Raw genomic sequence first — 1,153,433 nt, forward strand, 5'->3', positions numbered from 1 at the left:
TTGAATTGGCAGTATTTTATTTTGATATTTTTCTCTTCCCTTCAATCAAAATAAAATACCGGCTATATATTTCAAACAAAAACTTAATTATTTAAATTTCAGATCCATGGTATTTAAAAAAACCCTACAATTCACATTATCAGAACTTGCTAAGTTTCTCACTATTAATAAATAATTTTCTTGGTATTTGGAACAATCTAGTATCCTGGTCTGAGCAATGTTGTATTTTGTATTTATGGCATGACAGGGATTTACTGAAAATGGAGAAATTAAGGCCACAAACTTTGCTGACAGTGAGAACAGTCTCAGTAAAGAGTTAATTGCAGATTTCAAAGATGGTCAGTCAGCTCATGTTTGTGAAAAGCATTTCAGTTTGTAGGATGCTTCCTATCTCTCTAAGCTATCTTCAGAGGATAAATCACAAAACATGGATTGTTTGACTTGTTTTATCTTTACCTCACTGCTGTTGAAAGAAATCAGCTAATCATTCAATCTATTTTCACAGCAGATTTCCTATATTTTCAATATCGCAGAAATGTGATCTAATTTCAAATGTCTCTGCTGCCTCGTTTTTAGCAATACCCTGGTGCCCTTCAGAAATGTAAAGCCAAAGAGTTCTGGCGCTGCTTTCTCTAGTAGCTAATGACTTTTTTTTCTTGCTAATGGCACTTGGAGATGATCAAATAAAAACCAGTAAGCGGGTTGGAATCTGAAGCAAAGCAGATGGTAGATGGCTTATCAACAACAGCCCACAATATATCCTGGCTATAAGATTGCTATCAAGGTGAGTGAGCAACAAGTGAAGCAAAGGTTGGACCAGCAGCTTCATGCTTATTTAGTAGATGTATACACTACATTTTTGGCTGGTGTTTCATGAACAGATAAGGATCCTCGGAAAAATGTGTCCTCTTCAAAACTAATCTGCAAAAGCTCTCGAAGTATAATGGATCGCTTAATTGATAACCTAAGTCCTAGGTCAACGGTGATCTCCTCTGAAGAACTGCATCCAGGCAACTTGCTGCAAATTGTTTACCAGAGAATAATTGGATTATTGAATCTGCATGAAAAAAATTATGATAAGTAGAGCAGAAAGTAAAACTATCTGTAGAAAGAAACATGTAGACACATATATCAATCCACAATATAGAAACATTCAGTATCTGCACCAATACATGCATGAGTTGTTCACACAATAAGACTTGCATGAACATTACAGCACACAGCTGTAATCATCCAGATTCTCCCTGGTTTATGTTGTGCCAGCTTTATCTTGGCATTTCAAACAGGTGTTCATTTCAGTAAAGGAGATGTTGCCATCTGTGCAGAATAGTCAGGGTTAGGTTTATTGTCACACTGTATCAAGATGCATTCAAAGAAGTTGTTTTTCATCCAAGACATTTAAATTTCTCACAAACAGCGAAGTTCCCAACTCCGATCTCTATGGAAGACCTCTGGTCACAAACCTCATGCCCAAATAACAACCTTACACCTCTTTTTTAATGGGCCAGCCAGTTCCATATGTAAATTACTTATTATTTAATAACTATAAATTTTGCTTTTATTAGCATAAGATTATTTTCCTTATGCTTGTGACAATAAATATGTTCTTAAGTCTTTGCATAGTCTTAATGATCATGAGTCATATACATGTACATATAAAATATGTACATATGATATACATGTACATATGCACTGAAATTCTTGCATATATTTTTAAAAATAAAACAATTACAGAAACATAATTGAATTACAAAGAGAAGAGACAATAAATACAAAAGATAAATAATAAAATGTTTGATTTAAAAAAAAAATTACTTCTCTCATTACTAGACCTAGGAAAAAATGTTCATGGAATTGACTGGAATGCAGGTAGAATTATTAGTTTTTAATGAAACAATGAGTTGACGTTCAGTGTGATTTAAGTTTTATGTTCTGTGGTAGAGATTTTAAAGTCTGGATTCACAGATATCTTTCCTTCAGAAATTTCAGCCACTGCCTCCCACTACCCATGAATGGAGATGACTGTGATCTGGTCCTCTGTAGTCAGAATGGTCCAGCATGCTGGCTGGAGATCTGTCCGCAAGTTGCTAGCAGATCTTAGTGATGTATACTTCAAGAGGCTTAGCTCATGGCTGAATTAAATGTCTCTAAAATTGATTTTTTGGGCATCATGTCTCCTGGATTGAGCCTCCTTCAGGGAAAGCATGTGGTCTGAAATGAGATGCTCTCAACAGGCAGGTGGCAGTGATTTCTATCCTGGAATCCCCAGGTGCCTTCTGAGATAAAAAGAGAGCAGAATGATTAAATAGTCCTGGTGTGCATTTTCTTCCTAAATGTATATCACTCACAATGTGGCAGGACTGGCTCTAAGTTGGTGTTGCACAGATTACTCTGCATCTCCCTGCAATGCATATGGAGCTGCAGCATTCTTCATTGCAAGTTGCTGTTTGCAAAAAAATTGCAAGATCAGGTGGAAAGTCAGGCAGAGTGTTGGCAAATGGATTTAATCCTAACAAATGTGAGGTGTTGCACATTGGAAAATTATACAAGTGAAGGGCATATACAGTAAGTGGTAGGGCACCAGAGAAGGTGGAACTGTGAGACCTTGGAGTCCTGACATTGGCAGTAGAGGTAAAGCGGTGAATAAGACATATGGCATGCTTGCCTTCATTGGATGGAATGTAAAAGTCGGAACAGTATGTCGTAATTTAAAAAGTATAAGGCTATAGTTGGTGTTTTGTGTACAATGGTGTATTGTGCATAGTTGGTGTGTTGTTTACAGTTCTGGTTTCCAAATTCTAAGAAGGATGTGGTTGTGGTGGTTGTGATAATGAAAAGGGGATTCAACAGAATGTTGCCTGGATTGGAGGACTTCCGTTCTGGGGGGGTGGGGGGGGGGGAGATTTGATAAGCTGGGCAGAATTTCCTTGGAGAGAAGGAGGCTGAGGGGTGAACTGATAGAAATACATACGATTATGAGAGGTTAGATGATCAAAATTGTTTTCCCATGGTAGAGATTTTAAAAAAAAACATGAGGTCATACATTTAAAGTGAGAAGTAAGAGCGACAGATACAAATACTATTTATTGACATGTGATGAAGCAGAAATTTAATATTACATGAAATTTTCTTTAATCTGCCATAATGCAGCCAAAGATTCTCCATTAGCGTTGCCTGAAGCCCCTTATAGTCAGAGAAAGAGTAACTGATTGTCCCTGTATTCACCTCCAGTGCTTCTGCAACCTCTGCAGCTGTGAAAGACTCCAGTTCAATTCAAACCATCGGCAACCCGGGCCTAGATCCAAACATCTGGCATGATGAGAAAGCCTTCAGTGCCAGGGACCTTCAGGAGCCCTTCTTGTCCTCAGCACCCTCTTGAATTCTGTTTCTGATAAGTGGTAGAGATTTTGAAGTCTGGATTCACTACCCATGAATGGAGATGACTTTGATCTGGTCCTCTGTAGTCCGAATGGTCCACCACGCTGGCTGGAGATCTGTCCACAAGTTGCTTGCAGGTCTTAGTGACGTATACTTCAAGTGGCTTAGCTCATGGCTGAATTAAATGTCTCTAACATTGATTTTTTGGGCATCATGTCTCCTGGATTGAGGCTCCTTCAGGGAAAGCATGTGGTCTGAAATGAGTGGTCAGTATCTGGAACACCTTACCAGAGGATTTGGGGAATCAGATGCAATTACAATGTTTGAGACATTTAGACGTGAGTAGGCAAGGCACAGAAGGACACAAACTTATTGTGGGCAAATAGAATTAGTGTAGATGGGCATAAGGCCCAGCATGGATATGGCAGACCGAAGGGCCCGTTTCGATGCTCTACAAATGTCTCCTTGACACAAATTATTCACTTGTGGCTCGCTCACTTCATCCACCCCCAGATCTTGCCCACATATTTTACTTCCCAGGCCAGGATCATTTATTTTAAATTTTAAAAAGGTTTTTCAGAAATTTACACAGCCTGACTTAACAAGGATGTTGTATAATCTTTGCACGCATGACAATGATTCTCCACTTTCCTCACCATTCAATGCCTCCATAATCATGCTTTGAAATTTAAGCAGCTGAAACTTAAAAAACAAACACCTTTTCAATCGCAAACTCTGTGAAGCCACAACAGGTACCCTGACATTGCTTGTTCCTGAACATTCAACCTTGAACTGTTCTTCATGGAGAAACCAAGGGTTCTTATCATTGTTACAAAGAAGCTTAGGACAAGATGTGGTATTCAAAATGAAGATGGACTGTGACAAGAAGAGAGCTATTTGCATTAGTTGTTGAGCTATAGATTCATAGTTGCACAGCACTGAAACTGACCCTTCAGCCCATTGAGTCTGTGTCATAAGCACTTTATTTTCTCCATATTACCAAGAACTCCCCCAGATTCTATCATCTTCCAACACATTAGGGATAATCTACAACGGCCAATTAATTTACAAATAAGCATGTCTTAGTGATGTAGGTAATTGCTGGAGCACCCAGAAAAGCTCATGAGATCACAGGAGGTATGTGCAAACTCTGCACAGACCTAAACAGGGGTTGTTGGTAGAAAAGGGTGAGAAATGGTCAGAAAACTGTGAAGTGATGCATTTTGGGTGCAATTATGAGACTAGATCATGAATGGTAAAGAGTGCTGGTAAAGAATGATGGAACTGAAGGACCTTTGAAGTACAAGTCCATAGATTGCTGATGCAATGAATAACATATTTGGGAACGCATGTCAGATTTTGGCCTTCATAATTCTGGGCATTGAATATAGAAGTAGGGAGGTTGTTGAGCAAGCCTCATGATCTTTAAAAACTCCAACTTCATAAGACTTCTGCATGAGCATTATGTGCATTTTTGGTCACCAAGATATAGGAATGATATGATTGTGCTGGAGAGGGTGCAGAGAGGATTCACCAGCATATTACCTGGGATTGAGCATCTCATTATGAGAGAACAAAGAATCAAGATTTGTTCCTCTAAAGGAGGTGAAAAGGGGCCATAATTGAGGTGTATAGAATTATGAGATGTCTAGATAATGCAGACCATAGGAAGTGGTTCTCCATATCAGAGCAGATAAAACTAGAGATCAAAGGTTTAGTGTAAAGGAGAAGGGATTGAGGGGTGCGGTACAGGACACCTGATGGGAAGATTTGTCCTTCAATTATCTTTTAGACTGCATAATTAAAGGCAAGGAACTTTTAGAAATAAATCAGCTAACAGCACAGGATATTGTGTGGAAGCCAGTCATTGGGCCCCATTGCAGAGAAATGGCAGAGAAACATGTTGAAGTGTGCATATCCTGTGGTTAGCCTGTGTATTGGCACACTTATGACTGAAAGCCTTTCCATCACTCACATCCTCAGGCACCAAGTGCTGCTTTTGTGTTTTTCTGCATCTTTAGTCTAAGTTTCTGTTGTCAGTATGATGTCAACTCTAGCACAGTGGTCTTGTCAAATGCAATGGAATGAAGTAACAACAATAAGATGGGTATCTTATGCAGAATGCCAAGGTACAGAAAATAAAACAACAATCAAGGCAAGCTATGATAATTATGTGTCAGGGGAGTGGGTATGGAATAATAGAGAATATTCTGTCCAGATACAGAAACTGCTCTATCTAAGACCTCAAAAACCTGCAGAGAGTTGTGAATATGACTCAGGCTATCACACAAACCAACTTCCCCGCCACTGATTCTGTCTACACCTCCTGCTATCTCAGGAAAGCTGGCAACACTTTAAAGGACCCATCCCACCCAGGACACATTATCTTCTGCCCCCCCCCCCACCCCACCCCACCTTGCATCAGACAGAAGAAAAGTTCAAAAATATGAACCTCCAGATTCAAGGACTGTTTCTTTCCTGCTGTTATCAGGCTCTTAAATGGACACCCATTAGTAAAGCTTGCTGCCTCTATACTGTTTAACTATCCTCCTCTTTGTAACCCTACCCCCTGTGCTCTCTAACTTACTGTTTCACTACATCCTGCATCTTGTTTATATTATTGCACAATTTCCTGTACTTAAATATAGGTTTACTTGTCTAGATAGCACGCAGAACAAAGCTTTTCACTGTATGTTGTGATGCATGACAATAATAAGAGTAATTTGAGGTTGTTTGGCTTTAGAGTGATACATCACAAAAACAGGTGCTTTGCCCATCAAACCTCCATCCATTAATACTTGTCTCATTTTTTTATTTCCCCAGATTTGACCCCTCACCTATACCCAAGGGGTAATTTACAGCAGCCAACTAAATTGCCATGTCATTGGGTGTGGAAGGAAACCTAAGCACCCAAGGGAAGCCTGCATTATCATGGAGCCAGCATGTAAACTCCACATAGAAAGCACCTAAGGTCAGGATTCAACCAAGGTGTGGGAGAGGCTGGGCTCCTTTCAATAAAGAATTTTAGATTAGATTAGATACAACTTTATTATCATCAAGCCAAGTAAAATACAAAGCCAATGAAATACAAATTAGCATCCAACCTGAAATTTTTAAAAAGTGCGTATATTTACAAATAACTTTGTGCAAATAAAAATAAGCATATTCAGCATGCAAACAATTATAAAAGTACTGACAGTGCGTAATGTGAGATGTGGTACTGCACTCACATAGTACTGTGATTTAAGGTTCAGCAGGATCACAGTCCCTCAGGGAAAAAAAGCTCTTCTTGAGTCTGCTGGTTCGAGAGCAAAGGCTCCTGTAGTGCCTACCAGATGGAAGAAGAGTAAAAAGTCCATAGTTAGGGTAAGATGCATCCTTGGTGATATTCTTCGCACTACCCAATCAGCATTCCTCATAGATGTTCTTGATGGTGGACAATTAAATACCAATAATCTGTTGGGCAGTTTTCACCACCAGCTGAGGTGCTTTTTAGTCCGATACAAAGCAATTTCAGTACCACACTGAGATGTCAAAGGTAAATTTGCGCTCAGTAGTACAGCAGTAAAAATCTATCAATATCGTGGGACAGAGGTGTACTTCCTTCATGCTCCATAGGAAATAAAGACGCTGTTGTGCCTTTTTGATCAGGATGGAGGAGTTCAGGGACCAGGTGAGATGATTGGAAAAGTGGACACCAAGGAATTAAACGCTTGATACAGGTTCCACCACAACTCCATTGATGTAAATAGGGACATGTGTGTGGCTTCCAGCACACCTGAAGTCAACAATGAACTTCTTGGAATTCTAAGTGGTAAGTGCCAAGTTGTTGTCAGCACACCACGCAGCCAAGTGCTGGACCTCATCATCCCCTCTGATCAGGCCAACCACCATGGTGTCATCTGCGAACTTGATTATGGAATTAGAACCATATACAGGAATGCAGTCATAGGTGAAAGGGAATACAGGAGAGGACTCAGCACACAACCCTGGGGCACGACAGTGCTCAAGGTGAGAATAGAAGAGATTGTCTAACTTAACAGATTGGGATCTGTTAGTCAGAAAGTCCAAGATCCAAATACAGAGGGATGAGCTGATACCAAGCTGCTGAAGGTGGCAATCAGTTTGGAGGAAATCACAAGTTAATGAGCACCATTCTGATATAAGAGTTGGAATTATCCAAGTGGGTCAAGGCAGAGTGAAGTGCTGTGGAAATGGCATTCTCAGTCAACCTGTTGGAATGGTATTAATACCTTCTGAAAGAAACTCTGAGGGTTGATAATATTTTCTTTAAGGGCAGGAAATCAGAGCTCTTGAAGGAGGGCACCCCATGAAAGGTTAATCCAACATGTCAGGGGTTTGGTGGGTCAGTATTGGCTCATGTCTCATCAGGGAGACCAAACACAGATTGATGACTACTTCACCAAACACATATGCTCTGCTTGTGAATCTAAGCTTGAACTTCCTGTAGCCAACCATTTTAACTCCCCCAACCATTCTTACAGTAACATATCTGGCCTTGGCCTCCTCCATTGTCAAACATAACCTTGAGGACCAATATGCCGTATTCATCCTGAATAGCCTTAATAACCATTGTTTTTCCAATCTTAGCTCACCCTCCTCTCCAATTGGTTCCTCTTTTTCATCTTTTTTTAACCTATTCCTTGTATTTATTTTTCTTTGTAACTCTCTCTATCTTCCCAATGGTCCCTTTCTCCCCTCTCTCTTTCCCCCTTTCTCACCCCCTCTCTCTCTTCCCATCTCTACTTCTCCCACCTTCTGACAAAGCCCTATCACTTCTTACCCTCTCCCCAACTTTTTTTCCTCTTCATCTACATAATATCACCTCCTTTTTACTTTAATCTTGATCCTGACCTGAAGCATTTCTACTCATGGATGCTGGCTGATCTGCTGAGTTCCTCCAGCAGCCCATTGTCTATATGTGATAATCTAAACTGACTGCCTAAGAGACAGGTTATCCCCCACTCTCCTCAATCTGTCATTACCATGTTTACATCAAAATTACACCTTGGCATGAACAGCATAATAGCAATGTCAAAAGAAAGGAACATCTCACATTACGCACTCATGCTAAAGATAAACATTCTGCTTTCAGTCATGCTCATCAAGCACTAGGAGACATGTCAAGGTTAATCGGCTGCAAATTGAAGCAACTTGCTCCAGTTTTGTAACCACTATTACATATTCCATCAATTTATAGAAGCAGAGAGAGCCTATTTATGTAGTACTAACATGTAATCCAGACTGAGACTCTATTCTGTATTTATTTTATATTATTCTTGTAAAGGATGATTCATTTATGTTGTTAGTTCACTATAAAATCAATTCTGTGCTGTTTCCCTGTAGAAAAGTACATTTCCAGTTGCACAATCTTGGTTTGAGGTTGAACCCACAATGAGCGTAATGTTTAAGGCCATTCATATTAGTCCCTGTGGACACATCAATAGACAACCATGCTTTCTGCTTTCCCAAAGCTTTTCTTAAATGAGACAAAACAGTAAGGATACACCTGGTGAGCATCCAATGGATTTTGATGTCACATGCTCCATTCTTGACTCGTCAGGGCCTGGAGGTCTCATATCACTTGCTCATTGATAGGGGTATTATTTGTCGTTCAATTGCATTATCAATTTCATTATTAACCTTGGCTACAGTAATGGCACATCCCAAAAAGTTTGACCAATATAAACACTTAGGATAATTCAATTTTCAACAACAATGTGCATTTATATAGAGCGACTGACCACATACAACCTTGCTGTGACTCTTTCTCAGCAATAACCTACTCATTGATATGTACTGTATTTTGCAAGAATTACTTGGTTCCAGACTTCATCACTGCCTTGGCCCAAACAGGGACCAAATAGCTGAATTCTATGGGAGAGGTGTGTAGAGCGCGTCGAAAGATCCAAAGACTTGTTGATCCAAACCAAGGCTTTTATTAACTAAAAGACTGGAGCATATCACAAATAGGTCGATCAGTCCAGAATTACCTGGTCTGGCTAGGAGCAATCCTTTGACCTTCCAGTAGGTGTGGCTACTCTCTCAGCCAATCACAGTCATCCTACACTACAATCTGTACATTTACACATTGGTGATAGAATCTGTACTATCACAAGGCGAAAGTGGTGTGCTTTGCAAAATGTTCCATAATATTTTGTATGGACTACTTTAATATGGTATCTAATGAAGTTTGACATGGTATCACATATGGATGTTGGAGCTCATAACGGCAAACATCTTTCCCTGAAGAATAGTGTCAAGGATATTGAAAAGAAGGAAAGAGGATAAAGGGGTAGAAATGCTTTTGGAAGGAATTTTAACTTCTGACCCTAGTAGAAGAAATTATTTTATGATGTTTGATAACTGGGGAAGGGAATATGTCTCAGAAGATGACAGAACTGAAGAATATTCAGAGATAGGGAGTGACTAGGCTTTTGCGGGATTTGAATACAAGAGTGAGAATTTTAAAAATACTTAACTGGCAGTGAAGCTGTAGGTGGTGACAGACCAGACTTGAGAATTGAGGGTTCAGAGATCTCAATTTTGGAGAGTGCAAAGAGGAGTTACAGACAGAGTCAATGGAAGGGAGAAGGGCTTGTGTTGGCCTGAACTGCATTTACAACATCCTGCAGCTTCTTTCAGACTTGGGCAGAGCAGTTCCCATCCCAAGCTGTGAAATATCTGGACAGGATACTTTCCATGGTGCATCTGTAAAAGTTGGGGAGAGATCTCTGGGACATGCTGAAATTCCTTACCCTTCTAAGAAAGTCAAATCTTTGGCTCACTTTCTTGGTCATAGTGTTTGGTGGTTGGTCCAGGACAGGTAGTTTGTGATATTTGCTCCTAAGAACTTCATGCATCTCTACCTCAGCACTGTTGCTAAGCATAGGAACCTGTGCTTCACTCGATTTCCTGAGGTCAGTGTCCAGCTCCTTAATTTTGATTGACATTTATGGTTTTTAGACTGCAGACATGTAACGGCACAATCAAGGAATTTTGCCACTACACGAACAGTCTAAAAAGAAATGTGCAGGAATTTTGAGTCAATTTCTTCACCGCGATTTATCCTGCAGGACCCCTACTACTTTTCGGGGGAAGCCAGCAGTGTAAATCGTACTGGAAAAATTTGTTAACTCTACTGCACACCCAACCACTGGGACAATTGCACTCAGGTATTTGCAGTCTAAAAAGGCGCACACACAGGCAGTAACTATGTTACTTTTTTCCCGCAATTTTCCCGACATTGCAGTCTAAAAGACACTTTTGAGGCAAAGATTGTTATCCTGACACCAGACTCTCTACCTCCTTCCTATTCTCTGTCACATTGTTGTTTGAGATTCAGCCATCTGCAAACTGGAAGATGGTGTCAGAGCAGTATTTGACCATACAGACATGAGTGTATAGGGAACACAATAAGGGGCCTAGTATGCAGCATTGTGGGGGACTGCTGTTAAGTACTATTATGGGGAGAGTGTTGTCCCCGATCCTCACCACTTGCAGTCTGCAAGTCAGTAAATAGAGGATCAGTTGAGACATATTCCATCCTGCTACCTATGTTTTGAATTTGGAGACGAGCTTGCTTAGCACTAGTGATAAAGTGAGGAAGCTGGAACTTGTCCTTGTTATCCAGTGTCTCAGGGCAGAGTGTAGGGCTAAGAAGATGACATCTGCTGTGTGGACTTGTTTTGACATCAGTAAATTGTGGTGGATCTTGGTGTCTGGAGTTAATATGACCAACCATTAGAAGCACTTGGTAATGGTGGATGTTAAAAGCACAGGGTGATGATTATTGAGGCACACTGCCTTGCTTTTCTTTGGAACTGGCTGTTGAGTTCAGAATAGGTTTGATGGGTTCAAAGAGAATCAAGGCTGGGCATGTATTTTAACAAACAGTGGTATTTATTTTGTTCAGGGTTTTCCCCAACCAGAAGTCTGGATGAACAATGAAATCCAGAACCTGCTGAGAGGCAGATTACAAGCATCTAAGCCCAGAGATCCAGATCAATACAGAAGGAGCAAGTATGACCTGCAAAAAACTATCTCTCGGGCAAAGTGGAGATTCCAGATGAAAATGGAAACAACAAAGGACACCCAGAAGCCCTAAATGCCATAACCTGCTACAAAATTAAATCTGGTGCAGAAGCAGATATCAAAGCTTTGCTCCCAAAGGAGCTCAATGCCTTCTATGCCACAGTAACAGTGAACAAGTAGTCCTCTGCACCTCCACATCCCGTGATGATCCCATCCTGTCCATATCATGCTGGTGTCCAAGAAGAGTGTCGTAACCTGCCTTAATGACTATCGACCAGTAGTACTTACATCAACAGGGATGAAGTGTTTTGAAAGGCTGGTGTTGAGGCATATCAGCTCCCGTCTGAGCGGCAATGTGGATATGTTTCTGTTTGCCCATCATTTCAACAGGTCCATGGAGGATGCCATCTCACTACCTCTACACAAAGCCCTGGAACACCTGAACAGTAAAGATACATTTATCAGGATGCTCTGTATCAACCACAATTTGGCAGTTAACACCATCATCCCCTCAAAACTAAGCAAACTCCCAGACGTGGGAGTCAACACCCCACTGTGTAATTGGATCCTGGATTTCCTCACCTCCTGACCACAATCAGTGAGGATTAGTAAGAACTTCTTCTCCATAATCTCCATCAGTACCAGAGCACTGTGTTCTTATCCCCCACTCTACTCACTTTACACCTATGTCTGTGTGGTTTGGTACAAGAATAGCACCATCTACAAATTTGCTAATGAAGCCATGGTAGTGGGTTGTATAAAGCAAGGGGATGAGTCAGCACACAGGAGGGAGAGTGAAAACTTGGCTGAATGGTGCACCAACAACAACCTCATACTCAATGTTACTAAAACTCAGGTGCTGATTGTTGGCTTCAGGAAGTGAAAACCAGTGGTTTTGGGGGAATCAAAGGTGAAGAGAATGAGCAAATTGAAGTTCTCAATCTCTGCGACAAGAGATGCTGAAAAGGGGCACCTTGGAATGAAAAAATGCAAGAGGAGGGCCAAAACTACTGTTTATTTGCCAGGGATAAATGCTGACATTCACAGGGTGGTTTCAAGCAAAGTAGAACCATGGCAGTAAGTTGAGACTAATCTGTTCCACGTGGATGGAGATAATTATTTGCTGGTTATGATTAACTAATGAACTATCCGGAGATAGCGTTGCTTCCTAACGTTGCTGCTTGTGTGATCAAATATTGGAAGTCAATCTTTGCAAAATATGGAATGCCTCAAATTGTCTATGACAATGGATCCCATGCTACAGCTGCAGAGAGTTCCAGAACTTTGCAGAAGAGTATCATTTTCAACATATAACTTCAAGTCCTCTGTAACAAGAGGTAAAGTAGAGAATGGCATTCACATAGTTAAACAGTTGCTCAATAGTAGCTCAGATCCTTATTTATAGCTCTGTTGAGTTACAGACCTTCACCACTTAAACATGACATCACCCACTGAGCTTCTGATGCGACATAGACTATGCCCTACACTTCTCTACTATGCAGACTCTTGTTCTTGTTTCCATATCCATAAACCAGATGCAGAAACAAGAACAGAGATGTCAAAAATGTCGAATGGAAACAAAAAGCGTCTGCAATGGAGACAAAAAGCAAACTATGACAAGTCAGCAAGAAGCTTAGGGTCACTGGCATAATATGACACAGTGAGACTCAGAGATTCCAACACCTAGGACAAGAAGGCCACTGTTCTGGAAGAAGTAAATCCAAGATCCTACACTGTCAGAACATAGGATGATCAAATTCTGAGGGGAAATTGAAAGAGCCTGCTGAAAGCACAAGTGACACTGCAGGAACAGACAAATGCAGATGTTCCAGCCTGCACAGCAATTTAGGAAACATCACCAGAGCTAGCCAGTAGTGGACCAGCAGAGTTGACACAAGCACAAACCTGTGTTAAGAAGATCCAAAGCACCTGACAGACTGAATCTCTAAAAGAGAAAGAACAGAACACTTAAAAAGTACTTTAGCGAATTAACTATAGTTGTTATAAAAGAACCCAAGTTTCTTTATTACAATGAAAGAAGCATCGCAGCCATGGCTTGCAGTTTGGAACTCAGCAATGTTTCTGCTGTGGGGTGAAGTTGGTTGGCGTTCATTACCTTCCCAGCGATGGAATATCGAAACCAGCGGAGATGGACAGTTTCCCCTCAGAGTCTCTGTTTGCAGTGTCAGCAAGAATCTGTGTTTGCTACAGTCCTTCGGTAGCATTCAAGTTGTTGGCTCTGCCAGCGTATTCATCAGTCATGCATCCAACCACTGCTCAGTGCTGCCATCATCGCCCACAGATGAGTCATCCTTTGAATGAGGGAACCTCATTCTCTCTGGGTTAGTCCATGTGTGTGTGTAGACAAATCATTCCCATTTCCCTCAGTGAGGCCACTATTGCATATCTCCTATAGGATGCACACACACAACCTAGAACTCACATACATGATGGTTAGCATTCTGTGAAAACATCATGACCGCATGGAACCAGTTGAAACTTCTTGAACTCTGCACATAGCACCAAATGTTGTTTTAAGAATAGGTTTGAAAGGTTCAAAGTGAATCAAGACTGAACGCATGTTGTTAACAAACAGTGGTCTTTGTTTACACACAGGGTGATTCACAAAAGGGCACACACTCACACAAACTAACACAGCCAAATAAATTACTGCTAAACAATCTTAACTCCTGATTTGGAACACGAGAGTTAAATACGGTGTCTATAATCCATGGTATGTCAAGTAAACAAATAAACAAGGGTTAAATTTAGTGTCTACCACCCACAGGCTGGTATACTGAGTAACTAAACAAATACATGTGAACCTTTTCTCCCGTGTCACCGCTGCTCGGGATCAGGGACAGGCCCATGGCAGTTGGCCCTCTGAGGGAGGGAGGGAGAGGGAGAGAGAGAGATCCACGTGTGAATTTTTTTAATGTCCATGTGCTCTGCGAGGACTAAACAATGTCAGTTTCACAGTTGGACAGATCTAACTCTTGATTGGGAGGTGAGGTTACTTGCAATCTCTTGCCTGCAGGAGAGGTCATCTGACAACCTTATTACAACTGAGCCAACAGTAGACCTCTTGAAGCAGGTGGATACTTCATCTTATAGGAGGGAGAGGGTCTGATGAAAATGGATAGATTGAGTGACAGTTGTCTGGATTGGATTTGACCTGCTGTCTGTAATCAGCCCATACCGGGGTAATTCTTCACATTATTGTGAAAACACTGGTGCTACCTGTATTGGAACATGTTGGCCAGAGGTGCATCTGATATCTCAGCTGAACTGAAGATATGCACTTAATGCTGCAACTGGTATGCTGTCTGATTCCATAACCTTTGCTACTAGCTACTCTGTGATATAGTGAAGATCTCAGGAGGATGCAGAGATGGATAATTTATTCCACACTTCTGGCTGAACATATACATAAATTTTTACAAATAATTACAAATATTTAAAGATATTAGAAATGTATTTTTTTAAATCACTGCCTTCCTTTTTTGAACTATCTTCATTGAGATCTAGGGGATTTTAGATCTTGATGCTGATTATGTGGCCCCATACTCCTGCTGCCCTTATTCTTCTTGATGGGTTTGGAAGGTACTGTCAGAATAGTTCAGTTAAGCAGCTGCAGTGTATTTTGTGGATAATCTGAGAGAATTATTTTGTCTTGTATGGTGATGATATGATGTAAGTTTATTGCCATTATGTAAGTACAATATACAAAGACTCAAAAATTCTAACTTGCTGCAGCCAAACATAGAACATTACAGCACAGTACAGGCCCTTCAACTCATGATGAACCAACCTATATAAACCCTCAACCACATCAGTCTAATCCTTCCTCACATCCATAACCCTCTATTTTTCTTACATCCATGTGCCTACCTGAGTCTTCGGAATGTTCCTATTGTGCCAGCCTCCACCAGCACCCCCAGCAATGCATTCCAGGCACCCACCACTCTCTGTGTTAATAACTTACCTCTGACATCTTCCCTAAACTTTACTCATCTAAAATAGATGTCCTCTGTCACCATGGAAGAAAGGTGTTAGCTGCCTACCTGATCTATGCCCCTTATATTATATACCTCCTTTAAACCTCCTCTTAGGTGCATAAGTTACAGCATAAATTTTAGTATAAATTACATTACCAGAAAAATCTGCCAAGACAGAAAAAGAGTTAAAAGAGACAGTAGAGGCTGCTTTATTAAATATACTGAAGACACAGTTAGATTTTAACATAGTTGAAGTATTAAGGGTTATGGGAAAAAGTGGAGCTGAGTCCATAGCCTGATCAGCCATGATCTTATTGAATGGTGGAACAGGCTCAATGGGTCAGATGGATGACTGCTGTTCCTATTTCTTATGGTACTTAAGTTTTTTTTAATAATTACAAAAGAATAGATAAATAAATATTCACAGTTGCAATTAGTGCAGAAAAAAAACGTGATGTTTCAATATTGAAAATAATTCTTTTAGTTGTTCTGTAGTAGTTTATGGTTAGGAATAAGGAAGTATGGAAGGTTCAAACAAAGATTCTTAAATCTTATTGGAACTGGACTCATCCAAAAAGGTTTCACAGATGTGAAACCCTCCTACCCTTGATCTCTGTATCATGGTCATTTGGGTGATAGAAATTTGTCCTTATAGAAATCACAAATCCCTACCCATTTCATTTCCTTATATATTTATTACCTTTGTTTTCTCTTCATGGCATCTTAATGATTGAAAATACAACTTGTGATAGGGTTTTATATGTAATTGGAAAGCTGCAGCAAGTTTGTACCTTGTACTTGTGTATACGACAATAAACTCTTCAGTCATTCATTGTTGGAGATGTTATTACTGCCATTATTGTGGGGTGAACACAGTTTGACACTTATCAGCCCATGAATGCAGCCATGGATTATGTCATGAGCTTGGTAAAACAGTGGTGCCGCCGAAACTGCTGTAACTGCAGACCCAATAGAGCAGAGACTGGAGACACAGTACTGCTCTGCAGGATCCTACTGCCCGGTCTAATGCAGATGGCACAATATAGGCTTTAAGCAGCCTGTTAGAAGAGCCAAAGGTGTTTTTTTTAAAATCCTGCAACCACAGGATCTGAGCCCAAGATGGAAGCATCTATGGTAGGCAGTGAACCATGGATTGGGGGGGGGGGGGGGGGGTGGGTGGGTGGGTGGGGGGTGTAGACCATCACAGGGCACCAGAAATGGGGAGAACACTTTCCACAGAGAAGAAGTATAGGAGATAACCCTACAGGACGGTATGCAGGGCAGCAGACTTTCAAGGGCTCAGCAGCTGAAGGACCCTCACAGGCTGTGAACTGCTGGAGACTGGTTCATGAATTTGAGAGGGTGCTGACGACATGGATGCTCATAGGACCTCAGGTGCTGAAAGCTTTCTGATTGCATTGAAGGTATGGATCTGGAACTTGGGTTACTGATGGATTAAACTGATCATGTATGGAGGATGCTGGAGTGCTGGAGGTGAACCTATAGACACTCAGTGTCCCTGAAGGGATTCCTATTTGCTTCTCTTTCTTCTATTGTGAGGGGTGCCAGGCAGTGCTCCTGGCAACTCTTTGTTTGCCTTATGGAATGTTTGTACATTTTTTTGAATATTTTATTTTGATTTTCATAGCCTCGTAAGATTCAAACAAACAGTATAATCTTTGCTAGGGAGTCCTAATCAGAATGACCCACAGTGTTTGCCATGGGAGCCATCCATTAACTAAAGGACTCATGAGATTGCCGTGACTTGAAGTCACAAGCTTGTGTAAATACTATAAATAGTTTACGCCATTTTGTGTAAATAGTCTATGTCTTGGGAATTGTAGTAAAGAGCACGGTGTTTTGGGAAACCTCTGTGTCTGTTGTTTCATTACTCTGGGTAACCAAGAGTGGGAGTTCAGTTCCTCATTTAACATTTCTGGCCACGGTTACAACAATCTTCTTTAACATTCATGTAATATAGAGTCTGTATTAATCCCTCCTCCCCATCTCCCACCAACCCCAACCTCCCCCGTACAACAGAAATGACAGTCAATTAAATTACATCGATATAAATTTTGGTTGGCTCAAAGACCCTTACAGAAACCTAGGGAAAAAAAACAATCAGAAAGGCTAAGTAACAAAGGATAAGAAATTAAAAAGAACTTAAATTAAATTTAAATAATTTAAATTAAGAAAAGAAATTTAAAAAACACAACGAATCTGAAAAAACATGTCATCTGTGCCATGTCCCTCTTCTTTGATCACATTCATTTCCTTGCCGGGACAGATTGTGACATTTTTAATGTAGCATTGTGTGACAATAAAAGGAACCTTTGAATCTTTGAGCTGTGGAGGTACAAATGGAATGGAATATTGCGCAATTATTGACAAACATGCCCACTTCTGCCCTTGTGATGGAGATCATTGATGAATCAGCTAAAGATAGTTGAGCCAAGGTAATCTGCAGTGGTGTCTCAGGACTGGAATAATTCACCAACACCAATAACCATATTCCATTATTCAAATTATGATTACAACCATTGGACTGTTTTCCCCTTGACTTCCATGAGCTTTTGCTTCACCAGGGGTCCTTGATGATACACAGCCCTGATGTCAAGGGTGGTCATTCCCATCTCCCCTCTGTAATTCAGTTCTGTGCTCTGTTTGGACCAAGGCTTGTGCTGACATCTGCAGCGGATTGGTGTTGGTAAAACACAAAGGAGATTGAAGTATAATACATGCATTGAAAAATACACTACAAAACAAAAAGAACAGGAATGGAATTCTTCAAAATGTTGGACTATGTCTGGGAAGGTTATGTACAGTTGCACTTTAATCTCCAGACATCATTGATGCATCTGGGACAAGCTTGTTTATGTGATGTAGATACTCTATATCAGAGCTACCAGCATTTAAACAATTACTTCAATTTTGGCTGTAATCCCAATGTAGCCTACGTGCAGAATGTTAGAGGCATATTTGTGTAAAATTGCAGCCTCTGGGCCAATATTTTATGAACGAATTTCAGCAAGTCTGAATGTTTTGCAAGAGCGCTATGAAATGATAAATATAATGGGCATACTTTACGGCTTTCAAATGCAGACTTACCTTTCTGGAAGCTTTATAAAGAATAACTCATCAAAGACTCAAACCTCAGATCAGTATCCCTAAAAGATCAAAGTATCTTTCTTTACGGAAAAATTATGTTGAATATGAACAACCTTTTCCCATTCTTTGTTTTTTAAAAATTTATACATACAGCATGGTAACAGGCTAACCGCTACATTAACTCTATCACCCAAAATGATTAAATCTTTATCCAAGGGTAGGGGAACCTAAAACTAAAAAAAAAACACATTGGTTTAAGGTGAGAAGGGAAAGATTTAAAGGGGTCCAGATGGCCACCTTTTATCATACAGAGGGTGGTAGATACGTGGAATGAGTTGTCAGAGGAAGTGGTAGAGGTGGGTAGAATGACAATGTTTAAAACATATTTGGCCAGGTACATGGAGAGGAAGGGTTCAGAGGGATGAGGGCTGAATGCAGGCAAACATCATATCAACTTGGGCTGAAGGGCCAGCTTCCATACTTATCACTTTTATAACTACCGTAATCTATTTATTTCTGCCACGGGTGATAAAGGTACAAATGATACAATGGGACAAATCTCTACTGTAGTCTGAAATGGTGCATCTACTTAATGATTAGATACTTTCAAAAGCACGGCAACAGGAAGACCAAAGACCAACTTTATTTTACTGAAATTTTTCATTTTTCTCATTTTATTCTGACATAGCAGGAGGCTATTTGGTTCACCAAGCATATGCTTGTTCTCAGAGCAAACCCATCCCTCATGTCCCACATTTTCCATCGCTCTCTCTCTCTCTAAGAACATTCAACACAACACAGACTGTAACAGAGGTCAGGATTGAACCTACCTCTGGAGCTGTGCTGTGAAGCCAATTGCTGCCCTATTCTGCTGCTACGTCATGTCTCAAAGCTGGAAGAATTTTTTTTAAAATCACAAATGAACTTTTGTAGATTCTTGCAAAGCTAATCACACAGCCCTTGAAGTTGTTTGGTTAAAACATGGAACAATGCAGTACAATAATAGGGCCTTTTGTCTGCGATGTATGTGATGACCATGAGGTAAAATTAAACCAATCTGAACTGCCTGCATGTGATTTCTATCATGGAACATAAAACCTCAAGCAATACAGCACAGGAACAGGCCCTTCAGCCCACATGTCTGGAATTGATGTATTAATAAAATTAAAACTCTGCTGCTGGCACTTGATAGATAACCCTCCATTCTCATCAGAATCAAAATCAGAATTTATTGTCATGAACATGTCATGAAATTTGTTGTTATATGGCAGTATCACTGGTGCAAATATTCATTACAGGTGTAATATTAAAGCTATAAATGACATTTAAAATAAATAAATTAGTGAAAAAAGAAGGGAAAGTGAGGTTACGTCTGTGGGTCTGATGGCAGAGGTGAAAAAGCTGTTTTTGTACCATTGGGTGTTCATCTTCAGGCTCCTGTACCTCTTTCTTGATGGTCGAAGTGTGAAGTAAGTAAGGCCTGAGTGCTGAGGGTCCTTGAAGATAGAGGCTGCTTTCTTAAGACACCTCCTCTTGTAGATGTGCTCGATGGGGTGAAGATCGATGTCCATGATGGCACTGGACAAGTTCACAACTTTCAGTAGTCTCTTTCTGTCCTGTGCATTGGCACCTTCATACCAGACAGTGATGTCACCAGTCAGGATGCTCTTCATGGTACACCTGTAGAAATTTGCAAGAGTCTTTGGTGATATACCAAATCTCCCACTAAGTATAGCCACTGATGAGCCTTCTTTATGATTGCATGGACATGGAGGCTGCAGGACAGATCTTCAGAGATGTTGGCACCCAGGAATTTGTTCTTAGTCCTTTCCACCGCTGACTCCTTGATGAGGACTAGTTTGTGTCCTCCTCATTTTTCCATCTTGAAGTCTGCAATCAGTTTTTTTTTATTTACTAACATTGAATGCAAGGTTGATGTTGTGATCTATCTCATTCCTGTACGCTTCCTCATTGCCATCTGTGATTCTGCTGATGACCGTGGTATTATCAGCAAGTCATGTGCTTATCTTCTTCCACCACTAGGCCTGGCAACTTGTTCCAGGTACCTACTGTACCTCTTCATAAAACGATTTCCCCTGAACATCTCTCCTAAAATTTCTGCCTCTCTCATCTAATGTGTGAAATTATTTTTCTGGGCAAAAGGTTCTGACATTACATCCTATCAATGCCTCATAATCTTAAAAACTTTCATCAGGCTTCTCTTCAGCCTCTGACACTCCAGAGAAAACATCCCAAATTTGTCCAGCCTCTCCCCACAGTTCATGCCCTCTAATCCTGGCAACATCCTGGGAAACCTCTTCTTACCCTCTTCTATTGCCCCCCAGCCTCCAATGCTCCAGAGGTAATAAATGCAATTTTGTCCATCCTCATAGCTAATACTCTCTAATCCAGTGAACATCTTGGTCAACCTCTTCTGCACCTATTCCAAAGCCCCCACATCCTTTCTGTGATGCAGAGAACAGAATTGCACATCATACCCTAGATGTAGCCTCAGCAGACTTTTATACAACTTCAACAAGATTTTCTGACTTTTATATTCAACATCCCGAGTCGCAAAGGTAAACATATTGCACATTTTCTTTACCGGCCTATCTAATTGTCTTGCCATGAGCTTTGGACCTGCAACCCAAGCTTCCTTTACACATCCATGGTGCCATTAACTGTACACTTTCATCTTACATTTGACCTCCCAAGGTACACATCACAGTTGTCTGGGGTAAACTGCATCTTCATTTTCATGCCAATATTTCCAACTGATCTGTATCCTGCTGTACCTTTGAAATCTGCTTCACCATCCACACTCCAACAATTATTTCTGTTGTCTGAAAATTTACTAATCAGCCCGCCTACATTTCCTTCCAAAACATTTGTGTCTGTGACTGAACCCTAGGGAACACCACTGGTTGCTGACCTCCAGTCGGAACCTGAGCTTGTGACAGTGTGGATTCTCCACAATAGCTGGCCAGTTCACACACAATCTAGCTGTCCTATTCCTTTGCTATGATGTTATCAGTTTGTACATTCAGCAACTTGATGCACAAAAAAATACTTAACAACCTGAACATGAAAGGACACGTCTAACTCAACGCAGATGCTGTTAACTCCTTGAATGCAGTAAATGCTGGCAGATTATGTTTTCAGGTGCTATTTTTGCAGGGGTGTGGTTAGCTGGAATGTAAAAAGAAACCAGAATATTAGGGTAAATTTTTCAAAGTTGTTGAGGGGTGAAGGTGGTGCCAATGGCCAGTAGAAGACTCTCTGTGGTTTCCTGGCATTAGAACAAGAATTTCAATGTTTTTCCATGCAGAAGCTCATATAAGTATTTGTGTTGCAAATGGCTCTGCTCCACACCTGGGTCTCTGTTTGCTCTTGGACCGCTTATTAAATTTGTATGTCAGTTGAAGGTTTTCTCTTGCCCGAGCTCGGCATTCTCAATCTGGGGGACAGCATGGTTGTCACAGCCAATTGCCGTGATGTCTAATATTTCTGATGTAATAAACTAATATGGAAAGCAAGGCTGTACATTTGATGGCAAAAATAAGATTCTCAAAAGGTTTGCCCATTAGTGATTTAGAAAGGGGCTTGTGCTTGCCAATGTTCCTCTCCCCATTCTCAGTTTATGGGTTCATGCACAGGATAGGAAAAGGCTACAGAGAGTTGAGAGCTCGGCCAGCATCGGTCTTCACTTCATCGAACACATCTACAAGAGGGGGTATCTTAAGAAAGCAGCCTCTATCCTCAAGGAGCCCTACCCCCCAGGCAATGCCCTATTCACAAAACTACCATCATGAAGGAGGTACAGGAGTCTGAAGACAAACACCCAACAGTACAAAAACAGCTTCTTCCCCTCTCTCATCAGATTTCGAAATGGACAATGAACCACAGACACTACTTCCACTTTCTCTCTTTTGCACTAATTTAGTTATGTTTTTGAAATGTAATTTGTAGCATTATTTGCGCCTGCAGCACTGCTGCAAAACAATGAATTTCGTGACATTCTGATTCTGAATACTTAATGTGGTCTTCAGTGAGACAAGGGTGGGAGGTGGAAGCATGGCAGTGCCTCAGTATTATTGCACCATCAAAACATCAGAAAGGACTCCAATATTCTGGTCACTTTCTCGTCTTGTGGCTCCCGTGAGGCAAGAGGCATAGAAGCCTAAAGTCCAGGTTCAGGAACAGTTTTTACCCAACATTTATCAGACTCTTGAACCTTCATATTCCACCCTGTCTCTAACTATAAATTATTCTGGGACCACCAAAAGTCCTGCCTCCACCACTGACACGTCACTTTTTTTCTTGCACAAATTGCAACAATGATAAATTCATTTATCTTTGATATTTATTTTTTCTTATTCTGTCTTGGACTATTGTGGTCATATGTTTCTATTGTTGGTGTACATTATGTACTAGTTTGGGTGCTGCATGTCAGAATTTCAGTGCATCTATACATTGTACATATGTACAGAGCGTACATGACAATAAACTCTCATTGACATTGACATTATATCAATAGTATTCCTCTGTTCTTTGATACAAGGGGTAGAAGACTTCAGAGATTAAAAATGATCTATTACTGCTCTCAGATCTGAAGACAGATAGTACAAAGACAAAGCAGTGAGTAAAGGAATATTTGAGGTGGGGTGTAAATGTAAGGATTAGACATGAAAATCTGCAGACACTGTGGTTGAAGTAAAACTACAAAATGCTGGAGAAACTCAGCAGGTCAAACAGAGGCTGTTATATAGCAAAGGTAAAAATACATAACCAACATTTTGGATGTTTCTACCAACATTTTCCCCTGCCTTGATGAAGGGCACAAGCCCGAAATGTCGGTTATATATTTTTACCTTTGCTATATAAAGGACACTGCTTGACCTGCTGAGTTTCTCCAGCATTTTGTATTTTTTCTTCAACCACGGTGTCTGCAGATTTTCATGTTTTACCCCTTGTAAGTGTAAGGATGTTGAGCACCAATGACCTGGCAAAAACGATAAGCCAAAATAACGTTCAAGGATTTTCAGTTTGCTTCCCAGCAAACTGACCATTTACCTGGATAAGCACATGAGTGAAATTGATTATACATATGAGACCACTGGTTGGAGATTCTTCAGGTGTCGCCTGGACTGGAGAGTATGGAAAGGTAGGATAGGCTACATTTTGTTCTCTCTGGAGCCAAGAGCCAAACTGATTGAGATTTACAAATTAAGGGGCGGGGTCAGAGAAAGGATAGACTGCCTTTTTCTAGAACTAGAGGAGTCGATATCCAAAGGGCAAAGATTTACGGTGAGAGGGATGAAATTGAAAGTAAATCCGAGGAACATGAAGGGTCTAATGAGCTGCCAGAGGAGGAAATGGAGGCAGATACATTTAAAATGGTTTAAGAGGACTGGAGTGAAACAAGAAAGTCTGCAGATGCTGTGATTGTAGTAAATACATGACAATGCCGGAGAAACTCAACAGGTCACAGGTTACGAGGTGTCCACAAGAGGCAAAGATATATAACCAACATTTTGGACCTGAGCCCTTCGTCAACTTATGATCAAAAAGTAGGAGGGGCCTGAATAAAAATCTAAGGGGAGGAGAGAAGAAGAAGTGGGGGGTTGGTGTGGAGGAGCACAGGCCAACAGGCAAGAGGTCATAGGTGGACATGGATAGGAATGCAGGAGAGAAAAGCTGAGAATTGATCAGGGGATGGGGTAGTTGGGGGGTGCCCAGATGGAATATGAATTCCTTCAATTTATGAGTAGTTGGACAGGTTCTTAATTGGGAAACAGTAGTGAGATAGGGACCGATTCCGACAAAGGAGATTAGAATTGATTGACATCACAGTCAGAATGGAGAAGGTGGGCTGAAAGGGGCTGTTTCTTGCTGTATGATTCCGTGAATTCCCACAAAAGTGCTCTGGTTCCATTAGAGGAAAGTTACTGGAAACATTATTGTACACATGGAGGCTTTTTAAAAAACACCAGGTAGTATTTGCATAAAACCCCTTGTAAATATGTTATTAAGCTGCAACCTTATTGAACTTCCTTCCCATTTATCACTATTTAGACTGTTGCACCAAGAATGCACAGCAAGTCTTTGCTCATTTGTATTATACGCTCTCCTTCCCCTGTACCAAGGAACATTATACAGTGACAGTGCAATTTCTCCCACTCTCCACCTCACATTTTAAAGATGCTCCACGTCTTGATGGATTTTAGTCTTCTGTTGTAACATCTCTTTATTTGACTCAGTGGTAAAGTTTGATAATACTATTAATATAAATATGCTCAGGAAATTTTACTAATTTAGATCTGCAAAATATTAGTGAGGCATTCTTCTTGTTACTGACAACAGAATGAATCTTGGACGCAGAATTGGATGAGATCTGAGCTCAAGACTTGGTTGCTCAGTCAGAGCTGTGGCGAATGGCCTTCACTTTCTTATGTCAGCTTTCCCTCATTATCCTCCAGCAGTGAATCCTGATAAGCATTCATCTGTGGTTGTGAGTAAGGCAATGAATGGGATTTCCCGAGGTTTCTCTCAGCCAGTGTGTACCTGTACTGTCCAGTTCATCCCAAGCAGCTGCGCTACAGAGGACTTCTGGTCAAGGACGTATACCGAGAGGGACATTAAGAGTCACTGCAAGATCATCAACCTGGTGAAAGCAATCCTTCTTTTCACCTGATACCAGTTGGTCTCCAGGCACAATGAGATGTCTATAAGGAAATGCCACTTCCTGGCTCATTCCAGGTTGCAGGAATATGTTGTGAATGTTGCACTCATTTTTGGTGCAATATAAGTTCCTGCTGTCATAGAGCAGTGAGGGACTGAGTTCTATGTGACAGCCTCTCAAGCAATGGGAAGGGGCATTATTCAAAGAGGTCACGTGAATGGCATTGGAGTCTTGTAAATAGAACGTACTAACTGGATGACACCATCATGTACAGACTTTCCAAAACTGGGAATCTATCAACTGAAGAACATGATGAAAGTAAACAAAGCCATGCACTGGTTTATATCATATATAAGTCAACCACTCTCACTTTACAAACCCATGCTTCCGCCACTTAGCTTTGTACAGCGAACTCATCAAACAACCTGAGGGACTAGACCCCCAGCCTGTGCTATTGTAGGGAACATAAAGTGGTGTACATTAGTTGCTGGATTATTTATTCTGGCTGCTGGTGCTATTGTGCATGTTCTTTGAGGTTTCACCTTTTTTGGCTCAAGTTTGAGGAAGTACAGGGAGTGGTCTGTCTGGGCATGCAGTGTGTTGGGATCACTTAAAATAATTGTGATGAAAAAACTGATGAAAAAAGAAGAGGCCATGTAAAGGCTTTATCTGGGAACAGAACAAAGGCTGGAGATTAAAGAGAACATCAGTCCAGGAGATAGTAGATAACAAGGATTAAAAAAAGCAATGACACAAGGAGTTTAGAGGTGCTCTAACAGTTGGGTATGACTTCCGCTTTTTCTGTATTGAAATCCATTCCCTGTTCATTTCATCAAATGTTTGCAATTTGTAACTTTAAACTTCTATTCATATATTTACCCATCTTCATATTATTTGCAAGCTTGAATATGTGCTTTTGCAACAGATCATCTAAGTCACTAATAAACCAACCAATGGGGGGATGCCCTACTGTTACCTTGACATAACTAAATAGCATGCCCTTTCTCAACCAGTGCCATAGCTTGCCTTTAATGCCATGAGTTTTCTCATAAACACCACTAAAATGGAACTTAATTAAATTGCACCCTTAAGCATTCTCTTTGGTTTCCTGTGCAAAAGTACCATCAACAGGAATTATGGATCTCTATGGATCAATACTGGCTCTCCCCGGCCAAATAAACTCAGCTTCCCTGTTAGTAGGTTCCTTGGTTTTCACAAACAGAGCCAGATTAGTACTAGCATTTACTATCACTTAGCTTTCACAAAATGTTCTAACAGATTTCACTTGTCCCTCAGTCTTGGCTGCCACACTTCTTGGTTAATTCGCTTAACTAGTCGGTATCCCCTTCCAGCCTCGTCATTGCTTACCTTTCTCTCCTGTTGTGTTAGACTTGCTCCAAGGTTTAATTTTTGGATGATCTCAATTATGTGTGCCAAGTCCCTGTGTTTCTGACCACCCATCAATGCCTGTGTTAAATATTTCTTCCTTGGTTTCAAATCAGTCCAAGGCTTCAATGATCACCCTCAATGTAAAGTCCTCATGTAGACCATCAAGGAATTCAACCAAATGTACACATTCAGAACTAAGAGTGATCTAATGAATGATTAGCCAGCAGCCAAGCTAGGGCAGGCATAGAGTTGCGGGATGAGGTAGAGGTAGAAGTAAATTACTTTAAGAAGAACATGCAACAATATGTTATAGGAACTCAGGAAGCAGCATCAGTTGAAGAACACGAATGGTCAACGTTTCAGGTTGGAATCCTTCAGAGAGCGTATAGGGAAGAGAGCCAGTATAATGAGGACAAGGTATGAGGGGTCGGAGAGGGGCCTGTAGCAGATTGGTGAACCAGAATAACGGACAGATGGGGAGTGGAGGCAGATGATTGCCAGGTGCCAGATAAAGGGAGAAAGAGGCAAGAGATGAAAATACATGAGGGTCAAGTGGTGTCATACGTAATAGGTTGGAGTGGGCTGGAGGGGATTGGAGACAAAGGCAACCAGGGCTGGAATCTAATGAATAGGTGATAATGGTGTAATGATAGAAGCTATTAGGGTAGAGGTGAAGGACATTTTAGACCAGGTGGAACTGAAAGTATGTGGGGGAATCCTGATGGTGAAATGTGGGTAGAGGCAGATGGAACAAGCAGGCAATGAGAGGTTGTAGGAGAGTATGGAAATGGGAACCAAAATGGGATGGGGTGGATAGAGTGGAGGATGAAGAGAAGTGGCTCAGAAGAAGAGTGAGAGGACTCACTCTCTGAATTTGGAAAGTTCAATGCCTATATCTTTGGACTGTAGACTACTCAGGTGGAATGTGAGGTATTTTTTTCCTTCAGTTTATGTTAGGCTTCACTCTGGCAGTGGAGGCCCAGGACAGACACGTCAGTGTAGGGAATGGGAAGGGGTGTTGGAATTGCAGCAACCAGGAGTTCAGGATGGCAATTGTGGATGGAGCGTAAATGCTCTGTGAAACAGTCCCCAAGTCTGCATTTGGTCTTACCGATATAAAGGAGGCCACATTTAGAGTACCGGAGGCAGCCGATGAGATTCGAGGAGATGCACATGAATCTATGCCTCACCTGGAAGGACTGTTCAGGTCCCTGAATGGAGGTGATGGGGGAGGTGTAAGAACAAGTGTTGTTCCTCCTGCAGTTGCAGCTGTTTGGTCAGTCAGGGAATGAGGATGTTGACTTTTTATATAAAATACTGCAAAATCATAAATACTTTTAAAAAAAGTTTATATTTCCATTATCCTGCATGTTGTGAGGATACTTTCCTTCAGGATAATTACCCAGTTTTTGAAAGAGTTGTTATAATTATTTCACATATCAAATTGTTTGTGAGCAAAGTAAATTTGTTTTAACGTGGTCCATTTTACCACTGACGGTGGCAACCTGTTTGCATCCATGTTGTGAAGATAAACCAGTCTCGATAAAGGTTCTTGCCCCAAAACATTGACTCTCCACGGATGCATCTCATGGAACACAGCGGAGAGAAAGTCAATTCAAGGGCTTAGTCATTGATATTGAATCTACATAAACCTTAAAGATAAGACAGATCCAATAAATAAACTATGCAGTTTTTTGAAAATCAAAGAAGAAACTGCAGATGCTGGGAATCGGCTATAAAAGCAAGAAACAATTGAAATATCCCCATGGATTTCCTTCAGGTGCTCTGCTTTCCTCTCATGTTCCAATGAGTGACATGGCATTTTATTATTTATTTGTTTATTTATTTTCTAATTAACATTATAATGAAATGGCGTTAAATGAGAGAAGGTCATTCAACGTTAATGGGTCACATGGCCTAGACTAATGAGCTGTAATGGCCCATTATCCTGCTATATCTTTATTAATTTAAGATAATCTTGGTTTTTATTTGCACGGATATTGCGTGACTTCTTCCAGAATCTTCTGTGTTTTATTTACGTTTCTGAATGCATTAGTCTGCAGGTTGCAGACATCACAGAAGGCATGTTAGCTTTGGGGAAATTTGGACATACCATGTAATACTCCGACGTGGGAAGGATCAGCAATGCATTTAAAATGTCAGGCAGACGCATGGCTTACAGTCAAGTAAAACCACAAAAACTGCTGCAGGAACCCAACAGGCTCACACAGCTATTGACCTGCCGAATTCCTTCAGTACTTTTTTCTCCTTTGACGACAATCACAGCATCTACAGATTTTTGTGTTTCACTGGCTTACTGTAAGGGTGCTTTGATATATCTAACGGTGAGTAAAGATCAGAACCTCTCCCTCAACGCAGTACAAAAGCTGAGTTATTTGGCAATTCAGGAAATGGGTTTTTTTTTTAGGGACACAGGTCTTCCAATAACCGAGATAAACAGGGCCAATAAGTGAGGGAAACAGGCCCAATAAGTGAGGGAAACAGGGCCAATAAGCGAGGGAAACAGGGCATGACAGGGTTCAGTGTCAACCTCAGACAGACCTTAATCTTTGACTATCCAAGGGTCACACAACTCAGTAAAGTTACACTGAAGCATTTTCAGAGTCAGAATTAAGTGTGTGACTAAACTGGAAAGGATGCCAAGGGCCCGATTTCAAAGTGAACTCAATGCTCTGTTTAACATCATGGCAGTGTTGCATGCAAACTCTACATTTTCTCATCTGTTTCACTGGATCCTTTGGCAGTGTTACCACATCTGGTCTTGAACCTAGGAATTTACCTTCTGTTTTGATGGATACTTTTAAAAAAATCATTACTGAAACAGTCGTGTGAAGATGGATGGGTAGGCTAATTATGGATACATAGCTTGATTGTTACTCGTGGCCTTACTTATATAACCCAACGGAGTTGAAGCAATGTTTTCTCATGCTGTTCCAAGATTCTTACTCTGTCGAGTTCATTCTGTGCTCACCCCATGTCCTATTGGATGTATAGTAAAATAATGATACCCTTGCAATATTTTAACTATATTTTTCTCCGCAATACTATTCTGTGTACTTTTGGTTTTTTTTTAAATTGCATTACTTGCTGTCTTGCCCAGATAGCACGCAAAACAAAGCTTTTCACTAGATCTCATTGCATGTAACCATTTAATACAAGTCACCACCAAGTTAACAGTACTTCCAACTGAATATGTTTACTTGAGCTGAAGCTACTGTATAGACTAGCCTTACAATGGATGTTGACTGCAGATCCACAGATTTTTGCCTTTGTACTAAAATAGCACAATATTATAGCCACTCGGTCCTTCTTGCTGTTATTTTATCTTGCCAAAGACACATGTTATGGATGTGATGGGAGGTGAGGACCTGGATGTAATAGCTATCATTAAAGAGGTTTCACTCAAAAAGCTTGAGGGTCTAAAGATAGATAAAACCCCTGGTCCTGATGGAATGCAACCAAGGTTATTGAAAGAAATGACAGAAGTTGTAGTTGAGGCTTTGATGATAATTTACCAAAATTCTCAGAACTCTGAGCAGAACCCAGCAGACTGGAAGACGAAGAATGTCCACCACTATTCAAAAAAGGATGTGGGCGAAAGGCAGGAAACTATAGCCCAGTTAGTTTAACATCTGTCATTGGGAAAATACTTGAAGCTATCATTAAAGAAGAAATAGCGAGGCATCTGGAGTAAAATGGATTCACTGGGCAGATGCTGCATGGATTCAGCAAAGGCGGGTCCTATTGATAAACTTACTGAAGTTCTTTGAGGATATAATGGATGAGGTAGATAGAGGGGAGCAGATGGATGTTGATTACCTGGATTTCCAGAAGGCGTTCGTTAAGGTGATGCATAAAAGACTTGTGGAGAAGATAAGGATGCATAGAGTTAGGGGTAATGTATTAGCATGGGTAGAGAATTGGTGAACCAATAAGCAGAGAGTTGGGATTCAGGGGTGTTTTTCTGGTTGGCAATCAGTGGTCATGGGGATACTGCAGGAATGAGTGCTGGGCCCTCAATTGTTCATGATAACATTAATAATCTGGAAGAGGGAACAGAGTGTAATATATCTAAGTTTGCTGATGACATTAAATTGAGTGGAAAGGCAAATTGTGCAGAGGATATGGAGAGTCTGCAGAGAGATATTTATAGGTTAAATGAGTGGGCAAGGGTCTGGCAGATGGAGTACAATCTTGATAAATGTGACATTATTCACTTTGGAAAGAAAAATGGAAGAGCAGATTATTATTTAAATGGAAAGCGATTGCAGCATGCTGACGTGCTTGTGCTTAAATGGCAGAAGGTTGGTTTGCAGGTGCAGCAGGCTATCAAGAAGGCAAATGGAATGTTGGCCTTCATTGCTAGAGGGATTGAATTTAGGAGCATGGAGGTTATTTTGCAACTGTAAAAGGTACTGGTGAGGCCACATCTGGAGCTAGTCTTTGGAGGTGGTGCAGAGGAGGTTCATTAGGTTGATTCCTGAGATGAGGGGGTTGGCTTGCGAGGAGAGATTGCTTCATCTGGGTCTTTACTCTGGAATTTAGAAGAATGAGAGGGGATCATATAGAAATATATAAAATTATGAAAGGTATAGATAAGATAGAGGTAGGCAAGATGTCTCCATTGGGAAGGAGACTAGAACTAGGGGACATGGATTCAAGATCCAGGGTGGTAGATGAGGAGGAACTGCTTTTCCCAGAAGGTTGTGAATCTATGGAATTTGCTCCCCATTGAAGCAGTGGAGGCTCCCTCAGTAAATATATTTAAAACAAGGTTAGATAGACTTTTACATAGTGGGGAATTGAGAGATATGGGGAAAAGGCAGGAAGGTGAAGATGAGCCTATCTTCAAATCAGCCATGATCACATTGAATGATAGAGCAACTTGACTGACCGGATGGCCTACTCCTGCTCCTATTTCTTATGTTCTTATGTTGATATGCCATTTGCAGGGGGTTTATGGAACTAGAGCACAGAATTTTGATTTAGGTTTGTAATGTGGATTGTGAAGGGTCATGTGACCTCTATGGCTGGAATCTAGATGGAAGTCACCTCACCTCCCAATTAAGGTCAAGCCCTGCCCACAAGCCAGTGCATACTGAATATTGGCCCCTTTCATCACCTAATCAACATGTGGGCAGACTCTCTAGCCCAGCGGTGTCAAACTCAAATTCATGGAGGGCCAAAATTAAAAACTTGGACTAAGTCGAGGGCCGAACTAAATATTTATTGAAAATTTTCAACAACATCTGCATGTTTTCTCTTCTTTCAACATATGTAATGTTAAACTTTTTCTTATTAAAACAAATGTTTAATAATAGTTTTGGATAAACTCTTTCCAGAAGCATTAACAAATGAGAAATAAAATATTCAATAAATAATATTTTTCTATAGAGGATTTGTCAAATGTTGCTAGTGTGCTGTCGAATAGTAAAATCTGAGGGCTATTGAGAATGTGGGAAAATAACATGATTCCTGAAACAATCATATGGGTGACTGATTGTGGGCATGAACTCTAGCAGGGTTATTTGCCATGCCCTTTTCCCATTGGTACAGATATCCTTTGATTTACACACTTTTCAAGTTTTATGCCTAATGAGCTTGTATCCAGGTGCAGGACCATTTTTAACCAGGAATATATTTATCACTGTGACATGAAACTATTGGAAGATTGTTTTATCCTGAGATTAAAGTTCATAATACTTACTCAGGCCTGTGTGCGGGAGGGCGGGGTTTGCGGGCGATCGGGTTGGACAACGACAGTGCGGGGGCATCGGCTCTCGCTGCAGGGCGGCATCTCGGCGGATCAGCGGCCCCGTCACCGTTAGTCGCGGGTCGGCCTGCGGCAGAGAGGGGGAGTGGTCAGGCCCCCCCTGAGTTTCTGCCGGACCCCCCTTGACCTGCTGAGTTTCTCCCGGACCCCCCTTGACCTGCTGAGTTTCTGCCGGACCCCCCTTGACCTGCTGAGTTTCTCCCGGACTCCCCTTGACCTGCTGAGTTTCTCCCGGAGCTCCCTTGACCTGCTGAGTTTCTCCCGGACCCCACTTGACCTGCTGAGTTTCTCCTGGACCCCCTCCCCTTGACCTTCTGAGTTTCTCCCGGACCCCTCCCCCTTGACCTGCTGAGTTTCTCTCAGACCCCCTTTGACCTGCTGAGTTTCTCCCTTCTGGTGTTTTTACGAGAACCACAGACTTTCGCTCATACATTGATGAGGGGGATCAAGGGCCAAACATTGTCAGGTACCTCTCTGCTGGATAAAGGATACGGTTTAACCCGCTGAGTTTCTCCAGTGTTAGGTTTTCACGAGGTAGAGTCAAAGGGCCGAAGGGCCTGTTTCTGATCTGTAATGTTCTACGGACCCTGCTCTTCTTTCCGTGCTGGTGTCCTAGGAATTTTCCAGGGCAGTCTCCGCGCTCAGGACCACGCTGGGATCCCGGTCAGCGGTGGAGGAGCTGGTGAGCGCGGCTAATCCCGATCCAGCCCACGCCACTCCTGAGATTGGTGGGGGGTTCCACCCTACCTGCCCGACCAGCCTCGCTCTCCACGTGTACTCCGGGCACCTGCCGCTGGTCCGGTGGGAAGGCGCAGGGCAGCCGGCGGCCGGCGCCCCCATCGCCCGGCGGGGAGCCCCAATCTTCCCTCTGGCATCCCGACTCCATCTGCAGCTCCAAGAAACACTGTGCCACTGGGGTTCCGGGCGCTGGTAAGCGGCCTTGGCTTCCCCTGACACCGGCCAGGCCGCGCTGCGGTGGGGGGCTGGGCGGGGGGGACACGACAGCGTGTTTATAAAACCACTCACCACTACTTTTCAAGGACCAGGATTTTTCTCTCTCTCTCTCACCCTGGGACACAGCGGTTACTGTGCATGCGCTATACTGGCGCGGCAGCCAGCGGGCCACCTCTAATACATTTCTGATATGATCTTGCAGGCCAAATATAATTATATCACGAGCCAAATTTGGCCCGCGGGCCAAATGTCAAAAGAGTTTGGCATGTGTGCTCTAGCCCATGCCACTTTCTCTTCTGTGACAAACCCAAGGTGCACTCCAGATTGTGAACCATGGGTGACGCAGGAGAATTATTAATGAGGTGTGCACAAGGCAAAGGCTAAGAGCTTGAAATGACTGCCTCAGTTTAGTTAAGAGCTGTGCCCGCTCTGTATCAAGGGGTGGCGGGTATCATAATTTTCACTTAATTATAAATATATCTCTGTGTGTGTGTGTGTGTGTGTGTGTGTGTGTGTGTGTGTGTGTGTGTGTGTGTGTGTGTGTGTGTGTGTGTGTGTGTGTGTGTGTGTGTATTTCCCTATGCATGTGAATAAACATCACTATTTAACCAGCTAGTGGCAGTATTCGGACTCACTGCTCTTGGAACCCATCCAACTTTTTTTCTCATACAAAAGCTGTATGACAATACTTTTGAGTTGACATTGAGACCATTTCCACATCATATGCAGGAGGGACACAGGTCACTTGTATCCTTTCCAATCCAGCTACACGATGTAGTTCAAGTTTACTCTCAACTGACTGTACTCATACAACCAGACGAAACATTGTTCCTCCGGGCCACAATGCACACACATATGGTGCACAATGAAAACACATAATAATCACATATATACATAATGATGCATTAAAAAATACATATAAATATTTCAAAATGATCTTCTTGTTTATAGGATACTGTTCATCAATCTCACAGCCCGTGGGAAGAAGTTATTTCCCAGCCTAGTTTTGATGCTTCTGTACCTCCTTCATGATGGTAGTTGGTCAAAGATACCATGTGCTAGATAGAAAGGGTCCTCAATAATTCTTCAAGCCCTATTTAATCAACACTCCTGGTGAATGTCATCAATAGAGGAAAGGGTGACTCCAGTGATCTTCTCAGCTCCTTTGATAATCCTCTGTATTGACTTCCAGTATGATGCTTCACAGTTACTATACCATGCAGTGATGCAGCTAGACAAGTCCCTCTCAATTGTGCTCCTGTAGAATGCTGTCAAGATGGGGCCAGAAGCCTTGTCCTCCTCAATCTCCATATAGGCCACAGTACACCTTTTGCTGACTTACAACTAGGATCTGGACCCACAACATCTCATTAGTCGGGAAGATGCAGCAGCGCATAGTGACCCTCTCAGAGACAAAGTCACCCTGCCAGATATTTACACCTGTGCCCAACTGCTTGCCTCTTCTTGTCTGCATTTTGAAATGTGAACTAAAAAACTTGGAGGCATTTGAATATCTTGCTCTGCTACATGCATAAAACATAGCGATTATATTCACTTTGAACTGTTTCTGATAGTTCCCTAGACCAGACCAAATTCAGAATTACATATATCATATACAACAGGGGATACACCACACTCTTCTCAATTTGTTCAAATAATAGGAGTTTATTTTTTAAATGATATGTTATATTTTCCAATGGAATACATTTATTCATTTCCATGTACCATTGCTGTATTCTCAGGCTCTTCCATTTTCCAAGTTGACATTATACATTTTTTTGCTACTGCTAAGGCTATCATAATAAATCGTTTTTGCGCTTTATCGAATTTGAGGCTTAATTCCTTACTTCTTACATTACTTAGAAGAAATATCTCTGGATTTTTTTGTGATTTTATTTAATATCTGATTTAGATCTTCCCAAAACTTTTTAACTTTCTCACATGCCCAAATTGCATGTACTGTTGTTCCCATTTCCTTCTTACAGCGAAAACATCTATCTGATAATGTTGGATCCCATTCTTTTAATTTTAGAGGTGTGGTATATAACCTGTGTAACCAATTATACAGTATCATGCATAACCTTGTGTTTATTGTATTCTTCATAGTTCCAGACATAACTTTTCCCATGCTTCATTTTTTATCTTTATGTTTAAATCCTTTTCCCACTTTTGTTTAGGTTTATAGCTTATTTCATCATTTTCTTTATCTTACAACTTAATGTACATGTTCTTTATAAATCTTTTAATTATCATTGTGTCTGTAATCACATATTCAAAGCTGCTTCCTTCTGGTAATCTCTGTCTGTTTCCCAATTTATCCTTTAAATAAGCTTTCAATTGATGATATGCAAATATTGTACCATGAGTTATTCCATATTTGTACCTCAACTGTTCAAATGTTAATAAATTATTTCCCAAAAAAACAATTTTCTATTCTTTTGATTCTTATCCTCTCCCATTCTCTAAAGGAAAGGTTATCTATTGTAAAAGGGATTAGTGGGTTTTGTGTCAATAACAATTTTGGTATTTGGTAATTCATTTTTTTCCTTTCTAAGTGGATCTTCTTCCATATATTAAGTAAATGATGCAATGCTGGTGAGCTTTTATATTGCACCAGCTTTTCATCCCACTTATAAAGTATATGTTTTGGTTCCTTCTCCTCTATTTTATCTAGTTCTATTTTAGTCCAGTCTGGTTTTTCTCTTGTCTGGTAAAAATCTAATATAATTTTAAAAGTTTGGTAATTGCAAACCACCTTGGTTATACCGCTCTGTTAATTTATCTAATGCTACCCTTGGTTTCCCCCCTTTCCACAAGAATTTAATTATTATTCTCTTTAGTTCATTAAAGAATTTCTCTGATAAGGGAATTGGCAATGATTGAAATAAGTATTGTATCCTTGGGAAGACATTCATTTTAATGCAATTTACCCTCCCTGTCAATGTTAGCGGTAATTCGTTCCAATGTTCTAAGTCTTCCTGCAATTTCTTTATTAGTGGCTGATAATTTAGTTTGTACAAGTGGCTTAAGTTATTGTCTAACCTGATACCTAGGTATCAGATTGCTTGTGCTTGCCATTTAAATGGTGATTCTTTTTTAAGTTCTGTATAATCCGCGTTACGTATTGACATTACTTCACTTTTATTTGCGTTGATCTTGTACCCCAATATTTCTCCATATTCCTTCAATTTCTTATGTAATTCTTTTATTGATATTTCAGGTTCTGTTAGGTATACTATGATGTCATCTGCAAATAAGCTGATTTTACACTCCTCTTTTATTTTTATCCCTTTTATTTTATTTTCTGTCCTTATCAGTTATGCCAATGGTTCTATGGCTAAGGAGATCAATGAGGGGGATAATGGACATTCCTGTTTAGCTGACCTAGTTAATTTAAATTGGCTTGATACATATCCATTTACTGTTACCTTTGCCAACGGTCCATTATATAACGCTTTAATCCAATTGATATATTTTTCTGGTAGAGTGCACCTCTGTAATACTTTAAATAAATAGTTCCATTCTATTCTGTCAAAGGCTTTTTCTGCGTCTAAAGCAACAGCCATTGTTGGCTTCTTATTTCCTTGAACTGCATGAATTAGATTAATATGTTTACAGACATTATCCACTGTTCGTCTTCTCTTAATAAATCCAGTTTGATCTTGTTTTGCTATTTTTGGTACACAATCGGCCAATCTGTTTGCTAATAATTTCGCTATTATCTTATATTCTGAGTTAAGTAGAGATATTGGTCTATATGATGCTGGTGTTAATGGATCCTTCCCCATCTTTGGTATTACTGTAATTATTATTGCTGTTTTACATGAATCTGACAAGTTTTGTGTTTCTTCTATCTGGTCATTACTTCCAGGAGGGGAGGAATTAATAACTCTTTAAATGATTTATAAAATTCTATTGGGAATCCATCCTCTCCTGACGTTTTATTGTTCGGCAGCTTTTTTTAATATATCCTGTACTTCCTCTATTTCAAATGTTTTTATCAGTTTGTTTTGTTCCTCTTGCAATTTTGGCAGTTCAATTTTAGCTAAAAACTCTTCTTTCCCCTTGTTCTCAGTTTTGTATAATTGGTCATAAAATTTCTTAAAGTTTTCATTAATCTCCATTGGATTATATGTAATTTGTTTGTCCTTTTTCCTTGATACCAATACAGTTCTTTTAGCTTGTTCTGTTTAAAGTTGCCAGGCTAATATTTTATGTGTTTTTTCTCCCAGTTCATAATACTTTTGCTTTATTTTCATTATGCTCTTCTCCACCTTGTATGTTTGTAATGATTCATATTTATTTTGTCTGCCAATTCTCTCTTTTTCATTATATAATCTGTTTTTACTAGTTCCTTTTCTGTACTTACTATTTCCCTTTCCAACTGTTCTATTTCCCAATTGTAGTCCTTTTTCATCTTAGTTACATAACTTATTATCTGCCCTCTAATGAATGCTTTCATTGCGTCCCATAACATAAATTTGTCTTTCACTGATTCCGTGTTTATTTCAAAATATGTTTTAATTTGGCATTCAATAAACCCTCTAAATTCCTGCCTTTTAAGTAGCATGGAGTTTAACCTCCATCTGTATGTTCTTGGTGGGATGTCCTCCAGTTCTATTGCTAATAACAGGGGTGAATGATCAGATAGTAATCTAGCTTTATACTCAGTTTTTCTAACTCTCCCTTGTATATGGGCCGACAACAAAAACATATCAATCCTTGAGTATGTTTTATGCCTACTCGAATAATATGAATATTCCTTCTCTCTTGGGTGCTGCCTCCCCCATATATCCATAAGTTTCATTTACTGCATTGATTTAACCAATAATTTAGCTACTTTATACTTTTTGCTTGTCTTTTGTCCAGTTTTAGCCAACATTGATCCAAATTAAGGTTAAAATCCTCTCCTATAAATATATTTCCTTGTGTATCTACAATCTTCAAAAAAATATCCTGCATAAACTTTTGATCCTCCTCATTAGGTGCATATATATTGAGCAAATTCCAAAATTCTGAATATATCTGACACTTTATCATTACATACCTCCCTGCAGGATCTATTATTTCCTCCTCTATTTTGATTGGTACATTTTTATTAATTAATATAGCTACACCTCTAGCTTTTGAATTATATGATGCTGCTGCTACGTGCCCTACCCAGTCTCTCCTTAATTTGTTATGTTCCACTTCAGTTAGATGCGTTTCCTGCACAAATGCTATATCTATTTTTTCTTTTTTCAGTAAATTTAATAGCCTCTTCCTTTTAATTTGGTTTTGTATTCCATTAATGTTTATAGTCATATAATTCAACGTGGCCATCTTATATCTTGTTTACAACTCATTTCTGCTTCCTCACCACCACCATTCCCCTTTTCCCCATTTTCATCTTTCAGTTTTCCCTTTTCAAATTCAATGTGTGACAACACATTTAAAACCTAAAATATTCCAACAACTCCCACACCCAATATTACTTTAACTCCAAATGCACCCCCCCCCCCCGAGCTGTCACTTATCCCTTGCCGGGCTACCACAACTCCCCTTTCCATTTGGATTGCGATCTTGTTCACAAGCGTCAACTGATTTCGCAGTGACAGTTATTCTCTCCCCCACAACACCCCCGAATACACTTTTTTTTACACATATAACAAAGCTCTCCCTTTTTTCCCCATAACTTCCTTCCTTCCGTTCTCTTTTCCTTCTTTAGCTCTTTACATATACATTGTTTTTACATCTTTATATATACTTTATCACTGTTCTTCATTCTTCTTACATCTCTTCATCTCTCCTGTCCTGCAAATGCTCTGTGAATTCTTGTGCTTCCTCCGGATCCGAGAACAGTCTGTTTTGCTCCACGGGTATAAATATTTTAAGCCCAGCTGGATGTCTTAACATGAATTTATAACCTTTTTTCCATAGGATTGATTTTGCTGTATTAAACTCCTTTCTCTTCTTTAAGAGTTCAAAACTGATGTCTGGGTAAAAAAAAATATTTTTTGACCCTTGCTTTCCAATGGTTTATTATCTTCTCTAATTTTATTCCTAGCCCATTCCAGTATATTTTCTCTTGTCGTATATCTCAAAAGTTTTACTAAGATGGATCTTGGTTTTTAATATATCTGTGGTTTCGGAGCTAGTGTTCTGTGTGCCCTTTCTATTTCTATTTCTTCCTGCATTTCTATCATTCCCAGGACCTTAGGGATCCATTCTTTTATAAATTCCTTCATATATGTGCCTTCTTCATCTTCCTTCATGCCCACTATTTTTATGTTGTTTCACCTACTATAATTTTCCAACATATCAATTTTCTGAGCTAACAACTCTTGTGTCTCTTTAATTTTTTTGTCACTTTCTTCCAATTTTCCTCTTAAGTCGTTTACTTCCATTTATACAGCTGTTTCTCGTTCTTCCACATTTTCTACTCTTTTCCCTATTTCTGTCATTACTAGCTCTAATCTTTGCATTTTATCTTCTGATCTTTTCATTTTTCTTTTAATTGCACAAAATTCTAATAACAACCATTCTTTTAATGTTCTCATTTGTTCTTGAAAAAAAGCTTTATCTATATTCTGTCCATCTGTTTTACCTTCTATTTCTCTGTGGAGATCTTGGTCTTCTTCTTCCTCCTCTTCTGTGTCTGTACCTGTGTTTGTGTCTTCTTCTTTCTTCTTTGTATCTGTGTCTCTTCTGATTTTCCTGATGAGTTGCTTGTATCACTTTATTGGGCCTCTTCTTGCTGGGCCTCTTGCTGTTGGTACTTTCCTTCTGAGCTGCTCATCTGTCGGGCCTCCTGCTGCTGCTCCTCTTGCCATTCACCCCATCAACTTTCTTTCTCACCTGGTACCTCACTCCCTCTCCTGCCGCCTTCCTCATCTTCCAGCTGAGACCCCTGGTGTCGGGCGTACCTCAGCTAGTCGCGCCATGGTTGCCCGCTCCTCGGCTGAGCCCCCCTCCCGTCGGTGTTTTCTTTAACCTTAGGTTGAGCACTGCTCACGCACGACTCTTCGCACATGCACAGTTGAGCAATTTTGTTTGGCTCAGAGAGCCATTTTTGCAATCCACCGGTCGGGTGGTCACAACTCTGCAGCGCTGACACCAACCTCGGAGAACAGACATTTTTCGCCACCACGGCTCCCTGTTCTTTTTTACAGGTAAGGGCTTCTTCTTTCTTTTTCGGTGACTTTTCTTCTTTTTTCCCCCATTGATTTTACTTTTTGCTCCTTGAGTGCCATCTTCTTTCTCTTCTCTGCAACTTTATCTTTTATTTTTTATATTTTATATTTGTTGAACTTTGTCTTTTCTTGACTTATTTTCTTTATCCTGGCGAGGGCTGGTTTTACCCTACCAGCCACTACTCCATCACATGACTCCTGCAAATTTTTCTTTAATGTCAAAATTGAGCCTGCATTTACCAATTCAGTTGGCAGCTTGTTTCACAGTCCCACTACTCCCTGTGTGACGAAGGTTCCCTAATGTTCCCTTTAAATTTTTCCCCTTTCACCCATAACCCCTAGTTTTTATCTCACCTAATCTCAGTGGAAAAAATCTGTTTGTATTTATCTATACTCATCAAAGACGTAGGAGCTGCAAAGTGCAAAGCAGGAGGTCCAACCTGGCATTTGCTGCAATTAGTTGATTATCTAAATCAATATACCCTATTTGATGACATATAAGACCCACTGCATATAAGTGCCAGACAGGCTACTCATTGACTACCACCTGCCCTCAGCTTGTCAGGCCGCTCTCTCACTGTCACCTGCCCTCAGCTCGACAGACTGCCTGCTCACTGCCACCAACCCCACGCCTCATTCAAATTGCTCGGGGAGCTATGCTCACTGAACAAAGGCTCAGCTTGGATCCTGATCACCAAAGCCCAGTGCTCTCCTCAAAGCAAGCAATCGATTGTATCATTGACGTGTACTACAAACATGGCTGTTACGCTGCTGGTGGGTGCCGCCATACTTGGCATTCTCACCAGGGGAAGTCAATGGTAGCAGCGGCTCTGGAAAGCACAGGCCACCCAAGGGAAGGAGGCCCTTGAAGCTGCAGACCCACCTCCTGGACAGCTGCAGACTTGCTTCCTGGACAGCCGCAGCTCCTCCACAGGTGCTTGAAGGTGGGCGAGTAACTGGCAACCTGCTCAATTTCAACTTATAAGACTCGGCAGATATTTTTTGAGCCAATTTTTGGGAAAGAAGAGTGGGTCTTATATGCCGTCAAATACGGTACTCACATGAAAATAGATGAAAGAAGGGATTTTTTCTCTTTACTAATCTGCCCTCATTTTGCTGTCATCAAGCCATGCCATGTGGCTGATATTTATTCTGTTTTAATAAACTGTTTTGTTAACTGTTTAAGCACATTAACATTTCTTCTTTTTCCATGAACACAATAAGTATATGCTCTTAATTTCTTCCCAGAGATTATACAATGATATTTTTGATTCATTAACATTCTGTTTTTTCTTTTGATATTTAGCTTTTTGATTATATGGGAATGATTGCTCATTGTTGGTTGCAGATGTTATGTTTTTCTGTGACTCAACATCTAAAGTGTTGCAATTTCCTTTCTTCAAACACCTATTCAGGTATTTCTGAGGATTTTTTTGTCTAAATCCCATTCGCTCAATTCCCCCCTCTTTCTGTGTCTTTGATTCTGTATTTCAAAAGATGTTCTAAATGTGTCTTTGAACCTCCTTTATGATCCCAAATAATATATTTGACCCCACCAGCCTCCCCCTGCCCTTTCCATTTGTTTAAACAAATCCAAGGCACTAAAATCTTTCACAAAGTGGTGGGGAGGGATGGAGTTGGAGATCAGAATTTATGCGGCGGTGTCACCATTAAAATTAAAAAGAAAATATGATTCGGAAAAGATGTAAATGAGATTTTGATCTGCTATTTCCCATTATAAACCATTACCACCAATTATGATCCAGACCAAGACTTGTAAGGGGAATGATAAAACAAATAGTAAACAGTGAAGTCAGAAGTTGAGACAACATGGAATAACATATAAGGAGGAAGCTGATCAAAGACAGGGCCTAATCAGACGAAGCAGTGCTTGATTTTAAGGAGTGTTGCTTTTGGCACTGCACTCCTGTACTTTTATGCCCAATAGTCTATCTTCACTTTTCCCTTGAACTTTATCAATCAATTACATTAACATAATAAGACAAATAAAAAGAATTATTACTTAAATAGGAACTATGTATTGTAGAAACAGTTTTCTATTAAATATAATTGAATTTAATTATACACTGTTTAGGCATATTCTTGACCTTTACCAAGGCACTTCATGTCAACTATTGGGCTGAGGTAAAATAATCAGGATGGATTCTCTACCTGAATAGATCAGTTGATCTTGTTTCTATTGCCACAGATGATCGTCTGAATGCATCCAGCAAGTTCTTCTTTTTATTTCCGATTTCTAGAATCTGTAGCTTTTTAGCTTTTTAAAGGATTAACATTACATGGAAGTGATTCATTATTGCCCTCACTGAAATTAACATGTTAAAATGTTCTGAAATTTTCCTCTTCAAACAAACTTTGCATCTTTATTAAAATTGCATTAGTCACCTAACTTTCTTTGATCCCATGTGTTGGGTTGCAGTATTTTTTTCTAATATCTGAAACTTACCTGACAGAAAGGGTCATAATGTGGGGATCATGAGCACTCCTTGATGTTATAGCCCCTCTTTTGCCCAAGAGCTTTCGAGTTAATTGGAACAGCTGACTTAAAATATTTTAGTAAAGATCAGGAATACAATCACAATTTGCTTATTTAATAGTGAACTGTTTCTACAATTCATAGTATCTATAATAATAATAATAAGTACATGAGAAATCAGCTAAGAGAAAAATATTACACTAATTATATTTTTATTATTCTTATCAGTTTATTTTATTATTATTTATTATTAGCTTCCCCCAGATTCTACCACTTACTCTCACAGTAAAGGCCACTTACTGTGACCAGTTAATCTGAAAACATCCTTGGGACATGGGAGGAAACTGGAGCACTCAGAGGAATTCCACTTGGGAGTCGTGCAAACTTGACACAGAGAGCGCCTGAGGTCAAGATCGTACACGGGTCTCTGATGCTGTGACACAGAGGCTCTACCAGCTGTGCCTCTGTTTCTCCCTGTGTTAAGTGGTTATGGGGAGAAATGGTTGAGCAATTTTGGGAGTGGCTCTTTCAACACTGTTCCAACAAGGTTCTATCCTTTGTAAGAATGCTGACATTTTGTGAATCAAGAGATGTCCCGGTTCGTTCATGGATTATCCTTTGAACCTCAACACTTAGTGGCAAGCCAATTCCAGCAGAACTCCAGCTGAGAGCCAGCAATGGTCCTAAATGAAGATGAACTGGGCACTTATGCCTTATATCATGTCCTTTCTGCACCATCAACCATGACCAACAACATAGAGTATCGGGTCTCTGTCACATTGTGGTACCGATATCCGGGCTTGGGACATCTCGAGGACTTAAAGGATGCCACGCGGTGCCTTCCTTTCTTTCCATCTGGACCAATATTTTTCCTTTCTTTTTTTTTACCTTTCTCTCTTTTTTTCTCATCAGTAACATAGATCATATCTATCTTGTTTACCGTAATTTATTATTTGTAATTTTTAACTGAACATTATATCATGTGTATCTATGTAACCTGATTTTTTAAAAAATATATAAAAAGATTGAAAAAGAATAAAATAGGATAGTCCTACTCTGTATGTCTGCCTGCCTTTGGAGCAGAGGAACATTATTCATCAGCAAATCCATAACTAATCCCTTCCCATGATTCCATTGACCTGACTCACAATGAATTCCATGGAAAGATGGGAGTTTCACTCCATCAGCTGCCCAATGGCAGGAAAAAGGTACCTTGGCTCTCAAATGCACTTAACTTTCAGCAGAATAAATGCTTCTCTTTTAACGGGAGATCTGACGGTCCTGCACTAACTCTGGGCAGGTATCTATGAGCAGCAAAATCAGTGTTCAAACCAATACATGCCTTTTGCAAATCACTTTAAAAAAAAATAATGAGGTGATATGAACTGCACTGTTTAGCGATAACTTTGTGCTGTGTGAAATGAATCCTGAGAAAAGGAAAAATATCTTGGTTGAGGGCTTGTAAGCAAAATGCATAACATATCACAAAACAGAAGGGTCAATAGGGAGTGCAGATCAATTAGCACTTTACTTTGCCCTGTAGACATAACAGAGGTAACGTTCTTTGCTCTTTCTGTGAACCAAGACGATTAAAGAATAGAAGCTAAAAGATGATGATGAAACTATGTTGTTTGTTAACCTTAGCAAAGTGCAGGAGTCGTTGTCCAACACACCTGCTTTCCTTCTCGTTTTACACAGAATGCATGCAGACTCAAGTTTTCCTTTTTCTTTTGCTACCAGTTAATCATTGATCTCCCCGTCAGTGTCCTGTTTATATATCAAGATGTTATTTGAAGGCAGGTGCCTTGAAATTCTTTTGTGCAATGCCAGCATTTTCCCAATAAGCTTTGGGAAATTGATGTTCCCAAGTGTGAAATGGGGTTACTCAGTTTATGGCCCTGGAGTTATGGAATCGTACAGCATGAAACATGCCCTTCGGCCCAACCATCCATGCCAACTAAGCTGGCATGCTGGGTGGGTCCCATTTGCCTGCATTTGGTCCATATCTCCCTCTAAACACCTCCCTATCCTTAAATCTGTCCAAATTTCTTTTGAATGTTGTTATTATGCCTGCTTCTTCTGTTTCCTCTCGCAGCTCATTCCAAATACCCTCTGAGTGAGAAAGTTTCCATTGAAGTCCCTCCTAATTTTTTTTCCTCTCACCTCTAACTTATGTCTAGTTCTAGAATCATTTCCCCTGGGGAAAAAGACTGAGAGCATTCACTGTATCCATGCCCCTCATGATTTTATAAACCTCTACAAGATCACCCCTCAGGCTCCTTTGCTCCAGGGAATAGAGACCCAGCCTCTCCCTGTAACTCAACCCCTCCAGTCCCAACAACATCTTGCTGAATCTCCTCCTCATCCCTTCCAATTTATTGATGTTCTTCCCACAGATGGGTACTGGTGACCAGATCAGCACGCAGTGCTCTTAGTACTATCTGTCTGAATTATAACACTGGAAGTTACATTGGACATTTTAGTCATGATTCATGCTGGCATAGTAAATAAGAACATTTCAGTGCTACTGATACAATGAGAATACAGGTATGACATTCAGACTTCCTTTCTAACTGAAGGTGGCAGCCTTTGAAAGCTCAGCCCTTAGAATGAGCACCCAAATACATTAGGCCAGATGGCTGAAGGCCATGCATGCAGGGCCCCACTGCTTAGCTAATCTTTGGCTCTTAAACTTTTAATGAGGCTTCACCACCATTGCTCTTCTATGATCTATAGTCATCAGGTAGGATTCAAGGTCCTGTGTGTTGTGGTGCTGCCCTCAAGCCAGTCGATGGCATCTGGCCAGTTTCTGCTTCCATGAGCCATTGCATGATCTTGACCCCTGATTGCATGTCCAACAATTTTCCCACCCAACTTTCCTCTGTTACTGAATATCCATCAATGATCTGGTCTTTCCTCTTGCTTACATCCCACTCCCCTCTCCCCATCTTCCTGTCCTGAATTCCTGGTCCCTCTTTGCCGAATATCGACTCCTTTCCAAATCTTGCCCTGTCATTTTAACCAATATATACCCTGACCAATTACTTTGGGTAGTCCCATGGCAGAGGCAAGGACCTTTCTGAACATGTATTCTGTGAGACCTATTTCACCGCATCTGTGCATTGGCCCTCTAGTCCAGCTAAAGGCAGGGAGTTAGTTAGGTGGAGAGGGTGCTGAAAAGACTCTCTAGGAAGTTGCTGAGACTACAGGGCTTAAGTTAAAAGGAGATGCTAGATAGGCTGTGACTCTTCTCCCTGTATTGTAGGATGCAGAAGTGTGACCTTATAGGGGTTTATAGAATCATACAGAATGTGGATATTGTCTTTTCCCAGCATGGCATAGATTTAAGGTGAGAGGAGAAAGATTTAAAAGGGTCCAGAGAGGAACCGCTTTTCACTCAGAGAGTGGTGGGTATGTTGAACAAGTTGCCAGTGAAAGTGGTAGAGGTAGTACAATTGCAACGTTCAAAAGACATTGAGGCAGATACATGGACAGGAAACATTCGGAGGGATGTAGGCGAAAACTGATCAATGGGGTGATCTCAGATAGACAACTTGGCCATCAAGTTTTTGATCTGCAAAGCTCAAAAAGAAAATTCCTCATAGGATACTGGCACCCTTGGTGCTGTTCATTTTAATCATACAAACTCTAGAGCCATGAGTCTAAGATAAAGGCTGACCTCATGACCTTGCTTACCTTGTGTATTGAAGTGAAATATTGGGTAGATTGCCCTTGTTGCCTATTCCACAGTCTGTCTTTTGTTTAGGTGAGCTTCAGAGGGCCATCAATATGCTGAGAGTTGTTTCATTGTACCTAATAATTCCATCTGCCTAGACTTCACTAATATTTTTCCCAATTTGCATCTTTGAGCGTAAAGCTTGCCTTCGATCTTTCTCTCCAACTTACCACAGAACTGATCCTGTGGACATTGCCAGTAGGACAATAATTACCATCACCCTTCTCCAAAATGCTTGACCCTTGTAGAAATTGTTTGGCTGTCCCAACCTTGGTAGAAGCTTATTTGATAGGTGACTCCTCCCCTCTGAAGGAATTTCTTGCTATTCTCCATCATTCTTCCAGCCATTTCATCATGATTGCAGTATGGATGTCGTCACCAGATCAGGCTAAATCTGCCACTCTCCTAGCTACTCCTTCAATGAACATCTGCCCTTTTCCTCTGCCCCTGCCCCTCATTTAAACTCATTCATCCCTATCACCAATCTGTCCTTCTCTCTACTTCCCTCTCTTAGTCTCAGCACTGAGTCATCCCTCATCCTAATTAATCTCACACTGTATGTCAGAACATCTTGCTCTCTGTGCCCTATTCACTGCTTTGCAATCTTTCCTTAATCTCTCCCTCTATGTACTCTCCATTCCATACTTCTGGCCTCCTATTTGAACTTATCACCTTTGCTCCAGCCCAGTGATCCTTTGGGACAAGCAGAGGTCCTTCCCAGCTTCTTGTGGCAAATACTTTATCCTCCAACAATAGGTAAAGTTATTGTCAAAATTCTGCAACTACAGCATTCCCAGACTCGAAGAATTGCCACTGGGAGCAGCCTGTCATACAGCATGGAACAGCCTTATCTACAGGCATACAGCTTAGACAGTCTTACCTTCAGTAATGCAGCATGAACATCCTTACCTAGTGGAACAGCCTTACCTAGTCATACAGCATGGAACAGCCTTATCTACAGGCATACAGCTTAGACAGTCTTACCTTCAGTAATACAGCATGAACATCCTTACCTAGTGGAACAGCCTTACCTAGTCATACAGCATGGAACAGCCTTATCTACAGGCATACAGCTTAGACAGCCTTACCTTCAGTAATACAGCATGAACATCCTTACCTAGTGGAACAGCCTTACCTAGTCATACAGCATGGAACAGCCTTATCTACAGGCATACAGCTTAGACAGCCTTACCTTCAGTAATACAGCATGAACATCCTTACCTAGTGGAATAGCCTTACCTAGTCATACAGCATGGAACAGCCTTATCTACAGGCATACAGCTTAGACAGCCTTACCTTCAGAAATACAGCATGAACATCCTTACCTAGTGGAACAGCCTTACCTAGTCATACAGCATGGAACAGTCTTACGTACAGTCATATAGCATGGTACAGACTTACCTACACTCATATAGCTGAGAACAGCCTCACCTACAGTCATTCAGCACAGAATTCGCTGGAGTCATACAGCATGGAACAGCTTTTTAGAAGAAGTTGGAAATACTCAGTAGGCCAGGTCGCATCTGTGGATGGAGAAACTGAGTTAATATTTCAAGTCAATGACCCATCATAATGTTCTGTCAAAGGGTTCGGGATCTGAAACTTCAGTGGTTTTTCTTGCCACAGATGCTAGCTGACTTTATGAGTGTTTCCAACATTTTCTGCTTTTATTTTATGAAGGACAAGGAAGGAGAGTGAGGTCTGTGATCTTTGCTCCTTGCTCTGCCTTGCTTTTCCTGTCATCTTCTCCTCGATTCCTGTAGTGTCCAAAAATCTAATGGAGTCACACAGCACAGAAGCAGGCCCTTCAGTCCAACATGATCATGTCAATCATCAAGTACCCATTCAAAATAATCCCATTTACTAGGACTTGGCCCATAGTTCAGGCCTACATTGCTAACCCCTTATGCTGAGCTGAGACTATGGCCATTAGCTCTACATTCTTTAACCTGAAGAAACAGCCTGTCAAATGTCTCCCCTCATATTTATCAGAGAGTGAATCTCTCATCCTTTGAAATTTCAGTAATAATATAACATAAAACAGTACCGGACACTACCAAGCCCTCAGGCCACATATCTGCGGGGAACATGATGCCCAATTAAAACTAAAACTTTGCTGCTTTCAGACATATAAAATTCTGGCAGGACTGGACAGAGTGGATGCAGATGGGAATGTTTCCAATGATGGGAAAATCCAGAACCCGGGGCCATGGTTTGAGGATAATAGGCAAACCATTTAGGACCGAGATGAGGAGGAATTTCTTTACCCAGAGGGTGGTGAATCTGTGGAATTCATTGCCACAGAGGGCAGTAGAGGCAGGTTCATTAAATATATTTAAGAGGGAATTAGATATATTTCTTCAGTATAAAGGTATTAAAGGTTACGGAAAGAAGGCGGGGACGGGGTACTGAACTTTAAGATCAGCCATGATCTCATTGAATGGCAGAGCAGGCTCGAAGGGTCGAATGACCTACTCCTGCTCCTATCTTCTATGTTTAACTGATATGTTTCCCTCTTTTTATCCCTCTCTTCCTTGCATTTTCACATATCTGTCTAGAAGCCTGTTCTACACTACTATCTATTCTGCTTCTTCCACTACATCTGGCACCCCATTCCAGGCACACAGCACTCTCTGCATAAAAAAAAATCTTGTGCGACATATCTCCTTTAAACTCCCCCCCCCCAGCCCCCCAGTCAGATTATGACTGTCTACCCTAACAATACCTCCCATAATTTAATAAACCTCTATGAGAATTTTCCTCAGCCTTTGACGGTCCAGAAAAAAAAACAACCCAAATTTGTCCAACCTCTCCCCACAGCTCAGACTCTCTAATCCAGAAAGCTTCCTAGTAAATCTCCTCTGATCATGGAGCCTCTTGTGACTGCTTCATCAAATTAATTAACTCAGTAAATCCTCACTGCACTGACAATGTGGGAACATTACCTTCCCACGATAAAGTGATAAAAATTGCACCAAGTATTTCAGGTGTTGTGTCAGCAAAGCCCCGTATGTTGTCTCGAGAGCTTGCTTACACCCAGTGATGACAATAAAGGCCAACGTATAACTTGCCTTCCAAATTGCATGCTGGGCCTACATGTTTACTTTCTGCATCTCATGAACCAATGCACTCAGATCCCTCCCCACCCAGATTTACCTGTTTCTCAGTGTTTAGAAATATTCTGTTTTGCTTTTTTTTAAAGTGACAATAAATGTTACATTTTCCCATATCGCACCATCTTCACCCTCTTGCCAGTTGCTCAACCTACAGAAATCTGATGTCCTCCTCACCCTTCATATTCCCATCCTTGTTTGTATAATCAGAAAACCTGGTCACCTCACACTGCCTTCTTTTTTTTATGTCAACAATATAAACTGCTTTTATTGATGTCCCAGTGACGTTTCTTGTGTTATGGACCCTGGAAAATTTTATTTTCGGACCAGGAACAGGACTGAACCTATGGCGAGAGAGAGAGGATCATGTGCTACTATGAAGCGTTCAAGTAGCACTAGGAAAACTGACAGCTGTGTGGGAAGCACTGAAGCAGTGCTGGGAGAAATGTCAGAAGTGCGAAAGCCATGTGCTGGAAGCTGGTGGGCTCACAGAGAGCACACCCACTGTTGTCAACCTCTTTCCATCAATTGGGAGAGCTGAAGGCACGTGCTGGGGCAGTTGAAGAGCACAGTGTGCAGAGTTTCGAACAGGTTAGTCGGTTGGTCGGAGGGCAGTCAGTCAGACAGTTGGTCTGTGCATGCGTGCTCACCCAGCAGCTTCAGTAACCAAGAGGCTGAATTGCCTCATTCACAGGTGCTAGCACTGCCATCCATAATTATCTGTCAGTGTGCCCACCCAGTAGCTTCAGTGGGAGAAAGGAAACTGAGCTACTTTGTGGGTGCCAGCACTGTTGTCCTGTCAGCAGTTTGCACTGCTCTGATACTCTGTGTGTGCGTGTGTGTCTGACCTGGGCTTCTCCAGTCCCCTTCCAAGAGGACGAATTTGTGTGACAGGAGTCACGTGACAACCCAAGACAGTGTGTTTAGAGGGGAAGACTTGTGTGACAGAAGGTCACTTGTTAACTCTAAAGTGGCCTTCGGAGGCATGAACCTTGTGTAGTGTCAAGGAGATCGCTGTGTGAAAATTCCTGTGTGAAGAAATCAAAGTTGGTTGTTGCCACATTCGAAACTCAGGAAAGTTGTAAGTCTACAGTGATCACGGCCATCTGTCTCCACGCCCAACTAAAGGACCAGCGTGCAACCAAACTAAGAATCCAAAAATCTGGTGATCAGACCTTGTGAGCTGTTCCTTTTTGACGGACGGACTTGATGTGACTGACGAGTTTTTGTTTTAGGAGTTTTCTTTTGACCTTGGACTGTAATGGAGTTTTTTTTTCCACACACACCTTGTAAATATCTGTTGATAATGTAGAGTTGCCATAAAGGCTTATGTTTGGGTGTTGTTATTTGAGGTAATTCTATTATTGTTAATTTGTTAATAAATTTTATGTTACACTTAACCCATCTGTTTATGCATGCTGGTGAGGCACAACACATGTGAGAGCCACATAACAGGGCCTGTACTATGAACACTGTACTAGTCTATGTTCTATGTTCTAACAGCCACCCAAAATGGAGACCAACATTTGTTTCCTGTTCTTAATTTCCAAATATTTGCCTATTAGACTATCTCTCTTTTAGAAATAATTCTCTCTGAGACCTTTATCCATTTAAATCCCTTGTTGCAGCCTTGATTTATACCTTGTGGGGTATCCCTATTCCTAGCCAAGTTCTGAGTAGAACAGTTCCTTTCCATTGGAATAATGGCCTCATGAAAACTTCTTCCCTGCACTCCTCTGTCAGCAGTTTGTTCACCTCCTTTTGTCGATTTGTGAAGGCCCTCAGTAATAATTCAGAGTTTTTAACCCTTGTGGTGCATTCATTTAGTTTGTAGGACTGGTAATCTCCAAACCAGATTTCCCTATTATTTACTATCATGCTGTACAGTGGACAATTACTCTAACAATTCATGTGAGACTCTCAGAACTGTTAATAATCAATGCTATCTCTCCCCCGCAATCACTACATTATAACAGGGTACAAGCCATTTCCGGCCATTGAGACGTGTGCTGCAGTTACCCCTGTTTTGAAGGGTAGGAAGAAACCGGAGCACCCAGGGAAAGCCCAATGTTTTGGGCCTGAACCTTTTGTCAAGGTATGAGGAAAAGTAGGCAAACACCTGAATAAAAAGGTCAGGGGAGGAGGGAAGAAGGGACAGAGAGGTGTACACGTTTATCTTATTTACTTTTCAAGCTGCCACTTGAAACACCTTGAAAAGACCAATCTGCTAGTGCTTTGAAATTATATAGTTCACTACTTTGAAGATTTCAAGATTCAAGGTTCCCTTTATTGTCATGTAATAATATGTTAAGAATGTCGCATACATGATATATATTTTAACCTTTGCAGACAAAGAGTTGCTGTTAGTATTGCCTGGTGCCTCTTACAATAAGAGAAAGAGAATTAAAAGCGAGTCTGTTCAGAGTTACTAGGTGTTTGTGGATTTGCCTCCAGCCCTGCTGCAGCTCCCACAGCTACATAGACCCTTGTTCATTCATCAGCAACTTGAGCTCCAGATCCAAACCTCCGACACGATCATAAAGCCTCCAGCACCACAGATCCTTTCGCTGAGGAATTGAAGTCTGTCCCTTTTGTTTAACGCAACAAAAACTTCTCAAATTTTTCAGTAACTGCTCTTTAAGTCTCCACTTAACCTTCTCTGTTCTAAAGAAAACATTCCCAGCCTTTCCAATTTCGTCACATAACTGAATCTTTTGCAGCATGAATCAACTGTGTCAATTTAGTTGTCATTGTCTGGACATGTTCTAATTGCCATATCAGTCTGAATAGCTAGACTGGTGGGTTCTTCATGCAGGCCCTAATCTTAATTTTGGTAAAAAAAAGTCCTCAGCTGCCATGATATAAGTAGATGTGATTATTGGACCCACAATGGAACCACAGAAGGCTCATAAATGTGCTCAATCAGGATCCTAAGATGCAATCAGGCCCATGTCTGCCGCAGTATGGACTTCCTGTGGATTAGCCAATGGTGGGTGGGGTACTTGTTTGCACTATCGTTGAAGTACTTAAAGCAAATTACTTTGAGTTTAATAAATAGATTATATGTGCAGTGTTAATGGATGCTCAAGAATGGGTGCTCTGGGGCTATGATTTGATAACCAAAGGAAACATGTCGATTGATATTTTGGCGTTACTATATGTTGGATTAGGGGGAAAAGGAAGGCCAATGGTGACAATGGCAAGGGGGAGAACTCACGCAGTCATGGGGAGAGTGTGCAAACTCCATGCAGAAAGCACTTGAGCTCAGGATTGAAACTAGAGCTGCAAGGCAACAGATCAACCAAACTACTCCCCTCAGGCTCTAAGTAATATGACAGGAGTTTGTTGGCCTTCTATTCTTGATCATGAGGGAACCCATTTACTGACTATATCTGGCAGCCATTCATACCATGGGAAATAAAAGGCACCACTGCCCTCATTTGGATACTTGTAAGTAGAGGCAAGAGACCAGAGATCAGAGTCAGCATGCTGATATAAATCAAATAGGTTAATGCTGAGGAAGAAGATCTTACACAGGCGGTGACAACAAACACACTGGGACTTGCAGTTTTGGTTTGCTTCCAGCAAGTGCCACACACCTCCCCGATCAGCCATGAGTATGCTTGAATGACAAGGCTCCTTGAGTCTTATTTTTTTGGCCAAACAGCTTCTTTATTGGTAGAGGGTTTAGCTTTTCCTTTTTGTTAAATAATAAAATAACAAAATATCAAAACAATATAATCTGATTAAAATGTGGAGTACCTTGAATGAAATGATATGATCCTTTGTAATGTATCCTTTTGAATTTTAATAGATATTGGTATGTACGCTGTATTTTTGGATGTGAAATTTCAGTCTTAATAAAAATATCGAAAATGACACAATTCTCAGGGAGCTCTTCATTAGCCTTCATCCTTGGTGCTGAAAATCCCCATCATGTTTCTGCTTGGCCTCCGAACAAAAATGACGTACAACTTAGAACATCACCGTACAGAACAGGCCCTTCAGCCCATGATGTTGTGCCGACTTATATAAAGATACTTCACAACAATCTAACCCTTGCTGGTCATACAGCCATAACCCTCTATATTTCTTCCCTCAATGTTCCCATTGTACCAGTCCCCACCACTGCCAGCAAAGATAATCTCAGGTAATGGGAGGCTCCTTTCACCATTCCTCGTGATGTTGGGGTAAGTGTGGACTTTCTCTGCAGTGCTCCACTTGCTTTTCTTCACTGACAGCAGGAGTTGAGGCATTGAAATGGTATAGGCTGAGGGGATGAAATGGGACATGATTTCATGCATAGACTTCCTTCCATTAGAGGTTATGATGTATAAACACAATCCCTCTGATCTGCTCTGCCTGTGAATCCTGGGATGTCCTTGGTGAGTGGATTAGAGAAAACACCAGGGCATTTTATGCAGACATTAAAAACAAGAGAGCAACTGAGGAAGGGGATTTATGCCTGGAGTCAAAGGAAATGAACAAGGTAGTAAACAGGTACTTTGATTTGATAATCACCAAAGAAAAAGAGGGTGCACAGTGAGATCAGAAAGGGTTGTGCTGATATTCTAGGGCATATTGAGATCAAGAAAGAGCATATGTTGTGTCTCCTGAGGTGCATTAAAGTTGACAAGTAACCAGGACCTGATGGGGTCTCTCCCAGGTTACTGAGAGAGAGACAAGATAAGAGATTGCTGGGATTAAACAAGCATGTTTGCAGATGTTGGGTCAAGTGGAATACACAAATGTGCTGGAGAAACACATTGGGTCACGCAGCATCCATAGCAAGTAAAGGGTAAACAATGTTTTGGGCCTGGGCATTTCATTAAGAAGAAGAGATTGCCGGGACCATGGTAGAGATGTTTGTGTCCACTTTATGAAGATCCCAGGGGACTGGAGAATAGTCAATGTTGTTTAAAAAACACTAGAGACATACTGGGAAATTATAGAGAGCCCAACATCGATAGCTAGGAAATTATTGCTGAGGATTCTTAGAGATAGGATTTACTCACATCTGAAAAGGCATGAACTTATTAGGGACTGTCAGCATGATTTTGTGGAGAGTAGGTCATATGTTAAAACCTTGATTGATTTTTTTTGGGCTGTGACATAGATGATGGATGACGGTAGGGCAGAGAATGTTGTCTATGTTAGTCATTCTCAACAGACTCTTGTTACCACCTCCCTGGGGGGGAGGGGGAAGGTCACAGCACATTTAAGTACAAACCTTATTTTATTTTCACCTCATATAACAAATATTTTTGGTGTTTTTATGTAGTCGGTAGGCGAGAAGTATGGAAGAAACTCAAACCTGACTGTTTTAGAATCAGAATCAGAATTTTATTGTTTTGTGGCAGCATCAAGTGCAAACATTCATATTACAACCATCTTACAGCATTACTATAAAAAAATTAAAATAATAGAGCACGAAAGTAAGGCAGTGTCTTTGGTTCATTGGTTATTCAGGAATCTGATGGCACCAGGGAAGGAGCTGTCCTTGTGCCATTGAGAGCTCGTCTTTAGGCTCCTGTACCTTTTTCCTGAAGGTAGCAGAGTGAAGAGGGCATGGACTGGTGGGTGTGGGTCTTTGAAGTTAGAGGCTGCTTTTTTTAATGGAGTGTAGTCTGGTGACTGTGATGTCACAGGCCAGGCTAACAACCCCCTGGAGTTTATTCTTGTCCTGAGAGTTGGTGCCTCCATACCAGACAATAATGCAAGGAGCCAGAATGCTCTCCACAGTACACCTGTAGAAGTTTATGAGAGTCTTAGGTGTCATGCCGAATCCCCTGAGACACCTCACGAAGTATAGCTGCTGGCTATACTTTGTGGCTCCAGGACAGATCCTTGGAGATGTTGATACCCAGGAATTTGAAGTTCTTGGCCCTCTCCACTACTGAACCCTCAATAAGGAATGAGTTGTGTTACCCTGACTTCCTCCTGAAGTCCACAATCATCTCCTTGGTTTTGCTGACGTTAAGCACAAGGTTTTTGTCATTGCACCATTTAAGGAGCTGATCTATCTCCCTCCTGTATGTTTCCTCATTGCCATTTGTGATTCTGCCGACAACTGTGGTGTCATCAGTAAACTTGTAGGTTGCATTAGAATTTTACCTGGCCACACAGTCATGGGTGTATAATGGGTAGACCAGTGGGCTAAGCACGTATCTTTGGGGCCTGCCTTGTTGATAATCAGTGAGGAGGAGACGTTGCTTCCAATTCATACTGACTGTGATCTTCTGCTGAGAAAGTCAAGGATCTAGTTGCAGAGTGGGGTACAGAGGCCTAGAGTTTGTAGCTTCTTAACCAGGACTGAGCGAATAATGGCATTGAAGGTCAATCTGTAGTTGATGAAGAGCACCCGTATGCATGAATTACAGGGAAGGGGCCCCATGAACTTTGAGCAGAGGGTGAAGAAAGCTATAGCTGAAAGACAATTGAGAATGGCCGGTCTATGTGGATTTTAGTCAAAATTTCAACAAGGTCCCATTAGTAGGTTGACCCTGAACATTAAGGCACATTGAGACTTGATAGACTGAATTCAAGACTGGCTTGGTTATAGGAGACAGATGTAGTGACCAGAAGTGTTAAGCAAGGATGAGGGCTGGAACCTCTTTTGTTTGTGATGTACATAAATTATTCAGATGCAAATATAAGTAAACTTATTAGTAAGTTTGCAATGACACAAAACTAGTGTCACCTGCATTTCAGTGCATATGTACTGTACATATATTTAATATATTTTGCAATAAACTCATCATTACAGGTGAAATTGTGAATAGTCAGAAATGCTGTCATAGGATACAATGGGACAGAGAACAGTTGGGAAAACAGACAGAGAAATGGCAAATGGAGTTTCATCTGGACAAGTGTGACGTCTTGCACTGAGTTGCAAATTGTTGGGAAAGAGGATGCAATAAATGGAGTATTCTTAGGGACATTGATGTACAGAGGGGTTTTAAGATGCAAGTCCATAGCTCCCTGAAAGTGACAGTATGTGATAGACTAATGAAGAACATATGGCATGTTTGCCTTCACCAGTCAGAGTATTGAATATAACAGTCAGGACATCATGTTGCAGCTGTATTAGGCTTTGGTTTGGCCACATCTAGAGTACTGTGAGCAATTTTGGTCACCGCATTACAGGAAGAATGTGGATGCTTTAAGGACATGCATAAGGCTCGGCAGGATGTAGCCTGGATTGGAGATATCACCAATTAGGAGAGGTTGAACAAACTTGGAATGTTTCCTCTGGAGCGACAGAGCATGGTGGGGGGGGTGGGGGGTGGGGGGGGCGAGACTTGATAGAAGTTTATAAAATTAGGAGATTCATTCACTGGGTAGATAGTCTTATTCCCAGAGTAGAAATAGAAAATACTGGAAGCCATAGCTTTCAGGTGAAATCTTCTTTTCTTTGGCTTGGCTTTGCGGACGAAGATTTATGGAGGGGGTAAAAGTCCACGTCAGCTGCAGGCTCGTTTGTGGCTGACAAGTCCGATGCGGGACAGGCAGACACGGTTGCAGCGGCTGCAGGGGAAAATTGGTTGGTTGGGGTTGGGTGTTGGGTTTTTCCTCCTTTGCCTTTTGTCAGTGAGGTGGGCTCTGCGGTCTTCTTCAAAGGAGGTTGCTGCCCGCCAAACTGTGAGGCGCCAAGATGCACGGTTTGAGGCGATATCAGCCCACTGGCGGTGGTCAATGTGGCAGGCACCAAGAGATTTAATAACAGTTAATAAATAAATAACAGTTAAAGATAACAGTGGCTGCCAAGAACAGGCTGCCAGGAATAGTGGTGGAAGCAGATACGATAGAAGTGTTTAAGAGGATTCCAGATGGCCACAAGGACAGGCAGGGAATTGAAGGATATAGATCATACCAATCAGACGTGTATCTTAAATTAGCATCATAGTCATAGGCCGAAGGACCTGTCCTTGTGATATGCTATTCTATGTTGTATGTTTTATGTGTATGTTCCATGTTGTTTGTTTTGTATAATTTGAATTTTTTAGTTTTTAAAAATTTAGCCACAGCCTTCTGGCTTACAAGACTGTATTCCCCAATTAACCTACAACCTATGTGTGTTTTTAAGGGTGGAATAAAATTGGAACATCCAGAGGAAACCTACAGACATGGGGAGAATTTACAAATTACTTGCAGACAGCACCGGATTCGAACCCTGGTAGCTGGTCCTGTAGTAGCATTGCAGTCGCTGCTACAAACAACCATTCCACTCCAAGGTTAGACTCCAGACAAGTAAGGAATAAATTGCAATCTTCTTCTTTGGCTTGGCTTCGCGGACGAAGATTTATGGAGGGGGTAAAAAGTCCACGTCAGCTGCAGGCTCGTTTGTGGCTGACCAGTCCGATGCGGGACAGGCAGACACGATTGCAGCGGTTGCAAGGGAAAATTGGTTGGTTGGGGTTGGGTGTTGGGTTTTTCCTCCTTTGCCTTTTGTCAGTGAGGTGGGCTCTGCGGTCTTCTTCAAAGGAGGCTGCTGCCCGCCAAACTGTGAGGCGCCAAGATGCACGGTTTGAGGCGTTATCAGCCCACTGGCGGTGGTCAATGTGGCAGGCACCAAGAGATTTCTTTAGGCAGTCCTTGTACCTTTTCTTTGGTGCACCTCTGTCACGGTGGCCAGTGGAGAGCTCGCCATATAATACGATCTTGGGAAGGCGATGGTCCTCCATTCTGGAGACGTGACCCATCCAGCGCAGCTGGATCTTCAGCAGCGTGGACTCGATGCTGTCGACCTCTGCCATCTCGAGTACCTCGACGTTAGGGGTGTGAGCGCTCCAATGGATGTTGAGGATGGAGCGGAGACAACGCTGGTGGAAGCGTTCTAGGAGCCGTAGGTGGTGCCGGTAGAGGACCCATGATTCGGAGCCGAACAGGAGTGTGGGTATGACAACGGCTCTGTATACGCTTATCTTTGTGAGGTTTTTCAGTTGGTTGTTTTTCCAGACTCTTTTGTGTAGTCTTCCAAAGGCGCTATTTGCCTTGGCGAGTCTGTTGTCTATCTCATTGTCGATCCTTGCATCTGATGAAATGGTGCAGCCGAGATAGGTAAACTGGTTGACCGTTTTGAGTTTTGTGTGCCCGATGGAGATGTGGGGGGGCTGGTAGTCATGGTGGGGAGCTGGCTGATGGAGGACCTCAGTTTTCTTCAGGCTGACTTCCAGGCCAAACATTTTGGCAGTTTCCGCAAAGCAGGACGTCAAGCGCTGAAGAGCTGGCTCTGAATGGGCAACTAAAGCGGCATCGTCTGCAAAGAGTAGTTCACGGACAAGTTTCTCTTGTGTCTTGGTGTGAGCTTGCAGGCGCCTCAGATTGAAGAGACTGCCATCCGTGCGGTACCGGATGTAAACAGCGTCTTCATTGTTGGGGTCTTTCATGGCTTGGTTCAGCATCATGCTGAAGAAGATTGAAAAGAGGGTTGGTGTGAGAACGCAGCCTTGCTTCACGCCATTGTTAATGGAGAAGGGTTCAGAGAGCTCATTGCTGTATCTGACCCGACCTTGTTGGTTTTCGTGCAGTTGGATAATCATGTTGAGGAACTTTGGGGGACATCCGATGCGCTCTAGTATTTGCCAAAGCCCTTTCCTGCTCACGGTGTCGAAGGCTTTGGTGAGGTCAACAAAGGTGATGTAGAGTCCTTTGTTTTGTTCTCTGCACTTTTCTTGGAGCTGTCTGAGGGCAAAGACCATGTCAGTGGTTCCTCTGTTTGCGCGAAAGCCGCACTGTGATTCTGGGAGAATATTCTCAGCGACACTAGGTATTATTCTATTTAGTAGAATCCTAGCGAAGATTTTGCCTGCAATGGAGAGCAACGTGATTCCCCTGTAGTTTGAGCAGTCTGATTTCTCGCCTTTGTTTTTGTACAGGGTGATGATGGTGGCATCACGAAGATCCTGAGGCAGTTTACCTTGGTCCCAACAAAGCTTGAAAAACTCATGCAGTTTGGCATGCAGAGTTTTGCCGCCAGCCTTCCAGACTTCTGGGGGGATTCCATCCATACCTGCTGCTTTGCCACTTTTCAGTTGTTCGATTGCCTTATATGTCTCATCCAGGGTGGGAACCTCATCCAGCTCTAGCCTTAGGGGCTGTTGAGGGAGCTGGAGCAGGGCGGAATCTTGGACTGAGCGGTTGGTACTGAAAAGAGATTGGAAGTGTTCTGACCATCGGTTGAGGATGGAGATCTTGTCGCTGAGGAGGACTTTGCCGTCTGAGCTGCGCAGCGGGCTTTGGACTTGGGGTGAGGGGCCGTACACAGCCTTTAGAGCCTCGTAGAAACCCCTGAAGTCGCCAATGTCCGCGCTGAGCTGTGTTCGTTTGGCGAGGCTAGTCCACCACTCATTTTGGATCTCCCGGAGTTTGCGCTGAAGATGGCTGCATGCGCGACGGAAGGCTTGTTTCTTCTCTGGACAGGACGGCTTTGTAAGGTGAGCCTGGTGGGCAGCTCGCTTCTTTGCCAGCAGCTCCTGGATTTCCTGGCTGTTTTCGTCAAACCAGTCATTGTTTTTCCTGGAGGAGAAGCCCAGTACCTCTTCAGTGGATTGCAGTATGGTAGTCTTCAACTGATCCCAGAGGGTTTCAGGGGACGGGTCCGTGAGGCGGGTTGCAACGTCGAGCTTTGCTTTGAGGTTTGCCTGGAAGTTTCCTCTCGCTTCGTCTGACTGCAGTTTTCCAACATTGAACCTCTTTCTGGGGGCTTTATTGTTCCTGGGCTTTGGCTTGAAGTGAAGGTTGAGCTTGCAGCGAACCAGCCGGTGGTCAGTGTGGCATTCCGCGCTAGGCATGACCCTGGTGTGGAGCACATCTTGTTTGTCACTTTCTCGCACCAGGATGTAGTCCAGGAGGTGCCAGTGTTTGGATCGGGGATGCATCCAGGTGGTCTTAAGGCTGTCCCTCTGCTGAAAAAGGGTGTTTGTAATGACAAGCCGCTGTTCTGCGCAGAGCTCCAACAGGAGGCGCCCATTGTCGTTGCACTTGCCGACGCCATGCTTGCCCAGGATTCCTGGCCAGGTTTCTGAGTCTTTGCCGACACGAGCGTTTAAGTCGCCCAGGATGACAACCTTGTCGGCTGTAGGGGTACGTTGGATGAGGTTGCGCAGGTCGGTGTAGAACTTGTTCTTTTCTGCTGGTTCCGCCTGGAGGGTTGGAGCATAGACACTGATGAGGGTGATGTGACGCTTGTTTTGAAGTGGGAGTCGCATGGACATGATTCGGTCCGAGAGGCCTGTCGGAAGGTTTTCGAGTTTGGAGGCAATGAAGCTCTTGACCATGAAGCCTACACCAGATAGGCGTCGTTCATCCGAAGGCTTGCCAGACCAGTAGAGTGTGTAGCCCGCGCCGCGTTCTTGGAGGCTGCCTACATCTGCCAGGCGGACTTCACTGAGAGCGGCTATGTCGATGTCAAGTCTGAGGAGTTCATGTGCAATGAGGGCAGACCGACGTTCAGGTCGATGGCTGTCAGTCTTGTCTAGCATGGTTCTGATGTTCCAGCATGCTAGCTTGAGTTTGTGAGCATCTTTTGAGGGGGAGGACGTGGAGGGGGAGGACGTGGAGGGGGAGGACGTGGAGGGGGAGGACGTGGAGGGGGAGGACGTTGAGGGGGAGGACGTGGACCTGTCCTCGGGCCTGCGCAAAGGAGCTTTTAGGTGGAGTGCAGTGCGCGCAGTACTGGCCCCACCCTTTACACCCATGGTTCGTGTGCGGCCCCGGTCCGGGCGAAGGGTAGACGGCGGCGGCCCCGATACGGGCAGGAGCAAGGGGGAGGCGGCGGCCCCAGTCCGGGCACAGGGAGAGCAGCGGCGGCCCCGGCCCCGGTCCGGGCGAAGGGTAGACGGCGGCGGCCCCGATACGGGCAGGAGCAAGGGGGAGACGGCGGCCCCGGCCTCGGTCGAGTGAGGCAGACGGAGGCCCTGGTCCGGGCAGGGAGTGGGAGGCGGTGGCCCCAGTCCAGGCACAGGGAGAGCAGCAGCGGCCCCGGCCCCGGTTTGGGCGAAGGGTAGACGGCGGCGGCCCCGATCCGGGCAGGAGCAAGGGGGAGACGGCGGCCCCAGTCCGGGCACAGGGAGAGCAGCGGCGGCCCCGGCCCCGGTCCGGGCGAAGGGTAGACGGCGGCGGCCCCGATACGGGCAGGAGCAAGGGGGAGGCGGCGGCCCCAGTCCGGGCACAGGGAGAGCAGCGGCGGCCCCGGCCCCGGTCCGGGCGAAGGGTAGACGGCGGCGGCCCCGATACGGGCAGGAGCAAGGGGGAGGCGGCGGCCCCAGTCCGGGCACAGGGAGAGCAGCGGCGGCCCCGGCCCCGGTCCGGGCGAAGGGTAGACGGCGGCGGCCCCGATACGGGCAGGAGCAAGGGGGAGGCGGCGGCCCCAGTCCGGGCACAGGGAGAGCAGCGGCGGCCCCGGCCCCGGTCCGGGCGAAGGGTAGACGGCGGCGGCCCCGATACGGGCAGGAGCAAGGGGGAGGCGGCGGCCCCAGTCCGGGCACAGGGAGAGCAGCGGCGGCCCCGGCCCCGGTCCGGGCGAAGGGTAGACGGCGGCGGCCCCGATACGGGCAGGAGCAAGGGGGAGACGGCGGCCCCGGCCTCGGTCGAGTGAGGCAGACGGAGGCCCCGGTCCGGGCAGGGAGTGGGAGGCGGTGGCCCCAGTCCAGGCACAGGGTGAACTGCGGCGGCCTCGGCCCCGGTCCGGCCAGTATGGACCGACCTAGGAGGGGAGGCAGACCCCTCCAGCCCGGGTAAGAAACCTGCATAGGAGAAGGCCACTCCGATATAAAACCTACGACCCAAGGAAATTGCAATCTACAAGTGAAAGAAACATCAAACAAGTACACAGATGATGTAAAACGTAAAGTTCTTAAGTCTTGATTGATGTTCTTTCCATAAAACTTCACAGAAAGAGAAAGAAAATTATGGATCATGTTTATAGTTTGTTGTTATGATCCAACTGTTGAAGCATTCACCATGCACAGTCCCTCTGTAAAAGAAAACTTCAGTGTAACATCATTTATTGGGAAGATAATCAGACCTCAAAACTTTTTCCTGGCATCTTCATTTTCAGTGCCATTTTCCTTGTGGGAAACAATGAACCCTTGAATTAATGACTATATTCTGAAATAATTTTCGTCAAGTAATCTGATTGCACAAGTATAACCCAACAAAACAGTGTGTTCCATTCCTCGGTTCAAAACATGTAATCTGACTTGACACATGTAGGTAAACAATATATAGGCAGGACAAGTATTTATCTGTATGAAAAAGAGATATATATTGCTTCATGGGTATGAGAGTCCTGGATGGTTAGTGTGAGCAGTTCCATTGGTCATTCAGCATTCTCATTGTCCATGGGAAGAAGCTGTTCCTCAGCCTGGGGAGAAGGCAGGTAGGTGGAGTTAGGTCATAAATTAGATCAGCCATGATCTTATTGAATGGCGGAGCAGGCTCGATGGGCCATTTTTGGCCTACTCCTGTTCCTACTTCCTATGTTCCTGGTGGTGCTGCCCCTGATGCTTCTCTATCTCTTCCCCAACAGGAGCAGCTGAATGATGCTCTGTGTGGGGTGGTAGGGGTCCTCAATGATTTTGTGTGCCCTCTTCAGACAATGGTCACGGTAGTGGGGGGGGGGAGACTCATATGAACCTTTCTGCCACTCTAATGATCCTGTGGATTGTCCTCCAATCAATTCCTCTGCAGCAACTGTACCACAACGGTGATACAGTCAGCCAGGACACTCTCTACCGAGCTCCTTTGAATGATGACATAATGGTTTCCGATAGCCTTTCCTGCTTCAGTCTTCACAGAAAGTACAGTCACTGTTGTGCTTTCCTGACAAAGGAAGAGATGTTGTATGTCCACAATAGGTCACTAGTTAAGTGATCTCCAAGGAACTTGGTGTTCTCCACTACAGGGTTGTTGATGTGTAGAGGAGGTTGGTCATTCCTGTTCCTCCTGAAGTCCATGATTATCTCCTTTGTCTTGCCCACATTGAGACTCAGGCTGTTACTCTTGCACCATATCATGAGATTTTCCACCTCTGTAGTGTGACTCATTGTTGTTGCTGATGAGGCCAACTACTGTTGTGTCTTCTGCAAACTGCTTTGTGAATATCTTATTTTGGATTTTCAAAGATTCGTAAATTCAACAAACAATACCTTACATTCTTTTCCCACGCAATATAATTTACAGAGTCCATTCCCCTGCTCCCCTTACTTACTCCCCTCCCCATCTCTTAAATAATACAAATGTAAATTCATAAAAATACAGAAATGCAAAAACCACATAAATACCAGAGAAATTAACAATCCCCCTCAAGAACCCCGGGTGTCAAATGAAAATGAATGGGGGCAAAAACACATCGTCTGCACAACATTCTCCACTTCAAACTCTTAGTCATTTACTTACTGTGATGGATTGTTTCTTTTCTCTTCCTGACTTATTTGGGATGGGGGGTGTGGGGGGGGGGAGTATGAATTATACCTGTGCACCTATGTGCCTCTGCTACGGTTGCCACATTTCAAAGAATGTGTCATATCTCTTCTTTAAATTGTAGGTGATTTTCTCCAGGGGAATACAACACTGTATTTCCATATTCTATCGTGCAATGTTTAGCTGGGAATCGGACTTCCTCGTAACAGCTATACACTTCCTAGATAGTGGCAGGGCGACCTTCACAAACTGAATTTGCTGTTTGGACAGCCAAAACCTCAGTACCCTAACGTCCCCAAGAAGGTACAATTCCGGATCTTGTGGAAAATCCACTTTTGTAATCCTTTTCAGAATGTCCCCAGGATCTCACCATTGTACGCAACCAGGTGGAGTGGATAAAGGTTCCAACCTTCACATCACACCTAAAACATATTTCCAAAATTTCTGGCTTTGACTTGTATAATTTTGGAAGTGTGAGGCAAAAGTGCAAAAAATTATATTGCACCAGCATGACAATTCCTGTCATGCTATTCAGACACAAATCCTCCCACCATTGTTCATCAATTGTTATGCCCAAGTCTGATTCCCATCTGACCGATGTCAGCCTGGGTTCGGGCCCTCACTTTGGAATATGGAATACATCTAAGAGATAAGTTTATACACATTCCCCTGTCGAATTAGATTCTCCACATCACTACAGTCAGGCAGGGTCATTGTTATTTCCAGATTATCTCTTAGGAAGGATCTTTATTGCTGAAGAGTATCTTTATTGAAGAGTATTTTGTTCAATAACTCATATTTGATCCTCAACTGCTCGAATAAAATGAGTTACCCTTGATGATAACAATCCTCAATACACCTGACCCCGTTCTGGTGCCAGGTGTCCAGGATCTTATTGTCCAGAATGATGGGACAATAAGATCCTGGACACCTGGCAGCAGAAAGGGTTCTGGGTCAAGGGCTTTTTAGGAGATATCCCCACTTTCAATCCAATACATTGATTTATTCTTAGCCATGTCTGGCATATATGTTTTATTATGGGGTTATCTGATCTGCAAATGTGATGACACTGTTAGAGCTGGATCTAGTGATGCAGTAGTGGGTCAGAAGTGTGAACAGGAACAGGCTTAGCACACACCCTTGAGGTGCACCAGTATTCAGCATGATGGTGCTTGCTGTTCTGTTACCAACCCTTATCTGAGGACTAAGTCAGAAAATGTGGTCTATTATTTTTATTTTCAAACTTGCAGTTTTAATTAACTGAACATGATTCTTGGATACTATCAAGTTTTATGCAATTTGGTTCCATGCCATTTCCTTTCTGCAGGTAGTCATTTGATGGAGATCAGGTGAAGAGGTCAACTGTCAATGAAGTCTACCTGCAAATAGTGCGGTCAATTCCAGCAGGATTAAAACACGTTGTAGTATATAGTGGCAAGCTTACCAAACAAAACTCCACAGAGTGAAATACAAAAGTCTGCAGATTCTGTGATTGTAGGAAGACCTCAAAAATGCTGGACAAGCTCAATACGTCATCCAGTGCTCATAAGAGGTAAAGATATATTACCAGTGTTTTGGGCCTGAGACCTTTGTCAAGATTTGAGCAATATGCAGGCAGTCGCCTGAATGAAAAGGCTGGGAGAAGTGCAGAAAGGGCAGGGGGAGGAGCACAGGCTCACAGACAAAAGGTGATAAATGGACATGGATCGGAGGACTTGCAGCCTCATGGCATGTCTCATGGTGCTGTTTATAACAACTTTAAAGTAAAGAACATTTTCCTTCATCCATGTGTTGTCTTAAGAATTCATACTTATGAAAACAAGATGAAACATCCTAATTGCCTTTTGAATTTTTAAAATTTAAATTAAATGTAGACATACAGCACAGTAACAGGCCCATGAGCCCATGCCGCCCAAACACACCCTTAGCTCTACAAACCCCTTACGGTTTTGGAGGGTGGGAAAAATATAGCACATCTGGAAGAAACCCTGGCAGACATAAGGAAAACATGCAAACTCCTTACAGTCAGTGCCAGATATGAAACAGGCTCACTGGCGGTGTGACAGTGTTATGTGAACCGTTTCTATCAATTCTTCCCTTCTTTAATTGCATTCTTTCACTGGCTGAGTTCTACAGCAGGAACACGTACGTTAATATTAAGAAAACACCTATCAAAGAGGACATGGTTACACTGATATGCATTGTTAACACTGTCAGGAATGAGTCAAGGTGGCATAAATTAGCTCTGATCTCATTTTTCATGCTTCCTGTGACCCAATGTATGTTTTTCCTCTTCCATGGCACCAGATTAACATCTGCAGATTGTTGCTTTCAAGCTTCACCTTCCTCATATCCAAACATATCAGTAGTTTGGAGTGGAGACTGCAACTAGTTCACCACCAATGTGCCCTCTCAATCTGCAGTCAAAACATTTTATTGAAGAGTAAATATTAGGTAAAATAAATATCACTTTTTGGGTTGTAAGATCAAAATCAGCTTTGTAAATCTGAAAATATTAATATGAAAAACATCAGTGCTACAATTTTTCTGAAGAGATACTTTCTACAGATCCATTCTGGCTGATTTTTCATCTCTAGAATGAATGTGCATGCATTACATTGATCTTAGAACAGCTCTGATAAACAGAAAAGGAAACTAACTGAACAGAAATAAGCTGGGGCCTTTCTCATAACTTGCTAGCATTTTTGAAAGTTTGGAAATAATAGGTGAGAAATTCCTGAAGACCTGTGTCACAGCCACAGCTCCCATTCCAGAAGGGAATGTGTCTTTGGCTCTCCTCACATCACACCATATTTTGTTGGCCCTGTTGTTACAATTGGGCTTGTTGAGGCATAATTTTCATCAGTGTCTGTTAATAAAGGTCACTTCCACCTCACACTCACTCATTGTTAAGAAGCATAATGAATTAATATATTGACAAATCATTTAAAATGTAGAAAGCAATCAGAGGGTACTGAATTTCAGGTTTACAATTTTTTCATAAATTTGGACACCTTGATTTATATATTTGTATTTTGAAAGTCAAATGAAAAAAGCTTTTAATTGTATGTCCTGAGCAAACAAAAAGAAGCTGGAGGGTAAACACAATCTGCTGGAGGAACTCAGTGGGTCTTGATGGCTTGATGAAGGGCTCTAGCCTAAAATGGCAGCCATTCTTTCTCTCCGAAGGATGCCGAATTTATCCAGCAGGTGTGTTCAGCTTCCATTTCCAGTGTCTTCTGTGTCTCAAGAAGCTGGAGAGACACTGTGGAACAAAACGGACAGTCAATCTTTCAGGTAGGGACCCTTTCTTTAAGCTATGGTGGGAAGAGGAGGTTGCAAGTACATAAAGGAAGGTCCCCATTCAAAACATTTCACATTGAGTGACTGATATCTGGAACTTCTTGGCAGAGGAAGAAATGGGAACAGATATAATCACTGTTTAAAAGGGAAGGGTTGGAAGGATATGGACCTAGTGTGGGCAAATGTGATTGGTGCACATGGTCAGAGAGTTCAGCATGGATGTGATGGGCTGGATAGCCTGTTTCTGAGCTGTGCAACTCTGCGACTTTGATGAGAATTGACCCTATGGACCACAGGAATCTGAAGCCAAACACAATATGCTGGAGGAACTCAGCAGATCCAGCAGCATCCATTGAAGAAAGAGAATGGTTGACGTTTCGAGCCAGAACTTCATCAGTACTGAGAGAAGCTCGTACAGAAGCAGTATAAAGAGGACTGGGTGGGAGGGGCATGAGATTGGCCAACAAAGCAGAAGTGAAACATGACAGATAGAGACAGAAACTGGACAGATACCAGACAAAGGGAGAGAGGGGCAAGAAGAACCAAGGGGTCAGGTGCAGGGAGATGAGGCATACAGGATGGGTGGGTAATTAGAAGACAAAAGCTTTATTTCTCCCTCTGATACTGTTTCATCCACTGAGATTATCCCAGCAGATTTGTGTTTGGCTGTTCGCTAAATAGTTCTGTAAGGACTAGAATTAAAATATGGAGTGAGTGGCCACCATTGGTTTCACAAATTCTCCATGATGTTTTGATTTCAGTGCTAGGGTCATGGTAAACAAATGTCAGCCTGTAGCGGCTCACTGGAGGCTCAATTGAACCAGCTCAGGCGGGTCTGAGTGACGTGATGACATCACAATGCGATGACATCATTTGGAACGTGCAGGGTTTTAAAGCTGCAGGTGACTATCAGATTAACAACTTTTACTGAACTTCGACTCGACTCCGTCTGACCATTTCCTCGATCTTCATTTCACAGAGACACAGTTGCTACATTGGTGACCCTGATGGGCCCAAACAGATTTTGCACCCAACATTGACAATGCAGCGGTTTCACTCAAACTACCTTGTCTTTTGGACCACCCGACCTGGTTTGGTTTGGGCAGGCTGAGGTGCTGTTCCACATTCGCAAGATAGAAGTGGACGCCACTAAGTACTATCATGTGGTAAGTTCCCTCGACCCGGACATGGTCGGTCGAGTAGTGGATTTCATTTAGGATCCCACTAGCTCTTGACAAGCATTAAGCCCTAAAAGCCACCCTCCTCCGGATTTATAGTCTCTCACGGCTCGAGCGAGCTGCATGGCTCCTCCATGTTGATGGCCTAGGAAACCACTCCCCTTCAGAGTTAATGAACGACATATTGGCTCTGGCAGATGGCTATAGGCCTTCCTTGCTCTTTGAGCAGTTGTTTTTAGAGTATATGCCAGAAAACATCTGCCTCATGTTGGTTGATGAGGATTTTGATAACCCTCGAACAGTGGCCACCCATGCAGACATTCTGTGGCACACAAAAAAGCAAGGCCCACAGATATTAATGCTGCTTCACACCCAAAGGCCCAAGCTCCACAAGTACCAGTGACAAGGGCGCATGTTTCCCCGGACAAGCATGACTCTATGACAAGCATGACCTTGGCTGGCCACTGTAACTCTCCCAGTGCAAATTTCTAGTCAACATGGGTCTGGAGGTTAGTGTTCTTTCTTTTTCGGGCTTTCTACCAGGAGCATGGATCCGGTACTCACTGGGGTGAATAACAGTTCAATTCATATGTGCAGCACATGGACTATACCCTCTGAAATTCAGTGACAATAAGTTCACATGGAAGTTTATTCTTGCTGCTGTGTTCCAGCCATTGCTGGGTGCCAACTTCCTCAGAGCCCTCTCACTGATGGTGGACTTGAAAGGGTGTGGGTTGGTGAACACCACAATGTTCCAGACTTTCCATTTTGGTTAAGCCAAACTACCTGCCCCGTACCTAGACACCATGGAGTACTCGAACAACAAACTTGCCAAACTTCTTGCAATTTCCGAACATTTTTACTCCCCAGTTCTCCACTACCACATCCAAACATGGCATCGCACACCACATTCTCACCCAAGAACCTCCTCTACGTGCCCAAATCCGACACCTGCTGCCTGACAAGTTGCAACTTGCAGAACAAGAGTTCCACAAAATGGAGGAACTTGGAATCATACTCAGGTCTGATAACCCGTGGGCTTCCCCACTACATTTAGTACCCAAAACCACGGGAGGCTGGAGACTTGCGGGGATCGCAGGCATTTCAACAGCACTACCACTGCAGACTGCTACCCTGTGCCCCATATACAGGACTTTACAGCTAATCTTCATGGGGCCAGGATATTTTCTAAAATTGACTTGGTGCGTGGGTACCACCAAATACTTGTAAACCTGGAAGATGTGCCCAAGACCACCATCATAACATCATTCGGCCTCTTTGAATTTTTGAGAATGCCTTTTGGGCTCAAAAATGCTGCACAAACATTCCAGTGACTGATGAGCACAGTGGGGCATGGCATAGACTTCCTTTCCCTATACTTGGACAACATACTTGTTACAGCCACTTCCACAAAGAGCACCTGAAGCATCTGCGTTTACTCTGCCACTGCCTACAGGAGTTTGGGCTAACTGCAAACCCTGCCAAGTGCAAATTTGGGCAGTCCTCTATCGAGTTCTTGGGACATCAGATCAGCAGCCAGGTTGTTGTTCCATTGCCTAGCAAGGTGGAAGCTATCCTCAAATTCGTGAGGCCCAGTACCATCAAAGGGCTCCAAGAATTTGTGGGGATGGTCAATTTCTATCGCCGCTTTCTACCCCCTGCAGCTCATAATATGAAATCCCTCTTTGACTTCATGTCCAGCGATGCCAAAAAACTCGAATGGACAAAGGAGATGATGGTAGCATCCAGCAAACCAAAGACGCTCTAGCGAAGGCAACATCGCTGGCCCATCCACAAATGGATGCACCATCTGCCTTGACGATAGACACATCTGGCTCAGCAGTAGGTGGGGTCTTGGAACAGTACACCAATGGACGATGGAAGCCTGTAGTAATTTTTAGTAGGCACCTTTGCCCTCTTGAAACTAAATACAGCACATTCGATAGGGAACTGCTGGCGCTGTACCTAGCGGTCAGACACTTCTGCTATTTTTTTTGGAAAGCAGAGACTCCACAGTTTTTACTGACCACAAACCACCAACGCTCACCTTTGCAAAGGCTTCAGATCCCTGGTCAGCCTGCCAGCAATGCCACCTATCTTACATATCTGAGTTTTCAACCAGGATTAAACCTATCTCTGGTAAAAGTAATGTGGTGGCTAATGCCCTGTCCTGCTCCTCCGTTCAAGTAGTATGAACTCTCTATGGGTGTAGACTACATGGCGCTCGCCAAAGCTCAGCACCAGGAAGACGAACTCTCGGCTTATAGAACTGGTGTCAGGAGCCTGCAATTCAAGGGTGTAGCCTTTGGGCTACAAGGTTCCATTCAATGCTTCCACAGGTCAGCCTCACCCTATCATCTCTGCTGTGTGGAGACGTTGCATTTTCAATGCCATTCATGGACTGTCCCACCCCTCCATATGAGTGACAGTCAGCATGATAGCCGACAAGTTTGTATGGCATGGACTCAAAAAGCAGGTTATGTACCGGGCAAAGACGTGCACAGACTATCGATCTGCAAAAATGCAAAGGCACATGAAGGTGCCGCTTCAGCCTTTCCAGCCACCACAGCACAGATTCAACCACATGCATGTCGACATTGTTGGCCCACTTCCGGTGTCATGAGAGTCTAGGTACTCGTTAATGGTCATCGACAGATTCACTTGGAGGCCAGAGGCGGTTCCTGTGATGGACTCATCGACCGATTCATGCACCAGAGCTTTTATTTCTGCCTGGATATTTTGGTTCGCCTTATCTACACACATCACCTCCAACAGAGACCTATGGTTTACCTCTGCACTCTGGGATGTTTTGTCACGATTGCTGGGAATGCAGCTCCACCACATGATAGTCTATCACTCGCAGTCGAATGGTCTGGTGGAGCAGTTTCATAGGCACCTGAAGGCTGCACTGATGTCCTACCTCCAGGGACCTGATGAGCTACCCTGGATCCTCCTGAGAATAAGAACAGGATCTCAACTCCTCATTGGCAGAGTTGGTTTATGGAGGTTTATGTACCTGGAAAATTCATGCCTGCTGAACGTGGATAGGAGGTGCCACCGACTGATGTCTTTGGCAGACTGCAGGAGCGGCTTGGAAAATTAGTCCGAGTTCCCACATCAAATCATGGAACAATCACACCCTTCATCCCAAAGGAACTCCAGGACTGTGAGTTTGTGTTTGTGCGTAGAGGTGCCCACTGGCCTCCCTTAGAGAGGCTGCATGAGGGCTTCTTCAGAGTGCATCAAAACATTCATACAACTTGTGAACTGGACATTGGGGGGGAATCCAGAGACATTACGAATGACCAACTAAAGCCCGTTCATCTCGATCTTGATTGGCCTTTGCCACGACCCGCAATGAGGGGGTGTGGATGACTGCCCAAGAATGGTGGTCAGTAATGGCAACAACAGAGGTTTAACCTCCTGTCGCCATTTCTGGGGGGAGGAGGCTCACTGGAGGTTTAAGCAAACTGGCTCAGGAGGGTCTGAGTGACGTGATGACATCACAATGCGATGACGTCATTTGGAACGTGTAGGGTTTTAAAAGCTACAGGTGACTGTTTGAGCAACAACTTTTACTGAACTGCGACTCGACTCCGTCTGATCATTTCCTCATTCTTCATTTCACACTGAGACACAACTGCTACAAGCCATTCATTCCAAGGATGATCACAGGGGCATGATGTGCTATTTTGCTCCTTTCTTAATTTCAGTCAAAGTGGCAGCAATATTTATGAACCGTCTTGAGCGAAAGCACCCTGAATATGTTATGTTTCTGTTTGGTGCCTCTAACTGGAAGGTGGCAGATATTGTGTTCAACACAGCCTTTTCCTGTGATATCAAATGGTTTCAATACACAGTTTGTAGGTTGTTGAAAGTATTGGCTAAGAGTTATGTTGTTCCCTCATGTCACATTTGTGGCCCGAAATGTGAAGTTAATAAAACATTAAACACAAGTTTATCAGGTAAACTTCTTAGTGTCTTTTTATTCTCCGGTTTCCTTTGTTCTCCTGCTTGTGTTCTTATCTCTCTCTCCTACCACGTGACTTCCGGTACATCTCATACATATTCATTATCATGACATCCCTCCTTTAATCAGAAATAAACTTTACCTTCACTTACCAATATCCCTCGGAAACATACAAACATCGTAACTAATGCTAATACTATAACTCAACTACATAAAATTTACTTCCTACAGCACTGATACATGCACTTTATGATATAAGATTAAACACTGTCCCAAAGTTCTTATTAAAACAATGGCACAAAGTCTTCGTATCGTTTGGGCACTTTCCGGTTTCATTTCGGCCTGCCTGCGATATTGTCGTCGCTTCTCGGTTGTTCACTCTCGGCGTCGGAAATACTGCTCGCCACGGCTTCTGGTGTTTCTGGTGCTCTAGTTACTTCATCAGGAGTGCTGGTAACTGCCTCTGGAACATCATCAGGTCTCTCAGTTTCAGCATCTTGTATTGGCCTTTCAACCTCTTCACTCGATGTATCTCTGGACTGGTACCTTTTTACATCTGAGACATTTCTCTTATACAGGACTCCAGTCGGAGACTTGACTGTCACCATACTGCCACTTCTGGATACAACAGTATAGGGTTGATGGTAATAAGGTGTATCTAGCTTACCACCAGTTTCATGCCTCACTAGAACATTATCTCCTGGCATGATGTCTGAGTACTTGGCTCCACGTTTCGAATCTGTGTACAGCTTTGCTGCACCTTTCTTTTCGGCATTGAGGTCCCTCATCTCCTGGTCGTCTCGGATTTCCTTTATTTCTGGCATTTTTGTGCGGATTTTTCTCCCAAAAAATGCTTCTGCAGGACTTTTTCCAGTGGTTGCATGAGTCGTTGCTCGATAGACAGCCACATAAGATAGCAATGCTTCTCGCCAATTCTGTCCTTCAGCGTGTGCAATCCTCAATCGTTTTTCAATGGACTGATTTTGTCTCTCTACTTCTCCGTTGGCTTGCGGCCATTTCGGAGTTACTTTATGATGGTGGATACCTGTGGTCCTCATGTATTTCGTAAATGTCTCTGAAATGAATTGTGGACCATTGTCAGAGTATAATGTAACAGGTAATCCATATCTTGCGAATATCTCTGCTAACGGTTGTATTGTTTTTTCAGTGGTTGTGGACTTCAACACCACGTACTCATAGTATCTGCTGTAGTAATCTATCACTACCATAATTGATTCACCCGTCGGTAAAGGTCCAAGAAAATCAACAGCTACGTCGATCCATGGTCCTGTCGGAAGTTGCGTACTCCGGATCGGTTCTGGCGGATTACTCCTACTTGTGATTTGACATCCGTGACAAGTTTTAACAAATCTCTCTGCGTCTTTATCACAACCTGGCCACCATACCTTGGTCCTGAGGTTTTGCTTGGTACCAACAATGCCTAGGTGTCCTTCATGCGCTAAGGATACGATCTTCGGTCTCAATCTTTGCGGAATCACCAATCTGCAACCTCTCAATACACACTGTCCGATGCAACAAAGTTCGTCTCTAATGGGAATGTAAGTCTTGTGAGTACACTTGTCCCATTGTCCACTCTGTATGCATTCTCTTACTTCCCTGAGTTCTGGATCACGTTCGGATTCTCTCTCGACTTCCTTCGTAGTCACAGCTTTCGGTGTCGCCTGAATAGCTACGAAGCGTACAAAGCTCTCTGTTTCTGTTCCCAATTCTGACTTGGATTGTGGACCACCATCCTTCACCAATCTGGACAGCGAATCTGCAATGTTTGCTTTCCCTGCAATGTGGATTACTTTATATTTGTAGGGTTGTAGTCTGAGTACCCATCTCTCTATTCTGGCACATGGTTTGGATCTAGGTGCATAGATCACCTCTAATGGCTTATGATCTGTGATGAGTTCAAATTCAATGCCGTATAAATATGCATGGAACCTCTCACAGGCCCATACAAGTCCGAGTGCTTCTTTCTCTGTCTGAGAGTATCTTCTTTCCACATTTGATAACGATCTGCTGGCATAGGCAATGATTCTTGGTCCTCCATCATGCATCTGGACCAACACGGCTCCTAAACCAACCGGGCTGGCATCCGCTATGACTTTGGTTGATGCCGCCGGATCGTAATATCCAAGAGTTTTTGCATCTGTCAGGCTTTGCTTCAGCGCTGTGAACGCTTTCTTCTGCTCAGATCCAAAATGAAAAGGTACGCCTTTCCTGGTTAGTTTCCTTAGTGGTTCTGCCACTGTAGCGAAATTAGGAATGAACTTTGCACAAAAATTGACCAATCCTAGGAAACTCCTCACCTCTGTTGTGTTCTGAGGTGCACGTGCCTCTTCAATAGCTTTCACCTTGGCCTCTGCAGGGTTTAGTCCTTCCCATGTAAGTCTGTGTCCCATGAAGTCCATTTCTGACAAACCGAACTGGCACTTGTTTCCATTCACGGTAAGGCCTGCCTCCTGTAGTCTAGATAGTACACGCCTCAACCGTTTGTCATGCTCTTCCTTCGTTGGTGCATGGACTATGATGTCGTCAGAAATGTTGGCAACTCCAGGAATGCCTTGAATCACTCGATGGATTTCATACTGGTAGATCTCCGAAGCTGCATTAATTCCAAACGATAGTCTCTTGTAACGATACAATCCACAGTGAGTCACAAATGTTGTCACATCTCGGGAACCTGGATCCAGCTCTAATTGATGATAGCCCCATTCCAGATCAATTTTTGAGAATATCTTACTGGTAGTTAGTTCTTGAAGTATTTCTTCCACTGTTGGTATAGGGTGTCGTTCTCTAATTATAGCTTCATTGGCCATTCTCATGTCAACACATAGTCTTATGTCACCCTTTGGTTTGGGCACAATCACTACGGGACTGACCCATTGTGTCGAATGTTCCACCGGTTCAATAATGTCTTGTTCGATCAATTCTTTAATTTTGGCTTCGACTTTCCCACGAAGTCCAAACGGAGTTCGGCGCATTGGTTGTGCCTTGGGTTTGACCGTTTCATCTACCGCTAGCTTCAATTGTCGACCTTTCAGCTTTCCTACTCCTTGGAAGACTGCGGGGAATTCTTGCTTCATATCCTCGTATGACTGAATTGAATTGACACAAGCTCCAATATGAAGTATTGCCAGGTCTTGCGCTGTGCTTCTACTCAGCAATGGTTCTCCCCTCTCTTCTATGACCATAAACTCTGCTTCGGTGTACTTATCTCCAGCTTCAACAGTTGCAGTAAAACATCCAATGGTCTGCATTGGCTTTGTTGCTGTGTATGGATACAGTTTCTTGGAACACTTCTTTGAGGTACAGATGATCTTTTTCCTTTTCAGCTTCTCCCATAAATGTCGATCAATCACATTACTGTCACTGCCTGAGTCTACAATGACCTGCACTGTCACTCCACCAATGATCACTGGGACCTTCTCATGACGTACTTCATTCAACGTAAATTGATAACAACTCTGTTCCTCCTGGGTATCATCATCGTCACCGTCTATCTGGCGAATGGTATCTTTCTTTCCAGGATACTTTCCTTTCCCCCAGACTTTGCCTTTGGAAGTTGTACTCTTCCTCTTCTGGTCTGCATTGGACTTGCTTTTGCACTTCTTTGCAAAATGGTCCTTACCTCCACACTTTCTGCAAACTTTGCCTTTGGCCGGGCAATATGGGTCTTTTCCAAAGTGACCTCTGTTTCCACATCGATAACACTCCACGTCCTGTGTCGGCGTATATCTTGGCTGGTTATGGCGATGTGAGAGCCTCTTAATTTGCTGGCTTAAGTTGTTTTTCAGGGTCATGGTATGAAATTGCCCTTCAATAGCCTCTAATGCAGCAGCAATGGTTAAAGCATCGGTGAGTTCCAACTCACTCCCTCTTTCCAGTAGACGTCTTCTGAGTTTATCTGATCTACAGTGCTGTACGACTTGATCCAATAATTGGTTGTCCAAATCAGCTGGCATGTAATTGCATCCAACAGCTAGCTGACGTAGTCTCGTCACGTACTGAGAAATTGTCTGGCCATCTTCTTGTCTCGTTCTCCGAAACAAATGGGGTTGAAATGTAGCATTCAGTGTCACTACATAGTGTGCATTTAATGCATCTACCGCTTTCCAGTACTCATCCTTTCTTCCAGTATTCAAAAGTGTCTTAAATGTTTCCCGAACAGCGGGTCCAGCAGTGAAAAGAAGTAACGCCCTTCTCTGCGCTTTTTGTTCAACTGTACCGGTATCTAGAAACAGGCCACGACTGTCGGCGTAGGATTCAAATTCTTCCAGCCATGCCTTCCACTTCACACTTACAGTGCTTGCATCACCCGTTGGGTCAAAATGAGCAATTCCACTATGTGTTAGAAAGTCACCGTCTGCCCCAGCCATGAGGAAATATTCCAGCCCCATAAGTACTGAGTCAAAGAGAAAATTCTTATCACCTTGAAGTTCTCTGTAAACCTCTGGAATCTTGTTTAGTCTTTAATTTTCTTCAACCTTATCCCATCCTCGTCGCCAATGTCACATTTGTGGCCCGAAATGTGAAGTTAATAAAACATTAAACACAAGTTTATCAGGTAAACTTCTTAGTGTCTTTTTATTCTCCGGTTTCCTTTGTTCTCCTGCTTGTGTTCTTATCTCTCTCTCCTACCACGTGACTTCCGGTATATCTCATACATATTCATTATCATGACACCTCCCTGGTTTGTTGCCTGTGAAAATCCATCAATGAGATTGTCCGCTCATTCAGTCTGATAACATCATGGCTGCTGTTCACCTTGAACTGAAGACTAAGAGCAGCCATTGTGGGAAATGGGTTAATCTATGCCACAGACATGGGCAGATCATTGTGGGAAACTCTTATCAAGGTCAAATTCCAGGCTGTTAAGATCAAAGTTTTATTTACAGTTGGAATATTTCTTGTCTAAAAAGCACTGTGCATAAAAAAAACTACAAAAAATTTGCATAACAGTGACAGAAGTTTAAATTTTGATTCTAAAGGGCTTAGGTAGTTCCTGGGGCATTGAAACATTTTTTTCAAGTACTTTACTTGAAAGCACAGTTGCATCCCATATGGCCTAAGCCTATATCAAGTAAATGCCTGGAAAACTGAATTGTGAGTTGCATATGGTGCTTTTCAAGTCAAGTCAACTTTATTTATCGTTCATACCATACTCGCATGGTAGGATGAGATAGCATTTCTCCAGGACAAAGGAGCATATTTACATGGATATAAGTTAAGCAAGGAGTTAACACATTAAAATATTAAGGTATTAAGATGAAAGACCACGGTGCACTATGTACATCTGTACTGGGAGTTCAGGAGCCTGATGGTTGGGGGAAAAAGTTGTTTCCCACTCTGGACGTAAGGGCTTGAGTGCATCAGTACCTCCTGCCAGATGGCAGAAGGGAGAAAAGTTTACATGTGGTATGTGTGGAGTCTTTCACAATGTTTATTGCTTTCCACCTGCATCAAGTGTAGTAGATGTCTTCGATGCTAGGAAGAGGTTCCACAATGGTCTTTTCTGTTGACTTCACTATCCTTTCAGTGTGAGGTGGTACAGCTTCCAAACCAGGTGGTGATGCAGTTGCACAGGATACTTTCAATACATCCTTTGTAGAATGTAGTGAGGATGGAGGGTGGGAGATGGACTTTCCTCAGCCTTCACAGGAAGTAGAGGTGCTGCTGAGCTTTCTTGTTATGGAGCTGATGTTAGGGGACCAGGTGAGATTCTCCTCCAGGTGCACACTGAAGAGCCATCAATGGTCAAGGGAGCGTGATCTCCCCGGCCCTCCTGAAGTCGACAACCATCTCTTTTGTTTTTTTAGTGTTCAGATAAAGGTTGTTTGCTCTGTATCACTACATCAGTGTCTCCACTTCTTCAGTTTCTGAAGTGTGGTCACTAGGGACAAATGTTATGCCTACCAGAACATTGCTTTTCATGAGAGAGTTTCCTTTTTTTGAAATGCCAGTAACATGAGTGCCATCCAGGACATATCAGTTGAATTGAACACAAGAAGTGACACTTTTGCAGTTTTTGAGGCTGGCTCAATTGGTTCATCTAAATCTGGGGGTTCTATGTCTGGCATATTGCTGCAGTCTGATGAGCAGTGTGTGTGGAGAGTGGAGTTAATTTAGCAGGGAGCCTGGTGAGCTAAGTGCCATCATGCAACCTGATACTTAAAGAAGTAAATAAAATCAATAATAAATAAATTCATTTACTTCGGTTACATTTCATAAGCAAATCTGGGTAGAAATAGAAATGGTTGGGGACCTTAGATAACCTGTGGCACATGGAATTCTGGGATGCTTCTTGTGCCCTTGATGAACCTAAGTGGCACCTGAGGTCAGCCACAAGGCTGAGTGCTTCATGGAGAGCACGTTTCTGCTACTGCTCATCCCACATCTTAAGGGGATACAGATGGAGAAAGAAAGTAGAGAAGTAGTTCGGGAAATTCCTGAGAGCACTCCGCTTCGTCACCACTTGTTAGATCTGAACACTCCCTGGGGAAAGGATTTTTCAAGGAAGCGTAGCCAGAGACAAAGGGCTATTGCACCATGGAAGGCTTAGTTGTATGGGGAGGGAAGAGAGTGGGTGAACCCACACAAAGCAGCAGGCCCAGATAACATACCTGGTTGGGCACTGAAGGTCTGCGCAGCCCAGCTGATGGAGGTCATAATGGATATCTATAACATCTCAATGCAGCAATCCATTTTTCTTACAGTCTTCAAAGTAGCCACTATCAAACCAAAGCCCAAGAAAGTGATGGTGACAGGACTAAATGACCACCGGCCAGTGCCACTGACGACTATGATCATGAGTGTTTTGAGTGACCTGTGATGGAACATATCAAAGCACAACTCCAGCAACATTGGACCCATTCCAGTTTGCCAAACTAGATGATGCAGTAGCCTTGAGCCTCCACTCTGCCCTAACCCACCTAGAGAGTAATGCCTCATATGCCAGGCTGCTGTTCATTGACTTCAGTTTAGCATTCAACATGATCATACCTCAGAGGCTGGTGGATAAACTGTCCTTTCTGGGTTTGCACACCCTTTTCTGTAACTGGATTCTTGTTTTGACAGAAAGACCACAGTTCAAGTTCAAGTTTATTTATCATCCAATTTTACCAGTACAACCTGATGAAACAGCATTCTCTGGTCCACAGTGCAAACAATGCAAACACATATGCAGACATAACACACATACAGACAAGCGATACATGTTCACTGAACCTATATACAAATATTAAAATAAATATTATTAATAAATAGTAGATCCTCTCTGCTACCTTTATGGTCCTGTGGATTAATCTCTGATCCAATGCTCTAGAGCAACTCTACCACACTGTGATGCAGCCATCCAGGACACTCTTGATAGAGCTCCTGTAGAAAATTGACAGCATGGTGGCCAGAGTCCTTGCCTGTCTCAGCCATCTCAGGAAGTGCAGTCACTGTTGTGCCTTTTTGACAAGTGAGGAGATATTGATTGCCCTGGATAGGCCACTAGTTAAGTGAACTCCAAGGAACTTGGTGCTCTCCACTCTCTCTAGTATTAATGGGTGGTCTTTGCTGGTCCTCCTGAAATCCATAAACATCTCCTTTGTCTTGTCTACATTGAGACTCAGGTTGTTATTCTCATACCATATCATGACATTTTCCACTTCTTCTTTGTAGTGTGACTCATTGTTGTTGTTGATGAGGGCAACTAATGTTGTGTCATCTTCAAACTTGATGACTCTGGAACTGGTATTGCAGTTGTGGGGCAGTAGCATGAACAAGAGCAGGCTGAGCACACAACCCTGAGGTGTGCCAGGGTTCAGTGTGGTGGTGCTCGATGTTCTGGTGCCAAACTATGATCTTTCTATTAGGAAGTCCAGAATCCAGTTACAGAGTGAGGTGTTGAGTCCCAGTGAGGACAGGCTCTGGGGACTGATTGTATTAAACAATGAGATGAAGTAAAAAAAACTGGAGCCTGTCATATGAGGCATTGTTCTCTAGTTAGATCAGGATGGAGTGAAGGGTCAAGGCTATAGAATTGTAAGTGGAACATTTAAACCTGTAGGCAAATTGACATGGCTCTGGGAGGTGTGCTTTGATACGTTCCATCACCAGATGCTTGAAGCATTTTATAGTGTAGGTCAGTGCCACAGTCATTGAAGCCAGTTATTGTGCCCTCATGGGTATTGGTATGCTGGTAGATGCCTTGGACAATGGACTGCTTCAATGAGATGATGAAGATCTCCTTAAGGATCTCCATCAGTTGGTCTGCACAGTCCTTCAGTACCCAACCAGGTATGTCGACTGGTCCTGCTGCCTTATGTGGTTCGGCCTGGATAGGATTCTCCTCACATTGGTTGTGGTTATGTAAAGAGCCTGCTGTTTAGAGTAAACAGACCTTTCTTTGGTGTCAGCCTGTTCTACACATTGAACTGTGCTTAGAAAATGTCAGTTATGTAGCAGCCCGCTACTTGGCAAGCCAACCGGCACTCACAACAGCGGACTAATGTGGCGAGGACAGAAAATCTGCACACACTAATGGCCTTCACTAGCCAGGAGTCTGCATGGTGGGAATCATGGCCAATGAAAGGCCAGCTCCTGGTGACATCACATCCACTTGCAGCGGCAGGAAAATCAGGCCCAGTAGGGGGAAGCTGGGTCTATAAAAGCAGGACTGGGAAGTCTTGATTTCACTTACACCCGTGTGTATGTCATTCTCTCACTCTGCAGTAGCACCTCACTACATTGGTGACCCCAACTGGTGCAAACGGAATTTGGCCCTGAAGATGACCGACCTGTCTACACTCCACGCAGTTTTGTTAAAACTGCCAACATTCTGTACATCGCAACCACTAGTGTGGTTCGAACAGGCAGAAGCTCAATTTCAACTACAGCAGATCTCCACCAATTCCACGAAGTACTACTACGTGGAGAGCTCGCGAAACCAGGACACTGCAGCAAAGGTCATTGATTTCCTACAGAAGCCTCCAGAAAAGGCAAATATCAGGCCCTAAAAGAGCTAATAACCTGCACGTTTGGGGTTTCAAGATGTGAGTGCGCTGTTCGTTTTCTGCACATGGACAGCCTGGGGGTCAGGGCCCCATCTATCCTTATGAGCGATATGCTGTCTTTGGCCGAGGGGACACAAGCCTTGCCTGCTCTTTGAGCAAATTTTTCTGGAGCAACTGCATGAGGACGTCTGACTGCTGTTGGCCATTGAGGACTTCAGCGAGCCCCCCAGAAAGTCGCAGACCGGGCGGACGAGCTCTAGAGAGCAAAGCGGGACAATGGTGCATTGGTAGAGCAAGTCACTAGGCCCTGCACACAGCAACCAACAAGGCTGCATCCATTGATGGAAAGGCAAGTGGACTCTCTTGATATACAATAATGTTTCTACCACCAATGATGGGATTCGGAGGCCTGTCAATTCCACCCCCCCCCCCCCTGCAAGTTTCAGGGAAACATCATGACCAGCTGTTTCTGATGGCTACAGCAGCTGGCCAGCGAGATAGCCTCTTATACATCTGGGACACACTCTCAGGTCAGCATTTCTTTGTATACATGGTGCAGAGTTCAGCGTACTTCCCCCCCTCAGCCTATGACATCTGGAATGGAAAGCCAGGCTTGACCCTGAGGCCAGCAAACAGTAGCAGCATCTGGAATTTCAGCATCACCATCCCGCTCTGTTTCGGCAATAGTGACTTCATGGGGACCTTCACACTGATATTGGTAGCACAACTACTCCTGGGCACAGACTTTCTCCAGGCACATTTCCGACTGGTAGACCTGAAAGGGTGATGGTTAGTACACGCCAAGACATTCCAAACTACCAGTCCCCCACCTTGACTCAATCACCCTCTCAGGCAATGTTCACCCGCATCCTACCAGAATTCCCCTCCATAATGGAATTACAGTTCACCTCAACCAAGCCCAAGCACTGGGTGAGGCAGCATATTCTCACAGAGGGGCCTCCGATTCATGCCAGGGCACACCGCCTCCTTCCAGAAAAACTCAACCTTGCCAAGGAAGAGTTCAAGAAGATGGAGGAGATGGGGATCTTGCGGCACTCTGATAGCACTCAGGCCTCCCCGCTGCACATGATGCCCGAGGCAGCAGGAGATTGGAGGCCATGTGGAGACTACCACCGCCTGAAAGAGGCCACCAGACCAGACTGATATCCTCTAACACACATAGAAGACTTCACAGAAAATCTACAGGAGCCCTGCCTATTCTCTAAAGTCGAACTCATCTGGTGCTATCACCAGATCCAGGTCCACCCAGACAACATCCCAAAGACCGGCCTCATCATCTCATTTTGCCTGTTCGAGTTCCTGAGGATGCCCTTTGGACTCAAAAACACAGCCCAGACATTCCAGAGGCTGATGGACATGGTGGGACGGGATCTCAAGTTCACATTCATCTACCTGGAAATTGCCAGCTGTGACTGCAAGGAGCACATAGCCCACCTGCGACAGTTATGCACCTGCTAGAGTGACTTTGGCCTAACAATCAACCCAGACAAATGCCAGTTCAGGCTCAAAAACATCGACTTCCTGGGCCACAGGATTAACAGGCATGGAGCAACACCATTGCCAGAGAAAGTAGAGGCCATCAGGCACTCCACCAAACCTTACACGGTGAAGGGCCTACAAGAATTCACCAGTATGATCAACGTCTATCACCATTTCATGCCAGCAGCGGCCCACATCATGTGCCCCCTGTTCATGTTAATGGCAGGATAGAAGAGAGAAATAACCTGGGAAAAGGAATCATTGGTGGTCTTCAGGAAGGTGAAGGAGGCACTGGCCAATACCACATTGCTGGTGCACCCCAGGACAGATGCCCTGACACCCCTCACAGTAGATACATCCAGCACAGCAGTCAGAGGAGCACTAGAACAATGGTGGCCTCTGGCTTTCTTCAGCAGGCATCTTCAACCACCCAAGCTGAAATACGCCTTTGACCGAGAGCTCTTGGCATTGTACCTCGCAGTCTGACACTTCCACTACTTTCCATAAGGAAGACAATTCAAAATCTTTAAGGACCGTAAACCACTGATTTTCGCACTTAATAAAGTTATGGACCTGTGGTTGTCTCAGCCACAGAGGCACCTGTCATACGTGTCAGAATTCACCATAGACATCATTGCTTGGAAAACAAATGCGGAGGTTGATGCTTTATCACAACCAATGATGCAAAGCATACAGACCCTGTCCCAGGGGATAGACTATATGGCCCTGGCAGAAGTGCAGCAAGCAGACCCAGAAATACCACCATACAGGATTGCTGGTAGCCATCACAGAAACATGGCTACAAGGTGAGCCTAAATGGGAATTAAACTTATAAGGGTATCAGGTGGTTCAAAGAGATAGACAGGATGGTGAGGGAGGTGGAGTTGCACTCTTAATCAAAGATGAGCTCCAGGCAGTAGTGAGGAATGATATAAGATCTAAAGAGCATAATGTTGAGTCCATTTGGGTAGAGATAAAGAATAACAAAGGGAAAAAATTATTGGTGGGTGTTATCTTTCTTCTTTTCTTTGGCTTGGCTTCGCGGACGAAGATTTATGGAGGGGGTAAAAAGTTCACGTCAGCTGCAGGCTCGTTTGTGGCTGACAAGTCCGATGTGGGACAGGCAGACACGATTGCAGCGGTTGCAGGGGAAAATTGGTTGGTTGGGGTTGGGTGTTGGGTTTTTCCTCCTTTGCCTTTTGTCAGTGAGGTGGGCTCTGCGGTCTTCTTCAAAGGAGGTTGCTGCCCGCCAAACTGTGAGGCGCCAAGATGCACGGTTTGAGGCGTTATCAGCCCACTGGCGGTGGTCAATGTGGCAGGCACAAAGAGATTTCTTTAGGCAGTCCTTGTACCTTTTCTTTGGTGCACCTCTGTCACGGTGGCCAGTGGAGAGCTCGCCATATAACACGGTCTTGGGAAGGCGATGGTCCTCCATTCTGGAGACGTGACCCATCCAGCGCAGCTGGATCTTCAGCAGCGTGGACTCGATGCTGTCGACCTCTGCCATCTCGAGTACTTCGACGTTAGGGATGTAAGCGCTCCAATGGATGTTGAGGATGGAGCGGAGACAACGCTGGTGGAAGCGTTCTAGAAGCCGTAGGTGGTGCCGGTAGAGGACCCATGATTCGGAGCCGAACAGGAGTGTGGGTATGACAACGGCTCTGTATACGCTTATCTTTGTGAGGTTTTTCAGTTGGTTGTTTTTCCAGACTCTTTTGTGTAGTCTTCCAAAGGCGCTATTTGCCTTGGCGAGTCTGTTGTCTATCTCATTGTCGATCCTTGCATCTGATGAAATGGTGCAGCCGAGATAGGTAAACTGGTTGACCGTTTTGAGTTTTGTGTGCCCGATGGAGATGTGGGGGGGGGCTGGTAATCATGGTGGGTGTTATCTATCGCCCACCAAATAACAATAGTTTAGTGGCACAGGAAATAAATAGAGAGATAAGTGAGGCATGTAATAATGATACGGCAGTAGTCATGGGGGACTTTAACTTCCACATAGATTGGGAAAATCAAGTTGGTCGTGGGAGTCTGGAAGAGGACTTCATAGAATGCATCCGCGATAGCTTTCTTTTTTTTTAAATTTTTTATTTTTCACACCATAAATCACATTAGCCATGATATACACTATTTCTTTTTCACACATATACAGTGACTTTTTCTCCCCCCCCTCCCTCCTCCCAAGCCACCCCCCCACCCCCCCACTCATCCATTTTAGGTATACAATCTAGGTTGCATTAAGCCAGTCAGACAATGTTGTCATTCAACAAAAATACACCAGAAATTCTACTGAGTCCATTCTTTTCTTTCCTTCTCCTTCCATCAACTTAGGTAATGTTTGTCCCCGGTAGGTTTTCGCTATTGTATTTAATGTAAGGCTCCTATACTTGTTCGAATATTTCAATATTATTTCTTAACCTATATGTTATTTTTTCTAATGGAATACATTTATTCATTTAAATTTAGTAGTTTCTTCCTTTTAATTTGGTTATGTATTCCATTAATATTTAAAGTCATATAGTTCAGTGTAGCCCTTTTATATTTTGTTTATCTTCTCTTTCCGTTTTTCCATCATTACCTTTCCTCCTTTTCCATTTCTGTTTTCTTATTTTCAACTCTTTATAAGACAACATTCCTACAACATCCAACATTTTCCTTATTCTCCTATTTCTATCTTATTTATCCCCAATCTCCCCTTCACCTCCTGAGTTGTCCTTTATCCCTTGTCGGACAACCACATCTCCCCTCTCCATTTGGATTTGCGAATCCACTCGCAAGCGTCAACTGATTTTGCAGTGACCACTATTTCCCCCCACCCCGCCTCCCCCAGAAAAGATTTCACTTTTCATATGTCACAAAGGTCACTCTTTTAATTCCCTCCTTATTCTCTCTATTCCATTACCTTCCCTTATTAATTCTTGTCTATACTATCTATATTTTCCTCTAAGTACAGATACATTCACGTATGCACATTGTCTCTATTCACTCTTATACCTCTTTACCTGCATACATATCAATCGTGATCATTTTTACTCTCATTACCCGTCTTCATCCCTCAGTCTATTTTTGTCTTTACCCACATACATATCAATCATGATCATTTTTACTCTCATTACCCGTATTCCTCCCTCAGTCTATTTTTGTAATTGTTCTGCAAATTTTCGTGCTTCTTCTGGATCCGAGAATAGTCTGTTTTGTTGACCTGGAATAAATATTTTCAATACCGCTGGATGCTTTAGTATAAATTTATACCCTTTCTTCCATAAAATCGCCTTTGCTGTATTGAACTCTTTTCTCTTCTTTAGGAGTTCAAAACTTATATCTGGATAAATGAAGATTTTTTGCCCTTTTTCTCCAGTGGTTTGTTGCCCTCTCTTACTTTTTCCATTGTCTTCTCCAGTACCTTTTCTCTTGTAGTATATCTTAGGAATTTTACTACAATAGATCTTGGTTTTTGTTGTGGTTGTGGTTTCGAGGCCAATGCTCTATGTGCCCTTTCTATTTCCATTTCTTGCTGTAGTTCTGGACATCCTAGGGTCTTAGGGATCCACTCTTTTATAAACTTCCTCATATTCTTGCCTTCTTCATCTTCCTTAAGGCCCACTATCTTTATGTTATTTCTTCTGTTATAATTTTCCATTGTATCTATTTTTTGAGCTAGTAGTTCTTGTGTCTCTTTAGTTTTTTTATTAGATTCCTCCAATTTCTTTTTTAAGTCCTCTACCTCCATTTCTGCTGCTACTGCCCGCTCTTCCATCTTGTCCATTTTCTTTCCCATTTCTGTTAAGGTCATCTCTATTTTATTCATTTTCTCTTCTGTATTGTTTATTCTTTTTCTTAAATCATTAAATTCCTGTGTTTGCCATTCTTTAAATGACTCCATGTATCCTCTAACAAGAGAAAGTATATCCTTTACCTTGCCTTTCCCTTCTTCTAATTCACTGTACTCTTCCTCTTCTTCTTCCTCTGGGTTGGCCATCTGTTGTTTCTTTGTTGCCCTTTTCTTCTCTTCTTTCTTGTTTTCATTGTCTTCTATGTTCTCTTCTTGCTGCAGGTGTTCTGCAGCTGTCGTTGCCAGCTGTGGAGATCGACTCCCCAGCTGGTCCCCCCTCCCGTCGGTGTGTTTTTTTTCATGCGCGGTTGCGCACTTTTACTCGGCTCAGCGAGCCATTTTTGTAGTCCATTATTTACCGACCTGAGGGAGCGGGTTTCTCTCTCCGCAGCGGGCCTCTTCGGACAGGTAAGGCCTTCACCTTTTTCCTCCTTTGTCTTCTCTTCCTCTCTTCTTACCGTTGCTTTCGATTTTTCTTTTTTTGTCGCCATCTTCTTTCCACCTTTATACTCACTTTTCTGTAACTTTTATTTCTGTGCCTTTGTGTTTTCCTTTGTTTTTCCCGACTTTTCTGGAGAGGGCTGGAGTTCACCGTCCGGCCACTACTCCATCACGTGACTCCCCTCCGCGATAGCTTTCTTGAGCAGCATGTTAAGGGACCACAAGAGAAAATGCTCTCCTGGATCTAGTGTTGTGCAATGAGATAGGTAGAGTAAATAATGTAATAGTCAGAGACCATCTGGGAAATAGTGATCATAGTATGATTGAATTTCTCATTCAGTTGGAAGGGGAAATAGTTAGATCTAAAACTAATATATTATGCTTAAACAGGGGTGACTACCATAGGATGAGGGAGGAATTGGGCAGATTGGACTGGGAGCACAGGCTAATTGATGAAACAGTTGAGGAAAAGTGGAAGATTTTCAAAGAAATATTTTGTAATGCTCAACAAAAATATATTCCGGTCAGGAAAAAGGGCAGCAAGAGAGGGAAAAATCAACCGTGGTTAACAAAGGAAATAAAGGAGAGTATAAAATTGAAGGCGCAGGTGTACAAAGCTGCAAAGAGCAGTGGGAAACTGGAAGATTGGGAAAACTTTAAGAGACAACAAGGGGTTACAAAGCAGGTAATAAGAAATGGGAAAAAGGATTATGAAAGTAAATTGGCACAAAATATAAAAACAGAAAGCAAAAAATTATATAAATATATAAAACGGAAGAGGGTGGCCAGAGTTAACATAGGATCCTTGGAGGATGAGAAAGGAAAACTGGTAGCAAAAAATGAGGAAATGGCCGAGGCATTAAACAAATATTTTGTGTCAGTCTTCACGGTGGAAGACACGTCCAGTATGCCCAAGTGCAGAGTTAAGGATGCGAATGTTGGGGAGGGCCTTGATAAAATAGTTGTTACAAAGGAAGTAGTGATGGAGAAACTAATGGGACTAAAACCAGACAAATCACCTGGTCCTGATGATATGCATCCAAGGGTTCTGAAGGAAATGGCAGAAGTTATAGTTGATGCATTGGTGGTCAAAGACCAAAATTCCTTGGATTCTGGCCAGGTCCCGGCAGACTGGAAGACAGCAAATGTCACGCCACTTTTTAAGAAGGGATGTAGGCAGAAGACTGGAAATTATTGGCCAATTAGCTTGACGTCTGTAGTTGGAAAAATGCTTGAAGCCATCATTAAAGATGAAATAGTGAAACTTTTGAAACGTAAGGGTTCAATCAGGCAGACACAGCATGGTTTGCTTGACAAACTTGTTAGGATTCTTTGAGGATATAATGGGTGCGGTGGATAGAGGGGAACAGGTTGATGTTGTATATTTGGATTTCCAAAAAGCGTTTGATAAGGTGCCGCACAAGAGACTTATCAGTAAGTTACAGGAAAGTGGAGTCTGGGGAAGTATATTGGCCTGGATTGAAAATTGGTTGTCTGACAGGAGGCAGAGAGTCGGGATAAATGGGAGTTTTTCAGGTTGGCAGAGAGTGGTAAGTGGGGTGCCGCAGGGGTCAGTGTTAGGCCCACAACTGTTCATCATTTACATTGATGACTTGGAGGAGGGGACAAAATATGGTGTAGCCAAGTTTGCGGATGACACCAAATTGAGTGGAAGAGCAAATTGTAATGAGGATGTGGAAAGTCTGCAGAGGGATATAGTTAAGCTGGATGAATGGGCAAAGGTCTGGCAGATGGAGTATAATGTTAGTAAGTGTGAGGTTATCCACTTTGGCAAGAAAAATAAAAGATCTGAATATTATTTAAAGGGTGAAAAACTACAGCTTGCTGTTGTGCAGAGGGACTTGGGAGTGCTTGTGCATGAATTGCAAAAAGTTAGGTTGCAGGTGCAGCAGGTTATTAAGAAGGCAAGTGGAATGTTGGCCTTCATCGCTAGAGGAATTGAATTCAGGAGTAGGGAGGTAATGTTGCAACTGTATAAGGTACTGGTGAGATCGCACCTGGAGTACTGTGTCCAGTTCTGGTCTCCATATTTGAGGAAGGATATACTTGCTTTGGAAACGGTCCAGAGGAGGTTTACTAGGTTGATCCCTGGGATGAAGGGGTTGACTTATGATGAAAGATTAAATCGTCTAGGATTGTATTCACTCAAGTTCAGAAGAATGAGAGGAGATCTTATAGAAACATATAGGATTATGAAGGGTATGGATAGGATAGATGTAGGAAGGTTTTTTGAGCTGGCCGGGAAAACTAAAACGAGAGGACACAGTCTGAAGATTCGGGGGAGTAGATTTAGGACAGAGATGAGGAAAAATAGTTTTTCCCAGAGCGTAGTGAATGTTTGGAATTCTCTAACCAGGGAAGTGGTTGAGGTTGCCTCATTAAACATATTTAAAATTCGGTTAAATAAATTTTTACATGATAGAGGAATTAGGGGATATGGGGAGAAGGCAGGTAGGTGGAGTTAGGTCATAATTAGATCAGCCATGATGGTATTGAATGGCGGAGCAGGCTCGATGGGCCATTTTTGGCCTACTCCTGTTCCTACTTCCTATGTTCCTATGTTCCTATGACTCTGCCTGGAAAACATTCCAATAGGTCCAGGTAACACAGTGCTCCTCCATGACGTGTCCACCAGTATCCCCATCTCATAGTACCCATGGCCTGGAGGTGACAATTCTTCGATGCAGTACACATCTTGGCACACCCGGCCATAAGGACAACTGCTCGCATGGTATCCAGCAGGTTTGTGCGGCACAGCCTCTAGAAGCAGGTCATCCAGTGGGCCAGACCTGAAGACTGTGCCAAATGCCAGAAGTCCAACAGCATACTGAGGCACCCCCCAGTCAATCAAGCCACATACACATAGACATTGTCGGACTACTGCCAGTGTCCTGGGATGCACGATACTTACTGACAATGGTCAATCACTTCACAAGATGATCAGAAGCAGTCCCACTGATGACATAATGATGGAGGCCTGCACCAGAGCCATGATAAACACTTGAGTGCCAAGGTTCAGAGTCCCAGAACACATGACTTCAGTCAGAGGCACACAGTTCACCTCAAGCCTGTGGACAGCGCTGGAAACCTACTGGGGAGGCAGCTCCACCATACCACAGCATTCCACCCCTAGGCAAACAGGCTGGTGGAGCGGTTCCACAGACATCTAAAAGCAGCACTGATGGCTTGGCTCAAGGAACCCAGCTGGACAGACAAGCTTCCGTGTGTCCTGCTGGAGATCCGTACAGCCTCAAAGAAAACCTAAATCCCTCAGCAGCAGAGCTAGTGCATGGCCCACCTTTGGTCATTCCCTGGGGAATTCATGCCCACTGCTAAAGACCTGGATGAGCCACCCAAAGAACCCTGGAGACGCTTAGGGAAAGACAGGGTACCATGCCCCCAGTGCCACTCACACAACATGAGAAAACAAAAACTTTCATCCCCAAGGACATGAGGACCTGGAAGTACATTTTCGTCCTCAGGGGAGTAGACTGGGCACTGTTACAACGGCCATATGAAGGACTGCACAAGGTAATCAGGCACAATGGGTCAACATGCGTGCTGGACATAGGCGGGAAAGAAGAGACATTCACCATTGGCTGCCTCAAACCAGCACACCTGGATGCAAACCAACCCGGTCAACACACAGCCACCACATCGCAGGGGCAGGCTGCCCAAGCAAAGTGAACCACAACTGAAGACAACAACATCCATTTCATCGGTTCTAGGGTGGGATTGTGTAGCGGCCCGCTACCTGGCAAGTGAACTGCACTCAAAATGGCAGACTAACATAGTGAGCATGGAAACCCCACGCACACTAATTGCCTTCACTGGCCAGGAACCTGCACAGTGGGAACCACAGCCAATCAAAGGCCAACTTGCTGATGACATCACATCCATCCACAGCAACTGGAATACTGGACCCAGTGGCAGGAAGTTGGATCTATAAAAGAAGGGCTGGGGAGATCAATAAATCAATTTTTACTTCACTTACACCCGTGTGTGTGTGGTTCTTCTCTCTGCAGCAGCGCCTCGCTACAGTTTGTCCGAAAAGGATACCGCATCGTTGTTGACTCACAAGTTTGTCTTGTGATCTGTTTATGAACTGTTATATTTATTAACTGTTTTTAGATAACTGTTATTATCTGTTATTACACAGTCTGTCTAGATTGGCAGCAAAGGCTCAGGCCCATTACACTGAGCAGTGATACACCTTAGGGCTGTATGCTCAGCCCACCTACTGTTCATGCTGTTGACTCATGACTGCACTGCCAAATTCAGAGAGTGCTTTGCAGAAAGTGGAAAATCTCAGAGTAGTCAGGAGTTGAGTTCTTTGCCATTAAATACTCCATTTCTAATGTGCTATGATGGTCAGAGATGATTCCATATTTTCTCTCCTGCCGCACTACTCAAGGAAGTTTTCCACTTCTTAAGAAGAGGGTCTCTGTCAGCTCCTTGGTTAATGCCACTGTCAAGCGCTGCTGATGTAACCAAAACTACAATGGGCTCTCTCTGAGGTGGAAGAACTAAGGGGCCTTATTCCCAGCTGAAGGATCTGTGCACAACCCCGTGGCTACAGCCTGTTGCAGAACTTGCTCATCACCTCTTCAGAGAACTGGGCTCCAAAGGCATTGGTCTCTATAACTGATGGATATGTTGTCCTGGCCAGAATAATTTCCCACCTCATTCTCCTGTCTCTTCTGCCTAATTTCCCTGTCTGAGAGGTGCTATCCATGCCCTTGCTTGTAGTGTTGGCAATGTACTGGTAAGTGAGTGGCTAAAGACATTTCAAGCTTACTTCCAGCCTTAGAACTCTCTCCATGAAGGTGAATGAAAGAAGAATAACCGCTTCCTCTAATTCAATTACTTACAATCCTGCAAGCCATTGTAAACACCACAGGATAGGGCTTTTCTTGCTGCTAAACTCCATATCTCCAATATATGATTGACACCCATAGTGATTGACATGAAAATTGGTGGTGTCATAGACAGCAAGAAAGATCATCTAAAGCTATAGCAGGACATACTGTAAGTCAGATGGAGAGTTGGGCAGAACAATGTTAGATGGAACTTAATCTCAACATGTTTGAGGTGACGCAGTTTGGAAAATCAAATAAGCTAGGATATATACACAGATATAATTTGGGAGCAAATTCCTAGTTCTCTGAATGTGTATCTACATCAGATGAGGGATAGAATTTATAAGTTGGGGTAGTGGGGTGTAGAGGAGGTTTATCAGAATGGTCCCTGGATTGGAGGGATTTAGTAATAAGGAGAGGTTGGATAGACTAATTTTGTACATCGAGGAACAAAGGAGGCTGACGGGCAACATGATTGAACTATGCACAATTATAACAGGCTTAGAGATAATAAGAATCTTTTTCCTTTGGTGGGGTGTCAAAAATAAGAGGGTATAAATTTAAGGTGAGAAGGAAGAGCTTGTGGGCTTAAAGGGAAAAGCTATTCACACAGATTGTGGCATGGTGAGTAAAGCAGTTAACTATAAGAGTGTCAGTGAGTTTCAAACCCAGCTCTGTCTATAAGGAGTTTGAATGTTCTCCCTATGACCTGCATGGGTTTTCTCTGAGTGTTCTAGTTTCATCTCACCCTCCAAAATCTATGGGGTCAGTAGGATAATTGGGTGTAATTGAACGGCAGGAGCTTCATGGGCCGGAAAGTCTTGCTATCGTGCAGTATAGTTAAAAATTTTTTTAAATACATGTTTAGGAGGAGGAGGTGCAGTTAGATACAATCACAACTTTTAAGCGGCAGCTAAACAGGCATTTGAATAGTCCAGGCATGAAAGGCTTCAACTAAATGTAGGCAAATGGGATGAGTGTAGATAGGTCCAAATGTTGGCAAGGAAAGACCTATTTCTGTGTTGTGTGACTCGTTGATGTATTGTTGATTGTGGTTTTCTTTGGCTTGACTTCGCGGACGAAGATTTATGGAGGGGGTAAAAAGTCCACGTCAGCTGCAGGCTCGTTTGTGGCTGACCAGTCCGATGCGGGACAGGCAGACACGATTGCAGCGGTTGCAAGGGAAAATTGGTTGGTTGGGGTTGGGTGTTGGGTTTTTCCTCCTTTGCCTTTTGTCAGTGAGGTGGGCTCTGCGGTCTTCTTCAAAGGAGGCTGCTGCCCGCCAAACTGTGAGGCGCCAAGATGCACGGTTTGAGGCGTTATCAGCCCACTGGCGGTGGTCAATGTGGCAGGCACCAAGAGATTTCTTTAGGCAGTCCTTGTACCTTTTCTTTGGTGCACCTCTGTCACGGTGGCCAGTGGAGAGCTCGCCATATAATACGATCTTGGGAAGGCGATGGTCCTCCATTCTGGAGACGTGACCCATCCAGCGCAGCTGGATCTTCAGCAGCGTGGACTCGATGCTGTCGACCTCTGCCATCTCGAGTACCTCGACGTTAGGGGTGTGAGCGCTCCAATGGATGTTGAGGATGGAGCGGAGACAACGCTGGTGCAAGCGTTCTAGGAGCCGTAGTATATTTGGTTAACCCACACCTTTCCAGCATGTGAACAGGAAAGTCTGCAGATTGTAGTGCAATACACAAAAAGTGCTGGAGAAACTCAGCAGGTCACGCAGCATCTACAGGAAGTAAAGAGTAATTAATGTTTCAGGCCTGAGCTCTTCGTCAAAATATGTGTAAAGAACAGGCAGGTCCCTGAATGAAAAGGTGGGGAGAGCAAGGAGAAAAGGAGGGAGAAGAGGAGAGGAGGGAGGAAGGGATGGGGGAGGAGTACAGGCTAATAGGTGGATACAGGTGGAAGGGTCAAAGAACTGATGGGGGAGGGTGTAGCTCTCTGAATGAAGAGGGAAAGGAAGGGGATGGGGAGCTACAGGAAAGGAGACAGATAGATAGTGAAGGAGAGAAACTCAGGAGAAGAGTTTAATGGAAATTGGAGGTCGATGTTAATGCCATCTAGTTGGAGAGTGCCCAGAGAGAATATTAGGTTTTGTTCCTCCAATATCCAGGTAGCCTTGGTTTGGAAGTGAATGAAGACATGGACAGACATGTTGATGTGGGAATGGTGTGTGGAATTAAAACCGTTGACCATTGGGAGCTTCCCATTGGAGCAGCAGACAGAGTGAAGGTGCTCAATTAAATGATCTCCCCGACTGCATCCTGCCTCTCCGATGCAGAGGAGGACACAACAGGAGCACCTGATGGCCCCTGTAGATTAACAAGTGAAGTGCTGCTTCATTTGGAAGGATTGATTTGGGCTCCAAATGGTGGTGAAGGAGGAGGTGTAAGTGCAAGTGTAGCATTTCTTCTTGCAATGTAGCTCCAGCACTTTCTGTTTGACTTTGGGTTTCCAGACCTTGCTGATTTATTTTACATTTTAGAGCCAAATAAGTGTGGACTTTAAAGTATGAATTTAATTATTTTTAATCCAGAGTTTTCAGGATTCTGGCCACATGTTTGTATGATCACATTGTCACATTAGTTTGAAACAACTATCTTTGACACATTTTCTTTCTTAGCTTGATTTTAAACTTTCAAATTCATACATGTGGCTCCACTATTTTGCTACCATCCATTTGTTTTCAAAAAAGTCATTATAACTCTTGTAATATAATTCCAAAAATGTTTATGAATTATTTCTTTGAAGCTATAGCTTCTCCTTTGATTTTACATGAACATTGTTGAGTTTCCACATGATGAGCCCTCATCTTGAAGAGCTTCAATAATCCGAACGACACATTTTGTTTTAATCTTATTTTGTTTGAATGCAGATCGGTAATTCATGTATGCTCAAAACTTATCTTGTCTCTATCAGTAGGGTTTTTGCTAATCACAGAGAAGAAAGAAGGAACAGAGTATGAAACTTAATACCTACCAGTAGAGGTTCATTGGCAAGGCAGGTTTTGATTTTGCCCTGCAGAGATGGTACTTTTGTACCTTGATGCGCTGGGCGTCAGTAGGTAACATAGGGGTATTGTTCTTTCTTTGTCTCTTCTCACACCTGGATGACCCCAAATGTAGAACAGGATTGAACTTATGCTAATCAAACTATGCACTCAGGGGTATGAAGCTCAGTTGCATTTAAATCAGATTGCTAACAAAAATAGTATCCCTTTCTTTAATGCTGATCTCGATAGATAAGCTTAAAATGATTTGAATTAATTTTCATCAATATAGATTTTAATTATTTAAGTTCAAGTTTATTATCATCAGACAGTACATAAAAAAGCCAGAAGAAACAACATTTTTCCGGACCTCGGTGCACATGCACACACATACAATACACAGCACATAATGAGTACATATGTACAAAAAGATATAATTTAAAGTAAATATATATAAATATTTTGGGATGATTTACTCAGTTACAGAAATACTGTTCGACAGTCTTACAGCCTGCAGGAAGAAGCTGCCAGTCCTGACTTTGAGGATCCTGCACGTTCTTGATAGTTATGGGTCAAAGACGCTATGTGCTGGCTAGAAAGGTACCTCAATAATTTTTTGAATCCCATTTAAGCAACACTCCGAGTAAATGTAAGCAAAAGAGGAAAAGGAGACCTCAATGATCATCTTGGCCTTTTTGATGATCCTCTTTATTAACTTCCAGTCAGATGCTTTGCAGCTACCGTACGATGAAATTATGCATCTAGACAGGACGTTCTCCATTGTGCTCTGGTAAAATGTTGCCAAGATGGGGGCAGGTAGTCTTGTCCTTCTCAACTTCCTTCCTGACTAATGAGGAGGTATTGCCAGTAGATAGCAGTCAGAGGATAGGTAGTCCTTTAAATGAACACCTAGGAACTTTGTGCTTTCTACTTTCTCCATGTTGGAACCATTGATGTGTAATAGAGAGTGGATGATCTTTGTCTTCCTGAGGTCTCCAATCATCTCCTTTATCTTATCCACATTGAGACTCAGGTTGTTATTCTCGCACCATTGAATGGGCCTCCAAACTTTCTCTCATTATTGCTGATGAGGTCAACTGCTGTTGTATCATCCACGAATTTCATGACTCCGTTTGAATTGATTCTAACAGTATAGTTGTGTGTCAGCAGTATGAACACACAACCCTGAGATGAACCAGGCCTCAGTGTGGTGAATTTGAGATTTATGTTAAGATGTATTTGAAATATGTTTTGTTTTCTTGGCATCCTCCAGTTTTTCTTTTTTTTCTTTCTTCTTTCCTTTTTTCGAGGGGTTGGGGTGGGGGAGGGGAGGTGGGAGGATGGGATGGTGGGGTGAATTATATATACCACATGTATAATTAAAAAAAATATATTTGGAATTAAAACTATTTCTGTAGTTTAAAATTCATAAATAAAATAATCAAAAAAGATATTTTTAAATAATACAATAAATCACAATATTTGCAATGTCTATGACAGTAAACAAACTGTTCCTTTTCGTAGAAACAGTAGGTGTTCAATATTTATTATTTTCCTTCAAGTAAAAGAAAATTAAATGTTAAATTATCATAATCTGCTAGACATCTTTAAGATAGTTTCAGACACCCCAATGTTTTCCCCTGACTCATAAATAAAGATTAGTGCCATTTATTAATGCTATAAGTGCCATGAGTTGTAATTCACGAGGGTGCCGATGGCAAACAGGGCACCCAAAGGTTCTCAGGCATTGAGAACTTCCTGATCGTATCAGGGGTTCAGAAGTAGGAACACAGGTTCACTGCTGGGATGAACGGGATCAGCATTTTGCAGATTCAGAACGAGGAGCTTGGGTTCAGGAATCAGAATCTGAATCAGAATCAGGTTTATTATCATTAAATTTATTGTTTTGTGGCCACAGGATCATGCACTACAGGTGCAAAATTGCTATAAATTACAATTCCATAAATACAATATAGAAAAATAGATAATTAGTGCAAAAAGAGAGAAAAAAATCAATAGGTTCACTGTCTGTTCAGAGATCTGATGGCAGAGGACACAAAGCTGTTTTTGTAACATTGGGTGTATGTCTTCAGGCTCCTTTATCTCCTTCTTTTGGTAGCAATGAGAAAAGGGCATGGCCTAGGGGGTGAGGGTCCTTGATGATAAAGGCTAGTTTCTTGTGACATGGTCTCTTAAGGATTTCCTTTAACAGAGTGAAGACTATTGCCCATGTTGGTGCTTGCTGTGTTTATAATCATCTGCACCCTTTTCCTGTCCTGAGGATTGGCACCTCCATACCAGACAGTGATTCAACCAATCAATGCTGGAATGGATAGATGGATATCAGAGATTCAGAACCAAGCACTAGACTTTACAGCTGGAACAGCCAGGAGGATCATATCAAAGTATGAGAATTGTGAGCTCAGGTTCTCTGCTGGACCAGCCAGGAGGATCATATCAGAGTATGAGAATTGTGAGCTCAGGTTCACCACTGGAATGGCAGGTGGCCATGCAGTTGCAGAATTAATGGATCTCAGGAGGCAAATCCATAGACACTTGGTGCCTCCAAAGGCTCTTTCATTTCCTTTTCTTCCTCATTGTTGGGGGTGCTTTACTAGTGTTGCCTCTTTTTGTGCCTGCACGCCAAACAATAGTTGACAAATTTTGTGTATTTACAAGACAATAAAGGAATCTTTTTTTTAACTTTATTTATTCATTCAAAAAACAAATAATATATGACATATACAGCAATTAAACATGAACATGAATGTTTTTTTAATATATTATGAAAAAAAAAGAAAAGAATCCCCCCCCTTCAGCCAACTCTCTTAAGGAGAGCCATAAAAAAGAAAAAAGAAAGAATATTAAAGAAAAAGTTAAATATACATATTAAAATCTAATCAATATAAATTGAAATGTAAATATTCCGAGTATAACAGCCACTTATTAATTAAAAAAATATAATTATCATGCGAAACATATGTAATTTTTCCATTATTAAACAATATTTCATTATGCCATCTATTAATATCAATCATATTTGTATCTTTCCATGTACTAGCAATACATTTTTTCTCTACGTATAAAGCTAAATATACAAAAGCAAGCTGGAATTTATCTAATCCCAAGCCTTTCAGAGGTTGCAAACTACCCAATAAAAATACTGTTGGATCTAAAACTATTTTAATCTTATACAGATATTCTAAAAACGATTGAATTTTCTTCCAAAAAGTTTGTATATGTATACATGACCAAACAGCATGAAAAAAAGTTCCATCCGTATCACCAAATCTAAAACACAAATCTGATTCATTAAAAACATTTTTTTAAAATTTTTCAGGTGTCAAATATAATTGATGTAAAAATTGTAATTAATCATTGCATAACGTGCATTTATCAATCTAGTTACACTATCATAACAGATATCTAACCAATCTTCTTCAGAAAAAATAAAACCAATATCCACTTCCCATTTAATTTTAGATCTATCCCAACCCTTTTTTCCATACCATCCTGTATTATTTGATACATATATGAAATATAATCCTTCTCTGGTACCTTCATAAGAAAAGTCTCAAATTTAGTCATTTTAGGTAAAATCATATCTCTACCAAACATACATTTTACCAAAGATCGAATTTGATAATAAAGAAATAAAGAATTCTTATCAATACCAAAATCTTCCCTCATCTGATTAAAAGATAAAAACTTACCCTCTTTAAAACAATCTCCCAAATTTTTCACACCTTTAAATCTCCAATGCAATAAACTTTGATTATGTATTGAAAAAGAAATAAGTTGATTATTATACAATGGAGTCAAAGCCAATAATTTACCCCTAGATCCTATCATTTTATTTTTCTTTGCCCATAACTTCATTAAATGTTTTAGTTAGGCACATTATATTGTTGTAACAAATTTATATTCCACCTAAACAAAAATTGATGTATTTCAAATTCAGAAATACTTTCCATCTCAATTTTAGCCCAACTAGGAAGCCATACCAAATCCATCAATGAACTAATAAATTTAAGTTGGGCTGCCTCATAATAATTTTGAAAATGTGGTAAATGTAGTCCCCAACTCATATTTCCAAGTTAATTTATTCAAAGCTACTCTTGAAAATTTACACCCCATAAAAACTCCCTAACCATTTTATTCATATCTCAAAAAATTTTTTTATCAAGTAAATACGGAATAGATTGAAACAAATATTGTATACGCGGAAAGATATTCATCTTAATTGTATTTATCCTTCCCATTAAGTTAATAGGTAAATCTTTCCATTTAATCAAATCAGTTTTAATTTTTTTCATTAACGGAGCATAATTTAATTTATATAATGATTGATAATTTAACATTCAAAATTATACCCAGATATTTAATTCAATCAGTCCACTTCAAATTAATAATATTCTTATAAACTGAATAATCTCCTTCACTTACTGGTAATATTTCACTTTTTTCCCAATTAACTTTATATCCAGAAATACATCCATATTGTATTAAACATTCCTTCAAATGCAAAAGTGACTGAGCTGGGTTTATTAAATACACCAATACATCATCAGCAAATAAATTAATTTTATACTCCTCATCTAAAACTTTCATACCTTGTATGTCTTATCAACTGTGCTAAAGATTCAATCACTAACGCAAACAAAGCTGGTGATAAAGGACAACCTTGACGAGTTGATCGAGTTAGCTTAAAAGATTCCGAAATCAAACCATTTGTCTTTACTCTAGCTACCGGTTTGCTATATAGAGCCCTAATCCAACCAATAAAAAAGGACCAAACTTAAATTTCTCCAAAATATTAAACAAAATATTCCATTCAAATCTATCAAATGCTTTCTCTGCATCTAAGGATATCACCATCAGATGATCTAAAGATTGTCGAAATCTATTAATCAAACTAATCACGCGCAAAATGTTATCTGAAGCATATCTATTCTTTATAAAACCTGTTTGATCAATATGTATCAACTTTGGTAAAAATTTAGCCAATCTATTCGCTAATATTTTAGCTATTATTTTATAATCTACATTTAACAACGAAATTGGTATATATGAAGATACTTTCAAAGGATCTCTATCTTTTTTAGGAATTATTGTCATTAAAGCACTAGAACAAGACTCAGGTAATTCATAATGTTCTCCAACTTGACGTAATACATCCCCAAACACTGTAGATAAATCATCATTAAAAAATTTATAAAATTCAACCTAAAATCCATCATGACCAGGCGATTTACCATTTGGCATTTCCAGCATAGCCATTTTAATTTCCGAATCAGTAAATGGTCCTTATAACTCCTGTATATCTCCATCTTCTAATATCGGCATATTCAACTGTGATACAAAAAAGATCAATCGATCCAGTTTCCTGTTTTCCTTCAGATGTATATAACTTTTTATAAAATGAATAAAATTCATCATTAATCTCATGAGGTTTATAAGAGAATTCCGTCTAACAGCATTAATAGTCCTCGATATCTGTTCTTTCTTCAATTGCCACACTAATACCTTATGTGCTTTCTCTCCCCATTCGTAATACCGTTGTTTAGTTCACACATTCAAATTGATAAGATTGCAAAGTATATTTCAATTTCAGCCTAGATAATTCTATTTTCTGATCTTCTGTAGCATCTTTCTGAAATTCCTTTTCTAACTCATGAATCTGTTTCTCTAATTCAAAACTTTGATTTAATTGATTCTTTTTTATTTTAAAAGTATAACTAATCATTTCTCCTCTCAAATAGGCTTTCATAGCATCCCATAATACAAACTTACTTTGAACAGAATTAGAATTTTCTTTCAAAAAAATTAATGTTTTTTCAAAAAATCAATAAATTCCATATTTTTTAACAACATTGTATTAAATCTTCAATGATAAGCTATTTGAATTTTCTCAGAAGTTTCATATGTAAAATATATCAGAGAATTATCTGAAATCACCCTACTTTTATATTCCGCTTGTTATATTTTCCCTTATAAATGTGCCGATACTAAAAAGAAGTCAATCCTTGAAAACGATTGATGTCTAGATGAATAAAAAGAAAAATCTTTCTCTGTCGGATTAAGACGTCTCCAAATATCTACTAAATTAAGATCTTTCATTAACGCTTGGACCTGAATTGCCATCTTGGATTTTTTAACTTTCTTCAGAGATTTATCTAATAAAGGTTCCAAAACACAATTAAAATCACCACCAACTAAAATATTATCATTAGCCTGACCCAGACATAAAAATGCATCTGAAATAAATATTTCATCATCTGCATTTGGGGCATAAATATTAAGTAAAGTCCAAAATTCACTAAAAATCTTACAATTCAATTTAAGAATACATCCTACCTTTTCCTCCATTGATTGTAATTCAAAAGATAAATTTTTATGTATCAAAATTGCTATACCTTTAGCTCTAGAATTAAATGAAGAATATACATGCCCAACCCAGTCCCTAATAAAGGAATCTTTAATTTAGGTTTTAGTTCTAATGGCTTTCCCTCAGAGAAACAATTAGCTAATACAATCCAACCATTAACTGAAGTGAATTATATCAATTACTTCTTGGTCTTCCAATGCAGCTTTTGCTTACTTGCCCATTACAACACAGAGGAAGGTATTCAACCCATTGGAGAGACTGGTCACATATTTGGAAATTGCTTTGTTGAGCACCTTTGCTCCATCCACACCAGTGACAGAGACCTCACAGTAGCCAACCATTTCAGTTCTGTATCACACTCGCATACTCACATCTGTCCATGGCCTTATGTACTACCCACCAAGACAACCTGCATATTGGAGGAACACCACCTGAATTTCCGTCTGGGCACTCTCCAGCCAGATGGCGTTAACATCAACTTTTCTGATTTCTGCTAATCTGCTCTCCTTTTCCCTCTCCCCACTCTCTTCTCCTTTTCCAGTTCTCCTCTCTCCCTTCCCCTTCCTTTCACCCAGCCATCTCTTCTCCCTTGATCACTGCTGTCACCTCCCTCCCTTTTCCACCTCTTGCCTTTGCTACCACACCTCCCCTCTACTCTTTTTTCAGACACACACTAACATTTTTCCATACTTTGATGAAGGACTCAAACCCGAAACACTGGTTAAATAAAGGACACTTCTTGACCTGCTGAGTTTCTCCAGCTTTGTGTGTTTTTACTTAAGCATGATGTCCACACATTTTCATGTTTTACTACATTCAATCCATCATCCACACCAGCTTCCAGCAGAAAAAGTCCATCTGTCCAGTCCCCTCTCCTTAATTTTTCTGCTTCCCTGTAACTCAATGTCTCAAAAAATTCAATAATTACTTTGTGTCATAATAAACAGGTAAATAATCCATGCATTGGAAGCCCAAGAATTTAGAAAAGTTGATCAAAGTTCAAAATTAAAATTTATTGTCAGAGTACATTCATGACATCACAGACAACCCTGAGATTTTGTTTCCTTGCAGGCCAATTTCTAATTACCAGTAAATGTAAACTGTAGTCAAGAAGATGGAAATGTATACAAAAGAAAGAACCTCAACAAATTGACAATGAAAATATAGAAATATAAATATTCAGTAAAAAATAATGAGCAAAGAGCCCTTAAATGAATCTCTGAATGAATCTATGGTTCAGAAGTCTGATGGTTAAGGGGTAACATCTATTCCTGAATCTTGAGGTGTGATATCTCTTGGGACCTATACCTCTTTCTTGATGACAGCAGTGAGAATAGAGGATGTCCTGGTTGGTGTGGATCCTTGATCTTTGTTGCTGCCCTCCATCAACAATGTTCCATGTAGATGTTCTTGATAGTGGGGAGAGTTTTGCCTGTGATATACTCAGCTGTGCCCACTACCTTTAGCAGGGCTTTCTGCTCAGATGTATTGGCACCCCCATACCAGTCTATGATGCAAACAGTGAGCACACTTTCCACTACATATCCTTAGACATTTGCCAAGGTTCCCGAAGTCATACCAAACCTCCGCAAACTTCTGAGGAAGTAGAGGTATTGACGTGCTTTCTTCATAATGGCATTAGAATGATGGGTCCAGAAAAGATCCTCCAAGATAATGACCCCAAGGAATTTAAAGATGTTCATCCTCTGCACTGCTGAGCCCCCCAGTGATCACTAACTTATACACCTCTGCTCTTCCTTTTCTGAGGTCCACAATCAGCTCCTTGGTCTTGGTGACATTGAGTGAGAAGTTGTTGCTATTACACTATTTAGCCTTTTTCAATCATCCTCCAGTATGTTAACTCATCGCCCCCTTTTATATAGCTCACTACCGTGTATTCTTAGTGATAAAAAACCTCCAGTTTTGTATAAGTGAAACAATACTGAGTGAGTAACTGAACAATTCTACTATTTTTGCATTATCTTTGTGCCTGGTTATTGCCTTCAATATGACTCCAGCTCAGTGAAAAGATTATTTAAAACTCTTTAGTAGTTTGATGTTTGTACTTTGCATTACTAGTTAAATTTTCACATCTGGTTCCAGCAACAGAAATAAACTAAAGTCCTCAAAATCTCTTGTCTTAATGTCAGTGAATTGAGGACCAATATTCAGATTACCCTCTGCTATCTTCCATGTCCACTTGAGAATGAGGTATGACAGAGTTCTTTGATTCCTTTCTTGTTCCACAAATCTGAATCTCAGGAATCTCCTTGCACTCTCTGTGGGAGCTATATCCATTTTTAGACAAGAAGATCAAATCTGCACACTGTACTTCAGGTGTAGTTTTGGCTAGACGCTACAGTTTTACTCCTGAGCTCAAATCCTTTCAGAATTTGCCCTCCTGATTGTTTTCCACACCTGCATGTTACTTTTTTTTCAATATTTTTATTGGTTTCATCAAATAAATGTAACATAGGTACATGACAATAAAATAAAATATTAACAAATCTTATATAGTAATAAAAATTGTATTGAAAACTACACTACATTGAAAAGAAGTAAAAAAAAATAAAAACACTGTACTAATTATCAATCCCCTCCCTTTGGAGGCCACTGTCTTAACATAAACAGTCCACTACTAATAATAAACAAGGTAAAAAATAGGGTCAAAAACCAGAAACTAATTAATCTTACAAATTTTGAAAAGAATTAAGAAAGCAACTCCATTAAAAAAAACAAAGTTAAGATTCATTTTAGTTGTGGAACATCTAATTTTTTCCAAAGTCAGACATCCCATCATATCAGACCTTTGAATGTGATTGGAAGGACAGCATCTTTCCAGCTCATTAATACAATATGGCCCTTCTTGCGACAAGGGAGGTGAGAGCAACTACATGGGATTGTGAAGCAGTCAGAATTAAACCAGATGGCCCACTTATTACAAAGAGAGCAATAAAAGGATTGGAGTCAAAAAAATATTAAGAACTAAAGACGAGGTACAAAATACCCATTCCCAAAAATTGGAAAGAGAAGAACACAAACAGAACATGATAGAATGTATCTTCTTCAGTTATACATTTAGCAGATTTAGATGGGAGATTAGAATGGAATTTTGCCAATTGAACTTTGGAATAGTGGGCCCGGTCTACTACCTTAAGATGTAATAATGAGTGTCTAGTACAGGATGAATGCACTCGTTTCAGAATAGAATTCCATGTAGTTTCAGAAAATAACTTGAAAATCTTGTTCCCAAATTTAAAAATTCTGTCAAGGGAACTATCCCAAGAATTTAAACATAATTCATAAAGGCCAGATACTACCCTTTATAGTTAGGTTGAAAATTATAAATCATCCCAATCATAATAGGTTCCAGGTCTTCAAGAAGCTTGAAAATTAAAGAATTTAAAAAGCTCCTAACCTGTAAATAATGAAAAAAGTGATGTCTAGGTATTATAAATTGTTCAAAAGAAGCAAAATTTTGGTCAGTAAAAATATCTGAAAAAGATTGGATACTTACATTTAACACCTGATGATAACCGCTATCTTCAACCAAAGGTAAAAAGAAGGAATTACTAAAATAGGGCTAATTAATAAAAATCTAGGATACCCAAAATGTTTCCTAAATTAAAGCCAGACTCTCAATGTAGACTAACATCAAAATTATCAGTTAATTTGGATGCAAAAAAAAAAGATAAAGGTGCTCCATGTATCGAAAGAAGAGAATACTTTTTGGTACCAGTCGGTAAAGGTGCTCCAAGTATCGAAAGAAGAGAATATTTTTTGGCAGGTTTAATTTCTAAATTAATCCAACTTGAAGCACCTACATTTTCCTTATGATGAATCCAAAATACAATATATCTAATATTAGCTGCCCAATAATAAAATCTAAAGTTAGGTAATGCCAAGCCCCAATTCTTTTTAATATTATGAATGAAAACATTTTTAAGACGGGGTGCTTATTTTTATAAAAGAAGATATGATAGAATCCAATGAATCAAAAAAGGATTTGGAAACAAAAACAGGTACAGCTTGAAAAATAAATAAAAATTTAGAAAGGATGGTCTTCTTAATAATATTGACATATCCAATTAATGTCATTGAAAGAGGGGACCTCTGATTCAAGAACTTCTTGACATGACTCATTAAGTATGAAAATTTTCTTTAAACGCATTATTGAATTTCTTGGTAATAGTAATGCTAGATAGTTGAACTGATATTTAACTATTTTAAAAGAAATAGAGGAATCTAGAGAGCAAGAACTCCCCAAAACAAACAGCTCAATCTTCTGCATATTTAATTTATATCCTGAAAATTGCCCAAATTGATAAAGAAATGATAAAATGGATGGGATCGATCAGTTAGGATTCAAAATATACAACAAAACGTCATCTGCATAAAGCGATGCCTTATGAACACTTCCTGGTCTTGTGATCCCTGAGCTATCAGCCGATTGGTGAAAAGCTACTGCTAAAGGTTCTAAAGCCAAATTAAATAATAATAGGCTCAGAGGAACATCCCTATCTGGTACCACGATACGACTTAAAAGATACGGATTTAATTGAATTAGTAAAGATTGAAGCTGTAGAAGATAAATATATCAGTTTATTCCAATTTATAAATTGGGGAGAGGCATGTTACTTTTCATGTGAACCCTTTGAATGGCAATGTTTTCTCATACGTCACATTAAAAAAAATCTGGTTTCAAATTTAGTGCACCGCTATGGATATTATCATATATTCACAGATGAGATTCCATCTGCAATGATCTTGCCCATGATCTTGGCTTGTCCAAATTTCCTTGGAGCTTCATACATCATCCTCTCTCCTCATAGTCTCACTTGGCCTTTCCAAGATAGCAGATCCTTGCTATCTCCCCCAGTTTGCTGCCTAATCTTTCATCAACCAGACCCTACATTCGGAGAGAAATTATTTCACATGGTCTGATTTCACAGATGAAAGGGTGATTTCTTGGGTTTTGGAATTTGTTAGCATTCCTGAAATATGATGCAATCATTGATTATGCTCACAAGCCTATCATATTCCCTTAATAACTTGTGTCTTTTTATGAACAGGAAAGGTTCCATTCCCTCAGTGAGAAAGTTGTTGAAGATCATTTGACAAATTTTCTTATGGTGGATATTATGTTATCTCGAAGCATTTATTTCTGGGGGGGGGGGTTGGTGGAGGGGAATGTACAGCTGAACAGAAAGCATCCTGTCAGGGTGCATCAGTGCGTGGTACAGGAACGACTTCACCCAAGACAGCAAAAAAACTGCAGAGATGTGAGCATGGCTCAGGCCATCAGACAAAATCCCTCCACTCCATCAACTCCAGCTATAACTCCTGCTGCCTTGGAAACTCAGCCATCATGTTAAAAGACTCACCCTGACCTCACCCTCTTCAAACTCTCCCCCTCCCATCAGTAAGATGATTCACGCATCAGTAAGATGATTCACGCATCACCAGGTTCAAGGGCATTTTATTTCCTGCATTATCAGACTTCTGAATGAACCCCAAAATTATGTTGCCCCATCCCAACTGATTTCTCTCTGTAACTCTGCACTTTGCACCTTGTCTTATTTGTTGTACCTGTACTACATCTGAGATGTCTCCTGAACTGCTTGCAAAACATCCTCTACCACTGCATCTTGATACAAGCAACATTAAACCTGATCTTGCCCAGGACTACTTAGAGAGATGAAATAAGAAAGTCTGCAGATGCTGCGATTGTAATATAAAACACAGAGAATGCTGGAAGAACTCAGCCAGTCACGCATCATACATTGGAGGTAAAGATATATGACCAACGTTTCAGGCCTGAGCCCTTCTTCAAAGTGTTGGCCTGTTCTTGGCTTTAGATATTTAACCTTGAGGTTAACATGGCTCAGATATTGAACCCTGCGAGATGCTGCTGAAGGGGAACATACTGAACAGCCAATGCTTCAGACTGAGGATGTCTGCAATTGTTGAGCAACATTAACTCCTGAGTTTTCAAATGACGTTCATTTTAAGTCCTGCACCAACAGACAGGTTCAAGGTAAACAGTGGGAACAAGTGAAGCATCAGCAATAAAAGTTTCATTCTGTTGGCAACAATTAGATCTGATCAGTTTCATACTTCCCTGGTCTGGCCATACACATCACTGACACTCTCACCCAATCCTGTTGCCTTCAACCCCCTGCATTAAGGGGGTGAGATGTTTTTATCTCACCTGCCCCAAATTTCTCTGTCTCAGAGAGCTGGATAATGAAGGGATAACAGTTGCAGATAGTAATTCACCTTCCAATTATTTACCAGAATAACACAACAATTGTGAATGTTTATTCAGCAAACCTTTTATATTTATCATTGTATCTCTTTTTCTGCCTTGGCATATTGTGCTAACTTAATATATATTATGTGCCTGTTTGGCTGCAGCAAATAAGAATTTTGGTGTATCTGTCCATTGTACTTCTCTACATGATGATAAATTCTCATTACTCAGTCATGGCATCAGGTTGAATATTTCACTGGTCCGCAGCAGTGAGGTGACAATTTAACAGAGAGAGCATCATCCAGTGATTAGCTTCAATCGTGGTTTTGCTCGATCATATTCACATTATATAGAGAACATTAGTATATTTCATGAGATGAGATATGGCAGGATATGCAGCAATGCTAGCAGTGTGATTTATCACCGTACGATTAAGCTATCTGTTGTAAATGAGCATGCATTTGAACAATAATTGATAACAAAGCCACATCAAATGATACCTTCATGGAAGATCATAACATTGGCTTGTAAACTTACACACATGGTGCTTTCCTATTTGTTAGCTCTATATGTGGCTCTTGATGTGCTACTGCCATGTTGCAATGGCCCTCTGTGACTGTAATCTATTTTTTCTTTGAGCCCTCACAGATGTCTTTAAAGTAATCTTTACTTTGGATGGATCATTCTAAAATGATTGATTAATGCCAATTGCAAGAGTATTTCTGGGAAGGCCAGTTATGGAGACGGGTGAGCGTTCTTCCTGATAGATGACTTGGTGAGCTCACAAGGGGAGGCATCAAAGTTTTGAACCTGCATGTCAGGCAACCTGTCAGGGGCTGGGTAAACTATTGTGCAGTCATCTGTTACACTCCAACATCAGTTCCATTGATTCAACTTTCAAACCTGAAGCTAGCCAGGAATTTATGAAACCCCTTTTCCATTGGCACATTGTCCCAGGAATTAATGGGGAATTAACTGGGAAAAGAATATAGACTGCACACCTGTGTTAAATGATGTAATTTCACACTGGGGATTGACGATCTCTACCCCTACTCAGCTGACGCCGGCAGTAAAAGGGCAGCAGAACGTCACCTGTTCCCAGTTGAAGGTAAACTCTCCAATCCCTGGAGATGAGTGTGTTTAGTAGAAATGCAATTAATTTCCCAGTTAAGGGTGGCCCAGTGGAAACAGTACAAGGGGCTTCCTATCCCTGGACACTGCACGGCCAATGGCCAATTAAATGGGATGCCAGTGGTAATGGTTTTCTGATGCAGAGGAACTACCTCCTGTGCTACATCTCTTTAACCAGGCCAGGATCATATCTGGGAGCTCTCTGCAACCCCCCTCTTGTTCACAGCATCCTTACAGAAGGTAACTGCTGTGAGGGTAACAGGAGGAGTGTGCTTTTAATGAGTGACATCCTTGTATAATTGCATTGTTCCATCTGCAGATCCCTTTTCAAACTTTTCCCTGGGTCTAAGTCATCCTGACACTGTTTCAAGTGACCTTCTAAACAATTTCACTCTTCTTGGTGGCACAGTGGTTGCTATTGCAGGGTCTTTAATTCAATTCTGACTTTCAGTGGTGCCTGTGCAGAGTTTCCACATTCTCCCTGCAACCTTGTGTGCTCCCACCCCTAACCCCAATAACCTGTTGCGCATGAGCCAGGTGATCCAGCATTAAAGGTAAAAAATGCATTGGACTCTAGACCTTTGAAACATTCAAGGATCCTTGGATGCCACAGAGAACAAGGCTTTTTGACTCCCAGCATCTATGCTACTGTAGTTTCTCCCTTGCAGCATGGTTGAAGCAACTGGTTGTGGCTGATCCCAAAGGATAAGGGAAAAGACAAAGAGGTAGAATCTTGCTGAATGACAAAGCAGACTTGAAGTATCTACTCCAGCAGCTATTTCTTATGTTATCCCTATGAGGAGTTATCAAAAAATGCAATCCAGTGACATTCAATTTTTCAATTCATACCCAGATCTCTTTGGAGTCCACTTGTTTAACATATCCAATCAATTTATTTAACCATGCTTTATAACAAGCTTTTAACTGTGCACACACCATTAGCTTCCAAATGACAACAAAGTTAACTGTGAAGGATATTAGCATGCAGAAATGGAAGAGATGAAATAATGATTCTTTAGCTGATTAAGCCTCCATGGACTCTATTGTAGTTTTATATCTAAAGTTATGGAAATATTTGAAGATTTGAGAACAGTTCAGATCATCAAATTCCATTCAGGTATTTCCAAATTTTACTCATCTTTTGGCAGGTTCCAAGTTAAATTATAGTTTAATTACAGATAAATTCACCAAATTTTCATTGAAGTACTTCAAAGAGGGTATACATTTTGGTCAATGGGGTTAAATCTGTAATTGTCAATGCACACATACAGCATTTTCTTGCAAGTTGGTCCTTTAGTGGGTTGAAATATTGGTCTTTTATGTACACGAACCCAACACTTCTGAATGAAGATGGGGACCATTTATATTCAATTCAATGCAAAAACTTGTTCAGACCATTTTCAGTATTCTCCAGTGTCATATCTGAAGGGATGAACTAATCGATCTGGGTAGGAATTTATGGAACAACTTCCATATCTGTAGCTTTCCAGGCCTTCACCATGCTCTGTTTTAGAGGATCCCTCTTGTTGGTAAGCCACAGGTGACTTGAGTCTACTGTTCTCCTCTTGGAATTTTGACTCAGTATAAATGGTGGGAGGCATGATTTCTGCCAAATGGTTGCAGTTTGGAAGACTTTTTGCATCACAAACATTATCGCCAAACTTGTTCATGGGTTTATAAGTTTGATAGGAGACCTTGGTAGTCGTGGTTATAATAGTTTGTAAAGCTGGAGGAGTGGATCCAGAACCAGTTAACTTGCAAGGGTATTCTCCATTGTAGTAGTGACTGGCATTGGGTGTGATATGCCCACAGTCATTCCGATCCCCGTATCCTCCTTTCAATATTTGCTTCCATCCGTGATGTTTACTTGGTCCATCAAAGTTCCGATCATGGACATTCAAAGAGCCCATACTGTGCTGGGATCCATTAAGCTGCATGCACATCTTTCCAGAATCAGCCTCAGCCTGTATATTACCAGTATCCTTATAAAGAGCTGGGTAAGTATTGGTGCCCATGTAACCAGGCACAGTAAAATCATACCCACAGGAGCCTCGAGGCATGTAGATTCTTGGGTTGCAGACTTTCTGAAGAGGTGAAGTCAATTCCCCTATATTGTTGCTGGGATCATAGGTAGGTTTGTAAGGCTCTGCATTTTGAAAAGGGGAGTAGTGATGTGTTGGAATGGGAAAATTTGGTTCTGCTATTATGCCGTATCGATCTGAAGCTTCCATGCAAGGCAAGTGGTGGAGGCTATTGAAGGTGCCACCACTGTCATGGTATCTACTTGCCTGGAACAAATCAAATAACATGAAAGATTAATTAGGGTGAACAGTGCAAGTAATCTAGAAGGATTTTACTTCACATTTTAGAAGTCATTAATGTCAAAAAATTGGGATTTTTAATAGTCATACAGTATTTGCCTTTTTGCACAAGATAGTGTAAATCTGACTCTTTACAACATGCAGCTTCTCATGAAGATATTAAAAAAAAGCCTCATCATCCCCTGACTGCAGTCAGTTCAATGACAGCCCATGAAAATACTTACTGGAATCAAGAAGCAGGATTGAGTATACATGGAAATTCAAACATTACAGATGCTGGAAATCGAAAATAAAAAGAAAATGCTGGGAACAATCACCAGGATAGGCAGTGTCTTTTGAAAAGAGAAGTGTTTGCATTTCCAGTCAAAAAAATTATCTGACCTGGTGAATGATTCCAGAATTTTCTGTTTGCAATAAAATTATTATCCACTCCTGTTCAATGTACTACAGGCAGCAAGTTAACTTTACAGTGCTTACACATTTTCAACACCCTGGCACTGCAATGAGACCATTATGATGAGAGACTAGCACCAGGTAAAGCCAATCCAAGGTTCAAAGGTTCCTTTCATTGTCATGCGATAACAAATAAAAAATGTAATATACATGATATACTTCAACTTTTGTTTGCCGTAAGGCAAAGTGCTGTCACGAGCATAGCCCAATACCCCAAACAATCAGAGAAAAAGTAAAAGAGTCCCTTCAGATACATTGAATGTCCATGGATTCACCTCCAGTGCTCTCGTTGCCTCTGCAGCCACACAGACTCCAGTTCAAACCATCAGCAACACGAGCTCTAGATAAAAACCTCTAAATCGATCACAAAACCTTCAGCACCCAAGGCCCTTCAGGAACCCTTCTTTCCCTCAAGCACTCTTGAATGCCTTTTCTAATATCTGCTTCCCATGACCTGGTCTCTGGCACCCTACAGGCCATGTGGGTCCTTAAGCCCACTGAACACTGGCTGTGTGGTCACCTTCTTGTCAGATCTTCTCCCATGGTCCTCCTTCTCAATAGTATTCTCCCTGTTTTCTGGTGCCCTGCGCTGGTCCACTGCTCCCCCAGAGTCTGCAACCCCTCATGGTATGCGGCCTAGCACAGGTACCTCCATCTTAGGCACAGACCTCCATGTTCACAGGACTTTAAAAAAAAAACATTGGCTCCTTTTCCAGGCCACTTAAAGCCTGCATGGAGCTGTTAGAATCACAACCAGGCAGTTGGACACACATTCTGATCTGGATCCACACCAGCAGCAATGTTACCATTACTGTTTCAGGGAAATACGTAGCTAGATTATTTTAGAGAAATATGTTTCTCTTAAAGGGCCTGTGTATTATGGCTGCAGCATGTGTTCTACTCCCTGAAAACAAAAGAAATGGCATCATATGGAAGGGAGTAATCTCCAATGAAATTGGACACAGTATTGGAAACCTTGATATAGGAGATGGGGAGGAGGAGAGATGTCTGGGAAGACAAGGATTCTCCAGATACGTGTTCAAAATCTAATGGGAGCAGATGACTCTGGAGGTCAAGATCAGGAACGTAGCACTGAATATTAATGTAATACCATGAGTAAAATGACCAGTTGCATGCAGCAAATGACCTGCTCAGCAAATGCATCTTTACAGGCAATATCTGAAATCACTGCACTACTAGATATGGAAGCTAATATCCCCAATACTCACTCACCAACCATATTTTTCAATTATGATTCAAATTTACCATTCAGTATTGCCATATGGCTTTTGATATCATTGGATTGACATTTAATCTGGCCATGGGCAACAAATAGATGGAGAGCATCAGAGGTGGCAACTTGCTCACATCCATTCTCCATATCCCACCTCGTTCTTAACCCATATCTGTTTAGATGTATCTATCCTCCAAGAACAAGAAATAGGAGCAGGAGGAGGCCATCTGGACCATCGAGCCTGTTCTACCATTCAATAAGATCGTGGTCCATCGTGGTCCCCTCCCTTCTGCTATTGAAAAAAAATTTCTTTAAAGAGGCAGCCTCAAAATCCCAGAAATCTCACTACTGTCCAGGAGAAGCAGTTCCTCCTCAAATTTACTCCCCCTGAATCTTCACACTGTCACTTAGTTCACCTGCCAGTGGAAACAACCTCCCTGATTTCATCCTTCCTTTTCCTCTCATAATTTTATACATTTCTAGAATAGCTCTCCTCCTTCTTCCAAACTCCATTGAGTATATTCCCAGGTGACTTATTCTGCCCTCATAGGCTAAACCCCACATTTCCTGGATCAACCCAGTGAACCCACTCTGCACCACCTCCAAAGGCAGTAAATCTTTCCTCAAGTGAGGAGGCCAGAACTGCACGCAATGCTCCAGTTGCAGCCTCACCAGTGGCCTGTACAGTTGCCGCTGGACCTCCAATCCTCCAGTCCTTCATTCCCTCCAGCAATGAAAATCAATGTTCCATTTGCCTTCTTGATTACCTATTGCACTGGCAAAACAACCTTCTGCAATTCATATACAAACACTCCCAGGTCTCTCTGCACAACATGCTGCAATATTCCACCATTTACTATTTTTCCTTCCAAAGTGGATGACTTTGCAATCATCAATGTGGTGCTCCAAATTCTAGACCTTGCCCATTCACTTAAACTATCCATATCTCCATGCAAACTCTCTGACTCCTCCACACAATTACATTTTCCGTACAATTTAATCTCAAGAGCAAACTTAGATATGCTACACTTGGTCTCCACCTTCAAATCTTTTGAGTACATAGTGAGCAGTTGTAGTAAACCCAGCAACGGTCCTGTAGCACTCCACTCAACACTGATTGCCAACCAAACACCCATCTAGCCCAACTCTCTGCCTTCTATCCTCTACACACCCCTCACAAATCTCTGTACTTATGCCTTTCTCATTTGTGATCAGTGGTCTAACTGGATATATGGGAAAAGTAAGAACAAGTTAATGATGAAGAGAATCTTGCATCTTCAGCTCAAATAGCGACTCTAGGTAATGTTAGGTTGCAGGTGAGAAGTGTGGTTTGGGACAGGCAGTGGGAGGTGCAGGCTCCAGTTTATTCAAGAGAAATGTCACCCATGATCTCTGCCACAGAGGAATTCTTTGCTGAATTGAATTGTTTATTGTCACAGGCAAAGGGATAATGTGAAAAACTTTGTTTTGCACGCCATCCAGACAAGTCACCTATGAATAATACAAAAGGTAGTGAAATAATAAAAGAAAAAGTTTAGGGGATTGTGTTGCAAATAAAACAAAGGTGCCAAGTGCAAGGAATGGTGCTAAAGAGTTAAAGAGTTAAAAACCACATCATCTTTTACAAATGAGAGATCTGTTCTGATAACATTAGGAAAGAAACTGTCCTTGAATCTGATGGTTGTGTTTTCACTCTCATTTATCTTCAGCCTAACGAGAGATTAGGATGTGAAGGGGGTTGGCGTAGGGGAGATACAGATACAGACAGACTGGGGTGGGATATTGCCTTTCCAAGGCAGTGGAAACTATAGATGGAATCGATGGGGTGGGGGTGGGGGGAGTGGGGAAGGAGGGGAGCAGGGGTGTAGTGTTACTGTAACTCACTAGAGCACTGTTCCAGAACCTCATGGAGCCGTTCCACTTTGTTCCACACCTGATCCCCTGGCCCCAACACATTCTGCCTCTGGACCCCCCACCACTCCCGCCACCACATGGGCCCCCACACAACCCCTCCCCTCTGCTGAGCACCATTTTGGACATACAAGAAACCTATTTCTTCCACATCCGATACTCGTCCTCCTTTCTCATCCTATTGATCGCTCTCAATTATATTATACAATGCCAAATACAACATGACAGCCACCAAGGCCAGGTCTCGTGAGACCTCCTTGTTACCGTTTTTGGAGAGCTCCAGTACCTAAAAAATTAGCTCTGCACCCCTGGAGGGGAAGGTGGTTTGTGCAATGGTTTGAATCACATTCACAACTCTCTGCAGTTTTTTGTGGTTTTGGGCAGAACAGTTCACCAGAGAGGACTCTGATCTATAGCAGAAGATGATAGGTTTGCAATTAGGGTGCTTGTGGAAGCCTACAAAAAAAGATCGTTTTATCCTTTGTATATTTATATTAATATTTTTCACAGTCAACTTCTTTGTGGAAGCTGTTGATAGGTACACAGTTGAATGTTTGATATAAAATACAACAAAATAAACTAAGTCAATTTGTTAAACATATTAAATCCAAGAGGTCATCTGGTTTCAATGTCTGAGAGAAAGGCGGGATCCAGCACTAACTTGACAGGGACTATGGTCTCAGATATTACAGTATGGAACTGGTGGCCAATATGATCTGAACCTCAATTACTAAGAAGAATTATGACCCAAAATCTATCCCAAAACAAGCAACAAGTGGTCATCATCCAGATGTTGCAGTTCAAGCTTAGCAAGTTCATATTCCTACCAACATAATAATGGATCGCAATATTGTGTGCAGTTCAAGTTGCTCAGCTACAGGAATGGGTGCCAGGATATTCAATAGGATGTGGCCAGGACTGAAGGGCTTGAGTTATAGGGAGCGGTTGGATAGGCTGGGTCTTTATTCCCTCGAGCACAAGAAGCTGAAGACTGATTTTCTAGAGGTTAATAAAATTATAAGGCATATGGGAAAATGTACTCAAGTTAAATGTGCCCTTTATTTCCCCTGAATAGATGATTCTAAAACTAGAGGGGAGAGATGCATTCAGGAGGGACCTCAGAGGCATTTTTTCACTCAGAGGGTAGTCCGTATCTGGAATGAGCTGCCTGAAGTCAGCACAATTTTGACATTCAAAAGACATTTGAACAGTTATATAAATAGAAAGGGTTTAGAGCAGCCATTCTCAATGGGAAAAAGCTTTGTTTTCTTTTCACCACACGTATCATAAATATTTTTTGGGGTTTTTTTTAATGTAGTCAATAGGAGAGAAGTATGGGAGAAACCAAAAGATGGCCCAAAAACTAAGAGCAGAGTCCTAAGAGGACCATAGCTGATAAAAGGTTGAGAATGGCTGGCTTAAAGGATGATGTCCCAATTGGAACTAGTCCAGAATGCCATCTTGGTTGGACAGAAGAGCCAGATGAGTTCTGCATGATTATGACTCTAAGAGACTAGCTCTCCACTCAAGATTCATTACTGTGTCTAAAATTAGAGAAGCTTAGAAACTCAGGAGATTGGCCTTCTGTCGTGCGGAAGGAGGGGCTCAGGTCCTATGCAATGAGAAAGGTAAAATTAATGATCTTGCAGTTGGGGATCCTCTCACAAAGAGTGATCACATATGATTGAAAATCTCATACAAATGAAGGGTGCCACAGTACGATCTAAAACTAGCATTTTATGTCTGAACAAAGGAGAGAACAATGAGATGAGGAAAGAACTGGCAAGCTTAGACTGGGAACAGACCATATGGTGGGAAATTTGAGGAACAATAGAATGATTTTCAATGAGATTTTTCACTGTGCGCAACGAAAGTACATTCCAGTTAAAAATTGGGAAACTTGTAAAAAAAAAGCCACTAAACAAACAATTAACACAAGAAAATAGATTATGAAAGTACAAAAATATAAAAACAGACAGTCAAGGGTTTAATAATTATATTAAATGGAAAAGGATTACTAAAGTGAACATGGTCCCTTGTGCTCGCTTCGGCAGCACATATACTAAAATGGGAACAATACAGAGAAGATCAGCATGGCCCCTGCACAAGGATGGCACGCAAATTCATGAAGCGTTCCATATTTTTTAGAAAAAAAACAAGGTCCCTTGGAAGATGAGAAATGGGAGGTAATATTGAGTAATGATAAAATGGCCATGCCTTTCAAAAACTATTTTGTGTCTGTCTAACATGTCAAAGAATAATGTTAAGTATATGAAGGGAGGCAAGGACTATCACTAGGGAGGTAGCGCTGAGCAAACTAGTATCAAATATGTCGGCATATAAGATGTCTAGTATATAAGACAACCCATAATTTCTACTTAAAATGTAGGTTTTGAGCTATACTCGCTGTGTAAGTTTACTCCAAGTCTGGCATCTACTACTGTGCCAATGGTCTTTTACTAACAATCCTACTGACCAGTAGAGTGATGATGTCATAATATTTTAAATCAAATTACCTGGTAAAGGTTTAAATTTTGTCAGCATATTTTAAAATAAACCCCCATTGGCTCCATTAACAGTCCGTTTAAAGACTGTACAGAGTCAATGGCAGTACAGATGAGTGGACGATCTCTACAGGGGAGCACTGAAATTTCACTGTTCGTCAGTTGTTGCAATGGCGACGGGCATATGCTGTTAGCTTCATTTACTATGCTGTTATTATAAGGTACATTGGACAGATACATTTTTATTGTTTTAATATAACATTGTAGCATGCGCAATCTTCCACCTTGGACTGGAAGAGATGGTCCCATGACACCATCCTTGCTGCGGCTGCCTTGCTGCGGCTCCCCTGCTGACCGCGCATGACAAGCAGGGCTGGTTCACCACTACAAGAATGTGTGTCACCACACAAACACCCCCCCCGCCCCACCTCCTGAACTAGCACGGGAGAGGTGTGCTGTTTTGGTGGCTGACCTCTATGCACTGATGGGGGAAGACTGTAATGGCTTCGACATGTCCAGATGAGCTGGTTTCAAATGATCCAGCATGAATACCTCCTCTTTGCTCCCAATGTCAAGAGTGAACGTTGAAGCGTTTCTGTGCAGCACCCTGTATGGGCCCTCATAAGGTCATTGAAGGGGATTCCTGTGTGCACCCTTGGGAACAAACATGTACTCACAGGAAGACAAGTCTGGGGCATAGTTGCAGGGTAGTTGACCGTGTCGTGGTGGCAGGGGCAGTGTGATGGAGCCCAGTTTGTCACACAGCTGCTCAAGGATGACAGAAGTGTTGGCGTCTTGTTTAGTTGGTTGGGGGGAGGAATTGTCTAGGCACTGCAATGGTCTCTCCATAGACTAGTTCAGCCGAGAGGGTCCCAAGGTCATCCTTTTGGCACTGTACAAATGTCCAGAAGAACCCAGGGCAGCTCATCCACCCAGATGGGCTTATCATCAGTGCTGATTTGAGGTGGCGGTGGAAATGATCGACTAGTCCATTGGCTTGAAGATGGTAAGCTGTGGTATGGTGCAGCTGCTTGCCCAGGAGTCTGGTGAGATATGTCCACAGGGTGGAGGTGAATTGTGCTTCCCCATTGGTCGTAACCTCTGCCAGAATACCAAAACGGGAGACCCTGGTGGAGAGGAAAGTCCTGGTGCATGTCTCTGTGGAGGCATCCAATATGGGTATGGCCTCTGGCCAGTGAGTGAATCTGTCCATCACTGTGAGTAGGTAGCGGGATCCCCAGGAGATGGGCAGTGGTCTGACTATGTCTAGATGGATATGTTTGAACCTTTGTGTTGGACTGTAGAAGTGCTGGACCTTGGCAATCTGTGCGGTTCTTCGCCCACTCCGTGACCTGTTTGCATGGGCCATGCCGAACAAATTTTATGAATACTAGCTGCACTGCTATGCGGAAGGAGGGGTACAATAAGTCAAAACCATTTTCTTCCACTGTGTGCGGATGAGAGGGCAAGGCTAGCCAGTGGAAATGTCGCAGAGGAGTGTGGTGACACTGGCGACAAGCAAGAGGTCTTGGAGCTGCAGCCCTGTTATTGCTCTCCTGAAGCTGAGTGTCTCAGGTCATTCTGTTGTTCCCAAACCAGATTATGGTAGTCAAAGCCCTGTGACATAACATTGACTGCAAGCCTGGAAAGCATGTTGGCAATTACTTTTTGTTTTCCTGAGAGGTGTCAGGACTTTGCGAAGGCAAAAGTAAGCTGCTTGTGGTTGGTGTAAACTGTGAATGGGCGCCCTTTCAGGAAATAACAGAAGTGGCGGATGGCCAAGTAGAGGGCGAGTAGATCTCTGTGAAAGGAGCTGTACTTCAGTTCGGGTGGTCGCAGGTGTCAACTGAAGAAAGTGAGGGATTGCCATGAGTTATCAACAAACTGTTGCAGTATAGCACCCACGGCGTGTTGGATGCATTGACTGTGACGGCTGTCAGCACATCCATCCATGGTGTACCAGCATCGTAGTGTGGGCCAGAGCTTCTTGAGTCTGTTTGAATGCACTGGGTGCCTCCTCTGTCCATTCAAGCTCCTTTGACAACCCCAACATTAATGTGGAGAGGACGCATAATCTTGGCAGCTGTAGGGATGAACCTGTTGTAGAAATTCACCATGCCGATGAATTCCTGAAGGCCCTTCAGTGTTGTTGGTATGGCAAACTGCCGGGTGGCATTGACTTTGTCTGGTAAAATGGTGGCGCCGGCTGGGGTGATCTTATGACCCAGAAAGTCTATTTCCGTGAGGCCGAACTGGCACTTCTCTGGATTAACAGTGAGGCCAAACTCTGCAAGGCGAGTGAACAGCTGATGGAGGTGCATCAAGTGTTCTGCAGGCGAACTGCTGGCTACCAGGATGTCGTCGAGGTAGATGAAAAGGATAGGCAAGTTTCTCCAAACCGTGTCCATGAGTCGCTGAAAAGTCTGTGCTGTGAGGTGGTGATAGTGGTCTTTTGGGCATCGTCTGGGTGTACAGGGATCTGATGGTATCCCCGGATTAGGTCAACCTTGGAGAAAAGCTTTGCACTATGTGAAATCCTGGATATATGGAATTTGGTAGCAGTCTGGTGTCATTGTGTCATTGAGACATCTGTAATCGCCGCAGGGCCTTCATCTGCCATTGGACTTAGGCACCAAATGGGGAGGTCAGGCCCAGGGACTATCAGAACGACGGACGATGCCCAGGCTCCTCCATGCACCTAAATTCTTCCTTGACAAGGTTGAGTTTGTTTGGGCCAGGCGGCAGGCATGTGAATGCAATGGTGGGCCAGTGGTAGTATGTTTGGGCATGGCTGCTGTGAACTGTGAGCACAGAATTGAGGGAAAGTCTCCAAGGAGTTGGCCATACTGGCCGCATTTGGCCTCCACAGAAGTGAGCTGGGTAGACAGCTTGATCTGCCGAGGGGCACCATGTGGAAAGTATGAGCGTGGACTAGACGCTTACCCTGAAGATTGATGAGTAGGGAGTGAGCCCGAAGGAAATCTGCACCAAGAGGTGGTTTGTCAACTGAAGCGAGGGTGAAGGACCATTGGAATGCACTGTCACTGAAACGTACAGGAATTTGCCTTTTCCAAAGGTTCTGATAGCAGTGTTATTGGCAGTCTGAGGGGAAGGACCGTGGGGTCACGAGAGTCGTAGGGGGTATGATGCTAATCTCTGCCCCATGTCCACTAACTTGTGGCCTGAGATGTTGTCCTAGACGTGGAGAAGGCTATTTGGTTGGCCAGCTGCCACAGCTACTAATGGCGGCTGGCCATATCGTTCCCCAGGAATGAACATGGCTGGCAGCATCTGTGGGCGGTTGCCCCCCAACTTTGGTAATAGAAACACTATTTGGGATTGGGCCTCTCTGTCTTCTAATGGGGAGGGATCTGAGCATGTTGTGGTCTAGACTTGGGCGTGGTCGTCAGTGGTGGTCGCAAAACATGGTTGATGAAGTCAATGGCTTCGCGATTCAAATAATAGAGAACATCTGCCCACGCCGCAACTTTGAGTGGGTCACTGAAGTCCACATCAGCCAAGAGGAGCCTGCTGTCCTTGGGCATCTGTTCAAGGAACGCTTGCTCAAACTTGAAGCAGGGCTTGTACCCTTCCGCCAGTGTGAGTATTTTGTCCATTAGGCCATCCAAATGCAGGAGCCTGGCTGCTCGCTCATGCTGTGAGAGGCTATACATGCTAATGAGGAGTATTTTCAGAGCCATGTATTTACCTTTCCATGGTGGTGCTTGAATGAGACGGCTTCCTGGTTGAGCGAGCTGACAACGTAGAATTGTCTAGTTAAATCAGAGATTATCTTTTAGATCTGTAACTGGCCCTCAGCTTAGCTGAACCAAGTGCAAGACCTGTAGCTCCAGAAAGTCAGAAGCTTCAATGCAGCAGCATCTAAGAGCTGCTTGTTCCATTGTTTTGAGCCTTCAGGAAGTGAAGACTCATCAGGGTCACCAATGTAACGTGTTGTGAGTGAGCGCAGTGAAGAGAATGAGACAACAAGCTATCACAACTGCTTTAATTTGAATCTCGTGCTGCAGCATTTGAGCCCCATCTCATTCCACCCCCAATGTCCTGAACATGACCTTTTGGCCTGGACTGGAAGAGACAGTCCCACAACGCCATCCTTGCTCAGACTGTCCTGCCATCCACGCATGACAAGGGGGGCTAGTTTGCCACTACAAGAATGTGCAATGCCACAACATCGCTATTAATCCAGCTTCCCAAATGCAAGTTTCAGTAGAAAAGTATTTGGTAGTAGGACAGTAGAACTTATGCACATATTATATATGGTTCCTCATCGACATGGGGGACACTCTAAATCACAGCATATTAAGGTATGGATTTTATACTTGGTGTATAACATGACTCCTAGTTTTGGAGTGACACGTTTAAGGTTCAAATACCATCTTGTAGGCCAACATAGTCCTGTTAGAATGCATCCCAAGGTTATGAAAGGAACAGTAGTTGCTCTTTGATAATTTAGCAAAATCTCTGCACTCTGGGCAGATTGCAAGACAGCAAAAATTTCGCTACTGTTTAAAAAGAATGAGGGTGAAAAGCAGACAACTACAAGCTTAACGTCTGTAGTCAGGAAAATGTTTGAAGTGATCATTAAGAAAGAAAAAACAAGATATGTGGATATACCCCTCAAGCAGGCAGAGCATAGATTTAGGAATGGCGGGTCATGTTTGATGAATTTATGGAGCTCGCTGAGGATATAATGAGTGCAGTGGATAGAGGGGAGGAGGTGGATGTTGTGTACTTGGATATACAGAAAGCATTCGATAAGTTGTGACAGAAAAGACAACTATAATATAAGGATGTATGGAGTTGGGGATAATGTATTGGCATGGACAGAGGAATGGTTAAAGAGTTGAGATAAATGGGTGTTTCTCTGGTTGGCAATCAGTGGTGTGTGGAGTGCTGCAGAAGTCGGTACTGAGTCTGAAGCTATTCACTGCACCCCACAGTCACCTACCAGTCACCACATGTACATCCCACAATGACTACCTAGACATCCCTCAATCATCACCCACCACCCCGTACCATCCCACACCTCATAATCATCTTCTGAACACAAACATCAGTCACACTCCACACTCACACCCTACAGTCGCTTTCTCTCTCTCTCTCTTAAACACACACACACTACTGTAACGCTGCACAGACCAATATCCCAGTCATATTGTGTGAGGTGTGTGATACCACAATTTTCACACAAGTCATAGTCACACTCCACACACACATCCTATAGTTACACTCCCATCACACAAACCCTATAGTCACATTCCACATACACACTCATACACACAGCACACAAGCATATGCGTGCACACACATACACCCTATAATCACACTGTTGGCAAAGTAGAAGAATACTCACTCTTTCCTGTTGCTGGGTCAAACAGAGAGATATTTATTGACTGTCTTTCCACTGTCAAGGTGTGGTCCACACTCTTGATTTTCAAACTCATGACGTTTCTATTCACATCCAAACATAAGCTACAACATCTTCACCAACATACATTTATTCAATCATCATTTATTTACTAATCCAAGATGAGACAGTGTGCTATCAGTTGGTTCTGCAGTCAATTTCTCTTAGCACTTATCAAGACCTTTGCACGTAGCCACAACCTGGCACTACATGAGGCAATGGATAGACATGTCAATGTGGTAATGGGGCATGGAATTGAAGTGGTTGGCGACAGGGAGGTGCTTGCTGTTGCAGCATAGAGTGAAGTTGCTCAGTGTAGTGATCTCCCAGTCTGCGTCCAGTCTCTCTGATGTAGAGGACTCTGCATCAGGAGCAAATACTGGCAGCAAACTACCCCAACAGATTCACAGGTGAGGCATTGGTTACTTGGAAAGACCATTTGGGGCCACAAGTATTGGTGATGAAGGTGGTGTGGGCTCAGGTGGACCATTTCTTGCAGTCACTGAGGTAGATATTGGTGGGAATAGGTGAATGAATGAGGGAGTTGCAGAGAGAGTGATCCCTTCAAGGTGGAGAGGGAAAGGTAGAGAAAGATGTGTCTGGTGGGGAAGGATCCTATTGTAGATGGAGGAGAATGATATGATGGATATGGGGAACCCTGTCCTTGTTGCGTCTGAGTGAAACAGGAAGGAGACAGGTCAAATGTGCAGGCAATGTAGGAGATGGACATGAGGGCATTTAAAATCGTGACATCTTTAATCAGTCTGGCAATGGAGATAGAGGGATGTCTACCAGGTCCAAGCAGCAGAGCTTTAGTCTGATTTGGACATCATGTTCAGCTCAGATGCATGGGCCAAAGGGGCTGTTACTGTACTGTAGTGTTTCATATTCAATTTTATTACTTACTCTTACCTGACAAATATCTCCATATGATGGCTCCAATCTAAATTCTAACACTTCTTGCAGTAACTGGATTACACTGTGCTTAAAGGTTTACTTGAATTAAAACTAAACAATGCCACTAATTCTAGTTTAGACTGGATAAAACAAAAGCAATTTATGTCCATAACTAAATTAAATCACGATTTTCAAAAGATCTATTGACTTAGAACCAGATGTCATAACTAAAGTTCAACTCTAACGCCATATAGCCATCAGTTAAACTAAATTATGCTAATATCTGCTCTAAACACTTCAACCTTCAGTCTTTGGTGTAAAGTTTCTTTTAAGATTTACAAATTTAAATAAATAAAACAACCAAGGGAAAATGAATCCGCTTATTGAACTTCAAAACATCAATCTCACAATGCGTGAGGTACTCCAATGTTTTCGAACTTTAAGGAACATCTGAGGTTGGGAGCTCACAAAAAATTCATTCCACTGGAATCAATTAAAATTAAAAACAGCACGAAGAGTTTAAAAGACAAGCTGGTGAGACCTAGGAGACATAACTTCAATGTTTAGAGAAGAAGATTTAAGACGGAGATGAGGAGAAAGTGCTTCTCCAAGAGAGTAGTGAAAATCTGTGAATTATCTGTCCAAGGAAACAGTAAAGACTGCCTCATTAAACATATTTAAGACATAGATAAATAGATTTTTTGGATTTTTGAAGAATTAAGAGTTATTAGGATCAGATGGGTGTGCAAAGCTGAACCCAAGGCCAGATCATCCATGATCTTATTGAAAGGCGGAGCAGGCTCAATGGGCAAGATAATCTATTCCTGCTCTTATTATAGTACCACTTCGATTATCTGAAATCAGATTATCCAAAATCCTCATTTATCCAAAATTGTTTTGGACCTGGAAGTGATGTCTGTTCGCCTCCAAAAAAACTTCAGAAAAATGATGATATCCCAAACAATCAGAAATCCTCAGTTATCCAAAATTTTTTCAGAGCTGAACTGACCTTACTGATTAAAAAAAATTCACTCGACATCAAATTAGAACTATTGTCCTCATTTCACGTAACTCCCTCCCCTCTCTCTTTCCATTTCTTCTATACCTTCCCCTATTGACTTTTCTCTCCAACTCTCCCTCTCAAACTGCATTCCACTGTCTCTTAGCTGCAAGCTGCCGGAAGAATCCCTTGTCTCGGCGTCATCAAGGAGAGTGGCCTCCCAGGCAGGAACAGGACAGGCATTCATGTTTCCCTGACGCTGGCACTGGCAGAGTGGTTCCAGCTGTGTGGTGGATTATGGGTAACGATGATGGCCATTGAGCCACTGCTGTGGCCCTGAGTGGGTCCGCGAGGTACTGGAGTGGCCCTCAAGCAGCTTGATGAGTTGCCGGAGCAGAGGACGCGAAGCCGGAACAACCCCTGCTGGAACGAGTCCAAGGGGTGACAAGACCACATCAACTAGCAAGTGAGTGTCTTACTGGCCCAGGAAGCCTCCCCGGAGATTGGCGGCAGCGGTGGGGATGTGTTGGGGATTGGCGGTGGCAGTTGGGAGGTCTTGGTGATTGGCAGTAGTGTTGGGTATATGTCGGAGATCGGCAGTGGCCAGCATTTTCTGGTGAGAATTAAACATTACTTTAATGCTTAAAACCCTTCCCTTGTTTGTTGTTGTTTAAACATTGAATCAAGTGATTTGCTGTTGCCACTGGGCTGTTTTTAAAACATGACAGTTATCCTAAAAATTCAGTCATCCGAAATAGGTCCGGTCCCAAGTATTTTGGATAATTGGAGTTATACTGTATTATGTTCCTACATGTACATGTAGCAATGGATAAAGATTACAAAGGGTAACAGCTTCCAGTTCACAGCATTAGAATCAGTGGCTGATGTGAACACTAACTACAGACTCTTCATATTATTTTCACACAATGAATTGACCAGGCAAACATTCAGAATTTCCCCATCCCTTGAACCTGCCACACACGCAAGCACAGTCATTCTTGTATGCATAACACAGTTAATACTCACTGACATCATTCACGTTTAAATTTATCATCATGTGTACCAAGATACAGCAAGGAAGGTTGTGTCCTGATCAGTATTAATCCAATTCCCACTCTTATTTCTGCCAGGAATTTCCTTCCAATAAAACCTTGAACCAAAGCTTTGATTGAATGCTTAAGAGATGATAGGTCCTGAGGACTGGGTGAAATCAAGATGCAAAGGGAAGCAAGGAAGAATGTTTTAGGAGGATAGATGGAGAATTTGGAAGTTTATTCAGCATGTGTAGAACCAGACTACTGGAGGAAGAGAGCTAATATTGCTCTTTTTATTTAAGAAGGGCAGCAGGGATAAACCAGGTAATTGCAGTCCAGGAAGCCTCGTGTGAATGGTAGGGAAATTAATGGAGAAAATTCTAAAGGATAGGATTTATGTACATTTGGAAAGGAAGGGGCAGATAAGGGACAGTCAGCAAGGGTTTGTGTGGGGGTTATCCTAGTGAACTAATTTGATGGCCCTCTAGTGGATTACTGAGATTTGGAGAAGGCAGAGTAGTAGACAGTGTTTATATGGATTCTAGTAAGTCATTTGACAAAGTCCCAGGCAGTAGGCTGATCCAACATGTTATGGCACATGGGATTCAAGGTAGCTTGGGTAATTATATCCAAAATTAGTAGGATCCAAAAGTGGTAGGAAGCAGCGAGTGTTGGTGTCAGGATGCTTTTGTGATTAGAAGTCTTTGGCCAGCAATTAGTGCTGGGACCCTTAAATCTTAGTGATTTGGATTTTAATGGAGAGATCAAAAATAAGTCAGATACAATCACTCCAATAGGAGTATACTATAGGCCTCCCAAAACCATTCTGTGATAGAGGGACAGATGAGAGGGTAGTTAGTGGGAGACTTTAATCTCTCCAATATTGACAAGAATGCCCTTTGTCTTACATTTGTGGATGACATTAATCTCTCCAATATTGACAAGAATGCCCTTTGTCTTACATTTGTGGATGACATGAAAAGTGGTGGTGTTGTGGATGGTGAAGAAGGTTGACTAAGGCTACAGTGGGATAAAGATCAGATGGAAAGTTGGGTGGAGCATTAGCTGATGAAGATTAATCTTAGCAAATGAAAGATAATGTATTTTGGGAAGTCAAAAGGGGAGGACAGTCACATTAAATAGTAGGGAACTGAGAAATATTGACAAATGAAGGGACCTTGGCACTCAAGTCCAGAATTGCTAATATATGGCAACATTGGCCAATATGGTGGTGAAAAGGCATGTGGCATATTTGCCTTCAAAGGTCAGAGTAGAGAATATAAAGTTAAGGTGTTATGTTGCCACTTCATCACACACTGGTTGTACTGCATTTGAAAGATTGCAATCACTTCTGATCTCCACACTATGAACGATGAAGTTATGGTGAAGAGAGGAGGTTCCCAGATCTTGTCTGGATTGGAGGACATTAATTCTATGAAAACAAACCCAATCTCCCCTTGTAAATAGAGAATCGTGCAGCACAGAAATGAACTTTTTCATTTGTCTCCCATTGTCCATGTCAACTGTAATGTCTTTCTACACAAATCCTAGTTGCCTGCATTAGGTACGTATCAGTCTGTACATTTCACATCGAGGTACCTACCTAAGAGACTTTTAAACATTGTAATTGTATCTGCTTCTGCCATCTTCTCCGGCAACTCATTCCAGATAGTCACAGTGCAAAATACTTTACTGCTCACATTTCCTTCAAATGTCTCCCTTCTCATCCTAAACCTTTGCCTCCTTGTTATAGGTTTGTCTGCCATGGGAAAATAGGTCAGACTATCCATTTATCTCATAACTTTATACAAGGTCAGCCCTCAGCCTCCTACATTCTATTGAGAATAAAACCTGCCTGTCCAATCTCCCTCCTTGAAATTATAGTTCTCCATTCCAGACAATAACCTGGTGAATTGCTTCTGTACTCTTTCTACTGCTGCCACATCCTTTCCATTGCATGGTGACTGGCCAGAATAATACACAAGACTCCAATTGTCTAACCAACATTTCACACAGCTGCAACAAGACACCCCAAATCTTACATCAGCCTGTGATACATGTACCAAATGGTTTCTTCACTACCCTTCCAGCTGTGCCACCACTTCTAGAAAACTATGGACACACTCCAAGGTCTCTTTGTACCTCAAGGATCAAGGCATTTGCTCTACATACCCTTACAGAATTGGACTTCACAAAATACATCACCTCACACTTGTCAGAATTAAATTCCTTCTACCACTCCTCCAGCAATGTTCCATCTTATTAATGTCCTCCTGTAACCTTAGACAACCTTCTTTGCTATCTGCAACTCCACTAATTTTTGTATCATCTGCACACTTACTAAATCAGTCCACCTATATTCTCATTCAAATTATTTATGCACATCATACACAACATTGGTCCCAGGACTGATTCTTGTAGTATACCATCTGTTGCAGACTTCTAGTCAGAAAACCATCTACCACTACCCTCTGCCTCCCTTCTCCCATCCAATTTCAGATCCTGTTTACCAATATGCCTCAGGTCCTTTACGCCTTAGCCATCTAGATCAGCCCACCATGCTGCTTTTTGTCAAAAGTTTTTTTTTTAAACTGGTTCATGTAAACCATATCTCCCATGCTGTTTTTGTCAATTTTCTTAATTATCTCCTCAAAGGTCTCAATTTGATTTAAGACTTGTTCTCCCCTGCACAAAATGATGCTGATTCCTCCTGATTAAGCCTTGCCTTTCCAAATGAACATAAACCCTGTCCGTCAGAATCTTCTCCGTCATCTTTCTTTCCACTGACCTCCACATTTATCACGAATAAGGGGGAAGCTTTCTGATGTCTCATGTGTGGCTAACAAAGGTGTAAAAATCTTTATCAGTTGTCCTAGCAATCTTCTCCCTTGCTTCCCTTAGCATCCTGATATAGATCCCATCAGGTCTTGGGGATATGCCCAACCACTGCTTTCTTTGATTTTCATTTCTGTAATATGTCCAAGTTTATTGATGACGTGAAATCAGAATGTGAAAAATGATCAGGGGGCAAGCACGCTTGAATGGATATCTTCATGCTGAGTGAGTGAGCAACACCATGACAGACCAGAGTGCAATGAAAAACATGTAAAAAGCCAAAGGAATGTGAGTATCTTGTAAATAATGAAAGGTTGGGAAATCTTAATGCTCAAAGGGCCATCCTAATACACAAGTCACTGAAATATAACCATCAATTGCAGCAGGCAGCTAACAAGACAAATGACAAGCTCCCCTTTATTGAAAGAGGACTTGAGTAAAGATACCTTACTGCAATTAAATAGAATTTTAGTGAGATCACATCGGAATAATTGTGCGCAATTTTTGTTCTCATTATTTGTTACAAAGGGATGTCATGTGAGGAAAGATTAGTAGACTGAGTCTCTAATCTCTTAAATTCAGAAGTATGAAAGGTGACCAGATTGAAAAATGCCAAATTCTTATTGGCCTCACAGAGTAGATTGTTAATGGGGTGTAAATTGGGCAGCATGGGCTCATAAGATCGATTTGGCCTGTTGCAGTGTTGTATGTCTAAATTTAATTTAAAATTTAAATATTTCTCTGAGAAGTCTACAACCAAAGATCAGAATAAAAGAGAGAGCTTTTAGCACTGGAATGGGGCGAAATTTCTTCACTAAAAATGCGCTGAATCTTTGGAATTCTCTACTTCAAAGGGTTCTGAAGCTCGGTCACTGAGTGCAGTTGAAACTGAGATTAATAAAATTTCTGTATTTTAGAGGAATGAAGGGACGCAAGGATGCGGCAGGTGGGTAGGTGGGGGAGGAGTGGTCCTTGAGATCAGTCAAGATAATTTTGAATGGCAGACAAGGTCTGAGGGGTTGAATCGGCTATGTCTGCTCCTATTTCTTATGTTATTCTGCTCCTAGTGGAGTTGTGGATGATAAATAATGCCCATTGTCTGTGTACTGGTATCAAAATGTTGTATTTAACAGGGTGACAGTCTTTATATTGTTGGATCTCTCCCAATCATATACATAATAAATGTGGATTTAAAAAGGTCAACACTATCTAATAATCAACACCAAAAATGGACTTGATTTAGAGATCAAAATGCCTACTGGCAGAAGGTTACCACCAAAATATTTCACGCAACTATGGGCAAGATAGTAAGGGGAATCCAGTGCAGTTAATACAACTAAGGTAATGATTAAGTTGTAACTGCCTCTGAAGAAGGCATTCTCCAGGTACTTGAATAGGTACACTAGAGGCATTGTGACCATATAGTTCAGATTTAGAAGAGTAAATATGTCTTCATGCAGAAAGAAAGGGGTTATCTAAACCAGTCCACAGCCTTTGGAGGAGAAGGCCGAGACCATCGTCAAGTCTAGAAATCTGTCATCAAACATCAATCCTTCCCACACACAGATGGACATCAGGCCATGTTTCAGCCATACCTTATGTAAGGGGACACACCCCTGATCAATTATTGAGAGAGGATGAACTGGGGTGGGGAAGGGTGGAAAAATCATGAGACAATCCCTCCTAGTATCCTAATCAACACCAAACTGCAAGGAGTCCCCAGTTATGAAGATGGGCAGCTGCAAGCCACAATATTGAACAGGAAACTGCCAAGAAAGGCATAATGCATTTACACTACAGGCAGAAACATGAAGAGTAACTGTTCTCATCTGAGGAAGGAAGCATTGGCAATCATATATGAGAGCACAAGATTCCTCCAGTTCCCATCTGGCAAAATGGTGATCACCTCTTACACCTTGGGCTATTTTTACATTTAAGTCTTTTTCCCCCACAATAGAGGTCCCATAAATGCAGTGTGACCACTCTTACTTTATAATGATTGTACTGAATCATAAATATATTTATGATTCCTATTTTGGAAAAAAGGATCCAAACAGTGAACACCAGTCAATGTACTATCAAGATTCCTTTATGAAGATGCTGATATAAGCATATATTGCTATTACTTGTGATAAATATTAATGATTTTGGTGAGAATGGGTTGGAATGTGGAGTCCCTAGGGACATAGTAGGCTGCAGAAAATGCCAAACCTTGTCTATTCAAGTCCATTATGGACATCAAGCTCCTGGTGATTGCAAACATCAATGTGAGGCATTACCTCAAGAAGTCAGCCAAGATTACAAAGGGCCCCCAATCTCTTCTCACTACCACCTTCAGGCAAAAGATACAGAAGCCTGAAGTCAAGCACCTCTAGGTCCAAAAATATTTTTTTACAGCTATCATACTTTTAAACCTCCCCTTACTTCTCTAACCCTAACCATAAACTATCATAGGATCATTAAAAACATAGGCTGCACTCTTGAAACATCATCTTTTTCTGACACTAGCTGCAAGTGTGAATATTGATTAACTTATGCTTTTGCATTTAGTATCTCTTTTTTTGCCTTGGCATATTGTGATAATTTATAATAATTTAGTTAGCGTATCTTATATACCTGTGTGACTGAAGAAAGAAAGAATTTCAGAGCATTTTTACATTGTACTTATTTATATGACAATAAAATGTCATATTCCAATGATTAGTAAGTTTAGAGATCACACCATAATTGTATAGTGGACAGTAAAGGTTGTCTGAAGTTACAGCAGGATCTAAAACCACCAGGAAAGAGGGCAGAATAATGCTTGATCCTTAACTCAAAAGTGCAAAGTTAAACCAGGACAGAGTGAATGGCACGGTTCTAGAGTGTGTTATGGAACAAAGAGGCCTGGGGGTACAAGTACATACGTTTCCTGAAAATGGCAACTCAATTTGATAGGGTGGTGAAGAAGGCACATGGCATGCTTGCCTTCATTGGTCACTGACTACAAATGTCAAGATAGACCATAAGAATATAAGTGACAGGAGCAGATTTAAGCCATTTGGCTCCATCGAGTCAGCTCCATCACCGAAACCATGGTTGATGCATTCTCCCTTTCAGTCCCATTCTCTTGCCTTCATTCCAGAACCTTTTACACCTTCACTAATCAAGAACCTGTGAACCTCCATTTATATATACCCAGTGGCTTGGCCTCCATAGCCATCTACGGAAATGAATTTCAACATCCTCTGGCTGAAGAAATTTCTCCTCATCTCTGCTCTAAGGGGATATCCTTTTATCCTGAGGCTGTGTCCTCTGGTCCTCAACTTCCCCACTACTGGAAACATCTTCTCTACATCCATCAAATGTTTCACATGTGTTAATCCTCTCATACAAAAGATCATTCTTGTAAACCTCCACTGGACCCTCTCCTATCCCAGCACATCCTTCCTTCAATGTGGGCCTAAAACTGCTCACAATACTCCAAATGTGGTCTGACAATGCCTTAGTATTACATCTTTGCTTTTAAATTCTAGTCCTCTCAAAAATGAATGCTAACATTGTATTTGTCTTCCTTATTAATGACTCAATCTGCAAGTTAGCCTTGAGGGAATCCTGCACTATGATCCCCAAGCACTTTGCACCTCCTCTTTTTGAATCTTCTCCCCATTTAGAATACAGTCTACTTCTTTATTTCTTTGACTAAACACTTCTTCACAGCTGTGCAAGATGTGGGTGAGATGTATTTGGATAACCATGTTCAGTTTTGGTCTCCATTCTACAGGAAGAATGTGATTAAGAGAGGGCAGAAAAAGATTCATAACCCTCCAGATCTGGAGGGTTTGAGTTATTAGGAGAAACTAGATAAACTTGGATGATTTCCCTGGAGTGAAGGAGGCTGAGGAGATGACATTATAGAACTTTAGTCATTAGGTAGTTACAGTCTGACAAGGTTTAGAGAGATATGGACCAATTGCAATTGGTGCCTTAGTCAACATGGACAGGTTGGGTCAAAGAGCCTGTTTCCCTGCTTTATGATTCTATATTCACCCTAAGGCAGCTGAAGATTGTCCTTAAACAGTAGGATTTGAGGTAGCTATAAAATACCTTCTTTGAGTAGCTGGATTGATTGAGAAACTAGCTTGAATGAGAAAATAAATCCTTTCAATTACAGGTTGTCCACAAATTAAGGATACAGAGTAGTTTTCCCCGAAGAGTTACAAAACAAAATGACTGCATTTGGACATTGTTATCGTGAAAAAAGGAGTTTTAGGTTTGCCAAAAGCAAACAATAAGCTATAGGAATAATTCAGTGGGTCAGGCAGCATCCATGGGGCAAAATGTTTAGTCACTGTTTCTAAAGTGGGAAATGGAAAGATCAACTATATAAAAGGGTAGAATATGCCAAGAATGGTAGGGATTTGGACAGAAGGTGGGAGAAGGGGACAGACAGGTAGAGGAAGAAACCACTGGGAGGGTGGAAGGTAAGAAGGGGAAGAGATGAAAGCAGTAGAATGAGATGGAACTGGGGGTTGTCTGCTTGTATCTTTGCCTACTGGCTCAGCACAGACATTCATTACTGGCAGAGTTGAAGCAAGGTGACAGTAAATTCATCTTCCTGAACTTGTAAGTGGGATTAGATTGAGGGAAGAGAGACCTGAAGAGTGACCTTTGGGGCAGTGGATAAGGTGTTGGTAATATTACTGTAAAACACATAACATGGGTGAACCAAGAGGTTCAACTGACAAAGACGATTAGCAGAGTATTAGGCTGCAGTGCTAATGCTTATCATTGCAACCAATGGACAGTTAACAGCATATCTATCCCACTGTGACCAGGTCTATTGGACTGTTTTCCTACCTCTGATTCCATGTGCCTCTTTTTGAGTGCAAAGTGTGGGGAGGACAGTCGTCTTTTCACTGCACTTCTTCTTGCTTCTGTTTCTGATTTACTCTCCGGTCTTGGATGGTCATGGACTCCTTTGGCCTGTATATTTAATGCATAATGCAAACCTTACACTGCCTGACCCATAGCACATAAACCAAAAACACACAACTAATTAAAAATATATGATCCGTTCACAAATGCTTATATCATTATATGTTATTAAACTGTCCCTTCATCATAGATTCACACTCAGTATATCAATAAAGGTCTTTCTGTCAGCATCCAATCAATGTGATTAATAAACATCATCTGGGAGGTGTGTGTGGTAAATATTTTCATATGGATTAAATATTCTAGGTGGTAAGTGCCTGGAAAGAAAAACTCTCTGCTTGAGGAACTCAGTAGGTCGAGCAACTTCTGTGGGGGATAAGGAATGGTTGATATTTTGAGCTGAAGAAATGTTTGTGACCATTCTTTTTCTCACACAGATGCTGGTTGACCTGTTGAGCTGCTCCAGCAGATTGTGCCTGGCTTCAATTTGAGCATCTGCAGTCTCCTCTGCATCTTCTCTCTACCTTTCCAGTTGCTTATTGTGGGATTTTTAGCAGAACATCAAGCCAGTGACACTAATCAGCTTTTGATGATTTTTTTAATTTTCTACCTGCTTTCTGGGAAAATTTCATGGAAATAAAAGTCCATACCTGCAGAAGAATTCATACGTTGACAGGTCAGGCACAGGTAATTTATCAGAATCATCTTTGGATCCTCCCAATCTGTTAATTTGAAATGCTAATTTGTCTCTACCATCTCAGGAGTCAACTCAGAGTTTCCAACATTAGAAATCTGCCATCTGCAATTTTTGGGGAATTCGTGGCAAAATTATGTTTTGTTCAGGTTCAACTTCTGTTAGAAGTCTGACTAAAGCACAAAATTGTCTATTTTGGCAACATCACTTCGAAGATTCGGTGGGGTTGAAATCAACAGGCTTGCAATTGGGGTTGTCAGAAGGTTGAGCCACGGGGAGCTAAGTCCCACAATGAAGTTCCTGACCTATGGCAGTCAAGTAGGAGCTTGAATGGTTCAACTCTATTGCCAAGGGGCCGTGTGCTCAGGTCGGAGAGCTCATTGTAGACCAGATTGAGTTACACTGGTTTCTTCCCTCCCCTACCCCTTCCTCTGATCCCCAACACATTCAACATTCCAGATCTGGAGGGTTTGAGCTATTAGGAGAAACTACCCTTTACATTCCCCAGGTCCATGCACCATCTGGATCAGACATTGAGGGATGATCTCACTGGATACCATAGGTAAGGTTGGGATGGAGTAATCTACAGCCACCACCTCCACATAACTCCTAGCTCCTGGTAGAAAGCAATGCTGAGGGCGGAGCTTTGTTGTCCATCAAAACAGTCTTGTGTTCATAAATGTCTAGTTTAAAAATTTAAGCTTAAAAAAATCAATACTATTATAAATGAATAAAACACAAAGTCACAGAAATAATAATAGTGTAATACACAAAAGTGCCAGAGAAAGTCAACATGCAGCATGCACAGGAAGGAAAAATATACAACCAACATTTTGGGCCTGAGCCTTTCATCAAGGTATCTTTGGTTCCTATGGATGTTATGTGCCCTGCTAAGTTTCTCAGGCATCTTTCTATATTACACTACAATCAGTGTCTGCAGATGTTCCTGTTTAACTCGAAAACAAAATAATAGTAATTAGAATAAAGCAAAGTAATGAAAAAAGGGACTTCCTCAGCCTTGGCCCTACCCCCACCCCCCCTACCAACATCATCAGGGTCTTGGAGACCACCAGCTCTCATCTGGTGTAGCTTTGAGAGGGGAAGTCCACCAAACTCTTCAAGTCCCTCAGCAAGGCCTGGATTCCAGTGTTTTGTGGACATACAGGATATAATTGCATCAATAACTGAATCCCAGAGGTTCTGATTAGAACCAGCAAGATTTGGTAAAAAAATACAATAGCGATGAGTTCTGGGATTTGGTTCTCTAGGGGTAAGCAAAGATGGTGAAGAATAATCCCTAATCAGCAGGCATCTACCACTTCAAAAAGGGCTGTGAGAAACTGAGGCTTTGACAAAATCAAGAATCTTATGAATTACTGTAGTTATATCTGTGGGCTACATGAGTAACTGGAATCCTGCATATTGAAGTAATTGAGTCATCAGAAGGGAAGTGGAAAGATGGAATCCTTTGTGCATTTTTCCAGCAGTAGCCATTCACCAATCCATCTTTGCCTTTCCTACAGTGGTGTTGACGGCCATGGCGGATTTCAGTTTGCCAGTTGTCTTTACAGCACCAGTAGTTCAGGTTTGAATCCACCACTATCTGTAAAGAGTTTGTATGTTCTCTCTGTGCCTGATGGATTTCTTCTGGGTCTGCCGATTTCATCCCACATCCCAAAAACCTAAGGGGCTAGTCAGTTAATTGGTCACATTGGTCTTTATGGGCAGTACAAGCTTGTAGACTGGAAGAGCCTGTATCTCTGAATTTAAAAAATGAAAAACAATTAAATCTCTCAGGATTCTAGGAGATGTGATAGTTATTTATATGTGTCACTTCAGCTGGTACACTGTACCTTCTAATTCATATCTCTGGGAGACCTCAGAACCAGAAATAAGCATTCTTGCTAATCCTTGAGCAGCAGAATCATTTGTGAAAGAAGTGAGAAATTAGTTGTCCTATTGTCAAAGGGAAGGACAGATCTAAACTTGCCAATTAAAATCCTGTTCATCTTATGTTCATTTGCAGAGTGAGGGAGGGAGTTGGCAATGTTGCTTTCAATAATTCAACAATAACCTCATCGATTCCCAAATTAATCTCTGCTAGGTTCAAAGTTCCTTTTACTGTTACATGATACATAAATATGTAATATACATGATATACTACAACTTTTGTCTGCTGTTAGGCAAACCAAAAGTCCCATGAGCATTGCCCAACATCCATAACAATAAGAGAAAGAGGAACAAACAAGTCCCTTCAGAGAAAGAGTCCATATAGATTTGCCTCCAGTGTTCCTGCATGCTCTGCAGCAGCCCATACTCCAGTCCAAATCATCGGCAACCTGAGCTCCAGATCCAAACCTCCGATGTGATCGGGAAGAGGTCAGTCTGAAGCCCTTTATTGTCCTCAGTGCCTCCCAAATCCTGGCTCCAATACCTTGTTCCCATTGACCAGTCTCCAGCAGCCTGCAGCCTATCAGGGTCCTTCGATTGCAAGTTAGCATCAGCCCACAGCTTGTGTGGGTCCTTCAACCACTGAACCCCTCATAGGTTAACTGGTGTGGTCATATTCCTGCAGGATTGTCTCCTCTGTTTCTCCCTCTCAATGGCAGGTGTTCTCCCCATTTCTCATGCCCTGCACCAATGTGATGCTGCCCAGAATCTGCAACCTCTTGTGGTATGCTGCCCAGCTCAAGTGTTGCCATCTTCATAGTTGCAAGGTTTAATAACATAATACCATTGGCTCTTCTAACAGACCTTTGTCATCACAACTGGGCAGAAGGACCCTGTGGAGAAGTGCTGTGTCTCAGAGCATCTCCAGGCACACCACCAATGTTCTTTGGGTGCAACTCTTGTTCAAACGTGGACAGAGGAGCTGAATTCCAGAGATGAGATAAAAGATGTGATCATTAGTATTCAACTGAATGCTGCATGATGGAGCACTTGTTAACCAGGAAGTCATGGCAACCAGAGAAAAAACTCTCCACTGACTGTAGGGGAAGATATCTCTATGTTTGGATGACCAACAGTTTATTGCATAGATGTGACTGGAGGAAATCTTCTAAGGGAAAATGTATTCTACTCCTTTTTCAACAACTTTTATCTCAGTTTATGGAGAGAAATATATGGAATCTAGGAAGGAGCTTAAGAAAGACTTAGGAGAGCTCAAAGAGGTATGAGAAGACCTTGGCGTGTAGAATTAAGGAGAACCCCAAGGCGTACTATATGTATGTGAAGAACAGAAGAATGACAAGAATGGAAGTGGGGCCACTAAAGGATAAGGGAGGCAACATCTGGCTGGAGGCGGATGTCCTAAATGAATACTTTGTGTAAGTATTCACAAGAGAAAAGGCCCTTGATCATATTGATGTCGAAATTGAACAGGCCTGTTTGTTGGACAATGTGGAGCGTGGGTGTGTTGGATCTTCTTAAAAATATCAAGATTGATGTTGCTGGAGCCGGATGTATTCCGGCTGCTGAGGGAAGTGAGAGAAGAGATAGCTGGGGCAGTAGCTATGATTTTTGAGTCCTCTTTGGCTGCAGGGGTGCCAGAGGATTGGAAAATGGCAAACGTAATCCCTTTATTTAAAAAAGCTAATGGAGTAAAAGTTCTGCCAGCTGGAGAAGTGTGGTAGTGGAAGGGGACTAGTTGGCTTCAGTATGGGTGATGGAGGTGTATAGGATCTGGATATACATAGTAAACATGAGGATTTTGAGTTCAGGGAACTGGAAGTTATTGAAGTGATGGAGTGCAGGTGAAGTGTCCTGGATGTAGATGGGGAGGAACTGGACAAGGGGGACAAAACAGTCGATAAACAGAGACCAATTTGATGGGACAGGAGCATGTGAACATAATGGGTCTGCTGGGAAAATTAGGTTTATGGATCTTGGGCAAGAGGTTTAAATGGGTGGTACGAGGTTGGAAAACAATAAAGTTGGAAGCTGTGCCAGGGAGGTGACCAGAATTGATGAGTTCAGAGATGGTGCATGATACGGTGGTTGGATGAGTTTTGGTGGGGTCCTGTTGGAGGGGTAAGTAAGAGGAGGTGCCTTGAGAGTTGCCACCTGACCTCAACCAGATAGAGGTCAGTGCGCCATACCACAACAGCACCATCCTTGTCTGCAGGTTTGATGGTGAGATTCGGATTGGTGCAGAGAGAGTGGAGGGCCAGGGATTCCAAGGCAGTGAGATTGGAATGAGTGAGAGATGTAGTGAAATCAATAAGATTGATGTTACAGCAGCAGGTGGAAATATAAAGGTCCAGAGCAGGTAGAAGACTGGAATGAGGTGTTCAGGAGGAGGAGAAAGGTTTAAAGTGGGAGAAGGATTCAGTAGAGGGGGGTGGAGAATCGTGATTGTGGAAGTAGACCTGGAGACAGAGCTGATGTTAATGGGTGGGTGAGGGGCACAAAGGTGAGGCCTCTACTGAGAGCAGAACATTCAGTTTCTGAGAGGGTAGGGTCGGAGGGAATGGTGAAGACCAGGCAGGAGTTAGAGACAGATTCAATGGCGTAGAAGGGAAGAAGATGGGGTGGATCAGGAGGTGGATGGTAAGAAGGTCTAAAGGAGGGTGGGGAGGGTTAGGAAAGTCAGAGAGAGAAGAAAGAGAGGCCCGTGCACTCCCGGAGTAAGGGTAGGAGTTCACAAAAGAGGCTCAGTTACAGGGGCCAAGGTGGAAACCTATATCTGAAGCTCGGTCCTGTAGGTCACCGAGTTCAGGGTGAAAGTTCATCTTGGAGGCTTAATCCTGCAGGTCACAGGAGCTGAAGCGGTCACCCCACGTGGAGCCCAGTGGGTTCAGGGTGAAAGTTCATGTCAGAGGTTGATCCTGTAGATTACCAACACCAAGGTGGAGACCTTGAGTTTGAGGGAGAAAATAGACTGGCTGAGGGAGGAACCTATAGAAGTTTATGAGATCAGGAGGATCATAAATGAAGTGAATATTCACTGTCTTTTCTCCAGGATAGACAATTCTAGAACGCGAGGGCACAGGTTTAAGGAGAGAGATGAGAGGAACATTTTTCATTTAGAGGGTGGTCCATATCTGGAACCATGCCAATAGGAACTGCAGAAGAGAGTTCAATTATGACATTCAAAAGACATTCAGACAGATTTATGGATGAGAAATATTTGAGCCAAATGCAAGAAAATGGATTTATCAGAATACCAATTTGGTCATCACTTGCTTATCAGAATGCCAATTCAGGCTGAATAACCTGTTCCAAGTTAGTGGCTCCAGGACTCTTATGAATCCTTGATGCAAAACTGGATTATCATGGCTGAGCTCACCATCGTCAATGGGGCTTCAATGAGCAGTAGTTGAACTAGCACAAATGCAACAGTAGGCCAGAGGCTGGATAATACAAAATATGTGGCTACTCTCCTGACTTCTCCAAGCCATCTTCACCCATCATATGCTGCAATATTCACCTCCCTCCCAAACTACTTGATCAATGGCCCCCTCCCTGCACTGTGGCTGCAAGAACCACGATCCAGAATGCACTTGACAAAGAATTTTAGAGAAAGTCAACAGAGTCTGTGACCTGCAGGGTTTAACAGGATAAAACAAGCTTGTGCAGGAATATTACTTTCTAATGCCCTTCCATTCCTGGTCATCTGGAGTTCACTGTCCTGTCTGGTTCCAGTATCCTACACTCCACTTGACCATCTAGTGCACAAACTCCTAGTTTTAATGATTTCCAGATACTCTCAGTTTGACAGTGCTCTCTCCCACTCTCATCCTTGCACTGTAACCATCAATACCAGTGCTCCCACTCCCACTCTGAACCCAAGGTTGCCTTCACCGGCAACCTCACCCTGCCTCTCCTCACCCTGACTCACCCCAGTGTAATCCTCTCCCACCAACCACAGTGTTGATCCCACCCAAGGTTGATCCTCTCACTGTTTCTCCATCATGCCTGAAATGCCCAAGATTAACAGAAGAACTGCTCTTTGTTCCTCATCTTAGAATGTTCTCCCAGTGCTTTGAACTTTGCACATTGTTTCTGTGTCTGTGTAGGTTTCTTCTGGGTGCTCCAGTTTCCTCCTACTCTTCCAAACATATGGTAGTTGTTGGTTAATTGGGGTATTTGGGAAGTATGGGCTCATCAGCTGGAAAAGCCTGTTACCATGCAGTATGTCTATATTTAAAAATCTCCCTGAGCATCACAAGATGTTGGAATCCTTTCAGCAGCTAAGATGAAGATTGCCTCAAGTCATATTGGGTGTTCCTGACAATGTGGGAGCCCCCATCATACTGGGAGCCAACCAAAGATACATCATGGTAACTTAACCTAGCAAAGGATTAATTAATGCATTTTATATTTTAGTTCATTTGAAAATCTAAAGATACATATTTTTACCTGGAAAAATATGGCTTTGGTTTCAAGTCTCCAAAAATTGGTCACTGGATACCCACTGTGACCTCGACATGGAACCAGCTCCAAACCAGAGTTACAGTTCGGACATACTTTCTCTGGAAAACAAGGCAGCACATTAAGATTAGTTGGAAGATAGAAACACAAAGTAATGGTTGGGCCAAAGGGCCTGTTTCCAAACTGCAGAATTCACTGAGAAGATTTCAACTACAGCATAAGTGTAATATCAGCATTACACCTGAGAGGTGATTTACCAGTGTAGTCTTCCCAATGGGGACCCTTACCCATTGTCATTGCTTAGCAATGGTTCAAACCTGATGCCTGAAATGTGACTTTATTTCCCTTCCCACGGACACTACCTGATTTTTGCAATATTTCCAGCATTCAGATTCCCAATATCTGCAGCTCTTTTTTGTTTAAACTCTGGCTCCTCTATGGTTTTCCACTGAAATTTCCAAAATGAGATCTCCACTTGATGGGATCAAGAAAAGCATGAGCTTTATCATTTTTCCAGTCAACTTAAGTCACGTGTATCATCACCTGCTTGCAGGCAGCACACAGCTAGACATAACACACATAGAGACAAATAATACATATACAGGACAAGTATTATATCTATACAAATTAATAAATAATTATTGTTTTGTACAAATGAGAATTTTGGATAGTTAGTGCGAGCAGTTCCTTTGGTCGCTCAGCATTCTCAGTGCCCATGGGAAGAAACTGTTCCTCAGCCTGGTGGTGCCGGCTCTGATACTCCTGTATCTCCTCCCCGATGGGAGCAACTGAAAGATGCTGTGTGCAGGGTAGAAGGGAGCCTCAATGATTTTGTGTGCCCTCTTCAGGCAATGATCACAGTAGATCACTTCGATGGAGGGGGAAGGAAACTCCAGTGATCTTCTCTACCACTCCTCTGGTCCTGTGGCTTGACCTCCGAATAATTTCTCTGTAGCAACCGTACCACAATGTGATGCAGCCGGACAGGATGCTCTTGATAGAATTCCTATAGAAGGTTGACGTAATGGTAGACAGTAGCCTTGCCTGCATCAGTCTTCTCAGGAAGTGCAGTTGCTGTTTGCCCCTTCCTAACAAGTGAAGAGATGTTGAGTATCCATGATAGGTCACGAATTAAGTTAACTCCAGGGAACTTGGTGTTCCACATTCTCTCATCTACAGAGTTGTTGATGTGTAGTGGAGGGTGCTTGTTCCTGGTCCTCCTGAAGTCCACAATCATCTCCTTATCTTGTCCACGTTGAAACTCAGGTTGTTACACTTGCATCATTTAACAAGATTTTCCATCTCTTCTCCGTAGCACGACTCATCATTGTTGTGGATGAGACCAACTACTGCAAGCAATGACACTGTTGCAGCTAGACTTGAAGATGCAGTCATGGTTCAGTAGTGTTAACCACCCCCTCCCCCTTTTATGTGGGGTTAACCACAATGAACAAGACATATCTTTGCATCCAATTACATCAGTGGCTCTGAATTTTTTCTCAGTCACAGAATACCTTAAACATTCCTTTATATACCAGAGACCACCTACAACAAACACATGCACAATTAGTGAGGGATGGGTATAGCAAGATCAAACCCCCTCATGGACCACAATAGGGTTTATTTTGTTTTGGTGAGAAGATTCCAGGATTGCTTGATTCTGTCAAGCTTGGAGCTGAAGGGTGCATTTCTTTATGCCTTGGACATGTAATAATCCCTCAACCAACAATGGATAATTTGCGCATGGGATCTTGCTGACCACAAACTTGGACTCCAATTTCCCATGTGGCATATGAAGCTTCAACTCCAATGAAAAGTATAAACAGAGAATGCTGATCAAGCTGTATCTATAGCGAAGGAAACAAAATTAATATTTTGGGTCTATGACATCATCATTGGAAAAAAAATAGAAATCTAACATGATTTAAGTTGCAAAGAATAGAAAGAACAAAGAGAATGTCTGTCCTGCCCTCTCTCATCTGATGCCAGCACCACTTATGCTGTTCACTCTCACTTGATCTCCACCCTCTCTCCCTGTACAAGGCAAGGTCTTGGTGCTGCACACCTTTTCTTGCAGCCTATTTGGTATCTAAATGCACATAGAAGACTTCTCTGTGTCCTTTTCTACTAGCTGTCAATCTACTGCCATTTGCTGTTCAATTTTCCTTTCCCACTTTCCATCCAAACTCTCCTCTGAGTAATCAACAATGTTTCTGCCATGTGCTTCTTTTTCTGCTACACCTTTCTCTCTAACTTTTTCTTCATCCAGGAAACTTTGGTTTTGGTTTCCTTACTTTTCCCCATGGTAAGAATGTAAGACTGCCAGAACCATTCTCATAATGGTCAGTTAACTTTCTGTTTCAGAGGCTTAATCCATTCTTATCCCACTAAAATTATTTCGTCGCCAGTCAGTTATCAACAGTACATTGCATAGTGAATCCTTACATCACATGAACCTTTGAATCAATAACTAAATGTATTCAACATTTTGCTTTTCATTCAAAAGCCATTTCCACATTTCAAGTAATCACAACCAAAAACAATGCAGGTGCAATCATTGATCAAACATCCTTATTAGTTGTGCCTCAGAACCCAGTTGCTGGAAAATTTATATTTGGCAGGAGTGAGGAAAAATAGACAGTGGAAAAAGGAATTACTGTCACATATTTTGTGGAAATTTAAAAATTATTGTGTCACTTTCCATATGCCAACTGCTTCACTTGGGTGGCAATAATTCTGCCTCACCTGCAAGCAAAAGAATCTCAGAGTTGTATGTGATGTCATGTTTGCACTCTGACAATAAATCTGAAATCTGAATCTCAAGAAACACAGACTGCGGATGCTGGAATCTTGAGCAAACAATGAGCTGCTAGAGAAACTTAGTGGGTAAGGCAGCATCCTTAGGGAGATGGCCAATCAATGTTTCAGGCTGAGTCCCCTTATCAATAAAACTTGTTCGCACTCTTCATTTGGTGAGCAGTATTTTAGATGCACCTTATCAAAAAGGTTTAGACCAGTGGTTCTCAACCTTTTTCCCTATGCCATAGGTGCTCTGTGATCAATAAGGGATTGATTAAGGTGGTATGTGGGTGGAAAGAAAAAGATTGAAAACCACTATTTTAATTGTACCTAATTGACTCATTATGTGCATGGTTTCATGGGCCAACGACAATTTTTCTCAAGCAAAATATTACAGTAACAATTGGGTCTAGAACAGTGATTCTCAACCATCCCTTTCCACCCACATACCACCTTAAGCAAACCCTTACTGATCACAGAGTACCTATGGGATAGGGATTACTTAAAATGGTATGTGAATGGAAAGAAACAGGTTGAGAACCATTGGTTTAGACATTGTTGGAAATATTGTTCCCAGCAAGGGATAAGTAAAAGTGCATGACATGGAGTGTTCGAACATTTTCTGTTGAGACAAGACCTATAGGATGTGAATTAAGGGTGAAAGGTGAGATATTTAAAGGGAACATTAAAGAGAACATCACACAGAGAGTGGTGAGAATGTGGAATGAGCTGCCAGCAAAAGTGGTGAATGCAGGCTCAAGGGACAAGGTAAGGAGAGGATTCAATGGCAGCTGGTACAAAGTAGAATAGTCCATCAGTTAATATATTTCCCCCATTTTTGGAGATTCTAATGCCACCCCAAAGGCTGTTAAACAAAGGTCTGGGCAAACATCAATGTAGTACGCAGAAGGCATTGCAATGATATGGGCACAAAGCTTAAATCCATGTCTATCTGCTTCCTTAGTGGAATACAAAGGTTTCCATGGCACAATGTCAAATAAGATCAGTGAAAAAGAGTGCCCTGACAAATATTCATTCTGAATTATAAAAACTCATATAACCTAATAGTTATCAGATTGCCGTTAGTGAGAACTCGCTATGCACACACTTCCCATATTATTACAGAGAATACACTTCAAATGTACGTCTTTAGCTCAAGATACTCTGACATTATCAAGACTCTCTTTAAATATAAGCCTTCCTTTTATTTCCTGAAGTGTCTTAGAAATGCTGAGGACAGTGGGAATCTGAGCAAAGTTGGCCTATGTCTGAAATCGCTGGGATTTCGCAAAGGGTGTTCGCCAGGGAAGGATCTTTAGCCAACTCAACCTGAGGCTCTCTCCATAGTGTGACTAGTGCCATGTGTAGTTACATCAACAATTTCTCTGAAAACTGAAGCCCAGCACACCAGCAGCACCAGGACAACACACCAAGATTCATATGACATCACGCTACATAAGGACCAGACAATGATCTGTCACCCTCCCAGATTTTGAGGGCATGATTGTAGTCTTGTCAAGTTGGTAGAAGAAGAAGAGAGGGCTTTTGTGGGACTGAAGGTGGCTAGCATCAACCAAAAACAATCTGGAGCAGCCATTTGAGCAGCAGGGGTCAGGTTGGGTTCTCAGGGGTGAGCATGCTGAAGTCACCACCATTCTTCTCCAAAGGTAGAACTACAAGAAATTCAATTGAGTGGACCTATCCACCTCATCCTAGCATTGAACTCAGCCACCACCCACACCATAAACTGATGCATTATGGATGTGATATATACTGCGGCAACCCACCAAAGGTGACTAATATCCCTGTGGCTGGCATCATCCAGAAATACAAGAACAATCATGGTATACAACACCACCCACTCCATCACACACTTCCTTCTGTCTTGGACATGTATCACTATTTAGATCATAAGATGTAGGAGCAGAGTTAGCCCATTCAGCCCATCGAGTTTGCTCTGTCATTAGGATCATGGCTGATGTACTTTGTTCTCAGCGCCATTCTCCTGCCTTCTCCCCATTTAGGTCTTTACTAATCAAGAACCCATTAACCTCGGCTTTAAACAAATGACTTGGCCTCCACAGCCGTCTATGGCAATGAATTCCACAGATTTACCATCCTCTGGCTGAAGTAAATTTCTTGTTGTTGATCAGTTAATATCAAACTGGCATAAAGAGTACAGCGGTTCAGGAGGAAGGGCTACCACTAGAATCTTCTTGGACCCAAAATCTGGGTAATAAATGTAGCTAAACATTCTCTGCTGGAGGAATTCAGTGGGTCAAGCAACATCAGTGGGAGATAAAGGATGTTCGACATTTAGGGCTTGAGCTCTACATCAGGACTGGGTTTTGTCTTGAAATGTTGGCCATTCATTTTCTCCCACTGATGGTGTTCGACCTGCTGAGTTCCTCTAGCAGATTGTGTTTGGCTTTGGATTCCAGCATCTGCAGTCTCCTGTGTGTTTTTGGATAATTAATGTCATCTTTTCTCAATTTACCTGTATTCCCAGAAATGCCTGAGTTCTTATCTTAATAATCTTTCAGCCATTAGGTGCAGCATTACTCCGACAAATTACAAAAGTGAAACTGACTGAATAAGCTTCATGTTTTTTTGGATTGAAGTAGAGGTCATTTCTGCCACAAATGAATACCCGAGATTTTTCATGTATTCATTTTTATGAGAAGTTTCTAGGAAATAAAGATGGAAAATATTTCTATGATGTGAATTAGTGATCAGAACCTCAACAATCAAAGTCATCACCAGGAAAGCAAAGCGAGAGATTGTGGTATCTTTTTCACATGTTGGTTTGAGAGGATACAGATAAATTGAGGTGAATTCAAAATGCATAACAGTTCGTAAAATGAAATGGTCATATTTTTTGAACAGGGTATATTGAAAATAGCTTGGGCACAAGAATGATGTTATCTCTTTCAGAGAGCAGATGTAGCAGGATATGCTGAATTCTACAAGCTACCCAAGTGTCACTGATATTGTTTCTAATAATGTCAAATTCCTCTATACACTGAAACTAAAATAAAAACAACTGCAGATGTTTGAAAAGTGGAAGTCAAAATCTGCAGATGCTGGAATCTTGAGCAAAAGCAAGCTGGAGGAACTCAGCAGGTCAGGTAGCACCATGGGGAGAACTGGTCAATCAATCTTTCAGGTTATTGAGATAAGAGGTCCCAATTCATAACATTGAGAGGCCATATCTATCAATGGATGCTGCCTGACCCACTAAGTTCCTCCAGCATCTCATTGCTTGCAAATGTTGGATGTCTGAACTGAAAGCAGAAGATGCTGGAGCATTCAGGCTCCATCTGTGGAGAGAGAAATAGTCAATGTTTCATGTTGAAGATCTCTCAACAGGACTGGGAAAAGCCAATTTTTCAATTGCTCTCAGCCCTGATGAAGTATTTACACTGAAATGTACTGTTCTGCAGATGGTGCATGACATGGAGTGTTTCAACATTTTCTGTTGAGACAAGACCTATAGGATGTGAATCAAGGGTGAAAGGTGAAATATTTAAAGGGAACATTAAAGAGAACATCACACAGAGAGTGGTGAGAATGTGGAATGAGCTGCCAGCAAAAGTGGTGAATGCAGGCTCAATTTTGACATATAAGAAAAAATTGGACAGGTACATGCATGGGAGAGGTATGAGAGACTATGGTCCCAGTGCAGATCAATTGGACAAGGCAGAATAATAGTTCAGCATGGACTAGATGGGCTGTGAGGCCTGTTTCGGTGGTGTAGTGCTCCATGGTTCTATGCTTGTTAGTCCTCTGTACACTGCCCATTTCACCACCCTTTCTTCTTGAACATTATTTCATAACTGACAGTATTACCTTCACAGTAGATTGCCATTCTTATAAAATATATTAACTGGATTATTAATCCAACTGTTCTGCTTTCATTGAATCTTACAGTAGATTGCCATTCTTATAAAATATATTAACTGGATTATTAATCCAACTGTTCTGCTTTCATTGAATCTAAGGTTACAATGAGTTTCAGAAGGACCCAACTGACTCAAGAGGGTTACTCCTGGTTTGATATTCTCACTGTGGGTGTATCATTTAGGAAATTCACACAAGAAAAACATTCTGTCCCTAAACGTGATAAGACTTAAGCTATTTGTGTAAAACATGAAAAGAATGAAAGGGCAATATGCTAAATTCTCTGTTGCAGTGGGGAGCTGTGTTTTGGAGAATTAAGGTTTGAAAGATTTGTGACACAATGTAATCATCCTCTGTGTTTAATTTCATTGGGGTGAAACATGAAAGTCTTTAAGCAATGTTTCAGGCCCGAACCCTTCTTCAAGGAATAAGTAGAATGAGCCAAGAGCAGAAAATCTCAGAATTCAGGCAATGCTGGCTGGGGAAGGAATCCAGACCAACAAAAAGTATTAATCGGATACGATAAGTGCAGAGGTGAGAATAATCAATGAACCAAAAACACTCCCTTATTCATTCTGTCTGTGCCAAAGGAAACAGGGAAAAGGGAGAGACAGAGCTTGAACAAGGTGATGGGGGAAGAAGTGGTGGGGGGGGTGGGGGGGGGAATTTAATGAAAGCCAGAGAAGTTGATGTTAATGTCATCAGGTTGAAGGGTGCCCAGACAGAAGATGAGGTCTTGTACCTCCAATTTGCGTGTGGTCTCAGACTGGTAGTGCATCAGACCATGTCAGTAAGGAAGTAGAATGGGGAAATGAAATGGATGGCCACTGAGAGATCCATGCTATTGCGGCCAACAGTGCCAAGGTGTTCAACAAAGCCTGCGCCTAGCCTCTCCAATTTAGAGGAGACCACAATGGGAGCACCGGATGCAGTAGATGACCCTTGCAGATTCACAAGTGAAATGTTGCTTCACTTGGAAGGACTACTTGGGGCCCCGAATGGTAGTGAGGGAGGAAGATTGGGTGCAAGTGGGGTCACTTCCTGTGGACACAGGGGTAGGTCCCAAGGGGACAATTGGTAGGGAAGGAGCAATCCCTACGGAAGGCAGAGAGGGGAGAGGAGGGGAATATGTCTAGTGGTGGGATCATGTAGGTGGAGGAAATGGCAGAGGAAGATGTGTTGGATGCAGAGGCAGTTGGGATGGTAGGTGAGGAAAAGAGGAATCCTGCCCTTGTTGTGCGTGGGGACAGAGGGAGCAAGGGCAGATTTGTGGTAATGGAGGATATGCAGGTGAGGGCTGAGTTGATGGTGGTAAAGGGAAAGCCACATTGTTTAAAGAAGGCCATCTCTGATAATCTGCCATGCAGGTCTTCATCCTGAGTGCAGATGCAACAGGGATGGAGAAATTGAGAGAATGGAATGGAATCCTTACAGGGGACAGGGTGGGAAGAGGGATAGTCAAGGTAGGTGTGAGAATTGGTGGATTTGTAGAAGCTGTCTATCGAGAGATTTTCCTCATGAGATCAGAATCAGGATTTATTGTCGTGAAATGTGGTGTTTTTTGGCAGCATCTTAGCCTCAACATACATATTATGACCATCTTACAACATTACTATATAAAATAACAAGAGGAAATAATGCACGAAGAGTAAGGCAGTGTTTTTGGTTCATTGATTATTCAGGAATCTGATGACAGCAGGGAAGAAGCTGTCCTTGTGCTGCTGAGGGCTCGTCTTTAGGCTCCTGAACCTTCTCCCCGATGGTAGCAGAGAGAAGAGGGCAAATCCTCATATCCTTGAGGATAGAGGCTGCCTTTTTAAACACCATTTCATGTAGATGTCCTTGATGAAATGATGTCACAGGTCGAGTTAACAATCCTCTGGAGTTTATTCTTGTTTTGAGAGTTGGTGCCTCCATACCAGGCAATGATGTAACCAGCCAGAATGTTCTCCACAGTACACCTGTGGAAGTTTATGAGAGTCTTCAGAGACATAATGAACCGCTTCAGACACCTCACAAAGTATAGCTGCTGGTGAGCCTTCTTTGTGATTGCATCATCGTGGAGGCTCCAGGACAGATCCTTGGAGATGTTGACACCCACGAATTTTGAAGTTCTTGACCCTCTCCACTATTGAGCCCTCAATGAGGACTAGGCAGTGTTCCCCTGACTTCCTCCTGGAGCCCACAATCATCTCCTTGGTTTTGCTGATGTTAAGCACAAGGTTGCTGTCATTACACTATTCAACGAGCTGATCTACCTCCCTCCCTCCTCATTACCATTTGTGATTCTGCTGACAACTGTGGTGTCTTCGACAAACTTGTAGATGGCATTGGAAATGTTCCTGGCCACACAGTCGTAGGTGTATAATGAATAGAGAAGTGGGCTAAGCACACATCCTTGGGGAGTGCCTGTGTTGATGATCAGTGAAGAGGAGATGTTGTTTCCAATTCATACTGACTGTGGTCTTCCAATGAGAAAGTCAAGGATCCAGTTGCAGGGTTGGGTACAAAGGCCTAGAGTTTGTAACTTCTAGACCACCACTGATAGTTTCTCAGAGCATTTCATCACAGTAGAAATGAGTGTTACTGGGTGGTAGTTGTTGAGGCAGCCCATACTATTCTTTTTGGGTATCGGGATGATTGATGCCCTTTTGAAGCTGGTGGAAAACTCTGACTGTCTCAAGGAGAGGTTGAAAATGTCTGTGAACACTCCGGTAGTTGATTGGCACAGATTTTCAGTACCCTGCCAGGTACGCCATCAGGGCCTGATCCCTCTTGAAGGATGACTGATGCCATCCTCAGAAACCGACATCACAGGGTCCTCAGCCTTTTCAGGGATTCTAGTAGGCATTGTTTGGTTTTCTTCTCAAGGAGAAGATGGAGACAGGGAGAACAAGGAAAGTAGATAGATCAAGTGAATTTGAGGTTGAGGTGGAAGTTGGCCACAAAGTGGATGATGTCAATGAGCTGGAAAAAGTGGGTTAGGTCAAAGAAATTATCAAGGGTGATGACGTTCTAGTAGCCAGATGAGAGTAGTGTTGGACGGGGACTGGTTGGGTCTATTGACCAGAAAGAAACAAAGAGCTTTGAAGCCTTCAGTATGAGAGATGGAGGTGCATAGGTTTTGGATGTTCATGGTAAACATGAGGTGTTGAATTCAAGGTACTGGGAATTGTTGAGGTGAGAGAGGGTGTCGCGGTCGTGTCAGTATATGGGTGATAAACCTCAGATATAGGAGGAGGAGAGTGAGAGGGTCAGGATCACCCATGTGGCTGTAAGACAATGAGAAGGTCAGAGGAGTTTAGCTGGGTGGTGTTTGGGGAGTTGAAGAATGCAATGTTCTGTCTAAGGAATAATTAAAGATGGAGGGATAATCAAGGTGGATTTGTAGAAGCTGTCTGTTGAGAATTTTTCCTTGTGAGATCAGAATCAGGATTTATTGTTATGAAATTTGGATCTGAAGTCACGACTTCATGGTGTGCGGAAAGAAACGAGTGGGTCTATTCTTTATTTGTTTGTAAGCTGTGGTAAATTAATGCTGTTACAAGTGGTGACCATGTGAATTCACAGTACCATTTAATTAAAAATGGAAAGTAATGAGGATAAACCCCTGACAGGAGCAGTTAGGGAGGTCAAAATAAAGCTTCTCTCCCCCCCCCTATTAAAAATTCACCAGCATGGCTCATGATCCTCGAAGCTTGTTTCTCTCCCTTCAGTGTGACGAGTCAGAAGACAAATAATGATTTAATGGAGAGTCTTCTAGAGCAGATTGCCTGTGAAGTGGAGGATGTCTTAGTGGATCCAGATGGTAATCTCCCATAGGACAGACTTAAGATGGCTATTCTGTGGTGTACTCAGACATCTAGTGAGACTCATATTTCCCAATTACCAGCTGATGGCAGCCTCGGAGCTAGGTAGCCATCACACAAGTTGAGGAGGTGACGCAGGCTAGATGGAACAGACCCTGTTGAAGGCGATTTTTGGAAACAGGGTTGTTCGATATTTATCCCATTATGTTCAAGAGCATCATGACAGAAAGTTTTACCTGGCCTCATGTTAAACGGGATGTTGGATTATGGGCAAGGATCTCCTTGCTGTGTCAACACTCTGAAGTCTCCAGACTTGTGAAATCCAAGCTGGGGTTTTTTGTTGTTCTGAATTCCCATTTACAGCATGTGCACCAAGACTTGGTAGGGCCATTTCCACCATAATTATCTGCTCATGTGTGAAGATCGGACTACCAGGTGGCAGAAGGCCATTCCTGTCACTGATATCTCTGTGGAGATGCTTGCTAGACCTTTCATAGATTGTTGGATTCCATCTTTCAGTGTTCCATTTACCATTACAACAGATTTGAGGGGCTCAGTTCAAGTCAGCATTATTCCAAGCTCTCACTGACCTTCTGGACACTATCCATATTCGCACTATGGCTTGCCATCTGCAGGCCAACAACAGGTATAATTAACAGCAGGTGGTTATGCGTCTGTGGAGTGAACCTTGGAGTGTGTACTGCTGTTGAGGCAGATCTTGGATGATCAGCAGTAGAGCTAGTATATGGCACTATGTTAACTTTGCCAGGCGAGTTTATGAATCTGAGTCCAAGCACAACACTTTATGATCCGGCTAGTCATGTTGATCACCTTATGGAAAACACGAGATGACTCCAATCTACTCTTATGCGGCAGGCGTCACCAGCATGATGCTGTTCGCAAACCATTTCAGCCTATTTTAAATGCTCCTTTTAAGGTGTCATGACGCTACCCGAAGACTTTTGTGATCCACAGGAATGGAAAAGCTGACACTATTTCTATCAACAGGTTGAAGCCAGTGTATATCGATGGTCCACGTTCTAGGTCGGAGTCAGAATCAGAGGACCAGTCCGCCCCCTTGCCAGTTGGACCTGTCTTGCACGATCCTACGAGGTCGGACCGAACTGTCAGCCCTCTGGACCATTCCGGAGCGGGACAGTTCCAATCAGTCGCCTCCTTCCATGGTTCTGTGGCCGAAGTGGGGGGTGGGGAGGCTCTCCTGGTGGTGTCTGTATGAGGGTGATGAATCTTCAGATGCAGGAGGAGGAGAATGAGAGGGTCAGGATCACCCACGTGGCTGTGAGCCAATGAGAAGGTCAGAGGAGTTTAGCTGGGTGGTGTCTGGGGAGTTGTGGTGTCCAGTGACCAATAAAAGAAAGTTGATCTCATGGTGTTGTCGCGGCCGTGGAGCAGGCGCACAGGGTGGGATCACGAACCGTCGTGCCCCCCCCCCCAGTGAGGAACTTTAATATGGACAGCTGAATCCTCACCTCGATCGACACCAAACTCATCGTGACGTCCCACCTCGTCCCGTGGAGCCCGGGGCATGCGGTCGCTCCCAGCCCGTCCGCCCCCCGCCGCCGTGCGTGTGCGCGACCGAAGCGGCTTTAAACGCAAAGCCGAGTGCGTGGAGCTTTGATCATTTGTCAGCTGTGGCGAATCAATGGCGTTACAAGTGAAATTGGACATCTTGACTTCCACAGTTTGGGCACTGGACACCTTGGCGGGAAAAAACAAGACTCTTCTCGCCCTTCGGATAGTTTGCTGTTGGCCACTCGGGCGCCGGGTCGAAAATGAGGGGACGGGGGAAGCGGGTGGAGAGGGACTGGGAGCAGGTTGGGGAGCAGAGGGTGAGCAGGGATCATGAGGGGCGGAGGACTCGGACCCTGTCAGGGGAGACCGGGGTCCTCCACGACCTCGAAAGGGCTTGACGACCGGCTCCCTCCCACCGTCCGCCACTGCTGCTTCCTCGCCACCAAGCGCTGGTCAGGTTCCCGTCGTGCCGTATCCGTCAGCTTGACGCAGAGCGCAGCAGCTGCTGTCCCGAGTGCAGGGTCCCGCATGACAGGCCTCCTCTCTTCAGTCTAATTACTGAGTAAATGGGGGTGAAATTCGCCTAACTGTTAGCGCCAAAGTGTCCGGCGCCAAATGGGGAGGCCAAAAGGTTCCCCCCCCCCCCCCCCTCCCCATTACAAAAGGATGTAAAGGTGCCAGATGGAGGAGAAGAGGGACTGAACCAGGGTGTCAGTGGAGACCAATTCGGTGGATCAGGAGCAGGCGGACATGATGGGTCTTTGGGACAATTGGGTTTGTGGATCTTGGAAAAGAGGTAGAAACGGATAGTTTGAGCTTGGGCAGCAATAAGGTTAGAGGCTGTGCCAGGGAGGTGACCTGATGTGATGAGTTCAGAGATGGGGCGTGATACAGTGGTTTAATGAGTTTTGGAGGGGTAAGAAAGAGGAGGTGTCTTGAGAGTGGTCACCTGGCTTCAACCAGATAGTGCACCAGACCACAACAGCCCCATCCTTGACTGCGGGTTTGATGGTGAGGTTCGGATTGGTGTGGAGAGAATGGAGGGCCAAGCACTTTGAGGGAGTGAGATTGGAATGAATAAGGGGAGTAGTGAAATCAATATGGCTGATGTCACAACAGCAGTTGGAAATTCAAAGATCTAGAGCAGCAAGAGACCGGAATGAAGTGTCCAGGAAGAGGAATAAGCTTTAAAGTGGGAGAAGGGATCTGTAGTGGGGGGGGAGGGGGTGTGGAGAATCATGGTTGTGGATGTTAGGCATGGAGACAGCTGATGAAAGAAGAGTTCATGGTGTGCGTGGATTTGTTAAGGTGTGGGTGAAGGGCGATGAAGGTGAGGTCTCTACTGAGGACAGAGCATTCAGTCTCTGAGAGGGAAAGGTTGGAATGGATGATGAAGACTGATCAGGGGTTGGAGGAAGATTCAATGGGGTGGAGGGTGTCAGGGATGGGGATAAGGTAAATTAGAAGTTGGAGGATAAGGACTAAGGGAGGGAAGGAAGGGTTGGGAAAATCAGAGGGTGGAGAGAAAGTGGATACCCGCATCTGAAGCTTGGCCTTGTTGGTCGCCGAGTTCAGGGTGAAAGTTCATGTCAGTCTCAGTCCTGTAGGTCACTGGGGCCACAACGGAGACCCGCATGGGAAGTCACTGAGGCAGCAATCTCTAGAGACGTGAACTTCCAATCCTTGATTAATGCCAGGTGTGCATAGAATCAGCTATTGAATCCATGGATCCGGCGGCGGATGAAGTGTCAGAGAGGTCCGTGGCAAATTGTGGAGAGTAAGGTATGGAGCTGTGACAGCGAGAGAGTGAGGGTCTGCTTGTACCTGTGCATTGAGCTGAGGATAGTCTGTAGGATACAATGGGAGAAGTGAAGTGAGCAGGAGTCAATTCAACACTGAGATCCCACGTGGCACCAGATGGCGGTGGACACAAGTAGCTAGGAAAGACACCTGGCTGTGGAAGCGAGTCTGGGTGAGAACAGCGTCATAGAGCTTGAGAGTAGCAAGGAGTGCAAATGGGGAAGAGTGAGAATCTCTCATAGAACTCCCTTTGAAGAGAGGAGAACTTCTTCAGGGATGGTATCCCTTGAAGAGATGAAACATGAAAATCTGCAGACACTGATTGTAGTAAAAACACACCGAAATGCTGGAGGAACTCAGCTGGTCTTTCAGCGTCCATAGGAGTTGACAAAAACATATTTCCAATGTTTCAGGCCTGAGCTCTTCTTCAAAGAATAAGCAGAAGGAGCCAAGAGCAGGAAATCCCAGAATTCAGACAATACTGACATTTCAGTGGGACCCACCAATTAAGAGTGAAATTGACAAGAAACTCCAACCAGTACATCATTTTTATTTAGAAAAATGTCGGTGCTGCTGGAGCTACTGTAATGGCAGCACCTGGGAAGAGTGGGGGAACAGACAGCACTTCTCCATCTAGTCGTACTGCCTGGTCCCGTTTAGGTGTTTAATGCCCATAGAAGAGATAGGCAGAGTTTCTTAAATTAATGTTTCAAAACCATGAAATTCTTTGCCCAAGATGGCAGCCCAGATTTTGGGGGCCACAAACACTGGGGGATTAGAGGATTGGCACAGGGCACGGGTAACCCTCTATCAAGGAGAAGCCTGGGAGATGAAGGAGGCAACAGCAAGTGAAGGCTCAGTGGCTGAAGGTCTCAAACCAGACTGTAGGTTGTTGGAGACCAGCTTGTGGAAACCAGATATGGGGACTGGGATCCATGATTGTGTCAATGGCAAACAGAGCTTACTAAGGGCCTTGGGTGTTGACATCTTCCTGATCATATTGGGGGTTCAAAACTGGGAGCTTGGGTTCACCACTGGAATGGACAGGAGACAGTGCAGCTACAGAAACTGCAGGAAGCAAATTCACAGCCACTTGGTGTCTCTTAAAGGGCTCTCTTGTTTTTCTTATTGTTGGAGGTTCTGAGCTAGTGGCAACTCTTCTGTGTGCCTTTATGGCAGGCAAAATTTACCAAATTTTGTGCATTTATTATATGACAATAAAGGAATCGATCACTGCCTAAAACATAGCAATCAATCTTTCCATTAGGGTATTGCATAAATCTTTCTCAGTGTTTCTAATTTTAACAAAATCTCTATCTTCTCTCTGTACTTCTGCGGTAGTCCAATATAGGCAGCCTGGTATACAACTGTAGTTCCTCTGTCATTCGCCTTATGTGGCTGACACTGTGACTCACTTTGCACATTTTACCCCACATTAACCAATAACTGCAGCCCTACTGTGGTTCTGAAATATAAAATCTTTTGGGAAAAATCCATATTGTTTAATATGAAGACTTTTTCTTAAAATATTCTGATGATCTCTGTCTCTTGATTTGGACTCTAGGAGTCCTTAACAATTCCTGAAGTTATCAACCAATTAGGCCTCTGACCTAACTGTCAATATTATGCTATCAACAATGAGGGTTAGAGCTAAAGAAAGAGATTTGAAGAGTTGGAACTACTTTTTTTTTCCCAAAGACCAATAAGCTTGTATGGGGTAATAGAGCTTGTCCAAGTTATAAAGAAATGGGAACAAGGAGTCATTGGTTCAACTAGATCATAGCGGCACAGTTGGTATAGCAGTTAAAGCAATGTCTTTACAGCACCAGTGATTGGGAGATGGGTTCAAATCCCATGCTGTCTGTAAGGAGTTAGTATATTCTCCCCATGTATTCATAGGTTTTTCCCACCATTCAGTTTCCTTCCACCATTTGAAACGTACCGCGGTGTAGGTTAATTGGGTGGAAATTGGGCAGCATGGACTCGTGGAAATGGCCTGTTACCATACAGTTTATCTACATTTTAAAATTTAATATAGCAATGGAAACAGGTCCATCAGCCCATCTAATCAATGCTGACCAAAATGTCCCACCTATAAGAGCCACACCTGCCTGCTATTGGCCCATATATACTCAAAAGCTATTGTACCCATGAATCCGTCAAAAAAATTTCTAACATGTAACAATTGTACCTGCCTCAACTACCTCTGCCATCCCATTCCATACACCCACCACCTTCTATGTAAAACGTTACCACTCAAGTTCCCATTAGATCTCTTTCCCCTCAACTAAACCTAAGACCTCTGGTTACTGAATCCCCTCCTCTGGGCAAAAGACTGTGTGTTCACCAGATCTATTCTTTCATGATTTTAATACAGAGTTTGACAAAATGTTATCTCGACAGCAGATCAAACAAATTTGTTTGTAGAGATGAATTGGAACCTGGAGAAAAGGGGAGTTACAGATGAGCTAATGATGCTCACTAAAGACTCCAGCAACACATGTTCAACCATGGATTCCTATTGTAATGGGATGGTGTTGCACACTCTTCCTCTGAATGCTTGGGACTCCCACAGAGTCTCTGGTATCCTTCTGATCCCAAAGTTATGCTGGTTGGTTGGCCACTATAGAATTGCCCTTGTGTAAGAGAGTCATGGGAGAATCAGTAGGAAACTGCAGATACTGGAATCTGGAGCAACAAACCACCTGCTGAAGGAATTTAGCAGGTCGAGCTGCATTCAGTAGGGTGCGGTCTCAGGAAGAGCAGTGAACTGGAGCGGGACACCAGAGTTGGAGATCACCCATCTGCCGCCACCTCACTGTGAATGCCTGGGAGTGGATCCCCACAGGGTGGGAGACCTCAGCAGCAGACCAGCTTGGAGTTCTGGCTGAAGGAATCACCCAAGGCTGCTAGAGACTTGCTCATGGAAACCAGCTGTGGGGACAGGGATCTGTGAGGGTGCCAATAGTGAACAGGGCTCCTAAAGGTCCTGGGATACTGACAGCTTACTGATCATATCAGGAGCCAGGGGCCGAGAAGGGAGCTCAGGTTCATCTGTGGAACAGACAGGAGGCCATGTGGCTATGGAGGTTATGGGAGCACAGGAGGCATCACCATTTCATGAGGTGGTGGGATCCATGGATACTTGATGTCCATGTAGGGACTCTCTTTTGCTTCTCTTTCACTTCTTGAGAGGGGCACTGGAGGAGTGGAACCTCTGTAAGCCTTCATGGGTGAACAAAAGTAAATAAATGCATATTTGTATAGGTGATGATAAAGGAACCTTGAATCTGGAACCTTACTTCTACCATAGATGCTACTCAACCCACTGAGTGCGTCCAGCAGTTATGGAGTTAATGAACATATGAAAGAGGAAAATTTATAGTTCATATGGGTAGGGTTAATGAGATTGCCCTGAGATAGCCAATAGTGCCTCCAATACGATAAGGAAATATGAGAAAATATTATTTCTTCAGCACAAATTTGTCAGAATGGAGCAAATATAAATGGATAAAGCTGCTTGATCAAAAGGATATAAGTGAGATGAGAGTTCATGAGAAAGAAAACACATTTCTGTACTGCAACACTGTCATCTTCTTCGATGATAAATTCAACAAAATCAAAATTAATTGACGTTACAATTCCAAAGCTAGTTGAAGGAAAGTTAGGACAATCAATTTCCACATTTACACATAGAAAAGAAGGCCAGTAACATACCAAAAATAAAACAATTTTCAAGCAGAGAGAGAGAGAGAGAGAGAGGAGACAAAGCAGGCTTTCTCTAAGAGAGAGAGAGAGAGAGAACTGGTTTCTGCAGTCATGGCAGGCTGGCAACTTGTTGAAACCCCATTTTGAAGATGGGTTGTGAGTTCTGAGTTCAGCCTGTTCAAAATCCTTGTAGTCCTTACAAGAGGAAATGGCTGGCTAGTGTGTTTCTCCTGAAATAAGGGAAACAAGAAGAACTCTGTGGTGACCTGGAAGAAGAGGTTATCATTTGGAAACCCCTGAAGGCAAGTATCAAGTATCCCATAACTGGGCCATGGGGTGGAGGGGTTTACTTACTCTGCTGCTTCTGACGGGCTTTATCACATATCGCTGGCCGAAGTTGCAGTTTCCCCCCACAGGGCAGCGTGCAGTGGCTGGAACAAATCACTACTCCCAGACAGGACTTCTTCAAGATCTGGCAGTTGTGGTTGTTGGTGTTTCTCATGGCCCACCCGCTCAGGTGTCTCTGAGCGTTTTTATCGTCGGCAACATAAATGTATCTCACGTAGCCGTCCGTCCATTCCTGAAATACGTCGAACTGCTTCACGTCCTGAAGGAGGCACCCAAAAAAAATCGACTGTCAGAGAGAAAAAAAGATTTCGCCTCCACAATGTTTGTTGCAACATTATGTTTTTTATTGTTACATTACCCGCTGTCCGGGTTGACTTGCTTGGATAGCACACAAAACAAAGTTTTTCACTGCAGCGTGGCAGAAACAATTGCAATTAAATAACATACAGTATCGGCCTTTTCTGGTCCCACTGGCACGGGAAGTAAACTAAGTATTTCCTAATTCCCTTTTATTAACCCACCACAATTTATGTCAAACTGAACAAAACTCACAAACTGAACCGGTTTTATTTGTTGTGAAAACAAGAAGGTGCTGAAACACTCGGCAGGCCAGGCAGCGCCAGCTGAGAGAGAAAAAGCAACGCCAACGATTCAGATCGATGACACTTTCTTTTCAGGTTACCACATTGCACTTTTTATTCAGATCTTCTATTTGTAACTTGTTCATTTGAAAGAATGTGCAAAATTAGGAAAAAGGTTTGTAATGAAAGCGAAGATCACCCGAGACGATCTCTACACCACAGAATGATTAAAAGGACACGAATTTGCGATTTCTTTAAAAAAAAATCGTTTCAAGACATTGACGTTGGAGGCTCTCTCTTCTTAAACGTGCAAGCTGACCTTACTCCTCAGAACCCCGGGTTAATGGATCGAACACTCACCTTTTTCGGTGAAACGTTAACAACTCCAACCCCATCCCCCAAACCCTTCTCCGTGGAACGGTTCAAAATTCAAGAACAAAATTGTGCAAAACAGCAAGGTTTCGGCCGGGGCGGCTTCTTCTGCTTTGCTCCCCCAACCTCTCAAACAACCTAAGCAAAGGTTTCACACTTAACTTTAAAATAAGACGACGCGCGGGATTTAACAGATGCTAGAATTTGCAGCAAAAACAATCTGCTGGAGGAACTTTTGTCGAAGGATTCCGGCCAGAAACGTCTATTTTGTTTCTCTCCCTCTCTGTGCTGCTCATGTGCTGAGTTGCTCCAGCAGGAAGTTTTTGAAACTTCGATACGCGTTTTAATAACCCGTTTAGGACCAGTTACCTCATTCTAGGTATTACTAATTAGCAGGTTGAGTTTGTTCAGTTTTATGTAAAGACTCCCTGATAGAGTTGCGAAGTTACCTGAGGCAGTTTCGGATCATTTATATCCCAAGTGATTTTCATTCCATTGGAACACACGCAGTCAGCATCTTCGAACGGGTCCCCTGAGGACATGATTGCCTCTCGCCCAAGGGGTCAGTGTCGCTTCTGGTCTTTGGGAGGTATCGGCCGGGCGAGGGATTTAAGGACTGTGTAAAATAAAAAGGCAGAGAGAAGAGGAGAACACGAAACAATTGGCGGGAGAGAACTGACTCAATGAATAAAAAAAAGTTAAAATCTCTAAAGGACTTCAGAAATTGCTCATGTTGTTGCTGGTAAACCTGTGTTGTTGAAATCTCATTGGATCTGCGAGGAAGGAAACGCCTCCAGGTGATCCCTCCGCCACACGAGTGAAGCTGTGACGAGCGCTACCTGCTTGCCCCGCTTGCCCCACATGATTCAACACATGTTCACGTCGGGTAAGGAGTCCGAAAAGCGGGTACTGTGCCAGCTTTTTTACAAAAAAAAATCTCTAGTGCAATCATTTACGGAAGACAAACTTGTCCCACGCTCAGCTCGTCTCACTGCCGCTGTGGAGAATCCAGCAAACAGCCTCCCGAGACGCGCCACAGAAACCCCGCCGTAAATCAAGGATTGAATGCACATCAAGACGGAAACGAAAGTCTTCATTTACAGCGATAACGCGTCTTTACAGTATTTAAGTTGTTAACACGCACAATTTCATATTCTTTAAAACCAAAGCAAATTATTATGACAAAAGCAATTTCAAGATAAAATGATGGCTAAAGGAAACGAAATGCATTTTTTAAATACGGTGGACAGCATTCCACCAAATTTTAACCCAACTTTCAAAGAGCGATATGATTCAAGCGATTGTAGCCTCGTTCCGTTTGCTATGCAGCCTTCAATCCAATGTTCTGCTGTGAGCTCATTTGAATTGACTGTCATTAACAGGACAGTTAAAATAAACAAAATGTTGAACTGATGGTGTATATGGATCGACATCGCATGTTCAAAATGGAAGTCATTTGGCGTTTTATAAAATGTTAACAGAAGAACTAAAAATCAATGTATTACATCAACTAATAAAGTAACATCCGACCGTATTCGACATGCAATATGTGCTTTGAGAATATAAGGTGTGGGTTATGTCTTTCCCCATATTTATACAGAAACGTGGCTAAATACAGCCTCATTTATGTGTAGTGAATAAACAAAGAAACAAACAACTCTGTTGTTTTATGTAAACAGTTTAGAAAGAAGTCAAATCGTGGAACCTGTTCTGGCAAAGCTTTTTTTTGGCTGAGTAGCTAATTCCCAAGAACCTTCATTGCATGAATGAATCGATGCAGACAATTCGAACTAAATGCTAATGAACAAATGAATATGAAAGTTATAATTAAGACACAGACGGAAATGGAGATGGGAAGAACGTGTTTAAGATTTTTGAATAAAGGGTTTGGGGAACGGGTAGTTGAGTGGGGCTGAGTCTGTGGTCAGATCAGCCATGACCTTGAATGCTGGAGCAGGCTCTCCGGGCCTGATGGCCGACTCCTGCACCCGCTTCTTATGTTCTTATGGATGGGACTGGGAATCAATCATTCGAAATTGGATCCGAATCTGATTCTGATCCGGGTGACACAGTATTTCATGAAATAGATTCAGGGATTCGATGTCAACAGGCACCACCTCACTACCTCCTCTCAACACTCTCTTCCCTCAGCGCTCTGCCCCCAGCCCCGAACACACACTCCCAAGAGACAACCATTGTGTGTGGGTCAGGGAAATCTCCCGCACCGCTTGTCTTGGAAAGTTTCCCCCAGAGACCTGCTTAACGCCTTTATTCACAAAATAAATTCAACAAGCATCGATTGAAAGTATTAATATTGGAATATTAACATTAAAACCAGTCGATCCCAATGACTGAAACAAGGCCACGAAATCAATTATTCCAAAATTAAAGCAATACACACCCGAGCATTAAATCAACGCGCTACACTGTCGAACCACTCACTTTCCTGTCGATCCTCTGTGATGCACAACAGAAGGGGATATTTTAAAACAATCCATTCCGAAGTATAACCCTGGAACACAAAACCAAGCTTTAAGGAAAAACGGTTCCGTCAAAAGTATGATCCGAACATCAAAGTCTCCATATAAACATTGCGCGAAATTAAGGTACGAACCCGCTTCGCAAAGAGCACGGGTTTAACTCGCGGCAGTTCATAAGCGTTGGTGCACATTGGCAAAGCAAGATCAAAATAAAGGAATCTCTCCTGAAAGAAGTACCTTTGGAGGGAAAGTTCAGTAACAGGTAAAGTGTATAAAACACAAGTTGAAAAAGGAATGCTGTAAATCGCCATCATACCACTCGGGCGATCTGGGTAGTAAAAATCTAAAAGTTAAATACAAAATGTTGGAAACGCTGAGCAGGGCAGATCAACCTGTGGGAAGAGATACTAAGTTAACTCTTATTTTGAGGACAGAGAGAGCGGAGTGAACTTATAGGACAATTAAGACTTCTCTTTCTCGGTCAGAATTAAATTAGCCACGAGATTATGAAATTATGGACAAAATCGTAGAGAAACAGTTCGGCGTGATATATATTCCAGAAACGTCTCATGATGGGGAAAATTCTCCAGGAAAAACCAACACTCCTGTTACAGCAGGTGAATTATGATGGGTTCAGGTAGAGCTATGAAAATGTGAAACGCGAAAGTCTGCAGACGCTTGGGATTGTAATACAGAAATGCTGGAGAACCTCAGCGGGGCACTCAGTGCCCATTGGAGGTAAATACATATTATCGACATTTCGGGCCTGATTCCTTCTTCAAAGAATAAGAACATGGTCGTAGAGCTTGAGAGCAGCAAGGAGTGCAGATGGGGGAGCTATGAGAGAGACTGTCACAGCACTCCATCGAAGAGAGAACTTCTCTTCGCAGTGGAGTGAAACACGAAAGTCAATTTCTATGACCTCTGAAGACTGCGAGACCGGCTGAGTTCCTCCAACAATTCTGTGTATTTTTAGAGCTATGAAAATGTCGTTTTTGATGATTATTAGGACAGGAAATACGTACATTTCATTTTAAAAACGTTGCAAATACAAGTTAGAAGGTTGTGTAGAAGTCAGTATCGCCGAATCACGGTGGTTATAGCATGGGAGGAGTTTATTTATTGTATTCAGTCCACCCTGGTTCAATGCAAGAAAAATCCATCCCCCGTCTTTTCCCATGATCCCGCAAATTTCCTCCTATCAGTTACTTTAAAAAAAAGTACAATTGGATCAGTCGCTGCTAACGATGCATTGTCAACCGCAACCTCTTGATAATTATCACAATTGTCCTTTGTGTCTCCTCGCAACCTCTTCTATTCGAAGGTGAAGAACCCAGCTTCCTTGCTGTATTCACATCACAAAAAAAAAGTGCCCCACACTTAGGAACATATTATTGGATCTCTTCCGCACCCTCTCTAAAGTATTCACATCTTTCGATTAGTGGTGTGAGACTCAGAACTGGATGCAATGTTCCAATTGAGTGGGACATTTCCTTGTCTGGTACTATATGTCTCGATCTATAAAGTCGAGGATCCCATGTGCATATAACCGCTCTCCAACCAACCCCACACTACTTTCAAGCAACTGTTGCAGGAACGAAAGTTACAGGAGCCTGAAGACCAGCATCCAGGGGCACAAGGACAGCTTCTTCCCCTTTGTCATCAGAATCCTGAATGAATAATGAACCAAAGATATTGCCTTACTTTGGCTTTTTTCTTTCCTTTTTGCACTATTTTTATTTATTTGGTAAGGTGGTTTATAGAAATGATTGTATTGTGATGTCACAAAACAATGAATTTTGTGACATTGTTCATGACAATACATTCTGATATATTCCTCAAGATTCCACTCCTGTTAGAATCACACCTTCATGATTATATTGACAATTATTCATGTTACCACAAAGTTTTCTTTTGTGAGTATAAATATTATTTGCTAATATCGACCCATTGGGACAGCCTCTTTGATCTTGAAGCCTGTTGGATCCTGTTTAGATGTTTATTTCAAAGTGAACAAATGAAAAGGGTATAAATAATGAAACAAAATTGAATATACAAAAATAATTGACAAAATATGTAAAATAAAATATTTGAGTATTTTCATTTATAGTATTGATCTTATTTCTAATATTGAAAATATATTGTATTATTTTCCAATGTATGCTTTCAAGGAAGTATATGGAGCAACAGAAAGAAACGAATGGTGGATCTTGGATTGCAGGAGTAAATCGCTAATTGGTTATCATCTACTCTGAACCCTAAAGACGATCACTCTTTAGAACATGCTTCTACATATTTTAGAGCATGAAAAAACATAAAAATATTCATTTCAAGTTATTAAAATGTTGCTTGCCATTAAAATAGTGAAGTGTATCCAGATGGATAATAAACTTATGATGATGTGTTAGCATATTTGACAGATCCAGGGAAGTTGTTGATGAAGTTAAGGACCAAACTGGAAGATTATGGGAAAGTTTTGGGTTAGAAGATTAATTTGGATAAGAGTGAAATTATGCCTTTAACAAATGGGGATTATAGACAATATCACAAGGAAGTCAATTCAGGTGGCCAGAAGAAGGCATAAAATATTTAGGGAATAAAAGTAGATAAATATTTATGTAATTTGTACAAACTTAATTATCTCTCCTTGCTCAGAAGTTTGAGGAAGACCTACCTAGATGGAGACCTTTGCCTATAACATTGATAAGCAGGGTTAACTATCAAAATGAAGATGATACCAAGAGTTCAATATATTTTTTCAATTGTTGCCCATTTCATTATCCCAGAGCTTTTTTTATGGTACTTAACGAAGGTATCAGGAGGTTCCTATGGAATGACAAGGTGGCTAGAATCTCCGTGGAGAAATTAATGTGGGATTATAACATAGAGGGTCTAAAATAACTAAATTTTTAAAATATATTATAGGACAGCCCAGGCAAAGTTTACTACATCATTTTTTGATGGAGAGACTATCCCGTCCTGAGCACAAAATGGGTTATATTTGATTGATGAAAAGATAGCAGAAGAATTTATTTACAAATGGAATACTTAATTAATTTCAAAGTAATCAAATAACCTTCTACTAAAACATATACTGCAAATTTGTTAAAAAATAAATCAATGTATTGGATTAAAAATTAGAATATCTTCAAAAATGCCTTTGACCCAAAATAATTTAATACCTTTGACTATGGGTAATAAGATCCTGGACATCTGGTGCCAGAAAGGGATCAAATATATCAAAGATTGTTATATACAAAGGCAGTTATATACAAAGGCATTTGAACAGTTAAGAAATAAATATGATTTGTCTCCTGGAACATTCTTCGCCTATCTACAAGTAAAATCTTTCTTAAGGCTAAAATTAGGATCAGATATGATTTTACCAAGATGCAACAATATGGAGATTCTAATTCAAAAGGGGGAATATATATCAATTTATATCTAGACTGTATTACATATTCCAAAGTGTTAGTCCAAAACCAAACATATGGATCTAGGAAGAGATGGGATTTAGATATTAATTAATTAATGAAGAGTACTGACAAGACCTATGAACAGTACGACTGGAATCATTAATACCATATATAAATTGTACAATATAATGTCTTACATCAGTTATAACTCATAACACAAAAATTACATCACTCAAAATCTGATTTTTCAGAAATGTGCTCTGGATGGTGTAGAGGTTGGAACTTCCATCCACTCCGCCTGGCTATCGACAAAGGTAAGGACTTTTTTGGGTGAATTTGGGGGACATTCTTAAAAAAATACTAAAGTGGATTTTCCACAAGATCTGAAAGTGTATCTTTTGGGAGACACCTTGGCAATATGAGTTTTAAGTTTCAAAACACCAAATTTCTTTTGTAAAGGTCGCATTAGCTGTAGCCAAGAAGTGTATAGGGATTTCATGGAAGACCAACTCCCAGTTAACCACCTCATGATGGAATTTGGAAATGCAGAGTTGCATTCCCCTAGAGAAGATCACTTACAACATAATTAAGAATTAAGACACATTGGTTAAAATATGGAAGCCTTATTTGAATTATATTGGAACCCAATTTGATTAATTCCCCTTACTTGCAAAGAAGATGACGCAGACATCGTGATCGTGCGTGTGCGTGTTTTTTTATAAATGAAGAAAGGTAGTTAATTGATTCCGTATTAATATGTTTATTGATTGCTTCATCAATTGTATAGGGGAGGGAGGTTGGGAGGAAAGTAAGGGAATGGGATTAACACATTCTCTCTCTCCCTCTAAATTGATTTATGTTTGTTGAGTCTGTAAAAAATCAAAAATAACATTCGAAAAACGGTGGTGTAAGTAGGAATGAAATCGAATTAATTTTATAATCTGAAATTTAATGCAGAAGCTATGATTTAGATATTTTACACTTTGATCAAAATACTTTATCTTTGTACACTGTTTTTAGAGTCAGTGCAGGCAAATCCCCACAATAAATGTTTTAAACGGAGTCAAATTGAGGATGTTGGAAATTTTACATAAAGACAGGCGATGTTGGAAATACTAAGCAAGTCAGATTTAAGTAGAAGTGTGCATTTAGAAACTCGGTAGTCATTAACAGATACAGCCCATTTCCACATTGTTTCAATTCTATTCCACAGCAAACGAAGAATTGTATTCTCTCAGTGTCTGGGAGATCGCACCGAAAACCCGTATCGCTCCAAAGTTTCAACGACGATTGGCATCCTTCTCTGTCACTAACCTTCTCGTGCACAGTCCAAGGCGCAGAGTCTGTCAAATGCGATATTTTCTTTCCTAGTTATTAACTAACTTGGAATATTTAGAGTTCTAAGTCCCAATTCGCAGAATCAAAGTCCTCGGAAAGTATTAAAGCATGGACAGGATTATCTTCTTCCTACTCCCACTCGCGTTGCTTGTCAATTACCAATAATCACATTTTCCAGAATGAAAAAAACATTCAGAATAATATGCACAATGGCAAATCTCAATCTGAAATCTTAATATTTCCCAGTAAAACACAATGATTGCATCCATCCGGATCACCTCTATCACTGGGGGTGGGGGGTGGGATGCAGAGCAGCGTTAAAGATAAAGTTTAAATATCTTCTGGAAGACCACGTCAATAAACAGGGCAACCGTATTCCCTGTAATAATGACATCGGATACTAAATTCAGCCACACAAGCACATGAGTAAACATTGGTTTGCATCACACTGAATGAAACAGAAAATAGCATACTAGAAAGAAAATATAGATGACAGAGAGCGCTTTTCACCCCTCGCACATACAGTACAATTAATCTTCGATAAGATGTGTTACTGCTGTGATCTAGTGAAATACTGCTGCGTTTGATTATTTTTAAAATGAAGTGCATAACCGCTGGCGAAGAGGGTGGACAGTTGCTGGGGTAGTGGGAGCATTCCCCTGCCCTTTAAACGGTGCCAATTGAGCTCCCGAGGAGAGAATGCAGAGCTTCCGTTTAAAAGCCCACCTGCATTGGTGTTTTCTGCTGCTTAACCCATTTAAAAGAAGCAGAACTTCACGGCAAGGACGATGAAATATTTCTAAGCCTGGAATGGAGTAACTTCTCGTGATTTGTCGTTGGGCAATGATCAAGGTTTAAACGTGGCGTTTAGAGAAAGAGGATTTCCTACCAAGGCTTGATCGACCCTGATCCGGTATTCCCAAGTGGAGCGTTTCAATGTTCAATCATCTGGGCTCCCATGTTACCTCTGTGTTGAAATGCATGAAGTCGGCGATTCTTTGGAAGCGTCCGTTGTCCTCACCTCGTGGGAACACGCCTCATCCGGACGCGGAGAGAGGCGGGCTCGTCCTGCCCTGCCCAGCACCTTTCGCTTCTTGTAAGGAGGGAGAACCATCTTGAGAATGTCCTCCAATTGTACATTTGATAAAGGACCCGTGGCTATGTTTTCTTTTTCCAAGGATTGTTTGATATGCGTTAGTCAAAATTTGTGTAATCAAGGTTTTAGGTGAATTTGATGCGTAAATTTGTCGGAAGTATTTTTGACAAATAAAAAGTATCGCAGACAACAGTGCGATACAACACCGGCACCTCGAGGTCCAAGAGCTGTTTCTCTCCAACCTTTTGCACTTCCCCTTTTTGCACTAATCAGGGACTGCCCCGACACCACAAAAGGTCTATCTGTTGTCACACTATTGTAACACCAACTTCTTGTTTTCTCTTGGACTATGGTAACCGTGAATCTATTAACGACCGATTTTTTTTGCATTTATTATCTATTTTTCATTTTCCTTTCTATTGTAGGTTTCGTCATGAAGTACCTGTTTGACGGCCTCAAGTAAGAGTGTCAGTGTATAGACAATGTACGTGACAACATTATTATTAAATAACGGGGCGGAGCGGTGAGAGCAACACCTTGATAGTGCCATCGATTGAACCCCGCGCTGTCTGTAAGGAGTTGGTACGTTCTCCCCATGTCTGCCTGGGTTTTCCCAGGGGCTCTGGTTTCCTCCCACTGTTCAAACTTGTACTGGGGGATTGGGTGTAAATTAGGCGGCACGGATTCGGGCTGTGTGTATGTCTAGATTTCAATCAAATAATTTAAAATATCTGATTTTACATTGAAAGTCCATTTAACCAGTTCCCCACAATCACACTACTGACTCGTAGCAATTAATTAGAAATAAAACATGTTTTATCAACATCTAAACTGCTGATGCTGAGATCCCTGGCATTTCCAACATTATGAAATGGTATGGAAGGTTGAGAGGGGATTTGATAGAGGTATGTAAAATTATGAGGGGAATAGATAGAGTAGATGTGAATAGGCTCTTACCCTTGAGGGTAGGAGAGATTGGAACAAGGAGCCTTAAGTTAAGGGGTGGGGGCAGAACTTTAGGAATAACATGAGAGGAAGCTTCTTCACTCAGAGAGTGGTGGCTGAGTGGAATGACCTTCTGGAAGAGGTGGTTGCAGCAGGGTCAATTTTGTCATTTAAACGGAGGTTGGAGGAGTACATGGATGTGGGGGGGTTGGAGGGTTATGGGCAGGGAGCAGGTAGGTGGATCTAGTGAAGTTTCACTTAAATCGGTGCGGATTAGAAGGGCCGCAATGGCCTGTTTCCGTACTGTACTTGTTATATGGTTATATGGAATTTTTCAGCACAAGCTGTGAGGTGTTCAATTTGATCCTAAGGTCAGGACAGGACTTACTCAGAACGCAGTAGAACTCCCAATGGTCTAGTAGAACAGAGAGATCCAGGGGCACATGTCTATTGTTCCATGAAAGTGGTAGGCAGAGAGGTGAAGAAGGTGTTTGGCACACTTGCCTTCATCAGTCAGGGCGCTGAGTAAAAGAAATTGGACGACATGTACCAGACGTTGGTGAGTCCATAGGGAGTACTGTGCTCAGTTCTGGTCTTCCTATACTGTATGAAAAGACACTTTTACACAGCTACTGAAGAGCAGAACATTTCAGGATATTTTCTGCTCCAGTGGCAGTGTAAAATTGTCAAGACAGAATTTATTATGTAAATTCCATCCTGTAATTTTTCCACTGGGACCCCTACACATTTTTACTGAGTGTAAAATGACTACAGCCACTCCATAAGAAACAGGCATAATGACCACATCAGGACACACCGGAGGCAAGTATGCTAATTGTTTTTAGAATAATTCTGAAGTTTCTGTGTAAAAATTCCAAAATATATCATTAAGTTGAAGAGGGTACAAGAGACATTCACAAGGGTGTTACCAAACTGGAATTATAAGGAGCAGGACAAATTGAACATTTTTCCTTGGAGACTGAGGGATGACCTTATAGAGATAAATAAATTCCTGAGGGTCTTAGATAGATGAATGGCCACAATCTGTTTCCCAGGGTAGGGATGGCTAAAACTAGAGAGCATAAGTTTAAGGTGAGAATGAAAAATTTAATTGGGAACTGACGGCCCACTTTCTCACAGAGAGGCTGTACATGGAACAAGCTGTCAGAGGAAGTTGAGGAGGTGGGGACAATTGCAATGTTTAAAAGACATGGATAGGAAAGGTTTAGAGCAGATATTCTTGGCCTTTCTTTTGGCTATGACCCACTTAGGACTCTGCTGCTGTAAGTTTGTGGACTCTCTTCCCTGGGAAGCAGTCACGCCATATGGCCCCCTTTGAGAGTAGCTGGATTAGAGGGATGTGGGGGAAGACAATCCCTTCCTAAAATCAATAATAAACTCTTTAGTATTGGTGTCATTGAGAACAAGATTGTTATTCTGGCACCACCAAACCACATTCTTGATCACCATCTTGTATTCTGATTCATAATTTCTACCTTGAGGAAGGGGTCAGGCCCTAAACATTGGTAATATATCTTTAGTTCCTATGGATGCTGTGAGACCTGCTGAGTTCCTCTAGCAAATCTGTGATTTTACTCATCATTTCCTTTTGTTTTGAATATTTTATTTAAAGTTTAACAACCATGATCATACAGAGTAATTTAAACAAAATACATCATCAAAACAAACGTGGTTTATATATAAAACCAAACAAAACCCTCGCCTCTGCATCTCCCTAACCCCTTACACTAATCATTCCCCCCTTCCAACATTCCAACCCTTAAATCTCTAATAACCTTACTAACCCCGAAAGGAAAAATAGAAAAGAAAAAAAGGAAAGAAGAAAAAAGAGAATTTGAGGAGAAATAACCAGAAATAAAACAATAACTAATCATCGTATGAGGAGCATATCCTGCCACATCCAGGTCCAGGACTTTAAAGTTTTAAATCCATATAATTCAAGTAAGGGCTCCAAATCTTCCTAAAAACAAAATATTTATCTCGCAGATTATATGTTATTTTCTCTAAAGGAATACAAGATCTCAATTCTGAATGCCATTTTTGTAAATTAATTTCTATTTGTTCTTTCCACTTAATTGCAATACACTTCCTTGCTGTTAATAAAAACTATTTGAAATTTATCCAAACCTAATTTCAAAAAATTTGAAATTATATCATTAATTAAAAAAATTAGTGGGTCCAAAGAAAACTTTAAAAACATTTTGTAGAAATTCTCTAACCCAAGACCAAAAAAGTTTAACTTTTTTCACATGACCATACTGAATGCAAAAAAGTCCCTTTCTCCTTCTGACATCAAAAACATAAATAAGAAGATATCAGATTATATCTTTTTAATTGTTCTGGAGTTAAATATAATTGATGTATAAAATTATAATGACCAAGTCTATATCTAACATTAATAATCTTGGTAATACTATATTTACAAATAGTTTGTCAATGATCTATACTAAATTCCACCCCTAAATCCTTTTCCCATTTTAATCTTGACTAATGTAAATCTATCTTAAACATTTTTTTGTTGCAGTAATTTATACATTTCAGATATAAATGCATTATTTCCACCTTCCCGAATTATCATTTCAAATTTTGATTCCTTTGGAAGCTCCAAATTACTCCCATAAAAATCATGTAGCAACGATTTAATTTGATAATGTATGGGTTGATATCTTGGTATTTGATATCTTTTTTTCATTATCTCAAATGAAAGATATCAACTTAATTTGTAACAATTATTCACTATCTTAATAGCTTTCTGATCCCAAATCTTAAGAAGTTGATTATTAATCATAAAAGGAAAAAGCTTATTCTGATACAAAGGAGTATATCTGGATATTTTACCTTGAGTACCAATTTCCTTATTCACTTTCTCCCATATTCCTATCAAATGAGACAATATTGGTGACATATGTGAATGTAACAACTTTTTGTTCCATTTATATACAAATTGACCCCTTAATTAATTCATTTTAACTCTCTATCTGCCCATGCCAACAAATTATCAGAATTAAAAGATTCAATTAATAAATTTTAATTGAGCACCTTTATAACAATGTGGAAAATTTGGAAGTTGTAAACCTCCTAATTCATATTTCCATGTTAATTTCTGAGTAGATACTCTTACCATTTTATCTTTCCATAAAAATTTTCTCACTATTACATTCAAATTTTTTTTAAATTAGGTAATGAAATATATTCATTTTAATACAATTCACTCTTCCTATTAAGGTTATTGGTAAATCTTTTCATCTAAATAAATAATTTTTAATTTTAGAAAATAATGGCAAATAATTTAATGCATATAAATGATTTATATGTCTATCTAGTTTGATACCCAAATATTTAATTTGATCAGTCCATTTAATTCATACAACATCTTTACAAGAATAATCTGCATCAAACAATGTGACATAAATTAACTTTTTTCCCAAATAATTTTATATCCAGATAATTCCACAAATTCCCTTAATCTATCCTGTAAAATTTTGAATGACTTTCTTGGTTCTGTTAAATAAATCAACAGCAAATAAATTAATCTTAAATTCATCCAGACCCATTGTAATGCCCTTTATCTCACTATCTTGCCTTATTAACTGTGCTAAAGGTTTTATCACCAATGCAAATAATGCAGATGACAAAAGACAACCTTGCCTAGTTGATCTGTCTAATCTGAAAGATTCAGATAAAAGTCCATTTGTCACAACGCTAGCCTAGGTTGTTTATATATTGGCTTAAACCAACATAAATATTGGTCCAAATTGAAACTTTTCCAATACCTTGAATAAAAAGCACCATTCAACTCTATCAAATGCTTTTTCAACATTTAATGATAAGACCATTGGCAAGTTGGATTTCTCCTGTGAAACATTAATTAAATTGATTAACTTAATTATATTGCTGCAGAGTAATGTTTTTTAATAATATGGTCAATATGAATCAGCACCAGTAAAAATTGTGCTAATCTAATGGCTAGAACCTTAGTCACAAGTTTCTAATCAACATTTGACAATGAAATTGGTCTATAAAATCCTGTTTTCAAAGGGTCTCTATCTTTCTTAAGTATAAATGTAATAATAGGTTGTGAAAAAGAATCTAGTAAAGATTACATTTCTCTGGCTTGTTCTAAGACTTCACTAAAAATGGTAATAATAACGTTTGAAACTTTTCATAAAATTCTGTAATAAACCCATCCTCTCCTGAAGATTTACCATTTGGTATTGATTTAAGAATTAAAGATACTTCCTTAAGATCTATTGGCTTCTCCAATTCCTCTCGCATCCAATCATTTAAAATGGGTAGCTGGAGTTCGCTTAAGTCTATCATTTTTATCTTGGTCCTGCTCAACTCCTGAAGTCTACAATTTCATCTAAAATTCTGTAAACTCTTCATTAATATCTTGAGGTTTATATGAAATTTCATATATTTTTTCTAATAGCATTTATTGTCCTAGATATTTGTTCAGATTTTAACTGCCATGCTAAGACTTTATGTACCCTTTCTCCTAATTCATAATATTTCAGCCTAGATCTTTGTAATAAATCTTCAAATCTATAAGTTTGTACTGTATTATATTTCAATTTTTTTAAAAGTCAATTGCACATTTTTTCTTCTTTCTTTGTAATTCTTTTTCCAAAATATTTATTTATTTCTCTAATATATCTGTTTCAACAATATATTGCTTCTTAACTTCAGGTGTAAAACTAATAATTTGGCCTATCAAATATGCTTTTAATGCATCTCATAATACAAATATACTATCTATAGATTGTCTATTTATATGTAAAAACTGTTGTATTTGTTCAGTTATAAAATTACAAAATTCTGAATTTTTTAATAATAAAGGATTGAATCTCCAACATTATATGGAATTCATTTTTTTCTGTTTTGGTATATATCAGTAAAACAAGTGAATAATCTGTCAAAATCCTAGACTTATATTCAACCTTGTAACAGCTGATAACAAAAAAAATCAATTCTAGAATAAGTATCATTACTGAGTTGAATAATACAAATATCTCTCTCTTTTTGGTTTAATTTCCTCCATATATCAATCAAATTCACTTCCTTCATCAAGGATCTTAATTTTTTTAGCCATCTTTGTCCTATTTGTTGCTTTCCCTGATTTATCCACTAAAGGATCTAAACAACAATTAAAATCACCTCCAATCATAATTTGGTCATAAAATTGTGCTAAATTAAGAAAGACCTCTTGAATAAATATCTTACCATCAATATTTGGTGCTTAAATATTCAGAATTGTCCAAGAGTACAAATAAATTTAACAATTTATTATTAAAACTTTTCCCCCTGACTCATATACAGGTTCTGAACTAAATGACAAATTTTTATTAACTAATATTGCCACACCTCTATCTTTTGAATTAAAAGAAGAAGCAAAACCTGACCAACCCAATCTCTCTTTAATTTTTGATATTCTTTATCAGTTAAATGTGTCTCTTGCAAAAATGTGACATCTACCTTTAATATTTTAATATAAGCTAACACTCATTTTCTTTTAATTTCATTATTGAGTCCATTCACATTAAATGTTGCAAATTTTAAATTAGCCATCTCATTTCACTACCATCCAAACCCATATAGCAGGACTCCCATCCATGTAAAACATACTAAAATTAATTCACATCTCCTCAACAAAATAGACAATAACAAATAAAGAATAAAGAGCCTCCCAAAAAAGAGAGAAAGAGAAAAAAACCCTCCCACCCCTTCAAAGTACTTACTGTACTACACCCTACACCCCCCCCCCCCCCAACTATACAGGTAGCGGCCTAAGCCACTAAGTGACCAATGGTTTCTGTTAGAGATACAATGAGATTTTGCATCTCTCCCAAACAGAATTAATTAAACAAACTGTATATATAAAAGAAAGTTCAGGTCTGATAAGCTTCTTCCAAGTCTTTATTCACTTGATCTTCATCAATGAATATCTCTTCAGAATCTCCTTCTTTTGTGATTCATCCTTCTGATCTTTCAGAGTTTTCTACCTTCTCTCTTTTCGTGCTCCATTATCCTTCTTTCCAAAGGTTCCATTCGATTTCTGCATCTGAGACGATGGAGACCATCCCTTTCTAAGGTCAGGCAGAGAATTGACAAACATCAATATATCTCCATTATCATCAAACAATTGTGTTTCATGCTCTCCATAAAAGACCTCTAATACAGCTGGGTATCTGAAAACAAATTTATAACCCTTCTGCCAGAGGACTGCTTTCGCCAAATTAAATTCTTTACGTCTTTTAATGATAGTTTGACTAAGATCTACATAGAAAAATACTCTTTTATTTTTAACCATCAATGGACCTCAATATTGTCAAGCATTCTGAACTGCCAATCATAAAATTAACTCTCTATCTTGGTAACGAAGACACCTTATCAAAATAGATCAGGGCGTTTGACCTTGTAACCATCTTTTTCTAATTGCTCTATGGGCCCTATCCAATTCCAGCCCATTCGGAAAAAAATTTGATCCTAAAATTTCTGGGATCCATTTTTGAAAAAAATTTACTGGTTCAGAATCTTCAAAGTCTTCCGGAAGTCCTGCTATCTTCACATTGTTCCTCCGGCTCTGATTTTCCAAAGAATCAATTTTCTTTATTAAATATTTTTTCTCTATTCTCCACCCAGTAAAAGAGTCATCCAAAGTATTCAATTTCTGTTGACATTGATCAATATCAGAAACACAATCCTCAAATTTATCTTCCATCATTTTAACTTTTTCTTGTATTTTGTCCACCAAATTAGCATATTTTGCCACATCCACTTTAACATGCTATATCCTCCATAACATTAGAGAGTTGTTTATTCACAGATGTAAAGCCTGAAGAAATCTGTTGAGACATAGCCTGAAATTGCTGTTCAAAATAATCTTTACATTTAACTGCAGACCTACCATAAGCTGGAGATATTTCCTCTTCAGCTTCTTCCTCCTCGCTAAACTCCAGTTCTTCTTCAGGACTTTCAACTTCAGTGGCTCCAGCCCCCGATCTCCTGCTTCCACCACTTTAACTTGCCTTCCTCTCCCTCCACAGGTCCTAAGCTGGTCTTCCACTGACCCAGGGTCACTCAATCAGTGAACATCAACAACCCCCATGGGGAGAAAAATGCTTGGAATAGTATGTACGCACATAGAAGTGCATGTGCTCACAACATCTCCAATCTCCATGGAGGAGTGTCTCTTGGCATTGGTACCATCTTGCCCGGAGTACCATGGCACTGGTGTCGGCGTCACTTTAGGAACAGCTGCTTGTTGACACTGGGGGCAGGGAGGAGCACCACCCAAGTCTCCAGGCTCCAACTCCAAGGTAAGCCTCACTTCCAAACTTACCGATTGTTTCAAAAACCGTTTCTTTGTTGTTGAGTTCTGATCTTCTTCCTATTTATTTCTAATTTAGTCTCATAAACTTTTAGAAAACTTTTATACTCTTAGAAAGTTATTTTAAAATGGGGTTTTCTTTAATTTGATAGGAGAGTGTGGTGCGCTGAGGTAGCACAAGCAAGCACAAAACTCAAAAGATTATATAACAGGCTTTATTCCAAGTAAAAATCTGAACACCAGTTCAAACCTTGGTGGCTCCCTGTGTGACTGGCTCAATTTTTGTTTCTGTGAAGGGAATCTAAAAATGAGAGGGCATAGATTTTAAGTGAGAGGAGAAAGATTTAAAAGGGATTGAGGGGCATCTTCTTCACACAGTGGATGGTGTATATGTGGAAAAAGCTGCCAGAGGACGGGGACAATTGTAATACTTATCATTCATTTGGGCAAGAATGTGGACAGGAAAGGCTTAGAGAGATATGGACCAAATGCAGGCAAATGTGACTAGCCTGGTCAGCATGGAAAGACAGACCAAATACCCCATTTCCATGCTGTGAAACTCTATGATTCTGTACCATAGAACAATAGAGAATTACAGCACAGAAACAGGCCATTTGGGCCTTCTAGTCTGTGCTGAATTATTTTTCTGCCTATCCCTGCATACCCCTGCTATTCATGTACCTGCCAAATTCTTTTTAAATATTAAAATAGAGCTTGCATTCACCACTTCACCTGGCAGCTTGTTCCACACTCCCATGACTCCTGTGTCAAGAGGTTCCCCCTAAACTTTTTTCCTTTCACTCTTTATCCATGTCCTCTGGTTTTTAGCTCACCAAATCTCAGTGGAAGATTTACTCTGTCCATACCCCTCATAATTTAAAATACCTCTATCAAATATCCCCTCATTCTTTGATGGTCCAGACAATAAAGTCCTAACCTGTTTAACCTTTCCCTGTAACTCAGCTCCTGAAGTCCAGGCAACATCACAAAAAATGAGCTCCTCAGGTCCCGGCAATGTCCTTGTAAATTTTGTATTATTGTATCTTTCCTGTAGTTAAGTGATCAAAACTGCACAAAATACTCCAAATTTGACTTCACTAATATCTTATACAACTTTACCATAAACTCCTAACTCCTATACTCAATGTTTTGATTTATGAAGGCCAAATGCCAAAAGCTTTCTTTCCAACTCTATCCACCTGTGAGACCAGTTTCAGGTAATTATCGATCTGTATTCCCAGATCCCTCTGTTCTCCTGTACTCCTCATTAGTGCCCTAACATTTACCATGTATGTTCTACCTTGGTTTGTTCTTCCAAAATGCAACACCTCACACTTGTCTGCATTAAATACCATCTGCCATTTTTCATTCCATTTTTCCAGCTGGGTAAATTGATCTGAAAATCTTCTTCACTGTCCACAATGCCTCCAATATTAGTAATGTGGTGATATGTAATTACACCATTAGGTCACCAGGGGTCATCCCAGTGACCTTATATATAAAGAAGTCCAGAGCTACAGTCTAGCCTTCCAAGTTTGTCTTGCAGAAAGACAAGACCTCTTAGTGTACATATTAGTTTATTAAAGCTGTCTTATACTCACACTGCTGTTGTGGTTATTGTCAGTACAATTTAATAAACTAATATGATAGTTACTAGGATGGAAGCTGCTTCTGCTCCAATGCGCATTCCCGACCACCTGGAGACTCTTCCTGAGGAATGGAATCTGGGGACGACTAGCACGCACGTGCTTCCGAGGACAGAGACGGCGAGGAACTGCTGTACTGGAATCATGGTAGAATGCAGGGAAGACCACAGAAGTATGATAGGGCAGGTAAGAAATGGCCAAGAGCCCTGTCTGCCTGTGGGTTCGCCAGTACAGGCGCTGCCGACCCTATATAGAATATTGTAGTTAAATGTAGACAAGTGTCGTATGAAACTTGCTGACCCAATTTACCACGTTATCATCCAGATCATTGATATAGATGACAAACAACTATGGTCCCAGTCTGAGAAGTAATCATCCACTACCATTCTCTGGCTTCTCCCGCATGGACAATGTCAAATGCAGTTCACTACTTCACCATGAATTCCGAGCGTCTGAATCTTCCTGACCAAACTCCCATGTGGGACTTTGTCAAAGACATCACTAAAGTCCATGTGGACAACATTTACAGCCTTTCCTTCATCAACGTTCCTGTTACCTCCTCAAAAAATTCTATAAGATTGGTTAAATATGACCTATCATGCACAAAGCCATGTTGACTATCTCTAATCAGCTTCTGGCTATCCCAATACTTGTATATCCAATCTCTTACAACACCTTCCAATAATTTACCTACCACTGATATCAGGCTCACTAGCCTATAATTTCCAGGCTTACATTTGAAGTCTTTTTTATTTTCTTTTGAATATTTTATTTTCGTATTTTTTTCCAAAAATATACATAGTAAGACTTTAAATATACAATATATTAAAGTTTTTTCTCAAAAGCACCACAAACAAAAACCAAAACAAAACAGTCCCTCCTTCTTTCTCTCACCTTCCATACATACAGATCCATACACTGTCAGAGCTTACATATATTTTAAGTATATAGAGTACAGTATTTGTATTTATGTATATATACATTTTTGTATATATAATAGTTATTTTATACCTTTTCTTGTTCCTTTTTATTACTGTATCTGGGGTCCCTATGTGGTCCAAGTATGGCTGCCAGAACTTTATAAAAGTGTCATATTTTATCTTTAAGTTAAATGTGATTATTTTTCATGGGTACACAGGTGTTCATTTCCACAGTCCATCGTGCTATAAGTAGAGGGGTGTTGGACTTTTAAGTGATTGAATACATTTTTTTGCTACCACCAGTGCTATTTTTATAAATGAAATTTGATATTTGGTCAATTTGTTACTCATTTCCATGAAATTACCTAATAGATATAGCTCTGGGTCACCCGTGAAGGCCACTTCTGTTATCCTAGTTAATTTTTCTGCGATTTCTTGCCAAAATGGCCTCACTTTCATACGCGACCACATGGCATGTAGAATAGTTCCCGTTTCAGTCTCACATCTGAAACACATCTCTGAAATTTCAGCTTTTGATCTGTATAACTTTTGTGGGTTAAGATAGAAATGGTATAAAAAATTATACTGAACCAATCCATATCTTGAATTTATAATTTACATCATGCTGTCCTTACACCAATCTGACCAGTTTTTCTGAAATCACCACACCCAAAACCAACTCCCATTTTTCCCTTGACTCCTGTAACCCTGGTTTTGCACTTTCGCTCTGGAGAGCATAGTACCATTTTGTTATAAATTTGGATGTATTCCCCATCCAGACCATTGTTCAATTTCATTAATTTCAGGTGGAACCAACATTGGTCCCCATCTTTCTCTTAAGAATGATCTAAGCTGGAGAAAACAGAAGAAGGTCCCATTGACCACTCTGTATTTGTGTTTTAATTATTCAAAGATCATAAGACTTCCTTCCGTGTAACAGTCCTTAATAAATCTTATGCCTTTGTCATACCACAAACTTAATATTCTATTGCCCATGTTCATAGGCAGTAACACATTGGGGGTTTTATTGATATCCCTACTTTCTTTCCTATACATTCATTAATTTCTTGCCACATTCTAATGATATGTATTAGAATGGGGTTATCCATCTTTTTCTTTAGTGATTTGACACTCACTCCATTTATAGATAAAAGTCCTTTGCTTCCCCCTCCTCCATTGAGTACATTCCCATTTGAACCCAAGACGGGGGGTTGTCTTCATTGAAAAAGGCTGTGAGAAATCTAGTCTGTGCAGCTAGGTAATATCTTTTGAAATCTGGAAGCCTAAGTCCTCCCAGTCTGTAATCCATGTCAGTTTTTCCAATACAATTCTTAGTATCTTATTATTCCATAGGAATGGTCTAATATGGTTGTTTAACAGCATAAAAAAGTTTTTAGATACGGAATAGGGAGCGATTGAAAAAGGTATGGCAGTTTTGGCATCACTTTCATTTTGAGACAATTAACCCTTCCCACTAAAGTAATCAGCCAGTTTCTCCATTTCTGTTGGTCTCTTTCTATCTTCCCAAGAAGAGGAACAGAATTTAGTTTGTACATATTTTGTAAGTTATTGTCAGTTGCTATTCCAAGATATTTTATTCCATGACATTTAAATTTACTTCCTTTTTGGTATCTTTCATATTCAAAATTTGTTAATGGCATTATCTCACTTTGATCCATGTTTATTTTGTACCCTGATATTCTTCCATATTTTTCTAGTGTTATTTGTAGTTTTTCCAAAGATTTAGCCGGTTCTGATAGGTACAATAGTACATCATCAGTGAATAAACAGTTATTGTGTTCCTTTTGCCTGACTTTGAAGCCCTTTATATCCAGATCCCTTCTTATTATCTCTGCCATCTCAGTCTCACATCTGAAACACATCTTTGAAATTTCTAAAATAAAAAGTGCTGGGGCAGGGTGCATCAATCTTCTAATGGGGAACACCATCGACATCTGATTAATTGTTATTATTTTAGCTTGTGGTTTATGGTATAATATTTTTATCCAATTTATAAATGTTCTGCCTATACCAGATTTTTCCATTGTTTTAAATAAAAAGGGCCATTTCAAATGGTTGAATGCCTTTTCTTTGTCTAGGGAGACTGTAATATTTAGATTTCATTTAGGTTTAGCCATGTGTATTATATTAAATAATCTTACTAGACTATTTGAGGAATTTAAGAAATCCTGCTTGGTCTGTATGTATTAGTTTTGTCAAGCATTGTCCTAACCTATTAGCCAACACTTTTGCTATATCTTATAATCAGCATTTAACAGGGATATTGTTCTGTATGATGAAGCTTTTTGTGGTTCCCTATACTTTTTTGGTTACACTGTAATAATCATGGTTGAGAATGACTCCAGGAGAGTCTATGCTTTCACAGTTTGGTTCAGGACATCCATTAAAATGGACATTAATAATTTTCTGAATTGTCTATAAAACTCATCCTCTCCTGGTGATTTGTTAGCCTGTAGGATGCCCAGAGCCTTTTCAATTTCTTCCCTTGTGAAGGGAATATCTAATTCTATCCTTTCTTTCTCTTCCAGCCTTAGAAGTTTGACATTCAGCAAAAATTCTTCCATTTCATTCTCATCTCCTAGTGTGATGAATTATATTATATTTTATATTGTATATAGATATGTTTTTGAAGGAGATAGATTTTGGGGGTAGTGTGGGTCACAAACAAACACAAACACTTCATTACACAGATCTCATTTAAAATGCAAGAGCTCTGCTCAAGCCAGATAGTCCAATCTCTCAGGGCCTTTGTAAAGAAAATGGAAACTGCATTGCTGAAAGACTTCACAAGTAGGTGTTAATTAGACATGCTGTGGAGTAATGGATTATTTGGAAAGCAACAGATAAATGGACTTAGAAGATTGGGTCTGGTGCCGCAATCTGCCTGGTTGCAGTTTGCTGTTCTAAGAAGGTCATGTGGTTTTGCAAACACAGAGAGAGAGAGAGAGAGAGAGAGAGAGAGAGAGAGAGAGAAAGCAAACAGGCTTTCTCTGAGAGAGAGAGGGAGAGAGAGAGAGGGAGAGAGAGAGAGAGAGAACTTCTTTCTGCAGCATGGCAAGCTGGCAGCTTGTTTAAAAACCCATTTTGAAGACAGGTTGTGAGTTTTGTGTTCAGCCATGTGGTCTGTATGAGAGGAAATGGATGGCTATATAATATTTTTCTTGAAATAAGGGAATCAAAAAGGAACTCTGTGATGACCTGCAGAAGAAGAGGTTATCATTTGGAAAACACTGATGGGGCAAGTTTCTTTGGAAAGACACTGAATTGGCTGATCGGAAGAAATCAGTTTGTGCCTGTCCAATGAACAATGAATTACCTTTCAAGCATCAAAGCCTGGTGAAGATTCATAAATGTTACATTTTGTGCACAGTATAAGAATTGCCTGATACCGGTGAACTTGGAGGAGTGAGAAGTGAAATTGGACTGTGAATCAAATAAATTTTCTGAACTTACATACACATTACATACACATGTGCTTACAATTAGAAGGGGGTTAAGTTAAGTTAATAGTAATAAGATAAAGTTTGAACCTGTTTTTATGTTTAAAGAAAATTAAAAATGACTTTTGTTTAAGTAACCATTTGTCTTGGTGAATTTTTATTGCTGCTGGATGTTGGTGTCCTCTGGGCCTGTAACATTAGTAATTCTAATTTGTAAAGTTTTGTGTAATGTTGTCTAAGTGTATCGCTAATTTCTTTTTGCTTAAACCTGTATAATATAGTGTCTGATTCTGTTTTTATAGCATTCTTGATTACTTCTCTGTTTTAATCTGCCAAGCTAAAAATTTGTGTGCCCGTTCCCCAACTCATAGTATTGACGTTTAGTTTTTAATATAACTTCTTCTGTCCTTATGCTTGTGTGTTGTAACACTATTGGTGGGACATCATGGGGTGGGACTTCCACATCTTGGAGAGAGAGGCTCAGGACTAGCAAGGAGAAGCCCGCACATATAGATATTCACTAAGTGTACTGTAAAATAAAGCAAACTATGAATGCGACTCCAGGCTCGTTTTTATAACGAGCGTGTCTGAACCCAACAGGACATGGTGTCAGGAGTGGAGCTTTGAGCCACAGAGAGAAGAGCAGGCTGTGAAAGAATAAAAGTGAAAGAGGTGAGCTAAGATGGAGGACGGGCCTGAACATGTAGAGGCACCCCAATTGGGAATGGCGGCTCCTCCAATGGCATCTTTCACAATAAAACCTCCAGAACCCTTCAACTTCTCAAAGCCACAGGAGTGGGAGAAGTGGATAGGAAGATTCGAGCACTTCAGACTGACAAGTAATTAAATAATTCCTCTGAAGCTAACCAGATGAATACACTGGTATACTGCATGGGGACGAGGATGATGACATGCTATGAGGCCTAGACTTACCAGGCATGCAGCTTCAGCAGTACGATGCAGTACAGAGAGCATTTGATTATTATTTTGTGCCCAGAAACGTAATTTATGAATGGGTGAAATTTAACAAGCAAGTACAGCAGCTTACAGAAACAGTAGACATGTTCATTATAGCCTTGTATTGCACTGGCAGAGAACTATGAATATGTGGATTTGCATAACGAACTTTTACATGACAGACTAGTAGTGGGTCTAAGAAATTCATCACTGTCGGAGAGGATGCAATTTGACAAGGAAGGTTCTTATCAGTTTTCAGAGAGAGATTTGTTGTTTGTTGGACACACATTGAATCCTTCTGATCAGCCACTTCAATTTCTTGCTAAAGAAACCTTCCCCATCAGGGTTTTCCAGACGATAACATCTTCCTTTCAGGTCACTACAGAATTCCTTTTTGCTTCCCTTATTTCAAGTGAAAAATTATATAGCCAGCCATCTTCTCTTGTATGGATGACAAGGGCTTTGACCAGGCTGAACACAGAACTCACAATCCATCTTCAAAATGCGGTTTTTCCACAAACTTGCCAGCTTGTCATGTTCCAGCTGCTACTGCTGAACTGTAGAAATATTCTCTCTCTCTCTCTCTCTCTCTCTCTCTATCTCAGAGAAAACCAAATGACCCTCTTAGAACAGCAAACTGCATTCAGACTGTAGCACCGGACCCAATCTTCTGAGTTCCTTCATCTGTTGCTTTCCTAAACAATAATCCATAACTCCACTGCATGTCCAATTAACACCTACTCATGAAGTGTCTATGGGCATTCTTCAAAGTTTTTGCAAAGGCACCCGGAGCCTGGACTGTCTGGCTTGAGCAGAGCTCTGGTATTTTAAAATGAGACCTGTGTTGTGAAGTGTTTGTTTGTGACATACACTAAAAAACCTGCCACAATTTATCTCCTATAAAACATATCTATAAATAATATAAAATATAACATTATCTGTCACAAAACACACACACACACACACACACACACACACACACACCCCTAGATCTAACAGTGATGTTGACAATAGTACCTGGAAGCAAGCGTAAAAAGCCCATGGGTTTTTCCGAAGAAGAAGAAACCCTCTCTTTGGTGCCATCTTTTAAAACCGCTCCTCTCCTGGTGTCGTCTTCTCCCCAAGTTGGAGTTCCCACCTTGCTGCTTTCCTTACCACCTTTCTATCTTTTCAGAGATCTCCATATAAACCAATGTCTTTTTTAACAGTGAAAACAAGACAGCTCAGTACTATTAGTATAAATAAGTCCCGCTTTGAAATGGTCTTTTCAGCCCTTTCAGCTGGCGACTTTAATCTTTTCATAACTTTCTTAAAAATTCTTCCACTTCTTTATTCTTGAAAATTTGTCAATTATATTCAGAGACACCCAGCCTCAGTGTTGCTGGATAAATCATTGAATAGTTAAAGTTGTCTCTTTACCTTGTCAAATTCCTTTCTTTCTTTGACCAAGGCAGGGCTGAAGTCCTGGAAAACCATTACTTTTGCATTGTCCACCACCTAATGGGCCATTATTATTTTTTGAATATTCAAACACTGCTCTCAAGATTGCATCTCTCTGGGAGGAGTCACGTGATGGAGTAGTGGCCGGTAGGGGAACTCCAGCCCTCTCCAGAAAAGTTAAAAAAAGATAGAGAAAAAACAAAGGCACAAACATAAAAACCATAACAAAGTGAAAGTAAAAGTCTGGAGAAAATGGCAGCGAAGAAAGAAAAACCAAAAACAACGGGAAGAAAAGAAGAAGGAAAGACGTCGGAAGAAGAAGGGGAAGGCCTTACCGGTATGAGGAGGCCCGCCATGGAGAGAGAAGCCCGCTCCCTGAGGTCAGTCAAAGCCCCGAACTCGGGACTACAAAAATGGCTCATGGAGCCAAACAAAAGTGCACAACCGCGCAAGACAAAAATAACACTGACGGGAGGGGGGACCAGCTGAGGAGTCGATCTCCACAGCTGAAACAGGCAACTACAACACAACAGCCAGAGGAAAACATAGAAAATAACGAGAACAAGAAGGAAGAGAATAAAAATAAGAAATCAAAGAAACAACAGATGACCAACCCAGAGAAAGAAGACCAACACCAAGACACTTCTAATAAAAATAAGAAGACCAAAAATACTAACAAAATAAAACAAACAACCCAACAAGAAAACCAGAAGAGACAGAGGTAAAGGACAAAGATCCTGAAGTGGGCTCAGAAGAAGAGGAGGAAGAACACAGAGAAATGGAAGGGCAAGTACATGGATATATATTTTTTTAAAGAATATATGGAAACAGTAAAAGAATGGCAGTCACAAGAATTCAGTGAAATAAAAAGAAGAATAAAAAGTACAGAAGAAAAAGTGAATAGATTAGAGATGATCATGACAGATATAGGAAAAAGAGTAGACAAGGTGGAAGAACGAGAAACAGCCATAGAAATGGAAGTAGATGACTTAAAAAAAGAAATTAGAAGAATCTGATAAAAAAGTTAAGGATTCACAGGAGCTGTTAGCTCAGAAGATAAATATAATGGAAAATTATAATAGAAGAAACAATATAAAGATAGTGGGCCTTAAGGAAGAAGAATTTGTCTCTGCTCCATCCTCAAAATTCATTGGAGCGACTTCATCCCTAACATCGAAGTACTCGAGATGGCAGAGGCCGACAGCATCGAGTCCACGCTGCTGAAGATCCAGCTACGCTGGGTGGGTCACGTCTCCAGAATGGAGGACCATTGCCTTCCCAAGATCGTGTTATATGGCGAGCTCTCCACTGGCCACCGTGACAGAGGTGCACCAAAGAAGAGGTACAAGGACTGTCTAAAGAAATCTCTTGGTGCCTGCCACATTGACCACCACCAGTGGGCTGATATCGCCTCAAACCGTGCATCTTGGCGCCTCACAGTTCGGCGGGCAGCAACCTCCTTTGAAGAAGACTGCAGAGCCCACCTCACTGACAAAAGACAAAGGAGGAAAAACCCAACACCCAACCCCAACCAACCAATTTTCCCCTGCAACCGCTGCAACCGTGTCTGCCTGTCCCGCATCGGACTTGTCAGCCGCAATCGAGCCTGCAGCTGACGTGGACTTTTACCCCCTCCATAAATCTTCGTCCACGAAGCCAAGCCAAAGAAGAGGATCCCTAGGGTCCTAGGAAGACCATAATTATAGGAAGAAATGGAAATAGAAAGGGCACACAGAACATTAGCCCCTAAACCACAACCACAACAAAAACCAAGATCCATTCTAGTAAAATTCCTAAGATATACAACAAGAGAAAATATATTGGAGAAGGCAATGAAAAAAATAAGAGAAGACAAAAAACCACTGGAATACAAGGGTCAAAATTTTTTTTTCTATCCAGATATAAGTTTTGAACTCCTGAAGAAGAGAAAGGAGTTCAATGCAGCAAAAACGACCCAATGGAAAAAAGGTTATAAATTTATGTTAAAATACCCAGCGGTACTTAAAATAGTTATTCTGGGGCAGCAAAACAAACTATTCTCGGATCTGGAAGAAGCACGAAAATTTGCAGAAAAACTACAAAACAGACAGAGAGATGAAGAGATGTAACAAGAACAAAAATGACAACAAACTATATGTATGTGTGTATGTAGGTATATATATATATATATATATATGTATGTATATGTGTGTATGTATATATATGTGTATATATAAAAAATAGAGTATATGTAAGAACTAAGAAGGGAAAGAAAGGGAAGAAAGGAAGTAAGGAGGGAATTAAGAGAGTGACCTTTGTTATATATGAAGATTAAAATCTTTTCTGCAGGGGCTGGGTGGGGAAGAATTACAGTCACTGCGAAATCAGTTGACACTTGCGAGCGGATTTGCAAATCCAAATGGAGAGGGGAGATGTGGTTGCCCGACAAGGAACAAAGGGCAACTCAGAAAGGGGAGGGACTATTGGGGTTAAAGGAATTTTAGATATGAGAATAGTGGAAATATTTTATGTTTTAGAAATGTTGTGTTATAATGTGTTCAAAAAAAGAAAGCAGAAATGGATAAGAAAGGAAGGTGGTGATGAGGAAACGGAAAGGAAAGATAAACAAAGTATGAAATGGCTATGTTGAACTATATGACTTTAAATATTAATGGAATACATAACCAAATCAAAAGGAAGAAACTGTTAAATTTACTGAAAAAAGAAAAAATTGATATAGCATTCGTACAAGAAACACATCTAACTGAAGTGGAACACAAGAAATTAAAGAGAGATTGGATAGGACATGTAACAGCAGCATCATACAAGGAGGCTTACAATTACCAAACTTTAAGAATTATTATAGACCCGCACAATTAAGATACCTATCAGATTTTTATCAAACAAGGGAAAAACCAGATTGGACCAGATTAGAACTAGATAAAATAGGGGAGAAGATACCTGAACATATACTATATAAATGGGATGAAAAATTGGTGCAACGTAGGAATTCACCGGTATTGTATCATCTGCTCAACATTTGGAAGAAGATTCATGTAGAAAGGAATAAAACAAATTACCAACTACCAAAACTAATACTGACGCAAAATCAGCTAATCCCTTTCACAATAGATAACCTTTCCTTTAGAGAATGGGAGAGAAAAGGGATCAAAAGAATAGAAAATTGTTTTTTGGGAAATAAATTATTATCCTTTGAACAAATGAAGGATAAATATAATATAACTCACGATACAATGTTTGCATATTACCAACTGAAAACCTACTTGAAGGACAAATTGGGAAACAGTCTGAGGTTACCAGAAGGAAGCAATTTTGAATATGTGATTACAGACACAATGATAATTAAAAAGTTTGTAACAAACATGTACATCAAACTGCAAGAAAAGGAGAACGAGGAAACAAACGGTAAACCTAAACAAAAATGGGAACAAGATCTGAACATAAAGATAAAGAATGAAACATGCGAGAAGCTATGCTCCGGAACTATGAAGAATACAATAAACACGAGGTTACGCATGATACAATATAACTGGATACACAGGCTATACATCACACCTCAACAGTTAAATAAATGGGACCCAACAGTATCAGACAGATGTTTTCGCTGTAAAAAGGGAATGGGAACAACAATTCATGCAATTTGGACATGTGAGAAAGTGGAAAAATTTTGGGAAGATCTAAACCAGATATTAAATAAAATCACAAAAAGCAATATACCAAAAAACCCAGAGATCTTCCTCCTAAGTAATATAAGAAACAAAGAATTTGGACTCGATTTGGATGGAGCACAAAAAAGATTTGTTATGATAGCCCTAGCTGTAGCAAAAAAATGTATTATGTCAACCTGGAAATTAGAAGACAACGTGAGAATACAACAATGGTACATAGAAATGAATAAATGTATTCCATTAGAAAAAATAACATATAATTTAAGAAATAACATTGCAATATTCGAACAAATATGGGAGCCATACATGAAACACAATAGAGAAATCCTACTGTGGACTTCCACCACCTAAAATGACAGAAGGAGAAGATAACGAAAAGAACTGACTCAGTAAAATTTCTTGTTTATTTTTATTAAGTGACAACATTGTTTAACGGGTTTAATGTATCTTATAGATTGAACTTCAAATAAATGGGGAAGGGAGTGAGGGAGGGAGGGAAGGGAGGGGGGAAAAAGGGGGAGAAAACGACACTGAATATATTTAAGAAGAAAAATGTCTGTATGTATCTTGGTCAATATGGTTTATAGTGTGAAAAAAAATTTAAAAAAAAATTGCATCTCTCTCTCGGTAACTTAAAAGTCTAAACATGACTGATCACGGTTGGAATCTTTTTTAAACAACGGAGCAACATGAGCTACCCTCCAATCCACTGGCACCACACAAGTGGCTAAGGACTTTTTAAATATTTCTGGCAGAGTCCCTGTAATTTCAACGCTAGCCTTCCTCAAGGCCCTGGGAATTTATCCTCCCTTATTTGCATTAAGCAAAAAAAAACATTTAACTGCCAATTAGTGCCGCCCGCAGGAAAAAAGGTAACCTCAGGGTTGTAGGTGCTGTCATGTGTGCATTCTGAAACATTTGCTCCTGCTATTCGCCCTTCTCTTTACTCATAGGTTGTGGGTTGGGTTGGGTTGGGTTGGGGAGGGGGGGGATTCAAGTTTCACGACTGTCTCATGACTGGCGAGCCACTTGCACTCATTGTCAATCATTCCACGATTGCAAACCAAAGCTCTGAGAAAAGATGCAGGATGGTATTGGACCATCTGTGGTGTGTTTTACCTACAAATCTCTGAATAGGCACAGCATTGCCCCTGCCCGCCGCTGGCGTGAAGGATCGCTGAATGGAGCTGGCGCACTGTTGACGCAGCTGGGCTCCTTCTTTGTCCCAAACACCCTCATGAGTGTGGGCAGGTGCCTCCCCCCGAGTTGCGCGTTGGGACGGCCGAGACAGCGGATGAATTGCACGGTGAGAGGGGAGGAACGTGGGGGCGCAAATACTAACCGTGCCACAAACATAGCGAGGTGGTTGGGAAAGAGCAACCTTTATTCTGTGTAGGGTCATAGGAAGTTCATTCCATTTAAACTTTTTTTTATGTCGGAAGATAAATTATTCGCTATTATTTCAAGATGTGCTTGGTATCACCTTTGGGTTCGGGGTTATTTTGGATGGAAAGAACTGGGTTTGTGGATTCCCCCCCCCCCCCCCAACCGCGTTGGAGAGGATTTAATGTTGAAATGTAAATGCTTATAAAGTGCCCGAACCCTTCCATAGTGCGTGGCTAAAATGAGGCCGATTTAATGGTGCGAATTTGGCGTGGTCACTTTGGACAGGCACGGCTCTGTGTTCGCCACGCCCGTCCCGTTTAATCAAGGGTATGGGACACTTTATGGTAAAGTGATGTCAAACTTGAAGACCTTCCTTGTATTTCCCTTGGGTTCTTGGAGGCGCCCACCTTTTATGAGAGACTTTTCAAATGTTGCATCTTTCCTACAATTTCAGAATTTGCAACATCTGGTCTTTGCTCCAAAGAGCTCCCTTTATCTCGTTCTGTCCACACAGCCTGTTCATTTCTGACTGGAGTTGTCACATTCTCCCCGGAGTCGTGTGTTGCCCACTTCATGACTGAATGTTGAAGAGGGGTGGACTATATCTTGGCTGCTATTTGGGTTGAGAAGCTTCTCGAGATATTTTTGGATTTAATAATGAATATTTGCAATCCTACTATTGGATTTGTACTCCAGTGAATGTTGCAGGTTTTAAAAAGTATCTGAATTTTTTTTTAGGACTTGGCCTAATTTCTCGTGATTGTTATAACCTTTTGGTAAGTATTTGCAATTGTGCTTTACAATGAAGAGACTTGAAGCCAGTCATTTGAAAACAACCAAGAACTTGATTAAAGAAATACAAATGCCATATACTTTGGAGAGTCTGGAGGAGCTTCTGCTCCCAGCCAGCACTAGATTCAATTACTACGCATCACTGGCCCGCGCAAGTATGGTGGCCCCAATGTGATTCTAACGGGGCACGAACAGCTGATTGTAGTGGCTGTCTACATCCCCCTTTCCCTTGCACCTCCTGGAACACCAGTAAAAATTTCAACACAGGTAAACGGTAGTAAAAAGGTTTCAAAACATAGCAATGATTATTTGCACTCCCATTCCATACATGGTATACCAAAGTCCTTTCATACTTGGCGTAGTGGCCATGTACTTTGAGTTGGGCCTGCAAACACGGCCAGCTCGTGTTCGATACAAACCCATTGGATGTGGTGGAGGGCTGCAGCATCACATCCTGAATACTCTCCGCTGCTGCGGACTCAGGATAAGTATTCTCAGTTTCTATGGCTTTGGCTGGAGACCATTCCTCACCCTAGAGGTTCCTTTCCGGGTTGTCTGGAATAGTTACAGCAGATTTTTTGTGGTCTCTGAGGCATTCTGTCCCATGGCAACTCTCCATGTCAACAGGTGGCAGTTGAGATGGATTGTAGCGAGGACAGCTCTCGTACCTCCAGTACCCCTTCGCATCGGATGAGATGAAGTATGATTGTGGCTCTTTGCAAGCTTTCACCACCACTGCAGGGTGGTCATATCCCTATGGAATCTGCATGCATACAACCTGACCCTGGTGAAGTGGAGAGAGAGAGAGACTGGCTGGACCTATCATAATACCTCTTTTGTGCCAATCTCCTATTGAGGAGCTGTACCTGGACAGATTCCGGCCTTATGGGTGTGGGCTTTAATAATTTTCTGGAGACCGAGATGGTCATGCAAGTCTACTGCGACATCAGCCATTGTGCTGGCAAGCCTAGTGTATTATCTTGGGGTACATTCCTTAAGTTCAGGAGGTCCAGGAACACATCCATTTTGTCTCGGTGTGATTTCTCCATTAACTCTTTGGCACTGCAGACCACTCTCTCAGCTAAGCCGTTGGACTGGGATACTCGGGGCTGCTGGTTATATGTTGGAAGTCCCAGTCGGCAACAAAGTCTCTGGCTAGAAAATTGGGTGCTGTTGTCTGATATACTGTGTGTGTGGGGCCCTGTGCACCACAAAATGGTGCTTAAGCTTCATTATAACTAGTTACAGTAGCCTCCTTGAGTAGATCAATCTCGAACCACCCGGAGTAGGAGTTGACTACCACCAGGTATTGCTGCTGGTTCCACTCAAAAATGTCCATGGCAACAGTTGACATGGGTAAGTCCCGCACAGGGTGGAGCTGCAGGGACTCTTTGGCCTGGTGGGACTTGGTACTGTTGCACATGGCACAACCCTGGACATGGTTGGTGATGTCTTCAGTCATCCTGGCTAGAAAAATTACATCTTTTGCCAAGCACTTTGTTGCTTCAATGCCAGGGTGGCTACTGTGGAGAATTATGACGTTTGTGGCTTGTAGTCGTTTGAGAATGAATGGCCTCTGGTCTTTCAAACAATGCTATCATTGATAACCTGTTCATCCCTGAATGGGAAAAATGGTTGGATCGCTGCTGGCAGGGCCCCTTTGGCTGTCCAGTCAGCCAGTCCTGATGTAAGCTCTTGGGGCACTTAAAGCGCTGTCCTTGGTGGTATGGTTCCGGAGTTCATCCAGTCTGGATGAAGAGATGTTGGAGACGTCCATCATATTGTAATAATCTGCCTCCAGCCATTCACACTGTACTTTAACTGGGGGCTCTCAATAGGGTATCAGTCAAGTGCATTTTGTTGCCTGCCTTGTGGTGGACTAGCTAGAATTTATATTTATGTAGTTGTAGCATCATGCACTAGAGTTTCACTGGCGCCGCATGGATAGACTTGTTGATAATAGTCACTTGGGGAAGGTGGTCTGTTTCCATGGTTATTGGTCTACCATAAATGTAATCATTAAATTTGGAGCATGCAAACGCCAATGACTGCTACTGGATGCAATTTGAAGTGCATCAACACTCGTAGCCCATGGTTGAGGACTCGTTATCTGTTTGCTATTATCCTCGGTAGTTTTGAGGGCTAGGCACTTAAAAATTGTCTTAGTGAGCATAAGCTTACTATCTTGAAGCAGAGTCTTGTGCAAATGATTGTCTAGGATGCAACACACCATGTGGTATTTGATGAGTTTGTCTATGAATATGTTGAATTTGAAAGATTTTGCCCTAAACCTTATGGTGCTAACATACAATTGGATTGATTCCCTGGGTTTCTGGTCACGCACATCTGTGCCTCTCCATGTTCACATTAATCTGAAGGGAATCAGATGTCCCTGAACTTGCGCTTAAGGCATTCATGGTTCTCCCTGGACTCGGCTGGTTGAATGATGCGTCCTCTTCGCGAACCTCTTTGGCTTTAATGAATGCCCTCTCCCTTTCAATGCCTTTGGGCAAGCCAAATTCAGCAAAATGTACGCTTTTATACGAGTTGACTTGTTCCCATGCACAGCAGCTATAAAATATATTCTTGCTCGAATCTTCACCACTGTTTGGCTACATTGCCATCGAAGATGAGCGGGTTTGGGCATTTAAACCCTTCTGCCATAATGGTGGCTGAAAACGTGGCAGGGTTTTAGTCACTGCATCAGCTGTGATTGATGGCTTCAAGCTTAGGTTCCTGTTGATCCCACTTCTGACATCATATTTGCAATTGTGCTTTTCAACGAAGAGAGTTGAAGCCAGTAGTTTAAAAACAACCAAAAACTTTTGTATTTCTTTAATAAAGAAATACAAACGCTATATACCACGGAGAGTCTGGAGGAGCTCCTCCTACTGGCCAGCACGAGATTCAATTGACACACGTCACTGCTGGTTCCATGGTTGTGTATTGTGTGGGCCCAAGTACGGTGGCCCAACCGCAATTATAACTGGGCAAGAACAGCCAATTGTAGTGGTCGTCTACAGTAAGGGTAATGTCCTTGCAAAGTACTTTCATATTCACGTTTGTGCTTCATTCTGCTGTCATCTGGAGTGCAGATCTGAGTTCCACACAAAACATGGTGAAACTAAAGTTCAACATGTTACTTCTTCACCCCCCCACATTTGAACTGAACCTACCAGTTTGTTTCAATATAGAACACATAACAGCATAGCAACAGACCCATGTGCCTATGCTGGATACTGTGCTCATATTAAACAAAAACTCTACCCACGATCCATAATCCCTCTATTCTCTGCATATTCATGTATCTTTAAGTCCTTTAAATCCTAATTATTGTATCTGCTTCCACCACTACCCCTGTTAGCTCGTACCCAGCCACCCACCACTTTTTTTTTTTACAGATAAGTTGCCTACACATCCTTTGCATCTCCTACCTTAAAAATACGTCCTGTGGAACAAGATATTTTTATCCCCCAAAAAGTTTTCTGACTGTCTACCCTGTCAGTGCCTCTCAGAATTTGAGAAAATTCTATCGTTTCCCCACAGCCTCTGACACTTCAGAAAAGAAACCACAAGTTTATCCAACCTTTCCATACATCTAATGCCATGTAATCTAGGCAACATCCAGTAAATCTCATTTGTCCCCTTTCTGAAGCCATGTAATGGGGTAACCTGAATTGAACCAAATATTCCAAGTGCAGCCAAACCAAAATTTTATATAGCTGAAACATGATGTCCTTGCTTTTGTACTCAAGTACCCTGACCAATAAAGATAAGCATACTACATGCTACCTTTACCTGAAATAGGTCCTTTAGCCCATCATGTCCATAGCCCCATTTTCCATACATGTACTCATTTACCCGTGAGGTCTGCCCTATCAATGTCTAGATGCTGTTTAAATGTTCTGAGATTACCTTGCTCATCTGTTACTTCAGGCAGTGCATCCCAGAGCCCAACCACTACTCAGAATCTCCTCTACCTTGTACCTATCACAAATCTATGCCCTTGTCTTGGACACCCACACCATGGCAAAACAATTCTTACCTCTCTAATTCTGTATACATCTTTCAAGTCATCCTATGTCCTCCTCAACCCCAGGGGAAAGATACCCAACCTATCCAGTTTCTTCTTGTAATTAAAAATATTCTAATCCAGGCAACATCCTGGTGAACCTTCTCTGCATCTTTTCTAGCAGAGCCACATCCTTCCTATCATGTAGTGCCCAGACATGCACCCAATATTCCAAGTGGTGGCTAATCAGTGTTTTATAAAGCTGTAACTTGAAGTTTCAGCTCTGTGCCACAGCCAATCCTCCATGCTTGCTTCACTACCTAGCTATCTGTGCTGCCAACTTCAAAAGTCTCTGGATTTAAACCTCAAGGTCTGCTTCTGCCAATGGGTCAGAAGCATCCAAAGTGGAGAGAACCTCAGCACATCCTATCCAGCAGTCACCACATCTTTTGTCGTAATGCACAAATCTACTGGAAAATCTCAACAGGTCATGTAGCATCCTAGATAGTGAGGAGTAGCCAACATTTGTAAAGGGTAACCTGCCCTCCGATGAAGGGCCCAGGCCTGATGTGTTGGTGATCCTTTACCTCCTAAGGATGCAGCGTGCCCTGCTGAGCTTCTCCAGCACATTTGTGCATTGCACTTGACCCCAGCATTTTCACACTTTCTTGTTTCGTGTATTTTCTTGCTTTTAGTTATATTTGGGATGACATTTACACCTGGATGGCAACCTTTGGCAGAGATTTGCATAAGTAATGAGTTGAGCAGGAGGATATTTTGGTGGAATGGTATGTAAATTACTGTACTTAACATCCAGAAATGCATCCTCAAATGATCGCACCATGAAAATCAGATGAATTGCATCATTGGCTTGCCCTTATCCCACCCCCCCCCCCCCCACGCACCACCCATTCACTTCATTGGCCTTGATTGTGTTCTCGACACACTTTTCCAACAAAAATGGCAGCATAGCAATGGGTATTCAGTAGGAATGGTCTTGGGAGTCCTTCATATTGGCTGGAGACTCCCCCATGATTCCCTTGTTTTTCTTTACTCGTACAATTATAGAACTGTACACCTCATGGAAAGGACCCATTCAGCCCTCCTCATCGAAGCTGAAAGCAATGTTGATCTATACTTATTCCATCTGCCTGCCTCTCTCTCTGCCACATCCACCTTGTAGCATGAGGAAACTTGCTCTAAGAAGATTGGGTTACTATCTTTAGGGAGCCAGGCAGTAAGCGGAGCATTGGTAGAAATAGGGATTTGGTTGACACTTTCCACTCTGTCATTACACTGTAGTTGGAGCTGGGTGTCAGGCAGTCAGGGAATGTGCCCTGCATTCCCTTGCCATAATCATTAAAGCATTAGGAGACCATGTATGCAATTATTACAAATGCCCTGTCAAAAGACATATTTCCTTTACTATGCATGCCTTAGTGAAGGTGGTGTTGGCATCGGCTGAGGTTTTTGATTTTGTATTTAAAAAGGTGTGTGGAATGTGTGTGGAATTGGTGTATCTGGGGAAACTTTCTCATGAATTTAATAGTTTAATGGTGTTATAAAAAAAATCAGAGACAATCTCCCTGAGAAAGCTGAAGGTCACGATGCAGCTAGACTTTTGGAACGAATTCTATCAGAAATCTTTGGTGTCGAAAACTTTCCTGCTCCTATCACCTCCGATAGAACCCACTGCTTGGGAAAACTGCCTGCCGGTGGTGATGATGCACAGAGACTGAGACCGATAATTGCAAAGCTCCGCAACTTTAAGAACAAGGGAAAGATTATGTGCCTGGCTGGGATTCATTATGAAAATAACAGGATTTACATATTTCCCAACTGTTGCCTGAGATTGAAACACCTTAATGGCACTTTCAAGGAGGTTAAGTAGAGCCCATGGGAGAGGAGCATCAACTATTCCCTGTATTATCCAGCTAAATTTCTGGTTATGCATAAGGGAGTTACCAAGTGGTTTGTTACTCCTTCTGCGGTGCTGGAGTTTTGAACTCTATCGACAATAATGACTGATGGTCTTCTTGTTCCATCCTCAACGGATGGATCATTGTGGTGCTTATGCATTCCATATATTGAGTGACATTTAGTGATCATTGGATGGACCATTGTGATTCTGACAGGAGGACACGAGTAGGTTTCACAATATGGATTCTTTCCCATTTGGCTATTATGGAAAATACATCTTAAATTTTTTACTGGACACTTTGTCTCACACTAGTGCTTCAATATAATCTTTGATTTGTGATGTTCCTTTTACTAAATATTTACTTATGTTATAATCTAAGTTCTATTCATGTTACTTTACCAGGTTTTATGTACGTGCTCCTTGGCTTTGATTGAACTCGTTTAGAGGTTGTGGAACCCAGAATTCTTAATTAATGTAGTTTAATGCTCATTACATGCTTTCGTAACTGTTGAGAACCCTTGTATATTTAGAGAGAGTAGCCTACCCCCTGCGGATGTTTTGGGGGTCATTAACTGATGGGTCTCATGCGGGGATATGGTATGGTTCTGTTTTTTTTAAATCACTCTCGATCTTATAGTTCTCGCTCTTTTTTTTCTTTAAGATATGACTAGTCAACTTAAAATAATCTCTTTGTATGTAAGGATATAGATGACACTTTCCAGGTTTTAATATTTCCTAATTTCAAAATGTGTAATCTTCAAGGAAACATGGGGACGATGTTCCAAATTACTATTTTATTAATCCAATAAACAAACTTTGTAGATGCAGCTTTAATTTATTGATAAAACTGATAAACATTTTGCTTAGCTTCACATTCAGACTTTCATAATGATGAATAAACAAAGCATATACTGTACTTAAAGCTTTAACAATATTCAACTTTAAAGAGATATTCAAGAAGAAATAAGATGAGTTCAAAGAAAATTATCTCAAGCTCATGTTCCCTTCATAGTTAATTGAAGAATGAGATGCAAGCTCTTAGTCTGCAGATATTATGGCCCTATTATGTTATAGTCACTATGGTAACACTACAAACAGTAGTCTTTCTTAAAGAGACAAGCAAAAAATTAAGAAACACAAGGTTTTAACCTTTACAAAGGGGAATTAATTCTCCAATTAGAGGAAAAATTTCTCACATTTACAGTGACATTCCACTGATATTGCATTTATTCAAGAGACTCGCCACTCTGACACAGAACATATAAAGTTAAAAAGGGATTGGGTTGGACATGTCTACTATTCTTCATTTACCACAAAAGTAAGGTGAGTAGGTATATTCATTAATAAAAATGAGGTTTAAACTAAGATGAACGGAAAAATACAAGAATGGCAGACTTCTTTTAGTTGATTGTGAACTGAATATGAACAGGGTCCCAACAATGATGATCCCACTTGCTTTAATGATTTGGTATAAAAACTTATGACAGCTTTTGGACCATTGTCTAGTTGGTGGTGACTTCGATTTGGTCCTAGATGCAGTGATGGATCGATCCACACCAAGATCTTTTAATTGTTCAAGGGTAGCGTTGGTCTTGGATCAGGGTACAAGGGTTATGTGATATTTGACACCAATTTAATCCAAAGTAAAGGACTTTTCCTTCTTTTCAAATGTCCATGGCTCCAATTCTCGAATTGACATGTTATTAATACCCCAAAGTTTGGTATCCAGGGTTACTGAATGCTCCTATCTACTGGCTATACTTTCTGACCATAATCCAATATAGATGACTTGGAGGATGAATATTATACAATCATCATCTTATAGTTGGAGATGTAAAACATACATGCTTAATGATTCTAAATTTCTCAGATTTATGAATGGTCATGTTGATTGATTTATAGAAACCAATTCAAATTTTTCTTCCCAAGCTGACATATGGGAGGGTTTAAAAGCAGATTTGAGAGGAGAAAAAAAAGGAAAACTCTTATATCTGTAGAGAAAGAGATTAGAACTCGCGAAAGTGAAGAAGTAGTGTTGGCTTTAGCTCAGTGGTTACTTTGAAACAATTGCTTATTGTCAATACTAGTTGCGGGATTGTGACTGGTTAACCACGGGCGCTGACCAACATTTTTAAAAAAAGTGAAGGCTTTAAAATGGATCCAGTATAATAATTTCTGTACAAGCTGAGGCAGATATGGCCAGGACTAACTATCATAAAACTGGAAAAAAAACTATCATCCTCCACCTGATAGCAGATGGAATTTTTAAAAATTGGGTTAATAGTGGTATAAAGACTGTTGAAGATTTACATAGCCAAGATAACTTTCCCAATTTTCAACAATTATCTGGTAAATTCAATCTACCAAATCATAATTTATTCAAATACTTACAGGTTAGAATTGGGTCTGTTTGAAAAGCACTTTCTAAGTGAAGCCCTGTACACTACAAAGGGTCTGACATCATCTTTTTATATTATTTTAAACAGTAGCTTGTCATTCTATACTAAGAGTGATATTAAAGATAATTGGGAATCAGATCTTAAATGCAATTACGATGATGGTGATTGGTGTAATATCCTTCAAATGTCTTAAACTCAACTAAACAGACAAATACAGTTTAATATCTTTAACAGGACTTAGTACACTCCACATTGACTGCATAAAATAAACCATAACCCTCTCCCAATTGTCAGAGATGGAAAACTTGTGACGGAGATTTACTTCATATACTTTGGAATTGCTCTTATCTGGAAGACTTTTGGAAATACATTGTTAAAATAGGATCAAATGTTATTTAAAAAAAAAAATTCATTTGACCCTAGGGTCTGGATTTTGGGAGATCTACATGGTCTTAATATGAACCACAATATAAAATACTTTATATTGCTTGCAGCCACAGCTGGGGAAAAGTGTATCCTACAGAACTGGAAATCTGGATTTCCTCCTTCGCAGAGACAATGGTTAAATGAGTTAACATCCTATGGTACACCTTGTATGAGGAGGAAACCAGCAACATATGAAAAAAAAAATAAGGGGCTCTCTTTTGGCCTTATCCTCATTACACCTCTTTGGCTACTGAATTAGTACGGATACCTATCCTCCCATACCCCTACTATTTGCTTTATGTAGTAATTTATACTTTACTAATATCTAGAGGACCTCGTACCTTATTTGATCAAATTTTATTTTTGCTATTTTACAATTGTGAATGTGGGAGAAATTTGTTTTTTCTTTGCTTTTTGTGTGTGCATGTTTATAAAAATATGGCTATTTTGTTTCAATAAAAATCTTAAAACAAAAATGTTAACAAGAACAGTTGCTTTTCTGCTGTGATCTGACTTTTGAATAGATCTCACACTGGAAAAATGTGATGTCCTTGCACTATTTTTGATGACTTTTGTCAACATCCTGCACTACTTGTTGTAACAAAACTTCCACCGCTTCCTTATTTGTACCTGTTGTGGTAGGATGAGTTGACTTGTCTGGATAGCATACAAATGGAAGCTTTTTACTGTACAGTTAGTCCCTGACTTTCCATTGTAATGGGGACCAAAGAATCAATCATATCTCAGAATGGAAGTAAGTTGGAATTGTGCCTGTATGCGTGGAGTACCAAAATCTTAAAGCAAGCATTTTAATCAAATCTTTTTTTCATGCTACATTTGATGATAACAACTTAAAGCTTACTGAATTTGTCAATCATCCTTAGTGAATCTTTTCACATTCTGGGCTTGTTAATTGATGTCGCGGGGTTGGGCGTGACCATCTTGATTCCTGTGCACATGTGCGAGCCTTTGGTGGGTTCGGATATTGGAGTTTGGTTGGCGCATGTGTGAGAGTTGAATACCCTGACAATATTGAAATCAAGTCCTTAACTCTTGTGCATGCACTAACTAAACTTCAATACGCAAAACCACCTCTCCCATGTGCTAACCAAAGATTCGCACAGAATCAAGATGGCCTGGCCAGCCCGACAATACTGACTATATCCCGTTATAGTTTGTGAAATACAACATAAACTACGTATTTATTTTTTATTTAAAAATCGGTCATATGTGTGGAAGATTGTAAGTTGGAGGCTACTTGTATTTCAGGATGAGCATCTTGGAAATACACAATTCAATGTGAGCTTTGATTCTTTTGAAGGATGAAGAACTACCAGGCAAGAACTGAAGAAATGCCAGTTAAAAAAGAATTCCTGGTAGAGATTTTTTTCCAAAAATCTTTTGTGCTTGTGACCATTACTGAACTTGTAAAAATCTAATTATCCTTAGTCACTTTTTATATGGTTGGATATTGTGCATTATACTTTTGAATTTTGACTCGAGTCTTGCAGCCAGTGTCCCAGTGACTGAAGCTCCAGAGGCTTTTGTCAGTCCTGTCACAAATTTGTTTTTGCGTTCCACGTCAATTGCAGCAGCATAAATCTCCTCTTCCCCTTCCCTCTATCTTGGAAAGCAACCAACCTATTAAGACTAATCCCACCCTGGCCACACTCTGTCAGGAAGAGATTCACAACTATGAGTTCACGCACCACCACATTTAAAGATTGTTTGTTTCTCACTATTAACATACTCCTGAACAAATTTGTTGTTCCTCTTGACTAAGATGCTGTAGTCAAATCAGCACAATTAATTTGGTACATATGGAAGCATTTTTTTCCCCTGAAATTCAAAATTTGGTATCCTAATTTTGTTTTTTGTTCAGTTGAAAATCTGAAGCCTTGTTGAATGTCTCATGTTCACAGTTGGTCCATGATTACCACTGAATAGTCTCTGGTCCTAAAATATTAATTGCGTGAAGTGTCAATAGTTCATTTCTGTGGAAATTTCACAAAATAATCTAATCATAACTATCTCCATCCCTGAATCCTCTTCCTTCTAGATTTTTACTGATTACTTTAATGCTGTTTCCTCTGCTTCTGACCATATTCCAGTAGAAACAGCTTTACAAAGGACAAACTCCCCCAAACTTTCATACATTAGTCCATCCATGCAATTGGCCCTTGTTGTAAGAATGGTCCAGCTTTTCATTTTTTTTCTGTCCAGGGTAACAAGTGTCTCATACCACGATAGTCAAACCTCGCTGTTGTCTTGAATTGGAGCAATATTTAGATGTAGCCAGGAATGTATAAAGGCATTAATGAAGAACACTGCTGTGCAGTGCTATTAAACGTAATGTCTTTCAATTGAAATAGTTCAGCACAAATGAGACATAAAGTAGAGTGCTCTCAAATATTCCTATAGAAAGGAGATCAGGTTTCCTGGATTCCCAGATAAAATTTATTTCAGTGAATGTCATCAAGAAAGGATTATTTGGGGCAAACAACAGTAGAGAACAGAAACAATCCCTTCGGCCCATGATATCTGTGCTGCCCACAATGCCAAATTGAGCTAAAGCTCTGCTGCTTGCACATGATCAGTAATCTCTTCACCCCTGCATATGCATCTCTCTAGACGCCTTATAAACCTGTCATATTTGCTTCCACTACTACTTCTGGTAGCCTATTATAAGCACCGACCACTCTCTATATACATAAAACATAACATAACAGTACAAGCCCTTTGGCCTTCGATGTTGTGCTGACCTACATATTCCTTCCAAAAAACATACTAAACCCTTCCTACCTCGTAACCCCCTTTTTCTTTTGACAATATGCTTAAATAAGTGTCTTTTAAATGCACATAATGTTTCAGCCTCTACCATCACCTCTGGCCAGGCACTCACAAATCTGTGTTTATATTTAGAAAAAATCTTACCCCTGATGTCTCCCATAAACTGTCGGCCCTTCACTTTGTTCAGATGTCCTCTGGTGTTTGCTATTCCTGCCCTGGGGATAAAGGTGCTGGCTGTCCACCTCTCAGAATCTTGTAGACCTCCATTAAATCTCTTCTCATCCACCTCCACTCCAAAGAGAAAAAATCCCAGCTATGCTAATCTTTCCAATCCAGACATTATGCTGGTAAATCTCCTCTGCCCCCTCTTAATAGCTTTCACATTGTTCCTATAATGAGGTGACCAGAACTGAACACAATATTCTAAGTGTGGTCTCACCAGAGATTTGTAGAGTTGTAACATGACCTCTTGACTCTTGGACTCAGTCCCCTATTAATGAAGACCAGCATCCTATTGGCCTTTTTAACTATCATCAACCTGCACAGCAACCTTGAGAGATATATGGATTTGGACCCCAAATAGGATCCACACTGAAGTATCCAACTATTAACCCTGAACTCAGCCCTCTGGTTTGACCTTCCAACATGCATTTTGAACTCCATCTGCCACTTTGCCACCCAACTCTGCAGTGTGTCTCTATCCTTTTGTAACCTACAGCAACCTTCAGCACTCTCCACAACTCCTCTAATCTTTGTTTTGTCGAGGTCATTTATAAAATTGACAAAGAACAGGGATCCCAGAACAGATCTCTGTGAAACTCCACTAGCCACTGACCTCCAGGAAGAATATTTTCCATCTACTACTACTCTTTGCTTTCTACATGCAAGCCAATTTTTCATCCATGCCTCATGACTTTCTGAATGAGTCTCTCATGGAGAACCTTGTCAAATGCCTTACTAAAGTAATCTAGACCACATCTACAGCCCTACCTTCATCAATTTTTTGTTACCTTCTCAAAAAAACTGCATGAGGCCTGTGAGGAATGAACTTCCCCTCACAACGCCTTGCTGGCTATTCCTGAGTAGATTGATGTCTCTAAATGCGCATAAATCCTATCCTTAAGAATCCTCTCCTTTTTAAAAAAAAAGTCTATAATTCCCATGATTATCCCTATTACAATTTTTAAACAAGGGAACCACATTTGTTATTCTCTAAACCTTCTGCACCACTTCTTCTGACAAGGAGGACTCAAAGATCATAGCCACTGCCCCTGCTATGTCTTCCCTCCATTCCCACAGCAACCTGGGATATATCACGTCCATCCCCAGGGATTTCTAAAGCTTAATGTTTTTAAGAAGATCCAACACTTCCCTAATCTCAACATCGTTAAACACACAAAATTGTTCTATTCCAACCTTGCCCTGATCAAGCTTCGTTTTGCTGGTGAATACTGAAGCAAAGTATTAATTTAGGACCTCCCCAAACTCCTCCACCTCCAGGCACATGGCCTTCTTTAAGTGGCTCTACCTTAATTCTCATCATCCTTTTTTCACATACACGTAGAACACCTTGGGGGTGTTAATTTGGTACGATTAAAACAATGGTTTCTACCCACATACCACCTAAAGCAATCCCTTACTAATCGCAGAGCACCTATGGCATAGGGAATGCTTAAAGTGATATGTGAGTGGAAAGAAAAAGGTTGAGAACCACTGATGCAGATATTCTCGAAGGGGTGAGGAGAGAGTTGCCTGTGATCTTACCCTGATCAAGCTTCTTTTTGCTGGTGAATACTGAAGCAAAGTATTAATTTGGGACCTCCCCAAACTCCTCCACCTCCAGGCACATTGCCTCCTTTATCCTTAAGTGGCCCTTCTTGGACACACCTGAAAAGTTCTGCCCCATCTATCCCTCTTGCAGTCGGGAGGTGCCAGTCAATGTTGGGGAAGTTGTCCTGTAATTTTTGTACTTTTCTGGCTACTTATCTATTCCTCAGTGTTCTGAAGGCTATTCCACCTGTGGACTTGGTAACACATTCAATTTCACTGAACATTTATCGATTTTTGTATTGATTATATCTTTTTGATTAAATTAAGTGTACCATTGTAGTTTTTTACTTTGTAGTTTGTTTCCTACAAATACCTGTTCTGCTACAGCAACAAAACATTTTGGTGCATGTGTACATTGTACAATTCATATATCAATAAACTTGTTATCTTATTATTCTCCTTAAACTTTTCAATGACTCAATTTATTTAGCCTGGTACATGACCAATACAAAGCGACCAATCTTAAATTGGGTGTGGTAAATCCTTGTATTATATCTGCATTGCAGAAACATTTTGTTGCTTGTGAAGCTCTTTGGTTGTAAATCTTGCTTGGTATGGAATTGAAACCTTGCCTGTAGGGATTTGGAGTGAATGGGGTGAAGTCTGGCAGTGGATTTATTTTGTGTACACTTGGAGTATTACAGCATTGTTTTATTTGGATTTGGAGTGTTTGAATGGAGCTGTGCCTTCTTCGCCAGTGAAATTAAGGTCACTAAGCTGGAGTTTTATTTTATTGCAGCTATGCTCTCTTGTTGAAGGTGCTTTTAATGACCATTCATTTCAACCTTTGGAGGAATTTCTGTTGGATAAAAGTGAATATCCACCTCAGCAATGCAACAAGCTATCCTTAAACAAGCTTGATAAGTTAGCTCACAAGGTATGTATTCATGCAGTCTTCATAAATGGATAGCAAGTTTATGAAACAAATCCTAATTGGTTGTCTAGTGTTGATATAGTGTTTTGTTTTTGGTAGGAATTGGACAAAAATCAGTTCTCCAATATCTCTCTGCTCTTGAAAATGCTGCAGAGGTTTTGCAAGGAAGATTCTGATGGTGTTTGTGACCTGATTAAACAAGGGCTTGTTCAGAAGATAAGTATATTTAATCAGCTTTCTTATTAATGTGTATGAGATGCAGGTGAGTCTCATCTGCTTGTTTATTTGTGTTAATGAAAACAATTACTTCAGTTGATTATTGTGGATGCATCCATCCATCTCAAATTATAAACAGACTTTGTAATCCAGGGGTTCTCAACCTTTTTCTTTCAACTCACATACCACTAAGTATTCCCTATGCCATACGTTCTCTGTGATTAGTAAGGGATTGCTTAAGGTGGAAATAAACAGTGTGATAACCACTGTTTTAATTGTACCTAATGATTCGTTATGTGCACGGTTTCATAACTCCAAAAGAAATGGGCCAATGACCATTTTTCTCAAGCAAAATATTTCAGTAACAATTGGATCTAGAGCAGTGATTCTCAACCTTCCCTTCCCACTCACATACCACCTTAATCAATCCTTTACTAATCACAGGGCACTGATGGCATAGGGATTGCTTAGAGTGGTATGTGAATGGAAAGAAAAAGGTTGAGAACTGCTATTTAATCCTTTATGAGATGCTAGAATTATTGAGGGTGATGTTTATTTTCTATCTCCAAGAATTGGAGAACAGAGCATAAAGCAGTGCAGTTCAAGGAAAGGTCTTTTGCCCACTGATGTCTATACTGACCATGATGGTAAATTAAACTAAATCTCATAACCCTGCACACAATTTAACTGCAGTATTGTGAGCAATTTTGAGCCCAATATCTGAAGAAAGATGAACTGGTGTTGGAGAGCATCTACAAGATGTTTATAAGAATGATCAGGGGATTAGAGGTTTAACGTATGAGGATGGTTTGATGTCTCTGGCCCTGTACACACTAGAATTTTGAATAATGAAGGGGAATCTCATTGAAACAGACAATATTGAAAGGACTGGATAGAGTAGATGTAGAGAAGATATTTATAATGGGTAAGTCTAGTACCAGAGGACACAGCCTCAGAATAAAAGGGCATCCCTTTAGAACAGCGGTGAGAAATAGTTTGTTCAGTCAGAAAAATGTGAATCTGGCTGTTGAGGCCAAGTCATTGGATATATTTAAAAGTGAGGCTGCTAGATTCTTGATTCATGAGAGTGACAAAGTTATGGAGAGAAGGTAGGAGGATGGGTTGAATGAAAAAATATATCAGCCATGATTTGAATGAACAAGCAAACTCAATGGGCAGAATGGCCTAATTCTGTACCTAAGACTTATGATTTATATCCCTCTATTCCTTGCATATTCCTGCAACCACGTAGAGCTTGTAAAATTTATCTTTGTAGCTAACCTCCACCTTGTTCTCAAATTCACATGGACCCGTTCTGACACATCTCTCCATTTTCTAGATTACCCTGGGTCCATCTCAGGAGGCTAGCCATATTGGTGACATTTACCATGTTCCTTCAGCAATCTAAGTTATACTTCCTCTCTCCCTGTCTTCTGTAAGGATGTTTGCCCTTTCTACCAGTTTGGACACCTCCACCATATCTGAACATGAGGCCTTCTACTCCTGTGCATCTGAAATGTCCTGTTATGGAGGACGTGTCTTCCCTTCTACCGTGGACAATTGAGCCATCTCCAATATTCCCTTTGGATTTTGGAGTTCTGCTCAGGGATCAGCTTCCCCTTGTTCACAACTTTCACCTCATTAGAATCTGCATTCAGTAGATTATCCTTTAACATTATGCCTACTGCAACCAGCCCACTCCTCCAGACACTATTACCCCTCCTCACCCTTTCCTGCCTTCCATAGGGATTGCTCACTCTGTGTTTCCCTTGTCCACTCACTTCTTCCCACCAACCTCTCTGACACCATTGGTAAGTTCCCTGCAACTACATGAAGTGCAACAGTTGCTCTTTCACCTTCTCTTTCACACCCTCCAGTGACATTAGCAGCCCTGCCAAATGAGGCAAAGGTTCTTCATCCTCCTTCTCCTCATCTACTGCATTTGCTGGTGCTCCTGATTTGGCCTCCTGTAAATCGGTGGGACCAAGCACACTCTGCCTGCAATGTCATCCTAAGCTCCTGGTTGCTGCTATTCCAAGTCCCCTCCCCATTACAACCCTGACCTGTCTGTCCTGGACTTCTCTGCTACCAGAGTGAAGCCAACATAAAGTGGAGGAACAGTGCCTTGTATTCCACCTAGGGAGTCAATAACCCAGTGGTGTGAACATGGAATGTTCTAATTTCAGGTAATGTCCTCTCTCTTCTGAGCCACTTCTATTCTTCCCCCTTTGCCCCCATTCTCATCCCTTCCCCCCCCCCCCCCCAACCCAGTACCATCTGATCTCTACACCACCATTGTCACCTTCTCAACAAATTCCAGCACTGGCAGCCTTTGTCGCCATTAATCACCCTTCCTCCACCCTGTGTGACTCCTCTTTCTCCACCTGACTCCCTTGCTTCCTCTTGCCTCTCTCTGCCTTCGTCTGGCACCTGCCAATCCACTGTCTCTGTCATCTTTCCCCTCTCCCTGATTCACTACTCCCTTTCTGACCCTTGTCCAATCCCTCCACCCTGTCTTTGTTCCGCCTCAATGAAGAGTTTGACTTGAAACACTGAATGTTCTTTCTCTCCTATTAGTGCTACCTGACTTGTTGAGCTCCTCCAGTGGAGTGTGTTTAGCCCTGCAGGTGGAGGTGTAGACAATGGCACAGATGTGTGTGGTGCACACACAAGGTAAAGACTGTATAACAGGTTTTAATCCACAAAGACTTCCACAGAGCCAGGTTGGCTGTAGCTGCAGTAACTCTGAGTGAGCTTCGGGAGGTCGGCGCAGGCTTATATCCCGGAGGGTGATTGACACCGGACCGGGGCTTGATCCCTTCAGACCGACTGATTGCTAGCCGGCCTGGTGTTGTCCTGTCCCCTTACACTCCTGCAGGTACAGAGGTTTCCCCCCTGCAGTAGGCTGGCAGTACACTTCTGCAGGTACAGGTGTTGCCCCCTGCAGTAGGCCGGTGGTGTACCACCACATTCATCCCTTCTTTAAAATTATACCTGGGGGGCAGTTACAAGAAATTGTACCCACTAAACACATACAATATTTACAGGTTGAGATGGTCTGGCAGCTGCCGGGGACTCTATGACCGACATAGGACTAGCTCCTGGTCACTGGTCGGAGGGGAACTGAGGGACTGTGTGACTGGAGTGGTGCCGCATGGAGTGATGGCCGGGGGGGTGCCAGGATTGACGTATGAGGGTTGTATTTTGGATGGATGGGGGGGCAGGTTTGTCTCCCAGGGTTGAAATGGGCCCCTGGTGGTCAAGGAGGTCCTGCATGCCCCATAGCTGCCTGGAGACGGGGATGTATGCCCGGTCAGCGTCATCCTGGGCTGGAGGATGGCATGGTGTGGTGTGTGCTCCTGCTGGTGCCTGGTCCCTGGTTGAGACGGTGTCCTCCCTGCCACTAAATAGGCGTAGTTGTGGTTTGCATGTAGGAGGAAGACCTGCTTGACCATGGCTTCAGCATTGTGTGTCCGTATGTGATTGCACAGGAGCACCGGTCCCAGGGACATGAGCCATGCTGGGAAGGACAGTCCAGTCACCGACTTCCTGGGGAATGAGATCAGATGTTCAAGAGGGGTCTCGTTGGTAGCTGTGCACAGTAGCAACCGAATGGCATGGAGCGCCTTGGGCATGGCATCCTGTCAGTACTCAACGGCCAACTCTTTTGACCTGAGAGCCAGGAGGACTGCCTTCCAGACTACCCCATTTTTGCGTTCCACTTGCCTATTGCCTCTCTGGTTATAGCTCGTCATGTGACTGGTCATGATGCCCCTCGCCGTCATGTACTGGCGCAGCTCATCACTCATGAAACTAGACCCCCAGTCGCTGTGGATGAAAGCATGGTGAAGATCTGCACCAGGGCCTTGATGAAAGTGGCCATGGAGGTGTCTGGGCAAGGGATAGCAAAAGGGAAGCATGAGTACTCGTCCACTACCGTGAGGAAGTAGATGTTTCAGTTTGTGGAAGGCAGGGGTCCTTTGAAGTCAATGCCGAGACACTCTAAAGGCCGAGTAGCCTTTACAACATGGGCCTGGGGCGGGTGGAAGAAATGGGGTTTACACTCCGCGCAGACCCCACAGGTCTCGGTCATGTCCCTGGCATCCCTGATGGTGTATGGCAGGTTCCGGGACTTAATGAAGTGGTACAACTTGGTGACACCCGGATGGCAGAGGGACTCATGCAATGCCTGCAGCCTGTCATCGTGCATAGATGTACAGGTATGAGAGAGGGCATCGGGGGAGTCATTAAACTTCCTGGTGCGGTACTGGATGTCATAGCTGTAGGTTGCCAGCTCGACTCTCCAGTGCAGGATCTTGCTCTTGTGGGTAGTATTAAACATGAACGCCATGGCCCGCTGGTACGTGAGGAGGGTGAATCTCCTGCTGGCCAGGTAGTGGCGCCAGTGGTGGACCACTTCTACAATCGCCTGGGCCTCCTTTTCAATGGCGGAATGCCCTAGCTCGGAGCCGTGGAGGGTCCTGGAGAAGAAAGTGACAGGGCGCCACTCTTGGTTGAGGGTAGCAACGAGGGCTACCTTGGAGGCATTGCTCTCCAACTGAAAGCAGGAGTCCTCATCCACAGCCTGCATCATGGCATCCGCGATGTCTTGCCTGATGCGGATGAAGGCTGCCTGTGCCTTGGGTGGGAGGGGAAAAGTTGTAGCTTGGCCCAGTGGGTGGACCTTGCCTGAGAAGCGAGGGACCCATTGAAAGTAATAAAAGGACAAGGCACCTACGGAGGGCCTTTAGCATTGGGGGGGGGGGGGGAGAGGTAACTCCATTAATGGGCACATCCTCTCTGGATCTGGGCCAATGACTCCATGGGCCATGATGTACCCCAGGATGGCGAGGCGGGTGGTGCTAAACACACACTTCTCCTTGTTGTGTGAGGTTCAGCTCCCCGGCTGCCTGGAGGTATTTCTCTAGATTAGCATCGTGGTCTTGCTGGTCACGGCTGCAGATAGTGAAGTTTCCAGATACGAGAACGTCGCCTTCAGCTTGTGTTGGTCTACCATGCGATCCATCTCCCGCTGGAAAACGAAGACCCTGTTCGTGACCCCAAAGGGAATTCAGCGGACCTGGTACAGGCGCCCGTCTGCCTCAAAGGCAGTGTAGCGCTTGTCCTTTGGGTGGATGGGGATTTGGTGATATGCCGACTTCAGGTCAATCGTGGAGAAAACCCGATAGCGGGCTACCTCGTTGACCATGTCGGCGATCCTCAGCAGGGGGTAGGCGTCCAGCTGGGTGTAATCCATGACCATCCTTGGCTTACTTCCCACTTTGACCACCAGGACTTGGGCTCTCCAAGGGCTGTTACTGGGCTCTATGACACCTTCCGCCAGGAGTCGCCGCACTTCTGCCTTGATGAAGTCTCTGTCTGCGGTGCAATAGCACCTACTTCTGGCAGCGATTGGCTTGCAGCCTAGTGCAAGATGTGGAAAGAGCGCCGGTGGGGTGATGCGCAGAGTGGAGAGGCCACAGATTGGCTGGGGCTGGTAGGTTGGCGAGCTGTGTAATGTGAGTGGAGGTTGGGGCCCCCTGAAGGCAAGGGTGACACTCTGCAAGTGGCACTGGAAATCTAGGTCCAGTAGGACTGGGGCGCAGAGTTTGGGCATGACCAGGAGCCTGAATCCTGTGCAAGTCTCCCCCCCCCACAGTTATATCGGCTGAGCAGCGCCCGAGGGTATCAACAGTCTTGTCCTTGGTGGTGAGGGTGACCAAGCAGGTGGTGGGGTGGACTTTTATTCTCAGGGAGTGGGCCACGCTCTGGTGAATGAAGCTCTCTGTGCTGCCACTGTCAAACCAGCACTTCGTTACCTGCCGGTTGACTTGCATGTCCATCATGGAGTGCCCGAGTTTGTGAGGGATGTCCCTGGTCAGTTTGGTGGTGGCCAGGACTGTCTTGGAGTCAGAGTCACCGCTCTCCAGTTGTGTGCAGTGATTTATGGCGTCCGGAGGCATGAGGAGCGTCAGTAAGGCGGCCTGGTTAACATCGGTCGTGGGGTGTGGTGTGTGGTTGCCGATGGCATCCAGAGGCATGGGGAGCATTGGTAGGGCAGTGTGGTCAGCGCCTGTGTTGACCACATTGTTCTCAATGTCATCGGGGTCCCTCCATGTCGGCACTGCCTGGCCCAAGATGCCAGCGGCACGTGGGGGCCCCGCTGCGTGGCTGGCCTCATTCCCCAGCACTGGGGGAAGTGATGTCATCATGGCCATCGGCAATGACATCATTACGTCAGCTGTAAGTGAAGTCACACCGTGAGCCGGAAGTGACATCGCTGTAGTTCTCGGTGAGCGGCATTCGCGATGTCAGGGGCTGGTTCAGGTGCTCAGGGCACACACTGTGACTGTTGCTGGCAGGGCCGGATGCTGCACCGTTGGGGTCGGTGAAGGCAGAAGTTGTAGTGGGGACAATGGCGTCATCTGGCACGCGCATGTGGAGGGGTCGCTGAGCAGCCGGCTGATTTTGAGAGGCACACTTTAGTGAAGTGCCCTTTCTTGCCGCATCGGGAACAATACTAGTTCCTAGCTGGGCATTTTTGGTGCGATCGTTGGTCTGACCTACACTAGGACCCACAGTACTTACAAGGGCGCCGGGTGCCTGCCACAGCGAAGTTTTCCCTCCCCAGCTTGGTCTGGGGCTGCAGCTGTAGTGTAAGAGGGCCATGAGGGAGCCTGGGGGAACCTGGAATCGAAGACTTCGATGTGCAGGGCTGCTGCTTCTAGGGTTTGGACCATTTACTCTGTCTTGGTTAGGCGTAGATATTGTCAGCTTCTGCCAGATGGCCCTTGAGCATAGCCCTCAGACGAAGGCAGCTTGGATCACCTACCCTGGGTTCAGCCAGATACGGTCGGGCCAACTCTCGCAGGTGTCCCAGATAAGACTCAGCCATCTCCCCGGGTTGCGGGGCTTGGTTGTTGAGGAGGTACCTTGCATAGACTGTATTCATGGGGGGCTTGTACAAGTTCTCGAGAGTGTCCATTGCGCTCTTGTAAGTGGTGCAGCCTTTGGTTGCCTGGAAGGCGTAGGGACTCAGCTTTGACCAGAGTAGGATCAACCTCTTCCGATCTGAGTCCAGAGTGCCGCCTTTGTGTGCCTTGACCGCGTGCTGGCAGATCTCAAAGTGTATCTGGGCTTCCTGGTGGCGTGGGTCGACTTCAAGGCTCCCTGCGCTCAGGAGTTTTTCCATGGCAGCTGTGGGAAAATTTTGTGGATTAAATTGTGGTGCGCTGCTTGCCAAAATCAGACACACACAAGGTAAAGACTGTACAACAGGCTTTAATCCACAAAGACTTCCACAGAGCCAGGCTGGCTGTAGCTGCAATAACTCTGAGTTAGCTTCGGGAGGCCAGCGCAGGCTTATATCCCGGAGGGTGATTGACACCGGACCGGGTGGGGCTTGATCCCTTCAGGCCAACTGATTGACAGCCAGTCAGGTGTTGTCCTGTCTCCTTACACTCCTGCAGGTACAGAGGTTGCCCCCTGCAGTAGGCCAGTGGTCTACCACAACAATGTGACAGGATGAGAATTTAGCAGAAGGAAAGGTGCCCTGTTGACTGCAGTCGAAGTGATGAATGAGAAACACTTGGTGTCGATTGAATTTGCACACTGGACATCATCAACATGGCAAAGTAGTGAGTCACTCTTTGTCCGCACTGATTGCAGTTTTCACTTGCTTGGGATGCAGTGCAGCAACTCACTGATGCTTTAGTGGCTCTTCCCCTTTCTCATGAGTCCCTCCCCCTCCATCTCCACGAATACCAGTCAGCACAAGGTGTACATTTCATGGACAAGAGTTCTTCCTCTTGTATCCATGTGTCGAACTTTCATTGTAATTTTAGATGCTGTTTCAATGCTGTTTGCAATTTCTTTCCCTCTGACACCCTCCCCCCCCCCTCAGTATAATCTCAGTAAAATCTTCATCTAAGACCATAAGTCATAGGAGTGAAATTAGGCTATTTGGTCCATCAAGTCTGCTCTGCTATTTGAATCTTGGGCGATCTATTTCCCTCAAACCATTTCCCTGCCTACTCCCCATAACCTTCACCTTGACAATTTCTTTTAATCTGCATCAATTTTTTAAAGTTGAGATCTGCTTATAAATCAACCTGTTATTATTTTACCATTAACCTTATGATTTTTTTTGTGTTTTACCCAATGTAATTTTTTTTGTTTCATATTGTGAGGTTAGTAGAAGATTCTGTATTTAAAATGCTGTTATTTTGTCTTTACTAATTTAACAGATGTTGATGGACCTTTTATTGCTTTTGGTTCCTGGGTTTGCACCTGTGACTGGTATTTCTTCACATTTCTCTTTGTTCCTTTAGAAACCTATCGTCCCCATGTTTATCCTATGAGTTCCTTCACCTTTCTCCTCCAGGATTTCTTTGTTGTATGTTGTTCTTTGTCCTCCTTTTGTTTAGGCTGTAGCTTTTAAATCCTCAAATTGGAAATAAAACCATGACAATAATGGCATGCATTTCCCTTATGTACAAAAGGAATGGTTTTTTGAAAAGCATTTTATTACGCAAAATTTAATAAATTGCAGTGTGTAATTTTTGATTTTGGGTGAATAATCCATCAAAATATTTAATAATAATTTTCTCTGAAAATTTTAAATTAAGAGTTGCTTAAGTTTAAGTATTGATACCTTCCATTTATGCCGATCAGACTTGAAACCCAAGCACAGTAGGGCACGAAAGGGCTAAAGAAACCCAACAGGTCACATAGCATCAGTTTGTTTAATTGAAACCCAACTCCTTTCTCTTTCCTTCTGTCTCCTTTCCACTATCAAATACCAAATGCATTCTTCATGTTGCTGATAAATGTTATTTTTAAGGCAAAACCTTTCTCTCCTGCAGCAGTTCATCCTTCCAAAGGTTTTTGAGCACCAAACTGCCAGTTGCTTCTTTCCCAATGTCAAATCTCATGACCTCGATACCATACCAGAAATGTCATTATGTCCCTGGTCTTTGTGTTTTGAGACATTCTTCACATATACAACCGCTACGATCACTTCTGATCTGATCTACCAATGTCGTTCAACTTCGGTTGACCCAACAAATCTCTTGTTTATCATCTTCAGTACCTTGTATGCCACACTGATGACATCCATTGCTGTAGTCTGATTGGTTCAAGGTGATACTGGATTTCATTTCAATCTTTATCACTGCATTTGCAAATTGCCTATGGATTTGCAATTGTAGGCCTGCAATTGTATCTGTGAAGAGAGAGCTTGTGAGTTAAGCCTTTTAGAGAGTGTTTAAATTTGTGAGTAAAAACACATTTGATATATAACAGTTGCAGGAACTTTTGAAGATGACTGTCTTCTTAGGTTTTCTGATCTCCTTGTATGTTCTGCAAGGTATCTTGTGAACTTTAAGATCTTTTTGGGTGAATAAATAGGTCACTTCTCACATATCAATTGATAATTTCTATTACTGTTTGAAATTTCAATCTTTTAAGTCCTTCAGAATGACCAAACAAAATAGTATTATATGAAACATTAATACTGGGTCAAATTATTCTGTAACATTTAATGATACAGCATGGCAGAAGCTCACTCTGGTCACTGAAACCCATATAATTAACCTACTAACCCCATATGCTTTGGAGGGTGGGAGGAAACCCATGTAGGTCATGGGTGAAGGTATAAACTCCTTGCAGATGGTGTTGCATTCGAACCTGGGTTGCTGGCACTATAATAACCTTGTGTTAACTGTGCTGGCCTTTGTAGTGTCTTCTATCAATATATTAAGATAAATTTGCTGTTCTAATTTGAGTGTTGTTGAACAATTGGAAATTTACAAATTTTAGTTCCTCGAGTAATGAAGTCTTTTATTTTGTTCCACATGCTCTTATGGTTTGAACGTGCAATGGAATTTTTGAAAACTGCGGAGTTAAAGTCAAATGAGTCACTTATAACTTTAGTTGAAGATATTTTTGATACTATTTTGGTAAGTGCTCATTTTTTTTAAACAATTTTTCTTTCATCTTGAAACTTGTCCAAATGTTCACTTTTATTCTCTCCATAGGCAATTTGCAAATGCAGTGATGAAGGTAAGGTCACTTATCAAACTGACAAGTTAGTTTGTGAATCTTCTTGGTTTCTGATGGCGTGTTCATTGTGTGTCAACATTCTAACATGGGCCTTGTATAGTAACTGCAAAAGAATTTTGAATTGAAAATGTTATCAAGTCATCTTTCAGTACCAGTGATAGGAAAAGAATGGCTGACATTTTGGACCACTGGTTAAGTGTAGTAGAGAACACAGGCCATTTTTATTTTTCTTGCCTCCATGGCATCTCCCTCTTTCCATCATGTTTCATATCCACCTGCTTCTCTAATTGCCTTTGGGGTTGGAGGGCCTGTCCAACCCATTAACCATGTTTTCTATACACTGGCTTCTCTGCTACATTTCCCCAACTTTTGATCAAATGGTTTTGGCTCAACATCGGCCATTATTTCTCTCTTTTTGGATGCTGCCCGACCTGTTGGGTTCCTCCAGCAGAGTATGTGTTTAACCTCTGATTCTAACATCAGTCCTAAGCAGTTAATATTTTTGTATTTGGTTTGAATGTCTGAACCAGCTTGAAATGATTTTATGACCTTGATCTTTGGGAATTTTCTCTGTAACAGAGAGTACATGAGTGTATAACCCAAGTGGGTAGTCGGATGTGGTAATGCTGGTGCTGTGATAGTACAGATCTATCACCAATGTATATAGTGTATATAGTTACAGTATCTAGACTGTGCTTACAGCGATTGGCTGAGAGCTTAGCCACGCCTACTGTCTGGGCCTTAAAGGGTTGTGTCCATAGCCAGGTCGGATCATTCCGGACTGGTTGGCCACCTGTGAAGAGCTCCTGTCTTTTGCTAATAAAAGCCTTGGTTTGGATCAAGAAGTCTTTGATTCTTTCGACGAGCTCTACAGGTGCATACTGCAGAATGCTCAGCTTGTGCATTTAACAGACTCCATTGTGATTGAGAGAGGGATTATTGTCGGAATGGGTTTAAAATTATCCCACTGACTTGTGATTGATGAATTTATTTATCTCATTACTATTCTTGGGCCTTGTTTTGTTGGATGATGTTGGCCCCACCTCCAAGGTAAAAATCCAAGTTTATAATTTGAGTAGATTTTTGGGTCAGTTTAAGACTTAAGCTTGAGATGAAGATGATCTTTTTGTGGAGAGTGAACATTACCATGTTACTATCCAACTGCTGTCTTTGCTACTACAGAAAAAGTGACTCCATGTTAATATGCAGGTGTGGATCTTTATACGTTGACCTAGTAAAACTTTGCTGTATGATTATTTTTGAGGCAAGAGGCAATGTAATGGCTGCATATTTGAGGAGGAAAAAAATGGTCCCTTTGGAGTATAGGGACACTCTGTACTTGTTGTCATTTTATGGTTAAAGACTCTGGAAATGGGAGGTTCAAAGCTGAAGACCTGACAGATTGGGACTAGGGCCTCTTAGCAAAAATAGACCACCAATCTCGGGCTCCGACCTCCCATTCATTGCAGTCATTTATTTGAGGTGCTGCCTCAAGAAGGCAGCCAGCATCATAAAGGACCTCCATCAACCTGGTCACAATTTTACACCTCTACCTTCAGGCAGAAGGTACAGAACCTGAAGACCAGCATGCCCAGAATTCAAGGACTCTTACTTTGCAACAGCTATTAGATGCTTGAACCAGACTTGGTTACATGCATCAGAGGCTGCTCCAACACTATAAAAAATGTCTGCACTTTTGCAAAGTCCCCCTTTTTGTGCTGATGACTGTGAACATTTTTAACTTTATAAAAATTGACAGCATAGCACCATTGAAGGCTCTGTCCCATTACACCATTAACCTACCAAACTCGTTCGCTTGAATAAAGCATGAAAGTCTGCAGATACCGTGGTTAAAAACACAATGTGGAGAAAAACAAAGCAGGTCAAAAAATGTACTTTCTTTATCAAAGATAAAGATACATAACCAATGTTTCAGGCTTGAGCCCTTCATCGAGGTCTGAGCAAAATGTAGGCAGGTGTCTGAACAAATGGAGAGAACAGGGGTAGGGTCAGGGTGGGAGGAAACCAGAGCACCTAGAGAAATCCCAATCAGGTCACAGGGAGAACATACAAACTCCATACAAGACAGTGCCAGACTGGAACCCAGGTCACTGGTGGTGTAATAGTGTTCCACAGACTGCTCTCTGTGTTGCCCATTTATATCTATCTTATGTATTGATTGACTTTTTAAATTTAATTCAATTAATTTACTCTGATAGTTTTTCTCTTCAAGTATCTTTTTGGCTGCAGCAAGTAAGAATTTTGGTTCATATGTACATGGTACAATGCGTCTGGCAATAAACTCATTGTCATTGAATGGCTCATGCTCAGTTAAGCTGTTTGAATTCCATCCTTGGTTGACTGGGATAGCTTTAGGGCTGCCACGACAGAGCGAGAGCCCAGGTACTTTTCCGAGGCACTGACGGAAATGTTGACAGGTCCACCTTGACTGTTGTGAAGACTTTGGTCTTTAGTGAATCTGTTAGCAGGCTTCAAGTAATCATTTTATGGCATTTGTGGGCTATACCATAACCAGACTTGATTCAAATCCTTTCCTCTGAGCCACCGCTAACTGGAGCTGCCTTTCTGGAAAGGCAAGTGGACATTTTAATTGATGATCTCTTCAGTCGCTTGTTTTTGTCTTACTAGGGCAGATTCAACTTTTGGACAGTTTTATTTTACAAATAGGCCATGGAGTGACAGATTTTCATCTTAAAATTAATATCCGCCTGGAGGTAAGATTTCAATCTTCCACGTAGTTATGGCACTTCCTATTAAAACTGAAGGCACTGACTTATTTTTCTGTCTCCTGCAGGCTGTTAGAACCTTCAATTCGATACTGAACTTCACCTCGCGTGAAGGAAAAATAAAGTTTCACTTATCCAAAGAAGCACATGATTTAATGTAAGTATGTTAACAAATGTTGCCTTCACCAACTTTGTGCATCACCTTTGAAGCATTATTTTTGGCCAAGATCCTTCTTTATCCTAGTATTGTGGATTTGAACCCTGTTCCAGACTTGAGCATCAAGCTCAGAGTTCAATAGTAGGTCCTTGGGATGGCTTGTGCAGTGCATTAAATCCTCCTTTCCCATTGGTTGTGAAAGATTCCAAGTCACTGAATGAAGATTGGGAAACCTTTTTGGCCTATATTTCCCATGCAAAATAATATTTTTTTTTAAAAGTAGTTCCTTGGTTGTAAAGTGAACTGCAATACACAAAAGTGCTGGAGAAACTCAGCAGGTCACGCAGCATCCATAGGAAATAAAGGTAACCAACATTTTGGGCCTGGGCCCTTCATCAGGCTCTTGAACCTCCCTTTGCTACACTAATCATGGACTGCTTCAACAGCACAAAAGGGCTGTCTTTGTTAATTGATGAAAGGCCCAAACCAGAAAAGTTGATTACGTTTTACTTCCTGTGGATGCTAGGTGATCTGTTGAGTTTCTCCACCATGGTTGTGTATTGCACTCAACCCCAGCACCTGCAGGCTTTCTTGTTTAACTTATAAACTGCTCTGCTCTGTTTTGCTGTTAGTTAGAAGCAGCATTTTCCTGCATCTCGAAAGTAATAAGACAGAACTTTATATGTTTATATTCTGTGAATGCAAAGACCATAACGTTATGCATGGAGGGACTTATAAATGAAGTCTGAAGTTGCACAACATCAAAATATTTTACTAATTGGATGTAAACTGGCTTTTAGAGTAAAATACCATGGATGCAGTAGATGTGTGAATATAAATACTCAGATCAGAGACTCAGTTTCTCAGAAACATTTAATAGTTCATCAGAAAATGGGGGAAACACAGATTGAGGTAAATTGCACTGACAGAGTGAGATGTGTGAGAGAAAGGGAGGAAAAAAAATTAATGTGTAATATGGGTCTTGATGAGTAAAGCAGCATCTGTGCAGGCAGAGAGATTGCCAAGGTTTTGCGTCGAGTCCTTGCAGACGTGGTGATGGTGCAGGCGGAAGCTAATCACTGTGTAAAAGTGAGGGAGAGGGTAAGATAAAGGGTGGTAGGTAATGTGGGAAAAGAAAAAAAAGTTATTTCTTCAAATTCCAATAGCATAATATTTGGAAGTAAATAAATAAATTAATTTAATTAAGCACAAAGGAGTCCAGTTTGTTAATAGCCCTATTGTGTCTCTTTTTCTACTGACTGAGATATTTTGGTACCTGTATGCTTGTCTCCCATTTCTTAACTTCCACTGCCAGTTTCTTGTGGTCCCCATAGCCTTGAGGTATTATTCGCTCCCTGGAGAAAAATTCTTGATGCGCTCTACCAATGTTAGGCAGGTTTAAAACTTGTCACCCACTAAAGCCTAAATTTAAGTCTAACGCATCTAATTTGAGAAGAATCTTCAACATTAAATTTCTTTTGTGTGCTCAACTCAATTAATACAAGTGCTTTCAGCACAGGTGGATGGTAAATTGGCCATCTTTCACTGCAGAAAGTAAGGAAATTTCTCCTAACTTTGAGCAAGAGGGGGCTCCGTTGTAGTCTTAGTTATGTGGCACAGCAATTACTTGCATTGAATTATTACATTTATATTTACAGGTTCAATCTTGCAAAAACAATTCTGGATGTTGGTGGTAAGAACAAAAATTTATTTCTGCATTTGGTTAGCTTGAGAAACTCGATGCCATTTTCTCATTGCATTCCTCCCCACCCCTCCAGCTTCCTGCCCCGCCCCTTCCATCTAATTGAGCAGCAACATGTTTCCAGGTGTGATCCTACAGGGTTCAATCTGCAAGGTGAATCCTAGCAAAAGCCACATGACAGCCCTGTGTCTGTCACTGGGATTAATTGCTGCATTTAGTTTCTTCATTAAGTGTGGCAGGAGCTGCAAGCTGTGGGCTCAATTTTAAAATTTCAGAAGAATTTGGACTTGTACAGAGAAGGGATAGCTATGGGAAGCTGTAGATTGGGTGGAGGCCAGTGAGATTAGGGAGAAAAATGGGTTGGCACAGACTAGAAGGGCCTGTTTCTATGCTGCAATGTTCTACAGTTCTATATGCTGTTCCTGGAACCGTCAAGGGTTAAGAGATCATGATAGTTTATTTCAAGATTGTTTACATTTTAAATCTCTCCATGTAGTTTCGTCATATTACTACAATATGCTCCAAGTGAAATTGTACACACCATGCCCTGACACACCAATGCACTCTCTTCCCTAACCCTAACGCTATAGAAGATGACTTTCATTAAAAGACCTTTGGATTTGAAGTGCTTAGAAGGATATAGACCAACTGTAGGAAAATGGAACTCACTCAGAATAACTAGGTTTTTAAAAAAGAATTAAACATACAGCATAGTAGGCCATTTTTGGCCTATGAATCCATTCCACCCAATTAACCTACAGCCCCCCCAGTACATTTCAAATGGTGGGAAGAAACCAGAGCACTCAAGGAACATACAAACTCCCTATAGACAGTGTGGGATTTGAACCCAGGTCCTGATCACTGACACTGTAAAGACATTGCACTAACTTCTGCACCAACTGTGCTGCCCTGATGAGTTAGGCTGAAGGGCCTGTTCTGTGCTCTCGGACTCTATAATCATGTTGTCATCTTCCATTACCGATTGGAGCAGAATTGCTTCTGTGGCTCCCAGGTTTTTTTTTCCCCTGGAGTATTCCAAATGATCCATCCTGGCATGAACAGGAAAAAAACTTCAGATGCTGGGATCCAGTGGTCCAAATGGATTTGCAGAGGTCTGGTGCTTCTGATGTGGCCTTCTCAACATTGGAGAAACTGGATGCCCACCTTTCATTGAGCATGGGCCTTCCTGTAGTCAACCATTTTAATACCTCATACGATTGCTACACTGCCCATGGACTCCTATACTATCAAAATGAGGCCACCTTCAAATTGGAGGAACAGCACTCTTGTATTCCATCTTGTCAGTCTCCAACCGGATGACATCAACTTTGACTTCTCCAGTTTTCTTTAACACCCTTCCTTGAGTCTCTCTTTCCCTGCACCTCTATCTCCTTTCATCCAGCTCCCTACCCACTTCCCTTCCTCCTCTGCCCATTTCCCTATCACCTCTCAACCTCTATCCTTGCACCTCTTACCTTTTAGTCTGTGCTCTGCCACCTTTGCGCCCCCCCCGCCCCCATCCTCTACCTTTTTATTTTGGCATCTGCCTCAATTTTTTCAGTCCTGACAAAGGGCCCTTTAATTCCTATGAATGCTGCATGACCTGCTAAGTTTCTCCAGCATGTTTGTGTACTGCATCCATCCTAGCTTAACCAGTTGTTCCCCTTGTGGCATTTTCAGTTTCATGCATGCCCTAAAGGACATGCTGTACACCTCCATCTCCTTGAGTCACTTCTTTCAGTGTTTCCATAGGAACCCCAGCTCCCTGGGTTCGATTTTTGAGGCGACTGCTGTGAGTATGTTCTCTTCCTATCTTCTATCCAACTCTGGATTGTGTTACGTCATCTCTTCAAATGTTCTCCTTGATGGACCTTGCTGTCTTCTGATGCCTTCAATTTGTGAAGCTCTTCTGTCAATATTTATTGTTTCCCTCCTATTCTGTTGAACCCTATTCCTTTGCTGCACTCATTTTTCATATTCCCCTCACCTCCCATTAGAAATCCTGATTTGAATCTTTCAACAGAATGCTCCCATGTTCTTCAAGAGCATGAAGTGGCATTCCCAAGACTCTAATCCAAATGCTGGTATCCAAATGAGAAACAAAAGGTACAGATGGTGGATTCTTGAGCATGTGATGAGCCTGCTGGAGAAACTGAGCTGGTCAGACAGCATGCATGAGCAGAAATAGTCAGTCAATTTTTTTTCTGCTTTGTTGTTGATGAAAGGTTCCAATTTGAAATGTTGACTGACCATTTCTACCCATGGATGCTAGCTCACCTGGGGATTTCCTTCAGCAGCTCATTATATTGCCCTTAATTGTCATTGTCTTTGAATCACTGAAAATCCACTATACCTTGCAGTATTTAACACTTCCAGCTAATGGCACTGTCTGTACATTCTTTGCTGCAGCGTACTGGTCATTGGCACCATTCCTTATGGACACTTCGAATGCTTTTCGCATGTTATTTGAACAGGGCTAGTGATGAATCATTTATCGGTGGATCTCCAGTTTCTTGCAAGTTCAGTAACCAGTGGTATATAGCAAAGAGGAAAAGGAATTATTGATTCCCAATGAAGGGTTTCAACTTGAAACATTGGTGGGGGGGTTGGGGTGGAGGTGTGGCATGATGATGTGAGTGAGGGACATGGGAAAGCACCTCCCCTGGGAGAATTAATTAATAACTGAACGAAAAAAGTTTTCTAAAAATTTTCATTAGTTGAAAGTTACTCTAAGCCTTGCCGGCACAGTTTTACCTATGGCTGCAGGAAAGGGAAAGCCTCCAGCAACTAGAAAACTGGTTCTAAAAGAAGTCACAAGATTTGAAAAAATTGGGCCTACCTTGACGTCGGAGCCTCAGGCTTGATTTTCTCCTCCATGGGTAACGAGAGTGACGGTGGCAAGAGTTCAGGTGACTCTGGTGCTAACTCTCTGAGGAGCCGAAGAAGATGCCGCTAGTGTCCTGAAGAAGACAGTGGAGCTACAAAGTTTACAAGAACAAGAGCGCACGTGTGAACTTCCGCACATGCCCAGAACAGATCAACCAGTGTAAACAGGGGGAGGCTGAAAAGTCAGCTCTCACTAGGGTTGAATTTCAAAACCTGACTCCTTTGTATTCAGAGGCTGAACAGGAAATGCTTTTTTCATCTACCTGTGATGTGGAGCAGGAGGAGGAAAATCAAAAGAGATTGGAGGAGGAGACCGAAGAACAATACCAACAGGCTCATTTGCAAGAAGAGGCTGTGCAGGTCAAGTTACCTGAAGTTGAAGGGCAAGGTATGGGCAGACAGTTGATGAATCAGTTGCAAGCAATGAGTCAGAAAATGGATTTACAGTACAGGTCTATTGGTCAGGATGTGAATACTTAATTTGAATTTGTTAAAGGAGAAATGAAGATAAGGAAGAGATGAAGAGCTCTGTTAAAGTGGTTGATAAAGTTAAAACAAGTTCAAAAAGTTGAAGAAAATTTACAAGAATATCATGATGAAGTGGATCAATGTAAAAATGTAGTTAATAAGTTGGAAGATTCAATTATGACCTGGAGTGTTGAGCAAAAAAGAACTTTTACTAAAAATTGATACAGTAGAGAATCATAGTCAATGAAATAATGTGAAGATTGTTGGACGGCCAGAAGGTTTTGAAGGTTCTAATGCAGTGCAATTTTTTTTCAAATATTTATTCTGGAGACCTTGTGACCTGAAAATTTCCCAAACGGTCTTAAATTGGTTAGAACACACAGGGCACTTGGAAAGAAACCAATGTAAGGTCAATTGCCATGCTCAGTTTTGATCAGATATCTTCATTATCAAGCTAAGGGGACTATTTTGTGTGAAGTGGTCCAGAAAACTCATAGAAACATAGAAGATAGGAGCAGGAGTAGGTCATTCGACCCTTCGAGCCTGCTCCGCCATTCAACGAGATCATGGCTGATCTTAAAGTTCAGTACCCCGTCCCTGCCTTCTCTCCATAACCTTTAATACCTTTAATACCAATTTCAGGGCCCTTTGATTATTGCTGACAAAAAAGGTATTTTTCTATGCAGATCTTAGTGTGAATGTGGTGAAAATAAGAAAGGAATTAAATCCTACAAGTCTATACTTTGGAAGAAGGGCTGTAAGTTTTCTTTTCACCATCCTACAACACTCAAAGTTTTTCTGGGCAATAATCAGGCAAAATTCTTCAACAATGAGATGGAAGCTTTAGAATTTGCTAATTCTCTTCCAAATAATAAAATGGATCAGGTTGATTTATTAACAGTAGAAATCCACAGATTGAGAAGAAACAAATGTCGGATAAGGAGATACAGCAGGAGATTGCTCACCTTGATGATGAGAATCAAGTTAACAAGGATCTTGAAGCTGCTACCCTTGCCTGAAGATGATGAAGACGATTCAAAAATTGATTATTTGTCTCTCCTTGGGGGAGGCAGGGTTTTTTCCTTCTCCTTCCCTACTGTGAGCTACCTAGTGACAAGAGTTGTTTCCCACACTTTTCAGGGTGGTTGTACTGGATTTATGACAGTTTTGTTTGGGTTTTTGTAGTGATTTTTCTCTTTTTTCTATATTTCCTTTCTTTTTCTTGATGGAGATGCCAAGAGTAATTAATGATTTTAGAATATGGGAGATCCAAGAGGAGAAGCAGAGGGGAGTTATGATTTTTTAAAATTTAATATAATGACAAATAGTAAAACTTTAAATTTTATGTTTTCAATGGGCTTAATAATACGATAAAAGGAAGAGTATTAGCGTATTTGAAGAAAATTAGTGTTGATATTGCTTTTTTACAAAAAACTCATTTATCTGAGAAAGAGCATCAAAAATTGAAGAGAGATTGGGTTGGACATATGGTTGCTTCTACTTTTAACACTAATGTAAGGGGTGTGGTAATTTTATTTTAAAAAGTTACCTATTAAAATTCATAAAGTGATTAATGACCCTGTGGGAAGATTTATATTAGTAAATAGTCAAATTTATTCTGAAGATTGGACTTTGATGAATATTTATGCACCAAATTTAGATGATGAAGGGTTTATTAGAGATACATTTATGCATTTAGCTGACACTCATCAAGAAATATGGGTAAGAGGGGATTTTAATTGTTGTTTGGATTCAGTTTTGGATAACACAACCAAATCAATTATTCAAGCTAAAGCAATTTTGAATGTAATGAAAGATTTGAATTTATTTAATATTTGGAAGAGATTAAACCCTAAGGAAAGGGATTGATCTTTTTATTCACATAGATTTGATTCTTATTCTAGGAGAGATTTATTTTTAATCCCTACACAATTCCAAGGAAATTTTATGAATATAGATCATAAGGCCAGAATTTTATCTGATCATTTGCCACTTTTAATGACATTTATTTTTGGATTGGAACAAGCAGTTTATAGATGGCATCTAAATTCTACATTGTTGAAAAGGACAAATTTTTGAGATTTTATAAGAAGGCATGTTCAGGAGATCCTAGAATTAAATTCAAATTCTGTTTCTAATATATTTTGTTGTTTGGGATGCATTAAAGGGATATTTAAGAGGACAAATAATAAATTTTACATTGAAAATTAAGAAAGATTATACCAAAGAGGTTAATCAATTAGAAAGAGAAATACAAGATTTCAAAAAGGTATTACCAAAAAAACTGCAGATGACTAAAGAAAACAATTAATAAAAAAAAGATTCATCTTAATGTGATTCAGACTTATAGGACTGAAAATTGATTGATAAAACTAAGCAAAAATATTATGAATTAGGAGAAAATGTTCATAACATTTTGTTTTGGCAGTTAAAAACTGAACAATCTTCTAGGATAATGCTGTTAGGAAGAGATCAAAGAAGATTCCTTATAATCCTAAAGAAATTTATGATGTTTTTAAAGATTTTTATTCTGATTTTATATAGATCAGAATTTATTCGAAATGAGGACAAGATTGATAAATTTTTATCTTAGATAAATTTATCTCACTTGACATTATCAAGATCATAAAAATTTGTATACTCCTTTTACAATAAGAGAAATTAATGAAGTGCTTAGTTCCTGACAGAGTGGAAAATCTCTAGGAGAAGATGGTTTTCTGTCTGCATTTTATAAGAAGTTGAAGGACCTTTAAATACCTCCATTTAGGGAAGTGCTAAAGCAGACAACAGAAGCCCATTCTTTACTGGGTTCTTTTTTTCAACAGCAATAATTACCATTATACCTAAGAAAGACAAATACTTGGTAAAACCTGCTTCTTATTGTCCAATATCTTATTGAATGTAGATTATAAATTTATTACAAAATTATTAGCAGATTATCTAAATATCTGTCTTATTTTATTCATATGGATCAAGCAGGATTTATTTAAAAATTGGTTTTCTGCAAACAATATTGCAAGATTAATTAGCTTAATTAATTGAATTTGGAAAAGAGGAGATTGTAGTATTGCAGTAACTTTGGATGCGGAAAAGACTGCTGATAGATTGGAATTGAACTTTTTTTTAAGTATTGGAGAAGTTTGGTATTCATTCTATATTTATAAATTGGGTTAAAAGTTTGTATAAAAATACTTTGGCAAAAGTTATTACAAATGGACAAATTTCTGTTTCTTTTTCAGTAACTAGGACAAGTCAGCAAGGTTGTCCTTTGTCCCTGTCTTTATTTATTTTAGCAATTGAACCTTTAGCTGATCTTATTAGACAGGATTCCAAGATCAAGGGAATTGAAGTGAATTACGAAGAATATAAAATTAATTTGTTTGTTGATGGTGTTTTGGTTTATTTAACTGATCCTAAAAATTCTTCATTACAATTATAGATTAGATTGAAAAAATATTGGAGAAGTCTTTTATAAAGTTGTTTGGGGGAAAAAAGAGTGAGATGATGCCCTTAGCTGTGGGTGATTATACAGATTGTAAAATAATCACAAAATTTAGATGGCTAGATGTAGGTATATATAAATATATAGATAGATAGACAGATAAATATATATTTTAAAAAATATATATAAATATATAGATAGACAGATAAATATATATTTTAAAAATATATATATAGATAGACAGATAAATATATATTAAAATATATATAGATAGACATAAATATATGTTAAAAATATATATAAATATATAGATAGATGGACAGATAAATATATATTAAAATATATATATATATAAATATATATATATAGATGGACAGATAAATATATTAAAAATATATATAAATATATAGATAGATGGACAGATAAATATATTACAAATATATATATAAATATATAGATAGATGGACAGATAAATATATTAAAAATATATATATAAATATATAGATAGATGGACAGATAAATATATTAAAAAATATATATAAATATATAGATAGATGGACAGATAAATATATATTAAAAATATATATATAAATATATAGATAGATGGACAGATAAATATATATTAAAAATATATATATAAATATATAGATAGATGGACAGATAAATATATATTAAAAATATATATATAAATATATAGATAGATGGACAGATAAATATATTAAAAATATATATAAATATATAAATAGATGGACAGATAAATATATAGATAGATGGACAGATAAATATATTAAAAATATATATAAATATATAGATAGATAGACCAATAAATATATATTTTTAAAAAATATATATAAATATATAATAAGAATGCATATATGAATACATATAAATATATGTATATAATACATGACTTGTATATTTAAAAAAAAATAGAATATAATGTAATTATATTGTGGCAAAAAATTTATAAATAATGTATTAAAAAAATTATTGAAAAATCAATAACTACTGATTTCCTCCAGCAGATTGTTTACTCTTTCAGTGGAATCATGAAATCTGTCACAGTACAGGATGACCATTTTCCCAATTGGATGTTTTGTATCAATGCAGGCAGTCTTATTCCCCGCTTTCTTCTCCATAGCCTTGCAACTATTTTATCATTAAATACAAGTCACAATTGCTCCCATATCCAATATTTTTAGACCTAAATTCCAGATCATAACTAGTTGCGGGGTGGGTGGAGGGGGTGCAGGGGGGGGGGGGTCAACCCTTTGACTTGTGGCTGAATTTTTCAAATTGCTCTAAATCAATTCTACTCTGGCCTTTTTTATATTTTAAAAAAAGTTTCTCTCTTAATATCTACTAAATACTTCATAATTTTTTCTGATTTTATCAAATATTCTCTGTCCTAGGCAGAAGTACACAAATGTATCCCTTTGGCTGGAATTAGACATCCCTACAACCATATTTGTAAACATTTTTTTTTCTACACACTTCTAGGTCTTCATATTTTATTTAGCTAGCAAGTATTGGCTTTGTAGCCTGGTCAATTCTTTATAAAATTTTTGGGTGATGTCATTACATCATATTCTTGTCTTTGTACATGAAGTCCAGTATCACAAATGCATTATAGCTGCTTTCTCAAATTGTCCCTTTTTTGTTTACAAGATTCATGTCTTTCTGTTCCCATGTATCCATCTTGTTGTCTATGCCCCTAGTCCAATGTATGCCTCTACAAAACTCTGACATTTACACTTCTGATCAAGTCTTTATTTTGCTCACCCATCTGCACATTCATTGTTGTCTACTTGCCTTTTCTTCCTGTTTTCCACCTTTCAAGCTTTAGTTCACTGCAAATTTCAAAACTTAATTCAAAATATCCACATCTAATCACTTAACATATAACAAAGTAGATTTCCTGGAATATTGTCTCCAGGCTCCAGTCTGGAAAAGCATTTATTTACCACAGGATTTACAGCCTCATGCAATAAAAATAAAGTGTTATGGTTTATGTTTACATAAGTCAGCACAACATCATTGTGTTGCCTGGATTGGAGTATCTAGAATACAAATAAAAATTGAGTAGACTGCGTCTTTATTCATTGGAGCGAAGAAGGTTGAGGGGGGGATTTGATAGGGGTATATAAAATTGTGAGGGGGATAGATGGAGTAGATGTGAATGGGGTCTTCCCCTTGATGGTAAGTGAGATTGGAATGAGGATTCATAGGTTAAGGGTTAGAGGTAACATAAGAGGAAGCTTCTTCACTCAGAAAGTGGTGGCTGAGTGGAATGACCTTCCGGAAGAGGTGGTAGCAGCAGGGTCAATTTTGTCATTTAAGAGAGGATTGGAGGGTTATGGGCAGGGAGCAGGTAGGTGGAACTAATGGAGTTCACTTAAATCGGTGCGGATTAAAGGGGCCGAGATGGCCTTTTTCCATATTGTAATTGTTATATGGTTATAAATGGCATATAATGTGCTGTAATTATATTCTTAACACATTCTTAACTTTTTTACTTTTAAAACCAGACTATGAAATTCAGGTGGCCATTTCGGAAGCCCTGTGTCGAATGACTGACAAGAAGACAAGAGAGGCTTTTATTTATAAATGGTTTGACGAGCGTAATGCAAATGCATTCAAAAAGATTAAAGATGTTGAATTTGAAACTGTAAGTATGCTTACTTTAATAAATTGTTGCTGTAATTAAATAGTTGCAGGATATTGATAGGAAAATTAGAAATTTCTATAGAGATGAACTATTGAAAAGGATATTATTAAACTGAAAAGGTGAAGAATATTATTGGGACTGGAAGGGGTGGTGGGGGGAGGCTTTGGAAATTAAAGAGAGGAGGAGGTGGAAGTGTAGGGGAAGTGTCAAGGTGAGATGTCCATTGTAGATGATCTGGTAAGTTGGGCTAAAGGGCCTGTTTTTGTGCTGTTCATTTCTGAGCTTCTTGTACTGTAAAGTGTTAGTAGCTGAATTCTTTGCTTGGGCATTGCTTGACAAATTATCTAGGATCCAGAGGATGTAAACAGTAGACTGTTTACACAGTTAATGTGTGCTTGGTCTTTCTATAGGCTTTTGATAAGGTCCTGCACTAGATATTGTTGTACAAAATTAGAGGACATGGTAGAGAAGGTAATGTTTTGACATGATAGAATATTGGTTGCAGGCAGGAAACAGACGGGTTATAAATGGGTCCTTTATTGATTGGCAGGCAGTTACCAATGGGGCTGAAACATATTAAATGGGTGTCATCAAAAACTGATTCAATGCATAACAAAGTAACTCTATTCTGCTTCTCAATCTCGTTATTTATTTACTTGATATCAAGGAGAGAGAGCGCTGGTTTCCACCAACACCCAGTCTGATGCAGCATTCTTCTAGCTAGCTATACAATGTTTTCAGCAACTGTGCCTTTGCAGCAGATCTTCCCACCTTGTTACAATAGTTCCCAAAACATATCCTCCTTATTTTGATACACTTTGTCCCAAGTCACTCCCTGTGGCCATGTGTTATGATCTGCCTGCCACACTCCTTGGGCAACTTTACATGATTTCAAAATCCACCGGTCTTTCTTTTTTCTTTTTTTCTTTTTCAATCTTTTTATTATTATTATAATTTATAAACACATACAGTTCAAAGAGATATAAAAAAATACATAGTAAGTAATGAATTAATACAGAGATATTAAACAATAATATTACAGAATAAAAATATATCATAAAAAAAATTTTGATCAGTTTAGGGTGTGAACTATCTCTAAAAAAAAGATATAATTAATAACAATATATGAAAAAAGAGAGAAAAAAACCCCAAAAAAGAAGAAAAAACAAATCTGAATAAAAAAAAAACTTAAAAAAAAACTTTAAAAAAAACCTACAGATATAGCTAAACCACGCCGATCACTCCGATCTCATCTTACAGCCCAATTATCATACATAATCATAGAAAGAAAACAGAGCCAGATCAACTCACCACAAATGAAAATGTTGAATAAATGGTCGCCAGGTTAACTCAAACTTAGAAGGGGATTCATAGACAGAGTTTCTAATTTTCTCTAAATTTAAACATAGTATAGTTTGGGTAAACCATTGGAAAACAGTGGGAGGATTTACCTCTTTCCAATTTAATAGTATAGATCTTCTAGCCATTAGTGTAAGAAAAGCAATCATACGATCCGCAGGAAGAGATAAATAAGTCAAATCTATCATAGGTAATCCAAAAATTGCGGTAATGGGATGTGGTTGTAAATCAATATTCAAAACAGTAGATATAATGGAAAAAATTTCCTTCCAATAATTCTGTAAAGAGGGACAGGACCAAAACATATGTGTAAGGGAAGCTATTTCCAATTGACATTTATCACATATAGGATCGATATGAGAATAAAAGCGATGGAGTTTATCTTTAGACATATGAGCTCTATGAACAACTTTAAACTGTATTAGTGAATGTTTTGCACATAGATAAGAAGAGTTTACCAGTCGCAGAATTTTATTCCAATTTTCATTAGAAATATGAAGGTTGACTTCTCTTTCCCAATCATTTTTAAACTTTTCAAAAGTCTCAGAATTTATTTTTGTAATTATATTATATAATTTAGATATCACACCTTTTGGAGGGAATTTTGAATATAGTATATCCTCTAAAACAGTCGTAGTCTCCCGATTGTGAAAAGAGGGTAAAGTCGAAACTAAGAAACTCCTAATCTGCAAATATCGAAAGAAATGAGATTGAGGTAAATCATATTTCATGGATAATTGTTCAAATGACATGAAAGAGTTATCCAAGAATAAATCCGAAAAGCATGTTATACCTTTAACTTTCCAGAGTAAATAAGCTTGATCAATTAGAGAGGGATGAAAAAGGAAATTTAGTACAATAGGAGTTTCCAAGATAAAATGACTTAGGCTAAAAAATCTCCGGAATTGAAACCATATACGTAGTGTATGTTTAGCCATTGGATTATCAATTTGTTTATATAATTTAGTAAGAGTAAAAGGGAGAGCAGCTCCCAAAATAGAGCTAATTGAAAAATTTTGTATCGGTTTAATTTCTAAATTACCCAATGGGGATTTAGAGATAATTCTGAATAATTCAACCAATACCTTAAGTAACTAATATTAATTGCCCAGTAATAAATTCTAAAGTTGGGTAATGCCAACCCTCCCTCTAGTTTAGATTTCTGTAAATATTTTTTCCCCAATCTAGGATTCTTGTTTTGCCAGATATATGAGGACAATTTAGAATCGACCTTATCAAAAAAAGATTTAGGAACAAAAATAGGTATAGCTTGGAATATATATATAAATTTAGGTAAGATCATCATCTTAATAGCATTAATTCGGCCTATCATGCATAGGGATAATGGTGACCAATTGGTAAGTAAACTGCCGATCAGGTCCAATAGAGGGAAAAAATTAGTCCTAAACAAATCTTTATGTTTTTTAGTAATCTTAATCCCTAAATATATAAAATGGTCTCTAGCTATTTTAAAAGGTAAACTATCATAAATACGGACCCATCCATTAAAAGGGAATAATTCACTTTTATTTAAATTCAGTTTATATCCCAAAAAATTACTAAATTGGGCTAATAAAGATAAAACGGCAGGAATAGAATTTTCAGGATTGGAAATATATAACAATAAATCATCTGCATATAGTGATACTTTATGAATATCCCTGCAATGAATAATACCAGTAATATTGGGTGCTTCTCTGATAGCAATTGCCAAAGGTTCTAAAGCTAAGTTAAATAATAAAGGGCTAAGGGGGCACCCTTGCCTGGTGCCCCGAAATAATCGAAAATATGGCGATCTTTTGGTATTAGTAAAAACCGAGGCAACTGGGGAATTATAAAGAAGTTTAATCCAAGATATAAATATCGGACTAAAATTAAATTTTTCAAGAACTGTAAATAAATAAGGCCATTCTACTCTATCGAAGGTCTTCTCAGCATCTAGTGAAATAACACATTCTGAAGACTTATGTGAAGGAGTGTAAATAATATTCATCAATCTTCTAATATTAAAGGAGGAATAACGATTTTTAATGAATCCAGTCTGGTCTTCAGAGATAATATATGGTAATATCTTCTCTAGCCTTGTCGCTAGAATTTTATAGAGAAGATCTTAGAATCAACATTCAACAAAGAAATAGGTCTATAAGAAGAACATTCGGTCGGGTCTTTATTTTTTTTCAAAATTAGAGAAATCGTAGCTCTGTAAAATAATTGTGGTAGTTTACCCAATGTGATAGATTCATCAAACATCTTAATCAGCCAGGGAGAGAGAGTAGAAGAAAAAGCTTTATAAAATTCCACAGAATATCCATCGGGACCTGGTGCTTTCCCCGATTTCAGTGAGAAAATATTATTATTGATCTCCGAATCTGTAATGGGTTTACTTAATTCTAAGTTATCTTGAGGTAATACTTTTGGGAATTTCAAATGTTCTAAAAAATTAAACATATTACTAAGGTCTTGAGGGGATTCTGTACTATATAAGGATGTATAAAAATTTTGGAAAGATTGATTTATCTGTTCCTGGTTAACAGTCAGTTCTCCATTCTGTTTGCGAATCTCCACAATTTGGCGTCTAGCTGAAATATTCTTCAGATGATTAGCCAACAGTTTACCCGATTTCTCACTATGCACATAAAAATCAGATTTAGATCTAATTAGCTGGTTTTCAATCGAAGATGTAAGTAACAAATTATATTCCATCTGCAGTTCAATTCTTTGTTTGTAAAGTTCTTCAGTAGGATCAGTCACATATTTCTTATCAATGTCTTTAATCTTCTCAACCAATAGATGAATCTTGTTTTTGATGCATTTCTTCAAAGCTACTGAGTAAGAAATAATTTGACCACGAATATAAGCCTTGAATGTATCCCACAATATTCCATAAGAAATTTCCGTAGTGTAATTTGTTGAAAAGAAAAAGTTAATTTGTTCTTTTATAAATTTAACAAAGTCTAAATCTTGCAATAATGTAACATCAAAACGCCAGTGCTTAATAGTAGAAACAGAGTCTTTGAATTTAAGAGAGAGTTGTAATGGAGAGTGATCCGAAATGGCTATAATGTCATACTTACAACAGTTACAAGTGGAATAAAACGTGAATCAATAAAAAAGTGATCAATTCTCGAGTATGAATAGTATACATGAGAAAAAAAAGGAAAACTCTTTATCTGTGGGGTGAAGAAATCTCCAAATATCAACAGCTCCAGAGTTAGTAAGGAAAGAGTTAATATATGTAACCGATTTATTCGGTAGGAGCTGTGAAGGTTTCGACCTATCTAGCAGGGGATTCAGACAACAGTTAGAATCCCCACCCATTATTAAATGATATTCATTTAGATTGGGTAAAATAGTAAACAAAGATCTAAAAAACTCAGGGTGATCTACATTCGGGGCGTAAACATTAACCATGACAACCTTAATATTGAATAATAACCCAGTAACAAATAAAAATCTGCCATTAGGGTCTACAGTGATGTCATGTTGAACAAATGTAATAGAGGGATCAATAAAAATAGATACACCTCGAGTCTTAGAGCATGAGTTGGCATGAAATTGTGGGCCTTTCCAAGATTTAAAAAAACGCAGATTATCCTCCTTCCTCACATGAGTCTCCTGTAAAAAAATAATCTGTGCTTTCAGTCTCTGGAATACTTTAAAGACCTTCCTCCTTTTAAACATGTTGTTTAGACCATTAGCATTCCAAGAGACAAAATTAATGTTTTGATCCATTACTTAGGTCAACCCTCCAGTATATAAAGGGTTAACCAAAGCAGGGACCCATGCGCCTGGAAGAAGAATTAAGATATAAGGAAGGACCGGAAATGACAACGTGTCAGCCATATCTGTAGTTCTAAAAGAAAAATCAAGAAAAAACAAAAGAAAATGAAACATAAGAACCCCTGAAGGAAAAACAAAACCCACCCCCCACCCACAAAGCCCCCCATCTGACCAGAGAGTGATCAGAGAAAAAAGAAGAGATAATACTAAACCTACCCCCATGTCTTCAGACGGCAGCTCCAAAATATTAAGATAAGATCCACCACCTAAACTTATAAAAAGGATAACTCAAGCTAAAATCAAATACTAAATATTGAAAGAAAAATATTTAAAAAGAAATAAAAGAAAAATCGTAATTGTGTAGTACCTACTGATAAAACAAAGTCATAAAGAGTTAAATCATTTTAAAATTAGTTTATGAAGAAAGACAAAGAGAAAATGGCGAATGTAAAAAAAACCATGAAAAGTTTTAATAAACAAAAAATAAAAAATCGCCATTTTCAGTAATTCAGAAATAAAATAGTAAAGAATATAATCATATTATTAGTATAGATTAATATAAAATTAAACATACACTTATATATTTTTAAAAAAAAAATTTATCACAGAGGAGAAAGAAAATATATAAAAATGTGTTAAAGATGAACAGGATAATTAGAGCTATAATGATCTATTACTTTTCGAATGGTCAGAAATCAGAATCTGACTATTAACCTGAAAAAGACCGATATCTACCGCATTTTTTATCGGTCACTCGGGCTGAGAGGTCGCGCTAGACGGGAAATTAGCCGACAGGTAGTTCCGTGCTGCAGACACGGAGTCGAATATTTGACGAGCTTGGTTCTCCGGAGAAATCCTGAGCCTCGCAGGATACAGGAGCGCAGGTTTCAGTTTCTTCTCAAAACATTCGGATATCAGATCTTTAAACCGTCTTCGAGCGCGTACTACCTCCGGACTAAAATCTTCATAGGCTCTTAGACTAAAGCCACGAACAGTCACATTTCCAAGTCTTCTGGCTGTACGAATCAATCTATCCTTTGTACTCACGTAATGCATACGGACCATCACCACTCTGGGTTTGGAAGCTTCAGCATTTCGGTTCCAGATACGATGTACTCTATCAAGTAGCGGTGGATCAGCAGGGAATTCGGATGGGTATGCTTCTTTTAAAAGCTCGGCAAAAAACGTCAGGAGATCTCCTTTCTCAATGCCTTCAGGAATTCCAACCAAACGAATATTTTGTCTTCTGGAACAGTTCTCTGAATCAATGCTTTTCAGCTGGAGCTCTTCTAGTTGTTTAATTGCTTTGGAAAGTTTCTGTTTGACCTCAGTCAGTCTAATCTCTTTTTGTTGAACTTCAGTTTGAAGAGCTGCAATTAAGGTATGTTGTTTTTTGGCTTCAGCTTCTGAGGCAATTAAAGCTGTACGAAGTTCAGCTAGGTCTTTTTTGCGACAAACATCTTTGAATTCATCACGAAAGAATTTTAAAAAGTCAGTGAAGGTCATCTCACTTAGTTTAATGTCTGGTTGTTTCTTCTCTCGGCCGTTACCTTCTTCTGCCCGGGTTTTAGCTCGTGTAGCTTTTCCTTCAGTAATTTCTTCAAAATTTTCAGACTCAAGTATAATTAGAGAAATAGTAAAGATCTTTCTGACTTCTGTGAAGTTAGTTCAAAGGTGGATACAGGTTAAAAATAGTATATTTTATGGAGCAAAAACCAAAACGTGTTCACTCCATGAGCGCCACCTGGAGACCCCACCGGTCTTGTGCACAGATACCAAATCCTTCCAAAAGAAGCAAATTAAATGCGAGTTGCTTCTGATTGCACAATCAATTAAATTGCACACTTAAATAATTTAGTTCCAGAACTTTTGATGGACAAGGTGCAGAGGTTAGAATTGCTCATCAGGACCTGTTTAATTTAACTTCTTATTCTAATTCTCATTGCTTCTAGATCCTTAGTCATTGTAATGGGTCTGTCTCAAGTCCAGGGTTAAAACGATTTGGCATAGTATGATCTCTACGTAGTGTTCATTTGAATGAACACTATTGGAAGCTGAACAGTCAAGTGTACAGCAAGTCTGGTATTTAGAGCATGTGAAATGAAATTATTGTCCTATTGTGTTCAGCATCTGCTGCTTGGGAATCTAGCACTGATGGTTTAACATGTGAAGGTTGTTGATTTTTTTTTGCCGTTTATATATATAAAAAAAAATCCTCTGCAACCTAAAGAACCTGGGCTGCAAGATTAAAATCAGCCAAGTGCAGATCAGGCCACATTTGGGGAGGAAAATAAACTCTTGATGTTTCTGGTTGGAGGCATTTTTCCAGAATGAGTAAGAAGAGCGAGGATGCTTTTTAAGTGTGGGGAGGGTAGAGGTGATGTATTTGTTGGGATAAAACCTAGTGAATCACTGGAAGAAGCTGTAAGTAAAGGTTACCTTGTCAGTGTGTTAGAGAGTGAGAAATAAAGATTTTTGTCTGAAGAGAGACCCCTTTAGTTATTTTTGGTTGAAGTCTTGACATAAACCTAGGGAAAAACTGTTTTGCTTTACTCATTATTAATTTGTGAAAGCATCACTAAACTTGCATCTTTTTTAACATTCAAGGACTGTCGAAAATTTCTCAACCAATTGAATAGCAGCCTTTTTAATAAAAGAAGGTAGGATCCATTTATTTTATCCTGAAAAATATTTGTTCAATAAGTTGCTATGCTATTGTAAATATGTACAAAGCAGTTTTTTTTGTGCATAGCACTAAGCTAACCTGACTAGCATCAGTTCCACAAGCGTCATACATTCCAGCTGCAGGTTAGGCCACACTTGGAATATTCTGAAATTCTGGTCATCCCATCACAGGAAGGATGTGAAGACCTTGGAAAAGGTTGGAAATGGTTTGCTAGGATGTTTTGAAGGTATGATTTATGGGGAGAGATTTGGCAAATCGGAGGCTGAGGGGAGACCTGATACGTTTGCCATTGATTGGGTGGACAGTCAGAATCTTTTCCCCAGGTTAAGAGTGTAGAACATGCGTAAAAATGAGGATGGGGAGAGCTTAAAGGGGATGTATGGGAAAAATCTGTTAAACAATGAGTGGAGGGTGTCTGGAATGAGCTGCCAGGAATAGTGGTGGATGCAAAGAGTAGAATTTTAAGAAGCTTCTAGATTGATATATGAATAAGATGGTAGGATATCTATTGAGTATAAACAGCAGATCTTATTTTTTTTCTGGTATTGTGCATCTAAATCCCTGTCCTGTGTTGTAATGTTCCATCATTTGAAAGAAATGCCAAGCTTGTATTCAATCTGTCGAGTTGAGATCATTTCAATCTAAGGATGTTGAGCCATTTGTGGTGATAGATTAACAGATGCAATCTGGGTGTCCTGTTTATCAATTCACATTGGCCGCACTTTATTATCCACGTTCATTCCCTCCGGCAGACTTCCTGGTGCTCATCACACATGGAATGTGGTTTGGATCCTGCTGGTTGCACATTCTGCTCCATTTTAAAAAGATAACGTAAGATAACGTAACAATTACAGCACGGAAACAGGCCATTAGGCCCTTCTAGTCCGCACCGAACCAAACACCCCTTTCTAGTCCCACCTTCCTGCACAATGCCCATAACCCTCCATCTTCTTCTCATCCATATACCTGTCCAACCTTTTCTTAAATAATACAATTGACTCTGCCGCCACTATTTCTCCTGGAAGATCATTCCACACGGCTACCACTCTCTGAGTAAAGAAGTTCCCCCTCATGTTACCTCTAAACCTCTGCCCCTTAATTCTTAACTCCTGTCCTCTTGTTTTAATCTTTCCTCCTCTTAAAGGAAATAGTCTATCCACATCCACTCTGTCTATCCCTTTCATAATCTTAAATACTTCTATCAAATCCCCTCTCAATCTTCTACGCTCCAAAGAATAAAGACCTAATCTGTCCAATCTCTCCCTATACTCTAGATGCTTAAACCCAGGTAACATTCTGGTAAACCTTCTCTGCACTCTGTTTATATCCTTCCTATAATTAGGCGACCAGAACTGCACACAGAACTCCAAATTAGGCCGCACCAACATCTTATACAATCTCAACATCACCTCCCAACTCCTATATTCCATGCAATGATTGATAAAGGCCAGCATACTAAAAGCCTTCTTCACCACCCTATTCACGTGAGTTTCTACCTTCAGGGAACGATGTACCGTCACTCCTAAATCTTTCTGCTCTTCTGTATTCCTCAATGCTCTCCCATTTACCACGTATGTCCTATTCTGATTCTTCTTACCAAAATGAAGCACCTCACACTTATCAGCATTAAATTCCATCTGCCATTTTTCAGCCCACTTTTCTAAGCAGCCCAAATCCCTCTGCAATCCTTGAAAACCTTCTTCATTATCCACTATTCCACCTATCTTAGTATCGTCTGCATATTTACTAATCCAATTCACCACCCCATCATCTAGATCATTAATGTATATAACGAACAACAATGGGCCCAATACAGATCCTTGAGGCACACCACTGGTCACCGGCCTCCAACCTGACAGACAAGTATCCACTACCACTCTCTGGCCTCTCCCTTTCAGCCAATGTTCAATCCATTTGACTATCTCAAAATTTATACCTAAAGACTGCACCTTCCTAACTAACCTTCCATGTGGTACCTATCGAAGGCCTTACTGAAGTCCATATAGACAACATCCACTGCGCTACCCTCATCCACATTCCTCGTCACCTCTTCAAAAAATTCAATCAGATTGGTCAAACATGACCTTCCTCCCACAAATCCATGTTGAGTGCTCCTGATCAGACCCTGTCTATCCAGATGTTTATAAGTACTATCTCTAAGAATTTTCTTCATTAATTTACCTACCACAGACGTCAAACTTACAGGCCGATAGTTGCCAGGCTTCCTCCTTGAACCCTTTTTAAATAACGGAACCACATGCGCAATGCGCCAATCCTCCGGCACTATCCCCATATCTAATGACATTTGGAAAATTACCGCCAGAGCCTCTGCTATTTCCTCCTTCACTTCTCTCAATGTCCTGGGGAAGATCCCGTCTGGTCCCGGAGACTTATCCACCTTTATATTCTTCAAAAGCCCTAAAACTACACCTTTTGTAATCTCTATATTCCCCATATTTACCCAATTTGCTTTTTTTATCTCACATCTCCCAATATCCTTCTCCTTAGTGAATACCGAAGAAAAGAAACTGTTCAATATCTCCCCCATTTCTCTAGGCTCCACACACAGTTTTCCGCTCTGATTTTCTAAGGGACCAATTTTGTCTCTAGCTTTCCTTTTACCATTAACATATTTGTAGAACTCTTTTGGATTAGTTTTCACCCTGCTTGCCATAGTTTCCTCGTACCTTCTTTTAGCTTTCCTAATTCCTTTCTTAAGATTCCTCTTACATTCAATGTATCTTTCAAACATCTCCTTAACTCCATGCTTCTTATATTTAATGTTCGCCTCCCTTTTTCTTCGAACCAAGTTTCCAATATTCCTTGAAAACTACGGCTCTCTCAAACCTTTTGCCCCTCCTTTTAACCTAACAGGAACATAAAGCTTTTGCATTCTCAAAATCTGATCTTTAAAAGACTTCTATCTCTCTACTACATCCTGCCCATAAAACAAATTGTCCCAATGCACACCCTGCAAGTCCTTTCGCATCTCCTCAAATCTAGCTTTTCCCCAATCAAAAACCTCAACCCTTGGCCCTGACTTCTCTCTTTCCATAATGACATTGAAGCTGATGGCATTATGATCACTGGACCCGAAGTGCTCGCCAACACTAACCTCCGTCACTTGACCCATCCCATTTGCCAACAGTAGATCTAACACTGCTCCTTCTCTGGTCGGCACCTCTACATATTGTTGTAAAAAACCTATCTTGCACACATTTCACAAACTCTAATCCATCCAGTCCTTTCACAGAATGTGTTTCCCAATCTATATGTGGAAAATTAAAATCTCCCATAATTACAACCCTGTGCTTATCACAAATATCTTTTATCTCCCTACAGATTTGCTCCTCTAGGTCTTGGTCCCCTCCGGGTGGTCTATAATACACCCCTACAAGTGTAACCTCTCCTTTCCTACTCCTCAGTTCCACCCAAATAGCCTCCGTAGATGTGCCCTCTAATCTATCCTTCCTAGGCACCGCTGTAATATTTTCCCTGACAAGCAATGCAACCCCACCTCCTCTTTCCCCTCTGACTCTATCACACCTAAAACAACGAAACCCAGGGATATTCAGTTGCCAATCACATCCCTCCTGCAATCATGTCTCACTAATCGCTACCACATCATACTTCCAAGTATCAATCCACACCTTCAGCTCATCCACCTTTTTTACAATACTCCTGGTATTAAAATATATGAATTTCAGAGATTTCCCAATTTTTAATCCCTGTTTTCCCTCATCTTTAATAACAACATTATTTACTTTTCCTGCCAATTGCCCTTCATCTTCTTCCAGAGCATTTCCCTTCTCTATCACCTGCCCATCCATATTCAAATACTTACTACAAACTTTCTTTGTTTGCATTCTAACCTTCTCCTTACTGCTCTGTACTATTTTGTTCCCTCCCCCCAACCATTCTAGTTTAAAGGATCCTGAGTAGCCCTAGCAAATACCTCTGCCAGGATTCTGGTCCCCCTTGGATTTAAGTGTAACCCTTCCTTACTGTACAAGTCACATCTCCCCCAAAAAAGGTCCCAGTTATCCAGAAACTTAAAACCCTGCCCCTTACTCCACCCCTTCAGCCACGTGTTAATCCTCCACCTCATTCTATTTCTATTCACACTGTCACGTGGCACAGGGAGTAATCCAGAGATTACCCGCTTTGCGGTCCTTCTTTTTAACTCCCTACCTAACTGCCTGTACTCACTTTTTAGGACCTCTTCTCTATTTCTCCCTATGTCATTGGTACCTACATGTACCACGACCTCTGGCTCCTGTCCCTCCCACTTTAGGATATCTGGGACACGAGCAGCAGAGACTTAACCAACATTTCAGGCCTGAAATGAGTCTCCATTGGAATCATGCAGTGTTGAAATTGGCCTTCCTTCAACTTCTCCATAATCAAACAGTAGATACCCCACTGTATTAATCTCAACTCCCAGCACTGGATCATAGCCTGCGATGAATGAGCCATTCAAATGCTCTCCCAGATGCTGCTTAACTGTTGTAAGCAATCTGGCTTCAACCATTCTCTGGACACTCAGCCCTCTCTGTATGGAGAGGGTTCCACTTAGATCCCTTTATCCTAAATTTACAATGTCTATTTTTTTTTCTCTACCTCTGACATGGAGAGAATTCTTCTGCCCTATATCTATAATCATATAACAATTACAGCATGGAAACAGGCCAATTTGGCCCTTCTAGTCTGCACTGATCCAAGTACCCTCCTCTAATCCCACCTACCAGCATCCTGCCCATATTCCTCCATCCCCCTCCTATCCATATACTTATCCAACTCTTTCTTAAATGACAAAATTGACCCTGCCTCCACACCACCTTTCCCAGAAGCCCATTCCACACAGTAACCACTCTCTGAGTAAAGAAGTTCCCCCTCATGTTAATCCTAAACCTTTGCCCATCAACTCTCAACCTATGACTTCTTGAATCCATCTCTCCTTGTCGCAATGGGAAAAGCCTTTCCACATCAACTCTATCTAGCCCTCTCATCATCTTAAACACCTCTATCAAATCCCCTCTCAGCCTTCTACGTTCCAAGGAATAAAGACCTAATTTGCTCAATCTTTCGTTGTATTTCAGATGCTGAAACCCAGGCAATGTTTTTGTAAATCTTCTCTACACTCTCTCTATCTTGTTAATATCCTTCCTATAAATCGGTGACCAGAACTGCACACAGTACTCTAAATTTGGCCTCACCAAAGCCTTGTACAGTTTCATCATTACTTCCCAACTCCTATATACTACACACTGATTAAATAGGCAAGCATACTAAAGGCCTTCTTCACCACCCTATCCACATGCGCTCCTACCTTCAGGGAACAATGCACCATTATTCCTCGATCTTTCTGCTTCAATGCATTCTTCATTGCCCTCCCATTTACCACATATGTCTTGCTTTGATTATTCTTTCCAAAATGAAGCACCTCACACTTATCAGCATTAAACTCCATCTGCCATCTGCCCACTCCTCTAAGCAGTTTAAATTCCTCTGCAATCTTTGAAAACCCTCTTCATCATCCACAATTCCCCCTATTTTAGTATCATATGCATTTTTACTAATCCAATTTACTGACCCATCCTCCAGATCATTAATATATATGACAAACAGCAACAGTCCTAATACTGAACCCTGAGGTACACCACTTGTCACCGGCCTCCATCCTGACAAACAATTATCTACTACTACTTTCTAGACCTTCCTTCCAGCCACTGTTGAATCCATTTGACTATCACCAAATTTATACCCAAAGACTTAACCTTCCTAACTAACCTCCCATGCAGAACCTTATCGAAGGCATCACTGAAGTCCATATAGACAACATCCACTGCTCTACCCTCATCAACATTCATAGTCACCTCTTCAAAAAATTCAACGATTGGTCAAACACGACCTTCCATGCACAAATCCGTGTTGAGTGTCCCTGATCAGATCCTGTCCCTCCATATACTTATATATACCATCTCCAAGAACGTTTTCCATCAATTTACCTACCACAGACATCAAACTTACAGGTTGATAATTGCTAGACTTACTCCTCAAACTCTTTTTAAACAAAGGAACCACATGAACAATACGCCAATCCTCCGGCACTATACCCGTCTCTAATGACATTTGAAAAATCACTGCCAGAGCCTCCGTTATTTCCTCACTAACTTCTCTCAAGGTCCCGGGGAAAATCCTGTCAGGATTATGCTCCTCATAATTCATCATACCTCAATCATGTTCCCTCTGAAACTCCTCTGCTTCAAGGAGAATAGATCTAGCCCCTCCAGTCTCTCTCATTAGAGAGAGCAGGGGTTGGCTATCTGGGCCATTGAACCTGCTCACCTATACAACAAGATCGTTGCTGATCTGGCCATAGACTCAGCTCCACACCTGCCTATTCCCTGTGACTCTAAATCTCCCCTATTCTTCAGAGATTTATCTATCTGGGTCTGGAATACATTTAATAATGAAGCCTCTTATAGCTGGTTAGGCTCACTGAACTCAATCCCAAATAAGGTCCTGGTTAATCCTCTGTCCCCCCCCACTCCAGCCCCATCACATATTCTGGCTCTGAATTTCCTTATTCACCTGTTCTCCATCTCTTGCATGGTTGTATGATCACTTGAAAATGTAAGTCAAAGTATTGGAACTCTGGAACTGAAGATGTGAAAATATCAGCCTTTGTTCCATTGAATGGCTTACAATTACAAGGCCTACTCTTGTGGCCATGTTGTAACAGCTTAAATGAAACGCTCACTGAAGAATCTGACGTGAGAAATACAAAACTTGAGGCCAAGATGGGTAACTTGCTGACTTTTGTACCCACCTTGGGTTGTGATCTTTTTCATTTTAATTCTCCATTTGTTTTTTGCAGAGTCTACACCTATCCATGCAACTCTGCTTTCCTTGATCTAAATGAGGTAAGGGTGCTTTATCTTTAAATAATCTAGTATAATTAAGCCAGACTAACTTTTGGGTAAAGTCATTTTTTTTTTAAATTGAGTCTGTGTTTCAGTATTTGTCTTTCAGACTTGAGGTTGAGTGATAATTTGGAATACATTGAACAATCAAGTTTCTATCTCATTTAGCTACTTTTGGGCATCCAGGAGGTTTGACTGGGTCTTCTCATGACTACTCCCTGTGCCATTCTCTATGCTTTGTTGCATGGAGCTTGATCCAGATTGTGCTAAAGTTGTCCATGTTCTGGAGCTCCCTGAATTGATTTGTTTATTGCTGTGTGCATTGCTTGCTGTTCAGTTAAGTTAACTTATCGTTGTGTGTAACAGGTAGTGGAAAATAAATGGTACTAAGAGTAGAGAAAGAGAGTAGAACTGTTGTAGCAGTTGTAAAGGGAGAATCTGTTGGGAACAATGCACAGAAAAATGCCACAATCCAACACTTTTTGTTCTCCTGTCCTCTTAATCTTATCCACTGATGCCATCTTGCCTGTGGGTCTGTGCTCCTCCCCCTGACCCCTCTCTCCACCATTTTATTCAGGCACTTGCTTGCTTTAAGCTCGTAGCCTTATGAAGGCCTCAAGCCTGAAATGTTGGTTAAGTCTCTGCTGAACGAAGAACAGTGCAGGACCTGCTGAGTTTCTTCAGCTATTTTGTGTATTCAATTACAATGACAGTGTCTGCAGATTTTATTGTTTAACCCATCTTTTTTGTTGCAGTTCTGTTCTAAGGCTGCTACACCTAACTATGATCCCATTGTCGGCTTTTTATCCTTCTATCTCTGGTGTCTCATTCCTGAATACTTTATTATCTTTTTTTATTGTATTTATTGTACCTTTTTAATTCAATTAATTATACCATTGTCATTGTTTAATTTCCAGTTGCTGTTTAGCTGCAGCAAGCAAGTATATGGCAATAAATTTGTTATCAGCTTAATTTCTCACCATTATAAGACCCCAACTTCCCCCACTGCCAGGTTCTGGTCTCGAGCTGTGAGGTGGCCTTTGCAGCTCCATCCATGGTCCCGCTGGTGACCTCTACACAGCACTTATCTACAAACCAAGTCTCAGCCTAGAGTTTGCAGATGCTATTTTGTCTTTGCCCACACTGCAGGTGTTAGGTGAGATTGACCAGGTGTTTGGTAGTCAAGATCATTGCCTTGTGTGTATTCATTTGATCGCAGCCTTGAATCTGGGCAGTGTTTCATCTTGTGTTCATATGTGTGAGTTCTTAGACAACACATGGATGGAGGAAGGAAAAGGTTCTTTACTTTAAAGCTGTTATAAACAGCACTTGAGGCAGGCCATGAGGCTGCATGCCTCCATTACAGTTACAGCATATAGTGTGTCAGCCCCCTGCTGGCAGTCAAGTCTAATCAAACAGTAAGGCATTGCTAGTTGCATGGCAAACATGATCACTTTCATTACAGGTAGTTTAGAAGTAAAGTTAAGCTTTTGGTTTGTAGCGCATGACATTACTGTCAAAGAATGATTTATATCTCTTGTATTTTAATGCTTTTGATTTGTATCTCAATGCTAAAGCTTTTGCTTTTAATATATTACAAAATGCAAAGTTTTGCAGTTTATGATCAGAATATTCAATTTTAAATGTGTAAAAAGGAAAAAATATGTTAATTTTATCAACTTTAATGGCATTGAGTCTTCAAATGCCTCCTGATATTTAATGTCCAATTTCTGCTGCTTCGATGATTCAGGATTTCCAGAATGCTGCAGTTTCTTTAGCTATGGTAAAATGATCCTTGTTTCGGATCTCCACCAGTGTGTTACAGCAGATGGATAGATCTTCTGCTTAGGGGATGTGTAGGTGAATTGGATGCAAGTGCACTTTCATCTTGTCTTTGCAGTTGAAAATGCCAGTTGACGATAAACTGGAGAACTTCTGGATTGATTTCAACCTGGGAAGTCGCAGTGTGACTTTTTTCATTAAAGATGATGTCCAATGTTGTGCGGTAAGAACAGATCTGATTCAACATAACTGTGTTGTAAAGTTAAATCGGCAGTGTTTAGTGACCATTTGGTGCTCCTGAGTCCCAGTTTGGTGTTTGGACTTTCCCACTGTGTGACCTCATGAATTTCTCATTGGGGCTTCTGTTTCTTCCCATTACCTCAAGCACATTCACTATTGGCCATTGCAAATTGCAGCTGGTGTAGATTCCTAGCTAAAAGAAGAGTCATTTGCGTTGAAAGGCATGCATTAGAGTTACAGGACTAAAGTGGGATAAGGAGAAAGGGACTAATGCAATTACTCAAAGAGAAGCCAGCAGGGATCTGATGAGCAGAATGGCTACTCAACTAACTTTTTCATTTCTGTATACATTGTTGACATCTGCTACACTCTTTCTGTCTGATATGCTGTTCTCAATGATGCTCGTAGTATGAGAGGGTGTACACAAAGTGAATGGCCAGTCCTTGTATCCAGGTGAGGGGATCTAAAACTAGACAACACAGGTTTAAGGTGAGAGTGGAAAGATTTAAAGGGGGACCTGAAGGGCAATGTTTTCCACCCAGAGGTGTGGGTGTGTGGAACAAGCTGCTAAAGGAAGTGGTAGAGGTGGGTACAATTAGCAGTGTTTAGAAGCCATTTGGATAGTATGTAAATAGGATGGGTTTTGAGGGATGTGGGCCAGATGCAGGCAAATGGGACTAGTCTGGTCAGCATGGATAAATTGGGCCAAAGGGCTGTATAACCATATGATTCCATTGGCTTTGCTTTTGCCCTTCTCTGAGTCCATGAGTTAATATGCAGTTTTATACCTGGCAGAGATTGGTTTGAATTTCAAAAGTTTTAATTTTTTTCTAGTCTGACCTGTGGGAGACTGTCAGTTTGCCATCTGAAGGAGTCAAAAATTTTGCTGTGGAAGGTAACACAAAACTTTTGAATTTTAAAAATAATTCATGGTTAGTAAACACTTCATTTTTATCCCATTTTTATCATCGCCTTTGACCCAGTAATTCACATGAGGTATGATATCCGGATACCCACTTTTAAAGAGGTTCTATGAAGGAAAGGCGTGAAGAGAATCTGCATCGCAGGAACCTGACCTATGTGAGGGATGATGTGGGGCAGAGAGATCAGCACCCCTCAAAGACCAGCATAAGGACAAGGCCATTAAAGGGTGATGCATCTTATGGGGCGGAGAGAGATTGTTGGTAAAGAGGGTTGAAGTCCCAGGTTTAAGATTGCACTTGTTAAATGTGAAGGGTGGTGGGATGGTACTGTGCACGCAGCATCAGGGCTAGAAATGGAAGCTACAGCAAAAGCCTTCCAATATTTTGCTCCTAAATCATGCCCTCACTATTGTGTGTAAACATGGCCATCAATGTGGACACATCTTGCAGTGGTGTGATCAATTAATTTGTTTTTATGGTTTGACAATAGATGTCATACAAAGGTTTCCTCCTACTTGCCAAAGATTTGCAAGTAGATTAATTTGGATGTTGAAAATTACATTTTTTTTGAAGATTCAATGCAGAAATAGGCCATTCCAGTCTATATCAACCAAATACACCCATGTGACCTATTAATTACACACCCTGTATGTCTTTGGATCGTGGGAGGAAACCAGAGAACATGAGGGAAACCCATGCAAGTTATGGGAAGAACATACAAACATCTTCTAGGCAGCAGCCTATTCAAATTAATCACGCAAATCTGCAGACACTGTGGTTGAAGTAAAAATACACAATGCTGGAAAACTCAGCAGGTCAAACAGTGTCCTTTATATAGCAAAGGCTTGAGCCCTCCATCAAGGAATGGGAAAATGTCAGTAGGCATCTGAACAAAAGAGTAGGGGGAGGAGGAAAGGGGTGGTTGCAAGGCAGGAGGCGATGGGTAGGAAGGGAGGGGACAGCAGACACCAAGGGGAGGAGGGATGGCTTGGTGAAGGGAGGGGGAGGGAGGAGAACTGTGAAGGGGAGAGGAGAGCATGTTAGTGGAAACTGGAAAAATCAATGTTAATCCCATCTGGCTGGAGAGTGCCCAGACAGAATATTCAAACCCAGGTCACTGGAGCAGTTACAGTGTGCTAGCTGCTGTGCTAACTATGCTCAGGGTTGCAATGCTATTTTTTTTTAGAAACTGGAGCTCAACAAAAATGGCAACAAGGAGGTGCCCGGACCAGTTCCACGAGGTGCTGGTTCTGAAGCAGAACTCCGGCAGCACTGCACCCCTGACTGTGCCACTCTGCAATGTGTAGGTTAATAGTAAAAGGGTCAGAGGAAATGATACTTGTGTGTGTAAAAGAGAGAATAAGTTGAAAAGATGCAGGGAAATGAAGAGAGATGTATGGGACTGGTGGTTCCATTCTTAGATGCTGGCATGTAGCCAGTGGGCCAAATGGCCAAATGTGCCTGATATTGCACCAGTTAATTTGAACATCATGACACCTGCAGATTGTACTGGAGTAAAGTTGCCATTTTCTGTTCCTAAAATGCATTCTCTCCAATTTTGCAGAAGTTAATGCTGCTATAATTCTCATTATAAACTTGAAAGGAATGCTGTTGGTTAATAAAAGGGAAGGAAAGAAGGTGAAAATCTATTTTGACTCTGCATTTGATATTCTGAATGCCACCAAGCTGGTTTATGGAGAGGAGAAAATGCTGGCAAGTCTTTCCAATCGAAATCATATTGGTGCGGTGATGGGAGGTGAGGACTTGTTGGACTATGAGTTGATGAGCATGGAGTTGAAGGTCTCATCCTTTTCTACAAATACTTGAATTTCAGAAATTTCCCTTACCCTCTGAGGACTCTCTACAGAAGACCACAGATGTTGCCACAAAAGAGGTATGGTCAATGTTATTAAATATTTAAGACTGTGGTTCTCAACCTTTTTCTTTCCACTCCCATACCACTTTAAGTAATCCCTATGCTATCAGTGTTCTGTGATTAGTAAGGGGTTAGTAAAGTGGTATGTGAGTGGGAAGTGAAGGTTGAGAATCACTGCTCTAGACCCAATTGTTACTGAAATATTTTGCTTGAGAAAAATTGCCATTGGCCATTTCCTTTGGAGTTATGAAACTGTGCACATAACAAGTCAATGAGGTATGATTAAAACAGTGGATTTAAAACGTTTTCTTTCCACCCACATGCCACCTTAAGTAATCCCTTACTAATCACAGAGTTCCTATGGCATAGGGAATACTTCAAGTGGTATGTGAGTGGAAAGGAAAAGGTTGAGAACTACTGATCTAAGGTTATCATTACCTTTTACCAAGATTCAGTGATTGACCTCTCACCACCAATCCTGCTGGAATTGACCCCACTACTTGTAGGTGGACATCATGAACAGTGAGGACTGACAGAACCTTCAAGGTGTAACAAATTTTAGACCCTGCTCTTGTGACACCTTTTTTTCCCCCAGTTTCCATTTAACTTTTCAAAGCCTTCCCCACTGTGGGCTTTTTCTGAATATTCCAGCCAGAGATTTGCCTTTATCTGAAACCAAATCTCATGAATCTTGCATTGAGATTTCTGTGATGTGCCAGGCTTGTCTTTTCCCATGTGTTGACAATTGCACAGTTAAAGATTGTCACTTTCAAAGAGGCTGGAGGGTGACTTTATCCATTCTCCTCATGATTTTATAACATTTTATAAAGTGAATGTTTGCAGTTTTTCTCCAGGGTAGACTATTCTAGAAGTTGAGGGCATATTTAAGGGAGGCTGGAGAATAGAATCCGAGGGTTAAAAGGGAAAGATTTAGGAAGGATGTGAAAGGAAACTTTTTCCACTTAGTGGGTATCTGGAACAAGCTGCCAAGGGAAGCCACAGCAGTGTATTTTTTGACATTGAAATGCATTTTGATAGATTTAAGGGATAGAAAGATATGGACAAAATGCAGGCAAATGGGATGAGTCCAGAATGCCAACTTTGTCAGTTTGAAGTCAAGGTTTTGTGCCCCAATTGACTGTCCATTTCTCTCCATGGTTGACTCCCTGCAGGCTCGACAGGCTTATTGGCTTAATTATGCTCCTATGTCTTATGGTCTTTAGATCCTGCCTGATTCTCTATCCCTCCCACTTAGAACCACAGAACATAAGAACACAGAAACAGACCCTTTAGCCCTTCTAGTTTGTGCCAAACTATTTTTCTGCCCCGTCCCTCTGATCTGCACCCAGCCTGAAGTCCTCCAAACCTCTCCCATCCATGTACCTGTTCAAATTCTTCTTAAATGTTAAAATTGAGCCTGTATACATCACTTCAGCTAGCATCTTGTTCCATGTTCCTGCCACTCTGTGAAGAAGTACCCCCTAATATTCCTCCTAAACTTTTCCCCTTTCACTCAGGGTGCAATGCTGTGCAGCTCCGACACCTCTGTTTTAAAAAACAACATGGGAATTTAACAATGGCCACATATTAAATACAGACGGGGTCACCACTCGCTCTCAATTATACAATGCCAAATACAATATGGTGGGCACCAAGACCATATCTCGTGTGACCTCCTTTTCACCATTTATTTTGATGCATCGGCACCCCTACCATCATTTTTGTAGAGCTCCGGCACCTAAATAATTAGCACTGCACTCCTGCCCTTAACTTGGTTTGTATCACACCTACCCTCAGTGGAAAAAGCCTACAACATTTACTCTGTAGATACCCCTCGTAAATTTGGACCGCCCTCGTAAATTTGGACCGCCCTCGTAAATTTGGACCGCCCTCGTAAATTTGGACCGCCCTCGTAAATTTGGACCGCCCTCGTAAATTTGGACCGCCCTCGTAAATTTGGACCGCCCTCGTAAATTTGGACCGCCCTCGTAAATTTGGACCGCCCTCGTAAATTTGGACCGCCCTCGTAAATTTGGACCGCCCTCGTAAATTTGGACCGCCCTCGTAAATTTGGACCGCCCTCGTAAATTTGGACCGCCCTCGTAAATTTGGACCGCCCTCGTAAATTTGGACCGCCCTCGTAAATTTGGACCGCCCTCGTAAATTTGGACCGCCCTCGTAAATTTGGACCGCCCTCGTAAATTTGGACCGCCCTCGTAAATTTGGACCGCCCTCGTAAATTTGGACCGCCCTCGTAAATTTGGACCCCCCTCGTAAATTTGGACCCCCCTCGTAAATTTGGACCCCCCTCGTAAATTTGGACCCCCCTCGTAAATTTGGACCCCCCTATCAAATCTCCTCTCTTCTATATTCCAGGGAATAGAAGTCCTAACCTGCCTAACCTTTACCTGTAAATAAGTTTCTGAAATCTTGGCAACATCTAAGTAAATCTTCTCTGCACTCTTTCTATCTTATAGATATCTTTTCTGTAGTTATGTGACCAAAACTGCACCAAATACTCCAAATTTGGCCTCAGTAATGTTTTATACAACTTTCTAGCACCACTATGGTGACTCTACAACTCCCAGGAAGCATTGAACTGGCCATGTGACATCAGGGCGTGATGATATCAGCGCATGTCGGGCGCGTGATTCTGGCTTTTAAAAGGTTGCACAGGAGATGTAGAGTAAATCAATTTGATTCACTCTAAAAACATCTTGTGTGGTTATTTAGTCGTGTCCACTGTGATTCCAGTTGCCACAATTTGGTGACCCCTGTCGAGTCCAAAAACATAATTTTGGACGAACATGAACTCTGCAGCTGTTGCTGTGAAGCTACCACCTTTCTGGACAACTGAGCCTGAACTGTGGTTCCACGTTGAAACACAATTTCACCTTTGCAAAGTTGAATTGGATACCACTCATTATTACCATCTTGTCAGTGCCCTGAACCAGGCTGTCGCTAAGAGGGTTGGCAACTTCTATGGGATCCACCTCATATCAGTAAGTATGGCACTTTAAAAGTATTTTATTACATGTATATGTTACTTCCCGTAGGGAAAGGGCAGCCAATGGGTTAGGAGACCGTGCCCATTCAGAACTAATGGATAAAATGCTGTTCCTGGCAGCAGGCGAAAGGCCCAATATATCATTTGAGAAGCTCTTTTTAGAGCAAATGTCAGATGATGTTAGGCTCTTGTTATCCAAGTTTTCCTTTGAAGACCCAAGGGCTGTAGCAGCGGAAGCAGACATTCTATGGCTGGCTAAAGAGCACAGCAAGGAAAGACAAGTCTAAACAACCAACCTCTCTGATATTGACCCCGTGTCACACTCTCGTGCCCTTTGCCCATCACTCCCTACAAGCAGGTAACACCCCAAAACAAGCAAGCAGCCTGTGGACACCTCATCTTGGTGTTATTACCATAGGCATTGGGGAGTAAATGCCCGCAAGTCCCTTCAACTCTGCTTGTTTGTGGGAATGCCCAAGCCAACCACCAGTAAGGGCTGTGGTGCTTGGCGAGAAACCTGCAAGCCTACTGCATGTTTGGGACCAGTTGTCCCAGCGAAAATTCCTGGTGGACTCAAGTTCAGAAATTAGAGTATTTCCACCCACTGGTTTTGACACATGCCATCCTACCCTGGACCTGCAACTATGAGCAGTTAACAGTTCCAACATTTTAACACCAGGAAGATGAATGTCAAGTTCGAGAATCGTCTCTACGCTTGGCTATTTATTATAGCAGCAGTATCCTGAGCCTTTTCTTTGGGCTCATTAATTCCTCATTGACTTAAAAGGGTGTCAGCTAATAGATGGAACTACTCTTCAGACTATTTCTCTGCAGATGCCTATACCCCTGCTCTGCATCCTCAAACATGTAAACCAGTAGAGGAATTCTCCAACCTGTTGAAAGATTACTACTCTACAAATTTCTGCCTCTACTGCAAAGCACAGTGTTACTCACTGCATTTGTACTGAGGACCTGCCTATCCATGCTAAAGTGTGTTGCTTGCCTCCAGAGAAGCTGCGTTTAGCTAAGGAAGAATTTGCCAAGATGGAGGAACTCGGTGTAATTCGTAGGTCCGACAATCCCTGGGCATCTCCATTACATAGGGTCCTGAAGCACATTGGAGGTTGGTGACCTTGTGGAGATTACAGGCATCTCAATTACACTACCATCCCAGATTGTTATCCGATACCTCATATTCAGGATTTCTCAGCTAATTTTCATGGAGCGAAGATTTTCTCCAAAATAGACTTGATGCGTGGCCATCACCAAGTTCCAGTAGAGCCAGAAGACATTCCAAAAATAGCAATAATTACCCCATTTGGGTTGTTTGAATTTTTTTCAAAAGCCATTTGGATTAAAGAATGCCACTCAAACTTTTCAATGGGTGATGGATGACCAATGTCTTCATTTACCTCGACGACATTTTAGTAGCCAATGGGACTAAGGAAGAACCCTTGGAACATCTTTGTACACTTTTTGTTTATCTTTAAAAGTTTGGACTGACCATCAATCCAGATAAATTTGTTTTTTGACAAGAAATTATTTATTTCTTGGGCATAGGATTGATTACTCAGGAAGGCATTCAAGTTGAGGAGGCCCTTACCAAAAGCTCAAAACCTGCTACAGTTAAAAGCCTGTAGAAATTATTTGGAATGGTGAATTTTTACCATCGGTTTCTTCCGGGAACAGCTCATATCATGAAGCCTCTTTTTGATTTACTGCCCAGAAATGCCAGAACCATCGATTGGACTGAAGAGGGAAACAACACCTTCTTGAAGTTGAAAGATTTGCTGACTCATGCCAGTATGCTCAGCTACCCAGTTTTAAATGCAGCCACCACCCTTTCTTCAGACACTTCCAGTATGGCCATAGGAGGTACACTTCATCAATAACGTCAATGGGCAATGGAAACAGTTAGCATTCTTCAGCTGCCATCTTCGTGAAGCAGAGAAGAAATGCAGTGCTTTTGATAAGGAGCTTTTGGCCATTTACTTGTCTATTCGACACTTCCATTATTTTTTTGGAGGGCAGAGATTTTACTATATACACTGACCACAAGCCCTTAACATTTGCATTTTCCAAAGTTGCAGAGCCCTGGTCAATGCGACAACAAGGACAATTATCATTCATTTCAGAATTTTCCACAAAAATAGTATCTTTTCTGGAAATATGATGTAGTAGCTGATGCACGTCCCACTCTGCTCCACTCGAGGTTTTGTCTGTCGAATAAAGTATTGACTACACAGCTTTTGCTGTGGCCCAAGAACATTACCATGAGTCAAATGGTTTTCAGACTGCAATCACGCACCTGCAATTGAAAGATTTCTAGTTTGGAGTTGATGACAAACTACTCATCTGTGATACACCCACGTCCAGTAGTTCTGGTGTCATGAAAATGTTGCATATTATACTCACCACCATCGATTAGATTGACCGTTTGTATGGTTTTGGACGGGTTCGTGTGGCATGATCTTAAAAAAAAGATGCTATCTAAATGGCCTGCCAAAAAGCAAAAGTTCTGTGGCATATTAAGGCACCACTGCAGTCCTTTCTGGCAGTAACTCGGCGTTTTGCTCATGTACATGTGGACATTGTTGGTCTGCTTCCTGTTTCAAGAGGATCCTATTATCTTTTTTACAGCAATAGACATGTTTATGAGGTGGCCCGAGGCCGTGCCTATGGTAGATGCTACTGCAGTTCTTGTGTTTCTTGAGATAAAAAGGGTTCTTCTTTTGGTGATTTGAAATACTTTGGTCACTCCAGCTGCAAGGGAAACAGTCCTTTCAATAGTCCTCTCATTTTCTCTGATTCCATTCCAGACTCTCTACATTGTTACCTTGACATACTCCAAATGTGCAACATTTCTCCCCCTTTTGTACGTGTTGATAAATTTGAGGATGGCCAGGCTGAGGCAGCCTTATCCAAGTTTCTGACCATCTTCAAAGATGTACTTATGCACATCTCCTGTTCCTTTTGTTTTTCCAGCCTTAAATATTTCCAAAGCAACATCCAAAACAAAATACTGCCCCCTTCCTGATGTAATTTTGTAAATTTTGATCATCATTCTTTAAAGAATGTTGCAAGAGTTTTAACCTTGCAGACTTTGGTATCTCATGCTTTCCATTTCTATACTGTTATGGAGTAAGTTAATACAATTATGGAATAAAATGTATCTTAAGGGGTAAGGTTAGATTGTGGGGGTTTAGGTATCAGTTTACATTCCACAAGCGACATTAACTTCACAAAAAGATATCTCATTTGAAATGCAAGAGCTAAGCCTAAGTGTGGAATCCATGTTTGCCATTGACTTTACAGAAACCATGAAGAGTGCCTGTGAAGACTTCACAAGTGGGTGTTAATTGAACTGATGTTGTAGAATTGAAATGGACTATTGTCTTTTAAAGAACAATATGTCTGAACAGGTGCCCAGGCTCAAAAACTGAAAATCTGTTGCTATTAAGACTGGTGCCAGAAGTTTAAATTGCTGGTTGAAGGGGTCATGTGGCTTTCCAGAGAGAGAGAGAGAGAGAGAGAGGGAGAGAGAGTTTTACTGCCGCAGCTTCGTGGTGAAGGCTGCAAAATTGGGAGACTTGGTAAAGACCCCATTGGAAGACTGGCTTTGAGTTCCAAGCTCAGCCTATTCTAAACCCTTGTAGTCAATTACAAGAGAATGAGGCTGGTTATTATGTTTCGCCTGAAATATGGGAAAAGGAAGAACTCTTTACAGTAACCTGAAAGAAGAGGTTACCTTTTGGAAAAATACATGAGGGAGAAAATTTCTTCAGTAATTCACTGAAGTGGGTGATTGAATGAGATCAGTTTGTGTCCAACGAATATCTCTCTGAAACCACCAAAGATCTTTATGAGTGGTAACAATTTAAATTAAAGCACCATAGCCTGGTGAAGATCATAAATGTTAAATTCTGTGCACAGTTTGGAAATTTGGCTGTTACCAGTGAACTTGGAGAAGTGAAAAGTGAATGACTGAACAATGAACTTTCCTGAAGACATAACATTACAAACATGTGCTTAGAATTAGAAGGGGGTTAAGTTAATAGTAATTATTTAAATATTAATCTTATTATTATGTTTGAAGAAAATTAAAAACATTTTTGTTTAAGTAACCATTGTCTTGGTGAATTTCTGTTGGTGCTGGTTCATAACAATAGATCTGATAGAGGAGGGGGTAGAAATATTACAGGGATCGATGTAATCAGGATTGAAACAGTTAATAGCATAACGTTACGAGGGAATTTGCCTGGCAGAAGAATTTTCCTCTTTGCTGTATTTTAGATATTTTGCTTCAAATATACACTAAGGCAGCCATTCTCAAAGTATATTTAAGTAAAAGCTTCACATAACATAATTCAGTATTCTTTGTGTTTTTTATGTTTTTGGTAGGACAGAAGTAATGGCAGAAACCAAAGCTTGATTGCTTCACAGGGAAGGTGACCCGTAAACTTTAGGCAGAGTCCTTAGGGGTGGGGTGCAAAGCTAGAAAAATTGAGGGAGGCTGATCTAAGGAGAAAAAAAAATTCCTTCCATAAGCACATTACAGAAAATGCTATCAACATTCAATGTGTGCCCCTCCCTTTACTAAAAGCTGTATAATTTTCATTTTTAATCAGGCAATTCTATCATGTTCTCTGTTTTAATACGAATCTTGATCTATTAATTTGGGAGATGTTGCTTCATTTTTGTGACCATTAAACTTCATTTTTTTAAACAAATAGATGAATGTGAAGAGTTCCACAGCAGAAACGTCTGAAGTAGTGCCTGCTGTCAGTGATGGGGAACTCGATAAGAACGTTATCCAAATGTGTGCTGAAGAACAAAGGTGCAACAGTGATATGGAGAGAGAACACCTCAAACCGTTAAAGGTGTGCATTGTTTCTGAGTTTGGGCAATTTGTTTTCAGCAAGGCATTTCTACAAAGTTGTGTTTTGATGTTTTTTTATTAGATTTATGGAGGGATAATGTTCACGTCAGCTGCAGGCTCGTTTGTGGCTGACAAGTCTGATGCGGGACAAGCAGACACGGTTGCAGCGGTTGCAAGGGAAAATTGGTTGGTTGGGGTTGGGTGTTGGGTTTTTCCTCCTTTGTCTTTTGTCAGTGAGGTGGGCTCTGCGGTCCTCTTCAAAGGAGGTTGCTGCCCGCTGAACTGTGAGGCGCCAAGATGCATGGTTTGAGGTGATATCAGTCCACTGGTGGTGGTCAATGTGGCAGGCACCAAGATTTTTCTTTAGGCAGTCCTTGTACCTCTTCTTTGGTGCACCTCTGTCACAGTGGCCAGTGGAGAGGTCACCATATAACACGATCTTGGGAAGGCGATGGTCCTCCATTCTGGAGACGTGACCTACCCAGCGCAGTTGGATCTTCAGCAGCGTGGATTCGATGCTGTCGGCCTCTGCCATCTCGAGTACTTCGATGTTAGGGATGAAGTCACTCCAATGAATGTTGAGGATGGAGCGGAGACAACGCTGGTGGAAGCGTTCTAGGAGCCGTAGGTGATGCCGGTAGAGAACCCATGATTCGGAGCCGAACAGGAGTGTGGGTATGACAACGGCTCTGTATACGCTAATCTTTGTGAGGTTTTTCAGTTGGTCGTTTTTCCAGACTCTTTTGTGTAGTCTTCCAAAGGCGCTATTTGCCTTGGAGAGTCTGTTGTCTATCTCGTTGTCGATCCTTGCATCTGATGAAATGGTGCAGCCGAGATAGGTAAACTGGTTGACCGTTTTGAGTTTTGTGTGCCCGATGGAGATGTGGGGGGGCTGGTAGTCATGGTAGGGAGCTGGCTGATGGAGGACCTCAGTTTTCATCAGGCTGACTTCCAGGCCAAACATTTTGGCAGTTTCCGCAAAACAGGACGTCAAGCGCTGAAGAGCTGGCTCTGAATGGGCACTATAATCTACATTTAACAAAGATATAGGACGATAAGAAGCTACCTGTAAAAGATCTTTATCTTTTTTTGGTATAACTGTAATTACAGCATTAGAACAAGACTCAGGTATTGAAAAGTATCATAAAGTTGTTGAATTACATTCTTAAATAAAGAAGATATATCAACATAAAAAGTCTTGTAAAACTCAATAGAAAAACCATCTCCACCAGGCGCTTTTCCATTTGGCATATCTTTTATAGCCATTTCAATTTCACTATCCGTAAAAGGTTTATCTAACTCTTGTCTATCTTCTTGTGAGTATGATAAAAAAAAGGATTGTAAACACCAGAGGACCTTTGTATAAGGTCAGGAGAGGAAAGATTAAGGGAGATGTAAGGGCTAAGCATTTTCTCAGAGTGGTGGATGCCAAGCCAGAATTTATTGTTTATTTGAGAAAACAAATTGAGGATTTCATTGCTAATAATGTTCACTCTGTTTCTGATCAGTTTGTTTTGTGGGACGCAATGAAAGCTTTTTTATGAGGTCAAGTTATCAGTTATGCATCTAAACTGAAGAAAGAGAGAGTTAGAGAAACTGAGGATTTGGAGAAGAAAATAACAATCTGTGAAAAAGAATTTCAAAAGAAAGCTACTGAATTCCAAAAGATCCAAATAACTAATTTAAAGTTGAAGTATAATAAGTTACAGTCATATCGATTTGAATGTTTGTTGAATCGTTCAAAAAATAAATTTTATGAATGGGGTGAGAAAGCTCATAAAGTGTTAGCTTGGCAGTTAAAAAAAGAACAGTTATCTAGGATTATACCAGCTATTAGAAATAAATCGGGTATTACTTTTAGTCAAAAAGAAATTAACGATGAATTTTGTAATTTTTACAAAAAACTTTATTTGACTGAATGTAAAGAGATAAAAGAAGATGCAATAGACTCTTTTTTGAAAAATATTAATTTACCACAGTTATCTCAAGAAGATAGACAAGAGTTAGATAAACCTTTTACGGATAGTGAAATTGAAATGGCTATAAAAGATATGCCAAATGGAAAAGCGCCTGGTGGAGATGGTTTTTGTATTGAGTTTTACAAGACTTTTTATGTCGATATATCTTCTTTATTTAAGAATGTAATTCAACAACTTTATGATACTTTTCAATTACCTGAGTCTTGTTCTAATGCTATAATTACAGTTATACCAAAAAAAGATAACGATCCTTTACAGGTAGCTTCTTATCGTCCTATATCTTTGTTAAATGTAGATATAAAATAGTGGCTAAAGTTATGGCTAATAGGTTGGCTCAGTATTTACCAAAGATAATACATCGTGATCAAACCTATTTTATAAAAAATAGGTATGCTTTGGATAATATTCTACGATTAATTACTTTGATAAATAGATCTAAACCTCAGAAGAATTATCCAATGGTGGTTTCATTGGATGCAGAAAAGGCATTCGATAGAGTAGAATGGAAGTTTTTATTTAAAGTACTTGAAAAGTTTTCGTTTGGTCTCTCATTTATTGGTATGATTAGGGCTTTGTATAATGGTCCGAAAGCTAGAGTTGTTACTAATGGTTTGCTTTCAGAATCCTTTAATTTAACAAGATTTACTAGACAAGGATGTCCATTATCACCTGCCTTGTTTGCTTTAGTTATTGAACCTTTAGCACAATTAATATGTTAGAATGATAGTATCAAAGGTATGAGAGTCTTGAATGAAGTTTATAAAATAAATTTATTTGCGGATGACATTTTGCTGTATTTGGTGGATTCCGATGTTTCTCTGCCAGCACTTCAAGATTCCTTAGAGATTTATGGTCAATTATCTGGTTATAAGATTAATTGGACTAAAAGTGAAATTTTATCAATTAGTAAAGATGATTATTCAATGTTTAGAAATATTATGAATTTGAAGTGGACGAAACAAATTAAATATTTGGGAATTAATGTTAATACTGACTACCAAAATTTATATTCACTTAATTATCTTCCTTTAATGAAGAAGATTAAGGCAGATTTAGTTAAATGGAAAGATTTACCTTTGGGTTTATTAGGAAGAATTAATACTATAAAAATGAATATTTTTCCTCGTATACAATATTTATTTCAATCAATTCCCTATTGTTTACAAAAAAGATTTTTTAAGGATCTATATAAAGTAATTAGGGATTTTTTGTGGAACGGAAAATTTCCTAGGGTGGCGTTGAAAAAAATTGATGTGGGATTTTCAATTTGGAGGGTTACGGCTACCTAACTTTCAATTTTATTATGAAGCAGCTCAATTTAGATTTCTTAGTGCATTAATGGCCGCACAAGATACGCCTAGAATTGGCAGTTATTTCTGAAAAATTTTCGAATGAATTTTAATTTCGATGGAATAAAAATTTGTTACGAACTTATGATGTACCAATATTGAAACATTTAATGAATTTATGGACAAGTAAATTACACAAAATGGGATTGAAAAATAAGTGGTCAGGAAGATTACCATTATATAATAATCAACTTGTTCCTTTCACGGTATCTAATACTATTTTGAAACAATGGGAGGAGAAAGAAATACATAATTTATCTGACTGTTTTCTAGAAGGTCATTTTTGTTCTTTTGTAGATTTGCAAAAGAGATTTGATATAAGTGGTCATTCTATATTTGTGTATTATCAGTTAAGATCTTTTGTAAAACAGGTATGCGGTCGTCAAATGAATTTACTGTCTGAAACTGATTTTGAGAAATACGTGTTCTCATCTCCAAAAAAGGGTTATATATCAGGTTTGTATCGTATTTTGTTGGAAAGTGAAAGTAAAATAGATTGGGATAAAGATTAAATGAAATGGGAAAAAGATTTAAATTTAACAATAACTGAAGAAGATTGGTCTGAAATTTGCTGTAATAGTGTTCGAAAATTGATTAATGCTAGATTGGCGATAATTAATTATAGTTTTATACATCAATTATATTTAACACCCGAAAAATTTTAAAAATTTGGTTTTAGTAAGTCAGATCTTTGTTTTCGTTGTGATCAGGTTTCTGGTACTTTTTTACATGCTGTTTGGTTGCGTGATCGGTTACAACAAATTTGGAAAGGTATTCAATCTGTATTTAATAATCTATATAATCTTCATATTGTATTGGATCCTGATATATTTTTATTAGGGAATATGCAACCGTTGATTGATTTAGAATTAGATAATTACCAGATCTCTTTTATTTACTTAGCACTGGCAGTGGCCAAGAAATGTATAGCGATTACTTGGAAGAATAAAAATGTATTGTCTTTAGATAGATGGTATTCAGAGATGAAGTTTTGTTTGGTTATAGAAAGAATATCTTTTTCTATACAAGATAAGATGTCTTTTTACGAGTTAAAGTGGACCCCATTTATTGATTATATACAATTTAAATAAGTTTGAATTAATTATTTTCATTTAAGTTCTTTTTGTTTTTGTTTTTCATATATATTTTTATATAATAAAAATTTTTGGATTAATAATTAATACTTAATTAATACCTTTTTTTTGTTTGTTTTTATATATATATATTGATCTTTTTTTTAAGATATATTTTTAATTTTTTTTATTATTATACTAATAGTATTAATTCTTCACTCTTTATCATGGGGGTGGGGAGGGGGGGGTTTAGGGGTTAAAAATAGTTTTTTTTAGTCTTAGTCTTTAGTTGTTAGGGGGAGATGCCGAGATTGGTATTGATTTAACAATGTTACTTTATACTTGTATTACTTTATTTTGTATTTTTTCTGTACGTGAATTACTTACTTTCTTTATATGTTAAAATTAATAAATAAAGTTTTGGAAAAAAAAATAAATAAATAAAATAAAAAAATAAAGAAAAAAAGAGTGGTGGATGCCTAGAATGCAGTGCCAGGCATGGTGGTGGAGGCTGAATCAATAGGGACATTTAAAATAATTTTAGGCAGGCATTCGGAAGCAATAAAAATAGGTTATGGGTGTGAGATAGGGAAGGTTTAGATTGTTGAGTATGTTTATATAGGTTGGCACAACATCGTTGGCTGAGGGGTCTGATGTGCTGTAATGTTCTATGATTCCCAGGTGAAAGTAACAAGCCAGAAGAGCAGAGCTGAAACCTGGTGGCTGCATTGCTAGGAGTAGATACTTTTCAAGAGGCTCAGCTGCCTTGTCTCGGTATCCACTGTCTCAAATAGGCACAGGCCCACCCAACTGTGGAAAGCAGATCACACGTCCATTGAGTTGACACAGCCCAGCTGAGTTTTGGTTTGCATTAATCCAGAGTCAGGATGGGCACAGAGCAGTGTCAAGGGCCTATCTCATTGGCCTGGAGACTAGGTGGTTACCTGGTGGCGACTCAAGTCTCCGCTGGTTGCGGAGACTAGCTGGGTTTCCAGGGAGTCGTGGGAAATTCAAACATGTTCGATTTTTTTTTTTTTTTTTTTTTTTTTTCCCCTTTCCCCCCCCCCCCCCCAGTCTCCAGCAGGTCTCGGGGAGGTCTCTGTGTCGTCTCCATCAGTTGCAACGATGTCACGAAGGCTAATTTTGTCCACGACGTCTCCGAGACCTGCTGGAGAGTGAGGAGATATCGCGGAGACGTCTCCCCGGTCATGGACAAAATTAGTTTATGCAACGTCGCAGCAACTGCCGGAGACATTGCGGCAATGACTCCGTGACATCTGGGCGAATTGGTTGTCACCTTGTCTGGAGACGTCGTGGAGACATCTCAGACATCACCCTGGCATCACCTTGGTGAGAGCGCAAGCCATTTTTTGGTCTCCCGAGTCGTGGCGATGTCTCCGCCAATGAGATACCAATGTTAGGCACACCAAGTGATCCTTGCCTCACTTTCTGTTAACGAGCTCATCCCTCCTCAGACCGGCCCTTAGTAGTTGCATGTTCTGCAAGAACCACTGTCAAGAAAGGCATGCATGCATATATTTTAAACCTGCTTCTGCCACAGAGAAGTGAATTTGTGAAATTGTCTGCCTAAGATGCAATCGAGGCAGCCTCTGTAAATGTATTTCAGGTACATATTGATTTTTGAATAAAGGTTAGTGGGGGGAGTGTTGTGGGAGAAGATAAGTAGATCTAAGCCATGATCTCACTGAATAGTGGAGCAGGCATAATGGGCCAGATGACGGACTCCTGCTCATATTTCCAATGTCTTTGTACCCCCATTTCTGGATGAACAAATAGTCAGTCTTCCTGCACAGCCCTGGAGCTTTTGTTTTTACTCTTCTTTCCACTTTTTAAAGGCATTAATTGAACTTGCTTTACCTGCCTCTTAAAATTGCACAGTCTGTAGATGCCATACACTGTTTTCCTTGTGAGGTCCCTGGCTTATCTGATAATCTTGTTCCAACTGTGCATTCCACTTCTTGACTGTATCCCCTCTATTGCCTCTACTCTCAATCTTCCTGACTGAAAGTACAGTTATTGCTTCATGCAGTGTGCCCATGTATATAGTCAATGATCCCTAGGGAATAGTCTCTAGCTTGGTGTGTGTGTTTAGTTGTTGAGGTTCTTCAAGACTGAGGAATTAATCATTTCTGGACATCTTGAGGTGAAGAAAATTAAGTTAGTAAAACACAGTCCAGCAGTACACAGAACATAAAGCAATACAGCGCAGAAACAGGCTTTTCACCCCAACATGTCTGTGCTGACCAGGATGCCAAATTAACCCGATCTGCATGCACATGTTCCCTATTCCCTCCCCTCCTGCTGCTCCATGTGTCTGTCTAAATGACTGAAAAACCTCCCATCCATCACCTTTCCTGGTGATGTGTTCCTGACACCCTCTACAAAAGAAAAACTTGCCTTGCTTTTAAACTTCTCCCCTGTAAAGCCATTCCATCTAATGTTTGGCATTTCCACCTGGTGGGCGGAATCCCTAATTACTCAATGCTCACCATAATTTTATAAACTCTGTTAAGTCTCCCCTCAGTCTCCGATGCTTGAATTTGAGGAATGTCCCGCTGAACTCTTTCTGCACCTTGCCAGAGTTTTGTACAGCTGCAGCATGACATCCCAAGCTTCTCCTTAACTCCCTGACTGATGAAGTGAATCATCCCTTGTACCTATTTTATTGAGCAGCTCACAGCTATGTGGTCTGATCTTATTTTCTTGTATTAATTCCTTCCTATACCTTTCCTAGAATTTGCTCCTTCCCAAGGCAATGTGACTGTGATTGCAAAGTATATTTGGAGAGATTCAGCGTAACTTCTTTATCCTGAAATCCCCAGGATCCCATATGCAAGTATCTGGTGTGCTTGCGCACAACAGTGAGATTTTTTCATTGTTTCAATCAGACATTTCGAGTGGTGTATTGGTGCAGTGATGTCACTTCTCTGATCCAGGGTTCCAGTTTTCTTCATCTCTTCTTGTGGAGTTTGCATGTTCTCCCATTGACTTGTGGGGATCTCTCCCCCATTTCTCCCCAGGTGCTCCTGCTTCCTCGCACATCCCAAAGATGGACTGGTTGGTTCATTAAAGTAGGTAAATAATGTTTTGATATTCTGTCAATGACTCTCATCAGATGAGAAGTCATCATTAATAGGCTTTAATCACCATAAACTGCTGAAACGTGTCATTTTGCTGGCCCAGAGGGGTTTGGGCATAGCCATCTTTATGGGGATTCTCGGGGAGGAGTTAGAGGTACAGAGGTGGGCCAGCCCATACAATACATTTGTATTAGACAACACTAAAAGTTACACAGTGGTTTCACCACATTCACCTCTTTTTAAAAAAGAGTCCAGCAGAGTGAAGTGGATTAATGTCCTTTACAGGTTCAGCCTGTCTAGTGGTCTTGTCTATTGTTGAAACCTTTGTAGTGCCGGCTGTGAGTCAGCAGTTGGCTCCTGAGTGGTGTTTTGCGTGACAGGCTGGGTGTCTGGTGGTTGAAAAGAGTTAATAGGGTCAGGGTGTAGGTTGTTCAGTCTATAGTTGGGGCAAGGCTCCAGGTACCATTAGTGGGGCCAGGTACCTAATTGTGTCATCGGTAGTTGTGGGGAGGGGGGAGGTTACTGGTTGGTCGATCATGGGGGTTCTGGCATGCACCAGGTCCTGGACAGAAACAATGTAAGTGTACTGGGGGTTCGTGTGGAGGAAGTGGACCTCTTGACCAGGGGATCAGTCTTCTGGCTTCTAGTGTGTCTCCGAAGCAGAATGGGCCCTGGAATCGTCAGCCAGAATCGCAGTGTGGTTCTTGCTGCCAACTTCCTGGGGAAGGAAAACAGCCTTTCATGCAGCATTACGTTTGTAGCAATACAGAGGAGGGACCTGATAGTGGGGAGTGCCTCTGAGAGGACCTCTTGCCACTGGGAAGCGAGTAGGCCTTTTGACTGCACATTGGTCAGTCAGCCGTGTGAACGGTTTTCCAGCCCGGTAGTGCCTCCAGTGGCACATTGCTTCCACTATGGCCTGGACCTCCTTCTCAATAGCTGAGTGCTGGATTTCAGGGCCCTGGAAGGTGTGAGGGAAAGAAAATGCTACAGGCTTGCCTTACTGGTTAAGTGTGGCAGCCAGGGCAAAGTCAGATGTATCCCTCTCCACCTGGAAGGATGAATTAATCCACAGCATGCATTGCCCTCTTGACAATGTCATTCTTTATGCGTGTGAAGGCTGCTTGGGCTTCTGCAGATTGGGGAGGATAATGGCCATTTTTACCAGGGGCAGGCCTGGTTAATTGGGGACCCACTGGGTGGAAATAGGAGAACCCCAAGCACCTTTTCAGGGCCTTGAGACTGTGGGGCAGTGGGAGTTCTAGCAGGGGACGCATACAGTTAGGGTCAGGCCCAATGATTCCATTCTCCACCACGCAACAGAGTATTGCCAGATGTTAAGTCCAGAACCGGCATTTCTTCTGGTTATGTGTGAGGTTGAGCTTTTTGGCTGGCTGGAGAAATTTTTGTAGGTTGGCATTGTGGTTCTGCTGGTCATGGCCTCAGATGTTCACGTTGTCTAGATAGAGAAACATGGCCTTTAACCCATGGTCTTCCTCTGGAATACGGAAACCCTTTTAATGACCTCAAAGGGGACCTGGAGGATGTGGTAGAGGTGGCTATCTCCCTCAAATGTCATGCATTGGCTCTCTTCTGGGTGGATCAGGAGCTGATGGTATGACAAGATCGATGTTTGAAAAGACTTGGTACTGGGCAATCTCGTTCATCATTTTGGCAATGCAGGGGAGTGTGTAGGCATCCAGTTGAGTGAATTGGTTGATGGTCTGAATGATCTATGACCATGTGGGATTTGTCCCCACTCTTTACCACTACCACTTATGCCCTCCAGGGGCTAGTGCTAGGTTCTATAATCCCTTCAGCTAGAAGTCATTTAACTTCTGCTTTAATGAAGGCTCTATCCCCAGGGCAATATTGCCTTCTTTTGGTGGTGACAGGTTTGCAGTTGGGGGTGAGGTTCGCGAACAGGGGCGGCGGTGGGACCCAGAGATTTTCGTGTGCAATGCAGGAGTTTCAGGACGCTGATTGGACGTGTTCAGAGGGAAGGGCAATTGTTGGTCACTGCGGACCGTGAGGGAGGGGTAAGGCCCGCCATATTTCATTAGGACACTCTTGAATTGGCATTGAAAGTCCAGTCCCAATATGACTAGTGTGCAGAGTTGTGGCATAATGAGGAGTTGAATTTTTTTTTTTGTATTTAGTGCCACGCACAGTCAATGTCATGGTGCAGCTGCCATGGTTCTTGGTCGAGTATGATCTGGATGCCAAAGAGACTATCCACTTGGCTGGGGTCACAGTGATGGAGTAGTGCTGTACTGTGACTGGTTGAATGTGCTCCTGGTATCAAACAGGCAATTTATAATCTGACCATTTACCTAATGTCCATCATAGACCTGGCTAGCTGATGTGAGCTGTTCTAGTCACTGTTCAATTCACTGCTACTCTACTGGCTCATTGGTGGCCCCCATGCTGCGCAAGTGGTGTTGTTCCTTGCTGCCAAAAGTGGTGCTGTCCCAGGTTGTCATCCCGTTGAGCCATCCTCCCTGACCAGAAGTGGCACTGGAAATGATATGGTCCAAAATGGTGATGGCTGCCAACTACATATGGCGCTGCTGGAGGAGGGTTTGGACCTACATACTCTTTCGTAATGCCCCCTCTTCCCACAACCAGAACAAGTTATGTCTCTGGCTGGGCAGCACTTGCATGGATGCTTCATGTAGTCACAGAAGTGACACTTCGGGTGCTCGATGGCAGTGACATGGGATCCCACGTCCCAAGATGGTGGTGCCCATGCTCCCCACAGAACAGTGGTGTTGCCAGAAGAGAAGACCTCTGCATTTTTCTATGCAATTTGGCCAGATCCATAAACTCCTGCAGGTTCTGATTGCCCTTTTCTAGGAGTCTCTGGTGAATGTGATTGGACCTGAAGCTGGCTACATACATCTCAGATTAGCTCCTCTAAGTGGATGGCAGCTGAAACTTCTCGGCAGCCACAGGCTTGTCCCAGCTCCCACAGGACTCACATATACTCTTCACTGACTCACCAAGCACGTAGGTGATAGGCCGGAAGATACCTGGCATAGATGACGTTTGTTGGGGTACAGTACTGTCTCTACAGGAGCTCCATAGTGGCAGTATAAGTACTGTAATGTCTGATCATTTGAAAAACACAGTGGCCAACCGCAGGTCCCGTTTGTCTTTGCTCTGCATGTTGTTTCATCTCAAGAAGGCATTGAGGCAATGTACCACTGATTGAACTTTATGGAAGACTCTAGAGTTTTAGAGTTAATGTCCAATTTATCCGCCCGTTTGGCCTTGTCCATGGCATGAAAGCATGGTGATTAAATTGATACGCTATCAATAACTTGCATCAAACTAGAAGTCACGGTTAATAGGGTTTAATCACCATAAACTGCAAGCATGTCTCATGTTGCTGGCCCGGTTCCAAGGCAGGTACTGAGGGAGGGGTTTGGGCATAATCGCTATTATGGGAATTCTCATTGGAGGAGTTACAAATACAGGGGTGGGCCAGCCCATACAGTACATTCTTGTTAGACAGCATTAACATTTACATTAGAAGATCCACTACATGTTTATAAATCCAAAAAGGAATTGAGGGAACATGCAAGGCAACATAAGTTGTGAGGCAACAGTTGTGGGAAATGGGACTGATGGAACTGGTTCACGAGAGCAAACATAGACCCTATGGCCTCCTTTTGTACCCTAAATAATAAATGTTCTCTTTTAGGGACTAATCCCATCAACCTCATTCTGTTAATTGTGGGTATTTTCGGATGTACTCAGATAAAAGACCAAATGTAACATTCATTCTTCATGAAGTATCCTCATCTCTTTTCTCAACTTGCCTGATCCCATGGATATCGTGACATTTTCTATTGTTATGAGCCCAGAGGACCCCAAAACCCAGCAGCAATAGTTATTCACCAAGACAAATGGTTACTTAAACAAAAGTTATCTTTAAAACAGAATCACAATTTAACTTCACTATTAACTAACCTAACTTAACTCCCCTCTAATTCGAAGCACACGTGTATGTAATGTGTGTGTGTAAGTTCAGAAAAGTTCTTTGATTCACTGTCCAATCTTACTTTTCATTTCTCCAAGTTCACTGGTTGCAGGCGATTCTTATATTGTGCACAGAATTTAACATTTATGAAGTTCACCAGGCTTTGGTGCTTGAAAGGTAAATGATTACCGTTCAGGAAGATTCTTGTCGGTTTTCAGAGAGAGATTTGTTGTTCGCTGGACACCCAAAACTAATTCCTTTTAATCTGCCACTTCAGTGTCTTGCCAAAGAAACTTGCCCCATCAGGGTTTTCCAGATGATAACCTATTTCTTTCAGGTCATGAAAAAGTTCCTTTTTGTTTCTCTTATTTCAATTGAAACATTAGACAGCCAATCCTCTCCTCTTGCATGAACCACAAGGACTTTGACTAGGCTGAACTAAGCACTCACAACCCATCTTCCAAATGGGGTTTTACACAAGCTTGCCAGCTTGTCCTGTGCCAGTCCCAGCCATTGTTGCTGACTGTAAAACTGCAGAACTAATCTCTCTCTCAGAGAAAAGCCTTTTGACTCCCTCTCTGCTTGTAAAACCACATGACCCTCTTAGAACAGCAATCAGCACTCCCAGACAGCCTGCGGTTCTGAACTACTCTGAGTTCTTTCATCTGTTCCTTTTCAAAACAACAATCCATTAGTGAAGTCTCTTAGGCACAATCCAAAGCTTTTGCAAAGGCTCTTGGAGCCACCCTAATTTGAGCAGAGCACCAGAATTTTAAATGATATCTATTTTGAAATGTTTGTATGTGACCTTGAAACAGATTATGTTGTGTTTGTATTGTATATAGGTATGTTTTTGGGAGATAAATTTGGGCGGGTATTTTAGTGCAGGTCACATATAAACACTTCAAAACGTCTTTCAAATGGGGTTTTCCACAAGTTTGCGAGTTTGTTCTGTTCCAGTCCCAGCTGTTGCTGACTGTAAAACTGCAGAACTGATCTCTGTCTGTCTCTGTCTGTCTCTGTCTGTCTCTGTCTGTCTCTGTCTGTCTCTGTCTGTCTCTGTCTGTCTCTGTCTGTCTCTGTCTGTCTCTGTCTGTCTCTGTCTGTCTCTGTCTGTCCCCTCCAAGCAGCACTCCCAAAGAGTCTGCAGCTCTGAACCTATTCCTCTGAGTTATTTCATCAACAATCCATTAGTGAAGTCTCTTGAGCACTCTTCAAAGCTTTTGCTCTTGGGGCCAGGCCTATCTAGCTTGAGCAGAGCTCCAGTATTTTAAATGAGATCTGTTTTGAAGTGTTTGTATGTCAGCCACACTAAAATTCTGCCCAAATTTATCTCCTAAAAATGTATCTATAATCCGTCACACTCTACACTGTGTGACCAATTGTGTTAGTTTTACTAGATAATTCCCAATGTTTCCCACTTGGTCTTCCAGAATCCCCATCATTTTTTAAAATAAAAGCCCTGAATGTCATTTGATATTGAGGAACTTCAATTTATTCAGAAAAAAATCTATTTAACTGGGACAAGTGAATGCTACTGCAATTTAGTAGGTTAAACCAGGGTGGGTCTTGTTCAATAAATGGTAGGGCCAAGGAATATAGGAACTTGAGAGTAGAAGTACATAGTCCCAAGAAAGTGGCAACATGGATAAGCAGGGTGGTGAAGAAGGTGCTTGGCATGCTTGCTTTCATTGGCCAAGGCATTGAGTACAGGAGAATCATATTAGAACTATACAAGAGGTAGGTGAGACCTAACCTGGAGTGTTGCATGCAATTCTGGTCAATACAGTCAAAGAGAAGGTGTCCTTTAAGCTGCAGGGTGCAGAAAAGTTTCAAAAGAATGCTATTGGGACTGGCGAGCTTGAGTTGCAAAGAGAGGCTGGTTAGGCTGAGACATTTTTCTTTCCTAATGTGCTGGAAGCCATATGAAGAGCATATTTGGGGTATATATTCTGAGGGTAGGGGAATCTAAAACTAAATGGCTTAATTTAATGTGAGAGGGAAAAATCTAAAAGGGGCATCTTCATTGGTGTGTCTGTGTAATGAGCTTCCAGAGGAAGTGGTACAGGCAGGTACAATTCCAACACTTAAAAGACATTTGGATAGATACATGGATAGGAAAGGTTGATAAGAGAATTGGTCAAATGATGTTAAACTCTGACTCTGTGAAGCTAACTTGCAATTAAATCCAATTTCAATGATGGGGATATTTTCTATGGAAATTTGTTCTTTGAAAGTTATGTACAGAAAGACCAAGCTGGGCCTTTGTAACCTTGTGGTACAGAGGTTTCATTAACAGCATACTTTCCTTCTGACACCAACTTAGCTTAAATTTGCCATTTTCAACCTTGCTCTCATGCATCAATAATAGCCAGCCAACAGCTAAATTTTATCCAAATTGTGATTTTATTTTTTTGCCATTTGCTCTGATCACAGAATTAATCCATTGAGCAATCCTCCCTCTTGCTCTTGACAATTGGTAACCCCAAACTAACCATCCATTTTACTTTTACAAATGTTTTGTTTATTCTTTTAGAAACCCCTTAACGTGAAGAGCTTGTCACCTTTTGCAACCAGCAAAAGTAGACTTCAAAATCTTTCTGACTCTGGTAAGTGACATTTGAACCTCAAGATCTCTGGGTAAATGTGAAAACTGGATTGGGGGTGGTGGGGGGGAGCGGGTGATAATTTTTTTCCTACCATTTTCAAAATTTGGTATGCAAGTGTTTGCCAGTGTATGAGCCATCGAATATTATGACCACAGCTACCAAATGCATTTAGTTCATATTTTCAAATTCTATGGGCTTTCTGTGTGGTTAACTAACTGTTTACATTTGTGATATTTTTTTCTTTTAAATGGTTGGAGTAAATGGTCAATGCATGAAGAAATAGATTGGTGTCAAGTTTAAATGTTACTCCAATAGTCTGGATATGCACTCGCCATCCATTCTTTAAATTCATTGGACTTTACAGCACAGTACTAGCCCTTCGGCCCACGAGCAGGTACCAACCTATGTAAACCTACTCCACGACATTCAAAATTCCTTTATTATAATAGTACAATAGAAGAGGTATTACATGAAATTGTCTTCTGCCTGCTGTAAGACAGACCAAGAGTCACAATTAGTGTTGCCCCTTGTAGTAAGAGAGAAAGAGAAGCAGAAGAGAGTCCCTTTAATCCTCTGTTTTTCTTGCATTCATATGCCTTTCTAAGAGTCATTTGAATGTCCCTCTTGTACCACCCTCCACCATCACCCCTGGCAAAGTATTCCAGACACTTACCACTCCCCAAGTAATGATGTACATCTAATGTCTCCCTTAAACTTACTTTCACTTGCCTCAAACAGACAGAGAATCGTGATTAATAGTCTTTAATCACCTTAAAGTGTCAGCATAGCTTGCATTTTGCTGGCCCAGTTCCAAGACAGGTACTGAGGGAGGGGTTTGGGTGTAACAACCTTTATGGGGCTATCTGGGAAGGAGGAGTCACAGGTTTAGGGTGCAAGCCAGCCATAGAGTAGATATAGATAGATAGATATATACACATTTGCATACACATGTATACCTAGTGGTAGCACCATACTTTTTGGAATTTGTTATTGTCACCAATTTAGAAGTTGGGATCATTATGAATTTAATTGTTCAATTTATCCTGACCTGTGTGGCTGGGAAATTATACTTTTTTGCATCTGCAAAGCCACTGCCTAATCTGATGACCATTTCCAACATTCTCCTTTTAGTTTGGGGTCTTAACAAGAGCTCTGACCTGTGTTTCATAGTATTTACACATTTCCCCCCTCTCTTTAAATGCTTTCTTTCTTACGAGCCCAGAGACCCCAAAGCCTAGCAGCAATAGATATTCACCAAGACAAATGGTTACTTAAACAAAAGTTGCTTTTAATTGTATTTAAACATGAAAACAGAATCACAATTTAACTTCACTATTAACTAACCTAACTTAACTCCCTTCTAATTCTAAGCACACGTGTGTGTGTGTGTGTGTGTGTGTGTGTGTGTGTGTGTGTGTGTGTGTGTGTGTGTGTGTGTGTGTGTGTGTGTGAATTTCAGAAAAGTTCTTTGATTCACAATCCATTCTCACTTCTCATTCCTGATTGCAGGCCATTCTTATATTGTGCATGGAATTTAACATTTATAAAGTTCACCAGGCTTTGGTGCTCGAAAGGAAAATGTTTATCGCTCAGGAAGGTTCTTGACAGTTTTCAGAGAGAGATTCGTAGTGTGCTGATACCCACAACTGATTCCTTTTTTAATCAGCCACTTCAATGTCTTGCAGAAGAACATTTTCCCCCTCAGGGTTCTCCAGATGATAACCTCTTTATTTCAGGTCACGAAATAGTTCCTTTTAGTTTCTCTTATTTCAAGTGAAACATTAGACAGCCAATCCTCTCCTCTTGCATGTACCACAAGGACTTTGACCAGGCTGAAGTAAACACTTACAACCCATCTTCCAAATGGGGTTTTACATAAGATTGCCAGCTTGTCCCCCCCCTCTCTCTCTCTCTCTCTCTCTCTCTCTCTCTCTCTATCTCTCTCTGTGTGAGAAAGCCTGTTTGACTCTCTCTGCTTGCAAAACCACATGACCCTTCTAGAACAGCAAATTCCACTCCAGATAGAATATGGCTCTGACATGTTCTTTCATCAGTTGTCTTTTTGTAAACAACAATCCATTAATGAAGTCTCTTAGGCACTCTCCAATGCTTCTGCAAAGACTGTTGGCCCCAACATGTCTAGCATGAGCAGAACTCCTGTATTTTAAATAAGATCTGTTTTAAAGTGTTTATATGCGACATACACTAAAAAAATACCTGCCCCAGTATATCTCCCAAAAAGATATCTGCATTCTGTCACACCTTCATTCTATGAACTCAACAGTTCAAGAAATGGCTGCATCAACTAGGCCACCCCAGCCTTACCCAGTCAGAGATGCAGCCATCCAGTTGCACCCCCACTGTAACCTGAGAATTGTGCAGGTTTCAATTAGTTGGCATCACATTTTTAATTGAAGAGCATAAGCCTAGTCTGCTTGAGCTTTTCTCAAAGGTGAGGCTCTGTAAACCATTTCCAATGGAAGTGCAAACATTATTGCATTTGGTGATTGGAAACTATGTAGTATTCCAGGTATAGCTGAACTGAGATGTAACAAGATGTGGTTGGAACACATCACTGAGGTGGTGGTGGTGGTGAAGGCTAATACAATTGGTACATTTAGAAGACTTTTAGGTGGATGTCATAAATAGAGGGTTATGACTGTGAGGTAAGGAGGGTTTACTTTGTTGAGTCAGTTTATATGGGCCAGTACATGCTATGTTAAGACTTCCTAGTTCTTGTACTTAATTTCTATTGCCATCAGGTCAAATGAGTATTGTGAGGCTTGTACGATAATTCTGTTTGTGGTCTTCTAAGAATTCAAATCATGCAATTCTACAGCATGAATTTGGCCCAACTTGTCCATCCAACCAAACCAGTCCTATTTGCTTGTGTTCAGTCTGTCCCCCTCAGAACTTTTTCCCTCTATGAATCTGTGAAATGTTTTTTAGATGTAGTCGTACACTGCCAATTGTCTACATGCTTCAAGGGAAAAGATTTGCAGATCCAACAGAAAGAAGAGGGTGTAGACTAATGACCTAATTATGGAAGTCTCTATTATGGAGACAATGGATTTGTAGCTACTTTTGACAGTATCATCTCATTCAACTAATCCATCATTTTTAACAGACATATGAAGTTTGTTCACTCAAAACCAATGAATATTTTAATGTTCAATCCCTTACAGTGAGAAGCAAAGATCTATTGCCAGCACAATCACAAAAAAATGGGAATAATGAAGATGTACAACATGCAGATGCCAAAGAAGGGCAGGCTTTTGACAACGTTTTCTCCAGGACCCCTTCTAATCAATCAAGTTCAAAGGTAGTTCCCAAAAACATTTGTATATGGTTTGTGAGATCTGGGGAGAGTTGACATGCCCATTATTTATTGCTCATCCTTGTTTGTCCTTGGGAAGGTGGTGGCAAGATGACTCTTAATCCACTGGAGGGTTTCTGGTGAAGGTAATCCTACAGTTGGGGATGGCATGCCAGCATTTTGACCCAGCCATCATGAAGGAATGGCCTTGGCTTTCCAATATCAGGATGGTGTGTGCTTGGAGGAAAACCTAGTTGTGGTGGTGCCTTTGTCTAGGGGTGGAGAGGGGAGGTGGGGGGGGGGTGCAGGAAGGGGTAGAGATGTAGGTCTGAGAGGTAGTGTCATAGTAACCTCAGCAATTAACAGCTGTTATTAATCTATCATTCTGTGAACTATTTGGATTGGGGAAAAGTTGGTTGTTGAACTCTGCAGACAATTTATTCAGTGACTCATCTAAACAACTGTCCACTTGAAACATGGACTAAATTCTGCAAGTGGATAACTTTTGTCAATTTAATCTTGACTTTTGTTTTCAAGATATTGCATTTAGTTGCTTTGAGAGTTGATGATGAGTTTATTGTCATGCACATTGTGCAATGTAAATATGCCTGAAATTTTTACTTGCAGCAGCTAAATAAGTCTTTGTAAAGAAAGAAAACTATAAAATTAAACTAATTAAATTGAAAGAAAAAATAAATATAGTAAAGTCCCTGTTATCCAGACCTCCAGCAATCAGTAAAAAAAGAAAATAAATAAACATCCGCTGATTCTGATCTACAGTCAGGCACATCAACTGCTCCAGCCGTCCATATCATCATCTATCCTTCAGGACTTTTCAGTTAAATGATCATGATATTAATTTTTAATCAAGTTAATTCTTTTGAAAAAAGTTTTGAGTTCAAGCAGCAAGTGAAGTATGTTCAGTGTAAACAGCGTAGCAGTTTATTTAATGTTACAGCACAAATTTTGTAAATTACACGAATTACCTGATTAAAGTGAACTTTACATAATTAAAGACTACAATACTGAATAATTTCAAATTATTTATATTTAGCTCTATCTTTTTTTCTTTTAAACAGTTTATTCCTAAATCTGGTGTATTAGTTACACATTGTGTGAATGAGTCTCTGGCAGTCAGAAAATTTAAATGTCCTGCATCCACCAATCTCTGTAGGTGTTGGAAACCAGAGGTTTTACTGTACATACAATAGATAATCACAGTACTGTAATACCAGAACCACAAAATGATGAATTAGCATAGACAGTTCAAGTTTAGTGTACTAAGGGGACATTCAAGAGTGTGATGGCTATTGGAAACTGTTCCTGACCTAGAGGTGCTGATCTTCAGGTTTCTGTACCTTCTGCCTGAGGGTAGCAGTGAGGTGGCGGGGGGGGGGGGGGGGTTCTTTCATGTTGGCTGTATACTTGAAGCAGGTCTCATAAATGTCTGCAGTTGATGGGAGGTGGGCATGTTTGCTACCTTTTGTAGTCCTGGGCATTTGTATTGACAAACCAGGATATCATTCAGCCATCTATTATACTTTCCACAGTGCACCTGTAGAAATTTGATAGAGTACCTGATGATGTGCTAAATCTCCTTGGGCTCCTTGAAGAATAGAGGTATTGCCTCCATATGTTAGCTCCAAGAAAGGTCTTCTGATATGAGGACTCCCAGGAACTTGAAGATTCTAACCCTCTCCACTTCCGTCCCATCAATGCAGACAGGTATATGGTCCTTTTTCCTTCCCTACCTGAGATCAACAACAAGGTCCTTGGTCTTGGTGACATTGAGAGCAAAATTGCTGTTCTGGCACCACCCAACTAGTTTCTCAAGTTCAAACCTGCATTTCAGTATGAATTCGACAACTCTTGGTTTGAAAACGTCAATTTGATTTTATCCACAGAGCATGATCTTGCCCAACAAGTAGCTGGCAGGGAGACTGTGACCTTGGCCATCAGCAGCTTCCTCATCCCATGAGACAGACTAGTAGGGTCAGGTCTTCACTGAGAACAGATTCTGAGCTGGCACAATACATTCAGATCCTTAATCCTGAGTGGGGTGGCAGAGTCGATCCCTGTTTGAGAAAGTGACGAAAGCTCCTCTCACACCTGCACCTACACACTTTGCTTGAATGTTCGGCTACAGCAAGTACAAATTTCAGTGCATACATACATTGTACAATGTGTATGACAGTAAACTCTTTGGAGTAACAAAAGCTGAGAGGCAACTTAATAGAAGTCTACAAAATTATGGGAGGCATAGATAAGGGGGACAGCCAGCATATTTATCCCCAGAGAGACCATGGCAAATGCCAAAGGCCATCTATTTAAGGTGATTGAGGAAAGTTTAGGGGAATGTCAGAGATAAGTTTTTTTACACAGGTGCCTGGAGTCCATTGCAAGGGCTGGAGGTGGAAGCTGGTACAATAGGGATATTCAAAGGGATCTTGGATGGGCACAAGAATGGAAGAAAAATAAAGGGTTATGGGTGTGAAGTAGCGAAGGATTAGGTCGTTGTGGAATAGATTTATATAGGTCAGAACAATGTCGTGGGCTGAATGTGCTGTGCTGTAGTGTTCTATGTTCTAAACTCATCATATCATTTATTTTAAGCCATAGAGAACTACAGCACTGAAACAGGCCCTTTGGACCATCTCGTCTGTGCTGAACTTTTATTTTGCCTCGTCCCACAGAGCTGCACCCAACCTATATCCCTCCATATCCTTCCCATTCATACAACGTTCCTCGGATTCTTGGAGTCACTCTCCTGAATACAGCACACGTCATCCTCAGATGTGTACAGGATGAAATCATTGGGGAATGTTGGGGGTTCAGAGGGGTGGTTCTTCGTTGTTGCTGTCATTAAATCAGGCATAGAAGGCATTGAGTTCCTCTAGGAGGGAAGGTTTGTTGTCTGCTACTTCACCGGATTTGGTTTTGTAGCAGGATATGGCATTTGGGCCCTGCCACAGCTGTCGGGTGTCCCTTGTTGTTTCCATTTTCATCTAGACTCTCCACTTCACCAGAAAGATAGCTTTTTGCAGGTCATAGTTGCTACTTCTATATTGATCTGGATCTCTGGATTTAAATACCTATGATCTTCATAACAACTTCATCATAACATCCTGACTCCTATACTCAATACTTTGATTTATGAAGGCTAATGTACCAAAAGCTCTCTTTATGGCCCTATCTACTTGTGACGCCATTTTCAAGAAATTGTATCTGTATTCCGAGATCCCTCTATTCTACTGCACTCCTCAGTACCTTACCATTTTCAGTGAATGTCCTTTCTTGGTTTGTCCTACCAAAGTGTAGCACCTCACATTTGCCTGCATTAAATTCCATCTGCCATATCTCATCCCATTTTTCCAGCTGGTACAGATCCCTCTACAAGCTTTGAAAACCTTCCTCATTGGCAACTGCATTTCCAATCTTTGGTCATCTGCAAACTTCAAGATTCCTTTATAGTTGAGAAGTAAAACAAGCATAATATTACACAAAATTAGCTTTATTCTGCCTTAAAGCAGGCAGATTCGCCATTAGGAGAAAAAGAACCAGAGGAGAACCCCCCCTCCCCCTCCCCAGAGTCACCAAGTGTCTGTAGATTTGCTTCCTGCATTCCTCAGCATCTGCAGCCACACAGACTTTAGTCCAAACCATCATCACCCTGAGCTCCAGATCCAAAATTTTGTCATGATCTGGAACCCTTCTGTACCCTTGGCACCCTCTTGCATCCCAGTTCTAATACCTGGTACTTCCTTTTGCCAATCTTTAGCAGCCCACAGCATATGTGGGTTCCTTGCCTCTAGTTGCCAACAGCCCACCGCCTGTGTGTCCTTCAGCTGCAGTGGTCATTGACCCATAGGGTCATCTCCTCTGCTTTTTCTCAAATGGGCAGTGTTCTCCCATTTTCTTGTACCCTACGCCAGTCTTCTGCTTCCACTGAGCCTGAAACCCCTTGAGTGTGATGCTCAACATGGGCACTGTCATCTTGGTTCCAGACACCATGGATGCAGGATTTTTACTGTCAGCTCCTTTAAATCCTGCATGAGCCAATCGGTAGTTGGACTGGATGAAGGATTCTGTGTCTCCGCTCCCTGCACTCAATGGGTTTGCATCTCTGGCAATGCTGCCAATTTTGTAGAGATTCTGCCTGGTCCCAGGAAAACTAATGACAGGGTTGTATGTGGTGTTGTGTCTTTGCTCTAACAATAAATTTGAACTTGAATTTGATCCAATCTACTACATCATCTAAATTATTAATGTAGATTTCAAACAACTATAGAACCAGCACTAATCCTTGAAGCATGCCACTAATCCTAGGCCTCCAGTCAGAGAGGAAATCTTGCTTCATCTTGTATTTGTATGTGTGAGTTCTAATGCAACACATGGATGAAGGAAAAGGTTCTTTACTTTAAAGTTGATATTAACAGCACATGAGGCAAGCCATGAGACTGCAAGCCTCCATTACAGATCTTTCAAACTGCAGTGCCGTGCACTGTGTGTCAGTTCCCTGCTGGCAGCCAAGTCTAATCAAACAGTAACTATAATCGAGGCCTTACTAGTGGCCATGCAAAAGTGATCACTATCTTTACAGTCCATTTGCTGGCTTCAACAGAATAAATTTGAGGCTGGAATCTCATTGTAGATATCTCCATTGTTCTTCTGACCAGGTAACCCTGTGGCATGCCTGTAAACTTTTAACAACTTTCCTCAGTTTGGAAACCTTCCCTACACTATAAAATAATACCTTTTGTAAATGTTGGCTTTGCCTCAGTTTTTGACCACTAAGGCAATTACTTCTGAAATGAAACCTAAACTATCATTCTGTGTCTTTCTTCATGGTGGAAGACATGGTAATCATGCCAAAGTTTGGTATGCAGCACAATTCCTTTACTGATAGTATTGAGGTGCAATGAACTGGGATCCACTGGTAGTGTATTGTGCTGATGGCTGGCTCTGCACCTATCTGCTCACTTAGAACCCTGGTTTCCCACCTAAACCCAGAACCCTTCTGAAGACTACTGTGAGACCCTATCCTTAATTATAAGCTAATAAAGACATTTGTTCTTCCTCCAATAATGAGAACTTTTATTCATGCTACAATTTTGAGATTATTCCCTGACGATGGAAATGCTACTCAAGCCTGGTATGCTACTGATAGACCCTCTGTCACCTGATGCTGTTGAGGAGTTCACATACTAGCTAGACTGCTTCCAGGCCTACCTGAACACGACCAGAGACATCTTCCACACCGATTAACTCAGGAGTTCTGCACTTGTTTCGAGGGTATGAATGAAAGGGTATGCAGTCATCAGGGACTGCATTACAGATGATGCTGCCATCAAGGTGTTGAAGGCTAGGTATCTGAAGTTGCAGAATGAGGTCCTAGTGAGACATTGACTCACTCTATGTTGCCAATGGCCAGGAAAGACCATTGATGACTACCTCTGGATCTGTGGACACTTGCCAAGAAGTGCAGGTATGAAGTGGCTACGGGCTGCATTAGTGAGGAAGAACAGATCCGGGACACTCTAGTTGCGGGGGTCCACTCGAAGTACGTGAAGCAGTGACTGCTCGAGTCGGAAAAGAAGGACCTGGCTGGCCACGTCAAGCTGGCCAAATCGCTAGAACAGGCCAAGCTCAAGAACAGCTACATCGAAGCCAGCAAGCTCCTCACCCAGGTGAGCCCTTCCAAGGAACGGCTGCTCCCGCTACCCCTGCCCCAAGAGCTGCCGCTTCCAGTGCTAGGGAGTGCATTTTCTGCGGCAAGAGCCAGCATCCCTGATCTTGTTGCCTGGCAAAAGTGTGTTCCAGCTGTGGCAAGAAAGGACATTGGACGAGGGTTTGTCATCCGAGGGGAAGCCCATGGCCTGCACTGCTCCCGGATCCGATTCCAGCCCCAAATACACCAGAACTGACTTACTGTGCAACACCCTGACAGAGGGTATCAGTGAGGAAATGGCACGTAAAGGCTCGGTGGCCATCTTTCCATGACCCAAATTCAAACTTGCTGCTATCATCAGAGAATGAAGGAGGGCGGCCATCTTGCAGTGTCACGAGGTCGACATAATCTTACCCACGCAGGACAGCCCAGGATGGTAGGGACCACTTGAGTGAGGAGAATGGAGTCTCTGGTGACCTAGCCTCGATGGTCCTAGATCAGGATAGACTTGACCAGCTCAGTGACTGTGAAGGTAAACGAACATTCCACTAAATGGCTAATCGACAAGGACTCTACTGAAAGCTTCATAGACTCACAGACGATGCAAGAGTACAAAATAAAGATGGATCCTTCCAATTATCGCATGTTTCTCGCATCTCATTCGCATTCAACAACATTGTATAGTACATCTGTCGTTTGAAGAGGGTGAATTATGTTAATTTCACTTGTATATACTTTTTTTTTTGCTTAAATTTTTTATTTTTCACACCATAAACCACATTGACCAAGATATATACATTTTCCTTACAGTGTCATTTTCTCCCCCCCCTCCCATCCCACTCTCCCTACCTCCCCCATTCATTTAAAGTACAGAATCTAAGATACATTAAACCCGTCAAACAATGTTGTCACTCAATAAAAATAAACAAGAAGTTCCACTGAGTCAATTCTTTTCATTTCCTTCTCCTTTCGTTATTTTAGGTGGTAGATGTCCCCAGTAGGTTTTCTCTATTGTGTTTCATGTATGGCTCCCATATTTTTTCAAATATTTCAATATTATTTCTTAAATTATGTTATTTTTTCTAATGGAATACATTTATTCATTTCTATATACCATTGTTGTATTCTCAAGTTACCTTCTAATTTCCAGGTTGACATAATACATTTTTTTGCTACGGCTAGAGCTATCATAACAAATCTTTTTTGTGCACCATCCAAATCAAGTCCAAATTCTTTGTTTTTTATGTTACTTAGGAGGAAGGTCTCTGGGTTTTTTGGTATATTGTTTTCTGTAATTTTATTTAATATCTGGTTTAGATCTTCCCAAAATTTTTCCACTTTCTCACATGTCCAGATTGCATTAATTGTTGTTCCCATTTCTTTTTTACAATGAAAACATCTGTCAGATACTGTTGGGTCCCATTTATTTAACTTTTGAGGTGTAATGTATAGCCTGTGTATCCAGCTATATTGTATCATACGTAACCTCGTGTTTATTGTATTTCTCATCGTTCCAGAGCATAACTTCTCCCATGTTTCCTTCTTTATCTTTATGTTTAAATCTTGTTCCCATTTTTGTTTAGTTTTACCATTTGTTTCCTCATTCTCCTTTTCTTGCAGTTTAATATACATATTTGTTATAAATTTTTTGATTATCATTGTATCTATAATCACATATTCAAAATTACTTCCCTCTGGTAACCTCAGACTGCTTCCCAATTTGTCCTTCAAGTAGGATCTCAGTTGGTAGTATGCCAACACTGTATCTTGAGTTATATTATATTTATCCTTCATTTGTTCAAAGGATAGTAATTTATTTCCTGAAAAACAATTTTCTATTCTTTTGATCCCTTTTTTCTCCCATTCTTTAAAGGAAAGGTTATCTATTGTAAAAGGGATTAACTGATTTTGCGTCAGTATTAGTTTTGGTAATTGGTAATTTGTTTTATTCCTTTCTACATGAATCTTCTTCCAAATATTGAGCAGATGATGTAATACTGGAGAACTCCTACGTTGTACCAATTTTTCATCCCATTTATATAATATATGTTCAGGTATCTTCTCCCCTATTTTATCTAGTTCTAATCTAGTCCAATCTGGCTTTTCCCTTGTTTGATAAAAATCTGATAGGTATCTTAATTGTGCGGCTCTATAATAATTTTTAAAGTTTGGCAGTTGTAAGCCTCCTTGTTTATACCATTCTGTTAATTTATCTAGTGCTATCCTCGGTTTCCCCCCTTTCCATAAAAATTTCCTTATTATTTTCTTTAACTCCTTGAAGAATTTCTCTGTCAGGTGTATTGGCAATGCCTGAAATAGGTATTGTATCCTTGGGAAAATGTTCATTTTAATACTGTTTATCCTTCCTATTAGTGTTAGTGGTAAATCTTTCCAATGCTCTAAATCGTCCTGTAATTTTTTCATTAGTGAATAATAATTGAGTTTATATAGATGGCCAAGGTTTTTATTTACTTGTATACCTAGGTATCTTATTGCTTGCATTTGCCATCTGAATGGTGATTCCTTCTTAAATTTTGAGAAATCCGCATTATTCATTGGCATTGCTTCACTTTTATTTGCGTTAATCTTGTAACCCGACACTTCTCCATATTCCTTCAATTTCTTATGTAATTCTTTTATTGATAATTCTGGTTCTGTTAAGTATACTATCACATCATCTGTAAATAAACTGATTTTATATTCCTTGTCTTTTATTTTTATCCCTTTTATTTTATTTTCTGTTCTTATCAATTCTGCTAGTGGTTCTATAGCTAACGCGAACAATAAGGGTGATAGTGGGCATCCCTGCCTTGTTGATCTGCTTAAATTAAATTGCTTTGATATATATCCATTTACTGTCACTTTTGCCAATGGCCCCTTATATAATGCTTTAATCCAATTAATATACTTCTCTGGTAAACTGAATTTTTGCAATACTTTGAATAAATAATTCCATTCTACTCTGTCAAAGGCCTTCTCTGCGTCTAAAACAACTGCTACTGTTGGCGCTTTACTCCTTTCTACTGCATGAATTAAGTTAATAAATTTACAAATATTGTCTGTTGTTCGTCTTTTTTAAATAAATTCAGTTTGGTCTAGATTTACCATTTTAGGTACATAATCGACTAATCTGTTTGCTAATAGTTTAGCTATTATCTTATAATCTGTGTTAAGTAATGATATTGGTCTATATGACGCTGGTGTGAGTGGATCTTTCCCTGTCTTTGGTATTACTGTAATTATTGCTGTTTTGCATGAATCTGGTAAGCTTTGTGTTTTGTCAGTCTGGTTGATTACTTCCAGGAGTGGAGGAATTAATAAATCTTTAAATGTTTTATAGAATTCTATTGGGAATCCATCCTCTCCTGGTGTTTTATTATTTGGTAGTTTTTTTATTATCTCTTGTATTTCTACTATTTCAAATGGTTCTGTTAATTTATTTTGTTCCTCTATTTGTAATTTTGGTAGTACAATTTTAGTTAAAAATTCATCTATTTTGTCTTCTTTCCCTTCATTTTCAATTTGGTATAATTGTTCATAGAATTCTCTGAAGTTTTCATTAATCTCCGTTGGATTATATGTGATTTGTTTGTCTTTTTTCCTTGATGCCAATACCATTCTCTTAGTTTGTTCTGTCTTAAGCTGCCATGCTAGAATTTTGTGTGTTTTTCCCCAGTTCATATTTCTATTTTTTCTTCATTATTAGTTGTGTCTTCCTTCATTGCTAATTCTTTTTCTATATTTACTATTTCCCTTTCCAACTGCTCTGTTTCCTGATTGTAGTCCTTCTTCATCTTGGTTACATAACTTATTATTTGCCCTCTGATGAACGCTTTCATTGCGTCCCATAGTATAAACTTATCGTTCACTGATTCCGTATTTATTTCAAAGTACATTTTAATTTGTCTTTCAATGAATTCTCCAAAATCCTGCCTTTTAAGTAGCATGGAGTTTAATCTCCATCTGTACATTCTTGGAGGGATGTCCTCTAACTCTATTGTCAATATCAGGGGTGAGTGGTCCGATAATATTCTAGCTTTATATTCTGTTTTTCTTACTCTGTCTTGCATACGAGCTGATAACAGGAATAGGTCTATTCTTGAGTATGTTTTATGTCTACCCGAATAATATGAATATTCCTTTTCCTTTGGGTGTTGTTTCCTCCATATATCCAAAAGTTGCATTTCTTGCATCGATTTAATTATAAATTTGGTTACTTTGTTCTTTCTGTTAAATTTTTTCCCAGTTTTATCCATATTTGAATCCAAGTTAAGGTTGAAATCTCCTCCTATTAATATGTTCCCTTGCGTGTCTGCTATCTTCAAAAAAAATCTTGCATAAATTTTTGATCATCTTCGTTAGGTGAATATACATTGAGTAAATTCCAAAACTCCGAATATATCTGACATTTTATCATTACGTATCTCCCTGCTGGATCTATTATTTCCTCTTCTATTTTAATTGGTACATTTTTACTGATTAATATAGCTACTCCTCTAGCTTTTGAATTATATGACGCTGCTGTTACATGTCCTACCCAATCTCTCTTTAATTTCTTATGCTCCATTTCAGTTAAATGTGTTTCTTGCACGAATGCTATATCAATTTTTTCTTTTTTCAGTAAATTTAGCAGTTTCTTCCTTTTGATTTAGTTATGTATTCCATTAATATTTAAAGTCATATAGTTCAGTGTAGCCATTTCATACTTTGTTTATATTCCCTTTCCGTTTCTCCATCTTCACCTTTCCTTCTTATCCATTTCTGCTTTCTTATTTTGAACACATTATAAGACAACATTTCTAAAACATCAAACATTTTCCTTATTCTCCTATCTAAAACTCCTTTAACCCCATTCTTCCCTCCCCCTCCTGAGTTGCCCTTTATCCCTTGTCGGGCAACCACATCTCCCCTCTCCATTTGGATTTGCAAATTCACTCGCAAGCGTCAACTGATTTTGGAGTGACCGTAACTCCTCCCCACCCAGCCCCCCCGGAAAAGATTTCAATTTTCATATATAACAAAGGTCACTCTTTTAATTCCCTCCTTATTTCCTCTGTTCCCTTTCCTTCTCTTATTAATTCTTATCTATACTCTATATATTTTCCTCTAAATACGGATACACTCATGTACACACATATATACATACACATCTATATATATACACATACATATAGTTCGTGGTCATTTTTACTCTCATTACATGTCTTCATCTCTCTGCTTGTTTTGTAGTTGTTCTGCAAATTTTCGTGCTTCCTCCGGATCCGAGAATAGTCTGTTTTGTTGCCCTGAAATAACTATTTTAAGTACCGCTGGGTACTTTAACATAAATTTATATCCTTTTTTCCATAGGATCGTTTTTGCTGTATTGAACTCCTTACTCTTCTTCAGGAGTTCAAAACTTATGTCTAGATAGAAAAAAATTTTTTGACCTTTGTATTCCAGTGGCTTTTTGTCTTCTCTTATTTTCTTCATTGCTTTCTCCAATATATTTTCTCTTGTTGTATATCTTAAGAATTTTACTAAAATGGATCTTGGTTTTTGCTGCGGCTGTGGTTTCAGGGCTAGTGTTCTATGTGCCCTCTCTATTTCCATTTCTTCCTGTAATTCTGGTCTTCCTAAGACCCTGGGGATCCAATCTTTTATAAATTCTCTCATATTCTTGCCTTCTTCATCTTCTTTAAGGCCCACTATCTTTATATTATTTCTTCTATTTCTTTGGCTTGGCTTCGCGGACGAAGATTTATGGAGGGGGTAAAAGTCCACATCAGCTGCAGGCTCGTTTGTGGCTGACAAGTCCGATGCGGGACAGGCAGACACGGTTGCAGCGGTTGCAAGGGAAAATTGGTTGATTGGGGTTGGGTGTTGGGTTTTTCCTCCTTTGTCTTTTGTCAGTGAGGTGGGCTCTGCGGTCTTCTTCAAAGGAGGTTGCTGCCCGCAAAACTGTGAGGCGCCAAGATGCACGGTTTGAGGCGATATCAGCCCACTGGCGGTGGTCAATGTGGCAGGCACCAAGAGATTTCTTTAGGCAGTCCTTGTACCTTTTCTTTGGTGCACCTCTGTCACGGTGGCCAGTGGAGAGCTCGCCATATAACACGATCTTGGGAAGGCGATGGTCCTCCATTCTGGAGACGTGACCCACCCAGCGCAGCTGGATCTTCAGCAGCGTGGACTCGATGCTGTCGACCTCTGCCATCTCGAGTACTTCGACGTTAGGGATGAAAGCGCTCCAATGGATGTTGAGGATGGAGCGGAGACAACGCTGGTGGAAGCGTTCTAGGAGCCGTAGGTGATGCCGGTAGAGGACCCATGATTCGGAGCCGAACAGGAGTGTGGGTATGACAACGGCTCTGTATACGCTTATCTTTGTGAGGTTTTTCAGTTGGTTGTTTTTCCAGACTCTTTTGTGTAGTCTTCCAAAGGCGCTATTTGCCTTGGCGAGTCTGTTGTCTATCTCATTGTCGATCCTTGCATCTGATGAAATGGTGCAGCCGAGATAGGTAAACTGGTTGACTGTTTTGAGTTTTGTGTGCCCGATGGAGATGTGGGGGGGCTGGTAGTCATGGTGGGGAGCTGGCTGATGGAGGACCTCAGTTTTCTTCAGGTTGACTTCCAGGCCAAACATTTTGGCAGTTTCAGCAAAGCAGGACGTCAAGCGCTGAAGAGCTGGCTCTGAATGGGCAACTAAAGCGGCATCGTCTGCAAAGAGTAGTTCACGGACAAGTTTCTCTTGTGTCTTGGTGTGAGCTTGCAGGTGCCTCAGATTGAAGAGACTGCCATCCGTGCGGTACCGGATGTAAACAGCGTCTTCATTGTTGGGGTCTTTCATGGCTTGGTTCAGCATCATGCTGAAGAAAATTGAAAAGAGGGTTGGTGCGAGAACACAGCCTTGCTTCACGCCATTGTTAATGGAGAAGGGTTCAGAGAGCTCATTGCTGTATCTGACCCGACCTTGTTGGTTTTCGTGCAGTTGGATAATCATGTTGAGGAACTTTGGGGGACATCCGATGCGCTCTAGTATTTGCCAAAGCCCTTTCCTGCTCACGGTGTCGAAGGCTTTGGTGAGGTCAGCAAAGGTGATGTAGAGTCCTTTGTTTTGTTCTCTGCACTTTTCTTGGAGCTGTCTGAGGGCAAAGACCATGTCAGTAGTTCCTCTGTTTGCGCGAAAGCCGCACTGTGATTCTGGGAGAATATTCTCAGCGACACTAGGTTTTATTCTATTTAGTAGAATCCTAGCGAAGATTTTGCCTGCAATGGAGAGCAACGTGATTCCCCTGTAGTTTGAGCAGTTTGATTTCTCGCCTTTGTTTTTGTACAGGGTGATGATGGTGGCATCACGAAGATCCTGAGGCAGTTTTCCTTGGTCCCAACAAAGCTTGAAAAACTCATGCAGTTTGGCATGCAGACTTTTGCCGCCAGCCTTCCAGACCTCTGGGGGGATTCCATCCATACCTGCTGCTTTGCCACTTTTCAATTGTTCGATTGCCTTATATGTCTCATCCAGGGTGAGGACCTCGTCCAGCTCTAGCCTTAGGGGCTGTTGAGGGAGCTGGAGCAGGGCGGAATCTTGGACTGAGCGGTTGGCACTGGAAAGAGATTGGAAGTGTTCTGACCATCGGTTGAGGATGGAGATCTTGTCGCTGAGGAGGACTTTGCCGTCTGAGCTGCGCAGCGGGCTTTGGACTTGGGGTGAGGGGCCGTACACAGCCTTTAGAGCCTCGTAGAAGCCCCTGAAGTCGCCAATGTCCGCGCTGAGCTGGGTTCGTTTGGCGAGGCTAGTCCACCACTCATTTTGGATCTCCCGGAGTTTGCGCTGAAGATGGCTGCATGCGCGACAGAAAGCTTGTTTCTTCTCTGGACAGGACGGCTTTGTAAGGTGAGCCTGGTGGGCAGCTCGCTTCTTTGCCAGCAGCTCCTGGATTTCCTGGCTGTTTTCGTCAAACCAGTCCTTGTTTTTCCTGGAGGAGAAGCCCAGTACCTCTTCAGTGGATTGCAGTATGATAGTCTTCAACTGATCCCAGAGGGTTTCAGGGGACGGGTCCGTGAGGCGGGTTGCATCGTCGAGCTTTGCTTTGAGGTTTGCCTTGAAGTTTCCTCTCGCTTCGTCTGACTGCAGGTTTCCAACATTGAACCTCTCTCTGGGGGCTTTGCTGTTCCTGGGCTTTGGCTTGAAGTGAAGGTTGAGCTTGCAGCGAACCAGCCGGTGGTCAGTGTGGCATTCCGCGCTAGGCATGACCCTGGTGTGGAGCACATCTCGTTTGTCACTTTCTCGCACCAGGATGTAGTCCAGGAGGTGCCAGTGTTTGGATCGGGGATGCATCCAGGTGGTCTTAAGGCTGTCCCTCTGCTGAAAAAGGGTGTTTGTAATGACAAGCCGCTGTTCTGCGCAGAGCTCCAACAGGAGGCGCCCATTGTCGTTGCACTTGCCGACGCCATGCTTGCCCAGGATTCCTGGCCAGGTTTCTGAGTCTTTGTCTATCTTCTGAGCTAACAGCTCTTGTGCCTCTTTAACTTTTTTATTAGATTCTTCTAATTTCTCTTTTAAGTTCTCTACCTCCATTTCTACAATTATTTCTCATTCTTCCACATTGTCCACTCTTTTTCCTATCTCTGATATGACCATCTCTATTTTATTCATTTTTTCTTCTGCACTCTTAATTCTTTTTATTTAATTAAATTCTTGTAATTGCCATTCTTTTACTGATTCCATATATTCTTTAAAAAAAAAATATATCCATTGTCCTGCCTTTCCCTTCTTCTTCCATTTCTCTATGTTCTTCTTCTTCCTCTGGGTTGGCCATTTGTTGTTTCCTTGTTTTCTTTTTGTTCTCTTCTTTCTTGTTCTCATTGTTTTCTGTGTTCTCTTCCTGTTGCTTTGTTGCATCTGTCACTCTCAGCTGTGGAGATCGACTCCTCAGCTGTTCCCCCCTCCCGTCAGTGTTTTTCTCATGCGCATCGCGCATGCGCGACTCCTCGCGCATGTGCGGTTGCGCACTTTTACTTGGCTCCGCGAACCATTTTTGTAGTCCCGAGCTCAGGACTTCGACTGACCTGAGGGAGCGGGCTTCTCTCTCCGCAGCGGGCCTCCTCGGACAGGTAAGGCTTTCACCTTCTTCTTCCGACGTTCTTTCTTCTTCTCTTCTTCCCGTTGCTTTCAACTTTTCTCTTTTCCCTACCATTTTCTTCTCACCTTTACTTTTACTTTGTTTTAATTTTTATTCTTGTACCTTTGTGTTTTGTGTGTTTTTTTTTTCAACTTTTCCGGAGAGGGCTGGAGTTCCCTGACCGGCCACTACTCCATCACGTGACTCCCTCCACTTGTATATACTTGATGAATTGTGTGCTCCAGTGTTGGACTTCCTGTGTCACCTTAAAGGCTTGACCTTGAAATATTCTGGTCACCTCCCCCCCCCCACCCCCTGTAACGGTTCGGAACAGAGGCCCCCTAAAATCTAAACCCACATGCAGCCTCTCCACACTGAATATCACCCCCACCCCTCCTCTGTTCCCGAATCTGTCCTCAGACTGCAAACCCAAGAGCAGGAGGTACAGTACAGCAGATTAAGATTTTATAAAGTCTGAGGCACAACATCTGCTCAACGAAGGTGTCATTGAACCTAGCACTGGCTTGTGGAGAGCGTAAGTGGTAGTGGTAACTGGGGAAAACAAGTCCAGGCTAGTAATTGACTATAGCCAAACTTTAATTGGTACACACTCCTGGATGCACACCCCCTCCCTTGAATTTCAGACATGGTGAATGATATTGTGCAGTATCTGATCTATTCAACCATTGACCTGAAAGCTGCTTATTACCTGCCAATCTGTTCCAAGGACTGTCTATATGCGCCATTTGAGGCTAGCAGTCATCTCTATCAATTCCGGAGAGTCCCTTTTGGTATTAATAATGGGATTTCTATCTTCCAGAAGCAGATGGACAGAATGGTGAATGAGAATGGGTTGAAGGCTACCTTCCCCGACCTCGATAACGTCACCATCTGTGGCCACACCATGGAAGGCCATGACGCCAACCTCTAGAGTTTTCTCTACGCAGCAAAAGCCCTGAACCTCACTTATAACTCTGACAAGTGCGTGTTCAAGACTAATTGGCTGGCTATCCTTGACTATGTGGTGGAGAATGGCTTCATTAGCCCCAATCCGGATAGGATGCACAGCCGTTAGAGCTCCCCATCCCTAGGACCATAAAGGCTTTGAGGAGATGCCTGGTGTTTTTTTCATATTTTGCCCAGTGGATCCTTCGATACACTGATAAAGTTTGCCCTCTCTTAAAACCCACTAAATTCCCCCTCGGTTGAAGCCCAAATGGCTTTTAACTACTTCCGGAACCACATTTCGAAAGCTGCCATGCATGTGGTAGATGAGAATATACCTTTCCAAGTGGAAAGCAATGCTTTGGATGTAGCCCTGGTCGCTACCCTCAACCAGGTGGGCAAACTGGTTGCATTTTCTTTGCAGACGTTACAAGGCCACAAGCTCTGGAACCCATCAATGGAAAAGGAGGCTCAAGCCCTTATAGAAGCTGTAAGGCACTGGGGACACTACCTGGCTGGTAGAAGATATATTCTCCTCACTGACCAGCACTCTGTTGCATTCATGTTCAATAATGACAAGATTGCTAGGTGGAGGATTGAGCTCTCCGCCTACAATTATGACATTACCTATTGGCCAGGAGCCCTTAATGACCCTCCAGATGCCTTATCCAGAGGAAGCTGTGCCTCCGCGCTCACCGGCCAACTGTGGTCTCTGCATCATGAGCTCTGCCATCCAGGGGTTACCCGCGTGGCTCATTTTGTCAAGGTGTGCAATCTGCCCTACTCCATGGAAGATGTCAGGGAAATGACCAGGTCTGTGCGGAGTTCAAGCTGCACTTCTACCGCCCCTCAACGGCGCACCTAATCAAGTCATCCAGGCCCTTCGAATGGCTCAGTGTCTATTTTAAGGGACCTCTCTCCTCCACGAACAGGAACACCTTCTTCCTCTCTATCATTGATGAGTACTCCCGCTTCCCATTCACCATCCCATGTCCAAACACGTCCACTTCATCAGTCAAAGGCCCTAGACTCCATTTTCGCCCTGTTTGGGTATCCCAGCTACATTCATAGCGAACGGGGCTCAGCCTTTGAGCGATGAGCTACATCAGTACCTGTTGGAAAGCAGCATCATGTCCAGCAGGACTACTAGCTACAACCCCTGGGTGGACAGGCAGGTTGAAAAGGAGAATGCCACGGTCTGGATGGCTGTCAAACTGGCTCTGAGGTCAAAAGGGCACCTCATAGGGTTGTTGTAGGGGTGGCCAGTGTGCGCCCCTTCTCACAAATACATACTGGCAAGTCTTTAAGTCCCTTGGAATGTTAAGTTTGGGCTGGCCATGTGGTGGGGGTTGCCATGGGGCTAAGGACCCCAGATTTCACTGCAGATTCGTGAAGTTGCCATGGGGTCTTCAGGGCATTTGTCGGAGGCCAGAAACTCCTCAGGAATGATGACATGTGTGCTGAAGGCTATCTCTACTGCTGAGGCATTGAAGTCATCCTTTGGCGCAGTTTTATGGAGTCTAGGTGTGGGGAGGATAACTCGGCTTCCCCCAGAGGTAGAGTCTGAAAAATTCTGGTGTTCACCAAGCACTGTCCCTTGAGGTCGACAAGCAAGCAGTGGGCACGAAGGAAGTCGGCCCCAGGAGCAGTTGCACCACTGCCACAAGGGTGAAGGTCCATGTAAAGTGGCTGTTGCCAAACCGAAGGGGTATGGTGTGGGTACCAAAAGTCTGAATGGAAAAGCTGTTGGCTGTCCTTTGTGCTGGGCCCTGTTTACCTTTGCAGGTGTCGAGGCCTGCAAAGGTAGGATGTTATCTCAGTGCCAGTTTTAGCCAGGAAATGCCTGTCCGACAAGGAGTCCCAGATGTAGGGGAGGCTATCATGTGGGCCAACCAACGCAGCCATCAATGACAGTTGGCTAGGGCTTTTCCCAGAAACCCACAGGGTGGTTGAAATCAATGGGCCTTTACACCCCATCGCTGATGATAGTAGCATAACTGTCTCAGGGTATTGCCTCTCCACTGGACTTGATCTCACAGGTAGATGTTTGTGGGGCTTGCTGATATGGTCTACAATGGCACTGGTGTCCTTCACTCTCCAGAGCATGTCCAACCAGGCCGTGACCATCTGGGGATCGCTGAAGTCCTCATCCATGAGCAAGAGTCTGATATCCTTGGGCAGCTGCTCCAGAAAGATCTGCTCGAAGAGCAGGCAAGACTTGTGGCCCTCGGCTTGAGTGAGCATCTCACTCAGTAGGGCAGATGGGGCACCGTCCCCCAATCCATCCATGTGCAGTCATCGGGTGGCACACTCACATCGGGAGAGCATGAAAGTGCTGGTTAACAGCACTTTGAGGGCCACATACTTGCCTTGCTCTGGAGGCTGCCGTAGGAAATCCACGACTCTTGCTGCTGTATCCTGATTGATGGCATTCACGATGTAGAAGTAGTGGGTGTTGGCGGCGATGTGCCAAAGCTGGAACTGAGCCTTGGCCTGCTCGAACCAAGATGTTGGGAGCCTGAGAGAGACTAAGTGGATGGTCGCTGGCTCTGCTTGATCCATCATCTTTGGGTTCAACTGCTGGTTGGTCCTGTCAGGATCATCAATGTAGTGTTTGTGTTATACAAGCGTGGAGAAGAACGACATGCACACCAAAACCTTGGAAAACAAGACTGGTTTATTGTTCTGGCTGTCACACTTATATGGGCCCCAAGTGCTGATGTCAGGGCCCTGCATCATCAGAGTTCCGACCTGGGATTGGCCAGTGTTCCCACCAGAGTTTCCCATCTTCTCGCTGTGTGGAGGTCACCTGAGACAATGGTCAGTATTACCTCCAGGTCTGCACGGTTGCTGTGCTCATTGGCTATTTTGGCGGCTTGTCCATGTCTCCGTGTGCAGGCTGCTCCATGGTATCAAATTAGAGGACACCGAATTTGCAGGAATGTATAGACGGTTTGAATAAGTGGGCACGGCTCTGTAATTGATCAAAACACAGAAATGCTGGAGGAACTCAGCTAGTCTCGCCACATTCATAGGAAGTAATGAAGTTGAAGACGGGTTCAGGCCCGAAAACTCAGATGTATATGGATGCTGCAAGACCTGCTGAATTCCTCCAACATTTGAATTTTTATTAAAATAGTAAATTGGACTTTGTAGAAATGCACAAAATAATGATAGGAAAAGATCAGATAGAATCAGGAAGGTAGTTTCCACTTGCTGGTGAGATGAGAACTGGAGAGCACAGCCCCAAGATTCAAGGGATTAGATTTAAGACAGAGATGAAGAGGAACTGCTTCTCCCAGAGATCAATGAATCTGGAATTCTCTGCTGCAGTAAATATATTTAAGACACTAATAATGACCAATAGGGGAATTGAAGGTTATGGAGATCGACCATGATTTTACAGAATGGCAGAATAGTGGAGCACGGCCAACTCCTGCTCCCGTTTCTTGTGTTCATATTTGATTACAGTGCCATGGTGTAGAGCGTGTCGAAAGAACCAAAGACTTGTTGATCCAAACCAAGACTTTTATTAACTAAAAGACTGGAGCATATCACAAGCAGGTCGACCAGTCCAGAATGACTTGGTCTGGCGAGGAGTAATCCTTTAAGACCTGTCAGTAAGTGTGGCTACACTCTCAGCCAATCACAGTCATCCTACACTACAATCTGTGGATATAACACATTGGTGATGGAATCTGTACTATCACACATGGCTTGAATTGTAAACAAATCCCGGACCTGAATAACAAGAATTGTGAGAGGAGACTAAAGCAAAGGTTTGGAGTTTGCATTGCACTCATCCATTGACCCATGTCACTGTGCAATTGGCTTGGCCACCTCTTGACGATACAAAATGGGTAAGGATCTGAACAAGCCCTGGCTATAAGATTTGGAAGAGTGCAAAAATCTTAATTGGAAATAATTAGAATGGTTTTTTTTTAATTTTTAAATTTTTCACACTGTGAACCATATCAATCAAAATGCATACAAACATTTCCCTCTTAAATATACACAGTGGCATTTTCTCCCCTTTTTTTTTCCCCCTACCTTTCCTCCCCCCTTCCCACCCCCCTCCAAATCCATTAAACGTTCAACATATACAATACAATAAAACCATTAAACAATGTCATCACACAATGAAAATAAACAAGAAAATTGTGTCATCTACTTTTACACACTGGATCAAGTCATTTTATCTTATCATTTTATCATTTTAGGGGGTGGAGGTCCGAGGCAAGCCCTCTCTCTTGTGTTCCATGTACGGTTCCCAAATTTGTTCAAATAATGTGACTTTATTTTTTAAATTACATGTTATTTTTTCCAATGGAATACATTTATTAATTTCCATGTACCATTGCTGTACTCTCAGGCTCTCTTCTGATTTCCAAGTTGACATTATACATTTTTTTGCTACAGCTAAGGCTATCATAATAAATCTTTTTTGCGCTTCATCCAGTTTGAGGCCTAATTCTTTACTTCTTATATTACCCCTCCATAAATCTTCGTCCGCGAAGCCAAGCCAAAGAAGAAAATATTACTTAGAAGAAAGATCTCTGGATTTTTTGATATGTTGCTTTTTGTGATTTTATTTAATACCTGATTTAGATCTTCCCAAAACTTTTCCATTTTCTCACATGCTCAAATTGCATGTACTGTTGTTCCCATTTCCTTCTTACAGTGAAAACATCTGTCTGATAATGTTGGTTCCCATTTATTTAACTTTTGGGGTGTGATATATAACCTGTGTAACCAATTATACTGTATCATACGTAACCTTGTGTTTATTATATTCTTCATAGTTCCAGAGCATAACTTTTCCCATATTTCATTTTTTAATCCTTATGTTTAAATCTTTTTCCCACTTTTGTTTGGGTTTATAGCTTATTTCATCATTTTCCTTCTCTTGCAGCTTGATGTACATGTTCGTTATAAATTTTTTTATTATCATTGTTTCTGTATCAGATATTCAAAGCTGCTTCCTTCTGGTAACCTCAGTCTGTTTCCCATTTTATCATTTAAGTAGACTTTCAGTTGATGGTATGCAAACATTGTACCATGAGTTATTCCATATTTGTACTTCATTTGTTCAAATGTTAATAAATTAGGAAATAATTAGAATGTTTTAAAGAAAATTAAAACAAATGTTTACTGTAAAGATGTTCTTTCTTGACAGCTTTAGCTTCTGTGTTGCAAAGAATGGACTTGGATGTCCTGCATCATATCAAACAGAATAAGCTCGGTGCCACCTCTGACCTTCTTTGTGGAAGATATTATTGGTACATTGGCAGGGTATGGCCAGAAAAGTTTGGGACCCAATATTTCTCGGATTCCTGAACTTTTAAGAATAAATGCTATCAAAGTCCAAACCAGCAATTTCTATTAAATCATTTGAGATAGTGCATGCTTGAAAATGGACTTGAATGTTGCTGAATGAGGATCTTTGAAACTTAACATTGGTCAGTGGAGACTCCTTTGCAGCATCGAAACGTGACAACCATTAAGTTTGGGGGAATCGAGGAATATGGATTCAATGCAGGAAAGTGACTGAGGTAAAAAGGTCTATGACTTGATTGAATGTTGCTGTATACACAGGGATTGAATAGTTTTCCCCTGATCCATTTGAGTTGTCACATAACAACTTGTTCTCGGATGTGCATATTCACTTGGAAGTCCTCATTTTTTAATGTATTCAAAATCCTTTTTCTGATCTTCAGGGACAAATGTTTTAATTATTTACCTTTTTTTTTCTTGAATTTTTAACAGGATACCCATCCCCCTATGGAAATAGAATCAAAGCAAGATGTGGAAGATGCAGGTTAGCATTCTTCAAATTGTGTTTTGTATCCCAATTACAAGAGAAGTGATATATAAATCCCTCTCTTTATGAACAGAGATGCAGATGTCAGATGAAAAGCTCAACCTGACTTCGAAACATGAAAGAATGAAAAGTAAACTGTAAGTACCAAACTTCTATGCTGCTCATCTCCACAGGATCAGATTTTTGTTTAATAATGCTAATGGTTGGTGGTTCCTCCTGTCTGTTGTAAGAAACAAACAGTGTCTGTTAATGAAGCTGATTGTGTTGCTCGATACGACAATAACATGTTCAAATTTGCAGATAATCCCACGGTAGTGGGTTGTATAAAGGGAGGGGATGAGTCTGCATACAGAGGAAAATTGAAAACTTTGTTGAATTGTGCTCCAACAACAATGTCACCAAAACAAAGGAACCAATTGTGGACTTCAGGAAAGGAAAACTAAAGATATACCATCCAGTGATCATTGGGAGAATCAGAGGTGGAGAGGATGAATAAATTTAAGTTCCTGGGAGTCACTCTCTCTGGATCTTTCCTGGACCCAACACACTAATGGGATTTGTGAAGAAAGCACGTCAACATCTCTACTTCCTCTGGAGGTTTGGTATGACACCAGAAACCCTGGCAAATTTCTACAGAGGTCTGGTGTGCAGTCCAGCTGCATCACAGTCTGGTATGGGAACACCAATACCCCTGAGCTTAAAGCCCTCCAAAAGGTAGTGGACACAGCCCAGGACATCACAGGCAAAACTCTCCTCACTGAGTACATCCTCACCACCAGCACACGCTCTGTTCTTGCTGTTGCCATCAGCTCGCAGCAGCAGGTTCAGGAACAGGTGCTACCCCTCTGCCCTCAACAACAAACTCAATCAGAGACTCATTTCAGGACTCTTGTGCTTTTTATTGATTTTTTAAAAAAAATTCTCTCCGTGTTGCAGTCAGTTTGTTTGTATTTATTATCTGTTTACAATTCTTTGTTGTTTACATGTTTATTCTGTGTATAGTTTTTTTTGCACTACTAATTAGTCATAATTCTTGGGCATCCACAGGAATAAGAATCTCAGGGTCGTATATGATGCCATATGATTTCGGACAATAAATCTGAAATCTGACTAGACATTCACTTAAACGTGGAAAAACAGAGAACCAAAAAACTGCTGATGCTGGAATCTTAAGTAACCAAAGAGGTTGCTGGAGGAATTCAATACATCAGGCAGCATCCGTGGGCAGAAATGGACAGTCAAGATTTTGGGTTGGGGCTCTTTATTGACACTAAAGGAGGAAGGGGTGATATGGCAGCGCTGCAGCGGAGTAAAACATTGCTCTGAAGGGTTCATCTATCCAGTCCTAAAGCTGATGGCTCCATGTAGACTTTAAAAGGCCTCTTGAGAGAGATGATGGTGTTGTATTTTGAAAACCTGCAACCACTGGGGTCTGTGCCCAAGATGGTGGCATCAATGGTCAGCAGCGGTCATGAGGGGCTGCAAACTCTGGGGGAGCAGTGAACTGAAGCAGGGCTCCAGAAGTGGAGAGAACATGCCCCCCCCCCCACTGTGGGGAAGGAAAGGCAAAAAAGATGACAGAATGTGGAGCCCAGAGGTGAACCAGTGAGAGGCTCAGCAGCTGAGGGACCGACACAGGCCGCAGGCGACACTGTCGGGGAATCCACATAGGCTGCAAAATTCTGGAGACTGGTTCATGAGAACAAGGTATCGGAGCTGGGATTTGAGTGGGTGCTGAGGGCAAGAAGGGCTACCAATGGGCCTCAGGCGCTGAAGGCTTCCAGATCGTGTCAGAGGTTTGGACCTGGAGCTTGAGTTGCCAATGTATCGAGCAGGACTCTGAGCTGCTGCAGAGGTTCTGGGAGTGCTGGAGGTGAATCCATGGACACTTAGTGACTCTGAAGGGATTCTCCTTTGCTTCTATTTCTCTCTTACTCTAAGGGATGCTGAATGCCACTAATGGCAACTCTTTGTTGGCCTTCTAACAGGCAGTAGGCAGCTTCGTATTATTTTCTACATTCTCTACTATTACATGGCAATGAAGAATCTTGAGTATGGGAAGGGGCTAAGAGGTGATATAATATGTGTCAGAAATTGGGGGAAGTGGATAGAGAGTCATACCACTTGGTGGGAGTGGGTGTTTGGTGTTGGAGGGAGAAATAAGAACAAGAGTAGCTTGAGGTGAGATAGCAAGAGTGTAACCAGATGGAGATTAGTTTCACTTAAAATTGTATATAAAGTAATCTATCCTTGTGCCATTTGTTTTAAGGCTAACCAGGAGGAATATGTTGTTGTTCCTCAAGTTTGCAGTTGGCCTCATTATAGGAATAGCTGAGGACGGATTTGTCTGCATAGGAATGGTGACCAAAATTGAAGTGATTGGCCACAGGAAGTTCAAGCTTGGACCCAGAAAGAGCGTAGGGGCTTGATTATAAATTTGTTGCTCAGAGACTCATAATATTCTTCTACTTATGCTAAATTAAAAGTACCTTTTTTTTGTTGTAGGATTGTGTCAGTTTCTGACTGAATTGGACTTGACCTAGTCCTTTAGCTTTCTGAAATATTGTACACACCAACATACCATGTTGCAGACAGCATTCACTGTGAGCACTACAGCAAACTAAAGGGTGCCTGGTGCCCAGGAAAATGAAGACGACACTCTATCTCTTCAATCAATTTGATTGAAGGATTGTGTTTAACTGCACAAGGACTGTAAAGGAAACATGTGTTGGTGGTTCAATGCCAAATTTGGTTAAGAGTGAATGAGAGAATGGATTATAAAAGAAACAAACAAAAACCTGACCAGATTTTTAAATATTCTTGTCTTTAATTGGAGAGACCCATTTTTTCTCTTGCTGGTTGAACAATAATGAGCAGAGAATATTAAGATAAATGGTGTAATAAGGGAACTGCAAGTGTGACAGATTGTTATTTTATATTGCATATTGATATATTTTAAAGGAGATAAATTGTGGCAAGTCTATTTAGTTTAGGTCACATACAAACACTTTAAAACAGATCTCATTTTAAACTGCCAGAGCTCTGCTCAAGTCAGACAGTCCAGGCTCTGAGTGTGAGTGCCATTGCAGAAACTTTGAAGAATGCCTGTAAGGACTTCACAAGTAGGTGGACATGCTGTGGAGTAATGGATTATTGTTTTGGAAAGCAACAGATGAATGAACTCGGAAGTTTAGGTCCAGAGCTGCAGTCTGCCTGAGTTCAGTGGCTGTTCTAAGAGGGTCATGTGGTTTTCTCTGAGTGAGAGAGAGAGAGAGAGAGAATGTTCAGTTCTATAGTTTAGCAGCAGCAGCTGGGACTGGAACAGGACAAGCTGGAAAGCTTGTGGAAACCCCCATTTTGAAGATAAGTTGTGAGTTGTTAGTTCAGCCTGGTCAGAGCCCTTATGGTCCATACAAGAGGAAAGGACTGGCTGCATAATGTTTCACTTGAAATAAGGGAAACAAAAGAGGAACTCAGTGGTGACCTGAAAGAAAGAGGTTATCATCTGGTGGGCAAGTTTCTTTGGCAAGACGCTGAAGTGGTTGATCTAAAGGAATTAGTTGTGGGTGTCCAACGAGCAACAAATCTCTCTCTGAAAACCAACAAAAACCTTCCTGAATGGTAGCCATTTCCTTTTAAAACACCAAAGCCTGGTGAAATTCATAAATGTTAAATTCTGTGCACAGTATAATAATTGCCTGCAACCAATGAACTTGGAGGAATGAGAAGTGAGATTGGACGGTGAATCAAAGAACTTTTCTGAACTTACACACACATATTACAAGCATGTGCGCTTAGAATTAGAAGGGGGTTAAGTTAGGTAAGTTATAGTAATAAGTTAGTTTGATATTTTTTTCATGTTTAAAGATAATTGAAAGCAACTTTTGTTTAAGTAATTATTTGTCTTGGTGAATTTATATTGCTGCTGGGTTTTAGGGTCCTCTTGGGGCTCGTCTTTTCACATTGAAAAGTGGAGTTTTGAGATGTTGAACATTTGGAGTTTTTGTGATTTATTATTTAATTTTTCCAAGCTAATTTAAACCTTGTGTGTGTGGAAAACAACAGCAATGGGTGTTGATACATTTTTGTCACAACCATCACCTGCAGAGCGAGAGAAAAGAGGAACTGATGGTTATTTCCAAGCATTAAAGTTGACTGAAGTCAAACATTGGATGAGGAAAATACAAATACAGAGGATTATAGTGAAATATAATATAGATGAGGAAACATTTGGTGAGAAAGACTTAGAAAATTTTCTAGAGGTTAGATCTGTTGAATTGCAATTAGAAATGGACAAATTGAGGATTTTGGAAGAAAGAGAAATGGAATGTTGAGTTACAGAAACAACAAAATGAGGCAGAAGAGGCTGAAAAACTGAGAGGAGGGTGAAAAGTGGAGGAAAAATTAGTTAGAGGAAGCTGAAAAAGGAGAATGATGTAAGACAAAGAAAATATGACATGGAAAAAATTAGAGAAGTTAAAAATTGAGATGGATGGAGGTAAGAGAATTGAAGCTGTAACTCCTGAGGAAAAGTATTTGGCTAGTTGAGAGGTAAATAGAGTTCATCAGGTGGTCATTCCTAGAATTTACTGGAATAAAATTTTAAATCTAGCCCACAGTACACCGTGGGTTGTAATCATGTTGTAAAGAAAAGCATGAATAAGATTTAGAGACAATTTTTCTGGCCTGGTTTGAGGAAGGATGTTGTAAATTACTGCAAGACATGTCACTTTTGTCAGGTTGTGGGGAAACCTAACCAGGGTCCTCTAGTGGCTCCATTACAACCTATTCCTGTTGTTGAGGAACCTTTCACTAGTGTTATTATGGATTGTGTAGGTCCCCTGTCTAAAACGAAGACTGGGAATCAGTATTTGTTAACAATTATGTGTACAGCATTGAAATTTCCAGGGGCTATACCATTAAGGAATATTAAAGACAAAATGGTAGTAAAGGCTCTAAAAAGATTTTTCACAGTTTTTGGATAACCTAAAGAGATCCAGAGTGATCAACGATCTAACTTTATGTCTGAGTTGTTTCAGCAGTTGATTTATGAGTTGGGAATAAAACAGATCATTCCATCTGCATACCATCCTGAAACTCGGGGAGCTTTGGAAAGATTTCATTCTACTCTTAAAAAATAAGATGAGGATTTATTATCTGGAGAGTGGGAAAGATTGGGTTAAAGGTATTAATTTATTGTTATTTAAAGCAGGGGAGGCTCTGCAGGATTCATCAGGTTTCAATCCTTTTGAAATTGTGTTTGGACATCAGGTTAGAGGACCTTTAATGTTGATAAAAGAACAGTAGGTTAATTAGGATGCGCAGTTGGACTTGCTGGATTATGTTTCTATATTTAAAGATAGGTTACAAAATGTGTGGACTTTGGATCAAGAGAATTTAGAAATGGCTCAGGGTAAAATGAAGTGTTTATTTGACAAGAAAGCTCAAGTGAGGAATTTTAAGACAGGAAATAAAGTATAGATTTTGTTCCCAACACATGACAATCCTTTGAGAGCTAAATTTTCTGGACTGTAAATAGTTAAATCAAAAGTGAATGATGTTAACTATGTTGTTAATACTCCAGATTATAGGAATAAAACTTGGGTTTGTCACATAAATATGATTAAACCTTGTGAGGATAAGGATAGTGGAGAACAATCTGTATCTGAGGTGTGAGTTGCTGACAAGGTTGAGGAAGTTATGAATCTGATTATGGAAGCAGAATTTTGTGAGGGTAACCTTAAAGAATCTATGGTTCCTGTGCGCCTGTCTAACTCAGCAATTTTGGAAAATCTGGAGGAAAACTTGGGCCATCTTAAGACGGATGCAGTTGAAAGAATTAATTTTGAAATATGCAAATCTGTTTACAGATGTGCCAAAAAGGAAGTCAGTGATTTATCATGATGTGGGAGAGGCAAGTCTCATAAAACAATACCCATATACAATAAACATTCAGAAGAGTAAAATTATGGATCAGGAGGTGGAATATATGTTGAGAAATGATGTTATTAGACCTTTGAACTCCGATTGGAGTTCTCCTTGTATTCTGGTACTTAAACCAGATGGAACTGTTAGATTCTGTACAGATTACAGGAAAGTTAATTCAGTAACTAAAACAGATGCTTATCCTATTCCAAGAATAGATGACTGTATTGATAAAATTGGGAAAGCTAAATTTCTTACTTAGGTGGATTTGTTGAAGGGTTACTGGTGTGTGCCTTTAACTGATAGAGGAAAGAATATTTCGGCTGTTGTAATACTATCTAGTTTATATGAATATAATTTGTTACCCTTTGGCATGAAAAATGCCCCTGCAACATTCCAAAGGATGATTAATTCAGTAATCCAAAGATTAACACATACAGATGCTTATATTGATGACACAAAAGGTGACACATGGGAAGAACATCTGAGGGAACTGGAAAATAGTTTGCAAGATTATCCAAAGCAAACTTAACTGTTAATTTGGACATGCTACTGTAACATATTTAGGTCATGTAGTTGGCCATGGCAAAGTTGTACTTTTTCAAGCTAAGGTGAATGCAAATTGTGAATTTCTTATTCCCAATGGCAAGAAAGCAGTGAGAAAGTTTTTAGGAATGGCAGGATATTATGGGAGATTTTGCTAAGGTTGCTCATCCTTTAACCAACCTTTTGAAGAAAGGGGAGAAATTTGTGTGGACTAAAAGAGAGTCAGAGCTTTAGGAAATTTAAAGGAGATGCTATGCCATTATCCTGTTTTAAAATTTCCTGATTTTTGACAGATGATTTTCTTTAGCAGTGGACGCCCGTGAGGGGGAAGCAGCTCGGGTATTCTTTGTTCAGCAAGGAGCGCTCTCATTTCTCAGGTGATAGTGAATGCTCTGAGGTCTTTCACCCTTTTGACGAATGGAAACTTAGAATAGTAATGGGCTACTATTAAAAACGACTCTCTATTCTCGGTGAACAAGTCTGCTCCCACTGTGTGCCATGGCCTGACAGGTACCTCTGTGGAAATCATTTCCACTTTTTGTTTTAAGTTTCTGTTCATCCTTCTTGATATCTTTTTTGTCTGGATCTCATAATTGACAGAGATCAACTGCAACTCCCAGCTGCTATCCAAACCTAGAATTGCTGGTCCATCTGCATCTACCACATAGAATGTACAGAGGATGTACTTTCCCTTAAGGCAACCATTGATCTTAGCTCTCCCTAGCTGCTTGATCGTAAGTTCACCATAGACCGTTAATGTGACATTTGCTTCTTCCAATATACCATCTTTTGGATACCCTTCTATTATGTTCTCTGGGAAGGACATTGCCTGTGATCCAGTATCCAGCTTCAACTTTAGATAAAATGTTGTAGGCTTGTTCTGGATTGTCCTCTGTATTTGGATCCTTGTGTGCAACTCACTTCCTTCTTTCTTCTTACCTGACATCTCATGAAGGTGTATGGATTCTATATTCAGTATCTGGGTGTCGGAGTCTTATTTGTTGTTTCCTTTTATGTGGTGGATCTTCTCCTTGTCTTTTTTTTTCTTCACTGGTGTGGTGGTATGAGGTATTACACCACTGTAACAACCAGTTACTGACCTAAACCACCCATTCCTTCCCTCTGACCCCTTCCAGGAGATTTCCTAATTAAGGTCCCGACCCAAGACATTGACCCCAGATCACTTCCTGTTCGGATCCAGGCCAGATGCTCTCTGAGTCCTAGTTAATGTCTTGACTAATAAAAGCTTTTTGACTCCGATCTACTGCCTCATGGAGTCACTTGATTGCCTATCAACTGGTATTACTGTTTTCTTCATACCAGACTTGCACATCTTCACCCAGTGGTTTGCTTTACCACAGGCTCTACATTCAAAACTGTGTGCAGGGCATTTGTTTCGGTCATTGAAAGGGTGTTGTCTGCCGCACTACCTGCAGGTCTTGGGGGTTTGCACTTTTCTCATTGTGTTCTTTACAGCATCAACCCTGCCTTCTCTTTGCTGTGGATGGGTCTGCATAGATATGGATTTCACTTGCATCCTATGGCTTTGAAAGCTCTGTGTCTATAGCTTCAGCCAGCTTCAAGATATCCTTCCCTATAAGAGACTTTTCCACTTCAGGATGGGCACACCCCCATATTAGTTGATCAACTATTCTTTCCTCTATATCCTTAAATCTGCATTTTACAGCAACAATTTTTAGTCTAGTGAGGAAGTTATCAACAGTTTCATCAGTCTCTTTCATTAAGCCTTGAAATGCATTGTGTTTAATTTTATGATTAGACCTGGGTTCAAGGTGAGAAGGTGCAAATATCTGCTCTGGATCATTTTTCTCCACCTCTGTAAGCTCTCAGCTATTAAATAAGTCAAGGCCTTGCTCCCCTGTCCAGAGAAATATAGAACTGACCTTCTCCTCTGCTGTTGCATTTTTAAAATAACTTTTGAATGCTAAATTGCACTTCTACTGAAACTTTTAAAAGATTCAACAATGTCTTCAGCCTCCCAGTCCATCACTGGGTGAGCTGCTGTTGCTCCAGTGAGAAGGGTGTATTCTTACACGGTTACAAAATAGTTCGTTATCCTGACTATATAACAGCCATTATTAGGGAGCATAAACTGGTCATTTAATAATTTAAAAAAAACACTTTCACACTAACAATTCTGGTCTAGAAACTGTTAGTGCATCTTTTCACAAATGTATTTTTTGAAGATGGTGAAAGGAGTAAATTTAATCTGTCGTTCATGACATTTTCAATTGCTTTCTAGTACTTTTTGGAAAAGGACATTAGAAATTTCATAAGTGTAAACTTGCATGTCATGGCTGTTGGAGTTTAGAGATAAATCAATAGGAAAATATATAGTTTTACAGAAGGTGATGTGCTTTAAATCTTTGGATTCTGTACAATCCCTTGCAGATGTCAATCGGGAGATGACTATCATTCTACCACTCTCTGATTTAATGTAGCAAATGTTTAATTTTTAAAAATCTCAAACCTTTTTGGACTTGAATGTGATTTGTTTCTTCTGGTGAATGAAGTCAAGTCCAAACTTCCTTCCCATGGTGTAACCACAACCATATTCTGTATGAACCACATATGGAAAATCATTCTCTCCTCAGCATTGCAATCCATTGATATCTCTGTTCCTTCTCGAGCTAACCTCACGAATGCCAAAGATGGAAGTTGTTTCATCTTGTATTCATATGTGTGAGTTTTTAGACAATACATGGATGAAGGAAAAGATTCTTTACTTAAACCTTGTGGTAAACAGCACCATGAGGCTGCAAGCCTCCATTTCAGGTCTAACATACTGTGTGTCAGCCCCCTGCTGGCAGCCAAGTCTAATCAAAGAGTAAGGCCTTGCTAGTTGTATTGCAACATGGTCACTATCATTACATCACCCTTTCTTAAAACAAAAGTAGCTTACTTTTAACTAACATGTTTTCTTTGTATAACTCTGCAATTTTTGTTTTAACACCAGGAATTTGCATTTTCATTATTATAAGCATTGTTAACATTTTTAAAACTTGTTTTGTGTGTTCACATTTACATACACTAAAACTTGAAGAGCGAATAAGATAGCACTACTTCATTCTATAAAGGAGTCTTTAAATTTGCTCATCGAGTCTCTTAGGAGGATTCACGTATCTTGATGATCTCCTGATTGATTGTCCTTGAATCTGAGTTGTTGCTCAGACGATGCCTTCTCAGATGTGCATTCAGTTTGTTCAAAAGTATCCGTCTTTCCATCTACTGTGGCTGGTCCCATTTGAAGATCTCGATGACTTCTTTGCAGAACAGCACCTTCATGTCTGAATGGTGTATGATCTTGGTTGGACTTCACTAAGGACAGTTCTCTTCTGAGTCCATAAGTTCGTTTTGTCTTTTAGCCTTACTTGGTCACCAGTGTGGAGTTCCTGTAGGTTTTTTTGTTTCTCAGTCAGTAATACTTTTGCTTTTCTTTCTGTTGTTCTTTGAATTTCCTCATTTTCTCCCCCTCTTTTGTTTTTAGGAGGTTCTCCTGAATGGGTAGGTTTGATCTTAGCCTACATCCCATAAGGAGTTGTACTGGTGACTACCACACTTGAGTCACATTGTGCGGTATACTAGCATGCTCTGGTTGAAGTCTGTTCCATTGTCTTTTGCCTTGTTCATCAGTTTTTTCATTGTCTGTACTGATTTTTTTCCACTAGACTATTGGATAGTGGAAAATGAGGACTTGACATAATGTGTACAAAGTCCCACTCTTTGGCAAACTTTCAGAACTTTAAATTGCAAAACTGGGGTACATCGTCTGTGAAGACCTCGCTTGCCATGCCATGTCTGGAGAATATGGCTTTCATACCTGTTATTACAAAATCTGCAGTGGTGGTGTTCAGTTTACACACCTCTGGATACAGGGAGTAATAGTCTGTGACTACAAGATAGTCCTTCCCTTGACATTCGAATTGGTCAGTGCCTACCTTCTGGTAAGGTCTGTATGGTGCTGGGTGTGGCTTTAGTAGTTCTGCAGAATTGTTTGCTTGATATTTCTGACATATTTGTCAGAATATCATTGTTGATTCTTGGCCAATACATCACCTCTCGTACTCTTTTCTTACACTTTTCGATTCAGATATGTCCTCCATGAATCCTTTTTAGCATCTCTTTTCTCAGACTCTTTGGGATGAGGGTTTTACTTCCTTTGTAGATGACGTCTTCAACCACGGATAGTTCGGCCCTGCAGTTCCAGTACTCTGAAACATCAGGTGAGTGCCCTGCTTCATGTTGGGCCATCCATCCAAGATTTTTTTTTTCTCAGTTGTCTCTGTTTCATCTTTGTTTGTCTCTGATTTTATGAGCTCCATTTTTGCATCTGATATGGGCAGTGCATTTGTGATCATGTCCACGAAGGCATTCACGTCTTCATCTATTTTGGTGTTTGTGGGGTCTCTCATGTCAACAGCTCTAGATAACGTGTCTGCTGTGTAAATTAGCTTATCCAGAGTGTATGCTACATTTAGCGTAAAGTGTTTCAGCCTAATCATCTTTCTTTATATCCTAAGTGAACATTCATTTAATGGCTTTTGGAACAATGCAATCAAGGGCTTTTGGTCAATCTCTACAATGATTGCTTGTCCTGACACAAATTGATGAAATCTTTCACAGGGCCTATGTGATGCTGAGCAGCTCCTTTTCAATTTGAGCGTATCGTGTCTCCACATTTGTCATTGAGCGTGATGCATATGCATTGGGTTGCCAGTCATCATATTTTTACAGAAGAACTGCTCCGAGCCCACTATGTGATGTGTCTGATGATATCTTGATGGGTCTCTTTGGGTCGTAAAACCTCAGAACTGGTTCCTCTGTGAGCAGTTTCTTTAGTTCGCTCCATGACTTTTCATGTTCATGATTCCACTCCCATTCAATGTTCTTTTCTGTTAGTCTTCTCAATGGAGCCATCTTTTCTGAGAGGTTGGATATGAATTTACCCATATAGTTGACCATTCCATTAAATATCTGTATGTCCTTTTTGCATTGTGATATTGGCATGTTCCCAATGGCGGTCACCTTTCTGGGATCTGGTCTGATGCCCTCACTGCCAATAATATCTCCTACAAATGTTAGTTCTGTCACCCCGAGCTTTAGGTTTGCTTTCCTTGTTGCTTTCAGCACTGTTTCCTTAGTCTCTCATCGTGCTCCATTCACGTGGTTCCCCATGCTATGATGTCGTCCATTAAGATATCAACTCTGTCCAGGTGCTCATAGACTTATGGATAGTTTTGTGATATACTTCAGAGCTGAGGTAATTCTGAATGGTAACCTTTGGAATCTGTATATGCCAAATGGACTATTGAACGTACACAGTCTTGAACTTGCTTCATCCAATTTTAACTGCCAAAATCCTGATGATGCCTTTAACTTACTGAAAAACGTTGCATTTGCAAACTGTGACATGATTTCTTCATGTGTCAGAAGCTTAAAGTGTCCTCTCTTTATTGCTCTGTTTAGAGCTCTTGAATCCAGGCAAATTCTAAGTTTTCCATTCTTCTTGCCAACAACAATGAGTGGACTCACCCACTCCATTGGCTCATCTATCTTCTAAATCAAATTCAGGCTTTCCATCCTGTCCAGCTCTGCCTTTAGTTGCTTTTTAAGTGCAAGTGGAACTTTTCTGCATGGATGTACATTTGGTGGCACATGTTTATCCACTCTGATCGTATGTTCTCCTGGAAGGCAACCTAGACTCATAAATAGATCATTATACTCTTTCATGAGTTCATCATAGACTATCTCTCCTTCACTTTCCATAATGAGGACTCTTTTTACCAGGTTCAGTTTCTCACAGGCTGTTAAACCTAGTATGGCCTGTACATCCTTTGGTAGCACGATGAATGCTGCATGTGCTCTTTGTCCTTGTGTTTCACTTTGACCATGCATTTTCCTTGTACTGGTATATCGGTACCTGAATATCCTGTCACCTTCACTTTTGTTCCATACATCTTTGGTCTGGGTCTAATTTTCTTAAAATGAGTCTCTGATATTACATTAATTTGTGCTCCAGTATCCAAATGTATAGGTCATTCACTTTTGATCTCAACATCTATCCCCTATTTTCTTTCTTATTTTCAATCACAACATTTACATAGAATTCCTCTATCTCCCTTTCATCTACTGCATGAACCTTGGTTTGTTGCACTTGGTTCCTACAGCAATGGGCATAATGGCTGCTTTTGTTGCACATATAGCATGTTTTACCATATGCTGGATACTTTTTTGGTAGGTGTTGTGCACCACATCAACGACATGGCTTTTTATTGTCCCTTTCATTTTGTTCATTGGCCACGCCTCTCTTTCCACTTTGGCATTGTTTTTGTTAAATGGTTTATGTCTTTTCTTGCTCACTGCATCCACGTTGCAGCTAGTTTCACTGAAAAGCAATTTTACAGTTTCTGCAGCTCTACAGGGTGCTATGGCTTTTTCCAGGTCTAGATTTTGCTATCTTAGCAACACAAGTCTGTCAATCAGCGAGTTGGTCATTCCACCAAATTCACAAGTTTTTCTTCTGTTTCTCGATTCAATCTCATATTGGTCAATACTTTCTTCCATTTTCTATATACATATGAAAAATCTGTGCCTCTTAAACATCACGTTACGTTTAGGTATGCAGTATGCCTCAAACAGTTCCATTATTTTTGCTTAGCTGTCTTAGCAGTCTTTCCCTTAGACATTATTTGGAATACCACACACAAGTCTTCAATCAGCTAGTTGGTCAATCCACCAAATTCACACATTTTTCTTCTGTTTCTCAATTCAATCTCATACTAATCAATACTCTCTTCCATTTTCTATATACATTTGAAAAATCTGTGCCTCTCAAATGTCACATTACGTTTAGGTATGCAGTATGCCTCAAATAGTTCCATTATTTTTTCCAGTTTCATTTTGTCTCCTTTGGCAGCAAATGTGAAGTAATTATACACTTCCAAGGCTTCATCACCCATGACATATAAGAAAATGGATGCTTTAACTTTATCATTTGTCAGCTCCGACTGCCACTAAATACAATCCAAAATGCTGTTTAAATCTGTTCAAATTTTTAGCCACATTATCTATCAGCTGAAGTGTCATTGCTAGATGTAGTCCTTCCATTTTTCACTGTGTTGGCTTCTCTTCACTGATTAGTTGCTGACTTTAGATTTTACCATTTAAAGTATTTCCATCTAATTTCCTTCATCCCATTTCTGACACCATGTTTCATCTTGTATTTGTATGTGTGAGTTCTTAGGCCACACATGGATGAAGGAAAGGGTTCTTTACTTTAAAGTTGATGTAAACAGCACATGAGGCAGGCCATGAGGCTGCAAACTTTCATTACAGATCTTACATACTGTGGGTCAGCACCGGGCTGGCAGCCAAGTCTAATCAAACGGTAGGGCATTGCTAGTTGCATAACAACCATGATCCCTATCATTATAGAAGGGACAATGGGCCATTCAGCCCTTCCTGCCAGCTGGTCACCGATCTTTTGCCTCCATTTCATTTTCCAGCTCTTGCATCATAATGCAAAAAAAGAAATTGCTGGGAATAAAAAAATAAACCATTAGATCAGGCAACATCTGTGGATTCACTAACAGATTAATCCTTTAAAATCTAAAAATTTATGCACTCAGTGCAGTTAACAAAGCAGTCCTTCCAGCACTATTATAGCACCACTGACCCATGTTCAAATCCGCCACTGTCTATAAGGAGTTTGTACTTTCACCCCATGACCCACGAGAGTTTCTTCTGGGTGCTCTGCTTTCCTCCCAAGTTACATAGATCTATGGGATTGGTAGGTGTAATTGGGCAGTATGGGCTCATGGGCCGGAAGTGCCTGTTACCATGCTGCATCTCTGAATTAAAATCAGTAAGTTCAAGTCTTCAATTTCCTCCAGAAGAGATTTACAATGGCCCTCACAGTGAAGAAACATCCTCCAGTATATACTGAATGTCGAACCTCTTGTTTTGGGACACTGAATGCAGCCAAGGGAAGCATGAATTCTGCATCCACCCTGCTAAAACCCTAAAATTGTGGAGGTTTCAATTGGCTCATCTTTCATTTTTCTAAACTCCCAGACAGAAATCGAGTATGCCCATTCGTCCCTTCATCATCAAAACTGCTGTTCCGGGAATTGATCTAACGAACCTCTGTTTAATTCTGTTGGAGGCATGTCCTCCTGTTGGTAGGGGATGCCAGACCTGTACTCAACATTCAAGATGTGTTGTATATGTTTAATATTTATTGGTTTTAGAGGGGGGGGAGAAAAGGGGGAAAATGTCACTGTGTATATTTAATGAGAAACGTTTGTACATATTTTAGTTGATATGGTTCATAGTGTGAGAAATTTTTAAAAAATTAAACAAACAATCAAGATGTGGATTTGCCCAGAAGCCTGAGTAATTGGGCCAACATATCTCTAAACTGGTACTCCACTCCCTTGCATTGAAAGCTCACATGCTCTCTGCTTCACCGCCCACATTCACTTTCAGCAATTTGTTTACTACCATATCCAGGCCTTTCTGAATACCAGATTTCAATCTTTTTCTAATCTTCTTTCCACAAAACAAATCAGTTGTGTTCTTGGCCATTTTGTAATCCCCAAAAGATGCCTGAGCATCCTCCTGAGAGAACCCACTCCCATCTAGTTTTCTATCATCAAAAATCCCTCTTGCAAAATCAGACTCCCCTTCTCTGTAAGTGGTTTAGATCCTTTAGATCTGACCTAATAAATTGATACATTGATTGAAATTTTGGCCCAAGCTCTTGTTAAGTCTTCAGTCATTTCAGTATTTTGTTTTTGAAAGAAATAACAGCAATGGGAAAATAGATTACAATTTGCTTTGTCTATCTTTTGTTTCCTACAAGGCACGATGTTTTTGAATTTGATTCCTCCTCTGATTCTGCAGGGAAATTACAGGTGAGTAAATAAATTTATCTCATGGAGAAGTTTGTGTTTGCACAGTGGTCCAGAGACCACAGTGGTCCAGTGGTTGTATTTGTATTGTCAGATGATTCTAAACTGGAGCCTGACATTCCCATCTCTTGGTTGCTTTGTAATTTCATCTTGTACAACCGATAAATGCTAGAAGCACTCAACAGGATAGGTAGCATCAGTGGAAAGAGAAACCATTCACATTTCAGTTCAGACATTTTGCAGAGCTGGGAAGAAGCTAGTTTCAAGAGATCTGAGGAAGAATTTTATCACCTGAGTGGGTGGTTGGAATCTGGAATGCTTTGCTTGACACAGGCAGTCTCACAACATTTAACATTCAGTTAATCATCCAGGCATGGAGGATATGGACAAAGTGCCGGACAACCTTGTGTTGATGGATACTTTATGGTTAGCATGGACATGATGGGTTGAAGGGACTGTTACTGTGCTGCAGAATTTTGACATGCTCCCTGTAATGTCGTAATGTGTGTAAGCTGTGATGTAGCGAGTGATTTCAGCTATTTTTGCATGACTCCTTGTTATTTAAAATTTCTTCTATATGGTAAGATGCCTTAATCATGTGGGTGCTATCATTCAGGTGTCTGGGTATGCACTCTTGGATCACTCTGCTTTTATTTTCTGTCCTTCTTGGGTTCAATAACTTTTTGTTTAGCAACAGCTTCTTGAACCACCCCCCCCACCCCCCCACCCCCCACGTCTGCCTGTACTACTCTAACCTTAAATGTAAACTGCTAGAGGAGCATGAAAAGATTTGCTTGCACTACTGAAACTTTAGTTATTTTTCTTTCGAAAAACTACTTATTTATCTATACTTTATATTTATTTTCTCTTTTTCTGCCTTAGCACGCTGTAGTAATTTAATTTATACCGTTGTGGTTGGTGTGTTTTGAGTATCAGTTTAGCGGCAGCAAGCAAAAATGTTGGTGCATCTTTACGTTGTACAATTACAATATACTCTTTATCTGTAAATCAGTGGTTCGCAACATTTTTTTCCACTCACATACCACTTTAATTATTCCCTATGCCATCGGTGCTCTGTGATTAGTATAGGATTGCTGAAGGTGGTATGTGAGTGGGAGGGGAAGGTTGAGAACCACTGCTCTGGACCCAATTGTTATGGAAATATTTTGCTTGAGGAAAATTATCACTGGCCCATTTCCTTTGGGGTTATGAAACTGCACATAACGAGTCAATTAGGTACAATTAAAACAGTGGGTTTTAAACTTTTTCTTTCCACCCACATACAACATTAAGCAATCCCTTACTCATCACGGAGCACTTATGGCATAGGGATTACTTAAAGTGATATGTGAGTGGAAAGAAAAAGGCTGAGAATTACTGCTGTACATTGTTCTTGTATGCAAGATTGAGGGGAATAGATTGGGCAGGCAGCCAGCATTTTCTACCAGCGCAGTTATAGCCAATACCAGAGGACATCTGTTTAAGGTGAGTGGAGGAAAGTTCAGGGGAGTTCTGGAAGTAGTTTTTTTTTATGTATATGGAGATTAGTGACAGTCTGGAATGCATTGCCAGGGGTGGTGGTGGAGGCTGTTACAATAGGAATATTTAAAAAGCCACTTAGACATATGGATGTAAGAAAATAGTGGATTATAGGTGAGGTAGGGAAGAATTAAATTGTTGTGGAGTAGGTTTGCATAGGTTGCCACAACATCATGGGCTGAAGGGCCTGTACTATGCTGTTCTATGTTCTTTCTGACAGTAATTTCTCATCATCACCATGTTCCTCTCACTTCCTGGACTGAATTCTATTTCTCATCTTTGGTGAATTGGTTTCTCCCTGAACTCTACGTCTTTCTTTACTCTGAACCACACTACCCTTTCTTCTACACTCCTTACAAGCTTGTTAATTGTATTCACTGTATGTGGGACTGATCCTTGATGCATGCTTCTGAAAGCAGAAATGTTACACAGAGCCTGTTGAAACCCTCTTCAAACAGACTTTTACAGTCATTACTTTACACGGTCACCATTAACCCTTCCTGTTAACTGGCTAATTGTGGATTTAACTTGCTATTTGCCCACAGATGCCATAAACCACTTTTCTGATCAGCATCCCCTGTGAAATTTCATCAAATACCCCAGGTCAAGTTTCTGTAGGCAGAAAATAATACCTGATTTTTTTTTTTAATTGTCCTCTTTTATTGCCTCTTCAGATACATTCCAGTGTGAGGGCACAGGAGGGTCCAGTTGCTGGAATCGGCAACCAAAATAAAATCTGTTGGTAGAACTTGACAGGTCAATCAGCATCTGTGGGAGAAAAAGTGTTTAACATTTCAAGTCATGGTGAAAGGTTCGAACTCCAAACATTGTGCATCCTTTATCTCCCTCAGATGCTATGTGACCTGCTGAGCTCTTCCAACAGAGTATCTTCAAGTTCCAACATGAAACTGATCTGCAAATTTTAAAATTGCAGTGCACTTTGGAGCACTGATTAGAGTTGATGGGTGAATGGCATGGTGCACATTGGGGTGTGTGTAGCGATGCTCCAGTTTATGGATGATCTGTTGCTGGCTTGGGGAATATTGGAACTAGAGCAACCAAACCTACAGGTGTCTGAATAACAAATATGCTGGATAAAGTTGTAAAGAGAGCTTTTGGCATTATGACCTTCATAAATCAAAGTATTGTGTATAGGTGTTGGGATCTTATGATAAAGTTATATATGACATTGGTGAGGCCAAATTTGGAGTATTGTATGATGTTTTGGTCACCAAACTGCAGGAATAATATCAATTAGATAGAAAGAGTGCAGAGAAGGGACTTCAGGAACTGAGTTACAGGGAAAGATCAAACAGGTCAGGATTTTTTTTCCCTGGACTGTAAAAGAATAAGGGGAGATTTGGTCGAGTTACAGAATACAAAATTATGAATACTATAGATAAAGTAAATGCAAGTAGGCTTTTTACACTGAGGTTAGGTGAGATACAAACTAGAGGACATCAGTTAAGGGTGAAAGGGGAAAAGTTTACGGGGCATATCAGGCTGAACTTTTTCACACAAAGAGCAGTGGGAGCATGGAATGAGCTGCCATCTGAAGTGGTGAATGTGGACTCATTTTTCACCTTTTAAGAAAGATTTGGACAGATACATGGATGAGAGAGGTATGGAGGGCTATGGACTGAGTGCAGGTCAGTAGGACCAGGTAGATTAATAGAAAGGCTGAAGGGACTTTTTTATGCTGATATTCTTTGGATCTATGTGTTGTACTTTTGTAAATTAAATGTAAGGGGAAATGTATACAATTAATGGCAGCTCTCAAGTGATAGAGTTTATTGTCATATACATTGCTCAATTTTACTCAATGTATATATCTACATAAAATCATTCTTGCTGTGGCCAAACAGCCACTTTAAAAAAAAAACTAGATTATATTAAAAAAAGAGATGATGAATATAAAAGATCATCATCATATTGTAAGGGTCTGTGAATATTTTCTTCCAGATTTCCAGCATTTGTAATGTTTGTATTTTTTTATGATGATCATTTGATAATTTGGAAGCAAGGGAATGCAGACCTTGCGTTACATTGTTCCTTTTGTATCTGCTCTAATTATAGGTGCATGAAAGCAAAACAAAACTCCTTGGGAAGAGAAGTTCTTCTTGGAAGGGTGAAATGCAAAATGTGTATGTGATTATTTGTTCCTTGTTGCTGCTTCAGTAGTTTTTGTTGTGAGAAGAGGGAAGGAGAATGTTGAGGAGGACATAAAATAGCCGGTTATTTATTTTATAGAATGTATTAAAAGTAAATGATCAATTATGCAGTAAAGCATTTGCTATCCTGAAACAGTGGTGGAACTTCAAAGTATTACTGGGTGTAAATTATCTGGGTTTTTAAAGGCACCATGTTAAGTCCAGCCTTTTACCTCTCATGCAGGAAGATTTCCACAAACTTTCAGTATTTAAGTACCGATTTAGATGATGAGGAAATGTAAAATATATTCCCTCCCTTGAAGGTTCTGCCTGCTTTGGAGTATTTCCAGCATCTTGTGTTTTTATTTTGTCTTATCAATATCTGCCTTTGACCATTTAATTCATCTTGAAGTTTGAAGTCCTACTTTCTCCTGAATCTTGACCATTGAATGTCTCTCCTCTCCACTACATTGAGATAAAGGCATTGTTAATGTTGTTCAGTTATAATATTTAACATGACCTACTTAAAAATTATTACTTTCAGAGAAAAATGAGCAAGTTTTTCGGTGCCTGGGTTGTTATTGACAATTGGCTTGATTTTTGGAGAGAAAGACAGTAAACCTGTGCGAAGTAACTGGTGGATTGGACAGTGTCAAGTTCCATTCACAAATATATTGCTAATACTATGTTCAATCATAATATCTAATTTTCTTCCTTACTGCAAGGCAGTTGGCACCTTTCAAGGTGGCATGGTGATACAGTGGGTAGTGCTATTGACTGAGAAGTCCAGGAACCCCCAAACTCCATGTGTTCTGTGTGGAGTCTGGACCATCTTGTTGGCTTTCTTCTGAGTATTCTGGTTTCTTTCCATGCCCCAAAGAAAGCTATTCCAGTCTGTGCAATGTCCAACTTCAGCAGTCCATCCAATACTCTTATGAATCTCTTCAGCACCCTCTCCTTTGCTTATAGTGTTGTGACTAGAACTGTACCCAGTCCTCAAACTGTGATCTGTTGAATCTCCCAGCTGTTGTACTCCACATTCTGCTGATAAAACACACTCCTTTGACTTTACAACCACCTTGCTACATTTGACGCTAATTAAAGATTATTGTGTATGTAATCCAAGGTCCCTCTGTTCTCATACCGTGTTCACCATCTTCAAATTATTGGGTATTCCTTTACACCTCCGTCATCATTATTTCCCATCTCATTGGATTAAATTCCATTTGCCATTTTATTTCTATCTAATTGAAATATCCAACCCAATCATCTTCTCTCATCTACCATACCCTCCACAATGTTTCGGACAGGCTTTTTTTTCCCCCTTTGTCCCTGTGCTCTACAGTTTTAAACTATAATCAAGAAATTCACATGGAATGTGCACATTCCAGATGTTATTCAAGGTTATTTTTATACATTTTGGTGGACCATGTAGAAACTACAGCCCTTTTAATGCATAGTCCCCTCATTTCAAGGCACCATAATCTTTGTGATATAGCAATGGTAAGTACATTAAAGTTATCATGTTTAGTACTTTGTTGCATATCCCTTGCATGCAATGACTGGTTTAAGTCTGTGATTCATAGACATCACTAGGTTCTGAGTATCTTCGCTGGTACAATACCCAAAGGAGAAGGAATACTCATATTATTCGGGTAGACATAAAACATACTCAAGGATAGACCTGTTCCTGTTATCAGCCCACATCCAAGGGAGAGTTAGGAAAACAGAATATAAAGCTAGATTGTTATCGGATCACTCACCCCTGTTATTAGCAATAGAGCTGGAGGACATCCCACCGAGAACATATAGATGGTGATTAAACTCCATGCTATTTAAAAGACAGAATTTTAGAGAATTCATTCAGCGACAAATTAAAATGTACTTTGAAATAAATACGTAATCAGTGAAAGATAGTTTATACTATGGGATGCAATTAAAGTGTTCATCAGAGGGCAGATAATAAGTTATGTAACTAAGATGAAGAAGGACTACAATCGGGAAATAGAACAGCTGGAAAGGGAAATAGCAAGTACAGAAAAAGAATTAGTAATAAGGGAAGATACAACAAAAAGAAGAGAATTGACGGACAAAAAAATAAAACATGAAACACTACAAATATACAAGGTGGAGAAGAACATAATGAAGACAAAACAGAAATATTATGGAGCTAGGAGAAAAAACGCACAAAATACTAGCTTGGCAGCTTAAGACAGAACAAACTAAAAGAACGGTATTGGCATCAAGGAAAAAGGACAATCAAATTACATATAATCCAACGGAGATCAATGAAAACTTCAAGGAATTCTATGTGCAACTATATCGAATTGAGAACGAAGGGAAAGAAGACAAAATAGATGAGTTTCTAGCTAAAATTGAACTACCAAAATTGCAAGAAGAGGAGCAAAATAAATTAATAAAACCATTTGAAATAGAGGAAATACAGGATATATTAAAAAAACTAAAGATAAAACAGAGTGGAGTTGTTCTAGTGAACCGGTGCAGACTCGAAAGGCCGACATGGCCTGTTTCCACTCCGTAAATGGTTATAAGGTTATATGAAGGCATGCTCCATTGGATTTAGATTGTGTGACTGACTTGGCCATTCAAGAATTGTTCAGTTTTTAGCTTTGTAAAACTTTGTTGTTTAGTAGTATATTGTCTTGCTGTAGGATGAATTGCCGTCCAATGAGTTTAGATGCATTTGCTCGAATTTGAGAAGATGTTTCTATCCACGTTAGAATTAATTTTGCTGCTACCATCATCAGTTGCATCATCAATAAGTGTGCCAGTTCCTGTGTCAGCCAGGCCATAATACCCTGCCACATGTTTCACAAATGAAGTGGTATGCTTTGAATCTTGGGCAGTTCCTTTATATCTCCACACTTTGCTCTTGCTGTCACTCTGATACAGGTTAATCTTGGTCTCATCTGTCCACAAGACCTTTCCCAGAATCATGCAGGGTCTTTTAAATACTTCTTGGCAAACTGTAATCTGGCCATACAGTTTCTGTGGCTAACTACTGGTTTGCATCTTGCAGTGTAGCCTCTGTGTTTCTGTTCATGAAGTCATCTACATCGCATCCACACTTGCCTCCTGAAGAGTGTTTCTGATCTGTCAGATGTGCATTCAGGGATTTCTCTTCATTATGATGAGAAATCTTCTGTAATCAACAATAGAGGTCTTCTAATCCCTTTGTGATAATGGAGCTCTCTGATACGCTCTTTCTTCTTAATCATGTTCCAAACAGTTGATTTTGGTAATCCTAAGTTTTAAGTGATGTCACTTAGTTTTATTCCTGTTTATAGCCTCATAATGGCTTTGACTTTCATTGGCAAAACTCTAGTCCTCGTGTTGAAAAATAGCAGCGACAGACTCCAAAAGTGACCAAAAGCTTAGAAGGAAGCCTATCTCCCTTTATACCTGCACCAATGAAGCAATCAATCATACCCGAATAACCGCAAACACTTGTGAAGCCAAGTGTCCTAAACAGTATGGTGCCCTGAAATAGGGGAATTATATATAATAAGTGCTCAAACATGGTCAAACTAAAATATACACAAATAAAATGTGGAATGTGCACTTTAATCACGTATTATTTGATTGAACATTGAAAACAATAAAGGGGAAAAAAGGTGTCATTGTCTCAAACATTATGGAGACCACTATATGTGGCCAATTCCTGTATTGTCTGCTGCCTACTCTCTATCATATCCTTGTGTTTAAGTTTATGGTGTGGGATATATCATCATTATATCCCACACCATAAAATACCGTGTAAACCTCCTGATAGCATCCTTGCATCAAGCAAGCACTTCGTCAGCTCTCACTGAGAGAGTTTTGATCCACATCAGCATTAATTTGGCACTTGGGATCTGAATATTTTGATAACTCCAGGATCTTGCCCTGTTCATCTTTTTATTGTAATTTTTTTTGTCTCATTCCAAATTCCTTGAACTGTACTTCTTGGGTTTAGGTAGCTGATGTTTTTTTTTTTGAAACTTTATTTATTAATTTTAACATATGAAGAAAGTAAGTAATTCTCGTACAGAAAAAATACAAAATAATGTAATACAAGTACAAAGTAACATAGTTAATACAATACCAATCTCGGCATCTCCCCCTAACAACTAAAAACGAAGACTAAAAAAAAAACTACTTTTAACCCCTAAACCCACCCCCACGATAAAGAGTGAAGAATTAATACTATTAGTATAATTTTAAAAAATAAAAAATATATATCTTAAAAAAAGATCAATATATATAAAAAAACAAAAAAATATTAATTAAGTATTAATCATTAATCCAAAAAATTTTTATTATATAAGAATATATATGAAAAAACAAAATCAAAAAGAACTTAAATGAAAAAAAAACAACTAATAATAAAAAAACTAAAAAAAAAGAAAAAAAAGAAAGAAAAAAAGAAAACATATATAGAAAAAATATATAATAAAAAAAGTTTTTTTTAAAGAAAAAAATGATTAATGCAAACTTATTTAAATTGTATATAATCTATAAATGGGGTTGACTTTAACTCGTAAAAAGACATCTTATCTTGTATATAAAAAGATATTCTTTCCATAACCAAACAAAACTTCATCTCTGAATACCACCTATCTAAAGACAATACATTTCTATTCTTCCAAGTAATCGCTATACATTTCTTGGCCACTGCCAGCGCTAAGTAAATAAAAGAGATCTGGTAATTATCTAATTCTAAATCAATCAACGGTTGCATATTCCCTAATAAAAATATATCAGGGTCTAATACAATATGAAGATTATATAGATTATTAAATACAGATTGAATTAACTTTCCAAAATTGTTGTAACCGATCACACAACCAAACAGCATGTACCAGAAACCTGATCACAACGAAAACAAAGATCTGATTTAGCTGATGTTTAAATAATATTTGTGCAGCCTGACTTTACGCCCTAGAAATGCTAAGTTCTCAGAGCAGGGAATGATGGGGCTTTCACTCTTTAAGGCTCTTTAGGGTTTTGAAGTATATTTGAAAAGATTTCATGTTTGTATATTGTTGTCCTATATCTTTTTTATCATCCCATTTTCATCTCACTTTCAGAGAAGTTGCAAGCGCAAGTAAGAAATGGAGCAGAGAGGAGAAAGTGATGGTATGATGCAATTTTTGTGTTACAGAAATTAGTTTCTTAATCCTCTATTGGGAGTGACTGTGCCCTATTGAGATAAACCACTGTATATATGTTTGGATATGTTAGGAATCCCTCATTACTGACTGTGCCTGAGGTTCCTCCCACAGACCCCTGAATAAAGGCGACTGTGTCACAGCCCCCTCCTCAGTCCAGGGCAGTCGACCAGCATGGATGTGCCTCCATTCTGTTATGAATAAAAGCCTATCAGTTTCTCTACAACTTCTAGTCTTTCAGGTTATTGATGGTGCATTACTTGTTGAATTTTGTTCTTCCCAATCTTTTCCCATCCATTTAGAAGTTTTGTGGATATGATGCATTATGAATGCAGAGGCAATACAGATGAATAGGTATATTTAAAATAAAATGCATTACATTTATAAGGAGACTATTTAAAGGGTAAGTTCTAATTGTTTCTTTGAATCTTTGTCTGGATTTTTAGAAAGGATTTTGTAAAATTCTACATTCACTTTTCAAAGTGGACTTATTTAGTCCTCAGTTGAAAGACATCGGTGATAGGAAGAACACATGGGAATGATTCTGTCCAGGAAATTACGTCAAAAAGCTGTGGAGGCAATCTGGTCTATCGTTTACCATGCATTTTTGTCAAGCAAAAGCACATTTGCATATGTGAAACATGGTTACAGGAGGGATGTGACTGGCAGCTAAATATTCCTGGATTTAGTTGCTTTAGGTGTGATAGAACAAGGGGGGGAGACAAGTGGGGGTGGGGTTGCACTACTTGTTAGAGAAAATATTACAGCGGTGCTTAGGTGCGATAGAATGGAAGGCTTGTCCAGGGAGGCTATTTGGGTGGAAGTGAGGAATGGGAAAGGGGAAGTTACAATTATAGAGGTGTATTATAGACCACTGAATGGGGAATGCTAATTAGAGGAACAAATTAGTAGGGAGATAGCAGATATTTGTAATAAGCACAGGGTAGTGATTGTGTGGGATTTTAATTTTCTGAATATTGATTGGGAAACCCATTCTGTGAAAGGGCTGGATGGGTTGGAGTTTGTAAAATGTGTTCAGGATAGCTTTTTACATCAATATGTGGAGGTACCAACTAGAGAGGGAGCTGTGTTGGATTTACTGTTGGGAAATGAGATGGATCAGGTGACACAGGTGTGTGGGGGAGCACTTAGAGTCCAGTGATCATAGTGCCATTAGCTTCAAGGTAATTATGGAAAAGGATAGGTCTGGGCCCAGAATTGAGGTTTTTGAGTGGGGAAAAGCTAGGTTTGAGGAGATGCAAAAGGATTTACAAGGGGTGGATTGGGACAATTTGTTTTCTGGGAAGAATGTAATAGAGAAATGGAGGGTCTTTTCAAGGAGAGATTTTAAGAGTACAAAATCTTTATAAACCTGTTAGGTTGAAAGGTCAGGTCAAAAGTTTGAGAGAGCCATGGTTCTCAAGGGATATTGGAAACTTGGTTCGAAAAAAAGAGAGAGTACTACAATAAATATAAGAAATGGGAAAAAGGAGATGTTTGGGTACTATATTGAATGTGAAACAAATCTTAAGAAGAAATTAGAAAAGCTAAAAGAGGGTATGAGGTGGCTATAGCAAGCAGGGTAAATAGCAAAAGGAAAGTGAGAGATAAAATTGGTCCAATAGAGAATCAGAAAGGACAAATGTATGTGGAGCCAAGAGAGATGGGGGAGTTCTTGAACAATTTATTTTCCTCCGTATTTACTGAGGAGAAGGATATTGAACTATGCAGGGTAAAGGAAGCAAAGGGGATATATATGAAGACTATAGTGATTAAGAAAGAAGTAGTACTGGAGCTTTTGAAACATATAAAGGTGGATAAGTCTTCAGGTCCCGACAGGATATTCCCCAGGACCTTGAGAGAAGTTAGAGAGGAAATAGTGGAGGCTCTGGCAATTTTTTCAAATGTCATTAGAGATGGGTATCGTGCGGAGGATTGGCGTGTTGTGCATGTGGTTCCTTTGTTTAAAAAGGGTTCAAGGAGCAAGCTGAGCAATTATCAGCCTGTAAATTTGACCTCTGTGGTAGGTAAATTGATGGAAAGCATTCTTGAAGATAGTATATCTAAGTATATGGAGGGACGGGTCTGATCAGGGACACTCAACACGGATTTGTTCATGGAAAGTAGTGTTTGACCAATCTTGTTGAATTTTTTGAAGAGGTGACTAGGAATGTTGATGAAACCTTCGATAAGGTTCCGCATGGGAGGTTAGTTAGGAAGGTTAAGTCCTTGGGTATTAATTTGGAGATAGTCAAATGGATTCAACAGTGGCTGGAAGGAAGGTGCCAGAGAGTAGTAGTAGATAATTGTTTGTCAGGATGGAGACTGGTGACAAGCGGTGTACTTCAGGGTTCGTTATTGGGACCGTTGCTGTTTGTCATATATATTAATGATATGGAGAATGGAGTGGTAAATTGGATTAATAAATATGCAGATGATACTAAAATAGGGGGAATTGTGGATGATGAAGAGGATTTTCAATTATTGCAGAGGGATTTAAACTGCTTAGAGGAATGGGCAGAAAGATGGCAGATGGAGTTTAATGCTGATAAGTGTGAGGTGCTTCATTTTGGAAAGAATAATTAAAGCAAGACGTGTGGTAAATGGGAGGGCATTGAAGAATGCAGTGGAGCAGAAAGATCTAGGAATAATGGTGCATTGTTCCCTGAAGCCCTTGTGGATAGGGTGGTGAAGAAGGCCTTTAGTATGCTTGCCTATATAAATCAGTGCATAGAATATAGGAGTTGGGAAGTAATGATGAAACTGTACAAGGCATTGATGAGGCCAAATTTAGAGTACTGTGTGCAGTTCTGGTCACTGATTTATAGGAAGGATATCATCAAGATAGAGAGAGTGCAGAGATGATTTACAAAAATGTTGCCTGGGTTTCAGCATCTGGAATACAAGGAAAGATTGAGCAAATTAGGTCTTTATTCCTTGGAATGTAGAAGGCTGAGAGGGGATTTGATAGAGGTGTTTAAGATAATGAGAGGGATAGATAGAATTGATGTAGAAAGGCTTTTCCCATTGCGAGTAGGAGAGATGGATACAAAAGGTCATGGGTTGAGAGTTGACGGGCAAAGGTTTAGGAGTAACATGAGGGGGAACCTCTTTACTCAGAGAGTGGTTACTGTGTGGAATGGGCTTCTGGGAAAGGTGGTGGAGGTCATTTAATAAAGAGTTGGATGAGTATATGGATGGGAGGTGGATGGAGGAATATGGGCAGAGTGCTGGTAAGTGGGATTAGAGGGGGGGTACTTGGATCAGTGCAGAGGAGAAGGGCTAAATTGGCCTGTTTCCGTGCTGTAATTGTTATATGGTTATATGATTTACTGTTATTGATTTGTTGAATAATAATGGACCAATGAGAATGTACGTTAGAGGACCAAGCTTTAAATTTTGCAAGTCACATGACAAGGGAGAGTTTCCTAAGATGACATTGCTGAAAATTGGGCCAAAATCCAACTGCTTGAGGAACTTGGTTGGATCATTTCATGAAGGTAATGAGATGGTCAATGATTCCAAATGAAACCTTTCATCAGGACTGAGTTGACCATACATTTGCCTCCCCAAAGTCTGCCTGACCTCCTGAGTTCTTCCAGTGATTTGTTTTTGCACTAGATTCCACTATCTGCATCTCTTGTCTCTCTTAGCATAGAGGCTGGTAAAATATTTCTTATATTGCTTCAATCGGGAGAAAAATTGAGCAGCAGGAACCTGGGAAGGGGAGCAAAAAGAAACAATAGATTTTTTTTTTTAATCGGGAAAATTTCTTGCCGAGTTATTGATAACACAAATTGCAACAGAAAATTGCAAGGGGGAAACATCAGAGTTGGAGCATGAAATGAGTGCAGGAATTGGTAATAAACTGACCCACAATTTTGTATATATTATTCATTGTGTATATTTAAAGCAGAGATTGACAAGTTTTTGATTAGTAATGGTGTCAAAGGTCATGGGAGAAGGCAGGAGAATGTGTTGAAAGGAAAAAAATGCATCAGCTGTGATTTGAATGGCAGAACAGTCTTGATGGGCTGAATTGCCTAATTCTGCTCCAGCATCTTGTTTTATTATTGAAACTCACAATGTTAGCTTTTATTGGTTTTAGATATCCAGTCACTCTACGCAGTATCGGTTTTATTTTGTCAGGCACCAGCTTTGTGACTCTTTGCCTTTAACATTTTAGTGTTGAGTATCGTGTGTGTTTACAGTCAAATTCTGAATTGAAGAGACTGTGACAGCATGCTGCCGTGGATCCAATATTTACACATTCCATTTTTTTGTGGGAATTCGGGGCACCTTTTGTATCTGGAATCATTAAGTGTGCAGGAAATGTTGGAGGCACATGAGAGACTACAAATGCTGGAATCTGGAGCAAAAAAAAGTCCACTGGATGAATTCAGCTATGTCGAGTAGAGTCAGTTGGGGAGGGGGAGGGGGAAGAATAGTCGATCTTGGGTTTGAACCCTTCCGCAGAGGGAAGATGGACAGGGTGGAAAAGGTTGAACAGTGTCCAGTTGAGGATTGGCAAACCGGGGAGGGGTGACATAATGGGTGCACAGGGAGGTGGAGGCAGTTGACAGGCAGGTGCCAGATCAATGGGAAGAGAGACAGGCGGTTTAAAAAAAACTGGAGAGGTCAGGTGGAGGAGGATGAGTTGTATGTGGTGAAATAGGCAGGAAATGCTATCATTTACATGATGTTGTGCACTGCTTGAGGAATAGCTTGTGATCTCTGGAAGTGGATGGTTACCATAAGACTCAGTAGCTTGGCAGACAAGTGATGAAGTTGGGAAGGGGAGAGATGTGGTGGATTCTCGTTAATTGGTTGGTTCTTTGGTGAATATGTCACTGGATGAAAGCCAGAGGAGAAGTAATCCAGACATGAGTTCAAATCTCACTAAAGTTGCGGGAAAATTTCAGTGAATTGATTACTTCTAAAATAAATACCTAGAGTCATGAAAGCCTGCAGAATGTCATGAAAAAGAGACCTTTTAAATAAATAAATAAAAAGATTTAATTTTCTTTTCTAACACCCTGGAGAAAGGGCGATCTAATCATTCTTCTTCCACCTCACCATGACTCTAGATGAAGGTAATGTGCTAACTTGTAGCTGCATGCACCCCAGCAAACATTCCATGTAGGCAAAATGGACTGACTAGATCTTTCCATTAGATTACCACGGAGAAAGGGTCCTGTGGTAAGCTGCTAAACTTGACTCCCAGACATGAAGCAGGTAGTCAAAGGCTTTATTGATCAGAAGACCCAGACATGCTTCAGTATGGTGCTGACTCGCATATGAGGGAGGAGACTAGGGCTCTCGGCCTATATTAGGGGATCTTATGGGAGGGGGTACGGAAGGTGGGCCAGCCTACCCAGCCCAGTGATGACATGCCCACGGTACTATGTTCTACCACATTTGCATTCATGTGGCTGGTCCAGTTCTGGTCAAAGGTGATCCCCAGGGTTAGAAGAAGTAGGATGGGCAACCTGCACCTTTCTTCCCCAGGACAGCAATGGACAAATACAAGAGGCTGTCTCTTTAAATGAGAGGAGGAACATTTGGAGGAGACATCAGAGGTAGTTTTTGTGTCAGTCCACCATAGTAATGCCCCTGCTCCTCACACAGGCACACCTGCGCACTTTGCTTTCATGTTCAGCTGCAGCAAGTAAGAATTTCAGTGCATGGATATATTGTACAATGTGTATGGCAATAAACTCTGGAGAATGAAGGATGCGCGGTGATTTATTAGAGGTATATAAGATTATGAAGAGCTAATAGGGTGGACAGTCAGTATTTTTTTTTCAGGGTGACAATAGCAAATACCAGAGGGTATCTGTTTAAGATGAGTGAGGAAAGTTTAGGAGAGATGCTAGAGGTACGTTTTCTCCATGGAAAGGTTGGTGCCTTGAATGCATTGCTGGCGATGGTGGTTGGGACTGATAAAATAGGAACATTCAAAAGACTCTTAGTCAGGTTGTAAGGTTGGGAAGGAAAAGGTTGATATGGAGTAGGTTGGCACCACATTGTGGGCTGAAGAGTCTATGATGTTCCATGATGATGAACTGGGAAATAGCAATGTCATTGCCTGTCACTGGTAGATGATTAGGCTCTTTGGAAGTGACTATTTCCTGGCACCAGAGTAGAATCAGTGTTAGTTGCCACTTCTTAGCCCATGCTTTAATATTATTTGGGCCTTGCTTCACACAAGTGTTCTTGCTATTGGCCCAATGGTGAAAGTAAAGTCCTGGGAAAAGCTGAATGTTGTTGTAAATATTTTGGCCTTCAATGCTAGTGTGCTGGGCATTTTATCTTTGAGGATGGGTGCACTCTCAGATTTGCATTAACTACTGGTGAGCCGCTTCTATCCATTTTCATAATATCAAATGCCTCCGTTCTATTTCCTTTCTCTCTCTCTCCTCTCTCTCTCTCTCTCTCTCTCTCTCTCTATATATATATATATATATATATAAGCCAAGTGCCTCAAACATTGTTGTCACTTCTAGAGATTAGAATCCATTCAAAGCCCTTTACCTCTTTCCTAAATTGCAGCACCCAGGATGCAGTGATTCAGTTGTGAATCAAAGTACCAAATAAGCATTTTTTTTCTTTTTTTTTTAACTTTAGAGATATAGTGTAGTAACAGGCCCTTCCAGTCCATGACCCTGCTCTGCCCAATTACTCCTATGTTACCAATTAACCTGCTATTTCTGGACATCTTTGGAATATGGGAGGAAACCAAAGCACCTGAAGAAAACCGACATGTTCACGAGGAGAATATACAAACTCCTTTCAGACAGCAGTGGATTAGAACTTGGGTCGCTGGCACTGTAATAGTGTTGACAATGGTGCCACTTTTGGATCATCTTTTGATGATCCTGTAGGTTTATTGTCACTTAAACCAGCTTTATCAAAATTCCAGGTTATTTAATTTTGTCATTGCTATGGCAGGATTTGAAATTTTCTCTGAATTGTTTATCTGCCCCTCTGGATTAAAAGCCCAATAATTTAGCCACTGTATTGGCATTCACACCAGCTGTTGACCCTTTCTTTAATAATATGTTGTGGTAGTTTAGTGACAAATTAAGATCACCAGCCGTTGTAGTTGAGTTAAGATCAACTGCCTTACTCACTCTGATGCGCGTTTTTAACTCACCCACACTCCTGACAGCCTTTGCGATGGTCGGCTCAGAAATGACGTCATCAAGTGGAATACACTTGTTCATTTCTATTTACCCTTGTTGTATTTTTAAGGTTGCTTCCATTTTCCAAGTTATCATTATGCACTTTTTTGCTGCTGCAAATGCAATCATAATAAATCTTTCTTGAATCCTGTCTAATTTTAGGCCTAATTCTTTGTCTTTCATGTTGAAAGATTTTTGGATTTTTTGGTATCCTATTTTTTGTAATTCTATTTAATATTAGGTTTAAATCCTCCCAAAAATTTTCACTTTTGTACATGTCCAAATTGCGTGTAATGTTGTTCCAATTTCTTGTTTGCAACGGAAGCATCTGTGCGATATTGTTGGATTCCATTCTTTTAACTTTTGAGGTGTAGTATATAGTCGATGTGGCCGATTATATTGTATCATACGAAACTGAGTATTTATTGTATTACTCATGGTTCCTGCACATAGTTCCTTCCATGTTTCATTCTTTATTTGTTTATTTAAATCTTTTTCCCAAACTTGTTTGGGTTTATACATTGCTTTATCATTTTCCTTGCATTGCAATTTACTGTACGTTTGTAATAAATTATCTACAATCTAAAAGACAAATATACTTCATTTGAACAAATGTGGGAACCGTACATAGAGTATATTAGAAACGGCTGATTTCGGACCTCCATCTCTAAAAGCGATAAGATACAAGTACAAAAATACTTAAATATGGAATTTTGGATGGCACTATTTCTTTTTCTTTTCTTTTGTGTTCTTTTATTGTTTATTTATTTTTCTTTTATTTCTTGCTTTACATTATAGGGGTGGGGAGGGTGGGAGGAAGGGGGGGAAATGAAAATATCACTGTGTAATGATGAATATTTGTAGTTATTGACAAGATGCAGAACTACATTCTTGAACTAATCATCTTTCTGATGGACAATAAAGAAGCAGCAAATCATTATAGTTATTGACATGGTTCATGGTGAAGTATTAAATAAAAAATTATATTTAAAAAAAAAGAAATGACATCATCTCTGACGATTGGCAGCAAGCTGCCAGGGCTTCCTTTTCTTGTCGACTTACACCTTTGTGAGCTCGTTCATTGTTTAGCTTGGTTCAACCTGCTACAATGTCCTAATAATAATAATACACCTGCTGTAGATTGGATAAGATGTCTCTTGGCAGATAGTCTTCAGTGTGTCACAGAGTGCTGCTAAATTCTTAAACACTTTGGACATTTTGAAGACTCCTTTTCTAATTAACCATCACCCTTGTAACATTAGCGTAAAAGAAGAAGCCAGAAGTTCTTCACTGAAGATTCATGGAGTGAAGAATCAGGGTACAGTTGGTTGTCAATGTCCCATGTGAAAGCTCTTCCAAATGTTGCAGACTACAGTAAACGGAAGAAAAGGAAGAAGTCTGCACTAAGAGGTTTGTCTGATTATTATGTATTTTATGTATCTTGTGTATTTTGGTCCTTTCGTGTTTGCTAACCTGACCCTTGATTTCTTTCCATCCAAAAGTTTTACCCCTTTCCTCTGAATCCAGTGAAGATCAGGAGCAGAAGAGCAAAGAGGTATGGAAATAATTCAGTTATTTTCCAGTTAGTTGTCACACTGTGAAGTTAAAGGGATTCTTTTTAAAAAAAAAACATTAAATTGAGACATAAAACACAGTAACAGGCTATTTTGGCTCAGGAGTCCATGCTGCCAAATTTACATCCCATTAACTTACATCCCAGGTACATTTTGAATGGTGGGAGGAAACTGGAGCCTCCAGAGAAAACCCACGCAGACACTGGGAGAACGTACAAACTCCTTACAAACCGCACAGGACTCAAATCCTGGTCTGATCCAGATTGCTGGCACTATAAAGGCATTGTGCTAACTGCGCTGCCCTTCTCTTTGCTCATCAGTGCTGCAATTATCACCCAGGTATTGATATGGCAGCTTTCTTATAATTTGAGGGCAGGTAATTTGAATTGAATTACGTGTTATGCATGTTTCCTTTGGTTTTATGTTGATGGTTTCTTTTATTAGCTAGTACTCGTGTTTTGTTCAGGAGTTGGTGGTCATTTCCAGGATCTCTCCTTTGTATGAACAGGATGCACCCAGATAATTTTCCACACTGTTGGATGGATGCCAGTATTGGGGACAGTGTTGGAATAACTTGAAAATCCAGCTAATTCTGTGGATGTTGTCCGGCTGAGTAGCCTTTATTGGATCTTGTGTTCTCAGTTGTTGATTTTGCAACTCATGAATTGAATTGGCTGCAGACTGGCTTTTGTGGAGGTGAGGGAGCATCTAAGGCCACCATTTGTCTGACCTCAACTACACCTCCACACTCTGTCTCTTGTAAGTTTTCCATTTCTTTCTCCCAATTCCTCAGTCTCTGTTGCGTTGCTCTTAGAGTGACATCTTTCATGCCAGATCATTAGAGATGTCCTCCTTCTTCAAACAATGTGGTCCCGCCTCTAACACCATCAGCTTGGCCCTCATCCAGATAGCCTTCACTACCCACACCTGCCCTGGCCCTCTCTGCTCCCAAGCACAACAAGGACAGGATTCCCCTTGACCTCAGCTAACATCCCACCAGTCTCTTCTGCCATTTCAGTCACCTACTACATGATTCTACCAACGACACATATTATCCTCTCCTCCCTTCTCTGCCTGCCACAGGGATTTCTCCCTCCACAACTCCCTTGTCCACTTCTCCATCCCTAACAATTGCCCCCTTAGCAATTACCATTGTGATCGCAGTCCTTCCGAGTGAAACAACGCTTCAGAAGAATTTGCAGGGGTCATCTACTACATCCCATGCTCCATTTATGGTCTCCTCTACATCGGAGAATTGTCTTGGGTAAACTTATACCTCTCATTTTGTTCATTTTAGATTGGTCACAGTGTTTGAGCTACCAAAAGAAAATAGACACACACACTGAGAGCAGTTCAGTTTATACAAATGTTTATTACTAATTCAAAAGCTGATTTCACACTACAATATGCAAGCCCTTCCCAACTATACTTATCAACGCTTGGACTGGTCCCAGCTGCCAAAGCGAGGCAACGACTGCGCACTTGTAGTAGGTTGTCAGGGCGCCGGTAGCAGCTTCTCCACCTCCCCTGACTGGGACGTTGGCTGGACTCTAGAAGTTCTTCTTCTTGCTGAGAGATGTTGCCACCTCTCAGAGAGTCTCTCTCTTCAGCAGCGGGACCATGGCTTATATTACCCAAAAACTGCTTACCCAAGCACTTATTCCCAGCACAGCAAGAAAGATAAGCAAGCAAGCTAGCATACTAGGTTTCTAACTAGTAACATAATTTTCAGCTTATCACTTTGAATACAATGGTTTATTTTGCATCAAGGCTAGGCCTCTGACAGTCTGTGACCAAAACAAGCAGGAAGATTAAATGTTCTTGGTACACAGATGTCCTTTCTTCAGCTAACAGCATCTCTGGCCCCTCGGTGGAATTTAGCTTATGTCTGCTGATTCTAAAACACAAGCAGGTTCTCAGCCTTGCAAAACCCAGAGCTGCAAATTTAAAAAAAAAACAGGTTAGAATCTTCCATTACACGGAGAGATGGCACAGACTTGGAGATTGCTTTGTTGAGCACCTTCTCTTTGTTCTCTGCAATAGCTTGAATCCCTCTGCTCCACAATACTCCCCATATCACTGACATTCACTGTGTGGGTTTGACCCATGATGAACCTTCCAAAATACAACACCACATTTCTCTGTATTAAATTCAACTATTCTTCTACCCACCTGCCCAATGATGCAGATCCTGCTGCCCATAGTGGTATTCATGTGTGACCATGGGGTTCATGCATGAGCTTGCAGTAGCTGAATGCAAGACTCGAATCAGATCAAGTATTTGCTTGCATCGTACATGGCAGGCAATGAACATGTCTGACAAGAGAATGGGACCAGCTACCATTGCCATGTTTCCCCTGTATTCAACATTCTTGGGGGTTGGAGGGATGATTGCTGGCCAGAAACACATCTGAACCTGCCACAAATACTGCAGTAAGAACAGGTCAGAGGGTGAGTATCCAATAGTGAGAGACTCTCTCCATGACACAAGAAAGCCTTTCGCTCATGGATGAATGGTTGGTCAGGAGTGTGAAAGAATGCTCTGCACTTAACTAAATGCAGTTCCACCAAAACTCTAACCTTGACACCATCCAGTAACAAAAAGGACAGACAAAGGAGAATCAATGGATGTTGTTTACTTGGATTTTCAGAAGGCCTTTGACAAGGTGCTACACATGAGGTTGCAAAGCAAGAGATGAACCAACAGTATTGCTGGAAAGGTACTAGCACGATAAAGATTGGCCTTATCCAAGCCTGAAGTGTTGGTTATGTATTTTTATCTTTGCTATATTAAGTACCTGCTGAGATTAATTGTGTTTTTTACTTAAATCATGATGTCTGCAGACTTTTGTAATTTATTCCTGCATTAGAAATGTATTGCTGCTTCTTTATTGTCCATCAGAAAGATGATTAGTTCAAAAATGTAGTTCTGCATCTTGAGGGTTAATGAATCTGTTGTAAATATTGTCATCAGTGCTAATGTCCTATTTTAAAATTGCTCTGAGAACATAGAACGATGTGATGGCCCATATATACTGCACCTACCATAAATGTACTAAACCTTCCCTACTAACCCTTATCAAAGGACTTCTGAAAATCCAAGTAAAACATCAACTGACTCTTCTTTAGTTCATTACTTCCTCAAAGAATTCCAATAGATTTGTGAGGAAAGCTCTTTCCTGAAGAAACCAATGCTGACTTTGGCCTATTTTATCTTGGGGTTTCACTAACCACAAATCCTCTTTCTTAATAATGGACTGGAATCTGGCCAAGCACTGAAATCGTGCTAACTGGCCATTCCCAACACACTCCCCCCTTTCCCGTGCCCCCTCACACTTACATCTCTATTTTCCTCTTCCCTCCTGTTTCCATCCACATACATCACATACCTTTCACCACTTCATTCCTTGCCCTCCTCCTTCCATTCACATCAACCCCACACATTTCACCACCTTGTCCCCTGCCCTCCATATGTGTGCGTGTATATGTATAAAATTTATATATATATATATATATATATATATATATAAATAAAAATGTACAGGTTGTCCCTGACTTACAACAGTAATTGGGACCGATGGATTGGTGGTATCTCAAAATGGATGGAATTGTGCCCGCACACATGGAGTACCAAAGTCTTAAAGGAAACTTTTTAATCAAATATTTTTTTCATCGTAGATATGACGATAACAACTTAAAGCTTCCTGAATTTGTCAATCAACCTTGGTGAATCTTCCCACATCTGGTCTGTGCTTACCTTGTTAGTCGGCATCCTGGGATCGATAGGCTGGGTGCAGCCATCTTGAATCCTGTGCGCATGCACAAGTCTTCAGTTGGCATAGGTGTGATGGGTTCTCATATTGGAGTTCGGATGGTGCATGAGCAAGGGTTGAGTGCCCTTAACTCTTGCACATGTGCCAACTGAACTCCAATATGTGAACCCACCATTCATGTGCTGACAGAAGACTCACATATGTGCACAGGAATTAAGATGGCTGCGCACAGGAATTAAGATGGCTGCACCCAGCTGAAGGAACCCAGGATGCCAACTAACAAGGTAAGTATGCAGATTTTGGGTATTACATGCCCTATTTCTGTAACAGTTTGTCAAATACAATATAAACAACATAGATCTTATATTTTTAAAAAATTTGCAAGTCATATTGTTATGAGCCCAGAGGACCCCAAAACCCAGCAACAATAGATATTCACCAAGACAAATGTTGTTTTTAATTATCTTTAAACATAGAATCAAACATGAACTTATCACTAACTTACTTAACCTAACTTAACCCCTTTTAATTCTAAGCACATGTGTATGTAATATGTGTGTAAGTTCAGAAAAGTTCTTTGGTTCACAGTCCAATCTAACTTCTCATTCCTCAAAGTTCACTGGTTGCAGGCAATTCATATACTGTGCACAGAATTTAATCTTTATCAAGTTCACCAGGCTTTGGTGAAAGGTAAATGGTTACCACTCAGGAATGTTCTTGTTGGTTTTCAGAGAGAGATTTGTTGTTCTAGGACATCCACAACTGATGTTCATCAGTCACCTCAGTGTCTTGCTGACGAAACTTGCCCCCTCTTTCTTTCAGGTCATCACAGAGTTCCTTTTTGTTTCTCTTATTTCAAGTGAAACATTAGGCAGCCAGTCCTCTCCTTTTGCATGAACCACAAGGGCTTTAACCAGGCCATCTTCCAGTCGGTCTTGCCAGTTTTCCCTGTTCCAGTCCCAGTTACTTCTGCTGGCTGTAACACTGTACAAGTGATCTCTCTCCCTCTCTCTCTGAGAGAAAGCCTGTTTGACTCTCTCTGCTTACAAAACCACATGATCCTCCAACAACTCTCCTTCCAGACAACAGCAGCTCCAGCATTCTCTTTCATCTGTTGTCTTTGGTAAACAACAATTCATTAGTGAAGTGTCTTGAGCATTCTTCAAAACTCTTGGAAAAGCTGTGTAGCCAATATGTCTAGCATTAGCAGAGCTCCAGTACTTCAAATAAGATCTGTTTTAGTATTTTTACTCTAACAAATCTTTCCCAAAAACATATCTATATACTTTGTCACTATATGTGTGATGGATGTAGGTCACGTCAGGGAGTATCTGTTAAAAAAAAAAAAAAAATATATATATATATATATATATATAAATAAAAATTGTTATTCAGTTGGAATGTTTGCATTTTTTTTTAAAATAAGCTGTTTTTCAAACTTTTGGTTCCAGATAACTCTGAGAAAACGGTTCGAAATGGCTTTAGAGGAACATGATATTTCTCCTGATGAACAGGTTTCTCCAGAATGTTCTGATCATCAAGCATCACCCGTACCAAATATGAAGAGGGTTAAACGTAAGACCTTTAAATATTTGGAGTAGTTCTTCCAGAAAATCCCAGCCCAATGATTTCAGACATCCCTGGTCAATACAAGCACAACAGGAATGGATTCCCAAAGTTTATGCACATGACCCTACATTGAGAATGACTGGGTTATTCTAGTCCAATCATTCTCAACCTTTTATTTGGTTATGGCTTCCTCAGACTCTGCTCAAAATTTATGGGCCCCCCTTCCTTGTGAACCTGTCAAGTTTTGATTTGTATAACCATATAACAATTGCAGCAGGGAAGCAGGCCATTATGGCCCTTCTGGCCAATGCCAAAACTCTTACACTCTCCTTGTTCCACTGACCCGTATTCTGCCCATAACCCTCCATACCCTTTCCATCCATATAGCTATCCAATTTTTTCTTAAAAGATAATATTGACTCTGCCTTCACCACCTCCAGTGGAAGCTAATTCCATACAGACACCACTCTTTGAGTAAAGAAACTCCCTCTTGTGTTACACCTTAACTTTTTCGCCCTAATTCTCAGCTCATGTCTTCTTGTTTGAATCTTCCCTATCCTCAATGGAAAAAACTATCCACATCTACTCTATCTATTCCCCTTAAAATAAAAAAAAATTCTATTAAATCCCCCCTCAGCCTTCTAAGCTCTAAGAAATAAAGATCTAACTTGTTTAACCTTTCTCTATAACATAGGTGCTAAAACCCAGGTATCATCCTGGTGAATCTTCTCTTACTCTCTATTTTGTTCACATCCTTCCTATAATTTGGTGACTAGAACTGAACACAATATTTCAAAATTGTTCTCACCAATGCCTTGTATAATTTTAACATTACCTCCCAACTCTTATACTCTCTGCTCTGATTTATAACAGCCAGCATTCCAAAAGCTTTCTTCACTATCCTATCCACCTGAGATTCCACTTTTAGGGAACTGTGTGCCATTATTCCTAAATCTCTCTGTTCAATTGCATTCTTTAACACCCTACCATTCACATGTATGTTCTATTTTGATTAGTCATACCAAAATGTAGCATCTCCCACTTGTCAGCATTAAACTTCATTTGCCAACTTTCAGCCCACTCTTTTAACTTGCCCAATCTTTCTGTAACCTTTGAAAACCTTCATTATCCACATCGCCACCTATCTTAGTATCATCTGCATACTTACTAACCCAATTTACCACCCATCATCTAGATCACTAATGTATATTACAAACCACAACGGACCCAGTACAGATCCTTGAGGTACACCACTAGCGACTGGTCTTGAACCTGACAAACAATTATTCACCTCCACTCTCTGACATCTCCCATCCAGCCACTCTTGAATCCATTTTACCACTTCAATATCCACACCTAATGTTTGAACCTTCTGTGTGGGACCTTGTCTCTAGTACTGACTGCACAAAAAAGAACCATAAGGAAAATATTCATGTAACGTGAGGTGAAAAGAAAACAAGGCTTTTACTTAAAAGTGCTGTGGCTCCAGGGCCTGTGATATACCAATGCACTAGATAAGTGCTCAAGCGCTGAAGAGCTGGCTCTGAATGGGCAACTAAAGCGGCATCATCTGCAAAGAGTAGTTCACGGACAAGTTTCTCTTGTGTCTTGGTGTGAGCCAAATGTTTGGCCTGGAAGTCAGCCTGAAGAAAACTGAGGTCCTCCATCAGCCAGCTCCCCACCATGACTACCAGCCCCCCCACATCTCCATCGGGCACACAAAACTCAAAACGGTCAACCAGTTTACCTATCTCGGCTGCACCATTTCATCAGATGCAAGGATCGACAATGAGATAGACAACAGACTCGCCAAGGCAAATAGCGCCTTTGGAAGACTACACAAAAGAGTCTGGAAAAACAACCAACTGAAAAACCTCACAAAGATAAGCGTATACAGAGCCGTTGTCATACCCACACTCCTGTTCGGCTCCGAATCATGGGTCCTCTACCGGCACCACCTACGGCTCCTAGAACGCTTCCACCAGCGTTGTCTCCGCTCCATCCTCAACATCCATTGGAGCGCTCACACCCCTAACGTCGAGGTACTCGAGATGGCAGAGGTCGACAGCATCGAGTCCACGCTGCTGAAGATCCAGCTGCGCTGGATGGGTCACGTCTCCAGAATGGAGGACCATCGCCTTCCCAAGATCGTATTATATGGCGAGCTCTCCACTGGCCACCGTGACAGAGGTGCACCAAAGAAAAGGTACAAGGACTGCCTAAAGAAATCTCTTGGTGCCTGCCACATTGACCACCGCCAGTGGGCTGATAACGCCTCAAACCGTGCATCTTGGCGCCTCACAGTTTGGCGGGCAGCAGCCTCCTTTGAAGAAGACCGCAGAGCCCACCTCACTGACAAAAGGCAAAGGAGGAAAAACCCAACACCCAACCCCAACCAACCAATTTTCCCTTGCAACCGCTGCAATCGTGTCTGCCTGTCCCGCATCGGACTGGTCAGCCACAAACGAGCCTGCAGCTGACGTGGACTTTTTACCCCCTCCATAAATCTTCGTCCGCGAAGCCAAGCCAAAGAAGAAAAAAGATAAGTGCTCCACACTCAGGAGGATTAGGCTTCTGGGCATTACATAAGGATTTGGAATTGAGTAATTGTTGAGGCTTGGGTTCAAAGGCCTTCACTATTTGCTATAAAGCTACGGGTTATGGTGAGCAACCTGGTGAAGGATGATATTGCTGCTTTTGATTGAGCCTTTCTTTTGTGTTCTCCAGCTGCCAGTTTCTCAGTTGGGGCAGACCTAAAATTGCTGACTCCACCTGACACATTGCAGGTAAGCACTTGAACCTGATGATGTGCCCTCTTGTCATTCCCTGGGTCATTACATTGCTCATTTGCTCTGTCCACTGCAGTAGCAGAGATGTCCCAGCGGCAAACCATATCAATTCTATGCCTTACTTCCACGTCGACATATCTGTCTATGGTCTCATGCACTGCCAAACTAAAGCCACCTGCAAATTAGAGGAGCAATACCTAATATTCTGTCTGAGTACTCTCAAACTGGATGGATTTAACGGGTACTTTAGTTTCTGTAATGTCTCTCTGCTTCCTCATTCTCCCTACCCTCTTCTCTCTCATTTGGGAGAGAGCTATCCCCTTGCTCAATCACTTCTCAGCTTTTTACTCTTTTTCCCTCCAACCTTTATCCACCTGGGACCTCTTCTGTGGCCCTGTGCACCTCATTCCCCCCCTCCCCAAAACTATTTGATTCAGAATCTTACCTACTTTTTGATCACACCTTGACAAAGGAGTCGTGGTTGAAACGTGATGCATCTTTGCTACATAAAGAAAGCTGTGTGACCTGCCATGTTTCCCAAGCACATTTGTGTATTAAACTACAATCATAGTGTCTGGGGATGTTTTTATTAACTCAATACATTGTCTGTTCAGCTTCACTGCACTCTGGCTGATGACATGGCGACTAGCATTAGCTGGGTCAATCTCAAACACAGGAGGAGTGCAACAACTTGTTTTAACAGTCCTGGATAAAGAAGTGAAATAGTTTTTTTTACCTCCCATGGGTCACGGTTGAATTGTCATCAGTGAGATTGAAGGTATCTTGCAGTTCTGAAATGGCCAATATCCTCACAAGAAAGGATACAAATAACCTCCCAAGGATGTTGGGGAACATAGAGACTAATGCAAGGGAGGAACTGAAAGAAATCAGTATCTCTAAGGACATGGTCTTGGGGAAATTGAAGGGATTGAAGGCCGATAAATCCCAAGGGCCTGATAATCTACATCCTAGGGTACTTAAGAAAGTGGACATTCAGATAGCAGATGCTTTAAGAATTATTTTCCAGAACTTGATAGACTCAGGATGAGTACCCATGGACTGGAGGGTAGCTAATGTTACCCCACTATTTAAAAAGCGGGGGTAGAGTAAAAGCAGGGAATTATCGGCTGGTGAGCCTTACATCAGTAGTGGGCAAAATAATGGTATCCATTATTAAGGATGTAATAGTGGAGCATATGACTAGCAGAGAAGGGACGGACAGAGTCAACATGGATTTACAAAAGGTAAATTGTGCTTGACAAATCTATTGGAATTCTTTGAGATGGTGACAGGTAAAATAGATGGGGGAGAGCCAGTGGATGTGGTGTACCTGGACTTCCAAAAGGCCTTCGATAAGGTCCCACATAAATGACTGGCTTCCAAAATCAAGGCTCATGGGATTGGGGGAAAGGTATTGATGTGGATTGAGAACTGGCTGGCAGATAGAAGACAGAGAGTTGGGATAAATGGCTTGTTTTCTGAGTGGCAGGCGGTGACCAGTGGGGTACCACAGGGATCTGTACTGGGACCCCAGCTGTTCACAATTTACATTAATGATCTTGATGAGGGGATTGGATGTAATATCTCCAAATATGCAGACAACACTAAGCTAGGAGGCGTTGTGTGCACTGAAGAGGGGGGTCAGGAAGCTCCAGTGTGATTTGGATAAATTGGGGGACTGGGCAGATACATGGCAAATACATTACAATGTGGAAAAATGTGGGGTTATCTACTTTGGTAATACAAACCAGAGGGCAAATTACTATTTGAATGGCAATAGATTGGGAGATGGGGAAGTGCAGAGAGACCTAGGGGTTCTTGTGCACCAGTCATTGAAGGCGAGCTTGGAGGTACAGCAGGCGGTTAAAAAGGCAAATGGTATGTTGGCCTTCATATCAAGAGGGTTTGAGTATAGGAACAAGGATACCTTACTGCAGCTGTACAGGGCCTTGGTGAGACCACACCTGGAGTATTGTGTGCAGTTTTGGTCACCTTATCTAAGGAAGGATGTTCTTGCAATGGAGGGAGTGCAGAGGCGATTCACCAGGCTGATACCTGGAATGGCAGGAATGACTTATGAGGAAAGATTGCGCAAATTGGGATTGTACTCGCTGGAGTTTAGAAGATTGAGAGGGGATCTCATAGAGACATATAAAATTCTGGCAGGACTGGACAGAATGGATGCGGAAGGGAGTCCAGAACCTGGGGCCATGGTTCAAGGATAATAGGCAAACCATTTAGGACCGAGATGAGGAGGAATTTCTTTACCCAGAGGGTGGTGAATCTGTGGAATTCATTGCCACAGAGAGCAGTAGAGGCAGGTTCATTGAATATATTTAAGAGGGAATTAGATATATTTCTTCACTATAAGGGAATTAGGGGTTATGGAGAGAAGGCGGGGACGGGGTACTGAACTTTAAGATCAGCCATGATCTCATTGAATGGCGGAGCAGGCAGGAAGGGCCGAATGACCTACTCCTGCTCCTATCTTCTATGTAACACATAGACTCTGCTGCAATGGGGTAGGAGATCCTTACCGGGGCAAGTGATTAATTGGAGACAGATAAACATGGTGCCATTTAACTTGGCAAGATTCTAGGTCTTGAATGCTATCTCATTTTAATTTTAATGGTACAGTGTGGTAGAAGGCCCATCCAGCCAATTAAAATCCAGTCACATCCACTTAACCAACCATATTTTGGAGGGTGTGAGGAAGCCAGAGCACCTGGGGAAAATCCACACTGGCCACAGGAAGAACAAATAAACTCCTTATGGACAGTGCTGGATCTGAACCTGGGTCTCTGGAGCTGTAATAGTGTTGCATGAATTGAGTCACCCACTGATCTTGAATTGGGGATTGCTGAGAATCGGTGAGGAGGTTGTATTTTTTTATGGCCTTGCTGTGTTTCACCTGTTCCTGTACTGATTTGCACACCACTACAAGCTGCATTGTATATGCATGAAATACAGGAATGTGGGGATCACCCTCGCATCTTCAGGCCTGTCATCATGTGTTTATTTTCTACCCCACACTGTTCCCACCTTTCTTCATCTAACACCAGCAACACAAGAATGCAGGAATGGGCTGCTCTTTCCTTCAAACCCCTACCACTATTCATTGTAATCATGACTGATGCATACTGGCCTTAATGTGCCGTTTCTGTGCCATTTCCGGGTAAGCCCTCAATGCCTCCATCTTTCACGATGAAGGTTTTACAGCCTAAAATGACCTTCTGTTGCTCTCCACAGATGGTACCTGACCTGCTGAGTTCCTTCAGCACCTAGTGTGTTGCTCCAGTTTTCCAGCACCTGCAGGCTTTATATCATCTCCTCAAATCCATCCAATTCCCAGCCTCTTGTACCCTCAAAGGCAGAGAGTCCCAAAGGTGCACTACTTTCTGAGTGAACAGAGTTGGCTTTAAGTGACTGAGCCCTTATTCTGTACCAGTATGCCATTGTTCGACTCTTCCACTGGTGGAAGCATTTCAACAAGCCCTCCCCCCAGCCACCCACTCTGCACTTGGGATCCTTGCATGTTTCTAAATTTCAAGGAATGCAGACCCAACCTGTCCAGACTCCTCAGCAACAAATGCATAACTCGTCAATTTATCCAGCTAGTGCTATAAATGCACCTCCTCTGGTTATCTCAGCCTCTCTGCCTTTTAGGTTGCAAGTTGGTCATTCTAACCACTTTCTCTTCAAATTGGTTTCTTTGAAATTTCATGCTGTTTATTTTTTTACATTACCACATTGGTAATCTTTAAACTTTATATAGAAAGTGGTAAGTTTCTTTGTCTAAAGCAAGGGTTCTCAACCTTTTTCTTTCCACTCACTTTAAGTAATCCCTATGCCAAAGGTGCTCTGTGATTAGTAAGGGATTGGTTAAGGTGGAACGTGAATGGGAAGGGAAGGTTAAGAATCACTGCCCTAGACCCTATTGTTACTGAAATATTTTGCTTGAGAAAAATTGTCGTGGTCCATTTCCTTCTGAGTTATGAAACCAAGCATAATGAGTCAATTATGTACGATTAAAATAGTGGTTTTCAAACTTTTTCTTTTCACCCACGTACCACCTTAAGGAATCCCTTACTAATCACAGAGCACTTATGGCAGAGGTAATACTTAAAGTGGTATATGAATGGAAAGAAAAAGGTAGAGTACCACTGGTCTAAACCTTTTATTCAATGCATACTTAATACAAGCTCATCACCTTGGATCTTCCACTCAGGATAAGACCTTTAACTTCTTGATGGTTCCCAAGGAAGGGGATCTGTCAGCTCTTGTGCCCAATTGTTGTTGCACCTCTTTTTCCCCATTCCTTATTATCATTTCAATAATAAGGGAAACCAAAATTGCTCAGTTCTTTTTTTTGTGGGGGGGGGTGAGGGGAAGGAAGATGATATACTTGAGTCTGAACTATTTGTCTATGGCACAACAGAGCTTCAACTTCTTTATAACCATAAAAAAAGGTTGTCAAGCTGGAGAGGTGCAGAGAAGATTTAAAAGGATGTTGCCATGACTCTAGGGATAGGGGTGTTTCTGGGCTATAGGGAGAGGTTGAGGCAGCTGGAACTTTATTCCTTGGAGTGTAGGAGGATGAACGGTGATCACTTACGTGTATTGAACACTGCAGGCTCGTAGGCTTGAAGGGCCTGTTACCAGCTATATCTCTAAATTAAATTAAGAGAAACACAAATCAAACAGTGGTTCAAGGTAGCAATTCACCACTGCCTGATCAAAGCAAGTGGGGTAGTGTAAGGTAAAACATCATGAGATGGGAATGTGTAGGGAGTTACCCTGTACAGGGCAGTAACAAGAAGGGGAGGTGTCCTTGTACTCCTGTTAGGTAGAACATCATGAGATGGGAATGAACAGGGCTGTAACAAGATGTAAATGCATCCTTGTACTTACAAGATAAGAGAGACATTGATGGATTGAGAGGCAGGAAGCTAGCAGGGAAAGGATAGCAACAGTTTTAGTCATTGGACAAGTAATGATATGATGATGTTCTAAGCATGTATCCAAGGGTATAAAAAATCACCATTTTGCTGATAACGGCAGAATGCATTCTCCGACTAACATGTTTAGTCGCAAGTGTTACAATGCGGTAATAAAGAACAAAGAACCCTGATTTCGACTCAGCCTGGTGTTTGTCTCACTCATTCATGAACAAAGCAGACCTAACAGGTAGAGCAATAAATGCTGGTCTCGAATTTTAAAAATCATTGCTCTATTAAATTGGATGTTATTCTGGTTGGCTTGATGGGAAAGTGATCTGTTTCTGTGCATTCTGTTGTTCCTACTGGAATCATTCAACTGAAGTGAAATAACATGATCTAGTCAGTCATTCTTCTAAGTTCAAACTCATTAATAATATCTGGAAAATAGAAAAGTATAAAGTTTGCACATTTCACCCATTGAGAGGGAAGGACAAGTTCTAGGCTAAATCCTTGTTTGGTAATGTGTTCCAGATAATTTATGGTCACTGAACACAATCCACAAAATTTGTAATTTTAAGTTAGACATTTTTTATGTAAGATGCCTGGCAATATGAATAACATGTTTGGTTAAAAGTTTAACCTCTTTATACTCAATTCTTCCATTTTATTCCCTTTGCTGTTTGCTTAACAGTGATTCTTTTTTATTAATTAGAAAATTACACTCCCATCGATTAAAATCTCAGTGATGACATCCACCAAAGAACAGATTCCAGCAACTGAAGAAATGTCAGGTATTAGTTCCAGAATTTAGGATTCAGTCACTGAGTCAATTATAGTCATAAGGATTAGTTTTGTATATTTTACTACAAATATTGTGGGATTTTTATTTAAAACATTTTCTAACCACCACTTATGTACTGGGATTTGGAAATCCAATGTATATACTGGAGGTGCCTACAATATAGTTTTGTCCTGGCAGTCCCATATGTTCTCACAAACATCATATCTGCAGTGATCTAGTACTTGCCTTTGAATATCAAAAAGATGTCAATTTTTTAAAAAAATTAGCCATCTTATTTTCAAATGTAACTTCACACTTCCAGAGAAAACCTTTCATGGTTACTTTGAACTGTTTCTCGTGGGACTCGGCAAGATCCTACCAGACTATTTTATGGTGTACAACTGAAGAACTTTATTTTTAATTTGTCATCGATATCAATGAATTGGATGCTAACGTGGTAAATTGGATCAGCAAGTTTGTAAATGACACAAAGATTGGAGATGTTGTGGACAGCAAGGAACGCTTTCAAAGCCTGCAAAGGTGGAAGACCAGCTGCAAAAATGGGCTGAAAAATGGCAGATGGAATTTAATGCAGACAAGTGTTTGGTGTTTCATTTTGGAAGGAAAAACCAAGAAAGGACATACACTGTAAATGGTAGAAGAATGCAGTAGAACAGAGGGATCTGGGAATACAGACACATCATTCCCTGAAAGCAAAGTCACAGATAGCTCGGGTTGTAAAATAACTTTTGGCATATTGGCCTTCATAAATCAAAGTATTATTGGAGTTGGGATGTTATGGTAAAGTTGTATAAGACATTGGTGAGGCCACATTTGGAGTATTGTGTGCAGTTTGGTCAACTAACTACAGGAAAGATGCCAATAAGAAAGAAAAAGAATGCAGATTTAATAGCATGTTGCAGGGACTTCAGGAATTGAGTTTCAGGGAAAGGTTAAACAGGTTAGGACATTTTTTCCCCTGGAGCATTTGAAAGGTGCTCTATTATGAGGGGTATAATAGGCAGAATAAATTTAGGTAGGCTTTTTTCCACTGAGGTTAGATGCGATATAAACCAGAGGACATGGTTTAAGGGTGAAAGGGGAAAAGTTTAAGTGAAACTTCTTCACACATACTGGTGGGAGTGTGGAATGAGCTGCCAGCTCGAGTGGTAAAGGTAGGCTCAATCTCAACATTTAAGAAAAATTTGGACAAGTACCGAGATGGGAGGGGAATGGAGGGCTATTGTCTATGTGTAGGTCAGTGGGACTAGGCAGAATTATAGTTTGGCACAGAATAGAAGGGCCAAAGGTCCTGTTTCTGTGCTCTAATGTTTTATGGTTTTATTAAATATCACATTATGATTATTTTGGTTGCAATTAGGAATTGTTGATTAATTGTCCTGGTGGTCAGCTGTAGAGTACAAAATCCACTATTTCGAAGTCACATTAATAATCTTGTGAAACCATTATGGTAAACTAATAACCTCTCCTTGAATGTGAATCTTATGAACTCACTGGCCATCTGATTAAATTAAAAAAAAATTTTGTGAAACTTCAACTTAACCAGTTTTCTCACTAGACCATGGATAATCCAGATTCTTCCTTGCTATTTTAATTCCTAAATCAATATCATGCACGATTTATACAGTACTTTTTTTTCCCTTGGAGCCCTTGTTACACTTTTGGAGTTGGGGAAGGAATCTCGTCTCTGGGCTTCCTTGATGCTGGTTCCTGTGCTATTATGTGATTATCGATGGCCTCCAACAAGCCTTGATGATCTTTATCCATTCTTTCTCTGTAATTGTTCTAAAAAATATCCCTTGTATCTGTTGATCTTTTCTCTGCCTCAGTCTTCCTAATTTGGACAAAAACAAATCAATTTGTGAATTGGGAGCAGACAGAGGTCATTCAGCTCACTGAGCCTCCCTGTCATTCAATAACATAGGGATTGATATAACAGTAATGCTGCATTCCTGCCCACCCCTGGTAACCTTGTTTATTAAGTATCTACCTCCTCTGCTTTAAATATTTTGAAGAATTCCAACCTGCCATGCCTTTTCTGGGAAATTGCACCACTGCAAGTCACTTTTTTTTGGCACCAGGATGACTGAATATTTATCTCATGTATTTATTGTCTTTTTAATTCAATTGAATTCAGTATTTTCATTTATTTATATAAGTAGCTGTTTGCTGCAGCAAGCCAGACTTTTGATGGTTGGGAACATTGTAGAATGTATATGACAATAAACTCATTACCAAGTTCCTCCCTCTCCCTCTCCCTCTCCCTCTCCCTCTCCCTCTCCCTCTCCCTCTCCCTCTCCCTCTCCCTCTCCCTCTCCCTCTCCCTCTCCCTCTCCCTCTCCCTCTCATGCATTTTGATGTGCTGGGAGGACAAGAGTTGGGGCTTCCCAACATTTTGTCTTCATGGGACCCTATTGGATCTGAACCCCCTACTCTCCCTGACTGGCTCCCACTGGTCTGCACTGACCTTTTAAATTGTCAATTTGTTCTCCATTCAAATTCAAACCTAATCCAAACCAGCCTGGCCTTGCTCTAGTTGCTCTATCCTTGCCCTTTCATCTCACTCCTATTAAGACTATCTCTGTAGACTTTGCTACCTAATAGCTCTGCATTTCAATCATCCTCCATTGCGTATCTTCAAATCAATGCCTCATTGATGTGTGTAACCTTGTGCTCCTGACGATAACAGGTGATGCGGGGCAACAATCTGCCAATTCTCCCTCAACCAAATATTTAAATGATGTCATCAGCATGGATGACGTTGAACAAACTCCGTTTCCTCATTATAAACCAAAACGGCTGTTTACCTCTGAAAAGTACCAAAGAACTGGTGGTAAGTTTGGGACTGGATCTGTGAGGATTTTAGGCTCTATAACCCCCCTCATTCTTGAATGCCATGGAGTTTCTCAAAAAGTAAGACTAAATGATCTTTGGAGCACACAGAAATATGATGAAATATTAATTTTTTTAGATTAAATTTTATTTAATTTTGTGCTGGCAGGCCCTTCTGAAGCACTAGCCTGCGATGCCCAATTATGCCCATATAACCAATTAACACTGGACATCTTTGGAATATGGGAAGAAACTAGAACACCCAGAGGGAAACCCACTTTATGGGGAGACAATGAAGATTTGAACCCGGGTCATTTTCTTGTGAGATGAATGGTGGGTCATAATATACTCCTTTTAATCTGTTGAACCCTTTGCCATTTGATCTGACTTCCAAGCAGGGACCTTGGGAAGTTTCCTTTACTCACCAGCACCTGACAAAGTGGAGCAGCTGAGTGAACAAGCCCAGCCGGAACTGGAAGATAGTTGTTTGAGTAACACAAATATCAGCGCTGCATTTCATAGCTTCACCGAGGGAGTGAGGAAATTGGAGGTAAGCTTGTTTATTTGACAAGAAAAAGCTCATGATTGAGGACCAGATTGGCTTGTTACTTTGACTCATTTAGTCATCAACAAATTAAGATCCGGGATGTGTGTAGTTTTGACAGACATGCAGCATGGAAACCGTCCCTCTTCAGAGTCCACGCTGACATCAACTGGTTGTTTACACAAATCATGTATGTATCAATCAAGTGACTTTACGTGTGAGGTCCAGTGCCTCTGTAACACAGCACTTTCAACCTCACCCAATCAAGTTCATGTTCATTCTATCCACAGCCTGATGATGTGACAGAGATTGTTTGCCAAGCAGACTGATTAGCCATCCTGTACATGGTGCAACAAGTAAGACATAGTACAGAGTGACAGAGAGAAATCAGAAGGGACAGTGAAGAGTTAATGATTGGAAGTGTTGTAGACAAAGGATGGAGTATGAATATAGTGGGTCTTCAGGAGTTGAGTTACAGGGAAAGATTAAACGGATTAGGATTTTATTCCTTGGAGTGTAGAAGAATGAGGGGAGATTTGATGGAGGTTTACAAAATTATGAGGGGTATAGACAGTAAATGCAAATAGGCTCTTTCCACTTACATTAAGAGAGATAAATACAAGAAGTCATGACTTTAAGGTGAAAGGGGAACATTAGGGGGAGCGTTTTCACTCAGAAAATAGCGGCCGAGGGACCAGCAGTCGAGGGAGACGGCCGAGGGACCGGCGGTCGGGGGAGGCGGCCGAGGGACCGGCGGTCGGGGGAGGCGGCCGAGGGACCGGCGTTCGGGGGAGGCGGCAGAGGGACCGGCGGTCGGGGGAGGCGGCCGAGGGACCGGCGGTCGGGGGAGGCGGCCGAGGGACCGGCGGTCGGGGGAGGCGGCCGAGGGACCGGCGGTCGGGGGAGGCGGCCGAGGGACCGGCGGTCGGGGGAGGCGGCCGAGGGACCGGCGGTCGGGGGAGGCGGCCGAGGGACCGGCGGTCGGGGGAGGCGGCCGAGGGACCGGCGGTCGGGGGAGGCGGCCGAGGGACCGGCGGTCGGGGGAGGCGGCCGAGGGACCGGCGGTCGGGGGAGGCGGCCGAGGGACCGGCGGTCGGGGGAGGCGGCCGAGGGACCGGCGGTCGGGGGAGGCGGCCGAGGGACCGGCGGTCGGGGGAGGCGGCCGAGGGACCGGCGGTCGGGGGAGGCGGCCGAGGGACCGGCGGTCGGGGGAGGCGGCCGAGGGACCGGCGGTCGGGGGAGGCGGCCGAGGGACCGGCGGTCGGGGGAGGCGGCCGAGGGACCGGCGGTCGGGGGAGGCGGCCGAGGGACCGGCGGTCGGGGGAGGCGGCCGAGGGACCGGCGGTCGGGGGAGGCGGCCGAGGGACCGGCGGTCGGGGGAGGCGGCCGAGGGACCGGCGGTCGGGGGAGGCGGCCGAGGGACCGGCGGTCGGGGGAGGCGGCCGAGGGACCGGCGGTCGGGGGAGGCGGCCGAGGGACCGGCGGTCGGGGGAGGCGGCCGAGGGACCGGCGGTCGGGGGAGGCGGCCGAGGGACCGGCGGTCGGGGGAGGCGGCCGAGGGACCGGCGGTCGGGGGAGGCGGCCGAGGGACCGGCGGTCGGGGGAGGCGGCCGAGGGACCGGCGGTCGGGGGAGGCGGCCGAGGGACCGGCGGTCGGGGGAGGCGGCCGAGGGACCGGCGGTCGGGGGAGGCGGCCGAGGGACCGGCGGTCGGGGGAGGCGGCCGAGGGACCGGCGGTCGGGGGAGGCGGCCGAGGGACCGGCGGTCGGGGGAGGCGGCCGAGGGACCGGCGGTCGGGGGAGGCGGCCGAGGGACCGGCGGTCGGGGGAGGCGGCCGAGGGACCGGCGGTCGGGGGAGGCGGCCGAGGGACCGGCGGTCGGGGGAGGCGGCCGAGGGACCGGCGGTCGGGACCGGCGGCCGAGGGACCGGCGGTCGGGACCGGCGGCCGGGTGGCTGAGGGACCGGCGGCCGGGGGAGGCGGCCGGGGGACCGGCGGCCGGGGGACCATGGTTGGGGGAGGTAGTCGGGGATACAGCCGTGGGACCGCGGTTGGGGGAGGCGGCCGGGTGACTGGAAGGGGGTGGGGTGGATACTGCAGCACAATTTTGGTGGGCTTTCCGAAATCTGGAAAAATCTGAAATTCAAAATACACTCGCCGCCAAGGGTTCCGGATAAAGGATCGTGTACCTGTATCTCATCTTAAATGCCAGATATTAGATAATTGTTGTGACATTGTACTTTAATGAAATGTTCTGATTAGCTGTGTTACAGAAGCATTGAACACTGCTCCAGGCAGTCCCTGAAGTCCAGTGAAGAGAAGTTTTCTGAGCTGATGAATCAGATACACATGTGCAGGTGTGAACCTTTTTACTTGAGTGCCAAGCTGTTCATGGTCAATAACACAGTAGCCTCTGAGCAGCACCTCTCTGTTCAGGAATTTTAAATAAGATTGGCAATTTGAAGTGTGTTACATTGGAAATCCTGATTATTTATCTATCTATTTCAATCGGCTTCAAATCTGCTATTTGATCCCATTTTATATGCAAAGTGAAATCCCTGTTATCCAGAATTCAAGCAACCAGTAAAAAATTGTGGTAGTAAATAGGTAAAAAAATGCATAATGTAAAATTGGTACCCCCTCGTGGTCAGTTCGCCATTCATGCAATACACAGTCTTAAGCAACCAGAAACTTCACTTATTCAGCATCGACCACTCCTCTTAGGTGCCGGCTTATGGGGGTTTTACTATACATAGAGATACAAATATATTTCGGCCCATAATGTCCATGCTACAAAATACTATCCAAATTATATGAAAACTGCTTGCTCGTGATGCGTTTCCCTCCAACCCCTGCATATTCATGTCTTTAGCAAGAAGTACCATATCCACTTCCACCACTACCCCTGGCAACCTGTTCAAGAGACCCACCACTGTTTTCAAAATCAAAACCTGCCTCACTCCTCTCATTCAAACTATCCCCCTCTCATCTTAAAGGCATAGTCTGGAGCACCAATTCTCAATCTTTCTTTGGATATGCCCTCCCCCTCCAGGACTCACCTCAAAGTTTTTGGGCCCCCTTCACTGTAAAGCAGTCAAGTTTTGGTTTCTTCTATACTTTTTCTCCTATCGATTATATAAAGAAACCTTGCGTGAGGTGAAAAGAAAACAAAGCCTTTACTTGAATGTGCTGTGCTTCCCTGCCCACCCCGCCCCCCCCCCCCAGCTTGAGAATGGCTACTTGAAAGAATGACATTTTTTTAAAACCTGGAAGACCGCACTCTTCTTTCTTTGAGGCTCTCATCATTTTATGTGCAGGTTATTGTCCCATCTTGTCCACGTCCTACCTCATGCCTCCTCCCTACTCCCAGTCCATACTCATTGTCCCTTTTTGATCCTTTTATTAAAGGCAAACATGATTCTTCTACTTTGAACAGGCATAAAGGGTTTAGGCCAAAAGAACCACAGCACAGAGTAAGCTCAAAAGAACTGAGAGGCAGAATCAAAGCTCCCGTCATTATGTAGTTTTGCCAGCTGTCTTCCAGTGGGTGTGCTGGTATCAATATAATTCCTTTGACTGTTACAGAAAGATAGTAAGATGGATGTGTCATTCTGATTTTTAAAAAAGATTATTTTTCATGTATATTCAGATTCATTTTATTGACATGTGCACAAGATGCTCTGAAAAGGTTTAATTTGCTTGTCCTGTAAAGGCAAACAGTTGCCATTATTGAAACAAGAAAAAGAGTGAGTCCCTTGAGACATTGCTCAGCCCTGGGACTTCTGCTGGCTCCATTGTTGCCTTTTGTGTTACCATGTGGCCTGTTCTTCAGTAGAGAGTATCCAAAATCACTTCTGCCGTGTTGTTACCCACACCCCACTCGTTGGTGCACCTTTGCAAATCCCAATCCTGATTTCTTGTTCCTGGCAGGTAGTCTGGTGTGAGGCCTACAGCTGTCAAGGTGGAGCTGGAGCCTAGCTTTAGCTCTGTACTGCTCTGTGAAGCAATTTGGTGGAAACTGACAGAGCCTCCCCGCCATGCTATAGATTCCCATCCCTGTGGAGCTCCTCCTGGAGGATGGGGTTGGGGTTGCATTCTTTCTGGTACTATGCTCAGATCTGACTGCCAACCTATCCACACTGACTTTGATGTAAAACACTATGTGCCCCATTTCTCTCCACTACCTTGCCAACAAAGTCAAGGCTGGCCAGTTCCTATCAGATGGTAGGATCCCACAGAGATGCACGGAAAGGATGTGACTTCGTTCTACTTCCCATCCGTCAAAACGAGGAGCACCAGCATTCCCTACCCCTTCAATGCGAGTGTGACCTTTAACATTTTTACATCCAAAAGGGTCCAAAAATTGAGCACATTTGAGACAATAATTGCTAAGGAACTGAAGAGCCTTGAGGAAGATACACAAACTCTGAAGAATTGGGAAGAAGAGAATCTGGTATGCGATGGTTTTAGTTTCAATAACCCATGTGTTTTTTTTTCTCTTTCACCAAGTAAAAGATGTCTTCTTTGTTTTTCCTTTGAAACTAGAGCTTTTGGAAACAGCAGACTCTGAAGTTGTCGCAGTTTTATAAAAAGCAACAGCAGAGGTGACATTGTGTGCATTTGCTTTTCTCTTTCTCTCTGAATCTCTTTTGTATTTATGGGTATTTGCAAAATAAGAAAGATTTAAGATGAGCCTGTTCTTTGCTCTGACTGACTGGTTGTCAATGCTCCAGAACCAAGGTAGCTTCTGATTTCCGACGAGGAAAGATTAGACTAATTTGCTGGATTTTTTTCTATAGAGCTTATCGTCCTGTTGGGAAGGATAGAATAAAGCTGTGAGCAAGTGTTCTCTTACCTGGACTTTACATGGGGAATCATGTTGTCCCAACACACAGATTTGTCAGGAATGCCTAGTGCTGAGCAGGACATCCTCAAATCTCAGTGAGAAAACTGATGTAAAACTCATTAAATCTATTTTGAAAATAACATACATACAATAATGGCCTTGAGACATAGAACTACAAAATTACAGTGGATGGTTGATCATTGAGTCCATGTAGATGGAGTTTGCATTTGCTTTCTGCCAATGTTTTTTGACTTTTGAGCTTTCCTTGGTTAATTTGGTAGATCCATAGAACATTACAACAGCCATTCTCAACTTTTTGTTGGCTTTGGCCCTCTTAGGACTCTGCTCAAAGTTTATGGTCCCCTTCCCTGTGAAGTAGTCAAGTTTTGTTGGTTCTATAAGTCTCTCCAACTGACTAGATTTAAAAAAAACATTAAAACATTTTATGATTAAAATCTGTTCCTCTTAATTGTTCTAAGGGCCCCAATGGGAATAGCTATCCAACAGGATAGAAACAGACTCTTTGGCACATCTATTCTGCCTTGTCCCATTGATCTGCATTCCAACCATATCCTCCCATACCCTCCCATCCATGTACCTATCCAAATATTTCTTAAATGCCAAAATTGAGCCCGAGTTCACTACTCCAGCTGGCAGCTCATTCCACACTCTTAACCACTCTCTGCGTGAAGTTCGCCCAACTGTTCCCTTTAAACCTTTCCCCCTTCACAGTTAACCCATGTCCTCTAGATCTCATCTCACTCAGCCTCAGTGGAAAAAGCCTGCTTGCCTTTATTTGAGCTATACCCTTCATAATTTTGTATACCTCAATCTAATCTCCCCTCATTCTTCTGTGCTCCAGGGAATAAAGTGCTAACCTGTTTAACCTTTCCCTATAACTCATTTCCTAAAGTCCGGGCAACTTCCTTGTCAACCTTCTCCGCACTTTTTCCAAACTTATTGATATCCTTCCTGTAGTTAGGTGACTAAAGCTTAACTTTCCAACACTTGCACTCAATTCTTTGATTTATGAATGCCAATGTGCCAAAAGCTGTGATACCACTTTCAGAGAAATGTGCATTTATTCCTAGATCCCTTTATTTTGCAGTACTCCTCAGTGCCGCATCATTCACCATGTATGTCCTACATTTGCTGAAATTTTATTAAGTTGCTGAACTTGATTCCAATTTTTTCTTGTTTTATTTTCTTTGGACAGAATAAATATGTTAATGTCATCAGAAGAAGACAATCCAGGAATACCCAAGTAGATGTAAACCATGGTAAAGAGTTTGTAATAAAGCGGATATGGCCTTGCATTTGTTGTAATTCCAAAATCTATTGACTGGGATGTTTATGAAATTCACGGTATATATTGTTGACTTGCCTCTACATTTCTTCTTCAGTATCATGTTGAATTTGAAAGTGTTAAAGAATTTTAGAGTGCCACATAGAGTATTTGCTACCAAATGTCATTGGGTTTAAGTGAGGAGAAATCAGTTCTGTCCAGTAAATATGCAGACGATACTAAGATAGGTGGAATAGTGGATAATGAAGAAGGTTTTCAAGGATTGCAGAAGGATTTGGGCTGCTTAGAAAAGTGGGCTGAAAAATGGCAGATGGAATTTAATGCTGATAAGTGTGAGGTGCTTCATTTTGGTAAGAAGAATCAGAATAGGACATATGTGGTAAATGGGAGAGCATTGAGGAATACAGAAGAGCAGAAAGATTTACGAGTAACGGTACATCGTTCCTTGAAGGTAGAAACTCACGTGAATAGGGTGGTGAAGAAGGCTTTTAGTATGCTGGCCTTTATCAATCATTGCATGGAATATAGGAGCTGGGAGGTGATGTTGAGATTGTATAAGACGTTGGTGCGGCCTAATTTGGAGTTCTGTGTGCAGTTCTGGTCGCCTAATTATAGGAAGGATATAAACAGAGTGGAGAGAGTGCAGAGAAGGTTTACCAGAATGTTACCTGGGTTTAAGCATCTAGAGTATAGGGAGAGATTGGACAGATTAGGTCTTTATTCTTTGGAGCGTAGAAGGTTGAGAGGGGATTTGATAGAAGTATTTAAGATTATGAAAGGAATAGACAGAGTGGATGTGGATAGACTATTTCCGTTAAGAGGAGGAAAGATTAAAACAAGAGGACATGAGTTAAGAATTAAGGGGCAGAGGTTTAGAGGTAACATGAGGGGGAAATTCTTTACTCAGAGAGTGGTAGCCGTGTGGAATGATCTTCCGGGAGAAATAGTGGCGGCGGAGTTGATTGTATTATTTAAGAAAAGGTTGGACAGGTATATGGATGAGAAGAAGATGGAGGGTTATGGGCATTGTGCAGGGAGGTGGGACTAGAAAGGGGTGTTTGGTTCGGTGCGGACTAGAAGGGCCTAATGGCCTGTTTCCGTGCTGTAATTGTTATGTTGATGTTAATATTCCTAAGTCTGTGATCTATTGGTTGATGTAGAGGTGGATAAGATTCCCACTTACTTTGTGAGGTCAAACTAAGACTGCATTCTATCGAGTTCAGAGAAGAGAGAGACTATGCAATTAAAACAAGATGCAGGGAGGATCTTCCCCTCGACCAAGTCTGGAACCAGAGGCACAGTTTGAGAATAAATGAGAAGAGCTTTTTAGGACTGAGATTGCAGAACATTTTTCAATTCTCTGTCCCAGGGAACTTGAGGAAGTTCATGCATTGATAGAACCATCGAACAATACAGAACAGAAACAGGGCCCTTCTAGTCTGTGCCAAACCATTTTTTGCCTAGTCCCACTGACCTGCACTCAGTCCATTGCCCTTCATACGTCTCCCACCCATATACCTGTCCAAATTCTTCTTAAATGTTAGAATCGAGCTTACATTCACCACTTTAACTGGCAGATCATTCCACACTCCCACCACTTGCTGTGTGAAGAAGTTTGCCCTCAAGTTCTCCCTAAACTTTTCCCCTTTCATTCTTAACCCATGTCCTCTGGTTTGTATCTCACCTACGCTCAGTGAAAAATGCCTATCTATATTTACTCTGTCTATCCCCTCATAATTTTTATTATTTAAAAAAAAATATTTAGACATGCAGCACGGTAACAGGCCATTTTGACCCACAAGTCTGTGCCGCCCAATTTACACCCAATTAACCTACTCTCCCAGTACTTTTTGAACAGTGGAAGGGGGAAAACCCACACAGACATGGGGAGAATGTACTAACTCCTACAGTCAGCGTGTGATTAGACCCTATAGACCCTGTGATTAGACCCTATAGACCCTGGTCCCAATTGCTGGTGCTTTAAAGGCATTGCACTAACCACTATGCCAACCTCGACGTCTATAAAATCTCCCCTCATTTTTCTATGCTCCAAGGAATAAAGTCCTAACCTGTTTAACCTTTCCCTATAACTCAGTTCTTGATGTCCTGGCAACATCCTAGTAAATCTTCTCTGCACTCTTTCAATCTCATTGATACTATACCTTTCCTGCAGTTAGGTATCAAAAATTGCACACAATACTCCAAATTTGGTTTCTCCAATGTTTTATATAAATTTACCATAACATTCCAACTCTTATACTCAATAATTTGATTTATGAAGGCCAATTTGCCAAAACTCTCTTTACAACCCAATCCACCTGTGATGCCACTATCTGTATTCTCAGATCCTTCCATTCTACCACACTCCTCAGTGTCCTACCATTTACTGTGTATGTCCTTTCTTGGTTTGTCCTTCCAAAATGCAACACCTCACATTTGTTTGCATAAAATTCCATCTGCCATTTTTCAGTTCAACTTTCCAGCTGGTCCACATCCCTCTGAAAGCTTTGAAAACCTTCTTCACTGACCACAACACCTCCATTCTTGGTGTTATCTGCAAACTTGCTGATCCAATTTACCACATTATCATTCAGATTATTGATTTTGATGTCAAACAGCAATGGTCCCAGCACTGATCCCTGAGGCACACAACTAGTCACAGGCTTCCAGTCTGAAAAGCAATCATCCACCAGCACTCTCTGACTTCTCCAGTCCAGCCATTGTCAAATCCAGTTTACTACTTCTCCATGAATACTTAGCATCTGAATCCTTCTGACTAACCTCCCACATGGGACCTTGTCAAAGTCCATGTAGCAACATTCACTGCCTTTCCTTTGTCAACTTTCCCAGTAGCCTCCTGGAATAAATGTATATAATTGGTTAAACATGACCTTGAACATCTTTGCCAGAAAACAACTTATCCCAAACCATGCATTGTATATGTAATCTCTTAAAACACCTTTCAGTAATTTATCTAGTACTGGTGTCAGGCTCACTGGCCTATAATTTCCAGGGTTACTTTTGGAGCCTTTTTTAAAAATGGAGCAAAGAGAGCTATCTTCCAATCCTCTGGCACCACACCCATGGCTAAGGACATTTTAACTATTTCTGCCAGAGCCCCTACAATTTCTACATTAGTCTCCTTCAAGGTCCAATGGAATATCATATCAGGCCCATGGGATTTATCCACCATTATTTGCTAATGGTAGAAAGCACTTCCTCCTTTTTAACCTGTATAGGTTCCATGACCTCAATGCTTGTTATCCTTTCTTCCCAGGACTCTGTGCCCATTACCTGAGTGAATCTGATGAAAAAAAATCAAGATCTTCCTTATCTCTTTTGTCTCCATACAAATCCAACCACTCTGACCATCAAGGGTGTCAATTTAAACCCTTACTATCCTTTTACTCTTAATATATCTTTAGAAATCCTTAAGATTTTCCTTCACTTTTTAAAATAAATGTAGAGATACAGCATGAGAACAGGCCATTTCGGCACTCTAGTCCGTACCGCCTATTTACACTCTATTAACCTACACCCCCGGTATGTTTTTTGAATGGTGGGAGGAAAGGGAGTCTCTGGGGGAAACCCACGCAGACACTGGGAGAACGTACAAACTCCTTACAAACACCACATTAGTCGAACCCCGGTCTGATCCCAATTGGTGTAAAGGCATTGCACTAACTGCTATGCCAACATCATAGTCTACCAAAGCAACCTCATGTCTTCTTTTAGCCTTCTTGATTTCTTTCTTGAAGGTTTTCTTGCATTTTTATACTCCTCAAGTACCTCGTTTACTCCGTGTTGCCTATACCTGCTATACACCTCTCTTCTTTGCCACATCCTCCATTATCCTATGAAAACCATGGTTCCCTATGCCTGCAAACCTTGCCTTTAATCCTGACAGGAAAATAAAAATCTGCATTCTCGAAACTTCACCTTTGAAGGTCCTCCGCTTACTTTGAACATCCTTGCCAGAAAACAACTTATCCCAATCCATGCATTCTTGACCCTTTCTCATTTCCTCAAAATTGGGCTTTCTCCAGATCTATCCTTCATAATTTGGAATCGGGCATTTTGGTGCTTCCATTTTGGTGAAGAACATTTCAGCAAAAAAAAAAAAAACTTTTGTAGCCCTTTGGTCATTTTGGCACTCAAAGTTTGGTGCTAAACATTTTGGCCTGGCTCCCTGCCCCACTCACCGACGGCTGGGCAAAGTCCTGCCACACTGCCTAACATTAAAGCACTGCCTGAACCCTTGGCATTTCAGAAACTCCCCCCCCCCCCCCCAGGAAACTGCTCCCCTGGCAAATGATACATATTTAATCTTTATTATGAAATATAATTATAATATTCTTAACAGCTCAATAGAATTAATATGCCAACACTTGTACAATGCCTCCTTAGATTATTAACAAATTATAAACAAAACCAGCTACCACTAGGTTAATAAGACATGCAAGACCAATGAACCTATACTGAAGATTTAAATTGAAGATGATACCTTTGGTATTAGTGTTCAGGAGTTAGGAAAGGAGTACTCTGGAGAGATGGCACACCTCTTCCCATTGCAAAGGGCAAGGTAAAGACATTGATACACAGAGCACTACTGATGCTGGAAAATTGAGAAAAGATTCAGCTGGAGTTTCTCTAGCTCAGTGGTTCCCAACCTTTTTCTTCCAACTCACATACCACTTTAAGTATTCCCTATGCCATAGGTGCTTTGTGATTAGTAAGGGATTGCTTAAGGTGAGATGTGGGTGGAAAGAAATAAATGTGAAAACCACTGTTTTAATCGTGCCTAATTGACTCGTTATGTGCACGGTTTCATAACTCCAAAGGGAAAGGGCCAATCACAATTTTTCTCAAGCAAAATATTTTGGTAACAATTGGGTCTAGAGCAGTGGTTCTCAACCTTCCCCTCCCACTCACGTACCACCTTAAGCCATCCCTTACTAATCACAGAGTACCAATGACATAGAGAATACTTAAAGTGGTACGTGAGTTGGAAGAAGGAGGTTGGGAACCACTGTTAGCTGATTTTTTTTTTTGCTCAAGACACAGAGACCACCATGAGTATGAGACTGATGAGAATCAAGAGAATTTCAAAGCAAGAAGGGCTAGACTGCAAAGTATGAACTAGTTGAAAGCAACAAGGATCAAGATCCTGGAAATGTATTTAAAGTATCATTGTCGGGAAAGAAGGAGAAGAAAGAGTCTCAGAAAGTGTTTATACATCCTCTTTCAGGTTTGACTATCTAACTTGCAACCAGCCAGGTGTTAATAGACCGATCTGGCACATTCTGGTTTTCCATTATAAACAAAGGCCTTTAAATATATTGTATAATTTACCAAAAATCTTTGTTTTTGATTGTTCCCTGACTTTTTAATAATTTAAATATGTTGCTATAAGCTACGAAAAGCCCTTGTTTGCTGGGGGAGCAGTTTCCTGGGGGGGAGGGAGTTTTGCATCGCCGAGGGTTCAGGCAGCGCAGCGGGATAGAGTTGGCCAGCAGACGGTGAGTGGGGCGGGTAGGCAAAAATGTCCAGCACCAAATTGTGGGTGCCAAACTGTGAGGACCAAAATTCTGACACCAAAATGTGGGCACCAAAATGTCCTAAATCCCATAATTAACTTGAAACTAATGGCATCATGATCACTGGACCCAAAATGTTCCCCTACACATACCTCTGTCACCTGTCCTGTCTCGTTCCCTAAAAGGAGATCCAGTATTGCACTCTCTCTAGTTGGCACCTCAATATATTAAAATAGAAAACCTTCCTGAATGCATTTGACAAACTTAAATCCATCCAGCCCTTCTACAGTATGGGAGTCCCAGTCAATATGTGGAAAGTTAAAATCTACTCTCACAACCATATGTTTTCTTCTCTCTCTCTATAGATTTGCTCGACCATTTTTTGTTGACTATTGAGTGATCTATAATACAACACCATAAATGTGATCATACCTTTCCTGTACCTCAGTTCCACCCATATGCCCTCAGAAGATGAGCTCTTCGGTCTGTAATATTTTCCCTGATGAGCATTACCACCACCACACCCCCCTCCCCCACTCCCCGTTCTATCACATCTAAATCAATGGAAACTCAGAACATTGAGCTGATAGTCTGACCAAGTTTCACTAATGGCCACAATATCATAATTCCATGTGCCAATCCATGCTCTAAGCTCGTCTGCCTTTCCTACATTACTCCTTGCATTGAAATAGATTAACTTTAGAGAATTTCCACAACATACAATCCATTGACTTCTAACAGTGCATGTAGTTTTCACATCATCTTTTCCCCCTTTCTCTGCTCTGGCACTCTGCTTCTCATCCCTTTGCAAATCTAGTTTAAACCCACAAGAGCAGCACTAGCAAAGCTTGCCACAAGGATACTAGATCCCCTCCAAATCAGATGCAATCTGTCTTAACGGAACAGGTTGCACCTTCCCTGGAAGAGAGCCCAATGATCCAGAAACTTGAAGCACTCCCTCCTGCTCCATCTCTCTATCTACATGTTAAGCTGCATTATCCTATCATTTCTTACCTCACTAGCACGTGGCACAGGTAGTAATCCTGAGAGCACATCCCTGGAGGTTCTGTCCTTCAACCTAGCGCTTAACTCCCTGACCTCTCCTTGCAGGACCTTCTCACCCATGTCATTGGTCCCTATATAGATCACAACATCTGGGTGCTCACCCTCCCACCTAAGAATAATAATAACTCAATCTGAGATTTCTCAGACCCTGGTAATGTTTATTGTCATATACACAAGTACAATGTATGTATACACCAAAATTCTTACTTCCTGCAGTCAAGCAGGTACTTCATAAAGAAGAAAAAATACAATTGACCACAAATTAAATGAGATACTAAGTTTAAAAGGTGGATGGTTAATAAATATTCAGTTAGCATAGTGTGAGGGGAAACAAAGTGGTGCTAAAATCCTGCAGACAGTCCTTTTTGTGGTATCGGTCAGTCTATGATTAATGTAACAAGCAAAGGTTTGGGGATGTCATGTGATGAGGTAGAGTCAGGACGTAGAATCTCCTGGGAATTAGTAAAAAAAATGCTAATTAGGTAAAGTCTAGTTAACCAAACTTATTAAAAACTGCTTCAGAATCCTTTTACAATGTTTTAACTATGTCATCTAAAAGAGCAAAGACCCTCACTGGCTCGTTGTGAACCCAGAGAGTACAATGACAAGAAAAAATCCCTACTGTTCCATGGATCCAGGAGGTGAGGCGAGAGCTCATCCCAAGGCAAGTTGTGCCCTTAAGGGGGCTGCCTGATGCTCAACGGTGCCATCATAACCATCTATCCGGGGTGATGATGTCGAGGAAGAAAAAGTTGAATTGCACATGTGGGCAGACCGGAAGAGCTCCAAGATGTTGCTGGAGCCAGCAATGTTTCTGCTGGCTCTGATACATACCTCACATACCCATTGCTATTCCAGGAACAAGAAGAGATTTCTATGTCTGATTTCCAGGCCAACGATGAAGAGGAAGAAGATCAAGAAGAGGAGGTGACAAGACGGATGAAAATTTTTAAAGATGAAGGTAGAAAACTGAAAATGCTGCAAGAGGAAGAATGTACAAATACCTAATTACTGAAATAACTGAGGGAAATAAAAACAAATATGAAAAATTCTGATAAGCAAATGAAGTATTTTGCTATTGGACAGAAATTGCAAAATAAATTAGACAATATGGATGAAAGAGTCAAAACTGTGGAGGCTGGTATGGAAGATGTACAGAATAGAATGGTGAAAGTGGAGAACGATACTGATGCATAGGCCATTGAAAAGAACCAACTTTTGGAGAAAGTTGGTCTAATAGAGAAGTTTAGTAGAAGAAATAATATTAAGATCGTTGGCCTTGAAGAAGGTGATGACGTGATAGCTTTTTCCAGTGATGAATTCTGGAGGTCCTGGGACCAGATAACTTTGAAAATATTGTTGAAATTGAAAGGGTGCATAGAGCCTTGATACCGTGACCTCCTTCAGATCTGAAGCCAAGATCTATATTTATAAAATGCCTCCGACATCAAGATAGAGAGAAAATATTGGCGCTAGCAGCACAAGGTCCATTGGAATTTCATGGAACAAAGATATTTCTCTATCCTGATATAAGTTTGGAGTTGTTAAAGAGAAGGAAAGCATTTAACATGGTGAAATATGCCTTATAGCAAAAGGGTTACCGGTTTATTCTGTGTCATCCAGCTACTTTGAAGATTTTCCTGCAAGGAGGACAGAACAATTTTTTCACTGATCATGTTCATGCAGAAGAATTTGTTGAAACTTTACTAGTTAGGCAGCAAGAGGAACTTTGAAAATGTTTTGATTAATATTAAGTGTTTTTGTTTTACTCTTTGCATAGATGAGATTGATGATGGTAAACATTCCGGGGAGGGGGGGGTGGGTGTGGGTTGGAGTTTTAATGGACTGACTGCTACCGACTTGTGTGTTTTTTTGTGGCAGGCACCACAACCTGTAAAATGGAGGTGGATAATGTTGTATATTATTTAAGCATTAAATGGGGGGATTTTTAAATTTTCTGAATATTTTAACTGTTATAAAATTAAATTGTTTATATATGACTCTTTTTATCTTTTTCTACCTGGATTTCCATGGAGGGTGACCCTTAACGTGGTATGCAATGTATATTTGGATGATGAAGGAGGTACGGGGAGAGAGGTGAAGGGGCAAAGGCATTGGATTTGGATTAAAGTAAATATTAATAAGTTATTTATTGAGTTTTCTTAGTTTTAATGTTTACAGGTTAAATGGCCCAGTAAAGAAGAAGAGAAATACTGACACATTTTTAAAAAATGAATGAAGATGTGGCTTTTTTACAAGAGACTCATTTAACTGAAACAGAACATCAGAAAGTAAAAAGAGACTTGGTGGGATATGTAATAGCCTCTTGATTTAATTCAAAGGCAAGTGGAGTAGCAATTTTGATAAAGAAGACTCCTTCAATTATTAAAAAAATGTAATGACTGATCCTGTAGGAAGTTATGTTGTAGTACATTGTCAATTTTTTTTCAGAATTCTGGACCTTTTTGAATGTATATGTATCAATGGGGATGACAATAGCTGTTGGAGTAAAACTATTCTTAAAGCCAGGGGTGCTGGTGTTCAGCTTTGGATTAGTTTAGAACAGAGTTTGACCAATTCCTGGACTAAGGGGTTGGAGGGAAACAAGGACACATTTTGTGCATTGCTCATGCTTTGATCTTTAATGCTGCAAGAAGCCTTTGAAGAACCAGAGAGGTGCTCTTGTTTCTTGTGCACCATTATGTTTTGAAATCTGTTTTCCCCCCACAAACCCCTCCCTCTTCTTGTTATTAGATAAAGATGTGAGGGTTGTGGGGGAGCCAGGGAGCCTAGTTTCTCCTGGACACGTATGAGTATGGCCTCTGTCTTGGGTTGGGTCGGTGGGAGGGGGCAGGAACACTCCTGGGATATTGAGGGCCTGCCCATAGAGCAATTCAGCAGTGGTAGCATGCAAGTCATGCTTGGGAGCAGTGTGGATCCCCAGGAGGACCCAGGGTAGCTCGTCCAACCCTTGCGGCGTGCCATGAGTGTAGATTTGAGATGCAGATGGAACCGCTCCACCAGGCCATTGGACTGCAGGTGATAACTAGGTGTGTGATGGAGCTGAACTCCCAGGAGTTTGGGCAATTTGGTCCACAAGGAGGAGGTGAACTGCGCACCCTGGTCAGTGGTGATGTGGGAGGGGACACCGAAACAGGAAACCCAGGACAGAAAAGCTCTTGCGCAAGCATCAGCAGCAATGTTGGGTGGGGGGTCCGCCTTTGGCCAATGGGTGCATTGGTCTACCATTGTGAGGAGGTAGCGGTAGCCCCACGAGACAGGCAGTGATCCATCAATGTCTACATGGACATACTGGAAACGGCGTGAGGCCGGCTCGAACTGTAGGGCGGGGGGGGGAGGTGGTCAGGTGAGGGTTTTCACCTTTGCTATCTGGCAGTCTGGGCAGGCCCATGCCCATTCCATTAACATTTTACTAAGGCCATGTCAGATGAAACGGGTGGAGATCATCTAGACTGTGGAGCGGATGGAGGGGTGCGACAAACCTTTTGCCATTTTGCTGGTTCCACTGGGTGGGGTCACCTGTGGAGACGTCACGGAGGATGGTGGCGGTGCCATTGTCCAAGGGCAGGTTCTGTAGGTGGAGATCTGTAATAGATCATCTCTGGGTCTAACTGTTGGGCCCAGGCCAACTCGTGGAAGTCGACACCCTGCGAGAGTGAACATATGGCTGGTCTTGAAAAGCCAGCTGCGATGACGTTGCGTTTGCCAGAGGGATGTCGAATGGAGGTACTGAATTTGGAGATGTATAATGGGCAAACCATGGGTGGGAGACCTTGGTGAAGGCAAAGATTAACAGTTTATTGTCAGTGTAAATGCTGAAAGCTTGGCCCTCTAGAAAGTACTGAAAATGGCAGTTGACGAGGTATAGGGCAAGCAGCTCCCTATCGAAAGTGCTGTATTTGCATTCCAGACTGCATAGGTGTCGGCTGAAGAAAGCTAACTGCGTCCAGGTGTCATCCGCCCATTGCTTAAGGACCACACCCACCACTGTGCTGGACGCATCAACTATGGGTGCATTCTTCTGCGGGTGCACGAGCATGGTGGAACCATCCAGGGCTCCCTTGGTAGCGGCGAAGGCTGTGGTGGAGTCTTCGGACCAGTGGAGATCCCTGGTGGAGGTGTTCATTAGGTTGAAAAGAGAGCGCATGATGACTGTGGTGTGGGGGATGAACCTATTGCAAAAGTTGACCATCCCCACGAATTCCTGCAGGCCTTTTAGTGTATCTGACCTGGGAAACTGGCGGATGGCATCCACCTTGTCATGGAGAGGTAGTGACCCATCTGTGGTGATGCGGTGTCCCAGGAAATTGATCTTTCCACAGCTGAACTGGCATTTTGCCGGGTTGATCGTGAGGCCAAACTGGGCGAGGAAGGCAAAAAGGCATTGGATGTGGATCAGGTGTACCTCCGGTGAGCTAGTTGCGACCAGGATGTCGTCCAGGTAAATGAATAGAAATGGCAGGTCACGCCCTACCACGTCCATTTGCCGTTGGAACGTCTGCACGTCATTCTTCAGGCAAAATGGCATTCTGAGGAATTTGAAAAGGCCGTCTATTGAACGTCCTCTGTGTGTACTGGTATCTGATGATATCCCCGGATGAGGTTGATCTTGGACAAGAGCCGAGCGCTGTTGAGGTTCACGGTAAAATCCTGGATGTGGGGTACTGGATATTGGTCCAGAACTGTAGCTTCATTTAAGTGGCAGCAGTCGCCACATGGTCACCACCCACTGTTGGCCTTGGATAACATGTGAAGAGGTGAAGACCATGGGCTGTCTGATCTGCAGCCAATGCCCAACTTCTTCATGTGCATGAACTCCTCCTTGGTCAATTTGAGCTTGTTTGGCACCATTCTGCGGGCTCACTGGTGAATGGGCGGGCCATTGGTCTCTGTGGTGCTGGATTCTGTGTGGCGGCTGTGTAGAGGAGAACTGTGGGTGGAGTATGGCAGGGAAGTCAGGAGCAGGTGGGCATAACGGTTCTCGGTAGTCTCCACCGCGGCTGGTGGGTGGCTGGTTCATTTGACGTACCGATGGAGACAGTTTGGAACATCTCTGTGTGGACCAGGCACCTGCCTTGTAGGTCTACCAGCAATGAGTGTGCCTAAAGGAAGTCTGCGTCCAGCAGTGGCTTGTCTACTGCCGCCAAGGTGAACCGCCAGTTAAAGTCCATCTCCCCGAAATGTAGGGGTATCTGTGGCTGAACATTGTAATGGATGAGTTGTTGGCTGCCTGTAGGATGGGGTTGTGTGGTCTTGTGCATGTGTCCAGGGAAGTGGGTGGAATGACGCTCACCTTGGCTCCTGTGTCGATGAGGAACCTCCGGGATGAGATGCCGTCCCATACACGGAGCAAGCTGTTCTGCTGGCCAGCTACAGCAGCCACTAACACTGGCTGCCTGCTCGTTTCCCTGAAACAAGCAAGGTTGATGACATTTGTTACCCCAGTTCCCCAATGCTGATGGTAAAAGCTTAGGCATTGGTCTGTGGGGGGCAGGCTCTATCGGTTGCTGCAGCACTCTGCCGGGGGGGCTGGGCTTATGGGCAGGCTCGTTTTGTGGCCTTGTCACCTGGTGGATCGGATCTGGGTTCTCATGTTTAGTGCAGTAGAGGACGTCAGCCTTCGCTGCAACCTTATGGGGGTCGCTGAAGTCAGCGTCGGTGAGCAGGAGCCTAAAGTCTATTGACATCTGCTCCAAGAAAGCCTGCTCAAATATTAGGCAGGATTTGTGGCCCTCTGCCAGCACAAACATTTTGTCCATTAACGTGGATGGCATTCAGTCCCCAAGACTTTTGAAATGTAGGAGTTTGGCCATCCTCTCGCGTTGGGGTAGGCTGTAGGTACTGATAAGGAGGTTCTTTAATGCTAGATATATACCCTCCTCTGGCGGAGCTTGAATTAGGTTGTCTATGTGGGCAGTGGCCTGCTTGTTGAGTGAACTAACGACATAGAAGTACCTCATTGAATCAGAAGTGATTTGCTTGATCTGGAACTGGGCCTCCACTTGGCCGAACCAAATGCGGGGTCTGTTGGTCCAGTGTTGGTCAACACTATGGTGCCTACTGCTGCGGGGTCAATTTGGTTGAGTCTTCAGGTCATGGAGACTCGTCAGGGTTACCACTGTAGTGTGCTGTGAGAGAGTGGTTGAAAAGACTGGAGACACAGGCTTTTAGCTCAAGTGTCACAGCAGAGAATTTATTCAAACCGCCTGCAGTTGGACTGCATGTCTGCCCCACTCCTTGCATTGCACCGACGCAAGCATGCATGCCAACTTCTGCTCTAGAACGGAAGGGATGGGTATGTGTCACCACCTTCGTTGTGATTGCCCCGCCAACCACGCATAACAAGCGGGGTTGGTTCGTCATGACGGAGTTGCGTGCCGCTGCAGGAGCATGTACGATATTGTCCCCGTATGGTTCCATCTCTCATTTCTTGAGGTATTGTTTGTTGTCAGATTGCTGTTGTTTTGCTCGAAGCTGGAGCCCAGTGAAGAAATGTTACCGGGCAAACCTGTCTGCTCTCAGAAGACTTAAGAGATACAGTGCGCAATGAGCCCTTCAGCCCATTTGAATTTGCCCCAAACATTGACCACCCATTTTGACACGAGTTGTATATTAATTCTGTTTTTTAAATCCCTCTCCATTGCCATCAATTTCCCCAACTATACTTTCCCCTCCCCCCAAAAAAAAACATCTACCACTTGCCTACATATTGAGAGCAATTTGCAGTAGCATGTATCCTTGGGATGAGGGTGGAACCCAGAGTACCCAGGGAAACCTTGCACGGTTGAAGGAAGAATGTGCAAACTCCCCATAGACAGCATCTTGAGGGAAGGAATGAACTGCTGTGAGGCAGTGGCCCCACCCATTACTCCAATGTGCTGCCCAAGCCTGTGATTGGGTCAGCTTGGATATACATGTGCACGACAGCAGTGGACTGCTCTCATCCTGTTAAGATCATGTTTATCACAAGTACAGAGGTACAGTGGAAAAAATAAAAATAAACCCATATCTAGTGCAGCAGTAAGAACAGAACAAAGTGCAGGATTTGTGAGAGAGATCAGTTGGTACGGAGCAAAGGCAACATAATTTTGCTATTGTGTGGTATATTCAGGATTGGAAAGGAACCGTTTTTGTATTTGAATGTGTGTGCATTTGCACTTGAGATTTTTCTATCTGATGGGTGGGAAGTGAAGAGAGAGTGGGTATTTTAATATGTTGGCTGCTGTTTCACAACAACAGGAGGTGTAGATGTAAGTGTGTGATGGCCTGAGCCACATTTGTTGTCCTCTGCAGCTTCATGTGGACTTGGGTGGATCAGTTCCTGCCCCATGTATTGACCAACTCTGTCAGAATGCTTTCACTGGCACCCCTCTAGAATTTGTAACAATAATAGGGCGTGAAAAGTAAGGCAGTGTCTTTGGTTCATTGATCATTTAGGAATCTGATGGCAGTGGGGAAGTGGCTGTCCTTGTGCCACTGAGTGCTCATCCTTGGGCTCCTGTATCTTTTTCCTGATGGTAGCAGAGTGAAGACGGCATGGCCTGGGGGTATTTGAGAATCGAGACTGCTTTTTTAAGACACCGCCTCATCTGGATTGAAGTCTGGTGCCTGTGATGTCACAGGCCAAGTTAACAACCCTCTGGAGTTTATTTCTGTCCTGAGATTTGGTGCCTCCAAATTAACCAGCCAGAATGCTCGCTACAGTGCACCTGTAGAAGTTTTTGAGACTCTTCGGTGACCTACAGAATCTCAAGCACCTCACAAAATATAGCCGCTGGTGAGCCTTCTTTATGATTGCATTAATATGAAGCTTCAGGACAGATCCTCGGAGATGTTGACAGCCAGGAATGTGAGTTCTTGACCCCCTCCACTACTGACCCCTTGATTAGGACTGGGTCTTGTTCCCCCTGGCTCCCTCTTGAAGTCCACAATCAAGTCCTTGTTTTGCAGACGTTGAGCGCAAGGTTGTTGTTGTTACACCATTCAACCAGCTAATTTATCTCCCTCCTGTTTGCTTCCTCATTGCCGTTTGATTTGGCCGACAACTGTGGTGTCATTGGCAAACTTGTAGATGGCATTGGAATTGTGCCTGGCCACACAATCATGGGTGTGTAATGAGCAAAGCAGTGGGGTAAGCACGAATACTGTTGATAATCAGTGAGGAGGAGACATTGCTTCCAATACTTAGACTGTGTTGTGGTCTTCTGAAGAGAAATTAAAGAATTCAGTTTCAGAGGGGGTAAAGAGGCCTAGACTTTGTAGCTTCTTGACCAGCACTGAGAGAATAATGGTACTGAAGGCTGAGCTGTAGTCGATGAAGAGCAGCCATATGCATGATTTGCTGTTTTTGAGGTGTTCTAGAGTGGAGAGCCTGCGATATTGCATCTGTTATGGAGTAATTGTGATGGTAAGTGAATTCCAGTGGATCCAGATCTTTACTTGCGTGTTATTTTTGGCCACGACCAGCCTCTTAAGGCATTTCATTACAGTAGAAGTTAGTGCTGCTGGGCAGTGGTTGTTGTGGCAGTTCACTCTACTCTTCTTGGGTACTGGGATGATCAATGTCCTTTTGAAGCTGGTGGGAACCTCTGTCTCAATGAGAGGTTGAAAATGTCCGTGAACACTCCGGCTAGTTGGTTGGTGCACATTTTCAGTACCCTTCATGATGTTCTAACATCGTCCTCATAGACCGATATCACAGGGTCCTCAGCCTTTTCAGGGATTCTAGTAGGCATTGTTTGGTGATTCTTCTCAAAGATGAAATAGAAGGTGTTCATCTGATCGGGTAGTGAAGCTTCGCAGCCATCTACAGTGTTTGCCCTCGCTTTAAGGCTGTAATGTCCTGCACTCCCTGCCATAGCTGGTGTTCATCTGTCTCTCTTTGGTTTCCTTCGGAATTCTCACTTTGCCTCAAAGATGGCCGTCCGCAGGTCGTACCTGGTCTTTTTGCAGAGATCTTGATCCCTGGCTTTAAACCCCCTTGTTCTCACCCTCAGTAGGGTGAATCCTCTGATTTATGCAGGGCTACTGATTGGGTAACATCTGGTATGTGTATGTAGGCACACACTCATTCATGCATGCCTTGAAGAAGTCGGTCACATCTGTTGCATATTCATTCGAGTCTATGGATCAGTTCTTGAATATGTTCCAGTCCATCGATTCAAAGCAGTCCTGCAGATACTATTCTGCCTCCCTCGACCATACTTATGCCATCTTCACTACTGGTGCTATGGTCCTCAGTCTCTGCTTGTACACCGGGATTAGGAGTACAGTCAGGTGATCAGACTTGCTGAAGTGTAATCGTGGTATGGTTCAGTGTGTGTTCTTCATGGTGGTGTAGCAGTGGTCAAGTGTGTTGGTTCCCCTGGTCTCACATGTGACATATTAGTGGTAGATTGTCAGACTTCAGGTTGGCCTGAATGAACAGGAAGTGTCTGGATGTGCTGTCTCATGGCTTTTTATCACAGTGCTCAGTCCCTCCAGTGCCCACCTGATGTTAGTCTGGGGCAGAATGTATACTGCGAATAGGATGATGGCAGTGACAGCAGGTAGAATGGATGGCACTTGACAGCCAGATGTTCCAGGTTGGGGGACCAGGAGTGGAACATGACTGTGCACCATGATAATGACACGAACGCCGCCTCCCCTGGTTTTTCCTGACACTGGTATTCGGTCAGCGCGATGGAGGGTGTAGCCCTTGGGCTGCAGTGATGTGTATGGAATGTCTGTGTTTAGCCATGTTTTTGTAAAGCATATCATACAGCACTCCTTGATGTGTCTCTGATGCTCAAGTCTGGCTTGGAATTTATCAAGTTTGTTCTCCAAGGACTGTACATTGGCCAGGAGGATGGATGGGAGCAAAAGACTCAGGTCCCAGCGCCTCAACTTGACCTGTAGCCCCTCTCTGCGTCCACGTGGTCGGGTCTTCTTACTGCTCGTAGTTCCATCGATGTTTAAATGGTCTGTGTGATGTCCCTTTAAATCCTCTGTGATGTTTAAATATACTGAGCACCTGCTGTTTGCAACACCCACAAAGTTTAATCGGCCCAATCGCTGTCTGTTGAAACTTCTCACAGTGGTGAACTTATCTGAGTGCGGTCTTTTTAAAGGTCTTGCATTCTGACAGAGATTGCTGATTCTCCCAGTTCTGAGGACATCCTTGTTAACAGGTAAATTTGTTTCTGTGCTTCTGGTTCTTTGGTTGTATTTTAGTAGTTCTGAATGGGAATGTTTGATCATTCCCATCATAGCTGCATGCAAAGAATCGCCGCTGTAAATGTGAGAATTGTTGCTGGTCCTAAGCTGGTTGTACGATTGTGAGCTTGTGATATGATCCGACAATCTCCTGGTCCCTGCTGCTGTTCAATATTCTGTCCAGGGCTAAACTGGGTGATGCTTATTTAATGTTAACTTTGGTTGTTGTGGATTTATAACTGCCAACTTCATTCTGAAAAGTTTCTTGACAGAACTATTGCAGTTTTGTGATCGAGAAGGCTGTTGTGTTAGTGGTGGTGACTTGTAACTTGAATGGCTCTGCTTTGAACCCAGGTGCTCTCTATGTACAGGTTTGCATGTTTTCACTGAAACAATGTGGTTTCCTCCTGTATCCCAGACTTGCCATTTGTGGTAATTGGCCCACATGTTTGTGAGTGGGTGATGAGAGAATTAGGGGCAAACTGATGGGCATAGCCTTAAAGAAAATAAGGGCCTGGCAAGATATACCCTTGGACCTTGAGGGAGGCTAGTCCAGAAGATTGATGGGGCTCTGGCAGAAATATTTAAAATCTCATTAGCCACAGGTGTGTTCCCAAAGGATTGGAGGGTTGCTTATGTTCTGTTTTTTTTAGGAAAGGGTCCAAAAATAACCCTGAAAATTATAGGCTGGTGAGCATGACATCAGTACTAGGTAAATTATTGGAAGGCAATCAAAGAGATTAGATATACAAGTATTTGGATAGCCAAAGACTGAACAGGGATAGTCAACATGGGTTTGTGCATGGTAGGTCGTTTTAATCAATGTTATAGATTTTCGAGGAGGTTACCAAAAAAATTATTGAGGAAAAGGCTATGGACGTTGTCTACATGGACTTTAGTAATGGTCCCACATGAGAGGAGTTAAGAAGGTTTAGGATAATGATTCCTAAAGTGGGCATTGCTGGCCCACTGTGGGCAATGGAAAGATCCAAGGGGGCGGGGAGGAAATAGTGGGCGTTCCAAACCTTCAGTCTTGTTGTTTTTCAGTTGTTGCAAAGTTTACTGAAGAAGCCAGTGCTGTAATTTTCTAGCCAGATACGGGGTGGCAGCAATGAGCAAAATAAACGGTGACAAGGCCTTATCGCAAGAGGTGATCTTGGTGGCTGCCATGTTGTATTGGTGTCACTACCCCCTCTCAGTGCAACAACCACCATCCTCTCTGTGCCGCCACTCTCCCCCACTCTGTGCCGCCACTCTCCCCCGCTCTGTGCCGCCACTCTCCCCCGCTCTGTGCCGCCACTCTCCCCCGCTCTGTGCCGCCACTCTCCCCTGCTCTGTGCCGCCACTCTCCCCCGCTCTGTGCCGCCACTCTCCCCCGCTCTGTGCCGCCACTCTCCCCCGCTCTGTGCCGCCACTCTCCCCCGCTCTGTGCCGCCACTCTCCCCCGCTCTGTGCCGCCACTCTCCCCCGCTCTGTGCCGCCACTCTCCCCCGCTCTGTGCCGCCACTCTCCCCCGCTCTGTGCCGCCACTCTCCCCCGCTCTGTGCCGCCACTCTCCCCCGCTCTGTGCCGCCACTCTCCCCCGCTCTGTTCCGCCACTCTCCCCCGCTCTGTGCCGCCACTCTCCCCCGCTCTGTGCCGCCACTCTCCCCCGCTCTGTGCCGCCACTCTCCCCCGCTCTGTGCCGCCACTCTCCCCCGCTCTGTGCCGCCACTCTCCCCCGCTCTGTGCCGCCACTCTCCCCCGCTCTGTGCCGCCACTCCCCCCCCTCTGCGCCGCCACAACCCCCGCTCAGTGCTGCCACTAACCCCACCCCTCCCCAGCGCTGTTGTATGTTGGTGGGGGTGCTTGGGATGTTGCCTAGAGGCCAAGAATGAAAGTTTGTGAACCTAGTTTAGAGGCTCTGTATTCCATGGTGCGGTAGAAATTGGATTCGACATTTGCTAAGGAGGAAAAGCAGAGAATGGTGGTGGATGATTGGTTGGCAGACTGGAGGCCTGTGACCAGATTATTGATAATGTGGTAAATTGCCTCAACCAGTTTATAGATGACACAAAGGTATGTGGACAGCAAGGAAGGTTTTCAAAGTCTGTAGAGGGATCTGGACCAGCTGGAAAAATGAGCTGAGAAATGGCAGATGGAATTTAATGCAGACAAGTGTGAGATGTTGCATTTTGGAAGGATAAAGACAATTTTTTTCCTTTATTTTCTCCTGTGCTCCACATTTTAAAAATTTTAATTAAACAATTCATGTGATTAAAGTACACATTCCAGATTTTATTCAAAGTTATTTGGATACATTTTGGTTTAACCATGTAGAAATTACAGCACTTTTTATACATAGTTCCCCCCCTCCCCATTTTAGTGCACCATAATGTTTGGGAATTTGGCTTCATAGGTGTTTGTAAATATTCAAGTCTGTTTAATTGCTTAATTGGTGCAGGTATAAAAGAACTAAGGTTGCTTCTAAGCTTTTGATCACCTTTGGAGTCTGTAGTTGCCATTTTTCAACACGAGGACCAGAATTATCCCAATGAAAGTCAAAGAAGCCATTATGAGGCAAAAGAAAAGAAGAATAAAACAGTAAGAGGCATCGCCCAATCCTTAGGATTTCCTAAAACAACTGCTTGGAACATCACTAAGAAGAAAAAGCATACTGGTGAGCTCAGTAATTGCCAAGGGCTGGTATTCCAAGACCTCCACTGCTGACGACAGAAGAATTCTCATCATTAGTGAAGAAAAATCTCCAAACACCTGTCCAACGGATCAGAAACATTCCTTAAGAAGCAGCTGAAGATGTGTCAATAACTACTGTACGCAGAAGACTTCATGAACAGAAATGAGGGGACTATGTATTAAAAAAAGTGCTGTAATTGCTACGTGGTAAAACCAAAATGTATACAAATAACTGAATAAAATTTAAAATTTGCACTTCAATAACATGATAATTATTTGATGACAAATTTAAAACTGTGCGGAGCTCAGGGACAAATAAAGGAAAAATGTCTCTGTCCCAAACATTATGGAGGGCAAGCCTAATAAATCAAAGTATTGAGTTTAGGAGTTGGGATGTTCTGGTAAATTTGTAAATATATTGATGATGCCAAATTTGGAGTATTATGTGCAGTTTTAGTCACAAGTAACAGGAAGGTTATCAAAAAGAGAAAGAGTGCAAAGAATATTTACTAGGATATTGCGGGACTTCAGGAATTGAGTTACAAGGAAAGGTTAGGCACGGTTAGTTTAGAAGTTAGTGCAATGCTTCACAGAGCCAGTGAATCCCATGCTGTTTAGGAGGAGTTTGTACGGTCTCTCTATGTTTGCTTGTGTTTTCCCTAGGGGCTCCAGTTTCCTCCCACTATTCAAAATGTACTGGGGTGTAGGTTAATTAGGTGTAATTGGGCGGCATGGGCTGAAATGGCCTGTTACCATGCTGTAAATCTAAATTTTTTTCCCTCTGGAGCGTAGAAGAATGACGGGAGATTTGATAGAAGTATTTAAAATTGTGAGGGGCATAGTCAGAGTAAATATAGGTAGCTTTTTTCACTGAGGGTAGGTGTGATACAAACCAGAGTTTATGGGTTTAGGGTGAAAGGGAAAAAGTTTAAGGGGAACTTATTCACGCGGAGAATGGTGGGAGGGCTGAAGTGGTGAATACGGACTCAGTTTTAACATTTAAGAGGAATTTGGGCAGGTACATCGATGGGATGGGTATGGAGGACTATTGACTGGGTGCAGCTCAGTGGGACTAGGCAGAAAAATAGTTCTGCACAGACTAGAGGGGCCAAAAGTCCTGTTTCTGGGCTGCAATATTCTAAGGTTTAGAGTTCCTCCAGAAATTCTTTGTCTGCTCGACATTCCGGAATCTGCAGGTTTTGTGTTTCTCTAAGTTTTCTTCCTTTGCTATATTGTTAGATTGCTAGATTTATTCCACTATTGGATTTCTTCTGCTGCTATATCATTGCATTACCAGATTTCTTCCACTGCTCTACTGATTACATGCAAGCAGGCTAGCTTCTTTGGAAAGGGTGATCACAATATGAAGAATTTCCAGTGACCCTTAATCCCTGACACTGCATGTTGGCATGCTGCCATTTTGGAGCAACCATCTCTCCACAATGTGGATACACACCTGGAAGTTCCACAGGGGTTAGAAATCCGTATTTGCACTGTAATGGTGGCACAATTTTGTGGCATGTTCATGACAATAAATTCTGATTCTGGGGAGTTGAGATAATTCCTGATAGCAATCTAAATCTGTTCCAAGTAGAGACACACAAGACTGAAGATGGTAGAATTGAGAGTAACAAACAATCTTAATGAAGGGTTCCAACCTGAAACATCGATCATTCTTCTCCTACTGATGCTGCTTGATCTGCTGAGTTCCTCCGGAAGATTTTGCTGTTCCAAACCATAAAGCAGGTTGATGTTTTGGTCAAGACCATTCACCTGTATAGTGCAGGTAGAGGGGAGATGGTCAGGATAAATGGAATGAAGAGGCTGCATGCGAAATCTACACCTGCACCTGTTCAAAGTAATTGCATTGGTCAGAACAGCAGCCTTCAGTAGAATTCCCAAACTTTTTACCCTTGGCAGAGAGGGTTAAAGAGAGGAATCTAGACACTTGGTCAACCAAAGCCACAGCTGTGAATTCAGGGGAAAAGAAGAACTCTGCACGTACGAGACCAGAATTGATGGTATGCAATGACAAGTACAAGGATGGGAAGGAATATGATTCAGGCTATATGTATCAGAATGACTATTTCAAGACCAACAGTTAACATTTTTCTGGGATATTCGTCAGAGCTTCTCTTGTGACAGATGCTGCCTCGTGTGTTGAGATTTTCATGTGTTCCCTGTTTTTATTTTGTATGTCCAGCGGAGCTGTTTTTAAGTGATTTTTAAATTGGATGGTCACCACTGCTCATTGTCCTCAGGTGTGAAAAGTGGCATGGTTAGTGCAAAGCTATAACATCACCAGCAATCAGGATTGAGTATGTATGTTCTTCCTGTGTGTTTTTTCTCCTGGTGCTCTAGTTTTCTCCACCCTCCAAACACATACGTGGTTTCCAGTAGTTTCCAATTTCTGGGCAGATGGCACTGTATCTTGAAATTAAAAATAAAATTCAACAAAGCAAAGATCAATGGATGGTGAGTATGACTGTCTACCCCTTGCTTGAATTCTGAATGCTTTGAAAGTATCTACTATTAGAACCACTAAACTTTTGAATGTGTAATTTTGTACATTTTCTTCTAATTTTTTTAATTCTTCTAATCCAACTGAAGAATGGTATACCTTGGATAAATGAAATCGTACTATTATTTTAAAAAGGAAATTGTGTTTACCTACAAGAGAAAGTTTCTTATTCCATGCTCAGTAGTCAATAGAGCTTTTAAGAAATATAAAAGTGGTCAAGTTTCTGGGTCCTGACAGGATATTCCCTAGGGAAGTCAGTGTAGAAACAGCAGGGGCTCTGACAGAAATATTTAAAATGTCATTAGCGACAGGGATGGTGCCAGATGATTGGTGGATTGCGCACGTTATTCCATTGTATAAAAAGGGTTCAAGGGATAACCGAGCAATTATCAGCCTATAAGTTTGATTCCAGTGGTGGGCAAAAATAATGGTAAATATTTTAGATATGGTATATACAATTATCTGGATAGACGTGGTATGATTAGGAACAGTCAACATGGATTTGTGCGTGGAAGGTCAGGTTTGACAAATCTTATTGAATTTTTTTGAAGAGGTTATCTGGAAAATTGACAAGGGTAAGGTGGTGGATGTTTTCTATATGGACTTCAGTAAGGCCTTTGATGAGGTCCCACACGGATGGTTAGTTAGGAAGGTTCAATCGTTATGGAAGTAGTAAAATGGATTCGACAGTGGCTGGATGGGAGATGCCAGAGAGTGGTGTTGGATAACTGTTTATCGGGTTGGAGGCCAGTCGCTAGTGGTGTGCCTCAAGGATCTGGACTGGGTCCGTTGTTGTTTGTAATATACATTAATGATCTAGATGATGAGGTGGTAAATTGGATTAGTACATGTGCAGATGATACTAAGATAAGTGGCGTTGTGGATCATGAGGAAGGTTTTCAAATCTTGCAGAAAGATTTTGTAAAGTTAGAGTGGGCTGAAAGTTGGCAAATGGAGTTTAATGCTGACAAGTGTGAGATGCTACATTTTGGTAGGACTAATCAAAATAGGACATACATGGTGAATGGTAGGGTGTTAAAGAATGCAATTGAACAGAGAAATTTAGGAATAATGGCACACAGTTCCCTAAAAGTTGAATCTCAGGTGGATAGGGTAATGAAAAAGGCTTAATGCTGGCAGTTATATTCAGAGCAGAGAGTATAAGAGTTGGGAGGTAATGTTAAAATTGTACAAGGCATTGGTGAGACCAAATTGTGAATATTGTGTTCACTTCTAGTCACCAAATTATAGAAAGGATGTGAACAAATTAGAGAGAATACTGAGAAGATTCACCAGAATGATACCTGGGTTTCAGTACCTGTTATAGAGAAGGGTTAAACAAGTTGGGTCTTTATTCCTTGGAGCATAGAAGGCTAAAGAGGATTTAATAGAGGTTTTTTTTTAATTTTGAGGGGGATAGATAGAGTAGATGTGGATAGACTTTTTCCATTGAGGATAGGGGACATTCAAACAAGAGTCATGAGCTCAGATTTAGGGGGAAAAAGTTTCGGTGCAACACAAGGGGAAGCTTCTTCACTCAGAGAGTGGTGTCTGAGTGGAACGAGCTTCCAGTGGAGGTGGTGGAGGCAGGGACAATATTTTTTTAAGAAAAATTTGAATAGGTGTAAGTGATTGCTTAAGGTGGTATGTGAGTAGGAAGGGAAGGTTGAGAATCACTGGTCTAGACCCAATTATTACAGAAATATTTTGCTTGAGAAAAATTGTCATCGGCGCATTTCCTTTGGAGTTATGAAACTGTGCACATAACGAATCAATTTGGAATGATTAAAACAGTGGTTTTCAAACTTTTTCTTTCCACCCACATACCACCTTAAGCAATCCCTTACTAATCACAGAACACTTATGGCATGGAGAATACTTAAAGTGGTATATGAGTGGAAAGTAAAAGATTGGGAACCACTGATCAATTGAAACTTTGGAGCGCTTTTTAACAGCTGGCTTTGTGGCTCCAGAAGAACTCCTCCTGCACAGTGATGTATCCCAGCTTCATCATTATATCAGATTATCTGAATGTAGTCAACATTAATGCTGTGGGTCAGTGGAGAATGCATTAAGGAGCAACTTGGATATTTAATGCACTTGTCTTGTTGACCAGCATGTAACACTCTCCAAGAACACACCCAGAACCATTGCATTGAATTTTTCAGCTGTTTTTGGACTGAATCCCTGGCCCCATCACCTTCTGGGTGTAAAACAATTTTTTGTCTCATTTCTCAGACGAATTATTTTAAACTTCTGCCTTTTAGTGGAGAAACAGGTCCTCATTACTCCACCAAGAGCTCATGACATTTTCTTTCATGTTTTCTGCTACAGTGTTTGATGATGTGCCCAAATTTCGATCATTGGTATGAGTTGTGAACATGATTGGACAGTCCTTTGCTTGGAGGACTTGGTTTTCCTCATTTTGTGGGTTCTGGGGTGGCTGAGGTTGATGTGGAAACCACAAACTCTCCACCAAGGTGAACTTGGAGACTTAGAACAACAGCAGCTTCTTGGATAATATCCCAGCTCGAAAGGAGAACACCCCTTTGCTATCACAGTGTGAGGAGGAGATGACATTGCACAATGATGCACACCTGACACACGGGAGTTGTTCAGGCAATATTCTGATGTACAGCACAAGAGGATGCTCACTAATTCTAGGGGTGTGGGAAGAGGAAGGAGTCAGACACCAGAGCAGTTTAATCTTGGTGAATCTCACTCCATGAACACAATGTTTTTCCTTCATTGTGCTTCTCCAGAAAACCACCTCTTACTCAATGCAGTGATATCATCTTCCAAGCACTCGTGTTCCTGAGCTGTGATAGGAAAGTGGTATACATCTCTCTAGCTGGGGTATTATCCAAGAAGATGCTGCTGTTCCAGAACTCCAACTTTGAGGCTGAATGTTCTTTGTGTAGGATCTGCTCCATTGGCAAGTGAGATAAGATTGATTCATTGAATGCCAATTTTGTGCCTGTAAAACAATGTAAAAAGGGAATGCTGTGGAGTTGAGGAAATTGAAGGCAACTTAAATACGAGATCTCTGCTACAGAGAATTGGTTAGTGATTATGGGCTGCTTACTGCTTTCAAAATGAAGTTGTGATGAAATACGTTGCCCTTCCTATTTACTCACTTGTGGCTGAGCATTTTGAGCTCCTTTTGTTGTTTAGCCAGGATTTAACAATCCACACAAAATTGATCAGCTTGACCTTTTTTTTATCTCCTCTTTTTCCCCATTCACCCCTTTCCACCACCTGAAAGTTGTAACTCCAATTTGTATTTATTTATGTAATATTTTGAATTTTTATTAGACATTTAAAAGGTTTGTATAAACAGCTAACTTGGACAATAGAGTAAAAAGTTTATATTTAACATGTGAAAGAAAACAGTTTCAAATATTTTAAACATGAAGTAGAAAAGTGAATCTTGAAACAAATGGAGGAAAACTGAATTCAGAGTTTAACTAAAAAATTTCATTTGAATTGTCTAATTATACCAGAGCACCAGATTTGTAAGGCAGTTCCACAAATCGGTGTCCTGTGAACATCAGGCACATTGACTGAAATTTGGAAGGATGAATCTATTAATTTCAAATGCTTTTCCAAATTCTACTATACTCTGTAGGATTTAGAATATAATTATTTAAATTTATAGGTTATGCATTTAGTACCATGATAATGTATTTAAACCACAACATTAATAGTTCATTTGTTTTAAAAATTGTGCATCTGCTGGTAATCTGTAGTAGAGACTATCATCACTTGTTTCTTCAGCTCTAAAATGTAGCAGATGTAGATACAGCTTGGTTGGAGCATTTTGATGCTTGGCTTGCTCTAATATTAATCCTCCTTCATGGACACGATGCCATTGATGGATCTTCTAAAGCCAATTGAGCACCCATTGGTTAACTCTCCCAGTGGAGTAACAGTCTTATTCTTGCGCTGTATTTTGTTGTATGTCTGTAGAAAAAATTAAAGTAACAGAATTGGTCAGAATGACTGAGTTGTAAGGTAGGTTTGTTATTAATACTATTGAATAATTCAATATGAAAAAACAGTAAGTAACAAGCAATTGTATGCGGAGTGGTGGTGGTAAGAAGGGGACAAGGAGAGAAGGTGAAGGGAGAGGGTGAGGGAGCAGAAAGGAAAAGGATGGTGGAAGAGGTGGAAAGGTAGATGGGGAAGAGAGGGGAGTAAGAAAGGAGGAGGGAGCAGAGGGAAGGGAGAGGGAAAAGAAAAGCAGCATACTCACAGATAGACTTGAACGAATTTGAAATTGTACAGGCTCTGAAGATGAGGCAGTTTTGTTTTATTTCATTAAAAATAAAGCATCTTGTTCAATTGTACAATTTGGCCCTTCACTTACAAGCCAACCACATAGTGGATTGAGCAGCATCAGTGGGAGTAAAAGAATGGTCAATGATTCAAACTGAATCCCTTTATTGAGACTGGGAAAATATTACAGAAGCCAGTGTGAAAAGGATGGATCAAAGGGAGACAGCAGATTAATGGATGCCAGACAGAGGTCATGAGGAGGAAGGCCACTTTGAGCCTCTGTTCTCTTTACACTGGCTTGTCTTGTTAAAGGGCTTCAGCTCAAAATGTTGACACTTCTTTGTCCCACTACTGTTGCTTGACCTGCTGAGTTCTTCTGGCAGGTTGTGTGCTTAGCTTCAGATTCCAGCATCTGCAGTCTCCTGTGTGTTTCCACTTACAAATCAAATAATTGGGAAGGAGATTACATCAATGTTATAAATTGCATTTAGCCGTCCATTGGCAGGGCACATAATCCTGAAGCAACAAGATTTTTCAGAAGTTTGCCAGTAACAGTTCCTCTTACCTTCCTGTAAAAATTTATGAACAGGATAACTAATGTGGCCATATAAGAAGACTGGAACAATAAGCAGCGAGGTGGAAATCCACATGGCTTTATCACTGCACTCAGTGTGTGGATAATTGTGAGCATAAATTGTACCTGGAATTAAGAACCCAAATGTCAACAAAAGAAATGTGAGCAAAAGAAGGCCATCAAGCCAGCTTTGCCATTTAACAAGATCATGGCTGATCTGATAATGGGCTCATTGCCACCTGCCTTTTCCCTATATCTTTGTAAAAATCTACCCAATCTTATCAAATATATTTACTGAGGTAGCCTCCACTGCTTCGATGGGCAGAAAAATCCTTAGATTCAGCACCTCCTGGGAAAAGTAGTTCCTCTTCATCCTAAATCTACTACCCAGGAGTTTGAGGCTCTGTCCCTTAGTCTGAATCTCCCCTACCAATGCAAACAACTTAACTACCTCTATCTTAATTACATCTTTCATAATTTTATACGTTTCTAGAAGAGCCACTCTCATTCTTTTAAATTCCAGCAAGTACTGTCCCAGATGCCTCAATCACTCCTCATCCCTGGCATCAACCTGGTGAACCTCCTCTGGACCGCCTCCAGAGTCAGTAAACCCTGCCTCAAGTAAGGAGACCAGAACTGCATGCGGTACTCCAGATGCAGTCTCATCAGTAACTTGTCAAGTTGCTGCAGAGCCTCCCTGCTCTTAAATTCTTTCTTGTTAAAATATTCTTCTTGAATTTAACATAATAATCCATATACAAGTTATTACTCTAGTGAAGCAATATAACATATACATAGCATATAATTAAATGCTCAATATGACAAATTTTAAATTTCATCCCTAATTGTTAAATGTGATTGTTTGTTCAAATGATTATACATAAAAATCAGTTAAATAATATTATAACAAACCTCATTTTACCATAATATAGTATGTTAAAAAAAGATATCATCTAGGATAATCATAATTAAACCCCATATCAAAAAAGAAAAATCCCTTAATTAACCCCACTCTCTAATCAAGATTACAAGAGAAATTCAAAGGTGGATCAAGTCATGATCTCAAGAAGTCAGACAGAGCAGCACTAGATCACCCAAATCATCTAAAACTGTCAAATATGAGAGTATTCTATAAATGGGCCTTTTCAAATTGAAACTTTTAATCTTTAATATTATTCTTAATTTTCTTAAATTTAAATATGCCATTATATTCTGTAGTCACTGTGCATGAGTCGGTGAGAGTTCATTAAAACTGCTCGTCTGACTATCAAGGTGCTAAAACTTTCTCTTGAGGTGCCGATAAAAGTGTATCCCCCAGTTCATGCAAACCACCAAGCAGGGCAATTAAAGGGCATGCATCTAACTTAATCTTAAAAATTGTTGATAAAGACTGAAAAATATTCTGTCAATATCCATCTAACTTATGACATTCCCAAACCATATAAATCAATGAGGCTTCAAAAATTTTACACTTTTAACAAAATGGATCAACATCCACAGAGAAAGGGAATAATTTGAGTAAAGGCTGTGTAACAGCTTGAACAGCCATGCACAAAATGATCAAACTAAGATTGGAACACCAATCATCATCTGAAAAAGATAATATTAAGATCACGCTCTCAATCATTTTTAATCTTGCCCATTGGGGCTAATCTTAAATCCAATAAATCAATATAAATACGAGATATCAATCCACTGTGAACAAACCGTAGATCAAAACGTATATCCTGTATTTGAGTCTGTGATTCTTGGAAAAGCATTCAATTTTGACTTTAAAAAAATCCTAACTTGCAAATATCTAAAAAAAATGTCTATTAGAGAGCTTAAATTTAACTGTTAATTGCTCAAAAAATTTTTAATAGCAAATCTGTACCATTCCTTAAAAGCTTTCATCTAATACAGAAGGCAGGAATAAATGGTTATCTATATATTAATTTTTCTCTGGCTAGTTCTATTAATCAAAAAATTTCCTAAATTGAGCCCATATTCTCAATCTAATTTTCATTATCGGATTATGTGTCAATTTAGAAAATGGAAAGGGTAAAGCACAACCTAAAATTGCCAACATAGATGATTTCTTAGAAAAGTTCATTTCCATTTCTGCCCAAGGACAACCTTGTTCTTAAATTCAATCCTTTAGCAAAGAAGCCCAACATTCCATTTGCACTCCCAAGTCCTTCTGCACAGTAGCATTTGCCATTTAAATAATACCCTGTTCTTCCATTTTTCATCCAAACTGGATAACATCACATCTACCAACTTTGTACTGCATCTGCCAGATCCTTGCTTGGCATAACTATTTCACCTACTCTTTATCAACACAAATTAAGTTCACTGGAACAAGAATTCAGCAATGCTGTATTTGCCAATGAGTTCCACAATACAGGCGTGAACATGTTCAATCTTACCAGCTGTGCCTGAGTAAGGTACTTCTTCCACCAAAGATATGGTTGCATGGATGGAATACTGGACAGGCCATAATAGGAGTACATGAGAACATGAATAAAACTGTTCAGCGTTGGACCAAAAAAACCTGCAAAGAAAAAAATGTGAGGTCAAACAATTTTCCTCAGCTGTGCCCGTGGTGTTATAAAAGCTGGCTGAGTTCCATCCAGCCCCATCAGCTACATTATTGCTGTGGCTGCATTGTTTTGTAGGCTGGGTGTTCTTTCTAATGGTCCTATATCTACTCTCACACCTCTTTTCATCTTATATACTTGGAAGTATTTTTGTGAGCTGTCTATTCCTTTGATACACTATGAATCCTAGGACATTAAGCACCCAGTGACATCCATCCTTTAGCCACTACTCCATTATGATCACAACATCATACCAGCTATACTACAAGGTCATCTACTTTATTTCTTATGCTGCGTGTATTTAAATACAAAATATTTAGTTCAGTATTTGTAACTTTTTTTTTACTCTGTGTCCTTGTTGCAATGCAATCAGAATTTATTGTCATGAATAGGTCACAAAACAAAATTCATTATTTTGTTGCAGCATCACAGCGCAAACATTTGTATAAACCACATTACAAAATAAACACAAATAGTACAACAAAAAAAAGTAAGGCAGGGTCTTTGGTTCATTCAGAAATCTGATGGGAAGAAGTTATATTTGTGCCGCTGAGTGCTTGTCTTCAGGCTCTTGTATCTTTTTCTCGATGGAAGCAGAGTGAAGAGGGCATGGCCTTAAGGATAGAGACTGATCTCTTAAACCTCCCAACCAACAGCATTAGCAAACCTCACTGCCAGGATATTGTTTTCCCTAGAGTTCAAATGCAACCCGTTCCACTTGTACAGGTCGTTCCTTCCCGAGAAAAGTTTACAATGGTCCAAGAACTTGAAACCCTGTCCCTGCACCATTTCTTCAGCCACTCATTTGCATGCATTATCTTCCAGTTCTGATCTTTTGTACCTCATGGCACTGGGAGTAATCCAGAGATGACCATCTTGGAGGTCCGGCTCTTCAGCCTCCTTCCCAACTCCCAAAACTTACTTTGCAGGACCTCTACCCAACTTCTGCCTATGTCATTGGTACCTCTGGCTGCTCACTCTCCCCATTCAGAATATACTGCACCAGCTCAGAGACATTTTGTACTCGAGTACCCAGAAGGCAACATGCTATCCTAGAATCTCTTTTGAGGCCGCAGAATCTCTACTCGTTCCCCTGACTATTGAGTCGCCTATGACTATCACTCTCTTGGACGTCACCTCTTCCTTCTGAGGCTCAGAGCTGACCAGAGTTCCATTTGTTTGGCTGTTCAGCAGTATCTAAAGGGATTATACTCAGGGGAATGGGGACAGGTGTACCCTTCACTGCCTATTCCCTTTTCCTCTCCTCCTGACAGTCACCCAGTGACCTTCCTCTTACATGATTGCATCCCTGTAGCTCCCCTCAGCCTCCCAAATGATCCAGGCTATAAGGGACTGCAGTTGGGTGCACATCTCACAGATGATTCATCAGGGATACTGCTGGTTTCCCTGACTCTTCACATTCTGCAAGATGTACCTGTCCTAATGTAGCAGTAGGATTTATTTCCTCTCAAACTCCCATGAACTTCCCTCATTTACACTGAGCATAATTTATATCTTATTTAAAATTGAAGAACAGTACAGGAACATACTGTGGGCCAAAGCTTCAGTTGCCACTTTAATGGCAGTGTAGTTACTGAACACCCAGAGGACTCCCACAGAGTCCAACCACCGACACCTCTGCACAGGCTTTGAATGGCCCATTAAAGGAGTTGTTGGTAGTTAAAATCCTGTAACCGCTGGGTCTGAACCCAAGATGGCACAGCAACTGAAGCTCTGGCCCACAGACTGTAGCCACGAGGGGTTGGAGGACTGGCACAGGGCACCAGAAAATGGGGAAACCATCCCCCATATGAAAAGTACAAGAAAGGAGATGACCCATAGGTCGGTGATCATGGCAGCAGACTAGTGAGGGGGCTCTAAGACTGAAAGAAGCATTAATGCGGCGGGCTGCTGGCAACTTGAGGCGAGGAACCACAGAAGCTGGGGGTTGCTGGAGATTGCTGTCGGGAGACTATCGCCAGGCTGCGGACTGCCAGAGACTGGCTCGAAATTGGTTGTAGGGGTACCAGGTATCGGAACTGGGATGCGAGGGGGAGCCAAAGGCGCCGAGGGGTTCCTGACCGTGTCAGAGGTTCGGATCTGGAGCTCAGGTTGCCAATAGTTTGGACTGGACCCTGTGTGCTGCAGAGGCTGCAGAAGCATTGAAGGAGAATCTACGGACATTCAGTGACTGTGGGGAGACTCTGCTTTTCTGTAAGAGCTGCTTCAGACAATTTCTGCTGATGGTGAATCTGTCTGCCTTACAGCAGACAAGAGCAATTTCATATATTACACTGTTTTATTACAAAGGCAATAAATTGAATCTTGACAAACACTCCCTTCCAGCCCACAAGCCCATGCTGTCCAATTGCATCCATGGGACCAATTAACTTACTAACCCTTTTGTCTTTGGAATGTTAGAGGAATCACACACAGATATGGGAAGAATGTCCAAACTCCTTACAGACAAAGGCGGATTTGGCTGCTGTAATAGCGTTATGCTAACTGTTACACTAACATGCTGTGGGACGTGAGAAAAACACTGGGGCATCAGGGGAAAACTCTCAGATGGTTCATGTGAACTCCATACAGACAGTACAAGCACAGGATCAAAATGGGATTCTTGGAGCTGTGAAGCATCAGGCCAATCTGTCACACCACCCTCAGCATGTCTCGGTAACTGAAGTGTCCTAAAACTGCTAACACTGCTGTGGCCCTTCCCTGAATCTTTCTCACATATCTCTATGTTACCCAAGGTAGAAGAGGCCACAATCATACAGTGTGGGAAGAATTTCATTAAATTCCTCCATTTTATTTTGGTTATTCATGGGATAAATACATTGGAAGTTGAGCATTTATTGACAATTCCTCACTGGCTTTCACCTGGTTATCTTGTAAAACAATTTGCTGTGAGTTGACCATACCTCAATAGGAATAGGAAGGACACCAGGTAAAGATGAACATCACATGGGTTCACGTAATACAACAGCTTCATGGTGAACAATACTAATAGAATGTTTTGTATTCTAAATCCATTTAAATAATTTCATTTCTCAGCTGCCTTGGTGATATTTGAACTTGCGTTGCTGGATTTCAAATCATAGGAACATAGGAAGTAGGAACAGGAGTAGGCCAAAAATGGCCCATCGAGCCTGCTCCGCCATTCAATACCATCATGGCTGATCTAATTTATGACCTAACTCCACCTACCTGCCTTCTCCCCATATCCCCTAATTCCTCTATCATGTAAAAATTTATCTAACCGAATTTTAAATATGTTTAATGAGGCAGCCTCAACCATTTCCCTGGTTAGAGAATTCCAAACATTCACTACTCTCTGGGAAAAACTATTTTTCTTCATCTCTGTCCTAAATCTACTCCCCCGAATCTTGAGTCTGTGTCCTCTGGTTTTAGTTTCCCCGGCCAGCTCAAACAACCTTCCTACATCGATCCTATCCATACCCTTCATAATCCTATATGTTTCTATAAGATCTCCTCTCATTCTTCTGAACTCGAGCGAATACAATCCTAGACGATTTAATCTTTCATCATAAGTCAGCCCCTTCATCCCAGGGATCAACCTAGTAAACCTCCTCTGGACCGTCTCCAAAGCCAGTATATCCTTCCTCAAATATGGAGACCAGAACTGGACACATACTCCAGGTGCGGTCTCACCAGTACCTTATACAGTTGCAACATTACCTCCCTACTCCTGAATTCAATTCCTCTAGCGATGAAGGCCAACATTCCACTTGCCTTCTTAATAACCTGCTGCACCTGCAACCAAACTTTTTGCGATTCATGCACAAGCCCTCCCAAGTCCCTCTGCACAACAGCATGCTGTGGTTTTTCACCCTTTAAATAATATTCAGATAATTTAAATAAAAATCATAACTATCTTTCTCAACAGATGTTGTCTGACCCACTGAGCATTTAATGTTTTTGGTTCAGGATTTAAAGATCTGCAACATTTCATTTTTGGACTGCAAGATTATGAGTCCAGCTGGAGGAGGCAATCCCTATACCGCTTCATACCATCATTGGCAAATTAGTACCACAACCAAGTTATTTTGTCAAGCCATCACTTACTTTGACCGCAAGGTATCCAGTTCAGCACACACCACCAGATGTTGAACATTGTTGCATGGTGATACACATGAAGGAAAGTAATTTGACCATTCTTTTTCCGTAAGATAAAAAATATTGTGTCCATAAATTCAATAGCCTTAGAGAGGTAATACCACCACAGCACCTTGGCCACCTGCAAGTTAAGTGTGAAAATATTTAGGATCCCCAAACATGCACACAGCTGGACACAAAGCATTTATTTTACTATTGTTGATTTCGTCCAAATCTCCGTAGGCTGTTGGCAGGTTATTGACCTTTTCCACTACCATCAAGGAGGAGATACAGGAGTATCAAAATCAGGACTGCCAGGCTGGGGAATAGCTGTGAGAATGATGAATGAACAGTAACCAAGTAATTCATTCTAAAACATTTGAATATGTTTATGTATGTGATGATCACCGCTATGTGTGTGCACTGTGGTCCAGAAAAACACTTGCAACAATAGAAAGTCGACTGAAAGAAACAACTTAAAACAGAATGACAGGACTGACAAAGAACACAGAATATCACAGCACATCTTTGAAAGACGACCAATTCATTTGTTTGCCTGTTCATGCCACACAACAGAGCTTTCCAATAATATTTCTTCCTTCCTTTCAGATTATGCATTCCTGATCAAATACACCTTCTTTTACCCATGATCATAAATTGGTGTCTTTTAATCAATCACCCAGCTGTCAACAGACATTTTTTCCATAATAAATCTCCCCATTTAACCTCCTCTAGCTGAAATGCTTTGCACTCAAGATCAGCCAGGTATTTCAATTTCCCAAGCCTCCATGACTTTCATGTCTTTGTACTTCATGTCTTAATGGATCAATGCTCTCTGTGTCCAAAAAAACTCTGTTTTATTGGCAATGGTATCAGACATCTCAAAGGATTTCATAAAAGCCTAAAGAGCTATCAGTCCCAAACATCCCATATAATTGAAAATGTGTTACTGTCCTTTACAGGTTCATAGCTTTTAAAAAGGAATTGACCACAAATATAAATTTATTCTGAGCTTCAGCCCGTTAATATTTTTTTCTAGTTTACTTTTACTGTTTACCTGAGGTTGATATCATTAGGTCCAATTGGGTGAAGTCTTTAACAGAAGCAATACAAGGGATGTGGATTAGTGTCCACATGTATGTTCTCAAGAAATAGGATGGTTCAGTAGCAATACGGCTTGAAGCATCTCGAAGACCTACGGATCATGATCTGGATCACAGGCTGATGAACTCAGAAATTCTGGAATGTTAAAAGGCTCCAACAAACTGAGCACACACACATAAGATGCTTAGAGATCTGGATTGAAAAAGTGGTTCCCAATTAATTAATTCTTGTAGTAAAACACAAACTTCTGCATGCAGACGCAGTAATTGAAGTAAAAGCACACTGCTGGAGAAACTCCGCTGATCAAACAGCATACTCTATATAGCAAAGATAAAGATTTGTAACTACTTGAAGAGAGTGATGTGAAAAAGTCTTCCACATAAACAGGAAACTGATGGAAATATATCTGTAGCACTTAGCACAACGTTACAGCACCAGCGACCAGGGTTTGAATCCGCTGCTGTCCGAGAGGAATTTGTATGTTCTGCTTGTCTCTGGGTGGGTTTTCTCCCATGTTCCAAAGACATATGAGGTTAGTAGATTAATTGGCCATATGGGTGTAGTTGGGTGGCGTGAGCTGGAAAAGCCTGTTACCATGCTGTATATCTCTAATTTAAAACATCAAACGATGTTGACAGTACTTCTGCAAATAAGCAATGGCAGGCACAGGGTATGGTAACTTCATCTCATTATACTGGACAAATTAGGTAGAAGCCAAAAACAATGATCCAATCAGACACACAAGTTCAAATTTAATGTCATCTGATTGTACATATGCATGTATCTGACACCTATAGAGATTGGTAGATGCCAGATAAGTGTATTTTCCGGTTGCTTGAGACTTGATCTTACAATTTCTAACTAATACACCTGCATTAAGACAAAAATAATATACTGTACTTACACTGAACAAACTTCACTTGTCTGAATAGATAAACCTTAAAACATTTTACTTTATTTTCAGTCACATTCTACTGTTACTCTCCCTCCACTAAGCCCCCTGAAAGACAAATATTGCAGATAATTAACCTCCTACCATCCCCCCCCTCCATTTCCCAAGTTTATAGATAAAGCTCTGACCAGGATGACTGAATAAACATGGATAAGGAGACATTTTAAGAGAGTCACCCCAATGGCAAGCGGCATCAACCAACTCTTCATCCTGGGCCATGCCATTGCTGTTTCACACAGCTTTATTGAAACAGCTGCTATGAGCAAAGAATGACCAAGGTACTCTGCTGGCTGAGTATTTTCTTCCATCTTCACTAAAGGTTTATGTTTTACTTCAGAGAACATTTATTTTACAATTTTAAACTTGTTTAACTATTATTTTATTCTTATCTTTTAAAAATTTATTTATTTTCTTTTATTCTTTTTTGCTGGTTGCTCGAAGATGCCAGTGTCTTGAATTCCAGATACCAGGGGTTTTACTGAAAACCCAATGAAAAAGTGGATCTCTGGGCCATAGTACACATACACAATACACTCTACACACATACAACAAATATACAGAGCAATCCAAGATAAATATATATACAAATAATTTACAGGTTCTATGATTGTTTGACAGTCTCACTGTCTGTAGGAAGAAACTTTGCCAGTCTGGCAGCCCTGGTTTTTATGCTCCTGTACCTCTTCCTTGAAAGTAGTGTCTCAAAGATACTGTGGGCTGGATAGTAAATGATTCTCTCTGCCCTCTATAAGCACCACTCCCAGTACATATCATCATTAAATTACTATTTGAATGGCAATAGATTAAGAGATGGGGAAGTGCAGAGAGACATAGGGGTACTTGTACATCAGTCTCTGAAGGCGAGCATGCAGGTGCAGCAGGCGGTTAAAAAGGCAAATGGTATGTTGGCCTTCATATCAAGAGGGTTTGAGTATAGGAACAAGGATACCTTACTGCAGCTGGTCAGGGCCTTGGTGAGACCACACCTGGAGTATTGTGTGCAGTTTTGGTCACCTTATCTAAGGAAGGATGTTCTTGCAATGGAGGGAGTGCAGAGGCGATTCACCAGGCTGATACCTGGAATGGCAGGAATGACTTATGAGGAAAGATTGTGCAAATTGGGATTGTACTCCCTGGAGTTTAGAAGATTGAGAGGGGATCTCATAGAGACATATAAAATTCTGGCAGGACTGGACAGAATGGATGCAGATGGGATGTTTCCAATGATGGGAAAATCCAGAACCCGGGGCCATGGTTTGAGGATAATAGGCAAACCATTTAGGACCGAGATGAGGAGGAATTTCTTTACCCAGAGGGTGGTGAATCTGTGGAATTCATTGCCACAGAGGGCAGTAGAGGCAGGTTCATTAAATATATTTAAGAGGGAATTAGATATATTTCTTCAGTATAAGGGTATTAAAGGTTACGGAGAGAAGGCAGGGACGGGGTATTGAACTTTAAGATCAGCCATGATCTCGTTGAATGGCGGAGCAGGCTCGAAGGGTCGAATGACCTACTCCTGCTCCTATCTTCTATGTTTCTATGTTTCTAAAGGGAAGGAAGACCCAGTAATTTTCTCAACAGTTTTAACTGCTGGCCGTACTGATCTCCAATATGATGCCTTGCAGCTATCATACTACCCCATGATGCAGCCAGCCAGGATACTCTCTATTGTGCTCCTGTAGAATGTGGTTAGGATGGTGGCCAGAAGCCTTGCTCTCCTCAACCTCGTTAGGAAGTTCAACACCCACCATAACAACTGGGAATTTAAATTAAGTTCATTGAATATCTCTGGGATGGAAAACAATAACTGATTCTTTTCATTTATAGCAACCTTCTGTCCTCAGTTTTTCATGCATTTATTGTGTGAATGAATAGGAGAGGTATGAAGGGCTATGGTTCAGGTTGATGGGACTCGACAGAATAATAGTTTGGCAAACACTAGATGAGCTGAATGGCCTGTTTCTGTGTTACAGTACTCTATGGTTCTAGTGTTTTTGCATTTCTTTTATTCGAAAGGTATCTCATTTGTTCCTTGCTTCCTATACTTGCTATGCACCTCCTCTACTTTTTAATCTGGGCCAAAATCTCTCTTGAAAACAGATTCTGTTTGCCTGTTAAGTCTTGTCTTTAATTCTGACAAGAACATACAAACTCTGTACTCTCAAAATTTCATCTTTGAAGACCTCCCACTCATCAAGTACTTATTTGCCAGAAAACAACCTGCCCCAATCTACACTTGCCAGATCCTTACTCCTGAGGAGTGGGGGAGTGGGGGGGGGGGTAGGAGTACAGGCTAACAGGTAAGAGATCATAGGAGGACACAGGTGGGTTGGTAGAAGGGTAAAAAGTTGAGAAGTGATGGGGGTACGGGGGAAGCTAGCTCTCTGAATGGAGATTTCGACTGGACACTCTTCAACCAGACAGCATTAGCATCAACTTCAATTTCTGTTAAACCACTCCCCCAAGTCTCTATTCAATGAGTTTCCATTCTTCCAGCTCTCCACCCCATTTCCTTCCCTTTCCATTCAGAGAGATACCACCACCCATTCAGCTTTTTTAAAATCCTCCTACCTATATAGTCTGTGTTCCTCCCACTCCCCTCACCTTTTTATTAATCTGCCTCCCGGTTTTTTGTACCTACCTCGATGAAGGGCTCAGGCCTGAAACATTGGATACCCTTTATTTCCTATGAATGCACCATATAACAATTACAGCACGGAAACAGGCCAATTTGGCCCTTCTAGTCCGCACTGATCCAAGTACCCTCCTCTAATCCCACTTACCAGCCCTCTGCCCATATTCCTCCATCCCCCTCCCATCCATATACTCATCCAACTCTTTCTTAAATGACCTCCACCACCTTTCACGGAAGCCCATTCCACACAGTAACCACTCTCTGAGTAAAGAAGTTCCCACTCATGTTTCTCCTAAACCTTCGCCCAGCAACTCTCAACCCATGATCTCTTGTATCCATCTCTCCTACTCTCAATGGGAAAAGCCTTTCCACATCAACTCTATCTATCCCTCTTATTATCTTAAACGCCTCTATCAAATCCCCTCTCAGCCTTCTACGATACAAGGAATAAAGACCTAATTTGCTCAATCTTTCCTAGTATTCCAGATGCTGAAACCCAGGCAACATTTTTGTAAATCTTCTCTGCACTCTCTCTATCTTGTTAATATCCTTCCTATAAATCGGTGACCAGAACTGCACATAGAACTCTAAATTTGGCTTCACCACCCTATCCACATGCGCTCCTACCTTCAGGGAACAATGCACCGTTATTCCTAGATCTTTCTGCTCCACTGCATTCTTCAATGCCCTCCCATTTACCACATATGTCGCTTTGATTATTCTTTCCAAAATGAAGCACCTCACACTTATCAGCATTAAATTCCATCTGCCATCTTTCTGCCCACTCCTCTAAGCAGTTTAAATCCCTCTGCAATCATTGAAAATCCTCTTCATCATCCATAATTCCCCCATTTTAGTATCATCTACATATTTACTAATCCAATTTACTGCCCCATCCTCCAGATCATTAATATATATGACAAACAGCAACGGTCCCAATACCGAACCCTGAGGTACACCGCTTGTCACCAGCCTCCATCCTGATAAACAATTATCTACTACTACTCTCTGGCACCTTCCTTCCAGCCACTGTTGAATCCATTTGACTATTTCCAAATTAATACCCAAGGACTTATCCTTCTTAACTAACCTCCCATGCAGAACCTTATCGAAGGCCTTACTGAAGTCCCTATAGACAACATCCACATCCTCATCAACATTCCTAGTCACCTCTTCAAAAAATTCAACAAGATTGGTCAAACACGTCCTTCCATGCACAAATCCGTGTTGAGTGTCCCTGATCAGACCCTGTCCCTCCATATACTTATATATACTATTCCAAGAATGCTTTCCATCAATTTACCTACCACAGACCCGATAATTGCTAGGCTTGCTCCTCAAATCCTTTTTAAACAAAGGAACCACATGCACAACACGCCAATCCTCCGGCACTATACCCGTCTCTAATGACATTTGAAAAATCACTGCCAGAGCCTCCGCTATTTCCTCACTAACTTCTCTCAAAGTCCTGGAGAAAATCCTGTCAGGACCTGGAGACTTATCCACCTTTATATGTTTTAAAAGCTCCAGTACTACCTCTTTCTTAATCACTATAGTCTCCATATATATATCCCCTTTGCCTCCTTTACCCTGCACAGTTCAATATCCTTCTTCCGCTGAGATTCTCCAGTATGTTTGTGTTTTGCAGGCTGGCCAATGAATGTGGTCTTTCAATTATTCCTCACATCCCGTTAATAAATAATGATAAAATTTCCTGAAGACACAGTGGTTGCAAGCTCACTCCTCCTGTCTAAGCATATGCCCTGCCAGAAGCCCCACCCTGTGCTGCAAAACTCATGATGGAACAGGCTTAGTGAGCAGAGATTAACTGTACCAGAACACAACAGGCCTTAATAAATACTCCTTCAAAACTGTATAGTCTAGCTTTAGATTTTCTAAGCTAGACTTCCATCCACATGCCATTGGGAAGAGGAGATGTACCATACTGATCATCTTCACAGACTGAGGTTAAACTATTATTCACAATCAAAAATATAATTGATAATCAAGTATCTCTAACCTATTCTTTTCCACCACTTCAAAATTAACTGGCACTTAAAGAAGACATATTTTACAATTAATGACAGGTGTTCCAGAACTCAACGGCATGGCGAAGTAAAGCTGAATAATGATACGATACCAGACAAGGAGAATGAAAATGTTTGTGCCCAGTCTGACCTTCCTGGGTTGTCCTCCTCTACATTTCACACTTCGGCATTCATTTGTTCATGGCCTCATCGTCTGATCCCATTCACTCATTGATCAGATAACCTTGTTTACAATTTACCCCCGTGGTTACACCAGTTTTCCCTATCAGAGACACCTACTTCCCTACCTTCCTCCACCTTAAGTTCCTTTTGACCACCTCCTAATTCTGACAAAGGGATTCAACCTGAAACTTAACTCTGTTTCTCTTTCTACAGATGTGGCCTAGCCTGCCAAATATTTCCAGCATTTTTTTATTTTTACTTTAGATTTCCAGCATCTGTAGCTGTTTACATGCAAGGATAATCAATTCATTGCTCCATTGGAATTAGTACAGCAGGATGAAATTTCTTGCATTAAGATGGCTTTGAGTGACACGTAGGTGAAAGGAGTGGTCTACCTTGGGAGATGATGGTTCTCAATATTTTGCCTGATGTCTATCACTATTACCAGTCAGAATTTCATTAGATCTCACCCGGATGTCAGCTTGCCCAGCACTGTGAAGATTCTGACATTGCAGGTTGTATCCACCTTCCCAGCTCGCCAAGATCAACTGTGAGAAACAGAAATAAATCCATCACTGGAACGTTTTACAAACACACAGCACACACCACATGTACTCACCCACATAAAATAACTTTAACAACCTGCCCACAGCTTTGCGGTCTCTTTCCCTTAAGCAATCTCAAAGTATGTGATAACCTGGGAAAGGCAAAAGAAAAAAAACAGATAAACCTTTTAAGCGAGAGCTGGAGAAAGCCAAGGCTGGAAGAAAAAACAAGCAGGGAAATGTCAGTAGGAAATGGAACTTGGAAATACAAGCAACAGGTAATGGGGGGTTCAGCAGAGGAATCAAGAGCTGAGACAAAGTAAAGAAGAAAGGGGAAATAAGAGGAATGGCAGGGACAAAAAATGGGAAACAGTGGAAGCAGAGATAAAAGGATGAGAAGGAAATCAGGAGAAAATTAGAATTAAAGTGATGGGATGCAAGTGTACGAAACGAGATGGGAAATGCAAGAACCAAGGCCTTTGGTAGTGGAGTGACACACAAACTGGTGACAAAAAAACAGAAAGAGATATAAAAAATGCCTGGCTGAATCGTCCTAATATCAAATTCAATTAGAAGTATTATGAGTGATTTTTGGGTCTAATAGACTGCAGATAATCACAAGTTTTGAATCAATCTGCAAGAGGCAGTATTATGGGTAGTGATGGAAAGATGTAGGAGGGAGCATCAATGAGCAATTGCTTTACGCCAAATCCCATTACCCCACTCAAATGCCCATCAGCAATGCTCTGAAGAGCACTTCCCTGAAGACCAGTGGGTTGGTGAAAGGAATTGGTAGCATCCAAAAAAGTGGCAGACCGCGCACTCCATCACTGAAGGCTTACGTCCCCTTGCATAATTGCAAGGTTTCTTACACTTGTAAGAAATAGACTCTCTCAATCTCTCTGAAAAGGTGCATGTTATTCAGGCAAGTGTTTCAAATGCATTCTCTGTTATTGCCTTAAATATCCTGTTACTGATTTCTGCAGAGTTTAATGTCCATAACCAAATGAGCAGCGCTCAGAGAGATTTGCATCTTTTAACATAAGCTCTCCACTAGTGAACTCCACCATGTTAAGTGAACATCATGTGCAAAAATACTAACACTGTTTAACAAGATCAACACAAAGAAGGCATTTATTTCTGGATCTTGCCATACTTTGATAACCCACTTGCCATAAAAGTACCCAGAAGCACCTGATTGTTGCATTAAATAATTATAACATAATAACAAACCGACTTCTCTTCCAATATGGAATAGGTGAACACAATAAGTTTCATTTTTCTTCCAGATAAAAAGTTGGGGGGTCCATAGAGGTCTTGAATTGTTTTGATAAGAGTTTTCACAAAGAAGGGTCTTTTCACTTGGTGGAAAGAGCAACAACAGATGGTGTCAATATTGGATGCAGAACATGAAATATAGAACTCAGAGCAAGCTACTTAGTCCTTGTAATGGGCAAAGTCATGGATTTCACTGTCACAGGAAGCATGGTTGAGGTGAAGAGTACAGATGCCTTTAATGGGAAGCTGAGGTACAATGAAATTAAAGAATAGGTCAAGAAAAAATAGATGACAGGAGTCTTAAGTGAAGCATTGGAACACAAGGTGTAGCAGGAGAAGAATGTTTGGTCCCTCATTTAAATCATGATAGATCTTTTACCTCAATGCCATCTTCATGCACTTATCGTGGTTATGTACTTAGGTGAGCCTAGAGTAGAGCCAGTTGCCACTGGTGATGTAACACACATCCGCAGATAATCAACCACCCCATTTCCCATGCTGATGTCGAATCCTGGTCGACTTGCGAGAAATTTAATGTGCAGGCCAGAATGGGGAGTTTGATCAGCATGGAGTTTAGTGCATGTACGGGGTACTGAAGGAAGGAGGTTATTGTGAAGGTAATAATAAAATATTGTAAGATTTTTAGTGAATTTTGGACTTTACTTAACATTTATGCTCCAAATGCAGATGATGAAGTATTTATTTCGGATGCATTTTTACGTTTGGGTCAGGCTAATGATAATATTTTAGTTGGTGGTGATTTTAATTGTGTTTTGGAACCTTTATTAGATAAATCTCCGAAGAAAGTTAAAAAATCCAAGAATGCAATTCAGGTTCAAGCATTGATGAAAGATCTTAATTTAGTAGATATTTGGAGACGTCTTAATCCAACAGAGAAAGAGTTCTCCTTTTTATTCATCTAAACATGAATCGTTTTCAAGGATTGACTTCTTTTAGTATTAGCACATTTACAAGGGAAAATACAACAAGCGGAATGCAAAACCATATAACCACTTACAGCACAGAACAGGCCAGTTCAGCCCTACTAGTCCATGCCGTAACAAATCCCCACCCTCCTAGTCCCACTGACCAGTGCCCGATCCATACCCCTCCAGTCCTCTCCTATCCATGTAACTATCTAGTCTTTCCTTAAATGTAACCAATGATCCCGCCTCGACCACGTCTGTCGGAAGCTCATTCCACATCCCCGCCACCCTTTGCGTAAAGAAATTTCCCCTCATGTTCCCCTTATAATTTCTTCAATCTTAAACCATGCCCTCTAGTTTGAATCTCCCCCACTCTTAATTGAAAAAGCCTATCCACGTTTACTCTGTCCCTTTTAAAATCTTAAACACCTCTATCAAGTCCCCTCTCAATCTTCTACGCTCCAGATAAAAAAGCCCCAGTCTGCACAACCTTTCCCTTTAACTCAAACCTTGAAATCCTGTCAACATTCTCGTGAACCTTCTCTGCACTCTCTCTATTTTGTTTATATCTTTCCTATAATTTGGTGACCAAAACTGTACACAGTACTACAAATTTGGCCTCACCAATGCCTTGTACAATTTCATCATAACCTCCCTACTCTTGACTTCAATAATCCGATTTATGAAGGCCAACATTCCAAATGCCTTCTTCACACCATCTACCTGAGTATCAGCCCTGAGGGTACTATTTACCACAACTCCTAAATCCCTTTGTTGCTCTGCACATCTCAATAGCCTACCATTTAATGCATATGACCTATTTAGATTTGCCTTTCCAAAATGTAACACCTCGCACTTATCTGTATTAAATTCCATCAGCCATTTCTCAGCCCACACCTCCAGCCTTCCTAAATCACCTTTTAATCTACAGTAATCTTCCTCACTGTCCACAACACCACCAATCTTGTATCATCCGCAAACTTGCTTATCCAATTCTCCGTCCCTACTTCCAGATTGTTAATATATATAACAAACAATAGTGGACCGGGAACCGATCCCTGAGGAACTCCACTAGTCACTGGCCTCCAATTGGACAAACAATTTTCTACCACTACTCTCTGACAGCTCCCATCCAACCATTGCTGAATCCATTTCACTACCTTCTCATTTATACCTAATTCCTCCACCTTTTTTCCTAACCTCCTGTGGGGAACTTTGTCAAAAGCTTTACTAAAGTCTAAATAGACAACATCCACAGCTTTCCCTTCATCAACCTTTTTTGTAACCCTCGAAAAACTCAATCAGGTTTGTCAAGCATGATCTACCCCTGACAAAACCATGCTGATTACTCCCAAGCAATCCCTGAACCTCCAAATAATTGTAAATACCATCCCTCGGAACACTTTCCATCAACTTGCCCACCACAGACATCAGACTCACGGTCCTATAATTCCCAGGTTTACATTTGGACCCTTTCTTAAACAGCGGAACCACATGCGCCACCCTCCAATCCTTTGGCACTACCCCCGTGGCCAGTGACATCCTAAATATCTCTGTTAATGGCCCCACTATCTGTCCACTAGCCTCCCTGAGTGTCCTTGGGAATATTTTGTCCGGTCCCGGAGATTTATCCACCTTTATCTTTTTCAACACAGCCATCACTACCTCCTCGGTTATCCTTATATGCTTCATTACCTCCCCACTATTTTTCTTTACCTCAACTGGTTCAATATTTTTTTTCCCTAGTGAATACTGAGGCAAAGAAATCATTCAAAATTTCCCCCATTTCCTCTGACTTCTCACTCAGCCTACCCTCACTATCTACAAGGGGTCCAATTTTATCCCTCACTAATCTTTTACTTTCAATGTACTTATAGAAACCCTTTGGATTTATTTTTACTCTGTCTGCCAAAGCCTCTTCGTGCCTTTTTTTTGGCATTTCTAATTTCTTTCTTAAGATTCCTTCTACACTTCTTGTAGTCCTCCTTCAAATTGTCAGCTCTCTGTTCTTTATACCTCTTGTACACCTCCCTTTTTCTCCTAACCAAATTTCCAATATTCCTCGAAAACCAAGCCTCCCTATGACTTCCAACCTTTCCTTTGATCCTCACTGGGACATAACTACTCTGTACCCTCAAAATTTCTTTTTTGAATATCCTCCATTTCTCATTTACACCCTCACCTGAAAATATCCTGTCCCACTCAATACTCCCCAAATCCCTTCTTATTCCTTCGAAATTTGCTCTTCTCCAATCCAGAACCTCAACTTTAGGCCCCTCCTTGCTCCTCCCTAAAACTACCTTAAAACTAACAGAATTATGATCACTAGACCCAATTGGATCTCCAACATTAAAGTAGGGTGATTTCAGATAATTCTCTGTTATATTTTACATATGAAACTTCTGAGAAAATTCAAATAGCTTATCGTTGGAGATTTAATACAATGTGGTTAAAAATATGGAATTTATTGATTTTTTGAAAAAATAAATTAATTTTTTTGAAAGAAAATTCTAATTCTGTTCAAAGTAAGTTTATATTATGGGATGCTATGAAAGCCTATTTGAGAGGACAAATAATTAGTTATACTTCTAAAACAAAAAAAGAATCGATTAAATCAGTCTTGAATTAGAGAAACAGATCGATGAGTTAGAAAAGGAATTTCAGAAAGATGCTACAGAAGATCAGAAAATAGAATTATCTAGGCTGAAATTGAAATATAATACCTTGCAATCTTATCAATTTGAATGTGTGAACTAAACAACGGTATTACGAATGGGGAGAGAAAGCACATAAGGTATTGGTGTGGCAATTAAAGAAAGAACAGATATCGAGGACTATTAATGCTGTGAGACAGAATTCTCTTATTACTTATAAATCTCGTGAGATTAATGATGAATTTTATTCATTTTATAAAAAGTTATATACATCTGAAGGAAAACAGGAAACTAGATCGATTGATCTTTTTTTATCACAGCTGAATTTACCGATGTTAGAGGATGGAGATGTACAGGAGTTAGAAGAACCATTTACTGATTCGGAAATTAAAATGGCTATGCTGGAAATGCCGAATGTTAAATCGCCTGGCGATGATGGATTCTCGGTTGAATTTTATAAAATTTTTTATGATGATTTATCTACAGTGTTTGGGGATGTATTACGTCAAGTTGGGGAACATTATGAATTACCCGAGTCTTGCTTTCATTACAGTAATTCCTAAAAAAGATAGAGATCCTTTGAAAGTATCTTCATATAGACCAATTTCGCTGCTAAATGTGGATTATAAAATAATAGCTAAAATATTAGCGAATAGATTGGCTAAATTTTTACCAAAATTGATTCATATTGATCAAACAGGTTTTATAAAGAATAGATATGTTTCAGATAACATTTTGCGCATGATTAGTTTGATTAATAGATTTCAACAATCCGATGGTGATATCCTTAGATGCAGAAAAAGCATTTGATAGAGTTGAATGGAATTTTTTGTTTAAAGGTTTGGAGAAATTTAAGTTTGGTCGTTCTTTTATTGGTTGGATTAGGGCACTATATAGTAAACCGGTAGCTAGAGTAGAATGGTTTGATATCAGAATTTTTAAGTTAACTCGATCAACTTGTCAAGGTTGTCCTTTATCACCAGCTTTGTTTGCGTTAGTGACTGAACCTTTAGCACAGTTGATAAGACAAAATACAGATACAACGTATGAAAGTTTTAGATGAGGAGTATAAAATTAATTTATTTTCTGATGACGTATTGGTGTATTTAACAAATCCAGGTCAGTCACTTTTGCATTTGAAGGAATGTTTAATATGGATGTCTTTCTGGATATAAATTTAACTGGGAAAAAAGTGAAATATTACTGGTAAGTGAAGGAGATTATTCAGTTTATAAGAATATTATTAATTTGAAGTGGACTGACCGAATTAAATACCTGGGCTCAATTTTGAATGTTAATTATCAATCTTTATATAAATTAAATTATGCTCCGTTAATGAAAAGATCAAAACAGATTTGATTAAATAGAAAGATTTACCTATTAATTTAATAGGAAGGATAAATACAATTAAGATGAATATCTTTCCGCGTATTCAATATCTATTTCAATCTATTCTGTATTTACTTGATAAAAAATTTTTTTCGAGATATAAATAAAATGGTTAGGGAGTTTTTATGGAGGGGTAAATTTTCGAGAGTAGCTTTGAATAAATTACCTTGGAAATATGAATTAGGGGGATTACGTTTACCACATTTTCAAAATTATTATGAAGCAGCCCAACTTAAATTTATTAGCTCATTGATGAATTTGGTATGGCCTCCTAGTTGGGCTAAAATTGAGATGGCAAGTATTTCTGAATTTGAAATACATCAATTTTTGTTTAGGTGGAATATGAATTTGTTACAACAATATAATGTGCCTATACTAAAACATTTAATGAAGTTATGGATGAAGAAAAATAAAATGATAGGCTCTAGGGGTATATTATTGGCTTTGACTCTGTTGTATCATATCAACTTATTTCTTTTTCAATATATAATCAAAGTTTATTGCATTGGAGATTTAAAGGTGTGAAAAATTTGGGAGATTGTTTTAAAGAGGGTAAATTTTTATCTTTTAATCAGATGAGGGAAGATTTTGGTATTGATAAGAATTATTTATTTCTTTATTATCAAATTCGATCTTTGGTAAAATGTATGTTTGGAAGAGATATGATTTTACCTAAAATGACTAAATTTGAGACTTTTCTTATGAAGGTACCAGAGAAGGGGTATATTTCATTTATCTATCAAATATTACAGGATGGTATGGATAAAAAGGGTTGGGATAGATCTAAAATTAAATGGGAAGCGGATATTGGTTTTATTTTTTCTGAAGAGGATTGGTTAGATATCTGTTATGATAGTGTAACTAGATTGATAAATGCACATTATGCAATGATTACAATTTTTTACATCAATTATATTTGACACCTGAAAAATTTTAAAAATATGGTTTTAATGAATCAGATTTGTGTTTTAGATGAGGTGATCCGGTTGGAACTTTTTTCATGCTGTTTGGTCATGTATCCATTCTTTTCTTTTCTTTTTTTTCTATATATAGAAAAAAAAATGTTCATGTTTAATTGCTGTATATGTCATATTATTTGTTTTTTGAACGAATAAATAAAGTTTTGAAAAAGGTAATAATAAAATGTCCATATAACCACTTACAGCACAGAACAGGCCAGTTCGGCCCTACTAGTCCATGCCGTAACAAATCCCCACCCTCCTAGTCCCACTGACCAGTGCCCGATCCATACCCCTCCAGTCCTCTCCTATCCATGTAACTATCTAGTCTTTCCTTAAATGTAACCAATGATCCCGCCTCGACCATGTCTGTCGGAAACTCATTCCACATCCCCACCACCCTTTGCGTAAAGAAATTTCCCCTCATGTTCCCCTTATAATTTTCTCCCTTCAATCTTAAACCATGCCCTCTAGTTTGAATCTCCCCCACTCTTAATTGAAAAAGCCTATCCACGTTTACTCTGTCTGTCCTTTTTAAAATCTTAAACACCTCTATCAAGTCCCCTCTCAATCTTCTACGCTCCAGATAAAAAAGTCCCAGTCTGCACAACCTTTCCCTTTAACTCAAACCTTGAAATCCTGTCAACATTCTCGTGAACCTTCTCTGCACTCTCTCTATTTTGTTTATATCTTTCCTATAATTTGGTGACCAAAACTGTACACAGTACTCCAAATTTGGCCTCACCAATGCCTTGTACAATTTCATCATAACCTCCCTACTCTTGAATTCAATACTCCAATTTATGAAGGCCAACATTCCAAATGCCTTCTTCACCACACCATCTACCTGAGTATCAGCCCTGAGGGTACTATTTACCACAACTCCTAAATCCCTTTGTTGCTCTGCACATCTCAATAGCCTACCATTTAATGCATATGACCTATTTAGATTTGCCTTTCCAAAATGTAACACCTCACGCTTATCTGTATTAAATTCCATCAGCCATTTCTCAGCCCACACCTCCAGCCTTCCTAAATCACCTTTTAATCTACGGTAATCTTCCTCACTGTCCACAACACCACCAATCTTTGTATCATCCGCAAACTTGCTTATCTAATTCTCCACCCCTACTTACAGATCGTTAATATATATAACAAAAAATAGTGGACCAAGGACCGATCCCTGAGGAACTCCACTAGTTACTGTCCTCCAATTGGACAAATAATTTTCTATCACTACTCTCTGACACCTCCCATCCAACCATTGCTGAATCCATTTCACTACCTCCTCATTTATACCTAATTCCTCCACCTTTTTTCCTAACCTCCTGTGGGGAACTTTGTCAAAAGCTTTACTAAATGCTAAATAGACAACATCCACAGCTTTCCCTTCATCAACCTTTTTTGTAACCCCCTCGAAAAACTCAATCAGGTTTGTCAAGCATGATCTACCCCTGACAAAACCATGCTGATTACTCCCTAGCAATCCCTGTACCTCCAAATAATTGTAAATACCATCCCTCAGAACACTTTCCATCAACTTGCCCACCACAGACGTCAGACTCACGGGCCTATAATTCCCAGGTTTACATTTAGACCCTTTCTTAAACAGCGGAACCACATGCGCCACCCTCCAATCCTTTGGCACTACCCCCGTGGCCAGTGACATCCTAAATATCTCTGTTAATGGCCCCACTATCTGTCCACTAGCCTCCCTGAGTGTTCTTGGGAATATTTTGTCTGGTCCCGGAGATTTATCCACCTTTATCTTTTTCAACACAGCCATCACTACCTCCTCGGTTATCCTTATATGCTTCATTACCTCCCCACTATTTTTCTTTACCTCAACTGGTTCAATATTTTTTTTTCAATGCCATTTTTTTGTATTGAAGAACAGATTAGTTTTTTTAATGGTTTACATTACGTCTATCTGTCACTACAAGTGGTGACCTGTTGGTGCACAGCACCTTTGAAGTAAAAGTAGAGAGGCAGTGTGGTCAAACTTGAAGTTCCCCCCTTTTTGCAAGCAATGCATAGATATGGTTTTTGACCCTCAAGGCACATTTCTCCTCACTAATTCAGAAGACAATATTTGGTTTGCTTGTGGTGCACCTCCCTGAGCAGTCTGGATGGAATCATGCAGGTGTCAGGGATGCAGCAGAGGGGAAGAACAGTAACTTTGTTGGATGCACCAGAACCCTGGGAAACAATGAGGCCCAGCAGCAGAGGCAACTGCCACCCATGGGCAAGTCATCCGAACCATCTATTCCTTAAGAACCATCTCTCAGGTACTCGATTTCTTGTCAATTCTGGTGTAGAAGTGTTGGTGATCCCTCAAATTCCTCAAGAACACAGACACCCTAACATTTCATGTATTCTGTCCACTGCAAATGATTTATATTCAGATATGCAGAGGTCACTCAGGCTGGAGTTCAGTCTCAGTAAGCCATTTCTGTTGGTTTTCACAGTAGTAAATGTAGCAAATTCCAAGGTGGATTTTCTGTCACACTTTTCCCTGTTGATGGACTTGAAGAATTACTATGTAGTGGATTGTCACACTTGTATGAGCTGCATTTTTCATCCCTTAAGGGTTGTCACCCGCCTGACCAGTCTACAACCTAGCAATTTCCCTCACTTGGCAACCCTGTCATAGTGAAACAGGGACATCATATATGCAGTGACTCACCACATAGAGACCCGAGGTCCTCCAGTTGCAACACATGCACATAGGTTGCCCCCTGATCATCTTAAGATCACAAAATCTGAGTTCGATCACATGCAGTAGCTGGATCTGATAGCAGCTTGCCATCGCCACTGCATATGGTCCCAAAGAGGTTTCTGGGGAAATTGGCAACCATTTAGTGATTACCATATACTGAACAATGCCACCATTCCCAATTATATAACATTCCAAATTTACAGGACTTCTCAGTGAACCTGTACGGCAAATGGGTATTCATAAAAATAGATCTGGTGCAAGCTTACTATCAAATTCTGGTGAAACCTTGTGATATTGCCAAGCAAGTGGAGATTACTCCTTTCGACACATTTACTATTCAGAATGAATTGGAACACAAGTACCATCTTTTGATACAGTTTCAGAGACGCGATAAGTTTGGCGATGTAATCAATCCAACTATATGCTGAGCTTATATTTTTAGGACAAAGTTTCAAAGGATGGCATCTTGCTAGAAGAAACAAAGGTAAAGATAAAGGCAAAGATTCCATTATTACTGTGTAATACTACATATGGAATGTAACATACATGAAATTCTTTAACTTTTGTCTACCGTAAGGCAGACAGAGTCGCCACTTGTCCAGCACCCCTCGTAAAAACCTACAGCACCTGGCATTCTTAGGCGGTCTCCCCTCCAAGTACTGACCAGGCCTGAGCCAGCTTAGCTTCCAAGATCAGGCCATCTCAGGTGCATTCAGGATATGGGTAATTCAAGATTTTCTGACTATGTTACGTTTGGCAAGTTACAGCGTTTTTTAGAGATGATGACTTTCTACTGCTTTTCCTTACCAAATGTGACTCATCTCTCTTACCCCTTAATGATCAACTCAAAAGGTCAGATAAATCAACTTCTAAAAGGCCATTGTGCTTGGGCGAAGATGCTGTTCGTGCTTTCCCAGTGCCTTGCTCTCTCTCATCACGGATGCCTCTGTCAGTGCCATGGGTGCGGTGTTAGAACAAGAAGTCGGTGGGAAGCTGGAATCTCTGGCATTTGTTTCAGCCAAAAGTGTCACCTGTGCAGGTGAAATACAGTACGTTTGGGTGAGAATTCCTAGCCATTTACCTCACAATGAAGTACTTCCATTCTTTGCTTGGAGGTCACTCTTTTACCATTTATACAGGCCATCAACCACTTACATATACCTCACGAACAAGCACGCACCTCAATGAACCACATGAAGTCCTACACTTGGATTTCATCCTAAATTTTCCTTAGACATATGGCACATTCAAGGGAAGGTGAATGCGATAGCTGACACCCTATCTAGGCGAGACAATAGAGGCCTTACATATAACAACTATTATAGACTTTACTCCCATACCTCTACGGATCCCAATCTCATCTGGTACCACCGGATCAACACAAAGACTTGCTTCTGGGTGATCAGATGAAACACCATCTTGTGACCTTTCCACAGGTAGACCCAGCCCTTTTGTACCCATGACAATGCAGCGGGAGGTTTTTAGTTTCCTTTCATTTTGATCACATACACCTGGATTTGGTTGGTCCACTCCAACCATCAAGAGGGTACACTTATTTGTGAAGACCAAAGAGGATAATCCTTTCACCAACGTTTCTGCGGAGACTAATACTCAGGCCTTTGTTGATCATTGATTCTGGCTTTTTGTGTCCCAAGCACCATTATGATGGACCAACGCTGATCTTTTGGGCACCACCCATATTTGGATTATGGCCTACCATCCTCAGGCCTATGGCCTCGTTGAGCATTTCCACCGCCAACTGAAAGCAGCATTGACAACAGGAGGCGATGCATCTCTGTAGAGTGCTCTTTGGCATGTGCACTGCCATAAAAGCAGATCTAGGTTGTTCAGCTGCAGAACTGGTTTATGACACTACAATGGCTCTCAATGGTGAGTTTGTAAAACCGTGTACTGTGACTGCACAGTGTGAACAGTCCAATTACGTCAACCATCTATGGGAGTGTATATGCAGTGTTCCTTTTTAAATCGCTAAGACCCATCATCTTTTTGCATTAATCATCTTCCTCTGCATACACCTCCTGAAGGCATTGCATGTAGCTATCGAGGCAATTGTGACTTTGAGCTTGTATATATCAGTCTCCTTCCTGGCTGTGCTTGGAGGCACAATGCCATTCTTAGCATTCAACCATTTGAGAAGAGCCACTGAAAATTGAATTGTTTATTGTCACAAATGCAGGTGTAGGGTTACAGCAAGCTAAAGGGCATGGTATAGTTTTACAACAACAAGGTGGTGGGGTATAGAGAAAAGTAGTTAAAACAGTGCACAGTGTCACCTTTTACTAACATGAGGTCCTTCAAGATTCTGACAACAGCAGAAAAGTAACTGTTCTTGAATCTGGAGGTTTGTGTTTTTTCTAGCTGGTGTATCTTCTGCCTGACAAAAGGGAATAGCTGAGAGTGTGATTGTGGAGGGATGGGCCTTTTAGCAGCTTTCTGGAGGAAGCAGAATTTACAGATGGAGTCGATGGAGGGATAGTTAATGGCCTGAGCTGCATCCACAACTCTTGGCAGTTTCTTGGGGTTTTGGGCAGAGCAGTACTTGCACAAAACAGTGATACATCTGGACAGGATGCTTTCTATGGTATAAAAACTGATAAGAGATCTCAGGGGCATCCCACATTTACTCAGCCTTCAGAGATCTGCAGCTCCGAGAATGCAAAAACAATGCATAATTTTTAACAAAACCATGCAGGTAGAGGGGTCTCAGTGATTTATTCTCTTCCTCCACTGTGCAGGGTGTCATTGAATGCACACAGTATCATCACATATCAATGCCGACATATTCTTGAAATGAAAGAATTCCCACATTCTGTGTGTAAGCTGTTGTGCAACCACTGTTATTGGTGTGTGTGGAGAGGTGTCTGTCATTTGGACTCAGAACAACAAATCTCAAGGCAGCTCTTCAGGGAAATGCGAGTGAATATTCATAATCTGGGCCCAGACTGGATCACATAGACTGTGGACATGGAATATAGCACCATCATCCTCAAGCAATGCTTCTGCTCCCTAGTCTTAGTAAGTTAGTTGTGGGCTGCCACAGGGTCACACACAGATCACAGCACATTTACAGAGAACCACTGTACTCAGAAGAGAGTTCATTCTCAGAGTCACAACATCTTGGAAAGACAGAGCTAATGGACCTGAAGAGGTTCTTAATTATTCAAGAACAATGGAGTATTTGCTTTATTAAAAACTGAAGTATCCAAGTACTCAATAAGAACTGTGAAGGAAGCCATCTGTTTTTAAACTAAACCACTTAAGGCCTCTTGAACAAGAGAAATTAAACTTAGAGCCATGCAAGTGATATACTTAAGCCTTTGGAACAGAAGTGAGGTAATCTTTCAGAGTCATGTTGTCTACAAGACAGAGGTATGAAGATCACATGGTTTACAAGAATCTGGGGTTTGCAACTATCGAAAGTTCTAGTAAATGATCACATGGTTTCCAAGAATTGGGACTGACCTCATTGATGATGTAACTGTCACATGAATTAGAGCAATATGTTATCAAATTCAGACATTTTTGGATCAATTTAATTTGGAGAGTACAGAAGTCAAAACCCTGTGACACACATGGGTTGGAATCTTGTGAAAATCAGGGTTGAATTACAGGAACTAGAATAGGTGCTGTTGTGTGTTACTCCTGGGAAAAGTGGAACATAGAAATAGCCACATTCGCTGTCTCTTTGAAAAGAGGGCAGATTCTTCATGTGGGAAACAGATTCAAAATCTTCAGTTCTCAGTCTATCACAGAGAGCAGTAAAGGATTCACCCAACAAACACACACTGAAGACCTGGGCTCTGTGTAAAAACCTCTCCAACTTAACATTGATGAAATATTTGGGGCTGATGTCACATTCACTTTGTAAATATTACAAGCTGGTCTAATCACAAAGTTCAAAGAACGGTGGCAGTAAATTGTCCAACATAATTTACACAAGTTTTATATATAAAGTACTCCTTTACAAAAAAAGCAAGGGATGTCGGGAATAAATAAAATTTTTTTGCAGTAAAAAAATCTATCTTTAAGTTTCCCTTAGCCTAAAGTAGAGCACTTCCCATCTCAACTAACAGCAAGAGTCTGATAGTTTAGATTGTGATCATAATTACTCTTCAAACAAACACCTTGGTCACTTACTACATGGCACAATGTACTTAAGTAGGCTCTCTGTCCCATGTGAGCACAAGTAGTTACTGATCCTTGATTAATCAAATGTGCATGTCAATACAAAGCTATATCTAAAGGAGGTTTTAAGGTTTTTAATAATTGAAAAACAATTGGAGTCATGTGATGCTGGGAGGAGATGGCCTAAAGATCTCCTGTTAAAAAGCTTCAAAACAAGGAAAAAAAAAAATCGGTCCAAATAAAAAGATTCAACTTACCCACGCCGAGGCAATATGGGCAAGAAGAGCAGAAGGCAGACGACTGAGGAGCAGAACCAGCCAGAAATTCTGGAAACATCGAGTGAAAATTCACTCGATGCTGGCGACTTGTAGGCTCCCACACTAATGGCGGGGCCTAGTGTAGAAGGTATGAAGGCAAAGCCTGCGATAACAGGTTCGCCTGACAAAAATATCCTGGCAGCGGTGCGGTCGCTGGCAACCCAGATTGGCAGCCTGGAACAATGATTAGACAACAGGCTGAAAGAAGTCTCTGAAGGCCTGCTCAAACTGTGAACTTCAATCGGGACCGTGACGAATTGAGTTGAGACTCTTAGAAGACAAGGTGGAGGATGTCCAGGATGGGAAAGAAAAACTAGAGAACACAGCTGACGTGTGGGTCGCTGAGAAAAGTTGGAATACTTAGAAAATTATAATTGTCGTAACAATATCATACTATTGGGCCTGAAAGAGGGGGAGGAAGGGGAGGACCCAATGGAGCATTGGGTCAATGGACCAATGTAGCATTGGATCCCAAGGCGTTGGGGAGGGAACGACTCAGACGTCCGCTAGGCATAGAAAGGGCCCATCAGACATTCAGTCCCCGGCCCACCCCAAATCAACGACTGAGACTGGTTCTGATACAGTTCATTAGTAGCCGAGGCCGGGAAACAGTGCTAAGGGCAGCGATGACCAGTTCAAGGGAGACAGGAGAGCTGGTAGAATTCCAGGGTGGGGGGGAGATGTGCTTTCCTGACCTAAGCTCTGCGCAAACAAAAAGAGTTCGACCAGGCCAAGAAAATATTGAAAGACAAAAAAAGTCGAATATGCAATGCTGTTCCCAGCTACTTTAAAAGTCATGCTGCCTGGAAGGGAAAGGAAGCATTTTAAGGAACCACGGGAAGCTATCCAAAGTACGCGGGAGCTACCAGAAAATGTGTAGACATGCAAAACACAGGCTAAACTGGGCCCTCTGAAGGAACTATGGATGACAATAGGGGCTCACTACAGCCATTACAGTTTTACAATTATTGACTTACAAAGACAATTTAAATAATTATGGACAAAGTAACCAGGGTTTGACAAAGTTCTGTAACTGGTTGCAATGAATAGGGAAATGTATATTTTTAATCTTTCCTTGTTTAAAAAATTTCTAAGTAGAAAAAATAATGGAGCTTGAGGCAGAAGAGACTGCACAAGGCTGCAGTATAGATCGAGCAAAAAAGATGGCACACGAGAAGATTCGCAGTAAGAAGGGAAATGGCGTAGGAGTAAGGAGCAGCATTGCCAAAGCAGAAGATAGGATTATTTTGAATGTTTTATTTGCTAACTAGGTTTATTTCAGTCTATTTAGTTCACTTGTGGGAGGGGGGGGTGCCATTATGTTACTCTTATATCTTCACTTTTTTTTCTGGCTGCTGTGGTCATCGGGATGGAGAAACCACGAACGATGGAGAAACCACGAACGATGGAAATGTCATTAGATATGGGGATAGTGCCGGAGGATTGGCGCATTGCGCATGTGGTTCCGTTATTTAAAAAGGGTTCAAGGAGGAAGCCTGGCAACTATCGGCCTGTAAGTTTGACGTCTGTGGTAGGTAAATTAATGGAGAAAATTCTTAGAGATAGTACTTATAAACATCTGGATAGACAGGGTCTGATCAGGAGCACTCAACATGGATTTGTGGGAGGAAGGTCATGTTTGACCAATCTGATTGAATTTTTTGAAGAGGTGACTAGGAATGTGGATGAGGGTAGCGCAGTGGATGTTGTCTATATGGACTTCAGTAAGGCCTTCGATAAGGTACCACATGGAAGGTTAGTTAGGAAGGTGCAGTCTTTAGGTATAAATTTTAAGATAGTCAAATGGATTGAACATTGGCTGAAAGGGAGAGGCCAGAGAGTGGTAGTGGATAATTGTCTGTCAGGTTGGAGGCCGGTGACCAGTGGTGTGCCTCAAGGATCTGTATTGGGCCCATTGTTGTTCGTTATATACATTAATGATCTAGATGATGGGGTGGTGAATTGGATTAGTAAATATGCAGACGATACTAAGATAGGTGGAATAGTGGATAATGAAGAAGGTTTTCAAGGATTGCAGAGGGATTTGGGCTGCTTAGAAAAGTGGGCTGAAAAATGGCAGATGGAATTTAATGCTGATAAGTGTGAGGTGCTTCATTTTGGTAAGAAGAATCAGAATAGGACATACGTGGTAAATGGGAGAGCATTGAGGAATACAAAAGAGCAGAAAGATTTAGGAGTAACGGTACATCGTTCCCTGAAGGTAGAAACTCACGTGAATATGGTGGTGAAGAAGGCTTTTAGTATGCTGGCCTTTATCAATCATTGCATGGAATATAGGAGTTGGGAGGTGATGTTGAGATTGTATAAGACGTTGGTGCGGCCTAATTTGGAGTTCTGTGTGCAGTTCTGGTCGCCTAATTATAGGAAGGATATAAACAGAGTGGAGAGAGTGCAGAGAAGGTTTACCAGAATGTTACCTGGGTTTAAGCATCTTAAGTATAGGGAGAGATTGGACAGATTAGGTCTTTATTCTTTGGAGCGTAGAAGGTTGAGAGGGGATTTGATAGAAGTATTTAAGATTATGAAAGGGATAGACAGAATGGATGTGGATAGACTATTTCCGTTAAGAGGAGGAAAGATTAAAACAAGAGGACATGAGTTAAGAATTAAGGGGCAGAGGTTTAGAGGTAACATGAGGGGGAACTTCTTTACTCAGAGAAGGTGTGAAGGTGAAACGATAAGATATAGAAACACATATGAATAGGGCTATCAAATTTATCAGTATTAATGTAAATGGCTTGAACAGTCCCATAAAAAAGAGGGGACTGGCTCACCTCAAAAAACTGAAAGCAGGTATAATATTTTTACAGGAAACACATTAGTCAAAAAATGAACATGACAAACTTAAAAGGGACTGGGTGGGGCAGGTGTTCTTCTCCTCCTTTGGCTAAAGGAGTGGCCATTTTAATACACAAAAGGGTCCCGATGGTGGTGAGCGGTGAAATTACAGACCCAACTGAGAAATTTGTAATGATGCACTGCCAACTGTGTTTAGAACCATGGGCACTACTAAACCTTTATGTGCCAAACTTTGATGATGAGCAGTTTATGCAAAGTGCTTTCCTGAGGGTGGCAGAGGGAAAGCAGAATATAATTATGGGTGGAGACCTCAACTTTTGCCTGGACCCCATTCTTGATAAGACAACAAAGACACAGGTGAGGGCCAAAATGGCAAAAACAACTCTGGCCTTCATGAAAGAATTAAATTTGATAGACACATGTAGACAGAGGAACCCATAGGCCAGGGATTATTCCTTTTATTCAAAACCCCAAGATTCCCACACTAGAACTGACTATTTTTTGATGTCTGCCCGGTTGAAGAACAGAGTCCTTGAATCAGAATACTTAGCAACACTAGTATCAGATCACTCACCATTAACTTTTCAAATAACAATGCCTGAAGAGCAAGCAAATACATATAGATGGCATTTTAATGCTACATTGTTGAGATATTCAGACTTCTGCTCCTTTGTAAGAGGACAGATTGCCCTGTTCTGTGAAATGAACTGCCCCTCAGCAGATAACACATTTTTAGTATGGATACACTAAAGGCCTACCTAAGAGAACAGATAATTTCATACACCATACTATCAAAAGAAAACATCTAAGGGAGTTAGAGAGAGACACTGGAATAGGAGATCACAAAATTAGAAAAATACCAAAATTTGGGATCAAATGAGAAATATTGGCAATTGGAAAACAAGAAACTTAAATATAATACTCTGCAAACATACAGAGTAGAAAAAAAACACTCTTGAAATCCAAAGATATTATGCAATAGGTGAAAAAAGACACTAAATATTGGCATAGCAACTGAGAGCAGAGGAAACACAATTAATGTGATTCAATCTAGTCCAGACTTGATAACACACAACTGGAAAGAAATTAATGATACTTTTAAAACTTATTATGAAAAATTATATAAATCCGAGGCACCAAGAAATAAGGATAAAATTGAGGAGTTCCTGGTAAGGATTGAGCTGCCGAGACTGGTCCAAGAAGACCAGATGGAATTAGATGCCCCACTCTCTAAGGAGGAAAATGAACAGGCCCTGGGAACCTTACAAACAAATAAGTCTCAGGGAGAGGATGGTTTCCCACCGAGTTCTAAAAAGAATTTGAAGACTTACTAATACCACTATTAATGGGGGTAGTGGACCAGGCGGCAGAGTCGTGAACTCTCCCGGAGTCTTTTTCAACAGCCATTGTTGTGGTAATACCCAAAAAAAAACAGGGACCCAACAAAACCATTCTCGTACAGACCCATATCCCTACTAAATACAGACTACAAAATAATAGCCAAGGCACTGGCCAACAGGTTGGGTCAATATCTCCCTAAACTGATAAACCCAGACGAAGTGGGCTTCATTAGGAAAAGCCACACTGCCAATAACTTAAATAGACTGTTGAACATTATTCATTTGGCGCAAACAAAGCAAGATCCAAGTATAGTAGTCTCACTGGATGCAGCTAGACTGGCCTTTCCTTTTTAAAGTTTTGGAAAAATTTAGAATGGGACAAGCATTTGTCAATGCTGTATGACAATCCATAGGCAAAAATCAATACAAATGGGCAAACATCAACATTTTCCCTTAATAGATCCAGTAGGCAGGGATTTCCCCTGTTGCCAGAGCCGTTTTGTCCTAGCAATTGAATCATTGGAAGAGACTATTAGAAAAGATCCAATTCTGACATTGAGTCCAACTTCTCAGAACTCGGCACATTTCAATTACTCTCCACATTCCTCTGGTGGATCTAATGGTATAGCTGGCATCAGTCGACATTGCATCGGTGAATCACATAACCGCTCAGGTCAGAGCAAATCTTATCAGCTTTCTTAAAAGCTATGTTGTGTCTGCAGTGAATGTCAATTTATAGACAGTACAGCTAATCAATCTGCCAAAATTAGATTAAATTTAACAGTTTGAGTTCTGTGTTTTAAAGAATTGTAAGTTAGAAATCATAACTTGGACAGTCTGAGGTGAAAGTAAAAAATCTGAACTGTCTATAAATTGTATTTTTTACCTATTAAAATTCCACTTAATCTTTCTTTTGGTAAGAGAGGGATTGATTCGGAGTAGTCAGCATGGTTTTGTACGTTGTAGATCACGTCTAACAAATCTAGTTTTTCGAGGAGGTTACTAAAAACGATGAGGGGAAGGTGGTGGATGTTGTCTATTTGGATTTTAGTAAGGCTTTTGACAAGGTTTCCCATAAGAGGTTAGTAAGGAAGGTGGAAGCATTAGGTATTAATGATGAAGTAGTAAAATGGATTCAGCAATGGTTGGATGGGAGATGCCAAAGAGTAGTGGTGGAAAATTGTTCGTCGAATTCGAGGCCAGTGTCGAGTGGAGTGCCTCAAGGATTGGTACTTGGTCCACTGCTGTTTGTCATATATATTAACAATCTAGATGATAGGGTGGGAAATTGGATTAGTAAATTTGCAGATGATACAAAGGTTGGCAGTGTTGTAGACAGTGAGGAAGATTATCAAAGCTTACAGGGTGATCCAGGACAGTTAGAAGAGTGGGCTGAAAGATGGCAGGTGGAGTTTAATACTGATAAATGTGAGGTGCTGCATTTGGGTAGGACTAATCAAAATGACATACATGTTAAATGGTAGACAATTGAGGAGTGCAGTGGAACAAAGGGATTTAGGAGTCATGGTACATAATTCTCTGAAAGTTGAATCATGTGGAAAGGGTGGTGAAGAAGGCATTTAGTATGCTGGCTTTCATAAATCAGCGTATAGAATACAGGAGCTGGAATGTTATATTGAAACTGTATAAGGCATTAATGAGGCCAAATTTGGAATTTTGGTCGCTGAATTATAGGTAGGATATAAACAGTATAGGGTGCAGAGAAGGTTTACAAGAATGTTGCCAGGGTTTCAGGGTTTGAGATACAGGGAAAGGTTGAACAGGCTTGGACTTTATTCCCTGGAGCATAGTCAATTGAGGGGTGATTAGATAGAGGTATTCAAAATTATAAGGGGGAAAGATAGAATCAATGTGGATAGGCTTTTTCCACTGAGAGAGGGGGAGATTCAAACAAGAGGGCATGGATTGAGAGTAAAAGGGGAAAATAAGGGAAATATGAGGGGGAATTTCTTCACGCAGAGGGTGGTGGGGGTATGGAATGAACTTCCGGCAGTGGTGGTAGAAGCGAGATCGATGTTAATATTCAAGGAAAGTTTGGATAGGTATATGGACGGGAGAGGTGTGGAGGGTTATGGGCCAAATGTGGGTCAGTGGGACTAGGTGGGAGGTGATGTTCGGCACGGACTAGTAGGGCCGAACTGGCCTGTTTCTGTGCTGTAAATGGTTATATGGTTATAATGACCCTGCCTGCACCTAGTGCACCTAGTAGAGAGGTTGCTTCGACAGGGAAGTGCACCTAAATTTATATAAAGAATGTACTCGGTACTCCAAGTTGAAAGCCCAAAATAAGCGTAACATAGATCAAAGGAAAGATGGAAGTCGGACCTGGGCATCACAATTGACAAAAGATGCTGGTTAGACTGGTGCAAGGACAGCATCACAACAATCATTAACTCTAGGTATAGCAATTTTTTGCACCAGCTCTACCTCACACCCCAAAAAAATCTACAAAACAAAGCCAGAGGTGCTAGAAACATGCTTCAGATGTGGAGTGAAGCAAGGAACATTTCTTCATGCAACCTGGCCCTACGTAAAGGTAGCCCCATTCTGGCAAGATTTGGCCAACACACTAGCCTTCCCGCTGGACCCAACACTATATCTACTAGGGAATCTTACGACAAATTAACCAAATTCCAAATTCAATTCACATTTATATCCCTGGCCATAGCAAAAAAATGCATAGCGATGACCTGGAAGTCTGAATCCCCTCTTATCAGCAAATGGGCTACCGAGATGCACAGCTGTATTCCCATGGAAAAGATTACCCATAACCTTAGGAACCGACACAGCACCTTCATTATAATATGGCAACCATATCTGGAATATACGGGAGCATGACTGTAGCCACTCCCCGACAAAAAGATTTACAGAGAACTGCTAACAGATTAAGAAAAAGTGCTGATACAAGGGGATGGCCGCATGGTGTCCATGGACACGTATGGGAAATGCTGAGGCCACATTCAACCTCTCGCTTCTTCTCTTTGCTGTTTTCCTCCTTTTCTAACTTTTTTGTTTTATATCATGTCTATCTTTTCTTTTTTTCTTGGGGGAGGATTGGGGGTGGGAATGGGGGAAGGAGAGACATCATATATAAGTAAATCACTGGATAAAAATGACATGGTCTGTAGCAACCAATGATGTTCTCTCCTGTTTAAGATTTAAAAATCAAAATGAAATATTTAATAAAAATAATTGAAAAACAATTATTGCAAGTTAATCTTTTATATTGTAGGAACATATAAGGAACTATTAATTAATTTCATGCTATCTATGGTCACTTCTAACCAGACATTTTTTTTATTTTTAAAATTCTAATTTACCCCGTAGGTTCAGGGAACTGTGCTCCCCTCGCTCCTTCACGGCACCCACTCAAGGGCAAGCGAAGATACAATTAGACTACGGCTCTCCTATCCAGACCTTTTACATGAATAGACTACCAAAGTTACTTTTTTTGTAAACCTCTGCAGTTAATTAAAAGCAGGTTTAAAATACCTGAAGATAACGTAAAAACTTACCTCAATAAACATGTAGAGAGAAAGAAGCATCACTCCAAGGTTGTAGAGGATTAAGTGACTCCTGAGAGAGAATGCAGGTTTTTCCCTCATATACTTTGTCCCTAGCCATATGGTAGATAGATAGAATAGTGTAAGGAAGAATGTAGGTAAATAGGAATCCAGCAAAGCCCAGCCTCTAACCCTGGAATCTGAAAATGAAAAAAAAAACTATCACCACACATGTTACATCTACATTTAAGACTGACATTAAGAGATACTGCATAGTAACAAGCCCTTCTGCGTTGCCCGATTACACTCATGTGACCAATTAACTGACTAACCTGTACGCATTCAAATCAGGTTTACATCATCTGATTGTACAAGTATAACCCGATGAAACAGCATTCTCTGGTCCTTGGTGTAAAATATGCAGACACATAACTAGACATAACACATGTACAGACAAACAATACATATGTAGGACAATTATTTTATGTATACAAATAAATAAATAATGTTGCTTTTTGAAGAATCTTGAGAATGTGGGTTGAAACAGGAGCACCTGGAAGAAACCCACATTGACACAGAGAGTATGCAAATCCTTACAGATTTACACCCAGGTCACTGACGCTGTTATAGCACTGTGCTAACTGTGCTTTATTTAGTATCTCAGAAAATAAATACAACCCTAAAATTCCAGAACATGGCTGAGTAATTTTTATTTTTTTAGATTTTAGACACATAGGAGAGTAACAGGCCATTTCACCCTACGAGTCCATGCTGCCCAATTTACATCCAATTAACCTGTACCCTGGTACGATTTGAATGGTGGGAGGAAACTGGAACCTCTGGGGAAAACCCATGCAGATATAGGGAGAATGTACAAACTCCTTGTGGACAGTGCGGGTCTTGAACACCAGTTCCAATCACTGGCACTGTAAAGGCGTTGCACTAACCTCTACACCAACCGTGCCGTCCTTTGCTTCTCTGGCTGAAGCTTAATTATTTTGATAGTTGATGTGGATACTTCAATGTCACATCAACCTATCAAACAGGCAAACTTTTCAGACCCCAGCTCTGACCAAGTATCTGACTCCTGATGATCCTGATCCCAGTCCCAGCTGTAACCGCACAGTTCGCCAGCCCTGCAGTGAAGTTACCCTGTCCCTTATCCCCAATGTTTCTGAACTCAAACCTGGCTCTGGTTGCAAAGCTATGCACTTTCCTCACCTCTGCTGCCTTCCACCCTAACCCTGGCTCCAATCATCTCCTTCTTGTTGCTGTTTCACCTCGTTAGAAGGAGATATCAAGTAGGCTTTCACCTCAGGAGAAACAGGAATCCCCAGACAGCAAAGGCAAATGCATGATGTTTCCAAACACTTTCATAGAACATTACAGCAGAGAAACAGGCATGTTCGGCCCTTTTAGGCCTTGCCAAAACCATTTTTTGCCTGGTCCCACTGACCCACACCCAGTCCATAGCCCTCCATGCCTCTCCCATCCATGTACCCATCCAAATTCTACTTAAATGTTAAAATTGAGCCAGCATTCATCACTTCAGCTGGCAGCTCATTCCACACTTCCACCACTCTCTGCAAGAAGTTCCTCCTTATGTTCCCCGTAAACCTTTCTCCTTTCACTCTTAACCTATGCTGTCTGGTTTGTATATCACCCACCCTCACTGGAAAAAGCCAATCTATATTTACTCTGTTGATTCCTCTCATAATTTTAAATACCTCTGTCAAATCTCCCCTCATTCTTCTACACTCCAGGAAAAAAAAAGTCCAAACCTGTTTAACCTTTACTTGTAACCCAGTTCCTGAAGACCAGGCAACATCCTAGTAAATCCTCTCTGAACTCTTTCTATCTTATTGTATCTTTCCTGTAGTGAGGTGACCAAAATTGGACACAATACTCCAAATTTGGCCTCACTGAAGCCTTAAACAACTTTACCATAACATCCCAACTCCTGTACTCAATACTTTGATTTATGAAGGCCAATATGCTAAAAGGTCTCTTTTCAACCCTCTCCATCTGTGACGCCACTTTCATGGAATTAGATATCTATATTCCCAGATCCTCTGTTCTACTGCAATCCTCAGTGACCTACCATTTACTGTGTATGTCCTTTCTTGGTTTGTCCTTCCAAGCTGCAACACCTCACACTTGTCCGCATAAAATTCCATCTGCTGTTTTTCAGCCCATTTTTCTAGAAGGTCCAGATCCCTGACCAAACTTTGAAAACCTTCTTCATTGTCCAGAACACCTCCAATCCTAGTGTCATCTGCAAACTTGCTGATCCAATTTTCCACATTATCATCCAGATCATTGATATAGATGACAAACAATGGACCCAGCACAGATCCCCGAGGCACACCACTAGTCACTGGCCTCCAGTGTGAGAAGCAAACATCCACTGCTATTCTCTAGCTTCTCCCATTGTTGAATCCAGTTCACTACTTCACCATGAATACTTACTGTCTGAACCTTCCTGACTAAGCCACATGGGACCTTGTCAAATGCGTTACTAAAGTCCATATAGACAACATCCACAGTCTTTCCTTTGTCAATTTTCCTGGAGTAACCTCCTCAAAAAACTCTCTATTGGCTAAACTCAATCCATCATGCACAAAGTCATGTTGACTATCCTTAATCAGTCCCTGGCTATACATATACTTGTTTATCTGATCTCTTAGAACACCTTCCAATAATTTACCTACTATTGATGTCAGCCTCACCAGCCTATAATTTCCAGGGCTAATTTTGGAGTCTTTTTAAAATAACGCCAGCTACTCTCCAATCCTCCGCCACCACACCTGTGGCTAAGGACAATTTAAATATTTCTGCCAGACCTCCTACAATTTCTACAACTGCCTCCTTCAAGTTTCAATGCAGTAACTTGTCAAGCCCAGGGGATTTATCCACCCTTATTTGCTTTAAGACAGCAAGAACCACCTCCTTTTTAATCTGTATAGGTTCACAACCTCACTGCTTGTTTTCCATACTTCCCTCCAACTCTGTGCCAGTTTACTGAGTGAATACTTTTGCAAAAAAAATTACAATCTTCCCCATCTCTTTTACCATACATAGCCAACCACTCTGATCTTCAAAGGGATCAATTTTGTCCCTTACTATCCTTTTGCTCTTAATATACTTGTAGAAACCCTTTGGATCTTCCTTCACATTGTCTGCCAAAGCAACCTCACCTTCTTTTAGCTTTCCTGTTTTCTTTCTTAAGATTCTTCTTGAATTTTTTAATGCTCATTTTCTCCGTGTTGCCTATATTTTCTGAACCAGATCCCCAATGTCTCTCAAAAACCAAGGTTCACTATGCCTGCTAACTTTGTCTTTAATTCTGACAGGAATAAACAAATGGTGTGTTCTCAAATTTTCACCTTTGAAGGACTTACCTCACACATCTTTGGCAGAAAATAACTTATCCCAATCCACACATTTCCTCAAAAGTGGCCTTTCTCCAATTTAGAATCTTAGCCTGAGGCCCAGACCTATCCTTCTCCATAATTAATTTGAAACTAATGGCATTATGATCACTGGATGTGTGATCTCTCCACTACTGGACGCAGAATGTGGGATTGCTTTGTTGAGCACCTTGGCTCTGTCCACCAAAATAGTGTGGATCTTCCAGTGGCCACCATTCCCTTGCTGTCGAGTCTGTCCATGGTCTCATGCATCTCATGAGAACACCCGCAAATTGGAGAAACAACACATCTTCCAAATGGGCTTCCTCCAAGCAGATGGCATTAATATTGACTTCTTGGGCTTTTGTTTAACTCCCTCTCCCCCACCTCTTACCCTGTAACCTTCACCCAGTTCTGTCTCTCTCTTCCCTGTCTCCTTTCACACAAACGTGATAACTTCTTGCTTACCTCATCCCTTTCACATCCTATTAACTCCTTTTGTTGGTCTGTATTTTCCTCTCCCAGACAGCATTGTCTGAATTCTGAGACATTCTGGTTCTGGCTTATTCCTTAAAGAAGGAAGGGCTCAGGCCAAAAAAAATTGGCAGTATATCTTTGTTTTTATGGATGCAAGACTGGCTGAGTTCATCCAGCATTTTGATGTTCCAAAATGTTCTCCTACACATAACTCGGTCTCCTGTCCTGTCTTGTTCCCTAATAGAGATCCAGGATTGCACTCTCTCCAGTTGGTACCTCAACATATTGATTTAAAAAACTTTCCTGAACTCATGACAAGCTCAAAGCCATCTAGTCCCAATCAATAAGTGGAAAATTAAAATCTCCTACTATCAGAGCCTATGTTTCCTGCAGCTGCCTCCTATCTCTCTACAGATTTGCTCCTCCAATTCTTGTTGACTATTGGGCAGTCTATAATCCAACTCTATGAGTGTGGTCATACCTTTCCTTTTCCTTAGCTCTACCCATATAGCCTCAGTAGATCAGCCCTTTGGTCTGACCTGCCTGCGCACAGTTATGATATTTTCCCTGATGAGCAATGCCACTCCCCCACTTTTCAACCCCTCTTTCTATAATGTCTGAAACAATGGAAGCCCAGAACATTGAGCTGCCAGTCCTACCCCTCCTGCAACCAAGTTTCACTAATGGCACAATGTCATAATTCCAAGTGCTAATCCAGATTCTAAGGTCTTCTGCCGTTCCTACAATAATCCTTTCATTGAAATAGATGCACCTGAGAATATTTCCACAATATACAATACTTTGCCTTCTAACGTTACAGGCAATTTTCACATCATCTTTTCCCTCCTCCACTTATCTGCTCTGGTTCCCATCTCCCTGCAAATCTAGTTTAAACCCCACACACCCTCCCCAAAGCAGAACTATCAAGCTTTCCCGCAAGAATATTAGTCCTCCTCCAGTTCAGATGCAAACCGTCTTGTCAGAACAGGACTCACTTTCTCTGGAAGAGAGCCCAATGATTTAGAAACCTGAAGCCCTCCCTCCTGCACCATGTATTTAGCCACATGTTAAGCTGCATTATCATCCTATTTCTAACCTCAATGGCAATCCTGAGATCATAACCCTGGAGGTCCTGTCTTTCAATCTAGTGCCTAACTCCCTGAACTCTCCTTGCAGAATCTCCTCAACCTTCCCACCCACGTCATTGGTCTCAACATGGACATGTGGCTGCTCACCCTCCCTCCTGAGAATGCCATGAACACGATCTGAGATATCTCGGAACCTGGCACCAGTGAGGCAACATACCATCCGAGACTCTTTATCCCTTCCACAGAACTTATCTGTCCCTTAACTATGAAATCCCCTATCACGAAAGCTCGCCCTTTCTTCTCTCTTACATTCTTAGCCTCAGGCTCCATGCCAGCGACCTAATTGCAGTGGCTTTTCCCTGGTAGGTCATCTCCCCAACAGTATCAAAACTAGTCGAGTCAAGTCACCTTTATTTATCGTTCATACTATGCTAGCGTGGTAAAGATGAGCTAGTGTTTCTCAAGGATCACGGAGCATATTTACATAAATGCAAGTTAAAATAGAAGTTAAACTCATAAAATATTAAATATTAAGAGGTATACTGCAAAAGTCTTTGGTACCAAGGTACACTATGTACATATGTTCTGGGAATTCAGGAGTCTGATGGCCTGGGGACAATTGGGCCCTAGTGCTGCAGTACGTCCTACAGATGGCAAAAGGGTGAACCATTTACTTGAGGGGTGTGTGGAGTCCTTCACAACGTTTATTGCCTTCTCCTGCATCAAGTGTTGTAGATGTCCTTCATGGTAGGAAGAGAGCCCCCAAAGATCTTTTCCACTGATTTCACTATCCTCTGCAGGGTCATGTGATCCAAGGAGGTACAGCTACCAAATCAGGCGGTGAAGCAGTTGCACAGGATGGTCTCAATACATCCTCTGTAGAATGTAGTGAGGATGGGGAGGGGTGGGAGATGAACTTTCCTCAGCTTTTGCAGGAAGTAGAGGTATACTTGTTATTGAGAGGAATGGCCAAACGGGTGCCATAAACTGCCTGCTTATTCTATTTCCCTCTCCTGGCTGTCACCTATCTATTCTCCTCCTGCCTCCTAGGTGTGATTGCATTCCTGTCCCTCTGCCTCTCAGTGGAAGACAGCCAAAGAAACACAAGGACTGCAGATGCTGCAGTATATGAAACAAACTGGAGGAACTCACCAGGTCAGGCAGCATCCATGGAGAGAACTGCCCATTGTTTAGGGTCCATTTCATAGAGATCCACCCCAAAATATTGACAGAGATCTCTCTCCCTGGATGCTGCCTGACCTATTGGGCTCCTCTAGCCTTTCAATACACAACCAACCTTATGAGTGCAAGGACCCCTAGATTGTCAGTTAACAGATAGCAGTGGACGTGACTTTACTAAACCACTGTTTTCTTGATTGACCTGTGGAGCTCCATACCACGAGCTTGCTTGTACGCTCATAAAAGAATCAAAAATATTTGAGCCACATTAATCATCTGATCTATTCTGCTAAATTGGCCCTACTCCAGCGAGAACCAGACACTGGACACCAGGACAAAATAGCTATATTATGGTGAACAAATCAAATACAAAAGTAGTAAATGATGTTGCTTCATCTACTTGACAAAGGGTCCTGACCAAAATGTTGACTGACCATTTCTCTCCAGAGATGCTGCTTGACCCCTTCTAGTTTTTCTTTTTCTTGCATTAACCACCGTTTTCAGATGAGAGTTCCAAACACTCATCTACCAACCAGTGGTCCTATATTTCTGCTGGAACTAATCACCTCATTTGTACCTTCACCCTACATCTGATACAGTCCTCCCATCCAGACTATTAAGTACAATACTTTCATGTTTGTGGCATGAAACAGTTCACTGACTGCACTGCCAGTAATACTGTGCCAAAATTAAGAACATACAAAGATGAGCCCACACCTCTCTCCTAAAAACTCTCTTCTCCCAGTCTGTTTGATGCATGAAATAGAGGGGTTGTTATCACCGATGCACCTTCTTGTGCTGAAGTCCTGGGTCTGAGAGTTGTTCAAGAAGAATCATAACCGAGTTGCTGTATTGGGGTTGATACTAGAGACAACTGTAGAAGTTGCAGCCATCCAAGGAAGTGGGAAGTTTTCTAATAACACTGCTCACTGAAAACTCTACTTTCTGGACTGTGCTTATTCTGTTCTACTTATGTATGAATAGGGTTGCTGGATAGGAGGCAAAACAAATCTTTTCACTGCACCTCAGAATGCGAGATGATAAACTTAAACGTGAACAATTCTACTCTGTATTTTTGGGTGACAGAGGAATTGTAAGGTGCCAGAAATTGAGCTGTTGTCATTGGGTGTCTTTGAACTGCTCTGGTAGATAAAGGACAAAAAGGCACCAGAGGAGGTGCAAGATGATTTGATGCTGATGGCCAGAATTCCACATGTAAGATAAGAGAGACTGTACTTTGATCAAGACTAGTATCACTTGGAGCTCTGGCAAAAAAGAATCAATGAGCAACAAGGAGAAAGCTCTTGAGTGGATGGAGTCATGCCTTACATAAAGCAAACATGGCTGTTTTTGTTGGAGGCTAACTATCCCAAGTCCAGTGCAGCACAGTTGGAATCAAATAGCAAAATACTGCAAATGCTGGAAATATTCAACAGGTCAAGTAGGTTCTGTGGTGGCAGAAACAACTTTAACCTTTCGTGTTGATCATCTTACATCAGAACTGGGAAAAGTTCCAGAGAAGAGGAGGGGTGGAAAGAACAAAGAAAATATCTATGATAGGGTGCAGATCAGAGAAACTGAATGGCACAAGAGACAGAGGTGATGGTTGAGTGAACTACTTCAGAAATCCCTCAGAGTTCACCTGTCTATCATAAGAACAGAAATCTTCTAAGTCTAATTCTATTCATAGTTCCTCAGGTGAGAAAGAGTCCAGCATACAGAGAACACTAGACAATATTCAGGCAAGGGCTTAAAAGTAACTGTTGTACCACAAAAGACCATTCTAGTCGAAATGAGATCAAGCTGGACTAAGCACACCATTGTTATGGCCATAATTGTGGGTTGGCTCTCCAAAGCCATTCCACCATTTATCACATTCATATTGTAAGTCGCTTTATTCCGCACATATGAGTCAGTTAAATACAACAAACCTTACTTAGTCAGTGCTGAGATTCTTTAACTGTATGTAATGTACACAGATAAATTCTACTTGCATCTTATAACATCTGAACATAAACAATTGCTACATCCACATTTTGTGCCGCATCTAATTCTGATAATATTCACTTACCTCTAATTCCAAACATATAGTCCACAAAGGAATTCACATGTTTGTCTAAGGTTTTGATATGGTTCTAGAAAAAATAAATACAATTTATGTTATAAATACATTTATAATAATGAAATTTCAAGTCAAAATATATAACCTTAACTATTAACCGTAATACAATGATGCTATAATCCTACGCATTTTAATATGAAGATTAAAATTCAGTTCTGGTACAACTTTAATCCATGGCCTGATTAACCAACCAGCAGTGTTGTCTGTGGATCCTGGAAATACACTTAATCACAATAAGACTAACAAATAAAAATGCAAAGCATGAAGAGTTGCCGGGTATACTGTGGAGGAGGGAGCAATATCCAGCTAATGATGATCGAAGATATGAGAACATTGTTAATTGTAACAAAGGTTCAGGCATCCTGATAATTGGGAATCACAAAATGTTGAGGGGGGGGGTGCAGGGTCTTCTGATCATTGATGATGATTACCATGATTTGGTCTGGACAAAGTCAAAGCCAAAGTTCAAATTTATTGTCAGAGTACATACATGGCATCACATACAACCCTGAGATTCTTTTTCCTCTGGGCCAGGTATAACTTCTACTAATTGGAAACTCTATACTGCACTAAAAATATATGTATACAAAAGAGAGAAATGTAAACAAACAGTGCAAATGCAGAACAAATAAATATCCAGTAATAAATAATGTGCTAAGTAAATGTCCTTAAATTAGTTTCTAATTTAGTTTGTTGTTAAGGAGTCTGATGGTAGAGGGTAGCAACTGTTGCCGAACCTGGTGGGGTGAGTCCTGAGGCACCTATACCTCTTTAGTGATGGTGTCAGCGAGAACAGAGCATGTTCTAGGTGGTGTGGATTTTTGATGATTGCCACTGCTCTCTCATAGCAGCGTTTCCCTGTAGATATTCTCGATGGTGGGGAGTTTTGCTTGTGATGTACTGGGCTGTATCCACAACCTTTCGCAGGGCTTTCCATTCAGAGGTATTGATGCCCCCACACCAGGTTTTGATGCAGTTTGTCAGCACACTTTCCACTACACATCTGTAGAACTTGTAATGTTTTCAATGTCATACCAAATCTCTGTAAACTCCTAAGGAAGTAGAGGCACTCACGTGCTCTCTTCACGATTACATTCGTGTGTTGGGTCCAAGAAAGATTCCCTGAGATAGTGACTCCAGGAACTTAAATTTGTCCACCCTCTCCACTCTGATCCTCCAATGATCAGCAGATCATTCACCTCTGGTGTTTCCTTCCCAAAGTCAACAATCAGCTCCTTGGTTTTGGAGATAAAGTTTTCAATCTCCCTCCTGTATGTTGACTCTGCCCCTTTTTATACAGCGCACTTCAGTTAACATCAGCAAATTTGTAAATGTTGTCATAAGACATGTGGTCATAAGTGTAAAATGAGTAGAGAAGAGTAGAGAAGAGGGCTATCTATCTAACTATGCAGCCCTGTGCTGATAGAGATTGTGCAGAGGTTCTTACCAATCCTCACTGATTGGGGTCTGGAGGTGAGGAAATACAAGATCCAATTACACAGGAAGTTATTGAGGACCAGATCTTTGAATTTGCTGATTAGTTTTGAGGGGATGATGATGATGTTGAATGCCGAACTATAATCAATAAAGGCCATCCTGATGTATGCATCTCTTCTGCCCAGGTGTTCGATAGATTCAGTGAGATGGCATCTGCCATAGACCTGTTGGTGTGGTAGGCAAATTGACATGGATCCATATCACCACTCAGACAGAAGCTGATATGCTTCAAACTCTCAAAAGATTTTATCTCTATGGATGTGAGTGCCACTGGTCGGTAGTCATTTAGGCAGGTTACCACACACTTAAATATATGGGTACCATGCCATGTTGGATTGAGATGTTGAAGATATCTGTGAATACATTGGCCAAGTTGGTCAGGACACATCTTCAGTACTTGAACGGTTACTCCATCGGGACCGGATGCTTTCGTTGGATTCATTCTCAATTCCAAGCTGTGAACAACCAGTTTCTGTCATAGTTTCAATATTCTGGATTCCCAGAATTTTTCTGTTAGCAGCAAACTGGCCACCTACCTCCAAATCCATGGCCAATTGCAGAGAGTCCCTGTATAGCACCAGAGCTGCCGCCAAGTTTCCTTAGGGAAACCGTTGATACTTTTTAATTAAAATTTTTAATTTGATTTGCCTGTTGTGCTAATGTCAATGCTAATATTAAAGTTAGATGCTACCGTTGCCATTATTAATCTTGCCACCATTTTCCGTAACTCTTTTCCTCTGGATACCACTAGATTGTTGCAACATTTTCACACTACAGTATAGTTTCTCTGCAGAGTAAACAACAATACAACCCCTGCAGGTAGGTACATGGGGAGAGAAGGCAGAGCAAGATCCATACATTGAATTGAAGAGGTGGAAAATAGAGCTCATCCAAAATTCAAGTATTTTTTTTCTACTTTGAACTTTTTAATACAAGCCAAAACTCTCTTTCTCTTAATTGGATTATTGAGCCCGTTAACATTAAACATCACAAAATTAAATGTTGTACTGCCACTGACTGTTGAGATGAGACCCCTGTCCGTGGTTAATCTGCAAACTAAAATACATCTACTTGATAGAAAAGAAAGAGGCCCTTAAAAAGAGAAAAAAAAATCAACCCCTCCCCCAAGGAAAAAAACACTGATGAGCAGGTCAACACCCCCATTATTATTCGGGAAGTGACCAGATCACTAAGTGGCCAACAACTTCGGAAGGAGAAGCAAACAAAACCACCTCCCCCGAACCAAACAATTAGAAACAACAATACTTTAAAATATTTCAAGTATCATACGCACCTTGAAAATCCCTATTAACTTGATAATCATCAATGTTAATTCAGTTCATTTGTGAACCTCTCTTCCTCTCTCCTTGAGCTGGCTTCAATTTTTGAGGGAATTAATCTTGATTTCTCTTTTGCTTATTTTCAGGCAATGAATTAGCAAATAAAAGAGCGTCATCTTCATCAGTAAAAAACTGAGTTTGATATTCGCCATAAAAAGCTTAGAGAGTAGCAGGGTATCTAAAAGCAAATTTATACCCTTTCTTCCACAATACAGCTTTAGCAAGTATGACAGATTATGTTACATTTTATATTGTATATAGATATGTTTTAAAGGAGATCAATAGTGGCAGGTTTTTTTTTAAGTTTAGGTCACACACAGATACAAACACTTCAAAACACATCTCATTTAAAATGCCAGAGCTCTGCTCAAGCCAGACAGTCCAGGCTCTGGGTGGCTTTGCAAAAACTTTGAAGAATGTCTATAGAGACTTCACAAGTAGGTTTTAATTGGACATGCTGTGGAGTAATAGATTATTATTTTGGAAAGCAACAGATGAACGAACTCAGAAGATTAGGTTCGGTGCCGCAGTCTGAGTGCAGTTGATTGTTTTAAGAGGGTCATGTGTTTTTTCTCTGAGAGAATTCAGTCCTACAGTTCAGCAGCAGCAGCTGGGACTGGAACAGAACAAGCTGGAAAGCATGTGGAAAACCCATTTTGAAGATGGATTGTGCGTTCTTAGTTCAGCCTGGTCAAAGCCCTTATGGTCCATACAAGAGGAGAGGACTGGTTGCATAATATTTCACTTGAAATAAAGCAAACAAAAAGGAACTCTGTGGTGACCTGAAAGAAAGGGGTTATCATCTTGAAAACCCTGATGTGGCAAGTTTCTTCAGCAAGACATTGAACTGGCTGATCAAACGGGATCAGTTGTGGGTGTCCAACGAGCACAAATCTCTCTCTGAAAACCAACAAGAACCTTCCTGAGTGGTAACCATTTACCTTTAAAGCACCAAAGCCTGGAAAAATTAATAAATGTTAAATTCAGTGCAGAGTATAAGAATTGCCTGATACCAATGAACTTGGAAGAGTGAGATAGGACTATGAATCAAAGAACTTTTTTGAACTTATATACACATTACATATAGGTGTGTTTAGAATTAGAAGGGGGTTAAGTTAATAGTAATAAGTTAAAGTTTAATCCTGTTTTCATGTTTACAGATAATTAAAAGCAACTTTTGTTTAAGTAACGATTTGTTTTGGTGAATTTCTATTGCTGCTGGGTTTTGGGGTCCTCTGGGCCCATAACACAGGATTGAACTCTTTATGCTTCTTAATAATAGTTTGGCTCAGGTCTGCATTAAAAAAAACACTATTATTATTGACCAACAAAGGGGTCTGATGCTTTCTTGCATTTTGAACAACTCTCAAAATCACTTCTTTATCTTGATAACAGACACCTAATTAAAACGGAGCACAGCAGTTGGCCAGGAAAAGGCTTCTTCCTAATACCTCTATGTGCTCTGTCCAATTCCAAACTATTCGGAAAATATTTTCTCCCCAAAACTTCAGGAATCCAACTCTGAAAAAAAACTGCACCGGATCTGTGCCTTCAAATTCTTCCGGTAAACCAACAATCTTAACATTATTCCTACGACTCTGATTTTCCAAAACATCAATTTTCTTTAATAAATCCTTTCTTTGTAGTTCCTAAGAATCTTCAGTATTATTAACCGTATCTTTACTTTGTACCACATCTTCGTGACAATCTTGAAAATCCTCCTCAATTTTCCAGAATTTAATTTGCATGTTCCAGCTTTACATATTTTTCCACATCTGTCTTAATAGTCAACATTTCTTCCTTCATACTACTAAATTGATCCTTCATAAATGAAAAACCTTGACTCATTTGAGTTGACTATAGCGGCGGCTACACTGCTAACTGAAGGATCGCACAACCAGACGGGTTGAGTTCAGTGAGCAAAACTGATTTATTGCAGGCTGCCTGGCTGGTCTTATACTCCCAGCCCGGACCTGGCTGAGAACCGTGTTGGGGGGCCTCCAACGTCACCGGGGCATCACGTGGGTCGTCAAGCATGGGGTTCTGATCCCGGTGCCGAGGTTGGGAGGAAACCCCCGATGGCGCCATTTTGGCCGGCTGTTCTGCCACATGCGTGACAAGCGGGGCCGTTTCGCCTGCCTAATGGCGTACAGCCACATGATGATATATTCATCTGTTTAGTTAAAATATCAAACTGGCTTGATGGGTCTACATAAGTTGTAGGCCTAGTTTTACTCACAATATACTGAACAGTCTTAGTCATGGGCCTATCCTGATAAATAACTGTTTCCTCTTCTTCAATTGTTGGGAAGATTTCTCCTTCAGCCACTCCAGCAATGTTTTCTTCCTCCTTCTCCAGTAACTCCACCTGTCTGCGAGGTCTAGGCCTTCCCTCAGCAGTCCAGCAGGAAGATGTCTCTGGGCTCCAGCACCATCTCCCTCGGAAATCTGGGGGAACGGCACTGGAGTTACCTGGACACTAGGCGGCGGCAGTCTCGTCGATCTCGGTAGAAGAGGAGTCGACTCCGCAGGCTCTGTTTCTAAGATAGGCCCAAGTTCTTCACCATTTACTGTTTGTTTAGGGACTGTTTTTCCCCCAGTCTATGGCTCTGTTTTCCTCATAGTTGCTTCAAGGAATGTTAGTAATAATTCCAAAAAATCTTTGTATTGTTATTTTGTTCAAAAAACTTTTTAGAGTCGGGATTTGAATATTTCTGCTGGGAGAGGTATCTTCCCACATCTCCCACCTATGCCATCACACTATGCCCCCCAATTCAAGTATTTCTGATATTTTGAACTATTGGGTGTAATTGTGTGGCACGGGTTTGTGGGCTAGAAGGGCCTGTTACCACACTGTATGTACGTAATGAGGACAGGGTGGGAGCAGTTCGACAGGTTCCAGTATGGAATTGGTAAACAGGGCGCTACTTGAAACTTGCTCACTCACTCATTATTTTGGTTTTTCCAGGATTGCTCTGTTCCAGATCTCATTCGTCTTAGTCCAAACGTGGGCCAAAGAGATGGGAGTGAGATAACAATGATTGGGATATGACCTTCCTGCCAATGCAAGATAGGAGAAGAGATATTCACAGATGATTTCATTCTGCTCCATTCCATTTGCTTCTTAGATAAAGTACCAGTCAACACCTGCAGCAGCAGCAAGACCCAGACAACATTGGCTAGTAAGTGGCTACTAAAATTTGTGCTCAGAAGTGCCAGGCTGTGACTATCATCAACAAGATACCACTCTCTTTGACTTTCAATGGTATTATCATTGGTGAGATTCCAACATCCTGGAGAATTTCTACAGACCAGGAGTGAATTGGGCCAGTCATTTAAACACAGTGGCTAGAGTAAGCAGAGTAACCTGTAGTGAGTATCTCACCTTCTGATACCCAGGGCTGTCTGACATTCACAAGGCACAAACTGCTTGGATATGAGTAGCTCCAACAACACAATAAGCTTATTCCTTAAAGAAGGGCTCAGGCCCGAAACGCCAGCAATATATCTTTTGTCTTTTAAGGACGCAGAAGACTGGCCGAGTTCCTCCAGCATTTTGGTCTGTTTTTTAACTCTATCCTGAAAACACCCAAGTTGATCAAAACCTGTCTTGAGAGGTCAGCAGCCAGCCTGATTGGTCAACTGAACATTCATTTCTTTCATCATACCTGCACTGAGTGCCATTGACAAGATGCAGTGCAGTGACTCACCAGGGTTACTCTGTCCGCACTCCCTAAAACAGCATTCTGATTTGGAGATGCATCAGCATTCAATTATCATCACTGGGTCTAAATCCAGAACTCTCTGCTTAACTGCTCCATTGGGAGGCACTTTCACCAGAAAGGGTCTTGCAGCTCAAGAAAGCGATTCACTTTCTTTTTTTTCCCCAAACTTTATTTATTGAAAAATTATTGGTAAACATACAAAATACACTTCACAACAAAATTTATAAATATATGAAAATAAAAAGATTTAAAAAAAACAACCCCCCCACCCCTTCAGCCAGCTCTCTTAAGAAGAGCCAAAGAAATATATAAAGAAAAACTAAATAAATCAAAGTACCTCTAAATGCATATTGTCCAAATATAGTGACCATTTATTAACAAAAAAAGAATAATTATCATGCAAAACATAAGTAATTTTATCCATTACAATACAAGCTTTCATTTCATTATGCCATCACATTATACTAATCACTGTATTATCTTTCCATGTACTTGCTATACATTTTCGAACTACGGACAACACTAAATATACAAATGCAATTTGAAATTTATCCAACCCCAATCCCTTTAAAGGAATCACATAACCCAGTAAAAAAAACAGATGGATCTAATGGTAACTTAATCTTATACAATTTTTCCAAAATTGACTTAATTTCTTCCCAAAATGGTTGTACATACATACATGACCAAACAGCATGTAAAAAAAGTTCCAACACATGTACCACATCTAAAATAAGAATCTGAATTACTAAGGCCATATTTTTTCAATTTCTCAGAAGTTAAATATAACTACTAATGCAAAAAATTATAATTAACCATTCCGTATCATGCATTTGTCAATCTAGTAACACTATCATGACACATCCATCCAGTAATCTTCAGGAAAAACAAAAATTAAATCATTTTCCCATTTAAACTTAGATTTCTCCCATTCCGACTTGTCCATATTATCTTGTAATACTTGATACATAACAGAAATATAACCCTTTTTAGGCATAGAAGAAATCAAAGATTCAAACTCCGCCAATACAGGTAAAACCATCTCTCTACCATACATTTTTTTAACCAGTGACCAAAGTTGATAATAAACAAATAAAGAAGCTTCAGTGATATCAAAACACTCTTTCAATTGAATAAAAGAAAGAAATTGACCTTCTACAAAACAATCGTGCAATATTTTTTATACCCTTAAAATCCCAATTCTTTAAATGACTATTAAACAATGAAGAAGGAATAAGTTGATCATTATATAATGGAGTTAAAATAGATAATTTATATTTTGATCCATTCGTCTTATTCTTTTTGTCCATAACATCAATAAATGTTTTAATATTGGTACATCATACTTCCGTAATAAATCTATATTCCACCGAAATATAAATTGATGTACTGCAGTTTCAGAAATACATGCCATCTCAACTTTAGCCCAACTTGGAGAATGATCCAAATCCATCAAACTACTAATAAATTTAAGTTGGGCTCCCTCATAATAATTCTGAAAATGAGGTAATTGCAATCCACTTAATGCGTATTTCCAAGTAAGCTCAGTTAATGCTACCCTCGGTAATTTACCTTTCCATAAAAATTCCCTAGTAGCTTTATTTAAATCCTGAAAAAAGTTCCTTGTAAGAAAATACGGCATTAATTGAAACAAATATTGAAAACGTGGAAAAATATTCATTTTAATACAATTAACCTGGCCAATTAAAGTTAACGGAAGGTCTTTCCAATTAACTTAGTCTGCTTTTATCTTTTTCAACAATGGAACATAATTTATTTTATATAAAGATTGATACTCAGTATTCACAATTATTCCTAAATATTTAATTTTATCTGTCCATTTCAAATTAATAACATTTTTATAAACTGAATAATCTCCTTCACCTACCGGTAAAATTTTACTTTTATCCCAGTTTATACCCAGATAATGATCCATACTGCAATAAACATTCCCATAAATGCAGCAAAGATTGGTCTGGATTTGTTAAGTATATCAAAACATAATCTGCAAATAAATTAATCTTATATTCTTCATCCAAAACTCTCATCCCTTGTATCTGCTCATATTGCCATATTGATTGAGCTAATGGTTCAATGCCCAATGCAAATAGGGCTGGTGACAATGGACAACCCTGTCGAGTAGAATGTGTTAATTTAAATAATGACAAAATTTGTCTATTTGTCACCATCCTAGCAGTTGGGCTTTTATTTTTTTTATTCGTTCAAAATACAGATAATAAGTAACATATATAACAATAAACTAAGCATGAACGATATATTTTATATATATAAAAAAGAAAGAAAAAAAGAAAAAGAGAAAAAAGGAACCCCCCCCCCTTTTAGCCAACTCTCCTAAGGAGAGCCATAAAGAGAGAAAAAAAATTAAAGAAAAATTAAGCATACATGTTAAGATCTAATCAATGTAAATCAAAATGTAAATATTCTGAATATAACAACCACTTATTAATAAAAAAACTATAGTTATCATGCAAAAACATGTGATTTTTTTCCATTATTAAACAATATTTCATCTCATTATGCCATCTATTAATATCAATCATATTCGTATCTTTACACATACTAGCAATACATTTTTTCGCTACAGATAATGCTAAATATACAAAAGCAAATTGAAATTTATTTAATCCCAAACCTTTCAGAGGTTGCAAACTACCCAATAAAAATACTGTCGGATCTAAAGGTATTTTAATCTTATACAGGTATTCCAGAAACAATTTTACTTTCTTCCAAAAAGATTGAATATATATACATGACCAAACTGCATGAAAAAAAGTTCCAACAGCATTACCACATCTAAAACACAAATCTGATTCATGAAAACCATATTTTTTTAGCTTTTCAGGTGTTAAGTATAATTTATGTAAAAAAATTATAATTAATCATTGCATAACGCATTTATCAGTCTAGTTACACTATCATAACAAATATCTGACCAATCATCCTCGGAAAAAATAAAACCGATATCCACTTCCCATTTACCTTTAGATTTATCCCAACCCTTTTTATCCATACCATCCTGTAATATTTGATACATAACTGAAATATAACCCTTCTCTGGTACCTTCATAAGAAAAGTCTCAAATTTAGTCATTTCAGGTAAAGTCATATCTCTACCAAACACATGCTTTACCAAAGATCGAATTTGATAATAAAGAAACAAAAAATTCTTATCAATACCATAACTGTCCCTCATCTGATCAAACCTTTAAATCTCCAATAAACTTCGATTATGTATTGAGAAAGAAATAAGTTGATTATTATACAACGGAGTCAAGGCCGACAATTCACTACTAGAACCTATCATTTTCTTTTTCTTTGTCCATAACTTCATTAAATGTTTTAGTATAGGCACATTATGTTGCTGTAACAAATTTACATTCCATCTAAACAAAAATTGATGTATTTCAAATTCAAAAATATTTGCCATCTCAATTTTGGCCCAACTAGGGGGCCGTTCCAAATCCATCAATGAACTAATAAATTTAAGTTGGCCTGCTTCATAATAATTTCAAAAATGTGGTAAATGTAGTCCCCCTAGATTATATTTCCAAGTTAATTTATTCAAGGCTACTCTTGAAAATTTACCTCTCCATAAAAACTCCTTAACCATTTTATTCAAATCTTAAAAAATATATATTATCAAGTAAATACAGAACAGATTGAAATAAATATTGTATACGTGGAAAAATATTCATCTTAATTGTATTTATTCTACCCAATAAATTAATAGGTAAATCTTTCCATTTAATCAAATCAGTTTTTTTTAAATTTACAGAACATAATTTAATTTATATAAAGATTGATAATTGACATCCATAATTATACCCAAGTACTTAATTCGATCCACCCATTTCAAATTAAGAATGTTCTTATAAGCTGAATAATCTCCTTCGCTCACCGGTAATATTTCACTTTTTTCCCCAATTAACTTTATATCCAGAAAGACATCCATATTGCATCAAACACTCCTTCAAATGCAAAAGTGATTGAGCTGGATTTGTTAGGTACACCAATACATCATCAGCAAATAAATTAATTTTATATTCCTCATCTAAAACTTTCATACCCTGTATCTGTATATTCTGTCTTATCAATCGTGCCAAAGGTTTGATCACTAACGCAAACATAGCTGGTGATAAAGGACAACCTTGGCGAGTAGATTGGGTCAGTTTAAATGGTTCCGAAATCAAACCATTTGTCAGTACTCTAGCTACCAGTTTACTATATAAAACCTTAATCCAACCAGTAAAAAAAGGACCAAACTTAAATTTCTCCAAAATTTTGAACAAAACATTCCACTCAACTCTATCAAATGCTTTTTTGGCATCTAAAGATATCACCATCGGATGGTCTGAAGATTGTCGAAATCTATTAATCAAACTAAACACACGTAAAATATTATCCGAAGCATATCTATTTTTAATAAAACCTGTTTGATCTACATGTATCAATTTAGGTAAATAAATAGCAAGCCGATTTGCTAACAATTTAGCTATTATTTTATACTCCACATTCAATAAAAAATAGGTCTATACGAAGATACTTTTAATGGATCTTTATCTTTCTTTGGAATTACAGTAATTAAAGCACTAGATCAAGATTCTGGTAACTCATAATGTTTAGTCACTTGTTGTAATACCTCCCCAAACACCGAAGATAAATCTTCAAAAAAAACTTTATAAAATTCCACCGAAAACCCATCATCTCCTGGTGACTTACCATTAGGTATTTCCATCATAGCGGTCTTAATTTCTAAATCTGTGAACGGAGCTTCAAAATCTATAATATCCTCTTCATCTAATGCTCATAACTTTAATGTAGATAAAAAAGAATCAATAGATCCATTATCCTGTTTCCCTCTCAGAAGTACATATTTTTTTAATAAAATGAATAAAACTGTTCATTGATTTCCTGAGAAACATAGAAACATAGAAGATAGGAGCAGGAGTAGGTCATTCGACCCTTCGAGCCTGCTCCGCCATTCAACGAGATCATGGCTGATCTTAAAGTTCAGTACCCCGTCCCTGCCTTCTCTCCGTGACCTTTAATACCCTTATACTGAAGAAATAGATCTAATTCCCTCTTAAATAGATTTAATGTACCTGCCTCTACTGCCCTCTGTGGCAATGAATTCCACAGATTCACCACCCTCTGGGTAAAGAAATTCCTCCTCATCTCGGTCCTAAATGGTTTGCCTATTATCATCAAACCATGGCCCCGGGTTCTGGATTTTCCCATCATTGGAAACATCCCATCTGCATCCATTCTGTCCAGTCCTGCCAGAATTTTATATGTCTCTATGAGATCCCCTCTCAATCTTCTAAACTCCAGGGAGTACAATCCCAATTTGCACAATCTTTCCTCATAAGTCATTCCTGCCATTCCAGGTATCAGCCTGGTGAATCGCCTCTGCACTCCCTCCATTGCAAGAACATCCTTCCTTAGATAAGGTGACCAAAACTGCACACAATACTCCAGGTGTGGTCTCACCAAGGCCCTGTACAGCTGCAGTAAGGTATCCTTGTTCCTATACTCAAACCCTCTTGATATGAAGGCCAACATACCATTTGCCTTTTAATCGCCTGCTGTACCTGCATGCTCGCCTTCAGAGACTGATGTACAAGTACCCCTAGGTCTCTCTGCACTTTCCCATCTCCCAATCTATTGCCATTCAAATAGTAATCTGCCCTCTGGTTTGTATTACCAAAATGGATAACCTCACATTTATCCACATTGTAGTGCATTTGCCATGTATCTGCCCAGTCCCTCAATTTATCCAAATCACACTGGAGCTTCCTGACCCCCTCTTCCGTGCACACAACCCCTCCTAGCTTAGTGTCATCTGCAAATTTGGAGATAATACATCCAATCCCCTCATCCAGATCATGAATGTAAATTGTGAACAGCTGGGGTCCCACTACAGATCCCTGTGGTACCCCACCGGTCACCGCCTGCCACTCAGAAAACGAGCCATTTATCCCAACTCTCTGTCTTCTACCTGCCAGCCAGTTCTCAATCCACATCAATACTTTTCCCCCAATCCCATGAGCCTTGATTTTGGAATCCAGTCGTTTATGCGGGACCTTATCGAAGGCCTTTTGGAAGTCCAGGTACACCACATCCACTGGCTCTCCCCCATCTATTTTACCTGTCACCATCTCAAAGAATTCCAATAGATTTGTCAAGCACGATTTACCTTTTGTAAATCCATGTTGACTCCGTCCGATCCCTTCTCTGCTAGTCATATGTGTCACATTTGTGGCCCGAAATGTGAAGTTAATAAAACATTAAACACAAGTTTATCAGGTAAACTTCTCTGTGGCTTTTTATTCTCCGGTTTCCTTTGTTCTCCTGCTTGTGTTCTTATCTCTCTCTCATACCACGTGAATTCCGGTATATCTCATACATATTCATTATCATGACATCCCTCCTTTAATCAGAAATAAACTTTACCTTCACTTACCAATATCCCTCGGAAACCTACAAACATCGTAACTAATGGTAATACTATAACTCAACTACATAAAATTTACTTCCTACAGCATTCATACATGCACTTTATGATATAAGATTAAAATACTGTCCCAAAGTTCTTATTAAAACTATGGCACAAAGTCTTCGTATCGTTTGGGCGCTTTCCGGTTTCGTTTCGGCCTGCCGGCGATATTGTCGTCGCTTCTCGGTTGTTTACTCTCAGCGTCGGAAATACTGCTCGCCACGGCTTCGGGTGTTTCTGGCGCTCTAGTCACTTCATCAGGAGTGCTGGTAACTGCCTCTGGAACATCATCAGGTCTCTCAGTTTCAGCATCTCGTATTGGCCTTTTAACCTCTTCGCTCGATGTATCTCTGGACTGGTACCTTTTTACACTTGATACATTTCTCTTATACAGGACTCCAGTCGGAGACTTGACTGTCACCATACTGCCACTTCTGGATACGACAGTATAGGGTTGATGGTAATAAGGTGTGTCTAGCTTACCACCAGTTTCATGCCTCACTAGAATATTATCTCCTGGCATGATGTCTGAGTACTTGGCTCCACGTTTCGAATCTGTGTACAGCTTTGCTGCACCTTTCTTTTCAGCATCGTGGTCCCTCGTCTCCTGGTCGTCTCGGATTTCCTTTATTTCTGGCATTTTTGTGCGGATTTTTCTCCCAAAAAATGCTTCTGCAGGACTTTTTCCAGTCGTTGCATGAGGCGTTGCTCGATAGACAGCCACATAAGATAGCAATGCTTCTCGCCAATTTTGTCCTTCTGCGTGTGCAATTCTCAATCGTTTTTCAATGGACTGATTTTGTCTCTCTACTTCTCCGTTGGCTTGCGGCCATTTCGGAGTTCCTTTATGATGGTGGATACCTGTGGTCCTCATGTATTCCGCAAATGTCTCTGAAATGAATTGTGGACCATTGTCAGAGTATAATGTAACAGGTAATCCATATCTTGCGAATATCTCTGCTAACGCTTGTATTGTTTTTTCAGTGGTTGTGGACTTCAACACCACGTACTCATAGTATCTGCTGTAGTAATCTATCACTACCATAATTGATTCACCCGTCGGTAAAGGTCCAAGAAAATCAAGAGCTACGTCGATCCATGGTCCTGTCGGAAATTGCGTACTCCGGATCGGTTCTGGCGGATTACTCCTACTTGTGATTTGACATCCGTGACAAGTTTTAACAAATTTCTCTGCATCTTTATCACAACTTGGCCACCATACCTTGGTTCTGAGGTTTTGCTTGGTACCAAAAATACCTAGGTGTCCTTCATGCGCTAAGGATACGATCTTCGGTCTCAATCTTTGCGGAATCACCAATCTGCAGCCTCTTAATACACTCTGTCCGAAGCAACAAAGTTCGTCTCTAATGGGAATGTAAGCCTTGTGAGTACACTTGTCCCATTGTCCACTCTGTATGCATTCTCTTACTTCCTTGAGTTCTGGATCACGTTCGGATTCTCTCTCGACTTCCTTCGTAGTCACAGCTTTCGGTGTCGCCTGAATAGCTACGAAGCGTACAAAGCTCTCTGTTTCTGTTCCCAATTCTGACTTGGATTGTGGACATCCATCCTTCACCAATCTGGACAGCGGATCTGCAATGTTTGCTTTCCTTGCTCTGTGGATTACTTTATATTTGTAGGGTTGTAGTCTGAGTACCCATCTCTCTATTCTAGCACATGGTTTGGATCTAGGTGCATAGATCACCTCTAATGGCTTATGATCTGTGATGAGTTCAAATTCAATGCCGTATAAATATGCATGGAACCTCTCACAGGCCCATACAAGTCCGAGTGCTTCTTTCTCTGTCTGAGAGTATCTTCTTTCCACATCTGATAACGATCTGCTGGCATAGGCAATGATTCGTGGTCCTCCATCATGCATCTGGACCAACACGGCTCCTAAACCAACTGTGCTGGCATCCTCTATGAATTTGGTTGATGCCGCCGGATCGTAATATCCAAGAGTTTTTGCATCTGTCAGGCTTTGCTTCAGCGCTGTGAACGCTTTCTTCTGCTCAGATCCAAAATGAAATGGTACACCTTTCCTGGTTAGTTTTCTTAGTGGTTCTGCCACTGTAGCGAAATTAGGAATGAACTTTGCACAAAAATTGACCAATCCCAGGAAACTCCTCACCTCTGATGCGTTCTGAGGTGCACGTGCCTCTGCAATAGCTTTCACCTTGGCCTCTGCAGGGTTTAGTCCTTCCCGTGTAAGTCTGTGTCCCATGAAGTCCATTTCTGACACACTGAACTGGCACTTGTTTCCATTCACGGTAAGGCCTGCTTCCTGTAGTCTAGATAGTACATGCCTCAACCGTTTGTCATGCTCTTCCTTCATTGGTGCATGGACTATGATGTCATCAGAAATGTTGGCAACTCCAGTAATGCCTTGAATCACTCGATGGATTTCATACTGGTAGATCTCCGAAGCTGCATTAATTCCAAATGATAGTCTCTTGTAACGATACAATCCACAGTGAGTCACAAATGTTGTTACATCTCGGGAACCTGGATCCAGCTCTAATTGATGATAGCCCCACTTCAGATCAATTTTTGAGAATATCTTACTGGTAGTTAGTTCTTGAAGTATTTCCTCCACTGTTGGTATAGGGTGTCGTTCATTGGCCATTCTCATGTCAACACATAGTCTTATGTCACCCTTTGGTTTGGGCACAATCACTACGGGACTGACCCATTGTGTCGAATGTTCCACCGGTTCAATAATGTCTTGTTCGATCAATTCTTTAATTTTGGCTTCAATTTCCCACGAAGTCCAAACGGAGTTCTGCGCAATGGTTGTGCCTTGGGTTTGACCGTTTCATCTACCGCTAGCTTCAATTGTCGACCTTTCAGCTTTCCTACTCCTTGGAGTCTGCGGGGAATTCTTGCTTCATATCCTCGTATGACTAAATTGAATTGACACAAGCTCCAATATGAAGTATTGCCAGGTCTTGCGCTGTGCTTCTACTCAACAATGGTTCTCCCCTCTCTTCTATGACCATAAACTCTGCTTCGGTGTACTTATCTCCAGCTTCAACAGTTGCAGTAAAACATCCAATGGTCTGCAATGGCTTGGTTGCTGTGTATGGATACAGTTTCTTGGAACACTTCTTTGAGGTACAGATGATCTTTTTCCTTTTCAACTTCTCCCATAAATGTCGATCAATCACATTACTGTCACTGCCTGAGTCTACAATGACCTGCACTGTCACTCCACCAATGATCACTTGGACCTTCTCATGATGTACTTCATTCAACGTAAATTGGTAACAACTCTGTTCCTCCTGGGTATCATCATCGTCACCGTCTATCTGGCGAATGGTATCTTTCTTTCCAGGATACTTTCCTTTCCCCCAGGCTTGGCCTTTGGAAGTTGTACTCTTCCTCTTCTGGTCTGCATTGGACTTGCTTTTGCACTTCTTTGCAAAGTGGTCCTTACCTCCACACTTTCTGCAAACTTTGCCTTTGGCCGGGCAATATGGGTCTTTTCCAAAGTGACCTTGTTTTCCACATCGATAACACTACACGTCCTGTGTCAACGTATATCTTGGCTGATTATGGCGATGTGAGAGCCTCTTAATTTGCTGGCTTGAGTTGTCTTTCAGGGTCATGGTATGAAATTGCCCTTCAACAGCCTCTAATGCAGCAGCAATGGTTAAAGCATCGGTGAGTTCCAACTCACTCCCTCTTTCCAGTAGACGTCTTCTGAGTTTATCTGATCTACAGTGCTGTACGACTTGATCCAATAATTGGTTGTCCAAATCAGCTGGCATGTAATTGCATCCAACAGCTAGCTGGCGTAGTCTCGTCACGTACTGAGCAATTGTCTGGCCATCTTCTTGTCTCGTTCTCCGAAACAAATGGCATTGAAATGTAGCATTCGGTGTCACTACATAGTGTGCATTTAATGCATCTACCGCTTTCCGGTACTCATCCTTTCTTCCAGTATTCAAAAGTGTCTTAAATGTTTCCCGAACTGAGGGTCCTGCAGTGAAAAGAAGTAATGCCCTTCTCTGCGCTTTTTGTTCAACTGTACCGGTATGTAGAAATAGGCCATGACTGTCAGCGTAGGATTCAAATTCTTCCAGCCATGCCTTCCACTTCACACTTACAGTACTTGCATCACCCGTTGGGTCAAAATGAGCAATTCCACTATGTGTTAGAAAGTCACTGTCTGCCCCAGCCATGAGGAAATATTCCAGCCCCAAAAGTACTGAGTCACAGAGAAAATTCTTATCACCTTGAAGTTGTCTATAATCCTCTGTAATCTTGTTTAGTCTTTAATTTTCTTCAAGCTTATTTCATCCTCATCGCCAATGTCACATTTGTGGCCCGAAATGTGAAGTTAATAAAACATTAAAGACAAGTTTATCAGGTAAACTTCTCTGTGGCTTTTTATTCTCCGGTTTCCTTTGTTCTCCTGCTTGTGTTCTTATCTCTCTCTCATACCACGTGACTTCCGGTACATCTCATACATATTCATTATCATGACAATATGCTCCGCTATTACATCCTTAATAATGGATTCCATCATTTTGCCCACTACTCATGTAAGGCTCACCAGCCGATAATTCCCTGCTTTTTCTCTACCCCCCTTTTTAAATAGTGGGGTAACATTAGCTACCCTCCAATTCATGGGTACTGATCCTGTGTCTATTGAGTTCTGGAAAATAATTCTTAAAGCATCTGCTATCTGAATGGCCACTTCCTTGAGTACCCTAGGATGTAGATTATCAAGCCCTTGGGATTTATCTGCCTTCAATCCCATCAATTTCCCCAAGACCATGACCTTAGAGATACTGATTTCTTTCAGTTCCTCCCTTGCATTAGTCTCTATGTTTCCCAACATCCTTGGGAGGTTATTTGTATCCTCTCTTGTAAAAACAGAACTAAAGTAAGAATTTAATTGGTCTGCCATTTCCTTATTCCCCATTATATATTCCCCTGATTCCGACTGCAAAGGACCTACTCTGGATTTCACCAATCTTTTCCTCTTGACATATTTATAAAAGCTTTTGCAGTTGGTTTTTATATTTGCCGCAAGCTTACTTTCGTAATTTATTTTTGCTCTCTTGATTAATCCCTTTGTCCTCCTTTGGTGCATCTTGAACTGCTCCCAGTCTTCGGTTGCGGTACTTTTTTTGGCCAATTGATATGCTCTCTCTTTGGACCCAATGCTGTCTCTAATTTCCCTTGTTATCCACGGTTGAGTCACCTTTTTTGGTTTATTTTTATGCCAAACCGGTATAAACGATTTTTGCAATTTCTCCATTAGATCTGTGAATGCTTTCCATTGTCTATCCACGGTCAACTCCCCCATAAACACCACCCAATCAATCTTACTCAACTCCCGTCTCATACCATCATAATTCCCTTTATTTAAATTCAGGACCTGAGTCTCGGTTTTAATTTCATCACTCTCCATGTTGAGTGAGAATTCGATCATATTGTGATCGCTCCTACCCAAAGGGCCTCGCACAACAAGATTGCTGATTAGCCCCTTATCATTGCATAATACCCAATCTAAAATGGCCTGCTTCCGAGTTGGTTCCTCGACATATTGGTCTAGATAACCGTCCCGTAAACATTCAAGGAATTCCTCCTCCTCTGTATTTTTACCAATTTGACTAGTCCAATCTATATGCAAATTAAAGTCTCCCATGATAACAGCTGTTCCCTTATTGCACGCTTTTCTAATTTCTCTTTAATGCCTTCCCTCACCTCTACACTACTATTTGGAGGCCTATATACTACCCCCACTAACGTTTATAGGTAACCATCGAATCCTTTTTAACAGCATTAATAACCCTTGAGGTTTGCTCCTTCGTTAACTGCCACACAAGTACTTTATGCGCTCTCTCATCCCACTCATAATATCGTTGTTTGGTTTGATTAAGTAAACATTCAAATTGATAAGTCTGTAACGTGTTATATTGCAATTTCAATCTAGTCAAAGCTATCTTCTGATCCTTCTCCAATTCATCAATCTGCTTTTCTAATTTAATACTTTCAGCCATATACCCTTTCTTAATTTTAGTAGCATAACTATAACTAATTATTTGTCCTCTTAAATAAGCCTTTAACGCATCCCATACTACAAATCTACTTTGAACAGAGTTAACATTTTCTGTTAAGAAAAGATCAATCTGTTTCTTAACAAAAGCAACAAACTCAGGATTTTTCAACAACATTGTATTAAACCTCCATCTATAAGATGGATGTTACATCTCCGAAATTTCATTAGAAAAAAATAATAAAGAATGATCAGATATTACTCTATTTTTATACTCTGCCTGCAATATCTTTCCCTGTAAATGTGCTGACATTAAAAAAAATCTATTCTAGAAAAGGAATCATGCCTAGAAGAATAAAGAAAAAATCTTTCTCTATAGGATTAATCCTCCTCTAAATATCTACCAAATAAGTCTTTCATTAAAGCCTCTATTTGTATTGCCATTTTTGATTTTCTAAAACATTATGGGGATTTATCCATTAATGGATCCAAAACACAATTAAGATCTCCCCCAATATTTTCATTAGCTTAACTTAATAACAAAAAAGCATCTGAAATAAAACATTCATCATCCACATTAGGTGCATAGATATCAAGTAAAGACCAAAGTTCATTAAAAATTTTACAATCCACTTTTAAAACCCTCCCAGGATTCCCCTCTACAGTCTGCAACTCAAAAGATAAATTGTTATGAACTAAAATTGCTACACCTTTTGCCTTAGAGTTGATTGAAGAGAAAAAAACATGACCAACCCAATCTCTTTTCAATTTCAAATGTTCTTTTGCAGTCAAATGTATTGCTTGTAAAAAAGCAATATCAATTTTCATTTTCCAAATATAAGCTAAAACTCGCTTTCACTTAATTAGATAATTTAATCCTTGAACATTAAAAGTTGCAAATTTCAAACTAGACATTTAATAAACTATTAATATAAACACCCCTGTGCCCAGGCTGGGGCCGCCGCCTCCCACTCTCTGCCTGGATCGGGGCCTCCGCCTGCCTCACTCAACCGAGGCCGGGGCCGCCGTCTCCCCCTTGCTCCTGCCCGGATCGGGGCCGCTGCCGCCTACCCTTCACCCGGACCGGGGCCGGGAAAACCAACAAGGTCGGGTCAGATACAGCAATGAGCTCTCTGAACCCTTCTCCATTAACAATGGCGTGAAGCAAGGCTGTGTTCTCGCACCAACCCTCTTTTCAATCTTCTTCAGCATGATGCTGAACCAAGCCATGAAAGACCCCAACAATGAAGACGCTGTTTACATCCGGTACCGCACGGATGGCAGTCTCTTCAATCTGAGGCGCCTGCACGCTCACACCAAGACACAAGAGAAACTTGTCCGTGAACTACTCTTTGCAGACGATGCCGCTTTAGTTGGCCATTCAGAGCCAGCTCTTCAGCGCTTGACGTCCTGCTTTGCGGAAACTGCCAAAATGTTTGGCCTGGAAGTCAGCCTGAAGAAAACTGAGGTCCTCCATCAGCCAGCTCCCCACCATGACTACCAGCCCCCCCACATCTCCATCGGGCACACAAAACTCAAAACGGCCAACCAGTTTACCTATCTCGGCTGCACCATTTCATCAGATGCAAGGATCGACAATGAGATAGACAACAGACTCGCCAAGGCAAATAGCGCCTTTGGAAGACTACACAAAAGAGTCTGGAAAAACAACCAACTGAAAAACCTCACAAAGATAAGCGTATACAGAGCCGTTGTCATACCCACACTCCTGTTCGGCTCCGAATCATGGGTTCTCTACCGGCATCACCTACGGCTACTAGAACGCTTCCACCAGCGTTGTCTCCGCTCCATCCTCAACATCCATTGGAGCGCTTTCATCCCTAACGTCGAAGTACTCAAGATGGCAGAGGTCGACAGCATCGAGTCCACGCTGCTGAAGATCCAGCTGCGCTGGGTGGGTCACGTCTCCAGAATGGAGGACCATCGCCTTCCCAAGATCGTGTTATATGGCGAGCTCTCCACTGGCCACTGTGACAGAGGTGCACCAAAGAAGAGGTACAAGGACTGCCTAAAGAAATCTCTTGGTGCCTGCCACATTGACCACCGCCAGTGGGCTGATATCGCCTCAAACCGTGCATCTTGGCGCCTCACAGTTTGGCGGGGAGCAACCTCCTTTGAAGAAGACCGCAGAGCCCACCTCACTGACAAAAGGCAAAGGAGGAAAAACCCAACACCCAACCCCAACCAACCAATTTTCCCCTGCAGCCGCTGCAACCGTGTCTGCCTGTCCCGCATCGGACTTGTCAGCCACAAACGAGCCTGCAGCTGACGTGGACTTTTACCCCCTCCATAAATCTTCGTCCGCGAAGCCAAGCCAAAGAAAGAATATAAACACGTAATATTAAAAAATGCTCTCCTGTTAATAAACAAAATCTACTCTCCCTCCCCTAATATTATGAAAAAGTTAAAATAAAAAGGAATACAATTAATTCCCCCCCCCAAAAAAAACTGGGTGTGAAACACCCCACCAGTGGCAGATGACTATCAAAGATATCAGTGCCATCCACCTCCCCCCAGCCAGAAATACAATATATATAAAAATAAAATTCAACATCATTAATATATTCAGCCCTGGGTCTCTAGTTCCAGAGATTGATTCGAATCTTCAACATCACTACGACTATGTGTCAAAGCCTCCTTCTTCCCATCTTTCCCATTCTTCCCATTCTGTCCATTTCCTTGTCCATTAGCCCTTCTTTTAGGTGACAACGGTGAACTTCTTCCCTGACCACGTAGATCCGGTAATGAATTAGCGAAAACCAATGCATCGTGATCATTCTCAAAAAATTGAGATTGATAGTTGCCATAAAAAATCTTCAACACTGCAGGGTATCGAAAAGCAAACTTATATCCTTTCCGCCACAGCACATCTTTGGCCGAATTAAACTCATGTCGACGTCTGATAATTTCTTGACTCAAATCAGCATAAAAAAAACCTATTATTCTGAATCATCATTTGGGCTTAACTTTGTCTTGTACTCTATCCTGATAATTCAAGCACCGAATTAACACTGCTCGTGATGGTTGAACCTGTAGCGGTTTCCTCCTCAACGCTCTATGTGCCCTTTCCAGTACCAAACCACCTAGAAAGAACTCTTTACCTAACATCTCAGGAATCCAATCCTTAAAATTTTTTATCTGATCAGCACCTTCCATATCTTCTGGAAGGCCCACAATTTTTACATTATTTCACCGGCTTTACTTTTCCAATGAATCAAATTTTTAAAATAATTCTCTCTTCTGAATTCCCCAATCAACGAACGAATCTTCCACTTTTTCTATTTTTTCTTTATTACGTTGAACTTGCTCTTTACAATCAGAAAAATCTGTCTCAAATTTTTAAAAAAATTCCTGTACCACATCTACTGAATTAAGGCATATATTAACATCTCTCTTAAGCATAGATAAATCTTCAGATATTGTGGATTGTATTTGAGTCATCTGATGAGACATAGTATCCATATAACAAGCAATCCCTTCCAATACAGTAAAAATAGAGTTCAGTCCAGATTCCAGTGCCATATCTTGAGACCCACCTTCTTCAAGCTCCTGTGAACTAGCTATATAAGATAAGTCCTCCTCTTGCTCTCTCCTTATCAGAACTTTCCACATCGCTCGGGCCCTCCCCCACCCCACAGCCCACACCCGTTCTAACAGATCCCGAACACTGGAAGCACCGCGCATGTCCGGCAGAGCAAGGGGCTGCACAGGGGCAGTTTCCAGCACCTTCCTGCGCGTCCCCGATGGCAGCGTGGGCCCAAGGATTCCTTGTTCTATTGGATTGGCCGCACGCCCAACATTGTGAAAGCGCGGGTCGTCGGTCGATTTCTTCAACAAGCCGGTGCCGTCTTGTGGAGAGAAGACCGGCGCCGGTGTAATATTCAACCCGGCTGGTGTTCTCTGTGGCTTGGAGGATCCCGACGGTAGCTCCTTGGTTCCAGTTGGACAGGTAGGCCTCAGTAGTTTTTTTCTGTAGTTGAACCTTAGATTTTTTAATATTAGCCGCCATTATAGATAACTAACGTACTTAGAAGCAGAAATAAAATGTTAATATATTTAGATTAAAGTTTAAAAATGGGTATTTAAAAACAACTGGCTGGGGAGGATTAGGACCGCACGTCTCCCCTCTACGCCATCTTGCCACGCCCCCCCCCCCCCCCCCCTGCGATTCACTTTCTCAACAGCAGTTAGCAGAAGGTAAAAAAAATACCAGTACTGAGGTGGGCAAAAAATTAATTAAACATGTTTTAAAGATTATATTTGTTGCATCGCGACAATCTGGGCAAGAAAAAAACTTAAACATGCTTGTCTGCATTATTGAAATCCCACATTTATCTTACACTGAATGCAACTGTGGATATTTATTTTATCTCTTTCTGTATCTTGGCATATTGTGGTAATTTGCTTTATACTGTTGTGGTTGGTGTATCTAATGTACCTGTTTGACTGCAACAAAAAAGAATTTGATGTTGAATTTTATCATCATTTGTAAAAGAAAGATGCAGAGAGTCATTGAGGAAGAGTAATACAGAAACAAGTTCTTCAGCCCACTGTATCCATGCTGACCATCTTCAAGATTCAATTTATTGTCATGTAATAAAGGCAGTACAATATTACACAAAATTTGTTTTTGTCTGTCATAAGGCAGAAATATTTGCCATCAGCAGAAATTTCTGGAAGCACCTCTTCCAGTCAGAGAAAGAGAAGCAAAAGAGAATCCCCTCAGAGTCACTATGAGTCTCCTGCAGTCCCTGCAGCCACACAGATTCCAGTCCAAACTATCAGCAGTCTGAGCTCCAGAACAAAACCTTCGACATGATCAGCAATCCTTCAGCGCATTTGGCACACTCTCACATCCCAGTTCCAATTTCTGGTACCCCTTCAGCCAATCTTAAATCAATCTCCAGCAGTCCGTCAGCTGGTGTGAATCCCTCAACTGCAGCAGCCAGCAGCCTTTTGCCTATGTGGGTCCCTGCCTTGAGTCGCCAACAACTCACCACCTGTGTGTTCTTCAGCCTCAGAGTCCCTCACTGGTCCACCACCATGGTCACCATGCCGTGGGTCATCTCCTCTGCCTCTCTTTCTCAGACGGTAGGTGTTCTCATCACTTTCTAGTTCCCTGCATCAGTCTTCTGATTCCCTAGAATCTGCAAACCCTTGTAAATGCTGCCGATCATAGCTGCCGCTATCTTTGGCGCAGACACTGCAGTTGCAGAATTTTTCAATAAAACCACCATTGGCTCTGTTTAAAGCCTGCATGGAGCTGACAGCAGTCTGACTGGGCAGTTGGACCCCGTGGGATTCCTGTGTCTCCACTCCCTGCTCTCCGGGAGTCCACACCAGCGGCAGCGCAACCATAACAGCAGCTCCGGCAGCACTATTTTTGCCTGTACACGGTGTTGTACAGGGATCAATGCTGTCATCTTAGTTTGTATTTATAGAATCAAAGAAAATTACAGCACAGAAACAGGCCTTACAGGCCTTGAGCCCTCCTAGTCTGTGCCAAACCATTTTTCTGCTTAGTCCCACTAATCTGCACACAGCCCATAGCCCTTCATACATCTCCCATCCATATCCCTCTTGCATATTAAAATTGAGCCCACATTCACCACCTCAGGTGGCACCTTGTTCCACTCTCTGTGTGAAGAAGTTCCCCCTTATGTTCCCTCTAAACTTTTCCCCTTTCACCCTTATCCCATGTCCTCTGATTTGTATCTCACCTATCCTCAGTGGAAAAAGCTGACCTATATTTACTCTATCCCACTCATAATTTTACATAGCTCTATCAAATCTCCCATTATTCTTCCATGCTCCAGAGAATAAAGTCCTAATCTGTTTAATCTTTCCCTATAAATCATTTCCTAGAGTTCGCGCCACATCTTAGTAAATCTTCTCTACACAATTTCTATCTATTTGTTATCCTTCCTGTAGTTAGGTTACCAATCCTGCACACAGTTCTCCAAATTTGGCCTCATCAATGTCTTTACAAATTTATTATAACATCCCAACTCCTATACTCAATACTTTGATTTATGAGGCCAATATGCCAAAGGCTTGCTTTGGAACCCCATCTAATTGTAACGCCACTTTCAAGGAACTATGTATCAGTATTCCCAGATCCCTCTGTTCTACCACACTCCTCAGTGCCCTACCATTCATCGTGTATGTCCTTTCTTGGTTTGTCCTTCCAAAATGCAACACCTCACACTTGTCTGCATTAAATTCCATTGCCATTTATTAGCCCTTTTTTCTAGATGGTCCAGATCCTTCTGAAAACTTTGAAAACCTTCTTCACTGTCCAGAACAGCTCCAATCTTTGTGTCATCTGCAAACTTGCTGATCCAATTTACCACATTATTTTTCAGATCATTGATATAGATGACAAACAACAACAGTCCCAGCACCGATCCCTGAGGCATACAACTAGTCAGAGACCTCCAGTGTGAGAAACAATCATCCATCAGTGCTCTCTGGCTTCTCCAGTCTAGCCATTGTAAAATCCAGTTTACTATTTCACCATGAATACTGGGCACCTGAATCCTCCTGACTAACCTTCCATGAGGGACCTTGTCAAAGTCCACATAGACAACATCCACAGCCTTTCCTTTGTCAACTTTCCTGGTAACCTTCTCGAATATCTCTATATGATTGGTTAAACATGACCTACTATGCACAAAGCCAAGTTGACTATTTCTAATCAATCCATGACTATCCAAATACTTGTATATCCAATATCTTGGAACACCTTCCAATAATTTACCCACTACTGACATCAGGCTCATTGCCCTTTAATTTCCATGGTTACTTTTGGAGCCTTTTTTTTTTAGCTCACGGAACATGAGCTACCCTCCAATCCTCTGGCACCACACCCATGGTTAAGGACAATTTAAATATTTCTGCCAGAACCCCTGCAATTTCTATACTAGCCTCCCTCATCCGAGGGAATATCTTGTCAGACCCTGGGGATATATCCATCCTTATATGCTTTATGACAGCAAGAACCTCCTCTTCTTTAATCTGTATAGGTTCCATGACCTCACTGCTTGTTTTCCATGCTTCCCTCGACTCTGTGCCAGTTTCCTGAATGAATATTAATGAGATAACTCTTTTAAGATCTACCCATTTCTTTTTTCTCCATACATAGCCGACCACTCTGATTGCCAAGGGAACAATTTTGGCCCTTACTATACTTTTGCTTGTAATGTATCTGTAGAAAGGCTTATGATTTTCCTTCATGTTGACTGCTGTAATGGAGGATTAAAACGATGTGCCCAGATGCTTTTTGCTTATGTGGAACTGACGACACTGGGTCCACACTCAGGTCACCTTACTTTCAGAACTAGCAGATGTAATTAAACTCAGCCATGGGGATTTATCTGAAGATACACTTTGAAATGGAATTCCACTGTGAGGCCTAGGGAAAGCAGTTGTCAAATGCAACACTCTGAAATTGACGAATTGGTCACAACCTGTCTTGCTCGAGAAGTTTTAATTAGTCTTTGTATCTACGAGATAAACCAAGAAATCATAACATCCTGGTTCCATAATAATTCATCTCTAAATTGTAGAATAGTATGTTCAGTTTTGATTTTGACTGACAAATGTTAGAAGGAGTAGGCGCATGATTAATTCTTTTTGGGGTATATAAGCCTGTGGTCCTGCTGCTGAAGTTTAGACTCTCCGAGGGGTGGGAACACCCCTTGTCAAGAAGGAAGAACAGCCAGAGTCCGAGCAACGTCCCGGTCAGGGGAGGTGGAGAAGCTGCTACCGGCTCCCTGACAACCTCCTAGAAGTGTGCAGTCGTTGCCTCGCTTCAGCAGTTGGGACCAGTCCAAGCGTTGATAAGTATAGTTGGGAAGGGCTTGCATATTGTAGTGTGAAATCAGCTTTTGAATTTGTAATAAACATTTGTATAAACTGAACTGCTCATGGTGTGTGTGTCTATTTTCTTTCAGTAGCTCAAACACTGTGACCAATCTAAAACGAACAAAATGAGAGGTATAAGTTTACCCAAGACAATTGGCGCTGCGAGCAGGATTGGTCTCAAGATGTTTCGCCGAAAGAAAGAGGTGAGCCCTGAGCAGTTCTTGATTCCTGGATGGACTTCCAAAGACGATGGGTTTGGCATGTTGGCCAATACCCTGTCTTTGTTGGGACCACCCATTAGTTGGGATGAGAAGTTAAACCCATCAAGTGCACCTCTGGGAGAGCAGGTTGCCACTCTCCTTCGAGAAAGTAAATTTCCTGATAAAAAGGGGACACTGACGGATAGTTTTTGGTTGCTGGCCACGACCTTACGCCACTCCGTTCAGCGTGAAGCAGAATCAGTTCAAAGAGAAGTAGAATCTCAGCGTAAGAGAAAGCAATTAGAGGAGCTAAAAGCCCTGCGACAACGCTGTTCCATGATGAGCGAGATTGTTCGCACCAGTCAGGACAGAGCCAAAGAATGGGAAGATAAGCATGTCCAAACGATCTACCGTAATATTAAACTCCGGCAGCAGCTCTATGCAGATAAGGAAAGGCATGGAGTAGAACCCGATCCATATCGTATTCATGCCATGATAAGGAATGGTGACGATCCCGATGTAATTGAGGATTGGGATGGGAATATCTGGAATGACAATGGTAATAATGCAGATTCTCCTCAGCATGTGTCTAACATACTACCCTCTCCACCTGCTGCTCATGCCCGCCCTATAAGGCAGCAGATTTCCCAAACTGACGGAAGGGGGGATGATGTAAGGGTAGAGATTGAAGGGATAGATACCCCGGTCTCCCATGTGGACCCAGGGGAAAATACCCAAACCCCTGCTTATGCTCTATGGCCTACTCCCTCTACTGGATGGCCTCGACCTCCTCCCCTAGACTCGGTGGAGGGCCCTGCGGGCCAAAGTGGGAATAGGGGTCAGAAGCAGTCACTGATACGTGACTTCTCTATAAAAGAGCTGGCTGCCATTGGAGATCGATTTAGGCAAAAGGCAGGAGAAACCCTGGCAGCCTAGCTCCTGCGTGTCTGGGAACAAGGCGGGGTGAGGGGGGGTAATGTATTTTTAACCCCTGAGGAATTGTTGGGATTAGGAACACTGTCTACTGATATCAGGGTCACTGCTGAGCTGCGGGGTAGAGGGAGAGAGATGGATTACTTACTTACTACTCTAGGGGATGCCCTGCTACGAGTATACCCCTCAACAATAGATTGGGATTTACATTTGCTAAACAATTGGAGAACCCCAGAGGAGGGTATAGCAGTAATTCATCAGCAGGCCCTGGCCTCTGCCTTGTATGCAGGGCGTTTGAGGCTGTGGGTACATGGGGGGAGCCCTGATGAAGAGATATTCACTGCTGGAATGCATACCAGATTGGTTCGTTCCACCCAACCCACCACACGGGGATTGGTTCTGTCCGTAACTAGTCCGCTAATTGGGCACCCTGTGTCTGAGGCAATGCACGCCTTATCTGGGCTTCGAGAATTAGAATTGGGAGGTAAAATCCACTCACGTTCAGCCCAGGTTACATCAGACAAGCAGGATGAAAAGAGAGGGGCTGCTGCTAACAAGGGACCGACAAGAAAGGACCTTTTTCTAACCTTGTTAAAGTTAGGCGTACCTAAAAGTGATATTGATGGGAAACCTACTGCAGTCCTTTATGCTCTTTATAAGAGAAAAGCAGGGGAACATCATCCCCAGCTGCTGAGTCCTCCTGGCTCAGCTGTGCCTTCTGCTCCCACTGCTGCTTCTATTGAGCTGGCTTCTCCTGCTCCAGTTACTCGTGATGAGGTAAAACAATGGTTTAAACAGGCTCTTAAGGATAACAATAGCATGTGGTTCTGGAAGCCCCCGAATCCTTCTGAAGCCTGAAGGTGTGGGCAGGATTCTCGTGTCTACTCCATCGAGACACAGCGCACACACGGGGATCCGCGGCCCTACATACCGTTAACAATCCACTGGGGTGGGGATAATGATCGCCAATACTTGGCTTTGGTCGATACTGGTGCAGAGCACTCGGTGATTCCTGGTAACCCCGACCTCTGGACTGGACCGGCCTTTCGAATAGAGGGGTTAGGAGGAGCGGTCACCCTGGCAAAGGAAATAAAAGTCTGTGCCCTTCCCCTGTCTGGTTACATGCCCCGGTGGCTGCTACTGAAGAGTGTATCCTGGGTATTAATATGTTGGGCGGTATGGCCCTTAATACTAGCCAAGGGGGATTTGAATTTGGAATTCGAACTATTACAAAAAAACTAGTAGTGGGTCAGGCTAAGTGGGATCCTGTGATGGTGCCACCCCCCATGAAACCAGTGTGCATTCCACAATATCGTCTCCCTGGGTGGCAGGAAGAGATTACTGCCACCATCGATGGTCTGCAAGAAGGGGTAGTGAGGCCCGCAACGTCGCCCTTTAATAGCCCTGTTTGGCTGGTCCAGAAGCCGGATGGCTCCTGGAGAATGATAGTTGATTATCATTTTTTGAACAAACATGCCCCACCACTTGCTTCAGCAGTTCCGGACATTGTCACCCTCATTGAAAATATTGCTACTGGGAACTCAGGAACATGGTATGCCATCATTGATCTCGCTAATGCTTTCTTCAGTATTCTTATAGCTGAGGACTCACAGGATCAGTTCACCTTTACCTGGAAGGGGCGCCAGTATACCTTCACCCACCTTCCTCAGGGTTATGTACACTTTCCCACTATTTGCCACAGCCTAATTGCCCGTGATTTGGAGACGGTGCCAGTATTGCCTTCCCTCTCAATTCACCATTATATTGATGATGTGGCCTCCTGGAGCCTCTGGCAGAAACAAGAGGGTTGCCGAGTCTCACTGGGATTCTGGTCATGTACCATGCCTGAGGCTGCCACTCGTTATTCTGCTTTTGAACAACAGTTACTAGCCTGTTACTGGGCCCTGCTAGAGACTGAAAGAATGGCAGGTGATGCAGATGTTCAATTGCGACCTGCACTTCCTATAATGAATTGGGTCCTGGCTAATGATGCTAATCTAAAGATCGGGCGGGCTCAACAGTCTTCTATTGTTAAATGGAAGTGGTATATTCAGAGTCGTCCCACCTGAAGGGGTGGGCCGCATACACAAACAGGTAGCTGATCTTTCGTCTCGTCATGAGAATGTTGAACCCGCCTTGCCCCCTCCTTTACCCCCTTCACCAGTTCAGTGGGGTAAACCATATGATTTACTCACTCCAGCAGAACAAGAGGATGCCTGGTTTACTGATGGTAGCAGCTAGTGGGTGAAAGGAAAGCAAAAGTGGAAGGCGGTGGCTTACCATCCCAGGTCAGGAACTCACTTATCGGAGGAGGGGGGGTGGCTCCAGTCAGTATGCTGAGTTGAAGACAGTCACTTTACCACTAGATCCCCATGATGACCTTCTTCGCCTGTTTACTGATTCCTGGGCTGTGGCTAATGGACTGGTGGTATGGATGCCTGATTGGCAAAAGAACAACTGGATGATACATAACCGCCCAGTATGGGGCAAAGAGTTGTGGCAGCTGTTGTGGGATGCTTCCCACCACCGTGAGATAACCGTTTATCACATTGATGCCCATACCAATATGGCGACTAACATGGCTCAACATAATGCAGTAGCAGATCAGCTTGCCACTATCAGCCGTGCTGATACCGTCCCCCTGGCTTGATGGGCACATGAACAGAGTGGTCATTTGGGGGAGAAGGGATCAGCTATGTGGGCCCGTACACATGCTTTACCCGTCCATCAGGATGATGTCCGCATGGTCGTATGTACATGCCCAGAATGTCAGCTTGTGAAGTTCCATATCATTCCACCTAGTCCGCATGGCCGAATAAAACGGGGTGCTCACTCAGCTGCGGTCTGGCAAATTGATTACATAGGCCCCATGCTAGGCTGTATGGGTAAACATTACGTCCTAGTAATGGTTGACACCTTTTCGGGCCTGGTTTTTGCTTTTCCCACCAAGACAACTGACCAAGCTAGCACTATCCAAGGACTAAACCATTTGATTTCTCGTTATGATGTTCCAGAGGAGATTCACTCTGATAATGGCTCGCACTTCTCCGGAAAAGCAATCTGTGATTGGGCAAATGACAACGGTATTTTATGGGTTCACCATATTCCTTATTACCCGCAGGCTGCCGGGTTAGTTGAACGAATGAACGGCTTACTGAAGGAACAAATTTGTTTGTTAACACCACTGGGGACCCAGAAGGGGTGGTGCCATGTGCTGCAGCAGGCAGTTGACAATTTGAATCATCGCCCTTTAAAAGGAGGTACACCTTTCCATCGACTTCTTCACGCTTCTGAATTACAGTCTATTCCAGAGGAAAAACAGTAATTGCCCCCCATTCCCGAACTAGAGAATGTTGGACAAAAGGTATGGGTGGCACCACCAGGTAGTGGCCTTCCTGTAAAAGGGGAAATAGTGACTCTCGCCCAGGGTAACACTCAGTGGGTAGCTATTGAGGGACAGGATGATTTAGTCTGTTTAAACACTGAACGCTTACGGTATCGTGAGTGACATGTGACAGGCTTCTTTGTTCCAGGTTCTCCATTTTACACTCCTGGTAATCTGGCTTATCAGCTGCTTTGATGCCAGCAATTGGGTTTGTAATGTCGAGGATGTTCCGGGGAGTTCCCCGTCGGAAACACGGTCCGATGCATTACACCTAGGAAGTCCTCGGTCACCCGCCTCAAGTGCAGCTTATATAAATATATTATTGTTCAGCATGTTTCAAAATCTGTTCGTGAGCTCCAGTATCTGGGTATTGTGGCCAACAAGGATAATATGAGCCTTGGTTGGAATCCTTTCTCATGGCTAACTGCTACATTTGGGGGAGTGGGCCACACTATCCTCCGTTGGTTGCTCGCGTCATTGCTTATCTTTGTAATTGTTGATTTGATTTCTCTTTTTTCGATCCCTCTGTATTCAAATACTGGTTAGGCCTCGCAAATGACAGATTGTGACCAAGGGGTGGAATGTAATGGAGGATTAAAACCATGTGCCCAGATGCTTTTTGCTTATGTGGAACTGATGACACTGGGTCCACACTCAGGTCACCTTACTTTCAGAACTAGCAGATGTAATTAAACTCAGCCATGGGGATTTATCTGAAGATACACTTTGAAATGGAATTCCCTGAGGCCCAGGGAAAGCAGTTGTCAAATGCAACACTCTGAAATTGACGAATTGGTCACAACCTGTCTTGCTCGAGAAGTTTTAATAAGTCTTTGTATCTACGAGATAAACCAAGAAATCATAACATCCTGGTTCCATAATAATCTCTAAATTGTAGAATAGTATGTTCACTTTTGATTTTGACTGACAAATGTTAGAAGGAGTAGGTGCATGATTAATTCTTTTTGGGGTATATAAGCCTGTGATCCTGCTGCTGAAGTTTAGACTCTCCGAGAGGTGGGAACACCCCTTGTCAAGAAGGAAGAACAGCCAGAGTCCGAGCAACGTCCCGGTCAGGGGAGGTGGAGAAGCTGTTACCGGCGCCCTGACAACCTCCTAGAAGTGTGCAGTCGTTGCCTCGCTTCAGCAGTTGGGACCAGTCCAAGCGTTGATAAGTATAGATGGGAAGGGCTTGCATATTGTAGTGTGAAATCAGCTTTTGAATTTGTAATAAACATTTGTATAAACTGAACTGCTCATGGTGTGTGTGTCTATTTTCTTTCGGTAGCTCAAACACTGTGACCAATCTAAAACGAACAAAATGAGAGGTATAAGTTTACCCAAGACAACTGCCAAAGCAACCTCACCTTCCTTTAGCCTTCCTGAGTTATTTCTTGAGGATTTTCTTGCTTTTGTTTTATGTTCTTCAAGTACCTAATTTGCTCTGTGTTGCCTTTTCCTATTATACAAATCTCTTCCGAACTAGATCCCCAATACCCCTCAAAAACCAAGGTTCCGTATGCCTGATAACTTTGTCTTTAACCCTGATAGGAGCAAACAAACTCTGTAATCTCAAATATTTATCCTTTGAATGTCTTACAGTTTCCTTGCACTTCATTGTCTGAAAACAACTTATCCCAATCCCCGCATTCGAGATCCTTTCTCATTTCCTAAAAATTGGCCTTCCTCCAATTTAGAATCACAAAACGAGGCCCAGACCTATCCTTCTCCATAATTTACATGAAACTAATGGCATTATGATCACTGGACCCAAAATATTCCACTACAAATACTTCTGTCACCTGTCCTGTCTCATTCCCTAATATGAGATCCAGTATTGTACTCTCTTTAGTTGGTACCTCTATATATTGATTTAGAAAACTTCCCTGAACACATTTGACAAATTCCAAGCATTCCAGCCCTTCTACAGCATGGGAGTCCCAACCAGTATGTTGAAAGTTAAAATCTCCTGCTTTCTCTTGACAGATTTGCTCCTCCATTTCTCATTGACTATCGTGTGGTCTATAATACAACCCATGAGTGTGGTCATACTTTTCCTGTTCTACAGCTCCACCCATATAGCCTCAGTAGATGTTCACGCTTGTCTGTGGTACCTGAGCACAGCAATGATATTTTCCCTGACAAGCAATGCCATTCCTCCCCCTTTCATCTGCCCTCCCCCTTTCATCTGCCCTCCCCCTTTCATCTGCCCTCCCCCTTTCATATGCCCTCCCCCTTTCATCTGCCCTCCCCCTTTCATCTGCCCTCCCCCTTTCATCTGCCCTCCCCCTTTCATCTGCCCTCCCCCTCCCGGTTCTATTGTGTCTGAAGCAAAGGAAGACGGGAACATTGAGCTGTCAGTCCTGCCCCTCCTGCAACCAAGTTTCACTAATAGCCACAATGTCACAATTCCACGTGCCACTCCACAATCTATGCTCGTTTGCCTTTCCTACAATACTTCTTGCATTGAAATAAATGTACCTGAGACCATTTCCACCAAATTTTATATAAATTATTTGCACAGAGCTATCAAAGGTTAACTTGCTAAATTGGCGGATGACACAAGAAAATATGCATATGTTGAAGTCGTGTGCAAGAAACAAATATGCTGGAAAAAACTAAGGAGGGCTCACAGCAACCATAGGAAATAAAGGGTAACCAACGTTTTGGGACTGTGCCTTTTTCAGGCAGATACCTGAATAAAAAGGTGGGTGGAGGGGAGAAGAGTGAGGAAGGGAGAGGAGCACAGGCTGACAAGAGGAAGAGGTGGAAACGGGTGTGAGGGTAGAAGGGAAAGAGGCTGAGAAGTGATAAGGGAAGATGGTTGAGGGTTAAGAAGGGTAGCTCTCTGGAGACAGAAATGGTTAGGGAGCTGGATGAAAGGAGATAGGGATAGGGAAAGATATATATGGTGTAAATGGAAATTGGAGAAGTTGACGCTAATGGCAACTGGTTGGAGACTACTGGCAGAATATATGATTGAAATGTGAATTGTGACGAGGACACAAGGAGGCTACAAAGAATTATAGACAAGTGAGAAGTGGGCAATTATCTGTCAAATGGAATCTAATGTAGGAAAATATAGGTCTATCTTGGAATGATAAATGAAAATGAAGCATTATTATCCAAATGGAGAGAGAATGCTGAGGTCTGAGATGCAAAGAAAACTGGTTGTTAAATGTACAATTTGTAAAAGGATAGTGTGCAAGTAGAGCAAATAAATTAGGTAAACAAACAGAATGCTATTGGCGATTACCAAAGAGGTAAGTTAAGGATCAGTTATCCAAGTCATTAATGAGGCCAAATCTGTAGGCTGAATTGTTTACCTCATTTAAGGAATGTTAATACTGCATGGTTAGCCCAGCAGTTAGTGCAATGCTGTTACAGCACCAGTGATTGGGACTGGGTTTAAAATCCTATGCTGTCTGAAAGGAGTTTGTACGTTCTCCCTGTATCTTCATGGGTTTTCCCTGGGGCTCTGATTTCCTCCCACTGTTCAAAACATACCAGGGTTTGTAGGTTAATTGGATATAATTGGGCAGCATGGACTCGTGGGCAGAAAGGGCCCTATTACTATGCTGTATGTCTAAATTTAAATGTTTTAAAAATGTAATACATTGGAAGCAGTTCAGGGGAAGTTCACTTGACCATTACCAGAAAATGGCAGGTTGTCTAATACATAACATTTGGACCAACTAGGCTTGTATCTGGTGGAATTTGGAAAAGATGAGTGTGACTTTATAGAGGTATCTTAATGGGATGGATGTGGAGAGGAAATTTCCTCTTGTGGGAGAATATGGAACCAGGCCTCACTGTCTAAAAAGGGGGTGCCATTTAAGGCAGTGATGAAATGAATTTCTTTCTATTATTACTCTTTGGAATTCTTCTTCAAAGGACGATGGGAACAGAGTAACCTTATGACAGAGGAATGTAGATCTTTGATATATGGAATACAGAAATGAGGTTGCTATTGGATCAATGTAGCCCTATTGGCCCACCTCTACCTCCTCAAAAGTCTGAGGAAATTTGGCATGTCACCAGCAACCCTTAACAGGTGTACCATTAAAAGTATCCTATCTGGGTACATCAGTGCATGGTGGGAGAACTGCTCTGCCCAAGATTACAATCAACTACAGAGAATTGTGCATGCAGCTCAGGCCATTACACACATCCACGTCCCCTCCATCGACTCCATATACAATTCCCACTGCCTTGGAAAAGCAGCCAATGCATTAGAGGACTCACCCTTCCTGGCCACACTTTCATCATGCCCCTCCCATCAGGAAGAAGATTCATGAGTGTGAGATTGTGCACCACCGGATTGAAGGACAGTTTCTTTCCCGCTGATATCAGATTCCTGAATGAACCCAAAAATAGTAAAATTATGTTGCCTTTGCTCTGTACCAACTGATATCTTCTTAACTCTGCACTTTCTACTGTCTTACTTGTTCTATGTGCGAGAATGTCTCCTGATCTGCTCACAAAACAATCCCTATCTCTGAGTTTTGGTGCACATGACAATAAATTAGAGCATTACTGACAGAATAGGCTTGAAAGGCCTACTCCTGCTTCTAATTTATTTGTTTGTATCTCTTAAGGTTGATCTTCATAATGCAGCATTAAAACAGTCAAAGGATAAGCAGAAAGGAACAGGCCAAGCTCCCTCAAGGAAACTCACTCTAGGTGAGCCATTCAGGTATCACAAGGCCAGAAGATGGAGGAGCAAAGACCACAAAAGGGCAAGATGACCCATTCAGTGACAACAAAGATAGTCAAGGATATTATCAGATTCAAAAGGAATCATATTGATGAAAGGCAAAGTAGCAAACCTTATGATTTGGAATAGTTTAGATTTTAGCAAAGGACAAAGAAAAAGGATTAAGAGAACAAGGATTGAGTTGAGAGTAAACATTCAGGGTACAGAGAATTGGATTGTGAAACTTCTACAAATAAACAAAATAACAATATTTAGTGAATTCAAAAGTCTATCCACTGCTGTTGGAAATGCAAAAATTGATAATGGCGAACATAGAAATTGAACAATTAAAAAAATACTTTTACAGAAGAGGACTTAAGTTTACAGAAATGTTAGCAAACCAAGCTCTAGTTGATGAGAGGAACTAGAGGAAATCGATAATAGCAATAAAGTGGTTCTGGAGAAGTGAATCCCCAACATTCTCCCACGTTATTTTAAATCCCTATGCACCACTTGTCTGATATGAGATACTGTTTCAGTATGGGGGAAGGACTATCCATGACCAATGCTGGAATCAGAACTCTGCCCCAGGACAACTCAGATGTAGTCCTTCTTCAAAACTGATCTCGTGCCCAAAATCAAAACCCACTTCTCCTATTTCAAAGTTTTGGCCAAGCTTGCATTTTCTCATCTGATTAATGCAGTGACAATTTATTTGAAATGTGAATTATTACCCAGCTTCTCAAATTCTCCAGCAGAACTTTTCTCTTAGTCCTACTCATTTCATTGCTACTTACATAGGCCAAAAGTTCCATAGATCTCCAAGTTTCTCTTCAGCTTGCAGGAGATATCTATTACCCAGTATGTAACACAGCTTTGACTTAATCTGCTGAAGGAACTCAGTGAGTCAAGCAGATTCAGTAGGATAAAAAAAGAACGGTTGATGTTTTGGGCCTTCTTGATGTGTATTGATGAAGGGTTCCGATTATTAACATCGACCATTTTTTTCCTCCATTAATGCTGATCGACCCACAGACTTACTCCTGCAGATTGTGTTTAGTGTCAGATTCCATCATCTGCAGTCTCCTGTGTCTACAGCCTTGACATTATTTGTTGTCGAGTACACTTTTGTGTTTCACACTTGAATTATAAAAAGTCTGGATAGTCTGAAATTTTTCACCCTGGAATGTAAGGGACCTCAAAGAGGTTTAAACAAATCATGAGAGGCATAGATAAGATTATTTGTCATAGCCTTTTTTCTCAAAGGAAGTGAATTGAATATTGAAGAGGATAGATTTAAGTTGGGACAATAAAGACTTAAAGGTGTCTTCTTCACACAGAGGGTGGTGAGTATGTGGAACAAGCTGCGAGATAGATCAAGTACCCAGTTAGATGGGTACATGGATAGGAAAGGAGAAGGATAGGAGCCAAATTTAGGCAAATGGGAATAACTTGGTCAGCATGGAGAAGTTGAGCCAAAGGGCCTGTTTCCATGCTGTAGAACTCAATGACTCTAAAGCAAAATGCCAATGAGTCTTTGTGTTTGATAGGAAGATAATTATAAGAACCTCTACCATATCTTGTAAGCAAAAGACATCTTTCAGTGGTTACTTGACAGTCTAGTGTTACTGAATCTCCTTCATAGGAATATTACAGTCAGAATTGGTGATCAATGTTTACAAACTTTGAATGAGTAGTTATAACATTATGAATTGCAAACTTTCAATTTAAAAATAACTGCTTAGAAATGGGATTGAATTTGGCCAAATGTGCATAATGCCTTTTAACTGTACCCTGAGTTTCTAACAACTGATAAATTTGTAATCTAGATCACTATAACCTGCCACTTTTGGACAACCTCAAATGGTCACAAATTATTCCACAAACAAGTGAACAATGGTTTTTTAATAAATTTAACAGAAGGCTCCCTGGCACTTTGGAATACCGCCAGGAGACAATAGAGACTTTGTGTTGGTGGTCTAAGATGTCAATGGGCACTGTTCCATCCGTGACACCATTCTAAGCCTGGGATTCATTTGCACAAGGCAGTTCTTTCTGTTACAGATCACGTGGATTACAAAGGATTTCTCACTAAATGTCCTGACACTGCCACTTGAAACTATGCAACATGTAAATGACATTGAATTTGTTGCTGTGAAACTGTTAAAAAATTTTTCCTGTTTCTTTGAACAAATGCAAATACAACTTTTAATAAATCCAGCTTTAATGTGATTAGGTTCTGTGGAATGTAATTTTCAAAAATATAGAGTGTCAAGGAACATTCTTTTAAAGCTATTGCATGAAGGCAAGGAGAAAATGCAGTCATTACTTTGTTTATTTGCCTTCTTATTTTCCTAAATAAAAATTTACCATGCACCTCGGCTATGAATTGAAGCCTATAATGGCCGTCAGTTTCTGGAGCAGAAAATAGGGGAGCAACAAGAAGATCAATGCAAAAACATTTTGGAATTAGACATTGGCTTTCAATTGCTCAGCTCTCCTGATGCACAACACACTCAAAAGTGGAGTGACTAAGTGAGAGTCAGCACAGAAACAGGCCAACCTACCCAAAGTTATGAACAGCGAAAGACTTCCTCAGAGAGCTCTTGAGGAATGCCAGGCTACATCAGTGAATTTCATGTCAGGTAGTTGAAGCTAATGCATGATACATGGGTAAGATGGATTTAGAGCGATCTGGGTCAAATACAGGCAAGTGGGATACTTCCGTTGACATTGGCAAGTTTCAACTCTGTATGACTCCATGACACACATTCTGCTGGAGGAATTTGGGGGCTAGAAGAAAAGGAATGGTCAAGGATTTGGGCTGGAGCCCATCATCAGGCCTCCAGTAGATAGTGTGTTGCTCCAGACACCAGCATTTGCAGTCTCCTGAATGCCTCCAATTGTAGTCAATAGCTTATTAAAGTTTTGTGGCATTTTTAATGTGTGCTATCAAATAGGGTTACATGATTAGAGTTACCCTGTTAGTTTGTTCAGGAACGAATCCCAGAATCTCATTGTAAAAAGCATTCTGTGACAAATAAGCTTAAACTTAAAACCAAATCAGATTACAATGACAACATGTATGGTGGTCCAGCATCTCCAGAGACCCGGATTCAGTTCTGACCTCTAGTATTATCTCTGTGGAGTTTGCACATTCTCTTGCATGGTCTTGGTCTGGGCACTCCAGTTTCCTACCCCATTCTGAAGACATATGGGCTAGCAAGTTAATTGGCTGTTGCAGGTGAGTGGGTGGCATAGTTAGCATAGCGGTTAGCACAACACTATTACAGTGCCAGCGACTGGGGTTCCCATCTGGCACCGTCTACAAGGAACTTGTGGTTCTCCCCATGTCCTGCATGGGATTCCTTTGGCTTCCTCCCTCCCTCCAATAATGTATGGGATTTGTAGGTTAATTGGTGTATTTAGGGGGCATGGGCTTGTGGGCTGGAAGGGCCTGTTATTGCACTGCATCTTTAAAATGTAACAGAGGTGTTCATGGGAACGTGATGTGAATAAAACGGTATTAGTGTCTACAAACTCTAGATGGTTGGTGAGCACTCTTCTACGCTGGGTGAATCTATAATAGGTTAATTGGACACTGTAAATTACCCCTAGTGTAAGTAGAGGGCAGGATAAACAGCAAGGAATTGATGTGTATGCAGGTAAGAAAGGGTTAGATGGAAAGAAGTGAGGGAATGAGACTGAAAGGATTGTTCTGAAAGCCAGCATAGACCAAACAGGCTGAATAGCCTCATTTTCTGCCAAATAATATGATAAACACCACAGTACAAGGAAGAAGAAATGAAAAGAAAATGCATGAAATGTCAGCATTCATCATGATGAGTTCCCCCAGCATCTTGAACTTTGCTCCAGATTTCAACAACTGCAGTCTCCCAAGTAACCATCTGGTTTGCATAAATGAATGCAAAAAGAAAGAGGGAACTGTTGAGTGAATCAAGAGAAAAAAAAGTAGTTACATGCTCCTACAATGCCAGTGTACCCAGAGTTGTCACCTTGTATCAGAAAACAAAATCAGTGACTGAGATAGGTCAGGCAAAGGAATGGTAACTAAAGACCGAAGATTTTCCCTCCACAAAACAAGATAGCTGTCAAATCTGCAACACAGCTATGGCTTGGAGGATCATTGAGATGTTTTGAAGGCTGAGCTGCTAAAGCAGTCAATGCTCCGAAACTACAACATTAGGGCATGTGTGTTGGGTGCATACTTTTCAGTCATTTCAACTTCCCGCATGCAGTGATTTACAGCAGAAAGTGTGTAGTGTTGCTGTCTCCGGTGACCCAGGTTCAATGCTGACCTCTGACCTATTTTTAGATTCCTGTGACCATGTGAGTTTCCATCCAGTATTCAAGTTCTCTCCCACACTTTTAAAATGCTGGATTTTGATGGGTTGGTTGGCTTGTGTAAATTCTCTCTAGTAAGTAGGTGAGTAGAGGAAATTGGGAGGCAAGCACTTTTTGAGCATGTAGATGCTTGCTGTGATGTACTTTATAGAAGGACCACATAGCAACACGTATATGCATATTTTCCTCTTGGTCACTCCCCAGCTTTCCTCCACCTTTCATATATCACCCCCTTTTTACTTCAGTCTCAACCAAGGATTCTGATCCAAAATGTTGACTTCTCCCCATCCCTGACCCACTGAGTTCCTCCAGCAGCTCACCGTTTGCTCAGGGATCCACCATCTGTAGTTCGTGCGTTTCTTTATATTGATTTAGCAGATGGAATGCAAAAGTTGGACCAACCAGCAGTTATAATTCATCAAGCAAGTCAAAGCTATGATGAAGGGGTTAAGCAAAATTAAAGTTGCAACCTTCTCACTGCTGAGAGAGATCAGGAGGAAGTGAAGTTTCATACTTTAGTGGTTCTCTTTCGATTTTTGTTCCAGAAAGTATAGCTTAAGATTCTCTAATTGTTCCTTCTAGCTCTTCTCACTTTTGAGTTTTGTCTTTGTCTGCACTCTGCCAAAAATATATCTGTCCCTTCTGAGCATATGAGCATACTCATATTTCATTGTTCTGGCTATATGTACTAATATTGAATTTGCATTTTTAATTACTTTAATTGGAGCAGAAACTACAAGGTTGAGCCACACTAGAATGCAACTTAGTTGTAGGGACACCACATCAAACTCTATGATCTATGCCAAATGTGGAATCTTGCATGGAAAGTGATGAGTCTACTTAATTTGCAGGTTCACTTCAATGTTATACTTGCTGACATGCTTCACCTTTTTTGTGCATTTGTTTAGCTTGTTCATTTGTGTGCAAATATTAAAATTAAATTTAAATTCTGTTGGCCAATTAGCAAAATACCTAATTACTTCCACCCAATGTTGACAGGATCCTTCATCTGTACTCCATCCTCTATTTACGTTGATGAGAATAAGCAATAATCAGTGCAGGTTTCTGGTTAATACCATTCTCCTTTTTCAATGCACCTCCTCTTCTGGATGTCCTTGATAGAGTGAAGACTGATGTCCATAATGGCGCTGGCTGAATTCACATTGCTCTAGTTTTTTCTTGTCCTGTGCATTGGCACCTCCATACCAGGTAGTGATGCAACCATTGATCCAACCACTGTATACCTGTAGAAATTTGCAGGAGTCTTTGGTGACATACCAAATCTCCTCAAACTCCTCACAAAGTATAGCCACTGAGGAATCCTACTTTGTGATAAGGATTTCCCAGGGTGGGGAAATGTATAATTAGAAGGCATAGATTTAAGGTGAGGGAGAACATTTTAAAAGGGACCTGAGGGGTACCTTCTTCACAAAGAGGGTGGTGTGTATATGAAACAAGCTGCCAGAGGGAGTGGTAGAGCCAGGGACAGTCATAACATTTACAAGGCATACTGTATAGTCGGTACTTAGATTGGTATGGTTTAGCAGGAGATGAGTCAAATATAGGCAAATGTTACAGGCTTTGTCGAAATGGACAAGTTTGCCTGAAAGACTTATAGACCTGTGGAACTCTATGGGTCTATGAGTGTATACTACTGGGCTGAAAGAAATGTTACTCAAAAGCTATCCAATCACAATTCTAATTCTCACAAAGAGTGAAGCAGGAAGCTCAAATTTGAAATCAAAATTCCTATAATTTCTTTGGATTGGATCATTTACACAAATCGAGATGAAAGCTGAAATAAGAAAGAAACTCTAAGAAGTGGAGTGTTCATATTGTAAAATTCATTTGGCCAGAAAGGAGATCATTTCTTGGTGACAGATGATCCCGTGCTGTACATTTAATCCTTTCTGGTGCAGAATAGGAGATAAGATTGCAATCCCAGGGCAAGGAGCTAGGTGTGCATCAACTGTCAAATTATGCCTTAAATAATTTATCAGCATAAGCCCCAATAGTTACTGCTGCAATTATCACTCCTGTGATAAGCAACATCAGGGCTCTAATCTGTCCTTTACTGAGGTAACATTTCGTACTGACTGTGGTCTTCCAATGAGGAAGTCAAGGATCCAGTTGCAGAGGGGGGTGCAGAGACATGTGCTGCTATGATCCTATGGAGAGATGGGAGAGTGAGGTGCTGGAAAAGACATTAGTCTGTACCCCCATCCATCTCTGATTTAAACCTCAAGGTCCTTATAAATGAAGCAGAGAGCAGAAGGATTGCACTCCATGTGAGGGCACCCACAAGATTAAAGAGCTAATAGCTGAGGTGACCTCGAAAAGTGAATTACTATAGCTGGGTGCAGTGACACAAAATATCCTATGACCTTGTATTTCTAACACTTTGAACTGTGACTCTCTCATGCTACATACAAATAAAATGCATCCACTACAATTCACTGAAAAAGCCCTTCATGAAAATATTTTTTTTCCTTATCCTTTAAGCTAAAGTTCCCAAGTGTGAAACAACTTAAAAGAGGTCCCTCCACTACTAGACCGGAGGTGATAGTTCTACTGACGATTCAACTCAGATGGTAAACCCTGCTAAAAGTGAGGATAAGAATCCTTGGATGCATGGTGACTCTAAGGGAACTCTCTTTTGCTTTTCTTTCTCTGACTGCAAGAGGCACTTCAGGCAAATTCTGCCAATGGTGAATCTGTCTGCCTTACAGCAGACAAAAACAAATTTTGTGTAATATTTGCACTGTCTTTATTACATGACAAGAAATTGCATTATGAAGATGGATATTTGAATTCCCTCTACACTATCATACATTCGGGCACAGTGGTGCCGGTGTACAGCCACTATCTCATAGCGCCAGACACCCAGCTACAATCCTGTTCTCTGATGCTGTCTGTTGGTTCTCCCTGTGACCACCTGGGTTTTCTTCAGGTGATCCACTTTTCAAGGATGGTTGGTGGGTTAATGGGCCTCTGTAAATTGCCCCCTGCTCCCTTGTGTAGGTGAGTGGTAAAATCTGAGGGAGATGATAAGAATGTGAGGATATGAAAGAAATGGGATTGACGTATAATAGAAATAAATGGGTGTTGAAGGTCGATGTGGATTTGGTTTGTTTCCATCCAGTGTCTATATAAAGTATTGAGTTTCATAGCAGAATGCAGAGAATACTCCTGAGTTTAAGAGACTTTAAATTAAATCACCTGTGCTTTGTTCATAATTCACAGGCAACCATGGTTAGTCTTGTGGAAGTGTGCTGCAAATTTCACTACAGAAAAGACAATGCTTTCAGGAGAAACTGTAGATGCATTTTAAGTGTAGAGTTGGAGTCAGGCATAAATCTCTCACCACAGGGCCTTGATAATGAGCAATAAAGCCAGGTGTTAAGAGAGTGAACCCCCATTACCACCTCTCAGTTTTAGTTTCCAAACCTGCGGAGCAAAGACTGATCCAATCCATGCACAACGTGGAACAACTTACATCAGGTGAAGCAATTGACTTGCATGAGAAATACTCATTGCTCTTCTCCCAGAAACAGCATGTAATCCTTTATATCTACCTGAAGATCCTTAAGATGACCTGCTTAAGCTATAAGAATTCAAAAGGAAAATAAAAAGGTACCAGCATCATCATAAACAAGGAGTCAACAGCAGAGCAAGGAAGGAAGGAAGGTAGTGTTGGGTTAGATGTTCTCATCAGCAGAACTGTGATGACCTGTCCCTCTCAAATTACGAGATATTCATAATTTATTAATCAGGCTGAGCCGCAAAGCTTTGCAACATGATGTAGCATATATTAACAATATTTAGTCTTTGATATGGATTCATGAATTGAAGGATTAATGTGAAAGAAAAAAAATTACAAAAATTATTAGAATAATGGATTGAACCACGTGAAGAACCTTTTTAGTTTCTGAAGTATGCAATTTAGAATTGTGTCAACCGAGAAAAGATCATACGTCGGCAATTCCTACTAACGATGAAACCTAATCTGCTGTGTATTTCCAATATTTTCTGCTTTTAATGTCAGATTTCCAGCTCATGTGGTATTTTGGTTTCGCATTAATATTTTTTCATGAATATTTTTTACTCCATGATGAAGCGATATTTGAACCTGGCTGTAATGAAGAAAAAATCTGCTCCAGAACTAGCAATTATCTATTACAATGACAACAGATTTACACTATTCATTAAAAAAGGAGCAACCCAATCTAACAAGTTTCAGATTCAGCAAGCTTCTAGCGAGTATTAAAGTAAAAGGTGTTGCCAGTGTCTTCAAGAGGCATGTAATTAACCAATAACTTGGTCATTCCTGCTCAATTTGGGTTCTGCCAGGAACAGCTGGCTCCACACTAATTACAGCCTGGGTCCAGTCATGGCCAAAAGAGCCACGTGTGAACTGGGGAGAAATGTTATTGCTATCAATGCATCTTGTTATAATTTTTTTTAAATCAGGAAAATCTCTACTGGCTGGAGACATAATTAGAATAATATTGATTGTATTTTAATATTAATCAGCTGAACTTCGAGGCATGCTTGCAGGAATTTCTTGGATCAATGCCTTGGCCTTGACATCATCTGCTGCTCCACTGTTGACTTTCCCTTCGGCACAAGGACAGAAACAGGGATGGTCATTCATGGAGAAACAGAAACTGCAGATGCTGGAATACTGAACAAAGAATGAGCTGCTGGGAGGAACTCAGTGGGTCAGGCAGCATCCATAGGTAGAAATTGTCAGTGAACAATTTGGGTCAGGATCCTTTGTCGAAAATAGTGGTGGTCCAAATATAATATCACACCCTTTTTTACTTTAATCTCAATAAATGGTCTGCAACAGAAACAGTAACTGATCATTTGTACCCATGGATGCTGCCTGACCTATTAAGTTCCTCCAGCAGCTCATTGTACATAGGGAACATGCACAGTTCAGTTGGATTCGTCATATACCCGACCCTCAAGAATTACCATGTTTGTGCTTGGCAAAAAGTTAGCTGCACCCAGATTTTGGTTGAAATGCAACTTTTATGCCAAGCATTAGCAGGGCAATGTCCATCTCCATCCACATCCCTTCATATTCATCGGCATTTACCATCACCATTCGATCAATATCCTGGAACAAGAAATGCAATTGAACCAACCATACAAACAACTATTTTAATCCTGATCAGAAGCTGACATTCCAGACCTTTTCACCAGCGGGATGCGATTCTCTTCACTTGCAGACACAAGTGCACAACTGAAATGCCAGAAACTTGTAGTCAACCTGAAACAAGACCAGTTGACCTGCACTCTTTCCCCCTATCATTCTCTCCCTCTTCGATACACCTTGGCTGCAAATTGTTCCATAAATAAGACATAGCATGATAACCTGTCATGGACCCACCACCCAAGGCCATGCCCTCTTCACCTTGCTGCCATCAGGAAGGAGGTGCAGAAGCCTGTAGACAAACACCCAGTAGTACAAAAATTAGCTTCTTCTCACTGCCATCAGATTTCTGAATGGCAATTAACCACAGATACTACCTCACTTTCTCATTTTGCAGTAATTTATTTATTTTTGTTTTAAATGTAATTTATAGAAATATTTGCACCTGTAATTCTTTTGCAAAATAACCATTTTATTTTTACATATCTATGACAATAAATTCTGATTGTGACTCCTGTGCCAACCTCTTTGCTGTCTGGAGAAAAATGGATTAGCAATGCCTACAAATTTCCGCCCATGTCATGCAGCGTGTTGACCTATCTTTTTTTAACAGTGTGGTAAATCAGACCATACCCAGAGTGATTAAGTGTTTTGAGAAGATGATGTTGAAGTGTATTGCTCTTGTCTGAATAATGACATAGTTTCATTTCAATTGGCTTACCACAAGTCTACAGCAGATACCATCTCACTGGCTCCATACAAAGCCCTGGAACATTTGGACATCTCCACAATCACCATCAGTTACAACAGCACCACAGGGCTGCATAATTAGCCACCTGCTCTACTCACTTTACACCTATGACTGTGTGGCTTGGTAGGACAACAGCACGATATACAATTTTTTTGACAATACCACAATAGTGGATTGTATATAAAGGGGTGATGCATAAGCATAGAGGAGAGAGAATGAAAACTTGGCTGTACAGTGTGCAAATAATATCCTCACACTCAATGTCACCAAAACAGAGCTAATTGTGAACTTTAGGAAGAGAAAACCAGAGGTATACGATCCAGTAATCATTGGGAGAAATCAGAGGTGGAGGGGGTGAAAAAAATTAAATTCCTGGGAGTCACCATCTTGGACTCATCATATTAATGCCATCATGAAGAAAGCACATCAGTGCCTCTACTTTCTCAAGAGTTTGCAGAAGTTTGGTATGACATCACAAAGCTTGGCAAACTTCTACAGTTGTGTAGTGGTAAGTGTACTGACCAGCTGCATCACAGCCTGGTATGGGGCACCAATATCTTTGAAGCCAATGGATACAACCTAATACATAACAGGTAAAACCCATCCCATTATTGAGAATGTCTACAAGGAATGTGCCATTGGAGAGCAGCAGCAATCATCAAGTATTCACAGCACCAGGACATGCTCTGTTCTTGCTGCTGCCATCAAGAATGAGGTACAGATGCCACAATATTTGACCACCAGGTTTAGGAACAATTGCTACTCCTCCACCAACAGACTACCTAAACAACAAACTCGGTCATCTAGGCCTTTTCACACTGACTAACCAGTAGATTGGCTGTTCAGTGAACTGGTTAAGGAAGCTGTTTTTGCCATTCACACTGGACCACTCTTAACCGATTCTCTGCATCCTTTCACACTTATCACAAGACATCCTCGGGGATAGGGGAGTCTATCCTCCACCTGTGATGTCTGAGTGATGCATCAAGTGATGGTGGACCTGCTCTAAATCTTGATCAATGTATTATGTTCTTGTATTTAAACAAAATTAATCATGCCTAATTATAACATAATTAAGTATTATGTACAACACAATATGAGCCCTTCAGCCCGTGTTGTTGTGCCGACCTATGTAAACCTTTATAAATGTATAAAAGACCGTGGGAAAGTGGTCTTAAACACATAGCCATACAATTTATACAGAAGGTGGGAAAGAGCAGTGGCAGACCTGCCCTCCAAGAATTCTGTGCAGCAGAGAAAGGGCTTCATGCTTGGAGCACACGTGGAGCCATTTCTCTGCCGCACAGAATTCTGGAAGAGCAGGTCTGCCATAGTGCACGTGCACTCTCTCTCTCACTCTTCCCTCCCCCCACTGTAACTTTCTCACCGTCCTTTAGAAATATATAAATGTTCACATAGGCTGGCAAAGTTTTTACCTTTTTAATCTTTCGTTTCCCTCACGTTCCTGCACTCGTGCCAAAACATCATCGTGTCACTCCTTTGTCCCTGAATTGTCCATGTTACTTTCACACTGGGCTCATCAGCATGCAGACGTCAGATGACACCCCCCCCCACCCCCCCACCCCCCCACCCCCCCACCCCCAGGGATGATTCAACTTACAACCTACCCAAGTGGTCCATCCCCAGCATGATTTGCTGCCTGCATGCCGATTACCGATCTTTCACAATGGACCCTATACCAGTATATTGGCTGTTAATTACTAGGACAAGGTTCCAGTGTTAAAGGGCCTAGTGACTCATTTAAGGACTCTGACTTTGCACATTATTTATTCTTGTATTTTTTTTTTCTATTGCACAGTTTGTTTACATTTCTTTCTTTTTAAAAATATATATATACCTTCTCGAGTACAGTTTTTTGTATTCCCAATAAGTAGAAATTCTGCCTGGCCCACAGGAAAAAGAATCTCAGGGTTGCATGTGATGTCATTTATTTAGTCTGACAATAAATAGGAACTTTAACTGCCAAGTTAAATCTCAATACCTCATCTTTGCTGGAAGTAAATTTACATTCCAAGCTGCAATGGTTCAAGATGACAGTCAACTCCAAGTTTAAGTGTAATTAGGACAGGGCAATAAATGCAGAAGATGCAATTATTTACAAAACATTAAATTAAAATATCTATTTTTGGAATTAATCAAAAAGCTTGCTGTTTCTGGTAACAGTTGTAACAGTTCAGCAGTGAAGTCAAATGATCTTCAACTGTATTTTTTAAATAGGACACAGGGTATCAAATTTTAAATCTTGTCTTTATTCATTATTGAAGCTTCACTTTGAACTGAACACAACGTTAATCCTGGGACCACAGAACAGCAATAAAACAGAAAAGAATGCAAACATTTAACAGGTCAGGCAGCATCTGTGGATATTAAGAACAACAGTGGTAAAGGTTTTCCATGTACCTGTATAGCTACAGTGAAATTTTCATTGCATTTGCACATTGTAATTTAGTATTCAACAATAAATAAACATAATGGTGGTCAACAATCCTTTGTGAGAACTACAAAACATGAAGCAGCACAATGTAAGAGGAGTTCACTTTTGTCAGCTTTCCGAAGATCAAATGACAGCTCCATGAGGATGTAAAGAAAACACTCCAAGTTTCTAACAGCAGAAAATTCTCAGATGGACAACCCTGAAGTCAGAAAGTTATAAGATCAAACTCAAGGTGGCAACTAAAGTAGGATAGTACTACAATCAGTTTGGAGGGATTGAATGATCGTTGGAATTGCCACATGTTCCATTCAAACATTTAATTTCATTCATTTAAAAGATGCCAACAACCAAAAGAGAATTGAAGCCAAATTGACAATTAACGAGATTCAGCAGTCCGTGGATCTAATGATTATTAACATCCTCTATTTGATAGGAACGATCCAATATCCAAACTCTGTAATTGATCCTGAGCTGAATAGCCATAGGCTATCATTTGCTTTGTGCCATAGAATACCCATGACTGTTGTGGCTCACGTGAAGAGAAGGCTGCTGCGGAAGCTGAGTTTCAAACATGACAGAGGGGTGCCAGGGGACTCTCACCAATAAACAATGATTAGGATTAGTCCAATGGGATATTAAAATTTACATGGAGGAGCCAAAAGAAAAGGAATAGAGATTCCCTCTTCATTTTTGGTTACAATTTCCCTGTACCAGATTCCACATTCCCAACCTACAAAGGCAACGGCTCTCCCAATCAATTACTTTTAAACACATCAGGTTCCACCGACTTAACTGTGTAGTTTCCAAAGATGAAGTGTGCTGATGTATGAAGACCAACATCAGGGGCATAGCCTCAAGATTCAAAGAAGTAGATGCCACAGAGGGATCTGGTTTGGAGGGGCTGAGGCATGCAACAAGAATGGGTCAGAACAGATTGTAAAGATTCACCAAAAATTGGGACTGTAGGTGTGGTGCTCCCTCTCAATAACGGGGAAGAACATGGTCATCAGGTGCGAGGTGTCCTTGGTACTGCTGTACTTGGTGCAAGTGTGACTCATCCCAAGCAACTTCACCCTGGCAGTTATCAGAGAAGTTTTCCAATTCATTGGGGGTCCAAAATAGTTCGGGTACTAAGGAGCATCATGACAAGTTGCCAGAAATAGGGGGAAAGGGCATAGCCAACGTGGGTTTCATTCTGATGGCCACTTTAGTGTCTGGCTGTATGGAACCTAAGTACAAGGCCACCAAGTGCCGCTATGTGCTGAGGTGTTGCGAAGGATAGGTCTGGCCCCAGTACCACACAATGTCCCAGTCAGCTGGATTTTGCCACACCACCTATCCTTTGTGGAAATGTTTTTCCAGGACAACACCTTTGACCACAAGGTCATCATGAAACATTCTGCAGAAACTAAGAGAAGAGGACTTGATGGACCAGAAGGGATGGTTCTCGGAGTAGATCATCCAGGTCATCTGGTGAAATGCCTCATCACCAGGGCTCACCATCAAGCATCAGGACTTGGCCTGGCTGGCGGTGAGAAGAGCCCTCCCAGTGAGATCCTTCTTGTACAACTGGAATATCACCCTCCATGCACATTGTCCTCAGGAATGCTGTGGTGGAGTGGGGACTATTGCCCACCTCTTTGGTCAATGCAGATTCGCAAAGAGTGTGCGGAGAAGGACGAAGGGGGTCCTTTCACAGGTTATCCCCAGCAGCAGCATGGTTCCCTGGGACACACTCTGAATCTGACATCCAGAACTGCTGGAAGACCATCAACAGTGAAAGTGGTCTGCCTGAAACCTGTTGGTCTTTCTGACTGATGTCAGTGAGGGAATGCTGCGGATTGGTGCATTCCAGGCTGCAGGAGTACGGGCTGAGGGATGCACTGACACTGGGTGCAGCCAATGCGAGGATGCTGTGGGGAAGGACCATAGTCTAAAGACTTCCCATTATCAAGTGTTGAGGCTGAGGGGAAGCCCCTCAACTAAGAGGGGAGAGAAATGACAAGCTGCCACAGTGGTGGTAACAGGGTATGGAGAGAACAAATGTAGCAATGTACATTATGAGTGTAACTCTACTTGTTTGTAAATGTTTCTTTCTAGAAAAGATATGGCTAATGATAATTTATAGAAATGACAAGATGCCACAGTGGTGGTAATGATGTATATAAAATGAAGAATACATAAGAATGTACAGATATGAATGTAAAAAGTCTTGAATGGTTTTCTTGTTTTATAAATAATTCATTGCAAATAAAGTATATTTTTGGAAAAAAAAGATGCCACTGTAGTGGTAATGATGCAAATAGAAATGTTGACTTCAGGAAGGAAAAGCCAGAGGTCGACAATCCAGGGATCATTGGAGGATCAGAGGTGGAGAGGGTGGACACATTTAAGTTTTGGGAGTCACTTATCTTGGAGAATCTTTCCTGGACTGAACAGACTAATGGCATTGTGAAGAAAGCACATCAGCACGTCTACTTTCTCAGGAGTTTGCAAAGGTTTGGTATGACACCAGAACTCCCGGCAAATTTCTATAGATGTGTGGTGGAAAATGTGCCGTCTGGCTGCATCACGGTTTGGTATGGGGACACCAATACCTCTGAGCACAAAACCCTCCGAAAGGTAGTGGACACAGCCCAGGATATCACATGCAAAATCTTCCCCATTATCGATCAGGGACTCATTTAAGGACTCTTTCTTGTGCATTTTTTTTCTCCCTGTATTGCATAGTTTGTATACATTTATTATCTGTTTACAGTTCTTTGTTTACATGTATACGCTGCATACAGTTTCATTTTTGCATTACTAATAAGTGGTAATTCTGCCTTGCCTGCAGAATAAAAGGAATTTCAGGATTGTATGTGATGCATGTACTCTGACAATAAATCTGAAATCAGAAATGAATGCAATAATGTACAGTGATGGAAATGTATAGATACAACAATCAGCGTGGGAAGAGACTGGTTTTTCTTTTGTAAATGATTTATTGTGAATAAAGTTCATTTTGATAAAAAGAAAGTAAATTTAACTCTGAGATGAGGAGGAACTGCTTCTGGAAGGCTGTCTCATTAGATGCATTTAAGACATGGGTAGATCTTTGAATAGTAGGGGAATAGAAGGGTAAGTGGATCTGAGTCCACAGCTAGATCAGCCATGATCTTGAGACACATAGAAAACTACAGATGCTGGAATCTGAGGAGAAATATAATAAACTGGTGGAACTCAGCATCAGTGTTAGCAAAAAAATGAACAACGTTTCAGACCAAAACCCTTTACCAAGACTGGGGAAATGTGGGGAAAAAGCCAAACTATTAAATGGTAGGAGCAGACTCAGAAAGGGCCACATTGCTGGAATCTGGATCAAAATCTGGAAAAGAACACTGAAAGAACTCAGTGGGTCAAGCAGTATTTGCAGAGGCAAAAGGTATATGTTAAACTTTTCCTATCTCAATGTGTCACCATTCCTGATGCAGGGGACTGGTGTAGCTGGTCATCAATCCTGATGCAGGGCAGTGACGTTAAGTCTCGGGGTGTCATCAGTCCTGATGCAGGGCAGAGATGTTGGGTCTCGGTGTGTCATTAGTTCTGATGCATGGGATTATTGTTGAATCTCAGTATTATGACCTGGAGCTCAAGGCTGTAAATTGACATCCCAAATCTTGATGTAGGAACTTGACATTAGACGTTGACATGCTTCTTGCCTTCATTGATGTTGCCTGACCCTCTTCTCTTTCAGTCTCTTGTTTTTCTTTGTACTGTGTGCTGTCACCATGCATTACTGCTCTATATTTGGTGCGCTAGGCACATTGCATTTATCAATCACATCAGCAAATCCCACGTCACACTACTTGCAATGCAAGGCTGGTCTCACTGCTGTAACTAGAATCTCGATTAGACACAGGATTACAAAAGGAACAATAGTGGTGAGGTAGACGCCAGCCAGCTAGAGGATCAAATGTCCTCAGTTCTCACAGAAAACTGGGTTACTTGCTGCATTCGATCATCCTGAAACATTTAATGACGCCGCTCTATTTATTAGGTCAAGGCAGTGACATCAAAACTTGCTGGGATCCCTGCATCCTAAGTTTGATAATGGCTTTTGCCTCTTAACATTTATTCTGAAACAAATGTGAAACCCATGGGCGTAGGTGCTTCACTCGGACAATAGGTGGGAATGAGAGGACTACAAGGTGGGGGGATGGAATTAGGTTTACACGCCAACTAAAACAATTGCTTGTATTTCTTCACCCATAAATTTTCCCAGTTTAACAAATTAGCAACACAGCCAATCAATCGTCGGTTAATCGCCTACTGATTACATACAATTTGTCAAAGAGCTTTCAGTGCAATACACAAAGCTCAGATTCTAAGCTCCTTTACCGCGCTGTTCCTTTGTGCATTTCCACCAAGCTCAGTTCACTCCCAGATCACCAAAAGACACAATAAATATGTAAAAAATAGCAACCTGAAATCTTCAATATAGATTTACTTGAAAAACTGAGAACATTCCACCGGCATTTAGACAACCCATAGTGCGGACGTTGTAGTCAAATAATGCTTTCGTTTAAAAAAAAATGGAGGAGGGGGCATCCGATTATGATACAGTAGCAGTGGTGAAAGTGCAGTATGATTCTTACCGGGATGCTGTGGAGCATTTTGCAACCTTGCTTGAACCCCGGACAGTTCTCACGCTCTCCGTCTTCCCAGCAAGCCGACCGGGTGACTGACAAGTGATCCGGGCGGCAGGCCCTCCTCATTCGCCAAGACTTTCTGTCTCCATGGCAGCGGGTGGCGTCCGCTACACTTGAGCGCACTCCACCCGACAGGCGAGGCATTGCACGAGCAGTGATGGGCTCCGAGCCACCGTTCCGTGCCAATCGTGGAGAACCACGCGTGGTTATTTGGCAACCCCGGATTGGGTCAAAGCAGAGAATTCAGGAAACACTCCAAGTCAGACCGTTAAGAGGTATGCATGTCAGAGGCCCCTCGACAGAACCAGTCACACAGCATGGAAACGAACAGGTCCTTCGGCCAAACTTGCCCAAAGCGGACCAAAATGTCCAACTCGCACTCTCCCACCTGCCTATATTTGGTCCACGAAACCCATTCTATGTATCCATCCATTTTTTAACCTTAAATATTGCAATTTCACCTGCCTCAACCACCTTTCCAAGAGCAGCCAATTCCATCCTCTGTAAAAAGAAAAGGTACCTGTTAAATCTCTCCCCCCACTTCTGGTTACCTACTCTGGACAGAAGACTACCAATTCATCCAATCACATCATGATTTTGTATTCCTCAATGAGTTCACCCCCTCATCCTCCTGATCTCCAAGTAATAAAGCCCTTGCCTTCTCATCCTCTTCCTCTAGCTCAGGCCCCTAAATCCTGGCAACATTCTCCTAAATCTCTGCACCCTCTCCAGCTAAACAGTGTCATTCCAGTAGCATGATGGCCAAGGCTGAACACAAAGGGGGCCTGACCATCCTCATTCAACTGCAGCATAACCTCCTGAATGTGACTAATGAAAAGGCCAATGCGCTGAAAACCTTTTTGAAAACCTTATCTATCCGTGATGCCACTTTCAAGATACTATGCACCTGTACTCCTAGACCCCTCTGCTCTATAACACTCCACAGACCCCTGCCATTTGCTCTATAGGTCCTATTAAATTTGGACTTCCTCTGCCGACCCGATCAAGATCCTGCTGCTATCTTTGGCAACTGTCTTCACTATCTTCAATACCAGACAAACAGCAATGGGCCCAGCACTGAACCCTGTGATGCACCACTGGTCATAGGCCTTCAAGTCTTAAAACAACCTTCCATCATCACCCTCTGTTTTCTTCCATGAAGCTAATTTTCTATCCATTCAGTGATCTCTCCTTAGATTTCATGCAATCTAATCTTCCAGTAAAGCCTACCGTGCAGAACCCTGGCTGAAAGTCATTTATGCAACATCCATAGCTACACCTTTGTCAGCCTTCTTGGTCACATCTTCAAAAGACATTACCTCCCACTTACAAAACCAGTTTTAACACTTTCAATTTCCAGACCAGTTATTAAGCTGGGTTTTTTTAAAAAATTTGCACATTGCTTCATGGATTCACAAAGACAGATAGATGTACAAATGAATTATTCAGTCACAATTTTGTAAGGTCACCAGTTTTAAATTAGAAACATTCTTGGAGGCTTGATCATCTGCAGTGGACTGTTATGAGCCCAAAATCCAGCAAAAGATATTCACCAAGACAAATGGTTACTTAAACAAAAGCTGCTTTTAATTATCTTTAAGCATGAAAACATAATCACACTTTAACTTATCACTATTAACTTAACTAACCTAACTTAACCCCTTCTAATTCTAAGTGCACATGTATGTAATGTGTGTATTAGTTCAGAAAAGTTCTTTGATTCGCAGTCCAATCTTACTTCTCATTCCTCCAAGTTCACTGGTTACAGGCAATTCTTATACTGTGCACAAAATTTAACATTTATAAAATTCACCAGGCTTTGGTGCTTGAAAGGTAAATGGTTACCACTCAGGAAGGTTCTCGTCAGTTTTCAGAGAGAGATTCATTGTACGTTGACACCCACAACTGATTCCATTTTTTAATCAGCCTTGCTGAAGAAACTTGCCCCACAGGATTCTTCAGAGGATAACGTCTTTCTTTCAGGTCACCACAGAGTCCCTTTTTGTTTCTCTTATTTTCTAAGTGAAACATTAGACAGCCAGTCCTCTCCTCTTGCATGAACCACAAGGGCTTTGACCAGGCTGAACTAAGTACTCACAACCCATCTTCCAAATGGGGTTTTCCACAAGCTTGCCAGCTTCTCCTGTTCCAGTTCCAGTTTCTGCTGCTCACTGTAAAACTGTAGAACTGATCTCTGTCTCTCTCTCTCAGAGAGATGGAAGGTTGTTTTAAGACTGAAGGCCTATTTTACTCTCTCTGCTTGACCCTCTTAGAACAGCAAGTTCCCCTCCAGACAATCTGTGGCTCCAACAATCTCTTTCGTCTGTTGCCTTTTTGTAAACAACAATCCATTAGTGAAGACTCTTGGGCACTCTCCAAAGCTTTTGCAAAGACTGTTGGCTCCAACATGTCTTGCATGAGCAGGGCTCCAGTATTTTAAATAAGATCTGTGTTAAAGTGTTTGTATGTGACCTACACTAAAAAACCTTTCCCAAAAACATATCTATATACTGTCGCAAGACCCACTGCCTTCTGACAGCTCCAGAGTCTCTGTTCAATCCTGACCTTGGGTGTTTATGTGGAATTTGCACCTTCTGTGATCGTGCGAGTTTCCTTCCACATCCCAAGGACCAGCAGTTTGGTAAGTTAACAAAGCACAGAAAATTGATTTGCAGAAGAATGGTGTAATCTAGGGGGTGGTGTGGGGGAGAATTGATGGGAATGTGGGGCAAATTAAATGGTTTAGAGTGATGTGTTAAAATGGGTGCATGGCAGATGGTGTGGAAATAGTGGGCAGAGGGCCTGTTTTTGTGCTTCATCTTCCTGGTGTATGCAAGTGGCAAAAAAATTCAGAGCATAATTGGGGAGCATGGGAGAGAGGATACTTTGTGATGCTGCAAGGAAATGGAACATGTGGAATGTACCTAATTTGACCATCTTGTTGGGTATTAGGATGGACTTGATGGGTTGAATAGCCTCCATTGATCTTGTTGTGAAATAAATATTCTTTGTAAAATTTTCATGCCAAGTGTTATACAGGACATGTTCCCAGAGCAAGGAAGAGGGTAATCCAAGGTCTAATATGGAAAAGTCTGAAGGAAAAGGAACTTTAATTCCAACAGTACTTGTAGCATTGCACTTAAGTGTGCATCAGTAACCACACAACTTCTGCTGATAATTAACGAGATCTCACTGGGTCTTTGAACATCTGACAAAAATAAGTGAAAAAACCCCAATAAACAATCCTTTAACTGGCTTATCCACCCTAAAGTCACAACCAGGTCTTCTGAATTGCACAAGGTTCATTCAGGCCCTCAAGTAAATGTCACCAATTCTCTCAACTTGCAATGCTCTGTCAGCTCAATATTCAGTGGTGAGCCCCTTTGCATTGTAATATGAGAGAGGTCAGAACAAGACCTAGCTAAGCAGCATTAAATGTTCCTGAGTACCCTTGACATTCAGAAACATAATGATCAAGCAATAAAAAATTAAAAACACAATTCATAACAAAAACACTTAAACCTCTTTTAAACAATAAAAAACAAAGTCAATTAGTTCCAAAATTATTTCATATTTCATAGTTAATTACTTCATATTCATGGTGTTTTCTCTGTGGTTGCTTGGTAAATTCTAATATACTGAGAATTGCATAGTAGAATGAACTGCCAGCATTTCCTCACAAGTTCCAATTAAAATAATCCTCGAATAGTACATTCCAAATTGGTCTCGATGAAAGACTCTGACCCGAAATGTTGCCCATTGTTTTTCTCCCACTAATGCTGCTTAAACTGCTAAGTGCCTCCAGATTTCTTTTTTTGCTTCATATTTTAACATATGCAATCTTTATTTCCCTCCCAAATCAGGACTTCCTACTGTTACAAGATCAAACCAGCAACCACAAAGAAGGCATATCACACAGGGGTAAAGATGATCAATTACTTTATTAACAAAAATTCACCTTCAAACTTTAATTTAAAATCCCCCCTTTTATAACAATGCCTACTGGTTACTATGCAAATCTCTATAACAGTGTAAAACTAATAAATTCCCCAGCCTAAATATAACATATGTAATTAAAGTCTAAGTTATATTTCCAACCAGCCCACAGAAAAAATTAGACACAAAACAAACTCAAAACACACAAGACTCACAAAACGTCGATCTCAACTGAAGCAAAGATCATAAACAAAATTCAGTTTGTTTGGTAAACTGAAGCCAAAAGATGTTAGAGAGAGAGAGCACAAAATTCAAAGTTGTCCTCTTGTGTTGCTTGCAGAGAGAGGAACAATGGCTCTGTCCGGATCCTTCTGGCTGCCTTCAGAATATTCATCCCTTTTTGAAATCCCAACATTCGAAACTGTCCTCCAGACCATGACTCATACTCTGAGCCTTCTTCCTCTCCACTTCACCCTCATGGGTGGTTTATCGTCCAAGTCCAGAAATTTTTTAGATCATTTTCTGCACATGCTCAGACTGTCTCCCACCAGCAGCCCACCTTCACTTTGGCTCTCTAAGGCAAACTGTCACTTTTCAACACAAAACCACACAACACATAGGCCAATACACAACACAGAACTCTGTAAAATCTCTCCTGCTAAAAAAAAAATTGGTTGACAAGAACAAATTTTTAACAATTAATGGAAGTATTACATAAATAAAATAAACACTCAATTTTTTTACAGTATGTGATTAGATTCATATCTACCCAGATTAACATCTTGACAATCTGCTATTACGTTATCTGTCCCCTTTATGTGTGTAATAATTAAATCATACTCTTGTAACCGTCTGTTCTTATTTTTAATTTTAGACAGAAAAACTAATGGATTATGATCAGTACATATTATTAATGGTTTTTGAGCAGTACAAATATACACATCAAAATGTTGCAATGCTAAAACAAGTGCTAATAACTCCTTCTCAATGGTTGAATAATTTTGTTGATGGTCGTTAAACTTTTTGGAGAAGTATGAAATAGGATGTTCTACTCCATTACTATCCTTCTTCTGTAACAGTACAGTACCAACCGCTTCATCACTGGTGACCACGGCTAAAGAGAATGGCTTTTCAAAGTTAGGTGACACAAGTATAGGCTGATGGCATTTAATTTCAGAAATGCTTCCTGGCATGGATCTGACCAGATAAGTTTTTCTTTCTTTCCAAGTAGTTTTGTTAATGGGAGTGCAATTTCTGCAAAGTTTTACAAAATCTACAATAGTAGCCAATCATACCTAGAAATCTCTGAAGAGCTTTCTTATTACCGGAGTTAGGGAACAAAGTGATAGCCAATACTTTCGCTCCAACCGGTGCCACCTGTCCCTGTCCTTGTCCCACCACATAACCCAGATATATTACAATGGCATGTCCAAACTTACTCTTGTGCAAAATCACTGTGAGGTGTGCTTCCACCAGTCTCTGAAATAACTGCTCTAATTCAAGCATGTGTTCTCCCCATCTATCCATACTAATTACTAAATCATCGATATAGGCTCCTGTGTGCTCTAAACCCTGAATTACTGCATTAATCATTCTCTGAAATGTGCCAGGTGCATTTTTCATCCTGAAAGGCATAGCATTATACTCATACAATCCCGAAGGTGTAACAAATGCAGAAATCTCCCTGCCTTTTCCTGTCAAAGGAACACACCAGTATCCTTTCTAGAGATAAATCTTTGTAAGAAATTTAGCTTTCCCCACATTTTTTATACAATCATCTATTCTGGGAATAGTGAACACATCAGTCTTTGTCACCATGTTTACCTTTCGATAATCAGTACAAAACCTAACTGAGCCATCTGGCTTAGGCACCAGAACACAGAGTGAACTCCAATTTGAACTTGATTTTCAGATGATGTCATTTTTAAGCATATAATCCATCTCTTGATCCAGCAATCTGCTCTTTTCCTGATTAACTCAGTAAGGATGCTGCTTAATAGGCTTAGCATCACCGACCTCCACATCATGACAAGCACAATACTTCTTCTTGGAACATCTGGGAATATGTCCTTAAATTTCATAAGTAATGTCTTCATTTCTTCCCTTTCTGATTTAGTCAAATGCATTAACTTGTGGGTCTAGGTTTTGCAAAAGAATAGAATTTTTCAGCCTGTGACTTATCACTTTCTGTGCTCCATAACCTTCCATGAAACTTATCTCCTCCTTACTTTCCTCTATAACTAGCACCTTGGTTGGAATTCTAGTCTCCTCCTCAGTCATTTTCTCAAAGTAAGGTTTAAGCATGTTCACGTGACAGACCTGTGTCTCTCGTCGACAATCAGCCATCTCAATGACATAGGTGACCTGGTTAATTTTTGATTTCACTTTATATGGTCCTGAAAACTGAGCTCTCAAAGGGTTTGACTGCATTGGAAACAAAACCAATACTTTGTTGCCAGTTTTAATGTCCCTAATTTTTGCTTTTTGATCATACCGAATTTTCATTTTTCCCTGAGCAGTTTTTAAATTTTTCCTTGCCATCTCTCAAGCCTGATGTAATCGGTTTTTAAATATGAAAAAAATAATCCAACAGATTTGATTGTATACACTGTTCCTTCAACAATAGTAATGGACCCCTGACTTCATGACCAAACACCAAACACCAACTCAAATGGCCTAAAGCCAAGAGACTCCTGAGTTGCCTCTCTAACAGCAAACAATATCAAATGGATTCCTTCATTCCAATCCTTATTATTTTCCATGCAATAAGACCTCATCATATTTTTCACAGTTAAATGGAACCTTTCCAAGGCCCCTTGACTTTCAGAATGATAGGCAGACGACACAATTTGATGGGCTGCCAATTCATACACCACCTGTTGAAATATTCCAGACATAAAATTACTCCCTTGGTCTGATTGAATTTACCTTGGTAGGCCAAACAGTGTGAAAAATTTTAGCATAGCCTTCACAATCGTCTTTGCTTTAATGTTTCTCAGGGGAATAGCCTCTGGAAACCTTAAAGCTGTGCAGATGAGTGTTATCAAATATTCATTTCTCGCTTTGGTTTTTGGCAATGGGCCAACACAATCCACTATTACCTTTGAGAAGGGCTCCCCGAAAGCAGGGATGGGTTGTAAAGGTGCCTTACACCTTGTAAAGGTCCTTGATTAGGCTTGCCCAAGAGTTGAAAAGTGTGACAGGTTCTTCAAAAGTTCACAATATCCTTTCTTAATTTTGGCCAATAAAATGGATTCCTTATCTTTTCTACCATCTTTTTCACTCCAAGATGACCTCCTAAAGGTGTACTATGAGCCAACTTTAATATTTCATTCCTATAAGTTTTGGGAATTACAACTTGCCTTATTACAGCCCAGTTTTCACTGGCAGGTATCACTTGTGGTCTCCATTTTCTCACCAATATTCCATCTTGAACAAAGTAACCTACTGGCACAGTTTCAATTTCCTGGTTAGACATCTTATCCCTTATCCCAGCAAAATCAGGATCATGCTTTTGCCTAGCTATTAATTCTTCTCTTAACAGCAAAGCTGCATCCTTAGGTTTGTCCTCAATGCTTGCCTCCACTACAGGATCATCACAGACTTTCTCTACCTCTACCTTTTTTTCTAGACATGGCTCTAGTAATGGAACACACAGGGTAGATTTCCAAATCCTTTTCGGAATCATAAACCAATGGCTTACTTGTGAGTTTCACCGCAGGTATGACTTTACCCTCTGATAAATCATTTCCTAACAAAAGAGAAGCTCCATCCACTGGCAGACTTGATCTTATCCCTATCGTAACTGGGCCATTAACTAAGTCTGATTTCATCACTATTCTATGCAAAGATATAGGCTCTGCTTCACCACCAATGCCTCTAATTGAATTCACATCTCCAGTATGGTCTCCTCACCAAAATTCAAAATGTTGCTTAATACAAGCGATTGGGCTGCTCCAGTATCCCACAGGATTTTAACTGGCATTTGATTGGATCCTTCTTTAACTGAAATGAAACCTTCAGTCATGAATGGTTTAAAAATATCCCTAACTTTCTCAATCTGAACACAGGCGGTTGGTACCACTCCTTTCTCTTTCTTCCTTTTCAATACAGGACAATTTGCTATTATGTGCCCTGCCTTCTTACAATAGTGGCAAATAACACTCGAAAATTTTTCCTTCACCCATTTCTCTTCCTCTAACCTCACTTCGAGATTTTCTTTCCACTCTACTTGGATTATCAGCAGTATTCCTTTGAAAGGTTTTCCCTGGTGTCCACTTAGGCTTGTGGGTTAATGCATATTCCTCTGAGAATTTAGCCAATTTTTGCCATGCTTTTATATTTTTCTCTGCCAAGTACACTTGAATATTGTCAGGAACACAATTTTTAATTTCCTCAATCAAAATGATTTCCCTCAATAAATCAAAGTAATTTTCTACTTTCATTGCGGCACACCAGCAATCAAAACACACAACCTTCCTATAAGCAAAATCCAGGTAAGATTGGGTTGCTGCTTTGTTTAAACTCCTGAACTTTTGCCTATAAACCTCTGGGAATAGTTCATAAGATCGGAAGCAGCTGTTTGTCATTCCATGAGACACGAATACACCTGTTGGGCTTTCCCTTTAAGAACACTTTTTAGCAGGAGTGACCACTGGTCTGGTGGCCATTTTAAATTTACAGCTACTTTCTCAAAATGCTGAAAATACTGGTCTATTTCAGCTTCCTCAAATGGAGGAACTAACCTCACTTCTCTACTGACCAGAAACCTTTCTTTCCTCCTGATCAGCACATGGGTTTTGGGCTTCTCCCTCTCCTTGCATTATGGTCAGCTTTAATTTAGCTAGTTCTAGCTCATGTTTCCATTCTTTCTCTCTCTCCTCCATTTCTTCCTGCCTTCTTTTTTCCTCTAACTCTAGTTTTCTCAAAGCCAACTTTACTTGCTCTGAAGTTTTCTCCTTTCGAAACTGTTCTAATGCAGCTTCTTCAAATACCCCCTTTCCTACATAATGCTTAACAATCTTTTGGGCAATTTCCTTTTTTTTCATCCCAGTTCTTGTTGTAAGAAGTTTTAACTTGCCAACTATATCCATCAGTTCTGACTTTTTAGCCATTTTTAAATTAACTACTGAAGGGTTAGCTATGAACTGGTCAATATTCATAGTTGCTGGTTTTTCTGCTGGTGATTTATACACTCACCCTTTATTTTTAATTTCAAACTAGAGGTTGAGTCAAACTCAGATGACTGATAACTAAGCACAAGTCAATCACCCCTAAAGCATCCAAATTGGTTTGATCCTGGACAAATTCCCCAAATTATGTTACAAGATCAAACCAGCAACCACAAAGAAGGCATATCACACAGGGGTAAAGATGAACAATTACTTTATTAACAAAAATTCACCTTCAAACTTTAATTAAAAATCTCCCCCTTTTATAACAATGCTCACTGGTTACTATGCAAATCTCTATAACAATGTAAAACCAATAAATTCCCCAGCTTAAATATAACATGTAATTAAAGTCTAAGTTATATTTCCAGCCAGCCCACAGAAAAATTTAGACACAAGACTCACAAAAACTTCGATCTCAAATGAAGCAAAGATCATAAACAAAATTCAGTTTGTTTGGTAAACTGACGCCAAAAGATCTTTGAGAGAGAGAGAGAGAGAGAGAGAGAGAGAGAGAGAACAAAATTGAAAGTTGTCTTGTGTTGCTTGCAGAGAGAGGAACAATGGCTCAGTCCAGATCCTTCTGGCTGCCTTCGGAATGTTCATCCCTTTTTGAAATCCCAACATTCTAAATTGTCTTCCAGACAATGACTCATGTTTTGGCCCTTCTTCCACTCCACAGCACTGCCAGTAGTGGTTTATCATCGAAGTCCAGAAATTTTTAGATCATTTTCTGCACATGGTCAGTCCGTCTCCCATTCTCTCAGCAGACCACCTTCATCTTGGCTCTCTAAGGCAAACTGTCACTTTGTACTCAGAACTCTGTAACACTACATAAATAAACCAATGTCTTCTAGTTACCAATCTTTCATAGAATTGAAACCATGTTTTCAGTTTTGGCCCATCAATTTTTGAACACGCTCTTTTATTTCTACCAGACCTTCCTTTCACCAAAAGTAATCATGTTAATTTCTGTAGTGTCCATGCAGACTTGAAGACACTCATGAAAATACAATGCAAGTAAACTGATGCACTAAGAGTGCAGTTAGAGAAGGAAATAGGAAGGAAAATATTGTGCAATTTCTAGGTAATTGATAACCACCTATCAGGGAAGCCTGGTGCATTTTGGTGAGATCTGTAAGGTAAAAACATCATGAGATGGGACCGGAGAAGGAGTCACCCAGTACTAAGGAGTAACAGAATGCAGATGTGACCTTGTACACTCAAGATAAGCTTTGCACTAACAAGAATGATGTGCAGCAGACTAACAGAGAAGGATAGCAACAGTTTATTCATTGGACAATGTAATGGTATGATAATTTACTAAGTACGTATCCTGAGGTATAAAAAAAACACCACTTGCTGATAACGGCAGAATGCGCCTTCTCCAACTAACACTGTTAGTTGCAAGTGTTACAATCCGGCAATAAAGAACAAAGAACCTTGATTTCGACTCAGTCTGGTGTTTGACTCACTCATTCATGAACAAAGCAGACCTAACAGATCACACCTGAAATGTGTCCAGTTTTGGCCATTTATCTACAAGGAAGTAGTTCATTGCGAGTTCAAAGATGATTCAGTTGATTGATTCTTGAGTTGAGGTTGTGACCTTAATTGGAGAGTTTGAAATGGGTGTGCTATATTCACTGCAATGTTGAAGGAAGAGAAGTAGAAATCATTGAAGCAAAATGTTATGAGAGGACTTTAGGCTCTGATAGGTCAGTGGTTATTGCACTGGTCATGTAAACCAGGGGTCGCAAGTTTGTTCTTTGCTGAGGTCACATTTCTGTGAGGGGCGCTGAAGAAAGTGGCGACACTCTGTCTTCCTTACGGTAGACAAAGTTAAATAATTTTATGTATGTTACATTCTAAATGTAGTATTACAATATTATAATGTAACTTTTACAAGGTAAATATTGAAATATTTTTAAACAGAGATGGAGGTTAGGACCATGAGGCACAATTTTAGGATATAAGAAACAAAAAATCTAGGATTCAAAAAGGTTGATTCCTGATCTCCAATACTGTCTATGTGGAGTTTGCATGTTCTCCCTTTGATTGTGTGATTTTCCTAAAGATATTCTGGTTGGTGAGTTAATTAACCTCCTTCACTCTGGGGAATAATAACTCACACTGTCCAAACTCTATCTTTAGCTCAAACCCTCAAGTTCAGCCACATCCCAGTGAATCTCAATCTGGTGAATCTGTGCCTCCTCTAATTTATTGATATCCTTCCTATAGGTGGATTACCAGAACAGTACATAGCACTCCAAGTGCAGACTCACCCATTCCAGTAGATAAAATGTACTCTGCTTTATCAGTCTGAATGAATCTTCCTTTGTCTTTCTAATGATAATCCAATACATTTGTCCTCTTATTCCACATTCATTCACAAGTTCAATCCTAACCTCTGGACCTTTCTGTGTGCACGTTCTCCTTATAGCCACTTACATTTCCTCTGGCACTCTGATTTAATTCCACATGCCAAAGTCATGCAGGCTGGTAAGCTAATTACCCACTATACATTTCCCCTTGAGTGTAGATGAATGGTACAGAGAGGACTTGATGGAAATGTGGGGAGAATGAGTTGCATGGAAAATTATATGGGGATGTAAGTAACTGCTCTGAGAGCTAGCATAGTCCCTAAGTGGTTGAAATAGCTTCCTATTGAAAAAAAAGTATTAAAAGGGGAGTGATAGGACATATTATAAACCAGTTTCCTGATAGTCACCAGAAAGTAGTGATCAATGGGCCATTTTGTATAGGTGGGCCTTGCCTCTCCTTGCTCTGCACTGTCCTTCTCAAGTGATGAGAAACAGAGGGGCCAGTTTCAAGGTTTACAAAAGTGAGACAAACCTTTTTTTTAAATATATGTATAAGGAATGCATTGCCAAGTAGGATGGTGAAATAGATTCAACAGTTACTTTTCTAAGGGGATTGCATCAGAATGGGAAAGGGAATGTTTGAGTGGGTGCTCCACATAGGTACTCCACAACACTTAAGAAATATCTTGAACGACCAAACAGGATTTATTAAAAACTGATACTCCCATTTTAATATGACATTAAATGAATATAATTTTCTTTCCACCATCCAAAGTTACTGAATGTCTTGTTACATTAGATGCAGAAAAAGCATTTGACAGGGTTGAGTGATGGTTATTTCTAAGGAATTAAAACTGACTGAAATTAAGCATTGGATGAGGAAGATGCAAATAGAGGATGATAGTGAAATATTATATAAGTGAGGGTAAATTTGTTGAGAAAGACTGAGAAAATTTTCCAGAGGCTAGATCTGATGAGTTGCAATTGGAATTGGAGAAATTGAGGATGGAAGAAGAAAGAGAAAAAACAGAGAGTGTGGGAGAAATCTCTTGGTGCCTGCCACATTGACCACTGCCAGTGGGCTGATATCGCCTCAAACCGTGCATCTTGGCGCCTCACAGTTTGGCGGGCAGCAACTTCCTTTGAAGAAGACCGCAGAGCCCACCTCACTGACAAAAGGCAAAGGAGGAAAAACCCAACCCCAACCAACCATTTTTCCCCTGCAGCCGCTGCAACCGTGTCTGCCTGTCCCGCATCGGACTTGTCAGCCACAAACGAGCCTGCAGCTGACGTGGACTTTTACCCCCTCCATAACCCAGACCAAGCTGAAAAACAAATAGATGAGGGTGAAAATCAGAGGAAATATCAGGCAGAGGAAGGTGAAAAATGGAGGAAATATGAGTTAGAGGTAGCTGAAAGACAAAGAAAATATGATTGGGAAAGTCAGTTTCAGTTAGAGAGGATGAAAATTGAGAGGGAGGAAAGTAAGAGAACTGAGGCGGTAACTCCTGGGGAGAGTTTTTTGACTATTAGAGAGGTAAATCTAGTTCCTCCTTTTGATGAAGGAAATAGATACATATTTTCAGCTTTTTGTAAAGATTGCTGAGAGCTCTAGATGGCCAAAAGAAAAGTGGCCTTGAAATGCTCCAAAGTGTATTGAAGGGAAAAGCACAAATTGCATACTCTACCTTGACTGCACAGCAAGTGGCAAATTATGATACTGTTAAACAAAGCAGTAGTGAAAGCTTATGAGTTGGCTCCAGAAGCATATAAACAAAAATTTAGGAGTTTGATGAGAACATGGAATCAATCTTATATGGATTTTGCTCTGAAGAAATCTGTATAGTTTGACCATTGGTGCACCTCAAAAATAATAAATAATGATTTTGACAGATTGAGAGAATTGATGTTAATTGAGGAAATTACATAGGAACATAGGAAGTAGGAACAGGAGTAGGCCAAAAATGGCCCATCGAGCTTGCTCTGCCATTCAATACGATCATGGCTGATATAATTTATGACCTAACTCCACCTACCTGCCTTCTCCCCATATCCCCTAATTCCTCTATCATGTAAAAATTTATCTAACTGAATTTTAAATATGTTTAATGAGGCAGCCTCAACTACTTCCCTGGTTAGAGAATTCCCAACATTCACTACTCTCTGGGAAAAACTATTTTTCCTCATCTCCATCCTAAATCTACTCCCCCGAATCTTGAGACTGTGTCCTCTGGTTTTAGTTTCCCCGGCCAGCTCAAAAAACCTTCCTACATCTATCCTATCCATACCCTTCATAATCCTATATGTTTTTATAAGATAAATTAAAAGGTGTGTTCCAAATGAAATTAAATTATACCTGGTTGAGAGAGATGTAGGGACATGACGACAAACAGCTAGATTAGCAGACAAATTTACCCTGATTCATAAAGGTACATCTCAGAATGGTAGGCATTTTCAGAAAGTTAACGTGGAACAGATTAATAAGCCTGTTCAGAGGATTAATATGGAGCAGAATAGTAAGCCTGAAATTAAGTCTGGAGAGTGTTAAGAGAAAAGATTAAATTAAGGTTGGGAAGGACAGAACTTCTGAATTTGTATGTCATTTTTGTAAGAAACCTGGTCATGTTATTGCGAATTGTCGAGTATTGAAAAAGAAAAAAGGTTTTACCAGAAGCATGTATTCAAACAATTGAATTTAAACAGAGCATATGTTTCAAACCTGATAAGGGTGTCATGGATGTTTCCAAACCTTTTGTTTCAGAGGGTTTTGTTTCAGTAAAGGAGGGAGAATCACAGGTTCCAGTTAAAATTTTTAGAGATACTGGTGCTGCACAATCATTGTTGGTACAAGGTGTTTTGTCTCTGGATCAAAGGACTGATACAGGCGATACAGATTTGATTAAAGGTGTTAGGTGGAGTCAATATCTCTTCACAATATAGTGTTAAATTCAGAGTTAGTTAAAGGACCTATTGTGGTAGGAGTAATTTCAAAATTACCCATGCAGAGGGTCTCATTTTTATTAGGGAATGATTTGGCAGATGATAAAGTTGGATCAGTTCTGAGATTAACAAGTAGGACTAGGAAGGATAAGGTGGAAGAGAATTGTGAAATGTATCATGCATGTGCAGTAACAAGGTCGGTGTCCAAGAAATTATTGAGAGATGAAGATCCAATTGATGGAGACATGCCCAGTGCTTCTGAAATGGTTTTGAAAGAGCAGGGCAATAGTGAGAGGAAAGAGTTAATTCGGCAGCAGAGAGCAGATACAACTCTTGTTGACTTAAAAGTCAAAGCAGTAACGGAACAGAAGATTAAAGAAATGGCTTGTGGTTATTACTTAAAGGGTGAATTGTTGATGAGAAAATGGAAACCTTGAGATTCCTGCTAATTAAGAGGGGGGGGAGGGTGATTCATCAGGTGATCATTTCTAGAATTTACCGGAATTAAATTTTAAATTTAGCCCACAATACACTTTTAGGTGATCATCTTGGTGTAAAGAAAACCATGAATAAAATTTTGAGACACTTTTTCTGGCCTGGTTTGAGGAAGGATGTTGTAAATTTTTGTCAGGTTGAGGGGAAACCTAATCAGGATCCTCCAGTGACTCTATTACAACCTATTCTTGTTGTTGGGGAACTTTTCTCTAGGATTATTGTGGATTGTGTACATCCCTTGCCGAAAACTAAGTTTGGAAATCAGTACTTGTTAACAATTATGTGTACAGCATCAAGATTTACAGAAGCTATACCATTAAGGAATATTAAAGTCAAAACAGTGGTAAAGGCTCTGCAAAGATTTTTCACAGTTTTTGGATTACCTAAAGAGATCCAGAGTGATCAAGGATCTAACTTTATGTCTGAGTTGGGAATAAAAACAAATCACTTCATCTGCATATCATCCTAAAAATTGGAGCTTTGGAAAGCTTTCATTCTATTCTTTAAAAAATGAGGAGAATTTATTGTCTGGAGAATGGAAAACATTGGGAAGAAGGTATTCATTTATTGTTATTTGCAGCAAGGGAGGCTGTGCAGGAGTCATTAGGTTTCAGTCCTTTAGAAATTGTGTTTGGACATAAAGTTAGAGGACCTTTGATGTTAATAAAAGTGGGTTAATGAGGATGCGCAGTTGGACTTGCTGGATTATGTTTCTATATTTAAGGATAGGGTACAAAACATGTGGACTTTGGATCAAGAGAATTTAGAAATGGCTCAGGGTGAAATGAAGCATTTATTTGACAGGAAAGTTCAAGTGAGGAATTTTAAGACAGGAAGTAAAGTTTTGATTTTGTTTCCAACACAATCCTTTGAGAGCTAGATTTTCTGGACTGTAAATAGTTAAATCAAAACTGAATGATGTTAATTATGTTGTTAACACTCCAGATAGAAGGAATAAAACTCAGATTTGTCACATAAATATGTTGAAACCTTATTATGAGGATAAGGATAGTGGAGAACAATTTATATCAGAGGTGTTAGCGGTTGACAGGGTTGAGGAAGTAATGGATCATAAGGTTATGGAAACAGAATCTTGAGAGGGTAACCTTAAAGAAACCACCTATCTAACTCAGCAATTTTGGAAAATTTGGAAAAGTCACAAGAACAGATGCAGTTAATAGAATTAATTTTAAAATATACAAATTTGTTCCCTGATGTGCCGAAAAAGGACATCAATGATTTATCACGATGTGGATGTCAGGAAAGCAAGTCCCATTAAACAACACCCATACAGAATAAACATTCAGAAGAGTAAAATCATGGATCAGGAGGTGGAATATATGTTGAGAAATTATATTATTAGACCTTCAAACTCAGATTGGAGTTTTCCTTGTATTCTGGTACAAAAATCAGATGGAACTGTTAGGTTCTGTACAGATTACAGGAAGGTTAATTCAGTAACTGAAACAGATGCTTGTCCAATTCCGAGAATATATGATTGTATTGATAAAATTGGGAGAACTAAACTTCTTACTAAGTTGGATTTGAAGTGTTACTGGTGTGTGCCTTTAACTGATAGAGGAAGGAATATTTTAGCTTTTGTAACTTCATCCGGTTTATATGAGTATAATGTGTTACCTTTTGGCTTGAAAAATGCCCCTACAGCATTCCAAAGGATGATTAACTTGGTGATCCAAGGGTTAACACATACAGATGTTTATATTGATGACTTGATCACAAAAAGTGACACATAGGAAGAACATCTAAGGCAAACGAACAAATTGTTTGCAAGATTATCCGAAGCAAACTTAACTGTTAATTTAGCGAAAAGTGAATTTGCAAATGCCACGGTAACATACTTGGGTCATGTAGTTGGTCATGCCAAAGTTGCATCTATTCCCAATGGCAAGAAAGCAGCGAGAAGGTTTTTAGGAATGGCAGGATATTATAGGAAGTTTTGCAGAAATTTTTCTGAGGTCGCTCTTCCTTTAACCAATCTTTTGAAGAAAGGGGAGAAATATGTGTGGACTAAAGAGAGTCAGACAGCTTCAGATACAAGGAAGAGAAGAAGACACAAACACAGATGCAGACACAGAAGAAGAGGAAGAAGAAGACCAAGATCTGCACAGAGGAATAGAAGGTAAAAAGATGGACAAAATATAGATAAAGCTTTTTTTACAAGAACAAATGAGAGCATTAAAAGAATGGTTGACATTAGAATTTAGTGAAATTAAAAGAAAAATGAAAAATACAGAAGAAAAAGTGAATAGATTAGAGCTGGTCATGACAGAAATAGGGAAAAGATTAGAAAATGTGGAAGAACGAGAAACGGTTGTAGAAATGGAAGTGAATGACTTAAGAAGAAAATTGGAAGAAAGTGATTAAAAAAATTAAAGAGACGCAAGAGTTGTTAGCTCACAAAATTGATATGTTGGAAAATTATAGTAGGCGAAACATCATAAAAATAGTGGGCCTAAAGAAAGATGAAGAAAGCACAGATATGAAGGAATTTATAAAAGAATGGGGTTGGGTGGGAGAGAATAACCGTAACTGCGAAATCAGTTGACGTTTGCAAGCGGGTTCGCAATCCAAATGGAGAGGGGAGTTGTGATTGCCCGGCAAGGGACATGGGGCAACCCAGAGAGGGGAGCATTTGGGGCTAAGGGAATATTGGATGGGGGAGTTGTTGAAGTATTTTATGTTTTAAATGTGTTGTCATACATTGAGTTTAAAAATGGAAAACTGAGAGATGAAAATGGGGAAAAGGGAGTGGTGGTGAGGAAGCGGAAATGAGGTGTAAACAGGATATGAGATGGCCATGTTGAATTATATGACTATAAATATTTATGGAATACATAACCAAATTAAATGGAAGAGGCTATTAAATTTACTGATAAAAGAAAAAAATAGACATAGCATTTGTGCAGGAAATGCATCTAACTGAAGTGGAACATAATAAATTAAAGAGAGGCTGGGTTGGCACGTAGTGGCAGCATATAATTCAAAAGCTAGAGGTGTAGCTATATTAATTAATAAAAATGTACCAATCAAAATAGAGGAGGAAATAATAGATCCAGCAGGGAGGTATGTAATGATAAAGTGTCAGATATATTCAGAATTTTGGAATTTGCTCAATATATATGCCTTGGTTGTCCCTCTTTGTTAATTTATCTAACGCTATCCTCGGTTTCCCCCATTCCATAAAAATTTCCTTATTATTCTCTTTAGTTCATTAAAGAATTTCTCTGTTAAAGGAATTGGTAACGATTGAAGTAAGTAATGTATCCTTGGGAACACATTCATTTTAATTCATTTTAATGCAATTTACTCTCCCTATCAATGTTAGCGGTAATTCTTTCCAATGTTCTAAGTCTTCCTGCAATTTCTTTATTAGTGACTGATAATTTAATTTGTACAAGTGGCTTAAATTATTATCTAACCTAATACCTAGGTATCGGATTGCTTGTGTTTGCCATTTAAATGGTGATTCTTTTTTAAATTTTGTATAATCCGCATTACTCATTGGCATCACTTCACTTTTATTTCCATTGATCAAATACAATGAAGAGGATCAAAAGTTTATGCAAGATTTTTATTTTGAAGATTGTAGATACACAAGGGAATATATTGATAGGAGGGGATTTTAACCTTTATTTGGATCCAATGTTGGATAAAACTGGACAAAAGACTAGCAATAAAGAATAAAGTGGCCAAATTTATGGTTAAATCAATGCAGGAAATGAAACTTATGGATATATGGAGGAGGAAGCACCCAAGAGAGAAGGAATACATATTATTCGAGTAGACATAAAACATACTCAAGGATTGATATGTTTTTGTTGTCAGCCCATATTCAAGGGAGAGTTAGGAAAACTGAATGTAAAGCTAGATTGCTATCTGATCATTCACCTCTGTTATTAGCAATAGAACTGGAGGACATCCTACCAAGAACATATAGATGGAGGTTAAATTCCATGCTACTTAAAAGGCAGGAATTTAGAGATTTTATTGAACGGCAAATTAAAACATACTTTGAAATAAATACGGAATCAGTGAAAGACAAATTTATATTATGGGATGCAATGAAAGCTTTCATTAGAGGGCAGATAATAAGTTATGTAACTAAGATGAAATTGGGAAATAGAACAGTTGGAAAGGGAGATAGTAAGTACAGAAAAGGAACTAGCAACAAGGAATGATATAACAAAAAGAGAATTGGCGGACAAAAAAATAAAATACGAAACATTACAAATGTAAAAGGCGGAGAAGAACAACGAAAATAAAGCAAAAGTATTATGAACTATGAAAAAACACACAAAGTATTAGCCTGGCAACTTAAAACAGAACAAGCTAAAAAAGCTGTATTGGCATCAAGGAAAAAGGACAAACAAATTACATATAATCCAATGGAGATTAATGAGAACTTTAAGGAATTTTATGAACAATTATCCCAAACTGAGAACAAGGGGAAAGATGATAAAATAGAAGAGTTTTTAGCTAAAATTGAACTGCTGAAATTGCAAGAAGAGGAACAAGACAAACTGATAAAACCATTTGAAATAGCGGAAGTACAGGATATATTAAAAAAAGCTGCCAAACAAGAATATGCCTGGAGAGGATGGATTCCCAATAGAATTCTATAAAACATTTAGAGTTATTAATTCCTCATCTCCAGGAAGTAATGAACCAGAAAGAAGAAACACAAAACTTGCCAGATTCATGTAAGACAGCAATACCTACTGTAATACCAAAGACGGGGAAGGATCCACTAACACCAGCATCATAAAGATCAATATCTCTAAAGTCAGATTATAAGATAATAGCAAAATTATTAGCAAACAGATTCACTGACTGTGTACCAAAAATAGTAAAACAAGATCAAACTGGATTTATTAAGAAAAGACGAACAGCGGATAATGTCCGTAAGTTTATTGACTTAATTCATGCAGTTCAAGGAAATAAGAAGCCAACAGTGGTTGTTGCTTTAGACACAGAAAAAGCCTTTGACAGGGTAGAATGGAATTATTTATTAAAAGTATTACAGAGGTTCAATCTACCAGAAAAATATATTAATTGGATTAAACCATTGGCAAAGGTAACAGTAAATGGATATGTATCGAACCAATTTAAATTAAGTAGGTCAACTAAGCAGGGATGTCCATTATCTCCCTCACCGTTCGCTTAGCAATAGAACCATTGGCAGAACTGATGAGAACAGAAAATAAAATAAAAGGGATAAAAAATAAAGGAGGAGTATAAAATCAGTTTATTTGCAGATGACATCATAGTATACTTAACAGAACCAGAAATATCAATAAAAGAACTACATAAGAAATTGAAGGAGTATGGAGAAATATCAAGGCACAAGTTCAATGGAAATAAAAGTGAAGTGATGCTAATGAGTAATGCGGATTATACAGAATTTAAAAAAGAATCACCATTTAAATGGCAAACACAAGCAATCCGATACTTAGGTATTAGGTTAGATAATAATTTAAGCCACTTGTACAAATTAAATTATCAGTCACTAATAAAGAAATTGCAGGAAGACTTAGAACATTGGAAAGAATTACCGCTAACATTGATAGGGAGAATAAATTGCATTAAAATGGATTAAAATGAATGTGTTCCCAAGGATACATTACTTACTTCAATCGTTACCAATTCCTTTAACAGAGAAATTCTTTAATGAACTAAAGAGAATAATAAGGAAATTTTTATGGAATGGGGGGAAACCGAGGATAGCGTTAGATAAATTAACTACGAGGGACAACCAAGGTAGTTTGCAGTTTACCAAACTTTAAAAATTATTATAGAGCAGCACAATTAAGGTATTTATCAGATTTTTATCAGGCAAGGGAAAAACCAGATTGGACGAAGATAGAGCTAGATAAAATAGGGAAGAAGGTACCGGAACACATACTTTATAAGTGGGATGAAAAGCTGGTATGATATAACAGCTCACCATTATAGCATCATTTACTCAATATATGGAAGAAGATTCAGTTAGAAATGAAAAAAACAAATTACCAAATACCAAAATTATTATTGCTGCAAAATCAGCTAATCCCTTTTACATTAGATAACATTACCTTTAGAGAATGGGAGAGAAAAGGAATTAAAAGAATAGAAAATTGTTTTTTGGGGAAATAATTTATTAACATTTGAACAATTGAAGTACAAATATGGAATAACTCATGGTACAATGTTTGCATACCATCATCTGAAAGCCTATTTAAATGATAAATTGGGAAACAGACTGAGATTAACAGAAGGAAGCAGCTATGAATATGTGATTACAGACACATGGTAATTAAAAGATTTATAACGAACATGTACATCAAGCTGCAAGAGAAAGAAAATTATGAAATAAGCTATAAACCCAAACAAAAGTGGGAAAAGGATTTAAACATAAAGATAAAAAATGAAACATGGGAAAAGTTGTGTTCTGCAACTATGAAGAATATAATAAACACAAGGTTACACATGATACAGTATAATTGGTTACACAGGTTAAAAATTACACCCCAAAAGTTTTAAAAAATGGGATCCAACATTATCAGATAGATGTTTTCGCTGTAAGAAGGAAATGGGAACAACAGTACATCCAATTTGGGCATGTGAGAAAGTGAAAAAGTTTTGGGAAGATCTAAATCAGATATTAAATAAAATCACAAAAAGCAACATATCAAAAAATCCAGAGATCTTTCTTCTAAGTAATATAAGAAGTAAGGAATTAGGCCTCAAACTGGATGAAGCTCAAAAAAGATTTATTATGATAGCCTTAGCTGTAGCAAAAAAATGTATAATGTCAACTTGGAAATCAGAAGAGAGCCTAAGAATACAGCAATGGTACATGGAAATGAATAAAGGTATTCCATTGGAAAAAAATAAAAATAACATATAATTTAAAAAATTCTTTCTTTGGCTTGGCTTCGCGGACGAAGATTTATGGAGGGGGTAAGTCACATTATTTGAACAAATTTGGGAACTGTACATGGAACAGAGAGGGCTTGCCTCGGACCTCCACCCCCTAAAATGATAAGACAAAATGACTTGATCCAGTGTGTAAAAGTAGATGACACATTTTTATTGTTTATTTTTCATTGTGTGATGACATTGTTTAATGGTTTTATTGTATATGTTAAATGTTTATTGGTTTTGGAGAGGGGTAGGAAGGGGGGAGGGAAGGTAGGGGAAAAAAGGGGAGAAAATGCCACTGTGCATATTTAAGAAGGAAATGTTTGTATGTATTTTGGTTGATATAGTTCACAGTGTGAAAAATAAAAATTGAAAAAGTCAGATGGCTTTAGAAAATTTAAAGGAGATGCTATGCTATTATCCTGTGTTAAAATCTCCTGAGTTTGATAAACCTTTTTCTGTAGCAGTGGATGCTAGTGAGGGAGTAGCAGGTGCAGTTTTATTGCAAAAACAATGAAGTTGACCATCCAGTTGCCTATTTTTTTTAAAAATTCAATGTTCATCACACAAACTATTTGACTATTGCAAAAGAACTGTTGTCTATCATATTTGCTCTGCAGAATTTTAATGTATACCTTAGTACCTCTCAGGAATCAATTGTGATATTTACTGACCACAATCCTCTGGTGTTTTTGAATAAAATGAAGAACAAAAACAGAATATTGTTAAACTGGAATTTAATATTACAAGAATATAATCTGCAGATTATTCACATCAGGAGTTTGAATAATGTTATGGCAGATTGTCAAGATGTTAAAATTGATCATGCATATAAATGCTCTCAACATTTTTACTTTATTATAACATGTTATATATATTGTAAATTGTTATCTCTAGTGATATTAAAGACAGTTTACTTATTACTGAATTTTAGCTCAAGAGTTAAAATTTCTTTAAAGGGGAGGTGTGACAGATATTTACGATTTTTTGGGGGTAATAAATTGGGAAAAGTAGAGTAGGTTACATACATACACACACTTTAAAACAGATCTTATTTGAAATACTGAAGAATTCATATCCACAGTAACTTTGCAGAAATTGTGAAGAATGCCTATGGAGATTTCACAAATAGGTGTTAATTGAATTGACTTGTGGAATGAATAGACTATTGTCTTAAAAACAACAGCAAGAGACATAAACATTTTGCATAACTTCGCATTGAGATTTTCATAACGATGAGTAACAAAACATTTACTATATAATGATATTCAACTCTAAACAGAAATAAAAATAAACAAAATAAGATTATACAAGATGAATAAAGATGAATTTTGAAAGAAAAATATCTCGGGGGTTTACATCTCCGTCATGATTCTTTGAAAAATGAGATACAAACTCTCGGTCTGCTCGGATATTATGGCATATGATGTTATAGTAACTATGGTAACACTACAAACAATAATTTTCCTTAAAGGGATAGTCATAAAATTTACTATAAATCAAAAACACAAGGTTTTAACTTTTTCATCGAGGTCCAAAGGGCCTGTACTGTGCTGTAGAGTTTTATTACCTCCTCTGGCAGTTTGTTCTACATACTTACTCCCCTTTGTTGCCCCCACTGGCCCCCTTTATGCCTTACCCTTCCCTTCCCTTCTCAAGATGAGAACCAGATGGGGCAGTTTAAAGGTTTATAAAAATGAGACAAAAAATTTTTTTTTTAAATATTTTGAGGCAGTTGGCCACTGGAATGCATTGACAAGCAGGATGCTAGACTAGATTCAGCTGTATCCATATGGGAAAGGGAATGCTTGAGTGGCTGCTGGAAACAGGTACTCTACACCATTTAAGAAAAATCTGGATGAGACACTTAAATCAATGACAGAAAGAAGGCTACATTAAACGGGACTTGTGTAAATAGATGGAGCACACAAATGAGTGGGGAGTGGCAGTGTTGCCAGACAGCTGTAAAGGTACCACTGCCCCAGTGTGGATCCAGAACAGTTCAGCTCTAAAAGTTTCAACCACCCTATCCTATTGCTGACTGCCTATTCAAGGAGCCAACTGTGTTTTATTTTAAAATTCTGCAGCTGTGGGGTCTGTGACCAAGATTGTGGTGCTTGTGCTTGGCAGCAGCCACAAGGTGTTACAGATTCCAAGTAAACAGTGGATTGGCATAGGGCACCAGAAACAGGGAGAAAAAACCTCCCCCCCCCCCCCCCCCATAGAGAAGGAGAAGCAGATGAGTTGACCCTACAGAATGCTGGGCAGTGAGGGGCTCAGCGGCTGAGGGACCCACACAGGCTGCGGGCAACTTGCATTCAGGGGACTTGCACAGGCTGTGGGCTGCTGGGAACCAGTTATCAGAACTAGGACCCAAGAGGGTGCTCAGGGCAAGAAGGACTCCTAGAGGGCTTCAGGCTGCTGAAGGCTTCCTGATCCTGGAGATTTGGATCTGGAGCTTCAGTTACCAATGAATCCAGCAGGAGTCTGTGCTGCTGCAGAGATGGTGGGAGCACTGGAGGTGAATCCACGGATGTTCAGTGACTCTGAATGGACACTCTTTTCCTCCTCTTTCTCTTTTACTGGAAAGGGTACAAGGCAACACTAATGACAACTCTTTGTCTGCCTTATGGCAGGCAGATGGCAATTTTGTTTTCTTAAGTTCTGATATTCCTGTATCTCTTCCCTGACGAGAGCAGCTGAAAGATGCTTTGTGCAGTGAGGAATGGGTCCTCAAAGATTTTGCATGCCCCCTTCAATGATCTCGGTAGATCACGTCAATGGGAGGAGTGAGACTCCGGTGATTCTTTCTGTCACACTTATGGTCCTGTGGATTGACCTCTGATCCAGTTCTCTGCAGCAACCCTACCACACTGTGACCAGCCAGCCAGGACACACTCAATAGAGCTCATATAGAAGGCTGATGTAATGGTGGCCGGTAGCCTTGCCTGCTTCAGTATTCTTGGGAAGTACAGTCGCAGTTCCACCTTCCTGAGTGTCCATGAAAAGTCACTAGTTAAGTGAACTCCAAGGAACTTGGTGCTCTTCACTCTACTACAGAGCTGTTGATGTGTCGTGGAGGGTGGTTATTCCTGATTCTCATTGAGACTCAGATAGTTATTCTCGCACCATTTCACATGATTTTCCACCTCTTGTCTGTAGTGCGATCTTGCTGATGAGGCCAACTACTGTTATGTCAACTGCAAACTTGATAACATTAGGTGCTTTTAAACTGCAGCACCCAGGTAGCCCTCCTGGAAACCAGCTGTGATTAGTGGGGCAAAGGTGCCTCCTGCACCTTTTAAGCTGAAGGGGTGATAGCCCTAGTAAATCACCAACCCGGCGATGTGGTAAGTGATGTGTCACACAAACTAGTCTCCCCCATCAGCTGTCAGTCTCCCTTCCACCATCAATCGCGCTCCCCCCAACCTGTGGCAGATAACCCCTCTCCTCTCTCCCCTCTGGCAGCTGACCCCTCTCCGCTCTCTCCTGCGGCAGCCGACCCCTCTCCCTCTGCCCCTCTCCCTCCCACCTTGGCAGCCGAACCCCCCCCCAACCGCGGCAGCTGACCCCTCTCACTACCGTGGCAGCCGACCTCTATTTCTCTCCTCCCCTGAAGCAGCCAACTCCTTTCCCTCTCCTCCCCACCCATGGCAGCTGACCCTCTCCCCCTCCTCCTCCCCCCCCCCCCCCCCCACTGTAGCAGCCAACCCCTCTCCTCTCGCGACCGCAGCACAGCCGACCCCTCTCCTCGGGGCAGCCGACCCCTCTCCTCGGGGCAGCCGACCCCTCTCCTCGGGGCAGCTGACCCCTCTCCCCCATGGCAGCTGACCCCTCTCCCCCATGGCAGCTGACTCCTCACCACCACCCCCCCCCCCCACATGGCAGCCAGCCCCTCTCCTCGGGGCAGCCGACCCCTGCCCTCCCCTCCCCTCTCTCCCCACCCCCACTCCACCCCATCCCCCCCCCCCCCCCACCGCAGAAGCCAGCCCCTCTCCTCGGGGCAGCTGCCCCCTCTTCCCACCCATCACAGCAGCCGAACCCTCTTCCCCTCCCCCCGCAGCAGCCGACCCTTCTCCTCCCTCAGCAGCTGACCCCTCTCCTCTCCACCCCCCCCATGACAATGACCTCATTTCCTCCGATTGTGGCCCCATCTCTCCCCCTTGTGACAGTAACCTCTCACCGCCCGCCCCCCCCCCACCCCCCCGGCCCTGTCAGCGACCCCTCTCTCCCTCGATCACCGCAAACATTTCAACCGGGATTTCCCTGTGACCCCAGCATCTCCTGTCATCACAGGAGTAACCGGATCGGTCATTTTGCTGTTCAAGCCGCCGGTTGACATGTCCTGAGTAAGTTTAACTGGTTTTCCTGACTACCTCTCAGGTGGGGCAAGGACCTGGTTGACTTTGGATGATGCTGACTGGGTCCAACCCTTTCAAGCTGCCTTGTGAGTGGGGCGCTAACCGAGCAAATTCCCCTGTTAACACCATTTTACAATACAGTTTGAAAGCATCTACTGTTGGAGCTGGATCTGGTGATGCAGAAGTGGGATAGTAGCATGAACAAGAGCAGGCTGAGGACTCTGCCCTGAGATGCACCAGTGCTCAGCGTGATGGTGCTCAATATTCTGCTACCGACTGGACAGACTGTGGACTTTCCATTAGGAGGTCCAGGATCCAGTTGAAGCAAGAGGTGTTGAGTCCCAGCGAGGACAGCTTCTCCACCAGCCTCTAGGGAATGACTATATTAAACACCTCTTGGGTACCAGGATGATGATAGCAGCCTTGAACCCTGTGGGAACAATGAACTTCTGCAGTGAGGTGTTGAAGGTGTCTGTGAACCCACCTTGTGTGGGTTCACCCTGGATATAGTTCTCCCCACCTCGGCTATGCAGAGGGTCTATTCATCAAGGGGACACCAAGCTTTCTTTGACATAATCTGTTCTTCTCATCAACCATGCTTAAATGTTCAGTCTGTCCGGAAGAGCAGCTTCATTATTCTTAATTCACAAGGTTGACTTGTGATCCATAATAGTCTTGATCCTTTGCCACATGCGCCTCATGTCACCAGTATGTTGATCTTCTGTGCGTACCCTCACTTTGCCTTCCAGGTTGCACTGAAGAGTTCAGCTCTGGGTGATCCAAGTGCCGTCCTATCCCATGAACTTAAGGCAGTATCACAAGCTCTGAGAAGGGCTCAGACCTCTACATCCAAACATGGTTTCTGGATAGCTGTGGTTGTGAAGCATTTGATCTCAGTGACATTCTCAATGCACTTGCTGATGAGGCCAGTCAATGAGCTCATGTACTCTTCTATGTTAATATGACTGTTGTAGGTGGTTGCCTCTCTGAAACAGCTCCAGTCGGTCTCAAAACAGTATTGCGGTGCTGCTGTGACCCTACCCCCATTTCCTAACCCCCACCCCACCCACACCAGTCTTCTCAGGAGTGCATTTGCTGGTTCACTTCCTGTCAAGTGAGGAAATGTTGTATGTACAGGATAGATTACTACTTGAGTGGATTCCAAGGAACTTAGTGCTCTCTACTCTCTCCACCACTAAGCTTCTAATGTATAGAGGAGGATGGAGGTCCTTGATCCTCCTGAAGAATACAGTCATTTTATTTGTTCAGTCCATGATGAGACTCAGGTTATTATTTTTGCACCAATTCACAAGATTTTCCACTCCTCTGTAAAGCAACTCATTGTTGTTGATGAGGCCAACTACAGTTATGTCATCTGCAAACTTGATGACTCTGTTGGAGCTGGATCTGGTGTGGGTCAGTAGCATGAACAGGAGCAGACTGAGCACATAGCCCTGATGCGCACCAGTGCTCAGCGTGACAGTGCTTGAAGTTTTGCTGCCGACCTGAATCCAGTTAGAGAGAGGGGTTTGAGTCCCAGCAAGGACAACTTTTCCCCCAGCCTCTGGGGAATGATCATATTAAACATTGAGCTGAAATAGCAGCCTGACATTTGAAGCACTGTTCTCCAGATGGCTCAGAACAGAGTAGAGGGACACATTTACAGCATCATAAGTGGAACAGTTTTATCTTCAGGTGATCTGAAATGCGACCAGTGTCACTGGGAGGTTTGCTTTGATGCATTCCATCACCAGATGCTCGAAGCATCTCATAATGGTCAAGGTCAATGCCACTGGGCAGTAATCGTGGAGGCCTGTTCCTACTGCCCTCTTTGGTACCAGTGTTGAAATCCACTGGGGTGATGTTTTGCAGCAGTGGATCAAACGGTAAACTTACTTTTAATACTCGCTCCAAAAACAATTTAACTTTGTGGTGGTACACCACCAGCCTACTGCAGGGGGAAACCTCTGTACCTGCAGGAATGTAAGTGGGATAGGACAACACCTGGCTGGCAGTCAATCAATCAACCTGAATGGATCAAGCCCCACCCGGTCAGGTGTCAATCACCCTCCGGGATATAAGCCTGCGCCGACCTCCAAAGTCTCACTCAGAGTTACTGCAGCAACAGCCAGCCTGGCTCTGTGGAAGTCTTTGTTGATTAAAGCCTGTAAAGTACAGTTTTTACCTTGTGTGTGTCTGGTTCTGTTTAACAGCGCCCCACAAACTTGTATTGTGACAGAGTATATAGATATGTTTTGGGGAGATAAATTGGAAAAGGTTTGTTACAGTAGGTTACATACAAACACTTTAAAACAGATCTTATTTGAAATACTGCAGCTCTGCACAATACTAGACATGTCGGGGTTTCAGAGCTTTTACAAGAGCTTTGAAGAGTGCCCAAGAGACTTCACTAATAGATTGTTGTTTACAAAAGGCTTGTTGGAGCCACATACTGTCTGGAGGAGAGCTTGCTGTTGTAAGAGAGTCATGTGGTTTTGCAAGCAGTGAGAGTCAAACAGGTTTTCTCTAAGAGAGAGAGAGAGAGATCACTTGTACAGTGTTACAGCCAGCAGACAACAGCTGGGCTGGAACAGGACAAGCTGCCAAGCTTATGGAAAGTCCCCTTTTGGAAGACAGCCTGGTCCAAGCCCTTGTGGTTCATGCAAGAGAAGAGGACTGGCTAACTAAAGTTTCACTTGGTATAAGCAAAACAGAAAGGAACTCTGTGGTGACCTGAATGAAAGAGGTTATCATCTGGTGAACCCTGAAGGGGAAAGTTTTGTCAGCAAGACTCTGAAGTGGCTGATTAAAAAGGAACAACGCATCTCTCTCTGAAAACCGGCAAGAATCTTCCTGAGCAGTAACCATTTCCCTTTCAAGCACCAAAGCATGGTGAACTTTACAAATGTTACATTTTGTGCACAGTATAAGAATTGCCTGCAACCAGTGAACTTGGAGGAATGAGAAATGAGATTGGACTGTGAACCAAAGAACTTTTCTGAATTTACACACATATTACATACACGTGTGCTTAGAATTAGAAAGGGGTTAAGTTAGGTTAGTTAAGTCAATAGTAATAAGTTAAAGTGTGATTCAGTTTTCATGTTTAAAGATAAATAAATGCAACTTTTGTTTAAGTAACTATTTGTCTTGGTGAATATCTATTGCTCCTGGGTTTTGGGGTCTTCTGGGCTTGTAACAGTATCCAAAAATTGGAACAAGTCCACATTGAATGAAAAAAGTACCTATTTCAGGGGTGGCCAAACTGCGGCTCGCGAGCCACACGCGGCTCTTTAACCTTTAATATGTGGCTTGCCCGATTCGTGCTGCCGGTCTCCTCCCCCCTCGCCTGCCCAACTCGTGCTGTTGGTCTCCTCCCCCCTTGCCCGCCTGGCTCGCACAGCCGGTCTCCCTCCCCCCGCCCGGCACGCGCTGCCGGTCCTCCCCGTCGCCCGACCAGCTCGTGCTCCCAGTACTCCCCCTCACCCACCTGGCTCACGCTGCAGGTCCTCCCCCTCACCTGCCCAGCACGCGCTGCAGGACCCCCCCCCCTCACCCACCCGGCTCATGCTTCAGATCCCCCCTCGCCCACCCGACTCACGCTGCCGGTCTCCTCCCCCTGCACCCGCCCGACTCGTGCTGCAGGTCTCCCCCCCTAACTCGCACTGCCGGTCTTCCCCCACCTCGCCGACCAAACTTACACTCCCAGTCTCCCTCCCTCGCCCTCCTGACTCGCGCTGCCGGTCTCCCCCCCTCACCTGCCTGACTCACACTGCCGGTCTCCCCCGCCCACCCAACTCGCGCTGCCGGTCTCTCGCCCACCCAATTAATTTTGTAAGATGGAAATGTGATTAAAATATCTCTAATTTTTTGGTTTACCTTTTTTTACATATTTGTGTATTTGTGATTACTGAAATTAATACAAGTTAACAGTTTTAAAACTGCAGGCATGAATAAATATTGCATTTAATATGCAGTTCTTAATATTTATATAAATTTTTTGTAACAAAATGTGCATGTAACAACAAAAGTGTATGTGTGAATTTTGTTCATGTCAAGCATCTGAGCTTTATCGTTTGTGGCTCTTGCGTTAAAGAAGTTTGGCTAACCCTGACCTATTTCTTATCCACATCTAAAATTAATTCAAATTTCTTTAATTTCTGAGGGGTTAAATACAATTGACATAAAAAAAATTATATTGTACTAATCTATATGTTACATTGTCTAGGAGAACTATGGTAATACTCTGAGAACTATGGTAATATAGCTAATTAATTTAGCTATATTATCAGCAAAATATCTTTTCTTAATAAATCCAGATTGATCTAAATGAACCAATTCAGGTAAATATTAATTTACTCTATTAGCCAAAATTTTAGCAACAATTTTATAATCAACATTTAATAACAATAAGACTCAGATTTTAATAAATATTTCTCTTTTAGGTATTACTGTTATTACAGCATTTGAAAAAAGATTCAGGTAATGAGCAAGTTACATTCGCTTGTTTTAATACTTCCATTAATAAAGGCATCAATAAGTCTTTAAAAAATTTTTTATAAAATTCAGACATAAACTCACCTTAACCAGGACATTTCCCATTTTGTATAGAATTTAAAGCCTTAATAACTTCTTTCAACTTAAATGGAAAATGTAATCTTTCAGAGCTTGACAATTCAAAGACGGAAGTCGAAGCTTCTGTAAAAAATCATTAATTTCTTCATCATTATTCAATTATTGAGATGAATATAACTTAGTGTAATACTCTCTAAAAGAATTGGTTATATCCTGTTTATAAGTAATTTTCAAATTCTTCTTGACAGCATTAATAACCCTTGATGCTTGCTCCATTTTCAATTGCCAAGCTTAAACCTTCTGACCTTGTTCTCCTAATTCATAATATTTTTGTTTAATTCTATCAATAAATTTCTCAATCCTGAATTGAATTATAATGCTTTTTTTTTAATTTATCAATTCTAACCTTTTTTCCCAGATGGGTTTTTTTTTGTAAATGTTTTTCAAAATCAAAATTTCTTTCTCTAATTTATCTACTTCCTTAAGATCATTTTTCTTAATTTTAATCAAATAACATTATTTGGCCTCTTAGATAAGCATTTAATGCATTCCAATAAAACAAATTTATTATCAACTGAATTAATATTTGTATCTAAATACATCTGTATTCTACATTTCTTAATAACGATGAGTTAAATCTCCATCTATAAACTTTTTCAATTCTATCAGAATTTGAACATAACATCAATAATGGTGAATGGTCTGATACAATTCTAGGTTTATATTGGACATACTCAATCCTTCCTTGTAAATAAGCCAAAATTAAGAAAAATTCTATTCTAGAATAAGAATCAAACCCATAAGAATAAAATGAATAATCTCTCTCTTTAGGATTCAACTTCCTCCAAATATCTACCAAATGTAACTCTTCCATTAATGTCAATATTCTTTTAGCCATTTTTGATTTCATTAAAGATTTTGTAGATTTATCTAAAATTGGATCCAAACAACAATTGATGTCTCCACCATTATATTTCCATTTACTTGTGCCAAATTAAGAAAAGCATCTTGAATAAATTTTTCATTCATAAAAATACAAGATTCTAAATAAATTTGACAATTTACCAACACAAATCTACCAAAAGGATCAATAACCATTCATTGTAATTTAAATGGCAAATTTGTATTAGTTAAAATAACTACTCCACATGCTTTAGAGTTAAAAGACGAAGCTATAACTTGACCAACCCATTCCCTCTAACTTTTGATGTTCTTTCCCTGTTAAATGAGTTTCCTGTAAAAAAGCAGTATCTACTTTCAACTTCTTAATATGGACTAAAAGTCTCTTCTTTTTAATTGGATTATTGAGCACATTCACATTTAGCATTACATAATTCAAACCTTGTATTATCATATTTTAATTTTTAAAATATTCAACTCTCCTCTCCACCCTGGGTCATCCCAGCTCCAAAGCCAACTTTTAAAACATACCATCTCCAAAGATAGAAAGTAAGAAATCCCAAAAGTTAAAAAAAAAACCAAAAGCACCGATTAGGTCAGCGCTAACTCCTTTAATAACAAGAAGTGCGTGGGGCCTCAGAAGAGGAAAGCAGAAGAGAATCAGCCTCCCCCAGACAGGATATCACAATTTAATTTCAATCAGTCAAGTACGATGAGCTTCTTTAAGGTCTCTATTAACTTGATCATCATCAATTTCAACTTGAGCCACAGTCGGCTGTCTTCCAGGTGAAATCCCTCCTTTCGATTTTTCTTGATCCCCTTCCATTTGTTGAGATACAGAAGACCTGCCTTCCATTCTGCTTAATATTAGGTAATGAATTGGAAAATTCCAAAATTTCAGACTCATTAGCAAAAAATTGAGCTTGATATTGTCCATAAAAAACTTTAAGAACTGCTGGGTATTGAAAAGTGAATTTATATCCCTTTTTCCACAAAACTGATTTTGCTGGATAAAATTCTTTTGACAATTTCATTACTCAAATCCGTGTAAAAATAACGTGGGCCTGGGGGGGGTGGGGGGGGGGGGAGAAGCGGGGTTTACACTCCGCACAGAACTGACAGGCCTCGGTCTTGTCTCTGACATCCCTGATGGTGTACGGCAGATTTCGGGACTTAACAAAATGGTACAACCGGGTTACGCCCGGATGGCAGAGGGATTCCTGCAATTTGTTGTCATGCATAGATGCGCAGGGGCGAGAGAGGGCATCAGGGGAGTTATTAAACTTCCCGGGGTGGTACTGGATGTCATAGCTGGAGGTTGCCAGCTCAACTCTCCAGCGCAGGATCTTGTTCTTGTGGGTAGTGTTAAACATGAACGCCACGGCCCACCGGTCCGTGAGAAGGGTGAATCTCCTGCTGGCCAGGTTGTGGCGCCAGTGGCGGTCCGCTTCCACATTCGCCTGGGCCTCTTTTTCAATGGCGGAATGCCCTAGCTCAGAGCTGTGGAGGGTCCTGGAGAAGAAAGCGACAGGGCGCCCCTCTTGGTTGAGGGTAGTGGCGAGGGCTACCTCAGAGGCATCATTCTCCACCTGGAAGGGGGAGTCCTCATCCACAGTCTGCATTTGTGGTGTCCGCGAATGTCTTGCCTGATGCGGTGAAGGCTGCCTGCGCCTCAGGAGGGACGGGAAAAGTTGTGGCTTGGGCCAGTGGGCAGACCTTATCTGAGAAGCGAGAGACCCACTGCGAGTAATAAGAGAACAGGCCCAGGCACCTTCGGAGGACCTTTTGCATGGGGGGAGGGTTAATTCCATAAATGGGCACATCTTTTCCGGATCTAGGCCGACGACTCCATGGGCCATGATGTCTCCCAGGATGGCGAGGCAGGTGGTGCTGAACACATTTCTCCTTGTTGTAAGTGAGGTTCAGCTCTGCGGCCATCTGGAGGAATTTTTCCAGGTTAGCATCGTGGTCCTGCTGGTCACGGCCGCAGATAGTGACGTTATCCAGATATGGGAACATCGCCTTCAGCTTGTGCCGGTCTACCATGCGATCCATCTCCCGCTGGAAGACGGAGACCCCTTTCGTGACCCCAAAATGAACCTGGTGGAACTGGTACAGGCGTCTGTCCACCTCAAAGGCAGTGTAGGGCTTGTCCTTCAGGTGGATAGGGATTTGGTGATACGCCAACTTCAGGTCGATCATGGAGAAAACCCGGTAGAGGGCTATCTCATTGACCATGTCGGCAATCCTCAGCATGGAGTAGGCATCCAGCTGGGTGTACCAATTAATGGTCTGGCTGTAATCCATGACCATCCCCCTTTGACCACCAGGACTTGGGCTCTCCAAGGGCTGTTACTGGGCTCTATAATGCCTTCTGCCAGGAGTCACCGCACCTCTGCCTTGATGAAGTCCATGTCTGCAGCGCAATAGCGCCTACTTCTGGTGGTGATCAGCTTGCGGCTTAGCGCAAGATGTGGAAAGAGTGCCGGTGGGGTGATGCGCAGTGTAGAGAGGCTGCAGGTTGGCCAGGGCTGGTAGGTTGACATGCTGTGCAATGTGAGTGGAGGTTGGGGCCCCCCCGAAGGCAAGGGTGACACTCTGTAGGTGGCACTGGAAATCCAGGCCCAGGAGGAGTGGTGCGCAGTTTGGGCATGACCAGGAGCCTGAATCCTCTGCAAGTCTCCCCTCCCACTGTTATATCGATCGAGCAGTGCCTGAGGGTACCAACAGTCTTATCCTTGGTGGCGAGGGCGATCGAGCAGGTGGTGGGATGGACCTTTAACCTTAGGGAGTGGGTCACGCTCGGGTGAATGATGTTCTCGGTGATGCCACTGTCCATCAGGCACTTTGTTACCTGACCACTGACTCGCACGTCCATCATTGAGCGCCCGAGATCGTGGGGGATGTCCCTGGTCAGTGTGGTGGCAGCCAGGACTGTCTCGGAGGTGGAGTCATCACTATCCGGAGGGATGGGGAGCATCAATAGGGCGGCCTGGTCAATGCCTGTGTTGACCACATCGTTCTCAATGTTGTCTGGGGCCCTAAATGTCGGGCGCTGCCTGGCCCAAGATGGCGGTGGCATGTGGGGAGCCGCTGCATGGCTGGCCTCCTTCCCCAGCCGTGTCCGCTGAGCCGGGGGAAGGGACGTCATCACAGCCAGCGGCAGTGATGTCATTACATCAGCCGGAAGTGACATCACATCATGAGCTAGAAGTGACATCACTGTAGTTCTCAATGAGTGTCGCCGACGAAGGCGGGGGCTGGTGCAGATGCTCGTGGCACACGCTGTGAAGGTCACTGGTGGGGCCAGATGTTGCACGGTCAAAGTCGGGGAAGTAGTCGAGGGGACAATGGCGCCAACCGGCACATGCACGTGAGTGGGTCCGCGGGGGAGGTCATAGAGGGCTGCTGCGCTGCTGGCAGGTTTAGAGAGGCACACTTTTGCAAAGTGGCTTTTCTTGCCACATCAGTAACAATACTGGTTCCTAGCTGGGCAATTTTGGCGTGATCATCAATCTGACCCACAGTACTTACAGGGGCGCCAGGCGCCTACCACAGCGATGTTCTCCTCCCCAGCTCGGCCTGGGGCTGCAGCTGCAGTGTGAGAAGGCCATGAGGGAGCCCGAGGGAACCTGGAATTGAAGGCTTCGACGTGCAGGGCTGCTGCTTTGGTGCTTCCAGGGTTTCGACCATTTCCACAGTCCTGGTTAGGGCATAGATGTTGTCTTCCAGCAGCTTCTGCCAGATGGCCCTCAAGTGTAGCCCTCGGACGAAGGCGTCCTGGATCAGCCTCTTGACCTCCTCTACATCTACCCCGGGTTCAGCCAGACACTGTCAGGCCAACTCTCACAAGTGTCCCAGTAAGACTCAGCCGTCTCCCCAGGTTGCTGGGCTCAGATGTTCCTGGGCTCAGATGTCTGTACCTTGCACAGACCACATTCATGTTCTCGAGAGTGTCCATTGCGCTCTTGTATGTGGAGCAGTCTTTGGTTACCTGGAAGGCGTGGGGTTCCAGCTTTGACCGGAGTAGGACCAACCTCTTCCGATAGGAGTCCAGGATGTCACGCTCGTGTGCCTCGATGATTGCCTCGACCACGTGCTGCCTGATCTCAAAGCGTGTTTGGCCTTCTGGGTGGCGTGGGCCGACTTCTAGGCTCTCTGCGCACAGGAGATTTTCCATGGCAGCCGCGGGAAAATTTTATGGATTAAATTGTGGTGCGCTGTTAGACAGAATCAGACACACACAAGGTAAAAACTGTACAACAGGCTTTAATCCACAAAGACTTCCACAGAACCAGCCTGTGGCTGCAGCAACTCTGTGAGGCCTCGGGAGGCCTGCGTGGGCTTTTATCCTGGAGGGTGATTGACACCTGACCGGGTGGGACTTGATCCATTCAGGCTGACTGATTGACAGCTGGCCAGGTGTTGTCCTGTCCCCTTATAAACTCCTGCAGGTACAGAGGTTTCCCCCTGCAGTAGGCCGGTGGTGTACCACCACAATTTTAAAAGTGAGGTATTAATTCATTCTGCCAGGAGAGGCATTTTCCACGTCTTCTCCCTACACCATCACACCACGCCCCTGTGAGGGGCAGTCTCGTGTATATTTGTATACTCCCTATCCAGGGTGTTTTGCCTTTTGTCAGTGAGGTGGGCTCTGCGGTCTTCTTCAAAGGAGGTTGCTGCCCGCCAAACTGTGAGGCGCCAAGATGCACGGTTTGAGGCGTTATCAGCCCACTGGCGGTGGTCAATGTGGCAGGCACCAAGAGATTTCTTTAGGCAGTCCTTGTACCTTTTCTTTGGTGCACCTCTGTCACGGTGGCCAGTGGAGAGCTCGCCATATAACACGATCTTGGGAAGGCGATGGTCCTCCATTCTGGAGACGTGACCCATCCAGCGCAGCTGGATCTTCAGCAGCGTGGACTCGATGCTGTCGACCTCTGCCATCTCGAGTACTTCGACGTTAGGGGTGTAAGCGCTCCAATGGATGTTGAGGATGGAGCGGAGACAAGGAGGAAAAACCCAACACCCAACCCCAACCAACCAATTTTCCCTTGCAACCGCTGCAATCGTGTCTGCCTGTCCCGCATCGGACTTGTCAGCCACAAACGAGCCTGCAGCTGACGTGGACTTTTTACCCCCTCCATAAATCTTCGTCCGCGAAGCCAAGCCAAAGAAAAAATCCAGGGTGTTCTCTCCTCTAGTGGCCAAGTACTGTTGGAACTATGGTAGAACTGTTTTCAGTCTGTACTATTACATGACAATAAAGAAATCTTGTAGAAGCTGGAGAAACTCAGACCAATGTTTTGGGTCTAGACCCTTTAATCAGGTAAGGTTAAACAAGATGAAGGGTCCAGGCCTAAAACGTTGGTAACCCTTCACTTCTCATGGATACTGCATGGCCTGCTGGCTTTCTCCACCACATTTATGCATTGCACCTGACCCTAGCATCTGCTGGTCTTGTTTAATCAGCCTAATCAAGTACTTGTCGGCCAGCATGCAGGTAGATCAAATGGTCTGATAGGACTTTGCCCTGAAACGTTAAATTCACCCAAATTGCCTACTTAAGGTACTTCCCAAAGATCCCTATTCCTCTACCCTTATCTATCCACGTATTCTTCTGCATGCTTAATGAATTTTTAATTATCCCCATCTCCAGGACCTCCTCCAGCAGCTTATTCCACCTTCCCACTCCCCTTGGTGCTGCCCCTTTAAACCTTAAATCTCCTCCCATTTCCACTACTCTTGACTGGGCTCTCACAGACGCTGCTCGACTGGCTGGACTTTTTTTTTAGCCCCTCTACTATTGCTTCAAACTCGGGCGCCTTTATTTTCCTGTGTGGTCGACTGCGGCGTTGAAGGCACCTACAGTCGAACCAGCCCCGAGATCCTGTGGTGTGGGCCGGGTCTGGCCGCGCGCGCACCGCCCTCCCGGCGGCCCGTGCGCGTCCACAGGCCTGCTGGCTCGGCCCGCCTCCTCTCCGGAAGCGTCCGAGCCCCACGGGGTCGTTTCCCCGGCCGCGCGCGTTCCCGCGTGCCTTCTCGCCACACCTCCTTGACTCGCCTCTGCCAGTTCGCGCGTGCGCTTGGTGCCCGCCGACTGAAAGTGGGGCCGTGGTTCGCAGGACGCTCAAGACCGGGTGAGTCCGATCGATGCCGGTGAGGGGGAAATTGGATGGTGCGAGCGATCCTTAGGCCAGGCTTGGAAGGGGAGTGGGACGTGGGCTGAAGGCTGGCATGGCCTTGGCCAGACTGGGGGAGGCTGGCTGACGCGCCCTGTCCGGCCATCTCACTGCCCCGTCACCGGTCTCCGACTGACCCTAGGCTGCAGGGACCTGTCACTGTGCATGCAGGCCTGATGCCTGAAAACATGCTGCCCTTTAACACACACGACACGATGACCGCTGACCAGTCACCCAAACCCTGCACGGACCAGTTTCTCTGCCATATGCAGATGACACTAGGTTAAACAAGAAAGACTACAGAGACTGTGGGGAAAAAATACCAATGTAAAAAGATTCTCCGTCTTTACACCGCTGCACTTCCACCGCCCGCCCGCCCCGGTTTCAAAAGGTCAGAAGGCGAATAGGCTGCTGGAATAGGCTCCAGCTTCAATCCGCCTAGCGGGGTACATTTAAAAGTGGAGTGGTCGCTGCAAAGGGGAGGGCTGATGACGGCGTCAAGCCGCGACCTAGGCGCGATTTTTAAAGTGAAAACAATGGTGGAGAAACTCAGCAGGTCAACACAGTAAAAACACACACTGGTGGAGAAACTCAGCAGGTCAACACAGTAAAAACACACACTGGTGGAGAAACTCAGCAGGTCAACACAGTAAAAACACACACTGGTGGAGAAACTCAGCAGGTCAACACAGTAAAAACACACTGGTGGAGAAACTCCAGGTCAACACAGTAAAAACACACACTGGTGGAGAAACTCCAGATCAATACAGTAAAAACACACACTGGTGGAGAAACTCAGCAGGACAACACAGTAAAAACACACACTGGTGGAGAAACTCAGCAGGTCAATACAGTAAAAACACACACTGGTGGAGAAACTCCAGATCAACACAGTAAAAACACACACTGGTGGAGAAACTCAGCAGGTCAACACAGTAAAAACACACTGGTGGAGAAACTCCAGGTCAACACAGTAAAAACACACACTGGTGGAGAAACTCCAGATCAATACAGTAAAAACACACACTGGTGGAGAAACTCAGCAGGACAACACAGTAAAAACACACACTGGTGGAGAAACTCAGCAGGTCAATACAGTAAAAACACACACTGGTGGAGAAACTCCAGGTCAACACAGTAAAAACACACACTGGTGGAGAAACTCAGCAGGTCAACACAGTAAAAACACACACTGGTGGAGAAACTCCAGATCAATACAGTAAAAACACACACTGGTGGAGAAACTCAGCAGGTCAACACAGTAAAAACACACACTGGTGGAGAAACTCCAGGTCAACACAGTAAAAACACACACTGGTGGAGAAACTCAGCAGGTCAACACAGTAAAAACACACACTGGTGGAGAAACTCAGCAGGTCAACACAGTAAAAACACACACTGGTGGAGAAACTCCAGGTCAACACAGTAAAAACACACACTGGTGGAGAAACTCCAGATCAATACAGTAAAAACACACACTGGTGGAGAAACTCAGCAGGTCAACACAGTAAAAACACACACTGGTGGAGAAACTCAGCAGGTCAACACAGTAAAAACACACACTGGTGGAGAAACTCCAGGTCAACACAGTAAAAACACACACTGGTGGAGAAACTCCAGGTCAACACAGTAAAAACACACACTGGTGGAGAAACTCCAGATCAACACAGTAAAAACACACACTGGTGGAGAAACTCCAGGTCAACACAGTAAAAACACACACTGGTGGAGAAACTCAGCAGGTCAACACAGTAAAAACACACACTGGTGGAGAAACTCAGCAGGTCAACACAGTAAAAACACACACTGGTGGAGAAACTCCAGGTCAACACAGTAAAAACACACACTGGTGGAGAAACTCCAGATCAATACAGTAAAAACACACACTGGTGGAGAAACTCAGCAGGTCAACACAGTAAAAACACACACTGGTGGAGAAACTCAGCAGGTCAACACAGTAAAAACACACACTGGTGGAGAAACTCCAGGTCAACACAGTAAAAACACACACTGGTGGAGAAACTCCAGGTCAACACAGTAAAAACACACACTGGTGGAGAAACTCCAGATCAATACAGTAAAAACACACACTGGTGGAGAAACTCCAGGTCAACACAGTAAAAACACACACTGGTGGAGAAACTCCAGATCAACACAGTAAAAACACACACTGGTGGAGAAACTCAGCAGGTCAACACAGTAAAAACACACACTGGTGGAGAAACTCCAGGTCAACACAGTAAAAACACACACTGGTGGAGAAACTCAGCAGGTCAACACAGTAAAAACACACACTGGTGGAGAAACTCCAGATCAACACAGTAAAAACACACACTGGTGGAGAAACTCCAGATCAACACAGTAAAAACACACACTGGTGGAGAAACTCCAGATCAATACAGTAAAAACACACACTGGTGGAGAAACTCAGCAGGTCAACACAGTAAAAACACACACTGGTGGAGAAACTCAGCAGGTCAACACAGTAAAAACACACACTGGTGGAGAAACTCCAGATCAATACAGTAAAAACACACACTGGTGGAGAAACTCAGCAGGTCAACACAGTAAAAACACGCACTGGTGGAGAAACTCCAGGTCAACACAGTAAAAACACACACTGGTGGAGAAACTCCAGGTCAACACAGTAAAAACACACACTGGTGGAGAAACTCCAGATCAATACAGTAAAAACACACACTGGTGGAGAAACTCCAGGTCAATAGTAAAAACACATAATGCTGGGCCCATCTGTGAACTTGGCGCTTTCATTTCCTGGGGCATATGTTTGTCGTCACAGTGGCGGGTATAGTGTGGTCGTTCCATAAGGAGGTCATGGTCATAGGTCACTCTGATTTAAATTTTATTAATTATAATAAAAACTATATATGTGGTACCAATGACCATGTCCTCTTTTTTGGAAATAGCCACCCTAGGCAAGCAGCAATACTGCACCACTCGTCCTGCCTCCCTCAGCTCTGGAATCCAGCTCCCGACTCTGCTCTTCTTAAAGGCAACACGGGATCTACATTTTAGGTCGTCACCTTAAAGGGTAAATTCACCTTTTTTCTTACTTGAGCCGGCCTTAATGCGGGATTTTGGCATAAAAAGAGTTTGTGATAGTAGTGGCACAGTTGGCGCAGTTAGCACAACACCTTTACAGCGCCAGTGATCAGGGCCGTATTCGAATCCCGTGCTGTCTGTAACTAGTTTGTACATTCTCCCCGAGCTGTGTGGGTTTTCCCCGGGGGGTTCAGGTTTCCTCCCACCATTCAAAATATACTGGGAATTTAGGTTAATTGGGTGTAATGGACTTGTGAGCTGAAATAGCCTGAAATAGTGCTGGAGAAACTCAGGCATCACATGTAGTAAAGATAAAGATATGTAACCAATGTTTGGGTAAAAACATACAAAATGCTGGAGGAACTCGACCAGTCTTTTCAGCATCTATAGTGCCAGTGTTTTGGGCCTGACCCCTTCTTCAAGGAATAAGCAGAATAAGCCAGAAGCAGAAAGTCTCAGAATTCAAACAATGGAGGAGGAATCCAGACCAATAAAAGGTGTTAATTGGATATGATAAGGCACTAGGTAAGAATCTTATCATGTTTATACAAAAGGAGATGGAATGGAGAGACAGATAAAGAAAGGTGATAGGGAGGAAGGGGGAGGGTTTTAACGAAAGCCAGAGAACTCAATATTAATGTCATCTGCTTGGAGGGTGCCCAGTCAGAAGATGGGATGTTGTGCCTAGTAATTTACAGGTGGTAAATTACAGTCTGGCAGTGCATGACACCATGGACAGTCATGTCAGCAAGGAAATGGGTGGCCACTGGGAGATTTGTACTATTGCAGCAGACAGAGCCGAGGTGCTCAACAAAGTGATCTGCATCTGGTCTCTGTGATGTAGAGGAGAGGACAATGGGACCACAGGATGAAGTAGATGACCCCTGCAGATTCACAAGTGAAATGTTGCTTCATTTGGAATGACTATATGGTGGTGAGGGAGGAGGTGTGGGTGCAAGTGGAGCAACTCCTGTGGTTACAGGGATAGGTCCCAAGGGGATGATTGGAGGAGGGAGGAGTGGACAAGAGAGTAATGGAGGGAGCAGTCCCTGCAGAAGGCAGAGAGGGGTGAAGAGGGAAATGTGTGTCTAGTGGTGGGATCTCGTAGTAGGTGGCAGAAATGGCAGAGGAGGATGTGTTGAATGTTGAGGCTGGGGGAATGGTAGGTGACAAGAGGAATCCTGTCCTTGTTGCGCTTGGGGCATAGGGGGCCAGGGCAGATGTGTGGGTTATGGAGTATATATGGGTGAGTGCTGAGTTGATGGTAGTGGAGGGAAAGTCACGTTGTTTGAAGGAGGACATCTGGGGCCTGAGCCCTTCATAAAGGTATCAGCTAGAAGCAAGCAGGTGGGGAGAGGAGAGGAAGAAAGGAAGAAAGCAGGGACAGAGCGCAGTCCCATATCCAGATATTACCCCTGTGGGTCTTTGCTCCTATCCCCTGTCTTTTTTTCCACTATTCTGTTCAGGGGCCTGCCTGCCTCTTGCTCATAACTACAAATGGATCAGGCCTGAAATGTTGGTTGTGATTGGCATGGTTGAGTTCTCTGGCTATGATGAGCACAGTTTTCAGTATCTTGTTTCAGCACTGTTGATGGAGGTGAATAGTTCATCAAGCACCAGCTTTGTGGTCACCTGGGGTGTGATGTAGACTGCTGTCAGAATAGCTGATATAAATAAGGTCTTAGGGATGGTACTCCTTTTATTTTTGATACAATTCTTCATCCTCACAATTTGGATAGCAATATTTTTTGATTTACCTTTTCAGTAATACAGGGTATTTGATTCAAGGTTCCTTTATTGTCATAGGGTGGCACAGTTGGTGTAGCAGTTAGCACAACACTGATACAGTATCAGCAATCGGGACTTGGGTTTGAATCCCGTGCTGTCTGAAATGAGTTTTTACGTCTCCCTATGTCTGCGTGGCTTTTCCCTGAGGGCTCTGGTTTTCTCCCACCGTGTAGGTTAATTTTGTGTAATTGGGCATCTTGGAGTCGTGGGCCAAGGGGGTCTGTTACTGTGTTGTATGTCTAAGTTTAAATTGATGTAATAATACAAAAATGTAACAGATACAATATACGTCAACCTTTGCCTGCCATAAAGGCAAGCAAAGAGTTGCCATTAACATTAAAAACACACCAAAATGCTAGAGGAACTCAGCCGATCTTTCAGAGGCCTGAGCCCTTCTTTAAGAAATAAGCAGAATGAGCCAAAAGAAGGAAATTTCGGAACTCAGACAATGCTGGCTGGGGGGGAAATCCAGACCACCAAAAGATGTTAATTGGATATGATAAGGGAAGAAGTAAGAATTTATTATGTCTGTGTGAAGGGAGGCAGGGAAAAGCATTGCCCGGTGCGTCCAAAAAGAAAAAGAGGAGTAAAAGAGTCATATTTCAACCTTGAAAATGCTGATTTTCATTTTAGATGGGAAAACATCATATGCCATCATCAAATTTGACAGTCTGAAAAGACAGTTTTGCTGAATACTTACTGTATTTATATGACCAAATTAGAACAACACACAAGAAGGTATATTTTACTAAGTAGCACATTTGTCAAACCATGCCTTGAACACAAAAGCACCAGGCAGCCAAGACGAGTCACAATCGTAGTGGTACAAATTAAACTGGAAATAAATGTTGGCTTTCTTGAATAGATGTAAAGGATTCCATAGCACTATTTAAAAATGTCAGGGGAATTCTCTCAGTGTCCTGGCCAATATTTATTTATTCTACCAATGTTCCTGCACAGATGATAACTGGATGATACTAATTTGTCTTATAAAATGAAAGATTCTGTAAATCTATTTAGTGTTCAATGATGGAAAAAGAATGAGGAGAGCTTTCTCTTCTTCAGAACCATAAATCACTACAGCACAGAAAACAGGCCATTTGGCCCTTCTAGCCTGTGCCTAAACATCATTCCACTTGTCCCAGTGACCTGCGCCAGACCTCTCCCATTCATATATCTATCCAATTTATTCTTAAAACCAAAGAATGACCCCACATTTACTACATCAGATGGCAGCTCGATCCACACTCCCACCAGTTTCAGAGTAAAGAAGTTCCCTTTAATGTTTCTCGTAAACCTTTCGCCCCGAAGCCATGTCCTCTTGCATTTATCTCTCCTAATATAAGTGGAAAGAGCCTACTTGCATTTACGCTGTCTATACCTCTCATAATTTTGTAAACATCTATCAAATCTCCCCTCATTCTTTTACGCTCCAAGGAATAAATTCCTAACCTGTTTAATCTTCCCCTGTAATTCAACTCCTGAAGACCCAGCAACATCCCAGTAAATCTCTGCACACTTTCAATCTTACTGACATCCTTCCTGTAGTTTGGCGACCAGAACTGCAAACACAATACTCCAAATTTAGCTTCACCAATATCTTATACAACCTCAACATAACATCCCAACTCCTGTACTCAATACTTTGATTTATGAAGGCCAAGATGCCAAAAGCTTTCTTCACAACCCAGACTCCACTTTCAGGGAATTATGTATCTGTATTCCCAGATCCCTTTGTTCCTCTGCACTCCTCAGAGGACATACTGTGTTTGCCCTACCTTGGTTTGTCCTTCCAAATGCAACAATTGGGACCAATACAACTAACTTATTTTCATTGATGGGATAACACTTGTACATTTTGGTATTTTATGGACTTGCCCCTTGTGATATGAAGTTTGTGTATTGTACATGTTTCAAAAGTCCATTAAAGTGAAATTAAGGCATTCGACCTATCAAGTCTGCCTCACCATTCCATCATGGCTGCTCTACTGCCCTCTATATTGTGTATGCACTCACACAAGTAAGACTCAGAGATGTGATGCTTTCTCATCCGTTACTTGATGAGACTAACATGGCTACTAACACAGGGTTATATATGGAAGTGTGACATCATGGGTGTCGTGATTTCCAGCAGAGGACAGACTTATTCCCAATTGTGGCAAATTATGTTGTGTTTGTATTGTATATAGATATGTAGGTCACATACAAACACTTCAATGCAGATCTCATTTAAAATACTGGAGCTCTGCTCAAACCGGACGGGTCAACTCCTGGGGGCCTTTGCAAAAAACTTTGGGGTGTGCCCAAGAGACTTCACTAATGGATATTTGTTTTGAAAAGCAAAAGAGGAAAGAGATTGGAGGGAGAGTTCAGAGCCACAGGCTGTCTGGAGTGGAACTTGCTGTTCTGAGAGGGTCATATGGTTTTGCAAGCAGAGGGAGTCAAACTTTTTTTTCTCAGAGAGAGAGAGAGAGGGGGGTGGGGAATTCAGTTCTGGAGTTTTACAGTCAACATCAGCACCTGGGACTGGAACAGGACAAGCTAGCAAGCTTGTGAAAAAATACCATTTGGAATATGGGTTGTGAGTGCTTAGTTCAGCCTGGTTAAAGCCCTTGTGGTTCATACTAGAGGAGAGGACTGGCTGCCTAATGTTTCACTTGAAATAAGTGAAACAAAAAGGAACTCTGTGGTGACCTGAAAGAAAGAGGTTATCATCTGGAGAACACTGAGGGGACAAGTTTCTTTGGCAAGACACTGAAGTGGCTGGTTACAAGGAATCAGTTGTGGGTGTCCAGCGAACAACAAATCTCTCTCTGAAAACCAACAAGAACCCTTCTGAGCGGTAACCATTTACCTTTCAAGCACCAAAGCCTGGTGAATTTCATAAATGTCAATTCTGTGTTTTCTTTTCTCTTTGGCTTGGCTTCGCGGACGAAGATTTATGGAGGGGGTAAAATTCCACGTCAGCTGCAGGCTCGTTTGTGGCTGACAAGTCCGATGCGGGACAGCCAGACACGGTTGCAGCGGCTGCAGGGGAAAATTGGTTGGTTGGGGTTGGGTGTTGGGTTTTTCCTCCTTTGCCTTTTGTCAGTGAGGTGGGCTCTGCGGTCTTCTTCAAAGGAGGTTGCTGCCCGCCAAACTGTGAGGCGCCAAGATGCACGATTTGAGGCGATATCAGCCCACTGGCGGTGGTCAATGTGGCAGGCACCAAGAGATTTCTTTAGGCAGTCCTTGTACCTTTTCTTTGGTGCACCTCTGTCACAGTGGCCAGTGGAGAGCTCGCCATATAACACGATCTTGGGAAGGCGATGGTCCTCCATTCTGGAGACGTGACCCACCCAGCGCAGCTGGATCTTCAGCAGCGTGGACTCTATGCTGTCGACCTCTGCCATCTCGAGTACTTCAACGTTAGGGATGAAAGCGGTCCAATGGATGTTGAGGATGGAGCGGAGACAACGCTGGTGGAAGCGTTCTAGGAGCCGTAGGTGATGCCGGTAGAGGACCCATGATTCGGAGCCGAACAGGAGTGTGGGTATGACAACGGCTCTGTATACGCTTATCTTTGTGAGGTTTTTCATTTGGTTGTTTTTCCAGACTCTTTTGTGTAGTCTTCCAAAGGCGCTATTTGCCTTGGCGAGTCTGTTGTCTATCTCATTGTCGATCCTTGCATCTGATGAAATGGTGCAGCCGAGATAGGTAAACTGGTTGACCGTTTTGAGTTTTGTGTGCCCGATGGAGATGTGGGGGGGCTGGTAGTCATGGTGGGGAGCTGGCTGATGGAGGACCTCAGTTTCTGTGTACAGCATAAGAAATGCCTGCAACCAGTAAATTTGGAGTAGTGAGAAGTGAGATTGGACTGTGAATCAAAGAACTTTACTGAACTTACACACACAATACATATACATGTGCACTTAGAATTAGAAGGGGGTTAAGTTAGGTTAGTTAAGTTAATAATAAGTTAAAGTTTGATCCTGTTTTCATGTTTAAAGATAATTATAAGCAACTTTTGTTTAAGTAACCATTTGTCTTGGTAAATATCTATTGCTGCTTGGTTTTGGGGTCCTCTGGGCTTGTAACATTTTGGGGGGGGATCGTCCTTTCAGATTGAAAATTGGAGTTTTGAGATCTTAAACTCTTGGAGTTTTTGTGATTTATTAGTTAATTGGTTTTTTCGAGCTAATTTAAAGCTTGTGTGTGTGAAAAAGAGCAGCAGTGGATATTGATACATTTTTGTTTCAACCATCACCTGCAGAGCTGCAGAGCAAGAGAAAAAGGAACTGTTGGTTATTTCTAAGGCATTAAAGCTGACTGAAGTCAAGCATTGGATGAGGAAAATACAAATACAGAGGATTATAGTAAAATCATATAAAGGTGAGGGAAAATTTATTGAGGAAGACTTAGATAATTTTCCAGAGGATAGATCTTTTGAATTGCAGTTGGAATTGGAGGAGAGAAACGGAACTTTGAGTTGCAGAAACAACAAAATGAGGCAGAGGAAGCTGAAAAACAGAGGAACTATGAGTTAGAGGTAGCTGAAACAAAATTGAAAGGGACAGATGGTTTCAATTAGAGAAGTTAAAAATTGAGAACTGAGGCAGTAACCTCTGGGGAGAGGATTTTGGCTAGTCGAGAGGTAAATCTAGTTCCTCCTTTTGTTGACGGAGATATAGATACATACTTTCAGCTTTTTGAAAAGGTTGTTGAGAGCTCAAGAGAGCCAAATTAAAAATAGCCTCTTAAATACACAAAGTGTATTTAAGGGACAAGCACAAATTGCATATTCTAGCTTGATTACAGAGCAAGTGGCAAATTTTGATTCTGTTAAACAAACAGTATTGCAGAGGCACATAGACAAAAATTAGGGGTTTGGTGAAAACATGGAACCAATCTTATTTGGATTTTGCTCTGGGAAAATCTGTATGTTTTGACTGTTGATGCGCCTCAAAAGGAATAAATAATGATTTTGACAGATTGAGAGAATTGATACGAATTGAGGAAATTAAAAGGTGTGTTCCAAATGAGATTAAATTATACCCGGATGAGAGAGACGTGGGGGTATGACAATGTGCCTGATCTCATTTGGGTAATGCAGCACTAAAATTTTGAGATACTATTTTCATTTACAACTGTACTGTATTAAATTTCCTCTTTAAAATATATTGTTACTGACTGCTTTGATAATGATGGAAACTTTCTTAAGCACTAATTACTACGGTCTCTTTTTAAGTGAGAAAATGGCTGAGGACCCTCAGAGAAACTTCCGTTCTCACTATTATGAAAAGGTTGGATTTCGGGGTGTTGAAGAGAAGAAATCACTTGAGATCCTGTTGAAAGATGATCCATTAGGTACAGTGTATTAAGAGAGCTTTTGAACCAATCTATATAACACTACCAACTCAAGATATTTGTAGTTGCCAAAAGGTACTACAAAATCTAATTGAAAGAGATTTACTTTCTAAAGCATGGGACTGATTGATGTTTGTGTAAAATTTAGGTTTTGGACCTGAAAAACATTGTATGTACTCATTTGATTTTGTGCCCATAGCCCTTGAGAAATTTTAGAAAGATAAATACTGTCAGGAGGAGAGTTTTCATCTATTAACTGAAGGAACCATTGAGAACTGTTTTTCAAAAACTGGAATTTACTGAAACAGTTTTTGTGATTCCAATATGATGTGTATTTACTCAAAGGAAGTATTTCATGTTTATGTGTGGGAAGGTTAGGGCTTCTCATGATCGTACATCGATTCCATTAAAAAATAAAAGTCAGAATATAAGTTTTGAAATTTTATTTGTTGTAGATGTTGAGAAGCTCTGCACTTTTGCTCAACGCTATCCTCTCCCAACCATGTATCGGACTCTTGTATGGAAAGTGTTACTTGGTATGTCTGAGGAGTTTTATTATAATACATAATTATATTGTATCTTTCATAATTACTCAGGTCTTCGATAGTGTTATCCTCACTACAATTAAGTGCTGTTGTATACTAAAAATAATCTCCTGCTTGATGTATAGTTTCATGAGAGAATATTTGAAATCGTATTTATGTGACCTCACCACCTAACTACAAATTTAAGGTATTTCATAATTTTTACATAGTGTGATATGGATAGTTGAGGAAATCCAGACAACATCTCGTGAATTTCCACTGTTCTGTCTCCAGAGTGTGATGCATAACAACCTTGTTATGAGATTTTTCTGCATCAGGAAAGGGACTTCTTTCTCTCAGGAAGCTGGCTGCACTCAGAACTTTGTCTTTATTAATAGTGTCATGGTGTCTCTTTCACCTGCCTGTGACCCCAGAAAGCAATCTTGATTCAATCTGAAACATAGCACCCCTAACAGTACAGCACTTCCAAACCACTGCAGTAAAATATCACCCGGGATTATGTGCTGAAGTTTCTGGAATGTGGCTTGAATCCATAGCCTTGTAATTTGAGACAGATGTCCTATTACTAAGGCAGTATTAACAGTATTGCATGTAAAGAGTACAAACATTTTTCAGTTTTATAAGGAGAAAGTTAATAAAGTGCTTGAATTACTGATGAGATATTTTTGTTGTAAATATGTAATAGAAGAAATCTGCATAAGACAAAGCTTTGTTTCAATGTGACAGAATATTGAAATCTGAGCAGTACATATTGGACAGAACATTTTTATGTCAAGCATTGAAATTAACATATACCTTGTATCTTCAAAGGTATTCTTCCTCCTCACTCTGAATCTCATGCTGCTGTAATATTGTTTCGGAATGAACAGTACCAGGACTTGTTGCAAGCATTGCAGGTTATCCGTTTTGTTCAAGATTCCACACCACAAGTTTGGGTTTACCTTCGGATGTATCAATTAGAGTCTGGAACACTGCCACGCCATCCATCTCAATCATTGGTTAGTTCTATTTAAACTGTTGATATAACATTTATTATTTTGGAGATGATGGAAATACAAGTCAGAAAAGATAGTTTTTTTAAAAATTATTATTTGCTATGGCTCATTCACTATTGTGTGGAATTTAACATCCACCTGCTGGTTATAGTATACATGTTTCACAGGAGCCAAAGTTAAGTACTTATGTTGGAATGATTTGTATGCTGCTTTAGAATAGTACCCTACTATCCAAATATTATCCTTAGTTGGTACATTTTCCATTCCTAAATGGATTTCTGGGGAAGTGGATGCTTTGAATGCTCTGGATGGTTAATGATGCTCTGCAATTTGGCTTGCAGGAGGAGGCAATTAAAAAGCTGTGATTTTGTTGAAAGTGAAGATACTTTTTTGTTTTATTCAAATACAGTGGTTTTCAACCTTTTTCCACTCACATACTTCTTAAATAATCTCTATGCCATTGGTTCTCTGTGATTAGAAAGGGATTGGTAATGTGAGTGGGAAGGGAAGGTTAAGAATCACTGCTCTAGACCCAATTGTCACCGAAATATTTTGCTTGAGAAGAATTGTCATTGGCCCATTTCTTTTGGAGTTATGAAACCTTGCACATAATGAGTCAATTAGGTACGATTAAAACAGCAGTTTTCAACCTTTTCATTTCCACCCACATACCACCTTAAGCAATCCCTTACTAATCACAGAACACCTATGGCATAGGGGATACTTAAAGTGGTATGTGAGTGGAAAGAAAAAGGTTGAGAACCACTGTTTTAATGCATTTTGTTTAATTTCGATCAGTTTTTATTGAGAAACCTGCCTGTTTTTTGCTACTACCAGGCTCTAAATGTTGGTGATATATCTTTATCTCCTATGGATGCCTCGAGACCGGCTGACTTCCTCCAGCATTTACAGTGTGTTTTTACTACAATTACATTGTCTTCAGACTTCTTCATTTCACTCTTAAATGTTGGTATTCACACAGATCTAAGTGTTCTTTTACATAAAATACAGAAGGTTAGCACAGAACTTATCAATACAGCATTGCCAGTAAGGAAATCTTGCAATTTGGAAGAAGTTTGGTGAGACTGTACCTGGTGCACAATGTGTACTTTTTAACCTTTGTCTCTAAAGCTTGTGTAATGATGGTGCAAAATGCGTGGATTGGTGATTTGGAACAGAAGGTTAGCTTCAGATATCTGTTGGAATTAGAAGTACAGTATCTTCTTGACACGCACAAGATTCCAACGGTTTGGCAAGTTGGGTATTGACAGCAAGGAAAAATCTGCTGTGGTTCGAGCAGCATCAGTGGGAGAAAAAGAATGGTTGACATTTCAGATTGGAATCCTTCATCAAGATTTCTTATTTTAGCTAAACATGGTGTCAGAAGAGGGGGACGAGAACAATGGAGTAGGGAGCTCAGGGAAAAGAGGAGAGGAGGAGGAGAGGACAACATTGTCGGGGATGGGATGCAATTTTTTTTATAGCTGTACCTGTGTCTCCAGTTTGTTCCCTTTGGCTCAAAAGTAGGACAAGAGGATGAACAATTCAGTGAAGCTCAGTTTTATATTTTTGCAGAGGAATTGTGAACCTTTGCAATCCTGTCTCCCATTTTCTGAGAATGTTCAGGCATTGAATATTTGTACTGCTGAAGTTGTTAGGTTTTGGAATCTGAAGAGAATCAAGCAGTTGGGGATCAGAGGGAATGTGAATGGAATGCATGCTCTAATCATTTGAATAAGAACATGTATCCTGTTTAGATTTAGTGTCTGAGATTCATAATTGATATTTTGATTCATAAATACTTAACACACATTAACTTACAAGCACACACATTATTTCAATTTTGTATTTCACTCAGCTGTCAGTACTGTTTAATAGTATTTTACTGGAAAGTAGTTATGTTATACATTTATTTAATAAATCAGTTTTTTGGGCTAGCATAGAAAAAGTGGCATTAAGTCTGTGGAATGCCTGTAAAATATGAGTAAAGTTCTTAAGTAAAAGAAACTAGCCATCCCTTCTTGGTCTGAACTATGTTATTCTTGTGATTCAGTTCTTGTGAAAAGTGATCTGCTGTAAAAATAAGTTGTTCAAAGGTAGGACATAGGATAACATTGTCAGCTTTGTGAATATCCCAGAAGGAAATAAGTGAAATAATGCTGTTATTTTATTAACCTGACTTCTTCAGTAATGAGTATCTTTTTTTAAATTTTTTTTACTCCATTAAATGTTTCAACACTGATAAATTAAAGGTTTTTTTTAAATCATATTTTTATCCTGTCAGCAAACTTGTTCTTTATCTCAGGGACCCGAGGACAAAATGTTAATTGCAATCGCAGAAGCAATGGAAGAGATGATGGAGAATGATGTTGATGCCTACTGGCTGGTGAAATGTTTTGTGAAACAATTTAATAATAAATATGGCGATTCACTGCCTCATTTGGTAAGTAACATGGTAACCAATGTAAGTGTTCATTACATAGCTGGCACAAAATGACTTTAATGTACTAGGTTGATTGGAGAAATGAGTAGCATGGAGTTAGATTGACAGGGTCTGAGACCCAGAGTAAAGCTGAGGCAAATGCGAAGTTGAGGGATAAAACTGTACTCAATGAAAGCAAGTGTAATGGATGGGTTAGGCAAGACTATGACAAAGAGGGAAGAAAGTCTATTGTTTCAACTGCATTTATTTTCATACAAAGGCAGATGAATTCAAGGTGTGGATTGAGACAAGGATATCCCCTAACCTTAAGATACAGGAGATTGATTTCAAGATGTAAGACAGAAATAAAGAGGCTCTGCTTTTCCCAGATAGTCATGATTCTGTGGAATTCTCTGCTCAAAGAAGCAAAAGAGGCTGTCTGATTAAGACTCAGATAGGTTTTGAATAATATGAGAATTAAATGTTAGGGGCAGCAGGCAGATAAGTGGAGCTGAGTCCATGGCCAGATAATGAGTTGAATGACCTCCTGTTCATGATTCTTGTGTGTTCTTGTATAAACTAACCAATGATTCAGAGTGGCAATTGATAAAAACTACATTGCATTCTGAGCTTATTCCTACTCTGTCACAACTAAGAGCAGGAGGAAAATTTGGGTAATGATGTTTATTAATAAATCCTGTCTTCTTGTTATTTGAATAAATGTCAGACTATGACTGAGACACCATGATCTATAAACAGCTACTTTGGGCAGTTTGATAACACTTTAATCAAGGCAAAGCTGCATTGTTGAGTTGCCAGATTTCAGATGAGATGTTTAACCAAGGTTCTGTCCATTGTGACAGAGTATTTAGAGGTGGCTTGCAAGGAATTGTTAGAGCAGTTTGCACACACACATTTTAAAACACAGGACTTTTGAAGGGTGCTTTTTGCAGAAAGAGCAACCAAGTTACAGGATACAGCTGGCCTGGTAGAGCATGTGATCTTTGCAGGCAGACTCAGAACAATTTTGCTCTCAGAGAGGGAGGGAGTGAAACAGAGAGGAGAGACACAGAAATCAGTTCCAGAAGGACAAAGCTGGCAAACTTTTGGAAGGCTGCCTGGTCAAGGGAGAAGACTGGCTGTCTGAGGTGACCCAAAAGAAAGAAGATCACTTGGAGAACCCTGAAGGGGGCAAGTTTCATCAGCAAGACTGATTGGAAAGGAATCAGGTGCGGATGTCCTGGAACAAAAATAATCTCTCTCTGAAAATCAGCAAGCACCCTCCTGAGTGGTAACCATTTGCCTGTTAAGCATCAAAGACTGGTGAACTTTGTTAATGCTAACTTCTGTGCACAGTACAAGAATTGCCTGCAACCAGTGAGATTGGACTGTGATCCAAAGAACTTTCCTAATCTTAAATATACATTACACACACCTGCGCTTAGTATTAGAGGGGGGATCAAGTAGTTAGGTAGGTTAAGTAATAAGTTAAAGTTCAATTCTGTTTTCTTGTTCAATTATAATTAAAAACTACTTTTGTTTAAGTAACCCTGTGTTGAGGTGCATATCTATTACTGTTGGTTTTTGGGGTCCTCTGGACTCTGTAACACTATCTTCTCAGGTGTAAGTAATAGTTGTAACTTTTTGAAACATTACTTGTACAATTGGTCAAAGGAGCATAAGGGGTCAACTTCCTTCCCATTTAAAGTTACAAGTGCAATTTTTTTTAAAGTGAATTACACTGCTTGGAATGTAGTGGAGTAGAACATTGAACACAGATCAGTACAGCCCAGGAACTGGCCCTTTGACCCATTTGTATGCCCCAAACATGGTCAAAATCAAATTAAAACTGCTGTCTGCTCATGATAGATATCTTCCATTCTCTTTATGTACATGTGTTCATTTAGAAGCCTCCTAAACGATACTGTGTATCTGCTTCCTCCACTACACTTGACAGCCCTTTCTAAGCACCCACAACTCTCTCTGAGGGAAAAAAAGTTGACCTAAACATCTCCCTTAAACTTTATCCTCTCATCTTAAATATAGGTTCCCAAGAATGTGTTTTTACCCTGGAGAAAAGATCCTGACTACCCTATTAATGCCTTTGATAATTGTATAAACTTGTGTCAAGTCTCCCGTAAACCTCTGATGTTGCAGAGAGAACAATCCTGTTTACACAATCTCTCAGCATAACTTGTACACTTGGTAAACCTCTTCTGTACCCTATCCAAAGCCTCCACATCTTTCCTGTAATAGGGTGACCAGAATTGCATACAGTATTCCAAGTGCAGCGTAACCAATGTTTTACGTAGCTGCAATATGACTTCCTCAATTTTGTACTCAATGTCCCACCCAATGAAGAAAAGCATATCATTTGCCTTCTTTACTTTCCATGTGCAGAGGAATCTGGACAACTAGGTCCCTTTGCAGACAGTACATTGACACTTTGAAGAGTGACAAAAAGTCAATGTAACAAGATTTGACACATACTCCGAGTTAGGTTTGTGCAATCCAGCTAACACCAGGATTTAGCTTCATGAATACCAACCAGAATGATTCAAGACTCTGGTTCCTGTTCTGAAGAACAAATCATGTTGAGCCTGTGATTCAGGAGATTGTGATGGAGATCTGCACAAATGTGATCACCTTTAAGTTGATAGTTCTGTGGGGACTCAGCTGACTCAGAAATATGCAGGGGTTAGAGATTGTTTAGTTTCAGGAGAAATAAAATTTGCTGCTGTTTCAGTTCCAAATGAACATATGATCTAATGATAATGAATTTTTTGTCATGTATATTGTACAACATACATCTGCACCAAAATTCTTACTTGCTGCAGCCGAACAGGTAAATGTAAAGAAAAATAATCAGTTAATTGAATTAAGAGACTAAATACAGAAGACATTATAAATACTTACAGTGCAAAGAAAACTGACTTGCAATAATGCCAATAGTTCTTTTGTGGTGATTAACATACCAAGGAGAGGTTTAAGAGTCTCATAGCTGTTGGAAAGATACTGTTCTTGAACCTAGAAGTGCTGGTTTTTGGGTTTCAGTATCTTCTGCTTTATCTGATGTTTTTGGTCACAGTTATGCAGTTAGAGAGGAGTCATTAGTAAACAAAATGGTAGATTGGAAGAATGGATCTGGCACCACATGATCTTGTGTCTTTTTCATCTTTTGGCAAGAAATCTTGATGGAGACACTTTGAGAGCAGGATTCAAGGAAACTGAACAAAAGAGAGTTGATTTCTCAGGGTGAAATATGTTCTTGCATTCATTGGAACAAGCTGCGAAACTCACTCAACTGGATTCAATTGATTATTTCTGATCTTGCTTTGACAAACCTTCCAGGGAATGTGAAAAAGTGCTCTTGATGAGTTTTGCTGCCTTTCAAATTTTAAATGATTTCTGGTCATCCCACTTCAAAGATTTTAACTTAAAATTCAGCTTCACAGCCAGGAACATATTCATGATCTCCAAGAAACAGCTGTCACTGGTACTGAAACAAGTCTTCAATCAAACAACTGATGGAAAGAAATCATTTTGAAATTTGCTTTGTAACCATTCCTTTGGTTAAAAAATTACTGAAATAAATAGTAAACCAATAAAATTAAAAAATAAATACATTATTAGCTAATAAATATTCACAGTAATTCTGGTGCAAAAAAAGTGATGTAATAGTGCAGGCAGACCTTTTATGCTGTTGGATCAAGTGTCTGATAGCTGATGAAAAGAAACCTTTCTTGAATTGAAAGGTACTGGTCTTCAGGCTTCTGTGCCTTCTGCCCAAAGGCAGCAGTGAGAAGAGGTTGTGACCAGGGTGATTGGGGGCCCTTTATGATGTTGGTGACCTTCTTGAGGCAATGTCTCACATTAATATCTGCAATGGATGGGAAGTTGGAGCCTGTGACGGACCTGGCTATGCATGCAATCTTCTGAAGCCTTTTATGTTCCTGGGCATTTGAATACCTATATCAGGCTGTAGTGCAACCAGACAGAATAATTTCCACAGTGCAGCTGTAAAAGTTTGATAGTGTATCCAAAGAAGTGCCAAATTTCTTCAGAAATTTATATACTTCAGGAGTATATAAACGAGGAGTTATACTGCTTCCTAACTCTCGATTAGGAAGCCTCTCCTTTTGAATGAAGAAGAACAGAAATGAAGGATCGAGATGAATAAATGTAATTTTTAAATTCATTGACTTCCTTTAAGGTTTGTAATTGATAATAGAAATGTATTTTTATAATTAATTTTAAATTAGTTCTTTTCAAATATTTTCAATGTCAGGACATTCAGGTGCATTGCCAGTGTTTGTATAGACATCTGCTAAGTTTGAGGTGCCTGGATATTTGTACAGGAATTGAACAGACACTTGAGGGAAAATCATTTGTGGACCTCCAGAGAAATAGAGTGAGGGAATGGGACTGATACTGCTTTACTAGCACCAGCGACAGGCTGCAGGGCTTGTTCCTATGTAGTAACATTGTTGTGATTCTGTTTGGTTGTGGTATGTAAGCAGGGATTTTTTTTCTGTTTCTGATGAAGAGTTATTGTCTTGAAATATTAAGTTTTCTGCTGGATATTAACATTTTCTACTTTTATTTTGGGTATCCAGTAAAGAAATGTTTAATTTTGTAGTGGATTGGGCAATAGGCCTTTGTTCTTTAATTTTACTGAAAGAAAATTAATGACTGATAATTTGCATTTGTGTTTTATCAATTGTGTAGCCAAAGAGCCTTGAACACTATCTGAATCTGGAAGACAGCAAACTCCTTGCCCATCTCAATTCATGCTCAGCTTTAAGTAAACTTCCCTATGATGTGTGGTTCAAACACTGTTTTGCAGGCTATTTACCTGAATCTAGCCTTCAGAGGTAGGTATTTAAATAAAATAAAATGGTCATAATAACTATATACTGTTGTTGAGTACCATTATGAGTTCATAAGATAGTCTTTAACAAGTTTACAATGAAATCCATTGAATTCCCATTGATATGGTGTTCTTAAAATACAGATCTGCTTTCATAAATAGAATTGATTTATATTTGTCAACTCAGACAGTGAAGAATAGGCAAATGCGATTGCTTTTTGTGTGCATCGAGTCCACGCTGCTGAAGATCCAGCTGCGCTGGGTGGGTCACGTCTCCAGAATGGAGGACCATCGCCTTCCCAAGATCGTGTTATATGGCGAGCTCTCCACTGGCCACCGTGACAGAGGTGCACCAAAGAAGAGGTACAAGGACTGCCTAAAGAAATCTCTTGGTGCCTGCCACATTGACCACCGCCAGTGGGCTGATATCGCCTCAAACCGTACATCTTGGCGCCTCACAGTTCGGCGGGCAGCAACCTCCTTTGAAGAAGACCGCAGAGCCCACCTCACTGACAAAAGACAAAGGAGGAAAAACCCAACCCCAACCAACCAATTTTCCCCTGCAACCATGTCTGCCTGTCTCGCATCGGACTTGTCAGCCACAATCGAGCCTGCAGCTGACGTGGACTTTTACCCCCTCCATAAATCTTCGTCCACGAAGCCAAGCCAAAGAGATCCTAGAGGCAGCAAAGAGATGAATGTGAAATTAATCTGTTTTTTGGCAATACTTATAGAAAGATCATGATAAGCTTCCTTAATTCTGCATTTAAGTTTCATTTAGATGACATGTTAAGTTCCAGGAGAGAGATTGAAGTCAGCCTTTAGCTGTGACATTTCCTGCTTCAGGTCATCATTGAAACATACACAGCTTGTTCTTCATCTTGCTGGAAAAACTTGACGGAAGGACTGCATGACAAGCGAGGCTGTACACACCTGCCGTTGATCATATTGGCCGAACAAGGAAGAGGGAGAGGAATAGCCAGTGTTAGACAATGAAAAGGGATGTGTTGCCACGTAGACGGAAAAGAGTTACTCTCCACATTTAAAAACAATCTTTAACAATGCTGTAGCTGTTGCTCCATGGGCAGTGGTCCTTGAAATGTTTTGGTTAGCTGCCTTCTGAATTACTGCAATTCTTGAGATAGGTGGTGCAGAGGAAAGTATTTTATGATTTTGAATCTGAATAATTCAGCAGAAGCATTCCATGTCTAAATCAAGATCATGTATGTCTCTGGCTTGGAGGGTGTTTCCATGATATTTGTCTTCTACTGTACAATTAGAAGGAAGCTTGTTGAGTTGCTGCCATGTGCTCTGTACTCTACATTGGAGAATGGTGGGTTGGATAATTGAGATCCACTGATTGTTAGGAGTATTCGTTTTTGTGGATGTCAGGTAAAATTTGTTGTGACTCTTATGTACACAAGCAGCATCTTCTGTTGTCCTTCTTGCCTCAACAAATTCAGGGGTTCAGTTATCATCACCAGATAGAACTGCTACAACACCTGGTCCAGAACAAAACTGCAAATGTGATGGGAGGTAGGTGATGGGAGGAAGCTGGTGATATTGTTGATAGGATAGGGCATTTGAAGGTTACTTTACCTCTGACCATGCCTCCAAGCTCTGCATTAGGATCCTTAGGGGTGACCTCAAGTTGGAAAAAAGTATACGTCTCCACCTTCTGCATTAAAGTCCCTTGAAGAGCATTGAGAGATCATGTTCTCTTACTTGTGTATGAACTTTAGGGCAAATTACAGTCACCTCCATGGCAACTTTCACCACCTGCTGTAACCTCAGCACAACTCGCATTTTAAAAGTTGCAACCTGCCTTTAGTACAGGTTGGCTTGAAATGCTGCTCACCATTCATGAGAATTAGTTTCCTGATTGGACATTATAGTATTCAAGTATAGATTGAAATTAATTCTCTTGCTTGTGTGTAGTCATTCATTTTCACTGTGTCAACCAAAAGATAGGAGGAGCAAAGGAAGAAAGTCTGCAGATGCTGGGATCAAGTGTGATGCACAAATGTGTGGGAGAAACTCAGCAGCTCATACAGCATCCAGTTACCCTTCACTTCTGATGGATGCTGTGACTGGCTAAGTTTCTCCAGCACATTTGTGAATTCCAAAGCAAGTTAGCTACAGGTATTTATTGAAACCCAGAACTAGAGCAGTTTCCTACATCAGTCATCAGAAAGTGAGGGTATATGTACTGACAAATTTACCTCTGAACCAAATCACCAAAACTGAATCAATAGCATCAGCTGCCATTTGTGAGTCAATCTCTATGACATTACTTTGCATAATGATTACATTTTAGAGACATGTACAGTATCACCTTTCATTGGCATTCACTCATCTTGATGACTTTTGGTTTTCAGGGTTTGGGATAAAGTCATAAGTGGATCGTGCAAAATTCTTGTTTTTGTAGCCTTGGAGATCTTGTTAACTTTTAAGATGAAATTAATGCCAATGAATAAGGCAGAAAGTATTACACAGTTCCTCCTTAATGTAAGTATCACTAAATACTTATCAGCAAGTATCTTGGCTGCTTTTTCCAACTAAATTGCCTCACCAGTAATGAAAGATCTGCAAAGAGATGTAATTATTGTTTAATGATCTTTATGGATAGTCTCGTGATAGACACGCTCTTTGAATGGCATAATTTCTCATTTGATTTCCAGTTGAGAATCTCAGTTGATTTTGTTTTTGATTCCTGAGTTAATTCATCCATAACATTTATTTCTTTTGGAAGCATGTATCACTGTATTTTTGTATGACTTGGATGTTTTTGGACCATTGAGTATCATCCAGCTCATAGGACACCCCATTCTCCACAATTTTCCCTGTCGCTACACCTGCAACTTATTCTCCCACATTCCCATTTACTGCTCCTCCCCCACTCCATTTAACTGGACATTAGGGGCAAGTTGCCAACCAACATTCAGAGTAATGAGCTGCCAAGCAAGGCACATTGAATTTTGCTTCTACTTTCCCTTTACATGAGAGGGGATCAATACACCTTGGGCTGACATTATCTAATATACAGCATTTGAATTTTTTTTTTAAACCCTGTGTTCAATTTTACCAATTACTGCTGGAAACAAGATAATGCAACCAAACAGTATATCCATTGATTATCATATACAATGCAGCCAAGTACTCAGATAATAAAATCCCGTACATTTTTCTTCAGACAGCTGCTGTTGACTTACTAGTGCTCCTGTGCTTGGATTAATCATTCTATCTTACACCATTCTAATGCTGTGCTACGTGTGTGTTCTTTCAGATTCCACAAGAGAATACAGATGCAATAATCAGCAAAGCCATTGATTTATGGCACAAATACATTGGGACCCCTGTGCACTCTGTGTAATCAAAACTTTGAATGAAAGAGATTGATTATTGTTTTGTATATAATAATTTATTAAAAATAACTGCAGAAAATTTGAAAATTAGATTTCTAAATAAACAAAACAGCACTGTATGATTTCACAAATCAGATGAGAAGATTATAGGATTGAGTTTCATCCTGGAGATGTGAACAAATAAGCCATTAGAAACAGAAGCAGAATTAGGCCATTCGACCAATCGAGTCTGTTCCACCATTTATGTCATGGCTGATGTCTTTTTCTTTTTAGCCCCATTCCTTATAATCTGTGACACTCTTATTAATCAACCTCTGCTTTAAATCTCCCCAGTGGTGGCCTCCACAGCTTCACCATTCTATGGGTGGAGAAAGATCTCATTTCTGCTCTAATGGATTTTCTTGTTTTTTAAGTTATGCCCTCTGGTTCAAGACTCTCCCACAGCTAGAAACATCTTCACATACACTCTATATAGTTTTTTAATTTTTTGGTAGGTTTCAACTGAGATCTCCCCCACCCCCTGAACCTAAACGCCAGTGAATATGAATATGTCCCAGAGCTGTCAAACATTCCTCATAAGTTAATCCTCTTATCCCTGGTATCATTCTCATAAATCCCTCGGGGGAGGGGGTGTAGCCAAGCTTTTAATTTTTTAGACATACAGTATGGTAATAGGGCATTTTGGCCCATGAGTCCATACCACCCAATTAACCAACACCCCCTGTACGTACTCATGGGCAAAAAAATGGCCTGAAACCATGCTGTATGTCTAAATTAAAAATTAAAAGGTTGGCCGCCAGCCCTGCATTGGAGTCTAGACCCTGTTTCACACCAGCATGTCCTTCCTTAGAATATGGAGCCCATTAACCCTTTACTTATTGAGAAAGATTTGCATTATCAATGGTGCATTTTCTTGGTGACTGAAAATGAATGCAGAGTGTCTTCTCCACCTCCCCTCATTATCCCAGGTAGGTGTCATATAAACTCAATGGCAATGTTTTAAGGAAGTACAAGATATTTCTTTCCAGAAATAACAACTTTCTGGCATTTATCTCTCAACTGATATTATTAACAATAGATTATTAAGAAATTGTTGGCACTATATTCAACTTACTGCATAGAAATAGTTAAAAACAATAGAGTAGGTTATCAGGCACAAGATGCATTGTTTGAAGATGCCAAGAATGGTGTGGGAAGGAAAGAAGTAATTGAGGTGTTAAGCATTTGGAATATGGAGTGGGGATTGGAAAACCTCCCTGGTTGCAAGGCTGTGAGACTGCGTAGCAGTTAGCGCAACACTGTTACAATGCCAGTAATTGGGACCGGAGTTCGAATTCCATGTTGCCTGGAAGGCAGGGGTGTCAAACTCAAATTCACAGAGGGCCAAAATTAAGAACTTGGACTAAGTCGTGGGCCAAACTAAATATTTATTGAAAATTTTCAACAACATCTGCATGTTTTCTCTTCTTTCAACATATGTAATGTTAAACTTTTTCTTATTAAAATAAATGTTTAATAATAGTTTTGGTTAAACTCTTTCCAGAAGAAGCATTAACAAATGAGAAATAAAATATTCAATAAATAATATTTCTCTATAGCCTTTAAGCTCCTTTTAAATGTTTTTTTTTCACAAGCCAACAAGTCAAAAAAATAACAACTTCTTCAATGAAAATCCAATCTTTCAACTATGAACAGTCCAAAGTGAACCAAAGAAAATATGAATCCAAGCTTAGCTTGCTACACTGTGATTTGCTCTGATGCACCTGGGTCTAAACCAGATACTTGGCATCTCTTCTTAGATGCAAGTTCATCAAACTCTGGGTCAGAGTTTGCCTCCCACCTGTCTTGAAAGGTCCTGTTTTCTGTCTTTCGTTTGGCCATTTTCCGTAAGGGGTTTATTACATGTGAGTTGGGCGACAGGTCGCAGATGCTAATGAAAGTAAAGAGAGGAGGTGGGGGCGATTAGCGGGCTGACGGGCCGGCGCCAACGCATTTGCAAAGCATTCTGGGATTTGTAGTATTATCTGTGCATGCTATACTGGCACGGCGGCCAGCGGGCCAGCTCTAATACATATTTGATATGATCTTCCGGGCCAAATATAATTATATCACGGGCCAAATTTGGCCCGCGAGCCTGAGTTTGGCGTGTGCTGTAAGGAGTTTGTACATCTCCCCATATCTGCATTGGTTTTCCCCAGGGGCTCTGATTTCCTCCCACCATTCAAAAATGTTCTGCAGATTGTAGGTCAATTCAGTATAATTTGGCAGTACAGGCTCATGGGCTAAAATGACCTGTTACTGTGCTGAATGTCTAAATTAAAACTACATTAAAAATTGGAAATTGAAGTGGAGATCACAACAACATGACATTTTGTTGGGCAATTCGATACAGGAAAAGAGGCTACAGCGATTGGAACAGACTGATGTTTGATCATTCGTTTCGTGGATGGTAAATGTGAATGTCAACAGGTCGGACACATGGCCTGTCTAAACTTCCAAGCAGTTTGCATAATGGAAGGCAGAACAGCTCTTAATGCTGTTAAAAGGGCATACTTACCTGAGATGCATCACAGAAGAGAGGCTCTGGCCTTATTTCAAAGCCAAAGAACTATCCAAATGTGACCAGAGATTTGAAGCCAATGTTTCGGCCAGTCAAGGTGACAAAGACTAGTTTTCTAGGTTCATCTGAAGTCTCTTTTGTGATGGTTTTTATAACAGCTTGTGGTATTAAATCATCCATTAGGTAATTCACAAAAGGTGTTGTAGCTGTTGGCACACTTGAAGACTTGACAGAAATTGCTGTGAAAGAAGTCATTTTAATTTAATTGCATTGATTATTTTGGTAATTAGTCAATAAAGTCAATTAATTATATATAATATAGTTGGGTATTTCATAAACGTGGCCTGCATAGGTATTGGAAAGGGTTAAACAACTGAAGGGGACAAGAAGTGAAGTGTGTGAAATGGTCAGACATTGAGAGAGAGAGAGAAAAAGAAACATAATTTGTCATCTCAGCAATCTATTTCAACCAGAGACAAAAAAAAGCAATGAGGACAAATGAAGATCATTGATATATTCTCAATGGGGCCCTAATGCCCCTCCCCCTGGGAGCCACTGAACATTTAAGTAAAAGCCTTGTTTTCACCTCACATAAACAAGTTTTTTAAATGTAATCAGTAAGAGATAAGAAACCAAAATGTGACTGCCTCACAGGGAAGAGGGCTCATAAACTTTGAGCAGAGTCTTGGGGCAGGCAGGCCATAGTCAAAAAAAGGTTCACCACTGAGGTATCTGACTCCTGGTTCATTTCCTAATACCACCTCAAGGATAGCCTTTCCTCTAGTTGGCCTATCTGTATATTGTGTCACAAAACCTTTCTGAACACAGTTAAGGCATTCCACTCTGTCTACACCCTTTGCTCAAAGATGGTTCCAATCAACATTAGGAAAGTTTTTTTTTAATTCACCCATCACTACAACCTTATAATGTTTGCATCTTTCTAGAATCTGCCTCCCTATTAAACAACTATCTGAGATGCTTCTATTTATTAATATTTTACTGTATGTGTTGTGTATATCTATCATTTGTATGTGTGCTATGATGTCTATATGAACATTTGCACTGTTTTGCACAGTGGACTTTCATTGGGTTGTACTGGTACAATTGGATGATAAATAAATTTGAACTTGCACCTCAATGTCTCTGTCACTATTTGGGGGTCTATAATATACACTCAGTAAGGTTATTGCCCCATTTTTGTTCCTGACTTCCACTTACACAGACTCTGTAGACAATCCCTCCATTACTTCTCCCTTTGCTACTGCTGTGATAGTATCTGACCAGCAATGCCACTCCCCCAATTCTCATCTCCCTCCCTGTCTTTTCGAAACCTGAAGGCCAGCATGTTGAGCAGCCATTCCTGTCCCCAAGCCAGCCAAGTTTGTGTAATGGCCACATCACTGTTCCGTGTATTGGCCCATGTTCTGAGTTAATCTGCTCTTATTCCTGATACTCCTTCATTAAACACATTTCAACCCATCTAACTCACTGCATTTATGTTTCATCCACTGCCTGCCCTTCCTCACAGTCTCACTACACACAGCATCTACCATTTCATTAAATGCTCCATCACCAGACCTAGCACTGGTTCTCAACTCTCTGCTGAGCTACTTTGAACTCCCTACCAGCTCCATCAAACCTTCCCTCAAGGATATATCCCTCTCCAGTTGCAACCCACTACGTTTTAGTACCAGTCATATCTTCCCCAGAGAAGATCCCAATGGTTCACAAACCTAAACCCCTGCCTGCAACATCATCTGCCACAACTTCCTCTTCTTGACCTGACTAGCACATGGCACAGGCAGAAATCCAGAGATTACCACCATTGAGGATCTGCTCTTCAGCTTCCTTCCTTGATGAAGGGCTCAAGCCCGAAATGCTAGTTTTGTAGCTTTATTTTTGATACATTAAATACACTGACCCACTGAGTTTTTCCAGTATTGTGCTTTTACTTCAGGATTTCATTACTTTTCAGATTCAGAATATATTTTCATGAACATTGTGAGTATTGCTATAAAATTACATTTAAAAATAAATAAATTAGTGCAAAAATAAGAGAAAGTGAGGTGGTGTATGTGGTTCATTATCCCTTCAGAAATCTGATGGCAGAGGGGAATGAATCTGTCATTGGTACCAATGAGTACCTTGACATCTGGCTGCTCACTGTGCCATTCAAGAATTCTATAGCCTATCAGAGACGTCTCTGACCATGGCTCCTGGGAGGCAACATAGCATCCGAGAGTCTCAGAATCTCATCTTTTCTCCTGACTAATGAATACCCTAACACTGTTGCTCTCTGTCTTTTGTCCCCCCTTTTGAGCAATGGAGGCAGACCCTTCTAGAAAACATTTGTATTATTCCATCAATGTTAAGACTTGTTGAAACAACTTGGACCTGCATCAATATTACGGCAACCATTACTGTTGCAACCATATTCGGTTTCACTAAGAGCTCACTTCCTATTTCATAAAGAATGGTGACAGTTATTAAACTAAGTGTAACTGATCGATGAAAGGTGAATTCTAAAATACAGTGCCATCTTTTTTTCCCTTTATTTGTCCCTGTGCTCCATGTTTTTAAATTTGTAATCAAATAATTCATGTGATTATAGTACACATTCCAGATTTTGAATTCAAGGTTATTTGTATACATTTTGGTTTGACCATGTAGAAATTACAGCACTTTTTACACATAGTCCCCCCATTTTAGAGCACCATAATGTTTGAGACATTTGGCCTCACTGGTGTTTGTGAATACTCAGCTATGTTTAATTGTTTCAATGGTGCAGGTATAAGAGAACTAGGCTTCCTTCTAAGCCTTTGATCACCTTTGGAGTCTGTAGTTGCCATTTTTCAACACGAAGACCAGAGTTATGCCAATTAAAGTCAAAGAAGCCAATGGTGAGTCAAAAAAAAAACAAGAATAAAACAGTAAGAGACATTACCCAAACCTTAGGATTTCCAAAAACAACTGTTTGGGACATTATTTAAGAAGAAAGAGCATACTGGTGAGCTCAGTAATCGCAAAGGGATTAGTAGACCAAGGAGAATTCTCAAAATGAAGAAAACTCTCAAACGCCTGTCCAACAGATCAGAAACTCTCTTCAGGGGGCAGATGTGGATATGTCAATGACTACTGTCCGCAGAAGACTTCATGAACAGAAATACATAAGCTACACTGCAATATGTAAACCATTACTTAGCCACAGAAACAGCCTGGCCAGATTACAATTTGCCAAGAAGTATTTAAAAGAACTTGCCGAATTCTGAAGAAAGGTCTTGTGGGAAGATGAGACCAAGATTAATCTTAATTAGAGCGATGGCAAGAGCAAAGTGTGGAGACTTAAAGGAACTGCCCAAGGTTCAGTTGTGAAATGTAGGGTGTTATGGCCTGCCACATATACTACCGCACTTATCTTCATTGATGATGAAAATGCTGATGGTAGTTTCAAAATGAATTCTGAGGTGTATAGAAATACCTGCTCAAATTCAAGCAAATACCTCCAAAATGGCACTTCATCCTATAGCAGACAATGATCCCAAACATACTAGTAAATTCTTGAATATTCAGTCAAATCCAGTTCAATCAACCAATCTAAATTCAATTGCGCACATCTTCCATATGCTGAAGAGAAAACTTTTAAGGGGCAAGCCCCGAAACAAGCAGGAGCTAAAGATAGCTGCAGTAGAGGCCTGGCAGATCATCACTAGGGAAGACACTTAGCACCTGGTGATGTGTATGAATCACAGACTTCAAGCAGTCATTGCAAGCAAGGGATAATCAGTGAAGTACTAAACATGACGACTTTAATATACATCCATTGCTATATCCCAAATATTATGATGCCTATGTATGGGGACTATGTATAAAAAGTTCTGCATGGTCAAACCAAAATGTTTCCAAATAACCTTGAATAAAATCTCACTTTAATTACACGTGAATTGTTTGATTACAAATTTAAAACTGTGGAGTACAGGGGTAAATAAAGGAAAAATGTGTCTTTGCCCCAAACATTATGGAGGCCACTGTAAAGAAGCAGGTGATACTGGGAATCACTGGTTTGGAGGTGACTTCTGCAATGACAGTAAGCAGAGTTGAATGGATAGAGCATGGATCTGACCTGAAATGTGTGTGCTGAAAGATGATTATATCATCACATGGCTTACCTGATGTTGGATAGCATCTGCTTGTGTTACAAGGAAAACTGAATTATGAGCTACCAGACAGCTTTCAGTATTTCCCTGAAGGATAGAGTAGACTCAAAGTTCTGAGCGGAGTCTGAATAGGGTTGTCACTGGATTCATTTGAGCTCTCTGAAACTGGATTCTCTGTGGGAGCAAATCTGATTATATGCAGTTGGTGACTGAATCAACCCAGCATTTTCTAGTTTTATTTTGGATTTCTAGCATTTTCAATTTCTTGATTTTGAATATGTACGAGTTACTTCACACCCAAATTGCCAACTACCAACTTAACCTTTGTCAACTATAATTACCACACAGTGAGCTAACTTGCTTTAACTAAACCACAAAATTAACTCCGTATAAACCCTCCATATGAACCATCTAAAGCTGTAAATATATTTCAGATTAAATTCTGAATGCAAACTAAATCTCAGAATGAGATTACTAGTTCTATATGGATCAAAGTGAGATAATACCATTAACAAATTTTGATATGAAAGATACTAAAAAGGAAATAAATTTAAATAGAAGACAGATGGAATAAAATATCTTGGAATAATTGACAATAACTTGCAAAATCTGTACAAATAATGTTCCTCCTCTTGGGAAGATAGAAGGAGACCGACAGAAATGGAGAGACTTACTTTGGTGGGAAGGGTAAACTACATCAAAATGAAAGTGATGCCAAAACTGCAATACCTTTTTCAATCGCTGCCTATTCGGTTACCTAAAAACTTTTTAAAGCAACTAAACAACCATATTAGACAGTTCATATGGAATAATAAGGTACCAAGAATTGCATTGGAAAAACAGGCTGGGAGGACTTAGACTACCAGATTTCAAAAATTACCTAGCTGCACAGGATCGATTTCTCACAGCCTTCTTCACTGAAGACAACCCCCTGACCCCGTCTTGGGTTCCAATGAGTATGTACTCAATGGAGGAGGGGGAAGCAAAGGACTTTATCTATAAATGGTGAGAGTGTCAAATCACTAAAGAAAATGACGGATAACCCCATTTTAATACATATGATTAGATTGTGGCAAGAAATTAATGAATGTAAAGGAAAAAAAGCAGGGATACATTGTGTAAAAATGTGTTGTTGGCTATGAACATAGGCAATAGAATATTAAATTCATGGTATGACAAAGGTATAAGATATATTAAGGACTGTTTTGCATGGAAGGGACTCTTATGTCCTTTAAACAAAACACAAATACCAATGTGTCCACCTTCTGTTTTCTCCAGCTTAGATCCTTCTTAAGAGAAAGATGGGGACCAACGTTGACCTCACCTGAAATTAGTGAAATTGAACAATGGTCTGGAAGAGGAATACACCCAGGTTTATAACAAAAATGTACTATGCTCTCCAGAGTGAAAGTGCAAAACTAGGGTTACAGAGGTCAAGGGAAAGATGGGAGTTGGTCTGGGTGTGGTTATTTCAGAAAGAAGCTGGTTAATTGGTGTAAGGACTGGTTCAGTATTTTTTTTACACCAATTATATCTTATCCCACAAAAGTTACACAGGTCAAAAGCTGAAATTTCAGAGATGTGTTTCAGATGTGGGACTGAGATGAGAACTTTTCTACATTCCACTTGGTCATGCATGAAGGTTAGGCCATTTTGGCAAGAAATCTCAGAAAAATTAACCAGGATAACAGGAGTGGCCTTCACTGATGACCCGGAGCTATATCTATTAGATAATTTCATGAAAATAAGAACAAACTGAATAAATATCAAATCTCATTTCTAAAAATAGCACTGTCTGTAGTGAAAAACTGTATCGCAATCACTTGGAAGTCCGACTCCCCTCTACTTATAGCACAATGCACACTGCGGAAATGAATAGCTGTATACCTCTGGAAAACAAAAATACATAACTTAAGGAATAAATATGATACTTTTGTAAAGGTCTGGCAGCCACACATAGGGGCCCCAGATGCAGTAATAAAAAGAAAAAAAGTTACAAAAATAACTTTTACCTAAAAAAAACATGTACTCCATATACTTAAAATATATGTAAGCTCTGACTGTGAACAGATCTGTATGTATAGAAGGGAGGGAGGGAGGGACTGTTTTATTTTTGTTTTTGCTTGTTATGTTTATGAGAAAAAGTTTAATATATTGTATATTTAAAATGTTACTACGTACATTTTTTGAAAAAAAAATAATTAAAAAGAGCTTACTGGTTCTAATGCTCACCAGATTCCTGACTATTTTGGCACCCGGTTCAAGCTGAACCATTCCTTAATTATGTGTTTTCACAATTTCTTGATAATTATGTTAGACAAACTGGTTTAGTCTCCTCATTTCTCCCTTCCTCTTTTCCTGAACAATCTTGTTACATTGTGAGTTTTCAATCTGTCAAACTGTCCCAGAATTAAAGAAAACTTTGGAAGTTCATCATAGATGTATCAAATATGCAGGAATTTCTTTTATATTTCTATAACATGGGCTATCAGAATCAGATTTGTTAATTTCTGACCTCTGAAACAGAAGAGTTTTTTTTCTGTACTAGTTACTCTATACTTCAGTGTCTTGGCATGTTTATTAAACAAGTTAGACAAAAGTCTTTGACCTAAAACATTTCTCTCTCCATAACTGCTGCCTGATCTAACTGTCTTAACTGTTTCTTTATTTATTCATTGTAATTTCTTCATACCCATCCTTCTAAATCAGTGGTTCTCAATCTTTTTCTTTCCATTCACATACCACTTTAAGTTATCCCTATGCCATCAGTACTCTGGAATTAGTAAGGGATTGCTTAAGGTGGTTTGCAAGTTGGAAGGGAAGTTTGAGAATCAATGCTCTAGATCCAATTGTTACTGAAAATATTTTGCTTGAGAAAAATTGTCATTGCCTATTTCCTTTGGAGTTATGAAACCATGCACATAATGAGTCAATTAGGTACAATTAACAGTGGTTTTCAAATTTTTTCTTTCCACCCGCATACCACCTTAAGCAATCCCTTACTAATCACAGAGCACCTATGGTATAGGGATTACTTAAAGTGGTATGTGAGTGGAAAGAAAATGGTTGAGAACCACTGTTCTAAATGGTCCATTTAATTTTGCCTCTAAATAGTTTTTCATTTCATTATTTGAATTTGAAATTCTATAACTGAAATGCTAAATTTTAAGTTGCTGTAAAAAAAAAACTTCAACGTGGTCAACAGACCTGCTTTATTAATGAAGGCTTTGAGAGATTAGGTCAACAAGATACAATCTTTTAGTTTCAGACCAATCTTTGTCTTCTGTGATGAGCTGTGGTAAAATATACTGTCAAGATAATATTCACAAATCTTCACGCAGTGTGTGGTGGCAGAATGGAATGTTCTTCCGAATGAGATAGTTGCATCAGGGTCCCTTCTGTCATTTAAGAGAAGGTTGGATGTGTACATGGAGGTGAGGGGGTTGGAGGAATATTGGCAGAGTGGGAGGATCGAGCTAGTGGATTTGTTCTAGTGAACCGGTGCGGACTCGAAAGGCTGACATGGCCTGTTTCCGCTCTGTAAATGGTTATATAGTTAAATCTTTCTCAAAAGGTCCATCCTGTACTCATTTCTAGATTGCAGGAATTTATTTTACTCTTTCATTGCAAGAGGTTTTCTTCAAATAAACCCATTCAGCAAAGAGTTGGGGACAGTTGATCAATTGCCATCTTTCCTTGGATATTGATGTTTATTAAAGTAGTCTTCAAATCACTTGAGCTGATGTCATTATTATAATTAAATATTTCCAAGTGTAAATACCTAATTCAATAAGTGATCTTCTTTATGTTGGAAAGTTTATTCCTCAATTGTGTGAATTCATTTCCATTGTATGAAGAAACCTCATCACCACAAACAGCAAAATGTTGCTTGGAGCAAAGTGTTGCCATTCTGAATATTTTTTTCGGCTGTGACCTCCTCAGGACGTAGCTTATAGTTTATGGGCCCACTTCCCCATGAATCAGTCAACTTTAGTTGGTTTCTTCTGCAATTTTCTCCTACTGACTACAGAAAAAAAAACATATGATTTCAGTCCATGGCCCCCCCTTAAATGTACTGCCCTGGTTGAGAATGGCTGGTTTGGAGGAGCCATATGCATCAAGGTTCAGAGGTACAGTTACTTTGACAGCCATAAGCACTTTCCCTGCTTTGAGGCTAGAATTGGAGCTGGAGAAATCATCAACTTGTTTACATCTCATTAATGAAGCACAGGTGTGTGGAATCAGACACTGTAGCAAGACAATGTTCCCTGCAAACCCACTGCAGATAGGGCTTCTTTTCCTCACCTTTTTTGCTCTACTCTGTAGTCACTGCTCCTTCTCCTGTTGTTCAGTTCTGAGACAAAGCCACACTAGACTGTCCATGTCTGTAAGCATCTGGTTCTGGAACATAAGATCTGAAGCACAGTCAGCAAATTTGACCACTAATGCATTTTTAGCCATAAACGAAAACAAAGAACAATCCAGTACCTAATTGTTAATGAATATGCAAAAACAAGGTGGAGGGACTCCATGGATCAGGTTGGTAATTGAAATGTGAACTGACCATTTCTCTCCATGCCTGACCTTCTGAGTCCCTCCAGTTTCTCTTCTTCCACTTCAAGGCTCCAGCATCTGCAGCTTTTGTGTTTTCTTAACTATTAGTGGTTCATTATTCTTTTGAATAACATAATAAGTGAGGCCTTGCACTATTTATTGTCATGTTGGTGCTGTGTGAAATTAAGAGATAAAGTTGGGTCAATATGATGTTTGAAAATAGCAACACTAGCATTAGATTAACATTGTATACTGATTGACATCATTGCCTGGTTCTGTGTGGTTCTAATATTTACAAACCTCTTTGCATCTACTGTGTCCATCACATTTTTACATTGGATGTAATTTTCCATCTTTCTGAATGTCATGTGGAATATAACCTTATCTTTAATGAAGATAATGTACACATTCCAAACTTGAGTAAACTAGAGGAGTTTGCATCAAATGACTGTGAAAATGAAATGACACCAGTTTGCCTTTGTTTTAACTTTTAATGGGACCAGTTATTTAGTTATTTAGCAAAAATTAGAGTCAACCAGACTATTTTAAATTGAAGCCCCTTTTGTGTAAAAACAGTTGTTGAATGCCAACCACTAAAAAACGTTTTTTAAATAAAATTTAGTTTTAAGAAACTGTATACATCATTTGAAACAAACTTGTAGACAGTAATTTAAGTTATACAATAACATGCAAAATTCAGTATGTACAGATGGCAAAGCCTGGCGCAAACAATATTAGAGAGTCAGATGTTTTTATGGTTATTTACAGGTTTTCATACATCAATTTTGTTTTAATTGTACAGTACTGGAAGAGCACAGGGGAACAGTCACAACTTCCACTCCTTTACAAAGACAACTATGTACAGGTATTCAACATTCACATTAATTCACATGGTTTGTTCAGACCATTTGAAACATGGAGGAATTGGAGATTTAACTGGGCACCAAAGACTCTGAATAGTTTGTGATTTACACAAAAAAAAATGGTTAAAGCTCTTGTAGAACAACAACAATGCCCATCTGATTATTTTTCTTAGTACATCTGGCTAAAATGTTTGGAGAAAATAAAATAAAAATGTTAATGGACAACAATATTTTAGACACTCAAAGTTGATGGCAAGTTTTCATCCCTTGCAATTCCAAAGACCATTTCTAGAGATTATTTTTTGTATCAACAGAAATCATAGTAAAAATTAGAATAAAATCATTCAAGTCTGTCTAAATTTTCAAAGCCAAATCATGACTTTGTAGTAGAGTTAGGTGCAGTTCAAGAACCAAGGCCTCTAGTTGATGCAGCCACATTATCAAAAATCAAATACAGAATTGGCACATGAAGGATGCTGAACTTCAGAATATTGATCACATTAGAAAATCTCTCTCTCTTTCTCTCTCTCTCTCTCTCACACACACACACACACACACACACACACACACACACACACACACACACACACACACACACACACACACACACACACACACACACACACACCTGCTCCACAGTCACACTTCACTGTTAATAAGTGGATGGCTCATTTAGGTTTCACTGCCATTCACTTTTTCTTGCACAAAACAGTTCAATGTGACCAGAAAGGTTTCCTTTAAAAACACAGCCATATGTGTAATATACAGTACACATTGACATCATCAAGTTAGAGGCCTTTTTTTAAAATATCTTACATTATGTACTTTCTCAAACTAAAGAGATGCTGTTTAACCTTTCCATATCCCAAATAACGTGCAGCACAATGCTCAAATGACAGAAAATAAAAATCACTGTTGCATTGCTAAAATAGGCTTTGATTGAATATTAAACTTACTTTGTTAAAGCAGTTTTAGCATTTTTCTTCCCTAAATTCTGAAAGTATCTAATATATTTATTCTGCTAATCCAGCAAACTAGATGTTCATTAGTTTCTTGTATACACAAAACTCAAAATATACAATCTGTGCAACAAAGAAACATTTCATTCATCATTGCAGGAACATCCTTAAACTACAGAGGTCTGTTACATGTGCTTTGTCCAATCAGATCTTTGTTAACTGGATCTCTGCTTGTTACTGATATATTTTTGACATTGCTGCTTATTGTTAGTATTACATGTCACTTTATTTATTGTATATTTTATCATAAATATATCTGCTACATATAGTGCAGGGTTAACCCTTTCCCAAAGACCAGCTGAATGAAGAATGTTAATCAAAGATACCTTCTCCTTCCAGATACAGCCAGTGCCTGCTAAAGTGGATGCTATTGCCTCATTTAAGGTCACAAAGCAATAGTGTGGTATGAATTCAGTAATATTAACTGAAGAGGACTTTGTAGAGCTCCTTTGGAGAAATTACTGCAGTGTGCTGCCTCACCTCCATCACGCACATAATGACACAAAGCGTGCTAGAGATTGGGATTTCATCCTTATGCACCACCTAGTGCAATATATTAACAAGAGAGAACAAGACAATAGTGAACGATGGTACTGAATGTCTAAATACAGCATCAGCTCATGGATGTGGCACATCCCTGGAAGGAACATGACAATTCTTGAGGGTGAGCAGATTGGCAGACAATTGGAAAGTACCCATTACAGGACATATCCAACACACAAAAGGCAATTAAGAAGAGTTATTTCCCAGTTGGGACGAAAGGGCACCTGTACAGTCCTAGCACTTCAGGTTTTTGTAAGACTCACTGTGGTCGTGCACTTTCAGCTAGGGCCTGTGAAACCTGCAAAGAATATAATAAACAATTTATTATGGCATGTATCTCAAATGTGAAAATATTCCATTCAATATGATGGAAAAAGACCCACAGAGGATGCAGGCTGTTGGCGACTTGCGGTCGAAGAACACACACCAAGGTGCAGGATGCTGGACTGGCTCAAGGGGACCAGATTTGAGAGGGTTCAAAGGGCAGGAAGGGCTCCCAAAGAGCCTCGGCTGCTTGATAGTATCGGAGGTTTAGATCTGGAGCTCAGGTTGCCAATATATTGAACAGAGACTGTGCAGCTACAGAGGCTGGAGGTGAATTGACAAACACTCAGTGTCTCTGAAGGGACTCTTGTTTGCTTTTCTTTCTCTTATTGTTAGGGGCACCGGTAATGCTCATGGCAACTCTTGTGTTTGCAGCAGATGCTTGTTTAACTTTCCATATCCCAACTAACGTACAACACAATGCTCAAATGAATTTTTTATTATTATGGCAGGTAAAAGTTGTAGAACAGAAAAATCACCATTAACTGGAATTCAAGCAACGGGAGAAAAAAAATCTATGAAATAAATACATAGGAATAAAATTTTAAATGAAAGTTTATAAACGTAAAAGTAAATGTTTTTAAATTTAAAAAAAAATTTAGACGTGCAGCATACAACAGGTCATTTCGGCCCTCGAGTCCATGCCACCCAATTTACAACCCATTAACCTACACCCCTGGTACATTTTTGAAAGGTGGGAAGAAACCGGGGCCATTGGAGAAATGCCACGCAGATATGGGGAGAACGCATAAATTCCTTACAAGCAGTGCAGGACTCGAACACTGATCCAGTCCCAATCGCTGGTGCTGTAAAAGGCGTTGCACTAACATTTACGCTAACTGTGCCACCCTCTGAACTAACACATAAGCCTCTGGTGAAGATGGGAGCAAATATTTAGCCAGAGGAGTGCCTTAGTCATACTTGTAGCAACTGTTTGAATCAAGTTGTGTTTGAAAAGAACTGGTGTCGCCCAAGGTGAAGACCTGATTGATGCCACTCACTGTTGGCTGCCTGCTTATTAAGAGTCTCAATAAGAGGCTCGCTCCCTGCTTAGTAAGAGTTTTTATCTATATTAGTATATTATTATGTATATTAGTAAGGCTTTATCTGCAAACGTAGGGGAAGGAACTTATGATGGCGGTATGTTAGCATAGTGGTTAGTGCAACCAGGATTTGAATTTAAATTTAAAAGTTTCAAGAATTATCTGATTAAAATTAACTTTAAATGATTAAGGACCACAACACTGCTTTTTTTTCCAAGTTTCTTTACATTTTGCACTGTTGTCTTTTAAACTGTTTATTCTTAATGCTGATGTATTAGTTTGGCCTTGTAAGATTATGTCTCAAGCATCATTTGCTGTGTATCATTAATATTTTTATGTATTATTATGTGACAATAAAATGAACCTTGAACCTTTACCTTGTAATATTGACTCACTAACCTCGTTAGATGCCTGCTTAATTCATGCACTTCCATTTCAGTACTTTTGAATTCATTCAGTTCCTTACGAATAGCAGCCTGCAATTGAAAAACACATACATATTTAAAAGAGTTTAAGTTCAATTATTCCAATCAATTCCTGTTGATTTCTTCAAGGACATCATGAAACAATTAGTTCATATAAAGAGTGTTGGAAATCTGTAACTCTTCCCCATAAACGTGGCAGCCAAGTCCATTAAAAATTCCAACACAAAGATTGGAGTCTTTTGTGAAGAAAAGAAATTCAGGAATCTAGAACAAACTGGAGTTCAAGTTAGCTTTAAATGCTGGGACAGGCACTGGGGTTTCATAGATCCATGTTCTGACTCATTTTAAGTAAATTAAGTGTCAAAAATAATGTCTTCATGATATTTAGTGTTTACTTCAAAGGAGCCCATTCAGAATATCCCAGTTTGTAAATGACATTTTCCTCTTGTGTTGCCAATCGCTCCACCATCTTCTCATACTTCTGTAATCCATTTCACTTTGCTTTGATGGAATATAAAACCTTAGTTAGACCCCTCTTGGAATACTGTTTAGTTCTGATCACCTCAATGCAGGAAGGATGTGGGTGCTATAAAGAGTACAGAGGAGATTTACAAAGGTGTTGCTTGGATTGGAAAGCAGGAATATGTGGATAGGTTGAGTGAACTTGGTCTTTTCTCCTTAGAGTGATGGTGGATGAGGGGTGACCTGACAGAACTGTACAAGATGATGAGGCATTGATCATATGGATGGCCAGAGGCGTTTTCCCCACAGCTGAAATGGCTAACGTGAGGAGTTATAAATTTAAGGTGCTTGGGAGTAAATACAGGGGACATGAAAGAAAAGTTTTTCCACACAGAGGGAGTGGTGGATACATAGAATGTGCTGCTGGCACCAGTAGTGGAGGCAGGTACAATAGTTAATGGAACTGAGAAAAATTAAGCATTATACAGTCAGCAAATTCTAGGCAGTTGTTAGAGTGGATTATAAGGTCGGCACAACACTGTACTGTAAATTTCTATGTTTTATGTTGAATTGGTCACTCATCAGGGATTCTAAAGGTGCAAACAAAATGCTGGAAACACAGCAGCTCCAAAGACACAAATAGAGTGAAAATTACAGGTCTAGAAACTGTTCTCAGAATAGGTGTCTTTCCCTTCCTACCGGAGCTGCCTGACCTGCTGAGTATTTCCAGCATTTTATGTTTTTTACTTCCGATTTAAAACATAGTGACTCTTAGGCAGGATCAAATAGAAGGCTAGGGATTCACTTGCGTCCTGCTTCTCCATTCAGGATGGTCGTGGGTGAGCTGATTGTTTGCTTCAACTCTACTTCCATCTCCGGTCCTCATTACCCCAATTCCCTTGTAGTCGTCACATCGATTCCAGTCTTGAATACATATGTTCGTTCGTAAGTATTTACAGTTCTCCAAAGCAGTTTAAATAGTCTAAGTAGTGCATCAAAAGTACTATCAACTGCTGTTGATATCAATATTGTCATCCAAATTCTCAACGTATTACATATATTTTTCAGGTAGTTTTATATCACCCGATTAGTTACAAGCCATAGGTTTGAGTCTCAAATCAGGGTCCTGAGCTAAAACATTGATAGCGTTTTTTCTGCAGAAGCTGCATTACCCACTGAGTCCCTCCAGCTTCTTGTTTGCTCAGGGATTCAGCATCTGCAGTTCTTGAAAGTTAATGCGCTCATTGGCTTCTTTTCCTTGTCTGGTTTCTCCAAGATCCCACTGTGGTTGGTTCAATTCCCCAATGAAACACGGACGTGAAATTCAAACTAGAATCACGAGGAGCTCAAATCCTGGGATTCAATCTTTGGTTTGGCTTTCCCAAATAAAAATTCAAATTAGAGCTACCAATCCAAAACTATAATTTCCCTTTGAAACCGATATTTCTGGGGCATCGACCCAGAAAACGTACAGGAGGGAAATGCTTTTTTTTAAAACTAAATTATTCCAAACTATTTTAATTTGAACAAAGATTCTTTCTTTGGTAATTACTCCATATTCTTTATACTAATTTTCATTACAATGTTCAACAATATATATTTGCAATAATAACGCAATATACATTTTAAGCACCTTTCAGGGACCCTTAAGTACATCTACGTTAAGTTCTCTTTGAAGCAGTGTTGTGGTGGGAAAGAATTTCTCTTTACATTCTGATACACCCTATTTTCCTAATTTACTCATTGATGGGTTGCCATTATGGTAGCTGCATCACAAGGACGATCATGTGCGTGAGGGAGGAAAATATGAGTTACTGCAGAAGGGTAGGTTTTGCTGTGACTTTAGAATAAAGGACAAGCGTTTACTGGATCTAACTTGCCATCAGTGAATCAGAATTTATTGTTATGAGCATGTCATGAAATTCATTGCTTTGTGGCAGCATCACAGCACAAAAGGTTCTATAAACCACATTTCAAAATAAATAAAAATAATGCAAGATAAAGAAAAAGACAAAGTGAGGTAGTATCTATGGTTTATTCTTCATTCAAAAATCTGACAGCAGATAGGAAGAAGCAGTCTTGTGCCACTGTGTGGTCGTCCTCAGGCTTTTTTCCTGATGGCAGCAGAGTGAAGAGTGCATGGCCACTGTAGTGGGGTCCTTGAAGATAAAGGGCGCTTTCTTAAAACACCACCTTTTGTAGGAGTCCTCGATGGAGTGAAAACTGGTTTCCGTGATGTTGCAAGTCAAGTTAACAACCTTCTGGAGTTTTTTCCTGTCCTGAGGGTTGGCACCTCCATACCAGACAAAATGCTCTCCACTCAGCTCTGGATCTGAGTCTTTACCAAATCTCCTCAAACTTATCACAAAGTATAGCCGCTGGCGAGCCTTCTTTGTGATTGCATCAACGTGGAGGCTCCAGGACAGATCCTCAAAGATGTTGACACCCAGGAATTTGTAGTTCTTGACCCTCTCCATTACTGACCTCTTGATAAGGACTGGTTCATGTTCTCCTGATTCCTCCTGAATTCCACAATCATCTCCTTGATTTTGCTAACGTTGAGTGCAGGGTTGTTATGACAATATTAGCTGATCTATTTCCCTCCTGTACGTTTTCTCATTGCCGTCTGTGATTTTGCCAACAACCGTTGTGTCATCAGCAAATTTGCAGCTAGTATTTGAATTGTAAAAACACTCCAAAAATGCTAGAGGAACTCAGCCAGTCTTGCAGTGACCATAGAAGGTAAAGATATATTGCTGACATTTCAGGCCTGAGCCCTTCTTCAAGGAATAAGGAAAGAATAAGCAAAAAACAGGAAATCTCAGAATTGAGACATTGGTGACTGGGGATGGAGTCCAGACCAACAACAGGTGTCAATTGGAAATGATAAGGGGAGAGGTGAATATTGATTTTCTCTGTGTGAAAGGAGAAAGGGAAAAGGGAGAGAGAAAGAGTTGTGGGAATGTAATGGGGGAAGAAGTGAGGTGGGGAGGAGGGGGTAGTTTAACAAAAGCCAGAGAAGGCGATATCAATACCATCCATTTGGAGAGTGCCCAATCGGAAGATGAGGTGTTGTTTCTCCAATTTGCCAGTGGCCTCAGTCTGGCAGTGCATGAGTCTATGGACAGACATGTCAGCAAGGGAATGGGATGGAGAATTGGAAAGGGTGGCCACTGGGAGATCCATGCAATTGCGGTGGACAGAGCTGAGGTGCTCAACAAAGTGATCTCACAGTCTGCATTTAGCCCTCCAATGTAGAGGAGACCACAACAGGAGCACCAGATACAGTAGGTGACTCCTGCAGATTCACAAATAAAATGTTGCTTTGAGGCCCTGAAAAGTGGTGAGGGAGGAGGAGTAAGCGCAAGTGGAGCATCTCCCGCAGTCACGGGTGTAGGTTCCAAGGGGATGATTAATGGGGAGGGATGAGTGGACAAGGGAGACTAGGAGAGAGTAGTCTCTGCAGAACATGGAGAGAGGAGAAGAGGGGAATGTGTCTAGCAGTGGGATCATGTAGTAGGTGGCGGAAATGGCAGATGCAGAGGTTTGAGAGGACAAAATGAATCCTGTCTATGTTGCGCATGGGGGAGAAGGGGGTCAGGGCAAATGTGTGGGTAATGGAGGACATGTGGGTGAGCACTGAGTTAATGATAGAAGAGGGAAAGCCACGTTGTTTGAAGAAGGAGAACATCTCTGATGACCTGACATGAAGTTCATCCTGGGTACAGATGCGATGGAGATGGTGGAATTGAGAGAAGGGAATGGAATCCTTACTGGGGACAGGGTATGAGAGGTGTAGTCGAGGTCGCTGTGGGAGTTGAAGGGTGTGCAGACGATATCTGTCAAGAGCTTGTCTCCTGAGATGGAGACAGAGAGGGATCGAGGAAAGGGAGAGTTGCTAGAGATGGATCAAGTCAATTTGAGGTTGGGGTGGAAATTGGGGCAAGAAAGTGGATGAAGTCAATGAGGTCATCTTCTGACTGGGTACCTTCCAATGGGATGGCATTAATATAAACTTCTCTGGCTTTCGCTACCATACCCCACCCCCCACTTCTTCCCCCATTGCCTTCCCCAGCTCTGTCTCTCTGTCTTCCCTGTCTCCTTTCACAGAGACAAAATCCATTCTCACCTCTCCCCTTATAATATCCAAATAACATTTTTTTGTTGGTCTGGAATCCTCCCCCAGCCAGCACTCTCTCTATTCTGAGATATCTTGTTTTTGCTTATTCTTTGCTTATTTCAGCTCAGGCCCGAAACATCAGCAATATATCTTTATCTTGTGTGGACACTGCAAGACTAGCTGAGTTCCTCCAGGAATTCTGCATGTTTTTACTACAATCACAGCATCTGTAAACATTTGCGTTTCACTCACCATTTGAATTGTGCCAAGCCACATAGTCATCGGTGTAGAATGAGTAGAGCAGTGGGATAAACATGCCCCGAGAAGCGCCTCAGTGAGGAGGTGACATTTTTCCAATTTGTGCTGACTGTGGTTGTCTGATAAGCAAGTCAAGGATCTAGTTGAAGAGTGGGATGCAAAAGCCTAGGTTCTGGAGTTGGTTGACCAGCACTGAAGGAAAAACAATGTTGAAGGCTGAGCTGTAGTCGATGAAGTGTAGCCAGATGAATGAGTTTCTGTTGTCTAGGTGATCCAGAGCTGAGTGGAGAGCAAATGCTATGGCATCTGCTGCGGAGCAATTGTCCTGATAGGTGAATTGCAGTAGGTACAGACCTTAACTTACCGTGTTAATTCTGGCCATGGCCAACCTCTCAAAGCATTTAATCACAGAATATGTTAGTGGTACTGGGCAATATTCATTGAGGCAGCTCATTCAGCTCTTATTGGGCACTGTAAGTGGATGGAGACTGAGGAACAACTGAGGTCTTCTGCCAGAGGGAACAAAGGACTCATATGATGATCCAAAGTGGAACAGGTTTGATGGATAGCTTAAGAATGGGGTAAAAACATAATGCTGAAGAAACTCAGCCGATCAAACAGTGCACCCAATGTGATACTTATCCTGATAACCACCATCTTGTGTGGCAGTATAAGAATTTGTTTGCAACCAAAGTACGAGGACCCCAAATGCCACTTGTGCTGACCTTCGACCTCAGTTCCCAAGTGCTGCAAAGGATGGGCTTGGCCCCCCATGCCATGCAATGTTCAATCAGTCATTTGCCACAGGAAAACATCTTCCATGAAAATGCCTTGACCACATGTCCATCAGATAGTGGTTAATTAGCACAGAACAGCCTGAAGACACTGAGAATCGAAGACTCAATGAAAACTGTGGGATGGTTCCCTGAGCAGACTGTCCAGATCATCTGGCAAAATGCCTCATTGTCAGTGCTCATTAACAGGCACCAGGAATTGGCCTGGCTGGCAGTGAGATGGTTAGATCTTTCCTGTACAACAGAAAATTGTCCCACAGTGTATGTTGTCCCCAAGATGACTGCAGTGGATTGGAAATAGTCACCTATATCTTTGCAGAATACTAATACACCAGGAGTGTGTGGAGAAGGATACAAGGGTCCTTGACATGGGTTCACACCTAGCAGCAGCATGAGAGAGGGCTCTCTGAATTTCAAGCTATTCCCAGGGATGCACTCAGAGACAGACATCCAGAGCTGCTGGAAGACCATGAACTCAGTGAAAAATGCCCTTTGGTCTGCCAGAAACTTGTTTGTCTTTCAGCACAGTGATACATCAGTGAACGAATGATGCTGATTGCAGGAGTCCCTTCTGAAGAACACGCTGAGGTTTGGCACAGCCAATGCAAGGATGCTGTGGGGAAAGACCACATTCCAAAGTCCTTCTGTTCCTGGACATTGGTGGTTGAGAAAAGAGGATAAATCCCTCAAACAACAGAAGGGAGTGTAACCCTGGGGAAGTAGGAGACATACAAGTGGCAATAATGATGCCACATTTACAATAACGATATGACACAATGAATATCAATACACTTTGCACTGGTCTCCTTTGTCTATACATAAATATAACATTATGAATGTGAAAAAGCCTTGCATTGGGTAAAGAATTTTTGTGAATGAAATGTATTCTGAATGATTGTTTGTCCTGGAAACAGACAGGAAGCTAGTCTTCTGATATTTGATATATTATTCTTTCTGCTGTTAGCAGGGAGAAGCACACCTGCAGTTTCCATTTCATTTAAGCCGCTTTTCAGATGTTGGACAGAGCTAACTGCTTAGAATTTGACTGGTGCCTCTAATAGGGTGTTGGATATAGTTCGTGGCAGGTCAAGAAAGTTTTGTTTGTGGACCTTGCACTGTTAAATTCAGTGGCACATGAACCTACAGTAACTTTCCCTTGCCCACTCACATGAAGATCTCTGTGGAGTGCTGGGCCACCACTGAGAGGAGGGGTAGGGATGTTGAGGGATCTGTGCAGTTTGATGGCCAGAAGGTAACAGTCCAGAAATCAACTAATATACAGAACATCCTCATGCAGCTTCCACAGTGTGCTCATCCTGAGGTAGTCCACATTGCCCGCACCATATTTCAGCCACTATTCTGAACAGAAGCACAATCACGTGGAGGATAAACTGTTCCTGACATCCTTGGTATTTCATTCCGATCTAAATGGTTGAGGATAGTTGGAGAGATTTATTGAAGTCGTCAAAGTGCAACTGATATCTGGACTATTTGGGGATCCCCTTCAATTCTCTGGTGTGATCTTCATCTGCTGCATCCCCCATGGTCTGCCCAGCCCAAGGATAAGGATACAGCCCTACTCTGCTACACTGTAGCAATGAGAGGAGGAAGAGTAGGAGGAAGGCAGCATATAGCCACCCCTGAATGTGCTGCCAGGAAGTATCTTGGTCCAGAGGACACAAGACCCTAGGGGAGGCACTTTCCCCATCAAAATTCAGTCAGACTAGGAAGATGAAGTGACAGGTTGATGCCTGGAAGCATACACCCACACTGGCCACCACTTCCCAATGACATTCCCTGGGAATAAGTAAAAGCAGACAGGAACCAGGCACTCAGTTTGACCACTGCAACGCTGTTTGGGAGGAACTTCTCGTTTTACAAAGTAATTCACATACACAAGTCAGGGTGACAACCATAGAGCAGCGAGGACTTTGAAAAACATTTTCCCTCACTCAGCACCTCTGTATTGTTGCTCTATGAACCAATCTGAGCTTTCATATGCTGATGCTCTTGCAATAGCTGCAGTATGACTGTTTATTAACTGGATGTGTGCTGCATTCTCACTCATTGGTGGAGCTTTCCTCTATGCCACAAGTCCTCATCCACAAGTACTGTAATAGGCCAATGGATTTAATCAGCAATAAACGTTAACCACTCAGCAAAGTCCATTATTGCGCATGATAGAAAACAAACCTGACGTTTCAATGTTTTTGTTCCTCTTTCGCTGATCATTTCAATGTCCAGAACCAAACAAGTTAACATTCAAAACACGTTTATGCTGCCATTCAAGCCCCAACCTGTACAATCTTTGACTGATCACCTTTGGACATTTCCTTAGTGACTGGCTTCTGTATAAAAGTTTATTTTCATACGATGTACAGATGCACCAAAAGTATTGCTTACTGCAGCCACACAGATGCACCAGCTACACTAGTATAGATTAAATTATCAAAATATGCCAAGGCAATAAATATAAAAAGGATAAATATTCACAGTTGGTGTTAACACCAAAAAGGAGTTTCAATAGTGCAGACAGATCTTTAGGTGGTCAGAGTAGTTTATGATGAGGGTAGGGTAGTAAGATAAGGTTCAAGATCTTGATCTTTTGGATGAAAACTGTTCTTGTACCTAAAGGCATTGGACTTCAGGTTTCTGTACCTTCTGTTTGAAGGTAGCTGAGAGAAGAGCTTGTGACAAGGGTGATGGTTGGGGGGTAGGGGTGGTCCCTTATGCTGTTAGCTGCCTTCTTGAGGGAGCACCTCACATAGAAGTCTTCAGTGGACAGGAGGTCAGTGCCTATGATGGACTTGGCTAAGTTTGCCACCTTCTGCAGACTTCTGCATTCTTGGGTGCTTGAATTACCAAATGAGGCTATGATGCAACCAGTCATTATTTTTTCCACAGTGCACCTGCAAATGCGTGATAAACATTCCATGATCTGACCAATTTTCTTAGGGTTTTTGGAAAGTAAAGGCCTTGGTGAGTCTTCATAGTTACCTCAATATATTGGCTCTAAGATAAACTCCTAGGAACTTGAAGAACCAACCCTCTGCACTGCCAACCCAACCAATGCAGACTGGTGGTGCAATGTAGTCCTGCTAATATCCACAATAAACTCCTTGTTCTTGAGAACAAGGTTGTTCTGATATTGCACAGCTAGATTCTCAATTTTCATCCTGTATTTTGACTCGCCATTTCCAGTTACTACATCTGCAACACTGGTGTCGTCATTGAATTTATAGATTGTGTTGGAGCTGAACTTGGGTATGCAGTCATAAGTGGATAGGGGAGCAAGCAGGGAACAAAGCATGCAGCCTTAGGGTGCCCCTGCGTTGATGGTCAGCGAGGAGGAGATGTTGTGAATCCACATTGATTGAGATCCATTGATGAGGTAGTCAGGGATCCAGCTGCAGAGATGAACAGAATTCAAGATCCATGGGTCTGATCATGAGTTTTTCTGGTAGAACGAGGTTGAATGTGGAGCTGCAGTCAATAAACAATAAACAGCCTGAAGTAGGTGTTCTTGTGTTCAGGTGATTGAACGCAGAGAGGAGATTCAGTGAGATGGTGTCTGCTGTTGACCTATTAGATAAATTGAAGTGTGTCCAGGTCCTTCCCGAGACAGGAGTTGACTTGCTTCATAACCAACATCACACACTTCATTATGGTGGATGTGAGTGCTACCAGCTGCTCTTCTTGGGGCCCCAAAATAACGGATGTCCTTTTGAAGTAGTTGGAAACCTCTGATCATTGAAGCAAGAGGTTGAAAATGTCCACAAAATCTCCAGCTGGTTGGCTCACATGGGTTTTGAGTGAGCCTAATGCCTATTAAGGATTCACTCCCCTGAAAGGTACATTTCCAGTCAGCCTCAGAGACTGGGAGCACAGAGTTGGCAGGAGCTGTGGGGCTTCATAAGGATGCATTATTGTTCTTTTCCAAAGTGAGCACAGAGAGTGTTCGAGTTGTCAGGAAGAGAGTTAATGATACTAACTCAATTCACCACGTAGAGCATGATGGCATGTAAACCCTGTCACAATTGTCAAATATCCATCTGAGATTCTCGCTTGGTCAGGAATGGTCTTTTTGTGTTGATAATGCCCTTGTCAAGGTTTACTGGTACTTCCTATATGTCTGTGAATCTCCTGATCTAAAGACCACACACCTGGTGTCAACAGATTGTAGACGTCTTGGTTCATTTCTGGCTTTGGTTGGATTCTCTTAGCTGGCTTTAGCAGCAACACACTTGTCCACCTCACCTTAGCCCCACTCCTGGTAAGTTCAGTAACCACTGTGACATTTTTATTCAGATCCACCACCAGGTCCTTGAATGTGGCCCAGTCCACCAACTCTAGACAGTCACAACTCTGCTCTCCCACCTCCCTAATCTATCTCTATCCAGTCTTTACTATTGGTTCGTGCTCTTTCATCTCCCCAGTCCATCTGCATCCAGACTTCACCATTGGTACATGCTCTTCTACTCTCCCATCTCCCCAGTTCCTCTCTGTCCAGTGTTCACCACTGGTTCATGCTCTTCAGTGTCTGTCTGTGCACAGGAAGGATGGGGACACCCAAGGAGTCCAACTTTCTGCAGTGTAGGTGTTGAATGAAGCAGTCAGCATCCTTGATGGTGGTGTAGCAGTGGTTGAAAGTGCTTGATCCCGTAGTGTAGCAGTGGTCAAGACTGTTTGATACCTTGGTGTAGCAGTAGTTGAGATTGTTCAATCCCCTCGTGTAGCTGTGGATGAGCATGCAGAAGTGGTCAAGAATGTTCAATCCCTGGTGTAAAAGAGGTCAAGAGTGTTAGATCCCTCATGTAGTAAAATTCGAGTGATCGATCCTCAGTACGGCAGTGGTCAAGAGAGTTTGATCCCCTGGTGTTGCAAGAGATGTGCTGGTGGTAGTCTGGATGTACCTTCTTCAAGGTTGCCTGATTGAAGTTCCTAGCAATGACTGAGGAGGGAGTGCAATACACTTCATGGTGTTTGTTTAATTTGGCATGTCAATCCTCTTGTATCAGCTAAATATCTGCCTGAGAAGGTAGTTAGGTCAAGGGAAGTGAATACCTCAGAGAGAGAATCACACCACTGCTGGGACAAAACCTCTGGATGGTGCATGTGTGAGGGCCAGGTGATGTGAACAAGTGTGAGGGGACCAGGTGATGTGGACAAGTGTGAGGCGACCAAGTTATGTGGATGTGTAAGGGGACGAGGTGATATGGACCAGTGTGAGGGGACAAGTGTGTGGGGGAAAAGTGAGGTGGACAAGTGTGTGGGGGAAAGTGAGGTGGACAAGTGTGAGGGGACAAGTGTGTGGGGGAAAAATGAGGTGGACAAGTGTGTGAAGACGTGGCAATTTGGATGTGTGTGGGGACCAGGTGAAGTGGACAAATATGAGAGGACCAGGTGAGGTGGACAAGTGTGAGGGCACCAGGTGAGGTGGACAAGTGTGAGGGCACCAGGTGACGTGGACACATGTGTGGGACCAAATGAGGTGGACAAGTGTGAGGGCACCAGGTGATATGGACAAGTGTGTGGGACAAGGTGAGGTGGACAAATGCGAGTGCACCAGGTGAGGTGGATAAATGTGAGGGACCAGGTGAGGTGGGCAAGTGTGAGGAACCAGGTGAGGTGGACAAGTGTATGAAGGCAAGATGATTTGGATGTGTGTGGGGACCAGGTGAGGTGGACAAGTGTGAGGGCACCAGGTGAGGTGGGCAAGTGTGAGAGATCAGGTGAGGTGGACAAGTGTGTGGGACCAGGTGATGTGGACAAGTGTGGGGGGCAAAGGTAAGGTGGACAAGTGTGTGGAGCCAAGGTGAGGTGGACAAGTGTGAGGGGACCAGGTGATGTGGACAAGTGTGTGGGGCCAAGGTGAGGTGGACAAGTGTGAGGGGATCAGGTGATGTGGACAAATGTGTGGGGCTAAGGTGAGGTGGACAAGTGTGTGGGGGCAAGGCGAGGTGGACAAGTGTGAGGGAAAAGTGTTGGGGCAAGGTGAGGTGAACAGCTTGTAGGGGCCAGGTGACATGGACGTGTGTGGAATCAAGGTGAGGTGGACTAAGTGTGTGAGGGAAAGGTGAGGTGAACAATGTGTAGGGGTCAGGTGATGTGGACAAGTGCATGGGTAAAAGTTGAGGTGGACAGTGTGTAGGGGTCAGGTGATGTGGACAAGTGCATAGGTAAAAGGTGAGGTGGATAAATGTGAGGGACCAGGTGAGGTGGGCAAGTGTGAGGAACCAGGTGAGGTGGACAAGTGTATGAAGGCAAGATGATTTGGATGTGTGTGGGGACCAGGTGAGGTGGACAAGTGTGAGGGCACCAGGTGAGGTGGGCAAGTGTGAGAGATCAGGTGAGGTGGACAAGTGTGTGGAGCCAAGGTGAGGTGGACAAGTGTGAGGGGACCAGGTGATGTGGACAAGTGTGTGGGGCCAAGGTGAGGTGGACAAGTGTGAGGGGATCAGGTGATGTGGACAAATGTGTGGGGCTAAGGTGAGGTGGACAAGTGTGTGGGGGCAAGGCGAGGTGGACAAGTGTGAGGGGAAAGTGTTGGGGCAAGGTGAGGTGAACAGCTTGTAGGGGCCAGGTGTCATGGACGTGTGTGGAATCAAGGTGAGGTGGACTAAGTGCGTGAGGGAAAGGTGAGGTGAACAATGTGTAGGGGTCAGGTGATGTGGACAAGTGCATGGGTAAAAGTTGAGGTGGACAGTGTGTAGGGGTCAGGTGATGTGGACAAGTGCATAGGTAAAAGGTGAGGTGGACAGTGTGTAAGGGCCCAGGTGAGGTGGACAAGGATATGGGGGTAAGTTGAGGTGGACAAGTCTTTCAATTAGTATACACACTCACCACTGCAGTATGTGATGTGGACAAATTTTTCAATCATACTCATTGATCACCACAGAAGGAGCAGGTATGACCTTTGGAAAGCCTCTCCTCGGCAAAGGGGAGTTTCCAGACTAAAATGGAAACAATGAAGGATACCTGACAGCTGTCACAGAGCCTAAATAACATAAGCTGCTACACTCCAAATCCAGTGCAAAACCTCTCTCCCAGATGAAATCGATGCCTTCTAAGAACCACCACTGTGCACTCCCATGTCCCCTAATGATTCTCTCATATCTGTAACCCAGGATGATATGCATGCTGCCTTCAGGAGAGTGAATCTTCAGCATCTCACTCCCTTAGGGCAGGGTACCCACCTGTTTCGTCTATTGTACCGGTGTCCAAGAAGAGTGTGGTAACCTGCCTAAATGACTATCAACCAGTGGCACACACATTAATAGTGATGAAGTGTTTTGAAAGGCTGGTATTGAAGCATATCAGCTCTTGTCTGAGGGTGACATGGATCCATCCTAAGTTGCCTATTGTAGCAACAACCCTACAGTGGATACCATCTCACTGGCTCTACACATGGCCCTGGAATACCTGGTCAGCAAATATGCATACATCATCGATTTACAGTTTGGCATTGAACACAATCATCCCATCAAAATTGATCAGCAAACTCTTCCAGACGTGGAACTCAACATCCCATGGTGTAATTGCAATCTTGATTTCCTCATCTCGGTGAAGATTGATAAGAACATCTCCTCCACAATCTCCATCAGTACCAGTGCACCACAGGACTGTTCTTAGCCCCCTGTTCTACTCATTTTACACCTATGATTGTGTGGCTTGGTATGACAGCAACACCATCTACGAATTTGCCCATGGTAGTGGGTTACATAAAAATGAGCAACAAGTCAGCATACAGGAGGGTGATTGAAAACTTGGCTGACTGATGCACCAACAACAACCTCACATTCAATGTCACCAAAACCAAGAAGCTGATTGATGTCTTCAAGAAGGAAAAACCAGAGGTGTACATCCAGTGATCATTGAGGGATCAGAAATAGATAGGGTGAGAAATTTTTAGTCCTTGGGAGTCACTATTTCAGAGGATCTTTCTTGGACTCAACACATAAATGGCATTGTGAAGAAACATATCAGCACCTCTACCTGCTCAGGAGTTTGAGGAGGTTTGTGGCATGACATCGGAAACTCTGGCAAATTTCTACAGATATCTGGTGGAAAGTGGGCTGAGCAGCTTCATTATGGTCTGGCATGAGGACACCAATGCCGCCGAGTGAAAAAGCCCTGGAAAAGATAGTGGACACGGCCCAGGACATAATGGTAAACCCTCCCCACCATTGAGAACATCAACAGGGAATACTGCTGTCCAAGAGCAGAGGCTATTATCAAAGATCCACATCAGCCAGCACATGCTTTGTTCTCATTGATACCATCAGGAAAGAGGTATAGGTGCCACAAGACTCACACCATCAGGTTCAGGAATAGCCGCTACCCTTCCATCATCACAGTCCTCAACAATAAAACCAATCAGGAACTTATTTGAGGGCTGTTACTTTTGCACTTTATTGATTTTTTTCTCTGCATTGGACAGTCAGTTTGTTTACATTTGTATGTTGAGTCAGTTTTTTTTGCATTGCAATAAGTGGTAATTCTGCCTCGACTGCAGAGAAAAGAATCTCTGGGTTGTATGTGATGTCATGTATGTACTGTGACAATACATCTCTGCATTGGACAGTCAGTTTGTTTACATTTGTATGTTGAGTCAGTTTTTTTGCATTGCAATAAGTGGTAATTCTGCCTCGACTGCAGAGAAAAGAATCTCTGGGTTGTATGTGATGTCATGTATGTACTCTGACAATACATCTCTGCATTGGACAGTCAGTTTGTTTACATTTGTATGTTGAGTCAGTTTTTTTGCATTGCAATAAGTGGTAATTCTGCCTCGACTGCAGAGAAAAGAATCTCTGGGTTGTATGTGATGTCATGTATGTACACTGACAATACATCTGTATCTCAGCTTTTGCCAGTTTATCTTCACTGCATCTGCATATTTAGTTATTTTAAACACCTCTCTTATACATCTTTAAAATCCTCCATTCTCAGTTGGACAAGGCAACATCTTCAGTGTTTCCACTAACCTTGACCCACATTTCTAGTCAAACTGCTTGTAAACCTCTCTGAAGCACTGCTTATCAAGGGGTGGCCAAGTTAACTAAGAGTTCTTAAGAACCACAGATGATAAATTTCAGATATGTGAGAATGCAAGAACAAAAAAGAATACAAGAAATAGGAGCAGGAGTAGGCCATCCGGTCCGTCGAGCCTGCTCCACCATTGAACGTGATCATGGCTGATCACCTACCTGCCTTTTCCCCCATATCCCTTAATTCCTTTTTTTATGTAAAAATCTATCTAACTGAACCTTAAATATGTTTAATGAAGTAACCTCAACTGCTTCCCTGCGCAGAGAATTCCACAGATTCACTACTTTCTGGGCAAAACAGTTTTTTTTTCTCATCTCCATCTTAAATCTACTTCCCTGAATCTTGAGACTGTGTCCCCTAGTTCTGGTCTCACCTACCAGTGAAAACAATTTTCCTGCCTCTATCTTATGTATCCCTTTCATAATTTTATATGTTTCTGTAAGATCTCTCATTTTTCTGAATTCAAGTGAGTATAATCACAGGTGATTTAGTCTCTCCTCGTAGGTCAACCCCCTCATCTCCGAGATCAACCTGGTGAACCTCCTCTGGACTGCCTTCAAGGTCAGTATATCCTTCCTCAAGTATGGAGACCAAAATTGCACACAGTACTCCAGGTGAAGCCTCACCAGTACCTTGTATAGTTGTAGCACAACCTCCCTGCTCTTGAATTAAATTCCTTTAGCGATGAAGGCCAACTTTCCCATTTGCCTTCTTGATAACCTGCTGTATCTGCAACCCAACCTTTTGTAATTCATGCACAAGCACTCTCAAGTCCTTCTGCACTACAGCATGTTGCAGTCTTTCAATATATTTTTCCTACCAAAGTGGATGACCTCACATTTACTAATATTGTATTCCATCTGTCAGACCTTTGCCCACTCACCTAACTTAAACATATCTTTCTGCAGCCTCTCCACATCCTCTGTACAGTTTGCTTTTCCACTTAATTTAGCATCACCTGCAAACTTTGCTACACTACACTCTGTCCTCTCTTCCAAATCATCAGTGAGCAGCTGCGGGCCCAGCACCGAACCCTGCGGCACCCCACTTCCCACTGTCTGGCAATAAGAAAAACACCCATTTACCCGACTCTCTGCCTTCTGTCAGTTAACCAATCCTCAATCCATGCCAATATACGTTCCCTGATTCCATTCATCTGTATCTCTTGTGCGGCACCTTACCTAATGCCTCTGGAAATCCAAATATACAACATCAACCTGTTCCCCTCTATTTGCTACACCCATTATATCCTTAAAGAACTCCATCAAATTTGCCAAACAAGACCCGCCATTTCTGAATCCATGCTGCATCTGCCTGATGGAATCCCTTCATTCTAAATGTCTCGCTATTTCACCCTTAATGACAGCTTCAAGCATTTTCCAGCCATGAAGCCATGAAAAAATATTACATACACATTTTTACTCTTACATGCACATACTGTTACAAAAATGTATATAAATATTAAGAAATATATGTATGTAATAATATTCATTCATGTATATAGATTTTATACTGCTAAATTTGTATTAGTTTCAAAAATCAAAAAGTTAACATATACATACCAAATATTTTCAAACTCCTGACTGATTTTCTGTGGAAATCTCTGCCCAAGGAAGCAGTAGGAGGCTGCCTCGTTAAATATATTTGAGATACAGTAAGGTAGATTTTTGTATCATTAAGGGCTTTCGGGGAAAGGTGAAGCTGGGTCCACAGCCAGGTCAGCTGTGATCTTACTGAATGTGGGAACAGGGTCGACAGGCCAAATGAACATCTCCTGCTCTTGTTTCTGATGTGTTCTCCTCAGGAACACTGCTGCCACTGATCTCTGAAGATCCTGCACCATTTCAGTGTCCTCAGCCAATGGCACTATGTGGGAAGTGACCCAATGCAAAGCTCCATAATGCGGCAGGGTGAGGCCGGGGGTGGTGTGGGGGGGGGGGGGGGGGGGTGATGCTCTGCTCCTCTCCACCAAACCCTCTACTCCCCTCTTTCCAGTTGCCAGTGGGATGGGGGAGCAGCTGCTGGGAGCAGAGGCTGGGTACCTCTGAGCTGCCTGGTGCTGACTCTCCATCCAATGGAGCCAGGATTTGCCCGTGGCCACTGGCACTTCTGCTGCCAGCTCCAGCTTTGTCTTGGCTTGGTGCCTGGATGAGGTCCTTACGGGGGACTCCTTCAGCCTCTTTTCCCCATCTCCGTCACCCCTGCCAGAGTGCCTGGACAGACACCCTGTCTTTGGGGCATTGGATCTCCCCAACCCCAGCTCCCTGTCCTCTGTGGATGCTCCCTGCTGGCTCAGCTTCGACTGACCCTCCTACCACAAACCCCACATTGGCGATGCTTTGTTGTGGTGTGGCCCAGCTCAAGTGAGGAGAACTTGACTCCGGCATGCGCTGCTCGCTCTGTTCCTCTGCAGGGGCTATTTTCTCCAGAGCCCACACTCTTCCCTCAACTTGGCTGTGACCATCCATGGTCCCCTGGTCTGGCATCAGGGATTTGGAGTGTCCTGGGGTAGCTTCAGGAGCACTGGTATCTCGTCCAGCCATCATATTTCCATGAGCCGCACATTTCATGTCAAAGAGCCATGGTTGAAAGTATAATAGTGTTTTACACACGCATGCACATCCACACACACACACACACCCTCCTTCTATACCTCCTGCTACCTTGGAAAAGCAGCCAACATATGAAAAGATAAATCCCAACCTAGCCAGACATTCATCCCATCAGACCCAGACAACTTTTGTAAACTGCTGGAGGAGTGTTACTGGATCATTGCTACACCTTTCAATAATATCTGAGTTACAAAAAGAGCCAGTATTCATAACCTCCCTTCAACACTTCGTCACTGCATTTGGGTGCTATGTATTGCAATGGAAGCTGATGTTCCCATCAGATGCTGAATGGTGACTTGACCTTCAACTGTTGATATAGAGTGACAACTGTCTCTGCACTGCAATGGATGGGCTCCAGACTCTGTGCAAAGATCTGTACAAAGTTGGAAATAAACTTTCTATGCTCCTTGATCCTGTCACAGGCTTTCAGGTGGGTCTGCACCCTGTCTGGTGTGCTCACACCAATTTCCATCAGAATGTTCAGATGGGAGTTAAGACCTGGGCTGCTCCTTTTACCTGCCTAAAGTCTCAGCATGTGCATCTGCTGCCCTCCACACTACTGGCAGTGTCTGCATCTGTGCTTGATGTTGCTGGTGAAGGGGGTGATAGCCTGGTTACCCCTGGAATATTTTGATGGAATGAAGAGGGTCATGGTAAATGGAAGCTGCAATGGTTGCACCATCTACAGCTGTGATTTGGGGATGAGGGTAATTAGATACAGCATCATTTTCAATGGTCATTCTCCCACCATGGCTAAAGACTCTGTGGCATCTACAGAACTCTGCCCTCACAATAGTGAACCATTCCTCTCATGCTTGCTCCACGCTGCCCTGCCAGTGTTTGCTACATGCCATTTTCTTCTGAAATGGTGAGTGAAATCTTTTAGATATAGTTCACAAAATTGCTGGAGAAACTTAGCAGATCCCAAAGCATCCATAGGAAGCAAAGGGATAGAACTAACATTTCTAGCCTGAGCCCTTTGTTGAGGTAGCTTGATACCTTGATGAAGGGCTCAGGGTGTAAATGTTGATTAGCCTTTGCTTCCTTTAGACACTGTGGGACTGGCTGAGTTACTCCAGCACTTTTGTGCATTGCATTATAATCACAGCATCTGCAGAATTTCCTGTTTACTGAAATCTTTTAGTGCCTGGCAATACATTGCAAAATGAGCCTCTGTTTCCTGAAAGTTTGTCAGTGTGTGGAACGCACATGTTTTGGGGGTTGTGGCAAGTGTGAGTGTGATGTGAAGTCCAAGTGTCAGGCAGGACTAAGAACAACTGAATGCTGAAGGGATGATGCATAAAGCAGTGTGATGGGAGGTGGATGGGATTTGTTTTCAATTAGCCTGCCTCACACAAGCAAGGTTCTTAAACCTTGTGGTTTTACGCATTGGTGTTCTGCTTGATTAGGGATGCCTTTTAACATGGCTGAATAAAACCTCCTCACATCTGTAAAAGGAAGACTCACCATCACTTCTCCACCTCAGGTGGAAGAACCTTTTGTGGCTGTGCTCTCTGTGTGCAGCCTGCCTTGCAGCATCAGTATGACAAGGAGTAGGCATAGATTCCATTGCCTTTAAGAGATGCAGGTACAAATGCATCAATGCTTGGAGATTTTGGCTCCTTCCAGGCACTCGTGGTGCTGGGCTCCATGGACATGTACTCATATATATGAGTGACAAATTGGTGTACACTTAACATTAACTCAAATGGGCAAGGGATCAAACAGTTCAACATTACCTCCACTGCTAACTCAATACTGAAATCACCTGTCCCAACCTCAAGGCTTCTGATTATTCCCTGAGAGAGCTAGACATTTGTCTTTATCGATGGTGAAACATTCAAGACTTAGGAAAACAAGAGGGAATTGGTTCCTGGACTAGTTGACAAACTCCTTAGGAATTAAGGAAACTAAGGGACTTCCGCCCTAAAGGACCGCTCTCTTAATGACGATTGATAATGTCACATAATTTACGGATTCTTAAACTGGTGGTGATGAAATTGTTTCCTTGTGACTGAGTGTGTGTATATATGCTCACATGCACTATGTTTACAATGCACTGGAGCATAGACATAGGTCACTGATAGAGGTCAGAGTGGACTAGTGGAAGTAAAATTCATTGGGTGCAGTCAGTGCTCAACCTCTAAATTAGAGGTCATTTACTCCATGGCCAGGGTCCACTAACTTCAGTGAGCAATGGGCTTGAACGCTATCAGCGAAGTGGAACCTCTGATTCAGGGGATTGAGATGTTCGCTCCTTGCCTTGGTTCCACCAACTCAGTGAACAAGGGATTTTAACATGATTGGTGAAATGGAACTCATTGCAGTGTGTAATTTGCTTTGGCAGTAGACTTCTGCACATCTAGTTCAAATAAACATCTTCAATACTTCTGCCATTCCAACACCTCTGTGTGTTTGTTCCTGCCATCTTACTTTATCAGCAGCTGTTAGTCTTGTCCATGGTTTGTCTGCACGTCGGTCATAATCTTGGGCCTCTGCCACCTCCACATAGTCACTGAAACGGATCAGGATTTTCCTTTCCCTCAATTCTTCTACAGTAGGCCGTTGGCTAAGCTAAAAAAAAACAAAACTGACATTGTAGATGCACAAGAAAATACTATATTTAGTCACCTGCTTGTAATATTTCTAATACCATAGAGGGAACTCGAGATGTTTGTGGGTCCCATTTATCACATCCAGTTATAAGGGAGCTGAACAACTTAGCACAATGCTATTACAGTGCCTGCGACTATAGTTCAAATATGGCGCTATCTATAAGGAGTTGTATGTTCCTCCCGTGACCAGTGTGGGTTTCCTCTGGGTGCTCCAGCTTCCTCCCACCCTTCAAAAATGTATGGGGTTTGCAGGTTAATTGGTGTATTTGGGGGCGCATAGGCTTGTAGGCCAGATGGGCTTGTAATCATCCTATATGTCCAAAAATATTCTTGGACATTCAGTTCACAGAATCAGAAGAACCTCCAGACAGGATGTATGAGGACTGTGTGACAGATTATTTGTATTTTATATAGATATGTTTTAAAGGAGATAAATTGTGGGTTTTTTTTAGTGTAGGTCACAAACAAACAATTCAAAACACAAATCTCATTTAAGATCCCAGATCTCTGCTCAAGACAGAAAGGGCCTTCGTAAAGACAATGGAAACTGCTTTGCTGAAAGACTTAATTGGATATGCTGTGGAGTAATGGATTATTGTTTTGGAAAGCAACAGACAAACAGACTCAGAAGATTGGATCCGGTGCTGCAATCTGTGTGAAGGCAGTTTGCTGTTTTAGGAAAGTCACGTGGTTTTGCAAGCAGGGAGAGTCAAACAGGTTTTTCTCTGAGTGTGACAGAGAGAGAGAGAGAGAGAGAGAGAGAGAGAGACTGACTGCTAATTTTCTGCAGTGGCTTTTGGAAGCTTGTCTGGAAACCCCATTTTGAAGATGGGTTGTGAGTTCTAAATTCAGCCTGTTGGGAACCCTTGTGGTCTATACAAGACGAGATGGCAGGCTGTATAATGTTTCACTTGAAATAAGGGAAACAAAAAGGAACTCTGTGGTGACCTGAAAGAAAGAGGTTATCATATGGAAAACCCTGATGAGGCAAGTTTTTTCAGCAAGACACCGAAGTGGCTGATCGGAAGGAATCAGTTGCATGTGTCCAACGAGTAACAAATCTCTCTCTCTGAAACTGACAAGAACCTTCCTGAGCAATAACTGTTTAACTTTCAAGCACCAAAGCCTAGTGAAGATTCATAAATATTAAATTCTGTGCACAGTATAAGAATTGCCTGACACCAGTGAACTTGGAGGAGTGAGAAGTGAGATTGGACTGTGAATCAAAGAACTTTTCTGAACTTACATACATATTACATACACGTATGCTTAGAATTAGAAGGGGGGTTAAGTAAGGTTAAGTTAATAGTAAAAAGTTGAAGTTTGATCCTGTTTTTATGTTTAAAGAAAATTAAAAGCAACTTTTGTTTAAGTAACCTTTTGTCTTGGTGAATTTCTATTGCTGCTGGGTTTTGGGGTCCTCTGGGCCCGTCACAACTGCCTCTATAGGAATAAGTGGGCTGTGGCCATGGAATCCATCATATTACAAATTGAGGGTTGGTGTTTTGTTTCAAGCCTTGGTGACAGAGGCATGGTGACATGGAAACAGGCTCTTTAGCCCACCAAGTCCATTAAGCATCCACTGACATCCCAAGAAATCTAACATGTGGGGGCAATTTAACATAGTCAATTGACCTACCAACCAGAACCCCTTTGGGATGCGAGAAGAAACCTGAGTGCCCTGAAGATACCTGCGTGGTCAAAGGGAGAATGTACAAATTCCACATAAACAGCAGCCAAGGTCAGAATTGAACCCAGGTCACGGAAAATGCAAATTCTGGACTTTTGTGTAGAATACCCACCTGTTGATACTCTGCTATTCCACTACCACTGAGTACTTCTCTCTCGCATCCAACTCAACCAAAAGATGCCAGCCTTGCTCATTATCACATGTTTTACTTCCAAAAAAATTCAATTTGGGATTATAGGTATCATAGATATTTATTTCTAATTGTCTAATCATATTGGTTTGGTCCTATTTGATGACTAGGCCATATCAGCTAAGAATGCCAGCCTTCCTTTTGTAAAAGCATCAGCCAATCAAATAGGGTTTCACAATGGTTCTATAGTTCAAGGGTCATCATTTTACCTGCCCTGTCCCTCACCCTGAGTGAGTGGTTTCTATGACTCAGTCATAGAACTATAAAGCATGGAAACAGGCCATTCAACCTACTAATCCTGAATGTCTTAGGAATGTGGGAGGAAACTGTAGCACTGGAAGAAACCCACACAGATCTCAGGGAGAACGTACGAGCCTTACGGACAGTGATGGATTTGAACATGGGTCACTGGGACTGTAATAGCATCATGCGAAGCCCTTTGCTAACCACGCCACCTTAAGATTGGGAGAGAGAAGTAGAAAATTTAAAAAAGGAAAGGGGAGGAATTCAAAGTGCAAGATCCAGACTGCTGAAACCATGGCTGTTGGTGGTGGAGTGTAGAAAATCAGGGAGAGGAAGATGCTGGACAGGAGGGCAGAGTATGCGAAGGAACGTCTGGGGTATGATGTATGGTTTTCATCTCTTTACATAAGAAAGGATGCCTTGGGATCATTAAATGAAAACAAGTTGTAACAATAACCAGGCATTAAGCTTGAAAAGACGACATTAAAATGAAATACGCCAGCCTGTTGGACATGCTTGGAATTTAATATAGTCATACCTCAGATGCTGGTGGATAAATTATCCTCAGTGGGACTCAGAACCCCTCTGGAATTGGACCCTGGACTTCTTGATTGAAAGACCATAGTCTGTCTGAGTTGGCAGAAACACCTCAAGCTCCACCACACTGGGGCACCTCAGAGCTGCGTGCTCAGCCCACCACTGTTCAGGCTGCTGACTCACCACTGCATTGTCACATTCAGCTCTAACAAAATTAGCAAGTTTGCAGATGACACAACAGTAGTTGGCCTCATTGGCAACAATAATGACTCAACTTACAAAGAGGAGGTTGATTGGCTTGTGTAGTGTGCAAGAGCAACAACCCGAGTCTCAATGTGGATGTCAAAGGAGATGATTGTGGACTTCAGGAGAATGAAGGACCACTCCCCTACATTTCTTCAGGACAATGAGGAGAGCAAGGCTACTGGCTGCCATCCAACAACATTCTGCAGGAACACAATATAGAGTGCCCTGGCTGGCTGCATCAATGGTAGCTGCAAATCATCAGATCTGAGTTCAGTATGGAGGGTGATTAAAACTGCTGAGAGGGTCACTGGGATATCCCTTCCCTCTATCGACAATATCTACAGGGAGCGGTGCTTATAGAGGGTGCAGAGAATCATAGAGGAACCTTACCATCCAGACCATGGTATTTTTATTTTCACTACCTTCAAGGAAGAGGTACAGGAGCATAAAAACCAGGCCTGCCAAGCTGGAAAACAGTTTCTTCCCACAGGCAATGAGACTGTTGAATAATTCTAGAAACCTGTAAATTATTTTTATATATATTTATTTTGTATACGTGTCATTTATGCGTAGGGTGAACTGCACATTTAGGTGTGTGCATTATGGTCCAGAGATACATTGTTGTATTATGGACAATCAGATGGTAATAAACGAACTTAAATTGGAACTTATTTTTTTACAGTTGTCATTATACCCCTACTGTCAATGAGTCTTCCATGTTAAACAAAGGAAGCACATAATTTTTCCCAAAGGAAAAGAGCTTACTCCTGGTGCTACGTTTTATATTGTGGGACCTCACTCTTAGCTTAGGACAATGCAGTGATCTTAGCTCATGTGGATCATCATTTTACCTTCCTAACTCTGTCTCTCTCCACATATGCTGATAACTTGCAGCATTTTCTGTGGTTGATTGTTCAAATTAAGTTCTTTCTATCTCAACTTGGGTAGGATTGAGGTTACGTTCAGGTTCATGCAATGCCTGATTTTCCTTTAAACTGTGCCGAAGCCATCTTTACTTATTCTTGGATCATTTTCCCTCAAGCTCCCTGGTGTTATATTCCCATCAATTATGTTTTATGAACAGTTCAACATTGTGTACACAGATCCTTCACTCAATTTCACCTTTTACTCTGGCAGCAATCAAATTCTTTAGGTGATAAGACAATTACATGTCAGAGACTTGTTATTAATAGTTGATTAGGTAGCTTACATTTTTAGCTCTTGATGTGCTGTAATTAGAATTGAATGGTGGTACAATTAAAGTTGATGTATTACATTGGCTATAGGGTATTGGAAAGTCCAAACTGACTGTGGGCTTCAGGGTACAGAATAAAATCACTAAAACTTAGTTTCATCTATTTACCTATTCTGAAATGATCTTGAGAATGTACAGGCCCAGAAGGTACAATCTTATCCCACTGTACAAAAACCAATTGTGTTGATAGATTTTCCAAACATTTACTGCCAGCATTAAAACCCTGTTCACCAGTTTCAAATGTCACAGATGAACAATCACAATTTTCAACCCATGAAAATCAAACTTCTGTTCAAGCAATTGTTTAAACTTTATTTGCTCTCCTTATTAAAACTTTTGAATCTCTTACTGAAGTTTTTGAATTCACCAACAATATCTCCAGCTCTCCCAGCCACTTGTTCCAGGATACTCTATCCCTCATGTGCAAATTATACTTAAAATGTTCATTAATTTAACTTTTCTTCAGGTGAAATATGTGATCATGTAAAATCAGCCATCAATTCAGCTATATAGAACATCGAACAGTACAGAAAGGAAACAGCCTACGTCTGCCATATATAATATCCAAAATAAGCTCTGCTGCTTGCACATAATTTTTATCCCTCTATCCCATGCATATTTATGTGTCCATCTTTAATTGTACATGCTTCCACTACTACTACCCCTGGCAGCCCATTCCAGGCATCTATCATTCTCTAAGTAAAATATTAGTCTTGTGTAGCTTCTTTCAGTCCCGCTCTCCCCTTAAATACATGTCCTCTAGTAACTGACATTTTTACCCTGGGAATAAAGATTCTGAATATTGACACGATCAATGTGTCTCATAATTTTATAAACTATATGGTCTCCCCCTCAGCCTCCCATGTTCCAGAGCAAACAACCCAAGTTTGTCCAAACTCACCCATATCTCATAGCCTCTAATCTAGGCAGCATCCTGGTAAATCTCTTCTGTGCCCTTTTCTAGCCACCACATTCTTCCTGTAACGTGGTCACCAGAATTTCACAGAATACTCCAAATGCAGCCTAACCAAAGTTTTACACAGCTACAATGTGACTTCTTTACTTTTATACTCAGTGCGCCACCCAATTAAGCCAAGCACATTACACTACCTGATTTGCTTGTGTGGGCACTTTCAATGATCTATGGACCTGAAACCCCATCAAGTATTTTAAGAGTTCTGCCATTAACTGCATACATTCTCCTTACATTTGACCTCCCAAAGTGAATACCTCACACTTGTCCAGATTAAACGCCATCCCTCCACCCATATCTGTAACAGATCTACCTCCTGTTGCATTCTTTGAGAACCATCTACAATGTCCACAGCTCCACCTATCTTTGTGTATTCTGCAAACTTCTGTTCCTAAACCTCCCATATGCTTCTTTTTTTCTTTTTGACTAAAATCACAATCCCTCTCTCCATCCAAGATTCTCTCACCTTGCCACATCTGTCCTGTCTTATTGGAACATGCCTGAACTGGACTTAATGAGTTGGACCTTAAAGAACTCTGACATGCCAGATATGGTTTGCCTGTGTTATTATCAGGCACGCTAATACCCCAGAGTCAATAATGTCATGACTCCACTCCCCCAACCCCATTTTGCCACAAGGTCCAGGCTTATCCTGAATCATAACCATCTTGAAATTTAATGTATTGTGATCTCTATTCCCAAAATGCTCTCCCACTAAAGCGCTCGACACCTGGCGAGGCTCATTTCCCAGTACAAGCTCTAGTATGGTCTCCTTACATAGTTGGACTACCTGCATGCTATTTCAAAAAACCCTCCTGAATGCACCTCACAAATCCTGTCCACGCTAAGTCTCTGACACAACGGCTGTCCCAGTCAATGTTGTGGAAATTAAAATCTCCCAGTACTCCAACCCTGTTGCTTTTACATCTTTCCATGATGTGTTTCTCAATCTCTCAATGGCTATTGGAACCCTATCAAGTGATTGTATCTTATTTTTTAATCTCTGCTCATACTGTCATGGTTGATGATCCCTCCAGATGCTCTTTGAGTGCACTCTTCCTGATTAGTAATGCAACCCTTCTACCTCTTTTACTTCCATCTCCATCTCATCTATGACCCAGAAACCTAGGAATGTTGAGCTGCCAGTCGTGTTCCTCTTGCAACCAAGTCTCTGTAATGGCTACAACAGCATAATTCTATGCATTGATTGAGGTTCTAAATTCATCTGCCTTACCTATAATGTACCCAAAATAAACACACCTCAACACATCTGTCTTGCTCTGTTCATTTACAGATCCTTTCCTTATTTGCAATCACATATGCTATTCCTTCAATGCCTCCACTTGCTGGCCTACTGCTCTACTTTCCACCTCCCTGCTATTCCAGATTTCTGATGAAGGGCTCAGGCCTTTTTCTTCCTGTGGATACTGTGTGACTTGCTGAGTTTCTCCAGCACCTTTGTGCACTGCATTCTAGTTTAAACCCTAGAAGGAGGGCATAATATGATAACTGGTGAGGGTAATGCAGGGTCCGCGTCTCTTGAATGTAATACAGGCAGCCCCTAGTTCCCACTGCCTGCTCCCTGATATGATGCCTCTTACGAGGCAAGGTTTGAGCTAAGACTTTTTCTCTTTGGAGCAAAGAAAGATGAGGGGACAAAAGAGGTCTACAAGATTATGAGAAGCATAGATAGGATGGAGAGCTAGCACCTTTTTCCCAGGATAAGAGTAGCAAACGTCAGAGGACATCTGTAGAAGGTGAGAGGAGGAAAGTTTCGGCGAAACATCAGGGTTTTTTATTTTTATGCAGAGAGTACTGGGTGCCTGGAATTCATTGCCAGGGGTGGCGGTGGAGGCTGATACAATAAAGGACATTTTAAAAACTTAGACAGGCATGTGGATGCAAGAAAAATAGAGGTTTATGAGTGTGGTAGGGAAGGTTTAGTTTTTTTGAGTAGGTTTACTGTGCATACAGTGGGTCAGCACAACATCGTGGGCCAAATAACCTGTACTGTGCTGTAATGTTCTATGATTACTGCAGCTAGACCACACCACTCTGTGGCTGGATAGCTCAGCAGGTGAGGAACGGGGCCCAGCTGCAGTGAACTTGCATTGTTGAAAGCTGTCCTGCAACATTGATAAGCAAAGATGAATTGTTCCTGGAGCAGTTGCTGGAGAAAATCAACTGAGGATACAGAGTTAAATGGTGTGAGTCAGAGAATGACAGGCTCCACGGTATTTTAACCAGAGGTCTACAGTAGAGGTGGTAGGAAAGAAAGACTACCACAACCATTCTGGCGAATAGCTTCTTTCTCAATTCATTGACAGATCACCAATAACTTTATTCTAGTGGTACAGCCCTTTGGGCCCATAAGCCCTCACTGCCTAATTAACTACTAATCCATACGCCTTTGGAATGTGGGAGAAAACCAGAGTGCCTGGAGGAAATCCACAAAGGCATGGGGAGAATGTACAGACAGTGGCGGATTGGATCCCATGTCACCGGCGCTGTAATAACATCACATTAACCACTATGCTAACTGTGCTTCTACTTGCTCCAGACTTTCGTCAGACAGGAGAGAGAAAGCTTCGTCCCACAGGTGCTGACACTAACTGCACGTGACTGCACTCAATCAAGTATGGCATCAGAGGAGCAATTATCCCGGTCTCAGTACTTTTCTGCAGTGATGTTTGCTTATTAATTCACCATGTCAACTTCCATTTGCAGATCTTCTGCAATTGAACCAGTGCATGGCTGAGTACGAAATACACAAAAATTGCTGGAGGAACATAGCAGGTCATGCAACATCCATGGAGAGCAAAGGCAGATAACGATCCAGCTGGAACCCTTCCTCAGAAATGCTGACAATCAGGCGGATGCCCAAATTAGAAGGTTGGGGTGGAGGGAAAGAGAGGAGGAGGAGCACAGGCTAGCAGGTGGACTTAAAGAGTTTTCAATGATAAGAGCTTTTGTTGGCACTCACTGGAGTTTAGAAGAATGGGGGTTGGGGAGGATCTCATTAAACCTATTGGATGCAGAAATGTAGAGAGGAAATTTCCTATGGTGGGGGAGTCTGGGACCAAAGGGCACAGCCTCAGAATACAAAATGTCCCTTTAGAACTGAGCAGGAATTTCTTCACCCAATGGGTGGTGAATCTGTGGAATTTGTTGCTGTGCACAGCTGTGGAAACCATGTTTTTGGGATATTTAAGACAGAGGTTGATATTCTTGGTTATAAAGGGATTCAAGGGTTACGAGAAGAAGGCAGGAGAAAGGATTTGAAAATAGTAAATCAGCTTCCCTTCTTTGTTTTGATGTAAGTAACTCCCGTTTAGGAGTACCCAGTTGGATTAAAGAATACATAACTGATAAGAACTTCTTTGTGGTTCCCCTTTGAATTAGAATCTCCATTCCACTGCACTCTGGTAATGTCATAGTTGGACCTAATTCTTCTCTAAGAAAAGTTCTTAATTGAAAGTAACAAAAGATTGTATTGTTATAAATATTGTATTTATTTTTTAATTGTTCAAATGACATTAATTGCCTTTGTCCATAACAATCTCCTACACATCTGACCCCTTTATGGAACCGTGTATGTAGAATTAAATTATCCATAGTTGGAGGATTTAGTCTATTCTGAAACAAGGGTGTTTTTGGAGTAATTTTTTTTGTACCAATTAAATTATTCATTTTATCCTGATACTCAAAATGTGTTTTGTTATTGGTGTTTCTTTTCCAGTTATAATAAAATTAACAGCCCGTTTATATATAAAATCTTCTGCCACTCTTTTCTTGACTTTGTGCCGTTCAATTTCTACCTCTGAAGGCTTGTCTCTTCCATCAAAGAGGGAAATGACAAATTTCATCTGGGCCGCCCAATAATATTCAAATTGGCAAGATGTAATCCTCTCTTTTCGTATTTCCGAGTTAATTTTTCCATGGAGATTCTACTAATGATAAGACCTAGTCAAACTTATGCTACGACTGTATGACCAATGCAATTATTGTGTGATATAGGCTGGTGCAGTATAATTTTTTGCATCAGCTATATCTTACTCCACCAAAAATACATAAATTAAATCCTAATTTTTGTGATATATGTTTCAGATCCGGGGAAGAAATGGGTACTTTTTTACATTCCACTTGGTCATGTTCCAAATTGAAACCCTTTTGGGGAAACTTGAGAGCTTTATTAAATCAAATTATTGGGAAATAATTGCCTCTACAACCAGAATTGTTTATTTTAGGAAATATTACGGTCGTAAGAATTAAAATGAGGCTGTCCAAATATCAATTTGAGTTTCGTAAAATTGCATTGGCCAGGAAATGTATTGCAGTTACCTAGAAGTCTGATTCTCTCCTGGAAATACTGGAATGCATAGTTATGTTCCCCTGGAGAAAATTACTTACAACTTATGGAAAAATACAACATGTTTTTGTACATATGGGAACCTTACTTACAAAATATAGGTTTGAATACTTAATAAATAATATACTTATTCTATTTATTCTTCTTCCCTCTATTTTTATTACTTTTTATTAAAATTTAGATAAAAATAATTGGGCCTCTTCTTTGTTGAATTGGATTTCAGATCTAGATAGCTCCTCTCTCTTTTTTGTTTTTCTCTTCTCTTTTTCTTCTCTCTTTTTTTTCTTTCTCTTGTTTCCTTCTCTTTCTTTTGGAAGGGGGCTAGGGGTCATATTTGGAACATGTATTAATGATTCACATTTAACTAATTATCTGTGATGATAATTTTGTAATTGTTGATAAAATCAAAAATAAAATATTTTTTAAAATAGTAAATCAGCCATGATGGAATAGCAGAGCAGACCGCGGGCTGAATGGCCTAATTTCTGTTATGGTCTTATTGATACTGGTAGAAAGGAGAAGAAGAGAAAGAAGCTGAGAGGTGATGGGAAGCGGTTAGAGGGCTGAGACAGGAAGGGAAGGAATTGTGGGAATTTCTCCTTGCGGTTATGCAACATGCCCTCACCAGGACACTAGGGATCATTCTAACCACAGTGCACAGTCCTTGACTGTGCTCTCACAAATGAAGGAGGGTGGTGCGGGGCATACAGAGGGACAGGAGGGAATGATTCTTGTAAACAGCTGGCCACCTAAGTGGCAAGATCAGCTCTCATGCCACAGGCCGAGTGAAGTTGCCTGTTGGCTGCAGAAGTGGCACCATGGATCTGCGAGGAGTTCTGGTGCTACCAAGAACCTACCAAGGTGCATGTTTGTGAAATGCACTGCTGTGTCCTGACACAAAGGGTTGGGCGAGGGTTGAGGGGGTTGCGAGATGGCCCTGGGGCTTCAGCCTATGCGCTGTTCCATGAAGACGTCCAGCTGACCTGCCACCTCTGCGGGGAGTGGGCTTGAGCCCAAGGAGAAGATGCAACCACACATGCAGCTGATTGCTCCAACGTGTAGTCAACAGTTTCACAGCTGGGACACGGAGCCCTGCCTCTGCATTGTATGTCACAGGCTCCTTGTATGCAATCATGCCTGAGAGAACTGAATCTATTTTAGCTCCTTTGAAAGGGAAATGTGTAAAGCACTGTCCACTCTGGAGAAGTTCGAAACACTCCACACTCTACTTGTATTCTGGTTCTTGGAATATCAAGTTGCTGCTTTTGAGCTGAGTTTGTGTGGCTCGCCTTTGATGGAGAAAACTGAAGAAGTTCAAGTGTCTCTAGCTCAATTTTGAGTTGGGTTGCTCACAATACAATCAAGGCTAATGGCTCTTGCAACCTTGTAGGCCACCAGCTCCTCACCCGAGTCCGAGATTGCTGCTATGAATGCAGAAGATGCCAGATTTCCACATGGTCTTGGTTATGGAAACACGAGCACCCCACACTTGTGACCTCAGTCAGGATCAAAGGGGGAGGGGGGGCTTCTATTTCAAGACAGAAGTCCAAGGAAGCATTTGGGACTGCCTCAGTAAATGCATTTAAGACAACAATGGAAGATTTTAAAAGAATAGGGGAATTAAGAGTATAGGGGAATAGTCAGGTAGGGTGGAGCTGAGTCCATGGCCAGATCAGCCTTGATCTTATTGAATGATGGAGTGGGCTTGATGAGCCGGACTTCTACTATCTTCCTTCTTCCTTATATTCCAAGAACCCCCTCCCGACTTCACTTCCTCCATCCCATCCCAGTTACAACACCCTCTTTATGTTCCCCGTTGTATTTCATTCAAAGGAAAAGTGCACACACCCTCTCACCATTTTGGACCTCCAAGGACTCTTATAACACCATGTGGAATTCTACCAAGGTTAATTTTGCTCCCTTCTCCATATAACTCAGCAGTGAAAGCTATTCTAAAGCCAAATCTGCTTCTTTCTGAGCTGGTTGCCTTTCCTCTTGAGCTGATCCTTCATACATTGCAGTCTTGATCTACTGTTCGGGAGCCACTGAATTCTTCCATCCTAACACTGAACTGTCATTTTCACTAAGTTTTACTGTCAACAATGATTTCATTGTTATTATTTTCATAAAATACTGCAGCATTTTATATGAAAATAAGCATTTCGGAGCAACGCTTGTGTGCAGTTCAGGTCACTGCATTCCAGGAAGGAGGGAGGGGTGGTTTTGGAGAGGGTGCAGAACAGGTAGCAGATGGAGAGATACAGACCCTATGAAGGCAGGTCGGTTGAGTTTTACTTTGAATCATGGGAAGCCCAGTCATTGTGTTTCAGTGCTTTATAAAACACACAGATGCATTTGATACAATTTATTATCCATATTAGAATTTCAAATTGCATGCTCATGAGTGAAGAAAAGAAAGAGTATAATTCAAATAAAGTTCTTACTTTGCAACTTACTACATGCAGATGGGTTGAAATTCAGAAGGTAACAAAGCGGATTAAATCTGCATCTTTTAATAGGGAGATGCCCATTGCCTTAACTCAATTCAAGATGTACATATTTGTCTCACACCCTAGACTCCAACTTTTACACTCCATAACAGCCACCAACACTCGCCATTCTCTCCCATGCCACAGGACTCCCAACAGTTAAAGCAGATAGGTGGGAGGTAGCTTGCATCCATTTGCTTGCTGGAATGAAAAGGGTGCTGGACATTGAGGGGAATCCATTGCCAGCAGTTAAATCTACACTTGGTCAGCTTCTCCTCACAACTATTTCTGAAATGAAAAATGTGTGTGGTGCAAATCTCGCCTCATCCCAACCCCACACACCTGCTTCTGCGGCACGCATGCACATGCCTGCTTCTGCAGAGCACAAATGTATGTGTGCGTGTCCTTCTGTTGCATACATGCTCATGCTTGTGCCTGCAGCCCTCTTGCATACGCCTGCTCTGTGTTCCTCACGCATATGCCTGCTTCTGTGGTGCACATCCTTGTTTCTGTTCTCACACACATGCCTGTTCTGTGGCCCTTATGCACATCCCTACCATACTTCTGTGGTGCCTGCTCCTGGGCCCTTCTGCAAGACACACACACCTGTTGAACTTATCACTTTCGCTTGTGCTTGTCTCATTGGACCCTGATGTTTTTCTCTTGTCTTGCTCAGCCTTTTTTCACTTTTTCATAATGTTTCTGAAGCCCTCTTCCAATAGTTCCCAGTTTCCCAAATAATGACCTCCAGTGTTCTGCCATAGACATCTGGTACCTCTGATAGCCAGGAGGGCTCCTACTTCTCCCTTGATAAACAATTTTCACCTTTAACCTCTCCAGTCTGGATGAACCTTTTGTTTCTTCCAGCCCATTCACAAGGATCATGGTCTTAACAATGATTGACGTTATTGGACAGGGTGTGTGGTGGGGTGGGGGGGAAACTATTTTTCCCATTCACTCTGATCTCCCCTCCCTTTACTTCTTTTCAAGGCAATGATTGCTGCATCAGTGCTACTTTCTGTTATCAATCCAAAGTCAACATTTCACCAACATCGCTTCCAGATGCCTCCTGTCTTTTCCTGCACACTCTGTGTCTCCGACCTTTGCTTCCTCACGCTCTCCACCTTTGAGGATATCCAACACTAAGTCTACTTATTCCCAAGTGATTTATACTTCTGAAATCTGCCACTTACTTCATTCCATTTACTTGCATTTTCTAACTTCAATTAAAGTTCTCTTCGGCACAGGTTGACTATATCCTGAATTGTGTTCAGTTAATTCCTATTCTCACATCTTCCTCTTCATTCTGGAACTATGATATTCTTTTCTGTTGACAACTTCCATCCCAACAGCCACCACATTTAACTGACTATCCTCCCACTGTTAGCAGTGCCTGGCCCTGACCAGGCACTTCTTTCTCTCCCCTCCCTCTCAGCCTTCCGAAAGAGATCCTCCTCATGACTGGCTAGAGCATTTCACATTGACAGCATGCAACAGGTCCTTCGGGCCAACTCATTCATGCTGACCAAGTTTGCATTCTGGGCTAAATCCCATTTGCTGGAATTTGGCCCATATTCTTCTCAACCCTTCCAATCCATAAATTTGTCCAAATTAATTTTGAACTTTTTAAAATTATACCCACTTCTACTGCTTCCTCTGGCTCCGTGTTTCAGATATAGACTATCCTCTGAGTGTAAAAAGTTGCACACAGGGTCCTCTACAATGATCAAACTTGGGAAAACACTGTAAGCCATGCCCTTCACAGTTTTACAAACCTCCTGTCACCCCTAACGTGGTCCTCTACCCAGCATCATTCCCCACACAGATCCTGAGGCAACGATTTATTGTTCTGTCCAATCCATGAAAGTGTTCTTGTTGATCAAATGCAAGTTGACAGCAACTTTGGTGAACATCTCCACTCACCCACAGGGGTGACCATGAGCTTAGCATTTTCATTAATTGTCTCAATCTGTGATCCATCCTTAGCTTGCTACATTGCTCGAATGAAATAAAAACAGAAAATCCTCTTAATACTCAGGCAGCATATTTGGAAAGAGAAACAGAGGTAATGTTTAAGGTCAAAGACTCTTCACCAGAATTGTGGGCAGAATCTGGATATCTCCAGTGCTGTTCAAGAGTCAAAACACACTTGGACAGATACAGTATATGGATAGGAAGAGTTCAGATTGATACAAAACAAATGGAGATAAACGGAATGAGCCCAGAATGCCAGCATGGATGAGTTCAGCTAAAAGGCCTGTTCCATTGCCATTGACTCTATGATCTGAAATGTTAGTCCTTCTTCTCTTCCCACAGATGCTGCGTGACCTGTTACCATCATATTTGGATTTGCAGCATCTGCTGTTTGAAGAGCAAAACACACCTCATCTCTTGACAAAAGCCTTTCCCCCCTTGATGGTCAGCACTGACTTCAAGAATTTCAAAGAACATTGAATATTCCAGCAGACTACAGGCCCTTCAGCCAACCTATGAAAACCTACTCTACCACAATCTAAATTTCCCTGCCACACACTCATACCTCTCTATTTTATATCGATGTGATTATCTAAGTTTCTTCTGAATATCCGTATCGTACTAGCCTTCACCACCAGCCCCAGTAAGTCTTCCACGAACCCATTACTCTCTGTACAAAAAACTTACCTGTGACGTCTCCCCTAAACTTTCCTCCACTCACCTTAAACCGATGTCCCCTGGTATTTTCTATTATCACCCCAGGATAAAGTTGCTGCCTGTCCACTCTGTTTAAGCCCATTATAATCTTTTATATCTCTGTTAAGTCACCTCACATCCTTTGTTGCTCCAAAGAAAAAAGCCCGAGCTCTGTTAATCTTGCTTCATAAGGTGTTCTCCAATCCAGGAAACATCCTAGCAAATCTTCTCAACACCCACTCTAAAGTATCTGCATACTTCCTATAATGGAACAATCAGAATGGAATGCAATACCTCAAGTGTGGTCTAATGAGAGTTTGATAGATCTGCAACATTACCTCACAGCTCTTGAACTCAATCCACTGACTAGTGAAGGCAAATATACCATACGCCTTCTTAACTAACCTATTAACTTGTGTGGCAGCGTTAAGAATTCTGTCATTAATCAGATATTCACCCTTCCAGCTCGATCTTCAAAGTGCATCACTGCACTTTTATCCATATTGAACTCCATCTGCTTCTTCTCTTTACCCTGCATCCTGTCTATAACTCACAACAACCTACACTATCCACAATACCTCCAACATTTGTATTATCAACAAACTTACTGATCCATCCATCCAATTCTTCATCCAAGTCACATATAAAAAAAATCACAAAGAGCAGAGGTCCCAGAACAGATCCCTGCAGTCACCATGAGTACTGGGAGAATTTGTTCCAATTTCACATCAAGCTTACACTTCACCCTCCCAACACAAAAGCATCTGAGTTTATGTAAAAGAATACGATGGCATGATTAGTGTAGCAGTTAGTGCAATATTATTACAGCATCCACATTCTGGTTTCAAATTTGTTCTAGTCTGCAATTAATTTGTACATTCTCCCCATTTCTGCGTGGGTTTTCTCCGAGCGCTCTCGTTTTGTCCCACCCTCCAAAAACATATGGGGATTGTTGGTTAATTGGTGTAATTGGGCGGCCTGTACTCGTGAGCCACAAAGACCTGCTACCATGCTGTAGACCTAAATTTAAAAAAATTAATTTTTAGTGAAACTGGTGAAGTGCAGTTCAAAATCTGTCAGGATGAGTTCTGAAAACTAAGGTTTGTGACACTGAGTGAATTAAACAACTTGCATGCTGTTGAGTTCACTGCCTGTGACTTGCATATTTCTCTGTACCAAAGAGTCCAAATCAAATTGCTGCAACTCACCTTCCGTGTTAGTCGTCTTTTAATTTCTCGCTTTTCCTCCTCTTCTTCTTGTTCATTCCTCGCTATGGAGAAAAATCAGTAAATTGTCTACATCATGAGACTAAACAATATTGCCTGATTTACAGCAGATATGACGTGTGGGTTAAACAGAGATCAAACTGTTCATGCCCCCTTTTCAAAAGTTGCCCATTGCCAACATATTGAAGCCCTCTGGGTCACTGCTCCTTCATTAATCATCTGCTCATCGTAAGTAAGGAGGGTAGATGTTGGCTGTTGATTGCATAACTTTCAAGTGCATTTCCAACTCCTCAGATAATGAAGTAGCCCTTTCATGAAGGCAACTCAACTTAGACAATGGTGAGACGCCATCCCAATGGTAGCATGTAACATTTGCACTCCCAAATACCTTCTAATGTTCATCTCTACTTACAGGAGATCCATCCATCTCATCTTGATATTCAACACCACTTCCATTACTCCATTTTCCACCCTTAAAGTCTGAGGTCCACGATGATTGGTGACTTATTGGACATCCAGACAAATGCAGCAACATGACAGAGGCTGCATTATTTTGCAGCAAGTGACCCTTCAAGGCCTTGCACCAAGAAGTACACTCTCCTCTTGCCTGGATGAGGGCAACTCCAGCAACACCCAGGATGCACAACACCATCCAGGAACAATCAACCTGCTTGGCTGATACATCCAGACTCACTGTCTCTTACTAAACACCAAGGTGCCCACAACTGTGAACAAGTAAATAAAAAATACTATTTTCCCTTTAACAACTCTCTTAACAATCTCAATGAAGTCTTTCCTTTCCCTCTTCAGTGATTTGTTACTAATAAATAAAACTCTCTCCTTAACCACTCCAGCACAAATAATTCCCATTTCTCTAATCTCCTCGGCAGCTTGTCCCATCTGCCTCATCTCATTCTTACTAAATGATTTGAAGGCTTCAATTTCTATGCAGCTTTTGCTAAGCATTTTATTGTTTAGTTTGACAGTGAGTTTGCCAGCTTTAGCCCAGTGGTAGCAGCATGCCTCGTGACCCCTTTGGTTAAGATTCACCACTGAACTTAAAGATGCAAACTGGGTGAAGATCTGAAGCACTCTTGCCTTGTTCCAGGAGCTGCCTCTCAGATGAGGTGACAATCACTGATTCGCGTGAATATAAAATATACCATGGCATTTTTCAAAGAAAGTATGATGTTCTTCTGTGATCATGGTTCTCAACCCCACTTAAGCAAACCTCAAAGTTCATTTGGTTTACTTGCCTGAAAACTCATCAATGATTACAGCTTTGTAATAACTGCCTCAACTGAAGATTCCCAGGGACATTACAGTTCTCAAATCTGTGGTAAGCTCCTCCCCGGTTTCTCATTCATTTCCCCATTCCTGTCGTCTTTCCTCTAGCTCTCCAACTGCTTCCCTTCCTTCCCCTATCAGAACTACCCTTCTTATCCCTCTGCCCTCTCACCCATCTCTTCACAGCTTCTTCATCTTCTTCACCCTCCCACCTATATTCACCATGATACAGTGCTCCTCCCCCTTCCCTTTCTTCCCTTCTCTCATCTTCCCTGTCTCTCGCTCCTCCCCCTCCAAACTCTTTTATTCAAGTGTCTCCCTGTTTCTCTGATTCCTGACTAAAGCCCCAGGCCCAAAATGTTGGTTACCCTTTTACTTCCTATGGATGCTGTGTGATCGGCTGTTTCTCCAGCACATTTGTGTATTGCAAACTTTTGCCCATGTTGCCCCACTTTGCTCATTTTCACCCCCTTCACTGCTATATGCCACTATCCAGCTGGATCAGGTACCTCAGTGTGTGGGCAGCAGTCCCGTTACATTGAGCTGAAAATCAGTAAAACACTGGAATCTCAAAATAAAAACAGAACACTCAAAATATACAGCAGGCGGGCCAGGATCAGTGGAGATAGAAACACAGATAATGTTTCAGGTGAAACACCCATCATCAAAACATAAAAAGGTTAGAAATCAGGCAAGTGTAAGTTGAAGGGGAGAAGCAAAACAGAGTTCAGATCCATGATAGGCTGGGGACCATAGAAGAATGTAAATCAAAAATGGCAAGAGTTCCTAATTGCTTTGACTTCTGCCTTTTACTCATTCTCATGGAAGTTTTCCACCCTCCATTAGCCTTCCTCCTCCCTGTGTAGATGCTGCCTGACCTGCTGAATATCTCCAACGTTCTTTGCTAAGAATGTAGTTGGAACTTTTCTTCATTAAGTATGTGTATGTCTCCCCTGCAAGTACTTGGGTTTCCTCTCTAGATCCCTCCCTTTACATCCTAAAAGATGTCTAGGTTTGTAGGTTAATTGACCACTGTGAAGGTGTGCAGGTGAGAAGTAGAAATAGGGAGGAGTTGATGAGAATGGCAGGAGCATAAAGTGATGTGAGTAAAAATTAGTGCATGATGGCTAGCACAGACTGGAGGGACAAAAGGGCCTGTTTCTGTCCTGTGTGTCTCTCATTCCTAAAAGAGTTGGAGATTAAGAGCAAGATGACCAGTTGGATACATCTACTGCCATCCCAGGATATTAAAGCTTTAGAGACATGACTGACATCGGTAAACTCAGATCAGAGGCCCTTTATTGAGACCAAAGTGTGTAAAGGGGTGGAAAAAAGTGCAGAGGTGCCCAGATGTAATAGGTCAGAAGGTGAGAGAGAGACAGGTAGTGGGAGAAACTATGGGGAAGGGTTGAAGGGAAGTTGAAGAGGAAATTGAGTTCTGGAGTAGGTGAAGACAGGATGGAAACAGTGGAACCAGATGGAGGAGGGGGCTACCTAACATTAAAAAAATGTCATTAGATATAAGGCAGTCCATGAGGAATACTATGTGTTTTTCCTCAAGTTTATGTTTGGCCTCATCCTGACAGAGGATGAGGATGAAGATGAAGACAGACAAGCTACTGTAGGAATAGTTGGCAGTCTGGAAATGATTAACTGACCAGTAGGCTGTATTCTCATTGGATGAATACACAAAGCACGTAAAAATATTGACCCAGACATAATTGTTATTGGTTAACAACACTGGCATTTTTGCTCACTCCTGAGGAGGGAGATAAGAGATTGGAACCAGTGCCTTGATCTGGACATTGATGCTGTGTCTCAACCACAATGCTATCAGAATTAAGTACCTGTGGTGAAACACAGAGGTCTGTGAGCGCTGAGATTGTAGTAAAAACACACAGTAAATGCTGGAGAAACACAGTTGGTCTTGTAGTATCCTTAGGAGGCAAAGATATATTACCGATATTTTGTGCCTGAGTCCTTCTTCAAAGTAGAAGCAAAAAGCAGGCAGGCATCTGAATAAAAACTGAGATAGAAAGGGGGAAGAATGGGAGGAAGAGGACTCCAGACCCACAAACAAAAGGTGATAACTGGATATGATAAGAGGAAAGGTGAGAATTGATTTTGGCTCTGTAAAAGGAGACAGAGAGAAAAGGGAAGAGAGAGAGAAAGAAGGAATGAGAGGAAAGGAGATGGAGATTAAAAAATTGGGGGGGGGGGAAGATGGGTTTAACCACAAACCAGAGAAGTTGCTATTAATGCTATCCAGTTGGAGGGTGCCCAGATGGAAGATGAGGTGTTGTTCCTCTAATTTGTAGGTGGTTTCGGTTTGGCATTGCATGAGACCATGGACAGACATGTCAGCAAGGAAATGGGATGGGTAAATAATAGGTGGCCACTGGGAGATCCATACTATTGCAGCAGACAGAGTCAAGGTGTTCAACGAAGAGATCTTTCAGTCTGTGCCCAGTCTCTCCATTGTAGAGGAATACTCAACACCTGATGGCTGATCAGTTAGCTTTCATTACAATATTTATGATCTATTCCTTTAATAATAATTACTTGAAAATTAGAAATAAACACCAAAGAGCTCGGAGTGAAGATGGATGAAAGAGGTCTTAATGGAGGTATACATGATTATGAGAGACATAGGGTGGACAGCCAGCTCTTTTTTCTTGGGATCACAGTAGCAAATACCAGAGGACATATGTACAAGGTGAATGGAAGAAAATTTAGAGGAGACATCAGGAGTAAGTTTTTTTTTACAGTGGTGGGTACCTGGAATGTATTGCCAGGCATGGTGGTGGAGGTTGGCACAATAGGGACATTTTAAATACTCTTCGATAGGTACATGCATACAAGAAAAATAGGTTATGGGTGTGAGGTAGGGAAAGTTTAGATTGTTGAGTAGTTTTATGTTGATCTATAATGTTCTGTAAGACTTGTGCTAAATGTGCATGTTAGGTGAGGAAAGATCATTCTGTGATCCTCAGAGACAGACAGTGGTTTTACCAACATATAAGCTTTGGAGGTACATGTGCTACTCTTCATTCAATCTAAAAGAGTGGGCAGTTTCCTCACAAAACCAGCCTGTCTCTCCCCACGCTCTCCCTTTCCTCTTTAGACCAACTTCTCTACCTTCTCTGCTCTCAGTCCTGATGCATGGCCTCAACCTGAAACATTGACCATTCCTTCACTGTTCAACTCCACATAGATGCTCCTTGCCCCACAGACACTGCTCGACCTGCAAATATTCCCATCCCACAGATGCTTCTTGACCTGCAGACACTACTCAATCTGCAGATGCTCAACATGTAGACGCTCGACTCACAGGCACTCCTTGATCCTCAGTAGGTCCTTGACCTGCAGATAGTCTTCAACCCACAGATGCACTTCGACCCTCAGTATCTCCTCGACCCCCAGACAGTCCTCAACTTGCAGTCTTCCTCCCACAGATACTCCTCAACCCGCAGACGCTCCTTGACCCACAGACAAACTATCCAGCTGATAGTTTTAAAGCTCCAGGCTCTAACAGCTGCTGACTCCATCTTGATGCAAACAACTGTTTAGGAGCATGTCCTCACTCACTCAATACCTCATCAATGAATGGGAACAGAACAGAGCTTCTACAGCATCATATTGCCCTCTCATGAAAGCCTGCACAGCATCACAAGAGTGATTTATTCTTTCACATCACAGAATGAAGAATAACACACAATGGGTACTAAGACACAAAGAACAAGTTTGTCCAGCAAAGTAAAACAACTCTAAAACCCAATGGGAGCTGGATTTCTCATCTAGATTCCAAAGAGAAATTACTGAGGAGAAAAGACAGGCTCGCCACTACCCACCTCCCCCCTCCCCCACCACACACACCTCCCCTCCCCCACCACCCTGCTGTTGTGCCCCGATCCAAGTTCTGATCATCCTGCAGCACCACTTACGTTTCAGGATGTTCCTTTGTTCCAATTCTTCTGCAGTCGGCCTCTGGCTTAATCGTCTGTGAAAGGAGATCAGGATGAGCGCATGCCCCATCACTTCATAGCAGGCCCCCATGTTCGAGCACTGCCATTATACCTAGCTGAAACTGGCAGATTGGTAATGGCTAATGTCAATTGCTCTGTACAGAATTTAAATGACCTACTAATGGAGCTGATGGCTTTAAAAAAAAATCCTGCAACCACAAGGTCTGTGCCCAAGATGGCAGTGCCTACCCTGGGCAGTGGGCCATGAGGGGTTTCAAGGAGCAGTGGACTGGTGCAGAACACACACCCCATTGAAAAGGAGAAGCATGGGAGATGATCCTATAAGGAAGGTGACCATGGAAGCGGGCCAGCAGCTGAAGGACCCACACAGGCCACGGGTGACTTGCAGCCGAAGGACTCTCATAAGCTGCTGGAGACTGGCTCATGTGAACCAGGTATCAGAACTGGGATTCGAGAGGGTGCTGAGATCAAGAAGATGTCTCATGGACCCTTGGGCACTGAAGGCTCCCTGATTGTATCAAAGATTTTGATCTCGTGCCGCCAACGGTTTGAACTGCAGAGCATGAAGGAGTAATAGAGGCAAATCCATGGAAGGGACTCTTTTTTTGCTTCTCTCTCTCATTGTTAGGGGTGCTGAGCAATATTCATGGATACTCTTTGTTTGCCTTACAGCAGACAAAAGCTGAAGTATATTATATAGGTTACATTTTTATGTATATTATGTGACAATAAATGGAACTTTGAACCTTGGCTGCTCAAACTCATCCAGCCTAGGGCAAAGGAGGTAGACACCCATTTCATCCTGTTTTATCTGATTCACTCACACTGAACTATTAGGTTCAAAGGAAATTTGAAACATCAAAAAAATTGTCTGAATACTTAAAGCAATGCACCAAATTGCAAGGTTATGAACAAGCTGTCAGAATAAACTGTAGAAGCAGGCACAATTATAACATTCAAAAGACATTTGGACAAGATCGATGCATAGATGGCGCTGTTAGCACATTGGTGAGTGCAATGTCTTTAGCAATGACCCGGGTTCAAATCTGCTGCTGTCTGTAAAGACCTTGTCCGTGACCTGCATGGGTTTCCTCTGGGTGCTCCATCTTCCTCCCATGTTCTAAACATATATGGGGTTTGTAGGTTAATTGGTGCATTTGGGTGGCATGGGCTCACAGGCTGGAAGGGCCTGTTACTGAGTTGTATGTCTAAAATTTTACAAGATATGGACCAAACACAAGCAAATAGGAATAACCCAGAATGACAACTTGGTCAGCATAAAGCAGATGGGTTGAAGGCCTATTTCTTGGTTTTATGACTCCATGAACTATCTTCAGGTTTATTAGGTATTGTCCACCAGATTCAATTAATTAGTTCAGAATGGGTGTACTTCAGATTCTGAATAACACTACAGCAGGTGCGGAAAACCATAGGAAAATAAGAACGGTTTGGAAATGATCAACTTGTCAGATGACACCTGAGGAAAGAGAAAAAACTTTTGTCCTCAATATTCATGGTGTTGACGTGTTAACTGTTCTTTCTCTCTCTCGCTCTCTCTCTCTCTCTTTCTCTCTCCAGATACTAGTACTTCCTGGTTTTGCTCTTGAGATCCAGCTAAAGTTGGAGGAGAGAGTTGAAGAGGAGTTGTGACAGAGTATATGGATATATTTTTGGGAGATAAATTGGGAAAGGTTTGTTAGAGTAGGTTACATACAAACACTTTAAAACATCCTATTTGAAATACTGGAGCTCTGCTAATGCTAGACATATCAGCTCCACAGCTTTTGCAAGAGCTTTGGAGAATACCCAAGAGACTTCATTAATGGATTGTTGTTTACAAAAGGCAACAGATGAAAAATCTTGTTGGAGCTATAGATTGCCTGGAGTTGTTCTGAAGGTCATGTGGTTTTGCAAGTAGAGAGAATCAAACAGGCTTTCTGTGTGTGTGTGTGTGTGTGTGTGTGTGTGTGTGTGTGAGAAAGAGAGAGGTTTTTTTTACAGTGTTATTTCCAGCAGAAGCAGCTGAGACTGGAAAAGGACAAGCTGGAAAGCTTGTGGAAAGCCCATTTGGAAGAAGGCCTGGTCAAAACCCTTGTGGTTCATGCAAGAGGAGAGGACTGGCTGTCTAATGTTTCACTTGGAATAAGTGAAACAAAGAGGGACTCTGTGATGACCTGAAAAAAAGATGTTATCATCTGGAGAACACTGAAGGGCCAAGTGTCGTAAGCAAGACACTGAAGTGGCTGATGGAAGTACATCAGCTATGAATGTCCTGGAACAACAAATCTCTCTCTGAAAACTGACAAGAACCTTCCTGAGTGGTAACCATTTATTTTGCAAGCACCAGAGCCTGGTGAACTTTATACATGTTAAATTCTATGCACAGTATAAGAACTGTCTGCAACCAGTGAACTTGGAGGTATGAGAAGTGAGATTAGACTGTGAACCAAACAATAGTTCTGAACCTACATGCACATTACATACACATGCGCTTAGAATTAGAAGGGGTTTAAGTTAGGTTAGTTAAGTTAAAGTGTGATTCTATTTTCATGTTTAAAGATAATTAAAAGCAATTTTTTTTAAGTAACCATTTGGCTTGGTGAATATCTTTCATTGCTGGGTTTATGGGTCCTCTGGGCTTGTAACAGGGTAATGTAAGGGAGATGGAAAATGAAGGCAAGGTTAAATGGGCAGGGCAGGGAGAAACAGAAAATGAAGCTGGAAACACAGCATGTGTGAAAAAGAACTATGGTGGGGTGGAATTGGGAGCAGAGAATAGAGAGCAAGAAAGGAGCAATCAGTAGAACTTGTTGGGAAAGATGATGAATTAAAAACCACTATTATAAATAATGACAAGTATACTTTGAAAGTCAAACCAGGTTGGATGTGCGCAGTAAATACTGGCGCCCAGGTGAGTGTAGGTAAAGGACCAGAAGCCTAGGGGTACAGGTGTATAGTTCCCTGAAATTGGCGGCTCAGGTGGATACATCTGTGAAGGAGTTTGGTTTGTTTGCCTTCTTTAGACTGGGTATTGATGCCCCAACAATGGGGCATCATGATACAGCACAACAAGTCTTTGATAAGGCTACACTTTGTGAACTGTGTGTAGTTCTGGTCAGCTAGCTATAGGAAGGATGTCATTAAGTTAGAAAGGAAGCATTCACCAGGATATTTTGGGAATTGGAAGAGTTGAATTATTGAGAGGGGCTGGATCTCAATTCACTAGAGTGTAGGAGGTGGAGGGGTGACCAGGGTAAAGTGAGCACTCACAGTCTTTTCCCCCAAACTAGAGGGCATAGGGTTTAATGTCAGCAGGAAAGCAGAGGCCTTAAAGGGCCAGGCCAACACCAAGGTCGAGGCCAGAAACATGCAGTGAGGGCCAGTATCCAAACAAGACTGATGCGCAGGGGACTGAGACTTCCCTTACCATCTATATTACTGGTGAATGATCAATCACTAGAGAGAAAAAAAAAGATGACCTGAGGGCAAAACTGCTTTATCAGAGACAAGTGAGACAAATCTCAGTTGCTTGCTGCAGCAAGACCTGGCTAACAGTAAAGACATTGGACACTGCTATCTGACCAGAAGTTTTCACCATTCACAGACTGGATCACAACTCAGATTCCTGAAAAGGGAGAGGGATGGTGTGTGCTTTTTCATTAATACTGGATGATGCACAGATGTTGGGGATATGTTGACCTCCTTAGAACAAATCTCGATTAAATGTAAACTCTTTTATCTACCCTGAGAGTTCTTATCAGTGATTCTCACCCGAGTTTATATCCTTGCCAATGCTGACTACAAATAGGCACTTGCAAAGCTGTATGATGAGGTCAGTAAATAAAAGATGGCCCAGCCTGAAGCACTACAAATCTTAGTCAGTGACTTTAACCTGGCCTAACTCAAGAAAACACTGCCCAACTACTTCCATGCTATACCAGAGGTCCCAATACACTTGATCTTTGTTGTACCAGAACAAGGAAGGCCTACCGTTCTTTCACGAGACCACATTTTGGCAAGTTGGATCGTCTTGCTGTGCTCCTCCGGAGTACAGGACAGCTAGAAGGTGAGTGCAAGAGACTGAAGAACGGTTACAGGATCTCCTCAAGTCTGCGGATTGGGTGGTGATCAAGGACTAAGCTGAGGATCTGAACAATTACACCAGGGCTGTCACAGATTTTATCAAAACAGCTGTGGATGAGGGTGTCCTCACCAAATTGTTCAGGGTTTTCCACAATCAGAGGCCCAGGAATGAACAATGAAATCCATAATCAGGTGAGAATCAGATCACAGCTATTTAAGTCTGGAGATTCAGATACAGAAAGAGCAGGCATGATCTTCAGAAAGCCATCTTACAGGCCAAGTGGGGTTTCTGGATGAAAATGGAGACAATGAAGTCTACAGACAGCTATGGCATAGTCTAAAAGTCATAACTTGCTACAAACCCAAGTCCGGTTCCAGATGAACTTGATATCTTCAATGATTGATTTGACCATAAGAACAAGGAAGAACCACACTGCTAACTCCCAGGTCCCCTGATGGTCATCTCTTCTCTATATTTGAGGATAACATGGGCTGACTTCAGGAGAGTGAATCCAATGAAAGCATTCAGTCTGGAAAGAATTCCTGGCCGAGTATTAAAAATCTGTGGTGACCAGCTTGCCACTGATATCTTCAACATCTCACTCCGGCAGGGCATGGTACCCACCTGTACCCACAATTAGTGTGATGGGGACAATCGGTGAGGATTAGTAAGAACATCTCCTCCACTATCTTCATCAGTATCAAAGGCTACATTCTGAAGGCCCTGTTCTACTTGCTAGACATCTACAACTGTGTGGCTTAGCATTACCACAACACCATGTACAAATGTACTGATGATACCATGCTATTGGGTTACATAAAAAGGAGTGATGAGTCAGCACACAGGAAGGAGATTGAAAACTTGGCTGAAAGGTGCGCCAACAACAATCTGGCACTTACTGTCAGCAAAACCAAGGGGCTGATTGTTGACTTCATTAAGGGGAAACCAGAAGGGTATGATCCAGGGAACATTGGGAGATCAGAGGTGGAGAGGGTGAGCAAATTTAAGTTCTTGGGAGGGGACACAATTGCACTTGAGCATAAAGCCCTACAAAAAGTAGGGGACGCAGCCCAGGACATCATGGATGAAACTTCCCCTACCGTCAACAACAGTACAGGGAATGCTGCCTTTAGAGGGATTAGCAATCATCAAGGATCCACACCACCCAGCACACGCTCTGTTCTTGCTACTACCGTTAGGAAAGAGGTATAGGTACCACATGACTTGCACTATCAGGATCAGGAACAGCTGCTCCCCCTCCACCATCAAACTCCTCAACAACAAACTCAATCAGGGACTTATTTAAGGACTTTTACTTTTGCACTTCATTGATTTTTTTTCTCTCTCTGTATTATACAGTTTGTTTACATTTTTTATTTGTTGAGGCTCATATGTTGAGTGCTTTTCTTTTGCACTGCCACAAGTGGTAATTCTGCCTCAACTGCAGGAAAAAGCATCTCAGGGTTGTATGTGATGTCATGTCTGTACTCTGACAAGAAATCTGAAGATGAGAGGAGAGAGATTTAAGAGGGATCTGAGGAGGCAACTTTGAACTGCCAGACAAAGCTGTGGAAGTGGGCACAATTACAATGATCAAAATACATTTAGACAGATCTATGGATACGAAGGGTTGAGAAGGATATGAACCAAATGCAGGCAAATGGGACACGCCCAAAAATGCCAACTTGGTTGGCATGGACTCCCTGACTTCAAGTGCAAGACAACAAGATTGTATTTCTGGCAAAAAAAAGTATCCTTTTGCTTTCTCTAGGTAATTATGATAACCAAAAATGGCCATTACATAGTTTAAATATCAGAAAGGATTTTGCTGTCAGAAGTGCTCTTTATTTTCTCAGGTTTGATGACAACTTCTGTCCATTCCAGCTTTATGGGCTTGGCCATGGGAATCAAGCCAATGTGGGCCCCACAGAGTTTTCCACAGGTGGATTAGGAGATGTCTGATGCAGTGGGCAGTGTCATGATAATGAATATGTATGAGATGTACCGGAAATCACGTGGTATGAGGGAGAGATAAGAACACAAGCAGGAGAACAAAGGAAACGGGAAAATAAAGCCAATGAGAAGTTTACCTGATAAAACTTGTGTTTGATGTTTTATTAACTTCACATTTCGGGCCACAAATGTGACATTGGCGACGAGGATGGAAGAAGCTTGAAGAAAATTAAAGACTAAACAAGATTACAGAGGATTACAGACAACTTCAAGGTGATAAGAATTTTCTCTTTGCTTCAGTACTTTTGGGGCTGGAATATTTCCTCATGGCTGGTGCAAACGGTGGAATTGCTCATTTTGACCCAACGGGTGATGCAAGCACTGTAAGTGTGAAGTGGAAGGCATGGCTGGAAGAATTTGAATCCTACGCCGACAATCGTGGCCTATTTCAAGATACCGGTACAGTTGAACAAAAAGCACAGAGAAGGGCGTTACTTCTTTTCACTGCTGGACCTGCAGTTCGGGAAACATTTAAGACACTTTTGAATACTGGAAGAAAGGATGAGTACCAGAAAGCGGTAGATGCATTAAATGCACACTATGTAGTGACACCGAATGCTACATTTCAACGCCATTTGTTTCGGAGAACGAGACAAGAAGATGGCCAGACAATTGCTCAGTACGTGACGAGACTACGCCAGCTAGCTGTTGGATGCAATTACATGCCAGCTGATTTGGACAACCAATTATTGGATCAAGTCGTACAGCACTGTAGATCAGATAAACTCAGAAGACGTCTACTGGAAAGAGGGAGTGAGTTGGAACTCACCGATGCTTTAACCATTGCTGCTGCATTAGAGGCTGTTGAAGGGCAATTTCATACCATGACCCTGAAAGACAACTCAAGCCAGCAAATTAAGAGGCTCTCACATCGCCATAATCAGCCAAGATATACGCCGACACATGACGTGTAGTGTTATCGATGTGGAAACCGAGGTCACTTTGGAAAAGACCCATATTGCCCGGCCAAAGGCAAAGTTTGCAGAAAGTGTGGAGGTAAGGACCACTTTGCAAAGAAGTGCAAAAGCAAGTCCAATGCAGACCAGAAGAGGAAGAGTACAACTTCCAAAGGCCAAGCCTGGGGGAAAGGAAAGTATCCTGGAAAGAAAGATACCATTCGCCAGATAGACGGTGACGATGATGATACCCAGGAGGGACAGAGTTGTTACCAATTTACGTTGAATGAAGTACATCATGAGAAGGTCCCAGTGATCATTGGTGGAGTGACAGTTCAGGTCATTGTAGACTCAGGCAGTGACAGTAATGTGATTGATCGACATTTATGGGAGAAGTTGAAAAGGAAAAAGATCATCTGTACCTCAAAGAAGTGTTCCAAGAAACTGTATCCATACACAGCAACCAAGCAATTGCAGACCATTGGATGTTTTACTGCAACTGTTGAAGCTGGAGATAAGTACACCGAAGCAGAGTTTATGGTCATAGAAGAGAGGGGAGAACCATTGTTGAGTAGAAGCACAGCGCAAGACCTGGCAATACTTCATATTGGAGCTTGTGTCAATTTAATTCAGTCATACGAGGATATGAAGCAAGAATTCCCCGCAGTCTTCCAAGGAGTAGGAAAGCTGAAAGGTCGACAATTGAAGCTAGCGGTAGATGAAACGGTCAAACCCAAGGCACAACTAATGCGCCGAACTCCGTTTGGACTTCGTGGGAAAGTCGAAGCCAAAATTAAAGAATTGATCGAACAAGACATTATAGAACTGGTGGAACATTCGACACAATGGGTCAGTCCAGTAGTGATTGTGCCCAAACCAAAGGGTGACATAAGACTATGTGTTGACATGAGAATGGCCAATGAAGCTATAATTAGAGAACGACACCCTATACCAACAGTGGAGGAAATACTTCAAGAACTAACTACCAGCAAGGTATTCTCAAAAATTGATCTGAAATGGGGCTATCATCAATTAGAGCTGGACCCAGGTTCCCGAGATGTGACAACATTTGTGACTCACTGTGGATTGCTTCGGAGATCTACCAGTATGAAATCCATCGAGTGATTCAAGGCATTCCTGGAGTTGCCAACATTTCTGACGACATCATAGTCCATGCACCAACGAAGGAAGAGCATGACAAACGGTTGAGGCGTGTACTATCTAGATTACAGGAGGCAGGCCTTACTGTGAATGGAAACAAGTGCCAGTTTGGTGTGTCAGAAATGGACTTCATGGGACACAGACTTAGAAGGGGAGAACTAAACCCTGCAGAGGCCAAGGTGAAAGCTATTGCAGAGGCACGTGCACCTCAGAACGCAACAGAGGTGAGGAGTTTCCTGGGATTGGTCAATTTTTGTGCAAAGTTCATTCCTAATTTCGCTACAGTGGCAGAACCACTAAGAAAACTAACCAGGAAAGGTGTACCATTTCATTTTGGATCTGAGCAGAAGAAAGCGTTCACAGCGCTGAAGCAAAGCCTGACAGATGCAAAAACTCTTGGATATTATGATCCGGCGGCATCAACCAAAGTCATAGCGGATGCCAGCCCGGTTGGTTTAGGGGCCGTGTTGGTCCAGATGCATGATGGAGGACCAAGAATCATTGCCTATGCCAGCAGATCGTTATCAGATGTGGAAAGAAGATACTCTCAGACAGAGAAAGAAGCACTCGGACTTGTATGGGCCTGTGAGAGGTTCCATGCATATTTATACGGCATTGAATTTGAACTCATCACAGATCATAAGCCATTAGAGGTGATCTATGCACCTAGATCCAAACCATGTGCCAGAATAGAGAGATGGGTACTCAGACTACAACCCTACAAATATAAAGTAATCCACATAGCAGGGAAAGCAAACATTGCTGATCCGCTGTCCAGATTGGTGAAGGATGGAGGTCCACAATCCAAGTCAGAATTGGGAACAGAAACAGAGAGCTTTGTACGCTTCATAGCTATTCAGGTGACACCGAAAGCTGTGACTACGAAGGAAGTCGAGAGAGAATCCGAACGTGATCCAGAACTCATGGAAGTAAGAGAATGCATACAGAGTGGACAATGGGACAAGTGTACTCACAAGGCTTACATTCCCATTAGAGACGAACTTTGTTGCATCGGACAGTGTGTATTGAGAGGTTGCAGATTGGTGATACCGCAAAGATTGAGACCGAAGATCGTATCCTTAGCGCATGAAGGACACCTAGGTATTGTTGGTACCAAGCAAAACCTCAGGACCAAGGTATGGTGGCCAGGTTGTGATAAAGACGCAGAGAAATTTGTTAAAACTTGTCATGGATGTCAAATCACAAGTAGGAGTAATCCGCAGGAACCGATCCGGAGTACGCAACTTCCGACAGGACCATGGATCGACGTAGCTGTTGATTTTCTTGGACCTTTACCGACGGGTGAATCAATTATGGTAGTGATAGATTACTACAGCAGATACTATGAGTACGTGGTGTTGAAGTCCACAACCACTGAAAAAACAATACAAGCATTAGCAGAGATATTCGCAAGATATGGATTACCTGTTACATTATACTCTGACAATTGTCCACAATTCATTTCAGAGACATTTACGGAATACATGAGGACCACAGGTATCCACCATCATAAAGTAACTCCGAAATGGCCGCAAGCCAATGGAGAAGTAGAGAGACAAAATCAGTCCATTGAAAAACGATTGAGGATTGCACACGCAGAAGGACAAAATTGGAGAGAAGCATTGCTATCTTATGTGGCTGTCTATCGAGCAACGCCTCATGCAACCACTGGAAAAAGTCCTGCAGAAGCATCTTTTGGGAGAAAAATCCGCACAAAAATGCCAGAAATAAAGGAAATCTGAGACGACCAGGAGATGAGGGACCACGATGCTGAAAAGAAAGGTGCAGCAAAGCGGTACACAGATTCGAAACGTGGAGCCAAGTACTCAGACATCATGCCAGGAGATAATGTTCTAGTGAGGCATGAAACTGGTGGTAAGCTAGACACACCTTATTACCATCAACCCTATACTGTCGTATCCAGAAGTGGCAGTATGGTGACAGTCAAGTCTCCGACTGGAGTCCTGTATAAGAGAAATGTATCAGGTGTAAAAAGGTACCAATCCAGAGATACATCGAGCGAGGAGGTTGAAAGGCCAATACGAGATGCTGAAACTGAGAGACCCGATGAAGTGACTAGAACGCCAGAAACACCCGAAGCCGTGGCGAGCAGTATTTCCGACGCCGAGAGTGAACAACCGAGAAGCGACGACAATATCGCAGGCAGGCCGAAATGAAACCGGAAAGTGCCCAAACAATACGAAGACTTTGTGCCATAGTTTTAATAAGAACTTTGGGACAGTATTTAATCTTATATCATAAAGTGCATGTATGAGCGCTGTAGGAAGTAAATTTTATGTAGTTGAGTTATAGTATTACCATTAGTTACGATGTTTGTAAGTTTCCGAGGGATATTGGTAAGTGAAGGTAAAGTTTATTTCTGATTAAAGGAGGGATGTCATGATAATGAATATGTATGAGATGTACCGGAAATCACATGGTATGAGGGAGAGATAAGAACACAAGCAGGAGAACAAAGGAAACGGGAAAATAAAGCCAATGAGAAGTTTACCTGATAAAACTTGTGTTTGATGTTTTATTAACTTCACATTTCGGGCCACAAATGTGACAGGCAGGTGGCTAGTTTATGACCTGGTGTGCTTCAACTCCTGCTTACCTAGGGCTTCTGTGTGCTCCTGATACACAGGCTGAAGGTTCTCCATATATCCTCAATTCTCAATTCCCCACTTTAAGCAGCCATCATTCCATTATTCAGTGGGGATGATGTGCTGAATGTGGAGACTGGTGGGGTGAAAGATGAGGAACCTTATTCCTGTTCCGATTAGGGGGTTGGGCTTAAGAGTGGAACTCTCATTTCCTTCTAATCAAAGATGTAGTTGTGGGCACTTGCATAGATCCCTGCAATGCTTTCCTCTTGTATGCGTGGAAGAATTCTTGCTCTGATCCTACCCTGGAATCATCCCCAACTCTTCCTCCATTGCACTGATGACTGCATTGGGGCTACTTCCTTAAACCTCTGAGAACTCAAAGTTTCTAAACTTTGCTTTCACCCTTCATCCCACTCTCAAATTCACTTAGACCATTTTTGACATGTCTTTCCCCTTTCTAGATCCCTCTGCCTCCATTTCAGGAGACCAGTTCAATGATGACATTCATCACAAATCCACCGACTCCCATAGCTATCAATCACATCAACTCCCACCCTGTCTCCTCTCAGGATGGCATCCCTTTCTTCTAGTTTATCTGCCTTCACTGCATCTGCTCTCAACGTGAGGTCTTCTATTACAGGATGTCTGAATTTTTCTCTTTTTTCAAGCAACGTGACTTCCCTTCTACTGTGCTGTATTGATGTATTGTTCTATAGTTCTCTGGTTCTGTAGTCAATAGAGCCATCTCCTGCATATCCTCCATTTCTCAGAGTCCTGCTCTCTCTAAACAGAAGAGAGCAGGTTCCTCTTATCCTCACCTTTCACCCCACCAGCCTTCCAGCTCACCATCATCCACCATTTCTGTCAGCTACAATCAGACCCAAACACCAGACATATCCACTCTTCCCCACCCCTTTATGCCTTCCATAAGATCATTCCCTCCCTGACTCTCTTGTCTTCTCATTCCTCTCTATCCACCTCTCTGACTTCTGGTACTTTCCCTTGCAACTACAGTAGGTGCAATTCTTGCTTTTATACCTCCTCCCTCACTTCCATTCAGCAAAGATTCTCTGCAGTTCCTCCAAGCTCATCGGCTATATTTGGTGCTCCATATGTGGCCTCTTCTACATCAGTGAGACCACAGACCCTCCATGCTCTATTCACAATGACCATCATGAGCTCCCAGTTGCATGACATTTCAAGTCCCCTTCCCATTTCTCCACTGACCAGTTTGTCCTGGACCTTCCATAAACTATAGTAACAACATTTCATGTTCCACTAGGGCAGTCTCCAGTCCAACAGTGTGAACAGAGAATTTTCTCATTTCTAGCAATCTTCCTTCTCTCCTCTTTTTTTTAACACTTTCTGCTATTTCCCTTATTCCCCCCATTTTGTCCACTTTTCCCATCCATCCCCCCTCCCAATTTCATTGCCCCTCCACTTCATTCTCTATGATTCTTCCAACTCTCCCTCTCCTTTCAGTTTTATCTGGCCTCTCTCGATATTATCACTTTATGATTCAGCCTTTGTCTTCTAATCCCCCAGTTTAGCCTCTGTGACTCATCTTTCTCCACCCGAACTTCTTTGTCTTTCTTGCCTCAGTCCCTTTGTCTGGTGTCTACCAATCAACTGTTTCTAGCTATCATATTTCACCTTTGCTTGGTTCACCAATCCTACTTGGAGCCCCTATCCCACCCTGTCCTTTTTACACTGGTTTGTCATTCACGTTTCACTGGTCTCGAGAAAGGGTTTCGGCTCAAAACAGACATCTTTCCCTCCCATGGGTGCTGATTGACCTACTGAGGTCCTCCGGAATGTGTTTGGCAACATCAGTGAAGATTTCTCTTCAGCCACTCTGCATTATTACCCTAACATAACCTTCAATGTTTATTAGAGGAATGTTATGCTCACCTCCATCAAATTTCCCAAGGAAACTAGATTTCACTTTCAAAATTAATGGTAATCTGTTCATCTATGGTGACTGCACTCCAGAACTATGGTCTCCAAGACCAACAATGACATCACAATATCATCAATTTTGTTAAGAGATTTGATTTTATTAAGCGTTTGCTTTTTTAAATATTTTATTTTAAAAATTACTTACATCATGTTCCAAAAAGAAAACAAACTAGAAATTACATACATAATGGTATTTACCCCCAAAAAACCCTCCCTCAAAATAACCAATATAAAATAGAAGAGAAATAAGAAGGGAATTTTCAGGATTGCACATAGGGATGTCGCCTAACACACGTTTAAAAAATTAATTAACATAATTCAGAGGAGATTCTCGCAGATCCAGAAGCATAGGAAGGACAATTTTACAATTTTAAAACTAGTATTTGGTACCAAATTTGCAAAAACATAGGATATTTATTTCCTAAACTATATGTAATTTTTTCTAAAGGAATACAACTTTGAATTTCTGAATTCTATCTTGCCACACCCATATATCTGATTTCCACGTAAATGCAATATACTTCCTTGCCATCACTAATGCAACTTTAACAAATTTCAATTAATATAATGATAATTTTAATGTAGGTCTTGTTCCTTCAATTTTTCTCCAAAAGATATAAATCTGAGTTTTGCGGAAGTACGACACCTGTAACTTGTTCCAAAAAATTCCCTAAATCTACCCCAAAATTGTACCTTAGGTCAAGACCAAGTTGAATGCAAAAACATTCCTACATCTTCACCACACCTAAAACATTGGTCTGATAAATCGGATTTCAATCTATTTAATTTCTGTGGTGTAAGATATAACTGATGGAAAAAAATTCTACTGAACTAATCTATACCTTACATTAAAAGTGTTAGTCATACAGTCCCTACATAGATCTGTCCATCTTTGTTCATCAATTACAATGTTCAAATCTAATTCCCACCTCTGTCTGGATTTATGAACTCCACACTTAGGAGTTCCTACTTGTAATAAAGAGTATATCAAAGGTGTACATTTCTTAACAATTCCCCTCCTAATTATAAGTTCTATTTCAGTACAAGTAGGCAAAACAACATGGTTATCCCTCATATATGCTCTTAATTGAAAATAACAAAAATGAGTGTTTTGAGTTATTCCATATCTATTTCTCAATTGCTCAAATGAAATTAATTGTCCCCTTTTGTAACAGTTATCAACATTTACAATCCCCTTACAAAACCATGTATCCAAACATCGATTATCTCTTTGGGTACAATAGAGAATTTTGAATCAAAGGCATTTTGGGTGATACATATCCTCTTACACCAATTTGATCATTTATTTTATTCCAAATATTAATCAAATGCTTCAACAAGTATTTATTTATCACCAACCATCAATTCTGAATCCCATTGATATATAAATTCTTCTACTTTTCTCTCACTTTTTTATTCAATTCTTTCAAAAAGGAAGTAAGAAATCTCATTTATGCTGCTTGATAATATATATTTTTTAAATTAGGAAGCTGTAGTACTCCCAATTCATATTTTCATGTTAACTTTCATTATAGAAACTTTTGACATTTTACCTTTCCAAAGGAATTTTCTTACATATTTATTCAGTTCTTTTGAAAAAAAATTAAGGTATAAAAATAGGTAATGTTTGAAAAAGATATTGTAATCTTGGAAATATATTCATCATAATACAATTAACCCTTCCCATTAAAGTTATTGGTAAATTGATCCATGTTTAAAAATCCTTCTCAATCTTTTTAAGTAATGGTAAATAATTCAATTTATATGTTTTTCAGATTGTGAATGTCTAAATATTTAATATTCTTTTTTGGCCATTCAAACTGGGTACTTCTTTGACACTGAGTATAATCACCTTCTATTAATGGCATCATTTCACTTTTATCCCAATTTATTTTATAACCCCAAATTATTCTGTATTCTTCCAATTTAACATATAATTTCTGTAAAGATGTCTCGGGCTCAGTCAAGTATATTAAAACATCACCCACAAATAAATTAATTTTATTATCTTCTTGGTCTACCCTAAATCCCTTAATTTCCAAATAACTCCAAATTGGTTCTATAACTAAAATAAACAAAGCTGGAGATACTTGTCTGATTGACCTCATCAATGAATCAATGCAAAGATTTGTCCATTAGTCTCTACTTTACCATTAGGATTATTATACAGTGCCCTAATCCAGTTCACAAAAGACAATCCAAATCTTTCCAGCACCTTAAACAAAAGAAATCCCACTCCAGTCTTTCAAATGTTTTTTTTTTCTGCATCTAGAACCACTGCAACACTTAATTCTCCTCTTTTTCATGTGAAGTGAATTATACTAAGTAATCCAGCTGCATTTTCAGACAACTGTCTCTTTTTTACAAAACCTTTCTGATCCGTATTTATTATTTAGGCAACAGTTTAGTCATTCTATTTCCCAAGATTTTTGCAACAATTTTATAACCCACATTTATAAATGAAATAGTTCTAAAAGATGAAGGTTTTAAAAGGTCTCTATCTTTATTAGGAATCACTGTAATTATTGGTATTGAAAATGATTCTGGGAGAGTATGGGTTTCCGAAACTTGATCTAATACTTCCATAAAAATAGGAATTAATAAATCTTTAAATTCTTTCTAAAATTCAGCTGGAAATCCATCCTCTCCTGGAGAATTATTACTCTGTAATGAGCTCAGAGATTCTCTTATCTCTCCCTGAGTAAAAGGAGCATTCAGTTTAGTTCACTCTTCCAAACTTAATCTAGGCAAAGTTATCTGTGATAAATATCTACCTATTTAGTTTCATCTTTTAAAGATTCAGAATTATATAATTTCAAATAAAAATTATTAAATGATTCATTTTTTTCTTGAGGTTTATAAGTAACAACATTACTATTGTCTTTAATTTGATTAACTGTTCTTGAGACCTGTTCCATTTTTAATTGCCAAGGAAGTACTTTATGTGATCTCTCACCTAACTCATATCTTTGTTTTGTTCTTGTAATGGCTTTCTCTGTTCTGTAAGTTTGTAGTGTGTTATTTCAAAGTTTTTTTTAATTAATTAATTGCCTAAACATCTTCAGAACCCTGTTTTTGAAGGGTCCTTTTCAAAAACTATTATTTTACATTCTAATTGACCAATCTCTCTCATATACTTTTTTAAATTTTAGAAGCTTATAATTGACCTCTTAAATACACTTAAAAAGCGTCCCATATAATAAACATCATTTACCGAGTTCAAATTTATATCATAAAATGTCTGAATTTGCATTCTAACAAACTCACAAAAATCTTTTCTTTTCAATAATAAAGAATTCAATCTCCATCTATAAATAATTTTCTCCTTATCAGGCATTTCCATCATTATTAATAAGGGTGAATGATCCAAAAGATTCCTTGCTTTATAATCGTATTCAAAATCCTAGCTTGTATTTGAGCTGAGATTAAAAATAAATTAGTTCTACAATAAGAAACATATCTACTTGAATAAAAAGAATAATCTTTCTCTCTAGGATGAATCAACCTCTGTACATCTATTAAATTCAAATCTCTCATTAAGACCAATGTAGTTTTTGCTGCTTTTGTTCTTGTCGCTACTCGAGTAGATGTATCTAATAATGGATCTAAACAAATATTAAAATCCTCTCCAATTAACATATCATCATGTGCCTCTGTCAAATTAAGAAATGTTTCTTGAATCAATTTGGAGCATACAAATTTTTAAAAGTCCACAATTCAGTGTATATTTGACAATACACCATTACAGATCTCCCTACTAGGTCTGTCACAAGATTTTGAATTTTAATTGGATGATTCTTTTTTTTTTAAATCAGCATTGCCAAACAAGGAAGACTCCACATATCCAACTCAAACACTTTTTAATTGCAAATGTTTCTTGAAGAAAAGCTACAACTCACATTTTCTTAAAGTATGTTTACACTCTTCCTTTTTACAGTTCCATTTAACCCATTAACATTACAATTTACAAACTTCATTACCTTACTCATCTTGCTAAAGTTTAAGCAATCCCCTTCCATTAGCTCCCCCCATATCTCCTCCCATTTTCATTATTTAATATCCTATGTGTCAGTACGCATCTCCTCCAGCAATCCAAATAGAAAAAAGGCAAACAGACATTCAAAAAATATAAAGTTGCACACTTATAACTATATTTTTTATAAAAGAAAACCCTCCCTTCAAGTGTTATTTAATTAACAACATGACCTCCCTCCATTTTACGGGTTGTGATCGACGCCACAAAAACACACATAATCCCACAACACTCTGCATCTCCCACTCTTCCCAACTTCCCTGACACATTTAATAAACACTTTAATTGTTTGGCTATCCACAACTAAAACAACTTCCCGGAAATCAGAAAGGAAGAAAGAAGAAAAAAAAGAATAATTCTTATTTTAATTCCCTTCATCTCATAAACTTCCCCTTTTCCAATTCAGGCCACTATCAACTTATTCACAAACTTACAGAAGAGAATTGACCTTACATTCAACCTACTCAAACCTGAGATCCTCCTCCAACTTGCCTTTGCTGCACTGCACTGTTTACACCCGCCAATGAACTTCCCGCAAATTGGGGAGACAAAAGGAACAAGATTTTACGACAAGTACCCAATAGCTGGACATGAGAAAGGCAACTGGCTATGTCCTTGTCCAGTCAAACTGAAGAATCATGAGTGAGCAGTGGATCTGAAACTGGGCTATCAGTCATCTCAGTTCCAGGGAAAGATCAGAAGAGTAGGTCTGTGTGAAGAATGAATGAGCTGATGATTGACAGAGCAGACTCAATGGGCTGAATAGCCTATTTTTCTCTCTTGTCTTTTGGTCTTATGATGAAAGAGACCAAGGTATTTTTTTTTAATTTAAATGAACAGTGAAAAACATCTGAATGAATGAGGCTCCACACTTGTGTAATTTCAGTATCAGTGCTGGAAACAATATGTCAGCACTTTCCTCCACTGTTAAATGGCCATTTAAGCAGGAATGAATTTAGACCAAACATTTTCTGATGAGATTAATTGGTATTTGTAAGCTAAGTAGAGCATTTCAAAATTCATTCCATTTAATGTATTTTAATAGGATACCAGACAACAAAATGCTGTTCGATGGCCCCATATTTGGGGCAGCAGCTTCCAGATTGCTGCATTTAGCAACATGCACGGTTGTCAAAATCTGCTGTGTGATTTCCATGTGAAGAACAGTGGGAAGGTTAGTAAGTTGTACGTCAAAAACAGACTCCGTAAAATGTAACCTTACTATTCAAAGCATGATCTGTTGGTTTCTCTTCCATGGTTTACTAATAGTTCGTCAGAGTGGCTGCAGTGAGTCAAATATCTCATGTAAGTTTTACGGTCAGGGCCAAATGAACAATGGTTGGTGTTAATTTTATTTGCATCCTCAAGGTTTGCTGCATGTTGATTTAACAAAAATTATTTACAACATGGTAGAAGCCAATTCTGGCCACTGAAATCCACGCTGCCCAATTATAGCCATTCAACCTACAGCCCTAAATGTTTTGTAGTATGGGAGGAAACTAGAGCATCAGATGGAGACCCATGCAGATCATGGGGATAACATACAAACTCCTTAAAGACGGCGCTGCATTCGAACCTGGGTCACTGGCGCTGTAATAACATTTAGCTAACCGCTATGCTAACTGAGCTACCTAGAGCTCTCAATTCTTTGATCTTTCAGAGATGTTCTATCTCCTCCATTAACACCCCCGCTGATTCATCCTGCATAACACTGGGTAGAGAATTCCAAAGATTCACAACCCACTGTGAGAAAGCATCCCTACACAAATGAATTTTGAGAGACTGATCTCTCATCTTTTTACTAAGTCCTCTTCAAAATTCTCCCACCAGTGGAAATATCTCTATTTTATCCGCCTCCTTAGGATTTTATATGTTTCATGAAGATCATTGCTCATCCTTTTACATTCCAAAAAGCATAGATCCAATTTCTTTATCCTCAGTGATAGAACAACTGACTCAGACCAGGAATTAGTTCTCAGCAACCTCTCATGGACTGCATCTGAGGCTAGTCTATCTTTTCTTGGAAAGTGAAAGGGACATCAAAACAGAGCACAGTGCTCCAGATGAGGTTCATTTTTAAATAATGGCCTTCTTCTTCCTGCCCCTCAGAGGATAAAGGTCACAGGCTTGGCTGCTGCAGTGGAGGAAGCTTTGGGGAGTTGCAGACATGCACTTTGGATACTGACGGAATGAAGCTGGATGGCATCTGTCCCACTGCTGGTTTATGCCTTGCAGATGTTAGAGGCTTTAGGGGTTCTGGAAGTGGATCCCTCACTTTCGCACATCTAGTCTCGTACCTGGAGATCTGATAGCATGGGGTGTTCTCCTTTAAGCCCTTTAGCCACAGTGTTTGTATGGCTGTTTGAGTTCAATTTCTGCTCTTTCCACTGAAGTCAGAAGGTGATTACACTTTCCACTGGAGCAGAGGAAAGCAAGGGCTTCCCACAACACACCTGTTCCCTTCTCCCCGTTGCTCCGACTCCTCACTTCTCCTCCCCTACCACATACTCCAAAGCACCTGACCAGGCTGAAGAGCAGGTGATTGTCAGTGTCTGTGAAGGGGAGGGGTGAGGGTGGTGGGAATCAAAACTTGGTCCTGTTGAGCTCCCCCAGCGTTTCCATCATCTTGCTCCAGATTCCAGCATTTGGTCTTCCGTGATTCATCATGATCATTACCAAGCTGTCACATGTCAGGAGCCCCTCAAAAAGGATGGGGGGAGGGGGCAGAAATAAAAAAGTGTTGGTGACAGGCACAACGCAGGATGTCAGGCCAACGAGCTGGTAATTTAGATCTCCAGCAGGTGGCTGTATGCTAATGGATGAAGTTCCTGGTGGCCAAAATAGACTTGCTCATCCCTGACGACCATTTGTGCCTTGTGAATCTCTCTTGGACTCTCTCCAATGCCAGCTTATCCTTTCTTATAACACTGGATCAAAACTGTGCAGTGTGCAGGTGAAGATTGTAGTTATCAGCGTGGAACAGGCCCTTCGCCCCAACACACACACACCTACCAAAATGTCCCAGCCACTCTCATTCCACCTGCCTGCATTTGGCCCATATACCCCTAAACTCATCCTAACCCCCATATTTGTCCAATCTAATTGTCCCTACCTCAACCACCTTCTCCAGTAACCCTCTGGTGTTCCTTTTGAGTTGGTGTTTAACAGTCCTCTGTGTCCGTAGGGCCAGTGAACCAACATCCAGGGACTTATAACTCCAAAGGAGATGGGAATGAGCTCATCAGCTTCTTCCTGATGACTATTTGTGCCTCCCTTCAGATGAGGGAAGCTTTGGCCCACAAGGCAGCTGGAGAGACCCAGATGAGATCCTGGCTTCCGGGGCTGCCTGTGAAAGGTCTGCATGTTCTCCCTATGACACCTTGGGTGCCCACAGAGCACTATAGCACAGAAACAAGCTACTTGGTCCATCTGCTCTGTGCCAAACTATTATTCTGCCTCGTCACATTGACCTGCACAAGAGCCATAGCCCTCTATACTCCTCCTATCCATGTACTTATCCAAATTTTTCTTAGTATATCAAAATTGAGCCCATATTCAACACTACAGCTGGCAGCTCAATCCACACTCACCACTCTCTGCTTGAAGCTCCTCCTATTTTCCATTAAACATCTCACTTTTCACCCTTAACTCACATCTTCCAGTTCTTGTCTTATCCAACCTCAATGAAAAAAGCCTTTTTACCTTTATCCTATCTCACTTGTGATAGATTATGTTGTGCTTGTATTGTATGTAGATATGATTTTGGGAGATAAATTGGGGCAGATTTTTTAGTGTAGGTCACATACAAACACTTTAAAACAGATCCTATTTAAAATACTGGAGCTCTGCTCATGCTAGACAGGCCGGCTCCAAGAGCCTTTGCAAAAGCTTTGGAGAGTCCCAAGAGACTTCACTAATGGATTTGTCAGAGCCACACAGCTGTCTGGAGTGGAACCTGCTGTTCTAAGAGGGACGTGTGGTTTTGGAAGCTGAGAGAGAAAAACGGGCTTTCTCTCAGTGAGAGAAAGAGAGAGAGAGAGAGAGAGAGAGAGAGAGAGAGAAGGAATTCAGTTCTGCAGTTTCACTGTCAGCAAAAGCAGCTGGGACTGGAACAGTTCAAGCTGGAAAGCTTGTGGAAAAACCTCATTTGGAAGACGGGTTGTGACTGCTTAGTTCAGCCTGGTCAAAACCTTGTGATTCATGTAAGAGAAGAGGACTGGCTGCCTAATGTTTCACTTGAAATAAGTGAAACAAAAAGTAACTCTGTGGTGACCTGAAAGAAAGAGGTTATCATCTGGAGAACACTGAGAGGGCAAGTTTCTTAAGCAAGTCACTAAAGTGGCTGAATAAAAGGAATCGGTTGTGGGTGTCCAGTGAACAACGCATCTCTCTCTGAAAACTGACAAGAACATTTCCGAGTGGTAACCATTTATCTTTCAAGCACCAAAGCCTGGTGAACTTTATAAATGTTAAATTCTGTGCACAGTATAAGAATTCCTTGCAACCAGTAAACTTGGAGGAATGAGAAGTGAGATTGGACTGTGAATCAAAGAACTTTTCTGAACTTACAGACACATTACATGCACTCAGAATTAGAAGGGGGTTAAGTTAGGTTAAAGTTAATAGTGATAAGTCAAAGTGTGATTCCGTTTTCATGTTTAAAAGCAATTGTTTAAGTAAACATTTGTCTTGGTGTATATCTATTGCTGTTGGGTTTTGGGATCCTCTGGGCTCATTTTTTTGTATACCTCTATCAAATCTCCCATCACCTACACTCCAGTGAATAAAGTCCTAACCTGTTTCACATTGCCCTGTAACTTAGTTCCTCAAGTCCTAACAACATACTTGTAAATCTTCTCTGCACTCTCAGTTTTACTGATATCTTATTCCCCTGAGTTTTCTAGATTCCTCCCACTTTCTAAAGATATGCATGGAGTTTTGGTTGTTGCTGCAAATTACCCCTTGGTGTAGGTAAGAAGCAAGATTCAAAGAGGAGTTGGTGGGCACGCAAGGGATAGTAAGCTGGTAGGGCTACAGAGAAACTGAAAGATGTGATGGGTTACATTGTTTGGATTCCACTTGGAAGAATGGACTAATTTCGGTTGAAGAAAGCAACATATACAGTTCAAAGCCAGCAAGGAGCTTGTTGATGTTAAGCTAGCAGCTATTTTGTTTACCTATTTACTGTGCTAGGGTGGGTAACATTAAAGGCACAGTTAATGGCTGCTATGGCGCCAATGGCCTGGGTGAAAATCTGGCGCTGTCTGCAAGGTGTTTGTACGTTCTCCCTGTGATCTGCTGTGGGTTTCACCCTTTGTACGTATGGGGTTGGTAGGTTAAATGTGTGTAAATGGGTGGCACAAGTTTCATGGACCAGAAGGATCTTCTGCTGTGCTATATCATTTCAAAAAGGAAGTGACCATTCAAAGGGTAACGTTGACCCATTGAAACTATATGAAATATGCTTACATTCTCATTGTTGCACCAGCTGTGAACATCCGAGTTGTTGACTAACTTACTCTTGAAGACAGGTTCAACACCACAACCCACACAAAGTCATAGGCAGCCAATACTTCCAAAGACAAACTCACTGCATGGAGAATCAATTGCTTCCATCACCAACCTTGTCAGCTTTGTGCCGATCTGCTGCCTCATTTCAAGTCTCTCTTCATCGGTCTGCATTGGAATGATATTCTTCTCCTCCAGTTCACGCTTCGATGGCCTGTTGCTGAGTTTAATTGCCAAAGAGTCTTTCCTGCAAACTTTTAATGCTAGCGAACCTGCAGGGAAAGTGGACAAGACTGTTCAGATTGATAAATACAGCATGAACCAATCACAGCAAGGACACATTGGTCTGGATATTAACTAGGGCTGGATTTACAGGGATGTTGCCAGCCAGCAGTCAATGTGATTGACAAGCTTGGTAACCAATCAGGTAAGGAGAACTCCAGAATATGGTTTGGTAGGGGGGGGGGGGCAGGGTGCAGGGTATCCAGTCCAGCTGACCAAGGTGTCCAATCCAGGGGTGGACCTGAACGTGCAAGGAGAAACTTGGAGTCCTGAGAGGAGGGAGGAACTCACAGGTGGGTCATAAAGACATTCACACATCTATCTTCTGCCAGCATACTTGAGGTCTGGTTAAACAGCCATGTTACACTTGCCATTCAGATCACATCGAAGGACCCCCACTTTCCCTGCACAATTAAAGTTGCTGATTCCCGCGCTGGGAGTGGAGTGAATGCATGTCATCAATTAAAGGCTGGGTGGGAGGTGAGTTTGCCCCTAGGTTCAGAATCTGATTCAATGTCAAATTCAATCCATTAAGGGGAAAGGGGAAAAGTTCAAAGGGATCATTAGGGGGAACTTATTCACCCAGAGAGCCGTGAGCATGTGGAATGAGCTACCAGCTGAAGAGGTGAATTTTGGCTCCATTTTAATTTTTTTTTAAACTTTGGATGGGAAGAGTATGGAGGACGAGGAGTTGAATGCAGGCCATTGGGACTAGTCAAAATAATAATTCAGCACAGACTTGATGGGTCGAAGTGCCTGTTTCTGTACTATTGTGTTCTATTATAGGTGTCAGTGCTGCACAATTGCTCAGCAAAAGGAGGTGTAAGGTGCTCCTTCCCTTTGATAGCCTACAGGACACCCTTGGGTAGTATCTGTTTAGCCTCCCAATCAGGTTCATGTGAAGCCGTGGTTTGTGCATGGTGGATGGTTTTTACAAGCAGATTCTACACATTTGAATTTTTGGTTGTAAAACTAAAATCGTTGGGCAGATAAATCTGCTGGTCAATGACCAGGGTTATCCATCAAGTGTGATCACTGCAACTGAAGAAGGTAACAGGAAACCACTTCAGTATTTTTCCCTTGTATAATCATGAGTTCAACATCGACTACAGTCTCAGTTCAACGATGGAACCTTCACTGAAAGGGAACAGGGGAGGCAACAATTACAATTTGGAGGGTCAGAGATTGTGACAGACAGAGAGATATGATCACCTCCACTGCAAGGCACCTAAATGATGATGACTGTTCTATTGTTCAATGGCTATGCAGCCTCATTTCCATCAGGTGGCACTTGACACACATTAGAAGCAGAGTCCCCTGTCTGAATGCTGAGTATGCATTTGCACAAGATGTTTTGGGAGATCAGAGACGGTTGATCTAAAACATTCATCCCTCTATCTGTCGCCAGGCATTTACTGGCACACAAGGTCTCCCTGCTTGCACTGGTAGATAAAGACAGTGTTTACTGAGGATCCAGCACCCATTTCTCAAGCTACATTTTAGGGGCTTAACTGAAATTTCACACCAGATTTAGAAACCCATTTAACTTAGTAAACAAAAATTACATTCGAGTCAAGAATGGATGCCGCAGCGCACAGCTCGTGAGTCTGAAAGACGCACGTGTTGTGGTCCGGGTCACCTGTTTGCTTCTGAGGACTTTGTCACCGATTTTATTCTCTGGAGTGTCACTGGCCGAGGCATTTGAGGCTGAGCATTACTGATCGTACTTGTGAAAAAACTGTCTTCGTCATCGTCCTCTTCATCGTCCTCCCCCTCGTCCTCTTCATCGTCCTCCCCCTGCATACTGAAAGTGTCCTCGTAGTCCGATTCATTAGGCACGTTTTCTTTGTCTTCATCATAACCAACCACCACGGTTGGCACTTGGCGAATGTCAGCGATATTGCTTTTCCCCGTTTTCGTCCCACTTTCTCCCGTGTGCAGTCCTGAACTGCCAAAACAAAACCAAACACTGCTCTGTGGCATCAAGCTGATAATCACTTCTGTAAACCTTCAGGTTGCATGCTCCATATGTATGGTTTTTATTCATTTAATATCACCTGACTGTACAACCTGACTAAACAGCATCTCTCTACTCCATGGGACATACACAAAAACACACAATGCACAGTACATAATTAACTCATAAGTGATCAAAATAAATATATAGGATGATTTTCACAGTAACAGGACACTGTTCATCAGTATCACAGCCTGTGGGAAGAAGCTATTTCCCAGCATGGCAGTCCTGATTTTTGATGCTCCTGTACCACCTTCTTGATCATAATGGGTTGAAGATACTGTGGGCACGATGGAAAGGGGCTTCTAGAATTCCTTGAGCCCTATATTTTGACACCTCTCTCAGTCAATGTCATCTATAGAGAAACAGGAAACCCCAATGATCCTCTTGGCTGTTTTATTGATCCCCTGAATTGACTTGACAGCTACATTACCACTTAATGATGCAGTCAGACAGGACACAATCAATTGTGCTCAGGTGAAAGGCTGTCAAGACGGAGCAAGTAGCCTTGCCCTCCTCTTCCTCCTTAGGAAGTGCCTTCCTGACAAGTGAGGAAATTTTGAGTCCAAGATAGGTCATCCCTTATATAGACGCCATAAACTATTTTGGCACCACAAAAATACCTATTGGCACAATGGAAATGCCACTATTTGTCTTATACTACTTGTATTTTTACCTTTGCTACATAAAGGACATTGTTTGACCTGCTGAGTTTCTTCAGCATTAGGTTTTTACTTCAAGCACTGTGTCTACAGATATTTGTGATTTACTTTTTGTACTACTTGATCTATGAGCATTTATTATCTCTTTCCTTACTAGGGTAACTTAATGCAGACTAAATTTGTTTTATTTTACAATGTACCTGTTTTGGCTGCAGCACATGAGACAGTACCAGAGGTGGGATCAAACCGAGGTTGCTGGAGCATCAGGTCTCCTGTCTTCCTTGGATGTGTGAAATTCTAGTCTCAGCATGACTTCACAGAGATAGGGCAAAGGAGGTCTGAGGTTCCTTCACTGCTGCTGGGTCCCAAACTTTCACCTCCCTCCCTCACAAAACTGGGGATGCACCCAGACCTCGAAGATAGAAGTGGTTCAAGAAGGCAGCTGACCTTCACCATTTCAGGGGCAATTAGGGAAGGGCAAATGAATGCTGGCTCAGCCAGTGAAGCTAACATGAATGAATTAAAACAAATACATAAAGGAGAAGTGGAACAGGCCTGTTGAAGGATATCTGAAAAAGGACAGCAAGATAGCTCCAATAGAAATAATTGAAACCATGAAAGGATTTGAGAGGAAGGATTCAAATAAAATATTCTTACTTGTCAGGAATACAAAACTAGGGGCTATATGCATGGTATCATATCCTGTGATTTTTTTCACTCAGGGATTCAGCTGTATCTGGAATGAGGTGCCAGAGGTAATTAATGAAGCAGATATGATGACAAGGTATATTTGGACAATATATGGGTAGGAAGGGTTTGGAAGGAAATGCACCAAATAGAGGCTTATGCGACTAGCCCAGAATGCCAGCTTGGATGAGATGGGGTGAAGGGGCTGTTCTGTGCTGTATGACTCCACAAGTTCAGTGGAGCAGAAGAAGATTGTCCATAGTAAGGATGACAGGGAGACTGCGGGTTCAGATTGCACTGATGTCAGATTATCGGAGAAATTGTCACAAAAGGGAGACACCATGGGATTATGTGAAGGCAAAGTGTGAGAGACTAGAGGCGATTCGGATCTTGGAGAGGCTAGATGGGAAACCGTCAAGTTCAGGGTGTGCAGGGGAGACATCCTGGGAAAGAGGTCCTGGAGAGGGAGAGATCACTGGAAGGAGGGGGGATTTAGAGGAAGAGGAGGTCATAGGGAGGAAGAAATCTCTGGAGGGAGCTATCTTGGGAATGAAAGGGATCATAAAGGGAGATGCTGGAAAGGGAAAATTTGCTTCTGGTGAAGAAGAATTTGAAAGGATGGAGTAATTCCAGACAGGGGTTTAGTGCGGAGTGGGGGAGGTACAATTCCAGATGGAGATTAAAGTAATTGTGATGGCCCTGAGGATAGACTATGTGGAGGTAAGTGCTCGGAAGGAGGATATTGGTGGGTGAGACCCAAGATTGGATGCCTGCAGATCTTTAGAGGTGGCAGGAAGGAAAAATAAGATCAAAACATAGCAAGGATGCTTTCCTTTAATATTTCAGACAAAACATAGGAGAACACAGAGTTTGTGCTTGATCTATGTAAAACAGCTGTCAGCCATAGTGTTAGCACTCTTTACAGTCCCAACCATTTTACCTAAAAGGCATAATGGCACTGGGGAGGGTACAGAGGAAACTTAGAGGATAAAAAGCACAAATATTTCGGTGCTGAAATCTTGAGTAAGCAATCAGCTGCAGGGGGGGACTAAATGGATCACACAGCATCCGTGGGGAGAAATGGTCAGTCAACATTTCAGGTCAGGCCTCTTTATCCTGCAGCTCACTATTTTCTCACACTTCCTAGGACATCACCTTCTTCTCAAAACTGGGTAAGTTTGGAAGTTTAGAAACACAGAATACTGCAGATGCTGGAACCTTGAGCAAACATCTGGAAAAATTCAGTGGGTCAGGGAGCATTCACGGCGGGGGACATAGGTAGTTGCGTAAAAATCCTCTGCAGGACTGAGTTGGAAGGTTGTTTTCTTTGTGATACTGATGAGGGATTTAAATAAGGTATAGAAAATTCATAGGGGGTTCATCTCAGTTAATAGGAAGCTCCTGTTTCTCAGTGGGGGGGGGGGGCACAACCCAGCATTGGACTGGTAGGGGGTCTGCTTGAAATGATAGTCGAGGCTGAAGCCTCATCCTATTTAAATGGCAGCCTGGGTCTGTACATTGACGTGCAGCCTGAAGGGCTACGGACCTAGCGCTGGAAGGTGGAATTAATTGGGGAAGCATTTTTACAGCCAGCATGGATACAATGGGCTGAATGGCTTCCATTGGTACAGGTTTTCAGCAGCTCTACGATGGGATGATAGTGGTCATATTACCTTTCCAGTCTTTGCATCGTCAGGGCCAACGTCTTGTTGAGTTCTTCTATCACCTTACTCGTGGGCACTGCAGGGTGGATAGACATCCCACTGGAGAGAGAAGAATGGGACCCTCCATACTGCAGGTGGGAAGGCTGCTGGGTGATTTTCTGTGCTGCAGAATAGGAATTGGGAGGAGTGTCGGTGGCCTGTGTCGGAACACATATCATCACTTTCTTTGGTGGTAGCGGAGGTGACAATCTCACAGGTGGCATACAAGGCAGCTTCACAGGCTGACCAGCATCTGTCGAAACAGGACATTGGAGAATAATGCACTCATGAATCATTTATACACCCAGCCGCCTTTTTCCATGCTCAATAAGAGTGAAAAATGGAGAAAAACTGCAGGCGTTGAAAACTGGTACAAACAAGGTTTCACATCTATTTGTCACAAAATACCTGATGCAGGTAGAAGGGTTCTGCAAGCAGTGCAACAGGAAATCTCTAACATCCATAAAGCTATTTAGGAAGCACAATTTACAGAGTACAGGACTGCTCTGAAAGGAGAGATCAACTAGCACCAAGTAAGGACAGCAGGAGACCCCACTGGTGGGTTCATTCAAGAGCCCAATGGCAGTGGAGAAGAAACTCTGTTTACACCTGGTGGTGCACAATTTCACACTCTTGAACCTATCCCCGATGAGAATAAGATCCTATAGGGACTCAAAAGGTCAGGCAACATTCTTTGGTAGAAACGGTCAGTCAACGTTATGGATTGGAACCCATTATTGAGACTGTATTTTGTAAAGAGTGGCCTCAGAGTTTAATTCTATGCCTGTTGTGGTTTTATGGGTAGGTGTGCAGACCAGAGGTGGGATTCCATCCTAACTTACCCTCACAGACTGGAGTTAAACAAGAGAGTCTGCAGATATGGGGGTCGAGTGCAATACACAAATGTGCTGGAGAAATTCTGCAGGTCATGCAATGACCATCAAAGTAAAGGGAAACCAATGTTTCGGGCCTCAGACTGTTAAGCTAGGAACAAAAAAACAAATAGATTCCTGAATTAAAAAGTGGTGGAGGGGGTAGGAGAAGGGAGGAACACATGCTAACAGTTAATATAGATGGTGACAGGTGGGAGGATAGAAGAGAAAAAAGCTAAGTATAAAGAGGTAGCTCTTTGATTGGAGAAGGGAGGGAAGGGGGCAGTGAAGTGGAAAAAAGGATACAGAGAGATAGGAGAGATACTCTTCATGCCCTCTGCACTCTCCCCTAATCACTCCTCAGCTTCTTTCTCTTCTACCCTCCCACCTGTATCCACCTATAACATCTCACCTGTTAGCCTATGCTTCTCCCCCTTCCTCCCTCCTCTCGAATTTGAATTTGGGTCACGCTAACCACTACAGTAACCATGCCGCTCTCAAATGGTACCTCGCTGCACCTGATAAAAAAAACAATTCCATTCCATTTACACCACACTCTTATTTGATTGAGCACGCCAACCATTTCATTCAGGCACACCAAGACCAGTGACAACTCTCCCACCCTCTTGAAGGACAGGGTTGCTTAGACATGGTCCACAGCTATAAGAGGAAGTCCTGTTCTGAGGTCAGCAGTCCAGAGCAGAGGGTTGTTGCTATCTTGGGTTCTCCTGCCACACTGCCAATGACCATGAGAGGATCAGGACATTTGTTTCCAACCATCTCTGTCCTATCCAACTAACCCTAACCTACAAACATTTCCACAATGGTTTCAGGTAACAGAGAGAAGATTCAGAGCAAGCTTGCAGATAATTTTTTTCTACCCAGAGGGCGATTGAACTCTGAAATGCTCTTCCTGCAGGGGAAATGGAAGCAGAGACCTCTGGGTTCAAGAACAGTTCCATCAGGCTCTTGAACCTCTCCTGGTTACTCCAAGACCACAAAAAAGGCCCATTTACCCTATTGTAACACCTCTCATTTTTTCTTGCAGTACGGTAATATTACCTTTCTCTGTTTTTGTTATTTCTTTTTAATTTAATATGTACCATTGTAATTTTTTTTAAACAAAGTTCCTGTGTGGCTGAAGCAAGGAAGAATCTCAGGGCATACATACATTGTACAATGTGTATGACAATAAACTCATGATCATGATATTTAGATGGGTACTGATTAGCCAGCAAGGACATAGTTGGCCAGAGGACCTGATTCTGTGGTGCATGATCCTAGACATACCCTCATCTGCTTAATCCTGCAAAAGGATTTTGATCACCCTGCAACTTTCTTTTCATTCCCCTGATTTGGACCTTTTGCACATATTAGATCACTTCTACTTTCCAGGATCCTCACTAACATTTGTGACTTTTGTGCTTTTGTTTTTAAGATTTTGTTTTTGATGCAGTTTGTTGCCAGGGATGAGACAGAGACGTGGAAGAACTGCTTCTCCCAGAGAGCAGTGAATCTGCAGAATTCTCTACTCAAGAAAGCTGTCAAGGCTGCATCACTGAATGCGTTTCAATGCATTTGAGTGGTGAGTTAGGGTAGTGGATAGCATAACCTTAGTACAGAACAAGTGCCCTGGGCTCAAATCTGGTACTCTCTGTTGTAACAATATTAATCCTTCCTTTGGCTTGGCTTCGCGGACGGAGATTTATGGAGGGGTAATGTCCAATATTAATAATAAACAATATTAATATTTGGGGAGAATTTATAAGATTTAGAGTAGGTCACATACAGTCACACATTTTAAAACAGGTCTTATTTGAAAGACTGAAGAATTCACATTGCAAGATCTCCAGAGAATGTAAGCACCTTTCACAAGTAGGTGTTAATTGAACTGACATCATAAAATGCTTGACCATTGTCTTGCTGGAGTCATGCTGTCTATCAGTACCCTTTCTGTAAAGTGCTCATAGAAAAGTCTCTCCTGGATTGTTTACCTAGGATAACAACAGATGGGAGCAGAAGAAAGGACTCCTGCTGATTTGCTCAGGAAGGTGGGGGTTTTGCAAGACATAAGTCACATGCTCTCTTTGGAGTTTCAGTTGGAAGAGAGAGAGAGTTGAGTTAACAGCTCAGTCAGTCAGACAGTGTGTGGGACACTGACAAGTAAATGAAAAGTGCAATTCAGGGGAAACTTTTTGAAACTGATAAAAGCAAGTTCCAGAGCAGTAGATGGCTGGAAGTGCTATCTGTCTGATGTTTCTCTTGAAATAGAGGAAGGAATGGAACTCTGTGGTAGCTTGAAGGAAGAGGTTACCATCAAAAAGGCCCTGACGGGGCAAGTTTCATCAGCAAGACCACGAGGTGACTAATGGTGGTACCTCAGTTGTGGAAATCCTGGAGCAACAAATATTTCTCTCTACAAACCCTACAAGAACCTTCCTGAGCAGTAAACATTTACCTTTCAAGCACCAAGCCCGGTGAACTTTATACATGTTAAATTCTGTGCACAGTATGGTGATTGCCTGCAACCAGAGAACTTGGAAGAAGGAGAAGTGAGATTGAACTGTGAACCAAAGAACTTGTTTTGAATTTACACACACATTGCATACACGTGCGCTTAGAATTAAAAGAATTAAAAGGGGGTTAATTTGGTTTTGTTAAGTATAGAGTTAAGTTAATGTTGGATTCTATTTTCATGTTTGAAGTTGATTAAAAATAACTTGTTTTGAAAACCACTCATCTTTGTGAATGTCTATTGCTGCTGGGTTTTGGGGTCCATTGGGCTCGTAACACCGTAAGGAGTTTGTATGTTGTCCTCTTGTCTGCGTGGGTTTCCCCCTCCAAAAGATGCAGGGTTGTTGGTTAATTGGTTATTTGGGGGAGCATGGGCTTGTGGGCTGTAAGGGCCTGTTACCATGATGTATGCCTAAATTAAACTAAAATTAAAGACACATAGAAGAAGAGGGGTACTAAGGGAGGTGGGGAACAGACAGGTGAGTGAAGCTGAGTCCACAGTCAGAGCAGCCATGATCTTACTGAATCGTGGAGTAGGCTCAACAGGCCACCAGATGGCTGGCTCCTGCTTCTATTTCTTATACTCTTCTGATGGCAGAGGTTTAGGAAGACAGCTGACCACCACCACATTCTCAAGAGCAACTGGGGATGCACGATAAATGTGGCAAACACTGGGATCCTGAAGTGAAGGCTGCAGTAAATAATCATTATAGGTAAAGATCATAAGACATAGGAGCAAAAATTGACTATTCAGCCCATCAAGTCTGTCCCACCATTCAACCATGGGCTGATCCATTTTTCCACTCAGTCTTACTGCCCAGCCTTCTCCACATAACTTTTGATGTCCTGGCTAATATAGAACCTATCAATCTCAGCCTTAAATACATCCAATGACCTGGCCTCACAATCACCTGTGTCAACAAATTCCACAGATTCACCACCTCTGGCTGGAGAAATTTCTACGCATCTATGTTTGAAGTGGACACCCTTCAATCCTGAAGTTATGCCTTCTTGTCCTTGACTCTCCCATAATGGGAAACAACATTTCTACATCTACTCTGTCCATGCCTTTCAACATTCAAAATGTTTCAATAGCCCTTTTTACACTGAAAAACCATGTTATTGCAGTATACATGACCCGTCACTGGAAGCCGGCCGGCTTGCTTGTTCACACAGAACCAAAACAAGCCAGCTCCTGAGTACAATACACTCCACCACTGAGACTACCTGCCTTGGCAGATCGAAGCTGGGTAAGTCAAGACCTCCCAATCTGCCTTCGATATTCAAGGTTAATGAGATCCCCACTCATTCTGCTAAATTCCAATGAGTACAAGCCAAGATCCATCAAACAAACCTCATATGATGACCCTTTTATCCCCAGAATCATCTTGTGAACCTCCTCTGAATCCTCTCCACTGTCAGCTCATCCTTTCTTAAAGGAGCACTTCTGTTCACAATACTCCAAGTGAGGTCTCACCAGTTCCTGAAAAAGCCTCAATATCACATCTCTGCTCTTATATTCCATTCCTAAAATGAAGGGTACTTCTTGGCCCCATCAAAATCTACATCTGCGGTGAGCTGTGGTGCACTGAGATGATTATCATATCATTAGGACATTTAAAATAACCACAAATCCCAATCAGTTTTCATCCCTCACTGGAACCCCAATACCTGTGATCTGGTTTAACTCACTGAAATAAAAATTTGCCACCTGCATTTAATTCTTTGAAAATAACACAGAAAATATGAAAAAAAAACATCCAGTTTAAAATAGCAGGTTTTTGAGTAGAATATAGAGGCAAAGTAATAGGTTCAGATATGTCTTGTCAGAAAATACACATCATTTTCAAATAATTCAGGCACAGGCTTATGGGCTATAACGTCCTGTTGCCATGCAGTATCTGTAAAGCTAAATTAAAAATTCTATATATTTTTTAAACTGTGATGATATATTGTAGATGATTGCTTGTCCCTCATCAGTAAACACCTATTGATTGGAACCACACTTTAGTGTCTCATAGTTAGCAGAGGCTTGATCCTATCACAGAAGCAACTCACCCCGGATCGCTCTCATGTGCCCCATTGGTCTCTTGGAAGTGCAAAAGGCAGAGTCATGGGCGTAGGTTGCCTGCCTGTCTGTCTGTCGTCTCAGCCGCGGGATGGTGTAGGCCGTGGGGAAACCTGGAAGAAAGAAGTTTAAAAACAGGAAAGCAGTGTTGCAATCTGCAGCCTCGTCAAAACCTCCAAACATGGTGATAGTCACGGATCCATCTGCCATTTAACCCCCTTTGTCTGCTTCCCACCGTTCACTCTCCAGCCCCTCTTGCCCATCACTTCTGCACCCATCCTTGGTCTGCCTGTCACCGACTGACCACTTCCTCCTTTCACTCACTCTGCCTTTCTTCCCTCGCTTGGTGCTGCCCGACCCACTTCTTTAAAATTATTTTTAAGACATACAACACAGTAACAGGCCATTCAGCTCATGAGTCCATGCCGCCCAATTTACACTCCCAGTACATTTTGTGGGATTGGTTTCGTTTGGTAATAGCAAAACAGCTGCACACAGGAATGATCAGTGTCTTATAACTGAGATGTATGCTTTATTACAGAATATAATGCCTAAATTGTATTTACATAAATCTAGATTGAAATGGAGAAAGATTTAGGTATACTTATTCCTCAGGATGTTTTGATAAATTTGTGTAGGGATAGTATTTATAAATGTAAGGTATCGATTAGTTCATTATAATTTTATTCATCAATTATATTTAACTCCAGAAAAATTACGGAGATACTTCTTTGGATTTATGTTTTAGATGTCAGAAAGACGTAGGTTTTTTTTACATTCTACTTAGTTATGTGAAAGTAATCTTTTTAGAATAGACTTAAGGAACTTTTAGAAGATATTTTGAAAGTTAAATTTTCATTAGATCTTTTTGCATTTTTATTGGGTAATATTAAGAGGTTGAGTTTAGAATTAAGATTAAATAGATTTTCAATTGCATTTTTGAGATTGGTATTAGCTGTAGCTAGAAAATGTCTGGGCAATTACTTGGAACAATGAGACTGATTTGAGTGTTCAGAGATGGTATCTAGAAATGAGATCTTGTATTCCATTTGAGAAGATAACATATAATTTGTGTGATCATTATTTTTTATATCGTACACCTGGAGCCCTTATTTGAATTATATGGGGTTGAATTTTTGAACCCCCTGGCCACACAGTAGTGCTGTTACCCCAATCCATGGTAATTAACGGATGAATTCTGTTGTTATGGTTGATCTCCTCTTCTTTCTCTTTCTTTTTTTTCTTTTCTTTGGGGTAGGTTAGTGGGGGTTGGGGTTAGATGGGTGGGTTAGAGAGGGGGGGTGGGAGGTTGTAGGGGGTTAGTTTATTGAAAATATATATGTATTTTTTGAACAGGTTTTAAGTTTTATTCATTAATTGTATGTTTCAATATATACATCATGATTTAATAAATAAAATATTCAAAAAAAAAGGAATTATCAGTGTCAAAATGAGTATTCCAAAGAGTGAGAATCAGTGGGACACTGAACCACCAACTCTACACTTGCTCTTTCACGTTTCTGGCTCAACAGAACACTGGATTTCAATCTGATTCTGCAATTGTACATCAAGCAGCAAACCATGAAGTAACGACCCTGGGCTCAGGCCCGAAACGTTGGTTATGTATCTTTGCCTCCTATGGATGGTGTGTGACTTGCTGAGCTTCTCCAGTACTTGTATGTACTAACTACAATCACAAACACTTCGTGTTTCACCCTTTTCGTTTGATATATACACAATACTTTGTTCCAGTATTCCCAGGAGATGAAGAGAGCCCAATTTACCCTGTGAATATTTTAACATTGGGGTTGATAACAACAAAGGAAATGGAAACAGAAGAAGTCTGCCCATCACCTGGTATCTGTGCTATGAGATCCCATCTGATTTTTAAAATCTCAGTGTCACTTTCCTGCATGAGCCCACTTTCCTTAACACCTAAAAACCAATCAATTTGGCCTTGAATACGCTCAGCTATTGAACCTCCACGCTCCTCTTAGAGGGTGAACTCTAAAGATTCCTGATGTTCTGAAAGAAGTAGATTGCCCTCAGTCCTTGAAATGCTGATGCCTTGTTGTGAGATGATAATTCCTGGTTCTAGATACTCTAGCAAGAGGGGTGGGCCTAGATTTCATCAAGGCTCCTCGTTTTTTTTCAATTACTTCTCATCCTTCAAAGAGCAAGGTTGAATAAAATTAAGGCAGACATGGGAGACTGCAGATGCTGGAATCTAGAGGGAAAAAAAAGTTTGCTGCAGGAAGTCAAAGAATTGAGCAGCAATTGGAGAGGGAAAGAGACAGTGGGTGCTTCATGTTGAGACACGGCCTCTGTGACATGAAACTTGTGGTACCAACAAAAGGGCTCATGATCAAATCTCTCTTCTCATGCTCTCACAGGAGAACTCAGCAAAGTCATCTGGTCAGGCAGAAGCAGGTTGATGCAATTTGCTTTCTACAAACTCTTCTCAGAATGAAAGCAAAACAAGTTATTTGTCTGCCTTTGGCCCATATCCGTCCAAACCTATCTTTTTGGACTTGACCAAATATCTTTTGATTGTCCTTGCCTCTACAGATTCATCTGGCATCTTGTTTCATGCACCCACCATCCTCTGTGTGAAATAGTTGTCTCTCAGGTCCTTTATAAATCTTTCCCCTCTCACCTTATCTATGCCCTCCAGTTTTAGACTCCCCTACTCAGGGAAAAAGACTGTTCCCGTTCACATATTCCAAGTCCCTCATAATTTTATAAACCTCTAAGGTCATGCCTCAGCTTCCTGCACTTGAAGGAGTAAAGTCTGGGCCTATCCATTCTCTTTTCCTAACAATCCCTCCAGTCTTGGCAACAACACTATGATGCTTCAAACTTACAGCAGAAGCAAAACATGGATAATCGGAGAATTAAACATTGGGCCAATCATTTTATTAGACCATAGTGTGCACTATGGATGTTAGTTGCCTGACTGCGCAGGTGTAACATTTGCAATCGCTGCTCTTCTCAGCATGATTAGTGTGATGCAATTACAGCGTCAATAACCTGGGTTTGAATCTGACATTGTCTTTAAGGAGATTGTATGATCTCACCGTGACCTGTGTGTGTTTTCCCTGGGTGCTTGGGGCTTGGAAGTTAATTGGGTGTAATTGGGCAGCATGTGTCTTAATGGCCACCATCGGCTTCAAATAAATTTAAATTCCCATATAAGCTGAATTGTCTACGCTGCGGCTTCTTCACCATAGTTTGTTGCCGATGTTTACTTGGATCTCTGTCTGTGTTTGACAAACTGCATAAATTGCTGATTTATTTTGAAGGTGTTTATTTCCTTGTTCTTGGTCTTTTCCTGTGATTGAACTTGCTGTTCTACAGTAAAGCTTTGTCTGCTATAATGTGAAGTCTACCACACAAATCCATGAAGATAGACTGGGTAGACAAGGGTTATACTCACTGTAATGCGATGGTATCGCATGGATGGAGTAGGAACATTCCAAATAATGGTGAAGTCCAGAACAAGGGGTTACCTTTTGAGGAGAAGTGTGAAGTCATTTAGGACTATGATGAGAAGAAACCTCTTCACTCAGAGATTTGTGAACTTGTGGAACTCCCTACCACAGAAAGTTCTTGAGGCCAGTCCATTAGATATATTCAGAAGGGAGTTAGATGTGGCCCTTATGGATAAAGGGATTAAGGAAGGTGGAGAGAAAGCAGGAATAGAGTCCTGAGGTATCATGAACAGCCATGATGGTATTAAATGATGGTGCAGGATCGACTGGATGACTGGCCTCCTGCACCTTTTTTCTATGAATCTATGAACCACCTATATATCATTTACATATTCATACACTTATGCCACTAGCTCTTTGCTTGAATCTGAGACATTTCATGGTTAGAAGAGATATTTATGTGTGAAGTATTTTTGAAGATATCTGACAGTAGTTGCATCAAAAGAACTGGCTGCTTCACTTATCTTTATAAACAGGAATTGTAATATCCATTAATGTCAAACCAATGCTGTCATATCGGCCCTTTTGAAGAGTTTTCAGAGAAATCCTAATGTGTGGCATAACAATTTGCTCCATGCAATCAGAATTTATCTATAACCCAACTCTTGAACTAGACTGTGTCTTTGCTTCACTTTTCCATTACACTGCAGCCCTCTCTCCATCCCTAGTGACATTAATCAGCAAGTAACACATGGCTGTAATTAGATTAATGTTTTTTCTTAACTGTGTATCTTTGATGGATGCACAAGGAAGGCTTCAGGTGCTACAGCAGATCATAACTGGACAATTAAAGACCTCATATTTTCTTACAATAAAGGGGGCATTTTGCCCGAAGAATGGCTCAAAGAGCAATCCCAACACCTATCACATATGGATTGCCTCCACTCTGGTTTCCCTTGCACTCACCTAGTATTAGGGCAATTTACAGCAGTCAATTAAGAGATCAACCCAAATATCGTTGAGGTGTGGGAAGAAACTGGAGCACCCAGGGGAAATCAATACAATCAGAAGGAAAATGTGTCAGCTCCAAACAGAGTCCTCAGAGGGCAGGATGGAAGCTGGGTCACTGGAAGCAGGAGACAGTACCACAGCCTGTGCTTCCCTCCCAGCCTCCTGAGCGGTCTTTGCCTGTCTGAGGTGCTCTAGGGGAGTTTGATTGCCAAGGTTGCATTTTTCTGTGTTTTGCTGAGGACTGAGCCCACATTTTATTTCTTCAAAAGGTCCAGTATTCAGCGGTTTACTTGGTTCCCCGAATATGCATTGGTGTGAGAACAGAATTGGGAATGTACATGAGCATTAGTCTGCTAGAGAAGAATTAGCTCATCAGAAGCTCTAAACTGCAAGACAGAATGTTACCAAGGTGAACCATCTCAGCCTCCGAAGCAGGATTTATCCATTCCAGGTGATATAAGGTTTGAAAACAAATTCACTTTTTATTCATTGAATTAATTTGCAATGCCTGGATAGCAATGCAAAACTTTTCACTTTCAGCTGGCACATGTGGTAATGAACCATAAACCAATTAATTTGACAAAAGCAAATAAAAAGTGGGCTTGCAACCAGAGAGCCCAGTTAAAGGGGACTTACCAGCCAGGTGGTGAGCAATCCTTGTTAGTGGCTTGGGAGGGAGGGCAGGGGGCTGCTTCGGGTGGGACTGCTGTTTGCCAGGTGTATCGTGACTGTCACAGTGGAAAGCCACGGACTTCTTCGGGGGAAGTAACAGGTTTGGTTTGGCCGATGGGTCCTGCTCAGTCACTCCTGTTCGACTGTCAGTGGGACTCCCTTCGACAGCTGGAGGGCATAAACAGAGTTAAAACCAAAGGCACAGCAATAGATGCAAGGAGTGGCCAAATTAATGGATCACACAAAGAACCTGTTGGTTTAACCAGTGACAATGCGGCAGGTAACAGAATATTCAAATGGCAGTATTTTCCCTGCACATTGAGACACATGAATGTTGAATCTACGTCACATTTCTGTTTAGATCAGTGCTTTTCAAACTTTTTCATTCTACTCATGTTCCATCTTAAGGAATCCCTATGCCATAGGTGCTCTGTGATTAGTAAGGGATTGCTTAAGGTGGTAAGCGAGTGGAAAGTAAAAGTTTGAAAACTACTGTTTTAATTGTACCTTATTGACTCGTTATGTGCATGGTTTCATAACTCCAAAGGAAATGGGCCAATGACAATTTTTCTTAAGCAAAATATTTCAGTAATAATTGGGTCTAGGGCAGAGCACTTACAGCAAAGGGATTACTTAAGGCAGAATAGGAGCTTAGTTTAAAAAACCACTGGTTTAGGTGCAAATCATTCAGCAAGAGTGACACTCTGATCGTGAAAAGGAAGAAAAGGAATATATAAAAAGCACTGAGCATGTGTCATTGAAAGGTACACTCAATGGGCTGAAGCAGTTACTATGTTTCTGAATATGACACCATTTATGGCCAACAGAAACTGCTTTTCTTGTTCACAGTTTAACAGGAGGGGAGAGGGATGCCTTCATCAGACCTTAAAACATAGGAGCAGAATTAGGCCATTTGACCCATCAAGTCTGTGCTGCTATTTAAATCATGGTTTTGTGGTAGTGTGAGCAGTGTAAGAAGCATAGCCACCACATTGAGAGTCGTTAACGACAGTTTTATTTGAATCTGGCGCGTGCCCCTTTAAGGGCAGCGTTGGTTCAGTCACCACGAGCATGATGACATCACCACGCTGCCTAGGGCGCATGCCGCACGGGAGGTTTGACTAAGGAAGAAACCCCTGATGTTGCCGTCTTCCCAGGGCTGCCACACCACGTGGCGTTACAAGCGGGGCCGGTTCGCCCTGAGCAAGTGCGCCCCCACACAACCCCCCCCAGAACTGGCTATGCATCCCACCGCTTGGGTGGGTGGCCCCTTCGCTTGGGCCTGGCCGTCTGCACCAGCTGTGTTAAGTCCAGATGGGCCGCCTTCAGGTAGTCCACCATAAACAGTTCCTCCCTTCCCATAACGTCCAGGGTGAAGGTTCCACTAGACCGGTGCAAGACCTTGTACGGCCACTCGTACGGGCACTGCAGCGGTGCCCCCTGTGGTCCCCTCTGCACGAAAACAAATTGGGAAGGTGGACTGGCCGGGTGCCATGGCGGGATGGATGTGGGGGAGCCAGGGAGGCTAGTCTCCTGTGGAGGTCTGGCAGTAAGTTTGCATCTGTGGTCGCGGTGTCGGGATCAGGGCCAAAGAACTCACCTGGCAGGGAGAGCGGTGTGCCGTATACAATCTCTGCCGACGAGGCTTGCAGATCCTCCTTGGGTGCCGTCCTGATCCCAAGGTCCCAGGGTAGTTCATCCGCCCAGTCGAGGCCAGCGAGTTTGGCCATGAGCGATGCCTTCAGGTGCCTGTGGAACCTCTCCACCAGCCCATTGGAGTGGTATGCCGTGGTGTGGTGGAGCTTGACCCCCAGGAGTTTCGCCATCTGCATCCACAGGGCAGACGTGAACTGTGCACCCCTGTCGCTGGTGATGTGTGCCGGGGCTCCGAATCGGACAATCCACTGGCTGACCAGAGCCCTGGCGGCACATTTCTGCAGAGGCCTCCTTGATCGGGATAGTCTCAGGCCATCTCATAGCACGGTCCACCACCGTGAGAAGGTAACGCGCTTCCCGGCAAGGGTCCAACGACATCGACGTGGATATGCTGGAACCTGTGAGCCACCAAGTTGAAGTGTTGGATGGGGACCTGCATGTGTCAGTGGACTTTGGAGGTCTGGCACCTGGTGCAGTTCCTTCATGCAGATGAAACACTCTGCGACCATGGGCACGGTCGTCTTCACCGCTGGGTAAGTGAGGTCGTGGATCATGCTGAAGACTCTCGCTCTCCAGTGCGGTGGGATTATCAGATGAAGCATAAGTGTTGAAACATCACAGAGCAGAGTGTCCGGATGTTGGGCACTTGGACGTCTTTGAGTTCGAGGCCTGAGATGGCGGATCACAGGGCTTGTGTCTCCACATTGTTTCTCTGGGCCTGAGCCAGTTGAGCGTCGTCCAGTCCGGGGATGAGAATGTTGATGGGTGGGCGTGAGAGTGCGTCCACCACCACATTGTCCTTGCTGGCCCTGTGCCAGATGTCGATAGTGAACTCTGACACGTACGAGAGTTGGCGCTGTTGTCTGGTGGACCACAGGTCCTTGGCCATCACCAGTGCCTGGGTGAGGGGCTTGTGATCCGTGAAAACTGTGAATGGCCTGCCCACCAGAAAGTAGCGAAAATGGTGGATGGTCAGGTACAGCGCCAAGAGCTCCTGGTCGAAGGTGCTGAATTTGAGCTCTGGCGGGCGCAGCTGTTTGCTGAAAAAGGCCTGCGGGTGCCATTGTCCATCGAGCCACTGTTCCAGGATCCCCCCCCCCCCACTGGTGTAGCTAAGGCGTTCACGGAGAGTGCCGTGTGTGCCTCCGGTCGTGGATGAACCAGCAGCGTTGCGCTGCTCCGAGCCTCCTTTGTTGCCACGAATGCATTGTCTGCCTCAGTGAACTCAGCTAAACATGCAAGACTGTGCCATTGTCCTGACATGGAGCACAAGTTAATCTACTTGTACTTAGCAGTAAAGGAGTCCATTATGGTTTTTAGACTGCAGACATGTAACAGCACAATCAAGGAATTTTACCATTACATACAGTCTAAAAAGGAATGTGCATGAATTTTGAGTCAATTCCTGCACTGCAATTTATCCTGCAGGACCCCTACAACTGGAAAAAAATCATTCTACTGCACCTTCAACCACCAGGACTGTTGCACTCAGGTACTTGCAGTCTAAAAAGGTGCCCAGTGTGAACGACCACACTGTAATTATGATAATTTTTTTCATGATTTTCCAGACATTGCAGTCTAAAAAACATTATTGATTGCTTTGAATTCAGTCGAGAAGCATGCATACATATAAAATCTTTCCCAATGCAATGTTGCATCTCACTTCCACAAAACTTGCCTGGGGACGTGGAATTAATCTTCACAACTAATGAAGCCCTGTTCAACCTACTGCAATTGAACTTCAAAACCAAGATTACCTGAACCTCAGTGTTCAAGAAGATGACACTTCCATTTTATTCACACTCAATGTTATTATTTTTTTTTAATACAGCCGCTGTGTTCCAGAAAATTATTCCCAAAATTCTGGAATGCAGTCTGTGTAAAAGGAACTCATTCCCGTCCTGAAATTTTACCTTTTTGACCCCTAGATATTTTTATGGAATGCCTGCAGTCTAACCTGAACTGCAGGCATTCTGTGACCAAAGGGCTATTGAATACGACATAGCAATGACGCATAAATCATGTAACATTACAGCATTTAATTGTAATGCCAAATGCTAAATAGATTGAGCAATTCAATGCCATCAAATATATAGGCTTTAAATAAAAATTACCTGCATACATGTACCTTTAATACAGTGGTTCTCAACCTTTTTCTTTCCACTCACAAACCACTTTAAGTAATCCTTATGCCATTGGTGCTTTGTGGTTAGTAAGGGATTGCTTAAGGTGGTATGTGAATGTGAAGGGAAGGCTGAGAATCACTGCTCTAGACCCAATTGTTACCAAAATATTTTGCTTGAGAAAAATTGGCCCATTTCGTTTGGAGTTATGAAACCGTGCATATAACGAGTCAATTAGATATGATTAAAACAGTGGGTTTTAAACTTTTTCTTTCCACCCACATGCCACCTTAAGCAATCTCTTACTAATCATAGAGCACTTATGACTTGGGAATACTTAAAGTGGTATGTGAGTGGAAAGAAAAAGGTTGAAAACCACTGCTTTAATAGAAATGCAATTGGAGTGATTTTAAAAGTGTGGCTGCAGCCTACAGGTGTTTGATTGAAATATTTTTTTGATTATATTTCAGGCAATGCATTTGAATAAGCTTACTGTACATTAGTAAAGGTGAGTTCGGCATCTGATTATTGTTGTACACTTGGTCCCCTAATTAGAATCGGTTAAAATTGTTAGGGCTCTGGACAATGACTTTTGGCCAAATATTTCCGTAGCAGTCGAAAAAGAGCTTCTTGTGATGCAATGGGTTAATTAAATATATGCTTATAAAAGGGATTAAAATTGAGTTAGCTATTAGGTTGCATGAATTTTACAGACAGAACAGCCTTGCAAAGTTCTTAGGGCAGGTGCAAACAGAAGGTTCTGGGCTTTAACAATATTTGCAAGCACATCCCAGAAACGGAAACATTTGCAGAGTTGGGACCATGTGTTTTTTGTAAAGCCTGGAAATTGCAACATTTGCAAACTGAAACCAAGGAAAATAACAGGGCCTGGAACGCAGAGAATGAGAGAGAAGGAATTAGCAGCAGACAGTCTAAGGAAAGGCTGGACAGAAGAGTCTGATGAAAAGGCTTCCTTTATTCAAGACTGGGCAGAGTTCTAATATAGTAGCCTGAGTGTTCTCTTTGTGAATATCAGGAGTGGTGGCTAGTCTTCCCGGTGTGTCAAAGAGGAGAAGAATTTTGTGAGAAGAACCTGGAAAGATAAGTTTCTTCTGGTAGACACTCCTGTATGGGGTGTCCAACAAGCAACACCCATCTCTCTATAACTCTCCATAACTTTCCAGCCTGGTAATTCTAAATAAAGCTCTGAAGTTTCCTTGAATGTAAAGACTGTTTGATTCTATGCCCAGGATTGAAGATTACTGGAAACTGTAGCCTTGGAATGTGGAATGTGGAAAATTGGCCAGTAAAAAGGACTTTCTTGAAAGCACATTTCACACACTTGTTCTTAGATTAGGTTGGGGGAAGGGATTGTGTAAATAACTTAATATAAGTTAAGTGTTGATCTATATTTAGAAAATTAATTTTGTTTAAGGAACTATTGTTTTGGTGTATTTCTACTGCTGCTGGTATATGGGGTTCACTGAACTCATAACATTGTGGGGGCTCATCCAATTTTAAATCATTCTAAAATTTTTGCAGTTTTGGGATCGTAAACTTTTAGAGTTTTGTGATTTATTGCTAAATTGTTTCCCCAAGCTAATTTAAAGCTTGTAAGGGGGAAACAGCAGCAATGGATATTGGTGACTTTATGAAGCAATCATCTTTTACTGACCTGCAGAAAATGAGTAAGCAAGATTTGATATTCATTGCTCGGGAGTTAAATCTTGATGAAGTCAAAAGTGGACTGGAGAAAAGTGAAATACAAAGAATTATCAAAAAATATTATATAAACAAAGACATTTTTGAAAAGGAACATTTTCCTGTCGGTAACTCTTTTGAACTGCAATTGCAATTAAAAGATTGGAGCTGGAAGAAGCTGATAAGAGAAAACATGAGGCCGAAGAAGCTGAAAAAAATAGAAAATATATGGAGGGTGAAAGAATTAGGATGTTTGAATTAGAGAAAATAAGACTTGGGAGAGAATAAAACCGAAGCTACATCTTCTGCAGATAAGTCTATGGTTAGTAGAGAGGTTCATTTAGTTCCTTCTTTTGTTGAGAGGGATATTGATACATACTTTCAGCTTTTTGAAAAGGTTGCTCAGAGCTCAAAATGGCCAAAAGGAAAATGCCCTCTTGCGCTTCAAAGTGTATTGAAGGGAAAAGCACAACTGGCAGATGCTAGTTTGAATGTAGAGTAAATTGCAGATTATGACACTGTTAAAAAGGCAATATTAAAGGCTTACGAGTTAGTTCCAGAAGCATATAGACAAAGGTTTAAAAGTTTGGGAAAAGCATGGAACCAATCTTATATGGATTTTGAACTTGAAAAATATGTATGTCTTGACTGTTGGTGCGCCTCAAAAGATATAAACAACGATTTCAATAGATTTCAATTGATTTTACTTGGAAGAAATTAAAAGGAGTGTGCCTCATGAGATAAAATTATATCTGAATGAAAGAGATGTAGTGACATGGCAACAGACTGCTCATTTAGCTGATGAGTACTCATTGACTCACAATAACAAATTCCACTAGAGTAAGCCTTTTCAGAAGTTTAAGGTTGAACAGCCCAGTAAACTTGAAATTAATCCTGGGGAGAAAATCAAGAAACCAGATGAGGGTAAGGGTAATTTGGAAAATGACAGAATTTCAGGTTTTGTCTGTTATTTCTATTAGAAACCTGGTCATGTTCAGTCAAATTGTTTATTATTAAAAAGGAAGAAAGAAAGAGAAGTAGAACCAGAAGCTTGTATTCAGACAGTGGAACATAATGAAAACAAAGGTTTCATACCTGCTAAAGAGGTTATGAATATATTCAGACCTTTTGTGTCAGAGGGCTTGATTTCTGTGAATGAAGGAACTTCACAGGTGCCTATTAAAATTCTCAGACACGGGGCTGCCCAGTCACTTTTGTTGGAGAATGTCTTAACCCTTGATCAGAAGACTGACACAGGGGAAACAACTTTGATTAGAAGTATTGAAGGAGAGATAGGATCAATTGCCCTACACAAAATAGAAGTGAATTCAGAATTAGTTAAAAGACCGGTTGTAGTGGGAGTTATTTCAGTTACCAATGCGAGGAATCTCATTCTTATTAGGAAATGACTTAGCAGAAGATAAGGTTGGATCAGAGTTGAGATTAACAAATAATCCAAGTAAAGATGAGGTTGATTAAAATTGTGAAATATATCCTGCATGTGCTGTGACAAGGTTTTTGTCTAAGAAGATGAAAGCAAAGGAAGATCCAATTGACAGAGACTTGCTCAGTACTTCTGAAATAGAAGAGAAACAGAAAGAACAGGTTAAATTTCATAGTCAGGACTCATCTTGGTCAAGGAAAGATTTAATTGAGCAGCAAAAGATAGATGTGGATCTTACTGACTTGAGGAATAAGGTTGTGAATGAGGAGGAAAGTAAGGAAATGCCTTGTGGATATTACTGTAAGGGTGAACTGTTAATGAGAAAATGGAGACCGTGTGATATAGCTGCAAATGAGGAATGGGCAGTTCATCAGGTGGTCATTCCTAAAACATACTGGAATAAAATTTTTAATTTGGCCCATAGTACACCTTTGGGAGGTCATTTGGGTGTGAAGAAGACCAAGAATAGAATTTTGAAACAATTTTTCTGGCCTGGTTTGAGATAGGATGTTGTAAATTTTTGCTAGACATACCACATTTGTCAGGTTGGGGAAATCCTAACCAGGGTCTTCCGGTAGCTCCTTTGCAACCTATCCTGTGGATGGGTAAACTTTCACTGGATTGTGTGGGTCCCCTGCCTAAAACTAAAGCTGGAAAGAAGACAAGTTTCTTCTGGAAGACACTCCTGTTTGGGTTGTCCAACAAGCAACACCCATCTCTCTATAACCCTCCACAACTTTCCTGCCTGGTAATTCTAATAAAGCACTGAAGTTTGCTTGAATGTAATGATTGTTTGATTCTGTGCACATAATTGAAAACTACTGGAAACTGTAGCCTTGGAAACATGGACAGTTGAAGATTGGCCAGTAAAAATGACTTTCTTGAAAACACATTACACACACTTGTGTTTAGATTAGGTTGGGGGAAGGAGTGTGTAAATAACTTGGTGTTGATAAGTTAAGTGTTGATCTTGTTGTTCTATATTCAGAGAATTAAATTAATTTTGTTTAAGGAACCATTACTTTGGTGCATTTCTATTGCTGCTGGTATATGAGGTTCACTGAAATCGTAGCAGTTCTGAACTTCACCCTGAATTGCGGCACTTGATCCATTGCCCTGCAGGTCCCATCTCCACAAGTCCATGTCTAACTGATTTACTGTTGATGTTTCGCTGGGTGCATCACATGACTGAGCAAACATGCAGCTATTAAATTCCTTGATAATGTCACCCAATAAACAGGTCCCCGACTCCAATTTTGTAAAGTATAATTATTGCATCAATTGTACAACAATTAACTTCCTATCTAGTTATCCCACAGGATCAATGGAATTACAATAAGTTCCTGGTCACATAACTAGGCTCGATTTCGGATTAAAACTGCCAGCCCTACCTTTCCTGAGATTAAATAGTTTCTACAACCATATATAAAACTTACCGATTGTGTGTTTTTGCTTAGAACTGTGACAATTAATATGGATAGAAATGTATAAATGTGAAGATGATCCGAGTGGTTTCGGTTTTGAGCAACCTCAAGGTTCCAGAACCAAACAGGAGAAAAACCACATATAGATTAATTCAGTTCCAGATAAACCTGGTAAAAGTCTGGTGAGCTAGAAGAGCGCAAAGTCATTGAGACTGACAGGTCAATATTGAACAACAAATTGAATCAAAGCCTTTAAACTTGGATTCATTTGTTTAACATTTTTCTCTCTCTCATGTAATTTGCTCATGTTTTTCTGTACACTGTCCATCAACAGAAGGAGAAATTCGACCAATGTGAGTTCAGGCTGAGAACTGAGGTTACAGCGGATTGAATTTAGCAATATACATTAACCAGCAAACGAGCGACCAGGATGCTGGCAAGGAATGCTTTTCTGCAACTATTCATTTTGCTTGACATCTTCATGGGCCAGAGAAAGCAGTGTGACAGATTATGTTGTGTTTGTTTTGTATTAGATATGTTTTTGGGAGATAAATTGGAGCAGGGTTTTTAGTGTAGGCCACATACAAACACCTTAAAACAGATCTTATTTAAAGTACTGGAGCTCTCCTTATGCTAGATATGTCAGCCACAGGGCCTTTGAAAGAGCTTTGGAGAGTGCCCAAGAGACTTGACTAATGGATTGCTGTTTTCAAAAAGCAACAGATGAAAGAAATTGTCTGAGCCACAGACTGTATAGAGTGTAACTTGCTCTTTTAAGAGGATCACATGGCTTTGCAAGCAGAGAGAGTAAAACAGGCTTTCTCTCAAAGGGAGAGAGAGAGAAGGAATTCAGTTCTACAGTTTTACAGTCAACAGCAGCAGCTGGGCTTGGAACAGGACAAGCTGGCAAGCTTGTGGAAAACTGCATTGGAAGACAGCTTGAGAGTGCTTGGTTCAGCCTGGCACAGCCCTTGTGGTTCATGCAAGAGGAGAGGACTGGCTGTCTAATATTTCATTTGGAATAAGGGAAACAAAAAGGAAATCTAGAATATGTGTCAAATCTATTAGAATAAAAAGAATAATCTCTATCTTTAGGATGCATCCTTCTCCATATTAAATCCTTCATTAAATATAACAATGTTTTAGCTGCTTTAGATTTAACTGTTGTTCTCGATGATTTATCCAATAAAGGATCTAAACAAAAATTAAAATCTCCTCCTACTAAAATATTTTCATGAACATATGCTAAATTCAAAAAAAATCTTGTATAAATTTCTCAATATCTATATTTGGTGCATATATATTTAACAGAGTCCATTCCTCTGAAAATATTTGAAAATTTACCATTAAATATCTACCAGCTGGATCTGTGATCACATTTTGAATCTTAACTGACAGATTTTTCTTAAATAAAATTAACACTCTTCTGGCTTGAGAAGTAAGTGAAGAAAAAACTACCTGATCTCCCAATCTCTTTTTAATTTTAAGTGTTCTTTTTCAGTTAAATTAGTCTTTTATTTTTAAAAAAGTGGTATTTACTCCCAGTTTCTTAATATAAAAAAAATTTTCCTTTTAATTTTTCGTTAATTCCATTAATATTAATAAATTTTACAAAATTCCATCACTTCTATCCAGGAAGAATTCCCACAAATAGATTTGGTCCTGAATGTCATCGTCTGCAATCCAAAAACATCAAAATTATTCAGAAAAAGTATATCATAATGAATTAATAAAAGAAAGGAAGAAAAAAGAAAATAAAAATCCCTCCCTAAGTGCTAGAAAAACTAACACTACCACACTTCATTTTACGGGTCATGGACAAACCACAAAAGTACATGTATCTGTCAGAAATCAAACAAACACATCCCCAACCCATGCGGGTAAAAAACATTTTATCTAACCATCAATTCCATCCAATATAAGGATTATTCATCCCTCAAAAAGAAGAAAAGGGGATAACACCCCCTCTCTTTATACATCAGATTCATTGCAACACAAATCAGTGTCCTCTGTTACTTGAATTTTAGGCAAATTCTCAGCTACTCTGGCTTGTAAATAATTTGCAAAAAATACATTCTGTTAATCTGGTACAAATATTTTCAAAATAGCTGGATAACACAAAACAAATCTATAACCTTATATAGAAATCTTAACTGGATTAAATTCTTTCCTTTTCTTCAATAAATTTTGACTCAAATCTGGATTTAAAAAAAATCTTATCCCCTTCATAAATCAAAGGTCCGTGTTCTTTAGCTCTTCTCATTACTAGACCAAGAAGCCTCTTCTATCCTGGTAGTTCAAAAATATAACCAGGATAGATCAAGATTTCTAGATTGGACCCGGTTTTGGTCTCAAAGTTCTATGATCACAATTAAGATTTTATCCTCGAAATGCTCTTCTCCAAATATTTTCGGTATCCATTCTTGAAAAAAACAAATAACATCTTGTTGTTATTTGCCTTCAGACATACCCACAATTTTAACATAATTTCTTCCACTATAATTTTCCAATATATCAACTTTCTCCAACAGTTTTTCATTTATAGAGGTCAATTGTATCTTCATTTACATTAGACCTCTCTTCAATGTGTTGTATTTCTTCGTGAAAATCTTGAATTTTATTTTCCAATTTATTTACTCTCTGTGAAACATTATTTATCACCTTTGTCAAATCTGTTTTAACTTGTTTCAGTTCAGTTTAAAATTATTCTGTAAAGCTTTAGAAAATCCATCTATTTTAGTTTCAATTTTATTCATATCTTTCTTAAAAATCTTTTTTGCCTCTAAATCATTCCTCTTCTGAACTTGACATTTCTTCTTCACTGTCATACCCTTCTGAAGCCTCCTCGACTAGAGAAGTGTCACCTTCTTGCTCAGTAGCCAAAATGTCGGACTGCCCCACTCACTGTCTGCTGGCTGACTCCGCCCCGCCAGCCACCCTGACAGCCCTGCTTATAAGAGAAACACATTAAAAGCAACCAAATAAGCACTTTCTTTACATGGTGAATTAATATGATCTGAAAAAAACTGTCTGAATTGTGTAGAGCAATGGTTTTCAAACTGCCCCCCTTAACTCACATTCCACCTTAAGCAATCCCTATGCCATAAGTTTGCTATGATTAGTAAAGGTTTCTATTATTGTCACATAATTCTTTATTTTAGAATGTAACGCACTTGAAATATTTAACTTTTGTCTACCGTAAGGCAGAGAGTCTCCACTTTGTTCAGTGCCCCTCACAGAAACCTACAGCACCTGGTATACCTAGGCGGTCTCCCCTCCAAATGCTTAGGTTCTGGATCAGATAACCTCAGGCTCATTCAGGCTATTAGATGCTGTTGGAAAGGAATTTCTTAAGGTGGTATGTGAGTGGGAAGGGAAGGTTGAGAATCCAATTGTTACTAAAATATTTTGCATGAGAAAAATTTGTCATTGGCCATTTCCTTTGGAGTTATGAAACTGTACATAACAAGTCAGTGGTTTTCAAACCTTTTTCTTTCCACCCACATATCACCTTAAGCAATCCATTACTAATCACAAAGCACTTATAGAATAGAGATTGCTTAAGGTGGAATGTGAGTTTAGGGGGGAATTTGAAAACCATTGGTGTAGAGGAAGCAAATTTTTTTTGTATTTACAAATTTTCAAGTCAAACAGTGCAAAGGACAAAATAAGTTTCCAAAAAAAGTAATATACTGTAGCGGCGGCTACACTGCTAACTGAAGAATTGCACAACCAGAAGGGTTGAGTTCAGTGAGCAAAACTGATTTATTGCAGGCTGCCTGGCTGGTCTTATACTCCCAGCCCAGACCTGGCTGAGAACCGCGCTCTGGGGGCCCTGATGCCACCTGGGCGTCATGTGGGTCGCCAAGCATGGACTTCTGAGCCCGGTACCGAGGTTGGGAGGAAACACCCGATAGTGCCATTTTGGCCGGCTGCCCCGCCGCGTGCGAGTCAAGCGGGACCGGTTCGCCTGCCTAATGGCGTACCACCACCCCAGAACCGGCACCAATGTCCTTTTTTGCCGAGTGGTCTCACTTCTTGGGTTGGGCCACAGCTACTGGCTCGGTGGGGTCGAGGTGGGCTGGCTTTAACCTGTCCACCGTAAAGAGTTCCCTCTTACCCCCGATGACCAGTGTGAAAGTGGATCCTGAACAGATTACTTTGTACGGCCCTTCGTATGGTATTTGTAGAGATGCTGTGGACGGGCCCCTGTCTGATAAAAACATACTCTGCGAAGTACAGCTTGCTGGGGACATAAGATGCCTGTGTGCCGTGTCTGGGCGGCTGTGAGGGTGTGAAGGAGTCCAGCTGGGCCCGGAGGCAGGGAAGTAGACCGTGCGGAGACTGCTAGGGGTTGTGAGGTGCGTTGATGAACTCACCCAGTTGGGTTAGTGGTGCACCGTAGACCAGCTCAGCTGATGGCGCCTGTAGGTCTTCCTTGGGTGTTGAGTGAATGCCCAGGAGCACCCATGGCAGCTCGTCTACCCAGTCGGGACCAGTGAAGAGGGCCATAAGTGCTGAATTAAGGTGGTGATGCAACCGCTCAACTAGCACATTGGCCTGTGGGTGATAGGCTGTGATGCGATGTAGCTCAATCCCCAGCCTGTCGGTGAGCTGTGCCCAGAGCGCAGAGGTGAACTGGGCGCCCTGATCACTGGTGAGGTGGTTCAGGACGCCGAACCAGGCAACCCAACCATTAAAGAGTGCTCGGGAGCAAGAGTCCATGGAAGCATCTGTCATCGGGATCACTTCGGGCCAACGAGTGATGCGGTCTACCACTGTGAAAAGCTAACAGTTACCTCGGGAAACGGGTAAGGGTTCGACGATGTCCACATCTATATGGCTGAACCATTTCTGGACGTGTTCCAAATCTTGTATAGGTGCTCTGGTGCGCCTGTGTACCTTGGAAAGCTGGCAATGGGTGCAGGTTCTGGCCCAGTCTGCAATCTGCTTCCGAAGTCCATGCCAGACTAAACGTTCTGCCACCATACAGACTGTGGACCTGATGGAAGGGTGTGAAAGGTCATGGATATGGTGGAAGACTTGCCTGCGCCACTGCTGGGGAACCACTGGTCGCAGGGTGCCTATGGAGACATTGCACAGGATGGTGCCCTCACCGTGAGGAGTCGGGAGGTCCTGGAACCCCAGGCCCATGATGGCAGTCCTGAAGGCCTGCGTCTCCTCATCAGACTTCTGGTCTCGGATGAGCAGGTCAAAGTTGAGGCCGGGTGTCAGTGAGCAAATGGCCAGTCATGAGAGTGTGTCGGCAACCACGTCTTTTCCCACCTTGTGCTGAATGTCAGTGGTGAACTCCGACATGAAGGAGAAGTGACGCCGTTGGCGGGCTGACCAGGGATCTCTTGCCATAGTGAGCACCTGAGTGAGGGGTTTGTGGTCAGTAAAAATGGTGAAAGGCCTCCCCTCCAAGAAATAGTGCCCAGCAACTCATGATCTAAAGTGCTATACTTGCACTCTGGCGGGCGAAGAAGTCAGCTAAAGAATGCCAGTGGTTTCCACTGTCCTTTCACCTGCTGCTCCAGGAGGGTGCCGACGGCCGTGGCAAAGGCATCAACGGAGAGTGCCATATGTAGGTCGGTGTGTGGGTGGATGAGCAGGGTAGCCTTCGTGAGGGCATCTTTCATGGCTTCGAATGCCCTGCTGGCCTCTGGAGTCCAGACGAGTATCTTGTCTTTGGCTGCGATGAGGGCGAAGAGCGGCTGCATGATGTGTGGAGCACCTGGAATGAAGCAGTTATAGAAATTGACCATACCCGTGAACTCCTGTAGCCCCTTGAGGTTGTCCGGGCATGGGAACTCCCTGACTACAGAGACCTTCATAGCGACAGGTGTTGCTCCTTCGGCCATGATAGTATGGCGCAGGCACTGCATGGACTCTTTCCCGAACTGGCATTTGGCCGGATTGATCGTTAGGCCGAAGTTAGCCAGTCGGGAGAAGAGGGTGCACAGGTGAGATGTGTTATGCCCGGTCTCTGCTGGTGACAAGGATGCCATCCAGGTAAATGAATACAAAATACAAATCCTTGCCCACTGTGTGCATAAGGCGCTGGAAGGTCTGGGTGGCGTTCTTGAGCACGAACGGCATGCGTAGGAACTCGAACAAGCTGAAGGGGGTGATGATGGCCATTTTGGGTATGTTCGGGGTGCACCAGGATTTGTTGATACCCACGCACCAGGTTGACCTTGGAAAATACCTTCGCGTCATGCAGGTTAGCCGTAAAGTCCTGGATGTGAGGGATCGGGTAATGGTCAGGTACTGTCGTGTCATTAAGCCATCGATAATCTCCGCAGAGGCGCCAGCCATTGGAGGCTTTCGGGACCAGGTGGAGTGGTGAGGCCCAAGGACTGTCAGAGCGTCAAATGATCCCCAGCAACTGCAGATGCGAGAAGTCTTCCTTCGCTATCTGGAGCTTATCCGGCGGGAGCCGGAGTGCCTTGGCATGGACCGGTAGGCCTTGGGTGGGGATGTAATGAAACACCCCGTGGCGTGGTGAGGCAGCGGAGAACTGTCGCTTGAGGAGGGACGAGAACTCGTCCAGGATACGCTGAAACTCATCCTTGGGCATGTTGACCTTGGCCATCTGCACCTGCTGTGCGGGAGGCGTTGAGGCGAACGGATTGGAAGATACGGTCATCTATCAGTCGCCTACTTTGAATGTCGACCAGGAGTCCGTGGGCGAGGAGGAAGTCAACACCCAAGATGGCGGTTGGGAGGGACGAAACGGTAAACCACTATGAGAACTTCTGCTGGCCGATCTGGAAGTGGATGGTCTTGTCTCCATACGTTCGGATCTTCATTGAATTGGCTGCAAGGAGGGGAGGTCCTCAAGGCTGGTTCTGGGACTCGATGGCTGTGGCCGGGATGATGCTGATCTGGGCCCCGGTGTCGACAAGGAAGCGTCAGCCGCTGACTGAATCCCACAGGTAGAGAAGGCTGTTTTCTTGGCCAGCCGCCGCAGTCATTAACAGCAGCCGGCCTGCTTATTTCCCTGGAAGGAGCAGGGCTGACGACACTTCCGAATCTTGGCTTCCCAGCGCTGGTGGAAGAAGCAGAGCCTGAAGTGGATGGCTTGCTTCTGGCTATGCTCTTTGAGGCCCCTGCAGGGGCCGGATGTTCCACTGCAGTGCTAGAGGAAGGCTTGGCGTGGTCATGCCCATGACTAGTAACCTGCTGGACTGTTGAGCCCTCCAGGAATCGTTCGAGTCATAGCTCCTGAGCCTTTTGAGCAACCTTCCTAGGGTCCACGAAGCTCTCCTGGGACAGTAACGGCTGGATGTCTTCAGGCAGATGGTCGAGGAAGATGTGCTCGAAGAGTGGGCAGTTGGTGTGATCGCCCATGAGCGCGAGCACCTCCTCCATCAACTAGATTGGAGTTCTGTCTCCAAAGGCATCGAGGCGCAGCAACTGAGTGGCACGCTGGCACCTGGAGAGGCCAAGGGAGCCGGTGAGCACCCGCTTGATGGTCCCGTACTCATCTTCCGCGGGTGGGTGCTGAAAGCGGTGCAGCAATCATTTGGTGGTGGCCTGGTACAGGGCGGCGACCACATGGTAAAATTTGATCGAATCCGATGAAATCTGACGGAGGTGAAGCAGTCCCTGAACCCAGAAGTCAGGAAGCTTGATGGCTATATTGTTAATCGAATGTTCGTTCATGTCAGGTTCAAAGATGCTTGAACCTGTCAGGATCACCAATGTAGCGGTGGCTACACTGCTAACTGAAGGATCGCACAACCAGACGGGTTGAGTTCAGTGAGCAAAACTGATTTATTGCAGGCTGCCTAGCTGGTGCGGACCTGGCTGAGAACCACGCTGTGGGGGCCCCAACGTCACCTGGGCGTAACGTGGGTTACCAAGCGTGGGCTTTTGAGCACGGTGCTGAGGTCAGGAGGGTCCCCTGACGACGCCATTTTAGCCAGCTGCCCCACTGCGTGTGTGACAAGCGGACCAGTTAGCCTGCCTAATGGCGTCCCGCCTCAATACATCCATTAATAGCTATAGCATGTCTAACTATAAATGACCAAGCCTCCTATCCCCCCCTCCTTCCCTCCCCTGACCCTGCCCCTGAGAAAAAGTAAGAAAAAAGAATAGAGGGTAAGAAAACAAGATAGACCAAGACTAAACCAAAAAGAGAAATAATAAGGTGGTCAGCTATGCACGGTTTACCTTCCAGGCCTTAAATTATCTAGCTTTTCTAGATCCAGGGGAGGGGTACAGACAGGGTGCTCCGAAGCAAAAAAGGTCGGGGGGGATGAAACTAAAGATTTACAGCTATTTGTCATAAATACAGCTGCCAATTGTTGATTAAAATATCATATTTTTTCCTCAAACTGTAAGTGATTTCCATGTTCCTTCGTGCCATTTCTAGTCAGGAATCAGTCTTTCAGGTAACCACTACACATTTCCTGGCTACCACCAATGCTACCTATACAAATTGAGTTTGAAATTTCTTGGCCACCGCCAATGCGACCTTTATAAATTGCGTTTGAAAGTTCCTGGCCACCTCTAATGCAACCTTTACAAATTGTGTTTGAAATTTGGACAGCCTCATTATATGTTTTAAGCCCACGATGTTTCCCAGTAAAAACAATTCTGGGTGTTGTGGAAAATGTTTTCCTATAATTTGTTCTAGGAAATACCCTAGATCTACCCAAAAGGGCCTTACTTTGGAACATGACTACCTTGGAAGCCGATTTAATAACATTTTTTTTTTAAATTTTTTATTTTTCACACCATAAATCACATTATCCATGATATACACTATTTCTTTTTCACACATATACAGTGACTTTTTCTCCCCCCACCCCCTTCCTCCCAAGCCACCCCCCCACCCATCCATTTTAGGTATACAATCTAGGTTGCATTAAGCCAGTCATACAATGTTGTCATTCAACAAAATTACACCAGAAATTCTACTGAGTCCATTCTTTTCTTTCCTTCTCCTTCCATCAACTTAGGTAATGTTTGTCCCTGGTAGGTTTTCGCTATTGTATTTAATGTAAGGCTCCTATACTTGTTCGAATATTTCAATATTATTTCTTAACCTATATGTTATTTTTTCTAATGGAAGCCGATTTAATATTAATGTTGAACATAGAACCAGACAATAACTTGAAGATAACAGCCCCGCCAGCTGCCCTAAGTACATTAATAAATCTTAAAATGTTTGTTGAGATAGGGTTAGATTATTTATATTTATATAATGTGATGTATAATAAGTGATTATTTACATTTCCGAAATGCTACAATGCTGCAGGGAGCTGGGCCAGCACCAATCATGAACCTAAGTATAACAATAAAATCCCAAAATGTTTCTAGGCGCTGCAACGCTGGGGGTTGCCGGGCCAGCACCAAACTGTGGGCTGAAAAATGTCCAAAGGGCCATAAAAGTCTTTATTTCATCAAAATGTCCAATTCCACTGAGCTAGTGCATGCAGATCACCTGCCATTGTTAGATGGGTGAGCTAAAGGTCACTCACTGGTGAAATTGGTGAAATCCAGAGTAGGTCCCTTGCAGTCAGAATCAGGGGAATATATAATGAGGAATAAGGAAATGGCAGACCAATTAAATTCTTACTTTAGTTCTGTTTTCACAAAAGAGGATACAAATAACCTGCCAAGGATGTTGGGAAACATAGAGACTAATGCAAGGGAGGAACTGAAAGAAATCAGTATCTCTAAGGACGTGGTATTGGGGAAATTGAAGGCCGATAAATCCCAAGGGCCTGATAATCTACATCCTAGGGTACTTAAGAAATGGACATTCAGATAGCAGATGCTTTAAGAATTATTTTCCAGAACTCGATATACTCAGGATCAGTACCCATGGATTGGAGGGTAGCTAATGTTACCCCACTATTTAAAAAGGGGGGTAGAAAAAAAGTGGGGAATTATAGGCCGGTGAGCCTTACATCAGTAGTGGGCAAAATGATGGAATCCATTATTAAGGATGTAATAGTGGAGCATATGACTAGCAGAGAAGGGATCGGACAGAGTCAACATGGATTTACAAAAGGTAAATCGTGCTTGACAAATCTATTGGAATTCTTTGAGATGGTGACAGTTAAAATAGATGGGGGAGAGCCAGTGGATGTGGTGTACCTGGACTTCCAAAAGGCCTTCGATAAGGTCCCACATAAATGACTGGCATGCAAAATCAAGGTTCATGGGTTTGGAGGCAAGATATTGATGTGGATTGAGAACTGGCTGGCAGATAGAAGACAGAGAGTTGGGATAAACGGCTCATTTTCTAAGTGGCAGGCGGTGACCAGTGGGGTGCCACAGGGATCTGTACTGGGTCCCCAGCTGTTCACAATTTACATTAATGATCTAGATGAGGGGATTGGATGTAATATCTCCAAATTTGCAGACAACACTAAGCTAGGAGGGCTTGTGTGTACTGAAGAGGGGGTCAGGAAGCTCCAGTGTGATTTGGATAAATTGGGGGACTGGGTAGATACATGGCAAATGCATTACAATGTGGATAAATGTGAGGTTATCCACTTTGGTAATACAAACCAGAGGGCAGATTACTATTTGAATGGCAATAGATTGGGAGATGGGGAAGTGCAGAGAGACCTAGGGGTTCTTGTGCACCAGTCACTGAAGGCGAGCTTGGAGGTACAGCAGGCGGTTAAAAAGGCAAATGGTATGTTGGCCTTCATATCAAGAGGGTTTGAGTATAGGAATAGGATACCTTACTGCAGCTGTACAGGGCCTTGGTGAGACCACACCTGGAGTATTGTGTGCAGTTTTGGTCACCTTATCTAAGGAAGGATGTTCTTGCAATGGAGGGAGTGCAGAGGCGATTCACCAGGCTGATACCTGGAATGGCAGGAATAACTAATGAGGAAAGATTGCGCAATTTGGGATTGTACTCGCTGGAGTTCAGAAGATTGAGAGGGGATCTCATAGAGACATATAAAATTCTGGCAGGACTGGACAGAATGGATGCGGAAGGAATGTTTCCAATGGTGGGGGAGTCCAGAACCCGGGGCCATGGTTCGAGGATAATAGGCAAACCATTTAGGATCGAGATGAGGAGGAATATCTTTACCCAGAGGGTGGTGAATCTGTGGAATTCATTGCCACAGAGGGCAGTAGAGGCAGGTTCATTAAATATATTTAAGAAGGAATTAGATATATTTCTTCAGTATAAGGGAATTAGGGGTTACGGAGAGAAGGCGGGATGGGGTACTGAACTTTAAGATCAACCATTATCTCATTGAATGGCGGAGCAGGCTCAAAGGGCCGAATGACCTACTCCTGCTCCTATCTTCTATGTTTCTCTGATTCACTCATCACCAGCCATTGACCTGGTTACGTGGATCTGTCCTTCAGGATTCAGTCAGATCTAACCAGCCTCAATGACAGCTCTTGTTATACTCACCCGGAGCATATTGTGTTCTGTGCTTTCTTTCAGCATTGATCTGACATGGACAAGCACAAATTCATCAGGTGAGGAAGGAGCATAGGTGGTTGGGCCTGAAACCCCGAAATTTGATGGAGTTTAGGATCAATATTGAGGACTTCGAGGATTGCTCGCCCCTGCCTGCATACCATTGTGTCACTTGGTAAAGACATGCCCAGGAATTGTAATGGAGTTATCCAGCATGGAAACAGGCCCTTTGGCCTAACACTTCTATGATGACCAGGACGGCACCTGCGCTAGTCCCATTTGCCTGAATTTGGCTCATATGTACCTCTACAATCATCTTTTAAATGTAATTGCACCCAACTCTACCATTTCCTCTGGGAACTCATTCTACTCATCATGGACTGCTCTGACACAGTGCTCTGCACTACTGTAATATCACATTTTTCTTAAACGATAACTGTGAATATTCATTATCTATCTTTTGTATTTATCAAATTGTTTTTAATTTAATCTAATATATACTATTATATTTTTTTATATAAAGCACCTGTTTGGCTGCAACAAGTAAGAATTTTACTGCATATGTACATTGTATAATGTGTAAGGCAATAAATTCATTCTCATTCCATATATCCACTACCCTCTGTGAGGGAAAACTTGCCCCTTATGTCTCTTTTTAAATCTCCCTCACCTTAAATATCTGCCCTCCAGTTTTAGATTCTCTGACCTTGGAAAAACTGTCACCATTTACCTTGACTATGTTCCATCTGGCTTTCTAAACCTCTACAAGGGCACCCCTCAGCCTTGTTTCTCCAAGAAATCCAATCCAACCTGTCTGTATAACTCAAACCCTTCAATATTACGCAATCTGGCAGATTTAAGAAAAGTTAAAATGGAGTTGCTGAACCTGTTCTAACCTTGCACGGAAAGGTGCAAGATACAAAAGCAACCCTTGGTTTATTTATGAAATGAAGAGTAGGAGATGGACCAAATCTGCAAATTATCAATGGTTATCTTTTGGTTAAAATAATCACATCATTTCAAGAGATCCAGGAGAATTCAGGGCTGGAATAAAAAGACAATCTGCTGGAAGAACACAGCGGTCGAGCAACATCGGTGGGGAGGGAAGGAGTAGTTGAATCTTGGGCCGAGAACCTTCATCACTACCTCTTTAGAAACTGTCTTGCTTCTTGCTATTTGCACAAGTCCATTCAGGGCACCAGGAGTAACTGAGGCTGCTGCTTAAGATGAAAACACATGCTCCAGGAAACAGCTCCCCTAACTCATACAGATGCATTGCTTTTGGACTGCTCAGTATTATTTATTTTTTTCTTTCATTTCATGGTTTCCTTATATGAATTTAAATTTTGTTGAGCCAGCTCCAGAAAATATTTTTAATTCAACCCGTAATCCCAAGTTATGTTCCGATGCAACATTGAACCTGGTAGCATGCATGTCTTTTAAGAACTGTTCCTGCTCTTTGGGAGGTTGGGTCAAGACATAGCTCCAAGGGTATCTGAGGCAGATCAGAAAACAGATGTCACTGAAGCCTTCTGCAGAGATTGCCTTGCTTGGGATTGGGTACATAAAGGGGCATTTGGTTACTGAGGCAAAAATAAGGTCACTTTGGGATGCACAAGTTCAAATGGGTATCTGTTCAGTGTCATAAGGTTGCATGTCCCAAATCTCAAGCAAGTGTCAGTGAGGCATTGTTTTTTTTAAAAAAAAATCCTTTCACAGGATGCAGGGTATTGCTGGCAAGGCCAGCATCTATTGGCCACCACCCAGTGCCATTCAGAAGGCGATGGTAGCCCACTGCCTTGAACCACCATAGTCCATCTCATGAAAGTGCTCCCATACTGTCATAGTACAGGGAGTTCCAGGATTTAAACCCAATCCTGATGAAGGATCAATGATACATTTCTAAGTCAGAATGCTGTGAGTTGGAAAGGATGTATTTGGTAAATGGTGAATACTGCTGCCATAGTGCATCAGTGGGAGAGGGAATGGTGGATGAAGTGCCAATGAAGCAGGCTCCTTTGTAATACAGGGGACCAGCTAAGAGAGAGCTGCACATGCTCAGGAACATAAAAACCTCTCCACCATGACCCCACTGTTGATGATAGAAGTGGTTTCGGGTGGCAGGAGGTGAGACACTCTGACTTGCTCTTGTGGCATTGGTATTCACATGACCAGTGACACTGTAATCATTGCAGATCTTGAGGAATACAGGAGAGAGGTCCATGTGGTCTCGGAAAGAGTATACAGTCCTCACACAGGTCAGGATTGAACATAGCTCCCTGGAGCCATGAAGCAACAGCACCAATCTGTGCCCACACTGGTTTGTCCAGTGTATTGGAAGGGACATCAGTGATGAAATAGCTGAGGCTAGCTGGGCCATGGACATTGCCTTAAGGACTTCATGTATGATGTTGTAGGACAGCCAGGATTGAGCCCCAACATCTACAACCATCTTCTCACAGCCATTAGAGTGTCTTCTCTTTGGTGTCCATTGATATGTTTTTCCATAACTCAAAGCCATATTTGGTCAAGTGCTGCCTTAATGTAGAGGACAGTAACTCTCACCTCTACTTTAAAAGTCAGCTCTTTGGGCCATGATTGGGTCTGAGCATTATGATATCTGGAGTCAAGTGGTTAGGGCAGGCTCTTGGGAAGTTAGTGCCACTTGATCGCTCTGTCATTGTCACCATTCACCACTTTGCTGATGACTGAGCTAAGGGCTACAATTTATCAGCTTTGATTTGTCTTCTTTGGTAGATAATACATACTTGGGCAATCTCATGAAATGAATCAGATGTGGACTGGTAGAAATTTCAGGAGGAAGCCAAAATCTCCAATAGGCAATTTTTTGGAGCTGGCCATCAATGAAGATGGGGAAGTCTGTGGAGGTCACTAACTCCTGTTACCTATATTGGCATCTCATCATTTATAGATGCATCTGGTGCTGCTCCCTGAATGGTTTTCTAAACTCCTCATTGAACAGATTTGGGAAATCTAACCTCAAGGAAGAAATGGGACAACCTCTCAACAAGCACAGCAATCTGTCCAGTTATCTTGGCATCTCCCAGAGAGGAGAATCCTCTTAATTTTCCATGGGTTTCTTTAGCCCAGATTACACAAGGCCAGTGCTGTCTAGCTGTGTCTGCAGTTTCACTGAAGAGCAGCGAGGAACCCTCCTGCAACACACACAGTGCTGGAGAACTCAGCGAGTCAGGCAACATCCATGAAAGGCAATAGACTTGAAATTTCAGGCTGGAAAATCCTTCATCAGGAATAGTGCTCCACTGAAGGAGTTGTGAGTGCTTCCTGGAGAAGGACTCAGCCTTGAATAGTTCACTGTCAGCTGTGTGACCTGTTGAGTTCCTCCAACACTTCTGTCAACTGCACGAGACTTTGGTCACAGCAAAAATAAAACATTTGTTTTTAATTTACAGGATGCCAATATTTATAAACTGGTTCAGAGCAGCTGTTTCACAGAATTTCTTCCACCATCCTTCTGTCTCCTTTCCTCCAGCTCTACACCCAGTTCCCGCTCTATTCGGAGAGCTACCCCTTCCCCCATCACCTTAGATTTTTTTTCTTCTATCTTCCCACCCATATCCATCTATTACCTTTTACATCTTGGCTTGTGCTCATCCCCCTGCCCCTTCTTCACTCCACCATTTTATCCAGGTCCCTGCCTGCTTTCTATTCATATCTTGATGAAGGGCTCAGGTTTGAAATGTTCATTACCCTTTACTTCCGATAAACACCATGTGACGTACTGAATTTCTCTAGCACATTTGTGCATTGCACTACAATGACCGTGTCTGCAGACTTTCTTGTTTAATTCCATTGATGAAGTTGAGCCAGTTGAAATGTCAAGGATAAGGAAACATTTGAGATGAAGCTGAGGATTTGCAAGCCAATGGTCTGACTCACCTGGTTTGTCTGCTGACTCTGTGCCTTTGCCTGCTTCATCTGCGACGGCTTCGCCCAACTCTGCCTCCGTCTCCCCTTCCTCTAGCCGTGACCTCTGCACCTGGCCATTCTCCACCACCTGCTCTTCACTATGCACGGGAGCATCTCCGTCTGAAAGCAGAAGCACATGGCACAGAGTGCGTTATGGCAAAATGGCCCATCACCTAGCGGAAGTCGGCCAATTGCAGATGAAGGGTGAGGTTCAAAGCATCCACTACAAGGCAACTGTAAGGTGGAGGCATGCAGTAGACTGCAGAAGCTGGACTCCGGAGCACAGCACTGGTGGAAGGCAGCAGGTTGAGCAGCATCAGTGGCAGAAAAATTGTCAATGATTCGGTCCAGAGCCCTTCTTCAAGACTGGGAGTGTAGAGAGGAGAAGCCAATGTAAAGAGGACAGGGTAGGACTCAGAGGACAGGGGCCCATGTCCACCATTTCTTTTCGCCCAATGCCACTGCTCGACCTGCTGAGTTCCTCCAGCAGTATGTGTTTAGAACTAGGTAATGATAATGTGTTTATTGTCATACACAGTGCACAAGTACATATGGACCAGTATCCTTCCTTGCTGCAGCTGAACAGGTACTTTACATAAAAAATTCCAAAAACCACAGCAACACTATACTTAATTGAATTAAAAAGAGACAAAAAATATAGATAATAAATATTCACAATTATCCTCATGCAAAAAAAGGGCATTAGCAATAGTTCTAGACAGACCTTTTAAATTTTAAATTTAGACATAATGTAGCACCTGTGTCTCAGTGTGAAATGAAGAACGAGGAAATGATCAGACGGAGTCGAGTCGAAGTTCAGTAAAAGTCGTTGCTCAAGCTGTCACCTGCAGCTTTTAAAACCCTGCACATTCCAAATGACTTCATCGCATTGTAATGTCATCACGCCACTCAGACCCTCCTGAGCCGGATCAATTAAGCCTCCAGTGAGCTGGTACATGGGCCCACCCCTCCCCTTGCAGAACTGGCAATAGGAGTCTAAACCTCTGGTGCCATTACTGTTCACCACTCTTAGGCAGTTGCCGTGCCTTTGCATCATGGGTCACGGCAAGGGCCGATCAAGGTTGAGATGAGCAGGCTTTAGTCGGTCAATCATAAATGTCTCTGGATGACCCCCCCAATGACCAGTACACAAGTTGTACAATTGTTTTGTAGCACTCTGAAGGGGCAATCATACGGCCTCTGGAAACAAACTCACAGACCCAGAGTTCCTTTGGGATGAAGGGAGTCGTTGTTCCATGCCTTGGCATGGGAAGAGGCCAAATGATGTTATGATAGCAGTCTTGGGCACATCCTCCGAGTTTAGAAGAATTTGGTGGTACCCACGCACCAAGTCAATTTTAGAAAAGATTAGCTGTAAAGTCCTGTATTAGCTATAAAGTCCTACCCAAGGTAGCCGTCTACAGTGGTAGCATCGTTGAGATGCCTGCAATCCCCGTGAGGTCTCCAGCCTCTTATAGCTTTGGGCAACATATGTAGCGGGGAAGCCCATGGTCTATCCGAGCTGAGTATGATTCCAAGTTCTTTCATTTTATGGAAATCTTATTTTACAAGCCACAACTTGTCGGGTGGCAAGTTTCGGCCTCAGACATGTAGAGAGATCTTTGGGTGAGAATGTGATGTGTGACGTTATGTTCGGGTGTGGCAGTGGAGGATCGGGGAGGGACAATATCCAGAAACTCTGCAAGAAGTCTAGGTATGGGGCAGGTAGTTTGGCTTTTCGAAGGCAGAAAGACTGGAATGTTGTGGTGTTCCATGTGAACTTATTTTATTTTGAACATTATATTTTAAAATTTTTAAACCACAAAACATTGAAATAAATTTGAATATAATGATTCATATAAGAAAAAAACATGTGGGATATATAACAACACTCCCCCACCCCCTCATACCTCCCATTCCCCTTCCCACCCTACTACCACTCCCTCCACCCTATCACCCTCCCTAATAAACCCAAACTGCAAAGATAGAGGAAAGGAAAAGACAAAGGAGATTCAACCATCAATCACATAACTAAATGCCACAGACTAGAGTAACACCACCACAACGCGTCATAGAAAATTCAAAATGTTAAAACCACATAATCCAAATAAGAGCTCCAAATTTTCGGGTAGAAAAATAATTATCATGCAAATTATATGTTATCTTTTCCATGAAATACATGATCTCAATTCCATATGTCATCGATGCAAACTTAAATCAATCTCATTTTTCCACTATACATTTTCTTGCTACAGCCAAAGATAATCTCAAAAATGCAATTTTATACCTCATTAATCTCAATTTCAAGGTCAACATTTTACATTACTTAGTAAAATTAATGTTTGTTCCATCGGCAATTTATACTTAAAAAAAATTCTCTAAAAATTCTAAGTCGTGTCCAAAAAAAGTTTAACTCTATCACATAACCAAGTAGAATGTAGGAAAGAACCTACTTCCTTATGACACCTAAAACATAAATCTGAAGAAATTAAATTATATCTCTTTAATTTTTCATGGGTTAAATATAGCTGATGTATGAAGTTATAATGAACTAACCTATATCTCACATTAACAATCTTAGTCATACTATCTTTACATTTATTTCTCCAAATTTCTTGATAAATTATTATCCCCAAATCTTTTTCCCACTTTATTCTAGACTTATGTAAATCTAACTTAAGCATTTTATTCTGTAATAACAAATACATTTCTGATACAATTTTTTTCTTCCCACCTTCCATAAACAAAATTTCAATTTTTGACTGCCTTCTAACTATAGAATTCAAATCCCTAAACACATTTTTGAGGAACTTTATAAGGTATAGATTGAAAAAGATATTGTATTCTAGGTAAAATATTCATCTTAATACAATTAACTCTACCTATTAATGTTATAGGCAAATCTTTCCATCTATTTAAATCATTCTTAATTTGATGAAATAAAGGCAAATATTTAACTCATACAAATGATTAAATTCCTATCCAATTTAATACCTACATATTTAATTTGATCTGTCCATTTAAATTGAACAATCTATTTACAATGAGTATAATCAGCATCAATCAATGGCAGAATCTCATTTTTTCCCCCCAATTAATTTTATAGCTAGATATTTCACCATATTTTTTCAATCTTTCACATAACAATTTTAAAGAATTTTGAGGTTCTGTTAAATAAAACATCAGTGAATAAATTAATCTTCTACTCCTCAGATTTCACTTTAATACCTTTAGTATTATTATCTTATCAATTGAGCCAAAGGTTCAATAACTAATGCAAACTGTGCTGGAGACAAAGGGCAACCTTGTCCGGATCATCTTTCTAATAAAAAGGATGATGATATTTGGCCATTTGTCACCACTCTGGCTGAAGTGTTTTTATATAAAGATTAAACCCAACTAATAAACATTGGTCCAAACCCAAACCTTTTTAATACTTTAAATAAAAAAAACTCCACTCAAGCCTATCAGATGCCTTTTCGGCATCTAATGATAAGACCATTGGTAAATTGGATTCCTCTCAAGAAATATAAATCAAACTAATTAATTTTGCGATATTATCTGTAGGGAAACGATTTTTGCTGTTTTGGGTGCAACAGAATGTCTGCACAGGTGGCCACTGTTCTAGGGTTATCAAAGTCCCCATCAGCCAACATGAGGCGGGTGTTTTCTGGTATGCTCTACAAACAACTGCTCAAAGAGCAAGCAAGGCCATCTGCCAGTGTCAACGTGTCATTCATTAACTCCCAGAGGTGCAGTCCCTAAAGCCATCGATATGGAGGAACTGTGCAGCTCGCTTACATCATGAGAGACCATAAATCTGGAGGTGGCTTTTAGGGCTTCATACTTGCTGAGAGCTGGTGGTTCCTGAAGGAAGTCCACTACTCGACTGGCTATATCCTGGTTGAGGGCTCTTATCACATGATAGTACTTAGTGGTGTCCACTTCTATCTTGCGAACGTGGAGCAAGCAGCACCTCAGCCTGCCCGAACCAAACTCCAGGTCGGGTGGTCCAAAAGACAGGCAGTGTGAATGAAACCACTAAGTTGTCAATGTTGGGTCCAAAATCTGTTTGGGGGGTCTGTCGGAGTCACCAATGTAGCAGCTGTGTCTCAGTGTGAAATGAAGAACGAGAAAATGATCAGACAGGGTCGAGTCTAAGTTCAGTAAAAGTCATGACTCAAACAGTCACCTGCAGCTTTTAAAACCCCATACGTTCCATGTGACGTCATCGCATTGTGGTGTCATCATGTCACTCGGAATCTCCTGAACCAGTTTGATTAATCCTCCAGTGAGCTGTTACAACAGCACAATAATAGGCCCTTTTGGCCTTCGAGCCCATGCCACCCAATTACACCCAAATGACCTATTACCTGGTACATTTTGAAGGGTAGAAGGAAACCCACGCGGACACAGGAAGAACATTAATAACTCTTTACAGACAGCACCAGATTCTAACCCTGGTCGCTGAGGCTATAACAGCGTTGCCCTAACTGCTATGCTAACCTTGTCATTTTTTGTGGTGTCTGAGTAGTCCCCAAGGTTCAAGAGTCCGTTAGCTGTAGGACAGAAAGTGTTCTTTAACCTGGAGGTATTGGACTTCAGGCTTCTGTACCTTCTCCCAAAATGTAGCAAGCAATAAGAAGAGGTTGTGACAAGGTGAAGTGGGTCCCTTATGATGTTGGCTACCTTCATGAGGCAGCACCTCATAAAGTGGCATTCAATGGATGGGAGGTTGAAGCCTGTATTGGACCTGGCAATATTTGTACCTTCTGCATTCCTAGGAATTCAAATTCCCAAACCAGGCTATAATGCAACCAGCCAATATACTTTCTTAGTGAATCTGTAGAAGTTTGATAGTGTATTTGATAACATGCTAAATCTCCTCAGACTCCTTAGAAGGCAGAGGTGTTGGTGTGCCTTCTTCCACAGTTGCCTTGATTTGGTGAGTCCAGGAGAGGCCTTCTGATATATGGACTCAGGAACTTGAAGCTAGTACTACTTTCAAAAGGTCCTTAGAAATTTGCCTGTTGGAAGGCACATAGGTTGGTGCTGAGGTGAGATGGTTTGCACAGGAAGGAGATAGGCAATTGGAGCTACAGAATGGAGTCAGAAGCTGCTCTGAAGAATTGTGGCCTCAAGGATTGTCAGAGTTTGTCTGGGAATGATGACTCTCTGTGACTCTTCACACACTTCTACTGTTCAGGAACCTTGCATTTCTAGACCCTTATTCACTTCAGCTCAAACATTTTAAACCTCTCTGTAAAATGCTCCAGCCTTAGATTCCTGCACTCCTTCTCTGACCTCCTAACCTGCAACTGCTCCACCATCCTCAGACTGACATTCAAGTCCGAAGACCGAAACCTCCTTCAACCTTTCCTTGGCTTTACCCACATTTACTAAATTAAAACCTCTTTCCTCTGACAGTCTCTGGCCATCTGTCCTGGTCTCATGCGACCTTGTCTCTGTTGGAGCTGATGTGAACTGCCTTGTGATGGCTTGCTGTGTTAAAGATGCATGATTAAAAAAAAAGATAAACCATTAGAAATGTACTTAATCGTGGTTGTCTATCAATACAAATTTTGGTCTTCTCCAAATGCCAGATAAACCAACATTGAATATTCTGGCTCTGTACATAATAGCATGAGGAAGTGTTCACACCCAACAAGAAGTCTTCTACATTACCTCATGCAAAGACTCTTTAATATGCCTGTAACTTCTCCATTCATTCACTTGGTCTCATCCTATCAGAGATATTGCCTATAATTTATCCATCACTAGTTCTAACAAAGGGTCTCACACCTGAACTATTCCCTTTCCCTTGGAAGCTACCCAACATGCTGCTAGTTTTTAATTTTGAAAGTCCTTTATCTGCATGTTGGCATTTATGAATGTGTTTTTTTTTTTGCTTTGGCTTTTAAGCCAGAGGACATTGCTGATCCACGTTAGCAGTGCTGTACACACTGCTGAAGCAAATCACCTCATTGGACCACAACATTCACCGGCTCTGTCGCAACACTTCCTGTGCTTTGAAACACCCAATCTTGTTTGGAAAATGTATTCCGTTCAGCCTTGGTTCCCGCAAAAGCTTGTCTCACGACGACCACATCTGGTGCAGAAGAAATGGATCGGTATCCAGTTTCACTTTGGCGATCTGTAGCCATGGCAACTACCTGCCAGTAGTCAGTGATGCGAAGTGTCAAAGGATACAAACTGCTGGCCAGCTGATGTGAGATGTTAGGGCCACATGCAAGGTGGTCACTATAATTTCTCACGGTTTTCCGATAATGTCAAATATTAACAGAAGCAGGGAAAGCAGAACTGAATTCAGCCTTTCATAAAAAGTGGCACACCCTAGCTTTGGAAATCCATTCACACATTCATTCATGTGTGAATGAACAGTCACACATTTCCTGCCACTGAATCAGTCGGCCTATTGGCAGCCACTGCCATGTTTCAAGTCAACCCGGAACCCTAGGGTCCTAGGGGTAATTTACCAAATCTCATATCAAATCAAACACAGGAGGAAAAAAAAATTACAGGCACAAAATGGAATGGATTCAAAAAACAAAGGAAGAAAATGCATTTTTTAAAGTTTTAAAATTCCAGAATAATTAAACTTTCCAGTCACTGGAGATTGGATAACTTGATTGGATTAGGCAAGTCAGACCATAGGACCTGTTTCAGTGCTATGACTGGATTGTCAATGTTGGAGATTCTCTGGCAGTGATTATCACTTGTCACGAGGTTAACAACAAAATTGACAGGATTTCCTGGAAGAATGTTCCCGATGTTGGGGAAGTCCAGTTCAAGGTGTCAAGTAAAAGGAGAAGAGATAAATCAGTTAGGACTGAATTAAGGAGAAACTTCATTCAGAGAGTTGTGAACCTATGGATCTCCCTGCTGTAGAAAGTTGTTGCGGCCAGTTCATTGGATATATTCAGAAGGGGGTTAGATGTGGTCCTATTGTTTGAATGGATTGAAGGGTATAGAGAGAAAGCAGGGTTTGGGTACTGTACCATGATCATATGGATTGATAGTGCAGGCTCAAAGGGCTAAATGGCCTATTCTTGCACCTATATTTTGTGATTCCTATGGCAAACAATGAGCAGCTGGAGGAACTCAGCAGGTCAGGTGGCATCTGTGGGGAGAAATAGCCTGTCCACATTTTGGGGTGCTATCCTTTACTGAGGCCATCTCTCCCCACAGATGCTGCCTGACCTTCCAAGTCCCTCCAGCAGCTCATTGTTTGCTCAAAACTCCAGCACCTGCTGTCTTTCTGTGTTCCTGCTTATATGCACTCTGTACAGCAAACCACAGCCTATTACATGCATTTAATCGCTAAAGAAGGTTGTCCTCACTGATCCATACAGATGCTATTTCATCAGGCAGCATTCTCTTGAGGTGGGTGAGTGTCACCAGATACGACTCCAGCTATCCAGAAAGATTTTATTTCACAGGGTGTTAAAATGTTGCAGTGGCCTATCCTAACATCAGGCATGAAGTGTATTCATGGACAGGCCAATGCATATTTTTTTGGGATACTTTGGAGGATCAGGCGGGAAACAGGGAGAAGCCCATGGTCACCCATGACCTTACCGATTCCTCCTCCATCTGATTCTTGAGTACTGTTCAGTGTGAAATTGGACATTTAAAACAGCAATGTTTGGATTCCTACATTTAACTGCAGCTCAAGGTAGTTGCAACATTATTGTAAAATTGACACAAAAACTGTTAACCTCACTGTAACTTTCGGATGAAATTATAGGCCATTATCAACTGTGTTAACGTAATGAGATGAGAATTTGACACAAGCATGTCAAACTGCGCTGAGAATGTGGCACACAGCAAATTAAATTCCATTCTCAAAGGATAGTAGTTTCACCCTGGCTTTTACTTGCTCAATAATTTCCACAGTATTCAGGAGAGCAAACACACTGTCCTTAAGGAAAGCCAAAAATAGCCCTCTAATTATTTGAACCTGCAGAGTGGAATCTTTAGTGAGAGGTGAGTAAATTCAAATCAGGACAAATTCTTCCTTGATCAGAGCAAAAACATCAGCTGGAGAGGTGTTGGCTATAAACAGGTTTTCAGAACTGGTTGAGCATCATGTAAAAGTACACCAGAAGGAAAGGGGACTGGGTCCCCACATCCTCACTGAGGGTTCGAAATGGAATAACCAGCCATGGACATCATACTCACAACCTCTTCTCACTGCTACTTTCAGGAAGCAGGTACAGAAGCCTCATCCCACACAGATAGTGGTGGTACTGGAGCTGCTGTAATGGCAGCACTGCTGCTAGTGTGGATCCAGGAGAGCGGGAGCAGAGACACCGTGCTTCTCAGAAAGGTCCTACTGCCGATAGCTCCATACAAAAAAATCTTGCAACAATGATCGTCTTTGCCCAATGTGGCGATGCCAGCGTGGGACAGTGTACTCCAGGGGAGCAGCAGACTGAAGCAGAGCACCAGAAACGGGGAGAACACCCTTCCCCCTCACTTGATGAGAAGGTGAAGCCTGGGAGGCGACCCTAAAGGAAAAATGACCAGTGAGGGGCTCAGCGGCTGAAGGATCCACACAGGCTGTGGGTCGCTGGTGACTTGTGGTTGAAGAACTCACGCCAGCCTGTGGGCTACTGGAGACTGGCTCATGGGAACCAGGCATCGGATCTAGGATTCAAGAGGGCAAGAATGGCCTCCTGAAGGGCCTCGGGTGCTGAAGGCTTCCTGACTGTACTGGAGTTTTGGATCTGGAGCTAGAACTATGCGGCTACAGAGGATGTGTGTGCACGGGAGGTGAATCCATAGACCCTCGCGGTTTCTGAAGGGGCTCTCTTTTGCTTCTCATTCTCTTATTGTTTGGGGACTGTGCAATACTGATGGGAAATCTTTGCGCATGGCAGGGAAAAGTTGATGTATATTTACACTTTTTGTATTATTACATGACAATAAAAAAAATCTTGGTTCTTGAATCTCTTGATTCAAGAATAGTAATTTTTCCAATAGCTATTAGGCTCTTGAATCTTCCTATATTATCCCAAACCATAACACTACTCCAGGACCAAAGAGCTCTCTGTGCTATTGTAACATTTTTTGTTCTCTAACTGCAACTGTGATGATTTATCCATCCTATTTCTATTTATTACCTTTAATCCCTCAGGTGGATATTTAATTTACACTTATTGCTTTGAGCTTACTTTGCACACATGCATAGTTGCAGCAGGCAAGAATTTCAGTGCAATACATAAATGGAGAAACTCAGCAGGTCAAGGAGCATCCATAGGAAATAAAGGACCCAGTCCCGAAATGTTCCTACAGATGCTGTGTGACCTGCTGAGTCTTTCCAGCACGTTTGCATATTGCAATTTCAGTGTTCTGATGTGTATGGCAATAAACTCTTGTCAATACTCTTTCAAATCCCGCGCTATCTGTAAGGAGTTTGTACATTCTCCCCAATAGTAGAGGGAAATTAAAATAGGAGAAAAAGTATAGTGGTAGAAAATAACAGGCAGATACCAAGGGTGTAGATTATCCACCCCAACAGTGTTTCGTGCTGTGACCTCCAGCCAACAGCCTGTTCCCTGCTGCCATCTGCAGCAATGTAGGAGCAAACCTATGCAATCTTCTCCATGCATATTAAACCTGTCAGCACCCACTGCCGAGGACAAAGGAGAATCCATTATGGAGGATCACTAAGGGAGTAGGGTCACAAAGCACCTCACAGGAAAAAGAACCTCAATTCAATGAGCTCCCATGGTTCTCTACACGATTTAAACAAGAAAGTCTGCAGATGTTGGGGGCAAGATGTAGAAACGTGCTGGAGAAACTCAGCAGGTCACACAGCGTCAATGGAAACAGAAGGGTCACCAATGTTTCCAGCAGTCTGTTTTATTTAACACTGACAGTCTTTTTAACTTTCCAGGGATTACTTTTGGTAGTGGCATTGGCCAGGTCTATTATCTCCATCAGGGAGGGAGGGATTGACCTGCTTTCCTCAGCGTTCTCAGTCACATCTATGCCCCTTCACTCAAGGTTAAGAAATAGTTCTGGGGGCGTGGCAAGATGGCGTAAGGAACAGACGTGCCTTCCAGTCCTCTCCTGACTCTGATTTATTGTTTTGTTTCTAAGTGCCCGTTAAAATTTTTTTTAAAGTTTAAAAATAGTAAGAGATGTTGAATTAATGGCTAATGGTACATTTGTTAAAAAAAGTAAAAAGAAACACCAAGAGATTGTTAAAAAATTACATTTCCTGAAATTATCTGAGCCTACCTGTTTACAAGAATCCAGGACTCAGCGTGGAATGGATCCAGGAGAAGAAGTGCAGGATTTGGCATTGGAGCTCCGCTCTGTACCGGTAGGGCTCTCTAAAGATGGCACTTGGCAGCCTTTAGAACAAAGGGCTGGCCGGGTGCGTGTATTTCAAACAACAACCGCTGTGAGCGCTGTCACCAAGACTTTGACAGCTGAATCAGCTGGGGCGCCGCCAGCTGGAGAGTTAAAGAGCCGACCTCCGATTGATATAGCAGTGGCACTGCGAAATGCACCACCATTCATGACATTTTCCCCAGGTATGGATATAATGGAGGCTTTTGATGACATATGGCTTAAGGATAAGGATAACCCTGACTATCAGCCTCCTGATGTTGCTGAGGGGGCTGTGGCAGGAGTTTCTACACGGAGCCATACTGCAAGAAAGGCTGCTAAACCAAGGGAAGGGACAGAAGACCCTTTGATTTCTCAGAAACAGCAGGATCCTACCATGTCTGAATCTACTTTTGCTGATATGATTGTTAAGAATCCTGAATTTAAGATGTATTCTGTTTCGCTCGGTAGCTCTATGACCCACGTCTATTCTAAGCTTAATGAATTGGTGAATATCAATACTCAACAGATGGCTGACTATGGAGCATTTAAACTTGAAACCACTGAAAGACTTGATATGTGTGATCAAGGTTTAGTTGATGTACAAGACCAACTGCAAGATGTAAACAAAACAATTGAAACATTGCAGATTCAGAATAAAAATCTAGCAAAAAAAGTTGATTATTTGGAGAACCAATCTAGACGGAACAATGTAAAAATTGTTGGTTTGCCAGAAGATATAGAAGGGCCAGATCCAAGAAAATTCTTTACCGAATGGATTCCACGAGTGTTAGGGCAAGATGAGTTCCCTGAAGGTTTAATATTGGAACGTGCTCACAGAGCTTTAAGAAGGAAACCTTTTTCAGGACAGAATCCGAGACCTGTTCTGGTCCGTTGTTTAAATTATTATGATAGAGAGACAATTTTATGTGTGGCTATTAGAAATGCTCAGCAAAATAGATCTCCTTTGATGGTTCAGAATAATCGTGTTTTTTTTAATCCAGATCTGAGTCAAGAAATTATGTTTCAACGACGTGAATTTAATTCTGTGAAAGAGTTGTTGTGGAAAAAAGGATACAAGGCAACTTTTAGGTACCCTGCGGTATTGAAGATTTTTCAGGATGGATATCAGCCAAAGTTTTTTGATAATCCTAAAGAAGCTATGGACTTTGCTCAATCTTTACCGATCACGCAATTTCAAGAACGACGTAGTCCTCCTCGGTCTCCAAAGAGAGTGGAGATACAAGATGGGAATCAGATTCCAAGAAAAAATGGAAACAATGGTGGTCGAAGTGATAAAATTGGTTAAAAAAAAATACATCTTTTTAAAATTTTTTTTTTGGAAGATCTTAGTCATTTAATATGAAATGGGAGTTGGGAGAGGGAACTGGGTGGGCACTATTCTCCAGAAGTCGTCAGCTACCTGTGAGTTATCTCACACCCAGTATTTTGTGGGAGTTACCGCATTGTGCGGTTTAAACAGGAGGAGGTAGTAGCAACCTCCTGCCTGGTTTTTTTTTCTTAATTTTTGGGTTAAGGAGTGAAGTTTTTTTTAATTAATTTTTTTTAAATAATTTTTTTCTCCTTTTTTTATTTGTTTTTGATTGTAGTTTTAAGAGGGAATAAGAGGAAGGGGTTTTTTTTTGGGGGGGGGGTTTCTTTTCTTCTTTTTTTCTTTCTTTTCTTTTTTTTCTTTCTTTTTTTTCTTGTGTTGAGTTGCTGTAAGGAATGTCTAAATTGAAGTTTGCTTCTTTTAATGTCCAAGGTTTAAATAATCCCATTAAGTGTAAGAAAGTACTTGCTTACTTAAAAAAATTAAAAGTTGATGTGGCTTTTTTATAGGAAACTCATTTGACAGATAAGGAACATTTGAAACTCAAACGTGAATGGGTTGGACAAGTTTTTTATTCTTCATTTAATTCAAAAGCAAAAGGAGTGGCAATTTTGGTGCACAAGAATTTACCATTTCAGTTACAAAATGAAGAGAAAAATGGTGGAAGATTATTAAAATTGAACTGTACAATTTTTAATGAAGCTTGGACTTTGCTTGATGTTTATGCTCCGAATGTTGAGGATACAGCTTTTGTTATCGATATGTCTTTATTACTTGGACAAACAAATTCTAATGTGATGATTGGGGGAGATTTGAATGTGGTATTGGAGCCTTTATTAGACAAGTCTCCAAGAGTAATTAAGAAATCGAAGATGGCAGTTCAAGTAACTAATATGATGTCAGATTTGAATTTAATTGATATTTGGCGAAGATTTAATCCTACAGAGAAAGATTTTTCTTTTTATTCGTCACGACATAATTCTTTTTCTAGAATTGATTATTTTTTAATTTCAACACATTTGAAGGATAGGGTTACATCTGTGGATTATAAGGCAAGACTGGTTTTGGACCATTCATTATTATTATTAGAATATCAGAGTTCACAGGATGTTCAGAGAGCTCCAAGATGGAGATTCAACACTATGCTACTGCAAAAACCGGAATTTATTAGTTATTTAAAACAACAAATTGAGGTTTTTATTAGCAATAATAGTAATTCTGTTTCTAGTCATTTTGTTTTATGGGATGCAATGAAAGCTTTTTTACGAGGTCAAATTATTAGTTATGCTTCTAAAGTAAAGAAAGAGAGAATTAAAGAGATTGAAGATTTAGAGAAAAAGATAATTGTTACTGAAAAAGAATTTCAAAAAAATGCTACTGAAACGCAAAAGAATCAGTTAACTAATTTAAAATTTAAATATAATGAATTACAAACTTATCGGTTTGAATGTTTAATGAACCGAACTAAACATAAATTTTATGAATGGGGTGAGAAAGCTCATAAAGTTCTGTCATGGCAGTTAAAAAAGGAACAATTATCTAGAATTATACCAGTAATTAGAAAGAAATCAGGTATTACTTTTAGTCAAAAGGAAATTAATGAGGAATTTTGTAATTTTAATAAAAAATTATATACTTCGGAATTTAAAGATGTAACTGAAGATGCTATAGATTCTTTTTTGAAAAATACTAAATTGCCACAATTGAATCAAGAAGATAGACAGGAGTTAGATAAATCCTTTACAGAAAAGGAAATAGAAACGGCGATAAGAGATATGCCAAATGGAAAGGCACCTGGTGAAGATGGGTTTTCTATAGAGTTTTATAAAACTTTTTATGCTGATATATTTCCTATTTATAAGGATGTTTTACAACAAATTTATGACACTTTTCGATTACCCGAGTCTTGTTCCAATGCAATAATTACAGTTATACCAAAAAAAGATAAAGATCCTTTACAGGTTTCTTCTTATAGACCAATATCGCTGTTAAATGTAGATTATAAAATTGTAGCAAAAGCTATGGCTAATCGATTAGCTCAATATTTGCCTAAAATAATACATAGTGATCAAACGGGATTTATAAAAAATAGATATGTATCAGATAATATTTTGCGTTTAATAACTTTGATAAATAAATCTAAATCTCAGATGAATTATCCAATAGTGGTTTTGTTGGATGCAGAAAAGGCTTTTGATAGAGTGGAATGGAAGTTTTTGTTTAAAGTACTTGAGAAATTTTGTTTTGGTTCTTCATTTATTGGATTGATAAAGGCTTTATCAAGGCCAGAATTGCTATCAATGGGCAGATTTCAGAATCTTTTAATTTAACAAGGTCTTCTAGACAAGGATGCCCATTGTCACCTGCTTTATTTGCTATAGTTATTGAGCCTTTGGCACAATTAATACGTCAAAATGAAAATGTTAAAGGCATGAGAGTTTTGAATGAGGAATATAAGATTAATCTATTTGCTGATGATGTTTTATTATATTTGGTGGATCCGGGAATTTCTTTACCAGAAATTCAAGAATGTTTAGAAATTTATGGTCAATTATCTGGTTATAAAGTAAATTGGACCAAAAGTCAAATTTTAACAATTTGTAAAAATGATTATTCAATGTATAAAAGTATTACAAATTTGAAGTGGACCACACAAATTAAATATTTAGGAATTAATGTTAATACAGAATTTCAAGATTTATATTAAATTAATTATCTTCCTTTAATAAAAAGGATTAAATTAGATTTGATTAGGTGGAAGGATTTGCCTTTGGGTCTATTAGGGAGGATTAATACTATAAAAATGAATATTTTTCCTCGAATACAATATTTGTTTCAATCAATTCCTTATTTTTTAAATAAAAGTTTTTTTAAGGATCTAAAAAAAGGAATTAGAGACTTTTTATGGAAGGGAAAATTTCCGAGGTTAGCGATGAGAAAACTGATGTGGGATTTTCAATTTGGAGGTTTAAGATTACCGAATTTTCAACATTATTATGAAGCAGCTCAATTTAAATTTCTTAGTGCATTAATGAATATGGATGACCTACCCAGTTGGGCAAAGATAGAAATGGCGGTTATTTCAGAAAAATTTTCTCATGAGTTTTTGTTTCGATGGAATAAAAATTTATTATGAACCTATGAAGCATTTATTAAATTTATGGACAAGTAAACTTAATAAATTGGGGCTCAAAAATAAATGGTCTGGACGATTGCCATTATATAACAATCAACTTGCTCCTTTTACGGTCTCCAATATTACTTTGAAACGGTGGGAAAGGAAGGGAATAAAAAATTTATCTGATTGTTTTGCGGAGGGATGTTTTTGTTCTTTTGATGAATTACAAAGGAAATTCGGTATTAGTGGAAACTCTGTATTTGTGTATTATCAATTAAGATCTTTTGTAAAACAGATATGTGGTCGACATATGATTTTATTGCCTGATTCTAATTTTGAGGAATATGTACTTTCAATACCACAAAAGGGATATATATCTGATTTGTATTGTATTTTACAAGAAAGTGATAGTAAAAAAGATTGGGATAAGGATAAGTTGAAATGGGAAAAAGATTTAGGTTTTATAATAGCTGAAGAAGCCTGGATGGAAATTTATCAGAATAGTATTAGGAAATTGGTTAATGCTAGATTAGCGATGATTAATTACAATTTTATACATCAGTTATATTTAACACCGGAGAAACTAAAAAAGTTTGGTCTTAGTAAGTCGGATTGCTGTTTTCATTGTGACCAGACGACTAATACTTTTTTGCATACTGTTTGGCTTTGTGATCGATTGTAACAGTTTTGGAAGGGTATTCAATCTATATTTAATAGTTTATAATATTTGTCTTGTATTAGATCCTGGTATATTTTTATTAGGGAATATGCATTAATTGATTTGGGCCTACAAGATTATCAGATTTCTTTTATCTATTTAGTTTTAGCTGTGGCCAAGAAATGTATAGTTCTTACTTGGAAAGATAGAAATATATTAACTTTAGATAGGTGGTATTTGGAGATGAAGTTCTGTTTGGCTATGGAAAGGATATCTTTTTCAATTCAGGATAAGATGTCTTTTTATAGGTTGAAGTGGACTCCGTTTGCTAAATATATGCATTTAAGTTTGATTTAAATATGTTTTTAAGTTTGATATTTTAGTATTGATAATTTTTTTTGATGTTGGTATCTTTATTTGTTATGTTTTATCTTTTTTGTGTAAGGGTTTTTTTAATATAATTATTGTTCATTTTATTAACTCTTCACTCTTTCACTCTTTATTTTGGGGGAGGGGCTAGACTAACTTTAAGCTAGGTCATTAATGTTGTGTACTAATTTGGGGGGGGGTTTAGTTTATTTAGTCTGCCGATGTAGTATTGTAATTTTCATTATCTTATGTTTAATCTTTTTACTGTAACTTTCTATTTTATTCATGTTATAAAATCTTAAATAAAGTTTAAAAAAAAAGAAATAGTTCTGAAACTGCAGCCTTGGGAGAAGATCGCATGCCGTGTTAGAGTCAACGGGTAGGTGATAATGAAACCATCTAGTCGTTCTGTCTTTATCCTTTACACAATGGCAAGTGCTGACCTTTTGAGCATCGTGATCAACTTCTCCTGCATCTTTTAGTTCCATCTTGCCAGCTCCTCGATATGGAGAGTGCTCCTGTAAACCACTTGCATCGCTCTTGGTCACAACACAGGATTTGGTTGCTCACAATTTAAATTCTGCACGACTTTCAAAGTGGACAGCCATGGGGTGCCTCAAATCTGTACCTTTGCAGTGATAATGAATTTTATCCCACCTCTTTAGTTTAACTTATTTTCATGTGCAGCCTGATGCAGTGAAAATCTTAGCTTTTGCATGCTTGAAGACTTTTTTTTTAAGTGCCACTCTCCAGTGCCATTTTGGATTTACAGAGTCACAGGAAACCACCTGGTACAATGAAAGAAACAAGACTGCAATCCACAAGTGTGCTGGAGAAAATCAGCAGATCATGCAGCACCAATAGAAAGTAAAGAAAATAAAGACGCTACATGACCTGCTGAGGTTCTCCAGCACATATGTGTTTTGCACTTGACCCCAGCGCCTGCAGAAGTTCCTGTTTCAAACCAAGGTTAACATGATCAAACTAGGCTTCCAGCATCTCAACATGGCTGACAGATCCGATTCATTTTCAGCAGATTCCTGCCATTCCAGGAGCTGGTCGCTCCTCAGGGTTCTGGCATTATGAAGAGTCAGGTGTAGAATAAATGGGCGAGTCTCTGGGGCTGCTAGTGAAATTTTATTGCTCATTAACTAGACTGTTTGTTACATTCTTCACGTGCTAAAGATAACCTTCATCGAAAAGTTCTGGACTTTTACTCTCATGCATATTAAAAGATAATGAACAGCAGCAAAGAATGACAATGATTCACTCAACAATGGACTGGTGGCTGGGAAGGCCCCCTGAAACCAACCCCCTGTCCATTGAAGACATCCAAGTAAGATTCTGCCTCAAGAAGGCAGCCAACGTCATAAATGACCTCCATCACCCTGATCGCAACCTCTTCTCGCTGCTACCTTCAGGCAGAAGGTACAGAAGCCTTTAAGCCCTGCATCTCAAGGTTCAAGAACCATTTTGTTCCAACAACCATGAGGCTCTTGGACCTTCTGGCATTACCTTAACCCTAGGACCACCAAAATATCTGTCTGCACTACTGAAACATCACTTTCATGCACTGCATTTGTTATGAGGCCAGCAGACCCCAAAACCCAGCTGCAACAGAAAATCACCAAGACAAATGGTTACTTAAACAAATGTGGTTTTTAATTTTATTCAAACATGAAAACAGGATCAAACTTGATCTTATAACTATTAACTTAACCTAACTTAACCCCCTTCTAACTCTAAGCTCATGTGTATGTAATATGTATGTAAGTTCAGAAAAGTTTTTTGGTTCACAGTCCAATCTCACTTCTCATTCCTCTAAGTTCATAGGTTGCAGGCAATTCTTATACTGTGCACAGAATTTAACATTTATAAAGTTCACCAGGCTTTGGTGCTTGAAAGGTAAATGGTTACCGCTCAGGAAGGTTCTTGTCGGTTTTCAGAGAGAAATTTGTTGTTCCTGGACACAAACTGATTTCTTCTAATCAGCCATGTCAGTTTCTTGCTGAAGAAACTTGTCCCATCAGGGTTTTCTTTCAGGTCACCACAGAGTTCCTTTTTGTTTCACTTATGTCAAGTGAAACATTAGGTAGCCAGTCCTCTCCTCTTGCATGAACCATTTGACCAGGCTGAACTAAGCACTCACAACCCGTCTTCCAAATGGGGTTTTCCACAAGCTTTCCAGCTTGTCCTGTTCCAGTCCCAGCTACTGCTGCTGAACTCTAGAACTGTAGAACTGAATCCTCTCTCTCTCTCTCTCTCACACACACACAGAGAAAAAAGCCTATTTGACCCTCTCTGCTTGCAAAACCACATTACCCTCTTAGAACAGGAAACTGCACTCAGACAGCCTGTGGCTCAGGACCTAATCCTCTGAGTTCTTTCATCTGTTGATTTCCAAAACAACAATCCATTTGTGAAGTCCCTATAGGCACTCTTCAAAGTTTTTGCAAAGGCACTCGGAGCTGAGCCTGACTGGCTTGAGTAGAGCTCCAATATTTTAAATGAGACCTGTTTTGAAGTGTTTGTATGTGTCCTACACTAAAAAGAAACCTGCCACAATTTATCTCCTTTAAAACATATCTATATACAATATAAAACACAACATAATCTTTCACACATTATATATTTATCTGTCCTTTCATATTTATTACCAATTTTTCTGTCTTGGCATATTATGATAATTTATTGCAGTTGGTGGAATTATGTACCTGTGTGATTGCAGCAAGTTAGAATTTCAGTGTATCGGTACATTGTCCTATCATAATAAATTCTCATCATCTTCAAAGGACAGCTTGAATCTCTCCTCTGGTATCCAGTGCATGAGTTTCCTGGTCTGCACAATGTTTCAAGAACAAAACTGACCTTCCAGCTGAAAAGTTACATCTTCTCTTTCCTTTAGCATTGTATTGAGGTTACACTGCAAGTTGCCGTGCTGAACTCCTGCTCTTGATCACTTCTCCTCATAATGATCCTGACAATCTCTATTCTGTTCTGGTCATGGCTGATGCAGGTTCACTCAGCACTTCTGAAGGAGCGAGCTTTGGTCCGGAAAGGAACCCATCTTGCTTCTGGCCCGACGCTCGAATAAACCCAACACAATTAATTGCTTTTGAGCCACGTCAAGATCTAGTTTATTGTCATCTGACAGTGCACATATACAACTAAACAGAACAATGTTTTTCTGGACCACAGTGCATTCATAATACATTCATCACATCAAAGAAAGTATTACCACAATAAGTTAATTATAGTGAAGAGGCCTCAATGGTAACAGTATTATTCATTTGTCTAATAGCCTAAGGGAGAAAGCTGTGACCCATGCTTGCAGTCCTAGCCCTGATTCAGTCAACAGTTCAGCGTGAGCCCTTTCTCAGGAGCAGCAAAAGGCCCAGGCCTGAACCAAAATGGTGACGATCTTTCAGTTCCCATGACCATTGCACGACCTGCTGAGTTCCTCCAGCATATTTTTTTTGTGTGGACTGCACTAGACTCCAGCAGATTTTCTTATTTAATAACAGATACTCCTTGTACCTCCTTTCTAATGGAGGATGGTCAAAGAGACTGTAGGATGGATGGAAGAAATCCTCAACAATGCTTCGAGCCCTCGGTATACAACACTCCCAGTAAATATCAGAAAGAGGGGAAATATCACCATTTCTGACAGGGTATGATAACGATTATGAGTTTATTGGTTTTTTATATATATATACATATATATTTACCCCCTCCATAAATCTTCGTCCGCGAAGCCAAGCCAAAGAAGAACATGTATATATATATATATATATATACACACATATATACACACACACATATTTATATACATACACACATTGTACAATGTACATATGCACCAAAGTTCTTTGTTGCCGTGGCTAAACTGGTACTTTGTTTAACAAAAAATTATAACGGTAAATTTAATTGAATTAAGAAAGACAGTAAACATGATAGCTGGAAAGATAGCTAATAAATACTTAGAGTAAAGTGACGTCCAATAGTGCTGAGAGTCCCTTGTGATGTCATAGAGACCATGATTAGTGTAACAAGGGTGATAGGTGTTGGAAAGAAACTGTTCTTGAACCTGGAGGTGTAGGACTTTAGGCTTCTGTACTTTCTCCTTTAACTGATGTTCTTGATCATTCACTGCGTTTGCACAGGACAGAGACTGCAGTCAGAGAGGAGTTATTGATAAAGTAAATCGTAGGTGGGAAGAATGGATCTAGCACCACCGTTCTTCTCTGTCATCTTTCATCTTTTAGCAAGAGATCTTCTTAATGGAGACACTTTGAGAGCAGGATTCATGAAAACAATAAACTAAAGAGAGTTGATTGCTTTCTGAAGGTGAAGTATGTTCTTTCATTGATTGGAACAAACTGGGTAACTCGCTCAACTGAATTCAATGCATTATTTCTGTTCTTGATTTGACAGATTTTCCAGGGTATTTAGCATAAAACAGTTAAGGTGCACTTGATGAGTTTTACTGCCTTTCAAACTTTAAGTGATTTCTGGTGGTCCCACTTCAAAGATTTTAATGCAGTGATGCATTAACTTAAAATTCAGCTTCACAGCCAGGAGCATTTTCACAATATCAAAAAGAAACAGCTGTCACTGGTACTGAAACAAATCTTCAATCAAACAACTGATGGAATGAAATCATTTAGGAAAGCTGCTTTGTAACCAAGTCATCAGTCCTTTGGCAAAAAAAAATCCTAAATAAGTAGTGGCCTTGAAATAGCACTGTGCACAAAAGAGGTTCATAAAATGGCGCCTCACAGCGAGTTTGATACTGGTGCGCTCAATGACCAAGTCATCACTAATTTAAGTGGTGTGACACCTAAGTCTTAGACATTTTATCCCCACAGGATGTTGTAAGTCATGAAGAACTGTGTTACACTCCACCTGGTTGCAGCAATTGAAGCGCATGTCATCAATGGGATTTCCTCAGTGCTTCAACATGGATGAAAATTGAAGGCTGTATCTGGGTAGCTTGCTACAGTACCTGTGACAACTCTTTCCAGATCACTGCATGTGCATCTCAACAGCAATGCATCTGTGTGGCACATCTGGTAAATGCTGTTTGGTCAAAACATCATAAAAGCTAGAAGTGGCCTTCAAGAGCAGATATGGAAAGTAAAAATTAGTCAGGATACACAGAAGGAGCTGACGGATGGTGGAATGTTGCTGTAACTGAATGCTGGCCCAGTCATGGGCTTCTACTGCATTGTGACCATTTTATGCTTCCATCATCAATCCTGATGGATTCTCAAAATATTGCACTGTAAGTCATAGCCAAACCCCACAATTATCTCAGTGTTTTATTCCCCCACTTTCTGATTGGAGAACTAACCTTTTTCAAAAATCTCTTTCAGCACTCCTCGTTTGATCAGCTCCTCCCTGCTCTGCCGTGTGGAGATCTTTCTTTCCAGAGCTGAAAACAAAAGAGGTTTGGTTTAGATGGAGGGGTCTAAGAATCTTGAGAGGACAAGTCCATGAGCAAAATGATGCTGTTAACTTCAAGTTGAGTGACTATCTTTATTTAAGCTGAGTATTTCAAGCATCATCAATTGTTAGATTTCAAAAGTGCAGTTATTTTGATATGGAAAAATAAAAACTGAACTTTTTGATGGGGCTTTACTTCTCTCTAACACATTTTGTTCCACAGACATAAAAATCTTCCAGAAATTGTCAACATCCAACAACTCACATACCAGACAACTGGGTTGGAGCTGATATTGGATGCTGTTGGTGTGGAGTTTGTATGTTTCACCTGTGACCATGTGGGTTTACCCCAGATGCTCTGGTTTCCTCCCATGTCCCAAGACATGTGGTTTAGCAGGTTAATTGGGTGCTGTGAATTGCCCCAATTGTTTAGGTTGAGTGCTAAAATCTGGGGGGGAGTGGATAAGAATATGGAAAGAATAGAAAATGCATTAATGTAGGGCAAATGCCAATGGATGCTTGATGCTCAGTGCAGACTCAGTGGGGTGAAGGGCCCATTTCTGTGCTGTATTTTTCTTTAACTCAGCACAACATGTATTATCACCCTCAGCTTAGCTCACCGATATGAAATATCAAGCCCTCCTAACTTTGCTTCTCCTGGGGTCAGGACAACATTCAAATCTATTCCTCTTTTTCATTGAGACCTGTGACTTCAAAAACAGATTACTATCTGTGCACCTTGATAACTATCCCATGGCTGTCACAGTCACTCTCTAAGCCTCAAGATGAGTCTGGGCTGCTGATGGAATTATTCAGGAAGCCATAAAGGCAGCACACCAACGCCACTACTTCCTAAGAAGTCTGAGGAGATATGGCACGTTGTCGAGTACTCTATCAAACTTCTAAATGTCCCCTGTGAGAAGTATTCTGATTGGTTGCATTACAGCTTGGTTTGGGAATTTGAGTGCCCAGGAATGCAGAAGGTTGCTGAAAGTAGCAAACATAGCCAGCCCAATCAGAATCAGCATTAGGTTTAGTGTCATGAACGTGTCACAAAATCTGGGGGGGGGGGGGTTTGCAGCAGAAGCATTGTACATCACAGGAGCAAAATTGCTGTAAAGTACAGGTTCGTAAATACAATGTTTAAAAATAAATAATTAGTACAAAATTAGAAAAAAAAGTGAAGTTATGTCTATAGATTCATTGTCAATTCAGAAATCTGATGGTGGAGAGGAATAAGCTGTTTTTGTAACGTTAGGTATACGTCTTCAGGTTCCTGCATCTTTTTCAATGGTAGCAGTTAGAGAAGGCCATGGCCTCGGTGGTCATGGTCCTTGAAGACAGGGGTTGCTTTCATGCATCACTGCCTCTTAAAGATGTCCTTAATGGAGGGAAGACTAATGCCCATCCTGGTACTTGCCAAATTTACAACCCTTTGTAGCCTTTTCCTGTCCTGTGCATTGGTACCTCCCTACCAGTCAGAAAAATCTCTACGGTAAACATGTAGTAATTTGTGAGAGTCTTTGGAAAGACTACAGGCTCAGAAACTTCCATCCATTGAAGACATCTATGTGAGGTACTGCCTCAAGAAGGAAGCCAGCATAACGAAGGACCTCCATCACCCTGGACACAACCTCTTCTCAATGCTACCTTTGGGTAGAAGGTAGAGAAGACTAGCACTTCTATGTTCAAGGACAATTTCTTTCCAACAATTATCAGAGTCTTAAACCTTCCTTTACTATCATAATCATAAACCAAAGGGCTGCCTGCACTATTGAAACAACACATTCTTTCCTTGTACTAAGTATAACTGTGAATATTTACCATCTCCAACTTTCATAGGCGTTATCTCTTTCTGTACTGTGATCATTTATGTAAACTACTGTATTTGCTTTTTTTCCCCCACAAAGTCCTTGTGTGGCTACAGCAAGTAAGAACTGGTGCAAATATATACTGTATTTATGTTGTGACAATAAACATAATTAGTATCATCAAAGCAGACTGTATGGCTCACCAAGACCTTGCCCACCAACAAGCACTCTGTTAATCTCATTTAATCCTGCCCACATTCTGCTGAACTCCCCCTCCATAGATTCTACCACTAACCTACCTACAATTGAGAATAGCCAGTCTATCTACTAACTTCTGGGATGTGGGAGAAAATGTGGACACCCGGCTGCAACCCATTTGGTCACAAGGGAAAATGTGTGGCAGAGGTCAAGATCAAACATGCTTCACTGGAGCTGTGATGTGGCAGCTCTTTGAGCTGTGCCCATCTGTGTCAATGCTGCATCAGGAAGTTCACCCAGCCTTGGATGAGTAGAGGATTAACATGATTGAAAATGGTTAGGAAGATTAATTTTGTGAGTTTTAATGTTAATGGGATACAAAATCAAATATAACACAAATATAGAAAAGGACATGGCAGGAGGATATGTTATGGTAGAATGTCTGATATACTCAGAAAAATGGACTTTGTTGAATTTATATGCTCCAAATATCAAAGATAATAAATTTATGCCGGATGTTTTTATGAAATTATCAAATGCCAATGGTAAAATCTTGATGGGAGGAGATTTTAACTTGATGTTAAATTCAAAAATGGATAGATCGGGAAAATATGTAGGAGATTGTAAATAAAAGAATTAAAAGAATTAAAAGAATTAGAAGTAAAAGAATTAATGGTAGATATGGGATTGATAGATCTTTGGAGGTAAATGCATATGAATGATAGAGATTATTCATTTTATTCTTTTCAAGGCAAGACATATTCATGAATTGATGTTTTTATTGACAGCTGAAGTTCAATCTAGAATACAACAGGTGGAATATTTGGTACGCACTATCTCAGACCATTCCCCTTTGTTATTGTCAATAGAATCTGAGGAAGGTAAAATTAGTGGATGTAGGTGGATATTAAATAAAGGATTGATGAAAAAAAGATTTTTGTGATTTTGTAAGAAAACAAATTAAGTTTTTTATGGAAAATAATAGACGGTAAAAAATAAATTTTTTATATGGGATGATTTAAAGGCATATTTGCGAGGACAAATTGTTAGTTATACAGTAAAATTAAAAAAGGATTATTTAAAGGACATAGATCAATTAGAAAAGGAAATTACAGATTTAGAGAAAACAATACAAATTAGTCTAAATGAGGAAAGAAAGAAATTAATGGAAAGAAAAATGATTAAGCTTAATATGATACAAACATACAGAGTTGAAAGATATTTTATGAACTAAACAAAGGTATTATGAACTGGGAGAAAGAGCTCATAGGGTGTTGGCATGGCAGCTAAAGAAAAACATATCTAGAACTACAGTAGCATGAAAGACAAAAATGATCAGATGGTTTATAAGTTGAAGGAAATAAATGAAAAATTTGGACAGTTTTATAAGAAGTTATACAAGTCTGAGTTAAAACAAGATGAAATTAAAATAGAGCAATATTTGCAACAAATTCAATTACCAAATGTGAGTGGAGAGGGAAAAATTATCTAATTCATTTACAGAAGCTAAGATATATGAGATTGTGAAAACAGTGCAAAATAATAAAGTGCCAGGAGAAGATGGTTTTCCAGTAGGATTTTATGAATTTAAGGAATTATTGGTACCAATTTTAAAGACATATTAGATCAAATAAGAGAAATGAATGATTAACCAGAATCCTTTAAGATGGCATTGATAACGGTAATACCAAAAAAGGGAAAAGATCCATTACAAACTGCTTCATGTGGACCAATATTTTTGCTAAATGTAGATTATAAAATTGTATCCAAATTGTGGACTAATCATTTGGTTAAGATACTTCCAAAATTGATTAATATGGACCAGACAAGGTTTATAACAAAAAGGAAGGTAGCAGATAATATAGAGAGATTTTTAAGTTTGCTAAATGTGGCTCAAAAAAAAGTTCCAGCGATGGCAATTACTTTAGATGCAGAAAAAGCACTTGATATATTAGAATGGGACTTTCTATTTAAGGTATTGTATCTTTGGATTTCCTGAGGCATTTATAAGAGAAATAAAAGCATTGTATAATGAACCAAAGGCAAAAGTAATAGTAAATGTCAGGTCTGATTAGATTAGGAAGGTCTTCCAGGCAGGTCTAATGGAAGATTTAAACCATTCTTTTTTACTTTTGCAGCCTTTGCTTCTGCAAGGCTGAGAACCTGCTTGTTTTTTAGCATCAGCAGACATAAACTAAATTCCACCGAGGGGCCAAAGATGCTGTTATCTGATGAAAGGACATCTGTATACCAAGAACATTTAATCTTCCTGCTTGTTTTGGTCACAGACTGTCAGAGGCCTAGCCTTGATGCAAAATAAACCATTGTATTCAAAGTGATAAGCTGAAAGTTATGTTATTCGATAGAAGCCTAGCATGCTAGCTTGCTCGCTTATCTTTTTTGCTGTGCTGGGAATAGGTGCTTGGCTAAGCATTTTTTGGGTAATATAAGCCGTGGTCCCGCTGCTGAAGTTTGAGAATCTCCGAGAGGTGGCAACATCTCAGCAAGAAGAAGAACTTCTAGAGTCCAGCCAACGTCTCGGTCGGAGGAGGTGGAGAAGCTGCTACCGGCGCCCTGACAACCTACTACAAGTGTGCAGTTGTTGCCTCGCTTTGGCAGTTGGAACCAGTCCAGGCGTTGATAAGTATAGTTGGGAAGGGCTTACATATTGTAGTTTGAAATCAGCTTTTGAATTTTTAATAAACATTTGTATAAACTGAACTGCTCTCGGTGTGTGCGTCTATTTTCTTTTGGTAGCTCAAACACTGTGACCAATCTAAAACGAACAAAATGAGAGGTATAAGTTTACCCAAGACAGCAGGGTTGCCCACTTTCACCATTCTTATTTGTATTGGCAATAGAATCATTAGCTGAAATAATTCGAAGGAATGAGGAAATTACAGGTTTTGAGATAGGAGACAGGATTCATAAAATTAATCTTTTTGTGGATGATGCTATAGTATATTTGACTAAATCTGAAATTTCATTGAATAGATTAAATGAAAGATTAACAGAATATGGATTAGTATCAGGATATAAGGTTAATGTGGACAAAAGTGAAATGATGCCGGTGGTTAATGCAGATTTTACACAATGTAAAAAGTGAGTAAAATTTAAATAGAAAAATGAGGGGGTTAAATATTTGGGGATAATGGTAAGTAATCAATTGAATATTTTGTATAAATTGAATTATATACCACTTTTTTAAAAATTGGAGGAAGATTTAAAAAGTAGAAATTACCAATAATGCTAATAGGGTGTGTGAATAATGTTAAAATGAAATATTTTTCTAAGAATTCAATACTTATTCTGCTCTATTAAATATATTTTTAGATGATTAAATAAGAATATTATGGAGTTTTTATGGAAATGAAAGCCAGCAAGGATACATATGGAGAAATTGACATGGAATAAAGATCAAGTGGGTATGAGATTACCAAATTTTAAAAGTTATTCTAAGGCAGCTCAATTGAGATTTTTGTCTTCTTGGTATCAAAGGGAAGAAAAAGTATCATGGGTAGATTTTGAGATGAATAACATAGGTGAGAGAAGTCCAGACCAAATATTGTATAAATGGAACTATGACATTTTTAAAAGTAGAAAAGAAATACCAATTTTAAGGCATTTGTTTTGAATATGGAATGGTATACATGTCGAAAGAGGTATAAGGAATTAACAGTTGGCTCAATTGATTTTAAAACAGAATCAGCTTCTTCTGTTTACAATAATTCTTTATTTGACAATTGATATGAAAAAGGTGTACAGAAAATATGAGATTGTTTTAGAGGTTCATTGTTTATGACATTGATCAATTAAAGTAGAAATATGGGATATACACAATTCAATATTTGCACATTATCAATTATGATCATATTTGAAGGAAAAATTAGGAATGAACTTGAGACTTCTGAAATATAGTCAATTTGAATATGTTACAACAGATACCTTTGTTGTTTGAAGATTTATAATACTATGTATAATAAATTACAAGAAATAAAGGAAAAGAAGGATTTGTACAAAACTAAATTGAAATAGGAACAGGATTTAAATACACAAATTCAAGAAGAAATGTGGATGAAATTATGTAGAGACAGTGTAACTAATACAATTAATGTTAGATATCAAATGGTTCAATATTTTTTTTACACTAAATGTATTATACACCATATAAGTTGAATAAATTTAATTTGAATTTTTCTGCTCAATGTTTTAGATGTAAAAAAATAGTTGGTAATATTTTGCATTCAGTATGGTCATGTGAAAAGGTCAAAGATTTTTGGAGAGAAATATGTGTTATTTGAAAGAAGATATTGAAAGTAAAGATTAAATTAGATCCAAGAACCTTTTTGCTTGGTAAAATATATATGATGAAGATACTAAGCTGGAATTATGATAAATATAATAAAAGATCTTTGAGTCTAGCAACAGCAATAGTGAGAAAGTGTGTAGCTAAAATGTGGAAATTGGAAAATAATGTTAAAACAGAAGAATGGTTGAATGAAATAAAATATTGTCTCCTATTAGAAAAAAATTACTTATGAGAGAAGATTATGATAAATTTTGTTAAATATAGGAGTCTTATATGAGTTTTATGAATATAAACTAATCCAGACCTTCTGATCCAATCCCCCCTTGATAATATGGTACTTTCATCAAGAAATATTATGGTATTATTAATGTGGCTATAATTATTACGATGAAAGTGTTCTTTCTTTTCACTTTTTTCTCTCTGTAGGGGTTAGGGATGGTGGGAGGTGAGGGTGGTGAAAATTGAAAATTATTTAGTATCTATTTTGTAAGTTGATTTGAAATGTATGTAGATACTAATAAATAAAATTTTCCAAAAAAAAAGGAAGTTCACCCAGCCTCCAAAGTCTTCACTTACTTTAACATCAGTCCACAGGAGCAGAGGATGGGCATTTACCTCAGTGTATAGGCAAGTTACAAGCCACACACCTCCTTCCAGAGACTCGCAGCAATCTCCTGCCGACTGTAGCCCTCTAAGATCTGTGTACATTTCCAAGAGGTCATTGCTCACTCTTCTAAACCTTAATGAACCCTCAAGGTCTAGCCATCACAACCTCTCTGCACACTGGATCTCCCAATGAGTCTGGTAAATTTTCACTGCACTCCTTCTATAATAAGGGCAATCTTGATTTGGTCAATATAGGAACCTATGACTGTTTAAAAGCATTCCCCGAAATTTTATAAATGCAGCATCATCTGCCATAAGAAAATATGCCAGCAGGCAAGAAGGAAACACAACTCTGGACACAGTTGTGAGGAACAAGAAGTGCATATGAATGTGTGTAAAGAAAAAGGCTCTTCGTCAAACATTTGCCATGCAGGATGATAGGATAATTAAGAAGTCCTATGATACACTGGGGTTCATTAGTCAGGGGATTGAGTTCAGGAGTCTTATGGTGATGTTACAGCTCTATAAATCTCTGGTGAGAACACACTTCAAATATCATGTTCAGTTCTAGTTACCTCATTATAGGAAGGGAGTAGAACCTATGGAGAGGGTGCAGAGAAGATTTACCAGGATGTTTCCTGGATTGGAAAATAAGTCTTACGAGGCAATGTTAGCAGATGGAAGACAGCCAGCACCTTTTTCCCAGTTTTACACAGTGAGTTGTGGGAGCCTGGAATGTCTTGCCAGGGGTGGTGGTGGAGGCTGAAACATTAGGGAAATTTAAGAGACTCCTAGACAGACATGGATGAAAGGAAAATAAAGGGTTATGTGTTAAGAGAGAGTTTAATTTTCTTTAGGTATACAACATTGTGAGCCAAAGGGCCTACACTGTGCTGCAATGTTCTATTTCCTTGGAATCTTTTCCAACCAGTTAACAGGTCAAATGGAGTTTAGCCTCTGCATTTATGTTTTAGAATACCTCAGTTGGTTGGTAGCAAAGGCACTAAGTTGGCTGGACTGAGCCCTCTCCCCCGTATTCTCAGATTCCATGAAGATAGATCACAGTGGCAAATCATTTTTTCCCCCCCCACATATTTGTTTGTGGAACAGGAGGTGCTGATACTCAAGCTTGCATTGGGCCTCACTGTAACCACAGAGTGGGACAGAACATCAGGCAACAGGATCACCTCTGCGGAGGGAACACAAAGTGGCCACCCTGGTTTCTCCACTGGAGAGGACTAGAGATGGTGAACACCCTATGTAGTGCACTAAATTGGAATAAGTCCTGAGAAAGTCTACTAGGATGGGAAGAGATGACTGGACAAGTGTTCTAACACCCACAGGTGAGGGGAAATGCTGTAAAATTGGGGTTGGTTGCTGGGAACGGAGTTAATCGAGGAGCTGTGAAGGGGCCAGTCCCTGCAAAGTGCTGAAGGTGGATGACATTTCTAGCAGTGGATTCTCTCTGGAGGTACCAGGTAATGTAGAGAAGGATGTGTTGATTGAGGAAGGTGATAGAATGGAAGATTGAGGGTCAGCACCAGCATCTGGGCACCCTGCAGTCAATACCAACTCGACAACACCAGGTTGCCTAATCTCTCGGGCTGTGTCATGTGAGCACCTGTGAGTTTGGATCAGCTTATTTTTCCTTTTCTTTACTCTCTAGGGGGTGGAGGATGTGACCAGCCTGGACTTTCCGACTTCTCTTCCTCCTTTGCAATTCATAACCACCCACACTCTCGTGTCCAACTGCTCCCATTCACCATTGACCAGATAACCTTCTTCACAGCATCTCCCCATCAATTCCACACCCTTCCTGCAGCTTCTTTTGCCTCCTATTTCCAGTCTTACCAAGGCTCTTCCAGCTGAAACACAGGCTTGGTTTCTCTTACCACATATGCTGCCTGATCTGCTGAGTGTTTCTAGCATTTTCTGCTTTTCGTTTGATGTCAATCTGTTGGTTTCAAGGTTGTGTTCATGGTAAAAATGAATCTATTAGATTTTTGCTTGAAAACCCATCTGCTTAATCAAACTCATTAATCAAGCCAGAAGATTAGCTTGTGATCAATAAAATCTGCATTTCCAGATTCATTATTGGCATGAATTTAAATTCTTCCGCTACCATGGGTGGATTCAAACTTGAATCTTTGGATCAATGGTTTCAGTTTATTGATAGATAAGAACACATAGAACGCTGACCATGTTCAAATAAAACATGATCCAGGTGTGCAAATACAGCATATAGAGCTAGTAAACTCGCAGGAATCATTTTTCACTTGTAAAACGCTCATGGAAACAGTCATTATGTCAGAGATGAGACGAGTCACAAAAAAAACCATTAAATGCACTCTATAGCATTTGACAGTGTCTAGAGTATTCTGAGGTGAATTAGATTACATTCTTTTTTATCCTGCTTTTAAAACAGCCCTTTACCAAGGGCAGCAAACTTTGAACCAATCTTGCAATTGCTTATTTAAAGTAAAACAATTCACGGCTGAAAGGGGCAGCCTTTTATTAACGTACATTAGCTTCACAGTGAAAATGTGGATTATGAATCAATTAGCGTGGCTTTTATCCCATGAAATAACAGCAAACAGATGATTTTCCCCCCTTCCCCACCCCATCCTCACTCAATGTCATGGAAATTCACCCTCAGAATTCACAAATCACCACCCAAAATTTTTAGATACGGTAAGAAATTCGCTGTCACAGAATAAACGTGAAATAGCAACAACTTTTTCTTAACTCACTATTAGAGCCAAAGAACACTACACTACAGAAATAGGCCCTTCAGCCTATGTAGTCCGTGTGCTTCTTTACATGTACATGGATAATGACGCTTCAGATTATGGAAAATTGGGCCCGTTTTCTAGAAACACATAACATTGTTGCCTGCATTATTCAGCAAACAGCAAGCAATGGCCAGGGCGATCTGCCAGCCAGAATATTTCCAACATTAAATGCACTCTTAAAACAGCAAAGTAAAGCCTTGAATGAAAATGTACAACAAAATGTTGCAGTCATTTTCACAAGGTACACCAATGAAATTTGTGGCAATAATGAACATATTCATGTCATTGCAATTTATCCCAGAGTGTTAAGTAAGACTTTGACTTCATGTCAGGTTGTCCAATTAGCAACTTTCAAAAGCAACAAAGCGTCTCATTCTAAGGCATTTCGTCAAAGAGACAGCAGGGAATTAGGAGAACCGAATGATAGTGCAACCCAGCCCAGAGGCTGGGACAACCTGTTAAATCTGTCACTGACTCAACAAGGGAAAACAATTTAAATTGGAGAGTATAGGCACCAATCATTATAAAAGTGTCTGTGGACACTTGAGTGGTTGCGATGTTGTGGCTTCCTTTCCTGCAACATGCATTTACTTTAATCACCTGATCCCCTAATGCAGAGTAAACCTGTCAGGGGAAAGCAAGATTGAAAGAGACAAGAGTAGCTCCTTGGAGACTTCCTGCAGGCTGGAAAGTTAAACTGTAGGGAGAAGGAATATCCTTAGATGAGGAGGGGAAACATGTGTTGAGCTTTCTCCTTGAGATTCACCATGCACCTTCTCCACCAATGCAATCTGGATGAATTGATCTGTTTACCAGACATGGCGCCCATAGTACTGATGCTCAATGACTCCTGGGAGGGAGGGAGGAGTGGCACCAAGGCCATTGTATTACAGAGCATGTTGAAAAGGGAGAGAAAGAGGCAGGTGCATTATAGGGAGAATCAACACCCCAACACCCACTTAGTCTCTGAACTGTGACCAGAATCATATCTTTTATATGGAGGAGCAACAGTCAGGTTGAGGGAGAGGGCAGGTGATGTTCTCTGGAGGGTCAGGTTGGACGTCAGCCCAGCATCACAGGTCTACAAAACCACAAGAAGGCAGTTTGCATGTAAAATACACAGACGTGTTGGAGTCACTCAGCAGGTGATACAGCATCCAGAGAAAGTAAAATGTAACCAATATTTTGGGTCTGGGCCCTTTGTCAGGAACAATTTTCGAGCACATTTGTGTATTGCAATCAACTCCAATATCTGTAAAGCTGCTGCAGATGTCAGGTCAAGTCACATTTATTTATTGTTCATATCATACTTGGTAAAAACAAGATAGCAATACTCCAGGACCATGCAGCATATTTACATAAATAAAAGTTAGAAAAGAAGTTAAACACATTAAAATATTGAGACTTATACAGTAACAGTCCACAGTACCCTTTTCACAAATGATCTGGGAGCTAACGAGTCTGATGGCTTGGGGTAAAAAAGCAGATGCCTAATCTGGACGTAAGGGCCCGAGTGCCACGGTACCTCCTCCCAGATGGCAGAAGGGAGAACAGTGTACATGAAGGATGTGTGGAGTCTTTCATAATGTTTAGTGTAGTAGATGTCCTTCATGGTAGGAAGAGAGCCCCCAATGATCCTTTTCACTAACGTCCTATACTCCGCAGGGTCTTGGGGTCTGAGGAGGTACAGCTTCCAAACCAAGCTGTGATGCAGTTGCACAGGATGCTCTCAATAGAATGTAGAATGTAGTGAGGATGGAGAGTGGGAGATCAACTTTTCTCAGCCTTCGCAGGATGTAGAGGGTTTCTTGGCTCTGGAGCTGGTGTTAAGGGAACAGGTGTGATTTTCCACCAAGCACACTCCAAGGAACTTGATACTCTTGATGATCTCAATGGTGGAGTCATCAATGGTCAGTGGAGTGTGGTCCCCCTGGGCTCTCCTGAAGTTAAAACTGTCTCTTGTATTTTTTAAATGTTCAGATTCCCAAGACCCTGCAGAGTACAGGAGGTCAGTGAAAAGGATAATTGGGGGCTCTGCATCAGTGCATTAGCGACTGCACCTCACCTCTTCTGCTGACAACTCATTCGTACTAATCAGGCCCACCACAGTCATGTCGTCAGCGAACTTGATGATGTGCTTGGAGCTGTGTTTAGCTGCACAGAGTGAACAGCAGTGAATTCAGCACATAGCCCTGGGGAGGGGGGGGGGGGGGCGGGGGGGCTGTGCATGCTCAATGTGGATGGTCAAGGAGATGCTGTTATCAATCTGGACTGCCTGAGGGCTCCCTGAGATGTACATCAATATACACAACACGATGTTGGCCTGTGAGCAGAACTTGAGAAGGAATTTACCAGGATTCTGCCTGGATTAGAGGGATGAACTATGGAGAGAAGTTGAACAAACATCAGAATCTCATTCAGGGTAAAAATGCCATATACTGGAGAAGGTGAGGGGATGGGGGATAGGAAATTTAAAGGAGATGTGTGATGCAAGTTTTATTTTGCATAGAGAGTGGTGAGTATTGTGCCTAGAATATGTTGTCAGGGGTAGTGGTGGAAGTAAATACGACTGAAGTAGTTAAGAGACTTCTAACTGGACAAATAAATAATTAGATCATGTAGAAAGAGCAGAGATTTCACCTTGACAGCTATTGTGGGCTGAATGGCCTGTTCTTGTGCTGTACAGTTCAATGTTCTGAGTGTTGCAAATCAGAAGAATTGATTTTCAACCTGTTGTAGGACTGTACAGGGATACAGCAGCACATCATTGACTGAGTGGAGGTGGGAAGAGTTCTTCAATGCTTGACACCATTATCCAAGAAAGCGAGACTATCTGGACTAAATAACATCTGCCCTGTGGCACTGACCTCAACAAACATGACATGCTTTAAGTGACTGCAAATGGACACTTCAAATCATGCCTTCATCAACATTGGACCCATTCCAGTTTGCCTACCATCCAAATGGTCCACAAGTGATGCTATAGCCTTGACCCTTCACTCCGCCCTGACTCAACCACCTGGGGAATGATGTCTCTCTCGCATGCCAGGCTGTTGTTCATTGACTTTAGCTCAGCATTCAACATGATCCTACCTCAGAGACTGTGGATAAACTGTCCTTGCTGGGATTCAACACTCTGCAAGTGGATTCTGGACTTCTTGACTGAAAGACCACAGACTGTCTTGATTGGTCCACCTCATAGCTGTGTGCTCATCCCTCTACTATTCACGATGATGACTCATGACTGCACTGCCAGATTCAGTTCCCACAGAATAATCGACTTTGTGGATGATACAGGAGTAGTTTGGCCTCATCAGCAACAAAGAAGAGTTGGCTTCTACAGAGGAGATGGATCAGCTCATAAAATCGTGCAAAATCAACATGGAGAAAACAAAGGAGATGATTATGGACTTCAGGAGGATAAAGGTTGACCATTCTCCACTACATATCAAAGGTTCCATCATGGAAAGTGTGGAGAGCACAAAGGTCCTTGGTATGCAGACAACCTATCCTGGACCCACAGCACCTCATCATTAGTCAGGAAGGAGGTTGAAGAGTAAGACTATGGCCCCCATCTTGACAACCTTTAACAGGAACACAATTGAGTGTCTTATCTGGCTACATCATTGTGTGGTATGGTGACTACAAAGCATCAGATTGGAAGTCAATACAGAGGATCATCAAAATGGCCAAGAAGATCACTGGGATCTCCCCTTTCATCTATTGATGACATTCACTGGGAGCATTGCTTAAATAGGATTCAAAGAATAATTAAGAACCATTTCTATCCACACACAGTATCTCTGACCCACTACCATCACGAAAGAAGTGCAAGAAGATTAAAATCACTACTGCCAGGCTGGAAAATAACTCTTGAAGGCTGTGAGATTATAACCAAGTAAATAATCCCAAAATATTTATATATATTGATTTTAAATTATAACAATGTATATATGTGATTACCATGTAAAAGTCAAAATCATGCAAAGGTTGACCCCCTATTTTTGGTCCCAAAATCTGGTATTTTCCAGATATCATATAAAAAAGTCAGCCCCTCCTATTTTTGACCTCAGCAATCACCCTCCCGAGCATCCGATGCCTCGACTGTAGACTTTCGCCTAGGCCCAGGACACCCACCCAGTGCAGCACCTGATAGCTTGACTGTGGACTCTCTCATAGGCCCAGGCTGCTGCCCACCAGAGCTCCCCACACCCCACCCTCAGATTCTCACCTCAGCCCCAAATTCTTGCCCGTCCATCTGAGCAACCGATGCCATGAGCATGGACTGACTACCCGGTCACGGCAGCCTGCCTGCCCATCCAATCTCCCAAAGCATCAAACATTGCAGTTACTTACTGTGGGCAAAATTAGTATGCGTGATAGATGACTCCCAAAATTTTATCCTAAAAATTGGTCCACAGAATTCAACTATTACACGCATATATATATATATATATATATATATACACACACACACACACACACATATATATATATATACACACACACACACACACATATATATATACATATATTTATATATACATACACACACATATATATACATACATATACATATATATATTCATATATACATACACACACATATATATACACATATATATATATATACATATATATATATACATATATATACATACACACAAATATATATATGTATGTATGTGTGTGTATATATATATATATATGTATATTTATATGTGTGTGTACTGTATATTTTGTGTTTATGGGTGTGTTGGTCTAGGAAGATGCTATTTTGTCTGGCTGTATATGTATGGTCAAATGATAGTAGACTTGAACTCTGACTTAAAATACATTCAGTGAGGCAGCCTCTCTAATGCTTCCTTGGGCAAAGAATTGCACAGATTCATGACTCTCTGGGAGAAGCAGTTCTTCCTCAGCTTGTCTTAAATCTGTTTCCTCCCCCCCACCACAAATCTGAATGTTCGGTCTGGTACCTTTTGCATGATCTTCTGGGAGTTCAAATCCACCCCTTTCTCAAAAACAATGAGTCTAGAACTAGAGAGCACAGGTTTCATGAGAGAAGGGAGATCTGATGGGTTTGTTTTCCCCACAGCAGTTGGCGGTACTCTGGAACAAGCTGCAGGAGGATCTGGTTGATGCATTTACGACAATGGTCCAAAGACAGGTATGGTATGAGGGGGCATGGGCCTAAGACAAGCAAATGGGCTTAGTGTGGGCTCACAGCACAGACAGCGCACATGAGGTGCGCTCACAGGACTTGTTTCTGAGGTCCGGTCTCTCCCTTCAACTGGGACACTCCATCCCAGCCAAATATCCCGGTGAATCTCTTCTCAAAGCCAATCATGCCCTTTCCATTCTGGAGGGTAGGGCTGAAGGGGCAAGGACAAATGTTCTAAATGCACCCACACTGACGTTTGATTAAAATGGACATGAGTGCTCTAACATTCTAATAATCTCACTCACCTTATTGCCCACCCTCTTGACCCTCATTTCCAAGTTGCTGTATTAAAATGCACTCCCCCTTTTATTTTGCTGGCCTTGATGTGCCTCAGTGTCCAAGGGTCCCTGAGCTTGCCTGTCTGCATTGATGGGAACCCGCTGAAGCCAACTCTCACTATTTCACCATCAGAAGATTTCCCTCTATCTCACGTATTGGGAATTGCATAGAATCTTTCCTGAGGTCCTCAAGCTCTGATGTACTCCATGAATTTGCTATAGTACATAAACATACTGGAGGAACTCAGCAGGTCATACAGCATCCATAGAAAGTAAAGGGTCAACAACATTTCAGGCCTGTGCCCTTCATCAGGGCTAGAGGAGGGCTTGCTCTCTCAGTATTACTCACCTGCTCTAGTTCCTGTCTGTTGTGTTCTAGCATGTCTGTCTCCTCTGCCTGGTTTCAGGCTCTGGAAGCATCTGCCTGGACAAGAACTGTTCATAGATAAAGCTGTGTGTTCTCATGACTGCTTCATAGAGCTCTACTTGCTTGACTGTAGGAGCAAAAGCAACAAGCAGCTTGGGTGTAGATTATTGGCACTGGAAGGGCTATTCTGCAGGAGATGAGAGATGCCACCTGGGCACAGATTGCTGCCAACTGCATGCAGGATGTCGGCTTGCAGTAACATAAGGAGTGACCAACATGAACACCCTCTTCCCATCAAAGGGCAGCCTGCTAACCCATGGAAGGTGGTTGCCATAGAGGCATGGCACGGAGCAGGCCCTGCAGCATAACGCCCATTCTGACCAAGTTGGCATACTGGGCTAGTCCCATTTGTCTGCATTTGGTCCATATCTTTCTAAATTCTTCCTATCCATAGATCTGTCTAAATGTCTTCTGAATATTGCAAACATACCCACTTGCCCTGGCAGCTTGTTCCAGACACGGACCACCAAGTGTATGAAAAGGCTTTCCCTCTCTTAAGTCTCTCCTCTCTGCCCTTTAGTTTTAGAACTTTAAAAAGATATATTTTATTTAATATTCCATCCATGCAGTAACTACAATTATTATAACATAGAGATATTAAAAAAACAAATTGATTACATAAATGATGGTTTTCACCCCACCCCAAAACTCCTCCCTCCCACCCAACCTCCCCCTCAAATAAAACCCAATATACTAATTGAAAAAAGTAAAAAAAATATAGGTATAAAAAGACAAAATAAAAAAGAATCTTTGGATTGCAAAGAAAGATGTCATGCAGTACAACTCATCAGTTCTAACATAAACATACAGACACGTTTTAGAAATTATCTGAGGAAAAAGACTCTATTTATCTCATCTATGCCCTTCGTGATTTTATATACCTTTATAAAGTCACCCTGCAGCAGCCTTGCCCTGGAGAGAAAAGCCCCAGTCTATCTCGTATCTCCTTACATACTCCAGACCAATTGACTTCCTTGTAAATCATAGATGTGTTGGCACAACTAAGGTCATGGCAGATGTCAAGGCCAGGTCTATCTGGAGCACTATCTGCAGCTCCCCCAACCCAAAGGGGCCTACTTCCATTCCCACCACCACAGGGATGGGAGCTGAGGCAAGCTGAACTGGAAGGTGCCTTCAAAGGAACATAGGTGCTTATTGTCACCACAGTATAGGCTAGGACCAGGTACTTTGGGCGATTGTATGGGCAGGCGGGTGGATGGGGCCAAGGCGAGAGTTCACAGTTGAGATGGACTCTTGCCTAGGCCACGACCTCCCTCCCATCTGCGCTCCTCCATGGGGCTTTAAATGGCCTGATAAAGGAGCCAACAGTGGCTTATTTTAAAATCCTGCTACCACGGGATTAGGGGGTGGGTTGCCTGGAGAAAAGAGGGAAGGAAAGAAACTAAGTACTCGAATAGATTAAGAAGAAATGGAAACAGCCAGATAGGGTGGAGATGACCTAAAAGTTAGGTAACTCTCAACCCCACCTAGTTACCTCAAATAAAGTGTCCCGACCCGAAACATCGAGTGACTCACTGATATCCTCCAGCTGCTCATTGTTCGATGAGATTAATGCCTGTTTTGTGTTGAGGAGTGCCCAGTGCTTCAAAGTTAAGCGAGCCAATTTCTGTGCAATATTCAAGTGTGCTGGAGAGACTCAGTAGGTCATGCTCCATCCATAGGAAGTGAAGAATAATCAACATTTCAAGCCTAGGCCCTTGGTCAGAAATCAGGAAAAAAAAGGCAGATGCCTGAATACAAAGTAGCCTGCTTTTTCTGATTCCTGACCAAGGACTCAGGCCCAAAATAATGGTTTGCCCTTTATTTCCTTTGGATGTTACATGACCTGCTGAGTTTGACCAACACATTTGTGTATTGGACTCTAACCCAGCATCTGTAGACTTTCTTCTTTAACGCTTGAGAGCCAGTTTCTCCTTGCCGTGCCCTGAGAAAGCATCACACTGTGTCACATTGTTGTTTATACATCTGACACGGAAAAAGGATGGTTGTCTCTGGGCAATGCATGCAAAAGTCCTTGGCCATGAGTTCCAGATTGGGACGATTCATCCTAGAAACACTACTTTCCACATACAAGTCATGATGATGTTTCTCAGCCAGCAAGGAAGAGATGTTGATTGTTAATCTTTGCATTTATTTTGTTTTAAACTTTATGTGCAGAAGAAAATGTCTCTTCACATAACCTCTGTCATCTGCTAAAATCATTTATGGTTTTTAGACTGCAGACATGTAATGGCACAATCAATAAATTTTGCCGCTACACGGGCAGTCTAAAAAGGAATATGCAGGAATTTTGAGTCAATTCCTGCACCGCGATTTATCCTGCAGGACCCCTACTACTTTTTGGAGGAAGCCTGCAGTGTCAATTGCACTGGAAAAATTTGTTGATGGTCATCCACTCTACTGCACGTCCAACCACCAGGACTGTTGCATTCAGGTACTTACAGTCTAAAAAGGTGCCCAGTGTGAATGACTACACAAGCAGTAATTTTTTTCCATGATTTTCTTGAGATTGCAGCCTAAAAACCATAATTGAACAGCAGGCTCGATAGAAGGCAGAAGAGTAGTGACTGAATCAATCAGCATCCAGGTGGCTGATATGGCTCAGGGAAATAAACATTAGAACAAAGCACAGCACCTATGTAAGACTGGTTGTCAATGGAGCTTTAGAATATAATTAGCGATTGGGTAAGTGCCATCCAGTGCTGGCTCCACATTACCCTATCTTACACCAGCCTGTCAGTATTCACACAGCCAATCATTTTTTTTTCTGAGAGCCATTAAGGAAATGCAAAGAATAGGCTTACTTATTCTCACAAGTCAGACTCCAATAAAGAGCTATCCAAATATTACAGCTGTAAGCACCCTCAGGTCTAGTAGAGGCCAAATTTAATTCCAATAATATCTGAGTTTCTTCAGTTTTAGTTCAAGAAATGTTTATGAATAGAGAGGCTGAAATTTTGGAAATAATAACCCACCCACAACAAACAAATCTAATGGAAATATAAGATATGCATTGTTCAAGATTTTTACATAATCAATCTACACAAGATTTGGAAAATGTTACTCTGAATCTTTTGCTTTAGTTACATTGTTTGCTGCAATGAATGAGGAGGATTCTAAACTAAAACAGTTAAGATTGTTCTCTCGTTAGATTGGAAATAATAGTCTTGCAACTTATCTGTAATGAACTTCACGTACATTTAAATCAGTGTCTTCATGACCAGAAGAAATCTAAATGCAGGATACCAAACAGCAGTCTGATTTCTGGATGCACTGTAAATGTAGGAGCACCTTAAAATGCCAGGAAGTAGAAGGGCCAAGGAGGAGTATCACAATAAAATTCATTCAGTCAGTGGTACTAGTCACTCTACTTAAGCACATCAGTCTCTACCTCTAAAGTCAGCACTACTTTCTGAAGTATAGCAGAATGTATTGCTAGCAGGATAAAGCTAATTTCAGGCAGCTACTACTGGAGAAGGCAAGGCTAACATGTTCAGTATCAACAGGAAAGGATGGAGAGGGGCAGCATAGATGAGAGAGATGGAAGAAATAAACTATGGAAGTGTGGGAAGCAATGACAAAGGGAGGGAGTGAAGAGGAAGAGAGAGGGGGGAGAGGGGGAGGGGAAGAGGGGAGAGGGAGAGGGAGAGAGGGGGAGGGGAGAGGGAGAGAGGGGGAAGGGAGAGAGAGAGAGGGGGAGGGGGAGAGGGAGGGGAGAGGGAGAGGGAGAGAGGGGGAGGGAAGGGGAGGGAAGGGGAGGGAGGGGGAGGGAGGGAGGGGAGGGAGGGGGGGAGGAAGAGGAGGAGAAGAGGGGGAGGGGTGAGAAATTCATGGTAGTGTTACAGTGCCAAGTATCTGATGTGAGCCCTCCAAGGGTGGAGTGGATGGTGTGCGATGAGGGAGACAGCAAGTCTTAGATGTGCATTGCAGACTTGACTGCTTTCTATGTAAATATAGATTGTCTGCATGATACTTTGGGTTCTTTCCTCAAACACCTTCATTCTAAAGTTCTGAAAACCTTCGCCAATGGGCAGAGATTTCATCCATCTACTCCCTCGCTCCCCTTTATGGTTTTACAGCTCCTTCAGATTCCCACTTAACTTTCCCTGTTCCCTGGCAAACAATCCCAAATTCCCCAGTCTGTGCACGGAATTCAAGTCCCTCAAGTCATCTTGATAAATCTTTGTGGCACCCTGACACAGCTTTTACAACCTGACACAGTACTCCAGCTAAAATACAGTAACTGAGGTTGTTTTGCCAGCACATTAGTGGACATCTGACATTTAGTATGTGGGACACATCACAATGTGCTGATTTTCTGAGAAAGATCAGTTGGGACAGAACCAAGACAGCATAATTTGACTAGTACGGGGTTCATTCAAGAGTCTGATGCCACCTGTCTGCCCATCTTTCAACCTGTTTACATCTGCTTCTATCCCTCTCACGATTGTCTAAGACCAAACTGAGTTTCATCTGGAAATTGGATTCTGTACATACATGCCAGTTACAAATTTGCAATTAGTTACATCATTCCACCATTCATTGTGGGTGGGTCATTATTTCAGGTTCAATGAGAGTTTCATCCTTTAAGAATATTTGGTTATCTCATACTGCATCACCCAATGAGGCTCTGGTAGGAGATCATCTTCAGGTTAAAAATTCCTTTCCTAGAAGCACTCTGGAAGATACAGTGGGGCCACCACTCCTTTTCCATGGTCGTGACATGCATCAAATTAAAACGGCAGTGTTGGAAACTTCTGCTTCATCTACTGACACCAAAAGATTTATGCATCTTAGGTATTGACCTATTGCTGAGGCAGCAGGCACTTGGAGAGTATTTTTTTTTGTTTGTTTCAGATCAAATAGATTGGGAGTAGCACTTAAAATACATATTTTTAGTTAAGGTAATAGCCCCTTATCAGAGATGAAATATTTTCCCAATTCTCATCTGCTCTGCCTGTCTTATGTCAAACCAGTAGTGCAGAGGAGCACTTGCACTGGTCGACATCAAGATGAGGCCCCTGTGGCTGTGTATTTTTGATCCTATTACAGAACCATAGAACACTAAAACACAGAAACAGGCCCACCCAGTCCACACCCAACCTTTATTCTGCCTTGTCCTATCTGATCTCACAATAACCACAATATACCTAGGAGTACGAGAACCAAAGATATCAAAAAATAAAGATAGTGTCATTATGTTTGCTCAATACTCTGGCTCCTAATTAAAATTTAAGGTACTTGTTTTCAGTATACCTCTTGCACCTCATGCTGAATAATAGAGAGGCAAACCCCACTATACGCTATTTCAATCAGCGTGAAATTCACTTCCCGCGATTAGAAACACTGCTGCCATTTCCTGTTTTATGCATGTAATTATTCAGTTACCGCGAGATCTTTCTGGAGGTTTCTGGAAAACTCGAGTTACAAGTTGATCGTGTGAGTGGCCCTAAATAAAATATGCAGAAATGACCGTCAGACTGTCCCCTATTAATTATGGGTAAAAGAAAATGTGGAAAAGAATCTGACAGTGATATTAAAAGGATAAAGAAGCGATAACTTTAGAAAAAAAGCTTGAGGTTATTAAACAACATGAAGATAGAGCCAGCAATGTGAAAAGTGGACACGATCTGGGCTACAATGAGTCAACAGTACATACAATTGTAAGTAAGAGCGGCGAATATAAAGAAAATAAGTTTCTCTAAGCGCAAATTACTCGCAACAGAAGTCCATTAATGATTGAAATGGAATGACTACTTCATCTTTGGACTGAAGATTGTAACCAAAAGCAAAGACCATTTTGTACAAAAAAAAACTTCAAATGTTCAAACCAGAGCTTTGAACATCTTTTCGATGCATAAAGAAAATAAATTTCAAGGGAACACAGAAACCTTGGCTGCAATTTAGGTTGGTTTGACTGCTTTAAACATCGAACAGGATTACACAGTGTAAGAATTACAGGGAAAGCTGCTCGTGCCTGATAAAAATGCTGCTGCCAAATTATCAGAAAATTTAAAAAATTGTTGAAAAATGCAATTACAATGAAAGGCAAATATTTAATGTGATGAAACGGGCCTATTCTGGAAAAGAATGCCACAAAAACATTTTCAGCTAAAGATTCAGCATTTCAAACAGGATACAAAGCTTTGAAAGAGTGACACCCTTTTGTTATGAGGCAGTGCAGAAGGAAACTTAAAACTTGAGCCTATGCCAGTGTACTATACTCCCCATGCTTTAAAAGGGACTAGCAGTTATTTGGCATGCTAATAAAAATAGGCACGGATAACCAAATAACTTTTTGAAGACTGGTTTGTTTCATATTTTTGCCCAACAGTTGAAAATATTGCAAGAATAATAACCGTAGTTTTAAAGCGCTCTTTCTGTTAAATAATGTTCCAGGACATCCTACTTCATTGGGAGATTTGAACAAAAATGTAAAAGTTGTATTTCTACCACCAAATACAACATTATTATTACAACCAATGGGCCAAGGAACCCTTGCATCATTCAAAGCATATTATCTTCGAAGGACTTCAAGCAATATCAGGAGAAAATGGAATTTCGTGTACAGAATTTTGGAAGAAACACGATATAAAGTAGATCATTGAAAACATGAAATTTTCATGGCAAGGGGTTACTTCCAGCAATATGGAAGCAGTCTGGAAATACCCTTTGCCCCATTGTGCAATGGTTTTCTTGGCTTCAGTTCCATGGACAAAATCATTGAAGAGATAACTTTTAATGGAAGTAACATGGGTTTTGACATGGATACAAAAAAGTGCGAGAATTGCTTGATTCACATGGAGAAGAATTAAGCGAAAATCATCTTCTTCAACTCGATGAGCAACGTGCATTTGAAGAAGCTGAAGATAAAGAAGATGAAACAGCTGAAAATATAGCTAAAGAAATCACGATAAAAGAACTTGAAGGATGATTTGAACTTGTTGAAATGCCAAGGATTTTTATCTAAATGTCGATCCTAACATGGAACAAAGCAATGGAAGTCCGCAGCAATCTAGAAAAAGTGATCACCAGCTATAGGAAACTGCATAATGAGAAAAAAAAAAATCAAAGTCTGTGCAATCAACTTTGGACAATTATTTTTCTAAGAAATAGTTCAGTTATAATGTAATTATGAAACAAATGAAAAATATCATATTTTTATTAACCTTGTATTCAGCTAAAAATATCATATTTTTATTAACCTTGTATTCAGCTAAAAATTATTTTTAAAACACATTTTTATGTCTTGAGAGATGATCTGAAAGGTTGGGGATCATTATAATTATTCCCATATTAATCACTTAACACCAATTTGTTTTACATGAGTAAAAATTTGGATGAATTAATTGCGTAAAGTGTACTTTGCCTGTAAACCATTTGTACATTTCTTTTTCAGTGATGTTTGAGAGTGAGTGAGTGTGAGTGAGAGAGAGAGAAAGATGATGCAGAGAGTGAGTGTGTGTGTGAGGAAGGAGGAAAGAGAGAGAAAGGGAGGGAGAGAGAGCAAAACAGAGTGTGTATGTGTAAGAGAGGGAGGGAGAGGAGAGAGTGTGTGTGAGGAAGGAGGAGAGAGAGAGCAAAACAGAGTGTGTATGTGTAAGAGAGGGAGGGAGAGGAGAGAGTGTGTGAGGAAGGAGGAAAGAGAGAGAGGGGGGAGGGAGAGAGAGCAAAACAGAATGTGTATGTGTAAGAGAGGGAGGGAGAGGAGAGAGTGTGTGAGGAAGGAGGAAAGAGAGAGAGGGGGAGGGAGAGAGAGCAAAACAGAGTGTGTATGTGTAAGAGAGGGAGGGAGAGGAGAGAGTGTGTGAGGAATGAGGAAAGAGAGAGAGGGGGAGGGAGAGAGAGCAAAACAGAGTGTGCATGTGTAAGAGAGAGAGTGTGAGGAAGGAGGAAAGAGAGAGAGAGCAAAACAGAGTGTGCATGCGTAAGAGAGAGAGGGAGAGGAGAGAGTGTGAGGAAGGAGGAAAGAGAGAGAGGGAGGAAGGAGAGAGCAAAACAGTGTGTATGTGTAAGAGAGGGAGGGAGAGTGTGTGTGAGGAAGGAGGAAAGAGAGAGAGAGGGGGAGGGAGAGAGAGCAAAACAGAGTGTGTATGTGTAAGAGAAGGAGGGAGCGGAGAGAGTGTGTATGAGAGACAAAGAGTAAGGGGGGGGGAGAGTGTGAGAAAGAGAATGTTCTCTCTTGCTCACTTTGTCTTGTTCCCTTTTAAATACTGTAATACCACGAGCAAAACCTTTCACTTTAGTCATGATATCTTGGAATTATTAATTCTGTTTTTCTCCACGGATCATACATCATCCACTAATTACGACAAGGTTTTGTTTTTGTGTTTAGTAAGGTTCAGAGGAATATTCATGAAAAACATCTGTACAATGACCCAAATGCTCATTAGACTGTGGTTGGTTGCTGTAATGTGTCTAACAATAAGATAAAATTTTAAATTGATCACATCATGCAACAATATCTCTGTACCCAAAGCCTGGTCCTTCTGGCCAGCTTTTTTTCTAAAATCTGGAATATTAGATACTCTCCTTAAGTTCGGATTTATCTCCCGACAACATAGCTTCAGTTACACAACCTGGATATCTACTCTTGGCCTGTTGCGAGCCTATTAATCGGAAAGTAATTCAGGCTTTTCTCAATTGGGGGTTGAAGAAACATTGAAATTGTTGATGGATTTTTTTTTTCCTCGTACTCAACATTCAATAGCATTTTGCTGATGAAATTAACACCAGGTGAGCAAAGCCATTTCCAGTTGAAACAAACAGGAGACTTTACGGACCTCATACATACAGGCAAGGCAGGTACCTGCCCAAAACCAAGTGAACTCGCTAGAAGGAATGCATTCTACAGCTTTAGAGCCTGGGTGGGACTGGAGAGCTGGAGCTTTTCCACCAGCATTGCTGCAATTCCACAATTTTCCACTGAGGTTGGGTGAGACAAGAATGAAGAGACATGAGTTAAGGGTGAAGGCAAAATGCTTAAAGGGAACATTTGGGGGAACTGCTTTATATGGAGAGTGGTGAGAGTGTGGAACAAGCTTCCAGCTATAGTGATAAATGTGGGCTCAGTTTTGATATTTAAGAAAAATGTGGATACATATGTGGATGGGAGGGGTCTGGAGGGTGCATGTCATTGGGATGAGGCAGAATAAAAGTTCAGCACAGACTAGATGGGCTGAAAGGCCTGCCTCAGTGCTGTCATATTCTATAGTTCCATGCTTTCTAATTGAAGGGCGGCACAGATGGCGTAGCAGTTAGCGCAATGCCTTTACAGCGCCAGCGATCGGGACCAGGGTTTGAATCTCACACTCTAAGGAATTTGTACATTCTTCCTCTGTGTGTGTGGGTTTTTCCCCAGGGGCCCTGGTTACTTCCCACCATTTGAAATGTACCAGGGGAGTAGGTTAATTGGGTATAAATTGGGTGGCATGGACTCGTGGGCCAAAATGACCAATTACTCTGCTGTACATCTAAATTTTTAAAATTAGAATTTAAATTTAAAAAAATAATTTAAAATGTAACGAAGTTGGAGTGAAGGCCAAGAATATGTGGATACTCAGTAGATCAAGCAGCATTCATGGAGAGGAAAACAGTTCACATTTCAGGCCACCTATTTCTTTCTTTCCACACTACCTGTGCAGTTCCAACACCTTGTGCCTTTATTTCAGATTTCCAGCATCTGTCATGCACATGTCAGAGCCAATGTTGTCTTGCTAGTCATCCATGTCCAAATAACCAATCACAAAATCGTAACAATCAATTCAAAAATATTTTTCAGTCATAGAGTTCTGCAACATGGAAACAGACCTTTCAGCCCAACTTGTCCATGCTGACCCAGTGAGTGACATTTCCCATGTTCAGTCCATATCCTTTTAAAACCTTCCTGTCCGTGTGGCTGACTGAATGTCTTCTAAATTTTATAATTATTTCCACCTCTATCACTTCCTCCAGCAGCTTGTTCCACAAACCCACTACCGTCTGTGTGAAAACATTATCCTCAGGTTTCTTTGAGGTCTTTCCCCCTCCACTTAAACCTATGCCTTCATGTTTTAGGCATGCCCACCCTGAGAAAAAGACTTTCAGCACAGTTTCAACTCTTGAAGCTCAAGTTTCATTTCCAATGATAACTGATACAATACATCTAGTGGTTAAGTTAGAATCACTGTGCCACACACAATGTGTAACCCCGGGGGCCTCCATCCACACAGAATTTTTCTGCAGAGAATAATGACTCTACCACAAATGGATGCAGTGAAGAGAAATGGAATGGGCTTGATTCATGCAACAGAGTGAGTTAAAGGGATTATGGTGCACAACCCAAAAGTAGTGGAAAAACTTAACATGTCCCATAGCATCTATCAAAAGTAAAGGGTAACCAATGTTTCAGGCCTGGACCCTTCATCAAAGTGTCAGGCCCAAAATAATGGTGACCCTTAATTTCCTATGGACACTGTGTGATTTCCTCAGTTTCTCCAGCACTGTTGTTTTGCACTTCTCGATTTAAAGGGATCAAATATGAAGAAATGGATTTTTACGTTCAGATTGAAAAACACCAAACATCAGGTGATATAGATAAGCCTAGAATACAGGATCCATGATTTGGAAAGGATCATGAAATTGCTGCATGACAGGAGGCTGCTCTTTGGCTCATCCAGACAATGCTAGTTACCCATTGAGAAATCTGTTCAGTTCCAGTTCCCTGCTCCTTGCCCAGAGTGAACCTGTTTCCTCCATCAATGCAAGCAGTGGCCTTCAGATCTTCAGCATTCTGATAATCTGGAGGAGACCAGAGCGGTGACAATCTAGATCAGTCTCTCTCAATCATCAGTGGCGCCCCAATCGTCAACACTTTGGAGGAGAAGAGAACTGATGATTCAGACCAATTTCACTCAGTTATCTGTGATTTTTTTCTTTTGTCCTGAATCCACCTTCCCCCAGCCTCACAGTAACTTAAAACTAATCCATTTCCTCAAATTTCCAGTTCAAATGGAACTCGGTTGAGATTATCAACTCTGCTCCTTTCTCTATTGATGCGGTCTGACCTGATACTCAGTGTTTTTGTTCAGGAACCAAAGGCAGAATTGTTTGCCTTTGTCTGTTGTTTGCCAGTGTCTGTTGCTTTTTCTACCCCTCCTAGTCACCATAGCCAGGGGGAGGGCTCCATCCTGCTGACGGAGATCGTCCCAAGTTGAAATGATCTAGTTCTGAGTGATGTAACATGTCTCCATTCCATTTTGAACCAGGCATGGTGGTCAGCAGTCAAATGCCCATGACTGCCTCTGACTTCAGGAAAAACTTGGTTTTCTTCCTCCCAGATCTGCAGTCCAGAGTCAGTTCCACCAGATCTGAAGTCCTGTTTGACTATTCCAAAGGCCAGCCCACTCTCCTCACCTGACATGACATAGAAGTGGGGAGGGGGAGAGGGTGAGGGCAGAGAAGATGTGTCGGTCAGGGAAGCTCCTCAATGGTCCGCTCCTGGTTCTGGCCAAAGGGGGCCACTCAGGTTAAAACAATGGGAAACTGGGAATGCACCCAAGTCGACTGGCTGCCCATTTTTAGGATATATCAGAGCCCAAGGGCCCCAGGAGAGGAGGCAGGCAGAGTCCAGGGGCATTCCCATACTGCTGGGCACTTCAAGTACTCGAGTACATCCTGAACAAGGATGGCAATCTTTTCATTTGGATCTGTATTTTGTACAGATTCTGATGCAGATTATTTACCAAAAATAAGTAATTTTTTTTTTAAAGGCCATGGCTTCTGTCAATTCTTGGGCAGAGATAACCCCACATAAATAAACTCGGCACTTCACAGTTGTCTTAATGGCACCTCTTTATGCTCAAAACACAGAGAAAAGTAACTTCCCAAAACATGTAAAAATAATTTAAATTTCTTAGACTTTTAAAAAAATTAAGGTGAGGCAACAAAACACTTTGAAACATTAAATAGTCAGAAGTGGTTGAAAAAAAATAACCAAATGAGCTCTCTCAGGGAGTCCCTGACAGCTGTTGAGTTGGTTGAATTCAATGGAAATTGCAGATGCTGAAATCCAGAGCGAAAAAAAATTGAGTGGCTGGAGGAACTCAGCATGGATGAAAATGGAGATTTGGCCTTTTGGGTCGAGACCAGATAGTCAAGAATATGGTGGAAGGATCTCGGTCCCAAAGGTCGCCTTAATGTTTCCCTCCACAGGTGCTGCCTGACCTGTTGAGTTCTTCCGACAGCTCAAGGATTTTAATTCAATGGAAACTTACAATGCCGGTGAGACTTGGAGGAATCAGAATTCTACTGGGAACCATCGCAGGTTCATTTTCTCTCTCTCTCTCTCTCAGAAGAGGCCTAAAAATACTAAGCGCTTGCAGAAAGCATGGTTCTCGATTCCAACTCTCCCAAAAGAAGCTCCATCCATGGCTGCAGATGGCAAACAAAAGCAAGGAGGGAGAAAGATCCATGTTACCACCATAAGCTCCTGGAATTGTTTATTCATGAAGGACACCGCCCCTTTCAAAAAAGCAGATGCGGGCTATTTTTTTTAGGTCTGACTCATCTGTAAAGACTACTTGCTTACTTTTAGATTTCTTCATTCAAGACTACTTGCCAACCTGGAGATTTCTTCATTCAAGACTACTTGCCAACCTGGAGATTTCTTCATTCAAGTCTACTTGCCTAGCTGCAGATTTCTGCTTTCAAGACTACTTGCCTAGCTACAGATGTCTGCTTTCAAGACTACTTGCCTAGCCACAGATGTCTGCTTTCAAGACTGCTTGCCTAGCTACAGATGTCTGCTTTCAAGACTACTTGCCTAGCTACAGATGTCTGCTTTCAAGACTACTTGCCTAGCTACAGATGTCTGCTTTCAAGACTACTTGCCTAGCTACAGATGTCTGCTTTCAAGACTACTTGCCCAGCTACAGATGTCTGCTTTCAAGACTACTTGCCTAGCTACAGATGTCTGCTTTCAAGTCTACTTGCCTAGCTACAGATGTCTGCTTTCAAGTCTACTTGCATGCTACAGATGTCTGCTTTCAAGACTACTTGCCTAGCTACAGATGTCTGCTTTCAAGACTACTTGCCTAGCTACAGATGTCTGCTTTCAAGACTACTTGACAACCTGTAGATTTCTTCATTCAAGACTTCTTGCCTAGCTACAGATGTCTGCTTTCAAGACTACTTGACAACCTGTAGATTTCTTTATTGAAGACTACTTGCCTACCTGCAGATGTCTGCTTGAACTTTTCACTTTTCTTCTTCCTCCATTTCCAGGGCTTGAACAGCCTGCCGAGTGAGGCGAGTTTGCTCCTTCTGCGAATGGGCGGCGTGTGAGTCCCTGGGACCAGTGACTCGGAACGCATTGCAGCCAGTCTCTCCACTTCTTCGGCTGGGTGGGGAACAAAAAGACGGGCAATGTGACTTTGGCTTCGGCAGTGAGCTCACCCTCTGCCTCGACTGCATCCCAATGCAAAACAAGCACCTTATCAGACTACGGTAAGGCTTGACCATGCAATGTGTCATTTTTTTATATATATAGATGATCTGGAAGAATTTAATTGGAAGATACATCACAGTAACAGGCCCTTCCAACCAACACCATCCAAATACATCCATGGGATCAATTAACCCACAAAACCCCTGTACGTCTTTGTAATGTGAGAGGAAACTGGAGCACGGAGAGAATGTCCTTACAGTCAGTGGCGGATTTGAACCCGGATCGCTGGCACTGTGAGAGCATTGTGCTAACCCACCATGCTATTTGTTCATTCATCTTTGAATTTGCCTGTAAATATCCATCTCTTCATCCCCCTCCATCTCTGCCGCAGTACATACAACGAGATGGTCATTCTTTCAGGTGCTACTAAAGTATTTACATTCCATCTGCTACTCTTTGCTACCTATTACCATGAACTGTGCAACTTTTTGGCTCCACAACAGACACAAGGTGGAATAGAGATAGCATATGCCATGATAGAGCTGCAGGTGTATAATCAAGTGTCAGCACAAATAACTCACTGCAGAGGATTTTTATTTTGTGGCAGGTTGGACGGAGGAGGCACCCTGATTCCAGGCTGCTCGGCTGAATGAGGTACTGCACAATCTGTCTATCGAAGGGCCCAGGCCCGAAGCATTGGTTATCTTTATTTCCTAGGGATGCTGCGTGACCTGCTGAGATTCTCCAGCAGGTTTGCATATTGCTGACCCTCTTGGCTCAACAGGTAGGTGAGAGGCAGTGTGCAAGTGGGCCCTTAAGCAGCAAGCCTCTGAAGCTTAGCTTTTTACATCATCACCTCCATTAGACAGCAGGATAATACTTTCACACTGATACGTTTAGCCACCTTTCTGGGGGCTTAGCAATATTGTTAATGCAGCCAACCACCCCCTCCCCCCCACCCCCATCAACATCTGTTGTGGGGCTTGAGAATCTAAATCTGTTTTCAACGGAATGTACAACATTATGCCTCAGCACCAGCCTCTCAAAACTCTTTGGCCATTTAGTCAGCACTGCTTTTTAATACTCAGCCTGATACTCCATCCGAGCCAGATTCACTCTCCTGAAGATAGCCCACAGGTCAACCTCGGATACTGGCAGGAGATGCATATACTTTATCCTGAATTTGAGATACAGTCGAGTTTCCCAAGTGCCTAGAGCCACTTGAGAAAGTGCAAGACACCATACAAGTCAATACAATTATGACTGCAGATTAATTGTATGGAGTAATGTACAAATTGATACGATTTGGCTGTAAGAATATTGAGAAGCATTATACCCCATAGGGCAGAACTCTAGAAGAAGGAGAGAGGCTGGGAATATATGTACACAAACGTTTGAAGGAGGTGGCGCAGGTTGAGATGGTGATTAAAATTAGCAGGCACCAGAGACTGCAGATGCTGTAATCTGGATCAAAACACAGACTGCTGCAGCAACTCAGCCAGCATCTGCTGGGTTGGGACCCTGCCTCACGACTGAGAGGGCACAGGGAAGGTAGCGTAAGGGAGAGGCCTGAACTAGTAGATGATAGGTGGAACCAGGTGAGGAGGGAGGTGATGGACAGATGGAGTTAGGTGGGGGAAGAGGGAGAACTTTTAAGAAAGGCACATGTGCTTTGTAAAGGAAGCTGCTATGAATTACTAAGATTTCATGATGATGTTACATTCAATCCCAGTCACCACAATGTAATCAAGGATGTGATGTGCTTGGAAAGTACGCAGAAGAGATAGACACGACCACGTTCGAAGGACTCTGGTGTGGTGGAAATCTTTCTTATGGGTGCAAATTATACTTATTAAAGGACTCAGTACCAAGTTAAAATGGAAGATAACACACCTTTCAATAGCATGTGAAATTCTTAGCAATGACCGGATCAGTCTGGATCACTAGACACTATCATGTGCTCAATTCTAATATATTATGCAGGCAAAGTTATTCCTGGCTCAGCCATCCACGTGTTAAGCAAGGTGGCACAGTGTGGGCGAGAGTGCCACTTCAGCACCACCCCTGTGTATCCCACTGTGGACAGTCGCACTGGCATTTGACCCCCATCATCAAAAATCAACCTATTACTTTTTCCAGTTCATAAGGAAAGTCTGCAGTCACTGTGGTTGTAACGTAAAAGTGCAGGAGAAAGTCAGCAGATCATGCAGCATCCAGAGAAAGCTAAAGGTAACTAACGTTTTGGGCCTGAGCCCTTCATTAAGATGTTAGCAAATAACATCTCAGCATCTGCTCTCCCAGCCATATCCATCTATGACCTCTTACCTGTTGGTGCTTCTCCAGCTGCCCCTTCTTCCCTCCTTTCCTCCCCCCACCTTTTGATTCAGGCACTAGGCTGCATTTTGCTCATAACGTATCTGTGCTCAGGTCCAAAACGTTGGTTACCATTTGCTTCTTATGGACTCTGCGTGGCCTGCTGAGTTTCTCCAGCACTTTTGTTCATTGCTCTTACCTTTTCCTGACTCCTTATAAAACATCCCTTTTGGGATCAAACCAAAACAAGTGTAAACTAAATATGGAAATTAATTCCTCACAGCTCTGGGTCTGATAAAAATAGTTATTCTTGTTTCTGTGAAGTGAGAAGGTTGAACCTTCAAAATTATGAAAATCCAACAGGGTGTATGGCTTCCTACTTGGGAAATGTAACAATTTTATTTACATTATGGGATTCAAGAGGGTGCTGAGGGATAAGAAGGGCTCGGTCATATCAGATGTTTGAATCTGGTTGCCAATGGATCGAACATGGGTCTGTTCAGCCACAGTAGCACTGGGGGTGAATGCACCAGCTCTCAGCATCTCTGAAGTGATTCTTTTTTGCTTCTCTTTCTCTTACTCTAAGGGGAACTGGGCAATTCTAAACATTTTATGTAATATTACATTTTCTGTATTATGACATGACAATAATGGGACAATAATTGAAATCTTGAAATATTCTCACAGAGAACACTGCAAAGATATTTTGTTTGGCCAAACATCAGGAAAAATTTTGCAAATTATAGGACACAGTTCAGATGTACACATCTTCAAAACTGCAATAAAGATTTTGGCCTGAAACAGTTACTCTGTTCCTCTCTCTATAGATGCTCCTTGACGTGCTGAGTGTTTCCAACATTTCCCACTTATGTTTCAGATTTCCAGCACATGCAGTTTTATGGTAATGTTCACCTGCTTCTGTCAATTGTGTCTCATAGCAAAGACCTCCCAGTGGCCAACTATTAGCAAGGACCTCCCAGTGGCCATCTATTAGCAAAGACCTCCCAGTGGCCAACTATTAGCAAGGACCTCCCAGTGGCCAACTATTAGCAAGGACCTCCTAGTGGCCAACTATTTCAATTCCACACATCATTTCCACACTGACATTTCTGTCCACGGCCTCATGCACTGTTGAACCGAGGATACCTCCAAATTGGAGGAAGAACATATATTCCGTCTGGGCACTCTCCAACCAGACAACATTGACATTGTTTTCTCTAATTTCCGATAACCCCCTCTCCTGAGTTTCTCTCTTTCCTTATCGCTCTGTTTCCTCTCCTCTAGTTCCCCAGCCCCTTCCCTCCCATCTTTTTAGAGATAGCTAACCTCACCCACCCCCCTCCACCCCATCACTTCAGCTTTTTGCTCTTCTGCCTTCCCATCTATGAGGACTTCCCTGTTACCCTTGCCCCTTCCTCCACTCCTCTACATTTTTATTCAGGCATCTGCCTGCTTTAGCTTGTACCTTGTCAAAGGGTCCAGGCCCAAAATGTCAATTGATGTTTACTTCCCATGGATGCTGCGTGACCTGCTGAGTTTCTACAGCACGTTAGTGTATTGCACTCAACCCAGCATTTGCAGACTTTCTTATTTAACTTAATTTTTGAACCTTGCCCTACAGCAGAAAATGTGTGCAATTCACATTCTCAATTCACAGTTAGGTGTACCTGCATTCACTCCAGAGAAACAAGATGTCCCCGATTACTCCTGGTCAGTACTGGGGAGGAGCAATCCACTGGAGGAGCCACCTCTCAGTTGAGAAATAGTCATGAATCTGAAGCCAGTGGTTCTGTCTGTGCCTACCTGCACTGTTACAACTAGACCCACCCAATGTTTGAGGAACATCACCTCATCTTCCATCTGGGCAAGATCAGGCTTCCAAACTTAAAATTAAATCCTCAGGTAGCTTACTTTTAGAGCATCAGAAAAGGTCGATTCTGTCCGTCAACAAACTACCTTCAGTTTGTCCTGCTTCATTTGTTTTTTCAATATTCGAATGAAAACATTTGTTTAATTACTCAGTTTATTCCTGATTTTCTATGGTAAATCCTCTAGACTTTTGTTCCTGGTCATCTTTTTCAATTTACTTCCTAGGAGAAGCTCGGTTTTGGGGAGTTTGGTGGCTTGAGGGAGAGATGTGGAGGGCTGAGATGGTGTAAGGCAGAAGGGGTGGGGAGAAGGAGGGGGTTGATTTGGAAATAAAGATGATTAAAAATTAAGGTTATTTAAACCAGTACTCAGAACAAGTCAGTGGCTAAAGGGTCATAAATCACAGTGTCAGGCAATTTAAGATGTGGGGTGGACGGTGGGAGAGAGAGAATGGCAGGGCTTTGAGAGCTTAAAGTTATGGAGGTTTAGATGTATTTGTCACATTATATTGTGCACAGTGAGAAGGGTTGTTCTGCGAGCAGTCTTAACAAATTAGCTCTAACTCATACAGCAGAAAAGCGCAATTTACAGAGTATGGAGTTAAAAAGGGGGAAGGGCAGGAAGAGAGCATTGTCATTCAAGAGCCTGATGGCTGCAGAGAAGAAGTCTAAGTTGGTGCCTGGAGTCACACTTGATTTTTTTTTAAGATATAGAATGGTAGAAGGCCCTTCAGACCCATACAACCCAGGCTGCCCAATTACACCAAATTAACCTACCAACCCTGTGCATTTTTGGAAGGTGGGATGGATCCAGAGCACCTGGAAGAAACCAATGCAAATGTTGTTTGGGTTCATGTGGGTTCCACAGGTTAAGAACCAGACCAAAGTGAGGGTACAAAGCACAGGTTTATTGCAGGGATGGAAATGGGACAACAGGGTCGATATGCAAAGCGAACTTCTACAAATACACACCTTTGGATTATGAGGGGGAAACCGTCAGAAACTGGGGAAGTTACAAAAGCATACACACTCAACAATCAAATCAAGATAATATTACTTTCCCCCACCCCTTGATCGGTACGGACACGGCTCTGCTACCTAGCCTCGAGACTCATCCCAACCCAGTACAGGAGATGATACTTACAAACCACATGGAGTCCAAACAGACAGAACAAAGGGGCACATGGTCCTTTATAGTTCTGGGGGCAAAGCTGGAGGGCCAATTGTAAGGGTCCGTGTGAGCTCCGTTGGTTGCTGTGGCCAATGGTTCGAAGCCAAGTGCAGGGGCTCAGCAGGGGTGAACTGAGGTGATTTATCCTGGGCCAATTGTAAGGGTCACCTTGATGAGTCCTTGATCTTGATTGGCAGGTAGTGTGTCCTCCGAACAAGAGCACAGTAGTGCCACTTGGTGGTGGACGCTGCCTCTCCATTACAGCAGGACATAGGGAGACTGTACAAACTCCTTACAGACAGTGACAAATTTGAATCTGGGTTATTGACTCAGTAATAATGTGTGCTAACCATGCTTCCATGAGTCTTCTCCCTAATGGGAGAAGTTTGGGGGGGGGGGGGGGAGAAAAGGGTGTCCAGGATGTGATAGGTCCTTTAGTATGTTGGCTGCCTTCCTCAAACAATGGGAAATGTAGATGGAGTCTGTGGGGGGGGTGGTGGTGGGGGGGGGGGGGGGGGAGGAAGTTTGCATTCTGTTCTGGGCTACATTCACTACTTTTTGATCAAGAGCTGAGCAGATAAGGATGGATGAACTGGCAGGAATGCGCTGGAGGATGAAGGTCCGGGGGAAAAAAAATGGCCCAGAGGAGGGGTTCGACAGCTGAGCTGAACCGCTGATGAAACTGGGCGATGGTGGTGACAGTACGGACTCTGTGGTCTGCATTCATCTGTGCTCAATTACAAGACGGAGATTGTGAGCAGAGGCTTCAGCTTCAGAGAGATGCCAAGCAGTGGGATACAATGGGGTGTCTATGGCAGGGACTGAAGGCAATGGCTTTGATTGTTCTTGATTTAGATTTGAGGGAATTTCTGTTGACATGTGAATAAACATCCTCACCATTCTCATTTGTTCCAAGAGCTGATAGTCTAAGGTTGAACATGAATAACTGGGCTTGGGTTTCATCTCTTTTTTTAAGAAAGGGTATGCAAGCATTGGCAGTCATCCAGGAGACATTCACTCAGCCTATTCCTGGGATGAGCGTTGTCTTATTCCATGTGGCATTGGAAGTTGAACGTATATTCTTTGCAGTTTCAAAGACTGAGGGACAATCTTGTTTGAAGATACAAAATCCTAAGGGGGCACTGCAGGGAGAGATGTTGAACTATTTCTATTACTGTGAAGCTCCCCAATGAGGGGATTGTAGCTAAAGTGACAATCATTTAATGCTCAATTTAAATTTATTGTCATACACACAAATGGAATGTACAATGGCACCAAAGATTCTCACTTGCTGCAAGAGTGAAAATTGAAATGACCACAAACACAGGGCAGAAAAAGAAATTATAAATATCAGAGGATGGATAAATAAATATTTAGTATGGTTGGTGTGCCTGTTGAAATTCAGGCACCAGGCACTTGAGGACAGTGATGAGGTCAGGATGGAAAAATGTCTTCAGGGAAGCCGACCTTTTCTTTCAGATAATGCTACCAGAGACCAGCATCAGAAGTGGAGACCAAGGGCAGATACTTGGGAGATTCCAAAGGGAAAAGTGGGAGGAGAAACTAATAGAAGAAATTCACTGGCTAAGAATGGATGGATAAGTGTATTGAAAATGAGGATGTCTTCGAACAATTGTTCCAGAGTGTTGGTGAGACCACAACCTAACCACTTTCTTATCTTATCACAATACCATAGGAGCCTTTCAGCATATTAGGTATCCGCCTACTCTTGGAGGAACCATCCTAGAAAGCTACAGCACCAAAACAGGCTCTTCAGCTCTTGAATTCTGCACCAACCATTGACAACCAATTTGCAACAGGTACCTCACACCGGATTTTGCAGGCAAGTGTTTGCGCTGATCCACTAAGACAGGTTAATAGTATCCCAATGGTGAAAACTTCTGTAACGTCCAAGCAAGGTCCTTCCGAATGTAAATCTTTCCATGTATGGCAGTGATGGATTGGCCAAAGGGGAAACCTACCCCTCCAGTGTTGTCCATGTGGAGTTTGCACATTCTCCCTGTGACTTCTAGATCCTGCCAACTAAACTGGTTGTCCTTGCCTACTCCATAGTTCAGCCAGCTGTCAAAATCTTCAATACATTTCAAATATTTGTGACATCCAATATCAATTAAAATAAATCAATCAGGAGCTTAACAAAAGAAACAACAATACTTACATAAAATCAAACAATAAAGCAAAATCTAACATTTAATCAGGTAGTAGAAACAGTAATCAACCTGAAAGTTAAGACAAGGATAGATAGATTGTTACAATAGGGGAAAAGACAGGTGGTAGGTGGAGATGAGCTATCATCAGATCAGCCATGATCAGATTGAATGGCGGAGCAGGCGTGAGAGGCTGGACAATCGACTCCTTCTCCTATTTCATATTTTCTTAAATGTTGGCTTTCTTTCTTTCTTCAGTGTTCAGAGTTTTATTTCAGGATTTCAACATCTGACACATTGTTCACTTGTAATTTTTAGGAGACTTATGAATCAGTAGATTATATCTCCTCTACGTAGTCCAGTCCACAAAAGGAAGCTGATCACATGAAGTGTTGCTCAAATAAATCTTATTACCAAGGTCCATGATGTGAACTAGACTTCACAAAAATGGGGTTTTCACGTTATAATAGATTGAATGATCTAATGCCAGAAAGCATTATCACTAGCTGGAATTGTGTAGAACATAACCTTTAAATGAGATGAACAACAGACAATCACATGGTGCACGTGTGGTCAGTGACACAGCTAGTTGGGCCTGCTGTCTCATACTCCATTAACCTGGGTTTAACCCACCCTTCCATTGCTGCCTGTGTGAAGTTTGCATGTTATCCCTGTGACTGCTTGGGTTTCCTCCAGGGACTCAAGATTCCTTCTAAATCCCAAAGATGTGTTAGTTGCATGGTTACTATAGGCAAGAGTTAGGAGAATTAAGGAGACAGGAGGGTTGGGGGCACAGGATGGGGGAATTGGTTATAAGAAATTAGAGCAATGGGATTGTTTTGAGAACTGACACAGACTCAATGATCCAAATGGCCTCATTCTGCCTTTTGAAAAGTAGTAAATATAAACAGCAGCAATGATCAAGCACACATTAAGGGAAAACATATTTGTTCAGAACCTCAAGCCCAATATTTGCATCTGTCATAGGGCGTGTGAGATGCTGGTGTTCATTCTTGACTACACACGAGGAGGGACGTAGAACTTTACAACTCTGCATACCACAGGCACAGGTTCTGGAGAACCACAAATACTGGTCAATCTTCATCCATCAGAATGAAGGGAAAGACACTGCAGATCCTCAAAATCTACCACGATGCTTTCAAGGCTCTAAAGGCTTAACGCACACGAGACTGCAGATGCTGGAATCTGGAGCAAAACACCACCTGCTGGAGGAACCCTGACTCAAGCAGCATCCATAAGAGAAAAAAAAGTGGGTGACCTTCCAGGCCAAGGTCCTTCGTCAAGCCTTCATCATTGAGACACTGAACCTTTGTTATGCACTGAGTCATTGGGAACTCTTTGTTCACAACGTGATCTCAGTGACAAGCCCACCATTCAACTTTTGATGGTGTGATCCACTCCTCACCTTATCGGCAGAATTCCCATAATGAAGCATCCATCAGATACGTACACAAGCTATGTTATGCTGAAGATATCTCCTTCTTGTTCATGTCCAGGTTGTGGAACAGGAAAAAGTTTGCAGATGCTGGCGAACTGGAACAACACATAAAAGTGCTGGAGAAACTCAGCAGGTCAAGCAGTATCCTTGGAAAACAACAGGCGGCTGAAGGTCGGAGACTCAAAACAATGACTGCCTTTTTTTCCCACCATTGAACACTGCTCAGTTCCTCCAACACTGTGTGTTGTTCCCTTCCTCAGTCTTCTATCTTATCCTGCTTATCTGCTTTAAAACTGTACACTGTATTGTTTCATCATTATCCTGAGAGTGGAGTGCAACATTTCCCTCTGACGAGGCACAGCCTTTTATTGCATAGGGAATTGAGTACAAGAAGAAAAACATCTTGTGCTGGTAAGACCCCACCTGAAATATCATGTTCAGATCTGGTCTCAATAACCCAAGGAATCATATGTGTTGGATAGTGTGGCAAAAATGTATCTAAACTCCAGAGTAAAAGCCAAGAGAACAAGGTCCCCATCACATGATCTGGCCTACCATCCATTGAAGACATCTTTGTGAGGCTCTGCCTCAAGAAGGTAGCCAACATCATAAAGGACCCTCATCACCTTGGTCTCAACCCCTACCTTTGGGCAGAAGGTACAGAAGCTTGAAGACCAGCATCTTTAGGTTCAAGAATAGTTTTTTTATCCAATGGCTATCAGGCTCTTGAACCTAATCATATATTTCTCCACAAAAGGCCTGTCTACCAGATTGTAATACATTTGTTTTCTTATACGATGATGTCTGTGATCTGTCTATCTTTTGTAGTTATTATCTTCATTAATTTAATGTACACTATTGCAGTTTTTTTTGACACCAAGTACCTGCTTGGCTGTAGGAAGTAGAATTTGTGTGCAAATATGCATTGCACAATGAATATGTCAATAGACTCGTTATCACTAATTCTAAACCAATGCTTATGCCATGAAATTATCCCAAATTGTGAAACACCGCTAACCTTCTAAGAAAGCAAGCAATGGTCCTTTAAAGTGGATGCCCAGAAATCAATGGAAAATGAAGAGGTACATTTACTAGAGCTGTCACCTCATTTCAATGACCTGACCTCCCTGTGACACTGGGTGCATTGGTTTCCTACCATGTTCCAAAGATGTGCAGGGAGACTGCCCCTAATAGAGGTAGGTGTTGATGGGATGTGGAGGGAGAATAAAATAGGTTTAGAAAATGGCATCTTGTTGGTTAAGGCCTTCGGGCATGCCTCATTGTGCCATGACTGACTCGCCAGGAACATCTTAAAAAGGGTGTGTGACTCACCTGACTGGTACCATATCTGTGCATACTGGGAGTAGAGCCTTGTAAAATTACCCTTCCTGAACATGCTCAATACAGTGGAAGATATTTTAAGAACTATATAATAACACAAGGTAATGAGAATATTTAATATATGTCTATTGAAAGAAGCTTGTCCTAATAATGAGGTGTTAGACCTATTTTAATGAACAATTAACAGATCAACTTATGTAACAAGAAGACATCGGGTAGTTAAGACAATGATTAAGCAGGCAATATGTGTGTTTACAGACATCAAACCCTTACATTTACATGAAAATTCCCCTTATTAGTACTCTCTATATTTTGTTGTTTCTGGCTATTTGCTTTACAGAGCATCTATTGCTTGTAGCATTGTAATGTGGTACCATTTTTAAATTCATTTCTGGGTTGTAGGTGTTGTTCGCTTCAACTGCCTGAACCCAATTGCCTTTGAGAAGTTTGTGGTGTGTGTCACCTCCAATTGTTGTCATCTGTAAGGTCACAGTATAACCACAGTGTCAAATAGGTCAGATGATCTGAAATTTTAACTCAGCAAGAACAAGGGTACAGGTATAGATTACAATCTTTGGATGATATGTAATTCGAAGAGGGATTTGTGTCAATGTGATGCTCTAGGCCTTATCTTCCTGGGTAGTAAAAGTCATGGATTCACACAGCATTGGAGAAGAGGTTTTCATTACTTCAAAGATTTGAAAGAACGCTCAATCCTTACCCTTTTGTTAGTGCAATGAGCTTCAATAAGCAAAGTGCATGCCAACATTAACACACCCATTTAAACTAATGCTACTTCATTCTCCTTACATTCCTGTAACACCTCACAGATTCCAGCACCCACCCACTCTGGCCTGCAATATCGTTCCTTTCCATACAAGAGAAAAAGGTTATTTGACCCATTGAGCCAGTGCTAGCTCATAGAACACTCCTATTTCCCCATATCCTATTCTCCCCACATTCATATCAACTCCCCAGATTCGTCTTCTTGCCTTCATAGTCAATTTGCAGTGGCCAAATCACTTACCAACCCACACATCTTTGGGATATGGAATTGGATTAGCAAATCAAATTTAACGTTTGAATGCTCCACATGAAATATGTACCTATGTATATGTGCGTGTGTCACACACACCAACACTCCAGAAAGAATTTCTAGGAGTTCAGCAGTGCAATAAATGTTTTTTGATGAACTGCATAGGAAAATAAAGTAATCTTTTCGCCCACTCCCAGATATTTGCATAATCCTGTATCAATAATTATTTATGCCAGTAACGATTATTTCAGTATTGCAGACACTCATTCTCACTACGTTTCTTTTGGCTCCGAGCTCTGGTCCATTGAAGGTATCTAAGTGAGGCGTTGCCTCAAGAAGACACTGAACATCATAAAGGACCCCATCATCCTGGGCATAACCTCTTCTCACTGCTGCATTCAGACAGATGATGCAGAAGTCTGAAGTCCAGCACCTTCAAGAACAGGTTTTTTTTAAAATTTCCAAACCAATATCAATCTCTTGAATCTCCCTGTAATTACCCTAATCTGAACCATAGACTAGTCTGGGACCAAATGATCTGTCTGCACATTGAAAAGTCACTTTTTTCCTCCTAACTGCAATTATAAAATTTATTTGTCTGACCTTTTATTATCTCTTTTTTTCTGCCTTGGCATATCGTGGCAATTAATATATACTATAGTATTTGGTACACCTTATATACCTGTGTGGCTGTAGCAAGTAAGAATTTTGGTGCATCTGTACATTGTGGATATGTATATGACACTAAACATTCATACTGTGACAGCTGTGAATGTTTGAAATGACAGAAGCAGAGTCTTTGGGAATTTTTCAGGCAGATGTCATGAGATTTTTTGATAAGAAAATGAGGAGAAATGTTAACAGAGGTAGATAGATGTAGGGTTAGATTACAATCAGATCAGCTATGATATCATTGAATAGCAGGGCAGTCTAGAGGAGCACAATGTCCCTCCTTCTGCACCTGGTCCATATATTTCTGTCCATTCTACCTGCCAACGAAATGCCAAAAAGTCTACTGAAATGCTGCAATATTGTTACGTCAATAATCGAATGTTAAATATCATAATAAAGAGCAATTGAAAATTACTGTTCTCAGCATAGCTTTCTTTGTGTTAATTCACACACTTGCTGAGAGAAGGGTGATGAAACATGTTTAGAGTTACTAAGCACATGCACCAGAAACACCTCCTCTGAGTCAAAGGCACTATTTTTGGATGACATACAAGATGCTGGAATCTGGAGCAAAAAAAAATCTGCTGGAGGAACTCAGCAGGTCAAGCGGTGTCCATGGGAGGAAATAAACAGCCAATGCATCAGGTTGGAATCTTTTCTCAATAAAGTGTCCTGACCAGAAACATCAACTGTTCTTTTCCTCCCATAGAGGCTGCTAGACCCACTGAGCTCCTGTGGCAGAGTGTGCTCTATATACTATACATTCTGTTTGGCACTTTGGGATTACATACGGTTCACAAGAACACAAAAAATAAAGCAGGAGGAGGTCAGAATGAAACACAAAAATCTGCAGACACTCCAGTAAAAAAACACAAAAATGCTGAAAGAACTCAACCAGTAATGTAACGTCCATAGGAGGTAAAGATATAGAACCAACATTTTGGGTCTGAACCCATCTTCAAGTATGGAGGCTGTTCAGCTCAAGGTTGTACTGCTTTTGAATGGCACATTTTTATCTCAAAGCAAGCTTCCTGCACTAACACCATATCTTGCAATATCCCAAAAAATCTACCAAACTCTGCTTTGAATGCACTCTATGACTGAGCATTAGTCAAGAATTCCAAAGATTTACAGCTACCTGGGTGAAGAAGATTTTCTTCTCACTTCTGTCCCATGTGATTAGCCCAGCCAGCACGAAGCACCATCTAAATATAATTGGCAATAGTCTATGTTTCAATCACATCATATCATCTCAACTATTGACAGCACAGGCTTGATCTCTTCCATTTGGTGAATCTCCCTCATTTGAAGCATGCCTTTCTTTTGGGAAACTAGACACGCATACAAGATTTGAGGTTCAGTGTCACCAGAGCTCACTAGAATTTGGGCATGTTGCCACTACATTCTTTTACAGAAATTCTACTGAAATATCTGCACTTTGGTGACGTGTGTATCAGGGCATTCAGGTCCCTAAGAAAACCAATATCTTTCAATCCTATTTTTTTTTAATATTCTGCTTTCCTGTTGTTTCTACCAAAGTGGATGGCTACTTGTTTTTCATTATATTCAACTGCCTTTGCCCAAGTAACTCCACAAAGTTCCTCCTTAATTTTTTCTTAACTCTGTAAATCAGCACTGTATCAGCAAAGTTAGTCCCCTCATCCATATTACTGATGTTCTATGACCAACAGACTCCAAGTCACAGCTTCCCAACTCAAAAATAACTAATTTATTCCTTCTCTTTGCTTTTGGATCAAGCTTCATTTGGTTATACAGCAAGGAAACAGGAATCCCAGTATGTGCAGTCATTCCTTTTTAAGAAAACAGGGCACTTGCCCCAACACATCTGCACTGAGCCAAAGTGTCTACTTAAACTTTTCCTATCAAGTATCTGCCTACATGCCTTTCCTACCCACGAATGTGCCTCTACACCCTCCATTGGCAGCTCGTGGCTTACACCCATTGCCCTGTCCATTGACTAATCCTAAGTGCACGGCAGTATTTTTTTTCCCCAATCACGTACTGAAAACGTTTAATAACCTCGTGAGGTTCCTTGTTGAAGGCCCTCTGAAACCAGGTCCACTGATTTCCCGCTCATCTATTCTGCTAGTTGCAATCGAAAAAAAAACATAATGTTCAAATATGATTTCTTTTTCTTTAATCCATCTTACCTGTGCAATTGTTACTTTCTAAGTGCAGTGTACAAAAGTGCTGGAGAAACACAGCAGGTCACAGCATTCTTCTTTAGGAGAGATCGGGCCCAAAATGTTGATGGCCTTTTACTTTCTATGGATTTGGCGTGACCTGTGGTGATGCTCTGGCACTCTTTAAAATTACATTAAACCCCAGCATCTGCAGGTTTTCTTGTTTATCTCTCGTATTTTCTAAGTGCTGTTTTAACACTTACATTAATTCAGTGTTCTTCCTGCTACTGATGTCTCTCATTTTCTTAAGTAGCTGGGTTACCTTTGCTCTTCCAATCTGTGAGAATCTGTGGAGTTTCAGGAAATGATATCCAGCTCATCCACTCATCATTGTTACCTCTTTCTAAACCTTGGGATGTAGGTCACTGGGGGCTGAAGATTTACCCACTTTCAGTCCCATTCATTTCTCCAATTTGTTTTATAACTCATGTTAATGTCTTTCATTAAATCTGAGCAGCTGATGGACTTGTACAGGCTGTGGACTGTCTGTAACATGGATGAAGGACCCATACAGGCTGCTGGAGTCTGAATCCCGGTTCCAATACCTGGTTCCTGAGGGCAAGAAGGGATCTTGAAGGGCTTCGGGCCCTGAAAACTTCTGATCGTATTTGAGGTTTCGACCTGGAGCTTGGATTGCCAATAGTTTGAAATGGAATCTTTGTGTGGCTATGAAGACTGTGAGAGTGCTGGAGGTGAAATCACAGAGACTCAGTGTCTCAGAAAGGGATTTTTTTTGCTTCTCTTTCTCCTATAGTTAGGGACACTGGCCACTGCTCATGGTGACTCTGTTTGCCTTACAGCAGACAAAAGTTGAAGTACATCATGTATATGACAATTTAAGTATTATTACACAGCAAAAAAATGAACTTTGAATTCCCGTACTCCAGAAATCTCTCTATATGTGCATAATTTTAAAGAGGCACTTCTGCTTCCTTAGACAGAGAATTCAATATATTCCCACCACTCTCTGGTGAAGTAGTTCGTCCTCATTTCTGTCTTAAATCTATTCGCCCAAATCTTGATGCTATATCCTCTAGACATAACTCTCACCTAATATTAAAAACAACTTTCTTGCTTCCACTTCATTTATCCCCTTTTATGATTTTGTAGGTTTGTAAAAGATTTCCACTCATTTTTGGAATCAGGATGGTGAACCTTCTCTGTACCACTCCAAGGACAGTACATCTTTTCTCAAGTAAGGAGACCAGAAGTGAGCACAGTACTCCAGGTGCAGCCTCAACAGTACCCTGTACAGTTGTGACAGAAATTTCCTGCTTTTAAATTCAAGCTCTCCAGCAAAGAAGACCAACATTCCATTTGACTTCCAGATTAGTCATTCTTAAACCCTTTTTTTTTTGGCTATGGCCCCCTAATAAATTTGTTCAAAATTTATGGGTCCCCTTGCCCATGAAGCAGTCAAGCTTGGTTGGTTTCTTCCATACTTCCATCAACTACATAAAAAACATGAAAAATATTTTATGATTTCAGTCCATGGCCTCCCTTAAATATGCTGTGCCATCCCCACCCAACCAAAGGGTCCATACAGCCCACATTGAAAATGGCTGCTTTGTACCTGCAAAACAGCTTTTTGCAATTAATGCACAGGCTCTCCCAAGAACCTCTGCACGACAGCACGTTGCAATATTTCAGCATTTAAATAATAGTTTGATCAACAATTTTTTTATTTCAAAACAGATGGTCTCACATTTGCCAACATTGTACTTCTTCTACCAGACCCTTGGCCACTCACTTAACCCATCCCTGTAGACTCTGGGTCCTCCACAGAATTTGCTTTCCCACTCAGTTTAATGTCATTAGCAAACTTAGATACGCTACACTTGGTCCTCTCCCCAAATTCATTAATGTATATTGTGAACAGTTGTGTCTAGCACTGATACCTGCGGCTCGCCACTCATCTCCGATTGCCAATAAGAGGAACATCCAACTCTCTGCCTTCTCTTCAGCAACCAATCCTCTCTTTATACTAATACATAACCCCAACTCCATGCATCCTTATCTTATGTAGAAGTATCTCATGTGCCCCCTTATCGAACATCCACATGTTCACCTCTATCCACTGCACTCCTATCTCCTCAAAAATCTCTAGTAAATTTATTGAACAAGTCCTGCCCTTCCTGAATCCATGCTGGGTCTGCCAAATGGAACAATTTCTATCCAGATGTCTTGCTATTTCTTCCTTAATGATAGCTTCAAGCATTTTGACTTTGCTTTAACACTTATTTTAACTTGTTTGCTACAACTTAACCACATTTTTTTTTAGCTTTTATGTCTTAGATAAAAGGGGGGTGGGGGGGGGGCAGATTTCAATGAAAACCAGAAAGTTGATATTAATTTCATATGGATAGCATCAATATCAATTTCTCTGGCTTTCATTAACCTTCCCCCCTCCCCCCCATCCCCAACCCCCTGTCACCTTCCCCCAGCTCTGTCACTGTCTCTCCCTCTCTTTTCCCTGTCTCCTTTCACACAGACATTATAAATTCTCACCTCTCCCCTTTACATATCCAATTTCCTTTGGTCTGGACCCCTCCCCCAACCAGTATTGTCTGTATTCTGAGATTTCCTCCTTTTTGCTCATTCTGCTCATTCCTTGAAGAAGGGTTCAGGCAATATATCTTTGTCTCCTATGGATATTGAAAGACCCACTGAGATCCTCCATCATTTTGGTGGGTTTTTAGAACATTTGACAGCACAGTATGTCTGCATCTCACTTGATGCCCAGATTAAACTAAAACCCTGCTATTTGCACATATCCCTCCATCTCTTGCATATTCATATCTTTTTTAGAAACACTACTATTGCATCTGCTTCCCCCACTACCCTGCCAACTTCTATGAAAAGATTTGCCCCGCACATCTCATTTAAACCCTAAACCCTTTAAACCTTTAATATGTGTCCTCCATTTTTTTTTACCCTGGGGGAAAAAAAAAGATTCTGACCACCCTATCAACGCTCTCATAATTTTAGAAATTTCAGGCAGGTCTCCCAGCCTCTCACACTCCAGAGAAAACAACTCAAGTTTGTCCAACCTATCCCCATAGCTCGTCCCCTCCATTTCAGACAACATCCTGGTAAATCTGTTCCACACATTTCCGAAGCCTCCTCATCCTTCCTGCAATGGTACGACTCAAATTGCACACAAATTTCACGCACAGCTGAACTAAAGTTTTACGTGGCTGCCACATGACTTCTTCAGCTCGTACTCAATGCCTTTCCCAAATGAAAACAAGCATATTTACCATCCTATCTAGCCACTTTCAAGAAGCTAAGGACCCAGATCCCTCTGGAGTTTTTTTTTAAGGAAGATGGGAAATCCTTCTGAAGAATGCAAGCTCCTAACAGTTCATGACAAGGTTGATAATGAGATGCCGCACTCGAGCGAGAGTCAATATTTCCATTATTTTATACTGTGCCCACATTCCCATCAACTCACCCACATACAGCAGTGGTTTTCAAACTGCCCCCTAAACTCACTTAAGTCATCCTTATGCCATAGGTGCTCTGTGATGAGTAAGGGATTGCTTAAGGTAGTACATGGGTGGAAAGAAAAATTTCGAAAACCACTGTTTTAATCCGTACGTAATTGACTCTTTATGTGCATGGTTTCAAAACTCCAGAGGAAATAGACTAATGATAATTTTTCTCAAGCAAAATATTTCAGTAACAGTTGGGTCTAGAGCAGTAATTCTCAACCTTCCCTTACCACTTACACACACTTTAAGCAAACCTTTACTAATCACAGAGCATTTATGGCATAGGGATTGCTTAAGGTGGAATGTGAGTTTAGTGGGGAGGGGGGTGTAATTTGAAAACCACTGATCTACAACAAACAATTAGCCTACCAAACTGCATGTCTTTGGGATGTGAGACGAACCAGAGCAACAGTACACAGGAAGAACATGCCAACTCGACAAGGGCAGCATCCGAGGATTGAACACAGGGCTCTGGCACCGTGAGAGAGCAGCTCTCCCAGCAGCACCACTGCGCCATCCCCAAGATTGCAAAATCAGATCTGTCACCTCATACCTGAAGGTGAAAGAAAAGCTGGATGGCCTGGCACATCTGTAAAGTAAAAACTCTCATGCACATCCAAAACGCAGCCATACTGTCAACCTGACTAAACGCGATGGTGTAGCGGCATAGTTCGTGCAGTGGTCAGTGCCATGCTATGACAACGCCAGCGATATGGGTTGAATCTGCCACTGTCTCTAAGTTTGCACGTTTCCCCATGACCTGCATAGTTTTCCTCCAGGGGCTCCAGTTTCCCCTCATCCTCCAAAGCAGATGAGCTTTGTTGGTTAATTGGTGTATTTGGGTGACATGGGCTCATGAGCCGGATGGGGGTGTAACTGCACTGTATGTCTGAATTTAAATTCTGAAAGAGCAGCTGCTTGAAGACAGAATACTTCACTTAAGGTTTTGACTCTGAAAGAATGCTCTACTGCTTTATCACTCGGAGGAAAAAACAACCGTCCCATTCACACCATTGTTCACTCTGACCTCCCTCCCTTTGGGTATCGTCCTCCAGACCTGGCCTTGCCTGGCCTCCCACCTCAACCCTGCACACTGCCTTCCTCTGGTCTGAGCTGTGAACTGACGGCTAAGCTCTTGGATGTCCGCCTTGCAGAGGTTCATGAAATCAAGAAGGGGCATGGATGAAGTGACTGCTAGAGGTGGGAGGGGAGAAAGTAAAAAGGGGCTTCAAGTGAAACATGCCATTCAGTGAGTATCTGGAACAAGCTGTAGAGGATACTGTAGAAGCAGGTACAGTTCTGACATTCAAAAGACATTTGGATAGATTTATGGATAGGAAGGGCTTAGAGAGATATGGGCCAAAAGGCCAATATGCCAACTTGGTCGGCATGGATGAGTTGGGGCGAAAACCTGTTCCATGATGTGTGACCCAATGACCTCTCTTGTGATTAGCTGCTCCCACATCAATGTTGACAGTAGAATCCAATTAACTAGTCCTTTGTTTGCACAATAAACAAGAACTTTCCGGGAGTAGAATTTACAGTCACGTTTATTGTTATCTGATTGCACAAGTACAGCCCGATGAAACAGAGTTCTCCAGTCCAGCTGCAAAATACACAGACAATCATCCGGACATAACTCGTATACAGACAAACAATACATATGCAGGACAAGTATCTCATCTATACAAATATATTTTTTAATATACAGCACAGTAACAGTCCCTTTTGGCCCACGAGTCCATGGTACCCAATTAACCTACACCCCCAGTACATTTTGAATGGTGGGAGGAAACTAGAGCTCCCAGGAAAACCCATGCAGACACTAGGAGAACGTACAAACTCCTTACAGACAACATGGGATTCAAACCCCTGCCTCAATCGCTGGCGCTGTAAAGGATTTGTGCTAACTGCTACACCAACCATGCCACAAATAAATGTAATTTCATGGATATGAGTGTCTTGGATGATTAATGTGAGCAGTTCCTTTGGTCATTCAGCATTCTCTCAGCTCATGGGAGAGGGGCCTTCCCTGTATAGACTTGTAGCATGGATTGCTCCACATAACCAACAAAAAGGCAGGCAGAGCTGGGCCCTGTGTGGATACCCATGGCTACCCCTTTAACCTGGAGAAAGTGGGATGAGTCAAAGGAGAAATTATTGAGGGTGAGGACAATTTCTGCCAGCCAGAGGAGGGTGTTGGTGGAGTGGGTCTGGTTGGGTCTATTGTCCAGAAAGAAACAAAAGGCTTTGAGGCCTTCAGTATGGGGAATGGAGGTGTATAGGGATTCAATATCTATGGTAATTATGAGGCAATCGAGTTCAGGGAACTGGAATTTATTGAAGTGATGGAGGGCGTGTGAGGTGTCCCAGGTGTAGGTGGAGGGGGACTGGACCAGGGGGACAAAAAAGAGTTGAGGTAAGCTGAGATCTATTCGGTTGGCAGGAGCACATGGACATGATGGGTCTGCCGGAACAATTAGGTTTGTGGATCTTGGGCAAGAGGTAGAAACGGGTGGTGCGGGGTTGGGAAACAATAAGGTTGAAGGCCATGCCAGGAGGTGACCAGAAGTGATCAGTTAAAAGATGGTGCATGATACAGTGGTTTGATGAGTTTTAGTGGGGTCCTGTTGAAGCGGTAAGAGAAGGTGTCTGAGAGTTATCACCTGGCTTCGGCCAGATAGCTGTCAGTGTGCTAGACCACAACAGCACCACCCTTGTCTGCAGGTTTGATGGTGAGGTTTGGATTGGTGCAGAGAGAGTGGAGGTCCAGGGGTTCTGAGGGGGTGAGATTGGAATGAGTGAAGGGAGTAGTGAAGTTGATACAGTTGATATCACACCAGCAGGTGGAAATATAAAGGTCCAGAGCAGGCAGAAGAACAGATCAAGGAGGAGGAAGAAGGTTTAAAGCAGGAGAATGGATCTACAGTGAGTGTTGGGGAACTGTGGTTGTGGAAGTAAGCACGGAACCAACAGAAGAAAGGTTCAGCAGCTAATACCTAATATTCTTCAACCAGATAGCATTAACATTGACTGCTCCGGTTTTTGATAGATTCCTCCCTTGTTTCTCTTTCTTTCCTGAAGCCTCTGATCTCCTTTCCTCCAGCTCCCTACCCTCTTCCTTCTCCATTCAGTGAGCTACCTTCTCCCCCTGTCACTTCTCATTCTCTTCTGCTCTCCCATTCACATCCCCCTCTGATTTCTTAGCTGTTGGTCTCTGCTCCTGCCCCCACCACTTCTGTCCTCTCCTACCTTTTTATTCGGGTGCCTGTCTGCTTTCTGCTCATATCTCAATGAAGGCCTCAGGCTCAAAATGTCAGAAACCCTTTGCTTCCCATAGATACTGTGTAACCTGCTGAGTTTCTGAATGGCACTCCTTTAAGATATTCATTTATAAATGAGGAGAAATGACTGCAGGCAAGAGTGATGAGAATGCAAAGCTTGCTACCATCAGCCGCAGGTGGTGGAAGCATGTCAAGCATTTCAGGAAGGCTGGCTTTGGGCAGGAAGAATGAAGGAAAAAAGAAATAAGGAAAATGCAGGGTCAGTCTGTGTGGAGTTGGCACATTCTCGCTGTGACTTACACAGGTGGCCTCGGTGTGCTCAGTTTTCCTTCCACATCTCAAAGGTGTGCTTAATAAAACACAATGCTGGAGAAACTTTACAGGTCAAACAGCAGACTTCTACATGATTATTGAATGGATCTTTAAATAGATACGGGTTGGGATTTAATTCATAGGGCACGGGTTCCCCAAATGGACTGCCCTCACCTGCATAGAAACCACAAATGTAAGATTGATATCCATTTTTAAGAAACTGATGCTGAAATTCCACAGAAAATTCCTCTCTTAGATATTCACGTTTATAGAATTCTCTGCCCCAGTAGGTGGTGAAGGCTAGAAGATTAGATATTTTTTACAAGTCTATAAAACAAAGGAGCAGAAATAGGCTATTCAGCCCATCAAGTCTGCCCCACCATTTAATCACAGCTGATTGATTTTTCCACTCAGCTGCATTGCCCCGCTTTCTCCCCACAACTTTTGATGCCCTGACTAATCAAGAACCTATGAATCTCTGCCTTTATACACCCAATGATCTGGCCTCCACAACCACCTGTGGCAACACATTCCACAGATTTACCACCCTCTGGTGAAAGAGATTTCTCAGCAACTCTAAGTGGACACCTTTCAATCCTGAAGTTGTGCCCTCTTGTCCTAGACTTTCCCACCATAGGAAACAACCTTTCTACATCTACTCTGATTGTGTCTTTCAACATTCAAAATGTTTCAATGAGATTCCCCCTTAATTCCTAAATTCCAACTAGTACAGGTCAACAGTCATCAAACATTTCTCGTATGATAACCCTTTCATTCCCAGAAGCATCCTTATGAACCTCCTCTGAACCCTCTCCAACATCAGCACATCCTTTCTAAAATGAGGAGCCCAAAATTGCTCACAATACTCCAAGTGAAGTCTCACCAGTGCCTTATATAAAGCCACATCACATTCTCACGACTACGTACCACCCAAATACAGGGTTTGCCGATTAATATGTTTTTGGAAAGTGGGAGGAAACAGGAGCAACCAGAAAAAAACCCACGCAAGTCAGAGAGAAAGTACAAACTCTTTACTCTCAGTGCCGGATTCGAACCCAGGTCACTAGTGCTGTAATAACGGTGTGCTAACTGTAAAGCTAACTATATTTAAGAGGGAAATTGCACAATACTCAGTGCTAGTCTTGCGATGCATACCTTATTTATTGTGCAGCTGTGGGTATACAGCAAGAGCACAGGTCCCCATGCTCTGTATCTATCTTATCTGGAAAGGAGCAAATGACAGTCTGCTGGAGGAACTCAGCAGGTTGAGCAGCATCAGGAATAGGGGACGAAAGACCATTATGGATGATTGCCAGAGAGAGGCAATAAAAGTGTCAGATGGAGGAAGATGAGTCATAGAGGATAGAGTGGGGGGTGATAAGTGGAGGCAGAGGTTAGCAGAGCTGGAATCTGATCAGGTGCCATGAGAGATGTTGAGGGAAGAGATATTGGCAGGTTGGAGCAGATGAAACTGAATCAACGGGGAAGAATCCTGTTGGGGGAAATGCAATTGTCAGGCACCCGGTTCTTTGAAATCCTTCACAGCCCAATTTATAAGCCCAATAAATGAGTTAAAGTGTCTCCAGACCAATTGTGTTGGTTGATTTAATGGCCTCCTCAGCTCTGGAACAATCAGGGTTCGACAACACATGCTGTGTGACCTCCACATTCTATGAAGAAATAATGTGAGAGTGGCCTCTCAATACAAGTGTTCAGCTTTAATTTTGCATTCCAGACACACTCTCTTCTCCCTCCTCCCAATGGGGGTGAGAGCTCAAGAATGTGAAAGTATGCACCAACAAGCTTAAAGAGAGTTTTTTTCCCTACAGCCATCAGGCTCCTGAATGAATCCCAGAACAATTCTTTCATGCTGCCCTTGCTACATACTAACTGATCTTTTATTTTAACTCAGTGCTCTGTAAATTGTGCTCTTCAACTTTATGTGGCTATCTAACTTGCTAGACTGCTTGCAGAAGAACCCTTCTCATTATACTGGGTGCAATGTGACAAATAGACTTCAGCCTACCAGTAACGCCCTGCATAATGCTGGGGGTGGGACAACACTAATAAGTTGCTCGATCTAGCGAGAGAGGGTTTGGCAGAGCAGATTTTATCTAGCAGGGAACCTCTGTTTATACGCCATTGCTCTGGAGCCATCCAACAGAAGCTTGCAAATCTTTATGGTAGAGGTCAGGGCACCCCCCCCCCCCATCCCCCATCCCCTCCCCAATTAGGTGCCTGCAGTCACAATGGCCAACTGCTAAGACAGAACTGTCCCACTCATCGAGGCAGAGCAGTGGTAGAATGTTTAACACAAACAGGAGAAATTGTTTCACGCTGAAATCTAATTGCATTGGTACCTTTGGTGAAGATGACAGGGATCTATTTTTAGGAGAGAGATCATGAATAAACTATTAACTTCGTAATCTTCATGTTAAGAACTAGCCAGCACAGTCTTGCTCAGTGCATTTATTACCACCCTCTCCACATTTTAAACCTTTGTTGATATACTAATTGGTGTCTTCAACACACATTAGGATGAAGATGAAATGGTGCGTGGCTGTTGGACCTATTACGTGTTTCAAATAACTTTTATTTTGATAGGCTGAGATCACTTCTCCTGCTCAAGAAAAACAAAGTAAAATCTCTGGCTGCGATGCTCCTGGAAGTGCCAAAAGAATCATCTCACAGCCCTTTCAGTCACACACTTCATAACATTCGCTCGGATGGTGAATGAGCGAGTGAATCAAGAGTGGCCCCAAGGGCTCCCACAGAAAGGGAATTGGACTCTCGCACTGATTACTACAGATTGCGGCCAGCAAGCCCAGATGAGACTGCAAGGTTCAGCTTTGTACCCTCTGCTGCAGTGATTGGCCTGGAGGTATAGAAATATCTGCACACCGCTTCATCGCTCTGCATCCCATCCAGTGCCCAGTGAATACTGCTAATTTCTGATTCGGAGTCCTGATTCTCTGCTGCCAGCCCTGTACATCGAGTTATTTATGCAATAGGCTTACCCTTGAACAGCTTGTGTTTATTACTGCTAACAGTGAAAGCCAGATCCCTATTTTTAAAATACATCCATCAGCGTTGTAACTGCAATATCAAAATAAATTGCTGACTGATTAAGCAAATCTTGATTTTCATTATCGACTGAAAGGAACAAGCAACCTACTGACACTTTTGCCTGAAAGGCTTCAGATTTGATCCCACACAAAGACCGTAAAGAGGTCATGTCAGCTTCTTGCTGATCCAGATCGCAAGCTATTTTATAATTACAAATTAATAAATTACTTAAGCCGTCATTCGGGTGGCACAGTACATTAAACAGAGAGAACAACACTTGACAATGCGCGCTCCGAAAGCACTGACACTTCGTTACCACTTTTACCTCCGTCTCCTCGGCTACAATTGCTGCAAATGTGTTTGATCTCCTTGCCAATGTGGCACTGAAGCACAAAGGAAACACTGTGGTTCGCAGGCTCTTTCAGTGGCTTCATTCTCATGAAGTGAAAGGTTCTTTTTCTGGGCTTCTCCTCACTCATTCCGGCCGCTGGTCTTCCTCTAGAGCAGGAGACGCGAGCTGTTGTGTGCAGGCAGAACAAGTCATCCACGGGCTGGAGGATTAGCAGCGAACTGCATCACAAGGAGATCAAGACACAAGACCCCCCCCCCCAACCCGTCTGCTTGCGCTGACCCTTCCAACTTCAGCTTGAAGCAGCAATCCCTATGTCGGTACACTGAAGGGCACGCAGAGTGCAGTGAATCCGCTCCTTCTTCTCCCCCTTACCCCGAACCACATCAGCAGCCCAAAGTGCAATCGGTCGCGATACAGGGTGCATGTCTTAGTTACTGAGATGCCGTAAACCGCGCACCTGAACGTAAATTATGAACCCTTTCCATGAAGGCAAGGTTGGGTCAGTCGCAGAGGGTGAACACTGGGCCTGAACGATTTGTGGCCACAGACCAATTTGCTAAAATAATTAATCGTAAATTAAACCCCAGTCCTTTGGCGCCGATTTATATATGTCTGGTGTAGTATTATATTGGCCTGTCCCGCATCGGACTTGTCAGTCACCCACGAGCCTGCAGCAGACGTGGACATACCCCTCCATCAATCTTCCTCCGTGAAGCCAAGCCAAAGAAAAGAAAGAAAAAAGATATTGGCTGAATGTGAAGCCACCCCTTGGCACTTTAATAAAAGGCAACAGAATAATATTCACCCGATAAATAAAACTCTCTTATAGTTACAGAGAGAGAGAGAGTGTGAGTGAGTGTGTGAGTGAGTGTGTGCGTGAGAGAGTGTGTGAGTGAGTGTGTGCGGGAGTGTGAGAGGGTGTGAGAGGGTGTGAGGGTGTGTGCCGGGGGTGCGCGCGGGGGTGTGTCTGTGAGTGTGTGTGAGAGTGTGTGTGTGAGTGTGTGTGTGTGAGTGTGTCTGTGAGTGTGTCTGTGAGTGTGTGTGAGAGTGTGTGAGAGTGTGTGAGAGTGTGTGAGAGTGTGTGAGAGTGTGTGAGCGTGTGTGAGAGTGTGTGAGTGTGTGTGTGAGCGTGTGTGTGAGCGTGTGTGTGAGCGTGAGTGTGAGCGTGAGTGTGAGCGTGTGTGTGAGCGTGTGTGTGTGAGTGTGTGTGTGAGTGTGTGTGAAAGTGTGTGTGAGAGTGTGTGTGAGAGTGTATGTGAGAGTGTGTGTGAGAGTGTATGTGAGAGTGTGTGTGTGAGTGTGTGAGTGTGTGAGTGTGTGGGTGTGAGAGTTAGTGTGTGTGAGAGAGTAGTGTGTGTGAGTGAGTGTGTGTGAATGTGAGAGAGTGTGAGAGAGTGTGAGAGTGTGTGTGTGTGTGTGAGTGAGTGAGTGAACACACACAATTCTCTCTCTCACTCATCCACATACATTCTCAAAGACTCACTGGACACACACATTCACACACTCTCATACACACATTCAGACTCTCACACACACTTTCATCCACACAGATCAATTGTAATACATCTTGTTTGCATCTTTGTGGTATTATTTTAGTTACAAATTCTTCACATTTGGACCCAAAGTACTAAACAACTGATAGACATCTCTAAGAATGGTACACAAGTAGACTGCAGGAGCTGGAGAAATGGAACTAAAAGAGCTGAAGAAATTCAGCAAGTCACACAGAATCCACAAAAGCAATAGGCAGTAAATGTTTCAGGCCTGAGCCCTTCCTTGGGAGTGCCAAAAATCATATAGAGACCCTAATAAGAAGATGGGGGAGGGGGAAGTGGGGAGGAGCAGAAGCTAGCAGGCAATTGGTGAATGGAGGTGGACAAAGAAGAAATAGGGGCTGAACCGTGGCTGTGGGAGTGAACCTGGGTCATCACATGGTCATAGAGGTTAAGAGCAAAGGGGATGACAAAGATGAGTGCTGAAGGATGGCCTCACAGAATCCCCCCAAGAAGAGAGGAGGAGAACCTCTTCAGGGAATGCACCCCTTGAAGATACAGCAGTGGAGCAGCCAAACAGAGGTAATCAAGGTGGTCTTCTATAACAGCATCCACCTGCTGAACCCCAGTGAGATCCATGAGGATGAGAACCAGGTTTTATGGGGAGCTAGCTCTCTGACGAGACATCATCGCTCCCATGTAGCCTCTCGCCCTCTAAAATTTCACCTTTTCCCCCACACCCCTCTTTCACCAAAACAGGCTTGTAAACCTTGGCTAAAGAAAATTTCATGAAAGTTTGCCAGAAGAATACTTATTTTGCCAACTCTGCCATAGTCTCGTAGCAATCTCTTTATCCAAACCTTTGATCATGCCCACTTTAATTTTAAAGATCTACCATTTAAAATCTAATTTCACAGCCCCACACAAGTCACTGTTTCCAGCTTTTCTCTGTCTTCTCTTGTTCTCACAAGCCCTCCCTCCTCCCAGTGGTCTGCTTCACCACTCATCTCTCCACCTTTCCCAGTATCCTTTCATTTTTTGACCTCCCTTGCCCTTTACTCTCTCTATTTCCACTTTGGCTTTGAGAAAGGGACCCAGCCCAAAGCATTGACTGACCATTTCTGGCCATGGATGCTGCCTACAGCTTTTCATTCTTTATACTAATTTTTATCTTGGGATAAAACATGAAGGTCAAGACTAATTCAGTAGGCTGCATTGAATGTTAGGTGCAAAGGGGTTGGCTTTGGGGAAGATCCCTCAATCTATGGATTTTCAAGACAAATAACCTTCATATTTCCTCACTTCATTGCAACATAAAGTGGATGCTTGATGCTGAGCTTAGATCCAGAAGATCTAAGAGCCTGTTTCTATACTGGCTAACTTCATGTATTTATGAGGAGGCCATATTGCCACTGAGATTATGCCTGATCTTGGAGCAATCCCATCACCAGGCTGATTCCAGAAATGAGGGGCTTAGAGGAGAGATAGAGTTGCACAGGACTGTGCTCTCTGAAGTTTAGAAGGCGGTGAGGAAATTTTACAGAAACATAGAAAATTATGTCAGTGTGCAGTCATATCCTTGAGCCTTCTAGCTGAAAAGAGGAGGTAGAAGAGAATGTCTGGGGTGAGATGGATTCTTTAGAACATTAGCTGCTTTTTCTGGCCAGTGGAAGATGTCAATGGAGATCATGGAGGGGAGGAAAGTCTGAGTGATGACCCTGAGCTGCATTCAGTACTTTTTTTTGTCCTTGAATCAAGAGGAGGAATGGAGAGTTCCTCTCAAAGATCTGTACTGGGAGCAGAGGCGTTCACCAGATACAAAATAATTTGGACTCTAAACCTGGAGGTGTGGTGTCAAAATCTGTAGTCAATGTCAAACTGAGAGGAATATTAATTATTTTGAGGACTGCACCAAAATACAGTTTGGAAAGTGGGTGGATAAATAGCAAATTAAATTCTATATAACGTAACGAAGTGCGCGGTTGTTCAGGATGGTGGGAGGAATAATAGGAATGCTTATTCATTTGAAGATGAGGCATGAAATGAAGGAAGGAGGCAAGATAGAGGAAATGAAGACAAAAAAAAATAGGCAGTGGATGAAGCAGTGGAAGGGAAAGATGCAAAGCAATGCACTTGGGTTCATTCCCAGAAGAACAGAAGGCAAAGCAGAGCTGTCAGAATGAAAAGTTTTGGATTTCAGACTGAGTACCAGGGGGAGAAGGGACTTGAGGACAGAGTAGGTGACAAACCCAAGTTTGTTGGACCCAGTGCATGACATACACAAAATGCAGATTGGTATCATTAACATCCACCTCTAGGTTGCTTTGCTGTTTGTGACATAAAGACAGATTATGTCTGTGGGTGTGATCAACTCAGTTACTAAAATCAAAGTTGCTTTTCGAACCACCAAGGCTGCTGCTAAAGTATTGAAATGAATAGAACAACCGACCAAGATTCAACAACCCCAACACCACTAAAATTTGAACAGTCAGTCACTGCCAAGACATTTTATGCCTTCAAGCACTCTGCTGGGAAACATTCCTTTTCTCCCATTGATACTGCTTGACCTCTGGCAAAGTGTTTGTTGCCCAGGTCCCAGCGCCTGCAGCTTGCTGTGGTTTCTGCCTTGGTAAATTAACAGTGAACAGTTCAAAGTTCAGATTTATTGTCAGAGCACATACATGACATTACATGCAACCCTGAAATTCATTTTCCTGTGGGCCAAGCAAAATTTCTACTTATTGATAGTGCAAAAAAAAAGCTGTACTCAAGATATGTATTGAAGAGAGAGAAATGTAAACAAATAGACAATGCAAAATATAGAAAATAAATATTCAGTAATAAATAATGTACAAAATAAGAATCCCAAAATGAGCCCCTGATTGAGTTTGCTTCTGGGTTCCCACTCGAGATTTAACTGTTGTGCTGCACACATCAACAGTGCTGCTGACCTGAGGTGTCACACCAGGAACATGTTTAATAGCCTCGGACGCATCATCCCTCTCAGTAATTGCCTCCTCCATCCCGGCCCAGTGACTGAAGTATCAACATGACACACAATGTTTCACTCCCACCATAATTGTGAAACTGAAATTTAAAAAAAAAATGTTGGCGGGGGTGCAGTGGGTGGGGGGAAGCGAGGGGAATGGGGAACTGGAACCAGGAAGAGGAGAAACGTGGGAATAGAGGATGTTGAGAGAGGGCCCGCATTGATATAAAATGAGCTTGAAAATGGTTTGAAACCATTATCCATTACATCGGAAAGCAGCATTATATCATCTAATATCAGCAACTATTTTCTTGTTGGCACTCTACTGCTTTCTACACAGAGCTTCTTGTATCTCTCCTCTTGTTCCCTTGAGTATGTGTGGGTGTTGACCATACATTCCTGTGTATAGTTCAGATAGTTTGCCAATTATGTTTTTATTTCTAGCTTAACTGTTTCAATATTATGTTTGATTCAAACAGAAATGCATTGATAATGCTCTCTTCTCCCCTTTCCGTTGGGCAAAGGGTGGAGGAGCTTGAAAACAAGCCTCCAGTTTCTTGCTCTTATCATACTCTTGAATGGCCCCTCATTGTTAAACGATGATGCCCTTGCACTGTTTAACTCTACTTTTCTCTATACCCCACTCTGTCTTTACATCTTCCAACTTTCTGCCACACATTACCCTGCTCTTTTGTTTTATTATTGCGCTACCTCTGCACTTGGGTATGAAGTGAAACTCAAAAATCTGAAGTCGCTGTGATTTTAGGTTAATATTCAAATGTGCTGGAGAAACTCAGTTTGTCTTGTTTTTCTTTTGTACTTGGGTATGACCTGGGACCACTATTAACGTCTATTAGCAGCAGGCTGGAGGATTTGCTGAGAACGCGATATTGCACAGGAAGGGATTGAGGAGCATGTCCACTGGGCAGTTCATTGATACGAGAGACATATTTGATATGACGTGCTTTGTCAGGAAAAAAAGGACACCACATTTTTGAAACCAAGAATAATGGAAACTGAACTGAATCTAGAAGAACAGCTGGATACATTATCACAGAGCTGTACACCACAGAAGGAAAAAAAAAATCAGGCCAAATCTAATCTCATTGCCTGCATTAGGACCACATCCTTCTATGTCTTATTTCAGTGACTGTCTAAATGTCTCAAATTCAGCAACTGGCATCTGATTCCACCACCTTTTCTGGCAATGAGTTCCAGATATGAATCACTCTGTGCAACAACAAAAAAAATTATCTTCAGCCCCCTTTTAAAATACCTTCATCCAACCTGTTTCTTTGATATCCCTGTCATGGGAAGAAAGATTTTGACCATCTACCCCCCTCTATGCCTCTCATAATCTAATATACTTCTAACTGGTCATGCCTCAGGACAAGTTTCTTCAGCCAGAGGGCAGAGAATCTTGTGGAATTCGTTGTCATAGACAGGTGTGGAGACAAAGTCACTGGGTAGATTTAAAGCAGAGGTTGATAGGTTCTTGATTTGTAAGGTTGTTAAAGGTTATGGGGTGAAGGCGGGAGAAAGTGGTTGAGAGGAAAAATGCATCAGCCATGATTTGAATGGCCAAACATACTCTATGAGCCTAATGGCCTCATTCTACTCCTCTGTCTATGGTCTTGGCTCCAGAGAATACAAGCCTGCCCTGTCCAATCATCCTCATTAACTAAAGTCCTCAAATTCAGGCAACATTCTGAATCCCCCTCTGAACTCACTCAATTGCAACCACGTGGAACTGCACACAATATTCCAAGTGTGGTCTAGCCAGTATTTTGTAAAGTTGCTGCATTGCATTCCAACTTTTATATTCTATGTCCTGATCCATGAAGGCAGTTTTCTAGTAAGAAAAGCAAAAAATTAAACAAACAAAGGATAAGGATTTATTTCTGAGGAAAGTGGAATTAAAGTGATCATGTAATCTTGTAGAGGAGCCTGACGTATTTCATCCAGAATATTATCGCATCAAATTAATATTACTTGAGTTGCCAAATAAAGCTCCTCAGTTTGTCTCTGGTTAATTACCCAAAATCTTGGCCAAATAAATTTCTACTGCAAAACAGACAGCCTCATCTGTGATGAAATGCATCCATCACAGTTTCCCCACTCAATTAAGCTAGCAACAATACATGCTCATCTACATTGCCACCAATCGTTTCCTTGTTACCTCAATAAACATACAACTCTCATGTGAATCGAAGTCTCTTATAAATATATTGTACAGTCGAGCCCACAACACAGATCAATGTGGGATGTCAGTGTTCTTTCCTATTCAAATACGTTATCCTAATTCACTCTGCTATTGCGTAAAAGTGGCTAACAAGGTCAATAATCTGCCTTGTAGTTAATAGTCCCTTAGCAAATGACACGAACATTCATTGAAACAAACACATCAGTCTATTTCTCCTTTGGTTACTCCCAAGAAAAATAAAATTAATTAAACTGATTAGACACCACCTACATTCTTACCTCTTCCTAATGAAATCAAATTCTTCTCATATCCTCTATCAGTGAGTATACCAGTAAGGATAGCAAGGTTAGTGCAATTCTATTACAACCAGAGTTCAATTCCATCGCTGTAAGGAGTTTGTATTTAAGTTAATTGGATGGAATTGGGCTGCAGCCACCATTATGTCAACCTACTATAGGAGCTCTATTGAGAGTGTCCTGGCCGACTGCATCGCAGTGTAGTAGGGTTGCTGCAGAGAAATGGATCAGAGGTCAATCCACAAGATCACAAGAATGGCTGAGAGGATTAATGGAGTCTCCCTAACTCCCCCCCACCCCCCCATCAATGTGATCTACTAGGATCGCTGACTGAAGAGCACAAAATCATTGAGGACCCCTTTCACCCTGCATACAGCATCTTTCAGCTGCTCCCATCAGAGCCAGCGCCAACAGATTAAGGAACATAGCAGTGAAAATACTGAACAGCCAATGGAACTGCTCACACTAACCATAAAGATTCTCATCCGTACAAAATATTTATTTATTTTTGTAGATGGAATACTTGTCCCACATATGTATTGTTTGTCTGTATGTGTTGTGTCTGGTTGTATGTCTGCATGCTTTGCCCTGAGGACCAGAGAATGCTATTTCCTCAGGTTGTACTTTTACAAGCAGATGAAAATAAACAAGACTTGAGCTATCTGCCTTTTAATCTGTGCCAGGCTAAGAATGGATTCAGTAACACTAATCATTTCTACAATGTGGTAACTAGACAAGCTCTTAGTGATTTATACATTGTTCCCATGAATTAACTGGACAGCAGCATTCATTTGGATTTAAATAACCTTCCTCCCATCATACGCTCGAAACTGTTATTTCCATAGAACAACAGAACGCGAGAGGACTGAAAGAGGTCCTTCATCCATTATAATCTGTGCCAAACTGTTATTCTGCATAGTCCCCATTAACCTGCAAGTAGACCATATCCCCCCCATACCCCTCCCACCTACATACCCGTCCAAATTTTTCCTAAAAGTCAAAATCCAGCTTACAAATAACATTGTTACTAATCCAATCATCCTGGTGCCAGTCAGAATCTTGCCAATGTTTTTAAATCAGGAATTAAATCAGAACAATGTCATTTCATTACCGATACAACGTCCTTCGTGGCCAACTTTGGTGAGGTTACCTCAACCTGAAACTTGGCTGGATGAGCTATGTAAATAACTATTAGAGCAGGAAGCATCTATGGGAGGATATGCAGCACTTGTCAAATCTTCGTCAGGCTTCCAGACCTCAAAGACTATTATTTATATTTTAGGTTCCTAGCAACTGCATTTTTTTTGCAATTTTCATGCAAATACTATGGTTAAATGTCAACTGGCAAGACACTCATCTTGTGATACATAAAGCCTTTCCCCCCAGCACTAGTCAATGGAATGGAACAAATCTCCATCTGCCTGGATGAGTTCAGCTCCAAAGCTCTCAAGGATCTCATCAGGACAACACAGATGCCATTTCTTTTCTTGGCCATGGGAACACAAAACACCAACAACATACTGACAATGTTACTCCCTCTAACTGAAGACCTACTTGCATCACTCTTTCCCAGTTCCGATGCAAGGTGACAGATTCAAAATATCCATCGTTTCTCTTTCTGCATATGCTGCCTGACTTACTGAGCTTTCCTGGTATTTTTCCGGCTTTGTTTCAGTTTCCACCTTGACAGGATTTTTTTTAAACCGCAGCCCCATTACTCCAACTGAGGACCTTCTTGTGTCACTCTAATTGAGTTGCATCATGACAAGTTTGGACAAACGCACAGCTGTTCCATCACCCAATTACGAACATCCCCAAGCTTGGAGTCCAAATTAAAAACCCTCCTGAAAACAAGTCCCAGGGACTAGGACACTCCATCCATTGACTGCAATGCAGGAAGATGAATTAGCATTGTGTCACTTCTGTGTGCTATTTATTGCAAGTCTCAAGCAACTACATTTCACGTCCAATGTCCAAGGGACTGGACTACCTTTCATCCTCGGGTTCTCTCAAATTAAATGCATGCAGTCACTGGGGAAGCCTGCAGATCCAGAGAAACCCTCTGTTCCCTGAGCAGAGAGAGAAAGGGTGTGGCACGGTTAGTATAGCAGTTAACATAACGTTGTTACAGAGCGAGCGATTGAGACTGGGGTTCGAATCCCATTCTGTCTGCAAGAAGTTTGTATGTTCTCCCCAAGTCTGCATGGATTTCCTCCGGGGTCTCCAGTTTCTTCCCACCCATACCAGGGGTGGTAGATCAGTTGGGTGTAATTGAGCAGCACAGTCTCATGGGCCAAAATGGTCTGTTACCATGCTGCATGTCAAAAAAAATTTTTAAATGGTAATTGTTTCATGTCAAAACCCTTGATAATTCTGGTTGATAGGTGAGCTCCTCCAGATGATAATTTTTATTGCCCAGTATCTATAGCAACATTTAAGAGAAGAAAAAAATCAGACAGGCATAGTATAGTATCAGTTTAGAGGTATGTGAGCCAAATGTAGGCTGGTGGGATGAGTGTGGGTGGACATTTTGGTCAGCATCAGCAGATTGGGCTGAAGGACCCATTTCCACACTGCTCGACACCACAGTCTCTTGTATTTCTCTGGTCATTGGTGTTGAACAGTAGTTTGAAAGAACCATCTTCCGAGAGGGCTTCCTCACTGCCTTCTTTATACCCTACCAAGGTCTGGCTCTGCTAAACTCCAGAACTTCCTGTAGCTTTGTGCATCTACCAGAAAGCAAGCTGCTGGGAATTCTCAAGGGAAAATATCCTCCTCACACAACCTCGCAGGAACTTGGTCATTTCAATCAAGTCACTTTGTGGCGGCTCACCACTAGGCAGGTGAACCGGCCCTGCTTGTAAGCCATGGCACAGTCTAAGGTGTTCCCTTCATCCCAGCACGGGGTTCAGAAGCCCGCACTGAGGGACCATGTGATTCCCGGGTGACATCAGCACCCTCCAGTGCAGTTCTCAGCCAGGTCCGGGCTGGGAGTATAAGTGCAGCCCAGCAGCCTGCAATAAACGTGTCTGCTCACTGAGCTCAACCCGTCTGGTGTGTGTGTTCTTGCAGGAGTAGTGTAGCCGCCGCTACAACTGGTGACGCCGACTGGTTCAAATGTCTTTGGACCCATCATGAGCGAGCCTGGGATCAGCGCTATAGCCGTGAAACTGCCTGAATCCTGGGTTCAGGAGCTGGAGTCCTGGTTCAGCCACGCGGAGGCTCAGTTTCACCTCCATCAGATTTTGTCCAACACGACCAAATTCTACCATGTGGTCGCTGCCCTGGACCAGGCCACCTCCAGGCACATGCTGCACCTCATTCAGCACCCACCCACCGAAGACAAATATGAGACCATCAGGCGAGTGCTTACCAGATCACTCGGACTATCCAGACACCAGCGTGCCGCTCGGATGCTGAAACTTGACACCCTGGGGGACAGGTCCCGATGGAGCTGATGGATGAGATGCTCGCGCTCATGGGTGAGCACACCAACTGCCCACTCTTCAAGCTCATTTTCCTCGACCATATGCCCAGGGACATCTGGCCGCCTCTGGTCCAGGAGAACTTCACCGACCCGAGGAAGGTCGCCCAGAAGGCCCAAGAGCTATGGCTTACATGATTCCCAGAGGGCTCAGCGGTCCAGTAGGTCACGAGGCATGGGCACAACCACGCCAAGTCCACCCCTAGCGCTGCAGTAGAGCATCCGGCCCCTGCAGGGGCCCCCAAGAGCATAACCAATGCCACAGCATCTGTTCCAAGCCTCTACTTCTACCACCAGCGCTGGGGAGCCAAGGCTCAGAAGTGTCGTCAGCCCTGCTCCTTCAAGGAAACGACCAGGCCGGCCGCTGTCAATGGCTTGGCGGCTGGCCAAGGACACAGCCTCCTCTACCTGCGGGACCCGGTCAGCGGCCGGCAGTTCCCCATTGACACTGGAGCCCAGATCAGCGTCATCCCAGTCACAGCCATCGAGTCCAGGGAGCGACCTCGTGGACCTCCCCTCTGTGTGGCCAACGTACCAGAAATCCGGACGTATGGAGACAAGACAGTCCACTTCCAGATCGGCCAACAAAATTTTGCGTGGAGGTTCACCGTCTCGTCCCTCCCTACTGCCATCCTGGGTGCAGACTTCCTCTTCGTACACGGGCTTCTGGTGGAGATTCGAGGTAGGCGCCTGGTGGATGCCCGTACCTTCCAGACCGTTCGCCTCGACACCTCCTGCTTGGAGCAACCACAGATGGCCACGATCAGCACGCCCAGAGATGAGTTCCCAACACTCCTCAAGCCACAGTTCTCCGTTTCCTCACGCGCCACAGGGTGTTCCACCACATCCCCACCCAGGGCCCATCAGTTCACGCCAAGGCACACCGGAGGGGTTTTTGCACCTGTTGGAACTGGGGATCATTTGGCGGTCTGTCTGCCCATGGGCCTCGCTGCTCCACCTGGTTCCGAAAGCCTCCGGCGGCTGGCGTCCCTGAGGAGATTATCAATGGCTCAACGAGGCTACAGTTCCTGACCATTACCCCATCCCTCACATCCAAGACTTCACAGCCAATCTGCACGGTGCGAGGGTTTTCTCCAAGGTTGACCTGGTGTGCGGATATCACCAGATCCCGGTGCAACCTGAGGACATAACCGAGACAGTCATCATCATCCCCTTTGGTTTGTTCAAATTCCTGCACATGCTGTTCGGGCTCAAGAATGCCATTCAGACCTTCCAGCACCTCATGGACTCTGTGGGAGGGGACTTGGATTTATCTTTATTTATTTGGACGATATCCTCGTCACCAGCAAGGACCAAGCGCAACACAAGGCCCACCTGCGCGCCCTTTTCTCCCGGCTGGCCAATTTCAGCCTTACATTCAACCCGGCCAAGTACCAGTTTGGGGAAGAGTCCATGCAGTTCCTGGGCCATACCATCACGGCCAAAGGAGCCATGCCCACCGCCAAAGGTCACCATGATCAGGGAGTTCCCACGCCCAGACAGCCTCAAGGGCTGCAGGAGTTCGCAGGTATGGTCAACTTTTACAAGTGCTTCATCCCGGGAGCTGCGTGCATCATGCAGCCGCTATTCACCCTCATCGCAGCCAAGCACAAGACGCTCGCTTGGAACCCAGAAGCCTGCACCGCATTCGAAACCACCAAGGACGTCCTTGCAAAGGCCACCATGCTCGCCCACCCGCACACCGACCTGCACATGGGACTCTCTGTCGATGCCTCTGCCACAGCCATTGGTGCCATTCTGGAGCAGCAGGTGAATAGACATTGGAAGCCGCTGGCATTCTTCAGCCGCCTGCTCTGCCCGCCGGAACGCAAGTATAGTGCCTTCGACCACGAGTTACTGGGCATGTACCTGGTGGTGTGGCATTTCTGCTATTTTTTGGAGGGGAGGTCTTTTACCATCTTCACTGACCACAAACCCCTCACCCAGGCAGTCACGATGGCAAAGGATCCCTGGTTGGCCCACCAGCAGCGTCACCTCTCCTTTGTGTCGGAGTTTACCACCAACATTCAGCACAAGTCAGGGAAGGACAATGAGATTCCCGATGCACTCTTGACCAGCTCGCCTGGGACCAGAAGTCTGATGAGGATACGAGGGCCTTCAAGACAGCCATCACAGGCCTGTGGTTCCAAGACCTCCCGACTCCGAGCAGCAAAGGCACCATCCTGTGCGATATCTCATTGGGTACCCCACGACCAGTGGTTCCCCAGCAGTGACGTAGGCAGGTCTTCCATCCCATCCACGACCTTTCACATCCATCTATCAGGTCCACGGTCCAGATGGTGGCAGAACGGTTTGTATGGCATGGGCTGCAGAAGCAGATTGCAGGATGGGCCAGAACATGCACCCATTGCCAGACGTCCAAGGTGCACAGACACACCAGGACGCCCATACAGGAGTTCGAGCACGTCCAGAAACACATTCACGTGGACATCGTTGGGCCCTTACTCATTTTCTGGGGCAACCGTTACCTGTTTACGATGGTGGACTGCACCACTCGCTGGCCTGAGGCGATCCCGATGCCAGATGCCTCCACTGACTCATTCTCCCGATCACTGTTGCATGGTTGGGTCGCCCGGTTCGGCATCCCGGGTCACCTCACCAGCGATCGGGGCACCCAGTTCACATCTGCGCTCTGGGCACAGCTCGTCAACAGGTTGGGGATCCAGCTACTGCGCACCATGGCCTACCACCCACAGGCCAATGGACTGGTCGAATGTCTGCACCGCCACCTTAAGTCGGCACTCGTGGCCCGCCACACCGGTCCTGACTGGGTGGATGAACTGCCTTGGGTGCTCCTGGGTATCTGCTCCACTCCCAAGGAAGATCTGCAGGCATCATCTGCTGAGCTGGTCTACGGTACGCTGCTGATACTACCTGGTGAGTTTGTCAACGCACCTCACAATCCCCAGTGGTCAGCACATGAACTACTTCCTCACCTCAGGGCCTGCTTGGACTCATTTGAACCCCCACCGCCGCCCAGGCATGGCACTCGCCTGTCTCATGTTCCCGGCAAACTGCTTTCCGCTAAGTTTTTGTTCAGCGGGGCCCGACCGCGGCACCTCTGCAGCAACCGTACGAGGGGCCGTACAGGGATGTACAGCATTCCAGCTCCATGTTCACTCTGAACATTGGTGGCAGGCAGGAGCTGTTTACCGTGGACAGGTTGAAGCCAGCGCACCTCGATCCCACTGTGCCCATGGTCATAGCCCAGCCCAAGAAGCGAGGACGCCCAGCGAAAAAGAACATTGGCGCCGATTCTGGGGGGAGCTGTGTGGCAGCACACCACTAGGCAGGCGAACGGGCCCCGCTTGTAAGCCATGCGGCGGGGGCAGCCAGCCAAAATGGCGCTGTCGGGTGTGCTCCCTTCCTCCCAGCACGGGGCTCAGAAGCCCGTGCTGAGGGACCACGTGACGTCTGGGTGATGTCAGCGCCCTCTAGCGCGGTTCTCAGCCAGGTCCAGGCTGGGAGTATAAGTACAGTACAGCAGCCTGAAATAAACTAGTCTGCTCACTGAGCTCAACCCATCTTGTTGTGTGTGTTCTTTCAGGAACAGTGTAGCTGCCGCTACAATACAATAATACTCATGCTTTTGCATCTCATCTTGCCGACATTCAGGGAGAAAACACCAGATAAGGATCCAGCTCACTTCTTCCAACAGAGGAGGCTGTATCTGGAGCTCAGTCATAAAGCACAGAACATGCAATTCAGCCAAACTCATCCAACCAAGCTGCGATTCTGGGTTAGTCCCATTTGATCCATGTCCTTCTAAACCCTTCCTACCCATATATCTGTCCAAATATCTTTTGAGCCTCATAATTGTACCTACATCTGTAGCTTTCTTTGACACATCATACCAGATGCAGACCACCCTCAGACTGAAAATGTTTCCCCTCAGGTTCTTCTCAACCTTGCTCCTCTTACCTTAAACCCATGCCTTCTAGTTCTTCTGTGGTGCATAATGCGGCTCTTTCTCCACGTTGTAGGAAATAAACACAGAACATCCTGGCCAGTCTACCTTTTGACTCCCACCTTTTCCACTGTACACAAATGCAAGCTTGAGGAGCAGCAACTTATTTTTCAAATTGGAACACAGCAGGACTCAGCACTTGCGTCTGGATGGATGTGGCGAGAATGTTTCCTCTCACAGGAGACGTAGAACTCGGGGGCACAATTGAATAACAGAGGATCATTTATAGTGGACACCAATGAGGCAAAATTTTATCCCTCAGAAGGTCGAGGGTTTTTGCAATTCTCTCCCTTAAAGACTAGTAGAGGCAGGATCTTTATACATATACACAGCAGAGGTATGGGTGGGGCGAGGGTTAAAGGTTATTTTGGGGCAGGATTTCAGTCAGGTTGGAAGTGCAGGTTTGAGTTGTCTGTGGGTCTATTCCTGCCTGTTTCACATGTACCTATGCAGGAAGGGTGGGGAGCGAAGGACCTGCGGGGGAGAAGGCGAGGGGAAGGACCTGCGGGGGGGGGGGGGGGGCGAAGGACCTGCGGGGGGGTGGGGGGGGCGAAGGACCTGCGGGGGGGGGGGGGGCGAAGGACCTGCTGGGGGGGGAGCAAAGGCGAAGGACCTGCGGGGGGGGGGGCAAAGCGAAGGAACTGCGGGAGGGGGGAGCGAAGGCGAAGGACTTGCGGGGGGGGGGGGGGTGTAAGGCAAAGGACCTGCAGGGTGGGCGAAGGCAAAGGACCTGCAAGAAGGGAAGCACGAGTTGGTTAAAATGGAAGTGTGAACTGGGGATGGAGTCAAGTGGAGGAGAAAATGTCTTGTTGGCATAATATGTTAGGAAGCAGAGTTATGGAAGCTTATCTGTTAATTTTAGATTTTTTAATTCCCACCCAAATAATTCAACTCATATCCAAGTGTCAGTCCACAAGTGGACTGGATCCAATCCTTTATTTTCATAACACGAGCTTCCCTTTTTGTTATTCACACTACTACTTGCCTTGGGTGAATAAAATTGAGTGAGTTGGTAATTCTTGAGAAACCTTTTTCTCGATTGAAGGCAATTTTCCCCCAGAATTCCAGCATCTGGCAGGTTTTCTTTGTGTTCATTTGGGTGTGTTGTCAATGGAGCACAACTGCCTTCTACTGGTGGTAGTTAAGGATAGAGTAAACTTGTTTGGCCATTGTCCATGCATTGGGAGTCTTTGTGCAACTGACAAACACAAACAGTAATTTCAATATTTCTTCAACATCTATTTAGCCTCAAAATTTAGAATTGCAGTGTAAAAGTTTGTCGGTATAAGAATAAATAGTTCAACAATTAAGTTAAATGTTTGTGCACAGATTACCAGTGTGTGATGTAAAGTAATTCTATTTTGGAGCAATTCTCATGTGACACCCACCCTCCATTCCCCATAGATGCCAAGTGGTACACTTGTAAGCTAGTGCATATATTGTTAACTCATCAGTCAGCAGTTAAGACTGAAAATTGCCGCCGTGTCCAGCAATTCAGGCTTCTGTCCTGTCCTTGCATCTGACTGTCTTACTCATTAGCTTCCTGCAATCAAAGGTGATCCATTGTGCTGGGAAGTATTTTCAGAAACAATGTTTCTCAATAAAGGTTTAATTGTTCATGGCCTCAGGTGCTGCCAAATCGAGCCAATCTGCAAATTGGAGGAACAACACCTTATATTCCATCTCTGCAATTCCCAACTGGAAGGCAGTAACATCGACTTCTCCATTTTTCATTAATCCCACCCCTCTTTTTCCTTATCCTTCTGTTTCCTTTGGTCTCCATCCTTTTCCCTTCCCTCTTCATTCAGAGAGCTACGCTCTCTCCCCATCACCTTAGCATTTTCTCTTCTACCTGCATCCACCATTGACCTGTTAGCCTGTTCTCCTCACTACACATTTTTATTTAAGCACTTTGCCCAGGCTCAAAATGTTGGTGAGCCTTTACTTCCTACAGATGCTGCGTGACATGCTGAGTTTCTACAGCACGTTTGTGTATTGCATTTAATCCAATATGTAGTGCAATAATTTGTTCATGCGTCCAGGTAAGTGAGGTAGTTGGAGACTAATTCAGAATGTAAACACTGCCTGACATTTACAGGCCTAATGAGTTGTTTGCACTTTGTGAAATTCTGTCCGATTCTCCAGTGAGCTGCCAATAAACTAATGCATGTAGCTGTCAGCACTCTGGACATTAGAGAAGGAAAGGTGGCAGGCAAACCAAGGACTGAAGTAAATATGGACTATTCTACAAAAAAAATGTAACCACCTCTGTCTCAGTGACAATAAGATGAAGGAGATGATCACTGACTTCAGAAGAGGGGGCAGAGACCACAGTTCTATCCACATCACTGACACGGAAACAAAAGCATGGGTAGCTGCAAGAAGACAATCAAAAGCAGCTTTGCTGGATGCATCACATTGTGGGATGGGAGCTGCTCTGCCCAAGATCCGGCTCCTCAGAAGGTAGTGAAATGCAGCTCAGAACAAGACATAAACTTCCTTTCCCTCGATGACCCCCTTTTCCGCTGACTGAGGAAAGGCAGCCAATATACTGTGGGACCCATCAGCTTCTCCCCCCACCCCCCCTCCCCCCCGACACACTCTCCCTGATCCCCTTGGGGAGAACGATCAAGAGTGTGAGAGCACACAGCAACTGTTTCAGGCACCTGAATGAACCCCAGAAATAGTGCTCTCACACTCCTCTTGCTGAGTACTAACTGATCTTCCTTTTCACTGTAGTTCTATTCTCTAATTGTGCTCTTTACTCAACTGTATGAATGCTACAGGTGGCCTGTCGTTCTGTCCACAGAAGAACCTCACAGCACTAGGCATTTTGCAACAAAAATATTAAACTTAAGAAATAGTTGAAGAAATAGTTGTCCATTTGGCCGGCCGAATCTGCTCCACCATTCAATAAGATCATGCCTGATCCGGCCATGGACTCAACTCCACCTGCTCATCATAATCCTGAATTCCTTCCTATTCAAAAAATAAATGTAATGAGCAACATCCATAGTGTAAGGAGATTGCACATGCAGTGCTAGTGCATACATTGTTAGATTCTTTTATATTTATTATTTCTTCAGATGATCATTGGGGTGCAGGAGAATAAAGCTTGGGGAGGGCAGGTGGAAGAAAAAACATGGTGGTACTGCTGGAGCAAACCCAGGAGAGCGGAGATACAGTGCTGCTCCTGAGGTTTCAGCCACCCAGTCTTAATGCTGGTGCCTCTGTACTGGCTTGAAATGACCTGTTAAAGTGTTTGCCAGCAAAACCCTGCCACTGCGAGGTTCATGCCCAAGGTGGTGGCAGCTATGATTGGCAGTGGCCGCAAGAGGTTGCAGACTCCGGGGAGCAGGGCACCAGAAACTGGGAGAACATCCCTTGTTTAGAAGAAGCAGCAGCAGAGGAGATTACCCTACAGGACACTGATAGCAGACCATTGAGGGGCTCAAAGGCTCAGGTACCCTCAAAGGCTGCATCCCCCACATTGGCTGCTGGACACTGGCTCATGGGAACCAGGTATTGGAGCCAGGATTCAAGAGGGTGCTGAGGGCAAGAAGAGCTTCTGAAGGGTCTCAAGCGTTGAAGGTTTTGTGATCATGTTGGAGGTTTGGATCTGGAACTCAGGCTGCAAATGACTTGACCAGGAGTCAGTACAGCTGCAGAGGCTGCTGGGATACTGGAGATTAATCCACAGACACTCAGCGTCTCTGAAGGGACTCTCTTTTGCTTCTCTTTCTCTTGCTGGAAGGGATGCTGGGCAATGCTAATGACATCTCTTTGTCTGCCTTATAGCAGGCAGTAATTATAGCAATCCATACATTATATTTTTTAATGTCTTATTACATGACAATAGCTCTAAAGGTTGTCATAGCCAAAGGGTGGTAGTGGGACAAGCTCCCACTGATACACAAATGCTCCTCATGGTGTGCAACTCAAACAGCCTCCGACAACCAAGTCCAACTCCTGGCTTTAGTTCTTATGCCTAGTGGAGCTATTCTTACTGACCCAAGAAGGGGCAAAGGCTCTGGACAGTTGAGGCTCATTAACCACGGATGGTAACTCATCTAGGAGAGGAAAAACTCAGATTTCAAACCTCCGCTGCCTTGAAACTACACCTGCTCACAGGAAAGGTTTTGGGAGTAAACCCCGAGGTAAAATCCAGAGTCCTGAAGGCAGCTGATTGCTCTACCCAGCACCAGCATGGCAACTCCTGCAATGCTGCTGGCTCCAAATTGTATAGAATTTCATCATTAGCATGGAGAAGGAGGTCCCACTGCATGGGCAATAGACAGATCTCCATATCAACTCTGTCCTTGCTTGTGCCACAGAGAGGCCACTCCAGCTTCACTTCAGCGAGAGTACCCTTGGTCGACGACGACCGACAGAGGCCACATGCGACAATAAAAGGAACCTCGAAGAGGCTGATGGAAAAAGGGTAAAAGAGACTGGGGAGAGGAGAAAAAGAGGTTGTGAACATGGAGGAGGTTTGAGGTAGGAAAGATAGGCTGGAGGAAAAGGGGGAGAAATGGGTTCACAACTACCTTCAGATTGAAGGTTCACAAACCTGAATTCCAGCACCTCCAAGTTCAAGAACAATGTTTTCCAAAAAGCTATCAGGTTCCAGAAACTACCTGGGCTACCTGAACCTTAAACTATTCCATGGCACCAAAGGATTTGCCTGCATTTTGGAAACATCACTTTTTATTTCTTGCACTAATTGCAACTGTGAATATTTATCTATCCTTTTATACAGCTTATCTCGGTCTCATGATAGACGGTAGTAATTCAATTTGTACTCCTGTTGATGTATCTTTCATACCTGTGTGGCTATAACAAGCAAGAATTTTGATGCATCTGTAGATTGTTCTCTCTTCTCTCTCTTTGGCTTGGCTTCGCGGACGAAGATTTATGGAGGGGTAATGTCTGTAGATTGTACTATATGACAAACCCTCATCTCATCCCCTCTCTCTGAAGGGATTGGTTTCTTTTCCTATTTTCTTTGCAAAATTCCAACAAGGAGTAGCAATTCTTTGCAAGCATTTTAAAAGAAAGCACATCAGCATCTCAGTACATGACCATAACAACTAGATAAATGAATAGAGTTTCGGGGAATTCTGGCAAACACAAGGCAGTGTCCAGCCCCAGAATTTCACTTGGGTGTCTGTGTTGGGATAGATGTCCTGCTCCTCTGCTAGGACTATCTGTTAGCCACGCAAATACCACCAGAATCAGCAACCTTCAAAACATCCAATGCTGAAATGCTGGAAGAACTCGTACACTGCCAGACTGAGACCACCCACAAATTGGAAGAACAATACCGCATATTCTGCTAGGGCACCCTACAAACAGATGGCATCAACATCAACCTCCAGTTTCTTATAGCCCCTCACCTCCCCCCCCCCCATCTATCCCAATGAGTCCTTTCCTCTTGCAGTGCCTCTCTCTCTTCCGTCTCATAAGATCATCTGGCCCATCGAGCCTGCTCCACCATTCAATGAGATCATGGCTGATTTGATGAGAGGATCATCTCCCTCCACCTTTCTGCCTTTTCCCCATATCCCTCAATTCCCCTCCGATGTAAAAAAAATATCCAATCTCGTCTTCGATATATTTACTGAGGTGGCTTCCACTGCTTCAACGGGCAGCAAATTCCATAGATGCACTACCCTCAAGGAAAAACGGTTTCTCCTCATCACCTTTCCCCTAGCTTTGCATTCACAGATCCAAACCACTTTCTTTCCCCAATTAGTTCTCACTTTTGCTCTCATGCATACTCCCTGGAGACACGGCTCTTCAGGGAGATCAAAGCTCAGCCACTGGAGTTACGTGGCAACAGTTTTGCTAGCGACACCGTCGGGAAGCGACAGGAACACAACTCCCTGGGAACTAACAGAGTGTGCAGAGGAGAGCCCTTGTTCACCTTCTCACTCACGGTGTTGCATCATTGACACTGTCCAGCAGCTCAAGTTCATCATTATTCAACAACTGGAGGAAATACCGTTTCTCTGCACCATGGTGCATGCGAGCACATACACGCACACAAACAATACACCGCACACAGTTGTACGAGTGCTGCATAGGGGAATTTCCCTTTCTAACAGGCTGCTGGCCAAGTTACACTGTTATGCAGTCCCACTGTATTATGTACCATTCCACCAATGCACAGGCTGCATAGCAAGCTGACTCACCAAGTGGATATCTATGTATTCAATTTGCATATTGCATCCCAAGGAATAACAGCAAAAATTCTACTAAGACTGCCTGCCAAATCCATCACCATCCATCTTCAAGGTTATCTCCTGTCGCAAGGGGAAGACACTAATGAAAAAAAAAGCTGCTAAAAATATCAGGATGACAGGAAACAGTGCTCAAGGAAGTACAAAATGCATTTGATCAAAGCAAGGAATAAATGCACAATTTATTCCCTTAACTTCAACTCTCACCAAAGGATATACACCTTTTTAATTTTGAGATACAGCACAGCAGTAGGCCCTTCCAGCACACAGGGCTTTACCACTGAAATACACCCATGTGACCAATTAGTCTACTAACCCTGTTTGTGTATTGGAACAGCGTCAGTGCCAAGGGGGGGCATCCACAGATATTGCCCCCCCAAACAAGGTACTGTGCCCCTTCCCTTACAGTTGCGGCCATCCTTGGCCATCAAACTTGCCCCACTCCCTCTTCTGTCAGAAGCGTCTAAGTCGACACACACTAGCGACTCTCCACCCGCCCGTGTCACTAGTACGATGCTTGACACAATAAAAAGAGTGCCCTCATGCCCCACATCAGAGGGGCAGATGGCATTAATGACAAGCAAGTTCCACCCAGCGCCAGCCCCACCCGTCGATAGGTCCCTGCCAGGACCTTCCCCCGCACTAAATGAGCCCCCCCTCAAAATCGCTGATGCCGTCCTAACATTCGTTCTGGTGCCTACCCGGTTTTGGAGGGTGGGAAGAAACCTGGAGGAAACCCATGCAAATACAGGAGGAACATACAAACTCCTTGGATTTGCACCCGGGTCACTGGTGCTGTGATAGCGTCATGCTAACCACACTGATATTCATAGCTTTCTTTTTCCCATCCACACATTGCTTCCTTGCTGCCAGTTCCTGATTCTGCACCTTCTCCAGTGGCCATGTGGAGGTGAATCACACCCTTGTGTTGAGATGGGCAGGTGGAACACTATGATCTGCCATTCACCTGGCAACCTCATCGAGCAATCAGTTAAGCTGCAAGCAAGGTGGCAAAGATTGCCTTTGCATATTTACTTATGACATGGGAGGCAATTTGGGCCATCAGCTCCATAATGGCTCCCAATGGAGCAATTCCCTCAATCTCTAACTGCCCCTCCTTACCCTATCATTACTTCTCCACATCCCCAGAAGCATATTCCCCCTCATTCACCTGCCGAAAAATCTTTGGGATATGGGAGCAAAATCAGGGAATATGGGGAAATCCATACAGTTATGTCAAGAATATGCTCACTCCACATAGCACATGAGGTCAGGATGGAATCCAGTCTACTGGAGCAGTGAGGCAGTAGCATCAACTGCTGCACCACTGTTCTGCTTAATGATTTTTTTTCCTCTAGGGTAAGAATGGACACCCACAAGGTTCAATATCTTCCTGGAAATTTAGTGCTGAGACACACTCACAAATTGATAAAAGAGTACCTTGCATTATTGTCTTGCTATTTTCTCCCCCATGCAACCTGCACAGGTAGACGATAACACCGTCTTGTAAAACAGTGCTCAGCAGTGAACCACAAGGGTCTTCCAGCTCTGGGGCAGCAGTGGACCAGTACAGGGTACCAGAAATGGGTAGAACACTCCCCCACACCCCCACATGGAATAGGAGAAGCCTGGGAGATGACCCTACAGGAAGGTGACCACGGCAGCAGAGCAGCGATGGGCTCAGCAGCTCCCTGTGCAATCATCCTCCACTGCATATTAATAACTCTGTAGTGGAGAGAGTAGAGAGCACCAAGTTCCTTGGCGTCTACTTCAGAAGTGGATACACAACATCTCCTCACTGCACTTCCTGAGAAGACTGAGGCAGGCAAGGCTGCTGTCAACTTCTACAGGAGCTCCATTGAGAGGGTCCTGCCTGGCTGCATCAAAGTGTGGTACAGAATTGGATTGGAGGCCAATCTACAGGACCATAAGAGCAGCAGAGAGGATCACTGGGGTCTCCTCATCCCCATCGACCTGATCTATTGGGATTGTTGTTTGAAGAGGGCTTGTAAAGATGTTCAGGACCTCTACCACCCCGCACACAGAATCTTCCAGCTACTCCCATCAGGAAAGAGATATAGGAGTTTCAAGAGCCAGAATTACCAGTTTGAAAAACAAGTTCTTCCCACAGGCAGTGAGTCTATTGAACGACTGAATGAACTGCTCATACTAATCCTCCAAGACTCTACTTTTTAATTAAACAATATTTATTTATTTTATATATGTATTGCATATATATCACTTGCCTGTATACATGTTATATTTTTGCACTGAAGAGTGGAGAACATTCATTTGTCAATTCAGATGAGAATCAACTTGAACTAAAGGACCCACAGTCTATAGGCTGTTGGCGACATGATCAAAGGACTCATATGGGGTGTGGGTGCTGCCGATTTGCTGTCAAAGGACCCTCACTAGCTGCTGGAGACCGGCTCATGGGAACCAGGAATTGGAATTGGGATTCAAGAGGGTGTTGATGGTGAAAAGAGCCCCCAGAATGACCTGGCGCTGAAGGTTCCCTGATCACATTGGAGGCCTGGGCTTGAAGCTCAGGCTGCCAATGGATTGAACAAGAGTTTGTGAGGCTGTGGGAGCAAAAACATGGACATTCAGTATCTTTGAAGGGGCTCTCTTTTGCTTTTCTCTCTCTCTCTCAAGGATGCATGCTTAGCCCACTGCTTTACTCGCTCTACACCCAAGCCTGTATGGCTAGATACAATTCCAATGCTATTGACAAATTTGCCGATGACACCACAGTTGTTGGCAGAATCACAGACGACAATAAGTGTACAGGCGTGAGATAGATCAGTAAGTTGAGGGGTGTCACAACAACAACCCTGCACTCAACGTTATAAAACAAAGGAGATGATTGTGGACTTCAGGAGGAAATCAGGAGAACACAAACCAGTCCTTAGAAGGATCAGCAATGGAGAGGGTCAAGAACTTCAAATTCTTGGGTCAACATCTCCAAAAATATGTCCTGGAACCTTCTTGTTGATGCAATCATGTAGAAGGCTCTGTTAGCAGCTATGCTTTGTGAGGAGTTTAAGGAGATTCGCTATATCACTGAAGACTCGAAAACTTCTATAGGTGTAAAATGGAGAGCATTCTGAATGGTTCCATTACTGACTGGTACGGAGGTGCCAACATTCAGGACAAGAAAAAACTCAAGGTTTGTTAACTCAGCACCAGTCTTTACTCCATCGAGGACACCCACAAGAGGCAGTATCTTAAAAATGCAAACTCTATCCTCAAGGACCCCCCACCACCCAGGCTATGCCCTCTTCACTCTGCTACCATCAGGTAAAAGGTAAAGGGGCCTGAAGACAAGTACTCAGTGGCACAAGGACAGATTCTTCCCCTCTGCCAGCTAATTCCTGAATTAACAATGAACCTCAGACACTGCCTTATTTTGACTTATTCATGAATTATTATTTTTTTTTAAAGAAAGGTCATTTATATAAATGTTTGCACTGTGATATAAAACATCAAATTCCATGACAATAAATTCTGATTCTTATTGCTTTGGGTACCAGGCAATGTTCATGTTGACGTTGCCTGCTTCAAGGCAGGCAGAAGTCGCAGTATGAAAGAAATCTTGAACTTAGATACTGGCTTAGTGATTTTGAATCCCAGCAGTCAACATCTGTGCGCAAATTTTCCATTACCTTAAATAATAAAACCAGTTAACATTGCTGTCAGTTCATCAGGGCATGCAAGTTGGGAGCAGTGCTCAGTTTAATTCCTGATGATCAGAGCAGTATTAACACCCTCAGGCATTTAGACAAATGGGTAGAAAAACAAAAAGGGAGTTTAAAGCGCTCGTCCTTGCATACGCTCAAAGTCGACAGAAAAATAAATCACCCAGCAAAAGCCAAAATAAATTTATTATTAAAATTATAATTAAAGCAACAAGGTTAACATTGTAGTTTCTTTCAAACAAAAGTAAGCTGCTGGAATCATTGCTGAGAGTGGGGGGGGGGGGGGTCTTTGAATATTTTTGAAGGTGGTGGCACCAGTTTCTAGGAAAATCACTCACCCTGGTGCAATGAGTAGGAAACCAAAAAAAAATGCAGGCTTTGACATTCAATTAGCGCAGTACCAGGAACAAAATTCTGGCCTTTCTGAAGTGTCAGCTACTTACCCCTCCAGGTTGCACCAGCACTCTCCTGGGCAGGACTTGCACAATTTTGCGAGCAGGATTAAAATGAAATTCTAAAAAAGGTGGAAGAAGAGTTGAGGAGCCTTGCCTGTGTTGACTTGTAGCATGGATTGCTCCACATAGCCAACTAGTTCAGCAGTCTGTTGTTAATAAGGAAACAACGGGCTTTGAGACTTTCTGTTTTGAGGATGGAGCTATAGAGCCATTAGACGTCCATGAGGAAATGTGAAAATGGCAGTCAAGTTGAGGGAATTGGAAGTTATTGAGGAGATGGAGGCCATGTGAGGTATTGCAGATGTAGGTAGGGAGGGACTGGACTACAGAGGAAAAATTCAGTCACAGCAAGATGATGGTAGTTCAGTGGGGCAGGAGCGTGCGGAAACAATGAATCTACCTGGATAATTGGGTTTGTTAGATAGAACTAGGCAGTGCGGGGATAGTAAACAATGAGGTTGGAGGCCATGGGAGGAAGATGACCAGAAGTGATAAGATTAGAGATGGTATGCGAGATGCTGACTTGATGCTGCATGCTCAGGTGCTATTGAAGGTGTAAAATATTTCTACTGAAATGAAAAGGAGTATTTCAATACTAGATACATTTTGACTTTTTAAGCAAAACCTTCTAAACCTATGATACGCACCAGCGAGAAGGACAAGGGCAGCAAAATAACAGGGAAGCCATGATCTGGAGGTTGCCTCCAAGCCACACACCATCCTGTCTTGAAAAGGTATCCCTGTTCTTTTGAGTACTGTGTAAAATATTGGTCTTTTTTTTTTAAGGAGTATGGTTAATGTTTGCTTTAATTAAGGTATTTGTTAAGGTTAATAGCTGGAATCTAAATCAAAGACAATCTGGTGGAGGAACTTAGTGGGAGTTCACTGGGGTGGAAAAATGGTTGAAACCCTTCATCGAGACTTAGAAAAGTTAGTACAGAAGCAGGGTAAAGAGATAGATCATCAGGGGTGAAGCAGCCACCTCACCCCCCACCCAACAGGATTGGCCAACCAGTAAGTGGTAGAATATGTCCGTAATATTCCCCACAGCCATCGTGCTCTTGAATGAACCCGACCACCGTGGTCTCATGCTGCACTGGCTTGGTGCAAATTAATCTTTCTTTCTTGCATGAAGTAATCCCACAGCTCTACAAAACTCTGGTTAGACCACACTTGGAATATTGTGTTCAGTTCTGGTTACCTCATTACAGGAAGAATGAGGCTTTGGAGAGGGTGCAGAGGAGATTTACCAGGATGTTGGCTGGATTAGAGAATGCATCTTATGAATGCACAACAGGAGTGATTGTGGACGTTGGTACAATGGGGACATTTAAAAGACTCTTAGGCAGCCACAGGGATGCAAGAAAAATAGAGGGTTATGAGTGTGAGGTAGGGAAGGATTAGATTGTTGAGTAGGTTTATAGAGGTCGCACAACATCATGGGCCAAAGGGCCCGTACTGTGCTGTAATTTTCTGTGGGCTATGTTCATTGCACTCCTACACCCTGTAAATTGTGCTCTTTACCCAGCAGTACAAATGTTAGAGATAACCTGTTACTCAGCTGGCAGAAGAACTTATTTCACTTTACTAGGTATTTTGTGACAAATAGAGTTACGTGACAAATAGCGTTAACGATTTAGGTTGAAAATCCTTCATCAGATGATGCTGCCTTGTGTGGATAAAATTAAAACTAAGAATCACTGTTTAAAGGCAAGAATCAATCAGTTTTGTGCAGAGAATTAAAATGCTTCATTTCGAGGGGTGTGCATCATTGGAACCCTCTTCCACAAAACTTGGAGAGTCTGAAAATCTGTACAGCAGAGAAAGACAGTTGCTTAATGAGAAAAACAGTAAAGGGTTCCCATGACTCTAAGGGACCGTGGAGTTCATTTATAATCAGTTTAATTGTGATTTTGTTGAATGGCAGAATGGGGTGGGGGGGGGGGGGAAGAGGTGGTGGGAGTGCAATCTACTCCATCTCCTCATTCAAATTTTCATACAAAGAGGTCCTTCAACTGGGCAGCAAGGAAGCTCCTGCATCTGGTGATAGCAGCATTAGCCTTCTGGTCACCAAGATAGAATGAGCCAGGAAAGGGGCCCTGCCCCTTCACTTCCTACCTGCCATTGAAGCAGCATAGGGAGATCACCAAAAACCAGGAGTTTTGGAAAGCCTCCACAACTTTTGTGATCTGGTCACACACAAATCTTAGCATTGCTACTCACACCAACACCCATTCATATCACAGGGTAGCATAGGGCATGGATTTGCTGCTTTATCACCTGCTACCCATGTGTCCTACTATTTCCTATCCTGTCATGGGGGCAGTGTCCTACCAGCTCAGCTGCAATCAAAATGGGGATGCACCATAAAAGCAGTTGTTCAAACAAGACCTTGGACAAGGGAGTAAATGGGAAACACAAGGGCAATCGTAAAACACTCGTCAATTCTCCGATTTTAATTTGAGAAGATTCAACAGTGAAATCTTTAAAAGGTGTTGGTGATTATTCAGGAGTTATAGGTTATGGAATTATGACCACAGAAGAGGCATTGCACACTTGGGAGTGTGCATTCATTTCTAGTCATGCAATTGGAAGAAAGATGTACATGCTTAAGAGAGAGTGCAGAGAAGATTATAAGGATGTTGCCTGAATTGGAAAGTATGTCTTATGAAGCAAAGTTTTCAGATCTGGGGTTTTTCTCTTTGAAGCAATGAAGGATGAGAGGGGACTTAATAAAATCCCTGGTATCCGGCACCTATAGGGATTTGTAAATGCCAGATGAGCAAGTTTTCTGGTTCCTTTGGACTCATTCTTACAATGCCTAATTAATACATCTGCATTAAGAATAAACAGTTTAAAAAGACAAAAATTCTATACTGTACAAACTTCACTTGCATGAAACTTAAAGCATTTCACTTTATTTTCTGTTACATTCTTCAAAAACATTTAATCGTTGTTGCATCTCCATAGAGCCACCCGAAAACAAACATAGATAATTAACACTCCTTCCTCCAAGTTTACAAATAAAGACTTACAAATATAATAATACACTAATAAAGACTCTCATGAAGCAGGGAGCGAGTCAGGGCAGTACAGCCCCCCCGGGAGGCTATAGCATGTTTAAAGGGGGCTACAGACTAAAATCACGTAGTCGATGAGAGAGAAGCGCAGAAGAAACCAACTACACTTGGCTGCTTCATTGGGAAGGGGTTCCATAAACTTTGAGCAAAGTATTAAGGGGGTCATAACTAAAACAAACTTGAGAATGGCTGGACTAAAGTATTGAAATATTTAAGTTATTGAAAATGTATTGAAGTGCCCAGACAGAAAATCAGATGTTGCTCCTCCAATATACAGGTGGTCTTGCCTGGGTGAAGGCAACTCCAACAACGCAACCCCAACCTGGCCAGTGCAGACAGTTTGACTGATACTCCCATCCATTGCCCAAAATATTAATTTTGTCCTCCACATAGACACTGTGGATACAGTGTACACCATCTACAAAGTCCGATGCAGTTGCCTGTCTTGGATATTCCAACAGCACCTACCAAACCCATAAGGTCTACCACCAGGATGGAGAAGAACTCCACCAACTGCAGGTGCTCTGCCAAGTCATGCTTGTGCCTTGGAAATGTGTTATATCAAATATAACAGCACAGTATAGGGCCTTCATCCCTCAATATTGTGCCAACCTACGTAAACCTACTCAACAATCTAAGCCTTCCTTAGCTCACACTCATAAGCCTCTATTTTTCTTGCATGTTCTGTCCAAGAGTCTTTTAAATGTTCTTATTGTACCAGCCTCCACCACCATCCCAGGGCAATGTATTTCAGGCACCCACTAACTCTATGTGGGGGGGGAAACATCCCTGACATCTGTCCTAAACGTTCCTCCCCTCACCTTGCACAGACGTCCTCTGGTGTATGCTCTTTATGCCCCAGAAAAAAGGTGCTAGCTGTCCACCCTCTCCATGTATCTCAGAATCTTGTAGACTTCATTTAAGAAACCTCTCATTCTTCTTCACTTCAAAGAGAAGTTGTCATCAGCTCACCACCTTCCCAAGAATAAGGAGCAATAGATGTGGTCCATGCCTGCCTGTAATGTCTGCATCCTGCAAAGAAATGACTTGGAGAAGTAAGGGAGGTTTTCGTAACCACTGACAGATTGGTTGCTGCCCGGCTCAGAGACTGAAGAGGGCAGATATCACTGAGCATTTCCACACATTCGGGCACATTACTCTTCACTTACATTTAGTTCAGAAACTTGCGGCACCCACTCCTGTTTCCAATGGCTTGTTGGCATCTCGGTGAGCCAGAGATCAGTGAAAAGACTGGTTGAACTGCACTCTGCAAGGCACTCAGCCAGAGAAACTTGGGAGGTGAGGGGGTTGGAGCTGAATGTTCAGACAATGTTGATGGATGGTGTCTCTCCCAGCCAGCTCAAGGGTGGCAGGACCCGACAGCTGACAAATCACCAAGAGAGCGGCAAGTACCTGGCTTTCCAAGTGAAAGACCCCAATCCCCCAAGCTCATCTGCTGTCCATGGCCCAATCAGCAAGAGTAGAACAGAAGTACCTCCACTATTAGGACTTGCTTCCTTGCGGCAAAAGAGGCTGAGGTGATGCTGCTGCAACGCCAGCAACGTCACTGGTGTGGATCCGCTGAGACACCGCACTCCTCCGCAGGGTTCTACCACCCAGTCATACTACCAATGTCTCTTTACAGGCTTTAAACGGCCCGTTAGAGGAGCCAACAGCAGTTTATTTTAAAATCCTGCATTCGCGGGATCCAGGCCCAAAACGGTGATGCCTGTGATCAGGCAGCAGCCTTGAGAGGTTGCAGACTCTGGGGAAGCAGAGGACTGGAGCGGGGTACCAGGAAACAGTAAGAAAACTCCCCGTTTAAGAGGAAGATACTGAAGAGATGACCCTACGGGACAGTGACCACAGCGGAAGATCCAGCAAGGGGCTCTGAGACTGACAGGAGGAGGTGGACTGTTGGCAACTTGAGATGAGGCACCCACACAGGCTGCGGGCAACTGCAATCAAAGGGCTCACACCAGACTGCGGACAGCTCGAGATTGGCTGATATCGGAACCGATATGTGAGAGGGCGTCAAGAGTACAGAAGGCTTCCTGATCATGTCGGAGGTTTGGATCTGGAGCTCGGATGGCCAATAATTTGGACTGGTCTGCGTAACTGTGGAGGCTACAGGAGCACTGGAAGATAATCCACAGACACTCTGACTCTGTGAGGAGGACTCTCTTTTGCTTCCCTTTCTCTAAGAGGTGCCAAGCAATTTCTGATGATGGCAAATCTTTGTCTACCTTACAGTAGACTAAGTCAATTTTGTCTAATATTACACCTGTTTTATTACATGACAATAAAGAATCTTGAATTACAGAACAGAGAACATTCCAACACAGTATAGGCCCTTTAGCCCATGATGTTGTGCTGACCTATGTAAACCTACTCCACTTCTATCTAAACATTCCCTACTTCATACTCATAACCCACTATTTTTCTATGGGCCTGTCTTAGTGATTTTTGAATGCCCTTATTTTGCCATTCCCCACCACCATTCCTGGCAATGCATTCCAGGCACCCACTACTTCAATGTAAAAAAATACCTCTGACATCTCCCCTAAACTTTCCTCTACTCACCTTAAACAAATGTCTTCTTGTATTTGCTATGGTCACCCCCTGAAAATGGGTGCTGATTCTCAACTCTATCTAAGCCCCTCATAACCATAAACCTCCATTAATTCCCCTCTCATCCTCTGTCACCTCAAAGAGATAAGCCCCAGCTCTGTCAACCTTGCTTTATAAGACACATTTCCCAATTGAGGCAACAGCCTGGTAAATCTCCTCTGTGACCTCTCCAAAACATCCATATCTTTCCTGCAATGAGGTGACCAGAACCAAATTTCCAAGTGTGGTTTAACCAGAGTGTTATAGAGGTAAAACATTATCTCAACTCTTCAGCTCAATCCCCTGATTAATGAAGGCCAACACACCATTGACCTCCAAAACCAGCCTTTCAATTTGTGCAGCAATCTTTGGACCTGCACCACAAGATCTCCCTGTTCCTCAAATCATGAGGGGCAGAGTCTTTTCTCGAGGATAATGGAGCTTAAAACCAGAGGGCAGATTTAAAGGGCGGGGAAGGATTTAAAAGTGATCTGAGGGGCACCTTCCTCACACAGAGGGTTCTTGGTGGAAAGAGCTGCCAGAGGATATGTAATGCTGAAAGGACATTTGGATGGATACACAGATAAGGAAAGATTAGACAGAAATGGGAACGGCTTCAGTGGACATCTTGGTTGCCGTGGAACAGTTGGGCTGAAGGGCTCATTTCTGTGCTGCAATGCTAGCATCATTTTCAAATTCACACCAGAATAAAATTTTGGAGTTACATTGTTCACTTGCTTTGACTGCCCTGATGCAAATTCCACTTAAATTTTAGTAAGCGAGAGGTTGTGGAAATTTTCTATAGTATACTCTAAATAGACTCCTGTATGTTGTCAGTTAGCATGCCACCAAATCTTCGACACTTTGAGACAATTTTAAAAACAATTCTCAGCTAAAGAGATCCTGGCCACCAACCTTCCTCAGGGTCGAAGAGCTTGCTGGTTGCCGAGGTCTTTCCCTGGGTATTACGCCAAGAAGCGGAGATGATGGCAGGGCGAATTAATTCATTCTGCTGAATCATTCTCCACAAGAGATCACAATTCAATAATTTCACTGTTCAATCATGAAAAACATTGAAAATCCAAAAACTGTAATTTCAAAAATAGGAACAAAAAAAATGCTGAAAATATTGACAAACACACAAACAAAAAAAATCAAGTGTATTTAATTTAGAGATACAGCACGGTAACAGGCCCTTCCGGCCCATGAGCCTGTTCTGCCCATTGACTAATTAATCCAGTAACCCCATACCTCTTTGAAACATGGGAAGACTTTGGAGAAACTGGATGAAACACACGCGGATCAGGGGAGAACTTAAACTCGTTACAAGCAGTGCTGGATTTGAACCCACGTCGCCATATCTGTGATAGCATTTTGCTAACCTTGCTGCCTGAAAGCATGTTTCAAATTGCTTGACCAGCTAACAGTTTGCAGTATTTTATCTTTTAATCTAAAAAAATAAGGGGCAGGAGTAGAGAGGATGGGGAAGGAGAGAGACAGGATGAGGAGAGGGACACTGCTCTAGAAGGGAGCAGCAGGGCAGCAGAGGGTGGAAGCGGTGGGACAAATAATCCTGAGAGAGCAGTAGAGATAACAAAGGAAGGGACCTGGAGTGTGTAGGAGGAAACAGCAGGAAAAAGAATGAAGTCAACATGCTGTGAGTGGTGCAGGCTTGTATGAACCTCCCTTCCTTCTTCCCTGCAGAGGAAGCTCCCCAGCACAGGAGATAACCCCTCTACCTCCGATCCACCTTCACTTCAGACATCTGGGCCCTCCCCACTCATGGGCAAATATTGGCACAGCTCTAATCAGAAAAAGTCAATGGAGTGATGCAGAAAGAACCAACATAACCGGAAGGTTCTCTGGGTACAAAGATGGCTAAATCCATTTGTTGTCATGTGTTTCAATTCCATTGAAATATTTTAAGTCTTATTCACAGTCAAAACACAATCCCAACTCCAGCTCTTGTGCCAGATAGCCGAGGGATATCAACTATATCCCTACAAGCCACAACCATGCACTTCAGGATTGCTACAAGCCCATGGATCAGACAACAGCCTTAACCAATGGTACTGTACTGGCAATGGACCACTGATCTTCCAGTACTGTGGGTGAAGAGCACTTCTTTGAAGTCCATCTTTCAATCAATCCTCCCGATGATACATCACATGGTGATTACCTGATCTACACCTCAAAGGAGATGACCACATGTTGGGAGCTTCTGCAAGATGGGCCAGCTGATGCTTTGACTGGTGCTTGGGATCATTGTTCACCTGGCAAATGCTGCTCATCATTTGTTTTTACAAGAACACCTTCTGAAGAGGGACTCGATACTGAACCTCACCAGGCAGTTTTTTTTAAAATCAATGTCGTGGGAATCTATGGTGGATGAGAAATGATTATTCATGCATGGGATCCCATAGTATCTTTACCTCATTCAATCACAGTTCTTACCTCTGTAGCATGTGCTTCAACAATAAAGGGACTGCAACAAGTATGTGAATAAAAAATTCCTTTGTTTGCAATCCAAATATTTGTGATCAAAAGTAATAAAGTGAGCCATGCACCCCTTGCATTCTGTATTGTGGATGAAAGCAATACCACTGTAAAATGGCCACAAATGTTGCTCTTAATTAATGTGACAATAACTGGGCAAAGCTAATTAACCAAATTTTTTTAAACCTTGCGATTAACTAAGATTAATGGCTTTGAATCATCAGACAGCTTGAACACAAATAAAAATGATTAGGTCGGGGTCAAAGCTGTATCTGTGCACAAGGCGCGAGTTGATATTTTACCTTCATTAGTCAAGGCGTTGAGTTCAAGAGCCACGAGATAATGTTGCACCTCCATAAATCTCTGCTTACACCACACTTGGAATATTGCATTCTGTACTGGTTGCCTCATTACTGGAAGGATGTAGATGCTTTGGAGAGAGTGCAGAGAAGATTTACCAGGATGTTTTCTGGATTGGAGAACATGTCATAAGAAGCAAGGTGAACAAAGCTCAGGTTTTAGACTTTGAAAGAATGAAGGATGAGAGGTGACTTAAATAGAGATATCTAAGATTATAAGTTGTTTAGATAGGGTGGACAGCCAGCATCCTTTTCCTGGAGTTAAAATAGAAAATACCAGAGGACATCTGTTTAAGGTAAGTGGAGGAAAGTTTAGGGGGGGACGTCAAAGGTAATTATTTTTTAAATTCAAGAGTGGTAGGTGCCTGGAATGCATCGCCGGGGGTGGTGGTGAAGGCTTGTACGATAGAGACATTCAAAAGACTCTTAGACAGGCATATGGATACAAAAAACATAGGGAGTTATGAAATGAGGTAAAAAAAAATTAAACTGTTGTGAAGAAGGATTACATAGGTCAGCACAAATTCGTGGGTTGTGGGGCTTACACGGTGCTGTAATGTTCTATGTTGCATGTTCTATGTTCAATCCTGATGGCTCCTAATTAACTTTGCTCTTGGAGTACCCAAGTTGCAAACTACTCCATTTTAGAGAAGAACATTCCCCTCCCACTATTTCCTCCCATTGATGCACCTTCTCCAGACTCAGAGAAAATGTGACTATGTGTGCTCTCTGCAGTACACAAAAGTTCAAAGCTCAGATTTATTGTCAGAGAGCATTCAGTACATGACACCACAAACCACCCTGACATTCATTTTCTTGCAGACCAGGCAGAATTTCTACTTATTGATAGTGCAAAAAAAACTGTACTCAAGAAAAGATGTGTACAAAAGAGAGAAATGTAAATAAAAATGTAAACAAACTGACTGTGCAATACAGAAAAATAATAACCATTCAGTAATAAATTATGTGCAAAGAGTCTTTAAATATGTCCGAGTTTGTTGTTGAGGAGTCTGATGGTGGAGGGGTAGCAATGTTCCTTAACCTGGTGGTATAAGTCTTGTGGGACCTATACCTCTTTCCTGAAGGCAGCAGTAAGAACAGAGCATATCCATGGTGGGATGGATACTTGATAATTGCTGCTCTCCAAAAGCAGGATTCATTATAGATATCAATGATGGTGGAGAGAGTTTTACCAGTGATTTTCTAGGCTGAGACCACTACCATTTTCAGGGCTTTCCGCTCAGCTATGAGGCTCCCATTCCAGGCTGCAATGCAACTGGTCAGCACACTTTCAGCTATACATCTGTAGGAGATTACCAAGGATTTTGATGTCATACCAAACCTCCTGATTGCTGGAGGAACTCAGCAGGTCACAGAACATTCCTAGAAAGCAAAAGGAGGTAGGAATTTTGGGCTTGGACCCTTCTTCAGGAGCGCCAAAAATATGAAAGTGAGTGGTCGAGTGTAGTGGTGGAGGGGCTAGGAAAAGACCACCAGGTCTTTCCAGATATAGGTGGGAGCGGGAAGAATTGAGGGGAAACAGGGCAGAGGGCAAAGAAGGGTAGCTTTCTGATAGAAGGATGGAAGGTTGGAGGAAGGGAATCAGACGGATGAGAACAACTCGGGGGAGGAGGTAACAGAATCTGGAGAAGTCGATATTGAATCTGCCTGCTTGAAGATTGCCAATACAGAATACAAGGTGCTGTTTCTCCAATTTATGCATGGCCTCAAACTAGGAGTGCAAGGCCATGGACAGACATGTCAGTATGGCAATGGGGTGTGGAAATAAGGTGGTTGACCACTGGGAAGCCTTTGCTGCTGCAGTGGACAGAGCAAAGGTGCTCAATGAAATGATCTCCCAGTCCGCGTCCAGTCTCCTTGATGTAGGGACGACCACAACAGGAGCACCAAATTCTCATAGATTCACAAGTATTGCTTCACTTGATATCTCTTCCATTTCTTTTCTAGCTCACATGAACAATAGATTCTGTAGACTTCACTTTCAAAGTGTATCCACATCCCAAAAACTCCACACAATTTAACCCTGTTCCTCCATCTGAGATAAATCCACTTTAACAAAAATCATTCCTATCTGCAATCTGCTATCTAAAACAACCACCTCTTCCTCGCTCCAACTTACAGCACAGTTAATGTAACAGTTAGCACAGTGCTATTACAGAGAAACGAACTGGGTTCGAATCCACTGCTGCCTCCAAGGAGTTGAACGTTTTTCCATGACCTGTGTATGTTTCCTCTGGGTGGTCTGGTTTCCTTCCACCGTTTAAAACATCTTTGGGGTTGTAGGTCTATTTGGGGGGGGATCAGGCTCATGGGCCGTGTTATATAATCAGGATAATGTAAACTATTTTCTAACCATGTAAGAATACATCCTTCTCACTCTAGTAACTGTAGAGCACCAGAGCACCACCTTGGGGTGGGTGTGTGTGTGTGTGTGTGTGTGTGTGTGTGTGTGTGTGTGTGTGTGTGTGTGTGTGTGTGTGTGTGTGTGTGTGTGTGTGTGTGTGTGTGTGTGTAGTTTACAGAGATGGTGGAAGACATCAGTAAGTAAAGTATCTTTTTTTATTTGATACTTATTTCATAGCTGGAACTTAGAGTTGGAAAAAATGATCCAGAGCAAATATTTGCAAAGTTTGCTTCTCACCTTGAACCCAGGTCTAATCATAGAATTAAATGCAATGAACTTCAAGGCTTAATGCAAGAGACTGATGAAACTGTTGATAACTTCTTCACTCGACTAAACATTATTGCTGCAAAATGCACATTTAAGGATTATAGAGGAAAGATTAGTTGATCAACTAATTTGGGGGTGTGCCCATCTTGAAATGCAAAAGTTTTTTTGATAGGAAAGGATAGCTTGAAGCTAGCCAAAACTATAGACACAGCCAGAGCCTTCAAAGCCATGAGGATGCAAATTAAATTCCTATCTATGCAGACCCACCCACAGCAAAGAGAAAGAAAAGTTGATACTATAAAGAACACAATCAGAAAAGTGCAAACCTCCAAGACCTGCAGGAAGTGCGGCAGACAACACCCCTTCAAAGACCAAAACAAATGCCCTGCATACAGCTCTGAATGTAATACCAGTGAAGACAAGAAAGACAACCACATAAAAGGAAACAACAATGAGGACCCTGACACCTAGAATCTAGAAATAGAATCCATGCACCTTCATGAGACATTGGGTGAGATGAAAGAAGTTGCACACAAGAATCCAAATACAGAGGACAATCCAGAACAAGCCTACAATATTTAACCTAAAGGTGAAGCTGGATACTGGATCACAAAGCAACATCCTTCCACTTAGACTTTACAGCCAGATGTTCCCAGAGAACATAATAAAAGGGTATCCAAAAAATGGTGCAATGGAAACAGAAAATGTCACATTAACAGCCTATGGTGGACCCATGATCAAGCAGCTCGGGAGAGGTAAGATCAATGGCTGCCATAAGGGAAAGAACATACTCTGTACATCCTACGTGGTAGATGCAGACAGACCAGCAATTCAAGGTCTGGATAGCTGCTGGGAGTTGCAGTCGATCTCTGTCAATTATGAGATCCAGAGAAAGATGACATCCAAAGAGATCAACAGAAACCCACAACAAAAGAGAAAATGATTTTCACAAAAGTACCTGCCAGACCACGGCACACAGTGGGAGCAGACTTGTTCACCGAGAATCAAGAGTGATATTTAATAGTAGCCTGTTACTACTCTGTTTCCATTCATCAAAAGGGTATCAACTATCACCTCAAAAATGAGAGCGTTCCTTGCTGAACAAGGAATATCCAAGCAAGTACTATGTGACAATGGAACACAGTTTACGTCACAAGAATTCAGAAAGTTGGCTGCAGAGTATGGATTTGTTATCACTACGTCATACCCAAAGGTCATGGGCTCATTGACAGAAAAGTGCAAACTGTGAGACACACACTAGTTAAGTTTCGCGATCAAATGACCCAGACCTGGCTCTTCTATCACTGCGAGCAACACCTTTAAGGGCTGACATGGAAGTCCCCGACATAATTTCCAAATGGCAGGAGATATAAAACAACTCTGCAAAGCAAAATATACCCTCCAGAAGACCAGGAGGAAACCAGAAGACGACTGGCTGACATGCAAGAAGAAAGACACCAGCATTATAACAAATATGCACAGACATTGCCAGAACCCTTCAGAGGGCAGCATGTGCATATTCAAGAGCCAATGTTGAAAGCCTGGACCCCAGCAAAGGTCATCAGAGAAGCTGAGACACCAAGATCATACATTGTCACGACAGACTCTGCCAATCAGCTGAGGAGGAACAGAATTCACATTCAGCCGACACAAGATGTGATGAAGCCGTAAGCTTTAATACCAGCAAAGCCTGCAACACCGTCTTAAGAAGGAGGGATGTTATATAGTCAGGGTAATGTGAACTATTTTGTAACCGCCTAAGAATATATGCTTCTCATTGTAGTAACTGTTTTGTGAGGGCGTGAGAGTGAACAGTTTACAGAGATGGTGGAAGGCATCAGTAAGTAAAGTCTCTTTCGTTATTTGAATCTTGCATCTCTAAGTTATTTAAAAAGCCTCTTAAGTAATGCAAGAGACTTAACAGGCTGGAAGGGCCTGTTACCGTGATGTATGTCTAAACTTAAAATTCCCTCACCTCTTCCACAAATCATCTCCATCTCTGGCCCTTCTCAATCATCTTGTCAGTCACCATCCCCTCCCTTTATCACAGAGATCTTTTTGTGATCATTGGATTGAGTCAGAATTGGGATAAAAGTGCCCACAGCATAAACCCTTAAAGATTCATGTATTGTTATGAAATATTATAGAACATGCAATATTACACATTTCCTTCTGCCTGCCATAAGTCAAAGAATCATCATTAGTGTCGCCAAAGAACCCAAAGCGAAGGTCCAAGCAGCATCGCACAAAGCCTACTGTAACAACACAAAGCAGCCATTGTTTTTGCCCCCCCCCCCCCTTAGGACTCTGCTCAAATTTTATGGGCCCATTTCCCTGCAAATCTATCGAGTTTAGTTCTTTTCTTCTGTTCTTCTCTCCTACCAACTACATAAAAAACAAAAAACTATTTCATGATTTCATCTGTCTGTTCCCCACCCCCCCCCCCACCTAAATGGTCTGTGGCCCCCGAAGGGCCCCTGTCGAGAATGGTTGACACAAAGCTTCTCTCATATCAAGGCTCGCTCTTCACTGAGCAATTACAAGAGCCTACAGTTGAAGTGGAGCACATCCTATCATTACTGACTATTGTCACAAGTCAGGATTCACAAAGTCCTATAATCTACTGTGAAAATATTGCACACAAATTTGACAGTTTAACTGCTGGAATGTCTAAATGCAAATTGCTTGAATTTTTTTTTAAAGTGCCAAGTACCTGAAAGGCTGTGGTGAAGATACTTTACAGAGATGAAGTGCAGAAAGACAAGCATTTGAGAGCTTCAGTGTCAAAGTCATACAGTACAGAAACAGGCCTTTCAGCCCATCAAGTCCATTCCAGCCATCAAACACCATCAAATCGACTTGCCCGGGTAATCCTGTTTTCTTAAAATTCTTTGCATATTCCCATTATTTCCCTGAATGCTAGGGATGTTTCTGACAGGGTTGAGTTACCATGGGGATAAACTGTAAAGTCGGTTATCTGATTAAGGAGGGAATTGGACCAGACAGAGAGCAAGAACAGTTTGCATTAGGTCTCATCATAACATCACTGGAGGCCACACAGAGTAGGAACAGGATGGACACAAAGACAATGGGCAGGAGGAGACTCACTAAACACTACCGTTCTACAAAGGGGTTAGCCAATGCATTTGGTTTTCCAACACAGAGCAACAGGCCACATTGGGAACATGGACTACACTGCACCTGACTGGCACAGAGTAAAATTTGGATACATTGTGATCTACATTTGAGGCACTAGACCACCTGGTGTTTAGGTGCTTCTTATTGCAGAACTGCAGCTTGAAGCCCAATAAAGAACTCCACCTTAAGGAGTCCTTCAAACATCTCAGCGAGCATCACATACAGTAAATGACTCAATGCAGTCAGGTTCATGCTACGTTTGCTTAACTTACACGAAGGCTAAACAAAGTCTAATGCAGAAGAACAATCAACTGTTACTCTCTACATTTCTCGAATTTACATGGGGCATCATTTGGAGCAACAGCATTTTGTCTTCCATCTAGACATGTTGCATCTTTTCATATGTAATAATAGATTTCCTCACCTCCAGACTACAATCAGAGAGGATTGATAAGAACATCTCCCTCATAGACTCCATCAGTACTGGAGCACCACAGGGCTGCAGTCTTAGCCGCCTGCTCTACTCACATTACACTTATGACTGTGTGGCTCGGAACAACAACACCACCATCTACAAATTTGCTGACAATATTACGGTAGTGGGTTGTATAAAAAGGGGTGATGAGTCAGCATGCAGGAGGGAGATTGCACTCACTGTCACCAAAACCGATGAGCTGATTGTTGACTTCAGGAAAGGAAAGCCAGAGGGGTAAAATCCAGTGATCATTGGGGATCAGAGGAGGGTGACAAAATTTAGGTTCTTAGGAGTCAACATCTAGGAGGATCTTTGATTTCAGATGGCATAGTGAAGAAAGCACGTAAATTCCTCAGGAGTTTGCAGAGGTTTGGTATGACATCAGAAACCTTGGCAAATTTCTACAGACGTGGGAAGTGTATTGACTGGTGGCATCATGTCTGGAATGGGTTCACCAATACCAATATAAGCCCTGCAAAAGGTAGAGGTCACAGCCTCGGACACGTGCAAAACCCTCCACACCATTGCAAACATCTGCAGTGAATGCTGCTGTCAAAGAGCAGTAGCATTCATCAAGGATTCACACCATTCAGCACACCCTCTGTTCCCACTGCTACCATCAGGAATGAGGTATTGGTGCCACAAGACTCACACCATTAGACTCCTCAATAATAAACTCAATCAAGGACTCATTTAAGAACTCTTACTTTTGCACTTTATTTTTTTTCCCTTTCCCGTGTTAGTTTGTTTACATTTCTTTATTTACATATGTACATTTTGTATAGCTTTTTTGCACTACGAATAAGTGGTAATTCTGCCTCACCCACAGGAAAAAGAATCTCGGGGTTGTCTGTGATGTCATATAAATATTCTGATAATAAATAAGAATTCAATAATTTCAGGCCAGGGACATGGTCAGGTTCTAATGTTAGTGGGAGTAAACACATAAAAAAGGCGCCATGACACATACTAGATAGTAAGTCAGTGGTTGAATGGTGGGTTGCACTGATTTTTCAGTGGCATCAGACTGGTGGGGGGGGGGGAAGATTGGGCTGGAGTGGTGGGGAGGCGGTGGTGACGGTGGGGCAAAATATGTGCAGAACTAGCAACCCAAGTTCGAATCTGGCACTGTCTGTAATGAGTTTGTATATTCTCCCCATGACCACGAGGGTTTACCCGTGTGCTCCAGTTTCCACCCATCTTCCAAAACATGCAAGTTTGGTAGATTAATTGGGTGCAATAGGGCAGCATGAGTTTCATGTCTGGAAGTGTCTTCTACTGACCATGCTGTACTATGCTTAGATGTAGTCTTAGATGCAGAAAAGGCATTTGATAGATTATAATGGGATTTTTATTCAAGGTGTGAAGAAATTTGGATTTGGATTTATTTTTTTTAAATTGGATTAGACCATTATATAACCCTAAAGCTAAAGTTGAAACTAATGGTCAAGTATCTACCTTGTTTAAATTAATGAGATCTAATAGACAAGGATGTCCTTTATCTCCAGCTTTATTTAGTTTAGCTATAGAACCACTTGCCCAAGTAATTAATTCTGATTTACAAATTAAGGGTTTCAGGATAGTTTAAGAAGAACATAAAATTAGTTTATTTGAAGATGATGTTCTAATATATTTGACTGACCCCGAGACATCTTTACATTATATGTTCAATTGGAAGAATATGGAAAAGTTTCCAGTTATAAAATAAATAGAGATAAAACTGAAATTATATCTTTAATGGAAGGTGATTATACTCAATGTCAAAGGGACACTCCGTTCATATGGCCAAAAGAGGGTATTAAATATTAAGGTGTATGTATGGACAGAAATTTGAAGAATTTATATAAATTGAATTATTTATCTTGACATAAAATGATTGAAGATTTGAAAAAAATGGATAAATTTACCTATAACTTTAGTTGGAAGGATTAATGTATGAAGATGAATACATTTCCAAGAATTCAATATCTTTTCCAAACATTACTTATTTTAATTCCTCAAAAATGTTTTCAAGAATTAAACAAACAAGTAAGGAAACTTCTTTGGGAAGACAAAATGTCAAGAGTTTCTATAGACAAGTTAACATGGAAATATGAACTCTGAGGTCTAATTTTAAAAATCATTACCAACGGCGCAAATTAGATGTCTTGCTTTCTTTTTAGAAAATAAAAAAAGCCAGCATGGGTGAATATAAAATTGAATAAGATAGAGGAGAGAGGAAAACAGAAGAATTTATATACAAGTAACAAGCGAAACTGATAGTTGCTGATAAGGAGACATCATTATTAAAACATTTGCTTAATATTTGGAATAAAGAAAATGACAATATTAATATAAGAGGGTCTAAATTACCTAAAATGCCATTGATTCAAAATTTCCTTGTAGCTTTTTCAAAGTATAATCAGTTATTAAATATCTGGTCTTATAAGGGGATTGTAAATATTGAAGGTTGTTATGAAAGGAGTCAATTAATGTCATTTGAGCAATTGAGGAATAAATACATTATACCACATAAGGCTCTTTTTTGTTATTTTCAATTAAGAACATATTTAAGGGATAAGCTTCGACCAACTAATTTTTTAACCTAGTTGTATTGAAGTAGAACTTCTAATTAGGAGAGGAATTTAAAAAATTTTTACTTCTATGATATATTCATTTTTACAAGCAGGGTCTCCCAAATGAGGACTTTATAGATCTAGACAGAGATGGGAAACAGATTTAAATATTACAATCAATCAACAAATATGGGAAGATTTATGTAAGGATTATATGACATACTATTAATGTTAGATATAGATTAGTCCAATATAATTGTTTTTGCATCAGTTATATCTTACACCATAGAAATTGAACAGATTGAAATCAGATTTATCTGATCAATGTTTTAGATGTGGTGTAGGATCTTTCTTGCATTCAACTTGGTCTTGTCCCACTGCAAGGCCTTTTTGGACAGATTATACAGAACTTTTTGGAACAAGTTACAGGAATTGTTTTTCCACAAAGTCCTGATTTATTTTTATTGGGGAATATTGAAGGTACAAGATAAATTAAAATGATCAGTTTATCAATTGGAATTTGTTAAGTAAGCCTTAGCAGTAGCGAGGAAATGTATTACAGTTATTTGGAAGTCTGATACATCTTTGGGTATATTAAAGTGGCATGCAGAGATTCAAAGTTGCATTCTGTTATGAGCCCAATGGACCCCAAAACCCAGCAGCAATAGACATTCACCAAGACAAGTAGTTACTTAAACAAACATTGTTTTTCATCATCTTTAAACATGAAAGCAGAATCAAACTTTAACTTATCTCTATTAACTAAACTAACCCAAATGAACCCCCTTCTAATTCTAAGCGCACATGTATGATGTGTGTGTAAATTTAAGAAAGCTCTTTGGTTCACAGTTCAATCTCACTTCTCCTTCTTCCAAATTCTCTGGTTGCAGGCAGTTCTTATACTGTGCACAGTATTTAACATGTATAAAGTTCACCAGGCTTTGGTGCTCGAAAGGTAAATGTTTACCGCTCAGGAAGGTTCTCATAGGGTTTGCAGAGAGAGGTTTGTTGTTCCAGGATTTCCCCAACTGAGGTACCACCATTAGTCACCTCAATGTCTTGCTGATAAAACTTGCCTCATCAGGATTCTCCAGATGATAACCTTTTACTTTCAGGCTATCACAGAGTTCCTTTCTGTTCCACTTATTCAAAGAGAAACATCAGACAGATAGCACTTCCAGCCATCCGCCGCTCTGGAGCTTTTCTTCAGTTTCAACCAGCTTCCTGCTTTCAGTGCCACACACACTAGCTGAGAGAGCTTATTTCGCCCCCCCTCTCTCTCTCCCCTCTAACTGAGACTCCTAGAAGGCCCATGTGACTCTCTCACTTGCCACAAAACCTCCCACCTTCTTCAGCAAACCACAGGAGTTATCCTTCTTGGTCAAGCTGTTGCCTTTAGGTGAACAAAACCCAGGAGTGACCTTTCTGTGATCACTAAAGATACTTGCAAACAGCTAGAGTGTCTCCATTCCAAAACAATGGTCTATTCATTTTACGACATCATTTCAATTAGCACCTAATTGTGAAATGTGCATAGCATTCTCCATAGTTTATGTAAAGTCCACTGAATATGAATTCTTTAGTTTTCAAATAAGATCTGTTTTAAAATGTGTATGTATGTAACCTACTCTAATTTTACCAATTATCTCCTAAATATATATTCCATTACAATTCCTTTGGAAAAAAAATACAGAAAATTTGAGAAAAAATTATTCTATGTTCATGCAAATTTGACACCCGTATACTCAAATAATGGGATTAGATTTGTAATAATATCCTTCCTATACATTTAGACCTGCAAGATTCTCCTCTGAGTTGTTGCAGAGAATTTGGAGATATGTGTTGGATGACATTTCTCTATGCAATCCAAAAATCTCTTTCTTATTTTCTTTTGAGACATAGTATGCAACTTATAATTTTTGAGGTGGGGGTTGAATGGGAGGGGGTTTGGGTGAAAACCATCATGGATGTAACTTTATTTTGGTTCTTTTGAAATCTGTATTATTAATTATCATTACTACTTGTATGGAAATTGTAAAAAAATATTTAAAAAATAAAATAAAATTCAGTTAAAAGCCTTTTGTTTTCCTCTTCACAGATATAGGAGTGCTCATCTCTTTTGCTTTATTTCACACTTTTCTGATTAACTGCAGTGTTTTTAAATGCATCTATTCCCTCGACAAGTTTGGATGCACACCATCTCTGATGCTACTTCTTGTCAGTCACACAGCATTGTAACAGGCACTTTTGCCCAACTTGCCCATGCCAACCAAAATGTCTCACCCACACCTGCCTGCATTTAGCCCACATCTCTCTCCACCCATCTTATACATGACTCCATGCAAATGTTTCTTAAACATTGCAAATGTATTATCTCAACCACCTCCTCTGGCAGCCAAAACACCCACCACCCTCTGTGTAAAAAAAAAAGTTACCTCTCAGAATCCTGTTAAATCTCTCCCCCTCATCTTAAACCTATATCCTCTGGTTATCAATTCCCCTACTCTGGGCAAAATATTTTGTACGTTCACCGAATCTATTTCTCTCATGATTTTGTACATCTCTATGAGATTATCCCTCATCCTCCTACACTCCAAGGAATATTCCTTTCCTGCTCAACCTCTACTGAGAGAAGGTTCCCTTCATTACACCTCCTCTGCAATGCGACATCAGAGTCTTGTTACTTTAACAGTTGTAGAGGAGGATCCAGGACTGAAACATCAGCTCCCTTTCCCTCTCCTGGCTTGCCAAGCTTTTCCACAAGTCCACTGAAGGAAGTGTGAGAGAGAAAGATGCTGAAGGAAGGTGCTGGTCTCAAGACAGCATGCACAAATTCTGCACAAGTCATTTGAACTCAGTGTGAGGAAATATACAGGTTTCTCACTTAGCCTATGAAGTTCTCCAGCAACTGTTTCAGGACGGAGCACCTCTCCTTTAAGAGGCAAACAAGAGACACACCTGGGACTGTAAAACTGGAGCAATGCACAAGCTGCTGGAGTAACTCAGCAGATCAGGCAGCAGAAGGTAACAGGGGATCAATTTTCCCTCTGCGTTTGGTCTCTCCAGCATGTGTTGCAGGTTGTTTTCCTTGAGCAAAAGGAATTAGTACAATGGTGTCCCACTGGAGATGGTAACAAGGTCACCAAAATTTATATGTATTAGTGACATTTCTGGGCAACAACTGAAATAAATAGCAACACTTGCCAATGTGGCCAAAACCCTTCATCAGAAAACATGCATGCTGCATGCCCCACTGATTTCCACCAGGATTTTGTGTGTTGATTACTTTAAGAGGTGCTGCATTACTTCATTCCAAACTACTTCCCATCACTGAGCAGCACAGAAATGACAACAGCCAATGTAATAGTCAGATCATGGCAGGATCTTACCACTAAACCACACCAAGTAATTACCCTGAGCATCACCATTTCCAACACAGACAAATTTAATGACAGGGGTTAATTTCACACAAGTTCAATGAAAACACACAACTAAATTCTTACATGCTGCATCCTCACAGGTACGCAAGGTACATCAACAACAATAGTGTACCTTAAATTAATCTTGAACAGAAAGTATTACCCCAGTACAAAAGGAAGCATTAAAAGATTGTGTAGTTCATTCCCTTGACACAGCAATGGGAAGCAAACAGAGGACAGATTAAAAAAGGTGGTGTAGACACAAGGAGAGGAGCCTTTCTAACACAATACTTCTGACAGATCACAATACTTCTGGTTCACTGAATGCCCCCAGTGAATGGGGTAGAACCCTTCCTGCACTCATGAGAATCATAGCAACATTATACATGAGCCAAAGCATTTCTCCGGCACAAAGTTTACCTGCATTTCCCATGAAGGAACAAAGGCTCTGGAGACATCAGTGTTCGGATTTCAGGGACCTGACACACCTTTGCATCTTTATGAGTGAAATAAAATAAAGGCAGCAAAGTTTGTTTAATGAGAAACAGTGAGAGGCTGGAAGGACTCAGCAGGTCTATCTACATCCATGGATGGAAGAGGCGAGTAAAAGTTTTGGATCAGGACTCTACATGAACATCACTTTTGGAATATTGTGTTTAGTTCTGATTGCCTCATTACTGGAAGGTTGTGGAAACTATGGTAAGGATGCAGAGGAGATTTACTAAAACATTGCCTGGATTGGAGACATATCTTAAAAGGCAAGGTTAGCAGAGCTAGGGCTTTTCTCTCGTGCAAAGAAGGATGAGAGGTGACTTAATAGTGGTCTACAAGATTATGAGACTCTTTTGTGTAGTCTTCCAAAGGCGCTATTTGCCTTGGCGAGTCTGTTGTCTATCTCATTGTCGATCCTTGCATCTGATGAAATGGTGCAGCCGAGAAGCGTATACAGAGCCGTTGTCATACCCACACTCCTGTTCGGCTCCGAATCATGGGTCCTCTACCGGCACCACCTACGGCTCCTGGAACGCTTCCACCAGCGTTGTCTCCGCTCCATCCTCAACATCCATTGGAGCACTCACACCCCTAACGTCGAGGTACTCGAGATGGCAGAGGTCGACAGCATCGAGTCCACGCTGCTGAAGATCCAGCTGCGCTGGATGGGTCACGTCTCCAGAATGGAGGACCATCGCCTTCCCAAGATCGTATTATATGGCGAGCTCTCCACTGGCCACCGTGACAGAGGTGCACCAAAGAAAAGGTACAAGGACTGCCTAAAGAAATCTCTTGGTGCCTGCCACATTGACCACCGCCAGTGGGCTGATAACGCCTCAAACCGTGCATCTTGGCGCCTCACAGTTTGGCGGGCAGCAGCCTCCTTTGAAGAAGACCGCAGAGCCCACCTCACTGACAAAAGGCAAAGGAGGAAAAACCCAACACCCAACCCCAACCAACCAATTTTCCCTTGCAACCGCTGCAATCGTGTCTGCCTGTCCCGCATCGGACTGGTCAGCCACAAACGAGCCTGCAGCTGACGTGGACTTTTTACCCCCTCCATAAATCTTCGTCCGCGAAGCCAAGCCAAAAGAAAAAAAAAGAAAACAAGATTATGAGAGGCATAGATAAGGTAGATGGCCAGCACCTATTTCCCCAAGGCAACAATAGCAAATACCAGAGGACAACTGGTAAGAGGAGGAAAATTTAGTTGGGGGGGCTTACGTTAGGGCGTCGTCGTCTCCTCCTCTCCGCCCCCCCCCCCCACCAACACAGAGAATAGCGGGTGCCTGGAGTGTATTGTTAGGGGAGGAGGTGGAGGCTGATACAATAGGGACATGTAAAAGATACTTAGAGAAGCACATGGATGCAAGAAAATATAGAGGGTTATGGGTGTGAGGTGGGGAAGGTTTCGTTTGTTGAGTAGGTTTATATAGGTCGGCACAAGTTCATGGGCTGGAAGGCCTGCACTGCACTGTAATATTTTATATTCCAAGATTCATATTCTCAATAAAATCTCTCGATCTGAAAGGTTGACTGAAATGTCAAGATAGGATCCTGATCCAAAATGCTGACCCTTTCTACCCACAGGGTCTGGCTGGCCCATTGCATTCCTGCAGCCTCTCATTGTTTTCTCAAGATTCCAAGCTTTTGCAGTAGATGTTTCATGTAGGTTTGATTATTGTTCTGTGGGTTTATTCTTATTGTTAATCACCTTCCAATAGGAGAAAGGAGAAAATGCAGTTTGAAAAAAAAACACAACAGATCAAGCAGAATGAAGTTTACAATAGACACAATAGGATTAAACTCAGCCGGTCTATTCAGCATCTACAAGAGACAGAGATATATTGCTGATGTCTTCAAGTGGGGTGGGGGGGGAGGGGGGGGAAATCAGAAAAGGCAGAAGCAGGAAAGATCAGAAAGTCTCAGAACTCATACAATGGGGGAGGAATTCAAACCAGCAAAAGGTGTTAATTGGATATGATAAGGGACTAGATAGAATTGATCATGTCTGTGTGAAAGGAGACGGAATGGAGGGATGACAGGGGAAGAATGGGGTGGGGCGGGGATTTAACGAAAGCCAGAGAAGTTGATATTAATGCATCTGACCACTGTCCCACCACTAGACACATTTTTCCCACTCTGCCATCCACAATGACCACTCCCTCCGTGACTCCCTTGTCCACTCCTCCCTCACCACCATTTGTCCCCTTGGGACCTACCCATGTGACCGCAGGAGTTGCTCCACTTGCACCCACACCTCCTCCCTCACCACCACTTGGGGACCCCATATAGTCCTTCCAAGATGACCAAGGGGTCATCTACTGCATCCAGTGTTCTCGCTGTGGTCTCTGCATCAGAGAGACTGGACTCAGACTGGGAGATTACTTTGTTGAGCACCTTAGCTCTGTCCGCCGCAATAGCGTGGATCTCCCAGTGGCCACCCATTTCATTTTCTCCATCCCATTCCCTTGCCGACATGTCTATCCATGTTCTCATGTACTGCCAGACATAAATTGGAGGACACCATCTCATCTTCTGACTGGGCACCCTCTAACCAGATAACATTAATAGCGACTTCTATGGCTCTTGTTAAAACCCAACCCCACCCCCCTTCTTCACCCCTACCCCCCTGTCATCTCTCCATTCCCTGTCTCCTTTCGCATAGACATGATCAATTCTACCTTGTCCCTCATTACATCCAATTAACACCTTTTGTTGGTCTAGATTCTGAATCTTTCTGATCTTTCCTGCTTCTGTCTTTTCTGATTTTTTTTCCTTGAAGAAGGGCTCAGGCTCTAAACGCCAGTAACGTATCTTTATGCATTCTAGATGCTAAAAAGACTAGCTGTGTTCCTCCACCATTTCGGTGTGTTGACTACAATCACAGCATCTGCTGCCTACTGTGTTTTGCAATAGGATTAAAGTCAGCAAACATAATACTCTAGGGCATGCAAGACTGCAGATGCTGGAATCCTGAGCAAAAAAATTATCGACTGGAAGAACAGTGGGTTCAGCAGCATCAGTGGGCATGAGAAGGAATTGTCGACATTTCAGTTCAAATACTTCACCGAGACTAATCTCCGATAGTCAGTAAAAGGAGCAAAGTGGGAGGATTAAGAAACAGGCCTTGTAGGGAATTCAAGAACAAGGGACAAGTGAGAGATGACATAGTCCGAAGGAGGGGTGGGGAGAGCTGAGAGACAGAAGGAGATGGTTCCAGCCTGGGGTGGGGGGGGGGGCGGGGGACAGGAGGGAGAAAGTAATGGGAACAAAAAGGGGGAAGGGTAAAATGGGGGGGCAGAAAGTCAGATGGATCAAATTGGACTGGGGAGGAATGGCAAATAAGGAAATAACTAGCAGAAGGTAGTGGGGGAGCAAAAGCTGCAGTGCTGGCCTCTTACAGGAAGGTGATAATAATAATCAGAATCAAGGGAGAGGTTGGGGACGGATGGGACCAGGAGGACCAAGGAAGGTTTTAGTGAACGGCCCAAAAGTGTGGGGGGTGGGGGAGAAATACTCCACTGTGCTTGAAAAGGAGACGAAAAGTGAGCAAGATTGGAGCAAAGAACCTCCGGACAGTGAAAATCCAAAACAAGAACCAGATCATTCTGGATTTAACTCAGCAAGTCAGACAGCATCCACAGGGAGAGAAACAGTCGCCATTTCAGGTCAAGGACCCAATAACTGGAAATGTGCAAATACAGCCTTGTTGCAGAGGGAGAAAGAAATGGAAGCCAAGGTTAATAAGATGCATCCACATTAAAACTAGATGGTTGGAGCAGTTCCACAAATTGAATCGCATACACACACACTCATTATATATATATCTAGATAGATATAAAAAGTGTGTTTCAAAATATATATATTTTTAATGAAATTTTAACTGTATTGCGAAAAAGCAAATGCAAACACTCTGCATAGTAATCTATGACCACAAATGAATAATGCATCATCATGTCCATAAGGTATACGTTGGATATTTTGCATGCACACAAACTACCAGTCATAACTGCAGGCTAAAAGTCTAGAAAGTGAACCGAGGTTAAGAGAAGTTCATAGCCGAACTTAAAACACCTGATGAAAGGATGCAACAATTGAAAATGCAGAATCCTCACCAATCTATTGCAAGGTTCATAATTTGTTAGCTTTATAGATGGGAAGAAAAGATAATAGAACACAGAACACTACAACAATATAGGCCCTCAATGTTGTGCCAACCAATATATTCTTTAAAAAGTACAAAACCCTCCCTATCCCATAACACTCTATTTTCTTCCATCCATGTGACACTCAAATGCCCCTAATATTTCAGCCACCACCACCATCCCTGACAAGGCATTCCAGGCACCCACAAATCTCTGTGTAAAAAAAAATACCCCTGATGTCTCCAACTAAACCTCCCTCCCCTCACTTTGTACACATGTCCTCTGGTGTTTGCTATTCCTGCCCTGGGAAACAGGTGCTGGCTGTCCACCCTATCCAAGTCTCTCATAATCCTGTAGACCTCCATTAGACTCCTCTCATCTTTCTACACTCCAAAAAGAAAAGTCCCACCTCTGTTAACCTTGTCTCAAGACATATTTTCCAATCCAGGTAACATATGGTAAATCTCTGCACCTCCTCTATAACTTCCACATTTTTCCTATAATCAGGTGACCAGAACTGAACACAATACTCTAAGTGTGGTCCTTAGAGTTGCAACATGACCTCTCTATTCTTGAACTCAATCATCCTATTAATGAAACCCAGCATCCCATAGATCTATCAACCTTGAGAGATATATGAATTTAGACCCCAACAACCCTCTGTCCACCCTATCCAAGTCTCTCATAATCCTGTAGACCTCCATTAGTCTCCTCTCATCTTTCTACACTCCAAAAAGAAAAGTCCCACCTCTGTTAACCTTGTCTCAAGACATATTTTCCAATCCAGGTAACATATGGTAAATCTCCTCTGCACCCCCTCTATAACTTCCACATTTTTCCTATAATCAGGTGACCAGAACTGAACACAATACTCTAAGTGTGGTCCTTAGAGTTGCCTCATGACCTCTCTATTCTTGAACTCAATCATCCTATTAATGAAGCCCAGCATCCCATAGATACATTTCACCCAGAAGTAGTGTACTTTCTGTTCACACATGATTATTCAAAGCACTCATAATTCCAATACAAACCACCCACCTCCTTCTCCTGTTACTTGAAAATATTTCCTTTATTTATCCTCATCATAAAATAATTTAGCCTCAGAATGATTTTACTCAAAATCAAATGCGAGTTTTGTGGGGAGTTAATGGCAATATAGGGGTGGGTGCAGAGGGTTAAATAAAATGATAGAAGTGCAGGATGAGTGTAGACGAGTGTTTTTTTTTACTGCTTAACAACAAAATCCTCCCAAAATACTCTTCCCCTGCTCCTTAATGGAAGGTTGAACTCATCCTTCTCAGAAGTCATTCGCAACCTGGAAACTTAAAAGTAATTTCAAATATTCAAAAATAAACTAGCTGAATCTTGAACGTATGAATGAGAACTTCTCTCAGGCCTAATCCGATCCATCTTAACAAGATCACAAGTTATAAAAGCAGAAGTAGGCCCATTGGCCCCTCTGGTTTGCTCCACCATTCTAATCACAAGTTGATCTATCCACCCACTCAGTTCCACTCCCTGGCTTTTTCCCCCGTAACCCCTAATGTCCGGACTAATCAAATACCTGCCAATCCCTGTCTCAAATACATCCAATGACCTCGCTTCCACAGCTGCCTGTGGCAACAAGTTCCACGGACTCTCAGCACTCTGACAAAAGGAATTTTTCTTCATCTCGGTTTTAAATAAATGCCCTTTTATCCCAAAATGATCTCCTCTTGTCCTAGAATCCCCTACCCTGGGAAACATCATTGCCATATCTACTCTGTCCAGGTCTTTCAGCATTCGAAAAGCCTCTACAAGGTGTTCTCTCCCCCGCCCCCTCATACTTCTGTAAGCCAACACGTATAGTCCAAGAGCTGATGATCATTCTTCATATATAGTACTCTCCATAATGTTTGGGACAAATACACACTTTCTTTATTTGCCTCTGTCCTCCAGTTTTAAATTTGTAATCAAACAATTCACATGTAATGAAAATGCATATTCCAGATTTTATTCAAGATGATTTCTATACATTTTGGTTTGACCAAATAGAAATTACAGCATTTTTTACACATAGTCCCCTCATTTCAGGGCACCATAATGTTTGGGACATTTAGCTTCACAGGTGTTTGTGAGTACTCAGGTATGTTTAATTGCTTCATTGTTGCAGGTATAAGAGAGCTAGGCTTGTTTCTAAGCTTTCAATTACCTTTGGAGTCTGTAGTTGCCATTTTTCAACACAAGGACCAGAGTTGTGCCAATGAAAGTCAAAGAAGCTGAAAAACAAGAATAAAAAATTAAGAGACATTGGGGAGACCTGAGAATCACCAAATCAACAGTTTTGGACATCATTGAGAGTATATTGGTGAGGTCAGTCATTGCAAAGGGACTGGAAACTGTATAAACTCTAAGATGCAAGCCATGCCAAAGGTGGTATAATTTGGATCTTGGGCAATTCCTTTACACCTCTACACTTTGCTCTTGTCATCACTCTGATATACAGGTTAATCTTGGGCTCCTCTGTCCACAAGACCTTTTTCCCCCAGAATTCTGCAGGTACTTTTTAAGTACTTCTTGGCAAATTAATCTGGCCATCCTCTCTGTGGCGAATTCAAAGTTTGCAATTTTGCCTCTGTTTTTCTGTTCAACTCTTCTGCAGACATTAGATATTACCATATCCACATCTTCCTCCTGAATAGTGTTTCTGATCTATCAAACATATATTTGGGGATTTTTCTTCGGTCATCAGCAGTGGAGGTCTTCCCTGGCCTACCAGTCCCTTTGCAATTACTGAGCTCACCAGTATGCTTTTTCCTTAATGATGTTCCAAACAGTTGATTTTAGTAATCCTAAGGTTTGGCTGATGTCTCTTACTGTTTTATTCTTGTTTTTATTGCCTCATAATGGCTTCTTTGACTTTCATTGGCATAATTCTGGTCCTCGTGTTGAAAAATGGCAACTACAGAATCCAAAGGAGATCAAAAGCTTAGAAGGAAGCCGAGGCCTCTTATATCTGCACCAATGAAGCAATTAAACATACCTGAGTACTCACAAACTCCAGTGAAACCAAATATCCCAAACATTATGGTGCATTGAAATGGGGGGACTATGTATAAAAAGTGCTGCAATTCCTACATGGTCAAACCAAAATATTTACAAATATCCTAGAACAAAATCTGGAATATGCACTTTAATTACATGTGAATTGCCTGATTACAAAGTTAAAACTGTGGAGCACAGGGACAAATATAGGAAAAAAGTTTCGTTATCCCAAACATTATGGAGGGCACTGTACTAACCCTTTCATTCCCGGTATCATTCTGGTCAATCTTCTATGAACCCCCTCCAACACCAGCAAGTCTCTTACCAAATATGGTACCCAAAATGGTTTCACAGTACTGCAAGTAAGATCTCACCAGTGTTTTACTGCACAATCTCATTATATCCCTGCTCTTATATGCTATTCCTCGAGAAATGAATGCCAACATTGCATTCTCCTTTCTCACCACCTACTCAACCTGGCGGTCAGCCTTTAGGGTATCCTGCACGAGGACTCCCAAGTCTCTTTACAACTCAGAATGTTGAATTTTCTCCCATTTAAATAATAATTCTCTACCAAAGTGCTTGGCCATGCACTTTCCAACATTTCATCTGCCTCCTCTTCACCCTTTCTGTATCCTCAGCACCACCTCCCCTACCATCTATTTTGGGATCATCTACAAATTTAGATACAAAGCCATTTATTCCATAATCCAAATCATTTATATAGAATGTAAAAAGAAGTGGGCACAACATTGACCCCTGTGAAACACCACTGGTAACTGGTAGCCAGCCAGATTAGGATGCTTTTCTTCCTACTCTGTTCCTTGCTGACCAGCCAATGCTCTAGCCATCCTAAGTATCCTTCTTGTAACTGTATGGGCTCTTATCTTGTTTAGCAGACGTTATGTGTGGCACATTGTAGATGATCTTTTGGAAGTCCAAATATACAACATCCACTGCCTCTCCTCTGTCTCTCCTACTTGTAATCTCTTCAAAAAAATTGCAATAGGTTTATCCGGCATGATTTTCCTTTAAAGAAACCATGCTGGCTTGGGCCTATCTTTTCATGCACCTCCAGGGTATTCCATAACCTTGTCCCAGACAAATAGACTCCAGCAGCTTCCAACTACGGCACAGTTGGCATAGTGGTTCGAATTCTGTGCTGTCTATAAGGAGTTTGTCCATTCTCCTCGTGTTTGTGGGTATTCCCCAGGGGCTTAAGTTTCCTCCCACCATTCAAAACATACTGGGAGTATAGGTTAATTGGGTAGCATGGACTCGTGGGCCAAAATGGCTTGTTACCATGCTGTATATCTACATTTAAAAATTTAAAACCACTGATGTCAGGCTCATAGGTCTATAATTTTTTTTTTCTACTGCCTTTACTTAACCAGAACTATGCTAGACTCCATCAATTCCTGGAGGATTATTACCAATGCCTCCACCATCTCTACAGCTACCTCCTACAGAATCCAAGTGTGCATTCCACCTGGTCCTGGAGACTTATCTACTCTTAGACCATTTAGCTTCCCAGGTATCTTCTCTCTTGTGATCTTGACCACACTCACTCAACCACTGGTACACCACTGTGAAGAACGCTTACTGAGCCATACCACGACTGCACTTCGGCAAGTCTGATCACCTGGCTGTACTTCTACTTCTGACGTTAAAAGCAGAGACTGAAGATTACAGCACCAGTAATGAAGAGGGTGAAAGTATGGTTGATGGAGGCAGAGGAGTGTCTGCAGGACTGCTTTGAGTCGGTGGACTGGAACATATTCAAGAACTTATCTATAGACTTGAACGAATATGCAACAGGTCACCGACTTCATCAAGTCCTGCGTAGACAAGTGCATGCATTAGTGTGTTTTTTCAATCAACTTTGCCAATTCCTCTCTCATATGACTGTAATTTCCTTTATTCCAGTGAAATACCAACACATTGGACTCCAGCCTTTCCTTTTCAAATTTCAAAGTGAGCTCAATCAGAAAGTGATCCCTTTACCTTAAGCTCTCTAATCACCTTTGGTTCATAACACAGCCCCCAATCCAGAACAGCCCTGGTGGGATCATCAACAAGCTACTTCAAAAAGCCATCCTGTAGGCATTCTACAAACTCGCGTTCCTGACGTCCCGTACTGACCTGGCTTTCCAAATCTATTTTAATGTTAAAATACCCATAATTATCGTAATGCTGAACCTCTGACATGCCTCATCTATTTACAGTTGTATGTTGTAATCCACATCCCTGCTGTTTGGGGGGCCTGTCTATAATGGCCATTAGTGACCTTCTACCTTTACCATTCCTTAACTCAACCCATAAGGATTCTACTTCTTCTGATCCAATGTTCTTTCCTTCTGATGATTTGATATTATTGCTTACCAGCCGAGCCACACCACCCCCTCTACCTCTCTTCCTATCCTTGCGATACACCATGCATGTTCAACTCCCAATGACATCCATCCTTTAGCCACTACTCAGTAATGGCCACAGCATCGTACTCTCTAACCCATGGGTGTGCAGCAACATCATCCATCTGGTTTCTAATGCTGTGTGCATTTAAGTAAAATACCTGTCGACCAGATTTTAAATGTACTGTGCCTCCGTCATCCCTCTGGTTATAATTTTGTCTTGTCACCTGCCTACTCACCATCTTCATTTTACTGCCATTTCCCCCTTCTTCAGCCCTAACACTCTGGTTCCCATCCCTCTGCCAAATTAGTTTAAACCTTCCCAAACCGCTACATTAAACCTTCCCACCAGGATATTGGTCCCCTTCGGGTTCACATGCAACCCATCTTTTTTGTACAGGTCATACCTTCACCAAAAGAGATCCCAATGATCCAAGAATCTGAAGCCCTGCCCCCTGCACTAGTTTCTCAGCCACATATTTATCTCCCTGATCTCACTATTTTTGCCATCACGAACACATGGTACATGCAATAATCCTGAGATTACCACCCTGGTGGTCCTGCTTCTCAGCTTCCTCTCCAACACCCTGATTTTCCTCTTCAGAACCTACTGACTCATCTTACATACATCATTGGTACCAACATGTTCCAAGACTTCTGGCTGTTCACCCTCTCCCCTCAGAATGTTCTAGACCCAATTTGAGACATCCTGTACATTGGCACTAGGGAGGCAACGTATCACCCAGGTGTTTTTATCAGGATCACAGAATCTCCTTTCTATTCTCCTCACAATGGAACCTCCTATCACTATTGCATGCCTCTTTACCCTCTTCACTGCAGATCCATGGGCATGTATGAGAGACTTGTTCCCTATGGTCATCCTCTGTCAGGTCATCTTTCCCAATACTATCAAGAGTGATAAACCGGTCAATGAGGGGGATGGCCACAGAGGTGTTCTCTACATACTCCCTGTGGCTCCAATCTATCACTTCTTCACTTTCCCGAATAAACCATAGATCAAGCTGCAGCTCCAGTTCCTTAACGCAGTCTCTTAGGACCTAAACCTCAGTGCACCCAGTGCAGATGTGGGCATCATGGAGGCTCAAAGTCTCCCAAGGACCCCACGCATCAAACCCACAGTTCTCATACTAATATATTAACACTAATAGGTGTTGAACAATATTCTCACCCACTATAACACTTCCCATCTTGTCTTTTCCTTGGATGACAAATTCTCAATCTAATTCCAACTTTGTAGGATTAATGACAGCCTTCCCAAAATCCAAATATACAGAATGCCATGTCCATACTACCAGCCATATCTCAAAAACATCCATCAGAATGGACATGTGCCCATTGTTTTACCTGCACCCCCCTCCCCCACCCTTTTTCATTTCCCTCCATCCAACTGGATTAACCATTTCATTCACCAGGCCCTGGCTCCATTTGGTTCCATGTGTCTCTCACCCCTCCCCAAATATATTCCACTACTATCATTACCACCTTCGTCACCAGATTCCAGCACTTCTGGCCTTTGTTCCCACTCATCACCCATGATCAGCTATTTCACCTCCGACCAGCTGTTTCCCCCACTGCCCTCCTCTAAACTAATGTGTTCCACCTGCCCCTCATTCTTCCTCTACCACCTGTAAATCAACTGCCGAACCTTGCCCCTCCCCCATCCAGATGCATCAACCCTCCCTCTTTCAACAATCCCCACATCCCAGTCGTCCTGCCCTCTGATCCTTCACCTGGCCATCTCCCATCTCCTCCTCCTCCTGCCCACTTCCCCACTTCTCCTCGTCAATCCACCTCCTCCAAGTGTATATCTACCCTCACCTCCTCCTACCCTCCACCCCTCACATCAACCATCTCCTCTCCTTCTCATCAAACCCAACTCCCCTCTCCTCCTCCACCTACCCCACCTCCCCTCTCTTCCTCCCATCTCACCCCTACACCTACTGCCCACCTTTCCCTCCTCCTCCTACCTCTCCTCCTCCTCCTACCATCCACTTCCTCCTGCCCACCCCCCTCCTCCCGTACCCAAGGAAACATTGCCCTGCCAAGGATGTAGTATGTTCCTGCAGCCAGAAAAAGGGGCCAATCTAAACCGCCTGTGAGATCCAGTAGTGCCATGTGTGGCCACTCGCTACCCCAGGCATCACAATTCATGCCACCTTTCCTGCACTCCAGCGACACCATCCGTGAATCATAGGAGATGCCATTCTGTACTGCATGCCAAAATCTTCCCAGGCATACAACACCACAGAGGGGTCAGGACTGGCCATCTTGGGACTGAGAGTGGCCATTTTGGGAGCAGGTGCATCCAACAGATTGGGACACTGAATCCATACTGGCAATCATCACACTGAATCAGGAGGTACTGCAATAACTCACCATGTCTATGATGGATGTCAAGGTAAATGGGCATGTTAACCATATAACCACTTGCAGTACAGAACAGGCCAGTTCGGCCCTACTAGTCCATGCTGTAGCAAATCCCCACCCTCCTAGTCCCACTGACCAGCACCCGGTCCATACCCCTCTAGTCCCCTCCTATCCATGTAACGATCCAGTCTTTCCTTAAATGTAACCAATGATCCCGCCTCGACCACGTCTGCCGGAAGCTCATTCCGCATCCCCACCACCCTCTGCATAAAGAAATTTCCCCTCATGTTCCCCTTATAATTTTCCCCCTTCAATCTTAAACCATGTCCTCTAGTTTGAATCTCCCCCTTTCTTAATTGAAAAAGCCTATCCACATTTACTCTGTCTGTCCCTTTTAAAATCTTAAACACCTCTATCAAGTCCCCTCTCAATCTTCTACGCTCCAGAGAAAAAAGCCCCAGTCTGCACAACCTTTCCCTGTAACTCAGACCCTGAAATCCTGTCAACATTCTCGTGAACCTTCTCTGCACTCTCTCTATTTTGTTTATATCTTTCCTATAATTTGGTGACCAAAACTGTACACAGTACTCCAAATTTGGCCTCACCAATGCCTTTTACAATTTCATAACCTCCCTACTCTTGAATTCAATACTCCGATTTATGAAGGCCAACATTCCAAATGCCTTCTTCACCACACCATCTACCTGAGTATCAGCCTTGAGGGTACTATTTACCATAACTTCTAAATCCCTTTGTTGCTCTGCACTCCTCAATTGTCTACCATTCAATGTATATGACCTATTTAAATTTGCCTTTCCAAAATGTAGCACCTCACATTTATCTGTATTAAATTCCATCAGCCATTTCTCAGCCCACACCTCCAGCCTTCCTAAATCACCTTTTAATCTACGGTAATCTTCCTCACTGTCCACAACACCACCAATCTTTGTGTCATCTGCAAACTTGCTTATCCAATTCTCCATCCCTACATCCAGATCGTTAATATATATAACAAATAATAATGGACCCAGGACCGAACCCTGAGGAACTCCACTAGTCACCGGCCTCCAATTGGACAAACAATTTTCTACCTCTACTCTCTGACACCTCCCATCCAACCACTGCTGAATCCATTTCACTACCTCCTTATTTATACCTAATGCCTCCACCTTTTTTCCTAACCTCCTGTGGGGAACTTTGTCAAAAGCTTTACTAAAGTCCAAATAGACAACATCCACAGCTTTCCCTTCATCAACATTTTTTGTAACCCCCTCGAAGAACTCAATCAGGTTTGTCAAGCATGACCTACCTCTGACAAAACCATGCTGATTACTCCATATCAATCCCTGTACCTCCAAAAATTTGTAAATACCATCCCTCAGAACACTTTCCATCAACTTGCCCACCACAGACGTCAGACTTACAGGCCTATAATTCCCAGGTTTGCATTTGGACCCTTTCTTAAACAGAGGAACCACATGCGCCACCCTCCAATCCTTTGGCACCACCCCCGTGGCCAGTGACATCCTAAATATCTCTGTTAATGGCCCCACTTACTGTCCACTAGCCTCCCTGAGTGTCCTTGGGAATATTTTGTCCGGTCCGGGAGATATATCCACCTTTATCTTTTTAAACACAGCCATCACTACCTCCTTGGTTATCTTTATATGCTTCATGACCTCCCCACTATTTTTCTTTACTTTAACTGGTTCAATATTTTTTTTCCTAGTGAATACCGAGGCAAAGAACTCATTCAAAATTTCCCCCATTTCCTCAGACTTCTCACTCAGCCTACCCTTGCTATCTACAAGGGGTCCAATTTTATCTCTCACTAATCTTTTACTTTTAATGTACTTATAGAAAACCTTTGGATTTATTTTTACTCTGTCAGCCAAAGCCTCTTCATGCCTTTTTTTGGCCTTTCTAATTTCTTTCTTAAGATTCCTTCTACACTCCTTGTAGTCCTCCTTCAACTTCTCAGCTCCCTGCTCTTTATACCTCTATATTTATTAAATATTTATATTAAATATTTATTTAAAAGCGGGAGTACAGAAAGTTTTATCCACCCCATTACCGCTAAAGGTCTGTCCCTTAAACACAGGATATCTCTTGCCAAACACAGGATATCTCTCGTTTCTGAATCATACTCTGCAGCCATCCATGGGTCCTGCATATTGGAGGAGAAGTGTACAAACATTTCAGGCTCATCATGACTCTGCTCTGTGCCCCCTTGTTACTGGGGCTAGACTTCCAGTGCCAACTGCAGAAGGTCATCTTGCAATTCGACAGGCCTTCCCCCCCCCACCCCTCCAATCGACTGCGACAAACAGTTCTCGGACGGTCCACCGCAGGCGACATGTAGCCTCTCGACCCTCAAGGTAGACCCCCCTCCCACTATTCACCAATCTCACTCCCAATTGCAAGGCAGTAGCCACCAGGAGTACACAGGGCGTTTATCAAGTTGGACATCCAGTGGTTATTGGGTGAGGGCATCATCGAGGCCAGTAATAGTCTTTGGAGGGTCCAAGTTGTCATGGTCAAGAACAGAGAAAAGAATAGGATAGTCATTGACTTCAGCCAGACTATCAACCGGTATATGCAGCTTGATATATACTCCTTCCCCACATATCTGTTATCATCAACCAGATTGCACAGTATCAGGTATTTTCCATGATCGACCTGGTTGGCCTGCCACCAGCTCCCAATCCGTCCAGAGGACTGTCAGTATACTGCAATTGAGACAGAAGGCTGACTCCATCACTTCTTCCAGGTCCCTTTTGACATCACAAACTGTGTCTCTGTTTTCCAAAGGGAAATGGACTGCATGGTGAACTGCTGCAATCTACAGGCCACTTTCCCCTACCTTGATAATGTTACCATTTCTGGCCACAATCTGCAGAACCATGATGCTAATCTCAAGTTCCTTTGCACAGCAAAATGCATGAACCTGACTTATAACAAGGACAAATGTGTCTCCCAGACTGCACAACTGGCCATCCTTGGCTGTGCTGTTGAGAGTGGCATTATTAGCCCAGACCCTGACCACATGCGTCCATTGATGGAGCTTCCCCCTCTTGCATACCATAAAAGCACTGAAAGAAATACCTCGGGTTCTTCTCACTATGCTCAATGGGTCCCCAACTATGCAGACAAAATTTGGCCACTGGTCAAAGCCACATTTCCCTTGAGAAAAGAAGCCCAAAAGGCATTCAGATGAGTCAAAGACAAGTAAACACGATTCCAAGTGGAGAGAAATGCATCTGACTTTGCCCTGCCAGCAACTCTCAACCAGGCAGACAAGCCCATCACCTTTTTCTCACGTACACTCCAATGCCCTGAGATTCGCCACTCCTCGATCGAGAAAGAAGCCTAGAATTTCATGGAGGAAGTACTTCGCTGGGAAACAGTTCACTCTTCTCACAGACCAACAAGTGGTCACATTCATGTTTAATAATAAACAAAGGGAAAAAATCTAAAATTATAAAATCCTCAGGAAGAGAATCAAACTGTCTACTTACAACTATGAATTCCTCAACAGTCCTGGCAAACTTAATGAGCCCCCATGATGCCCTATCCCATGGAACCTATGCTAGTCTTCAAATGGACCAACAACAGACTCTTCAAAATAACCTTCATTATCCCAGAGTTATTAGGTTTTTCTCTTTTGTCAAATCTCGGAATCTACCTTATTCCACTGAGGAGATTCAGACAATGACTAGAAACTGCCTGGTCTGTGCCTAATGCAAACTACAGTTCTTCCGGCCAGACTAGGTACATCTCATCAAGGCTACGCATCCTTTAGAGCACCTCAGCATCAACCTCAAGAATCCCCTCCCTTCCTCCAACTGGAATATCTATTTCCTTACTGTTATCGATTAATATTCCCATTTCCCCTTCAACTTCCCATACCCCGACATTACCACGGCCACTATTACCCCGGCTTTATCCACAGCAACCAGGGTACATCATTCATGAATGATGAGCTACAGCAGTGCCTGTTGGCCAGGGGCATCGCCATGAGGAGGACCACCAGCTACATTCCAGGGTTAACTGGGATGTAGAAAGAGAAAATGCCATAGTCTTGAAGAACATCCTCCTGGAACTGAGGTCATGAATCTCCACATCTCCCATTGGCAAAAAGTCCTCCCAGACGCACTCCACTCCATCTGGTCACTTTTATGTAAGGCCACCAACAGCTCACCCCCCTGAACGGATGTTTTCCTTCTCTCATGAGTTTGCTTCAGGGACTACGCTGCCTGCCTGGCTCATCTCCTCAGAATCTTTCCTGCTCCATAAGCAGGTCAGGCAATCTAAGACTGACCCACTGATCTAGAGGGTTCACCTCCTCCATGCTAACACCTAGTATTCCTACATTGCCTTCCCTGATGGGCAAGATGACATGGTCTCAATCCAAGACCTGGCACCTTCAGGATCCCACCCGACCACCACTGACTTTCCACAGACACCCTCCCCTACTTCAACCTTAGGGGTCCCTCGAACCTGCAGCTGACAACCCCTTACTCCAGGCTACTATTGGTGCCAATGATGTACCAGCCCCACACTCCCACCTGTTCCCGCCCCTTGGCAATCTGTTAACAAGTCAACTTGACCATGTTATGGCAGCCACACCCCCCAACCATTGCCACATCACTCACTGTGACAGAGGAGACCCCCTGATAGACTTAATCTGTAAAGTATGTATATGTAAAGTATTTTCATTCTTATGTTTTCACCTCACAGGATTCTTCTTAATAAGGAGGGGTGAATGTGGTATAACAGTTACCCTGTGATTGGCTGCAATTGACTGGACATGCCTCCTGACACCAATACTACCCAGAGCCCCTTGCAGGCTACCCCCTTCCTTTTGCTCTGATCAGTCAAGGTGGACGATGGTTGTTTGAAAGTGTTCCAATCTTTAGCTATTAAAAGCCTAATTGTTTCACTACTCAGCCTTTTGTGAATTATTGATGCTCCATCACAGCCATGATCTGTGCAGCACAACTAAAGAACATTGCACTTCACTTCCTAAATAGCGGGAAGTCATTCGAACCCAAAATCTTAAAATTAAGTTAGTAGTTCAAGTTCATTATCACATGTACTGAAGTATAATGAGAAAGCTCATATTGCATCTAATCCAGTGAGTCAACCCATACATAGTGCAGAAGGCAAAGTTACTGAGCTACAGAGAGAGATCAGTCAGTATAGAAGAAAGAGCAACATTACTTTACCAGTGTGAGGCCTGATGACATTAGAAGAGAAACTGTCCTCGAATCTGGAACAATTATTGGCTGGCACAGTTCCTTCAGCAAATTAATCTTCCGAATGAGATGTGATTCCCTTCATGGAGAAATAGAAGTTGGAGGTATCCGTGAAGAGAAATGGTCAGCCAACATTTTGGGTCAGAACCCTTTCCTGAAACGTTGACAGACCATTTCTCTCTGTGGATGCCACCTAACCCATTGAGTACCTTCAGCTGCTGTTTTCATGTTTGCTGTCATTCCTTTCACTTAAGAGTGGGATGTTGAGAACAGAACATCACAAGCTATGCACACTATCGTAATATACAATTAGCATGCTAGCTAGTACCACTCAATTGCAGCGCCAACGACCCAGGTTAGAATCCACCGCTGTTAGGAGTTTGTACATTCTCCCCATGACCTCTGGGTGGTCCACTTTCCTCGCACCCTTCAAAATGTATGGGGTTCAATGTTAATTGGGTGCAATTGGTTGGCATGACTTTCATGGGTAGGAAGGAGCTTCTACCGAGCTGAATTGTTAAAATTTTTAAAATATATGCTGAAACATGCAAATTGATGAAATTCCTGTCTTACCAGCAACAATGATACAACATCATTATAACTAAATATTTTGAAAAATAAAAATACTGCATTTATTGAAAATACATGATACACGATGAAAGTCCACTGACCTGAAAGTTGATACTTCTTCACCATTGCCTGGCCTGCTGAGTATTTTCTGTTTTAGAATCAGAATTTATTGTCTTGAACGCGTCACAAAATTCATTGTTTTGCGGCAGTATCACAGGTTCAAAAATTGCCACAAATTACATTTTAAAAAGTTAAATAAATAAGTTAATGCAGAAGAGGAGGAAGTGAGATAGTGTCTGTGGTTCATTCTCCATTCAGAAATCTAATGGCAGAGGGGAAAAAGCCATTAGGGGTTCATCTTCTGGCCCCTGTACTTCCAGCTTTTTCAGACACTGCTTTTTTAGCGTTTAATGGCGTTTTAAAAACATCAAGATCAGAATTCTTACAATAATTTAACTACCTCAACCTTAAAACTGTATGGGGACAAAATTAATTTCCTTGTCAGGATTTTTCAGGTACACCTTATTCTTTTCACTGTTAGGCTTATTCAAATTGTCAGAAGACAAAAGATCAAATTAAATTCCTTCCCCAAAGCAGCCTTGTAGCCTTCCAAGGCACTCAGCATTATGCAAATCCATAAAGGTTATTGAATTGATAGCATTCACCAGCTATTGCTCAATTTCCTTCCGACACTCAAGTACAATTTTATCAAGAACAAATCCATTCGGAGACTTCCCCATCTCAATTAATTTTTCAATTTTGAATACTTTAATTTATTCTCATTGTTTGAAAGTGATATATCAAAAGTGCATATCAAATTGCAAAAAAAACTTTCAGTAATTTTATTAAATTTTACAATAAAAATGGAAGCCATATTTATCTAAATATAAATAGATAATATGGAAAAGGAAATATACAAAAGAAATACTTGTATAAGAAAGAGAGAGAGAAACTAGATATTATAACAAAAATAAAATAAATTAAGTAATCATTTAATCAATTAACATGTGGCTAATTGATAAAGATAAAAATATAAATTGATACTATACTACAAATTCTAACACCTTCCCTTCCAAAGTTATTTGGTAAATTCATACAATTTCACTGTCATTAAAAAATACCTCACAAGACAACATCTAAATGATCTTGTAGATTATGAAAAAAAATTAGTAAAAAGACCCCATAAACTTAAAGTTTAAACCTATTACATTAGAGGAACATCTGATTTTTTTTCCAAAGTTAGACATGCCATCATGTCTTATAACCACTGAGTATGAGTCCCACATCAGATTTTGATAAAAAAGGTCTTCAAAATTATTCAATAAGAAAATTCACAGGTTTGCTCGATATTTTGTTAAAGTGTTCCACAAATAGGAAGAATCATGTCTTTAATTTTTATTTACAGGCAACTACCACTGAGCATTCCCTAAAATACATTGTTATCAAAAGATTTTGTATTAGCAGATCTGTCGTTATAATTTTACCATTTAGCATTGCCAGCAATTGTTTCCCAGGCCCAAGTTCATGAAGTTTGTAAGTCATCATAGAAAAGAGCATGACTGATGACAAAAAGTGCAATTGGAAACTGTACAAGCATTCTGGAGAAACTATTTGAAAGTGGAAAGCTCCCCTGAAAATTAAAAGAAGAAATCCTGTATTTCTGTTTGCTCCTCTACATTCAGTACATCCTTTCCATTATCTCACTAAGGTTGAGTACAAACGTCATACTTCCAATTGCAGTAATTCCCAGATAATGACATTCCTATGTCCAGAAATCACTGGAACATTAATTTTACAAGTCACAATCATGCAAAATGCCTGCCACCAGATATATTCGGTTGATGAAACACAATCCAGAGTTGTGCAGGAAGCAAGGAAGGCAGTAAAATGTCAAGGATAGAGTCAGTTATGCTGGCTCACTTGTTAGGATTATAATTTTCTCCTGAGGTTACAAACATCCTCCAAATCCCCTCCAAAACAGCCTGATGAACATCTCCACATTCACATTTAAAAGACAGTGGTAATGCAACTCAAAAATGTGACACTAATGTTCGTCAAATTAGTATTGAGACCCTATGAGTATACATCAGTAAAAATAGTCAACGCACTGTCAGAGCAGATTCATCTGGACATGAAATTGCTTCACTACTCTTGTCATGTCATGTTAACCACAAGATAATGCAGCACCAATGGATGTGTTGTATTTCTGGTCTGCATCCATCGACACCTCATGGAAGTGAGGCCATGCCTCATATTTCTAGTCTGCATCCCTCGACACCTCAAGGGAGATGGGCCTTGCACGTGGAACCCAAGACTCTGAGCCTGTTGTGACTGTCAAAGGCAAACACCACAGCTATTAAGTATTCCTGACATCGGACTGTGCCAGATCCAAGCCTCTGGCTTGACCCTTGCAGGAAGTGAGTGACCACTCTAATCTCTTGTGGCTGCAAGTCACACCAGGCTCCGGGAGGTGAAGTCCCACCCATAGGCCACTGATCAACCTCTGAATAATTCCTTAAAGTAAAACAACAAATTAATCTGTAAAACTATAACTAAAAGCATCAATAATCAAAATTTGTACTTCGATCCATCAGATTCCTCCATCATATGAAAGAAACTTTACTTTTCACCACTACCTCAACTCTTAAGCTATTAAATGACAGGTTTGTCATTTGATATTGAAGTGCCTTCAATGGGCAGCACAGTAGCAGTTAGAGTTAGAGCTAGCGAGCCAGGTTTGAATTCAGCTTTGTCTGTGAGGACTTTGTACTCTATCCCCATGTCTGTATGGGTTTCTTCCCACATTCCAAAGAACAGGGTTAGTCGGTTAATTGGTCATATGGGTGTATTTAGGTGGTGTGGGCTCATAGTCCTGTTAATGTTCAATGTCTCTGAATGAAAAAAAAAATCAAACTGGAAACATTGGTTCTATGTCAGGAATTCCAGATCTACTTTTTAGAAAGGGCCCATGATGACTCCAGGTTTTCCCACCACCTTTCTTTTTGCCCTTACAACTCCTCAACTTGATCTCTCCCATGCCCATCCCTATCCATCTTCGCCATCCTGACTCATTACCCTCCCTTACTTGCTTCCATTTGTCCGCCTCTGCCCACATCTGTCCCTTTCTCTGCCCTCATTCACCCCCTCCTGCCTAAATATGATTTCATCTCCCAGCCCCATCCCAGCCAAATCCCCACCCATCAAGCCCCCCCATCACACCCCCCCCCTCCCCATCACCACCACAGCTCCGATGCCCTTCTCTTTCACTTGTATACACTGGGCATCTTGAGTAAGAACTGTGCAGTTTCACCACACAGCAATGGAACTTTGGCCCAACTTTTCTCTCTGGCCAAGTTGTCTACATAAACAGTACCATTGGCCTTTGTTCAATTCATATCCCTCTGAATTTTTTCCATCCACGCACCCAGTATTTTAAATGTTACCCACCTCTAAGACCTTGTTCCACACACTGTTTGAAAAAATTGCCCTTCAGGCCCCATTTAAAATGTCTCTCACCTTGAACCTGGGCCCTCTAGTTGTATACTCCCTGGGCCCTCTAGTTGTATACTCCCTGGGCCCTCTAGTTGTATACTCCCTGGGCCCTCTAGTTGTATACTCCCTGGGCCCTCTAGTTGTATACTCCCTGGGCCCTCTAGTTGTATACTCCCTGGGCCCTCTAGTTGTATACTCCCTGGGCCCTCTAGTTGTATACTCCCTGGGCCCTCTAGTTGTATACTCCCTGGGCCCTCTAGTTGTATACTCCCTGGGCCCTCTAGTTGTATACTCCCTGGGCCCTCTAGTTGTATACTCTCTTATCCCAGGAAAAAGACCTTATCCACGTTCTTCTTGATTTTGTGTACATTTATGACGTCACCCCCTCAGTGCCTTATCTCCAGGATTAAAAAGTCCTAGCCTCTCCCATTTCTCCTTACAACCTCCAGCCCCAGTAACATACTTGTGAATTTTTCCTGCACCCTTTCTAATTTAATAACAACTTTCCTCTAGCTGTATGACCAGAAATGCACATAATGGTCTCTCCATTTTCCCCTACATTGTGACAGGACATTGCAACTGCTGTAGTCAAAGCCCCGTGCAACTGCTGTAGTCAAAGCCCCGTGCAACTGCTGTAGTCAAAGCTCCGTGCAACTGCTGTAGTCAAAGCCCCGTGCAACTGCTGTAGTCAAAGCCCCGTGCAACTGCTGTAGTCAAAGCCCCGTGCAACTGCTGTAGTCAAAGCCCCGTGCAACTGCTGTAGTCAAAGCCCCGTGCAACTGCTGTAGTCAAAGCCCCGTGCAACTGCTGTAGTCAAAGCCCCGTGCAACTGCTGTAGTCAAAGCCCCGTGCAACTGCTGTAGTCAAAGCCCTGATCAATGAACGCAAGCCTACCAAACCTTTCCCACCATCTGGCCCACTGACAGAGGTCTCTCCTGGTGCAGAGATCACAGAGTTAATTCATGTCAATTCCCCCTTAATTATTTTCCTATTGTACTCTGCAGAGGGGCTCACTTACAGCACCTAATGAACCAATTATTGCAATCACCACCCGACAAGTGTCTGCAGTTAGAGGGACATGCCAGAAACGTTGCCTCTCTCCCTGGTCACATAGAACCAAAAGAGACGAGTTGAACAATAATGCATTTGGAAACTACTGATGGCCATAAATGGCAGGAAAACTATCAACACTGAACCTTTTTTATTCAACAAATTTCTCACCAGAGCAAGTTAACAGTGCAGGTAGGATGAGGATTTTTTTTGAACAGAAAAATAATTAGCCATCGCCTCCCCGTAAGAGGGTCGTGTTGCTATGGTGATTTCATGCTTCACATTGAGGTGGGAGTCAGTCATCATTCCAGTGTGTATTCTTTTGTGGGATTTGGAGAATAGAGTAGGATTACAGAAGGTGGTGCCAACCTTTTTGATTATGGTAAAAGTCCTCCTGCCGCACCTTTGGCCCACAAAAGGACTCTGGTGCCAAGCTCTTCCTCACTTTCCTGGGATCAGGAACTAGGGATGGAGGAGTAGGAGGGCGATTCGAATGCCTGGACCTCAGATTCACCGCTGGACTGGACAGGAGATTGTGTGGCAATGGAGGTAACGGAGGTGCAGGAGATGGCAGCATTAGAGGAGGTAGTGGGATTCATGGACAATAACCATCTCCAAAGGGACTCTCCCCTCTCTTGCTTCACTTTTTCATTTTAAAAATGGATTTAATTGCTGACTTTGCTTGTCCTCACAGGTCAAACAAAGGGAAAGATTTTCAAGCATTTTATGCATGTGACAATGAATGGAATCTCAAATCTTCCAGGGATTTGACCGAGGGACAGTGATGTGGGTTGGAACAGCATTCGAGTTCCAGGATTTGGTGACAGCAATGTGACCATTACTCTTGACCTTTGGGTGACAGAGATGGTGCTGAAGTGCCACATCAGATTCACACAACATTTCAATGAGCTCAGCAGATCTGCACTGACCATCAAATCTTCATTTGCACTGCAGTCATATTTTAAGCAAACTGGCCATTCTGTCCATCACATCTATGCCAACTATTAGTCCCCATTCCTATTAAGCCCATCTTCCAGCACGTGGTCCATAGCCTTCCATGTCTAAAAAATTGTGCCCAACTCGGCATTTCATTAAAGCTCTCAGTGACTGTACTTCCATCACTTGCCCAGACAAAGTGTGCGCAGGTCCATCGCCTCAACAGTCACTTCCTGGACAGCAAGAACATGCGATGCATGTGGAAGGGGATCCAAGATATCACTAATCACAAGACTACACCATCTGCTTGTGCTGGTAATGCTTCCCTCCCAGATGAACTGAACAACTTCTACATGTGGTTTGAGGTGAAAAATGATGTGGCAGCAGAGAAGACCACCTCTACTCCAAATGATCAGGTGCTGTGTCTTGCAGTGGCTGGTGTTAAAAGAGAACTAGGCAAAGTCAACCCACAGAAGGCTGCTGGACCAGATAACATTCCCAGCAGAGTGTTCAGGGGATGTGCGGATCAGCTAGCAGATGTTCTTACCAACATCTTTATCATCTCCTTGTGTAGCGCTGTGGTCCCCACATGCTTCAAAGCTACCAACAATGTCCCTGTGCCAAAGAAGTAGTCTGTGTCCTGCATCAATGATTACCACCCTGTCTCACTCACATCCTTCGTCATGAAGTGCTTCTAGAAGCTCATCATGGGGCACATCAACCACCTGCTGCCCCCCTCACTAGTCTCCCTGCAGTTCACATTACAGATCCAACCATTACACGGTTATTCTCCAGGTGAAAAAAAACCTTTAGATTCACTCCTTAAATCCATAGTCTAATCATCTTTGGATATGGAGAAATCTCCCTTGCTATCCTCACTAACTATACCCCTCGTAATTTTATAAACCTCAACTGCATTCCCTCTTAACCTGGTCCTCTCCAATATCTCATCACAACTGAAACTGCTCCATCCCAGGCAATATCCTGGTGTTTTTCCTCTGCACCCCCTCCAGCAACATCATACCTTTCCCATGGTATTCACATTGTATTCAATGTCTTAATTAATATGTTATATGCATTCTTAACCATGTTATCTACTTGTGCTTCTTTGACCTTTGGACTCATACTCCAAGGTCCCTCAATTCCTCAGTACTCTCTAGCTCCTCAGAGTGCATGTCCTGGTATTTCCAAAATGCATCACACATTTATCAGGATTAAACTCCAGCCGTCATTTCTCATCACATTTCACCAACCCTGTGATCACTCTGTCACCAAAGACTGTCCACACCACCAATCTTTATGTCCATGCACTTACGGTGCAGCCCTCTCATCACCACATCAAAACCACTGACGCACATTACAAACAGCTAATGCCAATCCTTGCAAGACACCACTCATTATAGACATCCGTTTGTAAAGCCACCAACCCGGCTCCCACTGCCAAGCGAGGTGGAGAAAGCACAATAAGCAAGCAGGGGTCCGCACTAGACTGAGAGCAAACCCCTGCTGCCTGATTCTCCCATCCATCTAACTCTCCGATGTCTACTCGCTGGTGAATAAAATGGATGACATCCAACTCCAGAAGTGTGAGTACAAGGGCTGCTGTGCGATGATCTTCACTGAAACGTGGCTCAGCGAAAGGGTCCTGGACACTGCCATTCAGCTGGACGAGCTCACTTTATTTCAGGCTGACAGAGATGCTGCTCTGCGTGGAAAAGCTGGTAACAGTGGCCTGTGCATTTAAATCAACACGGAACAGTGCAAGGTCTCTGCACGAGTCTCCGGTCGCTGCTCAACGCTGGTAGAATTTGTGACGGCTAGATGTAGAACATTTTATCTACCACAGGAATTCACTATGGTCCTCCTAGTTAGTATGCATAATCCACCCCAGCACAAATGCTAAGGAGGTGGTCTGGGAACTATAGAAGGCATTAAATAAACTGCAGACTGCACACCCTGACGGATTGATCATCATCACTGGGGATTTCAACCAGGCGAAACTCAAGTCAGGGCTATCTAAATTCCATCAGTATGTGGACCTTGTGCATACAAATATTTCCGATGTGTATCGGGTGGAGCACCCACCCCACCTCAGATACTCAGATCACATCTCTGTCATGTTAATCTCAGCATACAGACTGTTTGTCAAATGCTTCAGAACAGTTCTGAAGCAAGTTTAAAAAGATTGGCCAGCAGGGTTCATTTACGCACTTCAAGACTGCTTTGAGCTCACTGACTGGGACGTTCAAGGAAGCAGCAACTGATGGTGACTGCATCAATCTGGAGGAATATACAGCTTCAGTGACCAGCTACATTAGTAAGTATACTGACAAAGTCACCATGCCCAAGTCCATCACTACTTGTTCTAATCAGAAGCCATGGATGACTGCAGAGGTGCGGGTGCTGCTCAGGAACTGATACATTGCCTTCAGAGTGGGCAACAAAGCAGCCCTAGTGTTGGCAAGAGCCAAGCCGTCCAAGGCCATCAGGAAGGCAAAGTGTGCGCAGGTCCAGCGCATTGACAGTCACTTCCTGGACAGCAAGGACATGCGATGCATGTGGAAGGGGATCCAAGATATCACTAACCACAAGACTACACCACCTGCCTGTGCTGGTACTGCCTCCCTCCCAGATGAACTGAACAACTTCTACATGTGGTTTGAGGCGAAAAATGATGTGGCAGCAGAGAAGACCACCTCTACTCCAAATGATCAGGTGCTGTGTCTTGCAGTGGCTGATGTTACAAGAGAACTAGGCAAAGTCAATCCACAGAAGGCTGCTGGACCGAATAACATTCCCAGCAGAATGTTCAGGGGATGTGCGGCTCAGCTAGCAGATGTTCTTACCGACATCTTTAACATCTCCTTGTGTAGGCTGTGATCTCCACGTGCTTCAAAGCTACCAACAATGTCCCTGTGCCAAAGAAGTAGTCTCACTCACATCCTTCATCATGAAGTGCTTCTAGAGGCTCGTCATGGAGCACATCCACCAGTTGTTGCCCCCCTCACTAGTCTCCCTGCAGTTCACATTACAGATCCAACCATTACATGGACAATGCTATCGCCACCACCCTTCATTTAGCTCTCATCCACCTGGAAAATAAAGTTTGTATGTTCGAATGCTGTTTATTGACATCATTTTGGCATTTAACAAAATCATACCTCAGTACCTGATAAGGAAGTTGAGCTGCTGGGTCTAGACACCTCCCTCTGCAATTGGATTCTCGACTTCCTGACAGGGAGACCTCGGACAGTCTGGATTGGTAGAGACACCTCCAAGACAATCACAATGAACACGGAGCCCCCATGGCTGCGTGCTTAGTCCACCGTTGTTCACTCTGCTGGCCGACGATCATCGAGATAAACACAGCTTGAACCACATCATCAAGCTCGCTGTCGATATGACAGTAGTGGCCCTATCAGTAAGAGTGAGGAAGCAGCATACAGAAACGAAGTGCAGACACTAGCAAACTGGTGCAGAGCCAACAACCTGTATCTGAACGTTAAAAACAAAAGAGATGGTTGTCGACTTCAGGAGGGCCTGAGGAGATCACGCTCCTCTGACCATTGATGAGGTCATCGAGAGTATCAAGTTCCTTAGAGTGCACCTGGCAGAGAATCTCACCTGGTCCCTTAACACCAACTCCACAGCCAAGAAACACCTGCAGCACCTCCACTTCCTGCGAAAGCTGGGGAAAGTTCATCTCCCACCCTCCATCCTCACTACATTCTACAGAGGATGTATTGACAGCATCCTGTGCAACTGCATCACCGCCTGGTTTGGAAGCTGTACTATCTCAGACCACAAGACCCTGCAGAGGAAAGTGAAGGCAGCGGAAAAGACCATTGGGGAACCTCCTCCTAGCATGAAGGACATCTACTACACTCGATGCAGGTGGAAAGCAATAAACCTTGTGAATGATCAACACATATGCAAATTGTTCTCCCTTCTGCCATCTAGCAGGAGGTACTAAAGCTCTCGGGACTTTGCGTCCAGAGTGAGAAACTGCTTTTCCCCCAAGCCATCAGGGTCCTGAACTCCCAGTACAGATGTGTATAGTGTGCCATTGACTTTCAGTGTATACATCCTAATACCTTAATATTTTAATGTGTCAACTGCTTTCCTAACTTATATCTATGTAAATATGCTCCATGGTCCTGCAGAAATGCTAGAACACTATGAACAATAAATAAAGTTGACTTTATTTGAAGTCCAGTTTAGATCCAATTGGCCCATTGACTCTGGACCTGATAAAGCTCTGATCTTTTGGGCCAGGTTCCCATGTGAGATCTTGTGGGACACTCTTCTTCTTCTTTTCTTTGGCTTGGCTTCGCGGACGAAGATTTATGGAGGGGGTAAAAAGTCCACGTCAGCTGCAGGCTCGTTTGTGGCTGACAAGTCCGATGCGGGACAGGCAGACACGATTGCAGCGGTTGCAAGGGAAAATTGGTTGGTTGGGGTTGGGTGTTGGGTTTTTCCTCCTTTGCCTTTTGTCAGTGAGGTGGGCTCTGCGGTCTTCTTCAAAGGAGGTTGCTGCCCGCCAAACTGTGAGGCGCCAAGATGCACGGTTTGAGGCGTTATCAGCCCACTGGCGGTGGTCAATGTGGCAGGCACCAAGAGATTTCTTTAGGCAGTCCTTGTACCTTTTCTTTGGTGCACCTCTGTCACGGTGGCCAGTGGAGAGCTCGCCATATAATACGATCTTGGGAAGGCGATGGTCCTCCATTCTGGAGACGTGACCCATCCAGCGCAGCTGGATCTTCAGCAGCGTGGACTCGATGCTGTCGACCTCTGCCATCTCGAGTACTTCGACGTTAGGGGTGTAAGCGCTCCAATGGATGTTGAGGATGGAGCGGAGACAACGCAGGTGGAAGCGTTCTAGGAGCCGTAGGTGGTGCCGGTAGAGGACCCATGATTCGGAGCCGAACAGGAGTGTGGGTATGACAACGGCTCTGTATACGCTTATCTTTGTGAGGTTTTTCAGTTGGTTGTTTTTCCAGACTCTTTTGTGTAGTCTTCCAAAGGCGCTATTTGCCTTGGCGAGTCTGTTGTCTATCTCATTGTCGATCCTTGCATCTGATGAAATGGTGCAGCCGAGATAGGTAAACTGGTTGACCGTTTTGAGTTTTGTGTGCCCGATGGAGATGTGGGGGGGCTGGTAGTCATGGTGGGGAGCTGGCTGATGGAGGACCTCAGTTTTCTTCAGGCTGACTTCCAGGCAAACATTTTGGCAGTTTCCGCAAAGCAGGACGTCAAGCGCTGAAGAGCTGGCTCTGAATGGGCAACTAAAGCGGCATCATCTGCAAAGAGTAGTTCACGAACAAGTTTCACTTGTGTCTTGGTGTGAGCTTGCAGGCGCCTCAGATTGAAGAGACTGCCATCCGTGCGGTACCGGATGTAAACAGCGTCTTCATTGTTGGGGTCTTTCATGGCTTGGTTCAGCATCATGCTGAAGAAGATTGAAAAGAGGGTTGGTGCCAGAACACAGCCTTGCTTCACGCCATTGTTAATGGAGAAGGGTTCAGAGAGCTCATTGCTGTATCTGACCCGACCTTGTTGGTTTTCGTGCAGTTGGATAATCATGTTGAGGAACTTTGGGGGACATCCGATGCGCTCTAGTATTTGCCAAAGCCCTTTCCTGCTCACGGTGTCGAAGGCTTTGGTGAGGTCAACAAAGGTGATGTAGAGTCCTTTGTTTTGTTCTCTGCACTTTTCTTGGAGCTGTCTGAGGGCAAAGACCATGTCAGTGGTTCCTCTGTTTGCGCGAAAGCCGCACTGTGATTCTGGGAAAATATTCTCGGCGACACTAGGTATTATTCTATTTAGTAGAATCCTAGCGAAGATTTTGCCTGCAATGGAGAGCAACGTGATTCCCCTGTAGTTTGAGCAGTCTGATTTCTCGCCTTTGTTTTTGTACAGGGTGATGATGGTGGCATCACGAAGATCCTGAGGCAGTTTACCTTGGTCCCAACAAAGCTTGAAAAACTCATGCAGTTTGGCATGCAGAGTTTTGCCGCCAGCCTTCCAGACTTCTGGGGGGATTCCATCCATACCTGCTGCTTTGCCACTTTTCAGTTGTTCGATTGCCTTATATGTCTCATCCAGGGTGGGAACCTCATCCAGCTCTAGCCTTAGGGGCTGTTGAGGGAGCTGGAGCAGGGCGGAATCTTGGACTGAGCGGTTGGCACTGAAAAGAGATTGGAAGTGTTCTGACCATCGGTTGTGGATGGAGATCTTGTCGCTGAGGAGGACTTTGCCGTCTGAGCTGCGCAGCGGGCTTTAGACTTGGGGTGAGGGGCCGTACACAGCCTTTAGAGCCTCGTAGAAACCCCTGAAGTCGCCAATGTCCGCGCTGAGCTGTGTTCGTTTGGCGAGGCTAGTCCACCACTCATTTTGGATCTCCCGGAGTTTGCGCTGAAGATGGCTGCATGCGCGACGGAAGGCTTGTTTCTTCTCTGGACAGGACGGCTTTGTAAGGTGAGCCTGGTGGGCAGCTCGCTTCTTTGCCAGCAGCTCCTGGATTTCCTGGCTGTTTTCGTCAAACCAGTCCTTGTTTTTCCTGGAGGAGAAGCCCAGTACCTCTTCAGTGGATTGCAGTATGGTAGTCTTCAACTGATCCCAGAGGGTTTCAGGGGACGGGTCCGTGAGGCGGGTTGCAACGTCGAGCTTTGCTTTGAGGTTTGCCTGAAAGTTTCCTCTCGCTTCGTCTGACTGCAGTTTTCCAACATTGAACCTCTTTCTGGGGGCTTTATTGTTCCTGGGCTTTGGCTTGAAGTGAAGGTTGAGCTTGCAGCGAACCAGCCGGTGGTCAGTGTGGCATTCCGCGCTAGGCATGACCCTGGTGTGGAGCACATCTTGTTTGTCACTTTCTCGCACCAGGATGTAGTCCAGGAGGTGCCAGTGTTTGGATCGGGGATGCATCCAGGTGGTCTTAAGGCTGTCCCTCTGCTGAAAAAGGGTGTTTGTAATGACAAGTCGCTGTTCTGCGCAGAGCTCCAACAGGAGGCACCCATTGTCGTTGCACTTGCCGACGCCATGCTTGCCCAGGATTCCTGGCCAGGTTTCTGAGTCACTAACCCTGCACTAAACCCATTCTGTTCTCCAAACATTCTCCAATCAACTCCTCCCAGATTCTACCATTCACCTACACACAAGGAGTGATTTGCTGTGGTCTATTCGCTACCAAAAGCACACTGAGTGGGAGAATGTGTAAACTCCATGAAGATGGTGGTGCCTGCTCTGGGCAGCATACCTAGGGGTTGCAGACGCTGCAGGAGCAACAGACCAGCACAGGATACCAGAATACCCACATCTTCCCATCCCCATTGAGAAGGAGAAGCCTGGGGGATGATCCTACAGGACAGTGACTGCGGCAGTGGACCAGCAAGTGGCTCAGTGGCTGAAAGATCCACACAGGCTATTGATAGCATGTGGTGAACGTCACACACAGGCTGTGGGTTCCAGAAGGCCTAGTCAAAGACCTATAGAGGTTACCGACTGCTGGAGACTGGCTCATGTGAACCAGGAATTAGAATCTGGATTTGAGAAAGTGCTGAGGGCAAGAAAACATCGCAAAGAGCCTCGAGCACTGAAGGCTACCTGATCACATCAGACATTTGGATCTGGAGCTCAGGTTGCAATGGTTGGAACTTGCAGGAAAATCCATGGACATTCAATGTTTCTGAAGGGACTTTCTTTTGCTTCTCTTTTGATTATTGTTAGGGGTGCCAGGTAATGCTCATGGTAACTTCTTACCTTAGGCAGACAAAAGTTGAAGTACAGCAAAACCTTTGGTATCCATCACCTATGGGGGACTGGTAGATGCCAGAGAAGTGAATTTTCTGGTTGCTTGAGATTGTGTGATTAGTGAACTAACTACTAGGGAGCACCAATTTTAAACTTTCGTATTTTGTACCTATTTATTTTCTGCAATTTGTTTTTGCAGGTTGCTTGAATTCCAGATAACAGGCACTTTTACTGTTTATTACATTTTCAATGTATTATTACATGACAATAAACGGACGCTTTGACTGTTTTTTGACAGCATGCAAGTTTGGGACCAAAGCTGGGTCTCCGATATTCTAATATTTAATGTGTTTAACTTCTATTCTAACTTATATTATAAGACAGTGTGAAGCAGCAGTGATCTCTCCCGCAGCTGCACCACTCTGTGAGCCGGTGGCTTTCACAACACGGAGCCACATTCCTTGGACAGCAAGCACAAGTTAATTTTGCTTCAATACTTTCAACAAGCATTCAATTTCCCTTTGCTGAAATGCCTGCACTAAGCTGTAATGTTCTATGCACATATGACTGTTTATGGCGTGGAAACAGGCCATGTCGGCCCTTCAAGTCCACGTGTCCCATCAACCGGAGGTATTTCCCAGAACAAACCCTCCTCACTCATTCTGAGCACTGCAGACACCAGAAGTCTGGAATAAAAGCAGAAAATGTGTTCCTTCATAGAAAAAACATCTCCTTTAACTCCACCCACCTTCTCCAAATAATAAGGCATAATTGCATGAAAAATAACTGCACTGATTCTCTTCACTTTTTTTTTTAAGCCATATAATTAAAAAAATCATTCATTCACACAGCACAAGTTGTAGTACATGATCCAGAACATTTTTACAGACATGGTCATACTTTGTGAAACATAGCCCACTGTTGGAAGATGGAACAAAAAAAGATAGTGAGCTCCCATAAACAGCAGAGCAAGTCAGTCAGCCCATCCTTCTTACCCACCTCGTGGATAACACAAGGGGTGTCCTTTCAAACAGAACCCGAGATTTTGTTGCCCACCTGAGATAATGGGTCTCTGCTCCAAGTGAAAAACTGCTCCTCCTGAAGCAAGATACTGGCTCAGCCCTAAACCAAAGTGTCAGAAGTCTCTGCAGTGTGGTTCATCCAGAACTAGCAGTCTCAGAGCCTCCATATACTCAGCCAAGATGCCATCTCCCTCCCTTATGCAGTTTACCAGCATGCTGGGACGTGTGGGGAAATAAAGAGTATTGCTGGCAACAGTCGCTCATGCTCCTGAACAAGAGGTGGTCGATGGCTCAGAATGAACAATAAGTCAAATACCACCCCAGTCCTCAGGGCAAGAGCACATCAGAAGAGGGCAGACCTTGTCCAGTAGAGTTAATCAAGAAAGTCTCCACATGCTGGGGTTGAGTGCATAAACAAAAGTGCTGGAGAAACTCAGCAGGTCGCATAGCATCAAGATATGAGCAAAAAAAAACAGACAGACATCTGAATAAAAAGGTGAGGGGGAAGGGGAGGTGATGGATGATGAGGAAGGAAGGGGCAAGGGGAGGCAGGCACAGGCCAACATGCAAAAGGAAAACATTCTTGCAAAGCCCCTATGAAAACATCCTTCACAGGACTAATTCTATACAGAGCAGGCTTCCATGGACAGCAATAACATGATCATTACTTTAACATAGACTAATATCATCCAGGCCAATGAAAACACCTCCAACTTGGAGGCAACCATAGGGGAAGGGGCGAGAGCAAAGATGAGGAGGGAGAACAACACGAGAGGATTAGGTTGTAACAAGGGTGGGAGTAGGGTGAGAGGGGAATGAACTGTATGCACCATGAGCATTCCCCTTTAATGCAGTCTGTGCGTGGTTTAGAAATTGGAATGATCCAGCAGCATGGCTAGTCCACCATCTCTGTTCTCAGACTCCTGGAGCCTGAGAGAATTGTCAGAAGCAGAAGGAGGCCATTTAGTCCATTGCATATGCTGTTTGACAAAAAAACCCTCAATCTCACCTGCCAGCACAGAATCTATAGCCCTGTATCTCAAAGCGAGTCAACATCTAAGTACTGTTTAAAGGTGACAGCTGCTGCCTCTTTCTCCTTTCCAGGCAGGAAAGTCCCAACCATCTATTAAGGCAAGAATATTTTCTCTCACTTCTGCTTCTATCAATTATTTTAAAGGCTTTGGACCTCTCTGTTAAAGGAAAGTGGGTCCTTTCTATTTACTCCATCTTGGCCCTCTATACACCTCAATTAAGCCTCTCCTTTGCTCCACAGTAAACAACTCTAACCTATGCAGAAAGTCCTCATGGCTACAATTTTCAAGTACTAGATGTGTCCTTTTAAATGGCCTCTGCACCCTCTCCAGGTGCAGATATGTGATCAGAACTGCAGACAATATTTGAGCTGTAAACTAATTAAGCTGTCCACTCTAACATTTCTATACTTCAATTGAATAAAGGTACAAATCCCATCTACCTTTCTAAAGCCATTTTAACTTGGCATCATCGAGGTGGTGTACACACATTCTTGGACACCACTCAATATCCTGCCATTTATTTTACATTTCTTTGCCTTGTTGCACCTCCCCAATGTCTTTTCTCACATCTCCCTTGATTAAATTCCATATACCATTTTTCTGCCCGGCTGACTGGACCATCCATCTCCCTGCAGTCTTAAAGTTTTCTCCTCGCAGCCAAAGCACACAGCCAATTTTTGTACCATCTGCTCCTACTGTTTGCAAGTTTAGATTGCCCTCAGTCGGAGTGTGAAGGTCACAATGACCTTGGCCTCAGTGCTATGCACACGAGCAGTGTTGCTGGGCACACATCCCATTGCTGCATCAGGAGAATACAGGGGATCTTCACAAACAAATCCCAAATTAATCTCAATCTCACCCTCTTTGGATAGAGGGCATAAAGCAGTGTGACAACACTTGCAGAACTAGTGGGATTCTTGCAAGATCTGTAGCCTTCATGATGGTAAGATTATGCAGGAGTGGGGCAGGATCCCCATTACTTCTAAAACAGACAAAAATCAGCCACTGGAACCATGAAGATGTTCGCTGCAAGGTGCAGGTTCGACCAGAAACAGGGAGAGGGGATAAGGACAGCAGAGGTTATACTGCAGTCAATGTGCTGATCAAGGGATAAATGGGAAACAACAGCAGCCATCCCCCTTAACACTAGCATCCATGCTCCAATCATATGGAGACAGCCTATGGGCAATGGAGCGGCATTTGGTACACCTTGATAATTACACAGACAGACCCCAGTACAGTGTGAATACCTTTACTGCCTCCTGTATATTCTTCTCGATAGATGGGATACAGCCTTTACCCAGCATTTCTGCAAGTCTTGGTACACATAACCTCCTCCCAAAGAGAAGGAGCCCGATTCAAGATTTGATAGTGAAGTTGCCAAGTATTCCCTCTACCACCTGTACATTCCAAGGTACACACTGATTATTCTTCAAGGTCACTCCAGCCACCTGGCAACTGGTTGATTTGGGAAATCTCCCGGATTGAATGAGCTCTGCATTCCCCCCATGTGGATCCTATATCTTTAATCTCTTGCTGTGGAGTACCTTCACCACACGAATGAACAAATACCAAAGCAGCCACTTTCTGCTAACCTGCTCTCCTTTCCTCTTCCCTTCCTCCTGTCTTCTTCGCCTCATATCTCTACCCCTTCCCTCTCTATTCACCTAGCCATCCCTCCTCCCCTTGCTTGCTGCTGTGCCCTCCCTCTCTTCTCCCCCTATTACCTCCTGCCTTTGCGATCATGTTCCTTTCCCCATGCCTCCCTCCTTACCTTTTAAATTGGATGCCTGTCGATATTTTTCCATACTTTGATGAAGGGTTCAGGCCCAAAACACCAGTTATGTATTTTGATCTTTGCTAATGTGAAGGTCACGGTTTGGCCTGCTGAGTTTCTCTAGCATTGTGGTTTTACACCAGCCACTTTATGGATCTCCTATCGGCGCATCTTCCTCAACCCTTTGCCTCTTCTTCTTGTCTGTTTTGAACTTTTATCTCAATTCTGTCCCAAGCCACTTTCTTCCTCCTCTCACCTGTATTCACCTTCACCAGCCAGTTCATGCTCCTGTTATTCTGGCTTATCACACAAATATTGGAGGCATTGCGGACAGCAAGCAAACCAAGGTAGGACATACAGGGTAAATGGTAGGGTATTTAGGAGTGTGGTAGTACAGAGGGATCTGGGAAAACAGATGCATGATTCCCTGAAAGTGGTGTGACAGGTAGACAGAGAGAGCTTTTAGCCTGTTGGTCTTCATAAATCAAAGTACTGAGTACAGGATTTGGGATGTTATGGTGAAGTGGTACAAGACATTGGCAGACTATGGTCTGGGTACAGGTCTATGGGACCAGGCAGAATAAGATTAGTACAGACTAGATGGGACAAATGGCCTATTTCTGTGATGTAGTGGCAGCGCAGACCACCTCCCCGCCAAACAATCAGGTGTTGTGTCTTGCAGTGGCTGATGTTAAGAGAAAACTAGGCAAAGTCAACCCACGGAAAGCTGCTGGACCGGATAACATTCCCAGCAGAGTGCTCAGGGGACGTACGGCTCAGCGAGCAGATATTCTCACCGACATCTTTAACATCTCCCTGAGATGTGTCGTGGTTCCAACGTGCTTCAAAGCCGCCACCATTGTCCCCGTGCTGAAGAGGTCATCTGTCTTCTCCCTCAATGACTACTGCCCTGTATCACTCAAGTCCTTTGTCATGAGGTGCTTTGAGAGCTGTATCGTGGGGCATATCAAGCTCCTGCTGCCACCGTCGCTGAATCCCATGCAGTTCATAAACAGATCCAACCACTGCCCTCCACCTAGCCCTCACTCATCTGGTGTTTATCAACTTCAGTTCAGCCTTCAACACAATCATTCCTCAGTACCCGATAAGGAAGTTGAACCTGCTGGATCTAAATATCTCCCTCTGCAATTGGATTCTTGACTTTCTGTCGGGAGTCCTCTAGCAGTCCTGATCGGTAAGAGCGCTTCCAAGATCATCACACTGAGCATGGGGACCTCCAGGGCTGTGTATTTAGTCCACTGTTCACTCTGCTGACCCATGACTGTGCAGCTAAACACAGCTTAAACAACATCAAGTTCACTGACAACACAACTGTGGTTAGTAAGAATATTAATAAGAATGATGTGTCAGTGTACAGAGATGAGGTGCAGTTGCTAAAGGACTGGTACAGAGCCAACAACCTGAATCTGACTAAAACAAACGAGATGGTTGAAAACTTCAGTAGGGCCTGGGGTGACCACACTCTGCTGACTGTTGAGGTCATCAAGAGTATCAAGATCCTTGGAATCCATTTGGCAAAGAATCTCATCTGGTCCCTTAACACCAGCTCCATAGCCAAGAAAGCCCAGCAGCTACTTTATTTCCTATAAAGGCTGAGGAAAGTTAATCTCCCACCCTCTACATTCTACATAGGATGTATTGAGAGCATCCTGTGCAACTGCATCACCACCTGGTTTGGAAGCTGTACTACCTTGGACTGCAAGATGCTGCAGAGGATAGTGAAGTCAGCAGAAAAGATCATTAGGGCTCCCTTCCTACCATGAAGGAGATCTACAAATTTTGATGGAGGTGAAAGATAATAATTATTGTGAAGGACTCCACACACCCCTCATGTGAACTGTTCTCCGTTCTGCCATCTGGTAAGAGTTACTGCAGCACTTGGGCCCTTACGTCCAGATTTGGCAACAGTTTTTTCCCTCAAGCCATCCAGCTCCTGAATTCCCACAACATATGTTGATAGTGACCTTTACTGTATATGACTTAAAATTTTAATATTTCAATGTGTTTAACCTATTCTAACTTGTATTTGTGTAAATATGCTCTGTGGGCCTGGAGAAACACTATCTCGTATTTAGCATGCAAGCATAGTATGAACGATAAATAAAGGTGACTTGAATTGACTTGTGACTTGACTATGGTTCTGCCCTCTACTTCCCAGACTTGATGAAGGCTTATGGCCAGAGACATTGACTATCCAATCCCTCCAAGGATTGTGTTTGACCTACTGAGTTCCTCCAGCATTTTGTGCTTTACTTAGCTCTTCCAGCATCTACAGTTTCTTGGTTGCCTCCTTGATGGGAGACCCGACTGAGGGGAAACAGTCACGTGTTGGTCACAACAAATGATTCACAGGCTCTCTTGGATCATCTCCGAAAAATTCAACAGTGACACACAATGCTGGAAACAGCAAGCATTGGATTGTACTGATTGATGTACCTGCCTAAAGAGTGGTGTTCATTCACATAAAGACCAACAAAGAAAAGGGGATCTCAAAAATCACTGTAGCTGCAGTCAGTCGCCTGTGTGAAATTGCTCTAATCAGCCACCTTCACACATTGTAACACCAGACTAGATGCCATGGCTTCACGCAAGACCGAATAATGAACAAGCTTCAACACACATGACTGCCCCTCAATGGAAATTGGAGATTAGCAGCAAAAGCCAATCTGCTGGTCAGTGAGGCAATTAAAAATTATCCTGGTTTTGTAGCTGCCTACTTTCACGGCTTGCTTTCCCTCCACTCCTGGACACTACACCTTCTACAATTACTGTCCACACTAGTTCCAATCCATCCAACCAAGACTCAAGGCCCACACCCATTAACCACTTTCATGCATTCCCCCAAATGTCTTCAATTGCCTTTTGTCCCCATTCAGTGTTCATGATGTTGGAGATTCAAATGACCTTCCAGCAATTGGGATACCTCCAACAAATGTATTCCCAGGTATGACCCACACCAGATGTCTTCTGTTTAAAATGAGTGGAGGAAATTTTCTGTCATCTAAAAAAAATCACAGAATTGTAGGTGCCTGAAATACATTGCCAAGGGTGGTGGTAGAGGCTGATACAATAGATATTTGAAAGTCTCTTAGACAAGCACATGGTTGAAGAACAATTGAGGGTTATGGGGCTGAGGTTAGATTGATGACAAAGCAGAATTAGGCCACTCAGCCCATTGACTATACTCTGCATTCAAATTATAGCTGATGTATTTTTACATTCATCTGCATTCTCCTGCCTTCTCCCCATAACCTTTGACACCCTTACTAATCAAGAACTTGTCAACCTCTATTTTAAATCTACCCAATGACAATTATTACCCATGGCAATAATTTTCACAGATTCACCATCCTCTTGCTGCAGAAATTCCTCCTCATCTGTTTTAAAAGGGCATCCTTTTATTGTGAAGTTGTGCCCTCTGGTCCTCCTCTCTTCCACTACTGGAAACATCTTCTCCAATGTCCACTCCATCCAGGCCTTTCAATCACCAGAAGGTTTCAATGCAATCCACCCTCATGCTTCTAAACTCCAATGAATTCAGGGCCGGAGTCATCAAACATTCTTCATTTATTAACCCTCTCATATCCAGGATCATTTTCAGAAACCTCCGGATTCTTTCCAATGCCAGTGCATCCTTCCTTAGAAATGGGACCCATAACTACTTAAAATACTTCAAATGTGGTCTGACTAATGCCTTTTTTTAGCCTTCTGCGTTACATCTTTGCTTTCATATTCTCATCCTCTTGAAATGAATGCTAGCATTGCATTTGCCTTCCTTACTACTGACTCAACCTACATTTTTAATTTTAAAAAAAATTAGACATACAGCATAGTAAAAGCCCCTTTCAGCCCACAAGTCCACGTTGCCCAATTTACACCCAATTAACCTACACGCCCAGTACATTTTGAACAGTGGTAGGAAACTAGAGCCCCTGGGGAAAATCCACGCTGACACAGGGAGAATGTACAAACTCCTTATAGACAGTACGAGATTCAAACTGTGGCCCTGATTGTTGACACTGTAAAGGCATTGTGCTAACCGCTACGCCAACTGTGCCATTAAGGGAATCCTGTGCTATGACTCACAAGTCCCTTTAGACCTTTACTTTCTGAATTCTCTCCCCATTTAGAAAATAGTCTACATCTTCTAAGTAAGTGCATGACCATACACTTCCTACACTGTATTCTATCTGCTACTTCTTTTCCCATTCTCGTATCCTATCCAAGTCGCTCTACAGACACACTACTTCTTTAAAATCACCTGCCCCTCCATCCACCTTCATATCATCTGCTAACTTGGCCACAAAGCCATCAAATCCATTGTCTAAATCACTTGTATTAACTGAAAAGTAGCAGACCCAACAAGAACCCTGTGGAACACCATTAGTCACCAGGAACAAGCCAGAAAAGGCCCCTTTTATTCCCACACTTTGTCTTCTGCCAATCTTCCATCCACACTTGCATCTTTTCCATTATACCATGGGCTCCTATCTTATTTCGCAGTCTCATATGTGGCTCCTTGTCAAAGGCCTTCTGAGAATCCAAGTAAACAACATCCACTGACTCTCCTTCGTTGGCCCTGCTCATTACTTCCTCAAAGAATTCCAACAGATTTGTCAGGTTTTATCTTGTACTTTCAGGTACTCTGAAAGGTCATCCTTAATAATGAACTCTGGAATCTTGCCAACCACTGAAGTTAGACTAACTGGCCAACAATTTCTTGTCTTTTTGCCCCTCTCCCTTCTTAAAGGGTGAAGTAACATATGCAATTTCCCTGTCCAAAGAAAACATTCCCAACGAGTGATTCTCAAAATATCACAACTCATCCATTCATAATCTCTTCAGCTACCTCTTTCAGAACCCTGGTGTGTAGACTGTGCAGTCCAAATGGCCTATCCATCTTCAACTTCCCAAGCACCTTAGTAATACCAACCATCCTTATTTCTGCCCTAAATCTCTCAAATTTCTGGCATATCGCTGGTGCCTTTTACAGTGAAGACAGATGCAAACTACCAATTCAGTTCATTCACCATTTCTTTGTTCTCCATTATCACTTAAGTACCATTTTCCAGTTGTCCAATGTCCCTCTTTCACTCATTTTATGTCCTTTTTTTGTTATATTTCATCTTTTTGTTGCCTTCAGCTGGTTTTTGAAAACTATCCAATTCTCCGGCTTTCCACTAATTTGTTCAGAACCGCCTGCCCTCTCTTTTGCTTTTACACTGTCTTTGACTTGCCTTGTCAACCTCAGTTGCCTCACCTTCCCTTTAGAATGCTGCCCCTTCTTCAGGATGAAATCATCCTGTGCTGCTCTACTGTCTTCCCTGCTAAAGTCCCCCTCCAGCTCCTCTCTCATGTCTCTGCAGTCACCATCACTCAAATGCAATATCAACACATCTGATTTTAGCTTCTCCCTCTCAAAATGCAGTGTGAATTCTATGGAGTCAATGGCGAAGAGGAGTTTGCATGATGAGCTGCTTTGGTCTAAGATGTCATCAATCATACAGCACCTCTGACAATGTTGTACTCAATATGTCAATTTAATTTGGGTGATCAAGTTTTGACTGGCAATTATGACCATGATGTTCATTGGAGGAGGGGAATAACTTATCAGGTTCCTCTCAATGTAATAAAAAAACTGCATTGTCAAGAGACTTTGTGCCAATGACTAGCAGCAATAGAGAACAGTACTGTGCCACAGTAATGTATCTCCTCACTTCTCATTCGCGCCCACATACAGGAAACAACTGTGGGGTGGGAAACAACAAAGAGGGTCTTGCTTACGATTTCAATTATTTTCTGAGCAGACAATCTGATTTGCTTTGTATTTCTGCATCGTAGAGAATTTGCCCGCGATTGTGTGACTCACATTGGAAAAGGCGAGAAGGAGGAAATCTGGGACAGAAAAGACAATGATCTGGACTTTGTTCATTTCATTAATGTCGGCAAAACTGAAACCTGTTGATACGATTATGGGGCCTTGCAGTTCTGGTTATTTTCCACCATTGGCCTTCAATTTTGGAGCATGAGGGGCCAGCAACTCCTCAACATCTCCTCTCAGAACTAGGTGGAAGATTTTTTTTTAAATACTGCTTTTGTTAACTCTTTACATGTTTTTAATTATTTACAAGTGAATTATGCTTCTGTTGATTTTAAAAATATTAATGATTTTTTTTAATTGACTGTCACGTTTCAATAGCCTTTGATCACAACAGATGGTAGGCACCATCAGAATCCCTGATGAAGCTTTGGCAGGGAGCTGAAGTGGAGCATGTGGGTTTGCCAGTGGTTGCCGATTGTCCACACCCTTTTGTAAACACAGCCTTTACTGGTTCATCCATGTGACCTAATTATGTCACTCAAGATCCTTGCACAATCATGATTGGCTACCACAGATTTTTAATCAGACAGGTTCCTATGCAAGTGAATCAGTGATAACACACACACACATTAGCAACAAGACTGGTATATCTCACCCAGGATAATCAAAGCTAAATTGCTTTCTTCCCATCTTTTCACATTCAGTAATAGACCTGGGTCAATTTGTTGGAAATACTTCATTGCAGGGCTCTGAAGAAATGAATCCCTGCCTTAACTGGTGTTTCAACCATCCACTTGGGGGATTGTGAAATGCAAATAGAGTGATAATAGAAAATACCAGAGGACATCTGATTCAGGTGAGTGGAGGAGTTTAGGGGAGATATCAGAAGTGTTGTTTTTTTTAAAAAGAGTGGTGGCTACCTGGAATGCACTGCCAGTGGTGGAGGCTGGTACAATAGGGACATTTAAAAGACTCAGTCAGGCAATATGGATGCAAGAAAAATGGAAGATTATGGGTGTGAGGGAGGGTTGGATTAGATTGTTGTGGAGTAGGTTTACATAGGACAGCATGACATTGTGGGCTGAAGGGCCTAGACTATGCTGGAATGTTCCGTGTAACATAATATATTGTTGACCCAGGAGAAAAATTCCAGTTTTAATTTAATTGGTGCAATAAGATGTGGTAAGACATTAACTTTGGCACAAATCTGCAATGATCAATTTACATTTCCAAAAATATGCAGCATAATTATTGATTTGGTTTGTATGGAATTCAAATGTGGGAACCAATTTTAAAATTTGGAATTTCCACGTATTGTGTTTTCTGAGCAACTTAAATCTATACAAGTTGATTTCATTGTGGTAATTTGATTCATTAAATTTTCTGATTGAGCATTGTATCATTTAAGAATAATATGTCAAAGAAAGGGAAAAAAATGGCCATTCAGCTCTTGTTCAAGCTGCACCACTCACTCAGACCATAGCTCATTGTTCACCTCAGTGCCACTTCCTATCCAGAGTTCCATTTTCCTTGTGTCCCTAAATCTCAATAAAAATCTCCAACTTGATTCAACTTGATGACTGAATCTCACAGATGGAGAATGACAAAGGTTCACTGCTCTCTGGGTTAAGAAAATGTCTTCTCATCGTGTCCTGAGTGACTGACTCCTTATTTTACAACTGTACCCAGTGTGAAGCACCGTGGCTAGGAGAAGCATCATTTCCACATACACCCAGCCAAATGGGGCTTGTTGGTGGTGGTGAAGAGAAAGAGGATGGGGTGCAGAATTAAATAGAAACTGCACACTAATTTAGTAAATTGTGTTCCAAAAGCTTTGAGTTAGTTTTGAGCTGCTATTTTAAGCAAGCAAACTGCTTCAAATAATGTGTAGCATCTACCACGTAATGCACAACAGGCAAGTTCTAGCCAAGATAGAAAAGTGAAACAGGACAAACCTGTCACTCGTCAAGAACGTTTACCATTGGGTACACATTACAGATTAAACAGACGTTTTCTGAAGTGCTTTACCATGCAAAGAAAATCTTGCCTCCAGATGGTGCACAAGATGACTAGTTATAAACAGCAAGATCAATAGCATTGCAGGCAAAGAAGCAAGAGCCTTCACCCTTTCCTACTCCACCAATTAATTGCTTTGCACATCCTCCATTCCCTGCTGTACAGAACGGTAAATTTAGAGAGAAATGTGCTAGAACTGCTGTATCACAGCGTGTGACTGCAAAACCAGATGCGTTCATTAACATCACTGCAGCTTCCAAGATACCAGAGCTTTCAACAAAATAACACTGACAAGCAGTTGAATGAGGCAGCTCTCGACTCGTCTTACATTTAGCATTTCTGTACGCATTCAAAATAAAAAGGACACAATGGACAATTGGAAAAGTTTCTGATATTCAAAGTTATTGTCAGAGAATATATATGGCATTGCACACAATCCCGAGATTTTTTTTTCCTGTGTTCCAGGCAGAATTTCTATTTACCAGTAGTGCAAAAAAAACTGTACTCGAGAAAATGTACAGAAACCAAAAGAAAGAAATGTGAACAAGGCAGTGCAAACAAACTATGCAATTCAGAAAATAAATATTCAATAATAAATAAGGTTCAAAGTAAGGGTCCTTAAATGAGTCTCCGAGTTTGTTGTTTAGGAGTCTGATGGTGGAGGGGTAGCAGCTCCATATTCTCTGACAGCCTACACAGTTTCCAAGTTTTATGATATGGAGTATTGTAGGGACCCAACAAAGAAAAAGCAAGGCAACTGCAGACCCAAATCTCAGAAGCAGAACATAATAATTATCAACTGTGACACTAAGCCAACAGCAGCCAATGTAATGTTTTAAACAGACCATGGCCAATACTTTTGACTGTTCTTAAAAATAGACAGTTACATTGCATTATTGGTTTCAGAAAACTTTTTATGAAGAGCTTCTAATAAAAGAGATAAGAATGTACATGATGAGAAAGATACGTCTGCATCAGTGTAATATTATATTTTTGGATTACCTGCAACTGCATATCTATCCTTATATATTTTGGAACTTTTTTTTCCTCATGAGAATTTTTATGCTTACTCTTTCATTAGTGTATTTTACACATCAGCAAGCAGAATTTAGAGCATTTGTACATTGTATGTCATTGTGTGGATGACAATAAACTCACGCCATCACGAGAGATGACAAAAATAGGCACCACAATATTCATGAGAAATGCGAGATGTGGACATGAATGGCAAGTTTATTCCAAAAGAATAAAGGCACAATCCAAGATTGCTTGTGGTAGCAGCCACTGAACTGAAACCAAAACTTGCTGTAAGACAAATAAACCTGTCAAAACATAAACATGTGGGAGAAACTCAGCAGGCCACATACCATCCACTGGAAGTAAAAACACAGTCAACATTCGGGCCTGAGCCCTTTATCAGGAATTATTCCCAATGAAGGGGCATAAACATGAAGTGTTGAATGCCTCTTACTTCCTATGGAAGCTGTTTGACCAGCTGAGTTTCTCCAAAACTATTTTCTTGTTTAAATAAAGCTAATAATCACCACTCACGCTGCATTTACATCAAAGAAAGAAACTAAAAAAACTTCAATGCCAAATAATAGATGATTAATCAACACTAAAGCTTCTCTAACACTGTTAAAGTAGAGCTAGCTGTAATTTAAAGTATTAGAGGAAGAAAAGGCAGGTGAAATTTAACAGACTTAATTTGTAAACCACAATTTATATTTATAATGAATAAATTTTTAACAAAATGAACTCAGAATTTGAATGATATCGGTAAGGGGGTATTTAAAGCCTCATGCCAATTACTTTATTTTGTTCCAGTCAATGATCCAGTTGAATCCGTGTTTTAACTACAGTTTTTCCTATCTAGTGTACCGTGATCAGTGTTTCCAGTGTAGTTTTCTCGATATTGAAGAAATCAAACACAGATTTAGTGACCCTGTTCAAATAGAAAAGGTTGCTTCATTGAAAGTATTTAAGGCACAGATGGATTTTAGAAGAATAGGAAAATTATGGGTTGCAGGGAACAGGTGGGTAGTTGGAGCTGAGTTTAAGGACAGATTAGCCATGATCTTTCTGGATGGCAGACCAGGTTTGACAGGCTGGAAGGAAGGGAGTTCTAAATTGGTCTTTCTTTTGTGTTTGCAAAGGAACAAAAAGCAGACCTTGCAGCACTGTGTTCAGATGGCCAACACCAGCTCCTATCTTTTGATGTTTTTGTGTTCAGTCCATGGAAAAACCCTGAGTTTCCAATCATCCACCATTTTAATTCTTCCCCATCCTCAGTCCGACCGCTTCACCCTTGGCCTCTGACCAACATCTCACACATCAGCTCACTGACCACCTGGGCACACTGAAGCCCTAAGGACTGTGTGTCAAATTTGCCCTTTACAGGTAATATTTCTTTGGATGGATCTTGAGTTTCACTGTATTCCTACTTCCAAATGCCTAAATTTAAAGGAAGTATTTGTTCCCTTAACCACTTTACCCTGTGTCCTTTCACAGACATCCTTCCTGTTTGCCACACATGCCCCTCTTAGCAACTTCAAACATCTTCACATGCTCACTTTTCCATTTCTGATGAAGGGCCTTTGACACAAAATGTTGAGCTGGTTCCTCTCCCCACAGCTTCCCAACCTGCTGAGTGCTTCAAACATTTTCTAGAATATTAGAACAATTGTTGAATTTTTGCAATGATTTAACAGCTTTCTACCACCTCTGGAATTAATGAATAATACAATTTATCTAATAGCCAAGGAGATTCATTACCTCAGAATTATTTAGTAGTCTGGCTTTATTCAGTCATTGGCGATATATGGAACAGAACGAGACCACCTTAAGCATCAACACTAAATTTGTATAAGCAGTAATAGGCTATATTGCAATTGGATTGAGCCAAAGGTGTACTTAAAAAAAAAATCAGAATTTTACAGCTTGAAAAAGGCTATTCTACATTCCAGCACTTGGCCCACTGCCTTTCAAATCAAGGAGATTCTTGAGTTCATCTAGACATTTGCTAAATGTCCTTAAACGAGAAAGCCTACAGATGCTGGGGGGTGGGGGGGAGTTCAATACACAAGCGTCCTGGAGAAATTCAGCAGGTCACGCAGCATCCAAAGGAAGGCCCTAAACATTAACTACCTTTTACTTCCTATGGATGCTGATTCACCTACTGAGTTTCTCCATTGTGGGTGTATTGCATTTGTTAAATCCCATCAACTATTCTGTTTTCACCATTTTGTCAGGCAAATGCTCCAGATACTGATCACTCTCTGGTTGAAAGAGGTCCCTCTCAGATCCTCCTTTCATCTCTTGCCTCTTACCCTAAATCTAGCTTTATTCACTGCTGACAAGGGAAAAGGTTTACTGCAGCCTAGCCCATCTCTACCCCTCACCATTTTATATATTGCAATCATGTCCCCTCTTCACCTCTTCTTCTCCAGGGAAAACAGATGCTTCCACTCCTCATTACTGAACTGCTCTAACCCAGGCAGCATCCATGTCCAAGTCGTGGCTTCTGGCACAACTTACAGACATGGCTAAACAGTAGCAAGGTCATTGGAACACTGAGCTAATGAGATACAGCTAAAGCTGTAATGTACACATCTCCAGAAACTGACATGTGGCTTCACCACACACAAATCACCCTCCTTTTTAACCACCTGCATCAAGGACACAGAGGTGCAACATTCAAGTTTATTTTATGACTGTACATGAACAACCCAATAAAACAGTGTTTCTCCGGACCATGGTGCACACATAATAATGACATACAAAGATACACAAAGATACAATTTCAAATAAATATAAATTTTATGATGATTTGCTCATTTACAGAATACCATTCAGTCTCACAGCCTGTGGGAAGAAGCTATGTCCCAGCCTGGAAGCTCTGATTTTGATGCTCCTATACCACCTTCCTGATAGTAGTGGGTCAAGGATTCTGTGCACTGGATGGAAAGGATCCTTGATAACTCAAGCCCCATTTAAGCAACACACCCAGTGAATGTCAAATGCACGTGTATAGGTGATGAACTAATATAGCTTAGACTTTCACATGTATGATAATGGACTATTGGGAGGGGGAAAGAGAATTGTATAAATAGACAAAGAATATTAACTGATAATATTCTCTTCACTTTCCCCATTCCCTTACTGCATTTGTGGTAGCAGTTGAGAAGAAAATCTTTTGCAAATACAAACAGAGCCTGCCTTTATGGAAGGCTGTGAGAGAGGGGGTCCCATGGAAGTTTACTGGGCAAGTCATGTTATAATGGTTTCACACAAGATTTTGATTCTGTTCACCTCATAAATGCCTCTCATGATTTTAGAAACTTCTAACTTATCCCCCCTCAGCTTGAAGTTCTCTCCAAACAAAGGGAATATGATAAAAAAGGGAGGAGAAATCCACATTGCCTACTAAAGGCATGCTGTCACCTGGTCACTGCTGCTGAAGTCAGGACGGACGTCTGCTGGGTGACCCCCCCATGAAGCGATTGGATCAGAACGAGTCCCAGACATGTCCTGTGGGCCTATGCAGATCAACTTGTAGATCCATCTACAGACATACCTAATTGCTCCCTGTAACAGGCCACAGTTCCCAATTAATTCAAGAAGGCCATTGCACTACAGGCACATCAGGCCTAATGTAGCTCTGATGTCCACTATTATATGAAGTGCTTTGAGAAGCTGGTCATGGCTAACATCAGCTCCAGACTCCCAGCCTGCCTCAAACACTTCCATTTTCCCACCTTCCAAACAGATCCATGGAAGATGCCCTCTCCCCAGCCCTGGAGCACTTTGACAACAAGGACGCCCCTGTTAGGCTACAATTCCGCCTTCAACACTACAGCCCCCAGTAAAATAATTCCAAAATTTCAGATCTAGATCCCAGTGCCCCTGTCTGTGACAGGATCCATGACTTTCCATTTAATAGGCTGCAATCAGTGAAGGTGAGCAAAAACATCTCCTCTATGACTGCACTCAACAACTGGCACTCAAAGAGGTGTATTCAGTCCCCTACTATGCTCCCTCTACACCCAGAACTGTATAGCTAAATACCATTCTAACTCCATCTTCATGGGTTGGCTGTCAAATAAAAACCTCAGAATACAGAAAGGAGATTGAAGGTCTCCTGGGATGGTGACAAGATACAACCTCTCTTTCTCAAAGTTAATAAGACAAAGGAGATAATCACCGACTTCATGAGAGGGGCAGAGTCCACAGCTCTCTCCACGTCAATGGTGCTGAATTGGAAAGAGTAGATAGCTTCTGGTTCTTTGGAATAAACATCTCCCATGACCTGAAATATTGACACAATGGTCAAGAGAGTCACCAATCCATTTATTTTATCTGAAGACTAAAGGAATTCAGCACCTCTCCCTTGTACCTCACAACTTCTACAAGTGCACCATCAAGAGCAGACTTGCTGAATGCGTCAACATGAGGGATGGGAGCTGTTCTGTTCAAGATCTATGAATGCAGTTCAGAACATCACACAAACTTCCATCCCCTCCATGGACTCCGCTTACATCTCCTACTAACCTAAAAAGCACCAAAGAACCCATCGTACCCCAGACACACACTTTCTTCTCCCCCCCCCTCCCTTTGGGAAGAATGGTGAAGAGCATGATTGCATGCATCAACAGGCTTAAAGACAGATTTTTCCCTGCAGCCATCAGACTCCTGAATGAACCCCATGACATTGCTCATATGCTGCCTTTGCTTGGGGATCACTGATTTCTCCCCCCCCCCCCCATTGAAACAAATTATTTTGGATGTAGATTTTTACACAGGACGAACATTTGACCTCGGTAAGTACCTGCATCGTTTAAGGTATCGGGAGTTCGGAACTGGGCAGTAAGAACGTGGTTGAGACATCAGAAGCTCTGATGGGAGGATGGCCAGGGCAAGGGTTTGCAGTCTGGATGCCAGGAGCAATGATGGGCAGGTGGCCAGTGTGAGGATCCGGAGTTGGGGTGTCAGGAACTTCAGTGGGAGGGAAGTTGGGGCCTCTGACACCCTGAAAATTGAACCAAGTTTATCCTGGCATCAGTCAGTCTTGCGATCTCCAATGCGAATACGCACTCCAGTGTTCTACCACATCAGGGGACACGGAGACGAGTCCTGGGGCTGCCCAGTCATGGGGACTCTCATCAGGAAACCATGACATTGAACTGGGAGAGTGGGTTACCTTCCTGCACCATTCAGGGTACCTCTCCCCAATCTCCCAGACAGGTAGATTCAATAGAAAGGGTTTAAAGAAACAGAGTTACACTGGAATGAGAACAATATATACAAAACCTCATTAAACACCAAGTATTTAGGAAGTTCTAGATTTATTATTTCTTGCATTTTATGAAGAAATTAAATTCACTCCATCACACAATTACAACTTGCATGTTAATCCAGCTGAAACCCACAGAAGGGCTTTGCAGAGAGATTTAGTGCGTTGGCATTCAAAATCTCCACCCATGTGGGCTCAGCACCTTCTGCAGAAGGTCAATTTCTTTCTAATGAAAGAAAAAGAATTCTGACAGAATAGACTGTGCCATGAGCTTTGGGCCTTGGCACATTGTTTCTGCAGGTGGCAAAGCACTTGCTCGACAGGGAATGCGTTCATGATTATAACATTTTGTAGTTCTCCACATGTGCTAATTATACATTCGTTTTCCTCAACCATTGTGCCCAAATTAATCATCTTATTTTTTTTCTCAATTTCTGATCTGCACATTAGGTACAACATGGAGCATAGAGAAACAAGACACTAGCGGCTCTTCGGCCCACAGTGTTATGCCGACATTATAACCTTCTCAACCAATTGCCTAAAATTTCTCTGCTGCATAACCCTCCACTTTTCTCTGATCCATGTACCCTATCCAATAGTCTCTTAAAAGATTTTATTGTAACTGTCTCCACCACAGTTGCTGGCAGTGCATTCCACGAACCCACCACTCTTCTGTGTGAAGAAACATTTAGCATGGAAGAAACACTTTCATGGAAATATCCTGCTGGGTTCATGTTAATACATATTACATGGCTGCTTCTACCACCCCAATCCCCCCCCCCCCCACACACAAATCCTCCCAGGCTAACATCCTGATCATTGGCTCAATAGACACAACCCCCCCCCCCCCACCCCAGACACCCCATTTATAGATCTGTCACAGGAACAGACTATCAGGGTGACAGAGGTTCCTGGGGATGGGGGGGGGGGGGGGGGGAAGAGGAGAAAGGGGAAGGAAAAAAGACAACATTCCCAATGGAACCTGGAAATCTCTCGCCAATAATTGTCCAAACAGAGAAGCAGCATTCAGGATGATGTTAAGAACCTCTAGTCTGTGCATCAAGAGCACACAATAGCTCAGTAAGTGGCAAAGAACAATGCACTACCAGGGTATTCAAAAGGAAATGTATTCAGGTCCATCACAGGTTTCGACCTCCATCTATTGAAGACATCTATGTGAGGCTCTATCTCAAGAAGACAGCCAACATCAAAGAAATCCATTACCCTGGTCACAACATCTTATTGCTTCCTTCTGGCAGAAGGTTTAGTTGCCTGTGTAATGGATAAATATTTGGGAGAATTTTGGTATGATTAGTGGGGTACATTCATACACACATTTTAAAACAGATTTTATTTGAAAGACTGAAGAATTCACATTCAATAACATTGCAGATATCTGGAGAATGTGATGCACATTTCACAAGTAGGTGCTAATTGAACTGATGTCACAAAATGAATGAACTGGAGACACTCTGCTGTTGGAAGCTCTTTTCAAGGGTTTTGACAGAGTGCACAGAAAGGTCACTCCTGGGTTTTGTTTATCTAAGACAACATCTTGACCAAGGAGAAGAACTCCTGTTGTTTGCTGAAGAAGGTGGGGGTTTTGCAAGTGAGAGAGTCACATGGGTTTTCTGGCAGTTCAGTGGGAGAGAGAGAGAGAGAGAGAGAGAGAGAGAGAGAGAGAGAAGAAAACATCCAGACATTGAAAAACACCTGAACAGTACAAGCCAGGAAGCTGGTTGAAACTGATGAAAAGTTCCAGAGCAGTAGATGGCTGGAAGTGCTATCTGTCTGATGTTTCTCTTGGAATAAAAGGAATGGAACTCTGTGGTAGCTTGAAGAAAGAAGTTACCATCTGGAGAACCCTGATGGGGCAAGTTTCATCAGCAAGACATTCAAGTGACTAATGGTGGTACCTCAGTTGGGGAAATCCTGGAACAACATATCTCTCTCTGCAAACCCTATGAGAACCCTCCTGAGCGGTAAACATTTACCTTTCGAGCACCAAAGCCTGGTGAACTTTATACATGTTAAATTCTGTGCACAGTATAAGAATTGTCTGCATCCAGAGAACTTGAAAGAAGGAGAAGTGAGATTGAACTGTGAACTAAAGAACTTTTCTTAAATTTACACACAAATTACATACACGTGTGCTTAGAATTAGAAGGGGGTTAATTTGGGTTAGGTAAGTATAGAGATAAGTTTGATTCATGTTGAAAGTTGATTAAAAACAACTTTTGTTTTAAAAACCACTCGTCTTGGTGAATGACTATTGCTGCTGGGTTTGGGGAACCTCTTGAACCGAGAGAGAGAGACCGAGAGAGAGAGAGCGACCGAGTGAGAGAGAGAGCGACCGAGCGAGAGAGAGAGCGACCGAGCGAGAGAGAGAGCGACCGAGCGAGAGAGAGAGCGACCGAGCGAGAGAGAGAGCGACCGAGCGAGAGAGAGAGCGACCGAGCGAGAGAGAGAGCGACCGAGCGAGAGAGAGAGCGACCGAGCGAGAGAGAGAGCGACCGAGCGAGAGAGAGAGCGACCGAGGGCGAGAGAGAGACCGAGGGCGAGAGAGAGACCGAGGGCGAGAGAGAGACCGAGGGCGAGAGAGAGAGAAGGCGAGAGAGAACGCGAGAGAGAACACGAGAGACAGAGCAAATTAATGTTTCAGGTCAAAGACTGATCAATTCCAGTTGCCTCTGACCGGAAATGTTATCTGTTTAACTTTAAACCTTTTCACACGGCCATGAAGAAGATGATAAACTGGGCAATTTAACCAGTTACCTACCCAGGAATCCCGTGATGTAAAAAAGTTGGACGAGACGTAGCTGGCCCAAATTGATTTGGCTACGAGACTAGTATGGGGGGGGGGGGGGAATAATTATCGGAGCCCGGCTGAGTTCACCCGCCAATCCCCTTCCAGCTATGTGAAACAATAAATGGCTTACCAGGAAGGCTTTGTGATGTCAGCACCTGTGTGCATGTGTCACACAGGTGATCCACCTCTTCTTTGAGGATTTTACAACTTTGGCTTTTCATGATAAATCATCTATCACAGTAATTCATCTCTGTACACCTTGTCATCTTCTCACGCTAGTCCAGTGGTTCTCAACTTTCCACTCGCATGCCACTTTATGTATTCCCTATGCCATTGGTGCTCTGTGATTAGAAAGGGATGGCTGAAGGTGGTATATGGGTGGAAAGAGAAAGGTTGAAAACTACTGCACTAGACTGTTGCATGACTATGAAGGCTTTAAATGCAGGCATTATTCTCATTGGTTATCTTATCAGGCACTTCCGTTTTGTGCGTTACTGCACCGTGGCCTTATGGTGCTTATCCAAATAAATCTATTGACCTGTAATTATATGCAATTAAATTTGATCATGTACTAATAAATTTATTCCGGTTACAAATAAAAGGGAACCATGGCATTCCCAAATTATCCACAATGCTTTTATGGGTGCGAGATGAAACAAGCATTGAAATTTAACAGATAAAGCTGTGGAGAAATGCAATTCATTTTATTACAAACGTTTTCATAACCTCCCACTAGACGCAAAAGTGAGCTGTCAACACATAGATGACATGATTTCCTTCACTTGCATTGGTTTAATTTTGCACTGATAAATTAAATGGCTTTGCAAATTTCCGCGATCTCAGATTGTGGAACCAGAAGTTTTCAGTTAGCTTGGTGATTGTGCTTCAATGCACACATCATAAATTCAATTTGCATTTAATTGATGGAACTTTGAGTTGTTGAACCACAACCAATCTCATTTCTGAATTACTTTACTACAGCACCCGCAAACATTGTCCACTCACTTCCTGTGAGTGCATAACACGTTACTCACGACATCATCACTGGAGACAGGACCCCCCCCCCCCCTTAAAATGCCTGGTTGCCAATTTCCCAGGTAAGGTCCAGGAAGTGCAGCCTTCCCAGAAACTTTATTTGGGTCATTGAATGGTGGTTGGGGGGGGGGGGGGTGCGGAAATCGCCTAGATTCAGTGACTTGAAAAAGCCCTAACAGTTTCTCTTTCCACAGATGCTACCTGCAAAGCTGAATGTTTCCAACATTTTTTTGTTATTATTTCCTGTTCTTATTCCAGATTTTTGTACATTTTGCGATGTAAAAATGTGCTTGGTATAAATGAGTAAATTGTAACAATGCAAATTGTATACCTGACAAAGGGCTGAGCCTGAAATGTTGGTTACCCTACATTTCCTCTGAATGTGACATGACCTTCCAATTTTCTTCAGCATGCTTGTGTATTGTAAATTGTGATATCAATTGCCTTAAGTATTTAATGTTCAATTCCTTCAATCTTCTCAACTCCAAATGACTCTCCATTCATCGAGAGCAATTACATAAAACACAATTGTTAATAAATATGTTGCTCTTCCCTCAATCTGCGATATTCTAGTTCGGATTAGTTTGTTACAAGTTGATGTCAGAAGTCTCATCTTTGCCCTGTTTACTGAGCCATGTTCCAACTACATACTGACCTATAGTCCCCACTGCTCTGCTCGGTTTACTGAGCCACGGTTCCAACTCCATACTACCCTGCAGTATCCACCACTTTTTTCCTCCACCATCCAACTGTTACAACTATCAATAGCTGCTGTGCAAAATAAAATCAATGAACCATGCTATCAGTAGTGTTCGTGAAGCTAGAGTCTTGGGCATAAAATATCTGTGTAGTTTACAAGAATTCTCTTTCCAGCAACAACATTATTGATTGATTCTCATAACTAAACAACCTCAACACCACTGCTATGATCACCCTAAATTATTTTTTCCATCAATTCCTCCATTAGCCAAGGTACATAAATGATACCAGGGGTGAATTTCACCTAAAAATAATACATCAGGTTTTCCAAAATCTGATTATTTATTTTTGTTTTTTTTTTTAAATTCTGATATTGTCTAATTTAGCTTACAAATTATTGGCTTCATTATGAGACAAATCCAATCCTGAGTTTCTATGCTCTCACTAAAATCCAAGGATTAATATCTATTGAGAAGCACGAGGAAGATGTCAATGCAAAGTCAGTTAAAATCCTTAATTATAGAGATCAATAAAAAAAGGGGCATATTCCCTCCCCTCAATTTAGATTCCTTTGCCTGCATGGACTTTTCTTTTTAAAGCACTGGCACAAAAACACAAACACAAAATAATCTCGGGAGCTCCTGTGTGGTTTGAATATCTCAGGACTTCAAAGGATAACATTTATGCTGGGCTTTGATCTGAAGTTACCTTCAGCCCAGACATGCTCCATGCTTTGAAAGGAAAAACTGTTGGTCAAAACATTCCAGCATCAGGAAGGGAGATAAAAGAAATGGAAGAGTGGCATTACTGAACAGGGATACTATCACAACAACAGAAAAGGGGCAAGTAGTGGAGAGATTATCTCTGGAGTCAGTGTGGGTAGATATCATGAACAGGAAAGGGATGTATACTATAGACTCCCCAATAGGAACAGGAGATTTCGGGGGGGGGGGCGGGGCGGGGGGCGCAAACTGTAGAAAGATGCAAAAGTAACAAGATTGTAGTGATGGATGATTTTAACATTCCTAATATTGATTGACACCATCTTAAAGTGAAGGGATTGGATGGAGTGGAAATTCTCTTGAGGGAAGATGTGTTCAGGAAGGCTTCCTAAGACTATATGGAGATAAGCCAACTGGAGCAGGAGCTCTACTTGATCAGGTGTGGTAAACCACTGTATATATTTTTGGATGTGTTAGGACATGCCCATTGCTGACAGACCCCTGAATAAAGGAGACTGTGCCGCAGCCCCATCCCAAGTCTAGGATAGTCGGCCAGCATAGACGAGCCTCTATTCTGCTGTGAACAAAAGCCTGTCAGTAAATGTGGCTTTGTCAGGGGAAGGTCATGCCTCATGAGCCTGATTGAATTCTTTAAGGATATAATAAATCACATTGATGAAGGAAGACCAGTGGATATGTGAATTTCAGTTGGGCATTTGATAAGGTTGCCCATGCAAGGTTCATTCACAAAGCAAGCGGACTTGCTTTTTTAATAAAGAATAGACTTTCCCAAAGAAGGCATGCATTCTGCATGGCAAGTGCCAGTGATGTTTACAGTGATCTCTTCTGGTTCCTCACCTCTTTGTATTTTTTTTATATAAATGACCTGGATGACAAAGTGGAAGGGCAAATTAGTCAGTTTGCAGATGACATGAAGGTTGGTGGTATTGTGGATAGTCTTGAGGTTGCCAGAGGTTACAGAGGGTCAAAAGCAATGAGTTAATATTGCAGGTATAAATTACTTTAATTAGACCCCACTTGGAATATTGTGTACAGTTCTGGTCAAGTAATTACAGGAAGGATAAGGATGCTTATAGGGAGGATGCAGAGGAGATTTGCAAGGATGCTGCCTGGATTATAGAGCATTCCTTATGGAGAATGGGTTGAGTGAACTTGGTCTTTTCTCTTTGGAGCAATGGAGGATGATGGGTGAACTAATAGAAGTGTATACAATGATGAGAGACATCGATTAAATGGATGGCCAGAGACTTTTTCCCTGGACTGAAATGGTTATTAGGAGGGTCATAGTTTTAAAGGTGCTCGGAAGTATAGGGGGTAAGCAGGAGCCAATTTTTTTTTTTAAAGAGTGGTGAGTGCATGGGATGTCCTGCTGGCAATAATGGTGCAGGCAGGTACAATAGGTTATTTTAAGAGACTATTAGATAGACACAAGGAACTAAGAAAAAATGGAGGCTCATACAGTAGGCAGCTGTTTGAGTGGGTTATTAGGTTGGCTGAACCCTGTGGCCTGAAGGACATGTACTGTGCTGTAATTTCTATGTCCTAAATCAAAGGCTACTTGAGCATGCAAAAAAGGATTCTCGGTGCACAGTCACAGAGACTGCAGAATTCAAAGAACCATCCTATCGCTCCATCCAAGGCACCATGTCCTCAAAAGCAAGTGGCTAAAGGAAATGGTAAAGATCGCTCTCTCACTGAATGATTACCGAGTGCTCAGCAGTGCAGCGAATAGAAGACAACACTACTAGTAGATTCAAACTGAAACCTAGCACCAAAGATCTGATTTGAGGTCACCACGGCCTGTGGAAGGAAGAGACCATGGCCAAAAGTAGTATACATTGCACAAGTTTTTCATTCTTCTTGTGATTTAGGAGGCCACTGTCATAAGTGGATCATAGAGGAAGATGTGGCCTCTCTGTCTATGGAATATTGTGGATTGTGGATGGTCACATACCCTTCCTGTCTGAAACTTATTCAGAAGTCACATCACGTGCCAATCAAGGTTGGACTCCACCCCCCCCGCACACCTTGCCGTTGGCTCATTTAAATTACTTAGGGTCAACATTGGCTAGACGCCTAGCTTAGAACAGTATAAAACATCGATGCATAGCACATTTCTTTCTTTCTGCCTCATGGTCCAATCCCCGGACATCGCTCCATGGCCAGGTTGCTACTATCGACATCGCTGAAAGAGTTGTGACTAAGGTGTGCAATACACTTGCTGATCCATAGTACTGCAATAGATCAGTGCTCACAGAGAGCTGCACCTCTCTTGGTACAGGCTCTTGAACCTCCCTGTTCTACCCTAATCCTACACTTCAGGACCACCTAAAGATCTAACTGCACTAATAAAATGCCGGGTTTCTTTTTACACTAACCACAACTGTGACTATTTATCCAATATTTATCCCTTTTGTACATGTTATCTTTTCCTTGAGTGCAGTTCTTTTTGCTCAACTGACGAATAGAAATTATGCCGGCCCGCAGGAAAAAGAACTCAGGGTTTTATGTGATGTCATGTATGTACTGACAATAAATCTGAACTTTGAATTTTTTTTTATCTCATGGGACAGTGGTGATTTAATTTACCGTATTGTTCGTGCATCTCATGTACCCTATGTAGCTGCAACATAGGCAAGTACAATAAATTCTCATACTATTTCCTATAAATATCAATTTACAGATGTTAGTGGAGCCAAATAACAGAAGCATGCTCTTGGCTCTGGTCAGGTATCTTCACTTGTAATGTGCTTCTGTTCTAAATCAAGAAGAAACTCCAACCTAAAGACCTTGCACACATATAGAGGCAGGGAGATTGTTTCACTGGTAGGCAAGACCAGAACTCTGGGGCATAGCCTCAAGATTCAGGGAATAGTTTTAAGACAGAGCTGAGGAGGAACTGCTTCGTCCAGAGAGTGCTGAATCTGTGGAATTCTGCCCAACAATGCACCAGAAGCTGCCTCATTTAATGTGTTTACATCACAAATATACTTTTGAATAATAGGGGTGATAAGGAAAGGGAAAGTAATTGGAGCTGAGTTCACGGGCAGATCAGCTATGATCTTGTTAAATTGGCCAACCAGCTTAAGAGGCCAGATGGCCAACTCCTATTTTTTGCATTCACGAGGTGAACCAGACAAGATATTTGGTAGGAAAAAGAAAGGATTTGGCAGGATTTTAAGCCAGACCACCTTAAGTATTCCTTTACTTACCATGAGCCACTCAAAAGAAACCCTCAGACCATCAGTGGAGGGTGGGGGTGGAGGGTAAAGGGGTGCTGGCAAGCTCATCCCCCTTCACAGATCACAGTCGGTATTGATGTTAGTCTGCTGAGAAAATTTGAGAATGTTTGGTTTTCAGAATCAAATTTACAACCTTGTTTTACATCTAACCTGTTTATTACATCAGTGATAAGTGTCATTGTCATGGACCATTGAGAACAAATCTGGAGTCCACCAGTAGTTCTCTGATCACAGGCTGACAAATACTGATAAATGTGAAGGGGATGGAAGTATATTCATCAAGTTTGATTACATCCCAATGCTGTACTTTTCTATGTAAACACACTGCATTGCCTCTTCAGGGACCACGTGGATATGGCATACACTAGGTGAGTGCACAGATTTCACATATATTGTCAGAGTACATACATGGCAACACATACAATCCTGAGATTCCTTTTTCCAGCAGGCATGTCAGAATTACCACTAATCGGTTGTGCAAAAATAAACTGTACACAGCGTAAACAAATCAAAGAGCTGCAAACAGATAACAAATGTAAACAATCTGACTGTGCAATGCAGAGAGAACAAAGAAAATTAATCAATAAAGTTCACAAGTAAGGGCTCTTAAATGAGTTTCTGATTGAGTTTGTCATTGAGGTGTTTGATGGTGGAGGGGTAGCAGCAGATCCTGAATCTGATGGTGCAAGTTTTGTGGCATCAATTCCTCTTTCCTGGTGACAACAGCGAGAACAGAGCATGTGCTGGGTGGTGAAGGTCTTTGATGATTGCTGCTACTTTCTGATAGCAGCATTCCTTGTAGATGTACTCAATAATGGGGAGGACCACACCTCTGTAGAAATTTGCCAGGGTTTCTGGTGTCAAACGAAACCTCCGCAAACTCCTGAGGAAGTAGATGTGCTGACACGATTTCTTCATGACGCCATTGATGTGTTGGGTCCAGGAAAGATTTTCTGAGATAATGACTACCAAGAACCTAAATTTGCTCACCCTCTCCACCACTGATCCCCCAATGATCACTGGATTGTAGACCTTTGGCTTCCCTTTCCTAAAGTCAACAATCAGTTCCTTAGGTTTGGTGACATGGAGTGCAAGGTTGTTGGTGCACCATACAGTCAAGTTTTTAATCTCCCTCCTTTCTGCTGACTCGTCCCCTTCTCTTTTATAAACCACTACTGTGGTATCGTTGGCAAATTTGTAGGTGGTGTTATTGTTGTACCAAGCTACATAGTCGTAGGAGTAAAGTGAGTAGAGCAGGGGACTGTGGTGCTCCGGTACTGATAGAGATTGTGGAAGAGAAGTTCTTGCCAATCCTCACTGATTGTGGTCTGGAGGTGAGGAAATCCAGGATCCAATTACACAGTGGGGTGTTGAGTCCCAGGTCTTGGAGTTTGCAGATTAGTTTTGAGGGGATGATGGTGTTAAATGTAGTCAATAAAGAACATCCTGATGTATGCATCTTTGCTGTCCAATTGTTCCAGGGTTTTGTTTAGAGTCCAGGGGTGCAGTGCTGCCAGAAAGCTGCTCCGGCATCTCACTGGGCCACTTCAGATCTACAACAGAAACATTCAGCACATCGCAGCAGCGGAGGAAGATCACCCCCCCCCTTCCTCCTACCCCAACCCCCCACCCCAGATACTCTAGTTTTGATAAACCTGATTCTTTCTTGCACTCTTCTTGGGTACCAGTATGATTGATGCCTGTTTGAAATGTGGGCACCACGCCCTGCTGGAGTGAGGTATTGAAGCAATTAGATATGGGGATAGTGCCGGAGGATTGGCGCATTGCGCATGTGGTTCCGTTATTTAAAAAGGGTTCAAGGAGGAAGCCTGGCAACTATCGGCCTGTAAGTTTGACGTCTGTGGTAGGTAAATTAATGGAGAAAATTCTTAGAGATAGTACTTATAAACATCTGGATAGACAAGGTCTGATCAGGAGCACTCAACATGGATTTGTGGGAGGAAGGTCATGTTTGACCAATCTGATTGAATTTTTTGAAGAGGTGACTAGGAATGTGGATGAGGGTAGCGCAGTGGATGTTGTCTATATGGACTTCAGTAAGGCCTTCGATAAGGTACCACATGGAAGGTTAGTTAGGAAGGTGCAGTCTTTAGGTATAAATTTTAAGATAGTCAAATGGATTGAACATTGGCTGAAAGGGAGAGGCCAGAGAGTGGTAGTGGATAATTGTCTGTCAGGTTGGAGGCCGGTGACCAGTGGTGTGCCTCAAGGATCTGTATTGGGCCCATTGTTGTTCGTTATATACATTAATGATCTAGATGATGGGCTGGTGAATTGGATTAGTAAATATGCAGACGATACTAAGATAGGTGGAATAGTGGATAATGAAGATGGTTTTCAAGGATTGCAGAGGGATTTGGGCTGCTTAGAAAAGTGGGCTGAAAAATGGCAGATGGAATTTAATGCTGATAAGTGTGAGGTGCTTCATTTTGGTAAGAAGAATCAGAATAGGACATACGTGGTAAATGGGAGAGCATTGAGGAATACAGAAGAGCAGAAAGATTTAGGAGTAATGGTACATCGTTCCCTGAAGGTAGAAACTCACGTGAATAGGGTGGTGAAGAAGGCTTTTAGTATGCTGGCCTTTATCAATCATTGCATGGAATATAGGAGTTGGGAGGTGATGTTGAGATTGTATAAGACGTTGGTGCGGCCTAATTTGGAGTTCTGTGTGCAGTTCTGGTCGCCTAATTATAGGAAGGATATAAACAGAGTGGAGAGAGTGCAGAGAAGGTTTACCAGAATGTTACCTGGGTTTAAGCATCTAGAGTATAGGGAGAGATTGGACAGATTAGGTCTTTATTCTTTGGAGCATAGAAGGTTGAGAGGGGATTTGATAGAAGTATTTAAGATTATGAAAGGGATAGACAGAGTGGATGTGGATAGACTATTTCCGTTAAGAGGAGGAAAGATTAAAACAAGAGGACATGAGTTAAGAATTAAGGGGCAGAGGTTTAGAGGTAACATGAGGGGGAACTTCTTTACTCAGAGAGTGGTAGCCGTGTGGAATGATCTTCCGGGAGAAATAGTGGCGGCGGAGTCAATTGTATTATTTAAGAAAAGGTTGGACAGGTATATGGATGAGAAGAAGATGGAGGGTTATGGGCATTGTGCAGGGAGGTGGGACTAGAAAGGGGTGTTTGGTTCGGTGCGGACTAGAAGGGCCTAATGGCCTGTTTCCGTGCTGTAATTGTTATGTTAAGTTGGTCAGCACAGATCTTTAATACTTGGCCAGGTACTCCATCTGGCCCAGTTGCTTTCATCGGATTCACTGTCCTGAAGGAGGCATGCAAGTCATCCTCAGATACAGACAGGATGGGATTGTCAGGAGACATAGGGGTGTCGAGGGGTGGTTCTTCACTGTTACCATGATCAAATCAAGCGTAGAAGCTGTTGAGTTCCTCTGGAAGAGGAGCTTTGATGTCTGCTACTTTACTGGATTTGGTTTTGAAAAAGGTTCAAGCATTTAGACCCTGCCACAGCTTTCAGACGTCCCTTGTTGTTTCCATTTTCATCTGGAATCTCCACTTTGCCCAGGAGATGGCTTTTGGCAGGCATCAGTATCTGAGATGGAACTGCCAGAATGGGGCTGCATGGTTACCACAATGCTATTACATCACCAGCAACCTGGGTTTGATTCAGACGCTCTCTATAGGAAGTTTGTACGTTCTCCCTTGAGGGTTTCCTGCAGGTGCTTCGGTTTCGGAATCCGAAACAGGTTTACTGTCAATGTGTGTCATGAAATTTGTTATTTTGTGGCAGTACTATTGTGCAATACAGGTGCAAAAATTGCAATAAATTACAATACTGTAAACACAAAAATAAATAATTAGTGCAAAAAATAGAAAAACGAGGTTGTGTCCATAGGTGCATTGTCCATTCAGAAATCTGATAATGGACAGGAGAAAGCTGTTCTAGTAAAGTTTTCTCCCCATGTACCAAGGACGAATGGAGTTTGTAGGTTCATTGGTCCATGGTTGTATTTGGGCAGTGGGGGCTTGTGGGCTGGAAGGGCCCTCTTATTGTGCTGTAGCTTAAATTTAAAAAAAATCAAAAGTTCATCCCTCTCTCAGCAGTGCTCGTGATGTAAAAGGGCAGGAGTCAGCTGAACAAAGCAATGAGGCAAAGGTTCCTATTTGTGTTTAAAAATCAGTGACAGTGCTGACTGTATTAGAATAGAGAGCAGCACAGTACAGGCCTTTCGGCCCACAATGTTGTGTCAACCTATAAAAACCAACTCAACAATCTAATCCTTCCCTTCCTCACACCTATAACCTCCTTATTTTATTACATTGATATGCCAGTCCAAAAGTCTTTTAAATGACCCTATTGTACCATCCTCCAGTACTACCCCCAGCAATGCTTTCCAGACACCCACCACTATCTGTGTTAAAATAACCTCTGACATCTCCCTGAAACTTATCTCCACTTTCCTTAAATGGAGGATCTCTGGTATTGTTTATTGCTGCCCCACGAAAAAGAAGCTGGCTGCCCGTCCTAACTATGCCTCTCATAAACTTACTCACCTCCATTGATTGGCTCTCATCCCATATTGCTCCAAAGAGAAGCCCAACCTCAGTTAACTTTTCTTCACAAGACAAGTTTTCAAAATCCAGGCAATATTTTGGTGAATCTCCTCTGCACCCAGTCCAAAGCTTCTGCATCCTTTCTAACAGCTTATTATAGCGCCAGTGACTGGGTTTGTATATTCTCTGTGACCGGAGTGGGTTTCCTCCCACTTTCCAAAAACCTATGGATTTTGTAGGTTAATTGGCGTATTTGTTTTGTGGACCAGAAGGGCCTGTTTCTGTGCTCTATGCTTTTTTAAAATGTATTTTACGTAACGAGTGGACCAGAAGTGAACGCTTATGGAGTAACCAGAGTTCCATAGAGTGGCAACATTTTCTTGCAGCTCTTGAACCCTACACACACACCCCCAAACAATTGAAGGCCATCACACCCATCAATATGCAGCAATCTTGAGGAATCTGTGGATGGCCCATAAATCCTTCTGTCCTGCCATTAAACACACACTCCACCTTCAAGTTCGATGCATTGTTAAAGATCTTTCAACTTTTTCCAGAAAAGGAAATGCACTGATTTTACCATTTAGTCCCAAAAGGGGAAACTGCAGGAAATTAAAATCCAAAGTTCCTGACCAGTTCATGAGAAATTAAAAACATTTGCCTTAAAGTTATGACTCTACTGAAAAATGTCCCTCCGAAACAGGCATCTGTTGCCCTTGAGACACGATATCCTATGACACAAATGTCAAGGTGCCATAAGGAAGAGACAGTGACAGATGGTTAAAGAGGTAGCTGAGGTACTGAGCAAGTACCACAATGTGAGATGCTGACTTGCTGTTAAAGAACTGGGGTCAGTTCATACCTCGGTGCTGTCTCTCTCCTAGTGGCCACATGAGTTTCCTGCTGGTGCCCCTGTTTCTTCCATATTTCAAAGACCTGCAGGTTAATTGGCCTCAGTAAATTTCCCATAGTGCATAGCTGAGTGGTGGAATCTGGGGAGTTGACAGAAATGTGGGGAGGTGTTATTAAAATGGGGTTAACGCAAGATTAGTGCAAATGGTCAGTTGTGGTCAGCATCAACTCAGTGGGCTGAAGGGCCTGTTTTCCTCCCATATGCACAAGAGTAAGTTATCAGTAAGTTACAGGAAAGTGGAGTCCGGGGAAGTCTATTGGCCTGGATTGAAAATTGGTTGTCTGACAGGAGGCAGAGAGTCAGGATAAATGGGAGTTTTTCAGGTTGGCAGAGAGTGGTAAGTGGGGTGCCGCAGGGGTCAGTGTTAGGCCCACAACTGTTCATCATTTACATTGATGACTTGGAGGAGGGGACAAAATGTGGTGTAGCCAAGTTTGCGGATGACACCAAATTGAGTGGAAGAGTAAATTGTAATGAGGATGTGGAGAGTCTGGAGAGGGATAGAGTTAAGCTGGATGAGTGGGCAAAGGTCTGGCAGATGGAGTACAATGTTAGTAAGTGTGAGGTTATCCACTTTGGCAAGAAAAATAAAAGAGATGAATATTATTTAAAGAGTGAAAAACTACAGCATGTTGTTGTGCAGAGGGACTTGGGAGAGCTTGTGCATGAATCGCAAAAAGTTAGGTTGCAGGTGCAGCAGGTTATTAAGAAGGCAAATGGAATGTTGGTCTTCATCGCAAGAGGAATTGAATTCAGGAGTAGGGGGGTAATGTTGCAACCGTATAAGGTACTGGTGAGACCGCACCTGGAGTACTGTGTCCAGTTCTGGTCTCCATATTTGAGGAAGGATATACTGGCTTTGGAGACGGTCCAGAGGAGGTTTACTAGGTTGATCCCTGGGAAGAAGGGGTTGACTTATGATGAAAGATTAAATCATCTAGGATTGTATTTGCTCGAGTTCAGAAGAATGAGAGATCTTATAGAAACATATAGGATTATGAAGGGTATGGATAGGATAGATGTAGGAAGGTTTTTTTGAGCTGGCCGGGGAAACTAAAATGAGGAAACAGTCTCAAGATTCGGGGGAGTAGATTTAGGACAGAGATGAGGAAAAATAGTTTTTCCCACAGAGTAGTGAATGTTTGGAATTCTCTAACCAGGGAAGTGGTTGAGGCTGCCTTATTAAACATATTTAAAATTTGGTTAGATAAATTTTTACATGATAGAGGAATTAGGGGATATGGGGAGAAGGCAGGTAGGTGGAGTTAGGTCATAAATTAGATCAGCCATGATCGTATTGAATGGCGGAGCAGGCTTGATGGGCCATTTTTGGCCTACTCCTGTTCCTTCTTCCTATGTTCCTATATGGCACAGTGCCACACAGTAAGAAAGCCTGTGCCTTCCATTCAGAGCCTCCATCTGTTACAGACAGTGTAAAACGCACTGGAGTTCAGCTAGGCAGTATACTGAGCAGGGAGGGTGAAGGCACAGTAGAAGAGAAACATAGGACAATCCAGTTGGGGAAAGGCTTCTTCCCACAGGCTGAGTAGTATCTTGTTACCATGGGTCTCTTATAAATGAAACTGAGCAAATATCTAAACATTTATTTTATATTATATTTATGTAGAGTATGTAATTATTAAGTGTTGTGTGAGGAATGTATTGTGTGAGTGTGGGTACACTAAGATCTGGAGAAGTGTTTTGTTTGGTTATACATGTAGAGTCAGATGATGAACTTGAATGAGGGTGGAAAAATAATGGAGGATGAGAGGTGTTTTCAGGGAAAGTGGGAAGAAGATCCCAATAGGACAGGTGTGGGGAGATACAGAGTGATGATCAAGAGAAGATGGGGAGGTATGAAGAAAGCACAAGGAGCCACCTACACATTCCCCATTGCAGTCAAGGGTAAAGAATGTCACAACAGAATTCCATTGCATGCTGGAGACCTGCTTCACAGAGTGGATTTTTAATTAAAGCCACCCAGCCATAAAGTGGAGATGCATGTGATGCTGGAATCTGAAGCCAAACACACTCTGATGAAGAAACTCAGCAGGTCGAACAGCATCTGCACGAGAAAAAGAATGGTCAACATTTTGGGCCAAGATCTTTTAAAAATAAAGACTGGTCAACTTTATCAAGTCTTGATAAAGGGATCCAGACCAAAGCATTGACCATTCTTTTTCTCCCATGGATGCTGTTCAACCCACTTTTGCTGAACCATAAAAGTTTATGCTATGACAATCCCAGCGTCTGCAGAAATTCCTGTTCATCTCAGTGACGGTATTGTCCCGAGGAAAGAAATTTAATATGTTTACATTGTTGAATATGGAGGCATGGGACCAAGAAATACAAATCTTCCTGACCATTTTCAAAAATTTCCTGAAAGATCATTCACAACTTCATATTGTGGTGTGAAAGGACTTTTATTGTTATCAAAGTGAAGCCCATTAGGCTGTAATCATCTCTAAGCACAAAGTAAGGTTACAAGCTGTTTCACAGGCAGGAGAGAAAAATTTATTAGTAATTCTCCATGTTCTGGGACCCACAACTCCCTTTCAACAGTACAAAACAGAAATTTGAACTTGAATGCATCAGCTGCCCTGTCAGCTCTTTCCTTCCAATCTCCCAGGACTCAACATCTTCAGAGAAGCAGCAAGTGATTCACATGCACTTCTTCCAATCTTGTACACTGGGTGCATTGTTCATGTAGTCTACTCCATAGTGCAAGGAAGAAACACACCTGCATTCAATCCATAGGAGTGGCCTAGAGCTTCCCATTACCTGTAACAAGGTACAACTCAAGCTTTAGGAATAACACTGTCTTTCATTGGGCACATTAAAGAACATAGAACATACAGTACAAGCCTTTCAGCCCAATGTTGTGCCAACCCATATAAACCTATTCCACCAAAATCTAAAGCATTCATTCCCAAAGTGGGCAGTGCTGACCACAGAGTAGGTGGTGGAAAGATCCAAGGTTTGGGGGGGGGGGGGGGGTGGGGCAGTCTGAATGTTTCCGACAAACTCAGCTGCAATGCTCATCAGGTAAGGAAGGGGTAGGGTTGACTAGATGGTGATGGCCTGGGAATGGCGACCACATTTTTTTGTGAAACACGTATGTTTGTTTATAGATTAGTTGTTGTTTTAAATTTGCAGTAGACTTAATACCAAGAAAAAGGTGTGCGTTTATTGTATGTGTATGTCTTGGGGATGGGGAGAGTGCTAGGGATGTGGCCTGAGAGCCAAGAGGGCTGCAGCCTGAAAAAATTTGAGAAACACTATCTAACCCTTCTCTACCTTGCACTCATAATCCTCTATTTTCTTTAAATCTATGTATCTATACAAGAGAATTTTAAAAAAATCCGTATTGTACCAGTCTCTACCACATTCCTGGCACCCACCACTCTCAGCGTCTTTCCTCTGACATCCTTTCCTCCCATCATCTTAACCACACAACCTCTGGTATTTGCAATTGTCACTGCAGGAAGAGGGTGCTGGCTGTGCACATTGCTTGGTCTCTATATCAAATTTTCACCATTGCATAGCTGACTCACACTCTGTGTATGTCATAACTGGCTGCCTCTGCCAAAACATTTTGGCTTGTGTTTTTCTTCTATCTATTCGTGGAGTATGGTTTGTGAGCATGTCCCACAGAGTATGGGCAACACATGCAGAGAAGCAAACCAGTTCAAATTAATTAATTTGGTCTCACCCAATAAGGGATATGTATTCTTTTTGCTCTCGCCCTCTCATCTCCTCTACAGAAATCAAACAGACCTGAAACATATATTTTCTCTCACCACAGAAGCTGTCTAACATTTTTACTTCATTTTCATTTGACATTTAAATTCCTTTTTTTTAATTCACTCTCATAGGATAAACAGTTCTAGATGGTAGCAAAAATGTTTTGTTGTTAGACTAATCATCTGGAGTTCCAGACAAACGATCCAACAAATATGTTCAAATCCCACTTGGCATTGGAGGAAATTAAAGTCATCTTTTTATACATATCACCAGTACAAAGTTCATTTGTATCACTGACCATAGAGAAATCAGATGGGGGAAAAAAAATTCTGTCTGAAGTTAAAGAAAAAGGTCTACAGATGCTGAGTACAAGTGCAATACACAAGTAGGCTGGACAAACAAATCAGGTCACGTAGCACCCATAGGAAGTAAAAGGTATCCAATGGTTCAGGCCTGACCCTTTGTCAGGTATAAGAAAAAAAACTGGTATATGCCTGAGGAAAAAGGTGGGGAAGAGTGGGGTGGGGGAAGGAGGAGGAAGGGGAAGGGGAAGGAGGAGGAAGGGGAAGGGGAAGGGACACAGGCTAACAGACAGGTGAGAGAGCAGAAGAGAAAGATGCTGAAAAGTGATAGGAGGAAGAGGGAACAGGTCTAAGAAGACTAGCTGTCATGGAAGGAAGGGATGGGGAGCAGGAGAAAAGGAGAAGGAGGGAAAGAGAAAGACAAGGTTAAAGAAGATTGGAGAAGTCTAATGTTAATGTTAATGCCGTCTGGTTGGAGAATGCAGAGATGGAATACAAGGTGTTCCTCCAAATTGCTCTACTGAGCATCCTTTGGGAAGAAAAAAAAAATCAGCCACTTTTCCCTATCCTGCTACTTACAAATTCAGGCACAGAAAATTTCAACCCCTCAAAGGGCCAAACAACCCACTCAGTTCAAAGGCAATGTCAGTCTTGCCAGCAATACCCACTGCAATAGAACCACCACCTGTTGATTATTGTAAAGCACAAATGAGCTGGAGAAACTCAACAGGTCACACAGTATCCATAAGTAGTAGAGTAACCAACATTTCAGGCTTGGGCCCTGCATCACATATATGGTTACCCTTTGGTGCTGCGTGACCTGATGAGTTTGCACTCTACTCCAGCACCTGCAGGTATTGTTGTTCAATCAAATTTATTACTTTCCACTTTGGTCACTTCAATTAGTTTTGAACTAAATTAGTGACGTTATAGCGTTCCCATTACAGCTTTTTGAGCATTTAGAGTTTGCAAACTAAAATTCATACAACCAGATAATATTACAGCACAGAAACAGGCTCTTCAGCCCATCTAGTCTCATCCCAACCATTATTCTGACCAGTCCCACTGACCTGCATCTGGACTATAGCCCTCTATACCTCTCCCATCTATGTGTCTATCCAAATTTTTCATAAATATCAAAATTGAGCCTGCATTCACCAGCTCATTCCACACTCTCTGCATGAAGACATTATCCTTATGTTTCCCTTAAACATTTCACCTTTCATCCTAAACCCATGTCCTCTAGTTCTTGTTTCACCTAAACTTGGAGTAAATGCAAGCAGGCTTTTTTCCACTCTCTATACCCCTCATAATTTTGTATACTTTTCTCAAATCTCCCTCGTTCTCTGACAGTCCAGGAAATAAAGTTCTAATCTATTCAATCTCAGTTCTTCAAATCCCGGCAACATCCTTGTAAATCATCTCTGTACTCTTTCAACTTTTAAAGAGAAACAATCTCCAAGCCATCCCACTCTGGGCAAGAAGCTGGGGAAGCTAAAACAGTCACATATACAGGCACAATTATGACAACCATGACTTCATCTTTTCTCCAGCTTGAAATCAGCATAGTCCTGCAGGGTGGGGAGACTGCCTCACATTGATTACATCAATGATGGCTGTAATGAATTAAGGCTTACATCTGGAAACACTTTGGTTGACAATGCAGCATAAAGAACTCTCATACCTCTGTCCTGAGTGAGCCCTTAATCAATTGCTTTCACTTTAGATTTATTGATATCTTCCTTTCTTTGTTGGTTTAAATACAGAAAAGAAACCTTTTCAATGTTGCAGAAGGGGCTTGTTATTTATTTGGCCCTGTAACTTCTGGTTTCATTTTACTCATCAAATTGCCAGTTTCCAAAACCAATCTGGCATAAACAAGATCAAAGAACATACACAATTAAATTTTAAACACTGCCATAATATAGAATTTAAAACAAAACAGGCCAATTTAATTAGCATGGATTTTAAAATGGGAGTTTCTATCATGAATCTGTTATCTAAAAGATAATGTAAGAGCATCATGTCATTCCTTGAGGCCCCACAGTTTCACCATAGGCAACTTTAGAAAGCTTTTGACTGCACTGCAGCCATTTCCACCAACAACAGATTGTGGGGAGATGTCAAGGTCAAGGGGGAAAAAAATAAAATCTGGAAAATTCTTTCTCGCAACTCTGAATTATTTTGAATTCCTGCCCATGTAACATTTTTAATGCATTATTATGTGAAAGTAAAATGAACCTCGAACCTTTCATTTTATAGACCTGCTCAGAGGAAGTTTCCTTCTGCTCCATCAAAGCCTCTCAGCATATTGAAGCCTAGCTAATCTGGCACCTCAGTTTTCTGGTCCATCCATCTGTGCAGTGAACAAGTCACCGTCTGAAGATAAAGAGCAACCCATTTAAGGACTGAGAAATTTCACTCCAAGAGCTGAGAGTTTGTGGAACTCCCTGCTACAGAAAGTTGTTGAGACCAGTCCACAAAATATATTCAAAAAGGAGTTAGATGTAATCCTTATGGTGAAAGGGATGAAGGGGCAAAAATCCCTCACTAGAAACGCTTTGTTGAGTTTCATCCCCTGTTCCATGAATTCAGATCTTGCCATTTGGTTTCCCAATAACCTCTCTTTCCATTTGAGATGAACTGCACTAGTACCTCTCACTGGGGAGTGCCAGCCCACAACTATCTCATGTTATGGTCTTCTTACTCCATATGGTTTGTCTCTGCATGCCCACTGCTCTCAATTCTGCAATTTTAATTCTGCTGACAATTTTGTTTATGGCAAGTTCACAAACACTTCTTGAAAGTGCAAACATCAAAGCATCAACCATATTCATAATCTATCTTTTTCAACAAAGGAGGCCATTTGGCCCATCCACCCTACACCAGGACAATCATATCCCCAATCATTTTCCTGTAACCTTTTCTCTCAAATTCTCATGCCACACACTCATTTTACCATTGACCCATCAAGGAAGGATGGTAGGATGGGTGTAATTCAAGTAATCAGCCTCAGATGTATTTGGGAAGTGGAAAGAAACCTACACGATCACAAAGAGAACATGCTCTTCATTTCGGAAAGCTTCCCAAGCACAAGAGGTCTCAAGATGAACAGTCTGCAGTTCTTTTCAATACACATCTTTTTCAGAAATGACTTCAACAAAATACATTTACAATGTAATCAAATCACCTCTGAAATATATTCTGGTAGTTTCCTCGTGCTGTTACGTCAATGATTTTTACTGACGGCAGCGACAGGATTCATTGAAACAGTTTTAAATCCAGTCAGAGACATCTGAAGAGTGACTACTCCAGAGATTAGAAAGTAAAAGGTTCTGGAAATGCTCTGCAGGTCAGCCAATATTTTTTTTTGTTTGTCTTGTTTTTGATAAGGTATTGAATGAAAGGACACTCTGCACTTTCAGTTTTTAATCTCAAATTTCCAGCAGTTTTCTGCTATTCTGGAGATTAATTTTTACTGCAGAGTAATTAATTATGAAGCCACTGATTCAGTTAGAATCATGTTCCAGCACCTCATTGTGTGGTGTGTGTTCCAGCATTGAAAGAACATAGATACTGTGTCTTTGTGTACCGCAGTCAGGAAAAAAAATTCAAAGACTCGCTGAGAACATTTCTGACAAGTTTTAACATTGACACACTGCTGGGAACAATAAGGATTGAATTGGTCTGCTTGACATACCCACATGCAAAGTGGAGCTTGTTCACTCAAGGAAGACAAGAGATAAAGAGAATCTCAAAAATCAAGAACTACAGCTCTGTGGAACAGGCATCAGTCCATTGCAGTTCACCTGTCCAAATCCCTCAACTCACCTCCATCTCTCACCTGTGTGAAAGGAACTTTTGAGCGCAGATTGGCCAAATTCTTACACATTTAATTTTTGAGAGACAGCACAGTTATGGGCCCTTCCAGCCCACACTGTCCAAATACACCCATGTAACCAATTAAACTAACTCCACACACCTTCGTGATTTGGGAGGAAACCAGAGAACCCAGAGGAAAGCCAAAGCAGTCACAGGAAGAAACATTTTACCTATAGCAGCGGATTTGAACCTGGTTGCTGATGTTGTGATAGCATTGGCCTAACTAACGATGCTGCCCCTTGCAATACTAAAGACTAGATGTCATGGTTCTACTATTGAGCAGAAAGGAGGGCGACATACACTCAGCTAACAGTGTTAGATGAACCCTGCTGCTCATACTGTTAGCACCACACTCCCAATACAGTTTATTTCAAACTGCCTTGTTAGAACGATTTGTTCCCACAAACTACAACATTAACTCAAGAAAATGCAGGCAGCTGGGATGCAATATTATCAACATTGCAAAACTTTTTTTTTGTCGTGCCAGGAAGCCAAACGAGGAAGTGAAGAAGAGTCACCATTCCTTGATTGAATAAAGAGAGGAGATCTTGGGAAAGGTTTCGCAAGATGAAACTGTAATAGCCGTGCTTCTCTCAAGGTACAAAAAGTACAACCAAACCACACAGTACAACACACAACAGAATTTATTCAAGTCACGCCAGCGGGAATGAGCAGTATTTAGTGGTGGGTAGACAAGGTCATCTCACTAATACTGGCGAATCTCATTCAAAGGACTCAGTCAGAAGTATAATATTTAAGGCATTTACCTGCATACAAATTTGATAACATTTCTTTGAACTCATTGTTACAAGTTTATGTTTTACATCTTGCACATTTCCTTTCCAAAGACAGGGAAATGGTTTGACATCCTGGCTAATTACTTAACAGTCTGCAAAATTACTGCTTAAAGTTCAGTGAGGCTAGATGGAGCTTTTATCTCAGGAAATTAACTAAGGATGTACTTGTCAGTGGTCAATAAAGTCAGGATGGTGTATGGAAAACAAGTAAAATTGAAGATAATTTTATGTATGGTCTGGTCTGGGGATGCCACTGAGCACAAAATCCCTGCTAAAAAATAGTGGACACAGTCCAGGACATTACAGGCAAAACCCTCCCCACCTTCAAGAACATCCACAGATTGTAGTGTTGGAGAACACTGCCGTCAGAGAGCAGCAGCAATCATCAAAGATCCACACCATCCAGTCCACACCCTGTTTTTGCTGCTACCATCACAAAGAGGTATAAGTGCCACAAGGCTCGCACCACCAGGTTCAGGAACAGCTGCTACCCCTCCACCATCAGACTCCTCAACAACAAATTCAATTGGGGACTCATTTGAGGACTCTTAGTTTTTCCACTTTTTGACTTTTTTTCTCTCTGTATTGCACAGTTTGCTTACATTTCTTTGGTTACATGTGTACATTGACTACAGTTCATTTTGCACTACAAACCAGTGGTAATTCTGCCTCACCCACAGGAAAAAGAATCTCAAGGTATGCACTCTGACAATAAATCTGAAATCTGCAGACACTGTGATTGTAGTGCTGGAGAAATTCAGCAGGTCACACAGCAACCATAGGAAGCAAAGGGATGTAACCAATGATTTAGGTCTGACCCCTTTGCCAAGTTATGAGCAGAAAGCAGATGGACTCCTGATAAAAATGTGAGGAGCGGAGGGAAGAGGGGCAGTGGGAGGAGCACAGGCCAACATGCAATATGACATGGATGGACAAGGGTGGGAAGGCAGAAGAGAAATAACAGAGACCTACCAGTGTCCAACCATTTCAATTTCACACCCCATTCCCATCCCAACATGTTCTGTCCATGATCTTATGCACTGCCAAACAGATGCCACCCACCAATTGGAGGAATACCCAATATTCCCTGGACACTAACCAACCAAATGGTATTAATCACTTCTCAAGTTTCTGCTAGGCCACTCCTCTATCTTGCTTTCCTTTCCTTCAGCTCCTTCCCTCTCCATTCAGAGCTACTCCTACCACCTCAACTTTTTTTCCTTTCTGCCCTCCCACCCATATCCACCAATGACCTCTTCCCTGTTAACCTGAACTCCTCCCCCTGCCCCTTCTCTTTTCTTCACCTTTTTAATTCAGAAGCTATCTGCTTTCTGCTCATACTCTGACGAAGGGCCTAGGCCCGAAGTGTTGGTTACCCTAGACTTTCTATGGATGCTGCATGACCGGTTCAGTTTCTCAAGAAGGTTTGTGTGTTCCATTTCACTTTTGAAATGAAGGTTGGGAACCCTAGTTGAACAATGATAGAGCAGGGGGTAACTGTGATTGAGCAGGGGGTAAAAAAGGAGGAGGAGTTGCTCTGCTTGTTAAGGAGGGCATTACTGCCGTGAGGTGGCAGGATGGTCTGGAGGGATCGTCCAGTGAGGCTGTTTGGGTGGAATTGAGGGGTGAAGGAGGCATGAGGGTGCTAATAGGGGTGTATTACAGACCACCAAATGGGCCAAGAAAATTAGAGGAACAAATTTGTAGGGAGAATCATAAGGTAGTGATCATGGGAGATTTTAACTTCCCTCACATTGATTGGGATACCCATACAGTTAGAGGGCTGGATGGGCTAGAGTTCATTAAATGTGTTCAAGATTGTTTTCTAAATCAATTAGTAGAAGAACCAACTCGGGACGGTGTAATACTAGATCTCCTGTTAGGGAATGAGCTAGGTCAGGTATCAGACATTAATGTTGGAGAACAAATTGGGTCTAGTGATCATAACTCTGTTAGATTTCGGGTAGTTTTAGGGAAGAGCAAGGAGGGGCCTAAAGTTGAGGTTCTGGATTGGAGAAGAGAAAATTTCGAAGGAATAAGAAGGGATTTGGGGAGTATTGAGTGGGACAGGATATTTTCAGGTAAGGATGTAAATGAAAAATGGAGGATATTCAAAAAAGAAATTTTGCAGGTACAGAGTAAATATGTCCTAGTGAGGATCAAAGGAAAGGCTGGAAGTCATAGGGAGGCTTGGTTTTCAAGGAATATTGGAAATTTGGTTAGGAGAAAAAGGGAGGTGTACAAGAGTTATAAAGAGCAGGGAGCTGAGAGTTTGAAGGAGGACTACAAGGAGTGTAGAAGGAATCTTAAGAAAGAAATTAGAAAGGCCAAAAAAAGGCACAAAGAGGCTTTGGCAGACAGAGTAAAAATACATTAAACGTAAAAGATTAGTGAGGGATAAAATTGGACCCCTTGTAGATAGTGAGGGTAAGCTGAGTGAGAAGTCAGAGGAAATGGGTGAAATTTTGAATGATTTCTTTGCCTCAGTATTCACTAGGGAAAAAAAATATTGAACCAGTTGAAGAAAAGAAAAATAGTGGGATGGTCATGAAGCATATAAGGATAACCGAGGTAGTAGTGATGGCTGTGTTGAAAAAGATAAAGGTGGATAAATCTCCGGGACCAGACAAAATATTCCCAAGGACACTCAGGGAGGCTTGTGGACAGATAGTGGGGCCATTAACAGAGATATTTAGGATGTCACTGGTCACGGGGGTAGTGCCAAAGGATTGGAGGGTGGCGCATGTGGTTCTGCTGTTAAAGAAAGGGTCTAAATGTAAACCTGGGAATTATAGGCCCGTGAGTCTGATGTCTGTGGTGGGTAAGTTGATGGAAAGTGTTCTGAGGGATGGCATTTACAAATATTTGGAGGTACAGGGGTTGATAGGGAGTAATCAGCATGGTTTTGTCAGGGGTAGATCATGCTTGACAAACCTGATTGAGTTTTTCGAGGGGGTTACAAAAAAGGTTGATGAAGGGAAAGCTGTGGATGTTGTCTATTTAGACTTTAGTAAAACTTTTGACAAAGTTCCCCACAGGAGGTTAGGAAAAAAGGTGAAGGCATTAGATATAAATAAGGAGGTAGTGCAATGGATTCAGCAATGGTTGGATGGGAGGTGTCAGAGAGTAGTCGTGGAAAATTGTTTGTCCAATTGGAGGCCGGTGACTAGTGGAGTTCCTCAGGGATCTGTCTTGGGTCCACTATTGTTTATTATATATATTGACGATCTGGAAGTAGGGGTGGAGAATTGGATAAGCAAGTTTGCGGATGATACTAAGATTGGTGGTGTTGTGAACACTGAGGAAGATTACCGTAGATTAAAAGGTGATTTAGGAAGGCTGGAGGTGTGGGCAGAGAAATGGCTGATGGAATTTAATACAGATAAGTGTGAGGTCTTGCATTTTGGAAAGGCAAATCTAAATAGGTCATATGCATTAAATGGTAGGCTATTGAGATGTGCAGACCAACAAAGGGATTTAGGAGTGATGGTAAATAGTACCCTCAAGGCTGATACTCAGGTAGATGGTGTGGTGAAGAAGGCATTTGGAATGTTGGCCTTCATAAATCGGAGTATTGAATTCAAGAGTAGGGAGGTTATGATGAAATTGTACAAGGCATTGGTGAGGCCAAATTTGGAGTACTGTGTACAGTTTTGGTCACCAAATTATAGGAAAGATATAAACAAAATAGAGAGAGTACAGAGAAGGTTCACAAGAATGTTCACAGGATTTCAAGGTTTGAGTTACAGGGAAAGGTTGTGCAGACTTGGGCTTTTTTCTCTAGAGCGTAGAAGATTGAGGGGGGACTTGATAGAGGTGTTTAAGATTTTAAAAGGGACAGACAGAGTAAATGTGCATAGGCTTTTTCAATTAAGAGTGAGGGAGATTCAAACTAGAGGACATGGTTTAAGATTGAAGGGGGAAAATTATAAGGGGAACATGAGGGGAAATTTCTTTACGCAGAGGGTGGTGGGGATGTGGAATGAGCTTTCGGCAGACGTGGTCGAGGCGGGATCATTGGTTACATGGAGAGGAGAGGACTGGGCGCTGGTCAGTGGGACTGGGCGCTGGTCAGTGGGACTGGGCGCTGGTCAGTGGGACTGGGCGCTGGTCAGTGGGACTGGGCGCTGGTCAGTGGGACTGGGCGCTGGTCAGTGGGACTGGGCGCTGGTCAGTGGGACTGGGCGCTGGTCAGTGGGACTGGGCGCTGGTCAGTGGGACTGGGCGCTGGTCAGTGGGACTGGGCGCTGGTCAGTGGGACTGGGCGCTGGTCAGTGGGACTGGGCGCTGGTCAGTGGGACTGGGCGCTGGTCAGTGGGACTGGGCGCTGGTCAGTGGGACTGGGCGCTGGTCAGTGGGACTGGGCGCTGGTCAGTGGGACTGGGCGCTGGTCAGTGGGACTGGGCGCTGGTCAGTGGGACTGGGCGCTGGTCAGTGGGACTGGGCGCTGGTCAGTGGGACTGGGCGCTGGTCAGTGGGACTGGGCGCTGGTCAGTGGGACTGGGCGCTGGTCAGTGGGACTGGGCGCTGGTCAGTGGGACTGGGCGCTGGTCAGTGGGACTGGGCGCTGGTCAGTGGGACTGGGCGCTGGTCAGTGGGACTGGGCGCTGGTCAGTGGGACTGGGCGCTGGTCAGTGGGACTGGGCGCTGGTCAGTGGGACTGGGCGCTGGTCAGTGGGACTGGGCGCTGGTCAGTGGGACTGGGCGCTGGTCAGTGGGACTGGGCGCTGGTCAGTGGGACTGGGCGCTGGTCAGTGGGACTGGGCGCTGGTCAGTGGGACTGGGCGCTGGTCAGTGGGACTGGGCGCTGGTCAGTGGGACTGGGCGCTGGTCAGTGGGACTGGGCGCTGGTCAGTGGGACTGGGCGCTGGTCAGTGGGACTGGGCGCTGGTCAGTGGGACTGGGCGCTGGTCAGTGGGACTGGGCGCTGGTCAGTGGGACTGGGCGCTGGTCAGTGGGACTGGGCGCTGGTCAGTGGGACTGGGCGCTGGTCAGTGGGACTGGGCGCTGGTCAGTGGGACTGGGCGCTGGTCAGTGGGACTGGGCGCTGGTCAGTGGGACTGGGCGCTGGTCAGTGGGACTGGGCGCTGGTCAGTGGGACTGGGCGCTGGTCAGTGGGACTGGGCGCTGGTCAGTGGGACTGGGCGCTGGTCAGTGGGACTGGGCGCTGGTCAGTGGGACTGGGCGCTGGTCAGTGGGACTGGGCGCTGGTCAGTGGGACTGGGCGCTGGTCAGTGGGACTGGGCGCTGGTCAGTGGGACTGGGCGCTGGTCAGTGGGACTGGGCGCTGGTCAGTGGGACTGGGCGCTGGTCAGTGGGACTGGGCGCTGGTCAGTGGGACTGGGCGCTGGTCAGTGGGACTGGGCGCTGGTCAGTGGGACTGGGCGCTGGTCAGTGGGACTGGGCGCTGGTCAGTGGGACTGGGCGCTGGTCAGTGGGACTGGGCGCTGGTCAGTGGGACTGGGCGCTGGTCAGTGGGACTGGGCGCTGGTCAGTGGGACTGGGCGCTGGTCAGTGGGACTGGGCGCTGGTCAGTGGGACTGGGCGCTGGTCAGTGGGACTGGGCGCTGGTCAGTGGGACTGGGCGCTGGTCAGTGGGACTGGGCGCTGGTCAGTGGGACTGGGCGCTGGTCAGTGGGACTGGGCGCTGGTCAGTGGGACTGGGCGCTGGTCAGTGGGACTGGGCGCTGGTCAGTGGGACTGGGCGCTGGTCAGTGGGACTGGGCGCTGGTCAGTGGGACTAGGAGGGTGGGAATTTGTTACGGCATGGACTAGTAGGGCCGAACTGGCCTGTTCTGTGCTGTAAGTGGTTATATGGGTATGGACCGGGTGCTGGTCAGTGGGACTAGGAGGGTGGGAATTTGTTACGGCATGGACTAGTAGGGCCAAACTGGCCTGTTCTGTGCTGTATATGGTTATATGGTTATATAATGTTGGTCCAGCTGTGACTGTGCCACACTGAGAGACCAGGTACCTTATCCATCAGGAGCCCCACCCCACCTCCCCCAACTCAGCAAATTACAAAGCAAAGCTTCAAGAGGCCGATGGCAAACCTCAGAAACAGCCACTTCGAACCCTACAGTGCATTCTGCATTTCAGTTCCAAGGTGTATGCACACAGGAACTCTGAGGACCCGCCTGCATTTTTCTGCCAACTGCGCAAATATTCTAATCTATTAAATTTTGTAGGGGGCAGGGATGCCAAAACAAGAGAATACTTGATAAATAGGAGGATTCCTGCCTCACAGGCAGGATCCCTACCACTTTCACCAGCTTCCCAAATGCACACAAGAAGTGTTTTCTCTCCCTTTTCCCCACCCCCCACTATTTCTCAGGATATGGAAGGAAGTGATGATCTCCCTCAAGAATATACATCCCCTTCTGAGCAGAATTAGGGAAAACACTTGCATTTTTTTTAGAACTATTAATTTAGAGATACTGCACAGTAACAGGCCCTTCCGACCCACAAACTTACACCACCCAGATATGCCTATGCGACCCCTTACCCTTCTAACCCCTTAGGTCAGTAAACAAAATTACCCTCACTGCAACTGTCGAGCATGCTTTTAAACTTATCTGAAGATAAATTGTTTAATGTTCACAAGATGCAGAAGAATTCTGCAAGCAGGGCTTGTTTAAATCTGAAGCTGCAATGCCTTTAATCACTCAGCTATTCCTCTATAATGTATGAATCATTACATTTTAAAATATCAAGGGTAATAATCAACTAAGCCCCAATGATTCTAAACCTTAAAGCACAAAAGCTTCTTGCCTGGAATATATTAAAAATTTTGAGCCAATTAATATGAAATTTGAAGCATTTATATCTATTCCAAGTAGATCTGCAGAAGCATCTGGTATAAATATGCTGTTTAACTAAAACTGAGCCTATCTCAACCTCCCACCAATCTTGACGAATAGATGTGATCCATCAGGACACACGGATATTCAACCCCAGCTGTGCGGCATTGAATTCTCTTTCCAACAAGAGCAGGTAAAAGTAGAGGCACTGGAACTATAAGCCCTATCAGTTTTGATTTTAATCTTCTTGCAACTGTCCTGCGATTCAGCCAGAAATCACCAACTTGATAGGTGTTTTGGTTTTAAGGATCTTGGGCATCTTTGCAGAGCTCTGACCATAGCTGCCCTTGACAAACTGGTGGCGAAACCATTGAACTTCTGCTGGTGAAGATCCTCCCACTGTGATTTTGGGGTGGGAGGTCTAGCAGTGATCCCATGGGTGAAACGTTTCCAAATCATAGTAGCGCACCTGAGGTGGTGTTCCCACAACTGCTGCCCCCACCCTCCTTGATGATAGAGATTGCAGATTTGGAAGATGCTGTTAGACTAAACCGAGAGGAGTGAGGCGGTGATGACTGGGTGCATTTTATACACTGTATACTCATGATGGACTACTTGGTAACAGATTGTAGCCAGATTAAATGTTTATATTTGTTTAATTTTAATGATACAGCCAGTGCCTGATTAAGGTATTGCAGGGCCTGTAGCATAAATTTTAACGAGGCCCCAAATAGTGCCAGCCGGCGCATGTGCAGTGTCAGGGGACCAGGTGGAGAAGCCCTTGCACTTGCATTACACTGAAATTGCACCCCTCCCCTCTCAAAACTTTCTTATATATTTTGTAAAAACAAAACACAGCGGCAGCTGGCTCGATGCGAGAACAATGGACGTCTTTTGTTACCCATAATCCTTCACACAGCTGAAACCACTCTCCATTTCCTGCCGCTGATACTAGCAGAGTGGTTCCAGCTGCATAGGGGAATTATGGGTAACTCCCACATTGAGCCATCTCCGCAAGCTGCCAGGGCAGCACCAAAGCGGCTCAATCAGATGCCAGAGCAGTGCTCCAGTGAACTCCACCAGGACTGCACCCCTGCTGCCACACTGGGACTTAGATGGAGGGCTGAGGCTAGGAGCGAGGCGGTTGGGTGAGGTGAGGGCAGTGGCCCCTTCCCCCCCCCCCCCTTCAAGTGGCAATGTTACAGCCTTGTAAAAAGTTACAATAATTTTGGTTACCACGCCTTTAATCTTTCATATTTTATTTCCCAACAATTGTGCAGCCTGCAGCAGCCATGAGATACCACACTGAGAGTCTGTATTAATAACCCCCATTAAAGGTGATAATAGGTTAAACACACTAACCTTAAATTTAAGGTTAGGAATTTTAGCCTCATCACCTTTAATGGGGTTATTAACACAGACTCTCAGTGTGGTATCTCATAGCCTCTGCACAAAGATGAAAACACAAATGTTTCAAGTTCATAATACGTAGTACTGTCATAAACATGGGGGCTCTTTAAAATGCAGGGCCCGTAGCATATGCAACTTTTGCCATTACATTAATCCAGCCCTGATTACAGCACAGTACAAAATCCTTCTGACACATGAAATCCATGCCACCCAGTTAACCTACCAATATTTTGGAGGAAACCGGAGCAGCCGGGGAAAACCCACACAGTTCACAGGGAAAACATACAAACTCCTTACAGAGGGCACTGGATTCACACTCACTATAATGCTGTAAAACACCTATTCTCCAGACTTCAAGCAACAGGCAAAATAAAAAAAACCGTGGAAAATAAATGGGTAAAAAATACAAAGTTTAAAATTTACGCACCCTAGCAGTCAGTTTGCCAATCACACACACATGCAATCTCAAGCGTCCGGAAAATTCACTTATCCGGCATCTACCAATCCACGTAGGTGCTGAATACCAGATGTTTTACTGTAGTGCTATGCTAACCACTACACTAAGAGCACAGCCCTGTTGTTGGTGATCCACTCAGTCAGGCAGCTGAACAGCATTCATTCCACCATGGGGACATCACTAGAAAAACTCTACTGAGCACAATGGAAATCAGGTGTCCATTCCCCAATTTTTTTTTAAATTTAAATTTAAATTACAGGCTCTACCAGCCCTCAAGCCTGTGCTACACAAATACACCCATGACCAATTAACCTTCTAACCCTGTACATCTTTGGAAATGTGGGAGGAAACTGGAGCACATGGAGGAAACCCACTGTGATAAGGAGAACTTAAATTCCTCACGGACAGCACCAGATTCGAACCCTAGTTGCCAATGCTGCAAGTGTGTTAACCACCGAACTCAACACACATGACGGACAGACACACTGTCCCCAAATGCTCAGACAGAATCCAGATACCTGCTCTTCTCAATGATATCAAAGGGAGAGCTGAAGAAGATGCACCAAAACAGACAGCACTGTGCCATTTTGGACTTCGATCTCAATCCCTGTCTCTACATGACCGAAACGGTAACACCCCTACACATTAAACGATGGTTGTCTTGTGAGCAAAACATAAAATTAACTAGCTCACTAAAAACTTGACCAGATTATCTCTGTACAGGGGTGATAACTATACAGAGCACTTGAGCAAAATTAGAATCAGCTGCGAAATAGGATATCAAAATCATGTTCAACATATCATTCAATTTATTTTCACATCAATGATCATTTCTCATTTTCTATTTGTAATTCCTGGCACACACTTTGTGCCTGTCTCTGCAGTGACTTTAAATTGAATGCAAAAATTAGAGGTTTAAAATCTTGTAACAGGGCAAAGCATATTTATAAAGCACAGCTATTTCCCATAGCCACCGTCAACCCTGCAAAAGGAATCTACTATATGCAGATCATAAAATATTCAGAGAATTTCACATGTCTGGCTCCACCAACATTTTCTTGGATGGTTATATTAGCAAAGATTCGTAAAAAATACAAAGGTTTATTTTCCATCAAATAAGTTATGAGCAGCAGGTGGATAAACCACTCCTTTGGATAAACAATTCCACTGAGCAATAGATTGGCCCCAAGGGGAAAGCCATAATAGATGCACAACTTTTCGGTGAGATCACAGCAACATATGGGTATATGTTCATCTTACAAGGGCTTTCAGAGATCACCAAAAGTAACAATGAATCCTGTAAATACCAAAGTGAATTAAATCAGACAAATGGAACCAGGGTTCAGGTTTAAACATTAATAAATTTCAAGTATATGGAGTTTGTTTAATACAGTGAAAGCCTGGTATACAGACATCCAACTTTTCCAAAATATCTTTTAAGCATTTGTCAACATAATAAAATGTTTCCTAGTATTCATTAATAACTGGACACAGTCTATGAATATCTTATGACCTGCATCAAATCATTCCTTTTGCAGAGTTGACAGTGGTTGTGGAAATTAGCTGTGCATCATAAATATATTTCATTTGTTTAATTATATGTAGTGTTAGGGTAAATATCCAAATGAAATGACAGAATTATATCAATTGTATGTCAAGTAATATGGCATGGGCTAGTATAGAAAGTAGCCATTTCAAGTTCACTATCGTATATTGAAGCAAAGGGAGAAGGACCATTTTGCAAACAGTTCAGCTAGTCAACCCAGCACAGAGCACAGCATTAACAACCAAAGAATTACAGAACAAAATCCATTTAAACAGAGCAACTACAATATTTTTAGTGTGCAGTATGTACAAGAGTCTGAACTACTTCTTGCAGAAAAATCAACTTATCGATAGTTCTCAGGAATGGTACACTTACCTAATCTGTGGGCTGCTTGTATATTCACATGATACATGGATTATCCAGACTGTGCCTGGATAAGGGAACAGTTGACTAATTAACAAGTTGGAATTCATATTTTTCTGCTTAATTGTCATAATCTCCTTATGACACAAGTCTATGCCAGTTCTAAAAGCAAACAGGGCTGGCAACTTTTACATCAGTAACTCGTGGGCCTTCACAGGCATCAGCAACTATTTCCAATCCATGCTGAAGACTTAGATGAAAACTGTAGCCAAATTTGCTGGTGACAGGAAGACAGGTAGCTTGGCAAGTTATGAGGAGCAGACAAAAAGAACGGAGAGGTTAAGAGAGTGAAGAAGTTTGACAGAGGAAAACATGAGGAAAATGGGTTATTTTCTTCAAAGGAGGAATGAAAAGTCAAACTTTTATTTTGATGAAGAGATACTACAAGATGATGCAGTATGAAGGGACTGGGAGAGAGAAAGACTAAATGGAGTGCTGGTCTTTATTGCAGGGACATGGAAAATAAAAATAGGAAGTTTTGATCAAATTTTGCAGAGCTGTGCTATTTGGTAGCAGTTTTTTTTTTAAATTTTGAGATACAGCACAGTAACAGGACATTTCAACCCACGAGCCCACGTTGCCCAAATACACAAATTAACCTACAAACCTCTCCCATTTTTGGAAGATAGGAGGAAACCGGAGCACATGGGGAAAGCCCATGCCAGTCATGGGGAGAATGTACAAACCCATTAAACAGCAACAGGTTCGAACCCAGGTTATTGGCATTGTAATAGCATTGTGCTAACCATTACACGAACAGTGCCACCCTTTGCTCTTTATATTTAAAGGAAGGCTCCCTTTGAACTGCAGTCAGTGCAAAGAAGGTTAATGGTCCAGTCAGCCAGGGACTTCTTGTGCCGATCATAATATATTAACTAGAAGAAATTGAAGCGTGATAACTATTAATTGGGGAAAGTGTATAAAAATCACAAAAGAAGATGTAATCCAAACACAAGACCGGCATAAACAAGATTTAAAAAGTACACAGCAACAAGAGGAAATATGCATTAAGGAGGCAATACTACTGTTGAGTTTTTATTTCAAACCACAGAGAGCCAATGGCTAACATTTAAAATGATCATTGGGCGTCCAAATTAGATACCCACTGGAATAGAATAATAACTAATGACACTCATCATGACTGAAGCAAAATTGGGCAAAACTGTAAAAAAAGTTGAATACAAAAACAAAGGTGTCAAAAAGTCAGGAAGCTATTAAAAATAATTAAAACGGAAAACAGAAACTAAATAACTAATGAGGAATAACCATAGAAAAATCAAGTTAGGGTATGGTCAACTAAGAGTTACCAATAATAAACCAAAAATTTAGATTACAGTATTATTTTTCCCCAACACTTTCAAAGGAAATCAACATAGTAGACACAACCTTAGAAGATAAAAACATAAAAAGTATTTATAAACTAAAAGAGTAGAAAAGTAAAGGGCTAAATTCATGGCCTGAATACAGCAGTATCAGAACACATTAAAATTACCTGGATGGCTATAAATGCACAATTTCTCATATCTCACTCTGGCAGGGCATGGTACCCACCTGTTTCAAACAGGCATCAATTGTACCAGTGCTGAACAAGAGTGTGGTAACCTGCCTAAATGACTATCGACCAGTGGCACTTACAGCAATACTGATTGTGAGGTTTCTTCTTATTGTAATAAAGAAACTTGGGTTCTTTTAAAACAACTATATTTTATTAGCTATAGAACTCATACGACCATGTGGAGGCATCCACCTTGAATTCAATCAAGCTGCAACAAACTGGTTTCTAACTCCCTCTAGTGATCCAAAGGATCACTAGCACTCTATCACTACATCCCTTTTCCTCAAGATGTTTATAATCTAACAACTTGACACCCTATACAGCATTCATTTCAATTTAAAGTTCAACACAAATATTAGCAGCACAAACTTTAAGTGTGTAGTTCCTTTGCTTTTAGAGACTCAGTCTGTCAGGTACTTTGATAACACATGTAGATCTTCTTAACACAGGTGCTTTTGTCAGCTCTGCTGGTCCACTACTGTTTAGCACTGGTGGTGTATCCTCTGTTGCTGTGCAGGCTGGATCTTCTCCATTTGTCTGTTCCTGCAGTGTCTCTTGCTTTTTCAACAATCTCTTTTGATTCCTCCTCAATATTTGACCATCCTCTGTTCTGACAGTGTCGGACCTTGAATTAACGTCTTCCAAAATAGTAGCCTTTTTGTCACAAGTTTTTGAATCTCTGAGTCTCACTGTGTCGTGTTGTGCCATTGGCCCTAAACTTATTGCTGACTTGTAGCAATTTGCTCTTTGTCTTCATTGCAGATGCTCTTGTTTCCTTTTGACATTTCTGTTCTTGTTTGGGCCTGCAGAGTGAGGAAGTGTGGTGCGAAGTCTACATCCCATCAGAAGCTCAGTGGGTGACATGCCATGTTCAAGTGGCGAAGCTCCATAACTCAGTAGAGCTAGATACGGATCTGACCCACTATTTTGTGCTTTCCTGAGCAACTGTTTAACCATGTGAACTCTTTTCTCTGCTTCACTGTTGGACTGTGGATGCAGAGGACTTGAAATCACATGTTGAAAATCATACTCTTCTGGAATTCTCTACAACTGTAGCATGATCCATTGGCCTGAAGACAATTTAAGGGATTCAGTGTCTTGCATAGATCAATTCCATTGGATAATGCAAGCAGCAGACATATTAGGAAGCAGTGCAATCTCTGGATAGTTTGATAGATAATCAATAACCAGCAAGTAATTTGTTCCATCCATGTGGAACAGATCAGTCCCAACTTTCTGCCATGGTTCTGTTAGTAAGTCATTTATTATCCATGGGTTCCTTTGCCTTCTTTCCATGATGTTTCAAACAGATCTGACAGTTGGAAACCACCCTGTCAAAGTCAGCATTTATCCCTGGCCAATAAACAGCAGTTCTGGCCCTCCTCTTGCGTTTTTCCATTCCAAGGTTCCCCTCGTGCACCCTTTTCATCATCTCTTGTTGCAGTGATTGAGGAACGATAATTTTGCTCTGACTCAGTAGAAGCCCATTGGCAACACTCAGCTCAGCTCTGATATAGTATGACTAATATTCACCTCTAGGCCATCCTTCATTCAGATTCTTGATGATCTTCTGCAGAACTGTGTCCTTTTCTGTTTCAACTGTGATCTGCTTAGATTTCCTGTCAGATAAGAGAAGAGATTTTGTGATCAGGTTCACATGCAGATTTACATCGGTCTCTGTGGCATTATCACTCTGGATAACACGTCAGCCAACACAATAAGTTTCCTTGGTGTGTACATCAATTCAAAGTCACAACATTGTAGTTTCATCATCGGTCTTTGGATTCTTGGTGACATTTCATTGAGATTTTTCTTGATTATTGCTATTGAAATGGCTTGTGGTCAGTCTCTGCCATGAATGTTGGGAGACCCTTAACATAACTGTGGAATTTCTCGAGTCCACAGACCTAGACACTTTCTCAATCTGTGAATATCGATATTCAAATTTTGTCATCGTCCTTGATGCATATGCACATCCCTGAGCTCAAAACTCTGCAAAAGGTAGTGGACACAGCCGAGTGCATCACAGGCAAAACCCTCCCCATCATCGAGAACATCTAGAGAACACTGCTGTCAGAGAGCAGCATCAATCATCTTCTCCCACAGCCTGATGTAGTAAGGCACCCATTCCATCTTTTGAAGAATCTGTAGGTACTTTTGTCCATCTGGATGTGTCAAAGAACAATGGTTCTGTAATTAGAATAGTCTTCAGTCATCCCCATTCTTCCTCATGGTTGTCTGATCACTTGAATTCATCTTTGTCCTTTGAAAACTTCCTTAGGTACATTGTTTTAGAAGACCAATTAATTTTCCAATGAAATTGATCATTCCCAGCACTCTTAATATGCCTTTTTTGTCAGTGGGTCTGGGCATTGCTTAAATTGCTAACACTTTGCTCTTGACTGGCTCCACTCCTGCCTCTGACAGTTTATCTCCCAGAAAGGTAATTTCCTTCCCACCAAACTGACATTTTTCTCTGTTTAACTTTAATCCATACTTCTGGATCCGTTGAAGCACTTTGATGAACCTCTCATTGTGTTGTTCCTGTGTGGATCTCCACAAGATCATATCATCCATGTGCACACATACCCCATTTATACCTTCTATAATGTGCTCCACTGTCTTTTGGAACACTTCTCAAGCTGAGAAAGTTCCAAAAGGCATCCTCAAACAGAAGCATCGGGCAAATGGTGTATTAAATGTTCAGTATTTTGTGCTATCTTCATGCAATTTTATTTGCCAGAAGCTCTGGAATGCATTCAATTTAGTTTTGAAAGACTGGTGTTGAAGCATATCAGCTCCTGTCTGAGTGGCAAAATAAATCTATTCTAATTCACCTATTGTAGCAACAGGTCAATTACAGATGCCATCTTGCTGGCTTTACACAAAGTCTGGAACATTATTGAGTATTCAACACCATCACCCCCACAAACTCAAAGACCTGGGAATTAACACCCACTGTGTAACTGGATCATGGATTTCCTCACCTCCAGACCCACATTCAGTGAAGACTTGGTAAGAACATTTCCTCCACAAACTTCAACAGTACCAGAGCAACACAGGGCAACATTCTTAGCCCCCCAAATCTACTCGCTTTACACCTATGACTGGGGCTCAGTTCAACAATAATCACCATTCGCTGATGATACCACAATTGTGGGTTATATAAAAAGACGTGAGGAGGTTGAGATACAAGAGAGATTGAAAATTTGGCCGAATGGTACACCAATAACAACTTCGCACTCAATGACATCAAAACCAAGGAGCTGATTGTTGACTTCAGTAAGGGAAAACCAGAGGTGTACGATCAAGTGATCATTGGGTTGGGGGGGGGGGGGGGAGGGAGGGAGAAAAAAAAGGCGAAGAGCATGATTTTTTGGGAGTCACCATCTCAGAGGATCATTCCTAGACTCAGCACACCAATGGCATCATGAAGAAAGCACGTCAGCACCTCTACTTCCTCAGGAGTTTGCAGAGGCTTGGTATGACATTGGAAACCCTGGAAAATTTCTACAGATATGTAGTGGAAAGTGTGCTGACCAACTGCATCATGGTCTGGTATTGGGGCACTAATATTCCTGAGCTTAAAACTCTGCAAAAGGTAGTGGACACAGCCCAATACATCACAGGCAAAACCCTCCCCATCATCGAGAACATCTAGAGAACGCTGCTGTCGGAGAGTAGCATCAAACATCAAGGATCCATATTACCCAGCACATGCTGTTCTCACTGCTACCATCAGGAAAGAGGTATGGGTGCCAGAAGACTCACACTACCTGGTTCAATTACAGCTGCTACCACTCCTCAGGAATAAACTCAATGAGGGAATTTGTTTAAGGATTCTTATTTTTGCACTTTGTTTCTTTCCTCTCTGTATTGCGCAGTTTGCTTGCATTTTTATTTGTTTACATGTGTACATAGTGTAGTGTTTTTGCACTACCAATAAATGGTAATTCTGCCTTGTCCACAGATAAAAGAATCTCAGGATTGTATGTGATATCACGTATGTATTCTGACAATAAATCTGAAATTGTAATATTCTTTGGGGTTTGGCAAACCATTACTATGCTACCATCATATAATAAGAAAGGAAGTCCAGGGAATGATAGATAGAACAATTAGTTTAATTTCTTCTTTGGCTTGGCTTCGCGGACGAAGATTTATGGAGGGGTAACGTCCACGTCAGCTGCAGCTCATTTGTAGCTGACAAGTCCGATGCGGGACAGGCAGACACGGTTGCAGCGGTTGCGAGGGAAAATTGGTTGGTTGGGGTTGGGTGTTGGGTTTTTCCTCCTTTGTCTTTTGTCAGTGAGGTGGGCTCTGCGGTCTTCTTCAAAGGAGGTTGCTGCCCGCCGAACTATGAGGCACCAAGATGCACGGTTGGAGGCGATATCAGCTCACTGGCGGTGGTCAATGTGGCAGGCACCAAGAGATTTCTTTAGGCAGTCCTTGTACCTCTTCTTTGGTGCACCTCTGACACGATGGCCAGTGGAGAGCTCGCCATATAACACGATCTTGGGAAGGTGATGGTCCTCCATTCTGGAGACGTGACCTACCCAGCGCAGTTTGATCTTCAGCAGCGTGGATTCGATGCTGTCGGCCTCTGCCATCTTGAGTACTTCGATGTTGGAGATGAAGTCGCTCCAATGAATGTTGAGGATGGAGCGGAGACAACGCTGGTGGAAACGTTCTAGGAGCCGTAGGTGATGCCGGTAAAGGACCCATGATTCGGAGCCGAACAGGAGTGTGGGTATGACAACGGCTCTGTATACGCTAATCTTTGTGAGGTTTTTCAGTTGGTTGTTTTTCCAGACTCTTTTGTGTAGTCTTCCAAAGGCGCTATTTGCCTTGGCGAGTCTGTTGTCTATCTCATTGTCGATCCTTGCATCCGATGAAATAGTGCAGCCAAGATGGGTAAACTAGTTGACCGTTTTGAGTTTTGTGTGACCGATGGAGATGTGCGGGGGCTGGTAGTCATGGTGGGGAGCTGGCTAATGGAGGAATTAGTTTAATATTACTGTGAGAAAGGATAATGGAAAGCTTTTTAAAAAATAAAGATCATCCAGAAATTTCAAATATCTAATGAAGAGCAGGATACATTGTCAAACAGTTAATGAAAATCAAAAATCAACAGCATAAAGAGACAGTTATTGTTTCAGATCAACAATTTTTTTGTTCTAGAATAGGGAATTACTGTTGAATTGGCTTTTCCAAATGACAAAGGATCTTGGACCTGAAACATCAACTGTTTCTATCTCCTCAGACATAGCCCACGTGTTTCTGGTGCTCTCTGGTCTTGTTTTAAAAAGAACAAAAGGGAAAGGGAGAGAGATGTAGATCGAAAGTGAATCCCTTGGGCCTGGAGCAGCTGAATGCAGGTGACCTATTGCCAGCAAGAATAAGTGACAGAATTGGAGAAACATGAACGTCATATGGGTTGTTGCACTAGGTAAGCACTAAGAGATGAGAGAGAACCTTAAAATCCAGATATTGTGTGACCAGAATTCAATGTTGGCCAACATGGCAATGGTTGTACAAGTTGGGACACAAGCCAAAAGGTCATTCATAAGCTAGAAAGAAGCAGTGAAACATCAACATCTGCAAATGCTGTGATTGTAGTAAAAACAAATTCTGGAGGAAGCAAACCACCACAGAGGGAAAAGTGAGCTGGAGTGGGGCAGAATTGAGCAATGACTTGGGGGTGGAAGTGATCAGTCTTATCCATACATCAAAGAATGGAACCGGTTCCCAATCGGACAGTTTATAGCAGAGAGGGTGGCAAGTTCAGCTGTATGCAAGATTACCCACAGATTCAGGATGGGAAGATATGGTCATTACACTAACTGTCATTAACAACTGGGTCTGATATAGTGGAAAACCCAGATGAGTTTTATTTTATGAATTCTTTAATAGAATGTATAATTCGCTGGCCAAGGCAGTACTTATTATCTAACAACAAACTGATTGCTTGCTGGGCCATTCAAGAGAAGCAGATAATTGCATTACATGGTCCAGAGCCCGAACAAGCTGGACCCAGGTCAGTATAACACATCTAAAGGTTCAGTGATCCAGACAGGTTTTGTAGAAAGGTTCACCACCATCTTCATAATGAGCAAAATAATGATAGCCTTTCCAGCTGGGACCATTTCCCAATGAATGATGAATTTAAAGAAAATAAATGACATGATCACAGGGAAAATGTTAAAACTCCACACAGACAGCACCCAAGATTAGGATTGAACCCGGGTCGCAGGTGATGTGAGGCAGTGGCTCTACCAGCTATACCACTGTTTTTCCTGGTCCCCTGACCCATCTTGAGCAGCCAACAAATTTCTTCCCCAATATTCAATGGCCTACTATATTTTAGAACACTTACTGCATTTCATTCAGAAACTAAAAACACAAAGTTATTGATGACTGTGCCTGATCCTTGCTTAGCAATGCTGAATCTCTGGGTTACTTTCTCCAAACCATAATGAGAATTAATCAGCCAGGAATATGTAACTACTGGAATAGGGAAAATGTGACAAGAATTTGCCGCTCATTGTAATTAAAACTGACAGATTTTCAGTTTTATTTTCATCTGCCACATCCTCTATTCATTTATATTCTGGAAAGAACTCCACTTCTCCCACACCAGTCCTGTAATTTAGCTCCCTTGTGATCTGCTTACACATCTAATGCCCCATATTTCTTTTCCGAACCTTAGCCCATGTTATCCATTTACTTTTGGCCTGCAGCCTTCCCCAGTCTATGATCTCTTCTTTTTCTCCTCCACCTGAAGAGCATTAAACATTTCCACGTGTCTTATCCCATGTGGCTGTCTTCACTGATACAACAGTTTTACAGAGTTGGTACCTTCAAGTTCCTGGGCATCCACATATTAAATGAATGAAGCCAAAACATCATGGTGACCATGAAGACGACACACCAACGCCATTGCTTTCCGAGAAGTTGGAGGAGATTTAGCAGGCCATCAGATATTCTATCAGACTGGTTGCATCAGACCATGGTTTGGTAATGCAAGTGCCCAAGAATGCAAAAGTAGCAAATCTCACTTAAGTCCACCAACTTCCCAGCCACTGAAGACATCCATGTGTGACACTACAGCAAGGAGGCAACCAACAGCATAAATAATCACTATTGCCCTGGTCACACCTCCTCACTACTACCTTCAGTCAGAAGCCCAAAGTTCAGTATCTCCATGTTCACAAACAGCTATCTCCATGTTCACAAACTCTAACCAGAAACTACTCCGGGAGCACCTAAAAATCTCTGAGCTAGTGAATTTTTTAAAAATAAAAACATTTGTACTGTCACAATGCAATAAAACCAAAGCAATCAGCAGCCTCAAGCTAGCAGCAAAAAATAAAAAAAATCAAGGAAAATAAAAAAGATAGATAGATATAGAAATAATAGGTATAAAAAACTTTGGTGAAGATGGGAGCAAATCTTCAGCCAGTGGAGAGCCTTGATTGTGCTTTGCTCATAGCAGCTGTCTGTATAAAGCCGTGTGAAACATCAATGGCATCACGCAGGATGAAGAGTTGGTTGACGCTGCTCGCCGTTGGGATAACTCACTTCCAGTGTCTCCTTATCCCTGCTTACTAAGAGTCGTCCCAATCAGAGGCGTTATCTTTAAGCTCGGGAAGGGGGGGGGGGGGGGGAGGGGGTGATGGGTGGTAATGATCTATAATGCTATTGTTCGTCTTTTGGGTGGCTCGGTGGAGAGGAAGGCATCTGCAGATGCAGCAAAAGTCAAATGTTTTCAGAGAATATGACTGTAAATAAAGTAAAAAACTTAAAGGTCTATAAATTTATGGAAGTGGGGTTTGTTCAGTGGACACACACACACACACACACACACACACACACACACACACACACACACACACACACACACACACACACACACACACACACACACACACACACACACACACACACACACACACACACACACACACACACACACACACACACACATAGTACCAAGACAGCTTGATAGCACTGTTGTGGGATTCATTCATGAGCCTGATGGCTGCAGAGAATAAACTAATCTCCCAACCAGTTGGTGTGCACATTCATACTCTTGAGCCTTTTCCCCCAATGGGAGGAGGGAGAGTGTGTGCCTGGGGTGTGATGAGTCTATCAGCATCTTGGCTGCCTTTTCCAGGCAGCAGAAGATGCCGATGAAATCCTTAAAGGGGAGGGAAGTTTGTGTTATGTTTGAGGTGCATCTGCTACCGATCTTGAATAGAGCAGCTCCCATATCACACTCTGATGCATCCAACAAGTAGGCTTTTGACTAAATACAACTATGTATGTTTATCTACCATTTTATACTGTATATTTTGGCATACAAGTCTTGAAACCCTCAAAATTCTCAAAAAAAGGAGTCAACTTATACACCGGATACACTTTTGAGACATTAAATTCAGCTAAAAAAAACAATGGATGCCGATTCAGTGTACAAGTCAACCCCTGAAAAACCAAAAAACCCCAACTACAAATTTTTATTAGAATTTTTTGTTGAACCAAAACACATTTAGAACTCTTCAAAATCACTGTCATCATCTGAGGTGAAGATGGTAGCAAGTGCATCCATACTCTCACTATTTAAACAGACATCATATGGGTTCCATCGAGTTGGCATCATTGGTCCCATCCTTCCTGCCGAGTTTGCGACGGTTGCCAGGAGGCGGCTTCGGCGTTGCTAGGCCGCTCCTCTGCGGAAAGGTTTTTAACCATCTCCATATAGGCCGGCGGCCTCGGCAAGGAGGCTTCGTCCGTGAACGCGGCCCGGGATCAGTCGGTTCATCCATGAAGTGCCTCTTTCACCGTGCAAATTCTAGCCGCCGTGGATTTCACCCCCATCCGGCAGGCGAGTGGTCCCCGACTGGTTTCCCCATCCCTGAAGGGTAGTCGTTCCCGTCCCCAACGCGTTCATGGTGGACACCCTTCCAACAGTCTCTCTCCTTCGTTCTCCCATTCAGTCCCCGTGTTCCCTACTTTCGACAGCCCTGTGGACAGTGGTCGTAGATCTCCAGATATGGTTCAACCTAAAAGGTGAGGTAGGCCTCTTCAGCCCGGTTAAGCAACCTGCATTGGAGAAGGACACTCCGATATAAAACCTACGACCCAAGGACCTCGCTGCCACGTCCCAGCTTGCTTGGCCACGGCACACGAACCATGGGTGCAAAGGGTGGGGCCAGTACTGCACACACTGCACTCCACCTAAAAGCTCCTTTGCGCAGGCCCGAGGACATGTCCAAGTCCTCCCCCTCAAAAGATGCACACAAACTCAAGCTAGCATGCTGGAACATCAGAACTATGCTAGACAAGGCTGAAAGCCACCGACCTGAACGTCGGTCTGCCCTCATCGCACATGAACTCCTCATCGCACATGAACTTCGACATCGACACAACCGCTCTCAGCGAAGTCCGCCTTGCAGATGTAGGCAGCCTCCAAGAACATGGCACGGGCTACACATTCTACTGGTCTGGCAAGCTTCAGGCTGAACGACGCCTATCTGGTGTTGGCTTCATGGTCAAGAACTCCATTGCCTCCAAACTCGAAAACCTCCCGACAGGCCACTCTGACCGGATCATGTACATGCGACTCCCCCTTCAAAACAAGCGACGCATCACCCTCATCAGTGTCTATGCTCCAACCCTCCAGGCGGAACCAGCAGAAAAGGACAAATTCTACAGTGATCTGCGCAACCTAATCCAACGCACCTCTACAGCCGACAAGGTTGTCATCGTTGGCGACTTCAACGTTCGCGTCGGTAAAGACTCAAAAACCTGGCCAGGAATCCTTGGCAAGCATGGTGTCGGCAAGTGCAATAACAACAGGCGCCTCCTGTTGGAGCTCTGCGCAGAACAGAGGCTTGTCATTACTAACACCCTTTTCCAGCAGAGAGACAGCCTGAAGACTACCTGGATGCATCCCCGATCCAAACAGTGGCACTTCCTGGACTACATTCTGGTGCGAGGAAGAGACAAACGTGATGTGCTCCACACCAGGGTCATGCCCAGTGCAGAATGCCACACTGACCACCGGCTTGTTCGCTGTAAGCCAAAGTGGAGCTCCCAGAAAGAAGTTCAATGTTGGAAACTTGCAGTCAGACAAAGTGAGAGGAAACTTCCAGGCAAACCTCCAAGCAAAGCTCGAGGATGTAAACTGCCTCACGGGCACGTCTCCTGAAACCTCCTGGGATCAGCTGAAAACAGCTATACTGCAATCCACTGAAGAAGTACTGGGCTTCTCCTCCAGGAAAACAAGGACTGGTTTGACGGAAACAACCAGGAAATCCAGGAGCTGCTGGCAAAGAAGCGATCTGCCCACCAGGCTCACCTTGCAAAGCCTTCCTGGCCAGAGGAAAAAAAACAAGCCTTCCGTCTCACATGCAGCCATCTTCAGCGCAAACTCCGGGAGATCCAAAATGAGTGGTGGACTAGCCTCGCCAAACGAACCCAGCTTAGCGCCGACATTGGCGACTTCAGGGGTTTTTATGTGACACTAAAGGCTGTGTACGGCCCCTCACCCCAAGACCAAAGCCCTCTGCGCAGCTCAGATGGGGAAGTCCTCCTCAGCGACAAGATCTCCATCCTCAATCGATGGTCAGAGCATTCTCAATCTCTTTTCAGTGCCAACCGCTCAGTCCAAGAATCCACCCTGCTCCAGCTCCCTCAACAGCCCTGGAGTCTAGAGCTGGATGACAAGAGACATACAAGGCAATTGAACAACTGAAAAGTGGCAAAGCAGCAGCTATGGATGGAATCCCCCCCAGAGGTCTGGAAGGCTGGCGGCAAAACTCTGCATACCAAACTGCATGAGTTTTTCATGCTCTGCTGGGACCAAGGAAAGCTGCCTCAGGACCTTCATGATGCCATCATCATCACCCTGTACAAAAACAAAGGCAAGAAATCAGACTGCTCAAACTAAAGGGGAATCTTGCTGCTCTCCATTGCAGGAAAAATCTTCGCTAGGATTCTCCTTAATAGACTAATACCTAGTGTTGCCGAAAATGTCCTCCCAGAATCACAGTGTTGCTTTCACGCAAACAGAGGAATTACTGACATGGTCTTTGCCCTCAGACAGCTCCAAGAAAAGTGCAGAGAACAAAACAAAGGACTCGACATCACCTTTCTTGACCTCACCAAAGCCTTCGACACCGTGAGTAGGAAAGGGCTTTGGCAAATACTAGAGTGCCTCGGATGCCCCCCCCAAGTTCCTCAACATGGTTATCCAACTGCACAAAAACCAACAAGGTCGGGTCAGATACAACAATGAGCTCTCCAAACCCTTCTCCATTGACAACGGCGTAAAGCAAGGCTGCGTCCTCGCACCCACCCTCTTTACTATCTTTTTCAGCATGAGGCTGAAACAAGCCATGAAAGACCTCAACAATGAAGATGCTGTTTACATCCGGTACCGCACGGATGGCAGTATCTTCAATCTGAGGCGCCTGCAAGCTCACACCAAGACACAAGAGCAACTTGTCCGTGAACTACTCTTTGCAGACTATGCCGCTTTAGTTGCCCATTCAGAGCCAGCTCTCCAGAGCATGACGTCCTGTTTTGCGGAAACTGCCAAAATGTTTGGCCTGGAAGTCAGCCTGAAGAAAACTGAGGTCCTCCATCAGCTCCCCCCCCGCCCCCCCCCACCACATCTCCATCGGGCACACAGAACTCAAAACAGTCAACCAGTTTACCGACCTCGGCTGCACCATTTCATCTGATGCAAGGATCGACAACGAGATAGACAACAGACTCGCCAAGGTAAATAGCGCCTTTGGAAGACTACACAAAAGAGTCTGGAAAAACAACCACCTGAAGAAACAAACAAAGAGCAGCGTGTACAAAGCCATTGTCATACCCACGCTCCTGTTCGGCTCCGAATCATGGGTCCTCTACCGGCTTCACCTACAGCTCCTAGAACGCTTCCATTAGCGCTGTCTCCACTCCATCCTCAACATTCATTGGAGTGACTTCATCTCCAACGTCAAAGCACTCAAGCTAGGGGGGGAGGGAGTCACGTGATGGAGTAGTGGCCGGACGGTGAACTCCAGCCCTCTCCAGAAAAGTCAGAAAAAACAAAGGAAAACACAAAGGCACAAAAATAAAAATTAAAGAAAAGTGAGTATAAAGGTGGAAAGAAGATGGCGACGAAAAAAGAAAAATCGAAATCAACGGTAAGAAGAGAGGAAGAGAAGACAACGGAAGAAGAAGGAGAAGGCCTTACCTGTTCGAAGAGGCCCGCGGTGGAGAGAGAAACCCGCTCCCTCAGGTTGGTAGAAAGTGAACGACAAAAATGGCTCGCTGAGCCGAGTAAAAGTGCGCGATGCGCATGCAAAAAAACACACCGACGGGAGGGGTGACCAGCTGGGGAGTCGATCTCCACAGCCGGCAATGACAGCTGCAGAACACCTGCAGCAAGAGGAGAACATAGAAGACAACGAAAACAAGAAAGAAGAGAAGAAAAGGGCAACAAAGAAACAACAGATGGCCAACCCAGAGGAAGAAGAAGAGGAAGAGGAAGAGTACAGTGAAATAGAAGAAGAAGGGAAAGGCAAGATAAAGGATATACTTTCTCTTATTAAAGAATACATGGAGTCATTTAAAGAATGGCAAGCACAAGAATTTAATGATTTAAGAAGAAGAATAAACAATACAGAAGAGAAAATGAATAAAATAGATATGACCTTATCAGAAATGGGAAAAAGAATGGACAAGGTGCAAGAACGAGAAGCAGCAGTAGAAATGTAGGTAGAGGACTTAAAAAAGAAATTAGAGGAATCTAATAAAAAAGTTATAGAGACACAAGAGCTGTTAGCTCAGAAAATAGATATAATGGAAAATTATAACAGAAGAAATAACATAAAGATAGTGGGCCTTAAGGAAGATGAAGAAGGCAAGAATATGAGAGAGTTTATAAAAGATTGGATCCCCAGGATCCTAGGATGTCCAGAACTACAGCAAGAAATGGAAATAGAAAGGGCACATAGAGCAGTGGCCTTTAAACCACAACCACAACAAAAGCCAAGATCTATTTTAGTAAAATTCCTAAGATATACTACAAGAGAAAAGGTACTGGAGAAGACAATGGAAAAAGTAAGAGAGGGCAACAAGCCACTGGAGTACAAAGGGCAAAAAATCTTCATTTATCCAGATATAAGTTTTGAACTCCTGAAGAAGAGAAAGGAGTTCAATACAGCAAAGGCGATTTTATGGAAGAAAGGGTATAAATTTATACTAAAGCATCCAGCGGTATTGAAAATATTTATTCCAGAACAACAAAACAGACTATTCTCGGATCCAGAGGAAGCACGAAAATTTGCAGAACAATTACAAAATAGACTGAGGGATGAAGATGCGTAACGAGAGTACAAAAGACTGCGAACTAAAAAGACACATAAGTTTTGAAAAGAAGAGAAAGGAGTTCAATACATCGAAAACGATCTTATGGAAAAAAAAACTATTCTCGGATCCAGAGGAAGCAAGGAAATTTGCAGAACAACTACAAAACCAGAGAGATGAAGATATGTAATAAGAGTAAAAATGACCACGATTTATATGTATGTGGGTAAAGAGGTATAGGTGTGTATATGTATAATGTGCATACATGAATGTATCCGTAATTAGAGGAAAATATAGATAGTATAGACAAGAATTAATAAGGGAAGGAAATGGAATAGAGGGAATAAGGAGGGAACTAAAAGAGTGACCTTTGTTACATATGAAAAGTGAAATCTTTTCAGGGGGGGCTGGGTGGGGAGGAGTTGCGGTCACTGCAAAATCAGCTGACGCTTGCGAGTGAATTCGCAAATCCAAATGGAGAGGGGAGATGTGGTTGTCCGACAAGGGATAAAGGACAACTCAGGAGGGGAAGGGGAGATTGGGGCTAAAGAAGTTTTAAATAGGAGAATAAGGAAAATGTTTGATGTTTTAGGAATGTTGTCTTACAAAGGGTTCAAAACAAGAAAACAGAAATGGATAAGGAAAGGTAATGATGGAGAAACGGAAAGGGAAGATAAACAAAGTATAAAATGGCTACGTTGAACTATATGACTTTAAATATTAATGGAATACATAACCAAATTAAAAGGAAGAAACTTCTAAATTTACTGAAAAAAGAAAAAATTGATATAGCATTTGTGCAAGAAACACATTTAACTGAATTGGAGCACAAGAAATTAAAGAGAGATTGGGTAGGACACGAAACAGCAGCATCGTATAATTCAAAAGCAAGAGGAGTAGCTATATTAATTAGTAAAAATGTGCCATTTAAAATAGAAGAGGAAATAATAGATCCAGCAGGGAGATATGTAATGATAAAATGTCAGATATATTCGGAGTTTTGGAATCTACTCAATATATATTCACCTAACGAAGAAGATCAAAAGTTTATGCAAGATATCTTTTTGAAGGTAGCAGATACGCAAGGGAACATATTAATAGGAGGGGATTTCAACCTGAATTTGGATTCAAATATGGACAAAACTGGGAAAAAAATTAACAGAAAGAACAAAGTAACCAAATTTATAATTAAATCGATGGAAGAAATGCAACTTTTGGATATATGGAGGAAACAACACCCAAATGAAAAGCAATATTCATATTACTCGGCTAGATATAAAACATACTCAAGAATAGACCTATTTTTGTTATCAGCTCGTGTGCAAGATAGAGTAAGAAAAACAGAATATAAAGCTAGAATACTATCGGACCATTCACCCTTAATATCGACAGTAAAGTTAGAGGACATCCCTCCAAGAATGTATAGATGGAGATTAAACCCCATGTTACTTAAAAGGCAGGATTTTAGAGAATTTATTGAAAAACAAATAAAAATGTATTTTGAAATAAATACGGAATCAGTGGAAGATAAGTTTATACTATGGGATGCAATGAAAGCATTCATTAGAGGGCAAATAATAAGTTATGTAACCAAGATGAAGAAGGACTATAATCAGGAAACAGAGCAGTTGGAAAGGGAAATAGTAAATATAGAAAAAGAATTAGCAATGAAGGAAGATACAACTAAAAGAAGAGAATTGGCGGATAAAAAAATAAAATATGAAACACTACAAACATACAAGGTGGAGAAGAACATAATGAAGACAAAACAGAAATATTATGAACTAGGTGAAAAAACGCACAAAATCCTAGCATGGCAGCTTAAGACAGAACAAGCCAAGAAAATGGTATTGGCATCAAGGAAAAAAGACAAACAAATTACATATAATCCAAAAGAAATTAAGGAAAACTTTAGAGAATTCTATGAACAATTATACCGAACTGAAAACGAAGGGAAAGAAGGGAAAATAGATGAATTTCTGACTAAAATTGAACTACCAAAACTACAAATAGAGGAACAAAATAAATTAACAGAGCCATTTGGAATAGTAGAAATACAAGAGATAATAAAAAAATTACCAAATAATAAGACACCAGTAGAGGATGGATTCCCAATAGAATTCTACAAAACATTTAAAGACTTATTAATTCTGCCCCTCCTGGAAGTAATCAACCAGATTGATAAAACACAAAGCTTACCAGATTCATGTAAAACAGCAATAATTACAGTAATACTAAAGCAAGGGAAAGATCCACTCTCACCAGCGTCATATAGACCAATATCTTTACTTAACACAGATTATAAGATAATAGCTAAACTATTAGCAAACAGATTAGCAGAGTATGTACCGAAAATGGTAAATTTAGACCAAACTGGATTTATCAAAAAAAAGACGCACAACAGACAATATTTGTAAATTTATTAACTTAATTCATGCAGTAGAAGGGAATAAAGCACCTACAGTAGCAGTTGCTTTAGACACAGAGAAGGCCTTTGACAGAGTAGAATGGAATTATTTGTTCAAAGTATTGCAAAAATTCAGTTTACCGGAGAAGTATATTAATTGGATTAAAGCATTATATAAGGGACCGTTAGCGAAAGTGACAGTAAATGGACATGTATCAAAGCAATTTAACTTAAGCAGGTCAACACAGTAGGGATGCCCACCATCACCTTTATTGTTTGCGTTAGCTATAGAACCACTAGCAGAATTGATAAGAACAGAAAATAATATAAAAGGAATAAAAATAAAAGACAAGGAATATAAAATCAGTTTATTTGCGGATGATGTTATAGTGTACTTAACAGAACCAGAACTATCAATAAAAGAATTATATAAGGAATTGAAGGAATATGGAGAAGTGTCGGGCTACAAGATAAACGTAAATAAAAGTGAAGCAATGCCTATGAATAATGCGGATTTCTCAAAATTTAAGAAGGAATCACCATTTAGATGGCAAATGCAAGCAATAAGATACCTAGGTGTACAAATAAACAAAAATCTCGGCCAACTATATAAACTCAATTATTATCCACTAATGAAAAAATTACAGGATGATTTAGAGCATTGGAAAGATTTACCACTAACACTAATAGGAAGGATAAACTGTATTAAAATGAACATTTTTCCAAGGATATTATACTTATTTCAGGCATTGCCAATACAACTGACAGAGAAATTCTTCAAGGAGTTAAAGAAAATAATAAGGAAATTTTTATGGAGAGGGGGGAAACCGAGGATAGCACTAGATAAATTAACAGAATGGTATAAACAAGGAGGCTTACAACTGCCAAACTTTAAAAATTATTATAGAGCCACACAATTAAGATACCTATCAGATTTTTATCAAACAAGGGAAAAGCCAGATTGGACGAGATTAGAATTAGACAAAATAGGGGAAAAGATACCTGAACACATATTATATAAATGGGATGAAAAATTGGTACAACATAGAAGTTCTCCAGTATTACATCATCTCCTCAATATTTGGAAGAAGATTCATGTAGAAAGAAATAAAACAAATTATCAATTACCAAAACTAATATTGACGCAAAACAATAGATAACCTTTCCTTTAGAGAATGGGGGAAAAAAAGGGATTAAAAGAATAGAAAATTGTTTTTCAGGAAATAGATTCTTATCCTTTGAACAAATGAAAGATAAGGACAATATAACTCAAGATACAGTGCTGGCATATTACCAATTGAGATCCTACTTGAAGGATAAATTAGGAAGCAGTTTGAGTTTGCCAGAGGGAAGTAACCTTGAATATGTGATTACAGATACAATGATAATCAAAAGATTTATAACAAATATGTATATTAAACTGCAAGAAAAGGAGAATGAGGAAACAAATGGTAAAACTAAACAAAAATGGGAACAAGATTTAAATATAAAGATAAAAAAGGAAACATGGGAGAAGTTATGCTCCGGAACGATGAGAAATACAATAAATATGAGGTTACGTATGATACAATATAACTGGATACACAGGCTATACATTACACCTCAAAAGTTAAATAAATGGGACCCAACAGTATCTGATAGATGTTTTCGATGTAAAAAAGAAATGGGAACAACAATTCATGCAATCTGGACATGTGAGAAAGTAGAAAAATTTTGGGAAGATCTAAATCAGATATTAAATAAAATAACAGAAAACAATATACCAAAGAATCCAGAGATCTTCCTCCTAAGTAACATAAAAAACAAAGAATTTGGAATTGATTTGGAGGATGCACAAAAAAGATTTGTTAAGATAGCTCTAGCCGTAGCAAAAAAATGTATTATGTCAACCTGGAAATTGGAAGATAATTTGAAAATACAACAATGGTATATAGAAATGAATAAATGTATTCCATTAGAAAAAATAACATATAGTTTAAGAAATAATATTGAAATATTCGAACAAATATGGGAGCCTTACATTAAATACAATAGCGAAAACCTACCGGGGACAATCATTACCTAAGTTAACGGAAGGAAAAGGAAATGAAAAGAATGGACTCAGTAGAATTTCTGGTGTATTTTTATTGAATGACAACATTGTCTGACTGGTTTAATGTATCCTAGATTTTATACCTTAAATGGACGGGAGGGGGGAGGTAGGGAGGGTGGGATGGGAGGAGTGGGGGGGGAGAAAATGGCACTGTATATGTGTGAAAAGGAAAAAGTGTGTACCATGGTTAATGTGATTTATGGTGTGAAAAATAATTTTTTTTTTAAAAAAAGCACTCGAGTTGGCAGAGTCTGCAAACATCGAATCCCACGCTGCTGAAGACCCAACTGCACTGGGTGGGTTACGTCTCCAGAATGGAGGACCATCGCCTTCCCAAGATCGTGTTCTATGGCGAGCTCTCCACTGGCCACCGAGACAGAGGTGCACCAAAGAAGAGGTACAAGAAATCTCTTGTTGCCTGCCACATTGACCACCGCCAGTGGGCTGATATCGCCTCCAACCATGCATCTTGGCACCTCACAGTTCGGCGGGCAGCAACCTCCTTTGAAGAAGACCGCAGAGCCCACCTCACTGACAAAAGACAAAGGAGGAAAAACCCAACACCCAACCCACCAAATTTCCCTTGCAACCGCTGCAACCGTGCTTGCCTGTCCCGCATCGGACTTGTCAGTCACCAACGAGCCTGCAGCTGACGTGGACATACCCCTCCATAAATCTTTGTCCACAAAGCCAAGCCAAAGAAAGAAAAAAGAAATATGGGTTTCAGTCTATACCTGATGAGGAGGCTGTTTCAGCTTCGTCGTCACCACAAAAATCATCTTCCACTTTCACTTTGTCCCATGCCTTGAGCATAAAAATCACACAGCACATCAAGTGATGAAGCATGCATTGACCCACCTTTTGTAAACTACTTTTCTGCACTCGCCTTCCATGTATTCTATTCATAATGCACATGGTCTTTGAATAGCTTGTTCAAGCAGACATACAAGTTGCAATAGAGACTTCAAACCACCCAGGATAACTACCATCTAAATGTGATTTTATGCTAATCAATTTTTAGTGTTCTTGGTTAAGTGGCCATGAAACATCCCAGACTAGCAAACTCCATTCTTTGTGCAAATCCCCAGGCTACCTGTTTCATACATTGTCTATCCATAGTTTTACACCATTTTAATCCTTTTATATGAATATGTACAGAAACACCCACAGTGAATTTTATTTTAGGTTTAATTTTCCATTTGAAAATTACCATGGGTCTCAACTTCGTCCTGTTGGCCATGCACAATAGCACCATGGTAAACCTGGTCCTGTTTACAGAGTTTTAACACTTTTATATTTCACTGTTCTATTCCCTAACATGTCAAAATCATGGGAGTTTCATCCACATTTCTGATATTTGTCAAAGCAAACTGGTGTTTCTGTCAGTTCCGTATAATAAACTAGTGAAAACTTACAACTTAATGATCAAGATCTTTTGGTAATTTCTGAACAATTTTTGTTTTTTTGTCGTAACATCAGATTTTTCCTGTTGATGAAATGGTTGCACCACCCTACTGTACCTTCAAAATCTTTACTGCAGTGTAAATGTTCATATTTTATTTCAGGTGACTGTAGGAATCTTGCCTCTGTTCACGTAACCATTCTGCAATGTGATGTTCCAACTCTGGCCAACGAGTGCTTCCTTTTCTCAAGGAACATTGCCTTTTTGGTACTTGTCTTAAAGTCCCTTCCTTTTTCCTCCAATCTCTTACCAACTTCTCATATACATTAAGTTTTCCTGTAGCTGCTCAGTTGCTGGTTTTCTTGGCCATTTCTATCACCTTTACTTTAAGACGCACTTCAAACTTTCGTCATTTTGATGGAGCCTCTGTGATAACAATTACCTCCAGCCAACCCCCAGCAGATCATTCAACATGATTTCTGGGGGTCAATTTGTACACTGACAAACAACCAACATCTCAGTATCACAATTTTTGTGGGTAAACTTATGCAGCAATTGTAGTGTGAATAAAAGTTCTCACGACCAGAGGGAGAACAAATGCTTTTATTAGCTTATAACTGGGCCTGTGAATGTCCTCTAGCTCATATTCTGTAATGAACTTATCCATGCCACTCTGCATTGCCCTTCATAGCTACTAGTCTCAGCAAAGTCATGCAGTATAACAGCAGTTGATCAGGGAGTACAGATGTGTATCCTCACGATTCAGGTTGGCTTTCAGCAGAGCTACTGTTCAACAGGGGCCTCACAAACCTTCTGGGGGCCACAGCCATTCAAGTAAAAGCCTTGCTTTCTTTTCACCTCACATAATAAATAACCGGGGGGGGGGGGTGGGGGGGGGGGAGGTGCATAGCCAAAAAGGTTGAGAATGGCTTGTTCTATCTGATGTATCCTGAAATTCCATGAGAAGTTAATTCCGATTCAGTTTCACAAAACCTTACCTTTGATGTAGTCTGAGATTGAACAAAATGACAGCACTATGCAAATTTAGTTGTTTCCTCATACAAGGAAATCCAACAGCATGAAAAATCAAGTCTGCATTTTGTTTAACCAGAAGCACTTCGAAACAATTCAAAGATTCAAATCGATGAAGATGGCATAGATTACAGCAAGGCAACTACGAGTGGCTGAGAATATGAATGCCAAGACAGTAATGTTACTTAAGATGCAGCAATCCAGGTGGCACAGTGATCTGGTAACATATTGATAAGGATCCATGAGGTGTAGAAAATTGAGCCAAAAATACAAGATTACATACCACTGAAACAGAAGGGAAGATTGTATTCACATTTTTAGGGACGCCCCCCCCACCCCAAAGACCTTCGAGGAAGAGAACCTGCAACAGTAAAACTGATAAAAGAGCATCACAAGGACTAGTGTCAGACTGACATTTTACAGGCTATTAGATGTTTAGTTTTTTTTTGTTGAGATACACAGCATGGTAACAGGCCCTTCCAATTCATGAGCCCAAGCTGCCCAAATACATCTGTGTGACCAACTAACCCCATGGGTATTTGGAACTTCGAAGGAATCTGGACCACCTAGAGGAAATCCACAATACCACAGGAAAGATATGCAAACACCTTCTCGACAGCTCCAGATTCAAACATGGGTGGCTGGCACTGTAAAAAGCACTGCACTAACTACTACACTGACCATTATTCCTCTTGTTTGTATCTCGCCCTTTATTAAAGGATAAAGCCTCTCCACGTCAACTCTATCTATACCCATAATAATTTTAAATGCCTCAAACAAATCCCCTCTCAACCTTCTACACTCTAAATAGACCTAACATTCAACCTTTCCCTGTAAATTAGGCCCTGTAACTCCAGCTACAATCTAGTAAATCTTCTCTTTACTCTCTCCAATTTGTAGATATCTTTCCTGTACTTTGGTGACCAAAACTGTACATAATATTCCAAATTTCACCTCATCAATGCCTTGTACAATTTTAAAATATCATCCCAGTTCCTATACTCAATGCTTTGATTTATAAAGGCCAACATACCATAAGCATTCTTTGCCATCCTATCCACATGTGACTTCACTTTCAGGGAACATATGTACCATATTCCTAGATCCCTCTGTTCTACTGCACTCTTAAATGTGCTACCATTCACCATGCATGTTCTATTTTGAGTAGCTCTACCAAAGCACAACACCTCACACTTCTCTGCATTAAACTTCATCTGCCATCTTTCAGCCCACTTTTCTAACTGGCCTAATTTCCTCTACAAGCTTTAAACCCTTCTTTTCACTAACCACAGCTCCACTTATTTTAGTATCATCCACATACTTTCTAATCCAATTTACCACCCCATCATCCAGATCATTAATGTATATTTCAAAGAGTAATGGACCCAATACTGAACCCTGAGGCACACCACCAGTCTCCGGCTTCCATTCTGACAAACACTACTATGTATCACTACTTTCTGGCATCTCCCATTCAACCATTGTTGAATCCACTGTTGAATCCATTTTACAACTTCATTATTAATACCTAATGATTGAACCTTTCCTGAGGAACCTTCTCAAAGGCCTTAAAGTCCATATATACAACATCTACTGCCTTATCCTCATCAATTTTCCTAATAACCTCCACAAAAAAAATTGATAAGGTTTGTCAAACATGATCTTCCCCTCACAAATCCATGTTGACTGTTCCTAATCAAACCCTGCCTATCCAAATATGTATATATACACACACTATCTCTAAGAATATTTTCCATGAACTTTCCATTGATGTCAGACTTACAGGCCTATAATTACTGGATTTACTCCTAGGACTTTCTTTTTTACAAAACGAAACTACATGAGCTACCCTCCAATTCTATGGTACCATTCCCATTACTAATGACATTTTAAATATCTCTCTCAAAGACCCCACTATTTCTACACTAACCTCCCTCAAGGTCCAAGAGAATATCTTGTCAGGGCCTGGAGACTTATCCATCTTTATTTTCCTTAAAAGTACTAGTACTTGCTCTTCTTTAATCATCCTAGTTTCCTCAACTTCCCTACTTATTTCCCTTACTTTACACAGATCAATATCCTCCTTAGTAAATACTGAAGACTCGCCAAGGCAAATAGCGCCTTTGGAAGACTACACAAAAGAGTCTGGAAAAACAACCAACTGAAAAACCTCACAAAGATAAGCGTATACAGAGCCGTTGTCATACTCACACTCCTGTTCGGCTCCGAATCATGGGTCCTCTACCGGCACCACCTACGGCTCCTAGAACGCTTCCACCAGCGTTGTCTCCGCTCCATCCTCAACATCCATTGGAGCGCTTACATCCCTAACGTCAAAGTACTCGAGATGGCAGAGGTCGACAGCATCGAGTCCACGCTGCTGAAGATCCAGCTGCGCTGGATGGGTCACGTCTCCAGAATGGAGGACCATCGCCTTCCCAAGATCGTGTTATATGGCGAGCTCTCCACTGGCCACCGTGACAGAGATACACCAAAAAAAAGGTACAAGGACTGCCTAAAGAAATCTCTTGGTGCCTGCCACATTGACCACCGCCAGTGGGCTGATAACGCCTCAAACCGTGCATCTTGGCGCCTCACAGTTTGGCGGGCAGCAACCTCCTTTGAAGAAGACCGCAGAGCCCACCTCACTGACAAAAGGCAAAGGAGGAAAAACCCAACACCCAACCCCAACCAACAAATTTTCCCCTGCAACCGCTGCAATCGTGTCTGCCTGTCCCGCATCGGACTTGTCAGCCACAAACGAGCCTGCAGCTGATGTGGACTTTATACCCCCTCCATAAATCTTCGTCTGCGAAGCCAAGCCAAAGAAATACTGAAGAAAAAAAAAATCAAAATCTCCCCCATCTCTTTTAGCTCCATGCATAGGCAACCACTCTCATTCTCAAGGGGACCAATTTTATCCTTCACTATCCTTTTTCTCCAAGTATATCTGTAGAAACCCTTTGGATTTATTTTCACCTTACTTGACAAAACAATGTCATACCTCCTCTTAGCCTTTCTAATTTCTTTGATTCTTTTTACATTCTTTATATTTCTCTAGCACCTCATTTACTTCATTCTGTCTATACTTTTGTACACCTCTCTCTTTTTCTGAACTCTATTTCCAATAACTCTTGAAAACTTTTAAACTCCCTAAAACTTTTAACCTTTCCTTTCATCCTAACAGGAACATACCATCTCTATACTTTAAAGTTTCACCTTTGAATGCCCTCCACTTCCTTCTACATCCTTCCCATAAAACCATTTATCCCAGTCCACATCTTCCAAATCCTTTTTCATCTCCTCAGATTAGCCTTTCTCCAATCAAAAATCTCAACCCTGGGTCCAGACCCATCTTTCTCCATAATTATTTTGAAGCCAATAGTATTATGATCACTGGACCCAAAGTGCTCCCCCACACATGCCTCCATCACCTGGCCTATTTCCTATGGGAGATGCCATCTCACTGGGTCCACATAAAACCCTGGGACACCTGGCCATACATCAGGATGGTCTTTAATAACTGCAGTTTGGCATTCAACACCACATTCTCTCAAAACTGCAAGGCCTGGGCCTCAATACCCACTGTGTAATTAGACCCTGGATTTCTTCACCTCCAGACCCCAATCATTAACAATTGGCAAGATGTCCACAATCTCCATCAGCACTGGAGCACCACAGAGCTGCATACTTTTCCCCCTACCCTACTCACTTTACACCTATGGCTCTCTACGACAATAAACCATCTACAAATTTGCTGATACCAGAGTAGTAGGCTGTGTAAAAGGGGTAGCGAGTCAAAAAAAGAGAAAGATTAAAAACTTGGCTGAATCTTGTACTAGCAACAACCTCTCACTCAAATTACCAAGGAGCCAATTGTAGACTTCAGGAAAGGAAAACAGAGGTGTTCAACTCAGTGATCATCGCAGGATCAGAGGTGGAGAGGGTAAGCAAATTTAAAGTCCATGCAAGTCACTATTCCAGAGGATCTTTCCTGGACCCAACATGAATGCCATCATGAAGGAATCAATTCAGCACCTCTATTTCCTCATGAAAATTGCAGAGGTTTGGTAATGGCGTCAGAAAACTTAGCATACCTCTACAGATGCGTAGTGTGCTGCATCACTGCCTGGTATGGAGGTACCAATACCCCTGAGTGGAAAGCACTGCAATATGTAGTGGACGCAGCCCCATACATCACAGACAAAACTCTGCCCACCACTGAGAAAATCCATATGGAACACTACCATAAGAGAGCAGCAGCCATCATCAAGGATACACACCATGCAGGACCTGTTCTGGTATCACTGCTGCCATCTGAAAAGAGGCCACAAAAAGGTGCCACAAAAGCTGTAGATATCCCCTTCACCAGACTCCTAAACAACACTAATTTACTGACTGTTACTTTGCAGATAATTTATTACCAATTTTTTTCTCTGTATTTGCAGTTTGTTTACATTTATTTGTTTACATTTTTCTCTTTCTGTTGAATACAGTTTACACTACTGATAAGTAGAAATTCTGCCTGCCCACAGGGTTGTATGTAATGTCATTCATGTACTCTGACAATAAATTTGAACTTGAACAATCTGGTCTCTGGCCTGCTCCTAAGCATCTGGCCAATGATGGTCTCACAAATACATAATGACCATCAAGGGAGTGAAGCTAGATTTCTACCTCTTGTAGATAAGGAAGTCTGGTATTCCTGCAGTGGAAACATTACTTGCCACATCCCCAAAATGTGTTTGCTTGTCACATGCTTCATTCCCTGAGCTGCTTGGAATAAAAATGAATCTTGTGCAATCAATAAACATAACCAGTTCTGACCTTGCTTTAGAAGGTCGGTCATTGGAGAAGCAGCTGAAGATTATCTGGCCTCTCAGTGCCCCGAGGAATCCTTGCAGTGAGATCCTGGGGCAGAGATGATTGACCTTGAACAACCACATCCATCTTTCTTTCTGCTCAATACAACTCAGTCGAATATTTCACGCGTCAATAGTTATTACTGCAACCTCACTTCTTATTCATGGTAGAAGGCACAAATGCTCCTGGTGAACCACAAGCTAAGAATCAGTAAGCAGGATATTAAAGATAAGTGATAGCAATGCCAATGACAGACTACATCACTTGTGTTTTTGACACTGCCATCATTGATATTCAGTTGATTGCTTGGAGATCACCTGCCTTCAGCCCACCAGAGTGACCCTGACCTTCAGACTGCCTGCCACTTTAATTCTCCATTCCACTCCAACTATTGCATGGGTAGAATCACTGCTTCTAAGACATTGGTTCAATCCTGACATCAGGTGTTGTTTGCTGACATCAGGTTCTTCAAGTTCATTACCCCATGTACAATAGAATTTATATTTGTAGCAGTCCAGCAGGACATCTCATTCATTGTATAGCAAGTAAGACACAATACAAAAGTTCAGAGCTACAGAGATATCAGTTGGTACAGAGCAAAGTCAACATAATTTTACCAATGTGAGGTTCATTCAGGAGTCCAATAACAGCTGGAAAGAAACTGTCCATGAATCTGGTAGTGTGTTAATCCCTATTCTTGGCCATTGATCCTGAATTTGGGGGGAGGGGGTAGAGAGAGAGAAATAATGAGAGTGTGGGGCCAGGGAGGAATGAATCTTTCAATACGTTGGCTGCTTTTCCAAGTCAGCAGGAGTTATAGATGGAGTTGGAGGGGAGAGGAGGGGGGTGGGGTATGTGTGTCAGCCTGAGCCAACATTCATAACCCTCTACAGTTTCTTGCAGTCATGGGTGGAGCAGTTCTCTCCCCATGCAGTGAGGCAGCCTGGCACAATACTTTTATCTGTGCACCTGCAAAAATTAAGGGACGCAGATGATGTGCCAAATTTCCTCAGGCTTCTGAGAAAGTAGTCACTGGTGCACTTTCTTGGCCTTTGCATCGCCATGGGTGGACCCAGGAATATAACTGGAGATGTTTACCCCAAAGAATTTTGCTCTCTGCTGTGTGAAGAGCTGTGATGTGAAGCTGGGAGTGGGCTCCACCTCTCTTCTTGCTGACATTGAGGGAAAGGTTTCTGTCCTGGAACCAAGCCACAAGTCCCAGTACCTCCCTGCTGCACTCCTACACATTGCTGTTAGAGATTCTATGTACAACAATCTGTAAAGGTACTGGAGAAACTCAGTAGGTCTTGCAGCATTTTGAGCCCAAGCCTTTATCAAGGCACGAGCAAAAACAGGTAGGCACCTGAATAAAATGATGGGAGGGAGGAAGGAGGAAAGGGCAGAGGGAGGAGCACTGGCCAACAAAACATAGATGGACATGGAAAGGGAAAGAGAGAAAAGCTGAGAATTGATCAGGGGAGGGGAGCTCTGCAAATGCAGAGCTGGTCAAAAGGAGAGATGGGGGGGACTAACAGAAACTGGAGAGGTCGAAGTTAATGCTATCTGGTTGGAGGGTGCTTGGACAACATACGAGGTGTTGCTGGAGATGGAGTTGGAACAGTGTTTGGCCGCACAGATATGGGTGCGCTGCAGGCTGAGTACACAGCCTTGTAGGCTAGTGTTGGGGATGATTATGGAGGAGGGGCTATCATCAATCCTCAGATTGTAACCTGGAAGACATAGATCCAACTGTGGAGAGGGGATGTGGGAGGGCTGAGGCCAAGGTTACATGGTCTGCGGTATGTTGAAGGCTTCCTGTAACTGTCTGGGAGCTCTGGTTTCCTCCCACATCCAAAGACATGCAAGCTCGTTCCATAACTGCTCTGCTGTAAATTGCCACTACTGTGTAGTTGTGTACTGTGTGTAGTACACTACTGTGTACTGTGTAGTAAATTGCCACTACTGTGTAGTTGTGTACTGTGTGTAGTACACTACTGTGTACTGTGTAGTAAATTGCCACTACTGTGTAGTTGTGTACTGTGTGTAGTACACTACTGTATACTGTGTAGTAAATTGCCACTACTGTGTAGTTGTGTACTGTGTGTAGTACACTACTGTATACTGTGTAGTAAATTGCCACTACTGTGTAGTTGTGTACTGTGTGTAGTACACTACTGTGTACTGTGTACTAAATTGCCACTACTGTGTAGTTGTGTACTGTGTGTAGTACACTACTGTGTACTGTGTAGTAAATTGCCACTACTGTGTAGTTGTGTACTGTGTGTAGTACACTACTGTATACTGTGTAGTAAATTGCCACTACTGTGTAGTTGTGTACTGTGTGTAGTACACTACTGTATACTGTGTAATAAATTGCCACTACTGTGTAGTTGTGTACTGTGTGTAGTACACTACTGTGTACTGTGTAGTAAATTGCCACTACTGTGTAGTTGTGTACTGTGTGTAGTACACTACTGTGTACTGTGTAGTAAATTGCCACTACTGTGTAGTTGTGTACTGTGTGTAGTACACTACTGTATACTGTGTAGTAAATTGCCACTACTGTGTAGTTGTGTACTGTGTGTAGTACACTACTGTATACTGTGTAGTAAATTGCCACTACTGTGTAGTTGTGTACTGTGTGTAGTACACTACTGTGTACTGTGTACTAAATTGCCACTACTGTGTAGTTGAGAGGTAGAATATGGGGAGAAATAATAATAAAATTAATATCGGATTATTATTAATTGGGAGTTGATGGGCAATGTGATGAAGGGCCTGTTTATCTCTTCCTGTTGGGCCCTCCTGCACTATTAACCAAAGGTTTCATGTAAATTTGAGGAACACCACCTTATCATCTTCTTGGATATATGGAACAATACAGCACAGTTCAGGCCCTTCAGCCATCAATGTTGTGCTGACCCATATATTCCTTCCTTTGAAAAGTACTAAACCGTCCCTACCCAATAGCCCTCCTTTATTTTAAAAAATGTCTGTCAAGAGTCTCTTAAATGCCCCCAATGTTTCAACCTCCACCACCATCCCCAGCAAGGCATTCCAGACACCCAAAACTCTGTGTATATAAAAAAAAAATCTAACCCCTGATATTTCCCTCCCTTAACTTTGTACATGTCTTCTGGTGTTTGCTGATCCTGCCCTGGGAAACAGGTGTTGGCTGTCCACCTTATCTATGCCTCTCATAATCTTGTAGACCTCTATCAAGTCTCCACTCATCCTCTACACTCCAAAAAGTCCCAGCTTTGCTAACCTTACCTCATAAGACTAGTTTCCAAATCCAGGCAACTTCCTTTCTGAGCCAGGGGCCAGCCTCTGTGCCAGAGACATTGACTACCTCAACTTGTCCCTGGTAGATCGCTCCCCCCCACCCCCTAAACAGTATACTTGTTGAAGGGAACAGCCACAGGGGTGCTCTGCACTGTCTGCCTCTCCTATCAGTCACCCTGTTACCTGTCTCCTACCTTTTAGGGGTGACTAACTCCCTGAAGCCCCTCTCTATAATTATCTCTGCCTCTTGATTGATCCAGAGTTCATCCAGCTCCCCAACACATTGCAGAGTTCCAGACTCAAATAGCATAAAACACTACAGCACAGAAACAGGCCCTTCAGCCCATTTAGAATGTGCTTAACTATTAGTCTACCTAGCCCCACTGATTGGGATCATATCCCCCATACCACTCCCATCATGTACCTGTCCAAATTTGTCTCAAACGACAACACTGAGCTCGCATTCACCACTTCAGCTAGAAGCTCATTCCACTCTCTGCATGAAGAATTCCACTCCCCCCCCCTATGTTCCCTTTAAACATTTCCCCTTTCCTCTAGTTCTTGCTCACCCAACCTCAATGGGGAAAAAGCCTGCTTGTTACTCTCTCTATACCCCTCAAAATTTGGTATACTGTGCAAAAGTATAGCAGTTTCTTCATCTTCAGGTTCCTTGCTTAATCTTTATGTCGGCATTGGAACTAAATACATTTCTGTATTTTGTCCAGTACTTCTCCTTGCATTGGTATCTGATCAGCAGGACACATCACAGAACCCTGCAGTTAATCACAAAGCACAGGAAAAGCCACACAATCATCCCATAACCACTGCCCATTAACATGGTCTCACTATATTCTCCACATCCTAGCCATTCCTCCTCCCACCTTTTCTGCAACTTAAAATGACCATTTTTATTTCTATTCCTTCGTTATAATGAAGAATTATATAACCTGAAACATTAACTCTCCACACAATTGCAGCCCCACATACTGAGTGTTCCCAGCCTTTTATGGTTTTATCCCATCACATCTTACTGATTGCAAGCATCTCCATTGAGGCACTGATTGACCAGATTCAACTGGTTTCAGTTCAGGATGTACCAGTGCAATTGTCCATGCTTTCAGGGGGAAACACTCTCGTAATCGTTCTGGAACTTCTTGGCTGGAAAGATGATCGACTCTGAAGCCCATTTCATGCCCTTCAGTGCCCACAGACAATTTCTTGATATCACATGATCTGAAGCGATCCAAAAGATTGGCTAAAGAATAGGCTCCATCAAAAAGGGTCATGGGAGAAAATAGTGATGGATTTCCTATTTGGCACTTGTGGTTAATGATAACTGTGATGCTCCTGCCTTCTTGGACCACACATACCATGTTGGACCACCATGTTCCAACACTGTCTATGATAACCTTCATCTGAACTGCCCACTACTATTCCATCTGGATATGGCAGGAACCCAGAGCTTTCATCTAATCAATTGCTTTGGAAATTAATTCAGTCTGTCTATTGTGCAATGATTGTGTGGTTTACCATACACCTGGGGCTACGTGGTAATGTAAAGAGGCAGTGGGATTATGGAACAAGCTGCCAGAGGAATCAGTAGAATCAGAATGCTTAAAAGACATTTTGATAAGCTCATAGATGAGCAAGGTTAAAAGGTATACAGGCCAAATGCAAGAGAATGGGCCTAGCTCAGGAAGGCAACTTGATTAGCATGGACTAGTTGGGCTACCGTTTGACTTTTCCTGACTGTTTAACTTTACGATACTTAGGAGAGGAACATTTTCTCCTGTTGCAGTGTAACAAAGCTACAAGCTGAATTCACAGAATAGAGTACAGATCACTCAACTAACACAGAGATGGTTAAAGGAAATAGGGGATAAAGGAATTATGAACCCAGGGTAAATATTCAGAAGCAGTGGTCACGTGAAAGGTAAATATCAACCTGATCTGGAGAACTGCAAGTCCGTGGCACAACTCTTGAGGAAGAATAGATGGTTCTTGGAGGAAACACAGTACAGGTTGACCAGAATATAAGACATTTCCTTGGGCTCTGGTTATGCTCACCAGGATTTAGAACATTAGGGATTCATTTTATTTTATTTTTTTAAAAACTTTGCGGGAAAGTATTTCTGCTGGTTGGTGAGCCAACATGATGTCAGGCACATGACTCTCAGTAGAGGAAGCACACAGAAGGAACTCCCTCCTACAAATGGCACTTGGAGTCTTGACCAATATATTGATATTGAGTGTAGCTCAGCATGAGCTTATTGAATAATGGGATGGCCTAGTCAAGGAATCATGTGATCAAAATTATTCTCAGAAGATGAATAGAGGTCTCAGTGTTGTGCACATCCAAATATTGTGCATGTATGAATTTACAGAGGACAATTTGCAATCTCACCACTACAACTACATCTTCTACAGGTGTGACAGAGTATATAGATGTTTTTGGGAGATAAATTGGGAAAGGTTTGTTAGAGTAGGTCACATGCAAACACTAAAACAGATCTTATTTGAAATACTGGAGCTCTGCCTATGCTAGACATAGTGGCTTCTTTCAGTTTGTTGCAAGAGTGCTTAAGAGACTTCACTAATGGATTGTTATTTACCAAAGCAACAGATGAAAGAGCAGGCTAGAGCCACTGCTGTCTGAAAGGAGAACTTGCTGTTGTAAGAGGATCATGTGGTTTTGCAAGCAGAGAGAGTCAAACAGGCTTTCACTCAGTGTGCATGAGAGAGAGGAGAAGGAGGAGAAGGAGAAGGAGACACACAGAGATCACTTGACAGTGTCAGCCAGCAGAAGTAGCTGGGACTGGATGTCTTAGAACAACAAATCTCTCTCTGAAAATTGACAAGAACCTTCCTGAGCGGTAACCATTTACCTTTTGAGTACCAAAGCCTGGTGAACTTTATACATGTTAAATTCTGTGCACAGCATAAGAATTGCCTGCAACTAGTGAACTTGGAAGAATGAGATGTGAGATTGGACTGTGAACCAAATAACTTTTCTGAACTTGCACACACATTACATACACATGCATTTAGAATTAGAAGGGGGTTAAGTTAGTGATAAGTTAAAGTTTGATTATATTTTCATGTTTAAAGATAATTAAAAGCAACTTTTGTTTAAGTAACCATTTGTCTTGGTGAATATCTATTGCTGCTGGGTTTAAGGGTCCTCTGGGCTCATAACACAGATAGAAGCTTTAAAAGCTCACAAGTAGTTGGCTGATGAAAAATTGTGTTGCTTTTGCTTTCCACGAAGATGCAGTGAAACCATCAGTATCTGGCACCTATGGGGATTGATAGATGCCAGATAAATAAATGTGCTGGTTACTTGAGACTGCATGTTGCATGATTGGTGAACTAACCACTGGGGTACCAATTTTAAACTTTTGTATTATTTACCATGTCCTCGGGTTTATATCTCACCTTCCCTCAGTGGAAAAGGCCTACTTACATTTACTCTGTCTATGCCCCTTATAATTTTAAATACCTCTATCAAATCTCCCCTCATTCTTTTACACTCCAGGAAATAAATTCCTAACGTGTTTAACCTTTCCCCGTAACTCAGTTCCTGACATCCAGGCAATATCCTATGAGCACAGGAGAAGGGGGGTTGGAGAACACTATGGATTGATTGATGGACAGAATATGGAGAGAAGAAATCCACATACAAAGACAGTGCGCTTGGCACAACACCTTTACCAAACCAGTCATCAGGACTATGGTTCAAATCCCACACTGTCTGCATGGGTTTTCCCCAGGAGCTCCGGTTTCCTCCCACCATTCTAAATATACCAGGGTGTAGGTTAATTGGGTTTAAATTGGGCAGTACAGACTCAAGGCCTGAAATGGCCTGCTTTCATACTAAATTTCTAATTTTTAAAAAGAATTCAGAGGTTGTGGGGGTTCCACAAGGATCTCTGCCCTGCTTGTTCACAATCCACATCAGTGATCTGAACAAGGGGTACAAATATAATGCGTCCCAGTTTGTTGAGGAGTCAAAGCCTGGTGCACTCTTCGAGAAGGATTTGTTAGGACAGAAAGCACATGGCAGCTGGAATACATAGGGCCATCTGGGTGATGGATGATCTGACATAGAAATCAAACTTTGCACAAGTTCTCTCATATTTTCAAAGAAATTTTTAAACTCATAATAAAAATATTAAATGGTATTCATTAATGATTGGATACAGTATAAATACTATTTAATTATAGGCACTTTTATGTGATTACCCAACAAAATGAAAAAGCTTTAGCAAATTAATGCAGAGTAATGCAATATGGGGAACGATAAAAGATGCATGTTGGTGACTTATAGGGAAATCAAACAGTTCTCAGGTCCTGAACCCTTGCATAACCAAGGTATAGTAATGTGAAAAAATATGGTCCTCCTCTGACAGAAAAATGGAAAAGAAAAGCAGATTAACTCTCCAATATTTTGCTACTTAAAAATAAAGTCCAAAGGGATTTGGGTGATCTTGTACACAAGTCACCAAAGGTGAACATGCATGCAATTAGAAAGGCATGTTGACCTTTATTACAGGAGGATACAAAAAGTATCTTGACCCAATTACATTGACCCTGGTGAGACTGTACAAGGATAGAGGCCTTCTATTCCCACCCAAGAAATAACATGCATGCAATAATGGAGCGCAGTAGATGTTTAGAGATTGGTTCCTGGAATGGAGCAATTTTCTTGAGCAGAGTGAGAGGTGATCTCATTGAAGGTACATAATTATTTTAGGGTCTGACCGGGATGATGTTTCCCCAGCTGAAGTGTCTAAAACCAGGGATCACATTCATAAAATCCCCCGTCCAGTAGGCCAGTGATGGAAGACTCAGTCACTAAGTATACACAAGGCAAAGGCAGATTATTTATTTATTTTTTTAAAATTAAAGGAATTGAGCAATATGTATTTAGTGCAGGAAAGTGACACAGAAGTAAAAGAATAACCATCACCTTGTACATGCAATAACAATCACAAGGGGCTGAAAGGCCTATTCCTGAGCTGCTAATATTCTAGCAGGGGAATAGTCAATTGAAACCTTGCCATCTAAGACAAACTGCAACCTGAGGGTATGAGACAAGGGAACAAAGATGTGGATAGCCAGATGATATGGAAAAGATCATGGGCTGGAGGATGCACTCGAGCTCCAGCCAAAGATCTTAGCCTGTCACACTCAATAACTATATCCACCCAGAAACTGAGGAATAACAATCATCCTAAGTTAGTGAGGTAGTTATCTCCCAGAGTGTAAAGGGTTAAATGATGTTACTGCAGATCACTGGGGTCTCCCTTTCCTCTGTTGAGGACAATTTCTGGGAGTGTTGTGCAAATAGAGCTCAAATAATTATTGAGGACCCTTTCTATCCAGCACAGTACACTTGACTCACTACCATCAAGAAGGAAGTACAAAAGCATCAAAATGAGGACTACCATGCTGGGAACTAACTTCTTCCCACAGGCTGCTGTTGAGATTGATGAGCATTATCCTGCACCAAGCAAATCCCAAAATATTTATTTTAAATCATATTTATGCATACATGTGATTGCTTTGTTCTCTGAGGTCTGGAGAAATGCTGTTTCATCTTGCTATACATATACAGTCAGATGAAAATAAACTTCAACAGCAAGATCCATAGCTACAAAACAAAGCCTTAATAAAAGTTATTTGGTAAGCAAGGACTACTGCCCATGCTGTAAACCTCTTGGAGTAAGGACTTCCTGCTGAACTGCTACAAGGCACAAAGCTGAACTTGAACAAGGGACAGAGGGCTCCTGCAGAGTAAAGGCATACCACGTTGCTCACAATGTGATATACGAGAAGAAATTAACTCAGTTAAATTGTACCATCAAAAAATAATAATAATAAATTTCACTCAAGTTGAAGTTAAAAGGAGCTACTTAAAATGACTCACAAAACAAAAAGGACAGGACTGACAGGAGAAGTTGAAAAAAATAACCAAAAAGTAACTGTTAGAAATACTAAAATGATGTTCACCTCCTTAAATGATTCCTCTATCCTGCCCTACAGCCTCTTTGTATTTCTCTTCACTGTTTTCTGGTTTACACAAAGTACAAAAAAGATCATTTTTTTTAACCCCCCACTGAAATACTTTAAGAAAAAGTGGCGCAAGATCTACAATCCCCAGCAGGCTTTTAAACGAGATTAAAACCCACAATAGCTAGTTTATAAAAAAACAGAATTGCTTCAAGTTATGGTTACTTTTAAATAATTATCATACTAGTTCAATAAAAAAATCAATTTTGTTCAGATACTGGTGTAAAAATGAACATTGTTGCAAGTTGCTTTAAAATTTCCATCAAGTTATATGTATATAAGCAAGTGGAACAATTAATGCGCATGTTATTTTAATAGCTGCATTCGCAATTCATTCAATAAAAATGCAGGTGCTCATCATTTGCCTCCTAGTCTAACATTTATCTCCCAATGCAACAAATTTGCACAGTACAACAGTCATCTGTAAAAGAGAATGTAAAGAACAACTGCTTGAATGTTCTAAATGGAGCTCAAAATATCATTTCTGCAAATCATTTGGAATAGCAATTAGTCCCACACAGATATACAGATACATTTAAAACATTTATGTCATCTGCATTTGAACAATAAAATTAATAACTTTATAATAAAATCTGCAATTTTAATTACATGGTCTGTTCCAAGGAAAAATAAAGCATTCGAGGTATTGCCAACGATAGAGTTATTAAAACAGTGGATGACTAGAGCTGGCAATTAAATGTATTAAGTAAATTACATTTTCTCTTTCAGTTCTCATTTCACTGTCCCAATGTTAGTCGGCAATTTTCTTTACACTGTTATAGCTTTGTGAATTGTCACTTGGTTTTATTTGTTCTGAAAGTGCATTTGTTCCCACTGATTTTTAAGTTTCAGTTTCTGCATACGCTACAAATGTACAAATAATCTAATTGTGAGCAAGACTTTCCTCTTGCTCTGTTCCAACCTATTGCTGAAAGCAAAGAAAACCAAAGAATCATCACAACTGAATATACTAGGGTCAACAGCAAGTTGAAATCTCACCTCAAGTCTATAATAATGAGGTACAATTCTATCAAACATTGATGAAAGAATACACCAACTTCCCAGACTGATTTCTAAACCCACAATTCAAACATACCACTTAATTGAAAAAACTTTAATTTGGAGCAAATGTGAACTGCATGAATAAATGGGGTGTGAAGCAAGTCTGCAAAATATCAACCTAAAACGAATAAAGATCAAGGGACACAAATAAATTCAAGTTTCTGTAATGGATTATTTTTCTGCACCTCATTCACACTGGATTTAAAAACATTCCAGCTGTTTCTGGATCCCAAATTGTTTCTTGCTCCCTCTCACAACTCAGCACAGCTGTTGATGCAGATTGGGAATAGGTGCTGCCTCAGCACAAATTCCTGTGTCACCCCACCAGGTTACAGCTTCTCAACCAAAAAACCAAAGTCATCCATTATTTCCAATTGCTGTCTTTTAACTCAACCTCAATTAAGTGTGGATCACTTAAGGGCCCTCAACCATTGAAAAGTATCTCACCTGTGACACCACGTGATGCAAAAGCAGCTGATCACCATTACCCATTTCACCAGATGTAATTTGAAAAAAAACAGATTTATCCAAGATGATGTTCCTTTCATAAATTTACCCAATCCTATTATTATTTTTCAAGAACTGTATCACTTTCTTCATTCTCCCTTCACTGATGTCAAGCTAACTGATCTCCAGTTTTCAATTTTCTCTCTCACCTCCCCTCCCCCTTTCTTTCTTTCACAGATCATCTTCCATTGAGAACGTCACTGTAGAAACTATGGAATTTATTATGGTGACCATTAATTCCACCCAGGGCACATACATGGAGATCACCAGCTTCTGGGTATTGACTGGCTTTTAGTTCCATTCTCCTACTGCTGTTACATTTCTTAATCGCTCCATAGTGGTTATTTCCCACTGTTTCTCCTTCCAAGACAGTATTCAGTAAACATTTTATGTATCTAGTACATTTCCTATATCTGATAAAAGGTCACAACCAGAACTCTCCATTTCCCTTCAATGATGCTGCCTGCTGAGTCCCTCCGGGCTCTTATAGTCGACACCAAACATTTAACTTCTCCTCAATTTCCTGAGTCACCCGCAGAACTGCAGCACAGCACATGCATGTACTGGCCTGATGTGGTCACCCCCGTTCTCCAAGAGGGCAGGCAACTCTCAAATCCCACCTCCCTCCTTCCACCAGACCTTGGCCAGCAAATATACACTTCGAGATGTCATGGGGCTTTCTCGGGGAGTGTGCCCATTGGCACGGTGCCCTCGAACTCTTGCGGGCGCTAGGAAGCTTGCGTTGGGATCCAGAGGCCGGGTGCTGATGCAGGGGAGCCCGCCGCCAGCCAGGTGTGCGCCTCCTCCCCGCCGCTGCCTCTGTTGAGGACACCTTGAGTGGGAAATTAAGACAAGCGCTGTCCATTTCCCCACGAACCATTCGCCTTCGATTGCAACTTAAACCCGGGTGCAATTCAAGTCAGGTCCATGCATCTCACCCAACAATAAACAGCGGCTGCACCTCCTTCCAACAGTTTGCACCAATGCCCAGCCGGCTTTCAATTCATTCCCCGTGAACCTCTCAGCGGCTCGACCCAGTCCGGTGCTCACACAAAAGACGGCTCCGTCTCTTCATCATAACGCCCCTGGGTTGAACGCACATCGTCCCGCTTGCTACCGTGTTTCGATCAGTACCTGTCTCCACGTTGAGGGAGATTCTAGCCTCGGCGAGGTAGGGCGTATCGCTCTTGGACCGGACTCTGCGGATGGGCCGGCGATCTGCTGGCTCCGTTGGAGAGGCCGCCATTAATAGATGTACCGGCGACAGCGCTCAGCGCCACTGCAGCCCCCCTCTCCGACCCCCGGCGCTCCACGCAGAGGGATGCACCAGCGAACACACGCGCACGGCCGCACAATGGCAAGCCATCGGCTGCGGGAAGTTGCAGGCAATCCAAAGCAAAGAGATCCCGCTCGCGTCATCCACAATGAGCCCACACACAGACACAACCCAGCACTGAAAGACCCGCCCACCCAACGCCAATGAAAGGGGCAGCAAATGATCACCCACTGAATTCCACTAAGATGGTCATTAGTACAGCGCCTTCAGCGTAGAAAACGTCCCCGGAGTGCTTATCTATATCAAAAAAGGTTGGAGATTCAAATGGCTGGATGTTTAAGGAGGAATCTCTGAGAACCTAACGCCCTTTGGCCCTTCTAGTCTGTGCTGAACTCTTATTCTGCTCTGACCTGCACCCGAACTATCTCCCCTCCCGTCCATGTACCTGTCTAGATTTCTCTTCATTGTCAAAATTGAGCCTGCAATTCAGTTGGCAGCTTGTTCCACACTCCCTCCACTCTCTGTGTGAAGAAGTTCCTCCAATGTTCCTAATAAACTTTTTCCCTTTCATCCTTAACCCATGTTTTTTTTAAAAAAAATCTCGCCTAACCTCGGTGGAAATAAAGTCTGCTTGCATTCCCTCTATATGATTTTGTAGGTGCAAAAGCAGGTGAGTGGAGGATGAGTTGGGTTATTCCAAAGCATAGTAGCCAAGAGTGGCGTCATTTTAGAATGGGATGACTCTCTCAGAACTGATGGGGAACGATGCTGATTGTCCCTGGAGGTTGACGCATGAAGGAGGAGAATACAGGGACAGGAAGGGGGAGAATTTGAGAATGTTCCACATGTTTGGCAACCAAAAATACTCTGGAATGAAATGCTAGCAGGGGACAAAAACCTCAGATGAGAGTTTGAGGTGTGGATAGACTCAGGCAGTGTCATGGAGGTGAATTAAGATCTGGAAACATGGAGATGGTTTAGTGAAGGAGAAGACAAGGAGGAAGGACTGAACATTTATTATGTGTTACCAGATATAGAAACAAGCTTTTTTGGAGTGCTATCCAGGCGAGTAGTGCAATAATAAAGAAACAAATAAATAACAAATGCACAGGGTGTATTTTTACATAAATAAACTGCAGGGTATAGAGAGAATTACAGCTAAAACAGTGCAAGGGCCTAATCTTTTTACCAATGAGAGGGCCATTTGGAGTCTGATCACAGCAGGAAAGAAACTGCCCTTAAATCTGGAGGTCATGTTTTCAAACTCGTGCATCTTTCACCTGGCAGAAGAGGGGAGAAGAGTGTGTGACCGGGATGGGATGGGTCTTTTAATATGTGAGCAGCTTTCAAAAGCAAGTGAGAGCTACAGACAGAGTCAAAAGAGGGGACATTGGTGTGTGCACTGGTTATGTTCACTACTGTCTGCAGTTTCTTGTCATCTTGGGCAGAGTGGTTCCCACCCCAAGTCATGATGCATCCAGACAGGATATTTTCAAAGGTGTATCTGTAAAAAAATAAAGGGGCTATGCCAAATTTCCTCAGGCTTCTGAGAATGTAAAGTCTTTAGTGGTCTTTCTTGGTTGTAACATCAATGTGGTTGGACCAGAACAGGTGGTTGGTGATATTCACTCCCAAGAACTTGAAACTCCACCATCTCCCGTTGAGATCTGATGGGAGGAGGACAGGATATGCCCTATTGCATTGGAGATGCTTGAATGATCTATAGAGTTAAAGGCCAGTGGGGTGGTTTCTGTAACCTCACTCTAAGCAGGGGGACATTGTGAGAGAGCAGGGACATGGAGAGTGAAGCAAGACACATAGAAGAGTACAGCACAGGGATGTCCAATTTAAACAAAAACTTTGCTACTTGCATCCAATATGTATCCTTCAAATCCCTGAATATTCATGTGTCTAAAGTAAAGGTTCCATTATTGTCACATAATACTACATTTAGAATGCAACATACATAAAATTCTTGAGAGTCGCCACTTTGTCCAGCGCCTCTCACAGTAAGCTACAGCACCTGGTGTTCCTAGGCAGTCTCCCTTCCAATTACAGCCTGAGCCTGCTTAGCTTCCAAGATCAAACAATCTCAACATATTCAGGCTGTTAGTCTATCCAGAGCCTCTAAACACTACTATTGAATCTGTTTCCACCATTACTCCTGGCAGACCCCTCATTCTATCATTCTTTCAGGAGACCACATTTTGGCAAGTTGGATCACCTGGCAGTGCTTCTTCTGTCTGTATACAGACAAAATCAAATAAGAGAGGCTCTAGAGATCAGGACAGCCAGAATGTGGCTGTGGGAGACTGAAGAATGGCTTCAGTAATGCCTTGAGTCAATGGATTGGGTTGTGTTTAAGAAATTAGCTGAAGATCTGAATGATTATTTCACAGCTGTTACGGATTTATCAAAACAGCCGTGAACGAGTGTGTCCCCACCAAATCATTCAGTGTTTTCCCTAAGAGGTCCTGCATGAACCAATGAAATCCTAAACATGCTGAGAGTCAGATTATAGGCATTTAAGTCCAGAGATCCAGAACACTACACAAGGCACAGGTATCACTTTTAGAAAGCCATCTCCTGGGTGAAGTGGAGATTCCAGACAAGAAAGGAAACATCGAAAGATACCCAAGAGCGATGGCAGGGCCAAAACAGCATTATCTGCTGCTAAAACCAAATCCAGTGCAATAGAAAACATCAAACTTCACTCCCAGATGTGCTCAATTCTATTCCCGATTTGACCACTAGAACAAGGAAGAATCACTGTGCACCCCAATGTCCCGTATTGATCCTCTACTGTCAGTTTATAAAGATGGTGTATTGGCTGTCTCAGGAGATTGAATCCAAGGAAAGCATCAGGTCCAAGTTGAGTACCTTGCCGAGTACTGTGCCACATGGATATCTTCAGCATCTCACTCTGACAGGGCATGGTACCCACCTGTTTCAAACAGGCCTCAATTGTACCACTGCCCAAGAAGAGTGTGGTAACCTGCCTAAATGACTACTAACCAGTGGCACTCAAACCATAATGATGAAATGTTTTAACCATATAACCATATAACCACTTACAGCACAGAACAGGCCAGTTCGGCCCTACTAGTCCATGCCGTAGCAAATCCCCACCCTCCTAGTCCCACTGACCAGCACCCGGTCCATACCCCTCTAGTCCCCTCCTATCCATGTAACGAGGCTGATTTTGAAACATATCAGCTCCCATCTGAGCCGTGACATGGATCCATTGCAATTTGCCAACCGCAGCAACAGGCTAATGACAGATGCCATATCACTGGCTCTACATAAAGTCCTGGACAGCAAAGATGCATACATCAGGTTGCTCTTTCTCATCTCTAGATCTGCACTTACACCATCATCTCCTTAAAACTGATCAACAAACTCCAAGACCTACTGTGGAATTGGATGCTGGATTCCCTCACCTCCAAACCACAATCAGTGAAGGTTGGGAAAAACATCTCCTCCACAATCTTCATTAGTACTGGAGCACCGCAGGGTTGTGTACTTAGCCCCCTTTTCTACTTGCTTTACCCCTGCAATTGTGTGGCTCGGAACAAGAACAAATTTGCTGACAATACTACAGTAGGGGATTGTATAAAAACAGGCAATGAAAAAGGGGGAGATTGAACACTTGGCTGATTGGTGTACTTACAACAACCTGACTTTAAGAAGGGAAAACCAGGGGGATTCGATCCAGTAATCATTGAGGATCAGAGGAGGAGAGGGTGAACAAATGTAAATTCCTGGGAGTTGCTAGGTTGGAGGAATCCAACATACTGAAGAGCTCATGTCAGCATCTCTCCTTCCTTAGCTGTTGGCAGAGATGCGGTATGACATTCGAAACCTTGGAAAGCTATAGCTGAGCAGTGTAGAGTGTGCTAACAGGCTGCATCATGGCCTGATATTGGGGTACTGACACCCAAGTGGAAACCCCTCTTAAAGGTAGTGAACAGAGCCCAGTACATCATAGGCAAAACTCACCCCACCATCGAGAAAATCTACAGGGAACGCTGCCGTCGGAGAGCAACAGCAATCATCAAGGATCCACACCACCCAGCACATGCTCTACTCTCACTGCTGTATTAGGAAAGCAGTGTCAACCACGAGGTTCAGTTGCTACCCCTCCACCATCAGACTCACTCAGAGAATCATTTAAGGACTCTTACCTTGCACATTTTTATTACTGAATATTTTTTTCTGTATCTTCACAGTCAGTTTGGTTACATTTCTTTCTTTAATATACGTTTCTTTTTCTTGAGTACAGTTTTTTACAAATAATATGTAGAAATTCTGCCTCACTCACATGAAAAAGAACCTCAGAGTTGAATGACATGTCATTAAATCTGAACTTTAATTTATTCCCTGATATTAAGTGGGGTCGATTAGAAATGTTTTCCACAGTGCCCGTACGCTATTGTGAATACTGAATGCAGTCCACTGAGTTAGATGAAGTAAAATGAATCAATGTTTCATCCTGGGGATGGGAGGGTTAATGTAGGAGGAGTGTTTGACGGCTCTCAGCCAGTACTCATTTAGGAAGATGGGAGGGATCCGAATATTGAAAGGGCTGGAGAGAGTGGATGTGAAGATGGAGTTTCCAGCAGTGGGATAATGTAGGACCACTGGTTGCAGCCTCAGAATAAAAGAATGTTCCTTTAGAATAGAGATGAGGAGGCATTCCTTCAGCGAGAGGATGGTGAATCTGTGGAATTCGTTATCTCAGGCAACTGTGATGCCAAGTGATTGGGTAGATTTAAAATAGAGTTTGATAGGTTCTTGATTAGGGTGTCAAAGATATGGGAGAATTGAGTTGAGAGGAAAAATACTTCAGCCTCAATTTGAATTGCAGAGTACTCTCTATGGGCTGAATGGTCTAAATCTGCTTTTATGTCTTGTGTTGAAGAAGTATTATGGAAAGCAAAGAGGTAGAGGGGCAAGAGTTAATGTGAGGCTATTTCCTCACAGACCGTTGATCAGGATTAGATTAGATAGTTCTGACAGGAATCAAAGACAATGACAATGGCTTCTCACTATTAAGGGAAATGTAAAATGTCAAGTGAAACTTCTGCTGAGGATTATAAGAAAAGTAATCTGGCAATTTAGGGTGGGGCAGAGAAAGCAATGCACATGAGGTTTCAGGGCAGGTACTGTTAAGGTCCCCCTATTTATTGAGAAAACATCTATCAAATTGCACCTTGATACTCCAGTGTGAGGTTTGTGGAGGTAGGATAAGATAATTACCTTTTGCAGGAAGGAGATCCATGAGCTACACATACTCTGGAGGGGAGAGGGGGTTGGGGAGGATGGTGGCAACCATGTCTGATTAGACCATTGCCAGGCACTAAATAATCTCTAGCAAAGAATACAGATCAGACCATTATACATTATACAGATCCTCCCTTCCAATGATTCTGTCTATGCTTCCTGCTGCCTTGGAAAGCATGTCAGCCAATATATTGCAGCCAACAGAGCAAGATTCATCCAACTCCAGTATCTCTCTCCTGTTGGAATGCAGATTCATGAGTGAGGTATCACGCACAACCAGATTCAAGGAGAGTTTTATTTTAGCCATTATCAGACTCCTAAATTAATCTCTTATTTGTAAATAATGTTGCCTTTGCTCTGTACTAATTGATCTCTCCTTAACTCGGAAATCCACACTGTTTAGTTTGCAGTACTGTACACGTGATGTCTAGCTGGACTGCTTACAAAATTAACTTTCTCACCGTACTTTGGTACATGGTGACAATAAACGTGTCTTGATTTGTGTCACTGGGAGATCAATTACAAGATATAGCTCAATTGCATTGGTTATAGAAGATGGTAGCTTGAAAGCAGGACTTCAACAGTAACCCAGTAATCTTTGGACAGTGGAGGGATTTGAGAGAGGAGTCTGCACACTGGAGAACACCATAAAGGAGTCAGTCCATGGAAGATTTAGAACAACAGCTGTGTCACTATAAGATTCCACAAGCAAATTTAGAAATCAAAGCCTCGGGTGCTACTCAGATTGATAAGAATTCAGGGAATGAACATAAAAAGCATTCAATTAAATGTAGAGTTGGTTGAACTTACAAATGCGTATTTATATAAATAGTTTACCATTGAAATAATTTCATGTTGTAAATACTTGATAGTTCACCTGAGTTTCTATTTCGTTTTGAAGAGGAAGCTGTGAAAAGCTTGTCTATCTTTAAGAACTGATTGTGCCATGATATGTTGTTTTAATTAGCACCGCAGTTTAGTTGAGAGTTATTACTTCCAATCAAAGGTATTCATTTCTTTGCTTCAATTCTCTTTCTTTGGTGATGCAAACAGCAACACAAATCCACTGAGACTGCACTCTGATGTTAGTTGGAGCTCTACTGCTCACATAACACCATCCACAGAGGGGACACAGAAGCAGACAACAGCAGGAAGTGAACGTAGCAGCAATGGTAAATCAGCCAAGGGTCTCGTCAAAACTTAGAGCAGAACAGGGTAAAGAATTAAGAAGTAGAGAAAACTAGGCAAACCTGAGATCACAAAAGAAAATGAAAGTGAATCACAAAAGAGCAGGTACATAATTGGTTTGTGAATCGAGTTTCTCTGTGCTGGGAAATTTGAGAAGCTGAGAGTTTGAAATGTATAGATTTTGATTTATTAAATACACTAATTAAGTAATTATTTTAAAATATTTCAGTAATATATTGAAATAATTAAATACATCCCAATTTTGATGGAAAGGCATAATAAGGAGTACGTGAACACTGCAACATTTAAGAAGCCACTGAGAGCACCAGTGAATTCCTGAGCAAGGGTCTTTGTTCTGCTTCATCCTCAGCAGTAGCGTAACGGAGGATTGATGGGGTGTTCCTGAGGACACACATAGGCACTTCATCCAGAGTTGTTAAAAGATCATCAGATCATCAACTCGATGAACAACACACCCTGGTTGCCTGAAACCAGTTGGTCTTTCAGCTCATGGAGACGTCAGTGAGGAAATGCTGCCGACTGGTACTTTCCAGGATGCAGGATTACGTGCTGAGGGACACTCAAAGGCTTGGCGCAGCCAATGCAAGGGTTTTGTAGGGAAGGACTACAGTGCAGAGTTCTTCTGCTGTCAGACTTTGAGCGACTAAGACCGAGAGGAAGCCCTTCAAACAAGAGAATAATCCCCAGGAGGGTCACAGTAGTGGAAATGGTGCTATGTAGTATAATTAATATTTAATATACAGTAATGGAATATAGATAGGAATATGACACAGAATACAAAAAGACTGTTTTTTGTATATGTTTTTTAAATCGTGGATAAAATTTGCGAAAAAATATGCAAGTTGAATGGGTGGCCATGTTCAAGTCACTTGAGAACGGGGACAAGGGCATACCTAACGTGGCCCTCACCCAGTTGACCATCTTCATATGTGGCTTCATCAGGCTGTGCATGGAACCAACTTACGAGGGCACCAGGCCTTGCTATGTGCTGAGGTTCTATCTGTCCCAGGTGTTTTGAAGAATGTCCCTGCCCCTGTCACTGAGCAATGTTCCAGTCAGCTGGACATTGCCACACTCGCTATCCTTCATGAAAAGGTTCTTCCAGACAAACACATCTGACCACTACACCATCAGGCAGTGGTCAGCATGGAACATCCTGAAATCACTGAGGGACAAGGACTCAATGGATACAGGGGGGTAGCTCCCTGGAAAATTGTCCAGCTCATCTGAAGGAATACCTCACAGGTCATCAAACTGAAGGGTGGTATCAGCCTTCAGGGCAACATTAGTAATAATGATGTAATGGCCACTGTTAGGAGCCCAGAGGACCCCAAAACCTAGCAGCAATAGATATTCACCAAGACAAATGGTTACTTTAAATAAGTTGGTTTTAATTATCTTTAAACATGAAAATAGAATCAAACTTTAACTTATTACTATTAACTTACTTTACTTAACTTAACCCCCTTCTAATTCTAAGCTCATGTGTATGTAATGTCTGTGTTAGTTCAGAAAAGTTATTTGGTTCACAGTCCAATCTCACTTCTCATTCTTCCAAGTTCACTGGTTGCAGGGAATTCTTATACCGTGCACAGAATTTAACCTGTATAAAGTTCACCAGGCTTTGGTGCTCGAAAGATAAATGTTTACCGCTCAGGAGGTTTTCAGAGAAAGATCTGTTGTTCCAGGACATCCACAACTCCACTCCAGTGTCTTGCTAATGAAACTTACCCCCTTCAGGGTTCTCCAGATGATAACCTCTTTCTTTCAGGTCACTACAGAGTTCCTTTTTGTTTCACTTATTCCAAGTGAAACATTAGACAGCCAGTCCTCTCCTCTTGGATGAACCACAAGGGCTGTGACTAGGCCATCTTCCAAACTGGAGCTTCTTTTCAGTTTGTCCTGTTCAAGTTCCAGTTGCTATTGCTGGCTGAAACCCTGTCAAGTGATCTCTGCTTCTCGCTCTCTCTCGCTCTCTCTCTCTCTCTCTCTCTCTCTCTCTCTCACACACACACACACACACACACACTCTCTCTCTCACACACACACACACTCACTCTCTCTCTCTCACACACACACACACTCTCTCTCTCACACACACACTCTCTCACACACACACACCACACACACACACACACACTCTCTCTCTCTCACACACACACACTCTCTCTCTCACACACACACACTCTCTCTCTCTCACACACACACACTCTCTCTCTCACACACACACACCACACACACACACGCACACACACACACACACACACACACACTCTCTCTCTCTCTCTCTCTGAGACTGAGAGAAAGCCTGTTTGACACTCTGCTTGCAAAACCACATGACTCTCCTACAACAGCAAACTCTCCTGCAGACAATATGTGGCTCCAACAACACTCCATTAATGAAGTCTCTTGAGCACTCTTCAAAGCTCTTGCAAAAAACTGAAAGAAGCCATTACATCTAGCATAAGCAGAGCTCCAGTATTTCAAATAAGATCTGTTTTTAAAGTGTTTGCATGTGACCTACTCTAACAAACCTTTCCTAATTTATCTCCCAAAATCATTTCTACATACTCTGTTACACCACCCATTTCAATTTCCCACTCCATTCACTTGCTGATATGTCTGTCCATGGTCTCATGCACTGCCAGCCTGAGACCACCTGCAAATTGGAGAAACAACACCTCCTATTCCATCTGGGTACCCTCCAACTGGATGGCATAATATTGATTTCTCTGGTTAGACCCACCCCCACCATCTTTCCCTCTGTCTCCTTTCCTCTAGGTTTGTCTGTCTCTCTTTCCCTCTCTCCCCTTTCGCTCAGCTCTGCTTCCATAGAGCCATAAACAACGAACCTCCTCCAGTCAATTCTCACCTTTCCTCTCTCCTATGTCCCATCCAAACCCAGTTAACTCCTTTTGTCTGTTGGTCTGTGCTCCTCCCCCACCATTCTTCCCTCCAGTCTTTTTATTCAGATACCTGTCTGCTTTTTCCTCATACCATAACGAAGGGCTCAGGCCAGAAAAATGGTTATATATCTTTACCTCCTATGGACCAGCTGAGTTTCTCCATCATTTCTGTGTTTTAACATAGAATAATGACTGACTAACACTACAATGTACAGAATATGAATCTCTAGAGCATAGGACACTAAGCATTTACAAACCTTTGCACTTTTTTGGTTGTATGAATTTTAATATTGTGAATAGTTTATTTTTGACAAAAATTACTTTGGGTGCATTAAGGTTAGGGTTATCTGGCATTTCTTGCAACTGGTGGGGAGCAGGGAATAAGAGGTAAATCCAGCCACACATTTCAGCTAACAACAGAAATAGAACTAGGAAGGATGATCAGCTTTGAAGAATAAGTGCAAAATGACCCCATATGAAAGAGCAGAAATAATCCATGGATCTCAACCTGAATCATAACAAAACTATTGTAGATGTGTTACAGAATGGATGTGGTACATTGAGCTTTACATTCAGGGGATGTTGCTATCAGTTTTGGCCAAATGGGAGTTGGTCTGTTTCGATTGGCTCAGTTGTCTGGCTGGGCTTAGTATCCTGAAATGGGTGACTAGGGGTATAGATCAGGTATGGATCTAAAGGAGCTAGCCATGGGCTACCGCTGTATATTCAGAAAAGGAATTGACATAATTTGATGAAGGAAAATCCACAGAATGAGAAATGTGAGCACTGACAAGCTTCATTATGAGGGCTAACCAAGAAACCATGGTTGGATCCAGAGGTCCGGGCCCTTCTCAGAGCTCATGATGCTGCCTTCACGACAGGGTGTAGATGGCACTAAGATCAGCCAGGGCTGAACTATCCCATGCAATCCAGAAGGCAAAGAGAGGGTATACACAGAAGATCCCATGACAGCCGTGCGACAGCAGCAATACAAGGTGCATGTGACATTGGATCAAGACTATAAGGGATCACAAGTCAACCCTACGAATTGAGAACAATGATGCCTCCCTTCTAGACAGACTGAACCCCTATGCAAGGTTTGATGAGAATAGGATGCCAAACAAAGCTCCATGTACCCCTGATGAACTGGCCCCCTGCATAGCTGCAGCCATGGTGAGGAGAACCCTATCCAAGGGGGACCCACATAAGGTGGCAATACCTGGTCGTGTACTGAAGGACCGAGCAGGCCAATTGACAGAGGTCTTCATAGATATCTCAACAACTCACTGCAGCAGTCCATCATTCCCACAGGGTTCAAGTCTGGCACCATCATCCCAGTATCCAAGAGGGTGAGAATAACAGGCCTCAATGACTACCACCCTGTAACATTGACTTCTAAATCCTTTGAGTGTCTTGTGATGGAGTATATCAAAGCACACCTCCCAGAGACACACTGGATGCATTTCAATTTGCCTTTAGAAGAAACCATTCCACAGTCGATACTATAGACTTATTGCTTCACTCCATCCTCATTCATCTGGAGAATGATGCCTCATACTGTTCATTTGACTTCAGTCGATGTTTAATATGATCATTCCCCAAAGGCTGGTGGAAAAGTTGTCCTCACTGGGACTCAACCCCCAACTCTCTAATTGGATCCTAGACTTCCTAACAGAAAGACCACATTCTCTCCGGGTCGGTAGCAGAATAGCAAACACCTTCACGCTGAGCACTGGCGCACCTCAGGGCTGTGTGCTCAGCTCATTCCTGTTCACGCTACTGACCAAAGAATGCATCACCAGATCCAGCTCCAATAGTGTCATCAAGTTTGCAGATGACACAACAGTAGTTGGCCTCATTGTTATGCCTCACCAGCAGCAATGAAAGACCTCAACAATGAAGACGCTGTTTACATCCGGTACCGCACGGATGGCAGTCTCTTCAATCTGAGGCGCCTGCAAGCTCACACCAAGACACAAGAGAAACTTTTCCGTGAACTACTCTTTGCAGACGATGCCACTTTAGTTGCCCATTCAGAGCCAGCTCTTCAGCGCTTGACGTCCTGTTTTGTGGAAACTGCCAAAATGTTCGGCCTGGAAGTCAGCCTGAAGAAAACGGAGGTCCTCCATCAGCCAGCTCCCCACCTTGACTACCAGCCCCCCCACATCTCCATCGGGCACACAAAACTCAAAACGATCAACCAGTTTACCTATCTCGGCTGCACCATTTCATCAGATGCAAGGATCGACAACGAGATAGACAACAGACTCGCCAAGGCAAATAGCGCCTTTGGAAGACTACACAAAAGAGTCTGGAAAAACAACCAACTGAAAAACCTCACAAAGATAAGCGTATACAGAGCCGTTGTCATACCCACACTCATGGGTCCTCTACCGGCATCACCTACGGCTCCTAGAACGCTTCCACCAGCGTTGTCTCCGCTCCATCCTCAACATTCATTGGAGCGCCTTCATCCCTAACATCGAAGTACTCGAGATGGCAGAGGCCGACAGCATCGAGTCCACGCTGCTGAAGATCCAGCTGCGCTGGGTGGGTCATGTCTCCAGAATGGAGGACCATCGCCTTCCCAAGATTGTATTATACGGCGAGCTCTCCACTGGCCACCGAGACAGAGGTGCACCAAAGAAGAGGTACAAGGACTGCCTAAAGAAATCTCTTGGTGCCTGCCACATTGACCACCGCCAGTGGGCTGATATCGCCTCAAACTGTACATCTTGGTGCCTCACAGTTCGGCGGGCAGCAACCTCCTTTGAAGAAGACTGCAGAGCCCACCTCACTGACAAAAGGCAAAGGAGGAAAAACCCAACACCCAACCCCAACCAACCAATTTTCCCCTGCAACCGCTGCAACCGTGTCTGCCTGTCCCGCATCGGACTTGTCAGCCACAAACGAGCCTGCAGCTGACGTGGATATTTACCCCCTCTATAAATCTTTGTCCACGAAGCCAAGCCAAAGAAGAAACAGATAGGTTAAATTTAACACAAAAGTTTATTAACAAATTATCAATAATAGAATTACCTCATAAACTTAACACCCAAACATAAGGCTTTATGGCAACTCTACATTAACAACAGATATTTTTAAGGTGTACGTTGGGGGGAAAAAAAACCATACCATTACAGTCCAAGGTCAAAATGCCCCAAAAGAAAACTCTCAAAACAAAGCCTCGACAGTCACATCAAGTCCATCAGTCAAAAAGGAAAAGCTCACAGAGTCTGGTGTCTTAGTTTGGTTGCACGCTGGTCTTTTAGTTGGGCTTGGAGACAAATGGCCATGATCACTGTAGATTTACGACTTACCTGAGTTTCGAATGTGGCAACAACCACCTTTGATTTCTTCACACAGGAATTTTCACCCACCGATCTCCTAGTCACTACACGAGGTTCACTCCTCTGAAGCCCACTTTCGGGTTAACAAGTGACATCCTGTCACACAAGTCTTCCCCTCTAAACACCCTGTCTTGGGTCGTCAAGTGACTTCTGTTACATGAAGTCCTCCTTTTTGGAAGGGGACTAGGGAAGCCCAGATTGGACACATACACAGTCTGCATATCAGAGTGGTGCAAACTGCTGTCAGTACAACAGTGCTGGCACCCATAGACAAAGTAGCTCAGACTTCTTTCTCCCACTGAAACTACTGGGTGAGCACACTGATAGTCTGACTTGCTGCTCTCCAACCAACCGACTGACAAACCTGTTCCAAAACTCAGCATGCCTGGCTCTTCAACTGCCCCAGCACGTGCCTTCAGCTCCCCCTATTGATGGAGAGAAGTTGACAGTAGCAGATGCGCTCTCTGCAAGTCTACTGGCTCCCAATGCGTGGCTCTCGTGCTTTTGACAGCTGTCACCTTTCCCAGTGCTCTTTCAGTGCTTCACATGCAGCTGTCAGTTTTTCCCAGCACTACTTCAGTGCTTCACAACAGCACCAAATCCTTTTTCCCCCATAGGTTCAGTCCTATCCCTGGTCCTAAAATAAAATTGTCCAGGGTCCATAACATCACCATCAACAACGATGAATGGCACTATAGAGAAGAGGTTGAAAATCTTGTGAAATGGTGTGAGAGAAACAACCTGAGTCTCAATGTGGACAAGACAAAGGAGATGATCATGGCTTCAGGAGGACCAGGAATGACCACCCTCCACTACACATCAACAACTATGTAGTAGAGAGTGGAGAGCACCAAGTTCCTTGGAGTTCATTTAACTAGTGACCTATTCTGGACACTCAACATCTCTTCACTTCTCAAGAAGGCACAACAGTGACTGAAATTCCTGAGAAGACTGAACCAGTCAAGGCTACTGGCCCCCATTACGTCAACCTTCTATAGGAGCTCTATGGACAGCATCCTGGCCAGCTGCATCACAGTGTGGTAGGGTTGTTGTAGAGAAATGGATTAGAGGTCAATCCGCATAAGAGTGACAAAGAGAATCACTGGAGTCTTCCTCCCCCACATCGATGCAATTTATTGGGATCATTGTCTGAAGAGGGCACTTAAAATAATTGAGAACTCCTTCCACCCTGCACACAGCATCTTTCAGCCACTCCCATCAGGAGAAACACAGGAATATTAGAGCCAGCACCACCAGGCTGAGGAACAGCTTCTTCCCACGGGCAGTGAGAATGCTGAAGGAACTGCTCACACTAACTATTGGAGACTCTAATTTGTACAAATCAATATTTATTTATTTTTATAGATAAAATACTTGTCATACATTTGTATTTATTTGTCTGTAAATCTGTATATCTGGTTGTGTGTCTGCATGTGTTGCACCTATGAACAGAGAGTGCTGTTTCGTCGGGTTATACTTGTACAATCAGATGACAATAAGCTCGACTGGAACGTGGTGTAAAGGATGGGGAGTTAAAATTAAATGCATTTTATTTAAATGCATGATACACTGACAGGAAAACAGATCAATTAATGCCACAAAATAAGCGATAAATATAATTGAACTAATTGGCACTGCTCCATAATAGCACCAGCTGTGGTTAAATTAATAGTACTCTGTATCTGCTCATGTTCTGCTTTGGTGTAAGACAGAGAGCTATATTAGTCCAGGTTATAGAAAAAATCACAGAAGCTGTAGCTGCTGGAATCTTTAATGAGCAAAGAAAACCTCAAGGGGCTCTATGGGTCAGGCAGCATCCGTGGAGAGAAATAGTCCTGGCCAATGACCATCCCAAACCAATGGGAATGAAACAGATTAGAAACCTCACCACAATCAAAATGATGTGTGAATGGCTGGCTTTCCCATTCCCCTGTGGCTGTGTTCATCCTGGGGTGGGGTGGGGTGGGGTCAGATGATACAATCTTTGACATACTGTTTAAGAAATCTTGACAAATTGCAACAGAGCATCACATGGAAGGTAGACATTGCAACCACAGAGCTGCAATGTTGTAGATGATATAAAGGTTGAAGGTTGAGAGGTGAGGCAATTGGAAGCTGAATCACTCATCATAGAAAAGCCAGCCTCTGACCTGCTCTGATAGTTGCAGTATAGACATAAGAGAACATAAAAGACTCCATTGCTGGAAAGGGATTTAACATTCACAAAAGTGATCAGGATGACCCTGATATGATCTGGTACAGCTTTATACAAAAATGTAAAGATGTCCTACTCTCCTCTACATAGGAAAAAACTGCTTCTTTACCAAAGAGACTGAAAGTTGAACACAAAGCAAACAAAATCCAACCGTGTAATCTCACAGCAGAAAAATATTGACTTTGTTTGACCTGAAAGCTTTGAGTTTCAGAGTTAGGGAGCTCAGGCCCATTGCTTCCTGATTGTTCACTGGATCTTTTTTTTAAGGAAGCATAGGTGGCTGAGGTGAACAATCATGGAATTTTTGCCAAAGCATAGGGAATAGATTTTAGATCCAGAGGGGAAGATTTGAAAGGGACCTAATGGACATTTTTCACACAGGGGGCAGTGGATGTGTGGAACAAGCTGCCAGAGGCAGTGGTGGGACCAAGGATAATTACAACATTTAAAAGAAATTTGGACAATATGCAGATCGGAAAGGTTAAGAGCTAAACACAGTCAAATGTGGAACAGCTCAATGAAGCAGTAGGTTGGGCTAAAAGATCTGCTTTAAGTTCATATTCTGGAAGGAGTTGTCATAGAAGAAGTTTCCGGTCGTGGGAGAATCCAGGACCAGAGGGCACAGCCTCAAAATAAAAGACATCTCTTTAGAACAGAGAATGAGGAGGTATTTTCAGCCGGAGGGTGGTGAATCTGTGGAGGCCATCATTGGCTAGATTTAAAGTGGAGATTAACAGGTTGGGGGAGAAGAATGGGGTTGAGAGCAAAAATACATCAGCCACGATTCAAATGGCAGAATAGACTCAATGGGCCAAATTGCCTAAACTTGCTCCAAAGTCTTCAAGATTCCTTTTTCTTCATGTAATAAAAACAGTGCAATATGACATGGAATTTGCTTTAATTTGCTGTGAGGCACACAGATTCGCCATTGGCAGAAATTGCCTGACGCATCTCTTATTGTCAGAGAAAGAAAAGCAAAAGAGAGTCCATTCAGAGCCTTGAGTGTCTGTGGATTCACCTGTAGCACTGCTACTGTGCCTGCAGCAACACAGAGTCCAGTCCAAACCATCAGGAGTCCAAACTCTACTTCTGAACCTCTGACACAATCAGGAAACCTTCAATGCCCTCGAAACCCTCTCATTTCACGGTACCAATACCTGGTATGCCTTCAGCCAGTCTCCAGTTCTCCAAAAAAAAACTTCTATGTTGGCAATTTTAGGATCCTTTTTATGATTTTCTGTCTCTACATTGACATATAATCCATTAGTGAGAAATACATTGAGAATATGGGCTCAATTTTCTTTGGCCTTAATGGTTTTTCCTTGGCTAGTCCTATTATAGATGACCATCTTTTTCAGCCATCTTTGCTGGATGTAGATTTCAAGAAATAGCATAGATAAGGCATCCAAAGTTTTAACAATCTCTTTATTTGAGATAATTTTGCCTCTTTTGAACAATTATCAGCTAAATTTAATCTTTCTAACAGACATTTTTTTTAAAGATTTTACAAATTAGGCATTTTGTTCAGTCTAAGCTTTCTGATTGCCCACAAATCTCAAATATTAATAGTCTCATTCTATTTTTTTAACTTATGGTTTTATTTTCATGGAGGATTGATATCATGTATTTATAATAATTTATTGTATTGAAAATCAGACTCCAATGGCTGGGATCAAGAGCGAGTGGGAATGAGATTTGAGCATAACATTGTCAAATGAAGATTGGAAATCTACTCTCAGATTGATTAATGATTCGTCATTTTGTGCAAAGCACTACTTATTACAATTTAAAATGGTGCACAGAATTCATACGCCCAAACTTAAATTATCTCATTTTTATGCAGATATTGATCCACTATGTAACATTTCTGAAATGTAACATTTTTGAAACTTCTCTGGTCCATATGTTTTGGGAGTGACCAAATTAAAGAGATTATGGAAAAACATTTTCCAAACTTTATCAACTATTCTTAAGGTTAATTTAGAAACTTGACCATTAATTGCCCTGTTTGTTTTTTTTTCTCTCATGGCCCAGAGAAGCCTATAACTGGCATCTCAGGAAAAAGTTTTAGCTTTTACCATGTTGACAAACTATCTTACTGAGATGGAAAGATGATTCATTCCCTACTCATATGCAGTGGTTACATGATGTTATGTCCTTTTTAAATTTGGAGAAATTTATATATAATATTAAAGATAGAAAGTTTCAATTTATAAAGTTTTGAGGACCATTCTTAGAATTTTATTTTAAATGGAAGAATTAAAAACTATCACGTGCTCCGGAGATTCACTGTCCGATGTCTGGGAGTCACCATTGAATTCACATTTTTGTTTTTATTTATTATACAAGGTAACCTTGATTAGAGGGAGGGGGTAGATTAGATGTCGTTTTTAGGGTTTTTTTCCACTTTTTTTAAAATATGGCTTAACTCAGCAAACAGGTTTATAGATCAATTAAAATTATTGTTTCTTATGTTTATTAAGGAAATCTCAACAGTTTCTTTTTTGTGCTTACACGTATACAAATTATTTGTGATGTAGTTTCTTTTCTAAAACTCTGTATGTAAGCTTACATGTTAAACTCGATAACAACATTTTAAAGAGGAAAAGAAAAGCCAGTCTTGAGCCAGTCTCCAGCAGTCTGCCGTCTGATTTGAATCCCTTGAACCCAGTAACCAGTGTCCTGCAGCCTGTGCAGGTTCCTTGCCTCGGGTCACCAACAGCCTGCTGCCTGGGTGTTCTTTAGCTGCAGAATCCCTCACTGGTTTCCCCCGTCATGGTCACCATCGCATGGGTTGTCTCCCCTGCTTCTTCTCAAACAGTGGAAGTTTACCCCATTTTCTGGTGCCTTGCACCAGTCTCTTCTGCTTCCCCGAAGTCTGATCCCTTCATCCCTTCAAGCCTGCTGCTGATTACAGGTGCCGCCATCTTGGGCACAGACCCTGCACTCGCAGAATTTTAAAATAAAACTTCCATCGGCTCCATTAGCAGGCTGGTTAAAGCCTATGCTGAGTTGACGACAGTCGGAATAGGTGGTTGGGCTCTGTGAGAGCACTACATCTCGACTTTCTGCTCTCCATGGATCAGCACCATTGGCAGTGCTGCCGTTACAGCACAGTAATGATAACAGGGAGGTCACCAAAGCTAGCGGATACTATTGGCCACTCTCAGGGTCAGCTCTATCAAGTTCAGCAGAAGTCCTCCATTAACTTGGGTGGGTCATTTCATCTCACTCTGGGTCCTATGCCATTTCTTCAGATTTTACATTATGTTAATTTATATTGAGCCTGACAATGGACAGCCTGTCCACATCAATGAGCAGCCACACTGGGGGATGGGGCGAGCCGAGAGCTCTTCCCTCTCCTTCTCACCCTCCGATCATGCCTGCCTCTGGGATCCTCTCCCGCACATAGATTTCATTTCCCACTGATGAGCACTGTGGGTTGTGAAAAGTTCTTAGGAGCTAGACCCTCCCATATAAGAGGCAGACCAGATTCCCACAGGGTTCCATTCCTGAGAACTAATCATAAACTGGGCACTGTCTGAGGACTCTTTGTGGCACCCATCAGGCTCCTGAATGAACTCCACATGAGTGCTCTCATGTGTTCCTTGCTTGGTACTGATTTATCTTCTGTAATTCTATGCTCTGTGCTCTTACCTAGCTGAATAAATATTTGAGATAATCTGTTTGTTTGCAGAAGAACCTTTCTCATTCTACTAGCTATTCTGTAACAAATAATCATAGTGGTGGTATCAGTTGCTGCTATTTCAGGGGACAGTCAGGCACGTTACTGAGAGTCTGGAATCACATATAGCCCTGATGGAGTAAAGTTTATTTTCTCAAAGTGTGACCTAATAGCCTGGTGCTTCTACCTGACACCATTAATGCTAAATTTCTGATAGAAGATTTCATTTCCAATAGAACAATACAGCACGGTACAGCCCCTTCAACACTTAATGTTGTGCCTCCATACCCCATAACCCTCTTTCATCCATGTGTCTAAGAGTCTCTTAAATGCTTTATCAAATTTTAATTCCCTGGCTGCATTTGACTGGACAGGAAAAGTATTCCATTCTTGTCCAACCAAAGAGATGAAAAGGATAGTATGAGATGAAAGTAAATGAGTCAGAATATGACCAAGAGGTGCAGTAATTCTGAAGTCAAAGAGTTGAAGTGGCAAGCGTAACCACTTGATTGTTGGGGATGTGGATGAGGGCAGATAGCAGCCAACTTTAAAGAGTCAGTGGCTTGCAAGCTGGCCCCTAACTGTGTCTCCTTTCATACTGAACACCTGCGCATGAGATAGTGACAGGAAATCAGGTGATGTTAGTGACCTGCATGTTCCCACACCGGAGGTTGCAGATGTCAGAAGCTGGAGCAACAAACAATCATCTGGAGGGACTCAGCATCAGTAGGAGAAAAAGAATGGTCAACTTTTGGGGCCAGAACTCTTTACCAAGGTTCATGTATTCAATGCATATGATGTGCAACCAGAGTGTGATTGGATTCGTCTTTATTCTGGGGTATCTGAGCCGAGATCTTCAGAACTCACCAGCAAAGGCCCTAGTGAGAAGCAAGAGTGTTGGATATGGGCTGAAGAGTTGACAACAGTATCTTCTGATTAGTACTGATCAATAGCTCTTGAGAGACTGACAAGGATTGTGCTGGGTTCTTTTTGTCAATGTTGACAGAAGTGCTGAGAGCAGGTTTCCTTCCCCTTATGCACTCTTGGAGAAACTCTCTGGCAAACTGGGAAAGCAGATTCTGCTCCCGATGAAGAGCATCAGGGAGCCGTGGTGTTAAGATGAATGATTGAGAGTGACTTTTCTGCTGTATTAGTGTGTGGTTACAGCAGTTGCAGAAACACTGGAGGCAAATCCACAGACATTTAGTGCCTCTGACGGGACTCTCTTTTTCACATTGTTAAGGGCAACCAGCAATGCTCATGGTGACTCTTTGTTTGCCTCGTGGCAGCAGTCTTCATGCCATCAAGGACAGCTACAAGATGTGGTGTGTGAAGAAAGCAGCATCTATCCTCAAGGACCCTCACCACCCAGGCCATTTCTTCTTCACACAGCTACCATTGGGAAGGAGGCACAGAAGTCTGAAGACAAAATATCCAGTGGTACAAGAACAGCTTCTTCCCTTCTGCCCTCAGATTTCTGAATGGACACTGCGCCACAGACATGGCCTCACTTTCTGTTCTTTTGCATTAATTTATTTATTTTTAAATGTAATTTGAACAATATTTGCACTGTAACGCCGCCACAATGAATTTCATTGCAATAAATTCTGATTCCTCCAGCAATTGTTTTGTCTGATTAGGATTCCAGCCCCTGTAGCCTTTGTCCATTTTGTTGGTTGTGAAGCTAGCTCAGCAGAATAGAGGCACCACTCATCACAGATTATAGAAAGACCCCAGCTTTCTTCAGTTTCAAGTGTAAGTTCATTGTCATATGTATTGAAAATGCAGTGATGATTGTTTTGTGACCAGATTAGAAGACATCTTCTACATTATACAATAAGGCTCAGTACAGAAGAAACAAGAGTGTTGAATTATCAGTTGGTTTGGCCAAAGGCAACGTAATTTTGTGAGAATGAGGTTCATTTAAGATTTCGATAATGGCAGGAAAAGAAATGTACTTGAATCTGGTGGTGTGTGATCTCAACCTTGTGATGGGACGGGGAGTGGTGGTCAGGGTTGGATGACTTTTTGATTATGCTAGCTGCTTTTGCATGGCAGTGAGAAGTGGAAGTGGAGTTGATGGAAGGGAAGGGGTGAGTGAGTGAGTCTGAACTACATTCTCTGCAGTCAGAAGCAATGTACAGGGAAACTATGAAATTAAGCAAGTAAGTCTGCAGATGCTGGGCTCAAGTGCAATACACAAATATGCTGGAGAGACTCCGCAGGTCACGCAGCATATACCTGACAAAGCGTCCAAGCCTGAAATGTCGATTATCCCTTTACTTCCCGAGGATGCTGTGTGACCTGCTGAGTTTCTTCAGCACACTTATGCATTACAGAGAAACGACAGCAGGATCTATGCTGAATCTGACTGGCTTCTGGAACCGGTCTTCAAATAATATGATAGCTGGTAATCTGCATCCCTGAAGAGCGTGCTGGAATTCTGAGGATCTATTCGACCTGAGTGGTTCCTCATTCATTCATCCTGCTGCTGGTCCTGAACTAACCTGGACTGACTCTCAGGCTGTAATGGCACCCAAGTGGCATTGAGCAGTATTTCACACAAGATCCATTCTTGGGTGAGAATGAGTTTATTTTCATGTATAATGTACATTTGCAATAAAATTCTCACTTGCTGCAGCAAAACAAGAACTTTAGAACCATTAAACCATAGAACACTGTAGCACAGAAAACAGGCCCTTTGGCCCTTCTAGTCTGTGCTGAATTATTATCCTGGTGAAACACACAAATGCTCAAGGATCTCAGCTGGTCTTTTCAGCATCAATAGGAGACAAAGATATACTGCCAATGTTTCAGGCCTGAGCCCTTCTTCAATGAAAATAAAATCAGAAAAGCCAGAAACAGGATATATCAGAATATCTCAGAACTCAAACAATGGGGGAGGAATCCAGACCAACAAAAGCTGTTAATTGGATGTGAAAGAGACTGGGTAGAATTGATCACATTGGTGCAAAAGGACACGGAATCGAGAGATGACAGGGAAGAAGGGGCTGGGGGACAAAAGTCAGAGGAATAGATATTAATGCCATCCAGTTGGAGGATGTCCAGTTAGAAGATGGGTGGTCTCAGTCTGGCAGCACAAGGCCATGGACAGACATGTCGGCAAGGGAATGGGATGAAGAATTGAAATGGGTGGCCACTGGGAGATCCACACTATTGTGGTGGACAAAGCTGACGTGCTCAACAAAGTGATCTCCTTGTCTGTGTCCATTCTCTCCGACATAGATGAGACTGCAGCGGGAGCACTGGATACATTAGTTGACCCTTCCAGCCAGATTCCTAAGTGAAACGTTGCTTCACTTTGAAGGACTGCCTATGAAAGGCCCAATGGCCTACACCAAGACCTCCATACCCCTGCCATCCATGTACTTGGCCAACTTTTTCTTCAATGTGAAAATTGAGCCCGCATTCACCATTTCATCTGGTAGCTCATCCCACACTCCCACAAACATCTGCATGAAGAAGTTCTCCCTAATGTTCCCATAAACTTTTCCCCTTTCACCTTTAACTCATGTCCTCTGCTTTGTAGCTCACCTACCCTCACTGAAAAAAGCCTCCTTTTATTTACTCTATCTATATCCCTCATAATTTTAAATACCTCTATCAAATCTCCTCTCATTCTTCTACACTCCAGGGAATGAAGTCCTAGCCTTTCCCTATAACTCAGTTTCTGAAGTTCATTTTTTTTAAAATGTAGGCACACAGCTCAGTAATAGAGGCCATTTCAGCCCATGCTGCCCAATTGAGCTACAAGCCCTCTACATTTCAAATAGTGGCAAAAAACTGGAGCCTCTGTATGTTCTCCCCATGCAGGCATGGGGAGAACATGCAAACTCCTTACAGAATGCACAGTATTTGAACCCTGGTCCCCATCGCTGGCATTTTAACAATACTGCACTAACCACTACGCTAACCTTGCTGCCCCACATGGTCCTGGTAAGATCCTAGTAAATCTCTGCAATCTTTCAATCTTATTAATAACTTTCCTGTAATTAGGCAATCAAATCTGCACTCAATGCTCCAAATTTTTTCTCACCAATGTCTTATACAAAGCTCATCTGCCTTTCCTACAATGCTCCTTGCATTGAAATAGATGAACCTGAAAACATTTCCCCATGTTTGAATTCTGGCATTACATGCAATTTTTTCACATATTTTACCTCCTCCACTCCCCCATCTGTTCTGGCACTCTGGTTTCTGCAAATCTAGTTTTACCACCCTGAAGTAGCTGTAACAAACCTTCCCGCGAGGATATTAGTCCTCCTCAAGTTCAGATGCAAAATGTCCCATTGTAACAGGTCCCACCTTCCCTGGAAGAGAGACCAATGATCTAGAAGCCTGAAGCCCTCCCTCCTACATCATGTCTTTAGCCACTTTTAAGCTGTGTTATTGTATTTCTAACCTTACTCGCATGTGGCTTGGGTAGCAATCCTGAAGTCACAACCCTGGAGGTTCTGCCCTTCAACTAGCACCCAACACCCTGAACTCTCTTTGCAGGACCTCATCACCTTTCTTACCCACATCATTGGCCCGTCTATGGACCACGATATCTGGCTGCTCACCCACCCTTCTGAGAATGACATAAACTTGTTCTGAGATATCTTGGACCCTGGCACTAGGGAGGCAATATACTGTATGTAATTCTTGATCTCTTCCGCAGAACCACTTATGTGTTCCCCAACTATGGAATCCCTTATCATTATAGCTCACCTCTTCTCCTCCCTTCCTTTCTTAGCTGCAAGACCAGACTCTGTGCCAGAGATCTGACTGTCCCTGGTAGGTAATCCACCCCAACAGTATCTAAAGTGTCATTTGAGAGGAACAGCCACAGGGGTGCCCTGCACTGACTGCCTGTTTCTTTTCCCTTCCCTGACTAGCATGCAGCAACCTTCCTCCTAGGTGTGACAGCGTCTCTGCTACTCTTATCTATCACTCCCTCTGCCTCCCAAATGATCTGTAGTTCATCCAACTCCAGCTCCAATTCCTTATCTTGGTTTGTAAAAAGCTGCAGTCGAATGCACTTCTCGCAAATGAGGTTTGTCAGGTAGAGTGTTGGTTTCCCTGACTATCCAAGATGAGCCTGCCCCTGCCTTAGCTATCATTCCCACCATCAATGAAATAGAAGTTAGAAAAACTTGTCCTTACTTTACCTCACCTCCCTCACCTTCTCCTCACTGAAGCCTCACGAACCAAAGCCTACAATTCCTACTCCTACACTAAATGGTTCACATTCAGGGCTTCTCTGCTCTCTCTCCCACTTTACTTTTATTTGCTCCAGCTCCTTAAACAGCTTCCTTGCTCTAGGACTTGATTGGTCTGTCGCTATTGCAAAAACTAATAAAACAACTAAAAATTGACCTGTAATTATGTATTTAACTGAATTAAAAAGAGATCATAAATACAAAGAAAAGATAGATCATAAATAGTCATCGTCATTCTCATGGAAAAAAAGTGACTTGGTGCAGATTGTGCTTTTTGTGGTGTCGGACCAGTCCCAGTTCACGACCCTCATAGCTGCTGGAAAGAAAGATTTCTTGAACCTAGAGGTGCTGGTCTTCTGTACCATTTCCCTCCACCACCCCCCCCCCCCCCCCCCCAAAGGTAGCAGTGAGAAGTGGTAATGACCAGGATGATGCGGGTCCTTATATGCGATGTTGGCTTATGTCTTGAGGCAGCGTCTCACTTAGATACATTTAAAGGATGGGAGGTCAGAGTCTGTGATGGATCAGACTATATTTGTTACTTTCTGTAGCTTTCTGTTTTCTTGGGCAGTCGAATTCCCAAAACAGGCTGTGATGAAATCAGCCAGAATACTTCCCGCAGTGCAGCCTGCAAGTTGGATAGTGTACTGATAAGACACTTGATAGTTCGATAGAACACCAGCAATCTCATTCCAATGAATGGCACTGCTCCAGATGTGCCATCTATGACAGGCGAAATGCTGAAGGGCCAAATGTGAACTCAATCTGGCTGGCTCCGCAGGTTCCAGAGACCACCTGGCTTTAGATCTGTGACCAGCGACAGAGTGAGAAATATACTTGAAATTGAAAAAAATATCAACTTCTTTTAAATGTCCCTATTGTACCAGCCTCCAACACAACCGCTGGCAATGTATTCCAGGCACCCACCACTGTCTCAGAATCCTGTCTTTGATATCTCCCCAAAACTTTCCTCAATTCAGCTTGAACAGATATCCTCTGGAAATGGTCATTGCTGCACTGGGGAAAATAAAGTGCTGCCTGTCTAACCTATATATGCCCCTCATTATATGTACCTCATTATTACCTATTAATTTGTATGTCAATACATTAATAAGATCACAGCTGGTGTGATTGTAGCCACAACTCCACCTGTTTGAACTAACCTTCGACTTCCTTGCTTCTCAAGCGTTCATTCCAGTTTATAATTCATTTCTTAATTATGATTACACAGTTGGAACCATAGAGCACAACAGCGCAAAAATAGGCCCTTCAGCCCAGCCAGTCTGTGCACTATTATTTTCTGTCTGGTCCCAATGGCCTGCAACCAGACCATAGCCCTCCATATTAAACTGTGAATGAAGACCATGAAACAGTTTGAGTGCAATGAACAACCTAAAGGAATATTGAGAAGCTGGAGACACTCTGCAGGTGTGAAGAGAAATGGATGGTCAACAATTTGGGTCAGGGCACTTTACTGAAATGAAGGTGGGAAGTAATGATTAAAAAGGAGGGGTGGGCAGAGAGTTGAGTAGAGTAGGGGGTGAGAAGAGATGATGGAATACTGAAGGTGGATGAGGTGAGGCAGGCCACAGGTGGTGTGTGTGGTGGTGGGGGTGGGGGGGGGGGGAGTGAAGACAAGGAGAATGGGACCAGGTGAAGGACAGATGGAACTGATTGGGGTGGTTGTCATCTGAGATTGGAAAATCCAACCATTTTGTTATGGACTACTAGGTGGAAGATGAAGTACCTCTACTCCAGATTTGTGCATGGCCTGATCCTGGTAATGAATGAGCCCAAAGACAAATCGAATCGATTAACCTCCTGATGTTTAGAACACATCAATTAACCATCAGAGGAGGGAGCTAGAGTTCCACCAGTTTGAAAACACAGAGGCTCTTGGCTTCAACATGAAGGATTCCTCAAGGGGATGAATAGACCATTCATCTAGGATTCCTTCAGAGAGGCAAACAAGCCTGCTGTGGAAATTACCAACTCTGCATGATGAAGCCAGTTGCCCCTAACGTAACATTTACAGCTATAAAGTTCTGGTGAATGGTAGAAATAGTGCTGTGAGTGAACTCCTTGAGGGTTCCCCCGAGTCCTCTGGTTTCCTCCCACATTGCAATGATGGGATCAGTCCATTTATAAGCTACTGAAAATTGTTCTCAGTATGTAGGTAAGTGGCAATGTTTTGGAGGGGGAGGGGTGATGGGAACGATGGAGGAAAAAATAGACTGGGACTGGTGTCAGATCAGTGTAGATGGAGGCTTTGAAGGTCATTAAAGAGGGGTGGGGGCTGATCCCTGTTTCCATGCTGATTGGATGGAAGATTATTTGGTGAATTAGTGTGGGGATTTGTTAGTCTGGGGCATGGGTCTGTCAGATGGGAGGCAGGGGTCTGTCACACTAGGAGGAGTTGGCCACATGGTCCCTTGAGATTGCATTGCCATTCAATTCATTCATGGCTGATCTACTCCATCCGCTCCCCTGAGCCCTAGACTCCCCTGGCATTATAAATCTGAAGCACGACATTGAGTGGATTGTCCAAATGATCATCTGCTCACCTCAAGAAGGGCCAATGGATTGAGACTCCCAACAACTTACCCTCTTAACTCCATTAAGAACTTGAATACTCCTACATCCGAGATCCTGGGCTCTCCTACCAAGACTGTGCAATCATTTTCTGCAGTTGTCAACGTCACTGCTCGACTCCCCTTTCAGAGATACAGGAACAATCACCTCAGCATGCTTTCCTGGAATACTACAATTCCACATGTCAAGCAAATAAAATGTATCTATAGCTCAGTCATTAAGTGCAGTCAGATTTTTATGGTACAGACAGAGTGCAATAGTGTGTATGGGTACAGATACATGCTGTAATGTGAAATGGTGTTATGTGGGTGCAGATATAGGCAGTGATGTGAAATGGTGTGTGTGGGCATAGGTTTGGAAATTCCTGTCAAAGCCCCCAAGCTCGACACATTGGTTACCCTTTACTTCCCATGGACGTTGTGTGTCTTGATGAGTTTATATTGTACTCGACCCCACTACCTGCAGACTTTTCTCTTTAACTAATATTCACAGTCACAATCTTTCATCCATGGTAGGGATGTTTAAAAGACTGATGTAATAGATTTAAGGTGAGAGAGGAATGATTTGGAAGGGAGTACTTGGAGACACACGACAGGATAGGCCAAAATCAGTACGGTTTCATTAAGGGAAAATCTTGGCTGAAAAACTATTGGAATTCTTTGAGTAGGTGACGAGCAGGGCTGGATAATGGCAATGCAGTGGATTTTGTGTATTTGGATTTTCAGAAAGTGAAGATGTACTGTACATGTAGCTACTTAACAAGATAAAGCCCATGGTATATCAGGAAACATACTAATGCGGGTAGAGCACTGGCTGATTGGCAGGAAGCAGAAAGTTGGAATACAGGGATCATATTCCAATTAGCTGCCAGTTGCGAGTGGTATTCCACAGGGGTCAGTGTTGGACCACTCCTTTTTATGTTGTATATTAAGGATTTGTATTGTGGAATGGATATGTTTATGGCCAAGTATGCAGATGGTATGAAAGTAGGTGGAGGAGTCGGTAGTGTAGATGAAACATCAAAGCTGCTGAAGGACTTAGATTAGGGAACAGGCAGCGAAATAGCAAATGAAATATGATGTTGTAAAGTATACGGTCATGCACTTTGCTAGAAAAGAAAATGAGCAGCCTATTTTTAAAAATGGGGAGAAAACAAAATTCCAGATGTAAAGGGACCTAGGAGTCCTTGTGTAGGATAGTCTGAAGGTAACTTTGAGACAAATCAACAAATTTAAGGTTGAGATAGTACTGAAGAAACCAAATGTAAATCTGATATTCAGTTCATGAGGAATATAAAGAGCAGGGATGTGATGTTGAGGCTTTATAAGGCACTGGTGAAACCTCACGTAATATTATGAGCAGCTTTGGGCTTCTCATTGAAGAGAGGAAGTGCTGATGTTGGAGAGGGTTTAAAGGAGATTTGCTAGGATGATTCTGGGAATGAAAGGGTTATTATATAGGGAGCATTTGACAGCTCTTAGCCTGTATTTGTTGGAATTTAGAAAAATGAGGGGGAATCTCATTGAAACAATTTGCATGTTGAAAGGTGTGGACAGAAAAGATGTTGAAAAGTTGTTTCTCATGGTGGAAGAAAAGTGTTCCCTTAGAACTGAGATGCATAGGAAATTCTTCAGCCAGAGAGAGGTAAATCTATTGAATTTATTGCCACAGGTGCTTATAGAGGCCAGCTCATCAGCTGTATTTAAGGCAGAGATTGAAAGGTTATTGATTAGCCAGGGCATCAAAGATTATGGGGAAGAAGGCTGGGCAGTGGGAAAATGGATCAGTTCATGATTAAATAGCAGAGCAGACTCGATGGGCTGAATACCCTACTTCTCCTCCTATGTCTTATAGATGTTCACGCAGGTACGTGGTACAAGCTGCTAAAGTAAGTGGTAGAGAAAGGGCCAATGACAACATTTAAAAGGACATTTGACAGGTATTTAGTTAGGAAATATTTGGTTAGGCCAAATGCAGATGAGACTAGCTCAGGTAGGTACCTTTGTTAGCATGAAAATGGCCTATTTTTAAACTGTACAACTCAAGTTCTTGCAAGAACTTGGGAGTATGGAAATCCCTTCCTGAATCATGCACCAAGATGAATGGGACAAAATAGTCTCTCCCCTCTTGTTTTAACCCATATTTTTATAGGCAATTCACTTTCAATCATGGGGTAGAAGTGTCATCGAAGTATCAATGACATCTGCTCATCTTGCAAGGCAAATCATGAGGGTGGAAGGAGATGTGGTGCTGGGAACTGTGATGGAAGGTTTTCCCACATGATGCACATATCGGTCAACCCTTGTGGCCCTGTACGTCAACTCCTCATTAATCGCCGCCTTTGTTAAGGCAACTCATAGCATTTTCAGGATCAGACCTAATACTCCAAGATTCTGTAGTCACAAAATGTTGCCAGCTCAAAGCACACTTTCTTCAGTGAACTGTCCAGCCTTTGATTCAACTACTTTGAGTAAAACTTCACTACTTATACATGTGATAGGGGATTGGCATTCTTCTAACTTATTCCCTGATTTAAATACAATTTCAGTGGTGGCAGTAATCACTCACCTCGAGGAGGAAAAAATACTCAAAAAAGCAAAACCTCAGTGTTCGGCACCTTGTGTAAAATAACAGGAAAGGATCCCAATCAGTCAATTATGAATGAGCATAACAGAGCAGTGTGTAATTTATTGTGTTATTTGGGAAGTTGAAGGATGTTATATATTACCTACAAATCCTGTAGGGACAGGCCCAGAATGGTCCATAAAATGGATCCTGAGTCAATGTATACTGTGCCAAATAATTTCTGCAGGAGAAGATGTGACCTCTTCAGTCTTTAACTGGCAATAGGAATGTAATAGGGAGATACGATGCTGGGGTGGCTGATCACAGAAGCAGGAATTTCCAGCCCCTGGACTGAAAGTAGATTCTCCTTTGCCTTGTTGTGATATAAAGTTCGATAATGGGAAAAGGCGCCACCCTGCCAGAACCCTAGCCCCATGCTGTTCTTGAATGGTCTCCCTGCGGCACAGGCCTCACTGGGAGCTTCGAGATGGGACTCTCCACTCTGCTTCTCTTGTATCTCTGGAGAAATGTAGACCACATGAGGTCATTAATAAGTTCTGGGAGCAATAGCTACAGTAGAAATAGTTTGGGGGATTGTGGGAAGAGACATTCTTCGACTTACAGTTTGTACCATTCTCCACAACTGTTCTGTACTCACCTTGGTAGAGCATAACACTGGAGTACTTTAATTTCTAAAGGTCTATTCTAGGATGCTATATTTGCATTAAAATAAAAAAAACTACAAAAGCCTGGACTCATTGCATCCTGTCGGTGTCCTTTAACTTTTTTTGCCTCAGGGTCACAAAGATGCTGAGTTTGACACATACACAAGAGATTTGCTATGTAGTGCCCATTCTAGAAGTACATGGAACCAAAGTACAAGGGAGCCAAGTGTGAAGGATGGGCTTGGGCCTGTTGCCGTGCAATGTCCCAGTCAGCTAGACTTTGCCACACCAACTATCCTTGATGTAACGATTTTTCAAGACAAATACCTTTGACCACATGTTCATCAGGCAGTAGTCAGCACAGAAAGTCCTGCAGTCACAGAGATGAGGAATCATTAGACATGATGGGGTGGTGCCCTGAGCAAGGTGTCCAAGTCAGTGTTCACAAACACCAGGACTTGGCCCGTCTGGTGGTGAGAGGAACCTGTCCAGTCAGATCCTTCCTGTACAACTGGAACATCACCCATAATTCATGTTTTCCCTGAGACAACTGTGGTGGAGTGGAGAAAGTCCCCCACCTCTTTGCAGAGTGCAGATTTCCTAATACTGCATGCAGAAGGACGCAGGGGTCCTTGTCACAGTTCATCCCCAGCAGCAGCGTGACAGAGGACTCTGATTTATGGGCTGTTCATGAGGACACAGATAGGGAAAGACATCCAGAACTACTGGAAGATCGACTTGGTGAAAGACGCCCTTGAATCTACCTGCAACCTTTTGGCCATTCAATACACAGATGTCAGTTGAGGGAATGCTGCCAACTGGCACATTACAGGCTACTGGATAATACAGATTCCAGTCCTTCCATCATGCCCAGGGAGAAGCCCCTCAAACAACAGGTGGTGAGTAATGACAAGGAGAAAAAAAGCAGCCTGAGTTGCTGTAATGGCAGCATTGCCACTGGTGCGGCCCTACGGAGAGCTGGGTGCATAAAAGGCAAAATAAACAAAAATATTATTTTCCATCAGTCTGCCTGGCAAATGTTCTCCCAATTAATTTCTCTCCAAATTATATTCAAAAGCTATTCATGTAAAACACCCCATGTGATGACCCTGAGCTTCCCGTTGCCCTGAGCTTTCATTCCTTAACCCATGCTCATTCTGAGTGATTAGCATGTGGCATCCTGCACTGTTACAGTGAGGCCAGACACAAGCTCAAGGATCAGCACCTCTTCTCTGTCTGGACAGGTAGCATCATTCCACACTCAATAACACCGGACCGTGAAGATTTTGCTTCCTGGACACAGTTGGGTGTACTTTATGGATTTTGGGCTGCCAATCATACAAAAAAAATCACCCTAAAATTTTCCTATTGTGGACTTTTTTTTATATATATAAAGATATAACCTATTTTTGTGATTTCCAGTAATATTTTCAGGGCAATTGTATATTGCCCTCAAAGCAAGCTGTTTTGCTTGGTTCAAGCATGCCTGGGCATGCACTTAATGCAGGGTCTATGTGAATGTTGTTTTAGGTCTGGGCATGGCTGGAAGGCATTTCAGAATCAGAATTTATTGCCATGAACATGTCGTGAAATTTGGTGTTTTAACAGTAGCATCAGGATACAAACATTCACATTAAAACCATCTTATTACTATAAAAAATAACAATAATAGGGCACAAAAAGTAAGGCAGTGTCTTTGGTTCATTGATTATTCAGGAATCTGATGGCAGTGGGAAAGAAGCTGTCCTTGTAACGCTGTGAGCTCGTCTTTAGGCTCCTGTACCTTTTTCCCCGAAGAGGGCATGGCCTGGGTGGTTGGGTGTTGGGGGGAGGGGTGGAAGAGGAGTCTTTGAGGATAGAAGCTGCTTTTTTTTAAAAAAAAGACACTACCTCATGCAGATGTCCTTGATGGAGTGAAGTCTGGTGCTTGTGATATCACAGGGTGAGTAACAACCCTCTGGAGTTTATTCCTGGCCTGAGAGTTCATGCCTTCATGCCAGACAGTGATGCAACCAGCCAGAATGTTCTCAACAGTTCACCTGTAGAGGTTTACAAGAGTCTTCAATGACATATCAAATCTCCTCAGTCATCTCACAAAGTATAGCCACTGGTGAGCATTCTTTGTGATTGCATCAATGTGGAGACTTCAGAACAGATCCTTGGAGATGTTGACACCCAGGAATTTGAAGTTCTTGACCCTCTCCACTACGGAGTTCTCATCGAGGACTGGGTGTCCTGAAGTCCACAATCATCTCTTTGGTCTTGCTGACGGTGAGTGCAAGGTTGTTGTCATTACACCATTCAATGAGCAGATCCATCTCCCTCCTGGACGCTTCGTCATTGCTGTTTGTGATTGTGCCGACAACCGTGGTGTCATCGGCAAACTTGTAGATGGCATTGGATTTGTGCCTGGCCACACAGTTGTGGGTGTATAATGAGTAGAGCAGTGGGCTAAGCACATATCCATGGGGTGCATCTGTGTTGATGATCAGTGAGGAGACTAAGTTGTTTCCAATCTGTACCGACTGCGATGTTTCATGAGAAAGTCAAAGATCCAGTTGCTGGTGGGAGGGGGGTGGGGGTGAGAGGCCCAGGATTTGTAGCTTCTTGAGAAGCACTGAGGGAATAATGGTATTGAAGGCTGAGCTGCAGTCTATGAAGAGCAGCTGTATGTATGAATTGCTATTTTTGAGGTGATCCAGAACTGAGTGGAGAACCAGCGATATTGATATTGGAGGAATTATGACGATGGGCAAATTGCAGTGTGTCCAGATCTTTACTTAGGTGCTGTGGTGAATATCTGCCAAGCTGCCTGCCTCCCCTCTGGCAAGCCTTGCTGTACTAACATTGGCTGTGCATTATCTCTACTGTTAAGGTCACTTCCCTTGGATATAACTGTATATGCATCTATTGTCTTTCATTATTGTACCATGAGTTTCTGCTAATAAAAATCATGATTATTGTTTGACTACATCGTCTTTGTCTACTTCATCAACTGGCACTTCAGGTGAATGTTAATTCTGGCCATTACCAGTCTCTTGAAGCATTTCATCACAGTAGATATTAGTGCTACTGGGCGATAGTTGTTGAGGCAGCTCACACTACTCTTCTTAGGTGTCTGGGATGATCAATGCCATTTTGAAGCTGGAGGGAACTTCTGATTGCAGCAATGAGAGGTTGAAAATGTCTGTGAACACTCCAGCTAGTTGGTTGGTACAGTTGGTTCACCCTCTTGAATGTTGTTCTGACTTTGCTCTCAGAGACAGATATCACAGGTCCTCAGCCTTTTCAGGGATTCATATAGGCACTGCTTGGTTCTTCTTCTAAAAGCCAGCATCACAGCCATCTATAGTGTTCACCCTCATTTGTAGGCTGTAATGGCCTGCACTCCTTCCCATAGCTGGAGTGTTTCAGTCTCTAGCTTCCTCCAGAATTGCTACTTTGCTTCAGAGATGGTCTTCTGCAGGCTGTACCTGGACTTTTTCTAAAGATCCAAATCCCCAGCCTTAACTGCCCTTGTTCTCGGCCTCAGCAGGTTATGGATTCTGATTCATCTAGGGCTTCTGGTTGTGGAACACCTGTTATTTGTGCGTGGGTACACACTCATACACACAGGACTCGATGAGGTCAGTGATACCTTTTGAATATTCATTCAAGTCTATGGATCAGTTCTTGAATATGTTCCAGACAACCAATTCAAAGCAGTCCTGCAGATGCTTCTCTGTCTCCCTCGACTATACTTTCGCCATCTTCTCCACTGGTGCTGTGATCCTCAGTCTCTGCTTGTATCCCAGAGTAGAAGTACAACCAGGTTATCAGACTTTCCAAAGTGCAGTCAGGGTATGGCTCAATATGCGTCCTTTATGGTGGTGTAGCAGTGGTCAAGTGTGTTGGTTCCCCTGGTCTCACAGGTGATGTGTTGGTGATAGTTTGTCAAAGACTTCTTCAGGTTGGCCTGATTGAAGTCTCCCACAATAATCAGGAAGGCGTCTGGATGTGCTGTCTCATAGCTATTAATCACAGTGCTCAGTCCCTCCAGTGCCAGCCAGACATTACCCTGGGGTGGAATGAACGCTGTGACCAGGATGATGGCAGTGAACTCCCTCAGCATTAGAATGGATGCCACTTAATAGCCAAATGTTCCAGGTTGGGGGAGCAGGACTGGGACATGACTGCATAGCACGATGAATTGTTTTTTTTTTAATTTTTATTTTTCACACTATGAACCATACTGACCAAAATATAGACATTTTTCTCTTGAATATACACAGTGTCATTTTCTCCCCTTTTCCCCCCTCCCTTCCCTCCCTCCCTCACCCCCCTCCCCATTCATTCAACGTTCAATCTATATGATACATTAAACCCGTTAAACAACGTCATCACATAATAAAAATAAACAAGAAATTTGTGTCTTCTACTTTTATATACTGGGTCAATTCATTTCATTGTCTTCTCCTTCTGTCATTTTAGGTGGTGGAGGTTCGTGGTAGGATTTCTCTATTGTGTTCCATGTATGGTTCCTATATTTGTTCAAATACTGTGATGTTATTTCTTAAATTATATATATTTTTTCCAATGGAATACATTTATTTATTTCTATGTACCATTGCTGTATTTTCAGGTTATCTTCTAATTTCCAGGATGACATAATACATTTTTTTGCTACAGCTAGGGCTATCATAATAAATCTTTTTTGTGCTCCATCCAAATTGAGTCCAAGTTCTTTATTTCTTATATTACTTAGAAGGAATATCTCTGGATATTTTGGTATGTTGCTTTTTGTGATTTTATTTAATACCTGGTTTAGATCTTCCCAAAATTTTTCCACTTTCTCACATGCCCAAATTGCATGTAATGTTGTTCCTATTTCCTTCTTACAGCGAAAACATCTGTCTGATACTGTTGGGTCCGGTATATTTAACTTTTGGAGTGTGATGTTTAGCCTGTGTAACCAATTATATTGTATCATGCATAACCTCGTGTTTATTGTATTTCTCATAGTTCCGGAGCATAGCTTTTCCCATGTTTCATTCTTTATCTTTATGTTTAGATCTTGTTCCCATTTTTGTTTAGGTTTACAGCTTGTTTCCTCGTTCTCCTTTTCTTGCAGTTTGATGTACATGTTTGTTATAAATTTTTAAATTATCATTGTGTCTGTAATCACATATTCAAAATTGCTTCCTTCTGGTAACCTCAGACTGTTTCCCAATTTGTCCTTCAAGTAGGTTTTCAGTTGGTGGTATGCAAACATTGTATCATGAGTTATACCATATTTGTCCTTCATTTGTTCAAAAGATAATAATTTATTTCCCAAAAAACAATTTTCTATTCTTTTGATCCCTTTTCTCTCCCATTCTCTAAAGGAAAGGTTATCTATTGTGAAAGGGATTAGTTGATTTTGTGTCAATATTAATTTTGGTAGTTGATAATTTATTTTATTCCTTTCTACGTGAATCTTCTTCCAAATGTTGAGCAGATGGTGCAATACTGGTGAATTCCTATGTTGCACCAACTTTTCATCCCACTTATATAGTATATGTTCAGGTACCTTCTCTCCTATTTTATCTAGCTCTAATCTGGTCCAATCTGGTTTTTTCCTTGTTTGATAAAAATCTGATAGGTATCTTAATTGTGCTGCTCTATTATAATTCTTAAAGATTGGTAGCTGTAAGCCCCTTTGTACCATTCTGTTAATTTATCTAGTGCTATCCTCAGTTTCCCCCCTTTCCATAAGAATTTCCTTATTATTTTCTTTAGCTCCTTGAAGAATTTCTCTTGTTAGGTGAATTGGTAATGATTGAAATAGGTATTGTATCCTTGGAAAGATGTTCATTTTAATACAGTTTACCCTTCCTATCAGTGTTAGTGGTAAGTCTTTCCAGTGCTCTAAGTCGTTTTGTAAGTTTTTCATTAATGGCTGGTAATTTAGTTTATATAGATGGCCGAGATTATTATCTAGTTGTATACCTAGGTATCGAATTGCTTGTGTTTACCATCTAAATGGTGATTCTTTCTTAAACTTTGTGAAATCCGCATTATTCATTGGCATTGCTTCACTTTTATTTGCATTGATCTTGTACCCCGATACTTCTCCATATTCCTTCAATTTCTTATGTAATACTTTTATTGATATTTCTGGTTCTGTTAAGTATACTATGATGTAATCTGCAAATAGACAGATTTTACATTCCTTCTCTTTTATTTTTATCCCTCTTATTTTATTTTCTGTTCTTATCAGTTCTGCCAGTGATGCTATAGCTAACGCAAACAGCGAGGGAGATAGTGGACATCCCTGCCTTGTTGATCTGCTTAATTTAAATTGGTTTGATATATATCCATTTATTGTCACCTTCGCCAATGGTCCCTTATATAATGCTTTAATCCAATTAATATATTTCTCTGGTAGGTTGAATTTCTGTAGTACTTTGAATAAATAATTCCATTCTACTCTGTCAAAGGCTTTCTCTGCATCTAAGGCAACTGCCACTGTTGGTGTCTTGTTTCCTTGTACTGATATTGTCCATTGTTCGTCTTTTTTTAATAAATCCAGTTTGATCTAGTTTTACTAATTTTGGTACACAGTCGGCCAATCAGTTTGCTAATACTTTAGCTATTATCTTATAATCTGTATTAAGAGGAGATATTGGTCTATATGATACTGGTGTTAGTGGATCTTTCCCTGTCTTTGGTATTACTGTAATTATTGCTGTTTTGCATGAATCTGGGATGTTTTGTGCTTTTTCAATCTGGTTCATTACTTCCAGGAGAGGAGGAATTAATAAGTCTTTAAATGTTTTATAGAATTCTATTGGGAGTCCATCCTCTCCCGGCGTTTTATTGTTTGGTAGTTTTTTTAATATCTCCTGTATTTCTTCTATTTCAAATGGTTTTATTAATTTATTTTGCTCCTCTGTTTGCAATTTCAGTAGTTCAATGAATTGTTGATGACACAAATGTCGCCTTCCCTGGTTTTTCCAGACTCTGGTGTTCGGTCAGCGTGATGGAGAGTGTAGCCCTTGGGCTGCAGCGCAGTGTCCGGAATCTCCATGTTTAGCCATGTTTCTGTAAAGCACATCACACCCTGATGTTAAAATCTGGCTTGGAGTTCACCAAGTTTGTTGGCCAGGAGAGGATGGTAAGGATGGAAAATCTCAGGACCTGGCATCTCAGCATGACCTGTAGCCTTTCTCTGCATCCACATGGTCAGGTCCTCTTTGCCTGGCCCATGGGTCCAATACTGGTTGTTCCCACTGTGTTTAAATTGTCCACGTGATGTCCCTTTGAATCCTCTGTGATGTTTAAATGTGCTGAGTGCCTGCGACTCCCACAAAGTTTAAATGGCCCATTCTCTGGCTGTTTAAAACTTCCAAGGTGTTTTTGTTGCAATTGCTTGAGTATTTAAAGATATTATTGAGAATTTTCTTGGCAACTACAGAGCACCAAACTATATCCAGCTGATTGATAACATACTTTAACCATACAAAGCCATGAAGTGAAACATGTCATTTGAAAATTCATTTTCAGCTTTCGTAACTTGAACCTCTTCCCTGCTGATCAATCAGTGCAGGCCGACTACTGTTGGACACTGACACAACCAGCATCAGATGCTAAGTACAAATGAATCTCTGTGGCAAATGGTTGTTAGGTGAGTTGCAATGTGTCAGCTTTATTGTGTGATTAAACATACTAAATTCAATAAAAGTTAATTTAATGCTTCTCTAACTTCCTACATGATACAGCAAATCTGAAATTATCTTTGTGTTCAGCTTGAAGTTGTTTATCACAATCACATTTTTTTCGAAGAAGCAAACCTTTTGAAAAAAATAGTTGTCCAGTGTAATTAGAATAGAGATGAAGAGGGATTTCTTTACCCAGAGGGTGGTGAATCTGTGGAATTTTTGGCCTTACTTGGAATGCAGGGTATAGTTTTAGGCTCCTTATTTAAGAAAGGATGTGTTGGCATTGGAGAGGATTCAGAAGATTTACAAAAACTATTGACAGACTAGAAGGGCTGAAGAATGACGAGGAACCTCAAAGAAGCATTTTGAATGTTGATAGCCCTGGATAGAGTAGGTGCGGCAACATTTTTCCCCATGGTAGAGGAGTGTTGGAAAAGAGGGAACAATAGGATTGAAGAGCACCCATTTAAAACAGAGGTGTGGAGGAATTTCTTCAGCCATCATGTGGTGAAGACAAGTCTGGAATTTGTTACTAAAGGCAGTTGTGGAGGCCAGGTCATTGGGTGTATTTAAGGCAGAGATTGACAGTTATCTGGATAGGTTATGGGAAGAAGGCAGGGGAGTGGGGATGAAAATGGATCTGCTCATGATGGAATGGCAGAATGGATGCAATGGGCTGAATGGCCTACTTCCATATTATAGAATTATGGCCTTATTGATAGCTATGGAGACTAAGCCATTTGGGATATTTAAGGCAGAGGTAGATGTGTACTTGATCAGGAAGAGAATAAAGGGTTATGGGGAAAAGGCAGGAGAATGGGGTTGAAAATTATTGTAAATCAGCCATGATAGAATGGTAGGGGAGACCAATGGGAAAATGGCCTAATTCCACTCCTATGTCTTATGAACTCATGACAAATTATGCAACAAGGTCACTTGGGTTCTGTCTGTATCAGTTCCCCCTCTGTGATATTGTCTCCCTTCATTGATGTCTTCCCCTCTCTCTGGGAGTGGAGGACATGCCCAATCCGACATGCCAGGTATGTCTTCCTGCTCTGCATTTTTCAACTCCTACATTTTCTTTGACTCTGTTTTCTTAACTGCTCCCATTCACCCATTGAGCAGATAACCTTGGACATGCTGCAAGCCATTTGGTCCACCACCTCCATATCCATTCATATCTTCCAGCACTTGGTCCATGGACTTCCCTGTCTGGGAAATTCAATGCTTGTCTGGACATTTCTGAAATGCTGTCACAACTCTGCTTCTCAGGCAATATATTCTATATACTCCACCACTCTTTGGGTGAAAGAAATCTCCCTCAGATTCCTTTGTCAGTCCCTAACCTCTTACCTGAAAATTTACATCATCTTGTTTTATTCATAGCTGATACTGGGAAAGGTTTCTTGCAGTACAATTCATCAATGCCCCTCATAATTTTATGTAGTTCCATCATGTCCCATTCTTAACCACAACTACTCTATAGAAATCAGACCTAGCCTCTCCAGTCTGTCTGTAACTGAAATGCCCTATCATAGGGAATGTTCTGATGGTTCTCCTCTGCACCCTCTCTAGCCCTGTCATGTGCTTCCCATAACATGACCCTATAAGAGATTGTCCATCCTTCCTGAAGCCTCACCAGCGCCTTTTGTCTGATGAAGGGTCTTCTATCTGAAACAATGATTCTGTTTCCCTTTTCATAGATGCTATTTACCTGCTAAATATTTCCAAAACTTTCTATGTTTAATTATACAGTTCAACACATAGCTGATTTATTTAACATCAGAGCACTTGTGAAACAGACAGGAACTTAGGTAGGAGCAGCTGATATTTTGATTCTCAGTAACCAATCCTAACTCCTTTAATAAGCCAACAATGTGAAGCTGGAGGAACTCAATGAGTCAGCGTTTTGGGTTGGGACCATTTATTAAGGGATCCCGATCTAAAATGTGACTGACCAGTTATCTCCATGGATGCTGCCTGACCTAATAAGTCCCTCCAGCTTCTCATTGTTTGCTCAAGATTCCAGCACTGGATGAACCAATAGAGAGAGCACAAATCCACAAGATGTGGCTACATTTTCACACATTCCTGCAGGCCTTCAAGCTTGGAGAGGCCAGTCTGGGCTTCCTTTCAAACAAGCTAAGTCATCACACAGGTTATAAGATAAAAACCTGGCCAACAGTGCCTCGAGGCTGTTTATGTTCATGAACAAGTTTCTGGAATTCTCCAGGGCACAAAAATCATTCTTCAAATGCTTTAGAGCTGGGAACCTAGCCTGAGGCTCTCTCACCTGTTTCCCAAGTGCCTGAGAGCCAGGTACTCAAATAGAAAGGTATTGTTTGGGGATAATGATTCGTGATGTGAAAATGGCAAACATGCTTAATATTGTCTAATAACAACATTATTGTGAATTTCTCGATGGCAACTATTCACCCAGGAACACAAGAGTACAGAATCTGAATCAGATTTATTGTCATGAACAAGTGTCCTGAAATGTATTGATTTGTGGCAGAATTATGGAGTAGAACAAGCAGCAAAATTACAATAAAATTACAATTACTTTAATATAAGATTTTAAAAAATTAAGTAGTGCTAAAAAAGAGAAAAAGTGTGGTTGGGTCCATAAGTTCATTGTCCATTCAGAAATTTGATAGTGGCAGGGAAGAAGCTGTTTTTATAACATTGGGTGTGTGTCTTCATGCTCCTGTACCTCCCCCTGATGGTAGCAGTGAGCAATGTGCAAGGCCTGTGTGGTGAGGGTCCTTGATGATAGAGGCTGCTTTCTAGAGACACTGCCTCTTAACTATGTCCTCAAGGGAGAGAAGATGGCACTGGCTGAGTTTACAACCCTCTATAGCCTTTTCCTGTGCTGTGTATTGGAACCTCCATGCCAGATAGTGATGCCATCAGTCAGAATATTCTCCTCAGTACACCTGTAGAAATTTGCCAGTCTTTTGTGACATACCAAATCTCCTCAAACACCTAACAAAATATAGCCACTGGCATGCCTTTTCATAATCCCTCATAATTGCATCAACGTGAGCAGGAGTAGGTACCGTGGCCCCTCTACCCTTCCCCACCATCCAATGTGACCTGTCCCAGGACTCATCTTCTCTTCTCTACCAGTTCCCCTTAGCCCTCAATTCTCCAAGACACTTTTTTTAAAAAATGTACATACCTCCTCTTTAAGTACCTCCTGCAACCTGGCCTTCAAAACCTTGCAGGTTTGACATTTCCAAAGATCCGTCAACCTCCACCCTTTGCCTGCATCATTTTTAAATGGCAGTCTTTTAACTTGTAATTACATCCCTTTTTTTAAAAAAAAATTCTCCCGCAAGTGGAAACACCTCAATATCTATTTTGTCATTTTTCCACTCATCCCACCCCATAGGATCTTAAATGTTTCAATCGAATCCCAGAGCTGAAATGGATAATACATGGGAATGGAAAACAATGCAATAAGAAAATTCCAGGCAGTAGTTACATTAGGTTATTAGGTTGGCAGAACACTGTGGGCCAAAAGGCCTGTACTGTAATTGTAGATTTCTGTGTTCTATGTTCTGACTTGGCTCTCACAGCAAAAAAAGAATCCTTTGCAGCCAGCATTTAATTGCTCATCAGTGATTGTCTTGGAGAAGGTGATGGGAAGCTACCCTCTTAAATTGTTGCAATTTGTGAGCTATGGGTACACTCATAATGGCGAGATGGGAGTTCCAGGGTTTGAACCCAACTTAACCAGGATGGTGTGTGGCTTGGAGGCCACCTGGGCAGAATGAAATCAGAAACATTGTCTGCCCACATCCCTTCACAGACGCTGCCTGAATTTCCCCAGTAGTCTTTTTGCTTCAGGTTCCAGCAAATACAATATTGTGCCCAAATTCTTGGCTACCGGAAAGACGCCGAGCATAGCTAATTTTGAGGGGAGTTAGGAGAAAGAAAGCCCTGCAGCTTCAAAATCCATGGACTTGGAAGATTTGCATTTTATTTATTGATTTACAATACGTTAGAAACTGATTCTGGCCATTGAAACCCATGCCACCCAATTACACTCAATAAACCTACCAACCCTGTATATTTTTGGAAGGTGGGAGAAAACTGAAGCACCTGGAGAAGGCCTCATGCAGGTCACAGGGAGAATGTACGCACTTCTTAATTCTTCATGAGAGCACCAGTTTCAAATCCAGGTAATAGTGTTATCCTAACCATTCTGTGAACTGTGCTGCCCAATGTGGAATTTCAAGGGAAAATTGGCCTTTTGCTTAGTTTCATACTCAATAGTCATGATGCCATCTTACAAATGATATCCTGTAACCGTGTGTCGCTTATAAAAGAAACAAGTAAATGTTCCCAAGATATATTTATTTTGTATTATGAATTTAGGAACATATGTGATTATGTGTTGGATATTGTGTGTATGCCTGTATGTCCTGAGGACAGGAGAAAAGCAGTTTTATTTGATTGTGCATGTACATTTCAGATGATAGTACACTTGAACTACATCAGCAATTTATCCATTGGGCTTCAAAGAACTGGAACCAGAATTGTTCCCCATCTACTGTCCAGTTGACTTGTCCAACAAGAGGGCAGGAAATGTCATCACATTTGTAGTGTGTACCTGCCATGGTTGAATAGTTCATGTAAAGTGTCAGGAGTGGATTTGAACCTTTTTTGCACTATGGTAATTTTAGGAGGCTGTAGTGTCATGCTTGGCTTCCTGGTGATCAATTAAAGGTTGTTGGTGAGGAGGGGTTTGGGACAGTAGGCAATTGTGTTTTGCCTATTCTCCAACTTTGACAAGGTTTCAAGTTATTAGTGTTATTTTATTTTTGCATACTGCTCCACTTCTCTGGGACTTCAATGATGTATGACCTCTATGTGGTGGCCCATCGTTGCTGTGACTCCAAGTCACATCCCTCCAGTAAGAACTTTTCTTCCCTCTTTTTCCCATCCATCTGAGACAGTGGTTTTCAAATGTTTCTTTCCACTCACACACCACTTAAGTGATCCCTAAGCCAAAGGTGTGATTAGTAAGGGATCACTTAAGGTGGTGAGTGGCTGGGGATGGGGGGGGTGGGGGGAAAGGTTGAGAAACATTGCTCTGGACCCAGTTATTACTGAAATATTTTGCTTGTGAAAAATTGTCATGGCCCATTTTGTTTGGAGTTATGAAACCATGCACATGATGATTCAATTAGGTAAGATTAAAACAGTTGTTTTCAAACTTTTTTCCCGACTCATATCATCCCATCACCCAATCACCCTATGCCATAGATCCTCTGTGATTAGAAAGGAACTACTCAAGGTGGTATGTGGATGGAAAAAAAGTTTGAAAACCACTGATCTAAGATGTTTGAAGTCACACCTGAAAACCTGGACAACAAAATCCACGGGTGCTGAAAATCCTCAGCAGATCCAGCATCATTTACAAAGAAGAATCTGAGTTAAGGTTTCATCTCAGTGAAGTTTCATCAAAACCAGGAAAAGCTTGGACAATTTTTACTGGAGGGAAAGGGGTACGTGTGTGGAAGGAACCATAAGCTCTGCATGTGGTCCCAGGAATTAATGGCCAATCGGCTGAAAAAGGATCAAGTGTGACCAGCACGAAATGGTGTCATCTCATGGCAGGGATAAATTGCTTCAACCCTTACTGCAATCCCTGGAGTATGCAGATGCCGGCATTGCAATCAGCAGTTTAAATCTGGGAATTGCTTTTGGATACTTCTGATTGAAGGTAGAATAGTCCTATCCCCGGCAATGGCTCCTTGCAAGTGTGAAAGGTTGCAGTGTCCCGGTTAAGAGTGGCCGTGTGAACAGCAAAAATTCCATTCCTAACTGGGACACTGAACAACTGATTTACTGGGACACAAGTGTAAAAGGAGCTATAGAGAGGGAGGTAGTAGGGTAGAATCGAGGAGAGGTTGAACAAAGAACAGAAGCCTCAAAAGCAGGGATAGGCCAAATAGACCGTGCACCTGCTTTGCTATTCAAAAGATCATCGCTGATCATCAAAACTTTTTTCTTGAATCTTATAACTCTTTATTGACTCAATAAAGAAAAATAATTGACCTTGAACAAACTCAGTGACCGAGTCGCCACAGAGCTCGAGTAGAGAATTATAAATATTGATCATGCAATGGGTAAAGTGGTCTCAGCTCAGTCCTGAATGTCGACTACTTATTCTGAAATTGCTACTTCTAGTTGGAGACTACCCAGCTTCAGGAAACACCAGCATAGACCAGCATACACCAGCACTGCAAGAATTGTGTGGGCCTCAGTGGATCACCACTCATTCTTCCAAATTCTGTTGTACATATGCTGCTTGATTTCATTTCACGAGACACTAGGAATCAATTTCAGTGAACTTTTGCTGCATTACCTCCATTGAAAGCACATCCTGATGAACAGAAATATGATTTCAGTAAATTCTTCCAGAAACTTAAAAAAAAATCAAGTTGGTCATACCAGGGAAAACAGACCTGTATGCAATAGTCCAGGTGCAGTATCACCAGCGCTCTACAATATTTGGAGCAAAATGTCTCTATTCTTAAACAGAAATGATCTTGCAAGACATATTGCTTGCCTTGCTAATCTTAATTTCTTATGGAATGCCTGTGGTCAATCTACACTGCAGTCACACCATTAAACATGTGTAGGGATCTTGGTGGAAAAATTACAGGATGGAATATAGGAAATAAATTCCACCAGGACATTTTTACACTGCAAAAATACCCTCCTGAAATCTCTCCACATCCTCCCAACAGGCCCATGTTTTGCTTCATTAACAATCTAGATTGCTTGATTAGAAATCTGGATGTATTACACCTGAATGAAATCATTGTGAACAGCTGGGACCTTTGGATGGTTCTGCAACCCCCCATGAGTTACAACCCTCCTCCACCCAATCCACCTCTTTACTTTCTGTCCATTAGCAAACCCTTAATCCATGCAAGGATCTGTAGCCCAAACTAGCATGTTCTAAACTTGTTCTGTGGTGCCTTATTAAAAGTCTTCTTAAAATTCAAATGCAACACATACATTATTTATTGGTTATAATCTCAAAGAGTTGAATAGGATTTGTCAAATATAATTTCTCTTTCATCAATCTTAAGTAGTTTCTGCTAAATGTTATTAAATTTTCATAATAATAGATTCTAGGATTTTTCCATTACAAGCAGTTCCCTGGTTAGGGAAGAATTCTGGTCCTAACTACAGTCCATAAACCAAACTTTCTGTAAGTCAGGAACAAATTTTACTTTTACTGTAGATATACAAATATATCACTACATACACTTGCTATAATTCTTTCATTTCATGGAGTATTTTCTATGCTCATTCTAAAGCTAGCATTAATTAAACTAATAGAACAAAAATGGTATTCAGTTTTATTATTAACATTAGATCATAGAACATTACAGCACAGTAAAGGTCACTTGGCCCATATGTTTGCCATCCTATATAAACCTACTCAACAATATAGTTGGTTGGCATAACGATTAGCTATTGAGACTGGGATTCAAATCCTTCACTGTTTGTAAGGAGTTTGTATGTTCTCCCCATGTCTCCATGGATTTCCTCCAGGGTCTCCGGTTTCCACCCACCATTCAAAATGTACTGGGGGGTTGTAGGTCATTTGAGTATAATAAGGTGGCATGGGCTCGAGTGCTGAAATGGCCTTACTGTGCTGTATGTTTGTTTGTATGTACGTATGCAATCTAAATCTTCCTTATTTCACATCCAAGATGGAGGAGAATAATTAAAACAATACATTTAAATGTGTCGTGGTTGGGGACCACGCCACCCATGTATGGGAAAATATTTTAAGAATTAGTACCCATCCAATCCATATACAGGCTCCAAACTTTAACAAAAAAAGGATAATTATTTTGTAGATTATATGTTAGTCAGATCCTTGCTATACAATTGGAACATTACCAACCATGCACGTCATCCTCAAGATGACTGCGGTAGAGTGAAGACAGTCACCCACCTCTTTGCAGATGCAAATGATTAAAGAATGTGTAGAGAGGGATGCAGGGTCCTTGTCATGGTTCATACCCAGCAGCAACATGACAGAGGACTCTCTAATTTACGGGCTGTTCCTGGGGTGGTACAGAGTCAGACATCTAGAACTGCTGGAAGACCATCAACTCAACGAAAGACACACTTTGATCTGCCTGAATCTGTTGGTCTTTCAACACATGGAAATGTCAGAGAGGGAATGCTGCCAACTAGCACATTCCCGGCTGCAGGAATATGTGCTGAGAGATGCACAGAGGCTTGGTGCAGCCAGCGCAAGAGTGCTGTGGGGAAAGGCAACAGTCTCAAGTCCTCCCATTACAGGAAATTGAGGGGAAGAGACTGAGGGGACATCCCTCAAACAACAGAGGGGGGAGAAATTATAAGGTGTCACAGGGATTGAAGTGGGGTATTGAGAGAACAAATGTCCATTAATGGGAATGTATAAATATGACTTGATACCAAGATAGATAAAGAGGTTGAGAACAGACTGGCAAAGGCAAACAGAGCATTCGGCAGGCTATACAGAAGAGTCTGGAACAATAAGCATCTGAAGAAAGGGACAAAAATCAGTGTGTACAGAACCATTGTACTGACCACTTTCCTGTACAGCTCCAAGTCGTGGGTCACCTATCATCACCCCCTACAACTCTTTGAGTGCTTCCACCAGCGCTGCCTCCACACCATCCTCAACATCCACTGGAGTGACTTCATCACCAATATTGAAGTATTCGAAGGTTACCAGCATTAAGAACATGATGTTGAAGACGCAGCTATGCTAAGCAGGGCACATTTCTAGGATGGAGGATCATCGCCTGCCCAAGATTGTGCTGTATGGTGAACTCTCCTCTGGTCACCATGACAGAGGGGCTCTGAAAAAGTGGTACAAGGACTCTCTGAAGAAATCCCTTGGCGCTTGTCACATTGACCATTGCCAGTGATCTGCTCTAGCCCCCGATCATGTGCCCTGGTGACACGCCATTCACCAGTCTGTCTCCTCCTTCAAGAACACATGCAGGGCTGTCCTTGAGGACAAAAGGAGATGGAGGAAGAACCGTGACATAGCAGCACCAAACCCAGAACAGAATCTTCTTTGCAGCTGCTGAGGCCGGGCGTATCTGTCCCACATTGGCCTCGTCAGCCACCAGCCAATTCTGAATCCACACCTCCAGCATTTGCTGGATCCCATTTTATTATTATTATGACCAACTTGAAAAGTCAAATTTCTGTACATAACCTTGGAAGCCTATGTATCGATGTTCAGCTTACTGGTCTTTAGTTTCTTGTTTTCTCTCTCCCTCATTTATTAAATACTTGGGCTACAGTCACTGCCAATCTGTGGGGCCTCAAATGAGGCACAGGAAACAAGGATGGCTAGAAAGCAGATGATCCTTGAATCACCTCCAGCATACACTGCAAGGCATGGCAGGATGCCACCAGTGCTGTCCTTGCAAAATCCTCTCAAACTGCTAGAAAACTAAACAGTCAACATTGAAAATAATCAGACCCAACTCTATGTTACTGAAACAGGTGCTCCTCTAAGTTTTGAGAAGGACAATTCCAGATGCTGTAATTTTGAGTGTATGAAGAGAAGATGAAGGGCCTCATCTGTGGAGGCCAGGCAGCATCCAAGGAGATAAATGGTCAGTCAAGCATTTTGCATCAGGGTCCTTTGTCAAGATGAAAGTGAGAAGGTAAGATAGCAACCATAAAGAGGAGAGGAGTTTGGGGAAGGACCAAAAATTGATAAATGAAAGTGGGAGAGATGAAGAGGCAGATAGAGGAGGGGACCACTGAGTTAGGGATTGTTCAAGAAAAGTAGAACAGGATCGGGTAAAGAAGAGATGGAAACAATGGAACCCGATTCTGGTGAGGTTAACCAAATCTCTGAGTTCCATCACAGGAAGAGATTATCAAGTGGATAGAAGAAAATATGCCAGGATGTTTTCAAAGCCTCCTTGAAGAAGTGTGCTATCTTCTCCAACATGAGAATCCGCATTCTGTGGCCTTCTCAAAGGGAGGTGGGAGGATGAGGGGTGCGGGGGGGGGGGGTGGGTAAGGAGGATTTGGGAAGGCACCAAGAAGGTCAGGTGTCAGGTGCACAAGGAGGCCTGAAGTAAGTTGAGGTCACCACCTCTCGAGGCTACCCACCCAGATGCCCAACCAGAGCCTGAAGCCTTCACATTGGCCTCAAAAGCCACCTCAAAACCAGCCATCCTTAACACCAAGAGTCTGTCTCAGAAAGAAGCTGTAACATTGGAAAGATGGCTGTTCAGCACTGGGAAAATTGATGAAAGCATTTCATAAATTCTAATCCATACATTTCCCTTTCTTCTGACACAGGTACAATATCAAAGCAAGGCATTGTCAGTCAGAATATTTTAAGAAACTGGAAACTTAAAGATCTGTTAAATTAAATGCTGTTCAGGCATTAACTCTTGGTTAGCCCAAAGTCATGGCTAAAAATCGAATGCCTTTAGCTGGATGTGTACCGATACATTGCTTTCCAGCACAGTCACCACATTATTCATCCACACAAGGTTTTGGAAATGAGACTTAACAGTGTCTTGAACACACCAATTAAAATACAAAGAAAGCAAATCCCAAATTAAAGCACAGCTGATGCATTGTTGGATGAGAATCAACCCAAATAACCCACACCTATTAAAGGGTTGGTTTTCTTCTTCATTTATTTTCCTCCTAAAGTTTTTTTGCAGATCAGTTGGTGGTTTTCCCTTATACAAGATAGCTCAAGTGTCACAACACAGAAAAGGTGCATTGTGGAAATGTGAGCTCAGATTCAAGCCTCCATGGCAGCATACTAGACAAGGTCAGCAGATCACACAGCATCCATAGAAAGCAAAAGTCAGTCAACGTTTTGGGCTTGAGCCCTTCTTCAGAAGTGCTGAAAGTCAGGCAGAATGAAAAGGAAGGGGTGGGATGGGAAGGGGGAGGAACACAGGCAACCAGGAAAGAGGTAACAGGTTGGAGGGTAGAAAAGAATGTTCTTTTAAGCTCCCAGGAATTTCAGGTTAATAATTTTGATGCAAAACCACTTAGACAACATCTGAATCATGAACACATGTACCTAAATTCTCCAGTTGTCAACCTGGCAAGCAGAACTCTATCTTGGGACAAGATAGAGATAAATTTAAAGATAAATTGTACCCTTATGAATTTAATTTAATATAAGGAGCAGAGGTGGCTGAAAAGATCAGTGATGTTCAGCTGGCAGCAATCAAATTCTGCAGATGACATGTATTTGTGGGCATTGTGTCTTTGTTTCAGTTTAGAGACTTTATCAAAATCAAAGCTGATTTCCTTACAAGGACAGATAAAGTGCTAGACAGCCACAGGTAGTGTATATCTGATGAACTGTGTCATCAAGGCCTCAGCTGCTCTTTGAAGCCCATGTGAGAGATTTCATGACACTGTTAAGATGTGTGGGGAGGTTATTCTTGGTACTTTATAATAGTCAAGCTTTCTTTTATTGTCATGTAATTAATACAAAAAATTGTGATATGGATAATATAAGCCAATTTTTACCTGCTTAAAGATAGTGTCACCATAAGCATTGCCCAGCGGCTTCAATAATAAGAGAGAGAACAAAAAGAGAGTCCCTTCAGAGTGTCCGTGGATTTCCAGGACTGGTCCTGCAGTCTCTGTAGCTGCACAGACCCCGTTCAATCTATCGGCAACCAGAGCTGCTGATCCAAACCTTCGATATGATCAGGAAGTTTTCAGCACCTAAGGCCCTTTGGGAACACTTCTTTCTCTCAGCACCTCTCGAAACCCAGTTCCAATATCTGGCTCCCACAAGCCAGTCTCCAGCAGTCCACAACTACAACCACAAGTCACTCATAGCCAGCCATCAATCCATATTCCTGGTAATTATCCCATTATATTTGGAGATTTTTTTGTGCATAAATGAGTGTTGCTTTTCCTACACTGAAGCAGTGGCTCCATTTCATAACCAACGTGTAGGCTGGAGAGTGCTTGGGCACATTCTGAAAGGAATCGTATAAGTGCCACTTAAGTACACCCTACCCCCATGGTGCAGGATCTCCAGTAGCAGAAATACAACATTATGGAATTCAAAGATCCCTATTCTTGCAGAATTTTTGTCGGAGAAAGTAAACAATTAAAAACAAAATGAGAAAGGAATGATGGCGTGGTTACTGTAGCGGTTCGTGCAATACTGTGACAGCACCTGCAACCTGGGTTTAAATTCAGTGCTGTCTGTAAAAGTATGTTCTCCCTATGATCATTGCAAAGACAAAATGCATTCAGAGCTTCAACTGTATTCAGAGAAAGAGCACACTTATTGACAGGACATTTCAGTTTGGCACTGACTTCTACTAATTCCTTATTATTTAGACGAAGTTTGAAGAAATTTTAGGATAAAGTTGGAAGAACTTTTAAAATCTTGTGGACTGCTGGAGACTGGCTTGTGGGCATTGAATTAAATGCAGCTAAAAATAACACAAACATTTCCCACCTTCACATGACAACTTTATGATTTTTGTGGGATGAGACACGGATCAAAAATTCCTAGAAGTCACGGACTATGACCTGGCTGTTAAATACAATAAGGACTCTACATTCCAAGGCAAATTTATCGGCCTCAGGACCCACAGGGTGAGTTGGCAGAATTAATTTTGAACTTTAATTGGTTGGAATGACAGCATGTTCTGTGCCATTGACCTGAATTTTCTAATTCCAGCATCAGTGGTCCCCCAGGAAGCCTCCCCTGAGAACATTACCCCCTATGGGTGTTGACGACGAGGTCTCATGAACTGAATTCAACTCAGCCTCAGATGTTAATATTAATGAGTGAGTCCAGGAAAATGAGAGGACTGCAGAAACCTGCAGATGAAAAATATCCATTTGGGGCATTGTTTCTCTGCTGTCCTAAATCCTCTGTATTTTACACATCGCTGTAGAAATTCTTCATCTTCAAACATGACCCAACGAAAGCTTAATCTGTGGGATCTTTCTGGTCTGGAAGATGGTGGAGCTTTGGATATATTTTGACAAATATGTGAAAGATCAAGGAACTAAGAATGATGGGGAAGTGAGAGAGAAGAAGAAGAAGAGCAAAGCCAATGTATAGAAATCTATAGCCCAGTACAGGCACATCAGCCCATGGTTGTGCCGACCTAATAACCTATGTGTAGAGCTCGTCGAAAGAATCAAAGACGTTGATCCAAACCAAGGCTTTTATTAGCAAAAGACAGGAGCTCTTCACAGGTGGCCGACCAGTCCGGAATGATCCGACCTGGCTAGAGACACAACCCTTTAAGGCCCAGACAGTAGGTGTGGCTAAGCTCTCAGCCAATCGCTGCAAGCACAGTCTAGATACTGTAACTATACCATTTCATCAGATGCAAGGATCGACAACGAGATAGACAACAGACTCGCCAAGGCAAATAGCACCTTTGGAAGACTACACAAAAGAGTCTGGAAAATCAACCAACTGAAAAACCTCACAAAGATAAGCGTATACAGAGCCGTTGTCATACCCACACTCCTGTTCGGCTCCGGATCATGGGTCCTCTACCGTCATCACCTACGGCTCCTAGAACGCTTCCACCAGCGTTGTCTCCGCTCCATCCTCAACATTCATTGGAGCGCCTTCATCCCTAACGTCGAAGTACTCGAGATGGCAGAGGCCGACAGCATCGAGTCCACGCTGCTGAAGATCCAGCTGCGCTGGGTGGGTCACGTCTCCAGAATGGAGGACCATCGCCTTCCCAAGATTGTGTTATATGGCGAGCTCTCCACTGGCCACCGTGACAGAGGTACACCAAAGAAGAGATACAAGGACTGCCTAAAGAAATCTCTTGGTGCCTGCCACATTGACCACCGCCAGTGGGCTGATATCGCCTCAAATCGTGCATCTTGGCACCTCACAGTTCGGCGGGCAGCAACCTCCTTTGAAGAAGACCGCAGAGCCCACCTCACTGAAAAAAGACAAAGGAGGAAAAACCCAACACCCAACCCCAACCAACCAATTTTCCCCTGCAACCGCTGCAACCGTGTCTGCCTGTCCCGCATCGGACTTGTCAGCCATAAACGAGCCTGCAGCTGACGTGGACATTTACCCCCTCCATAAATCTTTGTCCGCGAAGCCAAGCCAAAGAAGAAGATACACTATATACATTGGTGATAGATCTGTACTATCACAGTATGCTAACAAGAAAAGAAAAGCAAATCCTGAAACACTCCACGGAGGCTGAAGGAAATATGAAATTAAATCAACTACATATGTCATGTACCACATAGAACATTAATGCACAGCGCAGTACAGAACCATAGAATACTACAGCCCTTCTAGTCTGTGGTCCATAATGTTGTGCTGACCTATTTCACATCAGAGAGTGCAGAGAAGGTTCACGAGAATGTTGACAGGATTTCAGGGTCTGAGTTACAGGGAAAGGTTGTGCAGACTGGGGCTTTTTTCTCTGGAGCGTAGAAGATTGAGATGGGACTTGATAGAAGTGTTTAAGATTTTAAAAGGGACAGACAGAGTAAATGTGGATAGGCTTTTTCAATTAAGAAAGGGGGAGATTCAAACTAGAGGGCATGGTTTAAGATTGAAGGGGGAAAATTATAAGGGGAACATGAGGGGAAATTTCTTTACGCAGAAGGTGGTGGGGATGTGGAATGAACTTCCAGTAGACGTGGTCGAGGCGGGATCATTGGTTACATTTAAGGAAAGACTGGATCGTTACATGGATGGGAGGGGACTAGAGGGGTATGGACCGTGTGCTGGTCAGTGGGACTAGGAGGGTGGGGATTTGCTACGGATGGACTAGTAGGGCCGAACTGGCCTGTTCTGTGCTGTAAGTAGTTATATGGTTATTCTAGTTCTTCTCCACTCATTCCTTGTATTTTTCTTACATCTATGTCCCTACCTAAGAGAATTTTGAATGTTCCTATTGTACAAGCCTCCACCACAGTTCCCATCAATGCATTCGAAGAACTCATTACTTTCTGTGTAAAAAAACATGTCTTTAACCTCCCCTAAACTTTCCTCCACTCTCCTCTGGTATTTGTGATTGCCCCAGGAAAAAAAAGTGCTGTATGTCCACCCGATCTATGGCCCTTACAATCTTACACACTACTGTTAAGTCACCTCTCATCCTTTGATGCTCCAAAGAGAAAACCCCTAGCCCTGTCAACTTTGCTTCAAAAGACATGTTCTCAAATCAACTCAAATTTATTGTCATCTGATTGTTCAAGTACAACTAGATGTAACAGTGTTCTCTGGTCCTTGGCGCAAAACACGTGGACACACAACCAGACATAACTCACATACAGACAAACAATTCATATGCAGAACAAGTATTTCATCTCTACAAATAAATAAATAAACATTGTTTCATGAATATGAAAGTCTTGGATGGTTGGTGTGAGCAGTTCCTTTGGTTGTTCAGCATTCTCATTGCTTGTGGGAAGAAGCTGTTCCTCAGCCTAGAGCCTGGTGGTGCTGGCTCCTATACTCTTGTATCTCTTCCCCAATGGAATCAGCCGAAAGATGCTGTGTTCAGAGTGGAAGGGGTCCTCAATGATTTTGCGTGCCTTCTTCAGACAATGATCCTGGTAGATCACTTCGATGTGGGGTGGGGGGGGAGGAGAAGGAGACTTCAGTGATCTTCTCTGCCACTCTTATGGACCTGTGTATTTACCGCTGATCCATTACTCTGTGCTATGATGCAGCTGGCCAGGATGATCTTGATAGAGCTCCTATAGAAGGTTGACCAAATGGTGGCCTGTAGTCTTGCCCACTTCAGTCTTCTCGGGAAGTGCAGTCGCTGACAAATGAGGAGATGTTGTGTGTCCACAATAGGTCACGAGTTAAGTCGATGCAACATCCTGGTAAATTTCCCCCTGAGTAATGAAGTCCAATGCACCATATGTCTTCTTAACCACCCCATCTACTTGTGCGGCACCCTTGATCCAAGGAGCCAGAATTTGTAATTGTGATGTTATAGTTTTCTTGTAAAGATTATAGTAATTTTTGGCTTCTGCCTGCACAAAATTGACTCTGAAGTCTTGAAGATTTCACTGTATGTAGTTTTGCCCTCCTCAAGTAATGATGCCAGAGTCCTTGCAGGTGGAATCAACACAGGCTTACTGATTTGACATACAGTGCCCTACATAAAGTTTGGGACAAAGACACTTATTTCCTTTATTTTCCCCTGAGTTCCATAGTTTTAAATTTGTAATCAAACATTCAAACGTAGTTAAAGTACACATTCCAGAGTTTATTCAAGATTATTTCTACACATTTTGGGTTGACCATTCAAAACGTGCTGGGGATTGTAGGTTCATTGAGTGTAATTAGGTGGCATGGACTTGTGGGCCACGTATGTCTACATTTTTTTAAATGTAGAATTAAAGCACTTTCTACACATAGTCCCCTCATTTCAGGGCACCATAATGTTTGAAACATTTGGCTTCACAGGTGTCTGCGAGTACTGAGTTATATTTAATTGCTTCACTTAATTGCAGGTCTAAGAGAACTAAGTTGCTTGAGGCTTTGGATCACCTTTGGAGTGTGCAGTTGCCATTTTTCAACATGAGGACCAGAGTTGTGCCAATGAAAGTCAAAGAAGCCATTATAAGGCTGTAAAACAAATACAGTATAAAACAGCAAGAGACATTGTCCAACCCTTAGGATGACCAAATTCAACAGTTTGGAACATCATTAAGAAGATAGAGTGTACTGGTGAGCTCAGTCATTTTAAAGGTTTTACTATTCCAGGGAAGACCTCCTCTGCCCTATGACAGAAGAATTCTCATTAAAATGAAGAAAAATCTCCAAACGCCTGTCCAACAGATGAGAAACACTGGTTAGGTGGCAGATGTGGATGTATCAATGACTACTCTCTGCAGAAGAATTCATGAACCGAAATACAGAAGCTTGCAAGCGTTATTGTGTACATGCTCACTGATAGGGCCAGGAGGAGATGACCCACAGCTAGTAAAGGAACCCTGGGGTCGGAATATCATCAGGGGTTCAGCTGTTTGGTGGCATGTCTGGCAAGTCACGCCATGCCAGTCGACTGGATCGATAGGGTGGGCCTCCACAGGGAGAAGATAGTCTTCCTCCTGGAGGAATTGGGATTTCCCGGGACCAGCCCTATGTTACTGATATCCTTACTTAGGCACCAGTGGGTATCACATCTGATTTAAATAATCAGGCAGCCCAGAAAGATAGGGAGATAAAATCCCTGCAGCAACACTGTTGTGCACTACAGGAAGCAGTGTAGACTGCCCAAGTGTGAGCGACCAACTTAGAAATGAAAATCATGGAGGCAGCTACCAAGCTGATTGAAACACAGCAACTGTAAGCGGGTCACTGGTCTGGCTGGCAGCTTGACCCAAGCAAAGACCAAGCCATTGTCCAGGAGGGGGAGGGGATTGACACGTGCTTGGGGGATGGGTATGTATGGATGGATGGCTGTGTCCCTGAGTCTTTGCAAGCCCTACCAGTGACTACATAGTCCTTGGTCTACCTCGAGGGCACCCTGCTGACCCTCCAAAACAGGGAGGTAGCTGAAAATGGGGAGAACTTGGGTAGGCACATGTATAGTCACTGTGAAATTACAGAGTCCTGGGATTAATCTGCTAAGGAGTTAACCAGGCGAGGGGACTGATACCACCAGTGGCTGGGCGAATACGACTCCCATGGCTGTGGGATGAGGGGCTCCCAATATTTGCCTTTCTCAATGGGAAGTGAGCATCCTGAGTGGTCTGTCTGAACAACAGATAATTGGAAATGCCTTGCGGGCACTGCCAGAAGGAGTCGATGATGGCACCACCCTATGGGAATAGGTGGTGACTGTGACCCGGGCCAGGTTCCCTGCTCTAGAAATGGGCCTACGTGGGTGGCCGCAGTGGAAAACCGTTGGTGAGGGGTCATGAGTTGTTAGGGAGTGGGCACTGATCATGGGTATCTACAGGGGTGCCTGCGAGCACCACTTCCCAGAGAGCAAAGGTGACTGGTGCGTTGGCAGGCTATTTAGTCACCACCGCATGACCCAACCTTAGAGGAGTGGTCTGGCCCCTCAGAGGACTGGCAACTGGGAAAACTGTGCAGGAAGCCATTTACCCTCCTGGAGGGATCAGAGTACATGGAACAGGGGCCACTCGCTCATGTTTGCAGGGCTGAAGTGAAGTTTGGTGATGTCACAATGCTGGTCTCTGGAGAGAGCATTGCAGAGAAAGTCCTGTGGGTGTGGAGATTCTTGTGCGCCACCCACTCCAAATTGGACCAGCCTTCTCTCTGGTCCTCCCCCACTGGAGGTGGCCCCTGACTAATCTATTTTCTGAGCTCCCCCAAACATCCCCTGTCCCCACTTACAGAGGAAGACTACCCATCAAGTTGTTCCTCTTCTCAATGTGAGGGTCTACGAAATGCTCATCAAAACAGACTGCTGTGATCCCACCACTGATTCCATCCAACAGCACTGGTTCGTTTAAGCAGCAAGGAGTTGTTGTCATGAGTTATGCATAGAACTTTCAGAAAACAGTCAAAAGCTATTGCTATGGTCATCTTATCTATAGACGTTCCAGCTTAACAACGGCCACATCCTTTGTCATACACCTTCCAAATACAGCCTTTGTAATGGACCTATTTCTTTTTAATTGCACCCTGAGCTGTGGTATCTACACTTCGCTTATGTCTCTCAGCACACTCAAAAAATTGTCGTTTCAGCTTTTAATTACAATGTTACAGATCATAATTACAATGTTACACATCACTTACTATCAGAAAATATTGTATACATCACTCAGCAATGACAGCATCTCCCCCCCCACCCCCCATCACTCCCATTAACAATCTAACTCCTCATGGGGTAGGCGCTTCAGGAGCTTTTATTTAAAAATTACCAATTTGGCCAACTTTCAGTCCTGACTCCTCCTGGCTTTCATTACAGGGAACCAACACAGCCATTTGTGGCACCCACTTAAAAAGAACACAAATATGAATGACATCCTGGTGTCAAATGACAGCCCAGAAAAATTGACCACTCCCACAAGTATATGGGTACACCCTGGATGTATGCCTATCCCTTGCCTCACCATCAGATAGCATGGTGTTGGGCATCTTGGCTCTGTGCTGAGGGAGCGCCCAAATGCGAAGCCAAGGCATGAGATGCACAAGCCAAGAGAGGGCTCTGGCACCTCATGGATGACCTTGTGCTGCCTGCGTATGGATGTTGGGGGTAAAGCTGCATACATTTCCCAGCTAAACTGGAGATCACAAGCCTGCAAGTCAATAAATAGATAGTTTTCTTTCTCTTCCATCCCCTCTAACACTGGGGAGCAGTTCCCACAGCACCCTCCTCCATTGGAAATACAATGACCCTGTTTGGTTGAGGTTAGGGGTGAGCTGGTGAGGTGTTGTCATTGAGTTTGAAAACGTTCCTTGTCCAGCGTACGGAAGGGACTTGTCTATATATTGATCCACTTGAGTTGCATAATTTTAAACACTTTTTTTTGGCGGCTATAACATGTTACATAGAGTTTACTGTCTAGAAACCAGTTAGTCATTTTGTTTGTAGTGATTGGGGAGTGAGGTAACTTCTGAGGGGTGAAATATTATATGTGGATTGGGTAGGAACACATGGCCTCTCTGTTTGGAACATAGCAGATTGGGGAGGGATGCACATCTCTCCTGTCTGAAACTTATTTGGAAGTCACATCACCTGCCAATCAAGGTTGGAATCTGGCCGTCCATTAGTGCACACCTTGCCATTGGCTAATTTAAATGACTTAGGATCGTCTTTGGCTAGAAGCCCAGCTCAGAACTATATAAGACATCAATGCCCAGCACGTTTATTTCTCTCTGCCTCATGATTCAAGCCCCGAACATTGCTCCATACCAGGTCGCTGCTGTGGACATTACTGGAAGAGTCGCGGGTAGGGTGTACATTACACTTAAGCTGAGCCATAGAACTGCCATAGATCTGTGCTTTCAGAGAGATGCACCTCCATTAGTACAGAGAACCGGGAATGTATTTGAAAGACCCTGTCTTTAGAATGTGCATGAGCATATAGAAGATAGGCGGATACTGGTTTTGGAATCCAACCTGGGTCCAATGTGAATGTCAATATATTTGTTTAGTAGTAGTGTAACTGAGTATCGTTTGCATTCTCCCCTGTTTGTCTCCTGTGTGTTCAATAAAGTTGCCTGTAACTGTAACCCTTGTACCTAGACTTGTCTCTCAGTGAACCCACTGAACCTGATACTTTCCTAAACGCAACAGCATGGAGTCCACTTGTTCTCCTTCTAGCTGCTTGTAGTTTTCTTTTTCATTCCCACAGACATGTGGATTGATGGCTTATTTGGTTACTGTTAAGTTACCACCATAAGCAGGCAGGAGAATCGGGGGTGTAGGAGGAGGTGGGGTTGCGAGAGAGTACAAGTTCCAAGGAAATAAGTAGATGAATGGGATTGATGGGATTTCTCTGAAAGCAGGAATAGACTTAATGGGCCTAATGGTCTCCTTCACTGTCAGAATGAAATTTAACTTTTTGGAATAATTAAAACTCTGCTGCTGAGGAGGTAAAGCCAATGACAGAGCAGCCATTTCCAGGAGTGTGATCACCTTGAGAAGCAGAGAGCTGACTCATGCTCCTATTTTCTCGCATACACAGGACAATGCCATGTCGGTTGATCTTCCACAAGGTGCTAATGAAAGCATTTGAGTCTCCAGCACCAGTACTGAGCCTGCGTGTACATTGCTCATTGTGAAGACCTGCATATTTCTGAAGCGTTTCCGTAGTAACACAACATCACTTGACCTTATGGGTTGCAGACATCAAACAGGCCACAAGGCCACTTTAAAGTGCAAAAACTTCCTAGAATTCTTGGATTCGTGAAGCCGGAGCCATTCGGATCCTGTTTTCTTCTCGTTGTTTCCTGTGTGTGAGTATAAACAGTCTGCTATTGTAACCATGGTAGAATTGCACCAGTGGACCTCAACAGCCACTCAGTGACAATAACCCACTGACTCACTGTGCGTTCCGATAAGCAGATTTATTCTACCTGAAACTGGAATACTTTGATCCACTAATCATTACTGAAAACAACAATTAAAGCACAAACTTTCTGAGAATGAATAGTTCCAATCCGGACTACTCGAGAGATAACATTGCTTTAAATTTGGACCCCATCCAAAATACTTGAGCCAAGATTTGCATTGCTCTTGTGTCATGTACGTAGCCAATAAATTGTTATTTCCCCAAGTGCCAACAGTGAGTTACAAACTTTCTGATTGCTCTGTGTACAAGTGCCAAAGTTAAAGGCAATATTAGAGTAAATAAAAACCTTTTGCACCTGATTGAATTCACCCTAGATTTGGTGGTTAATGTCAATGTTTGCGTGGCCACAGACAAACACCCTGCTGCAGTTTGCCTTTTGATGTTAAAAGTGTGTTGATGTACCTATGGTGTACAGCGCGTTACATCTGGCTCTGTATGAAAGCACATCAAGTTTCTGGAGAGGTGTTTGCCCTCCACTGAAGCAGTGTGAAAAATTGAGTCAAGTGTGAAAGGCTGAGACTTTGGCAATATTCTGAAGAGTTCAGGATGGACAACAGCCTATATCTGAGTATAGAACTATGAGGAGTACAAGAAGCTTTTTGCACTGAGGTTGGGTAAAATAAGAACAAGAGGACATGGGCTAAGGGTGAAAGGTGAAATGTTTAAAGGGGGAACTACTTCATGAAGAGAGTGGTGAAAGTGTGGGATGAGCTGGCAGCTGAAATGGTGAATGCAGGCTCGATTTCAACATTTAAAAAAAATTTGGGCATGCACATGGATGAGAGGGGTATGGAGGGCTATGGCCCGGGAGCAGGTCAATTGGACTCAGCAGAATAATAATTTGGCACAGACTAGATGGGCCAAATGGCTTGCTTCTCTGCTGTAGTGTTCTTGGTTCTATATTCTTATGTTGGAAAGCTGCTCCTCTAACATGTTCGATTTTATTAGTGTTCATAGTTTAACCATTATGACTGTAGGGTTGGTGTTCTGTATTGAGGGTCAGATCTGGGATCTCTGGGAGTCACTGAGCCTCCATGATGCCAACATCTGTGCCAGGTGCACCCAGTGCAGCTCTTAAGAGATAGTGTTAAGGAACTGGAGCTGCAACTTGATGACCTACGGCTCATTAAGGAGAGTGAAGAAGAGTTAGATTGGAGCCACAGGGAGTATGTAAAGAACACCTCTGTGGCCATCCTCCTAAGCAACCAGTTTATCGTTCTGGATAGTATTGGGAAGGATGAACTCCAGAGGGTGAGCATAGGGACTGGGCCTCTGGCACTGGCCATGGCTCCGCAGCGGAGAGGGCGAAGAGGCATGTAATAGTGATAGGAGATTCCATTGTGAGGAGGACAGAGAGGAGATTCTATGAGCCTGATAAAAGAACCCAGATGGTGTGTCGCCTCCCTGATGCCAGCATACATGATGTCTCAAATTGGGTCCAGAACATTCTAAGGGGAGAGAGTGAACAGCCAGAAGTCTTGGTACATGTTGGTTCCAATGACATAGGTAAGATAAGACAGGAGGCCCTGAAGAGGGAATACAGGGAATTAGGAAGGAAGCTGTGAAGCAGGACCTCCAGGGTGGTAATCTCAGGATTACAGCCTGTGCCATGTGCTAGTGAGGGCAAGAATAATGAGATCAGACCGATAAATGTATGGCTGAGAAACTGGTGCAGGGGGCAGGGCTTCAGTCTTGGATCATTGGGATCTCTTTTTGGGAAGGTACGACCTCTTCAAAAAGGATGGGTTACACCTGAACCTAAAGGGGACCAATATCCTGGTGGGAAGGTTTAATGTAGCAGTTTGGGAGGGTTTAAACTAATTTGGCAGAGGGATGGGAACCAGAGTGTTAGGGCTAAAGAAGGGGGAAACAGCAGTAAAGCAAGGATAGTGTGCAGCAAGGATGACAGGCAGATGATGAGACAAAATAATAGCCGGAGGGATGACAAAACTTACAAAAATTGGTATTATACTTAAATGCACGCAGCATTAGAAAGAAGGTGGTTGATGTTGCTGTACACCTTGGTTGGAGGGTACAATGCTGTGGCCATTACTGAGTGGTGGTTAAGGATGGATGTCATTGGGAGCTGAATGGTGTATCCTTGCGATACATGTGTATCGCAAGGATAGGCAGGGAGGTAGAGAGGATGGTGTGGCTCTATTGGTAAACAACAATATCAAATCATCAGAAAGAAGGGACATAGGATCAGAAGAGGTAGAGTCCTTATGGGTTGAGTTAAAGAATGGTAAAGGTAAAAGGACATTAATGGCAGTTATATACAGGCCCCCCAAACAGTAGCTGGGATGTGGATTACAACATTCAACTGGAAATAGATAAAACATGTCAGAGGTTCAGCATTACGATAATTATGGGGGATTATAACATGAAAGTAGATTGGGAAAGTCAGGTCAGTACAGGACATCAGGAGAGAGAGTTTGTGAAATGCCTAAGAGAAGACTTTTTGGAGCTGATTGTTGATGAGCCCACCAGGGGATCGGCTGTTCTGGATTGGGGGCTGTGTAATGAACCAGAGGTGATTAGAGAGCTTAAGGTAAAGGGACCCTTTGGGAGGCAGTGATCACAATATGACTGGGCTCTCTTTGAAATTTGAAAAGGAGAGGCTAAAATCTGATGTGTCAGAATTTCAGCGAAGTAAAGAAAATTACAGTCGCATGAGAGAGGAACTGGCCAAAGTTGATTAGAAAAATACACTAATGAGGAAGGTAACGATGGCCGGGGTTTATGTGCGAAATGAGGAAAGTGCAGAACAGGTACATACCAAAAAGAAAGAAAATAGTGAGTGGAAAAATGAGACGATTGTGGGTGATGAGGGAAGGTCTTTGGCTTGGCTTCGCGGACGAAGATTTATGGAGGGGGTAAAAAGTCCACGTCAGCTGCAGGCTCGTTTGTGGCTGACAAGTCCGATGCGGGACAGGCAGACACGATTGCAGCGGTTGCAGGGGAAAATTGGTGGGTTGGGGTTGGGTGTTGGGTTTTTCCTCCTTTGCCTTTTGTCAGTGAGGTAGGCTCTGCGGTCTTCTTCAAAGGAGGTTGCTGCCCGCCAAACTGTGAGGCGCCAAGATGCACGGTTTGAGGCGATATCAGCCCACTGGCGGTGGTCAATGTGGCAGGCACCAAGAGATTTCTTTAGGCAGTCCTTGTACCTTTTCTTTGGTGCACCTCTGTCACGGTGGCCAGTGGAGAGCTCGCCATATAACACGATCTTGGGAAGGCGATGGTCCTCCATTCTGGAGACGTGACCCATCCAGCGCAGCTGGATCTTCAGCAGCGTGGACTCGATGCTGTCGACCTCTGCCATCTCGAGTACTTCGACGTTAGGGATGTAAGCGCTCCAATGGATGTTGAGGATGGAGCGGAGACAACGCTGGTGGAAGCGTTCTAGGAGCCGTAGGTGGTGCCGGTAGAGGACCCATGATTCGGAGCCGAACAGGAGTGTGGGTATGACAACGGCTCTGTATACGCTTATCTTTGTGAGGTTTTTCAGTTGGTTGTTTTTCCAGACTCTTTTGTGTAGTCTTCCAAAGGCGCTATTTGCCTTGGCGAGTCTGTTGTCTATCTCATTGTCGATCCTTGCATCTGTTGAAATGGTGCAGCCGAGATAGGTAAACTGGTTGACCGTTTTGAGTTTTGTGTGCCCGATGGAGATGTGGGGGGGCTGGTAATCATGGTGGGGAGCTGGCTGATGGAGGACCTCAGTTTTCTTCAGGCTGACTTCCAGGCCAAACATTTTGGCAGTTTCCGCAAAGCAGGACGTCAAGCGCTGAAGAGCTGGCTCTGAATGGGCAACTAAAGCGGCATCGTCTGCAAAGAGTAGTTCACGGACAAGTTTCTCTTGTGTCTTGGTGTGAGCTTGCAGGCGCCTCAGATTGAAGAGACTGCCATCCGTGCGGTACCGGATGTAAACAGCGTCTTCATTGTTGGGGTCTTTCATGGCTTGGTTCAGCATCATGCTGAAGAAGATTGAAAAGAGGGTTGGTGCCAGAACACAGCCTTGCTTCACGCCATTGTTAATGGAGAAGGGTTCAGAGAGCTCATTGCTGTATCTGACCCGACCTTGTTGGTTTTCGTGCAGTTGGATAATCATGTTGAGGAACTTTGGGGGACATCCGATGCGCTCTAGTATTTGCCAAAGCCCTTTCCTGCTCACGGTGTCGAAGGCTTTGGTGAGGTCAACAAAGGTGATGTAGAGTCCTTTGTTTTGTTCTCTGCATTTTTCTTGGAGCTGTCTGAGGGCAAAGACCATGTCAGTAGTTCCTCTGTTTGCGCGAAAGCCGCACTGTGATTCTGGGAGAATATTCTCGGCGACACTAGGTATTATTCTATTTAGTAGAATCCTAGCGAAGATTTTGCCTGCAATGGAGAGCAACGTGATTCCCCTGTAGTTTGAGCAGTCTGATTTCTCGCCTTTGTTTTTGTACAGGGTGATGATGGTGGCATCACGAAGATCCTGAGGCAGTTTACCTTGGTCCCAACAAAGCTTGAAAAACTCATGCAGTTTGGCATGCAGAGTTTTGCCGCCAGCCTTCCAGACTTCTGGGGGAATTCCAACCATACCTGCTGCTTTGCCACTTTTCAGTTGTTCAATTGCCTTATATGTCTCATCCAGGGTGGGAACCTCATCCAGCTCTAGCCTTAGGGGCTGTTGAGGGAGCTGGAGCAGGGCGGAATCTTGGACTGAGCGGTTGGCACTGAAAAGAGATTGGAAGTGTTCTGACCATCGGTTGAGGATGGAGATCTTGTCGCTGAGGAGGACTTTGCCGTCTGAGCTGCGCAGCGGGCTTTGGACTTGGGGTGAGGGGCCGTACACAGCCTTTAGAGCCTCGTAAAGCCAAAGGAAAAGCAAAAGAAAGGGCAGACAAGGAAACAAAAATAAATGGGAAGGTCAAGGACTGGGAAACTTTTAAAAACTTAGGGAAGACAACTAATGAGGTGATTAGGAAGGAAAAGATGAATTAAGAAAGGAGGTTACTAAGAGGATACTAAGAGCCTTTTTAAAGTAAAATACTGACCTAAGTAGACATAGAAAAAATAGAAAGTGACACAGGAGAAATTGAAATGGGAGACAAGGAGATGGCAGAGAAAGTGAATGAATATTTTGTATCAGACATTAGGATGACATTTATTACAAACCCTCTAACTCCCACAACTACCTGGATTACATGTCCTCACACCCTGTCCCCTGCAAGGACTCCATCCTCTTCTCTCAATTTCTCCATCTCTGCTGCATCTGATCCCAAGATGAGGTCTTCCTGTCCAGAACCTCTGAAATGTCTGCCTTCTTCCACATACGTAGCTTCCCTTCCACCAATATTAACTTGGCCATCACCTACATCTCCTCCATTCCCCACTTATCTGCCCTAGCCCCACCTCACCCCAAGAAACAATAAACACAGAATTCCCCTCATCCTCACCTACCACCCCATCAGCCTCCGCATCCAGCACATTATCCGGCAGAATTTCTGGCACTTACTACAAGACCCCACCACCAGACACATTTTTCCTTCTCCTCCCCTCTCAGCCTTCCATAGGGACCACTCCCTCCGTGACTCCCTTGTGCACTCTTCTCTCCCCACCCATCGCACCCCCGGCACTTTCCATTGTGGTTGTAGGAGGTGATATACCTGCACCTACACCTCCTTCCTCACCATGTTCCAAAGTCTCAAACAGACCTTTCAGGTGAAGCAACACTTCACCTGTACCTCCAAAGAACTCATTTACTGCATCCGGTGCACCCTCTGTGGCTTTCTCTTCATTGGTGACACCAGTCGTAGATTAGGAGATCGCTTCGCCCAGCACCTCCTCTCTGTCCGCAACAAAAATGACCTCCCTGTAGCCAACCATTTCAATTCTGAATCACACTCTCAAGCTCACATGTCTGTCCTTAACCTTTCACACTACCCCACCCTGACCACCCGCAGATTGGAAGAACACCACCTCATTTTTCATCTTGGCACCCTCCAACCCTGGGGAATGAACACCGAGTTCACTGCATTCCACTAATCAGCTTGCCTTCACTCCCCCCTCCCCTTTAACTGGTTATTCCAGTTCCTACTTCCTTTCTCTCTCTCTACCTAGCCTAGACTTCTCCTCCCCTCTTCTGTGACATCCCCCCCTCCTCCTATCATCTCCCACCCTCACCCCCCCCCCCACTCCCCCTTTCCCCCTTTTGTTTGGACATCTCTCACAGTCCCCTACACCTTGATGAAGGGCTCAAGCCCAAAACATTGGGGATGTATCTTCACCTTTGCTACATAAAGGCGCTGTTTGACCTGCTGAGTTTCTCCAGCATTTGTGTGTTTTTTTCATTTAACCACAGTGTCAACAGAATCCTGTGTTTTACCCAGGATACACAATTCTGTTATCTTAACTGATCTCACAGGAACTGGATGGATGGCTTGATAATGTTTTAAAAATTTCACAAATAAACTTCAGAGTAAAAATATAGATACAAAAGATGCTCTTTATATTGTTTTTGTGTTGGCCAGTGTACACATTTGTTGTTGGTTCTAGACATAGTAATGTTAGCACATCTTATTATGTTCAAAGCCACTCCTGTGGCCCCCTCCCATGGTTTGTAGGGCTTCCCTCCCATGGTTGTAGGGCTTCCCCACCAATCTCAGTCCCTCAATGCTCAGTGGCAAATTACCCCAAATGGTGTGTTCTTCCCCATGGAGCTTTTGCATTGGCTATGCCAAGCCTCACCACATCCCCTCTGCTTGTACCCAGCAGTCTGGAATGTGCCAGTCAGCAACATATTCCCTCACAATGCTGCTGGAAGGCCAGCAAGTTTTGGGCAGATGGATGCAATCAGATGCAACAGTGTTTCAGGACCATGGAGCCAACACATAAATACATAATGCATAACATGAAATAAGCACACATCTCATTCAAACAACTGTCCATAAAGTTAAATTCTGGAGATACCCTCCAGGTAAGGCAACAATTCTGGTGGCAGAAACTGAGTTAGTATTTCATGTCATTGTGAACAGTCATGTCAATAATTTAGCTAACTGTTCACTGAGATAACCAATCACTCACCCTGCTTGAGAGAAAAACCACAGTAATCAACCAGCCCACTAATCATCTCGCCTCTCAGTTAGCTAACTTCACAGGCTGTTCCCAGGGATATACTCTGAAAGTATAATTTAAGCCCAAGTTTCAGCCCAAACATTTAGAGAATCCAATGATCTACAAGTGCATCCAATAATGTGCAAGATATTCTGGAGCTAGAAAATAGTGGAGACACCTTGATGGAAAGAGGCAGTTCAGCAGAAAGAAAATGAATACCGTCGAGTTCTTTCCATGCAGATTAGTTTAGAACTTTAGGATTCTATAGCCATAGAAGCAGGCCCTTTGGGCCATTTCTTCCATGCTGAACTACTGTTCTGCCTAGTTCCACCGACCTGCACCTGGACCATTGCCCTTCGGACTCCTCCCATCATGTATCATCTGAATTTGAGCTGCCTTCATCACTTAAGTTGGCGGCTCGCTCCACACTCTGATCACTCTCTGCTTGAAGTTCCCCCCAAATGTTGCCTTTGAACATTTCACCTTTCACACCCTCAACATGTGTCCTCTAGTTCTTGTCTCACCTCATCTCACTGTAAAAAAAAAACCTGCTAGATTTACTCTTTCTATACCCATCAGCTGCAAATAATTTTTAATTTAATTTTGGCATACAGCATGGTAACAAGCCCTTCTGACCCATGTGCCCATGCCGCCAAAATACCCTAAATAACTTATAATCCCAGTATGTTTTGAAGACTGAGGAAATCAGAGACCTCAGAGGGAACCTGCGCAAATATGGGGAAAACCCACAGCGCCGGATTCGAACCTGGATCTCTGGCGCTGATGTAGCGTTGTTTGGACACAAACACTTTCTCAGTACGCTTACAAACTCCATGGTCCTGGCATCAGTCTCGGTCATGTGAGGTGAATGGGTGGAGTTGGTGTTGGTCCAGATTGATTCCTCTTCTTACTGTTACCATCAGGAAGGAGGTAAAAGAGCCTGAAGACGAATACCCAGCAGTACAAAAACAGCTTCTTACCCTCTGCCATCAGATTTCTGAACTGACAATGAACCACAGACACTTTTTCTCTTACTTTGCACTAATTTATTTATTTTAAAAATGTAATTTATAGCAATGTTGCACCTGTAATGCTGTCACAAAGCAACAAGTTTTGTGACATGTTCATGACAATAAATTCTAATTCTGAAATTCTGATTCTGATATATACTCAATGGTTATTTCAGGAAGCCCCTGTGAATGAATTGCATTTTCCTGTTATGGTCAAATGCTTGTCATCCAATTTGACAGTAGTCATGATTTATCTTGTTTTATCAGTTTTTTTGAGATTTTAAATCTAAAATGAGAGTAATGAGTCTTTGCAATGCCTGGATAGTGTGCAAAACTATGCACATGACAATAAACTGAACTCTAAAAACAATATTTGACACTCAGAGAATTAACGGGCACAGAAATCAACCTCTTAGCCCAATCTACCAGACATCAAATACCTATCGATCCTGGTCCCACTCGCTGAAGTTAAAAGTTATTTGAGTCTTTAAATATTCCCTATTAACCTGAAACCTAGCTTCCGTGTAAACCATTGAGTAACATTTCAAGCAGGTGCTGTGAAACCGAGAACCCAATGTGGGCAGATTTCCAGCATAGCCTTGTAAGATTGCAAGAATCAAGAAACATTGTTTAAATATTTTATCAATAATGGCACAATAGCAGAGCATCGACATTGGCTGGGTTGATTTGTAAATGGCACTTTGTTCAGTTCTTGGCCATGAACCTGGTCTTTTGTGGCCACGAATGAGGAAACATGAGATGCTTTTGTCTCTCTCACTTGATTCCACGCACCAGGGGAGGAATTCCTTATCAAGATAATTTTCAGCCCTATTGGTTCCAAGCCCTTTTTTTTTGCCTGCTTTCTCTTAGTGACTTGCAACACATGAAATAACTGCTCTCTAACTACTTAGAGAATTGCTTGAACCAAACATTCTCCGCATTGATTAATGGACTCCAAAATGATTTACTGCAAAGTACAAAAATGGCAGCTGCTGGAAATCTGTAACAGGGCTTCAACTTGAACCATTCACTCTGTTTCTCTCTTCACCGATGCCTTACCTACTGGGTATTTCTAGTATTATCTTGGTATCAGCTTTATTTATGAGTTTGCGCCTTGTTTAGTATTGGATTGCTGTTCTTCTATCCCCTTCATTTCTGTAACTCTGCAATTTATTTACAATCATACTAAATTTATGTACTGCTCATCCTTTACATAATGAATCAGACCAGTAGTGAAATTCACAGGTTACTTCTCTTCATTACTTTTACATTGAATTCACAGCAAAGAAATAGGCCATTCAGCCCATCTGCTGTTTGCTGCTCCTCATGCTCCATGTAAAGATCCTCCTAATGCATTTTAACTTACTTGATCACCATTTGTCACCGGTCCCACATTCTTTTTAAGTGGGTCTGTATAATTCTCCTTAGCATGGGGTAGGAAGTACCACAATCTTACTGCTGGCTGGGTCGACAAGGTACTTTGTGGTTCCTCATTTATTTAATATACAAAATGCTGGAGAAGCTCTGCAGGATCTAGAAGGTAAAGATATATAATGAACATTTCATGCCTGAGCTCTTTGTCAAGGTAACAGCTAAAAGCAGGCAGGTGCCTGAATAAAATGGCAGGGTTAGGAGAGAAGAAGGGCTAGGTGGGAGGAGCGCAGGCCAACAACCAAGAGGCCATAGGTAGGCATGGATTTTTCCCACCTCCCCCTGCCTTTTTATTCAGGCTTGTCAAATGGCTCAAGCCCAAAATGTTTGTTATATATATTCTGCCTCCTATGGATGCTGCGGGACTGCTGATTTCCTCCAGTATTTTGTGTATCACCTGCAATCACAGGGTCTGCAGACTTTCTAGTTTCACTTCCTTGTTCATTTGTTTGTTCTGTTGATGGTTTCTACATTGGGATTCTGATAGAAGTTATTAATGTAGAAATTGGAATTTCATGGGTTTTTGTCTGTAGACAATGCAATTGTGAATTGCAGTCTCAAAATTACATATTACCATTGGTGCTTAGCAAATTGAATTGTGTGGTTCCATCTGCACCATGAAAGCTTGCTGAGAGTATGGATCGTATATTGCCTGGTATCACGACACAATGAATGCTTCTCTGCACTTCCTGGAGCATCTCCTGCACTGTTTCCATCAGTTAGATCATTTGTGATCTGGTTAGGGGAAAACCATCGCAAATGGATTTGAGTGTAGATCCATTTTAACCCCCTCCCTCCAACAAAACAAAGTATTTTTTGAATGGCATACAATCAGAAGGAGTGGAGGTTCAATGAAGGAGAGCCACATTTCAAAGAGAGTGAGAGAGATGCTAGAATCTACTGGAGGAAACATTCAAATAAGCTCAGGGGTTCATGCAGGATGGTCATTAAAATATCATTGATGGTTATAAAGATAATCCATGATTATTAAAACAATGGCTGAAACAGAGCAGGATACAAATGAGGCTCCATTTTTCATCTCCATAAAGCTGAGGATTTATGAACCTGAAGTGCTGTGATCATTGTTAACTTTGGTGGGATCGCAATAGTAAATGAATAATAACTGGACTTAGTGGGTTAACTCATTAAGAACGATAACACACTCACTGAAATCTGCAGGTTTGAGGATCACAGTTTCTGCAATGTAAGGACTAGATGTGTTGCGAAACCTAAGACCTTGCTTTGAGAATGGAGCAAATCCTTCAGGTGTGAGTGATATTTATAAACACTTCTGCACAGGGAACGTGGCAGTGATTTCATCTTCCCTCTACAAAATGCAATTGACATAAGGTCACTTTTAATTTTAAATCCAAAGAAGGATGGATTGACATGTCTTTGTTAACCAAAGGGTACGAGCAAAGCTGAAGGATATGGGCACTGGTTAGATAAGATTGATTGAATAGTGGCTTCAGTTTGACAGGCCACTGCATTATAGCTGAGTGAAGGATAGGTGAGAGATGGGAGGGGGAAGGCACTCGAGGTTGATGTGAAGGAGTTATTGAGGATTGGTGATGTTCTATTCCAGAAGACCAATAGTCTACATTCTCAGCTCCCCCCAAAACAGAACCTAATGTAGGCTGGACTTGTGTCCTGTTCATACCCCTTGTCCTAACCAAAGAAGTCCTGTTCATACCCCTTGTCCTAACCAGAGAAGCCCTCAAGCAAATCCATTGTTTTCTTTCAGTGAGTTCCAGCCCTGTCCATAAGATAGGGAAGTAGGATCAGACCTTCCAGGTGAAGCAACATTTCTAAAATCAACAGACTCCATATCTAAGGAAGGATCTGTTGGCATTGGAGAGAGTGAAGAGAAGGTTTATAAGGATGATGTCTAGAATGAAAGGGTTTTCATATGAGGAGTGCTTGAAGGCATTTGGATTGTACTCACTGAAGTTTAGAAGTATGAGGGGAATCTCATTGAAACCAACTGAATACTGAAAAGCCTAGATAGAATGGATGTGGAGAGAATGTGCAGGAGTCTGGGACCAGAGGGCACAACCTCAGAATACAATAATGTCCCTTTAGAACAGAGGTGAGAAGCAATTTCTTTACTCAGAGGGTGGCGAATTTGTGGAATTCATTGCAGCAGGCAGCTGTGGAAGCCAGGCAATCAGGGATATTTAAGGCAGAGATACATTCTTGATCAGGAAGGTTACGAGGAGAATTCAGGAGAAAGGGGTTGAAGAAGATAATAAATCAGACATGTTAGAATGATGGTACAGGCTAATTGGACCAAATGGCCTAATTCTGTTCCTAGGCCTTATGGTCTCCCAAAAGTGGTTGATGTCTCAACATGGCCTCCCAAATGATCATTTGGTTATGTCTTCTTTACAAATCCAGCATTGAAACTCATCAAACCATTTTTATCCTTTAAGCAGTGAACATTCACGCAAATAACTCATGAAGTTGGCATCAGCTTTGCTTCCAAACCATTGGTTGTGATTGGCAGAAGATATTGATGGAGGTATCATCCACTAGAATGCCAAGGAATCGTTGTAATGCAAATGAGAAGATATTTGGGCTCACATTGGCTTCATCAAGAAAAAATATACATTTTCACCCTTATCATGGAACGGACCCCTTCAGAAGAAATGAGATTTTAATGTAGTATCCCACTAGGAGTGAGTTAACCCAATGTGGACATGAACAAATAACAATGAAATGGAGCTGAATGCAACTCAGCCTTAACCCTTGCATCATGTTGACGGGCACATTCTTTATTCAATGAGTGTTTTGTATGTTTAAAACAAATCACATAATGTTATCGTTCTTTGTGCCCAAGGTAATATGCTTGGAATGCCAATTATTTTTTCCCTTCTGTCTTGGGATTCAGTGCATTCTTTCAGCACATCAGCTGTTTGTGACAAGAAGGTATTGTGGTCTGGACTTATACCGGATGCATGTTTCAATTAGGTCATTAATGTCTATATCTCTGACTGATAACTTGCATTCAATGCCACAGAAGGAAGGGATAGAACCTGGTCGTCTAAATGGTTTCCTGTACAACAGCAGAGATAGAATAACCCTCAAAACATTTTTTTTTTTCATTAAAGCTTCCTTTTTAACAACCAGACTTGCTTGGATATTTTTTCTACAAGGTGTCTGTGTTTTCACAAAAACCGTTGTGCAGATACAATCCTGAGCACACAATGAAAAGGAGGAAATTTTTTCTGCAGGAATGTCAGCTGTGGACAATTACCAGGAAGTCCCAGTTATGCAGTGGTAAGTTCATGAACAAAACCCCTATTTTTTCAGAAAGTGAAATTAGATACAGTATTATTTGCTGGAAAACTGCTGGTTTTCCAGTTCAGCAACATCCCTCAGGAACAAGTTACACGACAGGTGCTGTCTGCAGCAAGTGGGGTAGAGAAGCAGACCTTGACTATGCTGCTCTTCCAATGTTTTTCCCAGTAAAATTCTGTATTAGTTTACAAAGTCAAATGCTGCGCTTATCAGATCATGCAAGTTAGTTAGATTTTCTTAGCAGAGAACCAAAAAAACACATCCAAAATCCAAATCAGGATTGTTATAACCATGCAAGAAGAAAATGGAGTAACATTGTCCTAAATAGAGTTGAACAATCAGATACTCATTTTTTTTTCTCATGAGGACAATTCTTTGTCTTTAGTTTTTGCAGCCAAAGTCTTTAGGAACACAGTTAGGAACTCATAGTAAGAAGGCACAGCCTTAGTAGTTTCCTATGCATTAACATACATTGGATAATATGATACCTGAGATGTTTGAAGCTAAGTACAAGGCAGAATAAGTGTGATTGGCTAGTTACATCTCATTTGAGGCATCTACAATTTATTCTTCCCTTTTGCTAACCATTGCAATGATTCTCAGAATAAAATGCATATTTCTTCCGGGGTTCAGATTGCTGCAGTTGAAATAATTGACGCACATTCTGTGCAATAACCCAACCATTTGCTTTTCAAGTCCACATGTAACGTTCAGATTAATGCATAGAACTATTGAAATGAAAGTTATTTGCACACTTATTTGCAGACTTATTTCATGGCACTTATGTATCTACCAAAAGCATGTTATCAAATTTGATGTAACAAATTCTCTCTGATATTAAGTACCAGTAATTTTGTTATGCCACAGAAACTGAGTCAACAGCTCTGTTTATAGTGGTTTGCACTGCAAAAATGCTGCATTATGATGTCACTTTGCTCCTGACCAATATGAATCAAAAGGTTTGTCAAAGGTTTGCCAGAAAATGTTTGCTGTTTAAGTACGATTCATTTGCCCACAAGCAATGAGGTTACAGTGATGTCTGAACAAATAGTTTATGTTAAGGAATGTCTTTGTGTGACAACATTTCATCCTTTCATACTTGATGTACCTTTCAACTTGGTTGCAGAGAAGTTTTTGGTTCTAATTTAGCAAACCCAACAACAGCTGTGTTCAGAATGCAAAGTGGTCAGCTCTCTTGTCTCAATCTCAGTATAAAAGCTAAAGTAAACTGCAAGTCCAGGTTCATCGTCAAGGTTAACATACCAGACACTGGATGTGAAAGGTCTATCTTAACAATGAGAAAGCAAAGATGATTTTTAAGTTTTTAGGTTATCATGATGGAGTTTGCTGATAAAACACAAACAGATATCATTACACAATGTTGAAAGGTTGATCTAAATTAGGTTCATTCCAGATAAACATATGAGGTCAAATAACTGACAATAAGCACCGTCAATAGAACAAGTCTGTTTAAATGGGGACACTGAGTAGTCAATTAGGTGTGTTGGAAAGATGATGTTTAAAAGAGCTTCACATGGAAGATGCTGCAATTATGAGAGTGAAGGCAATGGTCAGAAGTTTTCTAATTAACTCGGGTCAGATAGCAATCTTGATAATCAAACCAGATGTGAGAGGAACTAGTGTAGATACATTTATAGAATTGGAAATGGACTTTTTCAAATGAAACATGAGGAGATGAAAGTGTGCAACAATATTGGATTCAAAGCTCTAAATCCCCATTCATTACACAGCCACAAAAAGTGTGTGGCCACAGCAAATTTATAAAGTTTTCTTCCTTAGTTAATTTGCAATAAATATTTATTTACTGGCTATGTTGGATGTATTTCTGTGAGGTGAGTTGACATTGCATGAGTTAATATCAGAAATCTCATAGACTATAATTATAATTTCTATCCCTCTGCCAAAAATGCCAAAAATTATCATATGAGGAATAATTATTGCCAAATAAATATTGCCAAATATCCTTCACCTTTATCCCAGGGCATTACCGGCCAATACCAGAGAATATCTGTTTAAGGTGAGTGAAGGAAAGTTTAGGGGAGATGTCAGGGGTAATTTTTTACACAGGGAGTGGTGGGTGCCTGGAATGCATTGCCAAGGATGGTGGTTGAGAATGGTATGGCACAGACATTCAAGAGACACTTAGACAGACACGTGGATGTGAGAAAAACAGAGGGTCATGGGTGTGAGCTAGAGAAGGGTAGATTGTTGAGGAGAAGGATTATATAGGTTGACACAACATTGTGGGCTGAAGAGCCTGTAGTGGGCTGTAATATCCCTTGTTCCACTTTGATGTTCCCCAACTGTTCAAAAGTCTATGTATCTGTGTCTTCAATGAGGCAGCCTCTACTTCTTCCTAGGACAGAAAATTCCACAGATTCACCATTCACTGGGAGAAGTAATTCCTCCACATCTGTTTTAAATCTTCTCCCCTGAATCTTGAGGTTATGTCTTGAGTTCCAGTTGGGAATTATTTGGTGGAAATGGAAAAGTAGACCAGTTTCTGTTTACTTATTAGATTTCTAGTAGCCACAGTATTTATCTGGAGGCATTCTGCTGGTGCAGACCCAGGAGAGCAGAGACACTGTGCTGCTCTGAAAGGTTCAACCACCAATTCATTGTCAACAGCTTCATACAGGCTTTAAACAACTGTTTTTGAGTAAAATCCTGCAATTGCAGGGTCTGTGCCCAAGATAGCAGCAACTGTGCTCTGCAGCAGCCACGAGAGGTTGTGCCCCCTCCCCCCAGCTGGTTGAGATGAAGAAGCAGAGGAGATGATGGTGACCATGGCAGTGGGCCAGTGAGGGGCTCAGCAACTGAGGGACCCACACAGGCTGTGGGTGGCTTGCTGTCGGGTGACCACATGGGCTATGGGCTGCTGGAGTCTGGCTTATGGGAACCCTATCAGAGCCAGGATTTGAGAGGGTGTTGAGGGTAAGAAGGGCTCCTGAGGAGCCTTGGGCACTGATTGCTCTCTGATTGTAACATAGATTTGGACAAATGAATTAAATGGAGCCTGTGCAGCTACAGAGTCTGGAAGAATGCTGGAGGAGAATCCATGGACACTGAATGTTTCCGAAAGGGCTCTGTTTTGTTTCTCTTTCTCTCTTTCCATCTTGGGCACTGGGCAACACCAATGGCAACTCTTCATTAGGCATAAGGCAATTTTGTGTAATATTTCATGTTCTGTACTATTACATGACAATAAAAGAATCTTGAATCTGCAGGATCTTTTGACAGCTGCCTTTCAAAAAGGCAGTGTCAAGTGTAAACAGAGTTGATACAGGGAAGGTTGGTGGCCTGAGCTGTATTCATAACTCTGCAGTTAATTGCAGTCTTGGACACAACAGTTCCCGTCTCAAGCTATGATTCATCCGGACAGGATACTTTCCTTGATACATCTATAAAAATTAAAAAGAGACATTTGGACATAAGATTTTTCTTAGGAATGGTGGATTTGTTGAATGAGAAGAAGTTAAGCACACAGGGGTTTTTACTCTTTTGTGTTAAGAAGAATGACAGGTAGTAGCTTTCAACTACCTGTACGTAACTTTTTAGGAGCTTGACAGGATATTGAGAGTTGATGTTTCCCTTGGCTGTCAGCATTCAGGACAGAGTTAAGAACAAATTACTTCACCCAGACATCGGTAGAAGCTCATTTGCCAAACATGTTAAATAGTGTTTTTTTTTAAATATTCAGGGGATATGGGAATAATGCAGGAAAGTCGCAGGTGTGATAGAAGATCTAACTGAATGTTAGAGCATAAACAGGGAGTGAATGGCCTATTCCTGATTCTCTTTCTTATTTTTTATAATGAGCGGCACTCCTTCCAACTGTTCCATTCACTTGTTTCTCTAGTATCAGCATATTTATTTCCTCAAGTTTTCCAAAAAATTATGGCAAAAATACCGGTTTTAAAATCAAGGGTTACACACACATGCAGGAAACTGGCACATGTAGCCTAAAGGACGATTTAGACATAAATTGTCTCATCACCAAGGCGACAAGGAAGAGGAACAGTTGCAAAGCATTAAGCATCTCATCCAAATGATCATTAGGTTTCATCCATGGTGTATCAAGGTAACATTATATGCAGAGCAGCTGATTCACTTGCTTCAGGTTTTTGGCACATCCTGTTCCAGGGGCCAAGTATCCAGAAAAATTTGAAAGAATTTCACACCCTTTACACATCTAAAAATTGATCAGAATCAGAATTTATTGTGATGAATAAGTCATGAAATTTGGTGTTTTGTTGCAGCATCACAGTATGAATACATTCATACTATATATAACCATCTCACAACATTAAAGAATAAAAATGCATGAAAAGTCAGGCAGTATCTTTGGATCATTGATTATTCAGGAATCTGATGGCAGTGGGGAAGAAGTTGTCCTTGTGTTGCTGAGTGCTTGTCTTTATGCTCCTGTACCTTTTCCCTGATGGTAGCAGAGTTAAGAGGGCATGGTCTGGATGGTTGGGGTCTTTGAGGATAGAGGCTGCTTTTTTTAAAGCACTGCCTCATGTAGATGTCCTTGATGGAGTGGTCTGGTGCCTGTGATGTCACAGGCCAAGTTAATAACCCTCTGGAGTTTGTACTTGTCCTGAGAGTTGGCACCTCCATACCAGGCAGTGATGCAGCCAGCTGGAATTCTGTCCATGGTAGAAGTTTATGAGAGTCTTCTCCCAATTTCTGCAATCCAGATTTCTGTACTCTCCTCTTTGCTCTGTTTTTCTAATGGAATAAATGTTTTCAAGGTAACCTGAGAAGCAAATGTGAGAAAACATGATTAAATAGAGAACAAATAATGTTATTTGTGATTACTCCAAAGTAATGGAATGCTAATTTCCACTATCTATAAATAATGCTGCTTTATACAGGATGGATATTGTTAGCTATTTCTAAATGTTATTTTTAACTCTGAGATTTCTAAATTTACATCATTTTTCATTTCAGCTAAGGATGGCACGTGGCCACTTTCACCCACACAATGAACAATCTCTCCTCACTTGACTGGATTGCATACACTTTCAGCTCACAACTGGGAGAAGTACTCTAAACCAATACACAATGAATGTCGTGCCTGTGATGTTGGCCTGCAGATGTTAGCTTGAGACTTGGTGGAATTTCACTCTCATGAAATCAGTGAGCTACAGATGCCTTTTGGGGATCCTAATGTAGCTTACTAACCTGGGGTTTCAAAACACTCTTCACCTCCTGAGGTCAAGAGACACTACACCAAAATAAGGCAGGATCAAGTGATACTGTGTGGTTTACAGAGAGGATGGACAGCAGGTGTGATCAGAGGATGCAAGACAGGAGTGATAAAACCTCCTGCATTCCATTGGCTTCACAAAGAACACCATAAAGACGCATTCTATCAACTTGTCTCCAGATGACCATTTGCAAGTGTTGTTCCTGCATTGTTAAACTAGGACATCTACATAAGCTCTGCCTTTTAGATGAATAATTTTGAGACAGGTCCAAAATCTCACACTGGAGAACTTCAGATGGGACCTGAACACTGGAAAGCGCTACTGTCCATTTTGGCACCCAGCAACAATTCAGAGGGGTAACTGGTCCCATCTGCAACATTGATGCAGTGGGGGCACATTTCTCTTATTGTATTCTCTTCTTTGGGTACTGGGTACAACTCTTCCAGTTTGAACTGCACCATGTTAATGCAGCATGTCCTCACTGCCTCTTACCAATTTTTATGGATGCCCTGTAGAAAGTATCCTGTTTGGGAACAACAAAAGCATTGTCTAGGAACTGATTTGTCCAAGCAGAGACTTGTGATTGTAGCTCAGCCCATTGCACAAACCTCCCTCTCGCTGCAACAGAGAAACAGCCAACATGATAAAAGACCCATCCCACTTTGGCCACTCTCCCTTCAACTCCCCCCACCCCCCATCTCCTATTGGGCAGAAAGTATTTTAGTTTGAGAACACACAGCCCAAGATTTGAAAACAATTTATTTTCTGCCACTACCATTCTATTGAACAGACTTCTAATTTGTGCAGTGATGCTGCTTTTACACTGCTTTAACTGATTCTTTTGCTCCGTAACATCATACTCTGCATTTCTGTTTTATTTGCATTATCTGTTGTACTCAAGGATAGGTTTACATGACTGGGTACCACATAAAACAGTTTTTCACTGTATCTTGATAAACAATTCAATTCAAAGTCAGGTGCAGACATGCTGGGAAGAGATTTGATTCAAAACTCAGGCCTGCACATTATTCTCAGCAGGTGTGGTTTGCATCTTCATTTAATAATTGATTTCTTTCAGATGTATTGTCCTTGGTGGTCATATATTCTTTGTCAGAACATTGTAATCCAAATATGCCTCAGAGACATATTGGGATGGGGGAATGGAACAATTGGAAAGAAGAGATCCCCAAAGATCATATGTGTGTGTGTGTGTGTGTGTGTGTGTGTGTGTGTGTGTGTGTGTGTGTGTGTGTGTGTGTGTGTGTGTGTGTGTGTGTGTGTGTGTGTGTGTGTGTGTGTGTGTGTGTGTGTTTCTTATTTTCTTATTTTTAAAGGGAATGACTGACAAGACCACCACTTATTGCCCATCCCTCCTTGCCCTTGATGCGCTCTCTCCATCTGTCAATCACTGAAGGTGCATCCATGGTGCTACTGGTTGGAGAGTTCCGAGACTTAGACCCAGTGACAAGGCAGTGCACCTGCATGTTGTTACGTCAGGATGGTATGCGTCCTGGAGGTGGTGGGTGCAGGATCACTCTCCTTTGCCTGGGCAGGTTCAGCATTTAGCTTCCCAACATGAAGACATTTATTGAGGCTTGCCCTCCTTGTTGGAAGCCAGGGGCTAACACTGAACATGAGAGCAGGACTGTACATCAGCCTGGACTTGGGAGACTCAAATATGTACCAAGTCAAATCATAGAGACCAGCTGGTCCAAATTTGCAAACTTTAACCACCTTTCTTCTGGAGTATCTGCTGCATTGCTTGCTTTAAAGAAGGAAGATTATCTCCAAAAGTCCATTCAAATTGGGAGCAACTAATAGGCATGTAATATAGTTAATTAGATTTTTTTTAAATTCATGAAATCAAAAGTCAAAACAGGCATCAGAACAGAGTGCAACATCATCGGGGTAGGTTGAAAGCTACCTCTCCCTTTCTACCATAAATACCTACAGTAGTTTAAACTTGGGGAGACACTTATGAAATATAATAGATATTTGTTGTTGCGATCCAAGATAAAAATGCACCATTGAAGACTTATAGTCTTATTGAACACATATTCCTTCAAAAGAAAAGCAGGCCAGGAATGACAAACAATTATCCTGTGCTTCAAACACTCTTTACAACATGGGAAAAAATATGTCCTTGTGGCTAATTACATTGTAGAGGCATCTTCCCACTTGCTCTGCAGTTCCTATAAATGAGTTAGTAGTAATGCAAAATGATGCCATTCACTGTACTATCTTTAACTTCATTTCTTCCATGTATTTGCTTTGCTCAAGTGTGACAATAAAATGAAGATTAAATACTCAAAGGCAAATGAAAACATTAATAACATGACTGATGAAATACCATTAACATAATGATAGTACTATTTACCCTGAGGTAGTATAATGAACTATTGGAAGTATTAATAACTCTGAAGTAGGGCATTAAACAGAAGGCAGCACTGTCCACATCCAAGTTGCTTAACCTTGAGACAAAAATACTAACCCTGAGATGGTACTGTCAAAATAAAACAGCAGGTCAGGGAGCATTTGTACAGAGAGGAGAAAAAAGATTCACATTTCAGGTCAATGACATTTCAATCCAAACCAAAACATTTTCACCTTATCTGATTTCTATTTTCCTAATATCTTTCACCACATAAACTTAGCTCTGCTATGACGACCATACAAAATCTTCTATTTTCACAAATTCCTTATAGAATCATGTTCATTCATCTTTACAGAGCTTCAAGTTGATGATGATATGCAAATCCTCAGTGTTCACACGGTCAGCCATCACCCCCTTCTGGGGTATGTGCACATGTGAAAATGAAGCATAATATTGGGGTTATCTTCATGTGGTCAAACAAGCAGCTGTTAAAGGAACAGACTGATTGGAAGGTGGCAACTCGGCAGAAGACATGGAGCAGGAAGGAAGCAAATGGGACAAGAGAGGCTGCAGACTGCTAAAATCTGGAAGATACATTCTACCTATTAGAGCAACTCAGATAATGTCAATGTTTTGGACCAGAACCCTCATCAGAACTTGCTAGCCTTTCCTTAGCTGGCATGGCTCGACATTGGGTCCAGGCAGGCATGCAAGCTGCAGAAAAAGATGGGCTTGGGCCCAAAATATTTGTTATATACCTTTACCTTCAGGATGCTACAAGGCCCGCTGAGTTCTTTCAGAAACTTTGCCTTTTTACAGCAATCACCCCATCTGCAGACATCAGTGTTTCACTCTATGCAAGCTGCAGTGATTTTTTTTGTTAAATTTAGTTGTGGGGTGGGCCCTGACGTGACTGTCTTTGAGAAGATGGTGACATCTGTCTTCTTGAATCACTGCAGTCCTTGTGGTGAAGGTGCTTCTACACTGACTTTGGGCAGGGAGAGCTCACAGTGAATAATTAATAATGCTGAAGGAATTAGGCATGGGATCTATGGAACCTTGGCTGTGTGGATTCAGAATTGGCTTGCCCGTAGAAAGCAGAGAGTAGTGGAGGATGGAAAATATTCCACCTGGAAGTCAGTGACTAGTGGAGTTCTGCAGGGATCTGTTCTGGGACTGCTGCTCTTTGTGATTTTTATAAATAATCTAAATGAAGAAGTGCAAGGATGGGTCAGTAAGTTTGAGGATGATATGAAGGTTGGAGGAGTTGTGGATGGTGATGAAAAATGCTGTAGGTTGCAAAAGGATACAGACAGGATGCAGAGTTGGGCAGAAAAGTGGCAGATTGATTACAATCCAGATAAGTCTGAGGTGATGTATTTTGGAAAGTCAAACCTGAAGGCTGAGTACAGGGTTAATGCTCGAATTCTGAACAGGATGGAAGAGCAGAGATACCTTCGGGTCCAAATCCATACATCTCTCAGAGTTGCTGTGCAGATTGATAGGATAGTTCAGAAGGCCTATCTTATTTGTAGGCTTTATTCGTCAGAGGATTGAGTTCAAGATTTGAGAGGTCATGGTGCAGCTCTACAAATATCCTGTGAGACCAAACTTCAAATATAGTGTTCAGTATGGTCACCTCATTATAGGAAGGATGTGGAACTATGGAGAGGGTGCAGAAGAGATTTACTAGGATCTTGTCTGGATTGGAAAATGTTTTATGATGCAAGGTTAGCAGAGTGAGGGCATTTTCTCTTTGGAGTGAAGAAGGAGGAGAGGTGACTTAATAGATAAGGTAGACAGTCAGAGGATATCTGTACAAAGTAAAAGAAGTAAAATTTAGGGGAAACATCAGGGGTAAGGTTTTTATGCAGAAAATTGTGGGTGCCTGAAATGCCTTGCCAGGGGTGGTGGTGGAGGCTGCAACATTAGGGGCATTTTAGACAGACACATGGATGAAAGAAAAATAGAGCATTATGATTAAAAACACAATGCTGGAGAAACTCAGCAGGTAAAACAGTGTCCTTTATATAGCAAATATAAAGGTATTTAACCAACTTTTTGGCCTAAAGCCCTTCATCAAAGTACAGAAAAATGTTGGTAGGCGCCCAAACAAAAAAATTAAGGTGGAGGAGTGGGGGGAGGAGCACAGTCCCAAAGGCAGGAGGTAATAGGTGGATAAGGGAGGGTGGGCACAGCAGCAAATATGGGGAGGATGGATATCTCTGGGAATAGTGAAGGGTGTGGAGAGCTAAGGGAATGGGAAAGGAGTGAGAATGGAGAGCAGGTTAGCAGAAACCAGAGAAGCCGATGTTAATGCCATCCAGTTAGAGAGTGCCCAGATGGAAAATCAGTTGTTGTTCCTCTAATTTATGGGTGGCCTTGGTGGGATAGAACATGAGGCTATGGACAGATATGTGAGCATGGGAATGGGGGTATGGAATTGAAACAGTTGGCCACTGGGAGGTCCCTGTCTCTGGTGCGGACAGAGCAATGTTGCTCAGCAAAGCAATCACCCAGTCAGCATCTAGTCTCTCAGAAAAGGCCACAAAGGGAGCACTGGATGCAGTAGATCATTACCACAGATACATAAGTGAAGTGTTGCTTGACTTGAAAGGGTTGCTTGGGCCCCCGAATGATGGTAAGGGAGGAGGTATGGGTGTAAGTCTGATTCTTTCTTGCAGCCACAGTAGAAGTTCTGGGGGGGGGGGGGGGGAGAGATTGGTGGGGAGAGATGTGGTGTAAATTACGGAGGATATTGTGATGGATGCGGAGGCTGATGGGGTGATAGGTAAGGACAAGTAGAATCCTGTGTTTGTTACATCTGGTGGCGGAGGGGGCCAGGACAAATGAGTAGGAAATAGAGGAGATGCAGGTAAGGGTTGATTTGATGGAGATGGAGACAACACGATGGAGGATGTCCTTAGGTTGAAGGTGGGACCTTGTCTCCATAGGGACTATGTGGCAGTCATTCCTACCATGCTGCCATGGAGGGTGCTACATGGTGCCAATCACCTTGCTTAGGTGGTGGAAGGAATGTGGCGGAAGATGCCAATTAATCTTTATTCTTGATGATGTTGGGTTTCTTGTGTTAATGGAGCAACTACCACCCAGCCAAGTGAAGATCATTCCATTGTTCTCCTGACTTGTGCCCTGTAGATGGTAGATAGGCTATGTTGTGGCAGGAAGTGTGTCATACGTACTTCATAGATACTTTTAGTGAAGCTTGAGGCTTGTACTGACCACATCCAGAGATCAGATAGAATGAATAAGTCACTTCTCCAGAAGCCTAAAGAAATTCAGCATAACCCCAAGACTTCTTACCTATTTTTACAGACACAACCCAGAGAGTGTCCTATCCGGATGCATCAGGTCTTGGGACAGGAACTGCTCTACACAAGACAGCAAGAAATGGCAGAGAGTAATGTATGCAGTGCAGACTATCACTCAAACCAACCTCCCCTCCATTGATTATACCTTCTGCTGAATCAGGAAAAGACCCACCCGGTCACACTCTTCTCTCTCCTCTTCCATTGGGCAGAATCTTCATGAGCTTCAAAACGTGAACATACTGATTCAAGGACAGTTACCTTGCTGCTGTTATCAGACTCTTAATATCAGTAAAAGAGGATGCCCTTGGATTTTTTTAGCTGTACTTTTCTCTATACCCTGCATTTTATCTATTAACACTAAAACCTTGCACTCTTTGACTGACTGTCATACACTCTGGAGTCTTGTTTCATTATTTCATTATCTGCTGTGTTTAATTTGAGTTGACTTGCCCAGATAATATGCAAAACCTTTTAAGATCCCATTGCACCTTACAAGTGATTATGTCATCTCCCAGAATGTTTAAATATATTTATGTGTATTTATTTAAAATTATATCTTAATGTACATATGTGATTATTATGTATGTGTGTATCATGGTCCAGAGAAATGTTTTATCAATTTATACAGTATATTAAGTTCATGTTAAGTATCATCTGATTGCAGCAGTACAACCTGACGAAACTTAGGTCCTCAGTACAAAACATGCAAGCCTACAACTAGCCATAACAAACACATGGACAAGCAATACATAAGTTAGAATAAATAAATATTGTTTTATAAATAGTGGCATTTCGGATGGTTCGTATGAACAGTTAATTTCATTGCTCACCATTCACACTGCCCATGGGAAGAAACTGCTTCTCGGTCTGGTGATACAGTCAGATGATAATAGACTTGAACTTTATAGGTAACATCAGCACAAATCACACTCACTAAGACTAATGTGATTATAACTGATACCATGAGTGTTGGTGAATGTGACAACACTTTTGCTTTTCTTTCAAGAAGTACCATGGGATCCTTTGCAACATCCTGAGGCTAACATCTCATCCCAACAATGGCACTTCCAACTGTGTAGTACTCTCAACGTGCTGAAAGCGTGGTGGGACTAACAATGTGTGGATCGTCTGCAGACTATTCATGAGCCATCTCAGAACCCAAGGGAACAGAGTGAGAACAAGTGGGAACAAGTGATCCTCTCTCCTGAGGGTCTGCCCAAGAATGATGGTGGTGAGTTTATTGTTCCATTTATGCTCAGTGCACAAATGCACAAACTGTGATATGATTGGTGGAAAGTATGTTATTTATTGATTTTTGTAGATTTTTTATATAAAAAAACTTAATGAAATTATTAATAGGTTTGGTCAAACTTTATTGCTATTTATTTGAGTAATAATTATTATTTAATAATCAGAATTATCATTTTAACTTTGACATCAAGATATCAGATAATGGTGTCCTGCTGAGAATTTCCAGAACTTTATGCATCGAAGGTCAGATACAATACAACACACTGATGTAACTATATAGCATAGGTGATGGGCTTCTAAACATCAGAATTTTAACTGACCTATTATGTGGCACTGAATCCAATAAATTGTCTATCCTATGGGCCCAGTGAAAGGATGATTCGTGAAAGGCTGGTGTGTAGGTACAGCAGGCCACTAGGAAAGCTAACAGAAAGCTATTGTTTATTACCCAGGGAAATTAAATACAAATCTAGGGAGGTTATATTTCAGTTATTTAGAGCAGTAAGTAAAACACAAAAGTCTGCAGACAGCATGGTTGAAGTAAAAGCACAATGCTGGAGAAACTCAACAGGTCAAACAATGTACATTATGTAGCAAATATAAAGATACATAACCAATGTTTCCGACTTGAGCCCTTCATCCTTAGGTGAAGGAAAGTCTTTGAAATGATCTTGAGAAATGTATAAATGGAGAACCATATCTTGTGCAAGGGGATTTGGCAAAGATTCAGCAATGGGAGGTCATGCTTTACTCTCGCTTGGAAAATAAAAGTGACATGTGGGCGGGGGGGGGGGGGGGGGGCATACAAGGCAAGAATTCTCAACAGCTTTTGATGTGGTTGCATGAATGGCAGCCTTGCATTTCATTAATTTATCATATCTTGCAGAAACATTTCAAAGCCCTTCGCATAGATTTGAGCTTAGTCATTGTTTAGTACCCAAACATGGCTGATCTTTTTACACAAAAAGATCACTGAGAGCTTATTAAAATGTTCTGAGTAGAAATTGGAAAGGAAAGAATATCAGAACAGGATGTACCATTTTTCATAAATAATTGTGTTCTTAATTTTCTCTCTAATTTCACTCCAACATGGTCTCTTCCTTTACCTCTCCCTCCACCTGTCCCTCCATTCACCTTTCCCTTCACCTCTCCCTCCCTCTCCCTCTCCCTCCTCCTCTCCCTCCCTCCACCTGTCCCTCCCTCCCCTTCTTCCTCCCTTCACCTTTCCCTCCACCTCTCCCTCCCTCTATCTTTCCCTCTTTCCTCCTCTCTCCCTCCACCTGACCCTCCCTCTACTTCTCCCTCCCTCCACCTGTTCCCCTGCATGTCCTTCCTCTACATGTCCCTCCCTTCACCTCTCTCTCCCTCCACCTCTTCCTTGCTCCACCCATCCATCCCTCCACCTCTCCCTCCCTCCACCTTCCCCTCCCTCCTCCTCCTCTCTCTCCCTCCATTTTTCCCTTCTCCCTCCTCCCACCTGTCCCTCCCTCCACCAGTCTCTCCCTCCACTTTTCCCTCCCTCCACCTGTCCCTCCCTCCACTTCTCCCTCTCTGCACCTGTTCCCCTTCATGTTCCTCCCTGCATCTGTTCCCCTCCATGTTCCTCCCTCCACCTCCCTCTCTTGCCAGCTCTCCCCTCCAGCTCTCCCTCCCTCCTCTTCTCTTTCTCTCCAAATGCCTCCTCCTCTCCCTCCCTCCATTTCTCCAGTATGTTGTCGCCTCTCATATCCTCTCCAGTTCCTGACGCACTTCAGACACATGAAGTCTTTGAAGGGTCTCAACCTGAATCGTTGACTGACTATTTTTCCGTCGCTGGTTCCTCCTGTTGCTTGTTGTTTATTCTAATACTTGTATCTACCCTTTTATATTTATCATCGTTTTTATTGTCTAATTGCATATAGTCAGAGTTTAAGTTATACTATTGCAGTTGTTGTTATATTATGAACCTGTGTGGCTTCAGCAGGTCAGAATTTTGGTGCATCTATACTTTGTAGTTATATGTATTACAATGATCTCTCACCATCATAGATAAGGAGAGCCCTTATTATGAAAGTGCCCTTGATTATGTCCTTCAGGTGTTACATGTTTGGAAGTTGAAAGTCAAATATGCTTTGAGCAATACCATCAGCTTTAAATCTCATCACGAACTTTCTGATGAAATACCATTGATCTGAGACGATACTTCTGTTTGTCTTCCCATAGATGCTGCCTGATCTGCTAATATTTTGAGCATTTTATTGCTTTTATTGAACATTTTAATTAATAAATTGATTCTCTCTTTTATATTGTTCAGAATATTTCATAGATTTCATCGCAATCTGATGTAGGAGAAGGTCATTCAGGCCTTTGGCCCTGTGCTACCATGCCACCTCAGTACCCTGTCCTTCCTGCTCCCCCTTGATCCCTTTAGCCATAAGACCCACATTTGACTCCATTTTGAAAATATCTAATGGAATAACCTCAACAACTTTCTGTGGTCAGGGGTTTAATGAGTTTGCAACTCTCTAAGTGAAGAATTTACTCCTCATCTTGGTCCTACATGGCTACCCTCTTCTCCTCAAAGTGTGACACCTTGTTCTGGACTGCCCCAACATCGGGAACATCGAATCAAAATTTTGTGGGCTTTCATGAGATTTTCCCGATTCCAGAAACTCTAATCTATCCAGTCCTTCTTCACGTGTCAGTCCTGCCATCCCAGAATCAGTGTGGAGAACGTTTGCCAGCGGAACACTTGGCAAGCCAAGCATTCATTCCCCATACAGAAATTCCATTGAGAAGATGATAGTGAACCACTTCCTTGAACTTCTGCTGTTTTTCTGATAAAGGTACTCCCAATGTACGGCAAGCTTTTGGCCCAGAGGCAAAGGAAGTAGGTTCAATGCCTGTAAAAGGAGCCAACTGTGTTTTTTTTAAAATTTGCAACCTCAGAGTCTGTGCCCAAGATAGTGGGGCTTGTGCTGGGCAGTGTACCATGAGGGATTGCAGACTCTGGTGGAGCGGCAGAGCACCAGAAATATCCCCTGTTGAGAAGAAGAAGCATTGGAGATGACTCGACAAGATGGTGACCATGGCAGCGGACCAGCGAGAGATTCAGCGGATGAAGGACCCACACAGGCTGCAGGCTGCTACTGACGTGGTCAAAGGGTTCATACAGGCTGCAGGCTACTCGAGACTGCTTCACGAGAACCAAGTATCGGAACCGGAATTCGAAAGGGTGATGAGAGCAAGAAGGGCTGCTGAAGGGCCTCGGTCGCTGCAGGCTTCCTGATTATATAGGAAGTTTGGATCTGGAGCCCAGGCTACTGATCATTAGAAATGGAGTCTGTGCAGCTTCAGAGGCTGAGGGAGCGCTGGAGGCGAATCCACGGACTCTCAGTGTCTCTGAAGAGACTCCCTTTTGCTTCTTTTTCTTCAACTGTTAGGGGTGCCGGACAATGCTTATGACAGACATAAGTTGAAGTACATCGTGTATATTACATTTTTTATGTATTATTACGTGACAATAAAGGAACCTTTGAAACTTGAGCCTTGATATTTTAATCAATCAAATGGTTTTTTTTTAAATCTTCAAGTGTTCACACAAACTAACAGATCATAGGAGAGATAACATTCATTTATATACAAACTTTTTGGGATCCCATTTGCCATTTAAAGCCACTCACTTCACTGGAACCTCTTGTGATTTTGAAATCGGATCCTCCTTAAAACTTTGATGAAGGACTCGAGCCCGAAATGTTGGTTCTGTATCTTTACTGTTGCTACATGAAGAACACTGATTGACCTGCTGAGCTTCTCCAGCATTTTGTGTTTTTACTTGTGCGAACAAGCCTGAAGATTGGGATATCTTCCAGCAAAGTAAGGTGCAGAAGTGGGCTTCTGGTTGTATGCACACTACAGATGTCTGGAGCAAAAAGCAAGCTGATAATGTGTACAAAGTGTTTATCATAATTGTACATGTCTGTATATTGGGCCATTTGTACATTTGGTCTGCGCATACTCTCCAGAGCATTGCATGACTTTATGTAAAATACACATTATTGAGCATAGAACAGAAGATTATAGCACAGCACAGCCCCGTCAGCCCACAATGTTGTGCCAGCCTATGAAAACCTTCTCAATAAATTCTCAGCTCAAACCCATCACCCTATATTTTTTTCTTGCATCTATGCACCTTGTATCTTGCATCCATATTGTACCAGCCTCAACCACTACCCTGACAATGCATTCCAGACACCCACCACTCTGTGGGTAAAAAACTTACCCCTGACATCTCCACTACATTTTCCTCCCCTCATTTTGTACAGATGTCCTCTGTGTTTGCTACTCTCAGCCTGGGGAAAAAATTGTTCACAAGAAGCTGGAAATCTGACTGGAATATTTATGACATTTATTTTTTTTAAATTTGTTTGATTTTTTTTTAAAGGAAAATCTAAACCCACTACCAAGAAAGAATATGTTTGACTGAAAACAAAAGACAACATTTTTATCGGAGTGATAAATTACCTCATTAATCGACAGTTAATACCTACAGTTCAGATGCCTTTAAAGTTATGTCACTCTCTCCAACAATACCAAATAAAGCAGTTAAGGGATTAGGTTTAAAATTAACTTCAAAATGTGCAAGAAAGTTTGAAATACTTTGTTCCAATATTTCTCAAGACTCTGATATTTTCAGAACATATAAATTAATGAGACATCTCCATTGTTGCATTTATCTCTTCTTTCTTTGGCTTGGCTTCGCGGACAAAGATTTCTGGAGGGGGTAAAACTCCACGTCAGCTGCAGGCTCGTTTGTGGCTGACAAGTCCGATGCGGGACAGGCAGACACGGTTGCAGCGGCTGCAGGGGAAAATTGGTTGGTTGGGGTTGGGTGTTGGGTTTTTCCTCCTTTGCCTTTTGTCAGTGAGGTGGGCTCTGCGGTCTTCTTCAAAGGAGGTTGCTGCCCGCCAAACTGTGAGGCGCCAAGATGTACGGTTTGAGGCGATATCAGCCCACTGGCGGTGGTCAATGTGGCAGGCACCAAGAGATTTCTTTAGGCAGTCCTTGTACCTTTTCTTTGGTGCACCTCTGTTACGGTGGCCAGTGGAGAGCTCGCCATATAACACGATCTTGGGAAGGCGATGGTCCTCCATTCTGGAGACGTGACCCATCCAGCGCAGCTGGATCTTCAGCAGCGTGGACTCGATGCTGTCGACTTCTGCCATCTCGAGTACTTCGACGTTAGGGATGAAAGCGCTCCAATGGATGTTGAGGATGGAGCGGAGACAACGCTGGTGGGAGCGTTCTAGGAGCCGTAGGTGATGCCGGTAGAGGACCCATGATTCGGAGCCGAACAGGAGTGTGGGTATGACAACGGCTCTGTATACGCTTATCTTTGTGAGGTTTTTCAGTTGGTTGTTTTTCCAGACTCTTTTGTGTAGTCTTCCAAAGGCACTATTTGCCTTGGCGAGTCTGTTGTCTATCTCATTGTCGATCCTTGCATCTGATGAAATAGTGCAGCCGAGATAGGTAAACTGGTTGATCGTTTTGAGTTTTGTGTGCCCGATGGAGATGTGGGGGGGCTGGTAGTCATGGTGGGGAGCTGGCTGATGGAGGACCTCAGTTTTCTTCGGGCTGACTTCCAGGCCAAACATTTTGGCAGTTTCCGCAAAGCAGGACGTCAAGCGCTGAAGAGCTGGCTCTGAATGGGCAACTAAAGCGGCATCGTCTGCAAAGAGTAGTTCACAGACAAGTTTCTCTTGTGTCTTGGTGTGAGCTTGCAGGCGCCTCAGATTGAAGAGACTCCCATCCATGCGGTACCGGATGTAAACAGCGTCTTCATTGTTGGGGTCTTTCATGGCTTGTTTCAGCATCATGCTGAAGAAGATTGAAAAGAGGGTTGGTGCGAGAACACAGCCTTGCTTCACGCCATTGTTAATGGAGAAGGGTTCAGAGAGCTCATTGCTGTATCTGACCCGACCTTGTTGGTTTTCGTGCAGTTGGATAATCATGTTGAGGAACTTTGGGGGACATCCGATGCGCTCTAGTATTTGCCAAAGCCCTTTCCTGCTCACGGTGTCGAAGGCTTTGGTGAGGTCAACAAAGGTGATGTAGAGTCCTTTGTTTTGTTCTCTGCACTTTTCTTGGAGCTGTCTGAGGGCAAAGACCATGTCAGTAGTTCCGCTGTTTGCGCGAAAGCCGCACTGTGATTCTGGGAGAATATTCTCGGCGACACTAGGTATTATTCTATTTAGTAGAATCCTAGCGAAGAGTTTGCCTGCAATGGAGAGCAACGTGATTCCCCTGTAGTTTGAGCAGTCTGATTTCTTGCCTTTGTTTTTGTACAGGGTGATGATGGTGGCATCACGAAGATCCTGAGGCAGTTTTCCTTGGTCCCAACAAAGCTTGAAAAACTCATGCAGTTTGGCATGCAGAGTTTTGCCGCCAGCCTTCCAGACCTCTGGGGGGATTCCATCCATACCTGCTGCTTTGCCACTTTTCAGTTGTTCGATTGCCTTATATGTCTCATCCAGGGTGAGGACCTCATCCAGCTCTAGCCTTAGGGGCTGTTGAGGGAGCTGGAGCAGGGCGGAATCTTGGACTGAGCGGTTGGCACTGAAAAGAGATTGGAAGTGTTCTGACCATCGGTTGAGGATGGAGATCTTGTCGCTGAGGAGGACTTTGCCATCTGAGCTGCGCAGCAGGCTTTGGACTTGGGGTGAGGGGCCGTACACAGCCTTTAGAGCCTCGTAGAAACTCCTCAGACTTGACATCGACATAGCCGCTCTCAGTGAAGTCTGCCTGGCAGATGTAGGCAGCCTCCAAGAACGCGGCGCGGGCTACACACTTGCCTGCGGGCGCAGGCAAGCCTTCGGATGAACGACGCCTATCTGGTGTAGGCTTCATGGTCAAGAGCTTCATTGCCTCCAAACTCGAAAACCTTCCGACAGGCCTCTCGGACCGAATCATGTCCATGCGACTCCCCCTTAAAAACAAGCGTCGCATCACCCTCATCAGTGTCTATGCTCCAACCCTCCAGGCGGAACCAGCAGAAAAGGACAAGTTCTACACCGACCTGCACAACCTCATCCAACGCACCCCTACAGCCGACAAGGTTGTCATCCTGGGCGACTTCAATGCTCGTGTCGGCAAAGACTCAGAAACCTGGCCAGGAATCCTGGGCAAGCATGGCGTCGGCAAGTGCAACGACAATGGGCGCCTCCTGTTGGAGCTCTGCGCAGAACAGCGGCTTGTCATTACAAACACCCTTTTTCAGCAGAGGGACAGCCTTAAGACCACCTGGATGCATCCCCGATCCAAACACTGGCACCTCCTGGACTACATCCTGGTGCGAGGAAGTGACAAACGAGATGTGCTCCACACCAGGGTCATGCCTAGCGCGGAATGCCACACTGACCACCGGCTGGTTCGCTGCAAGCTCAACCTTCACTTCAAGCCAAAGCCCAGGAACAGTAAAGCCCCCAGAAAGAGGTTCAATGTTGAAAACCTGCAGTCAGACGAAGCGAGAGGAAACTTCCAGGCAAACCTCAAAGCAAAGCTCGACGATGCAACCCGCCTCACGGACCTGTCCCCTGAAACCCTCTGGGATCAGTTGAAGACTACCATACTGCAATCCACTGAAGAGGTACTGGGCTTCTCCTCCAGGAAAAACAAGGACTGGTTTGACGAAAACAGCCAGGAAATCCAGGAGCTGCTGGCAAAGAAGCGAGCTGCCCACCAGGCTCACCTTACAAAGCCGTCCTGTCCAGAGAAGAAACAAGCCTTCCGTCGTGCATGCAGCCATCTTCAGCGCAAACTCCGGGAGATCCAAAATGAGTGGTGGACTAGCCTCGCCAAACGAACCCAGCTCAGCGCGGACATTGCATTTATCACCACAAGGAGATATATCCGCAAAAAAACAAGATAGTTTGGCTTTGGACCTGTGAGGCCTATGGACTACTTTAAATTGTGTGACATTTATTTAGTTCCATCTTGAAGAACTATAGTTCATAGATCTCAAATTTCAGCCACAAGGAATGTGTACTTTAGTGCTAAATGATTGAACAGAGACATGATCATTTTCCATATCATTCCATGCCACTTGAGAAATTTGACTGGTGTGAGCCATGTTACTTGGTCTGATGTCAGCTGCATCTCTTGGCCATTCCCTGTGAAATGCACCAATGCAGAACATCACATGATTACTTGCTCAACAATAATGTTGATAATGATGATGAGTTTATTGATCAAACACATTGTATAAATGAACCAAAATTCCTACTTGCTGCATCTGAACAGGCACTTTGAAAAAAACTAATTCCCAAAATACAGCTTGGTTAACATAGTGATTCTCACAACAACCTGGGTTTGAATCTGCTCCTGCCTGTATGTTCTCCCCATGTCCAGGACAGCCAGAACAAGTCTTAGCTGGGGGGTTAGGGTAACTGGGGAGGCAAAATTTGCCACTCGAAAACTTGTTCAGCGGTGGGAGGATGGGGGGGTGGGGCTCTTACAATGTTAAATATGGTGTTCCGGGTCTGTAGGTAGCTATGTTTTTTCTTGAATGCAGACAGAGGAATCTGAGGTGTACCTGCACAAAGTTGTAGAAGTGCTGAATTAAATTGCTGTTAAAATCATTTTTTAAAACTTTTTTTTAACTTAGAGCAAGGTCGAAACCAATCCTGGCCATTGAAACCTGTGGCGCCCAATTACACCCAACTAACCCACAATCCCAATGTTTTGGATAGTGGGAGGAAACCAGAGCACCCAGGGAAAACCCACGCAGGTCACAGGGAGAAATTACCAACTCCTTACAGTATTCTGTGCACACCACGATGCTGAATTCTTCTTCTATCATTTCCATCTCTGTGCCCACTTCTTCAACCAGAATTTTCCACCCCCCCCCCCTCCTGCTTTAAGCCTTTTTTGTCCTCTTGGAACCTCATCCTGGCCCACTGCCAACTCTGGATCTTTTTATTTCCAATTAAGACCAAGACATCAACCGTCTAAACTTCACCACTTACCTCTCTTAATAGAATCTCACCTCCTCTGAATGCTCTGCCCACCACTCTTTCTGCATCAGTCCCAAACTCATGATCAAACCCGTAGACAAGGCTGTTGCTGTTGTGGTCTGGCACGGAGAACATCAAGCCACCATCTCCAACATTATCTCTAACCTCATCACCTCTGGACACCTCCCTCCCACAGACTCCAACATCATTGTTTCCCATCCCCACACTGCCTGGTTGTGCCTCCTACCCAAGGTACACAAACCCAATTATCCAGGTAGACCTGCTGTTTCTGCATGCTCCTCCCCCACTGAACTAGTATCATCTTACCTTGACTCCATTTTTTTCCCCATGGTCCAATCCCTCCCTATCTATATTCGCGACACCTCACATGTTCTCTCTCTCTCCTCAATGACATCAAATTCCCTGGAACCTCATTTTCACTATGGACATCCAATCCCTTTACTCTTCCATCTCCCATACAGAAGATCTTAAAGCCCTTTGTTTCTTTCTTGATGAGACCTAAACAGTCAGCCTCCACCTCCACCCTCCTCCTCCTGGCAGAATTTTTTCTCACCCTTAATACCTTCTCCTTTGACTCATCCACCTTTCTTCAATCAAAAGAGCAGCCAAGAGAACCCGCATGGGTCCCAGCTGTGCCTGCCTGTTTGTGGGCTTTGTGGAGCAATCCCTGCTGAAAGCCTACAGTGGCAAATCCCCTCAACTCTTCCTCTGCTCTGTTGACGACTGCATTGGGGCTGCCCCATGCACCCGTGATGAGTTCATCAATTTTATTCAATTTGCTTCTAACTTTCACCCTGACCTCAAATTCATTTGGTCCATTTCTGGTGACACTCACCCCTGTCTTCAGAGGCAAGTTTTCCGCAGACATTTTTTTCACAAACTCCCACAACTATCTTGACTACACTCTTCACACCCATTTCCCTGTAAGGATTCTCTGCTTTTCTTTCAGTTTCTCTGTCTCTGTAGTTAACTGTTCCCAAGACAAGGTCTTCCAGTCCACATCATCCAAAATGTCTTCCTTCTTCCAAAAACATTGCTTCCCCTCCACCACCATCAACCAAATCACCACCATTTCCCACTTATTTACCCCCCAAATGCAACAAAACCAGGAATCCCCCTGTCCTCACCTACCAGCCACCTATCCTTCACATCCAACATATTATCCTCTGTAGTTTCCACCAACTTCAACACAATCCCATCACCAGACACATCTTCCCCTCTCCTCCCATCTCCACCTTCCATAGGGACCACTCTCTCTGTGACTTCTTTGTCCACTCATCACTTTCCATTAATTGCCTCCTTGGCACCTTCCCCTTAAATCCATTTATCAAAAAGAGAAAGAAAAACCCCTAAAAATGAATATTAATCTAATCCCACTCTCCAATCAAGGTTGCAAGAGAAATTCAAAGATGGATCAAGTCATAACCTCAAGACAGACAGAGCAGCACTAGATCACCCAAATCATCTAAAACTGCCAAATATGAGAGTATTCTATAAATGGGCCTTTTCAAATTGAAACTTTTAATCTTTAATATTATTCTTAATTTTCTGAAACTTAAATATGCCATTACATTCTGTAGTCACTGTGCATGAGTAGGTGAGAGTTCAGCTTTCCAGTTCATTAAAACTGCTCGTCTGGCTATCAAGGTGCTAAAAGCTAAAACTTTCTCTTGAGATGCTGATAGAAGTTTATCCAGTTCACACAAATAACCAAACAGAGCAATTAAAGAGCATGGATCTAATCTAATCTTAAAAATTGTTGATAAAGACTGAAAAATATTCTGTCAATATCCATCTAATTTATGACATTCCCAAACCATATAATCAATGAGGCTTCAAAAACTTTACACTTTTTACAAAATGGATCAACATCCACAGAGAAATGAGATAATTTGAGTTTAGACATGTGTATTCTGGAATGGTAATAAACAATGCCTTGCACAAAAGGCGAACCGTTACAATTCTATGCCCACGCCCATATTGACCTGTCTGTCTATGGCCTCGTACTGTCAAACCAAGACCAACCATAAATTGGAGGAGCAACACCAAATGTTCCATTTGGGCACTCTCCAACAGGATGGCATTAACATCATCTTCTCCAGCTTCTGCTAGCCTACTCCCCATTCTCCCTCTCTTCCTCATCCCTCTGTCTTCTTCCCTCCAGCTCTCCACCCCCATCCCTCTCTGTTCCCTCCCCTTGACTCCTGGTGTGCCCTCCCTCCCTCATCCACCTATTACCTCCTGCCTTTGGGACTGTGTTCCTACCCCTGCCACTCCCTCCTCCCCACCATTTTGTTCAGGCCCCTGCCTACATTTTGTTCATACCTTAATGAAGGGCTAAAGCTTGAAACATTGGTTATGCATCATTATCTTTGTTATATAAAGGACACTGTTTGACCTGCTGAGTTTTTCCAGCTTTGTGCTTTTATTTCAATCACGGTGTCTGCAAATTTTTGTGTTTTACTCCTTGAAGTCAGCACCAGTTTTGAACCCGGGTCACTGGCACTCTAATAGCATGGTGTTTACTGTACTGCTAACCATGCTGCCCATATGGAATCCTTGAATTGGTAACTAGAGAATTAAGCTTACATTTTAAATCAGAGATGTTTTGGAGTGGCGTACTGATATCAATGCTTGGATTTGGCCGCGGGAGCACTGTGCCATATTTTTGGATTCTATCCAAGAGAGATTTTTTTTTAACCAAGAGAGAGTTTTGTTACAACTGTTCATTTTATTCAAAGCAGCCAACGCTCTGATTCTCTCTGGCCATTTTGTTCCATGGATGCTTCCTGACCCGTTGAGTTCCTCCAATTTTTCACACTTTGCTTGAGATGCTGCCATCTGCAGTTATTATGTTTCTCCTGTTCTCTCAGCAAGCCTTGAATTTTCACTCACCAGAAATAAAAACACTATTTAGATATTAGTTCTGTCACCCCTCTTCCTCATTGCAAGGACTCCGACCTGAAATGTCAACTGTTTTTTTATCTCCCACTGCTGTTCAACCTGCAGAGTTCCTTCTGGAGACCATGATCAATGTAAATTGACAACCTCTCCTCCTCATTGACCATCAACACAGGTGCACCAAAAAGCTGCGTGCTTATCCCCCTGCTCACTCCCTGTATACTCATGACAGTGTGGCCAAATTCAATTCCAACTTGATCTACAAATTCACGGATGATACCACCATTGTTGGTCGAATTACTGGAAACATAATTCCAGTCTGAACACAGGATGGAGATTGAGAATTTGTTTGGGTGGTTACAGAAAAATAAATCTTGCTCTCACCGTCACCAAGACCAAGGAGCTGATTGTGGGTTTTAGCAAAGAGAAACCAAGGGACTCCCAGTGGAAGATAAATTCAGTTTAACTGTATTCAGGCCAGGTACATCCAAAAGGACAGAGAGAAAGAAACAGTGAGAGAGAGAGAGAGAGAGAGAGAATATGATGGAAAGACAAATCTAGAGGCAAGGGGGCCAATGAGAGAAAACAGAAGGCGATGAAATAACAGTAAGAAAGAAAAAAAGAAGCAAGAGAGGAGAGAGAGAAAAATATACAAATATATAGCTGTAGTTCATTTCACAGGTAATGGAGAATAGAATTTTTAAAGTTATGTTGCAATGAGCATTTGCAGTTCAGCAGAAGGAATGCAAGGGACACAGAGCAAGTGATTGACAGATGGGAACAGACTTAATTTTGCTGACTACTTGGCAACAGGATGGTCACTATAGTGGGCCTGTAATAAACTATGATGTCACCAGAGGGCTTTGTAATTCTTAGAACATTGGGGAGGATGTTGGAGGAGTCAGTCACAGGTGAGGCTGACTTGTGCACTCATTGGTTACCGATTACTCAACAGCAAGAATGTCATGGTAACACCCAACATTGACAATTAGGTCACCAGAGTCCTTGAGCTAATTAAAGTTCAAGGAGCGAGGTTCAATTTTAATCAGAAACTATTTTAAAAGTGTTTGCCTTAATCACTCCTGGCACTCATTTGAAAGAATGCAATTACTTTGATACACAATGTTGTGACTTAAGTTAAGCTGCTGGCTGCAATTTCTGTTATACACCTGTAACAACAGATCCTTTTTCACATTGGAAAAATATCATAAATGCACAATAATAAATCATACCATCAATATGAAATGCACACTCCCTCTTTGTATTAATCAGGAAAACACTTCAGGTTTTTGATGTGAAGAATATCCCGATCTGAGAAAAATAAGCCATGAAATTAGCTGAGAAGAAAAAAAAACATTTGTCAGAGTTACACAAGATGCTGCTGGAACTTGAAAAAGCACACAGTCTGCTGGAAGAACTCAGCAAGTCGAGCAACATCCATGAGAGATAAGCACAGCATAAACTTTGCCATTCAAAATCCTTCATCAGGACTCAGGAATGTGTTAGTTATTTCACTTTCATCATTGCAGCTGTGCAGAGCAGGAATTAAAAGTTCTGTAAAGCGCATTGCTCAACATGTGCTTGGACTGTGTTATGTACCACACTCAGGAGTACAAATTGATAAAGCATGCCTTCATATTGAAGTAATTATTCCATGCTATCAACTTGAATCAAGCCCAAAGCTTCTTTAAGCAGTCTTGGATGACAGGTTCCAGCCAAAAGGATTGTGTTATGGAGAAAGTGGATAGCACAAAGCTCCTTAGCGTGCAATATAAAGGACAACCTATCCTGGACTCACGGGATGTCAAGAAGGCTCAACAATGCCTAAACTTCCCATGAAGGTTGAAGAGGGCAAAGTGCCCCCATTTGACAACCTTTTACAGGACACAATTGAGAGGGTCCTATCTGTTTGCATGGTTGTGTGGTATGGTAGTTGCAAGGCATCAGACCAGAATCTAGTCAGAGGATCACTAAAATAACAGAGAGGATCCCTTTCCTCTACTGCTGACATGTACTGGGTGCTGTCTAAATAGGGTTCAAGGAATTATAGAAGACCCTTTCCATCCAGAACACTATCTATCTCTTTCTCTCAGTGCAGCAATCCACCTGCCCTGTTTGTGTCTACCATCCTTAGTCACATGTAATCTAATACAGCTGAGTATTGTAGTCTGCTATCAAAACCTGGTCCCACTGATAACAGTGGATCAGCAATTTGGAAGCAGAGGTGTGTAGACACTGCTATCCTGAGAGTTCATCACAATATTCTTGAACATGGTTTCCCAGACGATTGGTAGTGGTGCTGTTGTGAATGGTTTAGACCTGCTTCTTGCTTGAGGCTTGCGCCAAAGGTCAAAAATGGCAATTAATTCATGCAGCCCCTAGCTGAAGTCAATCTTCCCAGGCATCCTCACATGATCCCGAGTAGAATAATAAGTAGATGGCATAATGCATAGTCAAAGGGTCAAAGGGTCCAGCAAGCTGGAGAAGTGAAGAAGAAAATAATTCTCAAGTTAAGGGCCAAAATATTTGAAGTCACAACTGACAAAGCTGAGTGATTCAGACTGATGATACACAAGAGACAAGAACTGTAGGAATGTAGGGCTAGAAGAGGTGGTGTGGAGGGAGAACATGGAGATTACATTTCATTTAATGTAGAGATACAGCATGATAACAGGGCCTTCTGGTTCACGATCCCACGCCGCCCAACTACACCCATGTGAACAATTAACCCTGGATGTCTTTGGAACCTGGGAGGAAACTGGATCATTTAGAGGAAACCCATGTGGACACAAGGGGAACATACAAACTCTTCACAGAATATGGCAGATTTGAACTTGGATCACTAACACTGTTGTTAGACGTTAGAAAACAAGATGAAAAGTTTTAATTTTAACTTATTTAAAAATGTCGACTTACTGCACGTTAAAAGACCATTGCGGCCCATGAGTCTGTGCTATGCAATTTACACCCAATTAACCTACACCCCCAGTACATTTCAAATGAAGGGAGGAATCCAGAGCCCTGGGGAAAACCCATGCAGACATGGGGAAAACATACAAACTCCTTTCAGACAGCGCAGGATTCGAATCCTGGTCCTGATTGCTGGTGCTATCAAGGCATTTTGCTAACCCTACGCCAACCGTGCCACCCCTGTTGCCAAACTGGAGGCAATGTGGTTTTGAGAACACACAAATCTTGGGTGGACAGATGCAGTAATAAGTTGCAGTGATTTCATGGTCTTATGTGTGTAACATAAAGGTGCAGGACAGGCACAGAAACACATGATTAACCCTGCTCAGAATTAACAATGTGATGGTCAATGGCTTTAGCAAAGAATGAGTTTGAGTGGGAGTGGAGGTTGGTGGTGGGGTGGGGGGGAGCCTGACCCATGAAATCTCATTGCTAACTCAACATCAAGTCTGCAATCAACTGGGTCAGCCACAGGATATAGGTGTTAAGGAGAGGTAAGCAGTCCTTTTCTGATAAACAGATTGTATTGGGCCCAGAAGAACATCTTTGGGTTGTGGAAGGATAAATATTAATGCAAGAATAAATTAAAATCTCAATAGTTCAAACAGATATTTTGGTGGTCCTGGAGTTTTTTCTGGTTAGGTTATATGGGGAGGATCAAAAGCCTGAAAGCTGTTGGGCTAAAACTGTTCCTGCCTGAAGGTAGTGGCATAAAGAAACTGTGGCCAGGGTGATGGGGCCTCAATCTGCAATGTAATGAATAGGTACAATGAATGCGTTTAATGATACACGCCTAGTCAAGATTCGGTTACAGTAAACATCAATAAAGATGAAAATTCAATATTTGACAAGAATTCATCTATTTTGGCACTCTTCCCTAGGATTCTGGTTTGATACGGTGGCTTATAAAATTTCCTAAAATTATCATTGATCTCCTGTGGATTATATGAAATCTGCTTATTCCCTCTCTTGTTGCTACAATAGTCCTTGTTGCTTGCTCTTCTTTTAATTGCCAACCCAAAATTTTGTGGGTCTTCTCTCCTAATTCATAATATCTTGGTTTTGTTTTCATAATTTTTTTTTTCACCTGGTATGTTTGTAATGTGTCATATTTTAATTTTTTCTCTTGTCAATTCTCTCTTTTTTTCTATATTCTCTCTTTTCATTAAATCTTTTTCTGTGGTTACTGTATCTTTTTCCAACTGTTCTATTTGCTAGCAGTATTCTTTTTTAAAAAAAATTGGTCCTATAACTAATTATTTGCCCTCTAATAAAGACTTCCATTGAATTCAATAATATAAATGTGTCTGTTACCAAATTTGCATTTATCTCAAAATATATTTTGATTTGTTGTTTTATATATTCCCGAAAGTCTTGCCCTTTTAACAACATGGGATTCAATCTCCATCTGTATCTTTTCATCAGAATATCCTCCAGAGCAATTGACAACATCAAGGGTGAACGGTCTGATAAAAGTCTTGCCTTATATTCAGACTTTCAGACTCTCCCTTGAAGTTGGGCCGACAATAAAAACATATCGATTCTAGATTAAGTTTTATGCCTGTTAGAGTAATCTGAAAAATCTCTTTCTTTTGGATGCTGTTTTCTCTATTCATCAATTATTTTCATATCTTTCATTGAACTTAATGTAAGTTTGGCTGCTTTATTTTTTTGTGGGGTTCTTTCTGGTTTTATTGATGAGTCAAGGTTAAAATTAAAGTCTCCCCCTAGTAAGATTTGTCCTTGTTTATTTGCTATCTTTAAAAAAAGATTTGGCAGGGGTTTGGGAACCAGAGTGATAGGAAAAAGGGTAGGGAAGATAAAGTAATGACCAGGAAAAGTAAAATAGGAAAAGTAATGTTGGGAGGAGAAAGTAAAAAATCAGATGGTGCAGTGAGTTTTCGGGTCAATGATAGTGTTGAGAAAATTACAAAGAAAAATAGTGGGCAGAAAAATCAAAAGAAAAGGTTACAGAAGTCACTAGATATTAAAAGGACAAAGAGCATAAGGGCACTTTATCTGAATGCCCGCAGTATTAGAAATAAGGTTATTGAACTTGAGGCGCAAATCGGTACCCATGCCTATGATTTGGTAGCCATCACGGAAACATGGCTACAAGGTGACCCTAAATGGGAATTAAACTTTCAAGGGTATCAGGTGGTGCAAAGAGATAGACAGGATGGTAAGGGAGGTGGAGTTGCACTCTTAATCAAAGATGAGCTCCATGCAGTAGTGAGGAATAATATAAGATCTAAAGAGCATAATGTTGAGTCCATTTGGGTAGAGATAAAGAATAACAAAGGGAAAAAATTATTGGTGGGTGTTATCTATCGCCCACCATATAACAATAGTTTAGTGGCACAGGAAATAAATAGAGAGATAAGTGAGGCATGTAATAATGATACGGGCAGTCGTCATGGGGGACTTTAACTTCCACATAGATTGGGAAAATCAAGTTGGTCGTGGGAGTCTGGAAGAAGACTTCATAGAATGCATCCTGGATAGCTTTCTTGAGCAGCATGTTAAGGAACCCACAAGAGAAAATGCTCTCCTGGATCTAGTGTTGTGAAATGAGATAGGTAGAGTAAATAATGTAATAGTCAGAGAGCATCTGGGAAATAGCGATCATAGTATGATTGAATTTCTCATTCAGATGGAAGGGGAAATAGTTAGATCTAAAAGTAATATATTATGCTTAAACAGGGGTGACTACCATAGGATGAGGGAGGAATTGGGCAGAGTGGTCTGGGAGCACAGGCTAATTGATGAAACAGTTGAGAAACAGTGGAAGATTTTCAAAGAAATATTTTGTAATGCTCAACAAAAATATATTCCGGTCAGGAAAAAGGGTAGCAAGGGAGGGAAAAATCAACCGTGGTTAACAAAGGAAATAAAGTAGAGTATAAAATTGAAGGCGCAGGTGTACAAAGCTGCAAAGAGCTGTGGGAAACTGGAAGATTGGGAAAACTTTAAGAGACAACAAGGGGTTACAAAGCGGGTAATAAGAAATGGGAAAAAGGATTATGAAAGTAAATTGGCACAAAATATAAAAACAGAAAGCAAAAAATTTTATAAATATATAAAATGGAAGAGGGTGGCCAGAGTTAACATAGGACCCTTTGAGGATGAGAAAGGAAAACTCATAGCAAAAAATGAGGAAATGGCCGAGGCATAAAACAAATATTTTGTGTCAGTCTTCACGGTGGAAGACACGTCCAGCATGCCCAAGTGCAGAGTTAAGGATGCGAATGTTGGGGAGGGCCTTGATAAAATAGTTGTTACAAAGGAAGTAATGATGGAGAAACTAATGGAACTAAAGCCAGACAAATCACCTGGTCCTGATGATATGCATCCAAGGGTTCTGAAGGAAATGGCAGAAGTTATAGTTGATGCATTGGTGGTCATATACCAAAATTCCTTGGATTCTGGGCAGGTCCCGGCAGACTGGAAGACAGCAAACGTCACGCCACTTTTTAAGAAGGGATGTAGGCAGAAGATTGGAAATTATCAGCCAATTAGCTTGATGTCTGTAGTTGGAAAAATGCTTGAAGCCATCATTAAAGATGAAATAGTGAAACTTTTGGAACGTAAGGTTTCAATCAGGCAGACGCAGCATGGTTTTAGAAAGGGAAGATCTTGTTTGACAAACTTGTTAGGATTCTTTGAGGACATAATGGGTGCGGTGGATAGAGGGGAACAGGTTGATGTTGTATATTTGGATTTCCAGAAAGCGTTTGATAAGGTGCCGCACAAGAGACTTATCAGTAAGTTACAGGAAAGTGGAGTCCGGGGAAGTATATTGGCCTGGATTGAAAATTGGTTGTCTGACAGGAGGCAGAGAGTTGGGATAAATGGGAGTTTTTCAGGTTGGGAGAGAGTGGTAAGTGGGGTGCCGCAGGGGTCAGTGTTAGGCCCACAACTGTTCATCATTTACATTGATGACTTAGAGGAGGGGACAAAATGTGGTGTAGCCAAGTTTGCGGATGACACCAAATTGAGTGGAAGAGCAAATTGTATTGAGGATGTGGAGAGTCTGCAGAGGGATAGAGTTAAGCTGGATGAGTGGGCAAAGGTCTGGCAGATGGAGTACAATGTTAGTAAGTGTGAGGTTATCCACTTTGGCAAGAAAATTAAAAGAGCTGAATATTATTTAAAGGGTGAAAAACTACAGCATGCTGTTGGGCAGAGGGACTTGGGAGTGCTTGTGCATGAATCGCAAAAAGTTAGGTTGCAGGTGCAGCAGGTTATTAAGAAGGCAAATGGAATGTTGGTCTTCATCGCTAGAGGAATTGAATTCAGGAGTAGGGAGGTAATGTTGCAACCGTATAAGGTACTTGTGAGACCGCACCTGGAGTACTGTGTCCAGTTCTGGTCTCCGTATTTGAGGAAGGATATACTGGCTTTGGAGACGGTCCAGAGGAGGTTTACTCGGTTGATCCCTGGGATGAAGGGGCTGATTTATAATGAAAGATTAAATCGTCTAGGATTGTATTTGCTCGAGTTCAGAAGAATGAGAGGAGATCTTATAGAAACATATAGGATTATGAAGGGTATGGATAGGATCGATGTAGGAAGGTTTTTTGAGCTGGCTGGGGAAACTAAAATGAGAGGGCACAGACTCAAGATTCAGGAGAGTAGATTTAGGACAGAGATGAGGAAAAATAGTTTTTCCCAGAGAGTAGTGAATGTTTGGAATTCTCTAACCAGGGAAGTGGTTGAGGCTGCCTCATTAAACATATTTAAAATTCAGTTAGATAAATTTTCACATGATAGAGGAATTAGGGGATATGGGGAGAAGGCAGGTAGGTGGAGTTAGGTCATAATTAGATCAGCCATGATGGTATTGAATGGCGGAGCAGGCTCGATGGGCCATTTTTGGCCTACTCCTGTTCCTACTTCCTATGTTCCTATGTTCCTATCCTGCATAAATTTCTGGTTATCTTCATTAGGTATATAAATATTTAACAAATTCCAAGATTCTGAATAAATCTGGCATACCATCATTACATATCTACCCACTGGGTGTGGTAAATTTTTATTAACTAGGATAGCTATTCCCCTGGCTTTTGAATTGTACGATGCTGCTACTACATGACCTACCTAGTCTCTCTTCAGTTTAAGATGTTCTGCCTCTGTTAAGTGTGTTTCCTGTAAAAATGCTATGTCTATGTTTTTTTCTTTTTTAGTAGTGTCAATAATTTTTTTTTCTCTTAATTTGGTTGTGAATGCCATTAATATTAATTGTCATATATTTTAAAGTATTTATCCTATCAACTCATTTTTACCTCTGTGCCACCTCTTCAACCCCTCCATCTCTCTACCTCTAAAGTCACACTTTAGAATGATCTTATTTTTTACTATACGCACTGACGCAATTAATAAGAAAATAATAAAAATTATAAAAAGGCTAAAGAGTTGTAGAAAAGAAAACAACAGAAAATCTCCCCCTTAATGAGTTGTCTTTGCTACCTTGCAAGACAAACATTCCCTTTACTTCATGGGTTGTAGTATATACTGTAATTGTCAACTGATTTTGCAGCACACCAGCCCTCCCCATCACCGTCCCTCCCCATCACCGTCCTTCCCCATCACTGTCCCTCCCCCAGAGAATTCACAATATATTATTCTAAAAAATAAAACATAGCTTTTTTTTATAATCCAACTATTAACTTTCAAAGCTATTTATATACATTATTTTTAACAGTCCTTTTGTTATTTTCCTTACTCTTCTTCTTGTTGCTTATTTGCCAATTGTTCCGCAAAGTGATAGGCTTCTCCTGGATCTGAAAATAGTCTATTTTGTCCGCCGAGGATGAATATCTTCAAAACTACAGGATGATGTGATACAAAATTGTAACCTTTCCTCCATAGTAAAGTTTTTGTTAAGTTGAATTCCTTATGCTTCTTTAAAAGATCGAAGATTACACCTGGGTAGAATAATTTTTTTTTCCATTGTATTCCAATAGTCTCTTGTTTTCTTTTACTCTTCTAACAGCCAGCTGCAATATTTTTCTCTCTTGTCATTTATCGCAGTAGTTTTACTAGTATGGAACGTGGTTTCTGCTGTGGTTTCAATTTTGGCGCCAGCGGCCTATGGGTTCTTTCAATTTCTATCTCCTCTTCTACTCCCAAAGTCTGTGGGATCCATCATTTTAAGAATTCTTTTTTATCTGCACCTCTTCACCTTCTTTCAGGCCCACGATTTTTATATTATTACGTCTACTAAAATTCTCTAAAATGTCTATTTTCTGGGCCAATAAGTCATGTGATTTTTTGATTTCTTTGTCTCTATCTTCCAGTTTTTCTCTTAATTTGTTCACCTCCATTTCCACAAGTATCACTCTGTCTTTCACATCTTCACTTCTCTTTTTCATTTTTGTCATTACATTCTGGATTTTTGCTTCTGTCTCTTGCATAGTCTTTCTAATAACTTTAAATTCGAACATTATTGTTTCCATTAAAGTTTTTATTTGTTTATCAAAATACTCTTTATCCACCATCTGGGTTTGTTTTTTACCTTGTATTTTTTCCTGTAGTTCTTTAGCTTCTTCTAAGGCTTCTCTTTCCTGCTCCATGTCTTCACTTAATAATGAACCTGTTTCTATCGCTGCCTCTCCCGCAGCTTCTCCCATTGTGATAGCAGCTACCTGCTGCCGGCACCTGCTCTCTTAAGTTTCTTTTTTAGAATGCGAACCGCGCATGAACCCTGGCATTTCTTTTTCTGGCTCCGTGAGTCATCGTTCGAGCCCACCTTATGAGACATCGCCCCTTAGCTGCCCGCTTACAGGCTTCACCGCTCGGGCTGTCCTCTTTGGGAAAGCTCCGGGCTCGTGGATTCCAGAAGGCCTTCTTCTTTGGTGTCGGGTGATTTCTTTGTTTCTTTCTTACTTGTCGTTATAGGCTTTTCTTTCTTTGGAGCCATCTTCAGACTTTTCTTGTACCATTCATTTAACGACTTTTTAGTGTTTTATTTCAAAGCTTTGCTTTTTTGTCACTTTTTTTTAACTTTCTTGGTGGAGGGCTGGTTTTACTTGACCAGCCACTACTCCATCATGGACTCCTAATAAAGATGAAAGTTGTGTTAATACCAGACTTTCGTACAGGCAGTTTATATTGGCACTGCTTTAATCTACTGCTGTCTCTCAGCCTGTGGATAAAATAACCCTCAACATTTTAAAGTTTATGCTCACATTTTCTCCTCCCATAATACATTACTTCATATTTATCCACATTTCATTGCATCTGCCTCCTCACTGTTCCTGATCCTTCCCTCTTTCTTTACTCAATTTTTGCCCACAATCCCTGGACCTATTAATGAAAGAAGTCTGCTTTTGGGATCTAAAAGGATTAGATGATGTGAATTGTTTTATACAGTGTGCTGGTGTTAGAGGACACGTGTTTGAAGGAGTGGAATCAAAACTAATTTGTGAAAAATAATATATTAGAACGTAAGTAATTCAATCTGTGAAAAATTAACTCCTTGGGGAAACAGTTGAAGTTGCTAGTATTAGCCTGGCTTCTATCAGTGCATAGTGCATTCGGGTCAAGTACACACATCATTGGAAAGATGAGTTAGTTGTAAGTGTGCTAGTTTTAGGATGGAGGGTAGTTCCAAAGATTCACAGCTGGATTCATAGCTGGATGAAATTCATCCTCATTGCTGACTTGAATAGGTGACTGTTTTTGCTTAGTAATCCTAGACGTTGCCACAGAACACATTCTCAGCCATCCATCTTGGTGAGTCACCTTAGAATTGCGCATTTCAATTAAATCACCCTCAGTTCTTTGACCTCGAATCCATAAACTCAAATCTAGTTAATTATTCCTCATGAGGGAACCCTTTCATGCCAGGAATAAATCTATAAATCTTCAATGTGTTGTCTCCAATGTTTATCTTGTCTTCCTTAAATTGGGCGAGCTAGCCTTTATTCAATGCTTCAGGTACAGAAGCTTCAGGAAGAAGGTATAGAAACTTGAAGACCAGCACCTCAAGGTTTCAAGAACAGTTTATTTGCAGCAGCTTATCAGGCTCTTGGACCTCCCCTTGATATACTAATGAGTGACCCTCCGACAACACAAAAAATGACTGTCTGCTCAATTGCTAAATCACTTCTTTCTGCACTAGGATAACGATGAATATTTATCATCAGTTTCATTCTTTTGTCTATTGTTGTCTTTTAATTCAATTAAGTATACTATTGTAGTTAACTTTTTAGTTATTTTTGCAGGTTTTTTACAAAGTACCTGTTCGGCTTCAGCAAGTAAGAATTCTGGTGCACATGCACATTATTCAATGTGTGGGACAATAAACTCATTATCATCAGGTGTATTATCCAAAGTTGGACTGACAATGCAGGCAAACTCCCCTTTCTATAGGATACTGATGAACCAAGATATTTATAGAACAATCTGTCCATCTTGCTAATATCAGATCACAAGGTTTTTTCCAAAAATAAACTTTGTTCACAATAAAATTATTTTAAAAAGAAAACCATGTAAAGTCATCTTACATCCTTAGTATTACATTCATACATTCCATGACATTGTTACATTTATCCTCTCATTCGTATGTAGCACTGCTGTAGGTGTGCGCTACTATGAAGTGTGGAAAGAATGACACACACCCAAGAAGTCGAAGTCGAAGTTGAAGACTGGTTTACTGCACTGGTAGCTGTGCTTATATTCTCTCCCTGCTGCCGATGACAGGAGTTATGTCACAGCAGCATTGGCCACAGATTGGTTGGTGTTCTCGCTGTAGCTTGTTTTCCACTGTGCAGGTTGTCACCTGGGATGAAGGTTATTGGCGCCGCGGGATCTGCGCAGTTGCCGCATTTGTCAGCCATCTTGTGTACTGGGTCATGCCTTGATTAACAGGCCACTACACGACTCCCCCCCTGTAGAGCTCGTCGAAAGAACCAAAGACTTGTTGATCCAAACCAGGGCTTTTATTAGCAAAAGACCGGAGCTCTTCACAGGTGGCCGACCAGTCCGGAATGATCCGACCTGGCTAGGGACACAACCCTTTAAGGCCCAGACAATAGGTGTGGCTTAGCTCTCAGCCAATCGCTGTAAGCACAGTCTAGATACAGTAACTATATACACTATGTACATTGGTGATAGATCTGTACTATCACATTCACCCCTTCTTGGAGAACTGACCCTGGGAAAAAAAAACAAAAACGAGGGAGAGAATGAAAGGAAGGGGTAGGTCAAGGACTGTAGCGGTCAGGGGGTCTGACCATCCGGCGTGACCGCCGTGGTGCCGGGATTGGGGTCGCTGGAGTGGTGTCGCCAGCGGGCTCATCGGGTGCGACTGCTCCGTCGCTCAATTCCCCAGTCGTGTTGTCGGCAGGGTGGCCCGGGTCATTGGGGTGCTGTTGATCCTTCTGTTGCGGCACGGGGCCTGGAGAATAAAGAGTTGGGGAAGGTTGGGTTGGGGGGTTTGCTGGGTCTACCGTGTCCTGAGCTAGGTCCCGCACCGGAACAGTGTCCTCCCGCCCATCTGGGAACTCAACGTAGGCGTAATGTGGGTTCGCGTGGAGTAGAGTCACTCGGTCGACCAAGGGGTCGTTCTTTGAGTGCCGGACGTGGCGTCGCAAAAGGACGGGGCCAGGGACGGTGAGCCATGCGGTTACAGTGGTTCCTGATTCGGATTTCCTTGGGAAAAGGAACATCCTTTCGTGGGGGGTGGCATTTGTTGCAGTACATAGGAGGGAGCGGATGGAGTGTAAGGCACTAGTGAGAACCTCCTGCCAGTGAGAGGTGGGGAGACCTTTAGACCGGAGAGCCAGTGTAACCGCTCTCCATATGGTGGCATTCTCCCTCTCGACCTGGCCGTTACCGCGTGGGTTATAGCTCGTGGTCTTGCTTGAAGCAAGACCAGAAGGTACTGTCGCAGCTCTGCGCTCATGAATGAGGACCCCCTATCACTGTGGATGGAATTGGGGTACCCGAAGATGGTGAGAATACTGTGAAGGGCCTGTATCACTGAGGTGGCAGTGGTGTCTGGGCAGGCCACAGCGAATGGGAAGCGGGAGTACTCGTCGATGGCTGTAAGGATGTAGGTATTACGGTTGGTCGACGGTAGGGGCCCCTTAAAGTCTACGCTAAGATGCTCGAAGGGGCGGGTGGCTTTGATAACGTGGGAGTTATCCGGACGGAAGAAGTGGGGCTTGCATTCAGCGCACACCGAACAGGCTCGGGTCATGGAGCGGATCTCCTTGACTGTGTAGGGTAAGTTGCGCGCCTTGACAAAGTGAGCAAACCTAGTGACCCCTGGATGACAGAGCGCATCATGGAGTTTCCATAGTCTGTCCATCTGTATGCTGGCGCACGTCCCCCTGGAGAGCGCGTCAGGCGGGTCGTTGAGCTTACCAGGCCGGTACAGGATGTCATAGTTAAAGGTGGAGAGTTCGATTCTCCATCTGGCAATTTTGTCGTTTTTTATCTTACCACGCTGGGTGTTGCTGAACATGAAGGAGACCACGCGTTGATCAGTCAACAGTGTAAAGTGCCTCCCAGCGAGGTAATGTCTCCAACGACGCACCGCTTCAACTATGGCCTGGGCCTCCTTCTCGATCGAGGAGTGTCTACTCTCCAGACCCTGGAGGGTTCTGGAGAAGAAGGCTACAGGCTGACCGGCCTGGTTCAAGGTGGCTGCCAGGGCGAAGTCGGATGCATCGCTCTCGACTTGATACGGGACAGACTCATCGATCGCGTGCAGCGTCGCAGCAGCGATGTCGGATTTGATTCGATCGAAAGCCGCTGTGGCTTCGGTCGAGAGGGGAAAGGAGGTGGTCTTGATAAGAGGACGCGCCTTGTCGGCGTAGTGTGGAACCCATTGGGCGTAATATGAGAAAAGGCCCAGGCAACGTTTGAAAGCTTTGTGGGTATGTGGGGGGGGGGGGGGGTAAGTCCATTAGGGGACGCATGCGGTCAGGATCTGGCATGACTATCCCGTTCTCCACCACACAACCTAGAATAGCGAGTCGTGTGGTCCAGAAGACACACTTGTCCAAACTGTAAGTCAGGTTCAGCCGACGGGCAGTTTGAAGAAATTTGTCTAGGTTGGCGTCGTGGTCCTGCATGTCGTGGCCGCAGATGGCGATATTTGATTTGGATCAACAAGTCTTTGGTTCTTTCGACGAGCTCTACAATTTTATTAGCAAAAGACCGGAGCTCTTCACAGGTGGCCGACCAGTCCGGAATGATCCAACCTGGCTAGGGACACAACCCTTTAAGGCCCAGACAATAGGTGTGGCTTAGCTCTCAGCCAATCGCTGTAAGCACAGTCTAGATACAGTAACTATATACACTATGTACATTGGTGATAGATCTGTACTATCTGTAACCAATGATTGGAGCACTGTTCGCCACGTTTTGAGGCCTTCCTTTGCATCGCAGGGGCCGAGTGGAGACTAGTTGGCTAAGGTCTAGATGTGCTGGCTTGAGGCAGTCGATGGTGAAGGTCTCTTCCTTACCACCAATATCCAGACTGTCATGTCTGACTATTTTATATGGTCCCTCGTATGGCTGTTGCAGATGTCTGGTGTGCTCCCCTCCGAATGAAAATGTATTCACAGGTCTCTAAATTTTTGGGGATATAGGACTTGGCCTGACCATGCGGCAGTCTTTCCTTCAGCTTAGTCAATGAGGCCGTTGGATCCTGTGGGTCCTTAGCGGTAGCAATGAACTTCCCTGGTATCACCAACAGTGCACTGTATACCATCTCGGCTGCTGAGGTGTAGCTTGTCTGCCCAGTTTGGCCCCTTGAGCCGAGCCATCAAGGCCACCTTTAGGTGCCTGTGGAACCACTCCACCAACCCATTGGCCTGAGGATGGTACACCATGGTGTGGTGGAGCTAGGTTCCCAGCAAATTGCCCAACGCCGCCCAGAATCCCAAAGTGAATTGTGTACCTCTATCAGAGGTCATGCTCTAGGACACTGAATCTCGACACCCAGGTGTTAATCAATGCCCTGGCACAGGTCTCAGTGGTTGTTTTGGACAGTAGGACCGATTCCAGCCACTCATGGAGTGGTCAATCATGATGAGGAGATATCTCACCCCGCAGAAGACCAGTAGCAGCCCTACATTGTTAATATGGATGTGGCTGAACCCATGTCGTGCTGGCTCAGTCGTCTGGGGTGGGGGCTGGGGAGCCTTGACACTTTAGGCATCTGGCAGAGCATGCAGGTCTTGGCCTACTGACTGACCTGTTTCTGGATGATGTGCCACAATTTTGACAGAAATTCTGATAGCTGGGTGTGCCAGGCTGTGCACCACATCGAAAACCTGCCATCTCCATGCTGCTGGGATGATGGGGCGGGGTTAGCTGGTGGAGACATCGCAAAGGAACGTCTGGTTACCAGTGCCAATAGCGACATCCTCCAACCTATATGCAAGATCTCAGGGTCCTCCTGTTGTGCCTTGGCTAGAGTGGAATAGTCTATTCCCTGGGACAGGACCTGGATGGACTCGATCGCAGGGTGGGACAGTGCGGTGGTCACGATGTTGGTTTTACCTGCGATATGTTGTATATCTGTGGTGAATTCAGACACATTTGAGAGGTGTCGCTGTTGCCTGGCCGACCACGGGTCCAATACTTTATGGAAGGCAAAGGTTAAAAGTTTATTGTCTGTGAAGACCCTGAATTGTCTACCTTCCAAAAAATACCTGAAGTGCCTGACTACCTCCTTCATTTATATTTCTGTTCTGTTCGCTCCAATCCTTCCAATCTAGGTGTTCTTCCTCCCTATTCTCTGCACTCTCATTCGGATTCCCACCCTTCTGCCAAACCAGTTTAAACCCTCCCCAACAGCTCTAGCAAACCTGACCGCCAGGATAATGGTCCCCCTCCAATTCAAGTGCAGCCGGACCCTTTTGTACAGGTCAGACTTCCCTAGAAGCAATCCCAATGATCCAGAAACCTAAACCCCTGCCCCCTGCACCAGCTCCTGAGCCATGCATTCATCCTCCACAACTTCCTATTTCTACCCTCACTATCAGTCCCAAGATTGCCACCCTTGAGGTCCTGCATTCCTGGACACTACACAGAAAACATCCCCAAATTTGTCCAACCTCTCCTTAGAATTCATACACTGAAAGTCTGGCGACACCTTGGTAAATCTCTTCTGTACAATTTCCAAAGCTTCCACATCATTGATGTAACGGGGTGACCAGAAGTTCACACAATAATGAAGAACAGTGCACAATTGTTGACTTTTCTATCAATAGGGCAGTGAGACCAAGATGGGTCCCCTATGCAATGATTGGGATTAGAAGCAGAATTATTTCATCATCTGTTCTATTTATCCATAGTTGACAAACAATGCTTAGCAATAACTGGGAAAAACACAATAAGCAAGCTTTTCTTCAGAACTCCCTGGCAGTGGCTTGTGGAAAATTGTCTTTCTTTTGCCTATCATTTTTTTTAATGTTGAATAGAAGAAAATGTTCCAAAGGTACACAGTTGCAAGACCACACAATGGATCTGACGCACAACAGGATGAGAGGTTGTGCCACGTTGAAAACAATGGCACATGTCATAGGAAAACAGGGCTGAGTACATTTCACTTACAAGTTTTGCAGGGAAGAGAATATTAGTTGTGCGGGGTGGAGTGAAAACTCTTCTATGATTAGAAAATGATCATTTCATGGAGTTTACTCACAAATTATGTAATTTCATTTATAATCAAGCATTTTGTGTGTTGGTTAAGTGCCAGTGTATCAGCAATGGGATCTTGATGGCCAGTCAGGTATTCCAGGTATGTAACTTATTGCCCCCAGGTAGTTGCAGTTTCTCATGTTGTGACAGGTTGAGTAACTTTATACCCCTCCTAAACTAAATATGATGACTTATGGAGTTACAATACTATTCACTGTGTGAGATTCTTTCCTCCCCTATTCATAACTCAGTAAAATAACACTCATCTAAGCTGATATCCTACCCACATGGTAACAAAGTTTGGAATATCATGACTTAAGCCTCTGGCATGTTGGTGATGACAGGTCGCTGTATTGTTCTAAAACAGGAGACTATTCATTCCCAGGCTAATTTGAGCTTCAGATCACCTCTCTTTGCTTGTCCATTTCGTGGTTTTTACAGCTGTTCAAAGGTACATATGGGTTTATTAGACATGTTGTGTCCTATCAGTGATACCAATACTGAAATAGTTTCACAGCAAAGCTACACAATGTTTCAATTACTTTGGGCAACACCTCATTTATCAATGGAATATTTGTAGAGTTGATCAAGGTACTTAAAACTGACAAATCCACTAACTCACCACAGCTCATACACTGCAATGTACCAACATTTAAAAACAAATGTTCTCTGAACAATTATATTACTTGATAGAGTTATGCAGCACATTTGGGCTAATTGCCACTTAGGAAATTCAATGGCTCAGCAGATAGTGTAACTGCCTTGCCCTTATTGTGGTCTGGCTTCAATCTCAATTCCTAGCACTGTCTGTGTGGAGTTTGCATGCACTCATGTTGTCAGCAAGTGCTGTCTTCCTCCCATATTCCAAAGATGTGCTGGTTGCTTGGTTGCCCCCTGAGCAAGGACAACTGAGAGGCGCTTAAATGAAAAGGGTTGTGAAGGAGAGTGATGTGCAGATGAATGCACTGAGAGATTTGACAGGCTGAAGAGGCTCCTTTATCCAGCAATATTTCGTGGATAGAGGCATTGGAGGCAATTTGCACTGGGTTATCAGTAAAATGCCTCAAATTTACAGAGAATCTAGTGGTAATTTTTGACCATCGAGTGATCATGTTAGATATTATATCTAGTGGCCAGAGCTATGGGTGTGGTGGTATTTAATAGCAGGAAATGAACTCCTTACATCTTCTTTCCAAGACAACACTCAGTAGCTTGAGAATTGAATGTGGTTATGTGGAGTTGAATTGAGGAGCTGCATTCATGGAAATTCATCAGAAAAAGGAGGATCGGTTTTGAACCAGGGATCAAGGAAGTCTGGAATATGGACCTTTGGAACTAGCCTGTTACAGAGGGAAAGGCTGCAGAAGTTTGGGAAATGTAGGGGACTGAACTGAAAGAGGGTTGGCAGACATTGGGAGGGGGAGGATTAGTAGTGTTTGGGGAGGATATTATTTGGAGATCGGGGAACAGTTGGTACTGATTTAGAAGAGGGAGATGGCAGGGTTTGGGGTGAGAAATTTGGCCGTGGAGGGGGTGAGTTGGCCATATGTGGGAGGGGGTGGGGCGGGTTGACAGTGTTTTGGGGGAGGGGGCAGATTGGCAGTGTTTGTGGTGAGAAGTGTGATATCAGACAGCTGGAAATACTCTATGTGGTCGCACCACAATCTGGTGTGCCCCTGTGCCAGGATTGCGGTGAAGGCATTAAAAGAGAAATTAGAAAAGCGTGCAATAAGGGAACAGCTGTCATCATGGGAGACTTTAATTTGCATATAGATTGGACTAGCCAAATTAGTAAAAATACTGAGGAGGGGGAATTCCTTGAATGTTTACGGGACAGTTATCTAGACCAATATGTCGAGGAACCAACTCGGGAGCAGGCCATTTTAGATTGGGTATTATGCAATGATAAGGGGCTAATCAACAATCTTGTTGTACGAGGCCCTTTGGGTAGGAGCGATCACAATATGATCGAATTCTCACTCGACATGGAGAGTGATGAAATTAAAACCGAGACTAAGGTCCTGAATTTAAATAAAGGGAATTATGATGGTATGAGACGGGAGTTGAGTAAGATTGATTGGGTGGTGTTTATGGGGGAGTTGACTGTGGATAGACAATGGAAAGCATTCACAGATCTAATGGAGAAATTGCAAAAATCATTTATACTGGTTTGGCATAAAAATAAACCAAAAAAGGTGACTCAACCGTGGATAACAAGGGAAATTAGAGACAGCATTGGGTCCAAAGAGAGAGAATATCAATTGGCCAAAAAAAGTACCACAAACGAAGACTGGGAGCAGTTCAAGATGCACCAAAGGAGGACAAAGGGATTAATCAAGAGAGCAAAAATAAATTACGAAAGTAAGCTTGCGGCAAATATAAAAACTGACTGCAACAGCTTTTATAAATATGTCAAGAGGAAAAGATTGGTGAAATCCAGAGTAGGTCCTTTGCAGTCGGAATCAGGGGAATATATAATGGGGAATAAGGAAATGGCAGACCAATTAAATTCTTACTTTAGTTCTGTTTTTACAAGAGAGGATACAAATAACCTCCCAAGGATGTTGGGAAACATAGAGACTAATGCAAGGGAGGAACTGAAAGAAATCAGTAACTCTAAGGACATGGTCTTGGGGAAATTGATGGGATTGAAGGCAGATAAATCCCAAGGGCCTGATAATCTACATCCTAGGGTACTTAAGGAAGTGGCCATTCAGATAGCAGATGCTTTAAGAATTATTTTCCAGAACTCGATAGACTCAGGATCAGTACCCATGGATTAGAGGGTAGCTAATGTTACCCCACTATTTAAAAAGGGGGGTAGAGAAAAAGCGGGGAATTATAGGCCGGTGAGCCTTACATCAGTAGTGGGCAAAATTATGGAATCCATTATTAAGGATGTAATAGTGGAGCATATGACTAGCAGAGAAGGGATCGGATGGAGTCAACATGGATTTACAAAAGGTAAATCATGCTTGACAAATCTATTGGAATTCTTTGAGATGGTGACAGGTAAAATAGATGGGGGAGAGCCAGTGGATGTGGTGTACCTGGACTTCCAAAAGGTCTTCGATAAGGTCCCGCATAAACAACTGGCTTCCAAAATCAAGGCTCATGGGATTGGGGGCAAAGTATTGATGTGGATTGAGAACTGGCTGGCAGATAGAAGAAAGAAAGTTGGGATAAATGGCTCATTTTCTGAGTGGCAGGCGGTGACCAGTGGGGTGCCACAGGGATCTGTACTGGGACCCCAGCTGTTCACAATTTACATTAATGATCTGGATGAGGGGATTGGATGTAATATCTCCAAATTTGCAGATGACACTAAGCTAGGAGGCGTTGTGTGCACGGAAGAGGGGGGTCAGGAAGCTCCAGTGTGATTTGGATAAATTGAGGGACTGGGCAGATACATGGCAAATGCACTACAATGTGGATAAATGTGAGGTTATCCACTTTGGTAATACAAACCGGAGGGCAGATTAATATTTGAATGGCAATAGATCAAGAGATGGGGAAGTGCAGAGAGACCTAGGGGTACTTGTACACCAGTCTCTGAAGGTGAGCATGCAGGTACAGCAGGCGGTTAAAAAGGCAAATGGTATGTTGGCCTTCATATCAAGAGGGTTTGAGTATAGGAACAAGGATACCTTACTGCAGCTGTACAGGGCCTTGGTGAGACCCCACCTGGAGTATTGTGTGCAGTTTTGGTCACCTTATCTAAGGAAGGATGTTCTTGCAATGCAGGGAGTGCAGAGGCGATTCACCAGGCTGATACCTGGAATGGCAGGAATGACTTATGAGGAAAGATTGCGCAAATTGGGATTGTACTCCCTGGAGTTTAGAAGATTGAGAGGGGATCTCATAGAGACATATAAAATTCTGGCAGGACTGGACAGAATGGATGCAGATGGGATGTTTCCAATGATGGGAAAATCCAGAACCCGGGGCCATGGTTTGAGGATAATAGGCAAACCATTTAGGACCGAGATGAGGAGGAATTTCTTTACCCAGAGGGTGGTGAATCTGTGGAATTCATTGCCACAGAGGGCAGTAGAGGCAGGTTCATTAAATATATTTAAGAGGGAATTAGATATATTTCTTCAGTATAAGGGTATTAAAGGTTATGGAGAGAAGGCGGGGACGGGGTACTGAACTTTAAGATCAGCTATGATCTCATTGAATGGCGGAGCAGGCTCGAAGGGTCGAATGACCTACTCCTGCTCCTATCTTCTATGTTTCTATGTTTATGTTAAGGTGAGTGCAGTGAAGAATTTTCCCAGAAGCGTAAAGTAACTCAAAAATATTTATTGTGGTGTTCCATTCAGAAAAAAAATGGTGATCAATTGCACAACCCCAAAAGAAGCAATCGTCTGCCAATTATGTTTCTTCGAAGCATTTTTCACCCATGATTCACCAGATTAGAAGATAGCTGATGAGAAAAACATTCAACCCAAATAAATTCTCGGACACTTCCAAAAGATAATTGAGTTTACTCATAGCAGCATGTGACTGGGTGATATTTTTGCCTTCATGGCTGCAGTAGCAAGTTTTACCTGGGTTGAGAGAATCACAGAGCCATTCTTGAACCCATTTAATTTTTCTTGCTTCGAAATTAGATGAAGAGGAAGCTATGCAGGACAAATATTTCACACAGAGGGTGTGTAGTGCCTGGAACAGGCTGCCAGGAGTGGTACTGAAAGCAAAGACAATAGGCCCTTTTCCATGGCACCCTGTACCAGGAATTACCAGGGAATTTACTGGGACAGGGTCCAATGGAAAAGGAACACTGTCTGAATATCCGCATCAAATGACATCATTTCACACCAGGGATTAACCACCTCTACCCTACTCATATCCCTGGTGTTTGCTGACACAGGCGTGCTGATAAAACCAGTGGAAAAGGGACAGCAGAAAGTCACCTGTTTCTAGTTGAAGGTAAAACACTCTGATCCCTGGGGATGTGTTCAGTGGGAAAGCAATTCATGGCCCAGTTAAGAGTTACCTTGTAGAAATGGCACAAAGGGCTTCCTATCCCGGAACACTGCACAGTCAATTAATTGGGATGCCTGTAGAAAAGGGGAAAATAGCACTATTTAAGAGGGATCCATATGAATGCATAATAGATGGGGATGTAGGGGTATCTATCAGTTGCAAGCAGCCATTTTGAAGTTTGATTTCAGTGTCATGTTCAGCACAGACAAATGGGCTTGTTCGTGCTTACTGTTCTGTGTTCTAAATTGATTCACAAAATATAAGGGTGGCACATTTACTGAAGCAGATAGCACAAGACTATTACAGTCCCAGTGACCAGGATTCGAATCCATCACTGTTTGTAAGGAGTTTGTACCCCTCAAAAAAATATACAGGTTAATTAGGTGTAATTGCATAACTTGGGCTCATACTGCATGGAAGGGCCTGATTCCATGCAGTATGTCTAAAAACATACTCTGGTGAAGTGTGCTGTGCTCATAACTTTAATGCCTAGCATCTCCTCATGATCATGTCCTAGCCGACACCATCCAAGCTGCCAGCACAGTAATACATGTTCTTGGTGCTGTAGTCCTCAGCGTCTTTGGTCCAAGGTCTAGTTTCTGTGTGGGGAGGGAAGTCATGGCTACTCTGCATTATAAAGGAGAGGCATTGATTGCAATCAGCTGCTGCTGGACTTATTCCACAACTGCAGATGCTGGGGAAAAGCCGTGGTAGCTGGGGGAGAGGTACAAAGCCTGGAGGTCTCAGTGGAATCAGCCCCCCTACTCCCGAGGCCCCGAAAACTGTCTGGATCACTTATGAAACCCATACTCTTCACTTCCCACCCCTCTAGACTATGTGTTCAAGTGCATCATCCTCCAGAATTTCGAACGTGTCCAAAGCTATTGGACAAATCTGCTTCCCTCACAGTTCCCCAGTTCCCTCTTCCACTTACACCCACTCCATTTCTCACAGTATCACTGGCAAGGACTCCTTTCCAGGGCTCAGGTGAAGAGGGCTTTACCTGTGTTTCACGTACTCTGTTGTATTGCTTTGGTGCTCCCCATGTACAGTTTAAACTCCGATAATCTGCAAGCCAATTCCAATGGTTCAGCACCTTGCTCTCTGGGTGTTGATTCCCATGCTTCCTTTAACGCACTGGACCCTGGCTCCAGTGATCCCTTTTATCACACTGGGCCTTGGTTCCTATGGTCTTTTTAACACAGTGGCACTCTGCTCCCTGTGATCCCTTTAACAGACTTGGTCCTGGGTGTGGCACTGGAGCCCTGGTTCATGAGGTCATTTTTGCACAATGATTTCCCAGCACCTGTGCTCCCTTTGACACAGTGGGACCTTGATTCCTGTGGTTTCCGGTTCCCACTCACCTTCCATTTGCAAAAGCATTGATTCCCACACTCTGTTTAAACTTACTGGGGCTCTGGTTCTTGTGTTGCCTTGAAACTCACTTGGTTCTGTTGAAAGCCTCCCTTAAAATTTACCCATTTTGGTGGAAAATTTATGATAATATCTGAATTTCTTTTAAAAAAAAACAACTGAAAGTTATTGCAATAGCATCCATTGGAATGGAACTGTGTCAGGAAAGTTCCAAGTTTGCAGAATTATGGATTTTCACAGAGTCTAAGTTGGAGAAAGCAGATTGGGTGACCTTTTTGCACAACACCTCCAGTTGTGGCCCCAAATATCCATTGCTTGTCTTGTGCAGTGGTGAATTGCAGCAGGGCAATGACTCCCCCCCAAGGATGGCCAAAATCTTTTAAGGTAATTCTTCATCTCCAGAGATCTTTCTCTTCATCTTCCTCCTCTTTGAGAAGTTGATTTTCTCTTCCTAGTAGCTTTGCAGGATTACAACCAGCCTCCTATTTCCTGGACAAACAGGACATCCTTGGACTTCATTTCCTAACTTTTTTGATAAATTTTATAGAACATTATTTAATAAACATCCTGCCCCATTCAACACACGGCACATCTGCACACAATACTGGATGTATGTTGCGTGGGTTTGAGAGAGCATTCCATTCACAGCTATGTCCTGCTCTTCCAGTCCCCTGCACATGGTTACAAATATTAGAACGGTAGAACCATAGAACACTACAGCACAGAAAGAGTCCCTTGGGCCCTTCTAGTCAGTATCCAACTATTTTTTTGGTTTTTGTCATTGGATGGACACAGCATCATGTTTTCATGCTGTCATTTGTGTGAGGCTAGATGTTACCTGCCACCCATTCTGCACACTGAGGGAACACCTAAGCAATACACAGGGAGCTTCACAATATAGCTTGGTGTGAGGCACAAGAAAATTTCAAAGATGTGACTCCCATCCTAAACCTTGGAACAAGTTGACACATGCTGCTCGAGAAATATCAGTTCTGTCTTCGATTTCCTTTCCAAGCAGAATGAGTGCAAAGTTACTGTTATTGCCATTCCAATGCCATCTCTTTAATAGATAGCCTGAGTGGTCAGCAGACACTGGCTAGTCTGGCCTTATGGATAAAATAAGAACAAGGACACAGAGGACTTCCTCTGGATAACCATGAAACAGGGCTTTTCATGGATGGGTGGGTGTGTGTGTATGTGCCAGCTGGGAATCATTTTACTGATGAGGTTCGCTGGATTCCCTAAAAGACGTAATTAGTGGAACAATTTGATTTGCCATAAAGCATGAGGAGATGAAAAAGGTGGGTGGAGAGCTCATCCTTTACTTTGCAAAGTGCAAAGTCAAGCAAGTACAATGTTGACCGCTGAAATTGACAATGTGATTTAGAACATAGGGCCTGTGTTTCTGAGTTTTCTCTTGGAGAATAGAATAACCAAGGACAGCCAGCACTTCCTTGATATAGTTTGGACTTGATGGTAAAGAAGAACTGAGGTCAGAATGGAATCAGATGTTGGAGAAACACAAGAGATTGATGATGCTGGAATCTTCTGTTCCCCTTCTACTCCAGCTTTCCTCCATCCCAACCACCCCACCTAGCCCCTCCCACACATTCTTACCCACCCCCCCTTCTGTTTGGTTACATCTTTCTCTACCCTTATCTCCACATATTGGATCATTCACCTCTCTCTTCTCTCTGATCTCTCTTTATATCACAAATCTCACTGATGCTACTTATCAGCTCCCATCACTGGTAACCTTCCAATCTAATCTTCTAGTTCTCTAATCTAGTGTTCTCATCACCTACTCCACCCTGCATGACACATCTTCTTCCATCTGACATGTTCCCCTTGCCTCTCTCCCCCTTTGTCTGGCGTCAGCAATCTCCTGCCTCTGTCCATCATGTTTCACCTCTGCTTGGTTGGAGGGAGGAGGGGCCTGCCTCACCCCTCCAACCCTGTTTTCCTTAGATTATCCTCTGTACTAACTTCGCTGCATCCTGATGGAAAGTTGTGGCTCCAAATGTTGACACCTCTTTTTCTCCCTCTGATGCTGCTCAACCTGTTAATTTCCTCCAGTGTAACACAGAGAAATGGTTTGAAACTCAATCCAAAGTGAGAGGGAGGTTCACTGGAGTCTCCCTGTTCTTTCTCATCCCCCCATCGAAATGATCTACTGGGATCATTGTCTGAAGAAGGCGCGCAAAATCATTGAGGACCCCTTTTACCCTGCACACAGCATCTTTCAGCTGCTCATATCGAGGACGAGAATAGCACCACCTGGCTGAGGAACAGCTTCTTCCCACAGTGAGAGTGCTGAACAACCAAAGGAACTGCTTAAACTAATCATCTGAGACTCTCATATGTACAAAACAGGTTGTATTTGTATAATTAGATCACAACAAACTTGACTTGACTTGATTATAGTTAAATGGTCCAAAATTTAATCTGGAGCCATGAACACACTGGTTCAGTTTCAGATTTGCCAGAGCAAAGATTAATGTAATTGGTTAGCAGTCCTTGTTTATGTTGCGGGACCAGAATTAATAGCTTTCATGTTCCCAGTGTTCAGATATTTAATCTATGCTGCTTACATTTCAACAAGTGTGCCTATTTGTTAGAAGTGATTAAGATTCGGAGGTGTAATATATTCATATAGTCTGATCTGCCAATGTGATGTTGTTAGACTTTGGACCATTACTGTGGCGGAATTGTAGAAACGTACTTGAATCACCAAGTGCAATACACAACTCTCACACTGGAGAAACTCAGCAGGTCACGCAGCATCTACAGGAAGGAAAGGGATATATCCAACTTTTCGGGCCTGAGTCCTATGTCAACGTATAAGCAAAAAGCAGGCAAGCCCTTGAATAGAAATGTAAGGGGAAGAGGGAAGAAGGGGGAGGGGAGGGTCATAGGCCAACAGGTAAGAGGAGGTGGGAGACCAGAGGAGAAAAGCTGAGAAGTGATGGGAGAGGGGAGTAGCGCTTCAAATGGAGAGGGAAGGTGGTGAGGAGCAAAAGAAAAGGAGATAGAGGGATGGGGAAGGGGAGGGGGAGAGAGAGAGAGAGAGAGAGAGAGAGAGAGAGAGAGAGAGAGAGAGAGAGAGAGAGAGGGGGAGGGCTTCACAGAAATCAATGTTAATGTCATCTGGTTGGTGCCCAAATAGAATATTGGGTGTTGTTCCTTCACTTTGTGTGTATCATCAGTTTGGCCATGCTATAGACAGACACTGTGGGAATGGGGCGTAGAACTGAAATGGTTGGCCATTGGGAGGTCCCTATTTTTGGAGCAGACAGACTGAAGGTTGTCATTGAAATGATCTCCCATTCTGTGTCCAATCTCTTAGGTTTCTTGGAGCACTTAGCCTGTGACAGTGAAAATGATTGTGGCAGGAGCTTCTGCATCCAGATAGAAATGGGCCTATCATTGATAACACTCAGTGTGATGCCAAATACTGCATGACTGAGGCAACAGAGATGCTCAACTGAATGAGTTGCAAGGCCACTCCTCTTCCTTGAGTAGAGAAGCCTAAAATATGGGTCCACAGATTTTTATTTTGTGTTGTGTAGATTGTTCGTATGTCACACACAAGATATCCACTGCACAACGCAAGGCAATCTTAGCCACATTCCATGGGCCAGAGCATTGTTCATGATAGAGAAGGCCTCATCAACAAAAACCTTTTGTCACCCAGCTCTGCCACTGCAGAAAACTAGATGATGGACAGCAACAGTAGGTGGGGCCCCGGAGGATGCAGCGGCTGGGCTGAGGGCTGATTGGGTAATGTACAGCAGTGGCAGGTGGGGCCCTGGAGGATGAAGCAGAAGGGCTTAGGCCTGATTGGGTCACTGGTTGTGGGATAGCAGCAGAGGGTGGGGCCCTGGAGAATGGAGCCCTGGAGAATGGAGCAGAAGGGGTGGAGGGCTGATTGCATGACTGCATGTGCTATTAGGGTTTGGGCTGGTGAAGGGTAAAGGATGAAACCTGACAAACTCCTTTTTCTAAAGCGAAAACACACCCACTCTCTAGTTTTAGCTTAAAGTTCAAGTTTATTATCATCTGACTGTACATATGCAACCAGATGAAATAGCGATTCTTCAGATCATGGTGTACACACATACACAAACAATACACAGCATATAATAATCACATATACTGTATACATAAAGATATAATTTTAAATAAATATTTTGGGATGATTTGCTTGGTTACAGGATACTGTTCATCAATCTCACAGCCTGTGGGAAGCAGCTAATTTCCAGCCAGGCACTCCTGATTTTGATGCTCCTCTACCTCCTAACTGATGGTAATGGGTCAAAGATCCTGCGCTGGACAGCTTGGCTGATAAGGAGATGGACTGGAGAGCATTTTGCAGGTGATGTCAAGACATGCAGCACTCAGGAAGCTGGACTTGTTCCAGGAGAGGTCACTGCAGGAGGCCACATCTCACATCTGTATATCCCACATCTGCTCTCCCTCTGTCACCGGGTGCCAATATATGAAGGAAAATCAAACAGTTGATGCTGGAAACCTAAAATAAAAGCAGGAATTGCTAGGAGTATTCAGCAGGTCAGGCCCCAGTTGTGGGAGAAGAAACAGGGTCAATGTTTCAAAAAGGAACATTCTCTGTTTTTACCTGAGGACATCGGTACCACGGTCAGAATGACTGATGAATCATCTTTGCTGTCCTGTTTCAAATTCTCAAGAGTAAATAACTGACCTGGGACAATGTGCCAATGTTTTAGAAAGTGCACCCAGTGCCATTACTTTCTTAGAAGTCTTAAAGGAGTTTGACATGTCCCCCTTGACCCTCAACAACTTCTACAGGAAGCATACATGCTGGATGTATCGCAGCATGGATTGGGAGCTGCTCTACTCAAGATTGGAAGAAGTAACAGAAGGTGGTGAGTTCAGCTCAGGACATAATGCAAACTTTGCTTCCCTTCATGGACTCCATTTACCTCTCCTGGTGTTGTGGAAAGGCAACTAAATTACTGAAGGAACAATGACATCCCAAACACATTCTTCTCCCTTCTCTCACAAGAAGGGTAGGATCAAGTGTGAAAGTACATACTAACAAGCTAAAAGACTGTTTCTTCCCTGCAGCCATCAGGCTCTTCAATGAACCTCATAACAGTGCTCTCATGCGATCCTTGCTAAGTAATTGATCTTCCTTTTTTTGATAATTCTATATCCTGTTATTATGCTCTTCGCATGGATGGATGAATATTAGAGATAACCTGTTCATTCATTTGCAGAAGACCCTCTCTTACTAAACAAGATATTCTATGACAATAAATTTTAAACTGTTGCCCAACTATTGTATAGAGTCAAATTTACACATCTTGGCATCCAAATCATTATCATAGAAAGACAGAACCCTGAAACAGGCCATTCAGCCCATTGACTTTTCACTGACTATCAATGCTAATTTTATTTTACTTTTTGTTCTCCAAATGTTCTCACCAACTCCCTCCAGATTCTACCACTCACCGACATTTTAGTAGCAATTTAGAGCAGCCAAATAATCTACCATTCTGCATATTTTTGGGATGTGGGAGGAAACTGGATCACTGGGAGGAAGCCCATGCAGTCACGGGGGGGATGTGCAAACTCCACATATTCAGCACTGAAGGTTATCATCAATGATGGAGATACGAAGCAATTGCTCTACAAGCTGAACCATTGTGTCACAGGTCTGGGTGGTTAAAAGGAGACAGGGTAGGTCAGAGGTGAGTGAGTCGTGTCGATCAATAGATATTGTGGGATGAGGAGGTGGTAGGGGAAGGAATGGGAGTGGGATATCCAATGGTTCCTGTGGTGGGAAAACTAAAGATGATCAATAGTTCTCTCATCCAGTTTGCTGAGGTAGAGACATAGAGTTAGGCAGCATGGAAACAAGTCCTTAAAACCAACCTGCCCATGCTGACCAAGATGTCCCACCCACACTCATCCCACTTGTCTGAATTTGATTCAAATCCCTCTAAACTCATTCGACCCATGTATCTGCCCAAACGTTTCTTAAATATTACCTGCCTCAACTACCTCCTCTGACAGCCCATCCCATTACCACCCATCTCCCTTTGTATAAAAAAAATTACACCTCAGATTCCTGTTAAAACAGTCCTTTCTCAACTTAAAACCTGTATCCTCTGGTTACTGATTCTCCCTCCCCAAGGTTTGGTACACCTCAATGAGATGGTGAAATTGGCTTTCTCCTGATCATCCATAGTCTATCACAGATTGAGGTAACCTCCCAATTACACGGGAAGGCTTAAACTGCTGCTTTCAACCAAGATGCGCCTCTTTGAAGGGATGTTACCCTTGTCAACACTGCTCACAAAAAATGGATGTATCCCAAAGCTTTATTTTAACACTGTGGTGGTAGGCACAATTTGAGTATGAATGCTCACCTGACCTTTTTATGACATAGCTTTCAGAGTCCCATCAAGAATATTTTATACTCATAGAGTCACATAGCATGGAAACTAGCCCTTCGATTCAACTTGCCCTTGCCAGCCAATATCTCCCACCTGCACTAATCCCACTTGCCTCCAACTCCATCCTATCCATATATCTGCCTAATTTGTTTCTTAAGCATTGCAATAGTAGCTGCCTCAACCGCCTTTTCAGGCAACCCGTTCCATACACGCACCACCATCTGTGGAAAAACTTACCCCTCAGGTTCCTGTTAAATCTCTGCTCCCTCAGCTTAAACCCATGTCGTCTGGTTACTGATTCACCTACTTTGGGCAAAAAATGTTCTCACCCTATCTATTCCTTTCCTGATTTTGTACACTTTCATCTTCTTGGACTCCAAAGAATAAAACCCTTGCCAGCTCACCACTCCCTATAGTTCAGGCACCCGAGTCCTGGCAACATTCTTGTAAATTCTATCTACACCCTCTCCAGCCTGACCATATATTTCCTTTTCTTCTCTCAGTCTTATCGCGTCACTTAAATGGTGGAAGTATGCTGCACCCACTGAAAGAACAGCTATTTCATTGTGTTATTTGGTGACAAGTAAGATCACATTCTTACTTTAGTGGGAGTTAAATATGCCTACTGTCAGTGATGTCCAAACCGATGTGGTGTCACAGGTCTGTCCTGTTTGGATTACTTCAAAGTGAATGGGAGGATTTCAAAATTTCCCACAAGTCCAAGCGGTTTACTTTACTTCATGCACATACCCAAATTCTTTTCAAAAACCCCCCAATTGACTCTGTTCCTGCCAGTTTTATATGCAGTGACCAAGAGACCATCTTTCTCCCTCTCTCTGCATTTTGCCCATCAATATGAATGTGTGTTTTCTGGATCCAGAAACATCTTCCGATGGTGCTGCTTCTCCCAACACTTTATGACCATGCACAATTCTTTCTAATGCCCTCCTCAATGGCCTCTAACCCAGCCTTGTAACGAAGATCTTCCTGCTCCCACTCTCTTTATAAAGTGCAATGACCACAATTGGACACAGTACTCCAGTTATGACTTAACCAGAATTTTATAAAGATTCAACCTAATGTCTTTGAATTGTTTTCTTCCACTTAATAGTTAAGATTTCATATGGTTTACTGGCCATTCTCTCAAGGTGTCCTGTAACTTCCAAATTTTAAGGCATAATTTTAGTCCATCAGTCATCACTTCATTAATGTTGATGAAGGGCACTAGCCCAATACGTCAACTATTCTTTTTCTCCCACCAATGCTGCCTCCAGCAGAATGTGTATCCCCTTGTCCGATCACCCCCTTCTAAACTGTGCCAGTCATCTGCAGGCTCAGATCATCTGAAAGACTTCCCGCACTGTGCACTCCACTTAGCCCCTTCGAACATCACTGCCAAAGTCATTAGTGTGCCTGCTCATTTCTCTGACACCCCCATTCCCACCATTGGGCTCTCCCACCTCATCTGCTTCAATGGTCAGATACTGTGAATGCCTCAGAGTTCCAGTGACTCGGGTTAAATCCTGACATCCGGTGCTGCCCAGGTGGAGTTCACATGTCCCAGCTGTGACTGCACAAGATCCTCTGGATGCTCAGGTTTCCTTCCACATCCCAAAGACATAGCTTGGTTAATTGGCCACTAGCGTGTCGGTGATTGGTGAAGTCTGGAGGGAGGGAGATGATGTAAATTTGGGTAGCATGAACTAGAATTAGTTTTGAAGATCTATCACCAACTCTGTCCTCCGATTCACTGCAGGCATCTACATGCGGCACTGCCTCAAGAAAGCTGGGGCCATCATTACCCTGGGCACAACCACTTCTCACTGCTCTCCTACAGCAGAAGGTACACAAGCCTGAAGACCACTACCCCTAGGTTTAAGTTTCCCTCCAGCATTTATAAGGCTCTTATTCGTGCAACCTCTCGCTGCTGCACTAATTAGGGACTGTTCTGCCACCACAAAAGGAATATCTGCACGATTGTAAAATCACTTTTTATGTAGGAGGATAACTGAAAATATCTTGTGTTATAATATTTTTTTGTAGGCTTTTTTTAAACAAAGTACCTGGGGTTGAAGCACAGTGACTGCTTAAACCATTGAGGTCAGTGGGGAGGGAACTTACTTGGCTCAGGCACAAGAGCTTCAGATAGCCTCAACCACCTCCTCTGGAAGCCGATTCCATACACCCACCACCCTTAGGCTTCTGTTGAATCACTCCACCCTCACCTTAAACATACGTCCTCTGGTTACCAATTCCTTTCATCAGGGTAGACTGTGTTCACTTGATCTATTACTCTCATGACCCCTATGAGATCACCCCTCATCCTCTTGCACTCCAAATAATAAATCCCTAGCCTTATCAACATAGAAACATAGAAACATAGAAGATAGGAGCAGGAATAGGTCATTCAACCCTTCGAGCCTGCTCCGCCATTCAACGAGATCATGGCTGATCTTAAAGTTCAGTACCCCGTCCCCGCCTTCTCTCCGTAACCTTTAATACCCTTATACTGAAGAAATATATCTAATTCCCTCTTAAATATATTTAATGAACCTGCCTCTACTGCCCTCTGTGGCAATGAATTCCACAGATTCACCACCCTCTGGGTAAAGAAATTCCTCCTCATCTCGGTCCTAAATGGTTTGCCTATTATCCTCAAACCATGGCCCCGGGTTCTGGATTTTCCCATCATTGGAAACATCCCATCTGCATCCATTCTGTCCAGTCCTACCAGAATTTTATATGTCTCTATGAGATCCCCTCTCAATCTTCTAAACTCCAGCGAGTACAATCCCAATTTGCGCAATCTTTCCTCATAAGTCATTCCTGCCATTCCAGGTATCAGCCTGGTGAATCGCCTCTGCACTCCCTCCATTGCAAGAACATCCTTCCTTAGATAAGGTGACCAAAACTGCACACAATACTCCAGGTGTGGTCTCAACCTCTCCCTTGAGCTCAGGCTCCCGATTCCTGACATCATCATCATAAATCTTCACTGCACTCTCCAGCTTGACATCTTTCCTGCAGCACGGTGACCAAAACTGAAGATGGGATCTCACCGATGTCTTATATAACTGCACTCTAACCTCCCAACTTCTATACTCAATACCCTGACTGATGAAGGTTAATGTACTGAAAGTTTTTCTGACCACCCTATCGACCTGTGACGGTACTTTCCAAGTACAGGAATATGTACTTGTACTCCTTCTCAATCCAGCATCTGCAACTCTTGTATTTCTCTGAAGATCTTTCTTTGTTCATTCATCCTCAGTGACACTTTTGTGAATGTGTTGGTAATTAACAACATGGCTTCAATGGTGATCTGCAGACTGAACACTTGGAGTTGAATTTCCAGCAAGTTATGTGATCAATGTGCTTGAGTTGATATCATCTAAATGCCCTTCAGAATGACTTAATAACGTCAATGGATCAAAGTTCAAAATGCAAACAATGTAAGAGAAAGGTAATCTGACAAGAAAGAATTCTTTGTTAAAATGATCTTGACAACTTGAATAGCTTTCTTCTTAGTTATAGTCTGATGGTGACCTGCAGCGCAGAGGTAAAATGGGTGAAGTAAATTGTTAGCATCAGTTAAATATTAACTGGATAAGCAATTATATCAATAGGATTAACCACTAAATATATCTGACTTTTCAACACTGAATGTATACAACTGAGTTGACTATAATACAGTAAAATACTTTTCTGTTGATCAGGGGAGGCACGGTTAGAGTAGGGAGGTGCTGTTAGAAAAGTGAGTGGCAGCAACTCGGGTTTGAGTCTGCCGTTCTTTGTAAGGGATTTCTATATTCTTTCCATGAGCCCGTGGGCACCTCTGGGTGCTCCTGTTTCCACCCATGTTCTAAAGACGCAAGGGTTAAAGGTTAATTGGTCATGTGGGCAGTGCAGGCTCATGGGGAGGCCAGAGGGTCCTGTTACCATGCTGTATCTCTACCTTTAAAACTTAAAAGGTCTAAAAATAATGATAGCACTTCAACAATACATGAATCACAGACCAAGACAATGCACACAGCAGGTAAAGTGATCCACCATTAGCCGGAACGACTCACCTTTTAACTCTGTGAACCAGGGCACTGATTGTGAACATTGTAATTCACAGCTGGGTGGGTAAGGTTCAAAAGTAATTTCTGATTAATTTTGTTGAAAGTAGATAGCTTTGCCACAAGTTTTTCTCAATGTTTAAACCAGCATGCCATGAAGATAAATTAAATGTCACTCAGTGCATGAACACATGCAGGATTCTGTCTGCAAATCTGATGCTTCAGTGGCAGATGCCTGTAGGAAAGATCCCCACATATTTGACAGAAGGGAAGGCAGCTAGCAGAGGGTATCTGACCAGATATAAACATTGCCAACAACATGACAATGATGGGATGATAGCAACAAGTCATCTGCTTGTGAGATGTAGCAGGTCAAGCTGCATCAGTGGGAGAAAAAGAACAGTTGATGTTTTGGATCAGAGTCCTTCAGCAAGGCCCCCTGCTGGACCAATTAAGCTCCTGTGATAGTACAGATTCTATCACCAATGTGTATATGTACATATGCACAGATGGTAGTGTTGGATGACTGTGATTGGCTGAAAGTGTAGCCACACCTACTGGCAGGTTTTAAAGGATAGCTCCTAGCCAGACCAGGTCATTCTGGACTGGTCGACCTACTTGTGATATGCTCCATTTTTTTAGTTAATAAAAGCCTTGGTTTGAATCAACGTCTTTTGTTCTTTCGACGAGCATTACAGCTCCTCCAGCAGATTCAGACATTGGGAGACTCTCCCATGACTCCAGTGTTGGAATTATGACAGAAGACAGATAGAACCTCTAACATTCCAGCAGAGAATGGCCCCTGCAGTCCAGAATGTTGTACCAACCCATGTAAATCTACTCCACAGCAATCTCACCCTTCCTGCCCACACACTCATAACCCTCTATTCTTTTTACATCCATGTGCCTATCCAACAATCTTTTAAATGACCCTGTTATACCAGCCTTCACCACTACTCCCAGCAATGCATTCCAGACATCCACCACTCTCAAGTAAATAACTACCTCTGACATCTCCCCTAAACATTCCTCCAAACAAATGTCTATTGCTATTGTTGCCTCAAGAAATAGGTATTGGCTGTCTACCCTGTCTAAGCCCCTCTTAACCTTATGTACCTCTATTGTCACCTCTCTTTGCTCCAAAGAGAAAAGCCCCCAGCTCTCTCAACCTTGTTTTATGTGACATGTTCTCCCATCCAGGTAATATCCTGATAAATCTCCTCTACAACCTCTCCAAAGCATCACCATCCTTCTTGTAATGAGGTGACCAGTGATCCTTTCACAGGATCTTCTGCCGCTAAAAACTGCTCGCTGGGAACGACAGGGATGATGTGGTCACAAGGTGAGGTGGCATAGCAGTTTATCACAAATAGGTGTCAGAGATAGTGATTGCAAATGACTCAGGGTCCATTGGTGCAGACTCTCTCTCTCTCTCTCTCTCTCTCTCTCTCTCTCTCTCACTCTCTCTCTCTCTCTCTCTCTCTCTCTCTCTCTCCCTCTCTCTCTCTCTCCCACTGTGAAAAGCAGGTTGCTGCGGCCCCTCTCCTCTGCTGCAGCTTCACCCCGGCAGGGAATGACATCAGCTTTGACAATGTGCTTGGCTTCATCCTGAATGTACCTTTAATTACTAACCAGTGAATCTGTAGAATTTATTGTCACAGGTGGTTGTGGAGGTTAAGTCATTGGCTGTATTTAAGGCAGAAATTGATAGGTTCTTGATTAGTAGGGTCATCAAAAATCAGATATGATGTTAAAGGTGCATCCTATTGAAGGGGATCCATCCTATTGAAGGGGATGTATGGAAGCAGAGCTTCCTCCAATGTTCACCTTGTCGAGTTCAAGAACACTTGGTGAGTGTCTTTCAATCGTCCATCCTCAATGAGTTGGTGGATCATGCCAACCTCATTATGTCCTCGACCTCTGCAATAAAGATAGAAGGATTGGCTACTCCCCCTAGTCAGCAGGAGCAGATGGAGCTGGAACAACTGCTTACTGCACCTTGTCAACTGCCTGCATCTTATCAACTGAAGATAACTGAGTCAGAGCAGCAAATGGCAGCATTGACAATGCGGGCCCAGACTTTGAGCACCCAACAGAATTCCTCCATCGGTCTTGTTGGAATCGTACTGGTTGAGGATGTGATAGAGGCAACATACAGCGTATTTTGGAAGCACCAAAAATTTGGTGCTGCTGCCAGGTCCTGTCAGCCACTTTACGACTTCTACAAATGGGCTGGAAAATAACCAGGCCCAGCAGTTGAGGCAACTGCTGCTCATGAGCTCGTTGGCCACTGTTTCTTCCTCAAAGACCATCTCTCAAGTGTTCAATTTCTATTCAATTCCAGTGCAGAAATTTTTGAGGTCCTTCCAACCCCTGAGGAACACAGACCCCCCAATATATCATGTGTTCTTTCAGCCATGAATGATTCTCATAATTAAACATATGGCCAGAGGTCACTCATACTGGAAGAATCACTGAGTTATATGCAATATGTCATCCCTCCAGTGTCATCATCTGCCTAAAGAGCCTCCAGCATGGCTCCTGTCCTTTCTGAGCCTTGCCTAGTGACCCCATATAGCAACTCGGGGTCCCCCGGATGCAGGGTGTGCTCAGATTACCCGCAGACTGTCTTAAAATCGCGAAACCAGAATTCAACCACATGCAGGAGCATAGTCCGCAGATCTGACAGCTGCTGGGTGTCACCATTGTATATGGTTCCTAAAATGTCTCCTGGTCTTGTGGTGATTATCATGCCGTGAACAATTCCACTGTGCATGACCAATACAACATTCTCAATTTGCAAGACTACTCAGCGACCTGCACAGCAAACATGTGTTTGAAAATATAGATCTAGTACATGCTCACTAGAGCCTTCTGATGTTGCCTAGACAGCAGTTATTACTCCTTTCGGCATGTCTGAGTTTCTGTGTTGCCTTTCGGACTGCAGGATTCAGCTCAGACATTCGAGTGATTTATGGACCACGTACTCTCCAGCCTCGATTTTGTATTTGTCTACATTGATGATATTCTTGTAGTGAGTGTGGATGAAGAGAAGCACAAGGACCACCTTACATCACTGTTCCAGAGGCTTGATGAATTTGACATTGTGATCAATCTGAGTAAATGAATTTTTGGTGCTGTTGAACTTGTATTTTTGGGACATAGAGTTACACACCACGGTATCTTTCCCAATGAAATGAAAGTGCAAGAAATTCAAGAGTTTTTCCTACACCCATTACATTGGGCCAATTTGGTCCACTGCCTTTCCCAGCAAATGCAGCAGCGTCTCTATTACCTCTTACTGAACAACTCAAAAGATCCGACAAGTCTGTTTGTAAAAGACCACTGAGTTTTGGACATGATGCCATTCTTGTTTTCAACTATGTGAAGACTGTGCTTGCGAATGCCACAATACGTGTGCACCAAAAGCCAAACGCCTTGTTCTTTCTTACCAGAGATGTGTCCATCAGTGCTGTGGGACTGGTGTTAGAACAACAAGTCCGTGGGCAGTTGGAGCCTCTGGCATTCTTTTCGCCGTCACCAGCTCAGACAAAGTATAGTACGATTGGTCGAGAACTCCCGCCATCTATCTCACAGAGACATTTCTGTCTTTTTTTGGAAGGTCGCTCTTTCACCATTCATTCTGACCACCAAACTCTTATGCACTGCATATACAAGCATGTATCTCTACACACCACTTGGATTTCATATTACAATTTCCCTCAGGCACCACTGAGGGAAGGCGAATGCCATGCCTGACATCATGTCCAGGCACGACATTGAGGCCTTATGTGCGATGACTGCCATCGATTTCACTGTCATGGTTCATGCACATCACACTGATCCCAATCTCATCCGGTATCACTGGATCAACTCTGATCTCCATCTTCAAGATGTAGATGTATGCTTGGATGAATCAGGTGAAACATTGGACTGCAATTTTTCCACAGGAAGACCTAGGCCTTTGTGCAGATGACAATGCAGCAGAAGATTTTTGAGGCTCTTCATAATCTATCTCATCCTGGAAGAAGAGCATCAGTGGAAACTTTATCTGGCCTCATGTGAAGCGGGATGTTGGATTATGGGCAAGAACCTGCTTCCACCATCAAGAGGATATATTCATCTGCTTACATCCAAAGACCAGGCTACCAGGTAGCAGGAGGCCATTCCGGTCACTGACATCTCTGCAGAGATTATCACTCAGGCTTTCGTGGATCGCTGGGTTCTGTCTTTCAGTGTTCTGGGAACTATTACGATGGACTGTGTCAGTTTGAGTCAGTGCTGTTCCAAGCTGTCACTGATCTTTTGGGCACTATCCATATTTGGACTATGGCCTTGTTGAGCGTTTCCACCACCAATTGAAAACAGCATTGACAGCGTTAGTGATGCATCCATGTGGAGCAAGCATTTACCCATGGTTCTCCTTGGCATCCATACTATTGTAAAAGCAGATCTTGGATGTTCAGCAGCAGAGATGGTATATGGCACCATGCCGATTTTGCCCAGCAAATTTGTGACAGCACTCTATGATTCGGCAAGTTATGTCAACAGTCTTCAGGAAAACATGGGATTGCTCAGACCTACACCTACATGGCATACGACACATCTAGTGTACTTGCTGGATGATTTACAACGCTGTACGCATGCGTTTCTTCGACATAATGCTGTTCACAGACCACTTCAGCCCATTTATAATGGATCTTTAGAAGACTTGTGTTCACAGAAATGGGAAAGCTGACATGGTCTCCATTGACAGACTGAAACCAGCGAATAATTGATGGTACATGTTCTGCATCAGTGTCAACACTGGACGAACAGTCACACCCCTGCTAGTTGAGGTGTACTCCACCTGCCTTGCAGTAACGTACGAGATTGGGCTGGACCGTCAGCCCTCCAGACTGTTACATAGCAGGACAGATCCAATCAGTTGCATCCTTGCATTGGCTCAGAGGTTGAGGGGGGACTGCAACAGTCAGGAATGATGATGTATCTGGAGCAATGCATAGAAGTAATAGCGCGCATGCATAGGTTAGTTCAGAAGGCTGTATACGCAGTGATGATCTCGGATGCAGGAGTAGGAGAGTAAGAGCATCAAGATCACCAGTGTGGTGGAGAGCCAATAAAACAGTCAGAGGGATTTGGCTGGGTAGTGTTTGGTGGAATGAAGAATTCAGTGTTGTGTCTGAGAGGAATAAAGAGAGCCAACTCCATTTTGTACCAAAAAACAAGTGAGTTTATTCTTTAAATTGTGTGTTTATTGGGTAAATTACTGCAGCTACAAGTACAATAATCATTCTGAAGGATTTTAACATACCTCTTCTTCTTTGGCTTGGCTACGCGGACGAAGATTTATGGAGGGGTAAAAAGTCCATGTCAGCTGCAGGCTCGTTTGTGGCTGACAAGTCCGATGCGGGACAGGCAGACACGATTGCAGCGGTTGCAGGGGAAAATTGGTTGGTTGGGGTTGGGTGTTGGGTTTTTCCTCCTTTGCCTTTTGTCAGTGAGGTGGGCTCTGCGGTCTTCTTCAAAGGAGGTTGCTGCCCGCCAAACTGTGAGGCGCCAAGATGCACGGTTAACATACCTATTAACCAGAAAAATCACACAGGCAAATCTAGTTCATGGAGTATTTTCAGTCTGGTTTTTAGGGACAGCAAGTTCTTGAGCCAAGATCAGACAAGTAATGATGATTAATTAATGGACTCATAGGAACACTCTAAGCCAGCAGTGCTTATTGTTTGATCAAACATTAGTCAAGTCACCTTTATTTATCATTCATACCATACTCGCATGGTAAAGATGAGATAGCATTTCTCCAGGACCATGGAGCAGATTTACATAAATATAAGTTAAAAATAGAAGTTAAACACATTAAAATATTAAGATGCATACAATAAAATTTCACGGCATTCAATCTACATAATTTTTGTGAATTCAGGTGCTTGATGGTTTGGGGGAAAAAAAACTGTTTCCCAATCTGGACGCAAGGACCCAAGTAGTACAGTACCTTCTACCAGATGGCAGAAGAGAGAACAGTTTATACGAGGGATGTATGGAGTCCTTCACAAGGTTAATTGCCTTTTGCCTGCTTCGAGTATTGTAGATATCCGTCATGGTAGGAAGAGAGTCCCCAATAATAGTTTCTGCTGACTTCACTATTCTCTTCAGGGTCTTGCAGTCTGAACCAAACTAAGTGGTAATGTAGTTGTACAGGATGCTCTTGGCTCATCCTCTGTAGAATGTAGTGAGGATGGAGGGTGGGAGATGAACTTTCCTCAGCCTTCACAGGATGTAGAGGTACAGCTGGGCTTTCTTGGCTATGGGGCTGGTGTTAAGGGACCAGGTGAGATTCTCCGCCAAATGCACTCCAAAGAACTTGATTACATCTAATTTGAGATCTATGTGTCTAAATTTAAGCAAGAGCAATTATGAGAGCACAATAGCAGAACAGACTAAGGGGAACTGGCAAATTAGGTTAACAGTTCAGTCAGTCAAGATGCAATGTTTATGGGGATTTTCTGAACACTCACAGAATGGATATGTTCCAATGAGAAGGAAAACATTTCAAGGGAAAGAAACACCCATCTGTGGTTAGCCAAAAGTGTTAAAGATGGTAATCAGACTTAAAAAGTTAACAGGTGAGTGGTCAGAAAATGGGTAGTACAGAGTGACTAGCAATAAATGAGGATGAAAAAAATTATAATGAGAAATAAAGTGAGCTGAAAGTGTAAAACAGATAGAGCTTCTGTAGATGTTTGAGACAAAAGTGAGTATTGGTCTTGTAGAGAATGAGTCTGGGAAATTAATTGCAGAAGATACAATAGTAGCAGTTGAGAGTCTTCAAGGTGAACACATGAATGTAGAGGAAATGGAAGGACAGGTCGTATGCAAGCAGCAGACTTGGGCATCATGCTCAGTGCAGACATCTTGGGCTGAAGGGCAGGCTCCTGTACTGTTCTGTGTTCCCTATGTAAAGTCAATCCTCACTCTAGAGATATGAGTAATGTGCTAGAGATAACTGTAAACCAGAATTGGAAGGGAAGGACTCAGAGAGAGATTTCAGTCACCAGGACAAAGATCTTGAGCAAATTGCAGGGGTTGCAGATTGACAAGTCTCTGGGTACTTGTGGATTCCTGCCCCCACCCATCCCCCCTCCTCCCCACCAGAGTCTCAAAAGAAACAGCAAGTGAGAGAGACTGGTTTAATATATTGAAAGACCACAGACTATCTGAGATCTGGCCCATCTCAGAGCTGCGTGCTCGGCCCACTACCGTTCATGCTGCCGGCTCACAAGTATTCTGCCAGGTTCAATTCCAACAGAATCATCAAAGTTAGCAGGTGCAACAAAGGTAGTTAATGTTAAATACTGAGGAAACATGTGACTGTTTTATGCTAGACCATGAGGACTAACACATCACACTTGAGAGTGGTGCATGCACAGTTAGAGGGATTGTATCAATATGCAGCCCAGTAGCTGAATGTGAGTAAAGAAATGTGCTGTTAAACTGGCAAATTAGGTTAACAGTTCAGTCAGTCAAGATGCAATGTTTATGGGGATTTTCTGAACACTCACAGAATGGATATGTTCCAATGAGAAGGAAAACATTTCAAGGGAAAGAAACACCCATCTGTGGTTAGCCAAAAGTGTTAAAGATGGTAATCAGACTTAAAAAGTTAACAGGTGAGTGGTCAGAAAACTGGGTAGTACAGAGTGACTAGCAATAAATGAGGATGAAAAAAATTATAATGAGAAATAAAGTGAGCTGAAAGCGTAAAACAGATAGAGCTTCTGTAGATGTCTTCCTCATTTTTATTAAGACCTCCAATGGTACATCCCAAACACAATATGGTGGCAGCAGTGAAATTGATCAAAACCCACACCATATAGAAAAAAAAATTGAAATAAACACAGAGAGAAGGAATCACAGAAAAAGTACCATTATCTGATTACCAGTTCTGGAGAAGAAAATGGCCGTAGCAGCAGCATTGCACTCAGTCATGGACTGGGAAGGTGAGGCTTTCAAAAGGTTCAAGCAGAAGTGCAACCTGGCATTCAGAAGTCTCCTCAAGAGAATCACACCAGAGGAAATGGTTAGTTACATCCTTCTTTGGATGGGGGAGCAAGGACTAGACCTGTTTAATAGCTGGGAGCTGGCTGAAGGGGAAGAAAATAACCCAGAAAGTATATTTGAAAAAATTTCCTATCATCTAGAACCGAAATCCAACCATAGAATAAAACAATACGAGTTCCATGGATTAAAACAAGAGCCTGATGAGTCCGTTGATAATTTCCTCACAAGGCTGAAGAACATGGCAGCGAAATGCAAGTTCAAAGAAGTCGAGGAGAGATTAGTCGACCAACTAATCTGGGAAAGTGCTCGTCCTGAAGGGCAGAGAGCTCTCATGGGAAAAGACAGCTTGAAACTAGCAGATGTCATAGATGCAGCTAGGGCCTTCGAGGCCACTAGGAGGCAAATGCAATCCCTCTCCGTGCAGGCCAACACCAAGCACAGAGATAGAAGGGTCGATGCCATAAAGCACACGCAGAGAAAGTCGCAAACATCTGAGAACTGTAGGAGGTGCGACAGAATACACCCCTTCAATGACCGCAAGAAATGCCCCGTGTATGGTTCGAAGTGCAGGGCCTGTGGGAAGGTCAGTCACTGGGAAAAGATGTGTAGGTCTGGCACAAAAAGAGAAAACAAGAATACAGAAGGAAAGTACACCACGTCAAGGGAAGTGACAGCAGTGACTCCGACTCACTGACACTCAATATCAAAACAATACTCCTCCATGAGACATCCAAGGAAGGGAAGGGAGGAAAAAGTGATTTGCACACCATGATCCAAGTGAAAAGAAAGATCGGAGACAAACTGACAATATTCAACTTGAAAATAAAGTTGGACACTGGATCACAAAGCAACTTCTTCCCACTCATACTCTACTATCAGATGTTCCCTGAGAACATGATGAACGGGTACCTGGAGGAAGGCACACTAGAAGCTGTAAATGTCATGCTCACAGGCTATGGTGGCCCTGTGATTAAACTAGGAAAAATCCAAACAAAAGGCAGACATAAAGGAAAAAGCATCATATGCACATTCTTCGTGGTTCACGCCGACGGACCAGCAATCCTAGGCCTGAATAATTGTCAGGAATTACAGATAATCTCTGTAAACAATGAGATCAAGGAGAAGGACATTTCCAAGAGGATCAATAGCAACACCCCACTTGAGCAACAACCTATGATCACTAACATGGTCGGGCTCATGGACATGGACCATAAATGCTTTGATGACACAGTCGGGTGATTTGGAAATTTCGAATACCACATAATCATAGACTCAGAATGCAAACTAATAATCCAGGCTCCATGGAAGGTGCCAATAGAGCTGAAACAAAGGCTCGAGCAGGAGCTCGAAGAAATGGAAGAAAAATGAGTGATAGCCAAAGTTGTGGAGCCAACCGACCAGGTGAACTCCTTTGTAATAAAGGAAAAAAACCACATGGCCGCCTAAGGATACACCTGGATCCTAAAGACTTAAACCAAGTAATCAAAAGAGATCACTATCCAACACCAACACCGGAACTTCTGAACTAGCGGGATCCAAAATCTTTAGCAAGCTAGATGCAGAGAATGGATATTGGAACGTGAAGCTGGATGAAGAAGTGACACTACTCACAATTTCAACACTCCATTCGGCCTGTACATGTTCCCGTGACTACCTTTTGGCCTAAAGGTGAGCCAAGATGTATTCCAGCAAAAGATAGATGAGACCTACTGGGAATGAAAGGGCGCAGTCGGCATCACAGATGGCATCCAGGTCTTTGGTGGAGACAAAAAAAAAACCACGATCTTCGCCATGGAGAGAACAAGAGGGGCTGGCATCAACCTCAATGCAGACAAATGCATCATTAAGGAGAAGGAAAGCCAATTCTTCAGAATGGTGTACACACCTGATGGGGTCAGGCCAAGCCCACAGAAGGTAACAGACATTTCTGAAATGGAACACCCAAAGGACATAAAGGAACTAAGAAGCTTCCTCAGCCTGGTCCAATATGAGTTCCTTCACCCCACATGTCAGAGCACACAGCCAACCTCAGAGAGTTGCTGAAAGAGGATGTGGAGTTTCAGTGGTCACCATCGCATCAGCGAGATTTTGACAAGCTTAAGGAAGTGGTCTGCAGAGAAATAGAACTGAGCTACTATGACAGAAAAAAAGCTGTCACATTACAAGTAGATGCTTCCATCAGAGGCCTCGGGGCAGCATTGGTGCAGGAAGGAAAACTGATAGCCTTTGCTTCAAAAGCCCTGACAACAGCAGAGACCCAATATGCCAATATTGAAAGGGAGCTGTTGGCAGTCGTATATGAATGCGAAAAATTCCACAAATTCCTCTATGGGAGACAACTTGTGGTAGAAAGAGATCATCACCCGCTGGAACACATCCAGAAAAAGAACCTAAGCAAGGCACCAGCCAGACTACAGAGGCTACTCCTCCGGCTCCAATGTTATGACTTCACCTTGAAGTACAGGCCAGGAAAGGAAGTGATGCTCACCGATGCTTTGTCACATCTTTCCCCAAACAAAACAAATACGAAATGAAAGACATGGAGATCAAGGTACCTTACCTCATCAGTGTGACCAGTAACAAACTAAACCTAATTAAAGAAGAAACTGCAAAAGACGAGGTGCTGCAGCTGCTCTCGCAACAGGTGATACAAGGATGGCTAGAAAGGATAAAACAGATGCAGCCTACAATACGTCAGTATTGGTCTGTCATGGACAAAATATCCCTGGAGAACAGTGAACTGCTGGCAGGGTCTCAGCTGATAAAACCAGAGACAATGCAAAAAGAAATTCTCCACAAAATATACCAAGGCCACATGGGAATGGAGAAATGCAAACTCAGAGCAAATACATTTCTCAGTATACATCAGTATACTGGTCAGGCATGTATAAGGACATTGAAAAAATGGTGGCTACCTGTTCAGCACGCCAGAAATACAGAAATACACAACCAAAAGAAGAGATGATTCCCGCTGAAATATCCACCAGGCCACGGCACACAGTGGGAGATGACCTATTCACAGAAAACCAGGAGTGATACCTCATTGTATCTTGCTACTACTTCAAATTCCCCTTCATCAAGAAAGTGAAGGACCTGAAGGCACCAACCATCACTGCTGCATTCCAAGAACTCTCACAGAACAGGGGATATCCGAACAAGTGATATGTGACAATGGGACCCAATTCACATCGCATGAATTCAGAGAAATAGCTGCATCATCACCACATTACCTCAAGGGCCATGGATTCATTGAGAGCCGTGTACAGACAATTAAACACACTCTCACTAAGTGCCAAGAGACAAAGGAAGACCCTTACCTACTCTTCTGTCACCGCGAGCAACACCCTTGAGGGCCGACATGAAGTCTCCGGCAGCAGAAATTACAAGACAAACCTGTCAAGCAAAATCTATCCACCAGAAGACCAACAGGAAATAAGAAGAAAGTTAACTAATAGACAAGAGGGAAGTCGTCAACATTATAACAAACATGCACAAACATTACCAGAACTCTTCACAGGGCAGCATGTATAGGTTCAAGAGCCAGTGATAAAAAACCTGAAGTCCAGCAAAGATGGTTAGAAAAGCTGAGACGCCAAGATCATGCATCATTGAGCCAGAATCTGGCAGGCAGCTGAAACGAAACAGGACCCACAATTGCCCAACACCAGATCTGACATGGAAAGCACCAGAAGTATCAGCAGCTTCTGTAATTCCAACAACTTGTGAGGGAATGCGAGACAAAACCCCAACCAACGACACCGCAAGCAGCAGGAGAACCACAGAAACAAACAGTTGCTGCAAGGTCTACGAGGTGGAGAAGCAACATCCTACCATCAGTGCGATTCTACTGAAAAGAATATAGAACCACAAATGTGTAAATACAATAGTTAATTCTTAATTGCAAATGCAGATAAAGAAGCAGTAACGGTAAATTTAAAAAAAATTAACAGTATTTTTCCTTAAGAAGGAGGGATATTAGATACTGAGGAAACCCGGGACTATTTTATGCTAGAGCATGAACACTAATACTACAAGAGTCACGTCACACTTGAGAGTTGTGCATGCGCGGTGAGAGGCATTGTATCAATTCGTGACCCAGTAGCTGAATGTGAGTAAAGAAATGTGCTGTGAAGCTTACAAGCCTTTTTAGTGTTCACTAAGACCTCCGATAGTAGAACCCAGACACAACAGTTAGCCTCATTGGCAACAATGATGAGTCAGCTTAAAGAGAGATGGTTGAAAGGCTTATACAGTGATACAAGAGCAACAACGAATCTTTACATGGACAAGGCAGAGGAGTTGATTGTGGACTTCAGAAAGATGAAGCACCACTCCCCAACGTATCCTGGACCCACAACACCACCTCATTAGTCAAAAGGGTGCAGCAGTGCCAACACTTCTTGAGGCTGAGGAGTGCAAGGCCATTGTTTCATCGTTCCAACAACATTCTACAGGAGCATAATAGAGAGTGTCCTGGCTGACTACATCATAGAACGGTACGGTAGCTGCAAAGCATCAGATCAGAGGTCAGTATGGAGCTTGATTAAAACTGCTGAGTAGATCACAGGGTTTTCCCTTCCCTCTGTTGACTTTATCTACAGGGAGTGGTGCTGAGAGAGGGCTCAGAGAATCATTGAGAACCCTCACCATCCAGCTCATCACACCTTTGAAACACTTAACGTCAAGGAGCATAAAAACTAGTACTGCCATGCAGGGAAACAGCTTCTTCTCGCAGGCAATGAGACTGTTGAACAATTCCAGAAATTTGCAAGAGTGAGTGAGAGCGTGTAAATGATCCGGAGATGTGCTATTTCGTCAGCTTATGATTCTACATGAACAATAAACTTGAACTTGTGAAAATTCTTTAGATTCAGTAAGATTCCATCAGATTGGAAACCAGCAAATGTAAATGGAAGAACCAATTGGGAAAGGTGAATTTAACCTGGAAAAAAAGTGATTGCTGGTTCAATCAGTTTCTGGTAAAAAAGATTCTTGTGCAATTTTCTATTAAAATGCATGTGCTAATTGATGCCCTTGGTGTGCAAGTATTTCACTCTGAGTGAACGTCAGGTAAGTTTTTGACTTTGAGTCACTCGTTAATGAGGGAATTTTCAGGAATAAAAAAGTTATTTTTTCTTGGACATCAGTATATTGTTGGTTCTTCTATGCTTGCCTAAAGCAAGGGATACTGTTTTCACTCCATAAGGACTGAGCCTTGGATCAACTCTTATCAACAGCACTGCAGGAATGTTACTTAATTTCCTGCCACTCTAATCAAACGGCTGGCACTTTATCATAAGTTCTGTTTAGTTCTTTGGCTGCTCTTATTCCGCAGCTTGGAAAAATATTTTCTTAGCAAAACAATCACAATCAACTAAACAATAGTGCTTGGTTGTGCAAAACATGCAAGGTTATTGTCACAGCATGAGGAATGTTACAATGTGCGAAATATATTCCAGTAAATTCCATGCAGGTTTAGGAATTGTGGAAAAAAACAATTGGCATGGAAAGATACAGTTCTGATTTCATGTAAAATGGTAACAGTTATTTGTACCTCTGTAACAGGCACAATGATGCAGTTACAGTGTGATGATTCAGATATATCCTGTTTATGCCCATGTCGTATGAAGGTTTGAAGGAAAGGGTTTTCCAATGACACACAGTGGACACAAGTGGAAATATTTCAGAGTGCCTGTTGTTCCCCATGTTTTTGCAGGCTTCAGGATCTGTGATGCAATGTTCACTGGAATGTTCCTCAAATGACAAGCAGCAAATTAGAAGTACACAACAGCCTTTGCATGATGCTTCCTCTCCCAGCAGGATCTGTCATTCCATTGCCTGACATGGAGGATCAAGCCAAACACAATCTGCTGGAGGAACTCAGCAGGACAAGCAGCATCCGTGGGAGAAAAAAAGAATAGTTGACGATTCCGAGCTAGAGCCCTTCATCAGGACTTGTTTCTTCTTTTAAACAACATTTGGACAGTATTACCCCAGTCCCTTTCATCCTGATGTCCCACTATTTGGGGATATGCTTGCCTTTATCCCCCAACCTTTATTATGCTCTACAACCCCAAATCTCTGGTAAGTTGATCACAGTCCACAGAACAACAAGTGACTAGAATTGGAGAGAGCAGGCTCTCTAACAAGCATTTCTTTTGGATGCCACAGATTGCAAATCCAGTGTCCACACCATGTGTGCATATTTGCTGAATGCAAGGTGCTGAATTTTGGATTGGTTTTACAACAATTAGAGTAGCGGTTAGCACAACGCTATTATAGCGCCTTTCACCAGGGTTTGAATCTGCTGCTGTCTGCAAGGAGTTTGAAACTTCTCCTTAGCACAATGCCTTTTTGCACCAATAATTGGGACTGGACTTGGGTTCGAATCCCATGCTGTCTGTAGGGAGTTTGCATGTCCTCCCTGTGCCTGCGGGGATTTTCCCAGGGGCTCTGGTTTCCTCCCACCATTCAGGTTAATTGTGTAGGTTAATGGGGTGTAAATTGGATGGCATGGTGTGGGCCGAAATGCCTCTTTCTGTGCTGTTTGTCTAAATTTAATTTAATTTCCCAAGTCCATATACTCTGGTTTCTCCCATGTTCCAAAGCAATATAGGGTTAGTTTATTGGTCACATACAGTGTATTTGGGTGGCACAGGCTCGTGGGCTGGAAGGTCCTATTACCATGCTGTATCTTGAAATTAAAGTTGCAGACAACCTCACTGGGTGGCCAAGGCGAGGGCAGATCATGGTGCAAGCAGGTAATTCATAGGGCTATGGACACAAAGGTCACATGGCCATGTCAATCACCTCTCTTATCTTCAAATGGCTGACTGTGCAACTGAGAGGGAAACTCCCACCAGCCCCCACCCTCTCTGCAAACCACTCCTCACCTGCTCTGCGCTAACCCATGTGCTTCATGTCACGTGTACTGAGACATGGTGATAAAAAAGCATTGTTTAGCGCGCTATCTAGCATTGTCAATCTCTAGCAAACCACGAGCTGCTGGGAGAAATTCAACAGGTCAGATAGCATCGATGGGTGGAAATGGTCAGTAAACATTTGGGGTCAGGATTGTTTCTAAAGACTGAAAATGAGGGTGGTGATATTCCATAAAGAGGAAAGAAGCTGGGGAAAGGCCCAAAGGTGACAGAAGATGTGAAGGGTGCAGACACAGGTAGAAGGAAAAACCATTGGGAAGGGGATGAAGGTTTAAGGTTCCTTTTATTATCACATAAAATATAATATAAATGATACAGTTCAACCTTTGCGGTAAGATAAAGAGTTTCTATGAGCATTGCACAGTTTCCCTGTCTATAAGAGAAAGAGAATCAAAAGAGAATCCCTTCAGAGACACTGAATTTCTGTGGCTTTGCCTCTGGCACACCTGCAGCCTCTGTACCCGCACAGTCTTCTGTTCAAACCATCGGCAACCTGAATCCTGATCCTAACTTTTGATGCAATCAGGAGGCCTTCAGCACCCAAAGCCCTTCTTGCCCTCAGCCCCTTCATGAATCCCGGTTCTGATACCTTGTTCCCATGAGCCAGACACCAGCAGCTCATTGATCCGCTGCCATGGTCACCATTCTGAAGGGCTGGCTTCCATTCTTCTTCAGCTCAACTAGGGGGTGTTCTCCCCATTTTTAGGGCCCTGTGCCGGACTGCTGCTCCCCCAGAGTCTGCAACCCTATTAGAGCTGCCATCGTGGATTCAGCCCTCTGTGTTTGCACGATTTAAAAAAAACTGTTTGCTCCTTTAGCAGGTCATTTGAAGCCTGTACGGAACCATCGGCAACTCAATAGGGCAGTAGGAGCATACGGAATAGTGTTATGATTCTGCTCCCTGCTCAGTGTCCACACCAGCGGGAGAGCTACCATCACAGCAGCTCCGACAATGCCACCATTTTTTGGGGTGGAGGAGTTAGAGAGAAAAGTAAGTTCAGGAGTACATAAAGAGATGCAAATAGTGGAGCCAGGTGGAAGTGGGGTTGCCTGAAACTGGAAAGATCAATGTTCATGCTGTTAGGTTCAAGGTTGTCCAAGAAGAGGAGGTGTGGCCATGCTGAAGACCTAAACAGATGTAGGTTGGAAGAGCTCTCTGCGAAGATTGATAAAAAGACCGATTTAAAGTCATTAAAATAATTTTTTTGTGTGTTAAGAACAAAGGATTGATGGGCAAGAAGAACAAGATCCAGAAAAATAAAACTGAAGATGCTCAAAATAAAAAAAAATTGCCTAGATCATTGACAGAAAGTGCAGCCACAATGTCAGCACAAACCCAAGGAAAGGGGGGAATTGACACAGGATTTCCAAAAAAATGATAAAATCTGTGGAAGTTCTGAGTGACTGATTCTCCAAGGTGGAAAATGTGCTAAGAGAAGAAGCAGGAAAAAATAACAGTCTTGATGATAGCCATTGAAGAGCTGTCTACTCGGGTGGACCAGATTGAAAACGACCCAATAATGACTCAAGAACAATTAAAAACTCTAGAGGAAAATGCAAAGAAGTAGAAAGCAGATAAACAGCTGTGGCTGGGCAAAATCGACTATGTGGACTATTGGCTGAGAGAGGGGAAAGATCCAGTGAATTTCTTTGAAGAGTGGATCCCACAAGTGCTGGGTGTGAAAAAACTCAAGGAAAAATTGCTAATAGAGAGAGCCTATTGGACCCTCGGTCCCAGGAGAGTGGAGGACCAAAGGCCAAGACTGGTCCTGGTGAGATTTTTGAATTACCGGGATCAGGAGGGAACACTGAGAGCAGCAGTGGAGTATGCCAGGGAAAATGGTGGCCCAGCCGAGAAGGAGGAAAGGTACTATTCTTTCAAGACTCAAGTGCTAATTTAGTAAAACAAAGAAAAAAATTTGAGATGTTAAAAGACAATTAAGAACACTGAATATAAACTAAGCAATGCTGTACCCAGCGACACTCAGGATCTATATAACAGAGGGACCTCGAAGATTTTATAAAATAATAAAGGAAGAAGAGAGATTTCTACAAGAACTGTAAAGGGGACCCAAAAAATAGATGTCAGAAAGAAGAAAAAGAAAGAACAAGAATAAAGACAAAGTGAACTGTGAATGTTAAAAAAAATCAGATAAAAAGTAAATGATAGTTATATTTTTGAACTATTTATTATCAGTTATTAAAAATAATATTGACAGTTATATGGAAATCTCAACAGAGTAAATATTTAGTGAAATAGAAGCAGGGTGGAGACTCCGATTGAAGGGGGTGAATGGCATCAGAGAAGGATATTTTTTTCAAAATGGCACCAAAGCCAAGGGGAGGAGTTCTTCCTCAGATAGTGCTGTGGCTGCGGGTCTTTTTTGCGGGCTTCTAGGGTTTCTTGATTATGTCACAGTCAGAGCAGGGGCAATATGTGTGTTTGTTAAAAGGGGAAAATCACTTTACTGTATAAGTAATCAAAATGGTCTAATGATAGAACTGAATATGTACAAATGTAAATATGAATAGAATGCTAAAATGTATCAGTTACAATATTAATGGGATAAACAAGACGATAAAGTGGAAAAGAATTTTGGCACACTTAAAAAAAAATTAAAGGCAGGTATAGTTTTCCTACAAGAAACACCATACAAAATCGGAGAACAATAAGTTAAAATGAGACTATGTGGGATAGGTGATATCCTCCTCTTTTATTACCAAAGCATGGGGAGTTGCAATTTTAATAAGCAAAAATATTCTGGTATTGGTTGAAGACACATCCATTGATCCATCAGGAAGGTTTGTAATGGCACATTGTCAGATTTATGCAGAATCCTGGATCCTCCAAATCTTGATTACGAATGCTTTATACAATACGTCTCCTTGAAAACAGTAGAGGGTAGACACAATGTACTGATTGGAAGACATTTTAATTTTTGCTTGGATTCAGTCCTTGATAAATCAGCAAGGGGAGTGACAAAGGCAAAAGCTGCAAAAGTTACATTATATTTTACGAAAGATTTAAATCTGATAGATGTACGGAGACAGTTACACCCGGTGATGAGAGATTATACATTCCTCTCAAAGGTTCAAGACTCCTATACAAGAATAGATTTGCTCTTAATGTCTGCACAATTGAAAAATAAAGTGGTTGAAATGGAATACTTAACTCAACTACTCTCTTACTACATGTCTCTGGCTTTTAATGATATCAATGTATTATAGGCAAGAGAATGTATAAAGATGGCATCTTAATCCTACACTGTTGAAAAGTACAGATTCTGTCATTTTTATTAGGGAACAAATAAAATTGTTTTGCAAAATAAATAAACCCTCTACTAATGATAGTTTCCTAATATGGGATACATTCAAAGCTAAGGTCAATGGCCTGGAGAAAGAAACAACAGAATTGGGAAAAGAATACCAGAGAATGGGTTCAAAAGAAAAATACAAAACTTTAGTAAACCAAAAAATTGAAATATAATACTGTATTTTGAATAGAAAAAACTATTTTAAAATCAAAATGGAAGTACTATGAATTGGGAGATAAACACATAAAGTTTTGTCCATGACAATAAAAGGCAGACAAGATATCAAGGTTGATAATGCAATATAAAAAGAGCCAGACAAATTATACTTTTAAGCAAATATCATACAAAGCTATTTGAATAAGACTTGAGATGAATTTCTCTCTGCAATTGAACTGCCAAAATTGGAAGGCAGAAATTAGATGGAATTAGATGCCTCCTTTTCTAGAGAAGTGATCTAAAAAGCCTTGAATACATTACAGGCAAATAAATCATGGTTTCCCACCCGAGTTTTATAGACAATTTAAAGATCTTTTGATACCTTTCATTATGAAGGTAATTGGATTGGGCGGTGGGAACTAAGACTCTTCCAGAATCCTTCTCAACAGCTATCATTACAGTAGTACTAAAAATAAATAGACCCACAAAAGCCATCTTCATACAGACCTATCTCCTTTTTAAATGCAAATCACAAAATTTTGGCAAAACTAGTCAATAGACTAGTGGAATATCTACCTAAACTGATAAATTCAGACCAGGTGGGCTTTGTTTTAAAAAAAAGACAAGATGCAAATAATCTGAGCAGATTATTTAATACAATTCATTTGGCTAAATCTAAAGAAAATCCAAGTATTATTGTATCTTTATATGCAGAAAAGGAATTTGATTGATTAAAGTGGCCATTCCTATTCAAAGTGCTAGAAAAGTTTGGAATGTGCCAAATATTTATTGATTGGATAAACACTCTCTATCATAAACCACAAGCCAAAATGATACTAATGGCCAAATGCCATCAATGTTTCCTTTGAGTAGATACACCAGACAGGGCTCCCACTGTCTCCAGGCATCTTTGCCTTGGCAATCGAACCATTAGCAGAAATTATAAGGAGAGATCCGAATATAAAGGGATTTAGAGTTGGTCAGGAAGAATATGAAAGTAATTTATTTGTCAATGATGTGCTGCTATACTTATCAGACCTGGCTGAGTCTTTGATTAAATTACAGACCACAATGGAAAAATATGGGAGTTTCAGGTATAAAATTAATTTTGAAAAAAGTGAAATCAGGCTATTAACAAATTTTGTCTATGAAAGATACAAAAAAGGAAGCTGGGTTAAATGGAAAATGGATGGAAATAAATATTTAGGAATAATGGTAAATAATAATCTACAAAATTTATACAATTTTCCCCTTGCTTGGGAAAATAGAGGAATATTTCAAAGATGGAGGGGTCTGCCTATTACTTTAATTGGAAGGGTTAATTGTGTGAAAATGAAAGTGAAGGCGAGATTCCAATGCCTCTTTCAATCGTTGCCGATTTCTTTGCCTAAAAACTTTTTTTTAAGATAATTAATTGTCATAAAAGACAATTTCTTTGGAATAACCAAGTGCTTAGGATTGCCATGGAAAAATCAATTAAGATTACAAGGTTTTAAAAAATATTATTTAGCAGCTCAGGCGAGGTTCCTATCATCCTTTTTTGAAGGGAATTCTCCCTCATGGATCCAAATGGGACTATGTACCAAGAGAGAGTACAGCAAAGGATTTCATTTATAAATGGAATGTAAAATTAATAACAAAAAACAGATAACCCCATTCTAATACATACAATTAAAATATGGCATAGGATTAATGAGAGTATTGGGGAATAAAGTGGGGAAGTCACTAAAAGCACCATTGTGCCAAAACAAACTATTGCCCATGAACTTGGGCAATAGAATTTTAAATATCTGACATGAGAAAGGAATTAAAGATATTGAAGATTGCTATGAAGAATGGATACTTACGTCCTTTGAACAATTAAATAGAGATATATTCTTTCAAATTGAACTTTCTGCTGCTTTCTTCAGTTGAACTCCTTCTTGCGAGAGAGATGGGGTCCCACAATGACCCTGCCCTCAAGTAACAAAGTGGAGGGGATGCTTTGTCTAGGAAACACACCTAAATTTATAATTAGGATGTATTCTGCTCTCCAAGGTGAAAGTGTGAAGTCAGGCCTACAGAGGTGAAGAGAGAAGTGGGAATCAGAGCTAGGTGTTACAATACCAGAGGAATGCTGGTCTGACTATTGTTTGGTCAGTAATGACATCAATGATTAATGCAAGATATGGACTGGTTCAATACTATTTTCTTCATCAATTATATCTCACACCACAAAAATTACATAAAACAAACTCTGAAATCTCTGAAATGTGCTTTAGATGTAGCACTGAAATTGGAGCTTTATACATTCCACATGGTTGTGTGTGAAGGCAAGTCCATTCTGGCAAGATATTGGTGAAATACTAAAAAGAATAACAGGGGTAATCTTCACATATGACCCAGAGCTGCACCTTCTGGGCAACAAATTGACTAAATTTCAAATCTGTTTTGTTAAGATAGTCCCGGTATGGCCAAGAAGTTTATAACAATCATTTGGAAATCCGACTCTCTGCTACCTATTGCTTGATGGGCCAGGGAGATGTGTAGTTGTATACCCATAGAGAAAAATCACTCATAACTTAAAATATAAATATGACATTTTCATTAAGATATGGCAATCATATTTAACTTATGTCAGGGCCCAATTGTATATACCTGACCCTTCAAGGTATGTAAAGACGTGATATCCCAGAAAAAGGAATTATAAAAGAAATGAGAGCTCTGACAGTATGAAAAGTTATATTCTTATATGGGGTGGGGGGAAAAGAGAAGGGAAAAAAAGGGGATTTATTTTTTTCTGTTTGCTTTTATTTGTAAATATTTAATATATTTTGAAATATATAAAAGTTTAAAGACTATGAATATATTTATGGAAAAAAATAAAAAAAATAAAACAAGAGGACATGAGTTAAGAATTAAGGGGCAGAGGTTTAGAGGTAACATGAGGGGGAACTTCTTTACTCAGAGAGTGGTAGCCGTGTGGAATGAGCTTCCAGGAGAAATAGTGGCGGCGGAGTCAATTGTATTATTTAAGAAAAGGTTGGACAGGTATATGGATGAGAAGAAGATGGAGGGTTATGGGCATTGTGCAGGGAGGTGGGACTAGAAAGGGGTGTTTGGTTCGGTGCAGACTAGAAGGGCCTAATGGCCTGTTTCCGTGCTGTAATTGTTATGTTATGTTATGTTATTTTAAAAAAGACTGTCCAGGAAGAATATGATGAGTTGTTCCTCAAGATTATATTTGGCTTCACCCTGACAGTGGATGAAGAGTAACTAGAAGATGCTATACATGTGGTGGTAGGGGAGTCCTAATCAAACAACAAAGTATGATTTTGAGTCCTAATTAAACAACAATCCTGGAAAGAGACAGAAGGATTGGGGCCAGAAACACCAGGCTGAGGAATAGTTCCTTTCCCATGGGCAGTGGAACTCCTGAATGACTGATGATCTGCTAAAACAACTCCCTGAGAATATTATCATTAATAACATTTATTTTAAATATATATTCTGTACTTGTCTGGATGTGTGTATGTATATTTGCATTGTTTTGCACTGTGAACTGAAGAGTGCTATTTTGTCCAGCTGTACTGGCACAAACAGATGTTCAAAGCATTGGTGAGGCCAAATTTAGAGTACTGTGTGCAGTTCTGGTCACCGAATTTTAGGAAGGGCATCAACAAGGTAAAGAGAGTGCGGAGAAAATTTACGAAATGTTACTTGGGTTTCAGAATCTAGATTACAAAGAAAGCTTGAGCAAATTAGGTCTTCATTCTTTGGAGCATAGAAGGTTGAGAGGGGATTTGATAGAGATATTTAAGATTATGAGAGGGATAGCTAGAGTTGATGTAGATAGGCTTTTTCCATTGAGAGTAGGAGAGATTTAAACAAGAGGTCATGAGTTAAGGGGCAAAAGTTTAGAAGTAATATGAGGGGGATCTTCTTTACTCAGAGAATGGTGGCTGTATGGAATGAGCTTCCAGGAGAATTAGTGGCAGCAGGGTCAATTTTGTCATTTAAGGATGGGAGGGAAATGGAGGGTTATGGGCAGGGTGCAGGCAGGTGGGACAAGAGGAGACACTTAGTTTGGTGCGGACTAGAAGGGCCAAAACAGCCTGTTTCTGTGCTGTAATTTTTATATGGTTTTATGGTTAACTTGCAGACTCATACCAGGAGGATTAGAAACAGTTGCTTCCCCCCACCATAAGACTCCAAAACAGCACTCATTCAGATACACATTTAAGGACTACAGATACATTAAATACAGATTTAAGGATTCTTTGCACATTATTTATTAATGAATTTTTTTCTGTATTGCACAGTTTATTTATAATTCTCTAGTATACATATCTTGTTCCATATCTTGTAACTGTAAACTGCAGGAAAACGAATCTCAGTTGTGTGTGATGTCATGCATGTACTCTAACATTAAATTTGAGCTTTCAACTTGATGATCCATGGGCTCCTATGGGTTTAGGACCACTGCCCTCCATGACGTATGAACAATAAATCTCACTATGTCAATAGTTCTCAATATGATTAACCCAGACTGTGGTGAAATCATTGCCGTACCTGACCAAGTTGCTCGAATCAAGGAGCATTTCTGTATGTTGATTGTAGCACTGTGATGTTTTTGCAATTTCAGGGCAGATGTTTAGATATTTCCATTTCTTGGGGATCCTTGTCACTGATCATTATTGAGGACATCACAATCATATATACAGTATGTGTAACAATCTCGGTCTTGGTAAGTCCAGGATTTTATGCTGTCAATGAACTGAAGTGAATCTGAATTACAGGTTGCTGTCAGAGAATGTGATTTGGAATATAGCTGCAGATGGCTGTGTCAATCTATTATTTCCCGGAGGAACCTATTCTATGGAATGCTGACATAATACAGTATAGATGGAGGACATTTGGCCCATTGTACCTGTGCCAGTATTCAGCAGGGCTAGGCAATTAATACCACTTCAATTTCACCAGAATATTATATCTTCACATTGTGATCAGCAGCCTATGACAATCTCAAATATTTTCCTCCATTTCACACATCAAACTGAGAGATGCACTCCGTTCCCAATACACGTCAGACATAGGTCTTGTGCTCCTGTACTCCCTCTTAATGACTTGGGAAATTGCATCAAGAGTTATTATCTTGACCTTGATGCAACTGGTCACTGCAGTCCACAACCTGCCCCATAGTAAAAGCACGTTTAGTCTACTGTATGCAAACAGAACTGCTTTCATTCAAAGTGACTGTACTCAATGATCCTTAAGTAATGAGTCGGAAACATTTGCTCCTTGAAAAGCAACAATAACTTCAAATGACTTAAGTTTGTTAATATTCATAGAGGAGTTCTGAGGAAACATTTGAGATCACCAAGATAATGCTGTATTGTGAGTTAATGTACCCCACTGCAGGGGGTGAACACTTTGCTTCCCTGCACTGCCCTGGGCAGGAAGTAGCATAACTTGGGAATAATGGTTATAAGTATTGTGTGGAAATCTAAAGATTGCTTTATGTTGATAGCACGCTGAAAACAGGTCTTGTGTGTAACTTTTCCATTCAAAGGCATATGAAAAAGAGCAAACCTCTATAACTCAACGATCCGATAGCAACAGGAACTAAGTAAGGGAATTAGATGTTGTTACAGTTTAATGGCATCATATATATTTGACCACCGCCAGTGGGCTGATATCGCCTCAAACCGTGCATCTTGGCGCCTCACAGTTTGGCGGGCAGCAACCTCCTTTGAAGAAGACCGCAGAGCCCACCTCACTGACAAAAGGCAAAGGAGGAAAAACCCAACACCCAACCCCAACCAACCAATTTTTCCCTGCAACCGCTGCAACCGTGTCTGCCTGTCCCGCATCGGACTTGTCAGCCACAAACGAGCCTGCAGCTGACGTGGACATTTACCCCCTCCATAAATCTTCGACCGCGAAGCCAAGCCAAAGAAAAAGAAGTTATACCCTCTTATCTCCACATTCTTTCCTCTCCGCAGCATAAAACATGATCGCCTTCTCACTTTGCAAATTCTGACCTTGCTTCTCTGCCCATGGGTGCTGCCTGACTAGCTGAACTCTTTCTGGATTATCTATTATTGTTTCTGATTGTGTTTGAAATGTATTTCAATGATAAGGAGTGACTAGATTGGCTGAGACTGTTTTCCGTGGAGCATGAGGGGTTTATGTAAAGTAAATGGACATGTCCTTTTAGTAGGCTAGAGAGTCTAAACCTAGAGGACAAAGGTAAAAGATGAGCAGAGGGAAACCTTTTTCCACACAGAGGGTGTGGTAGGACAAGGTGACAGAGAAAGTGCTAGTGGCAGTTGCAATCATTATGTCCAAAATACATTTATACACAAATTTGGAGAGGAAAGATTCAGATATATATGGACCAAATGCAAGCAAATAGAACCATCTCTGGTTGACAATTTGACTGTCATGGATGAGTTGAGGGAAGGAGCCTGTTTTGTGCTGTATAACTATGAGTCTACAGTTTTTATTAAAATATTTATAATACTATAAGACTTTAATTTAATTTCTTTATGCATGTATTTTGGCATGCAGGTTTATTAAGAGTGAAATGTCAACAGCATTTATTTTGTGAAGTGGTTTGGGACATCTTGTTAAGTAAATACAAGTTCCAAGTTATGTTGAGTAGATGCTAAACTGTTACATTCCTGTGAATGGTCCAGAAACCTCTGTTAATTTAGTACAATAAGAACAATTTGATCTTGTGAAATGCTGCTCCACAGCATTTTCTCAGGGTTAGTGACAGTGGTCACCCCTGTGAACCAAAAACATCGAGGTCACTTGAATAGATTCAGAAATCTAGCTAACCCGGGAATACTCTGGGCAATTAATGTGCACATTTGTCCTGACCCTGGTCTCCCCAATTCTCCCATATCACCATTATTTGTATTTCCCGGCCAATGAAAACCACGCCCATCTTAATGTATTTACAGAGTGCTCACATGACCAGAGCCAAGCAAGCTTCTCAGAGTTGTTGCTGCAGCAGAGATGGATGCTTCACCTGTTGCATTTTGGAAGTGGTTGCAACTCAGAGGGGAATGTTGCTGAACTCCAGTGAGAGTCAGGATCCACAAATTCTGGATTCTGCACTGGAGGCCTGGGCAAGAGAAATGAAAAACAAAGTACATCCTGAATCGACAGTGGGAGGGACTCAAACTCAGAGGAATTGGACTCAGTGCCACAAGAAGTTTAGTAGCCTCTTACACATGTTCTGATTTTAAAGAAAGGTAGCATGTGAAATGGTGAGGAGTGTGGGTGAGTTCAGCTCTGACCTGGCACTCTCATTATACATCTCTGAGCAAGATCCATCAGAGCTGGCATCTAAACCTTCCGCCCACCCTCAACCTCTCACTGCTTGTTCATGCCTCCCACGTCGACACCCAAGCATTTATTGAAACAATCACCAACCCAATAATACACTGCATACTCACTGGCAAGAGGGCAGATTGCTGGTCTTTCCTTTCCTCACTCCAGGGTTCAGAATTCACTGCAATTTGATTGACCGTGACAAAATCCATAGCTAGGGGACTCCAGAAGACTACATATCCCAGGATCCCTCAATGCCCATTGCAACATCGCTCAAACACCCATCACTCAAGGTAGAACTGCTGCCATCATGGGCAATGATCTCAGTGTTCAAAGGGCTCTAATGCTGCAGTAATCCAGCAATCTGTTCTCACATACCTAGTTAACATTGCAACACCACAGTCATCCTCAATCTTTGCTGTATACCCTTTATTATAAACATATTCCTGGATTGGTAAGTGTCTGTGCACATTAATCCACATGTCTATGTCACTAATGCAGACTCTTTCTGGGAATGATGGATTTTTATCCAATGGTATTCTGATTTTCTAAACTAGTGGATGCCATTGGGTAGCTGACACTGATCAAGTCAAATCAAGTTTATTGTCATCTGATTGCATGAGTACAACCCGATGAAACAGTGTTCTCTGGTCCTCGGTGCAAAACATGCAGATACAGCCAGACAACTCTCATACAGACAAACAATACATATGCAGAACAAGTATTTCATCTATACAGAGAGACATTGTTTTTTTACATATGAGAGTCACTGATGGTTAGTGTGAGCAGTTTCTTTGGTCGTTTAGCATTCTCACTGCCCATGGGAAGAAACTGTTCCAAAGGCAATAGTGCTGGCTGTGATACTCCTGTATCTCTTCCCCAACAGCAGCAGCTGAAAGATGCTGTGTACAGGGTGGAAGGGGGCCTCAATGATTTTGCGTACCCTCTTCATGGACCATCAGATTCACAAGCAATTTCTTCCCTGGTTATCGGGCCTTCTCTTAAACAGTAGACGCAGAGGGTCAGTGGAGGGTGGCTTTGTAGGACAAGCAGCACTGAGCTGTGAATGCTTCACCGTGGTCTCTTGCTAGTGCAGAGACTCTCACAGTATGTGCAAAACAATACTTATTCGTATAGATAAAATACTTTACCTGCAAATTTATTGTTTGCCTCTATGTGTGCTATGTCTGGTGGTGTGTCTGCATGTTTTTCACCGAGGACAGGAGAATGCTGTTTTGTCACATTGTACTTCTACAATCAGATGACAATAATCTTGACTTTACTTAATCATTGGGGTTAGTTTAATATCCAGCTCCTTTGCCTTACAGCAAATCTCAATTAAATGCAGACCCTTCTTTCTACCCCAAGAGCCACTCATCAGTGATTCTCATTGGAATTTATTATCCTGATTACAAACAGGTATATGCAGAGCTGCATCATGTGGTAAGTAAACAAGAGATGGCCACCCTGACAAACTACAAATCATAGTTGGTGGCTTCAACCAGGCCTGTCTTAAAGACCTCGTTGTCTTTTGGGTGGCATGGTTAGCGTAGTGTTTAGTACAGCACCGTTACAGTACCAGCAATCAGGACCAGGGTTCAAATCAGGCACTGTAAGGAGTTTGTACATTATCCCCATGTCTATGTGGGTTTTCCCCAGGGCCTCTGCTTTCATCCCACCATTCAAAGCATGCTGAAAAAAAACATCACAAATGCTGGAGAAACTCTGCCGGTCAAACAGTGCCTTTCTATAGCAAAGGTAAAGATACGTCACCAACATTTCAGGCTTGAGCCCTTCATCAAGGTGTGGGGAAACACGAGAGATGTCCAAGCAAAAGGGGGAAGGGGGAGAGAAGGGCAAAGGACCACAGGAAGGGGAGGGAGGAGTCTAGGCTAGGTGAAGAGGGAAAGGAAGTAGGAACTGGAATAACTAGTTAAAGTGGGAGGAAAGGGGGGTGGGGGGAAAGGCAAGCTGATTAGTGGAATGCAGTGAAGTCAACGTTCATGCCCTGAGGTTGGAGAGTGCTCAGATGAAAAATTAGGTGTTGTTCCTCCAGGGTGGGGTAGTATGAAAGGCCATGGACAGACAGTGTGTGACTCAGAATTGAAATAGTTGGCTATATGGGGAGCTGTGATAGTACAGATTCAATCACCAATGTGTATATGTACATATGTACAGATCCAGCTGCGCTGGATGGGTCACGTCTCCAGAATGGAGGACCATCGCCTTCCCAAGATCGTATTATATGGCGAGCTCTCCACTGGCCACCGTGACAGAGGTGCACCAAAGAAAAGGTACAAGGACTGCCTAAAGAAATCTCTTGGTGCCTGCCACATTGACCACCGCCAGTGGGCTGATAACGCCTCAAACCGTGCATCTTGGCGCCTCACAGTTTGGCGGGCAGCAGCCTCCTTTGAAGAAGACCGCAGAGCCCACCTCACTGACAAAAGGCAAAGGAGGAAAAACCCAACACCCAACCCCAACCAACCAATTTTCCCTTGCAACCGCTGCAATCGTGTCTGCCTGTCCCGCATCGGACTGGTCAGCCACAAACGAGCCTGCAGCTGACATGGACTTTTTACCCCCTCCATAAATCTTCGTCCGCGAAGCCAAGCCAAAAGTAAAGTACAGATGGTAGAGTAGGATGACTGTGATTGGCTGAGAGTGTAGCCACACCTACTGGCAGGTCTTAAAGGATGGCTCCTACCCAGACCAGGTCATTCTGGACTGGTCGACCTACTTGTGATATGCTCCTTGGTTTGGATCAACAAGTCTTTGGTTCTTTCGACGTGCATTACAATTTTATTAACTAAAAATAAATTTTGAAGGGATGGAGCGTATGCTACTGCTGGAACGCCTCGATATCGACCCACAGTCAGCTACAGCCTCGAATGACTTTAAGCACTGGGTGAGGTATTTCAAAACATACTTACAGATCTCTGATCCTGCCGTGATAGAGGACAGCCATCGACTACTAATATTGATGACTATGGTGTCCCGGAGAGTCTACCAGAGTGTCCAGGATGCGACCACTTACACCACAGCCATGAAGGTGCTGAAAGGGCTCTACGAGCGACCAGTGAACAGGGTCTATGCTCGGTACAAACTTGCTACAAGGAGGCAACAGCCCAGTTAGTCCTGTAAAGCTTATATTCAGGCACTAAGGGCAATGGGCAGGGACTGTGGCTGCACAGACAGAACTGCTGCGGAGACCACAGACGATCTCATTCAGGATGCCTATGTGGCCAGGGTTCGATTAAATGAGGTGAGGCAGCACCTGCTAGGACGTGATCTGGATCGCAGAGACGATGGAGGCTGCAGTCTTAAGTATGGACATGTGTTCTCGGGGCTGGACCCCACACTCTGATGTGAGTAGGATGCCCTTCCTCTACCCTACTACTGCCGCTATGCTGCTTGATGCAACCCCAAAGTGTTATTTCTGCGGGAGGAACAAACACAGCAGGTCCCAGAGCCCGGCGAGAAAAGCAAGGTGCCAGATGTGCCACTTTGCTGCAATCTGTCGCTCCAAAATGACCACTGTCAAACATAGTGCCTTGTGTGAAGCCAAATCGCCACTCTCCATTTCAAACACTTCTTCCTCAGAGCTCTCATCCAATGAGAGCGAGGACTCCACCGCGCGGCAGTGCCTGACATCACGGGGCAGACGCCGAGCACGCAAGGTACAACCCACCCTCGCCGTAATGTCATTCACCCTAACGTCCGACCAGGCCCCGTCCCCGACCTCAACGCCCGTAGCTGCTGAGACCGGGGACACGCCAACGCTGCTGCGACCGGGGACACGCCGACGCTGCTGCGACCGGGGACACGCCGACGCTGCCGACCGGGACACGCTGACGCTGCCGTCCCGGTACCCTCTGACACTGCTGACCGGGGTCCCAATGCTGCCGTCTGAGGACCCGCCACTGCTGTCCGTCCCCCCGCTGACCAACCCACCACCGACAGCAAGCAGTGACCCCCAACACTTACCTTTGGTTTCAGGCAGCAAGACCACCTCCCCGACACTGTTTTTTCAGGCCCCACTGTTTGTGTGACGTCATCACACAGGTCTCCACTGTCTACATTACAAGTCTCTGCATCAATAACCCTTCACCAGGACTTACACCAGCCCCTCACAAAAGCAATGGAACTGATTAAAGTGCATGGACAATATATCACTTGCTTATTTGACTCTGGGTCAACTGACAGTTTTATTCGCCCAGACCTGGCCCACCGTTGTGGACTAGCTTTTCTCCCCACTACACAGAGAATTTCATTGGCGACCAGATCGCTCTAGATTGGGGTAAAGGGGTACTGTGTGGCGACACTGAAAGTCCAGGGCATCACGTTCACAGACTTCAAACTATTAGTCCTTCCCCAATTGTGTGCTCCTGCTCTGCTGGGACTGGATTTTCGGTGCCAATTTCAAACCATTTCCCTGCACTTTGGGGGGCCTCACGCTCCGCTCTCTGTCTGTAACCACTCCACCCCAGGAACCTCCTGCCAGCAGCAGCCCGAGCCACCCGCCCCCACGCCCCGGGGCCTCACCTGTAGTCTCTCCACCCTCTGAGTTGCTTCACCAGGACTTATCGCAAATCTCACCCCTGGCTGGAAGCCTGTGGCCACCAAAAGCCAGCAATATAGTTCTGAACATAGGAAATTTATCACAAATGAGGTGCGCAGACTGCTGGATGAGGACATTATCGAACCTAGCTCGAGTCCATGGAGGGCCCAGGTAGTAGTTGTTACAAATGGGGAGAAGCCGCAGATGGTGGTTGATTACAGCCAGACAATCAACCGCTTCACGCTCCTGGATGCGTACCCCCTTCCACGGATCATGGATGTGGTGAATCAGATCGCCCAATACCATGTATTTTCCACCATTGACTTACGTTCGGCCTATCATCAGCTCCCGATCCGCCGAGAAGACCAACCTTTCACGGCCTTCGTGGCGAATGGGCGGCTGTATCAATTCCTCAGGGTACCCTTTGGGGTCACAAATGGTATCGTGGTCTTCCAACAGGAAATGGACCGGATGGTGGACCAGAAAGGGCTGACTGCTACTTTCCCGTATCTGGACAATGTCACCATCTGCGGCCATGACACAGAGGATCATAATGCCAACCTTGAGAAATTTTTTCAGACTCCAACTCGGCTGCACTTGACCTACAATTTTGACAAGTGTGTCTTCCGGACCACTCAGCTCACAATTCTGGGCTGTGTGGTGGAGAACGGGGTGGTCATGCCGGACCCTGACTGTATGCGTCCCCTCATGGACTCCCCCCTCCCCCCACACCCAGAAGGCATTCCAACGCTGCCTGGGTTTTTTCTGCCTGGGTTCAACACTATGCCGACAAGGCATGGCCACTCATCAAGACCACCTCCTTCCCCCAGTCAACCGAAGCCAGAGTGGCCTTTGAACACATCAAATCGGACATCGCTGCTGCAACGCTGCACACCATCGACGAGTCCATTCCATTCCAAGTTGAAAGCGATGTGTCTGACTTTGCACTGGCTGCCACTTTGAACCAGGCCGGCCAATCGGTAGCCTTCTTCTCCAGAACCCTCCAGGGCCCTGAAAGCCGACATTCCTCTGTCGAGAAGGAGGCCCAGGCCATAGTCTAGACAGTATGTAATTGGACACACTTCCTCACTGGCAGGCGCTTTACACTGCTGACGAACCAATGCGCAGTCTCCTTCATGTGTAGCAATACCCAGCGAAGTAAGATTAAGAATGACAAAATTGCCAGGTGGAGAATCGAGCTCTCCACCTTTAATTATAACATACTCTATCGGCCAGGTAAACTCAACGACCCGCCAGATGCGCTCTCTAGGGGGATTTGCGCCAACATGCAACTGGACAGGCTGCAGAAACTCCATGAGGAGCTCTGTCATCCAGGGGTCACTAGGTTCGTGCACTTTGTCAAATCTCGCAACCTACCCTACACGGTCGAGGAGATTCGCTCCATGACCTGGGCCTGCCCAGTGTGCACTGAGTGCAAACCCCACTTTTTCCATCCAGAGAACACCCACATCATCAAAGCCACCTGCCCCTTTGAGCGTCTTAGCGTAGACTTCAAAGGGCCCCTACCGTCGACCAACCATAACACCTACATCCTTACGGTCATCAACGAGTACTCCCGCTTCCTGTTCACTGTGCCCTGGTCGGTCATGACTGCCTCCTCAGTTATAGAGGCCCTGCACAGCATCTTCGCTATCTTCAGGTACCCCAGTTACATCCACAGTGACAGGGGGTCCTCGTTTATGAGCGCGGAGCTGCGGCAGTACCTTCTGGAGCATGGTATTGCTTCAAGCAAGACCACCAGCTATAACCCATGCGGTAATGGGCAAGTCGAAAGAGAGAATGCCACTATCTGGAAAGCGGTTATGCTTGCCCTCCAGTCCAAAGGTCTCCCCACCTCTCACTGGCAGGATGTGCTCACTAGTGCCCTACACTCCATCCGCTCCCTCCTTTGCACTGCGACCAATGCCACCCCCCCCATGAAAGGATGGTCTCCAGTCCTTTTACGACACCATGTCTGGTACTCTAAGAACGACCCCTTGTTTGACCGAGTGACTCTGCTCCATGCGAACCCGCATTTATGCCTACGTTGAGTACCCAGATGGATGGAAAGACACAGTCTCGGTAAGGGACCTAGCCCAAGCCAGATCAGATGCACCAGTGACTTTAACCCAACCTCCTGCTATTCCTTCTCCCCCAGGTCATGTGCTTGAACAGAGGGACCAGCACCACCCCACCAGCTCAGGCCAGACTGTCGACAATGGCATTGGGGAATTAAGCAAAGCAGTGGCTGCACCCTACAGCCCTGCCAGCGACACGATTCCGGCGACCAAAATCCCGGCACCACAGTGGTCACGCTGGATGGTCAGACCCCCTGACCGGTACAGCCCCTAACCTCCATTCACCCTGGGGTCGGTTCTCAGAGAAGGTGTGAATGTGATAGTACAGATTCTATCACCAATGTGTATATGTACATATGTACAAATGGTACTGTAGGATGACTGTGATTGGCTGAGAGTATAGCCAGACCTACTGGCAGGTCTTAAAGGATTGCTCCTAGCCAGACCCGGTCATTCTGGACTGGTTGACCTACTTGTGATATGCTCCAGTCTTTTAGTTAATAAAAGCCTTGGTTTGGATCAACAAGTCTTTGGTTCTTTCGATGCACATTACAGGAGGTCACTTTTGTTGAGGATGGAGAGGAGGTGCTGGGCAAAGTGATCTCCTAATCTGCGTCTGGTCTCTCAGATTTAGAGAAAGCCACAGAGGGTGCACAGGGCACAGTAAATGAGTTCTTTGGAGATACAGGTGAAAGGTGAGGGAGGAGACGTAGGTACACGTATTACACATCCTACAACCACAGTGGAAGGTGCCAGGGGAGCAATGGGTGGGGAGGGAAGAGTGCACAAGGGAGTCATGGAGGGAGTGGGTCCCTATGGAAGGCTGAGAGGGGTGAACGAGGAAAAATGTGTCTTGTGTTGAGGTCTTGTAGTAAGTACCGGAAATTCAAACGGATATTATGTTGGATACAGAGGCTGGTGGGGTGGTAGGTGAGGACTGGAAGACATCATCTTGGGAGCAGATGTGGCAGAATCAGAGAAATTGAAAGAAGGGGATGGAGTTCTGCAGGGGACAGGGTGTGAGGACGTGTAGTGCAGGTAGTTGTGGGAGTCAGAGGGTTTGTAATAAATGTCTCCTGAGATGGAGACAGAGAGATCCAGAAAATGGAGAGTGACATCAGAGATGGACAGGTGAGTTTGAGATCTGGGTGGAAATAGGCCACAAAATTGATGAGATCATTGCGGGTGCGTGAGGCTACCCTAATGTAGTCATTGATGTAGCAAAGGAAGAATTGGGGGCGTCTTGTCTGTGTAGGCTTGTAGCAGGTTTTGCTCCACAAAACCCACAAACAGGGAGGCATAGCCCAGACCCATGCAGGTAACCATGGCTACTCCTTTAATATGGAGATGGTGGGATAAATTAAAGGAAAAATTGTTAAGGGTGAGGACAAGTTCTGTCAGACAGAGAAGGGTGATGATGGAAGGTGACTGCTCAGGTCTGAGGTCCAGGAAAAAGTGAAATGCTTTGAAGCCTTCTGTGTGGGGAATGGAGGTGTAAAGGGATTGGACATCCATCGTCAAGATGAGGTAGTCTGGTTCTGGGAATCTTAAGTCTTAGAGGAGGTGGAGGGTGTGTAAGGTGACATAGATTTAGTTGGGGAGGGATTGAACTAGAGCAGCAAAAATGCAGTCAAAGTAGGATGAATTTGGTTCTGTGGGGCAAGCAGAGACAATAGGTGTCCAGAATCAATGAGGTGAGAGATGATGTTGGAGATGGTGGCTTGATGGGTGATGTGGGAGGGGTTGATAGGAAAAGGCCACAGCAAAGTAGAGGTCAGTGCGCCAGACCGCAACAGCACCACCCTTGTCTGCGGGTTTGATAGCGAGGATAGTGTTGTTGCAGAGAGAGTGGAAGGCGGTGTGTTCTGAGGAGGTGAGGTAGGAGTAGGAGGAGGGGGGTAGTGAAGTTGAGATGGTTGATGTCCTGGCAGCAGTTAGAGATAAAAAGGTCCAGAGCAGGCAGCTGGCCAGGAGGTGGTGTCCAGGAGGAGGAAGAGGTCTTGAAGCAGGTGAAAGCATTTTGGAGGGTGTTAGAGAGTTGTGGCCGAAGTAGTTGGCCTGGAGATGGAGGGGAAAGAAGAAAAATTCAGTATCACGGCGTGCACAGAACTCATTGAGGGGGACGAAAGTGAGGTCTCTGCTGAAGATAGAGGTCTCTGCCTCCAAGAGGGGATAGTAAAAACCAGGCAAGGGTTAGAGTGGGAGTCAATGTGGTGGAGGGTGTTGGGGAGGGTTGGAGAGGTCCAAGATGGAGAAGGGAGATGAGGGAGGTTGGAGGGATTGGCAGGAGTAGAAGGTTTGGAGAGGTTGGGGGAGGGTTAGGGAAGTACCTGGGGGAGGATGGGGGAGGGAGAGCCAGAGAGAGGGGGAGAGAAGGGTTGGAGGGGTAACCAAAGTAGGGGGGAATAAAGGGGATAGGTAGTTGGAGGGTAGGGGTGGAGAGGGGGCCAGAGAGGGGGAGTTGAGGGTGGAGTAGTGGGAGGTTGGGGAAGGATGAGCTGGGGTTAGGTAAGTGGGATCCAATAGAGAGATCAGGGCTCCAGATGTAGTCAGTGTTGGGAGCCACGTGGGACAAGTCAGTGAGGAAGGCTCCAGGATCTTCTGCAGGTCCAGTGCTGGAGTTGGCAGCGGTGGCGTCAGGAGCTGCGATGAGTGGGGAGTAAGAGCCTGGATTGTAACAAAGGTATCATTACCTTTGCTCCATAAAAGCACTATTTGACCTGCTGAGTCTCTTGAGCATTTGTATGTTTTTTCACTTAACCACAGTGTCAACATAATCCTGTGTTTTACCATTCATAACATACTGGGGGTTGTAGGTCAACTGGGTGTAATTTGGTGGCATGGGCTCCTGGGCCAAAAGGGCCAGTTACTGTGCTGTACGTCTAACATTTAATTTAAAATTGTTCAAATTTAAAATCCCTGTTCAATTACCACCAGCACATAACCTGATGTACCAGAGATCCTCGCTTTATCGTTGCTGCATTCAGAAAGGCCTGCCATTCTTTTCAGTGACCACATTTTGGCAAGGCAGATCACCTGGTGGTGCTCCTTCTGCCTGTATACAGAGACGGAGCCTAAAAAGAGAGGCTCCAGAGATCAGGACAGCCAGAAGCTTGTTGCTGGAGGATGAAGAACGATTACAGGATTGCCTAGATTCCGTGGATTGGGTGGTGTTCAAGAACTCAGCTGAGGATCTGAATGATTACACTAGGGCCATTACCGGCTTTATCAAAACAGCTGTGGACAAGTATATCCCCACCAAATCATTCAGGGTTTTCCCCAACTAGAAGCCCTGGATGAATGGTTAAATTTGGAACTGTCTGAGAGCCAGATCACAGGCATTTGAGTCCAGAGATCCAGAACAGTTCCCAAGGAGCAGGTACAACCTACAGGAAGCCATTCCCTGGGCAAAATGGAGATTCTGAGCTCAAATGAAAACAATGAAGGATACGCGACAGCCATGGCAGGGTCTAAATAACACGACCTGCTGCAAAACCAAATCCAGTGCAATAGGAGACAAAGTTTCCCTCCAGATGAACTCAATACATTCTATGCCCTATTTGACCACTAAAAGAAGGAAGAACCACTTTGCACCCACATGTCCCCAATGATCCTCTTCCGTCAGTATCTGAAGATGACATGTGGCCTGCCTTCAGAAGAGAGAATCCAAGGAAAGCATCCGGTCCAGAGTACTGAAAATTTGTGCTGACCAGCCGGCCAAGATATTCATAGATATCTTCACCATCTCACTCCAACAGGAGGTCGTATCCACCTGTTTCAAACAGTCCTCAATCGTACCCATAAAACCACAGAAGTGTTAGAGGAATTTAGATTTCAAACCTGCTATAGGAGGTAAAGAGATATAATCAACATTTTGAGCCTGAGCCCTTCTTCAAAGTACGAAGAGAGCAGGCAGATGCCTGAATTAAAAGGCTAGGGAGAAGTAAGAGTGTGGTAACCTGCCTAATTGACTACCAACCAGCAGCACACACATCCCCAGTGATGAAGTGCTTAAGAGGCTGGTCTGAAGGATGACATAGATCCATTCCAATTTGCCTACCACAGCAATAGGTCTATGGCAGAAGCCATCTCACTGACTCCACACAAAATACTGGAAAACTGGACAGCAAAGATATACACATCAAAATACTATCGCCTACAGTTCAGCATGCAACACTAACATCCCCTCAAAACTGACCAGCAAACTCAGATTTCAGATTTATTGTCAGAGTACATACATGGCATTACATAAAACACTAAGATTCTTTTTCCTGTGAACGAGACAGAATTACCACTTATTGTTAGTGGAAAAAACTAAATTCAATGTATGCATGTAAACAAATAATCCTGGGACTCAACACCCCACTATTCAATTAGATCTTGGAGTTCCTCACCTCCAGACCCAAATCAGTATGGATTAGCAAGGACATCCCCACAATTTTCATTACTACTGGAGCACCACAGGGCTGCGTACTTAGCCCCCTGCTCTACTCACTTTATACCTGACTGTGTAGCTCAATACAACAACAACACCATCTACAAATTTACTAACAAAACCACTGCAGTGGGCTGTATAAAAAGGGGCAATGAGTCGGTGTACAGGAAGGAGATTGAAAACTTGGCTGAATCACTAACAACTTTGCGCTCAATGACACCAAAACCAAGGAGCTGACTTTAGGAAGGGAGAACCATGGGGGGTAAAATCCAGTAAACATTGGCAGGTCAGAGGTGGAGATAGTAAGCAATTTTAAATTCCTGGGAGTCACTATATCGGAGAACCTTTCCAGGACCCAACATACTAGTGTCATCATGAAGCAAGGAGGTCAGTGTCTCTACTTCCTCAAGAGGTTGCGAAGTTTTGCTATGACACCAGAAACCTTAGCAATCTTCTACAGAAATATAGTGGAAAGTATACGGACTGGCTGCATCACAGTCCAGTATGGGGCCACCAATATCAGAGAGGAAAGCCCTTCAAAAGGGAATGGACACAGCCCAGTATATCACAGGCAACACTCTCCCCACCATCAAAAAAATCTGTATGAAACACTTCTGTCGGAGAGCAGCAGCAATCATCAAGGATCCAGACCGTGCTCTGCTCTTGCTGCTGCCATCAAGAGGTATAGATGCCACAAGTCTCATCCCATCAGGTTCAGGAATAGTTGCTACCCTTCCACCATTTGACTCCTAAACAACAAACTCAGAGACATTTTAGGACTCTTACTTTGAACATTATTTATTAGTGATTTTATTTTTTAAAATTGCACAGTTTGTGTCCATTCCTTCATTTGTTTACATTTTACATTTTAATATACAGAACATACTTTTTGAGTATGGTGTACAATTACCAATAAGTGGAAATTCTGCCTGGCTCCCAGAATCTCAGGGTTGTATGTGATATCATGCATTTGCTCGGACAATAAATCTGAACTTTAATCAAAGAGCCCAATAAATTAAGTCACAAACATCCAATCTAATCCAGATTAACTTTCTTTTTTAGTTCATACTCGTTCTACTTTGAGATTGTAGTGCCAGCAACATGCATTCAAATTTAGTGCTGACTGTAAAGAGTTTGCATATTCTGCCCATGCCTGCGGGGGTTTTCTTTGGGTGCTCTGACGTACATGGTTGGTAGGTTAGTTGGTCACATCGGTGTAATTGGGAAGGCCAGGCTCATGGGCTGGAAGGGCCTAATTATCAGCTGTATCTCTAAATTAAAATTAAAGTCCAGGCCTCCTGTTCAGCTTTAACCATAATCTCTGGTTTGTACATTTTAACAGTCACTGCTCTCAATGATTCTTCTTTTGCTCTTCCCTCTTTCTCCCACCTTCTGTCCAATCCCCTCTTAGCCCCATTACACCTTCTACATCCCCCACCCACCTCTTCCTACTTCCTTGATATCACCCTCCCAGCCCAAAGGGTTGACTGACCATTTCTCTCCATAGATGTTGCCTGATTTGTTATGCACATCCAGCTTCTTACGGTGTGGTACCTCTGTGAATCTATGAAATGCTTGCCTTTTGTGTCTGCTCTTTATTCTTATCTTTCCCACTTTTACATGTCCTTGTACTCTTTTATTCTGCTGACAACATCCTTTTTGGGGAGGACAGACACAGTTCACTTAGTGCCCTGCCATGCCTCAACAAGCAGATTTCTTTTCTCGCCCTTAATCTTCCCCATCTGTACTCTATGATGTTTTCATACTATGTTTGAATGCACAGCTATACTTGAAGCAGGGTGTCCTGGCTGGGCATCTTCTTTCTTCCTCCAAGAACACCATGATGAAATATAGCACATATTAATAATGTTTATTGTCATACACAATCTACATATGCACCGACATTCTGCCTTACTGCAGCTGACCATCATAACAGTAAACTCAATTTTAAAAATACAATAAATCCACAAAATAGATAAATAACTTTTCAGTGATCATGGTGCAAGAAAGTTAGTGCAGGCAGACCTCTTGTGGTATTGGAACAGTTTTAATGGGAGTTTCATGAGTTCAGGCTTCTGTATCTTCTGCCCAAAATTAGCAGGAACAAGAGGGTGATGGGAGTCTTTTATGTTTGCTGCCTTCTTGAAATAGCACCTCATGTAACTGTGATGGAAGGGAGGTCAAAGCCTGTGATGGACCTGACTAATCTGCTACTAAGGGAGAGATAGCCAACAGCTCCTATGCATTGGAATTCAGGCCTGTTTTTCTTGAGTTAAAGCTTCCTATGTGACACCTTTCCTTACTGAACAGGAACATCCCTAGGAATAGGAATGTTGAGAATTAGAAAGGATTACCACCTTCAACAATCAGTTCACACTTCCAAGTGTTCCGGGACAATAATTGGAGTTAAGGATGGGCATGGGAGGGAGTTCTATTAAATCCATATAAAAAATATGAAAAGAATAGATAAGATTGAGGCATGAAAGTGGTTTCCTCTGGCAGATGAGATGAGAACTAGGGGATATTGCCTCAAGATTCAGGGGAGTAGCTTTAAGACAGAGATGAGGGAATTTCATCTCCCAGAGAATAGTGTATCTATAGAATTCTCTGACCAAGGAAACAGGCGAGGCTGCCACATTGAATGTATTTAAAACAAAAATAAATCGATTTTTGAACATTTGGGGAAGTGAGAGTTCTGGGGAGCAGGTGAGTAAATGGAGCCGACTTCATGACCAGATCTGCATGATCCTGTTTAATTGTGGAGCAGGCACAATGGGCCAGATAACCGACTCCAGCTCCTATTTCTTCTGCTAACAACCCTGGTGTATATGTATTGTTTAGAAGTGTGCAGTGCATGCAACAGAAATAGTTCACTACAAGGTGCACAACAGGAAACTTTACAAGACAAATTTTAAATTAATTCAAATATGAAAAAAAAAATTCATTGTAATCTCTTAAAACTTGATATTTGTTTCTTGAAAGAGTGAGACTGCACACCTCTGAACATCTACTTCCAAGGTAAACAAGTTTGCTGAATAATTACCTTGCCATCATAAAGGTATTTAGACTGATAACCACAAGGTTGTCTGATGATACAATCATGTCCAGGAATGTGTTGGTGATGGTCAAAACTTAGGCTGATCTATTTCACAATTAATTTAGTATTTACTGATTGAACAGAAAAGGAACAATGTGCAAATAGAGCCCATTTAATAGAAGGCCTCCAGCAACAATGACAATTCAGCAATTCTTTTCACCAAAGAGCACAGCAAATTTCTCCATCAAACTGCAATGAGCAGAGGGCATCAGATTTAGAGTTAAAAATGAATCCATCTTGCACCACAATATTGATGGAGTCACATAATGAGTGACTAATACTGATGGAATTTGGGGAGAGAGTTTCATGGACAAAATGTAAATTGAGTTTAATGGGTAACTAATATTGATGGAATCTAAGGCAAGTTAAATAGGCAACTAATGTATAAATGCAGAGTTTTCCCCCCCTTTCTATTTTTGTCTGCCACCAATTGTTCAACTGGTTTTGTTTTCTAAATTCCCCCCATCTACCAGGCTCCTTCTGTCATTCATCCTCATTCTTCTTTAATCCACCAATCCCCTACTTGCTGCCATCTCACTCCTTTGTCTCTCCTCTTTACACTTCTGGGCAGAAGCTCACCACCTTCACCCTGTTGCTGGCTATTTCCCCAGTCACCCCACTACCCCCCCTCCCCCAGATATGTACATGTGATAAGATGAACTTGGCCTCTAGGTCTTGCTCATGTTCCAGTACCTCTTCATAGAAGCTTCGATGCCTTTCCGACACAACTGGTAGTTACAAGGACCCTTGCAGAAAGGAGGATCTGGAGTTGGGATGTCCAACACCAAATTTACCACATTGATGAAGTTTTTTTCACTTTGAATACTGTGATCAATTCTAGTCACCTCATTAGAGGAAGGATGTGGAAGTTTTGGAGAGGGTGCAAAGATTTACCAAGATGTTGTCTGGATTGGAGAATGTGTCTTATGAGGCATGGTCAACAAAGCTGGGGCCTTTCTCTTTGGAGTGAAAGATGAGAGAGGGCTTAATAGAAGTTGACAAGATTTAATTTTTTTAAAATTTATTAACAGCACAATAGAAGCTGATTCTGGCCATTTAAACCCACACCCAAATGAACCTACTAACCCATATGATTTGGAGAGTGGGAAGAAACCAGAGAACTCATAGAAAACCCATGGAGACATGGGGAAAATGTACAAACTCCTTACAGACAGTACTGGATTCGAACCCGGTTTGCTGGTGCTGTAATAGTGTCACGCTAACCACTACACTAACCATGTGCCCAATTATGAGAGGCAGAGTTATGCCAGCACCTTTTTTTCCCAGGGCAGCAGTAGCAAACATCAGAGAACATCTATTTAAGATGACAGGAAGAAAGTTCAAGGGAGATGTCAGAGGAAAGTGTTTTTTTTAATTAACAGAGAATGGTGGGTGCCTGGAATGCATTCGCAGGGGGTGGTGGTAGAGGCTGGTACAATAGGGACATTCAAGACTCTTAGATAGGCACATGGATACAAAAAAACAGAGGATTATGGGTGCAAGGGAGGGACAGTTTAGATGGTTGAGTAGGCTTATATAGGTCAGCTTATCATAGTGGCCCAAAAGACCTCGTGGCCTTGGTACTGAAAGAAAATAAACCTTACTCAAGATGGCCGTGCGCAGGTTTGGTACTGGGACAACTTTCTGCAGGGTGGGGAAGTGAATCGTTCCATCTGCAATACATCATGAGCCTCTGATTGTCATGGCAAATCCATTTCTAAATTACAGACAGGAATGAAGTAGAAACCACAACACGCTTTTGCAACACGGTTGCGGGCAGGGAAGCAAGACAATGCTTCCTGAATTATGTAACATAAACATTCAGGTTAAAGCAGGGCAAGTTGCAATTATGGAAAAAACATTCCTTGCCTCCTGCTAACTGTTGACTGCTGGTGTTAGCATGCAAACTCTGCACTCATCAAAATGTTATTGTAAAGCTTTTGGAATGTGCAGATATAGACCTGTTGATTTAGAAAGAAGGACCAGTAACTTGAAACGTGATAAGATTGTGTTACTTGGCTGCCACTTCCTTTGGTTAACCTTTACAGTTGTTATATTTATTGCAGGGGCCTTTCATATTTTAGGTCAGATCTTGGGAGTGTAGAATTCTCCTGGGTAATTTGAACGTTCGACTAATAAAATCCTTCAAGTGGATGGATTGAATGAAAAATGTAACTCAAAAGTCCAGAGATGCTGGAACCTCTTATTGTTTCAGAACCTCTTTTAGAGGGGCAATTTGTGAGGTCACTTTACTATATAGATCATCAGAGCAGTAAAAGAACAAGAAACTACTGATGCTGGAAATCTGAACTCACAACAGAGAACGCTGAATGCAGAGGAAAACTGCTGGAGAAACTCAGCAGGTCAAACAGTGCCCTTTAAATAGCAAAGGTAAAAATACATAACCAACATTCCAGGCTTGAGTCCTTCATCAAGGTACGGAAAAATGTCAACAGACATCTGAGCAGCAGAGAGGGGAAGTCTGGTCTCAAAGGCAGGAGGTGATAGGTGGAGAAGGGACAGAGGGGACAGTAGTGATCAAGGGAAGGAGGGATGGCTAGGTGAAGTGAGGGGGAAGGGAAGGAGAAGAAATGGAAAGGGGAGGGTTAAGAGGAGAGCAGGACAGCAGAACCCGAAAAAGTCTATGTTAGTGCCATGTGTTTGGAGAGTGCTGAATACAGCATCCATGGAGAATGAAACAGATCTGGAGTTCCAGGTTTATTGGAGTATACAGACACCTTTTTCATCAGTTGCTTCAGTCACACACACTCACAGTCACCAGCCCCTCACTCCAGCAGATCTGAAGAGCTAGTGTCCATCAACAGAACAAGAAATTAGCTCATCAAGCCTGCTCCACCCTTCAATCTGGTCACTTACCCACCTTTTCCCCTTAATCTCAATACTTTGAAAAAAATTATCTCCAATACATTCAATGAGGCAGCCTCTACTGCTTTCTTGGACAGAGAATTACATAGATACATTACTCATCTTTGTCCTAAGTGCTGGTTACGCACAGCCATCATAGCAGGTAGTAGAGATTTAATGGTTTGCTGCCCCATAATTAAAAGATCTGGGACCATCATGGATCATGACCCCCCTAGGCCACCTTCAGGGATACTAGTTTTCCTCCAACCTATATTTAGAAACTTCCCAACTGAGGTTATGTTAGTGCCATTTGATCTAGTCCTATCAACCTGCACCTAGTCCACAGTTCTCTATACCCCTTCCATTCATGTACCTGTCCAAATTTTTCTTAAATGTCAAAATCGAGCCACATTCACCACTCTCTGCATGAAGAAATTCACCCTCATGTTCCCTTTAATCCTTCACCCACGTACTCTAGTTCTTGTCTTACCTCACCTCAGAGAGAAAAGTCTGCTTGCATTTACTTGATCTATCACCTTCAGAATTTTATATTTCTTTATCAATCTCCCCTCATTCTCTGATGCTCCAGGCAATAAAGTCCCAAGTTAGCACAGATTTTGCAATAATTAAAATGTGTTTGGGACAACAGATTCCATCTAATGGCTCTCTTGATTCTACCCATAAATTGGTGTATCAGCCACCTCAAGGCCAAATCCTAATTTCTGTAGTAAGCCACATTGGCGGAACTGAGGGCACTTTAGATGGTGTCTGATTGAAATGAATCAGATAGCCAGTAAGGTCTGGTATAAATCGACAGAAACAGAACAGCAGAAACAAAACCAGAAACCATTCTTAGGTTTCAGCAGATCAATTCAAGAAAATTAACACCAGAAGGGAGAGACAAGAGACAGTGGATATTTGAATCATGAGGCAGAAAACTCAGTGCATCAGGCAGTATTCGTGGGGAGAGATGAACCATTTTAGATCAAGAGACTTCTTCTGGATTCATTTTGCCTCCTTGAGCAGTTCTGCCCTCTAACAGGATCAAAGATTTTTTTAAAACCTTACAACCACATCCCTGCACTAATTCTATCTCTCTTGATTCTCTTAACTTCTGCTGCTTCCCATTCTTCCTGACTGAGCTCAGTGGCTGAACATCTACAGGCTGAGAGGTCAAAAGTGGATGGAGAAACTTCTCCAAGTGAGCCAAGCGTATGACAAAGGAAGGAGCTGAAAGTGTGGACAGATTTTAGTGTGGTGCTCTAACAGTGCCAGTGACCAGGTGTGGTGGTACTCCACCGGCCTACTGCAAAGGGCAACCTCTGTACCTGCAGGAGTGTAAGGGGACAGGACAACACCTGGCTGGCTGACAATCAGTTGGCCTGAATGGATCAAGCCCATCCCAGTCGGGTATCAATCACCCTCCAGGATATAAGCCTGTGCCGGCCTCCCGAGGCCTCACTCAGAGTTGCTGCAGCCACAACCAGCCTGACTCTGTGGAAGTCTTTGTGGATTAAAGCCTGTTGTACAATCTTTATCTTTGTGAGTGTGTGATTCTGGCTAACAGTGCACCACAATTTAATCCTCAAAATTTTCCCACGGCAGCATGGAAAAATTCCTGTGTGCAGGAATCCTAGAGGTCGACCCACACCACCCGCAAGCCCAGACACGCTTCAAGATCTTGCAGCACACGGTTAAGGCAATCATCAAGGCACACAAGGGTGACATCCTGGACTACTCTGGTCAAAGTTGGGTCACCGCGCCTTCCAGGAAACCAAAGGCTGATCAACGTACAAGAGCACAATGGACATGCTCGAGAACTTGTACAAGCCCCCCATGAATGCGGTCTGTGCTATGTACCTCCTCAACACCCAAACCCAGCAATCTGGGGAAACAGCTGAGTCTTTCCTGGGACACTTGCGAGAGTTGGCCCGACCATGTCTGGCTGAACCCAGGGAAGGTGTAGAGGAGGTCGAGAGGCTGATCCAGGTCACCTTTGTCCGAGGGCTAGGCTCGAGGGCCGTCCAGCAGAAGCTGCTGGAAGACAACATCTTTGCCCTAACCAGGACTGTGGAAGTGGTCCAAACCCTGGAAGCAGCAGCCCTGCACGTCGAAGCCTTCGATTCCAGGCTCCTCATGGCCCTTGTAGTGCGCGTCAAAAGAACCAAAGACTTGTTGATCCAAACCAAGGCTTTTATCAACTAAAAGACTGGAGCATATCACAAGTAGGTCGACCAGTCCAGAATGACTTGGTCTGGCTAGGAGCAATCCTTTAAGACCTGCTAGTAGGTGTGGCTACTCTCAGCCAATCACAGTCATCCTACACTACCATCTGTACATATGTACATATACACATTGGTGATAGAATCTGTACTATCATATTCACCCTTTCTTTGACAACCGACCCCAGGGTGGATGGAGGTTAGGGGCTGTACTGGTCAGGGGGCCTGACCATCCGGCTTGACCACCATGGCGCCGGGACTGGGGTCGCCGGAGTTATGTCGCCGACAGGCCCGTAGGGTGCAGCCACTGCTTCGCTCAATTCCCCAACGGCATTGTCGACAGTCTGGCCTGAGCTGGTGGGATGGTGCTGGTCCCTCTGTTCAAGGACATGACCAAGGGGAGAAGGAATAGGGAGAGGGTGGGTTAAAGGCACTGCTGCACATGATCCGGCTTGGGCTAGGTCCCTTCCCAAGACTGTGTCCTCCCGTCCATCCGGGTACTCAACGTAGGCATAATGGGGGTTCACATGGAGCAGATTCACTCGGTCAAACAAGGGGTCGTTCTTGGAGTACCAAACCTGGTGTCATAAAAGGACTGAACCGGGACCGTGAGCCATGCCGGTATGGTCGTACCCGATTCGGATTTCCTTGGGAAAGAGAACATCCTTTCATGGGGGGTGGCATTGGTCACAGTGAATAGGAGGGAGCAGATGGAATGTAGGGCACTAGTGAGCACATCCTGCCAGCAAGAGGTGGGGAGACTGGACTGGAGGGCAAGCATAACCGCTTTCCAGATGGTGGCATTCTCTCTTTCGACTTGCCCATTACCGCATGGGTTATAGCTGGTGGTCCTGCTTGAAGCAATACCACGCTCCAGAAGGTAATGCCGCAGCTCCGCGCTCATAAACGAGGACCGCCTGTCACTGTGGATGTAACTGGGGTACCCGAAGATGCTATGCAGGGCCTCTATAACTGAGGAGGCAGTCATGTCCGAGCAGGGCACAGCAAACGGGAAGAAGGAGTAATCGCATGGTAAACCAGCACAAGCTGAAGGTGACGTTCCCATATCTGGATAACGTCACTTTCTGTGGCCATGACCAGCAGGACCACGATGCTAACCTGGAAAAATTCCTCCAGAAGGCGGTGGAGCTGAACCTCACTTACAACAAGGAGAAATGTGTGTTCAGCACCACCCGCCTTGCCATCCTGGCCCATGGAGTCGTCGGCCCAGATCCGGAAAGGATGCGCCCATTAATGGAGTTACCCATCCACCCCACACTAAAGACCTTCCACAGGTGCCTGGTACTGTTCCCTTATTACTTGCAGTGGGTCCCCTGCTTCTCGGACAAGGTCCGCCCACTGGCCCAAGCCACAACATTTCCCCTCCCACCTGAGGCGCAGACAGCCTTCATATACATCAGGCAAGACATTGCGGATGCCACGATGCAGGCTGTGGATGAGGACTCCCCTTCCAGTTGGAGAGCGATGCCTCTGAGGTAGCCCTTGCTGCTCCCCTCAACCAAGGGGGGGGGGGGTGGGGTGACCCATCGCCTTCTTTTCCTGGACGCTCCACGGTTCCGAGCTAGGACACTTCGCCATTGAAAAGGAGGCCCATTGAAAAGGAGGCCCAGTGGAAGCAGTCCGCCACTGGTGCCACTACTTGGCCGGCAAGAGATTCATGCTCCTCACATACCAGTGGGCCGTGGCATTCATGTTTAACACTACCCACAAGAGCAAGATCAAGAACGACAAGATCCTGCGCCGGAGAGTCAAGCTGGTAACCTACAGCCTCAACATCCAGTACCGCCCCGGGAAGTTTAACAGCTTCCCTGATGCCCTCTCTTGCACCTGCGCGTCTATTCATGATGACAGGTTGGAGGTATTGCAGGAGTCCCTCCACCATCTGGTCGTCTCCCAGTTGTACCATTTTGTTAAGTCCCGAAATCTGCTGTACACCATCAGGGACGTCAAGGACATGCCCGAGGCCTGTTGGGTCTGTGTGGAGTATAAACCCCGCTTCTTTCACCCCCCCCCAGGCCCACGTTGTAAAGGCTACTCAGCCTTTCGAGTGTCTCGGCATGGACTTCAAAGGGCCCCTGCCTTCCATGAACCGAAACGTCTACTTCCTCACGGTAGTGGACAAGTATTCACGCTTCCCTTTCGCCATCCCTTGTCCGGATACCTCCAAGGCCATCGTCATCAAGGCCTTGGGGCAGATTTTCACCATGTTTGGCTACCCCACCTTCATCCATTGCGATCAGGGGTCTGAGCAATGAGCTGCGCCACTACCTGACGGCAAGGGGGATCGCGACCAGTCGCACGAGAAGCTATAACCCGAGAGGCAACTGGCAAGTGGAACACGAGAATGGGGTGGTCTGGAAGGCAGTCCTCCTGGCTCTCAGGTCAAAAGGGTGGGCTGTTGAGTACTGGCAGGATGCCTGAGGCACTCCATGCCATTCGGTCACTGCTGTGCACGGCTACCAACGAGACCCCTTGCGAATGTCTGTTCTCATTCCCCAGGAGGTCGGTAACTGGAATGTCACACCCAGCATGGCTCATGTCCCTGGGACCAGTGCTTCTGCACAAGCATGTACGGACACACAAGGCCGAAGCCCTGGTGGACCAGGTTTTCCTCCTTCATGCAAACCATAACTACGCTTACGTTAGGTTTGGCAGTGGCAGGGAGGACACCGTCTCAACCTGGCACCAGCAGGAGGACCCACCACACCACGCCACGCTCCAACCCAGGACAATGCTGACCAGGCATACATCCCCGTCCCCCGGCAGCTATGGGGCACGCAGGACCTCCTTGACCACCAGGGGCCCGCTTCAGCCTTAGGAGACAAACCCGCCTCCCCACCCATCCAATACAACCTGCATATGTCGACCCCGGCCTCCCTGGCCACCCCTCTGCGTGGCACCACACCAGCCACACACATCCCTGCCGCCAGCCCCCCCACTTCCCCTCTGACCAGTGACCAGGAGCCAGTCCTACAACGGTCACAGAGACCCAAGCAGCCGCCAAATCATCTTAACCTGTAAATATTGTATGTACATAGTGGGTGAGATTCCTTGCTACTGCCCACCACACCACACCACCCCCCCCCCCCCACTCTGAGACAATTTTAAAGAAGGGGGTGAATGTGGTGGTACTCTACCGGCCTACTGCAGGGGGCAACCTCTGTACCTGCAGGAGTGCAAGGGGACAGGACAACACCTGGCTGGCTGTCAATCACCCTCTGGGATATAAGCCTGCGCCAGACTCCAGAGGCTTCACTCAGAGTTGCTGCAGCCACAACCAGCCTGGCTCTGTGGAAGTCTTTGTGGATTAAAGACTGTTGTACAGTCTTTATCTTTGTGTGGGTCTGATTCTGGCTAACAGTGCACCACAGCAGGTTCAAATCTGATGCTGTCTTTAAAGAGTTTGTACGTTCTCGCCATGACCGACATGGGTTTTTTTTTGGGTGTTCTGGTTTCCTCACACCCTCCAAAATATGCCGGGTTGTAGGTAAATTGGGTACAATTGGGCAACACTGATTTCAATGGCTGGAATTGGATTCTAATAGGTTGTATAAAAAAGTTAAAATTTAATTTAAAATCATCCAACAATAATACCAAAGTTGTTCCAGTCGTAACAAAAGCATACAGTTTTTCATATGCATATGAGAATACACTATGAGGGGGTGAGGAAGGTTGGAGCAAAAAATAGGAACAGGTGGAAGTAAAGAAGAGATGTAAACAGAGGAAATAAATCAGGTGGGAGTAACTAAATTAGAAAAATCAATGTTTATGCCTTTGGGTTTAAGGCTGTCCAGGAGGAATATGGTGTGTTGTTCCTTGAGTTTTCGTTTAGCCTCAATCTGGCAATGGATGAGACCAGAGAGACATGCCTGTGTGGGAATGATGAGGGGTATTAAAATGGATGGTAATCAAAAGTTCCAGCTTGTGTCAGTGGCAGATTAATCATTAGACTGAGTAGGCTCAAGCCCAAGGGCCCAGAAGTGAGGGGGGGCCAGAAGGCTCAAGCCCAAGGGCCCAGAAGGGAGGGGGGCCAGAGAGCAAAAAAAGGTTTGAGTGTTCACTTGAGGATTTTAAATATTTCAGTATTTTTGCATAGTTTTTCATATCTGGTATATTAAAAATACTATTTTGATTCTAAATTAGGCTCCAAACATTTAGAAGTTATGCTTTTAGGTCTTCGGACTGCAGCCACGAGATTGCGTTTACCATGATAATGTTATTACGTCACGAGTTGGCGTTAACTGGTTAAAGACAGGGAGCGAAACCTGTTGCAACATGAATGCCTGTATTATGAAATCTATAAAATATGACGGTAAACAGAAATGTTGCTTTACTAAGTCCATGTTTTACCGCTCCCTCTCAAATGACAGAAAATCAGAAGTTGGTTGTGTTATTCTCCAAACACAGGTAAGACATTCTGTTTTAACGGCAAACTGTTTTCAAGTGAAGACCATGCTTGATTACTCGACAATAACAGTCAATAACAGACAATAACGTGATGACATGAAAGCATTTCTGGAAAGGGCTGTTGCTACAATTAAATTTCTTGCTTATACGTGTAGTACATTATACATGTACATAATACAAATTATTTAACATAACTTAATGTCACTTTATTCTATTCAACAAAGGGAGGAGTGGGGGGGCAAGGTTGGGGAAGCCTTACTAAAGCTCAGCCTAGGGGCCTGGATGATAGTTAATCCACCATTGGCTTCCACCTCCAGACAGAGCACAGGCATTGGGCAAAACTGCATTTGGTGTCACCAATGTAGAGGAGGGCACACCAAGTACACCAAATATGGAAGACAAGGTTGGTCAACGTGTATAAAACTCAGCCTCATCTAGAAGGTCATTCCAGATCATTGGAAACATGTCTCTCATCAACTTCTGCAGGTGCACCAAGTCAAGTCACCTTTATTTGTCATTCACACCATGCATTGCATGGTAAAGATGAGATAGTGTTTCTCTAGGTCCTCGGAACAGATTTACATAAAGTTAAAATAGAAGTTAAAATATTAAGATGTCCACAGTGCACTATCCATGTTTTGGAAATTCAGGAGCCTGATGGCTTGGGTTAAAAAACTGTTGCCCAATCTGGACACAAGGGCCTGATGCTACAGAAGTACCTACCAGATGGAAGGGAGAAAAGTTTACATGAGGAGTGTATGGAGTCCTTCATAATATTTATTGCCTTTTGCCTGCATTGAGTGTTGTAAATGTCCTTCATGGTAAGAAGGGAGCCCCCAGTGATCTTTTCTGCTGACTTCACTATATCCTCTCCAGAGTCTTATAGTCCAAGGTGCTACAGCTTCCAAACCAGGTGGTGATGCAATTGCTCAAAATACTCTCAATGCATCCTCTGTAGAATGTGGAGCTGGTGTTAAGGGATCAGATGAGATTCTCTACCATGTACACACCAAGGAACTTGATACTCTTGATGACCTCCATGTTGGAGCCATCAATGGTCAGTGGAGAGTGATTCCCCCCAGCCCTCCTGAAGTCGACAGCCATTTCATTTGTTTTATTAATGTTCAGATACAGGTTGTTGGCTCTGCACCCGTCCGTTAGTGACTGCACCTCATCTCTGTACACTGACTCATCATTCTTACTAATAAGGTCCACCACAGTTGTGTCGTCAGCAAACTTGGTGTGGTTCAAGCTGTGTTTTACTGCACAGTCATGAGTCAGCAGAGGGAACAGCAATGGACTAAGCACACAGCCCTGGGAGCCCTCTTGGAAGAGTTGTTTCCAATCCAGACTGCCTGAAGTCTCCCTGCAGGAAGTCAAGAATCCAATTGCAGAGGGAGGTATTTAGACCCAGCAGGCTCACCTTCCTTATCAGGTACTGTGGTATGATTGTATTTAATGCCGAACTGGTCAATAAACAGCATTTCAACACAAGTGTCCTCATTTTCTAGGTGGGTGAAGGCTAGATAGAGGACAGTGGTGATGAATCATCCGTAGAATAGTTGGATCTGTATGTGAACTGCAGGGGGACCAGTGTCAGGGGCAGTAGAAGCTTTATGTGTCCCATGACGAGCCTCTCGAATCATTTCATGACAGTAGAAGTGAATGCGACAGGGTGGCACTCATTGATTCAGGATAGATTAATTCTTCTGCACATGGACAATGGTGGCAGCTTTGAAGCACATTGGGACCACAGCACTTCTCAGGGAGATGTTAAAGATGTCGGTGAGAATACCTGCTAGCTGAGCCGCACATCCCCGAGCACTCTGCTGGGAATGTTATACTGTCCAGAAGCTTTCCATTGGTAGACCTTGCCTAACTCTCTTCACATTGGCCACTGCAAGACACAGCACCTGATCGTTTGGAGGAGAGGTAGCCTTCTTTGCCCCCACATTATTTTTCACCTCAAAATGCACATGGAAGTTGTTCAGTGCATCTGGGAGGGAGGCATCACCAGCACAGGTAGATGGTGTAGTCTTATGGTTGGTGATATCTTGGATACCCTTCCACATGCGACACATGTCCTTGCTGTCTTGGAAATGACTATGAATGCATTTTTCTTCCCTGATGTCCTTAGACAGCTTGGCTCTTGCAATAACTAGGGTTACCTTGTCACCCGCTCTGAAGGCAGATTCTCAGTTCCTTAGCAGCATGTGCATTCTGCAGTCATCCATGACTTCTGATTACAGTGAGTAATGGTCTTGGGAACAGTGACGTCATCAGTACACTTATTGATGTAGCTGGTCACTGAAGCCGTACACTCCTCCAGATTGATGCAGTCACCAACAGTTGCTGCTTCCTTGAACATGTGCCAGTCAGTGCAGTATTGAAATGCATGAATGACTGAGTATCTAAGGTGGGGGTGGAGCTGCACCCAATAAATGTCGAAAATGTTTGTGAACACAGTCAAATGTTTCCAAAACAAACTTGCTGGATACAGCACAGTGTAGTATGGAGTGGCTCTGTTCAAGATCAGGTGAAGCAGCAGAAGATGGTGAATGCAGCTCAGAACATCCCTCAAACTTCCCTTCCCTCCATGGATTCCAAATACATCTTTCTCTGCCTGGGAAAGACTGCCAACATACCGAAGGACTCATCACAACTTGGACACACACCCTCTCCTCTCATGAATATGAAGGGAATAGAGGGATATCTATCAGGTGCAAGTAGCAGAGCTTGAGCATGAGCTTGATTTAGACATTGTGTTCAGCATGTTCCTGCGCTGTATTGTTCAATACAAGTTGGAGTGGGGAATGTGTGTGGGGGTGTTAGGGGTGTGAAACATGCATCCGCCTCTTATAAACTGGACCCTGAACATTTTAAGAGAAAACTTCCAATCCTTTTGCCTCTATTGGCTTGATGTTCCCAAAGCAACATGCCTCCCAAATGTTAGCTTGAGGGAAGCCATTCCCTTCTTGTTCATCCAAGCAGACCATACTTTGTGAGCACTTGGAAAACTGATCTTTATCCACTTTTCTTTGAACTAAACAAACTTTATTTAATAATTACACATTTAAAACCCTAATAATAAATGTACATATATTGTTTAAATATGATGGTACAAACCTGTTTTAATTTCTACACAAGTTACCCATTAATACATACCAAACTTTTGTTCAGGAACTATGAGCCACAATTAGATGGGTAATCTAGGCTGATTATAGAACGAAAGAATGCAAGGTTATCTTGAGACTTGAAGCTTTACTTTCAGCTGGAATGTAACACCTTTGAAATGTGTACTTTGAATTACTTGCAACTTTCTCATGATTTTGATGAACCAATATAATAACAAAGAACAAAGAACCATTCTAATCCATGAATATAATTCCTTGAAAGTGGCGTCATAGGAAGATAGGGTCGTAAAGATCTTTAGCACATTGGCATTTCATAAATCAAAGTATTGAGTACAGGAGTTGTGATGTCATGCGGAATTTGTTTAAGAGAATGGTGAGAATAAATATCAATTGTGTGTAGTTTTGATCACCTACATACAGAAAGGCTATTAAGAAAATTGAAAGAGTGCAACAAAAATTTACAGTGATGTTTCTGGGACTTGAGGAGCTGAGGTATAGGCAGTAGCAGATTAACCATTAGGTGGAGAAGGCTGAAGCCTAGGGACCAAGAAGGTAAAGGAGCCCATCACAACCACCAGTACACCAATGTAACCACTTGTCAATATGGGCTCATGTTAGTCCTGGGTCCACCCATCAATCAAGGCTCGTGGAAGTACCACATTCAACTGTCAATCAGCAGTGGGATTCAGTCCCATCTATCAATTCATGCTCTGCTGGTCCCGATGTGCACGCACGAGTTTGAGGTCTGCTTCCTGTTTCAGAGCTCGGCTTATGCAGCGTCGCTCACAGGAGGTTTACTTTTTTTTAAAAGACCCTCCCTTCTCCTGTTATTTTGTATCGAGACTTTTTTTTAAAGAACTGATTTTATTTATCCCTTTGTAACCAACAGACATTTCAAATTATTCAGGGCTAGCAGACAGCTTCTGTAAAAACAGGTAAAGCTTTGTTTAATTTTAATGAAAATTTTCTTCCCCGCCTCCAACGAAACATCAACTGGTGTATTCCCAGCAGATAAATTTAGAATGTATGAGGGCATCACACCCAAAGGCTAATAAATGGAACAATTTCACTTTATTCTATTCAATGAAGGGTGAGGGCTGTGGGACAGAGGGGCAAGGTTGGGGGGGGAAGAAAACACCTGACTAAAGCTCAGCCTAGGTGGTAGTTAATCCACCACTGGATATAGGGAAAGCTTGAATAGGTTAGGATTTAATTTCCTCAGGCATCAAAAAATTAGGGAGATTGATAGTATACAAAATTATAAGGGAATTGGATAGGGCAAATGCAAGCAGTCTTTTTTTCCACTGAGGTTGGGTGAAATAAGAACTAGATGACATTGGTTAAGGGAAAAAGGTGAAATGTTTAAGAAAATTTGGGGGAACCTCTGCACTCAGAGTGGTGAGAGTGTGGAACATTCTGCCAGAAAAAGTGATGGATGAGAGTTTGATTTCAACAAGTAAGAGAAATTTGGATAGAGACATGGATGGGAAAGGTATGGAGAGCTGTGGTCTGGGTACAGGTCATTAAGACTAGGTGGAATAATTCAGCACAGACCAGATGGGCTGAAGGACCCATTTCTGTACTGTAGTGTTTTCTGGTTCCATCATTGGTTATCTACATGGAGGAATTCAGTGGGTCGAGAAGCATCAGTGGAGGGGAAGGAAGTTGTTGATGGTTCACACTGCAATCCTTCATTAAGACTGAGAATATAGAGAGGAGATAGCCAGTATAACGAGGACAGGGTAGGAGAGGTTAGACAGGTGCCTGAGGAGATATGTGGTAAAGGGTGATGGACATATAGGGAGAGTGAGGGATAGCTGGGAGTCAGAGGTAGGTGATTGATAGGTGCCAGACAGCAAGAGGAAGAGAGAGAAAGATGAGGGGAGGATGGAGACAGCTGGGAGAGGATGACAAGTGGGTACAAAACCACCAGTACTGGAATCTGATAAATAATGGTGATAATAGGAATGACCAGGAGAGTGGAGCGGGGCTGGTGAGGCCAGATATAACTAGGGGGGGGGGGGGTGAACCAGGAGATGGAAGGGGATGAAAATGGGTGGGGAATTGAGGGGTTGGAAAGAGAAGAACTGGAGGTGAAAAGGAAGAGAAGTTGAAGAGTACATTGGAAAACATGAGCATTGCATTCTCAAACCTCTGATTAATTTTGCTGAGCATGTAACCAGGAACACAGAAGTTCCTGGCAAACTTGACCTATATTCTGGAGGAATGCCATGGTTCTAAAGCAGATGGAGCCATTATTCAGTGAGGTGGGAGAACCCTTTCCCAAGCAGTTCTCTGGGTGCTGGAATATTGATCTGGTAACTAGCATCCTTGATGATTGATCACGGGTGAGGAGATCCAAACTCACCTTCATTTTTTTTCCTGGTGCAAAGCCCAGACTTATTTTGCTTTACAGACAGCTGGCAAATCTCAGAGTAAAAAGACACAGGCTACCAACCAGTGAAGCAGAAGAGGCTGGTACAAAATGGTTATGTAAAAGACTCAGATAGCAACATGGATACAAGAAAAAATAGAGTTACGAGTGTGAAACAGGGAAGGATTAGATTGTTGTGGAGTAGGTTTACATCGAGTGAAGTTCCGTGCCTAAACCTTCGGTTACCCTTTTCATCCACTGGATGCTGAGTGTCTTGCATTCAACTCCAGTATCTGCAGATTTTTTTTGTTTAATGTGGGCAGAAGGGCCTGTACTGTGCTGTAATATTCCATATTCTATGTTCTTTATGGGCAAAGAGATCTGTAACCCTCCATTTGTGTTAGTAAAAAAAGAGGCTGAAAAAATACACGACTTGAGCAACCATATCATTATATGTCCAGACAGATGGCAGTAACATTAACTTTTCTGCTTTCTATTAAACCTGCTCGCTTTTTCTTTCCCTTCTGCCTTTCTTGTCTTTCCAGTTTTCTCCTCCCTCCTCCCCCTGATTGCTGCTGTCCCCTCCCTCTTTCTCTACCTATCATCCCCTGCTTTTGTCACCACCCCCCCCCACCCCTCTTTTGTTCGGACACCTGTTGGCATTCTTTCATCCCTCGATGAAGGGCTCAAGCCTGAAATGTTGATTATGTATTTTTACCTTTGCTACATAAAGGAAACTGTTTGACCTGCTGAGCTTCTCCAGTGTTGTGTTTTTACTTCAACCACGGTGTCTACAGATTTTCATGATTTACTTCATTGTATGTCCATCCTGTGTGATCTGTGTGATACCAGGTATTTGTTGCTTCAGTTACAGGCCCTCGTGTGGCCATAGGATATATCTGCAGCTCCCTTTCTGTTCATACCACCTCAGTGAAGTTCACCAGATATATTCCTATTCCAATTAAAATCTATTCAATCTTAATTCAAGTGCAGAAACTGTTTTCTGTCAGTGGAATTTATGTCTCTCAAGGCACAAGTACATCATAGACTGAAAAATTAAAACACCAATTCTCTAAAGAAAATATTGAGTATGCAGAAAAATTATTGATTGCTATGGTCTTGGACTTCTGTTATGTTATTTTTTTGCCCTGAATATACAAGAAATGTATTCATAAATGCCAAGTTGATTACTAGGTTGTTCAGAATCGTTGAATTAAGATCTTATTCATTTTCCCCTTCAATGCCTGAATTCAATCTGCCTCATGGTGTAAAAAGTGTTTCCTTGACAAAGCTAGAGAAATTCAGCAGGGCATGAGCCACCCATAGTAAAGCGTAGCCTAAATATCGGGCCACATCTCTTTGTCAAGATGCAAATAAAACCAGACAGGAACCTGAATAAAAAGATGGGGCCGGAGGAAGAGGAGAGGAGGGAGGAAGGGGCAGGAAATGAGCACAGGCTAACACATCAGAGGTTACAGGTGGAAAGATAGAAGAAAAATAGCTGAGAAGTAATGGGGAAGAGGGTCAAAGGTAGCACCTTAATAGGAAAAGGAAGGGAAGGAGGTGGGGAGCTGGAAGAATGGAGATAGAAGGCTAGGGAACAAAGGAGACTCGGGGAGGGAGTTCATAGAAATTGAACACCAATGTTAATGCTGGTTAGAGACTGCCCAGAGGGAATACAAAATATTTTTACCAAGGAGAAGGACGTGGACAATGATAGGGAGCATAATCAAGAAAGCAGTGATATTGGATCACATGAGGGCCAAATGGGACATAGCCTTGGTTATTGAAAGAGGCAACCGAAGAGATGGCTGCAACCTTGACAATGATCTTTGCATCCTCTATCGATAGGAGAGGTCCCAGAGGACTGGAGAGTGGCTAATGTACGTACTTTAGTTTAAAAATTAAATAATAAAGGATAATACAGAATATTATAGGTGGTCAATAAACTATTGGAAAGGATATTTAAGGATAAGATTTATACACATTTATGCAGATGGTCAGATTAGGGACAGGCAACATGGCTTTGTGAGAGTCTGGTCACCAATCTGATTGAGTTTTTTGATGAGGTGACAAAAATAGTTGATGAGGGTAGGGCAGTGGATGTTGTCTTCATGGACTTTAGAAAGATGTTTGATGAGGTCTCTCATGGTAGGGTGATCCAGAAGATGCAGATACATGGGATCCACAGTGAGTTAATATTATGGAGACAGAAATGGATGGACTAAAGTGGTTGGAGTCTGTTATTCAGGCTGGAGTCCTGTATTCAGTGGTGTTCCACAGGGATTGGTGTTAGGATCCTGGGTATCTGAGATTTATAAATTTCTTGGATGAAAAAGTAAATGAGTGGACTAGTAAGTTTGTAGATGATGCAAAGATCAGTGGAGTTATGGACAGTATTGTAGAGGGTCATCAAAAAAACAACAGGAAATAGATCAGGTACAGACTGGGCCAGAGAAATAGCAGATGGAGTTCAATCCGGATAAGTGTGAGGTGTTGCACTTTTGGAGGTGAAATGTATATAGCTAATGGAAAGACATCATGTATTGATGTGCAGTTGGGACTGAAAGGTCCAGGTTCGTAACTCATTGCAAGTGGCTATCTAATTAGAGGTAAAGAAGGCAAATGGTATGCTCGACTTTATTGGGTGGAGCACGGAGTCACGTATTAGCAGCTCGATAAAGCTTTGGTTAGGCTGTACTTGGAATGCTGTGTGTAATTCTGGTTCTCCCATTATGGGAAGGATGTGGAGCCTTTGGAAAGAGTACAGAAGAGTTTTACCGAGATGATGCCTGGTTTAGAGGTTATGGACAAAGATTGGACAAATTAATTTTTTTTATCTGGAGGCTGAGGGGAAAACTGATCAAGTCATGAGAGGCTTTAATAAAATCTTTCCCCCTGGTCAAAAGCATAAAAATCTAGAGGACATGTATTCAAAGTGTGTAGGAGGGGGAGGGGGGAAGAGTTTGAGGGAAATGTGCACAGCAAATATTTTACACATGGAGTGGTGGATGCCTGGAACAGACTGTCAGGGGTTGTGGTGGAAGCAGATACAATTGTAATGTTTAAGAGGCTTCCAGACAGACACATGAAAAGGAAAGAGGATATCTATCAAGTGCAAGCAGCACTTATTCATTTGAATATTCATTTGATTTGAACATCATATTCAGCACAGACATGTGGGCTGAAGGGATTGTCCTTGTCCTTCTATTTTCATTGTCAGTGGTTTTCAAACTGCCCCCTAATCTCACATTCCACCTTCAGCAATCCCTATGCCACAAGTGCTCTGTGATTAGTAAGGTGGTATATTGTCTCCGCTCCATCCTCAACATCCATTGGAGCGCTTTCATCCCTAACGTCGAAGTACTCGAGATGGCAGAGGTCGACAGCATCGAGTCCACGCTGCTGAAGATCCAGCTGCGCTGGATGGGTCACGTCTCCAGTATGGAGGACCATCGCCTTCCCAAGATCGTGTTATATGGCGAGCTCTCCACTGGCCACCGTGACAGAGGTGCACCAAAGAAAAGGTACAAGGACTGCCTAAAGAAATCTCTTGGTGCCTGCCACATTGACCACCGCCAGTGGGCTGATAACGCCTCAAACCGTGCATCTTGGCGCCTCACAGTTTGGCGGGCAGCAACCTCCTTTGAAGAAGACCGCAGAGCCCACCTCACTGACAAAAGGCAAAGGAGGAAAAACCCAACACCCAACCCCAACCAACCAATTTTCCCCTGCAACTGCTGCAACCGTGTCTGCCTGTCCCGCATCGGACTTGTCAGCCACAAACGAGCCTGCAGCTGACGTGGACTTTTACCCCCTCCATAAATCTTCGTCCGCGAAGCCAAGCCAAAGAAGAGAATATGAGTGGAAAGACAAAAGTTTGAAAACCACTGTTTTAATCATACCCAATCGATTTGTTCTGTGCACGGTTTCATAACTCCAAAGGAAATGGGCCAAAAATTTTTTTTTCAAGCAAAATATTTCAGTAACAATTGGGTCAAGAGCAGTGGTTCTCGACCTTCCCTTCCCACTCGCATACTACCTTAAGCAATCCCTTACTAATCACAGAGCACTTACAGCAAGGTGGAATGTGAATTTATGGGGGGCAGTTTTAAAACCACTGCTCTATTTTTTTTCTACATTCCATTATGTTGACACTTACTCCCATTGGATAAACCTTCTCTCTCTCTTGCTTTCTCTGAAGGCCCCTTCTGCCAGATTCCCTTTCAATCTTTCTGTTCCAAAGAGACCAATTGTACCTTCCCGTTCACACACCAGAAATATCTCCAGAATCATGCCAGCAAAGCTCTTCTGAAACCTACCTGGAGCAGAGTGCTAGCAATGGACTCAATGCATCAGTTGTGCCTGAACCAGTGTGTTATCAACGTTTCATCATGAATTCTTTGTCCTTGAAATCTATGTCTCGAATTTGAAAGTCCAAGTTCCCAAATCACTTTTCTAACTACTTTCTCAACATGGCTTGCAACTTTCAATGAACTGCATACATCTATCCCAATTCTTGTACCTTCTTTGGAATTGTGCCCACTGGTTTATACAAGTACTGTATCAGCAGTTAAACAGCCAACATGATGCCACAAGTAGAAAATTCACATGAAATAATGTTTAATACTTATCAAAATAAACCTTGATCCCTGCTTACAAAATAAGATAAATGAAGCACCAAATCCTCTCGATGGCTTTTTCCAATGTTTCCTCCAGTGTCGTCTGCCTCATTAACAATGGTTTTTGTCTTAGCAGTTTATCTTTGATTTTCTACACTGATGTGATTTCTTGTTCTGTAATAAATGCTCTAGTGCATCACGAGTCCATCGCACATTTTCACCATGTCATCTATAGGCACTTTTTTTCTGCAATTTTAATTAAGTCTTCTTCATCCCAAGCACGCTGATGCAGAACAATTTCAGCTATTTCACCATCGGTCAGTGAATGAACAACTGAATCCTCATTATTGATGTTTAAAAACTTCTTTAATATCCACTTCTTCCAGCTTACTAATGGACTCTGTATGTACATCTTTCTCACCTGACACACGGAATCCTTAAAAATCACCATCACGTTCATTATCATCACTGAAGATAGTTGCAGACCAGAGGTTGTGCCCGGCGTCTACAACTGTATCTTTAGTCATTACGTTCCAAGCATTGGCTATAGCATGCATGGCATCCTTTATGCTAAACCTGCCACACCCAAGCCTCTGTTCACTGGTGACAGCATATTGTTCAAGAAAGTGTCTTCAGATTCACTTTTCATTGATCTAAGGATACCTTGGACACGGCTGAATTAAGGAAGTCACATTTGGGAGAAAGTACATGAAATGAACATCATTTTTTATGAGATTTTCAGCTGGAGGATGAGCAGAACAGTTGTTGAGGATTAAAAAAATCTTGCAGGTATCATCCAGTCCAACTTCCCTGCAGTGAGCATGAAAAATGTCAGAAAAGATATCCCTGGTGACCTATACCTTTTTCTTTGCATAATAATGGACTGGTAAGAAATTCACTCCTTTAAAACAACAAGCTTTTGCCCTTCACAGCAAGTTTATACTCATGTGTTCCTGCTGCATTAACACATCCCAGCACAGTTATTCTGTCCTTGGCATCCTTAATTCCAGTTGGGGCTGTCTCATCAGCTGTCATCAGTGTCTTTCTGGGGGAATAACACCAAAATAATGATATTTCATCAGCATGATAACTTTTTCATGATAACTTTTCATCAGCGATGATCTTGGCAAACTCATCAGTGAATTTTGCCACTGCTTCGTGATCAGCAGATGCTTTATCGCTATAAATCTTTAAAAATTTAATGCCATGTTTATTTTAAATTTTATTCAACCAATCTGTTGAATATTCACAATTCCCTTCAATTTTCAGTTAATCATGATGGAGCTTTGCTTGTTTCATGATCAGCAAACCATTAAGTGGCATATGTTCACTGTGACGCGACGCAATCAGGATCTTCACTTTTAGCTTTATGCAGTGTTTTTCTATTTTTCATTAACTTCTGCCATCACTTTCAGCAAGGAACTCCAATAATTTGTGGTTGTGGCATCTTCTGTTAGATGTCTCACACTTACACTGTCCAGTTTCGCCAACAGCTTGATTTTCTGTACTATAGATAAACACAAATGCTTCCTCTTTTCTTATCGCTGTCCTCCACAGTGCTATCTGCAAGCTTTTTTTTTTAAACCATTTTCACCTAAATATTTGTACACTCGAGCTCTGTTGTTAACAAAATGGCATTAGCAGAGCATCAGAGCTCCACATGGGCAAGTCAGGTGGGGAATTCTTTTTCCACTTGTGATGTCATGTCAACGCTAAAAAAAAGTTCATTTTTGGATCCTCTCAATTTTCAGAACTTTGGATACGGGGTACTTGACCTGTTCTACCCATCTTTGAACTTCCTCCTGACACGCAATATCAAAATTTTCATTCATCCATTCCACCAAATGGCTTTTGTCCTCTTAAAACATTGGAAATTAAAAATTCAATACATTTCCAAGTTATGATACTTGAGATTGTATATTGCTCACTCATGTCATTTAAATAGGCAGATTTTAAAAATCGCAGCCAACAGTTGTTGTTAGATAGCAACTCCTGAGGAAATCCTTCCACTCCAAGATTGCAGCAGTATCATGATGGGTTGGTTGATGGAATTTAACACTGAAATATGAGGTGGGTGGAAGCTACACAGTGATTGGAAGGTATCTGGGGAATGCTGTCGAACAGAGAGATCTAGGAGATTCTCGAGAATGGTGTCACAGGTAGATAAGGTGGCCAAAAAGGCTTTTGTCACATTGGCCTTCATCGATTAGAGTACGGAGTACAGATGTTGGTGGTTATTTGCATTAGACATCAGAGGCCCCGTTTGGAATATTGCGTCAAGTTTTGGTCACGAGCGACAGGAAATAGGTTGTCAAGCGGAGAGGGCGCAGTGACAATTTACGGGGATGTTGCTAGGACTGGGGACCTTAGCTATAGGAACAGGTTAGGGCTTTATACCTTGGAACACAGGAGGACGAAGGGGGCTATGCAGAAAATCCAGAGAAGAGGAGAGGAAGGAACAATTGTCACTGCTCTCCAAGGAGTAAAAGGCAGGGCAGATTAAATAAGAGCTGTAATGATGCAAAGAATGAAGGAGTGTTAATGGTTCTTGAGGAGGCAGAAAGATCAACAGCAGATTAATTCACAGTGAGCACTTAAAACTGTAGCAATAGTTAAAATTTGGGATGGTAAAGCTCAAGTCCAGACATTGAAAAATATCTGGGAAAAATGATGCTGCACCTTGAGGTCATGATGGCCTCATTGGAACAATGCCAAAGGTCAAGGCCAAGAGTGGGAGTGGGGGGGTGGAGAGTTAAAATAATGTGCGCTTGAAAAAAATGATTCCACTTGCGGTTTGAACAGAGGTGTTCCAGCAAAGCTTTCATCAAACCTGTGCTCATCTCACAAGTGCAAAATAATTGCTGTAAAGAACCTGAAGAGGTTAAAGGGAGTGGCTGTGGGATGGGAGGAGGAGAATTTATATTTACTTACAGTATCAGCCGAGTTCAGCCATTTAATCCCATGTTGCCCAACTAGATCCAAATGAACTGACAACCCCATACATTTTGAAGGGTTGGAGGAAACCAGAGCACCTGGGGAAAACCACGTAGACATGGGAAGAAGGTACAAACTCTCTACAGACAGCGCTGGATTAGAACTGAAGTCTTGGACTGTAATAGTGTTCACACTAACTGTGCTCAACAGGTAGATGCTGCATTTCTCACACTTGCATTAAAATGTATTGGGTGAAGGGTCTGGGATATTACGTGGGAGGACTGAGGGATGGACCAGGTTGCTGTGGATGGAAAGGTCCCTCATACGGATGTAAAAAAGATGGTCCCTGCTTCCATCTTTTATATCCTCGTGCTTAAACACAGTTCCACACTGACTGCACCCCACACCCACTCCTTTATCTATACTTGCCTTATTCCTTTGAGTCACATAACATCTCCATTCTTCCCATCTGTACCTCCTTCCCATTTTTCCTGCCTGCCAATCTTTTCCTGCCTCAGTTCTTGAGTAAAATGTTGACACCCCTAACAGTTTCCAGTTGTGATGAAAGCTCATTGATCTGAAACATTATGTTCACCAGCGATGACAGCATCTGTGGAGTTGCCATTGGGCTTTAATAACAGCCTGAGGAACACTCAGTGTTATGTCAATATTATAATCAGCAAATATCTAGGCTGTTGTGCATGGGTGGATGAAAATTCTTTTTGCAGTATGTCACACAATAAAATATGCATAACTTTCTTTTTTACTTTGCTTACTGACTTGTTGGCTGAATGCTAGAATATTAATGCATTTAATGTCAGGAGGACTCAGAAGAAGATCATAAACACAACAGTTGTTTAGAGACCAGTTTTCTGACTTTGAGGATGACCATTGCTTGAGACACACAGCATTTGAAGAAGAGGTTGTGAGTGAAATCTTCCCAGCTCCAGTCTGAGGTCAGGGCAGCCCTGTGGCTGAAAAAGGGACCATGGGAATAGCTAGTGCCCTCCATCTATAAGAATGCAAACTCTTCCCATGGAGTTCAGAAGAGTGAGAGGAGAACCTGATTGTAACATACAAGTCCTGTGGTGGGGGAGGTGGTCTACTGGGCAGATGCAGAGAGGACATTTGCTCTTGTGGTCGAGTCGCTGCCTCACAGCTCTGGTAACCCGGGTTTAGTCCTGACATTTGGTGTTGACTTTGTGGAGTTTGCACAATCTCAACCTTTGCAGTGTCACTGATGGGTTCCCTCTGATTGCTCTGGTTCCCTCTGGAGCCATGTCAAAATATCCTTGGACCACCTTAGAAAGTATAGGCCTAGATTTCCTCAGGGTTACCTTGATGTGCTGGTTCCATGAGATAAGATCTGGTGGCCACACTTCAGCTACCTAGGACAGTTGCAGCTAGTCCCTATCCACTTACCTACGTCTCTCACCAATGTATCTGCTGAGATGTTGAGGAGATAATGTACAAGGAGGAGGTCGTGGAAGACAAGGAAGTGAAGGAGGAGGAGGAAGAGAAGAGGAGCTGGAAGGGGTAGGTGGCAAGAGGTGGAACAGGTATTTCCCAATGGAAATAAGGAGGAGATATGGAGGAAAATGAGGGAATGCTGTAACTCTTTGGAAAAATGAGAGGTGATCTTAATGAAATATAAATTCTGCATGACTTTGGCAGGGGTGGTTGCTGAGAAGATGGCAACTTGGCCTTTATTGCAAGGGGATTGGAGCTTAAAATTATTGTTTTAATTGTACAGGTTACTGGGGAGTTACACCTGAAGAACTGTGCAAAATATGCTCCAGTTGTAGAACGGATATGCTGGCAATGAAGACTTTCTAAGAGATATTCATTGGGATAATTCCCTATCTTGAGAGGTGAAACTAATCTACATATTTTGGCATTTAAAAAGACATGTAACCTTACTGAAACGCACAAGGGGTATGACAGGATCGACGTTGAGATACTTCCAAAAGACCATAAGATATTGGAACAGAGATAGGCCAGTCTGCTCCACAATTTCATCATGAGTGATCAATTCTCCCTCTCAGCCCCACTCCCCTGCCTTCTCCCCATAACCTTTGCAGTCTGACTATTCAGATAAATATCAGTATCTTCCTTAAATATACCCAACGACTTGCCCTCCACAGCCACACGTGACATCAAATTCTGGAGGTTCACCACTCAGTCAAAATAAATTTCTCTGTATCTGTTTTAAATGGGTATTACCCTTCAGTCCTTAAGTTGTGCCCTCTTGTTCTTAACTCCCCACCATGGGAAACAACTTTGCAACATCTACTCTGTCCAGGTTTTTCAACGTTCAAAATGGTGCTATGAAGTATCCCCCCTCCTCTCATTTTTCAGAACTCCAAGGAATACAGTCCAAGAGCTGTCAAATGTTTCTCATATGCAAATCTCTTCATTCCAAGAATCATTCTTGTAAATCTCTGAACTTCTCCCATGCCAGCATATTCTTTCTTAAATAAAGAGCCAAAAACTGTACCCCATTGTTTTGAGTGAGGAAATGGGTTTGGTAGGTCTCAAAGGCAAGGACTCTGAACACAGTTTTGGTAGGAAAGGATTTCATTTACAGAAAGCAAATGTGGGAAATGATAACTGATGCAGTACACACACACACACACACACACACACACACACACACACACACACACACACACACACACACACACACACACACACACACACACACACACACAGAGTTTACAGCAGTCATGGGAAAGAAATAGACAATTAATAATGAAAGTGGGGTAATTAGCATGGGAACAAAATACCCTCACACATACAATGAACTAGTAGATTCATTGATCAAGGAAAAATCACTACAATGCCCCACCACCCCTTGGCTCAGTGCAGGCACGGTTCTATGTTACAAGGGACACTAATTAAATACTCCCAACCCTTTTAACAGTGCACATCTTACCTACAGCTTCTGCAGCATCCTTCCACATTTCTAGGCTTGGAGTGAAGCAGGGTGGTCCCAAGTTGACGAAGAGAGAGAACAAAGAATATATGGCATCCTTATAGTGTTGGAGGTTCCTTCCCAGGTCATTAGCAGTGAACCAGTGGCTCATTGCTAGGAGGGTTAATCCAATTACAACATCCAATGGGCTAAGGTAGGCTGGAGATTCTAATCCAGGTAATTTACATGGGGCCAACAGCAAGATGTGCACTAATGGGTGGGGCAGAACCAAACCTGGATTGGCAGTTGATGTGTCCTCCGACTAGGTAGGGGGTAGTGCTGTCACATGATAGCTACAATCCTTCCCAATACACCCATACTCCAAGCGAGTACCTTGTAAAGCCTCAACATCACATCCTGGAGGTTAATCATTAGGGTATCCTATATAAGGGCTCCCAAGACCCTTTGCATCTCCATATTTTGAATATTCTCCCTACCAAATAATAGTCTGCCTTTTGTTTCTCCTAGCAAAGTGCATGACTGTACACTTTCAAATATTGTATTTCAGTTGCCAATGCTTTGCCAACTCTCTGTAGCCTTTCCATTTCCTCCTCACTACCCTCCCCTCTACCTATCTTTGCATCATCTGCAAACTTAGCCACAAAGCCATTTATTCTGCAATCCAAATCAACAACATACAACATTAAAAGAAGTACCATCTGCAGTAAACCATTGGTAACTGGTAGCCCAACCAGAATAGGAACTAGTGGGACAATTTAGGTACATATTTCCAGGATTAGAGAGCAATCATTTCAAACTGAGGAACATCAGAACATTCTTTTACAGAGAGCAGTGGATCTCTGGAATTCTCTACCCCAGAGGGTGTGGAGGATGCATTATTGCCGCACTTAAAGAAGAGGCAGATATACTTTTAAAACATATGAGAATTGAGGGCTATGGGGAAATGAAGGCCAGGGCAGATCAGACACGATCATTTGACTAGCTCAATTGATTTGAGGTTGTTGCAGTCATGTACTTACCTTCATCAGGAGCGTTGGCAGCTACTGCTGACGACATAAGTGTTGTGACGTGTGCGGGTAATAGCGTGTATTCGCAAGTGTGTTAAGCGTCAGTATACAGGTGATGAATCTCAGATGCAGGAGGAGGAGTGAGAGAATCAGGATCACCCATGTGGCTCTGAGGCAATGAGAAGATCAGAGGAGTTTAGCTGATGGTGTTTGGGGAGTTGAAGAATGCAAAGTTGAGTCGAGAGAATAATAAAAACAAGTTGATTTTATGGTGCGCTGAAAGAAACGAGTGAGTGTATTCTTTATAGTTTGTAAACTGTGGTAAATCAGTGCCTTTACAAGTGCTGACCCTGTAGTTCACTATACCTTCAAATTTAAAATATTTAGTGATGAGGATAAACCCTTCACAGGAGTAGTTAGGGAGTCAAAATAAAGATTCCCCCCACCCCCTTTTTATTAATAATGCACTAGCTTGGCTCATAATCCTCAAAGTACATTTCTCTCCCCTCAGTGTGACAAGTCAGAAGACAGAGTACAGTTTAGTTGTGGAGGGTCTTCCAGAGCAGATTGCCTGTGAAGTGGAGGATTCTTAGTGGATCCAGATGGTAATCTCCCATACAACAGGCATACTGAGCCATCTAGGGAGACTCATATTGCCCATTTACTAGCTGATGACAGCCAAAGTGACAGGAACCGCCACACATGTTGAGGAGGTGGCGCAGTCTGGCTGGAACAGACCCTGTCGAAGGTGATTTTTGGATACAAAGGTCCCTTCAATGTTTACCTCGTCATGTTCAAGAGCACTTGGTGAGTGTCTTTCGAATGGCCACCCTTGATAAATTGGCGGATCATGCCAACCTCGTTATGTCCACGACCTCTGCTTTGAAGAGAGAAGGATTGGTTTCTTCCCCTAATCAGCAGGAACAAATGGAGCTGGAACAACTGCTTACTGTCCCTTGTGAAGCATCACCACCTTCTCAATCGAAGATAACTGAGTTGAAGTAGTAAATGGCAGCACTGACTACGCAGGTCCAGGCTTTGGGCATGCAACAGAATTCCTTCCGTCGACCTGGTTGGAATCGTGACAGTCAAGGATGAAGTAGAGGCGACAGATGGCTTATTTGTTGGAAGCATCGGAGATTTAGTGCTGCTGTCTGGTCCTGCTCCAGGAAACTTGCATCTCTGACCAACAGCCTGAATATCTCATTTTGAGGTGTGGTTTTATATTAGGCTCCCAATAAGACTCCTGTGAAGATGATGCTGTGCCTGCTTTCAACATATGAAGACTGAGCCATGATGCCATGATGCTTGTGCATCGAAACCCCAACGTCTTGGTCTCTCTTACCACAGATGCATTTGTAAGGGTTGTGGAACGAGTCTGTGGGCAAATTGAACGTCTGGCGTTTTTTTCAGCCAAGCTGTCACTAGTTCAGGCAAAGTATAATATGTTTGGTCAAGGACTCTTTGCCATCTATTTTACAGGGGAACATTTCCACTTTTTATTGGAAGGTTGTCATTTCATCATTTATACAGACACCAGCCTCTTACACATACTGCAAGTACAAGCACACATCTCTACTCACCCAGAGAGATTCGGCACTTGGACTTAATCCTAAAATTTTCATCGGGTATACGGTACATCCAAGGAAAAGTGAATGCCATGGCTGATGCCTTGTCCAGGCATGACAATGATGCCTTACATACAACTACTGCCATCGAATTCAGCACAGCACAACGATCCCGATCTCATCTGCTATCGCTGGATCACTTCTGGTCTCCATCTTCAAGATGTGACCCTGGATGAATCGGGTGAAAAGTTAGTATGCAATTTTTCCTCAGGAAGGCCTAGGCCTTTTGTGCCGGTGGCTATGAGGCAGGAGATTTTTGAGTCTCTTCACAATCTATTACATCCTGGAAGAAGAGCATCAATCAAACTAATTATGGAACATTTTACCTGGCTTCATGTTGAACAGGATGTTGGATTATGGACAAGAACCTGCCAATGCTCTAAAGTCTTCAAACACACGCAATCCAAGCAGGAGGATTTTATTGTTCCAGATTCCTGGTTCCAGCATGTGTATCTAGATTTGTTTTGCCCAATTCGGCCTTCTCAGGGATATAGTTATCTGCTCATGTGTGGCAGGATGCAATTCCTATCACTGACATTTTTGTGGAGATGGTCGCTAGGTCTTTCATGGATCATTAGATTCCATCTTTCAGTGTTCTGGTCACTATTACAATGGATCAAGGGTCTCAGTTCGAGTTGGTGTTGTTCTGAGCTCTCACTAATCTTCTGGGCACTATCTGCATTCACACTATGGCTTATCATCCACAAGTCAATGGCCTTGTTGAGCGTTTCCATCAACAATTGAAGGCAGTATTAACAGCAGGTTGTGATGCATCTATGTGGAGCGAACATTTGCCCATAGTTCTCCTTGGAGTGCGTACCGCTGTTAAGGCAGATCTTTGAAGTTCAGCAGTAGAGCTGGTATATGGCACTACGTTAATCTTTCCAGGTGAGTTTGTGAATCCAAGTCCAAGCTCAATACTCTATGATCCAGCTAGTTATGTCGATCATCTTCAGGAAAACAAGAGATTACTCCAATCTACTCCTACACAGGGGTGCAGTGCTAATTTATTAGGTACTGGAACTGTCCCATGAGGTGCCAGAGCGGCACTCCGGTGAGCTCCAGTTGCACTGGACACCTGTTCCTACATGGCAGACATCACCTGCAGTATTTGTACCGAATGCTGTACTCATGTGTTCCTCTGGTATGATGCTGTTCGCAAACCACTTCAGCCTGTTTACAACGGTCCTTTTAAGGACTTACGGCACCACCCGAAGACTTGTGTGCTCGACAGGAATGGAAAAGCTGACACTGTTTCCATCGACAGGTAGAAGCCAGTGTATATCGATGGTCCATGTTCTGGGTCAGAGCCAGAGTCAGAGGACCCATCACACCCTTGCCAGATGGACCATGTATTGCCTGTTTTGCACTATCGTACGAGTTGGGCTGAACTGTCAGCCCTCCAAACCGCTACCATTACATAGTGGGACAGGTCCAATCAGTCATCTCCTTACAGGGCTCGGAGGCTGAGGTGAGGGAGGCTGTCACAGTCGCATACTTATCTTCGTCAGGAGCAGTGTCAGCCACCGCTGATGATGTAAGCAATACAATATGCGATGGTAATAGCGCGCAAGCATCAGTATACGGGTGATGAATCTCAGATGCAGGAGGAGAAGAGTTAAAGCAAAGAGTTGGGAGCAGGGGAAATTTTCTGGTTGGTAATCAATAGTGAGCAGTGTGCCGCAGGGATCAGTGCTGCACCCACAACTGTTCACAGTATACATAAACAATCTGGAAGAGGGTAGTGTGTCTTACTTTACTGTTGACACTGAATTGATTGAAATAGCAAATATGGAGAGTCTGCAGAGAGAGAATAGATAGGTAATTTAACTGGGTGGTGTTTGGGGAGTTAAAGAATGTAATGTTGTGTCTAGTGATTAATAAAAAGAAAGTCAACTTCGGTGTGCAGAAAGAAAGGAGTGAGTGCGTTCTTTATTTTTTTGTAAGATGTGGTTAATCAGTGCCGTTACCTGGCCATGAGTAACTTAGTTCTGCTGCTTTTATGATTTTATGTACATTTAACCTTTGATAATCCCTTCTTTTGTACATCATTATGAATTTCAAAGTCAGTTAGGCATCCTGTCATACACCTGTGTATGTGAAACAATGAAGAAATTAAAGTATTAATTCAGCATTTCCTCTAGGAGTGATGTTAGCCTGCAGATGCTATCTGATTAAATGCAGTAATAGGGCAATAGAATATAAGAACATAAGAAATAGGACCAGGTGTAGACCATCTGGCCTGACGAGCCAGCTCCACCTTTCAATGCGATCATGGCTCATCTCCACCACCTGCCTTTTTCCTATATCCTTTAATTCCCCTACTATGTAGAAATCTATCCAAAATTGTCTTGATTATATTTACTGAGGTCGCCTCCATTGCTTCACTGGGTAGCAAATTCCACAGATTCACCTCCCTCTGGGAAAAGCCGTTCCTCCTCACCTCTAACCTAAATTTACTACCCTAAATCTTGAGAATATGTCCCTTAATTCTGGTCTCCCCTACCAAGGTAAACTACTTACCTACCTCTATCTTATCTATAGCTTTCATAATTTTATAGGTTTCAATATGATCCCCTCTCATTCCTCTAAATTCCAGTCCCAGATGTCTCAATCTATCCTCCTAGTGCCCCTTTATCCTTGGAATCATCCTGGTGAACCTCCTCTGCACCACCCACAAACCCAGTATATCCTTCCTTCTGTAAGGACACCAGTACTCTAGATGCGATCTCACCAGTACTTCGTACAGTTGTAGCAGAACCTCCCTGCTCTTAAATTCAATCCCTCTATCAATGAAGGCCAACATTCTATTTGCCTTCTTGATAGCCTGCTACACCTGCAAACCAACCTTTTATGATGCATGTACAAACACTTCCAAGTCCTTCTGAGTGGCAGCATGCTGCAATATTTGCTATTCAAATAATATTCAAATCTTCCATTCTTCCCTTCAGAGTGGATAACCTCATGTTTGCCAACATTGCATTGCATCTGCCAGACCCTCACCCACTCACTTAACCTAGAAACATAGAAACATAGAAGATAGGAGATAGGTGCAGGAGTAGATCATTCGACCCTTCGAGCCTGCTCCGCCATTCAACGAGATCATGGCTGATCTTAAAGTTCAGTACCCCGTCCCCGCCTTCTCTCCGTAACCTTTAATACCCTTATACTGAAGAAATAGATCTAATTCCCTCTTAAATAGATTTAATGAACCTGCCTCTACTGCCCTCTGTGGCAATGAATTCCACAGATTCACCACCCTCTGGGTAAAGAAATTACCTATCTATTCTCTCCCTGCAGACTCTCCATATTTGCTATTTAAATCAATTCAATGTCAACAGTAAAGTAAGACACACTACCCTCTTCCAGATTGTTTATGTATACTGTGAACAGTTGCGGGTGCAGCACTGATCCCTGCGGCACACTGCTCACTATTGATTACCAACCAGAAAATTTCCCCTGCACCCAACTCTCTGCTTTCTATTGGTTAACTAATCTTCTATCCATTGCTAATACTTCACCCCAATTCCAAGGATCCTTATCTTCTGTATTAATCTGTAATTGATCACCTTCTGAAAATCCAGATAATCAACATCTACCTACTCCCTTCTATTTACAGCACTCATTATATCCTCAAAGAACTCCAGTAAATGTGACAAACAGGACCTACCTTTGCTGAATCCATGCTGCGTCTGTCTGATTGCTCCAGGAGCCTCGCTATTTCTTCTTTAATTTTAGATTCAAGCATTTTCCAACTACAGATGTTAAACTAACTGGCCTATAGTTCCCTGCCTTTTGTTTACATCTTTTTTGAATATTGGTGTTAAAATCCCCGAATTCCCCACCGGGACCAGCCCAAAGCCCAGAGAATTTTGGTAAATTATCACCAAAGTCTCAACTATAACTTTTGCCATTTCATCAGGGCCAGGGGATTTATCTATCTTTAGATCCTCAACTTTCTGAATACGACCTCTTTAGTGATTGTATTGCATCCAGGTCCTCACCTCCCATCACATCCATAACATCTGTCTTTGGCATGTTCGATGTGTCCTCCACTGTGAAGACTGACACAAAATAGTCATTCAAAGCCTCAGCCATTTCCTCATTATCCAATATCAATTCCCCCTTCTCATCTTCCGAGGGACCAACCTTCACTTCAGCCCCCTTTTGGACTTTATATAGTTATAAAAATTTTTACTTTCTGTTTTTATATTTTGTGTTAATCTTTTTTCATAGTCTCCCTTCTCTTTCCTTATTGCTTGCTTCATATTTCATTTGGCTTTTATAAAATAAATTTAAATTTAGACATTCATCATGATAACTGACCATTTGGCCCAAGAGTCCATGCCATCCAATTGACCTATAACCCTCAGTACATTTTGAATGGTGGGAGGAAACTGCAGCCCCTGAGGAAAATCCACACAGATACAGGGAGAAGATACAAACCCCTTGCAGACAGTGTGGGATTTGAACCCCAGTTCTTAAAGGTTTCCCTCTGCTCTTGGGAATGCACAAGCTTTTAGTTTGATGTCTTCCTTGATCTTCTTAGTTATCCAAGGCTGGCTGCCCCATCCTTACTGTCCTTGCTTTTATCTGGATTATTCTTTTGTTGAGCACTGTGAAAAATCTCTTTGAAAGTCCTCCAATGTTACAACAAATAATTTGTTTGGTGCTCACAGCAACAAAGAATAGGACTCAGACAAACGAACAACTCTCTACCCACTGTCCCACATATCTGCCCAGGCCCCCTTCGTCCCCAAAGTCAGAATTCCCCTCATCCTTACCTACATCCCCACCAGCCTCTGCATCCAACATATCATACTCTGCACTTCCCACCACCTACATTGTGATCGCACCACAAGGCACATCTCCCCCCATCACCTTCTGTGAGGATTGCTCCCTTCAGGACTGCCTAGTTCACTCATCCCTTCCCAAAAATCACCCCCTTGGTACCTATCCCTATTTCATTCACCCTTACCCCAATTTGAGGTCCCAAACATTCCTTCCAAGTCTTTTACTTCTGAATCTGCAGGGATCATCTACTACATGCAGTGATCCCGTTGTGGCCTCCTCTACACCGGAGAGCCTGGACGCAGACTAGAGATCACTTCATTGAGCACCTTCACTATGTAGTGGGGATCTCCCAGTTGTAACATATCAGATAGATGCTGACTTGAGGAAGGACTGAGGGAATTGTATAATGGACTGTACATCCCCAATCTTCCTTTCGAATAATTTCTCATTGAAATGAAACTGCATTGCACACATTCCCTTTGCATGACTAAGGGACTTTATTCATTTTAATAGTTGCTGGCAGCTTGCCTCCTGTGCTCTGTTATAATCATTAAAAGCTGACCTGTTGCCTCTGCAGACTCCATCCTGTCTGCTCTCTATGACAGTCAAACTCCGTGAAAAGGAAAGCTGCAAATTCAGCACCTCCAAAAAACTAACTACTTTTGCAGAGAATGAAACAACGTAAAGGTATAAACACATTTATATCAGGCTTCAGTGTGTATCAAGATAGAATTTGACAGCAGGATATTGGTTCTTTTTTTGCCTCAACTTAGTCCATGAGTTATTCTGGCAAACTAATGGTAAATTTGCCAGATTTTCAATGGGGGTAACTTCCCTCATATAGCAGAGCTACACAAGCTTTTCAACTGTTAAATGGCAGACAATGGCTATCTTCAACAAGAGAAAGGCTAACCACAAAGGTAAAATTGAGGCAGGAAAGTTGTTTCCACTAGGAGACGAGACTAGAACGAGGGGGACAGTGTAGGCAGCTGTTGTTTAGCTGTTCTACTCCTGCTGCAGCCTCCGTATTTACAGTGGTGTACTGCGCATGTGCAGGGTACCTGGTAGGGAGTATGCAGAAGGCTGTGGATGCAAGCTGCAAGCTGCAAGCTCTCCCCCCTTTCCCAGTAATGTGAATACGTTTATCTTGCTCAGTAAGGCATTTGCTGTGGTTTCACTGCATCTACTGACTTTACTCATTATTTTAAGCATAATAATGAACAGAAAGAGCCTCAAGATTCAGGGAATAGATTTAAAACAAAGATGCGGAGGAAGTGCTTCTCTTACAGAGTGGTCAATCTGAAATTCTCTGCCAAGGAAACAGTAGAGGCTCCCTCATTGAAAGTATTCAAGACACAGATAGATAAATTTAGGATTCTCATATAAATTAAAGGTTGTGGAGAACTGGCAGGTAGGTGGAGCTGGGTCCATGGATCTTATCTGTGTGGGTTTCCCCCGCATGCTCTGGCTTCCTCCCATCCTTCTGAACATGCATGGTTTGTAAGTTAATTAGGTGTGGACTCGTGGGCCAGAAGGGCCTGTTACCGTGCTGTATGTCTATATTTAAATTTAATTTTTTTAATTTTTAATTTATTGGACAGCAGAGCAGGCTTGACTGGCCAAGTCCCTTCTCCCACTCCTATTTCTTATGTTTCTTCAGATATATAAAGAGGGGCAAGAGTGGGCATCGTACCACTGGAAAATGATTCAGGAAAAGTGATCATGGGAAACAAAGAAATGATGGATGCCCTGAATGCATATTTTGCGTCAGTCTTCACAGTGAGCAACACCGATGATGTGCTCGGCAGAAGTCCGGGGGCAGAAGTAAGTGTGCTTGCTGCAACTTAGAAGAAGGTGCTTGGGAAGATGAAGGTGGATAAGTCACCTGGACCAGTGGACTGGACCCCAGGGTTCTGAAAGAGGGTGCTGAAGAGATTGTCTTCATTTAGCCCATATCTCTCGAAACCATTCTTATTAGTGGATCTGTCTTTTGAACATCAATATTGTATTGTTTTGATCACTTCCTATGGCAGCATGAAATATTTTCCGTCAAACACTGAACCCCAGTTGGGTCTGCACCAGCTGCCATATAAGTGTCCATCACTGCCCTTTGGGCAGTGCCAACTCCAGGCTCTGCTCAAGGGACCATAAGGTGCTGCTGGAAGCCCCACATTCTTGCTCAATTGTATTTATTCATCATATGTTCCAAAATACAGTCAGAGCTTTGTTGTGCATGCTATCCAAGCAATCCAACTCCTGCAGAAGATAGTACAATAATAACACATAAATAGACAAATAAATGTGTAGATGATGGTGCAGCATTCATCAAATGGTGCAGGGCATGAGGCACGTGAAAAAACATGTGCACAAGGAATAGAGTACAGTAATAGCAGACAGTGCCTGTGTGAGATTGGAAAGAAATTGTCCTCAAATCTAGAGATCGCTTTCAAGCACGTGCATCCTCTGTCCAACAGAAGATGGAGGTAGAGTAGAGAGTGTGATCGAGGTGGGATGGGTCATTTAGCACCTGTCCCAAAACAGTGGAAGATACAGATGGAGTCAGTGGAGGGGAGGTGATGGCCTGAGCTGCATTTACCACTCTCTGCAGGTCCCAACCTGAAATATCAACCATCCCTTTACCTTCACAGGTGCATCGCGGCCCACTGAGTTCCTATATTGGATTGATTTTTGCTCCAGATTCCAGTATCTGCATTCTCTTATATCTCCCCACCTCCGAAGCACCTTTTACTGTCCATCGAGTAGGGCAAACAAGACTCACATGATGCTCTCATTTAAAGTAAAAACTGAAAAAGCTGAGGAATATTCAGCTGTATCAGTGGGAAGAGAGACAAAGCCAATGAAGACCCTTCATCAGAACCAGGAAGGGGATGAAAGCAGCCTGTTTAACTGCAGGGAGGGTGAGGGAGGACAGATTTATCTGTCAAGACAACCCAGTGGGAGAGAGAGAGCAGATACAAAAGAACATGGACTAAAGAATGTAAGAGTTGTGAAATGCAAAGACTCCATATCCTTCCAGTGGTGAGGTGACCCATGCAGCTTAACCAGTTTTATATGGCTGTGACAATGACTCTGTAAGGTTGACATTGATAAAAAGTTTGAAAACCACTGGTTTAATCGTACCTAATTGACTCATTATGTGCACCATTTCATAACTTCAAAGGAAATGGGCCAGTGACAATTTTTCTCAAGCAAAATATTTCAGTAACAATTGAGTCTCAAGCTGTGATTCTCAACCTTCCCTCCCCACTCACATGCCACTTTAAGCAATCCCTTACTAATCACAGAGCACCAATGGCATAGGGGTTACTTAAAGTGGCACATGAGTGGTAAGAAAAATGTTGAGGACCACTGCTATAGATTCTGCATGACTTCCTGAGTTTATCCAGCATCTTTGTCTTTGCTTTTTGCACCCAGCTTCTATAGATTTTGTATTTTACTTAGAGATACAGCTCAGTGACTGGTCCTTCCAATCTATGGGCCATGCCACCCAATTACACTCATTAACGTACTAACTCCAAACACCTCTGGAGCATGGGATGAAACCTGAGCTCCCGGCAGAAACCCCAACGGGCAAAGGAAGACCATACAAACTCATTAAAAACAGTGCCAGATTGAAACCCGGATTGTAGCAGTATAAATAATGTCATGCTTACCACTGTGTCCATTAATTCACTTCGCAGGAGTGGCAGCTCCTGGTTTCATGAACAATTTAAATGTATCCTCAGAGAGACATAGTCAAACACAGTGATTACCAGCATCAAAGAGTAGGAACACCCATTCTGTTTTCAAGTTTGTTTTTAGTTGTTCAGGTTCAGTAGCCTGCAATGCAATGGTAATTGATGCAGCAAATGAATATGCTAACATTCCCGCTCAGGTTGCCTGTTTGTTTGGATTACCTCTACTAACTTACATGGGAGACTGACAGCTGAAGTGAGACATATTAACTGGTGAGGCATGTTTTGCTGAGATACAGGGACTCAATGGTCCTGGGAAAATGGGCTTCTTTTGATAAAATGAAACCCTGGGGGTAAATTTTGGTTAGAATTCATTGAGCAGCTTTCTCCCATGGATTTGGACAGCGATGAATCAGGAAATGGCTGGTGAGGTCATAGATATCCACCCTTGCAACCTGGCACTACAAAAAGAGATCATCGAGCTTCCTGTATTTGAGTTTGCTCATCGCGATTGTCAGCTACAAACCAGCTTTATCGACAAACCAAAATTTGTCTCCTTCAACTACACCCTCTTCCTTATTGAAAGTACTGCTGGATAATTCAGGTTGTATGTTCTGGATCCAAGCATCCTTATTCTCAGTGGCAGATTAATCATTAGACTGAGAAGGCTCAAGCCCAAGGGTCCGGAAGGGAGGGGGGCCAGAGAGCAAAATAAAATGGTTTAATTGAGTGTTCACGTGAGTATTTTGAATGATATTTCAGTATTTTTGCTTTTTTTTTCATATCTGGTGTATTACAAATACTATTTTGATTCTAAATTAGGCTCCAAACATTTAGAAGTTATGCTTTTAAGACTTGGGACTGCAACCACGAGATTGTGTTTACCATGATAATGTTATTATGTCACGAGTTGGCGTTAACTGGTTAAAGACAGGGAGTGAAACCTGTTACAACATGAATGCCTGTATTATGAAATCTATAAAATATGACGGTAAACAGAAATGTTGCTTTACTAAGTCCATGTTTTACCGCTCCCTCTCAAATGGCAGAAAATCAGAAGTTGGTTGTGTTATTCTCCAAACACAGGTAAGACATTCTGTTTTAACGGCAAACTGTTTTCAAGTGAAGACCATGCTTGATTACTCGACAACAGTCAGAACGTGATGACATGAAAGCTCTTCTGGAAAGGGTTTTTGCTACAATTAAATTTCTTGCTAATACATGTAGTACATTATACATAATACAATGATACAAATTATTTAACGTAACTTAATGTCACTTTATTCTATTTAACAAAGGGAGGAGCAGGGGGGCAAGGTCAGGGGGAGCCTTACTAAAGCTCAGCCTAGGGGCCTGGGTGATAGCTAATCTGCTACTGCTTATTGTACAACCAACTACTCATTTCCAAACCTTTTCCCCTCCAGGCAGAGGGGTGGCTTCAAAGAGAGCTCCCTCAAAGGCTTTGATGGAGTGGATACAGAGAAAATGTTTCTCTATGGTGAAGAGTATAACAAGAGGTCATCAATGTATGGTGGTCTCAGGACACCTCTTCAAGCAAAGAGTGGGGAACTTGTGAATGAAGGAACCCTATAAAGATGTTTTAAGGGTAGCTAGGAGAAGCAGCTTTGGGAGAAATTAATAAAGGGACATGCATTTAGGTTATAGGAAAGTGACCAGAAAGATTGAATGGTTCAGATCACACTTGGAATATTGTGAGCAGTTTTGGAATTTGGTGAGATGTGTTGGCATGGGAGCAGCTCCAGAGGAGGTTTACAAGGATGAACCCCGGAGTAAAAGGGTTTTCATATGAGGAGCATTTAAAGACTCTAGGATTGAACTCGCTGAAATTTAGAAGAATGAGGGGGGATCTCATTGAAACCTATTGAATACTGAAAGGCTTGGATAGAGTAGATGTGGACAGGATGTTTCCTAAGGTGGTGGAATCTGGGACCACAGGGCACAACATCAGAATACAAAAACAACCCTTTAGGACAGAGATGAGGAGGAATTTCTTTACCCAGAGGATTGTGAATTTGTGGAATTCATTGCTGCAGATGGTCGTTGAGGCCAAGTCATTGGGGATATTTAAGGCTGGAGTAGGTACGTTCTTGATCAGAAATGAAATCAAGGGTTATGTGGAGAAGGCAGGAGAATGAGTTTGTAAAGGATAGTAAATGAGCCATGAAGGAATGGCAAGAAGACTAAAAGGGCTGAATGGCCTTATTCCACTCCTATGTCTTATAGTGTTATGGCCTTCTAGCCTTATGGTCTTATGGTTCAGAAGCTACCACACTCAAGTTGGCCAAATATCTTGTATCTGTGCTGTATTTGCTAAATATTTATTTTGCCAATTAATTTAAACCTCCAACCTCCAGTAAATATCTGAATTGTCAGATAAAATAGTTTCTGTGTACTTTATGGCTGGAATATTTCTATTAAGTCTCCTCTTAATCTCTTCTCTGAGCTTACCACAAATCAGAAGTCCTTCATTCCCCGAATCAAGGGAATTGCAGGAAATAAACAATTCCATTGAATTATGTTAAGTTCCAAGAGACCCTAAATTACAATGGCCTGTTCTTATGAAAATAATCTGTTTGTAAAAGGTTATATATAATATAATTTATAGGCTTTTGGAGTAATTAACCATTCCTGTAGGCAGCCCTTTTGGTTCATCATGCAACCTTTCTTTAAGCTCTACTATCATTATGGTTTTGGCACTTCAATTGATTCCTCACAGAATAAAGTTTATGGTTGAGACATTAACACTTTGGGTACATAAAATGTCCACAACAGATTATGCATTTGTCTTCTTTAAACAGGTAGCAGTGTCTTTTGAATCACAAGAATCTGGCACAGCCAGGTGCATCACAGGAAATGCTCTCCCCATCATCGAGAACATCTACATGGAACACTGCCATCGGATAGCAGCAGCAATCATCAAAGATCCGCTGCTGCCATCAAGAAAGAGTGTCGTAAGACTCATTCCTCCAGGTTCAGGAACAGTTGCAACCCTTCAGCCATCAGATTCCTAATCAACAAACTCAATCAGAGACTAATTTAAGGACTCTTACTTTGTATATTAATTATTACTGAATATTTTTTTCTGTACTGTACAGTCAGTTTCTTTATATATATCTCTGTTTATATACGTCTATCTTCTTGAATACAGTTTACAATTACTGATAAGTAGATATTCTGCCTGGCCTACTGGAAAAAGAATCTCAGGGGTATATGTGATGTCATGTGTGTACACTGACAATAAAATTGAACTTTGAACTTTGTCTTTAAGATGTTTGTATGCTCTCTCCGTGACCTGCGTGGGTGTCCTCCAGGTGCTCCGGTTTCTTCTCACCCTCCAAAAATTTATGGGGTTTGTAGGTTATTTGGTGTATTTGGGTGGCACAGGTTTATGGGCTTGAAGGTCCTATTACTATGCTCTATCTTTACACTAAAAAATAAAAATTTTTAAAGGTATTGATTGGACTCTTTATGAGCCTTGGTAGATTTCATGCATCAGGAAACTTTCTGTATTGATCAAATGACAGAATATTAGGGAAAAATCTGGTCTGTCAGTTAACCAGTGGTTACTTTCCGGGAACGGAATACATGCAGCAAAACTGTTCCTGGGCTCTAAGTAATGATTGCCTCCAGATTGAGAGACGATTTATTTATTTCAAAGTAAGTTTACGGTAAAATTGCACCTTTACGTCATTGTAAGTAAAAGCATTCTGAAGCCTTCAAGGGAAAGCTTAACCTTTCTTTGTCAATTCATGGATGAGTTTAGGCTTGATACACATTTGCAAGATCTGATAATTGTCACCGCTGTGTGCACTTTCTACCTAACTCTAGGTCAGGATATTTTGTTTTATGATCTGTTTCAGTGTTGATAACTATTGTCCCAATTTCCATAGATAGAAATATGCACATGGGAGGCAAAGTTAGCAATTATTGCCCATCCCCAATTGCCCATGAGAAGATATCAGTCAGCTGCCTTCTCAGCAGGACCCCCCATGGTGAATAAACTCCCACACTCTAATATTAGTGCATGTTAAATTTTAATGGACAAATAATTTATATGGAGGTTGCACTTTTTATGGGTGAATGGATGGAATGCTGAGCTGTGAACCACCAGGCTCAGCCACTGCTTGCTCTGAATGTGAGGTGTATCACAACAGATCTCAAAAACTCCTTGAGCTGCCATAAAGGAAACAAAAAAAAAACTGTATTTTGTCGATTCCATCATTAATATGCTCAGATATTGTTCCATTACCTTGTAAATTATTCTTTTACTTAAGGAAATCCAATCATCATCAAATAAACAGAGGGAAATACTGATGCCTCAAAATATCTACCAGGTGAATGTCCCTGCAAGCAAGACAAAAATCATCATCTGTTCATGGAGCTCAGTCAATGTTTTAGCAAAATATCAGAAAAGTGTAGCATATCAGTGTTTGCTGATAACACTAAAATGAATTGATCAGCAAATTGTGCAGAAGATGCAGAGAGTTAAAGATAGGTTAAGTGAATGGGCAATGGTCTGTCAGATGGACTGCAGAGTTGGTAAATGTGAAGTCATCATTTTGAAGGAATTATAGAAGATCAAATCATTATTTAAATAGTGAAAGATTGCAGCATGTTGTATGGAGAGACTTGTGTATGAAAGGTTGGTTTACAGGTGCAACAGGTATTCAAGAATGCGAATGGAGGGATAGGATTTAAGAACAAGAAGATTTGGCTGCCATTGAGCAGGAGGAGTACTGCACACAGTTCTGGTCTTCATGCAGAGGAGGCTCTCCATGTTGATTCCAGAGATGAGGGAGTTAGCCTATGTGGAGAGATTGAGTCACCTGAGAATATGCTCGTTGGAATTCAGGTGACTGCATTGAAACATAAAATTATCAAAGGGATTAGTTCTTTCCACTGGTAGACGAGACTAGAAATAGGAGACATGGCTTCAAGGAGTTTATACATTCTCTCCTTGTCTGCGTTGACTTCTTCCAGGCGCTTCGGTTTCCTCCCACCCTGCAAAGATCTACAGGATTTGTAAACTAATTGGTGTAATTGGATGGCATTGACTCGTGGGCCAGAAGGGCCTGTTACTGTACTGTATGTTTAAATTAAATTAAATTAACTTCAGGAGAGTCGATTTAGGACAGAGAGTATTGATCTATACAATACTCTGCCCAAAGAATCAGTAGCAGCTGCCTCATTAAGTATAATTAAGACAGTTAGATAGATTTTTGCAGAGTAGGTGGAATTGAGAAAAAAGCCAGATCAGCCATGATCTTACTGAGTGGAGGAATAGGCTTGAAAGGTCAGAGGGTTGATTCCTGCTCCTATTTCTTATGTTTCTATTCATTTAATTTCTCTTTATCAACCGGAGGAACAGTTGCACATGAAGTTCGCTGCTATTCAGTATCTGAAGAAGTAGTGGCGAGATCCACAGACACTTGATGTCTCTGAAAGGACTCAATTTTACTTTTCTTTCTTGTCTAGATAGGTATGCTGGACCAGTGGTGCATCTTTATGTGCCTTTACAGGACAAACAAAGGAATTAGATTTTTATTTGTATTTGGTGTACATATTTAGAATCTTGAATCTTGATTTTACAAAACACTTATTCCCTTCCTTCCGACGCTGTTGATCGCACATTACAACAACGTGAAACTCAATGAGACAGCTTTATCTTGGAAGGAACAGATTCAGATTCAGGTTTATAGTCAAAGTACACACATGGCATCACATACAACCCTGAGATTCCTTTTGTGAGGAATGAGAGAGACTGACCTGTTAACCTAATGTCGATAACTTGATTAACAGTTACACAAGTATAAATATCAGAAAATAGTGAAGCACAAAAGCCACGGGTGCCTATGATCGGCAGCAGCCATGAAGTGTTGCAGATGCAGGGCAGCAGCAAACTAGGGCAGAGCCACCATAAAACAGGGAGACCACCCCTCATTTGAAAAGGAGAAGCAGAGAAGACAATCCATGGAGCGGTGACCACAATGAGAGGTTCTGCGATCGAACAAACAGGCTACGGGTTGCCGGCGACTGTCGTCAAGAGATTCACATCAGGTGGAAGACTGTCAGAGACTGGCTCAAGACTGGCTGGAGTGGCACCAGGTATCAGAAATGGGTCATGAGGAGGTGTCAAGGGCACTTGATCGTGTCTGAGGTTCGGATCTGGAGCTTGGGGTGCTGATGGACTGGACTGGACTGGACTCTGTGTGGCTGTGGGGGCTGTGGAAAAACTGGAGATAAATCCATAGACATTTGGTGATTCTAAGGGGACTCTCTTTTGTTTCTCTTTGACTGTCAGAGGTGCTTCAGTCAATTTCTGCTGGTGGCGAATCTGTCTGCCTCATGGCAGACTAAAGCGAATTTCATGTAATATTGCACTGTTATGACAATAAATAAAATCTTAAAGGGGGATTTATTCTGTCTATCAATGTGTAAAGAAGCTGGTGGAGATGCCCAGAGGTGATATGACAGAAGGTGCAAGAGGTGGAGAGACAGGTAGAGTGAGAAAGCATTGGATGAAGGGGGGGGGAAAAGAAAAGTTAGTGAGAGGGAAAGAAAAAATTAAGTACAGGAGTAGGTAAAGAATAGATGGAAACAGTGGAAACGGAGGTGGGGTGACCGAAAATTAGAAAAAAATAAATGTTCCTGCTGTTAAATTTGAGCCTGTCCAGGAGGAGTGTGATGTGTTTTTCCCCAAGTTTACATTTGGCCAATGAATGAGGCTGAGGACAGACATGTCACTGTAGGACTGGTTGGGGGAGTTAATATGGTCGATTACTGAAAGCTGAAGTCTAGAAGCACAAACAAAACAAAGGTGTTTGGCAAAGCAGTCATCCATCTGAGTTTTGTCTCATTGATGTAGAGGAGCCCCCTCTGAGTACCCCAGGTTTTCTTTCTCTGCTTTCTTTGCTTGCAAGCTGGTATGAGAACATGGTAACTCTTTTCCAGTCTTTGAATGCCACACAGAAGAAAGTTTTTCACTGTATCTTGATGCATGTGCCAATAATTAACAAATCTAACTTCAAAACCCCTTCAGCCTTGGTCTGCAGCCAGTCCTACCTTTGCCTGGGTTGCAGCTCTGTGCATTCTTATCTTTGGCAAGCTTTGTGGACATTCTGCCTTTGGACCCTATCCAAGCTACTCCCCATTACTGCCTCCTTTCTTATCACAAGTACATCTCTTTTCTTAATTGTCCACTGAGGTGTCAGCATCAGGGCAGCTCACTGTAAATGTGGACTAACAAGTTGATAATTCACAGTGAAAGATTGAACATTTCGTTAAAAGAGTCATAGAGACATGGAACAGGCTCTTTGGCTCAACTAGCCTTTGCCATCCATCTGAGCTAATTCCAATTACTTCCAGATGGACCATATCCCTCTAACCTTTCAATTAATCTATGAACCAGTCCAAATACCTTTTAAAAGACATAAAGTAGAGGAAGAATGGAATATGTATAGTATTATGTAGTCACACATGTTTATGGCAATACTACAGATCTGTAGATTGACATATGGTAGACCTAAAGAGTCTTGAATGCTTGAGATGATTGTACAGTTGGCAATGGTGTGCAGTGAATTGAGGAGTTCCCTTTAATGGGACAAAGCAGTTAAATATATCCAGCTAGTATGAAGAAGCCAAGGCAACCGAGAACAAAGACTGAGGAAGCTCCTCTTCAACTGGGAAGTTTGAGTGAAAATCCGAAAGGGAGTGGTCGAGTGACGGGTCTGGCAGAACCAAGTAAAATTGAGGAGTCAGGTCAAGAGCTGAGCATCATCCTGGAAAAAATGGAGAATTTGGGTAACCTATTTATAAGTGTTGAAATGGTGATGAGAGAAATGACAGAAAAAATGAACGAATTAAAAGAGATAGTTGAAGACCTTTTGGAGAGAATGGGTCGAGCAGAAGTTTAATTGACAAAAACACATGGAAAACTTGAGGCTTTGGGGAAAAAAAAAGCCAAAGAATGGGAGGAAGATAAACAAGGACTGCTTGACAAAATTGATCATATGGAGAACTTCAGTCGATGGATCAATATCCAAAGTATTGGATATTGGAATCAAGGGAAGGGAATCAGTGAATTTTTTTTCAAAAATTGATCCTATGAGTGTTGGGAGAAGACAAATTTGGAAAAAAACTGCACATCGAGAGTGCTCACTGAACACTTAGACCCTGAAGAGCCGGTGACCAGAGACCAAGACCAGTCCTGGTGAGGCTTTTAAGCTACCGCAAACAGGAGATAATTCTGGGAGCAGAATATCACTATTCTGAACAAAATAATGACTCACCTGAGGTTGATCATGAAAAAGTACTATTTTTTTTTCAAAACTTTGGCCCAACCTTAATTAAACAAAGAAAAGAATTTGAGGATGTGAAAAGACAATTATATGCTAAAAACTTGAAATATTCAACAATATACCCTATGACTTTAATGGTCGAAGAATGAGATGGAAGATTTTCTGCTGCTGTTGGAGAAGATTGCGAAAATATTTATAATGGAACTTAGTAAAAGTTGTATTTTTTTTATTTTGCTAAAAAAATTATTTCCAGCAAAGGTCTGATTTTTGTTTTAATTTTATATTTAGATCCTTCCAGCCCATGAGCCCATGCTGCTCAAATACACCAATTAAGCTACAAACCCCGTACATTTTTGAAGGGTGAAAGAAAACCAGAGCTCCTGGAGAAAACAGGAAGAACATACAAGCTCCTTACAGACAGTGTCAGACTAGAACCCTGGTCATTGGTACTGTAAGGGCGTTACGCTAACCACACCACCATATGTCCTCATTTGACGTACATCTAACATGGAAACTTCATCCAGTGCATAAAAAGTGCACTGTTGAATTTTTTGCTCAATTTGATAATGGCATCACATTCTGCTCTTGAAATTACAGGTAGCATTGTGTTTATTTGAAAACTTGTTCAAATTAAAGTGGAACACTAAGTTCAGCAAGGAAAGAAATCTCCATTGGTTTGCCAGATTTACAAAAACTATGATTAAAACATTCTTTACATGTATTAATGTATTATTGGAGATGCACTAGAGACTGCAAATGCTGGAATGTGGAGAAATAAAACACTGCTAGAGGAACTCAGGTCAATAAGCAACAGTGGGCGAAAAAGAATGGTCGAGGTTCTAGGACAGAATCTTTCATCAAGACCAATGAATTATTAGAATTTTGGAGGACAATGGGTGGAAGTGTGAAGGAATGAAGGGGCCTTTGTTATTTCTCAACTTAAAAAGAGACTTTTTAGCCAGCACATTTGCCTGGCTCAGTCCCTGATGAAATATTATGTTTCTATGGCAGGGGATGTCCCAGGGAAAGTCTCAGGCAGCAGCTCTGACTATAAAACAAATCTTCTGGTGATATGTCTATGTTCAGATTATCTCTTTACAGGAAGTGTGTAGTTTATCTGTGTCCTTGGTCCTGTGACTTCCAGGATCTCTGGGTTAGCTTCGCTCAACATATTTCAATGATAATAAATCATTTTGACTTTAAACATTAGGCACTGCAAGCTCAACTGAGTGTCCAGACTCAAGGAATTTTATTTCCTTTTTTTGTGCAGTTTCAAATTCAAGTGATTTTTTTTTAATATAATACTCTTTCCACTACACGATTGGGCTGTAATTTTCATCTATCAATAAAATTTTCAGAAATGTCTCCTTGGACAAGTTTCATTTGATAATGTTAAATGTGACATTCTACTTCAGTGCTGCTCCACTTAACAGGATGGACTTTGATTTTCCAAGGATGTTTAGCAGATAACAATCATTTTGCAAGCCTTTAACAACTATCATGGACTTATATATACTGTATGTGATAGATAGAGATAGGTATTATAGATATAGATAAAGATACACACACACACACACACACACACACACACACACACACACACACACACACACACACACACACACACACACACACACACACACACACACACACACACACGCACATACACACGCACACACACACACTGTATCCTGTTACTAACTGTTTATAATGTTGGTACCTTTATTCTCCTTTTTTAAGCTCTGCAATTCTTACACTTCAAACCAGATCTCTTGAGCAGTTCATACAGAGTTCATGCTTTCAAGAAGTCTTTGAGTGAGTCTTGTTCGATTGTGATTACTGATAGTGCAGAAGTAAATAAAACGGATATTTCAAAATTGGTAACATTTCCTTTCATTGTCCCGCTGAATATAATTCAAACTTGGCAAGCCTGTTGCTCTTGAAATTGCTTTTAAATGAATTAATATTATCATTTGAACAAAGGCAACCTTTAGAGGTATCAGCAGGAAAATAACCACTGAGCCCCAGACACTGCCAATTGGAGCATAATCTGAGAATTTTATATATAATCCTACTATTGCTTGTGATTCAAGAATTATACTTAAGATTTTTTAAATTTAAGTTAAAAGCTTAGATTTTAACTCTTTTCCAACCTGACCCTGGTGTGTAGTTCCCCATTGCTTTGCATTGAGCAGCTTTTACATATGCTTTTTGCATGCAGTCTTTCTCTTTTGCAGTGTTATTAACTTATCAACCAGATGATATTAGGTAACCTGCTCTCACTCTTTGTTCTTTCATTCTAGCCCCCACTTTCTCTGTTACCCAAATCAAACCTCCAATTTCCATTAACCCCTCCTCTCTTCTCTCTCTTTCCCTACCCTTGCCTCTGACATCCCACCCCCTTGCCTATCAAAAAATTATGCTTCTTAGTCCTCTGCCTTTGTCCCCATCACTTCTCAGCTTCTTTCTTTTCAACCCTCCCTCCTGTATCCACCTATGAACTATGCATCTATTCCTGCATCTCCCTCATCTCTTCTCCTCTCCTCCCCTACCTTTTTATTCAGGCATCTCCACATCCCCAGCAAAGGGCTCAGACACAAAATGTTGAGAGCCTTTTACTTCCTATGGATGCTGTGTGTCCAGGCTAGGTTCTCCAGCAGCTTTGTGTTAATTCACTTGACCCCAGCATCTGCAGATGTTCTTGTTTAACCTCATTTTTTCCTTTCCTAGTTCTGAGAAAGGATACTCCACCTGAAAAGTTCATTGTTTTTCATCCCATAGATATCACCTGCTGAGTAATTTCAGCATTTTGTTTTAATTCCATGCAGCCATAAATGGGCATACAAAATTAAACTGAGATGGAAAATTCTCATGGATTTGAAATGGCGACAAGTAAGGAGTTATTATTTGGATGTAAGAATTTTGGTCATTGAAGAAAATATTGAGTGCAGTAACAAATTTCAATGCTTGCAAGTGAGAGAGAAGTCCAGGTGACATAGATTGTGGCAGTGTAGCTATTAACTCAAATTAATGTTGCTTTTAACTTCAACACTGTGATTATTCCATTAAGCTATCCAACTCAACCATTTTGTGCACAACTCATTATTGGCTGGTACCTGGGGAATGGGCAAAGAAACAACTTCCATACCTATCCTCTCATAAAACCCAGGCTCATACTGTAACTCTCCAAGGTTAAATCTATTGCCTGAGAGAACACATTCATCCATCTGAGTGTAATAATAAAGACAGCCAGACCTCATCAGAAGAGAGATGAAGGCCTGAATTCCCATTTTCCGGGGATGTAGTTTATCCTGGCTTAGATTATAACTCAAGCATATTCCCTTTCATTCACTGAGTGAAGTATCGTGATAACCTTAAGATATTGACCACCTCTTTATCACTATCATCCTAGCTCTGCTGCAGTGAAGTGCCATATAATTAAGTGCTGAATACCTGGAGTGTCATTCATACTCGCATACTATGGGGTTAAATTTAATTCCAGAAGGAACAAGAGACTGTAGATGTGGGAAGCCAGACCAAAAATCAAACTGCTGGAAGAACACAACAGGACAGGCGGCATCTGCCAAGGGAAATGAGATAGTCGATATTTTGGGTTGAGATCCTGCACACCTCAAATTATTAACTGGTCTCTTCACCCCACAGAAGCTGTCTGACCCATTGCGTTCCTCCAGCCGTGTGTTTTATGTTCCAGATTCCTGGAAGGTTTTTACTTCCTCAGGGCCAGGATGCTAACCAGTAGATTGCTTCTTCCTTTAAGGTTCCAAGTCTTTCCTTCAAAGAACCTGACAGAAAACAAAATTTTGTGGATGTGTTTCAGCAAAGGTGGAAACCAGTCTCTGTGTGCTTGTAACAGATGAGATTCATGGATCAGATGTTCATCTCCATCCAAATGAACATGGAATTTGCACATCACACATTACTACCACCATTGTCCACTGTCATTTTGCAAAGAGATGCAAATTATCAGGCCCTTTTTGTTAGAATTCAGCTAGCAAAAAGTTTCCAGCCAGGAAAACACACATATTTATACCAATATTGGACAGCTTTTTGGAATCTGGTATGTTTGAAACGGTGGGAGGAAACCAGAGCACCCAGAAGAAACACACACAGACACGGGGAGAATGTGTAAACTCCTTACAGACAGCTCCAAAATTGAACCTGAGTCTCTGGTGCTGTAAACACTATGCTAAGCATGCTGTCCATCTTGAATAGTGGGTCAGGCTTCAGGGCTGAGCCAAACACAACCTTGCTGGGTGAACTCAGTGGGTCAAGCAGCATCAGTGGGAGAAAATGGATGGTCGATGGTTTAGGCCAGAACTCTTCATCAACTCTTGGTCAAGGGTTCCAGCTCAAAATGTCAACCATTCCCTTTCTTCCACGGATACTGCTCGGCCTGCTGAGTTCATCCACCAGATCGTGTTCTGCACCAGATTCCAGCGTCTTCAGTCTCTCATGTGTCCTCAGGACTGAGTGACCTAATCCTACTCCCATTTTCTCATGATCCAGCAGGTTATGTGTAAGAACATAAGAAAGAAGAAATAGGAGCAGGAGTAGGCCATCAGGCCCATGAAATCTGTTTTGCCATTCAATGAGATCATGATGCTAGACTCATCTTCACCTACATGCCTTTTCCCCGTATCCCTTAATTCCCTTATGGGAAAATCTATCCGACCTTGTTTTAAATATATTTACTGAGGTCACTTCCACTTGTTCAGTGGGTAGTGAATTTCAATGATTTACAGCCCTCTGGCAAAAGCAGTTCCTTCTCATCTTTGTCCTAAATCTACTACTCTGAATCTTGAGGCTATGTCCCCAAGTTCTAGTCTCCCCCACCAATAGAAACAACTTAATTATCTCTATTTTACTTATGCCTTTCATAATTTGATATATTTCTATAAGATTCCCTCTCATTCTTATAATTCCAGTGAGAACGGTCTCAGACGATTCAATCTCTCCTCATAAGCTAACCCCTTCAACTCTGAAATCAATCTGGTGAACCTCCTCTGCACTGTCTCTAAAGCTCGTATATAGGTTAAAACCTTGAGTTTTTGATTCTTATTTAATTTGTGCCTATCCCTATATGAAAAAAGAGTATTCTTTATAGTGTTACCATAGTGTCTATGACATAATATGTTCTAATATCCAAACAGACCAAGAGCTTGCATCTTATTCTTTGAATAATTATGAAGGGGACATAGGTCAAGATACTTTTTCTTTGAATTCATCATATTTTGTCTTGTTCTTATATCTGTTTAAAGTTGAATATTGTTATATCATTATACAGTAAATGCTTTGTAACTCATCATTATGAAAATCTCAAAGCAAACTGTTTATCAGTTTTATCAATGAATTAAAGCTACTTAACACTGCTTCTGTTATAGATTGAGAATTTAGGTTAAAAAGGGCTTAAGTTAAAATGTGATGATTAATCATAAAAGGGGAAGCCAGAATAGACAGGGAGCTTACCATAAAAGTTCAGCTGGACAATGTTATAACAAACAGAGATCTTTCATGGTCACAAAGAGACATGTAGGAGCCAAAGATTGATAAAAGATTGAAAAACAGAATTTAGTGTGTGCAGAGTTCGTAGTGTACGTAACTAACATGATAATTACAAATGCAAGTGTACTTAGAATGATTTTGCACAAACTAACCAATTAAAACAGTGTTAAAGAGGAGGGGAAGGACAAGCAAAAAAGGTATAAAAATCAATGCACTGTATGTATCGGGGCTTGACTTGGCGAGAAGCCAGTTGAGTCCAGCTCTGCAGACTTGTAAATAAAGCTTGTCGTGTCACCAACTTTAAAGAGACTCATGTGTGAGAATTTGTACTTCTGACAGCTTCTACAAAGTTTGGTTTATTGGATTAATAAGATAGTAATTCAGAATATCGTCACTCACGTTTCCTTGAAGATGACACATTTTGAAATTGAGAAATACTAGAACTTGGAAAGTGTCGTCTATTCTATGATTCAAAGAAAAGTAGTAATTGTGAACTTTGGAAGAAAGGCTCGTAAAATTTGTCTGAAAGAACTCAATTTTATTTAAAGGCAAGAAGCATTTAAGCTTTGACAAGTAGTCCAGTTTTCTGTTAGAATATGTCTGCCAATTGCACAGTTTAAAATTGAGCCAAAGTCTGGCCAGACACCTGTGACCTTGAAAAAGATAAGCTTCTGCTACCAGCCAGAATCTGCCAGGAAGCCCAGAAGAATGTGTTCTGTAAACACCTGAAATGCCAGCTTGTGTGAAGTACCACAGATCCAAAGACAATTCAAGCAGAGAAATACTGTTAGAGGGACCATGCAAGATACAAATTTGTTTACAGTTCCGAGGAAACAAGATAAACCAGGAGAAGACAGGCTGCAGTGTGAAAAACCCAAGATGGATAAGAAGAAGCCTTATTGGATTAAAGACCTCAAGCAAACAGCTCCTCTTCAAGAACTGTTTGGTTGTGAGTTGAGACAGCAAGGCGGACCAACAACACTTGGCAGGAGAATGGAGCCAGCTACCAAAGAAGAAGCGACTTCAACTACCAATCAAGAAGAAGACTCTAATATGGCACTGCAGACCTCATTAGATGGCTTAAAGGTTAGTGGAAATGGAACAGATGAATGTATGTTGCAAAGTCTCATTAGTGCAAAATGCAGAAAATAGAGACTCAATCAGCAGTATCTGAAAGTTCAGATGTGAGTTCTGATTATAGTATTTCCAAGGTTATGAGTGCAGGAAGATCTTCAAAGGCATCTAAAGCAAGTACAGCTTTGCATGCTTTAAGCATATCAGCTATGCATGCTAAGGCGCAAGCAGTACACATTTAAGTGTTTGGAAAAAAGTTGTGTTTTAGAAAATAGGGTAGCCGAAATGAAGAATCAGCAACTAAAGTTACAATGGCTAGTGAAGAACAAAAAAGATTACTGAAGAGAGAAAAGAAAAGACTAGATCTTAACAAAAAATATGCCAGATTAAAAGCATTATCTCAGGCAAAGTGAAATACCCAAAGTGAAATACCCAAAGAGCTAGCAGATCAATGGGTACCGCAACCACAAGAAGGGAATATACTTGACCAAGGAGCCACAGGTCTCACTGCTTGTGCTCAAATGACAATGACCAACCCTGTAGAAAGAGCTAGCGACGCTCAATCTCTTCCGAGTGCACAATATATGAATCTCCCCGAAAAGAGAGTATTTCAAAAAAGTTTAACCATACAAGTTGATCATACTCAACCACTGATATCTGTGTTACTGAAGAACCAGCGACAAGTCAAGGATCTTCACCAATGCCACCACTTAATTACCAAGGATCCCCATCTATGCCATCAGTTACAACTCGAGGTCCTACACCTATGGCACCAGTTCAAGACCCGTTTGTTCCATTCACAACAAGACAACCAGTCACAAGCTATGGTAGACAAGACAATATAATATCACTTATAGCAAAACAAAATGACATTTTTGCTATGTTAGTGCAGCAACAAGGTTCATATGGTTTACCATAGAAGAAAATTCCAGTTTTAATGGAGATGCATTGCAATATCTGACATTCATGAAATCCTTTGAACATCACATTGAAAGTAATACTAAAAACACTAAAAATCATCTGTATTACCTGGAACAGTTTACTGGAGGACAAGTGAAGGAGTTAGTCAAAAGTTGCCAATATATGAATTCAGATCAAGGTTTTAAAAGGGCAAAAGAATTATTGCATCATCATTCTGGCGATGAACATAAAATCACAAGGGCCACATAGACAAGATTCGTTCTTGGCCAGCAATAAAATCAGAGGATGCAAAGGCTTTACAAGCATATGCACTCTTTCTGAGAGGATGTTGTAATGCAATGGGAAGTAGTGTATATTTGCCAGAGCTGAATTTGCTTGCTAATTTGTCAATTATTGTCAATAAATTACCTTATAAAATGAGGGACTTATGAAGAACTAAAGCTGCAGAGCTTAAGATTCTTCCTGAAAGGGACACCACTTTTGGGGATGTTGTACAATTTTTAGAATGACATGTGCATGTTTACACCATACCAGTATTTGGAAATATTAAGGATACTTCATAAAGATGTAAAGAAGTCTAAATTATCATCTCAACAGAAACCAAAAGGAAATACCTTTGTTACTGCTGTGTCAAATACAAGCACTAGAAAGAACAAGGAAACAAAGGAAAAAGAAGATCAGACTGTTCAGGAAAGTTGTTTGTATTGCTTTAGAAAAATGTTCACGATTGGAGAAAAAGTCATGACGAGAAATTAACCTTTTTATGGGAGAATGGAACTCAGTTGTAATATATGCAGTTTAAAGCATCCAAAGTTGCTGGGTACTCAATAAAGTAAAGTTGAGAATGAAGTCAAATAATCTGAATCCAAGACTATGGACACTGTCAGAGAGGATGCTTCAGCTTTGGTTCAGACAAACAGTCTTAATGGGGCCAGTGTCTCAATAGTTCCTGTATAGGTTAAAGCCAAAAAAGGAAGCATCTTACTGAAGACCTACGCATTTCTTGATCCAGGAAGTACTGCATCATTTTGTACTGTTGAATTAATGAATAAACTTAATCTTCATGGTAAAAGATTACAAATCTTGTTGAAGACAATGAATGATGAAAGGAACATTGAAACTAATATAGTTCCAGGTTTACAGATTGCTGGATTACATAGCAATGAATTTTGCGATCTTCCAAGTGACTATGTCTGTGAATAAAGAGAATATTCCCTATCAGGATGATATCAAACAGTGGGATCATCTGAAAGATGTTTGCTTACCCAAGATTGATGCTAAAATTGAGATGTTAATCGGATTAGATGTACCAAAAGCTCTCAAACCTCTAGAAGTAATAAGAAGTCAAAATGATGGACCTTATGCCATGAGAATGTTGCTTGGATGGACAATTAATGGACCATTAGGAAGAAAAATTAATAATGATCAGGAATCATCAAATATAAATATCAACAGAATTTCAGTTGTCAAACTTAATGATCTATGGGAACAACAGTTTAAAATTGATATCCCTGAATGACTCAAAGATATTCAAGAACCTTCAAAGGAGGATAAGCAGTTTCTGGATTTAGTTTCAAATTCTGTTAAACATGTTGATGGTCATTGCTGTATAGCATTACCTTTGAAGAAAAATTTGTATGCCAGACAATAAAATAATTTGAAGAGAAAATTCAAGAGAAATTCTTCCTTTCATTTGGAATATACCAATGTCATGTCGGATATGATAACCAAGGGTTGTGTAGAAAAGGTATCAGAAGATATCTTGGAATGTAAAGATTATAGAAAATGGTATTTACCTCATCATGGGGGTATACATTGACAAAAGGAGAAACTAAGCATAGTATTTGATTATGGAGCATCATTTCAAGGAATGTCATTGAATTCTCAACTTTTAGAAGGTCCAGAGTTAACCAGTACTTTAATAGATGTTTTGATAAGATTTTGTAAAGAGCTTATTGGAATTGCTGCAGATATTGAAGTGGTTTCATCAAATGAAAGTACCATCAGAAGATCATGATTTTTTACAATTGTTATGGTGACCTAATGGCAATTACAGTAAAGACATGATTGAATACAGAATAACAGTTCATTTATTTGGAGCAACTTCGTCACCGAGTTATGCAAATTTTGCTCTAGGAAATGTGGTGAAGATAATGAAGAGCAATTTAGATCTCAAACTATAAACATCATCAGAGATAATTTATACATTGATGATTGTCAGTGGTTTCAGTAAAAGAAGCAATAGATCTTTATCACGAGTTAAAAGAGATCTGTAATAAAGAAAGTTTCTTCCTTACAAAATGGATTAACAACAGTCAAGATGTGTTGGCTGTTATTCCTGAGGCAGAAAGAGCAAAGTAAATAAAACATCTTGACTTGGATTGTGACGTTCTATCTGTCGAAAGAACTCTAGGAGTGCAATGATGCTTTCAAATTCAAAATTGTTTTGAAAGAATGACCTTTGACAAGAAGAGGTATATGATTCTTTTGGATTATTGGCACCAGTAGTATTAATAGCCAAGAGTTGTGCAGAAGAAAATTTGGATGGGATGAAACCAGATTCCATCGCACAAGATTGGATGAATTGGATTGAGAGTCCTGAAATGTTATAAAGTTTTGAAGTCAACAGATGTTTTAAACTTACAGACTTTGGAATTGCCACATTTGCTCAGTTACACCATTTTGCAGATGCAAGCAATGGTGGTTTTGGTTTTCAGTTATTTAGTACTGCAGAATAACCAAGAGTGAATACATTGTGGATTTGTAATGGGAAAAGCCAGAGTGGCTCAATTAAAGCCAGTCACCATACCTTGAATGGAATTGACTGCCGCTACTATTGTGAGCAAAGTGGACATTGTGTTAAGAAGAGAATTACAGATGGAGTTACCAGATTCTGTTTTGTACTGATAAATACATTAATAACAAAATAATGAGGTTTCATACCTTTGTGACTAACAAAATTAATGAGATCAAGAAGGTTCACATGCTTATCAATGGAGATATGTTAAAACAGTGGATAATCCAGACGACATGGCTTCATAAGGATCAAAAGTTCAATCATTTCTGATAAAAGCCAAAACTTGGCTGTCCAGACCTCAATTTCTTTGCAATCTCAAGAAAAATGGCCTCAAAATCCAGAAGAGTTAAAAGAATTTTCAATGGAGAGTCCAGAAATCCAAAACATTAATGTGAATACTATTCAAATATCTAAAGAGAATGATCTGATTATTCAATTAATTTGTTATCATGGCTTCATTTGAAAAGGGAAGTAGCATGGATTCTTAGGTTAAAAACTATGTTTTTGCATCATATCAAAAAAGAGAATCTGAAGTCTTGAAAGAGCTGTTACCTAACAGTTGATGATTTAGCGAATGCTGAATTGGAGATAATTCATTTTTGTCAGAAAAAATGCATTTGATAATGAGTTATCAAAATTGAAGAAGAATCTGAATGTTACCAAAGCAAGTCATGCTTACAAGCTAAATCCTATTCTTGTAAATGATATAATGGGAGAAGGAGGAAGATTGGAAAAGGCAATAATACCAGCAGAAGTGAAACATCCAATGACCTCAGCTCAATAATTTCATATTTTTGAATTGATTGTTCAGCATATACATGACAAAACAGGTCATGGTAGTTGTAATCACGTGTTGTTAGAATGAAACCAGAAATATTGGATACTTGGTGCTTCAAAGTTGATCAAAAGAATTATATCAAAGTGTATTCATTGTCGACGTGCAAATGCTAAACCTGGACAACAACAAATTGCAGATTTGCCTTTGTAAGTAAAACATGGAAGAAATGTTGAAAAACATGCAGAGTTATTTGCTATGAGAGCAATTCATATTGAAGTAGCATCATTGCTACTTATATCAAGGTTCTTCAACATTTTATCACCAGACATGGTCATGTAAAAGAATTGTATTCTGATAATGGATCTAACTTTAAAAGGAGTTCAACTAGAATTACGAAAAGCAATTCAAAATTGGAATAAACATCAAATTCATGATGCATTACTTCAAAAAGAAATTAATTGGATATTTAACCCACCCACAGGATCACATCATGGTGGTGTGTGGGAAAGAATGATTAGATCAGTCAAGAAAATTCTTAATTCCATTTTGAATAGTCAAATACTCAATGATGACAATCTTCAGACAGTATTGTGTGAAATCGAAGCTATTTTAAATAGTTGTCCAATAACGAAAATTTCTGTCAATTCAAATGACATCAAGGCTCTTACGCAGGATCATCTCTTACTTCTTAAAGCTAAATGCAATTTTTTATGCAGAGACATTGTAATTATCATGGATGATTCTGCACCAAGAAATTCATGGTTGCTGAGAAAAATCGTGGGAACAGTTCCAGTCAAAAAAGGTTTTGTTCAGCAGGTGTGGATTAAAACTAAGACTGGTTACTTAATTCAACCTGTCTTTTACAAGAAGCAGGAAGTTTTGATTTCTAATCTTATACTTACCATATTTACTTTTGTATCTGTAATAGTAATTATTATATATTAGTCATTAATGTCTATTATAATAATTAGGGGTCAAGGATAAAATTAAGGATAAAACCTTGTATTTTTAATTCCTAGATAATTTTGTGCATGTCCCTTTAAGAAAAAGTATTGTTTGTAGAATTATCATAGTGACTACGGCATCATGTGTCGGAATATCTGAGCAGACCAAGAGCTTGAATCTCATTCTTTGAAGAATTATTAAGAGGGCATAAGCTTGAGATGCTCTTCTTTGAATTCATCTTATTTTGTCTTAATTTTGTCTATTACTTCTTATATCTGTTTAAAGTTGAATATTATTATATCAATATACAGTATGCTTTGTTTATTCATCAATATGAAAATCTCAATGCGAGTTATCCAAAATGTTTATTTGTTTTATCAATGAATTAAAGCTGCTTTAAGCTGCAACTACAAAGTTTGGTTTATTGGATTAATAAGATAGTAATTCATAATATCGTCACTCACGTTTCCTTGAAGATGACACATTAGGAAATACTAGAACTTGGAAAGTGTCGTCTATAGCCAGTACATCCTTCTTCAAGTAAGGAGACCAGAACTCTACACAGTACTCAAGATGCGGCCTCACCAGTATCTTGTATAGTTGCAGCATAACATCCCTCTCCTAAATTCCATCCCTCTTGCAATGAAGGCCAACTTTCTATTTGCCTTCGTGATAGCCTGCTGTACCTGCAAATTAACCTTTTGCAATTCATGCACTCCCAACTTCTGCACAGCAGAATACTGCAATCACTGGTCATTTAAATAACATCCTGATCTTTCATTTTTCCTTCCAAAGTGAATAACCTCACATTTACCAATATTGTACTCCATCTGCCACTCACCTAGCCTATCTATATTTCTCTGCAAATTCTTCATATCCTCTGTACACTTTGCTTCTTCACTCAATTTAGTGTGATCAGCAAACTTAGATACATTATCCTCTGTCCCCTCTTATGTATATCGTGAACAGTGTGGGTGTAGCACTGACCCCTGTGGCACACTGCTCACCACCGATTTCTATTTTCACCACCAACTCTCGGCTTTCTATTGGTTAACTAATCCTCTAGCCATGCTAATACTTCACCCCATTTCCAAGCACCCTTATCTTCTGTTTAAGTCTTTTATGCAGCACCTCATTGAATGCATTCTGAAAATCCAGGTAATCAGTGTCCAACTGCTCTCCTCTTTTACCACACTCATTATATCCTCAAAGAACTCCAGTAAGTTTGTCAAACAGGACCTGCCTTTTCTGAACCCATGTTGTGTCTGCCTGATAGAGACATTTTGCTCCAGATACCTCGCTATTTCTTCTTTAATAATACCTTCAAACATTTTCCCAACTACAGATGTTTAACTAACTGGCCTATAGTTCCCTGAATTTTGCCTATATATTCTTTTTGAATAGTGATGCTGTATTCCTCATCTTTCAATCCACTGGGACCTGCCCAGAGCCCAGAGAATTTTGGTAAATTATTACCAAAGCCTTAACTATAATTTCTGCTATTTCTTTCAGTACCCCGGGATGCATTCCATCAGGATCAGAAGACTTATCTATCTTTAGACCCTCAAGTTTTGAGTATTACGCCTTTAGTGATAGCTATTACATCCAGTTCCTCACCTCACATCCATAACATCCGTCTTTGGCATATTCGACATGTCCTCCACTGTGAAGATTGACTCAAAATAGTCATTTAAAGTGTCAGCCATTTCCTCAGTACCCAATATCAATTCCCCCTTCTCATCTTCCAAGGATCCAACCTTCACTTTAGCCCCCTTTTGTGCTTTATATAATGTAAACTTCCGCTGTCTTTTTCACATTTTATGCTAATCATTTCTCATAGTCTACCTTACCTCTCCTTACTGCTTGCTTCATGGTTCTTTGTTTCTATTTAAAATTTTCCCAATCTTCTAGTTTCCCAATACTCTTGGCAATTTTGTACACATGAGCTTTCTGTTTCTTTCCTTTATTTTATTAGTTATCCAAGGCTGCCTGTCCCCACCCTTACTGTACTTGCTTTTAACAGGAAAATGCTTTTGTTGAGCACTGTGAAAAATCTCTTTGAAAGTCTTCCACTGTTCCTCAACTGTCCCTCCATGTAGCGTGCCTTCCCTATCTACCCTGGCCAACTCCTCCCTCATCCCCTTGTAGTTTCCATTGTTTAGACATAATGCACTTGTTTTAGTCCAAACTATTGTACTCTCCATTTGTATGAGAAAATCAGTCATATTGTGATCACTCTTTCCAAGGACATCTAATTATAAAATCGCTAATTTTATGTCTCATTGCACAGGACCATTTCCAAGGTAGCATGTTCCCTTGTAGGTTCAGTAACATGCTATTCAAAAAAGTCATCATGTATGCATTCTAAGGTCTTCTTCAAGGTTGCCTTGACCAACTAGATTCACCTAGTCTACATACAGTATTTGCATGTTAAAGACCCCATGATAACTTGGTTTATTGCCTGTGGTACTGTCGTTTTATTAATAGGTGCCCTATAGACAACTCCCACCAGTAATTTTTCCCCCTTTTCCATTCCTCATCTCTACCCAAATAGATTCAATAATAAATTCCATCCATGTCAGGTACTTGGATTGCTAATCCAATCTGTCCTTAAAAATAGAGAAGTCCACCAGTGTAGTAAAGAACAAAGACCCACTAATACTATCAGTTATGAAAGACCATTTAGATCATTATTAAATACTTAAAACTAGAGAATCAATCACCACTAATTTACTAATCTGGCATTATTTTTAACTCTCCATTGGAATCATCTTCAATGAGAGCAAAAAGATATAATCCTCAAACAGCATTGTCAATGGAAGAAGGAAATAAGCTAGCACACTACACTTTCCCCTCATACATAAGCACACCAATACTTGATGTGACATAGTACACATAAACCAGTCTCTATATTTCACATGCAAATGCCATTGAGAAGGTCAATTCTGTGTTTTCAGTGAGCCATAACACTTAGAAAAATACCAACTTGCCCATCATATCCTTGCTAACCATCAAGTACCCATCCATACGAATTCCATTTCCCAAAACCTTGGTGGTCATTCTCTGTGTCTTGGCCACTTATTGAATGTTGAAGGTCCCATCTCCACCATCCCCTCAGTTATCTCCAACATCACATGAAAACTAGTGTTTTCATATTAAATAGAAAAGTTTTATTTTTCAGGAAAACCATTTTCAAAAAACATACAGTCGAGCAAAGCACATTTCTGTATAAAAATACATACTGGCTAATAATCACACAAGAGACCAATATGGCCTGCCACGTACATAAAGTACTGTTTAAAATACAGTCAGTAACCATGTTATGAATGTGTTAAAATAGAATGAAGAATGGTTTTTAAACCAATGTCAGACATTGTGTCTTTTTTTTAAAACAAACATCTCTCGTAGGTCAACATCTCAATTGTTGCTGACACACTACGTTTGTGTTGGCTGTTAATATTTAATGTCTTTTTTGTAACAATCTTCATTATATTCAATCTAACACACAAATATATATAGATATAACATTTGACTGGCTGTACAATTCAAAACTGATATAATAAATCAGATGCATCCTGACTCAACAATAGCCACACGCGTGTGTGGTCATGTTATCACACACACACACAGTAGTGCCAACACGTAACATACAAACAGCTGTGAATATCTGTAAATGTGGTGTTCTCAAATGTAATTGCCATTAAATACATATCCTCACTATGTCTCTCAAACATTCAACTGTTATATACATGTACACTATTACAACCAATACTTTCCCCTCATACGTAAGCATACCAATACTACATGTGACATATGTTTTTGGCAATACCAATTGTGTTCATGAAGAAGTTAACTCTCAAGCATATTTTAGTCAACAGCATTCCCAAAATCTGAGGTAGATTGAAATTTTAAAAATACAATTCTGCTAGTTTCAGCATTCCATTGAAAAGTCTGTGAAATGTATCAAACTGTGCATTTATACTCATTCTGCCTTATCTACGTGCATAAGTCTCATATGTGCCTTTAAAATGATAATTTATTAGATTTATTAGTCCACCTTCTGTCCTTTACATTAATCTTGGCTTTCTGATGGACATCTATTCTATTCAATTTTCTGAAGTCAGATCTCCTTGGATTGAATCTTCTTTGATGGATCTAAACCCAGGCTGTGGTTTATGAATGTGAAGTGCAGTACTTCATATGGTTGCTTACTTTCAGTCAAGTTGGTTTCATTTTGAAAATGCCAAGTTATAATTTCCATTCTGCTGTTCAGCCCTGCTCTTTTTTAAACAAGGTCAGGTTGTAGCTTGGGCTCCACCAGTTTTGGCAAGCTCCTGAAGTATAAATCCCTGGTCCCTCGCCAGAACAAACTGGTAATCTCTTCTGTGGCAGCAGCCAAACTGTGCTGATTTCTTTGCCTCTGTTAACCAGCAGCCTGTCAATGCTTGCAATCGCTGCACTGTGTCATAGGGCCACCCATGGAAAGTGGTAAGCTCTTCACTTTATTGTGGTCATGTTGTCTTGCTTTCCTTATTCTTTTTATCCATGTCTTCAGTGTAGGTAAATGTTTGATGTTCCTGCGTTTCAACCTTAAAATCAAAGCATAGATAACATGAATATGTTTGAAATTGTGTCTACAGATCTATAAGGACCACTGCACAGAAAGTTTCGTTTTTACCATTCCATGTTAAACATAGATTTCAACTTAATCTTATTTCTGAAATTAAAGTCTGTTCAGGTGTAAATGTTTGAGTAAATGCTCCAATCATACAGTTCCAACATAAAACCTAAACTGTCTTGAAGATTTCTAACCAAAATAGACAAGGAATTCAAGATGTTGTCAGCTAAGCATTGCAACATCCTGCAAGCTTTTATCAGATCATCTCATAAAACCTACAACCATTCCACTCTGAAAGCTCACAATTTCTATCACTAACTTTCTCTTTTAACTGCAGAATGAACCCTGCAATAGTGTCCTCCTGCTGCCCTTGCTTGGTGCTAATTGATCTTCCTTTTCATTGCAATCCTATACTCTGTAAATTGTGCTCTCTACACAGCAGTATGAATGTTAGAGATAATCTGTCAATCTGTTCGCAGAAGATCCCTTCTCACTCCACTGGGTATTACATTACAAATAAACTTAAACTTTAGGAACTAATCTTCTTATTTTCAATCAACTGTTTTTGATTTAAAATGGTACGGTTTCAAAATAATTTCTCTATTTTATACTCTCATTTATATGTACTGAACTTTTCCAGACTGTGATGCTATACCATCAGTTTAATCGTATGATAAGGTGTTGGTTAGAGGTTGTAAGAAATATTAAACTTACTTTTTTGTGATGTTAAGGAGATGTTGATAAATGCACTTCAAACCTTGGTTTGCACAGTCCTGATTGCTATCTGACTTTGACTCTAGATAGGGTTTTTGCATTTGTGTCTTGATTTGAAACCTGCAAAGAGAATAAATGGTTCCAATTTAAATGTGCAGTGAAGTTTTCCTAAAATTAATCAGACATCAAGATTACAATTCTGTAATTCTGTAATCTGTAAGAGCACAACCCTTAAGAAAAAACTTAATAAACTTGTTATACAATTCTTACTATATCACTATCACAGATTCAGATGTACTGGGTAAGTATTGAAATACTCAATTTTCACTGTAGAACCTCACAATAGGCCTCTGAGGGTACACAACAGTCATTCTAATTTTCATTGGACAATCAGTAGTCCTCTGATTGAGAGATACATATCCCCCCGAAACTTATTAGAACCATAGAGCACTGCAGCACTGAAAACAGGCCATTTGGCCCTTCTAGTCTGATCTGACTGATCTGCACCCATTCCATAACCCTCCAGATCTCTCCCATCCATGTATCTATCCAATTTATTCTTAAAACTTAAGAGTGATTCTGCATTTACCATGTCAGATGGCAAATTGTTCCACACTCCCACCACTCTCTGAGTGAAGAAGTTTACCCAATTATCCCCTTAAACCTTTCTCTTTCACCCTAAAGCCATGTCCTCTTTTATTTATCTCTCCTAAGTGGAAAGAGCCTACTCACATTTACTCTGTCTATACCCTCATAATTTTGTGAACCTCTATCAAATCTCCCCTTATTCAGTTGGATGCTGTTATTCTCAGCATCCAACTGCACTACTATTGAAAAGAATTCCACTGGAACAAAATTGCCCTGAATAATATACCAGAATCAATGGACTCTAATTTCAGTCATATGGGTGCATGAGCTGCATTTGAGGTAGATTGATAGGAAATACACCATTTCCGCAACTGTCACATGAAGGCTATACTTTGAATAATATTGACTAACTCTTCAGGTTATGTGATGCAACACACACAGCTTGGGGGGTGGGATATTAATTCTAAATGTATCTGGGATCTTCAGCATCCAAAAAAGGTCATCAAAAATTTGTTTGGACAGGATGGGTGGCTGGGACCTCCCTTCAGTGATGTAAAACAGTCATTGATAGCAGCAGATATAGGTTTATTAGATTAGGTTCAATCATGGTGACGTACATCATGGTTGGGCAGTATTGTTTGTGTTACGTTTAGTGCAATGCCATTACAGCGTCAGCGACCCGGGTTCGAATTCGGCACTGTCGGTAAGGAATCTATACATTCTCCCCATGTCTGCATGGGTTTCCTCCCATCATTCAAAATGTACAGGGGTTTGTGGGCTAATTGATGTATTTGGTTGATGGGATGAGAACTTTCTCTGCCTATTAGGAAGAAGATTCACAAGATCTAGATTCAAGGACAGGTTTGTTCCCACCCTCATCAGACTCCTGAAAGGACCCCGAAAGAGTCAGATGTTGCCTTTTTCCCCATATCAACTGATCTGTCTCTGTAACTCTGCTCTTTTGTACTGTGTCTTACTTGCAGTACTATGGATGAGATGCTTACTGATCTGGTCGCAAAACAATCTCTATCAATAAACTAGAATGGAACTGAATTTCAGAAACATGAAAAGATAACTATTGCAATGCCAGCAGTGGTGGAAAGACACCACAAAAGTGCTGTCTACACTAGATGACAGTCACTTTTTTCACACTAGGTTAACTATGAATATTTATTATTGATCTGACTTTTTTTATTGTCTCTTTTTAATTCAATTCCATATACTATTGTTTTTTTTTATATAAACAAAGCACTTGAAGTAAAATGTGTTATACATGTATAATGCAAGTAACGATAAACTAATTCTCACGATTACAATCAAGATAACGTAGTCAACTAATGCATGGCACATGGAGAGATTCCACTCCATGAAATATTTAAACATTACCCAAATGTTTATTACTGATATAGTGAAGATTATAGGGGAACCTGCCTCTCAACCACATTACTACAAATGACGAAATTGATTTATTCAGGTAACATCTAACTAACCTTTACTTGATGCATATATGTGAACATCATGGCTATTACAGGAGTACACCTTAGCTCTTAAAATAGAATGTTTTAAAAAATAATTTGGCATTCTTTGCTATAGAATAAACATGGTGCTGTCCCTCATATTCTCCATCCCACCCCAGTGAGTTGACACACTGTTGGTATAATTTGAATGAAAAAAAAAGATATAATTCGTAAACTAGGTTGAAAGACTCTTTTTGCCTCCCAGAGATTAGTTCAACTTGCTGAGTATTTTCCACGTGTGATGTGGCACAGACTGTACCTTGTGGCCTGCTGCTCTTGTACACAGAACTGCTGGCACACGCCGTCCTCCCGGCTGCTGCACACACATCTTGTCCTACGCATTGCTGACCGCCTGACACGCGAGGTGCCGAGTCCATATGGAACAATCTGTCTGGAAGGAGTTCAAAGAAGTCACATCATTATTACTAAAAACTGCCATCACTGGGGGGGGGGGGGGGGGGGGAATAGAAGCTGGAGGAAGGGCGAAGAGAGAAAGGCGGGAAGAAGGGGGGAAAAAGTCTGTGTGTGTGAGAGAGAGGGGGTGGAGGAGGGAGGAGTGGGAAAGAGAGAGGGAGGATATAAAGAGAGGGCAGGAGGAAAGATAGAAAAGTCAAGAGGGAGGTTATTGTCATATACACAAGGGCAGATGTACAGAATGTCTTACAGTTAGCCAAACAGGTAGGTGAGATAAAAGACAATAACATAGATTAAATTACCACTACATGCAAAGACAGAAAAAATATAAGAGCGAAGATAATTTAATGTTCACAGTTGCTGGTCGTGTCAATTGTACATACAAATCTGTTGGGGGTCCCGAAGTGGTTTATGGTCAGGGTCAGGGAAGAACGGATCGGCTCAGGACCTGCTGGGGTGGGTCGCGATCACCCCCCGCCCCCACTAATGAGTTACTATTCCCTTCACGACACGAGATAAACGCTGATCGTCGGAGTTCACTCCGAACTGCGCATCTCGGGACAACACTTTCAGAAAAGCATCGAGTGAGTGTGAGAATGGCAACAACTTACAGTAATTGAGCGATTCTCTTCTGAGGGATTATTCATTGTAAATTCGGCTCATGCAACTTGCCTCACCGGGGGCATTGCACATTAGTGACACCGAAAAATGCAGCGAGAGCCTTTAACTTCGCAGCTGTTTCCTTCAGCAGGCGTCACTCCCGCTGCCGTCTCCGGCTAAGGAACACTGATTCTCCTGGGCACGTCGAGAGACTTGGAGTGGAGTGGAGTCGGCCGTGCTGGGCTGAGGAGAGGGGGTGTATCTTTACTCCAGAGAATGTTCGGAGTACTAAAGCCAGGGGAAGCGAGGTGTTGGTGTCACTGAGCTGGGAAGTAGGTGAGGGGACGTAGATCAGAAGTAACCATTCCCCCCCCCCCCCCCCCCACCGCCATTTCTAACAACTTGCTGGATATCAACGACTGCCTGCAAAGTTACCTACTCGGGGGTGTTGACCCAAATGATGTCAAGATGGCAGAAGTAGATGCATTCTTTATCTAGGAAGGAGGAGCAGGAACATCTCTTGGAGCGGATGAGCCGACTGGGAAGACTTGAAGGCTGAGCGGTGGCGGAGGGTGGCAACGCAGTCACGGCGCCTGTTGAGAGCAGGGATCCTGCGAGACACACACATGCACAAAGACTGTTAGAGCCCAAACAGAGAAGAGTTCGCAGGGATATTTCTGATTATAGGCATGCTAATGTAATGAGTTCTGGTTACTGCGAAAATATCTGTCCTGACTTATCCTGGTGTATTGGATAGATTATGGATAGATTCTGAAACAAACAGATGGATAACCCCGGGACACGGTAGCCCTAGACACTGGTCAACTCTCGGGAAATTGGGAGTCCAAGGCGCTGGTCATCTCTCGGGAAATTGCGAGTCCAGGGCGCTGGTCATCTCTCGGGACAGCGTGAGTCCAGGGCGCTGGTCATCTCTCGGGACAGCGTGAGTCCAGGGCGCTGGTCATCTCTCGGGGCAGCGTGAGTCCAGGGCGCTGGTCGTCTCTCGGGACAGTGCGAGTCCAGGGCGCTGGTCATCTCTCGGGACAGTGCGAGTCCTTGGCGCTGGTCATCTCCCGGGACAGTGCGGCCCCTGGACTAATTGCACATTGGTCAATTCCCGGGATAGTAAGAATCCTGGACATTGCGCATCTCCTGGGACAGTAAGAACCCTGGGCTTTGGTCATCTCCCGGGAGAGTGTGACCTCCGGACACTAGTTATCTCCCGGAGCAGTAAGGACCCTAGATACTGGTCATCTCCCGGAACAGTAAGAACCCAGGACAGAGTTCATCTCCCAGGACAGTAGGCACTGCTCATCACCACGACGCTGCGCCGCGTGGGCACTTTATACCCCACCAGACAACTCCATCGATCAATTTCATTTTGTATCCAAAATAACTGCGCGTGTGGCAAGCGAGAAGCGCGATGGCTTTGGAGAAAACCGAAGTTCCATTTAACCACAATGTTAGGAGCTTTGCACCTCGCTCGGAAAGCCGCCTAAAGTTTCCTCTCCGCGTCGAACAGAGAACTATGCAGCGCGGATGTTTGGCGCATCCAGCACACCTGCTGGTCCGTGCCCAGCTCTCCGCAGACACACATCATCGCACTCGCCTTTCCATATCTTCGGTTCTAACTTAACTCCAGCATCGCAGATCGTTTCAAAGTCAGTAACTTTGAGCAGTCTTTGCATTCACGTGAGCAAGGTGAATGGGGAGTCATCAGTAAATTCAGTGCCAGGAAACTGTGTGCTATATTAAATATTGATTTATACGTTTCATTTTTTATTGGGCCATTCAACACTTGAAAATGTACATGAAGGTCGACGGTTAACACGATAATCACCCATACTTTGAATGCAAATATTCGCTATAAACGTAATAATCTATACACGGAAGAGGGAGATAGATTGAATTTGCCTTTAATGTCAAGTGTTTAATCTAATTGATGGGGTAATTTCCCAGTTGTGGGTTCCCGTTTTGTTCCGTCTTTTGTTGGCAATTGGTTACAATAAACTGATCATTAACTCTGTGGTCGATTACATCGCGATAAATAGATTTAAGAGTTTTGGCGGTGTTTTGACATACCTGTTGCGCAGAGCAATCCAGATACAAGTGTCAGCAGGGAAAATAATACGTTAAATTCCATTTGCAAAGTTAAACCAGGATCGTCCAAGTTGTCTTCGTTCTTTCCTTTTGGTGTTCAAGGAAGATTCAGCTGCAGATCAGGTGTGAGTTGATTTGGTCCCAAGTGCAGTTAAAAGATCTGTGTGTTTTCAGCTCGGCCTCGTTTAGCTCTCTACTGCCACAAGGCAAGACGCTCCTTTTATATGCTCCGACTTCGTCCGTAAACAGCTCGATGTGCTTTTATCCCAAGACAATGTTATTAGTCACCCAAAGGATTGCAGACTTAGATAAGCAGCATGCTGCCTGAAAAATAAACCCCTCTGCAGACTGGGCGAGGCCAACACATAATTAAACACACTTTTTCCTTGCCCTTTCTGTGAATTCTTCCATTGGGGACTCCGCTGAACGAGGCGGCACACGCGGCCAAGGTCCAAGAACCAATCAAAGACTTTCACTCACAAAGTGTATTGGAGTTTGTAAGGACGGAGGGCACTTTGTTAACCTGTGCACCTCAGAGCCCGCTGCCTATCGACGCGGGCATGCTGCACGATTTCCCCGACCCTTAACCCCGAAATTCAAAGGCTGGCCCGCTGAATTATTACTCCTTCCAAAATAAAATAAAGCTTTGAAACTTTTAAACTCGCTATAACAAAAGTTGCTCCCCAGCACAAAGAATTGTTGCGGCTAATTCATTGGATATATTCAAAAAGGAGTTGCCTGTTGGCTAAAGAGGTAAAGGGGCATGGAGAGAAAGCAGGGACAGGTCATATTGACAGATTCAAAGGGATGAATGGCCTTCTCCTGCTCCTATTTTCTAAATCGTTAGGAGGGTTTGTTTATAACTCGAGATGGGGTGGTGGCACTCTCATTTGTGGAATTACAACCCTGATGTCCCTAATTCGAGAACCGGGGGTATGAAGGGATGGCCACCTCGTAGTGAACAGAGGGGGAGTTCTCCAGTGAAACTAGGCAGAATAATGGTTCGGCACTTACTAGATGGGCCGAACGGCCCATTTTTGTGCTGCAGTGTTCTATGACTGCTCATGTTTGGGATTCTCTGCCCAGTCGCTACTTAAAATCGGTCGGCAGAGAAATCCTTGGAGCACAGAAGAGTGTGGAGGGTTTGATATACAAAATTATAAGGCATATAAAAAGAGTAAACGCAAGCAGGTTCCCCCCCCCCCCCCCCCCACCACTGGGTAGGTGAGAGACAAACGAGCGGGCATGGGTTAAGGATGAAAAGGGAAAATTTTAGGGAGAACATTATGAGAACCTCTTAACACAGATTAGTGGGGATGTTGAATGCGGGCTCAATGTTAACGTTTGAGAAAAAATTGGTACATGGATGGGAAAGGCATGGAGGGCTAGAGACTGGGTGCAGATCAGTGGGATTAATAATAAAGAGTTCGGCACAGACTAGAAGGGCGGAAGGTCCTGTTTTCTATAGTCTATTGTTCTTTGGTAAATCCAGGATCTTCACAGGTGAAGGATTGCGGGGAAAATTCAGATCCGCCACCATCTCACCGCACTCATTTGGAGAAAGGGCAAACGGCCGTGCATTCCTCCAGTTCCTCCGGCTCGCTTTTCATTTCGACGTGGCCCGGTCGCGGGAATACGTTTCAACTCTCCCGGTGATGTTTCACCCTCTCCAATAGCTGACAATCTAAATGCTGCAACCCACGGAGCCTTTGATGGGTCCCCCTTCAACGGCATCTGGGACCCACTGCGTCCAAGGGGCAACGCTGGGCGCCATGCGTCGGTTGAATGAATTTGAGAGGTGCGACCGTAGGCCAGGTTGTAGCCAAAACTTCCCTCGCAGCTTTAGATCCGTCCAGGAAACTCATTTGCACGTAATTCGCGACCCCCAAAGGGAGTCAGGAGAGACTGTGACAAACACAAGGGCTTGTAGCTGGGAAACATCATTTGAACAATCTCACCAACTTTTAACTTGCGCTCGTTTCAAGCTCCACGCGAATCCTGGGGAGTCGACTGTAAATTCTGTGCCAGGTCACTGTGAACCATTATATATATATTCTGAAGTGTATATTAATTCCGATGTTTCATTTTTATTAGGCTATTCAGCACTTGAAATTGTACATGAAGATCGAGATATAGAATGATCGTTCAAACGATCATCGCCCACGGTTTCCCATGACCGGCCACAGTGTTTGCTTGCATCTATTTTGTCAACAGGACTTACAACTTCCATCTGACCCGTGGCCTCTTGTGGAGCCCTGTCGAGGAGACGTGGATTGAGACTCACCTGGCCTGAACCCAGCGACGGCAAGGAAACAGGAACAAGGTCACTGCTGGCTCCCAGGCCGTAAAGGTTTCTGCCAAACACGCCGATTTGGGTGGCTTGCATTTTTAAAGGAGCTCATTCGTGGTTCCGTTTCTTCCATTAAAGACCCACGCTTGCTTTATTTCTAAATGTTGGTTGAAAAACCTGCCGTTTCTGGCGTTTTACCCATAAAGGTATTCAAACACAAATCTTAATCTGCACTCACAAATCAAGCAAATCATATCGTGGATGCAAACGGTTCTTCAACTGGATTGTCAGTTCCATTAATTTAAAAAAAAACTAATAAAGATCTGCTTTTGCGTTTTTCAAATTTTACATCAGTTCTTTCCTACCCAATGCAGTGAAATGGCCAGAAACAAAATATGCTAAAAATAATGCTTCAAATAACGTGACAAAAGAGAGCACTTGTCTGAGTGAACTCTACCCTGGGCCAGCGTTTAAAATGAAATCAAGTGATTGAACTCCAAAAATCCTCAGTTGACCCTGGTTGTCGCTGGAAATCCTGCAGACCAGACCTCTCCAACCCCTCTTCATTGGCTAACTCCCAAGGCGAGATGTCCGCTGTGTGGTCCCAGGGCCAGAGTACATTTCAAAGCACACTCAATCCACAGCTCACCAGTTTCCCATCCGCAGTTGTCGCTTGCCTTTCGGCTTGAAGGATGTGAAAAGACTGTCTTTTGAACGCTAGATGTCCTCGCACAACAGGGCGATGTCTCAAACGGTGGGGAGAGGGTTTGTGGAGGTGCATGTCATGTTCAAATGTGACAAGGAACTCCACAACTCTGCCAAGAGTCCTTCCGTACAGACTCTTTTGGAAAGGCGGGAAAAAGAAAGCAAGGAATTGTAGATCTATTTTCATAAGACCATTAAATCATGCAACACAGATAAAGTCCCGCAAACTTTGTGCCAACTACTTGCATGAATCACATGGGCCAGGACATTGTCCACAGCCAACCTTGATTTGGCTATTCAAGTGCTGGCCAAGATACTTCCTAAATGGTCTGAATGTTACCAAGAAATTCCAGGTTCCAATCACCCTCTAGGTGAAAAGGTTCTTCCTCAGATCCCTTCTGAACCTTCTATTCACTTTAAATCTTTGCCCTCTGATCTCGTACACATCTGCCATATATAACATATATATATAAAACATATATAACAATTACAGCACAGAAACAGGCCATTAGGCCCTTCTAGTCCGCACTGAACCAAACACTCCTCTCTAGTCCCACCTACCTGCACAATGACCATAACCCTCCACCCTCTTCTCATCCATATACCTGTCCAGCTTTTTCTTAAATAATAAAATTGACTCTGCCACTACTATTTCTCCCTAAAGCTCATTCCACACCGCTACCACTCTCTGAGTAAAGAAGTTCCCCCTCATGTTACCTCTAAACCTCTGCCCCTTAACTCTTAACTCATGTCCTCTTGTTTCAATCTCTCCTACTCTTAACGGAAATAGTCTATCCACATCCACTCTGTCTATCCCTTTCATAATCTTAAATACCTCTATCAAATCCCCTCTCAACCTTCTACGCTCCAAAGAATAAAGATCTAATCTGCCCAATCTCTCCCTGTACTCTAGATGCTTAAACCCAGGTAACATTCTGGTAAATCTTCTCTGCACTCTCTCCACTCTGTTTATATCCTTCCTATAATTAGGCGACCAGAACTGCACACAGAACTCTAAATTAGGCTGCACCAACGCCTTATACAATCTCAACATCACTTCCCAACTCCTATATTCCATGCAATGATTGATAAAGGCCAGCATACTAAAAGCCTTCTTCACCACCCTATTCACATGAGTTTCTACCATCAGGGAATGATGTACTGTTACTCCTAAATCCTTCTGCTCTTCTGTATTTATCAATGCTCTCCCATTTACTACGTACGTCCTGTTCTGATTCTTCTTACCAAAATGAAGCACCTCACACTTATCAGTATTAAATTCCATCTGCCATTTTTCAGCCCACTTTTCTAAGCAGCCCAAATCCCTCTGCAATCCTTGAAAACCTTCTTCATTATCCACTATTCCACCTGTCTTAGTATCGTCTGCATATTTACTAATCCAATTCACCACCCCATCATCTAGATCATTAATGTATATAACGAACAACAATGGGCCCAATACAGATCCCTGAGGCACACCACTGGTCACCGGCCTCCAACCTGACAGACAATTTTCCACTACCACTCTCTGGCCTCTCCCTTTCAGCCAATGTTCAATCCATTTGACTATCTCAAAATTTATACCTAAAGACTGCACCTTCCTAACTAACCTTCCATGTGGTACCTTATCAAAGGCCTTACTGAAGTCCATATAGACATGGTCATGTTTTTTTCCCTGACTGTGCCCCTAATGATTATTTGTGCCTCCTCTTTTCCAAGGAAAGCAAATCCAATTTTTCCTCTTAATTAAACACTCCTTTCCAGGCAAAGCCCTGCTGAATCTCCTCTGCAACCTGTCCAGTGCAATCATGTCCTTTCTATATTTTACCAACCAGAACTGTACACAGTACTCCAGCCATGCTCCAAACAATCTTTGACAACGCTGTATCAAGACATTAGATCGATTATAGTGGAATATACAAAAGTGCTGCTTAAATTCAGCAGGTCACGCAGCATCCATTGGAAGCAAAATCCATTCAGCAGTTACGCAGCATCCATTGGAAGCAAAATTCATTCAGCAGGTCACACAGCAACTATTGGAAGCAAAATTCATTCAGCAGGTCACGCAGCATCCATTGGAAGCAAAATTCATTCAGCAGGTCACGCAGCATCCATTGGAAGCAAAATTCATTCAGCAGGTCACACGGCAACCATTGGAAGCAAAATTCATTCAGCAGGTCACGCAGCATCCATTGGAAGCAAAATCCATTCAGCAGGTCATGCAGCATCCATTGGAAGCAAAATTCATTCAGCAGGTCACGCAGCATCCATTGGAAGCAAAATTCATTCAGCAGGTCACACGGCAACCATTGGAAGCAAAATTCATTCAGCAGGTCACGCAGCATCCATTGGAAGCAAAATTCATTCAGCAGGTCACACAGCAACCATTGGAAGCAAAATTCATTCAGCAGGTCACGCAGCATCCATTGGAAGCAAAATCCATTCAGCAGGTCACGCAGCATCCATTGGAAGCAAAATCCATTCAGCAGGTCACGCAGCATCCATTGGAAGCAAAATTCATTCAGCAGGTCACGCAGCATCCATTGGAAGCAAAATTCATTCAGCAGGTCACACAGCAACCATTGGAAGCAAAATTCATTCAGCAGGTCACGCAGCATCCATTGGAAGCAAAATTCATTCAGCAGGTCACACAGCATCCATTGGAAGCAAAATTCATTCAGCAGGTCACGCAACATCCATTGGAAGCAAAATCCATTCAGCAGGTCACGCAGCATCCATTGGAAGCAAAATTCATTCAGCAGGTCACACAGCATCCATTGGAAGCAAAATTCAGCAGGTCACACAGCATCCATTGGAAGCAAAATCCATTCAGCAGGTCACACAGCATCCATTGGAAGCAAAATTCAGCAGGTCACGCAGCATCCATTGGAAGCAAAATCCATTCAGCAGGTCACACAGCATCCATTGGAAGCAAAATCCATTCAGCAGGTCACACAGCAACCATTGGAAGCAAAATTCATTCAGCAGGTCACACAGCATCCATTGGAAGCAAAATTCATTCAGCAGGTCACACAGCAACCATTGGAAGCAAAATTCATTCAGCAGGTCACGCAGCATCCATTGGAAGCAAAATTCATTCAGCAGGTCACGCAGCATCCATTGGAAGCAAAATTCATTCAGCAGGTCACGCAGCATCCATTGGAAGCAAAATTCATTCAGCAGGTCACGCAGCATCCATTGGAAGCAAAATTCATTCAGCAGGACACACAGCATCCATTGGAAGCAAAATTTATTCAGCAGGTCACACAGCATCCATTGGAAGCAAAATCCATTCAGCAGGTCACGCAGCATCCATTGGAAGCAAAATTCATTCAGCAGGTCACACAGCATCCATTGGAAGCAAAATTCATTCAGCAGGTCACACAGCATCCATTGGAAGCAAAATTCAGCAGGTCACACAGCATCCATTGGAAGCAAATTCATTCAGCAGGTCACGCAGCATCCATTGGAAGCAAAATTCAGCAGGTCACACAGCATCCATTGGAAGCAAAATTCAGCAGGTCACACAGCATCCATTGGAAGCAAAATTCAGCAGGTCACGCAGCATCCATTAGAAGCAAAAGGATATTACCAAAATACCTTGATTATGAGCTCAGTCCCAAATCGTTGGTTATATCCCTTTGCTTCCTATAGACACTACCTGTCCCACTGAGTTTCTCCATTACTTTTGTATATTGTATCAGAACCTCCCTGGTTTTGTAATTTGTGCCCATAGCTTATGTGTCAGGATACATTCAATTGGCTTTACCTTGAACATTTTCAGTTGAGAAGGAAACACCAGAATAAATTTGTAACTCGTAGGTAGGTCATCATCAAGGAATCTTACTGAATATTGAAGAAGTGGTAAAAGTAATGGATGGGGAAAGACTTTGGTTCTTTTAGGTGAGCTTCTGAAGGCAAGTGATAAAATTGCTCATTGGGGATTTTAGCCAAATGGCATGGAATCACACTCAAGCCAGTGACATAGCTTGGAAGTGGCTGAAGAGTAAGGATCGGGAAGCTTGTGCTCGGATTGGATGGACATGACTAGAGTTTTTTCTTTGCAGAACATTTTAGCACTGGAGAAGGGAGGGATGATGGGTGGGCTGTGTGACAGATAGGGCTTCTCATGATGCATCACCATCTGCCATGTTAATAGAATCGGAGGAAACCTACAATACAGGAGACCATTCAGCCCATTTCCATGAACTTATCAGTCTCAACCCACCTACCTGCACCAGTCACTTCAGGTCACTGCTCTCCAAATACTCTATATTGGCAGATTCCTTTATAACTATGATGAGAACTTGTGCCTCGGCCACCCCTTCATGCAATGAGTCAATCTGGAGACCATCTGCAGTGTAGGTTGACTGGGTTCAGCTTTACATGAATTGCTTTGCTATCATTGCAGGGGAATATTTTCAAGCACTTCATCCTCTCATTAATGTGATCATTTGAGGTCACTCTGGTATTTTTCCACTAATGTAATTGAGTGGCTCACTTTGAGTTGTTTTATAATTTATTCTGAAGAGTGGAGGGTTCCCCTTCATCTCCGATTGAGTGTGTGGTCTTCCACATCCATTTTTTGGGACCACCATTGAGTGGTGCACTTGACCACTGTGGCTACAAAAATATATCAGAGACTGAATGTTATGCAGGGCTTGTCTCACCTCCTGACCCTCATCTATTGTGTACAAGGCATATCACGAGAGTGATGGAGTATTTTTCATTTATCTCAATGACTTGCCCCAACAACACTGCAAATGCTCAACAACATGCAGCTCCATCTTCATCATATACATTGCAGATGAGTACTTCTTAACCCATGATCAACAGACCATTGGTGGTCCATGGGGTGGCTGTAGCTGATCTGTGGAGATGCAGTGAAAACAAATACAACTAATTCAATAAACAAGTAATATAGAAAACCTCGATGAAGGGCTCAAGCTCAAAATATTAGTTATATATCTTGGCCTCCTATAGATGCTGTGGGACTTGCTGAGTTTCTCCAGCACTTTTGCATATTAATTACAATCACAGCATCGGCAGATTTTCTTGTTCACTCCATATAGAAATCACAATTGTTAATCTGACAACAATAAATGAAACAAAAATTCTCAGAAAATATTCCCACCAAAATAAATCAAACTTCCCACTGGTGGTGTGGGAAGATGCTTGAGCTCATCATCCCCCTTCTCCCCCACTTGTGGTCTATGAATTTTTAATACATGGTCAGCGGTAAGTAAAGGAACACTTAAAATGGTCTGGGGAGAGGGGGAGAAAAGTTAAGAAGCACGGTTGTGGACACATTCGGATTGTTGAATTGTACAGCTTGGAAATTTTCATTTGATTAGAGAAACCTTGTGTGGCACCCTGTCTGGTCCCTTAAGATGCCACCGCCACTGGAAAACCAGGACATAGTGGGTGTACAACAATAACAAATGAATGGGCACACTACCATGTACAGGTTTGCTTCCAAATGATACACCGTCCTGACTTGGAAGGACATCAGAATGCTCCTTTAAGATTCTGGACTTGCACTACAGAAGCTCCTTGAATATATGGGTTAGTGGTTTGATCCAACCTCCCTGGAAAATAAGGAAGGGCAATATGGGTAGGCCTCATCAGCAAGAATTAAAAATCCTGTGCTCATCAGGAAATTTTACTGTGGTCACATTGTTGCCTAATTTTGCAGGCAAATACATTTTAAACAAAAACATTAAATTATTGTAAGTTTACCTGGGCACCCAAAAGAGTTCTGCAGAGCATTCTATACTCCACTGTGTTTCACTGAACAATGGTTGAAGAGCTAACACTGGAGAAAGAACAGTGTGAGCAGAACCTATTCCACAACACACCACAGAGTTGGGGATGCATGGGTAGTGTAGCGGTTAGAGCAACGCTATTACAGCACCAGCGACCCGGATTTGAATGCACTGCTGTCTTTACGGCGTTTGACTATTTTCCCCATGACCACATGGATTTCTTCTGGTGTTCCAGTTTCCTGTCATGTTCCAAAGACATATGGGATTGGTCGGTTTGGTCACATCAGTGCATTTGGGCAGCGTGAGGTCATGGGTGGAAGGGACTGTTAATGTGCTGTACCTCTATATTAAATAAAAAATAATGAAAGGAGCCCCACGAAGAGAGAGGAACTGAACACAAGTTGCAGATTTGCTGGAATACAATGACGGGCTACACACAGCTGTTATTCACAAGGTCAATGCAATGAACACATAACTAAAAATATGATTTGCAAATATTCAGATTTTTGTCTCCTCTGCCAATCAGCTCATTAGATACAGTAAAAGGTACAAAACTTTGTTAACCAAAAAGCTAAATTCCAATAATTAGGTGAGACTGACTGCTGTTAGTATCAGGACAGCAGTTGATTGAGAGTTACAGCAAGGAACCCAGGGTTAAAATTAAAGTTGATCCAAATCTGGGGCAAATCCTTCCATCAGTTCCTTACACAGGGACATAGCTTGGACTATGTGTTTGTCAATGATCTCAGCTCCAGGCCATCATATCAGGAGGTCTTAGACCCAGACATCTTCAGTTGCTTCATTACTGATTCATCCATCACAAGATCAGAGGTCAGAAAGTTTGCTAGACAGCATGGTTAGTGCAGTGGTGCTGTTAACAAGATACTGTTACAATGCCAGTGACCCAGATTCAAATCCAACAATGTCTTTAAGGAGTTTGTACACTCTCCCCTTGACCTGCATGGATTTCCTCTGGGTGCTCTGATTTCCTCCCACCTTCCAAAATGTAAAGGATTGGTGCGTTAATTGGGTGCAATTGAGCGACATGGTTTTAACCATATAACCATATAACCACTTACAGCACAGAACAGGCCAGTTCGGCCCTACTAGTCCATGCCGTAGCAAATCCCCACCCTCCTAGTCCCACTGACCAGCACCCGGTCCATACCCCTCTAGTCCCCTCCCATCCATGTAACGATCCAGTCTTTCCTTAAATGTAACCAATGATCCCGCCTCGACCACGTCTGCCGGAAGCTCATTCCACATCCCCACCACCCTCTGCGTAAAGAAATTTCCCCTCATGTTCCCCTTATAATTTTCCCCCTTCGATCTTAAACCATGTCCTCTAGTTTGAATCTCCCCCTTTCTTAATTGAAAAAGCCTATCCACATTTACTCTGTCTGTCCCTTTTAAAATCTTAAACACCTCTATCAAGTCCCCTCTCAATCTTCTACGCTCCAGAGAAAAAAGCTCCAGTCTGCACAACCTTTCCCTGTAACTCAGACCCTGAAATCCTGTCAACATTCTCGTGAACCTTCTCTGGCTTTTACTGTCCTATATGGTTAAAAAAAATCATAAAATTATTGCACAATTGTTAATTCCATTCTATATGACCAAGAACTCAGTTCAAGTGCATTGTCACATGTACAGTACCAAGATGCAATTTTCAGATCAACCACATAAATATTGGGGCTACAAGAGAAAGTCAAAGATTGGATTTTCTTCAGGAGTGAAGCTGCATACAGCTGGTCCCAGGTAACTTTTAAACATGGGCCGTGGCTTTTGAAATCTTCATGAGTCAGGCAGTCATCATCACCAGCAAGCTTCCAGAGTGGAGAGAACGGGGGGATGTCTATGAGAAGACAGAGATCAACATTGTCTAAGTAATACAGAGCCATGAATTTATAGAGAAAGGTGGCTAGTGAGAGAATTTTAAAAAGCAAAAGAATATATTGGAGCTGTGAATGTAAGAACAGAGTAATTCGTTTCAATCAGCAAAACAAAAATGTGGAATACAATTCCACATTGAGCTGTGAGGTCACATTTAAAAAATGACAAAATGCACAAGGAATCTTTCATTATAGTTGAAAGAATCACTTCTCTGATTTCTAATTATCCTCTGATTGTGGAATTAGCTGTGTACAAGCTGTCTGCTGGGTTATTTACATACTTTGTTATGTTACTTTGGACGTGAAGTACTTTCAAATCTTCTTTAGAAAGCAAGTTCTTCTTTTAGTGCATCTGACTAAACACTCTGAAAAGGAAAGAAGAAAAAAAAGTTAAAGAAGGATGCTTGACTCAAAGATTTATTATTTTGTGATAAAGAGACAGAGGGATCTTCTCTGTGGTGAGAACATCAAGCTGATTCAAGCATTCAATTTTACCTTGCCTTTTGATCAGGTCATTGTCTCCAATTCCAGCAGAGAGCTTGCCCGTTCATAAATTACAGCCACACTATTCCTTTTGAGGCAAGGTTCTACAGAGAATGAGCACTTCATATTACTAGGGAAAGAAACCTCTGCAGTAAGTGAGATACTAAAAGCAACTGCGATGGTGCATTCATTCCACCGTTACACACTCTTATGCAACTGATCGCAGCAATTAGAAAATGTGCCCCGCCACATTCCCATTACAACTTGAGGATCAGAAGAGGGTGGATGTGGAGACAATGTCCCCCCTTATGGAACAATATTAAACAAAGGGCCACAGTTTTAAAAAAAAGAGGGTAGCCTTAAGTCAGAGAAGAGGAAGATTTTTTTTCAAGAGTTGGGAACTTGGAAGTCTCTTCCTCAAAGTGTAGGAGAAGCAGCACCTTTGAATATTTTTAAGGGAGATATATAAGGGACAAAAGGATAGTATGGTGATAATCAGATTTGTTCTTAATTAATTAAATGGTGGAGGAAGCTTGGACAATGTACGGCCTACTCCTGATCTTAATTTATCTGTTAATATGACAGAACATGGAACATTCCTGTAAAGGCCTTTCAGTCCACAATGTTGTGCCAATCTATGTCATCTATCTACTTCATAAAAATCTAATTCTTCCTGACTTCATCCTCTATTTTTCTGACATCTATGTGCCCAAGTGTTTTTGAATATCCCTATTATACCAGCCTCCACCACCACCCCTGGCAATGCATTCCAGGCACCCACCACTCACTCCTAAACTTTCCTCCACTTACCTTCAACAGATGTTCTCTTATATTTAGCCTTGTCATGACAGGAAAAGGAACTGGTTACCCAAGCTATCTAAACCCCTCCTAATCTTAGATACCTCCATTAAATCATCTCTCATCCTTCGTTACTCCAAAGAGAAAAGCCCTAGCTCTGTCAACCTTAGATAACTCAATTTTTATGATCTTATTAGGATTTTACTTTGAAAATTGGAGGGATATTTATTTTATTTTTTATTACATTAATGAAGCAGTGATAACAGCTGAGACACTAACCTGAAATTTTAACAGTTACCAATGTTAAAAAAGTAGTTTTAGTCTGTTAATAATGAGGTCCTCCTAAGTGATGGCCAAAGTTGGCTTGATTAACCATTATTCCTAACAAAGGCCCCAGGCTCAAATCATTAGTTAACCTATTGTAGCAACTGGTCTATGGCAGATGCTACACGAGCTCCACACAAAGCCCTGGAACACCTGGACTGCAAAGATGCATACATCAGGATGCTCTTTATCGACTACAGTTTGGTATTTAACTCCATCATTCCCTCAAAACTAATCAGCAAACTCCAAGTGTGACAGATTATGTTTTATGTTATATTTTATATTGTATGTTTTAAAGGAGATTAAAAAAAAATTAGTGTAGGTCACACAAATACTTCACAACACAGATCTCATTTAAAATGCCAGAGCTCTGCTCAAGCCAGACATTCCAGACTCCCAGGGCCTTTGTAAAGACAATGGAAACTGCTTTGCTGAAAAACTTCAAAGAAGGTGTTGATTGGACATGCTGTGGAGTAATGGATTATTCTTTTGGAAAGCAACAGATGAACGGACTCAGAAGATTGGGTCGGGTGCCGCAGTTTGTCTAAATGCAGTTCCAGGAAGGTCATGTGGTTTTGCAAGCAGAGAGCGTCAAACAGGTTTTTTTTTTCTAAGTGTGACACAGGGAGAGAGAAGAGAGAGAGAGAGAGAGAGAGAGAGAGAGAGAGAGAGAGAGAGAGAGACTGCTAATTTTCTGCAGTGGCTTTTGGAAGCTGTTTTGAAACCCCATTTTGAAGATGGGTTGTGAGTTCTTAGTTCAGCCTGATCAAAGCCCTTGTGGTCCTTACAAGAGGACTGTATCATGTTTCACCTGAGACAAGGGAAACAGAAAAGGAACTCTGTGGTGACCTGAAAGAAAGAGGCTATCATCTGGAAAACTCTGATGGGGCAAATTTCTTTGGCAAGACTCTGAAGTGGCTGATCAGAAGGAATCAATTTGTTTGTGTCCAATGAGCAACAAATCTCTCTCTGAAAACCAACAAGAACCTTCTTAAGTGGTAACCATTTACCTTTCAAGAACCAAAGCCTGGTGAAGATTCATAAATGTTAAATTCTGTGCACAGTATAAGAATTGCCTGATACCAGTGAACTTGGAGGAGTGAGAAGTGAGATTGGACTGTGAATCCAAGAACTTTTCTGAACTTATACACACATATGTGCGCTAAGAATTAGAAGTGGGTTAAGTTAAGTTCATAGTAATAAGTTTAAGTTTGATCCTGTTTTTATGTTTAAAGAAAATTAAAAGTAACTTTTATTTAAGTAATCATTTGTCTTGGTAAATTTCTATTCTCCACCAAGAATGTGCCTGCAGTAGCAGATGCAGACCTGGGAGTTAACACCCCACTGTGTAATTTCCTCACCTCCAGACCACATTCAGTGAATATTGGTGAGAATATCTCCTCCACAATCTCCATCAGTACCAGAGCACCACAGGGCCAGGTTCTTTGTCCCCTGCTCTACTCTCTTTACACCTCTGACTGTGTGGCTTGGTATGATAACAACACCATTTACAAATTCGTTGACGATACCATGGTAGTGGGTTGTATATAAAGGGGTGATGAGTCAGCATGCGGGAGGGAGAATTTGACTGAACGGCGCACCACCAAAACCAAGGAGCTGATTGTTGACTGCAGGGAGAGAAGATCAGAGGCGTACGATCCAGTGATCATTGGGGGTCAGAGGTGGAGAGGGTGAGCATATTTAGGTTCTTGGATGTCACTATCTCAGAGGATCTTTCCTGGAGTCAACACATTAATGGCAACGTGAAGAAAGCACATCAGCACCTCTACTTCCTCAGGGGTTTGGTATGACATTGGAAACCCTGGCAAATTTCTACAGAGGTGTCATGGAAAGTGTGCTGACCAGCTGCATCATGATCTGGAATGGGGAAACAACTACCCCTGAGTGTAAAAGGTAGTGTGCACAGCCCAGGACGAAACAGGCAAAGCCCTTCCTACCATCAAGAACATCTACAGGGAACGCTGCTGTCGGAGAGCAGCAGCAATCATCAAGGATCCATTCCTCCCAATACACATACAGTTCTCACTGCTACCATCAGGAAAGAGGTATAGGTGACACAAGACACACACTACCAGGTTCAGGAACAGCGCCTACCTCTCCACCACCCGATTCTTCGACAAAAACTTAATCAGGGACTCATTTCAAGTACTTTTGTACTTATTGTTTTTTTCTCTCTCTGTATTGCACAGTTATGTTTTTTTTTAGATTTCTTCATTTGTTTATATGTTACATTGAGTACAGTTTATTTTTGCATTACCAATAAGTGGTAATTCTGCCTCGGCATGTGATGCCATGTATGTACTCTGACAATAAATCTGAATTTGAAATCTGAAATCCTTTACTTCATATGGATGCTGCAAGGCCTGCTGAATTTTTCCAGCACGTTTGCGCATTGCACTCATATCCAGCATCTGTAGACTTTCTTGTTTAACTTGATTGACCATCGGCTGGACCTGAAGGAAACCACTGATCATTAGGTTGTGGTGACACAACCCACTTCACACCTCTACCAATGATCATTCAGATGAGGAAGTCCAAGATAAGCTGGAGGCTAGATGATGGAACACCTGACCTCTCATCCACAGCTGGACTCAACATTGACCCATCATGAATCAGACTGGTGCTGAAACATACCCTCTCCCATCCATAGACTGCATGTTCACCACCTCTGATGGGTCTATTCGGCCAATGGGTAGGAATTCACCCAAGGATTGCCCTGAAATATCAGATCAGTTTCATTATTGATTCTGTGAGGACAGTTACGTCAGGATTATTGCTAGTCTGTGATATCCCTCCCAAGTTACCCAACAGTCTCCAAGTGTCTGAAAATTCCTCTGCAATGTAGACTTGGTGGGGATGTCTAGACTATATCTAGCTGTAGCACCTAAGTTGAAACTGATTGGCCAGTCTGGTTATTTCTGTTCTATTTTCATATCCCTGAAATGAATAATTCAGGAGAAATATGATGATTTTGTTTTTAAAAAATCCAGTAACATGTGGTCTCATTAAAGACATGCTGTCTATTTCATTGTATGTCTGAATTAAATTTCCCCAGAATAAATGTTTGCACAAGTGCTTTATTAGCCCAATAATCATCTACAAAATTTTGATCCTTGTTTGAAAATGCAGACGAAAACCCAGAAACAAATATCTGGGTCTTTGATTTCACTAGCGGTTCGCTTGAAGATCAAGTTGGCAGAAGTTCAGAAGAGTAAGTAAGTGATTGAGAAGGATTTATTGTTTATTCAAATAGATGACTGCTGAGTCAGATAATCACAAGCCCTGTATTCAATTGCTATTGACTGTTACAGTGACGGAGGTTGGAATGCAAAGGCAACTAGGATAGACTAATACATGTTGGACCAGCCAGCAACACTCAAATCCCTGAGACGAAACAAATCAAATCCTTCACAGGAAGTACTACACTTGCGCCCACACCTCCTGCTTCACCACCATTTGGGGCCACAAACAGTCCTTCCAAGTTAAGCAACGTTTCACTTGTGAGTCTTCAGGGATCATCTACTTTATCTGGTGCTCCCATTGTGGCCTCTACATCAGAGAGGTTGGACGCAGATTGGGAGGTCGATTCGTTGAGCACCTTCGCTCTGTCCACTGTAATAGTGGGGATCTCGCAGTGGCCAACCATTTCAATTCCAGACTCTGTTCCCACTCCACCAAGTCTGTCCATGGTCTTGTGTACTGCCAAACTGAGGCCACCTGCAAATTGGAGGAACAACACCTAATATTCCAACTGGGGTCTCTCTAACCAGATGGTATTAACATTGGCTTCTCCAATTTTTGTTAGCGCCCCCTCCCCCACCTCTCTCTCTCTCTCTCTCTCCCCCAGGTTCCCAACCCCTTCACTTTCCTATCACTACTCAGCTTTTATCTCCTCTGCCCTCCCACCCATAGCCACCTGTCTCTTGCCTGCAAGCTTGTGCTCCTCACCCTTCACCTCAATGCCGGATTAACTTCGAAGAAAAAGTAACGTATGCTACAGGCCCAGAATTTTCAAGGGCCCCACACTAAATGTTTGCAAGCTATCAATTCCAACCAGAGTTCATCTTAACGGATTTGAAACATGATTATCTGCCATGCAGGGTAGGGGTAGGAGTACATATATCACTTTTTACATTACATTTTAAGGATCATGGAGAGCCCAGGGAGTGATTTGAAATGTAAAAAAGCAACTGTTTCATTGATCCAACATTGCTCAATAACAATACCTTTGCAGAGGCAAACTTTCAAACTGGCTTACACGGGGCAGGGAATCCCAGAACCAGAGACTCAGCTCTGACATACAGCCTTTTTGCATCGGAAAGGGGTGGAGCCAGAGATAGGGACACATCTTTCCATCCCCACAAAAACCAGGTGATCTAAAAGATCACCATTAGGTGATTGAATCTGGTCTGAATAAAGAACAAATTCTTCTGCTTTTTTTTAAACTTTGTGACACTTTTTGCGTGCTTTCTTTTGAAAGAGGCAATCTTCTGCCAAAAGACTACATTTTAATGCATGGACGATTATGCAAATAAAAATACATCCTATTAAATATTAATAAGCAGCACCACGGTTCTTGTTAAAAGGTAGGATAATAAAGGCAAGCAAAAACAATTATTATTTTCAACAAAGCTGAGAAAGTGAACCCCACTCCCCACCCATCCCAAAGATAAGACAGGCGACTTGGCATGAAGACCCAGCCGCAGCAATCTGCAAGGAAGGCAACGTTATCGCTGGTGGAATAGAAGAAGCAAGATGATAACTGAGTTACCAATTATGTTCAAAATCCCGCAGTGACTGTGGAAATATAGTTACACTAGATGTTCGTGGGCAGATGATAATGTTGCATTCAGGAAAAAAATCTTTCAGGTCATGTAGTTAGTTGTGAGGAAGGGTTAGCTGAAAATAACATTTACTAAGTGTAACGCAAATAAAATCTCTCACAACTGGAGGGAGAACAAACACTTTTATTACCTTATAACTATGGGTAGGGTTTCACAGTAGTCTTTGGAAGGGTTCTGGGTTTAGGCAGGAAACCAGGGTTATATGTGAGCAGATGGGGGCGGAGCCAACCATCAGCACAACACACTACCAGTGAATCCCAGTTCACTGCATTCAACCCTCCCTGCAGAATTTAGGGTCTGTGAATGAAGACAGAAGACATGGATTCAGAAAAGAAGTAAAAAAAATATAGTTATTTACAAATTTACAGATTTAAGCAGTCTGGGCGTCTGGAGATCCTGGTGGAGCACCTTAGCACTGGGGGGCCTTGGACTCCTTGGATCTCCTGGTCCCCTTGTGAGGGAGGAGAGGTGGCTGGGTCTCCGGGTCAATGGTGGAAGGGGATACACTTTCCTCCTGAACCGGATCCCCTGAGGTCCTTACTGGAGGTGGGGAGAATGAGCTCCGTGGTTCACAGGGCACTTGAGGCAATGGACCCTCTGTTCCGCCGGGTACCAGGTCCCTGATTGAGACAGTGTCCTCTCTGCCATCCAGGTACTCCACATAGGCATACGTGGGATTGGCGTGCAGCAGTTTCACCCTTTCCACCAAGGCATTGGTCTTGCTTCTCCTCACGTGCTTCTTAAGAAGGACTGGACCAGGAGTGGTGAGCCAGGTTGGGAGTGTAATTTCCGATGCCGACCTTCTTTTGAAATTGAATAGGAGCTCATGAGGAGTAGAGTTGGTCATGTTATATAGTATCGACCAGATGGAATGGAGCACCATAGTAAGGATTTCATATCAGTGTGTGTCTGGAAGGCCTTTTGACTTCAGGACTAGTTAGACAACCTTCCAGACTGTGGCATTGTCCTTTTCAACCTGCCCATTCCCCCGGGGATTGTAGCTAGTAGTATTAATAGATGCGATGCCCCTCATCAGCAAGTATTGACGTAGCTCGTCACTCATAATGGATGAGCGGCGTTTGCTATAAATATAGCTGGGATACCCAAACAGGGCGAAAATGGAATCTAGGGCATTTATGACTGATGAAGTGGACGTGTCTGGACATCGAATGGTGAACGGGAAGCGGGAGTACTCATCAATGATAAAGAGGAAGAAGGTGTTTCCATTTATGGAGGGGAGAGGTCCCTTAAAATCGACACTGAGCCATTCAAAGGATCTGGATGACTTGATCAGGTGCACCTTTGCAGGGTGATAGAAGTGTGGCTTGCACTCCACACAGACCTGGCAAGACCTGATCATTTCCCTGGCATCTTCCATGAAGTAGGGCAGATTAAGTGCCTTGACAAAATGAGCCATGCGGGTAACCCCTGGATGGCAGAGCTCATTATGCAGAGACCGTAGTTGGTCGGTGTGTGCAGAGGCACAGCTTCCTCTGGATAAGGCATCTGGAGGGTCATTAAGGGCTCCTGGCCAATAGGCAATGTCATAATTGTAGGTGGAGATCTAGCAACCCTATCATTTTTGCTTTTGTCCCCTTTGACACTATTAAACATAAATGTGACTGAGCGCCGGTCAGTGAGGAACGTAAATTTCCTACCAGCCAGGTAGTATCTCCAGTGTCTCATGGCTTCTACAATGGTTTGAGCCTCCTTTTCCACAGATGGGTTCCAGAACTCATGGGCTTGTAATGTCTGAAAAACAAT

At 42.0% G+C, this 1,153,433-nt stretch overlaps 7 protein-coding genes, 3 long non-coding RNA genes and 1 other non-coding gene across 40 annotated transcripts; 6 read left to right on the forward strand and 5 right to left on the reverse strand.

Moving 5' to 3' along the window:
* Nucleotides 1–110,300: 110,300 nt before the first annotated feature.
* gcm2 (glial cells missing transcription factor 2) lies at nt 110,301–167,907 on the reverse strand. 5 transcript variants are annotated; one of them, XM_069913353.1, is made up of 7 exons: nt 167,762–167,907; nt 162,081–162,150; nt 160,088–160,254; nt 158,692–158,944; nt 140,777–140,889; nt 133,645–133,770; nt 110,301–111,476 (listed from the first exon to the last, which is right to left on the reverse strand). In XM_069913353.1, exons 3-7 carry the CDS (start codon nt 160,178–160,180, stop codon nt 110,589–110,591), a joined length of 1,473 nt encoding a protein of 490 aa, XP_069769454.1. In that variant the 5' UTR covers nt 160,181–160,254; nt 162,081–162,150; nt 167,762–167,907; the 3' UTR covers nt 110,301–110,588. The 5 variants fall into 5 exon arrangements, with proteins under 5 accessions (XP_069769454.1, XP_069769455.1, XP_069769456.1 ...); XM_069913354.1 differs by lacking the exon at nt 167,762–167,907 and adding an exon at nt 166,849–167,095; XM_069913355.1 differs by lacking the exon at nt 167,762–167,907 and adding an exon at nt 163,144–163,162.
* LOC138752104 (U6 spliceosomal RNA) lies at nt 117,146–117,252 on the forward strand. Its single transcript, XR_011350378.1, has one exon. It is a non-coding gene; the product is annotated as a U6 spliceosomal RNA (small nuclear RNA).
* Nucleotides 163,955–205,032, forward strand: LOC138758747 (synaptonemal complex protein 2-like). Its single transcript, XM_069928127.1, has 8 exons — nt 163,955–164,034; nt 165,786–165,848; nt 168,394–168,550; nt 175,981–176,253; nt 177,915–178,096; nt 200,614–200,668; nt 204,652–204,789; nt 204,886–205,032. Exons 6-8 carry the CDS (start codon nt 200,615–200,617, stop codon nt 205,030–205,032), a joined length of 339 nt encoding a protein of 112 aa, XP_069784228.1. The 5' UTR covers nt 163,955–164,034; nt 165,786–165,848; nt 168,394–168,550; nt 175,981–176,253; nt 177,915–178,096; nt 200,614.
* A 9,830-nt stretch (nt 205,033–214,862) lies between these two features.
* On the forward strand, nt 214,863–360,558 carry sycp2l (synaptonemal complex protein 2-like). 7 transcript variants are annotated; one of them, XM_069913360.1, is made up of 32 exons: nt 214,863–214,961; nt 215,040–215,064; nt 217,714–217,799; nt 217,880–217,968; nt 219,627–219,661; nt 228,995–229,134; nt 236,881–236,933; nt 243,840–243,885; nt 245,786–245,890; nt 246,742–246,802; nt 248,395–248,543; nt 248,665–248,724; nt 256,447–256,593; nt 270,616–270,688; nt 273,874–274,010; nt 295,485–295,536; nt 295,613–295,676; nt 310,895–310,946; nt 314,559–314,626; nt 319,723–319,771; nt 328,250–328,397; nt 328,490–328,542; nt 333,786–333,909; nt 336,631–336,689; nt 342,345–342,423; nt 345,124–345,267; nt 345,662–345,816; nt 348,072–348,166; nt 350,163–350,262; nt 350,355–350,413; nt 351,872–351,935; nt 359,123–360,558. In XM_069913360.1, exons 1-31 carry the CDS (start codon nt 214,881–214,883, stop codon nt 351,921–351,923), a joined length of 2,640 nt encoding a protein of 879 aa, XP_069769461.1. In that variant the 5' UTR covers nt 214,863–214,880; the 3' UTR covers nt 351,924–351,935; nt 359,123–360,558. The 7 variants fall into 7 exon arrangements, with proteins under 7 accessions (XP_069769461.1, XP_069769460.1, XP_069769462.1 ...); XM_069913359.1 differs by lacking the exon at nt 359,123–360,558 and adding an exon at nt 357,020–357,283; XM_069913361.1 differs by lacking the exon at nt 359,123–360,558 and having other exon boundaries at nt 345,665–345,816; nt 351,872–351,965.
* Nucleotides 360,559–377,300: 16,742 nt separating this feature from the next.
* On the reverse strand, nt 377,301–514,731 carry elovl2 (ELOVL fatty acid elongase 2). 5 transcript variants are annotated; one of them, XM_069913369.1, is made up of 9 exons: nt 514,428–514,731; nt 507,668–507,784; nt 423,272–423,335; nt 415,059–415,246; nt 392,900–392,977; nt 385,496–385,667; nt 381,236–381,360; nt 378,819–378,953; nt 377,301–377,938 (listed from the first exon to the last, which is right to left on the reverse strand). In XM_069913369.1, the coding sequence occupies exons 2-9, from the start codon at nt 507,686–507,688 to the stop codon at nt 377,819–377,821; spliced, it is 903 nt and encodes a 300-aa protein (XP_069769470.1). In that variant the 5' UTR covers nt 507,689–507,784; nt 514,428–514,731; the 3' UTR covers nt 377,301–377,818. The 5 variants fall into 5 exon arrangements, with proteins under 5 accessions (XP_069769470.1, XP_069769468.1, XP_069769469.1 ...); XM_069913367.1 differs by lacking the exons at nt 507,668–507,784; nt 514,428–514,731 and adding exons at nt 459,065–459,176; nt 476,885–476,953; XM_069913368.1 differs by lacking the exons at nt 507,668–507,784; nt 514,428–514,731 and adding an exon at nt 486,451–486,577.
* Nucleotides 445,997–456,071, forward strand: LOC138752782 (uncharacterized). Its single transcript, XR_011350930.1, has 3 exons — nt 445,997–446,384; nt 450,391–450,504; nt 454,968–456,071. It is a non-coding gene; the product is annotated as an uncharacterized lncRNA (long non-coding RNA).
* On the forward strand, nt 502,934–545,874 carry tbc1d7 (TBC1 domain family, member 7). Of its 7 annotated transcripts, none has more exons than XM_069913376.1 (9): nt 502,934–503,074; nt 507,532–507,568; nt 524,819–524,937; nt 525,393–525,473; nt 526,293–526,480; nt 528,783–528,920; nt 533,628–533,773; nt 536,148–536,277; nt 545,127–545,874. In XM_069913376.1, the coding sequence occupies exons 3-9, from the start codon at nt 524,826–524,828 to the stop codon at nt 545,226–545,228; spliced, it is 897 nt and encodes a 298-aa protein (XP_069769477.1). In that variant the 5' UTR covers nt 502,934–503,074; nt 507,532–507,568; nt 524,819–524,825; the 3' UTR covers nt 545,229–545,874. The 7 variants fall into 7 exon arrangements, with proteins under 7 accessions (XP_069769477.1, XP_069769473.1, XP_069769474.1 ...); XM_069913372.1 differs by lacking the exon at nt 507,532–507,568 and adding an exon at nt 517,668–517,792; XM_069913371.1 differs by lacking the exons at nt 502,934–503,074; nt 507,532–507,568 and adding exons at nt 514,451–514,698; nt 517,668–517,792.
* Nucleotides 545,875–547,066: 1,192 nt separating this feature from the next.
* On the reverse strand, nt 547,067–898,233 carry phactr1 (phosphatase and actin regulator 1). Of its 10 annotated transcripts, none has more exons than XR_011349793.1 (17): nt 898,002–898,228; nt 705,751–705,915; nt 676,780–676,860; nt 655,557–655,706; nt 631,839–632,042; nt 626,751–626,873; nt 621,277–621,559; nt 617,965–618,185; nt 616,071–616,227; nt 593,651–593,706; nt 588,402–588,463; nt 572,350–572,490; nt 552,594–552,670; nt 551,091–551,125; nt 548,413–548,575; nt 548,154–548,249; nt 547,071–547,872 (listed from the first exon to the last, which is right to left on the reverse strand). XR_011349793.1 is itself a non-coding variant. In XM_069913379.1 (15 exons), the coding sequence occupies exons 1-14, from the start codon at nt 898,111–898,113 to the stop codon at nt 551,110–551,112; spliced, it is 1,848 nt and encodes a 615-aa protein (XP_069769480.1). In that variant the 5' UTR covers nt 898,114–898,228; the 3' UTR covers nt 547,067–548,575; nt 551,091–551,109. The 10 variants fall into 10 exon arrangements, 6 of the variants coding, with proteins under 6 accessions (XP_069769480.1, XP_069769483.1, XP_069769479.1 ...); XR_011349792.1 differs by having other exon boundaries at nt 548,154–548,263; XR_011349791.1 differs by having other exon boundaries at nt 547,069–547,872; nt 548,154–548,575.
* Nucleotides 898,234–953,005: 54,772 nt separating this feature from the next.
* Nucleotides 953,006–983,820, forward strand: LOC138752792 (uncharacterized). Its single transcript, XR_011350940.1, has 5 exons — nt 953,006–954,014; nt 956,206–956,476; nt 974,400–975,015; nt 981,372–981,596; nt 983,692–983,820. It is a non-coding gene; the product is annotated as an uncharacterized lncRNA (long non-coding RNA).
* A 60,923-nt stretch (nt 983,821–1,044,743) lies between these two features.
* LOC138752801 (uncharacterized) lies at nt 1,044,744–1,050,150 on the reverse strand. Its single transcript, XR_011350954.1, has 3 exons — nt 1,050,063–1,050,150; nt 1,047,359–1,047,568; nt 1,044,744–1,044,926 (listed from the first exon to the last, which is right to left on the reverse strand). It is a non-coding gene; the product is annotated as an uncharacterized lncRNA (long non-coding RNA).
* Nucleotides 1,050,151–1,127,146: 76,996 nt separating this feature from the next.
* Nucleotides 1,127,147–1,134,953, reverse strand: edn1 (endothelin 1). The gene is made up of 5 exons (XM_069915458.1): nt 1,134,533–1,134,953; nt 1,132,890–1,133,061; nt 1,131,696–1,131,827; nt 1,129,332–1,129,451; nt 1,127,147–1,128,588 (listed from the first exon to the last, which is right to left on the reverse strand). The coding sequence occupies exons 1-5, from the start codon at nt 1,134,591–1,134,593 to the stop codon at nt 1,128,438–1,128,440; spliced, it is 636 nt and encodes a 211-aa protein (XP_069771559.1). The 5' UTR covers nt 1,134,594–1,134,953; the 3' UTR covers nt 1,127,147–1,128,437.
* Nucleotides 1,134,954–1,153,433: the final 18,480 nt, after the last annotated feature.

This window comes from Narcine bancroftii, chromosome 1 (assembly GCF_036971445.1).
Source record: "Narcine bancroftii isolate sNarBan1 chromosome 1, sNarBan1.hap1, whole genome shotgun sequence".
Lineage (NCBI taxonomy): Eukaryota > Metazoa > Chordata > Chondrichthyes > Torpediniformes > Narcinidae > Narcine > Narcine bancroftii.

Excerpts from the sequence above, each read along its gene's own strand:
- gcm2 (XM_069913353.1), bottom strand. The coding sequence starts at position 160,180 with ATGTCCTCAGGGGACCCGTTCGAAGATGCTGACTGCGTGTGTTCCAAT. Across the intron at positions 158,945-160,087 it reads ATGATCCGAAACTGCCTCAG|GACGTGAAGCAGTTCGACGT; the intron begins GTAACTTCGCAA and ends TGCCTCCTTCAG. Across the intron at positions 133,771-140,776 it reads CCAAAGCCATATTTTTCCAG|GCCAAAGGAGTCCATGACCA; the intron begins GTAAAAATATGT and ends TTAAATATACAG.
- LOC138758747 (XM_069928127.1), top strand. The coding sequence starts at position 200,615 with ATGAAGAACTACCAGGCAAGAACTGAAGAAATGCCAGTTAAAAAAGAA. Across the intron at positions 200,669-204,651 it reads CAGTTAAAAAAGAATTCCTG|CTATGCTCTCTTGTTGAAGG; the intron begins GTAGAGATTTTT and ends ATTTTATTGCAG. Across the intron at positions 204,790-204,885 it reads TTGATAAGTTAGCTCACAAG|GAATTGGACAAAAATCAGTT; the intron begins GTATGTATTCAT and ends TGTTTTTGGTAG.
- sycp2l (XM_069913360.1), top strand. The coding sequence starts at position 214,881 with ATGGAATTTTTGAAAACTGCGGAGTTAAAGTCAAATGAGTCACTTATA. Across the intron at positions 219,662-228,994 it reads AACAATTCTGGATGTTGGTG|ACTATGAAATTCAGGTGGCC; the intron begins GTAAGAACAAAA and ends TTTTAAAACCAG. Across the intron at positions 350,263-350,354 it reads ATTGGGAAGAAGAGAATCTG|AGCTTTTGGAAACAGCAGAC; the intron begins GTATGCGATGGT and ends CTTTGAAACTAG.
- elovl2 (XM_069913366.1), bottom strand. The coding sequence starts at position 477,004 with ATGAGGAGGGCCTGCCGCCCGGATCACTTGTCAGTCACCCGGTCGGCT. Across the intron at positions 385,668-392,899 it reads CTGGGCAAGCTGACATCCGG|GTGGCCAAGGTGCTGTGGTG; the intron begins GTGAGATCTAAT and ends CTTAACTTGCAG. Across the intron at positions 381,361-385,495 it reads CTGGATACCTTGCGGTCAAA|GTTTTTTTGGTCCAACGCTG; the intron begins GTAAGTGATGGC and ends TTTTCTTTGCAG.
- tbc1d7 (XM_069913376.1), top strand. The coding sequence starts at position 524,826 with ATGGCTGAGGACCCTCAGAGAAACTTCCGTTCTCACTATTATGAAAAG. Across the intron at positions 525,474-526,292 it reads TGTATGGAAAGTGTTACTTG|GTATTCTTCCTCCTCACTCT; the intron begins GTATGTCTGAGG and ends GTATCTTCAAAG. Across the intron at positions 526,481-528,782 it reads GCCATCCATCTCAATCATTG|GGACCCGAGGACAAAATGTT; the intron begins GTTAGTTCTATT and ends TCTTTATCTCAG.
- phactr1 (XM_069913379.1), bottom strand. The coding sequence starts at position 898,113 with ATGGCGGCCTCTCCAACGGAGCCAGCAGATCGCCGGCCCATCCGCAGA. Across the intron at positions 632,043-655,556 it reads AGAGTCAGCAGACAAACCAG|CTGTCGAAGGGAGTCCCACT; the intron begins GTGAGTCAGACC and ends TATGCCCTCCAG. Across the intron at positions 626,874-631,838 it reads GATTGCTCACCACCTGGCTG|GTTTCCCCACGGCCTACACC; the intron begins GTAAGTCCCCTT and ends TCTTTCTTCCAG.
- edn1 (XM_069915458.1), bottom strand. The coding sequence starts at position 1,134,593 with ATGGAATTTAACGTATTATTTTCCCTGCTGACACTTGTATCTGGATTG. Across the intron at positions 1,133,062-1,134,532 it reads TGGATTGCTCTGCGCAACAG|GATCCCTGCTCTCAACAGGC; the intron begins GTATGTCAAAAC and ends TGTGTCTCGCAG. Across the intron at positions 1,131,828-1,132,889 it reads ATTTGGGTCAACACCCCCGA|ACAGATTGTTCCATATGGAC; the intron begins GTAGGTAACTTT and ends AACTCCTTCCAG.